The following is a 1,063,329-nucleotide window of genomic DNA, read 5'->3' on the forward strand; positions in this document are numbered from 1 at the left end:
CCGGTTGTATTCAATCCACGGCTGTCCAACTCCTTCTTCAGTTGCTGGATTTTCAATTCACTGAACTTTGCCATGTCCTTGTTGTCCTCTGGAATTTAGTCAACAATTCCTCTTCTGACACCAATTGTAACGAATTTACTGGCAATTCCTCTTATTTGCAATCTTCTGCTAACGTTCGTATCGCTAAACTGTTGAATAAATAACTCCAATATTGAATAATGGAAAAATGGCCTTTATTAAAGTACTTCGCAATAACACTTATACTTTGCAACTAGCTTGCTTAATAACCGAACTGACTGATAGCTTAAATGAAGCTCTACTATTGCCCGACAGATTGCGTGCTTAATCAAAAACTGATTATAGCGCCTCTACCGCTGGTGCTTTTATACTCTGTGATTTCCTCGTGGCATATTCTAGGCGCTTCCAGAATTTACTTGGTTGCCGTCATAAAATTATAACTATAGGTGGACGTATATAGCTTCTCATATGCGTGTATTTGTGAGCGACACTTCAACAATTACAATTGCATACTTTTGGGAGCATCCCTTCTCTGCTGCGTGTACGTACATATGTGTAGACATAATGTTTTATTCGTTTATGTAGACACAAGTGACTGTCTGCTTTATTGTTGTTGTGACTTCATTTATTAGCATCAGACTAGGGATGTGAGGATCACTTATATTCGTCACAATATTTATGTAAACCTTTTTTCCGCTACATATAAATAACCAGCTGTACAATAAATTTATATTCAATCATCGAGAACCGGTTGTTCTTTTTTTGCGTAGCTCAACAGGTTATGGGGCCAGTGCGGTAATATCTAAGTAAAAGTACACAGTATAATTTTTTAATTTTTTGCGCTATGGAGGAAATAAAAATTGCTAAGCTCGTCGGAGATGAGGACTGGACCTGGAAGATCCAGGTCAAGGCTATACTCAGAGCAAGCGGATTTTGAGATATTGCAAATGGAACTGCAGAGCAGCCGACTACTCAATGTAGTGACTTAACGAAGTGGAAGGCAAACGATGCGAAGGCGCAAAAGATTCTGGTGGTCCGCTAATGCACGTGATCAATTTTGAGACAGCGGGGAGCATTGTAAAAGGTATCGAATTTGGTTTCCGTATGAAAGGAAATGTTACGTGGCTGACTGTTTGGGTGGTTAGGAGCGGCGGCAAGCAGGTATGCTTGCGGGCCCAGGCTAGCTCGTCGTCTTGGGCGGGGTATTGCACCACCGACTTCACCCGCAGCCACATGAACAAAAAGAGGGTTCATACCTGCATGTGTATAGAAAGGAGAGAAAAAGCTGAAAAAGATAGAAATAAACGTGAGGGTCAGAGTTAAGAGGGGAAAAAGATGGAGGCCTGTCCTGTCAGGTGGAGTCTACCCTCCCTCTGCAGTGCAACTTGCACTGCACCGTGGGCACTGTGCTGACTCCTGTTTACCTTACAGTGCCCCCAACCCTGACACTAGTCTGTCCGTCTGTCAATTGGTCATTTTTCTCTACCACTCACCTTCACCTTACCTTGCCACGCACAAGCGCAGCACCAACACCAAAATTCGACTTAGCCCTGCATTATTAAAAATATTAAAATTTCATCCAAACATAATTCTTATGATTTATTTACAAAATTTTTGGTTTCCCAATTACCAACTAATACCCTACTACCAGTTCAATAATTTCAACAAAACTTTAAAATCAAAATTTACTACAAAATAATTTTCCAAGGGTTTCAAAAGTTTACTCAAAGTAACAATAGAAAAATTGCTCAAACTTAATGCTAAATTTTATTACTGGTGAACATAAAAAATTCATAAGAGTGCAAGAACCAGTAGATACATTCCAAATTCAATTCTATAAAAAAAATACCTACGACTAATAGACCAAGTGTCTGGCCTCAAACAAAAAAATTTTAACTTTTAGGGCCACCCTAATGCGATATTATTAATAGGAGCTAATTCTAAATTCTATAGATACAAATTCAAATAAAATAAAATAAGAGGGTGAATAAAAACATTCAAGTACCCTAATCCCTGACCTACCGCAACCGCTCAAATAAACATAAGATCAATTATGTACACAGCAAAAGTAGGTCATCAAGGAAAAGAATTCATGTGTATATGCAAACAAATGGTATGTATTTTTTTTTTTTTTTGTTTTACGAGGAGGAAGCATCGAAAGCCTCATAGTCAGTGTGGGACTTTAACCGCACTAAACCTCCTACCGTCTGAGTACCATTTACCCCCCGGTACTACCGTCAAGTATTCCGTCGGGAGGTAGGTTGAGCACTAAGCTCTACGTCTGTCGGGGTCACGTTGCTGTACTTAGATAGTGCCGCGGTATGGTTAACGCTGGGACTGACACGCCCTGCTTACTACCTGAATGTGCTTGACGCATACCACTTCTACGAATATTTGCAAGCCTACCTTAAACACTGTGCATATAGTGCTTGTGGCATGCTTGTGCGTTCGACTACTTGTATTGTAGGGTTTTGTTTTTTACATATGTATATATGTGTAAATAAATTATATATGTATAAATAGAAATTTTTTTTCCTTTTTTTTTTTTTGAATTTTTTTTTTTTTTGTTTTTTGTTTTTTGTTTTTTTTTTTTTTTCAAAATACGTAACGGGGCTTTCCTCGTACTTCCACCGGTTGGAGAGGTCTTCTCTCCAATCCGAGTATAAACTCTGATTACATGTGAGACGTTTACCCTCATACTCGTTGTTTCTACGGTTGGAGAGGCCTTGTCTCCAATCCGTAGGTTTGTCGTTGCGTATATGTTGACTGCTTTTGGTCGCACGGTTGAAGAGGCCGTGTCTCCAATCCGTGCTTTATTCCTTCACCTGGGGCAGTATTCGAACGGTTGAAGAGGCCTTGTCTCCAATCCGTCGCCTGGTTTGCTATTATATATACCTACATATATTACGGTATTTTCTTATTTTATCATTCTCACGCCGCTAATTGTACGGAGGCCTTGCATTCAATACGTGCTCAGCTCGATCCCCTCCACCTTAGCAATTTGTTATCCACCCACACAACTCGACTGTTCAATGTTCGCTGCTGCGCCGTAGCCTTTCAAGACTTCGTAGACACTTCATTATTTCCGCTATTACATCGCACGCCGCTGACCATTTTACCTTGCTTTGTAGCATGCATCCAACAATTGTTTCAGGAGTGTAATCCTCTCCAAATATTCTGCACAGTTTGCATCTCGAGCTATAGAACCTAGGACACTCGAAAAATACATGGTAAACATCTTCTACTGTATCGCCGCCGCAGTGATCGCATATGTTGTTAGGCTCGTGATTGAATCGGTGCAAATATTCCTTAAAGCATCCGTGACCACTCAGAAACTGTGTGAGGTAGAAATCCACCTCGCCGTGCTTTCTAGATATCCATATATTAATATCTGGGATACATCGGTGTGTCCAACGACCATTTTTTGAGGCATTCCACCTGAGCTGCCAGTTCTGCACGCTTCGCTCTCGTGCTCCGTTACTTGAGCTTTGATCCCGATAAATCGTCGCGGCTTCTGTTGCTAATATGTCTATAGGACACATTCCTGCGATGATTAGTGCTGCGTCGTCAGAGACAGTTTTAAAGGCGCTACAGACGCGTAGTGCACACAGGCGGTAAGTCGACTTTACCCCGCGGAAGTATGATTTATACTCCGTGGCCTGATGCCAAACAGGAGCCCCGTAAAGTATTTGGCTTTTTACAACGCCAGCCAGAAGTTGACGCCGTCGTTGCTTTGGTCCTCTTGCATTTATCATTATCCTAGATAATGCTGCTACGGTTTTTGCTACCTTTCCATTGGCATACTCTAAGTGGGATTTGAATGACAACCTCCTGTCTATCACAACCCCCAAGTATTTTATTGCAGGCAGCGTGTCGATGTCATGGCGGCCGATTCTTATAGTGACTTGCTCCACCCTTTTCCTACTTGATATGAGTACAGCCTCTGTTTTTTGTTCCGCCAGCTGCAGTCCATTTTTCGTAAGCCACGATTGAACCATCGCTATGCTTGTATTAGATTTGGCGCATATTTCGCCTAGGTGCTTGGCGGTGATTACTAATGCGATATCGTCCACGAAGCCGATAATTTTCACCCCATTGGGTACCTTGAGTCGAAATACTCCGTCGTACATAATATTCCAAAGCAGTGGACCGAGCACGGAGCCTTGAGGAACACCGCCTGTGACGTGAAGCTTTTCTACTCCAACAGCCGTTTCATATTCCAGCACTCTACCTTCAAAGTAGCGTCGTATGATCCTACGCAGGTAAAGGGATATGCCTATCTGCTCCAGCGTGTCTAGAATTTTTGCCCAATTGGCAGTGTTGAAGGCATTTTTTACATCTAAAGTAACGATGAGGCAATATTCCTTAGAGCCTTCGAGCCATCGGGTGCCACATATGGCTTCTTGGGCCACTTCCTTCGCCATGTTCACAGCTTGGATAGTGCATCTTCCTTTCCTAAACCCAAACTGGTTATCGGAAATACCACCCACATCTTCAATTTCTTTTTCGAGTCGATTATAGAGGACTCGCTCAAGAACCTTACCGGCGGAGTCGAGCAGGCAAATGGGCCTGTAGCTAGATGGTTCCGCCGTACTTTTACCAAACTTTGGCAGCAGGACAAGCTTTTGTCGTTTCCATATTGTAGGAAATGTCCCCTCAGCCAAGCATGCATTAAATAGTTCCGCAAATGTTGGCGTGTTATAAGTGAGAGCTAATTTGAGTGCTCTGTTTGATACCCCGTCTGGGCCAGGAGACTTGCGGTCTTGCAGTCTATTCACCGCTTGAAGGACCTCGACGACGGTAACCTCGTCAAATGAGTATAGTACGGCGCCTGATGTGGGAGACACTAGCTCCCTTTGCGTGGGAAATAAAGTATCTACCACGTTTCTGAGAAAAGAGGGGCATGTTGGCATCGCCTCTCCTTTGTGTTTCAATTTCTTAAAAACCAATTTATAAGCTGTGCCCCAAGGGTCATTGTCGACGTCATCGCAAAGCTTGAGAAAGCATTCGCGCTTACTATCTTTTATTGCTCTCTTAAGTGCGAGTCGCGCTCTTTTGTAGGTAGCTCTGCACTCTAGAAATTCCGGTCTTCCTCTGGCTCGTTGATAGCGCCTCCTAGCCTGAATACACTCTCTCCTTAGGGAGTGTATGCGCTCGTTCCACCAAAATGTGGAACAATGTTGTTTGCGCTTGGTCTTTCTAGCCATTGACGCATCGCATGGTGCTCTAATATCCGCCATTAATTTATTCGCCATGTCGTTAGCACTTCCTCTATGTTCGACTGTTGTCAACATTAGCTTGAATATGTCGGGGTCGAAAGTATTGATATTCCAACCTCTGTTTTTTAGGGGTGGCTGTATAGTGGGCCGCCCTCCCCCCTCGAGGTTGATGTCCACCACAATCGCTGAGTGATCACTTTGGGTATAGCAATCACTGATTTTCCACTCAGCCAACCTGTAGAGATTGGCGCTGACAAACGTTATGTCGATTACGGAGCCGAACCCATTTCTTAAGAAGGTGTTTTGCCCACCCACGTTAAGGAGCGCTACATCAAGGCATGCAAATGCTTCGAGCAGAGCCCTCCCTTTGGGAGATGTTCTCTATGAGCCCCACTCTATAGCCCATGCATTAAAGTCTCCCGCGATGACGAAACGCTCCCGCAACGTCGCATCCATGGCTATTTTCCCGACGATTTCTTCGAACGCGTCCAGCGGCGTACTAGGTGGTATATAGCAACTGTAAACGTAAATGCCATCAATCTTACCGCATACGAATCCTCGTTCCTTAAGTATTAATTCCGCATATAAGGGATTATGTCTGCAGGACCAAATAGCAGTCTTGCTCAATTCGTCTTGTATCCAATTCGCAGTCTTCGCTCTGTAGGGCTCACTAAGAAGTGCTAAGTCAATCTACAACTCCAAAACTGTTTGTGCCAGAAGGTCTTGGGCTGCTTCACAATGGTTAAGATTAAGTTGCAACAATCTCATAAAGGTCTTTGTTTCTGGACCGCTTCTTTATATACTGGGCACTTATAGCCACCAGTGTGATGGTCTGTGCAGCTGAGCCCTCTTCTAGCGCACAATAAGCACTTAAGCGCGTTAGTGCATGATTTCGCCGCGTGCCCTTGGCCCCCGCACTTAAAGCAAACGCCTTTGAGATTGGATTCGGTGCCGCAGTTTCTTGCTATGTGTCCGAACTCGAGACAGTTAAAGCATCGTTTCGGCTGAACTTTTGCTCGGACTCGGCATATGACCCATCCGATTCGGACTTTACCACTTCTCGTAAGTTCCCGAACTAACTCGGTGGGTAAAGACATAGTCGCAGTCTGCGTACCGCCGTACGCTTTGCGCAAGGATCGCACACAAGACGGCTTAGCATTGAAACCTGCAAGCTGTGTGTTCAGCGCCTGGCAGACCTCTTCAACCGTCGTTACTTCGTCTATATCGCGTATTTCGCACAGAGACTCCTCCTTGAGGGACTTGACATCGGCTTTACCTGAGAGAGCTTGTCCTACAGCTGCTTCAAGTTTTGCAGTGTCATTGTCCGATTGCCTACTGATTTGGAAGAGGAGTTCTCCTTTAGCAGTCTTGCGGATCTTACGAACCATTGTGTTCATTTCTCTCAGTGACTCTTCATTTTTAACCGCTTTAAGGATATCCGCGTATGAGCAATCGCCTGAGCTTTTGATCAGGATTGCGTCGGGGCGGGCTGGTCTCTGCTTCGGGCGCTTTTGCTTTTTAACCGTCGCCCAAGCTCCTCCTTTTTCTGGTTCTTTCACTAACTCTGTTACTTCCTTCGTTGGTGCGTTCACGACTTCTGAGGCCCCGGATGCGCACTCACGGCCAAGTTTTGTAGACTTCTGTTGCACGCTTTGTGGCAGAGATGGGGTAGTCTGTGACTGCTTCACTTCCCAGCAAGAATTACTCGTCTTCTTGAGCGCACCGTGGCTTGCTCGTAGGAGATCGCAATAGCCTTGACCAAATCCCGAAGGTGTTGGTTAATGGTGCGTTTTCCACTTCCTACAAACTCCTTCATCTCCTTAATGAGCTTTCCGAGGCACTGGAAAGCATTTTCGTCGTCTGATCCGCCCTCCGCCACTGGCTCTGATGATGGTATGTATGTAAGTACGCTTGTGACGTTTTCCATGCATGCACATATGTTCGTTGCACTCTGTTTTTATTTTCTGCTTTGCTAATTCCTGTTCTATTTTTGCAAGAGCAGGAATCTGTGCTAACACATGTACATACAACTAAACAGGCGTATTGTGATAAATTTTTTATATTTCACTCAAAACACTCACCAAGTTACTCTCCTTATCCAACGGCGCCGCTGCAGTTGAGTAGCTGAAACAAAAAAAACTCAAACATACATACGTACATATACCACGCCGAACCACTGATCAAGATCGATCGCATACGGTTTTGGATGTGAGCGTATTAATAGTGATAAAGTTATAGCCGTGCTGGCAATATATATATAAAAAAAAAGCGTGAGTGCAAGAAAAAAAAATTCGAAAGAAAACAAAAAAATTATAAAAAAAAAAATTCAACAATTTTTCAGGTGTTTAAAAACAAGCTCCTGAGGCTAAATGTGCGGAAGTCAGGGGTAAGTTTGTCGGAAGCGTTCCGGCAAAGAAGTATGTATGTGCGATCTGGGCAAACCAAATTAGTAAAATAAGTAAGTTCAAAATTGCATAATTTCGACTTAGTCCAAAAAAAAAAAAAACATGTGCGGACGTGGAACTGTGGGCAGAGCGCACCGATAAAGATCGGCGTACTCAGAACATAGTAATTAACCAAAAAAAGGAGTGTAAAGAATCAAAAAAAAAAAAATAAATGAGTCTAAATAAATGTCAGAAGAAAAGGAAAAGTGTGAGTGAAAAATTACTCAACAAAAATTTAAAAAGTGAAGTTAAATTACTTGACGAAAACTTTACTTCGAAAAATTTTCAATTTAGTAACTAACAAAAGTAAAGCTCGAAGCCTTTCGCTTTCTTCACACCTTTTTTTTTTTGCACCAAAATCTATATCCCAAAAGGAACATACATATGAATAGAAATATACATATGTAAAAAGGTATGCGCTAAATACAAACGTGTTACTTGTTACAAGGACAGAAAAGAAATTTTGAAGTTAAATGTTGGTGATTATTTCTGCTGCTGCCGAGGTGTTGTGTTTTGTTGTGAAATGGTGTTGTTGTTGGCCTCTGGAGGCTGACCGAGCTGATGCAAATTTATTATGTTGAGCAGGGATGAAGATGGAGTTGTTGTGGTTGTAGTTGTTGTGGTGATATATCGCGGATACCGCTTTTATGCTTCTTTATATGTTAGCTTCTTATCCGTGTGATGCTGATAAAAATTACTTTGTTGGGCTGGTTGGTGGATGGAGATAGTGTTGTTATAGTTGTTGTTGTGGTGGCAATGTATTGCCGGTATCAAAATATGTGGTTGTTGTTGGCGTTGCGCCGCCAATAAATCCTGTGTTTTGCTAGGTGTTGTGCCGTCGGTGAAAAACCTCTGTGTAGTTGTTGTATGCGTGATGTGCCGTCGGAAAAATGTTGCTGTCAAAATTTGTTGTGGTTGTTGCTGATGTTTTCTGTGACGCGTTTCTTTTGTTGCAGTACCAATTAAGTGTGGCCGCAGGTGGGAATTGTAATTGCCAATAGAACAAAGGGGTTTTACTTGTAACTGGCGTTGCGCCGTCGATGAACAAATATATGTTTGTTGTTGGGTGCGCTGTCGCTAATTTGGCTTTTAGGCCGCTAACCGAAATTTTCAATTCTCCGCCGCGTGTGTTCTTTCCAAAAGTGCCCTGGTAATATACAAAAAAACATTATTCTTCAAGAATTCCTAATGTGGAAAAACTGGTGAAGCTGAAACTTATTATTTTACTTTTTTTTTGTCTGCATTATTAATATACGCACCGACACACATATGTCTGTATGTAGGCGTGCATACATGCATGCAAGTTTTCTCTTGGCTTGCTTGGAAAATTGGCTATATGGAAGCTAACTTCCCAGTGGGCATGCCAAGCTGAAAAAAAACCCATCCAAAGCCAACGAAAACCATTAGACTCACCTGGTTTTTAGCTGTCGCGACACACGTTGTGGGTTAGCTCATTTCTGCTGTCACAGTCAGGATCGGGAGCTAGGTGGCAAACCAGATTGGTTATGTTTTAGCGTTCGCGATACCCTTTTCGCCGCGCACTACACAAAAAAACTTTAACTGTCCAAACTATTTAGCAAACAGTCTTTACTGCGATTTGAGGCGCGCACCAAGAACTGGGTGTATTTAAAGATTTTTAAGGCTTTAACACTGCACTTACACTCACTGGCACTGATGAAATAATACTTTGGCCCGTTGGCTCATTTTGCCCCTTCTTATAGCTACCGCCGTGGTAAGGAACGTTACCCAGAAACGGAAAATTTTTACCATTACATGTCAAACTTTCTTTTCGGCTTTCCCGTATTTTCCATCTATACAATCATGCACTCATACATTCATACGCTTACCGCTCCACACAACGAACACCTACACAGATACATTTGGTTCGTGCCTTGACCGCTTACACTGATGCATTCACACGTTCATAGCCTTTCACCAATACACATCCACATACATAATACCGAACAGAACAAACACATAGTTACATATCATTCGTCAAGGCTTCTAGGTTGTTAGCAACATGGTGAAATTTTTCTTATTATAACAACAGGATGCCAAGCGCAACACCTTATTTCCGTTGCAACATTGTGTTCACTACAGGTACAATGTTGTCAATGTTAATGTTATCATGTTAATATTATTTTAATGGCAACATTGCGGCTAAGGCACGGACCTGGACACAAAACACATAAACACATAGACGCATATACACTCTGCCACTCATTCAAGCCAGTATGGAGACAGGCTGTCGTTACAGGCTCGCAACCGCCGATGGTGCCTGCACTATGGAGCGTGTGCATAGAGAATCCAAACGCAGCCTGCTAAGTATTATTTCCTGCGTCCAACGTGTGGCCTCGACCCACGACTCAATGCCGGGCCTATTTTTTTTTCACGCCTTTAAACTTTTGTTCTGTTTAACTATGAACTAAATCACTGGGCTAATGCTACTACTTAAACGTATATCACAGATACTACTCTACATATCTAATAGTAAATAAGATATCACAGATAAAATAAATAAAAAAAATAAATAAAAAAAAATAAAATAAAATAAAATAAAATATCACAGTTAGCAGAACAACAAAAAAAAAAAAATTATAAAATAAAATATCACAGATGGCAAAAAAAATGTATAAAAAAAAAATCACAGATCAAATAGTCAAGTAGGTAAAATAAATTAATAAATAAAATAAAAAAAATAAATAAATGCAAAAATAATCAAATAAAGCAAAAGGTCAAAAAAAAAAAAATATAAATAAAAATAATTTAATACTATAATCACATACGTCAATAAACTAATAATTACAATACGTCGACAAATAAATAAAAAACATAGAACAAGAGTACTAAAACTACAAAAAAAAAAAAAATAGTAAGCTATTTTGCAAAAATGTCTTTAGCGTGGTATACGCCGATCTTTTTCCCACTACTATCGCCAAGATCGTACATTGAATTACCTATAGAATTAAGTACGATACACTTTACTTGTTTCGGTGCTAATTTAGCGTTGTAATTATCAACTTGGGAGCTTTGTTTGAAGTTGCGGCGATATACCACTTGTCCAATCTGAAACTTTATATCCTTACTCCTGGTGTCGTAGACCTTTTGACTTCTATCGTGGGCCAGTTTCAGCTCCTTCATAATTCTCTTTCTTATGAGCTGCATCTTATCACCAGCCGTATCTATCTCCACGTCACCATCCTTCAACGCCGCCAACTTTCGATATATCTCATATGATGCAGCATGCTGTATCATAGGCATACCGAAAGTGGCATAGTATGGTGACATGTTGATGGCTGAGTGAGTAACGCTGCGTAGTGCAAATGCGGCATCGCTGACGCATTTGTCCCAGTTCTTTTGGTTGCCCTTTATGAAGGACCTAATTATCTGCAGCACATATCGGTTCACTATTTCCGCAGCGTTACCCTGAGGTGAATAAAATGCAGTTCTCACGTGTGTCGTGCCGTATTTCTCCAAAAACTCTTTGAATATTTCCGAGACGAATTGTTTGCCGTTGTCCAAATGGACATATTCGGGCACACCAAATACGTGAAAGACTTCTTTCTCTAAAAATTTTATAACCTCAGCTGAAGTGGCCCTTCCCATAGGTTTTAAGAACACAAACTTAGTAAAGTGATCTAGACAAACAAAGACATACACGTTACCATCACTAGAACGAGAATAAGGACCCATAAAATCAATGAATAAACGTTGGAAAGGTCGCTCTGTGAGCTTTTGCTTTCCCATCATGGGTTGTTTAAACACGTTTTGAGTTTTGTTAGTTTTGCAGGTTTCGCAGTCTTTTACATGTGCGCATACGTCAGTGACCATTCCTGGCCAATAATATTTTTGACGTAGTCGTGACAGTGTCTTGTTGATGCCACCATGACCAGCGGACGGTGAGCTATGAGACGACTCTACCAGCCCCGGTCGCAGTTCCGACGAAACCCAGAGCCTCCAGGTCTGGTCCGCTAGAAGATCGTCCCCCTGTCGAATTGCGTCCGTTTATAAACGTAACCGTCCGATATGCATAAGTCTGGCAACTTATCTTTGTTCTCGGTCACCGTCTTTTTTAACTCCGTATACTCCTCCGACTCGAAGCACGGTGAATCGAGACACACGTCTATGGCTCCGTCTTTCGTCAGTATTTCGTCCATGTGTATTCGTGAGAGTGTGTCGGGAACCACGTTTTGCGCACCTTTTCGATGTTGGATATCGAAATCATAACCCTGGAGTTTTAAACTCCACCTTGCCAGCCTCCCAGAAAGATCTTTCTGATTCATGAGCCATTTGAGGCTGGCATGATCAGTTATGATGGTGGACGGGGTTCCTTCCACATAAGGTCGGAATCTTTTAACACTCACGATCGCACCATAGCATTCTAGTTCTGTTATGCTGTAGTTCTTCTGCGCTTTATTTAGTTTTGCCGAAACGTAGGCAATCGGTCTTTCGTTCTGGTCATCGTCCAACTGAAACAAAACCCCTCCCACTCCGTCCGTTGATGCATCACATTGAATATAAAAACGACGCTTAAAGTCAGGATGTGTGAGCACCGGTGCCGAAACCAAACTCTGCTTTAAAATTTCAAATGATTTTATAGCTTCGTCCGTCATCGCAAACTTTTTGATTTTGTCTTTCTTGAGGCAGCCGTGCAGCAAGGTGCAATAGTCGCATAATCCTGTATAAAACGTCGGTACCAGCCCGACATACCCAGGAACCGTCGTAGTTGCTTCGGGGTTTTCGGAACTGGGAAGTCCCTCACAGCTACCACTTTGTTGGCGTCCGTCCTGATACATCCATCCCCGACTACGTACCCTAGATATCGAACTTCTTTGAAACAAAACTTGCTCTTTTCGACATTAATTGTTAACTTAGCCTCGCGAAGACACCGAGCGACCTTTTCCAATAAACACATATGGGACTCGAAATCTACAGAACAAACTAACAAATCGTCAAGATAAACAAAAACACATTCACGTAAAGCGGCCGAAATGACCTTGTCCATGAGACGACACATTCGTTGTGCTGCATTGCACAACCCGAAAGGCATGACGGTAAATTGGTAAAGGGGTCGGCCAGGGACAGTAAAAGCAGTCTTTTCTCTTGACTTCTTCTCCAGAGGAATCTGCCAGAAGGCATCCTTCAAATCTATCGCGGAAATAAATCGTGTATTTTGTAGTCGGCTGAGGATTCCATCAATGTGGGGTAAGGGGTAGGCATCCTTAATTGTTCGTTCGTTGACTTTGCGAGCGTCAAGGCACAAGCGGGTTTTCGTCCCTTTTATTACCAGCGATACCGGCGAATTCCAGCTGCTGTTGGACTCCTCGATGACTCCCAAGCCCAACATTCGATCTAACTATGCGTATATGAGTTTTTGAATAGCTGGTGAAATCGGGTAATGGCGCTGCTTTACTGGCAGATTCTCGTCAACCACCTCGATGACGTGTTCCTCCTTATCTGTTTGGCCTAACCCTAATACCGCGAAGGACGGGAATTGTGCTTTTACACGCTCCAACCTATTATTTTGCTCCGGCGTTAAAACGTGCTGCACAGCATCGAAAGACAAGTGACCCTCGGCGGGCACGAGCTCCGCCACACTGGCACCATTCACACTCCCATTCAAACCTTTACTCACAACACTCATACGGAATGCCTGCCAAAAGTCTATACCTAAATAAACTTGTTGTTGTAGACCTGGCACTATCAAAAATTCTAATTCTTCCATCGAATTATCCCACACAACCGGTAACTTTATTACTCCTACTACGGCGGTTTCTTCCCCGTTCGCGGTTCGGATATTTTGGCCCTTGATTGGCACAATCAAGGCCTCCTTTCCCCGAAGGAGTGCAGCTGAGTCTTTGCCTAAGCAGCTGGCACTCGCCCCCGAGTCCAAGAGAGCCAGGACCTCGTGACCTCCTATACTAGTTTTAGCAAAAAACCTGTTATCACCTTTCACGGTGACTATGGTTGAAACAATTTTATTCTTTAGTCTCTTAATCTCTTAGTCTCTTGAAATCTCTCTTCTCCTTCCCGTCCTTGTTCATCGACTCACAAAATATTCTTCGCCTAGCTTCCTCATATTCTAATTTCCGTTGATGTAAGCTCTTCATTTCCTGCCTTCCGGTCACCCTTCCCTCTACTCTAATTACATTATCCTTCTTTTCCTTCCTCAAAATCGTTACTGATGGGTTGCCAGGTTGCGTGTCTCCTGGCTGGAGTCCCCGGTCAACTCCGCCAGTCTCGGGTTTCCCGATTTGGATTTGAATACACAAAAGGACGAATCACTTCCACACGCAAAACATACCATATTGTGGAACGAGGACGAACATTTATTTGGTTTTTGTGCTTCTCCCGGATTTTTCACAAAATGATCCACCGGCATACCACACGAAAAACACAACATTAAGTGGAAGGGAGAAGCACAAAAGGAATTCACAGTCGACCTAGACACAGGACTAACAGAAGGACGAACACTATTGGGATTGGCTGTGGTTTGGTGTTGGGGTAAGGATTGGGATTGGTGTTGGGGTTTCCTATCAAAGGCTTCAACTTTTGTTGCCTCTCCTAACCTTGACTGCTCAAAATCGACCTCGTTAACTACCCTAGAGCTACTCTTATTCTCTTTAATAAGTTTTTCGGCTCTCTTGCATTCCGACTTGAGCTCCGCCAACGAGTCCATTTTTATGGCGAAGGTCAAGTTGGCCAGGTACGGTTTGAGGTTGCCCCTGATGATGCCAACCAACTCCCTCTCAGGGATCCTCTTCCGCAAACGGAATGTCATATTGTGGACTTCGGCATAAAAGTCATCAAAAGCTTCCGCGGGCAGCTGTTTCCTTTCCATGATTTCACGGATGATTTCATAGTCGGACTCGGCGGATTTGAAGTGGCTTAGCATTTCGGCTTTCAGCCCGAAATAGCCGAAATCGGGTTCGTCTGCGTGGTCCTCAAGGACCTGCCAATACCACTTCAAAGCACCGCCGGAAACCAGACTATGAAAGTCCGTGAAGAGCTGGAAGTAGGAAATATTATGCTGCTCGCGCATCCTCTCCACCAGAAAGATGAAGCTTTCGACGCTTATACCTTTACTGGTCCCATCGAATTTGATGTGCCACTTTTCAAGGTCGAGCTTCTTCCACCTGGGAGGATCGCTGGCATCTCGCCCGGTACTGTAACTGACCGTTGGCTCATTGACGCGCTCTGCGTTTCCCCCACTCCGGCTCCGAGGCTCGGGCGTAGATGCCAAGGCGGACCGATGTACAGACGCTTGCGCAGTCGTTTCTATGTCTGCTACGCGGCCACCAGGGTTATCGACACTGGTCTTAATGCTCATCACCTCATTTGCCATTTGCGCCACCAAGTCGTTTTGTTGCGCCATCATCGCCATCATTCGGCTCAGCTGTTCGACATTATTTGCATCTTGGGCGGTGTGGCTTTGAGGAGCATTAAGGCTAATGCCGACATTCGTTAATGGCGCGTTCTGCGCCGGAACATCACCCCCCTGGGCACCTAGGTTTTCCTTGTCGACCATTTGGCACACCAAATCAATTTTTTGGGAGAAGTTTAGACTATTTTCGGACTCGTTTAACGACACCCCGTTCGCGAAAGAGACCCTAATTGGACGCTCAGGGCCAAAAGTTCCGAAGATCCGCGACGTACACCTATTAAAATAGTCCGTAGGGACAAAGTCAACAGGCCTCGGTATACCCGTGTCAATTTGGTTAAAAACTGAACCAACTATTTGGTTTTCTAGGGCTCGCGCACGGCTCCTAGTTAGACGCCTCTGGGAGTCGAGGATACCCAATCCCCCAACAACTCTATTTTCGACTTCCTTCTCCGACATCCACTGTCGGTATGTGAAAAAAAAAATTTGACCAAAAAAAAAAAAACAAAAATAATATCAACTAATATAAAAAAAAAAACTCAATAAGAAAATATTACGATTAAATTTAGTATGAATGCGTATATATATGTGTGTGTGTAAAAATTCCGGTAATGTGTATATGTGTATCTTAAGGATAAAGGAAATTCAAGTTTGAAACCAAAAAAAAAAAAAAAAAATATTTTTCTAGTATATATACTAAAAAAAAATTCAAGTATCCAATTTAATTAAAACCAAAATTAATTTCAACCTATATTTGCGGTAAAAATTGCCAGAAAAACAATAATAAAAGGAATATCTGACAATGTATGGATGTATAGGATAAATGTAGAAAATAAAATAATGCAACAAAAAAACTAAAAGCAAAAACACTATAAAAAATTGATAAACTCCAAAATTTCTAAAATCAACGTGAACACTTTTTGAAAATAATCTTAATGATTATGAAATAACCAACAACCAAAAAAAAATATAAATAAAATTAATAAAACTGAAAATTTAAAAGTATCGAACTTAATGTTTAAAAATAGGTTAACTGAACTTGAATATATAGGTCTTGGTGTTTTTGGTGCTGCCTTGGCGAAGGTTCGGTGAAGGCAGTATGTCCGTCCGTATCTAAACATATAGTGTCAAGTCCGCCGTCATGCTGTCCGTGGAAGTGGGGCACATCACGATCATGGACTTATCCCTAAGAGTGGATGCCACACCTCCTCTCCTAACTATCGTGGCGACGACTGTAAACCTCACTTACCGGGAATGCTGGACTCCCGGTAAGGTAGCCTGGACAGCTCGCCACGATCTCCTACCTAAGTCCGTCACTAGCTAAGTGTCATACCAGGTACCACTTAGTCAAATTGCAGGAACCCGAAGAAGGAACCCTGGTATGAGCACGTCGCTAATCCCTATCTAATTGTCATGATGACACTTGTCGGCCAGGCAAACCCAAACGACGTTGCCAACATGACGGTCCCTGTCCAGTCAAAAGACGGAAATAAGGATTGGGTTTGAAAGGAACATGGGATAAAAAACAAAAATAAGGAAATCTGGAATAAAAGTGGGAAGATTAAAGAATAGTGACAAATAGAGTTACTTGAAAAAAAAATGTGGGAAATAAAAAAGGTGATCGGGCTATTCTCGTTGGGCGCCATTGTTGCGTGGCTGACTGTTTGGGTGGTGAGGAGCGGCGGCAAGCAGGTATGCTTGCGGGCCCAGGCTAGCTCGTCATCTTGGGCGGGGTATTGCACCACCGACCTCACCCGCAGCCACATGAACAAAAAGAGGGTTCATACCTGCATGTGTATAGAAAGGAGAGAAAAAGCTGAAAAAGATAGAAATAAACGTGAGGGGCAGAGTTAAGAGGGGAAAAAGATGGAGGCCTGTCCTGTCAGGTGGAGTCTACCCTCCCTCTGCAGTGCAACTTGCACTGCACCGTGGGCACTGTGCTGACTCCTGTTTACCTTACAGTGCCCCCAACCCTGACACTAGTCTGTCCGTCTGTCAATTGGTCATTTTCCTCTACCACTCACCTTCACCTTACCTTGGCACGCACAAGCGCAGCACCAACACCAAAATTCGACTTAGCCCTGCATTATTAAAAATATTAAAATTTCATCCAAACATAATTCTTATGATTTATTTACAAAATTTTTGGTTTCCAAATTACCAACTAATACCCTACTACCAGTTCAATAATTTCAACAAAACTTCAAAATCAAAATTTACTACAAAATAATTTTCCAAGGGTTTCAAAAGTTTACTCAAAGTAACAATAGAAAAATTGCTCAAACTTAATGCTAAATTTTATTACTGGTGAACATAAAAAATTCATAAGAGTGCAAGAACCAGTAGATACATTCCAAATTCAATTCTATAAAAAAAATACCTACGACTAATAGGCCAAGTGTCTGGCCTCAAACAAAAAAATTTTAACTTTTAGGGCCACCCTAATGCGATATTATTAATAGGAGCTAATTCTAAATTCTATAGATACAAATTCAAATAAAATAAAATAAGAGGGTGAATAAAAAAATTCAAGTACCCTAATCCCTGACCTACCGCAACCGCTAAAATTAACATAAGATCAATTATGTACACAGCAAAAGTAGGTCATCAAGGAAAAGAATTCATGTGTATATGCAAACAAATGGTATGTATGTAAGTACGTTTGTGACGTTTTCCATGCATGCACATATGTATGTTCGTTGCACTCTGTTTTTATTTTCTGCTTTGCTAATTCCTGTTCTATTTTTGCAAGAGCAGGAATCTGTGTAACACATGTACATACAACTAAACAGGCGTATTCTGATAAATTTTTTATAGTTCACTCAAAACACTCACCAAGTTACTCTCCTTATCCAACGGCGCCGCTGCAGTTGAGTAGCTGAAACAAAAAAAACTCAAACATACATACGTACATATGACCACGCCCAACCACTGATCAAGATCGATCGCATACGGTCTTGGATGTGAGCGTATTAATAGTGATAAAGTTATAGCCGTGCTGGCAATATATAAAAAAAAACGTGAGTGCAAGAAAAGAAAAATTCGAAAGAAAACAAAAAAATTATAAAAAAAAATTCAACAATTTTTCAGGCGTTTAAAAGCAAGCTCCTGAGGCTAAATGTGCGGAAGTCAGGGGTAAGTTTGTCGGAAGCAAAGAAGTATGTATGTGCGATCTGGGCAAACCAAATTAGTAAAATAAGTAAGTTCAAAATTGCATAATTTCGACTTAGTCCAAAAAAAAAAACATGTGCGGACGTGGAACTGTGGGCAGAGCGCACCGATAAAGATCGGCATATCGGCAGATCAGAACATAATAATTAACCAAAAAAAGGAGTGTAAAGAATCAAAAAAAAAATAAATGAGTCTAAATAAATGTCAGAAGAAAAGGAAAAGTGTGAGTGAAAAATTACTCAACAAAAATTTAAAAAGTGAAGTTAAATTACTTAACGAAAACTTTACTTCGAAAAATTTTCAATTCAGAAACTAACAAAAGTAAAGCTCGAAGCCTTTCGCTTTCTTCACACCTTTTTTTTTCGCACCAAAATCTATATCCCAAAAGGAACATACATATGGATATAAATATACATATGTAAAAAGGTATGCGTTAAATACAAACGTGTTACTTGTTACAAGGACAGAAAAGAAATTTTGAAGTTAAATGTTGGTGATTATTTCTGCTGCTGCCGTGGTGTTGTGTTTTGTTGTGAAATGGTGTTGTTGATGGCCTCTGGAGGCTGACCGAGCTGATGCAAATGTATTATGTTAAGCAGGGATGAAGATGGAGTTGTTGTGGTTGTAGTTGTTGTGGTGATATATCGCCGATACCGCTTTTATGCTTCTTTATATGTTAGCTTCTTATCCGTGTGATGCTGATAAAAATTACTTTGTTGGGCTGGTTGGTGGATGGAGATAGTGTTGTTATAGTTGTTGTTGTGGTGGCAATGTATTGCCGGTATCAAAATATGTTGTTGTTGTTGGCGTTGCGACGCCAATAAATACCTGTGTTGTGCTAGGTGTTGTGCCGTCGGTGAAAAACCTCTGTGTAGTTGTTGTATGCGTGATGTGCCGTCGGAAAAATGTTGCTGTCAAAATTTGTTGTGGTTGTTGCTGATGTTTTCTGTGACGCGTTTCTTTTGTTGCAATACCAATTAAGTGTGGCCGCAGGTGGGAATTGTAATTGCCAATAGAACAAAGGGGTTTTACTTGTAACTGGCGTTGCGCCGTTGATGAACAAATATATGTTTGTTGTTGGGTGCGCTGTCGCTAATTTGGCTTTTAGGCCGCTAACCGAAATTTTCAATTCTCCGCCGCGTGTGTTCTTTCCAAAAGTGCGCTGGTAATATACAAAAAAACATTAATCATCAAGAATTCCTAATTTGGAAAAACTGGTGAAGCTGAAACTTATTATTTTACTTTTTTTTTGTCTGCATTATTAATATACGCACCGACACACATATGTCTGTATTTAGGCGTGTATAAATGCATGCAAGTTTTCTCTTGGCTTGCTTGGAAAATTGGCTATATGGAAGCTAACTTCCCAGTGGGCATGCCAAGCTAAAAAAAAAAAACCCATCCAAAGCCAACGAAAACCATTAGACTCACCTGGTTTTTAGCTGTCGCGACACACGTTGTGGTTTAGCTCATTTCTGCTGTCACAGTCAGGATCGGGAGCTAGGTGGCAAACCAGATTGGTTATGTTTTAGCGTTCGCGATACCCTTTTCGCCGCGCACTACACAAAAAAACTTTAACTGTCCAAACTATTTAGCAAACAGTCTTTACTGCGATTTGAGGCGCGCACCAAGAACTGGGTGTATTTAAAGATTTTTAAGGCTTTAGCGCTGCACTTACACTCACTGGCACTGATGAAATAATACTTTGGCCCGTTGGCTCATTTTGCCCCTTCTTATAGCTACCGCCGTGGTAAGGAACGTTACCCAGAAACGGAAAATTTTGACCATTACATGTCAAACTTTCTTTTCGGCTTTCCCGTATTTTCCATCTATACAATCATGCACTCATACATTCATACGCTTACCGCTCCACACAACGAACACCTACACAGATACATTTGGTTCGTGCCTTGACCGCTTACACTGATGCATTCACACGTTCATATCCTTTCACCAATACACATCCACATACATAATACCGAACAGAACAAACACATAGTTACATATCATTCGTCAAGGCTGCTAGGTTGTTAGCAACATGGTGAAATTTTTCTTATTATAACAACAGGATGCCAAGCGCAACACCTTATTTCCGTTGCAACATTGTGTTCACTACAGGTACAATGTTGTCAATGTTAATGTTATCATGTTAATATTATTTTAATGGCAACATTGCGGCTAAGGCACGGACCTGGACACAAAACACATAAACACATAGACGCATATATACTCTGCCACTCATTCAAGCCAGTATGGAGACAGGCTGTCGTTACAGAAAATTGAAATTTCGAGAGACTTTATTATTCGCGAAGGTAATAACGAAGCAGTTATTCCTCACAAAGATGATGCAAATGCAGAAACGCAACTTAATGTACCATTGGAGATTGAAAAGTCTGAGCCGGTGACCGATGAAGAATCGTGTGACGATTTTAAGGATGCACAATCACATGATGGGAATACAAAAGATGATGACGTTATAAAACGACATAACACGAGGTCTACCAAAAAGGACAAAAATAATGCCGATCTCCACCTCGCATGTTTGGCAGAGACCGATGAGCCTGAAACTTTTAAAGAAGCGATGAGTGGTGACTCAAAAACGCAATGGAAACGCGCCATGGACGAGGAAATTGAATCTCACAACAACAATAAAACTTGGAATTTAGTAAGTCTTCCTCATGGTAAAGGCACCATTTCTAATAAATGGGTATTTAAAATAAAGCACAATGAGAAAGGTGAAGTTGAAAGGTTCAAGGCACGTCTGGTTGCACAAGGTTTCACACAGAAATTTGGCACAGACTATTGTGAAACATTTAGCCCTGTAGCCAAGTTTTAACGAACCCCGTTAGTCGGGTTTTGTAGCTGGGGTATAACTCAGCGAATGGGTTCGCCTATACAATAAAAGACGTTAGTTAACGTTATAAAATGATGATTTATTTCAATCAATAATAAAATCTATATACATATATATATGTATGTGATTATATTATGGTTAATCACCGAGTGTTTTACAGGCCTCGCTAGTATGCCTAGTGAATATTGAAATATTTAAATTTATAAAACGAAATGTTTGTGATTTGAATGTCTGAACATCAATCAATTTATTAAACAAATTCTTTCTCTTTTATAGATACATTCTTAACCTACAAATTCATAATTACCTTAATACTAAAAATATGTACATTTGTATTAACACTAACCATACATGTAAATTTGTATACACGGTATGCATACATGTAGATTTGTAAGCATGGTATACTTACCTGTAGATTTGTATGCATTGTCTGCATACATGTAGATTTGTATGCACGCTATGCATATATGTAGATTTCTATGTATAGTCTGCATGCATGTAGATTTGTATGCATAGACTGCGTGCATGTAGATTTGTATGCATGCTATGCAGATATGTAATTATGTATGCATTCGTCAGCAAATCGATATTCTGTGTGGTTAATTCTCATGATTGGTTGTATATAAATATTTTGGTGAGAAACTAAAATAATAAGCAGAATTTATTATTTGTGAACAGACAAGGGTTTTATATTCGGCATTCCATTGATGTTAGGTAACCGCTGTGTTAGGTCAATAATTTGTATAATATTGTAATATGATTGAGCTGTTAAAAATGTATTGCATAAGAGTTCATGATGCGTAATGCCGCAAAATGTATTGCATAGGTGGGCATAGACGCTTAATGCTACACCATCCGCCTTAGAAAAAGAGGATTATATAATTGTTTTGTGAACAACTGTATGACTCTTTGTTTGCATTTAGATGATTTTTATATTTTATTGTTACTTAATATTGTATTGAAAGGGTTTTTGGAAATTTCTGAATTGCTGACCTTCATACTTTTTTTATTTGCATCTTACATATATTTTGTTTTTTTTTTCTTTTTGTACAAATCCCTTTTTTTCAAAATTTTAAATTTTTAGATATAGAAATTTTTAAATTTTACTTAATTTATTTATTTTATTTGTTTCATTGCCGGATTCTAAATGTGTCGACCCATCTAAAATCCGCTTGTTTTTAGAAGCTTTTATTAATTAATCGGGTAAACTGGAATGATTATTTGTTTTAAATTAACAAAAGATAATTTAAATGGGTTTAAGGCTATTCTTATGGACTATTATTTCTTTTGTTTTGTTTGTACTATCCCTATTTCCTATACTATTAGGTATTAACGTATAATTATTATTTTTGTCTATACTTTTTACTCTATAACTTCCTTTGTATTTATTATCTATCTTATGGCTAGCTTCTTCTCTTACTAATACTAAATCTCCTAATTTTATTTCCTTACTGATGCTACTTTTGTCGTAAGTGACTTTTTGTTTTTCTTTAGCTTCTTTCACTAATTTTCTAGCTCTTTGTTGTGCTATTTCAAGTCTATATTTAATTTCCTTATCATATGCCTCGTGATTATATACTGGACTTATTTTATTCTCGTTTAAGAATTCGTACATCGGGGGATTTTTCGCAAATATAAGCTCGTAAGGGCAATATCCGTGTACGGTCGATGGGGTCGTGTTGTAGTGAAATGTTTGATTTGGAATAAAAGATATGAAAGGTTTGGTAGTCAAACATTAATTCCTTTTTATTAAATAAATTCTTTCCCTTTTATAGTTATTTACTTAACCTATACATTCATAATTATCTTAATACTAATAAACTAAAAATATGTACATTGGTAATGGGGTATGCATACATGTAGGTTTGTATACATGCTTTGTATACATGTAGATTTGTATGCATGCTTGCGTACATGTAGATTTGTATGCATGCTTGCATACATGTAGATTTGTATGCCTGCTTGCAACGTCAGCAGATCAATGCAAGTAATTTGGTTAATGCTATGCATACATGTAGGTTTGTATGCATGCTTGCAAAGTCAGCATATCAATGTGAGTATTTGGTTAATTCCCGTTATTGTTTGTATGTAAATAATAAGCAGAATTTATTAGCTGTGAACGGACAAGGGTTTCATATTCGGCATTCCATTGGTGTTAGCTAACCGCTGGGTTAGTTCAATAATTTATGTTGTATAATATTGTAATATGATTATTACTAAAATGTATTTGGCATAGAAGTTCATAATGCGTAATGCCGCAAGTGTGTTACATAGGTGGGTATGACGCATAATGCTACACCATCCGCCTAAGAAAAAGAGGGTTATATAATTGTTTTGTGAACAATTGTATAAGACTTTTTGTCGTATTTTCAATGATTTTGATATTTTACTGTAACTTGATATTGTAGTGAAAGTTGTTGTTTGCTTTGCTTCTGATTTGCTGACCTTGATATTTTTATTGTTTACATTTTATGCATATCCCTTTTTTTCAAAATTTAAAGTTTAATAATTATTTTACTTATTGTATTTATTGTATATATTTTATAGCCGGATTTTAAATGTTTACACCCATCTAAAATCCGTTTGTTTTTAGAAGGTTTTATTAATTAAACGGGTAAATTGGAATGATTATGCGTTTTAAATTAACAAAAGATATTTTAAATGGGTTTAAGTATATTCTTACGGACTATTATTTCTTTTATTTTGTTTGTACTATCTCTATTTCTTATACTATTAGGTATTAACGTATAATTATTATTTTTGTCTATACTTTTTACTTTATAGCTTCCTTTGTACTTATTATCTAGCTTATGGCTAGCTTCTTCTCTTACTAATAATAAATCTCCAAATTTTATTTCCTTACTGGTGCTACTTTTGTCGTAAGTGACTTTTTGTTTTTCCTTAGCTTCTTTCCCTAATTTTCTAGCTCTCTGTTGTGCTATTTGAAGTCTATATTTAATTTCCTTATCATATGCCTCGTGATTATATACTGGGCTTATTTTATTCTCGTTTAGGAATTCGTACATCGGGGGATTTTTCGCAAATATAAGCTCGTAAGGGCAACAGTTGTGTACGGTCGATGGGGTCGTGTTGTAGCATTACGCGAAATATTTTAGGTATTCATCCCAATCATCTTTGTCACTGGATATGTATGAACGTACATATTCATCAACGTTCTATGACTACGCTCTACAGTACCCCAAGTTTGATGATGGTATGGTGTTGGGTTTTTGTGCTCAACTTTTAGAAATTTGCACAGCTCTTCGAATAATTTATTTTTGTATTCGGATCCCATATCTGTTAGAATTGTTTTAATGGGACCATAAATCAAAATGAAATGCTCGAATATAGCTTTAGCAACTGTTAACGCATGTTTGCTCGGGACTGGGATTGTTACCAAATATTTTGTGAGATCGCATATAATGGTAACTGCGTATTCGTTTCCGTTTATTGACCTTGGAAATGGTCCGACCATATCGGTCTGTACTATATCGAAAGCTCTCGGGGATATCTCCGTTATTGTCATTGGCTCTTCTATATGCTTATTTGTTTTGTTCTTCTTGCAGTGGATGCAGTTATTTACGTATTTCTTTATGTCACCTCGTATATTTTTCCAGCAATAGCTTTGTTTGATTTTCTTTACCATGCGATTTATTCCTGGGTGGCCACCACTAATAGGATCGTCATGATATTTCTGCAGAATTTCTCTAATTTTCGCGGGACTAGTCACGTACACAACCTCTGGGGTTAGTGCAATTGTTAATTTTTTGAGAACCCTATTTCCTAATTCAATAAATTTGCCTACTCGAGTATAATTACTTTTAAACAATTTGTCCCCTAAGGACAACTGTATCTTTTCAAGTCCTAAATTGGCGGCTTCTTTTTGGAGCCTGATAAACAATTGTCCTAAGTCAATTTTATCATCTACAATTAGGTTGCTTGTATTTATAGTGCTACAAATTTTCTTTCCCTTTTTGAAATATAATTTCGGGGGATTGAAAACGAGCCTGACATATCTTTTTACTTCAAATTTATTTAGCACTTCATATATTTTGGGGTTCTCAGTGTGACTTTCTTGAATTTTAGCATTATTTTTTATATTTTTGGCTGTTGATCTAGTTGTGACTTTCATTATTTTGCATGCTTCCACTGACATTTCTTTTAAATTTGTTATGTTAATGTGAGACAATGCGTCCGCGACGTGATTTTCTTTTCCAGCAATGTACTCCACTTCGAAATCGTACTCTTCTAAATCGAGTCTTACTCGTGTTAACTTAGATGAAGGACTCTTCATCGAAAAAAGGTATGTTAAAGTCCGATGGTCGGTTTTAATTTTGAATTTTCTACCATAAACGTATGGTCTGAAGAAGTTATGGTCCAATGGATTGCTGCTAGTTCTTTTTCTATTGTAGCTTTGTTTGTTTCACCTTTTGCAAAAGATCTAGAAGCGTAAGCAATTGGTAACTGTTTGCCATCATGTTCTTGGCTAAGGACTGCTCCGCAAGCATACCCACTAGCGTTTGTTGTTATGCAGAATTCTTTATTGAAGTCGGGGTATTGCAAAAGTTTTGGGCTGATTAATGCTTCCTTTAAATAGACAAAAGCTTTTTGACATTCTTCTGTCCAGTCGAAGGAAACATTCTTTTTGCAAAGCCTAGTTAATTTTCTTGAGTATTCTGCGAAATTCGGTACAAATCTTCTGTAATAATTGCAGAACGCTACGAATCTTTTAATTTCATCTGCTGTTTTTGGTGTTGGGTAATTTTGAACTGTCTCAAATTTGCTTGGGTCGGGTAGTATTCCCTCGCTTGTGCATATATGTCCTAAATAAGTTACCTCTTCGCTAAAGAATAGGCATTTGTCTGGATGTAATTTTAAGTTGTATTTCCTACAAGTAGCAAAATCATCTCCTAAGTTTTTCAGCATGTGTTTTTCTGAACACCCTAGTACAACTAAATCATCCATATATAGAAATGATTGTGATGGTTTGAGGCCTGCAAATGCCAGTGTCATCATTCTCTGGAATGAGTTTGGTGCTACTTTTAATCCATAGGGTAGTCTTTTAAATCTATATGTACCATTTTCTGCTGTGAACGAGGTTATATCTCTAGAATCTTGGTGTAATTCTATTTGGTGGAAACCTGACATAAGGTCAAGGCACGAAAAATATTTTGCTCTTCCAAGTTGGTCTAAAATATCATCAATTCTTGGAAGTGGGAATTTATCCGCTGCTAGTTTTTTGTTTACTTGTCTGTAGTCAACTAACAGTCTCCATCTTTTTTCAGTATTACCTGGTAGTGATTTTTTAGGCACCAGTAAAATTGGGCTGTTGTACTCTGATATTGAGGGTTCTATAATGTCATCTTCGATCAATTTATTAACCTGTTTGCTTATTTCCCCTTTTTGTGTTTCGGGCAATCTATAATTTTTTATGTATACTGGAGTGTCATATTTCATGTGTAATTTTTGCTTATAAAAATTATTAGAGGAAATTGGTTCTGTTTCTAGTGCAAATATGTCTATGAATTCTGTGCATAATGGGGTTAATTCTGAATTCACAAATTTTGAGAAATTTTTAGTTAATCTTTTTAACTTTTCTGTGTCATTACTCTTTTTATTGTGTGTGTTTGCTTTAATTAAATTGTAGTCATCTAAATTTTTAGTATGTATTTTGTAATTTTGAATAGTTGTGTTTTTATGTGTGGTGTTTATAATTCTGTCAAAAGTTTGTTCTTTATTTGTAATTGTGTTCGCTATGAAAATTCCTTCAGATAATTGTAGATGGGGTATGAAGATGGTTTTATTATCAGTGTTTACTGTTACTTGTCTAATGACTTCAGATCTAGCAGGGATCGTAATTGTGTTGGCAGACAGATAATTTGTTAGGTACATTGTGATTGTTTGGGGAAAATCATATGGTCTTAGGATTAGTTTATCTTCCTTTTTGCCATAATCTAGAATACAATTATATTTCTTTATAAAGTACAAACCTATTATTCCATCACACGGTATTGGAAAGTCGTCTTCTACAACGTGAAATTTATGATAAATTAGAAGGTCATCGCCTTTTAAATCAGGTTTAATTGTGCCTAATGTACTGGTTATACCCTGACCAAAGCCCTTTAGGTCTGTTATTTGTTCTGTATTTATTTTTGTATGATTAAGTACTTGATTTTTTTAATTATGGAGATATCTGCTCCTGTATCTAGTAAAAAATTTGAAATTGAGTTGTTTAATGATGTTTTTGTAGATATGTAACTATTTAAGTGTAGATTTAGTACACATATTTTTCTATCTACTGATTTTGAAGTGGAGTTTCTGGGTTTTCCTGCTGTGTACAATTTCGAACGTTACGGGTCTGATTGTACTGTCTGTTGTCATTTTGGGTTTGTGCTCCTCTTTGGGCATTATTATTTGTTCTTGAATTATTATTGTATCTCGGCTGTGGTCAAAATCTTCTGCCTCGGTAATTCCCATAGTTGTTACTTCGGTAACCTCCACGGAAATTACTTCGATATTGATTTTATTGCCGTACATTTAGAATCGTGTTCGAGCTGCCTGTGATTTCCGTGCAGCTGTTTGTGAATTTTGAAATTGCGTCGTTCATTGTTGTGAACGTTCCCGCTTGCATAATCATTTTCACTTTATCATTGGAGCATTTCTTGCACATAGCTTTGACTGCTGCTTGGGAAGCATATCTCGTTGCCAACTCTGGGTTTAATCCGTCCGAGATATAGGCTCCCTCCAATGACCTAGTTATCTTTTCTATCTCTTCAGTGTATTGATTTGCAGTTTTGCTACGCTGTTGGATATTCAGGAGTTTTGCCGTCAAAACTTCTACTGATTCGCCTTTGATTGCAGTTTTTAATCTTAGTTTTATTTGCGCGATTGTATTTTCGTTACTTATGAAATTTCTTGCCGTGCCTTTTAGCTTAGTCTTTATCATGGTTATAGCTATGGCTTCATGATTATCCTTGATTTGGTCGAGGATATCGAGGGCATCTAAGAAACTATGCAAATTTTCAGGATTGCCGTCAAACTCTGGCAGTACTGATGAGGCGGTTTTGATGAATTCTACTACGGTTTGTGGCATTGTGATATTTATGAGTGGGAATTCTAGTCGTTTATTTTCTTCTACTGACGAAGTGTGACTCAAAGCTGGTGATGGGGTGCGAATTTGGGACAATTCAGTTAGAACTGAGTTAAAGTCAATTTGGAGTTTTTCTTCTACTGTTGGTATAGTTATTTCTATGTTGTATCTAGCTAAAGAGGATACTAATTTGTCTCGTACGTGGGAAAAGAATTGGTATGCTTCTGCTTGGTGTTCTTTGGTGAGTATATTATTTACCCTGTTGATTACCTGTCCTATATTATTTAGTGCTTCTACGATCGTGTTTAAATGTTTCACTATAGTTTCTGGCTTTATCGTGATGTTTTTATTTATGCACTTGTATGCTTTTTCTGCCTTAAGTTTTTCTTCGGATAGCGCTTCAAAGATTTGTTCCCATTTGTTCATTTCTATCTTGGGGAAGCGTGGGAAAAAAAATATTCTAAATTTGAAGGGTTTTTATAAGTGTGACCTAATCATTCCAATTTACTAAGAAAATGTTTACGTTCATTTGTATTATTTATTTTTTATTTATTAATTCTCAAATTTTTTCTTTTAATTTTATTCTATCTTCGTTATTGGTTGTAATATTTAATAGTTTAAAAATTTCAGCTATTTCCTTCCTTTTTTTAAATTGTTTACCTCCCCGTTTTCTTTTTCTTATTATTGTCGGGGAAGGTATTATAGGAATTTCTTCCTTCTTGTAAAGTTTTTTCCGTCGCCGATATTCCTCTATTGTAATCGGTGTTGGACCTTGCTTAGTCGTTTTATTTATTTTAACTTCTGCGATTTTTATAAATTCCTTAATGGTGTCTTCGCACTTTTTATAGATTTTCTGAAAATCTTCCTCAGTTTTTATTTCTTGCATACTAAAGGAGATAGCTGAGCTTTTTCTCTTTTTTTTTTTTTTTAATAAGAAATTTTGATTTTCCTCCTACTTCTTTTTTCCATAAAAATTTTACTTCAAATTTTAACAAATTAGATCAATTTTTTTTTCAAGTTCAAAAGAAATTTTTCGCACATACTTTTGTTTTAGTTTAAATTTTACATAATTTTTTTTTCTACAAGTCCTATTTTTAAAAAAAAATTCCTAAGCAAAAACTCTCGTTTTTGCTAATGGTTTAGCGTCCGTAAAGGCCGCCCAATTTGTTTCTAAAATTTTTATATACTTATATTAATTGCCTCGAGTGTTATGCCCCCGATCTCGTCATGAAATGTTTCTGGTTTCGTTTTGTTATTAACTTGTGCCAATTGAAATGTGTCCTTCGATCCAGTTGTGTTACCACCAAATATTTTTCAACTTAGTTTGCCAAATCCTTGCCGAAAAACGGCTTTCCTTGATAATATCTTAATTGATGCCATATAGTATTACCTGATAATATCTTAATTGATGCCATATAGTATTACCTGATCCCGTTTTGTTACCACCAAATATTTTTCAACTTAGTTTGCCAAATCCTTGCCGGAAAACGGCTTTCCTTGATAATATCTTAATTGATGCCATATAGTAGTACCTTTTGTTTACATCCAAGCGTTTAATTGTACTGCAACGGTGCAATATTAGATCTTTGGGTGCTGCCATAATGACATTAAAGGCTGCTTTGTTTAAATGTCCTTTTTTATCCTTTTTCCTTTCTTCAAATAAAAACTTTTTACTTGTTTTACAAATGGTGAGAATCCTGGGCAGTCAGATCCTTTTTAGCAGTTGTGCCAATTTTTGATCTGAACTGGCAGGATTCTTCCTCCAGCAAGATCTAGCTAATTTTGCTTAATAGTAAATTTTTCAGCTAATCAAATATCAGGCTGGCAGGATCGCCGTGAAATGTTTGATTTGGAATAAAAGATGTGAAAGATTTGGTAGTCAAACATTAATTCCTTTTTATTAAATAAATTCTTTCCCTTTTATATTTATTTACTTAACCTATACATTCATAATTATCTTAATACTAATAAACTAAAAATATGTACATTGGTAATGGGGTATGCATACATGTAGGTTTGTATACATGCTTTGTATACATGTAGATTTGTATGCCTGCTTGCATATATGTAGATTTGTATGCCTGCTCAATGCAAGTAATTTGGTTAATGCTATGCATACATGTAGGTTTGTATGCATGCTTGCAAAGTCAGCAGATCAATGTGAGTATTTGGTTAATTCCCATTATTAGTTGTATGTAAATAATAAGCAGAATTTATTAGCTGTGAACGGACAAGGGTTTCATATTCGGCATTCCAATGATGTTAGCTAACCGCTGGGTAGTTCAATAATTTATGTTGTATAATATTGTAATATGATCATTACTAAAATGTATTTGGCATAGAAGTTCATGATGCGTAATGCCGCAAGTGTATTACATAGGTGGGTATGACGCATAATGCTACAGTAGCAGTACGCAAAATATTTTAGGTATGCATCCCAATCATCTTTGTCACTGGACTATGACTATGACTATGACTACACTCTACAGTGCCCAAAGTTGTATGATGGTATGGTGTTGAGTTTTTGCGCTCAACGTTTAGCAATTTGCACAGCTCTTTGCATAATTTATTTTTGTATTCGGTTCCCATATCTGTTAGGATTGTTTTCATGGGAACATAAATCAAAATGAAATGCTCGAATATAGCTTTAGCAACTGTTATCGGGACTGGGATTGTTACTAAGTATTTTGTGAGATCGCATATAATGGTAACTGCGTATTCGTTTCCGTTTATTGACCTTGGCAATGGTCCGACCGTATCGATCTGTACTATATCGAAAGCCCTAGGAGGTGTCTCCTTTATTGTCGTTGGCTCTTTTATATGCTTATTTGTTTTATTCTTCTTACAGTGGATGCAGTTATTTACGTATTTCTTTATGTCCCTCGCATATTTTTCCAGCAATAGCTTTGTTTGATTTTCTTTATCATGCGATTTATTCCTGGGTGGCCACCACTAATAGGATCGTCATGATATTTCTGCAGAATTTCTCTAATTTTCCCGGGACTAGTCACGTACACAACCTCTGAGGTTAGTGCAATAGTTAATTTTTTGAGAACCCTATTTCCTAATTCAATAAATTTGCCTACTCGAGTATAATTACTTTTAAACAATTTGTTCCCTAAGGACAACTGTATCTTTTCAAGTCCTAAATTGGCGGCTTCTTTTTCGAGCCTGATAAAGAATTGACCTAAGTCAATTTTATCATCTACAATTAGGTTGCTTGTATTTATAGTGCTACAAATTTTCTTTCCCTTTTTGAAATATAATTTCGGGGGATTGAAAACGATCCTGATATATCTTTTTACTTCAAATATATTTAGCGCTTCATATATTTTGGGGTTCTCAGTGTGACTTTCTTGAATTTTAGCATTATTTTTTATATTTTTAGCTGTTGATCTAGTTGTGACTTTCATTATTTTGCATGCTTCCACTGACATTTCTTTTAAATTTGTTATGTTAATGCGAGACAATGCGTCCGCGATGTGATTTTCTTTTCCAGCAATGTACTCCACTTCGAAAACATACTCCTCTAAATCAACTCTTTTTCGTGTTAACTTAGATGAAGGGCTTTTCATCGAGAAAAGGTATGTTAAGGGGCGATGGTCGGTTTTAATTTTGAATTTTCTGCCATAGACGTATGGTCTGAAGAAGGTTATGGCCCAATGGATTGCTGCTAGTTCTTTTGCTATTGTAGCTTTATTTGTTTCGCCTTTTGTGAAGGATCTAGAAGCGTAAGCAATTGGTAACTGTTTGCCGTCATGTTCTTGGCTAAGGACTGCTCCGCAAGCATACCCACTAGCGTCTGTTGTTATGCATAATTCTTTATTGAAGTCGGGGTATTGCAAAAGTTTTGGGCTGATTAATGCTTCCTTTAAATAGACAAACGCTTTTTGACATTCTTCTGTCCAGTCGAAGGAAACGTTCTTTTTGCAAAGCCTAGTTAATTTTCTTGAGTATTCTGTGAAATTCGGTACAAATCTTCTGTAATAATTGCAGAACGCTACGAATCTTTTAACTTCATCTGCTGTTTTTGGTGTTGGGTAATTTTGAACTGTTTCAAATTTGCTTGGGTCGGGTAGTATTCCCTCGCTTGTGCATTTATGTCCTAAATAAGTTACCTCTTCGCTGAAGAATAGGCATTTATCTGGATGCAATTTTAAGTTGAATTTCCTACAAGTAGAGAAAACATCTCTTAAGTTTTTCAGCATGTGTTTTTCTGAACACCCTAGTACAACTAAATCATCCATATATAGAAATGCTTGTGATGGTTTGAGGCCTGCAAATGCCAGTGTCATCATTCTCTGGAATGAGTTTTGTGCTACTTTTAATCCATTGGGTAGTCTTTTAAATCTATATGTACCGTTTTCTGCTGTGAACGAGGTTATATGTCTAGAATCTTGGTGTAATTCTATTTGGTGGAAACCTGACATAAGGTCAAGGCATGAAAAATATTTTGCTCTTCCAAGTTGGTCTAAAATATCGTCAATTCTTGGAAGTGGGAATTTATCCGCTGCTAGTTTTTTGTTTACATGTCTGTAGTCAACTACCAGTCTCCATCTTTTTTCAGTATTACCTGGTAGTAATTTTTTAGGTACCAGTAAAATTGGGCTGTTATACTCTGATATTGAGGGTTTTATAATGTCATCTTCGATCAATTTATTAACCTGTTTGCTTATTTCCCCTTTTTGTGTCTCGGGCAATCTATAGTTTTTTATGTATACTGGTGTGTCATCTTTCATGTGTAATTTTTGCTTACAAAAATTGTTAGAGGAAATTGGTTCTGTTTCCAGTGCAAATATGTCTATGAGTTCTGTGCATAATGAGGTTAGTTGTGAATTGACAAATTTCGGGAAATTTTTAGTTAATCTTTTTAATTTTTCTGTGTTATTACTCTGTTTAGTGTGTGTGTTTGTTTTAATTAAATTGTAGTCATCTATATTTTCAGTATGTATTTTGTAATTTTGAATAGTTGTGTTTTTATGTGTGGTGTTTATAATTCTGACAAAAGTTTGTTCTTTATTTGTAATTGTGTTCGCTATGAAAATGCCTTCAGATAATTGTTAATGGGGTATAGATGGTTTTAGTGTTTACTGTTACTTCTCTAATGACTTCAGATCTAGCAGGGATCGTAATTGTGTTAGCAGACAGGTAATTTGTTAGTTACATTGTGATTGTTTGGGGAAAGTCATATGGTGTTAGGACTAGTTTATCCTCTGTTTTGCCATAATCTAGAATACAATTATATTTCTTTATAAAGTCCAAGCCTATTATTCCATCGCACGGTATTGGAAAGTCGTCTTCTACGACGTGAAATTTATGATAAATTAGAAGGTCATCGCCTTTTAAATCAGCTTTAATTGTGCCTAATGTACTGGTTATACCCTGACCAATGCCCTTTAGGGCTGTTATTTGTTCTATATTTATTTTTGTATTATTAAGTACTTGATTCTTTTTAATTATGGAGATATCTGCTCCTGTGTCTACTAATTTGAAATTGAGTTATTTAATGATGTTTTTGTAGATATGTAACTATTTAAGTGTAGATTTAGTACACATATTTTTCTATCTACTGATTTTGAAGTGGAGTTTCTTGGTTTTCCTGCTGGGTAAAATTTCGCACGTTCCGCGTCTGATTGTACTGTCTGTTGTCATTTTGGGTTTGTGCTCCTCTTTGGTCTAAATCTTCTGCCTCGGTAATTCCCATAGTTGTTACTTCGGTAACCTCCACGGAAATTATTTCGATATTGATTTTGTTGCCGGATATTTAAAATTGTGTTCGAGCTGCCTGTGATTTCCGTGCAGCTGTTTGTGAATTTTGAAATTGCGTCGTTCATTGTTGTGAACGTTCCCGCTTGCATAATCATTTTCACTTTATCATTGGAGCAGTTCTTGCACATAGCTTTGACTGCTGCTTGGGTAGCATATCTTGTTGCCAACTCTGGGTTTAATCCGTCCGAGATATAGGCTCCCTCCAATGACCTAGTTATCTTTTCTATCTCTTCAGTGTATTGATTTGCAGTTTTCCTACGCTGTTGGATATTCAGAAGTTTTGCTGTCAAAACTTCTACTGATTCGCCTTTGATTGCAGTTTTTAATTTTTGTTTTATTTGTGCCATTGTATTCTCATTACTTATGAAATTTCTTGCCGTGTCTTTTAGCTTAGAGTTTATCATGGTTATAGCTATGGCTTCATGATTATCCTTGATTTGGTCGAGGATATCGAGGGCATCTAAGAAACTATGCAAATTTTCAGGCTTGCCGTCAAACTCTGGCAGCACTGATAAAGCGGTTTTGATGAATTCTACTACGGTTTGTGGCATTGTGATATTTATGAGTGGGATTTCTAGTGGTTTATTTTCTTCTATTGACGAAGTGTGACTCAATGCTGGTGATGGGGTGCGAATTGGGGACAATGCAATTAGAACTGAGTTAAAGTCAATTTGGAGTTTTTCTTCTACTGTAGTTGGTATAGTTATTTCTATGTTGTATCTAGCTAAAGAAGATACCAATTTGTCCCGTACGTGGGAAAAGAATTGGTATGCTTCTGCTTGGTGTTCTTTAGTGAGTATATTATTTACCCTATTGATTACCTGTCCTATATTATTTAGGGCTTCTACGATCGTGTTTAAATGTTTCACTATAGTTTCTGGCTTTATCATGATGTTTTTATTTATGCACTTGTATGCTTTTTCTGCCTTAATTTTCTCTTCGGATAATGCTTCAAAGATTTGTTCCCATTTGTTTATTTCTATCTTGGGGAAGCGTGAGTGAGGAAAAAAATTCTAAATTTGAAGGGTTTTTATAAGGACGAGCTAATCATTCCAATTTAATGAGAAAATGTTTACGTTCATTTGTACTGAGAATATTTTTATTTATTTTTTATTTCTTAATTCTCTAATTTTTTCTTTAAATTTTATTCTATCTTCCTTATTGGTTGTAATAATTTAAAAGTTTCAGCTATTTCCTTCTTTTTTTTAAATTGTTTACCTCCCCGTTTTCTTCTTCTTTTTATTGTCGGGGAAGGTATTATAGGAATTTCTTCCTTCTTGTAAAGTTTGTTTCGTCACCGATACTCATCTATTGTAATCGGTGTTGGACCTTGCTTAGCTGTTTTATGTTTTTTAACTTCTTCTGCGTTTTTTATAAATTCCTTAATGGTGTCTTCCCACTTTTTAAAGATTTTATGAAAATCTTCCTCAGTTTTTATTTCTTGCATACTAAAGGAGATAGCTGAACTTTTTCTTTTTTTTTTTGTTTGAATTAAAAAAAAATTGTTCAAAATCCTACATATATATATTCTTCCTATAAGTCCTATTTAAAAAAAAAAATTCCTAAGCAAAAACTTTCGTTTTTGCTCATAGTTTAGCGTCCATAAAGGCCGCCCAATTTGTTTTTAAATATACTTATGATATGCCGCTTTTCGCCAATCATGATGCCAGTTTAAATCGTAGTGCAAAGTTGTATACCGTCAGTCGAGTTGAAATATTATTCCACTTCTTCTATGCGCAATCAGCTGCGTCCAAATTTGTGTGTCGCCAGTTTGATTGAAATGTTTTTTAAAAAAACGTAATATCCGTTCATGCTCCTTGTCCAAGTAAAATATTCGCCAGTGTTCTTCATCTAGTATTCGCCAGTGCCCTTGATTAGTGTAAAAATTATATTGCTAGGACTTTTTGTTAGTCCTCTTTGACACTAATGTGTGCCCATTAAATTTTCACTAATATTTTTAATATTTAAATATTTGACTAAAAACTTGGCAGGATATCTGTTCAGCAAGATCTAGCGAATTTTGCTTAATGAGCAAATTTTCAGCTAATTGAAGATCAGGCTGGCAGGATCGCCATGAAATATTTAAATTTATAAAACGAAATGTTTGTGGTTTGAATGTCTGAACATCAATCAATTTATTAAACAAATTCTTTCTCTTTTATAGATACATTCTTAACCTACACATTCATAATTACCTTAATACTAAAAATATGTACATTTTTATTAACACTAAGCATACATGTAAATTTGTATACACGGTATGCATATATGATGAATTTCATATCAAATCTAATATGCGTTGAACCCGCCCCTTCAGAATTTGATGAAATTTTGCATGAGGTTACATCTTACCCACCCAAACACAACCTCGAAATATCCGAAAATATTAGAAAAATTACGATAATAGGTACTTTTAAAGTGTGATTACTACGGAATGGCTTTACCGATTTCAAAGATTTTCATACCATTAGAAAGGTATTGAAATAAGCTTTCAAAAAAATACACTGTAAATTTTTAGTACACTGAAAAAAAATTTTTTTTTAAATAAAATTTAAAACTTAAAAAACACTTCAAAGATCAAGCGATTTTTAAAAATATAATTTTATTTTAGAAAGGTCTATTTAATATATATAACATATCTGAAAACTAAAATGGGGGGTTTTTTTTGAATTTTTTTTAAGTAAATGCATCTCTTGGTTACTTTCTCATATTTGGATATCACGCGTAAATTAATCAACCAATTTGAAAAATTTTTATACCGTTAGAAAGGTATTAAAATCACCTTTGAAAACATATACTGTAAAGGTTCTATGTTACACTGAAAACATTTTTTTTTTAATTTTTTTAAACATTTTTTTTTCAAACTGGGAAAACACTTCAAAGACCAAGCTATTTAAAAAAAAAAAAATTTTTAGAAAGGTCGATTTAATATAACAACTAGAATGGTGTTTTTTTCTTTTAAAAACATTTATAAGTAAAACCATCTCTTGTTAACTTTTTTTTTATTTTGCTATTATTGTGTGACAAAAAATGGTACCTAGCTATACTTTGGAAGTTATACAGATACAGATACTATGACTAGGTATTCTAATAGATTCGAACAAGAATCGTATTATCAAATTTTTCAGACACGCACAATAAATAGACATACACTTGATAAAGTTAATTTTTTATTTTTATTTATTTAGATTTAATATACAACTTTGCGCAGCTCATACTGCTGACTTTCGGAATATTTGCTTACTTACTAGTTTGTTCAGGTAAACTACGCCTGTCCATGCTAGAGCGTTTGACGTCCGAAAACTTTGTTTTATTTTTTTGTATATCTTTGCTAATTTTTATCAATTCGTAAGATAACTCATGCCCAAAAATGTCTTTAATTTCCTTAGATGTTATTTGAGCAGTTCTCGATTTGATATTTCATGTTCTCCAAAATTTGTTCGTAGTTAGCTTTGATCTTCTTTAGGTCTTCTGATAAAGTTGACAGTGAACCACCTCCAAGTGAATCCGAAATACTTTGCGCAATTTGCTGTGTTTTTTTTTTTGCAGTATGAATCCCTTTCTAAATATTTTCGCTTCATTGGCGATGGATGGCTTCCAAGATGAGGAATAACATGCTTATTTATATTGTCGACGAGTTCGTTGCGTTCGAGTGATTTAGTATAGCTGCTGCATGTTGGAACTTCCTTATATTCTTGATACAATTCACCGCTAGTCAAGATTTCTTGTGCCTCTTCACTTTCCGTTTCAGTAGAACGCTGATTATCAGCAATCTTGATGGCATCCTTAAGTTTAAAGCGACAACTTTAGCAAATACGGCAACGATGAATGTCGGAGACTGTTGGAAAATGCTCAGATATCAGCGCCGCTTCGTTTAAGCTAATGTTTCGAAGTTGAGAGGAACATTTTCTTGATAGCTGCACACATCAGTATTTATTAGTTGATTCCATATCTTTGCCTAGTTTCGTTCTGGTCTGTGTCTATCCGTTGTGTTGTTTTTTAAAGTCCATGGGTGCTATGGCAGGTAATGTCAATCTATGTGTCCGTGGTAGGTAACGTTAATATGCGTGTATGTGTGCACGGTATTGATACGTCCGAATTGTTACCTTTTCCAAGGGTTGTTTTTGTAGGTATCTAGACATACCGCTTGTTAGCTAAGCGGTAGGTTGAGGCAGGTAGAAATCGGTGATTTTGCCGTTTGGTAAATTTTTCGTTTTTGCTTGTTCATTGTTACGTGTTTGGTTGCTGTACCTTCTGGCTTGTGCTGTTTTTTGTAAACTAGTTTTAAGGGTTCAAATATTTCGTCAGAGATAGTGTTGGTTTGTTCGTTTATTATCCAGCCGTCAAATGTTTTTAACTTGTATATCTACAGGTTCTCAAGTACATTGAGCCGCCGACCTTTTTCTTGTACGTGAAGTATTCGAGCCGTTGTTTTGATGTTAGCTGGGGTGCACCCCACTGGAATAAAAATTTTTTACAGTGTATGGGTGATTTTAATACCTTTCTAACGGTATAAACATTTTTGAAATCGGTTGATTAGTTTACGCGTGATATCAAAATATCAGAAAGTAACCAAGAGATGCATTTACTTAAATAAATTAAAAAAAAAGAAAAAAACACCCTTCTAGTTTTCAGATGTGTTATATATATTAAATCTCCCTTTCTAAAAAAATTTTTTTTTTAATATCGCTTGGTCTTTAAGTGTTTTCCCAGTTTGAAAAAAAAAAATTTAGAAAAAAATTAAAAATTTTTTTTCTTTCAGTGTAATATAGAATCTTTACAGTATATGTTTTCAAAGGTGATTTTAATACCTTTCTAACGGTATAAAAATTTTTCAAATTGGTTGATTAATTTACGCGTGATATCCAAATATGAGAAAGTAACCAAGAGATGCATTTACTTAAAAAAATTAAAAAAAAAACCCCCATTTTAGTTTTCAGATATGTTACATATATTAAATAGACCTTTCTAAAATAAAATTTTATTTTTCAAAATCGCTTGAGCTTTGAAGTGTTTTTTCAGTTTTAAATTTTATTTAAAAAAAAAATTTTTTTCAGTGTACTAAAAATTTTTGCAGTGTATTTTTTTGAAAGCTTATTTCAATACCTTTCTAATGATATGAAGATCTTTGAAATCGGTAAAGCCATTCTGTAGTAATCACACTTTAAAAGTACCTATTATCGTAATTTTTCTAATTTTTTCGGATATTCGATACCTTGCCACGCCCACAATTTTTCGAAAATGCAATTTCTAAAAATGTGGTTGTGTTTGGGAGGGTAAGATGTAACCCCATGCAAAATTTCATCAAATTCTGAGAGGGTCGGGTTCAAAATGTACGTTTTTTTCAGCCTTTGATATGAAATTCATCATATGTAGATTTGTATGCATAGTCTGCATGCATGTAGATTTGTATTCATGCTATGCAGATATGTAAATATGTATGTATTCGTCAGCAAATCGATATTTTGTCTGGTTAATTCTCATGATTGGTTGTATGTAAATATTTTGGTGAGAAACTAAAATTGAAAATAAGCAGAATTTATTATTTGTGAACAGACAAGGGTTTCATATTCGGCATTCCATTGATGTTAGGTAACCGCTGTGTTAGGTCAATAATTTGTATAATATTGTAATATGATTGAGCTGTTAAAAATGTAATGCATAGGAGTTCATGATGCGTAATGCCGCAAAATATATCGCATAGGTGGGCATAGACGCTTAATGCTACAATATAGGTAATCGTTGAGCGTTTCACACAACTCACTGGATTCCTAGTAAAATACGTAATCGGTGAGCGTTTCACACAACTCACCGGATCCCTAGTAAAATACGTAGTCGTCGAGCGTTTTACATGACTCGGCGGTATACCTAACATAAACAGCTGAAGTGTGACACCACCAGCTGCTCCGTAGTGGATGTTTAACATAGCCCACTATATAGCTCACTCTACGACTTCTAAGCCATGAGTGCCTTGTTCAAGAATTTGCCGCTCTTTTTATACCATTTTTGAGTCGGCTTCCGTTGATTTACAGTAAAAGTTCAAATAACTAAGATATATTTGTACGCATGTGTGTTCGTTATCGTTTGAGAATTACATTTCTCCTTGTTCGCTTATACGTAAGTATGTATGTTTGTGCATAATTATGTGAGTTCTTACACTCTGCGATGAAAGTTTTCATATCCTATATATAATTTAATATGGACTATAATTATATATGTTTTAAAATGTATGTATGATTGTACAAAGTATATTTAATTCAAAATTTATGTACATATATGTATAAGTGAATTCATTTCATGCCATATATATATAAATTATTATAATTCAGATTATAATTTTAATATGAAATTGTATTATCTATAATGGAAAATCTAAATTTGTGGAGGCCCCGAAAGCCTGTAATTTTGGAGTCTTCACATCCCCCCCCCCCCCCCCCCCCCCCACCCTTACTTCCGGCTCGTGATTGTAACCTCGCCGCCACAGTTGATCCGTTGTCATCGTGTGGAAGCTATAAATTTTGTTCAAAAACCATCTAATCGTAACCCGACCCGTGTTGGTATTTCCTTTTTTTTTTAATTTCCAAAGGTTTCCCATTTCGCAAAATTTCGTATGTTTATGTGAATGTATGTGTGAGTTTGCTAATTTCTTACTTGTTGTTGTTGTCACCAAATAATTATTCCTTCTTAAGTTACATTGACCTTTATTGTTGTACTACTGTAGCTTTAATACCTTCCAATTCTTATGTTAGTTTCTGTCGGTATCTTCGTGTCTTTGCCCTTTCTTGTATTGCTTGTGTTTGTTGTTGTTGTACCACCGTATCTTTTCGTTTCGTGCTTACTTGCGTTGTTTGTTGTTGTACCATGCAGCTGTGATATTTCTATTACTTATGTTAGTTACTACTGTTGGTATGCGCGTGCATTTGCCCTTTATTGTATTGCTCGTGTTTTTGTTGTTGTACCATTGTATTTATATTTCGTGTTTGCACGTGTTGTTTGTTGTTGTACCATTGCATTTCTTTGTTCCTTCCTTGTTATTGTTAGTCGGCTGTGATTTGTTTGGGGATGCTGTTTATGGTAGACGGAGTAGATAAGCGTTGTTTTGGCGTGTACCAAATTAGGGTTGCCGAAAAATTTTGTACCGGTAATATAAATGTGGTGGTTGCTATTATTGTGATTATTACTATGATCATAAATAGTGCTATTATGATTACTAGAACATTATTATTAAAACTAATAATAAATTATAGAAAATAAAATTAATGTAATTGTAATAATTGTTAGGGCAATGATTGAAATTTATGAAACTTGTTCATATTGTGATTTACAGTCGTGCTACGCCTTCCTTTGTAGTTTTCGGTGATTTTACTCTTCGTTTGTGTTTGCAAAGATGTAGATGGGCATCTGTGGAAAGTTTTGTTGCGCTTTCGCTTCTCCCGTTGATTAACTTGTTTTCGTAAAATGGTTTAAGCTCGCTTAGATGCGCTGTTCTCTTTTTGCCTTGAAACGTTTTGTCCAGTTCGACGATGACTGGCGATATAAAATTCGTGAATCTATGGGGCCCGCTGAATTTTGGTGCTAGTTTGGCCGCAAAGTTGTCGGTTGCCTTTAACAGATGGTGTTCCTTTACCAAAACTCTGTCTCCTATCGCCGGATTCCATTTCCTTCTCCGCAAATTATAATGCAGTGCCTGTTCTGCTGACGCACGTTGCTGGTTTCTTCGTACCATTTGAAATATCTCCTTCATTTTCGCTACTTTTTCATTTGCCGTTGTTGTGGCCTCGCCTGTGCCAAATGTTCGTTCGTCGTATAGGGCGTTTGGGATCCGTGGCTCTCGTCCTTGTACCAAGAATGCCGGACTGTACCCTGTTGCCTCGCACACACTCGAATTTAGTGCCAACATTATCTCTGGTAATAACTCGTCCCAGTTGCGTTGTTCTTTTCCCGTGAATTGTGCTAACATCCGTTTGATGTTTCGGTTTGCCCTCTCCGTTGGGTTCTCTTGTGGTGTATAGGGTGCTGTTAATTGGTGCTTTACTCCATAGTCCTGAAGGAGTCTCTTGAATTTTCTGCTCGTGAACTGGGCGCCGTTGTCTGTAATAATGACCTTCGGAACTCCAAATCGTGATAATATACGCTCTCTAAATGCTTTGATGAGGCTATCCGCTGTTGCCTTACATAATGGTACGATCTCTACCCACTTGGTGAAACGATATAGAAATATTAGAACCATGGTATTGCCGTGCTTTGAACGTGGTAATGGTCCAACGAAATCTGCGCACACCATCTGCATGAATTTGGGTTAACATTTTCCCCGCTGCTTGCTGTTGATTAGGCTTGTAAATTTGACAGGTTGGGCATTGTTGTACATACCGTTTTATGTCGCGAAACATTCCTGGCCAGTAGTACCGTGTGGCTGCTCGAGCTATTGCCTTCCGGATACCCATGTGTCCGGCGCTTGGACTGTCGTGCACTTCCTGTAATACTTTACCGCGTTGTGGTTTCGCTACACATAGTTTCCACGGGATCGCGTCTTGATCGTCGATCTGAACTGCTATGTGCCGATATAACTCACCGTTTTCAATTATGTAGTCTGGAAACTTCTCCGGAATTCGTTTAACTTCCTCCTTCCTTTTTTCAAGCCATTTACACGATATTTCGTTTTCGTGTTCCAGTCTGTTGAGTTGTGCGTCTTGCGGCTGTCGTCACAGTGCATCCGCTACTACATTCAGCTTACCTTTCCTGTACTGTACATCGCACGAGTATTGTTACAAGACCAACGCCCATCTCGCAATATGTCCCGAAGGACTTTCGATGGCGTTCAACCATTTCAATGATAAGTGGTCCGTAATTACCGTGAATTCGTAGCCCTCCAGATATGGTCGCATTTTGCGTATAGACCATACAATGGCTAAGCACTCTTTCTCCGTGGGTGAATAATTAATTTCTGCTTTGTTGAGGCGGCGGCTAGCGTACACGATTACCCGCTCTCCGTCGTCTAGCTCCTGTGTGAGGACTGCTCCTAGTCCAAAATCGCTCGCGTCTGTTTGTAAGGTGAATCTTCGTGTAAAGTTTGGGCACGCCAGTACCGGTGCTTCGGTGAGTGAATTCTTCAGTGTCTGAAATGCTGTTTCTTGTATTTCGGTCCACTTCCATCTGTTACCCTTCTTTAACATGGTTGTCAGCGGATGCGCCATTTTTGAAAATTCTGGTACGAATCGCCGGTACCAAGATGCTATACCTAAAAATCGTCTTAATTCTCTTATGTTTGTTGGTGCTTGCAATTCCTTAATCGCTGCTACTTTATCTGGGTCCGTTTATATGCCCTTTTCGCTTACGACATGTCCCAGATACTTCAGTTGCTTCTTGAAAAATTTGCACTTTTCGGCGTTGATTCTTAAATTTGCTTTTCGTAGACGTTTAAACACTTCCGTTAGATGTTTAATATGCTCCTCTAGCGTTGAACTTGTAATTATGATGTCATCTAGGTATGCGAATGCGTTCGGTTCTAATTCGGGGCCGATTACTTGATCTAATGCCCGTTGAAATGTTGCGGGTGCTGAATGAAGCCCAAATGGCATCACGCGCCATTGAAGCAGCCCGCGTCCAGGTACAGTAAACGTCGTATGTTGCTTACTTCCTTCCTCCATAGGGATCTGCCAGTAGCCGTTTTTCAGATCAAGGCTACTTATGTACTTCGCGTTACTTAGCCGGTCTAGTATGTGTTGGATCCGCGGTAGCGGGTGTGCGTTGAGCTGGCGACAGTCAATACATAACCTCCACTTACCATTCTTCTTCTTTACGAGTACGATCGGTGTACTATGCGGGCTTGGCGATGGCTCGATTCACCCCTTCTCCAATAGCTCGTTTATCTCCATATCAATGGATTGCTGCTTCTTCGGATTTCGTGGAAAGTATCTTTGTTTTATCGGCCGATCATCACGCATGATTATTTTATGCGCCGCGATATTTGAGGTACCAGTCATATTCTCGAAGCTAAGAATCTGTTCGTCTAGGAAATCCTTAACTTTTGTAGTGTTTTCAGACGGGCTTTATTGGTCCGTAGTTAGTCCTTCGGTATCGTTTACATCAGGCTCGCCAGCCTCAGTTATTGTCCTGCACATAACCGTGTCTTTGATTGCTTCTTCTGCTTGTAGCGTTACCGTGTGACCGCCGAAACTTAATGATGTGTTTGCCCTGTCAAGTATGTCCATGCCGATGACAACTTCTTCTATTAGCCCTGGAAGAACGAGTATTTCCCTGTTGTACTTCTCTTTCTCGATCTTTACGTCTGCCACCATTACTTCCTTTATCGTGCTGACTCTACCATCGCCCAATACCACTCGGCTTCGTATCTGTTTCAAAATCGCCTTACCTAATCTCCTCGAACATGTTTCACTCATAAAACTCCTTGTCGCTCCTGTGTCTACTGTTGCTGTTACTTTGCAGCCATTTATCTTTACGTCGGCCAAAATACGCCCTCCTGTTTGCTTCAAAATAGTTAGACCTCCCGAATTTGTACTGCTGGTGACCCCACCCCTCGGGTCTGATCGAGTGACGATTATTGTTCCGCAGCCATACCAGGGGTCGGTCCTTGAATAATTCTGGTAGCGCTCGCGGGAGTGTATTAAGGTCCACTTCATATCCCTCCGCCAGCTCTTCTACTCTCTCGACGAAACTCAGTGGGTCACCTTTGCCATCGTACTTAATTCCCATTTTCGTGCTCGGTCCATTACGCAGACGGTAGATGGAGGTTGGGTCAGTTGTCCTGCAAATTGATATGACATATTAGGTATCGTAGGTATGCTTACGCTTTGCATATTGTTGACCGGGGTCGCTGGTCGACTTCCGGAAGCGGTTCCACTGTTGCCTTGACCTTCTTGATTGGTGGTTAATGTTGTTTTGGAATGATTTGTTTCCAACTCTGCCAAACGCGTTTCGTAGCTCGGATTTTGGTTAACAAATTGGGCGAACTCCTTCCTCAACTCATCGACGGTTCCGCTGTTGTTGATTCCAAACTCGGCCGCGTATGTCAAAAGATCTTCTTTCTTCAGGTAATAAATCCAATTTACCTTCACCATGTTGTTTTGTTATATGTTCCAATGAAATAAAATATATGTCCCTTTATATGTATAAGGGTCCCTGCTCGGGCGCCAATTGTAACGAACCCCGTTAGTCGGGTTTATAGCTGGGGTATAACTCAGCGAATGGGTTCGCCTATACAATAAAAGATGTTAGTTAACGTTATAAAATGATGATTTATTTCAATCAATAATAAAATCTATATACATACATATATGTATGTGATTATATTATGGTTAATCACCGAGTGTTTTACACGCCTCGGTAGTATGCCTAGTGAATATACGTAATCGGTGAGCGTTTCACACAACTCACCAGATTCCTAGTAAAATACGTAATCGGTGAGCGTTTCACACAACTCACAGGATCCCTAGTAAAATACGTAATCGGTGAGCGTTTTACACAACTCACCGGATCCCTAGTAAAATACGTAGTCGTCGAGCGTTTTACACGACTCGGCGGTATACCTAGCATAAACAGCTGAAGTTTGACACCACCAGCTGCTCCGTAGTGGATGTTTAACACAGCCCACTATATAGCTCACTCTACGAGTTCTAAGCTAAGAGTGCCTTGTTCATGAATTTGCCGCTCCTTTTATACCATTTTTGAGTCGGCTTCCGTTGATTTACAATAAAAGTTCTTATAACTAAGCTAAGTATACTAAATATATATTTGCACGCATGTGTGTTCGTTATCCTTTGAGAATTCCATTTCTCCATGTTCGCTTATACGTAAGTATGTATGTTTGTGCATAATTATGTGAGTTCTTACACACTGCGATAAAAGTTTTCATATCCTATATATAATTTAATATGTACTATAATTATATATGTTTTAAAATGTATGTATGATTGTACAAAGTATATCTAACAGATATGGGAACCGAATACAAAAATAAATTATTCAAAGAGCTGTGCAAATTGCTAAAAGTTGAGCGCAAAAACTCAACACCATACCATCATACAACTTTGGGCACTGTAGAGTGTAGTCATAGTCATAGTCATAGTCCAGTGACAAAGATGATTGGGATGCATACCTAAAATATTTCGCGTACTGCTACTGTAGCATTATGCGTCATACCCACCTATGTAATACACTTGCGGCATTACGCATCATGAACTTCTATGCCAAATACATTTTAGTAATGATCATATTACAATATTATACAACATAAATTATTGAACTAACCCAGCGGTTAGCTAACATCATTGGAATGCCGAATATGAAACCCTTGTCCGTTCACAGCTAATAAATTCTGCTTATTATTTACATACAACTAATAATGGGAATTAACCAAATACTCACATTGATCTGCTGACTTTGCAAGCATGCATACAAACCTACATGTATGCATAGCATTAACCAAATTACTTGCATTGATCTGCTGATGTTGCAAGCAGGCATACAAATCTACATATATGCAAGCAGGCATACAAATCTACATATATACAAAGCATGTATACAAACCTACATGTATGCATACCCCATTACCAATGTACATATTTTTAGTTTATTAGTATTAAGATAATTATGAATGTATAGGTTAAGTAAATAACTATAAAAGGGAAAGAATTTATTTAATAAAAAGGAATTAATGTTTGACTACCAAATCTTTCACATCTTTTATTCCAAATCAAACATTTCATGGCGATCCTGCCAGCCTGATCTTTGATTAGCTGAAAAATTTGCTATTAAGCAAAATTAGCTAGATCTTGCTGGAGGAAGAATCCTGCCAGTTCAGATCAAAAATTGGCACAACTGCTAAAAAGGATCTGACTGCCCAGGATTCTCACCATTTGTAAAACAAGTAAAAAGTTTTTATTTAAAGAAAGGAAAAAGGATAAAAAAGGGCATTTAAACAAAGCAGCCTTTAATGTCATTATGGCAGCACCCAAAGATCTAATATTGGCACCGTTGCAGTACAATTAAACTCTTGGATGTAAACAAAAGGTACTACTATATGGCATCAATTAAGATATTATCAAGGAAAGCCGTTTTCCGGCAAGGATTTGGCAAACTAAGTTGAAAAATATTTGGTGGTAACAAAACGGGATCAGGTAATACTATATGGCATCAATTAAGATATTATCAGGTAATACTATATGGCATCAATTCAGATATTATCAAGGAAAGCCGTTTTTCGGCAAGGATTTGGCAAACTAAGTTGAAAAATATTTGGTGGTAACACAACTGGATCGAAGGACACATTTCAATTGGCACAAGTTAATAACAAACCGAAACCAGAAACATTTCATGACGAGATCGGGGGCATAACACTCGAGGCAATTAATATAAGTATAAAAAAATTTTAGAAACAAATTGGGCGGCCTTTACGGACGCTAAACCATTAGCAAAAACGAGAGTTTTTGCTTAGGAATTTTTTTTAAAAAATAGGACTTGTAGAAAAAAAAAATTATGTAAAATTTAAACTAAAACAAAAGTATGTACGAACAATTTCTTTTGAACTTGAAAAAAAAAAATTGATCTAATTTGTTAAAATTTGAAGTAAAATTTTTATGGAAAAAAGAAGTAGGATGAAAATTAAAATTTCTGATTAAAAAAAAAAAGAGAAAAAGCTCAGCTATATCCTTTAGTATGCAAGAAATAAAAACTGAGGAAGATTTTCATAAAATCTTTAAAAAGTGCGAAGACACCATTAAGGAATTTATAAAAATCGCAGAAGAAGTTAAAATAAATAAAACGACTAAGCAAGGTCCAACACCGATTACAATAGAGGAATATCGGCGACGGAAAAAACTTTACAAGAAGGAAGAAATTCCTATAATACCTTCCCCGACAATAATAAGAAAAAGAAAACGGGGAGGTAAACAATTTAAAAAAAGGAAGGAAATAGCTGAAATTTTTAAACTATTAAATATTAAAACCAATAACGAAGATAGAATAAAATTAAAAGAAAAAATTTGAGAATTAAAAAATAAAAAATAAATAATACAAATGAACGAAAACATTTTCTTAGTAAATTGGAATGATTAGGTCACACTTATAAAAACCCTTCAAATTCAGAATATTTTTTTTCCCACGCGATAGAAATGAACAAATGGGAACAAATCTTTGAAGCGCTATCCGAAGAAAAACTTAAGGCAGAAAAAGCATACAAGTGCATAAATAAAAACATCACGATAAAGCCAGATACCATAGTGAAACATTTAAACACGATCGTAGAAGCACTAAATAATATAGGACAGGTAATCAACAGGGTAAATAATATACTCACCAAAGAACACCAAGCAGAAGCATACCAATTCTTTTCCCACGTACGAGACAAATTAGTATCCTCTTTAGCTAGATACAACATAGAAATAACTATACCAACTACAGTAGAAGAAAAACTCCAAATTTACTTTAACTCAGTTCTAACTGAATTGTCCCAAATTCGCACCCCATCACCAGCTTTGAGTCACACTTCGTCAGTAGAAGAAAATAAACCACTAGAATTCCCACTCATAAATATCACAATGCCACAAACCGTAGTAGAATTCATCAAAACCGCCTCATCAGTACTGCCAGAGTTTGACGGCAATCCTGAAAATTTGCATAGTTTCTTAGATGCCCTCGATATCCTCGACCAAATCAAGGATAATCATGAAGCCATAGCTATAACCATGATAAAGACTAAGCTAAAAGGCACGGCAAGAAATTTCATAAGTAACGAGAATACAATCGCCCAAATAAAACTAAGATTAAAAACTGCAATCAAAGGCGAATCAGTAGAAGTTTTGACAGCAAAACTCCTGAATATCCAACAGCGTAGCAAAACTGCAAATCAATACACTGAAGAGATAGAAAAGATAACTAGGTCATTGGAGGGAGCCTATATCTCGGACGGATTAAACCCAGAGTTGGCAACGAGATATGCTACCCAAGCAGCAGTCAAAGCTATGTGCAAGAAATGCTCCAATGATAAAGTGAAAATGATTATGCAAGCGGGAACGTTCACAAAAATGAACGACGCAATTTCAAAATTCACAAACAGCTGCACGGAAGTCACAGGCAGCTCGAACACGATTCTAAATGTACGGCAACAAAATCAATATCGAAGTAATTTCCGTGGAGGTCACCGAAGTAACAACTATGGGAATTACCGAGGCAGAAGATTTAGACCAAAGAGGAGCACAAACCCAAAATGATAGAAAAATATGTGTACTAAATCTACACTTAAATAGTTACATATCTACAAAAACATCATTAAATAACTCAATTTCAAATTTTTTAGTAGATACAGGAGCAGATATCTCCATAATTAAAAAAATCAAGTACTTAATCATACAAAAATAAATACAGAACAAATAACAGACCTAAAGGGCTTTGGTCAGGGTATAACCAGTACATTAGGCACAATTAAACCTGATTTAAAAGGCGATGATCTTCTAATTTATCATAAATTTCACGTTGTAGAAGACGACTTTCCAATACCGTGCGATGGAATAATAGGTTTGGACTTTATAAAGAAATATAAGATAAACTAATCCTAAGACCATATGATTTTCCCCAAACAATCACAATGTACCTAACAAATATCTGTCTGCCAACACAATTACGATCCCTGCTAGATCTGAAGTCATTAGACAAGTAACAGTAAACACTGATAATAAAACCATCTTCATACCCCATCTACAACTATCTGAAGGAATTTTCATAGCGAACACAATTACAAATAAAGAACAAACTTTTGACAGAATTATAAACACCACACATAAAAACACAACTATTCAAAATTACAAAATACATACTAAAAATTTAGATGACTACAATTTAATTAAAGCAAACACACACAATAAAAAAAGAGTAATGACACAGAAAAGTTAAAAAGATTAACTAAAAATTTCTCAAAATTTGTGAATTCAGAATTAACCTCATTATGCACAGAATTCATAGACATATTTGCACTAGAAACAGAACCAATTTCCTCTAATAATTTTTATAAGCAAAAATTACACATGAAAGATGACATTCCAGTATACATAAAAAATTATAGATTGCCCGAAACACAAAAAGGGGAAATAAGCAAACAGGTTAATAAATTGATCGAAGATGACATTATAGAACCCTCAATATCAGAGTACAACAGCCCAATTTTACTGGTGCCTAAAAAATCACTACCAGGTAATACTGAAAAAAGATGGAGACTGTTAGTTGACTACAGACAAGTAAACAAAAAACTAGCAGCGGATAAATTCCCACTTCCAAGAATTGATGATATTTTAGACCAACTTGGAAGAGCAAAATATTTTTCATGCCTTGACCTTATGTCAGGTTTCCACCAAATAGAATTACACCAAGATTCTAGAGATATAACCTCGTTCACAGCAGAAAATGGTACATATAGATTTAAAAGACTACCCTATGGATTAAAAGTAGCACCAAACTCATTCCAGAGAATGATGACACTGGCATTTGCAGACCTCAAACCATCACAATCATTTCTATATATGGATGATTTAGTTGTACTAGGGTGTTCAGAAAAACACATGGTGAAAAACTTGGGAGATGTTTTTGCTACTTGTAGGAAATACAACTTAAAATTACATCCAGACAAATGCCTATTCTTTAGCGAAGAGTTAACTTATTTAGGACATAAATACACAAGCAAGGGAATACTACCCGACCCAAGAAAATTTGAAACAGTTCAAAACTACCCAACACCAAAAACAGCAGATGAAATTAAAAGATTCGTAGCGTTCTTCAATTATTACAGAAGATTTGTACCGAATTTCGCAGAGTACTCAAGAAAATTAACCAGGGTTTGCAAAAATAATGTTTCCTTCGACTGGACAGAAGAATGTCAAAAAGCTTTTGTGTACTTAAAGGAAGCATTAATCAGCCCAAAATTTTAGCAATACCCCGACTTCAATAAATAATTCTGCATAACAACAGACGCTAGTGGGTATGCTTGCGGAGCAGTCCTTAGCCAAGAACACGATGGCAAACAGTTACCAATCGCTTGCGCTTCTAGATTCTTCACAAAAGGTGAAACAAAAAAAAGCTACATTAGAAAAAGGACTAGCAGCAATCCATTGGGCCATAAGCTTCTTCAGACCATATATCTATGGCAGAAAATTTCTAATTAAAACCGACCATCGCCCTTTAACATACCTTTTCTCGATGAAGAGTCCTTCATCTAAGTTAACATGAGTAAGACTCGATTTAGAAGAATATGATTTCGAAGTGGAGTACATTGCCGGAAAAGAAAACCACGTCGCGGACGCATTGTCTTGCATTAACATAACAAATTTAAAAGAAATGTCAGTGGAATTATGCAAAATAATGAAAGCCACAACTAGATCAGCAGCTAAAAATACAAAAAATAATGTTAAAATTAAAGAAAGTCACACAGAGAATCCCAAAATATATCAAGCGCTAAATAAATTTGAAGTAAAAAGACTAGTCGAGCTCGTTTTCAATCGTTCGAAATTCTATTTCAAATAAGGATAGAAAATTTGTAGCGATTTTAATACAAGCAACCTAATTGTTGAGGATAAGATTAGGACAATTTTTACCAGGCTCGAAAAAGAAGCCGGCAATTTAGGCCTTGTACGAATACAGTTGTCCTTAGGGGACAAATTGTTTAAAAGAAATTATACTGCAGTAGGAAAATTTATTGAAATAGGAAACAAGGTTTTCAAAAAACAAACAATTGCACTAACCCCAGAGGTTATATACGTCACTAATCCCGGGAAAATTAAAGAAATTCTGCAGAAATATCATGAAGATCCTATTAGTGGTGGCCACCCAGGAATAAATCGCATGACAAATAAGATCAAGCAGAAATATAGCTGGCTAAACATGAAAAATGATGTAGGAAAATACGTAAAGAGCTGCATCCACTGTCAGAAAAATAAAAAAATAAGCATATAAAAGAGCCAATGACAATAACGGAGACACCTACGAAGGCTTTTGATATAGTACAGATCGATACGGTCGACCATTACCAAAATCGATAAATGGAAACGAATACGCAGTTACCTTTATATGCGATCTCACCAAATATTTGGTAGCAATCCCCGTCCCGAGCAAACATGCGATAACAGTTGCTAAAGCTGTATTCGAGCATTTCATTTTGATTTATGGTGCCATGAAAACGATCGTAACAGATATGGGAACCGAATACAAAAATAACTTATTCGAAGGACTGTGCAAATTGCTAAAAATTGAGCACAAAAACTCAACACCATACCATCATCAAATTTTGGGCACTGTAGAGCGTAGTCATAGAACGTTTAATGAATATGTACGTTCATACATATCCAGTGACAAAGATGATTGGGATGAATACCTCAAGTTTTTCGCGTACTGTTACAATACGACCCCATCGACTGTACACGGGTATTGTCCTTACGAGCTTATATTCGCGAAAAACCTCCGATCTACGAATTCCTAGACGAAAATAAAATAAGCCCATTGTGTAATCACGAAGCTCATGACAAGGAAGTTAAATATAGATTTCAAATAGCACAACAAAGAGCTAGAAAATTATTGAAAGAAGCTAAAGAAAAACAATAATTTAATTATGATAAAAGTAGCGCCAGTAAGGAAATAAAAATAGGCAACCTAGTGTTAGAGAAGAAGCAGCTCGAAAGCTAGACAATAGATACAAAGGAAATTATAAAGTAAAAAGTATAGATAGAAATAATAATTATACGTTAATACCTAATAGGATAGGAAATAGCGATAGTACGAACAAAATAAAAGAAATAGTAATCCATAAAAATAGGCTTAAACTAGTATAGAACATTTACTAGTTGGCTGAGCGACTATTACACAGTCATCAACAGCCAACTGCATCAACATAATTTATATCTAGTTAAAAACCTAAACCTGAAATTTAACGGAATTTTATATTAAACATAAACTGAAACATTGAACCTTTTTATACATTACCATTTGATGTATAGCTATTATATTTAAGACTCATGAATTACGTTAAATCCATGAATTATATCTGTAGTTATATCTACTAGAGTATAAGAGTTCACACTTCGCTGCTCTGGCAACCCTATCCGTGAGTTGACAGATCGGGTTGGTGTGTACATACACATATACATTTTTTGTTGACATTTTGCTTTACATGAATTATTCACTCGAAATTTTTCTCATCTCGCGGTGTGACTTGAATTTGCTAAAAATCTCTCTATAATTGTAAAATCTCTTTATATATAAAAAATTAAATTTGTTGCAAAGGTTAAACAAAACACAAGTGCCTTTTCACTTTCGTAAAAATCCAAAATTAATAGTGGTTTGTGTGCATACAAAGCCAGCCACAAGGTTGTGCAAAAGGTTACACTCAATGTGTTTTTTATATATCAGAAAGGACAGCTGTGATCATCATCCGACCGAATTCAACCAGATATACCGCCATCATAATCATCCACATCATCCAAGCATCACCACCATCATCCTAGCCGTGCCATCACCGCAGCAACCACTTACATAAAAGGGAAAGGTAAATTTATATACAGTGCCCCCTGAGCACTAGTAATACATATGATTTGAAAAAAAAAATCAAAACAATCGCGCTATAAGCATTCCAATTTACACAACAACGTAAGAAAGAAAATGGAAATAAACAAAAGAAATAATAAATACTAACCCATGTTGGCATCAAGTGACTGTTACTTCATAATAAATTTGTAAACATAAACAGATTTTAAGTGGGTCGACACACTTAAAATTCTGATATGTAAAAACAAATGTCAATAACACTTAATGCAAAACATTATTCATAATCATAAGCACTCAACCATAGAAAATTAATATAAAGAAAAATGTACAAGCAAAAGAACAATAGAAAGAAAAAAAATGTCAGTAAAAATCCCACATGTCAAGCAAATGTAAACGGATATAAAAATAAATAAACAAACTCTTCACGCTCAATATCAAGTTGCAGCAATACAATAAATTACAATAAAAAACTAAAAGCAATTAAAATTTTGTAAACTCTAAATGGGTCATTAAGCCACTTTAAGGATCACATACAATTGTTCTCCAGTGTATGTGACCCTTCTTAAAGATATTTGTATTTATGTAAATTCCAGAATAAGTCCAGCTTATAATACACAAGCAAATGAATTTCACTTTCGACAACACGCGAATAACTCATAGCGACATAGTCATAGCGGCATAGATAAGTTATATTGAACCCAGCGGGGAGCCGTATCCGTTTACAGTTGTTTAACCCATAAGCGTCACACTCACCTACCTACGTATCGATCAGTATGCCTGATCGACAGCGTCGGTTTGTCAGCGCGACCGACCAAACATTATTACATAGCTAGGTAATAAGAATATTATACTGACTAGGTATATAGAACGAGAATGTAGTTATTTTTAGTGTGTAAGTATTGTATGTAAATATTGTAATAGTATCGTAACTAATTTTTCTATAAAAGAGAAAGTAGTCAGTGATAAAGAACATGCTGATGTCAGCGCTGAATATTCGCGCACAACCAAAATCATTTGTATTTTATTCTAAATATAAGTTATTACACCCTCTCTGCTTGGGCGAGTGAGGCACAGAGCATCTACTATACTTCGCATCTTTCCCTCTTCCATCCATTGGTTCGGTGGGCGGAATTTGCCCATTACTATTTATACCCTTGTCCCCAAGGATCACTTCTTGGCAAAGCTTTTTCCAGCTATTTGCTTTGCTTTATGGCAGCTCAGAGAACTTTTTTGCGCTTTTGTATGCCTTCGCATGCTCTAGCGCGTTAGGCCTGCTGCGTGCACGGGTTGCAAACCTTCGCATTCTGTGGCATACCCTGCGTAGTTCGGCGATTTCGCCACGCCACCAGTGCACTTGTTTTTTACCTCTCCTAGGCCCTTTTCGTGGCATTGAGGTCTTGCATCGACTATCTATCGTGCGCTCGCTTGTACAGCAGCGGAGAACTTTGCAGCGTCAACCTTAGGGGCGTCCCATTTTGTTTTCATAAAGGGCGGTCTCCCTGTCCGACTTTGCCCTGAGTCATTAAGATGGAAGGTGATGTAGTTATGATCACTACCCGTGAGATCCTCCATCACCCGCCATTCAGCCGCCTTTGACAGCAGGTTTTCCGATACTAATGTAATATCAGGGATAGTGTATCCAAAGCCTGGTCGCCGATATGTCGGCGTCGTGCCGGTATTAAGAATGACCAATCCGAGTCGGGCAGCCATTTCTAGCACTAGCCTTCCTCTGGAGTTAGTCTGGGGCATTCCCCACTAAACATCCCTAGCATTGAAATCTCCAGCGACGACCACGTTACCGGTTTCATCGCGCAAATCGTGTTCAAGTAGTTCTAGCTTATCTTTAAACCCTTGAATTGGATTATTTGCGGCAGTGAGAGCCCCTGAAGGTGCTGCATGCTCCATGTGGTCAACCTTCTCTGGCATAAAAAGCACTTTGGAGTTTCCGTACAGGCCGAGGCCTGGTGGCCACTCTGTCCGCAATTCCAGCAAGCACTGCTTCTATCAGGGCCTTTGCAGTCTGCTTTTCGGTGTCCGTAGCCTAGACACCTGAAGCATCGCTGCGCGTCTACCCTCTGTATAATCCTGCATTGCAGCCAGCCGATGCAATCTTGCCCTTGGCTAGTAAAAGGACGACAACAACTTCGTCCACCTCAATGCCTGCCATCTTCTGTTCGCGCTGGGTTGCCGAGGAAATAGAAATACGGACCTGTCCCTTCATTTCCCCGCCAGCAGATTTCTTAACGGCCTCGGCAACTTCTTCAGCGATTGCCAGGCAGCCCATGCCCAGCACCTCTATCCACATTTGCCGTGTAAGCTGCTTGGTTTCGCCCGCTTCTCCAACAGCGCTTCCTATCGCTTGGATGAACGCTGGTTTATCGCCGCAACGTGCAGTTTCAATAAGTACACTACCGGATTTCGTTTTTCGGACGGGGCGTATGACAGATGGCTCCTACGGCCTGGGCGTAGTTCTTTCCCTGGGCTGGTCTAACTACGAAAGTTGCGGCCCGTCTGTTTTTGGGCTTGCCTTTTCTTTTTGCCTTCTTGGCTTGCCCAGTTGGTGTCCTTTGTTCTTTCTCAGGGCGTGGTTTGGCTTTCCGGTTCCGTACGTTCGTCCAGGCCTCGACCGAGATTATTTTCGCAGAACCCTCATCGCACTTTTTCTTAGCCTCCGAGGACCCCGGTTGTGAGCCAGAGTTCGTTCGTGCTCTTTTGTTCCCACGTGCTCTTCGGTTCGGTGTACTCTGCGCTTTTACCCTCTAATAAAGAGCGCTTGCGACACTGTGTCTCTTCTTGTTGTTGTAGCAATGCTCGCCCCACCTAATAGCCGCGACCGATCACAAATTGTCATCAATATCCTCTAAGGGGAGTCCAAGGGACCTTGCCGTTTCAACAGGGGTGGACCATAAGGAAAAGGGTGTTAGAGGCGTTGGTTCCACATTACAACTGAAGAGATGGTTGGTGTCATGTTGAGACACATTGCAAGCGGGGCATACATTTTGTATGTCGGCGTTGATTCTGGATAGGTACAGTATCCAGAACAAAGTTGAGCAAGAGTGACACGCGTTTCCCTGGGGAGTATGCGTTCCTCTTCCGCGAGTTTTGGATAATTTTCGTTAAGTACTGGATTCACCGGGCAGTTCCCGGCATAAAGGTCCGACGCCTGTTTATGGAGTTCACCAAGGACCTGCTTGTATTTTTTCATAGGGCCGGGTTCTCAGGTGCCGTATTTCCTCAAAATGCTTACAGAGATGACTCGTTAAGCCCTCAGGCGGTGCTGGTTCATCAATCAGATGTCTGTTGGGATGCCCAGGTTTCTGGGTATTCAACAGGAACTGTTTGGTCAGCATCTCATTTCTCTCCCTGATGGGGAGTATTCTCGCCTCATTATGCAGATGGTGTTCTGGGGACATAAGAAGACAGCCGGTGGCGATTCTGAGAGCAGAATTTTGGCAGGCCTGTAGTTTTTTCCAGTGGGTGATTTTTAGGCTTGGCGACCGTATGGGTGACGCGTAGCACGTAATCGGCTGGCTAATTGCTTTGTATGTAGTCATGAGCGTTTCTTTATCATTTCCCCAAGTACTGCCAGCGAGGGATTTGAGGATTTTGTTACGGCTCTGAATTCTCGGAACAATTGAGGCTGCGTGCTCACCAAAATGTAGATCCTGATCAAACGTCACGCCCAAGATTTTGGGGTGTAGGACAGTCGGTAGCGTAGTGCCATCGACGTGGATGTTCAAAATGGTAAATAAGGTCGCGGAAGATTTAGTCGGTGATAATGCCAGGTTTCGCGAGGCGAAAAAACTGGAGAGATCAGGGAGGTAGCCGTTTATTTTATTGCATAGCGCATCGATCTTTGGGCCTGGGCCTGTGGCCATTATTGTGCAGTCATCGGCGTAGGAAACGATTGTGACTCCTTCCGGTGGTGAAGGTAGCTTATATATGTAGAAGTTAAACAAAAGTGGGGATAGGACACCACCCTGTGGCACCCCTTGTTTAATTCTCCTTGGTTTTGATGTTTCGTTTCTAAATTGCACCGATGCCTGCCGACCACCCAGATAATTTGCGGTCCACCTTTTAAGACATGTGTCTCTTCGAGTTGTGCCATGCCGTTCTTTATGTCCATCGACACATTTGTCTGTTTGGCCGCAGCAGCCTGCATGCTGAGCAGCACAATTCTTGCGTACTCGAGGAGGTCAACTTGACTTGTCCTCCCCGGTGTTGTACCGCATGGGTGTATAACTTAATCCCGACTTACAAAATCCCGAAAAACATAATCCCGACACGACCAAATCCCGACAACTCATAATCCCGACAAAAATCCCGACAATATGTAAATTGGAGACTTTAAAATTTTTGGATATTTTATCAGTATTTTTGAATAAGCTGGAATCAGTTTTCACTCAGTGATAACACGATGCCATAAAAAATACAAATCTTCGGTATTATTCTATTATTTTAGGCACCCCTTTTGCTTCCGGCCGCGCTTCATAAAAATAACCCTTAGCCGATCCAACACCGGCTAGGCGATCCACAGTATGTCTGCGCAGAACACTTATCTGCGTAGGCGGCCTTCGGCCACGCTTCATAAAAATAATCCTTAGCCGATCCAACACCGGCTACGTGATCCACAGTATATCTGCGTAGAACACTTCACTGCGTAGGCGGCCTTCGGCCGCGCTTCATAAAAATAACCCTTAGCCGATCCAAAACCGGCTACGCGATCTACAGTATTTCTGCGTAGGCGGCCCTCTTTGATTCCACTGGCGGTATTGCACGTCGCATAAATTGTTACTAGTGTTACACTTTACCCTAAATCACTGTATATAACTTTATAATTTTAAATATGGTTTTAACATAAATACTTATCAGAAAAATGCCATTACTTCAAAAGTTCTCGAAATAAATTTAGTTTGATATTTGCTACAAAATAGAAATAATATATAAAATCTGAGCTGATATTTTGGTAATTGCTGTAATTGAGGTAAATATATATGGCACGACCTGCAAACTAAAACCCATACTCCTAACTTATTCAGGATAAATACTTTTACAGAGTAATAATGGACGAAGTGACTATTATAAAATCCAACAAAGGAGGAATGAAGCTCGGAGTTAATGGTTATATGTACCATGTAGACAAACAACGAGATGGCAGAGTGCATTGGTGTTATGACAAACGTAAGACTTATTTCTGCATGGGAAGAGCAACTACCTTAACTGATGAGAATGGAGAGCACACTTTAATTAATTCTAGTTTGGAACACAGCCATGATCCCTTTGCTGCTGATCTTGACGTTGGTAAGGCTTTCAATTCTCTTAAGAGAAAGTCGTCAGATTCCATAGCAAAACCATGTCAGATTAGCTCCACCATAACCGCCGAGTGCAAACAACATAGAAGAAAATATTTGCCTTCAGCGCGTGCACAACAACAAAAAATATATAGATCGCGACAAAACTTGCAATTAAGGAACCCACAATACATTGAAGAGCTAGAAATACCGCACCATTTAAAATATGTCAACGAAAAATTATTTTTAAGAATTCATGAGCTTAACACCGGCTTATAATAATTGAATTTCAATTATTATGTTTTCTAAGAGAAACTGAAAAGAAATAAAAATTTACTGGCATATTGCGATGGAACCATTTCGAAAACCGCCAACGTAATCATCATCAGGCAATTTTGTTAATGTTAGGTGAATGGTTCCATCGCAATATGCCAGTAAATTTTTCTTTCTTTTCACTTTCTCTTAGGAAACATAATAATTGAAATTCAATTATTATAAGGCGGTGATAAGATCATGAATTCTTAAATATAAGTATAAACTGAACACACCATTAAACAAACATACAGAAAAATTATTTATTTTGTCAGTGAAAAAATTGGATGACCAGTGCATCATTTTAATGGCTACTTTCGACAACATACGTTTGCTGCCGAAATCCAATATATGGATTATGGATGGAACTTTTAAAGTTGTGCCATCATTACTAAGGCAACTTTTTAACATTCAAGGGCGTATTGGTTCCGACAGCTGCAATAAAATAGTTCCATTAGTTTATTGTTTAATGTCGGAGAAGACCGAGCAGTGCTATTTTAAGTTCGTAAATGAACTCTCAAATGTTGCTTCAAGCCATAAGATTACCCTTCAGCCCAACCTTATTCTTTCTGATTTTGAAAGAGTAAGCGTTAAAGTTTTTCAATCATATTTTTTTGTACTACTACTGGATTTCGTTTTTCGGACGGAGCGTATGACGGTCCCTGTATCTTCTTCAGGCAGAAGCTCGCCCCGGATGACTCCTACGACCTCGGCGTAGTTCTTTCCCTGGGCTGGTCTAAGTACGAAAGTTGCGGCCCGTCAGTTTCTGGGCTTGCCTTTTCTTTTTGCCTTCTTGGCTTGCCCAGGTGTTGTCCTTTGTTCTTTCTCAGGGCGTGGTTTGGCTTTCCGGTTCCGTACGGTCGTCCAGGCCTCGACCGAGATTGTTTTCGCAGAACCTTCATCGCACTTTTTCTTGACCTCCGAGGCCCCCGGTTCTGAGCCAGAGTTCGTTCGTGCTATTTTGTTCCCACGAGCCGCTTTCGGTTCGGTGTACTCTGCGCTTTTACGCTCTAATAAAGAGCGCATGCGACTCAGTGTCTCTTCGAGTTGTGCCATGCCGTTCTTTGTGTCCATCGACAAATTTTTCTGTTTGGCCGCAGCAGCCTGCATGCTGCGCATTACCATTCTTGCGTACTCGAGGAGGTCAACTTGACTTGTCCTCCCCGGTGTTGTACCACATGGGTGTATAACTTAATCCCGACTTACAAAATCCCGAAGCACATAATCCCGACACGACAAATTCCGACAAAAATCCCGACAACATGTAAATTGGGGACTTTAACATTTTTTATATATTTTGTCAGTATTTTTGAATAAGCTGGATTCAGTTTTCACTCAGTGATAAAACGATGCCATAAAAATACACATCTTCGGTATTATTCTATTATTTTAGGCACCCCTTTTGCGTAGGCTACCTTCGGCCGCGACTCATTAAAAATAATCCTTAGCCGATCCAATCCGGCTGCACCATGCACAGTAATTCTGCGTAGAACACTTTTCTGCATAGGCGGCCTTTGGCCGCGCTTATAAAAAATAACCCTGGGCTACGCCATGCCAAGTCCGGGTGTGTGATATAACCGTGTCTACCGCCACGGTGATGTCCTTCTGCGTAGTACACCCTTCCACCGGCTACGCGATCTACAGTATATCTGCGCAGAACGCTTTACTGCGTAGGCGGTCTTCGGCCGCGATTCACAAAAATAACCCTTAGCCGATCCAACACCGGCTACGCTATCCACAGTATGTCCCCGCAGAACACTTATCTGCGTAGGCGGCCTTCGGCCACGCTTCATAAAAATAATCCTTAGCCGATCCAACACCGGCTGCACCATGCACAGTAATTCTGCGTAGAACATTTTCTGCATAGGCGGCCTTCGGCCGCGCTTATAAAAAATAACCCTGGGATACGCCATGCCAAGTCCGGGTGTGTAGTATAACCGTGTCTACCGCCACGGTGATGTCCACCCTCCCACCGGCTACGCGATCCACAGTATATCTGCGTAGAACATTTTACTGCGTGGGCGGCCTTCGGCCGCGCTTCATACAAATAACCCTTAGCCGATCCAACACCGGCTACGCGATCCACAGTATATCTGCGTAGAACACTTTACTGCGTAGCGGCCTCCGGCAGCGCTTCATAAAAATAACCCTTAGCCTATCCAACACCGGCTACGCGATCTATTTCTGCGTAGGCGGCCCTCTTTGATTCCACTGGCGTTATTGCACGTCGCATAAATTGTTACTAGTTTAACACTTTGCCCTAAATCACTGTATATAACTTTATAATTTTAAATATGGTTTTAACATAAATACTTATCAGAAAAATGACATTACTTCAAAAGTTCTCGAAATAAGTTTAGTTTGTTATTTGCTACAAAAAAGAAATAATATATAAAATCTGAGCTGCTATTTTGGTAATTGCTGTAATTGAGGTAAATATATATGGCACGACCTGCAAACTAAAACCCATACTCCTCACTTATTCAGGATAAATACTTTTACAGAGCAATAATGGAAGATGTGACTATTATAAAATCCAACAAAGGACGAATCAAGCTCGGAGTTAATGGTTATATGTACCATGTAGACAAACAACGAGATGGCAGAGTGCATTGGTGTTGTGACAAACGCAAGACTAATTTCTGCATGGGAAGAGCAACTACCTTAATTGATGAGAATGGAGAACACACTTTAATTAATTCTAGTTTGGAACACAGCCATGATCCCTTTGCGGCTGATCTTGATGTTGGTAAGGCTGCTAATTCTCTTAAGAGAAAGTCGTCAGATTCGATAGCAAAACCATGTCAGATAATTTCCACCATAACCCCCGATTCCAAACAACATAGCAGAAAATATTTGCCTTCAGCGCGTGCACAACAACAAAAAATATATAGATCGCGACAAAAATTGCAATTAAGGAACCCACAATACATTGAAGAGCTAGAAATACCGCACCATTGAAAATATGTCAACGAAAAATTATTTTTAAGAATTCATGAGATTAACACCGGCTTATAATAATTGAATTTCAATTATTATATTTTCTAAGAGAAACTGAAAAGAAAGAAACATTTACTGGCATATTGCGATGGAACCATTTCGAAAACCGCCAACGTAATCATCATCAGGCAATTTGGAATGTTATCAAAGGTTTCACCTAACATTAACAAAATTGCCTGATGATGATTACGTTGGCGGTTTTCGAAATGGTTCCATCGCAATATGCCAGTAAATGTTTCTTTCTTTTCAGTTTCTCTTAGAAAACATAATAATTGAAATTCAATTATTATAAGCCGGTGTTAAGCTCATGAATTCTTAAATATAAATATAAACTGAACACACCATTAAACAAACATACAGAAAAATTATTTATTTTGTCAGTGAAAAAATTTGATGGCCAGTGCATCATTTTAATGGCTACTTTCGACAACATACGTTTGCTGCCGAAATCCAATATATGGATTATGGATGGGACTTTTAAAGTTGTGCCATCATTACTAAGGCAACTTTTTAACATTCAAGGACGTATTGGTTCCGATAGCTGCAATAAAATAGTTCCATTAGTTTATTTTTTAATGTCGGAGAAGACCGAGCAGTGCTATTTTGAGTTCGTAAATGAACTCTTAAATGTTGCTTCAAACCATAACATTACCCTTCAGCCCAACCTTATTCTTTGTGATTTTGATATTTTCCCGATACCAAACATAAAGGTTGTTTTTTCCATTTTGGCCAGATATTATGGCGTAGGGTTCAAAAAGAGAAACTGAAAAGTAAATATGGAACGGATGAAGTTTTTGCACTTCAAATAAGACAACTAAAGGCTCTTGATTTTGTTCCCGCTGATGAGATTCCAGAATGTTTTGAAGCTATTAACAATGGGAGTAAAGATTATTTGAAATTAGCAAAAATTTTAGATGACAACTATATATATGAAAAACATCAAAACGAGGAAGTAAAACTCTTGCACCCATTTATTTGCCAAAATTTTGGTCAGTATATGATAACGTATTATTTAATCTCCCTAGAACTCAAAACAAACTCGAAGCCTGGCATAGAAGACCTTTTGCTTTAATTGGTCATGCAAAAACAAATATTTATAATTTAGAACATAATTAAAGAACAAATAAGAGTTGAAATAAAAATTTAAAATGTAAACGGGGGTGAAAAACAACCAAAAAGACGATCTAATTAAAAAAAGAAAACTTTTTAAAAACACTACTTTTTGAAAAAGATAATTATTCTAAAGAAGATTTTTTGAAAAATTTAGCAATACATTTGCGTTTACAAAAAAGGCGTATTTCTTATATTATGTACTACATAGTATATGTATTTGCATTATTAAATTTTCTCTTAATTAATTTTCTCATGCACGTTGACTTGTAATTTCATAATCTGAATAAAATTTAGAAATAATAATAATTTTATAATTTTCTATTATTCTTCTAACAATTTTAACTAAAATTTGTTTAATAACGAAATGTTAGTAAATTTGTCTAGATTATGTGCTGTCGGGATATTGTGTTGTCGGAATTTCGTTATGTCTGGATTGTGTTTTGTCGGGATTTCTGAAAATTGTCGGGATTTTGAAGGTCAGGATTATGAGGTGCACCCGTACCACATACGGAGGTTTTCCGCCCGTCATTGCCATCACCTTGCTGTCCAGGGACAGATGGGATGGCATCTATTTTCCTGCTGTTTACTCTAGCTTTTGTCCCCCCTTGCGTTCGCCGTGGGGTGTCCGTGGCCGTTGCTAACCCGCCACCGTGCTTCTCTGCTGGTGCTATTGCCGCATTGGTAGAGGCTTTTAACACCGGCGATCGGAGTACCTTGCAGCTCCTTTGAAAAACGGTTACGCCGCTATCATTAACATCGTTACTTTCACGCATTTCAATTATTTGGCTTTCTTTTCAGTTGGTTCTCCGCTCCAAGCCGCTATCTCCGCTTGATGTGCGTCGCCGTTTTAGATTCCCGTGGTTATCTTTGCATGTGCAGGGAGGCCACGCGAGGGTTGACACAGGTTCTTATGAAAGTCTGTGTTCAGAGCCAGAATCCGGCGTAAGTCAGGAGTCATCTCAATTGAGCCTGCTGTAGTGTAAACAGCCAACAATTTAATGCCAAATATTTAAATCAGTCTAATATGCTACCCTAATACAAAAACAGTATAAATGTTCATCAACATATAAATATGCATTTGATAATTATTGCTGACATAGCCATTCACACGATTTAATACAGGCGTGTGTACAACACACAACCAAACAAATTTGAATTCTAGCAAATTTGCAAACATTGCATTTTCAAAAATGACGCCATTTAGCAATTTTTATGATAATTTACGGGCTTTATAATCGAAATGATGCAGGAGCAGTGGATATGACCAGTAAAAATATTGATATTGCCTTAGAAGGAACTGACCACATTAGGAATAAACTGACAACTTAAGTATAATACGTATATTAGATTAGTTTTAACAATTTAAAAATTATTGTTAGGCAGGAAAATATTCGGGCAACCTAACGGCTGCCTATTGAAAAACAAAAATTTAAATTTCTGCTGTAAAAACTTTTTACTAATTATTGAGCTGAGGGATTAAGGAAAAATAATTATAAAAATAAAAAACCGAATCCAGCATGTTTACATTGCTTTAGAGTGTTGAAAAAAAGATAAAATACAATTTTGTAAAACTATTGATTTTAAAATTATGGAAAGATCAAGAAAAATTAAAAGTTATGTAAAAGGCCCACTTGAGGATCTTACAAATGAAATTAAAATTGTAGATGAGGAAAAAACTCTAATTTGGTTGAAAAGTCATTGGAAACTTATTGAGATGCCTGGGGAACCAACAATATGGAATGTTAGGAACCCACACGCAATAGCAGCTGAAGAGATATATAGATGGGAAGTAAAATTTATGGGAAGAACAGATTAAAATATTGAAAATTATTAAAGAAAAAAAAACACAAAAAAAATTTTTTTGTCTTCATATTTATTTTTTACGATGGGAGGCCAAGTATCAAAAATAGAAAAACCAACGGCAAACGTTGTAAACTCAGTCCAGGTAGTAGACCATACTGAGGCACTAGATACTATTAAGATCATACTTCTAATCATCTGCGTAGTCAGTTGCATCAGTTTGTTTCTGAAACTCTACTCAACCCATAATAAATTCCTAAAAAGCGATATGCTAGCCGCGCAGACGGTTTAGATAAGGTTTAACTAAATTTTAACTGCCATCCCCAATGGGCAAATGGGAAGATATCGTTAAACTACTCATAGAGGAAAAAACTATAGGAGAAAATCATACAAATGTATTAATAAAAATACAAAAGTTAAGGCAGAAACAGTAGTAAAGCATCTTAAAATAATAGTTGAAGCATTTAACAAAATAGGAAAAATAATTCAACAGTTAAATGGTAGACTCGACGGCAATCGAAAAGACCAAGCATATCAAAGTTTTTCCAGCATTAGAGACAAATTGGTATCCTCACTGGCAAGATATGATATAGAGTTCATAGTACCAACGAGTTTCAAGAAGGAAATAGAAATAGACTATAGCACATTCCTTCTGGAGCCAGCATCCTATTTAGAAGAGGAACCAAAAGTAGAACAAAAAGAAGAAGAAAAACAGGAACAAAAGGAAATTTTAACAGAGACGCCAAACTACCAAACAAGAAAAGGCAAAATGGCTCAAACCATAGAAGAATTCTTAAAAACGGCTTCGTCAATTCTACCTGAGTTTGATGGTAAACATGAGAACTTACATAGCTTCTTAGACGCACTAGATATCCTAGAACAAATTAAGGATACTCACGAGACCATAGCACTCTCCATGATAAAAACTAAGCTCAAGGGAACAGCTAGAAACCTTTTGAGCACTGAAAATTCAATATTAGCAATAAGGCATTATGCTCAGAATTCGTTGATAACACTCCTGTATATATTACAAATTATAGACTACCCCAAGCACATAAGAATGAAATAAATAAACAAGTAAATAACCTAATTCAAGATGATATTGTTGAACCATCAACCTCAGAGTACAACAGCCCTATTTTATTGGTACCAAAAAAATCTCTTCCAGGAAAACAAGAAAAAAGGTGGAGATTAGTTGTTGATTTCAGACAAGTAAATAAAAAATTAACAGCTGATAAATTCCCTTTGCCTAGAATAGATGATATTCTGGATCAATTGGGAAGAGCGAAATATTTCTCGTGCCTAGACTTAATGTCAGGATTTCACCAAATAGAACTCAGCCCAGAATCAAGACATATCACATCCTTTACAGCGGACAACGGTACTCATCGTTTCCAGAGATTACGTTATGGCCTCAAAGTAGCGCCAAACTCATTCCAGAGGATGATGACATTGGCATTCGCAGGTCTAAAACCATCACAAGCATTCTTATACATGGCCGATTTAGTCGTATTAGGATGCTCTGAAAAACATATGATTAAAGATTTACGGGATGTATTCTCCACATGCAGAAAATATAATTTAAAATTACATCCGGGCAAATGTCTATTTTCAGCAAAGAAGTCACTTATCTTGGACATAAATGCACAAGTACTGGAATTTTACCAGACCCAAGCAAATTTAAAATTGTTCAAAATTACCCAACTCCCAAAAATGCCGATGAAGTAAAAAGATTTGTCGCATTTTGTAATTATTATAGAAGATTCATACCAAATTTCGCGGAATACGCCAGGATTCTAATTTTCAATTGGACAGACGACTGCGAGAAATCTTTTAATTACCTAAAAAATGCATTAGTTTGTCCAAATATCCTACAATATCCCAATTTTGATAAAAAGTTCTTTATTACAACCGACGCAAGTGGTTATGCTTGCGGTGCTGTGCTAAGCCAAGAATATGATGGAAAACAATTACCAATTTTCTATGCCTCAAGATCATTTACAAAAGGCGAAATAAACAAAGCCACGATCGAAAAAGAATTAGCGGCCATACATTGGGCAATTATATATTTTAGACCATATGTTTATGGCAGAAAATTCATAGTGAAAACGGATCATCGACCTTTAACGTATTTATTCTCAATGAAAAACCCTTCATCTAAATTAACTAGAATCAGGTTATATTTGGAAGAGTATGACTTTGGGGTGGAGTACATAGCCGGAGGAGAAAATTACGTGGCAGACGCTCTGTCACGAATAGATATCAATGATTTAAAAGAAATGTCAGTACAGGCATGTAAAATAATGAAAGTCACGACAAGATCGCAAACTAAAAAGAATTCCAGTAATAACAGTAATAGAAATGAAGAGAAGAAAAGTCACAAAGAGAACCCTATAATATACGAAGCGCTTAATAAATGTGAAGTAAAAAGACTAGTCCAGCTCGTTTTCGATCCTCCAAAATTATATTTCAAAAAAGGAAAGAAAATTTGTAGTGAAATAAATATAGAAAATCAAATTGTTGAGGGAAAGATTGACTTAGGCCAATTCTTTACCAGGCTTATGGAAAAAGCCGGCAATTTGGGAAATAAGAAATTACAGTTGTCCTTAGGAGACAAATTGTTTAATTTTACAGGAGTAGACACATTTAAGGAAATAGGTAACCAATGACGCCGTCACTGATGTCCCTGTCACTGCCGATACCGCTGTCGTCGCTGAAACCGCCATCATTACTACCACCGCTGCCACTGCCACTACTGACGCCATCACCACCGCTGCTGTCATTACCATTAGCGACGCCATCCCTACCGCTGCTGCCATAGCTACTACCGACGTCATCATAACCACTGCTGCCATTTCCACCACCGCTGCTACTTTAGCCAATACCACAACCGATTTCACTGAAGAAACCGCAGCCATGTTATATGGCGAAATGCCTAATAGATCACAAGGCGTAAAAGATGAACTAGACAAAAGAATAGAAATCCTAAGGAAGGAAAAAGAAATCCTTATGTTGGAAAATTCTGTTGCCGACCTAAAACCTGAGTTCCAAAACGCACGAAACGACACCCCCGTTAGTAACGGTAGGCTACAACCCCCAAATCGTTTGACTTTTCGTGACATAGAGCATACCATCACAAAATTTGATGGTGAAAATAAAGCATATAGCGTGCATGACTTTCTTCGCAATTTTGATAGATTCATGCAGATGGTAAATGCAGATGACATTTTTAAGTACACTTGCTTGTGTAATTCTCTCTGTGGTGACGCTAAACTTTTACTGTGTAGAGATGTTTTAAATTACGAAGATTTCAAATCGCTTTTGGTTACAGAATTTGGTCGGGTGGTGAGCCGTCACGAAGTATACAAAACGTTGGCCACTCATAAATGGGATAAAAAAGCAGCATTCGCCGATATGTTCTGGAAATGGAAAACGTGCGCTGCGCGTTGGACTATGTCGACGAAATTGAACTGATCAACTTTATAGTTGATGTCCTCCAAGACAAGTCCCCAGAAATATATATCTTGATGAACGCAAGGACGATGAAAGAATTTAAACAATCGCTTGACTTATACAAGCGTCGCCGGTCATCTCGCCGATCTATATACGACAATATCCAAAAACCGAAACCATCAAAATTAACTACGCCAAAGAACGAGGAAACTGATGCAGCAGAAATACGCTGCTTCAATTGCACCCGTATGGGGCATTTCCATACGCGATGAGACCGGAAGTTGTTTCCGTTGCTTGAAAATGGGCCATGACCACCGCAGTTGCACTAATCCAAAGAAGGCATTGAGCTTGCCGAAACCCGTTGCTGCAGTCGGGGCCGACATTGAAGATGGGGATGAAGAACGCTGCTACCGTATGCTAGGATCTATGAATATGGTAAGTATCGCCTATGTAACAAAACAAGTTAAGTGCAAAAGATTTACGGATTGTTTATCTCTATTTGATACTGGCAGTCCAACTAGCTTTGTTCGCAAGTCCGCCGTGTCATTTGATGTGAGCGGAGTCGCTAAGCAGTCAGTATATCGAGGCTTGATAAATAACAAATGTTAATTAAAAAAAATTAAATGTGAAATAAAATTTAAAAATAAAATAGATAAATTTGTTTTAAATGTGGTGCCTGATGACACCAATTTTAGGCAGAGATTTTTAAAAAAATTTAATATTTGCTTATGCTTATTAGGTGATGCAGTTGAACATACAAAGCAAGAAAATCATGATACGCCAGATAACACTTCTTATTTCTGTGCGCTTAACTTGAATAATATACCTAGTCTTAAGGGTGAAAAGAGGTATACGGAATCACAAATTTCTGTATCAAATAACAGTATACGAGTGGAAAATGTTGAGAAGTAAACGCAGTGTCTCATGAGGCTTGTAGCGATAGGTTATGCCCACTTGACCGCTTGCGTATCTGAAATTAACATAGATCAAGAATTGGAAGGAAATGATACCGATGTATTGAGAAAGACCTTAGAAGATTACTATTTAAGGCCAGGAAATGGCGAGTCTAAACCGTATGATTACGAGATGAAAATAAGGTTTGTTGAGGATAAACCATTCCACTCGTCGCCAAGGCGGCTTTCTCATTATGAAAAAGCTGAACTTAGAAAGATAACGTATGAATTATTGGAGAAGGGCATTATAAGGCCAAGCGATTCACCATATGCTTCTGCGGTTGTATTAGTAAAAAAAAAGAATGGCGAAATTCGTAAATGTGTTGATTACCGACCGCTGAATAAATTAACAATTCGGAACAATTTTCCGCTCCCCTTGATCGAACACTGCCACGACTATCTAGGCGGGAAACAGTTTTTCTCAACACTCGACCTAAAAAACGGGTTCTTCCATGTTAAAATTGCCCCAGATGCCATTAAATATACGTCCTTTGTAACGCCTTACGATCAATTTGAATATATACGTATGCCATTTGGTTTAAAAAACTCCCCCGTTGGAGACGTCCATAACATTTTCAAAGAACTGGTTGACGATGGATCGATAATGATATATATGGATGATTTAATTGTAGCGACGGTAGATTTTCAAACCCATGTTAAGATCCTTGGCAGGGTACTTGGGGAATGAAAGAAACGAATTCGGAGCTTAGGCTAAATAGATGAATGTTCGGGTTTAATACTCTCGAATATTTAGGCGCACGCACGTAGAAGCAATCAAAAAATATAGGCTCCCGAAAAATTGTAACGAACTCAAGACCTGCTTAGGCCTCTTCTCATACTTCAGAAGGTTTATCCCGAATTTTGCTAAATTCGCTGGACCATTGCAAAAGCTGACACGAGACGGTGTTAAATTCGAACTGTCAGAAGACTGTTTACGAGCCTTTGAGGAACTTAAAACGAAACTGTCGTCCGCCCCAGTGCTTGCAATATACGATCCGAAGAAACAAACTGAGTTGCATTGCGATGCAAGTTCAGCGGATTTCGGTTCGGTCATAATCCAAAGACAAACGGACTGTCGTTTGCACCCGACTATGTACTTTTCAAAAGCCACTTCAGCCACGGAAGCAAGATACCTCAGCTTCGAACTGGAAACCCTGTCCATCATATACGCCCTACGCCGTTTTGGAGTTTATTTGGAAGGGATTCCGTTCAAGATAGTCACAGATTGCAACTCCCTTTCGTTGACTTTAAGTAAAAAACAGCTTAACCCGCGGATAGCCAGATGGGCCCTAGAGTTCGAAAATTATAACTATACAATTCAACACAGAGGTGGAGTTAACATGGCACACGTTGATGCGCTTAGCCGCTGCCCTGAATCCGGAACTGCCAATGAATCCGAGTCAATCGTCGCTGATATCGATAAAAAGCCTGTGAGGATAGCAAAACTTTGCGAAATGGTCTTCGCCGCGGATGCTGACGAAGCAGACTTCACATCCAAGCGACACAATACCGCGATAATAACATAAAAGAGTTGCGAGAAAATCTAGAGATAGGTCCCGTGCCGAACTTCGAATTAGTACACGGTCTCGTCTTTTGGAAAGAGGGGGAAGGGAGGCTGCAGCTCTACGTCCCGAATGAAATGGAGGTTAACATTATTAGGCTGATTCATGAGAAAATTGGTCAATTAGGCGTCGATAAGACGTGCGATCAACTGAAGAAACACTATTGGCTACCCAAGATGAAAGATAAAGTAGAAAACTTTGTTCGAAATTGCATTAAATGCATCATGTACTCAGCTCCAGCCTGGGCGAAAAAGCGAAATATGCATAGCATTCCTTAAATACCGATACCGTTCGACACCATACATGTCGATCACTTTGGCCCTCTGCCCTCCATTAACTCGAAGCGCAAATATATTTTAGTAGTTGTATGTGCATTCACGAAGTTTGTTCGTTTGTATCCAGTAAATTAAACGAGTACGAAAGAGGTCATAGCCTCCCTAGACAAATATTTCAGTTATTACAGCAGACCCAAGAGGCTGATATCTGACCGCGGCTCTTGTTTCACTACTCTCGAATTCGACGCGTATTGGTTATAAAACAACATATGTCACGTGAAAGTAGCCACGGCTTCCCCACAAGCAAACGGACAGGTAGAAAGGGTGAATAGAATAATCAAAGCCATGTTGAGTAAAATCTCCGAGCCGATTAACCATGCCAATTGGTCAGTCAAGTTAGGTCAAGTAGAATATGGGCTTAATAATACCATACAATCCACCACTGGCTACGCGCCAAGCGTATTGCTATTCGGTGTGGAACAGAGAGTAGCGATAATCGATGAATTGACAGAACACCTAGAAGATAAAAACCATTACAGTGCGCTTCGTGACCTTGAGGCTACCCTTGCGTCTGCCTTAGCTGCTATAGAAAAATCACAAGAAGCTAACTCGAAATACTTTTCCGATCGTTCCAAGCCTCCTTAGACATACATTGTCGGTGACTTTGTTGTCATACGTAATGTGGATACATCTGCCAGTTCTAATAAAAAGTTTATACCAAAATATAGAGGCCCATACGTAATTCATAAGGTGTTACCACATGACCGATACGTGATAAGAGACATAGAAAATTGCCAGTTGACCCAGTTAACCTATGATGGTATTATAGAAGTATCCCGCATTAGAATGTGGTCTGCGGATGCACCTGAATACCACTCAACTCCCACTTAGGCGACACTCCATGTATTAATAATTTCCAGTATATTGTGTTCACATTAAATAAGAATAATTTAGCTTATAGTCACAAATAGAAATAAGTAACTTAATAATCGTGGTCGATTGTAGTGTCAGATTGACCGAAGCTGTAATCCAGAAGTGAACATACTGGCACTCGTCGTTAGTAATAATTGCGTGCCAGCCTTAAGGAAATAGTCACTTGATGGATTGCTGTCAGCGTCATCTAACAGTCGAATCGATTGCGCAAACAGTAAATGTAATCTATAAAAATATAAATATGGTAGCTCTGCCTTTTAGGCAGAAATCCAGCGTTTAGATAATCGTATGCTCGCTTTCATTCTTGCAAAGCAGCCCTCTGTTGGCCGAAAATAGTAACTTTATCATAAGAGATATATGAAAACGGGTAAATGTGGCAACGTTATAAGCAAAGAAAAATAAAAAATGATTATTAAAAAATAGATAGCGACCAAAGACGGAAGAAAGAATTAACTCTCGCCTTTTAATTGTGAAAAACCTTGAAATTAAAATAAGAAAATTATAATACACAAGAATAGACTAAAATTACTGCATTTTATCTCCGACTTAAATGTTCACTTTACTCACTCATAAATTTCTACTAAACATCTACAAACAAACATATAAATCAAGAAAATTATTGTACACAAGATAGGCACAAATCATTAAAAATAAAATCATTTCATTTTTTGCTATCATAAACATAACCCTATGCTTAAGCAAAATGCTCAAAATAAAACCAAAAATACTAAGTAACAACAACAAAGTAAGACAAATGTACCAATATATAAACAAATAAAAATCTGAAATAAATAAAAATTACCAAAAGTCATTAAATGAAATAGACTCTTCAACGATTCTCTTTAAAAAGGGAGGTGTAATGTATCCAAAGTGAATACATATATATCTACACATATAACACGCGAATTTCGTCGTAGTTGGGGCAAGCGGATTTTTTAAAAAATGCCAAAGGCAACGGCTTAAATAAAATAACAACCGAGAACTAGACTTTAACTCGAAAGACTTCAAAACCAAACTGAATTCTTTTCTTTATTCCAAATTAAAAGAAAGCGTAAATGTACAATGGCGAAAATGCTTACTACTAATTAACCTGAATTGTTTATTTAAAACAATGGTGAAAATGCTTACTACTAATTAACCGGAATTGCTTACTTAAATTTTGCAATGACTATAATTTTGAATTGGGCCGGAAGTTACTTTTATTTATTTTGTTATGCTTAATATGAATTTGTCGATATCGTTTTGTGCTGAGTCTACACTTACATAAGTTGACGATTTATTGGTAATTGGGGGGTTATTGGCATTACACATAACTACTCCCCCTTTTAGATTAGGATTCTCCTGAATTCTACTATTTAGTTTTAATATTACTCGTTTATGCTTAATCATTGAAATTACGAAAATTGATATTATTGAAGAAGTTATTACTGCAATACATACGTATGAAATTTTACTATGGTAATATAAGTTTACAATACTACTCAAATTTGATTTATTTATTTTTATTACATCGCTTAGCTTAATTTTTTGTGTAAAGTTATGTCTTTTTTCATATTGATAGTAAACAATTTTTTCTTCGAAGATTTCTTCTGAATTAGAGAAATAGTAGTCATTAATTTTAATTGAACAATTTCTGTATTGTATTAGATTATTTTTGTTAAGTATAACTTCATATTTTGAGCATGTTTGATTAATTAACAAATTTTGTGCATTTTTAACAAGAATTGTATCTAAATCTATTTCTATTATTTCTAGCTCTTTATTTTTAGAGAATTGACAGTTTGAGGTTAATGTACAATGTGAGCTTGTTTTCATTTTTTTCAATTGTTTATTTTCTTCAAATTTAAAAATTTGATTATCGTATTTAAAATTTTTTTCAATTTCACTATCTATTTCGTTATAATCTTTGTTAGGTATTGGTATGAGATATCTAATTTTAACATTTACAAAAGTAATGGGAATTTTTATACTAAGAAATAAATATGTGTTATTGAAATATGCTGTTCCGGATTGTAAATATTTTAATTTATTGTAATCAATATCATAGCTAACTATCTCATCGCTTATTAATATGCTGGGATGCATAATATTAAATTTGGATGCTACTACGCTATCTAGTATTTGTTCGATTCTAGCCTTTAACAATTGTATCTTTGTTAATTGTTCTAAATATAAACTTCGCTCATATTCCTCATCCATAATTTTTTGTATGGTATTAAATTCTTTTTCTAATATTATCCTGTCGCTATTAATAACATTATTTAACTGTTCTAATGTTATTTCGAAATAATTATTTACTTCTACCTGTTTATTGATTTTTTCTCCTGTCTGTAAGAGATGGTTTTTTATGTCCTGTCTATAGTATTATCAATAACAGTATCATCATTATCTGAAAATTTAAGCGGTCTTTTAATATTGCATGGGTGTATGCCTTCTAAGTTCTTCTTTCTATATTTTGGCTGCTCCTTATGCCTCACTGCCTTGTAATTCTTTATAAATCCTTCTTTGCTGTGTTCGGTGTAAACCTCCCTTTTTTATTTAGTTTTTCTATAACTCTTTTTTTATTTTTCTCCATATTTTCTTTAATTTTTATTTTACTAACTTTTCCACTTTGTACATCTATGGGCGTACTTTTAATAGTAGAGTGATACCTATTATTGTAACTTCTAACAGCTCTTTGCATTATTTGTTTGATTGGCACATTTTTATTTGAAGAATATATAACTCTAAAAATTTCCGCGATATAGTTATGCATTATTTCTATATCTGCATTACCTGTATAACTGTTTGGTTTGGTTAGATGAATTGACTCCTTCTTGGTCTAAAAATTCTTTAAGATGTGTTGTCCTGACTTCATTATCCGCAATTATTTTGTTTGGTTTTCCTATTTTCGAAAAATGGTTTTCTAGTTGTGCGATTATCGATATGTGGTTTCTGTCATTCAGGGAATACACTGCCCCAAATTTAGAGAACTTGTCTATTACCGTTAAAAAATGAAACCTTTTCATAACGTATGTATCTATGCTTCTATGATTTCATTTATGTCGGATGGTGTCTCGGTGTAATGAAATTGGTTTTTAATAGGACACCGGTAATATTTTACTCCTTTACATATATCGCATTGATTGATTACCATTTGCACTAATTCCATTAGCTTTGGGTAATAGATTTTAATTCTTATTTTATTGTATGTTTCCCCTATGCCCGTATGCATGCTTTCCCTTACATGGTAAAGAGAAATTTGTTTTATTGCCTCGACTTCGGTTTCATGTCTTGTGCCCGTATTGTACATTTTGTAAATTTTAACTTTATTAGAAAACAATTCTCTCAATTTTTGTTGAACTATGTTATAACTTGAGTCTGATAGCTCTGAGTATATACCTACATTGCCTTTTGTAATGTATTTCCGAAATATTTCGCCCATTACATCAAAATCACTTTCTGCTATGAAAATTATTGTTTTCCCATGTAAAAATTTTGCTTCTTCAACTTTATTGTTAGTCAAAATTATTTGCATTTTATACTTATTTACAATTTCCTCCTTAATAAAGAAATGGTCCTGCAAATTTTCTTCTGCTGAGTGCATTGTTGCTAACGTTTCATTATCTTCTATGTTATTTGCTTCATATTGGCTTGACTGTAAATCAAAATCCAATCCACTACTTTCGTTAATATCTTTATCTACTTTTTCCTCTTCCGCATCATCTGCACTATTTTCCAATCTACTCAGAAAATCTGCTACCTGGTTTTCCTTTCCTTTCATATATTCTATATTGAAATCATATTCTCCTAGTTTGAGAAGCCATCTCTGATGTCTAGGTGACATGTCCTTACCTTTGTATTTGGTGTGAAGGAATTTAATTGGTTGATGATCTGTAAAAATTTTAAACTTTTCCGTAGAGATAAGGTCTCAAATAGTTTACGCTCCAGAGAATAGCTAAGAATTCTTTATCTGTAGCAGAATAATTTTTCTCATGGTTATTCAGTGTTCTAGATATGAAGCACACAGGGTGTCCTTCTTGTGATAGGACAGCACCAATTGCATAATTCGATGCGTCAGTTGTTAGTGTGAATGGCTTGTCAAAATTAGGATACCTTAAAACCGGATGCGTACTTATTAATGTTTTTTATTTTTCAAATGCGTCTATGTAGGTTGGATCCTTTAAGTTAATTTTAACATTCTTTTTTAAATATTTTGTTATAGGCTGAGCTATCTTCGCGTAGTCCTTTATGAACTTGCTGTAATAACCTGTAATGCCTAAAAAACTTTTTATTTGTTTTTCTGTTCTGGGCAATTTTAATGATTCTATCACTTTAATTTTATCGGGATTTGGTTTTAATCCTTCCTCTGTTAAGATATGACCCAAGAACTCTGTCTCCTTCTTCATAAAGTTACATTTATCGATTTGGATCTTTAAATTTGCTTTTTCTAACACTTTGAATATTTCTATTATTGTTTTTACGTGCTCTTGAAGGGACGTACTAAATATCGTCAAGATACACTACACATGTTTTATTAATAAAGTCCCGTAATGTTTCGTTCATTAACCTTTGAAATGTATCCGGTGCATTTTTTAGTCCGAATGGCATTCTTATAAATTAAGCCATGAGGTGTGGCGAATGCTGTCTTTTCCCTATCCTGTTCTCTAATTAGAATTTGGTGATACCCTTTGGCTAGATCAAGTGTTGTAAAGTATTGAGCTTTTCCTAGCTTATCCAAAATAGAGTCTATATTTGGTAGGGGGTATTTATCGTCTATTCTCACCTCATTCAATTTTCTGTAGTCTATAACTATCCTGTATTTTCTTTCTCCAGAATTATCCTTTTTTTTGGGTACAACAATTATTGGGCTAGAATATCGTGAGCTACTTTTTCTTATAATTCCTTGTTCTTCCATTTCTTTTATTTGTTTCCTCACCTCTGCCTCATGTTGTGGGGGATATCGATATAATTTGCTGTTAATCTGTCCGTCTGTCGTCGTCCTAATTTCATGTACAACCTTCGTCGTGCTTGTTAGTTGGTCACCTTCTTTAAAAAATAAGTTTTTAAACCTTTTTATTATTTTTTCAACCTCCTCTCTTTCTTCCTTGTTTAAGTGGTCAAGTCTTATTCTGCTCCAGTCAAACTTGTTTACTTCTAACGTATGAATTTCAAGATTTTTATACGGGTTACTTTCAAAATAAGTTGTTTTTTCATTAAGTGTTATACATCCATCCACTAAAATGATTGTTGTGTTAAAAAAATTGAGTATATCGATGCCTATTGTAAAATTATATTTTCTACCTTTTAATGGAGTTACTTTCCACTTAACTCTTGCATAATTCGGAAGATTAAATTCCTTTGGGGCTTCCGTCAATACTTCATATTTAATTATATCATGTTGTTGTTGTTGTTGTTGTAGCGATTAGTTACTCCCCGAAGGCTTTGGGGAGTGTTATCGATGTGATGGTCCTTTGTCGGATACAGATCCGATACGCTCCGGTGACACAGCACCATTAAGGTGCTGGCCCGACCATCTCGGGAACGATTTATATGGCCACATTAAACCTTCAGGCCATCCCTCCCTCCCCACCCCCAAGTTCCATGAGGAGCTTGGGGTCGCCATAGCCTCGTCTGTTAGTGAAACGGGATTCGCCTCTCGAAGGTGAGGTTGACAATTGGGTTGGAGAAGCTATATATTGCGCTACACAACCCCTTGAATCCCTTAATTATATCATTTTTAGTTATTGTACTAAATTCGATTGGATTCTTCAGCAAAATTTTGTTGAAATCGTTTATATCACTATCGATTAAACTTATACTTGCTCCAGTATCAATCAGAGCAAAATATTTCTTGTTCCGCAATGTAAGCGTTATGGTGGGAAGACATTCCGAGCTGGTCCCTGGAAAAAATTTTGCTCCTCTTCATCTGGATTTTCATTAAATTGGGTCCTATAATATTCACAATTATTTAATTCTTCTTTTCTTTCTTCTTGGTTTGCCCGAATTTTTTCTAAATTATCAATCTCCATCGGTTCCGCTCGGTCTTGCCTAGGTTGATTACCGCGATTTTGATCGGAATTTGGCCTAGGGTTTCCTACCTTTGGGTACCTCTGAAGTTGATCTGAACTACTTCTGTAGTTATTATTTTGGTAATAATTTTGAGGACTCTGCCTCCTTTGTAATGACACATTTTCCCTATTTTGGTATGACCCTTGCTGATTTTGTCTTACTTGTGCTGAGTTTCCTTGATTATTTCTAAAATTACCAGAGCTTCTCTCGCCTTGGCCTGTGTTTTTATTTGGAACTTGCGGCGTTTGGTTATAGTTTTTCTTCGGCCACTCTCTATACCTTTCTTCCCTGCTATATATTTTTCTATATTCGGGGCGGATACACGTATCCTCGAATCTTCTTTGATTCACTATGGATATAATTTGGCCTAATTTCCTACATTCATATATTTTGTCTAGCAACGTGCCCTGTGTCATCTCCTTCGTTGTGTTTACTAAGAGACTATCTATGTTAGTGAGATCTATTCCCTGTCCTCCCCTATAGTATACTATAAGCTCATCGGCTTTATACTTAATATTTTGAATTTCAACAGCCAGTTCACTTACCGAGTTCACCTTAAGGGCTGTAATCCGTTTATATATCTCGTGCGGCTCCGTGTCGGGCTTGAATCTCATCTTTAACACTTCTTTTATCAGTTGCCAGTCGTCTGGGCGAGGGATATTTATTACTACGTTTTTCGCTTCGCCCTGTATGGTCCGGTAGAAGATCATCCTCGTCGCCTCCTTCTTCTCGTTTTCGTTGTTTATTGTTGACAGCAGGTATTCTGTGCTCGAGAAGAAATACATCGCCTCGCCCGGTGAAAAATGGTATCTGGGCGATATTCTTCGACAACCGGTCCGTCCTCGTATGGTCCGCTCTGTGTTCAGCTCCAGGTAAGCTTCCCTCAGCGCCTCCAACAGTTGTTCCCGTCTGGCCAGTTCCTCGACCAGATCTACTGGTGCCATTTGAGCCTGATTTTCCGTCATATTCCTTTGTTCGTCGTGTTCTCTCTGTCTTCTTGAAGCCAATTTGTTGCCGCTTTGCTGCTGATTTGTGGGTGGTGGCTATATGTATTATATGCACACTGCAATATCACTTTTTGTTTTATTTTTTGTTACTATTTAGCTGTGGGTGGTGGCTATATTTTACTTATATGCACACTACACTACCACTTTTTTAATTGTGTTCTTTTGTGGGTGGTCACTATACGACTGTATTTCACTGCACTGCCACTTTTTAGTTGTGTTCTTTTGTGGGTGGTCACTATACTACTGTATGTAACTGCACTACCACTTTTTAATTGTGTTCTTTTGTGAGTGGTCACTATACTACTGTATGTAACTGCACTGCCACTTTTTGGTTGTTCGTATCACGATCCTTTTATATATATATAAAGGATTACCGACTGCGCCAATTTCGTCGTAGTTGCGGCAAGCGGATTTTTTAAAAATGCCAAAGGCAACGGCTTAAATAATATAACAACCGAGAACTAGACTTTAACTCGAGAGACTTCAAGACCAGACTGAATTCTTTTCTCTATTCCAAATTAAAAGAAAGCGTAAATGTACAATGGCGAAAATGCTTACTACTAATTAACCTGAATTGTGTATTTAAAACAATGGTGAAAATGCTTACTACTAATTAACCGGAGTTGTTTATTTAAATTTTGCAATGACTATAATTTTGAATTGGGCCGGAAGTTACTTTTATTTATTTTGTTATGCTTAATATGAATTTGTCGATATCATCTTGTGCTGAGTCTGCACTTACATAAGTTGACGATTTATTGGTAATTGGGGGGTTATTGGCATTATACATATCTCGCGCGGCGTCTAAGTGGTTTAGTCTGTAACTAAGAATTTGCTGACACCGCGTATTCCTCTACTCCAACATTTTCACACGCTTTCAGCAAATGCATTGAATCAGCTTATGAATATGTGTACGAATGTGTAAGCGTACGCTTGGCTACATGACTTCTTAGACTTAGTAAGAATGTAAGAATTAGAGTAAATATGTATATGTTTATGTAGTAACTAAGTAGCGCATAAGAAATGAAAGAATTATAAAATTATAAATTATTAAAATTAAAATTATAAAATAAAATTTATAAATTAAATTATAAAAATAAAATTGAAGTTTTTAAAATAAAGAAGAGTTGGTATTCGGTACTCAATGGTGCCCCTACCCACAATAATAATCTTGCCTCTATCGAACTAAAATATTTGATACATTATACACAGCTTGAGCGCCGACCATATGGCCCTAGTAGTATATCGTCATTAATCACAAGACGAACAGACTACCTGATTCCCTATCTGCGCTTTAAGGGAGATCTTAAGGCCACAGTAGATGTGGACGATTGGCGCAAGGGTGCTCAAATGGCGGACGAGGCGATACATGTGTACACAGATGGTTCCAAAGTAGTGGAAGAAGTAGGGTCTGCGGCATACTGTGCTGATCCGGAAATAAACAGATCCTATAGGCTGCCGGATTACTGTAGCGTTTTCCAAGCGGCGATATTAGCTGTAACCAAAACAGTAGAAACACTGGGAGAGAATATTTTAAGCTGCAACCATGTTAACTTTTATATTGACATACAAGCAGCAATTAAGGCAATATTCTCGCATAGCACAGCATCTAAATGCGTGTCAAGAGTGCAAGCAGTATCTGCAGAGAATCGGGACAGGGAGAAGCATACATCTGTATTGGGTCCCAGGGCATGTGGGAATAGATGGGAATGAAAAAGCAGATGAACTAGCTCAAAAGGGCGCATCCCTTGAAGCTGGCTCCGCAGAACTCCCAATTAGACTGGGCGAAATTAAGCGAAAGCGAGAGGTGCACATGATAGAACTAGCGGGAAAGGCGTGGGCTCAAGCGCGGTGCTGTAAAGTGTAAAGTGTGTAGGTCTTACAACCTTAGACTAACAAAGTTGCTTTTATCATTAAAAAGAGAGGACTGTAGACTCATGATGGGTATTCTGACTGGACACTGCCTTCTGGTGTCACATGCCTTTAAATTAGGCTTGGTCAGTGATAGAGATGTAGGAAGTGCGGGCTGTAGGAGGAAACGATCGAGCACAATCTGTGCTCGTGCTCTGCGCTTGTCAGGCTAAGACTCCAGCTATTAGGAGTGATACAGCTGTCGGCTCTAGAAGCAGCAAGTGGCCTAAGTCCTAGGAAGCTTCTAGTATTTGCCAAGAGGACGGAGTTATTTTATATTTATTTATTTACTTGTATGTCTAATATACAGCAGACACTTAAGAATATAGTACAACTAATGTAAATTAAGTATTACTTAAAAATAGGTTTTTAGTTTGAACTGTATAACCGATTTTGTATACGTTGAATCTAAATCCAGAAAATTTGAGAAATAGTTGTAATCATACATAATTCTATTCAAGGGAGCGTTAGCGCCATAGATTGTTCTGTTAAGTCCAACACGAAAAACAACAAAATTCCGTAAATTTCTGCCGGCCACATTAAAGTTAACTAGCTGAAGTAAGGAAGGACAATCTATCCTGCCAGAAACAAGATCAATAATAAACGTAACCGATAACAGCGTTCTCCTATTGGATAACGATACCAAACTAATTTTTCGAAAACGAGCAACGTACGACGGAATCGGTTCAGTAAAGTTAAGAGAGCGTAAAGCAAAACGAACAAAGCACTTTTGGACTTTCTCCAGACGATTTATATGGACTGAATGGTATGGTCTCCAAATAACAGCTGCGTTTTCCAGTTTGGAACGGACAAAGGCCGAGTACAAAAGCTTATAGGTATATGGGTCTGAAAAATTAGAAGAGTGGCGTATCACAAAAGCAAGTGTTCCAAAAGAATTTGAATAGTTTAAATGAGTAGTAAAATTTAGTTTACTATCAAAATACACGCCAAGATCTTTAATTTCATTAACCTCAGAAAGGTACGAGTCCGCCAACCAATAGCAAGTATCCAAAGGCTTGACCATTTTAGGGTAAGTTCCTTTGAAACACTTGTTAATATTTATATAAAGCCTGTTCATAGTGCAATAATCTAAGAATTTATTAAGTTCACTTTGAAGCGCCGACGAATCACGCGAGTCTCTTATTTCAGAATATATTTTAAGATCATCGGCATATAAGAGAAATCTAGACGAGTTGAAACAAAAAGAAACATCATTAATAAACAAGATGAATAATGAAGGACCTAATATGCTACCTTGAGGCACATCAGATGTAGCAATGAATGGATCCGAGAACACCCCATCTATAGCAACCATGCAACTCCTGTTATGTAAATAAGATTATATCCATTTGAGGATACTGGAATGAAAACTCAGGAATGCAAGTTTCTCAATGAGGATTAAGTGAGAAATTTTGTCAAACGCGTTAGAAAAATAAGTATAAATCGTATCAAGCTGAAGACCATTACGAAAGCACAAATGGCAATCCTCAGTAAAGACTGAAAGATTGGTAACTGTCGAGCGTGCTGCCACAAATACATGCTGGTTTGCGCAAGTTAGATGTTTCACATAAAATAAAGTTTCTCTTTGACAATGCATTCAAATAGCTTGGCAACAGACGACAACCTGGATATATATAATTATATATATATAATTTAAAATATCATTTTTATTGCCACTTTTAAAAATAGGGGTAATAGAAGTGCTTTTCCAATCATCTGTGAAAACCCCTGAAGCTAGGGACAGATTAAAAATAAGCATGAGAGGTCTTACCAGCGAGGTACAATTTTTCAAAAGTTTCATGGAAAGCCCGTCGGCATAGTCTGAGAAGAGTCTTTGACACTCTTTAAATCTTCGATGACATCCACTTCAGATAATACCAAAGATCCAAAATCAATAGAAGAACACGGTTTATCGTTGAGGCTAACGCGTAACACATCTAGGTCGTTAACAGTCAAGTCCTTATCTGACACAAAGTTCGATGAAAAGAAGTTCGCAAATAGATTGGCAGCCTCACTGATCGCTGAAGCTGAGACATTGTTGTAGTACACTGTTTTGGGAATACTCGATACATTTTTTTAGACTTAACATAAGTCCAGAACTTTTTAGGATTATTCTTAATGCTTTTCTCAAAGCTATTAATATAATTGTCATATAAAAGTTTATTCAAATCATTAAATTTTTTATTATAATAAGCATGCAACTCAAAAAAGTTGGCTCTTTTTGTGGCTTTGTACTTTTTGAAAAACTTATTTCTCAAAATTTTCAGATGCTTAAGCTCTGCCGAGTACCAATGAAACTTGTACAATTTACTCTTAATAGTAGGGATATATTTATGACACAAATCTGCCAGAGAGCTCTCAAAGATACTGGAGCAGGTTGCAACTTATTTATTTTTAAACGCGGAATCCCAATCAATGTTGTTCACTTCTGCATCAAAGGCATTAAAATTGCAACGATCAAAATTGAATGACGGTTTGGTCATAGAGGGGGACGATTTGAAAAACTCTAAAAATTCAACTTCCAATAAGATCGGGATATGATGCAAATTAGCAGGCGATATAGAAGTTGCAGCCTGCGATAACACAAAGTTCAATTCATTACTTATGAAAATCAAATCCAGAAAGCGATGCAGCTTATTACGTAAATCATTAATATGCGTTAAGCCGATACATAAAAAGTTATCTATGACATAAGATTCAATAGCACTTGTAATATTTACAGCAGTTAAGTAGGGCAAGGTGCACACGAGGCTACGCGTCATAGACGCTGCAGGCGAAATTTGTACGCTTTAATGCCGAATACATGTATTTGAATGGAGAGCTGCATACGAGGCGTCAGCTGCATGAAAGCGACAAAGCATGAAATTTTCGTGTAGCTAAGCGTACAGAAATGTTGGTCGCTGAGCGTACGTACGCTTGAAAAAAGGAACAACGAGATGTTTGTTTAAATTTTTTTGTAAGCAAATTTGTGTGTTTAGTTAAAAAATGTTACTTTAGTTAATAAAAGTGCGTGGAAGGTATATTACCAAAGCGAAAAAGAGTATTAAACACCACAACAGCTTGGTTAGACATTGTTGAAGCGTTTAAAAGACTAAAAAGTGTTGGAAACTAGAAATCACCCTTTTCTCTAGTCCGCGGTGGTTTAAAATTGGCTTTCATAATTTACAAAGGCACAGGGATGCAAACAACGTTTAATACCTATTTTTCTTTGGTTTCGGGGACGGATATAGCTGAAGAAATTTAATTTTATATTTTTTTCAATAATTGTTTGCTTTTTGTAGCGACGCTCGAAAGTAGCTTCGTGTGCAGATCTTTAGGCGTAGAGAAATTGTAGCAATATGAAATATCTTGTACGCGTCTATGACGCGTAGCCTCGTGTGCACCTTGCCTAGGAATTGTTATCAAGATAACAATGTCTCGATGAATTGAGGGAATGTTGTCAACATGCGACTTGTAGACACATTCATCACTCAATGGCGGAATATAAGAAACGCAAATATAGAGGTAAGTGGAACCACACAAACGGCCACAAAGTTGATCGAGGAGGGAGTCGTTATCACGCAATTCACAAAATGACGCACGCAAATTGCACCGGGCTGCTATTAGCACACCTCCACCTCTCTTGCAGCCGGTTTTAATAGGATCTCTGTCTTTACGAAAAACATCATAACAGCTTATGTCAAAAAATTCAGCATCGAAAAAATTTGAATTGAGCCATGTCTCAGTTAGAACCAACACATCATATTCTAAAAGAGAGCTTATCATGCATACATTACTTGTCTTACTTCTAAGACCAGAAGTGTTTTGGTAATAAATCTTAATTTTCTCATAAGAACTGCCTCCATCTATAAGGGTCGAGGTGGTTGCTTTTCTTCTCTTTGAAAAAAGAACGGAACGGACGAACAGACACATTCGCCGGCCAAATCTCTGGATTCGTCAGTTTTTTATATTCGGTTTCAACCACACCCAGTTTGAAATTAACGAATCTAAGGTAATTTATATCAATCTCTTTTTTTTACCAGCTTATGGCAGCATAAATGTTGCTTGTTGCTTGTTGGTTTTTTTTGCTGCCTCTGTTTCTTTTTATTTTTGCTCTTATTTTCCACTACTACCCACGCATTATTATTATCCGAAGCTAAGTTAGTAATTGATGGAGAGATCGTATTTTCTGCATTATCAAACCGCGACTTATGCACCGATTTGTTGGTAGGAGCATCAGCAAGTACATTATTGTTTACACAAGCATTGTCTTTGACTGTACGATCCATTGGCGCAGCAGGATGAAGCGAAATAGAGGGCACAGCAGAAAACGAAAACACCTCAGTATTGTTGGTATTTGGCACACTAGGAGAACTAACAATTGCAGCAGAATTAATTGCAGAGTGTAAGCATCCAGAATTTAACATCTTTTGCTTCAGGTCTTTGACCTCCATCACCAAATCAGCACCAATTGCTTTGACACAGTTATCACAATTGAACAATATATTTTTGTTGCATTTCATAAAATTTGTTATGTTGAACTATGAACTACGACCTTGCAAAGTGAGCAACTTAATACATTATCTTTGGCAAAAGATTTACCACATAAATCACACCGCGTACGTAAGAGCGACATTGTAAAGAAAAATAAATAGCACTACAAACACGGAGCTAAGAAAATCACGTCCGTTCAGCTTGGTCTACCTAATGAGCTATATATAGATGGTTTTTGATAGGGTTTTTCATTTTGGTCGTTAAAACAAACTTCTGGTAACACTACGGACTCATTCAGTCTATGTGAGGTCCTCATGGACCGGCCAGTTCAACCTAACCTAATCTCCCATTTTCCTTTTTTTGAAATTGATGAAAGTGCGTTTTTCAGTAGTGCTGAATTCGGTAGATCGCTCGAGCGAAAGGAGTACGGGTAGGTGGCGGATGGATTCCAATGTTGCCATCGGCTACCAGTTGATGCAGTTAACAAGTCCTGCGCTCACGATGGAAATGTCTGGCGAACTGTGACAGTTTCCTACGTGTCCCCGTTTACCGTGCAGAACGTCGTTTCTACTCTTTGGTCCGCCAACATCTCACCTCTGCTGTCCGCCTGTAGATCAGAAACCCCCATTAGCATTTGTTGGTTAGGGCTAATGAATTAAGGTAACGATAAGTTCAATTTACTTAATAAAAAATTATTAATATATTCATCAAATCAAAATCTTTTTCGAATTGCCCTTTTACAGTTTTTTTTGTAGACTACAAACTACGTAATTAGCCCTTTCCAATGACTGTATCGTCTTGTATAAGGTAATAGCTAAAAGTCGACAAAACTGCAGTGAAAAGACAACTCTGGAGAATGGTTATCTCCAGGCAGTTATAAAATAACTATAATGTATTTTTTTAAATCATGTTACCCTTGGTACATTTTTACTAGGATCACTTTATTACATTAGATTTTTGGTTCACTCGGCTCAGAAGTAAGCTTTTTTAACTATTTACACATTAAACATTTTTGTTACTTTTAACACGATTGATAAAATTGTTTAATGAAGAGAAGCTAGCAACAATAATGCTGAGGGTGTCCAATAAGTTAATATATATGTTGTTATTAGCAGATATTTTGTTTATTATTACTGTCTATTATTTGTGTACATCTTTGTTTTCTGTATATGATATTCTCTGTTCTTTACTGAAATTTTAAATTAGTCGACAAGGTGCATTCACAAGTGTAAGTGTTAGATTATGTTGTGCATTTGCGGTTTTTATAGAAAAATGTATCTTTTACAGCCCTGAAGATGATTTCTAATTGAAATCGAAATATCGACAAAATAAATAAATACAACGTATATGGTATTGTAATTCATTGCGGTTTTGGAAATTTTCATAAGGTCAACCGAGTTCCGGTGGATGGAGAACTTCTGAAATAACAATTACACGCTACTAATCACTTCAGTCTAAGGGCCTTTTTCTTATGAGTTTTAAAATTTACCTGCACATTAACTAAAAATTTTGAAATCTTTATAAAAACAAAAGTATAAAAAACTAATAAATGAAATTATTATTAACTGCTCTTGAGCTCATGGAACTATACAAATATTATGCACATCAACAGCAAAGTTAGCAACCACACATATGTGCATGTAAACAACAAAGCAAGCAGACACACATGCATGCAAATAGGGACGCTAAGAGCAGAAGTTATTACTCACATATACACACGCATATAATTTGAAGACAAAACACTGCTACAATAACAACAACAATAGTAAATACCAGATACACAAAGGCGTATTAAATAAGCAGGTGTTCGAGAAGGTTGTTCGTGAAAAGTCTAGACCCTTGGAGAAATATGCGAGCGAGGCACCAGAGAGTATAAAAGTAGCGCAAGCTGAGGGATAGGTAATTAATTAGTTTCATTTTAACAAGTTACAAGTGAAGTGCGCGGGTATTGCAATTGCGAAGTGCTACTACTACAGTAGAGTTGTAAATAAAAGACATTTTTCTATATTGTATATTTGAGTTATTTATTCGACAGTTCAAAGACTCGAACTATAGCAGCAGGTGCAAAACAATCAGGAATTTCCAAAAATTCGTAACAATTGACGTCAGATGAGGAATCGTTGAACAAATTCCGAAGATTTCGAAGACAACTAGGACATGGAAAAGTTAAGTGAATTAAAGATCCAGCAGCTCAAAAAGGAATTGAAAGACCGTGGATTGAATAATCCTTGTAATAACAGGACACACGCGTAACATTCACGATTGAAGCACAAGAAACGTAGATTTCACAGCTGGAAGAACAAAAGACATATATGGCATCTCAACTGAAAGAACAAAAGACACGCATAACATTACAACCAGAACGACGAAAAAATTATGCGGTTTGAGGAAATAAATCAGGGATGCACCTTAACGTTAAGCTAATCGTTTATCAAAAAACTTCCGTTGAAACACTTCGAAATATTATCGATAAAGAGATTATCAAGATAAATTGTATCTCGTTTTTAACCGAAACGAAAAGCTTTCATTAACGTTAAAAACGTTAACAAAAACGTGATACTTTATGTTTGAATTGTGCTGGCAATGCTCTAGCCATGGTGAAGCCGTAAGGTGGTAACTCCATGTAATTTGTTTGTGTAATTCGTTGGTGGTAATGTCAAAAAATACTCTGAGAAATGTGCGTACTGTCAAAATTCATGAGAAAAGTTGCAATTAGCTTGGTTAATGCTTTCACCTTTAATGACTCCGCCATCAATCAGCTTTGCCAACATAGTTTGAATTTAATAATCAACATAAACGATTTGATTTCGTTTTGATATGGCAGAAAACGAAACAAAATCATTTCGTTAATTTGACGTTCTTAACGTTAATAAACGAAACGAAATGACTTTGTTTCGTTTATTAACGTTAATTATCGTAACGAAATGATATCGGTTCATTGGTTAAGCATGCCAGAAATAAATATAGTGTGGGGATATTAGCAGTTCTATACATCACTATGCTGCTAGTAAATAAATGCACAACAACAGCAGTGTAAGCAACCACACATATGTACATGTAAACATCAAAGCAAGCTGCTACAAATACATGTAAACCGCTAGCTAACAGCAAAGAGAATATTTCACATACACATATGTATTCAGCAGATAAGAGCCAAGAATAAAGAGTAACAATGACACATCACATTATCATCAGCTAAGAGAATAAGCTGTCACTCACACATACACACGCATATATGTAGCTAGAAGAAAAATATAAACTACAGATATACAGGTATATACCTAAATAACCAAGTATGACATACAACTATTCCAGAAGGCATGTTCATGCAAAGTCTAGAAACGAGGCTAACTGAGAGTATAAAAGCAGAGAGGTGCACGCGATATTCAATCGGTTTGATTCTAAATGCTATAATTGAAGAACGCGAGTATTGCAATTGAACTACTGCCACAGAAGAGTTGTAAATTAAAAAAAATGATGTCATACTGAATATTTGAGTTATTTATTCGACAGTTTAGCGATTAAAACGTTAACAGAAGCTGCAAAATAATCAGAAATTTCCCAAAATTTGTTACAATATGAAGCAGTGTTTTATGAGTTTTAAATTCGAAATCGAAAAAAGACAGCCTACACAATTTTTGTGATTGTAGGAGTATAAGTGGGACAAGAAAAAACTAAAATTTAGGTACATTCGATTATTGCATACAAAAACCAGAACATGTAAACAGCAACATATCTGTTCTCTGATGTTTGTGAATGTACCCAGCAATATGTAGCAATATAGGAGCGTCTGTCGTGGTCGCCAACAACCAACCCTTTTATTTTAAGAACATTAAATTTATAACCAATTTTTAATTATTACACGCTTCAATATGTATTATTGCATATGTTCTATTGAATTTAAACCTATTTTGAATTTAAACGCATATTTATGAATTATTATACGTCGAAATATGTACTTTATTACCTATTTTATACTTATATATTATATTTGAACTACTCATGAATTACTTAGAATACGTATAACCATTATACGTAGCACTCATGTTAAACTCGGATTAGAACTTATGGAATTGTAAATGAATGCTTGAACATATTTCGCCCCTCTGGCAACCCCAACTGATGAGTTGTACGTATTTACATATATATATATATATATATATATATTTGTTTTGACATTTCTTTTTATATTTTATTACTTATTCGAATTCTCTCTCTATCCCGTGTGTGACACTAAAATTGTATAAATCCCTCAGATTAAACAAATTGTTTTTATTTAACACTATAAAGTGCCTTTTCACTCGGTTTGAAAGTTTTATAGTTCACTTTGAGTAATTATAACGATTTCGGCGTGCGTATCCCTACATACTGTCCGAATTAAATTTTTCTGCAAGTGATTTGTGCACATACTAACCACCATCGAGATACCTGTGTTTAAGTTGTTGATAAACCTGGACAGGATCTATCGCCACCGCCGCTACACCGCCACCACCTCATCGCCTCACCACCGCATCCCCAGCAGCCACATACAAGAAAGAAAACAAGGTAAAATTGTATTGCCAGCCCCCTAAACAGTGGTCCTTCGTCGCCATCAAGCAGCCAGCGACCAAAATTGCTCCCAGTACACAATAAATAGGCATTTGCCAAAAAATCCTGAGTATTAAATCAAATTTAATACCCACTTCCCAGTACGGAAAAGAACATAAACGAGAAAAATCGAGGCAATTTTCAATTTCGAGGATTAGAATTTCCCGCAAAAAATCCTCATTTCCCGCCAAAACTTGCACATACCACTTCGTATATATATATGGGGTATTCCATCCCATTTCGACCAATTTTGAACCCGACCCCTTTAGAATTGGCTGAAAGTTTTTCTTCTTTTTCTGGCTTACGAAAGACGTTTTTCAGAAGTTATTCAAATTTTTTCATCCAACTCAAAAAAAGTTATGAATTTTAAAAAAAAACACTGTTTTTGTTTTCAAAATGCTATAACTTTTTCAAAAATTGACCGTTTGGGATCTTTTTTTTTTTAAATTTGTTTTTAAGTGTACTTTTCGGAAAAAATTCAAAAAAAATTTTAAAGTTTTTTTTTGTAATTTTTCAGTTTTTCGAGATTTTTCGAATTTCGCCCTTTTTTTCTCATAAAAAACTTCAATCAATTCTGCAATCATCCCCACTAATCCCGGAGTGGGCCGAGAATTTTTTTTTTTTATTTAATTGAAAAAAAAACTTTAAAAATTTTGTTGTATTTTTTCCGAAAAGTACATTTAAAAAAATATTTAAAAAAAAATGATCCCAAACCGTCAATTTTTGAAAAAGTTATAGCATTTTGAAAACAAAAACGGTGTTTTTTGAAAAATTCATAACTTTTTTTGAGTTGGATGAAAAAATTTGAAAAACTTCTGAAAAACGTCTTTCGTAAGCTAGAAAAAGAAGAAAAACTTTCAGCCAATTCTAAAGGGGTCGGGTTCAAAATTGGTCGAAATGGGATGGAATACCCCATATACATATAGCAATAACCCCATATTGCAAAACTCAGTACGGTATATGTGCAAAGCAAAATAAGAAAATCCAAGTAGTGAGCTACAGTGGGCACACTTGCTAAAAGCACCCCTTATATTTTAATGCGACAAACCTCTGAATATTTTAAAATTTTCTCATTTTTAATTAAAATAGCTCTAGTCGCTAATTAAATATACTGCAAAACCTCTACAAATTTCTGAGTTTCCCCCACTTGAACAAATATTGAACAAAAATTTTGTCTCACTTGCGTTCACACATTTATACAAACGCATACACAAAATTAATTACACAAATAAGCGGTAAAATAAAATTTCATACAGTGGTACAAGAGTGGTTCGGTGCGTACACTAGCGTTTAAAAAATATAGTTTCTCTCTTGTAAAGCTATATTTTCCCCGAAACAGTGATTATTATTACTTTCACTCTGTATCCCTGTTATACAGTCCACAAAAAATATCGATAGTGAAATTAAATAATTACTCATTATATTTACACATACTCATATTGTATTTTTCCCACGTTTATTTAATTCTCCCCCATATATACGCATATATACATTAATTGAATACAGTGCAAACGCGGCACAGTGGTCAAACTCGATCGGTCACCCTCTCAAATAAAATTTAACTCAAACACTTTTTTTTGGTTGCGAAAATTACTCTCTCTCGCTATTTAACGTGAATATAAACGTAATTCCCTCACACATAGTTAAAAGCAAAGACTCTCTTCAAAAAAAAAAGTTTTTCGCTCTACGTTAAATTTTATTAATTCTCAACTCTAAGCGTCATAACACTAAGCTCAAAAATGAGTGACGAGGAAACCACACAAAGTAAAACGGTTAAAAGATTTAAATTCTCATCTGCCCCCAAAAAATTTATTTCCGAAACGGACAATTTCATGTAATATTGTGCCCGGTTTAGATAGATGTCTCTCAAAGACAACACTGAGTCTTCTCTCCACATAAAAAACTCCAATATAGAAAAATTCTGGAAAAGAGTCCAACACGCTTTCGATAAAATTGTCGAAACCCCAGATCAGGACCTGCCCGAAGATTTTCTAACATCTGCTAATAGCAAATACAGGTCCTGCCTCATAGCGTATGAAGACACGAAAGCCCAGATCGAAGACCAGCTTCAGTTGCTTAAACAAGCAAATGCACCCGCGCCCCCTACCGTCACACCAAGTCCATCAGACAACTCCGGTATTTCGCTAAAAATCCCTCCCGGCTATACCGAAATATTTTATGGTGGTTATGAAAAATGGCCCTCATTTCGTGACATGTTGAAAGCCGTTTACATTAACCACCCGAAACTCTCCCAAGCGCAAAAATTGTATCACCTCAGATACAAACCCCAAGGAAAGGCAGCTCAAATAGTCAACCAATTTCCCTTGACTGATGACAACTTTGCCTTAGCGTGGGAAGCCCTAAAGTCCCGATACGAGAACAGACGAGTTCTCGTAGATAACCAAATACGGGCCCTGATCAACTTAAAAACTATCACTACCGAAAACAGTGAGGATATACAAAGGTTGCAATCGTCGGTAAATAATTGCCTACAAATTCTCGCTACGCAACAAGTATCCACAGATAACTGGGACCCCATACTTATTTATCTCGTGACCTCTAAACTCCCGGAAAATACAGTCACGTTATGGGAGCAGTCTCTCACTTCAAGAAGAGAACTTCCTAACTGGTCCCAAATGGCCCAGTTCCTCACAACTCGATATGAAGTCGTAGAGCGATTCGATCAATGGCGACCAAATAAATTTAAAGCAACCCCACAAGCTATGCCATCATTTAAACCCCAACAGTCGCATTCGTTTCCAAATAAATCGACCTCCCACACTCAGCCTCACGCAGCAGAGCATCGAACAATGTACAAATGCTCAATGTGCAAAACCTCCTCTCATATTTAAGATTTTGTCTACCTCTGACCGCAGGAAGTTTGTCAAAGAAAACAATATGTGTTTCAATTGTCTCTCCCAGTCACACATGTTGAAAGATTGTCCTAGCACTCAAACCTGCAATCAATGTCGAGATCGGCACAACTCAGTGCTTCATGAAGACACTTCAACCTCGCCGAAGAGACAACCCTCTCGACAAACCCCATTAACTTATCCGATAAAACCCCGGATCAAGCCGATCTTATGGATGAAGGACCTTCCTGCTCTCAGAAAAGCCAGGTAAAATCGTCTTGTGTAGAAACTGATTGTAAAATAATTTTGCCCACGGCTATCGTCCCGGTAGAACATAGAGGGGAGATATTCAAACTTAGAGCTCTCGTAGATCAGGGATCTGAAAGAACCTTCATATCCACAAGAGCCCAAGACATGATCAGACTCCCTTATAAGGCCTCCAAGTTTGAAATCTCTGGCATGGGAGGGAAAGTAGTGCAAACCTCAAATAAACTGTGTTCCCTGCCCTTGTTTCCGCCGATATGCAAACAAAAATCAATGCGGAAGCGATATTATTACCTCGGTTGACAAAAATGCTCCCCAACTTCTAATTGACCAACGAACTCCAAGCGAAATGGGGCACCTTAACCTCGCGGATTCGAATTGTCACTCTTCATCCCAAATAGACCTTGTTCTAGGCAGTGACATAATCCCCCACATAATTAAGGAAGGCGTTGAAAGGCTCTCACCCCACCTGTTAGCCCAAAACACGATATTTGGATGGATCATCAGCGGCAAGGCGCCCGTGGAAGTAACCTCCTACTCCATCCAAGTATCAGAGGCAACAAATAACGAGCTAAGCTCCCTACTAAGGAAGCTTTGGGAATTGGAAGAAATACCCAGCGTCAATGACAAAACTCCTGAAGATGAGTTTTGTGAAAATTATTACACAGGCACAACTAACCGCGCGCATAATGGACGTTATGTGGTCAGGCTTCCCTGACGCGATCTCCTTATCCAATTCGTGCCCCTCTGCCCTCAGTCAATTCTTATGGATGGAAAAAACTCTCCCCAGAAAAGAAATCTCAAGGAAGGGTTCCCATGAAAAATTCAACGAAGGCAAATGCGCCTCGTTTTATCTCCCCCATCATGCGGTTATAAAGCCCTCTAAAGTCATCCAAGCGCTCGGTTCAGCAGGATTCCCATTACGAAAAATAACGGCCAACCACCCTAGTATTCTAAAGGATATCGCTAAGAGGACTTGCTCGACACAAATCTCTTCGAGTTCGAGAAAACGAGTAACGCCAAAACTCTCGGAATTCAATGGAACGCCCTCACGGACACCTTCTCGTACACAGTCGACTCTATACCCCTGTCGTCTGCTAGGACAAAGCATCAGATCCTCTCCTCTGTCGCTAAACTTTTTGACGCCGCAGGGTGGCTTACGCCGATAATGATTCAGGCAAAGATTCTCCTCCAAGAGTTGTGGATAGACGGAACCGACTGGGATGAAGAAGTGAAACCCCTCCGTCTCATAAAGTGGTCTCAATTCACAAAAAATGTATACGGTATCTCGAACATTAAGATCGCCCGATGGGTCAACTATAACCCCAACCAGCAAGTAGAATTGCATGGATTCTGTGACGCATCGGAAAAGGCATGCTGCGCCAAAATATATGTTCGGACAACTCACGATACCAGTACCTCCTCTCATCTCTTGGTTTCCAAGGGTAAAGTTGCACCCCTTCGCACTTCCAGCCTGCCAAGGCTAGAAATATGCGCGGCTCTTCTTTTGGCACGCCTCGTCGCTGTAGTCCAGTCAAACCTCAATCTCTCGATTACAAAAGTAACACTGTGGTCAGACTCGGAAATAGTTCTAGCATGGCTGGAAAAACCCCCCCACTATTGGAAGACCTTTGTCTCTAACCGCACAGCTGAAATAATGGATCTAGTCGGAAATGCGTCATGGAAACATGTCGGCACTCGCGACAACCCAGTGGACATGGGCACTCGAGGATGTAAATACATCGACTTGGCTAGTTCTCCGTTATGGTGGAATGGCCCTGAGTGGCTGACTTTGTCCCCGGAAGCCTGGCCAAAACGCATCATACGAAACACCAACCCACCGGAGGTACGCCGAGTCGAAGCTCTACTCGCCACGGAAGATGAACCGGATTTTGTCGACCGATTCTCCTCTTTTTCACGAGCCCTTAGGGTAATGGCATATGTCTTAAAATTCGTCCGCAACCTGAGTCATCGGACAGGAGGCACACGTTCCGCGTCCTCCACTCTCTCTTACGATGATCTCCATAAAGCGAAATGTAAAATTATAGCCTTGAAGAAAACCCGCTCCTTTGCACATGAAAAGGCGTGTTTAGAAAACTCTAAGGTGGTAGACAAACGAAGCCCCCTCTCGGCTCTTAGTCCATCGCTCGATAAACATGGCCTGCTTCGGGTGAATGGGAGATTAGCCCATTCGACCATGCCGTTTAATGAACGACACCCGATCATCATCCCTGAAAAATCGCGATTCGCGACTCTCTATATTAAGTTCCTGCATGAGCTACTTCTCCACGCCGAGGCGCGTCTCTTGCAACAATGCCTACGGCTGGAAGTCTATATCCCCCGGCTCAAATCCCCTATAAAGAAATGTATCCTCTAATGCAAAATCTGTACCCTCCATAAGAAGCAGATGCGCTCGCAAATCATGGCAGCGTTGCCCCCGGCACTTATGCTCCGCCTTTTACACGCACCGGTGTTGACTTTGCGGGGGCTTTTCACGTAAAAACCTCTATGCTAAGGATTCACACCCTACTAAAAGGTTACGTGGCCGTTTTTGTATGTTTCTCTACAAAAGCTGTCCACCTTGAGTTGTGCTCCGATCTAACAACTAACGCTTTTCTCGCAGCGTTCGCTCGCTTCGTCGGACGATGCGGATACCCAGCAAAAATTATGAGCGATTATGGAACAACGTTTATAGGAGCCAAAAGGGCAACCGAAAAGGAATTTGTTGACTTCCTGAAAACTGCCTCCCAAGAAGTCATCCAGAAATACACCCCTCAAGGTATTAACTGGCAGTTTATTCCCCCGGTGCACCCCACATGGCTGATCTGTGGGAGGCCGCAGTAAAAAGCTTCAAATTCCATTTTAAAAGGACTGCAGGAACTCATACCTTCACATTTGAAGAATTTACCACCCTCTTGGTGCCCGATTTCACCTCTATCTCAAGACCCCTCCGACTTCACTGCTCTCACCCCCGGCCACTTTATCAGAGGCTGCCCTCTCCTGGCCATCCCGGAAGTGGACCATGCAGATTTGTCCCTTATGAACCGTTGGGAAAGGGTGAAAAGCACCCATCACCAATTCAGCAAAAGATGGCAAATTACATAAAGGATCTGCAGAAACGGCAAAAGTGGAAAAATCCACAAACTGAACCCAAAGTCGGCGAATGTATTTGTATTCACGACGACTCACTCCCTCCGACAGAGTGGCGTCTAGGACGCATTGAGAAAATATATCCCCGACCAGATGGTCATATACGCGTTGTCGACGTTCGCACTCAAACCGGCACCCTCAAACGCCCACTTGTAAAGTTATGTTTCCTCCCTCAAAGCGAAACTTAGACAGGGCACGCACGGAAAGCCCACCAAGCTACCACTGAACCACCTCTTCCACTCCCACCGCATTTCCGTCGCAACGGTAGGATACTTCGAGGACTCATGCAATCTGAAACCATCTCCATTTAGTAGTTCTCTCGCCTAAAACATCTGTAAACCTGTCATTCCAGATTGTCATGGATCGCGATCAGCAACGGGCACCCCGAAATTCCTTGCGGTCAGCAGTGGTCGCGCGCAGCCCGCCGCTGCAAACCGACTACCGACGATGCCGCGTATGTATGCTAACCCGCGCTCTTCGCAATTGCAGCGTCTTCAAGAAACTGAAGCCGCCACAACGATGGATTCTCGCGAGGGCGCATAAATTCTGCCTAAATTGCTTAGCGCTATCGCACGCCACAGATGAATGCAGCTCACATGATCGCTGCCGAACTTGAGGCTTACGACATCACTCTCTGCTGCATCGACGGGATGCAACCCCGAGCATTCCACGTGACACCCAGGCACCCCGGCCTGGTCGCCAAGTAGTACCACCTCCGGTACTCTCTGCGCCCACTGTGCGACCCCGTTCTCGCCCAGTTTCCTCTCGTTGTCGTCCAGCTATCGACGCACAACCGCCACGTGCCGCTCGACGCACCGTTCGGTGCACTGTTGTTGTTGTTGTTGTTGTAGCAATGCTTCGCCCCACCTAACAGCCGCGACCGATCACAAATTGTCATCAATATCCTCTAACGAGAGTCCAAGGCAACTTGCTGTTTCAACAGGGGTGGACCATAAGGAAAGGGGTGTTAGAGGCGTTGGTTCCACATTACAATTAAAGAGATGGTTGGTGTCATGTGGGGACACATTGCAAGCGGGGCATACATTTTGTATGTCGGGGTTGATTCTGGATAGGTAAGAGTTTAACCTGTTACAGTATCCAGAACGAAGTTGAGCAAGAGTGACACGCGTTTCCCTGGGGAGTATGCTTCCTCTTCCGCGGGTTTTGGATACTTTTCTTTGAGTACTGGATTCTCCGAACAATTCCCGGCATAAAGGTCCGACGTCTGTTTATGGAGTTCACCAAGGACCTGCTTGTGTTTTTTCGCTTCATGCGGCTGGGTTCTCAGGTGCCGTATTTCCTCAAAATGCTTACGGAGATGACTCCCTAAGCCCCTAGGCGGTGCTGGTTCATCAATCAGATGTCTGTTGGGATGCTCAGGTTTCTGGATTAGAAATTAGCGTTTTTACAACCCCCTTTTAAAACCAAGGTATCACTGTGATGCATTTGCATTTCGTAAACATAGTTGTGTGGGTGTTTTATTCAACCGTTTTAAAAAATGAAGGTATCACTGTGACACAATTGCACATCGTAAAATTGCTTGTGTTGTTTTTTTTAAGCCACCACAAGACACAGCAGGTAGAATTGAATTTGCCACTACCCAAAAGTTCAACCCAAAGGGGGGGAGGGTGGGGGGGGACATCACAATTCGTTTTAGAGGTATGGTTCCTTCGGCAAAGTTTCTTCTTTTGATCACTAGAATATGATTTTCACAGAGCAATGGGCGATTTTTTTGCCTCCCCACAAATCGACCCGGCCTAGTACAAATAGATACAATTGGACCTTTACCAAGATCATTAAATGGAAACGAATACGCTGTCACTCTAATATGTGATTTGACTAAATACTAAGTTGCAATTCCTATACAGAGCAAACATGCAAAAACAGTAGCCAGAGCCATATTCGAGAATTTCATATTAATTTATGGAAGTATGAAAACAATAATAACGGATATGGGATCTGAATATAAAAATAGCCTGTTTGAAGAACTATGTAAAATTCTCAATATTGAGCACATCTACGCCGTATCACCACCAAACTTAGGCACTATTGAACGTAGCCGTAGAACTTTCAATGAATATGTGCGTTCATACATATCCATTAACAAAGATGACTGGGATGAATATCTTAAATATTTTGCATATTGTTACAATACTACCCCATCTACAGTCCATAACTATTGTCCATTCGAATTGATCTTTGGCAAAAAACCCCAGACTTACGAATTTTTACAAGAAAATACGGTAAGCCCATTGTACAATTATGGGGCTTACGATAAAGAAATTAAATATAGGGTACAAATAGCACAGGATAGAGCCTTTAAATTAGTAAAAGAGGCTAAAGAAAAACAAAAGATTAGTTATGATAAAAATATTCACTATAAGGAAATAAATATAGGAGATGTAGTGTTAGTAAAAGCAGTCATGAAATCGATGAAAAAATAATTTTACTCTAATACCCTAAAAGAAGAAAATACTAATAATAAAAATAATGACACTTTAATCCCATCTAGAATAGGAAATGGCAAAAAACTCCAGACTTACGAATTTTTACAAGAAAATACGGTAAGCCCATTGTACAGTTATGAGGCTTACGATAAAAAAATTAAATATAGGTTACAAATAGCACAGGATAGAGCCTTTAAATTAGTAAAAGAGGCTAAAGAAAAACAAAAGATTAGTTATGATATAAATATTCACTATAAGGAAATAAATATAGGAGATGTAGTGTTAGTAAAAGCAGTCATGAAATCGATGAAAATTTTACTCTAATACCCTAAAAGAAGAAAATACTAATAATAAAAATAATGACACTTTAATCCCATCTAGAATAGGAAATGAGGATAAGCAAAAATTTCTCAGTAACATAGAGAATAGCAATATCATAAATAATAATAAAATAAAAATACACAAAAATAGACTTAAATTAGTAGAATAAGAAAATGTTCAACCTACAAACATAAAATACAAAAGTAGAATTAATTTATAAAAACAGAATGCTCATGCATTCTCCAAATGCATAAGCATTCTGAAAAAAAGGGAGATGTAGTGTAAACAGCCAACAATTTAATGCCAAATATTTAAATCAGTCTAATATGCTACCCTGATACAAAAATAGTCTAAATGTTCATCAACACATAAACATGCATTTGATAATTATTGCTGACATAGCCATTCACAAGATTTAATACAGGTGTGTGTACAACACACAACCAAACAAATTTGAATTCTAGCAAATTTGCAAACTTTGCATTTCCCATAGAAGTCACAGCTCAACACATTTGTGTAGGTACATATTTTGTGTCGAGTTGAATGTATGTATGTAAGTATGTATGCTTAAGGTAGATATGCATGTAAGTATGTATGCTTAAATGTAAATATGTATGTAAGAATATGTTTAGAATAATTTAATATAAATAAGCTGAAATATTTGAATAAAGAAGCAGTCATGCATTCACTCATTGACACTTACACCTCACAAAACACTCTATTCATTTTTCCACTTTGTATACTGCACCGCCAACTTAATGGTGACGTGGCTTCGAACGTGCCAAGGTTTTATCGAGACGGAGACGAAGACGATATTAGCCCACCAGCCGTTTCGACGAGGTGTCACCCTTGGCTACTAAGATGGTAGAATACCGTCCACGCCAGCCCATAGCAAACTTTTCCTTAACATTTTACCGTTGTCGCCGTCAGGATCTTACTGGACTCGATCCTGTGGATGCTTATTGAAGTTTTAGGGCGGTTCCCACTCGCCCTGCCATCAAGATTCATTGGGTATGTGTGGCCTTTTGCGCCACGCCCTCCTCTATGGTCGCTCTTGGTCGGGGACTGCTTATTGGTTATTCGTAACTAACCTACTAGAGGCCGTTCACGATCCGCCACCTTGTGACCCCCCGGAGCCCTGAGCTAGGCCCCCACCGATAATGAAGGTTTAGCACCCTTCGAAATGGATCTATCTGCCCAGCTATGGCAGGTTGTCTGATAAATTTTCTACTTACTATTCCAAAAACAAAATAAAATATTTCAATTATAGAAAAATTAAGAAAAGAATAACCATTACAAAAAATTATTCTTCTGGATCTGAGCTTGTTTCGAACCTTGAATACTTTATAAATAGGCCGATAAAACAAAAAAAATGGTTAAAATATTTTCGCTAAAATTTGACCCGGCTAATACACTTAATGAACAATAAAATTCTGAGGGCTTACGGTCACCCATCACAGAATCGCTTAAAATTTTATCAAGTTTCGAATTTTCGCTGTGTGTCTTTCTATCAACACTTTTTTAAGTTCGGGAAATTTGTTATTAATAGGAGGATTTTCGATAAAATCCAAAATAGTCACTATCACTTCCTGTGGAAGTGTTGTAATGATAGTCACTATCACTTCCTGTGGAAGTGTTGTAATGATGTGTTCGTATTTAGTGTTTTCTTGTGTAATGTTTTTAGTACTAAATTGTGTTTCGGAATAAATAAACCATGCCTCCGGACAACTAGTTCAAAATTGTGGAAGTTTGACTGAAGCTGTCGAAATTTCATTTTCATTTATGTTTTCATATGGATTTCTTATTTGTTGTTGAAAAGTGTCATTTGGTAAATCTATCAAAGTGTTGTTTAAATTGTTAGTAGGTGTTTGTGTATTATGTTGTGGTGAACGAAACATTTTAAATTATATGAAAAAGAGGGTTCACGAAAAAAACCGTAAAATAAACTAGTAATTATGTTCTGAATTTGGAAAAATGTATTAAATAGATAACTTAAAGAGAGAGTTTACAAAAAATTAAAAATATATCTGTATATTAGTGTACGTAAATACATTAAATGTATACCTACACACAAAACAAATATGACTGTTCACCAAAATTAGGGCTGACTACATTATGAGGTGGGTTTTGTCGAAGGCTGAGGTAGCACTCAGTAAATCCAGGGTCAAGTAGAGGTCCCACAAACCCCTTCTTAATAACAACACAATAGTTTTGTGTTAGTGACGAATACACACACACACGCACGGCTTGAAGGGTAGTGAGCGCAGCAGCTTTCCGTACAAAGATAGCGGAGGAGGGAGGCGAGTGGCGGCTAATGGTCGTTGTAGTAGCGGAGGGGTCGGTACGGTGGTTGAACGGCGGTGCAGGAGCGGGCGGGTTGGTACGGTGGTCTAGAGGGAGCGGCGGGATCAGCGCGGCGGCCGGACGGCGGACAGTATTAGCGGTGCAGTGGTATGAACGCAGTGGTGGAGTAGCACGGCCGCTGGACGGCGGACAGCATTAGCGGACGGATTGGTGCAGCGGAACGCAGTGACGGGATTAGCACGGCGGCTGGACGGCGGATAGTATTAGCGGACGGATGGATGTAGCGGTATGGACGCAGTGACGGCACCAGCGAGCTGGCTGGACGGTGGTAAGGTAGCAGCGGGTAACGGTCGTCGTAGCAGCGGCGCAACGGCGGTAGAAGAGCAAGCGGCCCACGGTCGTCGTGGCAGCGGGGCAACGGCGGTAGGATAGCGGGCGGCTGACGCTCGTCGTAGCAGCGGCGCAACGGCGGTAGATTAGCAGGTGGCCCACGGTCGTCGTGGCAGCGGCGCAACGGCGGTAGGATAGCGGGCGGCTGACGGTCGTCGTAGCAGCGGCGCAACGGCGTAGGATAGCGACGACAACAATAGGGCAACGGAGCGCGTACCAGTGGCGTGGCCAAGGCGGGGTGTCGGTGCAAAGGTTCTGCCTGATTACCTTTTAGGGGAGTTACTTGTAGCGGCTGTTGCGGGTGGCGGCTTCCTATATGACACTGTCTCAGTGGCGACGGCGGCGGGACTTGCGAGGAATGAAATAGAATTATGGTTAGTGCCGGTCCGCTAGCTGGACACCACCGTCTCCATGCCCGCACGATGGCAGGGCTGAAAGCAGAGTTGTACCAGCCGGAACTCCGTAGCCCGATCCGTGGGGGCTGAGGGGAAGTGAACCTTACGGTACAGCGGTAGCCCATTTAGCTGATGGACCAGTCTACGGCCGGAGCCGAGGCGGCGGGGAAAAGGGCCGGATGGTCATAAGGTAAGGTGCCGGAGGGCGGTACACCAGCTCTGTCCTTGCCGGTTCGTAGGCTGCGAGAAGAAACTGGGCCCGAAGGCACCACGCTACGCAGCTGTAGAATCGGGGCGGCTGGAGCCTTAGCTGAAAGGATGGGGCGGGGTAGCCTTAAGGCGGCGAGCCCCCCCCCCCCCTTACTTAGCTGGGACACGGGCGAGAAAACCATAAAGGCGACAACCCGTTGTCCCCGCAAGCAAAGGGTGACCAGTGCCAAGTCAACTAGTCAGGAGGAGTGACTGGGCTGCTTAATAAAGCAACCACTTCCTCTGACTAACCTGCGAGGAATGAAATGCCAACAGCAAATTCATTCTTTTTTATACTGCTTCTGCTTTGATGCGAGTGAGAAATGAACCGCTAATTGGACAATGCAGTGAATTGCATTTTCTTGTTGATCGCCGTGTTATGCATATTGTTGTCGCCAAATGTCATTCGAATGCACGGGTATGTAACTGCTGCTGTTGGCTACCTGTTAATGTGCAATGTATGTATAATCTCAGGCGTAGGTGAAAAAGGGTTACAGTGGGGGTCTCGGGTGTAGGAGAAGAGGGGTTGCGATGGGGGTCGTACTATTGTAACGCTACGTTACAGTACCCCACCCACTTCGGTTGACGGAAAGCTGCTGTGAGGGGAATGAGTATCACGCCAGGCCTGGCCTAGCGGTTGTATGTGTGCCATTATGCCAGCTTTGCCGGTGTGTATGCGTGCATCGTTTTATTGAAAGTTTTCAAAAAATATACAGAGTCATTCCATTTGTATCTAATTAAATTAATGCTAACATTGCAGGTTTAATAAACTTCATTTTTCCTAAAACTAACGGTGTATGTATAAAAAGAAAGATTCCTGAGGTAATTTTTTTGTTGGGGTGGCGGAGAGTACTAGACTATGACCGTTTTCGTACTGTACGGTGTGCCCTTTAATGTGTGCCTATTGCAAAACAAAAAAGAATTTCCTCTTCATTTATATATTTTTTTTTTTTGTATACTGTAATTCAACTTTTTTACTAGTATAACAACAATGCAAGAATAAATTCAGTTCTTAATCCTAATTTTAGTATTGTCTTCTTTCCTCCTTGGCTGCTGCTTCTCATCTTAATCAGTGTATCTTATAAGGCGTTTCATCCCCCTATGGTCACCAGCGCGTGGTCTTCTGTTTTCGCTTTCACTTGTTGGCCCTTCCAGGAGAACGTCCAATTTTTACTGCGTTCGTTGTGGCGACGGCTTAATTTTAGATCCCTAAAGCAGGTTTCCGGGTCTATCTTCTTTTTTTCTTTCGCTGGTGTGGGTGCCTCAGCATTTTCGTTAGGAGTGCGTTCGCTTCGAGTTTCCGTCGGCGTTTGTTCGTTGCTCTCTGGCTCTTTTATGGCCATCAATATGTCGACCAACGGAGGCCCGTAAAAGATTTGCACTCGTTGTATTTTGGCCTTGTTGGGTGGCCATGGAGTTGCTTCAAATGGTGGGCGCCATGGGCGGATCGGTTTTGGCGAGTCTGGTGGGGCTGGTTGGCGGTTTCTTCTGCCCATGCTGTCGACCGTTTTGCGTTTCCTGGAAGGAATAAGAAGACGTGAGTACTGTATTTAAAATTTGCACGGCTTCAAATCTTGTAAGTGCGCGTGCACCGGTTTTTTGTGTTGTTCGACGTGGGCCAGTTTCACCGTATTTGTTGAGATGTACGCCACCACCAGATATGGGCCAGAAAATTTTGGTGCGAGTTTCTGGGCAAAGTTGCTTACTGCGGAGGAGAGTGGATTATCTCGTTTCATTACTTTGTCTCTTATATTTGGCTTCCACGGCCTTCTGCGCAAATTGTAATATTTCTTCTGTTGATTTGAAGCTTTTTCCAGGTAGGTCTTTATTTCTTCTCATAGTCTGGTGATGGATGTCGGTACTGTAGGTGGCTCCACTGCAACTGCTCCCTCCGTTCGTAGTTGTTGCGGTGCTGTTAGGTTCCGCCCAAAGTTTATTTCCGCCGCGGGAGATTGCGTGGACTCGTGGCTTGCTGTATTTATGGCGAACGCAATTTGAGGAATCTCTTGGTCCCATGTGCGGTGATGTTTTTTGGAACGCTGCTCTATCATAGTTTTGATGACCCGGTTGGTTCGCTCGGTCGGGTTCCCCTGGGGTGCATATACTGCGGTGAATATATGTTCGATGCGATGGTCGCTCAGGATTGATTTCAACGCTTTTCCCACGAACTATTTCCCATTGTCGGTGAGGAAGGTCTTCGGGCAACCAAATCGGTATATTATCCTTTCCTTCAGTGCTTTGATAACACTGGCAGTTGTTGCTTGGCGTACTGGGACCCTCTCCACCCACTTGGAAAACTTGTCCACCATGACGAGGAGGTACGTGTTGCCCAGTTTGGAACGCGGTAGTGGTCCGATGAAATCGGCGGTTACGACTTCCCAAGGCCGTGAACATTGCATCATTGCCATCAATCCTGCCGGGCGTCTCTGTTCTACATTGTATTCGGCGCACTTGATGCATTTACGTACATGCCTAAGTACGTCGTGGAACATTCCAGGCCAGTAGTAATTTTCTTGCGCTCTTTTGAGTGTTTTCTTCGCGCCAAGATGACCGGCGGCAGCGGCGTTGTGGACCTCTCGTAGGACGTCCTCTCGTCTATCGGTTGGGACACATAGTCTCCATTGGGGCGCTCGTGATATTTGATTTTTCGGTGAGATGTGGTGGAAAAGTCGGTTCTCTATCATCTGATGGTCTGGATTGGCCTGCGGTTGCTGATTTACTTGTTTGAATTTCTTTCCATACCAGTCGCTCGCGTTGTTGTTGTTGTTGTTGTAGCAGTGCTTCGCCCTACCTAACAGCCGCGACCGATCACAAATTGTCATCAACATCCTCTAACGGTAGTCCAAGGAAACTTGCTGTTTCAATAGGGGTGGACCATAATGAAAGGGATGTTAGAGGCGTTGGTTCAACATTACAATTCAGGAGATGGTTGGTGTCATCTGGGGACACATTGTAAGCGGGCACACATTTTGTATGTCAGGGTTGATTCTGGATAGGTAAGAGTTTAACCTGTTACAGTATCCAGAACGAAGTTGAGCAAGAGTGACACGCGTTTTCCTGGGGAGTATGCGTTCCTCAAGTTTTGGGTACTTTGCTGTGAGTACTGGATACGCCGGGCAATTCCTGACATAAAGGTCCGGCGCCTGTTGGTGAAGTTCACCAAGGACTTGCTTGTGTTTTTTTGCTTCATACGGCTGGGTTCTCTGGTGCCGTATTTCCAAAAATGCTTACGGAGATGACTCCTTAAGCCCCTAGGCGGTGTTGGCTCATCAATCAGATGTCTGTTTGGATCCCCAGGTTTCTGGGTATTCAACAGGAACTGTTAGGTTAGCACCTCATTTCTCGCCTCATTATGTAGATGGTGTTCTGGGGACATAAGAAAACAGCCCGTGGCGATTCTGAGAGCAGTATTTTGGCAGGCCTGTAGCTTCTTCCAGTGGGTAATTTTTAGGCGACCATATGGGTGACCCGTAGCACGTAAACGGCTGGCCAATTGCTTTGTAGTAATGAGCGTTTCTTTATCTTTTCCCCAGGTACTGCCAGCAAGGGATTTGAGGATTTTCTTACGGCTCTGGATTATCGGAACAATTGCGGCTGCGTTCTCACCAAAATGTAGACCCTGATCAAACGTCACACCCAAGATTTTGGGGTGTACGACAGTCGGTAGCGTAGTGCCATCGACGTGGATTTTCAAAATGGTCGACATTTGGGACGTCCATGTTGTAAATAAGGTCGCAGAAGATTTAGTCGGTGATAATGCCAGGTTTCGCGAGGCGAAAAAACTGGAGATATCAGGGAGGTAGCCGTTTATTCTGTTGCAGAGCTCATCGATCTGTGGGCCTGGGCCTGTGGCCATTATTGTGCAGTCATCGGCGTATGAAACGATAGTGATTCCTTCTGGTGGTGAAGGTAGCTTAGACATGTAGAAATTAAACAAAAGTGGGGATAGGACACAACCCTGTGGCACCCCTTGTTTAATTCTTCTTGGTTTTGATGTTTCCTTTCTAAATTGCACCGATGCCTGGCGACCACCCAGATAATTTGCGGTCCACCTTTTAAGACATGGGGGAAGGGCAGACCCTTCCAGGTCTTGCAGTAACGTGCCATGGTTGACCGTATCAAAAGATTTTGGTAGGACTAACGCTACGAGTACTGTTCTATGGTGGTGGTTTTGATTTAAACCGCAATTTATCTCGGTGCTGATGGCATTTAGCGCGGTGGTGGTGCTATGGAGTTTTCTGAAGCCATGCTGGTGACAGGCTAGCTGCAAATTTGCTTGGAATTAGGGGAGTAAAATGGCTTCAAGCGTCTTTGCTACTGGCGATAGGAGAGATATCGGACGATACGACTCTTCTATGTTAGCTGGTTTCCCAGGCTTTAGTAGCGGGACCACCTTGGCCATTTTCCATTTTTCGGGTATGACAAAGGTGGAAAGAGACAGGTTGAAGACATGTACTAAGTATTTGAAACCCTCTTTCCCTAGGCTTTTAAGCATCGGCATGGCTATGCCGTCTGGGCCCACTGCTTTGGATGGTTTAGCGTGACCAATGGCATCTTCAACCTCTCTGGCGGTGATGGTAATTGGTGACGCGCTGAATTTATGTTTATGTGAGTGTCTGTTGGCCCTCCGTCTATTTTTGTCGACCGTAGAATGAATTACATATTGAAGGCAGAAGGCGCTCGCGCAATTTTTCGAATCCGACAGCACTTTATCGCCGAAGGCGATGGAAACTCTGTCATTGTGCTTAGACGGATTCGATAGGGACTTTACGGTGGACCAAAGTTTACCCTAAACGGCAGAGAGGTTGCAACCTCTTAGGTGCTTCTCCCATTTCGCACGCTTGTGTTCATCCACAAGCAATCTGATGCGTTGGTTTATATCCCTTATTTGGAGGTCGCCTGGGTCGAGCTGTCTTATAAGGTCACGTCCTCTCGCTAAATTTGCGGCCTCCGCCGGGAAGTGGGGCCGAATTTCAGGAATTCTCCCGGCGGGTATGAAACGTGCCGAGGCGCATTCAATGACCTTGCGGAAATCACGCTCCCCTTGGCGGGAATCAGTCGGGATAGGTAGGGCAGCAAAGAGGTTGTCCGTAAAAGATTTGTATTCGTCCCACTTTCCTTTTTTATAGTTTATGAAAGTGCGTTTTTCTGTAACGATGAAATCGGCGGTACGCTTGAACGAAATAAGTATAGGCAGGTGGTCGGATGCCAATGTTACCATCGGCGGCCAGTTGGCGCAGTTTACGAGTTCTGCGCTCACGATTGAGATATCCGGGAACTGTGACAACTTCCTACCATACGTGGCGGCGTCTCCGTTTATTGTGCAGAACGTTGTTTCTTCTATTTGATCCGCCAACATCTCACCCCTACTGTCCGCCCGCAAGTTTGAATGCCATAAATCGTGCTGGGCATTAAAGTCGCCTAAGATAATGCGATTGTTGCCAGCGAGTAAGGCGCTAATATTAGGGCGGTATTCACTGGGGAAACAGGTGGCAGGAGGGATGTAGATGTTGGTGATTTCTAGGTTTGCATCGCCTGACCGGACAGATAGGCCTTGACGTTGTAAGACATTGTCCCTGCGATCGATGCCAGGATCAAATACAGAGTGGTGTATGATAAACGCGAGGCCGCCTCCATTTCCGCTCATGCGATCTTTACTGTGGACATTATACCCAGAACAGGTTTGCAGTGCAGATCTTGCTGTGAGTTTAGTCTCTTGAATCGCAGCAATGCGGATGTTGTGCCGCTTCATGAAATCGACTATCTCCGTGATCTTACCAGTTAATCCATTACAGTTTAACTGCAGAATTCTGAAGTGCATGGGGGGAGACGTCGCCACTCTGGGAGTAAGTGACAGGTAACTACGCCTGGGTTGAGGAAGGCCAGGACACAACTGCTGTTGTGGCCCTGGGACTGGGCGTCCTTGGGCAAGCATTGGGGTAACCGGTAGATTGGGGTTTGAGACCTGGCAACATGGCGCAATGAAACCCGTCGGGGGGCTGCTGTCGCGGAGACCAGAACATCTAGGAAAGTGGCACCGCCCAAAGCAGGAGCTGTATTGGGCGGATGTCCCAAACATATATATTCTGTACTGGCAAACGGTGCAAACGGGGTTAGGGACTAAAAGTCTGTTTCCCTGACCTACACGATTGCTGCCGGAAAAGAGGGGGGGGGGGGGGAGAAGACGGGGCAGGGGCTGATGCTCAGCATTGCTACCGACTCTACTACGGAGATAGTAGTTATAAGTGGTAGCAGCTGTTTGAGTTGTTGGCGCCGCGGGGCGCGAGAAGCAGCGGGTACTAGTTGTGGCTTGCTGAGCAGCCGGGCTGCTGGAAGGTGGGGGGGGGGGGGGGGGGGGCGCTAAGGCGTAGACTACGGGACGCCCTTGGACGTGAACAGCAAGGAGCCACAAAAGATTTATAAAAGTTACGTGGACGTCGGGTTTTGGGATCAAGCCCAGAACAACCTGACATGACAGCCCTTGGTCGGGAATAATCCTGATTCGCTCCGTTACATAGAACCGACTGCCTTGGGAAGCGATTCGCTCGCGTCGGTGTCTATTGGGTATAGTGTATCCTGATCGGTAGATGGAAGCGGGCACCGGGAAAGCGCGTCGGCTACAACATTTTGTACTCCCTTACGGTATTCTATATCAAAATTGTATTGTTGCAGCTCTAGGGCCCATCGTGCCCTTTAGAGGAGAGCGGTCGTTGGTCGTTGTAGTAGCGGAGGGGTCGGCGCGGCGGACAGTATTAGCGGACGGATTGCTGCAGTGGTGTGGACGCAGTGGCGGAGTAGCACGGCGGCTGGACGGCGGACAGTCTTAGCGGACGGATTGGTGCAGCGGTACGTAGTGGCGGGATTAGCACGGCGGCTGGACGGCGGACAGTATTAGCGGACGGATGGATGCAGCGGTATGGACGCAGTGACGGCACCAGCGAGCTGGGTGGACGGTGGTAAGGTAGCAGCGGCTAACGGTCGTCGTAGCAGCGTCGCAACGGCGGTAGAATAGCAGGCGGCCCACGGTCGTTGTGGCAGCGGCGCAACGGTGGTAGGATAGCGGGCGGCTGACGGGCGTCGTAGCAGCGGCGCAACGGCGTAGGATAGCGACGCCAACAATAGGGCAACGGAGCGCGTACCAGTGGCGTGGCCAAGGCGTGGTGTCGGTGCAAAGTTCTGCCTGATTACCTTTTAGGGGGGTTACCAGAAGCGGCTATTTCGGGTGGCGGCTTCCTATATGACGCTGTCTCAGTGGCGGCGGCGACGGGACCTGCGAGGAATGAAATAGAATTATGGTTAGTGCTGGTCCGCTAGCTGGACACCACCGCCTCCATTCCCGCACGATGGCAGGTCCGTGGGCTGAGGGGAAGTGCGCCTTGACGGCACAGCGGTAGCCCCTTTAGCCGCCGAGTCGCTCTACTGCCTGAGCCAGGACTGAGGGGAAGGGGTCTGTTGGCCGAATGGCGGCGAGCCCCCCTTACTTAGCTGGGACACGGGCGAGAAAACCATAAAGGCGACAACCCGTTGTACCCTCAAGCAAAGGGTGACCAGTGCCGTGGCGGCACCCCCTTTCCCTCTGGAAGTGGGATTGGCTCGTTCGCTGGACATCGCTCACCCCGTGGTCGCACACTAAGGTAAGGTGCCGGGGGCAGTGCACCAGCTCTGTCTTTGCCGGTTCGTAGGCTGCGAGGAGAAACTGGGCCCGAAGGCACCACGCTACGCAGCTGTATAACCGGGTCGGCTGAAGCCTTAGCTGAGAGGAGGGGGCGTGGTAGCCCTAAGGCGGCGAGCCCCCCCCCCCTTACTTAGCTAGAACACGGGCGAGAAAACCATTAAGGCGACAACCCGTTGTCCCCGCAAGCAAAGGGTGACCAGTGCCAAGGCAGCACCCCTTCAACTCAGCTAGTCAAGAGGAGTGACTGGGTTGCTTAATAAAGCAACCATTTCCTCTGACTAACCTGCGAGGAATGAAATGCCAACAGCAAATTCATACTCTTTTATACTGCTTTTGCTATGATGCGAGTGAGAAATGAACCGCTAATTGGGCACTGCAGTGAATTGCATTTTTTTGTTGATCGCCGTGTTATGCATATTGTTGTCGCCAAACGCCATTCGAATGCATGGGTATGTAACTGCTGCTGTTGGCTACCTGTTAATGTGCAATGTATGTATACTCTCAGGCGTAGGTGAAAAACGGTTACAGTGGGGGTCTCGGGCGTAGGAGAAGAGGGGTTACGGTGGGGGTCGTACTATTGTAACGCTACGTTACAACATTCACGACGGCGGTGTAGCCGCCACATCTGTCATATTTTTACACTTGTTCTTATGAGCGTCGTTATTTTCGGCGCGACAGAGCAGCACCACAATCAATCACGAATGCGGTTGTAGCCATATTAAACCTAATTCTATTTTTGGGAAGTGACAGTGAGTGGCGTCCTTCTTATTTTGTCAATAAAAACTAAAATAGAAGTAAATAACAGATAATAAAAGCTAAAATCATTCTTTTGGAAATTTTTTAAACATAATTAATATTTTTTTCAAAATTTGTCGCTACTGTTTGCTGTAGGTTATATTGGCGGCTGCCGCTTTCAAAGTAATCAAGAAGCCAATGCTTGGCTACGGTTGTTCAAGCTTTGCTTTATTGTGTTTGTGGTCTGTAGACGCCGTGTTGAATGTGATCAGCCTATTAATGTTAAAATGCTTACTGCGATTATTCTGCTTGTTGCTGAACAGCGACAAATATAGCAGCGAATGATCTTGATGACAGTAATAAAATGGTACAATGTTGAAATATTTAATTGTTTATTTCTTGTAGTTTTTGTGGCAGTGTGTGATGAGGAGATCAAAGTAGGCGTTCGATGTGTTATATTTTCGGTGCTGAAGACGTCTATCAATATGACTACGTAGATATACGGGGATGTGGAAATTATTTTTTGTGGATGGCCTTTGTCCTTTTTATAGGCACTACGACGTTTGGTTTATGTTCAATTTTTTTTTAACTTCTCCCTTGTTGAATCTTTTATCTTAATTCTACTGTTGACTTCGTTATTGTATTCGTTAGCACTGCAGGTGACCTTTAAGCTGTCGTCGTCCTTCTCATCAACGATGTCGGAAATTTCGTTTGAGATGTAGTCATGTGTTATTTGTAACTTCGTTTATATTGTCACGGATATTAGCATCACTAAGTTATCCCATCACTAAGGCGATGCTAAGGCCATGCCAAGCAGTATTTACGTTAATAATCAAATCAAGTATACACATATATAAGGCAGCCCAGAGAGATGTCACACACAGATGCATTTACTTATACGCCTATGTGCGCGCGAGAGACTGTAAACTACAAACATTCACATCAATAATTCAATCTATATGTATCTACATAAACGAATAAATAATTGCGTCTACACATATGTACCATGTACGAATACGGGCAGCGGAGAATCAATGCGCAAACACATGCATATATCTGAGAAGTTTGAGAGCTACTGGACTAGTAGATTCTGGAAGCGCCTAAAAGATATATAAAATTGTGCAATTTTAGTTATAGCTGAGAAGTTTGAGAGCTCATGGACAATGCTAGTACATTCTGGAAAAATGCGAACGAGGAAACCAAAGGGTATAAAAGGCAACAGATGTAGAGGCGCTGCAATTCAGTTTGAGTTGAGCTATCAATCAGTTTGATTAAACACGCGATCTGGCGGCCAATAGTAGAGTTTCATTTGAGTTATCAATCAGTTTGGTTATTAAACCAGCGAGTAGCAAAGTATAAGTGTTATTGTGAAGTACTTAATAAAGGCCATTTTTCCATCATTCAATATTGGAGTTATTTATTCAACAGTTTAGTGATTCGAACTTAGCAGAGGATTGCAAATAAGAGGATTTGCAGCAAATTCGTTACAATTGGTGTCAGAAGAGGAATTGTTGAATAAATTCCAAAGGACAAGAAGGACATGGCAAAGTTCAGTGAATTGAAGATCCAGCAACTAAAGAAGGAGTTGGAGACCCGTGGATTGAATACAAGCGGCGTTAAACTTGAACTTCAGGCACGGCTACGAGAGGCAATGAAAGCAGAAGGAATTGATGTGGAAGAGCATGTCTTTCATCTTGATGGCGAGGAGACAACAAAAATTGAAGAGAAAAACGAAACATCGCAAACGGTTACCAGCACAGACTTGAACGTGATATTGGCTGCAATATCTGCACATACGTCGACAGTAACATCGAAAATTGAAGCACAAGAAACACGTATTTCAGAAATGTCGACACAGATTACATCCAAGATGGAAACGCAATTGGAAGAACAGAAGACATATATGGGATCCCAACTGGAATCGCAGGAGACACGCATAACATCAAAGATGGAAGAACAAGAAGAGCGCTTATCATTACAGGTGACACAAATGTCTTCACAGTTAGAAGCACAGGAAGCAAGGGTAACATCAAAGCGATAGGCTGACGGTCATCGTAGCAGCGGCGCAACGGCGGTAGAATAGCAGGCGGCCGACGGTCGTTGTGGCAGCGGCGCAACGGCGGTAGGATAGCGGGCGGCTGACGGTCGTCGTAGCAGCGGCGCAGCGGCGTAGGATAGCGACGCCAACAATAGAGCAACGGAGCGCGTACCAGTGGCGTGGCCAAGGCGTGGTAACGGTGCAAAGTTCTGCCTGATTACCTTTTAGGGGGGGTTACCAGAAGCGGCTGTTGCGGGTGGCGGCTTCCTATATGACGCTGTCTCAGTGGCGGCGGCGACGGGACCTGCGAGGAATGAAATAGAATTATGGTTAGTGCTGGTCCGCTAGCTGGACACCACCGCCTCCATTCCCGCACGATGGCAGGTCCGTGGGCTGAGGGGAAGTGCGCCTTGACGGCACAGCGGTAGCCCCTTTAGCCGCCGAGTCGCTCTACTGCCTGAGCCAGGACTGAGGGGAAGGGGTCTGTTGGCCGAATGGCGGCGAGCCCCCCTTACTTAGCTGGGACACGGGCGAGAAAACCATAAAGGCGACAACCCGTTGTACCCTCAAGCAAAGGGTGACCAGTGCCGTGGCGGCACCCCCTTTCCCTCTGGAAGTGGGATTGGCTCGTTCGCTGGACATCGCTCACCCCGTGGTCGCACACTAAGGTAAGGTGCCGGGGGCAGTGCACCAGCTCTGTCCTTGCCGGTTCGTAGGCTGCGAGGAGAAACTGGGCCCGAAGGCACCACGCTACGCAGCTGTAGAACCGGGTCGGCTGAAGCCTTAGCTGAGAGGAGGGGGCGGGGTAGCCCTAAGGCGGCGAGCCCCCCTTACTTAGCTGGAACATGGGCGAGAAAACCATTAAGGCGACAACCCGTTGTCCCCGCAAGTAAAGGGTGACCAGTGCCAAGGCAGCACCCTTTCAACTCAGCTAGTCAAGGGGAGTGACTGGGTTGATTAATAAAGCAACCACTTCCTCTGACTAACCTGTGAGGAATGAAATGCCAACAGCAAATTCATACTCTTTTATACTGCTTTTGCTATGATGCGAGTGAGAAATGAACCGCTAATTGGGCACTGCAGTGAATTGCATTTTTTGTTGATCGCCGTGTTATGCATATTGTTGTCGCCAAATGCCATTCGAATGCATAGGTATGTAACTGCTGCTGTTGGCTACCTGTTAATGTATGTATGTATACTCTCAGGCGTAGGTGAAAAAGGGTTACGGTGGGGGTCTCGGGCGTAGGAGAAGAGGGGTTACGGTGGGGGTCGTACTATTGTAACGCTACGTTACAACATTCACGACGGCGGTGTAGCCGCCACATCTGTCATATTTTTACACATGTTCTTATGAGCGTCGTTATTTTCGGCTCAACAGAGCAGCACCACAATCAATCACGAAAGCGGTTGTAGCCATATTAAACCTAATTCTATTTTTGGGAAGTGACAGTGAGTGGCGTCCTTCTTATTTTGTCAATAAAAACTAAAATAGAAGTAAATAACGGATAATAAAAGCTAAAATCATTCTTTTGGAAATTTTTTAAACATAATTAATATTTTTTTCAAAATTTTTCGCTACTGTTTGCTGTAGGTTATATTGGCGGCTGCCGCTTTCAAAGTAATCAAGAAGCCAATGCTTGGCTACGGTTGTTCAAGCTTTGCTTTATTGTGTTTGTGGTCTGTAGACGCCGTGTTGAATGTGATCAGCCTATTATTGTTAAAATGCTTACTGCGATTATTCTGCTTGTTGCTGAACAGCGACAAATATAGTAGCGAATGATCTTAATGGCAGTAATAAAATGGTACAATGTTGAAATATTTAATTGTTTATTTCTTGTAGTTTTTGTGGCAGTGTGTGATGAGGAGATCAAAGTAGGCGTTCGATGTGTTATATTTTCGGTGCTGAAGACGTCTATCAATATGACTACGTAGATATACGGGGATGTGGTAATTATTTTTTGTGGATGGCCTTTGTCCTTTTATAGGCACTACGACGTTTGGTTTATGTTCAATTTTTTTTAACTTCTCCCTTGTGGAATCTTTTATCTTAATTCTACTGTTGACTTCGTTATTGTATTCGTTAGCACTGCAGGTGACCTTTAAGCTGTCGTCGTCCTTCTCGTCAACGATGTCGGAAATTTCGTTTGAGATGCAGTCATGTGTTATTTGTAACTTCGTTTATATTGTCACGGATATTAGCATCACTAAGTTATCCCATCACTAAGGCGATGCTAAGGCCATGCCAAGCAGTATTTACGTTAATAATCAAATCAAGTATACACATATATAAGGCAGCCCAGAGAGATGTCACACACAGATGCATTTACTTATACGCCTATGTGCGCGCGAAAGACTGTAAACTACAAACATTCACATCAATAATTCAATCTTTATGTATCTACATAAACGAATAAATAATTGCGTCTACACATATGTACCATATACGAATACGAGCAGCGGAGAGTCAATGCGCAAACACATGCATATATCTGAGAAGTTTGAGAGCTACTGAACTAGTAGATTCTGGAAGCGCCTAAAAGATGTATAAAATTGTGCAATTTTAGTTATAGCTGAGAAGTTTGAGAGCTCATGGACAATGCTAGTACATTCTGGAAAAATGCGAACGAGGAAACCAAAGGGTATAAAAGGCAACAGATGTAGAGGCGCTGCAATTCAGTTTGAGTTGAGCTATCAATCAGTTTGATTAAGCACGCGATCTGGTGGCCAATAGTAGAGTTTCATTTGAGTTATCAATCAGTTTGGTTATTAAACCAGCGAGTAGCAAAGTATAAGTGTTATTGTGAAGTACTTAATAAAGGCCATTTTTCCATCATTCAATATTGGAGTTATTTATTCAACAGTTTAGTGATTCGAACTTAGCAGAGGATTGCAAATAAGAGGATTTGCAGCAAATTCGTTACAATTGGTGTCAGAAGAGGAATTGTTGAATAAATTTCAAAGGACAAGAAGGACATGGCAAAGTTCAGTGAATTGAAGATCCAGCAACTAAAGAAGGAGTTGGAGACCCGTGGATTGAATACAAGCGGCGTTAAACTTGAACTTCAGGCACGGCTACGAGAGGCAATGGAAGCAGAAGGAATTGATGTGGAAGAGCATGTATTTCATCTTGATGGCGAGGAGACAACAAAAATTGAAGAGAAAAACGAAACATCGCAAACGGTTACCAGCACAGACTTGAACGTGATATTGGCTGCAATATCTGCACAAACGTCGACAGTAACATCGAAAATTGAAGCACAAGAAACACGTATTTCAAAAATGTCGACACAGATTACATCCAAGATGGAAACGCAATTGGAAGAACAGAAGACATATATGGCATCCCAACTGGAATCGCAGGAGACACGCATAACATCAAAGATGGAAGAAAAAGAATAGCGCTTATCATTACAGGTGGCACAAATGTCTTCACAGTTAGAAGCACAGGAAGCAAGGGTAACATCAAAGCTGGAAGCGCAGGATGCAAAAATCGCTCAATTTCAGGCAGAAGTCGATGATTTGAAGGGTCGTATGGAGCTTACAATTAAATCATCCAGCAGTTTCAGCGAGTAATCCAAAGGTAAAAACACCATCCTTTGACGGTTCTGTTCCTTTCCAGGTCTTTAAGCTACAGTTTGAGAAGACCGCTGCAGTGAACAACTGGAATGTGGAAGATAAAGTTGCCGCGCTCTTCGTAGCATTGAAAGGACCAGCTGCCGAAATCTTACAGACAATTCCAGAGTACGAACGGAACAGTTATGACGCATTGATGGCTGCTGTAGAACGGCGATACGGAAGCGAACACAGGAAGCAGATATTTCAAATAGAATTGCAAAACCGCTACCAATAAGCTAACGAGACTTTGCAGGAGTTTGCTTCTGACATTGAAAGATTGGCTCATCTTTCAAATGCGGATGCACCCGTGGAATACACGGAAAGAGTGAAGATTCAGAGCTTTATAAATGGCATACGGGACGTCGAAACGAAGCGAGCCACATACGCGAACCCAAAGCAAACATTTTCTGAAACGGTATCCCATGCATTGACTCAAGAAACGCCGTCATTATTGAGTAAACCAGCATACAAAACTCATCGTGTGGAAGTAGAAAGGCCAGAGTGGGTAGATACAATTTTGGAAGCTCTGAAGGGATCACAACAGAAAAACGCCGGAGTTATGAAATGTTTCAAGTACCCAGGTCACATTGCACGTCATTGCAGTAGCAATTCCAATAGTTCCAACAATGTGGGTGGCCGTAAACGCAGAGCTGAAGGAAACGAGCAAATCTCCAAATCCACTCAATCGTTAAACTAAAGCGAGTCACCAGCAAGGGGCGACAGCTGACTCCCTCAATTGAATGCCCCATAATCTCTATCTCACAAATTGGAATAAGGTCGAGCAATCTTACTTTCGGAGGACATGTGGATGGAAAGGAACGTTTACTGACTGTAGATACGGGTGCATCTCATTCCATCATTCGAGCGGATTTAGTCAACAAGAAGATAAGACCATTGCATGGAGCAATATTGCGTACAGCCACTGGAGAAGACACCCAGGTAATTGGAGAAGTAGAATGTGAAGTAGCAATTGGGAACGTCACGGTACTACACAATTTTATAGTGGCAGGTATTGTTGATGAAATCATAATTGGAGTGGACTTCTTAATCAACCAAGGCATCAAAATCGATATGCAAAGCAAGACGATGCGATATAAGAACATGGATGTGCCACTTAATTTCGGCTACGAGAGAGGCTACAGCAGTAAACGAGTGCTGGTGGAAGAGAGTCAGCAACTACCACCAAAATCCGAAGCAGTCATCTGGGCAAAGGTTGATGGAGATTGTGGGACGAACAAATTGTGGGTTGTCGAAGCAGCAAATAAATCAGCACTGAACATACTTGTAGGAAAAATCCTGGCTATGACAAAACAAGATGGACGCATTCCGGTAACAGTACTCAATGAGTTCAAGTCACCATTCAATTTGACCAAAGGAGCTATTTTGGGAAGATGCCAAGAGGCCGAAGTAGTTATTAACTGTGAACAGCTCCAGGAACACGTTTCATCTAGTAATACTGATCTTTCAAATGATATCACGTCATGGACGCATGGGCTAGAGGAAGCCTATCAGAGTAAGGCAAAACAACTGCTCATAAAATGCGCGAACATATTTGACCAGGATGGTTCCAAACCAGGCCGCACGAATGTTGTGAAACATCAAATTGACACTGGAGATGCGAGGCCGATCCGCCAAGCTCCACGTAGTGTTCCACTGGCGAAGCAGGAAGTTGTGAGTCAAATCATACAAGAAATGAGTGACAGCAGCGTCATTGAACCATCAGCTAGTCCATGGAGCTCACCGGTAGTACTTGTAAAGAAGAAGGATGGAAAAATGAGGTTTTGCGTGGACTATCGAAAGTTGAATGACGTTACGAAAAAGGATAGCTACCCGTTGCCAAGAATTGACGACACTCTGGACTCGCTATCTGGTACGAAATGGTTTTCCACACTGGACTTGAAAAGCGGCTACTGGCAAGTTGAGGTGATGGAGGAAGATAAAGAGAAAACAGCCTTCAGTGTCGGTGATGGTCTTTGGCAATGTACAGTGATGCCTTTTGGACTTTGTAATGCAGCAGCTACTTTTGAGAGACTCATGGACCAGGTACTGAAAGGACTACATTGGAAAACATGCTTGGTGTACCTGGGCGACATCATCGTATTGGGCAAGAGTTTTGATGAACATTTTAAAAACTTGGAGGAAGTTTTCCAGAGAATAGCTGGCGCTGGTCTGAAGTTAAGTCCCAAAAAGTGTACGCTGTTTAAAAAGGAAGTAAATTATTTGGGCCACAAGGTAACGACAGAAGGTGTCTGTACAGCAAATGAAAAGATAGAGGCAGTAAAGGATTGGCCAAGACCACAGAATCTGCATGAATTGAGAAGTTTCCTTGGGCTGTGCACATATTACCGCCGATTTGTACCAAATTTTGCCAGCTTAGCCCATAGTCTCTACGAGCTAACAAGGAAAAATAAAGCTTTTGAATGGAAGAAGGAGTAAGAAGTAGCTTTCCAAACATTGAAAGAGCGGTTGTGCACTGCTCCAATGTTGGCATACCCGATTCCAGGAGCAACGTTTATTCTAGATACAGATGCGAGCGGATATGCTATAGGAGGCGTTTTATCACAACTGGTCGATGGACAAGAGAAGGTAGTTGCATATTACAGCCGTTCAATTGGAAAACCAGAGAGGAACTATTGCGTTACACGGAGAGAGCTGTTGGCATTGGTAGAGTGCATTAAACATTTTCACAAATACCTCTACGGCCAGCGATTCCGTGTCAGGACAGATCATGCAGCGTTGAAATGGCTTCTGCAGTTTCGTAATCCGGAAGGACAATTGGCACGATGGATCGAGCGACTACAAAGCTACGACTTTTCCATTGAGCATCGAAAAGGTAGTACCCATGGAAATGCTGATGCAATGTCACGAAGACCATGTAGTTTGGAATGCAAGCACTGTTCAAAAGCCGAGGCTAAAGAAGACATTATAGATGTCCGGCTAATGAATATAACATGTACATATGAATGGGACAAGGAACAGCTAAGAAAGTGCCAGCTAGAAGATGCAGATCTGTCACGTGTTATGCAAGGGCTCGAACGAAATGAAAGACCAAACAGAGAAGAGATGTCAGCAGAGAGTCCCATTGCAAAGTCATATTGGGCACAGTGGAACAGTTTAGAATTGATATCCGGTTGCCTTCATTGAGTATGCGAGAGTGAGGATGGTAAATACAAGAATAAACTGATAGTTGTTCCCAGAAAGAGGATTCCTGACGTGCTCAGCGAGCTGCATAATGGTCCAAGCGGAGGTCATCTTGGAATCACGCTCGAGAAGATTAAACAGAGATTCTATTGGGTTGGTTGCCGTCAGTCGGTCACTGAATGGATTGCGAACTGCGAGGTTTGCAGCAGAGCGAAAGGGCCCAGAACACGAAGTCATGGCCAGTTGAAGCAATATAACTCAGGTGCGCCATTTGAAAGGATCGCCATGAATGTCGCAGGTCCATTTCCTACTAGCAACCGCTGAAACAAATACGTACTGGTGGTTATGGATTATTTCAGTAAATGGCCAGAGGTATACCCAATCCCAAACCAAGAAGCAGAAACAGTAGCAGAAGTGGTTAAAGACGAATGGGTTGCAAGGTATGGTGTACCAATGGAGTTACATTCTGACCAAGGCAGGAATTTCGAATCAGCTGTGTTCCAGGAAATGTGTAAGTCATTGGGCATTCGAAAAACACGGACAACTGCATTGCATCCTCAATCCGATGGTATGGTAGAACGATTCAATAGAACATTGGAGGAGCACTTAAGGAAAGTAGTAGACAAGTACCATAAAGAATGGGATACCCGCATACCATTATTCTTGATGGCTTACCGATCAGCAGTGCATGAGACAACTGGCCAAACCCCTGCAAAAGTAATTTTTGGCAATGACCTTAGACTGCCAGCTGATTTGAAGTTTGGGATAGATGCCAATGCGGAGAGAAATGTCAGGAAATCCACTAGTGATTTGGAAGAAGAGCTAAGAGAAATACATGATCTGATAAGGCAACGAACAAAGATTATGAGTGACAAGATGAAAGCCAGATATGATAAAGCCGTTAATTCAGAAGGTTTTTAGGAAGGAGATTTGGTGCTGTTATACAACCCACAACGTAAAAAAGGTTTGTCCCCGAAATTGCAGTGTAATTGGGAAGGCCCATACAAAGTTGTAAAACGGATCAACGATGTAGTGTACCGCATACAAACCATCGGTAAACCACGAACCAAAATGAAAGTGGTCCATTTGGAAAGGCTGGCAACGTTTAGATCGAGAGATTTGTCTGATCGGGACGATCAGACTTAGTTGGAGGGCAGTGCCACGGATATTAGCATCACTAAGTTATCCCATCACTAAGGTGATGCTAAGGCCATGCCAAGCAGTATTTACGTTAATAATCAAATCAAGTATACACATATATAAGGCAGTCCAGAGAGATGTCACACACAGATGCATTTACTTATACGCCTATGTGCGCGCGAGAGACTGTAAACTACAAACATTCACATCAATAATTCAATCTTTATGTATCTACATAAACGAATAAATAATTGCGTCTACACATATGTACCATGTACGAATACGAGCAGCGGAGAGTCAATGCGCAAACACATGCATATATCTGAGAAGTTTGAGAGCTACTGGACTAGTAGATTCTGGAAGCGCCTAAAAGATGTATAAAATTGTGCAATTTTAGTTATAGCTGAGAAGTTTGAGAGCTCATGGACAATGCTAGTACATTCTGGAAAAATGCGAACGAGGAAACCAAAGGGTATAAAAGGCAACAGATGTAGAGGCGCTGCAATTCAGTTTGAGTTGAGCTATCAATCAGTTTGATTAAGCACGCGATCTGGCGGCCAATAGTAGAGTTTGATTTGAGTTATCAATCAGTTTGGTTATTAAACCAGCCAGTAGCAAAGTATAAGTGTTATCGTGAAGTACTTAATAAAGGCCATTTTTCCATCATTCAATATTGGAGTTATTTATTCAACAGTTTAGTGATTCGAACTTAGCAGAGGATTGCAAATAAGAGGATTTGCAGAAAATTCGTTACAATATTTTGCTTGATTTTGTTTGACGTTGTGCTCATTGCTATATACGGTGTATTACTTTTTATTTTCGTTGATCCTTAGGTTTGACTTTTACTCGGTTAATATTGGAAATCGCTTATTGTTTGCCTGGTCTGGTGGTTGCTGGTAGGCTTCAACAATTTTAATTGTTAGTATTAGTAACTGATGGTTTGCAAACTTTTTTTATGAATTATAACTTTTTAATATACACTTTTAAAGCAGAATTAACATATTTTTGTATAAATATCAGCATTATATATTTGGCAGGATCGCCAAATATGGTGATGAATATAATAAATAAAATTCCTTTAACACAGTTTATCAATACAGATAACATAATTAAGTTTATTAATAAATAGTTTCTATATTTTACAAGTAGTTGAAAATATTTTTTTAACGAACAAAAAAATTAAAATTTTTGAAATATAACAAATCAAAAAACGAAAATAAAATTATTGAATAAACTAATGACACTGCAAGAAAGTACAGGGCTGCCAAAACACCGCTCTCAGAAACGCAATGGGCTGTCTTTTTATGTCCCAGAACACCACGTACACAATGAGGCGAGAGTACTCTCAATTAGGGAGAGAAATTAAATGCTGAACAAACAGTTTCTGTTGAATACCCAGAAACCTGGGCATCCCAACAGACATCTGATTGAAGAGGCCACACCCCCAAGGGCTTAAGAAGTCATCTCCGTAAGCATTATGAGGAAATATTGCATCTGAGAATACAGCCATATGAAGTAAAAAAACACAAACAGGTCCTCAGTGATATCCACAAACAGGCTTCGGACCTCTATACCAGGAATTGCTCGGCGAACTGGGTTTAAATAAAAACACCCAGAACTCGCAGAAGAGGGACGCTCTCTCCCCAGGTAGACGTGCTTCTCTCTAGCTCAACTTCGATCTGGGTACTGTAATAAGTTAAGACTCTTACCTATCCAGAATCAAACCCTACATACATATGTCCTGCTTGCAATGTGTCCCCACATGACACCAAACATATCTTTAAAGAGGAACTGCTACCTTGTTGTAATGCAAAATTTTAGAGAAGAAGCAACAAAACATTTAATTTTCACTTTCTCTGCATGCTGATATGGCATTTTAAGTGGCATAAATCCATTGATATCCTTCCTTCACACATGTGATTTCTTATGACACAAATACACACTCCAGTCGCTCAAACCTTCTTTAAATTACTATAGTTTTAATCATTTCTCTATGGTGAATCTTGAAGTTATCATTTTAATTCTGCCAACAAATTGGCCGGACCGGACCTGCATGTTTTAAGCTGACTCCAAACGGTATCTGCAAGAAACCTCCAAACATACACCGTAGAGCGAACTGAAGACGAGTACAATAAATTGGGAGCATTGGGATCACAAAATGATGAACAGTCATGACGAAAAAAAGCGAAAATCGCGTACGCTTTAGAAAAATATTATTAATAATAGCTCGACCTTAAAAACCCTCATATTGAGAATCTCAACTTGGATATTATGCGGCTGGTAAATGAACACAAACGTTACAAATGGGAAGAGCATTTAAGGTGCTGCAACCTCTCTACGGGTGTTGGTAAAGTGTAGTCAACCGTCAAATCCTTGTCTAACCCGACAAAAGGCAATGATAAAATATCCATCGCCTTGGGCGATAAAACTGCGCGACTGGAAGAAATGCGCCAGTGCTTTTTGCCGGCAATATGATATGCATTATGAGTAATACGACAAGGCTAGACGTCGTGCACAGACGGGTACATAAACACAAACACGACGTAAGAGGAGGCCCAAATCGTTTTCAACATACACTATCGAGCACTTGCAGAAAAAGAAAGTAAACTACCAAAGGAGACATAAGTCAATCTGGCCCAACTTCGTTCTGAATACTGTCACAGGTTAAAGTCTTACTTATATCCAGAATCAACCTCGACTGACGTATGTATGGTTGCCCTGCATGCGATATGAACCCACATAACACCAACCATCTTTTCAAATGTAAAGTGGAACCTACCCCTCCCTCCAGCTTCCCTATGGTCCAAGACTGTTTAAACTGCTAGTTCCCTTGATCTCCCGTTAGATGACTTTGATGCCAATTTATGGTCGCACCTATTGAATGCGACGAAGCACTGTCAACACAACAATAAAATGAGCGAGTAATACCTACGCCAAAAATTAACAGGCAGCAGGATTAAATTTCGCCAGGTTGAAAAGTTTATGAAGAGTAGTAGTGAGAATGGTAATTCATGACTTTTGCAAGAAAACAGTGACAAGAAAAGTTATATGTTCCTTGAGCATCCTGACACTGCGTGTACATCTAAGCTGTAAGAGTTTTATTCATCGACATTTTCAATTTTGAATACCCTCGATACAAACAATTCTCGAATTTGAATAACTGTAATCTTCGTAGATAGCTGTAAATTCCTCTGGTTGATTCAATTTATTTTAACAATTAGTTTCCGTTTAATTTATTGTAACAATTTGTCTTTATTGACATAATTGAAATTGGGTACAGTATTAATTGTAAATTATATAAGTATGTATGTATATCAATATCAACGAAATTTGCAAAATGCATTTGCATTATTAATTATGATGAAATTCCAGTTATATTCCTAGAAAATACGCTTATGAACTCACAAGTATCTCTTTATATTTATTCAATCCACCGTGCTTCTCTTTTTCCTTTTCACGTTCGTTATGAAACTCAGCTTGGCCGAGCAAAATTGCTGGATTTGGTTGGCCTTAATGTGTTTTTTGTTTCAACATAGTCCAGTCGTAAACATAATCGTAATGATGGTTCAACGTTCTGAACAGAATCCTGTGAATAAAAATATTTTTAAAAATATATGTTCTCTCCACAAATTTAATGATTTTACTTTCTATAAATGACTAGCTGAATCCGTTGTGAATAAGACAAGTGTGATATCTTTAGCATAGACGATAAAAAAACAAATAGAATTGATCACCTGATTTTTAAAGTGACTATCTTTCTGTTTCTTTATAACACCCGCTAAAACATAGCCGACGGTATGCATCGCCATATTGAACAACTTGTCAAAACGCTAAAAAGTAGCCATCTTGAACATCCTATCAGCCAGTTGACGGATAAGGTATCACACTTGTTTTGTACACAATGGCTGAATCGCTAGTACTTAAGTACTACCAAAGTTGAGTGGTAATGCAAAAAACATTAGCCTCACTCAGATCTAGTGGTAGTGAAGGTGAAAATTTGTGCACTTAAAATTAGAAGCTGGTAGTGAAAATATTTCCAGCTTCATCTTAATACACGCAAATGTTCCTTCACTCATTTTAGTGGAGGCATGGAAAACTTACATTAGTGATATTTTTTGTTTTGTCGTAGTGGAGAAAGGCAGCACTATGACTATGGTTATAAAAAAAATAGTTCGTACCCAAATTTTTCCAATACAGTGTAATGCTAATGAAAGTGTAATGCAATCAAAAATTTTGTGCACTACCCCCAACTATGGGACTTTGTTTTAAAATAGCCTATTGAACCCGAAATTTCGGGCAAACAACTTATTATTTGTTATTTTTAGATTCGTAGTTAAATTATTCGGAATAAAAGGCCTGACAATAGCGTAACAAAACCACAAGACAAACAACGTAAAGCAAGAAAAATTTTTATTCGATCAGAATTTTCATAAAATGAAAATTTCAGGATAAATAGGGACAGCTATTTTTAAAATTGTCGATTTTCAATTTATGAAACGAAATATGTATATATAAAAAACTAGCGGATACCGAGCTAACGAGACAAAGCCCTATTGCACCAACGACTTGCCATGAACTACAAAGATGTCGTTAATAACATCAACTGCGCATACATGACGGCATTATCAGCTAGTAGACGGGGCAGTGAAGATGAATGAAGTAATGTTAAGTGCTGTTTATATATGTTTGGTAATGTTTATATGATTCATCGAAGTGTAATTCAACATTGAATGTAAGTTAAAGGTCTGTAAAAGAGATATGTAAATTATTATATATATTAATGTTTGTTTAGTTTTATGTTTATATTCTTATGTTAAAATGTACAGGTTTGCTGAGGAAGATGGAAAATATCCATCGAAACGCGTAGGAGAAAAAGAAAAAAAATAAAAAAGAACACAAAGGCTTTGCTCTTTAATTTGTAAAATTTTTGGATAGAATTAATAAGCATCACACAGAATATATCACAAATCTTGATAGCTAACCAAACCGCTCACTTGCAGTGAGTTAAGCTGGTTTTTCTGGCAGGCCTTGCACCAAGAATTGAACTCATCACTTTGACTGACTTACCTTATACTACATTTACACAGAACCATATACTGCATTTGGGCTTAAGATTACAAAACTACACATATCTAGTGATGGGACGATACGAATAAAAGCGGCGCGATTTTTTTCCCGCGGGGTGAATTGCTCCATAAGGACATAGTGTACCATACTTTGTCAACTAATCTATAAACGTCAAAATTACAAACAGCTTCGCTCACCTCATGCAAGTCTCAGGTCTAGAGTTGCATATATGGTACGTAAGACTACTTTAAGCTGAGTTGCATTTGATAGTCTAAAAAAAGTTAGTAGTATTTAAATATGAAAAAGTTGCATATATTTGCGCGAAAATATAAATAATAGAAGATATGTGACCTCCAACAATGCGAACACCTACGGAAGGTGAAGTTGATTTAAATTAGAGTAAAACAAGTGAGGAGAAACTTAAAACATAATGCTCCATACGTGTAACATGTTGTCCTAAAAAAAAATTTAACTGCTAGGGTTGTTTACACAAGTCAATTGTCTGAACGATTTTTCTACGTTCAATAAACTGCATAAGGGCAAATTTACATACACGCTTTGTTCGCTTCAAGCTTACATAAAACAAACGGCAAAACATTTCGTTGTTTTTCGTATAGCGCTGTCAAAGCGTAGGCACGCAACCAAAACGTTTATGTAAATTCGCCTTTTGTTGCGATGTTTCGCCAGACAAATGCGGCAAAGCAACATCAAAATTTGAGAAACAAGTTTTTTCAATTACAAGAAATTTTTTCTAAGCGGGGTCGCCCCTCGGCAGTGTTTGGCAAGCAGTCCGAGTGTATTTCTGCCATGAAAAGCTCTCAGCGAAGACGCATCTGTCATGCAGATGCCGTTCGGAATCGGCTTAAAACAAGTCCCGTCCCGCCAATTGGTGGGAAAATTAAAAGGAGCCCAACGCAAATTGGAAGAGAAGCTCGGCATAAAATTTCTTCGGAGGTTATCGCGCCTTACATTTATTTTTTTATTTAATGGACTTGGGTATAGAAAATGTAGAAATCATAGAAAATATTTAACCGATTTAACAATTTGCGTTTTTTATGCTTTTTAGACTTAGAGAAGTAATCTTGTAATAAATTTAGATGAAAATATCTAACTCTGAACTGAAAAATTTTCACCACGATATAAAATTAAAATGTTGCGGAAAACAGCAGCACTTTTGTGACTACATAAACCCTGTTATTTTTTTGTGTCCCTACACAGAGCACCAATTCATCGTTTCCAACCGAAACAACAATGGCAACCCAGATTTTGCCGTTATGCCAACTTGGTCGAGTGCCTATCAGAAATACGTCAACACACTTTTACTTATATACAATGCATAAGGATATATGCAAATAATAGCTGTGTTTTTTTTCGTCTATCTACGTTTACGCTTAAACTTTATATGGACTGCTAAGCGTTAAACTTTATCCACTCTTATGAAATTGCTGCGCATAAAATTAGTACTCCTAAAGCTGGAGACATTGGTGCTTTATCGGTAATCGTATCGGTAACCTTATAACAGCTGATTCGACCAACCTTATGAGAATCAATGCAATCGATTATTGGTGCCGCTAAAGTCGTAACCGTATCGTAGCCAAACAATTGGGTTTTGGTTTACCGTCGTAACGATAAACAGCTGATTACTTTAGGGATATGGATACAGCGATACGACATATGGCACCAATGACTCCAGCTAAATTTCAGTACGCATTATACTCACATGCAACTTAAATATGTGTCTATGTTTCCCCCCTACACTTATTCTATGTGTCACCTCTACTAATGGTGTGTGTCCACTATTCATCGCAACCGTTTCAGCTATATGTTATACACTATGGCCACCAGAGGTTTGTGTCTGCACTTTTCGGTACAACATGTTCTGTAGCTAGTTGCCGCTAGATGGTTCTCATAAGCATTATCTAAGCGTTTTTTACGCGAAAACGTAAACGTATACGCGTGTAAAAAAAACGGCTAATATTTTGCCGTGAAGAGTAGTGGAGCTAAGTGTCTCCTTAGATCAATGAGTTTGTAGTATAGATACTTTTTACCAAGTACTGGCACAGTTAACCGTGACACAGTTAATCCATAAAAAAAAACGCTACAGTGGTGAACTTTTCTTATTCACTAGCATAAAGAATTGGGGTTGCCAGGCAATGATTTCCGGGTGTTTCAGGGTGTTGCAAATTTAGAGAGGTTAACAAATTCTTTACTTTATCTCACAACTGCTAAACCTCGTCCAAAAATATCGGGAGAAGTGTCAAACGACGCGCCAGGATCACGAATCCGAAAGCGGAAATTGAAAATGTTATTTCTTTCCGAAGATATTTGCAACCAAATTTGAAAATGTTCATTTGGTTGTTGTAATTTTGATTACTTTGTCGTACCCACACAAAAAAAACTGTGGGTAAAAGTGTTTTGCGCGGATATAGCTTTGGTCTCCTAACGGTGTTGGACCCACCCAAAGTAATTTGTTATAAGCGCGGCCGCCAATGCAGAAAGGTGTTCTGCGTAAAAATACTATGGATACCACCCCCGGTTTCGGAGCGCTCTGGGGCCATTTTTCGGTTTTTTGGAAATATCTTTTCACAAATATAAATTTTTAATTTCCGCTTTCGGATTCGTTATCCTGGGCCCAAAGCGCGTCTTTTGACACCTCTCCCGATATTTTTGGACGAGTTTTAGCAGTTATGAGCTAAAGTAAAGAGTTACCTTGAAATTTACAATCGGCATTACAAAACACAAATGTTCACTTATTCATGAAAATAAAATAAGTTTATAAAGCCCTTATGGATGATAATTCGTATTTAGTGTAATTTTAAAAGGATTTGTGTTTTTTTTATGAATAGGGGGGTAGAATATACGAAAATGAAGTGAGACATGCAATGTAACAATATTTAAATAAAAAATATAACATTGAAAATTTATTGAAAAGATGTACTTTAATTGAAGCCGAAAATGATTGTAACGACAGCCTAAGAGCAACTCACCACATCAACCAAACATCAGCTGATGTATGTACTAGTTGACCGAACACGCTCGCACGGGCGAATGCAAGACGGCGCGTGAGTGTCTTGGCCATTATAATTTGGGAGCGAAATCAGTAAGTTGAACTTGCAAAAAATATATTTGTGCAACGTTTCGACAATTAAAGTTATAAAAACTAAATAAAACTAAAAAGTTAAATTGTTAAACATAAAGTTTATTTATTTGCCTCATATTTGGATGCGCTTATTGGAAGCCCTCCAAGATCCACTTTAAACGCATTTTTACAAATCGTAAGTAGAGTTCACATGGCGACCGTGACATCGAAACCACGCGGCGCGGAATACAAAATAGTGGCATTACACCTGATTTTCTTCAGAATTTCACAATATTATCAAATTCTGAATATCACCATTTCACAAACTTTATCTCAAATTCATGCTACATTCATTCTACCAAACATTTTCCGGATGCCGATTTTAGTCCATACGACTACAACACAGTAAGTGGCATATTTTCAAGGCACAAGCACCAGTTGGAACCAGCAAAGACCAGCAGCAGGAAATATGTATATAATATGTATGTATGTATTACATTTTTTTTACTTACGTTCTTTATTAGACACATATGTATGTATACGAAATATTGCAATCTTAATTAAATGCGGTGCGTATGTTGATATAAAACACCTGGATGTTTTTGACTAAAACGGTGCGTGCGTCTAAATTCTAAACTTAACCACTAATACTTCTGCAGTTTTCAACAATTTTTAAAATTTTCAAACCATTTTATAAGTATCGACATTTTCAAGTCTGCAATTTTTATTTTGCCTCAAATTTTTCAACTCGTTTTTACAAATTTACATTTCCCTCAAATTTTTCATATTTTCAAATTTCTAATTTAAAAATTTATCAACTCATTTTACAAATTCTCATATTTTTAAGCTTCCATCATCATCTCACAAATCTTCCATTTAAAGATTTCTCTTACTGCAGGTAGAATTTCTTCAAAACATTAACTTTTCAACAAAATATCACCATATAAGACTGAGTGAACTAGATAAACAGTCTGCAAATACCCTATAAAATTGATATTTTTTTTTTGATATATGCGGTGGTTCCGTTAAAAACCAATTAAATTTTTTTTTTTGAAATATGCGGTGGCTCCGTTAAAAACCAAGTAAATATTTTTTGATATGCGGTGGTTCCGTTAAAAACCAATTAAAATTTTTTTGATATAAACGGTGGTTCCGTGAAAAGCCAAGTGAGATTTTTTTTATAAAGCGGTAGGTCCGTGAAAATATACACTTTTTTTTAACAAAGCGGTGCGTCCATGAATATAAAGGGATTCTTCTTGAACAGTTAACACAATTTTGAGATTTTTACCAATTAATATCTATATACTTGTGTGCAAATTTTAAATTCAATTACTTTTTACAGATTTTCATACAAGTATAATGCAGTTTCAATTAATTCTTCCAATAAATTGTTAAATATTTCTTTAGCGACTATTCACATGTAAACCAAATTTTTTAAGCTATTGCATAGATTTTATCGCGGGCTTGGCGACTAAATCAAAAAAAACCGTAACGGATATTTGTCAAAAAAGATCCGAAAAGGCTCGAAAAGGTTCGAAAAGGTTCGAAAAGGTTCGTAAAAGTTCGGTGTTAGCAACAGGCCAAATACATAAAATTGGATCTCTATCATAAACAGCGGTGGGCACCACTACATTTACACGGCAAAAAGCAAAATCAATTATTTATTTAGTTTGATTTCAATGCTTGAACGGTGAACACGTGTCACGCGCACTCTTTGGTACTCTGTTTTAAGCGCGCGTGCGACAATTCCTCACCGTACGACCATCGAAATCAAACTAAAAGAGCTGTCGTTGATTTTCACGAAGTAGCCATTGTGCTATCGCTTATCGTATACATATATGGTCGCTTACAAGCCAACCTAATAAAACCGCGCTGGGTTTTTTAGCGTACGCAAACAACCGGCGTTTTTTCCCTAACCCAAATAAGCATGCGTTGCGACAATGTAAAGCATGTGTGCAAACGTCAAATCTAAATGGCACGCAGAACAAAATTGAAAATCGAGTTAGGTTTTCACGCAGCAAATTCAATTTGAGTTGCTCTCATACAAGTTGTATGTGCATGAGACATTTTTGACAGAAAATGACTTGCGTGCGTTTATATTAGGTTGGCTTGTTAGCAGGTGCTAAGCTCACGCCCACCCCGGATCATAAAGTTAAAGTTAAAGTTAAAGTGAATGTTAAAGTTAAAGCGAAAGTTAAAGTTAAAAATAAAGTTAAAGTTAAAGTTAAGGTTAAAGTTAAAGTTAAAGTTAAAGTTAAAGTTGAAGTTAAAGTGAATGTTAAAGTTAAAGCGAAAGTTAAAGTTAAAGTTAAAAATAAAGTTAAAGTTAAAGTGAAAGTTAAAGTGAAAGTTAAAGTGAAAGTTAAAGTTAAAGATAAGGTTAAAGTTAAAGTTAAGGTTACGGTTAAAGTTAAAGTGAATGTTAAAGTTAAAGCGAAAGTTAAAGTTAAAGTTAAAAATAAAGTTAAAGTTAAAGTGAAAGTTAAAGTTAAAGATAAGGTTAAAGTTAAAGTTAAAGTTAAAGTTAAAGTTAAAGTTAAAGTTAAAGTTGAAGTTAAAGTTAAAGTTAAAGTTAAAGTGAAAGTTAAAGTTAAAGCGAAATTTAAAGTTAAAAATAAAGTTAAAGTTAAAGTCAAAGTTAAAGTTAAAGTTAAGGTTAAAGTTAAAGTTAAAGTTAAAGTTGAAGTTATAGTTAACGTTAATGTCAAAGTTAAAGTTAAAGTTAAGGTTAAAGTTAAAGTTAAAGTTACAGTTAAAGTTGAAGTTAAGGTGAATGTTAAAGTTAAAGTTAAGGTTAAAAATAAAGTTAAAGTTAAAGTGAATGTTAAAGCTAAAGTTAAAGTTAAAAATAAAGTTAAAGCTAAAGTGAAAGTTAAATATTAGGTAGGTTGAACTGGCCGGTCCATGAGGACCTCACATAGACTGATTGAGTCCGTAGTGTTACCAGAAGTTTGTTTTAACGACCAAACTGAAAAACCCTATCAAAAACCAGGACCTATGTTATAAAATAACTCCGTCCTCTTGGCAAACACTAGAAGCTTCCTAGGACTTAAGCCACTTGCTGCTTCTAGATCTGACAGCTGTATCACTCCTAATAGCAGGAGTTTTAGCCTGGCAAGTGCAGGGCACGAGCACAGAACGTGCTCGATCGTTTCCTCCTCCAACCCGCACTTCCTACATCTGCTACCACTGACCAAGCCTAGTTTAAAGGAATGTGACGCCAGAAGGCAGTGTCCAGTCAGAATACCCGTCATGAGTCTACAGTCCTCTCTTTTTAAGCAACTGTGTTAGTCTAAAGTTGTAAGACCTACACATAATCTTCGATACTTTACAGCCCCGCGCTTGAACCCAGCCTTTCCCGCTTGGTCGATCAAGTGCAATCTAATTGGGACATCTACGGAGCAAGCTTCAAGGGATGCGCCCTTTTTAGCTAGTTCGTCCTCTTTTTCATTCCCATCTATTTCCATATGCCCTGGGACCCAATATAGATGGATGCTTCTCCCTGTCCCGATTCTCTACAGAGACTGCTTAAACTCTAAAACGCATTTAGATGCTGTGCTATGCGAGATTATTGCCTTAATTGCTGCTTGACTGTCAATATAAAAGTTAACACGGTTGCAGCTTAAGCTATTCTCTTCCAGGGTTTCTACTGCTTTGGTTACGGCTAATATTTCCGCTTGGAAAACGCTACAGTAATCCGGCAGCCAGTAGGATCTGTTTATTTCCGGATCAGCGCAGTATACCGCAGACCCTACTCCTTCCACTACTTTGAAACCATCGGTGTACAAATGTATCGCCTCGTCCCCCATTTGCGCACCCTTGCGCCAACCGTCCACCTCTATTGTGGCCTTAAGATCTCCCTCGAAGCGCAGATAGGGAATCATGTAGTCTGTTCGTCTTGTGATTGATGACGCTATACTACTATGGCCATATGGTCGGCGCTCAAGCTGCCCCGAAGCACCGAGCCTGGTTGCGGTCGTTAACGCTATGTTCTTTGCTACCAGGTCTATAGGTGAGATGTGCAAAATGGCATACAGTGCAGCCGTCGGGGTTGTTTTCAGGGCTCCCGTAATGCTATGCATCGATAGTCTGCATACCCCCTCTAATTTTTTGAGGTATGTTGTTTTTTGTGTGGCTTTCCACCAAACAAGAACTCCATAGTATAGAATAGGGCTTACAGTCGCTGTAAAAACCCAATGAGAAAGAGAGCGCGATAGGCCCCACGTACACCCTAGCATTCTTTTACATGCATAGAGAGCCGTTGAGGCCTTCTTGACCCTCTCCTCCACCCTTGAGCTTCCATGACAGCTTACTGTCTAGGATGATTCCTAAATATTTTGTGCAAGGTTTCTCCTGTAAGGTCACCCCTCCTAACTTAGGCCTGGTCCAATTTGGGACCTTGTACCTCTTTGTAAACAAGACCATATCCGTCTTCTCCGCATTGACTTTCAACCCGACATTAGATGCCCAGGTATGAATATCGCGAAGTGCCCGATCCATCAAAGAACTAATCGTTGGAAGGCACTTTCCACATATGACAATTGCAACGTCATCTGCGTAAGCCGTAAGTTTTACGGGTCCCTCATCGAATTGCCTGAGCAGTTGGTTGATGACCAGCGTCCACAGCAGAGGTGATAGCACCCCTCCCTGCGGCGTGCCACTGTCCACTGATTTCGTGGCCTCGTACAATCCCCATTGTGATGTAATCTTTCTGCAATTTGACATGCAGCCGATCCATCTGATTAAGGCAGGATGTACTTTAATGTAATTAAGACCATCCATAATCGCCCATTTTGCAGCATTATTGAAAGCCCCGACAATGTCCAAGAAGACTCCTAGAACATACTCCTTATATTCCAGGGATTTCTCTATGCTTATTACCACCCTATGCAATGCGGTGTCTACCGACTTGCCTTTGGTGTACGCATGATGTGTTGTGGAGAGCATCTTTTCATCCACGTTGGACGTTATGTACACATCTATCAGCCTCTCAATGGTTTTGAGCAGAAATGATGTTAAGCTAATGGGTCTATAGTCTTTGGGATACACGTGACCGATCTTCCCCGCCTTTGGTAGAAAAGCTACACGAGCAGTTCTGCAAGAGTGCGGTACATGATTCAGTCGTATGCACCCATCGAATATTATTTTAAGCCATTCCACGACCGCCCTACTTGAGACTTGTAGCATGGCCGGGAATATACCATCTGGGCCCGGCGATTTAAACTTAGAAAACGTCTTCACTGCCCAACCGATCTCGGTATCGGTCAGCAAGCCCGGCACTACTAGCTCCGTGATCGAAGTGTGAGTGATGTCTGCTGGCTCCTCTAAACCGTCTCCCGATGGGAAATGTGTATCGAGAAGCACCTCAAGGGATTCCTCACTATTACGTGACCATTTCCCGTTCTCTTTCTTTATTAGTCCCTGGACTATGTTTCCCTTTGCTAGGACTTTTTTCAACCGTGCTGTTTCGCTGGAGCACTCTATGTCCGTACAGAAACTTTTCTGTGAGTTTCTCTTCGCCCTGGTAATTTCACGCTTGTAGATCCTCAGTAGATCCCTGTACTCGTTCCAACACGCTTCGTTTTCCGCGGTCTTTGCGAGCTTAAACATTTCTTTTACCTGTCTTCTTAGAAGACTCAGCTCATTGCTCCACCATGGCGGCTTTGCTTTTCCTCTGAATCTTCTTAGAGGGCAAGCTTTGTTATACGCAGTCATAAGCGTCCTTGTTAGGAATTCCTTCGACTCCTCCAGTTCCTCTACATTAGCAACCTCTTTGGGTTGTCCCAGTTTTGTTTCTACATGTTTCGGGAATTTAGTCCAGTTCGTTGACCTAGGGTTTCTAAAGGTTCCTCCCTTCTCTACCCTCTTTAGGGGATTGTTGAAGCTGATATACGCATGGTCGGAGAAGGATGGTCTATCAAGAACTATCCAATCATACCTTGATATATCACGCTCAGAGCTCAATGTAATATCCAGAACGTTACTGGATGTTGGACCAATGTATATAGGGACATTTCCCCTGTTGGCTTTCTGCAAATTGGTTTGCAGGATTTAACAAAACAGAGATTCGCCTCTCTCGTTCGTATCTGCTCTTCCCCACGCATTGTGGTGCGCATTTGCATCTGCGCCTATGACCACCCGCCCTTTGCGCCCTTCCTCTTGTACTAGCCTTTTGCACTCCACCGGTGGGACCTCCGCAGCATGGGCCATGTAGCAGGACGCCAGGATAAATGCCTGCTTATTCTTTTGCTCAACGGCCACCGCTACGAGATCCTCAGTGGTGTAATTAGGCAGCATATATGAATGCAGCTGTTTCCTTACCATTACTACAGCTCGCACCTGTCCTTCCGTTTGCGCGTAGTAAACGCCAAACCCGTACGCGCTAAGTCCAGAAACCTTTCCACCCGATGGGAGCCACGGTCCTGGATCAGCGCCACGTCAAAAGAACCTTCCTCAAGGGTTATGAGGAGTTCGCTCGACGCCACTTTACTGTGTTGGAGGTTTATCTGTAGGACTCGCAGCACCATTGGGCTGTTTGTCCCCCTCCAGCACCTTCGTCTTGACGTCGACGTCCTCCCCTTGCCCTTTTGGTTTAGAGTATTCAAGGCCTCCTTCAGCCTCTCGTGACTGTTGTGCAGGGTGTTCCTCTGTGCGAGTCACATCACCATTTAGCGGTTGGTCCTCTTCTAGCACGTTCGTGGTGACGTCGGGGACCTCCATCTGTCTTTTTTCCCTTAGGCTTTTGAGGTCTTTTTCGACTTCGCCAACCTCTAGCGTGTTGCGGTTTTTATCCTCGGGACTTCTTTTTCTGAGTCGCATGTAAATTTTGCCAGTGCCAAAGGAAATTTTACCAAGCTGCGTGTATATCCTCCGCCTGCTTGTTTATTTGGAAGATGTAGAACTGACCATCCTCGGTAGGCCGAGATACAGTAAGTACCTTCCAATCCTGTGTCGGTATGTTCGGATTCTGATTCTGAAGAAGTCGCAGTGTATCCTCCGACTTCATCACGCATGGTATCCATGCCTTAACTTTTGGTACCGTGGGGATTTGCGCTTTATCCACCACCTCAAACCGCGCGTTCGTGCCTTGCCTTTGGAGGTTTGGAACCACTTCCTCCAGCCACCGCAAACTCGCGATGTTGTCGCACACTATCATCTTCACACCATTATACCATTCCCCCGAATCAAAGGTTGGAAGGGGCTTACTTGGTTGTTTCCGCATCATCTTAAGCATTAAGCTAATAAACTCCCTTTCCACAGATTTCCACCTTTTAGTAGTCATTTGTCCGAAAGGACTGCTACGATCAACCAGCGCCACAGTCAGTGACTGCTTTGCCACATCACTCATCTTCTCGGGAAAAGCAGGAGTCTTAGTGTTATGTCCCTTTGGCACCTCCGAGAAAGCGGGAGTCTTAGCGTTAACTCCCTTTAGCGCCTCCGAGAAAGCCGGAGTCTTAGCGTTATCTCCCTTTGGCTTATCTCCTACTTCCTTAATTGGAACTTCCCTCTGACTCGCAGCTTTCGAGGTAGTTGCTACCTCGCTATTGGAGCTCATCTGTCTTACAGCTTTGGGCCTACTTGTCTTGTCTATGCGACTGCCCTGCCTCGCGGCTCTAGGACTGGGTCCTTTCTGCCTCTTGAAAGCAGGCTTGTCGCCTTCCGCCGAACGTTGATTCTTCATTCTGCCATTCGACGCTTCTTCCCCCTCGTACCGGTTGCAGAACCGAGGGTTTCTCGCAGCAAACCTTTTGAACTGCCTTCGACCTACTTCTACCGCTTCATGGGCCCATTCCAAGCGTTCGATCTCCACTTCTGTTGGATCGACCACTGCTCCCAAGCATTGTATAATTCTTAGTGCTGCACGGTACTGCGAGAGAACTCTTTTACTTCCTCTGCTCCGTACCTTCTCCACTCTTCTACTCCGTTTTCATTTGTGTGCTTCTCCAACACGGAGTTCATTGAATCAGCACTACTCTAGCTCCCCGAGTCCGACGCATCGCTTAATTCGTATTTGTCGTCCTTAGATTGCGACTCAGTCCTCCTCTTTACATTGTCCTTATTACAGTCAGGTAATGAGTCGTTCATCTTGGTCGTACGACCACCTGCCCGACAAGGCGGGCTCAGCGGTCCAGTATTATATACGGGGAAAGAACCGTCCGCCACAGCAGCACCCCTTACTGTGGTAAGGCCATTAATACTTCCCGAGGTGACCCGGTATCGGGAAGGCTCCGTTCGAATACAGCCGAATTTGTCCCCTGGCTGCACATCGTCCAATAGGCACGGTCCGCATAACACCCTGGATTAGGGGATTGGCAGTTCTTGGTCACCGACATCCCGCCGCCCTCGTATGAGGCGAAACGGCGTAGATGTCAGTCCTAAACAGCTCCGCCTCATAGTCAGGCGCTATGGAGTTCGGCTAAGCCCTCACACCAACGACAAGGTGCCTACCCTAGTGAGGGAAGTTAAATATTAACTTCTCATTTATTCAATAAAGGTAAAAAATGTGTTTTCTTATCGGTCACCACGCTTAAAAAGGTTAACTTGAATTAATATCAAAGAAAACAAAATGTTGCATAAATATTATAATTGCATAAGTTGATAATATGCAATAGCTTTACCGCGGCAGTCCCCGAGTGCCACACGTCCTTTTTTTTCTCTTTTTCCTCAACACTTCAGCTTCAAATATAAATTCAGACATTCAAGTAAGTACTTCATTAATTTGAACTAAATTATTTTTCGCTATTCTGATAACTACATATATACCTTAGAAGTGGTAAGCAAGTGCAAAAAACTTCAGATTCAGAATCCGATTCCGATAACTCAGCCTCAAGCTACGAAAGTTTAGCTTCATCTTCGACCAAAACTGTCACAAATCAGGAAAATAGATTATCTTTGTCGACAGATTTCCCAGGCTTCGAAGATTCTTCCAGTAAAAATTTAACTTCTAATCTAGCTTCAAATCTTAACGATTCAAATAGTGCAAAATTAACTTCAACTTCTTCTACTTTAAAATTAGATCTTAACAACTCAAATAGTACAACCTTAGTTAACCCTTCTTCTGCCGTAAACCCAGATCTTAACGATCCAATTAGTACAAACGTGGCCTCACCTTCTTCTAATTCAGCTTCAGATCTTAACGATCAAATCATGGCAACACTTGAGGAAAAGGAAATTTTCATTAACACATGTGCTAATTCTATTAGAGAAAACTACAGTGGTGATCCTCTTGCACTTGATTCTTTTATAGACAAAATTGAATTACTTGAACAATTCGCTACTGCAGATTTAACTGGTACTTTTATAGCGTTCTTAAAATCAAAACTAGAGGGTAAAGCCCGTGAAGCAATACCAAGACAAGTAAATTCAGTTAATGAAATTAAAACAGCTCTACGTGGTAGGATCAAACCGGACAACTTGAAAGTTGTATCAGGGAGAATTGCAGCGTTGCACGCTAGCAATAACAATTACACAGAGTTTTCAAAAAAAGTTGAAGATTTAGGTGACTCACTTGAGCGGTCTCTTATTATTGAAGGGATCACTCAAGTGAAAGCTCATGAAATGGCAGTCGAACAAATTGTTAACGTGTGTCGTTTAAATGCAAAATCAAATTTAGTAAAAACCATTTTAGCCTCAAAGGCATTTACTGATTCGAAAGACGTACTAGCGAAATTAATTATAGAACAAAATAACGAAGTAACAGAGCGTCAGGTTTTAGCTCTTCGATCACGTGGTAACAACACATTCAGAAATTCACGTGGTAGTTACCGTGGCTTTTACCCAAACCGCGGCTATACTGGTTATAGAAATAATAGTTCATTTTCATACAATAGTAACTATAACGGTAACAATAATCAGAGATATCGATATGATAACAGAAATAGATACCAAAATTACAACAATAATAATATACGTCCAAATTCCAATTCACAATAACAATTCCAATTAACAATAGAGGTAACAATTCTAGATCATCCAAAGATAGAGGTAGAAACGCAAACTTTCGCGCTTTAAACGCGAGTGCCCCTCAGGAGCGAACACTGAGGGAGGACGAACTAACCGAGTAAGCGAATTTCCAATAGGCATCTATTGTTTAAACCTAAATTATTCAGATTTCATAGAATTACAACTTAGCGAGTCACAAAAATTTTGTTCTTTCCTAGTAGACACTCAAGCCGACATTTCTCTCATAAAAATATCATGTATAGACAGTAACATTTCCTTAAATACAAACGACATTATTTACATTACCGGTGTCATTTCTAATTCAGTTTCTACTTTAGGTAAAATTACAGCAAATTTAAATTTTTCAAACTTTTCTATTAAACATACTTTACATGTAGTAGATGAAGACTTTAATATTCCATCCGATGGCATACTGGGTAAAGATTTTCTCAAAATTAACAAATGCATTATTAATTATGAAAGAAATAGTATTTCCGTTTGGGTAGGTAATGAAAAAGTTTGCGATACCAATCCTGCACGGAACAGAAAGCGACAGTTGTATCATTCCTCCCAGATGTGAAATATTCAAACTTTTTGATTTAGGAGATTCACCCGAGCCACCTTTCGTGGACTCGCAGGAAATTGAAAAAGGCGTTTTCACAGTTAGGTGCATTGTTAATTCCAGTAACCCAATAATTAAAGTCATAAATACCACGGATGATATAAAGTATGTGAAAAGAAAAAGTATTAAGACAGAAAAACTTTCAAACTACAATGTTTATAAAATTAGCAAGACAGAAACAGAAGAGAAATGAACGAAAAAACTTATTTCAATTTTAAAAAATCAAATACCTCAACATGCTCATAGTAAATTAATTAACCTTTGCATAGATTATGCCGACATTTTCGCTATCGACACAGACAAAATGACTTTAAACAACTTCTACGAGCAAAAATTAACACTGACAGACAATGAGCCGGTATATGTTAAAAACTATCGATTGCCATACTCTCAACGCGAAGAAATAAATCGCAAAGTAAATAAACTGTTAGACAATGATTTGATTGAAACCAATTATTCCAATTACAATAGTCCTTTGATTGTAGTCCCAAAGAAAGATACTAATGGTCAAAAAGCATATCGTATGTGCGTAGATTTTCGCGCGGTAAACAAAAAACTCATTGCTGATAAATTTCCACTAGCTAGAGTTGACGATATTTTAGACAATCTTGGCAGGGCAAAGTATTTTTCCACATTAGATCTTTTTTCTGGGTTTCATCAAATCCCCTTGCATCCTTACTCACGTGACATTACGTCTTTCAGCACTGGCCGAAAGTGCTTCCATTCGGTTTAAACATAGCACCAAATTCATTCTCACGAATGATGACAATAGCTTTTTCGGGTATATCAGCCAACGTCGCATTTTTGTACGTCGACGATATTATCGTCATAGGTTGTAGAGAATCACACCATATTAAAAATCTTTTAAAAGTTGTCAATACAAACAAATGTTCAGCCAAAGGTTTGTTGCCAGACGACTCCAAAATAAACGCAATTAAAAAGTATACAAAACCAACTGATAAAGACGCGGTACGCCGATTCGTCGCGTTTGCAAACTATTACAGACGGTTTATACCTAATTTCGCGTCTCTGGCAGCGCCACTAAATCGATTAAGCAGGAAAAGAGTTGAATTTGTATGGGATGTATAGTGCGAAAGGGCATTTTTATCTTTGAAAGCAGCGTTACTTTCACTTCAATACCCAGATTTTACTAAAAAATTCATTATTACCGTTGATGCTTCCACAACTGGATGTGGCGCTATTTTAAGTCAAGAACAGCAGGGTAGTGATTTAACAATTTGTTTCGCTCCTAAAGCATTTAATAAAGCAGAGCAGAAAAAACCAATTATAGAATTAGAACTTTTAGCTATTTACTTTGCAATCAAACAATTTCGACCATACGTTTAAGGCACCCATTTCATTGTAAAATCCGATCATAGACCTCTAGTATACCTTTTCAATATGAAAGACCCATCTTGAAAACTTTCGAGAATTAGGTTAGAATTAGCAGAATATAACTTTACTATAGTTTACATAAAGGGTAAATCAAACGTTGGTGCTGATGCACTATCGCGTATTACAATCGATGAGATTAAGGAATCGAACAAACAAATTTTAGCAGTACAGACAAGATCAATGACAAAACGGCAAAACGGCAACAGACAAAAACGACGAAAAACCACTTAATTTACATGTCTACGACAAATTTTCATTTAATTTTTCGAAAAAAGTTCCACGGATAAGATCTGCAATTAAGTACGATAAAAATAATAAAACAACAAGTTTAAGAATTTTTGCGCATATTAAACATAAGAAACTCGAGTTACTTAGTTTTGAGCTTGTTAACGAAATAATGACTTTAGAGAAATTACTTTCGAGGCTTGAATCAGAAGCGGCAAACGCAAAATTAAGCAGATTGAATGGCCTAAAAACGATATTTTGTTCGAACATTATACTATTACAAATTTCAAAAATATTGGAAATAAAATTTTAAAATCATTAGAAATTATCTTAACAGATCCAGTGGAGACAGTAACAGATGAAGATACAAAATTAAAACTAATGACAATTTACCATAATGATCCCATTTCTGGTGGACATTGCGGAATGAAAAGACTTTACGCAAAACTACGAACAAAATTTTATACGAAAGATATGACTCGCGATATATCGAAATATATCAAAAATTGTAAGGAGTGTCTTTTAAACAAGGTTAAACCTAAAACAAAAGGAAAACTTGTTTTAACACCAACTCCAACCATTCGATATACTAGTAATTGACACAATAGGACCCTACCTGAGTCCAAATATGGTAACAAGTTCGCACTTACCATGATTTGCGACATGACTAAATACCTGGTAACAGTCGCTGTACCAGACAAATCGGCAAAAACAATCGCTTCAGCTATTTTTCAAGGATTCATTTTAACATACGGCACAATAAATGCCATAAAATCAGATTTAGGTACAGAATTTAAAAATGAATTATTCGAAGAATTAACAAATCTTTTAAATATTCAACATAATCTTTCAACTGCATACCATCACGAAACTGTTGGTACAATTGAACGTAATCATAGTCTTAATGAATACTTTTAAATATCTTTAATGAATACTTACGCGCATATTTAAACAATACCTTTTATGATTGCGATATTTACTTAAAATACTTTACTTTCCTACACAATACAACAACTAGCACAGTTTAGGACAATAAATTTTCTCCCATCGAGTTAGTATTTTGTAGAAGGCAACTTTGCCTCATGAATTACGAAAGGAAAAAGTTGATCCACTTTAAAATGCCGAAAACTATGCTAAAGAGATTAAATTGAGAATGCAAAAAACACATGAAATGGCAAAAAATTTAATAATTAAAAATAAAATACAAACCAAAACGTTTTATGATAGAACGGCACAACCATTAGCTATTAAAATAGGCGAGAAAAGTTCTTGTACAAAAAAAAACCACGCCACAAACATGAAAATATATACGAGGGTCCTTTCGCTGTAATTAAAATTAACGACCCTAATGTTACGATCTTTGATGAGGTAACAAAAAAAGAAAAAACTGTACACAATAACAGAATAAATAAAATAGATTAATAACTATTAGTTATATTAAATTCATGATGTGCATAAAGTATTATATAAACAGCCAGTAAGGTAAAAATAAATCCTACAATATTCCATATGGAAAACTATTTTCTAATAAGTACTTATATATATATATATATACTTTTTCTAATATATAAATAAGAAACTGAAGATTTCATAATTGAACTGTATTACTGTAATACTGTTAGTGAGTTAAAAATCTAAAATAAGGCTTATCTAACTATATAAAATGAAAAATTGCTTCGAATGAACGAATTGCAAAAAGGAAGGTACAACCTAATTTTCGTTCATTCGAACCGATTTATATACTGTTAAAGAAGAATGTGGCAATTGTGATCTATCGAATTGCCAAATTATTCTTTTTAAAGGAAGGATGATGTAAGGATAAAGTAAAGACTCACATCGAATAATATAAGGTAGTTATGTGCGTGGAGCTTTAGTTGCATTTGACAGGCGCAGGCAGTTGGAAACGCGCATTTCAAATGCAGCTGCGGCACCCGTCACTGACCGAAAAAATATCATACAAGAATAAATTTGCAATAAAAGTGGCCGGACGTGTTGGTCAGTTTTTAATAATTAATTAAAGAATAGAAGAGTTCATAGCGTCCTTTTAGCCAATTTGGAGTTTTTATTAAAACGGAACGTGGCGCCGGGCGACCGCCACGCTAAAAACCTTCTTAGGAAAACAACCACGGTGTGGAGGCGGCGCCCTCCAAGACGGGTATTGCTAGAAGGTAGCGCCACAAAGGGACTACGTGCCAGGTGAGCGAGTGCAACATAACGTATATAGTTAACATACACATGTACTTGAGGAAAGTAATCAATTCCTTTCATCCACAGCAAAGGAATTGATTACATTTCAATTCCTCAAAAAAAAAATGCCAAAAGTAATTTCGTTTTTTTGAGGCTCAAGTGCAAACAATTTTTTGCTTGTAATTGAAAAAAAAAATACTTTGCCCAAATGTAAAATCTACCCCAGTACTTTCGTAAGGAAGTGCAAATGCAATTGAAAAATTTCCAATTACATTACAAGGAATGCCAAAAGTAATTGATAATTTCCTATTCCTCAAAGTAATTGAAAAATTCTTAGTGTAAAAAATATTTTTGCGATTCAAGCGGTGATTTTATGAGACCATCGTAACTTTTTGGACCATAAGAAAATGTTTTTAAAACGCAAGCACTGCCTTCAATGACTTGCAATTCATTTCTTCTCGCCATATATGAGGAAGGTTGTGGTAAGATTGTATCATCGTAGTTTAGATTTGCTGTTGAGTGGCCGGCCAATTGCTTTGTACGTGGCTAGCAACGTTTCTTCATATTTTCCCCAAGTGCTACTGGCAAGCGACTTAAGGATTTTGTTGCGGCTTTGTACTTTAGATACAACTTCGATGGCATACGCCTTGAAGGTGAGAGTGTGACCGAATGTTACTCCTAAGATATTTTAACGGCTGACATAGCGCAACACCAACGACGTGAACGTGCAATATTCCACGTCGCAAAACAGTGACCGTGGATTTGGTCGGTTAGGTTCAGATAATTTGCAGTTTATCTTTTTATACAAAGGGGAAAGGGTGAATCTTCTATATCTTGGAGTATAGTACCGTGGTTGACTGTGTCAAAAGCTTTTGACTGTGCTGGTAGTGCTATGTATTTTGCGGAAGCCATGCTGATGAGCGGCTAGGCGAAGATTCGCACTAAATTGACGGAGCAGGAAGGTTTCCAATGTCTTCGCTACTGGCGAACGGAGTGATACCGGTCGTCATATCTCACCTCCGTTAGCCGGTTTCCCAGGCTTGAAAACGTGCGTCAGGTAGCTTTCTCCCTCAGCGCCAATATGTTTTAGCATTTACTCCATTTGGACCTATTGATTTGGGAGGTTTGGCTTTTTTATGGCTTCTTCAACCTCTGTGGGGTGATGGTAACGGGTCACACGTCGTGTTTGTGTCTATGTTCCCCTCATCCGGGCATTCAAAATTGCTGACAAAAACCGCTCACGCATGTCTTCGAGTGACCAGAGTTGTATCGCCAAAGGCGATAGATAAATTATCATGGTGTTTTTTCGGGTTAGATAATGACTTTACAGAATCTTTTAATTAATTTTGAAACATATATCAGGTGAGCTAGATTCATAGCGCTGAGCCTGGTGATATTGCAGCACAATGGAAATCAATGTATAGATCCCAATGTCCAATCCTGTGTCGGTATATTCGGATTCCGATTCTGCACAAGTCGCAGTGTATCCTTCGACTTCATCACGCATGGTATCCATAATTTAACTTTTGGTACCGTGGGAATTTGCGCTTTATCTACCACCTCGAACTTCGCGTTCGTGCCTTGGCTTTGTAGGTTTGGAACCACTTCCTCCAACCACAGCAAGCTCGCGGACGCTATCATCTTCACACCAGGGCTTTACGTGGTTGTTCCCGTATCATCTTAAGCATTAAGTTAATAAGCTCCTTTTCGACAGATCTCCACCTTTCAGTAGTCATCTGTCCGGAAGGATTCCTACTATCAACCAGCGCCAAAGTCAGTAACTACCTTGCCTCGTCGTTCATCTTTTCGGGAAAATCCGTAGTCTTGGCTTTCTCTCCCATTGGCTTATCTCCTACTTCTCTAGTTGGCACTTCGCCACTTATCTTGTCTATGCGGCTGCCCTGCCTCGCGGCACTGGGACTGGGTCCTTTCAGACTCTTGAGAGCAGACTTTTCACCTTCCGCCGAAAGTTGCCTCTTCATTCTGCCTTTCGACGCTTCTTCCTACTCGTACGGGTTGCAGTGCCGAGAGTTTCTAGCAGCAAACCTTTTGAAATAATGCAACATCTATGCAAATATTTGTTTTTCCTTTTTGTACCTTTCATGAAAATTAAATGGTATATTAAGTTCGATGTCCACGGAGACGGCCTTGCATGTAGCTGTCTCCCAGATCGAGAAATCCTTGGCGTTCAAAGAATTCACAGTCATAGCTTTCCTCGACATTGGGGGAGCTTTCGACAACGTTACGCCCTCTGCGATAACTGATGCACTAATCGGCGTGGTGACCGATTCGGGGCTAGTGAAACTTGTTCAGCAGTTACTGTTGCGGAGGAAGGTTCATGCCGACCTGGCTGGTCAAACGGTGGTCAAATACATACGGAGATACACCCTGCATGGGGGGGGGGTGTACTTTCTCCACTTATATGGGTTGCCACACTTAATGAGCTCTGATGCAGCAAGGCAATCGCATATGCAGATGACCTTACGCTGTTAGTTAGCGAGAACTTTCCGCAGACACTATGCGATATAATGCAAACAAAGCTAAGACTGGTGGAGAACTGGGCCAGGAGTAAAGGTCTATCGGTCAATTCAGCCAAAACTGAACTGGTTCTGTTCACCAGGAAATATAAGATACCTGCGTTGCAGCTGCCGGTGCTAGCGGGTATGACCCTGACGCTGAGGGAATCTGCCAAATACCTAGGAGTAATTTTGGATAGGAAACTATCCTGGACGGAAAACGCTCAGGAGCTTGTGAAAAAAGCAACAGTGGCACTGTACAGCTGTAGGGGAGTTGTTGCGCGAAGATGGGGATTATCACCGGATATTACCTTGTGGCTCTACACCGCTGTGGTTAGACTAATTCTTTTATACGGGGCAGTGGTCTGGTGGACGAGCTTAGATACTAAATCAAACCTTCGGGTATTCCAGAAGGTACAAAGAAGTTCTCTAATCTGCGTAGGGGGGTGCCCTGCGCACCACCCCTGCGGAGGCGCTGGACACTATTTTTAATGTGTTGCCAATAGATTTAATGGCCAAGTAGTGTGCGGCCTTTTCTGCTCTGCGGCTGCAAGAGTTATCCGGATGGAGAGACAGTGTGGATGGCCATGCAGCCATCCTTAAGTATCTGGATTCGCCTTCGTAGGACTATTGCGCTCCGACTGTATTTTTCAATACGAAGTACGAGGTTATTATCACGGATAGGGATTATTAGTTGAAGAAGCCGCCGGACCTGAGCGATGGGCTGCAGATATATACTGACGGTTCCAAACTGGATTATAAGGTGGGTAGCGGTGTCTTTTCACCTCAACTAGGGTGGAATCTATCATAGCGGACGTGGCTGCTTTAAATGAGACCGCTGATCACCTGGGGAAGGCTGCTTACGGATATAACCAAATTTGTATTTACTCTGACAGCCAGGATGCACTAAAAGCACTTGGATCGGTCACATGTAAGTCCAGAACAGTAGAGAAGTGTCGCAAATCTTTTAACGAGATCGCTGAGCAAACTTCCCTCAGTCTGGTATGGGTGCCTCGACACTCGAATATACCGGGCAATGAGATGGCTGACGAATTTGCAAGAGGGGACACATCTGTTCTGCTTTCGTCGTCCTGGAAGGGATTGAGCATGCCGCTCGCTACCTGTAAGCTCATTTTGAAAGGCATTTTCCTTAGGAAGTGGGTGTGAGATGGAGCAATATTGAATCCTGCTACCACTCGAAGCTCGTGTGGCCTGAATGGGTCGCAAGACGCACAAAAAGTCTCCTTCTTCTTGGTAGGAGGGGGGCATATGTCTGGTGGTTGGACTTATAACCGGCCACATAGCAATCGGGAGGCACGCACAATTGCTGGGTGCCCCCTATAATGATTACTGCAGGAGCTGCAAAGACGAAGAGGAGATAGAAACAGTCAAACATTTTCTGTGCGATTGTCCTTCGCTCTGGCACAAGAGGAAGAAATATATGGGATTTCCCTTCTTTGACGATCTTTGTGATCTGGCTAAGTTGGAACCTAAGAAACTCCTGACGTTTGCTGTATCGAGCTGTTGGTTTGAGTAGGGGAGAGATCCACGTGGTATCACAATGGGACCTTTTGGGCCTAAGTGCACTGGTGCTCGCACCGGTGGCCACTCTAACCTAATCTAACTTAACCTAAGTTCGATCTGGTTCTCGGAAATTGTAAGTCCTTAAAGGAGAAGAGAAAAACAAAGAAATAAGCATACCGAAATACTTTCTGTTTGAACGCAAACTAGTGCCTCAATTTTTAAGATATCTTGAAATTAAGAGAGCGAGTATATTTTGGTGCCCCATACAACCAATTTTTCAGAAAACGGATTTTCGCCAATTGTTACTTGTTTAAACAATGTGGCAAGGATTGTTGTCAGGAAAATCGTCAAAAACGCCGGAAAGAAATTACAAGGAAATCGCTCTATAAATTAATTTTGTTTAAAATATGTCGGCCCCTTGTTAATTTCCCGGGGAAAAAAGAAAGAAAACGGACCAAGCTGTTAATCTAAATCATCCACAATTCTCCTTGAGTGCAGTTTTTTAGAAGGACTTTAGTCATAAACACACGAGCATTTGATGTACATATATATTTTAACGTAGGTATGATAATGGGGATACCATTACCTAAAAACTCATACATTTTGCGTAACGCCTCCAATCCAATTACCAAAGCGAGAGAGATAATAAACTGTCTAACATAGTCCTTGGACCTGGTACCAGGACAAACATCGTACTGTGAGGAGGTGGAAATGCAAATTTCTCGACTTAAAATCAATGAGGCACAGAAGAACATCTGACCACTAAACTTTTTAAACACGGAAGCGAAACGATGCATAATTTTTACGCAAACTTTTAAATATAAAAAAAGCAGTTTTTTAATTGTATTGACTTTCGTTGTGTGCGGACGTGTTTTCGCAGTGTCGTGGGGTGCGCGCTTTGTTAATACGTTTTATTTCAACACTATAGTCAATACGTTCCTTTCTATACATACATAAATATGTTTTGTCCAACTTGCAAAGGCAAAGTCGATAGAGTGGATGTGACCAAAGTCGCGTGTGCCGATTGTGGAAGATTTTATCATGCCTCTTGCGTCAAAATTACTGCTGATGATTTGGACTATATGAAGTGCAACAACATTAAGCATCGATGCGAATCATGCTCTATTTTGCGCAGAAAGTCCATACATCAACAGCCATTGCCAGCTTCTATATCTGCTGCTGCAATGGATGTGTCTGCTCCGACCGCAACGAGGACTGCCTCACAAACATCAAACAAACTAATGTCATTGGCGCCTTCTAAACAAAAGCAGAACATGCAAAACGTAAAAAAACAACAAACGCAAAAGACAGTTTGAAATAATAGCGCAAATATTCCCAAAACTAATAACAACAATAACAACACCAACGCAAGTGGTTCCCACCTCCCTCAGCAAGTGCAAGTGCATAATAATAATGATACAGGCACGAAAGAAATAACTTTGCAGTTGTTGTATGACGAGATCATTAGTTTAAAGAAACAAAATACTGATTTTCTCAACATTGTAAAGGAGCTCAAAGAGGAAAACTCAAAACTGTGTGTTAAAGTATGCAAGCTTGAAAGTGCATTGAACTGGAGAGAGCAACAACTGCTGAGCAGCGCTGTCGACATTGTTGACGTGCCGCAGCTAGCAAGTGAAAATGCCAGTGAATGCACAAAAAATATTTTAAGCTCTGCTTTGGGTATAACCGTGACGACAGAAGATTTAAGCAGATGTTATATTAAAAAACTACAGAAGAGAAATGAATCTTCTCATTTGGGTAATGTGCTGCGTGTGCCTTACTTTTCTTTCAATTTCAATGTATTAATTTAAGTGGCAATTTTATATATGTAAACATGTAAAAAATTATTTTGATTTGAAAGAAAATGAATAAATCTAATCTAATCTAATTTGGCATTGACAAATGTATTAGCACCTGGTGCCGCTATACCTTAGTTACACTTCACTTCAAACGCTTCTTTTATACGAACGACTTGTCATTGTCTGCTCTAATATTAGTTATTACAATATGATTCAGAGCAGGCAACTATGGATGGATCAAAAGTTCGAGATTACGAGAAAAAGGTTTTCCGGAACATTGATGGTGTTTCCGTTATGCCAGCTGAATGTATCAAAAAAAAAAAAAATTTAAAAGTATGCTGCTTTCTTATAGCCACCTCCCTTTGACAGTGGAGGAAGGAAAGGAGATGCCCTTACTTAGCTGGTAACTTTAAGAGGATAATGTTTTTATATTCACTGGTGTTTCCAAATGCTTTCAGTTACCACTCACAAGAAAAATCTGACAAAATAATGAAAAGTGTGACCCGAACAGTCAGCCACATCAACCGGAGTAGGTTCCTATACACAAACTAACTTGTAGTTTTTCAATTACTTTCGCAATTCCTTTGAGGATTGGAATGGGAAATTCGAAAGTACTTTTTTCACTTCTTGTAATGTAATTGGAAAAGTTTCAATTACATTTGCAATTCCTTTCGAAAATACTGGCAAAGAATTACAAATATTTTTTTTTTCAATTACAAATAAAAAATCTTTTGTACTCGAGCCCCAGAAAAAGACGAAATTACTTTTGGTATTTTTTTTTTTTTTGAGGAATTGAAATGGAATCAACTCCTTTGCTGTGGAGGAAAGGAATTGATTACTTTTTCCAATTACTGGGGCATGTAATGGGTAATGTAATGCAATTGAATTTACTCATCTCTGAGTACAACCCTAGTTAGAAGGCGCTGTGTTTCGGCATTTAAAATATACTGCATACGAAAGTAAAAAAACAGAAAGGCACTCAGTGTATCGTCACTGCCTAATAAAGTAAAACCGACAAAAGATACAAATATCAGCGTTCTATAATATATGTGTTATTAATTCATCACAGTTTGAATTTAAATTATATTCAATGCCTCTTCAACTCTAATCATCATCGTAATCATAAGTTGGCATTAGTGCTGCAGGTACCACAACCCTTTTATGACTAATTGTGCTCTGCGCCTAACTATAGCTGCAAATACGATCACCAAATAAGCTTCCAACGTGTATGCGTAGCAACCAAAACAAGCCCCAACACCACGCGCAACCACCATCAACAGCGCCAACACCGCGCGAGACCAAAATCAACAGCACTAACACCAACAGCAGGGCCGCCAAACATAGGCCTGCTGCAACAACCACCAGCACTAACAACAACAGCAGGGCCGCCGAACATAGGCCCGCTGCAACGAACCCGACCAACAACAACAAGGACAACATCTAAAGCGGCGAGTTCGTTCCGCGATACGGAAAACCAATTTTTTTTCTTAACACATAACCTAGGGTAGGCACCTTGTCGTTGGTGTGAGGGCTTAGCCGATCTCCATAGCGCCCGACTATGAGGCGGAGCTGTTTAGGACTGGCATCTACACCGTTTCGCCTCATAGGAGGGCGGCGGGATGTCGGTAAACAAGAACTGCAGACCCCCTAATCCAGGGTGTTATGCGGACCATGCCTATTGGACGATTTGCAGCCAGGGGATAAATTCGGCTGTATTCGCACGGAGCCTTCCCAATATCGGGCCACCTCGAGAAGTATTGATGGCCTTACCACAGTAAGGGGCGCTGCCGTGGCTGACGGTTCTTTCCCCGTATATAATACCGGACCGCTGAGTCCGTCTTGTCGGGCAGGTGGTCGTACGACCAAGATGAACGACTCATTACCAAATTGTAATAAGGAGGATGATAAGAGGACTGAGTCGAAAGCCAAGGACGACAAATACGCATTAAGCGATGCGTCGGACTCGGGGAGCGAGAGTAGTGCTGATATTGAATCAGAACTCCGTGTTGGAAAAGCACACAAATGAAAACGGAGTAGAAGAGTGGAGAAGTGTACGGAGCAGAGGAAGTAAAAGAGCTATCTCGCAGTACCATGCAGCACTAAGAATTGTCCAACGCCTGGGAGCAGTGGTCGACCCAACAGAAGTGGAGATCGAGCGCTTGGAATGGACCCAGGAGGCGGTAGAAGTAGGTCGAAGGCAGTTCAAAAGGTTTGCTGCTCGAAACCCTCGGTTCTGCAACCGGTACGAGGAGGAAGAAGAGTCGAATGGCAGAATGAAGAGTCAGCGTTCGGCGGAAGGCGACAAGCCTGCTTTCAAGAGGCAGAAAGGACCCAGTCCCAGTGCCGCGAGGCAGGGCAGTCGCATAGACAAGACAAGTAGCCCCAAACCTGTAACACAGATGGGCCCCAATAGCGAGGTAGCAACTACCTCGAAAGCTGCGAGTCAGAGGGAAGTTCCAAAAACGGCAGTAGGAGATAAGCCAAAGGGAGATAACGCTAAGACTACGACTTTCTCGGTGGTGCTAAAGGGAGTTAAAACTAAGAATCCGGCTTTCTCGGAGGTTCCAAAGGGAGTTAACACTAAGACGCCGGCTTTTCTCGAGAAGATGAGTGATGTGGCAAAGCAGCCCCTCACTGTGGCGCTGGTTGATCGTAGCAGTCCTTTCGGACAGATGACTAGTAAAAGGTGGAGATCTGTAGAAAGGGAGCTTACTAGGTTAATGATATGTGCTTAACGATAGCGTGCGACAACATCGCGAGCTTACGGTGGCTGGAGGAAGTGGTTCCAAACCTCCAAAGTCAAGCACGGACGCGCGGTTTGAGGTGGTGGATAAAGCGCAAATCCCCACGGTACCAAAAGTTAAGGTATGGATGCCATGCGTAATGAAGTCGCAGGATACACTGCGACTTCTGCAGAATCCGAATCCGAACATACCGACACAGGATTGGAATATACTTACTGTATCTCGGCCGACGGAGGAAGGTCAGTTCTACATCTTCCAAATAAACAAGCAGGCGGATATATTGCACACGTAGCTTGGAAAATGTCCTTTGGTACAGGCAAAATTTATATGCGACTCAGGAAAAGAAGTCCCGAGAATAAAAATCCTAACGTGCTGGAAGTGGGCGAAGTTGTTGTTGTTGTTGTAGCAATGCTCGCCCCACCTAATAGCCGCGACCGATCACAAATTGTCATCAATATCCTCTAACGGGAGTCCAAGGAAACTTGCCGTTTCAACAGGGGTGGACCATATGGAAAGGGGTGTTAGAGGCGTTGGTTCCACATTACAATTAAAGAGATGGTTGGTGTCATGTGGGGACACATTGCAAACGGGGCATACATTTTCTATGTCGGGGTTGATTCTGGATAGGTAAGAGTTTAACCTGTTACAGTATCCAGAACGAAATTGAGCAAGAGTGACACGCGTTTCCCTGTGGAGTATGCGTTCCTCTTTCGCGAGTTTTGGATACTTTTCTTTAAGTAATGGATTCACCGGGCAATTCCCGGCATAAAGTTCCGACGTCTGTTTATGGAGTTCACCAAGGACCTGCTTGTGTTTTTTCACTTCATACGGCTGGGTTCTCAGGTGCCGTATTTCCTCAAAATGTTTACGGAGATGACTCCTTAAGCCCCTAGGCGGTGCTGGTTCATCAATCAGATGTCTGTTGGGATGCCCAGGTTTCTGGGTATTCAACAGGAACTGTTTGGTCAGCATCTCATTTCTCTCCCTGAGTATTCTCGCCTTATTATGCAGATGGCGTTCTGGGGACATAAGAAGACAGCCCATGGCGATTCGGAGAGCAGTATTTTCGCAGGCCTGTAGTTTCTTCCAGTGGGTAGTTTTTAGATTGGCGACCATATGGGTGACGCGTAGCACGTAATCGGCTGGCTAATTGCTTTGTATGTAGTCACGAGCGTTTCTTTATCTTTTCCCCAGGTACTGCCAGCGAGGGATTTGAGGATTTTGTTACGGCTCTGAATTCTCGGAACAATTGCGGCTGCTCACCAAAATGTAGATCCTGATCAAATGTCACACCCAAGATTTTGGGGTGTAGGACAGTCGGTAGCGTAGTGCCATCGACATGGATGTTCAAAATGGTCGACATTTGGGACGTCCATGTTGTAAATAACGTCGTGGAAGATTTAGTCGGTGATAATGCCAGGTTTCGCGAGGCGAAAACACTGGAGAGATCAGGGAGGTAGCCGCTTATTTTATTGCATAGCGCATCGATCTTTGGGCCTGGGCCTGTGGCCATTATTGTGCAGTCATCGGCGTAGGAAACGATTGTGACTCCTTTCGGTGGTGAAGGTAGCTTAGATATGTAGAAATTAAACAAAAGTGGGGATAGGACACCACCCTGTGGCACCCCTTGTTTAATTCTCCTTGGTTTTGATGTTTCGTTTCTAAATTGCATCGATGCCTGCCGACCACCAAGATAATTTGCGGTCCACCTTTTAAGACATGGGGGAAGGGTAGACCCTTCCAGGTCTTGCAGTAACGAACCATGGTTGACCGTATCAAAAGCTTTTGATAGGTCTAGCGCTACGAGTACTATTCTATGGTGGGGGTGTTGATTTAAACCGCAATTTATCTGGGTGCTACTGGCATTTAACGCGGTGGTAGCGCTAAGGAGTTTTCTGAAGCCATGCTGATGAGGGGCTAGCTGCAAATTTTCTTGGAAATAAGGGAGCAAAATGGCTTCAAGCGTCTTTGCCACTGGCGATAGGAGAGATATCGGACGATACGACTCACCTATGTTAGCTGGTTTCCCAGGCTTTAGTAGCGGTACCACCTTGGCCATTTTCCATTTTTCGGGTATGACAAAGGTGGAAACAGACAGGTTGAAGGCATGCGCTAAATATTTGAAACCCCCTTTCCCTAGGCTTTTAAGCATCGGCATGGCTATGCCGTCTGGGCCCACTGCTTTGGATGGTTTAGCACGACCAATGGCGTCCTCAACCTCTTTAGCGGTGATGGTGATTGGTGACGCGCTGAATTTGTGTTTATGTGCGTGTCTATTGGCTCTCCGTCTATCTTTGTTGACCGTAGGATGCATTATATATTGTCGGCAGAAAGCGGTCGCGCATTTTTTCGCATTCGACAGCACTTGTCGCCAAAGGCGATGGAAACTTTGTCTTTATGCTTAGTCGGAACCGATAGGGACTTTACGCTGGACCAAAGTTTACCCACACCGGTAGAGAGGTTACAACCTCTTAGGATCTCCTCCCATTTCGCCCGCTTGTGTTCATCCACAAGCAATCTGATGCGTTGGTTTATATCCCTTTTTTGGGGGTCGCCTGGATCAAGCTGTCTTATAAGGTCACGTTCTCTCGCTAAGTTTGCGGCCTCCACCGGGAAGTGGGGCCGGATTTCGGGAATTCTCCAGGCGGGAATGAAACGTGCCGAGGCGGATTCAATGACCTTACGGAAGGCACGCTCCCCTTGGCGGGCATCAGTCGGGATAGGGAGGGCAGCAAAGCGGTTGTCTGTAAAGGCTTTATATTCTTCCCACTTTCCTTTTTTGAAGTTTACGAAAGTGCGTTCTTCAGTGACGATGAAGTCGGCGGTACGCTCGAGCGAAATAAGTATGGGCAGGTGGTCGGATGCCAATGTTACCATCGGCTGCCAGTTGACGCAGTTTACGAGTTCTGCGCTCACGATTGAGATATCTGGCGAGCTGTGACAGCTTCCTACCATACGTGTGGGGGCGTCTCCGTTTATTGTGCAGAACGTCGTTTCTTCTATTTGATCCGCCAACATCTCACCCCTACTGTCCGCCCGCAAGTTTGAATGCCATAGATCAAGATGGGTATTGAAATCGCCTAAGATAATGCGATTATTGCCAGTGAGTAAGTCCCTGATATTAGGGCGGTATCCACTGCGGCAACAGGTGGCAGGAGGGATGTAGATGTTGATGATTTCTAGGTTTGCATCGCCTGACCGGACAGATAGGCCTTGACGTTCTAAGACATTGTCCCTGCGGTCGATGCTAGGATCAAATATATAATATTGCACAGAGTGGTGTATGATAAACGCGAGGCCGCCTCCATTTCAGCTCTAGCGGTCTTTCATGTGGACATTATACCCAGAGCAGGTCTGCAATGCAGATCTTGCTGTGAGTTTAGTCTCTTGAATCGCAGCAATGCGGATGTTGTGCCGCTTCATGAAATCGACTATCTCCGTAATCTTCCCAGTTAGTCCATTACAGTTTAACTGCAGAATTCTGAAGTGCAAAAGGGGAGATGCCACCACTCTGGGGGTAAGTGACGGGTGACTACGCCTGGGTTGTGGAAGGCCAGGACGCAATTGCTGTTGTGGCCCTGGGACTGGGCGTCCTTGGGCAAGCATTGGGGTACCCGGATGATTTGGGTTTGCGACCTGGCAACATGGCGCGATGAAACCCGTCGGGGGGTTGCCGTCGCGGAGACCAGAACATCTAGGAAAGTGGCACCACCCAAGGCAGGAGCTGCATTGGGCGGATGTCGCAAACCTATATATTCTGTGCTGGCAGACGGTGCAAACGGAAGTAGGGACTAAGAGTCTGTTTCCCTGACCTGCACGATTGCTGCCGGAAAAGAGGGGGTGGGGGGGAGAAGACGGGGGCAGGGGCTGATGATCAGCATTGCTACCAACTCTACAACGAAGGTAGTAGTTATGAGTGGTATCAGCTGCTTGAGTTGTTGGCGCTGTAGGGCGCGAGCAGCAGCGGGTACTTGTTGTGGCTTGCTGAGCATCGGGGCTGTTGGAAGGTAGTGGGGGGGGGGGGGGGCGCTTAGGCGTAGGCTACGGGACGCCCTTGGGCGTAAACAGCAAGGAGCCACAAAAGATTTATAAAAGTTACGTGGACGACTGTTTTTGGGATCAAGCCCAGAACAACCTGTCCGATGCAACGGGCAATGATACGAGACACACTGAACAGAGTATGACCGTCCTAAAAAGATTATTTTCCGGCAGATGCAGCAAAACCATTTCTTACCAAGGCAGTCGGTTCTATGTACCGGAGCGACTCGGGATTTTTCCCGACCAAGGACTGTCATTTCAGTGTGACCCCATTTAATTTGTTTCGTCCCTCCCACAAATTGTCATCCTTCCAGCAGCTCCTTGCAGCAGGACTGCTCCATACTCTCTTACTACGGGAAGGCATCGAATCCAATCCGGGTCCGTCTCCTGACCCCGGTCCTGAGAAATGGTTTTGCTGCTGCTGGGCGAAGTCGAAAAGGACCTCAAAAGCCTAAGGGAAAAAAAGACAGGTGGAGGTAGCCGACGTCACCAGGAACGTGTTAGAAGAGGACCAACAGCCCGATGGTGCTGTGAGTCGCACAGAGGAACACCCGGCACAACAGTTACAAGAGGCTGAAGGGGGCTTCGAACACTCTAAACCAACCAAACTCCTCCTAACCCCTGAGGGTTCGTTTGACAAGGCGCTGATCCAGGAGCCGTGATTCTCATCGGGAGGAAAGGTTTCTGGACTTAGCGCGCGCGGATTTGGCGTTTACTATGCGCAAACGGAAGGACGGGTGCGAGCTGTGGTAATGGTAAGGAAACAGCTGCATTCATATATGCTGCCTAATTACACTGAGCAAAGGAATAAGCAGGCACTTATCTTGGCATCCTGCTACATGGCCCATGCTGCGGAGCTTCCAACGATGGCGTGCAAGAGGCTAGTATACGACGAAGGGCGCGAAGGGCGGTTGGTCATAGGCGCGGATGCGAATGCGCACCACAATGCGTGGGGAGGAGCAGATACGAACGAGAGAGGCGAATCTCTATTTTGTTATATCCTGCAAACCAATTTGTAGATAGCCAACAGGGGAAATGTCCCTACATACATTGGTCCAACATCCAGCAATGTTTTGGATATTACACTGAGCTCCGAACGTGATATATCAAGGTATGATTGGATGTTTCTTGATAGACCATCCTTCTCCGACCATGCGTATATCAGCTTCAGCATCCCCTAAAGAGGGTAGAGAAGGGTGGCACCTTTAGAAACCCTAGGTCAACAAACTTGACTAAATTCCAGAAACAGGTAGAAACGAAACTGGGACAACCCAAAGAGGTTGCCAATGTGGAAGAACTGGAGGAGTCTAATGAATTCCTAACAAGGACGCTTATGACTGCGTATAACAAAGCTTGTCCTCTAAGAAGATTCAGAGGAAAAGCAAAGCCGCCATGGTGGAGCAATGAGCTGAGTCTTCTAAGAAGACAGGTAAAAGAAATGTTTAAGCTAGCAAAGACCGCGGAAAGCGAAGCGTGTCGGGACGAGTACAGGGATCTACTGAGGATCTACAAGCGTGACATTTCCAGGGCCGAGAGAATCTCATGGAAAAGTTTCTGTACGGACATAGAGTGCTTCAGCGAAACAGCGCGGTTGCAAAAAGTCCTAGCAAGGGGAAATATAGTCCAGGGACTAATAAAGAAAGAGAACGGGGAATGGTCACGTAATAGTGAGGAATCCCATGAGGTGCTTCTCGATAGATGGTTTAGAAGAGCCAGTAGACAGCACTCACACTTCGATCAGGGAGCGGGTAGTGCCGGGTTTGGTGACCGATACCAAGATCGAATGGGCATTGAAGATGTTTTCTAAGTTTAAATCGCCGGGCCCAGATGGTATATTCCCGGCCATGCTACAAGTTTCAAGTATGGCGATCGTGGAATGGCTTAAAATAATATTCGATGGGTGCATAAGACTGAATCATGTACGGCACTCTTGGAGAACTGCCCGTGTAGCTTTCCTACCAAAGGTGGGGAAGATCGGTCACGTGTATCCCAAAGATTATAGACCCATTAGCTTAACATCATTTCTGCTCAAAACCTTTGAGAGGCTGATAGATGTGTACATAAAGTTCAACGTGGATGAAAAGCTGCTCTCCACAACACAACATGCGTACACCAAAGGCAAGTCGGTAGACACCGCGTTGCATAGGGTGGTAATAAGCGTAGAGAAAGCCCTGGAATATGAGGAATATGCTCTAGGAGTCTTCTAAGAGGCTTTCAATAATGTTTCTAAATGGGCAATTATGGATGATCTTAATTACATTAAAGTACATCCAGCCTTAACCAGATGGATCGGATGCATGTTAAATTGCATGAAGATTACATCACAATGGGGATTGTACGAGCCCACGAAATCAGTGGACAGGGGAACGCCGTAGGGAGGGGTGCTATCACTTCTGCTGTGAGGGACCCGTAAAACTTACGGCTTACGCGGATGACGTTTCAATTGTCATAAGTGGAAAGTGCCTTCCAACGATTAGCTCTTTGATGTATCGGACGCTTCGGGATATTCATAGCTGGGCATAAAATGTCGGGTTGAAAGTCAACGCGGATAAGATGGATATGGTCTTGTTTACAAAGAGGTACAAGGTACCAAATTGGATCAGGCCTAAGTTAGGAGGGGTGACCCTACAGGAGAAACCTTGCACAAAGTATCTAGGAATCATCCTAGCCAGTAAGCTGTCGTGGAAGCTCAACGTGGAGGAGAGGGTGAAGAAGGCTTCAACGGCACTTTATGCATGTAAAAGAATGCTGGGGTCTACGTGGGGCTTATCGCCCTCTCTTTCTCATTGGGAATTTTACAGCGATTGTAAGCCCTATCCTATACTATGGAGATCTTGGTTGGTGGAAAGTCACACAAAAATCAATCTACCTCAAAAAATTATAGGGGGTATGCAGACTATCAATGCTTAGCATTACGGGAGCCCTGAAAACAACCCCGACAGCTGCACTGTACGCCATTCTGCACATTCCACCTGTAGACCTGGTACCAAAGGACATAGCGTTAACAACTGCAACCAGGCTCGGTGCCTCGGGGCAGCTTGAGCGCCGACCATACGGCCATAGTAGTATAGTGTCATCAATCACAAGACGAACAGACTACCTGATTCCCTATCTGCGCTTCGAGGGCGATCTTAAGGCCACAACAGAGGTGGACGGTTGGCGCAAGGGTGCTCAAATGGCGGACGAGGCGATACATGTGTACACAGATGGTTCAAAGTAGTGGGAGGAGTAGGGTCTGCGGTATACTGTGCTGATCCGGAAATAAACAGATCCTACAGGCTGCCGGATTACTGTAGCGTTTTCCAAGCGGAAATAGTAGCCGTAACCAAAGCAGTAGAAACCCTGGAAAAAACTAGCCTAAGGTACAATCGTGTTAACTTTTATATGGACATTCAAGCAGCATTTAAGGCAATAATCGCGCATAGCACAGAATCTAGAATGTTAGAATGTAATCAGTCCCTGGAGAGAATCGGGACAGGGAGAAGCATACATCTATATTGGGTCCCAGGGCATATGGGAATAGATGGCAATGAAAAAACGGCTGAAGCGGACACTGCCTTCGGGCGTCACATGCCTTTAAATTAGGCTTGGTCAGTGATAGCAGATGTAGGGCGGGCTGGAGGAGGATACGATCGAGCACGTTCTGTGCTCTTGCCCTTCGACTCCAGCTATTAGGATTTATACAGCTGTCAGATCTAGAAGCAGCAAGTGGCTTAAATCCTAGGAAGCTTCTAGTATTTGCCAAGAGGACGGAGTTATTTTATAACATAGGTCCTGGTTTTTGATAGGGTTTTTCAGTTTGGTCGTTAAAACAAACTTCTGATAACACTACGGACTTATTCTATGTGAGGTCCTCATGGACCGGCTAGTTCAACCTAACCTAACCCAACACATAAATTGTAAGACCTTTAGTTACTTTTGTCTAAAGCTAGCTAAATATATAACAAAGCAAAGAAAAAAGTTATATATATTGTAACATATTACGCAAAATTTTATTGATTAACAAAGCCAAATTGATATTATTTTTTTATACTTGTCATTCGTCTTAAATGAAATATTTAAAATACAAGGAGATTAAAGAAATTATCACAAATAGATCAAGCAGTAAACATAGTCTTCTATATATATATATTTTTTTTTTTGTTGATTATAAAAAGAGCTATTATTGAATAGCTAAACGAAAACTATGTTAGACAAATTCGAAATAGTTTCAAAAATGTTTTCAAATACTTCAATACATTTTTTTTAATATGCAGTTTTGATAGATCAATTCATTATTGTTTGAATGAGTGATTTAAGTCGCCTAATATTCGCATTTATTTATGAGAATTTTCTTTCGTATTGTGTCTTAAACTTTGATCAATATAAAAACTACAATTTTCACACTTCTTGTGATTGGTGACTATAAATATGTACTGGTAATCGAAATGATGTAATCTAAAGAAACAAAAAAAAAGAAAAAGGGGGTAGTAAGTATTCTGTTAAACCACCCTACGACCTTGTACCCCAGCAAGGTTGTAGCATAGTTTTAGGCGCATTTAATAATTTTCAAACCCACTTTCAACCCCTCCTTGTTGGCATTACAATGATATTTAGCGTTAAAAAAATTTATAATAATAAAAACAATGATAAGAAAATTTTACATTTTCCCCGTTTGCAATATTTATGCATGCACAGAGTAGGGAGCACTACGATCCAAATAACCTCTAGATAGAAAACAAGAAAGTTCAGCGGTTCCGGGGAAGTTGTCCACATTTTTACCAGCTGGTGGAGAGGAATGTCCACCACGATATTGCTTACACTCGGCATGTAAACTATATCTCATTAACACTCCAGGTCCACATGGCTGGTCATTGTGAGAAGATTGTGATACGCGCTTGATCCTAATTTTGCAGGCTTCGAAATTCAGCATCCACCAGAAACGATGTATATTGGAACGAGTTTCCGTCAACCCTTGTCAAATTTGGTTTTGAGACAAACCGATTTCGGCGTTGTGCCATCATCAGTGTCGATTTTCTTTCTGATCTGTTGTTGTCGTTTGCCCTGTATTTATAGTTCGTAGGTACATGAGCAGGTATTGTCAAAATTGATGCTTGTATATATTTAGTTATGTGTATGTGCTGTGTGTTCATTCAGAACCGAGGGTGGTTTACTAATCGATTTGTGTGGCTGACTGGGGTAGGTAGGTTAGGTTAGGTTGAACTGGCCGGTCCATGAGGATCTCACATAGACTGATTAAGTCCGTGTTTTAACGACCAAACTGAAAAACCCTATCAAAAACCAGGACCTATGTTATAAAATAACTCCGTCCTCTTGGCAAATGCTAGAAGCTTCCTAGGACTTAAGCCACTTGCTGCTTCTAGATCTGACAGCTTTATCACTACTAATAGCTGGAGTCTTAGCCTGGCAAGTGGAGGGCACAAGCACAGAACGTTCTCGATCGTTTCCTCCTCCAACCCGCACTTCCTACATCTGCTATCACTGACCAAGCCTAATTTAAAGGCATGTGACACCAGAAGGCTGTGTCCAGTCAGAATACCCGTCATGAGTCTACAGTCCTCTCTTTTTAATGATAGAAGCAACTTTGTTAGTCTAATGTTGTAAGACCTACACATAATCTTCGACACTTTACAGCCCCGCGCATGAACCCACGCCTTTCCTGCTTGGTCGATGATGTGCACCTCTCGCCTTTACTAAATTTCGCGCAGTCTAATTGGGACGTCTACGGAGCAAGCTTCAAGGGACGCGCCCTTTTTAGTTAGTTAAGCCGCTTTTTCATTGCCATCTATTCCCATATACCCTGGGACCCAATATAGATGTATGCTTCTCCCTGTCCCGATTCTCTCCAGGGACTGCTTGCACTCTAACACGCATTTAGATGATGTGCTATGCGAGATTATTGCCTGCTTGACTGTCAATATTAAAGTTAACACGGTTGCAGCTTAAGCTATTCTCCTCCAGGGTTTCTACTGCTTTTGGTTACGGCTAATAGTTCCGCTTGGAAAACGCTACAGTAATCCGGCAGCCTGTAGGATCTGCTTATTTCCGGATCAGCACAGTATACCGTAGACCCTACTCCTTCCACTACTTTGGAACCATATGTGTACACATGTATCGCCTCGTCCGCCATTTGCGCACCCTTGCCCCAAGCGTCCACCTCTATTGTGGCCTTAAGATCTCCCTCGAAGCGCAGATAGGGAATCAGGTAGTCTGTTCGTCTTGTGATTGATGACGCTGTACTACTATGGCCATATGGTCGGTGCTCAAGCTGCCCCGAGGCACCGAGCCTGGTTGCGGTTGTTAATGCTATGTCCTTTGCTACCAGGTCTACAGGTCGAATGTGCAGAATGGCGTACAGTGCAGCCGTCGGGGTTGTTTTCAGGGCTCCCGTAATGCTAAGCATTGCTAGTCTGCCTACCCCTTCAATTGTTTGAGGTATGTTGTTTTTTGTGTGGCTTTCCACCAAACAAGTACTCCATAGTATAGAATAGAGCCTACAATCGCTGTAAAAACCTAATGAGAAAGAGAGGGCGATAAGCCCCACGTACACTTCAGCATTCTTTTACATGCATAGAGTGCCGTTGAGACCTTCTTGACCCTCTCCCCACGTTGAGCTTCCATGACAGCTTACTGTCTAGGATGATTCCTATATATTTTGTGCAAGGTTTCTCCTGTAAGGTCACCCCTCCTAACTTAGGTCTGGTCCAATTTTGGACCAGGTACCTCTTTGAAAACAAGACCATATCCGTCTTCTCCGCATTGACTTTCAACCCAACATTAGATGCCCAGGTATGAATATCCCGAAGCGCCCGATCCATCAAAGAACTAATCGTTGGAAGGCACTTTCCACTTATGACAATTGCAACGCCATCTGCGTAAGCCGTAAGTTTTACGGGCCCCTCATCGAATCGCCTGAGCAGTTGGTTGATGACTAGCGTCCACAGCAGAAGTGATAGCACCCCTCCCTGCGGCGTGCCCCTGTCTACTGATTTCGTGGCCTCGTACAATCCCCATTGTGATGTAATCTTCCTGCAATTTAACATGCAGCCGATCCATCTGCTTACGACTGGATGTACTTTAATGTTATTAAGACCATCCATAATCGCCCATTTAGAAACATTGTTGAAAGCCCTGTCAATGTCTAAGAAGACTCCTAGAGCATATTCCTTATATTCCAGGGCTTTCTCTATGCTTATTACCACCCTATGTAATGAGGTGTCTACCGACTTGCATTTGGTGTACGCATGTTGTGTTGTGGAGAACAGCTTTTCATCCACTTTGGACTTTATGTACACATCTATGAGCCTCTCGATGGTTTTGAGCAGAAATGATGTTAAGCTAAGCGTGACCGATTTTCCCCGCCTTTGGTAGGAAAGCAAGAGTGCGGTACATGATTCAGTCTTATGCACCCATCGAATATTATGTTAAGCCATTCCACGACCGCCCTACTTGAAACTTGTAGCATGGCCGGGAATATACCATCTGGGTCCGGCGATTTAAACTTAGAAAACGTCTTCACTGCCCATTCGATCTTGGTCCCGGCCACCAAGCCCGGCACTACCCGCTCCATGATCGAAGTGTAAGTGCTGTCTGTGGGCTCTTCTGAACCATCTCCCGATGGGAAATGTGTATCGAAAAGGGATTCCTCATTATTACGTGACCATTCCCCGTTGTCTTTCTTTATTAGACCCTGGACTATGTTTCCCCTTGCTAGGGTTTTTTCAATCGTGCTGTTTCGCTGGAGCACTATATGTCCGTACAGAAACTTTTCCATGAGATTCTCTTCGCCCTGGAAATTTGACGTACTCGTCCCGACACGCTTCGCTTTCCGCGGTCTTTACTAGTGTAACATTATGCGTCATGCCCACCTATGCAATACATTTGCGGCATTATGCACCATGAACTTCTATGCCAATACATTTTAATAATAGCATAATCATATTACAATATTATGCGACATAAATTACATTGACCTAACACAGCGGTTAGCTAACATCAATGGAATGCCGAATATGAAACCTTTGTCAGTTCACACATAACAAATTCTGCTTAGTCACACACTCCGGTCAATACACTGCCGATCGTCAATGTTAGTTTGTCACCAAAATATTTACATACAACCAATAATGTGAATTAACCAAATATTCACATACAAAAATTTTACATGAATATCAATCTGCTGATTTGCATACAAATCTACATGTATGCATACCACTATTACAAATGTACATATTTTTAGTTTGTTAGTATTAGGTTAATTATGAATGTGTAGGTTAAGAAATTATTTATAAAAGAGAAACAATTTCTTTAATAAATTCAATGATTGACAGACACTCAAAGTGTTGATTTCTTTCTGCGTGTTTAAAACCTTTCATTGCGATCCTGCCAGTTCAGATCAAATCAGCACAACTGCTAAAAACGATCTGACTGGAAAAGATCCTGCCAGTCCGATCCTAAATAAGCATAAAAATTTGCTGAGCAAGCAAATATTGCTAAAACGATACGACTGGAGGGGATTCTGCCAGTTTATAAAGCAGGAGAATAAATAAATCCTGCCAAATTGGAAAAATGTATACGTTGAAAAGAAAGAGTCGATAACGCATCTGCAATTTAAAGGCCCGCTAATTCTTCATTTGGTAAAACCTCGGATGGTATTCAAACCCAAAGACGTCCCAAAGGGTGAAGGTAAACACACTCGGCTAATGACGCATACGCATCTGCAAAAAGCAATCGCAAACACAAACCAAGGAACCATTTTCAAACAACCAACGGATAAGCAATGCTGAATTACTTAATTACATACATACATATATGGCTACATATTTCATCGCAAAACACTATAACGCATAAAAGGGTGGAATAAATTGGGACCGGAAGATATATTATCAATTGACGGAGTACCGTTTGAGGCGACAACAAAACTGGCAGCAATATAAAATATAAGTAGGTATAAAATTTAGAAACAAATTGGGCGGCCTTTATGGACGCTAAACTATGAGCAAAAACGAAAGTTTTTACTTAGGATTTTTTTTCTCTCTAAGTAGGAATTGAAAATAATTAATATGAAGAAAAGATTCGTTGTAAAGAAAATTTAATAAAATAGAAATAGAAAGAACATATTTGTTAAACGTTGAACAAAATTTTTTTTTTATTTAAAAAAAAAAAGAATAATAAAGAAGCTCAGTTACCTTTCTAGTATGCAAGAAATAGAAACGGAAGAAGAATTTCACAGAATTTTTAAAAAGTGTGAAGACTCTATAAGAGAATTCATAAAAATTTCTGAGGAAGTTCTTAAAACCGTAACACCACTAAACAAGGTCCGACACCAATTACTATAGAAGAGTATTGGCGACGGAACCAGTCTATAAAAACGGAAGAAATACCCAAAATACCTAGCCCAAAAATCCGAAAAAGAAAACGGGGAGGTAAACAATTTAAAATAAAGAAAGAGATAGCTGAGACCTTCAAACAATTAAATTTAACAACAAATACCTAGGATAGGTTAAAATTAAAAAAGAAAATTAGAGAACTTTGAAACAAAAAATAAATGTTTGAGTAAATTGGAATGCCAGATAAATACTGGGAACACCCCATTGCATGGGAAGATAAAGTAATTATAGATAAGGGAAAGGTAGATTACGAAAAAGAGCTTCGATGGTTAAAACCATTTTGGAAGAAAATAGGTATGCAGAGGGAACCTACAATAGAAGATGTGAAAAACCCTACAACAAGGGAAGAAGCTAGGATGTTACGAATGGTCTTCCGACAAATAAATAAATAAATTAAATTTAATACAAATTTTCTTCATTAATTCTTAAAAATGGCATGGTGGAAAACCATAATAAATGGTATACTAATAGGTATTGCAGGATACGAAGTTGGTAAGGAAAATATAGAAAATAATCTCGAAAATAAATTGGTCAAGTACGAACCAAAAGCAATAATAGAAAATAAAGAAGAAATCTCCGATAAATGGTTAATTATTTTTGTTTGTGTAACTACATTTTTGATTGTCGCAATTGCAATTCTAATAAAAAATTATATAAAAAACAAATTGAGACAATTGAATAATGTACAAAGAGTTTAAAGGAAATTTCAAAGAGAAATGAATACATGGCAAGAAATCCATGATAAACTAACAGAAGAAAAATTAAAAGCCGATAAGCGCATAAACAAAAATATTACCATAAAAACAGAAACGATAGTAAAACATTTAAACATAATTTTAGAAGCCTTAAATGTTATAAAAGGGTTGATCAGTAAAGTAAATCACATACTTACTAACGATCACCAAAAAGAGGCTCAAGAAATTTTTTCAACACTACGGGATAAATTAGTATCTTCATTAGCAAGATATAACGTCGAAATCCCCATACCAACTACTATAGAAGACAGTTTCAAAATTGACATTAACTCCGTTCTAACCGAACCTTCAATAAACCGTACCCCTTCACCATCATTGAGTCAAACTTCATCAGGGGAAGAACATAAACCACTACATATACCCCTCATAAACGTCACAGTGGCGCAAACAGTAGTAGAATTTATCAAATCTGCCTCCCCAGTGCTACCAGAGTTCGATGGCAAGCCTGAAAATTTGCATAGTTTCTTAGTGCTCTTGATATTCTAGATCAAATCAAGGACAATCATGAAGCTTTAGCTATAACCATGATAAAGACCAAGCTAAAGGGCACCGCAAGAAATTTTATTAGCACCGAAACTACAATTGAGCAAATAAAATTAAAATTAAGAACAGCAATAAAAGGCGAATCAGTAGAAGTTTTGACAGCAAAACTACTAAATATCCAACAGCGCAGCAAAACTGCAAACCAGTATACTGCAGAAATAGAAAAGATAACTAGGTCATAGGACGGATTAAACCCAGACTTGGCAACGAGAAATGCTACCCAAGCAGCAGTCAGAGCTATGTGTAAGAACTGCTCCAATGAAAAAGTGAAAAAGATTATGCAGGCGGGAACGTTCACAACAATGAACGACGCAATCTCAAAGTTCACAAACAGCTGCACGGAAATCACAGGCATCTCGAACACAATTTTAAATATACGTCAACAAAATCAATATCGAAGTAATTTCCGCGGAGGTTACCGAAGTAACAACTATGGGAAATACCGAGGCAGAAGATTTAGACCACAGCCAAGATACAACAATAATTCAAGAACAAATAACAATGCTCAAAGAGGAACCCAAAATGACAATAGACAGTACAATCAGACGCGTATCGTGCTAAATTGTACCCAGCAGGAAAACCAAGAAACTCCACTTCAAAATCAGTAGATAGGAAAATATGCGTACTAAATCTACACTTAAATAGTTATATATCTACAAAAACATCATTAAATAACTCAATTTCAAATTTTTTAGTAGACACAGGAGCAGATATCTCCATAATTAAAAAGAATCAAGTACTTAATCATACAAAAATAAATACAGAACAAATAACAGACTTAAAGGGCATTGGTCAGGGTATAACCAGTACATTAGGCACAATAAAAGCTGATTTAAAAGTCGATGACCTTCTAATTTATCATTAATTTCACGTCGTAGAAGACGACTTTCCAATACCGTGCGATGGAATAATAGGTTTGGACTTTATAAAGAAATATAATTGTATTCTAGATTATGACAAAACAGAGGATAAACTAATCCTAAGACCACATGATATTCACCAAAATATCACAATCTACCTAACAAATTATCCGTCTGCTAACACAATTACGATCCCTGCTAGATCTGAAGTCATTAGACAAGTAACAGTAAACACTGATAATAAAACCATCTTCACACCCCATCAACAATTATCTGAAGGCGTTTTCATAGCGAACACAATCACAAATAAAGGTCAAACTTTTGCCAGAATTATAAACACAACACAAAAAACACAACTATTCAAAATTACAAAATACATACTGAAAAATTAAATGACTACAATTTAATTAAAAGAAACACACACAATAAACAGAGTAATGACACAGAAAAGTTAAAAAGATTAACTAAAAATTTCCCAAAATTTGTCAATTCACAACTAACCTCATTATGCACAGAATTCATAGACATATTTCCAATGGAAACAGAACCAATTTCCTCTAATAATTTTTACAAGCAAAAATTACACATGAAAGATGACACACCAGTATACATAAAAAACTATAGATTGCCCAAGACACAAAAAGGGGAAATAAGCAAACAGGTTAATAAATTGATCGAAGATGACATTATAGAACCCTCAATATCAGAGTACAACAGCCCAATTCTACTGGTACCTAAAAAATCACTACCAGGTAATATAGAAAAAGATGGAGACTGATAGTTGACTACAGACAAGTAAACAAAAAACTAGCAGCGGATAAATTCCCACATCCAAGAATTGATGATATTTTAGACCAACTTGGAAGAGCAAAATATTTTTCATGCCTTGACCTTATGCCAGGTTTTCACCAAATAGATTTACACCAAGATTCAAGAGATATAACCTTATTCACAGCAGAAAATGGTACATATAGATTCAAGAGACTACCCTATGGATGAAAAGTAGCACCAAGCTCATTCCAAAGAATGATGACACTGGCATTTGCAGGCCTCAAACCATCCGAAGCATTTCTATATATGGATGATTTAGTTGTACTAGGGTGTTCAGAAAAACACATGCTGAAAAACTTAGGAATGTTTTTTCTACTTGTAGGAAATACAACTTAAAATTAAATCTAGATAAATGCCTATTCTTCAGAGAAGAGGTAACTTATTTAGGACATAAATGCACAAGCGAGGGAAAACTACCCGACCCAAGCAAATTTGAAACAATTCAAAATTACCCAACACCAAAAACAGCAGATGAAGTTTAAAGATTCGTAGCGTTCTGCAATTATTACAGAAGATTTGTACCAAATTTCGCAGAATACTCAGGAAAATTAACTAGGCTTTGCAAAAACAATGTTTCCTTCGACTGGACAGAAATATATCAAAAAGCTTTTGTCTATTTAAAGGAAGCATTAATCAGCCCAAAACTTTTGCAATACCCCGACTTCAATAAAGAATTCTGCATAACAACAGACGCTAGTGGGTACGCTTGCGGAGCAGTCCTTAGCCAAGAACATGATGGCAAACAGTTACCAATTGCTTACGCTTCTAGATCCTTTAAAAAAGGCGAAACAAACAAAGCTACAATAGAAAAAGAACTAGCAGCAATCCATTGGGCCATAACCTTCTTTAGACCATATATTTATGGCAGAAAATTCATAATTAAAACCGACCATCGCCCTTTAACATACCTTTTCTCGATGAAGAGTCCTTCATCTAAGTTAACACGAGTAAGACTCGATTTAGAAGGATATGATTTCGAAGTGGAGTACATTGCTGGAAAAGAAAATCACGTCGCGGACGCATTGTCTCGCATTAACATAACCAATTTAAAAGAAATGTCAGTGGAAGCATGCAAAATAATGAAAGTTTCAACTAGATCAGCAGCTAAAAATATAAAAAAAAAAACATTCAAATTAAAGAAAGTCACACAGAGAACCCCAAAATATATGAAGCACTAAATAAATTTGAAGTAAAAAGACTAGTGGAGCTCGTTTTCAATCCTTCGAAATTCTATTTCAAAAAAGGAAAGAAAATTTGTAGCGATTTTGATACAAGCAACCTAGTTGTTGAGGATAAGATTTACTTAGGACAATTCTTTACCAGGCTCGAAAGAGAAGCCGGCAATTTAGGCCTTGTACGAATACAGCTGTCCTTAGGCGACAAATAGTTTAAAAGAAATTATACTGCAGTAGGAAAATTTATTGAAATAGGAAGCAAGGTTCTCAAAAAACTAACAATTCCACTAACCCCAGAAGTTATTTATGTGACTAAACCCGGGAAAATTAAGGAAATTCTGCAAAAATATCATGACGATCCTATTAGTGGTGGCCACCCAGGAATCAATCGCATCACAAGCAGAGATATAGCTGGCTAAACATGAAAAATGTCGTAAGAAAATACGTAAAGAGCTGCATCCACTGTCAGAAAAGCAAAATAAATAAGCATATAAAAGAGCCAATGACAATAACGGAGACACCTCCGAAGGCTTTTGATATAGCACAGGTCGATACGGTCGGACCATTACCGAGATCAATAAACGGAAACGAATACGCAGTTACCATCATATGCGATATCACCAAATATTTGGTAGCCATTCCAGTTCCGAGCAAACACGCGATAACAGTTGCTAAAGCTGTATTTGAGCAATTCATTCTGATTTATGGTTGCATGAAAACAATCCTAACAGACATGGGAACCGAATACAAAAATTGCTTATTCGAAGAACTATGCAAACTGTTAAAAATTGAGCATAAAACCTCAACACCATACCATCATCAAACTTTGGGCACTGTAGAACGTAGTCATAGGACGTTTAACGAATATGTACGTTCATACATATCCAGTGATAAAGATGATTGGGACGAATACCTCAGGTATTTCGCGTACTGCTACAACACGACCCCATCGACAGTACACGGGTATTGCCCTTACGAGCTTGTATTTGCGAAAAATCCCCCGACGTACGAATTCTTAAACAAGAATAAAATAAGCCCAGTGTATAATCACGAGGCATATCATAAGGAAATGAAATATAGACTTCAAATAGCACAACAAAGAGCTAGAAAATTAGTGAAAGAAGCTAAGGAAAAACAAAAAGTTAATTATGATAAAAATAGCACCAGTAAATTAGGCGATCTAGTATTAGTTAGAGAAGAAGCTAGCCATAAGCTAGACAATAGATATAAAGGACGGTATAAGGTAAAGAAAATTGACAAAAATAACAATTTTACTTTAATACCACATAGAGAAGAAACTAGTAATAGGAACAATAAAGATAAGGAATTAATAATCCGTAACAATAGGCTCAAACACATCTGAAACATCTTTTGATAATAATCTTAAATTAAGCATTCCACTTTACTCATCGCACATTAGATATCTAAGAAAATGAGAACGAATTTTTTTTCTCTCAGTTCCATATTTACATAAATTATTATAAATACATAAATAATAGAGAATATCTTCAGACAAGCGGATTTTAAGTGGGTGCACACATTTAAAATCCGGCTGTAAAATAAATAGAATAAGTAAAATAATTGTTAAATTTAAAAAAAATTTTATGCGTAAAATAATCGTTAAATTTAAAATTTTGAAAAAAAAGATTTGCACAAAACATTAAAAAAAATATATATATATATAATGTAAAAATAATAAAAGTATCAAGGTCAGCAAATTAGAAACAAAGTACACAAACTCTTTCACTACAATATCAAGTTACAGTAAAATACCAAAATCATTTAAAATGCGAACAAAGAGTCTTATACAATTGTTCACAAAACAATTATATAATGCTCTTTTTGTAAGGCGGATGGTGTAACATTATGCGTCATGCCCACCTATGCAATAAATTTGCCGCATTACGCACCATGAACTTCTATGCCAATACATTTTAGTAATAGCATAATCATATTACAATATTATGCGACAAAAATTACATTGACCTAACACAGCGGCTAGCTAACATCAATGGAATGCCGAATATGAAACTTTTGTCAGTTCACACATAACAAATTCTGCTTAGTGACACACTCCGGTCAATACACTGCCGATCGTCAATGTTAGTTTGTCACTAAAATATTTACATACAACCAATAATGTGAATTACCCAAATATTCACATACAAACATTTTACATGAATATCAATCTGCTGACTTTGCATACAAATCTACATGTATGCATACCATTAATACAAATCTAAATGTATGCACACCACTATTACAAATGTACATATTTTTAGTTTGTTAGGATTAGGATAATTATGAATGTGTAGGTTAAGAATTTATTTATAAAAGAGAAAGAATTTCTTTAATAAATTCAATGATTGACAGACACTCAAAGTGTTGTTTTCTTTCTGCGTGTTTAGAAACTTTCACTAGCTTAAACATTTCTTTTACCTGTCTTCTTAGAAGAATCAGCTCATTGCTCCACCATGGCGGCTTTGTTTTTCCTCTGAATCTTCTTAGGGGACAAGCTTTGTTATACGCAGTCATAAGCGTCCTTGTTAGGAATTCATTAGACTCCTCCAGTTACTCCACATTGACAACCTCTTTGGGTTGTCCCAGTTTTATTTCTACCTGTTTCTGGAATTTAGTCCAGTTCGTTGGCCTAGGGCTTCTAAAGGTTCCTCCCTTCTCAAACCTCTTTAAAGAGGATGCTGAAGCTGATATGCGCATGGTCGACCGATGGTCTATCAAGAACCATCCAACCATACTTTGATATATCACGTTCGGAGCTCAATGTAATATCCAGAACTTTGCTGGATGTTGGACTAATGTATGTAGGGACATTTCCCCTGTTGGCTATCTGCAAATTGGTTTGCAGGATATGCGCATGGTCGAAGGATGGTCGATCAAGAACCATCCAACCATACTTTGATATATCACGTTCGGAGCTCAATGTAATATCCAGAACATTGCTGGATGTTGGACTAATGTATGTAGGGACATTTCCCCTGTTGGCTATCTGCAAATTGTTTTACAGGATGTAACAAAATATAGATTCGCCTCTCTCGTTCGTATCTGCTCCTCCCCACGCATTGCATCCGCGCCTATGACCAAACGCCCTTTGCGCCCTTCGTCCTGTACTAGCCTCTTGCACTCCATCGGTGGAACCTCCGCAGCATGGGCCATGTAGCAGGATGCCAGGATAAATGCCTGCTTATTCTTTTGCTCAACGGCCACCACTACGAGGTCCTCAGTAGTGTAATTGGGCAGCATATATGAATGCAGCTATTTCCTTACCATTACTACAGCTCGCACCCGTCGTTCCGTTTGCGCGTAGTAAACGCCAAATCCGCGCGCACTAAGTCCAGAAACCTTTCCTCCCGATGGGAGCCATGGCTCCTGGATCAGCGCCTCGTCAAACCAACCCTCCTCAAGGGTTGGGAAAAGTTAGCTCGACGCCACTTTACTTAAGGAAAATGGGAAGATTACAAAACTTATACAGACAATCGCTTTGTTGTCCTCCCTATCCCGAGTGGTGTCCGTCAAAGGGATCGTGATTTCCGCAAGTTCATAAGACAGCACGACCCCGGTGATCTCCGAATAAGGAATATAAACTAAAGCATCTGATTGCTTGTGGATGAACACAAGCGTGCGAAATAGGAGGTCCACCGTAAAGTCCTTATCGAAACCGACTAAGCACAGTCTCAAAATATGCATCGCTTTCGGAGAGAAAGTGCTGTCGGATGCGAAAAAAATGCGTGAGTGCTTTTTGGCAGCAATATGAAATGCATTCTACGGTTGACAGTCAGGCGGCGGCCCAACAGACGAGCACACAAGCATAAATACAGCGCGTCGCCAATTACCATTGCCGCCAAAGAGGTTGAAGATGACATCGTTCATGCTAAACCATATAAAGCAGTAGGCCCGTATTGCATAGCCATGCCGATGCTTAAAAAACTAGGCAAAGAGGGATTTAATTATCTAGCGCATGTTTTCAACCTGTCCCTGGCCACCTTTCTCATACCCGAGAAATGGAAAATGGCCAGGGTGGTTCCGCTATCAAAGCCTGGGAAACCAGCTAACATTTGAGAATCTTATCATCCGATATCTCTGCTATCGCCAGTAGGTAGCCAAGACACCTGAAGCCATTCTGCATTACATAGCTCTACTACCGCGCTAAATGCCATTAACACACAGATAAATTGCGAATTAAATCAAAGGTCCCACCATAGGACAGTACTCGTTGCGGTAGACCAGTCAAAAGCTTTTGATGTTGTCAACCATGACATGAAAGGGGCTCCCCTTCCTCCAAGTCTCAAAAGATGGACAATCATCTGTGCAATTCAGGAACGTAACACCCAAACCAAAAAGAATTAAACAAGGGGTGCCACAGGGTGGTGTCCTATCCCCACTTCTGTTTAACTTCTATATATCAGAGCTATCTTCACCACCAGGAGGAGTCACTATCGTTTCCTACGCCGATGACTGCCCACAGATCGATAAGCTTTGTAACAAAATAAACAGGTATCTTCCCTGATCTCTGCACTTTCTTCGCCACGCGAAACCTGACATTGTCACCCACCAAATCATCGGCGACCTTATTTACAACGTGGAGGCGCCAAATATCGACCTTATTGAACATCCACGTCGATGGCATCACGCTACCGACTGTCTTACACCCTAAAATCTTGGGTGTGACGTTCGAACAGGATCTAGATTTTGGAGAGCATGCAACCGCAATTGTAATGAAAATCCAGAGCCGTAATAAAATAAGATAAAGAAACGCCCATTACTACTTACAAAGCAAATTGCCGGCCGATTGCATGCTACGCGTCCCCGATATGGTCGCCAAGCCTAAGGGTTAATGATGTATATTGGAACGATTTTCCGTCATCCCTTGTCAAATTTGGTTTTGAGACAAACCGGTTTCGGCGTTGTGCCATCATCAGTGTCGATTTTCGTTCTGATCTGTTGTTGTCATTTGTCCTGTATTTATAGTTCGTAGGTATATGAGCAGGTATTGTCAAATTGATGCTTGTGTATATTTAGTTATGTGTATGTGCTGTGTGTTCGTTCAGAACCGAGGGTGGTTTACTAATCGATTTGTGTGGCTGACTGGGGTAGGTAGAAATCTGTGATTTTAGTCGTTTGACCTTCTTTGTCGGTTTTTTGTTTTGGTGTGTTAATTGTTTTGTGTTTATTTGTTGTTGTGCGTTTGTCTGTTGTACCTGTGTGATTAAGTTGTTTCCTGTAAACAAGTTTTAAAGGCTCGAATATTGTGTCAGAAATGGTGTTTATCTGTTCGTTTATTATTCTACCGTCGAATGTTTTCTGTTTGTAGATTTCCATGTTTTCGAGTACGTTGAGACGTCGGCCCTTTTCTTGTATGTGAAGAACCCTAACTGTTTTATTGATGTTTGCTGGGGAACATTCATTTTCGACCATGTGATTCGCGAAGTTAGACTCGGGTATAATGTTTGGATTCCGTATTTTTTTGTTGTAATCTCTAATATGTTCTCTGAACCTCGTTCTTATTTGCCGTCCTGTTTGTCCTATGTAACTATGCTGGCATCCGCAGGTAAGCTTGTATACGCCGTGGCTGCTAAACGGATCCTCTGAGTTAATGTTAGTTCTTAGTTTTCGCCCTAGATTGTTCGATGTTTTGAATGCTGTGTTAATGTTGTATTTTTTAAAGAAATTTGCCAATTTATATGTTGCTTTTCCAGTATATGTCATAGTCGTCCAGCTATTATTTTCTTTTTCATTATTTCTTTTTGGTTCTCCATTTGTCCTTCTGAGCTTATCTACTAGTGCTTTTTTATATCCGTTGTTTGCAGCGATATTATATATGACCTCAAGTTCTCTCTTATATGCCTCTTGTGTAAGAGGTGTTCTTTCAAGTCTATGTACCAAGTGCCTTAATGCTGCATTTTTATGATGTTGAGGGTGATTTGAGGTATTGTGTATTATTGTGTCGGTGGCCGTTGACTTTCTATATATGTCATAGTTAAATCTTTTGGCTTCTTTATCAATATTTATCGTGAGGTCTAGATAGTTGATTCCTCCGTCTTTTTCGGTTTCCATTGTAAATTTTATATTGCCGTGCTGTTTGTTGAGGTACTCCAGTACGAGCTCTTCGTTATTAGTAGTTAAAACGCATATTATGTCATCCACGTATCTAGCATAAAATGACACGCCTAATTTGGACTTCAGCTCCTGTATGTACTTTTCTTCCAGATTTTGCATGAACACTTCCATAAGAATTGCTGATGTGGGGCTTCCCATTCCAAGACCGTTTGTTTGTCTATATATTTTATTGTTGAATTTAAAATAGTTTTGACGTAAAGTGGTTCTTAGCGTATTTGTGATTTGCATACTTTTTACTTTGTTTTTTGTGTTATGAACTATTGTTGAGCTAACTATGTCCAAAGTCTCCGATAGTGGTATAGATGGGTATAGATCTTTTATGTCAAAAGATACCAATTTGCTGTTTCTTGTTAGCTCTACGGTCTCGAGTCTCTCTATTAGTTCTGTTGTTCTACAACAACAAAATATGTGGATGATTTATTCGCAATTGTAAAACATGATGAAATACAGAATACCCTAAACGCGCTGAACACTTTTCATAAAAACATAAAGTTCACCATAGAAATGGAAGAAGAAGGAAAACTATCTTATTTAGACTCTATGGTTATAAAAAGAGATAGCCAGTTAAAACTTATATGGTATAAGAAACCAACTGCGTCAGGGCGACTAATAAATTTTTACTCTAAACACCCGAAGAGTATGATTATGAATACAGCAATGAGCTGTATACGACGCATGCTACAGATATCTGATGATGTCTATCATCAAGAAATTAGACAAGAAATTTTTTCGCTACTCAAACTAAATGATTTTCCTGAAAATATTATAAGGACATTAATAAGAAGATCGATGTGTGCAGGTAATCTAGAAAAATCCGTAACACCAAAAACGTTTAAATCGGTAATCTACGTACCTCAACTTTCAGAGCGTCTAATCAAGTCCAACTGTTACAACAATAATCAATTTAGAATAGCCCATAAACCCTGTAACACACTCAAAAACATGTTCAACAAAACCAAGTCCATAATACCTCCTATGGAAAAAAGCAACGTCATTTACAAAATTCCGTGCAATGGCAATAACTACGAAGCATGCAGAAGTATTTACGTAGGCACCACCAAATCGAAGTTAAAAACAAGAATAGCACAGCACAAATCGGACATGAAACATTGTCATAATTTAAATAACCAAAAAACTGCATTAACAGCCCACTGTGCATCTAGTGGCCACTGTCCGAACTTTGAGAAAGCGTCAGTATTACAACAACAAAATCACTATAGAAAGAGATTAACACTGGAAATGTTACACATAATACAGACACCACCAGACATACGACTAAACTTCAAAACAGATACGATCAACGTCGCTCACTTGTACAGACACTTACTCACAACAAAATCGACAGTACAAAACTCCACCCCAACGCGAATGGACGTTTAACTTAAAAATGTATGTATGTTTATAATATATGACATATTACATGTATGAAAATTTGTTTTTACATTGTTTTGTATAGTCCCTTGAAGACGGTTACCGATGTGTAACCGAAATATATCGGAATAAAAAATAAAAACTGGTGTTTTTATTACCAAAATATTGACCTCGAGCCGGTACACATAAAACCAATTAGTTCTTTTTAGTTACTGTGATGCACTAGACTAGTTTTTAATCCTTTACGTTCTACCTTAGTTTCTTTTAATTTTCGTTCTAAAATCTTTTGATTCTCATGGCACTTGAATTTTTATCATTTAACAACTGTTTAATGTACCACTAGGTTTAGGTTGCGAGTTAATTATTTTTCGCAAGTGATGCGTTTGCCGGTTTTCTTCAAGTTGAAAACTGTCGCTAACGCAACTCTGTAGCTCGGCAGTTTTTCTTTACGTTGCTTAGCAACGAAATTAATGATGGCGTCGAAATAAATCACGGCGTCGAGCAACGGCAGTTTCAGCCAATCAGAAACTCTCCGAGTTGCTCGCTCTAACAATTTTAGTGATGCCAAGTGCATCTGATGTATGGTTGCATCTTGCACATTTCTAAAGGGGGTTGCCATCTACAATTTATTTTAATGCAATTTACTATGGCACTACATCTTCTTCCTTTAGAAAAGAAGAATTTGGTGAGATTAGTAATTCATCTTGCCACATTCTTCTTTAGGCTTTAATATGTTGTTGTAATGTTATGAACGAAGGAGTTTGCTAGCATTAGGGTGTTCTAACCCGGGACTCATTCGTTCATCACAGTGCAACTTCTAAAAAGATGATTAAAATGAAAAGAAAATTTTGAGTAAAGTGAAATATATAAAAGTTAGTTTGAAAATTGAATTTAATGTTTGAAGTAAACCGGTTTTTTTGTCTTCTTATTGTAAGATCTACCTAATTAAATGTATATTTATTTGTTACATTTTTAGCCTTCATTGGCAGATTTTTAAAATATATTTATATCTAAAGATTATTAGTAATATACTATCAATTTAATTAATTTTTTGTACTCGATTTTTATGTACAATTTTTTCGTTTTCTTTACTTATCTCACAAATTGTTACATTTGGCGCATAAATATTCTTTACTATGTAGGGACCTTGATATATATTTTTATGTTTATTCCTAGGTTCTGTTTCTATTAATACTTTATCATTAATTTTAATTTCTAAAGGCTTAGCTGTTTTATCCTATAAGTCTTTATTTCTAATCGTATGCTTATTAATCAAATTTTTTGCCATTTTCTGCGATGTTTGCATTCTAAACTTAAGCTCTTTTGCGTAATTTTCTACGTTATAGATCCGGTCAATTTGCTCTTTTTGCAATTCATGTGGCATTGTAGTTTTTCTGCCAAATATTAATTCAAACGGAGTAAATTTATTATCAGAAACCGAACTACTTGTAGTATTGTGTAAAAGTGTAAAGTATTTTAAATATGTATCCCAATCTGAATACGTTTCGTTTAGGTATGCACGCAAGTATTCGTTAAAGACTCTATGATTTCTTTCAACAGTACCAACAGTTTCGTGATGGTAGGCTGTTGAGAAATCATGATCAATCTTTAAAAGTTTTGTCAATTCAGAGAATAATTCGTTTTTATATTCCGTTCCTAAATCGGATCTAATAGCTTTCATTGTACCATATGTTAATATGAAGGTTTCAAAAATAGCGCAAGCAATAGTTTTTGCTGATTTATCTGGTACAGCTACTGTTACCAGGTATTTAGAAAAGTCACAAATCATAGTAACAGCGAATTTGTTACCATATTTGGATTCCGGAAGTGGACCTATTGTATCGACAATTACTATGTCAAAGGGTTTGCAGGGGGTTGGAGTCAAAACAAGATTTTCCTTTGTTTTTGATTTTGCTTTATTTAAAAGGCATTTATTGCAATTTTTGACAAATTTTGCAATGTCTCTTGTCATATTTTTCCAATAGTATTTTGTTCTTAATTTGGAATATAATCGTTTTATACCGCAATGACCGCCTAACAAAGGGTCCTCATGATAAATTGTCATAAGTTTTTGTTGTTGCTCTGTTCCTGTTACAGTTTCTACAGGGTCTGTTAATATTATTTGTAATGATTTTAAAATTTTATTACCGCTGATTTTAAAATTTGTAATTGAAAATTCTTTGAAAAATATATCATTCTTTGGCCATTCTAACTGCTTAATATTGTGACTGCCGGCTGCTTTTTCAAGCCTCGAAAATAACTCATCTAAATTTGTCTTTCCGTTAGCATTCACAAAATTAAGTAATTTTAGTTTTTTATGTTTTAAATGCGCATAAATTTGTATATTAGAGATCTCATTATTTTTATTAAATTGTATAGTCGACGTTATTCGCGGTATCTTTTTTGAAAAATTGTATGAAAATTTGTCATAAACTTGTACTTTAGGCGCAAAAAGTATCAGTAAAATTATCGCCTTTATTTTGTAATTCCTTTTGTTTGGTTTGTGATCGCGTTTGGACTGCTAAAACATGCTTTGTAGATTCTTTTGTTTCGTCTATACTAATGCGTGAAAGAGCATCAGCCACAACGTTAGATATTCCTTTTATATATTCAATCGCAAATTTATATTCTGATAGTTCTAATCGAATTCTAGAAAGTTTAGACGAAGGGTATTTCATGTTAAAAAGATAAACTAGTGGTCTATGATCGGATTTTACTGTGAAATTTTTACCATAAACATATGGACGTAAATGCTTTATAGCGAAATGTATTGCTAGGAGTTCTAATTCGATAATTGCTTTTTTCTGTTCTGCTTTATTAAAAGATTTTGACGCGAAACAAATTGGTAAATCGTTATCACCATGCTTTTGGCTTAATATAGCGCCACACCCACTCTTAGAAGCATCTACTGTAATTATAAATTCTTTTGTAAAGTCTAGGTATTGTAGTAGTTGAGGAGACATTAATGCTAGTTTTAGTTTTTCGAAAGCGTTTTCGCACGCTTCGTCCCAAACAAATTCAACTTTTTTTCTATTTAAACGATTTAAAGGCGCTGCCAGTGACGCAAAATTCGGTATAAATCGCCTGTAATAATTTGCAAATGCGACAAATCGCCTAACCGCATCTTTGTCTTTTGGCTTAGTATACCTTTTGATAGCGTCTATTTTTGAATCGTCTGGTAGCAAACGTACATTTATGGCCTAGAAAAGTTACTTCGGAACGAAGGAAATTGCACTTGTTTGGATTCAGCTTTAAATTAAACTTTCTACAGGTTTCGAAAACTTTTTCCAAATTTTTAAGGTGGTGTGTCTCACTACAACCAATGACGATAACGTCGTCAATATACATAAATGCCTGAAAATGCTATTGACATCATACGAGAAAAAGAGTTTGGTGCAATATTTAACCCGAAAGGTAAAACTTTCCAACGAAAAGCTCCTCGATTTGTACTGAAAGAAGTTACGTCTCTAGATTTAGGGTGAAGGGGTATTTGGTGGAAACCAGAAAAAAGGTCTAAAGTTGAAAAGTATTTGGCTCTGTCAAGATTATCGAGTATGTCATAAACACGTGCTAGTGGAAATTTGTCGGCTATAAGCTTTTTATTGACTGCTCTAAAATCTACGCACATGCGATACGATTTTTTGCCTGTTGGATCTTTTATCGGTACCAAAATTAAAGGACTGTTATAATTTGAAAAACTTGGTTCGATTAAATCATTCTGTAATAGGTTTTCGACTTGTTTATTTATTTCTTCGCGTTGTGTGTATGGCAAACGGTAATTTTTAATATATACAGGACTTTTGTCAGTTAATCTAAGTTTTTGTTCATAGAAATTATTAAGCGTCATTAAGTCGGTTTTTAATGCAAAAATATCAGAATATTTCAAACATAAATCAAGTAATTTCTTTTTAGCGTAAGAAGGCATTTGTTTTGCCAAAATTGATTTAAGCTCTTCTATACGTTTTGAATCAATAGGTGTTTCATTTATGCGATAGACATTGAAGTTTTTTCTGTCTTCAGTTTGAATATTGAAATCTTTTACGTACTTGACCTCGTCGGTGGTGTTGATAACTTTTATTATTGGGTTTTTTGTATCAACGATACATTTTGCTGTGAAAACACCGTTACAAAGTTCCTGAGAATCAACAAAAACTGGACTTGTCGAATTTTTCAAACTAAAAACAAGAAAAACTTCGCATCTTGGTGGAATTACAAGAGTATTTGTCGAAGTGCTATGCAAAATTGAAATATTTACCTTTTCTGTCCCTTGTCCGAATGTAATTGTGTCATTAGCATAATTGATTATGCATTTGTTCGTTTTTAGAAACTCTTTCCCTATTATACCGTCCGAAGGAATATTAAAGTTGTCATTGACAACATGAAGAGTCAGAGGAAAAAATCTATTTGATGCGATTATACTTGTATTAACTGTTCCTAGTGTCGTTACCGTGTCTGTTGTTACGCCTGTTATATTTATTACGTTACTATCGTCTACTTCTACATCGTTTGCCAAACTTGAAATTTTTATTAATGAAATGTCTGCCTGTGAATCTACTAGAAAAGAACATATTTTATGTGAATCGCTACAAGCGACTTCGACGAAATCGGAAAAACTTAAATTTAGACAATATATTGATTGAGAAGTATTTAGTCGAATTGCTCCTGCTCCCTCAGTGTTCGCGCCTGAGGGGCTTCAGCATTTAAAGAACGAACATTGGCTGAGTTTCTAGAATTTGAACCCTGATTATTGGAATTTCTGTTATTTCCGGACCGATTATTATTGTTATTGTTGGAATTGCTATTGCCTCTATTGTAATTGCGATTATTGCCACTGTTATAATTGTTATTTCGGAAATTTGTATTATTGCGTTGTCTATTTGCATTACCGTTAAATCGAAAATTACTATTGTTGTTATATCTGAAATTACCGTTACCTCTGGAATTTCCACGGAAATTTCGATATCTTACCTGATGTGACCGAAACGCTAACACTTGCCGTTCTTTAACTTCCTGTTCTCGCTCTATAATCATTTTCGCTACTACGTCCTTTGAATCTTTAAAGCTTGTTGACGCAAGGATTGATTTCACCATATCTGACCTACTATTTAATCTACAAACGCTAATGGTTTGTTCAACCGCCATCTCGTGAGCTTTTGCCTTCGTCATACCTTCAATGATTAGACAGCGTTCTAACGAATCAGAAATCTCTTCTACCTGCTTGGAAAATTCCGAAAAATTGTTATTTGTTACTCTTAAGGCTGCAATTTTTCCCGCGACAACTTTCGAGTTGTCTGGCCTAATTGTACTACATAGCGCTTCTTTAATTTGGCTGACTGATTCTATATGCGTTGGTAGTGCTTCGCGAGCTTTGCCTCCGAGCTTGGATTTTAAAAATGCAATAAAAGTAGGAGTTAAAATTTCGTTAGAAAATACTTCCATTAATTCAACTTTATTTATAAATGAGCCAAGTGCTAACGGGTCTCCACTGTAGTTGTCTCGCATAATCGAGGCACAAGTATTAATAAACGATTTTTTTTCCTCGACTGTGGCCATGGTTGTAACGTTAAGAACCGGAGTTAGAATAGAAAAACTAGAATTTGGAATTACAGGTTAATCAGCAAATCCTAAAAAGTCTGCGCTCAGGGATAATTTATAATTATGTTCACTTGTTAAGGTATCAGTTGACGATGCACTTGAAGATGGATCAGAATCTGAATTATTGGAATTTGTATCTTGCTCCGAGTTTTTGGAATCTAAATCTTGCTCTGAATTTTTGGAACTTGAACTCGGATGGGAATTTTTAGAAACTACCTTCCCGTTTCTTAGGTCCATAAGTGTTGAAACGAATAGACAAAATATTAAAATTTTTTGTTGCAAGATATGTGGAATTTGTTTATGAAGATTGAATAGAAATTGAATTTAAAGGAAATTAAATTTGAACGAGTTGAGTTGAGCTCAAAAGAAAATTATGAAAGTATTTTTAAAGGAAGTTTATGAAAATATTTTAAAAGAAATTTGTGAAAGTATGTATTTTTGAAAGCTTTTAGATTTTAGTTATAATTATACAATTGGTCAGCGAATTTTATAGCAAAAACTTTAGTTAGTGAATTTTATTGAAATACTAAAGTTAGTGATTAGTTAGTGAAAAGAAATATTAAAAAAAAGTATTTACTTTACGCTTTTGTTGTCCGTAAATCCAAACCCAATGACTGGAATTAGCTGAAAATTTTTCATGCAAAAAGGAAGTTGTGATTGGAATTCACATGCAATTTAAAAGATGTTGGATATTGTTTACGAATATATTTATTGAAATATAAGAATTTTTAATTGTACAGAATGTGAAAAAAAAGTTTGTATTTGAAATGTATGGCAAAAATTATAATTTTATTTGAATTTAAATGCAAAGATTATAGAATGGCAAATATTTTTGTACAGGCTTTAAAGGGACGCACCGCTTTTATCAAAATTGTCTTGTTTTTATTTTTATAGATACGGGCGCACCGCATCTTTCCAAAATTGTATTATAAATGTCCTCGGACGCACCGGGGTTTAAAAAAAAATTTATATCATATTTTTACGTGGACGCACCGCTTACGAAAAGTAACCAAAATTTTTTTGTATTTTTGTGTTGATGGAGCCCACTGTTGGGCAGAGTGGGACTAAAACTAGAAGAAATTAATGAAAAATTAAACAAATTTTTTTTTTTGTTTTTGTCCGACCCTGTCCCACAGTGCCTACCTGTTAGGTTACACATATACCTATATGTATGTGCAGTTTGAATGTAATGTAATGGAAAAAATATAACTTTTTTGAAAAGTAACTTTTGCAGAATTGCAGAGAATGAATATAATATAAAATATATTTACATTATTTTAATATGTTTGTACCGTGAATGTCGCAAAGTGATAAAGTTTATATTTATTTATTTATTGTATTTTCATTTTAATAAGCAAGAAAGGTAAATGTTGAAAAGTGAAAAAAGTTAATAATATTTAAAATGTATGTATTATACCGACTGCCGCTACTGTACCACCGTATAATTGTTAGCTGCTGATGTACAATTTCCGCTATCTTCTCTTCTTTTTGTGATCCCGTTATGGAAGCGGCGTGGCAAGTGCCGTTGTTTTCCAGATGAAGTATTTTGTTGTAGTTTTATGTATCGATAATGATGCCGTTATGGAAGTGGCAATTTCATCAAAATTTATAATTTTCCATGATTTTTCGTAAATTTTAGTGTATTTTAATGTAATTTTGTAATTTTTGCATGTAATTTTTCTTGTTTTTTATAAATTTTGTATGTTTCAGTAGTTCAATTTTTTTTCAAATGTTTTGCACTGGTGGTTCCACCATGATAATATACTTTTAATTAAACGTTTAGTGTGTTTTTTGATATTTTTCAGTTTTGAATTTTTTTCTAAACTTTGTGATTAAAATTTTTCTTCGAATTTGTTTTTAGAAATTTTTAAACTTTTTTTTGTAGGAATTTAAAACTTTTTGTGTTTTTTTCTTGTAGATTTTTTTATATTTTTATATTTTTTTGTAGGGTTTTTGTAAATTTTGTATTTTTTTGTAGATTTTTCCAGATTTTTGAATTTTTTTTGTAATAGTTTTTATGTTTTATACTTTTTTTGTAATTTTTTTGATTTTTAAACTTTTTTTGTAACATTTTTTTTGATTTCATAAATTTTATAGAAAATTTATATACATATATTTTTTGGCTTTTTTTTTGTTAAATGTTCATTTTAGGAACTGCCCTCCAGTTTCCACGCCTGTTGGGAGGCTTGTCTACTCGCCACTCTCCGATTTTGTAGGGCTTCGGCCCACGGTCGCCATTTAATAGATCCATTTACGGATCTATATAAAAATTCCGCACGCACCCAACTATGCGAAAACTCGCACTCACTCGATTGTATTTTAAGTTTTCCGAATAAATAAACAGCTTTTCCTTTTGGTACTATCAAAAACGTATTTTATTTAAAAATGTTTAGTTCCACACCCAGTTGCGTTTTTTGTTCTTATTACAAGTGTGTTTTGTGTAAACTTTATACAATTATTTAATTCTTAGTTAACTTTACAAACTGTTCAATTCCATGTTAACTGTATAAAAATACTATCACTTTAGTTTCTCCGTTAGCGTGCGCACTTTTATTTTTCGCCTCATTACAAATTGCCGGTTTTCTTCAAACTGAAAACTGCCGCTAACGCAACTCTGTAGCCCGGGAGTTTTTCTTTACGTTGCTTAGCAACGAAATTAATGATGGCGTCGAAATAAGTGGCGTCGAGCAACGGCAGTTTCAGCCAATCAGAAACTCTCCGAGTTGCTCGACTCTGACAATTTTAGTGATGCCAAGTGCATCTGATGTATGGTTGCATCTTGCACATTTCTAAAGAGGGTTGCCATCTACAATTTATTTTAATGCACTATGGCACTACAATGGCGACAGGACCTGGCCCTTCAATTAATGTATTAGTTTCTAAAATAAACAGCTACCTCCCCGATCTTTCCAGTTTCTACAACTCGTGCAACCTGGCATTATCACAGAAAAATCCACGGCCACTCTGTTTATGACGTGGAGCGAAAAGATGTCACAAACATTGGTCGTTCACGTCAATGGTGTCACACTACCGTTAGACAGTCACCCAAAGATCTTAGGGGTAACGTTCGATAATACTCTGACCTTCAAGGCTCATGCCACCGAAACTGTAGCTAGTGAAAAAATTAAGAAACGTTGCTAACCACGTACCAAGCTATTGGCCGGCCGCTCATGAACTACGCGTCACCAGTTCGGTCGCCTGGTCTTAAAAATACATACTGGAAAAGGCTACAGGCCTGTAAAAATGCTGCAATCAGAGTAACTCTCTTTTTTTGAATTCTTTGTATATGTTGTTTCGATTATTGCCGGTTTTAATCTGTCAATTGGAATAGTTTTAATATAATTGATTTCAAATTTAAAACATTTCTAGTCTTTTTCCACAATTTTATAAGGTCCTTCATAAGGTTGTTGTAATGAATGTGTATTAATAACCCGAACAAATGCAAATTTACAAGTTTGAAGATCTTTTGGAACATAAATTCCAGTACCAGAATCTTTATGATGACTTCAATTTGATCTAATATTTCCAAAATATTCACGTAAATTACTTAAAATTTCAGTTGATGAGAAATTTTCAGCTGATGGCACAACAAGTTCCCCCGGCAAACGTAAATTTTGGCCAAAAACCATTTCCGCTGGTGTAGCCGAAATATCTTCTTTGTAAATTGATCCTAAACCAAGAAGCATGACAGGCAAATCATCATACCAAGTATTTATTCCATCCCTAGCCATAATAGTAGCTTTTAGTTGTCATATGAAACCTCTCAACAGGGTGATATGTAGATGTTGTTATTTGATGACTACCAAGTAATTTAGTTAACTCTGAAAATATTTTTGAAGTAAACTGACTACCTTGATCAGTAGTAACTTTCAACGGAACTCCGAAACGAGAAATATATTCTCTAAAAAATGTTTTTGCAACTGTAATTGCTAACATATCATTTAAAGCATATACCTCTGGCCGGCGAGTAAACCTATTAATAATTGTCAAAATAAAACAATGTTCTTTAGAAACTGGCAAAGGTCCAGCTATATCTAAATGGATATGTTCAAATCTGATTTTTGGAATTGAAATTTTGCTAATAGGAGACTGAATGTGACGATAACCCTTAAATTTTTGACAGTTAAGACACACTTTCGACCAAATATTAATATCTTTGGTCATATTAGGCCAATAATATTTCTTAACTATGAGTCGTCGTGTAGCTCTCGTACCGGGATGTGCAATTCCATGCAATATGTCAAATACCGCCTTTCGCAATTTACTGGGTACAAATGGCCTAGGATTCTGTCCTGAAATTTCATACCAAATATTGAAATTTAAAATAAATATTAACTAACTTTAAATTTAAAAATTGAGGATCAGTTACAAGTTTGTTTAAATCACTATCATTCGGTTGTTCCATTTGTAAAATTTTAAAGTTCAGTTCCGAATTCTGTATTGCACTAGCCTCAAAGGCTCTGGACAATGTATCCGATACAATATTGGCTTCTCCTTTAATATATTGTATGTATGTCATCAGTGAACAATGCTGGGAATTCCAAATGTCTCGTTTGTCTGAGACTCCGTTCAGGTTTTGAATTTAAAGCAGTGGTCAATGGTTTATGGTCCGTATAAACTGTAAATTGTCGTCCTTCCAAAAGATATCTAAAATGTTTTATATTTAATTAAATTGCCAATAATTCCCTATCAAAAGCACTTAATTTCAGGGGAGAACGTTTTTTAGAAAAGAATGCAATGGGCTCAAATTTATTATTGTAATTTTGCTGTATAACACCCCCAATCGCCGTGTTAGATGCATCTGCTTTTAAAGATAATTTAGTATCTTTGTTAAAATGATTTAACAATATCGTAGGTTCAAATTTATCTTTAATGCATTCAAAAGCTTCACTCGAATTCTCGTCCCATACCAAAGTTCTGTCACGTTATTTACTTACTCTTTTAATTAGATCATAAATTTTGTTCGTAAATTCTGCTAGTTTTGGAATGTATTTATTGTAATAATTTACCATAACAATAAATTTTCGTATCTGCTTAACTTATTTTGGGCGTCCAAAATAGCGAATAGCTGATACATTTTCATCAGAAAGTCGAATGCCTGTTCCAGAAATGTTATGACCAAAAAAATCGATGCTTGGTACACCAAAAGTACAGTTACTTGGTTTAATGTTTAAACCGTACTCTGTACGGCGTTGAAAAAGGACACGTAAATCTTTTAAATGTTGTTCTTCGTCTTTACTTGCAAGTCACCAGCTACCTCATTTATGAATCTTTGAAAGGTTTGTGCAGAATTTCTAAGTCCGAAAGGCATTGTCATGAATTCAAACATACCAAAAGGAGTTGTAATAGCAGTTTTATAAATATCTTCCTCAGCCGTAGCAATTTGGTGATATGCCCTAACTAAATCTAATTTTGAAAATATATTTTTATTATGAAGGTTCATATTAAAATCCTGAATGGATCACATCAAAAAAATTTTTTGCCACATCAACTAAATGATTTTTATACTAAGAGCTGAAAGTAAAATTAACACAGAATATTTACTATTCATACTTTTTTATTGTAACGTAGAAATAAAATTCTCTTTTAACAGCCACATATTGTTTCAAATAATATTTTCTAGTTATTTGGTAACATTTTAGTACATTTCTGATAAATAGTTATAATGATGATTTTAAATTTGAATTAGAAGGTTCGGATATAAATGAGTGGCTTTTCTTGTTTTTTTCGTTACAAAATTTTTTATAATATCAAAATTTAACTGTCTTGCCAAAACGGATTCAACACAAAGCATGGCAAGTCCTGAAACTCGCTCTGGAGATGAACGCGATCTATGAAAGTTTTTGATTCTTGCAAGGACGCTGAAAAAACGTTCTGCACTAGCTACAGTGACAGGTAAAGTGCAAAAGATACGTAAAGCAACACAAATGTTGGGGAAAGTTGTACAGAGATTTTGAACATTTAGCAATTCCAATGGTGACAGACCTTTATCAAAAGTTGCTTCGTAAATGTGTTTCAAGTGAGTTATTTCGCATTCTAAGCTTTGAGAAACGTCGGACTTATATTTTTCGGCAAATTTTGCTGCACTCTCCCGTACCGTAGTTTCATCCATGTCTTCAAATTGCCACAAAAAAGGAAACGTCTCGTTCAAATTTCTCATAGCTGCAAATCGTTCAGTAATGCCAGTGATTACTGAATCAACGACCACCAAGAATGTATTGTTTTTGAAATCAGACTCTGGATAATCCGTAATCATCTCATATCCATTATCTTCAAAACGTCTTTTGGGTTTTATCTTTCGAATGTCCGGAAACTTTGGCGAGAAGTTTAATTGAACAGGAACTGTTTTGCATTCGTTTAAAATTGTTTCCCATTGGTTTCTGATCAAGTTAAAATCAGCTAATAAGGCATCTAGATGTCGGACCTCAAAATCTATGGTGGCGTCTCTAGCTTGGAGTACGACGTTTATTTCATTAATGGTAGTCAGTATTTTGAACCAAATTGAGGACAGCAAGATACATTCGAACTTGTTTATGTACTTCAGAATGCCGGTAACATCTCTGTAAGCTTGTGCAGTCAAAGTTAGCTTAAGTAAAGCGTTTAGTGCTTGTGTTAATCCTGGAACATGGTTTGCGAATGGTCCGATTGCCCAATTCTAGCCGACCACCTAGTGTCTGAAAGACTGTGAAGAGAGCTCGGTACATTTTTTTTAGGATGTCTCATCGTTGTGCACTGCTGCTGAAAATAGTCACCCCTATTCTGCATTTCGACATGGATTGGAATTTTTTCTATTTGGCAACTTTGGTATTCTGTGTTCCAATCTCATTCGATGCAACTTCGAATCGTTCGATTTTGTGTATTCTGCATTTCGATCGTAGTTCCGTTTTTCTAAGTTGCAAATTTGTTGGCGGAAAAATATTTTATTTTTATTTTTTTATTAATTTATAACAGAATTTTAACAAAAATGTAAGCAAAACTTGTTGAGAAACGTAAAAGGCTTGATGGTGATTGTTTTTTATATGTTTCCAACACAGGTGCAGTATGAGACTTTGGCTAATTTAATGGCAACAAAGCGGGATATGATTCAGTTGTTCAAATGTTATCCACTGAGGGCATAATTTTGGTTGCATTACATCCAGAAACGTAGACAGTGACTTTGACACTGTTGACTCTCCCATTCCTACATTATAATCCGCCCTATTCCATGCTGGTAACTGCCTTCTGCAAAAAAATCTCAAAGCAGCTACTACAATATTAAGGGCAGATGTCGATGCCGAAGTCCTTGGACGAATTTGCCCCGCAAGAGTATCTAAAGAATCTAACACATACTATCCTTATTAAGTCGAAAGTTTTTTTGAACCTAAATAAGAAAATAAGTCATTAAACTTTACCACTTTTAAGTTCAATTTCTTACAATTCGTCACTCATCTCAAATAGATTACACAAATCTCGTAATATTTGCCTTTCCATTCTGGCCTGGCCATTTTCGTATGCAGGGATATTGATTCCATTATAATAGACAGCTATAATTTGTGTCTGTTCGTTGGGTCCAGTTATATGCCAAAGCAAGCGGCCGGAGTAGAGTAAGGTGAAGCGAAAACGAAAACAATCCTTACGGAAAGAATAAATAAATCTTTATAAAGTATTTTAGCCCAGTGCAATGAAATTAGCATACATAAAATTCAGAAAATGTCAACTATATTCGTGCAGGAATCCGTTTTAACAAAACTTGGTGGCCCCGGCAGGGAATTGGCCAAAAGAACGACAAAAACACACTTACAATTATGAAAGCACTTCACTCAAAAAAATATAACACTGCGGCAAATGGCGTGGATAATAAAATATAAACGTTTTTCACGCATCAACACCACATAAATTGAGACTGTGGGTTGCACAAGGCGAGTAATCAGCATTCGAATTTTTGTCGAGAATGTGACGTTGTGCTCCGTTGTAAGCTCCTTTCATATTGGCGCCGTTCTCGTACCCTTGTGCACGACAATCTTTTAATAGGATTTCATATTTACCTAGAGTGTGGCAAATTAAATCAGCGATTGCCTGACCTGTTTTTTGGTTACAATTAGAGCTAACGATTTCTCGAGCTTGTTCGAAAAGAGATTTTTCGCAAGTCACGCCTTCTTCTGGAGCACAAGCGAAAATGTCCACAAAACCACAAGTAAAAAGCACCGAAATGTATAGAATGCTGCCAATGCAGCGACTTAATTGAAAGTCGAGAAGCTCGCAGGTATTACGAGTAGGTATTTCGAGATTCGAGAATATCGCGAGAAGCCGTGTTCTCGATGTCTCGTTGAAAAAATAAAATATTGTGAACAAAATTATTTGTATAATAAATATGTTTTGAGATAAGTGTCATTGGAAAGCAATAAAATCAAGTAAGAAGTCACAAGAAAAAAAAACCAAGTGTATAAATACTGTCCATACAGCGATTAAGTTTATGACTAGAAACTCGCGAGATTACGAGTTCTCGGGTCTGGAAAATCTCGCTTGTGTTCGAGAAGAAATCGTAACCTCTAGTTACAATCCATGTAACGTAGCGTTACAATAACATAACCCCCCTGTACTTCTTTTTTCACTTATGCCTGAGCCCCCCTGTACTTCTTTCTATAGCATAGCCAACAACCAACAACTGATGGCAGGCGGCAACAATACAACCATCATATGCAACCAACAGCTGATGGCAGGCCAATGGTATATTTCTCCAGCAAATCACCACGATAGTGGTGTTTTTCTCCAGCAGTTTGCGGCACAAACCGTATAAGAGGAGTGCATTTGCATTCTGAAATTCAGTTCTCGCAGGTGAGCCAGCGGGTGTGGTTGTCTTTTTAAAGACACAATAACCACTCCGGCTAGCTAGCTGAGTGGAAGGGGCGCTGTAATGGCGCGGGTCACCCACCACCAGGGATGGACGACGCGAGCGGTGTCTTCGGACTACTTTTCCCTCCGTCGCCCACCTTGGTGTTGAACGGGCCGCCGCCTCAATAACCAAATAACCCCTCCCCGTCAGCTCGGGCTGAGCGGCAGGGGCGCCGTCATGGCGCGGTTCACCCTCCACCTAGGCTGAAGGACGCGAGTGATGTCTTCAGGCTACTTTTCCTACGTCGCCCACCTTGGTGTTGAGCAGCCCGCTGCCTCAATGACCAAATAACCCCTCCCCCTCAGCTCTAGTTTAGTAGGCTGGCCGGAGCTGTGGGACCACTCCCACTAGTTGCGAGTCACACCTTGCTGCACCAGGACGACGAGAGTAGTGTATTTGGGCTACTTTTCCCTCCGTGACCCGCCGCCCGAACGACCGCACGACCTCTCTCTACAGCTCTGGTTTCGGCCGTGAGCCGATGCGTGCGCACAAGAGGCCACCGCTGTGCCGTTAAGGTGCACTTCCCCTCCGCTCACGGGTCGGTGCACGGTGTCTGGGCTGGTACAACTCCGCCCCCTTACGCACCTTCTATCTAGCGTGCAAGTAGGGAGGCGGGGGTGTCCAGCGGTGAAACCAGCACTAACCCGAGTCCTCGCAGGTCACCGACCCCGCCGACTATCGATCCTACCACCGACTACCTATCAATCCGATACCGCCATCCGATCCCACCGAATAACCCGCCCTGAACGGGAAGCCGCTGTAGAGGTAAACTCCGCCACCGGCCTACTTCCCCTCTCACCACCGATGTCGTCACATCGTCGCCCCTCTGGTGCCGCCGCTGCTTCCATCCCGTCGGTGCTACGTCGACCGTTGGCCGTTCGCCATACTACCGCCGTGCTGATCTCGCCATGCTGGTGTCGCCGCTGCTCTGGCCCGCCGCTGCTACGACGGCCGTTGGCCGTTCGCCATCCTACCGCCGTTCGCCCGCTGCTTCCGTTCCGTCGCTCCTACGACGACCGTTGGCCGCCCACCATCCTACCGCCGTTAGGCCGCTGCTTCTGTCCTGCCGCTGCTACGCCGGTCGTTAGCCGTCCGTCATCCTACCGCCGTTCAGCCGCCGTGCTGATCCCGCCGCTGCTTCCATACCGCCGTACCAATCCGTCCGTTACCCTACCATCGTTCCTGCCGATACCCACCTGCTACGACGACCGTTACCTGCCGCTCCCCCTCACCATCTTGGAATGGAAAGCTGCTGCCCTCCCAATACCTCCAGCCGTGTATGCATGTATTCGTAACACATAATTATTGTGTTTTTATTCAGTAGGGGTTTGTGGGACCTGTACTCAACTCTGGATTGACTTAGCATTACCCCAGGCTTAGACAAAAGCCACCTCATATCCACGAAAGCCAAAAACCATTCTTGAATTGTAAAATTTGTTACTCTCGAATTGAAATGGAGGTAGCGCAAATTAACGTAGTCTGTTCAACGTGACTATCATCAGGCGTAGCATCAAATACTTGGCTTTCCTGCGTTGATCTAATATAGTTTCCCTCATGTGTTTCGCACTTTATAAAGCGTTTTGACCCAGCTGCCAAATGAAATATTTATTCTTAAATTTTAAGGAAAGGGGACTTTTCAAAATGTTTTTCACACTTCACTATAATATTAAAACGTAATGCAGATATTCGTTGCTTTTGAAATTTTGCTTAAAAATTGCACATGGAACAACTAAAGACTCTGCTGATTTAAAAATATGTCTTTGTACCTCTAAATCGCGGACCTCCTCAGAAACCCCGGGCCTGGGGGAATCCCCCTCCCTCTCGTCGGGCCTGGTTACAATATTTAATCTTCTAAAATCACCACATGGATGCCAATCATTTAACTCTTTTTTAGGTACAAGGTGAACTGGTGATGCTACTGAAGAATTTTAAGGCCGACAAATGCCTGTTTTAACTAAGAAATCAAACTCCGTTTTTGAAACTTTGTATTTTACCAGATCTAAGCGCCTGGGCTTAGAAAATGGAAGACTACCTTCTGTTACAAGTCGATGTACTGTTGTATGTTTAACTGGTTTATTATTTCATACTTTCAAATGAATAAGAATAATGAATAAGAATATTGACAGTTGTCATTATATTATAATCTGGCTCTGCAATAAGGGACGGAAACTCTCTTAATAATTTTGTAAATTTATTCCAAACACAAATAATTTAGGTAATGGAATACCCCAAAAGTAGGATACTGTATTAACTGAGAGATTGGTTAATGGATCTACTAAACGCTTATGTTTAATATGGGAGCGTGTCATTATTATGTATTACAAAATTCTGGGTGACAAAATTCTGTAAATTGCAAAAAAATTCTGCTTGAACAAAATTCCGCTTTTTTCAAATTCTGCTTTTAAAATTCTGCTTTATAAAATTCTACTTTTTCAAAATTCTGCATGTTTAATTCTGGAAGTCAAAATTCCGGAATCATGGCATGGCGTAGCCGGTGTTGGATCGGCTAAGGGTTATTTTTTTAAAGTGCGGCCGAAGGCCGCCTACGCAGAAGGACATCACACACACCCGGACTTGGCATGGCGTAGCCCAGGGTTATTTTTTATAAGCGCGGCCGATGACCGCCTATGCAGAAAGGTGTTCTACGCAAAATTACTATGCATGGCGCACTTTTTCAAAATAATTACATGACTTCTTTAACATTGTTAACATTATATTTTAATACAGAATTTTGTAATACAGAATTTTGAAAGCAGAATTTTAGAAAGCAGAATTTTAAAAAAGCAGAATTTTGTTTTTAGAATTTTGTACATACAGAATTTCAACACCAACCCGTTTAATATCTATAAGGAGACCATATTTACAAAGAAAATTAGCACCACTTATTGGTTTGGCTATATCCGCAATCAAAAAAGGGAAATCCATGTCTTAAACCTAAATTTACGTTTAAAAGCCTTTTCCCGTAAGTGGCAATTGTTGAGCCATTAGCTGCAGTGAGAATTATATCTGATCGTTTCGTATGAGGAAATTTAGACGCGGGTAATACCGAAATTTCTGCTCCACTATCAATCAAAAAATTTTGTTTGTTTTCTAATTTTACAGATGCACGTATATAGCTTCTCATATGCGTGTATTTGTGAGCGACACTTCAACAATTACAATTGCATACTTTAGGGAGCATCTCTTCTCTGCCGCGTGTACGTACATATGTGTAGACATATGTTTTATTCGTTTATGTAGATATAAGTGACTGTCTGCTTTATTGTTGTTGCGACTTCATTTACTTAGCATAAGACTAGGGATGTGAGTATCACTTAGTGTCACTCATATTAGTCACACTGCCCTCCACCTAAGTCTGATCGTCCCGGTCAGACAAATCTCTCGATCTAAACGCTGCCAGCCTTTCCAATTAATTGCTTTATCGTACCTCGCTTTCATCTTGTCACTCATAATTTTTGATCGTTTCATTACAAGATCGTGTATCTCTCTCAGCTCTTCTTCCAAGACACCAGTTGATTTCTTGATATTTCCCTCCGCTTCGACATCTATCCCAAACTTCAAATCAGCTGGCAGTCGAAGGTCATTGCCAAAAATTACCTTTTCGGGAGTTTGGCCCGTTGTCTCACGCACTGCTGATCGGTAAGCCATCAGGAATAATGATATATGTGTATCCCACTCCTTATGGTACTTGTCTACTACCTTCCTTAAATGCTCCTCCAATGTTCTATTCAATCGTTCCACCATACCATCGGACTGAGGATGCAATGCAGTTGTACGTGTTTTTCGAATTCCCAATGATTGACACATTTCCCGGAACACAGCTGATTCGAAATTCCTGCCTTTGTCAGAATGTAACTCCATTGGTACACCATACCTTGCAACCCAATTGTTTATAAACACTTCTGCTACTGTTCCCGCTTCTTGATATGGGATTGGTAATACTTCTGGCCATTTGCTGAAGTAATCCATAACCACCAGTACATATTTGTTTCCGCAGTTGCTAGTAGGAAATGGACCTGCAACATCAATGGCGATCCTTTCAAATGGCGCACCTGAGTTACATTGCTTCATTTGGCCATGACTTCGGGTTTTGGGCCCTTTCGCTCTGCTGCAAACCTCGCAGTTCGCAATCCACTCAGTGACCGACTGACGGCAACCAACCTAATAGAATCTCTGTTTAATCTTCTCGAGCGTCTTCGTGATTCCAAGATGATCTCCGCTTGGACCATTATGCAGCTCGCTGAGCACGTCAGGAATCCTCTTTCTGGGAACAACTATCAGTTTCCTCTTGCATTGACCATCCTCACTCTCCCATACTCGATGCAAGCAACCGGATATCAATTCTAAAATGTCCCACTGTGCCCAATATGACTTCGCAATGGGACTCTCTGCTGACATCTCCTCTCTATTTGGTTTTTCGTTTCGTTCGAGCCCTTGCATAACATGTGACGGATCTGTATCTTCTAGCTGACACTTCCTTAGTCGTTCCTTGTCCCATTCATCCGCACACGTTATAGTCATTAGCCGAACATCTATAATGTCTTCTTTAGCCTCGGCATTTGAACAGCGCTTGCATTCCAAACTACATGGTCTTCGTGACATTGCATCGGCATTCCCATGGGTACTACCTTTCCGATGCTCAATGGAAAAGTCATAGCTTTGTAGCCGCTCGATCCACCGTGCCAATTGTCCTTCTGGATTACGGAACTGCAGAAGCCATTTCAACGCTGCGTGATCTGTCCTGACGCGGAATCGCTGGCCGTAGAGATATTTGTGAGAATGTTTAATGCACTCGACCAATGCCAACAGCTCTCTCCGTGTAACGCAATAGTTCCTCTCTGGTTTTCCAATCGAACGGCTGTAGTATGCAACTACCTTCTCCTGTCCATCGACCAGTTGTGATAAAACGCCTCCTATAGCATATCCACTCGCATCTGTATCTAGAATAAAGGTTGCTCCTGGAATCGGATATGCCAACATTGGGGCAGTGCACAAACGCTCTTTCAATGTTTGGAAAGTCACTTCTTGCTCCTTCTTCCATTCAAAAGCTTTATTTTTTCTTGTTAGCTCGTGGAGACTATGGGCTACGCTGGTACAAATCGACTGTAATATGTGCACAGCCCAAGAAAACTTCTTAATTCATGCAAGTTCTGTGGTCTTGGCCAATCCTTTACTGCCTCTATCTTTTCATTTGCTGTACGGATACCTTCTGTCGTTACTTTGTGACCCAAATAATTTACTTCCTTTTTAAACAGCGCACACTTTTTGGGACTTAGCTTCAGACCAGCGCCAGCTATTCTCTGGACAACTTCCTCCAAGTTTTTAAGATGTTCATTGAAGTTCTTGTCCAATACGATGATGTCGTCGAGGTATACCAAGAATGTGGTCCTTTCAATACCTGGTCCATGAGTCTCTCAAAAGTAGCTGGTGCATTACAAAGTCCGAAAAGGCATTACTGTAAATTGCCAAAGACCATCTCCGACGCTGAAGGCTGTTTTTTCTTTGTCTTCCACCTTCACCTCCACTTGCCAGTAACCACTTTTCAAGTCCAATGTGGAAAACCATTTCGTACCAGAAAGCGAGTCCAGAGTGTCGTAAATTCTTGGCAATGGGTAGCTATCCTTTTTCGTGACGTCGTTCAACTTACGGTAGTCCACTCAAAACCTCATTTTCCTATCCTTTTTCTTCACAAGTACCACAGGGGAGCTCCATGGACTAGCTGATGGTTCGATGACGCCGCTGTCGCTCATTTCTTGTACGATTTGACACACAACTTCCCGCTTTGCCAGTGGAACACTACGAGGAGCTTGACGTATCGGCCTCGCGTCTCCAGTGTCAATTTGATGTTTCACAACATTGGTACGGCCTGGTTTGGAACCATCCTGGTCAAATATGTTTGCGTACTTTAAGAGAAATTGTTTTGCCTTACTCTGATAGGCTTCCTCTAGCCCCTGCGTCTATGCCGTGATGTCATTTGAGAGATCAGTATTACTAGATGAAACGTGTTCCTGGAGCTGTTCACAGTTAATAGCTACTTCAGCCTCTTGGCATCTTCCCAAAATAGCTCCTTTGGTTAAATTGAATGGTGACTTGAACTCATTGAGTACTCTTACCGGAATACGTTCATCTTGTTTTGTCATAGCCAGGGTTTTTCCTACAAGTATGTTCAGTGCTGATTTGTTTGCTGCTTCGACAACTCACAATTTGTTTGTCCCACAATCTCCATCAACCTTTGCCCAGATGACTGCTTCGGATTTTGGTGGTATTTGCTTACTCTCTTCTACCAGCACTCGTTTACTGCTGTAGCCTCTCTCGTAGCCGAAATTAAGTGGCACATCCATTTTCTTATATCGCATCGTCTTGCTTTGCATATCGATCTTGATGCCTTGGTTGATTAAGAAGTCCACTCCAATTATGATTTCATCAACACTATTTGCCACTATAAAATTGTGCAGTACCGTGACGTTCCCAATTGCTACTTCACATTATACTTCTCCAATTACCTGGGTGTCCTCTCCCGTGGCTGTACGTAATCTTGCTCCAAGCAATGGTCTTATCTTTTTGTTGACTAAATCCGCTCGAATGATGGAATGAGATGCACCCGTATCTACATTCAGTAAACGTTCCTTTCCATCCACATATCCCCCAACAGTAAGATTGCTCGATCTTCTTCCAATCTGCGAAATAGAGATTATGGGGCATTCAATTTTGGGAGCCAGCTGTCGCCCCTTGCGGCTGACTCGATTTAGTTTAACGATTGAGTGGTCTTGGAGATTTGCTCATCCCTTCTGCTCTGCGTTTACGACCACCCACATTGTTGGAACTGTTAGGGTTGGTATTGCAATAACGCGCAATATGCCCTGGCTTTCCACACTTAAAGCATTTGACTGCTTACTCAAAAGTGAGGTTGTTCCCTGAGTCAGTGCATGCGATACCGTTTCAGCAAATGTTAGTTTTGGATTCGCATATGTAGCCCGCTTCGTTTCCACATCTCGTATACCATTTATGAAACTCTGGATTTTTACCCTTTCAGTGTATTCAACGGGTGCGTCCGCATTTGCAAGATGAGCCAATCTTTCAATATCTGAAGCAAACTCCTGCGATGTCTCATTTGCTTTTTGGTAGCGGTTTTGCAACTCAATTTGGAATATCTGTTTTCTATGCTCGCTTCCACAACGTCGTTCTACAGCAGCCATCAATGCTTCATAGTTGTTCCGCTCTCCTTCGGGAATCGTCTGTAGGACTTCGACTGCTGGCCCCTTCAATGCCGCGAACAGTGCAGCAACTTTATCTTCCGCATTCCAGTTGTTCACTGCTGCGGTCTTCTCAAACTGTAGCTTGAAGCCCTGGAAAGGAACATAACCGTCAAAGGATGGTGTTTTACCTTTGGATTACTCGTTGAAACTGCTGGACGATTTAGTTGCAACTCCTGTATACGATCTTTTAAAGCATCCATTTCGGCCTCCATTTTATCTTGTCGTTCACTAAAAGCCTCCAGTTGCGATGAGACTTTTGTTTCCTGTGCCTCCAGCTTCGTTGAGATACGCTCTTCCTGTGCTTCGAGTTGTAATGTTATGCGTGCCTCTTGCTCTTTTAATTGTTCTGCAATTTGTGACGCCATATGTGTTTTCTGTTCATCCAATTGTGCTTCAATCTTCGCTGTTATACGTTTCTCCTGCGATTCCAGCTGATGACATTTGTGACGACATTTCTGACATTTGCGACGACATTGATGTTACTGTCGATGTTTGTGCAGATATTGCAGCCAATATCATGTTCAAGTCTGTACCGGTAACTGTCTGCGATGTTTCGTTTTTCTCTTCAATTTTTATTGTCTCCTCGCCATCAAGATGAAAGACATACTCTTCCACGTTAATTCCCTCTAATTCCATTGCCTCTCGTAGTCGTGCCTGAAGTTCGAGTTTATTGCCGGTTGTATTCAATCCACGGCTGTCCAACTCCTTCTTCAGTTGCTGGATCTTCAATTCACTGAACTTTGCCATGTCCTTGCTGTCCTCTGGAATTTATTCAACAATTCCTCTTCTGACACCAATCGTAACGAATTTACTGGCAAATCCTCTTATTTGAAATCTTCTGCTAACGTTCGTATCGCTAAACTGTTGAATAAATAACTCCAATATTGAATAATGGAAAAATGGCCTTTATTAAAGTCCTTCACAATAACACTTATACTTTGCAACTAGCTTGCTTAATAAACAAACTGACTGATAGATTAAATGAAACTCTACTATTGCCCGACAGATTGCGTGCTTAATCAAAAACTGATTATAGCGCTTCTACCGCTGGTGATTTTATACTCTGTGATTTCCTCGTGGCATCTTCTAGGCGCTTCCAGAATTTACTTGGTTGCCGTCATATAACTATAACTATAGATGCACGTATATAGCTTCTCATATGCGTGTATTTGTGAGCGACACTTCAACAATTACAATTACATACTTTTGGGAGAATCTCTTCTCTGCTGCTGCGTGTACGTACATACATATGTGTAGACATAATGTTTTATTCGTTTATGTAGATACAAGTGACTGTCTGCTTTATTGTTGTTGTGACTTCATTTACTTAGCATCAGACTAGGGATGTGAGTATCACTTAGTGTCACTCATATTCGTCACAATATTGTAACGAATTTACTTGCAAATCCTCTTATTTGCCCTTTTGCTAAGTTCGTATCACTAAACGGTTGAATAAATAACTCCAATATTGAATAATGGAAAAATGGCCTTTATTAAAGTACTTCACAATAACACTTATACTTTGCAACTAGCTGGCTTAATAACCAAACTGATTGATAGCTCAAATTAAACTCTACTATTGCCCGACAGATTGCGTTCTTAATCAAAAACTGATTATAGCGCCTCTACCGCTGGTGCTTTTATACTCTTTGATTTCCTCGTGGCTTCTTCTAGGCGCTTCCAGAATTTACTTAGTTGCCGCCATATAATTATAACTACAGATACACGTATATAGCTTCTCATATGCGTGTATTTGTGTGCGACACTTCAACAATTACAATTGCATACTTTTGGGAGCATCTCTCTCTGCTGCGTGTACGTACATATGTGTAGACATAATGTTTTATTCGTTTATGTAGATACAAGTGACTGTCTGCTTTATTGTTGTTGTGACTTCATTTAGTTAGCATCAGACTAGGGATGTGAGTATCACCTAGTGTCACTCATATTCGTCACACTGCCCTCCACCTAAGTCTGATCGTCCCGATCAGACAAATCTCTCGATCTAAACGCTGCCAGCCTTTCCAAATGAACCACCTTCATTTTGGTTTGTGGTTTGCCAATGGTTTGTATGCGGTACAGTACATCGTTGATCCGTTTTACGACTTTGTATGGGCCTTCCCAATTACACTGCAATTTGGGGACAAACCTTTTTTTCGTTGTGGGTTGTATAACAGCACCAAATCTCCTTCCTGAAACCCTTCCGAATTAATTTCTTTATCGCACCTCGCTTTCATCTTGTCACTCATAATTTTTGATCGTTGCCTTACAAGATCGTGTATCTCTCTCAGCTCTTCTTCCAAATCACTAGTGGATTTCTTGACATTTCTCTCCGCATTGGCATCTATCCCAAACTTCAAATCAGCTGGCAGTCGAAGGTCATTACCAAAAATTACTTTTGCAGGGGTATGACCCGTTGTCTCATGCACTGCTGATCGGTAAGCCATCAAGAATAATGGTATGCGGGTATCCCACTTTTTATGGTATTTGTCTACTACTTTCCTTAAGTGCTCCTCCAATGTTCTATTGAATTGTTCTACCATACCATCGGATTGAGGATGCAATGCAGTTGTCCGTGTTTTTCGAATGCCCAATGATTTACACATTTCCTGGAATACAGCTGATTCGAAATTCCTGCCTTGATCAGAATGTAACTCCATTGGTACACCATACCTTGCAACCCTATCTTGATTTGGGATTGGGTATACCTCTGGCCATTTGCTGAAATAATCCATAACTACCAGTACATATTTGTTTCCGCCGTTGCTAGTAGGAAATGGACCGGCGACATCCATAGCGATCCTTTCAAATGGCGCACCTGAGTTATATTGTTTCATCTGGCCATGACTTCGGTTTCTGGGCCCTTTTGCTCTGCTGAAAACCTCGCAGTTCGCAATCCACTCAGTGACCGACTGACGGCAACCAACCCAATAGAATCTCTTTTTAATCTTCTCGAGCGTCTTCGTGATTCCAAGATGACCTCCGCTTGGATCATTATGCAGCTCGATGAGCACGTCAGGAATCCTCTTTCTGGAAACAACTATCAGTTTCTTCTTGCATTTACCATCCTCACTCTCCCATACTCGATGAAGGCAACCGGATATCAATTCTAAACTGTTCCACTGTGTCCAATATGACTCTCTGCTGATATCTCTTCTCTGTTTGGTCTTTCGTTTCGTTCGAGCCCTTGCATAACACGTGACAGATCTGTATCTTCTAGCTGACACTTCCTTAGCTGTTCCTTGTCCCATTCATCTGTACATGTTATAGTCATTAGCCGGACATCTATAATGTCTTCTTTAGCCTCGGCACAGTACTTGCATTCCAAACTACATGGACTTCGTGACTTTGCACCAGCATTTCCATGGGTAACACCTTTTCGATGCTCAATGGAAAAGTTATAGCTTTGTAGTCGCTCCATCCACCGTGCCAATTGTCCTTCCGGATTACGGAACTGCAGAAGCCATTTTAAAGCTGCGTGATCTGTCCTGACACGGAATCGCTGGCCGTAGAGGTATTTGTGAAAATGTTTAATGCACTCTACCAATGCCAACAGCTCTCTCCGCGTAACCCAGTAGTTCCTCTCTGGTTTTCCAATCGTACGGCTGTAATATGCAACTACCTTCTCCTGTCCATCGACCAGTTGTGATAAAACGCCTCCTATAGCATATCCGCTTGCATCTGTATCTAGAATAAACCTTGCTCCTGGAATCGGATATGCCAACATTGGGGCAGTGCACAAACGCTCTTTCAATGTTTGGAAAGCTACTTCTTGCTCCTTCTTCCATTCAAAAGCTTTATTTTTTCTTGTTAGCTCGTGGAGACTATGGGCTACGCTAGCAAAATTTGGTACAAATCGGCGGTAATATGTGCACAGCCCAAGGAAACTTCTCAATTTATGCAGATTCTGTGGTCTTGGCCAATCCTTTACTGCCTCTATCTTTTCATTCACTGTACGGATACCTTCTGTTGTTACCTTATGACCCATATAATTTACTTCCTTTTTAAACAGCGCACACTTTGTGGGACTTAACTTCAGACCAGCGCCAGCTATTCTCTGGAAAACTTCATCTAAGTTTTTAAGATGTTCATCAAAGTTCTTGCCCAATACGATGATGTCGTCCAGGTACACCAAGCATGTTTTCCAATGTAGTCCTTTCAATAGCTGATCCATGAGTCTCTCGAAAGTAGCTGCTGCATTACATAGTCCAAAGGGCATTACTGTAAATTGCCAAAGGCCATCTCCGACGCTGAAGGCTGTTTTCTCTTTGTCTTCCTCCTTCACCTCCACTTGCCAGTAGCCGCTTTTCAAGTCCAGTGTGGAAAACCATTTCGTACCAGAGAGCGAGTCCAGAGTGTCGTTAATTCTTGACAATGGGTAGCTATCCTTTTTCGTAACGTCATTCAACTTCCGGTAGTCCATGCAAAACCTCATTTTTCCATCCTTCTTCTTTACAAGTACTACCGGTGAGCTCCAGGGACTAGCTGATGGTTCGGTGACGCCGCTGTAGCTCATTTCTTGTATAATTTGACTCACCACTTCCCGCTTCGCCAGTGGAACACTACGTGGAGCTTGACGTATCGGCCTCGCGTCTCCAGTGTCAATTTGATGTTTCACAACATTGGTGCGGCCTGGTTTGGAACCATCCTGGTCAAATATGTTTGCGTACCTTAGGAGCAGCTGCTTTGCCTTACTCTGATAATCTTCCTCTAGCCCCTCCGTCCATTCCGTGATATAATTTGAAAGATCAGTGTTACTAAATGAAATGTGTTCCTGGAGCTGTTCACAGTTAATAATTACTTCAGCCTCTTGGCATCTTCCCAAAATAGCTCCTTTGGTCAGTTTGAGTGGTGACTTTAACTCATTGAGTACTCTTACCGGAATACGTTCATCTTGTTTTGTCATAGACAGGTTTTTCCTACAAGTATGTTCGGTGCTGATTTGTTCGCTGCTTCGACAACCAACAATTTGTTTGTCCCACAATCTCCATCAACCTTTGCCCAGATGACTGCTTCGGATTTTGGTGGTATTTGCTGACTCTCTTCCACCAGTATTCGTTTACGGCTGTAGCCTCTCTCGTAGCCGAAATTAAGTGGTACATCCATGTTCTTATATCGCATCGTCTTGCTTTGCATGTCGATCTTGATGCCTTGGTTGATTAAGAAGTCCACTCCAATTATGATTTCATCAACAATATCTGCCACTATAAAATTGTGTAGTACCGTAACGTTCCCAATTGCTACTTCACATTCTACTTCTCCAATACCTGGGTGTCCACTCCCGTGGCTGTACGTAATCTTGCTCCAAGCAATGGTCTTATCTTTTTGTTGACTAAATCCGCTCGAATGATGGAATGAGATGCACCCGTATCTACAGTCAGTAAACGTTCCTTTCCGTCCACATGCCCTCCAACAGTAAGATTGCTCGATTTTCTTCCAATCTGCGAGATAGAGATTATGGGGCATTCAATTTTGGGAGCCAGATGTCGCCCCTTGCGGCTGACTCGATTTAGTTTAACGATTGAGTGGTCTTGGAAATTTGCTCATCCCTTCTGCTCTGCGTTTACGACCACCCACATTGTTGGAACTGTTAGGGTTGGTATTGCAATAACGCGCAATATGCCCCGGCTTTCCACACTTAAAGCATTTGACTGCTTACTCAAAAGTGAGGTTGTTCCCTGAGTCAGTGCATGCGATACCGTTTCAGCAAATGTTAGTTTTGGATTCGCATATGTAGCCCGCTTCGTTTCCACATCTCGTATACCATTTATGAAACTCTGGATTTTTACCCTTTCAGTGTATTCAACGGGTGCGTCCGCATTTGCAAGATGAGCCAATCTTTCAATATCTGAAGCAAACTCCTGCGATGTCTCATTTGCTTTTTGGTAGCGGTTTTGCAACTCAATTTGGAATATCTGTTTTCTATGCTCGCTTCCATAACGTCGTTCTACAGCAGCCATCAATGCTTCATAGTTGTTCCGCTCTCCTTCGGGAATCGTCTGTAGGACTTCGACTGCTGGCCCCTTCAATGCCGCGAACAGTGCAGCAACTTTATCTTCCGCATTCCAGTTGTTCACTGCTGCGGTCTTCTCAAACTGTAGCTTGAAGACCTGGAAAGGAACATAACCGTCAAAGGATGGTGTTTTACCTTTGGATTACTCGTTGAAACTGCTGGACGATTTAGTTGCAACTCCTGTATACGATCTTTTAAAGCATCCATTTCGGCCTCCATTTTATCTTGTCGTTCACTAAAAGCCTCCAGCTGCGATGAGACTTTTGTTTCCTGTGCCTCCAGCTTCGTTGAGATACGCTCTTCCTGTGCTTTGAGTTGTAATGTTATACGTGCCTCTTGCTCTTTTAATTGTTCTGCAATTTGTGACGCCATATGTGTTTTCTGTTCATCCAATTGTGCTTCAATCTTCGCTGTTATACGTTTCTCCTGCGATTCCAGCTGATGACATTTGTGACGACATTTCTGACATTTGCGACGACATTGATGTTACTGTCGATGTTTGTGCAGATATTGCAGCCAATATCATGTTCAAGTCTGTGCCGGTAACTGTCTGCGATGTTTCGTTTTTCTCTTCAATTTTTATTGTCTCCTCGCCATCAAGATGAAAGACATACCTTTCCACGTTAATTCCCTCTAATTCCATTGCCTCTCGTAGTCGTGCCTGAAGTTCGAGTTTATTGCCGGTTGTATTCAATCCACGGCTGTCCAACTCCTTCTTCAGTTGCTGGATCTTCAATTCACTGAACTTTGCCATGTCCTTGCTGTCCTCTGGAATTTATTCAACAATTCCTCTTCTGACACCAATCGTAACGAATTTACTGGCAAATCCTCTTATTTGAAATCTTCTGCTAACGTTCGTATCGCTAAACTGTTGAATAAATAACTCCAATATTGAATAATGGAAAAATGGCCTTTATTAAAGTCCTTCACAATAACACTTATACTTTGCAACTAGCTTGCTTAATAACCAAACTGACTGATAGATTAAATGAAACTCTACTATTGCCCGACAGATTGCGTGCTTAATCAAAAACTGATTATAGCGCTTCTACCGCTGGTGCTTTTATACTCTGTGATTTCCTCGTGGCATCTTCTAGGCGCTTCCAGAATTTACTTGGTTGCCGTCATATAACTATAACTATAGATGCACGTATATAGCTTCTCATATGCGTGTATTTGTGAGCGACACTTCAACAATTACAATTACATACTTTTGGGAGAATCTCTTCTCTGCTGCTGCGTGTACGTACATACATATGTGTAGACATAATGTTTTATTCGTTTATGTAGATACAAGTGACTGTCTGCTTTATTGTTGTTGTGACTTCATTTACTTAGCATCAGACTAGGGATGTGAGTATCACTTAGTGTCACTCATATTCGTCACAATATTGTAACGAATTTACTTGCAAATCCTCTTATTTGCCCTTTTGCTAAGTTCGTATCACTAAACGGTTGAATAAATAACTCCAATATTGAATAATGGAAAAATGGCCTTTATTAAAGTACTTCACAATAACACTTATACTTTGCAACTAGCTGGCTTAATAACCAAACTGATTGATAGCTCAAATTAAACTCTACTATTGCCCGACAGATTGCGTTCTTAATCAAAAACTGATTATAGCGCCTCTACCGCTGGTGCTTTTATACTCTTTGATTTCCTCGTGGCTTCTTCTAGGCGCTTCCAGAATTTACTTAGTTGCCGCCATATAATTATAACTACAGATACACGTATATAGCTCTCATATGCGTGTATTTGTGAGCGACACTTCAACAATTACAATTGCATAATTTTGGGAGCATCTCTTCTCTGCTGCGTGTACGTACATATGTGTAGACATAATGTTTTATTCGTTTATGTAGATACAAGTGACTGTCTGCTTTATTGTTGTTGTGACTTCATTTAGTTAGCATCAGACTAGGGATGTGAGTATCACCTAGTGTCACTCATATTCGTCACACTGCCCTCCACCTAAGTCTGATCGTCCCGATCAGACAAATCTCTCGATCTAAACGCTGCCAGCCTTTCCAAATGAACCACCTTCATTTGGGTTTGTGGTTTGCCAATGGTTTGTATGCGGTACAGTACATCGTTGATCCGTTTTACAACTTTGTATGGGCCTTCCCAATTACACTGCAATTTGGGGACAAACCTTTTTTTCGTTGTGGGTTGTATAACAGCACCAAATCTCCTTCCTGAAACCCTTCCGAATTAATTTCTTTATCGCACCTCGCTTTCATCTTGTCACTCATAATTTTTGATCGTTGCCTTACAAGATCGTGTATCTCTCTCAGCTCTTCTTCCAAATCACTAGTGGATTTCTTGACATTTCTCTCCGCATTGGCATCTATCCCAAACTTCAAATTAGCTGGCAGTCGAAGGTCATTACCAAAAATTACTTTTGCAGGGGTGTGACCCGTTGTCTCATGCACTGCTGATCGGTAAGCCATCAAGAATAATGGTATGCGGGTATCCCACTTTTTATGGTATTTGTCTACTACTTTCCTTAAGTGCTCCTCCAATGTTCTATTGAATTGTTCTACCATACCATCGGATTGAGGATGCAATGCAGTTGTCCGTGTTTTTCGAATGCCCAATGATTTACACATTTCCTGGAATACAGCTGATTCGAAATTCCTGCCTTGATCAGAATGTAACTCCATTGGTACACCATACCTTGCAACCCTATCTTGATTTGGGATTGGGTATACCTCTGGCCATTTGCTGAAATAATCCATAACTACCAGTACATATTTGTTTCCGCCGTTGCTAGTAGGAAATGGACCGGCGACATCCATAGCGATTCATCTGGCCATGACTTCGGTTTCTGGGCCCTTTTGCTCTGCTGAAAACCTCGCAGTTCGCAATCCACTCAGTGACCGACTGACGGCAACCAACCCAATAGAATCTCTTTTTAATCTTCTCGAGCGTCTTCGTGATTCCAAGATGACATCCGCTTGGATCATTATGCAGCTCGATGAGCACGTCAGGAATCCTCTTTCTGGAAACAACTATCAGTTTCTTCTTGCATTTACCATCCTCACTCTCCCATACTCGATGAAGGCAACCGGATATCAATTCTAAACTGTTCCACTGTGTCCAATATGACTCTCTGCTGATATCTCTTCTCTGTTTGGTCTTTCGTTTCGTTCGAGCCCTTGCATAACACGTGACAGATCTGTATCTTCTAGCTGACACTTCCTTAGCTGTTCCTTGTCCCATTCATCTGTACATGTTATAGTCATTAGCCGGACATCTATAATGTCTTCTTTAGCCTCGGCCTTTGAACAGTACTTGCATTCCAAACTACATGGGCTTCGTGACTTTGCACCAGCATTTCCATGGGTAACACCTTTTCGATGCTCAATGGAAAAGTTATACCTTTGTAGTCGCTCCATCCACCGTGCCAATTGTCTTTCCGGATTACGGAACTGCAGAAGCCATTTTAAAGCTGCGTGATCTGTCCTGACACGGAATCGTTGGCCGTAGAGGTATTTGTGAAAATGTTTAATGCACTCTACCAATGCCAACAGCTCTCTCCGCGTAACCCAGTAGTTCCTCTCTGGTTTTCCAATCATACGGCTGTAATATGCAACTACCTTCTCCTGTCCATCGACCAGTTGTGATAAAACGCCTCCTATAGCATATCCGCTCGCATCTGTATCTAGAATAAACCTTGCTCCTGGAATCGGATATGCCAACATTGGGGCAGTGCACAAACGCTCTTTCAATGTTTGGAAAGCTACTTCTTGCTCCTTCTTCCATTCAAAAGCTTTATTTTTTCTTGTTAGCTCGTGGAGACTATGGCCTACGCTGGCAAAATTTGGTACAAATCGGCGGTAATATGTGCACAGCCCAAGGAAACTTCTCAATTCATGCAGATTCTGTGGTCTTGGCCAATCCTTTACTGCCTCTATCTTTTCATTCACTGTACGGATACCTTCTGTCGTTACCTTATGACCCATATAATTTACTTCCTTTTTAAACAGCGCACACTTTGTAGGACTTAACTTCAGACCAGCGCCAGCTATTCTCTGGAAAACTCCATCTAAGTTTTTAAGATGTTCATCAAAGTTCTTGCCCAATACGATGATGTCGTCCAGGTACACCAAGCATGTTTTCCAATGTAGTCCTTTCAATACCTGATCCATGAGTCTCTCGAAAGTAGCTGGTGCATTATATAGTCCAAAGGGCATTACTGTAAATTGCCAAAGGCCATCTCCGACGCTGAAGGCTGTTTTCTCTTTGTCTTCCTCCTTCACCTCCACTTGCCAGTAGCCGCTTTTCAAGTCCAGTGTGGAAAACCATTTCGTACCAGAGAGCGAGTCCAGAGTGTCGTTAATTCTTGACAATGGGTAGCTATCCTTTTTCGTAACGTCATTCAACTTCCGGTAGTCCATGCAAAACCTCATTTTTCCATCCTTCTTCTTTACAAGTACTACCGGTGAGCTCCAGGGACTAGCTGATGGTTCGGTGACGCCGCTGTAGCTCATTTCTTGTATAATTTGACTCACCACTTCCCGCTTCGCCAGTGGAACACTACGTGGAGCTTGACGTATCGGCCTCGCGTCTCCAGTGTCAATTTGATGTTTCACAACATTGGTGCGGCCTGGTTTGGAACCATCCTGGTCAAATATGTTTGCATACCTTAGGAGCAGCTGCTTTGCCTTACTCTGATAATCTTCCTCTAGCCCCTCTGTCCATTCCGTGATATAATTTGAAAGATCAGTGTTACTAAATGAAATGTGTTCCTGGAGCTGTTCACAGTTAATAATTACTTCAGCCTCTTGGCATCTTCCCAAAATAGCTCCTTTGGTCAGTTTGAGTGGTGACTTTAACTCATTGAGTACTCTTACCGGAATACGTTCATCTTGTTTTGTCATAGCCAGGTTTTTCCTACAAGTATGTTCGGTGCTGATTTGTTTGCTGCTTCGACAACCAACAATTTGTTTGTCCCACAATCTCCATCAACCTTTGCCCAGATGACTGCTTCGGATTTTGGTGGTATTTGCTGACTCTCTTCCACCAGTATTCGTTTACGGCTGTAGCCTCTCTCGTAGCCGAAATTAAGTGGTACATCCATGTTCTTATATCGCATCTTCTTGCTTTGCAAGTCGATCTTGATGCCTTGGTTGATTAAGAAGTCCACTCCAATTATGATTTCATCAACAATATCTGCCACTATAAAATTGTGTAGTACCGTGACGTTCCCAATTGCTACTTCACATTCTACTTCTCCAATACCTGGGTGTTCTCTCCCGTGGCTGTACGTAATCTTGCTCCAAGCAATGGTCTTATCTTTTTGTTGACTAAATCCGCTCGAATGATGGAATGAGATGCACCCGTATCTACAGTCAGTAAACGTTCCTTTCCGTCCACATGCCCTCCAACAGTAAGATTGCTCGATCTTCTTCCAATCTGCGAGATAGAGATTATGGGGCATTCAATTGTGGGAGCCAGCTGTCGCCCCTTGCGGCTAACTCGATTTAGTTTAACGATTGAGTGGTCTTGGAGATTTGATCAGCACCTTCTGCTCTGCGTTTACGACCACCCACATTGTTGGAACTGTTAGGGTTGGTATTGCAATAACGCGCAATATGCCCTGGCTTCCCACACTTAAAGCATTTGACTGCATCATTATTCTTCTGCTGCGTACCCTTCAATGCTTCCAAAATTGCGTCTACCCAGTCTGGCCTTTCCACATCCACGCGATGAGCTTTGTACGCTGGCTTACTCAAAAGTGAGGCTGTTTCCTGAGTCAGTGCATGCGATACCGTTTCAGCAAATCTTAGTTTTGGATTCGCATATGTAGCCCGCTTCGTTTCCACATCTCGTATGCCATTTATGAAACTCTGGATTTTTACCCTTTCAGTGTATTCCACGGGGGCGTCCGCATTTGCAAGATGAGCCAATCTTTCAATATCTGAAGCAAACTCCTGCAATGTCTCATTTGCTTTTTGGTAGCGGTTTTGCAACTCAATTTGGAATATCTGTTTTCTATGCTCGCTTCCATAACGTTGTTCTACAGCAGTCATCAATGCTTCATAATTGTTCCGCTCTCCTTCGGGAATCGTATGTAGGATTTCCGCTGATGGCCCCTTCAATGCCACGAACAGTGCAGCAACTTTATCTTCCGCATTCCAGTTGTTCACTGCTGGGGTCTTCTCAAACTGTAGCTTGAAGACCTGGAAAGGAACAGAACCGCCAAAAGATGGAGTTTTTACCTTCGTATTAATCGCTGAAGCAGCCGGCCGATTAAGTTGCAATTCCTGTATACGACCTCTCAAAGCATCCACCTCTGCCTCGAATTTTTTTTCGTTATTTTCCCGTCCATACGCGCCTCGAGTTTTGATGATATACGCGCCTCTTGCTCTTTCAGTTGTGTTCCCATCTTTGATGTAATCTGTGTCGACATTTCTTAAATACGTGTCTCATGTGATTCCAGCATGGATGCCATATATGTCTTCTGCTCTTCCAGTTGAGATGACATTTGCGATGACATTTCTGAAATACGTGCCTCCTGTGCTTCCATCTTGGATGTTATGCGTGTCTCTTGCGATTCCAGTTGGGATGCCATATTTGTGATGACATTTCTGTTATGCGTGTTTCCTGGGTTTCCATTTTTGCCGATATCTGTGATAACAAAGCCAATATCGCATTATTCTCGCTGCTTGCGACTGGACTCGGACTTCCCTTCTTCTCTTTAATTTTTGTTGTTGTCTCGTCCCCATCAGGATAAAGGACATACTCGTCCACATCAATACCTTGCGACTCCATTACCTCTCGGAGCCGTGCTTGAAGTTCGATCTTATTGCCGGTTGTATTCAATCCACGGCTCTCCAACTCCTTCTTCAGTTGCTGGATCCTCAACTCACTCAATTTTGCCATGTCCAAGTTGTCCTCTGGAACGATTGTAACGAATTTACTTGCAAATCCTCTTATTTGCCCTTTTGCTAAGTTCGTATCACTAAACGGTTGAATAAATAACTCCAATATTGAATAATGGAAAAATGGCCTTTATTAAAGAACTTCACAATAACACTTATACTTTGCAACTAGCTGGCTTAATAACCAAACTGATTGCTAGCTCAAATTAAACTCTACTATTGCCCGACAGATTGCGTTCTTAATCAAAAACTGATTATAGCGCCTCTACCGCTGGTGCTTTTATACTCTTTGATTTCCCCGTGGCATCTTCTAGGCGCTTCCAGAATTTACTTAGTTGCCGTCATATAATTATAACTACAGATGCACGTATATATCTTCTCATATGCATGTATTTGTGAGCGACACTTCAACAATTACAATTGCATATTTTTGGGAGCATCTCGTCTCTGCTGCGTGTACGTACATATGTGTAGACATAATGTTTTATTCGTTTATGTAGTTACAAGTGACTGTCTGCTTTATTATTGTTGTGACTTCATTTACTTAGCATCAGACTAGGGATGTGAGTATCACCTAGTGTTACTCATATTCGTCACAATATTTATGTAAACCTTTTTTCCGCTACATATAAATAACCAACTGTACAATAAAGTTATTCACTCTCATATTCAATCATCGAGAACCGGTTGTTCTTTTTTTGCGTAGCTCAACAGATTATGGGGCCAGTGCGGTAATATCTAAGTAAAAATACACAGTTAATTTTTTTAATTTTTTGCGCTATGGAGGAAATAAAAATTGCTAAGCTCGTCGGAGATGAGGACTGGACAATGTAGAAGTTCCAGGGCAAGGCTATGCTCAACGCAAGCGGAATTTGGGATATTGCAAATGGAACTGCAGAGCAGCCGACTACTGAAGGTAGTGACTTAACGAAGTGGAAGGCAAACGATGCCAAGGCGCAAAAGATTCTGATGGTCTCGATGGGAGAGGAGCCGCTAATGCACGTGATCAATTGTGAGACAGCGGGGAGCATTGTAAAGGGTATCGAATTTGGTTTCCGTATGAAAGGAAAATTGAAATTTCGAGAGACGTTATTATTAGCGAAGATAATAACGAAGCAATTATTCTTCACAAAGATGATGCAAATGCAGAAACGCAACTTAATGTACCATTGGAGATTGAAAAGTCTGAGCCGGTGACCGATGAAGAATCGTGTGACGATTTTAAGGATGACCAATCACATGATGGGAATACAGAAGATGATGACGTTATAAAACGACATAACACGAGGTCTACCAAAAAGGACAAAAATAATGCTGATCTCCACCTCGCATGTTTGGCAGAGACCGATGAGCCTGAAACTTTTGAAGAAGCGATGAGTGGTGACTCAAAAATGCAATGGAAACGCGCCATGGCGAGGAAATTGAATCTCTCAACAACAATAAAACTTGGGATTTAGTAAGTCTTCCTCATGGTAAAGGCAACACTTCTAATAAATGGGTATTTAAAATAAAGCGCAATGAGAAAGGTGAAGTTGAAAGGTTCAAAGCACGTCTGGTTGCACGAGGTTTCACACAGAAATTTGGCACAGACTATTGTAAAACATTTAACCCAGTAGCCAAGTTTACGTCCCTGCGTATAATCTTTGCATTATCATGTACATATAGTTTGACGATGTTGTTGTTGTTGTTGGTCCCTTTTCGGATACAGATCCGGTACGCTCCGGTACCACATCACCATTAAGGTGCTAGCCCGACAATATCGGGAACGATTTATGTGGCCACATTAAACCTTCAGGCCATTCCCTCCCTCCCCACCCCCAAGTTCCATGAGGAGCTTGGGGTCGCCAGAGCCTCGTCTGTTAGTGAAACAGGATTCGCCGTGGATAGGTGAGGTTGACAATTGGGTTTGGAGAAGCTATATATTGCGCTGGCAACCTGAAGGGTTGCGCTACACAGCCCCTTGAATCTGGTATTTTAGTCGCCTCTTACGACAGGCATATCTACCGCGAGAATATTCTGACCCCCTAACCCGCTGGGGTTGACGATGAAACAATTTAATGTTAAAACCGCATTTATGTACGGTAATCTTGTGAGTGCGAGTGAGTTATGGGACTACTCCACAACACCGAATTTATATTTGGACAATCAGAGTGCCATTAATTTGGTAAAGAATCCACAATATCACAAGCGAACGAAGCATATTGAGGTCAAAGTACACTTTATACGAGAGGTATACGAGGGCGGCGGCTTTACTTTGAAGTATGTACCAACAAACGAACAGCTGGCAGATATATTTACAAAACTTCTTAAAAGGCAGAACTTTGATAAGCTAACACCACTTTTAGATATTAAGTGAAAATAAGAATAACCTGATTAATAAAAGTGGAAGTGTTAAGCGCACTAATGTTTTGGTCGCTTACTGTTTATTTCATCAGCTTATTCTCCTCATCTCTTTAGATGACTTTTTCTTAATTACTCACTTTTTCTAATAACGTTGCTTTTCATATAGTATGTAAGAAACAATGAAGTACCAACATACATATTTATGTAAACCTTTTTTCCACTACATATAAATAAGCAAACTGTACAATAAAGTTATTCACTCTCATATTCAATCATCGCGAACCGTTTCTTCTTTTTTTTTTTGCGTAGCTCAACAGTAATGTTTATTGTTTTTTTAATTTTTCTATAATTGAAATTTTTTATTTTGTTTTTGGAATAGTAAGTAGAAAATTTTTCAGACAACCTGCCAAAGCTGCGCAGATAGATCCATTTCGAAGGGTGCTAAGCCTTCATCATCAGTACGCTTTAGGCACGCTGCGCTAACCATTTAGCTATACAGCGGTGGTTTGTTTGACTGACAAATTGATACTTCTGTTCCTTCTTACCAACTATGCTTATTCAGCGTTGCACCATCTGTTGTAAGACACTGATAATGTTGGATTTGTTTATTGTCAATTACTTTGTTTTGACAATTCCAAGTGCTCATGGTTTATTAACAATTGTTTTTGTTTTATCGGCTTATTGATAAAGTATACAAGCTTCGAAACGAGCTCAAGGCCAGAACAATGATTTTTTGTAATGATTATTGTTTTTTTAATTTTTCTATAATTGAAAAATTTTATTTTGTTTTTGGAATATTAAAAACAAAAAATTTCAGACAACCTGCCATAGCTGCGAAAATAGATCCATTTCGAAGGGTGCTAACATTATCAGTGTCTTGCAACAGATGGCGCAACGCTGAATAAATATAGTTGGTAAGAAGGAATAGAAGTAGCAATTTGTCAGTCAAACAAACCACCTCTGTATAGCTAAATGGTTAGCGCAGCGTGCCTAAAGCGTACTGATGATGAAGGCTTTTTTTTTTTGATTTTTGCTCCGAGCTCCAGCTAGGGAATCAGTTCCCTGGTCCACTTGCCTGCAGTACTGCAGCTTCATTGCTGTTGCCAGCGTCGGATAGAATATTTTCGCGCCTATGCGGCAGCAACATCTCTGCGTACTTCTCCTCGGGTGTGGCAAATTGATTTCCTCTCCTCAGCGAGAAGATGTATCGGTATGGTTCCCGCAATAACAAGAACTGCGGATACCGTGGGGTAAGCTAAGGCAATTCGTAGCGCCCCTCTGCGTTGGACAGAAGTAATGCTGCTCGGTACTTCCGGAATTTCATTGCATCCGGTCAAATTTCTGCACCGTACAAGAGTACAGAATACGAAGCGGAAGCAAGCAGATTTCTTATACATGACCTTGGCCCACCTATGTTTGCCATTAATCGACTTAAGTATCCTATGGTATGTGCAGTTTTCTCGCAGGCTCCTTGAAAGTGTTCCGAGAAGGTTAGCTTGCTATCTAGCCTCACCCAAGGTATTTCGTGGAGCTGCGTGTTTGTACTTTTTGTTCTCCAAACATCATATTCATAATGGTGGGAATTCGTCTCTTCGTGAGGATTACGATCTCAGTTTTCGCTGTCGCGATCTGAAGTCCATGGCCACTCATCCATCTATTTACACTGCGCATTACTTGGTTTAATTTAAGCTGCGCCAGCTCGCAGTTCCGTGCTGTAATTACGGCAGTCACGTCGTCTGCGAAAGCGACAAGAAAAGCACTTTCTGGCATGTGCAAGCGAAGGAGGCTGCCATACGAAGCATTTCAGAGGTCGGGACCTAACACCGATCCCTGGGCTGCTCCACCTGTTATCCTCACCTGTCTCTCACCTTGATTTGTTTCGTGTGTGAGCCAGCGATCTTTTAGGTAGTTCCTTAATATGGCTAGTTGATAAGGAAGTTCCTTGAAAGAGTGTTTCAGCGCATCGAGCATGTCGTCCCACCTGGCGGAATTGAAGGCCTTTTTCACGTCCAGCGTGACAAGTAAGACAACCGGCCTAGCTTGATGGCACGCGGTTTCGGCTTTCCTTACCGCATTCATAACATCGGCTATGTCATCTATTGTGGAGTGACCTTTCCGGAACCCATGCTGCCGATGGGTCAGACCTCCTCCATCTTCAATTTTTAAATTTAATTTATCATCAATGGCTGCTATCAGCCACTGTTTAAGGAGGCTTTCAATCATTTTCCCGGCCGTGCAGAGCATGCATAATGGTCGAAAAGACGACGGGGAGTTCGGGTCTCCCTAGCCTTTCGGGATTAGCACGAGGTGCGCTGTCTTCCACCTTATTGGAAAGATTCTGGCTTCCAGCCATTTGTTTTATATATGCAGCAGCAACTCAGGACTACTCTTAGCAGCCAGTCTTATTGCTTCAGCTGGTATCCCATCCGGTCCTGGCGCTTTACCGGGCTTCATTCTGTAGAGATTTGTCTTTATGTAAATTCCAGAATAAGTCCAGCTTGTAATGCACAAGCAAATGAATTTCATTTTCGACCACACACGAATAACTCATATCGACATAGTCATAGCGGCATAGATAAGTTATATTGAACCCAGCGGGGAGCCGTATCCGTTTACAGTTGTTTAACCCATAAGCGTCACACTCATCAACCTACGTATCGATCAGTATGCCTGATCGACAGCGTCGGTTTGTCAGCCCGACCGACCAAACATTATTACATAGCTAGGTAATAAGAATATTATACTGACTAGGTATATAGAAATATAATGTAGTTATTTTTAGTGTGTAAGTATTGTAAGTAAATATTGTAAGTAATTTTTCTATAAAAGAGAAATTATTCAGCAATAAAGAACATTCTGATGTCAGCGCTGAACATTCGCGCACAACCAAAATCATTTGTATTTTATTCTAAATAGAAGTTATTACATGGCGATCCTGCCAAACTAGATTAAACTTGGCAAAACTGCTAAACAATCTAGTTGGAGGAAAATCCTGCCATCTCCGTAAACTTATTAGAATTAGCACCGGTTTAACATATAACCAGATAATACATGGACAGCTTGCTCAAGAAATAGCAAAATTGCTGAAGAAAATCGTGGATATAAACCAAGCAGGATTCCCCCTCGATCCTGCCAGCTCAGACAACAAAGAGAACACAAATGAGATTGGAATACTTACAAATGGAGCCCCCTTTCGTTCGGATTTTTTGGCAAATATCACAGTGAAGGAGAATCACCAGAGGACAAATGAATTTCTACCATAAAAAGATCAGCATTATTAATACACGGCAAGGATTAAGTAAAGAAGTAAACTAAACATGGACATTGGTAACCAATAATTCAAGTGGAATATAGAAGAAGAAGATATTACATGGCATACATAGAAGACACCACAAAGGAGAATTTCGAATGGCAATTAATAACGTTAAGTATGTTTAAAAATTTAGAATAAATTGAGCGGCCCTGTGACGCTTCACCATTAGCAAAAATTCTATTTTTGCTTAGGATTTTTTTTATATACTAGGAGATTTTAGAAAATAATTTAAGCAGAAAAAAATATATATGTAAAAATTAAAAAAACGGCATTAATTAAATGTAAAATAAATAAAAATTTAAATAAGTAAATTGGAATGTTTAGGACATTTCTTAAAATATTCAGTTAACTTTCGACATATATAAGTTTCAGTTATTTCTTGGTTGTGAACGAAATAACAACAGAGGAGGAATTCCACAGAATTTTTGAGAAGTGTGAAAACACAATCAAAGATTTTATAAAAATTTCAGAAAAAAATTTTAAAAATAAAGCAGATAAGCAAGGTCCGAAACCGATCACTATAGAAGAGTATCGGCGAAGGAACAAATTGCATAAAACAGAATACCAAAAGTACCAGCCCCGATAATCCAATGAAGAAAGCGGGGAGGTAGACAATTTAAGAAAAAAAAAGAAATAGCTGAAACTTACAAAATTCTAAATGTTACAACAAATACAGCAGATAGGATTAAATTAAAAGAAAAAATCTAGGAATTAAGGAAAATAGACTAAAATAAAAAAAATCTTTATCCAATTTATTCAATTTGATAGAAAATGGTCAGGAAAATTCACCAAAATGTCTTGGTGGACTAAAATAGCTCAAGGCATAATAATAGCGATGGCTATGAATTTGGTAAGGAAAATAATGAGAAAAGTCCTGCAGATAAATTAATCAAATATGAACCAAAATTAAGTGAAGAAAATAAATGAGAAAACCCAGATAAATGTTAACTATTTTTGCATGCGTAATTACATTCTTGATTGTCACACTTGCAATTTTAATAAAAATTACATAAAAAGTAAATTGAGACAATCAAATAATGTACAACAACGCATTTAAATAAAATGCAAGAAATTTACGACAAATTATCAGAAGAAAAAATTAAAGCGGAAAAAGCATACAAATGCATAAATAAAAGCACCATGATAAAGCCAGAAACTATAGTTAAACATTTAAACACAATCGTAGAAGCCCTAAATAATATAGGATAGGTAATCAATAAGGTAAATAATATACTTACTAAAGAACACCAAAACAAAGCTTACCAATTATTTTCACACGTACGTGACAAATTAGTATCCTCATTAGCGAGATACAACATAGAAATACCCATACAAACTACGATAGAGGAAAATCTCCAAGTTGATTTTAGCTCAGTTCTAACCGAACCTTCACGAAACCGCACCCCTTCATCAGCATTTAGTCAAACTTCATCAGTGGAAGAACATAAACCACTACATATCCCACTCATAAATGTCACAATGGCGCAAACAGTAGTAGAATTTATCAAAACTGCCTCATCAGTGCTGCCAGAGTTTGATGGCAAGCCTGAAAATTTGCACAGTTTCTTAGAAGCCCTTGATATTCTCGACCAAATCAAGGATACTCATGAAGCCTTAGCGATAACCATGATAAACACCAAGCTAAAAGGCACTGCAAGAAATTTTATTAGCACCGAAACTACGATTGCACAAATAAAATTAAAATTGAGAACGGCAATAAAATGCGAATCAGTGGAGGTTTTGACAGCAAAACTGCTTAATATCCAACAGTGCAGCAAAACTGCAAACCAGTGTACTGCAGAAATAGAGAAAATTACTAGATCATTAGAAGGAGCTTATATCTCGGATGGACTTAATCCAGACTTAGCAACGAGATATTCGACACAAGCAGCAGTAAAGTCTATGTGTAAAAACTGCTCGAATGATAAAGTAAAAATGATAATGCAAGCAGGAACGCTCACAACAATGAACGATGCAATTTCCAAATTTACAAATAGCTGTACAGAAATTACAGGCAGCTCAAATACTATTTTAAACATTCGTCAACAAAATCAATACCGGAGTAATTTCCGTGGAGGTTACCAAAGTAACAACTATGGAGGTTACCGAGGTAGGAGATTTAGACCCCAGCCAAGATACAACAACAACTTTAGATTAAATAACAATGTGTAGCGCAACCCTTCAGGTTGCCAGCGCAATATATAGCTTCTCCAAAAACTCCAATTGTCAACCTCACCTATCCGCGACGAATCCTGTTTCACTTACAGACGAGGCTCTAGCGACCCCAAGCTCCTCATGGAACTTGGGGGTGGGGAGGGAGGGAATGGCCTGAAGTGGCCACATAAATCGTTCCCGAGATGGTCGGGCTAGCACTTTAATAGTGCTGTGGTACCGGAGCGTACCGGACCTGTATCCGGCAAATGACCCTCACATCGATAACACTCCCCAAAGCCTTCGGGGAGCAACCTTATCGCTACAACAACAAAAACATTAAATAACAATAATAATTCCCAAGGAAGATCGCAAAACCAAAATAATAATAGATCCCACAATCAGACACGTAATGTACGCAGTTGTAATCAGCAGGAAAACCAGGAAACTCCACTTCAAAATCAGTAGATAGAAAAATATGTGTACTAAATCTACACTTAAATAGTTATATATCTACAAAACATCATTAAATAACTCAATTTCAAATTTCTTAGTAGACACAGGAGCAGATATCTCCATAATTAAAAAGAATCAAATAATTAATCATGCAAAAATAAATACAGAACAAATAACAGACTTAAAGCCGGAGTCATTGGTGCCGTATGTCGTATCGCTGTATCCGTATCCCTAACGTAATCAGCTGTTTATCGTTACGACGGTAAACCAAAACCCAATTGGCTGGCTACGATACGGTTACGACCTTAGCGGCACCAATAATCGATTGCATTGATTCTCATAAGGTTGATCGAATCAGCTGTTATAAGGTTACCGATACGGTTACAGATAAAGCACCAATGTCTCCAGCTTAAAGGGCATTGGTCAAGGTATAACCAGTACATTGGACACAGTTAAAGCTGATTTAGAAGGTGATGACCTTCTAATTTACCATAAATTTCACGTCGTAGAAGACGACTTTCCAATACCGTGCGATGGAATAATAGGTTTGGACTTTATAAACAAATATAATTGTATTCTAGGTTATGGCAAAACAAGGATAAATTAATCCTAAGACCATATGATTTTCCCCAAATAATCACAATGTATCTAACAAATTACCTGTCTGCTAACACAATTACGATCCCCGCTAGATCTGAAGTCATTACACAAGTAACAGTAAACACTGATAGCAAAACCATCTTCATACCCCATCAACAATTATCTGAAGGCATTTTTGTAGCAAATACAATCACAAATAAAGATCAAACTTTCGTCAGAATTATTAACACCACACATAAAAACACAACTATTCAAAATTACAACATACATACTGAAAATTTAGATGACTACAATTTAATTAAAACAAACACACACAATAAACAGAGTAACGACACAGAAAAATTAAAAAGATTAACTAAAAATTTCCCAAAATTTGTCAATTCACAATTAACTTCATTATGCACAGCATTCATAGATATTTTTGCACTAGAAACAGAACCAATTTCTTCTAATAATTTTTATAAACAAAAACTGCACATTAAAGATGACACACCAGTCTACATAAAAAACTATAGATTGCCCGAGACACCAAAAAGGGGGAATAAGCAAACAGATTAATAAATTAATCGAAGATGACATTATAGAACCCTCAATATCAGAGTACAACAGTCGAATTTTACTGGTACCTAAAAAATCACTACCAGGCAATACAGAAAAAAGATGGAGACTGGTAGTCGACTACAGACAAGTCAACAAAAAATTAGCAGCGGACAAATTCCCACTTCCAAGAATTGATGATATTTTAGACCAACTTGGAAGAGCAAAATATTTTTCATGCCAGACCTTATGTCAGGTTTTCATCAAATAGAATTACACCCAGATTCTAGAGATATAACCTCATTCACAGCAGAAAATGGTACATATAGATTCAAAAGACTACCCTATGGATTAAAAGTAGCATCAAACTTATTCCAAAGAATGATGATACTGGCATTTGCAGGCCTCAAACCATCCCAAGTATTTCTCTATATGGATGATTTAGTTGTACTAGGGTGTTCAGAAAAACATATGCTGAAAAATTTAAGAGATGTTTTCTCCACTTGTAGGAAATACAACTTAAAATTACATCCAGATAAATGTCTATATTTCAGCCAAGAGTTAACTTATTTAGGACACAAATACACAAGCAAGGGAATACTACCCGACCCAAGAAAATTTGAAACAGTTCAAAACTACCCAACACCAAAAACAGCAGATGAAATTAAAAGATTCGTAGCGTTCTGCAATTATTACAGAAGATTTGTACCGAATTTCGCAGAGTACTCAAGAAAATTAACCAGGCTTTGCAAAAATAATGTTTCCTTCGAGTGGACAGAAGAATTTCAAAAAGCTTTTGTGTACTTAAAGGAAGCATTAATCAGCCCAAAATTTTTGCAATACCCTGACTTCAATAAATAATTCTGCATAACAACAGACGCTAGTGGGTATGCTTGCGGAGCAGTACTTAGCCAAGAACACGATGACAAACAGTTACCAATCGCTTATGCTTCTAGATCCTTCACAAAAGGTGAAACAAACAAAGCTACATTAGAAAAGGAACTAACACCAATCCATTGGGCCATAAGCTTCTTCAGACCATATATCTATGGCAGAAAATTCCTAATTAATACCGACCATCGCCCTTTAACATACCTTTTCTCGATGAAGAGTCCTTCATCTAAGTTAACATGAGTAAGACTCGATTTAGAAGAATATGATTTCGAAGTGGAGTACATTGCCGGAAAAGAAAACCACGTCGCGGACGCATTGTCTCGCATTAACATAACAAATTTAAAAGAAATGTCAGTGGAAGCATGCAAAATAATGAAAGTCACAACTAGATCAGCCGCTGAAAATACCAAAAATAATGTTAAAATTAAAGAAAGTCACACAGAGAACCCCAAGATATATGAAGCGCTAAATAAATTTGAAGTAAAAAGTCTAGTAGAGCTCGTTTTCAATCCTTCGAAATTCTATTTCAAAAAAGGAAAGAAAATTTGTAGCGATTTTGATACAAGCAACCTAATTGTTGAGGATAAGATTGACGGACGAGTCTGGGAGCCAGTCATTTAAGGAAGGTTGGAAAGGACGCGTTTCCAATCCTCCAGGGCTCCCAGCTTAAGGCAACAAAATTTGGAACTTATATTTTTCAATTATATTTGTATTTTAAGCTGTCGGAATGTATTGGTCTCCGATCAACACAGCTAAACATGTCTTTGGATGTTGGAAATTGAAGTGTACCCAATCACCCCTCAACTTTGTTTAGTAAAGACGCTGTCGGAACGCATGAAGATTCCGATCAGCACATCTCAAAATATATTGGGAGGTTGAAAAGGACGGTTTCCAATCCCCCCTGCTCCAACTTTTGTTTGACCTTATTTTGGTTACACATCATATAACTTTATTGTTATATTAATGCCGTCGGAATGCGAGTGATCCCGACCAGCAACAGTAAATATAGGCTGAAAATACCGAATTCCAGCGAAACTTGTTGTTGGAACTGTCTGGAGTTACAGGTGGCGACTGATCCTCCTTTCCCTAGGGCCGGGTGCATTGTATTTTGCTGCTACCAGTATTACCATTCCCTTTTCGCGCTCCAGCATCGGTATGTCATGTAAAAAATAAAAGAAAAAAAAAACTTTATCTTATTGGAAGGGTTTTACAATGCTCCAATAAATTTTTTTTAAAGGTATTGAAGTTATTACTACTTTTTATGTGATTAGGAAGTTCATTGAAATATTTCAGGCCCTTACAAAATATATTTTGCTTGTCCACTTCTGTTTTGAAAAGAGGTAATCTAAAATTATTGTTTTCTCTGATTACGTATGAATGTGCATCATTTACATATCTAAGCTTTTCGCTGAGGTATGTTGGTAATTTACCGTGCTTAATTTTAGTGCTTCTATCATGTTATTAATGGGAGTATCATACCTCATGTTTAATATAAATCTCATAGCTTTATTTTGCATAACTTGTAGCTTATCTACCTGAGTTACATTGGCCATAAAGAATATTGTGGGACAATATATGAAATGTGGCTCTATGATGGATTTATACACTTTCAATTTGTATTTTCTACTGATAAATTTGCATGACCTTTTCCAAAAACCAATTTTCTTGCCTATTTTGGCAACTATATAATCAATATGGTTATTAAATTTTAATTTATTATCAATCTGAACCCCTAAGTACTTGAAAGTTTTAACTTCGTTAATGTTTGAGTTCATTATTTTTAGCTCGATATTACAAGATTCCTTATTCATCGCTCTAGATATGACCATAAAATGGGTTTTATTAACATTAAGTTTAAGCTTATTGTTACAAAGCCTTCCTGCATTTTGCTCCTAGCTAACATGATATCAAGTTCACTTACTTCGAGCAGTGCGTCATCCGCAAACAGCCTTATTTTACTATGTTTTAGCGCCGAAGATATATCAATTATATATATGTTAAATAGGACCGGTGCCAAAACCGATCCTTGTGGCAATCCAATTCCTGTCAATACCTCTTCCGAGACAACCGACTCAATGGCTGTTTTTTGTCTTCGGTTACCTAAAAAGCTCTGAAACCACTGCAGCTCGTTGCCCCTAATTCCAATTGTTTCTAATTTTTTAATCATTATATTTCTGTCTATAGTTTCAAATGCTCTCTTCAAGTCGATAAAAACCGCAAGTATACTTTTCTTTTGATTTAGTTCTTCTTTCCAACTCGATATTACATAATTTAAAGCCGTTTCACAAGAGTGGCCTTCTCTGAAACCGGATTGTTCTTTAATTAGTATTTTATTTATTTCCAAGTAACTTATGAGCTGATCTTTTACTACTGTTTCTAGAATTTTTTCGATATTCGGCAACGTGTTGATCGGTCTCAGATCTTCTGCCTTTAATGAATTTTTTACCTTCTTTATTGGCACTATTGTTGATATTTTCCATGCGTCAGGCACTATTCCCTCTACTAATGATTTATTTATGATATCCGCATAGAAATGTCCCATGTATGACACCGAATCCTTAATTACTCCTTCTGATAGTAAATTTGTTCCTCCGATTTTATTTTTAACCTTTAAGCTACCAATATGACATCATCAACCGTAACTTCTTGGAATTTCAGACATGTGCTAACCGTGTATTGCACACTGTCGCCACTATCCAAAGTTTCGATTTCTCGATTTATGTCACCAATACTATCAACAAAGAAGGAATTCAATGCTTGAGCTATATCCTCGGGTGTTTCATATCTTATACCATTTACAATCACTGTCAGGATATTGTCACGCACCTCAGTTAAGTTTACTGCTTGCTTGAGGTGTTTCCACATTAATTTCCTATCAGAAGAATTTAAGGCAATATTTTTCTCCATATACTTAATCTTTTTAATTTTGATTAGTTTCTTATAATACTTCGCAACCGTATTATATTCCGAAAATTCACCAGATCTTCTGGCTTGTGGGTGCAATTGGATTTTTAATTTGTTAATTTCGGTCAGTTCATGATCGTACCACTTATTTCTCAACCTCACTATCCTGTCTTGTTCTGATGTTAATAAACCCATGCAGTGTGATAAGCAGGTATTTATATATTCAACCGAGTCATTGAGATGCATATTTTTTAATACGCTGAAATCATAGTTTCTTAATAAGTAAATGAGGTTATCAGCAGAATAATTCTTCCAACACATTGTGGGTATCATTCTCCGCAGAGGATTTGAATTACACACTTTGAAAGCAAATGAAATGGTTTCGTGATCAGAAATTCTGTGATTTTCAAGATTAGTACAGGACAGTACATCAGCATTTGCATATAATAGATCTATTCTCGTTTGGGACCTCTCAGCAATCCTTGTATTGAAATTCACCATTTGCCTCATCGCGCTACGTGAAAATATCTCATTGAGCTTAGAACTCGTTGCGGTATTAACATTCATGTTAATGTTAAAATCCCTAATTAACAAGGAGTTTGTGCCACTCTCCAGTTCCTCAGAAAGTATAGCTTCCAAGTGATTTAAAAATTCGATATCACTAGAGCTTGGAGAATGGTACAACACACATATTTGCCATTTAATGTCGAACTTTTTTAATTTAATTATAGCACACCAAACATTTAAATCAATAGATCTATTATACCTGACTTTGTACTCGATACCTTTTTTTAATAGTAAGACTACACCTCCTGTGCGTCTACTATGAGAATCGCAAAGAACCATTGTATAATAAGGAATGTTTATTTCCGCATCACTAACATCCGGTGTTATACATGCTTCTGAACATAGAACGATGTCCGGATCTAACTCTTCTATAACTCTTTCGAGCTCAGGTTTGTTGGCTAGAAAACTACAAACATTTAGGTAAATGCACTGTAAGTTAAAAGCTTTTATCCCCCGATCAGCTGGTTTTGGTGGCTAAAAGCCCAATCGTTGTCTTTCCAGCTTAAGTTTCCTTAAATAAACTGGGCATTCATGACTCATGATGTTGTGTTCTGTATTAATATTTAAACCTAACCGATTGTTACTATCTATACAATTACCACATTTATTTAGGTGTGCACTCTCTGTGCATTCTTCGACTTTATGTTCCCCGCTGCATTTACTACACCTCTGTTTAAGTGTACAAGTAGCCGCTATATGGTTAAACCCTAAGCATTTATAACATCTTTTTACAGTTTGAGCATCGTAAACTGGACAGCGGTCCCAACCAATATTGATTTTCTTGCATATCCAGTGACAAAGATGATTGGGATGAATACCTCAAGTATTTCGCGAACTGTTACAATACGACCCCATCGACCGTACACGGGTATTGTCCTTACGAGCTTATATTCGCGAAAAACCCCCCGGCCTACGAATTCCTAGACGAAAATAAAATAAGCCCATTGTATAATCACGAAGCTCATGACAAGGAAGTTAAACATAGACTTCAAATAGCACAACAAAGAGCTAGAAAATTAGTGAAAGAAGCTAAAGAAAAACAAAAATTTAATTATGATAAAAATAGCGCCAGTAAGGAAATAAAAATAGGCGACCTAGTGTTAGAGAAGAAGCAGCTCAAAAGCTAGACAATATATACAAAGGAAATTATAAAGTAAAAAGAAAGATAGAAATAATAATTATACGTTAATACCTTATAGGATAGGAAATAGCGATAGTACAAACAAAATAAAAGAAATAGTAATCCATAAAAATAGGCTTAAACTAGTATAGAACATTTACTAGTTGGCTGAGCGACTATTACACAGTCATCAACAGCCAACTGCATCAACATAATTTATATCTAGTTAAAAAACTAGACCTGAAATTTAACTGAATTTTATATTAAACATAAACTGAATTCGAACATGCACCTTACTTATAACTAGTCTAACTAAGTTACATATATATAAATATGTACATTGAACGTTTTTATACATTACCATTTGATGTATAGCTATTATATTTAAGACTCATGAATTACGCTAAATCCATGAATTATATCTATAGTTATATCTACTAGAGTATAAGAGTTCACACTTCGCCGCTCTGGCAACCCTATCCGTGAGCTGACAGATCGGGTTGGTGTGTACATACACATATACATTTTTTGTCGACATTTTGCTTTACATGAATTATTCACTCGAAATTTTTCTCATCTCGCGGTGTGACTTGAATTTGTTAAAAATCTCTCTATAATTGTAAAATCTCTTTATATATAAAAAATTAAATTTGCTGCAAAGTTTAAACAAAACACAAGTGCCTTTTCTCTTTCGTAAAAATCCAAAATTAATAGTGGTTTGTGTGCATACAAAGTCAGCCACAAGGTTGTGCAAAAGGTTACACTCAAGGTGTTTTTTATATATCAAAAAGGATAGCTGTGATCATCATCCGACCGAATTCAACCGGATCTACCGCCACCATAATCATCCACATCATCCAAGCATCACCACCATCATCCCAGCCGTGCCATCACCGCAGCAACCACATACACAAAAGGGAAAGGTAAATTTATATACAGTGCCCCACTGAATACTATTAATACATATGATTTGAAAAAAATCAAAACAACCGTACTATAAGCATTCCAATTTACTCAACAACGTAAGAAAGAAAATGTAAATAAACAAAAGAAATAATAAATACTAACCCATGTTGGCATCAAGTGACTGTTACTTCATAATAAATTTGTAAACATAAACAGATTTTAAGTGGGTCGACACACTTAAAATTCTGATATGTAAAAACAAATGTCAATAACACTTGATGCAAAACATTATTCATAATCATAAGCACTCAACCATAGAAAATTAATATAAAGAAAAATGTACAAGCAAAAGAACAATAGAAAGAAAAAAATGTCAGCAAAAATCACACATGTCAAGCAAATGTAAACGGATATCAAAATAAATAAACAAACTCTTCCCGCTCAATATCAAGTTGCAGCAATACAATAAATTACAATAGAAAACTAAAAGCAATTAAAATTTTGTAAACTCTAAATGGGTCATTAAATCACTTTAAGGATCACATACAATTGTTCTCAAAGTGGATAAATACAAGATATTTGTATTTATGTAAATTCCAGAATAAGTCCAGCTTATAATGCACAAGCAAATGGATTTCACTTTCGACCACACACGAATAACTCATAGCGACATAGTCATAGCGGCATAGATAAGTTATATTGAACCCAGCAGGGAGCCGTATCAGTTTACAGTTGTTTAACCCATAAGCGTCACACTCACCAACCTACGTATCGATCAGTATGCCTGATCGACAGCGTCGGTTTGTCAGCGCGACCGACCAAACATTATTACATAGCTAGGTAATAAGAATATTATACTGACTAAATATTGTAATAGTATTGTAAGTAATTTTTCTATAAAAGAGAAAGTATTCAGTAATAAAGAACATTCTGATGTCAGCGCTGAACATTCGCGCACAACCAAAATCATTTGTATTTTATTCTAAATAGAAGTTATTACACCCCCTCTGCTTGTGCGAGTGAGGAACAGAGCATCTACTATACTTCGCATCTTTCCCTCGTCCATCCATTGGTTCGGTGGGCGGAATTTCCCCATTACTATTTATACCCTTTTCCCCAAGAATCACTTCTTTGCAAAGCTTTTTCCAGCTATTTGCTTTGCTTTATGGCAGCACAGAGAACCTTTTTTGCGCTTTTGTATGCCTTCGCATGCTCTAACGCGTCAGGCCTGCTGCGTGCAGGGGTTGCAAACCTTCGTATTCTGTGGCATACCCTGCGTAGTTCGGCGATTTCGCTACGCCACCAGTGCACTTGTTTTTTAACTCTCCTAGGCCCTTTTCGTGGCATTGAGGTCTTGCATGCGTGCTTCAGGCAACGCATGGTGGCTTCTACCGTAGCGTTCGCCGCTTCGGCACTGTCGACTATCTATCGTGCGCTCGCTTGTACAGCAGCGGAGAACTTTGCAGCGTCAACCCTAGGGGCGTCCCATTTTGTTTTCATAAGGGGCGGTCTCCCTGTCCGACTTTGCCCTGAGTCATTAAGATGGAAGGTGATGTAGTTATGATCACTACCCGTGAGATCCTCCATTACCCTCCATTCAGCCGCCTTTGACAGCAGGTTTTCCGTAACTAATGTAATATCAGGGATAGTGTATTCAAAGCCTGGTCGCGGATATGTCGGGGTCGTGCCGGTATTCAGAATGACCAATCCGAGTCGGACAGCCATTTCTAGCACTAGCCTTCCTCTGGAGTTAGTCTGGGGCATTCCCCACTCAACAGCCCTAGAATTTAAATCTCCAGCTACGACCACGTTACCGGTTTATCGCGCAAATCGTGTTCAAGTAGTTCTAGCTTGTCTTTAAACCCTTGAATTGGATCATTTGGGGACAGGTAGCAGCTCACTAGTGTGGTGTGCGCCACTGTTACGCGCACGTAGCCGTTTCCAACAACAGGGCTTCGTACGTGGGTGCCAGCGTCCACGATCCAGATCGCAGCAGAACCTGGCCTACGTGCCAATCACTCCTGACTCTATAAGGTTCGCTGATGTTGGCATAGCTGGCTCTGTTTTCAAGAACCAGTTAGTCCAGTATACTATCGGCTAATCTGCTTCGGTTTAGGTTGCCTTTAATGAAACTGGTCATTTGCGCGCCTGTTTGGCCTTTGTGGCAGTGAGAGCCTCCCTGAAGGTGCTGCATGCTCCAGACCAGGGAAGGTGGTAGACCTTCTCTGGCATAAAAAGCACTTTGGAGTTTCCGTGCAGGCCGAGGCCTGGTGGCCAATCTGTCCGCAATTCCAGCAAGCACTGCTTCTATCAGGGCCTTTGCAGTCTGCTTTTCGGTGTCCGTAGCCTAGACACCTGAAGCATCGCTGCGCGTCTACCCTCTGTATAATCCTGCATTGCAATCAGCCGATGCAATCTTGCCCTTGTCTAGTAAAAGGACGACAACATCTTCGTCCACCTCAATGCCTGCCATCTTCTGTTCGCCCGGGTTGCCGAGAAAATAGAAATACGGACCTGTCTCGTCATTTCCCCGCCAGCAGCTTTCTTAACGCCCTCGGCAACTTCTTCAGCGGTTGCCAGGCAGCCCATGCCCAGCACCTCTATCCGCATTTGCCGTGTAAGCTGCTTGGTTTCGCCCGCTTCTCCAACAGCGCTTCCTATCGCTTGGATGAACGCTGATTTATCGCCGCAACGTGCAGTTTCAATACGTACACTACCGGATTTCGTTTTTCGGACGGAGCGTATGACGGTCCCTGTATATTCTTCAGGCCGAAGCTCGCCCCGGATGGCTCCTACGGCCTCGGCGTAGTTCTTTCCCTGGGCTGGTCTAACTACGAAAGTTGCGGCCCGTCTGCTTTTGGGCTTGCCTTTTCTTTTTGCCTTCTTGGCTTGCCCAGGTGGTGTCCTTTGTTTTTTCTCAGGGCGTGGTTTGGCTTTCCGGTTCCGTACGATCGCCCAGGCCTCGACCGAGATTGTTTTCGCAGAACCCTCATCGCACTTTTTCTTGGCCTCCGAGGACCCCGGTTGTGAGCCAGAGTTCGTTCGTGCTCTTTTGTTCCCACGAGCCGCTCTTCGAGTTGTGCCATGCCGTTCTTTATGTCCATCGACACATTTTTCTGTTTGGCCGCAGCAGCCTGCATGCTGCGCAGCACCATTCTTGCGTACTCGAGGAGGTCAACTTGACTTGTCCTCCCCGGTGTTGTACCGCATGGGTGTATAACTTAATCCCGATTTACAAAATCCCGACAAGACCAAATCCCGACAACATGTAAATTGGGGACTTTAAAATTTTTAGATATTTTGTCAATATTTTTGAATAAGCTGGAATCAGTTTTCACTCAGTGATAACACGATGCCATAAAAAATACCAATCTTCGGTATTATTCTATTATTTTAACCACCCCTTTTGCCTTCGGCCGCGCTTCATAAAAATAACCCTTACCCCATCCAACACCGGCTAGGCGATCCACAGTATGTTTGCGCAGAACACTTATCTGCGTAGGCGGCCTTCGGCCACGCTTCATAAAAATAATCCTTAGCCGATCCAACACCGGCTACGCGATCTACAGTATTTCTGCGTAGGCGGCCCTCTTTGATTCCACTGGCGTTATTGCACGTCGCATAAATTGTTACTAGTTTAACACTTTACCCTAAATCACTGTATATAACTTTATAATTTTAAATATGGTTTTAACATAAATACTTATCAGAAAAATGCCATTACTTCAAAAGTTCTCGAAATAAATTTAGTTTGATATTTGCTACAAAAAAGAAATAATATATGTTGAACCAAGGAGGATTTTCCTGGGTTACATGAAACTTAGGTAGTGGGGGTGTGCGACTGTTGACCAGTGAGTATATACTTGCCAGCGAATATAAATATAGCGACTAAAATACAACGACGAACCGTTCACGTTAAGATGATGATTTGCACTGATTTATTGGAAAACAAATTATGTAGGTACAACCAAAAGCATAAGTGAGATTGAGAATGAGTGCAATAGTGAATGCTTAATGTTAGGGGTGTGTGTGTGTGTATGAACATGTTTACAAAGAGTGCGTTTAGTATAAATTGAGAGTAGTTAGCAGCTACTTAATAAGTGTTTTTAATATTTGCTATAAATGCTATTAGGGTGATCCAACATCCCGGCCCCGTTGAAGGAACCCTCTTCAAGTTACAGGTAGGATAGCTAATTTGTGTATCGGGCGGTAACAAGACCCATTAGCAGTACGGAGGTGCGCAACACGAACATGACCATCTTTACCAGGTACTGTAGATTCGACGCGACCAAGTTTCCAGCGCAAGGGTGGCAAATTGTCGTCGTGAATTTTTACTAGGGCTCCAACATTGAGATTTGGTTCAGGAGTCGTCCACTTTACCCGTGTGCGGAGTTCATTAATGTAGGCTTTGGACCAACGACGCCAAAGTCGTTGTTTAATTGAGGAGATCATTTCGAAATGATCCAAATTAGATAGATTTTTATGTTCCAGGCAGCGCTCAGGTAAACCACGTAGGGACTCACCAACCAATAAGTGTCCAGCAGTAAGAGCTCCGAAATCGTTCGGGTCTGAAGACAACGGCGATAGTTGACGAGAGTTGAGTATAGCTTCAATTTCAGCAGCGACAGTACTCAGCTCTTCAAATGTTAATTTGGTGTTTGCTAACGTGCGATTAAGCAAACCCTTTGCGCTTTTTACGGCTGCTTCCCAGAGCCCGCCAAAATGAGGTGACCTGGGAGGAATGAAATGAAAATTAATGAAGTCTGATGAACAAAATTTTAAAATTTCTTTTTGTCTATCAGGATTAAACAGAAATTGTTTAAGCTCCTTTAGGTGATTGGCTGCTCCGACGAAATTCATAGCGTTATCGCAATATATATCGCATGGCATTTTTCGACGACTACCCATACGTTTAAGTGCATTTAAAAATGCCTTCGTTGACAGGTCCGATACTACCTCAATATGAACTGTTTTGGTGACCAAGCACACGAATACGGCCAGATACGACTTGTTGGGTGGCTTTCCACGAATCCGCAAGTATGTGTTGATGGGTCCACAGAAGTCAACCCCACAGCGTTCACAGCAGCAAACAAGCTTTTTCGCTTTTCAGCGTTGACTATGTTAATATCTACGTCGAATTTTCCTCCCTCAGCAGGCCATTTCGCCACGTCTTCGCGCAGGAACCGTGGACCTGAAAACCAGTTCGATGTTTTCAAGTCATCGACAGTGCAGCCGCGGGATACCAAGTCTGCGGGATTTTGTTGAGTTGGCACGAATCGCCAATGGCCCTTCGCTGTTAACTCCTGTATGTCAGAGACTCTGTTGCCTACAAACGTTGACAATGTCACCGAGTGTTGTTGCAGCCAATGAAGCACTAGTTGCGAATCAGCCCAAAAGAATGCGAAAATTGGTTTCTTTGAAAAAATGTTTTTTACCTTATTGTACAGTTGAGCGAGAAGATGCGCACCGCAGAGCTCGAGTTTCGGAAGCGATTGTTTTTTGACTGGAGCCACACGTGACTTTGATGTAAGTAAGTGAACAGCAATATTCCAATCGGCATCTTCGGTGCGCAAATACAATGCGCAACCATTTGCTCGAATTGATGCGTCGCAAAAGCCGTGGAGTTGAAGATTGCATGTGTTCGGCTGCAGGCAATAACGAGGCACCGCAAGCGTTGTTAGCAAACCGAGTGATAACAGACATTTGTTCCAAGCTTGCTGCAGGTTTTGTGGAACGGACTCGTCCCAATCGAGCTTTAAAAGCCACAATTCTTGCAATATTATTTTGGATGTGATCAGAAGTGGTGACAGCAATCCGAGTGGGTCGAAGAGTGACGATGCAGTCGAAAGGATCGTACGTTTTGTAACCGCAGTATGGACTTGCTTTGGTAAGAAAGCGAATAAAAACATATTACTGTGTTGATCCCATGTTACACCAAGTGTGCTGGTGACGAAGTCTTCTGTAAAGTTGAGCTCCTTTGAAGTTTGGCATTCTCTGAAGTCTGGGTGGTTGGAGTGCCATTTGGATAAAGGAAAGTTGCCTCGTTTGAGTACAGAAATTACTTCAGTTTTTACTGTGTTCAAGGCGTCAACGTCGTCAGCTCCACACAACATATCGTCCACATAGAAAGACGACTTTACTACATGAGCACCAACTGGGAACTCGTGCATGTATTTGTCTGCCAAATAGTGTAGGCTGCGCACTGCAAGGTATGGCGCTGAAGCTGTTCCATATGTGACGGTATTTAGCTTATACGTACGGAATTCTACATCTGGCGAAGCTCGCCAAAGAATATAATGGTATTTACGATCATTATTATTCAAAAGTACTTGCCTATACATCTTTGTGACGTCTGCGGTTATGGCGTATCGAAACAAGCGAAAACGTAGCAAAAGTATGTACAGCTCTGTTTGAATTGTTGGTCCATCTAGTAGTAAATCATTTAATGATTTTTGCGATGTCGTCTTACATGAAGCATCGAACACAACACGAAGTTTTGTTGATTCGCTGCTGGGCTTAAAGACACAATGATGTGGTATGAAAAAATGAGATTCATCTAGAATCGGGTTTGTAACAATGGACATGTGGCCGAGAGTTTCGTATTCGGCCATAAATGATATGTATTGCGATCGAATATCAGGCGATTTTAATAGCCGTCTCTCGACCGACATGAATCGACGACGCGCTGTTTCGAAAGAGTTCCCCAGACAAGTAGGACTATCTTTGAAAGGCAGACTTACGGTTATGCGTCCAGTGGCATCATGATAAGTGTTGGCTAAAAAGTGGTCTTCGCAAATGCTGTGCTCCGGTTGAATTTGTTTGTGTGGTGCGTTGACAGCTTCGAGTTTCCAGAGCTGCTGTAATTGGTCGTCGATGGAGTCTTCGCATGACACCAAACAAGTAGATGTATTCGCTTGACGCTCTTGCTGATATCGGCCAGACACGATCCACCCGAACAACGTTTTTTGTAATGTTGGTAAATTAGCTCCGAACCGGATTTGGCCAACTGTAAGCGCTTCGAAAAATGCCTCTGTCCCAAGCAGGAGATCAATGCAGAGTGGTTTGAAGAATTCTTCGTCTGCCAAAGTTGTGTTGCGTGGAAGGTTCCATCTCGAAGTATCGATTTCAGCATCCGGTTGGTAGGCGATGTGCGTTGTAATGCCGAATTGTAGGGACAAATTAAAGTCCGATGTCCGTGACTTGACGGTTGTAGTTGTGCGTGCCTTCAGGTTTGTAAGTGAGTTTCCGATGCTACGTATTCCAACGTGGTGTTTTTCACGACCAAGACGAAGTTTTTGGGCGAAGTCGTCCGTCATGAAATTCACTTGCGAACACGAATCAAGCAAAGCCCTGCCGAGTATGTACTCACCGGTTGCGTGCTTAAATAGAACCATTGCCGGTGCTAGTATTACTTGCCCGCTTTCCGACGTTCCCATATGTGAATGTGTTGCAGCTTGCGAAGAATGCAGTTCGGCATAAGATTGAGGTCTAAAAGTAGCGTTTGTTGATTGCCAAGTTGGTGCAGCAGACTGCGAAGTATGCGTGATGGGTGTTGGTTGCTGTGTCGATGACGTGGCTTGCGATGAATTGCCATGACGTAACATCGTGTGATGGCCTTTTTTGCATATTCGACAGCGACTTTTCGATGGACATTGAGCTACTCTATGCTATGATGATTGCTGGTTGCTATTCGTCCCACGATTATGCTTGCCAGATTCTGACTTGCGTTTGACTGACGAATCAGATGAATGCAAAAACTGGCTGTGGCGTTCTAAGACCTGCGAGCATTTGGACCAAGTCGGAAGGGATTTGTAGTCGAGGGACTCGTTCCATTTATTGCGAGTCTGCTGGTCACATTTGCCCATAACTATATAAATCAACATGGCTTGCGCAATCTCGGAGCTTGTACCCAGTGATTCCAGCGAGCTGTAGATAGCGGATGCTTTGTCTACGAGACTTCTCAACTGCTGAGCGTTCGACTTGTCTGCTGGCTGCAGCGTAAAAAGTGAGGCGATTCCTTCTAAAAATATCAAAGTCGGATTGTCGAATCGTTCTTTGAGTCTGTCTAATGCCTTGGGATAATTCTCACTGGTTACTTGAAAGGCCTTCACTGTTTCTAGGGCTGAGCCTTTTAAGCAGGATAAAAGGTAGTTAAAACGCTCTATATTTGATAGTCTAGACTCACGTGAGATAATTTGAGTGAAAGACGTTATAAAGTTCTTATACTCAGCGTAGTCTCCACTGAAGGTAGGCAGCGACAACCTTGGGAGATGCGACGACGTAACGACAGGTGCAGGTGTACCCGTATCAGTATAATTTACTGTGGTATTACCATCATACCCAAGTCGTGCCTGTATGCTGAGCTTTACAGCCACGTAGCTGTCTTCTAAGTCGGCTCGACCGTTATCGGAAGGGTCTAAATCTTCAATATCTGCTTGCACGGAAAGTGCTTGTTTGAAGTAGGACTCCAAAATCCCTAGTCGACATTGGAGTTCGGCGTGCGCCGGCTTTTCATCCGTATCTTTAATTGCCTCTAGAATAGATTTTATACGTGAAATATTTCGTTTAATATTGGAGCGCTTGCGTTTACATTCTTCTAGGGACATGGTGACTTGCGACGTGGTATACGACCTGAATGATTGTTCAGTTGTCTACTGGGTTGTGCTAATGTTGGTTGAGAAGAAAAATGCTGCTAGTCAAGTGATGACGTAGGCAGGACAAGCGAAAATGACGAAACGAGCAGAGCAGCGTCAGCTTAGACGTGGGTGTATACGCTAGCGGCGCAGCAATCAACAAAAAAAATTATTTGCAATGAACCGCAAGAGCGAATATGAATGCAAACTCAAATAATGCAAAAAGGTGGCTGTGACAAAAAATAATAATTTTATGCATACATACGATTTCCAAAGGGCAGTTGATAGCGGCAAACGGTTTAAATGTACAGATGATTATTTGTATATAGCGCTGCCGATTGTCCACGGGAAATGTACAGCACAATTACGGCCGATGAACTGCTGACTGCGGGATCGGCGGTTGTTGTTGTGATGTTCGACGGTTGATAACTCCCAATCTGGACTATGAAGTTGCACACAAGCCCCACGTTGGACGTCAAAATGTTGAACCAAGGAGGATTTTCCTGGGTTACATGACACTTAAGTAGTGGGGGTGTGCGACTGTTGACCAGTGAGTATATACTTGCCAGCGAATATAAATATAGCGACTAAAATACAACGACGAACCGTTCACGTTAAGATGATGATTTGCAATGATTTATTGGAAAACAAATTATGTAGGTACAACCAAAATCATAAGTGAGATTTAGAATGAGTGCAATAGTTAATGCTTAATGTTAGGTGTGTGTGTGTGTATGAACATGTTTACAAAGAGTGCGTTTAGTATAAATTGAGAGTAGTTAGCAGCTACTTAATAAGTGTTTTTAATATTTGCTATAAATGCTATTAGGGTGATCCAACAATATATAAAATCTGAGCTGCTATTTTGGTAATTGCTGTAATTGAGGTAAATATATATGGCACGACCTGCAAATTAAAACCCATACTCCTAACTTATTCAGGATAAATACTTTTACAGAGCAATAATGGACGAAGTGACTATTATAAAATCCAACAAAGGAGGAATGAAGCTCGGAGTTAATGGTTATATTTACCATGTAGACAAACAACGAGATAGCAGAGTGCATTGGTGTTGTGACAAACGCAAGACCAATTTCTGCATGGGAAGAGCAACTACCTTAATTGATGAGAATGGAGAGCACACTTTAATTAATTCTAGTTTGGAACACAGCCATGATCCCTTTGCTGCTGATCTTGATGTTGGTAAGGCTGCCAATTCTCTTAAGAGAAAGTCGTCAGATTCGATAGCAAAACCATGACAGATAGTTTCCACCATAACTCCAACAATAAATTCTAACGGTAATAAAATATGCACATTCAAATTGCATCTAAACAGCTACATATCTTCCAATACTGCCCTAAATAAGTCAACTTCGACGTTCCTGATAGATACAGGAGCGGATATCTCAATAATAAAGAAGGGTCAAATTGACAGTAATGTCACAATAAATAACTCACATATCACAGATTTAAAAGGTATTGGCCGACGCATAACAAGCACACTTGGAACAGTAAAAGCAGATCCAACAGATGATAGTCTTTTAATAAGACACAGATTTCACATATTAGAGGACAATTTCCCAATCCCATAGGATGGAATTTTGGGACTCGACTTCATTAAAAAATATAATTGCATTTTAGATTATAATAAAAATGGGACAGCCTAATACTACGACCATATGACTACCCAGAAGATATAGTTATACAAATGACAAATAAACCAACAATTAATAGCATTACAATACCCGCAAGAGCGGAAGTAATTAGACAGGTTCATATCAATAGTCACAATAAGGAACTATTAGTACCTCATCAAGAATTGACTAATGGTATTTTTGTAGCCAACACGATACTAAACTCAAATAAAGCTTTAATAAGAATAATAAATACAACAGATAAACATGCAATCATTAAAGATTATGACATCAAAACAGAAAGTTTAGAGGATTATGTAATAATTGAAAATACACCTCACTGTAAAGCTAATAATACAGAAAAGTTAGAAAGATTGAATAAAAATTTCCCACCATTCGCTAGTAAATCACTCAACACATTATGCTCAGAATTCGTTGATACCTTCTCATTAGAAACAGAACCAATTACGACCAACAACTTTTACAAACAAAAGTTGCATCTGAAGGATAACACTCCGGTGTCTATTAAAAATTATAAACTACCCCAAGCACATAAGAATGAAATAAATAAACAAGTAAATAAACTAATTCAAGATGATATTGTTGAACCATCAACCTCAGAGTACAACCGCCCTATTTTATTGGTACCAAAAAAATCTCTTCCAGGAAAACAAGAAAAAAGGTGGAGATTAGTTGTTGATTTCAGACAAATAAATAAAAAATTAACAGCTGATAAATTCCCTTTGCCTAGAATAGATGATATTCTGGATCAATTGGGAAGAGCGAAATATTTCTCATGCCTAGATTTAATGTCAGGATTTCACCAAATAGAACTCAGCCCAGAATCAAGAGATATCACATCCTTTACAGCGGACAACGGTACTCATCGTTTCCAGAGATTACCTTATGGCCTCAAAGTAGCGCCAAACTCATTCCAGAGGATGACATTGGCATTCGCAGGTTTAAAACCATCACAAGCATTCTTATACATGGCCGATTTAGTCGTATTAGGATGCTCTGAAAAACATATGATTAAAAATTTACTGGATGTATTCTCCACATGCAGAAAATATAATTTAAAATTACATCCGGACAAATGTTTATTTTTCAGCAAAGAAGTCACCTTATCTTGGACATAAATACACAAGTACTGGAATTTTACCAGACCCAAGCAAATTTAAAATTGTTCAAAATTACATAACACCCAAAAATGCCGATGAAGCAAAAAGATTTGTCGCATTTTGTAATTATTATAGAAGATTCATACCAAATTTCGCGGAATACGCCAGGATTCTATCAAGACTTAGTAAGAAAAATATAATTTTCAATTGGACAGACGACTGCGATAAATCTTTTAATTACCTAAAAAATGCATTAGTTAGTCCAAATATCCTACAATACCCCAATTTTGATAAAGAGTTCTTTATTACAACCGACGCAAGTGGTTATGCTTGCGGTGCTGTGCTAAGCCAAGAATATGAAGGAAAACAATTACCCATTGTCTATGCCGATCATTTACAAAAGGCGAAATAAACAAAGCCACGATCGAAAAAGAATTACCGGCCATACATTGGGCAATTATATATTTTAGACCATATGTTTATGGCAGAAAATTCACAGTGAAAAGGGATCATCGACCTTTAACGTATTTATTCTCAATGAAAAACCCTTCATCTAAATTAACTAGAATCAGGTTAGATTTGAAAGAGTATGACTTTGGGGTGGAGTACATAGCCGGAAAAGAAAATTACGTGGCAGACGCTCTGTCACGAATAGATATCAATGATTTGAAAGAAATGTCATTGCAGGCATGTAAAATAATGAAAGTCACGACAAGATCGCAAACTAAAAATAATTCCAGTAATAACAGTAATAGAAATGAAGAGAAGAAAAGTCACAAAGAGAACCCTATAATATTCGAAGCGCTTAATAACGGTGAAGTAAAAAGACTAGTCCAGACCGTTTTCGATCCTCCGAAATTATATTTCAAAAAAGGAAAAAAAATTTGTAGTGAAATAAATATAGAAAATCAAATTGTTGAGGCGAAGATTGACTTAGGCCAATTCTTTACCAGGCTTATGGAAAAAGCCGGCAATTTGGGAATTAAGAAAATACAGTTGTCCTTAGGAGACAAATTGTTTAATTATACTCGAGTAGACACATTTAAGGAAATAGGTAACAAAGTTCTCAAACATTTAACTATTGCATTAACTCCAGAGGTTGTGCATGTGACGGAAAATATTCTTCAAAAATATCACGATGATCCTGTTTATGGTGGCCACCCAGGAATCAATCGTACAACTAATAAAATAAGACAAAAATATTACTGGAAAAATCTGAAAAATGATATAAGAAAATATATAAAGAAATGCGTTAACTGCAATAAAAATAAAATTTATAAAAATTTAACAGAACCAATGATTTTGACTGAAACACCACCAAGGCGTTCGAAACAGTACAAATAGATACAATTGGACCTTTACCAAGATCATTAAATGATTTATTTTCTTTTTTGGCCGTCAGTATAAACAGTTATTTTATATTTTTCAGCTCAAGGCAGGATTACATAAAACACTTTTAATTTTTTTAATTTGATTTGTTTTATTTTAATTATTTGTCAATATTTCGACTTCACTCTGAAGTCATCATCAGGACTGACTGCAAAAAACAATACGTAATTTTTATAATAAAATAAAAACATTAATTTATGCATCGACACCACTTACATCTTCAAATGCGCTTTCAAGACTAACATTTAACATAACAATTATAAAAAGAAACAGCGATTAAAAATCTAAACAAACAGAGTAAACAAATGAAAAACCGTAATTGTAAACAAAACTATAAAACAACAAATTGTTAGACGGCGAATAGTACATCGATACATACATATACATCGATACATACATATACATCGATGTACTATTCGCCGTCTAACAATTTGTTGTTTTATAGTTTTGTTTACAATTACGGTTTTTCATTTGTTTACTCTGTTTGTTCAGATTTTTAATCGCTGTTTCTTTTTATAATTGTTATGTTAAATGTTAATCTTGAAAGCGTATTTGAAGATGTAAGTGGTGTCGATGCATAAATGAATGTTTTTATTTTATTATTAAAATTACGTATTGTTTTTTGCAGTCAGTCCTGATGATGACTTCAGAATGAAGTCGAAATATTGACAAATAATTAAAATAAAACAATCAAATTAAAAAAATTAAAAGTGTTTTATTTAATCCGGCCTTGAGCTCAAAAATATAAAATAAGATCATTAAATGGAAACGAATACGCTGTCACTCTAATATGTGATTTGACTAAATACTAAGTTGCAATTCCTATACAGAGCAAACATGCAAAAACAGTAGCCAGAGCCATATTCGAGAATTTCATATTAATTTATGGAAGTATGAAAACAGTAATAACGGATATGGGATCTGAATATAAAAATAGCCTGTTTGAAGAACTATGTAAACTTCTCAATATTGAGCACAAAACATCTACGCCGTATCACCACCAAACTTAGGCACTATTGAACGTAGCCGTAGAACTTTCAATGAATATGTGCGTTCATACATATCCATTAACAAAGATGACTGGGATGAATATCTTAAATATTTTGCATATTGTTACAATACTACCCCATCTACAGTCCATAACTATTGTCCATTCGAATTGATCTTTGGCAAAAAACCCCAGACTTACGAATTTTTACAAGAAAATACGGTAAGCCCATTGTACAATTATGAGGCTTACGATAAAGAAATTAAATATAGGTTACAAATAAGACAGGATAGAGCCTTTAAATTAGTAAAAGAGGCTAAAGAAAAACAAAAGATTAGTTATGATAAAAATATTCACTATAAGGAAATAAATATAGGAGATGTAGTGTTAGTAAAAGCAGTCATGAAATCGATGAAAAAATAATTTTACTCTAATACCCTAAAAGAAGAAAATACTAATAATAAAAATAACGAATTTTTACAAGAAAATACGGTAAGCCCATTGTACAATTATGAGGCTTACGATAAAGAAATTAAATATAGGTTACAAATATCACAGGATAGAGCCATTAAATTAGTAAAAGAGGCTAAAGAAAAACAAAAGATTAGTTATGATAAAAATATTCACTATAAGGAAATAAATATAGGAGATGTAGTGTTAGTAAAAGCAGTCATGAAATCGATGAAAATTTTACTCTAATACCCTAAAAGAAGAAAATACTAACAATAAAAATAATGACACTTTAATCCCATCTAGAATAGGAAAAGGATAAGCAAAAATTTCTCAGTAACATAGAGAATAGCAATATCATAAATAATAAGAAAATAAAAATACACAAAAATAGACTTAAATTAGTAGAATAAGAAAATATTCAACCTACACACATAAAATACAAGAGTGGAATTAATTTATAAAAACAGAATGCTCATGCATTCTCCAAATGCATAAGCATTCTGAAAAATCTCCCTTTTGGGTCAACAATTTAATGCCAAATATTAAATCAGTCTAATATGCTACCCTGATACAAAAATAGTCTAAATGTTCATCAACACATAAATATGCATTTGATAATTATTGCTGACATAGCCATTCACACTATTTAATACAGGTGTGTGTACAACACACAACCAAACAAATTTGAATTCTAGCAAATTTGCAAACATTGCATTTCCCATAGAAGTCACAGCTCAACACAGATGTGTAGGTACATATTTTGTGAAGAGTTGAATGTAGGTATGTAAGTATGTATGCTTAAGCTAGATATGCATGTAAATATGTATGCTTAAATGTAAATATGTATGTAAGAATATGTTTAGAATAATTTAATATAAATAAGCTGAAATATTTGAATAAAGAAGCAGTCATGCATTCACTCATTGACACTTACACCTCACAAAACACTCTATTCATTTTTCCTTGTATACTGCACCGCCATTTTAATGGTGACGTGGCTTCGAACGTACTATGAGACCTGCCAAGGTTTTATCGAGACGGAGACGATATTAGCCCACCAGCCGTATATTAGCCCACCAGCCGTTTCGACGAGGTGTCACCCTCGGCTACTAAGATGGTAGAATACCGTCCACGCCAGCCCATAGCAAACTTTTCCTTAACATTTTTCCAGTTGTCGCCGTCAGGATCTTACTGGACTCGATCCTGTGGATGCTTATTGAAGTTTAAGGCGGCTCCCACTCGCCCTGTCGTCAAGATTCATTGGATATGTGTGGCCTTTTGCGCCACGCCCTCCTCTATGGTCGCTCTTGGTCGGGGACTGCTTATTGGTTATTCGTAGCTAACCTACTAGAGGCCGTTCACGATCCGCCACCTTGTGACCCCCTTGAGCCCTGAGCTAGGCCCCCGCCGATAAAGAAGGCTTAGCAACTCGCGAAATGGATCTATCTGCGCAGCTATGGCAGGTTGTCTGAAAAATTTTCTACTTACTATTCCAAAAACAAAATAAAATTTTTCAATTATAGAAAAATTAAAAAAACAATAATCATTACAAAAAATTATTGTTCTGGCCTTGAGCTTGTTTCGAACCTTGAATACTTTATCAATAGGCCGATAAAACAAAAAAATGGTTAAAATATTTTCGCTATAATTTGACCCGGCTAATACAATTAATGAACGATAAAATTCTGAGGCCTTACGATCACCCATCACAGAATCGCCTTAAATTTTATCAAGTTTCGAATTTTCGCTGAGTGTCTTTCTATCAACACTTTTTTAAGTTCGGGAAATTTGTTAATAATAGGGGAATTTTGGATAAAATCCAAAATAGTCACTATCACTTCTGTGGAAGTGTTGTAATGATGTGTTCTTATTTAGTGTTTTCTTGTGTACTGTTTTTAGTACTAAATTGTGTTTCGGCATGAATAAACCATGCCTCCGGACAACTAGTCCAAAATTGTGGAAGTTTGACTGAAACTGTCGAAATTTCATTTTCATTTATGTTTTCATATGGATTTCTTATTTGTTGTTGAAAAGTGTCATTTGGTAAATCTATCAAAGTGTTGTTTAAATTGTTAGTAGGTGTTTGTATATTATGTTGTGGTGAACAACAAAACATTTTGAATTATATGAAAAAGGGAGTTCATGAACAAAACCGTAAAATAAACTAGTAATTATGTTATGAATTTGGAAAAATGTATTAAATAGATAATTAAAAATATATCTGTATATTAGTGTACGTAAATACATTAAATGTATACCTATACACATACAAAACAAATATTACTGTTCACCAAAATTAGGGCTGACTACATTATGAGGTGGGTTTTGTCAGAGGCTGAGGTAGCACTCAGTCAATCCAGGGTCAAGTAGAGGTCCCACAAACCCCCACTTAATAACAACACAGTAGTTATGTGTTAATGACGAACACACACACGCACGGCTTGAAGGGTAGTGAGCGCAGCAGCTTTCCGTACAAAGATAGCGGAGGAGGGAGGCGAGCGGCGGCTAATGGTCGTTGTAGTAGCGGAGGAGTCGGTACGGTGGTTGAACGGCGGTGCAGGAGCGGGCGGGTTGGTACGGTGGTCTTGAGGCAGCGGCGGGATCAGCGCGGCGGCCGGACGGCGGACAGCATTAGCGGACGGATTGGTGCAGCGGGACGCAGTGACGGGATTAGCACGGCGGCTGGACGGCGGACAGTATTAGCGGACGGATGGATGTAGCGGTATGGACGCAGTGACGGCACCAGCGAGCTGGCTGGACGGTGGTAAGGTAGCAGCGGGTAACGGTCGTCGTAGCAGCGGCGCAACGGCGGTAGAATAGCAGGTGGCCCACGGTCGTCGTGGAAGCGGCGCAACGGCGGTAGGATAGCGGGCGGCTGACGGTCGTCGTAGCAGCGGCGCAACGGCGTAGGATAGCGACGACAACACCAGGGCAACGAAGCGCGTACCAGTGGCGTAGCCAAGGCGGGGTGTCGGTGTAAACGTTCTGCCAGGCGTAGGTGAAAAAGGGTTACAGTAAGGGTCTCGGGTGTAGGAGAAGAGGGGTTACGGTGGGGGTGGTACTATTGTAACGCTACGTTACAGTACCCCTCCCACTTCGGTTGACGGAAAGCTGCTGTGAGGAGAATGAGTATCACGCCAGGTCTGGCCTAGCGGTTGTATGTGTGCCGTTATGCCGGCTTTGCCGGTGTGTATGCGTGCATCGTTTTATTGAAATTTTTCAAAAAAAAAAACAGTCATTCCATTTATATCTAATTAAATTAATACTAACATTGCAGGTTTAATAAACTTCATTTTTCCTAAAACTAACGGTGTATGTATAAAAAGAAAGGTTCCTGAGGTAATTATTCTGTTGGGGTGGCGGAGAGTACTAGACTAAGAACGTTTTCGTACTGTACCGTGTCCCCTTTAATGTGTGCCTATGGCAAAACAAAAAAAAATTTCCTCTTCATTTATTTAATATATATATATTTTTTTTTTTGTATACAGTAATTCAACTTTGTTACAAGTATAACAACAATGCAATAATTGAAAGTGAATAAATTCAGTTCTTAATCCTAATTTTAGTATTGTATTCTTTCCTCCTTGGCTGCTGCTTCTCATCTTAATCGGTGTATCTTATAAGGCGTTTCATCACCCTATGGTCACCAGCGCGTGGTCTTCTGTTTTCGCTTTCACTTGTTGGCCCTTCCAGGAGAACGTCCAATTTTTACTGCGTTCGTTGTGGCGACGGCTTAATTTTAGATACCTAAAGCAGATTCCCGGGTCTATCTTCTTTTTTTCTTTCGCTGGTGTGAGTGCCTCAGCATTTTCGTTCGGAGTGCGTTCGCTTCGAGTTTCCGTCGGCGTTTGTTCGTTGCTCTCTGGCTCTTTTATGGCCATCAATGTGTCGACCAACGGCGGCCCGTAAAAGATTTGCACCCGTTGTATTTTGGCCTTGTTGGGTGGCCATGGTGGCGGTTTTTTCTGCCCATGCTGTCGACCGTTTTGCGTTTCCTGGAAGGAATAAGAAGGCGTGAGTACTGTATTTAAAATTTGCACGGCTTCAAATCTTGTAAGTGCGCGTGCACCGGTTTTTTGTGTTGTTCGACGTGGGCCAGTTTCACCGTATTTGTTGAGATGTACTCCACCACCAGATATGGGCCAGACAATTTTGGTGCGAGTTTCTGGCCAAAGTTGCTTACTGCGGAGGAGAGTGGATTATCTCGTTTCATTACTTTGTCTCTTATATTTGGCTTCCACGGCCTTCTGCGCAAATCGTAGTATTTATTCTGTTGATTTGAAGTTTTTTCCAGGTGGATCTTTATTACTTCCCATAGTCTGGTGATGGATGTCGGTACTGTAGGTGGCTCCACTGGTACTGCTACTTGTTGCGGTGCTGTTAGGTTCCGCCCGAAGTTTATTTCCGCCGCGGAAGATTGCGTGGACTCGTGGCTTGCTGTATTCATGGCGAACGCAATTTGAGGAATCTCTTGGTCCCATGTGCAGTGGTCTTCCTTGGAACGCTGCTCTATCATAGTTTTGATGACCCGGTCGGTTCGCTCTGTCGGGTTATCGTGGGGTGCATATACTGCGGTGAATATATGTTCGATGCAATGGTCGCTCAAGATTGATTTCAACGCTTTTGCCACGAACTGTTTCCCATTGTCGGTGAGGAAGGTCTTCGGGCAACCAAATCGGTATATTATCCTTTCCTTCGTGTAGTGGGACCATCTCCACCCACTTGGAAAACTTGTCCACCATGACGAGGAGGCATGTGTTGCCCAGTATGGAACGCGGTAGTGGTCCGAAGAAGTCGGCGGTTACGACTTCCCAAGGCCGCTCTTTTGAGTGTTTTCTTCGCGCCAAGATGACCGGCAGCAGCGGCGTCGTGGACCTCTCGTTGGACGTCCTCTCCTCTATCGGTTGGGACACATAGTTTCCATTGGGGCGCTCGTGATATTTGATTTTTCGGTGAGATGGGGCGGAATCATCTGATAGTCTGGATTGGCCTGCGGTTGCTGATTTACTTGTTTGGATTTCTTTCCATACGAGTCGCTCGCGTTGTTGTTGTTGTAGCAGTGCTTCGCCCCACCTAACAGCCGCGACCGATCACAAATTGTCATCAATATCCTCTAACGGGAGTCCAAGGAAACTTGCTGTTTCAACAGGGGTGGACCATAATGAAAGGGGTGTTAGAGGCGTTGGTCCGACGCCTGTTTGCGGAGTTCACCAAGGACTTGCTTGTCTTTTTTTGCTTCATACGGCTGGGTTCTCAGGTGCCGTATTTCCTCAAAATACTTACGGAGATTACTCCTTAAGCCCCTAGGCGGTGTTGGCTCATCAATCAGATGTATGTTTGGATGCCCAGGTTTCTGGGTATTCAACAGGAACTGTTTGGTTAGCACCTCATTTCTCGCCGCTTTATGTAGATGGTGTTCTGGGGACATAAGAAGACAGCCCGTGGCGATTCTCAGAGCAGTATTTTAGCAGGCCTGTAGCTTCTTCCAGTGGGTAATTTTTAGGCTTGGCGACCATATGGGTGACGCGTAGCACGTAAACGGCTGGCCAATTGCTTTGTATGTAGTAATGAGCGTTTCTTTATCTTTTCCCCAGGCACTGTCAGCAAGGGATTTGAGGATTTTATTACGGCTCTGGCTTTTCGGAACAATTGCGGCTGCGTGCTCACCAAAATGTAGATCCTGATCAAACGTCACACCCAAGATTTTGGGGTGTACGACAGTCGGTAGCGTAGTGCCATCGACGTGGATGTTCAAAATGGTCGACATTTGAGACGTCCATGTTGTAAATAAGGAAGATTTAGTCGGTGATAATGCCAGGTTTCGCGAGGCGAAAAAACTGGAGATATCAGGGAGGTAGCCGTTTATACTGTTGCAGAGCTCATCGATCTGTGGGCCTGGGCCTGTGGCCATTATTGTGCAGTCATCGGCGTATGAAACGATAGTGATTCCTTCTGGTGGTGAAGATAGCTTAGATATGTAGAAATTAAACAAAAGTGGGGATAGGACACCACTCTGTGGCACCCCTTGTTTAATTCTTCTTGGTTTTGATGTTTCGTTTCTAAATTTCACCGATGCCTGGCGACCACCCAGATAATTTGCGGTCCACCTTTTAAGACATGGTGGAAGGGTAGACCCTTCCAGGTCTTGCAGTAACGTGCCATGGTTGACCGTATCAAAAGCTTTTGATAGGTCTAACGCTACGAGTACTGTTCTATGGTGGGGGTTTTGATTTAAACCGCAATTTATCTGGGTGCTGATGGCATTTAGCGCGGTTGTGGTGCTGTGGAGTTTTCTGAAGCCATGCTGGTGACAGGCTAGCTGCAAATTTGCTTGGAAGTAGGGGAGTAAAATGGCTTCAAGCGTCTTTGCTACTGGCGATAGGAGAGATATCGGACGATACGACTCTCCTATGTTAGCTGGTTTCCCAGGCTTTAGTAGCGGGACCACCTTGGCCATTTTCCATTTTTCGGGTATGACAAAGGTGGAAAGAGACAGGTTGAAGACATGCTCTAAATATTTGAAACCCTCTTTCCTTAGGCTTTTAAGCATCGGCATGGCTATGCCGTCTGGGCCCACTGCTTTGGATGGTTTAGCACGACCAATGGCGTCCTCAACCTCTTTAGCGGTGATGGTGATTGGTGACGCGCTGAATTTGTGTTTATGTGCGTGTCTATTGGCTCTCCGTCTATCTTTGTCGACCGTAGGATGCATTATATATTGTCGGCAGAAAGCGCTCGCGCATTTTTTCGCATACGACAGCACTTTGTCGCCAAAGGCGATGGAAACTTTGTCTTTGTGCTTAGTCGGATTCGATAGGGAGTTTACGGTGGACCAAAGTTTACCCACACCGGTAGAGAGGTTACAACCTCTTAGGTGCTCCTCCCATTTCGCCCGCTTGTGCTCATCCACAAGCAATCTGATGCGTTGGTCGCCTGGGTCGAGCTGTCTTATAAGGTCACGTTCTCTCGCTAAATTTGCGGCCTCCGCCGGGAAGTGGGGCAAAGAGGTTGTCCCTAAAAGATTTGTATTCGTCCCACTTTCCTTTTTTATAGTTTATGAAAGTGCGTTTTTCTGTAACGATGAAGTCGGCGGTACGCTTGAACGAAATAAGTATAGGCAGGTGGTCGGATGCCAATGTTACCATCGGCTGCCAGTTGCCGCAGTTTTCGAGTTCTGCGCTCACGATTGAGATATCCGGCGAACTGTGACAGCTTCCTACCTTACGTGTGGGGGCGTCTCCGTTTATTGTGCAGAACGTTGTTTCTTCTATTTGATCCGCCAACATCTCACCCCTACTGTCCGCCCGCAAGTTTGAAGGCCATAGATCGTGATGGGCATTAAAGTCGCCTAAGATAATGCGATTGTTACCAGTGAGGCGCGAAGGCGTAGACTACGGGACGCCCTTGGACGTGAACAGCAAGGAGCCACAAAATATTTATAAAAGTTACGTGGACGTCGGGTTTTGGGATCAAGCCCAGAACAACCTGTCCGATGCAACCATCCCTTACACGAGACACACTGAACAGAGTACGACCCTCCTAAAAAGATTCTTTTCCGGCAGATGCAGCAAAACCATTTCTCAGGACCGGGGTCAGGAGACGAACCCGAATAGGATTCGATACCTTCCCGGAGCAAGAGAATATGGAGCAGTCCCGCTGCAAGGAGCTGCTGGGAGGATGACAATGACGCAACAAAAATGGGGGTACACTGAAATGACAGTCCTTGGTCGGGAATAATCCAAGTCGCTCCGTTACATAGAACCGACTGCCTTGGGAAGCGAGTCGTTCGCGTCGGTGTCTATTGTGTATAGTGTATCCTGGTCGGTAGATGGAAGCGGGCACCGGGAAAGCGCGAGTTATGTGGAATGCCCCCCATACCGAAGAAAAAGGGAAAACAAGTATATTTTAAAATATACTTGTTCACCCAAAATAAGAACTTAGTTGTCTTAAGTAATGCTTGCTCAGCATTTCGCATCAGGCCACCCACACAATAAATAAAGCAAATAAGATACTTTGTTGCAACCAGCTAAACTGGGCTTTGTGTATGACTCCACTTTGGAAGCATACAAATGTACAAACATACATACATTAATAGAAACCAATTCAGTTGATGCCTCTGCTTATGTTGTTCTACAGAGGCATACAGATATACAAACTGACATACTTATTGGTGTCAACATTCGGCAATGCAAAACATTCCTGAATGAAATGAGATACCCCAATAAGCATAATAAATAATAATACTGACTGCAACTATGTTGCAGCCAAAGTACATACATATGTGGGAATATGTGAATTGTTGAGTGGGCTTAGTAAATAGGTAATTATGTATATGCATCGAAAATATGCCTTATGTATTTAGGTTAAGCGACTTATTGAAAAATATCGAAGAGGCAGTTGTTGCCCGGAATTGAATCTCGACCCATCGACCACCGGTGGAAATAAAGGAATTAGACGCTAATTCCTAAAGTATCAAACAGTGTAAGAAATAAGTAATTTTTAATAATATCTTAAAATATTTCAATAATTAATAAACCACTATAGAACCGAAAATAAAGTGTACTTATTATTAAAGGCACTATCGAAACGAAAGTAAGTACCCTGCCCAGCGTCTAACCTAAAGACGTAACTGGCGCAGTCGCGGCGAACCGGGAAAAAAATATTGAAGTGAAAAAAAAACAAAAAAAAAATGTTAATGAAAAATAAATAAATAAATAAAAAAAATGATTTAATAAAATAACAATTAATCGGGCGGCAACTCAAAAAAAAAAAATTAAACAGAACAGGGCGCCGATGTATTTAACAAGTTGCATTCAGTATGTTAGAGATACACACCAATATGCTGTGCGGAATGCGAATGACTTTCGACTAGGATTACAGCGGACTACTGCAGCCCAAAACACATTATTATATAAGGGCCTTAACATATTTAACTCGTTACCTGATTATATCAAACGAGAGAATAATATTATGAATTTTAAACGGCTATGTATAGATCTTATTCGAGGCTAAAATACTTTTTATTACTTTTTACTTTTTATTACTTAATATATATATATATATCATACACGTCTGTGAATTGAAAATGAATTTGTGATATTTAAAATTTATTGTGAAATCAAAAAATATGTAAACATATTAATAATAAATATCAATCTATCTAATCTATAATAACAAAAAAAGAAGAAAAAAATTATAATAATAATAAATCGGTATAACGAAGTGGAATAGCGGTATAACGAAATGGAATATTGGAGTGTTGCAATCCAGCAACGAGGAGAAAGAGAAAAGAAGGAGACCTACCAGGACAGCGGCATATGGGAGTGGAATAAAGTATTGGCAAGAAAGGACAGAAACCCATAGCATCTATATATAGCAGCACCAAAGAAAGGACATTAAGCATGGTGAGCAGAAAAAAAATTTTTTTTTTCATATTGTGATTAAGTAAATTTAATTGCAAATACAAATGGAAATGGAAAGAAAAATAAGGAAGGAATTTTATCAGGTGGTGCTTATTGTTCAATAGAAAATAAAAATAAAATAATAGTAAATATACAAAGTGATACCTGTAAAGAAGAACGGAAATAGTTCGAAAAATATTGTTCGATAGAAGAAAAAAAAAATACATAGAAGTATTAATATTAATAAAACGAAGTGTTTGTAAAGTTAAAATAAGAAAAAGAGAAAAAAATCCTTAATATTTTATAGAAAAAGAAAATGGGTGAAGGAAGAATATTGTAACCCCTAAAGTTTTGAAAAAAAAGAAGGATATACATAAATATTAATAATAATAAAGCGAAAAGCGTTGGTAAAGGAAAAGGAAAGTGTTTCTTTAAAAAGGCAGTCGTTGGCAAAATATTTTTTTTGTTGTTTGTGTGTGTTGGTTTCTTGAAAGAAAAAAACAAAGAAAGAGAGAAAAAATGGCTCAAAATGTAGAGGGTTGCCTTGTGGCTATTACAAGACTGTTGCAGGAAAATGCTGCACAGCGTAATAGGACAGTTAGGCAGAGAATAGAAAAGGACCTCAAATATTTGCAACCCTTTGAGGGTAATACAAAGAAATTGCCATCATTTATCCAAACGGTGGATAGAATTTTGGCAGATTATACAACAGAACAGGAGGAAGCATTTAGGGTGGTTTACGATCTGAAGATAGGAGGATCGGCCAAAAATTTTTTATCCCTAAGTCCACCAGATAAGTGGGACGAGTGTAAGGTTAAATTGAGGCAACATTTTCGGTCAACAAAAGACCAGATGTCGATTACAAACGACATCACGAATTTAAGAGTAGACTCAATTGCCGAATTGAGTCGAAAAACAAAGGATATTCTCGATAATATCACCGAGCTTAGCGCTCTAAGTGAAAATGGTGGTACGTTGAAGGAGATACTTACGGGTATGCTCCTTCAACGAATTAAACAATTAGCGTCAAGCTCGTTTGCCAGCGCTATAAGAAATGGCCGCAAATGGCGGATTTCATATATAATTTTATAGGATTGGATTCGAGAAATCTGAATCCAATGTATATTGCAAATAAGCGAACACAAAATTATAACCCCCGACCACAAAATAGTGGGTATAGGCAGGGGAATAATTTTGCAACGCAAAATAGCAGCGGCTATAATAATAATAACGATGGTACGGCCGCGAATAATTCAGGTAGGTATAGCGGCCGTTCACAAAATAATTTTTTTTTTCAAATAACAGAAATGGGCAGCCTAATAATTGGCAAACAAATGGTAGGTATGAGTCAGGTCGGTATAACAGGCAAAGTGGCCAACAGGTAAGTAACCGACCTCAGAACAGCCAGCAGGTAGGTAGCCGACCCCAAGGTCGTCAACAGATAGGTAGTCGGCAACAAAACAATAACTTTAATAATAACAGGCAAAATACCTCCCAGCAGACAAGACGTTCAAATGGGCCTCAACCCATGGACGTCGATGCTGCGAGTCAAGTGGAAAACACCAACACAAATGACGAGTTTTTTACAAACTAGCCTCGGGTGGTGAAAATAAAATATTAGTAATTTTGACACTGTTTAACGAAAAATTTTTGACATTGGTGGATCCGGGATCCACCATCAGTATTATGAAAAGAGAAACATTTGATAAATATAATTTGCCAGTTGTTGAGGGGAATAAAATAATAATAAATACATTGAATGGGAATATTAGTGGTGAAAACGAGAGAGTTACCTCCCCTGTCCCTCTGAATTTCAATATGTTAATAATGCAAAAATGAGGTGGTTAAAAATGGATTTTGATAAACCATATGACCTGTTGCTGGGAAATGATTTTATATTAAAAAATTTCAAGATAATTGACATAGAAAATGAGGAAATTGAGCTTTTGAGTGGCGTTAAAATACCATTTTATTCAAAAACGATCCAAGAGCAAGTTTACGCACTGGAATCGGGAAAATTGCAAAATATTCAACTTGATCATCTAAAATCAGATGAACGAAAAGGGGTTGAAAAATTGCTTAAAAAATGCGAAAAATTAATATATAGAGAGGGGGACACCCTAACAAATACAAAAGCGGTGGTTCATGAAATAAAGACCACTACAAACCAGCAAATTAATTCAAAAATTTATAGATTACCTCCTAAACATGAAGAGGAGGCTATTAAGCAAATAGCAGACCTGGAAAAGCAGGGTATAATTCAAAAAAGTAGGAGTAAGTATAGCTCTCCTATTATAATAGTACCAAAGAAAGATGAAAAATCGGGAAATAGGAAGTTTCGCTTGGTGGTTGATTACCGTAGGCTTAACCAGATAACCATTGACGATAAGTATCCTTTGCCAAATATTGAAGGAATCTTAGACAAGTTGGGCAAAGCACAGTACTTTAGCACTCTTGATCTCGCAAAAGGTTACCATCAGATTTTAATGGCATCTAAGGATATTGAAGAAACTGCTTTCGTTTCCCCACTAGGTTTGTACGAGTATGTTAGAATGCCGTTTGGGTTGAAAAATGCCCCGGCTACTTTTCAAAGACTTATGAATGACATACTAAGAGAGTATATTAATAAAATATGTGTCGTTTATGTGGATGACATTTTGATATTTTCCACTTCATTGGAGGAACATTTGAGCTCAATAGATAAAATTTTTTCAAAACTACAAGAGCACAATTTGAAGATTCAGGTGGATAAGTGCAGTTTCTTAAGGAAAGAAACAAAATTTTTAGGGCACACCTTAAATAAAGAAGGTATAAAGCCCAATAAAGAGAAAATTGCAGTGATTTTAGATTTAAAAATACCAAGAACAGAAAGACAACTGAAGAGCTTTTTGGGAGCTACAGGGTACTACAGGAAATTTATAAAGGATTATTCAAAAATAGCATATCCAATGATTAAATATTTGAAAAAAGGGTGTAAAATAAACCCTAATGACCCACAATATATTTCGACCTTTGAGAATCTCAAATCTCTCATTTCTTCCCATCCAATCCTTAAATACCCAGAGTATGATAAGGAATTTTCAATCACAACAGATGCAAGTGATTACGCCATTGGCGCAGTATTGTCACAACAGGGTCAGCCAGTATGCTATATTTCAAGAACTCTGAATAATCATGAGCAAAATTATGCCACTACCGATAAGGAGTTTCTGGCAATTATTTATGCAATTACATATTTTAGACCATACATATATGGAAATAAATTTAAAATAATCACTGACCACTGTCCGATTGTGTACCTTAATAATAAATATAAGGGAAAAGAGTTTTCGCAACGTCACCAGAGGTGGCTTTTGAAATTACAGGAGTATAATTACGAAATAGAATATGTAAAGGGAAAGAATAATGTGGTAGATTTTTTAAGCCGAATCGAGAATTCGCCAAAGATAAATGAAAATAATGATAAGGAATCAAATTTGGAAATGTCGGATACGATACATTCGGCCGAGGAAGAATTATTAGAGCACTTTGCTATAAAGGAGGAAATTGTCAATAAGTACGGGACTCAAATCATAGTGACATATAGCCCTCAAGCTGAAGTCCAAACGATACATGGTAGGAAGATAATAGAAATTGATCCCTTGAATAATGAAGTAACGTTAAAAAGAATATTGGAAAGGCACATTAAGGGTGGCAAAGTTGGAATTTTTTCTGAAGTTGAAGATAGGGATTATCATAAAATTCAATTGTTACTAATATCCATGTTCTCCTGTAATAGCAAGCTGGAATTCGTAAAGTGCACAAAGAGAGCAACAGATATCTTGCAGGAAGAAGAACTGCATAGACAAATCTCTTTGTATCACAATAATGAATCGATGCACAGCGGCATTGGAGAAACATATAATACACTGAAAGATAAAATTTTTTATCCAAAAATAAGAGATCACGTTCAGTTAATAATAAATAACTGTGAGAAGCATCAACAGATAAAATATGATAGGAAGCCTATAAAACCAAAATTTAGTATAACAGAAACCCCTACAGATAAAAATGAAATTGTTCACATAGATATTTTTCACTTTAACAAACATTCGTTTGTTACTACAATAGACAAATTAACAAAATTTGCAGCAGCATATAGAATTACAGATAGGAACTGGAGGTCAAAGAAGACCATATTAATGGAACAATTTGCAAAATTCGGAAAGCCTAAGAAAGTTATAATGGATAATGAATTTAGAGCATAACAATTAATAGAGTATCTGAATGCCGAAAATATTGAGGTCCACTTAACTAAACCCAATAACCACACTGGTAATGCAGACATTGAGAGACTTCACTCAACCCTGTTGGAAAAACTAACAGGAATTGACGATACGAGTCTTTCAACAGAAATGAGGATGCAGATGGTTATAGCTAACTATAACGATCGATATCACTCAACTATCAAGGGTTCTCCAAGGTTCGCAAAAGAAAGCATTTGTCCATCCATATTACAAGATAGAATTAAGGTAGCAAAAGAAAAAACAATAGCCAAGCATAATTCAAAAAGAGAAGATTACACAGAAAACAGAGAGACAGGGCCAATTAAAAATTATAAAAGAGTAAGGCATAAGGATCAACTATATTTCAGAATTAACCCGCTGCAAAACGTTCACCCTTCCAACATAAAAAGACCACACAAATTTGCGAATTTGCCTAACCTAGACCCCGATGATAATGATGATGATAGGTTCAGTACAGCAGCCCATAATGGGGATGCCTGAAGCAGAAAAAGAGTTAATTTTTTTTTATTATTACAGTAAATAAAGTATATTTAAATTACAGAAAAGACACTCCTTTAAAGGATTTGAAACGAAGCAAAAATTGCATATTTAAAAACGATTGTCTCTTTAAAAGAAATAATAAAACTAGAATTGTTAACATAGATGATGATACATTATTGATTGTAAATTCACATAAAAGGGCCTTAAGCCAAAATTGCGATAATAGAGAAATCGTACTGAAAAATAACTTTTTGATTACATTCACGAATTGTAAAATTAAAATAGGCAATGAAATTTTTGAAAATAATAAAGTAGAGTTTGCAGAAAAATTTCATTACCCTGTAAAAATGTTAAATCAGAGCTATAAACAGGATATACTGTTTAAAGAAATAGAAATTAAAAATGTCGAAAATTTTAAAGAAATTAAAGAATTAAAATACCATAAAAATGTTTCGTATGGTATAAATATAACAATAGCCATATGCTTGCTAATTCTGATCGCCGTGCTGACGGTATTTTTCCGTAAGAAAAATTAAAAAATAAAAATTGTAAATGAAAAAAAATAAAGAAAGGCCTAATTCCAACGCTGGGGGAATATTGTTAGTAGAAGCAGCCCCAAGCAAATTGTAAATTTAGATAAAAGGCCTCAGGAGAGTCCTAACTCTAACGGTGGGGGAGTTATGTGGAATGCCCCCCATACCGAAGAAAAAGGGAAACCAAGTATATTTTAAAATATACTTGTTCACCAAAAATAAGAACTTAGTTGTCTTAAGTAATGCTTGCTCAGCATTTCGCATCAGGCCACCCACACAATAAATAAAGCAAATAAGATACTTTGTTGCAACCAGCTAAACTGGGCTTTGTGTATGACTCCACTTTGGAAGCATACAAATGTACAAACATACATACATTAATAGAAACCAATTCAGTTGATGCCTCTGCTTATGTTGTTCTACAGAGGCATACAGATATACAAACTGACATACTTATTGGTGTCAACATTCGGGAATGCAAAACATTCCTGAATGAAATGAGATACCCCAATAAGCATAATAAATAATAATACTGACTGCAACTATGTTGCGGCCAAAGTACATACATATGTGGGAATATGTGAATTGTTGAGTGGGCTTAGTAAATAGGTAATTATGTATATGCATCGAAAAGATGCCTTATGCATTTAGGTTAAGCGACTTATTGAAAAATATCGAAGAGGCAGTTGTTGCGCGGAATTGAATCTCGACCCATCGACTACCGGTGGAAATAAAGGAATTATACGCTAATTCCTAAAGTATCAAACAGTGTAAGAAATAAGTAATTTTTAATAATATCTTAAAATATTTCAATAATTAATAAACCACTATAGAACCGAAACTAAAGTGTACTTATTATTAAAGGCACTATCGAAACGAAAGTAAGTACCCTGCCCAGCGTCTAACCTAAAGACGTAACTCGCGTCGGCTACATTTTGTGCTCCCTTACGGTATTCTATATCAAAATTGTATTGTTGCAGCTCTAGGGCCCATCGTGCCCTAGATAGCGGGAGGTTAGAGGCGAGCGGCGACTTATGGTCGTTGTGGTAGCGGAGGGGTCGGTTTGGTGGTTGATCGGCGGGTTGGTACGGTGGTCTGGAAGCAGCGGCGGGATCAGCGCGGCGGACAGTATTAGCGGGCGGATTGCTGCAGTGGTGTGGACGCAGTGGCGGAGTAGCAGGGCGGCTGGACGGCGGACAGTCTTAGCGGACGGATTGGTGCAGCGGTACGTAGTGGCGGGATTAGCACGGCGGCTGGACGGCGGACAGTATTAGCGGACGGATGAATGTAGCGGTATGGACGCAGTGACGGCACCAGCGAGCTGGCTGGACGGTGGTAAGGTAGCAGCGGCTAACGGTAACGCGTCGTAACGGCGGTAGAATAGCAGGCGGCCCACGGTCGTCGTGGCAGCGGCGCAACGGCGATAGGCTGGCGGTCGTCGTAGCAGCGGCGCAACGGCGGTAGAATAGCAGGCGGCCCACGGTCGTCGTGGCAACGGCGGTAGGATAGCGGGCGGCTGACGGTCGTCGTAGCAGCGGCGCTACGGCGTAGGATAGTGACGCCAACAATAGGGCAACGGAGCGCGTACCAGTGGCGTGGCCAAGGCGTGGTGTCGGTCAAAGTTCTGCCTGATTACCTTTTAGGGGGGTTACCAGAAGCGGCTTTTGCGGGTGGCGGCTTCCTATATGACGCTGTCTCAGTGGCGGCGGCGACGGGACCTGCGAGGAATGAAATAGAATTATGGTTAGTGCCGGTCCGCTAGCTGGACACCACCGCCTCCATGCCCGCACCATGGCAGGTCCGTGGGCTGAGGGGAAGTGCACCTTGACGGCACAGCGGTAGCCCCTTTAGCCGACTAGTCGCTCTACTGCCAGAGCCAGGACGGAGGGGAAGGGGTCTGTTGGCCGAACGGCGGCGAGGCGCCCTTACTTAGCTGGGACACGGGCGAGAAAACCATAAAGGCGACAACCCGTTGTACCCGCAAGGAAAGGGTGACCAGTGCCGTGGCGGCACCCCCTTTCCCTCTGGAAGTGGGATTGGCTCGTTCGCTGGACATCGCTCACCCCGTGGTCGCACACTAAGGTAAGGTGCCGGGGGCAGTGCGCCACCTCTGTCCTTGCCGGTTCGTAGGCTGCCAGGAGAAACTGGGCCCGCAGGCACCACGCTACGCAGCTGTAGAACCGGGTCGGTTGGAGCCTTAGTTGAGAGGAAGGGGCGGGGTAGCCCTAAGGCGGCGATCCCCCCCTTACTTAGCTGGAACACGGGCGAGAAAACCATTAAGGCGACAACCCGTTGTCCCCGCAAGCAAAGGGTGACCAGTGCCAAGGCAGCACCCCTTCGACTCAGCTAGTCAGGAGGAGTGACTGGGTTGCTTAATAAAGCAACCACTTCCCCTGACTAACCTGCGAGGAATGAAATGCCAACAGCAAATTCATACTCTTTTATACTGCTTTTGCTATGATGCGAGTGAGAAATGAACCGCTAGTTGGGCACTACAGTGAATTGCATTTTTTTGTTGATCGCCGTGTTATGCATATTGTTGTCGCCAAATGCCATTCGAATGCATGGGTATGTAACTGCTGCTGTTGGCTACCTGTTAATGTGCAATGTATGTATACTCTCAGGCGTAGCTGAAAAATGGTTACAGTGGGGGTCTCGGGCGTAGGAGAAGAGGGGTTACGGTGGGGGTCGTACTATTGTAACGCTACGTTACAACATTCACGACAGCGGTGTAGCCGCCACATCTGTCATATTTTTACACATGTTCTTATGAGCGTCGTTATTTTCGGCGCGACAGAGCAGCACCACAATCAATCACGAATGCCGTTGTAGCCATATTAAACCTAATTCTATTTTTGGGAAGTGACAGTGAGTGGCGTCCTTTTTATTTTGTCAATAAAAACTAAAATAGAAGTAAATAATAGATAATAAAAGCTAAAATCATTCTTTTGGACATTTTTAAAAAATAATAATTTGTGGCAGTGTGTGATGAGGAGATCAAAGTAGGCGTTCGATGTGTTGTATTTTCGGTGCTGAAGACGTCTATCAATATGACTACGTAGATATCCGGGGATGTGGAAATTATTTTTTGTGGATGGCCTTTGTCCTTTTTATAGGTACTACGACGTTTGGTTTATGTTCAATTTTTTTTTTAACTTCTCCCTTGTTGAATCTTTTATCTTAATTCTACTGTTGACTTCGTTATTGTATTCGTTAGCACTGCAGGTGACCTTTAAGCTGTCGTCGTCCTTCTCGTCAACGATGTCGGAAATTTCGTTTGAGATGCAGTCATGTGTTATTTGTAACTTTGTTTATATTTTGCTTGATTTTGTTTGACGTTGTGCTCATTGCTATATACGGTGTATTATTTTTTTATTCGTTGATCCTTAGGTTTGACTTTTACTCGGTTAATATTGGAAATCGCTTATTGTTTGCCTTGCTGGTAGACTTCAACATTTTTAATTGTTAGTATTAGTAACTGGTGGCTTGCAAACTTTTTTTATGAATTATAACTTTTTAATATACACTTTTAAAGCAGAATTAACATATTTTTGTATAAATATCAGCATCATATATTTGGCAGGATCGCCAAATATGGTGATGAATATAATAAATACAATTCCTTTAACACAGTTTATCAATACAGATAACATAATTAAGTTTATTAATAAATAGTTTCTATATTTTACAAGTAGTTGAAAACATTTTTTAACGAACAAAAAAATTAAAATTTTTGAAATATAACAAATCAAAAAACGAAAATAAAATTATTGAATAAACTAATGAATTTACAAAGTATATAAAGTTAAAGTAAAATTTATAATATATTAAAAGGAGCCCTACACTCACATAGACTGAATGAGTCCGTAGTGTTTCCCGTTAGAGGACTTTGATGACAATTTGTGTCGTGCCCATTGAATGGGGCGAAGCCTTGTTAATACAACATGACTGCACAAGTCCAGGCCCACACATCGATGAGCCTCGTGAAACCTAACATTGTCACCGACCAAATCATCGGCGTCCTTATTCACAACATCAACACGGGAAATGTCGACCATAGTTGATATCCACGTCGATGGCATTATGAAACAGAAATTGTACCTAAAATCCAGAGCCGTAATAAAATCCTCAAATCTCTTGCCGACAACACTTGGGGTAAAGATAAAAGAAACGCTCGCCAGCCTAAAGGTTACTCACTGCAAGAAAGTACAGGCCTGCCAAAACACCGCTCTCAGAAACGCAATGGGCTGTCTTTTTATGTCCCAGAACACCACGTACACAATGAGGCGAGAGTACTCTCAATTAGGGAGAGAAATTAAATGCTGAACAGTTTCTGTTGAATACCCAGAAACCTGGGCATCCCAACAGACATCTGATTGAAGAGGCCACACCCACAAGGGCTTAAGAAGTCATCTCCGTAAGCATTATGAGGAAATATTGCATCTGAGAATACAGCCATATGAAGTAAAAAAACACAAACAGGTCCTCAGTGATATCCAAAAACAGGCTTCGGACCTCTATACCAGGAATTGCTCGGCGAACTGGGTTTAAATAAAAACACCCAGAACTCGCAGAAGAGGGACGCTCTCTCCCCAGGGAGACGTGCTTCACTCTAGCTCAACTTCGATCTGGGTACTGTAATAAGTTAAGACTCTTACCTATCCAGAATCAACCCCTACATACATACATATGTCCTGCTTGCAATGTGTCCCCACATGACACCAACCATATCTTTATAGAGGAACTGCTACCTTGTTGTAATGCAAAATTTTAGAGAAAAAGCAACAAAACATTTAATTTTCACTTTCTCTGCATGCTGATATGGCATCTTAAGTGGCATAAATCCATTGATATCCTTCCTTCACACATGTGATTTCTTATGACACAAATACACACTCCAGTCGCTCAAACCTTCTTTAAATTAATATAGTTTTAATCATTTCTCTATGGTGAATCTTGAAGTTATCATTTTAATTCTGCCAACAAATTGGCCGGACCGGACCTGCATGTTTTAAGCTGACTCCAAACGGTATCTGCAAGAAGCCTCCAAACATACACCGTAGAGCGAACTGAAGACGAGTACAATAAATTGGGAGGATTGGGATCACAAAATGATGAACAGTCATGACGAAAAAAAGCGAAAATCGCGTACGCTTTAGAAAAATATTATTAATAATAGCTCGACCTTAAAAACCCTCATATTGAGAATCTCAACTTGGATATTATGCGGCTGGTAAATGAACACAAACGTTACAAATGGGAAGAGCATTTAAGGTGCTGCAACCTCTCTACGGGTGTTGGTAAAGTGTGGTCAACCGTCAAATCCTTGTCTAACCCGACAAAAGGCAATGATAAAATATCCATCGCCTTGGGCGATAAAACTGCGCGACTGGAAGAAATGCGCCAGTGCTTTTTGCCGGCAATATGATATACATTATGAGTAATACGACAAGGCTAGACGTCGTGCACAGACGGGTACATAAACACAAACACGACGTAAGAGGAGGCCCAAATCGTTTTCAACATACACTATCGAGCACTTGCAGAAAAAGAAAGTAAACTACCAAAGGAGACATAAGTCAATCTGGCCCAACTTCGTTCTGAATACTGTCACAGGTTAAAGTCTTACTTATATCCAGAATCAACCTCGACTGACGTATGTATGGTTGCCCTGCATGCGATATGAACCCACATAACACCAACCATCTTTTCAAATGTAAAGTGGAACCTACCCCTCCCTCCAGCTTCCCTATGGTCCAAGACTGTTGAAACTGCTAGTTTCCTTGATCTCCCGTTAGATGACTTTGATGCCAATTATGAGTGGTGGTTGAATGCAACGAAGCACTGTCAACACAACAATAAAATGAGCGAGTAATACCTACGCCAAAAATTAACAGGCAGCAGGATTAAATTTCGCCAGGTTGAAAAGTTTATGAATAGTAGTGAAAATGGTATTTCATGACTTTTGCAAGAAAAAAGTGACAAGAAAAGTTATATTTTCCTTGGGCATCCTAACACTGCGGGCACATCTAAGCTGTAAGAGTTTTATTCATCGACATTTTCAATTTTCAATACCCTAGATACAAACAATTCTCGGATTTGAATAACTGTAATTTTCGTAGTTGGCTGTAAATTCATCTGGTTGATTCAATTTATTTTAACAATTAGTTTCCGTTTAATTTATTGTAACAATTAGTCTTTATTGACATAATTCAAATTGGGTACATTATTAATTGTAAATTATATAAGTATGTATGTATATCAATATCCATGAAATTTGCAAAATGCATTTGCATTATTAATTACGATGAAATTCCAGTTATATTCCTAGAAAATACGCTTATGAACTCACAAGTATCTTTTTATATTTATTCAATCAGATATCATGGGCTTTCCACCTTGCTTCTCTTTTTCCTTTTCACGTTCGTTACGAGACTCAGCTTGGCCGAGCAAAATTGCTGGATTTGGTTGGCCTTGATGTGTTTTTTGTTTCAACATAGTCCAGTCGTAAACATAATCGTAATGATGGTTCAATGTTCTGAACAGAATCCTGTGAATAAAAATATTTTAAAAAATATATGTTCTCTCCACAAATTTTATGATTTTACTTTCTATGAATGACTAGCTGAATCCGTTGTGAATAAGACAAGTGTGATATTTTAGCATAGACGATAAAAAAACAAATAGAATTGATCACCTGATTTTTAAAGTGACTATCGTGATCTCTTTCTGTTTCTTTATAACACCCGCTAAAATATAGCCGACGGTATGCAACGCTATATTGAACAACGTGTCAAAACGCTGCCAAAACGCTAACAAAGTAGCCATCTTGAACATCCTATCAGCCAGTTGACGGATAAGGTATCACACTTGTTTTGCACACAATGGCTGAATCGCTAGTACTTAAGTACTGCCACAGTTGAGTGGCAATGCAAAAAAACATTAGCCTCACTCAGATCTAGTGGTAGTGAAGCTGAAAATTTGTGCACTTAAAATTAGAAGCTGGTAGTGAAAATATTTCCAGCTTCATCTTAATACACACAAATGTGTCTTCACTCATTTTTGTGGAGGCATGGAAAACTTACATTAGTGATATTTTTTGTTTTGTCGTAGTGGAGAAAGGCAGCACTATGACTATGGTTATAAAAAAAATAGTTCGTACCCAAATTTTTCCAATACAGTGTAATGCTAATGAAAGTGTAATGCAATCAAAAATTTAGTGCACTACCCCCAACTATGGGACTTTGTTTTAAAAGAGCCTATTGGACCCGAAATTTCGGGCAAACAACTTATTATTTGTTATTTTTAGATTCGTAGTTAAATTATTCGGAATAAAAGGCCTGACAATAGCGTAACAAAACCACAAGACAAACAACGTAAAGCAAGAAAAATTTTTTTCGATCAGAATTTTCATAAAATGAAAATTTCAGGATAAATACGGACAGCTATTTTTAAAATTGTCGATTTTCAATTTATGAAACGAAATATGTATATATAAAAAACTAGCGGATACCGAGCTAACGAGACAAAGCCCTATTGCACCAACGACTTGCCATGAACTACAAAGAAGTCGTTAATAACATCAACTGCGCATACATGACGGCATTATCAGCTAGTAGACGGGGCAGTGAAGATGAATGAAGTAATGTTAAGTGCTGTTTATATATGTTTGGTAATGTTTATATGATTCATCGAAGTGTAATTCAACATTGAATGTAAGTTAAAGGTCTGTAAAAGAGATATGTAAATTATTATATATATTAATGTTTGTTTAGTTTTATGTTTATATTCTTATGTTAACACTTATCCTGTATAAGTGGGTCAAAATTGCCCAAACGACTTTTAAAGTTGCATATCTGTTTATAGGCTTCATATAATCTGGTGAAACTTCTCGACTTTTATTATTTAATAAAACTAAACTTGAAAATAATTTTTGTTTAAATATGTATCTACAGGATAGGCTGGGCAGAAATAGTTACGTATATTGCATTAGTGGGTCAAAATTGCCCAATAGTAAAAGGAGTATGTGTATAGCACAACATACTCATATGGTTGTAAGTACATATGCCCGTGCACATTACGGACAATATCAATGAACCTCGCGGCTGCCTGAGGACGTTGTCCTTTCAAACAATATATCCCATGGAAGCCTGTAAAATACGGAATTAAAATTTGGGCCTTGTGCGATAGCCAAACAAGTTTTGCATGGTCGCTGCAGGTTTATACAGGTAAAGATCGAAATTGAAAGCCTGAGAAAGAGCAGGGGCCTCGTGTTGTACTCGATCTGTTGAAGGATATACAAGGTCGCACTATCACGTGCGATAATCTTTTTACATCTCACGAGTTGGGGATAGAGGTTTTGAAACGCAAGATGACCCTAGTTTGTACGGTTCGAAAGAATAAAACGTTTTTGCCTGTAGAAATTACAAAGTTAAAAAATAAACCGGAAAATTATTCACATCTTTTTTGATAACAACAACCAAACCACATTAGTTGGATATGTGCCAAAAAAGAATCGAGCTGTAAATCTACTCAGTACTCTTCACAATAATGTTGAAATCAATCCCAACACTGAAAAGCCTGAAATCATACTTTTACAATAAAACCAAATCCGGGGTTGACATACTAGACCAAGTTATCAAGACATACACCTGCAAGCGAAGGACAAATCGGTGGCCACAGTCCTTGTTTTACAATATGCTGGATATAAGTGCATACAAGGCTTTTGTAATTTTTAGAGAAATAAACCCTGAATGGAACAAGAATAAAAAATTTAAACGCCGTTTGTTCCTAGAAGAGCTCGGAAACGAACTTAGATCTATACTTCCTCGAAGCAGTGCAGCCAAAATGGTCGTAATAAACACTCAAAAAACAGCAGGAACTACTGAAAAGACTACGAAACCTACAAATCTAAAACGGGGTCGTTGCTTTATTTGTCCAAGTCGATCAAATAGTACGAAATATAGCAGTAAATGCGGAAGCTGCTAAAAATTTATTTGTAAGACTCATTATGAAGCATCTGTCTTATGTACTAGTTGCTTAAAATCACCCTAAGAACATCTTTTTGTACATACTTAACTGAATTTTATTATTCATTGAATAAAAAAATACTTTAAAGCTTGGAATAAAATCAAAATTTATTCATTCCTCCGTTGGGCAAAATTGACCCACTTATGTCACGTACGTTAATTTTTTTGAATACAGGATAAGTGTTAAAATGTACAGGTTTCCTGAGGAAGATGGAAAATATCCATCGAAACGCGTAGGAGAAAAAGAAAAAAAAAAAAAAAAAAAAAAAGAACACAAAGAATTTGCTCTTTAATTTGTAAAATTTTTGGGTAGAACTAATAAGCATCACACAGAATATATCACAAATCTTGATAGCTAACCAAACCGCTCACTTGCAGTGAGTTAAACTGGTTTTTCTGACAGGTCAATGTGCCAGGCCACTACATTTACACAGAACCATAAACTGCATTTCGGCTTAAAATTACAAAACTACACATATCTAGTGATGGGACGATACGAGTAAAAGCGGCGCGATTTTTTTTCCCGCTGGGTGTGAATTGCTCCATAAGGACATAGTGTACCATACTGTGTCAACTAAGCGATAAACGTCAAAATTACAAACAGCTTCGCTCACCTGATGCAAATATCAGGTCTAGAGTTGCATATTTGGTACGTAAGACTACTTTAAGCTGAGTTGCATTTGATAGTCTAAAAAAGTTAGTAGTATTTAAATATGAAAAAGTTGCATATATTTGCGCGAAAATATAAATAATAGAAGATATGTGACCTCCAACAATGCGAAAATCTACGGAAAGTGAAATTGATTTAAATTAGAGTAAAACAAGTGAGGAGAAACTTAAAATATAATGCTCCATACGTGTAACATGTTTTCCTAAAGAAAAAGTTAAAATTTAACGCAAGACGCATCTGTCTTGCAGATGCCGTTCGGAATCGGCTTAAAACAAGTCCCGTCCCGCCAATTGGTGGGAAAATTAAAAGGAGCCCAACGCAAATGGAAGAGAAGCTCGGCATAAAATTTCTTCGGAGGTTATCGCGCCTTACATTTATTTTTTTTTTAATGGACTTGGGTATAGAAAATGTAGAAATCATAGAAAATATTTAACCGATTTAACAATTTGCGTTTTTTATGCTTTTTAGACTTAGAGAAGTAATCTTGTAATAAATTTAGATGAAAATATTTAACTCTGAACTGAAAAATTTTCACCACGATATAAAATTAAAATGTTGCGGAAAACAGTAGCACTTTTGTGACTACATAAACCCTGTTATTTTTTTGTGTCCCTACACAGAGCACCAATTCATCGTTTCCAACCGAAACAACAATGGCAACCCAGATTTTGCCGTTATGCCAACTTGGTCGAGTGCCTGTCAGAAATACGTCAACACACTTTTACTTATATACAATGCATAAGGATATATGCAAATAATAGCTGTGTTTTTTTTACATCTATCTACGTTTACGCTTAAACTTTATATGGACTGCTAAGCGTTAAACTTTATCCGCTCTTATGAAATTGCTGCGCATAAAATTAGTACTCCTAAATTTCAATACGCATTATACTCACATGCAACTGAAATATGTGTCTATGTTTCCCCCCTACACTTATTCTATGTATCACCTCTACTAATGGTGTGTGTCCACTATTCATCGCAACCGTTTCAGCTATATGTTATACACTATGGCCACCAGAGGTTTGTGTCTGCACTTTTCGGTACAACATGTTCTGTAGCTAGTTGCACCTAAATGGGTCTCATAAGCATTATCTAAGCGTTTTTTACGCGCAAACGTAAACGTATACGCGTGTAAAAAAAAACGGCTAATATTTTGCCGTGAAGAGTAGTGGAGCTAAGTGTCTCCTTAGATTAATGAGTTTGTAGTATAGATACTTTTTACCAAGTACTGGCACAGTTAACCGTGACACAGTTAATCCATAAAAAAAACGCTATAGTGGTGAACTTTTCTTATTCACTAGCATAAAGAATTGGGGTTGCCAGGCAGTGATTTCCGGGTGTTTCAGGGTGTTGCAAGTTTAGAGAGGTTAACAAATTCTTTACTTTATCTCACAACTGCTAAACCTCGTCCAAAAATATCGGGAGAGGTGTCAAACGACGCTCCAGGATAACGAATCCGAAAGCGGAAATTGAAAATGTTATTTCTTTCCGAAGATATTTGAAAATGTTCATTTGGTTGTTGTAATTTTGATTATTTTGTCGTACCCACACAAAAAAAACTGTGGGTAAAAGTGTTTTGCGCGGATATAGCTTTGGTCTCTTAACGGGTGTTGGACCCACCCAAGGTAATTTGTTATAAGCGCGGCCGCCAATGCAGAAAGGTGTTCTGCGTAAAAATACTATGGATCCCACCCCCGGTTTCGGAGCGCTCCGGGGCCATTTTTCGCTTTTTTGGAAATATCTTTTCACAAATATAAATTTTTAATTTCCGCTTTCGGATTCGTTATCCTGGGCCCAAAGCGCGTCTTTTGACACCTCTCCCGATATTTTTGGACGAGTTTTAGCAGTTATGAGCTAAAGTAAAGAGTTACCTTGAAATTTACAATCGGCATTACAAAACACAAATGTTCACTTATTCATGAAAATAAAATAGGTTTATAAAGCCCTTATGGATGATAATTCGTATTAAGTGTAATTTTAAAAGGATTTGTGTTTTTTTATGAATATGGGGGTAGAATATACGAAAATGAGGTGAGACATGCAATGTAACAATATTTAAATAAAAAAATATAACATTGAAAATTGATTGAAAAGATGTACTTTAATTGAAGCCGAAAATGATTGTAACGACAGCCTAAGAGCAACTCACCACATCAACCAAACATCAGCTGATGTATGTACTAGTTGACCGAACACGCTCGCACGGGCGAATGCAACCCGGCGCGTGAGTGTCTTGGCCATTATAATTTGGGAGCGAAATCAGTAAGTTGAACTTGCAAAAAATATATTTGTGCAACGTTTCGACAATTAAAGTTATAAAAACTAAATAAAGCTCAAAAGTTAAATTGTTAAACATGAAGTTTATTTATTTGCTTCATATTTGGATGCGCTTATTGGAAGCCCTCCAAGATCCACTTTAAACGCATTTTTACAAATCGTAAGTAGAGTTCACATGGCGACCGTGACATCGAGACCAGGCGGCGCGGAATACAAAATGGTGGCATTACACCTGATTTTCTTCAGAATTTCACAATATCATCAAATTCTGAATATCACCATTTCACAAACTTTATCTCAAATTCATGCTACATTCATTCTACCAAACATTTTCCGGATGCCGATTTTAGTCCATACGACTACAACACAGTAAGTGGCATATTTTCAAGGCACAAGCACCAGTAGGAACCAGCAAAGACCAGCAGCAGGAAATATGTATATAATATGTATGTATGTATTACATTTTTTTTACTTACGTTTTTTATTAGACACATATGTATGTATACGAAATATTGCAATCTTAAATATGCGGTGCGTATGTTAATATAAAACACCTGGATGTTTTTGACTAAAACGGTGCGTGCGTCTAAATTCTAAACTTAACCACTAATACTTCTGCAGTTTTCAACAATTTTTAAAATTTTCAAACCATTTTATAAGTATCGACATTTTCAAGTCTGCAATTTTTATTTTGCCTCAAATTTTTCAACTCATTTTTACAAATTTACATTTCCTTCAAATTTTTCATATTTTCAAATTTCTAATTTAAAAATTTATCAACTCATTTTACAAATTCTCATATTTTTAAGCTTCCATCATCATCTCACAAATCTTCCATTTAAAGATTTCTCTTACTCCAGGTAGAATTTCTTCAATACATTAACTTTTCAACAAAATATCACCATATAAGACTGAGTGAACTAGATAAACAGTCTGCAAATACCCTATAAAATTGATAATTTTTTTTTGATATATGCGGTGGTTCCGTTAAAAACCAATTAAAATTTTTTTGATATAAACGGTGGTTCCGTGAAAAGCCAAGTGAGATTTTTTTTATAAAGCGGTGCGTCCGTGAAAATATACGAATTTTTTTAACAAAGCGGTGCGTCCATGAATATAAATGGATTCTTCTTGAACAGTTAACACAATTTTGAGTTAATTTTTTTTTTATTATTACAGTAAATAAAGTACATTTAAATTACAGAAAAGACACTCCTTTAAAGGATTTGAAACGAAGCAAAAATTGCATATTTAAAAACGATTGTCTCTTTAAAAGAAATAATAAAACTAGAATTGTTAACATAGATGATGATACATTATTGATTGTAAATTCACATAAAAGGGCCTTAAGCCAAAATTGCGATAATAGAGAAATCGTACTGAAAAATAACTTTTTGATTACATTCACGAATTGTAAAATTGAAATAGACAATGAAATTTTTGAAAATAATAAAGTAGAGTTTGCAGAAAAATTTCATTACCCTGTAAAAATGTTAAATCAGAGCTATAAACAGGACATACTGTTTAAAGAAATAGAAATTAAAAATGTCGAAAATTTGAAAGAAATTAAAGAATTAAAATACCATAAAAATGTTTCGTATGGTATAAATATAACAATAGCCATATGCTTGCTAATTCTGATCGCCGTGCTGACGGTATTTCTCCGTAAGAAAAATTTAAAAATAAAAATTGTAAATGAAAAAAAATAAAGAAGGCCCTAATTCCAACGCTGGGGGAATATTGTTAGTAGAAGCAGCCCCCAAGCAAATTGTAAATTTAGATAAAAGGCCTCAGGAGAGTCCTATCTCTAACGGTGGGGGAGTTATGTGGAATGCCCCCCATACCGAAGAAAAAGGGAAAACAAGTATATTTTAAAATATACTTGTTCACCAAAAATAAGAACTTAGTTGTCTTAAGTAATGCTTGCTCAGCATTTCGCATCAGACCACCCACACAATAAATAAAGCAAATAAGATACTTTCTTGCAACCAGCTAAACTGGGCTTTGTGTATGACTCCACTTTGGAAGCATACAAATGTACAAACATACATACATTAATAGAAACCAATTCAGTTGATGCCTCTGCTTATGTTGTTCTACAGAGGCATACAGATATACAAACTGACATACTTATTGGTGTCAACATTCGGGAATGCAAAACATTCCTGAATGAAATGAGATACCCCAATAAGCATAATAAATAATAATATTGACTGCAACTATGTTGCGGCCAAAGTACATACATATGTGGGAATATGTGAATTGTTGAGTGGGCTTAGTAAATAGGTAATTATGTATATGCATCGAAAAGATGCCTTATGTATTTAGGTTAAGCGACTTATTGAAAAATATCGAAGAGGCAGTTGTTGCGCGGAATTGAATCTCGACCCATCGACTACCGGTGGAAATAAAGGAATTAGACGCTAATTCCTAAAGTATCAAACAGTGTAAGAAATAAGTAATTTTTAATAATATCTTAAAATATTTCAATAATTAATACACCACTATAGAACCGAAACTAAAGTGTACTTATTATTAAAGGCACTATCGAAGCGAAAGTAAGTACCCTGTCCAGCGTCTAACCTAAAGACGTAACTCGCGTCGGCTACATTTTGTGCTCCCTTACGGTATTCTATATCAAAATTGTATTGTTGCAGCTCTAGGGCCCATCGTGCCCTAGATAGCGGGGGTTAGAGGCGAGCGGCGACTAATGGTCGTTGTAGTAGCGGAGGGGTCGGTTTGGTGGTTGATCGGCGGGTTGGTACGGTGGTCTGGAAGCAGCGGCGGGATCAGCGCGGCGGACAGTATTAGCGGGCGGATTGCTGCAGTGGCGTGGACGCAGTGGCGGAGTAGCACGGCGGCTGGACGGCGGACAGTCTTAGCGGACGGATTGGTGCAGCGGTACGTAGTGGCGGGATTAGCACGGCGGCTGGACGGCGGACAGTATTAGCGGACGGATGAATGTAGCGGTATGGACGCAGTGACGGCACCAGAGAGCTGGCTGGACGGTGGTAAGGTAGCAGCGGCTAACGGTTGTCGTAGCAGCGTCGTAACGGCGGTAGAATAGCAGGCGGCCCACGATCGTCGTGGCAGCGGCGCAACGGCGATAGGCTGGCGGTCGTCGTAGCAGCGGCGCAACGGCGGTAGAATAGCAGGCGGCCCACGGTCGTCGTGGCAACGGCGGTAGGATAGCGGGCGGCTGACGGTCGTCGTAGCAGCGGCGCAACGGCGTAGGATAGCGACGCCAACAATAGGGCAACGGAGCGCGTACCAGTGGCGTGGCCAAGGCGTGGTGTCGGTCAAAGTTCTGCCTGATTACCTTTTAGGGGGGTTACCAGAAGCGGCTTTTGCGGGTGGCGGCTTCCTATATGACGCTGTCTCAGTGGCGGCGGCGGCGGGACCTGCGAGGAATGAAATAGAATTATGGTTAGTGCCGGTCCGCTAGCTGGACACCACCGCCTCCATGCCCGCACCGTGGCAGGTCCGTGGGCTGAGGGGAAGTGCGCCTTGACGGCACAGCGGTAGCCCCTTTAGCCGACTAGTCGCTCTACTGCCTGAGCCAGGACTGAGGTGAAGGGATCTGTTGGCCGAACGGCGGCGAGGCGCCCTTACTTAGCTGGGACACGGGCGAGAAAACCATAAAGGCGACAACCCGTTGTACCCGCAAGCAAAGGGTGACCAGTGCCGTGGCGGCACCCCCTTTCCCTCTGGAAGTGGGATTGGCTCGTTCGCTGGACATCGCTCACCCCGTGGTCGCACACTAAGGTAAGGTGCCGGGGGCAGTGCGCCAGCTCTGTCCTTGCCGGTTCGTAGGCTGCGAGGAGAAACTGGGCCCGCAGGCACCACGCTACGCAGCTGTAGAACCGGGTCGGTTGGAGCCTTAGTTGAGAGGAAGGGGCGGGGTAGCCCTAAGGCGGCGATCCCCCCCTTACTTAGCTGCAACACGAGCGAGAAAACCATTAAGGCGACAACCCGTTGTCCCCGCAAGCAAAGGGTGACCAGTGCCAAGGCAGCACCCCTTCAACTCAGCTAGTCAGGAGGAGTGACTGGGTTGCTTAATAAAGCAACCACTTCCCCTGACTAACCTGCGAGGAATGAAATGCCAACAGCAAATTCATACTCTTTTATACTGCTTTTGCTATGATGCGAGTGAGAAATGAACCGCTAGTTGGGCACTGCAGTGAATTGCATTTTTTTGTTGATCGCCGTGTTATGCATATTGTTGTCGCCAAATGCCATTCGAATGCATGGGTATGTAACTGCTGCTGTTGGCTACCTGTTAATGTGCAATGTATGTATACTCTCAGGCGTAGGTGAAAACAGGTTACAGTGGGGGTCTCGGGCGTAGGAGAAGAGGGGTTACGGTGGGGGTCGTACTATTGTAACGCTACGTTACAACATTCACGACAGCGGTGTAGCCGCCACATCTGTCATATTTTTACACATGTTCTTATGAGCGTCGTTATTTTCGGCGCGACAGAGCAGCACTACAATCAATCACGAATGCCGTTGTAGCCATATTAAACCTAATTCTATTTTTGGGAAGTGACAGTGAGTGGCGTCCTTCTTATTTTGTCAATAAAAACTAAAATAGAAGTAAATAACAGATAATAAAAGCTAAAATCATTCTTTTGGACATTTTTTAAAAATAATAATTTGTGGCAGTGTGTGATGAGGAGATCAAAGTAGGCGTTCGATGTGTTGTATTTTCGGTGCTGAAGACGTCTATCAATATGACTACGTAGATATCCGGGGATGTGGAAATTATTTTTTGTGGATGGCCTTTGTCCTTTTTATAGGCACTACGACGTTTGGTTTATGTTCAATTTTTTTTTAACTTCTCCCTTGTTGAATCTTTTATCTTAATTCTACTGTTGACTTCGTTATTGTATTCGTTAGCACTGCAGGTGACTTATCTTGTTTGGTTGATTTTCCGACAGGGTGGATAAATGATGTATATTGGAACGATTTTCCGTCATCCCTTGTCAAATTTGGTTTTGAGACAAACCGGTTTCGGCGTTGTGCCATCATCAGTGTCGATTTTCGTTCTGATCTGTTGTTGTCATTTGTCCTGTATTTATAGTTCGTAGGTATATGAGCAGGTATTGTCAAATTGATGCTTGTGTATATTTAGTTATGTGTATGTGCTGTGTGTTCGTTCAGAACCGAGGGTGGTTTACTAATCGATTTGTGTGGCTGACTGGGGTAGGTAGAAATCTGTGATTTTAGTCGTTTGACCTTCTTTGTCGGTTTTTTGTTTTGGTGTGTTAATTGTTTTGTGTTTATTTGTTGTTGTGTGTTTGTCTGTTGTACCTGTGTTATTAAGTCGTTTCCTGTAAACAAGTTTTAAAGGCTCGAATATTGTGTCAGAAATTGTGTTTATCTGTTCGTTTATTATTCTACCGTCGAATGTTTTCTGTTTGTAGATTTCCATGTTTTCGAGTACGTTGAGACGTCGGCCTTTTTCTTGTATGTGAAGAACCCTAACTGTTTTATTGATGTTTGCTGGGGAACATTCATTCTCGACCATGTGATTCGCGAAATTAGACTCGGGTATAATGTTTGGATTCCGTATTTTTTGTTGTAATCTCTAATATGTTCTTTGAACCTCATTCTTATTTGCCGTCCTGTTTGTCCTATGTAACCATGCTGGCATCCGCAGGTAAGCTTGTATACGCCGTGGCTGCTAAACCGATCCTCTGAGTTAATGTTAGTTCTTAGTTTTCGCCCTAGATTGTTCGATGTTTTGAATGCTGTGTTAATGTTGTATTTTTTAAAGAAGTTTGCCAATTTATATGTTGCTTTTCCAGTATATGTCATAGTCGTCCAGCTATTATTTTCCTTTTCATTATTTCTTTTTCGTTCTCCATTTGTCCTTCTGAGCTTATCTACTAGTGCTTTTTTATATCCGTTGTTTGCAGCGATATTATATATGACCTCAAGTTCTTTCTTATATGCCTCTTGTGTAAGAGGTGTTCTTTCAAGTCTATGTACCAAGTGCCTTAATGCTGCATTTTTATGATGTTGAGGGTGATTTGAGGTATTGTGTATTATTGTGTCGGTGGCCGTTGACTTTCTATATATGTCATAGTTAAATCTTTTGGCTTCTTTATCAATATTTATCGTGAGGTCTAGATAGTTGATTCCTCCGTCTTTTTCGGTTTCCATTGTAAATTTTATATTGCCGTGCTGTTTGTTGAGGTACTCCAGTACGAGCTCTTCGTTATTAGTAGTTAAAACGCATATTATGTCATCCACGTATCTAGCATAAAATGACACGCCTAATTTGGACTTCAGCTCCTGTATGTACTTTTCTTCCAGATTTTGCATGAACACTTCCATAAGAATTGCTGACGTGGGGCTTCCCATTCCAAGACCGTTTGTTTGTCTATATATTTTATTGTTAAATTTAAAATAGTTTTGACGTAAAGTGGTTCTTAGCGTATTTGTGATTTGCATACTTTTCACTTTGTTTTTTGTGTTATGAACTATTGTTGAGCTAACTATGTCCAAAGTCTCCGATAGTGGTATAGATGGGTATAAATATTTTATGTCAAAAGATACCAATTTGATGTTTCTTGTTAGCTCTACGGTCTCGAGTCTCTCTATTAGTTCTGTTGTGTTAGCTATAGCATATTCGTTCCTTAGCTCCAGAGTATCTATCAATATCGTTTTTAAATATTTGGACAGTTTGTAACATGGTGCCGATTTGAAATTAATGATGGGCCTCATTGGCGTGTCCGGCTTGTGGATTTTTGGTAGCGCAACCAGTGGAGGAGCCGAAGGGTTCATTTGGACCAATCTATGTGCCATGTTAGAATCCACTATATTTGTTGCATTTTTTATAGCAACTTTGATTTGTTTTTGGTATTCATCTGTGGGATCCTCTCTCATTCTATTCATGTTTACAGGAAACGACTTAATAACACAGGTACAACAGACAAACACACAACAACAAATAAACACAAAACAATTAACACACCAAAACAAAAAACCGACAAAGAAGGTCAAAAGACTAAAATCACAGATTTCTACCTACCCCAGTCAGCCACACAAATCGATTAGTAAACCACCCTCGGTTCTGAACGAACACACAGCACATACACATAACTAAATATACACAAGCATCAATTTGACAATACCTGCTCATATACCTACGAACTATAAATACAGGACAAATGACAACAACAGATCAGAACGAAAATCGACACTGATGATGGCACAACGCCGAAACCGGTTTGTCTCAAAACCAAATTTGACAAGGGATGACGGAAAATCGTTCCAATATACATCACTGCAGGTGACCTTTAAGCTGTCGTCGTCCTTCTCGTCAACGATGTCGGAAATTTCGTTTGAGATGCAGTCATGTGTTATTTGTAACTTTGTTTATATTTTGCTTGATTTTGTTTGACGTTGTGCTCATTGCTATATACGGTGTATTATTTTTTATTTTCGTTGATCCTTAGGTTTGACTTTTACTCGGTTAATATTGGAAATCGCTTATTGTTTGCCTTGCTGGTAGACTTCAACATTTTTAATTGTTAGTATTAGTAACTGATGGCTTGCAAACTTTTTTTATGAATTATAACTTTTTAATATACACTTTTAAAGCAGAATTAACATATTTGTGTATAAATATCAGCAATATATATTTGGCAGGATCGCCAAATATGGTGATGAATATAATAAATACAATTCCTTTAACACAGTTTATCAATACAGATAACATAATTAAGTTTATTAATAAATAGTTTCTATATTTTACAAGTAGTTGAAAATATTTTTTTAACGAACAAAAAAATTAAAATTTTTGAAATATAACAAATCAAAAAACGAAAATAAAATTATTGAATAAACTAATGAATTTACAAAGTATATAAAGTTAAAGTAAAATTTATAATATATTAAAAGGAGCCCTACACTCACATAGACTGAATGAGTCCGTAGTGTTTCCCGTTAGAGGAATTTGATGACAATTTGTGTCGTGCCCATTGAATGGGGCGAAGCCTTGTTAATACAACATGACTGCACAAGTCCAGGCCCACACATCGATGAGCCTCGTGAAACCTAACATTGTCACCGACCAAATCATCGGCGTCCTTATTCACAACATCAACACGGGAAATGTCGACCATAGTTGACATCCACGTCGACGGCATTATGAAACAGAAATTGTACCTAAAATCCAGAGCCGTAATAAAATCCTCAAATCTCTTGCCGACAACACTTGGGGTAAAGATAAAAGAAACGCTCGCCAGCCTAAAGGTTACTCACTGCAAGAAAGTACAGGCCTGCCAAAACACCGCTCTCAGAAACGCAATGGGCTGTCTTTTTATGTCCCACAACACGACGTACACAATGAGGCGAGAGTACTCTCAATTAGGGAGAGAAATTAAATGCTGAACAAACAGTTTCTGTTGAATACCCAGAAACCTGGGCATCCCAACAGACATCTGATTGAAGAGGCCACACCTCCCAAGGGCTTAAGAAGTCATCTCCGTAAGCATTATGAGGAAATATTGCATCTGAGAATACAGCCATATGAAGTAAAAAAAACACAAACAGGTCCTCGGTGATATCCACAAACAGGCTTCGGACCTCTATACCAGGAATTGCTCGGCGAACTGGGTTTAAATAAAAACACCCAGAACTCGCAGAAGAGGGACGCTCTCTCCCCAGGGAGACATGCTTCACTCTAGCTCAACTTCGATCTGGGTACTGTAATAAGTTAGACTCTTACCTATCCAGAATCAACCCCTACATACATATGTCCTGCTTGCAATGTGTCCCCACATGACACCAACCATATCTTTATAGAGGAACTGCTACCTTGTTGTAATGCACAATTTTAGAGAAGAAGCAACAAAACATTTAATTTTCCCTTTCTCTGCATGCTGATATGGCATTTTAAGTGGCATAAATCCATTGATATCCTTCCTTCACACATGTGATTTCTTATAACACAAATACACACTCCAGTCGCTTAAACCTTCTTTAAATTACTATAGTTTTAATCATTTCTCTATGGTGAATCTTGAAGTTATCATTTTAATTCTGCCAACAAATTGGCCGGACCGGACCTGCATGTTTTAAGCTGACTCCAAACGGTATCTGCAAGAAACCTCCAAACATACACCGTAGAGCGAACTGAAGACGAGTACAATAAATTGGGAGGACTGGGATCACAAAATGATGAACAGTCATGACGAAAAAAAGCGAAAATCGCGTACGCTTTAGAAAAATATTATTAATAATAGCTCGACCTTAAAAACCCTCATATTGAGAATCTCAACTTGGATATTATGCGGCTGGTAAATGAACACAAACGTTACAAATGGGAAGAGCATTTAAGGTGCTGCAACCTCTCTACGGGTGTTGGTAAAGTGTGGTCAACCGTCAAATCCTTGTCTAACCCGACAAAAGGCAATGATAAAATATCCATCGCCTTTGGCGATAAAACTGCGCGACTGGAAGAAATGCGCCAGTGCTTTTTGCCGGCAATATGATATGCATTATGAGTAATACGACAAGGCTAGACGTCGTGCACAGACGGGTACATAAACACAAACACGACGTAAGAGGAGGCCCAAATCGTTTTCAACATACACTATCGAGCACTTGCAGAAAAAGAAAGTAAACTACCAAAGGAGACATAAGTCAATCTGGCCCAACTTCGTTCTGAATACCGTCACAGGTTAAAGTCTTACTTATATCCAGAATCAACCTCGACTGACGTATGTATGGTTGCCCTGCATGCGATATGAACCCACATAACACCAACCATCTTTTCAAATGTAAAGTGGAACCTACCCCTCCCTCCAGCTTCCCTATGGTCCAAGACTGTTGAAACTGCTAGTTTCCTTGATCTCCCGTTATACTAATTTCACACAGACGGCTTATTTAATAATAAAGGCAATTTTCTACATTAAGACGCTTATTGAGCTCAATCTTCCCTACAAAATTCGAATCTATTATTATTTCATTAGTAGCTAATCGAATGCCTAATGAAGTCAAAAGCGCAATGCAACTCTGTTGGCAGCGTTCCGCTTCCATTTCCGTTTCTTAGTTTTCAAAGCAAATGTCATTGTCTGCATGGCGGAACGATACAAGGTGGCCGCATCGAACAGCTGATTATAACCTTTTTTATTTGATTTGATACATCAACTACCGGCGCAGTACGATTTTGACATTTGTCCATCGAATTTACAAGTACATGGAATTTTTATTGTTTGTAGGTATGTCACCATGCTCCCACCTTGTATCGTTCCGCCATGATTGTCTGTCTCATCCTTCATACTAATCGAGCAGTTACTTCTGTGTGAAAGCAAAAAATTTACGATTTCATTAGCAGGTGAAATGAAATCATTAAGTTTCTGTGTGAAAACAGTATTAGATGACTTTGATGCCAATTATGAGTGGTGGTTGAATGCAACGAAGCACTGTCAACACAACAATAAAATGAGCGAGTAATACCTACGCCAAAAATTAACAGGCAGCAGGATTAAATTTCGCCAGGTTGAAAAGTTTATGAATAGTAGTGAAAATGGTATTTCATGACTTTTGCAAGAAAAAAGTGACAAGAAAAGTTATATTTTCCTTGGGCATCCTGACACTGCGGGCACATCTAAGCTGTAAGAGTTTTATTCATCGACATTTTCAATTTTCAATACCCTAGATACAAACAATTCTCGGATTTGAATAACTGTAATTTTCGTAGTTGGCTGTAAATTCCTCTGGTTGATTCAATTTATTTTAACAATTAGTTTCCGTTTAATTTATTGTAACAATTAGTCTTTATTGACATAATTCAAATTGGGTACATTATTAATTGTAAATTATATAAGTATGTATGTATATCAATATCCATGAAATTTGCAAAATGCATTTGCATTATTAATTACGATGAAATTCCAGTTATATTCCTAGAAAATACGCTTATGAACTCACAAGTATCTTTTTATATTTATTCAATCAGATATCATGGGCTTTCCACCTTGCTTCTCTTTTTCCTTTTCACGTTCGTTACGAGACTCAGCTTGGCCGAGCAAAATTGCTGGATTTGGTTGGCCTTGATGTGTTTTTTGTTTCAACATAGTCCAGTCGTAAACATAATCGTAATGATGGTTCAATGTTCTGAACAGAATCCTGTGAATAAAAATATTTTAAAAGATATATGTTCTCTCCACAAATTTTATGATTTTACTTTCTATGAATGACTAGCTGAATCCGTTGTGAATAAGACAAGTGTGATATCTTTAGCATAGACGATAAAAAAAACAAATAGAATTGATCACCTGATTTTTAAAGTGACTATCGTGATCTCTTTCTGTTTCTTTATAACACCCGCTAAAATATAGCCGACGGTATGCAACGCCATATTGAACAACGTGTCAAAACGCTGCCAAAACGCTAACAAAGTAGCCATCTTGAGCATCCTATCAGCCAGTTGACGGATAAGGTATCACACTTGTTTTGCACACAATGGCTGAATCGCTAGTACTTAAGTACTGCCACAGTTGAGTGGCAATGCAAAAAAACATTAGCCTCACTCAGATCTAGTGGTAGTGAAGCTGAAAATTTGTGCACTTAAAATTAGAAGCTGGTAGTGAAAATATTTCCAGCTTCATCTTAATACACACAAATGTGTCTTCACTCATTTTTGTGGAGGCATGGAAAACTTACATTAGTGATATTTTTTGTTTTGTCGTAGTGGAGAAAGGCAGCACTATGACTATGGTTATAAAAAAAATAGTTCGTACCCAAATTTTTCCAATACAGTGTAATGCTAATGAAAGTGTAATGCAATCAAAAATTTAGTGCACTACCCCCAACTATGGGACTTTGTTTTAAAAGAGCCTATTGGACCCAAAATTTCGGGCAAACAACTTATTATTTGTTATTTTTAGATTCGTAGTTAAATTATTCGGAATAAAAGGCTGACAATAGCGTAACAAAACCACAAGACAAACAACGTAAAGCAAGACAAATTTTTATTCGATCAGAATTTTCATAAAATGAAAATTTCAGGATAAATAGGGACAGCTATTTTTAAAATTGTCGATTTTCAATTTATGAAACGAAATATGTATATATAAAAAACTAGCGGATACCGAGCTAACGAGACAAAGCCCTATTGCACCAACGACTTGCCATGAACTACAAAGAAGTCGTTAATAACATCAACTGCGCATACATGACGGCATTATCAGCTAGTAGACGGGGCAGTGAAGATGAATGAAGTAATGTTAAGTGCTGTTTATATATGTTTGGTAATGTTTATATGATTCATCGAAGTGTAATTCAACATTGAATGTAAGTTAAAGGTCTGTAAAAGAGATATGTAAATTATTATATATATTAATGTTTGTTTAGTTTTATGTTTATATTCTTATGTTAAAATGTACAGGTTTCCTGAGGAAGATGGAAAATATCCATCGAAACGCGTAGGAGAAAAAGAAAAAAAAAAATAAAAATAAAAAAGAACACAAAGAATTTGCTCTTTAATTTGTAAAATTTTTGGGTAGAACTAATAAGCATCACACAGAATATATCACAAATCTTGATAGCTAACCAAACCGCTCACTTGCAGTGAGTTAAACTGGTTTTTCTGACAGGTGAATGTGCCAGGTCACTACATTTACACAGAACCATAAACTGCATTTCGGCTTAAAATTACAAAACTACACATATCTAGTGATGGGACGATACGAGTAAAAGCGGCGCGATTTTTTTCCCGCTGGGTGTGAATTGCTCCATAAGAACATAGTGTACCATACTGTGTCAACTAAGCGATAAACGTCAAAATTACAAACAGCTTCGCTCACCTGATGCAAATCTCAGGTCTAGAGTTGCATATTTGGTACGTAAGACTACTTTAAGCTGAGTTGCATTTGATAGTCTAAAAAAGTTAGTAGTATTTAAATATGAAAAAGTTGCATATATTTGCGCGAAAATAAAAATAATAGAAGATATGTGACCTCCAACAATGCGAAAATCTACGGAAAGTGAAATTGATTTAAATTAGAGTAAAACAAGTGAGGAGAAACTTAAAATATAATGCTCCATACGTGTAACATGTTTTCCTAAAGAAAAAATTAAAATTTAAAATTTAAATTTAGCATTCCGAGTGTATTTCTGCTATGAAAAGCTCTCAGCGAAGACGCATCTGCCTTGCAGATGCCGTTCGGAATCGGCTTAAAACAAGTCCCGTCCCGCCAATTGGTGGGAAAATTAAAAGGAGCCCAACGCAAATGGAAGCGAAGCTCGGCATAAAATTTCTTCGGAGGTTATCGCGCCTTACATTTATTTTTTTATTTAATGGACTTGGGTATAGAAAATGTAGAAATCATAGAAAATATTTAACCGATTTAACAATTTGCGTTTTTTATACTTTTTAGACTTAGAGAAGTAATCTTGTAATAAATTTAGATGAAAACATTTAACTCTGAACTGAAAAATTTTCACCACGATATAAAATTAAAATGTTGCGGAAAACAGCAGCACTTTTGTGACTACATAAACCCGTTATTTTTTTGTGTCCCTACACAGAGCACCAATTCATCGTTTCCAACCGAAACAACAATGGCAACCCAGATTTTGCCGTTATGCCAACTTGGTCGAGTGCCTGTCAGAAATACGTCAACACACTTTTACTTATATACAATGCATAAGGATATATGCAAATAATAGCTGTGTTTTTTTTACATCTATCTACGTTTACGCTTAAACTTTATATGGACTGCTAAGCGTTAAACTTTATCCGCTCTTATGAAATTGCTGCGCATAAAATTAGTACTCCTAAATTTCAATACGCATTATACTCACATGCAACTGAAATATGTGTCTATGTTTCCCCCCTACACTTATTCTATGTATCACCTCTACTAATGGTGTGTGTCCACTATTCATCGCAACCGTTTCAGCTATATGTTATACACTATGGCCACCAGAGGTTTGTGTCTGCACTTTTCGGTACAACATGTTCTGTAGCTAGTTGCCGCTAGATGGGTCTCATAAGCATTATCTAAGCGTTTTTTACGCGCAAACGTAAACGTATACGCGTGTAAAAAAAAACGGCTAATATTTTGACGTGAAGAGTAGTGGAGCTAAGTGTCTCCTTAGATTAATGAGTTTGTAGTATAGATACTTTTTACCAAGTACTGGCACAGTTAACCGTGACACAGTTAATCCATAAAAAAAACGCTACAGTGGTGAACTTTTCTTATTCACTAGCATAAAGAATTGGGGTTGCCAGGCAGTGATTTCCGGGTGTTTCAGGGTGTTGCAAGTTTAGAGAGGTTAACAAATTCTTTACTTTATCTCACAACTGCTAAACCTCGTCCAAAAATATCGGGAGAGGTGTCAAACGACGCTCCAGGATAACGAATCCGAAAGCGGAAATTGAAAATGTTATTTCTTTCCGAAGATATTTGAAAATGTTCATTTGGTTGTTGTAATTTTGATTATTTTGTCGTACCCACACAAAAAAAACTGTGGGTAAAAGTGTTTTGCGCGGATATAGCTTTGGTCTCTTAACGGTGTTGGACCCACCCAAGGTAATTTGTTATAAGCGCGGCCGCCAATGCAGAAAGGTGTTCTGTGTAAAAATACTATGGATCCCACCCCCGGTTTCGGAGCGCTCCGGGGCCATTTTTCGGTTTTTTGGAAATATCTTTTCACAAATATAAATTTTAAATTTCCGCTTTCGGATTCGTTATCCTGGGCCCAAAGCGCGTCTTTTGACACCTCTCCCGATATTTTTGGACGAGTTTTAGCAGTTATGAGCTAAAGTAAAGAGTTACCTTGAAATTTACAATCGGCATTACAAAACACAAATGTTCACTTATTCATGAAAATAAAATAGGTTTATAAAGCCCTTATGGATGATAATTCGTATTAAGTGTAATTTTAAAAGGATTTGTGTTTTTTTATGAATATGGGGGTAGAATATACGAAAATGAGGTGAGACATGCAATGTAACAATATTTAAATAAAAAAATATAACATTGAAAATTGATTGAAAAGATGTACTTTAATTGAAGCCGAAAATGATTGTAACGACAGCCTAAGAGCAACTCACCACATCAACCAAACATCAGCTGATGTATGTACTAGTTGACCGAACACGCTCGCACGGGCGAATGCAACCCGGCGCGTGTGTGTCTTGGCCATTATAATTTGGGAGCGAAATCAGTAAGTTGAACTTGCAAAAAATATATTTGTGCAACGTTTCGACAATTAAAGTTATAAAAACTAAATAAAACTAAAAAGTTAAATTGTTAAACATAAAGTTTATTTATTTGCTTCATATTTGGATGCGCTTATTGGAAGCCCTCCAAGATCCACTTTAAACGCATTTTTACAAATCGTAAGTAGAGTTCACATGGCGACCGTGACATCGAGACCAGGCGGCGCGGAATACAAAATGGTGGCATTACACCTGATTTTCTTCAGAATTTCACAATATCATCAAATTCTGAATATCACCATTTCACAAACTTTATCTCAAATTCATGCTACATTCATTCTACCAAACATTTTCCGGATGCCGATTTTAGTCCATACGACTACAACACAGTAAGTGGCATATTTTCAAGGCACAAGCACCAGTAGGAACCAGCAAAGACCAGCAGCAGGAAATATGTATATAATATGTATGTATGTATTACATTTTTTTTACTTACGTTTTTTATTAGACACATATCTATGTATACGAAATATTGCAATCTTAAATATGCGGTGCGTATGTTAATATAAAACACCTGGATGTTTTTGACTAAAACGGTGCGTGCGTCTAAATTCTAAACTTAACCACTAATACTTCTGCAGTTTTCAACAATTTTTAAAATTTTCAAACCATTTTATAAGTATCGACATTTTCAAGTCTGCAATTTTTATTTTGCCTCAAATTTTTCAACTCATTTTTACAAATTTACATTTCCTTCAAATTTTTCATATTTTCAAATTTCTAATTTAAAAATTTATCAACTCATTTTACAAATTCTCATATTTTTAAGCTTCCATCATCATCTCACAAATCTTCCATTTAAAGATTTCTCTTACTCCAGGTAGAAATTCTTCAATACATTAACTTTTCAACAAAATATCACCATATAAGACTGAGTGAACTAGATAAACAGTCTGCAAATACCCTATAAAATTGATAATTTTTTTTTGATATATGCGGTGGTTCCGTTAAAACCCAATTAAAAATTTTTTTTTTGAAATATGCGGTGGTTCCGTTAAAAACCAATTAAAATTTTTTTGATATAAACGGTGGTTCCGTGAAAAGCCAAGTGAGATTTTTTTTATAAAGCGGTGCGTCCGTGAAAATATACGAATTTTTTTAACAAAGCGGTGCGTCCATGAATATAAATGGATTCTTCTTGAACAGTTAACACAATTTTGAGATTTTTACCAATTAATATCTATATACTTGTGTGCACATTTTAAATTCAATTACTTTTTACAGATTTTCATACAAGTATACTGCAGTTTCAATTAATTCTTCCAATAAATTGTTAAATATTTCTTTAGCGACTATTCACATGTAAACCAGTTCCTTTTTACACAAATTTTTTAAGCTATTGCATAGATTTTATCGCGGGCTTGGCGACTAAATCAAAAAAAACCGTAACGGATATTTGTCAAAAAAGATCCGAAAAGGTTCGAAAAGGTTCGTAAAAGTTCGGTGTTAGCAACAGGCCAAATACATAAAATTGGATCTCTGTCATAAACAGTGGTGGGCACCACTACATTTACACGGTTACCAAATTGAGAATGTGTTAGTAAACACGAACGCGTAGCGAGCACGAAAGCAAAATCAATTATTTATTTAGATTGATTTCAATGCTTGAACGGTGAACACGTGTCACACGCACTCTTTGGTACTCTGTTTTAAGCGCGCGTGCGACAATTCCTCACCGTACGACCATCGAAATCAAACTAAAAGAGCTGTCGTTGATTTTCACGAAGTAGCCATTGTGCTATCGCTTATCGTATACATATATGGTCGCTTACAAGCCAACCTAATAAAACCGCGCTGGGGTTTTTTAGCGCACGCAAACAACCGGCGTTTTTTCCCTAACCCAAATAAGCATGCGTTGCGACAATGTAAAGCATGTGTGAAAACGTCAAATCTAAATGTCACGCAGAACAAAAATTGAAAATCGAGTTAGGTTTTCACGCAGCAAAATCAATTTGAGTTGCTCTCATACAAGTTGTATGTGCATGAGACATTTTTGACAGAAAATGACTTCCTACATCTGCTACCACTGACCAAGCCTAGTTTAAAGGCATGTGACGCCAGAAGGCAGTGTCCAGTCAGAATACCCGTCATGAGTCTACAGTCCTCTCTTTTTAATGATATGAGCAACTGTGTTAGTCTAAGGTTGTAAGACCTACACATAATCTTCGATACTTTACAGCCCCGCGCTTGAACCCAGCCTTTCCCGCTTGGTCGATCATGTGCACTTCTCGACTTCGCTTAATCTCGCCCAATCTAATTGGGACATCTACGGAGCAAGCTTCAAGGGATGCGCCCTTTTTAGCTAGTTCGTCCGGTTTTTCATTCCCATCTATTCCCATATGCCCTGGGACCCAATATAGATGGATGCTTCTCCCTGTCCCGATTCTCTCCAGAGACTGTTTACACTCTAACACGCATTTAGATGCTGTGCTATGCGAGATTATTGCCTTAATTGCTGCTTGACTGTCAATATAAAAGTTAACACGGTTGCAGCTTAAGCTATTCTCTTCCAGGGTTTCTACTGCTTTGGTTACGGCTAATATTTCCGCTTGGAAAACGCTACAGTAATCCGGCAGCCTGTAGGATCTGCTTTTTTCCGGATCAGCGCAGTATACCGCAGACCCTACTCCTTCCACTACTTTGAAACCATCGGTGTACACATGTATCGCCTCGTCCGCCATTTGCGCACCCTTGCGCCAACCATCCACCTCTATTGTGGCCTTAAGATCTCCATCGAAGCGCAGATAGGGAATCATGTAGTCTGTTCGTCTTGTGATTGATGACGCTATACTACTATGGCCATATGGTCGGCGCTCAAGCTGCCCCGAAGCACCGAGCCTGGTTGCGGTCGTTAACGCTATGTTCTTTGCTACCAGGTCTACAGGTGGGATGTGCAAAATGGCATACAGTGCAGCCGTCGGGGTTGTTTTCAGGGCTCCCGTAATGCTATGCATCGATAGTCTGCATACCCCCTCTAATTTTTTGAGGTATGTTGTTTTTTGTGTGGCTTTCCACCAAACAAGAACTCCATAGTATAGAATAGGGCTTACAATCGCTGTAAAAACCCAATGAGAAAGAGAGGGCGATAGGCCCCACGTACACCCCAGCATTCTTTTACATGCATAGAGTGCCGTTGAGGCCTTCTTGACCCTCTCCTCCACGTTGAGCTTCCATGACAGCTTACTGTCTAGGATGATTCCTAAATATTTTGTGCAAGGTTTCTCCTGTAAGGTCACCCCTCCTAACTTAGGCCTGGTCCAATTTGGGACCTTGTACCTCTTTGTAAACAAGACCATATCCGTCTTCTCCGCATTGACTTTCAACCCGACATTAGATGCCCAGGTATGAATATCGCGAAGCGCCCGATCCATCAAAGAACTAATCGTGGGAAGGCACTTTCCACTTGTGACAATTGCAACGTCATCTGCGTAAGCCGTAAGTTTTACGGGTCCCTCATCGAATTGTCTGAGAAGTTGGTTGATGACCAGCGTCCACAGCAGAGGTGATAGCACCCCTCCCTGCGGCGTGCCCCTGTCCACTGATTTCGTGGCCTCGTACAATCCCCATTGTGATGTAATCTTTCTGCAATTTAACATGCAGCCGATCCATCTGATTAAGGCAGGATGTACTTTAATGTAATTAAGACCATCCATAATGGCCCATTTTGCAACATTATTGAAAGCCGCGGCAATGTCCAAGAAGACTCCTAGAGCATATTCCTTATATTCCAGGGATTTCTCTATGCTTATTACCACCCTATGCAATGCGGTGTCTACCAACTTGCCTTTGGTGTACGCATGATGTGTTGTGGAGAACAGTTTTTCATCCACGTTGGACTTTATGTACACATCTATCAGCCTCTCAAAGGTTTTGAGCAGAAATGATGTTAAGCTAATGGGTCTATAGTCTTTGGGATACACGTGACCGATCTTCCCCGCCTTTGGTAGAAAAGCTACACGAGCAGTTCTGCAAGAGTGCGGTACATGATTCAGTCGTATGCACCCATCGAATATTATTTTAAGCCATTCCACGGCCGCCCTACTTGAGACTTGTAGCATGGCCGGGAATATACCATCTGGGCCCGGCGATTTAAACTTAGAAAACGTCTTCACTGCCCACTCGATCTTGGTATCGGTCACCAAGCCCGGCACTACTAGCTCCGTGATCGAAGTGTGAGTGATGTCTGCTGGCTCCTCTAAACCGTCTCCCGATGGGAAATGTGTATCGAGAAGCACCTCAAGGGATTCCTCACTATTACGTGACCATTCCCCGTTCTTTTTCTTTATTAGTCCCTGGACTATGTTTCCCTTTGCTAGGACTTTTTTCAACCGTGCTGTTTCGCTGGAGCACTCTATGTCCGTACAGAAACTTTTCCATGAGTTTCTCTTTGCCCTGGTAATTTCACGCTTGTAGATCCTCAGTAGATCCCTGTACTCGTCCCAACACGCTTCGCTTTCCGCGGTCTTTGCGAGCTTAAACATTTATTTTACCTGTCTTCTTAGAAGACTCACCTCGTTGCTCCACCATGGCGGCTTTGCTTTTCCTCTGAATCTTCTTAGAGGGCAAGCTTTGTTATACGCAGTCATAAGCGTCCTTGTTAGGAATTTATTCGACTCCTCCAGTTCCTCTACATTAGCAACATCTTTGGGTTGTCCCAGTTTTGTTTCTACATGTTTCTGGAATTTAGTCCAGTTCGTTGACCTAGGGTTTCTAAAGGTTCCTCCCTTCTCTACCCTCTTTAGGGGATTGTTGAAGCTGATATACGCATGGTCGGAGAAGGATGGTCTATCAAGAACTATCCAATCATACCTTGATATATCACGCTCGGAGCTCAATGTAATATCCAGAACATTGCTGGATGTTGGACCAATGTATGTAGGGACATTTCCCCTGTTGGCTATCTGCAAATTGGTTTGCAGGATGTAACAAAATAGAGATTCGCCTCTCTCGTTCGTATCTGCCACGCATTGTGGTGCGCATTTATATCTGCGCCTATGACCAACCGCCCTTTCTCCTGTACTAGCCTTTTGCACTCCATCGTTGGGACCTCCGCAGCATGGGCCATGTAGTAGGATGCCAGGATAAATGCCTGCTTATTCTTTTGCTCAACTGCCACCGCTACGAGATCCTCAGTGGTGTAATTAGGCAGCATATATGGATGCAGCTGTTTCCTTACCATTACTACAGCTCGCACCCGTCCTTCCGTTTGCGCGTAGTAAACGCCAAACTCGCGCGCGCTACATACAGAAACCTTTCCTCCCGATGAGAGCCACGGCTCCTGGATCAGCGCCACGTCAAACGAACCCTCCTCAAGGGTTAGGAGGAGTTCGCTCGACGCCACTTTACTGTGTTGGAGGTTTATCTGTAGGACTCGCAGCACCATTGGGCTGTTTGTCCCCCTCCAGCACCTTCGTCTTGACGTCGTCGTCCTCCCCTTTCCCTTTTGGTATTCGAGGCCCCCTTCAGCCTCTCGTGACTGTTGTGCAGGGTGTTCCTCTGTGCGAGTCACAGCACCATTTAGCGGTTGGTCCTCTTCTACCACGTTCGTGGTGACGTCGGGGACCTCCACCTGTCTTTTTTCCCTCAGGCTTTTGAGGTCCTTTTCGACTTCGCCCACCTCTAGCGTGTTGCGGTTTTTATCCTCGGAACTTCTTTTCCTGAGTCGCATGTAAATTTTGCCAGTGCCAAAGGACATTTTACCAAGCTGCGTGTACAAAATATCCTCCGCCTGCTTGTTTATTTGGAAGATGTAGAACTGACCATCTTCGGTAGGCCGAGATACAGTAAGTACCTTCCAATCCTGTGTCGGTATGTTCGGATTCTGATTCTGAAGAAGTCGCAGTGTATCCTCCGACTTCATCACGCATGGTATCCATACCTTAACTTTTGGTACCGTGGGGATTTGCACTTTATCCACCACCTCAAACCGCGCGTTCGTGTCTTGCCTTTGGAGGTTTGGAACCACTTCCTCCAGCCACCGCAAGCTCGCGATGTTGTCGCACGCTATCATCTTCACACCATTATACCATCCCCGCGAATCAAAGGTTGGAAGGGGTTTACTTGGTTGTTTCCGCATCATCTTAAGCATTAAGCTAATAACCTCCCTTTCCACAGATCTCCACCTTTTAGTAGTCATTTGTCCGAAAGGACTGCTACGATCAACCAGCTCCACAGTCAGTGACTGCTTTGCCACATCACTCATCTTCTCGGGAAAAGCAGGAGTCTTAGTGTTATCTCCCTTTGGCACCTCCGAGAAAGCCGGAGTCTTAGTGTTAACTCCCTTTAGCGCCTCCGAGAAAGCCGGGGTCTTAGCGTTATCTCCCTTTGGCTTATCTCCTACTTCCTTAATTGGAACTTCCCTCTGACTCTCAGCTTTCGAGGTAGTTGCTACCTCGCTATTGGAGCCCATCTGCCTTACAGCTTTGGGCCTACTTGTCTCGTCTATGCGACTGCCCTGCCTCGCGGCTCTAGGACTGAGTCCTTTCTGCCTCTTGAAAGCAGGCTTGTCGCCTTCCGCCGAACGTTGCCTCTTCATTCTGCCATTCGACGCTTCTTCCTCCTCGTACCGGTTGCAGAACCGAGGGTTTCTCGCAGCAAACCTTTTGAACTGCCTTCGACCTACTTCTACCGCTTCATGGGCCCATTCCAAGCGCTCGATCTCCACTTCTGTTGGGTCGACCACTGCTCCCAAGCGTTGTACAATTCTTAGTGCTGCACGGTACTGCGAGAGAGCTCTTTTACTTCCTCTGCTCCGTACCCTTCTCCACTCTTCTACTCCGTTTTCATTTGTGTGCTTCTCCAACACGGAGTTCATTGAATCAGCACTACTCTCGCTCCCCGAGTCCGACGCATCGCTTAATTCGTATTTGTCGTCCTTGGATTGCGACTCAGTCCTCCTATTTACATCGTCCTTATTACAGTCAGGTAATGAGTCGTTCATCTTGGTCGTACGACCACCTGCCCGACAAGGCGGGCTCAGCGGTCCAGTATTATATACGGGGAAAGAACCGTCCGCCACAGCAGCGCCCCTTACTGTGGTAAGGCCATTAATACTTCCCGAGGTGGCCCGGTATCGGGAAGGCTCCGTTCGAATACAGCCGAATTTATCCCCTGGCTGCAAATCGTCCAATAGGCACGGTCCGCATAACACCCTGGATTAGGGGATTGGCAGTTCTTGGTCACCGACATCCCGCCGCCCTCGTATGAGGCGAAACGGCGTAGATGTCAGTCCTAAACAGCTCCGCCTCAGTCAGGCGCTATGGAGTTCTGCTAAGCCCTCACACCAACGACAAGGTGCCTACCCTAGTGAGGGAAGTTAAATATTAACTTCTCATTTATTCAATAAAAGTAAAAAATTTGGTTTCTTATCGGTCACCACGCTGAAAAAGGTTAACTTGAATTAATATCAAAGACAAAACTTGAATTAATATCAAAGAAAACAAAATGTTGCATAAATATTATAATTGCATAAGTTGATAATATGCAATAGCTTTACCGCGGCAGTCCCCGAGTGCCACACGTCCTTTTTTTCTCTTTTTCCTCAACACTTCAGCTTCAAATATAAATTCAGACATTCAAGTAAGTACTTCATTAATTTCATAGCAATTTGAACTAAATTATTTTTCGCTATTCTGATAACTACATATGTACCTTAGAAGTGGTAAGGAAGTGCAAAAAACTTCAGATTCAGAATCCGATTCCGATAACTCAGCCTTAAGCTACGAAAGTTTAGCTTCATCTTTGACCGAAGAAGTCACAAATCAGGAAAATAGATTTTCTTTGTCAACAGATTTTCCAGGCTTCGAAGATTCTTCCAGTAAAAATTTAACTTCTAATCTAGCTTCAAATCTTAACGATTCAAATAGTGCAAAATTAACTTCAACTTCTTCTACTTTAAAATTAGATCTTAACAACTCAAATAGTACAACCTTAGTTAACCCTTCTTCTGACGTAAACCCAGATCTTAACGATCCAATTAGTACAAACGTGGCCTCACCTTCTTCTAATTCAGCTTCAGATCTTAACGATCAAATCATGGCAACACTTGAGGAAAAGAAAATTTTCATTAACACATGTGCTAATTCTATTAGAGAAAACTACAGTGGTGATTCTCTTGCACTTGATTCTTTTATAGACAAAATTGAATTACTTGAACAATTCGCTACTGCAGATTTAACTGGTACTTTTATAGCGTTCTTAAAATCAAAACTAGAGGGTAAAGCCCGTGAAGCAATACCAAGACAAGTAAATTCAGTTAATGAAATTAAAACAGCTCTACGTGGTAGGATCAAACCGGACAACTTGAAAGTTGTATCAGGGAGAATTGCAGCGTTGCACGTTAGCAATAACAATTACACAGATTTTGCAAAAAAAGTTGAAGATTTAGCTGACTCACTTGAGCGGTCTCTTATTATTGAAGTGATCACTCAAGCGAAAGCTCATGAAATGGCAGTCGAACAAATTGTTAACGTGTGTCGTTTAAATGCAAAATCAAATTTAGTAAAAATCATTTTAGCCTCAAAGGCATTTACTGATCCGAAAGACGTACTAGCGAAATTAATTTTAGAACAAAATAACGAAGTAACAGAGCGTCAGGTTTTAGCTCTTCGATCACGTGGTAACAACACATTCAGAAATTCACGTGGTAGTTACCGTGGCTTTTACCCAAACCGCGGCTATACTGGTTATAGAAATATATATATATAGTTCATTTTCATACAATAGTAACTATAACGGTAACAATAATCAGAGATATCGATATGATAACAGAAATAGATACCAAAATAACAACAATAATAATATACGTCCAAATTCCAATTCAAATACAAATAGCAGTAACAATAGAGGTAACAATTCTAGATCATCCAAAGGTAGAGGTAGAAACGCAAACGTTCGCGCTTTAAACGCGAGTGCCCCTCAGGACCGAACACTGAGGGAGGACGAACTAACCGAGTAAGCGAATTTCCAATAGGCATCTATTGTTTAAACCTAAATTATTCAGATATCATAGGATTACAACTTAGCGAGTCACAAAAATTTTGTTCTTTCCTAGTAGACACTCAAGCCGACATTTCTCTAATAAAAATATCATGTATAGACAGTAACATTTCCTTAAATACAAACGACATTATTTACATTACCGGTGTCACTTCTAATTCAGTTTCTACTTTAGGTAAAATTACAGCAAATTAAAATTTTTCAAACTTTTCTATTAAACATACTTTACATGTAGTAGATGAAGACTTTAATATTCCATCCGATGGCATACTGGGTAAAGGTTTTCTCAAAATTAACAAATGCATTATTAATTATGAAAGAAATAGTATTTCCTTTTGGGTAGGTAATGAAAAAGTTTGCGATACCAATCCTGCACGGAACAGAAAGCGACAGTTGTATCATTCCTCCCAGATGTGAAATATTCAAACTTTTTGATTTAGGAGATTCACCCGAGCCACTTTTCGTGGACTCGCAGGAAATTGAAAAAGGGGTTTTCACAGTTAGGTGCATTGTTAATTCCAGTAACCCAATAACACTGGTCGACGGCCAAAATTTACCAGAGACGCCGTTATGAAATTCGTATGTAAATCCACCCCCTGATTTTGAAAATCGAGTTCATTTTTGATTCTATGGTACAGTTTTTGAGATATTTGCAATTTACCGTTATTCAAAAAAACCAAAAAGATGGCTCCCTTTAATTACGTATATCTCACGAACGGGTTAAGCAATTGCAAATAAGTTTACAGAATCGGAAAAAGGATAAAATTTGCTATAAATACATCATACATTGTTTTTTGCTCAACCATATAGTTTTCGAGATATTAGCTCATCATTTCAGATTTTTGTTTTTTTTTTTATGAAAAAATATGAAAAAAATTACTTTTTGCGAGGGCAGCATTCCAAAACCATAACTTTTTTCCAAATATTTTTTATTTACGTAAAGCTCTGTTTAATTAGAAAAAAGATAAGCTATCATCGAAGAAAATCGATGCAAAACTACGTAAGTTATAAGCGATCAAATAAAAATACCCAGGTTGCGCAATTTCAACGTATACCTCAAAACGTATGTATGGTATAAAGAAGAGTGAAATATCTAGCTATGCTCTGTTTCTATTTAGTTAAAAGTTCAATTTATGAATGAAATTACCCATATTTTTTACTTTTTTTTTTTAATTTATTTATGTTTGTACTATATTCTAACAATCTTTATCTTAATTTTATTTTACTATGTAGTCGAAATAATTATGTGTTCGACTTTGACGCTTATTCAGTTTAGCATCGGTTTCTCTTATGAGAAACCAGCAGTAATCACCCATCATTGCGACGTCCCAGAATCCTTGATATCGATTTTCAATTAATTTCATTTGCTGATGAAACCTTTCACCATGTTCGTCACTTTCGTCGCCAAGATTTGCCGGAAAAAAGCTCAAATGTGAATTTTTAACGACATATTTACGCCTGGAAAGAAAATATTAGTTAGGTAAACAAGTTATAGAATTTTGGGAAATTAATTTTAATAAGCCTTTAATATTTACCCATTTTCGCATAATTATTGATTAGGTCGTTCACTATCTGCTCGTAGTTAGGGCTTTTGTGTCTACCGAGAAAAGAAGCAACGACGTTTTCAAAGGATTCCCACGCTGCTGCCTCAACTGATGAGAGTAGTCCTTTGAATTGATTATTGTTGATCAACTTTTTTATTTGTGGTCCGAAAAAAATACCTTCCTTTATCTTGGCTTGAGAAATATCTGGAAAAATTGTTTTCAAATAGTCGAATGCTTCGCCTTCTTTGTCCAAAGCCTTAACAAAGTTTTTAATGAGACCGAGCTTGATGTGTAAGGGTGGAAGTATGATTTTCTCTTTCTTGACAAGAGGGGTGTATTTGATGTTATCCAAACTCGACTCTTTCCGGCCAATCCTTTCTGACGTAGTGGTCCTTACGAGCTCGGCTATCCCACTTGCAGAGGAAGCAGCAGTGCTTGGTGTAGCCACTTTGTAGACCGCATAGCATTGCAACGACTTTGAGATCAGAACATATTTTCCAATCATGCTCTTCATATTTGATAAATTTGAGTAGTTTTTGCATTTCCTCGTAGGTTTCCTTTGTATTTACTGCATGTGCTAGCGGGATAGAAGGCTTTTTGTTACCAATATGCAATAATACAGCCTTTAAACTCAGTTTATTGCTGTCTATGAACAATCGCCACTCTTTTGAATCATATGTTTGACCAAACTCTTTGAATAAACCAGGAATGTCGTTGCAGTAGCATATACTGTCTTTCTTGGTATAGTGTTTGGAAAATGGTTCGTGACGAGTTCTACAATATATCACCTTAACATCGGATGATACAAATTTAAATTGTTGCATACGAGAAGTGTGGATCTCGGCCTTTTCCTTGGATAGTTCCAAATCTCTTATCCAATCATTAAGTTGTGCTTGTGATAGAACGTTTCTCTCCTTTCAAATGCGAAATTCAGTACAACTTGATTCCCCGCACTCAGATGTTACTGTTGACAATGGAACTGGATCCGCAACGCTGGCATAGGTTACTCTTCTTGATCTTCCAACGCCAAGTACTTTGTTTTGACAAATATAACACTCTATTGAATGGCAAGTAGGTTCTCTCCATATCATTGGTGTATCAAATTTTATTTGTTGTCCGGATTCCGACTGAATCAATTCTACTCGACACAATGTACACAAAGTGTTCGGTGTCCATGGTTTTTCAGCATTTTTAGGCTCAATGCCAAAATACTTTTTTTTTTTTTTTTTTTTTTTATAAAGTTTTGATATGATCTGAGAACACTCGTCGTCGCCTTATGATAGTATATTGGCCACACATGAAACAGAACATATCTGGATCGTTATTACACTCAAATTCTCGCGTCCTTTTACTCATTTTATTTTTTTTTACTAAATCACGATTTTGAAATTTGACTTATGAACTGAACTATCTCCGGCGAGCCTTGCAGATGTTATGAAGTTTCAAGGCGCATTAACTCATATTTATACTCGGAACAAGAATAAAATTTAAAAAATCAAATCTTACCTAGACAGAACGGTTCCTTTTTATACGAAGCCGGGAAAAGAAAATACTACCTGCTTTAGATGTAGGCTTTAAAAATTTTCTGTGTCTTATAATTTTGAAAATCTACCTGCATACTTACCCATAAGTGACGGAAATACATGTTTATAACTACATGCCTACAGCAGCTTTCGAACCCAACCACTCTTCCTTTCGATGCAACCACTCTACCTACTATAAAACAATTCGAGTATTAAAAGTACTATTTGATTTATTTAAAGAAAAAGTATTATCATTGTTATAGTGTTATTCGTTTATCCGGATAATATCCCATTTGCACTTTATACCTTTAATATATGTATGTATACATACATTGAAGTTGCGCAACCTGGGTATTTTTATTTGATCGCTTATAACTTACGTAGTTTTGCATCGATTTTCTTCGATGATAGCTTATCTTTTTTCTAATTAAACAGGGCTTTACGTAAATAAAAAATATTTGGAAAAAAGTTGTGGTTTTGGAATGCTGCCCTCATAAAAAAAAACAAAAATCTGAAATGATGAGCTAATATCTCGAAAACTATATGGTGAGCAAAAAACAATGTATGATGCATTTATAGCAAATTTTATCGTCTTTCCGATTCTGTAAACTTATTTGCAATTGCTTAACCCGTTCGTGAGATATACGTAATTAAAGGGAGCCATATTTTTGGTAAATTGCAAATATCTCAAAAACGGTACCATAGAATCAAAAATGAACTCGATTTTCGAAATCAGGGGGTGATTTTACATACGAATTTCATAACGGCGTTTCTGGTAAAGAAAAAAAGTTGAAATTCGTGGTCCAGTGTAATTAAAGTCATAAATACCACGGATGATATAAAGTATGTGAAAAGAAAAAGTATTAGGACAAAAACTTTCAAACTACAATGTTTATACAATTAGCAAGACAGAAACAGAAGAGAAACAAACGAAAAAACTTATTTCTGTTTTAAAAAATCAAATACCTCAACATGCTCATAGTAAATTAATTGACCTTTGCATAGATTATGCCGACATTTTCGCTATCGACACGGACAAAATGACTTTAAACAACTTCTACGAGCAAAAATTTACACTGACAGACAACGAGCCGGTATATGTTAAAAACTATCGATTGCCATACTCTCAACACGAAGAAATAAATCGCCAAGTACATAAACTGTTAGACAACGATTTGATTGAACCCAGTTATTCCAATTACAATAGTCCTTTGATTGTAGTCCCAAAGAAAGATACTAATGGTCAAAAAGCATATCGTATGTGCGTAGATTTTCGCGCGGTAAACAAAAAACTCATTGCTGATAAATTTCCACTAGCTAGAGTTGACGATATTTTAGACAATCTCGGCAGGGCAACGTATTTTTCCACATTAGATCTTTTTTCTGGATTTCATCAAATCCCCTTGCGTCCTTACTCACGTGACATTACGTCTTTCGGCACTGGCCGAGGTGCATTTAGATGAAAAGTGCTTCCATTCGGTTTAAACATAGCACCAAATTCATTCTCACGAATGATGACAATAGCTTTTTCGGGTATACCAGCCAACGTCGCATTTTTGTACGTCGACGATATTATCGTCATAGGTTGTAGAGAATCACACCATATTAAAAATCTTTTAAAAGTTGTCAATACTTGTAGGTCTTTTAATCTCAAACTTAACCCAAATAAATGCAACTTTTTACGACCAGAAGTTACATTTTTAGGTCACAAATGTTCAGCCAAAGGTTTGTTGCCAGACGACTCCAAAATAAACGCAATTAAAAAGTATAGAAAACCAACTGATAAAGACGCGGTACGGTGATTCGTCGCGTTTGCAAACTATTACAGACGGTTTATACCTAATTTTGCGTCTCTGGCAGCGCCACTAAATCGATTAAGCAGGAAGAGTTGAATTTGTATGGGATGTAGAGTGCGAAAGGGCATTTTTATCTTTGAAAGCAGCGTTACTTTCACTTCAATACCCAGATTTTACTAAACAATTCATTATTACCGTTGATGCTTCCACAACTGGATGTGGTGCTATTTTAAGTCAAGAACAGCAAGGTAGTGATTTACCAATTTGTTTCGCTCCTAAAGCATTTAATAAAGCAGAGCAGAAAAAACCAAGTATAGAATTAGAACTTTTAGCTATTTACTTTGCAATCAAACAATTTCGACCATACGTTTATGGCACCCATTTCATTGTAAAATCCGATCATAGACCTCTAGTATACCTTTTCAATATGAAAGACCCATCTTGAAAACTTTCGAGAATTAGGTTAGAATTAGCAGAATATAACTTTACTATAGTTTAGATTAAGGAATCGAACAAACAAATTTTAGCAGTACAGACAAGATCAATGACAAAACGGCAAAACGACAACCGACAAAAACGACGAAAAACAACTTAATTTACATGTCTGCGACAAATTTTCTTTTAATTTTTCGAAAAAAGTTCCACGGATAAGATCTGCAATTACGACCGATAAAAATAATAAAACAACAAGTTTAAGAATTTTTGCGCATATTAAACATAAGAAACTCGAGTTACTTAGTCTTGAGCTTGTTAACGAAATAATGACTTTAGAGAAATTACTTTCGAGGCTTGAATCAGAAGCCGGCAAACGCAAAATTAAGCAGATTGAATGGCCTAAAAACGATATTTTATTTACAAATTTCAAAAATATTGGAAATAAAATTTTAAAATCATTAGAAATTATCTTAACAGATCCAGTGGAGACAGTAACAGATGAAGATACAAAATTAAAACTAATGAAAATTTACCATAATGATCCCATTTCTGGTGGACATTGCGGAATGAAAAGACTTTACGCAAAACTACGAACAAAATTTTATTCGAAAGATATGACTCGCGATATATCGAAATATATCAAAAATTGTAAGGATTGTCTTTTAAACAAGGTTAAACCTAAAACAAAAGAAAAACTTGTTTTAACACCAACTCCTTGTAAACCATTCGATATACTAGTAATTGACACAATAGGACCCCTACCTGAGTCCAAATATGGTAACAAGTTCGCACTTACCATGATTTGCGACATGACTAAATACCTGGTAACAGTCGCTGTGCGAGACAAATCAGCAAAAGCAATCGCTTCAGCAATTTTTGAAGGATTCATCTTAACATACGGCACAATGAATGCCATAAAATCATTATGAATTATGAATTATTCGAAGAAATAACAAATCTTTTAAATATTCAACATAATTCTCCAACTGCATACCATCACGAAACTGTTGGTACAATTGAACGTAATCATAGTCTTTAATGAATACTTACGCACATATTTAAACAATACTTTTTATGATTGGGATATTTACTTAAAATACTTTACTTTCCTACACAATACAACAACTAGCACAGTTTAGGACAATAAATTTTCTCCCTTCGAGTTAGTATTTTGTAGAATGCAACTTTGCCTCATGAATTACGAAAGGAAAAAGTTGATCCACTTTACAATGCCGAAAACTGTGCTTACTTACTTACTTAATTGGCGCTTAACCGTCTAAACGGTTATGGCCGTCCAACAAGGCGCGCCAGTCGCTCCTTCGCTCCGCCAACCGGCGAAACTATGCTAAAGAGATTAAATTTAGAATGCAAAAAACACATAAAATTTAATAATTAAAAATAAAATACAAACCAAAACGTTTTATGATAGAACGGCACAACCATTAGCTATTAAAATAGACGAGAAAAGTTCTTGTACAAAAAAAAACCACGCCACAAACATGAAAATATATACGAGGGTCCTTTCGCTGTAATTAAAATTAACGACCCTAATGTTACAATCTTTGATGAGGTAACAAAAAAGAAAAAACTGTACACAATAACAGAATAAATAAAATAGATTAATAACTATTAGTTATATAAATTCATGATGTGCATAAAGTATTATATAAACAGCCAATTAGGCCAAAATAAAACCTACAATATTCTATATGGAAAACTATTTTCTAATAAGTACTTATATATATATATATATATATATATATATATATATATATATATATATATATATATATATATATATATATATATACTTTTTCTAATATATAAATAAGAAACTGAAGATTTCATAATTGAATTGTATTATAAACAAAAAAAAAAAAAGAAAATAAATAAATGCTAATACTAATAGTAATACTGTTAGTGAGTTAAAAATCTAAAATAAGGCTTATATAACTATATAAAATGAAAAATTGCTTCGAATGAACGAAGTGCATAAAGGAAGGTACAACCTAATTTTCGTTCATTCGAACCGATTTATATACTGTTAAAGAAGAATGTGGCAATTTTGATCTATCGAATTGCCAAATTATTCTTTTTAAAGGAAGGATGATGTAAGGATAAAGTAAAGCCTCACATCCAATAATATAAGGTAGTTATGTGCGTGGAGCTTTAGTTGCATTTGACAGGCGCAGGCAGTTGGAAACGCGCATGTCAAATGCAACTGCGGCCCTCGTCACTGACAGAAAAAATATCAACAAGAATAAATTTGCAACAAAAGTCGCCGGGCGATTTGGTCAGTTTTTAATAATTAATTAAAGAATAAAAGTGTTCATAGCGTCCTTTTAGCCAATTTGGAGTTTTTATTAAAACGGAACGTGGCGACGGGCGACCGCCACGCTAAGAACCTTCTTAGGAAAACAACCACGGTGTGGAGGCGGCGCCCTCCAAGACGGATATTGCGAGAAGGTAGCGAAACAAAGGGACTACGTGCCAGGTGAGCGAGTGCAACATAACCTATACACATGTACTTGAGGAATGTAATCAATTACTTTCATTCATAGCAAAAGAATTGATTACATTTCAATTCCTCAAAAATAAAAATACCAAAAGTAATTTCGTTTTTTTGAGGCTAAAGTACAAAAAATTTTTTGCTTGTAATTGAAAAAAAAATACTTTGCCCAAATGTAAAATCTACCCCAGTACTTTCGTAAGGAATTGCAAATGTAATTGAAAAATTTCCAATTACATTACAAGGAATGCCAAAAGTAATTGATAATTTCCCATTCCTCAAAGGAATTGAAAAAGTAATTGAAAAATTCTTAGTGTAAAAAATATTTTTGCGATTCAAGCGGTGATTTTATGAGACCATAGTAACTTTTTGGACCATAAGAAAATGTTTTTAAAACGCAAGCACTGCCTTCAATGACTTGCAATTCATTTCTTCTCACCATATATGAGGAAGGTTGTGGTAAGATTGTATCATCGTAGTTTAGATTCGCTGTTGAGTGGCCGGCCAATTGCTTTGTACGTGGCTAGCAACGTTTCTTCATATTTTCCTCAAGTGCTACTGGCAAGCGACTTGAGGATTTTGTTGCGGCTTTGTACTTTAGATACAACTACGATGGCATACGCCTTGAAGGTAAGAGTGTGACCGAATGTTACTCCTAAGATATTTTAACGGCTGACATAGCGCAACACCATCGACGTGAACGTACAATATTCCACGTCGCAAAACAGTGACTGTGGATTTGGTCGGCTAGGTTCAGATAATTTGCAGTTTATCTTTTTATACAAAGGGGAAAGGGTGAATCTTCTATATCTTGGAGTATAGTACCGTGGTTGACTGTGTCAAAAGCTTTTGAGTGTGCTGATAGTGCTATGTATTTTGCGGAAGCCATGCTTATGAGCGGCTAGGCGAAGATTCGCACTAAATTGACGGAGCAGAAAGGTTTCCAATGTCTTCGCTACTGGCGAACGGAGTGATACCGGTCGTCATAACTCACCTTCGTTAGCCGGTTTCCCAGGCTTGAAAACGTGCGTCAGGTAGCTTTCTCCCTCAGCGCCAATATATTTTAGCATTTACTCCATTTGGACCTATTGATTTGGGAGGTTTGTCTTTTTTATGGCTTCTTCAACCTCTGTGGGGTGATGGTAACGGGTCACACGTCATGTTTGTGTCTATGTTCCCCTCATCCGGGCATTCAAAATTGCAGACAAAAACCGCTCACGCATGTCTTCGAGTGACCAGAGTTGTATCGCCAAAGGCGATAGATAAATTATCATGGTGTTTTTTCGGGTTAGATAATGACTTTACAGAATCTTTTAATTAATTTTGAAACATATATCAGGTGAGCTAGATTCATAGCGCTGAGCCTGGTGATATTGCAGCACAATGGAAATCAACGTATAGATCCCAATGTCCAATCCTGTGTCGGTATATTCGGATTCCGATTCTGCACAAGTCGCAGTGTATCCTTCGACTTCATCACGCATGGTATCCATAATTTAAATTTAGGTATCGTGGGAATTTGCGCTTTATCTACCACCTCGAACTTCACGTTCGTGCCTTGGCTTTGTAGGTTTGGAACCACTTCCTCCAACCACAGCAAGCTCGCGGACGCTATCATCTTCACACCAGGGCCTTACGTGGTTGTTCCCGTATCATCTTAAGCATTAAGTTAATAAGCTCCTTTTCTACAGATCTCCACCTTTCAGTAGTCATCTGTCTGGAAGAATTCCTACGATCAACCAGCGCCAAAGTCAGTAACTACCTTGCCATGTCGTTCATCTTCTCGGGAAAAGCCGTAGTCTTAGCTTTCTCTCCCTTTGGCTTATCTCCTACTTCCCTAGTTGGCACTTAGCGACTTTTGATGTCCTTCCTCTGACTTGCACCTTTCGAGGTAGTTGCTCTCTCGCTATTGAGTCCACATGTCCTACAGCTTTAGGCATACTTATCTTGTCTATGCGGCTGACTCTTGAAAGCAGACTTTTTACCTTCCGCCGAAAGTTGCCTCTTCATTCTGCCTTTCGACGCTTCTTCCTACTCGTACTGGTTGCAGTGCCGAGAGTTTCTAGCAGCAAACCTTTTGAAATAATGCAAGATCTATGCAAATATTTGTTTTTCCTTTTTGTCCCTTTCATGAAAATTAAATGGTATATTAAGTTCGATGTCCACGGAGACGGCCTTGCATGTAGCTGAGAAATCCTTGGCGTTCAAAGAATTCACAGTCATAGCTTTCCTCGACATTGGGGGAGCTTTCGACAACGTTACGCCCTCTGCGATAACTGATGCACTAATCGGCGTGGTGACCGATTCGGGGCTAGTGAAACTTGTTCAGCAGTTACTGTTGCGGAGGAAGGTTCATGCCGACCTGGCTGGTCAAACGGTGGTCAAATACATACGGAGATACACCCTGCATGGGGGGGGGGGGGGGGGGGGGGGGTGTACTTTCTCCACTTATATGGGTTGCCACACTTAATGAGCTCTGATGCAGCAAGGCAATCGCATATGCAGATGACCTTACGCTGTTAGTTAGCGAGAACTTTCCGCAGACACTATGCGATATAATGCAAACAAAGCTAAGACTGGTGGAGAACTGGGCCAGGAGTAAAGGTCTATCGGTCAATTCAGCCAAAACTGAACTGGTTCTGTTCACCAGGAAATATAAGATACCTGCGTTGCAGCTGCCGGTGCTAGCGGGTATGACCCTGACGCTGAGGGAATCTGCCAAATACCTAGGAGTAATTTTGGATAGGAAACTATCCTGGAGGGAAAACGCTCAGGAGCTTGTGAAAAAAGCAACAGTGGCACTGTACAGCTGTAGGGGAGTTGTTGCGCGAAGATGGGGATTATCACCGGATATTACCTTGTGGCTCTACACCGCTGTGGTTAGACTAATTCTTTTATACGGGGCAGTGGTCTGGTGGACGAGCTTAGATACTAAATCAAACCTTCGGGTATTCCAGAAGGTACAAAGAAGTTCTCTAATCTGCGTAGGGGGGTGCCCTGCGCACCACCCCTGCGGAGGCGCTGGACACTATTTTTAATGTGTTGCCAATAGATTTAATGGCCAAGTAGTGTGCGGCCTTTTCTGCTCTGCGGCTGCAAGAGTTATCCGGATGGAGAGACAGTGTGGATGGCCATGCAGCCATCCTTAAGTATCTGGATTCGCCTTCGTAGGACTATTGCGCTCCGACTGTATTTTTCAATATGAAGTACGAGGTTATTATCACTGATAGGGATTATTAGTTGAAGAAGCCGCCGGACCTGAGCGATGGGCTGCAGATATATACTGACGGCTCCAAACTGGATTATAAGGTGGGTAGCGGTGTCTTTTCACCTCAACTAGGGTGGAATCTATCATAGCGGAGGTGGCTGCTTTAAATGAGACCGCTGATCACCTGGGTAAGGCTGCTTACGTATATAACCAAATTTGTATTTACTCTGACAGCCAGGCTGCACTAAAAGCACTTGGATCGGTCACATGTAAGTCCCGAACAGTAGGGAGCGTCGCAAATCTCTTAACGAGATCGCTGAGCAAACTTCCTTCAGTCTGGTATGGGTGCCTGGACACTCGAATATACCGGGCAATGAGATGGCTGACGAACTTGCAAGAGGGGACACATCTGTTCCGCTTTCGTCGTCCTGGAAGGGATTGAGCATGCCGCTCGCTACCTGTAAGCTCATTTTGAAAGGGATTTTCCTTAGGAAGCGGGTGTGAGATGGAGCAATCTTGAATCCTGCTACCACTCGAAGCTCGTGTGGCCTGAATGGGTCGCGAGACGCACAAAGTCTCCTTCTTCTTGGTAGGAGGGGGGGCATATGTCTGGTGGTTGGACTTATAAACGGCCACATAGCAATCGGGAGTCACGCACAATTGCTGGGTGCCCCCTATAATGATTACTGCAGGAGCTGCAAAGACGAAGAGGAGATAGAAACAGTGAAACATTTTCTGTGCGATTGTCCTGCGCTTTGGCACAAGAGGAAGAAATCTCTGGGATCTCCCTTCTTTGACGATCTTTGTGATCTGGCTAGGTTGGAACCTAAGAAATTCCTGACGTTTGCTGTATCGAGCTGTTGGTTTGAGTAGGGGAGAGATCCACGTGGTATCACAATGGGACCTTTTGGGCCTAAGTGCACTGGTGCTCGCACCGGTGGCCACTCTAACCTAACCTATGTTCGATCTGGTTCTCGGAAATTGTAAGTCCTTAAAGGAGAAGAGAAAAACAAAGAAATAAGCATACCGAAATACTTTCTGTTTGAACGCAAACTAGTGCCTCAATTTTTAAGATATCTTGAAATTAAGAGAGCGAGTATATTTTGGTGCCCCATACAACCGATTTTTCAAAAAACGGATTTTCGCCAATTGTTACTTGTTTAAACAATGTGGCAAGGATTGTTGTCTGGAAAATCGTCAAAAACGCCGGAAAGAAATTACAAAGAAATCGCTCTATAAATTAATTTTGTTTAAAATATGTCGGTCCCTGGTTAATTTCCCCGGAAAAAAAGAAAGAAAACGGACCAAGCTGTTAATCTAAAGAATCCACAATTTTCCTTGAGTCCAGTTTTTTAGGAGGAGTTTAGTCATAAACACACGTGCATTTGATGTACATATATATTTGAACGTAGGTATGATAATGGGGATACCATTACCTAAAAACTCATACACTTTGCGTAACGCCTCCAATCCAATTGCCAAAGCGAGAGAGATGATAAATTGTCTAACATAGTCCTTGGACCTGGTACCAGGACAAACATCGTACTGTGAGGAGGTGGAAATGCAAATTTCTCGACTTAAAATCAATGAGGCACAGAAGAACATCTGACCACTAAACTTTTTAAACACGGAAGCGAAACGATGCATAATTTTTACGCAAACTTTTAAATATAAAAAAAGCATTTAGCATTGACAAATGTATTATCACCTGGTGCCGCTATACCTTAGTTACACTTCACTTTAAACGCTTCTTTTATACGAACCACTTGTCATTGTCTGCTCTAATATTAGTTATTACAATATGATTCAGAGCAGGCAACTATGGATGGATCAAAAGTTCGAGATTACGAGAAAAAAGTTTTCCGGAACATTGATGGTGTTTACGTTATGCCAGCTGAATGTATCAAAAAAAATTAAAAAGTATGCTGCTTTCCTATAGCCACCTGCGTTTGACAGTGGAGGAAGGAAAGGAGATGCCCTTACTTAGCTGTGAACTTTAAGAGGATAATGTTTTTATATTCACTGGTGTTTCCAAATGCTTTCAGTTACCACCCACAAGAAAACTCGGATAAAATAATGAAAAGTGTGACCCGAACAGTCACCCACATCAACCGGAGTAAGTTCCTATACACAAACTAACTTGTAGTTTTTCAATTACTTTCGCATTGAGGATTGGAATGGGAAATTCGAAAGTACTTTTTTCATTCCTTGTAATGTAATTGGAAAATTTTCAATAACATTTGCAATTCCTTTCGAAAGTACTGGCAAAGAAATTACAAGTATTTTTTTTTTTCAATTACAAACAAAAAATCTTTTGTACTCGAGCCTCAAAAAAAGACGAAATTACTTTTGGTATTTTTTTTTGGGGGAATTGAAATGTAATTAACTCCTTTGCTGTGGAGGAAAGGAATTGATTACTTTTTCCAATTACTGGGGAATGTAATGGGTAATGTAATGCAATTGAATTTACTCATCTCTGAGTACAACCCTAGATAGAAGGCGCTGTGTTTCGGCATCTAAAATATACTGTATACGAAAGTAAAAAAACTGAAAGGCACTCAGTATATCGTCACTGCCTAATAAAGTAAAACCGAAAAAAGATACAAATATCAGCGTTCTATAATATATGTGTTATTAATTCATCACAGTTCGAATTTAAATTATATTCAATGCCTCTTCAACTCTAATGTTGTTGTTGTTGTTGTAGCAATGCTTCGCCCCACCTAACAGCCGCGACCGATCACAAACTGTCATCAATATCCCCTAACGGTAATCCAAGGAAACTTACCGTTTCAACAGGGGTGGACCATAAGGAAAGGGGTGTTAGGAGGCGTTGGTTCCACATTACAATTAAAGAGATGGTTGGTGTCATGTGGGGACACATTGCAAGCGGGGCATACATTTTGTATGTCGGGGTTGATTCTGGATAGGTAAGAGTTTAACCTGTTACAGTATCCAGAACGAAGTTGAGCAAGAGTGACGCGCGTTTCCCTGGGGAGTATGCGTTCCTCTTCCGCGAGTTTTGGATATTTTTCTTTAAGTACTGGATTCACCGTGCAATTCCCGGCATCAAGGTCCGACGCCTGTTTATGGAGTTCACCAAGGACCTACTTGTGTTTTTTTCGCTTCATACGGCTGGGTTCTCAGGTGCCGTATTTCCTCAAAATGCTTACGGAGATGACTCCTTAAGCCCCTAGGCGGTGCTGGTTCATCAATCAGATGTCTGTTGGGATGCTCAGGTTTCTGGGTATTCAACAGGAACTGTTTGGTCAGCATCTCATTTCTCTCCCTGATGGGGAGTATTCTCGCCTCATTATGCAGATGGTGTTCTGGGGATATAAGAAGACAGCCCGTGGCAATTCTGAGAGCAGTATTTTGGCAGGCCTGTAGCTTCTTCCAGTGGGTAATTTTTAGGCTTGGTGACCATATGGGTGACGCGTAGCACGTAATCGGCTGGCTAATTGCTTTGTATGTAGTCATGAGCGTTTCTTTATCTTTTCCCCAGGTACTGCCAGCGAGGGATTTGAGGATTTTGTTACGGATCTGAATTCTCGGAACAATTTCGGCTGTGTGCTCACCAAAATGTAAATCCTGATCAAACGTCACACCCACGATTTTGGGGTGTAGGACAGTCGGTAGCGTAGTGCCATCGACGTGGATGTTCAAAATGGTCGACATTTGGGACGTCCATGTTGTAAATAACGTCGTGGAAGATTTAGTCGGTGATAATGCCAGGTTTCGCGAGGCGAAAAAACTGGAGAGATCAGGGAGGTAGCCGTTTATTTTATTGCATAGCTCATCGATCTTTGGGCCTGGGCCTGTGGCCATTATTGTGCAGTCATCGGCGTAGGAAACGATTGTGACTCCTTCCGGTAGTGAAGGTAGCTTAGATATGTAGAAATTAAACAAAAGTGGGGATAGGACATCATCCTGTGGCACCCCTTGTTTAATTCTCCTTGATTTTATTTTTTCGTTTCTAAATTGTACCGATGCCTGCCGACCACCCAGATAATTTGCGGTCCACCTTTTAAGACATGGGGGAAGGGTAGACCCTTCCAGGTCTTGCAGTAACGAGCCATGGTTGACCGTATCAAAAGCTTTTGATAGGTCTAGCGCTACGAGTACTGTTCTATGGTGGGGGTATTGATTTAAACCGCAATTTATCTGGGTGCTAATGGCATTTAGCGCGGTGGTAGTGCTATGGAGTTTTCTGAAGCCATGCTGATAGGCTAGCTGCAAATTTGCTTGGAAATAAGGGAGCAAAATGGCTTCAAGCGTCTTTGCTACTGGCGATAGGAGAGATATCGGACGATACGACTCTCCTATGTTAGCTGGTTTCCCAAGCTTTAGTAGCGGTACTACCTTGGCCATTTTCCATTTCTTGGGTATGACAAAGGTGGAAAGAGACAGGTTGAATATTTGAAACCCTCTTTCCCTAGGCTTTTAAGCATCGGCATTGGATGGTTTAGCGCGACCAATGGCGTCCTCAACCTCTTTAGCGGTGATGGTGATTGGTGACGCGCTGAATTTGTGTTTATGTGCGTGTCTATTGGCTCTCCGTCTATCTTTGTTGACCGTAGGATACATTATATATTGTCGGCAGAAAGCGCTCGCGCATTTTTTTTGTATCCGACAGCACTTTGTCGCCAAAGGCGATGGAAACTTTGTCTTTGTGCTTAGTCGGATTCGATAGGGACTTTACGGTGGACCAAAGTTTACCCACACCGGTAGAGAGGTTACAACCTCTTAGGTGCTCCTCCTATTTCGCCCGCTTGTGTTCGTCCACAAGCAATCTGATGCGTTGGTTTATATCCCTTATTTGGGGGTCGCCTGGATCAAGCTGTCTTATAAGGTCACGTTCTCTCGCTACTTTTGCGGCCTCCGCCGGGAAGTGGGGCCGGATTTCGGGAATTCTCCCGGCGGGAATGAAACGTGCCGAGGCGGATTCAATGACCTTACGGAAAGCACGCTCCCCTTGGCGGGCATCAGTCGGGATATGAAGGGCAGCAAAGCGGTTGTCTGTAAAAGATTTATATTTTTCCCACTTTCCGTTTTTGAAGTTTATGAAAGTGCGTTTTTCGGTGACGATGAAGTCGGCGGTACGCTCGAGCGAAATAAGTATAGGCAGGTGGTCGGATGCAAATGTTACCATCGGCTGCCAGTTGACGCAGTTTACGAGTTCTGCGCTCACGATTGAGATATCCGGCGAACTGCGACAGCTTCCTACCATACGTGTGGGGGCGTCTCCGTTTATTGTGCAGAACGTCGTTTCTTCTATTTGATCCGCCAACATCTCACCCCTACTGTCCGCCCGCAAGTTTGAGTGCCATAGATCGTGATGGGCATTGAAATCGCCTAAGATAATGCGATTGTTGCCAGTGAGTAAGGCTCTGATATTAGGGCGGTATCCACTGGGGCAACAGGTGGCAGGAGGGATGTAGATGTTGATGATTTCTAGGTTTGCATCGCCTGACCGGACAGATAGGCCTTGACGTTCTAAGACATTGTCCCTGCGGTCGATGCCAGGATCAAATATATAACATTGCACAGAGTGGTGTAAGATAAACGCGAGGCCGCCTCCATTTCCGCTCTCGCGGTCCTTCCTGTGGACATTATACCCAGAGCAGGTCTGCAATGCAGATCTTGCTATGAGTTTAGTCTCTTGAATCGCAGCAATGCGGATGTTGTGCCGCTTCATGAAATCGACTATCTCCGTAATCTTCCCAGTTAGTCCATTACAGTTTAACTGCAGAATTCTCAAGTGCATAAAGGGAGACGCCGCCACTCTGGGGGTAAGTGACGGGTGACTACGCCTGGGTTGTGGAAGGCCAGGACGCAATTGCTGTTGTGGCCCTGTACCTGGGCGTCCTTGGGCAAGCATTGGGGTACCCGGATGATTTGGGTTTGCGACCTGGCAACATGGCGCGATGAAACCCGTCGGAGGGTTGCCGTCGCGGAGACCAGAACATCTAGGAAAGTGGCACCACCCAAGGCAGGAGCTGCATTGGGCGGATGTCGCAAACATAACGGTGCAAACGGAGGCAGGGACTAAGAGTCTGTTTCCCTGACCTACACGATTGCTGCCGGAAAAGAGGGGGGGGGGGGGGGAGAAGACGGGGGCAGGGGCTGATGCTCAGCATTGCTACCGACTCTACAACAAAGGTACTAGTTATGAGTGGTAGCAGCTGTTTGAGTTGTTGGCGCCGTGTGGCGCGAGCATCAGTGTGTACTTGTTGTGGCTTGCTGAGCAGCGGGGCTGCTGGAAGGTAGTGGGGGGGGGGGGGGGCGCTTAGGCGTAGACTACGGGACGCCCTTGGGCGTCAACAGCAAGGAGCCACAAAAGATTTATAAAAGTTACGTGGACGTCGGGTTTTGGGATCAAGTTCAGAACCTGTCCGATGCAACCATCCCCTACACGAGACACACTGAACAGAGTAGGACCGTCCTAAAAATATTCTTTTCCGGCAGATGCAGCAAAACCATTTCTCAGGACCGGGGTCAGGAGACGGACCCGGATTGGATTCGGTGCCTTCCCGGAGTAAGAGAATATGGAGCCGTCCTGCTGCAAGGAGCTGCTGGCAGGATGACAATTTGTGGGAGGGACGCAACAAATTAAATGGGATCACACTGAAATGACAGTCCTTGGTCGGGAAAAATCCCGAGTCGCTCCGGTACATAGAACCGACTGCCTTGCCTAATCATCATCGTAAGCATAAGTTGGCATTAGTGCTGCAGTTAGCACAACCCTTTTATGACTGATTGTGCTCTGCGCCTAACTATAGTTGACAAATACGATCACCAAATAGGTTTATTAAAAGCTTCCAACGTGTATCCGTAGCAACCAAAACAAGCGCCAACACCACGCGCAACCACCATCAACAGCGCCAACACCGCGCGAGACCAAAATCAACAGCACTAACACCAACAGCAGGGCCGCCAAACATAGGCCTGCTGCAACAACCACCAGCACTAACAACAACAGCAGGGCCGCCGAACATAGTCCTGCTGCAACGAACCCGACCAACAACAACAAGGACCACATCTAAAGCAGCGGGTTCGTTCCGTGATACGGAAAACCAATTTTTTTTCTTAACACATAAACTAGGGTAGGCACCTTGTCGTTGGTGTTAGGGCTTAGCCGATTTCCATAGCGCCCGACTATGAGGCGGAGCTGGTTAGGACTGGCATCTACACCGTTTCGCCTCATAGGAGGGCGGCGGGATGTCGGTAAACAAGAACTGCAGACCCCATAGTCCAGGGTGTTATGCGGACCGTGCCTATTGGACGATTTGCAGCCAGGGGATAAATTCGGCTGTATTCGTACGGAGCCTTCCCTATACCGGTCCACCTCGACAAGTATTGATGGCCTTACCACAGTAAGGGCCGCTGCCGTGGCTGACGGTTCTTTCCCCGTATATAATACTGGACCGCTGAGCCCGTCTTTTCGGGCAGGTGGTCGTACGACCACGATGAACGACTCATTACCAAATTGTAATAAGGAGGATGATAAGAGGACTGAGTCGCAAGCCAAGGACGACAAATACGCATTAAGCGATGCGTCGGACTCGGGGAGCGAGAGTAGTGCTGATATTGAATCAGAACTCCGTGTTGGAAAAGCACACAAATGAAAACGGAGTAGAAGAGTGGAGAAGTGTACGGGGCAGAGGAAGTAAAAGAGCTATCTCGCAGTACCGTGCAGCACTAAGAATTGTCCAACGCCTGGGAGCAGTGGTTGACCCAACAGAAGTGGAGATCGAGCGCTTGAAATGGACCCATGAGGCGGTAGAAGTAGGTCGAAGACAGTGCAAAAGGTTTGCTGCTCGAAACCCTCGGTTCTGCAACCGGTACGAGGAGGAAGAAGCGTCGAATGGCAGAATGAAGGGGCAGCGTTCGGCGGAAGGCGACAAGCCTGCTTTTAAGAGGCAGAAAGGACCCAGTACCAGTGCCGCGAGGCAGGGCAGTCGCATAGACAAGACAAGTAGCCCCAAAGCTGTAACACAGATGGGCCCTAATAGCGAGGTAGCAACTACCTCGAAAGCTGCGAGTCAGAGGGAAGTTCCAACTACGGCAGTAGGAGATAAGCCAAAGGGAGATAACGCTAAGACTACGGCTTTCTCGGTGGCGCTAAAGGGAGTTAAAGCTAAGACTCCGGCTTTCCCGAAGGTGCCAAAGGGAGTTAACACTAAGACGCCGGCTTTTCTCGAGAAGATGAGTGATGTGGCAAAGCAGTCACTCACTGTGGCGCTGGTTGATCGTGGCAGTCCTTTCGGACAGATGACTAGTGAAAGGTGGAGATCTGTAGAAAGGGCGCTTATTAGCTTAATGCTATGTGCTTAACGATAGCGTGCGACAAAATCGCGAGCTTGCGGTGGCTGGAGGAAGTGGTTCCAAACCTCCAAAGGCAAGGCACGAACGCGCGGTTTAAGGTGGTGGATAAAGCGCAAATCCCGACGGTACCAAAAGTTAAGGTATGGATACCATGCGTGATGAAGTCGCAGGATACACTGCGACTTCTGCAGAATCGGAATCCGAACATACCGACACAGGATTGGAAGATACTTACTGTATCTCGGCCTACGGAGGAAGGTCAGTTCTACATCTTCCAAATAAACAAGCAGGCGGAGGATATATTGCACACGTAGCTTGGAAAAATTTCCTTTGGTATAGGCAAAATTTATATGCGACTCAGGAAAAGAAGTCCCGAGCATAAAAATCCTAACACGCTGGAAGTGGGCGAAGTGGAAAAGGACCACAAAAGCCTAAGGGAAAAAGACAGGTGGAGGTAGCCGACGTCACCACGAACGTGTTAGAAGAGGACCAACAGCCAGATGGTGCTGTGAGTCGCACAGAGGAACACCCGGCACCACATTTACAAGAGGCTGAAGGGGGCTTCGAATACTCTAAACCAACCAAACTCCTCCTAACCCCTGAGGAGCGTTCGTTTGACGTGGCGCTGATTCAGGAGCCGTGATTGTCATAGGGAGGAATGGTTTCTGGACTTAGCGCGCGCGGATTTGGCGTTTACTATGCGCAAACGGAAGGCCGGGTACGAGCTGTGGTAATGGTAAGGAAACAGCTGCATTCATATATGCTGCCTAATTACACTACTGAGGACCTCGTAGTGGTGGCCGTTGAGCAAAGGAATAAGCAGGCACTTATCTTGGCATCCTGCTACATGGCCCATGCTGCGGAGGTTGCACCGATGGAGTGCAAGAGGCTAGTATACGACGAAGGACCCAAAGGGCGGTTGGTCATAGGCGCGGATGCGAATGCGCACCACAATGCGTGGGGAGGAGCAGATACGAACGAGAGAGGCGAAACTCTATTTTGTTACATCCTGCAAACCAATTTGTAGATAGCCAACAGGGGAAATGCCCTACATACATTGGTCCAACATCCAGCAATGCTTTGGATATTACACTGAGCTCCGAACGTGATATATCAAGGTATGATTGTATGGTTCTTGATAGACCATCCTTCTCCGACCATGCGTATATCAGCTTCAGCATCCCCCTAAAGAGGGTAGAGAAGGGTGGCACCTTTAGAAACCCTAGGTCAACAAACTGGACTAAATTCCAGAAACAGGTAGAAAGGTTGCCAATGTGGAAGAACTGGAGGAGTCTAATGAATTCCTAACATGGACGCTTATGACTGCGTATAACAAAGCTTGTCCTCTAAGAAGATTCAGAGGAAAAGCAAAGCCATGGTGGAGCAATGAGCTGAGTCTTCTAAGAAGACAGGTAAAAGAAATGTTTAAGCTAGCAAAGACCGCGGAAAGCGCAGCGTGTCGGGACGAGTACAGGGATCTACTGAGGATCTACAAGCGTGAAATTTCCAGGGCCGAGAGAATCTCATGGAAAAGTTTCTGTACGGACATAGAGTGCTCCGGCGAAACAGCACGGTTGAAAAGTCCTAGCGAGGGGAAATATAGTCCAAGGACTAATAAAGAAAGAGAACGGGGAATGGTCACGTAATAGTGAGGAATCCCTTGAGGTGCTTCTCGATATACATTTCCCATCGGGAGATGGTTTAGAAGAGCCAGTAGACAGCACTCACACTTCGATCACGGAGCGGGTAGTGCCGGGTTTGTTGACCGATACCAAGATCGAATGGGCATTGAAGATGTTTTCTAAGTTTAAATCGCCGGGCCCAGATGGTATATTCCCGGCCATGCTACAAGTTTCAAGTAGGGCGATCGTGGAATGGCTTAAAATAATATTCGGTGGGTGCATAAGACTGAATCATGTACGGCACTCTTGGAGAACTGCCCGTGTAGTTTTCCTACCAAAGGTGGGGAAGATCGGTCACGTGTATCCCAAAGATTATAGACCCATTAGCTTAACATCATTTCTGCTCAGAGAGGCTGATAGATGTGTACATAAAGTCCAACGTGGATGAAAAGCTGCTCTCCACAACACAACATGCGTACACCAAAGGCAAGTCGGTAGACACCGCGTTGCATAGGGTGGTAATAAGCGTAGAGAAAGCCCTGGAATATAAGGAATATAATATGCTCTAGGAGTCTTCTTAGACATTGTCGGGGCTTTCAATAATGTTTCAAAATGGGCAATTATGGATGATCTTAATTACATTAAAGTACATCCCGCCTTAACCAGATGGATCGGCTGCATGTTAAATTGCAGGAAGATTACATCACAATGGGGATTGTACGAGCCCACGAAATCAGTGGACAGGGGAACGCCGTAGGGAGGGGTGCTATCACCTCTGCTGTGAGGGACCCGTAAAACTTACGGCTTACGCGGATGACGTTTCAATTGTCATAAGTGGAAAGTGCCTTCCAACGATTAGCTCTTTGATGGATCGGGCGTTTCGGGATATTCATAGCTGGGCATCAAATGTCGGGTTGAAAGTCAACGCGGATAAGACGGACATGGTCTTGTTTACAAAGAGGTACAAGGTCCCTAATTGGATCAGGCTTAAGTTAGGAGGGGTGACCCTACAGGAGAAACCTTGCACAAAGTATCTAGGAATCATCCTAGCCAGTAAGCTGTCGTGGAAGCTCAACGTGGAGGAGAGCGTGAAGAAGGCTTCAACGGCACTTTATGCATGTAAAAGAATGCTGGGGTGTACGTGGGGCTTATCATCCTCTCTTTCTCATTGGGTTTTTACAGCGATTGTAAGCCCTATCCTATACTATGGAGTTCTTGTTTGGTGGAAAGTCACACAAAAAGCAACCTACCCCAAAAAATTAGAGGGCTTATGCAGACTATCAATGCTTAGCATTACGGGAGCCCTGAAAACAACCCCGACAGCTGCACTGTACGCCAATCTGCACATTCCACCTGTAGACCTGGTCTTGTTTACAAAGAGGTACAATGTCCCTAATTGGATCTGGCTTAAGTTAGGAGGGGTGACCCTACAGGAGAAACCTTGCACAAAGTATCTAGGAATCATCCTAGCCAGTAAGCTGTCGTGGAAGCTCAACGTGGAGGAGAGCGTGAAGAAGGCTTCAACGGCACTTTATGCATGTAAAAGAATGCTAAGGTGTACGTGGGGCTTATCACACTCTCTTTCACATTGGGTTTTTACAGCGATTGTAAGCCCTATCCTATACCATGGAGTTCTTGTTTGGTGGAAAGTCACACAAAAAGCAACCAACCCCAAAAAATTAGAGGGGGTATGCAGACTATCAATGCTTAGCATTACGGGAGCCCTGAAAACAACCCCGACAGCTACACTGTACGCCATTCTGCACATTCCACCTGTAGACCTGGTCTTGTTTACAAAGAGGTACAAGGTCCCTAATTGGATCAGGCTTAAGTTAGGAGGGGTGACCCTACAGGAGAAACCTTGCACAAAGTATCTAGGAATCATCCTAGCCAGTAAGCTGTCGTGGAAGCTCAACGTGGAGGAGAGCGTGAAGAAGGCTTCAACGGCACTTTATGCATGTAAAAGAATGCTGGGGTGTACGTGGGGCTTATCACCCTCTCTTTCTCATTGGGTTTTTACAGCGATTGTAAGCCCTATCGTTACTATGGAGTTCTTGTTTGGTGGAAAGTCACACAAAAAGCAACCTACATCAAAAAATCAGAGGGGGTATGCAGACTATCAATGCTTAGCATTACGGGAGCCCTGAAAACAACCCCGACAGCTGCACTGTACGCCATTCTGCACATTCCACCTGTAGACCTGGTAGCAAAGGACAGCGTTAACAACTGCAACCAGGCTCGGTGCCTCGGGGCAGCTTGAGCGCCGACCATACGGCCATAGTAGTATAGCGTCATCAATCACAATACGAACAGACTACCTGATTCCCTATCTGCGCTTCGAGGGCAATCTTAAGGCCCCAATAGAGGTGGACGGTTGGCGCAAGGGTGCTCAAATGGCGGTGTACACAGATGGTTCCAAAGTAGTGGGAGGAGCAGGGTCTGCGGTATACTGTGCTGATCCGGAAATAAACAGATCCTACAGGCTGCCGGATTACTGTAGCGTTTTCCAAGCGGAAATAGTAGCCGTAACCAAAGCAGTAGAAACCCTGGAAAAAGCTAGCCTAAGCTACAATCGTGTTAACTTGTATATTGACATTCAAGCAGCAATTAAGGCAATAATCGCGCATAGCACAGCATCTAAATGCGTGTTACAGTGTAAGCAGTCCCTGGAGAGAATCGGGACAGGGAGAAGCATACATATATATTGGGTCCCAGGGCATATGGGAATAGATTGCAATGAAAAAGCGGCTGAAACGGACACTGCTTTCTGGCGTCACATGCCTTTAAATTAGGCTTGGTCAGTGATAGCAGATGTAGGAAGTGCGGGATGGAGGAGGAATCGATCGAGCACGTTCTGTGCTCTTGCCCTGCGACTCCAGCTATTAGGAGTTATACAGCTGTCAGATCTAGAAGCAGCAAGTGGCTTAAATCCTAGGAAGCTTCTAGTATTTGCCAAGAGGACGGAGTTATTTTATAACATAGGTCCTGGTTTTTGATAGGGTTTTTCAGTTTGGTCGTTAAAACAAACTTCTGATAACACTACGGACTTATTCTATGTGAGGTCCTCATAGGCCTGGTCCAATTTGGGGCCAGGTACCTCTTTGAAAACAAGACCATATCCGTCTTCTCCGCATTGACTTTCAACCCGACATTAGATGCCCAGGTATGAATATCCCGAAGCGCCCGATCCATCAAAGAACTAATCGTTGGAAGGCACTTTCCACTTATGACAATTGCAACGTCATCTGCGTCAGCCGTAAGTTTTACGGGTCCCTCATCGAATTGCCTGAGCAGTTGGTTGATTACCAGCGTCCACAGCAGAGGTGATAGCACCCCTCCCTGCGGCGTGCCCCTGTCCACTGATTTCGTGGCCTCATACAATCCCCATTGTGATGTAATCTTTCTGCAATTTAACATACAGCCGATCCATCTGATTAAGGCAGGATGTACTTTAATGTAATTAAGACCATCCATAATCGCCCATTTTGAAACATTATTGAAAGCCCCGGCAATGTCCAAGAAGACTCCTAGAGCACACTCCTTATATTCCAGGGATATCTCTATGTTTATTACCACCCTATGCAATGCGGTGTCTACCGACTTACCTTTGGTGTACGCATGCTGTGTTGTGGAGAGCAGCCTTTCATCCACGTTGGACTTTATGTACACGTCTATCAGCCTCTCAAAAGTTTTGAGCAGAAATGATGTTAAGCTAATGGGTTTATAGTCTTTGGGATACACGTGACCGATCTTCCCCGCCTTTGGTAGGAAAGCTACACGAGCAGTTCTCCAAGAGTGCGGTACATGATTCAGCCTTATGCACCCATCGAATATTATTTTAAGCCATTCCACGACCGCCATACTTGAAACTTGTAGCATGGCCGGGAATATACCGTCTGGGCCCGGCGATTTAAGCTTAGAAAACGTTTTCACTGCCCATTCTATGTTGGTATCGGTCACCAAGCCCGGCACTACTAGCGCCGTGATCGAAGTGTGAGTGATGTCTGCTGGCTCTTCTAAACCGTCTCCATATGGGAAATGTGTGTCGAGAAGCACCTCAAGGGATTCCTCACTATTACGTGACCATTCCCCGTTCTCTTTCTTTATTAGTCCCTGGACTATGTTTCCCCTTGCTAGGACTTTTTTCAACCGTGCTGTTTCGTTCGAGCACTCTATGTCCGTACAGAAACTTTTCCATGAGTTCCTCGCGGGGTACGTAAAAATCCGTAATTTTAGTCGTTTGACCTTCTTTGTGGGTTTGTTGTTTTGGTGTGTTAATCACCGTTGCCATATATTTTTTCCAAGTCGTCAAATGCCGCCCAAAAAATCGTCAAAAATCGTCATACCTATCGCAACAACCAATAACAACCAAAGTTAAGTTAGGACGAAGTTGGGTTATTACCAGGGGACGTACGATTGTATTCGTCGGATACTAAAATGAGATCGCCGGATTTCATTCGATTGCCTTTGATTTTTTTTTTTTTGTTGCTACATACAACATATAAAATCGTTTTGAATACATTTCATTTTATTTTATAAATAACAAAAACGTCTTAAAAGATAAATTTTGTATTACATACAAAAGGTCCTGTACCTTTTCAGTCATTTTAACAATTATTTTTCTTTTGTTTTCTTTGAGCTCGAATCGAACCTAGCATAAACTCCTTTATCATTTAGTTTCTTAGTTATAAATTTTCGTGTTAATTTTTTTCAGCATATCTATTTGCGGTTCAATATTTTGAAAGGAAAAGTTATTCAATTTATTGGAGTTAAGTAGGCTATTTGACCTATTTTGGTTTTTCAGTGCAAATAAAACAAAATATGTATAATGATTTTGTTGTTGAATATAGATCTCGCTCCAGAAGATGCTAGGGTGACTAGCGAAACGTCGAGCTGCGACAGTGAAGTAAAATTGTTTTATTTGCACTGAAAAACCAAAATAGGTCAAATAGCCTACTTAACTCCAGTAAATTTAAGAAAATTGACCGGAATCACCAATAATTAATCATATCGGAAGGCCTGCCGAATTTTTTATCTACCAACAACAAAAAGAAACTGCAAAATGAAAGATTTCTTCAAACATATTAAGTACAAACACGGGGAAAATACATGCATAATGATGAAACACTACAGCAAACAAAAACAAAAACTAGCAAAACAAACGGAACATCTAAAATTTCTTCTAGAATGCAAAAGATATGACTTAATGCCAAGTCATCTAACAAACTCAATAAAACATGTTGCGATAAACTCAACTTCGATAAGGGTAAGACAACAACTCCACAGAACAAAACTACTGTTTCTACGAAAAATATTAAATATAGAGATCACACAAACAAATATTAACATAAAAACAATAAAAGATTGTATACGTCACGCCGAAAGAGAACTGAAACTCAGCCTCAGTGAGCTTGAGCTCAACACATTTACAAACAACCAACACTTTCTAGGACAGAGAATAGCAAAAGAAACACGGGATAGACACACAGCAAAAATAGAAAATCTGAAACACCAACATTTTCACATTCTCGGTATAAATACAACAAATGATTGGTTCGTAAACAAAACGAACATCAGTTTTCCACATGAAGTAAAGTGGTTGCTCTCCCTTGGGAGAAAATTCACTATACCCATAACAAACACAAGCTTTAGTCCTATACATATAATTGCTGAAATGGAACAAGTAATACAGACGTTAGAGGATGATAGGGGAAAAAGAAATAGTGAGGAACCAACTAAGTCATCAAATACTGCAATTCAAAAGAAACATAAAAAACAACGCAGCTGAGAAATTCATAATCGAAGTACACAACAAAACTAAAGCATTTCTAAAACCACACAAAAACGAAATAGTGATAACAGAAGCAGACAAAGGCAATAAGACGGTAGTGCTCTACAAAAAAGACTACGTCACTAAAATGAACGAGCTATTAGAGGACAGAAACACGTACAGACTAACCAGAGCAGATCCAACACAAAACCTGCAAAAGAAAAATAATAACATTGTAAATGAGCTATACAAAAACAAATACATTAGCGCAAGAGAAAAACAACAGCTATCGTGCTCGGCAGCCAACGCTCCGAGACTCTACAGATTACCGAAAATCCACAAGCCAAACTTCCCCCTGCGCCCTATTGCATCATCAGTGACAGTCCCGTGCTACCACTTATCCAAGTATGTAGGAAATACAATGAAAGCCATAATAAGCGAAAAGTATAACGTAGGAAATGCGTTTGATTTGGAAGAGAGACTTAAAGGCATACGGGTAAACGACGATGAAGTGTTGGTATCTTTCGACTTTGTCTCTCTGTTCACCAACATCCCAACACACCTTGCTATTAATATTATAATGAAGAAATGGGACAAAATACAAAATGTAACAAATATCCCCAAAAACAAATTCCGCGACTTACTCAAGTTTTGTTTGCTGGACAATAACTACTTTATGTATAATAACAAGATATACACCCAAACGTTTGGTATGCCCATGGGAAACCCCCTCTCCCCTACAATAGCGGACATCATAATGGATGACCTCATTGAAAACTCTTTTAATACATTAAACCAGCAACATAATGTACAAATTAAATTTTTAGTCAAATATGTGGACGACATATTTGCGATCGTCCGACGAAATGATGTTCAAATAATCTTAGACACCCTCAACAGCTACCACAACAAACTACACCTGACGCTTGAAATAGAAAAAGACAACTGCATTCCCTTTCTGGATGTAAAAATACACAAAATAAACAATGCTTTAATTTTCGACTGGTACGCAAAACCCACTTCCTCTGGGCGTATGATTAACTTTTACTCCTCTCAACCCCTTAACTATAAAATAAACACTGCTAAAAACTTCATAAGTAAAGTTTTGTCCCTAAGCCATGAGAAGTTCCATAACAGCAACATCCACAAAATAATACAAACACTTAAAAGCAACAACTACCCTGATAGCACAATATCAAGTTTATTACAACAACAAACTATGAAAATAAACCAAAACCAACATCAAACACAAACTGAAAACAAAACAAAGCAATATCACAGCGTAACATACATACCGAAATTCACCGAACACATTCGCAAAAATATTTTAAAAAACAAAGAAAACATTGCTCTCGTATATAAATCGAACCACACTCTATCCAATATCTTCACACAAACAAAAAGCCCCATCGAACCCCTACAACAAAGCAACGTCATATACCAAATAACTTGCAAAGGAAAAGAGAACGAGGAATGTAATAAGCTATACATCGGCACGACCCGAAGATCACTGAAAGTACGACTAGCAGAGCACCAAGCCGACATACAGAAAAACAAAAGCAACACCGCATTATCACAACACACAACAACCCGTGGACACACAGCTGATCTGACAAACACAAAAATATTGGACAAAAACAAACGAGGGAGAGCGAGATACACTTTGGAAAGCTTACGAATATTGCAACAAAGGGAAAACACAGTCAATAAAAAGGAAGACACAGCTGACATTGCCGCTGCGTACCTACTATGCCTATAAGCACTTTAGTATGACAATGATACCCAATGCGCGCGGTACTAATAATTAGTAAATTTTTTAGTTAATAATATAAACAAATAATGTAAGTTTTTTAGTTTTTGTTTTTTGTCATATGTAACTCAATGTTTAATTGTTAAAAATTAAAATGTAATGCAAAATATGTATAATGATTTTGTTGTTGAATATAGATCTCGCTCCAGAAGATGCTAGGGTGACTAGCGAAACGTCGAGCTGCGACAGTGAAGTAAAATTGTTTTATTTGCACTGAAAAACCAAAATAGGTCAAATAGCCTACTTAACTCCAATAAATTTAAGAAAAGTTATTCAATTTTAAATAATCTTGGGCTAGCAATATTCCTTTTAATGTATCAGTTTCCAGATTCCAGGTTCGGATCTTTGTTTTGTTTAAATGTATTCTAGAAAAAATTCGTTCTACATTCGCTGAGGAGTGTGGCAAGCACATTAGATCTGCAACGAATGCACATAAACAAGAGAAAGCGCATGTAGAGTCAGCTCTTTTGATAGTAGAAATAGTTTTCCAAAAAAAACTTTTGGAGGAACCTTAGAAATGTCTTCAAACTACGTCTTAAATTCTAAAAACTTTAATTCCCTATATTGGCTATCAATATCCTGTACAATTTTCTGATCGACTGTGTGCGAAAAATGTTGCAAGACCATATGTAAAAATATATTTTTTTTCCAGCAACTTCTTTGGGATCCATGAAACTTAAGTTTTGTAGAACAACATTGTTAAAATCAAAACGCTTTCTAATTTAATCACATAGTTCAATATAAAAAATAATACAATCTTGTTTAAATTTGACCTCTGGCTCGGAAATTTTAGAGACGATAAGCTTATCTATCGCATAAACTCCTATATAAATCTGATCACTTTGCAATATATTTGAAATATTTTTATAATCTATAATTTCTATGTTGTCTAATGTAATACATTCCGGTTTTACAAAATTATACAATATACTTAAATAAAGTCTTTTTATTTCTGAATACATATTATGTATTTGAAGCCCTCACTCTGGAACATTTTATTAACTTTATTAATATTTTGAAGGATATACTTCAGTATGGAGAGATAAATTTCATTCATATCTTCCAAGTTATCAATAATGGTTTTTGCACTGTCTATTTGTCAACATTAACAGCGAAGTTAAAAAACAGTTTTAATGGCTCATAAAGTTCTAATAGTCTGTATACTACTGCCTCTAAGGATAGCCAGCGGGTTTGACAAGGACGTAGCATCTTTTTTGGCTGCAATTCCAATAGCGCAATTATATTTTTCAATTGTGTAGGTACTTCTCTGAGAACTATTGGAAACGTAATTATACACATTGCGCACCAATGTTTCTACATTGCTAGGAAGCTTTAAGCAGGCATACGAAGAGCAAAGTGCCAAAGAATGACATATACATTTAAAAGTAATTAAGTTAACAATCTCTTTTTCAAAAATTCGGCCGACCGAATGCTTCGAGCTGGTCATGTTATTGGCTCCGTCTGCAGCAAAAGCTAGCATATTTTTAGTATAAGGTATACAATGTTCAATAAAGCTTGTATCTCAATTTTAAATATATTTAATTTCTAGGTGTTTGAATATTAAAAAAAACTCTTACATAGAAGGCATGCTTAAATCGTAATTTTTCATTACAAAATCGTGCAAGCGTTATTCTAGTTGAAAATCGTCAAAATGACGACGGCATCGTCAATCTCTCAACGCTGGTGTTAATTGTTTTGTGTTTATTTGTTTTTGTGTGTTTGTTGTTGTACCTGTGTGATTACTTTGTTTCTTGTAAACAAGTTTTAAAGGATCGAATATTGTGTCAGAAATTGTGTTTAATTGTTCGTTTATTATTCTACCGTCGAATGTTTTCTGTTTGTAGATTTCCATTTCTTCGAGTATGTTGAGACGTCGTTCTTATTTGCCCTCCTGTTTGTCCTATAAGCTAAGGAACGAATATGCAATAGCTAACACAACAGAACTAATAGAGAGACTTGGGACCGCTTCCCAAGGCCGTCGGTTCTATGTACCGGAGCGACTCGGGATTTTTCCCGACCAAGGACTGCCATTTCAGTGTAACACCATTTAATTTGTTGCGTCCCTCCCACATATTCTCTTGCTCCGGGAAGGTATCGAGCCCAATCCGGGTCCGTCTCCTGCCCCGGAATCTTTTTAGGACGGTCATACTCTTGTCAGTGTGTCTCGTGTAAGGGATGGTTGCATCGGACAGGTTGCTCTGGGCTAGACCCCAAAACCAGACGTCCACGTAACTTTTATACATCTTTTGTGGCTCCTTGCTGCTCACGTCCTAGGACGTCCCGTAGTCTGGGTCTCAGCGTCACCCGCTACCTTCCACCAGCCGCGCAGCTCAGCAAGCCACAACAAGTACCCGCTGTTGCACGCGCCCCACGGCGCCACCAACTCACACGGCTGCTCCCACTCATACCTACAATCTCCGTAGTAGAGTCGGGAGCAATGCCGAGCATCAGCCCCTGCCCCTGTCTTCTTCCCCTCTCTTTTCCGACAGCAATTGTGTAGGTCAGGGAAACAGACTCTTAGTCCCTACCTCCCTTTGCACCGTTTGCCAGCACAGAATATATACATTTGCGACATCCGCCCAATGCAGCTCCTGCCATGGACGGGGCCACTTTCCTAGATGTTTTGGTCTCCGCGACAGCAACCCCCCGACGGGTTTCATTGCGCCATGTTGCCAGGCCGCTTATCCAAATACACCGGGTACCCCAATGCCTACCCACGGACGTCTAGTCCCAGGGCCTCAACAGCAATCGCGTTCTGGCCTTCCACAACCCAGGCGTAGTCACCCGTCACTTACTCCCAGAGTTACGACGTCTCCCCCTATGCACTTCAGAATTCTGCAGTTAAACTGTAATGGATTAACTGCGAAGATCAAGGAGATAGTCGACTTCATGAAGCGGCACAACATCCGCATTGCTGCGATTCAAGAGACTAAACTCACAGCAAGATCTGCATTGCAGACCTGTTCTGGGTATAGTGTCCACAGAAAAGATCGCGAGAGCGTAAATGGAGGCGGCCTCGCGTTCATCATACACCGCACTGTGCAATATCATATATTTGATCCCGACATCGACCGCAGGGACAGTGTCTTAGAACGTCAAGGATTATCTGTCCTGTCAGGCGATGCAAATCTAGAAATCATCAACATCCCTCCTGTCACCTGTTGCCCCAGTGGATACCACCCTGATATCAGCGGCATGCTCACTGGAAACAATCGCCTTATCTTAGGCGATTTCAATGCCCATCGCGATCTATGGCATTCAAACTTGCGGGTGGACAGTAGGGGTGAGATGTTGGCGGATCAAATAGAAGAAACGGCGCTCTGCACTATGAACGGAGACGCCCACCACACGTATTGTAGGAAGCTGTCACAGTTCGCCGGATATTTCAATCGTTAGCGCAGAACTCGTAAATTGCGTCAACTGGCAGCCGTTGGTAACATTTGCATCCGACCACCTGCCTATACTTATTTCGCTCGAACGTCCCGCCGACTTCATCATAGCAGAAAAGCGCAGCTTCATTAACTTTAAAAAGGAAAGTGGGACGAATACAAATCCTTTACAGACAGCCGCTTTGCTACCCTCCCAAGGGAAGCGTGCTTTCCGCAAGGTCATTGAATCCGCCTCTGCTGTTTACATTCCCGCCGGTAGAATTCCCGAAATTCGGCCCACTTCCCGGCGGAGGCCGCAAGTTTAGCGAGAGAACGTGACCTTATAAGACAGCTCGATCCCGGCGACCCCCAAATAAGGGATATAAACTAACGCATCAGATTGCTTGTGAATGAACACAAGCGGGCGAAATGGGAGGAGCACCTAAGCGGTTGTAACCTCTCTGCCGGTGTAGGTAAACTTTGGTCCACTGTAAAGTCCCTATCGAATCCGTCTAGGCACAATGACAAAGTTTCCATCGCCTTTGGCGGCAAAGTGCTGTCGGATGCGAAAAAATGCGCGAGCGCTTTTTGCGACAATACATAATGCATTCTACGGTCGACAAAAATAGACGGAGGGCCAACAAACACGCACGTAAACATAAGTTCAGCGCGTCACCAATTACCATCACCGCCAAAGAGGTTGAGGATACCCCAGCGGGTCAGGGGGTTAGAATATACCCGCGGTAGGTATGCCTGTCGTAAGAGGCGACTAAAATACCGGATTGGCCTGAAGGTTTAATGTGGCCATATAAATCGTTCCCGAGATGGTCGGGCCAGCACCTTAATGATGCTGTGTTACCGGAGCGTACCGGATCTGTAAACGGCAAAGGACCATCACATCGATCACTCCCTAAACCTTCGGGGAGCAACCGTATCGCTACAACAACAACAACAACAACATGCCATCGGTCATGCTAAACCATCCAAAACAGTGGCCCAGACGGCATAGCCATGCCGATGCTTAAAAGCCTAGGGAAGGAGGGTTTCAAATATTTAGCACATGTCTTCAACCTGTCTCTTTCCACCTTTGTTATACCCGAAAAATGGAAAATGGCCAAGGTACCGCTACTAAAGCCTGGGAAACCAGCTAACATAGGATAGTCATATCGCCCGATATCTCTCCTATCGCCAGTAGCCAAGACGCTTGAAGCCATTTTGCTCCCCCACTTCAATGAAAATTTGCAGCTAGCTTGTCATCAGCATGGCTTTAGAAAACTCCATAGCACCACCACCGCGCTGAATGCCATTAGCACCCAGATAAATTGTGGTCTAAATCCGAACCCCACCATAGAACAGTACTCGTAGCGCTATACCTATGAAAAGCTTTTGATACGGTCAACCATGGCACGTTACTGCAAGACTTGCAAGGGTCTACCCTTCCATCCATAGGCCAGAACGTGGACCCGGGCACCCCTAGAATGTGTTTATACAATATGGATATCAAATGAAAGCTGTTGATGAGTGCTTTAGTACAGGATAGTTTTCATACCTATTGGTGACTAGGGTTTCGAGATATAGGCCAAACCGTGGACCCGGGCACCCCTAGAATGTGTGTGTATTTTCGATATCAAATGAAAGCTGTTGCTGAGAGCTTTTAAGTAATTTTCATTGTGATATTCGATTTAGTCGCATCAACCTGGCAAAACTGATAAATATGCATGCGAAGCCGAAATAAAGACATGAATTAATAATACCTACATACCTATTTACATACGTCTTATTCGATTTGCCTGAATTTGGTATATAAATTTGCCTATATTAGTATTTCCGATGCTTTTTTCCGGGAAGTAGACCAGAGACGGACTAGGACTGAGACTGAGACTCGGAGTGGGACTGGGACTGAGACTCGCAATGGGACTGGAACAAAATACATACCACCCTCTGGGACTGGCAATAGGATATGAAGAAGAATGAGAAAAACTTGAGAGAAGATAAAAGAGAGAAGGAGACTGAGAAAGAGATAGAATGAGACAAAGATGGAGATAGATGAAGCGAAAAATACGGAGGGAGGAGTGAATACAAAGATTAGGAAAAAGTGTAGAGGGGCGAGGGAGAGTTAGACGGAAAAAGCTTATTAAAATGTATGCAGATATACAAATTTAGGCCAGAACAATGTCTGCCGGGTCTGCTAGTAATTTATATAGACAAACAAACGGTCTTGGAATGGGAATCCCCACATCAGCAATTCTTATGGAAGTGTTCATGCAAAATCTGGAAGAAAAGTACATACAGGAGCTGAAGTCCAAATTAGGCGTGTCATTGTATGCTAGATACGTGGATGACATAATATGCGTTTTAACTACTAATAACGAAGAGCTTGTATAGTATAAAATTTACAATGGAAACCGAAAAATACGGAGGAATCAACTATCTAGACCTCACGATAAATATTGATAAAGAAGCCAAAAGATTTAGCTATGACATATATAGAAAGCCAACGGCCACCGACACAATAATACATAGCACCTCAAATCACCTCCAAAAGCATAAAAATGCAGCATTAAGGCACTTGGTACATAGACTTGAAAGAACACCTCTTACACAACAGGCATATAAGAGAGAAATTGAGGTCATATATAATATCGCTGCAAACAACGGATATAAAAAAGCACTAGTAGATAAGCTCAGAAGGACAAATGGAGAACCAACAAAAAATAATGAAAAGGAAAATAATAGCTGGACGACTATGACATATACTGGAAAAGCAACATATAAATTGGCAAACTTCTTTAAAAAAATACAACATTAACACAGCATTCAAAACATCGAACAATCTAGGGCGAAAACTAAGAACTAACACTAACTCAGAGGATCCGTTTAGCAGCCACGGCGTTTACAAGCTTACCTGCGGATGCCAGCATAGTTGCATAGGACAAATAGGACGGCAAATAAGGTTCAGAGAACATATTAGAGATTACAACAAAAAAATACGGAATCCAAACATTCACCCCTATTCTGCATTTCGACTTTCGCGTGTTCCAATCTCTTTCGATCCAACTTCGAATCGTTCGATTTTGTGTATTCTGCATTTCGATCGTAGTTCCGTTTTTCTAAGTTACAAATTTGTTGGCGGAAAAATATTTTCTTTTTATTTTTTTATTAATTTATAACAGAATTTTAACAAAAATGTAAATGAAACTTGTTCAGAAACGTAAAAGGCTTGATGGTGATTGTTTTTTATATGTTTCCAACACAAGTGCAGTATGAGACGTTGGCTAATTTAATGGCAACAAAGCGGGATATGATGACTCCTGGGAAGCCTGCCTTCGCAATTCTTGCTTCGCTTGTATTTTCTCCTCTTCACTTTGTTTAAATGTTATCCACTGAGGGCATAATTTGGGTTGCATTACACCCAGAAACGTAGACAGTGACTTTGACACTGTTGACTCTCCCATTCCTACATTATAATCCGAACCTATTCCATGCTGGTAACTGCCTTCTGCAACAAATCTCAAAGCAGCTACTACAATATTAAGGGCAGAAGTCGAAGCCGAAGTCCTTGGACGAATTTGCCACGCAAAAGTATCTAACACATACTTGAACGCATCCTCATTAACTCGAAAGTTTTTTTTGAACCTAAATAAGAAAATAAGTCATTAAACTTTACCACTTTTAAGTTCAATTTCTTACAATTCGTCACTCATCTCAAATGGATTACACAAATCTCGCAATATTTGCCTTCCATTCTCGCCTGGCCATTTTCGTATGCGTTGCTTTCCAACTCCACAAATAATGCCGCGGCTATTGATTCCATTATAATAGACAGCTATAATTCTTTTTTTATATAATTTGTGTATGTTCGTTGGGTCCAGTTATATGCCAAAGCAAGCGGAAAGAATAAATAAATCTTTATAAAGTATTTTAGGCCAGTGCAATGAAATTAGCATCCATAAAATTCAGAAAATGTCAACTATATTCGTGCAGGAATCCGTTTTAACAAAACTTGGTGGCCACAGCAGGGAATTGGCCAAAAGAACGACAGAAACACACTTACAATTATGAAAGCACTTCAATCGAAAAAATATAACACTGCGGCAATATATTATATTGCTTTTTTTGTACAAAATGGCGTGGATAATAAAATATGAACGTTTCTCCGTGTTTTTTACAAATTTTCTTTAATTTATTTTGTTCCAAAGTTCACACATTCCGTACAAACAGCTGATTTCGAAAAATCATTTGCTCTTCCTCTTCTCGCTACAATTCCGTCGCAATGCAGAATACCAAACTTCGATTAAAGCGGAGCGTAGAACGGAAACGTAATCGAAATGCAGAATAGGGGTGATTATACCCGAGTCTAACTTCGCGAATCACATTGTCGAGAATGAACGTTCCCCAGCAAACATCAATAAAACGGTTAGGTTTTTCACATACAAGCAAAAGGCCGACGTCTCAACGTACTCGAAAACATGGAAATCTACAAACAGAAAACATTCGATGGTAGAATAATAAAACAGATAAACACAATTTCTGACACAATATTCAAGCCTTTAAAACTTGATTACAAGGAACAATGTAATCACACAGGTTCAACAGACAAACACACAACAACAAATAAACACAAAATAATTAACACACCAAAACAACAAACCCACAAAGACGGTCAAACGACTAAAATTACGGTTTTTACCTATCCCAGTCAGCCACACAAATCGATTAGTAAACCACCCTTGGTTTTGAATGAACACACAGCATATAACATAACTAAATATACACAAGCATCAATTTTGACAATACCTGCACATGTACCTACGAACTATAAATACAGGACAAACGACAACAACAGATCAGAACGAACCGGTTTGTCTCAAAACCAAATTTGACAAGGGATGACGGAAAATCGTTCCAATATACATCATTTATCCACCCTGTCGGAGAGTGAACAAAACAAGATAAGTCCACCTAAAACCATTTGGAGACTCCGCCAACAGCACTGCATTACATTGGAAGCTCAGTCGCCACACCAACTAAAGAACCAGCCATCGCCCACTTAACAATAAGGTACATGCCATGGTACATGCATAAGCGCATATCGACAAAAATAAATAAAAATAAGCTTCAATTTCTATTTTTTTGTTCAAGTCTGACATTTCACTTTAGATTGAAAAGTATACTCAAAAATATTATGAAATTTTTTCTTTTGCACTACCTTGCCGACAGTTTCCAGTGATTTCGGTTTTTTGTGTATTTAGGTAGCAATTTATGCAAACTCGCACACATCATCGCAAGCATCATTTAAGATTTTTTTGTGCCTTACGGTTTCCTTAAAAATTTGTTTTAATAAGCCTTAGTATAGGTTAGTTGTTGTGTTTGTAGCAGTACTTCGCCCCATCCAATAGGTGCGACCAATCAAAAAATTGTCATCAATATCCTCTAACGGGAGTCCAAGGAAACTTGCTGTTTCAATAGGGGTGGACCATAATGAGAGGGGTGTTAGAGGCGTTGGTTCCACATTACAATTAAATAGATGGTTGGTGTCATGTGGGGACACATTGCAAGCAAGGCATACCTTTTGTATGTCGGGGTTGAACCTGGATAGGTAAGAGTTTAACCTGTTACAGTATCCAGATCGAAGTTGAGCCAGAGTGACTCGCGTTTCCCTGGGGAGTGTACGTTCCTCTTCCACAAGTTTTGGGTATTGTCCTTTGAGTACTGGATTCACCGGGCGATTCCTGGCATAAAGGTCCGACGCCTGTTTGTGGAGTTCACTGAGGACCTGCTTTTTGGCTTCATACGGCTGAGTTCTCAGGTGCCGTATTTCCTTACGGAGATTACTCCTTAAGCCCCTGGGCGGTGTTGGCTCATCAATCAGATGTCTGTTGGGATGCTCAGGTTTCTGGGTATTCAACAGAAACTGTTTGATTAGCATCTCATTTCTCTCCCTGATCGGGATGGTGTTCTGGGGACATAAGAAGACAGTCCGTGGCGGTTCTGCGAGCAGTATTTTTGCAGGCCTGTAGCTTCTTCCAGTGAGTAGTTTTTAGGCTTGGCGACCATATAGGGGACGCGTAGCATGCAATCGGCTGGCCAATTGCTTTGTAAGTATTAATGACCGTTTCTTTGCCTTTTCCCCAAGTACTACCAGCAAGAGATTTGAGGACTTTATTACGGCACTGGATTTTCGGTACAATTGCGACTGCATGCTCACCAAAATTTAGATCCTGATCAAACGTCACACCCAAGATTTTGTGGTGTAGGACTGTCGGTAGCGTAGTGCCATCGACGTGGATGTGTAGTGATAAAATTCCCCATTTTATACATAACGACACATCTGGCAACGCCATTGCGGACAATGCAAGATGTGACATTGTGAATTGTGCACTTTGTAAGAAAGAGTAGGAAACATGTTCATAGCATATTCTAATAAGTAGTCAGCTATTGTAATATGATGTGTAAGACAGTAGGCAAAGTATGTTGTACATAACGAAATATAAAAATGACGAATGGCAATAGTGCCATCGGTATTTTTATGTTTCACCGCAATTAATATAATTTTGGACACACGCATAACCTGACGCAATTTTTAAGTAGTCGGAAAAGTTTTAATAAAAAATTATAATTTACACCAAGTAATTAGAGTGTTGAATTTATATGATTTGGAAAGTGTACCGTAGACGGCCCCCACGGTAGTGTAAATTTAATCCCTATATACACCATGGCAACGATCTGGAGGCGGCGCCCTCCACGGTTCCAATTTAGCAAATAGCATGGCGCTGGGACTGCCAAGTCACCACGGGTGAGTTAGCAAGCGAAGCCTTACATTATATGGCGACCGTGAGGCTGGAGCCTCGTTCACTTCAATTTTGGCATCGTGGCGTACCGGACATTTTTTTTGGACAGCAGCGGTGAGTAGAGTGGAGAAAAGTGTTGGTCAGTGAAACTAAATTATTAGAACAAAATTAAAACAAAGTGAATAAATAAATTTATAATACAAAAACTTTAATGCTACGGAGATAACTAAAAAATTTTTTCTACAATTATAATATGAAACACTAAATCTAACAGAAATAATAAAAGAGAAATCAATCTGCAATATAAATCCTAATGCTACGGAACTAATGGAAAATTTTACAATTATAATTCCACAAAACTAAATTTAACAGAGATAATAGAAGAAAACTGAGTATTAATGCAAAGAACTTAATCCTACGGATATAATCGGAAATTTTACAAAACTAAAGTACGAAATTTAAGGACGGAAGAGAAAAATCAATTAAAAACGAAATTTTTTTACGATTAAATACAAAATTTACCAAAAGAGTAAAACCATAATAACAATTTTAATCGATACAGAAATAAAACAAAATTTTCGAAATAATAAACTCAAATAAAACAAACAGAGATAATACAAACTAAGAACAGCGGAAATAGAAAGAAAATCGCTTTTCAAAGGATAATTTTAAAATACCTAATTCGCCTGAGTAAGAGAAAAGCTGTACCAACCACATTTAATAACGGCATAACATCCGCCATATTCCTCCACCTACTCACATAACGGAACGCGAAAAACCACTCCACCAATACAACGCCATTTTTACCGCAATCAGTAGCAGCAACAACACCAGCAGCGATTCAGGTCTGCCAGCGCAGCAGCAGCAGTGACGGAAACTAGCAGCAGCGACAATTAAGTATATATGTATGTATTTAAAATTGTTCTTGCTTACGGGTCTTTTTCTTCAAACATATATACTTATATAAAACATTTTAATTACCATTAAATGCAATGCATTCGCTTTTCATATAATTAACTTGGATTGTTTCACAAGCATATAAATTTTGGATTTTTGATATTATGGTGGTTTTCGATAAAACCAATTAATTTTTTTTTGATACATACGGTGGGTTTTCGATAAAACCAATTAATCTTTTTAATACATACGGTGGTTCCGAAAAACCCAATTCATTTTTCGGTACATGCGGTGGTTCCGTTAAAAACCAAGTAATTTTTTTGACAATATGCGGTGGTTCCGTTAAAAACCAATTTTTTTAATACATGCGGTGGTTCCGTGAAAAACCAAATTGAGATTTTTTTTGAATAAAGCGGTGCGTCCGTGGGTACATTTTAAGACTTACCAATTAATATACATACTTTTGAGCCATTTTAAAATCAATTACTTTTATAGATTTTTCATACAAATTTACTGCAGTTTCAATTAATTCTTGTAATAAATTGTTAAATATTTCTTTAGCGACTATTCGCCTGCAAATCAGTACCATTTTATAAAATTTTTTTTTTCCTTCGCTCTTTTTCCTCAACAATTTAACTTCAAATATAAATTCAAAATTCAAACCAGTGCTCTAGTAATTTCATATGTACAACCCTAGAAGTGGTAGACAAGTGCAAAAAACTTCAGATTCAGAATCCGATTCAGATAAATCAGGCTCAAGCTACGAAAGTTTAACTTCATCTTCGACCGGAAAAGTCACAAACCAGGAAAATAGATTTTCTTTATCAACAGATTTTCCAGGCTTCGAAAATTCTTCCATTAAAAATTCAACTTCTAATTTAGTTTCAAATCTTAACGATTCAAATAGTGAAATATTAACTTCAACTTCTCCTACTTTAAAATCATATCTTAACGATCCAATTAGTATAAACGTGGCCTCATCTTCTGCTAATTCAGATCCAGATCTTAACGATCAAATCATGACAACACCTGAGGAAAAGAGAATTTTTATTAACACATGTGCTAATTATATTAGAGAAAAATACAGTGGTGATCCACTAGGTCTTGATTCTTTCATAGACAAAATTGCATTACTCGAACAATTCGCTACTGCAGATTTAACCGATACTTTTATAGCGTTCTTAAAATCAAAATTAGAGGGTAAAGCTCGTGAAGCAATACCAACACAAGTAACTACAGTAAATGAAATTAAAACAGCTCTGCGTAATAGGATAAAACCAGACAACTCGCAAGTTGTAGCAGGGAGAATTGCAGCGTTGCATGTTAACGGTAACAATTATACAGATTTTGCCAAAAAAGTTGAAGATTTAGCTGACTCACTTGAGCGGTCTCTTATTATTGAAGGGATCACTCAAACAAAAGCTCATGAAATGGCAGTCGAACAAACGGTTAACGTGTGTCGTTTAAATGCAAAATCAAATGTAGTAAAAACCATTTTAGCCTCAACGGCATTTACAGATCCGAAAGACGTGGTAGCAAAATTAATTGTAGAACAAAACAATGAAGTAACTGAGCGTCAGGTTTTAGCTTTTCGCTCACGTGGTAACAGTACATTTAGAAATTCACGTGGTAGTTATCGAGGTTTTTACCCAAACCGCGGCTATACTGGTTATAGAAATAATAGTTCATTTTCATATAATAGTAACTTTAACGGTAACAACAATCAAAGATATAGGAATTATAACGGAAATAGATACCAGAATAACAACAGTAATAATACGCGTCCAATTACAAATTCCAATTCAAATACAAATAATCGTAACAATTCGAGATCAGTCAATGGTAGAGGTCGAAACGCAAACGTTCGCGCTTTAAACGCCAGCGCCCCTCAGGAGCGAACACTGAGGGAGGACGAACTAAGCCAGTAAGCGAACTTCCCTCACCAATAGGCATCTATTGTTTAAATTTAAATTACTCTGATTTCATAGAATTACAACTAAACGAGTCACAAAAATTTTGTTCTTTCCTAGTAGACACTCAAGCCGACATTTCTTTAATAAAAATATCATGTCTAGACAGTAACATTTCCTTAAATACGAACGACATTATTAACATTACCGGTGTCACTTCAAATTCAGTTTATACTTTAGGTAAAATTACAGCAAATTTAAATTTTTCACACTTTTCTATTAAACGTACTTTACATGTAGTAAATGAAGACTTTAATATTCCATCCGATGGCATACTGGGTAAAGATTTTCTGAAAATTAACAAATGCATTATTAATTATGAAAGAAATAGTATTTCCTTTTGGGTAGGTAATGAAAAAGTTTCGATACGAATCCTACACGGAACAGAAGGCGACAGTTGTATCATTCCTCCAAGATGCGAAATATTCAGACTTTTGATTTAGGAGATTCACCCGAACCACTTTTCGTGGACTCGCAGGAAATTGAAAGAGGTGTTTTCACAGCTAGGTGCATTGTTAATTCCAGTAACCCAATAATTAAAGTTATATATACCACGGCTGATATAAAGTATGTGAAAAGAAACAGTATTAGGACAGAAAAACTTTCAAACTACAATGTTTATACAATTAACAAGACAGAAACAGAAGAAAAACGTACGGAGAAACTAAGAAAATCAAATACCTCAACATGATCCAAGTAAATTAATTGACCTTTGCATAGATTATGCCGACATTTTCGCTCTTGACACGGACAAAATGATTCTAAATAACTTTTACGAGCAAAAATTAAGACTGACAGACAACGAACCATACTCTCAACGCGAAGAAATAAATCGCCAAGTAAATAAATTATTAGATAACGATTTAATTGAACCCAGTTATTCGAATTACAATAGTCCTTTGATTGTAGTCCCAAAGAAAGATACCAATGGTCAAAAAGCATATCGTATGTGCGTAGATTTTCGCGCGGTAAACAAAAAACTCATTGCTGATAAATTCCCACTAGCTAGAGTTGCCGATATTTTAGACAATCTCGGTAGAGCAAAGTATTTTTCCACATTAGATCTTTTTTCAGGATTTCATCAAATCCCCTTGCATCCTGACTCTCGTGACATTACGTCTTTCAGCACTGACCGTGGCGCATTTAGATGGAAAGTGATTCCATTCGGCTTAAATATAGCACCAAATTCATTCTCACGAATGATGACAATATCTTTTTCGGGTATACCACCCAATGTCGCATTTTTATACGTCGACGATATCATCGTCATAGGTTGTAGTGAAGCACACCATATTAAAAATCTTTCAAAAGTTTTCGATACTTGTAGGTCTTTTAATCTCAAACTTAACCCAAATAAATGCAACTTTTTACGACCAGAAGTTACATTTTTAGGTCATAAATGTTCAGCCGAAGGTTTGTTTCCAGACGACTCTAAAATAAACGCAATTAAAAAGTATACAAAACCGACTGACAAAAACGCGGTACGACGATTTGTCGCGTTTGCAAACTATTACAGACGGTTTATACCTAACTTACTTTGCGTCTCTGGCAGCGCCTCTGAACCGATTAAGCAGAAAAAAAGAGTTGAATTTGTATGGGATGTTGAGTGCGAAAGATCATTTTTATCTTTGAAGGCAGCGTTACTTTCACCAAAATTACTTCAATCTCCAGATTTTACTAAACAATTCATTATTACAGTTGATGCTTCCACAACTGGATGTGGCGCTATTTTGAGTCAAGAACAACAAGGTAGTGATTTACCAATTTGTTTCGCTTCTAAAGCATTTAATAAAGCCGAACAGAAAAAACCCATTATAGAATTATCTATTTACTTCGCAATAAAGCAATTTCGACCATACGTTTATGGCACCCATTTCATTGTAAAATCAGATCATAGACCTCTAGTATACTTATTCAATATGAAAGACCCATCTTCAAAACTTTCAAGAATAAGACTAGAACTATCTGAATATAACTTTACTATTGTATATATAAAAGGTAAATCAAACGTTTGTGCTGATGCACTATCGCGTATAACAATCGATGAGATTAAAGAAGCTAACAAACAAATTTTGGCAGTACAGACAAGAGCCATGACAAAAAAGGCAAAGGACAAAAATTTACATAGGAAAACAGACAAAAACGACGAAAAACAACTTACTTTACATGTCTACGACAAATTTTCATTCAATTTTTCAAAAAAGATTCCACGAATAAGATCTGCAATTACGTACGATAAAAATAATAAAACAACAAATTTAAGAATTTGTGCGCATATTAAACGTAAGAAACTCGAGTTACTTAGTTTTGAGCTTGTTAACGAAATAATGACTTTAGAGAAATTACTTTCGAGGCTTGAATCAGAAGCCGGCAAACACAAAATAAAGAAAATTGAATGGCCTAAAAACGATATTTTGTTCGAACACTACACTATTACAAATTTCAAAAATATTGGAAATCAAATTTTAAAATCATTAGAAATTATTTTAACAGATCCAGTGGAGACAGTAACAGATGAGGATACAAAATTAAAACTTATGAAATTTTACCATAATGATCCCATTTCTGGTGGACATTGCGGAATGAAAAGACTTTACGCAAAATTGCGAACAAAATTTTATTGGAAAGATATGACTCGTGATATATCGAAATATATCAAAAATTGTAAGGATTGTCTTTTAAACAAGGTTAGACCTAAAACAAAAGAAAAACTTGTTTTAACACCAACTCCTTGTAAACCATTCGATATACTAGTAATTGACACAATAGGACCCCTGCCTGAGTCCAAATATGGTAACAAGTTCGCACTTACCATGATTTGCGACATGACTAAATACCTGGTAACAGTCGCTGTACCAGACAAATCGGCAAAAACAATCGCTTCAGCTATTTTTGAAGGATTCATTTTAACATACGGCACAATGAATGCCATAAAATCAGATTTAGGTACTGAATTTAAAAATGAATTATTCGAAGAATTAACAAAGCTTTTAAATATTCAACATAATTTTTCAACTGCATACCATCATGAAACTGTTGGCACGATTGAACGTGACCATAGAGTTTTTAATGAATACTTACGTGCATATTTAAAAGATACTTTTTCTGATTGGGATGTTTATTTAAAATACTTTACTTTCCTGCACAATACTACGAGTAGCACAGTTTTCGACAACCAATTTTCGCCTTACGAGTTAGTCTTTGGGAAAAAGACAACTTTGCCTAATGAATTAAGTAAAGAAAACATTGACCCGATCTATAATGTCGAAAACTATGCCAAAGAAGTTAAGTTTAGGATGCAGAAAACGCACAAAATGGCACAAAATCTAATTAATAAAAATAAGTTACAAAGTAAAAATCTGTACGATAAAACGGCACTACCTTTAGTTGTAAAAATCGGAGATAAAGTGCTTTTACAAAAAGAACCACATCATAAGCACGAAAATATTTACCAAGGTCCTTTTATTATAACTAAAATTAACGAACCTAATGTAACTATTTTCGATGAAGTTAAAAACAAAGAAAAAGTGGTACATAAAAACCGCCTTAGTAAAGTAAATTAACATTACTTTAATACCTTGATAAAACGTTAAATTCCATTGAAAAATAAATCCAAAATTTTCTTACTAGAATTTAAGCAGCCACGAAGGCTTAAAAATTGTTAAAACAAAAAAAAAAAACAGCACAAAATTTTGCATATTCAAAAACCTATGTATGTCATAAAAATTGTTCATAACCTATAACAAAATTGCATTTCTTAAGATACAAACAAAAAAAAAAACAAAAATTCTCAAAAGCAACAAATATTAAAACTTCAACGCTTGAACAAAACTTAAGTTATATATATATAATGTAAATATTTACAAAGGAAAATTCAAACAAAACAAACACACCTCTGCGGCCTATTTCTTCTTCGGTGAACGTACCATGCTCGAGATTATCAAAATACGTAGGTCAGATACTACAAAACATCGTTTCGGACAAATACAATATAAAGAATTCACAACGACTAAAAGAAAACATTAAAAATCTAACAATTGAAGATGACGAAACTCTAATATCATTGGACGTAGTATCCCTATTCACAAACATACCTATTCACTTTGCGATTGGCACAATCATGAAACCTCAAAAACCCAATTTCTCAAAATTCTCGAGTTTTGCTTGAGAGAAAATAATTATTTCGTACACGATGGGACCTTCTACCAACAAACATATGGTATGCCGATGGGCAATCCCTTATCACCAACAATAGCAGATATTGTGTTGGACAAGATTATTGACGACAGCATCACTGAGCTAAGATCTAAGGACATACATGTAAAATACATAACAAAATATGTAGATGACATGTTCGCTATAGTTAAGATTAATGACGTGGAAGAGATACTAAAAATATTCAATGGACAACATACTAAAATAAAATTCACCCTGGAGAGAGAAACGAACAACAAATTAGCCTTCCTAGATATAGAGGTCCATAATACAGAGAACAAAATAAGGACCAATTGGTATAAGAAAGCCGCAGCATCATCGAGAATGATCCACTATTTGTCGAACCACCCATGGAGTCAAAAGAAAAACACGGCCATAAGTTTTATTAAGAAAGTCTACTCCCTGAGCGACCAGGAGTTCATGGAGGAAAACAAGAGAAATATAAAAAACATTCTCCAAAAAAATGGCTACCCTAATGCAGTAATAGAAGCATTTATAACTGCAGCAAAAAACAAAACGAGAAACTGCAATATCAATACAGAAAGTGAAGATAACAACAACAAAATATACATTGGCGTCACATATGTACCTCAACTAACGGACAACAACACTTTAGGTAAAATTATCAAAAGCAACAATTTAAGCTACGCACACAAACCGCATCACACAATTCGCAGCATATACACAAAAACAAAGGACAAAATTAATAAAGAACAACTACACAACGTAGTGTATGAAATACAGTGCAAAGGCAAACAAGGAGAAAGCTGCAATAAGGTTTACATTGGCACAACAAAAAGATCGCTTGAAACAAGGGTAAACGAACATAAATCCGATGCCAAAAACAACAAATACACTACAGCATTATCGCAACACCTGATAGAAAATAACCACACAGCTGATTTTAACAACACAAAAATATTGGATGTGGAGAACAGAACAAGAAGAAGGATGACGCTAGAAGGGTTACGGATACAACAACAATTTAACAAAGCAATGAATTTTAAAGAAGACGTTGACAACATAAATTGCGCATATGCTACTGCGATCACACAAAATGTTTGAGCCTGGACAAGAGAAGATGTGCGGTGTTTTTTATATATATATAATTTTCCATTGATTATACCCAGATGTGATATTTAAATAATTGTTAACTTAGTAAGTGCAATAGGGAAAAAATGTTATTTGATTCAATGTATAATGTAATTCGATTAATATAAATATCTTGTTTTTCGTATATTTATTAAAGCCTTCCTGAGGAAGACGCGAATATGCGTCGAAACGCGTAGAAGATAAAATAAACGATGGTTTTATTTCAAAAAAATCGGCCGAAAAGCTCCACAATTTAATAATTAAACTTTACGACCTGGCCCAATATAAAATAATTAAACACACAAAGTATTTTACTAATTTAAATTGTAATTAATATTCCCGCCAATAACTTTCTAGTTCCTATCAGTAAACAAACATGAATGTAAATAAAATTTGAGTATTTTTACTTCTAAGTTCATTTGTAATAATCAGTCATAAAAATGGTTCCGAACCAACGAATTAAAAAGGGGAGGTACACCCTAATATAAATATACATTCGTTTGTTCGCAACAATTTTTATAAGTTTTTGGCCAAAGAAGAATGTGACAAAATTGATCACTTTGTCAATTCTTCTTTTCCCCAAAAAGGGTGATGTAGTGATAAAATTCCCCATTTTATACATAACGACACATCTGGCCATTGCGGACAATGCAAGATGTGACATTGTGAATGGTGCACTTTGTAAGAAAGAGTAGGAAACATGTTCATAGCATATTCTAATAAGTAGTCAGCTATTGTAATACGATGTGTAAGACAGTAGGCAAAGTATGTTGTACATAACGAAATATAAAAATGACGAATGGCAATAGTGCCATCGGCATTTTTATGTTTCACCGCAATTAATATAATTTTGGACACACGCATAATCTGACGCAATTTTTAAGTAGTCGGAAAAGTTTTAATAAAAAATTATAATTTACACCAAGTAATTAGAGTGTTGAATTTATATGATTTGGAAAGTGTACTGTAGACGGCCGCCACGGTAGTGTAAATTTAATCCCTATATACACCATGGCAACGATCTGGAGGCGGCGCCCTCCACGGTTCCAATTTAGTAAATAGCATGGCGCTGGGACTGCCAAGTAACCACGGGTTAGTTAGCAAGCGAAGCCTTACATTATAGATGTTAAAAAAAAATATATATAGGTTTAGTTGTTTTGCATCTATTGTCATGTATACACGTAATTGTGACAGTCAATCAAAGTCTTATACCAGAACGTTTGTAAGGAATATTATCTTGCAAAATCAATATCAAAACAGACTTAGGTTTTTTTCCATTAACAGGAGATACGAATAAGATATAAAACCAAATTTACTATTAATGATGAAACAAGTTTCTTTCTCTTTTGAACTTGATTTTGGAAGACTGACCATTAGTTAGTTTTAATCTTCAGAGGTTTACCCCATATTAATTAGATATATGTGACCCGGTCTATGAAAAGGTGGATAATGACACAAAAAAGAAATTGCGAGAAACAGCTGTTAAAGATAAACAATGCATTTCTTCAGGACGTTTGTGCTGTTCTTTTTTTTTTTTAGTCATAAGCCACCTTTTCATAGACCGGGTCACATATAACTAGATACATTTTGACTAAGTTTCACTGAAGTGAATTGTAAATAAAAATATAGTAATAATGGGAATGCTGGCGTTCTCTTTCATTTAGAAGGCACATAGGGAATGCAGGTAAAGGGGCCACCGAGATTTAGGTGCGTCGGAGGCCATGGTTTTTCGATCAAAATTCTTCTAAATCTCCATAAAAAATTTTTTTTTTTCAAAAACTGCATTTACCAATTTTGCATTAAAAATGATTTGGAGCCTTGAAAATGAAAAAAATGCATAAAAAATCGAAAAAATGGGTATGCGTAGTGGAACTTTTTTTCTTGAGCTCAAATCCTATCGAAAAATCGATGGCGCGGTATAGGTTAATAAATCGACCCAGTCTACTATACATGATATTTTTACTAAAGAAATGTCTGCTAGAAAACAACAACATTTTTTTGACTCGTTAAGTTGAAATTCTATGAAATCTGAATAATTTAAATTTAAACGATAGATGCCTATTGGTGAAGGGAAATCGCTTCCTCGCTTAGTTCGTTCTCCCCCAGTGTTCGTCCCTGAGGGGCGCTCGCGTTTAAAGCGCGGACGTTTGCATTTCTACCTCTACCGTTTGGCGATCTTGAATTGTTACCTCTATTGTTAGTGTTATTTGAATTTGAATTTGAACGTGTATTACTGTTGTTGCTATTTTGGTATCTATTTCCGTTAGCATATCGATATAGTTGACTATTGTTACCGTTACGGTTGCTGTTTTATGAAAATGAAGTATTATTTCTATATTTTTTTGTACTACCGACTGTTTTCTTTATTTACTGCACATTTGTTTTTGATTTCGGTTTACAGTCCTGATTTATTGGACTGTAAACACGAAATCAAAAACATGTTCATTCTATAACCAGTATAGCTGCGATTTGGATAAAACCCACGATAACTACCACGTGAATTTCTGAATGTATTGTTACCACGCGATCGAAAAGCTAAAACCTGACGCTCTTTTACTTCGTTATTTTGTTCTACAATTAGTTTCGCCTTGCGTTTAAGCGACACACGTTAACCCTTTATTCAACTGCCATTTCATGAGCTTTCGCTTGAGTGATCCCTTCAATAATAAGAGACCGCTCAATCGAATCAGCTAAATCTTCAACTTTTTTGGCAAAATCTGTATAATTGTTATTGTTAACGTGTAACACTGCTATTTTGCCTGCTACAATTTTCGAGTTGTCTGGTTTGATCCTATTACGTAGAGCTATTCTAATTTCGTTAACTGAAGTTACTTGCGTTGGTATTGCTTCGCGGGATTTTCCTTCTAACTTTGATTTTAAAAATACTATTAATGTACTGGTCAAGTTCGGTTCTGCTAAATCTTGAATCAAACTAATTTTATCAAGAAACGACTCGAGAGCCAACGGATCTCCACTATATTTTCCCTAATTATCGATGCACAAAGGCTTATGAAAGATTTCTTTTCTTCTACTGTTGCCATTTTAGTAAAAACTTTATTAAAATCTGAACTATTTAATGAACTAGTAGTTTCTGTTAGTGAATGTTTGATATTAGTAAAGAAGAGCTTTTTGAAATTTGAAAATGTACCGAAAGTTGGTTTTTAACGTCTCAGTACTTTTCTTTAGATTCTATTTGCACCAGATCACTATATTCAATTATTAACGGATCTAATGGAATTTCTATTTCACAGTTTAACTTATCAAAGCACTTCACTAGTAACTCCCTACAGCGCTCAAGTTTATCTTGAATATCTTTAAGGTTGTTAGTTTCACTTTTCTTTGCTTGCACTTGTCTTTATGATTATAATAATAGTATTATAAGTAGTTATGAGAGACTCTTTATACTCGTTAAGTTTTACCACGTTAGTTGATAATTGACGATTTTGTAAAACGCGCTTCGTAATTTTAATAAAAGCCTCTTGATTTTCTTTAAATTTTTTCACGCAGTCTGTCATAACACAACAACTTTGAAGAAACACAAGCAACTGGCTTATCTAGTTCACCATATAAGATTGAAAATTAAAATTTCGTTGGAAAATAGACGTATTGAAAAATTGCCTTTGAAGTAAAATGAAAATTTGAGAAATGGAAGTGTGAAATTAAAAAAAAAAAATTTATGAAATGAATTGAGAAAAAAATTTTTGAATAGTAATTTGAATGTATGAAAAATTTAAAGAAATTGAAAATTTGTACAATGAATTGAAACTTGAAAAAATGATATTATATATGTAAAATGGTTCGAAAATTTTAAAATTGTTGAAAACTGAGGTATTATTAAAGGTTAAATTTTGACGGACGCACCGTTTTATCCAAAAAATTCCAGTGTTTTATATAAACGGACTCACCGTTGTAATCAAACAAATCCAAAATGTTTTATATAAACGGATGCATCCTTGTAATAAAAAAAATCCAAAATATATATATAAATCAAATTCTGTATGTGTGTGTTCGCTATGGAAACGTATTTTCCACACTTCAATCATCACCAAATTTTGGCTACAGGTTCCTTCGATCAACACGAATGTTTTAGGCTAAAAATAATTTACATATATATAAAAGGGTCATGGCACCTCCCATACAAATGGAATCTTTGGTACTGCATAACTCTGAAGGTATACATGCCAGAACATTGAAATTCAGAAAGGAGTTATATGAAGCCAATCCCTAACACCACCAAGAAAATGTGGAATTAGGAAAAAGGGGAATATATCTTACAGAATATCTCTGGATGTAGTAATGATAGGATAATGAAAATTGGTAAGGAGCTATATGACGTTAAGTCCTAACACCTTCAGTAAAATGTGGAATTGGGAAAAAAGGGGCGTGGCACCTTTCCTACAAATGTGATTTTTCAGAGTTATGGCTGCCGTACAAACAGATTATTTTAACACCTAAAGTTTGACTGCATTGTTGGGTTTGGCTGTTATTCCCTTTGGACGTTTAGTAATCTGCCGCCGTAAAAAAATTTGTTAGCTTCAGTCTATCTACATACCTACCTATATATGGGGTATTCCATCCCATTTCGACCAATTTTGAACCCGACCCCTTTAGAATTGGCTGAAAGTTTTTCTTCTTTTTCTAGCTTACGAAAGACGTTTTTCAGAATTTTTTCCAATTTTTTGATCCAACTCAAAAAAATTTATGAATTTAAAAAAAAACACCGTTTTTGTTTAAAAAAAAAATTGTTTTTAAATGTACTTTTCGGAAAGAATACAAAAAAATTTTTAAAGTTTTTTTTTTATTTTTCAGTTTTTCGAGATTTTTCGAATTTCGCCATTTTTTTCTCATAAAAAACTTCAATCAACTCTGCAATCATCCCCACTAATCCCGGAGTGGGCCGATTTTTTTTTTTATTTAATTAAAAATTTCGGCGGCGTAGGCTCTATTATATACCGGCGCCGGCGGCGTAGGCGGCGCGGCGGCGTACGCCGGTGTTCTTGCTTTAAAAGCTTGATTTTTCTTTTTAAAAAAATAATATTTAGGACAGGTTTTGTTTGTATGTATTTAAGGAAATCAACGTGTTGGCCATTTCGGAAAGATCCGTGGTTTTTGCATCAAAATCTCGCAGACCGTTCAAAAATTTTCAGGAGTAGATCCTTGCGAAGGGATTTTCCCTCATTCGCATGCTCCAGAGAGGCTTCGAACCTAACCCCGGTCTTTGGAATTGGTACTGCTGCGTCTGCTGAAAAGAAATAGAGATACATAAAATAGTCACACTTTTGCCTGTATATCTCGTGCAAAGCGTAGTTTCACCTAGGGTTAACTCCTAATAATCGCCGCGAACACAATTTCTTTAAATCATTTGTCGCTCCTTGGCGGTCACGCATAAAGGCGACTTAGGGTTGTTATGAATGGTCTATTAATACTCATGACTATCGTGGCACAGGGCGCCTCCAGTTTTTTCGGCTGTTTTTAAGAGCTAAAATTTCCGATGTGTGAACAGTAGGAATCCCTACCACCAGTCGCTACCACGCCTCCTGAACCTCACTCCATATGCCAGTACAGAAGCTATACGACTGCGACTTTGAACTCATACCTTCGTCGACGTCACTTTCCTAGAAGCCCTAGGTGTAGCTCCGAAGAGTTTCCAACGGATGCTTTTGTTGCGCTATGCTGCCGAGCGACACTTTGAAACGTTAGGGAGTGACTATTCGGCCAAAGATGCCGCCCTCGAAATCATAAGCAGTCTAAGTGGATGTCATTGCGTCATGGGTGAAAATCCGTATAATCCTCGGCGCATCTACATTATTAAAATTTTACAAGGACCCTGGATAAATTTTTTAAAATGTAGACCAAAGATTGCAGACATTTGTGTTCACAACATTGATTTCAATAGACTTCGTTAAATCAAATTTAGAATGAAAGTCGACGGATTTTAAGTTGAAAGTTGTTAACTACTGTTTTCCGGCCTTACTACGTTAGGGTAGTATCACACGCGGTCATTAGTTCCACTGTCTTGGGAAAGCTTTGCTTCACCACTTTGAGTGTTCTTGCGAAGGACAAAGCCTCACCTGGTAGATATATGTGCCTACGTATTCACAATTGTAAAAGGAGCCGTAACGTGTAGGTGATATTAAACTTGGTTGATAGGCTATAATCAATGTGATTCACTCCAAGGGACTAGTTTTGGATAGGGCCGTCGACTTTAGGAAATGTCAAACCGGGAGACTTGGGTGTTGAAGGATGAAGTGTGAAAATCAAAATTAACATTTCAGACGCTATTGTATAGTTTCGCGAATAAACAACAGATGTTTGAATGTAAGCCCAAGCGATTTTTCAAACCCTTCTCATATGTACATATATCCTCAACTTAAGTATGAGGTAAGAATAATTTCAAAGGAGTGTTTATGCCCCTAGAACCTACTAAAGGATTTTGTATCACTGATATCGCTTATTCTTGATGACAGTTTAAAAACATGTTCGCCTTGGGTCATTTTATTTGAATTAATTGTTCATTATTAATTTTTTCAAAAATGCAAAGTGAGCATATAAATTTATTATATAACTTTTCTTTTAGTATTTTGTTTTAATAACTTGCTGAATTGGGTGATGGAAAGTCCGTGTTAAGCTGACATCGAAAGCGCCTGTTATTTTAAATAACTTTTGAATAGTTATAAAGAGTTAAATTTCGCAATTAGTTTCTTATAACTGGCAGTGATGCGCATCCGTTGATACCACTTTCGACCATATCCGACCAATTTTCGACATGAAAAATAAATGGCCTAAACAGTCTTAAACGAGTGGAAAATATAGTAACGCGCCGGACGCCGCGCCGCCACGCCGATATTTTTGACATTCGGCGGCGGCGTGCCAAAAACGACCAAAATCGGCGGAGGCGGCGGCGTTTATCGGCGGCGTATATCTCTAGTATACACATACATTCGAATGCAGGTACAGAAAACACATTGTTGGTTGCAGTTCTTCGCTTGCGGTGAACTGGCTCATTTGTTTCATAAAGAAGCATAACTCACAGCTGTGAATGCACTCATAACATTATATTTATTATAACATTTATTATTTTTCTGATGGAGCTCCTCAACAATTTAAAAACTTCAAAAACTTTGTAAATTTATATTATCATGAAGATGATTTTGACATTTCTGCCGAATGGCACTTTTTTGCGACTGCTCATGGCAAAGGTTCGTGTGATGGTATTGGTGGCATTACCAAACGATATGCAGCAAGAGCAGGTCTCCAACTCGCGGTTGATAATCAAATAACGACACCTGAAGGACTTTTTAAATGGACTTCTGATCCGGACAACTTGCCAAACATTACAGTCAAGTTTTCCCCAGAAGATGATTATAATACAGCAGTAAAAGATTTGAATGAAAGATTTTTGAAAACAAAATCTATTACAGGAACTCAACAATTACATAGCATAATTCCTGACAAAAATGGTTGTTTGTATTTTAAAAACTTTTAAAATTCAGAAGAACAAAGAATTTGTAAAATATTTAAACGCCAGAAAATAAATTCATAATTTGTTACATTATTTTTTAAAAAACTTACATGTTTACTGTGTCAGTCATTAATCCTGGTTATTTTAATCGTAGATTACCATAATATATAAAGAAAAGAATACTTAAAAATTATTTTCATACATTTTTTTGTTATATAAATAAAGTTGATAAAAAAATTTTTTTATTTTTGAAATTTTTTTTTCAACTAAATAAAAAAAAAATATTTAAAAAAATCGGCCCACTCCGGGATTAGTGGGGATGATTGCAGAATTGATTGAAGTTTTTTATGAGAAAAAAAATTCGAAAAATCTCGAAAAACTGAAAAATTACAAAAAAGAATCTTGAAAATTTTTTTTGTATTTTTTCCGAAAAGTACATTTAAAAACAAATTAAAAAAAAAATCCCAAACGGTCAATTTTTGAAAAAACTATAACATTTCGAAAACAAAAACGGTATTTTTTTAAAATTCATAACTTTTTTTGAGATGGATGAAAAAATTTGAAAAAATTCTGAAAAACGTCTTTCGTAAGCTAGAAAAAGAAGTAAAACTTTCAGCCAATTCTAAAGGGGTCGGGTTCAAAATTGGTCGAAATGGGATGGAATACCCTATATATAAAAATCAAATTCTGTGTGTGTGTACTGGAATATATCATACTGCATATCTCTGGATGTAGTAATGATAGGATAATAAAAATTGGTAATAAAATGTGGAATTGGAAAAAGGGATTTTTCCCTACAAATGGGATTTTTCAGAATTATGGCTGCCGTACAAACTTATGTTAGTCTAACACCTAAAGTTTGACTGCATTATTGAGTTTGGCTGTTATTGCTTTTGGACGTTTAGTAATCTGCCGCCGTTAAAAAATTTGTTAGCTTCAATCTATCTACATCTTCTATAAAAATCAAATTCTGTGTGTGTGTAGGGAACACGTATTTCCCACACTTCAATCATAACCAAATTTTGGCTATAGGTTCCTTCGATCAAGACGAAGCCTTTTCATATTTCAGAATTAAGGATTTTAAATTAGCATTTTTTTTGCATTTCTAAACTCTTTAGAACCACCAATCAGTAAGATACAATAACAAAATGTTTTAAACGAAAATTTCACCAAATATGCGTACATAATTCAATTCAATTTACAGAACAATAAACTAAATTATAAACAAACAAAACAGAAAAAATTATGCAACATCTATTCGATCTTGGGCGTTAAAGCTAGTGTTTTATATAAACCGACGCACCGTTGTAATCAAATAAATCTAAAATGTTTTATACAAACGAACGCACCGTTGTAATCAAAAAATCCAAAACGTTTTACATAAACGGACGCATCGTTGTAATAAAAAAAAATAAAAAATATATAATATTAAATGCGGACGCTCCGCATTTAATAAAAATTTTAATTTTTTGTATACATATATGTATTTAGGAAAAATTTTATTAATACATACATATATTTATTTTGCTGCTTCACTGCTGCTGCTGGTGTTAATGCAGCTGCTGGTTTTCGCTGGTGCTGGCGGTGGTACAGTTTATGATTCCGTTATCTGAGTGGCGTGGATTTTTGAATGCCGTTATTATGTAAGTTAATGAAATGATTTATATTATCTCTGTATCTTTTTAATTGAAATTTTTATAGAATGTTAAGTATTTTGTATTATCTATTAATTTAAAATTTTGTAGAAAGTCGAATTTAGTTATTTTATTATTTCCGTAGTTTTACTTTTTAGACAATTTTATTTAGTATATTATCTATTGTTTTATTAAGTTTTTTTAAAATCTATTATCTCCGTTTTTTTTTTTTTGTGAAAATTGTATTTGGTAAATTTTATTATTTCCGCATTTTGTTACGTAATTTTGTAGAAAATGGTATTTTGTAAATTTCTATTTCCGCATTTTATTACAATTATTTCCGTATTTTATTATGTAATTTTTATCGAAAATTGTATTGTTGTTGAAAATTGTGTTTAATTAGAAAACATTTTTATTATCTCTGCATAATATTAGAGTTTTTGTAGAAAATTGTATGTAGTTAGAAAAATTTTTATTATCTCCGCATTTTATTATGTTAAAATCACTTTTTTTATTTAGTTTGATTTTGAAAATTGTCTTCTTTTTTCGAGTAAATTATTTTATTTTTTTTTAAATCACACGCACTCACCGCTTCTATAATACTACCAATGCGCTGCTGTACCACCAGCAAAACCTTCACGGTCGCCATGTTGCGTTGACGTTCCTTCTGTAATGCTGCTTCAGCTGGGAACGCCATGTGGCGTTATCTTCTCCGCCAACTATCGTCTTGGAGGTCGCCGCCTCCATATAGTCGCCAAGTCGGTTGTTATTTAAATTTCTCCTCTGCCAGACACTCATTTATTAAAATAAACTTTAATTTTTACAAATATACTTTTTATTTGCAATAGAAATTGTAAGCACGTCCGTAGTATGAAGTTGCCGAAAATATGTCTGTATAACATTTTCATTTCTCAGATGTGGGTTGCAGTTTTGACATGCGCGTTGCCAACTGCACGCGCATGTCAACTACAACTTAAGCCCCACGCACATAAACTACATTAAAATATATTGCCTAAGGGCTTATTTCTTCCTTATAAGAGCCTACTGTTGTCTCTGCTTCCAGGTTCCCGCCATTTGCTCTGAGTGTCGATTTAATCGCCACTGCTTCGATGCGCATTTCTCTGCGCTCCCTCTCAGCATCCATCAGGCGTGTCATGACTATAAATGCTATTTTGTTCACTGCAGTCCAGCACTCTTTCCTGTTGCACATTTGTGATACTAAATTTCTCGTGGTAGGTTCCTCCCCAAAGACTCTATGCAATGCGAGTCTTTCCTCGTGGAAACGGGGGCAGTGGAACATGACGTGTTCTGCGTTTTCTTACTCCGTGGTACACTTTGGGCAAAGAGGATCTTCCTCTATCCTACGCTTCCATAAATACTCTTTGAAACCGCTATGTCCACTCAGTATCTGCGTGAGATGGTATTTCAGTTCGCCGTGCTTCCGCTCTTTCCATTGAGCTACGTTGCAAACTAGCGTGAAGGTCCAACGCCCTTTATTTGAGACCTCCCACCGTTCTTGCCACTTAGCTATTGTTTGTCCTTGGCTTCTTCAGATGGTCGCTTGATATTAGTGTTATACAGATCGGTCATTTCGCTTGCCAGAACGTCCACTGGGATTTTCCGGGTTAGGACCCGGATCTCGTCGTCGGACACCGTCCGATAAGCACTTGCTATTCTTAAAGCAGCAAGTCGGCATGCTCCTGTTGTTGTTGTTGTTGTAGCAGTGCTTCGCCCCACCTAACAGACGCGACCGATCACAAACTGTCATCAATATCCTCTAACGGGAGTCCAAGGAAACTTGCTGTTTCAACAGGGGTGGACCATAGGGAAAGGGGTGTTAGAGGCGTTGGTTCCACATTACAATTAAAGAGATGGTTGGTGTCATGTGGGGACACATTGCAAGCGGGGCATACATTTTGTATGTCGGGGTTGATTCTGGATAGGTAAGAGTTTAACCTGTTACAGTATCCAGAACGAAGTTGAGCCAGAGTGACACGCGTTTCCCTGGGGAGTATGCGTTCCTCTTCCGCAAGTTTTGGATACTTTACTTTGAGTACTGGGTTCACCGGGCAATTCCCGGCATAAAGGTCCGACGCCTGTTTGTGGAGTTCACCAAGGACCTGCTTATGTTTTTTCGCTTCATACGGCTGTGTTCTCAGATGCCGTATTTCCTCAAAATGCTTACGGAGATGACTCCTTAAGCCCCTAGGCGGTGCTGGCTCGTCAATCAGATGTCTGTTGGGATGCCCAGGTTTCTGGGTATTCAACAGGAACGGTTTGGTCAGCATCTCGTTTCTTTCCCTGATGGGGAGTATTCTCGCCTCATTATGTAGATGGTGTTCTGGGGACATAAGAAGACAGCCCGTGGCAATTCTGAGAGCAGTATTTTGGCAGGCCTGTAGCTTCTTCCAGTGGGTAATTTTTAGGCTTGGCGACCATATGGGTGACGCGCAGCACGTAATCGGCTGGCTAATTGCTTTGTATGTAGTCATGAGCGTTTCTTTATCTTTTCCCCAGGTACTGCCAGCAAGGGATTTGAGGATTTTGTTACGGCTCTGAATTCACGGAACAATTGCGGCTGCGTGCTCACCAAAATATAGATCCTGATCAAACGTCACACCCAAGATTTTGGGGTGTAGGACAGTCGGTAGCGTAGAGCCATCGACGTGGATGTTCAAAATGGTCGACATTTGGGACGTCCATGTTGTAAATAAGGTCGCGGAAGATTTAGTCGGTGATAATGCCAGGTTTCGCGAGGCGAAAAAACTGGAGAGATCAGGGAGGTAGCCGTTTATTTTATTGCATAGCTCATCGATCTGTGGGCCTGGGCCTGTGGCCATTACTGTGCAGTCATCGGCGTAGGAAACGATTGTGACTCCTTCCGGTGGTGAAGGTAGCTTAGATATGTAGAAATTAAACAAAAGTGGGGATAGGACACCACCCTGTGGCACCCCTTGTTTAATTCTCCTTGGCTTTGATGTTTCGTTTCTAAATAGCACCGATGCCTGCCGACCACCCAGATAATTTGCGGTCCACCTTTTAAGACATGGGGGAAGGGTAGACCCTTCCAGGTCTTGCAGTAACGAGCCATGGTTGACCGTATCAAAAGCTTTTGATAGGTCTAGCGCTACGAGTACTGTTCTATGGTGGGGGTTTTGATTTAAACCGCAATTTATCTGGGTGCTGATGGCATTTAGCGCGGAGGTAGTGCTATGGAGTTTTCTGAAGCCATGCTGATGGGAGGCTAGTTGCAAATTTGCTTGGAAATAAGGGAGCAAAATGGCTTCGAGCGTCTTTGCTACTGGCGATAGGAGAGATATCGGACGATACGACTCTCCTATGTTAGCTGGTTTACCAGGCTTTAGTAGCGGGACCACCTTGGCCATTCTCCATTTCTCGGGTATGACAAAGGTGGAAAGAGACAGGTTGAAGACCTGCGCTAAATATTTGAAACCCTCTTTCCCTAGGCTTTTAAGCATCGGCATGGCTATGCCGTCTGGGCCCACTGCTTTGGATGGTTTAGCGCGACCAATGGCGTCCTCAACCTCTTTAGCGGTGATGGTGATTGGTGACGCGCTGAATTTGTGTTTATGTGCGTGTCTGTTGGCCCTCCGTCTAACTTTGTCGACCGTAGAATGCATTATATATTGTCGGCAGAAAGCGCTCGCGCATTTTTTCGCATCCGACAGCACTTTGTCGCCAAAGGCGATGGAAACTTTGTCTTTGTGCTTAGTCGGATTCGATAGGGACTTTACGGTGGACCAAAGTTTACCCACACCGGTAGAGAGGTTACAACCTCTTAGGTGCTCCTCCCATTTCGCCCGCTTGTGTTCATCCACAAGCAATCTGATGCGTTGGTTTATATCCCTTATTTGGGGGTCGCCTGGATCAAGCTGCCTTATAAGGTCACGTTCTCTCGCTAAGTTTGCGGCCTCCGCCGGGAAGTGGGGCCGGATTTCGGGAAATCTCCCGGCTGGAATGAAACGTGCCGAGGCGGATTCAATGACCTTGCGGAAGGCACGCTCCCCTTGGCGGGCATCAGTCGGGATAGGGAGGGCAGCAAAGAGATTGTCTGTAAAGGATTTATATTCTTCCCACTTTCCTTTTTTAAAGTTTATGAAAGTGCGTTTTTCGGTGACGATGAAGTCGGCGGTACGCTCGAGCGAAACAAGTATAGGCAGGTGGTCGGATGCCAATGATACCATCGGCTGCCAGTTGACGCAGTTTACGAGTTCTGCGCTCACGATTGAGATATCTGGCGAACTGTGACAACTTCCTACCATACGTGTGGGGGCGTCTCCGTTTATTGTGCAGAACGTCGTTTCTTCTATTTGATCCGCCAACATCTCGCCCCTACTGTCCGCCCGCAAATTTGAATGCCATAGATCATGATGGGCATTGAAGTCGCCTAAAATAATGCGATTGTTTCCAGTGAGTAAGGCTCTGATATTAGGGCGGTATCCACCGGGGCAACAGGTGGCAGGGGGGATGTAGATGTTGATGATTTCTAGGTTTACATCGCCTGACCGGACAGATAGGCCTTGACGTTCTAAGACGTTGTCCCTGCGGTCGATGCCAGGATCAAATATGTGATACTGCACAGAGTGGTGTATTATAAACGCGAGGCCGCCTCCATTTCCGCTCTCGCGATCTTTTCTGTGGACATTATACCCAGAGCAGGTCTGCAATGCAGATCGTGCTGTGAGTTTAGTCTCTTGAATCGCAGCAATGCGGATGTTGTGCCGCTTCATGAAATTGACTATCTCCGTAATCTTCCCAGTTAGTCCATTACAGTTTAACTGCAGAATTCTGAAGTGCATGAGGGGAGACGTCGCCACTCTGGGGGTAAGTGACGGGTGACTACGCCTGGGTTGAGGAAGGCCAGGACGCAATTGCTGTTGTGGCCCTGGGACTGGGCGTCCTTGGGCAAGCATTGGGGTACCCGGATGATTTGGGTTTGCGACCTGGCAACATGGCGCGATGAAACCCGTCGAGGGGTTGCCGTCGCGGAGACCAGAACATCTAGGAAAGTGGCACCACCCAAGGCAGGAGCTGCATTGGGCGGATGTCGCAAACATATATATTCTGTGCTGGCAAACGGTGCAAACGGACTAAGGGACTAAGAGTCTGGTTCCCTGACCTACACGATTGCTGCCGGAAAAGAGGGGGGAGAAGACGGGGGCAGGGGCTGTTGCTCAGCATTGCTTCCGACTCTACTACGAAGATTGTAGTTATGAGTGGTGGCAGCTGTTTGAGTTGTTGGCGCCGTAAGGCGCGAGCAGCAGCGGGTACTTGTTGTGGCTTGCTGAGCAGCGGGGCTGCTGGAAGGTAATGGGGGGGCGCTTAGACGTAGACTACGAGGCGCCCTTGGGCGTGAACAGCAAGGAGCCACAAAAGATTTATGAAAGTTACGTGGACGTCGGGTTTTGGGATCAAGCCCAGAACAACCTGTCCGATGCAACCATCCCTTACACGAGACACACTGAACAGAGTATGACCGTCCTAAAAAGATTCTTTTCCGGCAGATGCAGCAAAACCATTTCTCAGGACCGGGGTCAGGAGACGGACCCGGATTGGATTAGATACCTTCCCGGAGCAAGAGAATATGGAGCAGTCCTGCTGCAAGGAGCTGCTGGGAGGATGACAATTTATGGGAGGGACGAAACAAATTAAATAGGGTTACACTGAAATGAGTCCTTGGTCGGGAAAAATCCCGAGTCGCTCCGGTACATAGAACCGACTGCCTTGGGAAGCGTCGGCATGCTCCTAATATATCTTTTTGATGGGTCCGTTTAGATCCATACCACACTGGTGCTACGTATAGTATTATTGAGATGGTTACTGTAGACAATAGCTTCGCTCGGACCACCAATGTTAGGCATTATTCCCATAAGTACTCCATTAACTTTGATAACTTTCTCTCCCACCGCTCTGAAGTGCTCTTTGAAAGGTAAATTAGAGTCAACGTGCACTCCTAGGTATTTTAGAGAATCATTGGAAGTGATTTGATGATCCCCAACAGTTAAGACTAACTCGTTCGCCGACCGTTTGGAGCTTACTAATACCACTTACGTCTTTTGGCTAGCCAACTCCAGTCCCGTATTGGTCAGACATTCCCTTATTCTTCCTACGGCGTCATTACATAATGCGGCCACCGTGGTGTGATGGTAGCGTGCTCCGCCTACCACGCCGGATGCCCTGGGTTCAAACCCCGGGCAAAGCAATATCAAAAATTTTAGAAATAAGGTTTTTCAATTAGAAGAAAATTTTTCTAAGCGGGGTCGCCCCTCGGCAGTGTTTGGCAAGCGCTCCGGGTGTATTTCTGCCATGAAAAGCTCTCAGTGAAAACTCATCTGCCTTGCAGATGCCGTTCGGAGTCGGCATAAAATCATGTAGGTCCCGTCCGGCCAATTTGTAGGGAAAATCAAGAGGAGCACGACGCAAATTGGAAGAGAAGCTCGGCCTTAGATCTCTTCAGAGGTTATCGCGCCTTACATTTATTTTTTTATTTTTATTATTCTGCGTAAGTAAGCTGGTGTGCCGAAACTTCGCAGCGCTACCATTATCTGCATCCAGTTCGCAGTGTTAAAAGCATTCTTGATGTCCAACGTAATCAGTACACAGAACTTCCTTTTATTTTGGCCTTCAGAGATAGCTTCTCTAACTATATTGACGACTGTTTGTATTGCATCTACGATGGATCTTGATTTGCGAAATCCATATTGATTATTCGATAAGCCACCTGGGCTTTCTATAGTCAGCTGTAGGCGCTCCCTAATTATGCGCTCGAAAATCTTTCCTAGGGAATCCAGCATACAATGTGGCCTATATGAGGATGGTTGCTCAAGCTGTTTACCACTTTTCAGCAATAGGACAAGTCCTTGTCGTTTCCACGGGCGAGGGAACACGGCTTCTTGAATACAGGCATTAAAAAGATCAGTAAATAATGTAGCCCTAGTTGTGATCGCGGCTTTAAGGACTATGTTTGGTACTCCAACGGGTCCTGGGGATTTGTTATCAGCAACTCTTTTTGCAGCGTCCAGAACCTCTTGCTCTGTAATTTGCGGAATTTCCGTACTTTCGAGATCCTCGCTTGGATAAGTCCAGGGATCTTGCGCCGGGAAAAGTGTTTCAACAATAGTATTCACCAGTATCGGGCACGTAGGTTGTTTCACGCGCCCAACGCCTTTATTTAATTGTCTTATCAACACCCTAGATTGATGAGGAGTGTGATGACTAATACCTATGACCTACCTAATTATTTTCTAGCTTTAAGTATTATTATTACTTAATGTAAGTATTGTTTTCAATAAAACCGTTTAACTAAATTTTTTCTTTTTAATTATTTTATTTTCAAGTTTTTAGTCTTTATTTATTGCCTATTATTTCTCATTCCATTTAGTTCATTTAGTGACTCATTATTACAAGGACTCTTGCTGACAATTTGTTACAATCTGAGTCCTCAATACATAATCCTTCCAAAGACTTGACCCGACTCTGCGCCACGTATGCTTGTCCCTCCCCGAACTCCAAAATATTTTGATGTCATTTCTACCGGACTGTGTGTAATATTTGTTCCAAATATGAGCCAAATCGAACATCATAGGTCGCTTGCTATTAATGTATGTATTATGTGTTCCAAATATGAGCCAAATCGGACCACAAATGCGATTTATTGAAATATTTCGATCCATGCGCCACCTATCGGAGTTTTTTTTTATTATTGCATTGTTATCGGGTTCTGAACTATATTCAAAGTTTCAAGCTTGTAGCTTATCGGGAAGTTACTTAAATTTTAATTACAAAATTCGTGCTAGCCAGGCTGTCAAGTCAAGCTAAATAAACCGGTTTAAAAGCGAACAGGCAATAACAGAAACAAAACTGCAGCAATTTTCAGTTGGAGGCGAGCCATATCGGAAACGCAAGATAAAATATAAAGACTTCGTATTTTTAATATTGTAAATTCATTTGAAAATGATAAACGCGAAAAGATTTATTTAATTACATGCTTGCTATTGCACACAATTTAAAATTTTAGATTGTCCTACTTTTTCTTTATACATAATTCCTTCCAAATAAATAAACTTTTCTGAATTTGAGAAAAATTTAATGTTTTATCTATCGTGTGATTATTTTCTGAATTTTGACTTCTGAATTTTTGCTTTCTGAAATTTGACTTTTGAATTTTCACTTCTGAATTTTGACTTCTGCAATTTTACTTCTGATATTAGACTTCTGAGATTTGACTTCTGAGTTTTGACCTCAGAATTTTGTCTTTTTGAAAAAAGGATTCTGACTAATTTTTTCTGAATTTTTGTTTTATGAATTTATGGGGGCACCTTCCAGCTCTAGTAACAGCTCTCCTTTCACCGCTCTTCTAATCGTTTTGACGTCATCACCCAGGGATTTTAATTCGTCGCATCTTCTGACTTTACGCAATATGTCGGCGTACGTTGCATCTCCCGCCTTGGAAATGATGATTGCGTCCGGCCTAGCCTTAAGTGCTTTTTCTTGCTCTTCTTTTTAGCTAACTACAACTATCCCGTCTTTTGGTCTGCAGTGTCCTCTTTCCGCTCCGTCTTCTCTTGCGTTTCTCGCCGTCGTTTGTGACTACGCACGTGCCCTGGCATGACGTCTTTTGGTGTAGTAGTGGGTTTGACCACGTTGTTTTCCTTGGTCGAGTACGAATTGTTCCTCGGTCGCTTTCCTGGGGGTGATGGACTTTTATCCTTGGCACTTTCACTTGCACGCAATTTATGTTCTAAATTCTTTACCTCTAGGGCCGACTCGATGTACATCACTTTTATTACGGAGGCAAAGCGCTTGATTTCCGCGTGTATATTATTACGCCCTATGACAAACTGCACGAAGTCCTCAATCGCCTTGCCTAGCTTGGTCATCTTTTTTTCTCCAGGTGGGTTTTGCTAATTTAACGCAGCTGACGCCTGCTTAATTAGCTCACTTAATGATGGTGTGCCGCTAGAGCCTTGCTGTCGGAGCTCTTTTTGCATAGCTTCGGTGTAGCTCCCGGCGACGACGCTCCTTGCTTGCTTTCGACCTCCGCTCCTTTGGGTTTCGCTACCACTTGCGACGTATTGTCAAGGCCCCCAGTCGATGGGCCACGCCCTTCTGGAGAGCCAGCTAGCTTCCTTCCTACGAATGGATTGAACGCCATCTATTTCTCCTGTGTTTGGTTTTTTATTTTATTATTGTTGTTGCTCATTACCTATTTAATTGGGTCCCCACTTGAGGCCACTATCTTGGTTGTCAATAGGTCTGCCAATCAGAAATTGTCTCCAATGTCCTCTAATGGGAGTCCGAGGAAAGTTGCTGTTACAACAGGGGTGGACCATAATGAGAGAGGTGTTAGAGGCGTTGGTTCCACATAACAATTGAAGAAATGGTTGGTGTCATGTGGGGACACCTTGCAAGCAGGGCAAACATTTTCTATATCGGGGTTGATTCTGGATAGGTAAGAGTTTAACCTGTTACAGTATCCAGATCGAAGTTGGGCTAGAGTGACTCGCGCTTCCCTAGGGAGTGTGCGTTCCTCTTTCGCACGTTTAGGGTATTGCTCTTTGAGTACTGGATTGGCCGGGCAATTCCTGAAATAGAGGTCCGACGCCTGTTTATGGAGTTCACCAATGACCTGCTTATGTTTTTTGGCTTCATACGGCTGTGTTCTCAGGTGCCGTATTTCCTCATAGTGCTTACGGAGGTGACTCCTTAAGCCCCTTGGCGGTGTTGGCTCATCAATCAGATGTCTGTTGGGATGCCCAGGTTTCTGGGTATTCAACAGAAACTGTTTGGTTAGCATTTCATTTCTTTCCCTTATTGGGAGTATTCTCGCCTCATTATGTAGACGGTGTTCTGGGGACATAAGGAGACAGCCCGTGGCGGCTCTGAGGGCAATATTTTGGCAGGCCAGTAGCTTCTTCAAGTGGGTTATCTTTAGGCTTGGCGACCATGTCGGGGACGCGTAGCATGCAGTCGGCTGGCCAATTGCTTTGTAAGTGATAATGAGCGTTTCTTTATCTTTTGTCCCAAGTACTGTCAGCAAGAGATTTGAGGATTTTATTACGGCTCTGGATTTTCGGTACAATTGCGGCTGCATGCTAACCAAAATGTAGATCCTGATCGAACTTCACACCCAAGATTTTGGGGTGTAGGACAGTCGGTAACGTAGTGCCATTGACGTGGACGTTCAAAATGGTCGACATTTGGGAGATCAGGGAGGTAGCCGCTTACTTTGTTACATAGCTCATCAATCTGTGGGCCTGGGCCTGTGGCCATTATTGTGCAGTCATCGGCGTAGGAAACGATAGTAACTCCTTCTGGTGGCGAAGGTAGCTTTGATATGTAAAAGTTAAACAAAAGTGGGGATAGGACACGACCCTGTTTTAACTCTCCTTGGTTTAGATGTTTCGTTTCGAAATTGCATCGATGGCTGCCGTCCACCCAGATAATTTGCGGTCCCACCTTTTAAGACTTGGCGGAAGGGTAGACCCTTCCAGGTCATGCAGTAACGTGCCATGGTTGACCGTATCAAAATCTTTTGATAGGTCTAGCGCAACGAGTACTATTCTATGGTGGGGGTTTTGATTTAGCGCGGTGGTAGTGCTGTGCAGTTTTCTAAAGACATGCTGATGAGAGGCTAGTGGCAAACTGGCCTTGAAATGGGGCAGTAAAATGGCTTCAAGCGTCTTAGCTACTGGCGATAGGAGAGATACCGGGCGATATGACTCTCCTATGTTAGCTGGTTTCCCAGGCTTTAGTAGCGGGACCACTTTTGCCATTTTCCATTATTCAGGAATGACAAAGGTGGAAAGAGACAGGTTGAAGAAATATGACAAATATTTAAAAGCCTCATTTCCTAGGCTGTTAAGCATCGGCATGGCTATGCCGTCAGGGCCCACCGTCTAGCTTCGTCAACCGTAGAATGCATTATATATTGTCGGCAAAAGGCGCTCGCGCATTTTTTCGCATCCGACAGCACTTTATCGCCAAAGGCGATGGAAATTTAGTCGTTGTGCTTGGACGGATTCGATAGGGACTTTACGGTGGACCAAAGCTTACTCACACCGGCGGAGAGGTTACAGCTTCTTAGATGCTCCTCCCATTTCGCCCGCTTGTATTTATCCACAAGCAATCTCATGTGTTGATTTATGTCCCTTATTTGGGGGTCGCCGGGATCGAGCTGTCTTATAAGGTCACGTTCTCTCGCTAAATTAGCGGCCTCCGCCGGAGAGTGAGGCCGAATTTCGGGAATTCTTCCGGCGGGAATAAAGCGAGCCGCGGCGGATTCAATGACCTTGCGGAAAGCACGTTCCCCTTTGCGAGCATCAGACGGGATAGGGAGGGCAGCAAAGCGGCTGTCTGTAAAGGCTTTATATTCTTCCCACTTTCCTTTTTTAAAGTTTATGAAAGTGCGTTTTTCAGAGACTATGAAGTCGGCGGTACGCTCGAGCGAGATGAGTATTGGCAGGTGGCGGATGCAAATGTTACCATTGGCTGCCAGTTGACGCAGTTTACGAGTCCTGCGCTCACGATTGATATATCTGACGAACTGTGACAGTTTCCAACCATACGAGTGGGGCGTATCCGTTTATTGTGCAGAACGTCGTTTCTTCTATTTGATCCGCCAACATCTCACCTCTGCTTTCCGCCTGCAAGTTTGAATGCCATAAGTCGTTATGGGCATTGAAATCGCCTAAGATAATGCGATTGTCGCCAGTGAGGGCGGTATCCACTGGGGCAGCAGGTGGCGGGAGGGATGTAGATGTTGATGATTTCTAGGTTTACATCGCCTGACCGGACAGATAAGCCATGCCGTTCCAGGACATTGTACCTGCGGCCGATGTTGGGATCAAATATATGATATTGCACTGAATGGTGTATGATAAACGCGAGACCGCCTCCATTCCTGCTCTCGCGATCTTTTCTGTGGACATTGTACCCAGAACAGGTCTGCAGAGCAGATCTTGCTGTGAGTTTAGTCTCTTGAATCGCAGCAATGCGGATGTTGTGCCGCTTCATGAAATCGACTATCTCCGTTATCTTACCAGTTAATCCATTACAGTTTAACTGCAGAATTCTGAAGTGCAACGGGGGAGACGTCGTCACTCTAGGAGTAAGTGACGGGTGACTGCGCCTGGGTTGTGAGAGGCTAGGACACAATTGCCCGGTGTATTTGGGTTTGCGACCTGGCAACACGGTGCAATGACCAGAACATCTAAGAAATTGGCACCGACCGCGGCATGAGCTGCATTGGGCGGATGTCGCAAACATATATATTCTGTGCTTGCAGACAGTGCAAAAGGTGGTAGGAACTAAGAGTCTGTTTCCCTGACCTACACGATTGCTGCCGGAAAAGAAGGGGAAAGAGGACGGGGGCAGGGCCGATATACGGTATTGCTGCCCACTCTACTACGGAGATTGTAGTTATGAGTGGGAGTGGCCGCATGAGCTGAAGGCACCATAGGGCGCGAGCAGCTGGGGGAACTAGTAGTGGCTTGCTGAGCAGCATAGCTGCTGGAATGTAGTGGGGGGGGCGCGCGCTAAGGCTCAGACTACGGGACGCCCTTGGGCGTGAACAGCAGGGAGCCACAAAACATTTATAGAAATTACGGGGACGGCTGGTTTTAGGGTCTAGCTCTGAACAACCTGTCCGATGCAACCATCCCTTGCACGAGACACACTGACAAGAGTATGACCGTCATAAAAAGATTCTTTTCCGGCAAACGCAGTAAAACCATTTCTCAGGTCCGGGGTCAGGAGCCGACCGGGATTGGGGTCGATACCTGCCCGGAGCAGGAGAGTATGGAGCAGTCCCGCTGCGAGGAGCTGCTGGAGGGATGACAATTTGTGGGAAAGACATAACGAAGTAAATGGGGTTACACTGTAATGACAGTCCTTGGTCGGGTCCGAGTCGCTCCGGTACATAGAACCAACTTGGAAAGCGCCACTATCTTGGTCCGAGTGTGCAGTTACCTATATAGATCCCGTGGTTGTCTATGCGAAGGCAGGGAGGCCACGTGCAGGTTGACGCAATCCTTCATGAAGACTGCGTTCAGAGCCAGATCAATATTAATCGGGAGGATCTCAACCGAACATGCACCACCAACTTAATGATGACGGACTTTGAACGTACCCCAAGGCCTGCCAAGGTTTTAACGGAACGGAGACGAATGGGACATTAACCGGAAAGTCATTTCGACGGTGTGCCAAGCCGTGTATTGAGATTTCCGAATGTCACAGTCGCCAGCCCTGAGCAAACATATCCAAATCGTTGATGCCAGAATACCTTAATTAAGACCTTACTGGACTCAGTCTTAATGTGACAATCACGTTAGATTTACAAATAATTTACCTCTTTACTTTCCTGAGTGTGTATCCCAGGTTAGGCTGTGGATGCTTAATTAAGGGCGGAATCTACTCGCCCTGTCACTGGAGGTTCTCAGGGTGATTTAGGCCTTTTAAGCCAAAACCTCCTCACCAGCCGCTCTTGGTCGAGGGCTGCTTATTTGATATTCGCAGCTAACCTAATTAATAGGCCGTTCACTGGCCTTGGCCTGAGCTCAGCCTGAAAGTGTGAGTAATAACTTCTTAGGTGATGACTACATGTGTGTATGTGAAATAATCTATTCGCTCTTAGCTTCCCTGTTTGCTTGTTTGCTTACTTTGCTGTTGTTGTGCATTTATTTACTAGCTGATTTATAGTAGTATATCATATAAATTAGCTAGTAAATAAATGCACAATAACAGCGGTTTCCAACGGTTCTCTACTGGCTAAAGGAATGATATCGGTAGATACGACTCACCATCGTTAGCTAGGTTTCCTGGCTTTGGTAGTGGGGTTATCCTTGCTATTTTTAATTATTCTGGAATGACAAGGTGTATTAGCATCGGCATAGCTATTCCGTCTGGGCCTATTATTTTATTTCTTATTTAATCAGCAAAAGTGTGAGGTGTAATGCGCTCGTGTTTGTGTTTATGCGCCCTTTGATTTTTATGACGACTAGCATTGTTAACTAAAGTATGCATTGCAAATTTTCGGCAGAAACTGTTCGCGCAACTCACCAAGTATGAATAACCCCACAAAATCCTAGTCAATGAATTTTTCAAAATTGACTAGACTGAATAACCCCGAAAACTTCTATTTCGCGAAGTACTCAAACAGTATTATAAATAACACCCCACGAAAATCTAGTCACTGAACAATTCAAACACCAACTGTTGTTGTTGTAGCAGTGCTTCGGTAGACTGGGTCGATTTATTAACCGATATCGCGCCATCGATTTTTTGATGGGATTTGGGTTCAGGCAAAAAAAGTTGCACTACGCATACCCAAAAAAATATATTTCAAGCCTGCGAAATTTCATTTTTTTTTTTTACTTTTTTCGACTTTGATTTTTAAGGTTTTTTTCATGACCTACTAAAAAAATTTTCATTTGATTGTAAAATTTTCATTTTCAGAAACATTTTTTTTTTTTCAAAAATCTGTTATCGACAACGTTCTTAGCGGACATTTTTGGGTCGGACAGGGTACACATATGAAAATTTGTTTAGTAGGTCATGAAAAAAACGGGAGCGTGTCATTATTCTGTATTACAAAATTCTGGGTGACAAAATTCTGTAAATAGCAAAAAAATTCTGCTTGAACAAAATTCTGCTTTTTTAAAATTTTGCTTTTTAAAAATTCTGCTTTCTAAAACTCTGCATGTTGAATTCTGGAAGTCAAAATTCCGGAATCATGGCATGGCGTAGCCGGTGTTGGATCGGCTAAGGGTTATTTTTTTAAAGTGCGGCCGAAAGCCGCCTACGCAGAAGGGTATACTACGTAGAAAGACATTACCGTGGCGGTAGGCACGGTTATACCACACACCCGGACTTGGCATGGCCGAAGGCCGCCTATGCAGAAAGGTGTTCTACGTAGACTTACTGTGCCTAGCGCACTTTTTCAAAATAATTACATGACCTCTTTAACATTGTTAACATTATATTTTAATACAGAATTTTGTAATACAGAATTTTGAAAGCAGAATCTTAGAAAGCAGAATTTTAAAAAAGCAGAATTTTAAAAAGCAGAATCTTGTTTTTAGAACTTTGTAGATACAGAATTTCGACACCAACCCGAAAAAAACCTTAAAAATCATAGTCGAAAAAAAGTAAAAAAAATGAAATTTCCCAGGCTCGAAAATTATTTTTTGGGTATGCGTAGTGAAACTTTTTTTCCTGAGCCCAAATCCTATCGAAAAATCGATGGCGCGATATCGGTTAACTTTCGTCCATACAAATCGACCCAGTCTAATGTCGGGGTTGCTTTTGGACATTTAACATTTTACAGTACCCAGACCGAAGTTGAGCTAGAGTAACGGGCGTTTCCCTAGGGAGAGAGCGTTCCTCTTCAGCGAATTCTGGGTATTTTTCTTTAAGAACTGGATTCGGTCCGACGGTTGTTTGTGGCTACCACTGAGGACCTGTTTGTGTTTTTTTGCTTCATACGGCTGTGTTCTCATCAGATGTCTGTTGGGAAGCTCAGGTTTCTGGGTATTCAACAGAAACTGTTTGTTCAGCATTTCTCTCCCTAACGGGGAATAATCTCGGCTCATTGTGTAGATGGTGTGCTGTGAACATAAGAGACAGCCCGTAGCGGTTCTGAGAGCAGTGTTTTGGCAGGCCTGTATTTTCTTCCAGTGAGTAACCTTTAGTCTTGGCGACCATATCGGGGACGCGTAGCATGCAATCAGCCGACCAATTGCTTTGTAAATGGTAATGAGCGTTTCTTTGTCTTTACCCCAAGTGCTGCAGGCAAGAGATTTGAGGATTTTATTACGGCTCTGGATTTTACGTACAATTGCGGTTGCACACTCGCCAAAATGTAGATCCTGATCGAACGTCACTGCTGCTGGCATATGTGCCTAGCCTAATGCTTTCCATAATTTTATACATCTGGTATTTCTTATATTTTAATACAACTCGGTTTATAAAAAAAATAAATAAATAAATGTAAGGCGCGATAACCTCCGAAGAGATCTAAGGCCGAGCTTCTCTTCCAATTTGCGTCGTGCTCCTCTTGATTTTCCCTACAAATCGGCCGGACGGGACCTACATGTTTTATGCCGACTCCGAACGGCATCTGCAAGGCAGATGAGTTTTCACTGAGAGCTTTTCATGGCAGAAATACACCCGGAGCGCTTGCCAAACACTGCCGAGGGGCGACCCCGCTTAGAAAAATTGTCTTCTAATTAAAAAACCTTATTTCTAAAATTTTGATGTTGCTTTGCCCGGGACGTGAACCCAGGGCATACGGTGTGGTAGGCGGAGCACGCTACCATCACACCACGGTGGCCACCACTCGACAACTCGGTTTAAGTTTCAGAAAATTTGATATGTACCTATAACGGCTGCTTTCGGCTTCACTATTCCTTTAATTCTAATTACACGTTCTTACAGATATTAAAACTCATCCTCATTAAAACTCTAAAATACTCAGTAAAACTTCTCATTTTTGTAACATTGTATTTTTCGCCATTAATAAAGAGTTATTAATATATTCGTTCTTCGAAATCCTCATTATTTTCTTGCGAAGCTTGCCTCCGCAAAAGTCACACCCAATATTTTTGGATGTAAGACAGTCGGTAGCGTAACGCCATCAACGTGGATGTCCAATATGGTCGACAGTTGCCATGTCCATGTTGTAAATATGGTAGCCGATGATTTTGTCGGTGACAATGTCAGGTTTCGCGAGGCGAAAAAACTGGAGAAATCAGGGAGATAGCTGTTTATTTTATTGCAAAGCTCATCGATATGTGGGCCTGGACCTGTGACCATTATTGTGCAGTCGTCGGTGCAGGATACAATGGTGACTCCTTCTAGTGGCGAAGGTAGCTTCGATATATGAAAGTTAAACAAAAGCGGGGATAGGACACCACTGTCTGCTACCCCTTGTTTAATTCTTCTGGGTTTACATGTTATGTCTTGTGAGGACCGCAAAACCGAGGGTTTTGTACCCTCACAACATATACCTATTTTTTCCATTTTCTTACATACATGTCATACAAGAATTGAATTTAACTCTGAATTTAACATTTATACATTTTTATGACATGAATTATACCTTTATGAATTACACGTCACAACAAATATATGCGGTCGCATATTTAATTATTATTTACTAAATTGAAGGACAAACCAGACTTGCGCACTTTTGCACGCAAGCAAAATATTTACATTTTTCGCCCACATTAGTTTCAAATATAGGTTACCCTAACATACACTAAAACATTTGGAAGGAAAATGGAAACGCACAAAACATAAAATTGTGCCAATCAACCAACCCTTTGCGCATCCAATGCACTTAGCTACAAATACAACATACATAATAATTTGGATAAACGAAGATCAGCAGCAAAATTCGCCAAACTAAGCGCCGCTACTAATTGGAACTTTTCTTTACATACTTACGTACAACCATACGACACACCAACGCACGCCATAAGCAAAAGTCGAAAGCATCAAACGAGGCCAACGCACCATCAAAACCAAGTGACAGCGAACATACGCATAAACACAAATGATTGAATTCAATAGGTAAAGCGAAGATTGGAAAACACGACAGGCATACAACAAATGTATGGACGAGATTAGGTACATTGTTCGCTATGTATATTAGGGCTCCCGAAAATTGGGATACGAAATGCCGGGATAGCGGATTATCATACATGATCGATAGTATGCATATATATATATATATATACAGATGTACAAGTCATATGCATGATAATGGAAGAAGGGAAAGCGTATGTCGGCGTATAAGCGTATGTATATACTAAGATAATCCAGCGAAAGTAGCGTTAGACTAGTATTCGGTTTTGAATTTCTACACTTTATAATTGTTTAATTGTTATTGTAAAATTACTGACTGCCTGCGCGCAGTCCTACATAATTTTATAGCGGAGGAATTATTACAGATGAATTGTTTTTAGGAAATAACCGTCCGCCGGCGTACAAAATCGTATATAAGGGCGGCAAATTAGCTTGTAAGATCAGAAGTTAGGAGATACGCATATGAGTCAGTGGGCTTCTACCACTGACCAGAACACGACCTGAAGGTTTCTACTTCATTTCGTGATAAGTTTTATATTCAGTAGGAGGTTTCTACTCCAACTGACGGAGAGCTTAGCAGAGGGGTTCTACCTCAGCTACTCTTATCTAGACAGGGACAGAGAATAGGAATAGCTTTTAAGGAAATTGATTTTTTTGAATAAATCTTATAACGTTTTCGGAACTCCTTTGTTTATTTATTTCAAGCGGAATAGGCTCTCCCACCAACTATATGAACCCTGGACGGACTGGGCATACCTCAGCAGAAATAAGTCCGTCACATATGGCGCCCGAGCAAGCTTAAATAAAATCAAGGAAATCGTCAAGGCTTTACATAAAGGATATTCAAAGGAAGGTAACAAGGATATACGGAAAGCAAAACAACGAAGGCTAAGCACAGAAACTAACAAGGAAAGGATACACTAATAAGAAAATGGTAAAGGTATCATGGGTATATTATCTGACCCGAGAGGAGCTGGTAAGTTACCACACGGAGTTAGAGCTGGATGACACAGGAACGGTAAACGAACTAAGGAAGCGACTGGCGGCGTTGGTACAGGCAGAAAAGGACAACGAAAAATGGCGGGATCGGCTTACAGACCTAGCTCTACAACATGCAAGGACGACATCTACTCTAAACAAACCACAGGCAAGTAGTCGGTCGACATCTCCAAGCGCTACGAGAACGGATGACGAGAATACAACCGGCGCACCCATCCAACACGAGGTCCCACAACCACCACTGTATGCGATGCAACAACCAGGCACATACGCAACCACTATGGACCGGGTAAGAAAATGGGGTTTAAAATACGACGGGGGCAAGGACCCTCTAGGGTTCATAGAACGCGTGGAAGAACTGGCAGAAGGATACGAAATAAACGTCAACTCGATACCAAGAGTATTGCCGGAGCTACTCAAAGACAAAGCGTTGGTTTGGTACCGAAATAACAACCGGAGTTGGAAAGAGTGGGACTCATTCAAGAAGGATTTCCTAAAATTTTTCCTCAGCTCCAGATATTTTGAACAGTTGGACGACGAGATACGGGCACGCATGCAAAGACAAGGAGAGAAGTTCAAGCATTATGTGCTAGCACTACAAGGGCTGATGCGACATGCCGCCTACACCGAAGACCAAAAGCTAAACCGCATATACAGGAACTCCCGCAGAGAAATCCAGCTGTATGTTAAAAGAGGCGAGGTCAGCAGCCTGGAAGAATTGGTAAGTTTGGTAGAAGATTATGAAAATATTAACCCTGACAGAGATCCGATGCGACCAACGGCAAGACCATTTGTACCAAGGCGCCCAGAAGAACGTGACCAATATATACAGGCAGAGGAGCGAGAACAGCAGACAGAGGAACAACCACCCCAGAAGTCAGACCCGGCACCAAGATACATCGATACGAGCACGGCGTGCAGACGATGCGGAGGAGGCGGCCATGTCGCATACGGTTGCCGTAGCGCTCGCATCGAATTCTGCTGGACATGCGGAAAGGTAGGCACACTCACACGAAACTGTTGTAGATGTAAACAGGGAAACGTCCAGAGACCTAATTGTCACCGAGGAGTGGAGTCCCCCCATAGGCAACCACGGAGAAAACTAAACACATTACGAAAGACAAAGGGCCGGATCTTAGCAAGCATTACAGTAAATGGCGAAGAGGTGGTAGCCGCAATCGGTACAGGGGCGACCCGAAGCTTTGTAAGTGGAACAAAGGCAAGGAGGCTAAAGACAGGTGTATTCAAGACAATAGAAACGCGAGTGATACTGGGAGATGGCAGATTTAAAACGATCGTAGAAGCGGTAGATGCAGAAGTGAGAATGGGTAACCAAGTGCTGCGAAATGAAATGCTAATCCTACCAGGACTAGTCAACGAAGTGGTGCTTGGAAAGGATTACCTGGCGAAGGTAAACATGGAAATGAGATGCGGAGAACAAACGCTAACATTGAGAACAGACGATCAGGATGAGAAAGCGGTTACATGTATAACAATGGTCGAAAGTAGTCACGAAGATAACAACCCAAAATTTGCGAATACAGACGAGTCGGTGAGTAAATTTCTCAGCAAAGAATTACAGATCTTCGAGGATATAGCAGGGCTATCCAACGTGGCCACGCACAAGATAGTGATGAGAGACGACCGCCCCATAAAACAAAGGTATTACCCGGAGAATCCAAAGGGAAAGTTAAACGTGGTGACAGATGCACTTTCGAGACAGCCGATGGACGAGCAACTAAGCACGTTGACGGTAGAGCAAGGCAAAGACGAGTGCAAGTGGCTGAAAGCGAAGATGGCAGAGGTAAGAAAGGCTCCGGAGAAATTCCCAGACTATGTAATCGAGGACGGAAAGCTATACAGGAGAATAGAGAGTCAAGTTGATGATGAAGACGCAGTACCATGGAAGCTATGTGTACCGACCCCACAGAGACGCAGAGTGCTGGCGGAAATTCATGACACACCAAGCGCAGGACACATGGGCGTTCGAAAATCTATTGCACGAGCGACGCCACGATATTACTGGCCCGGAATGTTCAGAGACGTAAGGAAGTACGTACAGCAATGTCATGGATGTCAGGTATACAAACCTAGTCAACAACAGGCCGCGGGTATGTTAACTAAAATTCCAGAAGAACCGTGGGCAACAATGTGTGCAGACTTTGTTGGTCCAATGCCACGCTCAAAACATGGTAATACAATGGCATTAGTTTTCGTTGACAGATTTTCAAAATGGGTGGAGATAATGGCAATTAGAAAGGCAACAACAGAGAGCGTAATACGAGGATTTAGAGAGAATTTTGGCACGATTTGGCATTCCAAAGGTATTAATCACGGACAACGGAGCTCAGTTCGTGAGCAAACGTTTTAAGAAGTATTTGGAGGAGCTTGGCGTAAAACACCAGCTGACAGCACCATACACACCGCAGGAGAATCCGACAGAAAGAGCGAACCGCAACATCAAGAGGATGATAGCACAGTTTTCAGGGAATGAGCAGAGAACATGGGACGAGCTGATACCAGAGATAACACTCGCATTAAACACAAGCGTATGTGATTCGACCGGGTACAGTCCAGCATATGTAGTACAAGGCAGAGAATCAAGGATCCCCAATAGCCTTTATGACGAGCATACATTCGGTAAAGGTGAGAGAGTAGCTAATCCAGCGGAGAAATCAATGAAGATGAAGGAGATATTCGAGATGTTACGACGGAAGCAGGAGCGAGCATCAGCAGAGCACGCAAAACATTATAATTTAAGAAGAAGGCAATGGCGACCGGCTATAGGCGACCTAGTGCTGGTAAAGGAGCATCAGCTGTCAAAAGCGGTGGATAACTTTGCAGCCAAACTAGCGCCCAGGTACAGTGGACCCCACCGGGTAACGAACTTTGTATCACCAGTGATCGTAGAGCTAGACAAAGTTTTCAGAGGAAGGAGGAGGACAGCCCACTTAAGTGAGCTGAAAGCATACCACGCAACCGACGCCGCCGACAACAACGAATCTAGGAAGCAAAGGCATGAACAGAGTAACAAGAAGAACGCTAGTGAAGATAAAATCCCGTCAACATCGTCCAATCGAACAGCAAACAATATTTCCGAGGTACAACAACCGAGAGAGAACAGCGAGGTAGCCATCTGTGGTACGCTTACACGAGTCAGCGAAGAGACCGAGAGACAACAAGGAGAGAACCAAAGTACAAGCCAACAACTGATAGCATACAGAGACGCTCAAGTGCAAAACAATACGGATAATCAGGTACGAACATTTCCAGAAAATCAGGTACAGGTCGCTCGAGAAACCCAAGTACAGATCGCCAGAGGACCGATACCTGGATCAAGATTACACCTAGGAAGACTGTTTGCTATAGCAGCCCTAAACGAGCACACACCCCGAGACAACTCCGGAATAACGGACTATTACGTGAGATTCTACTGCAACTCGACTCAAATCGGTAGTAACGTACACGCCCAATCGAAACAGTATCAAATCATACATGAAGAAATTTCATTTCAAGAAGTACCCGGACTTCGAATCAACCACTAAAGCCCGGTAAACTTTAACCACAACTACATAATCACATAAATGTACTTCTTAACTAAGCTCAAGATATACCACGTTTTTACAAAACAAAAAATTCCACCATATACGGTGGGAACACCCTAAGGAAAATCCACCAGTTTTTCATTTACAGTATAGACTGGCATCACACACACCACCGACGGGAAGGGCAGCGAAACGCCAGCAACGAACACAGTGAAATATTAAACCGTATGGCCAGCGAGGCCAACGGCAGCCTCAACGACAACAACAGCGACATATTGAGCCTGATGGCCAGCGAGGCCAGTGGTAGCATCAACAGCAGCAACGACAACCATGACGACAGCGACGATGAAGGCAGTGTGGGCGAACACTACTTCCGCGTACGGATCACGCGCACCGGCATGGTGACCATAAGCTTCGCTGCGGTAGGTGAGGGGGGAGTGTGAGGACCCCAAAACCGAGGGTTTTGTACCCTCCCAACATATACCTATTTTTTCCATTTTCTTACATACATGTCATACAAGAATTGAATTTAACTCTGAATTTAACATTTATACATTTTTATGACATGAATTATACCTTTATGAATTACACGTCAAAACAAATACATGCGGTCGCATATTGAATTATTATTTACTAAACTGAAGGACAAACCAGACTTCCGCACTTTTGCACGCAAGCACAATATTTACATTTTTCGCCCACATAAGTTTCAAATATAGGTCACCCTAACATACACTCAAACATTTGGAAGGAAAGTGGAAATGCACAAAACATAAAATTGTGCCGGGCAACCAACCCTTTGCGCATCCAATGCACTTAGCTACCACTGACCAGAACACGACCTGAAGGTTTCTACTTCATTTAGTGATAAGTTTTATATTCAGTAGGAGGTTTCTACTCCAACTGACGGAGAGCTTAGCAGAGGGGTTCTACCTCAGCTACTCTTATCTAGACAGGGACAGAGAATAGGAGTAGCTATTAAGGAAATTGATTTTTTTGAATAAATCTTATAACGTTTTCGGAACTCCTTTATATATTTCAAGCGGAATAGGCTCTCCCACCAACTATAGGAACCCTGGACGGACTGGGCATACCTCAGCAGAAATAAGTCCGTCACAGTCTCTGAATTGCACCGATGCTTGCCGACTAGGCAGATAACACTGGATCACAAATTCCAATTTTTTTTCTGCATCAGAGACGCCATTATGAAATTCCTATGTAAAATCACCACCTGATTCCGAAAATCAAGGTTTTTTTTAAATCTATGGTAACATTTTTAGTTATTTATGAATTACCGTTTTTTTCAAAAAAAAAAAAAAAAAAAAAAAAAAAAAATTGGGTCCACTTAATCACATATATTTCTAGAACGAATTGAGAAATTTCAAAACTGTTTGAAGCTTTTAAAAGGTAATAAAATTTGCTATAAACTGTACATACAACACTTACGAACAATCATTACGGATTTTTTCAAGTTTTTTTTGTAAAAATATAAAAAAAATTATACTTTGCGAGGAAGGGTCTCGAAAACTTTTTATTTTTTTGCAGATTTTTTTTCTCTCTAAGCTCTGTTTTATTACAAAAAAATAAGCTTTTATTCAACAAAAACGATGGACTAATACAAGAGTTATAAGCATTCAAGTAAATATATCCATTTAATACTTAAGTACCAAAAAAGTACTTAAACATTAAAGTACCAAGTAAAGATTCGTAAATATCTCAAAAACATTGCCACAGAATTAAAAATAACCAAGATTTTCGGAATCAGGGGCCGATTTTACATAGGAATTTCATAATGGCGTATCTGGTGCATTTTGGCTGTAAACCAGTGTAATTTGCGTTCCACCTTTGGAGACATGGAGGACCCTTCCAAGTCTTGCAGTAAGGTCTAGCCCAACGAGTACTGTTCTGTGGTGGAGTTTTGATTTAATCCGCAATTTATCGGCGTGTTAGTGGCGTTTAGCGGGCTATGTAGTTTTCGAAAGCCATGCTGATGATTGGCAAGACGCAAATTTGCAGTGAAATAGGGAAGCAGAATGGCTTTAAGTCTCTTGGCTGGCTATAGGTCATTTTCCATTTTTCGGGGGTGACGAAGGTGGACAGGGACAGGTTGAAGACATACGCTAGATAATTAAATCCCTCTTTGCCAAGTTTTTTAAGCATCGGCATGGCTATGCCGTCTGGGCCTACTGCTCTAGATGGTTAAGCTTGAACGATGGCATGTTCATCCTCTTTGGCGATGATGGTAATTGAGGACGCGCTGTGTTTTGTCAACCGTAGAATGCATTACGTATTCTCGGCAGAAAGCGCTCGCGCTCTTTTTCGCATCCGACAGTACTTTACCGCCGAAGGAGATGAATATTTTGTCATTCTGGTCAGTCGAGTTCGATAGGGACTTTACGGTGGACCATAGCTTACCTACACCTAGAGGTTACACTGCTTTAAGTGCTCCTCCCCTTTCGCCCGCTTGTGTTCATCCAGAAGCAATCTGATGCGTTGGTTTATATTCCTTATTTGGGGGTCGACGGGGTCGTGCTGTCTTATAAGGTCACTTTCCCTCGCTAGAGTTGCAGCCTCCGCTGGAATATGTGGCCGGATTTCCGGGATTCTTGTAGCGGGATTGAAACGAGCCGAAGCGGATTCAATGACCTTGCGTTGTTTTACATTTACATATGTTCACGTATAACACAAAACGAAATAAGTAATTTAATTCATTAATACATACAATTGGGATCAAATTATAAATTTTAGTGTAAAAAATTCCGGTTCACTACCCCTATTGATTATTGAGACAGATATTTTTCCACTCACCACTCAATTATTAGTGGGACCTAAGTTATAGTGAACTACCGCCAAATACGAACACGACAGTACGACGAATGTCTCTTTTGAAAGAGAATTAAAGTGATATTAATTCGCAACTCGGAAGAGAATTAATGAAACATTATTATCCTACTCAACTTACCTAAAAAGCTGTCGAAGATACATGTAATCAGGTTGTTCCTCAAAGCGCAAACTACGGCAATAATTCAGATACATTGAGAATTCAGCTGGAAATCCTTTGCAAAGAACTTCAATAGGGGTAGACATTTTCTTTTCCGAAATTTTTTCATACTTTTGTTGCTTGTTATTTGCTTTCATACCTTGCCAAGGCAAAACTCCGCGATTGAAGTACATCATTACATAGCCTAGTGATTCCATATCATCTCTTCTAGATTGCTCAATGCCTAAATGGGCGTTTATTGAAGCATAGCGTGCTGTTCCTGTCAAATTTTTATCCTCACGATACGGTATATGGGTGCGGGAAACTGGGTCACGATATTTTTTGGCCAGTCCAAAGTCAATTAAAAATAGTTTATTGCAATGTCGTCCAATGCCCATAAGAAAGTTATCGGGTTTAATATCTCTGTGAATAAAGCACTTCAAGTGGATGTATTCAAGGCGCCCAATCATTTGATCCACTAGCATTAGCACCGTTTTAATAGTAAAATGGCGTGTGCAAAAATTGAACAAATCCTCCAGAGAGGGTCCAAGTAGATCCATGACCAAAGTGTTAAAATTTTTTTCTTTTCCGTGATATCTGATCCTGGGTATGCCAACACCTCCACTTAAAATTCTATAGAGTTTAGCTTCGTACAGAAGTTGAGGATGTCTCGCGTTTGTGCTCTCCATTTTAACTGCGACTTCCTCACCACTTTGTATGCTCATTCCAAGATAAATGTCTCCAAACGATCCACTGCCTACAAAGTTTATAAAAGGTACATATGTAAAAATACACATCCTAATAAATGAGGAAATCTTTCATATCGAAATCAATCGGCAATACATATTAGTACAATCTCTGACTAAAGTTTACCGAAAAAATCGGAAGTTTGAACCGAGAAAAATACATTTCATTTAAATATTAATATTGTAGTGGAATTTTATACAATAATATAATAATAACTTAGAGGCCGAGCTTCTCTTCCATTTTTTCCTACAAATTGAAGAGACTTACATGTTTTATGCCAACTCCGAAAGGATCTGCGACGCATATAACACTTGTGAAACAAAAAATACCTTTGAAGCCATACCATTTTTTTAGTAGATCTTGAAGATCTAAGAATGACTGCATACAAGGTTTTCTCCGAGCACAGTGGCGTAGTGAGGTTTTCTTGCATCCGGGCCAAACTATTTTTTTTTAACACGCTTTTATTAGCTTGGCCTGCATGTAACGGAATCTGTCAGCTTAATTTTCACCGGTTTCTAGAAGTCTGATTAATTTGAAACTTTGCACACGTATCAAGGCTCGATGACAATGCATTAATGTGATGGCGCGGTGACATAAGGTCAATTGGCCTTATTACCACTTTGAATGGCCATAAGTTTGATTGAAACTTTGCACACGTATCAAGGCTCGATGACAACGCATTAATATGATGGTGTGGTGACTTAAGGTCAACGGCCATAAGGGCAATTGGCCTTATTACCACTTTGAATGGCCATAAGTTTGATTGAAACTTTGCACACGTATCAAGGCTCGATGACAATGCAATAATGGGATGGTGGGCTGACAAAAGGTTAACGGACATAAGGTCAATTGAACTTATGACCACCCCAAATGGCCATAGATTTGAAACCTTTCACATAATGCGAAAAACGCATTCCTTTATTAATGATAGAAGTGGATGCATGGCACATCTACGAAAGAGCACACTGGAGCCCTTTTCAACACGCTTTTATTAGCTTGGCCTGTATGTATCTATGTATCCATGTATGTATGTAACGGAATCTGGAGTGGAGCTGAGAGCCCCGGTAATGCAGACCTCCGAACTCCGTTGCATCTTTTGAAACATTTTAAGATAGGTACTTTTAGCTAGTGCAGGCCACCAGACCAAGGTACCATAAAGAAGAATCGGGCGCACAATAGCTGTGTAAATCTAGTAGTTCACCTTAGGGGAGAATCCTCAGGAGGTGCTATTGTCCCCTTTCAGGTGAACAGCTCTGCTGCTGCCTTCTTGGATCGCTCCACTATATGGTCACTCCATAATAGCTTCCTATCCAGAATGACTCCCAAATACTTGACTTGATCGCTAAGAACGTACCCCCAATTCTTGGCGGTGTAAGATTTGGTACTTTGTAACTCCTCGTGAAGAGGACAAGCTCGGTTTTATCCGGGTTAACTTCCAAACCTGTGGCGGGTTGTACTCCTGGAGTAGCTCCACGATGTCAGCTGGGTCCGTTGGCGTCACTGGAACCCAGGCTCTAGCCCTTGGTCGTGAGGGGACATCACGCACCTCCACTACCTTGAGGCGCGCGCCCGGATATACCACCCCTATCAGCGTGATGGCGGCCCTATAGAGGTTTACCGACCTGGCGTCGTCACAGGCAATTAGCTTAGCATTGCCCTGGAACCACCCTGCGACGGTGTAAGATGGCGGTGGACCAGGGTTGTCTTTCTTAACCTTAACGGCCACCGTAGCAAACGCGGCCTCGATCAACTTCCACTGTTGTTTCGGGATCCTGCCACCTTCGCTGCTATCGTCTATAATGCCAATGATTTACCGACCCTTGGCAATTTCGGCGAAAGGCCGCGTCCAGCCTCCCTGCGTCTTGGCCCTTTTCGGTGCCGTGGGGTTGGATTCATCCATGGATCGCTGGCGTTTCGAGGTTTCATCACTCTCGACTAACACTTTTAAAATTACTTGAACTAAAAAATTAAAAATAAATAATAGTTTAAAAAAACTAAAAAACACGCTTTTATAGCTAACCGAACTAAAAAATAGAAAATAATTTTCAATTAAAAAGAGTTTATATCACAGTAGTAGAAGGTCAAACAATCATTTATAGTGTAGCATTAAGCATCTATGCCCACCTATGCAATACATTTTGCGGCATTACGCATAATGAAGTCCTATGCAATAAATTTTTTTTTTTTTTTTTTGTAGTTAACCACCTCAAAATAAAATTTTAAAAAAATTTAAGTTATTAACTGAATAATTTAATTCACAGTAAAAAGCGTGGTGTGTTGATATTGAATGTTACAATCATTCTACTGGCAACTATCTGAGAGGAAAGATATGAAATAAAGTCAAATGCACCCCACGCTTTTTAAATTGAATTAAATTATTCTGTTAATAACTTAAATTTTTTTATAATTTTATTTTGAGGTGATTAACTACAAATGATTGTTTGGCCTTCTACTACTGTTATATAAACTCTTTTTAATTGAAAATTATTTTCTATTTTTTAGTTCGGTTAGCTATAAAAGCGTGTTTTTTTAAACTATTATTTATTTAATATTTTTTACTTAAAATATTAAGTACAGTCCATTTATACTTGCAGAACGGAACATAAAATTATGAAAAATTAGCTCTAGGGAGCGACAAGTCCAGAGCAACTGTACTACTCAACGAGTTAAACTCACGAATAGTGTGTTTAATGGGGGCATTATTTGCATATTGGTTCTAAAGTTATCACCAAAGAAGGGATACAAATTCCGGAAGAATTGAACATTGAAATTAATCTTTACCAACAAATATGGACAGTCAATGAACCCGTTAATAATGTTATACGCGAAGGAAAAGCAAAGTATGGATCTATGACTTTCAAGAGACTTTAAACTTAAGATCATAAGACGAGCCGAAGGGATATGTTCCGAGAATTCTGTTTATAGCTGTAAGATTACTTGGTCTCCAAATAAAAGCAGCATATTCTAAATGAGACCTGATAAAAGAGATATAGAGCAGTTTAGTATAGGGGTCAGAAAATTTCGAGCTATTGCGTCTAACAGAACCAAGCATGGAGTATGACTTAGAAGTTATGTAATTTATATGGTTGATGCAGCCATCCAGAAATTGCGCAAGGTTTTTTTTTTTGAAGAAGACTTAGGTAAATAGATTTTGGCATATGACGAAAGACGCATTCAACTCGACTTGGCCGCCAGAAAATTGCTTTGCTGAATGGAAGCAGGCAACTCCGGCGGATTTTTGTTATCCCGCCGTCTTCTTATTATGCTCCTCTGTTGATGTTGCTATGGCACCAATTCATTATTCATTTCAGTAAATACCACATGAAATGCAATATTGTGCATTGTTTATATTTTATTTCTTAATTTCAAACAAATTCGCAACAATAATTAAACTCTGAAATTTTTTAAACAAAATAAGAAATGCGTAATGAAATTTCAATTGAAAAGTTTTGTTTGTCGACCTCGAAAATTCGAAATTCCTATCCCCCAATTATTGTTCACCTAGGAGAAAAGAATTGGAGGAATTTTTCCGAGGGAATAAAAAAAACCCGCAAGAAGAAAATTCCGAGGAAATATTTAGAATTAGGCTGTATGAGATACTCTATCGAAAGCTTTTGAAAAATCTGTGCAAATGCAATCCACCTGGGAACCAGCTGAAAAGGAGTCAATGCAGTGTTCACTAAATGCAGCTAGGTTAGAAACTGTTGACATATCAGCGATGAATCCGTGTTGATAGGGAGAAATGAGAGACTTAACAGCAAAGCTCAACTTTGCATTGACCGCATGTTCAAAAAGTTTCGAAATCGTGGATAGCTTGGATATAGGTCTATAGCTTCGCACATTAATAATAATATGATTATAATACATTAGTTAAACTAATATCTATGTGCACATTGTGCTTGCCTTTCAGGAAGGTATTTGCTTCTATCTAGCTATCAATGATATCATCAAAATTTACCATTTCAAATTTTTTTTCCACACTTAATAATGTTAGGTCATTTAGGAGACCTTGTCCCGTCGTTGATCGTAAATATGTTAAAATCAGTTTTAATTTGCTGAATGAACTTTCGCAGCTAGCAATTGAGTATTTGAAGTGCCACACGGAAGTTTGCAAAAATATCTTCTCCATACAAGATTATAAAAGTAATTAATTCTAACGGAACTTTAGGTTCAATTTCTTTTCTACTGCGAAGTAATATTTTGCAGTCACATATTTCGATAAAAAGTTCGGTTCCACCGAAATCTGTATTATAAAATTCACCAAAGTTCTTCCAATTTCTTTCTAAGTCGTTATTATCCTTGTTTAGCAAAGTTCCAACGTCTAAGGGAAATCCAAATTTAAAATTAAGGTCATTTAGTAATGTAAATCTTATACGTAATTCTTGTTCAAGACGATCGAGAACACTTTTCATTATAGTGTTAACTACTTTGTATGTACTCTTTACTTTAATTTTTAAAATAATTTTTAATTGAGTTTTCGTGTTTGGTTTATTACCAAATATATTGGCGATCCTACCAACGGACCTATATCTATATTTGATACAATTACTGAATGTGGCGCTTTACGTATCGCAGAGCTACTGACCAATAAAATACCGCAAATAGAAGTGCAACTAAGTGACGTGCTACCAAAGAAAATTTGTTTTAGTTGCCTGAACCAATTACAAACTATCTACTGGTTTCAGCAAATGTGCACACGGTCCTGCTCCGAATCATCACATCCTTGAATACTGTTTAATATAAATTTCAAAAATTATATTCAGTGCGTTTTCGTACAACAAGAACAACCATTAAAATTTAAATAAAAATCAAAAACCGAAATTAACAGGATAAAATACTACCATGAATTTTGTGCTGGTGCCATATTTTAATCACGTAATTATCTTCAACTTTCTCAATTGAATATCCTTTCATTTTCTTTCTGTACTACGAAAACAAACTTGATTCATTTGCACATCTACAATATTAACAAATAACCACAATTTCAATTCAGAATTAGTTTCTTCTGTGCAAATTAACAACATTCAATCTTAATATCAATTTATGGTTTTAACTCCAGCATCTATCTACCCTCAACATTTGTGCGGTACATCTGTTAACGTTAGTGAGAAGAGAGCAGCAATTAAAACAAATATCGAATAAAATGAGTGCCGTTATGTGATATAGAAGAAAGAATCAAAAAAAATCTTTAAAGCAGCAGCCGCTGGAACTAAACAAAAATAACTTTATTAATTGTTAAAACTTTGAGAGAAATAATAAAAGAGTTAAAAACGCAACAGAAAATTGGCAAATAATTTTAAAAAAATAAAATATAAAATTAATACGGCAAAAAATTTTATTAACAAGGTGCTAACAATAAGCTACAAAGAATTTTGGAACAAAAATATTAGTAAAATGAACGAAATTTTAAGATATAACAATTATCCGAGGACCCTAATAAAAAGTCTGACTGCACAAAAACTAATTGATATAAACAGCCAACAAAGTAAATCAACACGAGAGGAGGCAGAAACAAAACAATATTTCATGTAACATACATACCGAAACTCACAGAAAACTTTAGCAAAGCACTCACCAACAACAAATTGAAAATATCACTAGCCTACAAATCAAACCAAACATTATCGACGATATTCACAAGAACAAAAACCCCTATTGAAAAACTACAGCAAATCAATGTAATCTACGAAATAACATGCAAAGGCAATGAAAACGAAGACTGCAACAAAATATACATCGGCGTTACAAGTTCGACTAACCGAACATACAGCTGATATAAAGAAAAAGAAGCAAAGCACAGCATTATCACAGCACACAACAGAAAACGACCATACAGCTGATTTAGCGAATATATGAATACTTGATAAAAACAAACAAGGAAAAACCAGACTAACATTGGAAAGCTTAAGAATTTTACAAAATAGAGACAAAACAATAAATAAAAAGGAAGATACCGATGACGTCGCCGCTGCCTATACTTTACGCCTATAGTCAAATTTATTAGTTTAGTATGACAATGATACCACTAAAGAATGGTACAAATAAAATTTTTTAGAATAATTTAATATTTAAAACAATACAAATATGTAAGTGTGATAAATGTTTTATTAGGGTGTTACGTGTTTATTTGCGATTTGTGATATCATGTATTCATGTGTATATAAAAATGTGATGTAATATTAGTTTTCATTTCGGTTTTTACCACATGTTTTAAAGTTTTTTGTTGTTTTCCCTAAATAAACAGATATCACCCTGAAGAAGCTATAGAGACTAGCGAAACGTCGGGTAGAAAGATGAAATAAAGTTTTTATTTTGCATCTAAAATACATAGGTCAAAAAGCCTAACCAAAACTTACTTCTTTAAATAAATTGACCGGAAAGTCATTAAAAAAAAATAAAATTTTTGAGTGATTTTTCGCAACACATTGCAACATATTTTTAAGTTACGCAGTATAAAAACACTTAAAACGAGAAGTGTAAATACGCTAAAACTTATTTTTTAAAAATAAATGCCAGATCAAAACAATACTGCCACTGCTACAAATACAGCCACAGCTGTAGAAAATTGATCCAGCACTAATCAGGAAGTTTCATCTACAAAACAGTGCCACTAACCTCTCCCTACATTTCATTCGTATATCGAAGTATTTTAACATTCAACAACCAAAATCGTCATATAGTGTACCGTTTATTGGAACCATTCATGATCTTTAACGTCCTCTACACAAATAAGAGCATCATTATATTTTAAAGCCATTGCATATTTAAATTTATCAATCAACTCTGCCATAGTAATAAAATCGTAAATATAAATTTTAAGTAATTTTAACTTTTTCTAAATACAATTTTTATTTTAATATTAAATTAAAATTTCAAATTTATTTTAAGATTATTTTTATATCTTAAAAATTTTAATATAAATTATTTAAATTTACTTATTTTTTATATAAAATTAAATATTGTATTTAAATTGTTAACTCCCTTTCCAAAAAAATTCTTAAATATTTTCTAATTTTCAAATTATTCATTTATTTATTTTTTTTTTTATATATACGAACCCGTAATTTTACAAATTCGGAAAATCAAAATAATAACTATACAAATAACACAATGACTCACAATACAACTCAAAATTCTAACATTAATACAACACAAAACAACATCTCTAATATAACACAAGATACTTCAACACAAGATAACTTTACAAATATTTCTTCTACTAAATCAATTAAATTACCACAATTTTGTCCAGAATCTCCTAATGCCTGGTTTTTACTTATTGAAGGATAATTTGAAATTAACAATATCAATGATGATAATTTAAAATTTCAAAATGTTTTATTTACTCTTCAACGAGATATTATATCTAAAATTTTAGACGTTATTAACCCTCCTCCTCTTTTCAATAAATATGATACAATCAAACAAAATTTATGTGATAGATTTTCTCTTAGTGAAGAGAAACGATTAGAACAATTATTTTCAAAAACTGAACTTGGTGATCGTTCACCATCTGAATTATTCAGATTTATGAAATCACTTATAGGTACTGACTCCATTGTAAGTCAAGAATTACTTTTCAAATTATGGATTCGTAAATTGCCACAAGAAATACAAATCCCTTTAACTTCTAGTAACAATCAAAATAAAGATGAAGTAATTATTTTAGCTGACAAACTTTTTGATTTAATCAACAAACCTCATTCTTCCAAACCTCCTATAGTTTCGAGTATATATAATATTTTAGAACAATGCGTTAAAAATTTAACTGAATTAACTACGGTTATTTATCAAAATTTAAATAAAATTTGATATGATATTAATCAATTACAAATCCGTTCAAGATCTAAAGATAGAAATAGATCCAAATCTCGAAATTTTTCAAGATCAAGAAATTTTTCAAACAATCGTAATTTTAATTCACAAACAACTATTTGTTGGTATCACAAAAAATTTAAGAATAACGCTCTTAAATGTATACCCCCATGCAATTTTATCAAAATCATAATTCAAATTCCGAACAAAATTTAAACTGAAACGATCCATTATGACGGTGACGGACAATGGAACTATTATTAAACCTACTCGTCACCTATTCATATTTGATAAATTCAATAAACTTAATTTTCTTATCTATACCGGAGCAGTTGTATCAGATATTCCTTTTTCTAAATTTAAAATTTACAAAAGAAATTCGGATCGTAGTTTGACTGCAGCAAACGGTTCTTCAATTGAAACTTTCGGTACAAAACTACTTAAAATTGATTTAGGTTTAAGAAGAGATTTTGAATTTCCATTCATTATTGCGAACATTGATACACCAATTTTAGGAGCAAACTTTTTAGAAAAATTCGGAATTATTGTCAATATTAAAAACAAAGAAATAATGGATTCTACTACAAAAAAGTTGCTGGATCTTCTGGACTTTCTTATATTTTCTCACTCAAAATTCCTATTGTCGAAAATAAGTTTTCAAAATTACTTAATGAATTTCCGTCTACTACCTGTGAACCAGATTATACTACAAAAGTTAAACACCATACGGTTCACATGATAGAAACAAAAGGCATTTTACCATTTTCGAAACCCAGACGTCTTGATCCAATCAAACCTAAAATTGCTAAAGCTGAATTTGAATTTTTAGTTAAAACGGGTATAGGCAGACCCTCAAATTCTCCTATTGCATCTCCACTTCATCTCGTTCCTAAAAAAGAACCAAATGATTGGAGACCTTTCGGAGACTATCGAAGACTTAATTTTATTACTACACCAGAACGGTATCCTTTACCATATATCCACGATTTAACAATTGATTTAAAAAACAAACAATTTTTTTCCAAAAATGATCTTGTGCGTGCTTACCATCAAATTCCAATGGCAGAAGAAAACATTCATAAAACTGCAATAACTACCACTTTTGGAATGTTTGAATTCGTAAGAATGCCTTTCGGTTTTCGAAATAGTGCTCAAACTTTCAACGCTTTATTAATTAAGTATTTTCTGATTTCGATTATGTATTTACATACTTGATGACATTCTTATTGCCAGTGATAATGAAGATCAACATATAAATCATTTAAAATCAGTTTTCAAAAGACTTGAAGAATATAATTTAAATATCAAGCCTTCAAAATGTACTCTCGGTGTAAATAAATTAAATTTCTTAAATTACGAAATTTCAGGCGAAGTCATTAAACCATCTTTAGATCAAATTGAAATCTTAACAAATTTTGAAAAACCAATTTCTATAAAAAATTACAAAAATTTTTAGGTATGATGAATTTTACTATCACAGATATATTAAAATTTTAGCAACAGAACTTAGTCCTTTGCATGAAATGTTAACACATGCAATTAAAAACAAACTCAAACAATTAAATTGGATAAATGAACCCACAACAGCTTTCGAAACTGTTAAAAAACTTTTTGCTAAAAATACTTTACTTACACATTTCGACAAAAATGGTATTTTATCATTAGCAGTAGATGCATCAAATGTTGCTTTTGGACCAGTTCTTCAACAAACTAGCAATAATATACTAGAACCTTTAGCTTATTTTTCAAGAAAATTAAATACAACAGAAACTAAATATTCAACATTTGATCGTGAACTTTTGGCAATTTATAATTCAATTAAACATTTTAAACATTTTCTTGAAGGTAGAACTTTTACAATTTAACTGATCATAAACCTTTAATTCATGTTCTAAATTCTAAAGTAGAAAGATTTCCTCGTCAACTACGTCATCTTGAATATATTGCTCAATTTACAAATGATATTCAATATATATGTACGTGGAAAAGACAACATACTTGCCGACACACTTTCCCATATTCCAGAAGTAAATGCAATTTCAACTCAAGATATAAATTTAGAAACTTTATATTAAGAACAACAAACTGATACATTTTTCCAAAAAACCATTTCTGATCAAAATTGTAAAAATAATTTAAAAGAAATTCATATTCCAGTTATTAATTTAAACATATGGTGTGGTGTTTCTCTATAACCTTTTCGACCTTATGTTCCACATTCTATGAGAAGAATTATATTTGACAAAATTCACTCATATCTCATCCAAGTATAAGAAAAACTAGAAAATTAATTCAAAATAAATATTATTGGCCTAACATGCTAAAGAAATTTACGATTGGACTTCATCTTGCATCAATTGTCAAAAGTCCAAAATTTCGAGACATACTAAATCTCCTATTCAAAAAAATTCAAATACCATCAGGTCGTTTTGAACATATTCATATGGATATTGCTGGACCTCTTCCAGTTTCAAATGAAAATTGTTATATTTTAACAATTATTGACAGATTTTCACGTTGGCCTGAAGCTTATCCACTTAAAGATATTTCAACAAATACTATAGTAAAAACTTTTATTCAAAATTATATACCACGATTTGGTATACCATTGAATATTACAGTAGATCAAGGTTCACAATTCACCTCAAATTTTTTTACGGAATTAACTAAACTTTAAGGTTCTCATAAAATTCATACATCTCCTTACCATCCCCAAGCAAATGGCATGATAGAGAGATTTCATCGAACTTTAAAAGCAGCAATTATAGCATCAAACGACTCGGTTCATTGGTGTGACATTTTACCACTCATTCTACTTGGTTTACGAACTTCTATTAAAGAAGATTTGAAATGTTCATCTGCTGAGCTTGTTTATGGCCAAACACTTAGAATACCTGGTGACTTAATTATTTCAAATAGTAATAAAGAACATGATTTTTCAATGACGCTCTTCAAAAAATAAGACAATATTTTTCACTTGTTCGTTCTAAAGTTTTACATCATAACAAAGAAAACTTTTTCATTCCTAAAAAATTAGAAAATTGTGAGTATGTTTTTGTTAAAGTTCTTCGTAAATCTAATTTAGAATCACCTTATGAAGGACCTTTTAAAGTTATCTCTAAGAAACATAAAACATTTACAATTCAATACAAAAATACTATTAAAAATATTTCAATTGATTTCAACTGCCGTACAGCACGCAACTGCCGCCAACGATCTCTGACGTTCTGATCACAATCAATTCAGGTAATATTGTACCCAACTTATTTTTACTTATCTAATAAAGTCCACCCATTATAACGAGGAAAATCCTCTTGTGCTTTCTCTTATTTCATTGGAGTGAATTCCCACTGAGATCGACCCCGGTGCGCCCACCTCTCCAGGATTAGACGCACACCGGCAGCACCTAAATTACAGTCCACAAAATACGACCATACCTGACCGCACAAATTTCAAATTCCTTACATAAAAAGTTATACGGAGAGTTTTTGCCACAATCAACAGCGATAACACAAAAAGTTGAAGAACGGCTATTATTTAACACCAGCATCAAACACTGAGCAATCGACAGCGAGCGGAAGCCACTGCAACACCGAGTTATCTTGCCACATCATCACATCATCCCCAGTATACAAGTCACCAAAAAATACCTGAGTAAGTGCAATATTTCTTGCCACATTTTTTTTTGGTTAAAACAACAAATAAAAAGTGCGAAAAATCAATTTAAACTGCGTAGTGATTTCTAATTAACCGCGAAAAGTGTAAAAAATTTAGTGCCGAAAAGGAAAATAAGTGCAAACGCGTTGCATAAACGTCGTTTAACATTCCTTGTGACTATCTGGTCTGTCCCCCCACCAGCGGTAAGGCTCTCCGGACACAGCACAAGGAAGAGGTGCACATAACCTCACATTCACATTAAAATCTCACGCCATACGGCTGTGGCAATTTTCATTTTCTTTTCAAGCACTTTAATTTTCACTAATTCAATCGACACAGTTTTTACAACAGTTTTCACTGAGTTTTTACACTTTTCGTCGAGTTGTTATATCAGCGCGCGCACTTATTTATAACAAATTTGAACGTTGAAGTAGCGAGTGGCCCCCTTTAATTCCACAAAAGACGTTGTTGTTGCTCTCCCCTTCTCCCTGGTTTTCGGCACAAATAAGCTGCAAAGTCAGTGAAAAAATAAACAAATTGAAAGCGTTAAATAAAGAGTTTTTTCTATATTTTAATCATTGTTGGTTGGGTGATTCGCACAGGTTTTTTCAGTTTTACAACCCCTTTTTAATTTGATCACAAATTTTAATCCATGAACATGGAATCATATATTAGATTGGCCGATCGAATAATCGAATTCGAGGCCGATTTTAATGACATCAATGCGGCTCTGCACACTGTACACACTCTTGCAATACAGCAAAAAGAGTTGCAAGCTAAGTGGGACAAAGCAGAGAACGCCCTAGAGGAGTTGCTTGGCTCTGACACGCTCGACGCAAAGAAAATTGCAGCGGTCAAGATCAAGCATAAAGCGGCATATGCCGTATTCCTAAGATGCATGTCGAGCATGGCTGAACTTCAAGCCAAATTGAAGGAGGAAAAAGATAGGGCAGTCAAACCTGAGGGAGAACGTGCGCGCGAACATAGTATCCGCCTGCCAGCTTGTGATACTGAGGTGTTCAAGGGCGACTACCTATCTTGGCCAACGTTTCGTGACCTGTTCACGGCCATATACAAAAACAACAGTCGCCTAAGCCCGGTAGAAAAGTTGTTCCACCTCAATCAGAAAACTCAAGGTGAGGCAAAGGACATCGTCAAGAAATGTCCCTTGACAAATGAAGGCTTCGAAACAGCCTGGAAAAACCTATGTGAGAGATACGAGAATAAGCGGATTCTCGTAAACTCACAACTACAAATTTTGTTTAATCTAAAAAAGATAGATAGCGAGTGCGGCAGCTCTATCAAAACCTTACAGCGCGACATAAATAATTGCTTGGCATCGCTAAAAACACATCAGATCGATGTTTCAAATTGGGATGCGATTATTACCTATTTATGTTCGACAAAATTACCTGAAAATACGTTGGCTCTATGGGAGCAGAGCATTGACCACAAGACGGACATATCCAAGTGGGAGGATATGGACAAATTCTTGTCAAATCGTTTCCAGACACTTGAAACCGTGTCTGGTTTTACAGGGAATGCCACTTCTAAAGTGCAAAAATCAAACACGTCGCGCCAGTCGACGGAAAACCCTACAAAAAGACTTGGTGCTTTTCAAACCAAAGTAACCAAGCAAACAACAAAATCAATGTGTAAAATGTGCAAATCTACGGAGCACACATTACGCAACTGTTCACGTTTTTGCGATTTAAACCCAGTAGAAAGGATTAAATTCGTCAAATCCACAAATGGCTGCCTGAATTGTTTATCCCCAGGACACACAGTGACGAGGTGCACCAGTTCATACAACTGTTCCAAATGCCACTCTCGTCACCACACGCTCCTGCATGCGGACACACTTCAGCAACCGGCGGGACGAAATCCCTTCAAAGATGCGGATAATGCCCCATCAACTTCGGCACAGGCAAGGAAAAGACAGGAATCGGGACAACCACCTTCCTCTGCAAATCAGAATGTCAAATCCTGCCATGCCAATTCCAGCACAGGCGTGCTATTAGGAACTGCTCGCGTACACATTCACCATAATGGTACCGACTTCTCCGCGCGGGCATTAATTGATTCTGGGTCTGAATGTTCCTTTATAACTGAAAGACTGAAACGCAGAATCAATTTGCCAGCGAGGAAAATGCATGCCCATGTTTCAGGCATCACAAATGCGGTGTCAGCTCTGGTGAAAGAAGCATCCAACATCGAACTACGTTCACCAGTGGATCCCTGCTTCAGCCTGACTACTCCCGTACTAGTTCTAACGAAACTCACTGGGAATCTTCCATCCTGCCATATCAACGCAATGACTATGCAGGCATTCCCAGACTTAGTTCTGGCAGACAAGAGGTTCTACGTCAACGAAGACGTAGACCTCATACTTGGCGGAGACATATATCCCCAAATTATAATGAACGGTATAAAAAAGAATGTGCTAAACACACTCTTAGCCCAAGAGACAGTGTTCGGTTGGATACTGACCGGTCGTATCGAATCACCGAATCCAACGAAGAGCATTATGTCTTTCTACAACGAGGTTGCGTTAGACAATCAACTCAAAGCTTTCTGGGAGGTAGAAAATGTACCCAAAAATAAAATATTAAATGAGGATGAAAGGTACTGCGAACAACTATTTAAAGAAACAACGCAGCGAAGTGAGAATGGAAGGTACACCGTGTCACTACCATTCCGGCAGGATTACCCTAACAATATTAACTTGGGACCATCCCTGAAGCGTGCATGCTCTCAATTCTTCCGGAATGAGGGGCGGCTAATAAAAAACCCAGATTTAGGAAAAGAATATGTTCGAGTGTTGTCAGAATATGAAACGCTTGGACATATGAGAAAATTAAAAAAGAATATCCCATCCGACGATTCGGATCATTACTTCCTGCCCCACCACGGCGTTATTAAAGCAGAAAGTACAACCACCAAGGTACGAGTAGTATTTAACGCCTCGAGCCCTACGGCCAACGGTAAAAGCTTAAACGATATTCTCCTCCCAGGCCCAGTTCTACAAGCCGATCTACCCATCCTTATCTTACGGTGGAGACTATACCGTTTCGTCTTCAATAGCGACATCGAAAAGATGTATCGACAAATTTGGGTGAACGAAAATCACACCAAATTTCAACGTATTGTGCATCGCACGTCCCCGAATGACCCTATTAGTCTTTATGAATTAAAGACGGTTACCTTCGGAGTGAATTGCGCTCCATATCTCGCGATAAGAACGCTCCTACAACTGGCAGACGACGTGTTAAATTCACACGCTACAGCGGCTAGCATACTAAGAGAGAGTATGTACGTAGATGATGTTTTATCTGGAGGACACACAATAGCGTCAACCATCAAAGCAAGAAACGAGATTCGCGAAGCCTTACACTCAGCTGGCTTTCCATTACGCAAGTGGACTTCAAACTGTAAGGAAATTCTAAAGGACATCCCCAAAACGGATTTGCTCAGCGAGGATTTCTTAGCGTTCGAAGAAGCTAGTTCGGTAAAAGCCCTGGGAATACGATGGAACGCTGACTCAGACGTATTTTATTTCAAGGCAGGAACCCTGGAAAATGGCGAAAACATCACCAAACGAGCAGCCCTATCCGCTATAGCCAAACTTTTCGACCCTTTAGGCTGGCTTGCGCCAATGGTCATTGTGGCAAAAATACTCATGCAGAGTATTTGGTTAGAAGGCACCGCTTGGGACGACCCAGTATCGAGCAGTACGCTAGAACGATGGAAAACCTTCACCGACCAATACCATGAAATCGATAAAATCAGGGTACCTAGATGGGTCAACTTTTCACCAGGAACCGACATCGAGATCCATGGATTTTGTGACGCATACGAGAAGGCTTATGCAGCAGCCGTTTACATGCGCGTAAAAACGGATAATAACATCTGGACAAACCTGCTTCTAGCCAAAACTCGAGTAGCCCCAGTGAAAACTCTTTCTCTTCCACGTTTGGAACTTTGCGGAGCCGTGCTGTTAGCGGAAATCACCGAATCAATTTTCAGGAACCTCAAGTTGGGACCAGTGAAAGTGCACCTTTGGACGGATTCAACTATCGTCCTCGCATGGATAAGGAAACCGCCCTGTTCTTGGTCCACTTTCGTCGCACATCGGATCACCAAGATCATCGACATGGTCGGAAATAAGGACTGGTTGCATGTGAACTCAGAGTCCAACCCAGCAGATTTAGGTAGCAGAGGATTACCTGCGTCTGAATTGGTCAACAATTCGTTGTGGTGGCAGGGACCTTCTTGGCTGCAAGAAGTCACTTCCCAATGGCCAGCACAAGAAAGTGACTACATCACCTCCGTAGAGGAAAAGAGGGCAAACACCTGCGCAACAACAACCGTCAATCCTACCGATATTCTTCAACGCTTTTCCGACCTACCTAGGGCTCTACGGGTCTTATCATACGTTATGAGGTTCTACCGAAGAACCCACCCCGAAACAAAAAATTCATTCCAGGTCATGTCGCACTTAATCTCCCCTAATGAAATTAAGGCCACTACACGACTTTTAATTAAAATCTATCAGAAACAACATTATAGTTCCGAATATAATTATCTAAAGGCCGGAAAACCAATTGCAGGGAAAAGTGCAATACTTTCACTTAATCCCTACTTAGACCAAGATGGCATCATTCGCGTAGGAGGGCGACTCGGGGCGTCAAAGGGCTTAGCCTTTAATGAACGCCACCCAACCCTCCTCCCATACAACTGCAGGTTATCCCGTCTTACAGTCCTAATGTTTCATCAACAAAGTCTGCATGGGGAAAATCAACTCATGTTGCGTCTGATACGCACCCAATACTGGATACCTAACATCAAAACCATGATTAGGGCAATCATTCATATTTGCAAAACCTGCACTATTCACCGAAAACAGGCGCAGTCCCAACTTATGGGTACCCTTCCCTGCGAACGGACTACTTTTACCCGCGCGTTCACCAATACCGGGGTAGACTTTGCGGGGCCTTTCGACATCAAAAGCTACCGCGGTAGGGGATGTCGACTGTCAAAAGGCTACGTATGCCTTTTTGTCTGTTTCTCCACTAAGGCCATCCACTTAGAAGCCACTAGTGATCTTAGTACTCCATGCAGCCTTTGCGCGTTTTATCGCGAGAAGAGGATGTCCGAAAAGCATCTACTCCGACAATGGTACAAACTTTGTCGGAGCGTCAAGATCTTTACGATCCGAGTTTAAAGCCTTCCTGGCAGAAAGCCGAGACAAGACAGTCTCAAAGTACAATCATCCAGCATTAAGCTGGCATTTTATTCCCGCCGCTGCTCCACATATGGGCGGCTTGTGGGAGGCGGGAGTGAAGAGCTTCAAAAGCCACTTCAAAAAGATCGCGTCTCCCCATAAGTACACCATGGAGGAGTTCCAAACCCTTTTGTGCAGGATTGAGGCGTGCCTCAACTCGCGCCCACTCAGTCCAGGGTCGAATGACCCAACGGATCTGGAACCACTAACCCCAGGACATTTCCTAACGGGCAGCCACCTACTGGCTCCACCAGAACCAGATTCTAGTGAAAGCCCTGCCTCGATGATAAATCGGTGGCAGAAACTCAAAGCCCTCCATCAGACTTTCTGCAAGCGATGGAAGGTGGAATATCTATCCGAACTTCAAAAACGGGTGAAGTGGAAGCATCCTAAAGAAAACATACAAGTGGGAGATCTCGCCGTCCTCAAAGAGGACAACTTATCTCCCAACGAATGGAGGTTAGGTAGAGTCGTCAACGTACACCCCGGCGAAGATGGCCGAGTACGTGTAGTCGACCTCATAACCGAGAAGGGCCAAGTCAGACGACCTTTGGAAGAGAATTCTTTGAAAATTCTGATCTTCTTTATGAACGAGTATTTGGCGGTACATCTTTTCGATGTCGCCGTTAAATACGTACTTAAAAAATCTCCATTTGAGTAGGACGAGCATTAAGTCGTTTTGGAGTATGGGGCCTGTGTGCAACACATCGTTTAACGAGTTGCCAGAGTGGGTAGTTCTAGACGCGTTGAAAACAACGCGTACCTTTGTTGTTTTGCTGTCGGGTTTTAAGACAGCGTGGTGGGGGAGGTAGAACGACGAGTACTTTCCGTTCTCGATGACTTCGCGTGATGAAGTTGCCTCCATGTGGCCCATGGTGAGGTATTCCTCCAAAACTTCTGAGTATTTTTCTCTTAATTCTGGTCTTTTCTCCAAGGATCGCTCGACGCTGATGCATTGCTGCTGTGCTGCAATTCTCGAGTGTCCAAGGGCAAGGGTACTGGGGAATTCCTTTTTAAATGGAAGTTTTACCACATATCGGCCATCTTCCTGGCGGTGAGTGGTTCATATCCGGCTCGAAGGACCATGTCTAAGCTTTGGGCAATTGAGGGCGAGCAGTTTAATAAGAGTTATAAATTAGTAATTTTATGTGCTTGTAAGCGTATGAGTCGTGGCACAGTGGCTGACGTACCCGACCAAACGCCCGGGGTTGCGGGTTCAACTCCCACCAAGCATTCCTTTTTTTTTTAAATTTATAAGTTATTATTTTTAATGGACTGTATTGAGTTTATGGGGTTTTTGATTTAATGTATTCCATTTATTGAGTTGGGTAGTTTTAATGTTATTGGTGTATTTAAGTCATGGGAGGATGCATAGCATCAGTACACCTTTATTTATTTATTTGTGTTTATTTTAAGGGATTCAGTTTATTAAGTTGGGTAGTTTTAGTGTTATTGGTGTGTTTAAGTCATGGGAGGATGCATAGCATCAGTACACCTTTTATTTATTTAATTTGGGGGCGAGCACTGGAGGTTCTTCGGATGGTGTGCTAATACATCAGAGCCCAGTGCTCGCCTCCATATCACACTTTGAAGGGGTTCTTCAAATAGAAGATGAGGTGGCTCATTAGAGCGAAACCTCAGAGTGCCCAACGCTCGCCCCAAATTAAATAAATAGAGGTTTTTCTTGTAGAAAATGGGGTGCCAATACCTCAGAGCCGTCCCGTGCTCGCCTCCATATCACATTTTAAAGGGTTCTTCAAATAGAGGATGAGGTGGCTCAGTAGAGCGAAGCCTCAGAGCCCCCAGTGCTCGCCCCCAAATTAAATAAATAAAAGGTGTACTGATGCTATGCATCCTCCCATGACTTAAATACACCAATAACACTAAAACTACCCAACTCAATAAATGGAATACATTAAATCAGCTCGTTGAGCTGTGCAGTGAGCATGCAAATCAACATATACAAAGGTAAGTAAATAGAAAAGAAGCGGTAGCTTTCCAACCTCTTCTTAAGAGTTTTACATTAGGATTTTAGGGTAAATGTGGATATAAAGGGTAAGTATAAAATTCAAATTTTAGCGTAACTTCAGCAATGCAATTTAAGGTAAGTATTTAACAGGTCAGTATTTTTACAGGTAAGTTAATCAAATTGGATCAAATTTTCATCCATGTCTTCAACATGGCGGCCGGCCTGCGGAGTCGACAAATTTAGAAGCTCTTGCAGTTTCTGTAAAGTAACCTTTGCTTGATTAACCAGCTTCCTTATGTTACGTTGGCTACCACTACGGCTCTGCAAACGAGCGGCGGGACGTTCAATTGTACGGTGTCGCGTTCTTCGTTGTTCCTCGCGCCTATGACGCGCGGGTGGCGGAGACCTCGAATGTCGGTTGCGTGTTGACGTTGGAACGGACGGACGGTGCAACAAAGTATGATGAGCTCGGCCGCAGTGGCGGCAGCTGCCGGCGGAATTGCATTCGCCGGTGGTATGTGACGTGGCCAAGCAGTTGACACAGTAGCGATGGGCGCGTGCTGACTCATATCGCTCTGCAGGAGTCATTATTAGAAATGCGTGGCATTGGCGCAAAGCGTGCTGTCGGCAACATAGGCAGCATTTTCCCAACTCCATGATTAGATCTGTGGAGAAAAACGTTAGAAGAAAAAAGAGAAAAGAAACTCAGCATTAGGGTAAATTGAGGTTGAACTGAGGATAGGATAATTCTAGCTGGGAAGAAAAGGGGCAAGAGAATTAGGATGGGGTCAATAAACAGATTTTGGTGATGTTCCGCGTTATTACTCCATTTTGAGTACGAATATCGAGGACGCGAACATTTCCATCGGGACCTGCATGCAGTTTTGAAATGCGTCCGAGGCGCCACTCATTGGGTGGCAACAGATCATCTTTAACAACGACTAGGTCGCCTTCTTTCAGGTTCGCCTGAGATATTTTCCATTTTTGTCGTTTATGCAGTTGTTGAAGATACTCATTCTTCCAGCGGTTGCTGAATTGATGGTGTAAGACTTTAAGTAGTTGCCATTTACGAGTTGGATTTAGATTTTCTGCATTGGCTTCCGGCAGGGACAGCAGGGGGGCACCACGGAGAAAGTGTCCTGGCGTTAGCGCGAGTAGGTCTGTAGGGTCCTCCGACATGGGAGAAATAGGTCTGGAGTTTAGGACTCCTTCAATGCGAACGATGAGGGTCGTGAATTCTTCAAAGGAGAACTTATGATTACCGGCTACTTTTGTTAGATGGGTTTTAAAACTTTTAACTGCTGCTTCCCATAGCCCACCCATGTGAGGAGCGTATGGTGGTATGAATTGCCAAGAAAGGCCTTGAGGAGCATATTTTTCGGCGATGTCTTGACCTGCTTCTTGGAGAAAAAGAGGTACTTCCTTTTGCATCGCTCGATGAGCGCCGATAAAGTTCTTTCCGTTGTCGGACATGATTTTGTGCGGCATTCCGCGGCGGCCCACAAAACGCGCAAAGGCTGCTCTAAACGCTTCGGTGGTCAAGTTTGAACAGACCTCAAGATGTATGGCTTTAGTTGAAAAGCAAACAAAGATGCGGACGTAGGCTTTGGAGTAGGAGGCGCGTCGTAGAGTAGAGGTTTTGACGAGGAATGGTCCAGCAAAATCGACTCCTGTCGTGTGGAACGGGACAGTATACGTTGATCGTTCGGCTGGCAACGCTGCCATGATCTGGGAATTCATCTTCTGCTTGTGGATCGTGCAAGTGTTGCAGTGGAAAATATATGACTTTATCTTTTGTTTCAAGCGCGGAATATAATATTCTTGCTGTACCATCCGAAGCATGAGTTGCTTTCCTGCGTGAAATAGACGATTGTGAGTAAAGTCGAGGAAGAGGGTACAAAATTTTGAGGACTCGGGAATGATGATCGGATGACGTTCATTATCACTAAGTGGGGCATAACTTAGACGTCCATTCACGCGCATTATTTCCTTCTGGTCTAACATCGGGTTCAATGGCAGTAGCGGACTCTTCCTACCTATCGGCTTAGAGGCTTTTAATAAAGAGATTGCTTCCGCATAGTACATCTGTTGAGTTACGATGATAAGGCGTTCCTTTGCATGGCAAATCTCTTCTGGAGAGAGAGAATGTGTTGAAGGGACTTGTTGTTTTCTCGCTTTGTGGATGAACCGATACATGTACGCGGTAACGCGGAGGGCCCTAGCGAACGAAGAGAAACGTTTTAAGGGATCCAGGGCCTCTCCGGTGTGTAATGCTTCGACCCGTTTTTGTTCTGGTGGACTGGAGTTTTGAGGAACCGCTTTGGGCCAGAAATCGGGAGACTTGGATAGCCACTCCGGGTCTTTCCACCATAGGGAGGATTCAGCTAGCTCTTGGGGTTTGCATCCGCGTGTTCCAAGGTCTGCTGGATTGTCGCCGCTTGACACATGGCGCCAAGTAACATTGCCGACATTTTTGAGAATTTCCGCAGTGCGGTTTGCTACGTATGTCTTCCAGGTGGAAGGTGGTTTTTCCAACCATGCTAACACGATTGAGGAGTCTGACCAGAGACTTAGCTCATGTGGGGGCAGTTTTAAATGAGAGCATATTTGTTTGACTAATTTTGAGAGTAGTACTGCCCCACACAATTCGAGGCGAGGGAGGCTTACAGTTTTTAAAGGGGCTACTTTGCTCTTTGCTACTAACAAATTTGTAGTGAAATCATTATCGCTATTCTGCACTCTGAGGTGAACGCATGCGCAGAATGCTTTTTCTGAGGCATCAGAGAATCCGTGTATTTGAAATGGTTTGTCGGGAGAAAAGTCGACCCATCGGGGGATTTTTATGTCACCTATCGCTGCGAGATTTCCCCGAAAGGTGTTCCATTTGTGTAAGGCCAGAGGTTTGATCTCTTCGTCCCAGTCCGTTCCTTCCAACCAGAGTTGTTGAAGGAGAGCCTTGGCTAATATCATAATTGGCGCTAGCCATCCTGCCGGGTCAAACAATTTCGCTATTGCTGATAATATTTGTCGCTTTGTCCTTGAGTCGGCGGCTGGTAGAGGGTCATATGAGTACGAGAATGAGTCGTTGATAGCGTTCCATTTTATTCCAAGGGTCTTTGTGGAGCTGACATCATGGAATTTTAGAAAATCTGCATCGAGGAGATCAGATTTTGGGATGGATTTGAGCATTTCGGGGTGATTAGCCGTTATTTTCTTCAGAGGAAAACCGCCTGATCTCAGAGCTTCGATAACTTGGGTCATGGAGTTTATTGTGGACTGTAGGTTATATCCTCCAGAGAGGATGTCATCTACATAAGTCTCGTTTAGAAGAACATTTCTGGCGAGGGGGAATTCATCTTTGGTGTCTGCTGCTAGCTGATGGAGGGTGCGGATTGCTAGGTAGGGGGCACAGTTCACACCAAAGGTAACTGTTTTCAGTTTAAAATCTTCGAGCTGTGATTTTGGAGATCTGCGTACTATGATTCGCTGATAGTCCTGATCTTCTGGGTGTATGAGTATTTGGCGGTACATCTTTTCGATGTCGCCATTAAAAACGAACTTGTAGAGGCGCCATTGTAGGATTACCAGCATCAAGTCGTTCTGCAGGGTCGGGCCAGTGTGTAGTACGTCGTTCAACGAACTTCCGGAATGCGAGAGTTTTGAGGCATTAAAAACGATCCGTACTTTTGTTGTTTTGGTGTCGGGCTTTATGACAGCATGATGGGGCAAATAAAATGAGTAGTATTTGCCTTCCTTGATAATTTCGAGGGGTGAAGTGGGTTCCATGTGATTCATGGTTAGATATTCTTCCAGTACTTCAGAATATTTTTCTTTTAGTTCTGGTTTCTTTTCCAATGATCTTTCTATGCTAATATACTGCTGTTGAGCGGCGGGTCGTGAGTGACCGAGGGCTAATGTTTCCGGGAAATTTTGTTTGAATGGGAGTTTTACCATGTAGCGACCATCTTCTTTTCTGGTGGTGCTCCTTTTGTAGAGATCTTCACAAAAGGTGTCTTCATCTGCGAGCGGTGTGGTGGATTGAACTTCTTCCTGCTCCAAAAATTTTTTGAGGAGTTCATTTAGAGAGTAGTCGGGGTTTTCAATTATGCGGGTTGAAAACGTTGAAATTTGTTCAGTTATTGGGCCACTCAATATCCAGCCGAATATGGTGTTTTGAGCTATGAGGCTTCCTGCGACGTTGGTTTCGAGGCCTTGCAGGAGGATTTGTGGGAGTATGTCGCTACCTATTACCATGTCTATTCTCCCTGGAGAACAGTAATGGGGGTCAGCTAGTGCTAAAGAGGAGAACTGTTCAAGATTTTCGATCACCACTTTGGAAGAAGGGAGGAAGTGTGTTAACTGTGGTAAAATTATGGCTTGGGTAATGATTCGTGTCGTTAAATCCCGAGAGCATATTGTTATCGAACAAATTTTATTGGAGTTTTGGACTATTTGTCCGCCCATCCCTAATATCTGGTAATTAGTCTTCTTGGTTGGTAGACCTAGCAATTTTTGTATTCGATAGGTTATAAATGACTTTTGGGAGCCTTGGTCCACCAAAGCCCGTACCTTGAAAGTTTCTCCTCGATGGAGTATCGGGACCACTGCCGTGGGCAATAACGTTCTTTCTTTGTTACTGGAGAAGTGAGATAGAACTTTGTTGCCTGAATCTTGCGTTTTTGTAGAGTTTTGGGCTTGTGATTCTTGGAGCTGCATTGCCTGTTTTGATGTACAGGGATTTTCTTGATCATTGGTTTGGGTCTTGGACTGATTTCTTCTCTGATACTGTCGGGAAGTGTTAGGGTTCGCTGGCCGAGATGTTTGATAGTGTAGCAGAGAGTGATGTCGCTTTTGACAATATACACATTTGAAGTTGCTACAACATTCGGCTTCTAAATGGGAGAATGCTAGACAATTTTTACAATAATTATTGTCTTTTACGAACTTGTTGCGCTCTGACACACTGAGTTGCTTGAATTTAACGCAGTTCATCATGGAGTGGTTTGAATTACACAACTTGCATGAGACTTGTCGGAGCTGTTCGCTATGAAAGGAGTGAGATTTATTTTTAAAGTTGGATTGACTTTGAGGTGTCGATGATCGAGGGGTGAAGCTCGAGTTTGAGTTTCGAGGTTTGCTTGGCCTGTATGTACCTAGTCGCTCTACCACTTCGTATCTGGTCGTGAGGAATTTATCCATTTCCGACCAAAGTGGTAATTCCTTTCTGGACTCCAGAGATTGTTCCCATAAAGCCAGAGTTTCATTGGGGAGTTTTGAAGAGCATAAATAAATAAGCATAGGGTCCCAATTACTAGTGGGTACGTTATTAGTGTTAAGGGTAGAGAGGCAATTGTTTATTGTGGTTTGAATTTCTTGAATTCTTTCCCCACTTTCATAGAATACGGGTTGCATATTAAAGAGAGTTTTAAGTTGACTGTCTACAAGAATTCTTCGATTCTCGTATCTAGACTTGAGTGCACCCCAGGCTAGCTCGAAATTTTGGTCATTGAGGGCGTATTTTTGAATTATGAGGGCTGCTTTTCCTCTGGTTTTTTGTCTCAGATGGTAAAGTTTTTGGGCTTGGGACAATTTAGGGTGATTTATGTATACTGCCGTAAACATATCCCTAAAGGACGGCCATGTCTCATAACCACCGTGAAACACTTCTGTATCACACGCGGGGACTTTGAGGTAGGGTTCCCGGTTATTCAGGGCTACTACAGGTGGGGACTGGATTTGAATGCTGGATGTTGGTTCCAACGTTGCGAGAAGCTCATTTATTCGAGCTTTCGTGCTGATGTTTGTTCCCATCGCTGTGTCATATTTTTCTTCCAGAGATGCAATGGATCGTTCATCCGTGAGGTTCAGGTATGCTACTTCATACGCTCGTTCTATTAGGGATACGTGCCTATTGAGTTCCTCCATGTAAGTTTGCAGACTAGGTTTTGTGTGATCTGCCTCATTGCAGTTCCAATATTTTCCGCAAAACTTTTCGAATTTTGCTATCTCGAATAGGCATTTCCTCACTGATTGAGTCGCTTCTTCTTCTTCTGCCAGTGATTTTGATCGTGTTTTAGGTCCTTGGGGTGCTAGAAGCGTATTTGTTTTTTCACCTTTTTCTTCAGCCATTGTAGTTTCGTTGAAGTTAAGCTGTTTTTAATGGGTGGGATTTCGTTTGTAACGGGTTGCAAGGAGTATACTTGTGAGTATTACTAGACTGTATTCGGAGTCGCTGGGTTTTTAAAATATATTGTGTGTAAGGAATACAGCAGAGTAGATTTGATATATTGCGTCTTAGAAGTACACAGGAAAGTTTCAAAATTCAAGCCATGTGTGTTAAGAAGTACACCGGAGTATATTTAAGGGCTTATGTATTAGGAGTACACGAGGAGGTTTTTATAGCTAAAATTATTATTAAATGGAGATAATAATTAATAGTTATTATTAAGGGAGATAATAATTCCTTTTTTTGTAATTAATTTATTGTGTGGCTATATTCATTCGATAATAAATAAAATTTGACCACTTTTTTTTGTGATTTGTACCCAGTGTATTTTTGTGCGTTTTTTTTGCTATTCAGATTCACTGTGCGGCTACTGTGTACATATATATATTTCCTTTATATGCAATAAATTTGAGAGGGCGACTTATGCACTTGCTTCAGCGTCTCTGAATACAAGTATGTATGTGTGACGCAATTTGAGTACAATTTTTTTTTTGTACGCTGTGTTGAGGGTGAAATTATGTACTTGTCTCAGCGCTTCTGAGCCCAAGTGTATTTTTGTATATTGCTAACTGCAATTTTTTTGGAAGTTTTGATTATCGTGTGCTTTGTTTGGGAAATGGGAGAAACAGAATTAACGTGTGTGTGAGGTGACTGTCCACATACGTTGGCGCCAATATATTGTTTTTTGACCGGAATGCAAATTGGGGAAAGGAGATTTACGTGGTACGGTAATTGGCAGCGGGTAAGTAGCCGGTAAGTATATTACATATATAAAGCGAAGTGAAAAGGGCTGGTATATAAAACGGGTGATATTCATGTATTTAAAAATTTGTGTGACTTATATGTCTTAGCGGATTTTGGAAAGAGTATATACAAATTGGAGATTTGTATGAATATATTATTTAAAATGCAACAAATGAGGTTTCTCATTTATTATATTGATCCGTTAAGCTATGCAAATCTTTCTACACAGTGATATGTATATATGTGGTTATGGGGTAAAATATTTAACGGCACTTACTTTAATCTTGGGACTACCTTGTATGCTGTGGATCTATATTATTCTGGGTAACGGGGATTTCTCCTAACGGCTGGTTAATTATGATGTTGCTGTGGTTCCTGGTGCTGATTTTTGTCGACTGTACCTTTGATGATTTTTAATTTCTCACTTTAGACCCTTTTGTGTTTCTAATATTTTTCTTTTAGGGTATATGTATATATTTTTTTCGTTTTCCAGGTCACCAGGTTTTAATTTAAATATTTGAACATTTTTCTTTTCAGGTCACTAGCTTTTGGTTTTAACCCTTGTTTTTTTCTTTATATATTTTTTCAATGTTTTTCGAAACCTTTATTCCAAATTTTCTCTTTTCAGGTTTTCTTTTATATGTATGTCAACGTTACCCTTAGTTTTCTCACTTCTATATCTTTTTAGGCCTTTTTGCAGAAAATAATTATTTCTTTTTTATTCACTTTTCCTTTTTTTCAGGTTTTCAATACTTTTTACTGATATTCACTGTTGATTTTGTAGGTTTTTTGTTTTTTGGTTTTTGCCATCACTCTATTTGTGTGCACTTAACAATTTGTTCCTGTTTTTTTTTCGTTTTTAACACTGGTTCATTTTCCTATGGCACCGATAGGACCATGTTTACTTATTCACACTAATGGGAGGGGGTAGGGGCACTCACCAATGGCAGTCACTTGGCTTGCTAAATAAGCACACGATATATTTTCTAATTTCATATACTAATAATTAGGTTTATTTCTTTATTTCACGATTTTAGTTCACAAACTTTATTTCACTTCACAAGATATTTGTTTGATTTTACTATAATATAATAAACTTTATAAACTTTAACTTGAACCACTACTAGGTAATTCAACCGCGCGCTCTAAAAGACAACTGTCTGCGCGGCCATCGATGACCGCTCGTTGAGCTGTGCAGTGAGCATGCAAATCAACATATACAAAGGTAAGTAAATAGAAAAGAAGCGGTAGCTTTCCAACCTCTTCTTAAGAGTTTTACATTAGGATTTTAGGGTAAATGTGGATATAAAGGGTAAGTATAAAATTCAAATTTTAGCGTAACTTCAGCAATGCAATTTAAGGTAAGTATTTAACAGGTCAGTATTTTTACAGGTAAGTTAATCAAATTGGATCAAATTTTCATCCATGTCTTCAACACCAGCAAACATAGTTATTAACACTAATTTAAATACAAATACAAATACCTTAAACAACAAAAAACAAAAAAAAGGTTACATTTAGTATTAATTAATAATTTGTTTGTTTTAAATTTTCTTGGAGGGGGAGTAAATATAGTGTTAACTACTTTGTACTCTTTACTTTAATTTTTAAAATAATTTTTAATTGAGTTTTCGTGTTAACTTAAAAATGTTTGAATAACTTCAAAAAAGAAAATTCTTATTAGTATGAAAATATCTAAACTCAAAAATAAATAAAAATAAATTTTTTAAAATAAAATAAATACTTGGTTTATTACCAAATTCATAACGCGAGAAATTTCACATTCTGCGGAAGGACCAACATCTCTAGCCGATTCTCCGGGCATTTTTCGGCGCCTTCTTACATGTTTTACTATAGCAATATCCCATTTTTCACAAAGAGACTTCGCTTTTTCTATTGCTTCTTCCCAGAGAGTGTCTAGAATTACAGATGTTGTTGGTGATGATTTCAGGTTTCGCGAGGTGAAAAAACTGAATAGATCAGGAAGGTAGCCGTTTATTTTGTTGCAAAGCTCATCGATCTGTGGGCCTGGGCCTGTGGCCATTATTGTGCAGTCATCGGCGAATGTTTTCTGAAAAAATGTGTTTCCGAATTTTTGTTTTCTGAATTTATGGGGGAACCAGATGTCGGACCTCAACAACTATGGTGGCGTCTCTAGCTTGGTACGACGTTTCTTTCATTAATGGATGAACCAAATTGAGGACAGCAATATACATTCGAACTTGTTGATGTACTTGAGAATGCCGATAATATCTCCGTATGCTTGTGCAGTCAAATTTAACTTAAGTAATGCGTTTAGTGCTTGTGTTAATCCTGGAACATGGTTTGCGAATGGTCTGATTGCCTCAATTCTAGCCGACCACCTAGTGTCTGAAAGACTGTGAGGAGAGCTCGGTACATTTTTTTTTGAGGATGTCCCATCGTTGTGGACTGCTGCTGAAAATAGTAAAACATTTTTGTACAACTCCGAAGAAAGTAATTGCAGCCGTACAACATTCTGCAGCATCAACACCACATAAATTCAGACTGTGGGTTGCACAAGGCTAGTAATCAGCATTCGAGTTTATGTCGAGAATGTGACATTGTGCTCCGTTGTAAGCTCCTTTCACATTGGCGTCGTTATCGTACCCTTGTGCACGACAATCTTTTAATGGGATTTCATGTTTACCTAGAGTATGGCAAATTAAATCAGCGATTTCCTGACCAGTTTTTTTGTTACAATCCACGAAAGCCAAAAAAAGTTCTTGAATTGTAAAATTTGTTGATTTCGAATTGAAATGGAGGTAGCGCAAAATGACCGTAGTCTGTTCAAAGTAACTAGCATCAGGCGTAGCATCAACGATAATGGCAAAATACTTGGCTTTCTTGCGTTGAACTAATATAGTTTCCCTCACGTGTTTTGCACAAATTTCTATAAACTCGTTCTGAATGTCTGGGGAAAGATAGTGAACTTGTAAACGTTTGTGCTGCTGTTGTGAAATCCTAATTTTCTTCAAATGATCTCTAAGTATCGGATAATAATGGCTTATGAGATCTTAGAAGCCCAAAAAATGTCCATTGTTTCGTTCACCAATTTCGCCTTTGAAAGCTAGCCCTCTTTCACGTAAAAATAAAATAGTGTCCAAATTCTATATAAAATTTCTTTCCACTTTTGAGCTTCAGTGATTAGCTGTTAATTGATAAGTGTATCCTTTTGAATTAGCTTTGTAAAGATCGCCATTGAATATAACATTTAATGTGATCTTCAGCCTTTTTGTGTGCTGGCAGTTTATCGTATAAATTCTTCCACGCCTGCAATTTCGAATATCCGACAGGACAACAAATTTTAGGTCGATTTAACATATAAAAATAACAGGATACTTTTGATGACCTCGACGAATTATTTCGTTTACTCCTTCAGATCGCAAAAACTCATTATTCACGGTACCGATGTCGAAGTCGCTTAAATAATCTGGACTTTAATACAGAGTTGGTATTGTTGGAAGACTTTTTGAAGATGAACCTTCATCAGTCTCACCACGAAACTTTACGATTTCGGATTCATGTAAACATACATTTTGGTTTGATATTGTGACGAATATTAGCAACACTAAGGGATACTATCATCTCTAAGCCGATACTAAGCAGTAACTTGTATCTACATAAACAAATCAATCATTATGTCTACACATATGTACGTACGTGATTAGCAACTTTTCTTTATCTTTTCCCCAGGTGATGCCGGCAAGCGACTTGAGGATTTTGTTGCGGCTTTGTACTTTGAATACAATTTCGGTGGCATGCGTCTTGAAGATCAGAGTCTTTGGGTGACTGGCAGTCGGTAGCGTGACACCATAGTCGTGAACGTCCAATAATTGCGACATCTGTTCCACACGTCGTAAACAGAGTGGCCGTGGATTTTGTCGGTGATAAGGCCAGGTTGCGGAGAGAAACGAACAAACCCATGCATATATGTTATCTGAGATGCTCACAAAAGTAGGCAATCATTTGTGCAAGTATCAATCACATATACACGCGCATATGAGAAGCTATAACATGCATCTGTAGTTATAGCAGGTAACTAAGTTAAATTCTAGAAACGGCCAGAAGTATGCGAACGAGGAAATCACAGAGCATAAAAGGAGGTAAAGCTGAGAATCAGGAATCAGTTTGATTTAAGCACGCTATCTGTTGAGAAGTAGAAGTGTTGTTGTGAAAATAGTCTAATAAAGACCATTTTGCATTATTGAATATTGGAGTTATTTATTCAACAGTTTAGTGATTCGAACGTTAGCAGAAGGTTGCAAATAAGTGGAATTGCACTAAATTCGTTACAATTGGTGTCAGAAGAGGAATTGTTGAATAAATTCCGAAGATTGCGAATACAACTTGGACATGGCAAAGTTGAGTGAATTGAAGATCCAGCAACTGAAGAAGGTGTTGGGGAGCCGTGGATTGAATACAACCGGCAATAAACTCGAACTTCAGGCACGACTACGAGAGGCAATGGAAACAGAAGGAATTAACGTGGAAGAGTATGTCTTTCATCTTGATGGCGAGGAAACAACAAAAATGGAAGAGACAGTTACGCAGACAGTTACGAGCACAGACTTGAACATGATTTTGGCTGCAATAACTGCTCAAACATCGACAATGGCAACTGAACTGGAATCACAGGAGACACGTATAACATCCAAGATGGAAACACATCTAGAATCCCAGGAGAACCCTATAACATCCAAGATTGAAGCCCAGGAAAGACAAATGGTATATCAACTGGAAGAACAGAAAACATATACGGCATCTCAACTAGAATCGCAGGAGACACGCATAACATCAAAGATTGAAGCACAAGAAACGCGTATTTCAGAAATGTCGACACCGATTACATCAAAGATGGAAACACAAGTGAAAGAACAAGAGGCACGCATAACAGTACAACTCGAAGTGCAGGAGGCGCGTATATCATCAAAACGCGAAGCGCGTATGGACAAGAAAATAACGCAGTTTGAGGAAAAAATCGAAGCCGAGGTGGATGCTTTGAGAGGTCGTATACAGGAGTTGCAATTAAATCGCCCAACTGTTTCAGCAAGCAATACGAAGGTAAAAACTATCTTTTGACGGCTCTGTTACTTTCCAGGTATTTAAGCTTCAATTTGAGAATACGTCAGCAGTTAACAACTGGAATACTCAAGATAAGGTTGCTGCGCTGTTCGTCGCATTGAAAGGGCCTGTAGCGGAAATCTTACAGACCATTCCAGAGGGAGAACGAAACAATTACGAAACATTAATGGGCGCTCTAGAAAGGCGATACGGAAGCGAACACAGGAAGTAAATACACCAAATAGAATTGCAAAACCGCTACCAAAAGGCGAATGAGACTTTGCAGGAGTTTTTCTTCGGATGTTGAAAGATTGGCTCATTTGGCAAATGCGGACGCACCCGTGGAATACACCGAAAGGGTAAAAATTCAGTGCTTTTTCAATGGAATACGAGATGTTGAAACGAAGCGAGCGACATATGCAAATCCAAAACCCACATTCGCAGAAACGGTATCACATGCATTAACTCAGGAAACTGCCTTTCTATTGAGTAAACCAGCATACAAGGCTCATCGTGTGGAAGTAGAAAGACCAGAGTGGGTAGACACAATTTTGGAAGCATTGAAGGTTATGCAGCATAAGAATAATGATGCAGTCAAATGCTTTAAGTGTGGAAAGCCAGGGCACATTGCGCGTTATTGCAACACCAACTCTAACAGTTCTAACAATGTGGGTGGTCGTAAAGGCAGAGCAGAAGGAGATGAGCAAATCTCCAAAACCACTCAATCGTTAAACTGAAGCGAGTCAGCCGCAAGGGGCGACAGCTGGCTCCCGCAATTGAATGCTCCATTATCTCTATCTCGCAGAAGGTCGAGCAATCTTAGTGTCGGAGGACATGTGGATGGAAAGGAACGTTTACTGACTGTAGATACGGGTGCATCTCATTCCATCATTCGATCGGATTTAGTCAACAAGAAGATAAGTCCATTGCATGGAGCAAGATTGCGTACAGCCACTGGAGAAGACACCACGGTTCTAGGAGAAGTACCATGTGAAGTCGCAATCGGGAACGGCACGGTAGTACACAATTTTATAGTCGCACAGATTGTTGATGAAATCATAATTGGAGTGGACTTCTTAACGACGAAGGCATCAAGATCGATATGCAAAGCAAGACGATGCGATATAAGAACATGGATGTGCCACTTAATTGCGGCTACGAGAGGCTACAGCAGTAAACGAGTGCTAGTGGAAGAGAGTCAGCAAATACCACCAAAATCCGAAGCAGTCATCTGGGCAAAGGTTGATGGAGATTGAGGGACAAACAAATTGTGGGTTGTCGAAACAGCAAACAAATCAACACCGAACATACTTGTAGGAAAAACCCTGGCTATGACAAAACAAGATGGACGTATTCCGGTAAGAGCACTCAATGAGTTGAAGTCACCACTCAAACTGACCAAAGGAGCTATTTTGGGAAGATGCCACGAGGCTGAAGTAGTTATTAACTGTGAACAGCTCCAGGAACACGTTTCATCTAGTTATATGAGTTAACCGTGGATTGCCCGTATCGCTTTAAATGTATGAAAACATTTATTTCAAGCAATTTTTAATTTTAAAATTTATTTAATAATTTGAAAAAATTTTAAACAACGTGACATCAGGACAAACACGGCGACAGCTGTTTCGATTATATCTTGTAAATCTCTTCAAAGCCTTTTCTCCCGGGAGTGGGAGTCGAACCCGTACTCCTACGATAGTTGAAATGGTTACAAACGCATTCAACTACGTCATGCCTTAGTTGTTGTAAAGTTTTTCCCAATTCCCTTCTTTCGCATATATTATCTTCTACACATCACATAATTCGTATGTAGTTATGTGTTGAAGTTATGCATGTTTGTAAGGCGGTTTTCAGAGAAACTTGGTATTTGTTGTTGTTTTTGTTCTATTTATAGAACTACAACGAAATAACCAAATGTTGTCTACTTAAATGAGTTAACCGGTGATTGCCCGTATCGCTTTAAATGTATCAAAACATTTATTTCAAGCAATTTTTAATTTTATAATTTATTTAATAATTTGGGAAAAATTTAAACAACGTGACATCAGGACGGACAAGGCGACAGCTGTTCGATTATACCTTGTAAATCTTTTCAAAGCCTTTTCTCCCGGGAGTGGGAGTCGAACCCGCACTCCTGCGATAGTTGAAATGGTTACAAACGCATTCAGCTACGACATGCCTTAGTTGTTGTAAAGTTTTTCCCAATTGCCTTCTTTCGCATATATCATCTTCTACACATCACATAATTCGTATGTAGTTATGTGTTGAAGTTATGCATGTTTGTAAGGCGGTTTTCAGAGAAACTTGGTATTTGTTGTTGTTTTTGTTCTATTTATAGAACTACAACGAATTAACCAAATGCTGTCTACTTATATGAGTTAACCGGGGATTGCCCGTATCGCTTTAAATGTATGAAAACATTTATTTCAAGCAATTTTTAATTTTATAATTTATTTAATAATTTGGGAAAAATTTAAACAACGTGACATCAAGACGGACAAGGCGACAGCTGTTTCGATTATACCTTGTAAATCTCTTCAAAGCCTTTTCTCCCGGGAGTGGGAGTCGAACCCGCACTCCTACGATAGTTGAAATGGTTACAAACGCATTCAATTACGTCATGCCTTAGTTGTTGTAAAGTTTTTCCCAATTGCCTTCTTTCGCATATATTATCTTCTACACATCACATAATTCGTATGTAGTTATGTGTTGAAGTTATGCATGTTTGTAAGGCGGTTTTCAGAGAAACTTGGTATTTGTTGTTGTTTTTGTTCTATTTATAGAACTACAACGAATTAACCAAATGGTGTCTACTTATATGAGTTAACCGGGGATTGCCCGTATCGCTTTAAATGTATGAAAACATTTATTTCAAGCAATTTTTAATTTTATAATTTACTTAATAATTTGGGAAAAATTTAAACAACGTGACGTCAGGACGGACAAGCCGACAGCTGTTTCGACTATACCTTGTAAATCTCTTCAAAGTCTTTTCTCCCGGGAGTGGGAGTCGAACCCGCACTCCTACGATAGTTGAAATGGTTACAAACGCATTCAGCTACGCCATCGTAGCTACGTTTCATCTAGTAATACTCATCTTTCAAATGACATCACGGCATGGACGGAGGGGCTAAAGGAAGCCTATCAGAGTAAGGCAAAACAACTGCTCCTAAAGTACGCGAACATATTTGACCAGCATGGTTCCAAACCAGGCCGCAACAATGTTGTGAAACATCAAATTGACACTGGAGATGCGAGACCGATCCGTCAAGCTCCTCGTAGGGTTCCACTGGCGAAGCGGGAAGTTGTGAGTCAAATCATACAAGAAATGAGCGACAGCGGCGTCATCGAAACATCAGCTAGTCCATGGAGCTTACTGGTAGGACTTGTAAAGAAGAAGGATGGAAAATGAGGTTTTGCGTGGACTACTGGAAGTTGAATGACGTTACGAAAAAGGATAGCTACCCATTGCCAAGAATTGACGACACTCTGGACTTGCTCTCTGGTACGAAATGGTTTTTCACACTGGACTTGAAAAGTGGCTACTGCCAAGTGGATATGAAGGAGAAAGACAAAGAGAAAACAGCCTTCAGCGTCGGAGATGAGTCTTTGGCAATTTACAGTAATGCCCTTTGCACTATGTAATGCACCAGCTACTTTAGAGAGACTCATGGATCAGGTATTGAAAGGACTACATTGGAAACCATGCTTGGTGTACCTGGACGACATCATCGTATTGGGCAAGAATTATGATGAACATCTTAAAAATTTGGAGAAAGTTTTCCAGAGAATAGCTGGCACTGGTCTGAAACTAAGTCCCAAAAAGTGTGCGCTGTTTAAAAAGGAAGTAAATTATTTGGGTCACAAGGTAACGACAGAGGGCATCTGCACTGCGAACGAAAAGCTAGAGGCTGTAAAGGATTGGCCAAGACCACAGAACCTACATGAGTTGAGAAGTTTCCTTGGGATGTGCACATACTACCGCCGATTTATACCAAATTTTGCCAGCGTAGCCCATAGCCTCCACGCGCTTACAAGAAAAAATAAAGCTTTTGAATGAAAGAAGGTGCAAGAAGTGGCTTTCCAAACATTCAAAGAGCGTTTGTGCACTGCCCCATTGTTGGCATATCCGATTCCAGGAGCAACGTTTATTCTAGATACAGATGCGAGCGGATATGCTATAGGAGGTGTTTTGTCACAACTGGTCGATGGACATGAGACGGTAGTTGCATATTACAGCCGTTCAATTGGAAAACCAGAGAGGAACTACTGCGTTACACGGAGAGAACTGTTGGCATTGGTAGAGTGCATTAAACATTTTCACAAATACCTCTACGGCCAGCGATTCCGCGTCCGGACAGATCACGCAGCGTTGAAATGGCTTCTGCAGTTCCGTAATCCAGAAGGACAATTGGGACGGTGGATCGAGCGACTACAAAGCTATGACTTTTCCATTGAGCATCGAAAAGGTAGTACCCATGGAAATGCTGATGCAATGTCACGAAGACGGAGTAGTTTGGAATGCAAGCACTGTTCAAAGGCCGAGGCTAAAGAAGACTTTATAGATGTCCGGCTATTGACTATAACATGCACAGATGAATGGGACAAGGAAAAACTAAGGAAGTGCCAGCTAGAAGATACGGATCTGTCACATGTTATGCAAGGGCTCGAAAGAAATGAAAGACCAAATAGAGAGATGTCAGCAGAGCGTCCCATTGCGAAGTCATATTGGGCACAGTGGAACAGTTTAGAGTTGATATCCGGTTGCTTGCATCGAGTATGGGAGAGTGAGAATGGTCAAAGTAAGAGGAAACTGATAGTTGTTCCAAGCAAAAGGGGCCCGACGTTCTCAGCGAACTACATAACGGTCCAAGTGGAGGTCATCTGGGAATCACGAAGACGCTCCAGAAGATTAAACAGAGATTCTATTGGGTTGGTTGCCGTCAGCAGTGATCAGCAGTGCATGAGACAACGGGCTAAAGCCCTGCCAAAGTAGTCAAGAAATCCACTGGTGTTTTGGAAGAAGAGCTGAGAGGAACACACGATCTGATAAGGCAACGAACAAAGATTATGAGTGACAAGATGAAAGCCAGATAGGATAAAGCAATTAATTCGGAAGTTTTTCAGGAAGGAGATTTGGTGCCGTTATACAACCCACAACGGAAAAAGGGTTGTCCCCGAAATTGCAGTGTAACTGGGAAGGCCCATACAAAGTTGTAAAACGGATCAACGATGTAGGGTACCGCATACAAACCATTAGTAAACGACGAAACAAAATGAAAGTGGTTCATCTGGAAAGGCTGGCGGCGTTTAGATCAGACTTAGGTGGAGGGCAGTGTGACGAATATTAGCAACACTAAAGGGCCAGTTATACTTACAGTGCATTGCATGACAAAACAGTACATAGCATGTGAAACATAAACGTGATTATACTTTACGTAGCGTACATAGACTATCGCTGACAAGGGAAAGCATACACACAAATAAAGTTTGTATGTAAAATATACACAACCACAAGCAAGCAATATGTGCTACTCTGAGAGTGATGCTCATTTTTCCACTCTTTGCAATAACAATGTTAACAGCACTGTTAGTGAGAGAGTCGCGCTATAGCACATACATGAAAATCAAAATTCAACAGATTTCCATGCAATGCAATGCACACCATAGTCTAATCAAGTACACGCAAATCTCATTGAACAGATATTGTTTGTGAGAGCAACGAATGAGTACAACTGATCCTTAAGGGATATTACTTACTTACTTAATAGGCGCTTAACCGTCTAAACGGTTCTGGCCGTCCAACAAGGCGCGCCAGTCGCTCCTTCGCTCCGCCAACCGGCGCCGATTGGTCATACCAAGGGAGTTTAAATCGCTTTCCACCTGGTCCTTCCAACGGAGTTGGGGCCGGCCTCTACCTCTGCTTCCATAGGCGGGTTCCGATAGAAACACTTTTTTGGCCGGAGCATCATCATTCATTCGCATAACATGGCCTAGCCAGCGCAGCCGCTGTGTTTTAATTCGCTGGACTATGTTGATGTCTGCGTATAGCTCGTACACCTCATCATTAAATCTTCTTCGGTACTCGCCACCGCCAACGCGTAGAGGTCCATAAATCTTTCGAAGAACTTTTCTCTCGAACACTCCCAAAGCCGCTTCATCTGCTGTTGTCATGGTCCATGCTTCTGACCCATATTTCAGGACGGGTACGATAAGTGACTTGTAGAGTATGATTTTCGTTCGCCGAGAGAGGACTTTACTTTTCAATTGCCTACCTAGTCCAAAGTAGCATTTATTGGCAAGATTGATTCTTCGCTGGATTTCAGTGCTGATGTTGTTGCTAGTATTGATGCTGGTTCCCAAATAAACGAAGTTTTTTACTATTTCGAAATTATGACTGCCAACAGTAGCGTGGTTGCCAAGGCGCGTATGCGCTGACTCTTTGCTGGATGACAGCAGGTACTTCGTTTTGTCCTCATTCACCATCAAACCCATCTTTACCGCTTCTTTTTCCAGTTTGGAGTAAGCAGAACTAACAGCGCAGGTGTTTAGGCCGATGATATCAATGTCATCAGCATATGCCAGTAATTGCACGCTTTTAAGGGATATTAGAAGTGTTTTTTTTTACACGCGTATACGTTTCGTTTACGCGTGAAAAAACGCCTATCCTCGCTTAGATAATGCTTATATGACCCATCTAGCGGTTGTGGTTAAACATTTAGCTACAGCAACAGGGTGTATCGAAAAGCGGAGACACAACGCTCTGGTGGCCATAGGGTATAACATATAGCTGAATCAGTTGCGATGAATTGTGGACACACATAGAATACATAGAATAGTGAAACAAAGACACATATTTCAGTTACATCTGAGTATAATGCGAATTGAAATTTCGTAGGACAAAATTTATGCGCAGCAATTTCAGAGGTGTATTTAAAGTTTGTCGATTAGCAGTCCATATAAAGTTTAAGCGTAAACGGATATACGCGTGTTAAAAAACACGGCTACTATCATCTCTACGCCGATACTAAGCAGTGACTTGTATGCACATAACCAAATCAATCATTATGTCTACACATATGTACGTACACGCAGCGGTGAGAAACGCACAAACCCATGCATATATCTTATCTGAGATACTCACAAAAGTAGGCAATCAATTGTGCAAGTATCACTCACATATACACGCGCATATGAGAAGCTATAACAGGCATCTGTAGTTATATCTGGTAATTTTATAGCTGGTAACTAAGTTAAATTCTAGAAACGTCTAGAAGTATGCGAACGAGGAAATCACAAAGTATAAAAGGAGGTAAAGCTGAGAATCAGGAATCAGTTTGAGTTAAGCTCGCCATCAGTTGAGAAGTAGAAGTGTTATTGTGAAAATAGTCTAATAAAGACCATTTTGCATTATTGAATATTGGAGTTATTTATTGAACAGTTTAGTGATTCGAACGTTAGCAGAAGGTTGCAAATAAGTGGAATTGCACTAAATTCGTTACAATATTTTTATTGTCTCCTCACTGTTCGAAGGCCCAGGGGAAAAATCATTATCAATAGTCGAATCGGATACGGAGCGTGAATGGTTTTGAGCCAGCTGCCAAATGAAATATTTATTCTTAAATTTTATTATATTATTTTTATTTTTCACACTTCACTATAATATTAAAACGAAATGCAGATATTCGTTGCTTTTTAAATTCGGCTTAAAAATTGCACATGGAACAATTAAACTCTCCTGAATTAAAAAAAAAAAAATGTCTTAGTACCTCTAAATCGCGGGGCCCATCAGAAACCACGGGCCCGGGGGAATCCCCCACCCCCTCGACAGGCCTGAGTGGGGGCGTCTCCGTTTATTGCGCAGAACGTCGTTTCTTCTATTTGATCCGCCAACATCTCACTCCTGCTGCCGCCTGCAGGTTTGAACGCCATAGATCGCGATGGGCATTGATCGCCTAAGATAATGCGGTTATCGCCAGTGAGTAAGGCTCTGATATTGGGGCGGTATCCACTGGGGCAACAGGTGGCAGGAGGGATGTAGATGTTGATAATTTATAGGTTTACGTCGCCTGACCGGACAGATAAGCCGTGACGTTCTAAGACACTGTCCCTGCGGCCGATGTCGGGATCAAATATATGATATTGCACTGAGTGGTGTATGACGAACGCGAGACCGCCTCCATTTCCGCTCTCGGGATCTTGTGGGAGGCCAGGACGGAATTGCTGTTGTGGCCCTGGGACTGGACGTCCCTGGGTAAGCATTGGGGTACCCAGTGTATTTGCGTTTGCGGCCTGTCAACATGGCGCAATGAAGCCCGTCGGGGGTTGACGTCGCGGAGACCAGAACATCTAGGAAAGTGGCACCGTCCAAGGCAGGAGCTGCATTGGACGAATGACGCAAACATATATATTCTGTTGTTGTAGCAGTGCTTCGCCCCATCCAATAGGTGCGACCGATCACAAATTGTCATCAATATCCTCAAACGGGAGTCCAAGGAAACTTTCTGTTTCAACAGGGGTGGACCATAATGTGAGGGGTATTACAGGCGTTGGTTTCTCATTACAATTAAAGAGATGATTCAAGGTTCGAATCGAGCTCAAGGCCAGAACAATAATTATCATTAGAAGAAAAATATTGTTCTGGCCTTGAGCTCGATTCGAACCTGGAATGATTTATCAATAGGCCGATAAAAACAATAATTAAAGAGATGGTTGGTGTCATGTGGGGACACATTGCAAGCAGGCCATACGTTTTGTATGTCGGGGTTGGTTCTGGATAGGTAAGAGTTTAACCTGTTACAGTATCCAGATCGAAGTTGAGCTAGAGTGACTTCCTCTTCCGCAAGTTTTGGGTACTGTTCTTTGAGTACTGGATTCACCGAGCAATTCCTGGCATAAAGGTCCCGACACCTGTTTGTGGAGTTCACTGAGGACCTGCTTGTGTGTTTTTGCTTCACACTTCTTCATAATGCTTACGGAGATGACTCCTTAAGCCCCTGGGCGGTCTTGGCTCATCAATCAGATCTCTGCCGGGATGCTCAGGTTTCTGGGTATTCAAGAGGAACTATTTGGTTAGCATCTCATTACTCTCCCTGATGGGGTGTATTCTCGCCTCATTATATAGATGGTGTTCTGGGGACATAAGAAGACAGCCCGTGGCGGTTCTGAGAGCAGTATTTTTGGCAGGCCTGTAGCTTCTTCCAGTGTGTTGTTTTAGGCTTGGCGACCATATAGGGGAAGCGTAGCATGCGATCGGCTGGCCAATTGCTTTGTAAGTGGTAATGAGCGTTTCTATGTCTTTTCCCCAACTACTGCCAGCAAGAGATTTGAGGAATTTATTACGGCTCTGGATTTTCGGTACAATTGCACCTGCATGCTCACCAAAATGTAGATCCTGATCAAACGTCACACCCAAGATTGTGGGACAGCCGGCAGCGTAGTGCCATCGACGTGGATGTTCAAAATGGTCGACATTTGGGACGTCCATTTTGTAAATAAGGTCGCGGAGGATTTAGTCGCGAGGAGAAAAAACTGGAGGGATCAGGGAGGTAGCCGCATATTCTGTTGCAAAGCTCATCGATCTGTGACCCAGGCCTGGGCCTGCGGCCATTATTGTGCAGTCATCGGCGTAGGAAATGATAGTAACTCCTTCTGGTGGCGAAGGTAGCTTTGGTATGTAGAAGCTAAACAAAAGTGGGGATAGGACACCACCTTGTGGCACCCCTTGTTTAATTCTTTTTGGTTTTGATGTTGCGTTTCCAAATTGCACCGATGCCTGTCGACCACACAGATAATTTGCGGCCCTTTTAAGACATGGGGAAGGCTAGACCCTTCCAAGTCTTGCAGTAACGTGCCATGGTTGACCGTATCAAAAGATGTTGATAGGTCTAGCGCAACGAGTACTGTTCAATGGTGGGGGTTTTGATTTAAACCGCAATTTATCTGGGTGCTAATGGCATTTAGCGCGGTGGTGGTGCTATGGAGTTTTCTGACGCCATGCTGATGACAGGCTAGCTGCAAGTTTGCTTTGAAGTAGGGCAGCAAAATGGCTTCAAGCGCCTTGGCTACTGGCGATAGGAGAGATATCGGGCGATATGACTCCCCTATGTTAGCTGGTTTCCCAGGCTTTAGTAGCGGGACAACCTTGGCCATTTTCCATTTTTCGGGAATGACGAAGGTAGAAAGAGACAGGTTGAAGACATGCGCTAAATATTTGAAACCCTCTTTCCATAGGCTTTTAAGCATCGGCATGGCTATGCCGTCTGGGCCCACTGCTTTGGATGGTTTAGCATGACCGATGGCATCCTCAACCTCTTTAGCGGTGATGGTAATTGGAGACGCGCTGAATGGCCTTGCTCTCGCAATCCCGACTGATGCTCGCCAAGGAAAGCGGTTGTCTGTAAAGGATTTGTATTCATCCCACTTTCCTTTTTTAAAGTTTATGAAAGTGCAGTTTTCTGTGACGATGAAGTCGGCGGTACGCTCGAGCGAAATAAGTATAGGCAGGTGGTCGGATTCCAATGTTACCATCGGCTGCCAGTTGACGCAGTTTACGAGTTCTGCGCTCACGATGGATATATCTGAGGAACTGTGACAGTTTCCTACCATGCGTGTGGGGGCGTCTCCGTTTATTGTGCAGAATGCCGTTTCTTCTATTTGATCCGCCAACATCTCACCCCTACTCTGCCTGCAAGTTTGAATGCCATAGATCGTGATGGGCATTGAAATCGCCTAAGATAATGCGATTATTGCCAGTGAGTGAGATGCTGATATTTGGGCGGTATCCACCGGGGCAGCAGGTGGCAGGAGGGATGTAGATGTTGATGATTTCGAGGTTTGCATCGCCTGCCCGGACAGATAAGCTCTTACGTTCTAAGACACTGTCCCTGCGGCCGATGTCGGGATCAAATATATGATATTGCACTGAATGGTGGATGATAAACGCGAGACCGCCTCCATTCCCGCTCTCACGATCTTTTCTGTGGACATTGTACCCAGAACAGGTCTGCAATGTAGATCTTGCTGTGAGTTTAGTCTCTTGAATCGCAGCAATGCGGATGTTGTGCCGCTTCATGAAATCGAATATCTCCGTGATCTTCCCAGTTAATCCATTACAGTTTAACTTCCGAATTCTGAAGTGTATAGGGGGAGACGTCGTCACTCTGGGAGTAAGTGACGGGTGACTACGCCTGGGTTGTGGAAAGCCAGGACGCGACTGCTGTTGTAGCCCTGGGAATAGACGTCATTGGGGTACCCGGTGTGTTTGGGTTTGCGGCCTGGCAACATGGCGCTATGAAACCCGTCGGGGGGTTGCCGTCGCGGAGACCAGAACATCTAGGAAAGTGGCACCGTCCAAGGCAGGAACTGTATTGGGCGGATGTCGCAAACATATATATTCTTTGCTGGCAAACGGTGAAAAAGGTGGTAGGGACTGAAGGTCTGTTTCCTTGACCTACACGATTGCTTCCGGAAAAGAGGGGGAGAAGGGGCGGTGGCTGATGCTCGGCATTGCTACCGACTGTACTACGGAGATTGTAGTTATGAGTGGGAGCGGCCGTATGAGCTGGTGGCGCCGTAGGGCGCGAGCAGCAGCGGGTACTTGTTGTAGCTTGCTTTTCCGGCAGCAATTGTGTCAGGGAAACAGACTCTTAGTCCCTACCTCGCTTTGCACCGTTTGCCAGCACAGAATATATACATTTGCGACATCCGCTCAATGCAGCTCCTGCCATGGACGGTGCCATTTTCCTAAATGTTCTGGTCTGCGCGACGGAAACCCCCCGACGGGTTTCATTGCGCCATGTTGCCAGGCCGCATACCCAAATACACCAGGGACCCCAATGCTTACCAAAGGACGTCTATTCCGAGGGCCACAATGGATTAACTGGGAAGATCACGGAGATAGTCGATTTCATGAAACGGCACAACATCCGCATTGCTGCTATTCAAGAGGCTAAACTCCCAGCAATATCTACATTGCAGACCTGTTCTCAGTATAATGTCCACAGAAAAGGTCGCGAGAGCGGAAATGGAGGCGGCATCGCGTTTATCATACACCACGCTGTGCAATACCATATATTTGATCCCGACATCGACCGCAGGGACAGTGTCTCAGAACGTCAAGGATTATCTGTCCGGTCGGGCGATGCAAACCTAGAAATCATCAACATCCATATCCCTCCTGCCACCTGTTGCCCCAGTGGATATCGCTCTAATATCAGCGCCGTACTCACTGGCAACAATCGCATTATCTTAGGCGATTTCAATGCCCATCACGATCTATGGCATTCAAACTTGCGGGTGGACGGTAGGAGTGAGATGTTGGCGGATCAAATAGAAGAAACGACGTTCTGCACAATAAACGGTGACGCCCCCACACGTATGGTAGGAAGCTGTCACAGTTCGCCGGATATTTCAATCGTGAGCGCAGAACTCGTAAATTGCGTCAACTGGCAGCCGATGGTAACATTGGCATCCGACCACCTGCCTATACTTATTTCGCTCGAGCGTTCCGCCGACCTCATCGTCGCAGAAAAACGCACTTTCATTAACTTTAAAAAAAGGAAAGTGGGACGAATACAAATCCTTTACAGACAACCGCTTTGCTGCCCTCCCTATCCCAACTGATGCTCGCCAAGGGGAGCGTGATTTCCGCAAGGTCATGAATCCGCCTCGACTTGTTTCATTCCCGCCGGTAGAATTCCCGAAATTCGGCCCCACTTCCCGGTGGAGGCTGCAAGTTTAGCGAGAGAACGTGATCTTATAAGACAGCTCGATCCCAGCGACCCCCAAATAAGAGATATAAACCAACGCATCAGATTGATTGTGGATGAAGACAAGCGGGCGAAATCGGCGAATAGGTCAACTTTGGTCCACGGTAAAGTCCCTATCGAATCCGTCCAGGTACAATTACAAAGTTTCCATCGCCATTGGCGATAAAGCGATGTCGGGTGCGGAAAAATGCGCGAGCGCTTTCTGCCGACAATATATAATGCATTCTACGGTCGACACAGAAAGACGGAGGGCCAACAGACACGCGCATAAACATAAATTCAGCGCGTCACCAATTACCATCACCGCCAAAGAGGTTGAGGATGCCATCGGTAATGCTAAACCATCCAAAGCAGTGGGCCCAGACGGCATAGCCATGCCGATGCTTAAAAGCCTAGGGAAGGAGGGTTTCAAATATTTAGCACATGTCTCTTTCCACCTTTGTCATACGAAAAATGGAAAATGGCCAAGGTGTTCCCGCTACTGAAGCCTGGGAAACCAGCTAACATAGGAGAGTCATATCGCCCGATATTTCTCCTATCGCCAGTAGCCAAGACGCTTGAAACATCAAAACCGAGAAGAATTAAACAGGGGGTGCCACAGGGTGGGTTCCTATCCCCACTTTTGTTTAATTTCTACATATCTAAGCTACCTTCGCCACAAGAAGGAGGTACTATCGTTTCCTACGCCGATGACTGCACAATAATGGCCCCAGGCCCAGGGATCGATGAGCTTTTGCAACAGAATAAACGGCTACCTCCCTGATCTCTCCGGTTTTTTCGCCTCGCGAAACCTGGAATTATCACCGACTAAATCCTCCGCGGCCTTATTTACAACATGGACGTCCCAAAATTTCGAGCATTTTGAACATCCACTTCGATGGCACTACGCTACCGACTGTCCTACACCCCGAAATCTTGGGTGTGACGTTTGATCAGGATCTACATTTTGGTGAGCATGCAGCCGCAATTGTACCGAAAATCCAGAGCCGTAATAAAATCCTCAAATCCCTTGCTGGCAGTACTTGGGGAAAAGACAAAGAAACGCTCATTACCACTTACAAAGCAATTGGCCATCCGATTGCATGCTACGCGTCCCCTATATGGTCGCCAAGCCTAAAAATAACCCACTGGAATAAGCTACAGGCCTGCCAAAATACTGCGCTCAGAACCGCCACGGGCTGTCTTCTTATGTCCCCAGAACACCATGTACATAATGACGCGAGAATACTCCCCATCAACGAGAGAAATGAGATGCTAACCAAACAGTTCCTGTTGAAGACCCAGAAACCTGGGCATCCCAACAGACATCTGATTGATGAGCGAACACCGCCTAGGGACTTAAGCAGTCATCTCCGCATTTTGAGGGAATACGGCACCTGAGAACTCAGCCGTATGAAGCAAAAAAACACAAGCAGGTCCTTGGTGAACTCCACAAACAGGCGTCGGACCTTTATGCCAGGAATTGCCCGGTGAATCCAGTACTCAGGGAACAGTACCAAAAACTTGCGGAAGAGGAGCGCATACTCCCCAGGGAAACGCGAGTCGCTCTGGCTCAACTTCGTTCTGGATACTGTAACAGGTTAAACTCTTATATATCCAGAATCAACCCCGACATACAAAATGTATGCCCCGCTTGCCATGTGTCCCCACATGACACCAACCATCTCTTTAATTGGAATGTGCAACCAACACCCCTTTCATTATGGTCCACCCCTGTTGAAACAGCAAGCTTCCTTGGACTCCCGTTAGAGGATATTGATGACAATTTGTGATCGGTCGCAGCAATTAGGTGGGGCGAAGCATTGCTACAACAACAACAGCAAGGAGCCACAAAAGATTTATAAAAGTTACGAGGACGTCGGGTTTTGGGATCTAGCCCAGAACAACCTGTCCGATGCAACCATCCCATGCACGTGACACACTGACAAGAGTACGACCGTCCTAAAAAAATTATTTTCCGGTAAACGCAACAACCCATTTGTCAGGACCGGGATCCGGATTGGGTTCGATACCTTCCCCGAGCAGTAGAGTATGGCGCAGTCCCGCTGCAAGGAGCTGCTGGGAGGATGACAATTTGTGAGAGGGACGTAACAAATTAAATGGGGTTACACTGAAATGACAGCCCTTGTTCGGAAGAAAGCCCGAGTCGCTCCGGTATATATGCTGCCTTGGGAAGCGTAGAATTCCAGATAGTTCATGTTTTTGTAATTGGAGCTGCACACGATTAATCCTCCTTACGATTTCATACCAGAAACGAACTAATGTTATGAAACTAAAATTTAGTATATTTTGCTACAGAATTGTAGCTTCGCTTCTGGTGTCACTTGTGGTGTTACGTGTCCTCTGATTATTGTTCTAAGAGTTCTACTACATTCTCTAGCGCATCGACTATAACGTTAACCGCTTGTATTCTGGCGCTCCATCGTGTTTCAGATTCACATTTGACAGCTTTGTTAAAGCATTTGTTAATAATTCTCATCGTAACGTTTTATGTATGAAAAAAAGATATATGCTTTCAATTATTCCACAACCTGCCGCAAGTGTTTGGGATATATGCATTAGGGCGGGTCGATTTGTGGGGAGGCAAAAAAATCGCCCATTGTTCTGTGAAAATCATATTCTGGGGATCAAAATAAGAAACTTTGCCGAAGGAACCATACCTCTAAAACGAATTCTGATGTCCCCCCCCCCCTTTGGGTCGTAGGGGCAAATTTTGAAAAATTCCACTTTGAAATGCCTATGTTTTTTTTCTTTTTGGAGTAGAACATATGTAAATGAAAAACGGAATTTAACTTAGTAATAGAAAAGAAATTAAAAAAAAAAATGATTAGAAATTAGCGTTTTTAAAACCAAGGCATCACTGTGATGCATTTGCATGTCGTAAACATAGTTGTGTGGGTTTTTTATTCAACCGTTATCACTGTGACACAATTGCAGATCGTAAAATTGCTTGTGTTGTTTTTTTTAAGCCACCACAAGACACAGCAGGTAGAATTGAAATTGCCCCTACCCAAAAGTTCGTCCCAAAGGGGGGGACATCAGAATTCGTTTTAGAGGTATGGTTCCTTCGGCAAAGTTTCTTATTTTGATCCCTAGAATACGATTTTCACAGAGCAATGAGCGATTTTTAAATCGACCCGCCCTAATATGCATGCATAGAAATTTTTTTCACTGGTAACAATCGCATTATCTTAGGCGATTTCAATGCCCATCACGATCTATGGCATTCAAACTTGCGGGCGGACAGTAGGGGTGAGATGTTGGCGGATCAAATAGAAGAAACGACGTTCTGCACAATAAACGGAGACGCCCCCACACGTATGGTAGGAAGCTGTCACAGTTCGCCGGATATATCAATCGTGAGCGCAGGACTCGTAAACTGCGTCAACTGGCAGCCGATGGTAACATTGGCTTCAGACCACCTCGCTTCATTCCCGTCGGTAGAATTCCCGAAATTCGGCACCACTTTCCGGCGGAGGCCGCAAATTTAGCGAGAGAACGTGACCGTATAAGACAGCTCGATCCCGGAGAGCCCCAAATAAGGGATATAAACCAACGCATCAGACTGCTTGTGGATGAACACAAGCGGGCGAAATGGGAGGAGCACCTAAGCGGTAGTAACCTCTCTGCCGGTGTAGGTATACTTTGGTCCACCATAAAATCCCTATAGAATCCGTCTAGGCACAATGACAAAGTTTCCATCGCCTTTGGCGATAAAGTGCTGTCGGATGCGAAAAAATGCGCGAGCGCTTTCTGCCGACAATATATAATGTGGGCCCAGACGGCACAGCCATGCCGATGCTTAAAAGCTTAGGGAAAGAGGGTTTCATATATTTAGCGCATGTCTTCAAACTGTCCTTTCCACCTTTGTCATTCCCGAAAAATGGAAAATGGCCAGTGTGGTCCCGCTACTAAAGCGTGGGAAACCAGCTAACATAGGAGAGTCATATCGCCCGATATCTCTCCTACCGCCAGTAGCCAAGACGCTTGAAGCCATTTTGATCCCCTACTTCAAAGTAAATTTGCAGCTAGCCTGTCATCAGCAAAACCAAGAAGAATTAAACAAGGGGTGCCACAGGGTGGTGTCCTATCTCCACTTTTGTTTAATTTCTACATATCTAAGCAGTCGCCGACTATCATTCAAAGCGTTCACACATCGTTTTTCTCTCAGTGACTAGTTTTGTGACTTACAATTGTTATTGTGTTAACGTTCCATTTCTTTTTCCTTCATTCTTACCTTTGTTTTCCTTTTTTTTTTTTTTTGATTAATCCCATGTGTTAATTTAAATTTAAAATGGCTCCGGGACCGACCTCCGGATAGGTCACCGAATCGCTTTTCTGCGTTAAGTGATCATCTAGACAACCCAACCAGAAAAAAGACAGAAAGCTAATCCTAAACAAGAGATTTTCCCAGCACTCCACCCAAAATGCCCTCCAACCTATAACCCAAAATTCCTTCTAATTTCATCCTCAGACAATAATAAACCATTATCCCAGCTAAGTCCTTTTGCCATTAAAAAATCAATTGAAGCTATATCAACCGAAACAGATTCAGTTACCCAACTTCGTGTAATAACTTCGATTTAGAATAAAATACAAATGATTTTGGTTGTGCACGAATGTTCAGCGCTGACATCAGAATGTTATTACTGAATACTCTCTTTTATAGAAAAATTACTTACAATACTATTACAATATTTACATACAATACTAACATACTAAAAATAACTACATTCTATTTCTATATACCTAGTCAGTATAATATTCTTATTACCTTACTTACTTAATTGGCGCTTAACCGTCTAAACGGTTATGGCCGTCCAACAAGGCGATAGAAACACTTTCTTGGCCGGAGCATCATCTTTCATTCTCATAACATGGCCTAGCCAGCGCAACCGCTGCATTTTAATTCCCTGGACTATGTTAATGTCTGCGTATAGCTCGTACAGTTCATCATTAAATCTTCTTCGGTACTCGTCATCGCCAACGCGTAGAGGTCAATAAATCTTTCAAGAACTTTTCTCTCGAACACTCCCAAAGCCGCTTCATCTGCTGTTGTCATGGTCCATGCTTCTGCCCCATATAGCAGGACGGGTACGATAAGTGACTTGTTGAGTATGATTTTCGTTCGCCGAGAGAGGACTTTACTTTTCAATTACCTACCTAGTCCAAAGTAGCATTTATTGGCAAGATTGGTTCTTCGCTGGATTTCAGTGCTGATGTTGTTGCTAGTGTTGATGCTGGTTCCCAAATAAACGAAGTCTTTTACTATTTCGAAATTATGGCTGCCAACAGTAGCGTGGTTGCCAAGGCGCGCATGCGCTGACTCTTTGCTCGATGACAGTAGGCACTTCGTTTTGTCCTCATTCACAATCACACCCAACCTTACCGCTTCTTTTTCCAGTTTGGAGTAAGCAGAACTAACAGCGCGGGTGTTTAGGTCGATGATATCAATGTGATCAGCATATGCAAGTAATTGCACGCTTTTATAGTATATTGTTCCAGTACGGCTAAGTTCTGCAGCTAGTATAATTTTCTCCTGCATCAATTAAAGAAATCGCACGATAAGGGGTTACCCTGTCTGAACCCTCGTTTAGTTTCGAACGGCTCGGAGAGGTCCTTCCCAATTCTGACTCAGCTGATGGTGTTGCTCAACGTCATTTTGCACAGCCATATAAGTTTTGCGGGGAAACCAAATTCAGACATAGCGGCATATAGGCAGCTCCTTTTCCTGCTGTCGAAGACGACTTTAAAGTCGACGAAGAGGTGATGTGTGTCGATTCTCTTTTCACGGGTTTTTTCCAATATTTGGCGCATTGTGTTAATCTGGTCGATGGTAGATTTACCAGGTCTGAAGCCGCACTGATAAGGCCCAATCAGCCGGTTCACGGTGGGCTTCAATCTTTCGCACAATACACTTGAAAGGACCTTATATGCGATATTAAAAAGGCTGACTCCACGATAGTTGGTGCATTTTGTAGTATCCCCCTTCTTGTGGACTGGGCAAAGAACACTTAGATTCCAACCGTCGGGCATGCACTCGTCCGCCCATATTTTGCTAAGAAGCTGCTGCATGCGCCTTACCAACTCCTCGCCGCCGTACTTGAATAGCTCCGCAGGCAATCCATCAGCGCCCACGGCCTTATTGTTTTTCAATATGGTTATTGCTATTCTAACTTCGTCATAATCAGGCGGGGGGACATATATTCCATCATCATCTTCAATAATAATAATATAATAAAATATATATGTATATAATAATATACTTGTCTTGGTGCGCACCGCACAAGTAGCAGACAGGTTTCTAAAAGTTAAATCTTTCCCCAACCTTTGTCCAATTGTTGTAAAATTACATGACACCTTGAATTCGGTTAAAGGTTTAATCTATGCTCCCTGCATTAAGCAGAAGAAATAGTACGTCAACTGAAAGACCAAAAAGTTACGGGTGTATACAAATTTACAAAAAAAGTTGAAGGCAAAACTATTTTCACTGGGCAAATTGTTTTAACATTTGACCTGTATCGACTCACTGAATCCGTAGAAGTAGCATGGTATAAAACTAAGGTTCAACCCTACATTCCAAGTCCAATGCGTTGTAGGCGCTGCCAAATTCTGGGACATACCCAAAAAAAGTGCCAAAAAGTGCCAATATGCGACATTTGCAATCTCCCACTTCATAACCCTGAAAAATGCGTCAGAACTCAACGTGCTAATTATAAAGAAGAGCACACATCTTCGTACAAAAATTGTCCAAAATATGTCGAACCCAAGGAAATTCTTAAGATTAAAACTGCCGAAATATGCAGTATGGGCGAAGCACGGCAAAAATACAAAAATAGATTACCCCTCTCACAACGCCTAAACTCCTACGCCTCTACCACAAAAAATATTTCATCTACCAATATTCATTCATCAAACACTATTGACAAATCTAAAACCAAAAATGAAAAATCTACCGATGCTAGTGCACCAACGCAATACACATATCCATTGGACTTGACTCCAATAACTTAACCGAAAAACCAACCTCAAGCAACCACAATATAACATATTACACCACTACCGAACAACAAACTTCAAGTAACCTCAATAAATCAAACTATACCAAGCATCCTCAATAAAATCAATTCCACTAATTCTTTAGAAAATTATTCATTACTACAAACTAACATACCAACCACCCATCTAAATCCAACATCTGAATCAAATATTACAACACCAATGTCACCAATATCAGTCTTTACCCAAAATCTACTAAAAAATAATGACTACTATGTCGAAAACAACAACAGCATTAAGAAAACCTCTTCGATGGATTATTCCATCGATGACTTTTAACCAAATCTCTCTAAAGTCCCTCGCTTCTGTAAAGTTCACCTTTACAAAAGACAGAGCACTCTTCCTTTTCTTTCTCATAGACCTGAACATTCTCCAGTGGAATATGAAAGGTTTTTATAACAATTCTCTGAACTCCAGATTCTTATCAAACGGTATAACCCAAGCCTTATCGCAATTCAAGAAACACATTGTCCCCACAACTCTAATCCAGTCTTTCTAAACAGCTATTCCACATACTTTGTAAATTCTTGGTCAAATACCACAGCCAAACAAGGCGCCGGTTTAGCAATAAAGAACTATATCCCACATAGGAAAATAGGCGTCAACTACCAACTTCAAGTGGTAGTGATCGGGGTAGATTTGAGTATCAAATTCACCGTGGCATCTATCTATATACCTCCTTGTCAAACATTTAGCAGCAGGGACCTAACCGATATTTTCGGAGCAGTTAACACACTACTTATAGTACTTGGTGACTTTAACGGTTGGAATAGCATATGGGGCGGCTCCTCCGACAATCACCGAGGCCGGATTATAGAAAATGCTATAAGACTATCCGACCATGTGCCTTTTGAATGATGGCAGTCCGACCCACTTTTCCACTCTCTCTTCCATTTCCCACGTAGACATCTCCCGAAGTTCCCCTCCTTTGTTCCCACTTATACAATGGAAAGCACTAGACGACCTTCACAACAGCGACCACTTCCCGTTAATCCTAAACTTCTCATTGTATCTAAACACTACCCGACGCGCAAAAACACCACCCAAATTTCTACTTGATTTCGCTGACAGGGAGAAATTCAAAAAGGATGCTGACCTTGAACTTAGCGCTAGAGATGAATCCAACTTTCCAAATCATGAAGGGTCTAGCATTGCTAAAGCAATACACGTGGCCGCAAACCACTGCATCCCTCAAGCATCACCCTCCCGCAGAACCCACGTACCATGGTGGAACAAGGATCTGACGATCCTTCGAAGGGATAAAATGCAAGCTTGGCATAGATTTAAAAATAATCCAACACCTTTGAACCTTATAAACTTCAATAAACTCAGATTTCGGAAAGAAATGAAAACACAAAAAAAGGCAAGTTTCGAAAAATTTACTAAATCTATCTCCCTCAATTCTTCTGTATCCGATATCTGGAATAAAATCAATAGACTATGCCATATGGTTGCAAATCGAATTGCATGGTTTACTGAGACCGGATGTATATCCGTTATAAAATGGTATTCTTCAGGGTTCTCCACTATCCGTAATCTTGTTTAGCATTGCATTTAATGATATAAGTAACATTATAAAAGCTAACAGTTTTGTAGATCATTGCCTTTATGCAGACGATGTCTACATATTATGCAAAAGAAACGAAAAGGAAGTAACAAATATTATCTTTAAAAATTTAATAAAGGAAATCATGGACTGGGGTGACTACTCCGGGCCAGGATTTCCTTAGAAAAAACTAAAAACTTCCACATATGTAGGAAACATGCCTGCGATTTCGATAACCATACTTTAGCAATAAATATTGTAGTGATCGCAAATGTAAAAAAGTTGAAGATATTAGGTATTATATTCTCGCATAACTACAAATGGATATGCCACTTCACTCATCTAAAAAAAGCATTAGCTGCCAGAATTAATATTGTTACTTACCTTGCTAGTAAGAAATTCCATTTACATATTAACACCCTAATGTATATAACTAAAACGTTAATCTTAAGTAAAATCGACTATGGGCTCTTTCTCTTCTGGAACCCACCTAAATCTGCAACCAACATCATTAAACCAGCTTATCACCAAGCAGAGCGTGCAAGCGTTTATGCTATGCTACGTTTATGTTATAGCTACCCATTGCCAAGAATCGACGATACTCTGGACTCGCTATCTGGTACGAAATGTTTTTCCGCACTGGACTTGAAAAGCGGCTACTGGCAAGTGGAAGTGAAGGAGGAAGACAAAGAGAAAACAGCCTTCAGCGTCGGAGATGTTTTTTGGCAATTTACAGTAATGCCATTTGGACTATGTAATGCACCAGCTACTTTCGAGAGACTCATGGATCAGGTATTGAAAGGACTACATTGGAAAACATGCTTGGTGTACCTGGACGACATCATCGTATTGGGCAAGAACTTTGATGAACATCTTAAAAACTTAGATGAAGTTTTCCAGAGAATAGCTGGCGCTGGTCTGAAGTTAAGTCCCAAAAAGTGTGCGCTGTTTAAAAAGGAAGTAAATTATATGGGTCACAAGGTAAATAGAAGGTATCCGTACAGCAAATGAAAAGATAGAGGCAGTAAAGGATTGGCCAAGACCACAGAATCTGCATGACCTGAGAAGTTTCCTTGGGCTGTGCACATATTACCGGCGATTTGTACCAAATTTTGCCAGCGTAGCCCATAGCCTCCACGAGCTAAAAAGAAAAAATAAAGCTTTTGAATGGAAGAAGGAGCAAGAAGTACCTTTCCGAACATTGAAAGAGCGTTTGTGCACTGTCCCAATGTTGGCATATCCGATTCCAGGAGCAACGTTTATTCTAGATACAGATGCGAGCGGATATGCTATAGGAGGCGTTTTGTCACAACTGGTCGATGGACAGGAGAAAGTAGTTGCATATTACAGCCGTTCAATTGGAAAACCAGAAAGGAACCACTGCGTTACACGGAGAGAGCTGTTGGCATTGGTAGAGTGCATTAAACATTTTCACAAATACCTCTACGGCCAGCGATTCGGCGTCAGGACAGATCACGCAGCGTTGAAATGGCTTCTGCAGTTCCGTAATCCAGAAGGACAATTGGCACGGTGTATAGAGCGGCTACAAAGCTATGACTTTTCCATGGAGCAACGGAAAGGTAGTACCCATGAGAATGCCGATGCAATGTCACGAAGACCATGTAGTTTGGAATGCAAGCACTGTTCAAAGGCCGAGGCTAAAGAAGACATTATAGATGTTCGGCTAATGACTATAACGTGTGCGGATGAATGCGACAAGGAACAACTAAGGAAGTGTCAGCTAGAAGATACAGATCTTTCACATGTTATGCAAGGGCTCCAACGAAACGAAAGACCAAATAGAGAGATGTCAGCAGAGAGTCCCATTGCGAAGTCATATTGGGCACAGTGGAACAGTTTAGAATTGAAATCCGGTTGCTTGCATCGAGTATGGGAGAGTGAGTATGGTCAAAGTAAGAGGAAACTGATAGTTGTTCCAAGGAAAAGGATTCCCAAAGTTCTCAGTGAACTACATAACGGTCAAAGTGGAGGTCATCTGGGAATCACGAAGACGCTCGAGAAGATTAAACAGAGATTCTATTGGGTTGGTCGACGTCAGTCGGTCACTGAGTGGTTTGCGACTGCGAGGTTTGCAGCAGAGCGAAAGGGCCCAAAACCCGAAGTCATGGCCAGATGAAGCAATTTAACTCAGGTGCGCCATTTGAAAGGATCGCTATGGATGTCGCGGGTCCATTTCCTACTAGCAACTGCGGAAACAAATATGTACTGGTAGTTATGGATTATTTCAGCACATGGCCAGAGGTATACCCAATCCCAAATCAAGAAGCAGAAACAGTAGCAGAAGTGTTTATAAACAATTGGGTTGCAAGGTATGGTGTACCAATGGAGTTACATTCTGATAAAGGCAGGAATTTCGAAACAGCTGTGTTCCAGGAAATGTGTAAATCATTGGGCATTCGAAAAACACGGACAACTGCATTGCATCCTCAGTCCGATGGTATGGTGGAACGATTCAATAGAACATTGGAGGAGCACTTAAGGAAGGTAGTGGACAAGTTCCATAAAGAGTGGGATACCCGCATACCATTATTCTTGATGGCTTACCGATCAGCAGTGCATGAGACAACGGACCAAACCCCTGCAAAAGTAATTTTTGGCAATGACCTTAGACTGCCAGCTGATTTGAAGTTGGGATAGATGCCGATGGAGAGAAATGTCAAGAAATCCACTAGTGTCTTGGAAGAAGAGTTGAGAGAGATACACGATCTGGCAAGGCAACGAGCGAAGGTTATGAGTGACAAGATGAAAGCGAGGTACGATAGAGCAATTAATTCGGAAGGGTTTCAGAATAGAGATTTGGTGCTGTTATACAACCCACAACGAAATAAAGGTTTGTCCCCGAAATTGCAGTGTAATTGGGAAGGCCCATACAAAGTTGTAAAACGGATCAACCATGTAGTGTATCGCATACAAACCATTGGCAAACCACGAACCAAAATGAAAGTGGTTCATTTGGAGAGGCTAGCAGCGTTTAGATCGAGAGATTTGTTTGATCGGGACGATCAGACTTAGGTGGAGGGCAGTGTTACGAATATTAGCAACACTAAGGGGGACTGCCATCTCTAAGCCGATGCTAAGCAGTGACTTGATGCACATCAATAATTCAATCATTAAGTCTACACATATGTACGTACACGCAGCGGAGAAGCAACGCACAAACACATGCATATATCTTATCTGAGGTGCTCACAAGAGAGGGCAATAATGTGTGCAAGTATTACTCACGCGCATATGAGAAGCTATAAACGTAGTTGTGGCTGGTGATTTGGTAGCTGATAACTAACTAGTAAGTTCTGGAATGGAAAAGCCTAGAAGTATGCAACGAGGAAACCAGACAGTGTAAAAGGCGACAACAGTAGAGCCGCGAGAATCAGTTTTGATTAAGCACGATATCTGTCGAGCAATAAAAGTGTTATTTTGAAAGTAGTCTAATAAAGACCATTTTGCATTATTAATATTGGAGTTATTTATTCAACAGTTCAGTGATTCGAACATTAGCAGAAGATTGCAACTAAGGGGAATTGCAGTAAATTCGTTACAATTGGTGTCAGAAGAGGAATTGTTGAATAAATTCCGAAGACTTCGAATACAACTTGGACATGGCAAAGTGGAGTGAATTGAAGATCCAGCAACTGAAGAAGGAGTTGGAGAGCCGTGGATTGAATACAACCGGCAGTAAACTCGAACTTCAGGCACGACTACGAAAGGCAATGGAATTAGAGGGAATTAACGTGGAAGAGTATGTCTTTCCTTTTGAGGGCGAGGAGACAATAAAAATTGAAGAGAAAAATTAAACATCGCAGACAGTTACGAGCACAGACTTGAACATGATGTTAGCTGCAATATCTGATGAAACATCGACAATGTCATCTCAACTAGCAGAACTGAAGACATATATGGTATCTCATGGTATGCCGAGATAGAAGCTTTGAGAGGTCGTATACAGGAGTTGCAAATAAATCGCTCAACAGTTTCAGCGAGTAATCCAAAGGTAAAAACACCATCCTTTGACGGTTCTGTTCCTTTCCAGGTCTTTAAGCTACAGTTTGAGAAGACCGCAGCAGTGAACAACTGGAATACTGAAGATATAGTTGCAGCTCTGTTCGTGGCATTGAAAGGGCCTGGTGCGGAAATCTTACAGACTATTCCAGAGTACGACCGGAAGGCCTGAAGGTTTAATGTGGCCACATAAATCGTTTCCGAGATGGTCGGGCTAGCACCTTAACGGTGCTGTGGTACCGGAGCGTACCGGATCTGTATCCGGCAAAGGACCATCACATCGATAACACTCCCCAAAGCCTTCGGAGAGCAACCTTATCGCTACAACAACAACAACAACAACAGGGTTAAAATCCAGAGTTTTATAAATGGCATACGGGACGTAGAAACGAAGCGAGCGACATATGTAAACCCAAAACCCAAATTCGCGGAAACGGTATCCCATTCGCTGACTCAGGAAACAGCGCCACTTTTGAGTAAGTCCACATACAAAGCTCATCGCGTGGAAGTGGAAAGGCCAGACTGGGTAGACACAATTTTGGAAGCATTAAAAGGAACGCAGCAGAAAAACGATGGTGCCGTCAAATGCTTTAAATGTGGAAAACCAGGGCACATTGCACGTTATTGCAGTACCAATCCTAACAATTCCAGCAATGTGAGTGGCCGTAAACGCAGAGCTGAAGGAGAGGAGCAAATCTCAAAATCCACTCAATGGTTAAACTAAAGCGAGTCAGCCGCAAGGGGCGACAGCTGGCTTCCTCAATTGAATGCCCCATAATCTCTATCTCGCAAATTGGAAGAAGGTCAAGCAATCTTACTGTCGGCGGACATGTCGATGGAAAGGAACGTTTACTTACTGCAGATACGGGTGCATCCCATTCTCGATCAGATTTAGTCAACAAGAAGATAAGACCATTGCTTGGAGCAAGATTACGTACATCCACGGGAGAGGACACCCAGGTAATTGGAGAAGTAGCATGTGAAGTAGCAATTGGGAACGTCACGGTACTACATAATTTTATAGAGGCAGAAATTGTTGATGAAATCATAATTGGAGTGGGCTTCTTAATCGACCAAGGCATCAAGATCGATATGCAAAGCAAGACGATGCGATATAAGAACATGGATGTGCCACTTAATTTCGGCTACGAGAGAGGCTACAGCAGTAAACGAGTGCTGGTGGAAGAGTCAGCAAATTCCACCAAAATCCGAAGCAGTCATCTGGGCAAAGGTTGATGGAGATTGTGGGACAAACAAATTGTGGGTTGTCGAAGCAGCAAACAAATCAGCACCGAACATACTTGTAGGAAAAACCCTGGCTAAGACAAAACAAGATGGACGTATTCCGGTAAGAGTACTCAAAGAGTTCAAGTCACTCTCAAACTGACCAAAGGTGCTAATTTGGGAAGATGCCAAGAGGCAGAAGTAGTTATTAACTGTGAACAGCTCCAGGAACACGTTTCATCTAGTAATACTGATCTTTCAAATGACATCACGGCATAGACGGAGGGGCTAGAAGAAGAATATCAGAGTAAGGCATAGCAACTGCTCCTAAAGTACGCAAACATATTTGACCAGGATGGTTCCAAACCAGGCCGCATCAACGTTGTGAAACACCAAATTGACACTGGAGATGCGAGGCCGATCCGTCGAGTTCCACGTAGTGTTCCACTGGCGAAGCGGGAAGTTGTGAGTCAAATCATACAAGAAATGAGCGACAGCGGCGTCATCGAACCATCAGCTAGTCCATGGAGCTCACCGGTAGTACTTGTAAAGAAGAAGGATGGAAAAATGAGGTTTTGCGTGGACTACCGGAAGTTGAATGACGTTACGAAAAAGGATAGCTACCCATTGCCAAGAATCGACGATACTCTGGACTCGCTATCTGGTACGAAATGGTTTTCCACACTGGACTTGAAAAGCGGCTACTGGCAAGTGGAAGTGAAGGAGGAAGACATAGAGAAAACAGCCTTCAGTGTCGGTGATGATCTTTGGCAATTTACAGTGATGCCTTTTGGACTATGTAATGCACCAGCTACTTTTGAAAGAACTTTGGATCACGTACTGAAAGAACTACATTGGAAAACATGCTTAGTGTACCTAGACGACATCATCGTATTGGGAAAGAACTTCGAAGAACATCTGAAGAACTTGGAGGAGGTTTTCGAAAGAATAGCTGGTGCTGGACTGAAACTAAGTCCCAAAAAGTGTTCTCTGTTCAAGAAGCAAGTTAGTTACTTGGGTCATAAAGTACCGACGGAGGGCATCTGCACCGCGAATGAAAAGAAAGAAACAGTGAAGGATTGGCCAAGACCATAGAATCTGCATGAACTGAGAAGTTTCCTTGGGCTGTGCACATATTACCGGCGATTTGTAAAAAGAAATAATAAAGCTTTTGAATGGAAGAAGGAGCAAGAAGTAGCTTTCCAAACATTGAAAGAGAGTTTGTGCACTGCCCCAATGTTGGCATATCCGATTCCAGGAGCAAGGTTTATTCTAGATACAGATGCGAGCGGATATGCTATAGGAGGCGTTTTGTCGCAACTGGTCGATGGACAGGAGAAGGTAGTTGCATATTACAGCCGTTCAATTCGAAACCAGAAAGAAACTACTGCGTTACACGGAGAGAGCTGTTGGCATTGGTAGAGTGCATTAAACATTTTCACAAATACCTCTACGGCCAGCGATTCCGCGTCAGGACAGATCACGCAGCGTTGAAATGGCTTCTGCAGTTCCGTAATCCAGAAGGACAATTGGCACGGTGGATCGAGCGGCTACAAAGCTATGACTTTTCCATTGAGCATCGGAAAGGTAGTACCCATGGGAATGCCGATGCAATGTCACGAAGACCATGTAGTTTGGAATGCAAGCACTGTTCAAAGGCCGAGGCTAAAGAAGACATTATAGATGTCCGGCTAATGACTATAACGTGTGCGGATGAATGGGACAAGGAACGACTAAGGAAGTGTCAGCTAGAAGATACAGATCCGTCACATGTTATGCAAGGGCTCGAACGAAACGAAAAACCAAATAGAGAGATGTCAGCAGAGAGTCCCATTGCGAAGTCATATTGGGCACAGTGGAACAGTTTAGAATTGATATCCGGTTTCTTGCATCGAGTATGGGAGAGTGAGGATGGTCAATGCAAGAAGAAACTGATAGTTGTTCCCAGAAAGAGGATTCCTGATGTGCTCAGCGAGCTGCATAATGGTCCAAGCGGAGGTCATCTTGGAATCACGAAGACGCTCGAGAAGATTAAACAGAGATTATATAGGGTTGGTTGCCGTCAGTCGGTCACTGAGTGGATTGCGAACTGCGAGGTTTGCAGCAGAGCGAAAGGGCCCAAAACCCGAAGTCATGGCCAGATGAAGCAATATAACTCAGGTGCGCCATTTGAAAGGATCGCTATGGATGTCGCGGGTTCATTTCCTACTAGCAACTGCGGAAACAAATATGTACTGGTAGTTATGGATTATTTCAGCAAATGGCCAGAGGTATACCCAATCCCAAATCAAGAAGCAGAAACAGTATCAGAAGTGTTTATAAACAATTGGGTTGCAAGGTATGGTGTACCAATGGAGTTACATTCTGACCAAGGCAGGAGTTTCGAATCAGCTGTGTTCCAGGAAATGTGCAAATCATTGGGCATTCGAAAAACACGGACCACTGCATCGCATCCTCAGTCCGATGGTATGGTGGAACGATTCAATAGAACATTGGAGGAGCACTTAAGGAAAGTAGTGGACAAGTTCCATAAAGAGTGGGATACCCGCATACCATTATTCTTGATGGCTTACCGATCAGCAGTGCATGAGACAACGGACCAAACCCCTGCAATGACCTTAGACTGCCAACTGATTTGAAGTTTGGGATAGATGCCGATGTGGAGAGAAATGTCAAGAAATCCACTAGTGTCTTGGAAGAAGAGCTGAGCGAGATACATGATCTGGTTAGGCAACGAGCGAAAGTTATGAGTGACAAGATGAAAGCGAGGTACGATAGAGCAATTAATTCGGAAGGGTTTCAGGAAGGAGATTTGGTGCTGTTATACAACCCACAACGAAATAAAGGTTTGTCCCCGAAATTGCAGTGTAATTGGGAAGGCCCATACAAAGTTGTAAAACGGGTCAACGATGTAGTGTACCGCATACAAACCATTGGCAAACCACGAACCAAAATGAAAGTGGTTCATTTGGAGAGGCTAGCAGCGTTTAGATCGAGAGATTTTTCTGATCGGGACGATCAGACTTAGGTGGAGGGCAGTGTTACGAATATTAGTAACACTAAGGGCTACTGCCATCTCTAAGCCGATGCTAAGCAGTGACTTGATGCACATCAATAATTCAATCATTAAGTCTACACATATGTACGTACACGCAGCGGAGAAGCAACGCACAAACACATGCATATATCTTATCTGAGGTGCTCACAAGAGGGGACAATAATGTGTGCAAGTATTACTCACGCGCATATGAGAAGCTATAAACGTAGTTGTGGCTGGTGATTTGGTAGCTGATAACTAACTAGTAAGTTCTGGAATGGAAAAGCCTAGAAGTATGCAACGAGGAAACCAGACAGTATAAAAGGCGACAACAGTAGAGGCGCGAGAATCAGTTTTGATTAAGCACGATATCTGTCGAGCAATAAAAGTGTTATTTTGAAAGTAGTCTAATAAAGACCATTTTGAATTATTAATATTGGAGTTATTTATTCAACAGTTTAGTGATTCGAACGTTAGCAGAAGATTGCAAATAAGGGGAATTGCAGTAAGTTCGTTACATTATCAATAATAATACGGCCGTAATAAAGGGCGAGACCGGTATCTTAAGAATCGTTAAAGGGACCTACCTGCAAACCTTCGAACAGCAGGTGACAATAAATGGTACCGAATTCCGAAATCGAAACAGTGCCATCACAGGCACTCCCGGAAAATCGACTGCCCAAAAGATGAACCTGGTGGGACACTTGGGGTATCTGAGTCTTAATTACCTCCAGGAAATGAATGTAAAAAACATCAACCACATAGACGCTTCGCAACAAGAGATCAGTTTAAAGACAGTGGTTTTCGTTGTTGCAGTGACAACCATTACTGTCTTCCTAGTGATCTGGATGATCCTAAGCATCCAAGGAAAACGTTCCGTAAAAAAGATGATGGATCTTGCTATACGGAAAATTACTGAGAGGATCGCAGACGACCCTTACTTAGGAGAGGAGAAGTTAACATAGTCTAATGCTCTGAATTTAGACTACATTGTTGCATTAATTTCTGCAATTTAGCCAAATATTAATGAAAAACGATACCCGATACTTCCACCTGCGGAATCAATTCATACCATGGGAATCGCTGAGACAGCAAGTTAACATAGGATAATGCTCTGTAAATTGTTTAGACTACATTGTTGCATTCATTTTCGCAATTTAGCCAAATATTAATGAAAAACTATACCCGATGTCCCACCTGTGAAATCAATTCATAATAAACAATTCAAACCATCTGAATCGCTGAGCCAGCATACACGCAGGCAAATACCAATACCACCGATATCAGCGAATTGCGGCGGCACGGGACAACATCATAAGCTGCAAGCGCAACAGCAGCGACGACGACGACGGTGATGGCTATAGCTCAGGGTAGAAATAAGTTAGGGTATTTTAATTAGATACAAATTAGACTCAATAAAGCACACAAGTGCATTAAAATAATTTATATATATATATATTTTGTTTGTTTTTTTTTTCAATTTATTAGCTGTAGTCATACCACGCTCGATGAACGTTAGCCGGCAGTTTTTTAAACTCGTGGTTTGTTTTTGTACTATTTCTAATTTTATACAAAGTATACATAAAATAATTTTCAAATGCTTTATACTTTTTGTTTTCCTCCTAGGAGTGAATACTTTATTATTTCTATACCATACATAGTTGTGCACAAGAGTATTATAACTTTCTATTTTATAAAATAGGTCCTGGGTTTTGATATGGTTTTTCAGTTTGGTCGTTAAGACAAACTTCTGTAACACTACGTACTCATTCAGTCTATGTGAGGTCCTCATAGACCGGCCAGTTCAACCTAACCTAACTGCAGGGAGGGTATCTCTATGCACTAATTTGTAAGCAGAATAAAGCAATCCTTAGTTGCAGCAAAACTGGAAATTATTTATGATTTCATTATTTTCTTAAATATGTTGAAAACTGACTGAGTTACTTGAAAACAAAATGTAACATTAAACGACTCAGAAATGTTTACTTGGACCATTGTTATTATTAAGAATTCATGAGCTTAACACCGGCTTATAATAATTGAATATTCAATTACTATGTTTTTCTGAGAGAAACTGAAAAAAAGGAAAGAAACATTTGCTGGCATATTGCGATGGAGCCATTTCGAAAGCCGCCAACGTAATCATCATCAGGCAATTTCATAATGTTATCAAAGGTTTCACCGAGATTCGTACCGCGAATCACACGGTGAAATTGCAGTTGCCTTAAACTAGGCTATCCTGCTGGTATTTGTTTTCATGCTTATTTCAGTTTTTCTCATTTCTACACTAACAACACAATTGAGACATTCTGGCTCTATTAATTTGCGTGTTGTGTAGATTTGTTTTTGTGAAGTTTCTTTTTCGTTGAGAATGAGAAGCTTTTGTAAACTAGTGCTTGTTAGTGCAGAAATGAGAAAAACTTACATAAACATGAAAACAAATACCAGCAGGATAGCCTAGTTTAAGACAACTGCAATTTCACCGTGTAATTCGCGGTTCGAATCTCGGTGAAACCTTTGATAACATTACGAAATTGCCTGATGATGATTCCGTTGGCGGTTTTCGAAATGGATCCATCGCAATATGCCACTAAATCTTTCTTTCCTTCTTTTCAGTTTCTCTTAGAAAAACATAGTAATTGAATATTCAATTATTATAAGCCGGTATTATACTGTTTTCACACATAAACTTAATGATCTCATTTCACCTTCTAATGAAATCGTAAATTTTTTGCTTTCACACAGAAGTAACTGCTCGATTAGTATGAAGGATGAAATGTCAAGCGAATAAAATGACAATGCTATACGACGGACAATCATGGCGGACAATCAAGGTGGCAGCATGGTGACATACCTACATACATAAATAAGAATTCCATGTACTTTGTTTTTGTAAATTCGATGGACAAATGTCAAAATCGTACTGCGCCGGAAGTTGATGTATCAAATCAAATAAAAAAAGGTTATAATCAACTGTTCGATGCGGCCACCTTGTATCGTTCCGCCATGCAGACAATGACATTTACTTTGACAAATGACATTTTTAAGCACTGAACACACCAAAAACTAAGAAACTGAACGCTCCCAACAGAGTTGCCATGTGCTTTTGACTTCATTAGGCATTCGATTAGCTACTAATGAAATAATTATAGATTCGAATTTTTTAGGGAAGGTTGAGCTCTATAAGCGTCTTAATGTAGAAAACTGCCTTTATTATTCAATAAGCCGTCTGTGTGAAAACAGTATTAAGCTCATGAATTCTTATGCCCCTATTGCCGCTTACAACTCTACTTAGTTGGGGTGTAATTGAAACAACTCAACTCCTGTTTGGTATTACGATTTACAATTTATTTCAGTTGAAGTTGAATTGAGTTGCCACCTTCAGAAAGTGACGGTTTGACAGATAAATGAACAGCTGATCAATTTGTGGCGGAAATTTAAGCATTTGCAAGTGATTTTGTTATTAAAAGCAAAACGGATATTATATAAAATCTATTTTATAATGGCGAAAATGTTGGCGATTGACATGTCGCGAATACGGAAAACATTCGCGTGATCATTCCAATCCCTTGGAACTACCTAGCAGCAAGTAAGAAAATGTTTAAGTGACAAATGATGAGCTTCTAATGAAGTTATTTTGCAGATTTGAAACAAAATTAAGGACCATTTCCGCATATGCGTTCGTATTTTAAAATTATGCGCCACACACCGATTCCTTGCTGACGGCAGCTATCAAATATACTGTGGAAATGATTTTGGTGTTGGACTGGTTTTAGATATTATTGAGGAGCATATTTGTGCGAAGTGGATTAAAATCCAAACAGCAAAAATTGTATTTTACCCCAAAACAGGATTCCCATGAGTAGTGATTAGTATCAATGGGACTCACGCTCAATTAATTTTACCTATTTTGACTGCATCCGAACTGCGGCCAGCCTCGTCCAACTTCGGAATGTCGCTCCATAAAGTCAAAAAACTTTTCAATATAATCCTTCGTTTAAACGTTGTTTTTTTCTATAAACGTATACAAAATTGTTGATTATTGTTTGATTAAAAAAGGGGTTAACTACCGGCTTTAAATTTTATGTTTTTTTTTTTTTTTTTGTTAACGTTTTATGAGCCCGTGCACCATCTGACTCTTATCAAAGGTGGTATCAAAAGACGAGCTTCGATCTCCGTTTTTAGGATTCGAAAGCGGAAATTAAAAATTTTATTTCTGTCGAAAAATATTTACAAAAACCCACAAAATGGCCCGAGAGGGTCCGAAATATGGGGCCCGTTCCACAGTTTTCTTGCACAGAACATCTTTCGGCGTTGGCGGCCTTTGGCCGCGATTTGTAAAAATAACCCAACGGGTCCAACGCCTTTCTGCTTTAGTGTATACAAAAAATCTGGAAAATACAACAATCACACGAAGTTAGATTTTATTACAAATTTATTAGAAATTAAATTTTTAATTTTTGTTTTCGGATTCTTAAATCAGAGGTCGAAACGTGTCTTTTGATACCAACTTTGAAAATTTTTTGTTAAAAATTAGGTGGTGAACCTTCTTGTAAAACGTTACATTTTTTCAAAACAACTGCAAAATTTTATTAAACAACTGCTAGTAATCAGTTGTAAGATTTTGACAACTTTGACAACTACACTAACACAAGGTTGTAAACGATAATGCCACAAAAAGTTGTTAGACTAGACAACTCAACCGAAATTTTTTTGACAGGTTGAGTTGTAATCTGTAATACCAAATTTCGAAATTGCAACCCAACCAGAGCTGAGTTGTAAACGGTAATAGGGGCATTAATAATAAGTATAAATTCAACACACCATTAAACAAACAAACATGGACCATTGTTGTCAAAATTTAGAATCACCCCTTGCAGACTAATATGACTGTAACATATGTAGTTCTGAGCCTATTTAAAATTTTTTACGAGTTTTGGATAGACAAAACTTTATTATTTGATTACATTCACACTTTAATAATAAGTACCTGGGCGACCGAGCTTTGCTCGGCAACGTTTCGTTGTGCTGGCAAGGTTTCTCGAGTATCTTCATGCGCCGAATTATTAATTTCAAACATTATTTTAGGTATACACTATGAAAGTCTTACAATTTTATTACATTCCAAAAACTTGTAAATTTCACGAATGACAACTATCAGTTAGTTTAATTTAATGTCAACTTACTTCCCTAAGCGCCATCTGTTGGTAAGTAGTTAAATGGTTAGACGTCGTTTTCAAATTGAACATATGCCTCTAGTGTTCAACGGTAGCAAATTACCATGGTGAGATATATTTTTGTTATAGTGAGAAATCTTTCTAATAGTAATCTGTCAGAAATTGCAATTATTAATTTCATATTTGCCAAAAATATGCATTTTAATATATGGGTAAATCCTTAAAATGGTCAACCAGAAGTGAAAAAAAAAATGTTTTCCGATCGCAAAATCGCGATAGAAAATAGATGCCTTACTAGATTACTATTTTACTGTTTTTTCTTTAGACTTCCCAAAAAATACATATCTGTCAAAAGTGCTTTCTCTTATGCAGCTATTGTGTGTTTTTATTTAATTTGTTTACTAATTCCATTAATTCAATACTAAATGTATCTCTTTAATATTTGTTCTATTATTTAAATCTATTTTTGCTCTTCGATATTCTCTTATGACAATACTTACAACTCATCCGTATAACTGTTAATCACGCATTAACGCTAAGCGTCCAGTATGTAAAGTCCATAACGAAAATTTCCAATTTTTCGTCCAAAAACATGTGGTGCGTTGAAAAAATACAGCGAAGTCATTTCTTAAGCAAGTTGCATTAAAGTTAGGAGAAAAACAAATCGAAATTCGTAAAAAGTTATTAGTCAATCCATTTTCCTTTCATTTGTAACGTCCGAACGGTAGGTCTTGATATCAATTATTATTAGTGTAGTTTGAGTTTATATTATTTTGTTGAAAAGATGGCGAAGACTGCAGCAGAAAGGGCAAAAGCGGGGCGATTAGCTTTAAAAGAAAATCAGTCAAAAGCCAAAGAATATCGCAAAAAAGATGCCGAAAGGAAAAGAAAATTTAAGAAAAACCTGAAAGTGCAGTGTGGAAGAGACGCTTTGCTCGCTGAAAAATTAAGGACAAGCAACTACAATCGTCAAAGAACTTTTCTATAGAGAAAATAATCAGAAAAAGGTATAGTAGTTGAGCCGTACAGCTGTAAACAAACTTTAGGAAAGGCTCTTAAAATAGTAGAGAGAGCCTTGCCGCAAGATATCAATAAGAAGCGTAAAATAATTGATGTCCTTTATAAAAAGTATGTAGGCAAGAGCATAGCTGATTGTAACTACACAGAAGAAGAAAATGAAGATGAGGACGTTAAAACAATACATAACTTTTTTGGTCGTGATGAAATTTCAGTTCAAATGGCGGGTCGAAAAAATACACTCTTGAAGGGTCGTAATTCGCTACCTGTAGCTAAGCGTTGTATGATAATGACTAAATGAAGCATATCAATTATTTAAAACAGAATTTGTTCATACAAGTATATCACGAACAAAGTTTTACGACAATAGACCAAAAACCGTGCTTATGAGTAGGGACATGCCCCACAATATGTGTGTCTGCAAATACTATGCGAACTTTTCTTTTATGTTGGAAGCTATGACCAAGAAAATCCCATTATTTCCTTCTAAGTTTGATGACTTTTTAAAAAAGGTTTGTTGCGATATCAATAATGAGATGTGTATGCTAAATCAATGTAAAGATTACGAATACGACATAACATCAACTTTAGTTCTTTTACGCTTCTTAAGTGAACTGAATGAAACTATAAAATGGAAGCATTGGCGGACTGTCGACAATCGGATGCTTTTAAGTATATCTAAAGAGCCAATGGAAAAGCTCATTTTTGAAATAAGAGTCCCAGTTGCCTGCATTCAAGCTGCATACATTTATTAAGCGAACTCAACAAACTTATTTTGAAAACTTAAAAATTAATCTTAAGCCCAGGGAACTAGTTATCCAAATTGATTTTGCTGAAAACTATAGGATCACAGTACAAAACGAAGTCCAGTCTGCTCATTTCAGCTATACACAAGTAACACTCTTTACATGCGTAGCATGGATCGATGGTCGGACATACTCAGTTGCTATTGTAAGTGATAAATTTTTTGCTGAAGTTATCAAAAACTTGCAGCAAAGATATGACAATTCAAAAATGTTTGTATTTTCGGATGGTTGCAGCAGTCAATTCAAAAATAAGTTTATCTTAAGAAACATCCCGCACTTTGCTCAACGCTTCTTTACGAAATTTTTTCAATTGAGCTTTTTTGCCACATCACATGGCAAAGGAGCGGTGGATTTGGAGCTGTCGTAAAACGCAAAGTCTGGGAACTTACCAGAACACAAGACATAGTCCTGAGCAATGCTACAGATTTTTATGATTGTGCAAAATTAAACATCGCTGGAATTGAAATAATTTATATTTCGTCCGTTAAAATAAATGAAGAAACAAAAGACTTAGACGGAATATGGAATAATGTAAAAAATATAAATAACTTGATGTCTTACCACACTTTTACTTACTCTCATAAGAATCATATAGAAGCTGCTATAACACCGAAGTCAAAACCAATAAATATTTATATCTGATAACACAATTTCTATGTTCAACTTACTTAACTATGTTCAACTAATTTTGCTATAAAATAATTTATAATTTACATTGGAGGAACATATTTGTAACGTCCGTAACGTAACGTCCGAACTTATTTGTGTCATGATTACAAAGTCAATTCAAACCGTAGACTGTTTTGATAATGATTTTCGCTTACTTAATTTTTTCACTTGCAAATCCTTCTTGGCGGCTTTATATTTCTTTTGCTTAATTCGCAGGAATTAGATGAGTTATAGGAGAACATAAGTGTTAGTTCCATTTTGAGTAACGTCCGAACACTAGTTTGGAAGCCAAAAAAATTCTTAACACCACATAATTACAGTTATAACACTTTTTCTATGTAAGTACTATCTCACAGTATTACTTCTACCCTAAGACACATATACTTTTTTGGTGTAGTGCAATCTAAAACCCCAAAGGCGCGTGCGAACATAACGTCCGTCACGCCAGTTTTTGCCCATATCGGCATATCTCATGCAATTTTTTTTTAACCCTCTAGCCGGCAAGACCGCCTTCAGGCGGGGTTGGGTTACATGTGTACTCCCAATTTTTTTGTACAATTTTTAATGCATCATGTTCGCTAATTATTAGATTAATGCGACTGCCTTGATTTTACAGCTGTAAGTGATAGCAGGGTGCCGTTATAATCATTCTAGTTGGAAAAATAGAGTGCACTGACTACAAATATTATTTTTGCAAGAAGTGGTTTTTGTAACTATAATATAAATCATAAAAAATGTTTCGATCGTCAAAAAAAAATTATTGGTAAGTAGACTAATTGTTAAAGATTGAAATATGTGAATATGATGTAGAATTATAAAAAAAGATTCTAGTATTATTGGCCAAAACGTATAATCTGCCTAAAGGCGGAGTTGCCTGTTCCGCTGTTTTTTTTTTTTATAGCGAAAGTCATACTAACCATACGTATGTTCTTCAGTAGACGAACTTATATTACTGAAATGGATTACTCCAAAAGGCTCAAGTTGTCACAGTTGTCTAATGAAGAAATTGCAGAATTCATGGAAGCTTTAGGTGACGACGATGGCCGTTCTGAAGATGAGATAAGCGAAGACGGGAATGAAACTGAAGAGTTAGTTATATCAGATAGGGATTTTGAGCAAATTGATAATTACATTCAGGAACTAGCAAGTGCTTCTACTAGCGACTTTCTCGCAACAACTACTAACAGAATGCAGCTCATACGAAGATGATGTGTGCTTTGCGACAATACATGCCAGCTAAACCGCCCAAATATGGAAAAAAGTTATTTCCCCAGGCGACTCATACGGGTTCTCGTACAGATTTGAAGTTTATAAAGGTGCAGGCGACAATGATGTATTTTCCCTGATTTTAAGAACTACATATTCACATCAATTCTAAATATTTTCGCGGAATTTTGTTCTCGCGGATTGTTTTATTCCCGCGGAAAAATTGCTCCAATTCTTTTCTCCTAGGGAGAAGAATAATTGGGGAATAGGAATTTCGAATTTTCGAAGTCAGCTGTTTTGTCAATTGAAATTTCGTTGCGCATTTCTTATTTTGTTTAAAAAATAGAAGTTTAATTATTGTTGCGAATTTGTTTGAAATTAAGAAATAAAATATTGCATAGTATTGCATTTTATGTGGTATTCACTGAAATGAGTAATGAATTGGTGCCACAGCAACATCAACAGAGGAGCATAAGAAGAAGAAGACGGCTTCCCAAGGCAGTCGGTTCTATGTACCGGAGCGACTCGGGATTTGTCCCGACCAAGGACTGTCATTTCAGTGTGACCCCATTTAATTTGTTTCGTCCCTCCCACAAATTGTCATCCTCCCAGCAGCTCCTTGCAGCAGGACTGCTCCATACTCTCTTACTCCGGGAAGGCATCGAATCCAATCCGGGTCCGTCTCCTGACCCCGGTCCTGAGAAATGGTTTTGCTGCATCTGCCGGAAAAGAATCTTTTTAGGACGGTCATACTCTGTTCAGTGTGTCTCGTGCAAGGGATGGTTGCATCGGACAGGTTGTTCTGGCTTGATCCCAAAACCCGACGTCCACGTAACTTTTATAAATCTTTTGTGGCTCCTAGCTGTTCACGCCCAAGGGCGTCCCGTAGTCTACGCCTAAGCGCCCTCCCCCCCACCCCCCACTACCTTCCAGCATCGCCGCTGCTCAGCAAGCCACAACAAGTACCCGCTGCTGCTCGCGCCCCACAGCGCCAACAACTCAAACAGCTGATACCACTCATACCTACTACCTTCGTAGTAGAGTTGGTAGCAATGCTGAGCATCAGCCCCTGCCCCCGTCTTATCCCCCCCCCTCTTTTCCGGCAGCAATCGTGCAGGTCAGGGAAACAGACTCTTAGTCCCTACCTCCGTTTGCACCGTCTGCCAGCACAGTATAGGTTTGCGATATCCGCCCAATGCAGCTCCTGCCTTGGGTGGTGCCACTTTCCTAGATGTTCTGGTCCAGTCCCAGGGCCACAACAGCAATTGCGTCCTGGCCTTCCACAACCCAGGCGTAGTCACCCGTCACTTACCCCCAGAGTGGCGGCGTGTCCCCTTATGCACTTCAGAATTCTGCAGTTAAACTGTAATGGACTAACTGGGAAGATTACGGAGATAGTCGATTTTATGAAGCGGCACAACATCCGCATTGCTGCGATTCAAGAGACTAAACTCACAGCAAGATCTGCATTGCAGACCTGCTCTGGGTATAATGTCCACAGGAAAGACCGCGAGAGTGGAAATGGAGGCGGCCTCGCCTTTAACATACACCACTCTGTGCAATATTATATATTTGATCCTGGCATCGACCGCAGGGACAATGCCTTAGAACGTCAAGCCTATCTGTCCGGTCAGGCGATGCAAACCTAGAAATCATCAACATCTACATTTCTCCTGCCACCTGTTGCCCCAGTGGATACCGCCCTAATATCAGGGCCTTACTCACTGGCAACAATCGCATTGTCTTAGGCGATTTCAATGCCCATCATGATCTATGGCATTCAAACTTGCGGGCGGACAGTAGGGGTGAGATGTTGGCGGATCAAATAGAAGAAACGACGTTCTGCACAATAAACGGAGACGCCCCCACACGTATGGTAGGAAGCTGTCACAGCTCGCCAGATATCTCAATTGTGAGCGCAGAACTCGTAAACTGCGTCAACTGGCAGCCGATGGTAACATTGGCATCCGACCACCTGCCCATACTTATTTCGCTCGAGCGTACCGCCGACTTCATCGTCACTGAAAAACGCACTTTCATAAACTTCAAAAGAGGAAAGTGGGAAGAATATAAATCCTTTACATACATCCGCTTTGCTGCCCTCCCTATCCCGACTGATGCCCGCCAAGGGGAGCGTGCCTTTCGTAAGGTCATTGAATCCGCCTCGGCACGTTTCATTCCCGCCGGGAGAATTCCCGAAATCCGGCCCCACTTCCCGGCGGAGGCCGCAAACTTAGCGAGAGAACGTGACCTTATAAGACAGCTTGATCCAGGCGACCCCCAAATAAGGGATATAAACCAACGCATCAGATTGCTTGTGGATGAACACAAGCGGGCGAAATGGGAGGACCACCTAAGAGGTTGTAACCTCTCTACCGGTGTGGGTAAACTTTGGTCCACCGTAAAGTCCCTATCGAATCCGACTAAGCACAAAGACAAAGTTTCCATCGCCTTTGGCGACAAAGTGCTGTCGGATGCGAAAAAATGCGCGAGCGCTTTCTGCCGACAATATATAATGCATCCTACGGTTGACAAAGATAGACGGAGAGCCAATAGACACGCACATAAACACAAATTCAGCGCGTCACCAATCACCATCACCGCTAAAGAGGTTGAGGACGCCATTGGTCGTGCTAAACCATCCAAAGCAGTGGTCCCAGACGGCATAGCCATGCCGATGCTTAAAAGCCTAGGGAAAGAGGGTTTCAAATATTTAGCGCATGTCTTCAACCTGTCTCTTTCCACCTTTGTCATCCTCGAGAAATGGAAAATGGCCAAGGTGGTCTCGCTACTAAAGCCTGGGAAACCAGCTAACATAGGTGAGTCGTATCGTCCGATATCTCTCCTATCGCCAGTGGCGAAGACTCTTGAAGCCATTTTGCTCCCTTATTTCCAAGCAAATTTGCAGCTAGCCCCTCATAAGCATGGCTTCAGAAAACTCCATAGCACTACCACCGCGCTAAATGCCATTAGCACCCAGATAAATTGCGGTTTAAATCAATACCCCACCATAGAACAGTACTCGTAGCGCTAGACCTATCAAAAGCTTTTGATACGGTCAACCATGCCTCGTTACTGCAAGACCTGGAAGGGTCTACCCTTCCCCCATGTCTTAAAAGGTGGATCGCAAATTATCTGGGTGGTCGGCAGGCATCGGTGCAATTTAGAAACGAAACATCAAAACCAAGGAGAATTAAACAAGGGGTGCCACAGGGTGGTGTCCTATCCCACCTTTTGTTTAATTTCTACATATCTAAGCTACCTTCATGCGCTATCGATGCGCTATGCAATAAAATAAACGGCTACCTCCTTGATCTCTCCAGTTTTTTCGCCTCGCGAAACCTGGACTAACTAAATCTTCCGCGACCTTATTTACAACATGGACGTCCCAAATGTCGACCATTTTGAACATCCACGTCGATGGCACTACGCTACCGACCGTCCTACACCCCAAAATCTTGGGTGTGACGTTTGATCAGGATCTACATTTTGGTGAGCACGCAGCCGCAATTGTTCCGAGAATTCAGAGCCGTAACAAAATCCTCAAATCCCTCGCTAGCAGTACCTGGGGAAAAGATAAAGAAACGCTCATGACTACATACGAAGCAATTAGCCAGCCGATTAAGTGCTACGCGTCACCCATATGGTCGTCAAGCCTAAAAATTACCCACTGGAAGAAACTACAGGCCTGCCAAAATACTGCTCTCAGAATCGCCACGGGCTGTCTTCTTATGTCCCCAGAACACCATCTGCATAATGAGGCGAGAATACTCCCCATCAGGGAGAGAAATGAGATGCTGACCAAACAGTTCCTGTTGAATACCCAGAAACCTGGGCATCCCAACAGACATCTGATTGATGAACCAGCACCCCCTAGGGGCTTAAGGAGTCATCTCCGTAAGCATTTTGAGGAAATACGGCACCTGAGAACCCAGCCGTTAAAAAACACAAGCAGGTCCTTGGTGAACTCCATAAACAGGCGTCGGACCTTTATGCCGGGAATTGCCCAGTGAATCCAGTACTTAAAGAAAATTATCCAAAACTCGCGGAAGAGGGACGCATACTCCCCAGGGAAACGCGTGTCACTCTTGCTCTACTTCGTTCTGGATACTGTAACAGGTTAAACTCTTACCTATCCAGAATCAACCCCGACATACAAAATGTATGCCCCGCTTGCAATGTGTCCCCACATGACACCAACCATCTCTTTAATTGTAATGTGGAACCAACGCCTCTAACTCCCCTTTCCTTATGGTCCACCCCTGTTGAAACGGCAAGTTTCCTTGGATCGGTCGCGGCTATTAGGTGGGGCGAGCATTGCTACAACAACAACAACAACAACGGTGGGATAACACAAAACCGCCGGAATTGCCTGCTTTCATTCAGCAAAACTATTTTCTGGCGGCCAAGTCGAGTGGAATTAGTCTTTCATCATATGCCAAAATCTATTTAAGCCTTCTTAAAAATCCTTGCGCAATTTCTGGATGGCTGCATCAAATATACGAAGAGCTCTTCCGTTGCTTATGGTATACTTTTCCACTTAAAATAAAGAATATTGTGGTTGTTGTTGTTGTATTAACAGTGAGGATATTGTTGTAGAATGTAAATACATATTTTAGCACAAATTTGTACAAATAAGTGTTCTTTCTTAAAAGAACCAATTTCCTTTAACTATTTTTATACATTCCCATTAATTTAACTAGTGAAAAAGCTTCTATGAAATGGCAGAGAAATCTCCCTCACATTCATAATACCTACTTTTCTCCCATAACCGGTTTCCGCTTTTTCGAACATTTTCAGAATACGAGGAAAGGGAGAAGTGAAAAAACTCACAAGGAATTTTTATTTAGAATACGAGGAATGGGAGAAGGGAAAAAACTCGCACGGAATTTTCGTTTAGAATTGTGCTGGTTGTATTTTGATGACTTTTACACATCGCTTCCACTTTTGGTTTACTTGCGAAGTCGAGGAATTCTATCCCTAGGTACGAAGGTGCCAGTAGAATTCCAACCTGCAAGCTGTCTAAGGATAAAGATGTTTGCAAAAAAGGTCGAGGTTATTCAGAAGGGACCGTGTCATTATTCTGTATTACAAAATTCTGTAAATTGCAAAAAAATTCTGCTTTCTAAAATTCTGCCTTTTCAAAATTCTGCATGTTTAATTCTGGAAGTCAAAATTCCGGAATCATGGCATGGCGTAGCCGGTGTTGGATCGGCTAAGGGTTATTTTTTTAAAAGTGCGGCGGAAGGCCGCCTACGCAGAAGGGTATACTACGCAGAATGACATCACCGTGGCGGTAGCCACGGTTATACCACACCCGGACTTGCGTTGCCCAGTATAGTGTTAACTACTTTGTACTCTTTACTTTAATTTTTAAAATAATTTTAATTGAGTTTTCGTGTTAACTTAAAATTTTGAATAACTTCAAAAAAAGAAAATTCTAATTAGTTGGAAAATATCTAAACTCAAAAATAAACAAAAATAAATTTTTATACTTAAAATAAATAACATAATATTTTTAAAAAATATATATTTAAATATTTGATTAACCACCAAATATATTGGCGATCTTACCAACGATCCTGCAATCGAATCAATTAAACCCCAATAAGTTCAAGAACGATATAATTTTCGTTTGACAAAAGTGGTGTAGTACTTCCGCGCAACCAATTTTTCTCATCTAGCTGAAAGTAGCTACCAACAGAAGCTCATACGAAGTTTCAACCGTCTTCAACCGTCATCTTGCCAATATTAAATGCAAAACTTAAAATATAAAAGACACGTGTAGTTCAAGTTATCATGAATTGTTTAACGCAACTTAAAAATATATGAAGAAAAATGAAAACAATCCAGCGTAACTCGTAAACTAGAACATTTTATGCAATACACAAAATTGCTTTGTAACCAAACAACCAGTTATTTATGTACATACAACATTTTTAAGTGCACGAACTGATTTGCGATTTGCGAAAGCAAAAAAAATGTTAAAGTAATGAAATTTTTTACAATTTGTGCATTCTACATGTATGAAAGCTATTTGCTCATCAGAGAAATCGATATACATAACTCAATAGACCTTCTAGTCACCAGACTGGCCAGACTTCCAACTACAATCAAAACGAAAATATTTATCAACAATCAAAATTTCTCGAATAACGTAAATGCCATTGCCAATCATCAATCAACTACTTATTAATTTTAATATTTTTTTATTAAATTTAATTTTATGTAAGTACAATTTTTATTCTAATATTAAATTTAAAATTTTTCAATTATAATTTAAATTAAAATTTTAAACCTTTTAACTTTCAAATTTATTTTAAGATTATTTTTATATTTTAACAATTATTTAAATTTACTTATTTTTTATATAAAATTAAATATTTTATTTAAATTGTTAACTCCCTTTCCAAAAAAAATCTTAAATATTTCCTAATTTTCAAATTTTTCATTTTATTTTATTTTTTTTTTTTTTTTCATATGGTTCTACGTTCACCAATACGAACTCGTAAATTTACAAATGCAGAAAATCAAAATATCAACCATACAAATAACATCATGACTCACAATACAACTCAAAATTCTAACATTAATACAACACAAAACAACATCTCTAATACAACACAAAATACTTCAACACAAGATAACTTTACAAATTTTCCTTCTACTAAATCTATTAAATTACCACAATTTTGGCAAGATTGTCCTGATGCCTGGTTTTTGCTTGTTGAAGGACAATTTGAAATTAACAATATCAATGATGACAATTTAAAATTTCAAAATGTTCTAATTACTCTTCAACGAGATACTATATCTAAAATTTTAGATGTTATTAACCCTCCTCCTCTTTTTAATAAATATGATACAATCAAAAAAGTTCTATGTGAAAGATTTTCTCTTAGCGAAGAAAAACGATTAGAACAATTATTTTCAAAAACTGAACTTGGTGATCGTTCACCATCTGAATTATTCAGATTTATGAAATCACTTATAGGTTCTGCCTCCATAGTTAGCCAAGAATTACTCTTTAAATTGTGGATTCGTAAATTACCACAAGAAATACAAATTCATTTGACTTCCAATAATAATCAAAACAGAGATGAAATTATTATTTTAGCTGACAAACTTTTTGATTTAATCAATAAACCTCATTCTTCCAAATCTCCTGTAGTCTCAAGTATAAATAATAATATTTTAGAACAATGCGTTAAAAATTTAACTGAATTAACTACGACTATTTATCAAAATTTAAATAAAATTTCTAATGATATTAATCAATTACAAATCCGTTCAAGATCTAAAGATAGAAATAGATCTAAATCTCGAAATTTTTCAGGATCAAGAAATTTTTCAAACAATCGTAATTTTAATTCACAAACAACTATTTGTTGGTATCACAAAAAATTTAAGAATAATGCTCTCAAATGTATACCCCCATGCAATTTTAATCAAAATCATAATTCAAATTACGAACAAAATTTAAACTGAAACGATCCATTATGACGGTGACGGATAATTGAACTATTATTAAACCTACTCGTCGCCTTTTCATATTTGATAAATTCAATAAACTTAATTTTCTTATCGATACCGGTGCAGTTGTATCAGTTATTCCTTTTTCTAAATTTAAAATTTATAAAAGAAATTCGGATCTTACTTTGACTGCAGCAAACGGTTCTTCAATTGAAACTTTCGGTACAAAACTACTTAAAATTGATTTAGGTTTAAGAAGAGATTTTGAATTTCCATTCATTATTGCGAATATTGATACACCAATTTTAGGAGCAAACTTTTTAGAAAAATTCGGAATTATTGTCAATATTAAAAATAAAGAAATAATGGATTCTACTACAAAAATTAAAGTTACTGGATCTTCTGGATTTTCTGATATTTTCTCACTCAAAATTCCTATTGTCGAAAATAAGTTTTCAAAATTACTTAATGAATTTCCATCTATTACCTGTGAACCAGATTATACTAAAAAAGTTAAACACCATACGGTTCACAGGATAGAAACAAAAGGTATTTTACCATTTTCGAAACCAAGACGTCTTGATCCAATCAAACTTAAAATTGCTAAAGCTGAATTTGAATTTTTAGTTAAAACGGGTATATGCAGACCCTCAAATTCTCCTATTGCATATCCACTTCATCTCGTTCCTAAAAAAGAACCAAATGATTGGAGACCTTGCGGAGACTATCGAAGACTTAATTTTATTACTACACCAGATCGGTATCCTTTACCACATATTCACGATTTAACAATTGATTTAAAAAACAAACAATTTTTTTCCAAAATTGATCTTGTGCGTGCTTACCACCAAATTCCAATGGCAGAAGAAGACATTCATAAAACTGCAATAACTACCCCTTTTGGAATGTTTGAATTCGTAAGAATGCCTTTCGGTTTACGAAACAGTGCTCAAACTTTCCAACGCTTTATTAATGAAGTATTTTCTGATTTCGATTTTGTATTTACATACATTGATGACATTCTTATTGCCAGTGATAATGAAGATCAACATATAAATCATTTAAAATCAGTTTTCAAAAGACTTGAAGAATATAATTTAAATATCAAACCTTCAAAATGTACTCTCGGTGTAAATAAATTAAATTTTTTAAGTTACGAAATTTCAGGCGAAGGTATTAAACCATCTTTAGATAGAATTGAAATCATAACAAATTTTGAAAAACCAATTTCTATAAATAAATTACAAAAATTTTTAGGTATGATAAATTACTATCACAGATATATTAAAATGTTAGCAACAGAACTTAGTCCTCTGCATGAAATGTTAACACATGTAATTAAAAACAAACTCAAACAATTAAATTGGACAAATGAAACCACAACAGCTTTCGAAAATGTTAAAAAACTTTTTGCTAAAAATACTTTACTTACACATTTCGACAAAAATGGTACTTTATCATTAGCAGTAGATGCATCAAATGTTGCTATTGGAGCAGTTCTTCAACAAACTAGCAATAATATACTAGAACCCTTAGCTTATTTTTCAAGAAAATTAACTACAACAGAAACTAAATATTCAACATTTGATCGTGAACTTTTAGCAATTTATAATTCAATTAAACATTTTAAACATTTTCTTGAAGGTAGAACTTTTACGATTTATACTGATCATAAACCTTTAATTCATGTTCTAAATTCTAAAGTAGATAGATCTCCTCGTCAACTACGTCATCTTGAATATATTGCTCAATTTACAAATGATATTCAATATATACGTGGAAAAGACAACATAGTTGCCGACACACTTTCCCGTATTCCAGAAATAAATGCAATTTCAACTCAAGATATAAATTTAGAAACTTTATATAAAGAACAGCAAACTGATACATTTTTACAAAAAACCATTTCTGATCAAAATTCTAAAAATAATTTAAAAGAAATTCATATTCCAGTTATTAATTTAAATATATGGTGTGATGTTTCTCTACAACCTTTTCGACCTTATGTTCCACATTCTATGAGAAGAATTATATTTGACAAAATTCACTCTTTATCTCATCCAAGTATAAGAACAACTAGAAAATTAATTCAAAATAAATATTATTGGCCTAACATGCGTAAAGAGATTAACGATTGGACTTCATCTTGCATCAATTGTCAAAAATCCAAAATTTCAAGACATACTAAATCTCCTATCCAAAAAATTCAAATACCATCAGGCCGTTTTGAACATATTCATATGGATATTGTTGGACCTCTTCCAGTTTCAAATGGAAATTGTTATATTTTAACAATTATTGACAGATTTTCACGTTGGCCTGAAGCTTATCCACTTAAAGATATTTCAACAAATACTATAGTAAAAACTTTTATTCAAAATTATATACCACGATTTGGTATACCATTGAATATTACAGTAAATCAAGGTTCACAATTCACCTCAAAATTTTTTACGGAATTAACTAAACTTTTAGGTTCTCATAAAATTCATACATCTCCTTACCATCCCCAAGCAAATGGCATGATAGAAAGATTTCATCGAACTTTAAAAGCAGCAATTATAGCATCAAACGACTCGGTTCATTGGTCTGACATTTTACCATTCATTCTACTTGGTTTACGAACTTCTATTAAAGAAGATTTAAAATGTTCATCTGCTGAACTTGTTTATGGCCAAACACTTAGAATACCTGGTGAATTAATTATTTCAAATAGTAATAAAGAACATGATTTTTCTAATGACGCTCTTCATAAAATAAGAGAATATTTTTCGCTTGTTCGTTCTAAAGTGTTTCATCATAATGAAGAAAATTTTTTCGTTCCTAAACAATTAGAAAATTGTGAGTATGTTTTTGTTAAAGTTCTTCGTAAATCTAAATTAGAATCACCTTATGAAGGACCTTTTAAAGTTATCTCTAAGAAAAATAAAACATTTACAATTCAATACAAAAATACTATTAAAAATATTTCAATTGATTTACTTAAACCAGCAAACATACTTATTAACACTAATTTAAATACAAATACATTAAACAACAAAAAACAAAAAAAGGTTACTTTTAATATTAATTAATAATTTGTTTGTTTCAAATTTTCTTGGAGGGGGAGTAAATATAGTGTTAACTACTTTGTACTCTTTACTTTAATTTTTAAAATAATTTTAATTGAGTTTTCGTGTTAACTTAAAATTTTGAACAACTTCAAAAAAAGAAAATTCTAATTAGTTGGAAAATATCTAAACTCAAAAATAAAAAATAAATTTTTATACTTCAAATAAATAACATAATATTTTTAAAAAATATATATTTAAATATTTGGTTAACCACCAAACCCAGGGTCCTTTTTTATAAGCGCGGCCGAAGGCCGCCTATGCAAAAAGGTGTTCTACGCAGAATTACTGTGCATGGCGCACTTTTTCAAAATAATTACATGACCTCTTTAAGATTGTTAACATTATATTTTAATACAGAATTTTGTAATACAGAATTTTGAAAGCAGAATTTTAAAAAATCAGAATTTTAAAAAGCAGAATTTTGTTTTTAGAATTTGTACATACAGAATTTCGACACCAACCCTAATCAGAAGAGTTTCAGGGTACTGCTTATGGTATTGAAATAACTACTGTTGTATGGAAGGACACAAAAGCCGTTGTCTTGGCTTCAACATACGCAGGTGTAAAGCAGTTTAGAGTTGCATCTGATGAAGCGCCACCAAGAAAAACAATTAGATACGACAGGAAGAATAAGCAATATATTGCGATCGTCTGCCCTAATATTATTACACAACTATCATATGGGGGGAGTTGGTCTCATGGACGCCTTACTAGGACGCTATTATATTCGGATGAAAACGAGGAAGTGGACGCTGCATATATTTTATCATCTTATAGATATGGCATTGGTAAGTGCATACCTGCTCTATCGCCGAATTGCCGCAAATCATTAGCTTACAAATGTGAAACTCCCGGAATTTCGAGTTGAAGTAGCTGAGATGATTTGTAGCTCTCAAAAACTTTTAAGGAGACAAGTGGGGCGACCAGCTAGTGCTTCTCCAAGTGACTAATGGAAGCCGAATAAAAAAACTAATGCAGCACCGATTGATATTCGTTACGATGGCATTGATCATATACCTGATTCTTTGGATCGGAGCAATAAAGGGCCTGCAAAATGCCTGGTTGTAAATCAGAAACTCAAATATTTTGCAAAAAATGTAATTTAATCATGCTTATCAGCTAAAAATAAATGTTTCCAACTATTCCATAAACAATAATTCAGTACTTTTTAACGTTTTTTGTTAATGAAAATACATAAAAAAATTCTTTCTCGTTCATTTCAAGTACCCGTTAACAGGCAGGTCCGCCTAAAGGCGGGTAGGGGTTTTTCAGCCCTGGGGGAAAACTATTAACTTTTTTGGCAATCTGACATCAAATTCGAGTTTATCGCACTAGAATTAATAGGTATGAGTTTTTTCATTGAAAACAAAAATTGGCCGGTTAGAGGGTTAATTCCGAATAGGTAGCAACCCTAAATGGCAACCTTACTCATAAATATCCCTATTGTAATGCGGAGTGAAATACCTTTCGTTTGATACCCATATTGGCATATCTCATGCAATTTTTTTAAATTTCGAATAGGCGGCAACCCTAAATGGCAACCTTACTCATAAATATCCCTATTGTAATGCGGAGTGAAATACCTTTCGTTTGATATCCATATAGGCATATCTCATGCATTTTTTTTTAATTTCGAATAGGTGGCAACCCTAAATGGCAACCTTACTCATAAATATCCCTATTGTAATGCGGAGTGAAATACCTTTCGTTTGATACCCATATTGGCATATCTCATGCAATTTTTTTAAATTTCGAATAGGCGGCAACCCTAAATGGCAACCCTACTCAAAAATGTCCATATTGTAATGCGGGGTGAAATACCTTTCGTTCGACACCCATATCGGCATATCTCATGCAATTTTTTTTTAATTTCGAATAGGTACAATCCTAAATGGCAACCCTGTTCAAAAATGTTCCTATTGCAATGCGGAGTGAAATACCTTTCGTTTGATACCCATATCGGCATATCTCATGCAATTTTTTTTTATTTCGAATAGGTGGCAACCCTACTCAAAAATGATCCTATTGTAATGCGGAGTGAAATATTTTTCGTTTGATACCCATATCGGCATATCTCATGCAATTTTTTTTTAATTTCGAATAGGTGGCAACCCTACTCAAAAATGTCCCTATTGTAATGTGGAGTGAAATACCTTTCGTTTAATACCCATATCTCATGTAATTTTTTTAATTTCGAATAGGTGGCAACCCTACTCAAAAATGCCCCTATTGTAATGCGGAGAGAAATACATTCCGTTTGATACCCATATCGGCATATCTCATGTAATTTTTTTTTATTTCGAATAGGTGGCAACCATGCGAAACATTATGAGTGGCAACACCTAGGTAGAAAGTCTTAGAAGGTGATACATTATGTCTGTGCCAAATTTCATTTAAATCGGTTGAGCGGTTCCCGAGATCTTTGGGCTATACAAGCAAACAAGAATTGCTCGTTTAAAGTAATAAGATAATAATAAGTTTAATTTCTTTATCGGTTTTTGGTATTTATATATTTTTTTAACCATTTTTGTTCGATTTCGCCTATTGTCAATACCAGAACACCAAATTTTGTAATCTCAATTTGTATTCAAGGTATGGTGTTAACGAACAGACGCACATATCTCAATCAAAATCTTTTTCGATACTAATAATTTTGATTTAAGGAAGTCTATTTTAAAATGGTAACTCTGAACAAATAGCGAATTGTATTAGATTAGGTACTAGATTAAGAAATGTACGATATTGAAGATCAAGGCAACTCTGTAAAAGGAGAATACAAAAGGAAAAGAAGAAGAGGATGGTCGACTTCCGATTGTGAAATATAGATTGATTGTGGACGACGAAAAGTGTGTTTTATTAACTCAATTGCATCTCCGCTAAAATAAGTAAATATATTGGCCAAGTTTAACATCTCAGGTGTGTAAGAACCCAGCGAACAAACTACTATTATTATTTTGCAATGGCCGATGCCATAGAAGATATAATCAAAATTTTAATGGAAAACAACGTGAAGTTCCCTACTACTGCCATAACACGCCGTCTAATGATGGACATATTGGGCATAAAAGACGACAATAATTCGAATGTAGGAGGTGCAGGCAATTCTATTGACAGTTTTTCTGTTGCATCCAACAAGGTAACCTCCACTGGTGCCACTGCCGTTCCTGCTGCTCATGCTGCCGTTCCGGCTACCTTTGTTAATACCGCCGCCGATGATTTCACAGAATTAAATGTTTCGGTTATAACTCCTGCTGTTCATACTGCCGCCACAGTCACTTATACTGCCGCCACCGCCGCCACTGCCGTTCATGTTGCCTCTACTGCCGACACCGCGGTTCCAGCTAACTTTATTAAAATATCTGCCGATGATTTCACAGAATTAAATGTTTCGGTTGTTACTCCTGCTGCCCACACTGCCGCCACAGTAATTTCTGCTGCCGCTACCGCCGCCACTACCGTTCATGCTGCCTCTACTGCCGTTCATGTTGTCTCTACTGCCGACGCTGCCGTTCCGGCTACATTTGTTAATACCGCTGCCGATGATTTCACAGAATTAAATGTTTCGGTTGCCACTCATACAAGTTCCGCCGCAGGTTTTAAACGTAAACGTAATGGGACAAAAAGAGGGAATTCCTGCATTGCTATGTCCTTTCGATGCAGGCGATAGCCAAACAGCTGTTGCAATTACAAAAGCAAAAACAGCAAGGAAATAATGTTAATGGTGAAAACGACAAAGATGGTGATGGTGAGGAAGATAGTGGTGATGATGATAACGACGATGACAACGAAGATAACGACGACGATGATGACAATGATAATGATGACGATGATGATCATGATAATGACGATGATGATAACCACTCATGTAGCGATGCAATAAAGGCATTCAATTTAGTATCACCTTCAGGATAGATAATAAGTTTATGTCCGACAATTTTTTTTTCTCTGGCTGATACCGGTAGTCCGGTTAGTTTTATTCGGGAAACATATGTTCCAAAACAACTACTGGAAAATCAAGTCGCAAGATATACCACAAAATTTAAAGGGATCGGAGGAAAAAATATTTGTTGTGTAAACTTTGATAAACAAGGAAGTAAAATTGAATTGAATATCATACTAGATAATGACATGGTCGTTCAGTTATTTTGGGGCGTGATTTTCTTAGTACGTTTAATATTAAGTTGACGAGGGCTAAGACAACAAATGTATGAATTTTTTGGATTTAAGACATAAAAACAAATTAAATATTTCTAAAGTTTGCCAAATTATAGCTGATTCCAAAGCACACTCTATCATGGTGCACTCAAACATCTGATAGAGATGTGGAGGAACCAGAATAATATTTGTTATAAATTAAGTTATACTGTATCGAGGTCGATTACAGTGTCAGATTGGCCGAGCAGTAACTGAAGACAAATAGCGAATTGTATTATATTACGTATTAGATTAAGAAATGTACGATAGTGAAGATAGAAATTAAGTTATAATGTATCGAGGTCGATACAGTGCGAGCTGTAACTCTGAACAGAAATAGCGAATTGTATTAGATTAGGTATTAGATTAAGAAATGTACGATAGTGAAAATATAAATTAAGTTATAATGTATCGAGGTCGATACAGTGTCAGGTTGGCCGAGCTGTAAGATGGTAACTCTGAATAAATAGCGAATTGTATTAGATTAAGTCCTGGATTAAGAAATGTACGATATTGAAGATTAAGGCAACTCTGTAAAAGGAGAATACAAAAAGAGAAGAAGAAGAGGATGGTCGACTTCCGGTTGTGAAATATAGATTGATTTTGGACGACGAAAATTGCATATCCGCTAAAATAAGTAAAAACAGTACCTCAACTATTTGATCACATGTTCGCGATGAACAATTGTTGTTATTTTTTTAACAATGCACTATTTTCAAAAAGTCCAAGCTACCTTAGTAGTCCTGGAGAAATAAGCGTTAGTATTTGCTGAGTTACTGGAAATATACCGTTACCGTGCTATTGATGTTTAAAAAATGTATTCAAGGCAGGTGATCAATTAGTTGACTTTGCACTGTAGTCGGGAAATAGTGAGTACCACAACGATATTTTGGTGTTCATCTTTTAGTGTTTACAAATTATCAATCAACTAAATAAAATCTAGTTTTTATGAAATGTAAGTAATTTAATACTCACTTATTTAATATTTTGCTAAATTTGTGTAAACCTTAGATGAAGAAACTCAATTCAACAAAATTGGCAGAAATAAAGAGGCTATTACAATTGAACACCAAACATCGCGAAATAGCAAGGCGGTTGGGTGTGTCTGTAGGTATGGTATCTAAAGTGCGCAAAAGACAAGCCTGGGCGCAAGCCAATTTTGGATGCCGCACTTGAAAGGCGTATTTTCACACAAATAAAGTTCGATATACATGAAAATGCAGCCCAAATCAGACGTGATCTCTTTCACAGCGAAGGAATTAGCGTAAAAAATGAAGCTATTAGGAAGAAACTGCGGAAACATGGCTTACACGGATGCGTCAAAGTGAAAAACTCTTTTATCAAAACGACAGAAAATTGAGACTCCAGTTCGCACAGTAATACAAAAGCTACTCCCAAAATGACTGGGCGCGAGTAATTTGTTCAGACGAAACAAAAATTAATAGATTAGGGAAAGATGGACGCCAATGGATTTGGAGGAAACAGCGTGAGCCTTTAACCAGCCGTATTGTTCAACCAACAGTAAAATATGGTGGAGGAAGCATAATGATGTGGGGATGTATGAGGATGCACGGGCTTGGAAAGTGTATCAGAGTATCAGGAAGAATGGATGCAAAACAATATGTTGATATTCTTCGACAAGGTTTGCACGGTAGCCTAGAAATGTGAGACCAGAGTGTGTTGGACGTCATCTTCCAGCAAGATAATGATACGAAACATACTTCTCGCGTGGCTCAGGCTTGGTTCCAGGATCACGGCTTTCAAGTACTTGACTAGCCTCCTCAATCTCCAGACCTCAACCCAATCGAACATGCATGGGTTGAGGTCTAGCGCGCAATTTCTGATGCTCCCAGTGACAGCCCTAACCTCGACGATTTATGGCAAAAGGCTCAAAATGCTTGGCAAAACGTTAGTCGTGATTTTTGCAGAAATCTAGTGGAGTCCATGCCAAGAAGAATTGCGGCGATTATAAGAGCAAAAGGGGGCCATATTACATACTAAATAAAAAAATCAACAATTGACCACATGTTCTATGGTAGTTTTTTAACCAATATCTTCAAAATAAAAATTTAATTCAAAAGGTTTTATTATGTTTCTTATTCACTTTAGTATCACACATTTAAATGTGAATTTATAATCAATTCACTTCAACCAAAAGATAATTTCAAAAAAAACTAGTTCGTGATACGAAAATGTGATCAAAAAGTTGACGTACTGTATATTGGTCAAGTTTTACACTATATTGTGGCGAATATTAGCAGTTATATACATCACTATAAATAAAAACAAAATAAATGTAAGGCCCGATAACCTCCGAAGAGCTAAGGCCGAGCTTCTCTTCCAATTTGCGTCGTGCTCCTCTTGATTTTCCCTACAAATTGGCCGGACGGGACCTACATGTTTTATGCCGACTCCGAACGGCATCTGCAAGGCAGATGAGTTTTCACTGAGAGCTTTTCATGGCAGAAATACACCCGGGCGCTTGCCAAACATTGCCGAGGGGCGACCCCGCTTAGACAAATTTTCTTCTAATTGAAAAATCTTATTTCTAAAATTTTGATGTTGCTTTGCCCGGGGTGTGAACCCAGGGCATACGGTGTGGTAGGCGGAGCACGCTATCATCGCACCACGGTGGCTGCCATATACATCACTATGCTGCTATTAAATAAATCCACAACAACAATAAAGCAAGCAGGGACACTTATGTACATGTACACATTAAAGCAAGAAGACACACTTGATTCTGCGGCAAAAAACATATGACATTTCATCGCGAATGGTTTTCTACGCTACGAAAGCACACGAACGGTAGCAAAGTTAAAGTCGCAAATAATAGTTGCTTACAAATCGAAGGAATGGGAACAATTCTAATATTCTATCAACAAGCATGATAATAGATAAAGGTATCACAGTGATAATCGACAAAGGTTGCCAATTTGTCGACCAGTTGAACAAAGTTGATGCCGTAGAAAAACGCAACGAACTGAATCAAATTAAAATGAGTTTTCGATTACATATTGATGAATATGCAAACGTTGCTGCTGATTCATTACAGCATTGGCATCGTTGTTTGGGACATGTGCATGTTGACGCTATCAAGCAAATGTGTAAGAATGGTCTAGTTACTGGTGTCAGTTTGTCTTATAATGAAAGTTTTTTTTTTTTTTTGCGAAGACTGCGTATATGGTAAAATGACCATAGCAACACACAAAACGTCTGTTTAGCGAGCATCAGCAAGAGGCGAATATATGCATTTAGACTTGTGCGCCCTGAGTGAAATTAGTTAACAAGTAGGTGGTATTCGCTACTTTATGTTAGTGAAAGATGAAGCCACTAGTTTTCGTTTTGTGTTTTTACTAAAGTCAAAAGATGAAGCTTATAGTCACTTGAAGTCATTAGTACCAGTTGTTAAAAATATGAATGGTTCGCAAATCAAGCATTTTCGATTCGATAATGGAAAAGAATTTATCAATCGAAAAGTATTGACAAACTTATCCAGAAATGAAGGTATTCAGGTTGAAGGCATCGCGCCGTACACTCCCGAACAAAATTGTCGCATCGAACGTGACAATCGTACTGTCCAAGAAAGCGCGAGCACGATGCTCATTGCAAGTGGTTTGCCGAAATCAATATGGGCGGAAGCAGTACGCACAGCAACATATATATTGAATCGCACAACAAACAGCAATTGCGTTGGAAGCACGCCATATGAAAAATGGTTTGATCGCAAACCACATTTGGGTCATGTAAAAATTTTCGGAACCGAATGCTTTGTACAGATTCCGAAACAAATGGGTCGTAAGAAATGGGGCCCGAAAGCAAAAAAGGTTTATTTAAATGGTTTCGAGTCCACAAATAAAAATTTCCGGTTGTATGATCCATGTAGCGAAAAGGTTTTTATGAGTTACAACATTCGATTCAACGAGAAGCAACCTGTCAAGTATGTGATTCACGAAGAATCAGAAATTGAAGATAGTGAGGTCAGCAACAATTGTGAGCAAGTCTGAATATGAAGATGAAATCACTTCCCAAGAAGAAAATGTTTTGACAAATGATGAGGAGACGTGTGATGATCATGAATCGCGACAAAACGAGCGATATAATTTTCGACCAAAAGTTAATACACCAAGTCGACTGATTGAATCAGGTTATTCGGCGTTAATGTGTGAACAAATATCATATGAGGAGGTAATTAATTCAAAACAAGTGCAGCAGTGGAAGCATGCGGTGTACGAAGAATATGAATCCCTCATGCTTAGTGGCACTTGGAAACTAGTTGATGCTCCGAAAGAGCAAAAGGTAATTGACAAACGTTGGGTGTTCAAAGTGAAGCAAAACCCAGATGGCACGATAGAACGATTCAAAGCGCGTTTAGTTGTTCGCGGTTTCACACAACAGTATGGTGTCGATTATGAAGAAACTTTTAGTCTAGTAGTGAAATTGTTATAGTTTCGCATCTTTAATGGAGCAGCAAGGAAGGCATTCGGCATGATCTAGTGGTGCACTGTGGCTGGGCGGGGATATTGCCAACCCTGCTATGCTGCGTCATAAACAGAAAAAAGGTTATATCATGCCTTTAAAAAAAACTGACAGAAGCGCAGAGACGACTCAAAACGCTTATAATTTCAAAATAAAACGCCATCCGACCGAACCGGATGCCATGGACAGACCGTTAAAACATTCAAATTGAAAATTCAAAAATTCAATTTAAAATTCAAAGCAAAAAAAATCTAAACGCAAAAAAAAATTTACCGAACCGGAAACGACCGGTTACCAAACGCAGAAAATTAAAATGACAAAAAAAAAGCTGAAAAGGGAAAAAACCAAAGAGGCCGAATATACATAGGGGGCGCCGCGGGTGTTGTTGCGACGCTCGGTACATAACCCACCCTCAAATCCATGGCAACCGACGCACCTAATTTTTCGGTGGCCCCTTACCTGAAAACCCTGCGCCTTCTAAATAAAGGGAGACGTCAGCATTCTCATTTTAATTTACAAATTTATTTAAAACTCATTATATTTGAAAAACTTAGTCAAAATACTTAACCAGTATTAGGTAAGCTGCTGAAGATTAATACTAACGAATGGTCAATCTTATAAAATCAACATCAAAAAAAAAATTGCTCATCCTTGATAGTTGATTTGATTCTATATCTTCTCCCCTCGTCTTATGCCCCTATTACGGTACACAACTCAACTTAGTTGGGTTGTAATTAAAACAACTCAACTTTCAGACAACTCAACTCCTGTTTGGTATTACGAATTACAACTTATTTCAGTTGAAGTTGAATTGGTGTTGCCAACCTCAGAAAGTGATGATTTGACAGATAAATGAACAGCTGATCAATTTGTGGCGGAACTTTAAGCATTTGCAAAAGTGATTTTGTTATTACAAGATATTATATGATATGAAATCTATTTAATAATGGCGAAAATGATTGACATGTCGCGAATACGAAAAAAAAACATTCGCGTGATCATTCCAATCCCTTGGAACTACCTAGCACGAAGTAAATGTTTAAGTGACAAATGATGAGCTTTAAATGAAGTTATTTTGCAGATTTGAAAGGAAGCATTTTTGTCATTACTAAACACAATTAAGGACCATTTTCGCAAACGCTTTCGAGGGAAGGCTGTATCCCTATTTTAAAATTATGCGCCACACTTAGATTCCTTGCTGATGGCAGCTATCAAAAATGCTGTCGAAATGATTTTGGTGTTGGACTGGTTATAGATATTATTGAGGAGCATATTTGTGCGAAGTGGATTAAAACCCAAAAAGCAAAAATTGTATTTTACTCTAAAACAGGATTCCCAGTAGTGATTAGTATCAATGGGACTGACGTTCGCATAATTTCACCTTTTTTGAACGGCCAGCCTCGTCTAACTTCGGAATGTCCCTCCATAAAGTCAAAAAGTTATTCAATGTAATCCTTCGTTTAAACGTTATTTTGTCTATAAATGTGTACAAATTGTTGAATATTGTTTGACTAAAAAAGGTTTAACTACCGGCTTTAATGTTTTTTTTTTTTTTTTGGTCACGTTTTATGAGCCCGTGTACCATCTAACTCTTATCAAAGGTGGCATCAAAAGACGCGTTTTGATCTCCGTTTTTGGGATTCGAAAGCGGAAATTAAAAATTTTATTTCTGTTGAAAAATATTTACAAAAGCCCACAAAATGGCCAAAGAGGGTCCGAAATATGAGGCCGATCCAGAGTTTTTTTGCACAGAACATTTTTCTGCGTTGGCGGCCTTTGGCCGCGATTTGTAAAAAATAACCCTGGGTGGGTCCAGCGCCTTTCTGCATAAGTGTGTACAAAAAATCTGGCAAAATACAACCACATGAAAATTTGAACCCAAATGATATGACAGAAATTAAATTTTTAATTTTTGTTTTCAGATTGTTAAATCGGAGGTCGAAACGTCTCTTTTGATACCAACTTTGAAAATTTTGTTAAAAATTAGGTGGTGAACCGTCTTTTAAAACGTTGTATTTTTTCAAAACAACTGCAAAATTGTATGGTACAACTGCTAGTAATCAGTTGTAAGATTTTGACGTCTTTGACAACTACACCAACACAAGGTTGTAAACGATAATGCCACACAAAGTTGTTAGACTAGACAACTTAACCGAAATTTTTTTTGACAGGTTGAGTTGTAATCTGTAATACCAAATTGCGAAATTTCAACCCAACCATAGTTGAGTTGTAAACGGTAATAGGGGCATTATTAGTGAACGAAAGGCTTAATCAGAAGAAAAAAAGAAAAAAGGTGTAATCTGAGAAAATTGATTAGTCTGTTTTGATATTTATTTTGTAAGACAAACGTTCTGATATAATCCTAATTCATTGCCACAATTGTGTGTAGGCATGGCAGTAAATGCAATACAACTACGCCTATACTAAGGCTTATTCAAAAACATGATAAGGGTACCCTAAGGCCAAAATGAAATTATCCGATTTTATGTATTACTAAATATGTAGTAAGGTATATTTATTATTTTCCAATTTTATCCTATAGATAGATAGATAGATGTTGTGAGGTTAAGCACTGCGACCTATTGGTCTATTGTGCCCTCATTCTCTTTACAACACTTCATCCAAGCGGAGTTCTCTGAGAAAATCCAGAATGGTTCTCGGCTTCAGAGAGTGTATGTGACTATTTTCTAGTTTGGATGATCCTAGGATCCTAAGTCTTCGTCTCGTGACTGCCTCACATTCCTTCAGGATGTGTTCTGCAGACTCATCTTCGACATCACAGAATCGACAGAGGCTACTAGCTGATATGCCCAATTTATGCACATGGCTCTTTAGCCTAAAGTGACCTGTGAGTATACCTGTTAAAATCTTAAGGCTACTTTTTGGGAGGTTAATCATAGCCTTATATCGCTTCGAGTTGTACCCTCCTATTAGTGCCTTTGCCTGCCGAAGTCCTGGACTTTCGCGCCAGTGTTATTCTCTAAGGCACGCCTCCTTTTGTCTGAAGTCCTCCCTTATTGTATGTGACCCTATTGGCACCATAGGCTCGGGTCCTATTGGCTTTCCGGCCGCTGCCAACCTGGCAAGCTCGTCCGCTCGCTCGTTACCATCTACTCCTATGTGTCCAGGTACCCATGCCAGAAGGATGGTGTTATTGACTCCTAGATTGTTTAACCTCTCCACGCATTCAAGGACCGTTGATGATTTAATCTCAACTGAAGATAATGCCCTGAGTGCAGCTTGACTGTCGCTGAGTATAGCGATTTTCTCGTTGGTATATCCCCGCTGTAAGTTTATCTCTGCACACCGGCTTATTGCGACAACTTCGGCTTGGAAGATGCTCGGATATTTTCCGAGTGGTAGGGATATTTTGGTTCGGGGCCGAAGATCTCCGCTCCTATGCCCTCCGGTGTCTTCGAGCTATCGGTGTACCATATTATAGTGTGTTCCTGGTGAAGCGCTTCAATCCTGGAGGTGTCCCACGTATATTTGTTCCCCAGCTCTATTTTGAAGCGCTTCTCAAACTTAATTATCTTCCTCGTATCATCTCTGGGAAGTTGGATAAGTGGATTCTGCTCCTGCAGCTTCGCCATGGTCCGTGACTGTATCACTTTGCCTCTTCCACATCCCTCTTTAGCTATGTTTACTAAAGTACTCCTGGCTGCCTGCTCAATTATTATATGTAGAGGCGTTAACTCAAGCAGCACTTCTATTGCTGCTATGACCCCATCTAATTTGTTTCGTCCCTCCCACAAATTGTCATCCTCCCAGCAGCTCCTTGCAGCAGGACTGCTCCATATTCTCTTAATCCGGGAAGGCATCGAATCCAATCCGGGTCCGTCTCCCGACCCCGGTCCTGAGATATGGTTTTGCTGCATCTGCCGGAAAAGAATCTTTTTAGGACGGTCATACTCTGTTCAGTGTGTCTCGTGCAAGGGATGATTGCATCGGACAGGTTGTTCTGGGCTTGATCCCAAAACCCGACGTCCACGTAACTTTTATAAATCTTTTGTGGCTCCTTGCTGTTCACGCCCAAGGGCGTCCCGTAGTCTACGCCTAAGCGCCCCCCACTACCATCCAGCAGCCCCGCTGCTCAGCAAGCCACAACAAGTACCCGCTGCTGCTCGCGCCCCACGGCGCCAACAACTCAAACAGCTGATACCACTCATAACTACTACCTTCGTAGTAGAGTTGGTAGCAATGCTGAGCATCAGCCCCTGCCCCGTCTTCTCCCCCTCTTTTCCAGCAGCAATCGTGCAGACTCTTAGACCCTACCTCCGTTTGCACCGTCTGCCAGCACAGAATATATAGGTTTGCGACATCCGCCCAATGCAGCTCCTGCCTTGGGTGGTGCCACTTTCCTAGATGTTCTGGTCTCCACGACGGCAACCCCCCGACGGGTTTCATCGCGCCATGTTGCCAGGTCGCAAACCCAAATCATCCGGGTACCCCAATGCTTGCCCAAGGACGCCCAGTCCCAGGGCCACAACAGTAATTGCGTCCTGGCCTTCCACAACCCAGGCGTAGTCACCCGTCACTTACCCCCAGAGTGGCGACGTCTCCCCTTATGCACTTCAGAATTCTGCAGTTAAACTGTAATGGACTAACTGGGAAGATTACGGAGATAGTCGATTTCATGAAGCGGCACAACATCCGCATTGCTGCGATTCAAGAGACTAAACTCACAGCAAGATCTGCATTGCAGACCTGCTCTGGGTATAACGTCCAAAGGAAAGACCGCGCGAGCGGAAATGGAGGCGGTCTCGCGTTTATCATACACCACTCTGTGCAATATTATATATTTGATCCTGGCATCGACCGCAGGGACAATGTCTTAGAACGTCAAGGCCTATCTGTCCGGTCAGGCGATGCAAACCTAGAAATCATCAACATCTACATCCCTCCTGCCACCTGTTGCCCTGGATACCGCCCTAATATCAGGGCCTTACTCACTGGCAACAATCGCATTATCTTAGGCGATTTCAATGCCCATCATGATCTATGGCATTCAAACTTGCGGGCGGACAGTAGGGGTGAGATGTTGGCGGATCAAAAAGAAGAAACGACGTTTTGCACAATAAACGGAGACGCCCCCACACGTATGGTAGGAAGCTGTCACAGCTCGCCAGATATCTCAATCGTGAGCGCAGAACTCGTAAACTGCGTCAACTGGCAGCCGATGGTAACATTGGCTTCAGACCACCTCGCTTCATTCCCGTCGGTAGAATTCCCGAAATTCGGCACCACTTTCCGGCGGAGGCCGCAAATTTAGCGAGAGAACGTGACCGTATAAGACAGCTCGATCCCGGAGAGCCCCAAATAAGGGATATAAACCAACGCATCAGACTGCTTGTGGATGAACACAAGCGGGCGAAATGGGAGGAGCACCTAAGCGGTAGTAACCTCTCTGCCGGTGTAGGTATACTTTGGTCCACCATAAAGTCCCTATCGAATCCGACTAACCACAAAGACAAAGTTTCCGTTCCGTTCCGTTGAAGCGGCACAACATCCGCATTGCTGCGATTCAAGAGACTAAACTCACAGCAAGATCTGCATTGCAGACCTGCTCTGGTTATAATGTCCACAGGAAAGACCGCGAGAGCGGAAATGGAGGCGGCCTCGCGTTTATCATACACCACTCTGTGCAATATCATATATTCGATCCTGGCATCGACCGCAGTGACAATGTCTTAGAACGTCAAGGCCTATCTGTCCGGTCAGGCGATGCAAATCTAGAAGTCATCAACATCTACATCCCTCCTGTCACCTGTTGCCCCAGTGGATACCGCCCTAATATCGAGGCCTTACTCACTGGCAACAATCGCATTATCTTAGGCGATTTCAATGCCCATCTATGGCATTCAAACTGGCGGGCGGACAGTAGGGGTGAGATGTTGGCGGATCAAATAGACGAAACGACGTTCTGCACAATAAACGGAGACGCCCCCACACGTATGGTAGGAAGCTGTCATAGCTCGCCAGATATCTCAATCGTAAGCGCAGAACTCGTAAACTGCGTCAACTGGCAGCCGATGGTAACATTGGCATCCGACCACCTGCCGATACTTATTTCGTTCGAGCGTACCGCCGACTTCATCGTCACCGAAAAACGCACTTTCATAAACTTCAAAAAAGGAAAGTGGGAAGAATATAAATCTGCAACAGACAGCAGCTTTGCTGCCCTCCCTATCCCGAATGATGCCCGCCAAGGGGAGCGTGCCTTCCGTAAGGTCATTGAATCCGCCTCGGCACATTTCATTCCCGCCGGGAGAATTCCCGAAATCCGGCCCCACTTCCCGGCGGAGGCCGCGAGCTTAGCGAGGGAACGCGACCTTATAAGACAGCTTGATCCAGGCGACCCCCAAATAAGGGATATAAACCAACGCATCAGATTGCTTGTGGACGAACACAAGCGGGCGAAATGGGAAGAGCACCTAAGAGGTTGTAACCTCTCTACCGGTGTAGGTAAACTTTGGTCCACCGTAAAGTCCCTATCGAATGCGACTAAGCACAAAGACAAAGTTTCCATCGCCTTTGGCGATAAGGTGCTGTCGGATGCGAAAAAATGCGCGAGCGCTTTCTGCCGACAATATATAATGCATCCTACGGTCGACAAAGATAGACGGAGAGCCAATAGACACGCACATAAACACAAACTCAGCGCGTTACCAATTACCATCACCGCTAGAGAGGTTGAGGACGCCATTGGTCGCGCTAAACCATCCAAAGCAGTGGGCCCAGACGGCATAGCCATGCCGATGCTTAAAAACCTAAGGAAAGAGGGTTTCAAATATTTAGCGCATGTCTTCAACCTGTCTCTTTCCACCTTTGTCATACCTGAGAAATGGAAAATGGCCAAGGTGGTCCCGCTACTAAAGCCTGGGAAACCAGCTAACGTAGGTGAGTCATATCGTCCGATATCTCTCCTATCGCCAGTGGCAAGGACGCTTGAAGCCATTTTGCTCCCTTATTTCCAAGCACATTTGCAGCTAGCCCCTCATCAGCATGGCTTCAGAAAACTCCATAGCACTACCTCCGCGCTAAATGTCATTGGCACCCAGATAAATTGCGGTTTGAATCAATATTCCCACCATAGAACAGTACTCGTAGCGTTAGACCTATCAAAAGCTTTTGATACGGTCAACCATGGCTCGTTACTGCAAGACCTGGAAGGGTCCACCCTTCCCCCATGTCTTAAAAGGTGGACCGCAAATTATCTGGGTGGTCGGCAGGCATCGGTGCAATTCAGAAACGAAACATCAAAACAAAGGAGAATTAAACAAGGGGTGCCACAGGGTGGTGTCCTATCCCCGCTTTTGTTTAATTTCTACATATCTAAGCTGCCTTCACCACCGGAAGGAGTCACAATCGTTTCCTACGCCGATGACTGCACAATAATGGCCACAGGCCCAGGCCCAAAGATCGATGAGCTATGCAATAAAATAAACGGCTGTCTCCCTGATCTCTCCAGTTTTTTCGCCTCGCGAAACCTGGCATTGTCACCGACTAAATCTTCCGCGACCTTGTTTACAACATGGACGCCCCAGATGTCGACCATATTGAACATCCACGTCGATGGCACTACGCTACCGACTGTCCTACACCCCAAAATCTTGGGTGTGACGTTTGATCAGGATCTACATTTTGGTGCGCACGCAACCGCAATTGTTCCAAGAATTCAGAGCCGTAATAAAATCCTCAAATCCCTTGCTGGCAGTACCTGGGGAAAAGATAAAGAAACGCTCTTGACCACATACAAAGCAATTAGCCAGCCGATTACGTGCTACGCGTCACCCATATGGTCGCCAAGCCTAAAAACCACCCATTGGAAGAAACTACAGGCCTGCCAAAATACTGCTCTCAGAATCGCCACGGGCTGTCTTCTTATGTCCCCAGAACACCATCTGCATAATGAGGCGAGAATACTCCCCATCAGGGAGAGAAATGAGATGCTGACCAAACAGTTTCTGTTGAATACCCAGAAACCTGGGCATCCCAACAGACATCTGATTGACGAACCAGCACCGCCTAGGGGCCTAAGGAGTCATCTCCGTAAGCATTTTGAGGAAATACGGCACCTGAGAACCCAGCCGTATGAAGCGGAAAAACACAAGCAGGTCCTTGGTGAACTCCATAGACAGGCGTCGGACCTTTATGTCGGGAATTGCCCGGTGAATCCAGTACTTGAAGAAAAATATCCAGAACTCGCAGAAGAGGAACGCATACTCCCCAGGGAAACGCGTGTCACTCTTGCTCAACTTCGTTCTGGATACTGTAACAGGTTAAACTCTTACCTATCCAGAATCAACCCCGACATACAAAATGTATGCCCTGCTTGCAACGTGTCCCCACATGACACCAACCATCTCTTTAATTGTAATGTGGAACCAACGCCTCTAACACCCCTTTCCTTATGGTCCACCCTTGTTGAAACGGCAAGTTTCCTTGGACTCCCGTTAGAGGATATTGATGACAATTTGTGATCGGTCGCGGCTATTAGGTGGGGCGAGCATTGCTACAACAACAACAACAACAACAAAGTTTCCGTCGCCTTTGTCGACAAAGTGCTGTCGGACGCGAAAAAATGCGCGAGCGCTTTCTGCCGACAATATATAATGCATCCTACGGTCGACAAATATAGACGGAGAGCCAATAGACACGCACATAAACACAAATTCAGCGCGTCACCAATCACCATCACCGCTAAAGAGGTTGAGGACGCCACTTGTCGTGCTAAACCATCCAAAGCAGTGGGCCCAGACGGCATAGCCATGCCGATGCTTAAAAGCCTAGGGAAAGAGGGTTTCAAATATTTAGCGCATGTCTTCAACCTGTCTCTTTCCACCTTTGTCATACCTGAGAAATGGAAAATGGCCAAGGTGGTCCCGCTACTAAAGCCTGGGAAACCAGCTAACATAGGTGAGTCGTATCGTCCGATATCTCTCCTATCGCCAGTGGCAAAGACGCTTGAAGCCATTTTGCTCCCTTATTTCCAAGCAAATTTGCAGCTAGCCCCTCATCAGCATGGCTTCAGAAAACTCCATAGCACTACCACCGCGCTAAATGCCATTAGCACCCAGATAAATTACGGTTTAAATCAATACCCCCACCATAGAACAGTACTCGTAGCGCTAGACCTATCAGAAGCTTTTGATGCGGTCAACCATGGCTCGTTGCTGCAAGACCTGGAAGGGTCTACCCTTCCCCCATGTCTTAAAAGCTGGACCGCAAATTATCTGGGTGGTCGGCAGGCATCAGTGCAATTTAGAAACGAAACATCAAAACCAAGGAGAATTAAACAAGGGGTGCCACAAGGTGGTGTCCTATCCCCACTTTTGTTTAATTTCAACATATCTAAGCTATCTTCACCACCGGAAGGAGTCACAATCGTTTCCTACGCCGATGACTGCACAATAATGGCCACAGGCCCAGGCCCAAAGATCGATGCGCTATGCAATTAAATAAACGGCTACCTCCCTGATCTCTCCAGTTTTTTAGCCTCGCGAAACCTGGCATTATCACCGACTAAATCTTCCGCGACCTTATTTACAACATGGACGTCCCAAATGTCGACCATTTTGAACATTCACGTCGATGGCACTACGCTACCGACTGTCCTACACGCCAAAATCTTGGGTGTGACGTTTGATCAGGATCTACATTTTGGTGAGCACGCAGCCGCGATTGTTCCGAGAATTCAGAGCCGTAACAAAATCCTCAAATCCGTCGCTGGCAGTACTTGGGGAAAAGATAAAGAAACGCTCATAACTACATACAAAGCAATTAGCCAGCCGATTACGTGCTACGCGTCACCCATATGGTCGCCAAGCCTAAAAATCACCCACTGGAAGAAACTACAGGACTGCCAAAATACTGCTCTCAGAATCGCCACGGACTGTCTTCTTATGCCCCCAGAACACCATCTGCATAATGAGACGAGAATACTCCCCATCAGGGTGAGAAATGAGATGCTGACCAAACAGTTCCTGTTGAATACCCAGAAACCTGAGCATCCCAACAGAAATCTTGTTGATGAACCAGCACCGCCTAGGGGCTTAAGGAGTCATCTCCGTAAGCATTTTGAGGACATACGGCACCTGAGAACCCACCCGTATGAAGTGAAAAAACACAAGCAGGTCCTTGGTGAACTCCATAAACAGGCGTCGGACCTTTATGCCGGGAATTGCCCGGTGAATCCAGTACTTAACGAAAATTATCCAAAACTCGCGGAAGAGGAACGCATACTCCCCAGGGAAACGCGTGTCACTCTTGCTCAACTTCGTTCTGGATACTGTAACAGGTTAAACTCTTACCTATCCAGAATCAACCCCGACATACAAAATGTATGCCCCGATTGCAATGTGTCCCCACATGACACCAACCATCTCTTCAATTGTAATGTGGAACCAACGCCTCTAACACCCCTTTCCTTATGGTCCACCCCTGTTGAAACGGCAAGTTTCCTTGGACTCCCGTTAGAGGATATTGATGACAATTTGTGATCGGTCGCGGCTATTAGGTGGGGCGAGCATTGCTACAACAACAACAACAACATTGCTGCCGTCGGGCATGTTCGCATGGCTCCCGTAATGCAGACACACGCTAAGCGTTGAAGCTTCGTGAGCGATTTTTGTACGGTCACCATGGTTGTTCTTGATGCCCACGCAACTGCTCCGTACACTTTGATAGGTCTCACTATCATAGTGTACATCCATCTTAGGATCTTTGGGCTGCACCCCCAGGATCTTCCTGCAATACGTCTGCCCACCATTATTGCTCTAGTGGTCTTTGATATGGTGTTGTCCACGTGTTTCTTCCATAAGAGCTTAGAGTCAAACGTGACTCCCAAGTATTTCACCTCAGACGTGTACTCCATCTGTACTCAATCCATTGTGATTTGCCTAATCCCTTCCAGTTTTCTTCTCCTGGTGAGGGGCACAATGGATGTCTTGTTAGGGTTGATGCTTAGCCCTACATCAGTACACCATTCTTTCGTTAACCTCAATGCCCTTTGCATTATGTCGCAAAGGATGCTCTCAAATTTGCCCCTCACAAGGATAACAATATCATCCGCGTACCCCTGACATCGGATTTCGTCGTCTGGGAGCCTCTGTAGAAGTTCATCTACTACCAGGCTGCACAGCAGGGGTGACAGGACGCCCCCTTGTGCACATCCTTTCGTTGTTTTAATCTCTACTGTACCGTCCCCACTTGAGGTTTCGGCAATCCTCGTACGCAATAAAGCGTTTATCCACATACGGATTGGACGTTGTATCTCTCTTCTCTCGAGTACCCGATTCACACTTTCGTGTGTCGTGTTGTCGAAAGCTCCCTCTATGTCAAAAAATGCGCATAGAGTTATCTCCCCGCACTCGAACGCACTTTGGATTTCTGTGGACAGCTGATACAGCGCAGTTTCTGTCGACCTGCCTGTTCTGTATGCACGCTGATCTTTATGTAGTGGCACTCTATCGAAAGCCTTTGATCTAGTCTCGTGGTCTACAATCTTCTCCATTGCTTTGAGAGCAAAGGATGTCAGGCTTATAGGCCTAAAGGACTTAGGATTGGAGTAGTCCCTTTTAGCCACCTTAAGTTTAAAGACCACTTTTGCTCTTCTCCACACCGTCGGGATGTATGCCAGTGCGAGACTATCCCTCATAATCCTGACCAGATGTGGGATCAATTCCTCGCCCTGCTGCAGAAAGGCTGGATATATACCATCCACTCCCGGAGATTTGTAGCTCTGGAAAGACTTTACTGCCCACTTAACTGTGCCATCGTTGAAGATTTCTTTGGCAAGGTTCCAATCTGTGGGTGTCGGTCCCTCTTCTCGAGCCTCCTCCGTTGAGGTATCCGAGGATGCGTCCGGGAAATGCGCTGCAAGCAGGGCACGTGCTCTTTCTTCCTCTGTCCTTGAGTAGGTTCCATCAGGGAGCTTAATCTATAGTCGTGTCTCCCTTTGGTCCTTGGCTAGGGCTTTGTGAAGCCTTGCCGCCTCTGGAACCTCCGAAATACCCCCGCAAAATTTTCTGAAGCTATTTCTTTTAGCTTTTCTAATCTCTTTGTTATATGTTGTTAGATTCGCTGTGTATTGTTCCCAGTTCCCCGTGCGCCTCGCTTGGTTGAAGAGTTTGCGCATGGTTTTCCTCATTTCCGAGAGTTTGCTCAAACACCAGGGGGTTTTATTTCCTGGGCCCTTGGATTCTCGACAGCTAGAGTTAAACGCTTCAATAATGACACGGTTGAAGTTATTAACTCTGGTCTCTAATTCCATATAACTTGTTCCTGTTGTTGTTGTTGTTGTAGCAATGCTCGCCCCACCTAATAGCCGCGACGGATCACAAATTGTCATCAATATCCTCTAACGGGAGTCCAAGGAAACTTGCCGTTTCAACAGGGGTGGACCATAAGGAAAGGGGTGTTAGAGGCGTTGGTTCCACATTACAATTGAAGAGATGGTTGGTGTCATGTGGGGACACGTTGCAAGCGGGGCATACATTTTGTATGTCGGGGTTGATTCTGGATAGGTAAGAGTTTAACCTGTTACAGTATCCAGAACGAAGTTGAGCAAGAGTGACACGCGTTTCCCTGGGGAGTATGCGTTCCTCTTCCGCAAGTTTTGGATAATTTTCGTTAAGCACTGGATTCACCGGGCAATTCCCGGCATAAAGGTCCGACGCCTGTTTATGGAGTTCACCAAGGACCTGCTTGTGTTTTTTCACTTCATACGGCTGGGATCTCAGGTGCCGTATTTCCTCAAAATGCTTACGGAGATGACTCCTTAAGCCCCCAGGCGGTGCTGGTTCATCAATCAGATGTCTGTTGGGATGCCCAGGTTTCTGGGTATTCAACAGGAACTGTTTGGTCAGCATCACATTTCTCTCCCTGATGGGGAGTATTCTCGCCTCATTATGCAGATGGTGTTCTGGGGACATAAGAAGACAGCCCGTGGCGATTCTGAGAGCAGTATTTTGGCAGGCCTGTAGTTTCTTCCAGTGGGTGATTTTTAGGCTTGGCGACCATATGGGTGACGCGTAGCACGTAATCGGCTGGCTAATTGCTTTGTATGTAGTCATGAGCGTTTCTTTATCTTTTCCCCAAGTACTGCCAGCGAGGAATTTGAGGATTTTGTTACGGCTATGAATTCTCGGAACAATTGCGGCTGCGTGCTCACCAAAATTTAGACCCTGATCAAATGTCACACCCAAGATTTTGGGGTGTAGGACAGTCGGTAGCGTAGTGCCATCGACGTGGATGTTCAAAATGGTCGACATTTGGGGCGTCCATGTTGTAAATAAGGTCACGGAAGATTTAGTCGGTGATAATGCCAGGTTTCGCGAGGCGAAAAAACTGGAGAGATCAGGGAGGTAGCCGTTTATTTTATTGCATAGCGCATCGATCTCTCGGCCTGGGCCTGTGGCCATTATTGTGCAGTCATCGGCGTAGGAAACGATTGTGACTCCTTCCGTTGGTGAAGGTAGCTTAGATATGTAGAAATTAAACAAAAGTGTGGATAGGACACCACCCTGTGGCACCCCTTGTTTAATTCTCCTTGGTTTTGATGTTTCGTTTCTAAATTGCACCGATGCCTGCCGACCACCCAGATAATTTGCGGTCCACCTTTTAAGACATGGGGGAAGGGTAGACCCTTCCAGGTCCTGCAGTAACGAGCCATGGTTGACTGTATCGAAAGCTTTTAATAGGTCTAGCGCTACGAGGTACTGTTCTATGGTGGGGGTATTGATTTAAACCGCAATTTATCTGGGTGCTAATGGCATTTAGCGCGGTGGTAGTGCTATGGAGTTTTCTGAAGCCATGCTGATGAGGGGCTAGCTGCAAATTTGCTTGGAAATAAGGGAGCAAAATGGCTTCAAGCGTCTTTGCCAATGGCGATAGGAGAGATATCGGACGATACGACTCACCTATGTTAGCTGGTTTCCCAGGCTTTAGTAGCGGACCCCTTGGCCATTTTCCATTTCTCAGGTATGACAAAGGTGGAAAGAGACAGATTGAAGACATGCGCTAAATATTTGAAACCCTCTTTCCCTAGGCTTTAAAGCATCGGAATGGCTATGCCGTCTGGGCCCGCTGCTTTGGATGGTTTAGCACGACCAATGGCGTTCTCAACCTCTTTAGCGGTGATGGTGATTGGTGACGCGCTGAATTTGTGTTTATGTGCGTGTCTATTGGCTCTCCGTCTATCTTTGTCGACCGTAGGATGCATTGTATATTGTCGGCAGAAAGCGCTCGCGTCCGACAGCACTTTGTCGCCAAAGGCGATGGAAACTTTGTCTTTGTGCTTAGTCGGATTCGATAGGGACTTTACGGTGGACAAAAGTTTACCCACACCGGTAGAGAGGTTACAACCTCTTAGGTGCTCCTCCCATTTCGCCCGCTTGTGTTCATCCACAAGCAATCTGATGCGTTGGTTTATATCCCTTATTTGGGGGTCGCCTGGATCAAGCTGTCTTATAAGGTCACGTTCTCTCGCTAAGTTTGCGGCCTCCACCGGGAAGTGGGGCCGGATTTCGGGAATTCTCCCGGCGGGAATGAAATGTGCCGAGGCGGATTTAATGACCTTACGGAAGGCACGCTCCCCTTGGCGGGCATCAGTCGGGATAGGGAGGGCAGCAAAGCGGCTGTCTGTAAAGGATTTATATTCTTCCCACTTTCCTTTTCTGAAGTTTATGAAAGTGCGTTTTTCAGTGACGATGAAGTCGGCGGTACACTCAAGCGAAATAAGTATGGGCAGGTGGTCGGATGCCAATGTTACCATCGGCTGCCAGTTGACGCAGTTTACGAGTTCTGCGCTCACGATTGAGATATCTGGCGAGCTGTTACAGCTTCCTACCATACGTGTAGGGGCGTCTCCGTTTATTGTGCAGAACGTCGTTTCTTCTATTTGATCCTCCAACATCTCACCCCTACTGTCCGCCCGCAAGTTTGAATGCCATAGATGGGCATTGAAATCGCCTAAGATAATGCGATTGTTGCCAGTGAGTAAGGCCCTGATATTAGGGCGGTATCCACTGGGGCAACAGGTGGCAGGAGGGATGTAAATGTTGATGATTTCTAGGTTTGCATCGCCTGACCGGACAGATAGGCCTTGACGTTCTAAGACATTGTCCCTGCGGTCGATGCCAGGATCAAATATATAATATTGCACAGAGTGGTGTATGATAAACGCGAGCCCGCCTCCATTTCCGCTCTCGCGGTCTTTCCTGTGGACGTTATACCCAGAGCAGGTCTGCAATGCAGATCTTGCTGTGAGTTTAGTCTATTGAATCGCAGCAATGCGAATGTTGTGCCGCTTCATGAAATCGACTATCTCCGTAATCTTCCCAGTTAGTCCATTACAGTTTAACTGCAGAATTCTGAAGTGCATAAGGGGAGACGTCGCCACTCTGGGGGTAAGTGACGGGTGACTACGCCTGGGTTGTGGAAGGCCAGGACGCAATTGCTGTTGTGGCCCTGGGACTGGGCGTCCTTGGGCAAGCATTGGGGTACCCGGATGATTTGGGCGCTTAGGCGTAGACTACGGGACGCCCTTGGGCGTGAACAGCAAGGAGCCACAAAAGATTTATAAAAGTTACGTGGACGTCGGGTTTTGGGATCAAGCCCAGAACAACCTGTACGATGCAACCACCCCTTGCACGAGACACACTGAACAGAGTATGACCGTCCTAAAAAGATTCTTTTCCGGCAGATGCAGCAAAACCATTTCTCAGGACCGGGGTCAGGAGACGGACCCGGATTGGATTCGATGCCTTCCCGGAGTAAGAGAATATGGAGCAGTCCTGCTGCAATGAGCTGCTGGGATGATGACAATTTGTGGGAGGGACGAAACAAATTAGATGGGGTCACACTGAAATGACAGTCCTTGGTCGGGAAAAATCCCGAGTCGCTCCGGTACATAGAACCGACTGCCTTGGGAAGCGCACGATCACCAAGGCTCATTACCACCGGATAATTTCAAGGAGTTCGTGAGAGCGGCAAATCCACGAAACGATTTTATTCTGCTCGGAGGCGACGCCAATGCTCATCACGCCCAGTGGGGCAGCAGAGATACAAATGACCGAGGTGAGTCTCTATTCAACTATCTGTTAGGCACTAATCTGAGTATATGTAATAGGGGAAATGATCCCACTTTCATTACGAGGAACCGCAAAGAGGTCCTTGACATAACACTGGTCACAGACTCTTTCAGTGACCTGATCGTTTCATGGAAGGTTCTAAAGGAGCACTCCTTTTCTGACCATAGATATATAAGTTTTTCTATATCGCAGGCGGACGCAAGTCCTAAGTATATACAAAATATTAGAAGAACTAACTGGGGCTACTATAAGAAGATTATAGGTAAAAAGCTATCTGAGGAGGTACGAGTCCCAGAAAGCGAGGAGGAGCTGGACGTGTTTGTAAATAATTTCAGTCAAAATTGCAGGAATGCTTTAGATAGGGCTTGTCCGGCTAAAAAGGTTTTTGGAAACTCACAAACCACCATGGTGGTCGTCTGATCTTGATAAACTTAGAAAGTCATGTAGGGCGGCCTTCAATAAAGCTAAGCATGATGGACATGAATCCTCATGGGCTGCTTATAAAGCGAAGATAAATATATATAAAAAAGCAATCCGGAATGGGAAGCGATCCTCCTGGAGGGATTTCTGCGGCAGGATTGAATCCGCATCCGCGGCCTCCCGGTTAAGGAAGGTGCTATCGAAATCTCCAACTCAGCTAAGTTACGTCCAAAAGCCGGATGGGCACTGGACGAACTCCAGCGCTGAAACCATAAACTTGCTAATGGATACGCACTTCCCAGCAAGAACGGGCGTGTCTTCAAGTATTGTCAGCGGAGGGCCACCTAATGATCAGCTGATAAGCGAAATCACAGATGATAAAAGGATAGATTTGGCTTTACAGACCTTCAAGCCCTATAAATCGCCGGCTCAGCTCCAGTATACTGCCGAACTTATAAGGCCCTGGATTAAAGGGATGTTTTATGTCAGCGGAGGGCCACCTAATGATCAGCTGATAAGCGAAATCACAGATGATAAAAGGATAGATTTGGCTTTACAGACCTTCAAGCCCTATAAATCGCCGGCTCAGCTCCAGTATACTGCCGAACTTATAAGGCCCTGGATTAAAGGGATGTTTATAGGTTGTCTTAGGCTCAATTACGTACCAGTATCGTGGAGGGAAGTCAACGTGGTCTTTATCCCCAAGGTAGGGAAACCTTCCCACTCTAAACCAAATGATTATAAGCCTATAAGGTTATCTTCTTTTCTGCTTAAAGCGCTTGAAAGACTTCTAGAGGACCACATCAGGAGGAGAATTGAGCCGTCGCTTCTTTCGCAAGCACAGCATGCCTATACTAAGGGCAGGTGGCATTTCTAGATATAGCGGGTGCCTTCAACAACGTTCTCCCGGAGGCCATCACCTCGGCGCTGACCGATCTGGGGGTGGACGCGTGCCTGGTGGAGTTTATATACAATCTGCTTACGCGTAGGCAGATTAAAACTGAGCTAGGTGGATGCGTGATCCGCAGACCGGTCGGCAGAGGCACTCCGCAGGGAGATGTTCTCTCTCCGCTACTTTGGGTGGTTACCGTCAACCAACTACTCCGCCTCATGGAATCGGCAGGTCACCAAGTGATCGCGTATGCAGATGACATCTGCGTGACCATGCGGGGGAAATTTCCGCAAACTCTTTGCAACCTAATGGAAGGGGCACTGTCCAAAATCTCGCACTGGGCCACAGCCACAGGCTTGGAAGTCAACCCGGATAAAACCGAGCTTGTCCTCTTCACGAGGAGGTATAAGGTACCAAATCTAACACCGCCAAGAATTGGGGGTACGTTTTTAGCGTTTAGCGATCGAGTCAAGTATTTGTGAATAATTCTGGATAGGAAGCTATTATGGAGTGACCATATAGTGGAGCGATGCAAGAAGGCAGCAGCAGCGCTGTTCACCTGCAAGAGGGCAATTGGCACCTCCTGGGGATTCTCCCCCAAGGTGACATACTGGATTTATACAGCCATTGTGCGCCCGATTCTTCTTTATGGTGCCTTGGTCTGGTGGCCTGCACTAGCTAAAACTACCTATCTTAAGACGCTTCAAAAGGTGCAACGGAGTTCGGAGCTCTGCATCACCGGGGCTCTCGGCTCCACTCTATCTGAAGCACTCAACACAATGCTATACCTTCCACCTCTTGACCTGGTGGCGAAGGAAATAGCGGTTATCGCCGCTCTACGCATAAGGGAAACAGGTCTCTGGTCAAATGGATCTAGTGAACACGCGACAATCCTGGGCACGAGCGCCCCAGTCCCAATACCGGTGCGCACTGACTACTGCACGCCAAATAACGTCTTCGTTAAAAATTATAGTATACATATACCATCGCGACAGGACTGGAATACCAGACAACATACGGTACCGGGTGCCATCAACATATTCACGGATGGTTCTAAGCTTGACGGGAAGGTGGGAGCAGGCCTTTTTTCGCCGGATCTGGGTCTAGAGGTCTCTTTTCACCTACCAGATCACTGTAGTGTTTACCAAGCGGAAATGCTGGCAATACACAGGGCTGTGAACCATCTCGGGTCTATGCCTAAGGATGGTAAACGGGTGTTTATTTTCTCAGACAGCCAGGCCGCAATAAAGGCCCTGGACTCATTCGTCGACAACGCAAAGTCGGTCACTGAATGCCGCAGATCTCTTAACGAGATGGCTTAGCACTTCAGTATCAGCCTTATATGGGTACCTGGGCACAGGGATATTGAGGGCAATTGCAGAGCAGACGAGCTGGCCAGAAGAGGCACCACCGACCATATCCTTCCGGGAAATGATTCGGTAGGCATACCCATGGACACTTTCAGGCTTCGTGTGAACACAAGCACTATAAAAATCGCAAATGGACTATGGTCAGCCATATCATCGTGTGAGACATCCAGGCAAACCTGGCCCTCATATGACAAGGGCGCACAGAAGCGCTTCTGATTTTAAACAAATCAGCTCTATCGTCCCTGATAAGGGTTCTAACAGGGCATTGCTTAATAGGCACGCACGGTGCTAGAATGGGGGTAACGGCCTTCGACTATTGTCGCAGCTGCAGATGTACAGAAGAGGAAGAGAGCGTCCTGCACCTTCTCTGTCACTGTCCAGCGCTTAGTACGCGTAGGATGGCTATCCTCGGTAAACCTTTTCTACATGACCTCGCTGAGGTCTCTTGCTATGAAGTAAAGGCTCTGGCAAAATTTATAATTTCCACGAGGTGGTTTGACCCGCTTTAGGCAGGGTAGGGGTCCTCTTTTGAGACCGTATAGGGTATTACAATGGGCCCATTGGTGGCCTAAGTAGTGAGCTGTTACCATAGTGTTCAGCTCAGCCCTTGCAACCTAACCTAACCCTAACCTAGTAGGATAGGTGTGTGTATCACTGCTGTAGCTTAAGTTTTCTCTTTTTTTATTTATTTATTTATTTGTTTGTTAGTCTACAAATTTTACAATCAATCAGACTAAATATGAATGAATGAATGAATATAAATGCGGATTACAGTGTAAAATTAACAAGCATACATAGTGAGCAAAATTATATTATAAAATATGTATATACATATATTATTGAATCAGTTGTCGGGATGGACTGTGATGCCGAGCAACGGAATTGATTATCAGTGCTGTCGGAATGGACGTGATTTCGAGCAGCTGATGTATATTTAACACACAATAGTAGGGCTGCGATGTGTGGGAGGTTGGAAAGGACGTGATTCCAAGCCACCCGCCCAAAGTAACTATTGATTATTAGTGCTGTCGGAATGGACGTGATTTCCAGCAGCTGATGTATATTTAACACACAATGAGTAGGGCTGTGATGTGTGGGAGGTTGGAAAGGACGTGATTCCAAGCCACCCGCCAAAGTAACTATTGATTATTTGTGCTGTCGGAATGGACGTGATTTCGAGCAGCTGATGTATATTTAACACACAATGGGTACGGCTGCGATGTGTGGGAGGTTGGAAAGGACGTGAGTCCAAGCCACCCGCCCAAAGTAACTGGAGCAGGTAACAGATGTAGTTTAACATGTGATTTTGAAACAGTTATGAGTTCAAGGCAGTGAGTATATATTTTTTTATACTGTAAAGTGTGTCGCAAGTATCAATATTATTGCAGTGATTATTGAAATCTTGACACAGACAACGAAGAGGTTCATGCATTTGAAAATTCGATCTACATGTATTTAAATATAGCGGTTGGAAATACCGAGAGGGCCTAAAAGGGACATTCAACATCACCTCGCCAAGCAGAAATGGACTGTTTATGTTGTTGTTGTTGTTGTAGCGATTAGGTTACTCCCCGAAGGCTTTGGGGAGTGATCGATGTGATGGTCCTTTGTCGGATACAGATCCGATACGCTCCGGTAACACAGCACCATTAAGGTGCTGGCCCGACCATCTCGGGAACGATTTATATGGCCACATTAAACCTTCAGGCCATCCCTCCCTCCCCACCCCCAAGTTCCATGAGGAGCTTGGGGTCGCCAGAACCTCGTCTGTTAGTAAAACGGGATTCGCCGCTCGAAGGTGAGGTTGACAATTGGGTTGGAGAAGCTATATATTGCGCTACACAACCCCTTTAATCCCTGTTTATCATCCCCCTTAATAGTTTTACCATAAATAAAACACCAAGCATCTCCCTACGGCTCTGTAGTGAAGGCAGCTGTAAAAGTTTTAACCGGCTGCAATAGGGCGGTAGGTTCCTTGATGGATCCCAGGGCATATGATTTAAAGCAAAGACCAAAAATTGCTTCTGGACCGATTCCAATTTTTTCGCTATGAACCTGATAACGCGGGTTCCAGATAATGGAAGCGTATTCCAATATAGGTCTTACTAACGATAAAAAAGAGTTTTGGTGACATAGGGGTCATTGAAATCCTTTGACCACCTTTTTACGAAAGCTAAAGTGCCTCTAGCCCTATTCACACACGATTCGATATGTAATTTGAAGTCCAGTTTAGGGTCCATTATAATGCCAAGATCAGTAAAGTTTGTGACTTGCTTAATGATATAATCGCCTATCATGTACTGATAGGATTTAAAAGATTTCCTCGTAAAACACATAAACTTGCACTTCGGTAAATTTAGTGACATGACGTTCACGTCACACCACTCAACCAGGTTATTCAGATCCAATTGAAGAAGTGTCCCATCTTCAGGTGAGCGAATGGGCATAACCAGTTTGACATCGTCAACGTACATCAGCGGTATGCAGCGCTTCAAAACGTTTGGGAGGTCATTAATGAAGAGCAGAAACAACACTGGACCCAGGTGACTGCCCTGTGGAACTCCAGAAGATACATTGATGAATTCAGACAAACAATTGTCAAACACAACGGTTTGCTTTCTACCTACCAAGTACAAAGAGACCCAAGAGAGAAGCCGTGATGGAAAACCCAATCGATCGAGTTTTAGTAGGAGTAAGGAATGGGAAACTTTATCAAACGCTTTACTGAAATCAGTGTAAATGACATCAACTTCGCAGTTCGTCCTTAAGTTATTGGAAACGAGGGTTGGTATTGAAAATGAGCGAATTCGGATGATAACCACGCCCACTTTTTATATATATAACATTTTGGAAAACACAAAAAAACTGATTATTTAGTAAATAATACACCTAGAATCTTGAAATTTGACGTGTGGACTGATATTGGGACTCTTGATAAAAATGTGAAAAATTTTTTTAAAATGGGCGTGGCACCACTAGTGATAAAATCAATTTTACAAACATTATTAATCATAAATCAAAAATCGTTAAACCTATCCTAACAAAATTCAGCAGAGAGGTTGCCTTTACTATAAGGAATGCTTTGAAGAAAAATTAACGAAATCGGTTAAGGAGCACGCCCACTTTTATAAACAAGTTTTTTAAAAGGGTCGTGGATGAATAAAATAAGCTATATCTTTGCAAAAAAAAAGCTTTATATCAATGGTATTTCGTTTCCCAAGTGGATTTATAACAATAGGGTATAAAATAATAAAGTATTCACAGCTAGGAGGTAAACAAAATTATAAAGCATTTGAAACTTATTATACCCAGCTGTACTTATACACAGGGTTATAGTTGTACACAAGTTATAATAATAACTTTGACTGGATAACGGTTGGTTGTACAAGTATAAAGGAATCGAGATAGATATAGGCTTCCATATATCAAAATCATCAGTATCGAAAAAAAATTTGATTGAGCCATGTCCATCCGCCCGCCCGTCTGTCCGTTAACACGATAACTTTAGTAAGTATTGAGATATCTTCACCAAATTTGGTACACGAACTTATCTGGACCGACAATAGATTGCTATTGAAAATGAGCGAATTCGGATGATAACCACGCCCACTTTTTATATATATAACATTTTGGAAAACACAAAAAAACTGATTATTTAGTAAATAATACACCTAGAATCTTGAAATTTGACGTGTGGACTGATATTGGGACTCTTGATAAAAATGTGAAAAATTTTTTTTAAATGGGCGTGGCACCACTAGTGATAAAATCAATTTTACAAACATTATTAATCATAAATCAAAAATCGTTAAACCTATCCTAACAAAATTCAGCAGAGAGGTTGCCTTTGCTATAAGGAATGCTTTGAAGAAAAATTAACGAAATCGGTTAAGGACCACGCCCACTTTTATAAACAAGTTTTTTAAAAGGGTCGTGGATGAATAAAATAAGCTATATCTTTGCAAAAAAAAGCTTTATATCAATGGTATTTCATTTCCCAAGTGGATTTATAACAATAGGGTATAAAATAATAAAGTATTCACAGCTAGGAGGTAAACAAAATTATAAAGCATTTGAAACTTATTATACCCAGCTGTACTTATACACAGGGTTATACTTGTACACAAGTTATAATAATAACTTTGACTGGATAACGGTTGGTTGTACAAGTATAAAGGAATCGAGATAGATATAGGCTTCCATATATCAAAATCATCAGTATCGAAAAAAATTTGATTGAGCCATGTTCATCCGCCCGCCCGTCTGTCCGTTAACACGATAACTTGAGTAAGTATTGAGATATCTTCACCAAATTTGGTACACGAACTTATCTGGACCGACAATAGATTGCTATTGAAAATGAGCGAATTCGGATGATAACCATGCCCACTTTTTATATATATAACATTTTGGAAAACACAAAAAACCTGATTATTTAGTAAATAATACACCTAGAATCTTGAAATTTGACGTGTGGACTGATATTGGGACTCTTGATAAAAATGTGTAAAATTTTTTTAAAATGGGCGTGGCACCACTTGTGATAAAATCAATTTACAAACATTATTAATCATAAATCAAAAATCGTTTAACCTATCCTAACAAAATTCAGCAGAGAGGTTGCCTTTACTATAAGGAATGCTTTGAAGAAAAATTAACGAAATCGGTTAAGGACCACGCCCACTTTTATAAACAAGTTTTTTAAAAGGGTCGTGGACGAATAAAATAAGCTATATCTTTGCAAAAAAAGCTTTATATCAATGGTATTTCATTTCCCAAGTGGATTTATAACAATAAAGAGGAAAAACTTCAAATTTAACAAAATGGGCGTGGCACTGCCCCTTTTATGACTAAGCAATTATCTATGTTTCGGTAACCATCACTCGAAGAAAAATTAGTTCAGATTAGAACCATATGTATATTTATTATTTCGCAGCCTTGTAACATTATTAAGCACACAAAACAAACAGCAACAGCATTTCAAGTGTTCAGCTGGGTGTGTAATGTTCGGTTTCACCCGAACATATACTTCCTTACTTGTTTTATATATACTTTGTCTAAAATTAGAATATAGTACAAACACAAAACACGAGTTTAAAAAACTGCCGGCTAACGAATCGTCGAGCCTGGTGTGACTACAGCTAATAAATTGAAAAAAAAAAATGTTTTTCGATGGGTTCAATATCTGTTTTTTCATACGGCATATTTCTTCCGGAAACGTATCTACATGACTTATTCCAAGATTTCTTTTATTTTAGGACATAGAACTTACCTATTTTTCGTATTATTCTGTATTTTCCACCAACTATTATTTCTGACCGATTATCCTTCATGAGTCGCAGTTTCTCCATATTGATTATTAAATAGTATCCGAAAGGTACCAATCCTAAGGTGAAAATGTGATAAATTTTAAGAATCTATATGTGACGCTGCGATAGAAAAGACCCCTAACTCAATTTCGAAATAAAGTTCGTTCGAGCAGTTAACGTCGACAATAATTGTGCCGTGTTCGTGACATCATGCTACACGACTAACTATATCTGCTCGCCATGTGAAGTCAACGGCATTCAAATTAGAGGCCTTTTCTTGCGGAGCGGAACATATACATAGTAGTACATATTTTGCCAGCCTGTTTAGTTAACTTTTCATCGTTAAAACTATATATAAGTTATAGAATATGGGCGTTTTTTTCTAAAGCTTCAACATTTTTTCTGCTCGCTTAATTCGTTTTCGTTATCCAAATGAAATATTGAAGCTTTAGAAAAAAACGCCTATGTTTTAAATAACAACACCATCTACACATCTTATAAAACAAAGTCGCTAAATTTTGATTTGATATAATAACTCTGCAGAACTGCACTGGAAAAGAAAAATTTTAGCTCGTTAAAAAGATATTAACGAAAAACCGAAAAATTAACCCGGAGTGCTTCGAAACCGGGGGTCGGATCCCTAGTATTTTTGCGCAGAACACCTTCGGCCGCATTATAAAATTTGCCCAGGGTGGGCCCAACACCGGTTTCGAGACCAAAACTATATCCGCGCAAAACACCATTACCCAAAGTTTTTTTTTTTTGTCATCAAAATTACTACAACCACATGAAAATTTTCAATTTCTTTTGCAAATATCTCTTGACAGACCAAAAATTTGTATTTTTCGCCTTCGGATTATTGTTGTCGAGGTCAATACGCGTCTTTTGACCCCTCTCTCAATATTTTTGGACGCGTATTGGCAGTGACATGCTGTCGTATAGAATTACCGGCAGTTCTGGTAGCAGCATTTTGACAGGCCTGCAGTCTTTTCCAGTATGTGTTTTCAAGACCAGGCTACCAAACTGATGATGCGTAGCTCATGAGACGCCGACCAATTGCTTTGTACGTGGTTAGCAACATTTCTTTATCTTTTCCCCAGGTGCTGCCGGCATGCGCCTTGCAGGTAAGAGTATTATCGAACGTTACCCCTAAGATGTTTGTGTGACTGACAGTCGGTAGTGTGACACCATCGACGTTAACGTCCAATATTTGCGACATCTCTTCCTTCCACGTCGTAAACATGGTGACCGTGGATTTTGTCGGTGATAATGCCGGGTTGCGCGAGGTGACGAAACTCTAAAATAAGCAGCTATGTTCCCGATCTTTCTAAACTAATTAATCAATTGAAGGGCTAGGTTGTTGTTGTTGTAAGAGTACTTCGCCCATCCATTAGGTGCGACAAATTGTTGTTGTTATTTTAGCAATGTTTCTCCCCACCTAATAGCTGCGACCGATCACAAATTGTCATTAATATCCTCTAACGAGAGTCCAAGGAAACTTGCTGTTTCGACAGTGGTGGACCACAATGAAAGGTGTGTTAGAGGCGTTGGTTCCACATAACAATTAAAGAGATGGTTGGTGTCATGTGGGGACACATTGCAAGCGGGGCATACAATTTGTATGTCGGGGTTGATTCTGGATATGTAAGAGTTTAACCTGTTACAGTATCCAGAAAGAAGTTGAGCCAGAGTGACTCGCATTTCCCTGGGGAGTATGCGTTCCTCTTCCGCAAGTTTTGGGTACTGTTCCCTGAGTACTGGATTCACTGGGCAATTCCCGGCATAAAGGTCCGACGCCTGTTTGTGGAGTTCACCAAGGACCTGCTTGTGTTTTTTTGCTTCATATGGCTGAGTTCTCAGGTGCCGTATTTCCTCAAAATGCTTACGGGGATGACTCCTTAAGTTCCTAGGCGGTGCTGGCTCAACAATCAGATGTCTGTTGGGATGCCCAGGTTTCTGGGTATTCAACAGGAACTGTTTGGTTAGCATCTCATTTCTCTCCCTGATGGGGAGTATTCTCGCCTCATTATGTAGATGGTGTTCTGAGGACATAAGAAGGAAGCCCGTGGCGGTTCTGAGAGCAGTATTTTGGCAGGCCTATAGCTTCTTCCACCATATAGGGGACGCGTAGCACGCAAACGGCTGGCCAATTGCTTTGTATGTGGTAATGAGTGTTTCTTTGTCTTTTCCCCAAGTACTGCCAGCAAGGGATTTGAGGATTTTATTACGGCTCTGGATTTTCGGAACAATTGCGGCTGCGTGCTAACCAAAACGTAGATCCTGATCAAACGTCACACCCAAGATTTTGGGGTGTAGGACAGTCGGTAGCGTAGTACCATCAAAATGGTCGACATTTGGGACGTCCTTGTAAATAAGGTCGCGGATGATTTAGTCGGTGATAATGTCAGGTTTCACGACGCGATAAAATTGGAGAGATCAGGGAGGTAGCCGTTTATTCTGTTTCAAAGCTCATCGATCTTTGGGCACGGGCCTGTGGCCATTATTGTGCAGTCATCGGCGTAAGAAACGATAGTAACTCCTTCTGGTGGCGAAGGTAGTTTTGATATGTAAAAATTAAACAAAAGTGGGGATAAGACACCACCTTGTAGCACCCCTTGTTTAATTCTTCTTGGCTTTGATATTTCGTTTCTAAATTGCACCGATGCCTGCCGACCACCTAGATAATAGGGGGAAGGGTAGACCCTTCCAAGACTTGTAGTAACGTGCCATGGTTGACCGTATCAAAAGCTTTTGATAGATCTAGCGCGACGAGTACTGTTCTATGGTGGGGCTTCTGATTTAAACCACAATTTATCTGGGTGCTAATGGTATTTAGCGCGGTGGTGGTGCTATGGATTTTTCTAAAGCCATGCTGATGAAAGGCTAGCTGCAAATTTGCTTTGAAGTGGGGGAGCAAAATGGCTTCAAGCGTCTTGGCTACTGGCGAGGTGGTTTCCCAGGCTTTAGTAGCGGGACCACCTTGGCCATTTTCCATTTTTCGGGTATGAAAAAGGTGGAAAGAGACAGGTTGAAGACATGTTCTAAATATTTGAAACCCTCTTTCCCTAGGCTTTTAAGCATCGGCATGGCTATGCCGTCTGGGCCCTCTGCTTTGGATGGTTTATCATGACCGATGGCATCCTCAACCTTTTTGGCGGTGATGGTGATTGGTGACGCGCTGAATTTGTGTTTATGTGCGTGTCTATTGGCTCTCCGTCTATCTTTGTCGACCGTAGGATGCATTGTATATTGTCGGCAGAAAACGCTCGCGCATTTTTTCGCGTCCGACAGCACTTTGTCGCCAAAGGCGATGGAAACTTTGTCTTTGTGCTTAGTCGGATTCGATAGGGACTTTACGGTGGACCAAAGTTTACCCACACCGGTAGAGAGGTTACAACCGCTTAGGTGCTCCTCCCATTTCACCCGATTGTGTTCATCCACAAGCAATACGATGCGTTGGTTTATATCCCTTATTTGCCTTATAAGGTCACGTTCTCTCGCTAAACTTGCGGCCTCTGCCGGGAAGTGGGGCCGAATTTCGAGAATTCTACCGGCGGGAGTGAAACGAGCCGAGGCGGATTCAATGACCTTGCGGAAAGCACGCTCCCCTTGGCGGGCATCAGTTTGGATAGGGAGGGCAGCAAAGCGGTTGTCTGTAAAGGATTTGTATTTGTCCCACTTTCCTTTTTTAAAGTTAATGGAAGTGCGTTTTTCTGCGACAGTGAAGTCGGCGGGACGCTCGAACGAAATAAGTATAGGCAGGTGGTCGGATGCCAATGTTACCATCGGCTGCCAGTTGGCGCAGTTTACGAGTTCTGCGCTCACAATTGAAATATCCGGCGAACTGTGACAACTTCCAACCAAACGTGTGGGGGCGTCTCCGTTTATAGTGCAGAACGTCGTTTCTTCTATTTGATCCGCTAACATCTCACCCCTACTGTCCACGCGCAAGTTTCAATGCCATAGATCGTGATGGGCATTGAAATCGCCTAAGATAAAGCGATTGTTTCGAGTGAGTACGCCGCTGATATCAGGGCGGTATCCACTGGGGCAACAGGTGACAGGAGGGATGTAGATTTCTAGATTTGCATCGCCCGACCGGACAGATAATCCTTGACGTTCTAAGACACTGTCCCTGCGGTCGATGTCGGGATCAAATATGTGATATTGCACAGTGTGGTGTATGATAAACGCGAGGCCGCCTCCATTTCCGCTCTCGCGATCTTTTCTAAGGACATTATACCCAGAACAGGTCTGCAATGTAGATCTTGCTGTGAGTTTAGTCTCCTGAATCGCAGCAATGCGGATGTTGTGCCGCTTCATGAAGTCGACTATCTCCGTGATCTTCCCAGTTAATTCATTACAATTTAGCTGCAGAATTCTGAAGTGCATAGGGGGAGACGTCGTCACTCTGGGAGTAAGTGACTACGCCTGGGTTGTGGAAGGCCAGAACGCGATTGCTGTTGAGGCCCTGGGACTAGACGTCCTTGGGTAGGCATTGGGGTACCGGTGTATTTGGGTATGCGGCCTGGCAACATGGCGCAATGAAACCCGTCGGGGGGTTGCCGTCGCGGAGACCAGAACATATAGGAAAGTGGCACCGTCCATGGTAGGAGCTGCATTGAGCGGATGTCGCAAACGAATATATTCTGTGCTGGCAAACGGTGCAAAGGGAGGCAGGGACTAAGAATCTGTTTCCCTGACCTACACAATTGCTGCCGGAAAAGAGGGGAAAAGAAGACGGGGGCAAGGGCTGATGCTCGGCATTGCTCCCGACTCTACTACGGAGATTGTAGGTATGAGTGGGAGCAGCAGTGTAAGTTGGTGGCGCCGTGGGGCGCGAGCAACAGCGGGTACTTGTGTGGCTTTCTGGGCAGCGGGGCTGCTGGAAGGTAGCGAGAGGGCGCTAAGGTGCAGACTACGGGACGTCCTAGGACGTGAACAGCAAGTAGCCGCAAAAGATTTATAGAAGTTACGTGGACGTCTGGTTTTGGGGTCTAGCCCAGAACCTGTCCGATGCAACCATCCCTTACACGAGACACACTGACAAGAGTATGGCCAAAATACTGCGCTCAGAACCGCCACGGGCTGTCTTCTTATGTCCCCAGAACACCACCTACATCTACATAATGAGGCGAGAATACTGCCCATCATGAAGAGAAATGAGACCCCAGCGGGTTAGGGGGTCATAATATACCCGCGGTAGGTATGCCTGTCGTAAGAGGCGAATAAAATAGCAGATTCAAGGGGTTGTGTAGCGCAATATATAGCTTCTCCAAACCCAATTGTCAACCTCACCTATCCGCAGCGAATCCTGTTTCACTAACAGACGAGGCTCTGGCGACCCCAAGCTCCTCTTGGAAGTTGGGGGTGGGGAGGGAAGGATCGCCTGAAGGATCTGTATCCGGCAAAGGACCATCACATCGATAACACTCCCTAAAACCTTCGGGGAGCAACCTTATCGCTACAACAACAACAAAAACAAGAGAAATGAGATGCTAACCAAACAGTTCCTGTTGAATACCCTGAAACCTGGGCATCCCAACAGACATCTGTGCATGGCGTAGCCGGTGTTGGATCGGCTAAGGGTTATTTTTTTTAATTGCGGCCGAATGCCGCCTACGCAGAAGGGTGTACTACGCAGGACATCACCGTGGCAGTAGGCACGGTTATACCACACATCCGGACATGGCATGGCGTAGCACAGGGTTATTTTTTATAAGCGCGGCCGAATGCCGCCTATGCATAAATGTGTTCTACGCAGAATTACTGTGCATGGCCACCAAATAAGAGCTTTTTCAAATTTTTGGTAAATAAAGACTAGAAAAGTGGATAAAAGTCTATTTGAGGGGTCGACTGCTAATACGCTACCCAAAATATCGAGAGAGGTGTCAATAGACGCCTATTAATCTCGAGAACAATAATCCGAAGGCGGAAAAGAAAAATTGTATCTCTGTCCGGAGATATTTGCAGTTGAAGTTGGCGATTTTCATGTGGTTGTTGTTGTTTATACCCAAAAAAAAAATTGTACATCATACCACACACCCGGACTTGGCATGGCGTAGCCCAGAGTTATTTTTTATAAGCGCGGCCGAAGGCCGCCAACGCAGAAAGGTGTTCTGCGCAAAAATACTATGGATCCCACCCCCGGTTTCTGAGGTACCCGTGGATTTTTTTCGGTTTTTCGTTAATATCTTTTGAACGAGTTAAAATTTTCCGCCTTCGGATTATTAATACTGATGTCAAGACGCGTCGTTTGACACCTCTCTCGATATTTTTGGAAGCGTAGTAGCAGTCGACCCTTCAACTAGACTATTACCCAAAAAAGAAATATACCTCAGCATAAAAATCTCTATAAAGTCCGATTTTTTATTTTATTTTTTTTTTTTTTTTGACAAATGTATGTATTCTGCACTTGTTCCTTCATTTGCAAAAGAAATATACCGTTGGAATCAGCATAAAAATCTCTATAAAGTCCGATTTTTTATTTGACAAATGTATGGGGAAAATTTTAGAATAGCACCCCCGAGTTCGGGGTAAAACTTGGTATCAAATGAAAGTGCGCAAACTTATAATTTAAAAGTTATTTGTTGTTATAAGTTTGCAAATTTAGCAAATTTCTATAGCACTTTAAATTACAATTTACACATCTTTCAAAACCTTAATCCACATACATATCTATATAAATTGGCTACGATAAACTTAAATTGTATATTTCACATTTCATTTTTGCATTGTTTTTACTTATTATAAATGTTTTTATTAAATCAATCGCGCTTTTGTAACAACATGCACATTTATATATACATATATATATATATCTTATTGATGACATTACAAAGCTGTGGTGCCACATAAACAAAAAAAAAAAACAAATATAAATATTACCTTACCACCTTTCAGTTAATAAAGAAAAAGGAAAATATATTTTTTTACTACTCATTTTGAAAAGTTGAAACACCTTTCCGCGTAGGCAGAAAGGTGTTCTACGCAGAATTACTGTGCATGGCGCAGCCGGTGTTGGATCGGCTAACATAACAATAAACATAAGAGTTATAAGGTAATATCAGCTCGTACACGGGGTTGGATTTTATATAAGGTGCCTCGATTTTCAAACTTTTGTTGATTTGTAGGGGTAGAGGGGGTCCTAAAAATCACAAAATTATCATCCGCAGCTCTAGGAAACTCTTAGTTTATGAAATATAAGCTTTTTAATTTCCAAATTTAGTAAAATTTCAACTTAAGTCGTGCACTTAAAATTCGGGTCGCACATGTCGATAGCGGTATCAAAAGACGCGTATTTGCGTCAAGATTCAGAATCCGAAAGCAGAAACTATATTTTGTATCTCGTTTAAAGTTATTCGCGGAAAACACGTCGGTACTATTGTCGCTTTTTTCGTTGTTGGAATTAAACAAACGAAAACAAATGAAATTAAAATCGTCAGTACCGATATAAGACACATTAGGGATGACCTAAAAAAGCGACTAGATGAGGATGATTTTACTTCGGTGTTGGCAAGTGAAAAACAATTTATAAACAAAATACACACTGCCACAGAGGAACACTTAAACTCAAAACTACAAGTGCATGACCGAACAAATTTTGAAATGTTTGGTCTAAGGACGAACGAAGAGTGGTTTATAAACGAAACCAATATACCAGTATCACCAGAGAACCGTTGGCTACTATCAATGGGGAAAAAAAATGCGTTACCAGTTTCGAAGAAAACCTTTTCACCCATTCATTTGATTGCAGACTTAGAACAAGGCATTCAAACAATAGAATATGAGAGACAAAAAGATATACTGAGATGTAATCTAGCAACGAAAATAAACACATATAAAAACAAAATACCCAACAATCCAAAAGAGAAATTTATTTTAAAAATATTTGAAAACACCAGAAAGAATCGTTACAAACGCAGACAAAGGAAACAAAACCGTAATGATGTACAAAATGGATCATGAACAAAAAATGGAACAATTACTCAATGACAAAAACACATACAAAACAATAAGAAATGATTCCACGCAACAGTTGTTAAGGAAAAACAATAATATAATAAACAACATCTATAAACAGAAAAATATTAATCTTAAAATTAAAAAACAGCTCACTTGCACAGCGGCCACTGCACCAAGGCTATATGGACTTCCAAAGATCCATAAAGAGAACAGCCCTCTGAGACCAATATCATCTTCCGTAGGTGTGCCATGCTATAAACTCTCTAGACACATAGGACTAATAATGAAAAATATAATTAGTGATACCCTAAACATAAGTAATTCTCTACAACTAAAAAACAACCTTAGAGATTTGACGGTGGAAGATGGCGAAATGCTAATATCGTTCGATGTAACATCCCTCTTTACCAACATTCCGGTACAATTGGCTATTTGCACAATTATGAGACAATGGGCAACGTTAAAAGATCATACGACGTTAACAAACAAACAATTTCAAACCTGCTTGGAATTTTGTTTGAGGGAAAATAATTACTTTACATGCGATGGAAAATTCTACCAACAGCAACCCACTGTCACCAACTGTAGCAGATATAGTGCTGGATAAGATTCTTGACGACAGCATTGCCGAATTAAAAACTAAGGACATATATATCAAATACATCAATAAGTATGTAGATGATATATTCGCAATAATAAAAACCAACGACGCGGAAGAAATACTAAAAACTCTAAACAGACAACATAATAAAATCCAATTTACAATAGAAAAAGAGAAAGAAAACAAAATAGCCTTCCTAGACGTTGAAATAATAAAATCAAACAATAAACTTAAAATTAATTGGTACTCCAAGGCCGTAGCATCATCCAGGATGATAAACTATCACTCCAACCACCCATGGGTGCATACGGCAATTAACTTTATCAAGAAAGTTCTAAACTTAAGCGAACAGGAGTTCATGAAAGAAAACGAACGACGAAATAAAAACATTTTATACAAAAATGCCTACCCTTAATAAACTCATAGACGCATGGATTACAACAACCAAGGCAAACATACCTAACAATGCGCGAAATAATGTAAGCTTACGAACTGAAAACGAAAAGAAAATATACACAGGCGTCAAATACATACCAGGCCTAAGAGACAACAAATCAATGCAAAGCTTTACAAAGAACAACAACATAAAAATTGCACACAAACCAAACCAAACACTTAGCATAATATTTACACAAACAAAGGACAAGATAAGCAAATACCAACAACACGACGTAGTGTATGAAATAAAGTGCAATGGAGCAATAGGAGAAGAATGTGATAAAATATATATTGAAACCACGAAGAGATCGTTAAACATAAGAATAAATGAGCATAAAACCGACGCGAAAAACAAAAAAACCACTACAGCGCTTGCTGAGCACCTGACTAGCAAAGGCCATACAGCAGATTTTGAAAACACGAAAATTATAGATATTAGGGGGACTCATGAAAGCTTATAAACTTATAAGGTGTAAAATTATATCCATTTACACACGCTGTTATATGAACGCACCTAGTAATACTCTTGATAAACTTGATTGTTTATCGGCTGTATTGTTGCCGAACAACATTTTTTTGATTGTTATACAAATAAAAAAATGCCAAGATTAAGTGAAAATCAAATCTAAAACGTCTTTACTAATATATACTTGTAAATGACTTGCTGATGTTGGAGATTTCTGATGAAAATGCCTGCTGTAATGTCTGCAAGGTTGCATTCCTTTGAGTTTACCGCGTTTACACAATGAAATGTGCGCGTAAATTTATACAAATTGTGTAAATGATTTTTCATACAAAATTTGACAGCTCGTTTACGCACTAGATAAATTTATACGCTTACACACTTTATAAGGCATTTATAAGGTTACATGAGTCCCCCTATTGAGAGAAGAGAGAAAACGAGATTAACCCAGGGTTATTTTTTATAAGCGCGGCCGAAGGCCGCCTATGCAGAAAGGTGTTCTACGCAGAATTACCGTTGGAATCAGCATAAAAATCTCTATAAAGTCCGATTTTTCATTTTTTTCTTTGACAAATGTATGTATTCTGCACTTGTTCCAATTAAATACATTAATTTCAAATTATTCAGAGAATTACAAAACAAAATACATTGATAGTGTATGTTTGTTTGCATTTATGTTGACGTGCGACCACCTTATAATGTTCTACCAAGATAAAAAGATATTGTTGCGGAGCTGTCAACACTATTCACCACCTTCATTTGTTTTCGTTTGTTTAATTGCAACAACGAAAAAAGCGACAATAGTACCGACGTGTTTTCCGCGTATTCTGAATCTTGACGCAAATACGCGTCTTTTGATACCGCTATCGACATGTGCGAACCGAATTTTAAGTGCACGACTTAAGTTGAAATTTTACCTAATTTGGAAATTAAAAAGCTTATATTTCATAAACTAAGAGTTTCCTAGAGCTGCGGATGATAATTTTGTGATTTTTAGGACCCCCTCTACCCCTACAAATCAACAAAAGTTTGAAAATCGTGGCACCTTATTCAAAATATTCCCCCGTTCACGAATGCAAAACCGAGCTTTTTCAAATTTTTGGTAAATAAAGATTAGAAAGGTTAAAGATATATATACATCAGATGAAAGGTATTTTTATGAGTTATTTTTCGATTCTGCACTTGTTCCGTTTTTTAGATGTGGCAGCACAGATTTGTAATGTCATAAAATATATATACGTATACACATATAAAAGTTGTATAGAAATTTGCAAACTTTAACAACAAATAACTTTTAAATTATAAGTGTGCGCATCTTAAAATATATATATTTGTGATCGGGAGAACTCCCCTCTTTCATTTGATACCAAGTTAAACCCCGAACTCGGGGGGTGCTAAACTAAATCGCTGCCAATATATTCTGCACTTAAGCCGCGATAGGAGAGATATCGGGCGATATGACTCTCTTATGGGCAGCGATTTAGTTTAGCACCCCCCGAGTTCGGGTTTAACTTGGTATCAAATGAAAGAGGGAGTTCTCCCGATCACAAATATATATATATATTAAAAGTGAGCAAACTTATAATTTAAAAGTTATTTGTTGTTAAAGTTTGCAAATTTCTATACAACTTTTATATGTGTATACGTATATATGTTTTATGACATTACAAATCTGTGCTGCCACATCTAAAAAACGGAACAAGTGCAGAATCGAAAAATAACTTATAAAAATACCTTTCATCTGATGTATATATATATTTAACTTTTCTAGTCTTTATTTATCAAAAATTTGAAAAAGCTCTTTTTTGCATTCGTGAACGAGCTTATATTACTTTATAACTCTTATGTTTATTGTTATGTTAGCCAATCCAACACCGGCTGCGCCATGCACAGTAATTCTGCGTAGAACACCTTTCTGCATAGGCGGCCTTGTTGTTGTTGTTGTTGTAGCTATGCTCGCCCCACCTAATAGCCGCGACCGATCACAAATTGTCATCAATATCCTCTAACGAGAGCCCAAGGAAACTTGCCGTTTCAACAGGGGTGGACCATAAGGAAAGAGGTGTTAGAGGCGTTGGTTCCACATTACAATTGAAGAGATGGTTGGTGTCATGTGGGGACACATTGCAAGCGGGGCATACATTTTGTATGTCGGGGTTGATTCTGGATAGGTAAGAGTTTAACCTGTTACAGTATCCAGAACGAGGCTGAGCAAGAGTGACACGCGTTTCCCTAGAGAGTATGCGTTCCCCTTCCGCGAGTTTTGGATAATTTTCGTTAAGTACTGGATTCACCGGGCAATTCCCGGCATAAAGGTCCGACGCCTGTTTATGGAGTTCACCAAGGACCTGTTTGTGTTTTTTCACTTCTTACGGCTGGGTTCTCAGGTGCCGTATTTCCTCAAAATGCTTACGGAGATGACTCCTTAAGCCCCTAGGGGGTGCTGGTTCATCAATCAGATGTCTGTTGGGATGCCCAGGTTTCTGGGTATTCAACAGGAACTGTTTGGTCAGCATCTCATTTCTCTTCCTGATGGGGAGTATTCTCGCCCCATTATGCAGATGGTGTTCTGGGGACATAAGAAGACAGCCCGTGGCGATTCTGAGAGCAGTATTTTGGCAGGCCTGTAGTTTCTTCCAGTGGGTGATTTTTAGGCTTGGCGACTATATGGGTGACGCGTAGCACGTAATCGGCTGGCTAATTGCTTTGTATGTAGTCATGAGCGTTTCTTTATCTTTTCCCCAAGTACTGCCAGCGAGGGATTTGAGGATTTTGTTACGGCTCTGAATTCTCGGAACAATTGCGGCTGCGTGCTCACCAAAATGTAGATCCTGATCAAACGTCACACCCAAGATTTTGGGGTGTAGGACAGTCGGTAGCGTAGTGCCATCGACGTGGATGTTCAAAATGGTCGACATTTGGGACGTCCATGTTGTAAATAAGGTCGCGGAAGATTTAGTCGGTGATAATGCCAGGTTTCGCGAGGCGAAAAACTGGAGAGATCAGGGAGGTAGCCGTTTATTTTATTGCATAGCGCCTCGATCTTTGGGCCTGGGCCTGTGGCCATTATTGTGTAGTCATCGGCGACGATTGTGACTCCTTCCGGTGGTGAAGGTAGCTTAGATATGTAGAAATTAAACAAAAGTGGGGATAGGACACCACCCTGTGGCACCCCTTGTTTAATTCTCCTTGGTTTTGTTGTTTCGTTTCTAAATTGCACCGATGCCTGCCGACCACCCAGATAATTTGCGGTCCACCTTTTAAGACATGGGGGAGGGTAGACCCTTCCACGTCTTGCAGTAACGAGCCATGGTTGACCGTATCAAAAGCTTTTGATAGGTCTAGCGCTACGAGTACTGTTCTATGGTGGGGGTATTGATTTAAACCGCAATTTATCTGGGTGCTAATGGCATTTAGCGCGGTGGTAGAGCTATGGAGTTTTCTGAAGCCATGCTGATGAGGGGCTAGCTGCAAATTTGCTTGGAAATAAGGGAGCAAAATGGCTTCAAGCGTCTTTGCCACTGGCGATAGGAGAGATATCGGACGATACGACTCACCTATGTTAGCTGGTTTCCCAGGCTTTAGTAGCGGGACCACCTTGGTCATTTTCCATTTCTCAGGTATGACAAAGGTGGAAAGTGACAGGTTGAAGACATGCGCTAAATATTTGAAACCCTCTTTCCCTAGGCTTTTAAGCATCGGCATGGCTATGCCGTCTGGGCCCACTGCTTTGGATGGTTTAGAACGACCAATGGCGTCCTCAACCTCTTTAGCGGTGACGGTGATTGGCGACGCGCTGAATTTGTGTTTATGTGCGTGTCTATTGGCTCTCCGTCTATCTTTGTCGACCGTAGGATGCATTATATATTGTCGGCAGAAAACGCTCACGCATTTTTTCGCGTCCGACAGCACTTTGTCGCCAAAGGCGATGGAAACTTTGTCTTTGTGCTTAGTCGGATTCGATAGGGACTTTACGGTGGACCAAAGTTTACCCACACCGGTAGAGAGGTTACAACCTCTTAGGTGCTCCTCCCATTTCGCCCGCTTGTGTTCATCCACAAGCAATCTGATGCGTTGGTTTATATCCCTTATTTGGGGGTCGCCTGGATCAAGCTGTCTTATAAGGTCACGTTGTCTCGCTAAGTTTGCGGCCTCCGCCGGGAAGTGGGGCCGGATTTCGGGAATTCTCCCGGCGGGAATGAAATGTGCCGAGGCGGATTTAATGACCTTACGGAAGGCACACTCCCCTTGGCGGGCCTCAGTCGGGATAGGGAGGGCAGCAAAGCGGCTGTCTGTAAAGGATTTATATTCTTCCCACTTTCCTTTTTTGAAGTTTATGAAAGTGTGTTTTTCAGTGACGATGAAGTCGGCGGTACGCTCAAGCGAAATAAGTATGGGCAGGTGGTCGGATGCCAATGTTACCATCGGCTGCCAGTTGATGCAGTTTACGAGTTCTGCGCTCTCGATTGAGATATCTGGCGAGCTGTCACAGCTTCCTACCATACGTGTGGGGGCGTCTCCGTTTATTGTGCAGAACGTCGTTTCTTCTATTTGATCCGCCAACATCTCACCCCTACTGTCCGCCCGCAAGTTTGAATGCCATAGATCATGATGGGCATTGAAATCGCCTAAGATAATGCGATTGTTGCCAGTGAGTAAGGCCCTGATATTAGGGCGGTATCCACTGGGGCAACAAGTGGCAGGAGGGATGTAGATGTTGATGATTTCTAGGTTTGCATCGCCTGACCGGACAGATAGGCCTTGACGTTCTAAGACATTGTCCCTGCGGTCGATGCCAGGATCAAATATATATTATTGCACAGAGTGGTGTATGATAAACGCGAGACCGCCTCCATTTCCGCTCTCGCGGTCTTTCCTGTGGACATTATACCCAGAGCAGGTCTGCAATGCAGATCTTGCTGTGAATTTAGTCTCTTGAATCGCAGCAATGCGGATGTTGTGCCGCTTCATGAAATCGACTATCTCCGTAATCTTCCCAGTTAGTCCATTACAGTTTAACTGCAGAATTCTGAAATGCATAAGGGGAGACGTCGCCACTCTGGGTGTAAGTGACGGGTGACTACGCCTGGGTTGTGGAAGGCCAGGACGCAATTGCTGTTGTGGCCCTGTGACTGGGCGTCCTTGGGCAAGCATTGGGGTACCCGGATGATTTGGGTTTGCGACCTGGCAACATGGGGGTTGCCGTCGCGGAGACCAGAACATCTAGGAAAGTGGCACCACCCAAGGCAGGAGCTGCATTGGGCGGATGTCGCAAACCTATATATTCTGTGCTGGCAGACGGTGCAAACGGAGGTAGGGACTAAGAGTCTGTTTCCCTGACCTGCAATATTGCTGCCGGAAAAGAGGGGGGGGGGGGGGGGGGGGGGGGGGGGGGCAGTACTCGTAGCGCTAGACCTATCAAAAAACCTATCTCCTATCGCCAGTGGCAAAGACGCTTGAAGCCATTTTGCTCCCTTATTTCCAAGCACATTTGCAGCTAGCCCCTCATCAGCTTGGCTTCAGAAAACTCCATAGCACTACCTCCGCGCTAAATGTCATTAGCACCCAGATAAATTGCGGTTTGAATCAATACCCCCTCCATAGAACAGTACTCGTAGCGCTAGACCTATCAAAAGCTTTTGATACGGTCAACCATGGCTCGTTACTGCAAGACCTGGAAGGGTCTACCCTTCCCCCAAGTCTTAAAAGGTGGACCCCAAATTATCTGGGTGGTCGGCAGGCATCGGTGCAATTCAGAAACGAAACATCAAAACAAAGGAGAATTAAACAAGGGGTGCCACAGGGTGGTGTCCTATCCCCGATTTTGTTTAATTTCTACATATCTAAGCTACCCTCACCACCGGAAGGAGTCACAATCGTTTCCTACGCCGATGACTGCACAATAATGGCCACAGGCCCAGGCCCAGAGATCGATGAGCTATGCAATAAAATAAACGGCTATCTCCCTGATCTCTCCAGTTTTTTCGCCTCGCGAAACATGGCATTGTCACCGACTAAATCATCCGCGACCTTATTTACAACATGAACGCCCCAAATGTCGACCATATTGAACATCCACGTCGATGGCACTACGCTACCGACTGTCCTACACCCCAAAATCTTGGGTGTGACGTTTGATCAGGATCTACATCTTGGTGCGCACGCAACCGCAATTGTTCCAAGAATTCAGAGCCGTAATAAAATCCTCAAATCCCTTGCTGGCAGTACCTGGGGAAAAGATAAAGAAACGCTCTTGACCACATACAAAGCAATTAGCCAGCCGATTACGTGCTACGCGTCACCCATATAGTCGCAAAGCCTAAAAACCACCCACTGGAAGAAACTACAGGCCTGCCAAAATACTGCTCTCAGAATCGCCACGGGCTGTCTTCTTATGTCCCCAGAACACCATCTGCATAATGAGGCGAGAATACTCCCCATCAGGGAGAGAAATGAGATGCTGACCAAACAGTTTCTGTTGAATACCCAGAAACCTGGGCAACCAGCACCGCCTAGGGGCCTAAGGAGTCATCTCCGTAAGCATTTTGATGAAATACGGCACCTGAGAACCCAGCCGTATGAAGCGAAAAAACACAAGCAGGTCCTTGGTGAACTCCATACACAGGCGTCGGACCTTTATGTCGGGAATTGCCTGGTGAATCCAGTACTTGAAGAAAAATATCCAGAACTCGCGGAAGAGGAACGCATACTCCCCATAGAAACGCGTGTCACTCTTGCTCAACTTCGTTCTGGATACTGTAACAGGTTAAACTCTTACCTATCCAGAATCAACCCCGACATACAAAATGTATGCCCCGCTTGCAATGTGACACCAACCATCTCTTAAATTGTAATGTGGAACCAACGCCTCTAACACCCCTTTTCTTATGGTCCACCCCTGTTGAAACGGCAAGTTTCCTTGGAGTCCCGTTAGAGGATATTGATGACAATTTGTGATCGGTCGCGGCTATTAGGTGGGGCGAGCATTACTACAACAACAACAACAACAACAACATCACCGTGGCTGTAGCCACGGTTACACCACACACCCGGACTTGGCATGGCGTAGCCCAGGGTTATTTTTATAAGCGCGGCCGAAGGCCGCCTACGCGGAAAGGTGTTTCAACTTTTCCAAATGAGTAGTAAAAATATATATTTTCCTTTTTCTTTATTAACTGTAAGGTGGTAAGGTAATATTAATATGTTTTTTTTTTGTTTATGTGGCAGCACAGCTTTGTAATGTCATCAATAAAATATATATATAAACATGTTGCTACAAAAGCGCGATTGATTTAATAAAAACATTTATAAGTAAAAACAAGGCAAACATGAAATGTGAAATATACAAAAATTAAGTTTATCCTTTCCAATTTATATAGATATGTATGTGGATTAAACTTTTGAAAGATGTGTTAATTGTAATTTAAAGTGCTATAGAAATTTGCCAAATTTGCAAGCTTTAACAACAAATAACTTTTAAATTATAAATTTGCGCACTTTAAAATATATATATTTGTGATTGGGACAACTCCCTCTTTCATTTGATACCAAGTTTTACCCCGAACTCGGGGGTGCTATTCTAAAATTTTCCCCTCTTATGTTAGCTGGTTTCGCAGGCTTTAGTAGCGGGACTATCTTGGCCATTTTCCATTTTTCGGGTATGAAAAAGGTGGAAAGAAACAGGTTGAAGAAATGTGCTAAAAACTTGAAACCCTCTTTCCCTAGGCTTTTAAGCATCGGCATGGCTATGCCGTCTGGGCCCACTGCTTTGGATGGTTTAGCAATGATGTGCATGATACTTGCCTATGTATATTAGACAACACACTAGACTTTTTGGGGGAGCAAAATAGCTTCAAGCGTCTTGGCTACTGGCGAGGTGGTTTCCCAGGCTTTATAGCGGGACCACCTTGGCCATTTTCCATTTTTCAGGTATGAAAAACGTGGAGACAGGTTGAAGAAATGCGCTAAAAACTTGAAACCCTCTTTCCCTAGGCTTTTAAGCATCGGCATGGCTATGCCGTCTGGGCCCACTGCTTTGGATGGTTTAGCAATGATGTGCATGATACTTGCCTATGTATATTTGACAACACACTAGACTTTTACATTGAGCTCATATAATTGAACTCATATCGTTTCTTACCACATATAACGAGCTTTTCACTAGTATTTCTAATTTGTTGAGGTGTTTATTATGCTTCAGATTGTTTATAATAGATACAGAACTTAAAAAAAAATTACACGCAGCAAAAAAGTTCAGAATACAAAATTTCTACCAAAGACAAAAATTATTTGCGAGAGTTGCCGAGTTCGGTTGTTTTCAGAAGATAAGTTAATGGCTTCGTCAGAATATACCTCCGGATACATAATAGGCCCGGCACATCGCATTTTTCATGCAGCGATTGTGCTAAAAATTGCATGAGATATATGTTTTCAGCACAAATCATAATAGAAGATTACGCAATGCGCATGTAAACATTAGATCAGCTGTTTTGATGACGTATGGGTTGACCCTTTTCATTTACCCGCGCGTTTATATACACATATTTGCTGTTATTTGTGAGAATTTGTATTAAATAATTATATTAATAATGCGTTGTGCTATGTTTGGGGGTAACCACAACAACAAGAAAACCAATGTAAACAAATGAAGATTTTTATTTTCCGAAGGATACAGTAGTGGCTAAGAAATTGCTTCATTTTTGCCGTCGAAAGGACGTGGTGAATCTCAAAACAACATGCATATGTGAAGTGAATTTTACTACCGAAGATTTCGAAAGAAATGTGCAATATGAATTTTATTTTATAATTATATGATATAATTACTAATAGCAGCCTAAAATAAATTTGATACATGATATGATTATTAATATATCTACATCTTTTTATAAACAACACTATCCAGTATGGAGTCTTTATTTCTGTTTATTGTGTAGATACTGGTAGCCGGCGGATGCACCCGCTGCTGTGTGTCTGTTTTTTGGTGGTCCAATTAGCAAATTTTCTTCAAAAATTTCACGTAAAAAACGAAATTTGAATGGTTCTCCTATATCCACGAATAAATCTTGCTTAGCACAATCTCCTAATGGATATTCCCATACCCAAGCTTGTTCAGCTGCCGCGATCCAGGAAGGATGTTGTAATGCAGATAGATGACGGTATTAATATATCATCAAAGAATGCAAGGGTATGTATATATGGGAAGCGCCATCCCCCTGTAGGATTATTAAATCTTTAAGCGGTACGATATCTTTGAGCGCAATGCAGAGACCCAAATTTAATAAAACCTGTTACAATAAAATGCAAGATTAGTAATTTCTCTTACATATACACATAGATTGAATTTACTTTATTGACCAATTTTTGGCAGATCTCGTCCTTTATTGCCTCCACCAATTCCAAATGAAATTGATCCAGTGCTATTCGGATGGTGTCCTTCAAATATGCGTTCTGTAAACATGAAAGTGGTTATTAAAAGTGTTGTTACGGTCTGCTGCTACGATCCACTTGGGAGCGTGTTCACGCGAACACACCTAGTAATGTGGCGAAAGTTGCGATAAAAAGTATCGAAAAACAAGGAAAAGACAGACGGGCGATCGCTAACGAAAAAGGAAAAAAAAGGAAAAACCCACGAGTTCCGGAGGAAGAAAAAATTTTTCTTTTCCTTGTTTCGAGCGGAGTGGGTAAGACGTGGTGATTTTGTGCGCTAAAAATTTTCTACCTAAGGGCAAAGGTACTTAAAAGTGAATTGTTTTAAGTCAATAAGCAAGGTGCCTATGAAAACAACCCAATACTCCTTTTTGAGCTGGGTTTTGTGGTTAGCTGTGGCCAAGCGTACTTTAAATTACACGACCGATACATTGACTAGCGATCACGTGGAAAAATACGCATAGCAGTGGATGTAGGGAGCATCGCCTTCAACTTACTATGCCACCTGAAGAAATAGATGCCACAGCTAATACCATTTAAATCGCAATCGTAACGCGACTGAAGGAGATGTAGCAACAATCAGCTCCGCAGTCTCCTTTTCAAATTGTTTAATTTACCGACATTGGCCATTCCGACTGTTTTACTATTGGCCGCAAGTTCACTCTTTGTTATGGCAACATACAACGGCCACCTACTATTGTGACGTGGTCTGCGCTGACTGCATGGTACCCCAAAACTACCACAACCTCCATACGCAGTAGCATATGATAAAGCGCCAACCACCACAACGGCGCCCACTATTATTACGAGCATCACCATCGGTAGTACCTTCCCCAACCTTTTATTAGCGCCAACCGCGAGCGCAACAACCACCAGACGTACCGCCACCACCGGTTGCAACGCACACAACGGGGCTGCGAACATAGGTCCGAGGCCACTAATCTTAAGACCTATAACCGGCGGTACCACCGACCCCAATACTAGCCGCATCTTTATCGGCTGCGTCCATACCGGCGATAATACTACTAGCGCATCTTTATTAGCTGCGTTCATACCGGCGATAATACTAGTAGCGCATCTTTATTAGCTGCGTCCATACCGGCTATAACAATACTAGCGCAACCCTTATCAGCTACGACCATATCGGCTACAATAAACCAGCTACAATGACAACCCCATGGCAGCGAATATAGGCCTGCGACCATTCCAATTGCGATAACGAACATCAGCGGTTAAATCGGTGAGTTCGTTCCAATACTGAACTAAAAATATGTATTTGTAGTTTTAAGCTTGTCTTTTAAAATTATATTTTTGACTCTGCAACATTATATAATGTTAATATACCAACATACTCAAATTTAAGGCTATCACCCTAGTGAAGAATTAAAACGAATGTGAATACGAATGCAATATGCATAATGACCGAAGGAAATGAAAAGTAAAAAAAAAAAGCAATTCTTGTTGTACGTTCGAAATTATTGCATACTGAAAAAAGTAACAAACAAAAAAACAAAGCATATCTTAATGGTCATAGGTGTGCAATTTATACTGCCTGTGAAACAAAAAAAGAAGTGTTTCAGGTATTAAAATTTGCTTTGCGTTACGGTAGAATTTTACTATTACGTTTTTTAATTGATGCAATCGTTGCGGATATGATTTTGGAATGAGCAAAAAGTATTGATATTGTTTCGGTAAGGAATAAAGTTTTATTGGTAATTCGAGTTCAGTTGCATTATCAGTTAAAATGCATTAAATCTATATTAAGAGACGCAAATAACAAGTAATGCGGATTAGCTTACATTATCAAAACAAAAACTTTTTTTGTATACATTTTTTTTGACTGAGTTGAACTAAACCCGAAACAATACCAACCCTGACTGTTACATGTAAAACAGTTTACGTTTCACTTGAACAAGTAAAACGATTTCATTAATTGTACTATAAGTTTAAAAGGTTCATGTTTTACCTGAACCTGTAAAACAATTTCGTTGAGTTTACAATAAATTTAAAAGTTCACGTTCTACCTGAACAGGTGAATGACTCCGGTAATTTTTCCATGAACTTAAAAGCTTACGTTTTACTTGAACTTGTGAAACAATATTTTTTTTGAGGAGTAGGATTTACCCCAAGTTTAGTCCTAGTTGCGTTTATAACAGGTTTCTTGGTGCATAGTACATATTAGTGTCATTAGGCTATGTGTAATACCAAATTGATGTTCTGTTAAACTCAAAGTGAGTCTAATACAACAACCTATTAATTTTGTAAGGGGCCCCAATTATCCGAAGTTATTTCCAAACTGTACAGCCCTAAGATAGGTTTGTAAAAAAAAAAAAAAAGAGAAAAGGGCATTTAACCAAATTTCTACAAAAAAAAAGATTTTTTTTATTATATATATAGTATATTAGATTATAAAACAAACCAATTATTATTACTTTCAATGAACCGTCGCAAAACGCAGTTCACAATAAATTTTTCTAAAAACTTACAAAAAGGAATAGAGTTCCTCTTCAATTAGGCACGCATTCTCGATTGTTATTTTTTTTATAAAATTATTTATAAGCATAAATATATTCAAAAAAACCTTGCAGTAAGAAAAGAAAAGCAATGTTAGTAATAATGAATATTGAATAAATCTGTTAACAATATGGGAATGCTGGCGTCACCATTCATTTAGAAGGCACGTAGGGTGAACAGGTAAGGGGCCACCGAAATTTAGGTGCGTCGGTGGCCATGGTTTTTTTTGAGGGTGGGACATAGCACCGGGCATCGTAACACCACCCGCGGCGCCCCCTATATATATTCGGCCCTTTTCCTTTTTGTATTTTAATTTTTCAGCGTTTTTTTGCATTTCAGCGTTAGTAACCGGCCATGTCCGGTTCGGTAAATTTTTTTGCGGTTATTTTTTTTTGAATTTGAATTTTTTTGAATGTTAACGGCCTGTCCGTGACATCCAGTTCGGCCGGATGTTGTTTTATTTTGAATTATAAGCGTTTTGAGTCGTCTCTGCGCTTTTTGACAGCTAGTTTTGATAGGCATGATAGGAATTTTTTTCTGATTATGGCGCAGGAACAGTAAGGTTGGCAAGGACCCGCCCCAGCCGACAATGACTAGCCACTGTGCACCACCACATCATGCCGACCGCCTTCCTTACTGCTCCCACTGTAAATGCGTATCCATAACAGTGTATAGGGCATTAATACGCCTCTCGAAAGATAGCCTAAGAATCCTAACAGCTATTCGTACAGGACACTGTAGACTGAACAGTCACATGCAAAAGCTGGGTATAATATCGACCAACACATACCGATTTCGTGATCTTATTGTAGCCAACTTCATTTCCCAATTCCTCGTCCATTTCTGAGCTATAGGCGCTGCAATTCACATTGCAGCTACACGTCTAGGTTGTGTAAAACAGATTTGAAAACCAGCCACAACTATTAAAATCTGAAAAGATGAGATATTAAGTTTTTAATTTTTCAAATTGTGCTATATTTTACCTGAGGCTCCTTCATTGCAGCTATTAGATCCTGGATAAATGGATAAACGATATTGAATATAATTTAGCACCATTGCGGGCTATAATCTGTTTCAAGCCATTGATTATAGACTTGCAACAAACTCAAATCATCACCATGCATATGATTGAAATTCTTACGACCTGTATCGGCATGTATGATTTAATCTTTTGGCTGATAGAATATTTCGCTATTCACAGAAAGCATCGCAGCAATTGATACCAATTATTCGGAACATTTCTACCTAAAATTACGGAATTCAAATTTAATAATCCTGTTTACAATGTACGGAAGTCCGAGTATGAAATCAAACTAAATTATAGGCATTGGTTAGTTACATTTCAAACTCGGAATGCAATTTTTCCAAACTACTTCTCACTAACCAAAAGCATTTTACCCACCATTGGATCAACTGGAAATTCGGCCATACGTCCAACCAATTTAGTTAGTTCACCATGATGATTGAGAGCACCCAAAGTGTATAATTGTTCTAGAGCTAAGTTTCGGGGATATTTGTAGCCAGCACAACTTCCCTAGCATTGGGTGTTGTAGGTTCAAAAATGTTTGCTTGCATATCACTTGGTAGATTAGCATACACTGGAATGAGGACAAGTTCACGTAACTTTTTAGCCCAAACCCTTAACACGATCTTTTAAAACTTCTTGGCATGTTTCAATTTCATCTTGTATACGAAATATAGCCGCATCATCAAAGAATTTTGAAAATTCATCAACATCCAAAGTTGCGCTGGAAATTAAAGCTTTAATTCTGGTCGTAAGCGTGCTATAAATTTGGATATAAGAAAACCATTAAATGTTTGGCACAAACTTTTTGTGTTCCCAAAAATACACAAAAGGTTTGGCAAATAGTAGCCGTGTTTTTTTTAAACGCGTATACATTTGGGCGTGAAAAAAAAACGCGTATCTTCGCTTAGATAATGCTTAGGAGACCCATCTAGCGGCAGTGGTTAAATAACTACAGCTACAGCACAGGGTGTACCGAAAAGCGGAGACACAACCCTCTGATGGCGATAGGGTATAACATATAGCTGAATCAGTTGCGATGAATTGTGGACACACATAGAATACATAGACTTAGTGTAGAGGGTGAAACAAAGACCCATATTTCAGTTACATCTGAGTATAATGCGTATTGAAATTTAGTAGGACAAATTTTATGCGCAGCAATTTCAGAGGTGTATTTAAAGTTTGTCGCTTAGCAGTCCATATAAAGTTTAAGCGTAAACCTATATAGAAGTAAAAAAAACACAGCTACCCTACAAGACGGAGGTAACTAGTTCACCCACACATTCAAAGCTTTTTTCGCTCTCCACTAACACATCGACGTTTCTTGCTGTCATCGAAAAGACAGCGTCATCTTAATACGAGAATTTATTAATTATTCCGGGAAACATTTTAAAACGATGAAAAACTGTAATTGTGGTAATTAAACTAAAAAACTAAAAAAGTGCTTGTGCTACGGGCTTTTAGGTGTGACGTGTGTTAGCTGTTTAGGCACTTCTAAATTAACCTGGCGCATTAACTAGAGGCAGCCAGGTCCTCTTGCCAACAATTGGAATTGGAAGATTCGATTTCCAAAACCAAAAAAGGTAACGTTTTCAAGGCAGTGCACAACCTAAACAAATGTGGTATCAAAAGACGCGTGTCGAGATCCGTTTTTAAAATCTGAAAGTTGTATAGAATCGACGGGATGGCCTAGAAGGTTTCAGGTGGTCATACTAAATCGCTCCCGGGGAGTGTCCTTATCGCTACAACCAAAGCAACATTATTTACTCTCTGCTTTTCATTCATACGTATGTGTATTTTTAAATAATACAAAAAATGTTATATTATTCTAATATATATCATCTCTGCCGGGGTGCGATTCAGCTCAGGATATGCCAAAACAACAAGAAACCTACAATTAAATGCAGATTCACGTGTCATTTGCCAAGGATTTACCGGTAAACAAGGTAATTTCCACAACCAACATGCTTTGGAATACGGTACAAAATTGGTTGGAAGTATTTTCCCAAAAAAGGGTGGAACAACGCATCTTGGTTTGCCAGTATTTGCTTCGGTAATTTATATTGATTTGTATTGATTAAAAATTGCAATAGTAGATAATGTAATGTGAATTAAAATTGAATAGGTAGCCGAAGCAAAAAATGCAACTGATCCGCATGCAACTGTTGTTTATGTGCCGCCACCGGGAGCTGCTGCTGCTATCATAGCAGTATTACAAGCACGACAATTCTTTGATTGGTTGCATAATCGAAATTGTGCCCTAACATGATATGGTTCGCGTTAAGCACGCTATGTTAAAGCAAAATAAATCTCGTCTAGTCAGGCCCGATTGCCCAGGATCATCGCACCAGAAAGGGTAAGTAAATTGCCTACCATATTAAATATATAAACAACATGTATGAATTTGTTAGTGATAATTTGTCATGCTTTTGTTGATAATCAACTGAAGAAGGCAAATACCAAAGAGTTCATGTAAATACCAATTGATTTCTTTAAATAGCGTTTGGAGAACAAAGCCCATATGTATGTATGCATACAGCTGCATAGAAAGGGAGGGATTAATTAATTATGATCAGTAGATTTATAGGATTTTTATTATTTTTCCTGCGTCGCCGTTGCCATTACATTCCGTTAAGAGAGGACATCAACACCTTACCCACAACCAGTTAAAATTTTAGTAAATTTTGCTCTTTTCATTACTGATTCAAAACGTGGGAAGTTATATATGTAGCATTCCATGGAGAATGGTAAATTTTAGCAGACTTTCGCATTGCGGTCATTATTAATATTCAATCCCTAGAAGGTTCAATGTAGTCATATCAATAGGTCCGGAGATGGTCGGGTTAGTACCTCAATGGTGCTTGTTACCGGAACGTAGATAGATAATTTATTGAGGATTGCACAGTGACTTGCACATCTCCTTCACAGCACCTCATCGTAGCCGACTTCCTTGATGAACCCTAGCAGAGTTCTTGGCTTGAGGGATTAAATGTGGGAATGCACTGGCCATGGTGAGCCCATAAACTTAGCTACGTTTTGAGATTGCTTCGCATTCTTGGAGGATATGGTCCGCCGTCTGCTGATCGATCACAAAATCGGCATGTGTTATTCGATAATATGCCCACTTTCTGCATACGGCTGCTCAGTCTATAATGCCCTGTAAGAATAGCTCTTGGGATTCTTCGGTTATCTTTCGATAGGTCTATTATTGCCCTGTAGCGACTTGTGCTATAACTTCCTAACAGTAACTCAGATTGTCTCAAACCTGGCGTATTGCTCCAGTGTTCTTCTCTCTCCCCCCCCCCCCCCCCCCCCCCCTTCTCCTAATAAATGCCCCTGTGAGCCAACTGACAGGAACGGCTCGGGATCGATGGGTCATGCAGTTCCTGTCTCTCTTTCCGGGTTGTCCGCCTGCTCTTGTTGTAGCAGTGCTTCGCCCCATCCAATAGATGCGACAGATCACAAATTGTCATCAATGTCCTCTAACGGGAGTCCAAGGAAACAGAAAGTTTCAACAGGGGTGGACCATAATGAGAGGAGTGCTAGAGGCGTTGATTCCACAATACAGCTAAAAAGATGGTTGGTGTCATGTGGGGACACATTATAAGCAGGACATATGTTTTGTATGTCGGGGTTGATTCTGGATAGGTAAGAGTTTAACCTGTTACAGTATCCAGATCGAAGTTAGGCTAGAGTGACTCCCGTTTTCTTAGAGAGAGTGCATTCCTACTCTGCTAGTTTTTTTCTTTGAGTACAGGATTCACCGGGCAATTCCTGGCATAGAGGTCCGACGCCTGTTTGTGGAGTTCACTCAGGACCTGCTTGTGTTCTTCAGCTTCATACGGCTGTGTTCTCAGGTGCCGTATTTTGTCATAATGTAATGAGGGCGTGAACAACAAGAAGCCACAAAAGATTTGTCAAAGTTACGAGTACGTCGGGTTTTGGGATCAAGCCCAGAGCAACCTGTCCGATGCAACCATCCCTTGCATATGACACACTGACAAGAGTATGACCGTCCTAAAAAGATTCTTTTCCGGCAAACGCAGCAAAACCATTTCTCATGACCGGGGTCAGGAGAAGGACACGGATTCGATACCTTGCCGGAGGAGGAGAGTATGGCACAGACCTGCTGCATGGATCTACTGGGAGGATGATAATTTGTTAGAGGGACGCAACAAACTAAACACTAGAGTCCGCCTGCTCATTACCCTGTACTCCCCTGTGGCCTGGGACCCAATGCAACAGTACTACGTTGTGCACCCAAGGACCAGTGCTGACTTTATTTCGAACGGCACAATTACCTTTAGTGGGGCCTGACTGTCTGTCTGAGTATGGCAATTGTTTCATTGGAGTATCAGCGCTGAAGGTTCAGCTTAGCGCACCAACATATGGCGAATACTTCCGCTTGAAAGCTGCTCGTATGTGCTTTTAGAGGTACTGATATTTTGGCTCTGGGTCCGGAGACTCTGGCGTCGTCAAACCAGGGCCGTAGAGAAAATCCGGGCCCGGGACTAAAAACATTTACGGGCCTCCTATAAAAAATCCACTAATACATTTGATTAACGTGAACTAATGGCATTTCATTCATAAATCATTATTGATGGATTACATCAAAAAAAATGTTTGCCACATCAACTAAATGATTTTTGGTTAAGAGCTGACAATAAAATTAACACAGAATATTTACTATTTGTTTTATTTTATTGTAACGTAGAAATAAAATTCTCTTTTAACAGCCACATATTATTTCAAATAATCTTTTCTAGTTATTTGGTAACATTTTCATACATTTCTGATAAATTTAATGATGATTATAAATTTTAATTATTCAATATAGAATGTTCGGATATCAATGAGTGGCTTTACTTGCTTTTTTCGCTGCAAAATTTTTTATAATAATGTCAAAATTTAACTGTCTTGCCAAAACGAATGCAACACAAAGCGTGGCAAGTCCTAAAACTCGCTCTTTAGATCAACACGATCTATGAAAGTCTTTCATTCTTGAAAGGACGCTGAAGGAACGTTCTGCACTAGATACAGTGACAGGTAAAGTGCAAAAGGTACGTAAACCAATACAAAAGTTGGGGGAAAATTGTATACATATTTTGAAAATAGACGGCATTTAGCAATTCCAATGGTGACAGACCTTTATCAAAATTTGCTTCGTAAATGTGTTTCAAGTGAACTATTGCACATTCTAAGCTTTGAGAAATATCCGACTTGTATTTTTCGACAAATTTTGCTGCGCTCGCCCGAACCGTAGATTCATCCATATCTTAAATTGCCACAAAAAGGAAAAAATATCGTTCAAATTTCTCATAGCTGCAAATCGTTCAGTAATGCCAGTGATTACCGAATCAACGATCACCAAGAATGTATTGTTTTTGAAATCAGACTCTGAATCATCCGTAATCATCTCATTTAAATTATCTTCAGAACGCCTTTTGGGTTTTCTCTTTCGAATGTCCGGAAACTTTGGAGATGTTCAATTGAATAGCAACTGTTTTGCATTCGTTTAAAATTGTTTCCCATTGGTTCCTGATCAACTTCAAATCAGCTAATAAGGCATCTAGATGTCGGACCTCAACATCTGTGGTGGCGTCTCTCGCTTGGAGGACCACGCTTCTTTCATTAATGGTAGGGTTTTGAACCAAATTGAGGACAGCAAGATACATTCGAACTTGTTGATGTACTTGAGAATGCCGGTAACATCGCCGTATGCTTGCGCAGTCAAATTTGGCTTTTGGCTGAAAGACTATGAAGAGAGCTAGGTACATTTTTTTTTGAGGATGTCACATCGTTGTGGAGTGCTGCCGAAGAAAATAATTGCAGCCGTACAACATTCTGCAGCATCAACACCACATAAATTGATAGCGTTTTCTTTTCTGAAATAAATTGTTGCCTAAGTAAATGGTAATACTCTACCCCATCGGGTTAGGGGGCCAGAATATACCCGCGGTAGGTATGCGTAAGAGGGGACTAAAATATCAGATTCCAGGGGCTGTGTAGCGCAACCCTGCAGGTTGTCAACCTCACCTATACGCGGCGAATCCTGTTTCACTAACAGACGAGGCCATGGCGACCCCAAGCTCCTCATGGAACTTGGGATGGGGAGGGAGGGGATGGCCTGAAGGTTTAATGTGGTCACATAAATCGTTCCCGAGATGGTCGGGCTAGCACCTTAATGGTGCTGTGGTACCGGAGCGTACCAGATCTGTATCCGGCAAAGGAACATCACATCTATAATACTCCTCAAAGCCTTTGGGGAGCAACCTTATCGCTACAACAACAACAACAACAACAATAGAGTTACTCCTACCCCAGAAAATGGTCAACATTTATAGTGCATACAAAGAACATTTCAACTCACCAAATTCACTCATATTAACAGAGTATATATGGAAGTTAAGAGCGAATTGAGAGTTTCACAAAGTTGCACTGCCACACCGCTATTTTATATAGGGTAAAAGTGTAACGCTTTTGCGTTGCGAGCAGGCAAGAATTTTCACAAAAGAACGAAATACCCCGTAAAGGCGTTGCCTGTTTTTTAGAATAGAACAACAACGCTTGCGTAACACTTTATCCAGAAAAGAAAACGCTATCATAGCTGCGGGTTGCACAAGGCGAGTAATCAGCATTCGAGTTTTTGTCGAGAATGTGACGTAGTGCTCCGTTGGCGCCGTTATCGTACCCTTGTGCACGACAATCTTCAATCATGTATGGCAAAATTAGATCAGCGATTTTCTGAGCAGTTTTTTGGTTACAATTCACGCAAGCCAAAATCTGTTCTGGAATTGTAAATTTGTTGCTTTCGAATTGAAATGGAGTGAGCGCAAAATGAACGTAGTCAACGTGACTAGCATCAAGGATAGCATCAACGATAATAGCAAAATACTTAGCTTTCTTGCCTTGATCTAATATAGTTTCCCTCACATGCTTTGCACAAATTTCTAAAAACTCATTCTGAATGTCTGGGGAAAGATAGTGAACTTGTAAACGTTTGTGCTGCTATTGTGAAATCCTAACTTTCTCCAAATGATCTCTCAGTATCGGATCATAATGGCTTATGAGATCTTAGATGCCCAAAAAATGTCCATCCTTTCGCTTTTTGAAAAAAAAATAGTGTCCAAAATTCTATACAAAATTTCTTTCCACTTTTGAGTTTCAGTGCTTAGCTGTTCATTGATAAGTGTATCAATTGTAGCCTCCTTTCGAATTAGGTTTTGTAAAGATCGCAATTGAATGTAACATTTAATGTGATCTTCAGTATTTTCGTGTGATGGCAGTTTAGCGTATAGCTTCTTCCATACCTGCAATTTCGAATATTCGCCAGGACAACAAATTTTAGGTCGATTTAAAGTATTGGTACTTAACAGACGACATAATAGGCAATAAAAAGCATTGCTACTGGCACTCCACACCAACCAGTGACGCTCCACTTTCTCTCCATTTGGCAAGATTATGTTTAACAACGAGGTAGGAAATGCCTCGTCATGACAATCACGTGGAAAAATAACAGGGCACTTTTGATGACCTCGACGAATTATTTCGTTGACTTCTTCAGATCGCGTTTATATTTTTTAGTTAAGAGATACTTTACTTTAGATATTTTAAATATGCGAATAAGGGTATTTCCGTATGGGGAGTTGGAAGTTAAAATTTCGTGCCCGGTGACTTTGATTAATCTGAAAAAAGGATGTATTAGAATGACAACATCAGACGCAAACCATTTTTACATATTTTCCCTTTAATTATTAGCGATAAAGTTCCCCGAAATGGCAAAGTATGGAAACTATTAACCCTTCTTATAAAGATAACAGATTTGTGCCTTCTTTCTTCTTTGAGTGATGAAAATTTAGAAACTTTACAGCAAACCATATTCAAACATCACAAACGTTATATCAAATGTTTTAGAAAATTAAAACCAAAGCACCATTTTATGGTGCATTATGCAAGTATTGTTATAATGGCGGACCATTAAAAAAATGTGGTGTATGCGATATGAAGCAAAGCATACATCACTAAAAAAGTATATGAGTAATGTTACTTCAAGACGTAATGGCGCATACTCACTCGCCAAAAAAGTTTCTTTCCAATCCTCTCATTTTATATTTAAGTGTAGCATTCCGCTTGAATTTAAGTATAATGTATCTATAAGTTATAAAGAAATTTCAAAACATGTACAAATTTTCATAAAACTGCATTTTGATGTCAACACGCTTATATTTGTAAAAGAAATTGTATACAAAGCAACTTCATATAAAAGTAATTAATATCTGTGCTTGTTTTTCAATGATAAGTTGTATGTACATAAAATTGAATTTATAGTTATTGATTTAAATAAAAAAGTATATATTATTTCATCGGAAATAGGAGTTCACAGTTTTGATGAACACTATCAAGATTTCCTTACCAAAAAAAATACTAAAGTACTTGCTGTAAATGAAATTGAAAATTTTTTTAGTTTTCCTCTTAACATTCATACAATGTCTAATGACATTTTATATACGACTGAAACCATTATAAATTTTATAATTAGAAAAGAATAAAACAAAGTTATAGTAAATTGAGATATAAGATAAAATAAAATAAAATAAAATAAAAAAGGTATATAAAATAAAATATGATAACATAAAATAAACCGAAATACAATAGAATAAATTTCAATAAGATAAATAAAAGAAAATAAAACAAATAATGTAATAAATAAAATTATAACATAAAATAATATAGATAATATAAAAACTAACTTTTTAATAAAATAAAACAAAACAAAATACAGTTACATCAAATTAAAAACAATAATATAAAACAAAACGAAATGAATAGAATAAAATAAAATACAAGTAAAACAAAAAATAAATAAAATAAATTAAATTAAAATAAGATAAGATAAGATAAAATAAACATTAAAATAATCAATAAAATAAAAAAATAAAATGTGATAAAATAAAATAAACTGAAATAAAACATAATAAATTAGAAAAAGTAAATAACAGAAAATAAAATAAAAAACATAGTAAATAAAATTATAACATTAAATAAAATAATAAATAAAACAAAACGAAATACATTACTTGTACTTTGTAATAATATAAAATAAAATACAGTAAAATAAAATACGAAAAAAGAACAACAAAATTAAAATAAAATAAAACAAAATGAAATACAATAAAATAATTAAAAATATTATAAACTAAAGTAAAATAAGATCAGACAAAATAAAATAAATAATAGACATAAATAAAATAATAAAGAATAAATAAAAAAACAGTAAATTAAAACATAATGAAATAAGTGATTCAAGGTTCGATTCGAGCTCAAGGCCAGGACAATATTTTTTTTTCTAATGATAATTATTGCTATTTTTTAATTTTTCTAAATTTGAAAAATTGAATTTTGTTTTTTGGAATAGTAAGTAGAAAATTTTTCAGACAACCTGCCATAGCTGCGCATAATGAAATAATATAAAATTAGATGAAACAAAATAAAATTAATTAAAGTAAAATGAAATGAAAATAAAATATAATACAGCAAAATTAAATAAAATACAATAAAACAAAATTGCTATTTTCCCATAGCGTCGTTGATCATTTGGGCCTTATTTCACGACTAATTACATACGACTAAAACAATTGTAACTTTTTTAATATGTACAATATTATTCCTTAACGTTATTTAAAAATTACAATAAATATTTGTATTTTACTATTAAAGACTTTTTATAAATAAAATAAAACTCAAAACAGTATTTAACTGCGTTTTGTTCATTCAACGGGTATTATGGTAGATTAGAAATTAAAAGATATGGCTGTTATTTTAACAGTATTCATAGTTGCTTTGAAACTAACAGCATATGTGTTATTTCAACAGCATTCACAGGTGTTTTACAGTAAGAGACTATCTGTTATTTCAACAGTGAAAACCTTCATTTTCAAGTCGACAGGAATCTCTTTTAATTTAACACAAATACTGTTGTTTTTGTCGTTCAAGCTGTCAATTTCAAAATAACGAAAATATGTTGATTTAACAGGGTCACTGTTAATATGAAGACAACAGATGTTTCGTTGTTTTAACTGCCAAATAATGTTGATTTAGGATAAACAATTTGATGCTGTTGAATTAACAGCTTCGAGTAATAGATAAGAATTGACAGTAATTTTGGTTGATTCTACCCATATTTTGGTTGATTGTACCAGCTTTTTTTCTCTGTGTACTCGCTGAGCTTTTGGCGACTACCGTAGGCGCACGAAATTCGCTGTTATCTTGGTGTTTCTTGGAATATAATAATTTTAATCTGCGAGAGAGCCTTACTAGGTTAAAACGTACTCTCTACAAGCAGTGATTAAACTGCAGTAAGAGGGGAAGCTGGAGGCGGCCTTGACTTTTCGAGGCTGTGTTCATGTCAGTCAAGACGACAAAGTCACACAGCCAACAATGATCTCATGTGAAGAGGATCTAGCGCAGTTTCGCTGGTATCCGGCTTATATGTTTGTTTGCAAATTTTCTTTTCTTATTTTTTTTTAACATGTTTATGTTTTCAAACCGTTAAGGTTGCTATGTTTATGTCTGCGTAAAGCTCGTACAGCTTATCATTAAATCTTCTTCGGTACTCGCCATCACCAATACGTAGAGGTCCTAAATCTTTCGAAGATTTTTTTTTTCGAACACTTCCAGAGGCGCTTCATCTGATGTTCATCATGGTCCATGCTTCTGCACCATACAGCAGGACGGGCCACCTCCGGAGTGCCTCAAGCAGGGCCGGGCCCGGGACTAAACAATTTATGGGCCGACTATAAAAAATCCACTAATATATTTGAATTAATGACGTCTCATTCATGAATCACTATTGATGGATTACATCAAAAAAAACTTTTGCCACATCAACTAAATGATTTTTGGACTAAGAGCTGAAAATAAAGTTAACACATTTCTTATTTATACTGTTTTATTGTAACGTAGAACTAAAATCCTCTTTTACATAGCCGCATATTGTTTCAAATAATCTTTTCTAGTTACGTTCTGCACTATCTACAGTGACAGTTATAGTGCAAAAGATACGTAAAGCAACACAAATGTTGGGGAAAATTGTATACAGACTAGCGGACCCTCACCCGCTTCGCTGGGTGAAAGAAAAATAGAAATGAAAAGTGTTCTTTGTTTTTTCTTGTTTTATCATTTAATTCATGTTCGGTCATTATTTTGTGACTTATTCTAATAACAATGTTTTATTTATTTTAGTGACTTACTCTAATGATTGCAAAATAAGAACTTATTCCTAAGCCTTCTGATACACAACATTTTTGGTTTTAGTTTCATGCGTTTCATACATTAACGATGGTTTCCCTACTCGCAAACATCCTACATACAGTTGTCCATATCTAAAGCATGGATAACTTAGGTCAATTCACACAATTGAAGTGTTTGACCTTGTGACTTATTGATTGTAATAGCAAAAGCAAAGCGAATGGGAAATTGAAGTCGCTTATAATCAAAAAGCAAATCTGTTGGAATTATTGGAATGCGCGGAATCAAAACATCTTCACGCTTAAATTTGTCTTTCAAAATTGTTGCTTCAATTACATTGTTCATTGTTCGTTTCACTGCTAATCTTGTCCCATTGCATAGTTTCGGCTGATTGATATTCCTCAATATAATGATCACTGCGCCAACTTTTAATTGCAAACGATGTGGTGGCAAGCCAGGCAAATCAAGTGAGTTCAAAAATTCAATTGGATAATTCACTACATCGTCGGGATTAGTGATTGAATCAATTGATTTATAGGTCACAACCTCACCTGAAATCTTGATTTCGATAGTTTTGTGCAATATGTGGGAATACATTTTGCACTAATTGTACTCTTGATTCTGTTACGATAAAAAAATTAGTTGGAAGTGTGATCATGCCTGTATTCTTATCAATTGGCTTTCGTCCATTTCCAATTTGCAACAAATGTTCGGAAAATTCAGCAGCTGTTGGATCATTCTCTAACTGCACACGAACATTGGTAGTTAATGTGAGTCTTTGAACATACCTCAACAGATTAGAAGAGTTAAGGCATCCTCTCAATTCATCAGCTGCTGATGATTTGGGAATAACAGGCAAAGTTTGTCGAAAATCACCGGCCAATAGAATTAGTGCACCACCAAATATGTTTGTGTTATTTCGCAAATCTTTCAGTGTTCTATTTAAGGCTTCCAGTGATTTTTTATGAGCCATCGTACATTCATCCCATACAATAATTTTACATGTTTGTAAAACCTTTCCCATTCCAGAATTTTTAGAAATATTGCAAGTTGGTTCTTCATTTACTTGCATATTTAATGGTAACTTTAATGCAGAATGTGCAGTGCGACCAATAAAGTTGCCGCTGTTCAAGATGATGCCAAAGGCAATGCTATATTATTCTGTAATCGAATGGTGGCCAAAATTAACGACAACAAAAACGTTTTTCCAGTCCCACCTGGTGCATTTAAGAAGAATATTCCTCCTCTTTCATTTGCAACATTGTCTATAATTGTGTCATATGCCTGCCTTTGTTCTGTGTTTAATTTTGTTAGGTTTGTTGTTACAAATGTGTTCAGCTCATTTCATCATATTCTTTTTCACGTCTTAATTCTGCATTGTATGCATCATGCATCGGACGATTTGGTGCGATCACACCTAACTCACTCAGAGTTTTATTTGCAATCATCAGGCAAAAGTCTTCGATTTTAGTTAATGCCTCATAATATAATTAATCTGTGTAATTCAAATTTGGATTTCATGTAGAATATCTTCTGTCATGTATTCTCGGTAATTTCTCCACATTCCTATTGGGTTTGTTGGGAAACATGTAGCAATAATGATGGAAAATAGTGTTCTTATTTGGTGTGGAGAACTTGTTGCACCTGCATCCATAAGAGTTGCATCCCAATGATTATCATTTTCAAGCAAATTCAATTCTTCGCATGGTTGCCGATAAGTATAAGAAAGATGACCATTAGCTCGTTTCAAACTTTGGAATGATCTTGGGACGAGAATATCAACTAAGAGTAAACGTAAATAGAAACATTCCGCTTGACTTGGATGCACAGTGTAAAGTCGTCCGATTGCATCACCCAAATGAACACCAGGATATCCATCTGCAGGCATTCCTCGTTGCCTTCGTACCCATGACTTTGATGATGCATTCCAAGTATAATATTTAGGCACATTTGAATAAAGCAATGTTCATGCAAATGAATCTGTTTCACATAAGTAGAAAAATGCAGTTAGTGTTGTTGCTGGTGGTCGTTCGGCCATTTGTTGAGCAGTATTTTTAGTGAAATAAACACGTTGCCCACTTTTTTATGGACTGACAAATGAATAAAACCTGGATGGTGATCATGAATCGGAAATGATTATATTTTTTTAAAAACTGCTTCGTTCCCACTAATGTATCTTCTCATTTGGCATTTAGTAATTTCATCATTTTGATTTGCTACTCCAAATAGTGCCATGTCACTTCCTTTATTGATATATTTGCATATGTATTTGATGAATTTTACGGAGTTACAATATTCAACATTTATATGTGCGTTAAATGTTTTTGATAATAATTTGGAATACGGAACTATCCAACGGTTATCGATCTCCACATCTTGATTATTTATTTTCACAGTGACTGTTTTTCCATTATCTTCTGGTGATCTTCTACGGTACAATGGATATCCATCATTTCCAGTCATTGTTTCAGCAATTAATTGCTTTGGGTAATTTTTTGAACATTTACCATCAACCATACATGGAGAATTTTGATCTAACGTACCACACGGTCCATGAATCATGTTTTTGGTTACAGTAGCATGTTCTATGTTTTTTCCCCTCCAAATTGACCACGTGCAGAAACCAAAAAAACTTAGAACAGAAGCCGTCATTCATCGGCGAAATTTTTGACTATTTTATTGAAATATCGGTTGTAATTTTGTATTTTTTCTTTACTTTTAGAGAAAATATTTAAGAAAAGAGATTGTTTTCACACTTCCGCAGATATTTTCATTAAAATTTCCAAAATAATAATTATTTCTGGCCTTCATTTACACTTTTCACTTTCACTGTTTTGCCACCTTAACTTACCACGTCCGTTCTGTTCCAATGCCACGGCGAAAAGACGCGCTGTATAAGCTTGTGCTTCGTCTCAAAACTACTGAAATCATCCACCACCATCAAGACGATCACTAATAACCTTTCGTCTATTTTGCTCGATTGTCGTCTCACTTTTTTCTTGTATTCGAGTTACAAACTACCTATCTAAACGACAACAACGTAACAATAAATTGTTTTCATGTGGCCAGACGAACGTTTACTTACATGATACATATACACGAACGAATCGTCTGGCAGACGAAACGATCGTTCGTCTTGAGATACACAATCAGGCTGTATGTTTGTGATTAACAATGCTGTCAAAGCCACCAATACCACAATCCACGCATTGCAGCATTTGAATGCTGGTTTTCTGTACATAAATGTAAAATGTACTCTCCATGCAAACCGTTTACAACAACAACCACACGCTTAAGAGGAACGCTACCTCGCATGGTTGAATGATATGGTTGGCTCAAATCATCAGCTGATTTTATTTTTTTCATTGCATGGTCGCTGCGGTTGTCAAAAGGAGATACAAAATGTAAACAAAGACTGTTGTTGGGCATGGTTGAATGATAATTAACATGTGTCTCTTCAATGTGGTTAAAATCGGTTCAGCCATTCTCCGTAAAGTTCATCACAACGCGAAAAACGGCAAAATTTTTATATATATAGATTTGAAACATAGATGGCTATTAGCAGTTCCAATGGTGACAGACCTTTATCAAAAATTGCTTCGTAAATGTGTTTCAATTGAATTATTTCGCATTTGAGAAACGTCCGACTTGTATTTTTCGACAAATTTTGCTGCACTCGCCCGAACCGTAGTTTCACTCATGCCACAAAAAGAAAATGTCGCGTTCAAATTTCTCATAGCTGCAAATCGTTCAGTAATGCCAGTGATTACCGAATCGACAATCACCAAGAATGTATTGTTTTTAAAATCAGACTCCGATCCGTAATCATCTCATTATCTTCAAAACGTCTTTTGGGTTTTCCCTTTCGAATGTCAGGAAACTCTAGCGAGATGTTGAATTGAATAACAACTGTTTTGCATACGTTTAAAATTGTTTCCCATTGGTTCCTGATCAATTTCAAATCAGCTAATAAGGCATCTAGATGTCGTGGTGCCCCCCATAAATTCAGAAAACAAAAATTCAGAATCACATTTTTTCAGAAAACATTAGTCAGAACCCTTTTTCCAGACAAAATTCAGAGGTCAAAACTCAGAAGTCAAATCTCAGAAGTCAAATTTCAGAAGTCAAAGTTCAGAAGGCAAAATTTAGAAGTCAAAATTCAGAAAGTAATAACACGACAGAAAAAACATAAAATTTTTCTCAAAATTCAGAAACCCTCATTTATTTGGAAGGAATTATGTATAAAGAAAAGTAGTAAAATCTAAAATTTTAAATTGTGTGCAATAGCAAGCATGTAATTAATTAAATCTTTTCGCGTTTATCTTTTCAAATGAATTTACAATACTAAAAAAACGAAGTCTTTATATTTTATCTTGCGTTTCCGATATGGCTCGCCTCTAGCTGAAAATTGCTGCAGTTTTGTTTCTGTTATTGCATGTTCGTTTTTATTTTATTTATGAAATTAAATATGTTAGGGTGTATCCCAAACTCACTTAGAATGACATTGTGCCACCTTTCGATAGAATTATTTATACGGACTTCACCCAATTTGGTGATATTATACATATTCCATAATTCGACTGGATATAACGCCTTCTTTCGACGTTGCTGTGTTCCAGGCTGAAAAAATTTTCAGAAGTCAAAATTCAGAAAGTAATCAGACAGCAAAAAAACATAAAATTTTGCGCAAAATTACTTTCTGAATTTTGACTTCTAAATTTGACTTTCTAATTTTGACTTCTGAAATTTTACTCCTGAATATTGATTTCTGAATTTTTGTTTCTGAATTTTGGCTTTCTGAAAAAAAGGGTTCTGACTAATGTTTTCTTAAAAAATGTGTTTCCGAATTTTTGTTTTCTGAATTTATGGGGGGAACCAGATGTCGGACCACAATATCTATGGTGGCGTCTCTAGCTTGGAGTACGATGTTTCTTTCATTAATGGTAGCCAGTATTTTGAATAAAATTGAGGACAGCAAGATACATTCGAACTTGTTGATGTGCTTGTGCAGTCAAATTTGGCTTAAATAATGCGTTTAGTGCTTGTGTTAATCCTGGAACGTGGTTTGCGAATGGTCTGATTGCCTCAATTCTAGCCAACCACCTAGTGTCTGAAAGACTGTGAAGAGAGCTCGGTACATTTTTTTGAGGATTCCCCATTGTTGTAGACTGCTGCTGAAAATAGTAAAACATTTTTGTACAACTCCGAAGAAAGTAATTGCAGCCGTACAACATTCTGACGCATCAACACCACATAAATTCAGACTGTGGGTTGCACAAGGCGAGTAATCTTTTAATGGGATTTCATGTTAACCTAGAGTATGGCAAATTAAAGTAGCGATTTCCTGACCAGTTTTTGGTTACAATGCACGAAAGCCAAAAAACCGTTCTTAAATTGTAAAATTTGTTGCTTTCGAATTGAAATGGAGGTAGCGCAAAATGAACGTAGTCTGTTACGTGACTAGTATCAGGCGTAGCATCAACTATAATAGCAAAATACTTGGCTTTCTTGCGTTGATCTAATATAGTTTCCCTCACGTGTTTTGTACAAATTTCTATAAACTCGTTCTGAATATCTGGGGAAAGATAGTGAACTTGTAAAAGTTTGTGCTGCTGTTATGAAATCCTAACTTTCCTCAAATGATCTCTAAATATCGGATCATAATGGCTTATGAGATCTTAGATGCCCAAAAAATGTCCATCGTTTCGTTCACCAAGATATATACTTTCGCATTTGGAAGCTAGGCCTCCTTCACTCAAAAATAAAATAGTGTCCAAAATTCTATATAAAATTTCTTTCCACTTTTGAGTTTCAGTGATTAGCTGTTTATAAGTGTATCCATTGTAGCCTCCTTTTGAATTAGATTTTGTTAAGATCGTCATTGAATACAACATTTAATGTGATCTTGAGTATTTTCGGGTGCTGGCAGTTCATCGTATAGCTTCTTCCCACCTGCAATTTCGAATATCCGTCAGGACAACACATTTTAGGTCGATTTAAAGTATTGGTGCTTAACAGAAGACATGGTATTCACTAAAAAGCATTGCTATTGGCATTCCACACCAACCAGTCACGCTCCACTTTCTCTCCATTTGGCAAGATTCTGTTTAACAACGAGGTAGGAAATGCCTTGTCACGACGATCACGTGGAAAAATAACAGGACACTTTTGATGACCTCGACGAATTATTTCGTTGACTACTTCAGACCGAAACAACAAATTATTCACGGTACCGATGTCGAAGTCGTTTAAATAATATGGACTTTGATACAGAGTTGGTGGTATTGTTGGAAGGTCTTTTGAAGATGAAACTTTATCAGTGTCACCACGAAACTTTACGATTTTGGGTTCATGTAAACATACATTTTTGTTTGATGTTTTTATTGTCTCCTCACTGTTCGAAGGCCCAAGCAAAAAATCATTATGAATAGTCGAATCGGATGCGGAACCTGAATGGTTTTGAGCCAGCTGCCAAATGAACTATTTATTCTTAAATTTTAAGGTAAAGACTTTTCTAATCATTTTTTACACTTTACTATAATAAAACGAAATGCAGATATTCGTTGCTTTTGAAATTCGGCTTAAAAATTGCACATGGAACAACTAAAGACACCTGAAAAATGTCTTAGTACCTCTATATCGCAGGTCTCTCAGAAACCACGGGCCCGGAGGGAATCACCCCTCCCCCTTTGACTCGGGTTCACCTTTGTTAATCACATCAACTTTGCAATTCCTAAAGCTTACCCAAATTTAGCATTTCTAAAGCGATATGCGAACGGTTTTAAAGATCCTAGTCGAATCGATAGTCGAATCGGATGCGGAACCTGAATGGTTTTGAGTCAGCTGCCAAATGAACTATTTAGTCTTAAATTTTAAGGTAAAGACTTTTCTAATTATTTTTCACACTTTACTATAATATTAAAACGAAATGCAGATATTCGTTGCTTCTGAAATTCGGCTTAAAAATTGCACATGGAACAACTAAAGACCCCTGAAAAATGTCTTAGTACCTCTAAATCGCAGGTCTCTCAGAAAACACGGGCCCGGGGGGAATCACCCCTCCCCCCTTTGACTCGGGTTCACCTTTGTTAATCACATCAACTTTGCAATTCCTAAAGCTTACTCAAATTTAGCATTTCTAAAGCGATATGCGAACGGTTTTAAAGATCCTTATACAAGAAAATCATTTTATAATTGCCTTGTTAGATCGAAGTTAGAATACGCCTCCTATATTTGGAACCCATTCTATGCTTCTCATTCCGACAGGTTTGAGCGTGTGCAACGGAGTTTCACTCGTTTTGCTCTCCAACCGCTTTACTTCGATGATCCTTTTCCATCTTATAATGCCCGATGATTGCTTATAAACTTGAAACCTCTTGCTAGTAGGAGAATCATAAAGTCTTTAATGTTTATCTATGATGTTTTCAATGGGCTTACTGACTGTACAGTTTTGCTTGAGCAAATACGTTTCAACGTCCCTAATGATTTAATAACCATAATTTTGCCCCCGTTACTAGAGCTGTTAACGCGCTTAATAATATCTACATGAAGATATATCTTGATTTTACAATGCCAAGAACTGACTGAATAAAGAAAAATTATAATAAATAAATAAGTGACTTGTAGGGCATGATTTTCGTTTGCCGAGAGGGGACTTTACTTTTCAAATGTCTACCTAGTCCAAAGTAGCATTTATTGGCAAGAGTGGTTCTTCGCTGGATTTGGGAGCTGAGGTTGTTATTAGTGTTAATCCTGGTTCCCAAATAAGCGAAGTCGTTTACTATTTCGAAATTATGGCTCCAAACAGTAGCGTGGCGCCAATACGCATATGAACTCTTTGCTCGATGACAGCAGGTACTTCGTTTGGTCCTTATTCACCATCAAACCCATATTTACCGCTTCTTTTTCCAGTTTGAAGTAAGCTGACATTACGGTATTCAGGTCGATGATATTAGTATCATCAGCATACGGCAGTAATTGCACGCTTTTATAGATTATTGTTCCAGAGCGGTTAAGTTATGCGGCTAGTATAATTTTTTCCAGCATCAAAAATTGTCTGACACCCCGTTTAGTTTCGGACGGCTCGAAGAGGTCCATCCCAATTCTGTCTGAGCTGATGGTGTCGCTCAACGTCATTTTGCACAGCCGTATAAGTTTTGCGTGGAAACTAAATTCCGGCATAGCGGCATATAGGCAGCTCATTTTCGTGCTGTCAAAGGCGACTTTAAAATCTACGAAGAGGTGATATGTGTCGATTGTTTTTTCGGGGTTTTTTCCCAGATTTGATGCATTGTGAAAATCTGGTCGATGGTAGATTTGCCAGGGCTGAAGCCGCACTGATAATATCCAATCAGCCGATTCACGGTGGAGCCGTGTGTAGAAGTCCACACATAAGTCCAGAAGTGGGGAAAGCTTCTGACCGCCATTCACCTGGGAATGGCTAGAGCGATTCTTTTGCATGCGGTTCAAGCAGCTCACTACTGCCGGTCGCTTGCGGCCAAGTATCCTCTGGGTAGCCGCTAAACACCCCTTTAGCGGTGAGCTAATGTGAGCAGGCGACAACCTGGCTAGGCCACTTTGACATAATCGGTTTAAGGGCTAGCCGGGGGAGATCTCATCGGGAGCGTCTGTACACCTCTAGGTGCGGCTGCAAGCGGGCGTTTGTCTTGGAGCAAGCGGTTCGCTATATAAACGTGCAAGTAATATTTTCACCCCCGCTGAGAGGGTTGTGCACTGGGCTTGGGACCCACCACGTAAAACCATACTCCAATGAAATATAACAACAAGCCTCCGATAAATACATTCTCTATTGATGACGACCATAGCAAACGTTTGAAGGACAATGAATTGAGGGCAGGCACCTGGAACGTCCGCTCCCTGAATGGGATTGGTGCAGATGCCCGGCTGGTTGATGTCCTCGTCATAGCAAAATCTGACATCACCGCCATCCAAGAAATGCATTGGACGAAGCAAGGAAGAAAGAATATCAAACATTTTGACATCTATTGGAGTGGCCATACGAATAAGCGCAGTTTCGGCGTCGGATTCGTGGTGGGAGAGAGACTTTGTCGCCAAGTGCTGGCGTTCAGGCTTGTGGACGAGCGTTGTTGTTATAAAGCAAAATTTTTTAATATATCATTCATCTGCGCCCATGCGCTGACAGAGGAGAAAGACACTTTTTATGAACAATTAGAACGCACATACGAGCGCTGCCCCATGATATAAAAGTCGTGCTTGGCGACTTTAACGCCAGGGTGGCCAAAGAAAGTGTTTTGGCCCTACAGTCGGAAAGTTCCGCCTACACAATGAAACTTCTCCTAACGGACTGAGGCTGCTTGACTTTGCCGATGCTCGAAATATGGTCATATCCAGCACGAGGTTCATGTATAAAAAAATACATCAAGCTACATGGCGGTCTCATGATCGAAATACTCACAATCAGATCGATCACGTTATGATAGACGGACGGCATGCCTCCAGTGTTTTAGATGTGCGCACGTTCTGAGGACCTAACATCGACTCGGACCATTATGTCGTTGCAGCCAAAATACGCACCCGCCTCAACGCGGCTAAAACCAAGGAACAAAAAACACAAGGAAAGCTAGATATCAAAAAGCTTCAATCACAACAGACTGCCAATGATTTCGCAACTCGACTCTTACACCTGCTCTCTTAGAGCACAACTCATCCTGAAGGAATACAGGAGCAGTGGGAGCATACCTCCAAAGCACTTCGTAATGCCGGCTAGGAAAAAATTGGTTACCGGCGGCCGCGAAAAACAACTGGTACGATGAAGAATGCCGCGTTGCAACCGAAAGAAAAGACGTTGCCTGCAGGGCTACGTTAAAAGCGAGCGCGACAAGAGGAGTGTGTGAGTGCTATCGTGAGTTGAAAAGGGAAGTGAGACGCCTTTTAAGGAAGAAAAAAGCAGAAGCAGAAAGGCGTGAGTGCTAGGAGCTTGAGCTGCTAGCCACCAGGAATAACGCCCGAAAATTTTACCAAAAAATACGGCGACAGACGGAAGGTTTTAAGACCGGGGTAAACTCCTGTAGGAACGAAAACGCTGACCTTGTAACTGATGTCCAGAGAGTGCTTAGATTATGGAAGGGAAGCAGCAATTCACCGCGCTGAGATGCAGAACCCGATCCCGCAATCGATGATGATGGAATATATGTCCCCACGCCCGATTATGACGAAGTTAGAATAGCAATAACCAGATTGAAAAACAACAAGGCCGTGGGCGCTGATGGATTGCCTGCGGAGCTATTCAAGTACGGCGGCGAGTTGGTAAGGCGCATGCAGCAGCTTCTCAGCAAAATATGGGCGGACGAGTGCATGCCCGACGGTTGGAATCTAAGTGTTCTTTGCTCACTCCACAAGAAGGGGGATACTGCAAAATGCACCAACTATCGTGGAATCAGCCTTCTTAATATCGCATATAAGGTCCTTTCAAGTGTTTCGTGCGAAAGATTGAAGCCCACCGTGAACCGGCTGATTGGACCTTATCAGTGCGGCTTCAGACCTGGTAAATCTACCATCGACCAGATTTTCACAATGCGCCAAATCTTGGAAAAACCCGTGAAAAGATAATCGACACACATCACCTCTTCGTCGACTTCAAAGCCGCCTTCGACAGCACGAAAGGGAGCTGCCTATATACCGCGATGAGCTGTACGAGCTATATGCAGACATCAACATAGTCCAGCGAATTAAAACGCAGCGGCTGCGCTGGCTTGGCCATGTTATGCGAATGAAAGATGATGCCCCGGCCAAGGAAGTTTTTCTATCGGAACCCGCCTATGGAAGCAGAGGTAGAGGGCGGCCCCCACTCCATTGGAAGGACAAGATGGAAAACGATTTAAACTCCCTTGGTGTGACCAATTGGCGCCGGTTGTCGAAGCTGAGGAGCGACTGGCGCGCCTTGTTGGACGGCCATAACCGTTTAGACGGTTAAGCGTCAATTAAGTAAGTAAGTAATTAAGATTCACGGTGGGCTCCAATCTTTCTCACAATACACTTGACAATACCTTATATGTGATATTAAGAAGGCTGATTCCGCGACAGTTGGCGTAGTTTGCATGATTCCCTTTCTTGTGGACTGAGGGAAGAACACTTAGATTACAATCGTCGGGCATGCACTCGTCCGACCATATTTTGCAAAGAAGCTGATGCATGAGTTATGTAAGTAAGAAAAGTTAACCACTGGTTTTAAGTGTTTTTATTTTAAAGCCAATATTCAGATCAAGTTACATGAAGAGATTAATATTGATAGAAAGCTTAACAAGTAATGTATATTTAAAAAGAGAAACATAGTGTTGTTGTAATGTAGTGTAATTGAATATTAAATATACCGAGAATTTACATAATAAAGTGGGAGAGAGACAACTTTGTTGTTACAAATGTGTAGCGAGTGTAACGTAACAAAAAAGAATAAAAATAAAGTTATTTGCTCAAATAAAATCGTACAATACAATTATTTAAATTGTATAGTATGTATATACGTATGTATATGTATGAACGTTAAAATTCATTATATACTATATATATAATTACAGCCTTAATTTAAATATATAAATATGCATGTATATGCAATTATTTCTACATATATTTATGTTTTTAGTATTATTTAATATTTTCGATATTTAAGTAGCATGCATACTTATTTTTTCTTTTAACATTTGTAATATGCACATTTTCTAATTCACATTTTACAAATTTTGGTTGTTCCTTATGACGTACATTTTTATAATTTTCAATATAGCCTTCTTTTCTGAATTCTTCATAATTTTCTCTTTGTACATTTCTTCTATTTAAATATCTTTTCTTTTCGTTAATTATATTACTATGTATTTTTGACTTATAACAATTTCCTGATTCTATATTAATTGGTTCTTTTTCGTAGTGGAATGGTATGAATTATTGTAATATTCAATAGATTTACTTATTTTTTCATTAATAGTGAGCGATTTATTTTCGATATTCATCATTCTATTTTTTTCAGTTAAGGTATAATGCATACATGTTAAATTCCAATTAGAATTAGCAATTGATGCAATTGGTTTATATTCTCTAATTCATTAAACAATTAGAAATAGTTCAACTAATTCCCATTAGATAATTGAAATTTTTATTCTAATGGTAAATCTAATTGCAATTAGTTGACATTAGCAAAAAAATTGGGTTACCTTTATAATTAGAAATCTAATTGACTTCTGCTAATGCAATTAGAATCAATTAATTCTAGCTAATTTAATATCTAATTGCATTAGCAGAAGTCAATTAGATTTATAATTGTAAAGGTAAACCAATTTTTTTTGCTAATGGCAACTAATTGCAATTAGATTTACCATTGGAATAAAAATTACAATTATATAATGGGAATTAGTTGAACTAATTCTAATTATTTAATGAATTAGAGAATTTCGCAAATGAAGGTTAATTAGCAATCATTAGCATTATCTAATCATTACTTAACATTTATTGTATAATGTAACCTCTCGACATCGGCATTACCCGTATTATTTTTAGCCTTTGTTAAATGTAGGACAATGTTTTCTTCCGCAAGATAATCTCTAATATTCACACTTTATATTCTCTTAATTTCTCAATTATAGTTTGGTTGTTTCTATCTTAGAGATAATACGCCGTAGCAAATTTAGAGAATCGGTCTATGAAAGTTAGAAAATTTGATTTCGTATTTTTATAGACATCCATATGTATAATCTGTAGTGGAATTCGCTAACTTTTTTAACCAGATTTGCCATCGATTTATTTGCGAATCGATAACTATAACGAATTCGTTATTCAGTAACTATTTGGTATCGATATTTGTTTATCGATGATCAGCTGTGTTGTTAAATAAACGGCAAGTAAATTGGCTGCGTTAAAAATCACGAAATTAATATTTCTGGTAATTTTAGTTAAAAAAGAAATTCGGAACTTTAATTAAATACTTTCAAACATGAAAAGCTGCTTTATAAATCAAATGGCATTTGAGTACTTGGGGTACGTTTTATCACAGGATGAAGAATTACTAAGTCCATCGCCAGTGGACAGACACCTTCTTAGAGAAGTAGATAACCCATTGCACTTCAATGCAACGGAGTTTCGAAAGCTGTACCGACTAACCTCAGACTTGGCTCATGATATTATTTCTCAACTTAATGGCCAATTAAGGGGTATAAGTATAACTGCGATATGAACGGAGAAAAAAAAAGAAATTAATACCGCATTTACTTACCTTTTGTTAACATATATAAAAACTTGCATAATAATGACTTTTAAAAGAAGTTAGTATACGGATTTTATTTATTTTTGGCCAGGGTTTAATCTGTTTACTGAAAAATAGTAAAATTTAAAAATTTTTGGCTTTACCAGCTGAGTTTTTTGTCGGTTTGGAATTGTTGTATACAGTTTACATTTGTATTTGAAAAATATTTCAGCAACAGAAAAAAGCAAAGCAAACAAATTTGTTTTTTTTTTTCATTTTACTTCAGATGTAACTTGAATGGATGCGAGCTGTCGTCGTCAGCAGAAAAAAAATGAATATTTTACTGTGCTTTGAAGCTATAAGTATTTCATGATCAATTATTTTTAAAGTAACGGTTTTCAGCTTTTAACAGCCGAAATTCTGGTTTCAAATTACTTGCTGAAAACAAAAAGTAAATTTCTTTTACTATTTCAGCAGAAATATTTGATTTTCCAAGCGACGATGTATTGATCGTAATAGCCTTTATCTACGAGTAGGTATGTTTTGTTTTTATGTTGTTTTAACCCCCGACACACATAAATACGCATGCTTCTACTAAAAAAAAAAAAGACAAATACGTACGTACAAAATCTTCATCTCCACTGGTAGCTTGGTATATGTATTAAGTCATTGGGGGTTTTTTCCGGGACCAAAGCATGGCATTTCAATGTAGCATGGCGCAATTTCTCGCGGATCGTGCAACATTTGTTATCCAATGAGTAGCTCCTTGTGGAGAGACTGTCCTTCATTCGGTCCTAGAGACTAGCACTGCTGCGTCTACCGAAGAAATACATATTTATAAAATGGGCACATATATGTCACATGCAAAACGCGATGCTTTAGGCTAACCCCTAATACTTGTTGTCGACGTGATTTCTTTAAAACATGTATGGCTCCTTTATGTTCACAACCAAGGGCGACTCACGCCGCGTTTAAGAGCACCTCCGTGCCTTCCTTATCTATTAGCACCAAAGCTGGTCTGATAGCTAGACAAAATCCTCCTTTGTTGCTAATTGTTGTCATGCCGCTACTTTCGAACACGAGTACGGTTCCTACAAGAAATGGCCTTAATCGGTATATAGCTACGCAGAGTTTTTATATGTATATCAAATATATCCTGTAAATTGACTTTTCGATATTTTAATACCTAATTGAGCTATTGCCTTCAAGTCGGGAGCAATATCTTCAGATATTCCTATTCAAGGAAGAAGTGCTAAAAAAATACAATCAGCAGACAACTACGTTCACTTTCTTTCTAAAAATGGAAACATATACTTATAAGATATCTCCTTAACTTACGAAGAGCTGAAATCTTTAAAATTAAGGGGAGCATCATCGTAATGATGACTTAAATTATGTATTTTACAATTTTTAAAAACTGGCGTGGCAACGGTTTTTGGCCCAGGTATACTATTGCACTTATTCTAACGACCACAACCCAATGTCCCTTAAAAAAATTTAAAAAATCAACATAAGGCACGATATATCTTCGAGAAGATTTAGGCCGAGCTTCTCTTTCAATCAGCGTTATTTAAACCCCGTTCCGCACGCCATCTCCGAGGAAGATGCATTTTTGCTGAAAAGCTTTTCATAGCAGAAATACACTCTGAGTATTTGCGAGCTCACTGCTAACACCGCGTTACACACATTGTGTCCTATGAACCAAATATACTATTTTGGTGCAAATTAAAGGTTTGGGGGTAATTCCATGACAAAAGGCGAAATTATGAATTTTTCAAATCAAAATTGCTCCGAAACTTATGGATGGATTTCAAAAATTAAAAAATCGAAAAATAACTTATAAAAATACATTTTAACTAATGTATATATATCTTTAAATTTTCTTGTCTTTATTTACCAAAAATTTGAAAAAGCTCCTTTTTGGTGGCCATGCACAGTAATTCTGCGTAGAACGCCTTTCTGCATGAAAACTTGAGCTGGCGGCTTCCAGATTAGCTTCTCTCAGGGGGGTTAGAAATAAAAGGCAATGATTAATATTAAAAATTACACTAGTATTTTATTTCAAAGGAATGTGCAATAGAAAAATATTAGAACTAGAGTTTAAAAAGCAAACATGCACTTGCTACAGTTTTACCTTTTAATATATTCGGGGACTCTGCGTTCTGGCGGTGACGATCGCTGGAGTGACCTTTTTTGTGGGTTTGAAATACTTGTAGTCTAAACAAAGAACTTACGAGCGTGCGTATCCTGCTGCGGCTTTAATCCAAGTGAAAGAGTTTCCTTTCCACGCATTCCGTTTACCCCCAAAGCTAACAGGCCTTTGGCGGGGTAACTTAACGAAACGTCACTTTTTCTTTTAGTATAAGTGCTAACGGCCGTAACAAATAAGTGGTTTTGTATTAGATTGCATTAGGGTGGCCGGCCCTTAATTTTCCTTTGGGGTTAGCCTGCTGGCCTAAACATGCCGGCCCCCTTGCAGTACGCAACCTCGCCTTGCCCTGCTGCTAGAGTAGACAATATCTAGAGGGAGAAAGATGAGAAATTTGTGGATGGACAGACTGTACGCATGAGTTCAAAGTATAAAATATTCTTTATTACAAAATTCACGATTTAAAGCGCAAATTTAAAATAATTTTTTTTTTTGGATATTTATATCTGCGACCTTTTAGGCTCTGGATACTCCAGAGAGCACGAAGCCGAAGATTGTGCTTTGCGCCAAGAGCGGGCCGAATGACGCTGGCAGAACTTGATTTAGCATAATGTCGGCATATACGTCTGCCCCGAGAACTAGGCGTACTGGCGACGCGACGTAGAATTTTGGATCGGCGAGACAGATATGAGTATACATAGCCGCGATGGCTGGATCCAGGCTGTGACTAGGCGCCACTCGGTGGAAATGTGGCGTGACGACGGCATGGGTCACAATGCGTTTGTTGTCGCCGTGCTTCCCCCGCAGACACACCACACAGCCTGTCTGGCTACCCACTCGAGTTTCGTCCAGCCGCAGATCCCGGACCAAATCGGCGGACATGACTGTGGATGGCGAACAGACGTCGATCAATTCTCGCACCAGATGTAGTCGTCCTCCAGCTTCTATTTTGACCATAGCGGTCGGCGAAAGCGAGATCATGGGCCGCAGTACCGGTCCAGCGACGGGGTCCAGCCCCGTACGTCCACTGCGGAACGCTAGCGGCGTCCTTAGCTGGCGAATGGCAATGACTCCTTTTGTGGTGGTCGACGTAGAGCGAGGCAGGCTGGTCGTGATGGCTTCGTGACGGCGATTTGTGTTGTTGGCCAGCTGGGGGCGTTGTCGTTGTCGGCGGCGACGGTAGGGGTTTCTGTTCGACTGTTGGCGCTCATGTTGTAGCAGGGGTCGGAAGAGCCGTGGTTCCGATCCCCCTGATAGTCGGAAGGGCAGTGGTTCCGATCTAACGGAGAGTCGGAAGGGCAGTGGTTCCGATCTCTCTTGGACCATGCTGGCCGGTTGAGAGTAGGTGTCCCTCTCCGTGGTTTCTCGTTCCGTCTCCTCCGCCTCAATATCGGAGGCGTATAGTGATAACGCCCCTTCGAGGTTCTCGCGTTCTTCCTCCTCTACCTGTACGCTCCACGGCTTGTACGGCTCACGCGAGGCTTTGGCTTGCTCATTCACGTGAAGGGTGGTGTGGTGTTTCTCGCACATCGCCGACATCTTCCGTTGCTTGTGCAACCAGCCGTGCGATGCGCCATGGAGAGGCAATTGCCACAATAATTGCCCAGAAGAGCTTCACGCATCCGTTCCTCAGGCGTCTTTGAACGGTAGACTGGGCATAGGCGGATAGGATGCCTAGCCGAACACAAATGGCATGGGACCTTGAAGTAGCTGGCCTTTTTTTCATATGCCTTGCGCAATTAGCCGTAGCGGGTCATGATGCCTGCAATGAGACTCATTAAGTCATATTATATATGTATTGATTATTTTTCAAAAAAAATATCTGGTTGTGGCTGAGTGACGAGATTACCTCAAAATTGTGACTTATAAAATTTTTCGGAACCCGGTATACAAAATGAGGTATACAAAATTTAGAAACAGGTATACAAGTTTAGGCATACAAAATTAGGTATACAAAATTTAGAAACAGGTATACAAATTTAGGTATACAAAATTTAGAAACAGGTATACAAATTTAGGTATACAAAATTTAGAAACAGAGTTCAAAATTTGGATCTTTGTGTCCCCTAGTGTGTTTTAAATTGCAGAAACTTGCTATAAATGGTGGTGATGTTTACTATAAGCCACCCTGGGCTCCCACCAACAAGGTGCAAAACTTTGCTGGATTATTATGTGGACATTCCCTACAAAAAATTTGGTCACAAAACTTACCCACGCCCATGCAAATGTGACTATGAATATAACCTGTGGCTGTAAAATGACTAGTCGAATGACGTGGATTGACGCGGCGTCTTTGCAGGGTTATTACACTGGTGGCTAGATCGGTTATTGCCCCTTCCCTTGTATGTGACAATACTACTCTCTCTCCTCATACGTTCGTAAACGATTTGGTATACTTTTTTAATTGGTATTTCATTGAATAGCAACGTCTTACTTGCTATTACGACCTACCAGAATATTTGGTACATTTGGCTTTTTGGGCTTAAATGGTGCAGGGTGAGTCAAGTGCTCATTAATTGCGGCCATGGGTGTTGGCATCACTGCTTGTTGTTTGGTTATTAAAGGCATTTCCTGAATGAGAAATGTTATAATGAAAAAATCCACGAGGTTGTACGGTAGCAGAGCGGTAAGTATAGTAATTTATTTTTTATTTCTTATTACAATCATTGTGCAATTTTTTACTCTTTTATTTTCAGGACAAAATTTCTGCATTGCCTGAAGCGACGCCTGAACAATTGCATGCTTTCGACGATGTTTGTGCTTAGGATATCAGGAAATGTATTTCGAAAGCATTACTTAAACGCAGTAGCCACAGATAACCGAATCGATTGAAGCCAAAGCGGACCCAAGTAATGGTCCTTTATTATAAATCCGTATTGTACGTTTTATGGGTTGTGAGCGTTCATGCAGATGACCCATTTGTAGGAGCGCTATGCCAGCAGGCGGTGTATGCACTTCCTGCGCAAAAATACTGCAATGACCACCATATCCACACAGTGGGGTATCCAAAAATGAAGACGTGCTTGAGGTAGAGGCACTGTTATGCGCTACACATGGTGCATAAAATGATAACTTTCCTACGGCTGCACCAATAACAGTAGGAAAAAAGCTTACACAAATCGTTCGACATTCCATCGACTGTAACGTTAAACTATTATTGCCTTGCATATTGACCAGCTGATAACCGAGACCATGTACATTTATACGTAGCGTAAGCTTTTTATTAGCAGTATTTTTTACTTGCATTGACTTATGTGCGGAATTCCTTAAGCGTGTACTACCCCAAGATAACTCGAGAGCTGTTACTTTTAGGGGTTAGGTTTCCATCTCTATTACTAAATGCGCTACTACTGGAACAACGTGATGCACTGCGAATAACGCCGCCGGGGTTGCTAGCATTACTATTGCTGCTTTTCAACGAGAATCCACTAAGTGTACGCTTTGGTAGACCACTTTTGGCACTACTGGCCTCACTTACCGACGGGGAGGACGACATTCGTTGCAATATGGCGTTAGTTGTCGCAGTGTGAGTTCTGACACACATTTGTGGTGAACAATTTTCACAAAGCCGCCATGTATTATCATTATCCACGGAATTACTAGCTGTTGGCGATGCAGGTGGACTTTGTAAACCAGCAGACACGCTGCCATATGGGCTGCCGTTAGCTAATAGGGTACGTTCAGCTGTATTATTTTTGGATGATGTTGCAGATTTGGATACATTTTGGGATATGGCAGCAAAATCATATTCACTTTTCTGGTCATCAAATCGCGTTGAGCTTAACGGCGTTCGCCCTTGTAATGAAGGGCTCGGTGAAGTTGGTGAGCCAAGTTTTAGCTGACTATTACTACTGCTTTTATTAACTGTTTTGTTTCACCACGATTTGATGATATCGATTTATTTGGCATATTTAATTTGGCCCTACATGTAGAAGAACTATTACGGTTTTTGGACACTTTTGGCGATTTAGTTTGATCTTCAATTTCGTTTTCGATTTCATTCTGTGTGAGTCGTAAACTATGTATGTTCAAAGGACTTATAGGTGAACGTAGTTGTGCTATGCTGTGTTGGAACTCCTTCAAATCACTTGCATTCAAAAACAGCGAATCGGTGAAACTCATGGTTTCAGCTTGAGATTCCCTACCGCGCATTTTTTGCGGATTCCAATTCTCCTTGTTCTCTGATAGCAGTTCCTCGAATGTATTTAGACTGTTTGTATACTGCTCGACTGAGTGGCACATGCTCGCATTGGTAGCTAGTTCTTTAGCTGCCAATATTTTTGGCGATAATGATTGATTTTGTACCGCATCACTTTGCGATTTTGTGGCGGTTTGTTCTTTTTTGATTTGTTTTTTTTTTTTTTTTCAAGTCGATAAGATCCACAGACGAAATGTTTTTCTCAATGTTTTGGATAAATGTCTTCTTTATTTGAAAAAGCGACAGTATACAAGAATCATCTTCTTCTTCTTCTTTAGTACCATTGCCAAAGTCCTTACTCTCTTTTTGACCTTGATAAGTGACAACGCTATGCTGCGGAATACTCGGTGTTTTACTATAGGTTCTATTATCTATCATCTGTAACATCAACGTCGCTTGTTAGCTAACTTATCTTTTTATTGCCTTTAGGTGTACTAACTCTAAGACTGTGTATCCCCCACTGAGGCGATTGGTTTACGCAAGCGTTCCGGACTGAAATGACGAACTGTATTTTGTAAATTTTCAGAACGCTGACTGAAGAATCGTCCCATTGGGAAATTCGGATCACGAGCAAATACTGAGCGGTTGGGATTAGATTGTACATCAATCATAATCTTTTACATTTTCGATTTGCGCCGCTGTTGGAGTAGTGGCAAATTCTTGTGCCCAAGCAATTCCATCCATCACCGATTTGGACTGCATATTTTCTGCTGGCTCAAATTCATCAGAGTTTACTCCTGCGCAATTCATTGAAAAGGACGCTATTTCTTTATCCAGTGATGCCTCATTAAAAAATGACACACACCTGCCAGCTGGGCTGGCCAGTTATTATCCAGCCAAATACTGTTTCCTGCGCAAGGAGGGTGCCTAAAACATTTTTTCGTATACCGCCTAGCAGTATCTGTGCGTAAATATCCCCATCCAGAATAAGATCTACTTGTTCATTTACAAAGAACCTCCGATCTGCTAGCACCAAGTCCGGGAAAACTTGGTGTGTCATGGGGTCAATTTGACAGGTTGGCAGATTGCCAGTGAGCTGGGCTAAAACCAATGCTGTAGTGTGTATGCGTACATTCGGGTTTATTGATGACCGCAACTGAATGAAGCATGCCTCTTTCACTTGGGCTGACACCGTGTTGTTTATCCCTGACACTTGTGCATTTAGCTTCCGACTGGGCAAATTTATCCTTCTCTTAAGTCGCTCCGAAATGAACGAGCACTCTGATCCGGAGTCTATTAGGGCGCGAGCCGAAAAGTGTTCATTATCATAAAAAATATTGACTTGCGCAGTACCTAATAGAACCCCTTTGCTTGTATTCGCGTAACAGGAATTGAAGTTGGTTGGTTGATTATTTGCCGTGGCAAACTGACGTTGGGCCTGAGCCTGTGCCGAAGTAGATGGTATTTGATCTAACTGTGTTTGTTTGGTTGTGGTTGGTCTTGCACTCGTGCCCGCACTTTGTTGAATATGCAGGGGTGTATGATGCCTTAGATGGCAAATGCTACAATTAAAGGAGCACGTACATTTGGATAGTGTGTGTTTCGATGAGAGGCAATTCAGACACCCCCTACTTTTCTTTTATAAACGCCACTCTGTCTACGACAGAGAGCCGTTGGAAGCTTTGGCATTGTGACAGCTTGTGGTTATTTTTCTTACAGCATCTACAAGTGTTTCTTGCTACATTTGCTTGGTAGGCGCCTGCTTTCTTTTGAGATGAATCATTATTATGTTTGGGTGGTGGTTGTTTGGGAGCTTTGGGACTTTTGCTACCTGTTAATCCCGAGACTGTTTCCAAGGTCTGGAACCTATTCGATAAAAATTTATCCATATCTTCCCATTTTGATATTTCAGTTTTATTCTCTATGGTCTGTTCCCATAAAGCTAGCGTGCTTTCGGGTAGTTTGGTGGAGCATAGATATGTGAATATCGCATCCCAATTGCCTATCTCAATTTGATGAGCTTTTAGAGCTGAGATGCAGTTATTTATTTCCCGCTGAAGTGTTTTAATCGCGGTGCCACACTCACTTTCTACGCTTTCATGATTGAATAATATTTTTAATTGGGTATTGACGAGAATTCGTTTATTCTCATATCTTTCCCCTAAATTCGCCACGCTGTGTCAAACCCATCGTTTGTAAGGGAGCATTTTTTAACTTTATCCCTTGCCTCACCCTGCGTTTTTTGGTTGAGGTGAAATAACTTCTCAACTGGGGTGAGGCGCTTATTTCGTATGTATATTGCCGTGAACATGTCACGGAACGTTGGCCAGGAGAGGTAGTCACCTTTGAATACATCCGTATCGCACGGAGATAGTCGCATGCTGTGTTTTGGGTCAGGTGTATCTTCTCCCTCCTTATCGCGTTTATTTAGTTTTGCTATTAATTCAGCCATGGTTGAACTGCCGCGTACATATACGGAATACGTCGCCTGATATTTCGGTTTGGCCTGCGCTAACACCTTTTTCTCTGCCGGTTCAGAGTACAAGAGATCCTCATAAGCTAGCTTTGCCTTTCTCCAATTATTTTTTAACTCTTCTTGGTGAATGGCTAGAGTATATTTTGTGTGTTCAGCTTGAGGTCTGTTGTTGAACTCAGCCTCAAACTGTGCCACCTCATCAGCTGCTTTAATGAATTTCTCCATATCGTTTGATATTTAACAGATAATAGCTATTATGCAGGGCCTAATTAGAAAATTTAAGTTTGATGCTCAGAAGCAAAGGGAAGGGTTTCAATAACCTAACACCACCACTCAAAAAATTTTTAGGCAAAAGAAAAATTTTGGAATCACCTCTATGATTTTTTTTAAATTTATTATAACCAAATATATATATAAATGTATATGCAAAAAAGTGTTATTTTCACCTCTTCGCCACTGAATACCAGATTTTATGAAAAATAATTATATACGTGTGTGTGATATAAGTATGATAAATATGTGATATAAAAATACAGTGAACAAAAAATCGAATATAAATGTGAGGATTAAACGACTCGAACCCAATTTATATTGATTTTAAAGAAAAGAAGATATTGTATTTAAAAGGAAAACCCAGTGAGCCTGTATGTGTGACCGGTGTGCAATATAATATGTGAGGTTATGTCTCCTCCGCTAAAATGAATATTGCTGGTGCTAAGTGTCCAAAGAAAAGTTTGCTTGCCACAATTAACGCGTGTAGCTAGAGCCAATAAATGGTCTATTGCAATATGAGCGTTTGTGTTTGCACGTTTAAATTTTTAACGAGCAGAAAGCACTGTGTTAGCGAGTTTTTCAATATTCTAAGAACGACCAAATTGGTGTCATAGAAGTTGGACAAGCACCTTTTGTCACGATTAAGCTCAAAATTTGTTTAATGATTTATAAACGCGATGGTTGCAAGAACCGAAAGTGCAGTGCAGTGGAACGTTTTAAGGAAAGTTACTAAGATTTTATGCCACTGACTGCTAGCATTAGGCTGTGTCGGATACCTCTTACCACGGGTGGGGGAGAGCATCGGATAGACAAAAGGCTTTGTAATAGCACTGTTTATTCAGTAATTTTTAATCACCGCATGTGATTTATATGAAAAGAAAAAAATTTTGTTACACTTTTCGCTTGTGTCACTTTTTTAGCAAATCTTTTATCACCGCATGTGATTTAAATGAAAAAACTTAAGCACTTTTTTATTTGTGTCACTTTTAATTTGAGCACATACCTTTTAACCAAACGCTTTGAATAGTGATTTGATGAAATTCTTCAGTGATGAACTGTGAACTCTGACGCTGTACAAATTCCGTTGTTGTCCGGAATGGCTGTGTACTCAACGATTAAAAACGTGATGAATATTATGGTTTTGGTTAGTGGACTGTATTTCCTCTAGGCTTGCTTCCCTTACTGGCGCTGAAGGACCATGAAAACTTGAGCTGGCGGCTTCCAGATTAGTTTCTCTCAGGGGGGTTAGAAATAAAAGGCAATGATTAATATTAAAAATTACACTAGTATTTTATTTCAAAGGAATGTGCAATAGAAAAATATTAGAACTAGAGTTTAAAAAGCAAACATGCACTTGCTACAGTTTTACCTTTTAATATATTCGGGGACTCTGCGTTCTGGCGGTGACGATCGCTGGAGTAACCTTTTTTGTGGGTTTGAAATACTTGTAGTCTAAACAAAGAACTTACAAGCGTGCGTATCCTGCTGCGGCTTTAATCCAAGTGAAAGAGTTTCCTTTCCACGCATTCCGTTTACCCCCAAAGCTAACAGGCCTTTGGCGGGGTAACTTAACGAAACGTCACTTTTTCTTTTAGTATAAGTGCTAACGGCCGTAACAAATAAGCGGTTTTGTATTAGATTGCATTAGGGTGGCCGGCCCTTAATTTTCCTTTGAGGTTAGCCTGCTGGCCTAAACAGGCGGGCTTCAGCCGCGCTTATAAAAAATAACCCTGGGCTACGCCATGCCAAGTCCGGGTATGTGGTATAACCGTGGCTACCGCCACGGTGATGTCCTTCTGCGTAGGACACCCTTCTGCGTAGACGGCCTTCGGCCGCACTTTAAGAAAACAACCCTTAGCCGATCCAACACCGGCTACGCCATGCACAGTAATTCTGCGTAGAGCACCTTTAAAAAAATTACCCTTAACCGATCCGACACCGGCAACAAGAAAACCAACATAAAAACTCACCTCCAAAGAAACCCGTCAAAGAGTTTTACAAAATCAAAATACATCGATAGGGTATGTTTGTTTGCATTTATGTCGACGTGCCACCACCTTATAATGTTCTACCAAGATAAAAAATATTGTTGCGGTGCTGGTAACACTATTCATCACCTTCATTTGTTTCCGTTTGTTTATTTGCAACAACGAAAAAAGCGGCAATAGTATCGACGGGGTTTCCGCGAATAACTTTTAAACGAGATAAAAAAAATATAGTTTCTGCTTTCGAATTCTGAATCTTGAAGCAAATACGCGTCTTTTGAGACCGCTATCGACATTTTACTAAATTTGGAAATTAAAAAGCTTATATTTCATAAACTAAGAGTTTCCTAGAGCTGCGGATTCCATTACGGTTATTTTTAGGATCCCCTCTACCCCTAATAATCAACAAAAGTTTGAAAATCGTGGCACCTTATATAAAATCCAACCCAATTATTTAAAAGAAAATGTTATATTTTCATGATGAAAAATTGAATAATAATGAAAATTTTTAAAAATAGAAAAATCAATATTGAAAATTTAAATATTGTAAAACATAGTAAAATTACAAAGTTCAAAGTAACATAATACCAAAATTAAATAAAAATAATTGAGTCAATATAATTTAAGAACCCTACATATAGTCCCAAAGTTGCGAATACAAAACAACTGCTTGGAAGACTGGTTTTAAAAATTGGACAAAATCCGTTTATAACAAAAGGAACTTGCAGAAAGGATCAGGTGGAAACTATCCCGAGTGAATTCTCGCACCTGACGCTCAGTTGAGGCAATCCCTAGCGTAAAATCTGTGAATTGTTGCCAATTTCAAAAAGGTTGGAATAAAATTGGCTATTGTGCATTGTTGCAGCCATTCATCTTCACTGGATAGCAAGTCCATGAACGCTTCTATGGTCATTATGAAGTTTAGTTTTTAATACATGTAACAACAAAGTTACAATGTTTAGAAAGCTACAATTACGCGTTGAAATTCATTTCAGCGTTTTATATTTCTGGCTAGTTGCTAAGCTTTTTTCTTTATAATAAATAATTTTGCTTTTATTTTATTTGACAGATGATGGGAATGTGCTTTTCTGAACGGTTAAATTTATCGAATTATCGAAGAATGACACTAGTCTTGATCGAATGAGTGTCATAATACCGCATGTAAATTCGTTCGATCAGCTCTTTCGACCACAGTCGAGGATCGAATATGTCTCATAATAGGGGCCTGTTCATAAAAACTGGCCGTGGCTTCAACCGATTTCGCCCATTTTCACAGAAAACAGTTAACGTCATAAAATCTATGATCCTACCAAATTTCACATGGATTGGTAAATTTTTGTTCTACTTATGGCATTAAAAGTATTCTAGACGAATTAAATGAAAAATACGCCCATTTTGAAATTTTCTTTTATTTTTGCATTTTGTTGCACCATATCATTACTGGAGTTGAATGTTGACATAATTTACTTACATACTGAGCAGAGCTCACAGAGTATATTAATTTTGTTCGCATAACGGCAATCCGTAACGGCATAAACTAATCGAGATAGATATAGACTTCTACATATCAAAATGATCTGGGCAAAAAAAGAAATTCATTTAGCCATGTCCGTCCGTTCGTCCGTAAACACGATAACTTGAGTAAATTTTGAGGTATCTTGATAAAATGTGGCATGTAGGTTCCTGGGCACTCATCTCAGATCGCTATTTAAGATGAACGAAATCGGACCATAACCACGCCCACTTTTTCGATATTGGAAAACCGAAAAAGTGCGATAATTCATTACCAAAGACGGCTAAAGCGATGAAACTTGGTAGGTGAGTTGAACTTATGACGCAGAATAGAAAATTAGTAAAATTTTGGGCATGGGCGTGGCATCGCCCACTTTAAAAAGAAGGTAATTTCAAAGTTTTGCAAGCTGTAATTTGGCAGTCGTTGAAGATATCATGATGAAATTTGGCAGGAACGTTACTCCTATTGCTATATGTATGCTAAGTAAAAATTAGCAAAATCGGATTACGAACACGCCCACTTTAACATTTTTTTTTTTAAGTCAAATTTTAACAAAAAATGTAATATCTTCACAGTATATAAGTAAATTATGTCGACATTCAACTCCAGTAATGATATGGTGCAACAAAATACAAAAATAAAAGAAAATTTCAAAATGGGCGTATTTTTCATTTAATTCGTCTAGAATACTTTTAATGCCATAAGTCGAACAAAAATTTACCAATCCTTGTGAAATTTGGTAGGAGCATAGATTTTATGACGTTAACTGTCTTCTGTGAAAATGGGCGAAATCGGTTGAAGCCACGACCAGTTTTTATACACAGCCGTCCGTCTGTCCTTCCGCTCGGCCGTTAACACGATAACTTGATCACAAATCGATATATCTTTACTAAACTTAGCTCACGCAGCTTTTTGAACTCACTTTATATTGGTATAAAAAATGGCCGAAATCCGACTATGACCACGCCCACTTTTTCGATATCGAAAATTACGAAAAATGAAAACAATGCCATAATTCTATACCAAATATGAAAAAAGAGATGAAACATGGTAAATGGATTGGTTTATTGACGCAAAATATAACTTTAGAAAAAACTTTGTAAAATGGGTGTGGCACCTACCATATTAAGAAGAAGAAATTGAAATAGTTCTGCTGGGCGAAATCAAAAGCCCTTAGAATCTTGGCAGGAATACTGTTCGTGGTATTACATATATAAATAAATAAGCGGTACCCGACAGATGATGTTCTGGGTCACCCTGGTCCACATTTTGGTCGATATCTCGAAACGCCTTCACATATACAACTAAGGGCCACTACCTTTTAAAACCCTCATTAATTCCTTTAATTTGATACCCATATCGTACAAACACATTCTATAGTCACCCCTGGTCCACCCTTATGGCGATGTCTCAAAAAGGCGTCCACCTTAGAACTAAGGCCACCTTCGTTTTAATTAATCATTAACACCTTTCATTTGATACCCATATCGTACAAACACATTCTAGAGTCACCCCTGCTCCACCTTTATGTCGATATCTCAAAAAGGCGTCCACCTATAGCACTAAGGCCCACTCCCTTTTAAAATACTCATTAACACCTTTCATTTGATACCCATATCGTACAAACAAATTCTAGTGTCACCTCTGGTCGGCCTTTATGGGGATATTTCGAAAAGGGATCCACCTATAGCACTAAGGCCCACTCCCTTTTAAAATACTCATTAACACCTTTCATTTGATACTCATATCGTACAAACACATTCTAGTGTCACCTCTGGTCCACCTTTATGGCGATATCTCGAAAAGGCGTCCACTTATAGAACTAAGACCCACTCCCTTTTAAAATACTCATTAACACCTTTCATTTGATACCCATATCATACAACACACATTCTAGAGTAACCCCTGGTCCACCTTTATGGCGATATCCTGAAATGGCGTCCACCTATGAAACTATGGCCCACTCCCTTTTGAAATACTCTTTAATATCTTCCATTTGAAACCGATGTCATACAAACACATTCCAGGGTTACCCTAGGTTAATTTTGGTAAATTGTGATTTTCCCTTATTTTGTCTCCAAAGCTCTCAGCTGAGTATGTAATGCTCGGTTACACCCGAACTTAGCCTTCCTTACTTGTTTTTACTTAGCATACATATAGTAATAGGAGTAACGTTCCTGCCAAATTTCATCATGATATCTTCAACGACTGCCAAATTACAGATTGCAAAACTTTGAAATTACCTTCTTTTTAAAGTGGGCTATGCCAGGCCCATTGTCCAACATTTTAGTAATTTTCTATTCTGCTTCATAAGTTCAACTCACCTACCAAGTTTCATTGCTTTAGCCGTCTTTGGTAATGAATTATCGCACTTTTTCGGTTTTCCGAAATTTTCGATATCAAAAAAGTGGGCGTGGTTATGGTCCGATATCTGTGAGCTCTGCTCAGCTGAGTACAAAAATGTAAACAAACACCTTGTTCTTCCTTTTTTCAAGCGTACGTGCGCTCAGCGACCAACATTGCTGTACGCTTAGCTACACGAAAATTTCATGCTTTGTCGCTTTCATGCAGCTAACGCCTCGTATGCAGCTCTCCATTTAAATACATGTGTTCGGCATTAAAGCGTACAAATTTCGCCTGCAGCGTATCCTCGTGTGCACCTTGCCTAATATACTTTTTTATGCATTTTTTTCTTCAAAATTTAAATTTCCATATAGGTAGGTGTCCAGTAATATTTTCATTATAGTTGATAGTGTCTAATTGATAAATTACATTCAAATTGTATGGATATTCTTTTTTAAATTCAATTTCACAATTATTTATTATAACTATTTCTTTTTTCATATTTATAATTGCCTTAATTGGCTTCAATATATGCTGTCCGAGTATTGCATGAAAGTTCTTACCTTCAAAAGTAGTCAATTTCCATGACATTGTCGCGTCTTTATTAAATTCCTTGGGCAATTTAGTAATTATGTCAAATGTATAGTCCTTTCTCTTTCTAACACACTGCCGTTTGACACTTCGGTCAGTGTGGAACTCAGCGGAATCTGCGTGGAACATGCGTTTGACACTGAACGAAGTGTTAAAATTACCGGGGTTGCTGTCGTGAAAAGCGACGCAGGGAAACAAAAAAGGGGAGAAATATCAGATATGGGTTGCTGTAATGGTACATTTTTTGAACGAATTTAGTATGAAAATGTAGTGCACCTATATGCGTCTTACAGAAAATTATACAAAAGTCTTGAATTGGGCTATCTGAGGACGCGTAGTTATCCCAGTATTAAGAATACAAACACGGGTGCTTAGTTTTTCTACCCGTTCAAAGGTTCTCCGCGAAAAACAGTTTGAAACCGAGGTCGGCTGCAATAACTCGTCCAAAAATGTGGAAAGAGAAATGAAAAGACGCGTTTTGTCCTGTTATCAATAGTCCAAAGGCGAAAAAGTATTCGAATTATTGGAAGCGAGGCAAAAACGCGTCTATTAATACCTCCCCCGAAGGTTTTGGTCGTGTTTTAGCAATCGTCCCCGGTAATAAAGTATCACAATTCGTTAACTAAAATTGTCCAAAACATATAAATTTTAAAGAGACATGTAATTAAGTGCTTGTTTGAAAGTAAATAAGGATATTTCTTTGTAATTTTACGATAAAATTTTTACGCAATTTTCGTTAGCAGCTACTACACTTTTCTTGGACCTAAGAAGTACAACAGTGCCAAATAGCATCCACACAAAAACCAACAAGCTTTTTATCAGGTGAGCGTGGCTGTGTTTGTGCGTGCTGCTACATATCCTACTTGTAGACCTTTACAATGGCAATGATTTATTGGAAAACAAATTATATACATAGGTGCAACCAAAAGCTTAAGTGAGATTGAGAATCAGTACAATAAGGCCTCCTGCGATTTACAACGAGATTGACTGAATTTTTGTTTGTGTGCGTGTCGGGTATCCGCGACTATCAAATAAAAAGCCATCAATTAACATTTGCATTGAGAGACCGTAGCGTTCGGGCGTGAATATGTCGTCATGGGATGATGATTTTTTTTACTTGCAAGTACAGCACTTTTATTAAATAATAATAAAAGCTTTACATTCCATAAAGCTGGTAAACATTGATAATTTTCAATAAATTTTAATATGAATTGCTGTTCTTCCGCGCACTTGTTCATTTTGAATGTGGACACAAACTAAATACAACACTGCTGTTTTGTCAATCACACCCCACGACTATAAAATAAGCAAGCGTCAAATGAAAAAATCAAAAATTTTTGATTTTCATCAACGTGTACCCGACAACAAATACGTGTGTTACGAAGCCACCAGCACAAACACACACAAAATTCAGTCAATCTCGTTGTAAATCGCAGGAGGTCTATAGTTAATGCTTAATGTTAGGTGTATGTGTGTGTGAGTATGAATATGTTTAAAATGAATGCGTTTAGTATCAATTGAGAGTAGTTACCAACTATTTAATGAGTGTTTTTAATATTTGCTATAAATGCTATTAGGGTGATCCAACATCCCGGCACCGTTGAAGGAACCCTCTTCAAGTTAGGATGTCTAATTTGTGTATCGGGCGGCAACAGGACCCATTAGCAGTAAGGAGGTGCGAACATGACCATCTTTACCAGGCTCTGTGGATTTGACTCGGCCAAGTTTCCAGCGCAAGTGTAGTAAATTGTCGTCGTGAATTAGATAGATTTTTATGTTCCAGGCAGCGCTCAGGTAAACCAGGGACTCACCAACCAAGAAGTGTCCAGCAGTAAGAGCTCCGAAATCGTTCGGGTCTGAAGACAACGGCGATAGTGGACGAGAGTTGAGTATAGCTTCAATTTCAGCTGCGACAGTACTCAGCTCTTCAAATGTTAATTTGGTGTTTGCCAACGTGCGATTAAGCAAACCCTTTGCGCTTTTTACGGCTGCTTCCCAGAGCCCGCCAAAATGAGGGGACCTGGGAGGAATGAAATGAAAATTAATGAAGTCTGATGAACAAAATTTGAAAATTTCTTTTTGTATATCACGAATAAACAGAAATTGCCTAAGTTCCTTTAGGTGATTGGCTGCTCCGACGAAATTCGTAGCGTTATCGCAATATATATCGCATGGCATTTTTCGACGACTACCCATACGTTTAAGTGCATTTAAAAATGCCTTCGTTGAGAGGTCCGATACTACCTCAATATGAACTGCTTTGGTGACCAGGCACACGAATACGGCCAGATACGACTTGTTGGGTGGCTTTCCGCGAATCCGCAAGTATGTGTTGATGGGTCCACAGAAGTCAACCCCACAGCGTTCAAATGGACGAGAAGGTGTTAGACGTGTAGGTGGCAGTGGTCCCATAATCTGTTGCAACAGCTTTGGTCTGTAGCGGACGCAATGAACACACAAGCGAACAATGCGGCGAGCGACGTCTCTAGCGTTGACTATCCAGAATTGGAGTCGAATTAAGGCTACCAATGCCTTGGGGCCTGCATGGTAATTTTGCATATGTAAGTAGCGAACGTATTTTGTTACAAATTGCGAGTTGCTGGGTAGTAAGATTGGATGCTTTTGATCGTTCGGTAGATCTGCGCTGTCCAATCGACCACCAACCTTAATAAGTTCAAAGCCGCTTGAATATCTAAAAATGGTGTTAAATATTTTAAGGTGCTTTTCAATGGAAGATTTTTTCTGATCAAACGGATGTCGTCGGCGAAGTGCTGCTGTTGAATCATCCAAACGATAAAATATAATGCATGCCGCAGCTCTTGAGGTGTTGGCGAAGAAGTCGTTTGTATGGATCTTTTTCTGCATATGTCACTGAACCTGAACATCCAAGCAACGTGTCGAAGACAGCGAATGTATGAACTAACTTCCTCGATGGTTTTTAGGATGTCATTTGTTTCTATAATGGCAGCAAACAAGCTTTTTCGCTTTTCACATTTTGATTATGTCAATATCTACATCGAATTTGTCTCCTTTAGTATGCCATGTCCTCACGTTGAAACCGTGGACCTGAAAACTAGTTCGATGTTTTCAAGTCATCGACAGTGCAGCCACGAGATACCAAGTCTGCGGGATTTTGTTGAGTTGGCACGTATGACCAATGGCACGACTCCAATGACCTTTCGCTGTTAACTCCTGTATGTCAGAGACTCTGTTGCATACAAACGTTCACAATGTCGCCGATTGTTATTGCAGCAAATGAAACCCTAGTGGCGAATCAGTCCAAAAGAATGCGAAAATTGGTTTGTTTGAAAAAATGTATTTTTCCTTATTGTACAGTTGAGCGAGAAGATGCGCACCGCAGAGCTCGACTTTCGGAAGTGATTGTTCTTTGACTGGTGCCACACGTGACTTTGATGTAATCAGGTGAACAGCAATATTCCCATCGACATCTTCGGTGTGCAAGTACAATGCGCAAACGTTTGCTCGAATTGATGCGTCTCAAAAGCCGTGGAGTTGAAGATTGCATAGTTGGACTGATTGATCGGCTGCAGGCAATATCGAGGCATCACAAGCGTTCTTAGCAAACCGAGTGATAGCAGTCATTTGTTCCAAGATTGTTGCAGGTTTTGTGGAACGGACTCGTCCCAATCGAGCTTTAAAAGCCACAATTCTTCCAATATGATTTTGGATGTGATCAGAAGTGGTGACAGCAATCCGAGTGGGTCGAAGAGTGACGATGCAGTCGAAAGGGTACGTTTTGTAACCGCAGTATGGCTTGCTTTGGTAAGAAAGCGAATAAAAACATATCACTGTGTTGATCCCATGTCACGCCAAGTGTGCTGGTTACAAAATCTTCTGCAAAGTTGAGCTCCTTTGAAGTTTGGCATTCTCTGAAGTCTGGGTGGTTGGAGTGCCATTTGGATAAAGGACAATTGCCTCGCTTGAGTACAGAAATTACTTCAGTTTTTACTGTGTTCAAGGCGTCGACGTCGTCAGCTCCACACAACATATCGTCCACATAGAAATACGACTTTACCACAGGAGCACCAACTGGGAACTCGTGCGTGTATTTGTCTGCCAAATAGTATAGGCTGCGCACTGCAAGGTATGGCGCTGAAGGCGTTCCATATGTGATACTATTTAGCTTATATGTACGGAGTTCTACATATGGAGAAGCTCGCCAAAGAATAAAGTGGTATTTCCGATTATTATTATTCAAAAGTACTTGCCTATACATCTTTGTGACGTCTGCGGTTATAGCGTATCCAAACAAGCAAAAACGTAGCAGAAGTATACACAGATCTGTTCGAATTGTTGGTCCAACTAGTAGTAAATCATTTAATGACTTTTGCGATATCGTCTTACATGAGGCATCGAAAACAACACGAAGTGTTTTGATTCGCTGCTGGGCTTGAGGACATAATGATATAGTATGAAAAAATGAGATTCATCTTGAATCGGGTTTGTAACAACGGACATGTGGCCGAGAGTTTCGTATTCGGCCCTAAATGATATGTAATGACATGCAATGACGACGCGCTGTTTCGAAAGAGTATCCTAGAAAACTAGGACTATCTTTGAAAGAGCAGACTTACGGTTATGCGACCAGTGGTATCCTGATAATTGTTGGCTAAGGAGTGGTCTACGCAAATGCTGTGCTCCGGTTGAATTTGCTTTGTGGTGCGTTGACAGCTTCGAGTTTCCAAAGCTGCTGTAATTGGTCTTCAATGGAGTCTTCACATGCCATCAAATAAGTAGATGTATTCGCTTGACGCTCTTATTGATATCGACCAGACACGATCCACACGAACAACGTTTTTTGAAATGTTGTTAAATTATCTCCTAACCGGGTTTGACCAGTTGCAAGAGCTTCGAAAAATGCGATGCGCGTTGTAATGCCGAATTGTAGGGACAAATTAAAATTCGATGGCCGTGACCTGTCGGTAGTAGTTGTGCGTGCCTTCAGGTTTGTAAGTGAGTTTCCGATGCTACGTGTTCCAACGTGGTGTTTCTCACGAACAAGACGAAATTTTTGGGCGAAATCGTCCGTGATGAAATTCACTTGCCAACACGAATCAAGCAAAGCCCTGCCGATTAGGTACGCACCGGTTGCGTCTTGACTAAAACCATTGCCGTTGCTGCTATTTCTTGCCCGCTTTCCGACGTTCCCATATGTGAATGTGTTGCTGCTTGCGAAGAATAAGGTTCGGCATATGGTTGAAGTCTAAAAGTAACGTTTGCTGATTGCCAAATCGGTGCAGCAGACTGCGAGATATGCGTGATGGGTGTTGGTTGTTGTGTTGATGACGTGGTTTGCGATGAATTCCCATGATGTAGCATCGTATGATGGCCTTTTTTGCATATTCGACAGCGACTTTTCGATGGGCATTGAGCTACTATATGCCCATTGCGAAGACAGTTGATAAACAAGTCATGTGTTTTCATTGTATCGTAGCGCAGATTTGAAGTCATCTCCTTGAATGTAGGGTAACCAGTGAGTCTATGCTTGCAGCTGGCACAGAGAACAGAATTGGGACTGGTTACAACAAATGATGATTGCTGGCTGCTATTCGTCCCACGATTATGTCAGATTCTGAATTGCGTTTGACTGACGAATCAGATGAATGCCAAAACGGGCTGTAGCGTTCTAAAACCTGCGTGCATTTGGACCAAGTTGAAAGGGATTTATAGTCGAAAGACTCGTTCCATTTATTTATTAATTTACAATAAATATTTATTTATTTATTATGTCAATGGTTTACAAACCTTACAGACTAAGAATTAATAATTAAAAAGTGTATGAATTCAAGGTATGTTTGAGCTCTAGGCCAATATATACATATGTTTATTAAAAGACAGCAAATGTGTTTAAACAATGTATATATATTTGTCGAATGGTTTGTCTTGCCAATATTTCGACTTCAATCTGAAGTCATCTTCAGGACTGAAAAAACGAAAAACATTTATTGAGACATAGGTACATACATACGTAATTATACAATTATCGGAAGTGCCAACTTACACTTATGACTGCACCTGGTCGACTAACTTTATATTTTATATTTTAACAAACAAGGGAAAAGAAGAACATTAAAAAATATAAACAATAAAATACATTAATCGTAAACAAATTTTTATACAAACAACAATACATTAAATCTCCAACAGTAAGCGATGCCCACATCAGCAGTAGGTGAACAAGTGTGCAAATGAAGTCACACTCTTATTATAAGTCTTTTTTGTTGTTGTTGATAAGTTCTCTATAGGCGTAGGTGCTGCATTATTGTTACATTTTCCAAGTCGGGAGAGTGTCCAGTGGTTCTGCAGTGCTGAGTTAAAGCTGTCTTATTGTCATTAGGGTTGTCACGATTTTTAATATTTGATTTATGTCCGGAAATCCTCGTCTTCAATTTCGAATTAGTTGTTGTTACATACATATATCTTGCATGCGTTCTAAACGTTTCTCACGCTGCATTGCATTCGACACTCTGCTTATGTCGTAAGTATGAATGTGTTTATAATAAGCAACGTCAACATAATTACGTTCCCACAGGCAGGCAAGCAAGCGAAACGCGTGCGATATATGAGCCACGCTTATGCAACAGCGACCATGCGAACTGTTGCTGTGTACAAACGTTTACATCGCTCATGCAATATGTATGTACGTATGATTAGTATATAGCAACTTTAATACATAAGTATTTGTTTAAAATTTTTTAGTATAAATAAGCCGAAATTTACTGAATAAAGTAAATTCAATCTTGGTGCCGCTTAAATGGCACTACTCAGAATTAAATTCTTTTAATTACCATATTACATTGTCCCCACATATACTTTTTTCGCATACGTCGATCGAAATTGAAGACGAGGATTTCCGGACATAAATCAAATATTAAAAATCGTGACAACCCTAATGACAATAAGACAGCTTTAACTCAGCCCTGCAGAACCACTGGACACTCTCCCGACTTGGAAAATGTAACAATAATGCAGCATGAGAGAAACAGCAATAAACGTTACATCCTTGAAATGTTACACATAATAAATACACCAGGTGACAAACGCATAAATTTCAAATCAGACACAGACCATTGCGCCTACGCCTATAGAGAACTTATCAACAACAACAAAAAAGGCTTATAATAAGAGTGTGACTTCATTTGCACAATTGTTCACCTGCTGCTGATGTGAGCGTCGCTTACTGTTGGAGATTTTTTGTATTGTTGTTTCTATAAAAATTTGTTTACGATTAATGTATTTTATTGTTTATATTTTTTAATGTTCTTCTTTTCCCTTGTTTGTTAAAATATAAAATATAAAGTTAGTCGACCAGGTGCAGTCATAAGTGTAAGTTGGCACTTCCGATAATTGTATAATTATGTATGTATTTTCCTATGTCTCGATAAATGTTTTTCATTTTTTCAGTCCTGAAGATGACTTTAGATTGAAGTCGAAATACTGGCAAGACAAACCATTCCACAATTATATATACATTGTTTAAACACATTTGCTGTCTTTTAACAAAAATATGTATATGGGGTATTCCATCCCATTTCGACCAATTTTGAACCCGACCCCTTTAGAATTGGCTGAACGTGTTTCTTCTTTTTCTAGCTTACGAAAGACGTTTTTCACAATTTTTTCAAATTTTTTCATCCAACTCAAAAAAAGTTATGAATTTAAAAAAAACGCCGTTTTTGTTTTCAAAATGCTATAACTTTTTCAAAAATTGACCGTTTGGAATCTGTTTTTTTTAAATTGTCTTTAAAATGCACTTTTCGGAAAAAATAAAAAAAAATTTTTTAAGTTTTTTTTTGTAATTTTTCTGTTTTTCGAATTTCGCCATTTTTTTTCTCATAAAAAACTTCAATCAATTCTGCAATCACCCCCACTAATCCCGGAGTGGGCCGATTTTTTTTTTTATTTAATTGAAAAAAAAAAACTTTAAAATTTTTTTGTATTTATTCCGAAAAGTACATTTAAAAAAAATTAAAAAAAAAGATCCCAAACAGTCAATTTTTGAAAAAGTTATAGCATTTTGAAAACAAAAACGGTGTCCAACTCAAAATAAGTTATGGATTTAAAAAAAAAAACGGTGTTTTTTTCAAAATGCTATAACTTTTTCAAAAATTGACCGTTTGGGATCTTTTTTTTTTAATTTTTTTTAAATGTACTTTTCAGAAAAAATACAAAAAAAAATTTTTAAGTTTTTTTTTCAATTAAATAAAAAAAAATAATAATTCGCCCACTCCGGAATTAGTGGGGATGATTGCAGAATTGATTGAAGTTTTCTATGAGAAAAAAAAATGGCGAAATTCGAAAAATCTCGAAAAACTCAAAAATTACAAACAAAAAAACTTTAAAATTTTTTTTGTATTTTTTCCGAAAAGTACATTAAAAACAAATTTAAAAAAAAAAAGATCTCAAACGGTCAATTTTTGAAAAAGTTATAGCATTTTGAAAACAAAAACGGTGTTTTTTTTTAAATTCGTAACTTTTTTTGAGTTGGATGAAAAAATTTGAAAAAATTCTGAAAAACGTCTTTCGTAAGCTAGAAAAAGAAGAAAAACTTTCAGCCAATTCTAAAGGGGTCGGGTTCAAAATTGGTCGAAATGGGATGGAATACCTCATATATTGGCCTAGAGTTTAAACATACCTTGAATATATTAACTAAGAAGCCGGAATACAAGAAAGTAAAGTTTATGAATAGTACAAGCACAGTATTTGTTTCAATTCATTACGATTAGCAAATATATCTAAATTTATTTCTCTACATAGCAAGTTAAACTCAGTTAATATTCTGATAATAGGTTCATTCTGAGAATACTTTGTTTTGCAAAGGTCAACTGCCAATAAATCATTATGACGCAGACATCATGTTGGAACATTAAGTCGTATAAATAAAAATAAATTAAAGGCGCGATAACCTCCGAAGAGATTTTAGGCCGAGCTTTTCTTCCAATTTGCGTCGTGCTCTTTTTTAATTTTTCCTACAAATTGGCGGGACGGGACCTACTTGTTTTATGCCGACTTCGAGCGGCATCTGCGAGACAGATGAGTTTTCACTGAGAGCTTTTCATGGCAGAAATACACTCGGAGTGCTTGCCAAACACTGCCGAGGGGCGACCACGCTTAGAAAAAATTTCTTCTAAAACTTTATTTCTAAAATTTTGATGTTGCTTTGGCCGGGGTGTGAACCCAGGGCATTCGGTGTGGTAGGCGGAGCACGCTACCACCACACCACGGTGGCCGCCATTAAGTCGTATGCAATGTAATAAATATGGACAGTCTATAGCTCCATTTAAGACATCATGAAGAACAACTAAACCGGAAATCAGTCTTCTACTGGCAAGAGTATGCAAACTAATCAATTTGCAACGAGAAACATAAGATGGAATAGGTAAATCAAACTTAATACCGGAGAAGGCGAATTTAAAAAATTTTTTTGAACCCTTTCAATTGTATTAGTACGTACTTCATAAAACGGATTCCATATTATGGAAGCATACTCAAATTTAAATCTTACAAGTATATAAAGTAATTTTTTAGTGTATGGATCCTTAAATTCAGAGCTATTGCGCCGAATAAACCTTAACAAGGAATACGCCTTAGGTATGACATAATAAAAATGTTCAGTATATGTAAAATTTCAGTCAATTTGATTTTATTACTGCATATAAGAACAGTATCACAAATAGAATACGAAGTCTGAAGTGGTGACCTAATTTTACAGAAAGTAACCGAACAACATTTATCAATATTAATAGATAGTTTATTACGAAGGCACCATTCTTCAAAATTTTTTACTTCAATCTCTAATGTTTCAAAATCAGAGAGAGTTGTTATCTTTTTGAATATCTTTAAGTCATCGGCATAAAGCAGATTTTCACACTCTGTAAAGCACTTTGAACAATCATTGATGAAAATGACAAAAAATAGAGGACCTAGAATACGTCCTGGAGAAACCCCAGCGGTTGCTCTATATGAGAATGATTTTACACCATCAACAACCACAAAGTCAACTCTGTTTGTTAGGTATGATTTCACCCAGGCTAAAAATTATGAGTGAAATTCAAATAACTGTAGTTTGTGAATTAATAAGTTATGAAATACTCTATCAGACCATCTGCAAACGCTGAGACAGGGCCGCCGAGAGAAAATCCGGGCCCGGGGCAAAAAATACGAGCCCCCATACTAAAATGATCATATTCTCAAAATCAAAATTACCATCTTTTACATATTTATATGCATTTGTGTATATGTATATTTAAACGTATACATGCATACATATATATTATATTCAATGAATATATAGTTGCGAACTTTAATTTATCTACACATACAGAACAACATGTGAGTAAATATGTTTACATAGAAATATACATATTCTTCATAAAATACTAATATATTTGTAGAATATAAATTATTATATTGATTGCGAGAAATATTACACTTTAAAAATCGGTGAGGTGTGGAAACTAATGAAAAAATAAATACAGTTTATTACTTATAGAGTTTTAGAATATAGAATTGAAAAAAAGGAAAAGCTGTAAGTGTCTAATAAAAAAGTGATTAAATTAAAGAAAATTTAAATGAACCACATGGGTTCTTATAAGGCTGTGTGGGTGGGAGTATGGTGAAATAAAAAAAAAAAGAGAAAAAAGGAAGGTTTGCTAAAAATAAAAAAAGGAAAGAAAAGCAAACAGCAAACAAAAGTGCAAGAATCCTTCCAACAGAAATACAAGGCAAAAATTTGCGAAAAATGGAAAAAGTGAATGACAAAAAGAATAGAAAAAAAGCTTGTCCATCCGTTTATTAAGTTCATTATATCCCATTTAGGAGTGGATGGCACAACTTCTCCAAACCCGCCACGCAATCACATGAATCCATAATTTATTAAAAACCGAACTCCCCTGACTAACTTCTTATCCTCCAGGCCTACTTACACCCTTTTGTCCAAATTTCCACACCTCAAGTATGGGTATGTACAAAAAAAAAGAACAAGTAACAATAATTAAATAATACAAAGGTAAAGAAAAAATGTATCTCGCGGACTGTGTTACTCCTCCAATATGGTGGCACCTTTTCTCCATGTAGTTGTTGTGGTAGTCTTTGCTGGCCTGTATAAAAATAATGGTTGTTGTTGTTGTGGCGATATATCGCGGATACAAAAATGTGTGGCCGCCAATAGAAAAGAGTGCGTGAAAAACTTTTCGGCGCGCACACCACTGAATAACACTTTTGGATTTTATGTTATTTTTTTCTTTTCACTCGATCAAAATCGCGGACAGCAAACTTACAATTTAATATAGTTTTCGGAGAACAAAGTTTTCATTAACTGCACTCACTCACACTGAGCACTGATAAACTAATACTTTGTCTGTTGCCTAACGTTGTGCCCTTTTATAGCTTCCGCCGTGGCAGAGAACGTTACCTAGAACGAAAATTTTTACCTATACGTGCAAAACTATCTTTCGGCTTTGCCCTATTTTTATTTACCCCTCCACACACTGATACATTAATACACTTAACGCTTACACAAACTAACACCTACACATATAATTTAGTTCGTGTCTTGACTGCAATGTTGCTACGCCATCTACAGCATTGTATCTACTCCAGGCAAAACATCGCCATTGCTGCATTTTATCACCAGTCGTATCTATCTCCACGTCAACATCCTTCAACGCCACCAACTTTCGCCGTATCATAGGCATACCGAAAGTGGCATAGTATGGTGATATGTTGATGGCTGAGTGAGTAATGCTGCGTAGTGCAAATGCGGCATTGCTGACACATTTGTCCCAGTGCTTTTGGCTTCCCTTTATGAAGGACCCAATTTTCTGCAGCACAGACCGGTTGACTCTTTCAGCAGCGTTAGCCTGAGCTAAATAAAATGCAGTTTCCACGTGTGTCGTGCCGTTCTTCCTCAAAAACTCTTTGAACATTTCAGAGACGAATTGTTTGCCGTTGTCCGAATGGACATATTCTGCATGCCGAACACGTTAAATACTTCTTTCTCTAAAAATTTCATAACCTAAGCTGAAGTGGAGCTTCTCATAGGTTTTAAAAACACAAACTTAGAAAAGCGATCTAGACATCTAGTAATATAGATATACACATTACCATCACTAGAACGACGATAGGGACCCATAAAATCTATGAACAAACGTTGAAAAGGTCGCTCCGTGAGTTTTTGTTTTCCCATCATGGGTTGTTTGAAAAGTTTTGAGTTTTGTTAATTTTGCGAGTTTCGCAGTCTTTTACGTAAGCGCATACATCGGTGATGATTCCTGGCCAGTAATATTTTTGACGTAATCGGGATAGCGTTTTGTGGATACCGCCATGTCCAGCCGACGGTGAACTGTGAGACGATTCTACCAGAACCCGCCGCAATTCCGACGGAATCCAGAGCTTCCAGCTCTAGTCCGCTAGAAGATCATCCCCCCTCATCATCCGTTTATAAACGTAGGCGTCCGATAGACATAAGTGAGTTAATTTGTCCTTGTTCTCGGTCACCGTTTTTTTAACTCCGAATACTCCTCCGACTCGAAGTACGGCGACTCGAGACAAACGTCGATGGTTCTACCGTTCGTCAGTATTTCGTTCAAGTGCATTCGTAAGAGTGTGTCAGGAACCACGTTTTGTGCACCTTTTCGATGTTGAATATCAAAGTCATAACCATGGAGTTCAAACTCCATCTTTCCAACCTCCCAAAAAGATATTTCTGATTCATCAGCCATTTGAGGCTGGCATTATCAGTTATGATTGTGAACGGGGTTCCTTGCACATAGCGTCGGAATCTCTTTACACTCGCGATAGCGGCGTAGCATTCTAGCTCAGTTATGCTGTAGTTTTTCTGCGCCTTATTAAGCTTCGCCGATACATAGGCGATCGGTCGTCGTCCAACTGAAATAAAACCCATCTCACTCCGTCAGTCGATGCTTCGCATATTCGTAGTACCATCGCGTCCGGTAATTTCCCCCCTCTGGTTCTGAGGGTGAGGCGTGGATCACAAGGCGGTCCGATGTACGGACGCTTGCGCAGATGCCCCCATCTCAGCTACGCGACCACCAAGGTTTCCAACATTGGTTTTGATACTCCGCACCTCTGCCACCATTTCTACAACCAAGCCTTTTTGTTGTGCCTTCATCGCCATCATTCTGCTCAGCTGTTCGACACTGGTTGCATTTCATTGGCTCCCGGGTACGGAACACTAAGACCGCCGGAACCCGTTGGTCAGACATCTGGCACAACAAATCAATTTTCTGGGAGAAATTTAAACTATTTTCCGAACCGTTGAACGAGACCCCGCTCGCGAAAGAGAGCCTAATCGGGCGTTCAGGGCCAAAAGATCCGAAGATCTGCGAAGCGCACCTATTAAAATAGTCTGTGGGCACAAAGTCGACGGCCCTCGGAATACCAGTGTCGATCTGGTTGCAAACTGAACCCACGTATTTTTGGTAGATGTTGGGCAGGGTACTTACGTTAGATAACCGCACTCAAGAAAAGAAACATTAAGTTGTGTTATTATAATTTTAAAACTCTTTATTCATTAGTTTTAACGAACTACGGTTTGCTGTCGGGTTAACCTATAGATACAGGATTTAACGATCCTTGGTATTATAATGCTTCACAACCGATAAAGACCGACAGGACGTTTTGATTTGCCTCTTCAATATTTTACAATCTTTTGCTTAACCTAAATACATAAGGCATCTTTGCGATGCACATACATAATTACTTATTTACTAAGCTCATTGAACACTTCACATACTCCCACATATGTACTTTTGCTGCAACATAGTTGCAGTCATCATTATTATTTATTATGCTTATTGGGCTATCTCATTTCATTCAGGAATGTTTTGCATTCCCGAATGTTGACACCAATAAGTATGTCAGTTTGTACATATATCAGTATGCCTCTGTAGAACAACATAGGCAGAGGCATCAACTGAATTGGTTTTGCATTAATGTCTGTATGTTTGTACATTTGTATGCTTCCAAAGTGGAACCATACACAAAGCCCATTCTTGCTGGTTGCAACAAAGTATCTTATTTGCTTTATTTATTGTGCGTGTGGCCTGATGTGGAATGCCGAGCAAGCATTACTTAAAACAACTATGTTCTTATTTTGGGTGAACAAGTATATTTTTAAATATTTTAAAATATTTTAAAATATACTTGTTTTCCCTTTTTCTTCGGTATAGGGGGTATTTCACATAACTCCCCCACCGTTAGAGTTAGGACTCTTGTGAGGCCTTTTATTAAAATTTACCATTTGCTTGAGGGCTGTTTCTCCTAACATTATTCCCCCAGCGTTAGGATTAGGTCTTTCTTTCATTTACAATCTTTATTTTAAAATTTGTTTCTTCGGAAAAATATCACCAGCACGGCGATCAGAATTAGCAAGCATATGGCTATTGTTATATCTATACCATACGAAAAATTTTTATGGTATTTTAATTCTTTAATTTCTTTCAAATTTTCAACATTTTTAATTTCCATTTCTTTAAACAGTAAGTCCTGTTTGTAGCTCTGATTTAGCATTTCTACAGGGTAGTGAAATATTTCTGCGAACTCTATTTTATTATTTTCAAAAATTTCATTGTCTATTTCAATTTTACAATTTGTGAATATTATCAAAAAGTTATCTTTCAATACAATTTCTCTATTATCGCAATTTTGGCTTAAGACCCTCTCATGTGTATTGACAATCAATAATGTGTGTCTACGTTAACAATTCTAGTTTTATTATTTCTTATAAACAGGCAATCGTTTTTAAATATGCAATTTTTGCTTCATTTCAAATCCTTTAAAAGAGTATTTTTTCTATAATTTAAATGTACTTTGCTTACTGTAACAATGTATTCTTTTTCTGTTTTAATTTCTAATTTTTCCATGTTTGGCAATGAGATTATGAGTTTCAAATCTGTTGAAATATAATTCTTTGGTATTTTTATTGCTATCACTAGCGAATGATTCTTGTACGCTAACACTCCCATTTTTGCCATTTTCATTTTATAAAAATCTATCTGAAAACAATCAATTTCTTCCTGAGTTAAAATTCCTGGGTGTACCAAGTTGTACTTGGCTGCTGCTATATTATTTTGTATATCGTTAACTCTGCTTTCCAAATACCTTAATTTAGTAATGAAGTCGTTAAACAAGAATTGCTCGTAAAAATGCCTATTCTGCTCATTAACTCCTTTTATGAATTTTTTAATATTTTTGCTGTCTTCCTGTATTGTTTCCCCATTCAGATTAATGCTATCGTTAAAATGATTATTAATTGTTATCTGTTGGTTTACAGCTTTTATTATATTATGATCATTTGTCTTTTGTACTTCTAAATATCCTAAAATTTCCTATCTATCTTCATCATCCATCCATCCAAATAGCCAATTATATGTTTTACCTACTACTTTTACTAGCTCTCTCTTATGTCTACCAATTCTCTCAGGACGAATTGTTTTAATCTTAGCCCCTAATCTTTCTACTTCGCTTATTAGAAATCGCTTGCCTGCCATTACCGTGCTTTCAATGCTTTCTTTTATTCCGTCGACGACTTCCCAAAATTTCTTCTGGTTGGATTATATGCAAGATTGTGGTAGTTTCATTAACCACTTCCACCTCGCCTATTCGTACAAAAGTGTACCCTGCCTCATCCAGTATTGGGGTTACCTGTAAGAATTACGCTGTTGTTCTCATGTTTGATATCATAAGAATAATCATTACACACCATATTTTCTGAAAACAAACAAAAATATATTTACTCATACCATCTATTGGCTATGACCTTTAAGGTCGGAGTGGGGTTTCAAAGATTGTAAAATAAAATAAAACCGAAAACAAGGAGAAATAAAAACTATGTATTTCAAAAGTTATTCTTGTACCAAACCAAATTTACGTATGAAAGTATGTACATCATAAGTACCTCAGAAGCATTAGCTGGACATTGTGTGAATATCAATTGTGTACATACACATATTTACTTTGAGTATATATTAAAGTCAGTTCCATCCGCTAAACGGTAAACTGTGAAAAGGGTATTTGTATTGGGATTTACAATGTTCTATCCTCGAGTGTCGGTATTTTTAAGAATTCTTCAGTACCAATAGCTATTAACAATGCTACCACCACAGCTGTGTCTCAAACCTATGAGAATAACTCTGTTAACAATTCTGCTAATAGTGGTAGATTGTTTGCTTCGGTTCTTAAATCACAGGCTAATAACTCTAATGTTACCTGTATGGATGGCGCTGGTAATAAAAACAATGTTAATACCAAACAAACATACAAACGTCGTAAGCAGCACTGTCGGTTCGATTACAATTTCTGCATCTATTTCTACGTTCACATCTACATCTATTTCTACGCCTGCATTTTTATCCCCTTCTGCGCTGAAAGATAGCACTGAAGTTTTCAAGCGTCGTATGCCAAATCGTTGGCTCTAATGCTAATAATGAGTTGGGAGTCGTTGGAATGATTTGGCTTCATCTATCGTCATTTCAGCCGTCAGTTTCTTCTAATGATATTATTAGCTACCTGGTAAGGCATCTGAAGGCTGATCGGTCTAATTTTTCATGCAAAGGGCTCGTTAAGAAAGATACACCTGTTGACTCAATAACCAAAGTCAACTTTAAGCTTGGCGTTACTAATGCTGCTTATGAGAAAATTTTATCGCCAGACTCGTGGCCTGCTGGTGTGAATGTTCGCCCTTTCTGTTTTTTTCCTCAAGTGGAAAAGCAACTCCAGTTCACCTAGCTTCCAGCAGTAATGAGAACATGGTTAACAAAAAGCTTAAAGTGTATTTCCAAAATGCTTCTGGTATCAGGACTAAATCGCACATTTTGAGAGCATTTAGTTGCCAATCGGAGTACGATATTTTTGTCATTGTTGAATCCTGGCTTACTTCGGATTTCTTCGACGCTGAGTTCTTCGAGTCCAAGCTATTCGTCGTTTTTCGTAAGGACAGGGATTGTACTAAAACTGGGCGTTCAAGAGGGGGTGGCGTACTAATCGCTGTTCAACGCAAGTATAATGCCTTCCTTATTATGTTAGATAATTCTGATACCATCCTTGACCAGATCTGCGTCAATGTCCGTGGTTCTCCACAGTCTGGATCTCTATATCTGGCTGCATCATACATACCGCCGAACAGCTTGGAAGAAATTTACAAAACTCATGTTAACAATATATCGTCCCTATTTTTAAATAAATTAGGAGATAATCACTTATGTGTTTTAGGGGATTTTAACCTTTGTGATATTTCTTGGTCTCATAGTTACTCTGCGTCAGGCCTATTACCTAATAATATTACTAAGTCTTTTAAGTCATACGTATAGATAATATCTTAAGTCTAAATTTGCATCAAACCAATAGTTTCAAAAACAGGCTCGATAGAATATTAGATCTTAATTTTATTAGTAATGACATAAATCTTAATCTTTCTGAGTGCCATGCGCCATTCGCTCCGACGGATATGCACCATTCTGCTCTAATTCTTAAACTCCAATTTTATGAGTTTGGAGCTCGCTCTTTAATTGATGATTTTTCATTTAACTTTTCGAAGTGTGATTTTTCTAGACTCGATCAAGATCTAGCTGAAATAGACTGGGCCAATTTGCTTTCCATCTCTGATGTTGGTCATTGCTTTGAAATATTTAAGTCGACTCTCTTTGATCTGTGTACGAGGCATGTACCAGTCGCGAAAAGGAAACCATATAGGTTGCCATGGTACGCAACAAGATTAAAAAAAGTTGAAGAATTTAAGAAACAAGTTCTTCAAAAAGTTTAAAAGAACCAAAACCCCGTTATTTTTTACCAAATATAAACATTATGTGAAGGATTTCAACTGTCTAGAGAAGTGTATTTACAGAAACTACATTACAAGCTTTGAGACGAATATAAAGTCTAACCCGAAAGCATTCTGGAATTACGTTAAGTCGAGGAAATCTCGCTCCTCGGTGCTTGCCACCGTCTTCTACAATGACAGACCTGCTAACACTCCCCACAATGTGGCTAACGCGTTTGCTGAATTTTTTAGTTCTAATTTTGCTAATCATGATGCTAGTCCCTCGTCTGACTTCTCGTCTGAAATTTCTTCGTCCCTAAATGTTGGTTCAATGTCAATTTCATTTGAAGATATCTTCAGTGGTCTCTCGAAACTGAGCAACTCTACTAAAGCTGACATTGATGGTCTCTCGGCTGCCTTGCTAACAGGATGCACTTCCCTAGTTGTCCCGTTAGAGATTATGTTCAATTTGTCACTTAGCTTTGGTGAGTTTAATTCACAAAACTGTATTGCCTTGGCTTTCATTCAACCTTTTTGCAGTGGCTAAAATCATATCTAAGTAATAGATGGTGTGCCGTCTGTCTCTATTGATGGGGTATCATCAGATCCCTTTTTGGCGACATCGGGTGTCCCGCAGGGTAGTATTTTGGGACCATTACTTTTTGTCTTATTCATCAATGGCATTAGCTCATGCTTCTCTTACGCTAGATTTCTGTTGTACGCCGATGATCTCAAAGTTTACTGTGTTGTAAATTCCGCAAACGATATGATTAATATTCAAGTTGATATTGATAAACTTTACTCCTGGTGCATTAGATCTCATCTTTCATTAAATATAAATAAATGCTTCCACGTAACCTACTCAAAATTTCGTTCAAATCTCAACAGTTCGTATAGTATCGCTAACAGTACGTTGCAGACTGTTGAAAAAATCAAATATCTTGGGGTTGTATTTGATACAAAATTTATGTTCGTGAACCATATTGATTTCATCATTGCCAAGGCCTATGCTATGCTAGGCTTCATTCGGCGTAATAGTTCAGAGTTTTCTGACCCGTATACTTTAAAAGTACTCTACTCCTCATTCGTGCGTTCTCATCTTGAGTATGCTACCATCATTTGGAGAACTTTCCAACAATCTATCTCAATCAACAGGCTTGAGCGAGTTCAAAAAGTTTTTCTTAAGTATGCTTTACGGTCATTAAGGTTTACATACCCTCTTCCTCCATATACTGCTCGTTTACTTCTTTTGAATCTTAAATCCCTGGAAGCCAGGAGATCTATTCTCTCCTTGACTTTCCTGTTTGGCATTATCCACGGAGATGTAGACTGCGCTGACCTTCTTGGGGAAATTAATTTTAATGTTCCAAGGAGGGATCTTCGTAATGTTTGCCCGTTTTATGGTATCAATATTAGAACCAATTATGGAAGGAATGCGCCAATTGCACGCGCCCTGAACGAATTCAATAAGATTTCATCTTCTATTGAGCTTGATTTTTCGATGTGTAGGGACGCTTTTATAAATATTTTAAAGTCAGCTATTTAATTGTTTTTAATTTGTTTGTTATAAGAACTTATTATTTATTGTAAACCATATATTTACATGTATATTTTGTTATCTTTGTGTTAATATTTTTTGTATCTACCATTATTGGCAGTCTGTAAGACCAGTATGTTCGTAGACTGAATAAATAAATAAATAAATAAATATATGGTAGTCGGAAACCGTGAAGGGGTTGTCGGAACAATTGTTCTAAAACGTTGATGGAGCTTTTACTAGTGGGATAACATATTAAATTTAGCGAAAATTCATACTTGTAGTATGCATAATTTATAAAGGATGTGCTACGTGGTGGTTTTTTTTTCTTTCTCTTTTCATACCTTTTCTTTCTCAAGCATCCCCATTATGGGCTTTTGTGCTGAACCTAGCATTATCATCATTATCATCGGGGTTTAGATGAGACCTGTTAAATTTGAATTAGCATTAGTAATCAATTAATTAGATGCCTATTTTAATGGCCAATGATTATATCAATTGTTTTCCGTAAAAAGCAATTATTAATTGATTACCATTAGAAAAAAATCAAAAAAAAATCATAATTTTTTCCGATTATTGAAAAAAATTAAAAAAATCAAAAATAATCAAAAGTAATCAAAAACGCCTTTTTTGATTTTTTCGATTATTTTTCATTATATTTGATTTTTTTTTTTTGATTTTTTTTGATTTTTTTTAATTATTTTTCTGCTTTGTTGAAAGAAAAATTCTCGTTTGTTGCATGCACGGAATAATTTCTACATACAAGTACATTTTAGGATGCAATATTAAATCGTAACCGCTTATCGAGGCAAATATAGACATGCAACATATAGAGCGAATGGTATATGAGCGTTGATCTAAACATATTCTCCGGTAAGTATATACACGTGCATAATTTGCTACACTCATTATATAAAATAATAATGATCCTCTATGGTTCATCCTTAAGTCAAGCCAATTTTGTTTTGTATACAAAATTTATATATCCACTATTTTGGATTACGTTATGGCTATGCACTTATTGTTTTTTACATACAAGTACATTCGAGGATGTGCCGGTATATCGTGAGCGCTTATCTAGGCATATGAGTACATATGTATGTACATACCCACCTACAAATTATCGTGTATATAAATGTTTCCGATGAATACCTGGGGATCGCGTATTGTTTTATAAGAAAACGATATGATCAAACAATATGTATGAGTAATACTACTTAGGTTGATGGTTGATAGCTTCACTTCCAACTGGAGCGATCCTCTAAGTTGTCATTCATCATCATGATTAGTTGTCTAACCAAAGGTTGTTATACCCCAGATAAATTTATTAACACGTGTCCATGTACATTAGATAAATACTTCTTTTTATTTCTTTATGTTTACGTATAGAATATTTTCTATAAAAACCTTAAGTTTTGCATAGTAAGCCATATTTTTAGTATTAACAACTGAAATTACAGAAAAGTGAGGTTCCGTCCCATGTACATGCTCAATGGTACAGTTAGAAAATGTAAGCTTTAGTAATTTCATGAAATTTTTTTGTTAATTTTATATATATGTGTTTTTGTTTCATTAAATTAACATTGCCAAAAATAACGATATTTCGATGGAATTCCAAACTTAAAAGAAAGTAAAATAAGAGGTATTTATGTATATTCATTATCTAAAAGTTGTTTTAGTCATTATAACAAATTTGCATTTGCTTTCAATAAAGTTAAGGTTTCGAAGGAAACGTCCCACAAAGACTGACGCATTTATAATTCCTGCAAAGCAAAATAGTCGCTCAACAGGAGCAGAAAAAGTTAAAGGCGTGTTGAAGAGTTTTGCAGTTTCTTTCAAAGCACTTCGTATTTTCCAAATGTCCATGCTAGTACATGAATCACCCAATACAGTTCATTTTGTACCAAATTTTTCAGCCCACCTTTTGTTAGAGAACATTGCCCCACACTGGCGATGATATGAAACCTATATTACTAAAATAAAGCGAACAATATGATAAACTTTGATTACAAAACAATCAGTGCATAGCCATAACGTAATACAAAATAGTGGATATATTAATTTTGTATACAAAACAAATTTGGCTTGACTTAAGGATGAACCATAGAGGATCGTTATTATTTTATATTATGAGTGTAGCGAATTATGCACGTGTATATACTTACCGGGGGCCTTTTTTGATTACTTTTGATTATTTTAGATTTCTTTTTTTTTGATTTTTTCAATAATCGTAAAAAATCATGATTTTTGTTATTATTTTTTTAATCAACTGAAAAGTAATCATTAAAAATAGAAAATAATGGTAAGTAATCATTAAATGGCGTTTAAAGAAAATAATCAATGGAACGGCTAATCATTACCATTAGTAATCATTATTTAACAGGTCTGGTTGAGATTAGGAAAATTCGCAAATCTTTCTTTCTTTTTATATTAGAAGGATGGATGTTATGTAAAGGGTTAATTCTGAAATATGGTTGATCCTTACGCCTTACTCTTTTGTAATTTTTCATTGGCCCTGTTTCTGTATTTTCGGTATAACCTTCTCTTTTTGAATTATGCTTGGCTATTGTTTTTTCTTTTGCGACCTTAATTCTATCTTGTAATATGGATGTACAAATGCTTTCTTTAGCGAACCTTGGAGAGCACTTGATAGTTGAGTGATATCGATCATTATAGTTAGCTATAACCACCTGCTTCTTCATTTCTGTTGAAAGACTCGTATCATCAATTCCTGTTAGTTTTCCCAACAGGGTTGAGTGAAGTCTCTCAATGTCTGCACTACCAGTGTGGTTATTGTATTTAGTTAAGTGGACCTCAACATTTTCGGCATTCAGATACAGCATTAATTGTTCTGCTTTAAATTCATTATCCATTATAACTTTCTTAGGCTTCCCGAATTTTGCAAATTGTTCCATTAATATGGCCTTCTTTGACCTCCAATTCCTATCAGTAATTCTATATGCTCCTGCAAATTTTGTTAATTTGTCTAATGTGGTAACAAACGAATGTTTGTTAACCCTCCGATGAGTGACAGTTCTGAACTTCACGGCCGTGTGAAAAGGTCCCTACGGACCTTTTTTGTAAATCATGTCGTTTTCATATAAAAAAGTTTTTTTGATTTTTTTTGTTTTTATTGTTTATAACTAAATTCTACATACAAGAATAATTTTTTCAATTTAAAAAAATTTTTTTTTTTTTGCTTGAAAGTTTAAAAATTATTGTTGTTGAGCGTGTACTTCTTGTCCCCCGCCCTGTGCGCAAGTGTTGCAGCGATGTAAAAGTGTACTATGTTCTCCGCAAACAGCGTTGCCGCAGCCGAAGCTGTATGCCTGCGTTTTCCGCTGCCGCCGTACTCAGAACGGCAAAGGCGACATGACGGTCTACTTGACCTAGCTGCAAATGACGGTGCATTGCCTTCCATCGGGCTTGATAATCCCTGAAATGAAAAGAAAAATAAAAAACAAATAAATATATATTCTATTCTTGAATTTGAAGATGTTTTTCTTACCCTGACATCGAATGCTTCCATCGCATTGCGTATCCTTGGATATGAGGTTATATGGTTGTTCAGGGCACGTTCTTCGATATTTGGTGTGGCCAATTGTTTCGTTAGCAGTAACAAGAATGACCACCACCTGTCACTCCTTTTTATAGGCTTTGTAGTGGCCGAAGTAGGAGTAATTTCAGTTTGAAAAGGCAAAAAGGTCCCTAGGGACCTTCTCACTCATCGGAGGGTTAAAGTGAAAAATATCTATGTGAAGAAGCTAAATTTTTGTTTTATAGGATTCCTATCATATTTTATCTGTTGGCACTTCTCACAGTTATTTATTATTAACTGAACGTGATCCCTAATTTTGGGATACAAAATTTTGTCTTTGTTTCTCCAGTGCCGCTATGCATCGATTCATTATTGTGATACAAAGAGATTTGTCTGTGCAGTTCTTCTTCCAGGAAGATATCTGTTGGATATTAGTAACAATTGAATATTATGATAATCCCTATCTTGAACCTCAGAAAAAATGAGGTTCAGCTTGATGGCTATATGTCACTATGATTTGAGCCTTGTACTTCTTGACAATTTCCTCCTTTATAGCAAAATGCTCTAATAATTTTTCCTCGGCCGAATGTATCGTATCCGACATTTCCAAATTTGATTCCTTATCATTATTTTCATTTATCTTTGGCGAATTCTCGATTCGGCTTAAAAAATCTGCTACCACGTTATTCTTTCCTTTTACATGTTCTATTTCGTAATTGTACTCTTGCAATTTCAACAGCCACCTCTGGTGCCGTTGGGAAAACTCTTTTCCTTTATATTTATTGTTAAGGTATACAATCGGACAGTGGTCAGTGACTATTTTAAATTTATTCCATATATGTATGGTCCAAAATATGTGATTGCATAAATAATTGTCAGAAACTCCTTATGGTTAGTTGCATAATTTTGCTCATGATTGTTCAAAGTTCTTGAAATATAGCATACTGGCTGACGCTGCGCCAATGCGTAATCACTTGCATCTGTTGTGATTGATAATTCCTTATCATACTCTGGGTATTTAAGGATTGGTTGGGAAGAAATGAGAGATTTGAGAAACTTAAAGCTCGAAATATATTGTGGGTCATTAGGGTTTATTTTACACCCTTTTTTCAAATATTTAATCATTGGATATGATATTTTTGAATAGTCCCTTATAAATTTCCTGTAGCACCCTGCAGCTCCCAAAAAGCTCTTCAGTTGTCTTTCTGTTCTTGGTACTTTTAAATCTAAAATCACTGCAATTTTCTCTTTATTGGGTTTTATACCTTCTTTAGTTAAGGTGTGCCCAGATGCTCCTCCAATGAAGTAGAAAATATCAAAATGTCATCCAAATACACAACACATATTTTATTAATGTACTCTCTCAGTATGTCATTCACAAGTTTCTTAAACGTAGCCGGGGCATTTTTCAACCCAAACGGCATTCTAACACACTAGTACAAAGCTAATGGGGAAGCGAAAGCTGTTTTTTCAATATCCTTAGATGCCAATAAAATCGGATGGTAACCCTTTGCGAGATCAAGAGTTCTAAAGTACTATGCTTTGCCAAACTTGTCCAAGATTCCTTCAATATTTGACAAGGGATACTTATCGTCAATGGTTACCTGGTTAAGCCTACGGTAATAAACCACCAAACGAAACTTCCTATTTCCCGATTTGTCATCTTTCTTTGGCACTATTATAATAGGAGAGCTATACCTACTCCTACCTACTCTTTTGAATTATACCCTGCTTTTCCAGGTCTGTTATTTGCTTAATAGCCTCATCTTCATGTTTAGGAGGTACCCTATAAATTTTTGAATTAATCTGCTGATTTGTAGTGGTTTAATTACATTTCTATCTATATATTAATTTTTAATACTTTTTAAGCAATTTTCAACCCCTTTTCGTTCATCTGATTTTAGATGATCAAGTTGAATATTTTGCAATTTTCCCGATTCCAATGTGTATATTCTCGCACGGTGCGTGGTAGCACGGAGAATATATATATATATATATATATATGTGGATATGGAAAAAGAAATAAAAGGCAAATAGTTATATTAGTAATGATGACAATAATTAATTTTATTTTGTGTTAATTTGGTACAATATTTTACCTTTGGTATATGATGTGGCGTGACAGCAGCAGCGACTTTCTTCCTCCTTGGTTGAAATAGAACAGAAAGTGGAAAGTGATCTCCGTGTTGTCGAACCGGAGATCGTGCGAGGGTTTTCCAATGGATATTTGTTATCCGATGGAAAACTCAGTTACCCGTGTTAACGTTGAATATATGTGATGAACATACATGAATGTGTATGCATGTGGGTGTGCAGTACATGAAAGGATGTAAGAATGTATTTGCACTAAATAAGTTATGTATTAGGGTGGCCGTGTTTGCAGTATAAAGATATTTAGGTCCTGACCTAAACATGCCGGCCCCCTTGCGGTAAGCAACATCTTAAAATGAAGGAAAGTCATGCTGAAGCGGTCACGCGCACGTATTACTTAAAACTAGATACAATATGTTTGTATTATTGAACGAAAATTTGTTGGCTGATCACGTCCGGACTTGTTTGCATATAGTAGCCTCTGTAGGAAAAAGAAGCAACATATTAAAGCTGAAAAGAAGAACGGGTTATAATTCAACGCACATTATACAGTATACATATTTGGACTGTATTTATTTGTATTTATCTCTTTTGTGTTCCGAGATTTTTCGTAGTCTGGACGTCTCTGTTCCAGATTTCGACGAATGTAAATTAATTTTCCATCTGGACAAAGAGCCCAAGTCTCTCTTCCAGATTTTAACTTTATGAGGTTAAATGTTATATCCAGACGAAGAGGACGCGTCTCCGTGCCAGATTGGATTTATTTTGTTAGATTATTTGACAATTAATTTTCCATCTGGACAAAGAGGCCAAGTCTCTGTTCCAGATTTTAACTTTATGAGGTTAAATGTTATATCCAGACGAAAAGGATGTGTCTCCGTGCCAGATTGGATTTATTTTGTTATATTATATGTGAATTTCAATTTTTGAGTTGGTGGCGAACGCTGAATGGCATACATATTGATATGAAAACCTTTATATTCGTATTGACCCTCTGACAGGCGCTTATAGCAGATTGACCATGTGCATGGACCTGCTTATGGGTTGTCCAAAGTTCGGGCAGTGATGCAAGAATGACCGCGTGAGCGCACAACTGTTTATCAATGGGTTATTGATCACTTTCTAAATGCTCCCTGAGTACATCCTATCTCTTCTTTGTATTAAATTTCGTGTTTCTGCATTAGATACATAGAAAATGAATAAATTACACTTGCGAGTGATTAATTCATAATTTCTACTGAATACAATAAATAAAAATTTGTATATTCGAATCTGATCGAAAATTTATAATTTGGTTTTTATTTTTGTGATTTAATTTGTCACAAAGTTTCCTGCCACCCAAGAAAGTTTCGCCTTTTCCAGCTAAATTTGTGGATTTCGGTAAAAATATTGTAGTTGAAAAAATTTGTGTTGCGAAAAAATTCAAGCCTTTCGAGTTTTGAACGATTTTCTTGCAATTTGTACTTATTTTGTAATACTGTTTTCACTAAAGTATTCGTGAAATCAGTAGTTACAAACATTAAAAAAATTTAGAACGGATCATGTTCCACTTAAACACCCATATTGGTGAAAAAAAATGTTCGCTATGGCAATACCATACCGCGTAGATGAAAATGTCATGTAAATGACAAAAGCGAAATGTAAACATGCCGGTAAGTAAACATAGAGGAATTTTGTAATTTACATTAATTGTATGATTTCACTAACTTGTATTTACCTTTCTTTTCAGATTATGCCAATTAAATGATGTCCCTGTGTGTACATATATATGCATATACACTATGCTGCAATTAACACCCAAGAAGGGATTTATGTTGCAGCATTACCGGTCGCTGCATGGGCAACAACAACAAAGAGTAGGCAAGAATAAACCTTAGGGACTAATTAATGGAGTTCGTCCATCAGGTTTGCATATTTTAATTGATTAGGAAATCCGGAAATAAATGCTTTGTGCACAATTGTGTTATTTTGAGTGGAAAATAAGCACGTTATTTGTATTGTTTTTGGTTCATTTGCTGTGTCTCCCAATACCCTACACAAAATGTTGTAAGTTATTATGAGCAATAAGAAACAGCAATTAAACTCTAAAATTATTATTTTCGATTCCGGTTTAAAATAAAGATGTAAATTTGTTTGCAATTTCAATGCTACGCGCTATTAATACTCTGAACGAGTGATGGGTTTATACCCGATTGCATGTGAGGTTTATACCAACTTGCGAATTTGGTTTTTAATGAAAAATAATGGAATTGAATAAGAAGAAAAATGCTTATGTATGGTAGTTGTCCAATTACACCAACGTGACGTGAAATTTGGAAGTTGTTGTAGTTGTACCTTGTAATTGAAACATTAAACCCTTTTTTATTTAGGTACATTTTGAAGAAGAAAATAAAGATGGTCGATTATTGAAATAAAAATGGCGAATTGAATTTATTTTCCTGCAGCTTATGGACGAAAACGTGGTAAACTGTTTGTAGATTGCTGTGTAGTTTGGCTTGTAGTTAGTTAATGTTTTTAATTATTATTTTTCATTCTGTGGCAGATAAGCTTGGCTATCTGCGAGGGTTTCGTTTCGATAAATTTTTATTTTATGCCGATAATTCGAAGTGGCATAACATATTTTAAAGAAGTGTAATGTCCTAATTTAAGGATCGGTTTGGTCATCGGTGGATACCTCTCCACTTGTTTCATTGGCTGGTGGAAGTAGAATCAGTTTGGTCAAGGGCCTTGTAATTTGACCTTTTTCAGTCGTGATGTCGACAACTCGTACAAGGTCATCTGCTCCCGGGTGGAGTTTGACCACTCTTCCAAGTCTCCATTCGTTTGGAGATACATTGTCGTCTTTCACGACGACGAAATCCCCTATTTTGATGTTTGCTTTCGGGTGTTTCCATTTAACCCGCTTTTGCATTTCTAAGAGATATTCTCTTTTCCATCTTTTGCAAAAGGTTTGATGCAAAGCTTTTAATTTATGCCACCTATTGACTATGGAGGCAGGATTCTCATTGGAATCTATTTCTGGAGGAGCGAGAAGATGTCCGCCTACCAGGAAATGACCAGGGGTTAAGGGATCTAAGTCGGTCGATTCGTTCGACGCTGGACTTAATGGTCGCGAGTTGAGGCAAGCCTCTATTCGACAAAGTAGGGTTGTGAATTCCTCAAAAGTATATTTATCCCTACCTGCCACTTTTCGAAAGTGGCTTTTGAAACTATTTACTCCTGCTTCTCACAGACCTCCCATATGAGGAGAGGCAGTAGGGATGAAATGCCATTGCAGAAGTTGATGAGCATATTTAGACAATGCGTTCTCACGCGAATCAGCTATAAATGCCTTAAACTCAGATCTAAGTGATCGTGAGGCTCCGACAAAGTTAGTCCCATTGTCGGAATATATATTTTTCGGACATCCTCGCCTGGCGATAAAAACAGACAGACATAACCTTTCGAAATTCGACAACCTCTACCTCTATAACTTTTTATGTCGAATGGTCCTGCAAAATCTACTCCTGAATTAGTAAATGGTCGGGAAAATGTGGTACGTTCCTTGGGAAGGTTACCCATAAGTTGGGTTTGTACACGTTTTTTATAGATTGTGCAGACCTTACAATTGTGAATGATGGATTTTATCATATTTTTAACCCTAGAAATCCAGTATTGGGTCCTAATAAGCCTAAACATTAGTTGAATTTCTCCATGTAAAGAGATTTCATGGATAAACTGAACTAAAAGGCGAGAAAATTTGCATGTGTAAGGTAGGATTATTGGATGGCGTTCATTGTATGGTAGGTCTAGAGCTGCGCGGATGCGACCACCAGTCCTTATAATGCCATACTTGTCTAGGAAAGGGTCAAGAGGAAGCACTTCGCTTTTACAATCTACTAGCTTGCCTGACTTCAGATTTTTGTATTCTGTGGGATAAAACTGTTGTTGCGACATCTTAACTAAGCGTTGCGTAGCGATTTCGATTTCATCTGATGAAACCAGATATGACGTTTTATTAAAATAATCTTTTGTCTTTGGATGAGTTCTTTCGAGAAATCTCAAGACATAAGATATCACCCTTAAGGCTCGGGGTAGGTTCGAAAATCTATCCAGAATATCAAAATCCGTTTTGGTAGTTACTGCATGTGCTTGCACTCGTTTCTCCTCGATGGTTGTGTTGTAAGATATATCTTGTGTAGGCCATTTTGAGATGTCTTCTTGTAACCAAGAAGGTCCCTGCCACCACAAGGAATTGTTGACCAGTTCATGTGCTGGGAGTCCTCTGCTAGCCATATCGGCTGGATTTGATCCCGAACCCACATGACGCCAATTATCCTTTCCTACCTTTTCGACGATTTTCGTGATACGATGTGCTACGAAAGTTGACCACGAACAAGGGGGTTTTCGTATCCATGCCAGTACAATCGTTGAATCGGTCCATAAGTAGGTTTTTGGATTCCCTAAGTTGAGATTTGTTAGAATTGTTTCCATCATTTCGGAGAGTAGTACGGCTCCGCATAATTCTAGTCGGGGAGGCGATATAGTTTTTACCGGAGCTACTTTTGTTTTTGCCAATAGCAAATTGGTCAGAATTTGGTCGTTGCTTTCCACTCGCAGGTATACCGCCGCGGCATACGCTTTCTCTGATGCGTCACAAAAACCGTGAATTTCCACTTTGTTGTGCGGGGAAAAGTGAGTCCAGCGCGGTATCCCAATGTTATTAATTTCATGATACTTTTCCATAAAGGTGTTCCAACGTTCCCTAGTAGTTGGTGATACATCTTCATCCCATTTTGTACCTTCAAGCCAAATGTTTTGCATGATTATTTTGGCTACAACTACTATTGGAGCAAGCCATCCTAATGGGTCGAACAATTTAGCGATTGCCGATAAGATCGCTCTTTTGGTTAAAGTGTTGCAATTTTCCATTGGTTTTGCGATGAAGTAAAACTCATCATTATGTGCATTCCACCTGATTCCTAGTGCCTTCACTGAACGTGCGTCTTCGAATTCCAGGAAATCTTTGTTAAGGAGATGCTGTTTAGGGATATCCTTTAGTATTTGGTCGGAATTGGCTGTCCATTTTCTTAGTGGAAAGCCGGCTGATTGCAATGCCTGAGATATTTGATCTCTGGCAGTAATTGTTGATTGGATGCAGTGTCCACCAGCAAAAATATCATCCACATACATGTATTCTCTTAGTATTGTGGATGCAATTGGAAAGGTGTCTTCGGCGTCCTTTGCCAATTGTAAAAGTGTCCTTATTGCTAGATAAGAAGCACAGTTAACCCCGAATGTCACAGTCTTCAGTTCGTAAAGGCTGACAGGGCTTTCAGAGCTAGTACGGAATACTATGCGCTGGTATTTGGTTTGGTTTGGTTGTACCATAATTTGTCGGTACATTTTCTCGATATCGCTGTTGAAGACATATTTGTAAAGTCTCCAGCGAAGTATAAGAATAGTTAGGTCAGCTTGTAGCGTAGGACCTGTATACAAAACGTCGTTCAGACTTACTCCGTTTGCGGTTCGACTAGATGCGTTAAAAACAACGCGAACTTTCGTGGAGGTACTTTCGTCCTTGATGACGGCGTGATGAGGTTGAAAATAATGGTCAGAGGAGTCTGGTGGCACACAGCTGTTGATCCTTGACATATGTCCCAATTCCTCGTATTCGGTCACAACTCGATTGTACTCCGTTTGTAAAGTAGGATTTTTCGCGAGGCGTGGCTCGTTCCGGAAGAACTGAGAGCATGCTCTTTTAAGAGAAGGCCCTAGGGATATATTGGAGGCGAATTCTCGTTTAAAAGGTAATGAGACTGTGTATTTCCCGGTATTATCCCTAGTGGTGGTACTTCTGTATAATTCCCCGCAGTATTGTTCGTCCGCATTAAAGCGTTTGTTTTTAGGGATTTCTTCCAGTTCCCACAAGGCGGATAATTGCTTATCCAATGATACGTCACTGTAATAGGAGACGATTTCTTTGGGTTGCTCTTGCACATCTGTACGGCCTGTAAGTATCCAGCCGAAAACAGTTTCTTGTGCTAAGAGCGTACCAAGGACATTCTTCTGCAATCCGTTCAAGATGATTCGAGGGTAAATGTCCCCTCCAAGAACTAGATCCACTGGTTCGTTGACAAAGAATCTTTTATCTGCCAACTCGAGATCAGGGAATGATTGTCTGGTCATCGCACTGATCTGGCATGTTGGAAGATCCCCTGTAAGCTTTGGCAGGACAAGAACTTTTGTGTTCAAAGAAAATAATGGGTCAATTAGTGACCGCAATTCTATTGAACAAGACTCTTTGACCTGTGCAGAGAATGAGTTAGTTATACCGGAAACTTGAGCGCGAATTTTCTTGGATGGCAGGTTAATTCGACGTTTGAGACGTTCGGTAATAAATGAACATTCAGAACCTGAATCAATTAGGGCTCTGGCTGAAAAATTGGTATTGTTATAATGTATGTTGACACGAGCGGTACCTAACAGTACACCAGCGGTATTATGCGCATGGCAAGATTGCACATTGGAGGTTTGCTTGTCATTGGACTTTGAATTTTGCCTCTCTCGTGCTTGTCGCGATGTTGAAGGGGTATCATCTTCCTTACTTGTATGAACTGCTGCTTTTTGCTGAATTTTTTGTATATGTAGGAGCGTGTTGTGTCGAGAATGGCATGTACTACAGTTATAAGAACTAGTACTTTTCGACACAGTATGTCCAGACGATAAACAATTCAGGCAGCTATTATTGCTCTTAATAAAATCGACTCTACGAGCAGGTGAAAGTTTAAGGAATTTCGTGCAGTTGCGTAGTTTATGCTCATTTGTGTGACACATTTTACAATTAAATTTCTTGACGCTTGTTTGGAAGCTGCCAACCTTTTTTTTTGTTGGGGTTCAGGAGTTGGTTTTGTAATACGAGGCTTAAAACTTTTTGAAGTCTTATTGCCTCTATGGCCAGACACGTTTTCCAACGCAAGAAATCGGTTAGAAAGAAATTTGTTCATGTCCTCCCATTTAGCTATCTCTGTCTTGTTCCCCAAAGACTGTTCCCAAAGCGAGAGGCTGCTTTCGGGCAATTTTTCTGCGCAAAGGTACACAAAAAGTGCATCCCATAAATCTATCTTATGCCCTTTTAATGCATTCATGCAATTATTTAATTTTAATTGTAAATCTTTAATAGATTTACCGCAATCCGTTTCAATAGGTTTTATTCCGAAGACAGTGTCGAGCTGAGCCTTAACTAAACTACGCTTGTTTTCATACCTTTCAGTGAGGTTCTTCCACGCTATTTCAAATCTTTCATTTGTGACAGGTGCGTTGCTAACAATTTCGTTGGCCTCCCCCTTTGTTTTCTGACTGAGGTAATATAGTTTCTCAATCGGGTAAATATCGTCGTTCGAAATGTAAATGGCCGTAAACATATCTCGGAATGTTGGCCAAGACAAATAGTCACCCTTGAAGACTTCGGTATCACATGGAGGGAGGCGAAGATGGTGTTTGCGATCAGTCTGTTTTTGGGCAGGCTGGTCAATTTCCTCTGTTTCTGCTTTATTAAGGGTCTCTGTCTGAGCCGACATAGCAGACATACATTTAAAATAACTAGCCATAGAAAGCTTATGCTTCTTTTTTATGGCTTTAATTTCGTCTTTGGACAAACCCGCGGAGATTAACGCGTCATAAGCATTTTTGGTTTTTACCCACATATTTTTAACTCTTCTTGTTGAAAGGAAAGAGTGTGTTTATCGAGATCAGTCACGTTACCGATATCTGATTCGAATTCGACAATTGCCTCAGCAAAAAGTATGTATGCATCCATTTTTACTTATGATGTGTATACAGATAGAAATCCGGAAGATTTAATGTATACTTTAGAGGTAAAAACCTCTTGTTGCCCTCTCTGCTCAGCTAGTGTTATGTAATTAAGTACCGCAAGTAAGGTAGAAACCCTCAGTTGCGTTTTGATCGGTTGTAGAAACCTACCGACTCGTAAACCTAGCTAAGTGCTACCGCAAGTAAGGTAGAAACCCTCAGTTGCGTTTTGATCGGTGGTAGAAACCCATCGACTCGTATACCTAGATAAGTGCTACCGCAAGTAAGGTAGAAACCCTCAGTTGCGTATTGATCGGTGGTAGAAACCCACCGACTCGTATACCTAGCAAAATGTTAACGCAATTAAGGTGAAAACCCTCAATTGCGTAATAATAGGTGTTAAAATTCCACCGACTCGTATAACTAGCTAAGCTACTGAAAAGAAAGCTAGAGAAAGGAGGGCAACAAAAGCAAACGCTGACTAAAATGCAATGCACTTTTTAAATTTTCACTATCTATTTCTTTTAGTGTAATTTTGTATGCGCGGATGTATATAAAAAATGCCGATTCGCCACCCACACAGATGTAATGGTTATTTTTTACAACAAAAAACCTGGACTTCGTTGTGTTAATCCAGTATATGTTAACCGCAAAAAATAAGGCAAAGTGTAAAAATAATAAGCAACAAATAAGCAGTTAAAATTATTGCAGAATTTTTTGTTGGGTATGTGAACTAAAGTGAAGTGCTGTTGTTGTTGTTGAAAATTAACAAACAACGAAACTAAAAAGAATGCATGGTTATGTGAAACCGAAAATAGTGCAGTTTAAGTTAAAATTAATATTGTTTCTACTAAAAATTCTGCACTATGTTACCTTAAGCTGTGTCAGCAAAACCTTACCGCGGGTGGGGGGATAATGCTGATAGACAAAAGGCCTTTTTAACACTTAAATCACTTAAAAAAAAAATGTTCACTTAAAAAAAAATTGTGCGCTGTAAATTATAACCACGTACCTTGTTTGTTGTTGCGGCTATCTATACTTGGTAGATGGTTTGCAAAGATGATTTTGTTTTTATTCCAAATGCTGCTCTATCTCGAAGGTCTTGTTTGTTGTGCCAAAAGTTATAATAGATAATCTTGATTTGCCTTTTCTGTGATGTGGACTGTATATGTAAAGTTCTTGTCGCTTGTAAAAAAATCTCACGGTGAGAAAGGACCAAATGTATATTCTCGCACGGTGCGTGGTAGCACGGAGAATATATATATATATATATATGCGGATATGGAAAAAGAAATAAAAGGCAAATAGTTATATTAGTAATGATGACAATAATTAATTTTATTTTGTGTTAATTTGGTACAATATTTTACCTTTGGTATATGATGTGGCGTGACAGCAGCAGCGACTTTCTTCCTCCTTGGTTGAAATAGAACAGAAAATGGAAAGTGATCTCCGTGTTGTCGAACCGGAGATCGTGCGAGGGTTTTCCAATGGATATTTTTTATCCGATGGAAAACTCAGTTACCCGTGTTAACGTTGAATATATGTGATGAACATACATGAATGTGTATGCATGTGGGTGTGCAGTACATGAAAGGATGTAAGAATGTATTTGCACTAAATAAGTTATGTATTAGGGTGGCCGTGTTTGCAGTATAAAGATATTTAGGTCCTGACCTAAACGCAATGCGTAAACTTGCTCTTGGATCGTCTTTGAATAAAATGGTATTTTAACACCATTAAGGAGTTCAATTTCCTCCTTTTGTATGTCAGTAATTTTACATTTCTAAATACAAAACCATTTCCCAGCAACAGGTCATATGGTTTATCAAAATCCATTTTTAACCACCTCATTTTTGCATTTTAACGTATTGAAATTCAGAGGGACAGGGGGAGGAAACTCTCTCGTTTGCGCCCTAATATTCCCAATCAATGTATTTATTATTATTTTATTCCCCTCAGCAACTGGCAAATTATATTCATCAAATATTTCTCTTTTCATAATACTGATGGTGGATCCCGGATCCACCAATATCAAAAACTTTTTATTAAATAGTGTTAAAATTATTAGTATTTTATTTTCAAAAAAATTCCTCATTTGTGTTGGTGTTTTCTACTTGACTCGCAGCATCGACGTCCATGGGTTGAGGCCCATTTGAACGTCTTGTCTGCTGGGAGGTATTTTGCTTATTATTATTATAGTTGTTATTTCGTTGCCGACTACCTACCTATTGACCACTTTGTGGTCGGCTACCTACCTGCTGACTGTTCTGAGGTCGGTTACTTACCTGTTGCCCACTTTGCCTGTTATACCGACCTTACTCATACCTACCGTTTGTTTGCCAATTATTAGGCTGCCCATTTCTATTATTTGAAAAATTATTTTGTGAACGGCCGCTATACCTACCTGAATTTATTGCGGCCGTACCACCGTTATTATTATTATAGTTGGTGCTATTTTGCCTTGCGAAATTATTCTCCTGCCTATACCCACTATTTTGTGGTCGGGAGTTATAATTTTGTGTTCGCTTATTTGTGATATACATTGGATTCAGATTTCCCGAATCCAGTCCAATAAAATTATATTTGAAATCCGCCATTTTCTGCCATTTTACTACATTTCTAAAGCGCAGGCAAACGAACCTGACGCTAATTGTTTAATTCGTTGAAGGAGCATCCCCGTAAGTATCTCCTTCAACGTACCACCATTTTCGCTTAGAGCGCTAAGCTCGGTGATATTGTCAATAATATCTTTTGTTTTCCGACTCAATTCGGCAATTGAGCCTACCCTTAAATTTGTGATGTCATTTGAAATCGACATCTGGTCTTTTGTTGACTGAAAATGTTGCCTTAGTTTAGCCTTACAATCGTCCCACTTCTCTGGTGGACTTAGGGAAAAAAAATTTTTGGCCGATCCTCCTATCTTCAGATCCTAAAACACCCTGAATGCTTCCTCCTGCTGTGTTGTATAATCTCCTAAAATTCTATCCACCGTTTGGATAAATGATGGCAATTCCTTTGTATTACCCTCAAAGGGTTGTAAATATTTGAGGTCCTTTTCTATCCTTTGCCTAACTGTCGTATTACGCTGTAAAGCATTTTCCTGCAACAGTCTTGTGATAGCCACAAGGCAAGCCTCTACATTTCGAACCATTTTTTAGTTTTTCCTCAACAAACCAACACACACAAACAACGAAAAAAATATTTTGCCAACGATTGCCTTTTCAAAAAAAAACTTTACTTTTCCTTTACAGATATTCGTTTTCCTTTTTTTATTATTATTAATACATCTATGTATTTTCTTTTTTTTCCTAAACTTTAGGGGTTACAATATGGCGTACAACTTCTTCCTTACCCCCTTTTCTTTTTCCGATTCGTATTCTTTGTTTTTTTTTTTACAAAATTACATGCACTTAATTACATAATCATGCACTTATTTACAACACAAGAACAATAAGAAATAAAATTCTTTTTTTTCCTTCTCCTTTCCTTCCTTCCCTGTGATTCTTATTCCACTTCCTTATACCGCAGTGCCGGATTGCAAGGTCTCCAATATTCCACTCCGTTTATGCCGCTCTTTTATTGTATTCTATTATTATCTCCTTGAGTTGCCGCCCCGAATCCCACACAATTAAAAAGTAAATTTTTTAATTATTACAATTTTGTAAAATTATTATTATTAAGGATTATTATTAAATTATTATAAAAAATTTTTTCGTTTAACTGCTTCTTTTCGTTCTTAATATATTTTTATTCTTGTTTTTTTTTTCTCGCCGCGACTGCGCCAGTTACGTCTTGTCTGAGACTCTAGGGCAGGGTTTGATCGGCACTAAACAAGAACGACACTTTAGTTTCGATATTGTTAAAATTCTTTATTTAATATTAGTTACTCCTTATATTTGTAAAATTATTTATTTCGTATATTTGTATAATTAGTTACACAATATTATTTGTTCTTCAGGTTTAAGATTGGTAGGATTCAGATTAAGTCTTTAGGTTCAAGATTTGTAGGATCCACTTGCAATTATTTTCACTCGACCAAGATGGACGGTCGTCTTAATTTTCGGGCAACAACTGCCTCTTCAATATTTTACAATCTTTTGCTTAACCTAAATACATAAGGCATCTTTCCGATGCACATACATAATTATTTACCACAGACCGTCTACTGGCTTTGCCAAACTGTCCAAGTTCAGCAAAGGGACCATGGCATGGTCACTCAGCTCAACCATATCCTTTTGTCATGATGACACTTGTCGGTCAGGCGGACCCAAACGACGTCCCCATCATGACTGTCCCTGTCCTAAGTCGGAAGAAGGAAAATAGGATTTGGATAACAGAGAAAAAGCAAAAAGAACATAAAAGGTATTGAACGGTAAAGCGAAAACAAATTGTAAAATTTAAAAGAAGGGAGGTAAATTAAGAAAAAAAAACGGAAACTAAACTCACAAAATTGAAAGTTGCAAAATTAAAAGAAAGATCAGCAAATGTTGTTGATAAAAAGAAATGGAACTTATTAGAACCGCTGCAAGATAAACAAAAATTAAACCGAGGTAAACAAAAGAAAAATAAAGAGTTGATATGCTATTGACGTTAATGATAAAATGATTTGAAGAATGAACGAAAACTGAAAAAAGTTTACTAAATGAAAAAGTTAAGTAAAAAAAAAACTGGGAAAAGACATTCGGGCCTCACGTTGGGCACCATTGTTACGTGGCTGACTGTTTGGGGTGGTGAGGAGCGGCGGCAAGCAGGTATGCTTGCGAGCCCAGATTAGTTCGTCGTCTTGGGCTGGGTATTACACCAACGACCTCACCCGCAGCCACATAAACAAAAAGGAAAGCTGAAAAGGATGGAAATAGACAAATTTAAAAGGGGGGAAAGCATAAGGGGCAGGAAAAGATGAAGGCCTGTCCTGCCAGGTGGAGTCTTCCCACCCTCTTCAGCGCAACTTGCGCTGAACCATGGGCGCAGTGCTGACTTCTATTTCCTTACAGTGTCCCCAATCCTGACACTAGTCTGTCCGTCTGTCACTCGATCATTTTTCCCTATGATTCACGTGCTCCTTACCTTGCCACCAACACCAATAATTTGAACTTAACCCTGCATTATTAAAAATCTATGTTTTCATCCATACATAATATAATTTTATTAACAATTTGATTTGACTTAGATCTATACCCTAAAGCTATCTATCATATAGAATGCAAAACCGAGATTATTGAAACAATGAAAATCGATTTAAAATTAAATGTCCAAACGTGAACAAAATAGTAACCTACGAATTCAATTCAATTCAATCCAATACAATGTTTGCAAAGAAAAACAAAGAATGTAAAAATCGGAAAACAAGGGGTCCCTTACAAATGAAATAGTTACGAGCCACCCTAATGTCGTATCCTATCAACTTCTATCTTAAAATCTACAGATACAAAACTCAAGCAAAGTACAATAAAAGGGCAAACAAAAAAGGACCCTAATCTCCGACCTACCGCAAATGCACAAGTAAATCCAAACTCAATTTGGACAAAGCAACAATAAGTCATCAAAGAAAAGGAATTTATGTGTATATAAAAAAAAAAGGAATGTAAGTGCAATTGTATGTTTGTCAAATTTTTATGTATGTACATATATTATTCTGATTTTTTCTTTTCTGTTTTTTTTCATCGCCAATTCCTCTTCTAATTTTGCAAAACTAGGAATTGCTTGACATTATATGTACATACATACATACGTGCATATATACTTCTCTAAATGACATATATTATCACTCACCGAGTCAACTCTGTTGAAGGCGCCTGCATGAAGTTGAGTCCGCGAGCTCAATGCACATAAATTTATCCAGCACACTATTCTTTCTCAGTAATCAGCCAGATCACTCGCTTGTGATCTTGAACATTGAGTTAGTTAGTTTAGCAAAGTGTCCTTGACGAGATCAAAATGCCTGCTGGTATGTGCGTCCCTAGACTGACAAATGGACTAGTTTTTTTCTTCTCGGAATGAGGGTGTGCGAGAGCCCTGGAAACCCCAAGGGAATTGAAAAAAAAGAAAAAAGGTGTAAGTGTCTAATAAAAAAGTTATTAAATTAAAAAAAATTTAAATGAACCACATGGGTTCTTATAAGAATGTGTGGGTGGGAGTATGGTGAAATAAAAAAAGAACAGAAAGAGAAAAAACGAAAGTTTGCTAAAAAAGAAAGAAAAGCAAACGGCAAATAAAAGTGCAAGAATTCTTCCAACTGGAATACAAGGAAAAATTTGCAAAAAATGGAAAAAGTTAATGACAAAAAGAAAAAAAACTTGTCCATCCGTTTATTAAGTTACATATATCCCCTCTAGGAGTGGCTGGCATAACTTCTCCGCCACGCAATCATATGAATCCCTAATTTATTAAAAACTGAACTCCCCTGACTAACTTCGTGTCCTCCAGGCCTACTGAAACCCTTTTGTCCAAATATCAACACCTCAAGTATGGGTATGTACAAAAATGAGCAAGTAACAATAATTAAAAAATACAAAGGTAAAGAAAAAATATATCTCGCGGACTGTGATGCTCCTCCAATCTGGTGGCTGATGCAGTAGTGATGCTGTAGTTATTTCAGTGTCGCACCTTTTCTCCAGCGTTATAATCAAATATTGTAGTTTCTGGCTTGTATAAAAATGAGTAATGGTTGTTGTTGTTGTGGCGATATATCGCGGATACAAACACGTGTGGTCGCCAATAGAAAAGAGTGTTATTGTTGCCGCTGCCTGTGTCACTTGTGGAAGGTGTGGTTGCCAGCAGAGAATATGCATCGCAATTGTTGTTGTCGAAAATGGTGTAGTTGTTGGTGAAAGTAAATGGTGGTATTGTTGTAGGTGTTGCGCTTCCAATATAAAAAGGTGATGTAGATGTTGTTGCGCGGTATGTCGCCAATTTGGAAGGTGATGTAATTTGTTGTTGGGCGGCGTGTCGCCCGTTTGGCCTTTAGGCCGCAAACCGAAATTTTCAATGAGTGCCCAGTGGTGCCTGCCAACAGGGAGTGCCCTGTTAAGATGCAAATGTTAAGATGCAAAAAAACGTTATAATTGCAGAATTTCTAACGTTAAAAATTGGTGAGGATAATAATATCTGTTGCCTGCATGATTATATACTTACCGACATACATATGTCTATATGAAAGCGTGCATACATGCATGCAAGTTTGCTTTTGGCTTGCTTGGAAAATTGGCCATATAGAAGCCAGCTTCCCAGTGGGCATGCCAAATTGGAGGAAGATAAAAAATCCAAAGGCAAAGAAAACCATTAGACTTACCTGGAACTTCTGCTACTATCTTGCGTCGGAACCCGCTTGGTGATTGGCCGGATATCATTGGCCTTTATCAGTTCCTGCGCTTTTATTCTTCACGTTTCGCGAAAAAATTTTCGGCGCGCACGCCACTGAATAAAACTTTTGGATTTTATGTTATTTTTTTCTTTTCACTCGATCAAAAGCGCGTACAACAAACTTACAATTTTATATAGTTTGTTGAAAATAGAAATGAATTGAAACCTAAAGTAATCAATTGAGTAATAGATTAATGAACAATCGATAAACTCTGAATGATCTGTCGATAATCTACTTTCATATACATAATTTCCCATCTATGCTTTTTTACTTTACTTCTTTCTTCTTCTTCAATAAACCAGCGATAAGTGAATACGTTATTGTAACTGATCTATAAAATACCGCGTTTTATTTCTCAATTTTAAGAGGTTATGGGCCCAGGTACTAAGTTAATTCATTAAAAAAATTAAACTCGTTAAGCCAGAGAAACAAGTCCGTCGAAGCAAAGGCAAGACGTGCAACAACAACAAACAGCTGAAACAAAAAGCATACATTTTACTGACAAATTTGCTGAAAGTGGAACTTTTGATATGTCAGCTTCAATTTTAGCATCTATTGAAAAATTGAAAAGGCGCGAGAATTTTTCATCATGGAAATATTCAATGGAGAATTATTTAGCATGAGAAGATCTTTTCCTGTGTTTGACCGGTGATGAAACAAATTCAAAAAAATGTCCAAAAGCAAAGGCAGCTATCGCTTTAAGTATTGATAAGTAATCTTTGTCCACGTTCAATCGGAATCAGATGTGAAGAAAATTTGGGATAATTTAAGAAAAACTTTCGAGGACACTGGTTTAGCACGTCGAATAGCGCTAATTAAACGTGTTGTGAACACAAAACTACAGAATTGTAATTCAATGAATACATATTTGTCTGAAATAATGTCGGCTACGCAGCAGATGACTGATCTTGGGTTTACCGTGTCTGATGAGTGGCTAGAAGTGTTTTTACTTTGTGGGTTACCTGAGGAGTACCAACCGATGATCATGGCACTTCAGGGACTAGAAAAATCACTTTCCAGTGCTTTCATAAAAACCAAATTGTTACAAGAAACCTCGTAATCGGCAGTAAATGATAAAAAGGCACTTTTAATAAAGAGCAAGAGACATTTTCGTAGTAGATATAATTATAACATGCTATGCATGTCATGAGAAAGGTCACTTTTCAGCTTATTATCCAACAAAAACTAAGAAGGCAGGTGAAAACAAACCGAGCTGTAAAAACAATAGTGAACAACAAGAACAAGTAAATGAAGCCTTTAGTGCAGTGTTTCTAGATGGAAAGTTTAGTTCGAATGATTGGTATTCTGATTCCGGTGCGGTTGGCGGCTTGTATAAGTTGGATGCCATGTAGTTGTTGCTGAAAGTAAATGGTGGTATTGTTGTAGGAGTTGCGCCGCCAATATAAAAAGGTGATGTAGATATTGTTGGGCGGTATGTCGCCAATTTGGAAGCTGATGTAACTGTTGTTGGGCGGCGTGTCGCCAATTTGGCCTTTAGGTCGCAAACCGAAATTTTCAGTGAGTGTCCAGTGGTGCTTTCCAATAGGGAGTTCCCTGTTAAGATAAAAAAAAACGTTATTATTGCAGAATTTCTAGCGTTAGAAATTGGTGAGGATAATAATATATGTTGCCTGCATGATTATATACTTACCCACATACATATGTCTATATGAAAGCGTGCATACATGCATGCAAGTTTGCTTTTGGCTTGCTTGGAAAATTGGCCATATAGAAGCCAGCTTCCCAGTGGGCATGCCAAATTGGAGGAAGATAAAAAATCCAAAGGCAAAGAAAACCATTAGACTTACCTGGAACTTCTGCTACTGTCTTGCGTCGGAACCCGCTTGGTGATTGGCCGGATATCATTGGCCTTTATCAGTTCCCGCGCTTTTATTCTTCACGTTTCGCGAAAAACTTTTCGGCGCGCACGCCACTGAATAAAACTTTTGGATTTTATGTTTTTTTTTCTTTTCACTCGATCAAAAGCGCGCACAACAAACTTACAATTTTATATAGTTTTCGGAGAAGAAAGCTTTCATTAACTGCACTCACTCACACTGTGCACTGATAAACTGATACTTTGTCCGTTGCTTAATGTTGTGCCCTTTTATAGCTACCGTCGTGGCAGAGAACGTTATTTAGAGCGGAAAATTTTTACCTATACGTGCAAAACTACCTTTCGAGTTTCCCGTATTTTTACCCATCCACACCCTCATACATTCATACATTTAAACTCTTAAACACACTAACACCTACACATATACATTTAGTTCGTGTTTTGACTGCAATGTTGCTACGCCATCAGCAGCATTGTATCTACTTCAGGCACATTGTTGACATTGTTCTGTTGCAACAATCGTTGCAACATTGCGGCTTACACACGAACCTGGACACATCACACGTAGTCACAGATACATCCTGCTATTCATTCGAACCGGTACCTATGATGAATCGCTGTCGTTACATGTTTGAAGTAGGACTCCAAAATCCCTAATCGACATTGCCTCTACAATAGGTTTTCTACGTGAAATATTTTGTTTAATATTGGGCGCTTGCATTTACATTCGTCTAGGGACATGGTGACTTACTACGTGGTATACGACCTGAATGATTTTTGAGTTGTGTGCTGGGTTGTGCTAATATTGGTTGCGATGAAAAATGCTGCTAGTCAGGGATGACGTAGGCAGGACAAGCGAAAATGACGAAACGAGCAGAGCAAGGTCAGCTTAGACGTGGGCGTATACGCTAGCGGCGCAGCGGTCAACAAAAAATGCTATGCAATGAACCGCAACAGCGAAAAGATATCGCTATTGCGCAGTTGCATTATGCGTGGTAAAAATAATAAAACATTATAACGACGACAACGACAAGAACGACAAGAACGCTGGCAGAGGCGGAGACAACTCCGGCAGAAGAAGCAATTTCCCGATCGACAGCATCGGCCTTAGGCCATGATGCTAATGTCATGATGACGTAGATGTTGATGCATATATTCACGATTTAGAATATGAGTTAGCAAAAAAGGAGGAACAAATAAGAGAAGCTGATCTGGAGGCAATAAATAATTTTATAAATGATTGGAAACATAATGAAAGTAATAGGAATTATTGGATTAGCTGTTAAATATGGTTTTGAAACAATTTTCGGTGTTCAATACCCAAGTATGTCAAATAGAGAAAAAACATTTGGTCAATTATTATATGCATATAGAGAAAAGCATTTAGATCAAGAATGGGACAGTATTAAATTTAAACCTGGAAGATACGGTTTTAGAGATATTCATGATTTAAAAAAAAATGCATTAATAGCTAAACAAATATATTCATATTACGCACCAGGAGGATATTATTATAATCAATTAAAAAAAGATTACGACGCGCAACATAATATTATAAATGAGGAGCAAGCAACAACTTTTGGAACAAATAATAAGACTTCCGGAAGCACCAGAACCAATAACGAACCTCCCACCAAGCGAGCAAAGCCTTCAGACGATAGTGATACTGATCAAACAAGCGAGCCTGATCCTACATCTATTGAAAAGCCTAATTATCGTAATAATAATACTGTTAATATGGATGTTGATATGCAAGAAAATATTCATCTCCAAAGTGGTTCAGGTCGTGGCCCGAATACGGGGGCGCGATCGGGTGCAAAAGGAAGTGGAGATTCCCCTTCTACGGGTATCACATGGATAAGACCAAGTCAACCATGTTCTAGTAATCATATGAATTTTTCTAAAACAAAGATTTTAATAAGTTATGGTTATAGTACTGAAAATATACAAACTTCTGCAAGTATTGATCAAATTACAACTTCATTAGCTCCAATTCCTGTAGATTTTGTACCGTTATATTTAAGCGAAGCTGAATATGATATATTACCTTCTACAGCAGAAGTTACAAAAGTAAAATGTAAAGTTACACCATTGGGAACTCGAACCGCATTTGATGTTGGAGCAACTATGTCTGGCACTGCAACTTCAGAATATGTTCCCATAGGTTTAGTTTCAGAAGGATTAAATAAAAAATTCTATGGAAAAAATGTTAAATATAGTTCTTCTGCAACTGATCCAATGAAAGTTGTTGGAATTGAAAATATTCAGCCAAAAGAAATGTATGAAAAATATTATAAACATGTTCCATCTAATGATTTATGTGTACCGCAACCTATTGAACAATATTATATTCATGAATGGAATAGAGAAAAAAATCCAGATACATCCAAATTTCCAGATTATATTACTCATAATGAAGATTGTGTAAGAATGGATGAACAAGTTCATCAATTTTTAATAAATCAAGCTATTGGGATACCTATTGCTAATTATGAATATATACCAAAAAGCGGTTTTATTAAACGCGGAAAAGAACATTTTGTTCCATATACTCGTCAAAAATATAAAGTACATTCTATTAAAAATACACCTCATAGTCATGTTTTACAATTTTCTAAAACTGGTTCTACTTCTATACCTGGTGACATTGGTTTAAGTAAAGCAAGTACAACCCCAATTCTCATTAATAACATTAACGACATATATGCGAGGACAATTGAATTCTATGGAACGTATCATACTGTTAGAGGTGGTTTTGGATATGATACTCAACTTCAATTACATGTTGGTATAATTGCAACACCACAATTAAAACCTACAGATAGTTCATCAACATATTTAAAAAGTGCTTGTTATTAGAAAGTTGAATGTTCAATTGATATTAAATGTAATATTTCATCAGCTTTCGGAAAAGGAACTAGTGTAAGTTGGCCGTTGGAAACGAATTTTACTGCTAATTACGATCATTCATACACTGACGGACAAACTTTATTCGGAGTAGCCGATGATGAAAATGGAAAAATTTTAATAAATAACGAAGAAGAAGGAGTAGAAGATAGTAAAAATTTTGAAGACATAACAAAAACAAAAATGTTAAATTTATAATTAATCAATAATTTTATATTTATTTAATAAAAAATAATTTGATAATGGATTTGATTTTTTTTATAATTTTTTAGATTTTTGTATGATCTCCATTTATACATAAACATTCTTGATCTAAAAGCAACATCATTTGGAAAAACATCATTATTTGATAAAACTATTACAGGAGTTCTCATAATTACAGCATCATTGCATATTTAACTTTTGCAGCAACTGTATCTCCACCAAATAACATTTTTAAAGTTTCAGTTGCTGATGCTTCTAATAAAAGTTCATTCCATAATATAATTCTTTTGTTTACACATTCCATTAAAGGAAACGAACAATATCTATAAAAATTTTCTACTACCAAAATTTAAACAATAGTGTATAAAAGTATCAAAAAAAATTTTTTTCCTGCATTTGGTGGAGAGAATATAAACATGGCATTTTTCTTTGGAATATTTTTATCTATAACATTATATAAATTTTGTAAAAATTTTATAATTTTATATTCATCATTATAAAATCGAAATTTTAACAAATCTTCTAAAATTTCTATTGATTTATTTACAGTATAATAATAATCATATAGATTTACAATAGGAGCATTAAATATTAAATTTTGAGGTTCTATACATTTTAAATATAAATATAATTCTTTAAAATTTAAAGTATTTATATCATTATTTTAAATTTTTAAACAATATTTAATTAATGTGGATTCAGTATTCCAAAATTTAAATTCGGATGATAACCAAACAGATGTATTTAAAATTGTATTGGAGCTGTAGGATGCTTTTTTAAAAATTCTATTACTTTGTCTCCCTTTCCTCTCTTTTTGTTCCCGGAATTTGATTGATCTGATTGGTCGCAGATAGCAATAACTTCATGACCAATTGATGGTTCGGATCCAGTGGAGAATTCATTAAAAATGTCGAACGATAATTGGCTTCCTTCCAACATTCCGTCTTCGGCTTTTTTGAGATCTTCAAAAAATCGTAAGCATCTAGTTTCACCATTTGGTAGCCACGTTCTCACGGCGATGTTATAGTATAAGTACTCCCTGGAATCTTTCTGGAGATAGATTGACAAATTGACCCAATGCTGGAGCGAGAATTGCCAGCTTGGAACGACTCTTCTAGCATATCTTCTATTGATTTGTTTACGGAATTGATTTGTAAAGTAACATCTACATGAGTTGTTTGAGTAGGAACAATCATGGACGATGTGGATGTGGTTGCCGTGATGCGCGATGATGAGCACGGCCCCTGAAAATTTTCTGCATAATTGTTCGTTATCCAATTTGATGTCTCCATGCTCATCGGTTGTTCCATATATGTCGTGGACCACCGCTGTTTAGTAGGATGCTTACCAAACTCCTCATTGAACACTTTCCTAATTATAAAAATGTAATTATAGATATTAATATAACTACAATATTTAATTCTTACCTAATTCTTTCTTCTGGGCTAACAATGTTTTCTGCACAAATGCTAATTACTCCATTAGGGTATGAAGGTACCTCTTCGCCTCGTATTGCTTCTCCTTCAAGGAGAGTGAGATCAAAATCTCCAATGTCATCGTTATATCCAGTAAAAATTCTTTGGTCCAAATTACCAACAGAACCGATAGAAGCGAAATATTCATCGAATCCTCCTTCGTATTTCCTCCTCTATGTCTATTTTCTTCTTGTTATTCGTCGGTTCCTGATTGGCTTCCATGTTCCTTTTCCGATTTTTCTCTTTTATTACTGCTATCTCCACTAACTGAGTATTCGGAAATTGATTCTTCTGAGTAGTTGGAAGAGATTGAACTTGATCTTCGTCTTTTTTCGACATCTCTTTTAATATCACTTCCTCTACGTTTTCTGTAATTACGGGCGACACATCGTCGATCACCACCGGTTCCCGATTCATCTTCACTTGTTTCTTCAACATTATTTTCAGGTGAATAACAATAACTGCACACACTATTTTCACTGTCACTGTTACAAAACATTTAACATTAAATTAAAAATTTCAGCTCTTGAATACGATTTTCATGTCTAAAAATATATGTGTTTCACTTGCACTATACGTGGTAAAAATAATAAAACACTATAACGACGACGACGACAAGAACGCTGGCCGAGGCGGAGACAACGCCGGCAGAGGAAGCAATTTTCCGATCATGACATTAGCATCATGGCCTACGGCCGATACAAACTCAAATAATACAAAAAGGTGGCTGTGACAAAAAAATAATCATTTTATGCATACATTCGATTTCCAAAGGGTAGTTGATAGCGGCAAACGGTTTGCATGTACAGATGATTTATATACGGATTAGCCTTTACCCGCAGCCACGTCCGCAAGGAAAATAAAATATATCGGCTGTTCACGTTAGCCTGCTTATCATGTCATCTCTTTAAAAATTTGTTTCTGTCTAATGTATTTTATTATTGTAATAGAGTAAAAAAGAACTAAATGAGATGATAACCTTATAGGGTCCCCAAATGATCCCGAAATTAACTAGAAAAATCCACGAAATGACCCCGACGGTATCGGGGACGGATCCCGAAAACCATCCAGAAATGCTCCCGGAAGGGTTTCCAAAAGGTCCCAGAATAGTCCCAAAAAAGTCGCGAAATGACAACGACACGATTCTAGACTGATCCAGGGAACCACACACAGAAATTATCCCTGAAGGGTACCCAAATGATCCCGAAATAGTTCGGAAAAAGTTCCAATGACGGGAGTGTGAACAACTGAAATGCTGAAGAAAAAGGTGCAGCTCTATTCGTAGCATTGAAGGGACCAGCAGCCGAAATCCTACAGATGATTCCCCAAGGAGAGCGGAACAACTATGAAGCATTGATGGCCGCTGTCGAGAGACGTTATGGAAGCGAACACAGGTAACAAATCTACCAAATAGAATTGCAAAATCGCTACCAAAGATCTAACGAGACTTTGCAGGAGTTTACTTCAGATATTGAAAGACTGGCTCATCTTGCAAATGTGGACGCACCCGTGGAATACACTGAAAGGGTAAAGATTCAGAGTTGTATAAATGGCACACGGGACGTCGAAACAAAGCGAGCTACATACGCAAGCCCAAAGGAGATATTTGCTGAAACAGTATCCCATGCACTAACTCAGGAAACTAGTGGTGGGTAATGACACTATTTTTTGAGTGTTAACACAGTAGCACAGGCACACTTTGCAGTTTTAACACATTGTGTTGGACACAATTGTGTTATAACTGATAAGTCGATATGAGTGTTGGCACAATATCAGAGCACAGTACTGTGTTACTTACCTCTAACGCCACGTTTGACGCCATTTAGAAAAGTAAATCATGGCAACATTTATCTACTTGCATACTCCCATGTTTAGGGAATCTACGTTATATAACCACAACTTTTGTTTAAATAGAACATTTTCAACCTAGAGTATATATTTTGGGCCCACATCTTTTAAACGTAATACACAGACAAGATTATGAGTACAATCAACACACAAGCACAATGGACTATGTATGTATGAATGTGCACTTAGCCGGCCCATACATGACACAAAAGCCATGCGCAAATATAAAACCACGGAATTTGTGCAAATGAAAATTTTGACATACACGGCTCAAAAATACTGCGCAATATTCATTTTTAATGTAGCGAAACAAATGAAACATGTGTTTTAATTGTATAAAAAAGGCACTAATTGTATAAAAAAACACTATTTATTTTCCAAAGTGCTGGCAATTCACAGTATAAGTCGAAAAACTCGCACCAGAAGCGTTTATTTTCCATTGTATTTATAATTTTTATATTTTAGTTGCAAGACCAGCTCAACTCATTGCGGCACTGCGTGCGCAACAAATGAAACATGTGTTCTAATTGTATAAAAAATTATTATGTATTATTGAATTTGTGTGAATTCCTGTTACAAGCTAGAGATGGTCCTTACGCCTTCGATATTAACATTTTCAAGCAATAATTACTGATGTTATATTATCAGAAACCACAGGTAAACTGTGTAAGATTCACCACACACGAAGAAAAAAGCATGTGCAATATTTGCAGACATGCGTAAATATTAAAATCGTTTTGATTTTAGCGCAGTTCTCTGCGCAAATAGCGCAACCAGTGCACACACCGGGCAAATCCTTGTGCAAATTGGTACAAATTTGCACAAGGATACTTGAGCCGTGTAATTGGCGTATTACGATCTGAGTGTCATTATCTGTGCTATAGAAACAGTCAGCTTTGTGCCATCGTGTGTGCCACTGTGTTATAAATTAATCGATAAGTGTGCGTGTGCGTGCCGCACATTACTGAGTGTTAACACAATAACACAGCACAGTGCTGTGTTACTCAGCCTTATAGGAAACTGCGTTACTTTTGAGTAAGCCCGCATACAAAGCTCATCGCGTGGAAGTGGAAAGGCCAGACTGGGTAGATACAATTTTAGAAGCATTAAGAGGAACGCAGCATAAAAACGATGGTGCCGTCAAATAAGTGTGGAAAGCGTGGGTACATTGCACGTTATTGCAGTACAAATCCCCATAGTTCCAACAATGTGGGTGGCCGTAAACGCGGACCTGAAGGAGATGAGCAAATCTCCAAGTCCACTCAATCGTTAAACTAAAGCGAGTCAGGCGCAAGCGGCAACAGCTGGCTCCCTCAATTGAATGCCCAATAATCTCTATTTCGCAAATTGGGAGAAGGTCAAACAATCTTACTGTCGGAGGACGCGTGAATGGAAAGTGACGTTTACTGACTGTAGATACGGGTGCATCTCATTCCATCATTCGACCAGATTTAGACAACAAGAAAATAAGACCATTGCTTGGAGCAAGATTACGCACAGCCACGGGAGAGGACAGCCAGGTAATTGGAGAAGTAGCATGTGAAGTAGCAATTGGGAACGTCATGGTACTACACAATTTTATAGTGGCAGAGATTGTTGATGAAATCGTAATTGGAGTGGACTCCTTAATTGACTAAGGCAGCAAAGATCGACATGCAAAACAAGACGATGCGATATAAGAACATGGATGTGCCACTTAATTTCGGCTACGAGAAAGGCTAGAGCAGTAAACGAGTGCTGGTGGAAGAAAGCCAGCAAAATCATAAGCACTCGTCTGGGCAAAGGTTGATGGAGATTGTGGGACAAACAAATTGTGGGTTGTCGAGGCAGCAAACAGATCAACACCGAACGTACTTGTAGGAAAAACCCTGGCTATGACAAAACAGGATGTACGTATTCCGATAAGAGTACTCAATGAGTTCAAGTCACCACTCAAACTGACAAAAGGAGCGATATTGGGAAGATGCCAAGAGGCTAAAGTAGTTATTAACTATGAAAAGCTCCAGGAACACGTTTCAACTAGTAATACTGGTCTTTCAAATGACATCACGGCATGGGCGGAGGGGCTAGATGAAGATTATCAGAGTAAGGCAAAGCAACTTCTCCTAAAGTACTCAAACATATTTGACCGGGATGGTTCCAAACCAGGCCGCACCAATGTTGTGAAACATCAAATTGACACTGGAGACGCGAGGCCGATACGTTAAGCTCCTCGTAGTGTTCCACTGGCCATTAGCTAGTTCATGGAGCTCACCGGTGGTAATTGTGAAGAAGAAGGATGGGAAAATGAGATTTTGCGTGGACTACCGCAAGTTGAACGACGTCACGAAAAAGAATTGACGATACTCTGGACTCGCTATCTGGTATGAAATGGTTTTTCACCCTGGACTTGAAGAGCGGCTACTGGCAAGTTGAGATGAAGGAGGAAGATAAAGAGAAAAGAGCCTTCATTGTCGGTGATGGTTTTTGGCAATTTACAGTGATGCCTTCTGGACTTTCTAATGCACCAGCTACTTTTAAGAGAATCATGGACTAGGTACTGAAAGGACTACATTGGAAAACATGTTTGGTGCACCTGGACGACATCGTCGTATTGGACAAGAACTTTGATGAACATGTTAAGAACTTGGAGGAAGTTTTCCAGAGAAATGCTGGCGCTGGTCTGAAACTAAATCCCAAAAAGTGTTCGCTGTTAAAAAAGGAAGTAAATTATTTGGGTCACAAGGTAACGACAGAGTGCATCTGCACTGCGAATCAAAAGATCGAAGCTGTAAAGGATTGGCCAAGACCACGGAACTTGCATGAATTAAGAAGTTTCCTTGGGCTGTGCCCATATTACCGCCGGTTTGTACAAAATTTTGCCAGCGTAGCAAATAGCCTCCACGAACTTACACGAAAAAATAAAGCTTTTGAATGGAAGAAGGAGCAAGAAGTGGCTTTCCAAACATTGAAAGGGCATTTGTGCACTGCCCCAATGTTGTTATATCCGATTCCAGGAGCAACATTTATTCTATATTATATATTATACGCGTCTTTTGACACCTCTCTCGACTTTTACCAACGTTACCCTTAATATTATTTTGGGCGAAGGCCGCCAACGCAAAAAGGTGTTCTCTGCAAACAAATTTTTAATTTCCGTCACATGTCACAACTAAAAGCACAAGAATTTTTACTTTTTACACACCAGGTTAAGCGAGCGCTTGTAAGAGTTTTATTCATAATGTAATAATAATAATAATTCCATCATGGTTTTATTAACATCTCAAAAATTATATTTTTTCTTCGTTTCAATGTTTTCCGGAATAACTAATGAAATGTCATTTTGATGACAGCATGAAACGGCGATGTGTTAGTGGAGAGCGAAAAAAGCTTTGAATGTGTGGGTGAACTAATTACCTCCGTCTTGTAGGGTATCTATCTTATGACCTGCTTAATTTTTTACTAACACTACATTTCCTATATTTATTTCCTTATAGTGAATATTTTTATCATAACTAATCTTTTGTATTTCTTTAGCCTCTTTTAATAATTTAAAGGCTCTATCCTGCGCGATTTGTAACCTATATTTAATTTCTTTATCGTAAGCCTCATAATTGTATAATGGGCTTACCGTATTTTCTTGTAAAAATTCCTAAGTCTGGGGTTTTTTGCCAAAGATCAATTCGAATGGGCAATAATTACGGACTGTAGATGGGCTAGTATTGTAACAATATGCAAAATATTGGCGTATAACTAACTATTCAGAGGGAAAAATCCCCGAAAAAAATGTGTTCACAAGATGAGCGATACAACGTGGCTGGATAATGTCCCCAAAGAGCAGCTGGTGACCATAGACCAAGAGCTAGACGAGCACAAAGGCACTACGCGGGAGATCCGAAAATGGATAGTTCTAGCAATTTCCAAGGCACCAACCGACTCCGAGATAAACGCAAAATTTACGTCCATGGAGGCTATACACAGGACCGCGGAAACCAATTCAGAAAACGAGAATGGGCCAAAGACACCAATCCCACCGACTCCAAGTGGAACGGGATCTAGAGCTCCCACAAAGACGCCGGAATTGCACCCGTCATCCACCGAGTAAGGAAGTGGTCAGTGAAATATGATGGTGGACGAGATCCCCTAGCATTCATAGAGCGGCTGGAGGAATTGGCAGAAGTATACATGGTAAGTGCAGACCTCCTCCCGAAAACTATGCCAGAGTTACTTTGCAACACCGCTCTCCATTGGTATCGCAACAATAACGAACACTTGACCAACTGGGTGGCTTTCAAGCGGGATTTCCTACGATTTTTCTTACCGGCCAGATATTTCGAGCGTCTAGAGGACTACATACGACAGCGAAGACAACACGCCCGGGAGAAATACATGGATTACGTGCTGGCGATACAAAACTTGATGCGGCACGCCAGTTACAGTAAGGAGCAACGGCTAGAAAGTATATTTCGAAAAAGCCATCCGAATTACCTAGTGTATATCCGCCGTCGAGATTTCACCAGTTTAGCGGAACTTCTCACTCTCGCGGAAGATTATGAGGGCATCCACGAAGGCCACCGACGGACGTCAGAGGTACCACGACGTGAGATGGCGAGACAAGTCGTAAGCGATAAAGCAATGATGGCAAGATACGATTCCAAACATGCAGCACCACTCCCCACCCAGAACTTCGAACAACGTATGCAGAAGGTGTGAAGGCCAAGAACGGCACTACACTGACAAATGCCGAAATAGGAGAAAATAATTCTGTTGGGAGTGCGGTCAGCCTGATGTACAAACAATAGAGTGCTGCCGTCGACGAACCGTCAGGAAACGAGAAAGGACAAGGCGCGGTGAATCCACAAGACCCAGCGCCGACATACCAGTAACCATGCGCCAGGAGCGTGGGCGTCTCTGCGCCCTAGTCCAACTTGACGGACAACCAGCAGAATCCGTCATCGACACCGGGGCCTCACGAAGTTTCATATCAACCATCACAGCAGATCGCATAATAAACTCAGGAGGTTGAGAAATGGTAGCCGCAGCTCTCCAAATAACCATGGCCGACGGTACTAGCAGTCAAATCTTCGATGCCATACGGACGGAAGTACGCCTCGGCAAATCGTCGCACCACACCGTGTTACACTTAAGTATAAAATACTAGAATAAAATTGGCGGCCTTACGGACGCTTAACCAAGGCAGAAATTTTCGTTTCTGCTTAGGAATTTTTTTTTTGTAATATTTCAGGATGAACTAAAAATTTGTTTTACAAAAAGGGTGATGTCAGCTTTGAAAATGGCACAAACGCAGCCTAAAAATAGGGAAAAAGCTTGAAGCCCAAAGTGGCATTGAAAAGATAATAACAGCATAAAAATTAGTCATTACAAAATTAATTTTAAAAAACACTTTGTAAAATGAATTCAAAAATAAATGACAATCTTCAGAAAATTAGAAATGTTAAAAATATTAAATTAAAACACAATTTTTTTTAAGAAAATTAATAATTTTGAATTAAAAGCTTTTTAAATAATAATTTTTATAATGTTAATTAAGTAAATAAATTAACAAAAATTGTAAGTAAAATGGAATGCTGAGGATAAAGAATAAAATCAAAGAAATTTTATAAAATGTTGAATTTACCCGCTTATTCACGGAAACAAAAAAATAATTATAAAAAATTTTTAAATGTCGTGGTGGACAAAGATTGCGCACGGCATCATGACAGCGATAGCCGGATATGAAGTAGGAAAAGGAAACTCTGAAACATCAGAGAACAGAGTAGTTAGATATGACCCACCAGCAGAGGTAGATACCTAAAATATTCAAAAAATACCAAATATATGGGTAGCAGTCTTGATCTGCGTAATCGTACTATTGACCATTACAATAGCTACGTTACTAAAAAATTAGATGAAAGTTAAATATAGGCAAGTAAAACCCGTTCAAGCCCGTATATAAGAAATTTCGCTTTTAGTACTCTATTATTTAAATCCGATTTTTAGGAAGAGCTACAAACTTTTGAAAATTAACTTTTAAACATTAAACTTCAAAATGTCGCAATCGACAGTGAATGCAGCTTCACTAGCCCTGCCCGAATCAAATGGCAAATCAAGAATTTGCATAATTTCTTTCAATGCTCCTGATATCTTTAAAGACAAAGATAATCAGGAAGCAATAGAAAAAAATCACAGTTGTTCACATGGAAATACCAACCACGAAGGCTATCACGGTGGAACATTTATACCAAAAATGATAATTCTTTCAAATTATATCCGAAAAGAAACGCCGTGTCGGTGGAAGTATGCAAAATTCAAAAATAAAATAATAATAATATTACCAACAACAGCAAAAATGAAGAAAAGTCACAAGAGAACCCATAAATATATATAAAGCGCTATACAAATTTGCAAGAATAAGACATGTCGCGCTCCTTTTCATAGAAAAATTGTAGCGTAGAAAAAAGCAACCAGATTGTTGAGGAAGTTATTGACTTAGGACAATATTCGAACAGGCTGAAATAAGCCGGCAATCTAGGTCTTGAAAAATAAGGAAAAACACAGTTGTCCTGAGGGACAAATTGGTGAAAAATAATGAAATATTTACTGCAGTAAAATTTAAAAATAAAAAGGTACCCAAGTTCTGTAAGATTTAATAATTGCACTAACCAAAGAGGTTGTGAAAGTGACATATCTCGGTAAAAATTAATTCTTCATAAATATCATGACGTAGAGCTGGATTCGATTCGATTTTTTTAAGAAATGATTTTTTCGATTTTAGAAAAAAAAATCGATTTAATCAAATAAATTGAACCAAACAAAGTTTATTTAAATTTTGCTTATTCCTTTTACCAGTGTACTTGCTTACGTACTTAAGGACCAATTATACGTCCTTAACCCTAACGTCTTAGTCGTAACCATACCCATATCCATAACCATCTCCAATGTGATCGATTAATGGCGCCTTAACCTAAAAAAAAATTTCATAAAAATGAAAAAAAAAGCAAAAAGGTAACAAGATATTCCACAAAAAACAAGTCTCTTATGCAACAATGAATAAAATCTACAAAAAGTTATTAAATTCACCAACTCAAATATTTTTAGGTTATGGATATTGCGAGAAACCAAAAACCAATTGGTTGGCTATGGTATGGTTATGGCGTTAGCGTTATGGTATGGCACCATTAATTGATTACATTGATTTACATAAGGTAGGTTCGATCAGCTGTTTTATCTGGTTACGTGTTATGGTTATAAGTCACCATTAATTGGCCCTTTAACCATTTACACGATTTTGGCCGACAAATAAAGCTGGACAGTTCCTCTCTGTTTCGTTGCCTGTCGACAAAATTGGTACCATCAAGGAATGCCAGATGGGTTTTCACTTGATCCTTTCATCGGAGTGAGATAATTAGTATAGTCTTTACCGAAATGTCAGATTTTTTGCGCTTTTTAGTCTTTTATTTCAAAATGTAGAGAAGCCAAGCTTGGGAACTCCAACCAATACACTTTTTTCTTTTATACTTATTATTACAATATGTACAATGTTCTCTCTTCGTTTACGGCATTAAAATCGATCTACATACCTTCAGCGTCATATAAAGAGGAAGTATTTATTACATACGCAAGGTAATATGTTCTCAGTATACGTTTGCAACTTTTTAATCAATAAGGTATACGGAACTTTCAATTGACAACATATGCCAATTTGTGTCATGGTTTGCGTAGTTTCAGTTAAAAACTTTATGAAAGTATTTCCTTAGCTTATTGAAAATAAAAAGGAATAAGGAATTTAATTGATGAAATTTCATAAAAATTTCCACTTCTGTTTTCGTATTTGCTGCTGTCTATGTCATAAAAAGTATTGATTTTATATACTTGTTAAAAGTGTATTTCTTAATGTTACTCGTTAAAGCAAAACGTACCGAGGATCCAAGCATTGTGACAATCCTAAAGGTTGCATATCTGTAGCAATCATAAAAACAATTTATAAAAACAAAAATTAGAGAATTTGTATTTCCTCAAGCATCCGTAAAGTAGATAGTGATGAAAACTTCCATGCCTAATGAATCGAAGTTTTTTTACTATAAAAAAGATCGATAAATCGATTAAGAATCGAATCGAAATCCAGCTCTATCATGACGATTCTGTCTTGGTGGCCGCCGCAGAAATCGCATGACATATAAGATAAAAGATATTGCTGGAATATATGAAAAATATGAAAAGAACATTCAAAGATATGAAAATTTTTTTTGCATCGACTGTACCGTCTTTTTACCCATTAGTTGAACTACTTCTAATATATAACTACCTTGCTCTTTCATCAATTACAGCTCCAAAATTTTCTGGATAGTTACATATTACTCCTTTTATATGATCTGAGTTTTCAAATGAGAAGATACAACAATAAAAGTCTTGTTTAATTAAAATAGTTAAATTAAGGAAATCTAAACCATTTATATTTATTATAAATAAAAATAAGTTTGGGAGGCCTCAGTTAGGAAAACCTCGCCTTTTAGAGAGGTCATAATTTTAGATAATATGATCCCTTACTCACATAAATTAGATAATAAATATAAAGGACATTATAAAGTCAAAAGTATTGATAAAATAACAAATATACGTTAATATCACATAGAATAGGAAATAGTGATAGGACCAACACAAATAAGGAAATCATACTTCATAAGATTAGACTTAAAACAATATAAAATCTATAGTAATAACAAAAAAAAACCACACAACCTCGCAATAAGCACTCCACCTTACTCATAATAATAAATATGCACATGAGCCAAAGAAAACAAAAACAGCATGTAATGTTAAAAAAAAAAACAATATTAAAAAACCAAAGTCAGGGCAATAAACACATATGTGAAACAAGTGTAAACAGATAAAAAAATACATAAACAAACATATTGCTTTCAATATCAAGTTACCGCTATGCAATAAATTACAATAGAATACGAAAAGCAATTACAATTTTTTAAACTCTACCAAACCTTAAGTGGGTAATTAAGCCTGTTTAATAGTCATATACAATTGTCTTCAATTATATACGACTATCCTAAGGCGTAGCATTACCAGAATGCGCTTTACATACAATGTATTTTTATGCATATACAAATGCATATACAAATAATGACCACACACATTCAAGTCATAGCGACCCAAATAAATTAATTTGAACTCGGCATGAGTTCAACATCATACAGTGTGAGGACCAAATATTGATATCAAATTTGGCCCACACAACATTCACAGCAACATAAAGCTGAGCGAAACCAGCCACACAAACAACATTATAACCATAACATAAGGCTGAGCGAAGCCAGCAACATACAACATTATCACCGCAATATGAGGTTGAACGAAGCCAGCAACACGATCACATAATAAACACGGTATGCCTACAGCAAGTCAAGCACACGAATACAACACACAATAGACCAGGCCATACCAACTTCAACCGCAACATCAAACAACAATATACCCAAACCATGCGACGACAACAACTGCAGCTTCTACCGATACACGAGCGATCGTAACAACACGGTCGCAACACGTCGGCGAGCAAACCAAAATCATCAACACATTTATTACGAGTATGCAATTCTATAATAGCAACGACCACAGCAGAAAGAGTTAGTCAGAACGGAGCCGTGGTAGCGACCAGTTCTAAGCTGAAGAGTGATAGCTCGTAGTTAGGGGTGTTCACCAGTGCGAGACATCACTATTCAGGTTAGACGCGAAATGAGCCCAGCCAAGCTTTAGGTTGCGGACTGCCACTACCACCAACCGTGAGTCGCTATTTGAAACGCGGGTGAGCGCAGCAGTAAAAGTAACGCCGACGTCAGCACAGTCCATCATCCGCGCCAGCAACAGAGTCATCGACGCCGACGCAACCAACCGTTCCAGCAGTAGAGACGCCCACGCGACGCGACGCAGCCAACCGCGCCAGCAGCAGAGCCACCGACGCCAACAAACGGTATAGCCCGGCACTGTGATTACTGTTCGGATCTGCGGACGGAAGGTGATAGCTCGTAGTTAGGGGTGTTCACCAGTGCGAGACATCACCACCCGACGAAGACTGAGGCGTATGTGAGTATTCGGGTTTTCTCCACTCACTGAACGCTTAAGGCTGCGCTCCGCCCACTCATCAAAGGCGACCCATAAGGCGCTGCAGAACCTACGCCAGCATCAACGCGTCGTCAACAAGCGCCCCAGTGGCCGCATATTTATCAACGAGCGTCCTCAGTGATTTCATATCCTCTCATATCATCATTATCTTAAATATCCCGTATCCTCAGCGACGAAATATTAACCGCGACAGCCAGTGTAACGCCAGCACCAACAGCAACAGAGCGCCATCAACGAGCGTCCTCCGTGACTGCACCCCTTTTATTTTGAGTGTCCTCAGTGACTACATACATTTTGTTTCGAGTGTCCTCAGTGACTATCTACTAAACCGCTACGCCAACATCAACGCGTCAACAAATTTTAGTAGATCACTCAGCAGTTGATTGCTTCAGAGCGACAATTTTGAGATAGTTATAAAACTTTTAATGGTTGTCAAACGTTGTTTCTCGGTTTATATCCTTTAATTATAGAGTAAGATCTGATAAATACTGTGTAGGAATTTTTTAACCAATTTGTTTTGGTTACTCGACGGCTCCGTCCTCGTGTAGCCTACATATTGCGTTTTCCTAAATAAACTTACCGGCCTAAAGGTTAAGCAGGGTTAGAATACTTAGGTCGTTTCGTTCAACAAATTTGAGTAGATCACTCAGCAGTTGTTGGCTTCAGAACAATAATTTTTGATATAGTTATTAAAAGTTTTTAAAGGGTGTCAAACATTGTTTCTCGATTTATATACTTTGATTATAGAGTTAGATCTGATAAATACCGTGTAGGAATTTTTTAACCAATTTGTTTTGGTTACTCGACGGCTCCATCCTCGTTAGGTTACATATTGCGTTTTTTTAAATTTGCTTACTGATCTAAACGTTAAGCATGCTTAAAACACGTAAGTCGTATTGCTCAACAAATTTGAGTAGATCACTCAGCAGTTGTTTGCTTCAGATCGACAATTTTTGAGATTGTTATTAAAACTTTTTAAAGGTTGTCAAACGTTGTTTCTCGTTTTATATCCTTTAATATTAGAGTTAAATATCATAAAAACTGCGTACGAATTTTTTTAACCCATTTGTTTTGGTTATTCGACCGCTCCGTCCTCGTGTAGCCTACATATTGCGTTTTTCTAAATAAACTTACCGGCCTAAAGGTTAAGCATGGTTAAAATACTTAAGTCGTTTCGTTCAACAATTTTGAGTAGATCACTCAGCAGTTGTTGGCTTAAGAACAATAATTTTTGATATAGTTATTAAAAGTTTTTAAAGGGTGTCAAAGGTTGTTTCTCGGTTTATATCCTTTAATTCTATAGTTAAATATGATAAAACCGCGTACGAATTTGTTTAACCCATTCGTTTTGGTTACTCGACCGCTCCGTCCTCGTTCCTCCTACATATTGCGTTTTTCTAAATAAACTTAACGGCCTAAGGTTAAGCATGGTTAAAATACTTATGCCGTTTCGTTCAACATATTTGAGTAGATCACTCAGCAGTTGTTGGCTTTAGAATAATAATTTTTGACATAGTTATTAAAACTTTTAAAGGTTGTCAAACGCTGTTTCTCGGTTTATATCAGTTAATAAAAATTTTTGAAGGTTGTCAAACGTTGTTTCTCGTTTTATATCCTTTAATTCTAGAGTTAAATATGATAAAACCGCGTACGAATTTGTTTAACCCATTTGTTTTGGTTACTCGACCGCTCCGTCCTCGTTCTTCCTACATATTGCGTCTTTCTAAATAAACTTACCGGCCTAAAGGTTAAGCATGGTTAAAATACTTATGTCGTTTCGTTCAACATATTTGAGTAGATCACTCAGCAGTTGTTGGCTTTAGAATAATAATTTTTGACATAGTTGTTAAAACTTTTAAAGGTTGTCAAACGTTGTTTATCATTGTATATCCTTTAATTCTAGAGTTAAATACGATAAAAATCGCGTACGACTTTGTTTAACCCTTTCGTTTTGGTTACTCGACCGCTCCGTCCTTGTGTGTGTAGCCTACATATTGCGTTTTTCTAAATAAACTTACCGGCCTAAAGGTTAAACATGGGTAAAATACTTAAGTCGTTTTCTTCAACAAACTTGAGTAGATCACTCAGCAGTAGTTTGCTTCAGAGCGACAATATTTGAGATAGTTATTAAAACTTTTTAAAGATTGTCAAACGTTGTTTCTCGTTTTATATCCTTTAATATTAGAGTTAAAAACTACGTACGAATTTTTTTAACCCATTCGTTTTGATTACTCGACCGCTCCGTCCTCGTGCAGCCTACATATTGCGTTTTTCTGAATAAACTTACCGGCCTAAAGGCTAAGAATGGTTAGAATACATAAGTCGATTCGTTCAACAAAATTGAGTAGATCACTCAGCAGTTGTTGGCTTAAGAACAATAATTTTTGATATAGGTATTAAAAGTTTTTAAAGTGTTTCCAACGTTGTTTCTCGTTTTATATCATTTAATATTAGAGTTAAATATGATAAAAACTGCGTAAGAATTTTTTAACCCTTTCGTTTTGGTAACTCGACAGCTCCGTCCTCGTGTAGCCTACATGTTGCGTTTTTCTGAATAAACTTACCGGCCTAAAGGTTAAGCATGGTTAAAATACTTAAATCGTTTCGTTCAACAAATTTGAGTATATCACTCAGCAGTTTGAGAAAGTTATTAAAACTTTTTAAAGGTTGTCAAACGTTGTTTCTCGGTTTATATCTTAATTCTAGAGTTAAATCTGATAAATACCGTGTACGAATTTTTTTAACCAATTTGTTTTGTTACTCGACGGCTCCGTCCTCGTTAGCTTACATATATATTGCGTTTTTTTTATTTCCTTACCGATCTAAACGTTAAGCATGCTTAAAACACGTAAGTCGTATTGTTCAACAAATTTGAGTAGATCACTCAGCAGTAGTTTGCTTCACAGCGACAATTTTTGAGATAGTTATTAAAACTTTTTAAAGGTTGTCAAACGTTGTTTCTCGTTTTATATCCTTTAATATTAGAGTTAAATATGATAAAAACTTCATACGAATTATTTTATCCCATTCGTTTTGGTTATTGGACCGCTCCGTCCTCGTGTAGCCTACATATTGCGTTTTTCTAAATAAACTTACCGGCCTAAAGGTTAAGCATGGTTGGAATACTTAGGTCATTTCGTCCAACAAGTTTGAGTAGATCACTCAGTAGTTGTTGGCTTCAGAACAATAATTTTTGATATAGTTATTAAAAGTTTTTAAAGGGTCTCAAACATTGTTTCTCGGTTTATATCCTTTAATTATAGAGTTAGATCCGACAAATACCGTGTAGGAATTTTTTAACCAATTTGCTTTGGTTACTCGACGGCTCCATCCTCGTTAGGTTACATATTGCGTTTTTTTTAATTTGCTTACCGATCTAAACGTTAAGCATGCTTAAAACACGTAAGTCGTATTTTTCAACAAATTTTAGTAGATCACTCAGCAGTTGTTTGCTTCAGAGCGATAATTTTTGAGATAGTTATTAAAACCTTTTAAAGGTTGTCAAACGTTGTTTCTCGTTTTATATCCTTTAATATTAGACTTAAATATGATAAAAACTGCGTACGAATTTTTTTAAACCATTCGTTTTGGTTATTCGACCGCTCCGTCCTCGTGTAGCCCACATATAGGTTTTTCTAAATAAACTTACCGGCCTAAAGGTTAAGCATGGTTAAAGTACTTAAGTCGTTTCGTTCAACAAATTTGAGTGGAGTAAGCATGGTTAAAATACTTATATCGTTTCGTTTAACATATTTGAGTAGATCACTCAGCAGTTGTTGGCTTTAGAATAATAATTTTTGACATAGCTATTAAAACTTTTAAAGGTTGTCAAACGTTGTTTCTCATTTTATATACTTTAATTCTAGAGTTAAATACGATAAAAACCGCGTACGGATTTGTTTAACCCATTCGTTTTGGTTACTCGACCGCTCCTTCCTTGTGTAGCCTACATATTGCGTTTTTATACTCAGTTGAGCAGAGCTCACAGAGTATATTAAGTTTGATTGGATAACGGTTGGTTGTACATATATAAAGGAATCGAGATAGATATAGACTTCCATATATCAAAATAATCAGGATCGAAAAAAAATTTGATTGAGCCATGTCCGTCCGTCCGTCCGTCCGTTAACACCATAACTTGAGTAAATTTTGAGGTAACTTGATGAAATTTGGTATGTAGGTTCCTGAGCACTCATCTCAGATCGCTATTTAAAATCAACGATATCGGACTATAACCACGCCCACTTTTTCGATATCGAAAATTTCGTAAAACCGAAAAAGTGCGATAATTCATTACCAAAGACAGATAAAGCGACGAAACTTGGTAGATGAGTTAAACTTATGACGCAGAATAGAAAATTAGTAAAATTTTGGACAATGGGCGTGGCACCGCCCACTTTTAAAAGAAGGTAATTTAAAATTTTTGCAAGCTTTAATTTGTCAGTCATTGAAGATATCATGATGAAATTTGGCTGGGACGTTACTCCTATTACTATATGTACGCCTAATAAAAATTAGCAAAATCCGAGAAAGACCACGCCCACTTTTAAAAAAAAATTTTTTGTAAAGTAAAATTTTAACAAAAAATTTAATATCTTTACAGTATATAAGTAAATTTTGTCAACATTCAACTCCAGTAATGACATGGTACAACAAAATACAAAAATAAAAGAAAATTTCAAAATGGGCGTGGCTCCGCCCTTTTTCATTTAATTTGTCTAGGATACTTTTAACGCCATAAGTCGAACAAAAATTAACCAAACCTTTTGAAATTTGGTAGGGGCATAGATTTTATGATGCTAACTGTTTTCTGTGAAAACGGGCGAAATCGGTTGATGCCACGCCCAGTTTTTATACACAGTCGTCCGTCTGTCCTTCCGCATGGCCGTTAACACGATAACTTGAGTAAATTTTGAGGTATCTTGATGAAATTTGGTATGTAGGTTCCTGAGCACTCACCTCAGATCGCTATTTAAAATAAACAATATCGGTCTATAACCACGCCCACTTTTTCGATATCGAAAATTTCGTAAAACGGAAAAAGTGCGATAATTCATTACCAAAGACAGATAAAGCGACGAAACTTGGTAGATGAGTTGAATTTATGACGCAGAGTAGAAAATTAGTAAAACTTTGGACAATGGGCGTGGCACCGCCCACTTTTAAAAGAAGGTAATTTAAAATTTTGCAAGCTGTAATTTGTCAGTCGTTGAAGATATCGTGATGAAATTTGGCAGGGACGTTACTCCTATTACTATATGTACGCCTAATAAAAATTAGCAAACTCGGAGAAGGACCACGCCCACATTTAAAAAAAAATTTTTTTTAAGTAAAATTTTAACAAAAAATTTAATATCTGTACAGTATATAAGTAAATTATGTCAACATTCAACTCCAGTAATGACATGGTGCAACAAAATACAAAAATAAAAGAAAATTTAAAAATGGGCGTGGCTCCGCCCTTTTTCATTTAATTTGTCTAGGATACTTTTAACGCCATAAGTCGAACAAAAATTTACCAATCCTTTTGAAATTTGGTAGGGGCATAGATTTTATGATGTTAACTATTTTCTGTGAAAACGGGCGAAATCGGTTGATGCCACGCCCAGTTTTTATACACTGTCGTTCGTCTGTCCTTCCGCATGGCCGTTAACACGATAACTTCAGCAAAAATCGACATATCTTTAATGAACTTAGTTCACGTACTTACTTGAACTCACTTTATTTTGGTATGAAAAATGAACGAAATCCGACAATGACCACGCCCACTTTTTCGATATCGAAAATTACGAAAAATGAAAAAAATGCCATAATTCTATACCAAATACGAAAAAAGGGATGAAACATGGTGAGGTAATTGGATTGGTTTATTGACACGAAATATAACTTTAGAAAAAACTTTATAAAATGGTTGTGACACCTACCATATTAAGTAGAAGAAAATGAAAAAGTTCCGCAGGGCGAAATAAAAAACCCTTAAAATCTTGGCAGGTATTACATATATAAATAAATTAGCGGTATCCAACAGATGATGTTCTGGGTCACCCTGGTCCACATTTTGGTCGCGATCTGGAAAAAGCCTTCACATATACAACTACCACCACTCCCTTTTAAAACTCTCATTAATACCTTTAATTTGATACCCATATCGTACAAACACATTCTAGAGTCACCCCTGGTCCACCTTTATGGCGGTATTTCGAAACGGCGTCCACCTATAGAACTAAGGCCCAATCCCTTTTAAAATACTCATTAACACCTTTCTTTTGATACCCATATTGTACAAACAAATTCTAGGGTCACCCCTGGTCTACCTTTATGGCGATATCTCGAAACGGCGTCCACCTATGGAACTAAGGATTACTCCCTTTTAAAATACTCATTAACACCTTTCTTTGAATACCTATATTGTACAAACAAATTCTAGGGTCACCCCTGGTCCACCTTTATGGCGGTATCTCGAAACGGCGTCCACCCATGGAACTAAGGATTACTCCCTTTTAAAATACTCATTAACACCTTTCATTTGATACCCATATCGTACAAACGCATTCTAGAGTCAACCCTGATCCACCTTTATGGCTATATCCCTAAATGGCGTCCACGTATAGAACTATGGCCCACTCCCTCATAAAATACTCTTTAACACCTTTCATTTAATACCCATATCGTACAAACGCATTCTAGAGTCACCCCTGGTCCACCTTTATAGCGATATCTCGAAAAGGCGACCACCTATACAACAACCACCACTCCCTTTTAAAACCCTCATTAATACCTTTAATTTGATACCCGTATCGTACAAACACATTCTAGAGTCACCCCTGGTCCACCTTTATGGCGATATTTCGAAATGGCGTCCACCTATAGAACTAAGGCCCACTCCCTTTTAAAATACTTATTAACACCATTCGTTTGATGCCCATATTGTACAAACAAATTCTAGGGTATCCCCTGGTCCACCTTTGTGGCGATATCTCGAAACGGCGTCCACCTATGGAACTAAGGATTACTCCCTTTTAAAATACTCATTAATACCTTTAATTTGATACCCATATTGTACAAACAAATTCTAGGGTCACCCCTGGTCCACCTTTATGGTGATATCTCGAAACTGCGTCCACCTATGGAACTAAGGATTACTCCCTTTTAAAATACTCATTAACACCTTTCATTTGATACCCATATCGTACAAACGCATTCTAGAGTCACCCCTGGTCCACCTTTATGGCGATATCTCGAAAAGGCGACCACCTATACAACTACCACCACTCCCTTTTAAACCCCTCATTAATACCTTTAATTTGATACCCATATCGTACAAACAAATTCTAGGGTCACACCTGGTACACCTTTATGGCGATATCTCGAAACGGTGTCCACCTCTGGAACTAAGCATCACTCCCTTTTAAAATACTCATTAACACCTTTCTTTTGATACCCATATTATACAAACAAATTCTAGGGTCACCCCTGGTCCACCTTTATGGCGATATCTCGAAACGTCGTCCACCTATGGAACTAAGGATTACTTCCTTTTAAAATACTCATTAACATCTTTCGTTTGATACCCATATTGTACAAACGCATTCTAGGGTCACACCTGGTCCACCTTTATGGCGATATCTCGAAACGGCGTCCACCTGTGGAACTAAGCATCACTCCCTTTTAAAATACTCATTAACACCTTTCTTTTGATACCAATATTGTACAAACAAATTCTAGGGTCACACCTGGCCCACCTTTGTGGCGATATCTCGAAACGGCGTCTACCTGTGGAACTAAGGATTACTCCCTTTTAAAATAATCATTAACACCTTTCTTTTGATACCCATATTGTACAAACAAATTCTAGGGTCACCTCTGGTCCACTTTTATGGCGATATCTCGAAACGGCGTCCACCTATGGAACTAAGGATTACTCCGTTTTAAAATACTCATTAGCACCTTTCATTTGATACCCAAATCGTACAAACGCATTCTAGAGTCACCCCTGGTCCACCTTTATGGCGATATCCCGAAAAGGCGACCACCTATACAACTACCACCACTCCCTTTTAAAACCCTCCTTAATACCTTTAATTTGATACCCATATCGTACAAACAAATTCTAGGGTCGCCCCTGGTCCACCTGTATGGCGATATCTCGAAACGGCGTCCACCTATGGAACTAAGGATTACTCCCTTTTAAAATACTCATTAACACCTTTCTTTTGATACCCATATTGTACAAACAAATTCCAGGGTCACCCCTGGTCCACCTTTATGGCGGTATCTCGAAACGGCGTCCACTTATGGAACTAAGGATATATCCCTTTTAAAATACTCATTAACATCTTTCATTTGATACCCATATCGTACAAACGCATTCTAGAGTCAACCCTGATCCACCTTTATGGCTATATCCCTAAATAGCGTCCACCTATAGAACAATGGCCCACTCCCTCATAAAATACTCTTTAAGACCTTTCATTTGATATCCATATTGTACAAACAAATTCTAGAGTCAACCCTGATCCACCTTTATGGCGATATCCCTAAATGGCGTCCACCTATAGAACTATGGCCCACTCCTTCATAAAATACTCTTTAATGCCTTTCATTTGATACACATGTCATACAAACACATTCCAGGGTTTCCCTCGGTTCATTTTCCTACATGGTTATTTTCCCTTATGTTGTCACCATAGCTCTCAACTGAGTATGTAATGTTCGGTTACACCCGAACTTAACCTTCCTTACTTGTTCTAAATAAACTTACCGGCCTAAAGAATGAACATGGGTAAAATACTTAAGTCGTTTTCTTCAACAAATTTGAGTAGATCACTCAGCAGTTGTTGGCTTCAGAACAATAATTTTTGATATAGTTATTAAAAGTTTTTAAAGTGTTTCAAACGTTGTTTCTCGTTTTATATCCTTTAATATTAGAGTTAAATATTATAAAAACTGCCTACGAATTTTTTTTAACCCATTCGTTTTGGTTACTCGACCGCTCCGTCCTCGTGTAGCCTACATATAGCGTTTTTCTGAATAAACTTACCGGTATAAAGGTTAAGCATGGTTAGAATACATAAGTCGATTCGTTCAACAAATTTGAGTAGATCACTCAGCAGTTGTTGGCTTAAGAACAATAATTTTTGATATAGTTATTAAAAGTTTTTAAAGTGTTTCAAACGTTGTTTCTCGTTTTATATCCTTTAACATTAGAGTTAAATATGATAAAAACTGCGTAAGAATTTTTTTAACCATTTCGTTTTGGTTACTCGACCGCTCCGTCCTCGTGTAGCCTACATATTGCGTTTTTCTGAATAAACTTACCGGCCTAAAGGTTAAGCATGGTTAAAATACTTAAATCGTTTCGTTCAACAAATTTGAGTATATCACTCAGCAGTTGTTTGCTTCAGAGCGACAAGTTTTGAGAAAGTTATTAAAACTTTTTAAAGGTTGTTAAACGTTGTTTCTAGTTTTATTATCCTTTATATCAACGGGTGTCCTCAGTGACCGCATACCTTTTTATTTCAAGCGTCCTCCGTGACTATCTACTAAATCGCGACAGCCAGTGTAACGCCAGCACCAACAGCAACAGAGCGCCATCAACGAGCGTCCTCCGTGACTGCACCCCTTTTAGATCGAGTGTCCTCAGTGACTAAATACTAACCTTGACGTCAGTGTCTACGCGTCACCAACGATCGTCCTCAGTGACGGCATACTCATTATCATCATTATCATACTCACTAATCGCGACAGCCACCGTAACGCCAACGGCAGCAGAGCGTCATCAACGAACGTCCTCAGTGGCCGCATACTTAGCACGACGGCCGACGCAGCGACGAACGCCAGCGCCCCATAACCACGCCCTAACGGGACCGGATGGAGCATTAGCCGGTACAAAAGCATAGTAAAAACAACGTAAGCAAGTACGCCAGCAGGCACGCCAACGGGACTTGGGTGGACCGTTGCCCACCAGACCAGGCCATGTCGAAACCGAATACCAATAACACTGAATAAAACTTGAATTTAAGTGAAGTTTTTTTTAGATATAACTTAGCTGTATATAAATGAAGTGAAACTTGCGACTTGAAAAAGGGACCCACAGTATAAATTTATTGTAAGGAACCCTGGAAACGGCGAGTATACCCCAGCAATTTATTGGGAAGCATCGGGGTACAATTGGCGCCCGAGCAGAGACCTTCCAAGGCGTATAACTAACTATTCAGAGGGAAAATCCCCGAAAAAAAATTATTCACAAGTTGAGCGATACAACGTGGCTGGATAATGTCGCCAAAGAGCAGCTGGTGACCATAGCCCAAGAGCTAGATGAGCACAAAGGCACAACGCGGGAGATCCGAAAACGGATAGTTCTAGCAATTTCCAAGGCACCGACCGACTCCGAGATATACGCAAAATTTACATCCGTGGAGGCTATACATAGGACCGCGGAAACCAATTCAGAAAACGAGAATGGGCCAAAGGCACTAATCCAACCGACTCCAAGTGGAACGGGATCTAGAACTCCCACAAAGACGCCGGAACTGACACAATTTAGATTTGCAACACAGAACCAACAACCAGCACCCCAGCACCAACCAGTAACAAACGCCGTAAACACCAAGCATGTGATAACCTAAGTTAAGAAGGCATCGGCCTTTGTAATTGCACCCGTCATCCACCGAGTAAGGAAGTGGTCAGTGAAATATGATGGTGGACGAGATCCCCTAGCATTCATAGAGCGGCTGGAGGAATTGGCAGAAGTATACATGGTAAGTGCAGACCTCCTCCCAAAAACTATGCCAGAGTTACTTTGCAACGCCGCTCTCCATTGGTATCGCAACAATAACGAACACTAGACCAACTGGGTGGCCTTCAAGCGGGATTTCCTACGATTTTTCTTACCGGCCAGATATTTCGAGCGTCTAGAGGACTACATACGACAGCGAAGACAACACGCACGGGAGAAATACAAGGATTACGTGCTGGCGATACAAAACTTGATGCGGCACGCCAGTTACAGTAAGGAGCAACGGCTAGAAAGAATATTTCGAAACAGCCATCCGAATTACCTAGTGTATATCCGCCGTCGGGATTTCACCAGTTTAGCGGAACTTCTCACTCTCGCGGAAGATTATGAAGGCATGCGCAAAGGTCACCGACGGACGTCAGAGGTACCACGACGTGAGATGGCGAGACAAGTCGTAAGCGATAAAGCAATGATCGCAAGATACGATTGCAGCACCACTCCCCACCCAGAACTTCGAACAACGTATGCAGAAGGTGTGGCCAAGAAGGGCACTACAATGACAAATGCCGAAATAGGAGAAAATTATTCTGTTGGGAGTGCGGTCAGCCTGATGTACAAACAATAGAGTGCTGCCGTCGACGAACCGTCAGGAAACGAGAAAGGACAAGGCGCGGTAAATCCATAAGACCCAGCGCTGACATACCAGTAACCATGCGCCAGGAGCGTGGGCGTCTCTACGTCCTAGTCCAACTTGGCGGACAACCAGCAGAAGCCGTCATCGACACCGGGGCCTCACGAAGTTTCATATCAACCGTCACAGCAGAGCGCATAATAAACTCAGGAGGTTGAGAAAGGGTAGCCGCAGCTCTCCAAATAACCATGGCCGACGTTACTAGCAGCCAAATCTTCAATGTCATACGGACGGAAGTACGCCTCGGCAAATCGTCGCACCACACCGTGTTACACGTTATGCCTGGGCCAATGATGACATCATAATCGGGCTAGATACGCTAGGGGCCATGGGAGCTTCAGTATCCTGCGGAGGAAGCCACATCGTTTTGGCCGAACCGTTTAGGCAAAACGCATCCACACGATGTGTTATCGCACCACAAGTGGCGAACGATAGAAAAGAACCTGTTACCATGAATGATGTCCCACCCAAGGAGACCAAAGAAAGACGTTCAAGGCGAATCAAAATAAGATGTGAGAAGACCGATAGGAAAAATTATGGCTGTCCCGTCACGCAAGCCTGCGGAAACGTGGCTTACTCGGATCGTCAGCACAATAACAATCTGGGTCGGTTAATAAAATTCACACAGATAGTTTCCAACAACGAAAATAACTGCATCACTTTCGAGTGTTCCGAAACATGGCAAAGGTTGCCCGGGAGATCAAAACAAGCAGCACAATCCAGTCAACTGAGCATCGGTAACCCAATCCCAAGTGTACACCAAAGCCACTGCGCGCCGGCCTTTATCACACTCCCCGAACAGGGCCATAATACCAGGGGCACATACAATAACAATCACCAGAACGTGGGGAACGCACTGTCCCGACAGCCATTGGAGACACTACTACAGGCCACGACAACGAACCCACACAGCAGGTGATGGCAACGACGCATCGATGAAGTACACACCAACCCGAAGAAGTACTCCGACTATGTCATAGTGGACGGATAACTCTACCGCCACATTCCATGCCGATCCCACGACGAGGATACAGTGCCGTGGATGTTATGCGTACCAAACCCGCTCCGACAGGGTGTACTACAAGAAAACTACGACACACCAAGCGCGGCGCATACGAGTATTCGCCGGACTGTAGCAAGGATCGCCAACCGCTACTACTGGCCAGGGATGTTTCGCGACATCAGCTGTTACGTACGCCATTGCGAGTCTTGCCAGAAGTTTAAGAAGGGGTAACAGAAACCAGCCAGGAAAATATCTTCGCATCACCTACCAAAGGCCGGAGGAGGGCGTCGCCGCAAAACTGGCGCCAAAATACGATGGTCCGTAACAAATCCTGAGATACATGTCACCAGTAATAGTCCAGCTACGAAAAGTCAACGGAGGAAAGGAGAAAACAGCGAACATCAGCGAATTAAAATTATATCCCGTAGCCGAAACAGCACGATCATAAAAAATCTACGAAAAAAAATAATTATCCAACACAAATAAAAATTTTTAACAGACACGAAGGGACAAAACCCAATTTTCATTATATCACTAATCATCGAGGTGACAATGCCAGTTATCAGTATACCACAGCGCATCAGTAAGTCTCCAAAACCAGTACCAACCTGCATCGTAGGAAGGATAATGGTGGAGGGAGCTAGCGCCCATGAGAGTATGGAACAACGATAAATGCAAAAGCAAACCTAGGAATGATTTCCAAACAAACAACCAACAAAGAAGGGAATCTATAAAAATTTATACAAATTAATATACCGAAAGACATACGAGAGAAACGAGGAAGTCCTCCGAAAGGGGGGGTGTGAGGACCAAATAATGATATCAAATTTGGCCCACACAATATTCACAGCAACATACAGCTGAGCGAAACCAGTTACACACACAACATTATAACCACAAAATAAGGCTGAGCCAAGCCAGCAACATACAACATAATCATCGCAATATGAGGCTGAACGAAGCCGCAACACGATCACACAAAAAACATGGTATGCATACAGCAAGTCAAACACACGTATACAACACGCAAATGACTAGGCCATACCAACTTCAACTGCAACAACAAACAAAAATATACCCAAACCATGCGACGACAACAACTACAGCTTCTACCGACACACGACCGATCGTTACAACACAGTCGCAACACGTCGGCGAGCAAACCAAAATCATCAACACATTTATTACGAGTATGCAATTCTATAACAGCAACGACCACAGCAAGAAAGAATTAGTCAGCACGGAACCGTGGTAGCGACCAGTTCTAATCTGAAGAGTGATAGCTCGTAATTAGGGGTGTTCACCAGTGCGAGACATCACTACTCAGGTTAGACGCGAACTGAGCCCAGCCAATTTTTAGGTTGCGCACTGCCACCACCACCAACCGTGAACGCAGCAGTAAAATTAGCGTCGACGTCGGCACAGTCCGTCAACCGCGCCAGCAACAGAGCCATCGACGCCGACGCAAACAACCGTGCCAGCCGTAGAGATGCCGACGCGACGCAGCCAACCGCGCCAGCAACAGAGCCACCGACGCCAACAAACGGTATAGCCCGGCACTGTGATTACTGTTCGGATCTGCGGACGGAAGGTGATAGCTCGTAGTTATGGGTGTTCACCAGTGCGAGACATCACCACCCGACGTAGACGCAGACTTAGCTGTACGTGAGTGTGCGGGCTTTCCTCCTCTCACTTAACGCTTGAGGTTGCGCTCCGCCAACTCATCACAGTCGACCGCGAGGTGACCCGTAAGGCGTCACAACACCATCCCCGTCAACAGACGGTATAGCCCGGGCCGTGATTACTGGTCAGATCTACGGACGGAAGGTGATAGCTCGTATTTAGGGGTGTTCTCCAGTGCGAGACATCACCACCCGACGTAGACGCAAACTGGGCCGTACGTGAGTGTGCTGACTTTCCTCCTCTCACTTAACGCTTAAGGCTGCGCTCCGCCGACTCATCACAGTCGACCGCGAGGTGACCCGTAAGGCGCCACAACGCTCTCCCCGTCAACAAACGGTATAGTCCGGCGCCGTGTTCACTGGCCTGATCTACGGACGGAAGGTGATAGCTCGTACTTAGGGGTGTTCACCAGTGCGAGACATCACCACCCGACGAAGACGCAGACTGAGCCGTACATGAGTATTCGGGTTTTCTCCACTTACTGAACGCTTAAGGCTGCGCTCCGCCGACTTATCACAGTCGACCGTGAGGCGACCCTTCAGGCGCTGAAGAACCGACGCCAGCATCAACGCGTCATCAACAACCGCCCCAGTGGCCGCATATTTATCAACGAGCGTCTCAGTGACTGCATATCCTCTCATATCATGATTATCTTAAATACTAATCGCGACGCCAGTATCAACGCGTCGCCAACAGGCGTCCCAGTGGCCGCGTAGTCATTATCCACGCGCTAACGGCACCGGGTGAACCGTTAGCCGGTACAAAGGATTGGTAAAAACAACGTAAGCAAGCATGCCAGCAGGCACGCCAACGGGACTTGGGTGGACCGTTGCCCACGAGGCCACGCAGACACCGAATACCAATAACATTGAATAAAAATTGAATTTAAGTGAAGTTTTTTAGATATAGTTTAGCTGTAAATGGATGAAGTTAGAAGTACGGCGAAAAGAGCGCCACAGTATAAATTTATTATAACGGCGAGTATACCCCAGCAAATTATTGAGAAGCATCGGGGAACAGGGAAAACTTCTTTACAACAGACATGCCGACACACAAGGCACATATCTGTTTACATCTGTCAACCCTAATTGTTAACGTGTCACGGTGACCAACACACTTATCGATCAGCATGACTGATCGGCATTGTCAGTTTGTCAATGTGACTGCCAAAATATTTACATGTATATAATTTTTACATGTATATAAACTATACACTATATATATAATTAGGTCAATGTAATAATATGCTGACATGGCATACAGATGATAGCGTGCGACAACATCGCGAGCTTGCGGTGGCTGGAGGAAGTGGTTCCAAACCTCCAAAGGCAAGGCACGAACGCGCGGTTTGAGGTGGAGGGGTAAAGCCCAAATCCCCACGGTACCAAAAGTTAAGGTATGGATACCATGCGTGATGAGGTCGGAGGATACACTGCGACTTCTGCAGAATCAGAATGCGAACATACCGACGCAGGATTGGAAGGTACTTACTGTATCTCAGCCTACCGAGGAAGGTCAGTTCTATCTTCCAAATAAACAAGCAGGCGGAGGATATTTTGTACACGCAGCTTTGTAAAATGTCCTTTGGCACTAGCAAAATGTACATGCGACTCAACAAAAGATGTCTCGAGGATAAAAATCCTAACACGCTAGAGGTGGTCGAAGTCGAAAGGACCTGAAAAGCCTAAGGGAAAAAAGACAGGTGGCGGTGCCCGACGTCACCACGAAGGTGTTAGAAGGGGGCCAACCGCCAAATGGTGCTATGACTCGCACATAGGAACACCCGGCACAACAGTTACGAGAGGCTGAGGGGGTCTCGAATACTCTAAACCAAACGGCCAATGGGAGGACGACGACGCAGAACGAAGGTGTCCCTCAATGGTGCTGCGAGTCCTGCAGATAAACCTCCAACACAGTAAAGTAGCGTCGAGCGAACTCCTCCTAACCCTTGACGAGGGTTCATTTGACGTGGCGCTGATCAAGGAGCCGTGGCCCTCATCGGGAGGAAAGGTTTCTGGACTTAGCGCGCGCGAGATTGGCGAGTACTACCTCCTAGTTGTGGTCGTTGAGCAAGAGAATAAGCAAGCATTTATCCTGGCGTATACAATGTGGAAAAATTAATAGAGTGTTTTGTGGGGTGTCAATGAGTGAATGCATGAATGCTTCTTTATACAAATATTGTCAGCATATTTATACTAAATTATTCTAAACATATTCTTACATACATATTTACTTTAAGCATATATACCTGCATACATATTTACCTTAAGCATACATACTTACATACCTACATACAACTCGACACAAAATTTGTACCTACACATCTGTGTTGAGCTGTGACTTCTGTGGGAAATGCAATATCAGCAAATTTGCCGGAATGCAAATTTGGTTTGGTCGTGCGTTGTACACACACCTGTATTAAATCGTGTGAATCGCTCTGTCAGCAACAATTAGCAAATGCCCCTTTTGTGTTGATGAAAATTTACAGGGTAGGTAAACCAGTTATACTTATTTGGCATTGAAATTGTTGGCTGTTTGCACTACATCTCCCTTTTTTTCAGAATGCTTATGCATTTGGAGAATGCATCAGCATTCTATTTTTATTTAGTTAAGTATAAATTAATTCTATATTTTGTATTCTATGTTTGTAGGTTAAAAATTTACTTATTCTATTAATTTAAGTCTATTTTTGTGTATTATTATTTTCTTATTATTTATGATATTGCTATTTTCTATGCCACTGGGAAATTTTTGCTTATCATTATTTCCTATTCTAGATGGGATTAAAGTGTAATTATTTTTACTATCGATATTTTCTACTTTATATGGTATTAGAGTAAAATTGTTGTTTTATCGATTTTTTCTACCTTATAGGGCCCTTTATATCTACTATGTAACTTATGACCTGCTTAATTTTTTACTAACACTACATCTCCTATATTTATTTCCTTATAGTGAATATTTTTATCATAACTAATCTTTTGTTTTTCTTTAGCCTCTTTTACTAATTTAAAGGCTCTATCCTGTCTTATTTGTAACCTATATTTAATTTCTTTATCGTAAGCCTCATAATTGTATAATGGGCTTACCGTATTTTCTTGTAAAAATTCGTAAGTATGGGGTTGTTTGCCAAAGATCAATTCGAATGGGCAATAGTTATGGACTGAAGATGGGCTGGTATTGTAACAATGTGCAAAATATTTAAGATACCCATCCCAATCATCCTTGTTAATGGATATGTATGAACGCAAATATTCAGTGAAAGTTCTATGGCTACGTTCAACAGTGCCTAACGTTTGGTGGTGATAAGGCGTAGACGTTATGTGCTCAATATTGAGAAGCTTACATAGTTCCTCAAACAAGCTATTTTTATATTCAGATCCCATATCCGTTATTATTGTTTTCAAACTTCTATAAATTAAGATGAAATTTTCGAATATGGCTCTGGCTACTGTTTTTGCATGTTTGCATATTTGTCTTTTAAGGACAACTGTATTTTCTTAATTCTCAAATTGCCGGCCTTTTCCATAAGCCTGTAAAGAATTGGCCTAATTCAATCTTCGCCACAACAATTTGATTCTCTATATTTATTTCACTACAAATTTTCTTTCCTTTTTTTGAAATATAATTTCAGAGGATCGAAAACGTGCTGGACTACTCTTTTTTCTTCACATTTATTAAGCGCTTCGTATATTATAGTGTTCTCTTTGTGACTTTTCTTCTCTTCATTTCTATTACTGTTATTACTTGAATTATTTTTAGTTTGCGATCTTGTCATGACTTTCATTATTTTACATACCTTAACTAACATTTCTTTCAAATCATTGATATCTATTCGTGACAGAGCGTCTGCCACGTAATTTTCTTTTCCGGCTATGTACTCCACCCCAAAGTCATACTCTTCCAAATCTAACCTGATTCTAGTTAATTTAGATGAAGGGTTTTTCATTGAGAATAAATATGTTAAAGGTCGATGATCCTTTCTGCCATTAACATATGGTCTAAAATATATGATGGCCCAATATATGGCCGCCAATTCTTTTGCGATTGTGGCTTATTTATTTCGCCTTTTGTAAATGATCTTGAGGCATAGGCAATTGGTAATTGTTTTCCTTTATACTCTTGGCTTAGCACAGTGCCGCAAGCATAACCACTTGCGTCAGTTTTAATAAAGTACTCTCTATCAAAATTGGGATATTTTAGGATATTTGGACTAATCAATGCATTTAGCTAAATGATTTCTTGCAGTCGTCTGTCCAGTTGAAAATTACATTTTTCTTACTAAGCCTTGTTAGAATCCTGGCGTATTCCGGGAAATTTGGTATGAATCTTCTATAATATTTTCAAAATGCGACAAATCTTTTTGCTTCGTCGGCATTTTTAGGAGTTGGGTAATTTTGAACAATTTAAAATTTATTTGGGTCTGGTAAAATTTCAGTAGTTGTGCATTTATGTCCCAGATACGTATATGAATTCTATATCATATGTTGCCAGTGAGGACACCAACTTGTCTCTAACGCTGCCAAAAATTTGATATGCTTGGTCTTTTCGATTGCCGTCTAGTTTACCATTTAACTGTTGTATCGTTTTTCCTATATTGTTAAATGCTTCAACTATTATTTTGAAATGCTTTACTCTTGTTTCTGCCATTACTTTTGTCTTTTTAATAATACATTTGTAAGATTTTTTTCCTATCGTTTTTTCTTCTATGAGTGGTTTAACGATATCTTCCCATTTTCCCATTGGGGATGGTCGATAAAAAGGTTTGTTAAAAATGCCTTGGTATAAGTAGAACTTCAAAAACAAATTAATGCAACTAGCTACACAGAGAAATAGGAGGACCATGGTATCCTCGGTGGTGGGAAAAATGCTAATTTATGCTTATTTCTTTGTTTTTCCTTTATTAAATTTTTGTCATTATATTAATCTGTTCTTCCCATAAATTTGACTTCCAACCTATATATCTCTTCAGGTGTTGTTGCTTGTGGGTTCCTAACATCCCATATTGTTGGTTCCCTAAGCATATCAATAAGTTTCCAATAATTTTTCAACCATACTAGAGTTTTTTCCTTATCTACAATTTCAATTTCATTTTTAAGGTCCTCAAGTGGGCCTTTTACATTCGTTTTAATCTTCCTAGTTCTTTCCATAATTTAAGATCAATAGTCTTACAAAATTTTACTTTATATATTTTTTTTCGACACCCTAATGTTTATATTACTGGCCCTGGGTTTTTATGTTAATTAGAAAAAAAAAATTAGAGCAAAAATATAATTTTTGCTTGTCAATAGGCAGCCGTTAGGTTGCCGGAATATTGTTATTGTTAGAAATAAATATTAATGCTAATTATTATAATACATATCGGAAAAAGGGTTGAAAATTTGGAGCACCGCCTTTTTCTTCAGGGTATCCGTTAATTTCTTCTCAATCCTCTATCAAATTTTATATTCCACTTCGCTTGCCGCATCAGGTGCTCTCGGAAAAATATTTGGTAATTTGGAGCATCGCTTAGTACTGTCGGTTTTTTATATGATTTGTGTAGTATGTGTATATATATGTAGCGCTTAGGCTGAATAATCAGCCAGTATTATCCTTGCCAGAAATGAACTTAGGCTGAAAAATCAGTCACCAGTATCATAGACAGGATCGCCATATACAATGTGGAAAAATGAATAGAGTGTTTTGTGAGGTGTCAATGAGTGAATGCATGAATGCTTCTTTATTCAAATATTGTCAGCTTTGTAATAATGTATGGAAGCAGAGGTAGAGGGCGGCCCCCACTCCGTTGGAAGGACCAGGTGGAAAACGATTTAAACTCCCTTGGTGTGACCAATTGGCGCCAGTTGGCGGAGCGAAGGAGCGACTGGCGCGCCTTGTTGGACGGCCATAACCGTTTAGACGGTTAAGCGCCAATTAAGTAAGTAAGTAAGTAAGTAAAGTTAAACAAAAGTATAAGTTCAGTAGCGCTTATGCTCAGCGCAGACATCAGAATTCCCTTTATTCGTGAATACCTCCTATTTTATACAAAAATTCTTAACCTATACATATATACATTCTTACATTAATAATTCAATACAAGAGGTGCATGACTCAATAGTAAAAAATGCTTTATCAGCGAATTATTATATTGACCTACATATTACCAATATGATTCCTACTTGAGCAATTTGGGTATGACGCATTAATGCATTAGGTGACTTAGTGAAAGCGAATGAACTTTTGGTAGTTACCTGGGTCAATGAACGAGCGTTTGTAATGTTAAGCGTGTTTGAAATATGGTGAATTCCACGCGATACTACACCATCGGCCTCTTAAGTGAGCGTATATAATTTTATGCTAAATTATAGACGGTTACTCTAATGTCACTGTGATAAATGTGCCATGTTGTTCATTTTTCGTTGAATGACCCAGTCAAATTGCTTGGTGTTACCAAAAAAAAAAAATTTTTTTTGCATTCAGTTGTAATTTATGTCATTGTGGTAACTTGATATTATGTGTATGTATGTTTTGTTTTTGCTTTTATTTGTTTGCATTTGCTTTACGTACAGTACCCGTTATGCTCATTCTCGCTTTTTCATAATAAGCTGATTTTTTCTATTTTTTTTTGTGTATTTACTATAATGAGTAATTTTTTTTTTTTTTTTTTCGTGGTTGAGTGCTTACGATTATGTGTGACAAATCTTTTTTCTATTGTTCTTTTGTTTGTGCTTTTTTTTTGAAGTATCATATATATATGTACATTTGTATGGTTATGTGCTTGTGATTACGAATAATGTTTTGTATTAAGTGGTATTTTACTTATTTACTTATTTTACTTATATAACTTATTACACAGTCGGATTTTAAATGTGTGCACCCACTTAAAATCCGCTTGTCTTCTAGAACTTATTTTCTAATATTTATATATTTATAATAATTTATACAAATATGAAGGTGAGAAAAAAAAATTTTGTTTTCAATTTGCTTAGATACAAATTATTATTAAATAACCGAGTAAATTGGAATGTTTATTTTAAGATTATTTCCTTTAAGTTATCAAGAGATATCTTAAATGTGTTTAAGCCTATTCTTATGGACTATTATTTCCTGTATTAGTTAAGTCTCCTATTCTACCGAGGTTAGAGTAAAAATAGTTTCCTACTAATATTTTCTATTCCACCGGGGGTTAAAGACAAAATGTTTTTCCTATTATATAAAATTATGACCTGCGTGAAGCCGGGCCAATAAATGTTTGTATTTATTTTATTTTCTTAAACTGATTCCACATATTATTCCTATTAAGCAAAAAAAAAAAATTCACTTGATTTTTTTTCATATTATTTAGTTAAATCTGTAACTAATTACATATACAAATGAGGGGTTGCTGACGGAAGAGCGGGGTAGCTATGTATTGGTAGGAGGGTAAAAGTAAGGTACAGTGGATGCAAAAATTCTGCTATCTTTTAATTTATTTTTCTTATTTTCCCTATTTTTCTATTTTCCAGCAGTTTTTTTGATCTTATATGTCATGCGATTTCTGCGGCGGCCACCAGGACAGAATCGTCATGACTTTTATGAAGAATTATTTTTATTTTTATTCCGGGATTTGTCACATGCACAACCTCTTTGGTTAATGCAATTATTTGATCTTAGAGAACTATCAATTATTATTTTAAATTTGCCTACTCGAGTAAATAATCAATCATTTTCCACCAATTTGTCCCTCAGGACAACTGTGTTTTCCTTATAAATACCAAGTCCTGTATTGGCGGCATTTGTACAACGTGTGTACAGCCTGATAAGTAATTGTCCTAAGTCAATTTTATCATCTACAATCAGGTTTCTTGTATTTCCTACGCTACCATTTTTCTATCCTAAGATGAAAACGAGCGCGACATGTCTTATTGCTGCAAATTTATATAGCGCTTTATATATGTATCGGTTCTCTTTTTGACTTTTCTTCATTTTTGCTGTTAATATTGGCTGGTTGTAAAATTTTTGTATATTTTTTTTCGTTATTAGATTTTGCTTATTTCCACTGTCCTAGCAGTTCTTATTGCTTCGTGAGCATTCAAACGAATTATGCAAATTTTTATTTGCTATTAAATTTGGTAGGGTTAATGAGTCTGCCTTTACTGCTGATTGGGACATTTTCAGAGTTATTATTTTACTTATTTGTTGCTCTTCCTCAGCTTTGGGTTAGGTTTTAAAAGGGGTTTAGGGTAGAAAGTTTAAAGTACTTTGAATATTAAATGCGTGCTTGAGCATTTTTCAACTGCCTATATTTAATTTTCATACAGTTTTTTATTATAGTGGCTATTGCGATGACTAATAGCCCGACTACGCAAATCATTGCGCCAAGCCAAACATCTGGAATTTTTGGGGTAATTTTTGTGTCTAGTTGGTCTGGTAGCTCATATTTTACAATTTTATTCTCTGTTCCTGAATTTTCTGAGTTTTCTTTCCCTAATTCATAACCGGCCAATGCTATAATTATGCCGTGTGCTATCTTTGTCCACCAGGCCATTTCGTTTTGAGAGAGGAAATTCAAGGGAAAATAAAAATTGATTGCTGATTCCTTGGGGGAAAAAAAAGTTTGATAGTTTAAGCTTTAATATTTATTTAAACATTTCCATTTTACTCTTGTCCTTCATTAATTTTTAATAAATTTACCTTATTTAATTAATAGGTATTTTAACAATTTATTTTTAAAATTGTAATTTTTGTTTCACTTTTAATTTTTTTCCTTAAAAAAAATTTCTAATTAAATTTTTTAAAATTAATTTTATTTTCTTTTACTTGTATGTTTAGTTAACATTATTAAGGTCTAAGAAAATTTTTGTTCTTAATGGAAAAATTTGTTAAACAATTTTTTTCGCATTTTCATATATATATATTTTTTTTCAATTCAAAATATGTTATGCCATTTTCAATGATAGCATTAAAAAATTTTCAATAAGGCATTTTAATTTACAAAAAAATTATTTTTAAATTTAATATTTTTGACATTTCTAGTTTTATTAAAATTGGAATTAATTTAATTTTGAATTCACTTTACAGAGTGTTGTCTAAAATTAGATTTTATGCTTTTTTTTCTACTTTTCGGTTTAGTTTGTGTCATTTTCAAACTTTTTTTAAAAAGAAATTTGTTAATCCTACCATATTTATAAAAAAAATCTTAGACAAAAATAGAATTTTTGCCAATGGTTAAGCGTCACAGGGCCGCTCAAGTTATCTCTAAAGATTAAAATATACTTATATTAATTGTGTCCAACTTGCTGCCAGTTTTTCTTCATGTCTGGTAATGTCTGGCCATGTAAAAGGTTATATAATATGTTTATGTTGATGGCTGGTAATGTTTTCTCAACGTCTGCCGCTAGTCATAATTTTCCATCAATATTCCACTTCCTTATGCATCACAAATTTCATTTTATATACCATTCATTATGTTGCTAAAGTAATGCGCTGCCATTTATTGTTGTTGCTGCTGTTGAAAAAGGATTTGGTCGCCTTGTTTGTCTAGGTATAATTTGTGGGTTATACCATGATTCGTGGAATATCCTCTAGCCAGTTTGTGGCTCTTATTTTTATACTTTAAAAGAAACTTGTTAAACTGGCAGGATCTCTGTTCAGTTAGATTATTTTTTGCAGTTTTGCAGATTTTAATCTAGTCTGGCAGGATGTGGTGAGTTGAATCCTGCTTTCCGATAGGTTCCCCTGACTAGCTAGATCTTTAGCAGTTTTGCTAATTCTGATCTAGACTGGCAGGATCTCCATGTAATAAGTTGATAGTAAAGTTAAACAAAAGTATAAGTTCAGTAGCGCTTATGCTCAGCGCAGACATCAGAATTCCCTTTATTCGTGAATACTTTCTATTTTATACAAAAGTTCTTAACCTATACATGTATACATTCTTACATTAATAATTACATACAAGAGGTGCATGACTCAATAGTAAAAAATGCTTTATCAGCGAATTATTATATTGACCTAAATATTGTCAATATGATTCCTACTTGAGCAATTTGGGTATGACGCATTAATGCATTAGGTGACTTAGTGAAAGCGAATGAACTTATGGTAGTTACCTGGGTCAATGAACGAGCGTTTGTAATGTTAAGCGTGTTTGAAATGGGGTGAATTCCTATCGCGTGGAAGCTTATTTATACTAAGTTATTCTAAACACATTCTTACATACATATTTACTTTAAGCATACATGCTTAAATACATATTTACCTAAAGCATACATACTTACATACCTACATACAACTCAACACAAAGTATGTACCTACACACCTGTGTTGAGCTGTGACTTCTGTGGGAAATGCAATGCCAGCCAATTTGCCGGAATGCAAATTTTGTTTGGTCGTGCGTTGTACACTGTGAGGACCAAATAAATCCCCATTAATTTGGCCCACACAAAACGACCCCACAACATATTTGACACGACATTAACACAACAAGTGGCCACAAAAGGCTATAGCAACAGACCAACCAACAAGCCCAATACAGCATACATCATATTCGATACAACAATAACTCAACAGCCAGTCACAAAAGGCTATAGCAACAGACCAACCAACAAGTTCAACACAGCATTGACACAACAGCCAGTCACAAAAGGCTATAGCAACAGACCAACCAACAAGTCTCAGCAACGCAACCAGCGTTCGCAACATCGAACAGCAACCATACCAACGCAACCATTTGAGCCAGCAATGCCAAACAAGGCAATAAAAGGAGCGACACAGCAGCACAGCAGTCAGTCAGCACGGAGCTGTGGTCGTGACCAGAGCTACTAGCGAAGTAGATCCCTATCGCAGTTGACCTACTCTATGCAATAGAAATCCACTTCATAGGAGCGAGTCGTGGAATGGTGATTGCGGTTGACCTTCTCTACGGATCACCCCCCAGAGACCAAAGGCCCCGCCACAGTAACGCGCAACCACGACAGGTGACACCCGCTCACCCCCGTCAGTAGAGGTACACCAGCAGAGTAATACAAGGCGCGACAGAGTATCGCCCAGCACACGCGAGTAGACGCCGACGCAAGGCGTGGCAGAGAATCACCCAACAACCAGCAATACAAATAGAGGCCGACGCAAGGCGCAGCAGAGTAATACAAATAAACGCTTCAGCAATACAAGTCAGCACGGAGCTGTAGTCGTGACTAGAGCTACTAGCGAAGTATATCCCTATTGCAGTTGACCTGCTCTATGCAATAGGAATCCACTTCATAGTAGCGAGTCGTGGAATGGTGATTGCGGTTGACCTTCTCTACGCATCACCCCCCAGAGACCAAAGGCCCCGCCACAGTAACGCTCAACCGCGACAGGTGACACCCGCCCACCTCCGTCAGTAGAGGTACACCAGCAGAGTAATACAAGTAAACGCTTCAAGTCAGCACGGAGCTGTGGTCGTGACCAGAGCTACTAGCGAAGTATATCCCAATTGCAGTTGACCTACTCTATGCAATAGGAATCCACTTCATAGGAGCGAGTCGTGGAATGGTAATTGCGGTTGACCTTCTCTACGCATCACCCTCCAAAGACCAAAGGCCCCGCCACAGTAACGCGCAACCGCGACAGGCGTCTCCCGATCACCTCCGTCAGTAGAAGTACGCCGGCAGAGGCCGCAACAGAGCGGCAACGACGTAAGGCGCGACAGAGCACCGCAGAAGAGAGAGACGCCGACGTAAGGCGCGTCAAGGCACCGACGCCACATACTAACGGGACCCGTCTAATGGAACACGGCGACAGAGCATCGCCTCAGCAATAGAAGTAGACGCCGACGTAAGGCGCGACAGAGCACCGCAGCAGAATTATACGAGCATACGACACTGGTCGCAGCAGCGCAACGCTAACATACGACGTTGGCCGCAGTAGAGATATGTTAACATACGACGCTGGTCGCAGCAGCGCAACACTAACATACGACGTTGGCCGCAGCAGAGATACGCAGTCGCTAACCGTAAGAGAAACACGCCGACGCACGGCGTCACTGCGATACATTTACACATACCCAGCAGGGCGTCCTAACGGAACGATCCTAACGGGACGCGAGGACCGTTAGCCCACCACCAATCACGGAGCAAGCATAAAGCGAAGTGAAGAATATACACAAATCTTTCTTTTATTATATTTTTACAGCTGTAGTATATAGAGTTAAAGCAATTAAGTGAATTTTATATGAAATCGATTTGCAAGGTGCCCCTTTAGTACATATTTATTGTAAACGAACCCTGGGCACGGCGAGTATACCCCAGCAAATATCAAAGAAGCAACAGGGCACGAAAAAGCTTCGTTACAACACACACCTGCATTAAATCATGTGAATTGCTCTGTCAGTAACAATTAGCAAATGCCCCTTTTGTGTTGATGAAAATTTAGACTATTTTTGTTACAGGGTAGCATTTTGACTGGTTTACTTATTTGGCATTGAAATTGTTGGCTGTTTACCCTACAGGCATCCGGCTACATTGCCCATGCTGCGGAGGTTCCACCGATGGAGTGCAAAATGGTAATACACGAGGAAGGGCGCAAAGGGCGGTTGGTCATAGGCGCATATGTAAATGAGCACCAAAATGCGTGGGGAGGAGCAGATACGAACGAGAGGGACGAATCTCTATTTTGTTACATCCTGCAAACCAATTTGCAGATAGCCAACAGGGGAAATGTCCCTACATACATTGGTCCAACATCCAGCAATGTTCTGGATATTACATTGAGCTCCGAACGTGATATATCAAGGTATGATTGAATGGTTCTTGATAGACCTCCGACCATGCGTATATCAGCTTCAGCGTCCCCCTAAAGAGGGTAGAGAAGGGAGGAAACTTTAGAAACCCTAGGTCAACGAACTGGAGTAAATTCCAGAAACAGATAGAAACAAAACTGGGACAACCCAAAGAGGTTTCCAACGTGGAGAAACTGGAGGATTCGAATGAATACCTAACAAGGACGCTTATGACTGCGTATAACAAAGCTTGCCCTCTGAGAAGATTCAGACGAAAAGCAAAGCCGCCATGCTGGAGCAATGAGCTGATTCTTCTAAGAAGACAGGTAGAAACGTGTCGGGACGAGTACAGGGACCTAATGAGGATCTACAAGCGTGAAATTTCCATGGCGAAGAGAATCTCATAGAAAAGTTTCTGTGCGGACATAGAGTGATCCAGCGAAGCAGCACGGTTGAAAAAAGTCCTAGCAAGAGGAAACATAGTCCAGGGACTAATAAAGAAAGAGAACGGGGAATGTTCACGTAATAGTGAGGAATCCCTTGATGTGCTTCTCAACACACATTTCCTATCGGGAGACGGTTTAGAAAAGCCAACACACATCACTCACACTTCGATCACGGAGCGGGTAGTGCCGGGCTTGGTGACCGATACCAAGGTCGAATGGGCAGTGAAAACATTTTCTAAGTTTAAATTCCGGGTTTAAATTCCCAGCCATGCTACGAGTTTCAAGTATGGCGGTCGTGGAATGGCTTAAAATAATATTCGATGTCGGCTTAAGATCTCTTCGGAGGTTATCGCGTCTTACATTTATTTTTATTTTTTATATTAGGGTACTTTATTATTTTGAGTTACGTGGGTTGGAAAGGAAAGTAGGTATTAGCAGTTGGAAAGAGCAATTAGATTTTTATTTTATTTTTAAAGGATTTTTAAGAGTTTTTTTTTTTTTGGAGCAGTGAAGCAGTGTAACGAAAGGAGTTCGCTCTTTGTCTGGTGTTAGTTGTTAGTATGCTAGTTGTTTAGTGCTAGGTTAGTTATTGCTTTTTTTCTTTTTTTCGATTTTTTTTCTTTAGTAAGGATGCCATTCTCCTTTTTTTTATATTTATTCTTTTATTTTAGTGAACGCTTTTATGCATTTTATATATTACCGCTTTATGCGGGTTTATTTATCCGCCCAATGATTGTAAGATTGTTCTTATATTTTGAGCAGTGCATACATTGTATTTCAAAAGAAAATTTATTTTGCATCGGCGATTTTTCAGCAGACGAAAAACGTGGTGATCACTTTTAACCATAAGCGTTGATGATTGCAGGTGGCATACTCATGGCATGAGTAGCTTCACGTCAATTAAAGCAAAGACCTTATGGTGGAGTTGAACCACACCGATCGTCATCATTCGAACCAACGATTTATTTGGAATTTGCCAACCTCTGAGTGGATCGGATACAAAATAATTTGCACCCAAAGCCTTGGGACGAAAGTATCTAAGCATGAGATTTGCCGTGTGACCAAAGTTATCTTAGACGTTTTTTACGTCAGTCTTGTGATATTTTTTCCCACTTTCAGTAACAATAGTTACGTTTCTGTTTTCAGCAACAATTTCTTCTTTGTACAGTGCCTTTTGTTTAGCTTTTATTTTTTTTATTTGCAATAAATAATTTGCCTTCTGCAACGAAGGTGCGTGGGGTGGAATGGGGGGAATGTTTATAACCTAGCGTTCCCGACCTCCTGCCCTCTTTCTAATAATGCTTTAACGTCTACATTTTCATTAATCGGATGAAATAATGCACCATATTTTTCAATTATTTCACCTACCCTTCTTTTCGCTTCTAAGGGAAGGTCTTTAGACATTGTATAATTTACTTCACTGGATATTCGTGCCTTAAGGAGTATTTTATATTCCTCAATTTTTAAAACATTGTTCTTCCTGTCTACCACTGCTCCGATATTCATAAGGGTATAAAAAAAAAGGGTATCGTTGCCAATAATCCCATCGAAGGTTTCAAGACCAGGAAGGATAAAGAAAGTTATCTCGGAATTAATGCCTAGGTCTGTAAAAAATTTCGAAGTTATGTTTTCATTTATATCTACGCAACCCCCCGCTGATGGAACGCTAAATGATTTCCACACAGGATAACCCTGTTTGGCCACAGTTGGGCTAATAAAATTATTATTCGCACCCGTATCGTCCAGAGAGCCCTGCGTCGGAAAGTTTGTATTCTATATATGGTATGTTTGGCTATCGGCCTCTTTTCACTTTTTATAACGCAAGGTTTTTCCTTGTATATTTTTCGGGCTATCAGCCTTTTTTCACTTTTTTATAATGCAGAGTTTTCCCTTTAACAATTTTTTGGGCTATCAGCCTCTTTTCCCTATTTTACACTTAGCTTCACTGGCCCCTGCTCGGGCGGCACTTAAAGGATCAACGATTCTTGTACTGAAAAAAATGTAGGGACCTAATTGCCTGCAATTGTTAAAGATTTCACAGTGAGATTTTATTCTAGGATACTTAGAATCCTAATTACGCGATTAGTACATAGTAGTGATTAGTAGGAATACCCCGACGCAACTGCCCTCTGCAAGATCTGCTGCTTCCTTTTGTAACATTTTGCGTATCTACATTCTGTAGCCAGACATATGCGCCGTCCGCATGCGAGCTACCTTGGTCTTGATTTTCCACGAGCTTCGTGCATTGCAGGAATGTGCATTTCTGCAATTCCCTTATTTTATAATCGTGTGAATTGGAAATTGCTGACGCAATGTCTAGCGCATTGCGTATCCAATTAATATTGGTCAGAGGTACTAAGTATGTGCGTTATGGTGAAATGAGCTTGGCCTTTACGAGGGAGTTGCATTGTAATTAAGATGGGAACAATATTTGTGCTGACACAGTGGCACGTGTATTGCTGGACTGTGGGAATGCAACAGGTTGGTTGCCGCAAGCGTGTTAAATTGTATGTAGTGATTAATATTGATAGAAAGCTTGAAAAGTAAATTATATTTAAAAAGAGAAACGTAGAGTTGTTCTAATGTGATGTAATTGAATATTAAATATACCGAGAATTAACATAATGTAGTGGGAGAGAGGCAACTTTGTTGTTGTTACAAATGTATGTAACTCATGCGCCTTACGAACTCCTCTCCGGCGTATTTGAATCGCTCCGCAGACAATCCATCAGCACCCGCAGCCGTTTTGGTTTTTAATCAGGTTATTGCTATTCCGATTTCGTCATAATCGGGTGGGGGGAATATTTATTACATCATCATCGATTGCGGGATCGGGTTCGACATTCCTGTGCGCTTAATCCTGTATCCATTTATGAGAGTACAGAAGTGTTCCCTCCATAATCTAAATACTCTCTGGACATCGGTTACAAGTTCGCCATTTTCGTTCTTACAAGAGTTTACCCGGGATTGAAAACCTTCCGCTTGTCGGCGATTTTTTTTTAATTTTCGGGCGTTATTCCTGGTGGCAAGCAGCTCGAGCTCCTCGCACTCACGCCTTTCGGTCTCTCCTTGTTTGTTCCTAAAAAGGCGCATCGCTTTCCTTTTAAACTCGAGGTAGCGTTCACACACTCCTCTTGTTGCGCTCGCTTTCAGCGTATCCCTGTAAGCAGCGTCTTTTCTTTCGGCTGCAAAGCGGCATTCTCCATGGTACCAGTTAACCAATTTTTTCGTCGGCGGCAGTACGAAGTGCTTTGGAGATATGCTCCTACTGTTCCTGCATTCCATCGTTGATTTGGGCTCTCAGAGAGCAGGTGTGAGGGCCAAGGTGCGAAATCATTGGCAGTCTGTTGCGATTGGGGCCTTTGGACATCTAACTTTCCTTGTGTTTTCTGTTCCTTGGTTTTAGCCGCGAAAAGGTGGGCAAGTATTTGGCTGCAAGAAGATAATGACCCGAGTCCACGTTAAACACTGGAGGCATGCCCACCGTATATCACAACGTGCTCAATCTGATTGCGTGTATTTCGAGCGTCTTTCTCCTCTGGCGGTGCATGGGCGCAGATGAATGATATATTAAACAATTTTGCTTTTATTCGAATAGCGGCGAGGCGTTCGTGCGCGAACGCCATTACTTCCGCCAAAGTCTCTCTACCACCACGAATCCGACGCTGAAACTGCGCTTATTTGTATGGCCACTCCAATGGATTTCACAATTTGTAATCCTCTATCTTCCTTGCTTCCTCCAACGCATTTTTCGGATGGTGGAACAGAAACCAGCCGGGCATCTGCTTAATATAAGTATTGTTTTCAATAAAACCTTTTAACTTAAACACTTTTTTTAAATTATTTTGTTGAATATCTCAAATCTTGCGGCACTTATCGTGAATTTTTTTAGTAAAGCGGTTTATATTTCTGTATGTCATACATATTTTCAAAATATAAGCCAAATCGGACCCCAAATACGATTTTTTTGAATTTCTCGGTCATTGGACCACCTGGCGGTATTTTTTTTTCATGTGTCGCTTTCTATTCATGTACTATGTAATATGTTCCAAATATGAGCCATATCGGACTCCAAATACGATTTTTTGACTATCCCCATCCTTGCGCCACCTGGCGGCGATTTTTGTTCTAAATATTAGCCTAATCGAAGCACAAATACGATTTTTTTAATATTTCGGTCCATGCGTCACCTATCGGAGTTTTTTCTTATTATTGCATTGTCATCGGGTTCTGAACTATATGCCAAGCTTCAAGCTTGTAGCTTACCGAGGAGTTATTTAGATTTCAATTACAAAATTCGTAACGCTCGCAACACAGAGTCAAGCTAAATAAAACCGTTTAATAATGTAAACAAAATATTATTAAATAAAATATAAACAATTTTAAAGAGGAAATGTCCGTTTTTACTTTGAAAAAGTGGGTACGATTTCAAAGTAATGACATATAATGAAACTGGCATGGCTTAACTGTCTGGGCATATTGCTTTAGAGAACTTGGCCTTTTCAACCTCTGTTGGGGTTATGGTATTGTGTTGTGTTATGTGCCCGTTAGTTTGCACGATGTCTGGTCTCATGTATCACCGTCAGCAAAAGCTGTAAATAAAGCTGTGAAACCATATTTAAGACAATGTAACAAGCATGGGTGCTTGTTATTCCAATTAATAAAAAGACCAGATGGATGCCAATAAATATTTTAGTGATATTGATTAGTTCAGTCCCACATGCAGCGTTGCCATACATATATATTTTTTCCAAGTCCCCAGACGCCGCCCAAAAAATCGTCATATCTATGGCAAAAACCAATAACAACAAGAGTTGAGTTAGGACGAAGTTGGGTTATTACCAGCGGACGTACAATTGTATTCGCCGGAAACCAAAATGAGATCGCCGGATTTCATTCAACAATATTAACTCTAAAGCACTTTTCTGAAAATTGTCTTTGGTTGTTATTTTTTGTTGCCACATACAACATAAAATCGTTTTTAATTCATTTCGTTTTATTTTATAAATAACAAAAACGTCTTAAAAGATAAACTTTGTATTACATAAAATAGGTACTTGTTTTCAGTCATTTTAACAATTACTTTTCTTTTGTTTTCTTTGAGCTCGAATCGAACCTCACATAAACTCCTATATCATTTTAGTTTCTTAGTTATACATTTTTGCGTTCATTTTTTTAGCATATTTATTTGCGGTTCAATATTATGACAGGAAAAGTTATTCAATTTGAAATAATCTTGGGCTAGCAATATTGCTTTAATGTATCAATTTCCAGACGATTTCGGATTTTTGTTTTGTTTAAATTTATTTTAGAAAAAATTCGTTCTACATGCACGGAAGAGTGTGGCAAGAACATTAGATCTGCAACGAATGCACATAAATTATAAAAAGCGTATGTAGTGTCAGCTCTTTTGATAGTAGAAATAGTTTTCCAAAAAACTTCTGGAGGAACCTTAGATATGTCTTCAAAGTATGTCTTAAATTCTAAAAACTTGAATTCCTTATACTCGCTATCAATATCCTGCACAATTTTCTGATCGATGGTGCGCAAGACCATAGGCAAAGAATACATTTTTTTGAAGCAACTTTTTTGGAATCCATGAAACTTCAGTTTTGTAGAACAACATTGTTAAAATCAAAACGCTTTCTAATTTGATCACACAGCTCAATATAAAAAATAATACAATTTTTTTAACTTTGTCTTCTTCTTGCTCGGATTAGAGGCGATAAGCTTATCCAACGCATAAACTCCTATATAAATCTGATCACTTTGCAATATATTTTAAATGCTTTTATAATATATAATTTCTATGTTGCCTAATGTAATACAAAATTATACAATATACTTAAATAAAGTCTTTTTATTTCTGAATACATATTATGTACTTGAAGCCCCTCATTCTGGAAAATTTTATTAACTTTATTAATATTTTGAAGGATATACTTCAGGAAGGAGAGATAAATTTCATTCATATCATCCAAGTTATCAAGAATGGTTTTTGCACGATCTATTTTGTTAACATTAACAGCGAAGTTAAACATATTTTTAATGGCTCATAAAGCTATAATACTCTGTATATTACTGCCTCTAATGATAGCCAGCGAGTTTGTAGCATCTTTTTTGGCTGCCATTCCAATAGCGCAATTATATTTTTCAGTTGAATAGGTACTTCTCTGAGAACTTTGAAGGCGTAATTATACACATTGGGCACCAATGTTTCTACACTGTTGGGTAGCTTTAAGCAGGCATACGAATAGCAAAGCGACAAAGAATGATATATGCATTTAAAAGTAGTTAAGTTAAGAATTTCTTTTTTCAAAAACGCGGGCGACCAAATGCTTCGAGCCGGTAATGTTATTGGCTTCGTCTGCAGCAAAAGCTAGCATATTTTTAGTATAAGGTATACAATGTTCAATAAAGCTTGTATCTCAATTTCAAATATATGTAGTTTCTTGGTGTTTAAAATAAATCTTACATAGAAGGCAGGCTTAAATCGTTTTTTTTTTTTTCATTACAAAATCGTCCAAGCGTCATTATAGTTGAAAATCTCAAAATGACGACGGCGTCGTCAATCTGCCAACGCTGCCCATTGTGAAGGTCTACAAGTAGGATACGTAGCAGCACGCACATACACAGCCACGCTCACCTGATAAAATGCTTGTTCTTGTTCGTTTTTATGTGGATGCTATTTGGCACTGTTGTACTTCTTATGTCCAAGAAAAGCGTAGTAGCTGCTAACGAAAACTGCGTAAAATTTTTATTGTAAAATTACAAATAAATATCCCTATTTACTTTCAAACGAGCACTTAATTACATCTCTCTTTAAAATCCATATGTGTTGGACAATTTTAATTAACAAATTGTGATACTTTATTACCGGGGACGATTGCTAAAACACGACTAAAAACGTCGAGGGAAGTATTAATAGACGCGTTTTTGCCTCGCTTCCAATAATTCGAATACTTTTTCACCTTTGGACTATTGATAACAGGACAAAAGACGTTTTTTGATTGCTCTTTCTACATTTTTGGACGGGTTATTGCAGTCGTCTTCTGTTTCAAACTGTTTTTCGCGGAGAACTTTTGAACGGGTAGAAAAATTTAGCACCCGTGGTTGTATTCTTAATACCGGAATAACTCCGCGTCCTCAGATACCCCAATACAAGACTTTTGTATAATGTTCTGTAGAAGCCATATAGGTGCACTAAATTTTCATATTAAATTCGTTAAAAAAAATGTACCAACACAGCAACCTAAATCTGATATTCCGCTCCTTTTTTTGTTTCCCTGCGTCGCTTTCCATGACAGCAACCCCAGTAATTTTGACACTTCGTTCAGTGTCAAGCGTATGTTCCACTGAGCTGCACAATAGTTTGACACTGACCGAAGTGTCAAACGGCAGTGTGTTAAAAAGAGAAAGGAATTGTTTCCTTCTCACAGATATCATACTTGAAAACCTATACTACGCTGCACACATGTGTTGACTGGTTTAGGGATTACATCAGAAGACGCAAAATCACTATCACTAGTGATGTGTTAAAATATGTTCGTCACAGAGTTAATCAATACAAGCGCTATTTAGCACTTAATGCCCTGTTTACATTCTATAACTTACATCATTATACTCACGACGGATTACGTATTATAACATGCTTTTTTATTTTTTTTTATAATTTGCAGGTGGACTCCGTTTTAGACTCCATAGTCTCGCCCATATTTGTTTGGTACTCTTACAGCACGACCACTTCTTGTACGATACGTTACTGGAGGTGTTACAATTCGATTGTTTGAACTCGTTGTTTCAGACTGCAATGTCTCCGGCATTGATTCGCAACTGCTCTGATGGCAGCTTCATACTCAGCCGAGAGCAATGATTCCTCCACATTAAAATCTGCGTTATTATCTATATTGTTTTCCTGTCTTGTATTAATATCCGCAGTACCATTATATTCTATTGGAGTAGTAGAAGTTGGGAGTGTATTGGAACTATCAACATTTTCCACATATAACAAATCGCTAGCATTGAAGTATTAATTATAAGCCGTCGTGATCAGGCGCCGATTGCGTCTGAAGAGATTGTTAAAACTATCTTGATTAACATATAAGTGCCCATTACCAACTTCTACTACTTTACCGTGGTGCCAGTCGGCCCCATTTTTCTTAAACAGTACTGATTCACCACTCTTAATACCGGTAGGGATTTAGCGTTACAATCATAATAGCAGTTTATATCTTTTTTGTTTAAATTTGTTTTGAATTATCGATTCCTTTAAATTATTTTTTTCCAAGAGCGAGTCCAAAATTGGTAATTTCTTTTAAGGAGCCTTCCGAAAAACAGTTCAGACAGTGCTAGCTGCATACACGCCAAAAGCGTCGTATTGTATTTCAGCAATCGGTAGTAAAATTGCTCGGGTTCATTTGCTTCACAACACCGCTTTAATGTGTTATTTGCTATAGTTATGCCCTTTTCCGCTAGACCATTACTTTGCGGATACCTAGGGCTAGAGAATTTCAATTGGATATTGCATTCAACTGCGAATCGTTCAAACTCTGCCCACCGAAAAGGACTATTATCACATTTGATAATTCTTGGATATCCAAGTTTGTCATATAATTGAGACATCACTCCACGATTTCGTTGATTGTTTTGTTTTTTAGCTTTAATGCGACTAAATAATTGGAATATGCATCTATCAGAGGTAAGTAATCATGACTACCGTATGCAAATAAGTCTATTGCTACTATGTGATATGTATATTTGGAAATTTCTTCCTGTACTAGTGGTTCCTTCTGATTGTTTCTCTTAAACTTTTCACAAATCTTACAGGATACAAGTTCTTTTATTTGATAATTCATTCCTGGCTAATAGTATAACTTTCTTGCCCGCGCAAGAAGTTTTCCAATCCCCAAGTGAGGGTCGTTTAACCATGTTGCTACTTTTTCCTGCAATTGTGATGGATGATCCTAAAATAATAGCCCGTTCTTAAAATGTAATTGGCTTTTCAACTTAAAAAAATGTTGGCTAAAATCATCCAGTTTATGATATCGCGCCCACCTTTGCTCTATGAATTTACAAAACCGTGAGTATTTTTCATCTGTCTTTAAGGTTTCTTTGTAAAGCCGATATAATTTTCTTCGGAAATACAGATCGATTTTGTCAACGAATTAATAATTCTCGATAGCACTCGATAAACAATCAGCGACCAGCATGTCCCTGCCTGGCTTATACACAAGGGGCATTTACAAATACTTAAACAAAAACATGAATATTCGTTGAAGTCGCATTGTGACATTATCAATGTCTCCTTTAATTAACGTTTCCAAGGATTTATGATCGCTTTCGACAGTAAATTCTCGTCCGTATAGGTAAAAATGAAACCGTTGGCATGCAAAAACTATGGCTTTCTCTATTTGGGCCCATTTTTGTTCACTCTGACTGAGAATTCGTGAAGCAAAAGCAACAGGATGCTCGTCTTAAATAATTACACACCCTAACATGCCAACCTAATAAAAACGCACGCAAGTCATTTTCTGTCAAAAATGTCTCATGCCCATACAACTTGTATGAGAGCAACCCAATTGAATTTGTTGCGTGAAAACCTAACTCGATTTCCAATTTTTGTTCTGCGTGACATTTCAGTTTGACGTTTGCGCACATGCTTTACATTGTCGCAACGCATGTTTATTTGGGTTCGGGCAAAAAACGCCGGTTATTTGCGTGCGCTAAAAAAACTCAGTGCGGTTTTATTAGGTTGGCTTGTAAACCTTCTTTCGATGCGCCAGCTTGTACTACCACAAGTTTCTTTGGGTCATATATTGCTAACACTGGTTGTGACGTTATAAGCGATAACAATTTCTCGAACTCTTGGTCATATTTGTCCGTCCAGTTCAACTCAACATTAGGGGGACTCAGAAAGCATATAAACTTATAAGGTGTAAAATGATATCCATTTACACACGCTGTTATATGAACTCACCTAGTAATATTCTTGATAAACTTAATTGTTTATCAGCTGTATTATTGGCAAACAAATTTTTTTTGATTGTTATACAAATTAAAAAATGCCAATATTAAGTGAAACATCAAAACTAAAACGTCTTTACTAAGATATACTTGTAAATGACTTGCTGATGTTGGAGATTTGTGATGAAAATGCCTGCTGTAATGTCTGCAAGGCTGCATTCCTTTGAGTTTACCGCGTTTACACAATGAAATGTGCGCGCAAATTTATTCAAAATTGTGTAAATGATTTTTCATACAAAATTTGACAGCTCGTTTACGCACTAGATAAATTTATACGTTTACACACTTTATAAGGCATTTATAAGGTTACATGCGCCCCCTGTTATTTCTTATGACAAATCAACTCCCCAGATTGCGCATGCATGAGTTCAAAATAGCTTCGTTCCGCGCAGCTACGTCACAGTAGACCCTTGAGCGAACAGCTGATATGCTGTTATATAGTTTTCATACAAAATACAAGGTCTTTGTGTAAATTTCCTTTTATTTTAATGAATAATTGTTTAATTAAAATGTTTTCAACCGTAAATGTATCGGTAAATGTATCTTTATCATCAGTCAACTCTAATTTTAACATATGTAAACACTATCTTTCAAACGTTTTGTGTATTTTTGGGAACACAAAAAGCACTCGCTACAAATTGCGAAAACCATTAAAAAGGCCGTCAGTTGGTAAGGATAACGCGCTATTACATGCCGTAGGATTTGAAAAAGGGTAGATAGTTTTCTCAAATTTAAGTTTTCGAAACATTTAATGATTTCCTTATATCCAAAGTTATAACACGCTTACGACCAGAATTAAAGCTTTTAATTTCCAGCGCAATTTTGGATGCTAATAAATTTTCAAAATTCTTTGATGATGCGCCTATATTTCGTATACAAGATCAAATTTAAACGTGCCAAGAAGTTTTAGAAGATCGTGTTAAGCGTTTCGGCGCCAAAGATACGTGAACTTGTCATCATACCAGTGTATGCAATCTACCAAGTGATATGCAAGCAAACATTTTCGAACCTACACCACCCAATCCAGGAAAGTTGTGCTGGCTACAAATATCGCCGAAACTTAGCTCTAGAACTATTATACACTTTGGGTGCTCTCAATCATCATGGTGAACTAACAAAATTGGGTTGACGTATGGCCGAATTTCCAGTTGATCCAATGATGGGTAAAATGCTGTTGGTGAGAAGTAGTTTGAAAAAATTATATTCCGAGTTTTAAATGTAACTAACCAATGCGTTTAATTTGATTTCATACTCGGTATTCCATACATTGTAAACAGGATTATTAGTAGCCTCATTCTGTTTGACGATATTGTCTCCAAAACGATCATCGTTCGTTTGTTCGTATTATGAATTGCAATACGATTTACAAAACGATAACAGCTGACTGTTACGTAACGAAAGTGCTCGATTGATATTCTGTACCACGAAAAGGTGCTACCAATACGAAAACAAAGTGCTAAAAACAAACAACAGGTATTCACATGTCGTTTTGGTTAAAAATGAGCGGCACAAACAAAAAAGTGAGTATTATTAATTAATTTGTTATTATTGTATAAAAAAAAAACGTGTATTTTATATTAGAAGATTCAAAAAACACCACAAGCGCCCAATTCCTCGTGCTGGTTCATTAGCTGGAAGCAAATGTGGATCTGGCCAGAGGAGCACCGGTATATGGTGCAAATAAAACTTCATTTGACGAGCAATGGGCCAAAATTTCGGAAAAAGTAAATGCCGAAGGTCCACCTCAAAGAAGAGCGAGTGAATGGAGAAAGGTATTATATGTACATTCATATATGTATATCCACATATTAGCCGTGTTTTTTTTACACGCGTATACGTTTCGTTGCGCGTGAAAAAAAACGCCTTTCCCCGCTTAGATAATGCTTAGGAGACCCATCTAGCGGCTGTGGTTAAACAACTAGCTACAGCAACAGGGTGTACCGAAAAGCGGAGACACAACGCTCTAATGGCCATAGGGTATAACATATAGCAGAATCAGTTGCGATGAATTGTGGACACACATAGAATACATAGAATTAGTGTAGAGGGTGAAACAAAGACACATATTTCAGTTACATCTGAGTATAATGCGTATTGAAATTTAGTAGGACAAAATTTATGCGCAGCAATATCAGAGGTGTATTTAAAGTTTGTCGCTTAGCAGTCCATATAAAGTTTAAGCGTAAACGGATATACGCGTGTTAAAAAATACGGCTATTATCTATATATAAAAATGAAATGATGTTCGTTCCTGTCCATGTTTTGGGGCCTATACGAGGCCAATTTTATTCGTTCTTTTTTCATATTAGCCGTGTTTTTTAACACGCGCGTATACGTTTCGTTTGCGGGTGTAAAAAAACGCCTATCCTCGCTTAGATAATGCTTAGGAGACCCATCTAGCGGCTGTTGTTAAACAACTAGCTACAGCAACAGGGTGTACCGAAAAGCGGAGACGCAACGCTCTGATGGCCATAGGGTATAACATATAGCTGAATCAGTTGCGATGAATTGTGGACACACATAGAATACATAGAATTAGTGTAGAGGGTGAAACAAAGACACATATTTCTGTTACATCTGAGTATAATGCGTATTGAAATTTAGTAGGACAAAATTTTTGCGCAGCAATTTCAGAGGTGTATTTATAGTTTGTCGCTTAGCAGTCAATATAAAGTTTAAGCGTAAACGGATATACGCGTGTTAAAAAACACGGCTATTATAGCGATAAAATAGAGGAAGGTTTTTACAAAAAAAATTTTATTTTCTAGGGTCTTGAGATATAGGTCAAAACGTGGACCCGGATAACGCTACGAAGTGTTTATATAATATGGGTATCAAATGGAAGCTTCTGATGATTACTTTAATATGGGGTACTTTTCGTACCCCTAGGTAACTAGGGTCTCGAGATATAGGCCAAAGTGTGGACCCGGGTACACCAAGAATGTGTTTATACAATTATGGATATCAAATGAAAGCTGTTGATGAGTGCTTTAGTACATGATAATTTTTTGTACCCCTGGCTGACTAGGGTCTCGATATATAGGCCGAAACGTGGACCCAGATACCCCTAAAATGTGTTTATACAATATCGATATCAAATGAAAGCTGTTGATGAGTTCTTTAGCAGAGGGTAATTTTCATTCATATGGGTGACTAAAGTCTCGAGATATTGCCCAAAACGTGGACCCAGATACCCCTAGAATGTGTTTGTACATTATGGGTATCAAATGGAAGCTGTTAATGAGTACTCCAACAGCACCATGTTTATGATACAATCATGAATAATGTTAGCCATGGAACTGGTGGATTGTTTTTCTTGGATGCTCCTGGGGGAACAGGCAAGACCTTTTTGATTTCATTGATATTAGCAACAATTCGATCAGATAATAACGTTGCATTGGCACTCGCTTCTTCCGGAATTGCGGCTACATTATTGTAAGGCGGTCGAATAGCACATTCTGCATTAAAATTTCCTTCGAATATGCAGGTAAATGAAACACCAACACGTAATATTTCGAAAACATCTGGAATGGCAAAAGTTCTTAAAGTATGTAAGTTCATCGTATGGGACGAGTGTACTATGGCAGACAAAAAATCATTGGAAGCACTTGATAAAACTTTTAAAGATTCGCGAGGAAGCCAAACAGTCTTTGGAGGTGCCATTATTTTATTGGCTGGAGATTTCACTGTGATCCCAAAATCCACGGCTGCAGATGAAATCAATGCATGTTTAAAATCATCGTATTTATTGAGACATGTAAACACGCTTACACTTACTACAAGCGTACGTGTTCAACTACAAAACGATCCGTCAGCAGCTGAATTTTCACAGCAATTACTGAAAATCGGAAATGGCCAAATGTCTGTCGATCCAACAGGAACGATTACATAGCCTATCAATTTCTGCACTTTTGCACAGACTAAAGAGGAATTCATACAGAGTGTATTTCCAAACATAGTTCAACATTACAAAAACTATGGTTGGCTCAGCGAAAGAGCAATTTTACCTGAAAAAAATAAGGACGGAAATGAGATAATTGCAAATATTCTAGATCAAATACCTGGTGACATAGTTGCGTATAAGTCAATGGACACTATTACTGATCAAGATGATGTCATAAATTATCCAACTGAATTCTTAAACTTACTCGATTTGCCAGGCCTACCACCTCATAATTTACGTTTAAAAGTTGGAGCACCGATTATTATGCTGCGCAACATTAATTTGCCACGACTTTGCATCGGTACCACACTCGCTGTGAAGAACGTTATCGAAGCAACTATTTTGAAAGAGAAGTACAAAGGAGAAGACGTTTTTATACCCAGAATTCCACTAATTCGACGGATTTACCATTCGATTTCAAACGTTTGCAGTTCCTTATTCGCCTTGCCTTTGCTATGACAATTAATAAGGCGCAAGGACAGTCTCTACAAATGTGCGGTATTAATTTAGAATACCCAATTTTTCTCATGGAAAATTTAATGTAGCTTGCTCACGAGTAGGCAAACCATCGTCATTATGCATTTACGCGAAAGATGGAAAACCCAAAAACGTTGTCTACCAAAAAGTGTTACAATAAAGTTTGAATAAAATTGTATCAAAGAATTTGCTTTGTTTCGTATTAATTTTATTCTCTTTCAGCAAACCATTGAATTTATCGCCCAGCGAAGCGGGCGATGGTACGGTAGTTATTTTATAGATTTTTGCCGACCTCAAATGCCGCACCAAAAAAAATTGCGGAAAACGCGGCAAATATGAGTGCTACAGGAGGCGGACCATTTCAGCAGTCTCCACTCAACGAAGTGGAGGAGGCTATAGACAGAATGCTGCCAATGACGAAAGGAGCAGCGCCAAGGTGAATGACACGTGGAGTTTCAAGGCCATCGAGGGCAACGTCTTTCACAGCTGCAGCGCTAGTTAAAATCGCAGGAGTGAGTGCTGTAGCACGTCCAGTGTCCCCGACGCCACCATCTGCTTATGCAACGCCAAATTCCACAGAGGAAGTTAATACCAGCACGACCGCTTTGGTGACACCGAGCAGAGCACAGCGCAGAACCACTCAGACTCAAACCTTCCAACACCGCATTGCCGATTCGGCGAAAATTGAAGCCCATGCAACCAAAGCACTAGTTGACGTGGGTGAGACACAGGCCAAGGCAATTGAAAATTTAGCTGAAGCAGCTATGCTACAAGCAGATGCTGCAAGTTCCATTGCCAAAACGTTAGAGCAGCTAGGTGCCATTTTTCTCGACAGTCTCAGGCATTAGAAGCTATAGTAGAAAATATGACTACAGAGTTTGTACGTGAGTCATTGTTGTAAACTTTATTGTTTCTAGGTCCCGGAGCGGTTCCTCGAAAGACGAGTAACAGAAGCTTAATAATAAGCTGCAACAAAAAGAGTATCAACACTAAAAGCAGAAGTAAAACGAAAATTAGTCAAAGAAATCAATAGTGGATATTCCAAAGAATTATAAAGTCGAAAATTGCAAATGAAGAGGGACAATAGTTTTAGTGAATCGCTAGGATTTTTACTAATTCAGTGCACTTTTCAAGAACCACTTAACTATGCATTGTTTGAACGCCCTGTTTCAGATTATATTTTGAGCTGCTCCTCGCGATTCACTAAAACTATTGTCCCTCTTCATTTGGAAAGTTCGACTTTTACTTCTTTGGAATATCCACTATTGATTTCTTCGACTAATTTTCATTTTTCTTCCGCTTTTAGTGTTGATACGATTTTTGTTGCTGCTTATATTTATGCTTCTGTTACTCGTAGGTCGAGGAACTGATTCGGGACCTACGAACAATGGTTCGGCCTCTCCAGACATAAGTATTCAACCAGAAGTACCTAAAAAGTTAAAACGAAGCTTTATGAAAGCATAAGTACCTTAATAAGATAGATAAAAAGTTTTTTCTTGCTAATTTCTTTTTTGTGATAGTAAATGAATAAAAGTGATGAAAATTTTAGATATACAGATGTGAACACAAAAATAGTAGTGTCACTTTTAGCAAGTTTTTATCAAATTTCAGCAAGTTTCACTTCAGTTAACTTATTTTTGCAAGAGCTTAAAACTTTACTCAAAAATCGGGAAAATTCAGCGGAGTCTCGTGAACATTTGCAACTTTTTACCGAGAATTCTTAGAAATTTTCGGAGAATGTAGTTTTTTTAGCTCATTCTATTTTAGTACAATAATGTTCTGATCTTATTTCGATAAAAAGACTTCCTTTTTTGGCAGTTTTTTTCTAAAGGACCATCGTATTTTTTGTTAAGAACTCTGTGCTCATCGATAGTTTTTCTAATCGTCGCTCAGTGTTGTGATTGGAGGATAGTGCTATTTCTGCAATCGCGATGCGATCTCCTTACTAAAGAATGCAAATGTTTACTGGATTTGCACAATTTATTCATTCATTTAACATAAATTTATGGAAAAAAGTATATAGTTGCAGGATCAGCTGACATTTTTCTCAGACACATCGAAACACCAAAAGTCAACGTCGATATAAATGTTTTTATGAAACTAACAGCTTGCCTTTGATGCCCCAATCTTTAAACTTTTTATGAATGTAGTCACTATATATGGAGTTAAGAAAAAACAAAAAAATTAACTTTTAATCATGAATAATAACTAAATGTAATTAGTATTTACTAAATACGTAATATGCATTGCTATTTATTTCCAAGTCGTTCTCATAAGAAATTTGCGAAAAATATGGAATAACTTCGCACCCAAGTAGTTCTTCTTCATAGCTGAAGCGATTTAAATCCATGATGCGAACCAGAGATTGGATGGCTTATAAACGCACATTCGTATTAGACATTTTATAGAAACGGCAAACAAAATCGTTAAGCACTTTCAACCTTTGTGGGCGTGTTGCAGTTACTTTTGCTGATCGATAATCAATTAGTTTGAGTTCGGATGAATCAGAACGACTATCTGCAACACGTTCAATTAAGTTTATGCCAGTTTGAACAAAACACACATCAATACCACTGTTCTTTTTCGTTCCAAATGATATACCATCTTGTGTTGGATTTGGTATTATTATAAAATTTGTTGTACAATATTGAACCTCTACCGATGCTGTACCCAAAAGCGCTGGATCTATAACGCACACATCAACAGTTAATGTAAATGAAAACGCATCGAATCTTACTTTTGAGCACGTAATTGAGCACATGCCAGGTCCCATACACACACAAATACCATATTGTTGATTGGCAATTCGTCGCGTACCTGTAACACCAATTGAATTTTGTAACGAATTGGCTGCTGAATCATAGTTAAAACTCGATACTGTGCCACTTGTATTCATGTAGTATTGCAGGCATCCAGTGGGAGCTTGTGTAGCTTGGTATATTCACTGAATATGGTATATTCTTCATTACAAATTCCTGTAATACTTAGTTATAGTTTTTTATTTTTATTTATTTTTTTTCTGCAGCTAGTATAATTTTCTCCAGCATAAAATTAAAGAAATCGCACGATAGGGGGTCATCCTCTCTGAAACCTCGTTTAGTTTCGAACGGCTCGGAGAGGTCCTTCCCAATTCTGACTGAGCTGATGGTGTTGCTCAACGTCATTTTGCACAGCCGTATAAGTTTTGCGGGGAAACCAAATTCAGACATAGCGGCATATAGGCAGCTCTTTTTCGTGCTGTCGAAGGCGGCTTTAAAGTCGACGAAGAGGTGATGTGTGTCGATTCTTTTTTCATGGGTCTTTTCCAAGATTTGGCGCATTGTAAAAATCTGGTCGATGGTACATTTACCAGGTCTGAAGCCGCACTGATAAGGTCCAATCAGCCGGTTCACGGTGGGCTTCAATCTTCCGCACAATACACTTGAAAGGACCTTATATGCGATATTAAGAAGGCTGATTCCACGATAGTTGGTGCATTTTGCAGTATCCCCCTTCTTGTGGACTGGGCAAAGAACACTTAGATTCCAACCGTCGGGCATGCACTCTTCCGCCCATATTTTGCTAAGAAGCTGCTGCATGCACCTGACCAACTCCTCGCCGCCGTACTTGAATAGCTCCGCAGGCAATCCATTAGCGCCCACGGCCTTGTTGTTTTTCAATCTGCTTATTGCTATTCTAACTTCGTCATAATCGGGCGGGGGGACATATATTCCATCATCGTCGATTGCGGGATCGGGTTTTTCATCTCTGCGCGGTGCTCCATTTAGGAGAATATAATCTAAGCACTCTCTGGACATCAGTTACAAGGTCGCCGTTTTCGTTCCTACAGGAGTTTGCCCCGGTCTTGAAACCTTCCATCTGTCGCCGTATTTTTGGTAAAATTTTCGGGCGTTATTCCTGGTGGCTAGCAGCTCAAGCTCCTCGCACTCACACCTTTCTGCTTCTGTCTTTTTTTTTCCTGAAAATGCATCTCGCTTCCTTTTTCAACTCACGATAGCGTTCACACACTCCTCTTGTCGCGCTCGCTTTTAACGTAGCCCTGTAGGCAGCGTCTTTTCTTTCAGGTGCAACGCGGAATTCTTCATCGTACCAGTTGTTTTTACGTGGTCGCCGGTAACCAATTTTTTCCTCGGCGGCAGTACGAAGTGCTTTGGAAATATGCTCCCATGCTCCCGTATTCCTTCAGGTGAGTTGTGCTCTCAGAGAGCAGGTGTGAGAGTCGAGTTGCGAAATCATTGGAAGTCTGTTGTGATTGAAGCTTTTCGACGTCTAGCTGTCCTTGTGTTTTTTGTTCCTTGGTTTTAGCCGCGTTGAGGCGGGTGCGTATTTTGGCTGCAGCGAGATAATGGTCCGAGTCGATGTTAGGTCCTCGGATCGTGCGCACATCTAAAACACTGCAGCCATGCCGTCCGTCTATCCCAACGTGATAGATCTGATTGCGAGTATTTCAATCAGGAGACAGCCATGTAGCTTGATATATCTTTTTATGCATGAAACTCGTGCTGGATATGACCATGTTTCGAGCACCGGCAAAGTCAATCAGCCTCAGTCCGTTAGGAGAAATTTCATTCCGTAGGCTGGACTTTCCGACTGTAGGGCCAAAAACACCTTCTTTGCCTACCCTGGCGTTAAAGTCACCATGCACGACTTTTACATCGAGACGGGGGCAGCGCTCGCATGTGCGTTCTAATTGTTCATAAAAACTGTCTTTCATCTTATCGTCTTTCTCCTCTGTCGGCGCATGGGCGCAGATGAATGATATATTAAAAAATTTTACTTTTATTTTGATAGCAGCGAGACGTTCGTCTACAGGTATGAACGCGAGAACTTGGCGACAAAGTCTCTCTCCCACCACGAATCCGACGCCTAAACTGCGCTTATTCGTATGGTTTTCTTCCTTGCTTCGTCCAACGCATTTCTTGGATGGCGGTGATGTCAGATTTTGCTTTGACGAGGACATCAACCAGCCGGGCATCTGCACCAATCCCATTCAGGGAGCGGACGTTCCAGGTGCATGCCCTCAATTCATTGTCCTTCAAACGTTTGCCATGGTCGTCATCAATAGAGTGTATTTATCCGAGGCTTGTTGTTATATTTCATTGGAGTTTGGTTTTACGTGGCGGGTCCCAAGCCCAGCGCACAACCCGCTCAGCGGGGGTGAAAATATTACTTGGCACGTTTATATAGCGAGCCCCTTGCTCCAAGACAGACACCCGCTTGCAGCCGCACCTAGAGGTGTAAAGACGCTGCTGATGAGATCTCCCCTGACTAGCCCTTAAACCGATTATTTCAGAGTGGCCTAGCCAGGTTGTCGCCTTCTCACATTAGCTCTCCGCTAAACGGATGTTTAGCGGCTACCCAGAGGATACTTGACCGCAAGCGACCGGCAGTAGTGAGCTGCTTGAACCGCATGCAAGAAAATCCCCACTTTCGTGGACTTCTACACACGGCTCCACCCTCCTAGAAGAAAGTGTTTCTATCGGAACCCGCCTATGGAAGCAGAGGTAGAGAGCGGACCCCAACTCCGTTGGAAGGACCAGGTGGAAAACGATTTAAACTCCCTTGGTGTGACCAATTAACGCCGGTTGGCGGAGCGAAGGAGCGACTGGCGTGCCTTGTTTGACGGCCATAACCGTTTAGACGGTTAAGCGCCAATTAAGTAAGTAAGTAAGTTTTTTATTACTTCTGTTGTCGAATTTCTGCCGACTTTGCAGGTCTTAACCTACCGCTTGTTCAAAAAAATCATCATAACCATAGACACGCACCATCAATGACTTGGTCAAGTCCACCAATTTTTGTAGAATAGTCTTAGTTTTCTTGGTATAATCTTGCCAACTGCTTGACTGCTACTTTAAACACACGAAAACACGCGGAATCTCCGGTAAAATCTGAAAATGAAAGACCTGATAGAACAAAAATTTAAGTAAATATTATAATTATAGCCAGCCTACCTAGTGAAACACTAAGAGCGTTTGGTCGATGGAGAACATACAATTGGAAATACTTTTGGGCGCAACACGAGCAATACTAATGTTGGGAATAAATGTTCAATATTATCTAATGTGGCCAGGGTCCATAGATTTTTTTTTTGGCAAAAATTACATATTCGCTTATATATTTAAATTAGGCTTTCAGTTATTTGCATTGTTACATTCAAAGCTGCACTCGACGCCTCTTCATCGGGCAGGAGATCGTAATGTACTTCCGAGAGATTGCCGCTGTTCAAACTCAGAGGCAGTTCATGCTTAAACGAAATGCAAATATTGTGGATTGCGCAGCAAACATTTATTATTTTTATTGCTTTTTCAGCCGAATAATGAAGCCCCCTCGACCCTATGATACAGCGAAATCGGTTTTTCACCACTAAAAAGCAGCGTTCGATAAGGTTCCGAGCTTTATAATGTACCTCATTGTATCGAGTTTGAACAGCTTCTGAAGGGGTCCTAAATGGCGTCATTCAATAAGGTTGCAGAGGATATCCGGAATCGCCTATAAAAAATTTTTTGTTCGTTTTTTCTTGAATCATAGAAAAATTAAATACTATAATTACCTAGTAGCCAAAAACTCCTTTTTCTATTTTGATATTGTGTTCTCATATGCCGTTCTGCTTCACTATGCTTCCATATAAATGACTCGTGGTTTGCCCATTGATGTCTTCAATCCACAAACGTTATGACCATATTGTGGTCACATATCTATAGCAGGAAACAAAAAAAGCTGTCACCATAGTGAACATAGTCTATCAGTATACATACTTACAACCAGCACATTTAAGCTATAAAAGCCTTTCCGGTTGTAATATAGGTGCTTCATATCTGCAGGAAGTGACTTGATCCGAACGTGAGTGCCATCCATGCAGCCAACAGCACCCGGTATGCCGAATTTGGTAAAGAATGGGCCTTTTACTTCACGTTCTTCTTCCTCACTCCTTTCAAAATTTGCCCACTTTTGGTTGAAATGATTCTCAAAAATGGATAACAATTCATCAATGGTTTTCGCTACCGTAGGCCATAGATGAAATGCTTTCATTTCCAACTGATTTCTGATAACTGCCTCTTGCCAGAAAACGCAGGAACGTGGATACTTTTAGTTGGAGTGGTAAATGCGTACTATGAAATGTATCTTTGAAATATATTTGTATTTTCTCAAAGATATGTTGGAATATTTCTTTGTTAGCGCGAAATTTTTGAACAAATCTACAAATAGAATTATTTTGTAAACAATGTCAACACAGGCGCAACTTGTTATTTTACTCTGGTAAGTGAAGAACGTTCGACCGGTCTCTCAATATCCGGCTTTGGATTTTTAATTCTTCTTATTGGAACACTAATAGAGCAATAGCTTGATACATTTTTATTATATTTATATCACTATATTTATTTCACTAGAGTGCTTCAGAGTGCTTGAAGATGAAGCTAAAAAACGTGATAGTGAGATTGCAGAGCTGCGGAGGCTTGTTGAAAACACGCTGTCCTCAAAAAGTAATTCTGTGGAGTTTCCAGCTGATGCTGTTGCGTTCGGGTACCGTTTGTGAAGGGAGAAAATTTAAAAGGCATTTTTAACCAGATTTGCCTGTCGATTGATTTTATGGTGCCGAAAATAAGTGACATTTTCCGCACAAGAAATTCTTCTGGTCAGCCTAATAATGCCATTATCATTAAATTTTACTCCCCGCATGATCGAAATAAAACTCTTCGTGCTTTCTCTGCCTTCCGTAGGAACAACAACTCGACCATCCCGCTTAGTTCCGTTGGATTTGACGGAAATTTAATTTTATATGAGAGCCTCTCTAAGTTTAATCGTATATTGCTGCAAGAGGCCACCAAACTAAGGCGAGATGGCAAGGTGCGGGGAGTATCTACTCTTCATGGAGTTGTTTATGTGCGATATGAAATTGGTTCTCCCCCTACGAAGATTTGCTGTGAAGATGACTTGGTGCGATTTCGCTGACATTGTACATTTGTTTATATTTATGTTGTTATGTATGTTATTCTTTTTACGTATAGTCTCCTTTATTTTAACTTCTCCTATAGCTGTAAAGTTGGCCCTTCTCTTTAGTGTCTTTAAAACATTATTTGCAGTATTGGTTGCTTTTGTTTACTTCTCCAATGGTACTAAACGATAGGTAAAGTAGTGCTGACGAATTTGGTCCTGCTAAGCTTAATGTTTTATGCAGTCAACAAAGTGGTTTAAATATTGTGCATTTTAACGCTCGTAGCCTGAATGGGGAAAAATTAGATTATGCTAGATCTGTATTTGAGAACTCACTGATAGATATTATTTGTGTGTCAGAAACTTGGTTTGATGCTAGGCTAAGTGAGGTCCAAGTTAGTATAAACAACTATAGCTTGTTACGTAATGATCGGTCTGAGAGAAGAGGTGGATGGGTTGCAATATATTGCAGATGTGATTTGCGTATGAAACGGCTGCACGAGTCCACTGGAAGTGGCACTGAGTTTCTTTTTGCTGAAATATCAGGAGAAAACTTTAAAACCCTTGTGTCTTGTGTATATAACCCCCATAAATACATTAATTTGAACCCGTTTTTTATGTTGTGTTCTCGTTCCTAGGTGAATATGGCAATATTATTATATGTGGAGATTTTAATGTCAATATTCTTGTACGTGATAGCTATAGTATTAATTTTCTTGATGCCATTGCCAGCATGGGACTGTCCCTTGTCAATACGAATGTGCCAACAAGATACGCTATGAACTGCTCTCCTAGTCTCCTCGACTATTATATTGTTTGTGATTTGTCCAGTGTTATCAAGTTTGATCAAATATCCTTTATAACTGACCATGATCTAATTTTTTGCTGCTTAGCTATAAACAGAGATCGTAGTCATCTAAGCCGATGCTTTACCTATCGTGACTTCCGCAACGTAAACGAAGCTGCCCTTTCTTCTGATCTTAGTATTATTGACTGGAGCTTATGCTGGATTCTTGAAACTATTGACGAAAAACTTGATTTTCTTGTAAATGTCCTTAAATATGTTTTTGACAAATATGTGCCTGTACGTGAAGTCTCTGTTAAGTGCTCGTCTTGCCCCTGGTTTACGAAAAATGTTCAAATTGCTATCAAAGAGAGAAATGGGTTGCATTATACGTGGAGAAGAAGACCTACGCAGGAAAACTGGCAAGCCTTCAAATTTTCTAGAAATAGGGCTACGTATATAACAAGGCTAGAGAAACGCAAGTATTATGGTTCCAAGCTGAATACAGTACTCCCTACCAGCGTCCAGTGGCGCAATATTAAAAAGTTACAAGTTTATAGCTAGGAAAAGGTGGAGTGTGCTTACTCCCCTGATGTGGTAAACAATACGTTCCTTTCAAGTAGCACGTCATGTGTTGCAATTCATCCGCTTGTACCCAGTGAAGCTAGTTGTTTCCGAGGACCGCAGTTTGAATTTTCCACAGTCTCTGAATATGATGTGGGAGGGTGTGTATTCAAAATACACTCCAATGCCGTAGGCGAGGATGGGCTGCCGATCAGGTTCATTAAAGTGGTTTTACCATATATTGTTGGAACCCTTACCCACATCATAAATCATGCCATTACCACATCTTGCTTTCCTAGTCTGTGGGAAGTGGCAACAGTTTTACCTGTAGCTAAAAAAAGAGGTGCTAGCTCTCCGTCTGATTTTCGTCCGATTAGTGTCCTGCCAGCCCTTTCGAAGGTTTTTGAAACAATAATGCATGATCAGATTTCTAGACATATTAATGAACATAATCTACTTTCCCCCTTCCAGTCAGGCTTTAGAAAAAATCATAGCTGTGCAACTGCAATGCTTAAGATCTTGGATGATCTGAGGACTCCTTTTGACGATAATCATTTAACGTTGTTATGTCTGCTTGATTTCTCCAAGGCATTTGATTCGGTCAATCATACGCTCTTATCCAGCAAGCTGAAATTTTACTTTGGGTTTAGTAATCATGCTCTGAGCTTAACGAATAGTTACTTAACATTCAGATACCAGCGTGTTCGAATTGGTTCTGAGATGTCACAATTGAAAGAGCTGACTATGGGAGTACCCCAGGGATCCATTCTTGGCCCTCTGATTTTCAGCCTCGTTCTTAATGATATTTTTGGAGTGTGTCAATATGTGAGATTTCATGCTTATGCGGATGATATCCAGCTCTATTTATCTGACTCGTTCAAGCAAGTTGACCGTCTTTGCTGTCACATCAATGATGACTTGTCAATGATATACAAATGAGCGACTGAAAATGGTTTGTTTCTAAATTGTGATAAGTCCTTTGTGCTACCTATCAGAAAAAATCTTGGGTCACTTGACATACGAGTACATATAAATAATGTTAACCTCCAAGTTGTTGATAAAATCAAGAACCTAGGATTTATAATAAATTCTAAGCTTTCGTGCAAAGACCATATAAATTCGGTTGTCAGCAAGGTGTATCTAACCCTACGCAATCTGCGGCAGTCTAGTCTATATACCCCTACTAGCACAAGGCGTCAACTTGCTTTGCAACTCCTTTTGCCTATAATAACGTCTTCTTAGCTGATATAGAGTAAGCTGGATTCTCACTCCGCGCATAAGGTTGAAGTCCTGTTTAATAACATCACGCGTTATGTATATGGTGTGCCCAGGTTCGATCATATTTCCCCCTGGAGACACCGTCTCCTTGGCTGTGGCATCTTAAATTATCTGAAGGCAAGGAATTGCATATTTTTATTTAAACTCATGATGTCGGCCACGCCGAACTATTTGCATACAAAATTAGTTTTTACTAGGTCAGCTCGTCTAAGTGACTTAATTGTACCACAATTTTACTCGGTAACATCAGCAAGACTTTTTTTCGTCAACACTATTCGTCTTTGGAACTCCATTCCGTCAAGTATAAGGAATAAGTTAAACAAAAGCAACTTTAAACAAACGCTTTATGTATATTTCAGTAGTCTTACTACAGGAACATAGAATAATGGCCAGCTATCTCTTTATGTTGAAACCGTCAGTTGTAGTTTAAAATTTTATTTTATTACTATTCATTTTTTTTTTTTAACTCTAACTTTTACTTTTTAATGTTTATAAATCGCAAGTTTTATTTTAATGTGAATTTGTTTATGAATGATGTTGTGCTATAAAAGATTTAAGAATCTTATTGTACTGACATATATTGAAATAAATGCAATACAATACAATACAATTTTTTTTTTATTTCACTTATTTTGTAAACTTTATGGACGTGCGCAAAAACAAAACATTTGTGCACAGAGTTGCAAGTTTGACCCTTGATATCGTGTTGAACGACGTAAAGCTACACGATAAACGGCAACGTAAGATTCAAAATACCATGAGCACACGATATCGTCCAAGCAGGTATCGTTCGTTGAGCGTATCGTTCCCCAAACAGAATGAGGCTGTAAATTTGAATTCCGTAATTTTAGGTACAAATGTTTCGAAGATTTGGTATCAATTGCTGCGATGCTTTCTGTGAATAACGCAATATTCTATCGTCCAAAAGATAAAATCATACATGCCTGGTTATCATTTGAATTTGTTGCAAGTCTATAATCATTGGCTTGATACAGATTATAGCACGCAATGGTGCTAAATTATATTCAATATCGTTTATTCGTTTAAAGAGGATCTAATAGCTGCACTAAAGGAGCATCAGGTAAAATACAGCACAATTTGAAAAATTAAAAACTTAATACCTCATCTTTTCAGATTTTAATAGTTGTGGCTGGTTTTACAAATCTGTTTTACACAACATAGACGTGTAGCAGCCATGTGGGTTGCAGCGCCTATAGCTCAGAAATAGGCGAGGAATTGGGAAATGAAGTTGGCTACAGTACGATCTAAAAATCGGTATGTGTTGTTCGATATTATACCCAGCTTTTGCATGTTACTGTTCAGTCTACAGTGTTCTGTAAGAATAGCTGTTAGGATTTTCGAGAGGCCTATTAATGCCCTATACTCTTTTAATAACCACTTTAATTTTTACAGAACGCAGAATTGAAGGACACCATCCGAATAGCACCGGATCAATTTAATTTGGAATAGGTGGAGGCAATAAGGAACGAGATCAACCGAAAATTGGCCAATAAATTAAGTTCAATATATGTGTATGCGTATGTGAAATTACTAAACTTGCATTTTATTGTAACACGTTTTATTAAATTTCGGTCTATGTATTGCGCTCAAAGATATCGTATCGCTTAAAGATTTAATAATCCTAAGATATCGTATCGCTTAAAGATTTAATAATCCTAAGCTTCCCATACATACCCTTGGATTCTTTGATGATATATTAGTACCGCCATCTGCATTACAACATCCTTCCCGGTTCGAGGAAGCTGAACAAGCTCGGTTATGGGAATATCCAAGAGAAGATGGTGCTAAGCATGATTTATTCGTGGATATAGGAGAACCAATAAAATTTCGTGTTTTACGTGAAATTTTCGAAGAAAATTTACCAATTGGACCACCAAAAAACAGACACACGACAATCAGGTTCAGCAGCGGGTGCACCCGCCGGACAACCAGCATCTACACAACAAACAAAAATGAAGACTCCATACCAGATAAAGGTGTTTATAAAAATATGTAGATATATTAATAATCATATCATGTATCAAATTTATTTTGGGCTGCTATAAATAATTATATTATATAATTGTAAAATATTAATTACTTTTATTCTATTTCGGCCTTTAATTTGTAAATTTTAATAAAAACTTTTTCCGAGCTTTAGGCCATGTATATGTAATTTGAAACAACAAAAATGCTTATTTTACATATAAATTGTATATGTGTCAAATTTATTTTTGTCAATTTATTTTTATCGATATTTCGATTTCAAATTGAAACCATCTTCAGCATTGAAAGGCATATAAAAACAAAAACATATTAACACATAAAACATAACAACATTCCATAATTTTGAACTTACACTCTTGAGTGCACCTGATCGACTAATTTAACGAATCTTAAAATAAACAAGTACAAGGGAAAACGATAAACAAAAAAGGTAAACATCTAAAGAACCGTAATAATAAAAAAAATTTTACATAAACAACAATACGTTAAATAATAAGCAGTAAGTGGCGCTCAGCACATTAGCGTTGGAACAGCATGTTTGGAAAGACACTCTTCTCACGAGGAATTGTAGTTGTTGTAATCAATCGACGATAAGCTGCCGCGCAGCCTTGTACATCTGCCTTAAAATCTATTCTTTGATCTCTTGGAGTAGTGATAATATGAAGCATTTCTAATGTGTATCTTTTGTTGTAATGCCTCTCTTGTTGAGTTACTGCTACGTTGTTTAAATCTGGAGAGTGCCTGGTTACTCTGCTATGTTGTGTCAAAGCTGTTTTATTATCATTAGCGTGGTCCCGATTTTTGATATTTGATTTATGCGCGGAAATCCTTGTCTGTAATTTTGATTTTGTAGTCCCGACATATACTTTATTGCATACGTGGGACCCGTCGCCGTTACATGAAATTTGGTATATTCGTCAGATTTCTCGTATTTTTCGATTTTGTCCTTTGTGTTGCTAAAAATTTGTTGTACGGTATTGTTGTAAGTGGAATTTCTCGTGGTCATACATATTGGAATATTTTAGCCTGTTGGACAGTCCAAGGACATATACGACGTTTTATATATTTTATTTCTATCATTATTTTTCGATTGGTACTTGATTTTTCAAAATAATCGCGGATATAACCTTTTATAAGATATATTGACAAAGTCGTTGTTTCTTGAGTGCACCTGCAAGAGTGTAAGTTCAAAATTATGGAATGTTATGTTTTATGTGTTAATATGTTTTTGTTTTTATATGCCATTCAGTCCTGAAGATGATTTCAGTTTGAAATCGAAATATCGATAAAAATAAATTGACAAAAATAAATTTGACACATATAGAATTTATATGTAAAATAAGCATTTTTGTTGTTTGAAATTACATATACATGGCTTAGAGCTCGGAAAAAGTTTTTATTAAAATAAAATATTAATTCATATTGAATATTTCTTTCGAAATATTCGGGAGTGAAATGCACTTCACATATGCATGCTGTTTTGAGATTCACTACGTCCTTTCGGCGGCAAAAATTAAGCCATTTCTTAGCCACTACTGCAAAATCTCCATTAGTTTTCATTGGTTTTCTTGTTGTTGTTGTTACACGCAAAGACAGCACCACGCATTATTAATATAATTGTTTAATTAAAATTCTCACAAATAACACCAAAGATGTGTATATAAACGCGCGGTAAATGAAAAGGGTCAACCATACATCATCAAAAACAGCTGATCTAATGCTTACATGCGCATTGCGTGATCTTCTTTGATGATTTGTAATTTCTTATCAAGTTCCGCATCTCTGCTGTCCCTTTTGAGAGGTTCGGAATAAATTTAGCCAAATATTTAAGTACGCCCAAGAATCTTAAAACTCCCGCTTTATCCTTCTGTTTTTTTCATATTTAAAACTGCATTCCGATACTTTAAGTCCGCTTTAATTTTCCCTTCGCAATAATATTGCCCATGACTTCGGGTGTTCGGTACTGCATTTTTTCCTGATTGAACCTTTTGTTATTTTTAAGAGCCCTGTCTAACACTAAGTTCAAGATTCGATCATGTTCCTCTTCATTTTCCGCGCAGATAGCCAGATCATCAGAGTACACTAACACTCCCGGTACATCTCCGAAAATTTCAACCATTTCCGGAGTTGAGTCCAAAAGGAACACGATTAAATTTAAATCTCCTAAACGGGGTCATGAAGGTTGTTAAGTCAGAACTATCTTTGTAGAGTTCAATGTGTCAAATCCCATTTTTTAGATCTAACACTGAGAAAATTTTTTTATTCGACAGTTTTGCCTTAAGTCATCAAACTTTGGGATAAGAAAATGTTCGCGCTTTATACAAGCATTGAGTGGTTTTGGATCTAGACAAATCCGTAATTTCTCATTGGGTTTCTCAATTATTTGCAGGTTATTAACCCACTATGTTGGGTAATCCACTGGGGAAATTATTTTATTCCGCACCATATTCTGAAGCTCAGATTTTAGTCTATCCGTTAAGGAATTCGGCATACCCTTGTTGTAAGGAAGAACTGGCTTTGAACTATCCGACAACTAAATTTCAACTTTTCCCGGAAATTTACCAATGCCATTAAAAACATCTTCAAATTTTTTTAAAAATTCTTCCTTTGATTGCGGAAAGCTAATCATTCCTTGGATATACAACCGTTTAATTAAACCAAATTTCTCACACGATCGTAGTCCGAAAACCGGTTCGCAATTGTCATTGACTACCAGAAATGCAGCTGTATGCTCCGTATTTAGTTTTAAGTCTAAACATTTCAAATTGGTTGTACCGAAAATTTTGATTATATTGCCATTGTAATCGTAAACAGAAAAATTTTTCGTTGTTATATCGGCCTACTGATTTGTAAGATCATCTCACTATCAAAATTCAACTTTAGTTTTTTGCATAAATCTAAAGGAATACAATTTACATCCGCACCGGTATCAAGCTTGAATGTGACTTTTTCGTTTGCAATTTAAAATTTCTTGGTCCACCGCGTCTGATACTGTCTTTCTACATTTAATCTACGAACTGATTTGTAACTAGTACTTTTTCTTACTTCTATTTGATTATCAACAGAATTACATTGCACCTCACTCCAGTTTAATGTGGCCACTTTTGATTTATTTTTTTGCTGTTGTTGTTCCATTCCCCATTTCTTGGTGACGATGCCTTCTTTGGTTTGCGACACATCTTCATAAAATGTCCCTTCTTTTGACAATGATGACACGTTACATTCCTCGCCTTGCACTCATTAACATGACTTAACTTCCACGCATCACCACAATTGTAGCAGAAAGAATTAACCGCACCAACCATTGACTCCGCTTTCATGTCCATGCTAACAGTGTTAAGAACTGATTTTTGTTATCCAATTTGCCCTTGTTGACGTTAGCTTCTTCATATGTTTTGCATGTCGTGATACTGCACATTAGATCTTCGTCACGGCCATCCAACAGTTTGAGCTGCAATTTTTTGTCAAAGACACCAACCACAATGCGATCACGCAGTATTCCTCATGTGAGCGGCCGCATTCACACTTAAATTCACAGTAGCGTAATTGTGTGCGCAACTTCGTTTCAAATTCATTGAAGGGTTGGTGTTCCTTTTGGACCATCACATTTAATTTGTATGACTCCATTGCAACAATGCGTGTCGAATTTTCGAAGCACTTCCTCTAGTGTTCGTTGTTCAACAACTTGTTCAACCCGCGATGGTAGCTGTTCGACACCATCGACGATTACAGCTGGAATATGGCGCTCAGTCTTGATTTGCCCCAATAATGAGTCTTGTGTGCCATCATTAGGGAATAATTCGTTATAAATATTAGCGCCTTGTGTCCCTAACAGCCAAATGAAAGTTGCAATTCTTGTTTGCTCCGGTTCTTTCGATTTACCGCTAGCTATCAAGTAAACCATGAAGTTGCGTTTCAAGTTTGGCCACTCTGTCGCCAAATTAGCGCAATCGAGTTCTGCCGACGTACGTTCACTCATTTTTTCTATACAAGCTTTATTCCGATTACTGAAATATACGCTTTATTCTCCGCTTCTGACACCATTTAACAAGCATGGGTGCTTATTATTCCAATTAATAAAAAGACCAGATAGATGTCTGCCAATAGGTATTTTATTGGTATTGATTAGTTTAGTCCCACGTGTGTTGACTGGTTTAGGGATTACATCAGAAGATGCAAAATCACTATCACTAGTGATGTGTTAAAATATGTTCGTCACAGATTTAAATAATCTATATATATATAAATCAAATTCTGTGTGTGTTTACCTATGGAAACGTATTTTCCACACTTCAATCATCACCAAAATTTGGCTATAGGTTCCTCCGATCAACACGAAGATCTTAGGCTAAAAATAATTTCGATATATAAAAGGGGCGTGGCACCTCCCATACAAATGAAATCTTTGGTATACAGGCCAGAACATTGAAATTAAGTAATGAGTTATATGAGGTCAATCCCTTACATCACCAAAAAAATGTGGAATTGGGAATAAGGGGGCATGGCACCTCCCATACAAATGGGATATATCATACTGCATATCTCTGGATGTAGTAATGGTAGGATAATGAAAAGTGGTAAGGAGATATATGACGTTAGGTCCTAACACCTCCAGTAAAATGTGGAATGGGGAAAAAGGGGCGTGGCACCTTCCCTACCAATGGGATTTTTAAGAACTATGGCTGCCCTACAAACTTAGGTTATTTAACACCTAAAGTTTGACTGCATTTTTGATTTTGGCTGTTATTCCTTTTGGACGTTTAGTAATCTACCGCCGTTAAAAAATTTTGATAGCTTCAGTCTATCTACATCTTCTATAAAAATCAAATTCTGTGTGTGTCCCTATGGAAACATATTTCCCACACTTCAATCATCACCAAATTTCGGCTATAGGTTCCTACGATCAAGACGAAGATTTTTCGCATTTCAGAATAAAGAATTTTAAATTTAAGTTTTTTTTTTTTGGCTATGGGAATGAGCAATCTTAGCTCCCAAATATGATATTTTAACAAAATCAATGATCGCATCCAAAACCAAATTCCTGGTGAAGTGGCGAAATATAAATCGATCGACACAGTTACATATGAAGACCAAATTGTGAATTATCCAACTCTCTAGAACCACCTGGAATGGCTGCGCACACATTAACTTTGAAAATTGTGCAATGGAACCAGACTTTGCGTTAAGAAATTAATGCCGAATGTAATCGAAGCAACAACCATCAGCGGTAAAAGCGAAGGTGAAGATGCGCTCATTCCACAAATCCCAATGATTCCTACAGTTTTGCCATTCAATTTTAAGCTCTTACAGTTTCCTTTACTTTTGCAATTACAATCAACAAAGCACAAGGACAATAGCTTACTGTTGCAGGATTAAATTTAGATAGTCCGTTCTTTTCCCATGTTGTTTGCTCTAGAGTTGGAACGCCATAAAATTTGTTTATCTTTGCATCGAACGAAAAAACCAAAAATATTGTGTACCCACATGCATTACAATAAGATACAATAATAAAATATCTTGAACGAAAATTTCACAAAATATGCGTACAAAATTCAATTCAATTTACAGAAAAATAAACTAAATTATCAACAAACAAAAGAGATAAAATAACGCAACATTCATTCGATTTCGGGCGTTACAACAACGTATCATAGTACAGGTTTACAAACATGATATGTATGAGAAGGAAACAATTCCTTTCTCTTTCTAACACACTGCAGTATGACACTTCGGCCGCCATTATTACTGCCATTGTTCTTATTCCACGAATGAACAGTAACCAAATTGAGTGGGCGCTGTCATGAAAACTATTCAGTGCTTGTTCAACGAAGATAGTGTGCAGACGAGATTTTTTTATTTTTGAAGAGTGTTGATGTAAAAATTGTTGGTAAGTATTCGCGTGTAAAGTGTACAATATAGAATATATAACATGAGTTTTCTGCCCATTAATATTGCAATAAAATTAAGATTTATAGCTTTTAAATACTTTTTCAATAATACTAACATGTATGTTTGAAGCGAAAAATCTGAAATAAATGCGTGGGGGAGGGTTCGACAATATGTGTTGAGAGGTTTGCTAAATCTTTTCTTCGAGGTAGTCGCTGTTTTGTTTGGTGCATAAAATGTCTTCTATACATTTTTGTGGGGTATTTGTGTATATTCTTCCGACTGTATTTAATTAACTAATTAATTTTCTTTCCAAAATTAACAGTTGCACCAGGTGCCTACACGGTATGGATAAATGCGAGACAATTAAAAATGCCCCTATTAAAAACCACTAGGTATCAAGTTTTTTAATTTCCAGCGAGTTACTCGCCAGTGGTAGCAGACTATTATATTTATCCTCTTTAATAAAGGTATGCATTTATGAAAAATAACGTGAAATACATTGTTAAAATGAGACACCCTCACTTCAATATCCTCATTGTACTCATGCCAGGTAATTTTGAAAATTTCCCTGTTTAGCTCGTACCAATTAGCTTTCCTGAACAGACATATGCTCAGGATGAGTGTGAGATTTCAAATACAAAAAAAGAGCGGGATTGTAAAAAGCTTCAGGCAAAGCAAACGCTTACTGAAAAGTTCGACATGTCATCTGCGAATATCAGATCCAAGAAAGGACCAGCAAGACAACTATGCGATTCCAAGACAGATTAAAGCTAACAAGCAATATGACAGAATCCTAGGACTAGAAGTTCACGCCGATCACTTTACCGGCGTGGGCGGCGTAGGAAACATAGTATACCGGCGGCAACTAACTTTAAAAAACTGGATTTTCTTATTTAAAAAGTAATATTTAAGAAAGATTTTGCTCACATTTCAATGTAACGAGGCCAAATAGAAGCTCCTTGCGCACTGTTTGTACTACTCGCACTTACTCCAGGCTTCGGGCATAAGCCCGGTCCGGACTGGAGCTACAGCGTCTTCCACAAAACAAATACAAATACTTAAATGGTCACACTTTTGTCTATAGGTCTCGTGCAAGTAGTTTCACCAAAGGAGATGCTCTAGGCTAGCTCCTGAAACTCGTCGTCGACGGGATTTCATCAACTTTAAAAAAGGAAAGTAGAATGACTACAGATCCTTTACAGACAATAGCCTTGCTGCCCTCCCAGTACTCAGATAAATTGCGGATTAAATCAAAACCCCCACCATAGGGCAGTACTCGTTGCGTTAGACCTCTCAAAAGCTTTTGATACGGTCAACCACGGCACGTTACTGCAAGACATGGAGGGGGCTCCCTTTCAGGAACGTAACATTCAAACCAAGAAGAATTAAACAAGGGGTGCCACAGGACGGTGTCCTATCCCCACTTTTGCTTAACTTCTACGTATCAAAGCTATCTTCACCACCACAATAGTTTCTTACGCCCATGACTGCACAATAATGGCCACAGGCCCAGGCCCAAAGATCGATTACTATGTAAAAAAATATTAGCTATCTCACTGATCTCTTCAGTGTCATCGCCTCGCGAAACCTGACATTGTTACCGAGTAAATCATCGGCGACTTTACTTACAATATGAACGCACCAAATATCGACCATATTGAACATCTACGCCGATGGCACCAAGCTACCGACTGTCTTACACTCCAAAATCTTGGGTGCGACTTTCGATCAGAATCTACATTTTGGAGAGCATGCAGCCGCAATTGTACCGTAAATCCAGATCCGTAATAAAATCCTCAAATCTTTTGCATGCATGCTACGCGTCCACCTTATGGTCGCCACGCCTAAGGGTTACTCACTGGAAGAAAATACAGGCCTGCCAAAATATCGCCCTCATAACCGCTACGGGCTGTCTTTTTATGTCCCCAGAACACCATCTACATAATGAGGCGAAAATACTCCCCATCAGGGCGAGAAATGAATTGCTAACCAAACAGTTTCTGTTGGATACCCAGAAACCTGGGCATCCCAACAGGCATCTAATTGATGAGGCTATACCGCCCAGGGGCTTAAGGGGCCATCTCCGTAAGCATTATGAGGAAATACGGCACCTGAGAACACAGCCGTATGAAGCCAAAAAGCACACGCAGGTCCTCAGTGATATCCAAAAATAGGCGTCGGACGTCTATGCCGGGAATTGAGCGGCGAATCTAGTACTCAAAGAACAATACACAAAACTAGCAGAGGAGGAATGCAACCTCCCTAGGGGAACGCGCGTCACTCTAGCTCAACTTCGATCTGGGTACTGTAACAGGTTAAACTCTTACCTATCCAGAATCAACCCCGACATACCAAACGTATGTCCTGCTTGCAATTTATCCCCACATAACACCAACCATCTCTTCTGAATTGTGGAACCAACGCCCCTAACTGTATTGTGGAACCAACGCCTCTAACACCCCTCTCATTATAGTTCCGCTATTAGTGGCTGGCAATCCCACCGTATGCCAGCACAGAACACCGGACTCCGGATTCTAATCCATACCTTCGTCGACGTCACTTTCCTAGAAGCACCCTAAATGTTTGGGAGTAACTATTCGGCCAAGGATGCCACCCTCGAAATTATAAGCCGTCTTAAACATCATTGCGTAACTCATGGGTAAAAATCGTATAATCCCCGGTTCAACTACATAATTTCATTATAAAATTCGACTCATCAAAATTCTGCAAATTTAAAAAATGTTGCTCGAACAAAAGTTCTGTTTTTTTTTAATTCTTTTTCTCTAAATTCCTACTTTTCAAAATTCTGCATTGAAAATTGAAATTCGGTTTTTAGGGAAAGTAATAGTATACATATATGACATTGAAAAAGAAGCTATTAAGTTATCAGCGTCGTTAAAAAGTTATTCTTCTCCTGCCTGTGCCTGATGTTGCCAAAATTCCCGCTCTTTTTTCTTTGGTATGTATGTCAACTGTCATGAATTGCAATTTCATCATTATTTTCATTTCCCAAGCAGAAATTGCCACGCTGACAGAAGCACGAAATTTATCCGTCATTCATAGCTTGTCACTTACGATGAGGAGTTACCAGATCTTTCTCAACATTCTCCCGTGGTGTAACCTGACCAAGTTCCACCAACTCATTTACCTTAATAACGGCTACCTTGGTTGCCGGTCTCTCATATAGCCCGGTTATCGTTTGAACGGTCGCACTCCTTATACTAGGTTCAAACACACACCAAATTGGCAATTTATACTGTTTGGGCAATTTATTGCGCAATTTGTCATATAATGAATTGTAATAATAAATTGCCAATTTAAAAAAAATTGCGTAATAAATTGTTTCAAACTGCAAATGCAACATTGTAAAGTGTGTTTATTGAGTATACTTAAACGTCAGTTACGTATGGCTGAACTATATGGTTGGCTCATTTCATCAGCTGATTTTATGTCTTTCATTTCACTGGAGTAGGGATCGTCAAAAAAAGATGGCAAAATCAAAATGAAACCAAAACATTGAACACATTTTCTTACAACACACAAAAGTTTCAAAGTTTTATGTTTTCATTCCATTCCATTCACCTAATACCAACACGCACATTTTGACAGTCTCAACAAAGATATGTTGTTACTGTAGAGATGAGCCAACCAACTATCAAATTACTATTGTGTAAGCTAAATAGAGTTGTATGAACACCACTCAATTTAAATCAAAATAGCCTCAATTTATTTTTCTGTTTGAACATAGTATTACCTGTCCATCGCTGCTTAGCCGAACATTTATAACTTTGCCTTTAGACCAGCAGTGGCGTGGACTATTAGTGTCAACAATAAAGACAATGTCCCCAGGCTCTATGGACTTCACATTCTCGAGTCATTCGATTGTCGTGTAATAACTGGAAGATATTCTTTAAGCCACCGCTTTCAAAATGTATTTGCTAGTTGCTGAGATGCCTGCCATCGCCTGCGAAGTGTGGTTCCATCTGCTAAGAGCCCCGACATAAGCTTGGCGCCGACTGGACCACCAAGGAGGAAGTGGTACGGGGTAAGGGCTTCGTCTTTGTTATGAGTTATCGCCATGTATGTTAAAGGCCGAACATTAATTACTATTTCTGCCTCTGCTAGCGCTGCCCGCAATAGCTCGTCGTTTGTTACACGTCCTTTTAGTACGTAATATAATGCGTTTTTTTGGAGCGCACTAGCCTTTCCCAAACACCACCCATGTGCGACGATGCTGGTGGGATGAATTTTCAACTCATAGCCGGACCAGTAAACTCCTTGATGATCTTGTGTTTATCCATTAAATCGAATATGATACGTAGCTCTCTTTCTGCTCCTTTAAAATTGGTGCCGTTGTTACTATAAATCTCCACTGGATTACCTCGATGTGTTATGAAATTCCTTATTGCGATTATACAGGAATCAGTCCAGAGGCTGTGAGCGATTTCAATATGAACTGCCCTCGTCGCAAGACACGTAAACAATGCACAATAACGCTTCTCTTGGCTTCTTCTAATGGATACCGCCAGGGGTCTAAAGTAGTCTACTCAAACATATGAGAAGGGCCGATCCAAGGCGGCAACCCTGTCCGTGGGCAAGAGACCCATTCTCGGAGGATGCGGTCGTGCTTTGTTGACTTTACACCATTGGCACTGGCGTTTTATCTTTCGAACAATAACTCTCAACCATTGACGAAGTTCACTCACGACTGTTCCTGTATTACCATGATGGTATTTTTCGTGAAAGTCAACAACGATAAGGTGTGTTATTTGATGATCTTTAGGGAGAATGATGACGTCGTATCCATCATTCGAAGGTAACCGCGATCTGATTCGTAAAACTGTGTGGTCATCTCGGTAAAGGGATAACTTGTAGAGTGAACTGGACTTCTTAACGTATCTATTATCCATCAGCGAAAATAACTCGTCTTTGAATGACTGTGCTAGCCTCCCAAATTTATTTGAGCAGATCGGAAGTCCTCAGTTCGTGGCGCGGTGTGACTTATATCTGGTGTGGTGCATGTGGCGCGTTGTTTGACCCGGATTAACCATATACCGGCACAATATACTACCGCTGCTGTTATTGCTAGAAGACGCCGCCAAGATGAGTAACGATTTGGTTCCAATATAGTAAATGCGTTCAATGTTTTTGCATGCTGTACACCTATATACTGTTCTCGAAGTTCTTCCGTAGTGACGACCTTCAGTGGTGTGGTCGGTTTTGGCCAATAATCTTGCGTATCACGGCGCAAGAAGGATGGTCCAGTAAACCAGCTGGTATCTGAGCTGATGAATCTTCTTCCACTTGGTTGCCTCGTCAGCAACATTGTCGTCTGTGGATATCCAGTGCCAATCAGATAAGTCTGTTGTTTCCAGTATTTCGCTGACACGGTAGGCGACGATCTGCTTATAGCGGCGGTGATCGCTATTGATCCATGAAAGGACTGTACGAGAATCGGTCCAGGTGTAGCGCTTCATTACACGAACTGAATGAGAGTCCACAATATTTTTTGCAAGCCGAACCCAGTACTGCAGCTTGCAAATCCAACCGAGGAATTGTTAGCATTTTCATCGAGGATACCCTAGTCTTCGAGGCAACAAGCGTACATCTGACCACGTTCTCTCTTCTGTATCTAAAGTAGCTCACTGTAGTGATATGCCAAACCAAGCTGACTCGAGTACTGTAGAAGTACTCAGGTACTCGAATATGCAAAATTTAGTATTCGGATACACGGACTCGAGTCCAGTACTCGAGTACTCATAGAAACCAAAAGCGGAGTGCTCATAGAAGCCAAAAGCGGATCGCAATTTAAATATCGCAATAAATATTGACCTTCTGACATAGAAAAATCAACTTACTTTTTATCATATCGATATTTATGTATCATCAGAATTGGAGCTCAATAATTTGCTACGTGAACTATTTTACATGCTAATTTCTAACACGCTTCACATGCGATTGAGTTTACAAAATTATGGCCCCCAAGCGTATGTCAGATATTTGGAGGTTTTATAATAAACTTGAAAATAAGAAAGTTTTGGAAATACAACAAATTTGTTGAAACATTTTAGAGAAGTGCATTCACTTCTATATTTGACATATATAGAAAGAAACGATACACAAAATCAAAGCCCAAACAGTAGTTCGGTTGCCGTTAAGCTTATATGGTTGCATGTCTCATCTTTCCAGCCGAGTGTAACTGAAGAAGATATTCAGACCAATTCTAAATATTCTCGCGGAATTTTGTTCTCGCGGATTTTTTATTCTCGCGGAAAAATTCCTCCAATTCTTTTCTCCTAGTGAGAAGAATAATTTGGGAATAGGAATTTCGAATTTTCGAAGTCAGCTGTTTTGTCACTTGAAATTTCGTTGCGCATTTTTATTTTGTTTAAAAAATTGAAAAGTTTAATTATTGTTGCGAATTTGTTTGAAATTGAGAAATAAGGTATAAACAATGCACATTATTGCATTTCATGTGGTATTCACTGCAATAAGTAATGAATTGGTGCCACAGCAACATCAACAGAGGAGCATAAGAAGAAGAAGACGGCGGGATAACACAAATCCGCCGGAGTTGCATGCATTCATTCTGCAAAGCAATTTTCTGGCGGCCAAGTCGAGTTGAGTTCGCCTTTCGCCATATGCCAAAATCTATTTAAGCCTTCTTAAAAAATCCTTGCGCAATTTCTGGATGGCTGCACCAAATATACGAAGAGCTCTTCCTTTGCTTATGATATACTTTTCGAGTTAAAATAATGAATATTGTGGTTGTTGTTGTTGTTGTATTACCAGTGAGAATATTGCGGTAGAATGTAAATACATATTTTAGCACAAATTTGTACAAATAAGTGTTTTTTTCTTAAAAGAACCAATTTCCTTTAACTATTTTGATGCATTCCCTCTAATTTAACTAGTGAAAAAACTCCTATGAAATGGCAGAGAAATCTCCCTCACATTCATAATACCTACTTTTCTCCTATAACCGGTTTCCGCTTTTTCCAATATTGTTCAGAATAGGAGGAAAGGGAGAAGTGAAAAAACTCACAAGGAATTTTTATTTAGAATACGAGGAACGGGAGAAGGCAAATAACTCGCACGGAATTTTCGTTTAGAATCGGGCTGATTGTGAACTACGTTTCGAAGTATGCTGGCTTAAACAAGATTTATTTGAAATGCGATAAACTTGTAAGAAAAGGTACTGATATGTCTGACCTTAGGAAAATTACTTTCAAACTGGGCGTTTTTTTCAAATGAATAGTTTAGCGCAACAGGTTCCGTAACACCACAAGCCTATGACAGGCCTCTTAGTACTTATTATAAAAATTCATCGGGCTTAGAACTAAATCTAAAACGCTTTATGAATTCACTTCAGATTTGAACTATGATGCTCTAGTTTTTGTGGAAACTTGGATTAATAGTGAATTTTATGACTCCGAATTTTTTGATCCTAACCTCTATATTGTTTATCGCAAAGACCGCGACTCGCTAAAAACTGGCGCTACTCGGGGTGGTGGTATTTCAATTGCCGCCAAAGGAAATATGGTTCGTCGCTTATATCGCTGCAGAATGGAGACTCACTGTTGGATCAGCTATGTGTTTGCACATATGGCTCTTTGCCTCTCTTTGTATGTGCCTCATACATTCCACCAGGAAGTGAAGATCATGTGTATATGGCGCATGTAGATAATATTGTAGATTTAGTATTTAAGAGACCTGAGAATAATGTTTATATTTTAGGTGATTTCAACTTAGGGAATGTAGGCTGGGCAGCCGTGGATGAAAGTTTAGTCTTGTATCCGAATAACGTTAATAGTTTTTCTGAAACATATGTTGTTGATAAGTTATTGAACGCGAATCTTGCCCAGGTAAACACCTTTATTAATTTTTATTAGTGATAACATGACTTTTTCACTCTCCGAATTTATTGATCCTCTCTCTTGCCCTGGCTTACATCATGGTGCACTAGTTTTGCAATTAGAATTTTATGAGTTTAAAAAAATTCGATTAGATATGAACTCAGGAAACTATAATTTTAGAAACTATGACTTTGATGCCATCAACGCCAAAATAAGCATACTTGGTTGGGATAGTATATTCTCTGGTGTTGGTGTCAGTTTCAAAGGTAAAGTCAACCAAATTTATAGTAGTTTGATCGCTCGAATACGGAAAAATTCCCATAAAATTCCTTGGTATACGAAGGAGTTAAAAAAAACTTGAGAATTTACGAAACAAATTCTTTAAAAGGCACAAACTGTCTAACTCGCCTGCTTTTAAGGAAAATATGTATATTATTCAAAGCAATTTAAATCCCTGAGAAATCGGCTCCATAAAAAATATGTTGAGACATTTGAATGCGACATTAAGTCGAATCGGAAATCTTTCTGGTGCTACGTTAGAGCTAAAAAGTCATGCTCTAGCATCCCATCTCATGTTTTTTATAATGAAACCTCTGCATACTCTCTTACTGATGCCGTCAATATTTTTGCAGATTTCTTCAGCTCAAACTTCGAGTCTGATACTGTTTTGCCTGATGTGGTTGAGCATACTGATACTCAAATACAATTTGGTGAACTTTCCATATCACTTGATGATGTTGTTCGGAGAATTTCGGTGTTAAAGTCCTCAAAACAATCTGATGTGGATGGACTGTGTTCATTTTTGCTAAAAAATACTGTTGCAATTGCTTATCCGATTTAATTAATTTTCAATAAATCTCTAAAGCGGGTAGATTTTATTAATGCCTGGAAAGTAACTTCCATTACTCCAATGTCTAGAGTGGCAATAAGAGCAATATTGCCAACTACCGCCCAATATCAAAAATTTCCACAATATCGAAACTTTTCGAGATTATAATTAAGGAAAAGATATCGTTTGCGGTAAAAAGTATTATTTCACCCAACCAGCATGGTTTTATGTCCGGTAGGTCGACTGTAACTAATCTTGCTGTTTTTACTGAATATTGTCTCTCTGTCTTTATTAATAGAGCACAAGTAGATACCATCTACATTAATTTTTCTAAGGCCTTCGATAAAGTTAGCCATAAATTACTACTTTTAAAACTTTCTGATCTGGGATTTCACTCCAATATTCTATCATGAGTGAAGTCTTACCTGGCGAATCGGAGTTGTGCTGTTGTGGTCGATGGTGTCAGTTCTCATTCTTTTACCGCGACCTCTGGCGTTCCACAAAGAAATGTCCTAGGACCTCTCCTAGTCGTAATTTTTATTAATGACATATGTCATTGCTTCATTTACTCGAATTTTTTGTTGTACGCAGATGACTTGAAAATTTTTACATCAGTCACAAATCAGGTGATTCCCTACGGCTGCAGTCAGATTTTGACAGAGTAATAGATTGGTGTAGTAGGAATTGCTTACATTTAAATATTAATAAGTACTTACCCTGCTAGACAGCTATCAGTCATTTGAGGCATAAATTGAAAGATATGACTGATGGAAATTTACATCACAGAGTAAAGAAAAGTTTCCATCAGGTTGTTAGAAGCGACATGACAAACCTGATGTAAACATTTTGTATACGTGTATGCATACACATACATGTCATTGTTTTTCATAGGAATAAAAGGAAAAAATTATACGGGTGTATTAGTGATGTCAAAAATTCTGTTAATGTGTTGGAGTTTCCGTCAGCTCTGTCTAGCAGGGTTCACATCTCATTTTCAAAATCCCGTAATGATATTAACACCTCGTATCACATTGGTGTTTCTGTTTTGAAAACTGTTGATGAAACATCAGATCTTGGAGTTGTATTCGATGCTAAATTTCTTTGCTTTTTGTAAGTAACAAAGAAATATGGATCCGTGTAAGTTTTGGGAGAGTAGAAAAGTTATTTCCCACGGCTTGTACAAAATGTCCCAAAAGTATTTATGCATTTCAACATCTTCCGTTCCGTCCAGACGAGTGTTTTCGACAGCGGGGTTGTTATGCAACAACCGCAGAAATAGATTAGAATCGGAAAATGTAGACCAAATATTATTTTTGAATAGTTATTGTAAAAAAAAATAAGTGAACAAAAAACCTAATATATTTGTTTATATTATAAAGTTATCAAACCAAGTATATACTTTGGTTTGTATTTATTTAAATAAATACCTTAAGAGTTAAAGATGCATTGTAAAATTCATGTAGACCTCATGGAATATTTTTGATTTTATTTTCTAAGTACTTTTCGATTGTACTTTTAAAGTTCGGATTTTTTTTTTATACGTGATAACTACAGTTTTTATATTTTTTGTTAAAATAATAAGCTCTAGTCATACTATGGTCTGGTTGGTTATTTTTTATAATAAAAGATGATAAAAGGCTGTAATTCATTATTTCATTATATATAATTATTCATTGTAAGTACATACCTATATATATGCATCTAAGAATTCGATTTCCGGGTGAGAAGATTTGTCATTTCTGTTGAATTCGAGTTTATAAGGTATTTGATTCCCGAGCTCAGAACTCGAGTACCGGACTCGAGTACCTTACTTGAGTACTGACTCCATTTTTTTTTAATGAGTACTGAAGTACTCGAGTACCAAAAATTGTCGACTCGGCACATCACTAGCTCACTGATGCATGGCCATTTTCGCAGGTGTCTACAAACGTATATAACTCCAATTCAGGATACACACGGTTTGACTGTATACAGCATCTTGGAATTTTAAGAGACTCCATTTTCAGAAGATTTTGTATCCATCGTAGCCATTTTGAGTATATATCATCAGAAACTTGTTCATCCCAAGCGCAACCACTTCGCCATATCTCTTGCATTATTACTTTTGCGTACATATCGTAGTGTCCAATAAGGCCTAAAGGGTCATATATAGTCATAATCAAACTAAGGACCTCTCTTTTTGTAAGCTGTTGTTGTTGTTATATTAACGATAAAGACACTTCCCAAAGGCTTTGGGGAGTGTTATCGATGTTGATGGTCCTTTGCCGGATATAGATCCGGTACATTCCGGTAACAAAGCACCATTAAGCTACTAGCCTGCCGATCTCGGGAACGGTTTATATGGCCACATTAAACCTTCAAGGCCCTCTCCATCCCCTAGTTCAATGAGGAGCTTGGGGTCGCCAGAGCCTCGTCTGTAATGAAACAGATTCGTCGCGGGTAGGTGAGGTTGACAATTGGGTTTGGAGAAGCTATATATTGCGTTGGCAACCCCTTGAGAGGGTTGCGCTACACAACCCCTTGAATCCCCTCCTTGTAGGCCGCCGGCTATTGCGTAGTATGTCGCTATCTTTCATTTGTTGTGACATTTTAAATGTGAGCATATTTTTTCTGGTCGGCCACCACATTTTTGTTCTTGAGGCGGATAACTTTGATAAAAGGTATCTTACTGATAGCCCACAACCTTTAGATTTTGGGTCTTGGTCCGTATCTGAAACCGATATTATCTTTGGGTATATCTTCCCTATAGTCCTCAATCGAAAATGATATAGATGGATTGTCCTCTTTTTTATTTAAGAAGTGTAGTATTTCTCTTTGTGTGTCATTGTGACACATTTTCAATATTTCGCCAGAGGCCAATATTCAAACTGTCAACATGTTCAAAACTTTTTGAAAGGTAGTTAAAAACAATTTATCATTCGCTATCAATAGAATAGTCGATCAATATCAGCATGCCTTTATTGCGGGACGTTCGACTGTCGCAAATTTGGCTGTTTTCCCTCAGTTTAGTGTCTCTGCGTTTAAGGATGGATGTCGAGTCGACACCATATATATGGATTTTTCTAAGGCTTTTGACACAGTTTTGCACAAATTATTTCTGTGGAAACTTGAAAACATGGGCTTTTACTCAAGCTTTCTGTCGTCGCTGAAGTCCTATTTGGAAAATAGAATATCTTTTTTTGAAATCGAGAAAACTAAGCCTTATGAATTCTCAGCAACCTCGGGTGTACCACAAGGTAGCATCCTTGGTCCTATTTTGTTCTTAATGGTTATTAATGATGTTGGCTTATGCATAAACAAATCGAATTATTTGCTTTATGCCGACGACTTCAAACTCTTTTGGAGAATCTCCTGTACCTCTGATGCGTCTGCAATAAGATCTAAATGCTATTAACAGTTGGGCCATTCAAAATAATCTACGACTCAATATTAGTAAATGCTGTCACATAACGTATACAAAGTATATGAATGTATTTTCTTTCGTGTATTCGATTTCAAATGTAACACTTGCGTCAGTTAATGAGTTTCGCGATCTTGGCGTAATTTTTGACTTAACTTTTACTTCTGGCAATCATGTAAACTTTCTCATACCAAAAGCTTATACCAACCTGGCTTTCTTGCGACGATATGCTAAGGATTTCAAGAACCCATATACCAGGAAAATCCTATAAAATGCCTTAGTCCGTTCAAAGCTAGAGTATGCTTCGATCATCTGGAATCTGATATACTCTTCACACTCTTTAAGAATTGAAAGAACTCAGCGCATGTTCATACGATTTGCTCTTCAACTTCTACACTTTGATAATCCCCTGCCATCCTATGCTAGATGTATGCTTATCAATGTCTTGCCACTTGAAGTTAGGCGTTTTGTTCAAAACGTAATATTTATTTTTGACATAATCTCCGGTGCCATTGACTGTTCAGAACTACTTGGGCAGTTGACTTTCAATGTCCCTAACAGAGCTCTCCGTTTCCACAGCACATTCCGCGTTGAAGCGCTGCACTCGAATTACTTCAGTTTCGCACCTCTTCTAAGAGGTATTGTAGAATTTAATCGCCTATCCAGAAGCCTTGATCTGGACTTTGCCATGCCAAGGTCTTTGTTTAAGATACGCATTGAGTCTTATTATTTATCTCAGTAAACCTCATTTTAAAATTGTTAAACTAGTACTAAGTTAACCTGTAATCTAGTCAGTAAGGTTGTTACCATTTGACTTAATAAAGATATATATATATGAAATAAAATCCTCCAAATTGCCTTCGTTCAATGGTAATTTTTGCATTCCCCAGAACGCTTGGATGATGCTAGGCAGCTTGTCCACCAACCTTTGTTCCACTTCAGGGTTATTCAGATGAGACTGTAGCCCAGATGCTTTCATGGCGTTTTGTACCTCTAAAACAAAGTTTGCAAGGGTCTCTTGGGTGGTGGCATGTTTTTAATTTGCTGTAGCAAAACGTGGATGATGAGTTCGGGTCTGCCGAATTTCATTTTTAAAGTTCTAATTATTTGCGGCACCCATTGGACGTGCAATAACAGGTTTTTAACTGCTTGCCGTGCAGGACCATCTAGAGCTTTTCTCAGACGTAGGAGGTTCTCGTCTTTCGAAAACCCACATATTCCTGTAGTCTCGTTGTATGTTGCTAAAAATAAGGCCACTCTTTCGGTTTCCCAGTAAACCTTTCAAGCTCTTACCCACACTGGTGCGCGCTGCTAGTTGGTTACGTGTTAACCGGCGATGTTGAGTTGTTTGTGGTTCATTCCTGCGTATATTGGCTTCGGCTGGTTCACAGTTTGGTGGGAATAAATTTGGTACCCATTTTGGAGATGATGTCCGATTATTTAGCTGGCGTGGTTCGTTCCGCTGGGATATTCATTTGGTCTACCCTGTTGGAATGCTTCCTCAAAGTTATCGTCGTCCTCTGACTCTTCGATATCGGAGCTTATTTCATTTCTTTGCTCTAAAATTTCTTTTCGCCTATTCAAATGTTCTTGCCTTTTCCTTAGAATATCGGCTTTTTCTTTTAAAATCTTTTCTTCTTCGAGCAAACGACATTTAACGGCTTATGATAATGGCAATGAGACTGCATGTGTCAAGTTAGCTTGTTTAGGTAGCGATTTTTCCAAGTATTTGTTATCTACAAACAACTTCGCTGTTTCAATTGGCGCTGCTGTTTAGTTGTAGTGGTAAGCGATAGACTTGTCTCTACATGTCCCGGCTGAGTTGCTGATGCGTCATTGGCAGGATTCGCTTTTGAATCATGTGTGACTGGTGCTTTAGTTATCTGGCCAGGAGTTTCAAGGGTGGCGCAGGTATTGCACACCCATTTCCGTCTCTTCCCATATCTGTTGATCTCAGCGCACTATTTAGGGTATTTTCGGCTGCACTTCATGCAACGAATCATGTGCGAATTGTCGACTGTTTCGCAAAGACCACAGCTATAGATTTTCAAGCTTGCGCCGCGGATTTTCTTGTCGTCACACATTGGTTCAAGAAAGTTTTTTAAGATCTTGAGGCGAACAAAATAACTTTCTTTGAACGCGCGGTATAAACTGTATTCAAATTTTATTTAAACAATAGTATACATATATGACATTGAAAAAGAATCTATTAAGTTATCAGCGACGTTAAAGAATTTGTCTTCTCTTGCCTGTGTCTGATGTTGCAAAAATGCCCGCTCTTTCTTCCTTAGTATGTATGTCAACTGTCATGAATTGCAAGTTCATCACTCTTTGCATTGCCCAACCAGAAATTGCCACGTTGAGAAGCACGAAATTTGACGTTCACCGATCACTGCTGACTTATCAATCGCAGCTTGAAACGTCGGCAGGACACAAGTTTATCCGTCATTAATAGCTTGTCACTCACGATGAGGAGTTAACAGATCTTCCTCAACAGTAAGATATGCAAGCATTATAAAAAATTCATCATCTACCCACATTTCTGAAAAAAACCAGAAGCTCGCCTTCATCTAGCCCATTTGGTTCTTTTATGTTTCACATTATCTTCCTTGTTCGCATTATTTTACTTTTCTGAGCAATTCTGGGAGGCAAATAATCACTTCTGTTACTCGATGTATGCACAACGCTATCTAGTATGCTCTGCCTAGGTGGAAAAGACATTTCGTAGCCAACTTTTTCATCCTACAATAAGCATCGCGAATACTTTTTTTCACTGTATCTGTGCTGCGCGAATGTCCGCCGGGTTGTCTTTTATTATTGTAACCATCCGCGATTTACACTGGAACTGCATTATTTTTGCACAAGATCAATTATGTAAACCAGTTTTATTTACTTTTTCTAAATAATAGATAATAACATGTCTTTATTCTTATTTGATTTGTAAATGCTTATTTGGAATATTTTTATAAATACAGTAATAACCCACGGTTTTTTGAAAAATTCAGCACATAACAGACGGAAGCCATGATAGAAATATTAGAGGGTGAAACAATTCTCTCTTCTCGGCGGCCATAATTTTTTTTGATTTTTAAAAAAAATTTAAAATCACTCTTCAAAACTTTGCGGAAATGGCAAAACAAAGGAAATGAACAAAAATATTAGAATGCGTGACTTTTTCAAATGCAAGGTAAAATATGTTAAATTTAATGTAAATTTGTTTGAATTTGTTACAAATTAGGTTCCTTGTATTGACTTCGAGGACGCTTCTTCTTCGTGGGTATGGATCAGTGTTTGTGAATAAAGACTTTCCATCAAACGGACTCTATTGATGTTAGCAAACGAGAATATTTATTTGAACTGTACTGAAATTTTTTCTGACGAAATATATATATATACAATATGTGTACGACACAACGCTTACTTAGTTTTTACATAAATTTTCAAAGTTAAAATAACGCAAAGTAAAACTCAACAGTATACGTAAAATATTGATTGTTATGTTTTACATAAGTTTACTTACTTACTTACTTAATTGGCGCTTAACCGTCTAAACGGTTATGGCCGTCCAACAAGGCGCGCCAGTCGCTCCTTCGCTCCGCCAACCGGCGCCAATTGGTCACACCAAGGGAGTTTAAATCGATTTCCACCTGGTCCTTCCAACGGAGTGGGGGCCGCCCTCTACCTCTGCTTCCATAGGCGGGTTCCGATAGAAACACTTTCTTGGCCGGAGCATCATCTTTCATTCGCATAACATGGCCTAGCCAGCGCAGCCGCTGCGTTTTAATTCGCTGGACTATGTTGATGTCTGCGTATAGCTCGTACAGCTCATCATTAAATCTTCTTCGGTACTCGCCATCGCCAACGCGTAGAGGTCCATAAATCTTTCGAAGAACTTTTCTCTCGAACACTCCCAAAGCCGCTTCATCTGCTGTTGTCATGGTCCATGCTTCTGCCCCATATAGCAGGACGGGTACGATAAGTGACTTGTAGAGTATGATTTTCGTTCGCCGAGAGAGGACTTTACTTTTCAATTGCCTACCTAGTCCAAAGTAGCATTTATTGGCAAGATTGATTCTTCGCTGGATTTCAGTGCTGATGTTGTTGCTAATGTTGATGCTGGTTCCCAAATAAACGAAGTCTTTTACTATTTCGAAATTATGGCTGCCAACAGTAGCGTGGTTGCCAAGGCGCATATGCGCTGACTCTTTGCTCGATGACAGCAGGTACTTCGTTTTGTCCTCATTCACCATCAAACCCATCTTTACCGCTTCTTTTTCCAGCTTGGAGTAAGCAGAACTAACAGCGCGGGTGTTTAGGCCGATGATATCAATGCCATCAGCATATGCCAGTAATTTACATAAGTTTACAAAGTTAAAATACCGCAGCGTAAAACTCAACACCCCTTCTCAATCAATTAGTCCAAGTTTAAAACACATTTCATGAAATCTGGTGGCGTCCAATGCCTTGGTAAAAATATCAGCTAATTGATCTTTAATTGATTTAAGCTTAATTACTCCATGTTCGATATTATCTCTAATGAAATGGTGTTTAATATCAATATGTTTGGATCTTTTCGATTCTATGTTAGTTGCCATTCCAATGGATCCTCTGTTGTCTTCAAATATTATTGCAGGCTCATCCATAATTTGTTACAAGTCATTGAGTAATCCTCTTATCCAAATAGCTTCAGATACTGCTGCGCTCAGAGCTACATATTCCGCCTCGCTTGAGGAGACTGTAGTTTGTTTCTTTGATGACCATGAAAGTGTGCAACCAAATACCTTAAAAATATAACCACTGACGGACTTCCTGTCAACCATATCACTAGCCCAATCAGCATCTGCATATCCAACTATTGGCATATCATCTAGCTTTTTTACTCTAACTTTATTGATTTAGTTCCCTTGACATATCGCACTATTCTTTTTAGAGCTTGCCAGTGCTGCTCGGAAGGATTTTGCTGAAATCTCCACATATACCCAACAGCAAAACAGATATCAGGACGTACGCAAAGCATTACATACATCAAACTCCCCAACAGTTCTCTATATGGCTTGCCGAAAGAATCTGGATCCTTTTTAGAAGTTAACTGAATATTTTTCTCCATTGGAGTTTTCACTGAATTGCATTCCAACATACCAAGTTTTTCCAAAACTTTTTCAATATTTTATTCTTTTGATAATTGTAAACCTTCTTGGGAATTTTCAATTTTTATGCCCAAAAAATAACGTAACTCACCGCAATCTGACATATGAAATCTGCTTGCTAATTTCTTCTTAAGCTCAACTATGTATACAACTTATTTCCAACTATGAGAAGATCGTCAAAATAAAGCACAAGTATTACTAAATCGCCAACCTCATTTTTTCTTGTATAAAGGCAATAGTCGTGCTTAGACCGTGTGAATCCCAGTTTTACAATAAACCGATTAAATTCCTGGTTCCAACACCTTGGGGCTTGCTTCAGACCGTAAAGAGATTTAATAAGCAAGCTTTTCCCTTGTCATTGTTAGCCACCCCTTCTGGCAGACACATGTATATATCTTCTTTGAGAATTCCATGTAGGAATGCTGTTTTAACATCAAGTTGATGAAAGTGAAACCCATTCTTAACACCAACAGCTAGAACAATTCTAACTGTAGTTAACTTTGCAACAGGAGAGTACGTCTCATTATAATCCACTCCTTCCTTTGTAAAAATCCTTTCATAACTAGTCTAGCTTTATGACGAACCAAATTTCCCTTTTCGTCAAACGTTGTCCGAAATATCCATTTTGATGTCAACAATTTTACGCCTTTTTGAGGAGTTACTATTTCCCAAACATGATTGTCCCCCATCCCTCATCCCCCGCTGAGCAGGTTGTGCGCTGGGCTTGGGACCCGCCACGTAAAACCATACTCCAAAGAAATATAACAACAAGCCTCGGATAAATACACTCTCTATTGATGACGACCATGGCAAACATTTGAAGGACAATGAATTGAGGGCATGCACCTGGAACGTCCGCTCTCTGAATGGGATTGGTGCAGATGCCGGCTGGTTGAAGTCCTCGTCAAAGCAAAATCTGACATCACCGCCATCCAAGAAATGCGTTGGACGAAGCAAGGAAGAAAGAAGATAAAAAATTTGGACATCTATTGGAGTGGCCATACGAATAAGCGCAGTTTCGGCGTCAGGTTCGTGGTGGGGGAGAGACTTTGTCGCCAAGTGCTGGCATTCACGCCTGTGGACGAGCGTCTCACCGCTATCCGAATAAAAGCAAAATTTTTTAATATATCATTCATCTACGCCCATGCGCCGACAGAGGAGAAAGACGATGAGGTGAAAGACACTTTTTATGAACAATTAGAACGCACATACGAGCGCTGCCCCCGTCATGATATAAAAGACGTGCTTGGCGACTTTAACGCCAGGGTGGGCAAAGAAGGTGTTTTTGGCCCTACAGTTGGAAAGTTCAGCCTACACAATGAAACTTCTCCTAACGGACTGAGGCCGATTGACTTTGCCGGTGCTCGAAACATGGTCATATCCAGCACGAGGTTCATGCATAAAAAGATACATCAAGCTACATAGCTGTCTTCTGATCGAAATACTCGCAATCAGATCGATCACGTTGTGATAGACGGACGGCATGCCTCCAGTGTTTTAGACGTGCGCACGATCAGAAGACCTAACATCGACTCGGACCATTATCTCGTTGCAGCCAAAATACACACCCGCCTCAACGCGGCTAAAACCAAGGAACAAAAAACACAAGGAAAGCTAGACGTCGGAAAGCTTCAATCACAACAGACTGCCAATGATTTCGCAACTCGACTCTCACACCTGCTCTCTGAGAGCACAACTCATCCTGATGGAATACAGGAGCAGTGGGAGCATATCTCCAAAGCACTTCGTACTGCCGCCGAGGAAAAAACAACTGGTACGATGAAGAACTCCGCGTTGCAACCGAAAGAAAAGACGCTGCCTACAGGGCTACGTTAAAAGCGAGCGGGACAAGAGGAGCGTGTGAACGCTATCGTGAGTTAAAAAGGGAAGCGAGACGCCTTTTCAGGAAGAAAAAAGCAGAAGCAGAAAGGCGTGAGTGCGGGGAGCTTGAGCTGCTAGCCACCAGGAATAACGCCCGAAAATTTTACCAAAAAATACGGCGACAGACGGAAGGTTTTAAGACCGGGGCAAACTCCTGTAGGAAAGAGATCTGCGACCTTGTAACTGATGTCCAGAGAGTACTTAGATTATGGAGGGAATACTTCTCTGCTTTCCTAAATGGAGGCAGCAATTTACCGCACAGAGATGAAGAACCCGATCCCGCAATCGATGATGATGGAATATATGTCCCCCCGCCCGATTATGACGAAGTTAGAATGGCAATAGCCAGATTGAAAAACAACAATGCCGTGGACGCTGATGGATTGCCTGCGGAGCTATTCAAGTACGGCGGCGAGAAGTTGGTAAGGCGCATGCAGCAACTTCTTAGCAAAATATGGGCGGACGAGTGCATGCCAGACGGTTGGAATCTAAGTGTTCTTTGCCCGGTCCACAAGAAGGGGGATACTGCAAAATGCACCAACTATTGTGGAATCAGCTTTCTTAATATCGCATATAAGGTCCTTTCAAGTGTATTGTGCGAAGGATTGAAGCCCACCGTAAACCGGCTGATTGGACCTTATCAGTGCGGCTTCAGATCTGGTAAATCTACCATCGACCAGATTTTCACAATGCGCCAAAACTTGGAAAAAACCCGTGAAAAGAGAATCGACACACATCACCTCTTCGTCGACTTTAATACCGCCTTCGACAGCACGAAAAGGAGCTGCCTATATGCCGCTATGTCTGAATTTGGTTTCCCCGCAAAACTTATACGGCTGTGCAAAATGACGTTGAGCAACACCATCAGCTCAGTCAGAATTGGGAAGGACCTCTCCGAGCCGTTCGAAACTAAACGAGGTTTCAGACAGGGTGACCCCCTATCGTGCGATTTCTTTAATTTGATGCTGGAGAAAATTACACTAGCTGCAGAACTTAACCGCACGAAACGCTTCCCAAGGCAGTCGGTTCTTTGTACCGGAGCGACTCGGGATTTTTCCCGACCAAGGACTGTCATTTCAGTGTGACCCCATCTAATTTGTTTCGTCCCTCCCACAAATTGTCATCCTCCCACCAGCTCCTTGCAGCAGGACTGCTCCATATTCTCTTATTCCGGGAATGCATCGAATCCAATCCGGGTCCGTCTCCTGACCCCGGTCCTGAGAAATGGTTTTGCTGCATCTGCCGGAAAAGAATCTTTTTAGGACGGTCATACTCTGTTCAGTGTGTCTCGTGCAAGGGATGGTTGCATCGGACAGGTTGTTCTGGGCTTGATCCCAAAACCCGACGTCCACGTAACTTTTATAAATCTTTTGTGGCTCCTTGCTGTTCACGCCCAAGGGCGTCACGTAGTCTACGCCTAAGCCCCCCCCCCCACTACCTTCCAGCAGCCCCACTGCTCAACAAGCCACAACAAGTACCCGCTGCTGCCCGCGCCCCACGGCGCCAACAACTCAAACAGCTGATACCACTCATAACTACTACCTTCGTAGTAGAGTTGGTAGCAATGCTGAGCATCAGCCCCTGCCCCCGTCTTCTGCCCTTTCTTTTCCGCCAGCTATCGTGCAGGTCAGGGAAACAGACTATTAGTCCCTACCTCCGTTTGCACCGTCTGCCAGCACAGAATATATAGGTTTGCGACATCCGCCCAATGCAGCTCCTGCCTTGGGTGGTGCCACTTTCCTAGATGTTCTGGTCTCCGCGACGGCAACCCCCCGACTGGTTTCATCGCGCCATGTTGCCAGATCGCAAACCCAAATAATCAGGGTACCCCAATGCTTGCCCAAGGACGCCTAGTCCCAGGGCCACAACAGCAATTGCGTCCGGGCCTTCCACAACCCAGGCGTAGTCACCCGTCACTTACTCCCAGAGTGGCGACGTCTCCCCTTATGCACTTCAGAATTCTGCAGTTAAACTGTAATGGACTAACTGGGAAGATTACGGAGATAGTCGATTTCATGAAGCGGCACAACATCCGCATTGCTGCGATTCAAGAGACTAAACTCACAGCAAGATCTGCATTGCAGACCTGCTCTGGGTATAATGTCCACAGGAAAGACCGCGAGAGCGGAAATGGAGGCGGTCTCGCGTTTATCATACACCACTCTGTGCAATATTATATATTTGATCCTGGCATCGACCGCAGGGACAATATCTTAGAACGTCAAGGCCTACCTGTCCGGTCAGGCGATGCAAACCTAGAAATCATCAACATCTACATCCCTCCTGCCACCTGTTGCCCCAGTGGATACCACCTTAATATCAGGGCTTTACTCACTGCCAACAATCGCATTATCTTAGGCGATTTCAATGCCCATCATGATCTATGGCATTCAAACTTGCGGGCGGACAGTAGGGGTGAGATGTTGGCAGATCAAATAGAAGAAATGGCGTTCTGCACAATAAACGGAGACGCCCCCACGCGTATGGTAGGAAGCTGTCACAGCTCTCCAGATATCTCAATCGTGAGCGCAGAACTCGTAAACTGCGTCAACTGGCAGCCGATGGTAACATTGGCATCCGACCACCTGCCCATACTTATTTCGCTTGAGCGTACCGCCGACTTCATCGTCACTGAAAAACGCACTTTCATAAACTTCAAAAAAGGAAAGTGGGAAGAATATAAATCCTTTACAGACAGCCGCTTTTCTGCCCTCCCTATCCCGACTGATGCCCGCCAAGGGGAGCGTGCCTTCCGTGAGGTCATTAAATCCGCCTCGGCACATTTCATTCCCGCCGGGAGAATTCCCGAAATCCGGCCCCACTTCCCGGCGGAGGCCGCAAACTTAGCGAGAGAACGTGACCTTATAAGACAGCTTGATCCAGGTGACCCCCAAATAAAGGATATAAACCAACGCATCTGATTGCTTTTGGATGAACACAAGCGGACGAAATGGGAGGAGCACCTAAGAGGTTGTAACCTCTCTACCGGTATGGGTAAACTTTGGCCCACCGTAAAGTCCCTATCGAATCCGACTAAGCACAAATACAAAGTTTCCATCGCCTTTGGCGACAAAGTGCTGTCGGACGCGAAAAAATGTGCGAGCGCTTTCTGCCGACAATATATAATGCATTCTACGGTCGACAAAGATAGACGGAGAGCCAATAGACACGCACATAAACACAAATTCAGCGCGTCACCAATCACCATCACCGCTAAAGAGGTTGAGGACGCCATTGGTCGTGCTAAACCATCCAAAGCAGTGGGCCCAGACGGCATAGTCATGCCGATGCTTAAAAGCCTAGGGAAAGAGGGTTTCAAATATTTAGCCCATGTCTTCAACCTGTCTCTTTCCACCTTTGTCATACCTGAGAAATGGAAAATGGCCAAGGTGGTCCCGCTACTAAAGCCTGGGAAACCAGCTAACATAGGTGAGTCGTATCGTCCGATATCTCTCCTATCGCCAGTGGCAAAGACGCTTGAAGCCATTTTGCTCCTTTATTTCCAAGCAAATTTACAGCTAGCTCCTCATCAGCATGGCTTCAGAAAACTCCATAGCACTACCACCGCGCTAAATGCCATTAGCACCCAGATAAATTGCGGTTTAAATCAAACCCCCACCATAGAACAGTACTCGTAGCGCTAGACCTATCAAAAGCTTTTGATACGGTCAACCATGGCTCATTGCTGCAAGACCTGGAAGAGTCTACCCTTCCCCCATGTCTTAAAAGGTGGACCGCAAATTATCTGGGTGGTCGGCAGGCATCGGTGCAATTTAGAAACGAAACATCAAAGCCAAGGAGAATTAAACAAGGGGTGCCACAGGGCGATGTCCTATCCCCACTTTTGTTTAATTTCTACATATCTAAGCTACCTTCACCACCGGAAGGAGTAAAAATCGTTTCCTACGCCGATGACTGCACAATAATGGCCACAGGCCCAGGCCCAAAGATCGATACGCTATGCAATAAAATAAACGGCTACCTCCCTGATCTCTCCAGTTTTTTCGCATCGCGGAACCTGGCATTATCACCGACTAAATCTTCCGCGACCTTATTTACAACATGGACGTCCCAAATGTCGACCATTTTGAACATCCACGTCGATGGCACTACGCTACCGACTGTCCTACACCCCAAAATCTTGGGTGTGACGTTTGATCAGGATCTACATTTTGGTGCGCACGCAGCCGCAATTGTTCCGAGAATTCAGAGCCGTAACAAAATCCTCAAATCCCTCGCTGGCAGTACTTGGGGAAAAGATAAAGAAATGCTCATGACTACATACAAAGCAATTAGCCAAGCCTAAAAATCACCTACTGGAAGAAACTACACGCCTGCCAAAATACTGCTCTCAGAATCGCCACGGGCTGTCTTCTTATGTCCCCAGAACACCATCTGCATAATGAGGCGAGAAGACTCCCCATCAGGGAGAGAAATGAGATGCTGACCAAACAGTTCCTGTTGAATACCCAGAAACCTGGGCATCCCAACAGACATCTGATTGATGAACCAGCACCGCCTAGGGGCTTAAGGAGTTATCTCCGTAAGCATTTTGAGGAAATACGGCACCTGAGAACCCAGCCGTATGAAGTGAAAAAACACAAGCAGGTCCTTGGTGAACTCCATAAACAGGCGTCGGACCTTTATGCCGGGAATTGCCCGGTGAATCCAGTACTTAACGAAAATTATCCAAAACTCGCGGAAGAGGAACGCATACTCCCCAGGGAAACGCGTGTCACTCTTGCACAACTTCGTTCTGGATACTGTAACAGGTTAAACTCTTACCTAACCAGAATCAACCCCGACATACAAAATGTATGCCCCGCTTGCAATGTGTCCCCACATGACACCAACCATCTCTTCAATTGTAATGTGGAACCAACGGCTCTAACACCCCTTTCCTTATGGTCTACCCCTGTTGCAACGGCAAGTTTCCTTGGACTCCCGTTAGAGGATATTGATGACAATTTGTGATCGGTCGCGGGTATTACGTGGGGCGAGCATTGCTACAACAACAACAACCGCACTGGAACAATATACTATAATAGCGTGCATGTACTGGCATATGCTGATGACATTGATATCATCGGCCTAAACATCCGCGCTGTTAGTTCTGCTTACTCCAAACTGGAAAAAGAAGCGGTAAAGATGGATTTGATGGTGAATGAGGACAAAACGAAGTACCTGCTGTCATCGAGCAAAGAGTCAGCTCATACGCGCCTTGGCAACTACGCTACTGTTGGCAGCCATAATTTCGAAATAGTAAAAGACTTCGTTTATTTGGGAACCAGCATCAACACTAGCAACAACATCAGCACTGAAATCCAGCGAAGAATCAATCTTGCCAATAAATGCTACTTTGGACTAGGTAGGCAAATGAAAAGTAAAGTCCTCTCTTGGCGAACGAAAATCATACTCCACAAGTCACTTATCGCACCCGTCCTGCTATATGGGGCAGAAGCATGACAACAGCAGATGAAGCGGCTTTGGGAGTGTTCGAGAGAAAAGTTCTTCGAAAGATTTATGGACCTCTACGCGTTGGCGATGGCGAGTACCGAAGAAGATTTAATGATGAGCTGTACGAGCTATACGCAGACATCAACATAGTCCAGCGAATTAAAACGCAGCGGCTGCGCTGGCATGTTATGCGAACGAATGATGATGCTCCGGCCGGCCAATAAAGTGTTTCTATCGGAACCCGCCTATGGAAGCAGAGGTAGAGGGCGGCCCCCACTCCGTTGGAAGGACCAGGTGGAAAACGATTTAAACTCCCTTGGTGTGACCAATTGGCGCCGGTTGGCGGAGCGAAGGAGCGACTGGCGCGCCTTGTTGGACGGCCATAACCGTTTAGACGGTTAAGCGCCAATTAAGTAAGTAAGATTGTCTCTCATCGACTTTAATTTTTCGTAAACTACCTTAAGCCACTTGTCTTTGTCAGGCCTTCCATCAATGTCCTTAAAACTCTCTGGAACGTGTAATGATAAATTTGATGCAGCATCGGCAGTATAACTTGTAAAATAATCAATGAGCTTACCGCGAAGATTACGCCTTCGTTCACTACGTCGTAGTACAGCTTCAGATTCTGTAGGCTCATGATCAAGACTGTCTTCAAAACAATCATGGTCTTCTCCATCTTCATTAGCATTCGATGCTCTAATCATATTATTCTCATCGTCGACTGGAATTCGATCACCTTCTGCATCACATTCACTTACAGCAATACCGCTTTATGCTTCACATTCACTCAGAGTAAAATCACTTTCCCGTTCTTGCTCGTGAGTGGTAACAATCAAAGTACGATCTTCTAGAGGAATTAATTCTTTATATGGAAAACAGTTTTCGTCAAACTTGACATCCCTTGATGTGAAAACTGTTTGCCTTTCAATGTCCCATAATCGATATACATTCGGAGTGTAACCGATCATTACCGCTTTTTTACTTTTGACGTCGAGCTTTTTCCTCTTTTGATTTGGTATCCAAGACATTGCTTTGCAACCAAAACACGAATTTTCTATACATCAGGCTTCGTTCCATAGAACAATTCGGCAGGTGTAACATGACCATCTAAAGGCGTAGTTCGACTTCGATTAATTATATATATAGCTGATAAAGCTGCTTCGCCACACATTCTCTTTTGTAGCTGAGACTCTATAAGCATCGTGCGAACTTTTTCTACAAGAGTGCGGCTAAAGCGCTCTGCAACTCCATTTTTCTGAGGCGAGTACGTCATTGTGCATTCTACCTGGATCCCCTTCAGTTTATACCTTTGCTGTTGTTCGGATGAACAATACTCACGACCTTGATCCATAGTTACCTTTCCTATTGATTTGCCGAACATTGCTGTTACCATCGCTTCGTATTTCTTAAATACTTCAAATACTTGAGTCTTCCTCTTTATTAAGTAAATCATGGCAAAATGAGTATAGTCGTCTATAAACGACACGAAATATTTCGAGCCGTCGTAACCTATCGGACCAATTGGGCCGCAGACATCGGAATGAATTCGTTCCAGAACTCTTTTCGATTTCACCCGAGTACCATCAAACGGATCCCTACACTGTTTTCCTTTGAAGCAAGTTTCACAAAAATGTATATTTCCACTTCTCGCATCTATACCAGTCATCATATCATGTTTTATCAAGTCATTCAAACCTCCTTGTCCCAAATGTCCTAGTCTTTTATGTCATAACTCGATTTTGCTCGTTGAATATGCTTGCCGTGGCGGTTGAGGTTCGCTGTGCCATCTTTTTTTAATAACAGCACCAAGTTTTTCAAATTTGACTTCAAGACCAGCGCTTGTAAGTTTTCGTACCGATAACACGAAGCCAGGAATATATAAGACATTCATCATCGTAATGGGAATACCTTTGTTACTGATGCCATGAATATCTCCACAGCTCGTCGCCACAATCGTTTCGTTATCCTTTGCCACATTTATTATTGTAGGTGGATTTAATTCATGAATCTTATCAAAAAAGATTTGATTATTAACCAAATGATCGCTTGCACCAGAATCCAATTTAAAAACTAATTTTGATCCCGATTGCCTTTTGATGTTTTGTTCAACCATGAAACAGACATTTTTGTTTTCACCTTTAATATTTGATTGTGCAGCCTGAGCATTTTCTTGACGACAGTCTGGGCTTTATGCCCTTACTTTTGGCACCGAAAACATTTACCTTTAAAACATCTGCATCTATCAACACTGCTCCAGATAGATTGAGTTGGCGAACCAATCCTTCAAATTTTGCCAAATGTCCCGCCAATGATCCATCCTCAAGCATACGTAGCGTTGTGAGATGCGTACGTATCAATAGTTGTGAGAGAAAAGACTTCTTTGCGAAAGCTTCGTTGAGACTATTCCACATTAGCTTAGCGGATTTCTTCTCCCTTATGTAGCTGGGACAATCATTATGCACAAACGCCACCAGACGTTCCATAGCTTTCCTATCCCATTTGAGAAATTCCGCTTTAGCCTCCTCCGCTATTGGTGGACCGCCCGTTTAAACGTCCCCAAGATTCAGAGACCCCAGATGAATTTTAACTCGAAATTGCCATTCATCAAAACCAGTTCCTTTGAATTGAAGAATTCCATTTGAGGTATCCTTTGTATCGCCCATAACCTAAAGACTCCAGCAAACGGACTGTATTGATGTTACCAAACGAGAATATTTATTTGAACTGTACTGAAATTTTTTCTGACGAAATATATATATACAATATGTGTACGACACAACGCTTGCTTAGTTTTTACATAAATTTTCAAAGTTAAAATAACGCAAAGTAAAACTCAACAGTATACGTAAAATATTGATTGTTATGTTTTATATAAGTTTACAAAGTTAAAATAACGCAGCGTAAAACTCAACACCCCTTCTCAATCAATTAGTCCAAGTTTAAAACACATTTCATGAAATCTGGTGGCGTCCAGTGCCTTGGTAAAAATATCAGCTAATTGATCTTTTCCAATTTATTTAAGCTTAATTACTCCATGTTCGATATTATCTCTAATGAAATGGTGTTTAATATAAATATGTTTAGATCTTTTCGATTCTATGTTAGTTGCCATTCCAATGGATCCTCTGTTGTCTTCATATATTACTGCAGGCTCATCCATAATTTGTTACAAGTCTTTGAGTAATCCTCTTATCCAAATAGCTTCAGATACTGCTGCGCTCAGAGCTACATATTCCGCCTCGCTTGATGAGACTGTAGTTTCCATCCATAATTGTTACAAGTCATTGAGTAATCCTCTTATCCAAATAGCTTCAGATACTGCTGCGCTCAGAGCTACATATTCCGCCTCGCTTGATGAGACTGTAGTTTGTTTCTTTGATGACCATGAAACTGTGCAACCAAATACCTTGAAAATATAACCACTGACGGACTTCCTGTCAATCATATCACTACCCCAATCAGCATCTGCATACCCAACTATTGGCATATCATCTAGATTTTTTACTCTAACTTTATTGATTTAGTTCCCTTGACATATCGCACTATTCTTTTTAGAGCTTGCCAGTGTTGCTCGGAAGGATTTTGCTGAAATCTCCACATATACCCAACAGCAAAACAGATATCAGGACGTACGCAAAGCATTACATACATCAAACTCACCAACAGTTTATGGCTTGCCGAAAGAATCTGGATCCTTTTTAGAAGTTAACTGAATATTTTTCTCCATTGGAGTTTTCACTGAATTGTATTCCAACATACCAAATTTTTCCAAAAATTTTTCAATATTTTATTCTTTTGATAATTGTAAACCTTCTTGGGAATTTTCAATTTTTATGCCCAAAAAATAACGTAACTCACCGCAATCTGACATATGAAATCTGCTTGCTAATTTCTTCTTAAGCTCAACTATGTCATACAACTTATTTCCAACTATGAGAAGATCGTCAAAATAAAGCACAAGTATTACTAAATCGCCAACCTCATTTTTTCTTGTATAAAGGCAATAGTCGTGCTTAGACCGTGTGAATCCCAGTTTTACAATAAACCGATTAAATTCCTGGTTCCAACACCTTGGGGCTTGCTTCAGACCGTAAAGATATTTAATAAGCAAGCTTTTCCCTTGTCATTGTTAGCCACCCCTTCTGGCAGACACATGTATATATCTTCTTTGAGAATACCATGTAGGAATGCTGTTTTAACATCATATAATAATAATAATTCTTAACACCAACAGCTAGAACAATTCTAACTGTAGTTAACTTTGCAACAGGAGAGCACGTCTCATTATAGTCCACTCCTTCCTTTTGTAAAAATCCTTTCATAACTAGTCTAGCTTTATGATGAACGAAATTTCCCTTTTCGTCAAACGTTGTCCGAAATATCCATTTTGATGTCAACAATTTTACGCCTTTTTGTGGAATTACTATTTCCCAAACATGATTGTCCCTCATCCCTCAACCCCCGCTGAGCGGGTTGTGCGCTGGGCTTGGGACCCGCCACGTAAAACCATACTCCAAAGAAACATAACAACAAGCCTCGGATAAATACACTCTCTATTGATGACGACCATGGAAAACATTTGAAGGACAATGAATTGAGGGCATGCACCTGGAACGTCCGCTCTCTGAATGGGATTGGTGCAGATGCCGGCTGGTTGAAGTCCTCGTCAAAGCAAAATCTGACATCACCGCCATCCAAGAAATGCGTTGGACGAAGCAAGGAAGAAAGAAGATCAAAAATTTGGACATCTATTGGAGTGGCCATACGAATAAGCGCAGTTTCGGCGTCGGGTTCGTGGTGGGGGAGAGACTTTGTCGCCAAGTGCTGGCATTCACGCCTGTGGACGAGCGTCTCGCCGCTATCCGAATAAAAGCAAAATTTTTTAATATATCATTCATCTACGCCCATGCGCCGACAGAGGAGATAGACGATGAGGTGAAAGACACTTTTTATGAACAATTAGAACGCACATACGAGCGCTGCCCCCGTCATGATATAAAAGACGTGCTTGGCGACTTTAACGCCAGGGTGGGCAAAGAAGGTGTTTTTGGCCCAACAGTTGGAAAGTTCAGCCTACACAATGAAACTTCTCCTAACGGACTGAGGCTGATTGACTTTGCCGGTGCTCGAAACATGGTCATATCCAGCACGAGGTTCATGCATAAAAAGATACATCAAGCTACATAGCTGTCTTCTGATCGAAATATTCGCAATCAGATCGATCACGTTGTGATAGACGGACGGCATGCCTCCAGTGTTTTAGACGTGCGCACGATCCGAAGACCTAACATCGACTCGAACCATTATCTCGTTGCAGCCAAAATACGCACCCGCCTCAACGCGGCTAAAACCAAGGAACAAAAAACACAAGGAAAGCTAGACGTCGGAAAGCTTTAATCACAACAGACTGCCAATGATTTCGCAACTCGACTCTCACACCTGCTCTCTGAGAGCACAACTCATCCTGAAGGAATACAGGAGCAGTGGGAGCATATCTCCAAAGCACTTCGTACTGCCGCCGAGGAAAAAATTGGTTACCGGCGGCCACGAAAAAACAACTGGTACGATGAAGAACTCCGCGTTGCAACCGAAAGAAAAGACGCTGCCTACAGGGCTACGTTAAAAGCGAGCGGGACAAGAGGAGCGTGTGAACGCTATCGTGAGTTAAAAAGGGAAGCGAGACGCCTTTTCAGGAAAAAAAAAGCAGAAGCAGAAAGGCGTGAGTGCGGGGAGCTTGAGCTACTAGCCACCAGGAATAACGCCCGAAAATTTTACCAAAAAATACGGCGACAGACGGAAGGTTTTAAGACCGGGGCAAACTCCTGTAGGAAAGAAAACGGCGACCTTGTAACTGATGTCCAAAGAGTACTTAGATTATGGAGGGAATACTTCTCTGCTTTCCTAAATGGAGGCAGCAATTCACCGCGCAGAGATGAAGAACCCGATCCCGCAATCGATGATGATGGAATATATGTCCCCCCGCCCGATTATGACGAAGTTAGAATGGCAATAGCCAGATTGAAAAACAACAAGGCCGTGGACGCTGATGGATTGCCTGCGGAGCTATTCAAGTACGGCGGCGAGGTATGCCAGACGGTTGGAATCTAAGTGTTCTTTGCCCGGTCCACAAGAAGGGGGATACTGCAAAATGCACCAACTATCGTGGAATCAGCTTTCTTAATATCGCATATAAGGTCCTTTCAAGTGTATTGTGCGAAAGATTGAAGCCCACCGTAAACCGGCTGATTGGACCTTATCAGTGCGGCTTCAGATCTGGTAAATCTACCATCGACCAAATTTCCACAATGCGCCAAATCTTGGAAAAAACCCGTGAAAAGAGAATCGACACACATCACCTCTTCGTCGACTTTAAAACCGCCTAAGGCAGCACGAAAAGGAGCTGCCTATATGCCGCTATGTCTGAATTTGGTTTCCCCGCAAAACTTATATGGCTGTGCAAAATGACGTTGAGCAACACCATCAGCTCAGTCAGAACCTCTCCGAGCCGTTCGAAACTAAACGAGGTTTCAGACAGGGTGACCCCCTATCGTGCGATTTCTTTAATTTATACTAGCTGCAGAACTTAATCGCACTGGAACAATATACTATAAAAGCGTGCATTTACTGGCATATGCTGATAACATTGATATCATCGGCCTAAACACCCGCGCTGTTAGTTCTGCTTACTACAAACTGGAAAAAGAAGCGGTAAAGATGGGTTTTATGGTGAATGAGGACAAAACGAAGTACCTGCTGTCATCGAGCAAAGAGTCAGCGCATACGCGCCTTGGCAACCACGCTACTGTTGGCAGCCATAATTTCAAAATAGTAAAACACTTCGTTTATTTGGGAACCAGCATCAACACTAGCAACAACATCAGCACTGAAATCCAGCGAAAAATCAATCTTGCCAATAAATGCTACTTTGGACTAGGTAGGCAAATGAAAAGTAAAGTCCTCTCTTGGCGAACGAAAATCATACTCTACAAGTCACTTATCGTACCCGTCCTGCTATATGGGGCAGAAGCATGACAACAGCAGATGAAGCGGCTTTGGGAGTGTTCGAGAGAAAAGTTCTTCGAAAGATTTATGGACCTCTACGCATTGGCGATGGCGAGTACCGAAGAAGATTTAATGATGAGCTGTACGAGCTATACGCAGACATCAACATAGTCCAGCGAATTAACACGCAGCGGCTGCGCTGGCTAGGCCATGTTATGCGAATGAATGATGATGCTCCGGCCGGCCTAGAAAGTGTTTCTATGGGAACCCGCCTATGGAAGCAGAGGTAGAGGGCGGCCCCCACTCCGTTGGAAGGACCAGGTGGAAAACGATTTAAACTCCCATGGTGTGACCAATTGGCGCCGGTTGGCGGAGCGAAGGAGCGACTGGTGCGCCTTGTTAGACGGCCATAACCGTTTAGACGGTTAAGCGCCAATTAAGTAAGTAAGTAAGCCATTGTACTGCATTCTGGGCATTAGCAATGTTGCAAAAGGGCAGCAAGAGAGTTAAAGGATAAGAACATTATGACGTTCGATTATATTCTTTCCTTTAATCATCCGCGATTGCTTTTAAAGTAAAAAGATGCAACAAAATGAAAAATTTGCTGGAGGCACTTGGAGAGAATATAGAGAAATACTGCTGAGGACGTATATAGCAGTTGAATTTCTGATCTTGTGACAAGCGTCGCCAATATAGGCCCCGATTTACACTGCATCCACTGAGGAAAGATTTAGGCCTATTAAAACTCTGCACTGAGAACTGTCAAGCAATGTGTCCTTATGGCGTCCGGGTCATGAGATGTCGAACCCGCAGCTCCTGCTAAATATTTTCCAAACGTGGCATACCAGCGGGCTAACAGCGCGGGTGTTTAGGCCGATGATATCAATGTCATCAGCATATGCCAGTAATTGCACGCTTTTATAGTATATTGTTCCAGTGCGGTTAAGTAGCAGTACAATGGCGGAGGAACAAAATTAACGCGTGGCCGTTATGATGGGTTCTTCAAAAAAATTTTACTCTGGATAAAGACCGGGGGTTTCAGTGCGAGTTTAAAATCAAGTTAAAGTTGACTAGAGTTTAACCCTGCCACTTCGGCCGCTTAAGCTGAGATGAGCAGCAAAATTTTATGTTATCCAGCAAAGTGGCAAGGTTAAACTCTAGTCAACTTTAACTAGAGTTTAAACTCGCACTGAAAAACCCGGCACAAGGCTGAATAGCTTTATGGAAGAACATATTTGATACAATAAAATTTAAAAACAATATGTTTGTTTAATTTATTTGTTTGTGATGAAAACAAAATAAAAAATGTAAAATTGATTCATTCATTTGCATCTCAACGATTTTACTTTTTAATGTTTGCATCATGACAGAAACTACTTGATAATCTTACAAACAAGCATACCTACAAGTGAAGCTAATATAAGCGTTTTAAAAAAGCGCTCATCGGCAATTACACATATAGGTTATGTATAGTGAAATAGTGCAGACACATACTTTGTAGGACATATTTTATGCGCACAATTTCTCAAGTATAGATAGAGTAACGAACTTAGCATTCCATATAAAGTTTAAGTGCATATGCACAGCGAATATATACATACAAATTCGGAATACCTATGTATAACCACCAACATTTAATGTTGTTTTAAAATATATTGTGAATGAAATACTATTTGAATAAAATGTAAACAATGTTAAAAAATGTCCTCTTTAACTATGTTTGAAGAATCTCGCTATTCAGAATTTTGAAAAGGCTGACGAAAATCCTTCCTAGAAGGGTACCGGCTGGAAATAGTCACTACAGAAACCCCGTTAGGGGAGTGCTAGCTAAGTTCAGGAATCAATGCCATTAGTGCTTTTGCTCCTTAATAGCTCTGGCATATGGAAGTGGCTATTGAACGTGGTCTCAAGGTGGTGACCGGACCAGTGGTGTTACGCGTTGCCATGCCGATGGTCAGCCTGGCTGGGGGCCCTCTCAAATAGCCCAGTTGCTAACGGAGCCCTCTGGGAACCAGGCTACACCCAGTTGTAATGTTGGCCTTACCTCAGGGATAGAGTATCTCTGCCCGTGGAGGCCGACCCTGTTCTGCGCAAATCGTGGGTTTTAGTAATGGAAGTTTTTAAAATTAAAAATAATTTTAACGAGGCCGGAACTCGCTAAAAGCAGGAAGGGGTAACACCCATCTATCAGGGAGCTCGTGCGATGCAGGGCCACGCGGCTTTTCGGATGATGCGCAAAGGCTTCAGGCGACGCCGGAGCTTTGTACATCGCCCACCACTTCCTCTAGGGGAGCTTTGCGGGGGTGGGGGGCGACTGGACCTGCTGCCTCTGCTAGTAACCTTCTCGGTAGGCAGTTAGCTACCGGGGGAGCTGCTGGCAGGGGGAGCAGCCCGCCCGAGACAGGGGCGTAGCGACGGGGGGTTTAAACCCCCCTGCCTCAAGATCATTTGATTTTTTAGGTCGTTAAAATTCAAATATTTGATGTTTTATGTCTATGTTAATAAATTTATTTATAATTCTGCACGTATTTACTTTGTTGCTGATATTATATTTTTAATATGCAAGCATATGTATGCATTAAGTGAACACTTATATATTTTAATCATATTTTGTTTCATAATAATTCTGCAATTTATTAAATATACAAATGTACATGTAAACTTTTGCTATAATTTCATAAAAAAGTTTCCTTGTAAATTTGCCTAACGACCATCTACATACATATCAGAGAACAGCAAAAATCGAACACAACAACGTTCGATTACATTCGGCACAATGATCGTGTTCAATGATCCAACTTGCTTAAATGAACATAATCGACATTGATTTAAAATCAACCAACTTATTGCATGCGTGAATATAATCAATTCAGGCGTTTGCTCGTTTGCCTCAACAGCGATTTCATTCATCGAAATGAAAAGGCAAATATGAAAACTCCATGCGTCTGAATATTTGCATGATTCCGCTGCCTTTACGTCACGGCGCCAAGCTACATATAAAAGAATATGTACCAGACAGTTGAAGCAGTATGCTCTTCTAATGAAATCCCTATTATTTTGCCTAGAAAATGTGCTCAAACAAACGCGGAGGATCACTACCGTATACAAATTTTTATCCCATTTCTAGACTCAGCAATTCAGAATTTGGAATTACGATTCAACATTTAAAATGTAGAATGTAAAATGTTGTTTCCGTGTAGATATGACTTTTTTAAATTAAATTTTTTTCTATTCGATCAGTTTCTTTCGTTTGAATTTTATATACGTATACTTTAGATCTCATGCATAGGCTCAAAAAGCATGAATTCTACTTATTCCTGAAGGAGGTACTTCGGTTTTTTTATCAATTTATCTATGATTAATATTACAGGAATGCGATTCTGTGGCTTTTCCTAATGTTCACATGTTGTTGAAAATCTTGTGTACGCTTCCAGTAACAACGGCAACGAACGAAAGATCTTTTTCAACTCTTAGGCTGATTAAAAACTATTTGAGAAATACGATGAGTGAAAATCGATTGAATGGCTGTGCATCACTAAGCATCCACCGTGATCAAATTGTTACCTTTGATGAAGTTTTAGATGAAATGGCAAAGAAAAGTCGACGCATGCGCTTGAGTTTTTAATGTAACCTTTTTCATATCATATTCTAAATACACGTACTTTAATGTTAAAACTAAAGGCAACATTTTTTTTTTATTTATTTAACTGAAAAAAATTTTTTAATTAATTTAATTAATAAATGATAAATTTTGTGAAAAATTTAAACGAAAGTGTAGTTCAAGAAAGTTTTGAGGTTAAAACCTTATGGTCACAAAAAACTGGATACACTACGAAAAATGAGGAAAGCAAAAAAACAAAAAACTTACGACGACTGGAGGAATTTTGAAAAATCAACGAAAATGGAAGCACAACTGGCTCAATTACATGCCAAAGTAGCCACATTGGTCAACGTGATTCAGCAACAGGAAGCAGATTTTACTGGGAGAATAGCTATGCTAGAGCAACAAAATGACCAACAGGAAGTAATTCTACACGAAAAAGTGAAACTAAACATCACCGATCCTAGGGATATCGATCTAGAACTGTTCAAATCCCTGGCAAAATTTGATGGGGATAAGGAAGAATACAGGTCATGGAGATCACAAGTCTGGACCTTCATGGAAGCTATAAAGAGCTTCCAAAACCATCCCAGATACTACAGCGCCCTTGGGAATTTTAAGAACCAAAATCACAGGACCAGCAGCAAATATACTCACAAACCACGACGAATTTTTATTCAATAATTAATAGATTGGACTACACATATGCAGACCAACGCCCACTATATGTCCTTCTCGATGAGATGAGGAAAAACTCTTGCCGAATTCCATAGTGCGGTGTCTAAGGCAATTAATTTAGCCTTAGCAAAAATTGAGACGTGCAGTGACGAGAACAGCGAAGGAATGAAAATGCACGCTAACCAGGAGGCGGTAAGAATGTTCATTCTTGGGCTAAACTCAAAATATACCAGCGGTACTTTGTACAGCCATAACCCAGAAAATCTGGAAGCAGCATACGCCACGGCCTGTACTATTTCCCATGACAATGTGAATGAAGAATATGAGACACAGTTCAGACTACAAAATAACAACAGACAGTTTGAACACAACACAAACCGGAAAACCTACTCACAACAACATAGAGAGGAAAGGTATTACAAGCCAAACGTAAAAATAAAGGGCTGCAACTACCAAGAAAGGAGTTTTAATCAACACCACCAACAACAACACCGACAACAGCAACAACAACCCGCACCTATCCCAATGGACGTGGACAATTCGAGACAATATATGCAAACAACAAGACATAATGCCGCAAGTCGAAATAATTATACACCAAACAATATATATAAGAGAGATAGGGCTTCTAGCTACAATAATGCGAATACTCCGCAAGATAGGAAATTCCAAAGAATAAATCAGTAAAAACAAAGAGGATCTAGAATCAGTAAAATTACCAAATTATAAAGAACATTATGAAACAGGAGTACTTTTTTAGGTGGGTGAACGGGCTGCCTTACTTACAAACAAAATACGGCCTAACTGGCACGCCCGTTACCTTATTAGTCGACACTGGTTCCACTAACAATTACATAAATATAAATTATAACATAGTAAAATTAATTAATTAAAACCAAAACGTTACATGGTTGCTCAATTATAAATTCTAAAAAAATAATAACGATGTACGGGCATCATTTAACTTTCTTTGAAATTAAAGAATTAAACGACTTTGACATGATACTCGGAGAACAGGGATTACATTAAATGCAGAAATTAGTTTATTTGATTATAATCTAAAATATCAAAAAAAGAAGGCATTAAAAGTAGAACAAAAAATTAATTATACGATTAACAATAAAAAATTTAAAGATCAGGTCTATGAACTAATGAATAGAAGTAATAATACTAGTGGAACACTGCCCTTTAGAACCACAATACAAGCAGTTATCAAAACCGAATCTGAAGACCCCATATGGACAAAACAATATCCATATCCCATGTCTGATCACGACTTTGTCAGGAAAGAAATTGAGAAGCTTTTAAATAAAGGTATAATACAGCCAAGAAAAGCCCATATAATTCTCTTATACGGACTGTACCAAAAACGGACACCGATGACCAAGGCAAGCCCAAACGAAGAATGGTTGGTGACTTCCAAAAGATAACTTCTCATACAATTACAGATATCCAATTACAAATTTTAATATAACAATACGAAACCTCGGAAAAGCAAAGATTTTTCCACAATAGATTTAGAATCAGGGTTTCATCAGATGTTAATTAAAGAATCTGATCGAGAAAAGACATAATTCTCTGTCAACGGCACAAAGTATGAATTTATCAGAATGCCACTCGGATTAAAGAATGCACCCTCTATATTTAACGATGCGTTGACGACATTCTTAGAGAATATATCGAGAAGTTGCGTATGTTTATATTGATACCGTGCTAATTTATTCATCTACACCAGAAGAACATATGGAACACATCCGGATTATAAATAACGCACTACCATGAAAATTTCTGACGAAAAGTAAAATTTTTCCAGGATTCAGTTGAATACCTTTAACACAGGCCCGACGAGAGGGGAGGGGAGGGGGGGATTCCCCTGGACCCGGGGTTTCTCAAGGGCCCAAGATTTAGAGGTACTAAGACATTTTTTTTTTATTCAGGAGAGTATTTAGTTGTTCCATGTGCAAATTTTAAGCCGAATTTCAAAACCAACGAATATTGATAATGATTTTTGCATGGGCCTGAGGAGACAATAAAAACATCAAACAAAAATGGGTTTCTCAGGGGGCCCGCGATTTAGAGGTACTAAGAAATTTTGTTTAATTCAGGAGAGTCTTTAGTTGTTCCATGTGCAAATTTTAAGCCGAATTTCAAAAGCAACGAATATTAAATATGATTTTTTGCCTGGGCCTGAGGAGACAATAAAAACATCAAACAAAAATGTGTTTCTCAGAGGACCCACGATTTAGAGGTACTAAGAAATTTTTTTTAAATTCAGGAGTCCATGTGCAAATTTTAAGCCGAATTTCAAAAGCGACGAATATTGATAATGATTTTTTGCCTGTGCCTGAGGAGACAATAAAAACATCAAACAAAAATATGTTTCTCAGGGGGCCCGCGATTTAGAGGTACTAAGAAATTTTTTTTAATTCAGGAGAGTCTTCAGTTGTTCCATGTGAAAATTTTAAGCCGAATTTCAAAAGCAACGAATATTGAAATTTTGTTTTAATTCAGGAGTCCATGTGCAAATTTTAAGCCGAATTTCAAAAGCAACGAATATTGATAATGATTTTTTGCCTGGGCCTGAGGAAAAAATAAAAACATTAAACAAAAATATGTTTCTCAGGGGGCCCGCGATTTAGAGGTACTAAGAAAATTTTTTTTAATTCAAGAGAGTCTTTAGTTGTTCCATGTGCAAATTTTAAGCCGAATTTCAAAGGCAGCGAATATTCATAATGATTTTTTGCCTGCGCCTGAGGGGACAATAAAAACATAAAACAAAAATGTGTTTCTCAGGGGGCCCGTGATTTAGAGGTACTAAGAATTTTTTTTTAATTCAGGAGAGTCTTTAGTTGTTCCATGTGAAAATTTTAAGCCGAATTTCAAAAACAACGAATATTGATTATGATTTTTTGCCTAGACCTGAGGAGACAATAAAAACATCAAACAAAAATGTATGTTTACATGAATCCGAAATCGTAAAGTTTTTGTGGTGACAGGTGCATCTTCAACAAGTAAGGAAGGTTAAGTTCGGGTGTAACCGAATATTACATACTCAGTTGAGAGCTATGGTGACAACATAAGGGAAAATAACCATGTAGGAAAATGAACCGAGGGAAACCCTGGAATGTGTTTGTATGACATGTGTATCAAATGAAAGGCATTAAAGAGTATTTTATGAGGGAGTGGGCCATAGTTCTATAGGTGGACGCCATTTAGGATATAGCCATAAAGGTGGATCAGGGTTGACTCTAGAATACGTTTGTCGATATGGGCATCAAACGAAAGGTGCTAATGAGTATTTTAAAAGGGAGTGAGCCTTAGTACTATAGGTGGACGCCGTTTCGAGATATCGCCATAAAGGTGGGCCAAGGGTGACTCTAGAATTCGTTTGTGCAATATGGGTATCAAACGAAAGGAGTTAATGAGTATTTTAAGAGGGAGTGAGCCTTAGTTCTATAGGGGGACGCATTTTCGAGGTATCGCAATAAAGGTGGACCAGGGGTGACTATAGACTTTGTTTGTACGATATGGGTATCAAATGAAAGGTGTTAATGAGTATTTTTAAAAGGGAGTGGGCCTTCCTTTTATAGGTGTTCGCCTTTTCGAGATATCGCCATAAAGGTGGACCAGGGGTGACTTTAGAATTTGTTTGTATGATATGGGTATCAAATGAAAGGTGTTAATGATTATTTTAAAAGGGCGTGGGGCTTAGTTCTATAGGTGGACCCCTTTTCGAGATATCGCCATAAAGGTGGACCAGGGTAGACTCTAGAATTCGTTTGTGCAATATGGGTATCAAACGAAAGGAGTTAATGAGTATTTTAAGAGGGAGTGGGCCTTAGTTCTATAGGTGGACGCCTTTTCGAGATATCGCCATAAAGATGGGCCAGGTGTGACTCTAGAATGCGCTTGTACGATATGAGTATCAAATGAAAGGTGTTAATGAGTATTTTAAAAGGGAGTAATCCTCAGTTCTATAGGTGGACGCCGTTTCGAAATATCGCCATAAAGGTGGACCAGGGGTGACTCTAGAATATGTTTGTACGATATGGGTATCAAACGAAAGGAGTTAATGAGTATTTTAAGAGGGAGTGGGCCTTTCTGGACCAGGGGTGACTCTAGACTTTGTTTGTACGATATGGGTATCAAATAAAAGGTGTTAATGAGTATTTTTAAAAGGGAGTGGGCATTCGTTCTATAGGTGTTCGCCTTTTCGAAATATCGCCATAAAGGTGGACCAGGGGTGACTCTAGAATGAGTTTGTACGATATGGGTATCAAACGAAAGGTGTTACTGAGCATTTTAAAAGGGAGTGGGCCTTAGTTCTATAGGTGGACGCCGTTTCGAAATATCGCTATAAAGGTGGACCAGGGGTGACTCTAGAATATGTTTGTACGATATGGGTATCAAATTAAAGGTATTATTGAGAGTTTTAAAAGGGAGTGGTGGTAGTTGTATATGTGAAGGCGTTTTCCAGATATCGACCAAAATGTGGACCAGGGTGACCCAGAACATCATCTGTTGGATACCGCTAATTTATTTATATATGTTGTAGCGCCAGGTGTGAAATAAATAAACGTATTTTCAGTGATGATACAAATGCACTAAAATCTGCAAATTTATTCAGCGATTATTTACATACAAGGCTTACGTTTAATTTAATGAATAAACTTACACTTGTGTTTAGCTTAACACCCGAACGCTTTAAAGAGTACAGTTTTAAGTTTACTTGACTTATATATCGAAAAAAGGCAACTAGCGGAACTATTCCTTTAAAATGAATTTAATATAACAAAATATACAGAAATTAGCGGAACTCGCTGTTTTGCCGCTATTGAACGTAAATATAAGTATCGTGTGAGAGCGCAGTAACTTGACAACGAATGAATGGGAATAGAAGTAAGCGAAAGGCACAGCCGGTTTGCGATGACACTAGCGCCGGCGTATTGTTTTACGGACGCCGCAACATCCCCTCCTCCGTAAACTTTGAGCAGTTCTCTGTGCAAGGTTTACCCTTCACGTCCAGTCTTGCGAGTTTTACAGCAGGTCGAGTGAGCAGCCCTGCCTCGGTTTTCACTACAGCGCTTCGTACTTGCCCGTTTTTGGAAGCGTGAACATCGATTACCACCCCTTTTGGCCAAGTATTCCTCTTTAAGTTGTCATCTGCGATTATAACCACATCGCCCACTGCAATAGGTTGTGGTGTCTTTTGGAACCACTTAGTTCGTCTGGTTAAGCAGGGTAGATACTCACGGATCCATCTCTTCCAAAACTGATCTGAAATTTGACTGGATATTCTAAAATGTTTACCCAAATCTTTTACACATGGGCTATGCTCGTCCTTTTCTCGTATGCCGCTAGAATTGCCCAAGAGAAAATGATTTGGAGTTAGTGCCTCCATTTCGGGGTAATCCAAAGGTATGTAGGTCAGTGGACGAGAATTCAAAGTATACTCGACGTCGGCCAAAGCTGCCCTGAGCACCTCTTCTCGAATATCCATTTTTGGGAGAATGTCCATCAAAATGGATTTGATTGATCGGACCACGCGCTCCCAGGCACCGCCCATATGAGGTGTTATAGGCGGAATGAAGTGCCATTTTATTTCAGGATGATGCCTCTCCAGCTCTCCGGATATCATGCGTTCCATTTCGTTTTGCAGTATACGGCTGGCCCCGCGAAAATTAGTTCCATTGTCCGACCATATGCACTTTGGTACACCACGGCGAGACATAAACTGTTTCAACACGAGCAGGAACGAATCTGTGGACAACGAGTTGCAAACCTCAATATGCACTGCTCTGATAGTCAAACAGGTAAACACAACCCCCCAGCGTTTCTCTCGTCGCCTGCCAATCACTATTTCCATGGGCCCAAAAAAGTCTACACCAGTATTTGTGAATGGCCTTTCGTACGCTGCAAATCTCTCTGGTGGAATATTTCCCATTTCCGGGAAAGCTGGTAGAGCTTTGCGGTTTCGGCATAGTTGACAATTCTTTGCCGTTTCTCTGACCAAGGCTCTCAAGCCCTGCACGTAGTACCGCTGTCTCATTTCATTAACCACAATTTCGTTGTGGTGATGATGAAACTTTCGGTGGTAAAATTCTGTTATGAGATATGAAACACGGTGGAGACGTGGCAGTATGATAGGTCTGCGAGCGTCCCAAGGTACGTATTGAACGGCGTCTATTCTTCCTTTTACTCTTAGGAGACCATATTCGTCCAAATACGGAGAGTCTTTAAAAATCGAACTAGTTTTTAGAACTGCTTTCCCTTTCCTGAGAAGGTGTATTTCCTCAGCGAACACTTCCTCTTGACAGCACCGAATTATGAAGCATTCAACACCGGCAATATCATTTATTTTGGGCAATGTGGCGAGTTTTGATAAATTTGTTCGCTTTGTGACTTTCTGAAGAAACATAAACACGTAGCTTTGTGCATTCCGCATTTTTTCCCATTTGCTAAACCGTTGCGGATCCACACTAATCAGTGACCATGATGATCTCACGGCCGTTTTTAAACCTACATGGCAGATCAGTTCTTTATCGTTATCATGATTATGGTTAACATCAGTGGGTGGCCAGTTCTTTTCTGCTTGATACAAAAACGACGGTCCGATATACCAACGCGCAGCTCCATTGAATTCTACGTCATGTTTAAATTTTGTACCTTCGTCGGCAACGTTATCCCCCGACGGTACCCATCTCCATTCGTCTACTCTGGAATTTTCCAATATCTCGCCAACGCGCACCGCCACAAACTGATGAAACTTTCTCGCATCTGATTTAATCCAGCACAAAACATTTTTTGAATCCGTCCAGAATACTCGTTTTTCGATGAAAATTGACAGCTCTTCAGAAATAAATTTTGAAAGTCGCAAACCAAGTATTGCGCCCATTAGTTCCAGTCTTGGAATAGATAAGGGCTTAAGCGGCGCCACTCGGGTCTTAGACGCAACCAAGCAGCAACTGACGATTGACCCTTTCTCTGCTCGGAGGTATACTACGGCCGCGTACGCGTCTACACTGGCATCGACAAAGGTATGTAGCTGGATTCGTTCACCACCACTTACTAATGGATCGCACCGAGGAACCCGGATCTTTGCGATTGCCGGCATGCATCGTAGCCACTTCCACCATTTATCTTGTTGCTCTATACGTACAGGCTCGTCCCATGAAACGCCTGATCGCCATACTTCTTGCATCAAAATCTTTGCAGAGATGATGTGGAAACCTAAAAGTCCTAAAGGGTCGAATACTGTCATTATGATACGTAACATTTGACGCTTTGTTGGTATATGGTTTTCATCATAAATTTGTTCAGGAAAATTTTCGAAGAATGTTAGAACGTCTTCTGCGGGTGACCACCACATACCAAGTACCTTTTCATGCCGAGAGAGTGGTTCTTCAATATACTTGTCATTCTGTGTGGACTGCCCTGTTATAGCCAATAAAACTTTCCTGGAGTTAGATTTCCGGCTTCGCATTTCAAACCCTCCCTCAGAGTGAATAACACGTACTGTCTTGGCCAATTCGATCATCTCGTCTTCAGTTTCCACACTCTGAAGCCAATCATCTACGAAGGTGTTATCCAAGATCGCTTTAACAGCGCATGGGAGCTCGGCTTCAAAGCGGGCAGCATTTTTATTCTTAACGTAGTTAGCTAGCGATGGAGAACAAGTTGCCCCAAATGTCATTACTTGCATGACGTATTCGTTTGGTTGCTTGGATGTGTCACCTTCACGCCACAAAAACTTCTGAGCAGTCTGATCCTCCTGTCTAATGCGTATCTGGTGAAACATCTCACGGATGTCACCGCACAATGCTATAGGCTTTTCGCGAAACCTGATGAGAATACCCAACAGCGACTTCATTAGGTCTGGGCCTTTTAAAAGGACAGAGTTTAAGGAAGTCTTTCCTACAGCAGCTGCTGCATCCCAAACTAACCTGGTTTTATTTTTGTGAGGGTTGGTGACAGTAAATATTGGTATATACCAAGATTTTGGACCGGCCAGAACTTCCCCATCGCGCAGTTTTCGGACATAGCCTTTCTCCTCATATTGTTTAATGGTATCTACTAGAAATGACTTCAAGTTTGGATTCTTTGCCATCCTCTTCTCGAGACACAGTAGCCGCCGCATAGCCATGGGTTGGGACTCAGGCAAATGAATATAGTCATGCTTCCAAAGGAGACCAGTTTCCCATCGTTTATCACTCGGTAAATATTTCGTGGTTAAATCCATTATACGCTGCGAACGTTCGTCTTCCTTAGAAAGTAAAGTGGGTACTTCTTTTATACCAATTGATTCGACGGCATAGTGTGACTTAACTAGCTCCTCAATACTGCTATCAGAACTGCATGTACAAACATGCATTACGCGTTGGTGAAAGGTTCCGCCTACATAGTTACGCCCATAAACGGACCACCCTAGCTTACACTCCGCTGCTATTAAGTCGTCTCCATCCTGCTCGCGAATTTGTATTGGTACACCAAGCTTAATGTTATCGAGACCGATAAGAATGCGAGCTTGCGCTCCAATATATGGCTCCATTGGCAAATCCTTCAAATGATTTCTATGCGTTATAGCGCTGCCCTCGAGTGTTTGAATAGGTAGATTAAGACTAGTTACTGTTCGGACCCCCTTTATAAGGAACTTTCATGAGGTTGGACTTCGAGCAGAAATATGCAGCGCAACGGACTTTGAGTTAGCTTCGTTTTGAGTAACCTCGCCGGTCCATTGAAGGCAGAGTTCTTCCTTAGGTCCGTCAAGGCCGAGTTGTGATGCCAACTCGTCTTCGATGAGAGTACATGCTGACCCTTCGTCAATAAAGGCATACGTATCTATTGAACCTAGTTTACCTTGAAGTGTAACTGCTATATAGCGGAATATGGCGCATTTTTTCTCCTTGGCATGAAACAAGACTGTTTGATTACGAGAAAGGTTATCCTTGGGCTCAGAAACTTGTAGTGAGCTAATGTTGCCATGAGGTGAGTGAAGGAGTATGTTATGCGGCATTTTGCAGCCATCAACAGTACACTTCCTTTTAGAATTACAGCGCCGTACGAAATGCCGTTTGAAACATCTTATACATAGTTTGTTTTCCCTAATAAATTTCCACCTCATATCTATACTCATCGCTTTAAATTCCCCGCAATCCGACAGGGTATGTGTCTTTGAACACCTAGGACAGTTTTCTACTTCGGAGCGTCTGAAGTCATGAAGCATAACCCTCTCTCTAGATGTTTTACGACGTCCTTTTCTTTCCTCACTAGCATAAAGTGACGCATTACTATGCTCGATAGGTGTAACTTGGCTAGCGCAGGTGGCAAGATTGAACAGCCATTCGTCAAATAGTGCTATATCAACTCGCGCGTGAAACATACGGTGTTTACCCCAATCCAACCTAAGGTCGCATGGAAGTCTGCTTATCAAATCATTCAGGAGCATAGGATCGTTCAGGTAATCCTCTAGACCAATGGCTTGCATTGTAGCTCGATAATTTTGCACGGCCAGGGCAAAGTTAACTAAGGTATTCAGATTTTCAGTTTTGACAACGGGTTGCTGTCTTAATTTCTTTTGAAGAGTCTGGTGGATAACGTCCGGACGCCCATACAACATGCGTAGTGTTTCTATGGCGTAGGATATAGTACTAGGCATCATTAACTTTCCCCTTACGGCGTCCAAAGCTGAACCCTTTAAACATTTTTGCAACCGAATTAAATTTTCTTGGTCTGTGAAGCCACACCTTATCGTCGACTGTTCAAAATTAGTTATGAAGAGCGGCCACTCTTCGGGGTTGCCAGAAAAGGTTGGCAGGTCCTTGGACATTACCTGACGTGCAGCTACGTGCGATGTAGATAAATTTATATCTTCTAATGAGTTTCGTGAAAAGGGAAAGGTTGTATTTGCCACATTAAATGAAGTTGTGGGCGCTGTATAACTGCCAAAATTATTATTGGGTAATGCGTTTGGTACGCGCGTAGGAGTGAAATGGTGCGAAAGATGACCCTGAGTTATTGCGGCAGACGGCATTAGATGTGGAACAGATACATTGGAAAACGTAGTATTCGAAGAGGCGACATTATTTTGCAGTATGTGATTGCCGAAAGTTGTAGGATTTATTTGCGTACCCATTGTCGCAAATAAGTTGGCGTGTTGCGCCGTATCACGACAGTCACTAACCTGAGAATGAGCTACAGAGTAATTTTGCGTAGCTGGTTGGAAGTTGGCTCCGAATCTAAACGAGGTGGATGAGCAGGGTGCGCTAAAGTTTCGAGGCGCACCTTGCGTGCCGCGTGAGGCACTACTAAAAATATTGTTCTCTATGTCAAGAGTAGAAAACTGCGCACTAAGATTTTGCGCCCTATTGTCCGTGGTGGGTGCCGGGGGTGCCCAAGTCACTTGCGGACCTCTTTCCTTATTAGCATTATTACTTACGGCACGAGGAATTCTCGGTCGTTTTTGGGGTGGCGCCAGACGTAAGATACCAGAGCGTGTGCGAAGTGGTGACATATCAGGGTTGTTTAAATTCTGATTTGGCATAAAACTTGGAATAGTGTTACCTGTAGAAACTCGCGGCGTTGAGGCGGTGACCTGCTGGGAAGAACCTGGCTGTAAGTTATCTACCGTTGAAACATGTGCCTCTGTTGATATGTGTGCCTCTGGGGGCGCGCTGCCAGTTGCTGATGCTGGGGCGCCGGTCGAGGCGTTTATACCTGTTGACGCAGCCAATGTGGTAGAAGCAGCAGTATTGCGATTTTGCAAGGTTGCGCTAGGTAGTTCTGTTGCTTTAGCAGCCGCCAATTGTTCTTCGTCCGACATTTTCAGCCCAAGTTAAAGTTGAGGTTATGGTACCGCAGGAGCTCCGCTTATACAAATTGTATTGTGGCTGAACCGTGCCAATTGCAAACTTTTGTAGGCTTTTAAACAAAACTTCGCCGAAATTGCTCAATATATTGCCTAAACCAAAGTATTTTAGTTTTGTAGCGCCAGGTGTGAAATAAATAAACGTATTTTCAGTGATGATACAAATGCACTAAAATCTGCAAATTTATTCAGCGATTATTTACATACAAGGCTTACGTTTAATTTAATGAATAAACTTACACTTGTGTTTAGCTTAACACCCGAACGCTTTAAAGAGTACAGTTTTAAGTTTACTTGACTTATATATCGAAAAAAGGCAACTAGCGGAACTATTCCTTTAAAATGAATTTAATATAACAAAATATATAGAAATTAGCGGAACTCGCTGTTTTGCCGCTATTGAACGTAAATGTGAGAGCGCAGTAACTTGACAACGAATGAATGGGAATAGAAGTAAGCGAAAGGCACAGCCGGTTTGCGATGACACTAGCGCCGGCGTATTGTTTTACGGACGCCGCAACATATGTAATACCTGCCAAGATTTTAAGGGTTTTTTATTTCGCCCTGCAGAACTTTTTCATTTTCTTCTACTTAATATGGTAGGTGTCACAACCATTTTATAAAGTTTTTTCTAAAGTTATATTTCGCGTCAATAAAACAATCCAATTACCTTAACATATTTCATCCCTTTTTTCGTATTTGGTATAGAATTATGGCATTTTTTTCATTTTTCGTAATTTTCGATATCGAAAAAGTGGGCGTGGTCATAGTCGGATTTCGTTCATTTTTCATACCAAGATAAAGTGAGTTCAGATAAGTACGTGAACTGAGTTTAGTAAAGATATATCGATTTTTGCTCAAGTTATCGTGTTATCGGCCGAGCGGAAGGACAGACGGACGACTGTGTATAAAAACTGGGCGTGACATCAACCGATTTCGCCCATTTTCACAGAAAACAGTTATCTCCATAAAATCTATGCCCCTACCAAATTTCAAAAGGATTGGTTAATTTTTGTTCGACTTATGGCGTTAAAAGTATCCTAGACAAATTAAATGAAAAAGGGCGGAGCCACGCCCATTTTTAAATTTTCTTTTATTTTTGTATTTTGTTGCACCATATCATTACTGGGGTTGAATCTTAACATAATTTACTTATATACTGTAAAGATATTAAATTTTTTGTTAAAATTTTACTTTAAAAAAATTTTTTTTTTAAAAGTGGGCGTGGTCCTTCTCCGATTTTGCTAATTTTTATTAAGCGTACATATAGTAATAAGAGTAACGTTCCTGCCAAATTTCATCATGATATCTTCAACGACTGCCAAATTACAGCTTGCAAAAGTTTTAAATTACCTTCTTTTAAAAGTGGGCGGTGCCACGCCCATTGTCCAAAATTTTACTAATTTTCTATTTTGCGTCATAAGTTCAACTCATCTACCAAGTTTCGTCGCTTCATCGGTCTTTTGTAATGAATTATCGCACTTTTTCGGTTTTTCGAAATTTTCGATATCGAAAAAGTGGGCGTGGTTATAGTCCGATATCGTTCATTTTAAATAGCGATCTGAGATGAGTGCTCAGGAACCTACATACCAAATTTCATCAAGATACCTCAAAATTTACTCAAGTTATCGTGTTAACGGACGGACGGACGGACGGACGGACGGACGGACGGACATGGCTCAATCAAATTTTTTTTCGATCCTGATTATTTTGATATACGGAAGTCTATATCTATCTCGATTCCTTTATATATGTACAACCAACCGTTATCCAATCAAACTTAATATACTCTGTGAGCTCTGCTCAACTGAGTATAAAAATTCTTCCAACAATACCACCACCTCTGTATCAAAATCCAGATTATTTAAACGACTTCGATATCGGTACCGTGAATAATGAGTTTTTGAGATCTGAAGAAGTCAACGAAATAATTCGTCGAGGTCATCAAAAGTGTCCTGTTATTTTTCCACGTGATTGTCATGACGCGGCATTTCCTACCTCGTTGTTAAACAGAATCTTGCCAAATGGAGAGAAAGTGGAGCGTGACTGGTTAGTGTGGAGTGCCAGTAGCCATGCATTTTATTGCCTACCATCTCGTCTATTAAGCACCAATACTTTAAATCGACCTAAAATTTGTTCTGCGGATATTCGAAATTCCAGGTATGGAAGAAGCTAACTATACGATAAACTGCCATCACACGAAAACACTCAAGATCACATTAAATGTTATATTCAATGGCGATCTTTACAAAATCTAATTCAAAAGGAGGCTACAATTGATACACTTATCAATGACCAGCCAATAACTGCTGAAACTCAAAAGTGGAAAGAAATTTTATATAGAACTTTATTTTTGGGTGAAAGAGGCCTAGCAGAAACAGTGGACATTTTTTGAGCATCTAAGATCTCATAAGCCAATATGATCCGATACTTGAGATCATTTGGAGAAAATTAGGATTTCACAACAGCAGCACAAACGTTTACAAGTTCACTGTCTTTCCCAGACATTCAGAAAGAGTTTATAGAAATTTGTGCAAAACACGTGAGGGAAACTACATTAGATCAACGCAAGAAAGCCAAGTATTTTGCTATTATCGTTGATGCTACGCGTGATGCTAGTCACGTTGACTACCTTCATTTCGCGCTAACTCCATTTCAATTCGAAAGCAACAAATTTTACAATTCAAGAACGGTTCTTGGCTTTCATGAATTGTAACCAAAAAACTGGTAAGGAAATCGCAGAATTAATTTGCCACACTCTAGGTAAACATGAAATCCTATTAAAAGATTGTCGTGCAAAAGGGTACGATAACGGCGCCAATATGAAAGGAGCTTACAACGGAGCACTACGTAACATTCTCGACAAAAACTCGAATGCTGATTACTCGCCTTGTGCAACCCACAGTCTCAATTTATGTGGTGTTGATGCTGCAGAATGTTGTACGGCTGCAATTACTTTCTTCGGAGTTGTATAAAAATGTTTTACTATTTTCAGCAGCAGTGCACAACAATGGGACATCCTCAAAAGAAATGTACTGAGTTCTCTTCACAGTCTTTCAGACACCATGTGGCCAGATAGAATTGAGGCAATCAGGCCATTCGCAAACCATGTTCCAGGATTAACACAAGCACTAAACGCATTACTTAAGCTAAATTTGACTACACAAGCCTACGGAGATATTACCGGCATTCACAAATACAAGTTCGAATGTATCTTGCTGTCCTCAGTTTGGTTCAAAATACTGACTACCATTAATGAAAGAAACGTCGTACTCCAAGCTAGAGACGCCACGATAGATGTTGAGGTCCGACATCTGGTTCCCACCCCCATGAATTCAGAAAAAAAAATGCGGAAACACATTTTTTTCAGAAAACATTAGTCAAACCACTTTTTGCAGAAAGCCAAAATTCAGAAACAAAAATCAATATTCAGAAGTCAAATTTCAGAAGCCAAATTTCAGAAGTCAAATTTCAGAAGTCAAAATTTAATGTGTTTTAGCTGTCTGATTACTTTCTGAATTTTGACTTCTGAAATTTTTTTCAGCCTGGAACACAGCAACGTAGAAAGAAGGCGTTATATCGAATCGAATTATGGAATATGTATAATATCACCAAAATGGGCGAAGTCCGTACAAATAATTTTATCGAAAGGTGGCACAACGTCATTCGAAGTGCGTTTGGGACACACGCTAACATATTTAATTTCATAAATAAAATAAAAAATGAACATGCAATAATAGAAACAAAACTGCAGCATTTTTCAGCTGGACGCGAGCCATATCGGAAACGCAAGATCAAATATAAAGACTTCGTTTTTTTACATTGTAAATTCATTTGAAAAATATAAACGCGAAATAATTTAATTAATTACATGCATTACATTATACATAATTCCTTCCAAATTGAATGAATTTTGAGAAAAATTTAATGTTTTTTCTGTCGTCTGATTACTTTCTGAATTTTGACTTCTGAATTTTGCCTTCTGAAATTTGACTTCTGAATTTTCACTTCTGAAATTTGACTTTTGAAATTTGACTTCTGAAATTTGACTTCTGAGTTCCAAAAGATAAATTCTCATACAATTACAGATATCCAATTCCAGATATTAATATGACAATACGAAACCTCGGAAAAGCAAAGATTTTTCCCCAATAGATTTAGAATCAGGGTTTCATCAGATGTTAATTAAAGAATCTGATCGAGAAAAGACACCATTCTCTGTCAACGGCGCAAAGTAGGATTTTATCAGAATGCCACTCGGATTAAATAATGCACCCTCTATATTTCAACGATGCGTTGATGACATTCTTAGAGAATATATCGGGAAGTTCGCGTATGTTTATATTGATGACGTGCTAATTTGTTCATCCACACCAGAAGAACATATGGAACACATCCAGATTATAATTAACGCATTTCATAATGCTGCCACGAAAATTTCTGACGAAAAGTCAAATTTTTCCAGGATTCAGTTGAATACCTTGGACACAGGCCTGACGAGAAGGGGGGGGGGGGGATATCCGCCGGGGCCGGGGTTTCTCAGGGGACCCGAGATTTAGAGGTACTAAGACATTTTTTTTAATTCAGGAGTGTATTTAGTTGTTCCATGTGCAAATTTTAAGCCGAATTTCAAAACCAACGAATATTGATAATGATTTTTTGCCTGGACCTGAGGAGACAATAAAAACATAAAAAAAATGGGTTTCTCAGGGGGCCCGCGATTTAGAGGTACTAAGAAATTTTTTTAATTCAGGAGAGTCTTTAGTTGATCCATGTGCAAATTTTAAGCCGAATTTCAAAAGCGACGAATATTGATAATGATTTTTTGCCTGGGCCTACATCAAACAGACAATAAAAACATAAAAAAAATGGGTTTCTCAGGGGGCCCGCGATTTAGAGGTACGAAGAAATTTTTTTTAATTCAGAAGAGTCTTTATTTGTTCCATGTGCAAATTTTAAGCCGAATTTCAAAAGCAACGAATATTGATAATGATTTTTTCCTGGGCCTGGGGAAATAATAAAAACAAGAAACAAAAATGTGCTTCTCAGGGGGCCCGCGATTTAGAGGTCCTAAGAAATTTTTTTTAATTCAAGAGAGTCTTTAGTTGTTCCATGTGCAAATTTTAAGCCGAATTTCAAAAGCAACGAATATTGATAATGATTTTTTTTCCTGGGCCTGAGGAAACAATAAAAACATCAAACAAAAATGTGTTTCTCAGGGGGCCCGCGATTTAGAGGTCCTAATAAATGTTTTTTAATTCAAGAGAGTCTTTAGTTGTTCCATGTGCAAATTTTAAGCCGAATTTCAAAAGCAACGAATATTGGTAATGATTTTTTGCCTGACCCTGAGGAGACAATAAAAACATCAAACAAAAATATGTTTCTCAGGGGCCCGTGATTTAGAGGTACTAAGAATTTTTTTTTTAATTCAGGAGAGTCTTTAGTTGTTCCATGTGAACATTTTAAGCCGAATTTCAAAAGCAACGAATATTGATTATGATTCTTTGCCTGGACCTGAGGAGACAATAAAAACATCAAACAAAAATGTATGTTTACATGAATCCGAAATCATAAAGTTTTCGTGGTGACAGGTTCATCTTCAAAAATTCCAAAAATACCACCAACTCTGTATCAAAGTCCAGATTATTTAAACGACTTCGATATCGGTACCGTGAATAATGAGTTTTTGCGATCTGAAGAAGTCAACGAAATAATTCGTCGAGGTCATCAAAAGTGTCCTGTTATTTTTCCAAGTGATTGTCATGATGACGCATTTCCTACCTCGTTGTTAAAGAGAATCTTGCCAAATGGAGAGAAAGTGGAGCGTGACTGGTTAGCGTGGAGTGCCAGTAGCCATGCATTTTATTGCCTACCATGTCGTCTATTAAGCACCAATACTGTAAATCGACCTAAAATTTGTTCTGCGGATATTCGAAATTCCAGGTATTGAAGAAGCTAACTATACGATAAACTGCCATCAAACGAAAATACTCAAGATCACATTAAATGTTATATTCAAGGCGATCTTTACAAAATCTAATTCAAAAGGAAGCTACAATTGATACACTTATCAATGACCAGCCAATAACTGCTGAAACTCAAAAGTGGAAAGAAATTTTATATAGAACTTTGGACACTCTTTTATTTTTGGGTGAAAGAGGCCTATCATTCAAAGGCGAAAGTATATATCTTCGTGAACGAAACAATGGACATTTTTTGGGCATCTAAGATCTCATAAGCCAATAAGATCCGATACTTAGAGATCATTTGGAGAAAGTTAAGATTTCACAACAGCAGCACAAACGTTTACAAGTTCACTATCTTTCGCCAGACATTCAGAACGAGTTTATAGAAATTAGTGCAAAGCACGTGATGGAAACTACATTAGATCAACGCAACAAAGCCAAGTATTTTGCTATTATCGTTGATGCTACGCATGATGCTAGTCACGTTGACTACCTTCATTTTGCGCTAACTCCATTTCAATTCGAAAGCAACAAATTTTACAACTCAAGAACAGTTCTTGGCTTTCATGAATTGTAACCAAAAAACTGGTACTGAAATCGCAGATTTAATTTGCCGTACCCTAGGTAAACATGAAATCCTATTAAAAGATTGTCGTGCAAAAGGGTACGATAACGGCGCCAATATGAAAGGAGCTTACAACGGAGCACTACGTAACATTCTCGACAAAAACTGATTACTCGCCTTGTGCAACCCACAGTCTCAATTTATGTGGTGTTGATGCTGCAGAATGTTGTACGGCTGCAATTACTTTCTTCGGAGTTGTATAAAAATGTTTTACTATTTTCAGCAGCAGTGCACAACAATGGGTCATCCTCAAAAGAAATGTACCGAACTCTCTTCACAGTCTTTCAGACACTAGGTGGTCGGCTAGAATTGAGGCAATCAGACCATTCGCAAACCATGTTCCAGGATTAACACAAGCACTAAACGGATTACTTAAGCTAAATTTGACTGCACAAGTATACGGAGATATTACCGGCATTCTCAAGTACATCGACAAGTTCGAATGTATCTTGCTGTCCTCAATTTGGTTCAAAATACTGACTACCATTAATGAAAGAAACGTCGTACTCCAAGCTAGAGACGCCACGATAGATATTGAGGTCCGACATATGGTTCCCCCATAAATTCAGAAAAAAACAATTCGGGAACACATTTGTTCAGAAACCACTAGCCAAAACACTTTTTCAGAAAGCCAAAATTCAGAAACAAAAATTCAGATCAATATTCAGAAGTCAAATTTCAGAAGCCAAATTTCAGAAGTAAAATTTCAGAAGTAAAATTTCAGAAGTCAAAATTTAATGTTTTTTTGCTGTCTGATTACTTTCTGAATTTTGACTTCTGAAATTTTTTTCAGCCTGAAACACAGCAACGTAGAAAGAAGGCGTTATATCGAATCGAATAAATAAAATAAAAAGCGAACATGCAATAATAGAAACAAAACTGCAGCAATTTTCAGCTGGACGCGAGCCATATCGGAAAAGCAAGATAAAATATAAAGACTTCGTTTTTTAACATTGTAAATTCATTTGAAAAAGATAAACGCGAAAAGATTTAATTAATTACATGCTTGCTATTGCACACAATTTAAATTTTTAGATTTTACTACCTTTTTATTATACATAATTCCTTCCAAATAAATGCACGTTTCTGAATTTTGAGAAAAATTTTATGTTTTTTCTGTCGTCTGATTACTTTCTGAATTTTGACTTCTGAGTTTTGCCTTCTGAAATTTGACTTCTGAAATTTGAGTTTTGAAATTTGACTTCTGAAATTTGACTTCTGCGATTTGACTTCTGAGTTTTGACCTCTGAATTTTGTCTTTCGGAAAAAAGGGTTCTGACTAATGTTTGCTGAAAAAATGTGTTTCTGAATTTATGGGGGGCACCCTGACATCTAGATGCCTTATTAGCTGATTTGAAGTTGATCAGGAACCAAATGGAAACAATTTTAAACGAATGCAAAACAGTTGCTATTCAGTTGAACATCTTGCCAAAGTTTACGGACAGAGAAAACCCAATAGACGTTTTGAAGATAATGGAAATGAGATGATTATGGATGATCCAGAGTCTGATTTTAAAAACAATACATTCTTGGTGATCGTCAATTTGGTAATCACTGGCATTACTGAACGATTTGCAGCTACGAGAAATTTGAACGAGACGTTTTCCTTTTTATGGCAATTTGGAGACATGGATGAAAGTACGGTTCGGGCGAGTGCATCAAAATTTGTCAAAAAATACAAGTCGGACGTTTCTCAGAGCTAAGAATGCGAAATAATTCAGTTGAAACACATTTACGAAGCAAATTTTGATAAAGGTCTGTCACCATTGGAATTGCTAAATGCAGTCTATGTTCAAAATCTGTATACAATTTTCCCCAACATTTGTGTTGTCTTACGTATCTTTTACTATATATCTGTTACTGTAGCTAGTGCAGAACGTTCTTTCAGCGTCCTTGCAAGAATCAAAAACTTTCATAGATCGTGTTCATCTCAAGAGCGAGTTTCAGAACTTGCCACACTTTGTGTTGAATCCGTTTTGGCAAGACAGTTAAATTTTGATATTATTACAAGAAATTTTGCAGCGAAAAAAGTAAGAAAAGCCACTCTTTGATATCCGCACCTTCTATATTAAATAATTAAAATTTATAATCATCACTAAATTTATCAGAAATGTATTAAAATGTTACCAAATAACTAGAAAAGATTATTTGAAACAATATGTGGCTGTTAAAGAATTTTATTTCTACTTTACAATAAAACAGTATGAATATTAAATATTCTGTGTTAATTTTGTTTTCAGCTATTAGTTCAAAAATATTTAGTTGATGTGGCAAAAATTTTTTTTATGTAATCCATCAATACTGATTCATGAATAAGACGTCATTAATTCAAATTAAACAAATGTATTAGTGGATTTTTTATAGGGGGCCCGTAAATTGTATAGTCCCGGGCCCGGATTTTCTCTCTACGGTCCTGCTTGGATATATTATAAAACACAATAAAATCACAGTAGATCCAAAAAAGATCGAAACTATAAAAAACTACCCACAACTAAAAAATTTAAAGGAATTACGATCTTTCTTAGGACTTGCTAGTTATTATAGGAAATTCATTAAAGATTTTACCAAAATCACGAAGCCTTTAACAATCCATTTGAGAGGAGAATTAGAAATTGTATCGAAAAATCAAAGTGTTAAAGTACCAATAAAATTAGACATAGAAGCAGTAGAAGCCTTGGAAAATATAAAAAACACCATACAAGAGGAAGTTAAACTTTTCCAACCCGATTTTTCTAAACCATTTAGTTTAACAACCGATGCTAGTAATTTCGCTATCGGGGCAGTTTTATCTCAAAATCGCCACCCGATCGCATTCATTTAACGCACACTAAATGAAACAGAACAAAACTATAGTACAAATGTGAAAGAACTACTAGCAATTGTGTGGTCCTTACAAAAACTTAGAAACTATTTGTACTTAACAAACTTAACAATTTACACGGATCACCAATCCCTATTATTTTAGATTTCTGAAAAATATCCAAATGGGAAATTAAAGCGTTGAAAGAATTTATTTGAAGAATACGGTGCCAAACTTGTTTATAAACCTGGCCACCAGAATGTTGTTGCAGATGCACCTTCACGGCAGCAAATCAATAACACAACAAATTGTTCAGATCACTCACAACAAAGTTCTCCTGTTGAGACTATAAAAAAGGTTAAACAATTACTAAACTCTTTCAAAAATCAAATAATTATTTTACAAGATAACGAAAAGAATGAAGCTCTTAATCAAACAACATTTCCCGTTCAATTTAGACAAACAATATTTTTTAAAGATACACCGGATTTGCTATCTAAACTTAAAGACATAATCAATCCAAAAATTATTAATGCGATAAAAATAGAAGAGGAAATACTATTTCATCTAAAACAAGAAATTTTTCCACCTTCACAAGTTGTCCCCTGGTGCTAGCCCAAAATCAGTTAAATGACGTAACTTCTTTAAACGAAGAAAAGGAAGTCATCACACAGACACATAAACGTGCGCATAGGAACTATAAAAATAACATACAAGAAATACTATTAACCCATTACTGGCCCAATATTAAAGAGATGTGCCGCAAAGAAGCCGTAGATTGTGAAATATGTCTACAGCACAAATATGAGAGACAACCAAATAAACAACCTATTGGAAAAACTCCAATTCTCACAAGTAGGGGAATATATAGAGATGGACGTATTCCATATTAATAACATGCAGTACCTTAGCTCCATAGACAGATACTCCAAATTCTGCTTCCTACGAAAACTAGACACAAAGATAAATTGTCACGAATACATAGAAGAACTACTCACACAAGTTTACCCGAATGGCAGGTATCTCACGACCATAGTACAAGTCTACAAGTAGGATATGTAGCAGCACGCACATACACAGCCACGCTCACCTGATAAAATGCTTGTTCTTGTTCGTTTTTTTTGTGGATGTTATTTGGCACTGTTGTACTTATTAGGACCAAAAAAAGTTTAGTAGCTGCTATCGGAAACTGCTTAAAATTTTTATTGTTATACTACAAAGAAATATACTTATTTACTTTCAAACGAGCACTTAATTACATCTCTCTTTAACATCCATATATTTTGGACAATTTTAGTTAACAAATTGTGATACTTTATTACCGGGGACGATTGCTAAAACACGACCAAAACCGTCGGGGGAGGTATTACTAGACGCGTTTTTGCCTCGCTTCCAATAATTCGAATACTTTTTATCTTTGGACTATTGATAACAGGACAAACCGCGTCTTTTTATTTCTCTTTCCACATTTTTGGACGGGTTATTGCAGTCGACCACGGTGTTTTTCGCGGAGAACTTTTGAACGGGTAGAAACATTTAGCACCCGTGTTTGTATTCTTAATGCTGGAATAACTACGCGTTCTCAGATACCCCAATTCAAGACTTTTGTATAATTTTCTGTAGGACCCATATAGGTGCACTACATTTTCAAAAAATTTACCATCACAGCAACCCATATTTGATATTCCGCTCCATTTTTTGTTTCCCTGTGTCGCTTTCCAAGACAGCAACCCCGGCAATTTTGACACTTCGTTCAGTGTCAAACGCAAGTTCCACGCAGGTTCCACTGAGTTCCACAATAGTTTGACACTGACCGAAGTGTCAAACTGCAGTGTGTTAGAAAGAGAAAGGAATTGTTTCCTTCTCATACATATTGTAACGAATTTACTTGCAAGTCCTCTTATTTGCAATCCTCTGCTAAGTTCGAATCACTAAACTGTTGAATAAATAACTCCAATATTGAATAATGGAAAAATAGCCTTTATTAAAGTACTTCACAATGACACTTATACTTTGCTACTCGCTGGCTTAATAACCAAACTGATTGATAACTCAAATTGAACTCTACTATTGGCCGCCAGATCGCGTGCTTAATCAATAACTGATTGATTGCTCAACTCAAACTGAATTACAGCGCCTCTACATCTATTGCCTTTTATACCCTTTGGTTTCCTCGTTCGCATTTTTCCAGAATCTACTAGCATTGTCCATGAGCTCTCAAACTTCTCAGCTATAACTAAAATTGCACAATTTTATACATCTTTTAGGCGCTTCCAGAATCTACTAGTCCAGTAGCTCTCAAACTTCTCAGATATATGCATGTGTTTGCGCATTGACTCTCCGCTGCTCGTATTCGTACATGGTACATATGTGTAGACGCAATTATTTATTCGTTTATGTAGATACATAAAGATTGAATTATTGATGTGAATGTTTGTAGTTTACAGTCTCTCGCGCGCACATAGGCGTATAAGTAAATGCATCTGTGTGTGACATCTCTTGGCTGCCTTATATATGTGTATACATGATTTGATTATTGACGTAAATATCGCTTAGCATGGCCTTAGTGATGGTATAGCTTAGTGATGCTAATATCCGTGACACTGCCCTCCATCTAAGTCTGATCGTCCCGATCAGACAAATCTATCGATCTAAATGCTGCTAATCTCTCCAAATGAACCACTTTTATTTTGGTTCGTGGTTTGGTAGTGGTTTGTATGCGGTACACTACATCGTTGATCCGTTTTACAACTTTGTATGGACTTTCCCAGTTACCCTGCAATTTTGGGGACAAACCTTTTTTTCGTTGTGGGTTGTATAGCAGCACCAAATCTCCTTCCTGAAACCCTTCCGAATTAATTGCTTTATCGTACCTCGCTTTCATCTTGTCACTCATAATCTTTGCTCGTTGCCTTACCAGATTGTGTATCTCTCTCAGCTCTTCTTCCAAGACACCAGTGGATTTCTTGACATTCCTCTCCGCATCAGCATCTATCCCATACTTCAAATCAGCTGGCAGTCGAAGGTCATTGCCAAAAATTACCTTTGCGGGAGTTTCGCCCGTTGTGTCATGTACTGCCGATCGGTAGGCCATCAAGAATAATGATATGTGTGTATCCCAGTCCTATGGTACTTGTCTACTACTTTCCTTAAATGCTCCTCCAATGTTCTATTGAAACGTTCCACCATACCATCGGACTGAGGATGCAATGCAGTTGTCCGTGTTTTCCGAATGCCCAACTTCTTGCACATTTCTTGGAACACAGCTGATTCAAAACCTGCCTTGGTCAGAATGTAACTCCATTGGTACACCATACCTTGCAACCCATTCGTTTTTAACCACTTCTGCTACTGTTTCTGCTTCTTGGTTGGGGATTGGGTATACTTCTGGCCATTTACTGAAATAATCCATAACCACCAGTACGTATTTGTTTCCGCGGTTGCTAGTAGGAAATGGACCTGCGACATCCATGGCGATCCTTTCAAATGGTGCACCTGAAATATACTGCTTCATCTGGCCATGACTTCGGGTTTTGGGCCCTTTCGCTCTGTTGCATACCTCGCAATTGGCAATCCACTCGGTGACCGACTGACGGCAACCAACCCAATAGAATCTCTGCTTAATTTTCTCGAGTGTCTTCGTGATTCCAAGATGACCTCCACTTGGACCATTGTGCAGCGCTGAGCACGTCAGGAATCCTCTTTCTGGGAACAACTATCAGTTTCTTCTTGCATTGACCATCCTCACTCTCCCATACTCGATGCAAGCAACCGGATATCAATTCTTAACTGTTCCACTGTGCCCAATATGACTTCGAAATGGGACTCTCTGCTGACATCTCCTCTCTGTTTGGTCTTTCGTTTCGTTCGAGCCCTTGCATAACATGTGACAGATCTGTATCTTCTAGCTGACACTTTCTTAGTTGTTCGTTGTCCCATTCATCCGTACACGTTATAGTCATTAGCCGGACATCTATAATGTCTTCTTTACCCTCGGCCTTTGAGCAGTGCTTGCATTCCAGACTACATGGTCTTCGTGACATTGCATCAGCATTTCCATGGGTACTACCTTTTCGATGCTCAATGGAAAAGTCATAGCTTTGTAGTCGCTCGATCCACCGTGCCAATTGTCCTTCCGGATTACGGAACTGCAGAAGCCATTTCAACGCTGCGTGATCTGTCCTGACACGGAATCGCTGGCCGTAGTGGTATTTGTGAAAATGTTTAATGCACTCTACCAATGCCAACAGCTCTCTCCGTGTAACGCAATAGTTCCTCTCTGGTTTTCCAATTGAACGGCTGTAATATGCAACTACCTTCTCTTGTCCATCGGCCAGTTTTGATAAAACGCCTCCTATAGCATATCCGCTCGCATCTGTATCTAGAGTAAAAGTTGCTCCTGGAATCGGGTATGCCAACATTGTGGCAGTGCACAACCGCTCTTTCAATGTTTGGAAAGCTACTTCTTGCTCCTTCTTCCATTCAAAAGCTTTATTTTTTCTTGTTAGCTCATGGAGACTATGGGCTCCGCTGGCAAAATTTGGTACAAATCGGCGGTAATATGTGCACAGCCCAAGGAAACTTCTCAATTCATGCAGATTCTGTGGTCTTGGGCAATCCTTTACTGCCTCTATCTTTTCATTCGCTGTACAGACACCTTGTGTCGTTACCTTGTGGCCCAAATAATTAACTTCCTTTTTAAACAGCGTACACTTTTTGGGACTTAACTTCAGACCAGCGCCAGCTATTCTCTGGAAAACTTCCTCCAAGTTCTTAAGATGTTCATCAAAACTCTTGCCCAATACGATGATGTCGTCCAGGTACACCAAGCATGTTTTCCAATGTAGTCCTTTCAGTACCTGGTCCACGAGTCTCTCAAAAGTAGCTGGTGCATTACAAAGTCCAAAAGGCATCACTGTAAATTGCCAAAGACCATCACCGACCCTGAAGGCTGTTTTCTCTTTATCTTCCTCCTTCAGCTCAACTTGCCAGTAGCCGCTTTTCAAGTCCAGTGTGGAAAACCATTTCGTACCAGATAGCGAGTCCAGAGTGTTGTCAATTCTTGGTAACGGGTAGCTATCCTTTTTCGTAACGTCATTCAACTTCCGGTAGTCCACGCAAAACCTCATTTTTCCATCCTTCTTCTTTACAAGTACTACCGGTGAGCTCCATGGACTTGCTGATGGTTCGATGACGCCGCTGTCACTCATTTCTTGTATGATTTGACTCACAACTTCCCGCTTCGCTAGTGGAACACTACGTGGAGCTTGACGGATCGGCCTCGCATCTCCAGTGTCAATTTGATGTTTCACAACATTAGTGCGGCCTGGTTTGGAACCATCCTGGTCAAATATGTTCGCGTATTTTATGAGCAGTTGTTTTGCCTTACTCTGATAACCTTCCTCTAGCCCATGCGTCCATGCCGTGATATCATTTGAAAGATCAGTATTTCCAGATGAAACGTGTTCCTGGAGCTGTTCATAGTTAATAACTACTTCAGCCTCTTGGCATCTTCCCAAAATAGCTCCTTTGGTCAAATTGAATGGTGACTTGAACTCATTGAGTACTCTTACCGGAATACGTCCATCTTGTTTTGTCATAGCCAGAGTTTTTCCTACAAGTATGTTCAGTGCTGATTTATTTGCTGCTTCGACAACCCACAATTTGTTTGTCCCACAATCTCCATCAATCTTTGCCCAGATGACTGCTTCTGATTTTGGTGGTATTTGCTGACTCTCTTCCACCAGCACTCGTTTACTGCTGTAGCCTCTCTCGTAGCCGAAATTAAGTGGCACATCCACGTTCTTATATCGCATCGTCTTGCTTTGCGTATCGATTTTGATGCCTTGGTTGATTAAGAAGTCCACTCCAATTATGATTTCATCAACAATACCTGCCACTATAAAATTATGAAGTACCGTGACGTTCCCAATTGCTACTTCACATTCTACTTCTCCAATTACCTGGATGTCTTCTCCAGTGGTTGTACGCAATATTGCTCCATGCAATGGTCTTGTTGACTAAATCAGCTCGAATTATGGAATGAGATGCACCCGTATCTACAGTCAGTAAACGTTCCTTTCCATCCACATGTCCTCCGACAGTAAGATTGCTCGACCTTCTTCCAATTTGTGAGATAGAGATTATGGGGCATTCAATTGAGGGAGTCAGCTGTCGCCCCGTGCAGCTGACTCGCTTTAGTTTAACGATTGATTTGTCTTGGAGATTTGCTCACCTTTTACGTCCACCCACATTGTTGGAACTGTTAGGGTTGGTGTTGCAATAACGCGCAATATGCCCTGGTTTTCCACACTTAAAGCATTTGACTGCATCATTATTCTTCTGCTGCGTACCCTTCAATGCTTCCAAAATTGCGTCTACCCAGTCTGGCTTTTCCACTTCCACTCGATGAGCTTTGTACGCTGGCTTACTCAAAAGTGAGGCTGTTTCCTGAGTCAGTACATGCGATACCGTTTCAGCAAACGTTAGTTTTGGATTCGCATATGTAGCCCGCTTCGTTTCCACATCTCGTATGCCATTTATGAAGCTCTGGATTTTTACCCTTTCAGTGTATTCCACGGGTGCGTCCGCATTTGCAAGATGAGCCAATCTTTCAATATCTGAAGCAAACTCCTGCAATGTCTCATTTGCTTTTTGGTAGCGGTTTTGCAACTCAATTTGGAATATCTGTTTCCTATGCTCGCTTCCGTAACGTCTCTCTAAAGCGCTCATCAATGTTTCGTAGTGGCTCCGCTCGTACTCTGGGATGGTCTGTAAGATTTCCGCGGCAGGCCCTTTCAGTGCCACGAACAGAGCTGCAACTTTATCTTCAGCATTCCATTGGTTCACTGCTGCGGTCTTCTCAAACTGTAGCTTAAAGACCTGTAAAGGAACAAAACCGTCAAAGGATGGTGTTTTTACCTTTGCATCCACCTCGGCCTCGATTTTTTCTTCAAACTGTAAAATGTTTGTATCTTGCGCCTCCAACTTCGAGGAAATACGTCCTTCTTGCTCTTCCAGTTGAGCAGAGATCTGCGATGATATCTGTGCTGAAATTTGAGCCGACATTTCGGATATCCGTGCCTCTTGTGCTTCCATCTTCGATGTAATCTGTGTCGACATTTCTGACATACGGGTTTTCTGTTCTTCTAGTTGTGTTTCCATCTTAGATGTTATATCTGTCTTTTGCGATTCCAGTTGAGATGACATGTTGGTGGATATTTGTGATGACATTTCGGACATTTGTGCCGATATTGCATCCAATATCATGTTCAAGTCTGTGTTCGCCATTGTTTGCGGTGTTTCATTTTTCTCCTCCAATTTTGTTGTCTCATCGCCATCAAGATGAAAGACATACTCTTCCACGTCAATTCCTTCTAATTCCATTGCCTCTCGTAGTCGTGCCTGAAGTTCGAGTTTAATGCCGATTGTATTCAATCCACGGTTCTCCAACTCCTTCTTCAGTTGCGGGATCTTCAATTCACTTAACTTTGCCATGTCCTTGTTGTCCTCTAGAATTTATTCAACAATTCCTCTTCTGACACCAATTGTAACGAATTTACTTGCAAACCCTCTTATTTGCAATCCTCTGCCAAGTTCGAATCACTAAACTGTTGAATAAATAACTCCAATATTGAATAATGGAAAAATAGCCTTTATTAAAGTACTTCACAATGACACTTTTACTTTGCTACTCGCTGGCTTAATAACCAAACTGATTGATAACTCAAATTGAACTCTACTATTGGCTGCTTAATCAATAACTGATTGATTGCTCAACTCAAACTGAATTACAGCGCCTCTACATCTGTTGCCTTTTATACCCTTTGGTTTCCTCGTTCGCATTTTTCCAGAATCTACTAGCATTGTCCATGAGCTCTCAAACTTCTCAGCTATAACTAAAATTGCACAATTTTATACATCTTTTAGGCGCTTCCAGAATCTACTAGTCCAGTAGCTCTCAAACTTCTCAGATATAAGCATTGACTCTCTGCTGCTCGTATTCGTACATGGTACATATGTGTAGACGCAATTATTTATTCGTTTATGTAGATACATAAAGATTGAATTATTGATGTGAATGTTTGTAGTTTACAGTCTCTCGCGCGCACATAGGCGTATAAGTAAATGTATCTGTGTGTGACATCTCTTGGCTGCCTTATATATGTGTATACATGATTTGATTATTGACGTAAATATCGCTTAGCATGGCCTTAGTGATGGTATAGCTTAGTGATGCTAATATCCGTGACAATATCATACATGTAAACCTGTACTATGCTCACGACTGATAACCAAAGTATATTTAAGGGAAACATGGCAAAATTCTTGTATAGCCGACTACAAATAACACAGACCGTCACATCATTCGACATCAAACGCCCAAGTTGAACGGTTACATAGTACACTTATCGAGCTCTGTCAAAGTTTATCTGCAGATAATAAAACCGCTCCTGCTGACGAACTATCCAACGCAGTTCGCCAATACAACAGGACGATCCATTCAGGAACAGGATATAAGCCTGAATACGTTTTCTATAACCGCGAAAAGTATCCTGGTATCAAAGAAATACTTGAGAATAACACTGGTTTACAGCCAAAATGCACCAGAGACACCATTATGAAATTCCGGTGTAAAATCAGCCTCTGATTCCGAAAATCAAGGCTATTTTTAATTCTATGGTAATGCTTTTGAGATATTTACGAATAACCGTTTTTTTTCAAAAAAAAAAAAAAAATAAAAAATTGGGTCCACTTAATCATATATATCTCAAGAGCAAATTGAGCAACTGTGCATACAACACTTTTTGCTAGGCCCTGCAGATTTAAAGTTAACGAACAATCATTACGGATTTTTTAAATTTTTTTTGTAAAAATATAAAAAAATGTGTACTTTGCGAGGAAGGATCTCAAAAACTTTTTATTTTTTTGCAGATTTTTTTCTCTGTAAGCTCTGTTTTATTACAAAAAAAAAAAATAGGATTTCATTCAACAAAATCGATGAACTAATACAAAAGTTATAAGCGTTCAAATAAATATATTCATATAGTAAAACTTAAGTACCCTACAAATAATAGCATATGTACATATGATTCTGTCTTAACTCTATGATCTTATTTTATAACTGAAAAAGTTATGTGTCTTGTGACGCTTATTTAGATTAGGATCGGTTTATCTTATGAGAAACCAACAGTAGTCACCCATCATAGCGACATCCCAGAATCCTTGATACCGACTTTCAATCATTTTCATTTGCTGATTTGCGGGAAAAATGTAAATAGGAGTGTATAAAATGAATTTCTAAAAACATATTTACTCCTGAAAGAAAACAAAAAAGTATATTAGATAAATACATAAGTGACACATTAGTATAAAATTTTCTTAGGCGGGATTTATCTTTCAATTCAGAACAAATTTTTTGTTTAAATTTTTCTCGTTCTTGTTTGTTTGGAAATGGACGATGAATTCAGATTTAGGGCTATATAACATGAGGTTAATTTAAAAATTTTCATACAATTTTTTGTTTATCGGGCAGATAGGTTTTAAAGCTAACTGAGGAAACGGTCTTGAATATGTTTTTTATTTACCCATTTCCGCATAGTTTTTGATTAAGTCGTTCACTATCATCTCGTAGTTAGGATTGTTGTGTTTGCCTAAAAAAGAAACAACGACCTTTTCAAAAGAATCCCACGCGGCTGCCTCCACTGGTGATAATAGTTCTTTGAAATGGTTATTGGTCATCATTTTCCTTATTTGCGGTCCCACAAAAATCCCTACCTTTATTTTTGCTTTTGAAATCTCTGGAAAGATCGTCTTCAAATGATGAAAAGCTTCGCCTTCTTTGTCCAAAGCCTTGACAAAATTTTTGATAAGGCCGAGCTTAATGTGGAGCGGAGGTAGAATTATTTTTTCCTTTTTTATAAGTGGGGACTATTTTATGTTATCCACTCCAACTTGAAACTCGATTCGTTCTGACCAATCCTTTATGATGTAGTGGTCTTGACGAGCTCGGCTATCCCATTTGCATAGAAAGCAACGGTATTTTGTGTATCCAATTTGCAGACCACATAGCATTCCAACGACTTTAAGATCGGCACATATTTTCCAATCATGTTCTTCGTATTTGATTAATTTGAGCAATTTATGTATTATCTCATACGTTTCCTTCGTATTTACTGCATGCGCGATCGGGATATGTGGCTTTTGGTTGCCAATATGCAATAATACGGCCTTTAAACTTAATTTATTGCCGTCTATGAACAATCGCCACTCTTTTGAATCATATGGTTAACCAAACTGTTTGAATAGACCAGCAATATCTTTGCAGTAACAAACACTTTCCTCCTTCGTATACTACTTGGAAAATTGTTCGTGACGAGTTCTATAATATGTTACCTTAACATCGGATGAAACAAATTTAAATTGTTGCATACGAGAGGCGTGTAGTTCGGCCTTTTCCCTTGATAATTCCAAATCCCTTATCCAATCATTGAGTTGCGCTTGTGACAAACAGTTTCTTTCATTTTCCGTTTGAAATCTAGTACAACAATCAGATACTGCTGTTGACAATGAAACTGGAGCCGGAAATAAAGTTAAATTTGATTCTGGTAATGGAGCTTCCGTTGAATTTAGTTCTGGTAATGACACTGTAGATTGTTAAGTTGTAGATTTAGTTAAGCATATGTGGTACTCCTTAGGCTATGTGTTAGGTGCACAGCACTAGATACACATATTAAAGTATCATCACTAAGAACAAAACCATTGTCAAATAAGCCACGTTTTTGTCAATACTTATATATTAATAAAACCATTTCTTATATATTAAATAAAACCTTTTTCAATACATTTGATAAAACCTTATTATGGTAGCGTAGTCAAGGTTCGATTGACTTGATACGAAAATTAACTTTTGAAAAAAGACAACTCTCTTGCCTTGTGCGTTGCTCCCTACGAAAGAGGTCACGAAAAAAAATTTCAAATACAAAATGGCGACAAAGTGTGACATCAATATACCAATATTTGATGGTCAAAATTATACGATGGGGAAGAAAAGAATAATTATGTTCTTAAAAATGAAAAAATGTAATGCAGTAATCGAACGGCAGAAGGCAGAGGCCGACAAGCAGCAAGAATGGGAAGATCAAGATCTACGCGCTATAAATTATATATATAGTGCGATATCTAATAAGCAACTAGAGTTTGTATGCGACAAAAACTCTGCATTGGAAATAATGCAAAAATTCGACTCGTTATGTATGAAAGTCTACAGCACTGCAAATTTTTTGCAGAAACAAGCTGGAGCGGCTAAAAATGAGAGAGTATTCCGACTCAGCCACATTTTTTTGGGATTCTGAACGTTGCGTAAATGATTTAAAAACTGCAGGGGCAAGTGTGTCGGAAAAAGAAAAACTGAATTATATGTTGAATACGTTGCCGGAATCGTATAGTTACATTGGCGATTTAATCGATACGCTGAAGGAGGAGGATCAGACGGCTGAATATGTGAAAAATAAAATTGAGATAGCGGAATTAAAAACTTCAAATGAAGAAAATGGTGGGCGAAAGTCAAATGCATTAGCTGCAAATAAGCGGGAAAATGATCGCACATGCTATAATTGTGGCGAAGTTGGGCATTTCCAAAGAGAGTGCAAAAATGGTGAAAAAAACATGTGGCGATCAACACGAGGGCAGCAAGCAGTCGGAAGAGGAGGTTACCGAAAGGACCGCGGAAATTATCATGGCAAAAGTACAGGAAGCACGCATAGAAATAGCAAGCAAACCGAAGAGAAAAACGAAGACAGAAACAGCGCATGGGTGACAACGATTTCACGTCATGTGGTGGCAAAGGCAAGCAAAGTAGAAGGTAACGAAATCAAATGGTTTTTAGATAGTGAGTGTACGGAGCACATAATAAATGATGAAAGAGTTTTCCAAAATTGTAAGGTACTTGAAAAACCTGTAAATGTTTATCTTGGTTATAATAGGGTTGTGAAGGCGACCAAAATCGAAAATGTGCTAAGCTATGTTGAAACTTTCGGAAAAAACAATCTTATTGAAATGGAAAATATTTTCTATATAAAGGACATGAAATCAAATTTAATCAGTTATGGTAAGTTGACAAAAAATAATGTAGTGGTATAAAAAGGTAACTTGGCAAAAATTATTAATAAAAAGACTGCAGTAGCGTTTAAAACTAATGGCCGTTATATTATGAAAAGTAAATTAAAGCTTGATGAACATTTGGTCAATATGGAAAATAAAAATACCAAAAATATGAGTGAGAAAGAGAAGTGGCACCGATTGGTCGGTCATGTAAACTTCAAATATTTAAATCACATGTCAAAAAATTAAATGGTAGAGGGAATGCCGAGGGAACTTGAATCTGAATTCATGAAATGTAGGATTTGTTGGAAATTGTACACACTGATATATGTGGACCTTTTTCAACAATTGGCTTCCAAAGTGAAAAATATTTTGTTTCTTTCATAGATGATTATAGGAAAATGGCAAAGGTGTATGTATTGAAATCCAAAGCGGAAATTTTAGATTGTATCATTGAGTATGTAAATGAAAGTGAAAATTTGACGGAAAAAGGGTAAAGTTTTTGAGATGTGACAATGGTTCAGAGTATTTGAATGGACGAGTTTATAAATTTGCAAAGGAAAGAGGGATCGTTATTAATAATTGTCCGGCATATGTTCACGAGCTAAATGAACCGCGGAAAGGTTTAATAGAACTATAATGAATATGTCTCGTTGTTTATTAGCTGAAGCAAACGTAGGTAAAAAATATTGGCCAGAAATTGTTTGTGCAGCAACTTATTTGAAAAATCGTACGCTAACAACTAATATAGAAAAGAAAACGCCTTATGAGATATTATTTGGAAAGAGAGCGGATGTGTCAAATTTGCGGTTATATGGAAGCAACGTTTTTGTTAGGAAACCCGAGCAGAGAAGAACCTCAAAATGGGATAAAAAGGCAGAAATGGGTATTTTGATTGGATACAGCGGTGTTGGTTACCGTGTACTGTTGAATAATAAAGTCATAATTGCTAGGCATGTAGAGTTTATTGAAGAAGGTGTAAAATGTATTGGCTTGCATGAAGATGAGACTGCAGAGGAAAGTAGTGATGCTGAGGAAAGTTCTCATGATAAATCTTTAGATGAATATTTTAAAAGCGCAGATACTAAAGATGCTGACGGTCATGAAGAGGCTGGAACGCAGCCTGAAAAAAATGAAGAGGAAACCCGAGATGAGGTACGTAAATCAAAGCGCGAGATAAAGAGGCCAAAGAAACTTGAAGATTACACATGTGATAGTATTTATGTAAACCTTTGCATCATAGGTACGCCTACGCCATTTGAGGAGTCGATTGAGTCAAGTGAGGGTACTTTTTGGAAAATAGCTATGAATAAAGAAATTGAATGCCTAAACAAAAATAAAACTTGGAAGTTAGTTGAAAATACAAATAATAACAGGGTTTTGGATGTAAAATGGGTTTATAGTAGAAAATCAGAAGGCACTTACAAAGCGAGATTGGTAGTTAGAGGTTTTCAACAAACCGATGAGATTGACGAAATTTATTCTCCTGTTGCAAAAATGCAAACTTTAAAAATTTTATTATCATATTGTTGCCAAATGGGGTTCGAAGTTGAGCAAATGGATGTAGAAACAGCATTCCTGAACGGAAAGGTACAGTCCCAAGTTTATGTTAAGCAACTAAAGGGTTATGAGGATGGTACAAGCAGTGTTTGTAAATTGTTAAACGCATTATATGGTTTAAAGGAAAGTCCGCAAGCAAGGTACGAATGCCTTGACAAATTTTTAACTGGCATTGGGTTCGAAAGAAATAAAATCGATTCTTGCTTATATACTTGTAAACTTGGAAAAGAGGTAATTTACATTTTAATCTTTGTTGACGATTTATTAATCTGTGCTAGGGGTGAGAATGAAATTGGTAAAGTAAAAAGCCAGCTGTCTAAAAAATTCAAAGTGAAAGATCTTGAAAAAAATTAAAGAGTATCTTGGTATAACCGTGGACTATGGGCCTAGTAAAAGTGAAATAAAATTGAACCAAACCAAATACATTGAATCATTGGCTAAAGCGTACAATATAGAAATAAGCAAAGTATTTAAAACACCTATGGAAGTGAACTTGAAACTTGAACAATCAGAAATATATGAAGAAAATATAAAATATAGAAATTTAATTGGCGCCTTATTGTATATAAGTTCAGCTACTAGACCAGAATTAAGCTTTAGTGTTAATTATTTGAGTAGATATCAAAATTGTTACGACAAAACGCATTATAAATACTTGCTGCGAATCCTGAATTATTTATACTCAACTAAAAATTTGAAATTAACGTACAAAAGAGAAGAAATTGTTAATATCATTGATTGTTATGTCGACGCCGATTGGGCGGGTGACATTTTGGATAGAAAATCCACCACAGGGTATATTATAAGACTATTTGGAAACGTATTATATTGGAAATCCAGAAAGCAAAAAACTGTAACAAAAGCTTCAACATTTGCAGAATATGTAGCATTGTCAGAAGCCGTAAGCGAATTGAAATTTATAATAGAATTATTTAAATCATTTGACATAAAATTTGAAAAACCAATTAGTGTGTATGAAGATAACTCCGGAGCAGTAAATATTGCAAAGTACGGTAACTTTACTAAAAATTCTACACATTGAAATTCACTATCACTATGTACATGAATGTGTTGAAAGAAAAATTATAGATGTTGTAAAAGTAAATTCAGATAATAATATTGCTGACATTCTAACAAAGTCGCTTGGCCGAGAAAAATTTGAAAAATTTAGAAATATGATAAATGTAAATTAATACAACTAAATCTAAGGAGGCGTGTTAAGTTGTAGATTTAGACAAGCATATGTGTTACGCCTTAGGCTATGTGTTAGGTGCACAGCACTAGATACACATAGTGAAGTATCATCACTAAATATCATCACTAAGAAGAAAACCATTGTAAAAGAAGCTACGTTTTTGTCAATACTTATATATTTAATAAAACCATTTCTTATATATTAAATAAAACTTTTTCAATACATTTGATAAAACCTTATTATAGATACGCACGCATAGGTTACTTTTCTTGACTTTCCAACCCCAAGTACTTTTGTAGTACAAATATAGCAGTCCGTTGAATGGCCAGTTGGTTCCCTCCAATTCATTGGTTCAATCAATTTCATATGTCGCCTAAATAGAAAATTTCTGAAGTTAGTCAGCTATGCATTAAAATGGAGCAAATTCCTAATTTTTACAACGCACCTTTTTCCGAAAAAATAAATTCGACTCGATATGTGGTGCACACAGTATTCGGTGTCCATGGTTTTTCATTGCTTTTAGGCTCAATTCCAAAATACTTATAGTATGCAACTTTCAAAGGATTTGAAAACACACGTCGCATCCTTTTAACGATAAATTGCCCGCAGATGAAACAGAACATATCTGGATCATTTGTACACTCAAACTCTCGCGCCCTTTTATTCATATTATATTTTTAAGTAAATGACGAGTTATAAACTGCAATTATAAACTGAACAGTATCCGGCGAGTCTTGCAGATATTATGAAGGAGCAAGGGGCATGTACTATTATTTATATTTAGGTCAAGTAAAAATTCAAGCCTACCTAGACAAAAAGGTTCCCTAGTTCTACAAAGAAAACACTACCTGCCTTAAAAATATGCTCTTGCTTGAAATGTACCTGGGTTTGAGAAAACGACACTAACAGTTTTTTGTATCTAATAACCCTTCGAAAAGCTACCTGCTAACTAACTGGAATACGAATACTAACACATATGTACCAGTAGGGTACTTAAGTATTAAATGGATACATTTACTTGAATGTTTATAACTTTTGTATTAGTTCATCGATTTTGTTGAATGAAATCTAATTTTTTTTTTTTTGTAATAAAACAGAGGTTACAGAGAAAAAAATCTGCAAATAATTAAAAAGTTTTTGGGATCCTTCCTCGCAAAATACAATTTTTTTATTTTTACAAAAAAAATTTAAGAAATCCGTAATGATTTTTCGTTATCTTTGAATCTGCAGGGCCTAGCAAAAAGAGTTGTATGCACAGTTTATACTAATGTATTGGCTTTTAAAAGCTTCAAACCGTTTTGCAATTACTTAATTAGTTCTCGATATATATATGATTAAGTGGACCCAATTTTTTTTTTTATCGGTAATTCGTAAATATCTCAAAAATGTTACAATAGAATTAAAAATAACCTTGATTTTCGGAATAAGGGGGTGATTTTACATAGGAATTTCATAATGGTGTCTCTTGTGCAGAAAAAAAGTTGGAATTTGTGATCCAGTGTAATCAGAACTTACTGCGATATCACAATAAAAGTCTGAAAGGCATAACCTACCAGCCAGGTGATACAGTTTACAGCCGAACATATCGTCGCAATAAACTTGCAACGAAATACAACAAACATGAAATGAAAGAAGATCGTGGGGACACAATCCTAACAGTTAGAGGAAAGTTATACATAAAGACAGTATCAGAAAAATTGCGCATCATGCAACGAATAGATTTCATACTTTTGGTGATAATTACCTACGGGTTTTGCAATAGGAGCACAGACTTGACTGGTAAAAAATATGTACTTACAGAGTTAGATAATGTATATACATATCCATCCTATCTTTACCATATATCGAACTTATCTATAATATTAGAACCATACGAAAAAATTGTGCTAACTAGTTATGACTCAACTCAAAACGAAGAAGAAAATATATTAATTGATAAAATAGAAGCTTTGAAGTCACAGTTAATATCATCTGAGTATCGTGCCAAACGTGCCCTAAATTTTTTAGGATCAGTATTAAAATTTGTAACAGGAATACCATATCACGATGATCTTGTCGATGATGCCGCATTCCCAAGGCAGTCGGTTCTATGTACCGGAGCGACTCGGGAGTTTTCCCGACCAAGGACTGTCATTTCAGTGTGACCCCATCTAATTTGTTTCGTCCCTCCCACAAATTGTCATCCTCCCAGCAGCTCCTTGCAGCAGGACTGCTCCATATTCTCTTGCTCCGGGAAGGCATCGAATCCAATCCGGGTCCGTCTCCTGACCCCGGTCCTGAGAAATGGTTTTGCTGCATCTGCCGGAAAAGAATCTTTTTAGGACGGTCATACTCTGTTCAGTGAGTCTCGTGCAAGGGATGGTTGCATCGGACAGGTTGTTCTGGGCTTGATCCCAAAACCCGACGTCCACGTAACTTTTATAAATCTTTTGTGGCTCCTTGCTGTTCACGCCCAAGGGCGTCCCGTAGTCTACGTCTAAGCGCCCCCCCACTACCTTCCAGCAGCCCCGCTGCTCAGCAAGCCACAACAAGTACCCGCTGCAGCTCGCGCCCCACGGCGCCAACAACTCAAACAGCTGCTACCACTCATAATTACAATCTTCGTTGTAGAGTCGGAAGCAATGCTGAGCCGCAGCCCCTGCCCCCGTTTTCTCCCCCCCCCCCCCTCTTTTCCGGCAGCAATCGTGTAGGTCAGGGAAACAGACTCTTAGTCCCTACCTCCGTTTGCACCGTTTGCCAGCACAGAATATATATGTTTGCGACATCCGTCCAATGCAGCTCCTGCCTTGGGTGATGCCACCTCCCTAGATGTTCTGGTCTCCGCGACGGCAACCCCCCGACGGTTTTCATCGCGCCATGTTGCCAGGCCGCAAACCCAAATCATCCGGGTACCCCAATGCTTGCCCAAGGACGCCCAGTCCAAGGGCCACAACAGCAATTGCGACCTGGCCTTCCCCAACCCAGGCGTAGTCACCCGTCACTTACCCCCAGAGTGGCGACGTCTCCCCTTATGCACTTCAGAATTCTGCAGTTAAACTGTAATGGACTAACTGGGAAGATTACGGAGATAGTCGATTTCATGAAGCGGCACAACATCCGCATTGTTGCGATTCAAGAGACTAAACTCACGGCAAGATCTGCATTGCAGACCTGCTCTGGGTATAACGTCCACAGGAAAGACCGCGAGAGCGGAAATGGAGGCGGTCCTGCGTTTATCATACACCACTCTGTGCAATATTGTATATTTGATCCTGGCATCGACCGCAGGGACAATGTCTTAGAACGTCAAGGACTATCTGTCCGGTCAGGTGATGCAAACCTAGAAATCATCAACATCTACATCCCTCCTGCCACTTGTTGCCCCAGAGAATACCGCCCTAATATCAGGGCCTTACTCACTGGCAACAATCGCATTATCTTAGGCGATTTCAATGCCCATCATGATCTATGGCATTCAAACTTGCGGGCGGACAGTAGGGGTGAGATGTTGGCGGATCAAATAGAAGAAACGACGTTGTGCACAATAAACGGAGACGCCCCCACACGTATGGTAGGAAGCTGTCACAGCTCGCCAGATATTTCAATCGTGAGCGCAGAACTCGTAAACTGCGTCAACTGGCAGCCGATGGTAACATTGGCATCCGACCACCTGCCCATACTTATTTCGCTTGAGCGTAACGCCGACTTCATCGTCACTGAAAAACGCACTTTCATAAACTTTAAAAAAGAAAAGTGGGAAGAATACAAATCCTTTACAGACAGCCGCCTGGCTGCCCGCCCTATCCCGACTGATGCCCGCCAAGGGGAGCGTGCCTTCCGTAAGGTCATTAAATCCGCCTCGGCACATCATTCCCCCGGGAGAATTCCCGAAATCCGGCCCCACTTCCCGGCGGAGGCCGCAAACTTAGCGAGAGAACGTGACCTTATAAGACAGCTTGACCCAGGTGACCCCCAAATACGGGATATAAACCAACGCATCAGATTGCTTGTAGATGAACACAATCGGGCGAAATGGGAGGAGCACCTAAGAGGTTTTAACCTCTCTACCGATGTGGGTAAACTTTGGTCCACCGTAAAGTCCCTATCGAATCCGACTAAGCACAAAGACAAAGTTTCCATCGCCTTTGGCGACAAAGTGCTGTCGGACGCGAAAAAATGCGCGAGCGCTTTCTGCCGACAATATATAATGCATCCTACAGTCGACAAAGATAGACGGAGAGCCAATAGACGCGCACATAAACACAAATTCAGCGCGTCACCAATCACCATCACCGCTAAAGAGGTTGAGGACGCCATTGGTCGTGCTAAACCATCCAAAGCAGTGGGCCCAGACGGCATAGCCATGCCGATGCTTAAAAACCTAGGGAAAGAGGGTTCAAATATTTAGCACATGTCTTCAATCTGTCTCTTTCCACCTTTGTCATACCTGAGAAATGGAAAATGGCCAAGGTGGTCCCGCTACTAAAGCCTGGGAAACCAGCTAACATAGGTGAGTCGTATCGTCCGATATCTCTCCTATCGCCAGTGGCAAAGACGCTTGAAGCCATTCTGCTCCCTTATTTCCAAGCAAATTTGCAGCTAGCCCCTCATGAGCATGGCTTCAGAAAACTCCATGGCACTACCACCGCGCTGAATGCCATTAGCACCCAGATAAATTGCGGTTTAAATCAATACCCCCACCATAGAACAGTACTCGTAGCGCTAGACCTATCAAAAGCTTTTGATACGGTCAACCATGGCTCGTTACTGCAGGACCTGGAAGGGTCTACCCTTCCCCCATGTCTTAAAAGGGAGACCGCAAATTATCTGGGTGGTCGGCAGGCATCGGTGCAATTTAGAAACGAAACATCAAAACCAAGGAGAATTAAACAGGGGGTGCCACAGGGTGGTGTCCTATTCCCACTTCTGTTTAATTTCTACATATCTAAGCTACCTTCACCACCGGAAGGAGTCACAATCGTGTCCTACGCCGATGACTGCACAATAATGGCCACAGGCCCAGGCCCAAAGATCGATGCGCTATGCAATAAAATAAACGGTTACCTCCCTGATCTCTCCAGTTTTTTCGCCTCGCGAAACCTGGCATTATCACCGACTAAATCTTCCGCGACCTTATTTACAACATGGACGCCCCAAATGTCGACCATTTTGAACATCCACGTCGATGGCACTACGCTACCGACTGTCCGACACCCCAAAATCTTGGGTGTGACGTTTGATCAGGATATACATTTTGGTGAGCACGCAGCCGCAATTGTTCCGAGAATTCAGAGCCGTAATAAAATCCTCAAATCGCTCGCTGGCAGTACTTGGGGAAAAGATAAAGAAACGCTCATGACTACATACAAAGCAATTAGCCAGCCGATTACGTGCTACGCGTCACCCATATGGTCGCCAAGCCTAAAAACCACCCACTGGAAGAAACTACAGGCCTGCCAAAATACTGCTCTCAGAATCGCCACGGGCTGTCTTCTTATGTCCTCAGAACACCATCTGCACAATGAGGCGAGAATACTCCCCATCAGGGAGAGAAATGAGATGCTGACCAAACAGTTCCTGTTGAATACCCAGAAACCTGGGCATCCCAACAGACATCTGATTGATGAACCAGCACCGCCTAGGGGCTTAAGGAGTCATCTCCGTAAGCATTTTGAGGAAATACGGCACCTAAGAACCCAGCCGTATGAAGTGAAAAAACACAAGCAGGTCCTTGGTGAACTCCATAAACAGGCGTCGGACCTTTATGCCGGGAATTGCCCGGTAAATCCAGTACTGAACGAAAATTATCCAAAACTTGCGGAAGAGGAACGCATACTCCCCAGGGAAACGCGTGTCACTCTTGCTCAACTTCGTTCTGGATACTGTAACAGGTTAAACTCTTACCTATCCAGAATCAACCCCGACATACAAAATGTATGCCCCGCTTGCAATGTGTACCCACATGACACCAACCATCTCTTCAATTGTAATGTGGAACCAACGCCTCTAACACCCCTTTCCTTATGGTCCACCCCTGTTGAAACGGCAAGTTTCCTTGGACTCCCGTTAGAGGATATTGATGACAATTTGTGATCGGTCGAGGCTATTAGGTGGGGCGAGCATTGCTACAACAACAACAACAACAACGATGATCTTGTACAAATTAAAAGAGGACTTAATCAGCATATAAATAATAATAATAGGCAAAGGAAAATAAATTCACGATTTGATAAAATATTAGCAACATTAGATACACAATCCATTTTTCATCACTCAATACTTGCAGAAATATACAGTGAATTAGTAACTATTAAATTATCATTAACGCTTCCCAAGGCAGTCGGTTCTATGTACCGGAGCGACTCGGGATTTTTCCCGACCAAGGACTGTCATTTCAGTGTAACCCCATTTAATTTGTTGCGTCCCTCCCAGAAATTGTCATCCTCCCAGCAGCTCCTTGCAGCGGGACTGCTCCATATTCTCTTGCTCCGGGAAGGTAGCGAATCCAATCCGGGTCCGTCTCCTAACCTCGGTCCTGAGAAATGGTTTTGCTGCGTCTGCCGGAAAAGAATATTTTTAGGACGATCATACTATTGTCAGTATGTCTTGTGCAAGGGATGTTTGCATCGGGCAGATTGTTCTGGGCTTGATCCTAAAACAAGACGTCCACGTAACTTTTATAATTCTTTTTTGGCTCCTTGCTGTTCACGCCCAAGGGCGTCCCGTAGTCTACGCCTTAGCGCCTTATGACCTTTTAAATCGCTGAAGTAAAGTTAATGTATAAATGTAATTGTATAATTTCATAAATAGACACAGAGTACCGGGCTGAAGTGGCATCTCAACTTGCCATAGCAGCAAATTATGACTCCATTGTTTTTAGCCAGCAAATCCCGGAGGAAGCAAATGATGCCACACAAATTTTACCACCAGGCGCCGAGCCCATGGAAGAAGAGTTGGATTTCATTCCCATAAAATTTCCCGCCGATGGAAAGTTATCCTGGTTTGATGCGCCAACAAAGATGTTAATCTCGTTAGTAAAAGAGCTGCTGCAAAAGGTGAGAAAAAGCGCCCACCTTAAAAATAAAAAAAAAATGTGGGAGGTGATCAGCACAGAGATATGCCAGGCAGGCTATAATTTTAACTCTGCACAGGTGGAAGGAATATTCTTTAGCCTAGAGCGCCGGTATAAGAATGGGCAGTATAATAATTCTAAAACAGGCAGAGGACGGAAAACTTGTCCTTTACAGAAGTAAGTGTATCTAACATTAATCATATTTATCATTATCATTAATAATAGTTATTTTTAAGAGAATTAGACGAAATCTTTAAAGAAAGAGACACAATATTTCCGCAATTTGTTCTAGACAGCGAGAGCGAGAAGGTGGTGGAAGGTGGGACGGATTATGAGTCTGGGTCAGCTACACCAGTTATGTTTACAGCCCATTGCTTAACAAATTCATTTTAAAAATATGTTGGAATATTTTTAGATTCTGTAAAATCGTCTTGCTGTTCAAAGAGGAAGAAAACTGCTCTCGAAAAATTTGCGGAGATGGCGCAGATACGAGAGGCAAAGAGGGAAAAGGCTGAAGAAAATATTCAAAAATTGTTGGGAGAAAATTTACGAAAAAGGAAGAGATGATGAAGAAAAAAGAAGAAAGAGCGGAGAGAAGAGAGAAATTAGAGGTTCAAAAAATAAACTTGTTAGCTTCCATCGTAGATATTTTAAAAAATAAATGATTTGTTGACCTCATCGTAGTTTTCATCATCATCACCACCACCATTATCATCATCTTCATCACCATCTTTATCTTCATCTTCATCTTAATCATCATTATCATTATCTTCATTATCATCATCATTATTATTATCATCATCACTATCATCATCATTTTCTTCATCTTAACCATCACTATCATTATCTTCATTATCATCATCACTATCATTATCATTATCTTCATCTTTATCATCATTATCATCATCACTATCTCATCTTCATCTTTTTATTTATTTATTTATTTAAAGTCGACGACAAACTATGGTCGACTGCATAATATAAAGGATATATAAATATACAACTCAAAAGATAAAATTTAAGATATATCGAGATTTCAACAATGTTATATTACAAACAAAGAAATATTAATGAGCATTACTATTTAATTTCAGAATATAATAATAATAAGAAATGTGAGCAGAAATAAGATCTTATGCCGAAATCTTATACTGGCGGAATGCATCAGATTCCGCTCAGCATGATTTCGGAATGCACTGGATTCCAATCTCCCTGTTGGAATGCAACAAGATTCCAATCAGCATGTCATGGGAATCCGGCAGTGCTAAGAGTAGTGTAATGAGGATACGCCATCACAAGGCATAAAAAAGTAACATGATCTGTGTTGTTGGAATGCACCAGATTCCAATCAGCTCGATTAAGATTATACTGCCGGAATGCATACGATTCCGGTCAGTGACTCATGAAAAAGCATGTTTTTTACGTTGTTGGAATGCACCAGATTCCAATCAACACAGTACTGTCTTGTTCTTTCTTAATGATACATGTTGATAAATGTTCCTCCATCCTTAAGCGAGATAGTTCCTGTTTTTTATGGAAGGAATAAAATGCCGGCAAATTAAATTAGCTTGTATCTCTTAAATTAGATAGGCAAGTATTGCATTACGTATAGTGGCAAAAGTATATTCAAGACTGATGCAGCTATACAAGCCATTGTAGTGCGCGCACCAGATAAGAAGAGGATTATTTTTAGCAAAGTTTCGTCGACAAAGGGGTAAATAGAAAGGAACGTAGTGTCTGGGTACTCTAGGGTGAACCGCAAAAAACAAGCGGCTGAGGAGGTCCGCAGAATCAATTTCTCCAATAATGAGTTTATGGATGAACAATACCCCCAGTAATCTTCTCCGATTTGCCAGAGTGGGTAAGTTAATAAGAATAAGTCTACTTCTGTATGGAGGAAGGTGGAGACTTGAGTCCCAATTAAGGCCGCGCAATGCAAATGTCAAAAATTGCTTTTGAACTGACTCAAGACGCTTTATATGCTTTTGAGAAACAGGGGACCAAACGCATGAGCAATACTCGAGTATTGGACGAACCAGCGATGTGTAAAGAACCTTAGTGAGGTACGGATCATCGAACTCTTTAGCCCATCTTTTAACAAATCCAAGTAAACCCATCGCTTTGTTGGCTATAGATGAAATATGCATGTTAAAATTCAATTTCGGATCAAAAAGGACACCTAGATCATTTGCAATAGATATACGCTCCAAAGGCGTACCATCTATTACATAAGATTTCAATTCTGGCTTCACTCGGTGAAATGTCATATGCTTACATTTAGAGCAATTTAAAGCTAGTAAATTTGTTGTGCACCAACATTGCAACGAGTCCAAGTCGGCCTGAAGAAGATCCAAGGAACTCAAATCGGTAGGACAGTAAGTGTAACAAAGTTTTACATCATCCGCATACATTATAGTATGGGAATATAATATTGTCTGTGACAAGTCATTAATGAAAAGGGCAAAGAGCAAAGGGCCTAGATGACTTCCCTGGGGTACGCCGGAGGAAACACCGAACGATTCCGACAGATTGCACTTGAACAGGACTTTTTGGGTCCGGTTAGAAAGATAGCTTTTCAGCCACATTAATAGGTGAAACGAAAAGCCCAGTAAATCAAGCTTATGAATAAGCAACTCATGGTTGACGGTATCAAATGCTTTGCTGAAGTCCGTGTAGATGACATCCGTTTGCTTGTTCGCTAAAAATCCTTTCATAACTATAGAGGTGAAAACAAGCAAATTTGTAGTGGTTGACCTTTGACGAATAAAACCGTGTTGGCATGGAGATAAAAGACTAGAACACTGATATTGGAGTTGACTGGTAACAATCTGTTCAAAGACTTTAGGAATGACTGAAAGTTTAGCAATACCCCTGTAGTTTTCAACTTTTGACCTACTACCTTTTTTATGCAGGGGTATAATAAAAGACTGTTTCCAAAGTGCCGGTAATGACGCAGATCCCAGAGATAGCTCAAATAATTTTAAAATAGGCTCATATATGTTTTCGGCGCAGTACCTAAGCACGCAACTAGGAACACCGTCCGGTCCCGGAGAAAAGGTGGGCTTCAAAGATTGAAGACTCTGAAGAACAATATTACCATCAATAGCAGGATTGCTAATGTAATTCGAGCTATCTAAGCGATAGGGATATTGACCGGAATGAAAACCACTGGATGAATACATGGACTTAAAGAACACAAATACTAAATCCAGCATTTTATTTCCACTATTTGAAACATTGTTAATCTGTAAAAGAGATGAGTCTAACAAGCAATTGAGAAACTCATGTTGAGCAGTGGGAGTTAAAAAGTTTGAATCACTTATATTAACCCAACTAACTGTTGGCAAGTTAAATTCACCAACAACAACAAGTCGATCGTTATCTCCCAACTACGAATGCAAATCACAGATGGCCGAGCTATGACTAGCATAAACATCCATATCCGAACGAGGTGGTATATACGAACAGCAAACAATTACGCTATAGCTACCGAATGAAAGCCTAACTGCTATAAATTCGATATGAGAGATATTGTCCAGCGAAATCAACTCAGATGATAGGTTAGATTCAACAGCAATAAGGACACCTCCCGCTCTAGAGATGCGATCACGCCGATAAACAGCATATTTATTTGAAAAAACCTCAGAATTGTAATTATCAAGGTTTAGCCAGGCCTCCGTAAAAGCTACAACTTGTGCAGAAAAGTTGAAAGAATTAAGGAATAATGGAGCAAGTTTTGATCGTAAACCACGAACATTTTGGTAATTAATGAGAAGACGGGACAGATCAGCAATTACCTTTGTGTTGTTATTACTGTGTTCGTCATACCGTTTTTTGGCTGTAATAAAACAGGTTCGGCCCTCGCCTTTCTCGTGAACAAGTGAACCACAGTATGCTTAGGCCAAAAAGAGAAATTAAGTACCTTATCGAAATATTCATCTGAAAGGGAAATTTTAAATGAGGAGATGTCTCTCTCATATTTAAAGTTAAATTTATACACATTGATGTTACTAGTGGGTGCAACACCAAGTTTAGAGCAAACGTAATGAGCTATGTCATTTTCGATAAGCGAGGCGTGTAATCGGGACACAAATACAGCCCTACGAGGTGGCACGGCAGTCACCTGCAAAGGAGTACCGGATAGCGCACCAGAGAGCTGGGAAGGTGCGGCCGTTATAGAACAGTTGACAGAAAACGCATTGCTTGACCTAGCGTTGGTTATCGAACGCGTACTATTTTTTTCAGGTACACTTGTACCGCTAGCAACTACCCCAGTATCGGTAACTGTTATTGTTGGAGCTAAAGATACCGGTGGAGGTGTAGGATGAATTGGGGAGTCCAGCGAAATCAACATTGGTGACGTAGAACAAACAGCCGCAAAGGTACCACTATTAGTTCGTGCATCGTTTAATTTGCCAGAGATCGTCTCACTGGAAGTCTCGACACAACCTTGTGGAGATTCCTGAGCTGCATTGTTCATAACGTCTTTGGTAAGCCTGTTCGTATCAGTCAACGCGGTTGAAGGGACATTCGAAAGAGGACAGCTTTGCCCCTGACTCGAAGACAAGTTGGAGTCATTGTTGGGCATACGTTTCTTACGTTTAGGGGATTCAGATATCACTTTCAATTTTTTAAAGTGAGCCTCCATCGTTTTGAATCTTTCATTAAGGTCACGAAACCTAATAAAAATGTTGTTGAACTCTTTCTGAGTTTGCCTCATAAAAGCTCGCAGTTCAGTCCAATTTTGCTGGATATTAGGTCAACCACCCGACCACCTATGTGAGAGAAACCGGCACAGATAACATGAGCCATATTATCACAGAGCCAACAACAAACATAAGTATCACCACGGGAAATTTTCTTTTGATTGGTGCACTTCTTGGCACAGCAATCCAACATAACTGCAAAGTTAAACAAACCCAAAAGAAAAATTGGCAAAAGAAACTATAAGTATAGGATAAATTGAACAGCTGTTCAAAAATTATGGGCGAGAGTTATTTTGGAGTACTGTTTGCAAATCGCAAGACAGCGTATATCTAGCAGCGAACACAACAAAAAGCAAAAAGGGCACACAATGACTTGCTAATAGCAGCTACCAACAAAAAGGTATGCAGTTATCACAAATTTTTGTGAAAATCTATGATATATGAACACACAGACTGAATATTTAAATTGCACAAACAGCCACTATGTATATTGCACTGTGTAAAGATTTAATACGAAATTAAACTTATAAACTGTTTTCTATTATATTAATAAATATTTATAAAAGATAAAACTTGTTTACAAAGTAAAAAGAATAACAATTCGAAGAGCGATCAAAAACACGTCCGCGCACGGCAAGGTTACCAGATAATCATCATTATCTTCATCTTCAGCATAATTATCATTATCTTCATCTTCATAATAACTACATCATCTTCATCTTAATCATCATTATCTTCATTTAGATTTTTATTATATAATTATAACTTTTTTTAAACAATTAATGTAATGAATTATTTACTGTTGTATCCATTAAAAACCGCAGAAAAACATTTATAACATGCTAGCTAATTTATTTTAGTTGTTTTTCTAAAAAATCATTTATAAAAAACTAGCAAAACTATTTCTCTTCTTCCTGCTCTTCCTCTTCTCCTTTTCCTCCTCCTCTTTCTCTACCTCTACCCCACCCCTACCTCTCCATCTTTCAGGTTAACCACCTTCATCCGAACAAAGTCTAACATTTGGTTTTGGATAAAATTACAACGAAAAGTGGCATTCATTTTTATATAAAACTTTTTGTAAGTTAACATTCATAAGTTTACAATCAAGGTTCCATGGGGATTACATATCGCATACTTTCAAGTCTTTTATAAATGAATGAAATAAATTATAAATGATATTTATAAAATTATATTATTATTATATATATAAAGTTTAATTTGCTTGACGGGTTTGATTAAGTTGTTGTTGTATATAATCGCAGTTGGGATTTCTAACAGAATTTCCCCACCGTAATTTCACCGTTAATTGTTATTTCGTTTACTACCTCTGAAGTTGTTTCCGGAGTAAATTCCAAGTCAGTTTCATCAGCAAGGTTGTGCAGAACACAGCACTCCCTCCCAAAGTGACAAAGTTTCCTCATACCTTTTAGTTTACAATGATATAACTGTCTAAAACGTTGCTTCAGGATTCCGAAGCTGTGTTCTTTTATAAATGAATGAAATAAATTATAAACGAAATTATTAAAATTATAAATGATATATAAAGTTTAATTTGCTTGACGGGTTTGATTAAGTTGTTGTTGTATATAATCGCAGATGGGATTTCTAACAGAATTTCCCCACCATAATTTCACCGTTAATTGTTATTTCGTTTACTACCTCTGAAGTTGTTTCCGGAGTAAATTCCAAGTCAGTTTCATCAGCAATACATATGTAAGCTTAGCATCGTTGTTGTGTTCTATGTTAACAGTTTGGTTACAACAAATTTAGTTTTTATGCCATCTATTTAGGTAGACAAATCTCTGAATTTTACTTCAAGGCAGTCATTATGGCTTCCAGCCCCAGTTTTTGAGAGGCTAGAACGAAGTCAAATGCCTTCGAAATTTTAACAGGCGCATTTACACACTCCGCACACATGTAGCGTATATGATAATTTGGTTTTATTAGTTTGACGTCATATACAGTTGCGAAATAAATTAATCCGTGATCGTGATTCACACAGTAGGTACACGGGAGGTGTGTTATTTTATATACATAAACAAGTAGAATTCAACGTTGTATGCAATAAGTCCTTCGACATGAACATGTGGTGTATTATTATAAAAATTAAAAAATGCGCTCTAAAGTCACGGAGCACCTTGAAGATTCGGATAATAATCTAATTATTGGCGACTTTAATATAAACATGGATATAGCATCCACGTACTCTAACCAGCTTACAAGTGTGTTTGCACAAATGGCCATGATACAAAGAATTGATCTTAACACGAGAGTAACAGAGCACTCACCTACAAAAATTGACATACTATTTGCCAATAATGACCAGATTAAAATTGAATGTACCAGCGAATATAAAATATCTGATCATGAGACGATCTGCTTTCATATACCTACTACAAAATATTGCAGAATGAGAAAATGGCAGATCAAGTGATTATTTATAAAGGAAATATGAAATCCATGCGGAAATGTTTGAAAGATACCTGTGGAACTTGCAGACAATAAAGAGTATATTAAATAAATAGTATTTAACGGTGAATGACTAGAAAATAGCAACGATATAGCTAATGTCTTGAATTGTTATTTTGTTCAGAGCATAATCCAAATCAATGATAGTATTGAAACAATTGAACCTGTTGATGAAAGTGAAACAACCAACTCGATAGCAACATTTGAGCTCACCAGTATCGAGTTAGAAGATATAATGGACATCACAAATATGGCGGTAAAAATCTATTGTCAGAGGGTGTTATCAAGGACTCTGTGGTGTACATTGCACACTTATATAAGGACATTATAAACGAATAGTTTGATAGTGGCATTGTTGCCAGCTGCTGGAAGATATCCACAATAATACCAGTGGCAAAAGTAAAAAATACAGTGAAACCTGGCGAGCTGCGTCCGATTAATACCCTACGTATTGATGAAAAAATTATGGAAACAGTGGTGAAAAAGCAACTAGTAACATACCTAGACGACCATAATCACCCCTATTACGATTGTCAATAGTGAGGAAATTAGTGTCGGCGCTCATGAATTGGTATCGGCGTTATCAATGTCGATAACTATTGAGGGGTGTTGATGCTTTTTTGGTATTGGTTAAAACAATGTTGAAGTTGTGTTGACGTGACGCGACACAAAATTTGTCAACACAGTTTTTGGTGGCGACAAGCACGGTAATTCAGAATTCAGCTATTAAAAATTCAAAAAATAAGCTTTTTTATCCTTTTTATGCTCTTTATTTATAAATTTTTTATTAAATTTCAGAAAATAGTCAAAATAACCAGCAACAGTCACCTAAATAAAATTGTGGTAATGTTCTAGGGCAACGGTCGACTGCTAAAACACGGCCAAAAAACTCAGGAGATGTATCAAAAGACACGTATTGACCTCCGAAGGCGGAAAATAAAAATTTTACTTGCGTTAGGAAATATTTGCAAAAAAACAGTTGCAAAAGCTTTCAAGTGGTTCATTAAAAGGTGTTTTGTAATATTCAAGGATTTTTTATTTGAGCCTTCGGATTATTAATACCGAGGTTAATACGGGTATTTTGATACCCCTCCCGAATTCGATTCAGTTTTCCATTAGTGCACCACGCTTTGGGAGGTAGAGGAGTTGCTAATGGTGTCCTAAAGAGAAATGCAATCATCTACAATATATTCACTAAAGTTCGTAAACAAATTCCTTGTCTGTATTTTGCCCGGAATTCTTAATTGTGCACTAATAGATTTCAGCAATTATTTAGATCCACATATTGTTCACTAAACAAAAAATAAACTCAATACAAATTGTAAATAAACAACTATCAAAAATATAGGGATCGTAGTTTTGTCGATATCACGTCAACATCAATACATTGCCTTAGTAAATACCAATTATGCATTGACGTGACATTGATGTTGATACGACGTGATGTCGATGTCGATACAAAGTGATGGTTGACGTAATAGGGGTGAATATAATCATACCAGAGCAATCAAGCTTCAGGAAAGGCCACTCCTGCGAAACAGCATTGAACATGGTAATTGCAGAGTGGAAAGAGGCTGATGCTAATAAAAAGGTAGTAGTAATTTGCTTCTTAGACTTAAAGAGGGCGTTTGAAACAATCGATCGAAATGAATTGCTGAAGTTATGGATAAAATAGGTATCAAGGGAAAAGCTTAGGAATGGTTTCTTAGTTACCTGAGTAACAGAAAGCAGAGGACGGTAATTGGAGACGCAGTTTCATCGGTTGTTGATGTTAACATTGGGCTGCCACAAGGCCAAGTACTGAGCCTCCGATATTGTTTATAATTTATATCAATGATATAAAAACTTGTTTGAGAAATTGTAAAATAAGTCTTTTTGCGGATGATGCATTAGTTAGCATTAGTGACAAAATTGTAGATTGCGCTGTCTTGAAAACACAAGAAGACTTAAATAATTTATATAAGTGGCTGTGCAGCAGAAAGCTAAAACTTAATATTGATAAAACTAAGTATATGATATTTCACAAGAACCACAACGTTATAAAACATAATAACTGAATCCGATCTAGTCTGAAAATAAAAACCAATGCAATTGAAAGAGTAGATCAAATGAAGTACTTAGGTGTAATAATTAATGAGAAACTAATGCCCCTATTACCGTTTACAACTCAACTCTGGTTGGGTTGAAATTTCGCAATTTGGTATTACAGATTACAACTCAACCTGAAAGAAAAAATGTCGGTTGAGTTGTCTAGTCTAACAACTTTTAGTGGCATTACCGTGTACAACCTTGTGTTAGTGTAGTTGTCAAAGATGTCAAAATCTTACAACTGATTACTAGCACCCTACATGACGGAGGTAACCAGTTCACTCACACATTCAAAGCTTTTTTCGCTCTCCACTAACACATCGACGTTTCATGCTGTCATCGAAATGACAGTTCATTAATTATTCCGGAAAACATTGAAACGCAAAAAAAATATATTTGTTTACAACGAAAAATATCTTGTGCTTTTAGTTGTGACATCTTACAACTGATTACTAGCACCCTACATGACGGAGGTAACCAGTTCACTCACACATTCAAAGCTTTTTTCGCTCTCCACTAACACATCGACGTTTCATGCTGTCATCGAAATGACAGTTCATTAATTATTCCGGAAAACATTGAAACGCAAAAAAAATATATTTGTTTACAACGAAAAATATCTTGTGCTTTTAGTTGTGACATGCGGCGGAAATTAAAAATTTTGTTGCAGAGAACACCTTTTTGCGTTGGCGGCCTTCGCCCAAAATAACATTAAGTTAATTTTAGATGTGACATGTGACGGAAATTAAAAATTTTGCTGCAGAGACCATCTTTTTGCGTTGGCGCCCTTCGCCCAAAATAATATTAAGGGTAACGTTTTACAAGACGGTACACCACCTAATTTAAAAATATCAAATAATAATAAAAACGGAGATCGAGGCGCGCCTTTTGATTCCACGTTTGATAATTTTTGATAAAAATTAGGTGGTGCACCGTCTTTTAATTCGTTACCATATTAAGTTGTATAGAATCGACGGGATGGCCTACAAGGTTTCATGTCAACTAAATCGCTCCCGATATGGTCGGGCTAGTACCTTAATGGTTCCCGGAACGTACCCGATCTGCATCCGGCAAAGGACCAACAAAGTCGATAACGGGGAGTGTCCTTATCGCTACAACAACAACAACATTATTTACCTTCTGATTTTCATTCATACGTATGTGCATTTTTAAATAATAAAAAAAATGTTATATTATTCTAATAGATAGCATCTCCGCCGGGTTGCGATTCAGCTCAGAATATGCCAAAATTAGAGGAAATCTAGGTCTCACGGTATTCACGTCTAGATCAAGAATCCGAAAACGAAAAAAGACCCCGGGTCCCTCCGAAACCAGAGGTGGGATCCATAGTATTTTTGCGCAGAACACCTTTCTGCGTTGGCGGCCTTCGGCCGCGCTTATAAAAAATAACCCTGGACTACGCCATGCCGGGTGTGTGGTATAGCCGTGGCTACCGCCACGGAAATGCACAATTTTTTTTGTGGGTATAAACACAACAACAACCACATTAAAATCGCCAACTTCAACTGCAAATATCTCCGGACAGAGATAAAATTTTTGTTTTCCGCGTCTTTGTAATACGCGTCTTTTGATACCTCACTCGAAAATCTTGGCCCAACTTTAGGGTGGGTACCGTAAACTGCACTACTACCGAAATCTACAACTAAATGCAGATTCACGTGTCATTTGCCAAGGATACAAGGTACTTTACAAGCAACATGCTTTGGAATACGGTACCAAACTGGTTGGATGTATTTCCCTAAAAAAGGGTGGAACTACGCATCTTGGTTTGCCAGTATTTGCTTCGGTAATTTATATTGATTTGTAGTGATTAAAAATTGCATTTGTAGATAATGTAAAGTGAATTAAAATTGAATAGGTAGCCGGAGCAAAAAAGGCAACTGATCGGGAGCTGCTGCTGCTATCCCAGAAGCATTAGAAGCAGAAATGGCTTTGATTTTTTGCATCACCAAAGGTGTGCCATAACATGATATGGTTCGCGTTAAGCACGCTCTCTTAAGGCAAAAAAATCGCGTCTAGTCAGGCCCGATTGTCCAGGAATCATCGCACCAGAAAGGGTAAGTAAATTGGCTACCATATTAAATAATTTGTCATCCTTTTGTTGATAATCAACTGAAGAATGCAAATACGACAGAGTTCGAAGTTCATGAGAAAACCAATTAATTTTTTTAATTAGCGTTTGGAGAGAAAAATAGATATGTATGTATGCATAGAACTGCATAGAAGGGGAGGCAATAATTAATTATCAGTAGATTTGCAAGATTTTTGTCATTTTCCCTGCATCGCAGTTGTCATTACATTGCGTTAAGAGAGGACATCAACACCTTACTGCCCACAGCCAGTTAAAATTTTTGTAAATTTTGCTCTTTTCATCACTGTTTCAAAACGTGGAAAGTTATATATCGAGCATTCTATGGAGAATGGTACATTTTAGCAGACTTTCGCATGCCGGTATTATTAATATTCAATCCCTAGAAGTTTAATGTAGTCATATCAATAGTTCCCGAGATGGTGGGGCTAGTACCACAATGGTGCTTGTTACCGGAACGTAGATAAATAGATAATTTATTGAGGATTGCACAGTGACTTGCACATCATCCTAGCCGACTTCCTTGATGAACCCCAGCAGTGTTCTTTGCTTGAGTGATTAAATGTGGGAATGCTCTGGCCATGGTGAGCCCATAAACTTAGCCCTACGTCTTGAAATTGCGCCGCAATATAGAAGGATATGGTCCACCGTCTGCTGATCCATCACAAAATCGGTATGTGTTGTTCGATATTATACCCAGCTTTTGCATATGACTGTTCAGTCTACAATGTCTTGTAAGAATAGCCGTTAGGGTTCTTAGGTTATCTTTTTGAGAGGCCTATTAATGCCCTAATTCGAGTTGTGCTGTAACCCCCTAACAGTAACTTAGATTGACTCAGGCCTGGCATATTGCGCCAGTGTTCTCTCTTTTCCCTCCCTTCTGCTAATAAATGCCCCTGTGGGCCAACTGGCAGGAACGGCTGGGGATCGAATCGATCCAATAGGTGCGACCGATCACAAATTGTCATCAATGTCCTCTAACGGGAGTCCAAAGAAAATTTCTGTTTCAACAGGGGTGGACCATAATGAGAGGAGTGTTAGAGGCGTTGGTTCCACAATACAGTTAAATAGATGGTTGGTGACATGTGGGGACACATTACAAGCAGGACAATGTTTTGTATGTCGGGGTTGATTCTGGATAGGTAAGAGTTTAACCTGTTACGTTATCCAGCTCGAAGTTGAGCTAGAGTGACTACTCTCGTTTCCCTAGGGAGAGTGCGTTCCTCCTCTGCTAGTTTTGTTCTTTGAGTACAGGAATCACCGGCATAGAGGTCCGACGCCTGTTTGTGGAGTTCACTGAAGACATGCTTGTGTTTTTTAGCTTCATACGGCTGTGTTCTCAGGAGCCGTATTTCCTCATAATGTAATGAGGCCGTGAACAACAAGAGCCACAAAAGATTCATAAAAGTTACGAGGACGCTGGATTTTGGAATCTAGCCCAGAGCAACCTGTCCGATGCAACCATCCCTTGCACGTGAAACACTGACAAGAGTATTTATTTTTTTAATTTAATTTATTTATTATTACGGCTGTTTAGGCCTAAAACTTAAACTACTAAGTACAATTCATTGTTATAATCACTTATTTCTATTGAATATGCTGTTGGAATGCCATGTGATTCCGATCAGCATATTTACTAGCGTGACAAAAGGACGAGTCTGGGAGCCACTCATTACGACGTTTCCAATCCTCCAGTGCTCCCAGCTTAAGGCAACAAAATTTGGAACTTTTATTTTTCAATTATATGTGTATTTTAAGCTGTCGGAATGTATTAGTCTCCGATCAATGCAGCTAAACATGTCTTTGGATGTTGGAAATTGAAAATAACCCCTCAACTTTGTTTATTAAAGACGCTGTCGGAATGCATGAAGACTCCGATTAACACAGCTCAACATATAATGGGAGGTTGAAAAGGACGTGTTTCCAATCCCCCCTGCTGCAACTTTTATTTGGCCTTATTTTCGTTATTTTTGTTACACATTATATAATTTTATTGTTATATTAATGCTGTCAGAATGCGAGTGATTCCGATCAGCAACAGTAAATACCAGCTGGAAATACCGAATTCCATCGAAATTAGTTGTTGGAACTGTCTGGAGTTACAGGTGGCCACCGATTTTCTTTTCCTTAGGGCTGGATGCATTGTATTTGGCTGCTACCAATATTACCATTCCCTTTTCGGGCTCCAGTATCGGTATACCATGTAAAAAAATAAAAGAAAAAAGAACTTTATCTTATTGAAAGGGTTTTACAATGCTCCAATAAACTTTTTTTTAAAAGTATTATACTTTTTATGTGATTAGGAAGTTCATTGAAATATTTCAGGCCCTTATATATATGACCGTCCTAAAAAGATTCTTTTCCGACAAACGCAGCAAACCCATTTCTCAGTACTGGGGTCAGGAGAAGTACCCGGATTGGGGTCGATACCTTCCCGGAAGAGGAGAGTATGGCGCAGACCCGCTGCAAGGATCTGCTGGGAGGTTGACAATTTGTGGGAGAGACGCAACAAATTAAACATTGAGTCCGCCTGCTCATTGCCCTCCACTCCCCTGTGGCCTAGGACCCAGGCCAACAGTACTACGTTGTGTGCTCCTAATTGATTCAGCTTTTCTACGCACTGAAGGAACAGTGCTGACTTTATTTCGAACGCCGCAAATGCCTTTAGTGGAACCTGACTGCCTGACTGAGTATGGCAATTGTTTCATTGGGGTATCAGCGCTGAAGGTTCAGCTTAGCGCACTAGCTTATGGCGAATACTTCCGCTCGAAAATGCTCGGATGTGCTTTTAGAGTTACTGATATTTTGGTTCTGGGTTCGAAAACTCTGGCTCCAATCCCCTCTGGCGTCTTCGAGCCATCTATGTACAATACGATCTTGAGCAGACTAGTAATACATTGCACCCGCCTATACCTATACAGCCGTACCAAGAGACGGAGCAGCCCATTACATATTGGCACAACCGGAGCACTGCTGGACATCCATCCTATATGGAAGCTATGTATTCAAAAGTGTTTGTACCAGTGGCTGGTGCACACCGAACTGAACCAATGTATGCTATATTGAGTCCTGCACAAATACCAAGCTATGTTTATGTAAATAATATTACTGCTAATGTCAATTTGCACACCCAGAAAAAAAATCGTGTTGAATCAACACTTTTTTAACACTTTTTGTGTTTAAAATTTTTCAAACCGAAGCATAGTGTAATCCTCGTGTTAAAAGTGTTAATTCAACATGTTCTTAAAGTGCTTATTCAACACTATGGAAAGTGTTGATTGAACACTAAAATTTGGTTAATTCAACATGATATTTAACACGGTGGTTACTGTTAAATTAACAGGAATTATTGTAAAAAGTGTTAATTCAACATTAACTTAAAGTGTGTATTTAACACTATGAAAAGTGTTGATTTTACACCAAAATATTGTTGATTTTACATGATATTTAACATGATACCTATGGTTAAACTAACAGGAATTAATGTTGAATTAACACTGCATGATCGTGTTAAAACAACAGTAAATCCTGTTAAGTTTAACACTATCCCCTGTTGTTTTACCCTTAAGTAAAAGTCTTGTTTTAAAGTTGACTCTAAAGTGGTTGTATTTATTAAACACATGCAATATATATACATTTTTAACTTAAATCTTGTGATAAATGAAATTAATTCAGCGTTGTTATATTAGTATACTTATGTAATCAGACTTGAGAAAAATCTTATGCGAATAATACCCGCTATATATAATATATAGTAATAATAATAATTAAAATAATACATTTTGGCCAACCATTTTAATAATACTTCACAAACTTTTAAATGCTCTTTAAGGCGTCTTGTTTTACTAACATATTTCACCGATTTTTTAAATAATATGTATATACTTAAATAATTTTTCAATTTTTTTTTTTTTAATTTTTATTAGTCCAGGCATATTAGACGAAAAACCAATGAATGGTGGAACTCTTTCGGACCATAGCTTTCTTTGGTTTATGGAATTCTCCCACTAATGAACATGAAACGTTGAAAAAATAAACCAAAAATTTCCAGAGCATACTTTGCTGCAGCCATTTAAAGTGCATTTTTTTTTGCGTTTTTTTATTATTTCGAGAATGGCAGCAGCTGTCAAAAAATTTTTGGTTTATTTTTTCAACGTTTCATGTTCATAAGTAGGAGAATTCCATAAACCAAAGAAAGCTATGGTCAGGAAGAATTCCACCTGAGATGCTAATATGCCTGGACTATATATGGAATACGAGAATGGCGAACATACTTATATGTCTTTTTTATGCCACTATTATGTAAAAAATTTATGTTTAATAATAAAATAAAATCTCGTATGATATGAAAATTCAGCATTTTTTTTTTAAATATGTAAATACATATATATTTGTATATTCAGTCTTCTACAAAATTTGTAGATAATATATGTGTAACTTTCTTTATAAAAAATATTAATATAAAACTTGTTCCTATACATACATATGGGACAAATCATGTTTTTAAAATGTTGTATTCATTTCAAAAACTTTTCAAACGTATAACCTTTTTCTTATTTCGTAAAATATGTGCATATAGGGGTGGAGAATATATGTCCCCACTATTTATAATAAAAAAATTGAATGATTTTTCCCCCAATACATATGCTTGAATATGTGGACTAAAACTTATATTATATTTTGAACATATGAAGAAAAGTTTTTGTAAAGTTTCACCATGTATGACATTTGTATAACTTTGGTTGTTATCTTTTAAAGTTTGCATATTTTCCAATGTATCTTTTAAATTGCTTTTCGATTGAAAATATTTAGCAATTTGAAATTTTATGGGCATAATTACTCCTACGACTTTGTTGGAATGCAATCCGGGACTATTATTGATAACAATTTCGGAAATCTCTTCACTAATAGTATATGAAGAGGGAAATTTAAAAATTTCTTCATTTTCTAAAGATTTCAAAAAACGATACTCGCTAGAAATATGTTCAAAAGGTGAAAAAAGTTTTCGGAATTGATTTTCGATAAAGATTCTTTGATTGAGGTCTGCTATAAGTGGTGAGATTGACATTAAAACATGTTCCTGAATTGGTTTTAAAATTTTTTCATTTACATTGTCTAAAACATTAAGCACATCCTTTCTATTAAAATTATTTTTGTCATGTAGAGATAAAATGAATCGATTAATATCCAACTGAGCTATATTTTCACTGCTTGCAGTAGGGCCAATTTGTAGTACGTTTTCGTGTGTTTCCCTTTCACTGTAAAATACTTGTTGTTCTTGCGAACTCGTAACTACAGCCGAACGTGCGTGAACTCTCTTTAAATGGTTTTGAAAGGTATAAACGTTTGAAAAGCACTGCCCACATTTAGGTGCATTACAAATAAATTTTTTTATCTTATTAAACGTATGAAAAGTTTTTAAATGAGCGATCAAACTTTTTGCCTCTAACGCAACAAAATTGCAAAGAAAACATTTAAACATGCTGTTAAATTATTTTACGGTCTGTAGGTAGCTTGTATGTAAGACAATATTTGGAGTTGCTATGCATTCAATATCAAAAAAATAATGTTGTATAAAAGTGTACAGGTTTTTCGCTTCCGCAGGATACTCAAAATTCAGGACATGAAATAACTTAAATATAGTATCAAGTGCTTTTAAAAATGTAGGCACCTTATATAGAATACCATCGAAAAGAATATAAAAACTAGCCAAACTAGCTATATCTGGTCCAATAACTAAAATTATAGTTTGCAATGGAAGTTCTTTCCCCATAGCCTTCAACTTAAGTTCTTCATATAGTCTTTGGTAATCATTAATGCATTCACAGTGCAGTACTGTAGCGTTTTGAGCTTCGCCTATAGACGGCTTCCATTTCAGACGTTTGCCGGCATTTGCTTGCTGGACAGAAATCATTTATGGCTTTAGCACAGCATGTAAAAGCAACGTAATTATACAATCTTTTGAATCTGCGATAAAAAGTAAATTACATTAATACATTATTATTTATGCTAAAGTATAGGTATTAAATTACCGTCATTCAGGGATGTCTCTATTTTAGCCAATAAATTTTTGGATGCTGAATCCTTTACTTTTTCATTCATGTATGGAAGTATAGTCGTTGTAAAATTAGGCCATTCGGTGAACAAACTTTGGGATTTGCCCGGGTATTTCAATTCGAAATCAATTTCAATCTACGTATATATGTATGAAGAAAAAAAATTTTATGAATATACTTTTTACTTACATATGATCATATTTAAAATTCAAGGTCAATTATTCTTACCAAGGAGTATCCAAGTGAATGTTTTAAAAGCGGCCATTCAATAAGCACATTTTTGCTTTTATTTTTGACATCTTCTATTCTTAAGGCAATCGTATCTCTCCAGTTTTGTTCTACAACACTCCATGGTTCCACGTTATGTGAAAGCCATATTTTTATGCCCTAAGCATCTTCATCTACCAATATAATAAAAGTAAATTTAATAAAACACAAATGGTACATTTAAACAAAATGTATACCTTCGGTTTGAGTTTCTGTCTGTTCGGTTATTTTATAACTACTTATATCGATTTCCGCATCCTTGACTTTTGTACCCCTTTTCATTTTACGGCGGACATTTGTTGCTTTGTCATATAATTTTCCAGTAGGATTTTTTCCACTGCGTTTGTTGCAGTAATATCTCTGTATATATGTAAGTAAAATAATGAAACAAATGTTTTATAAGGGAGGCCCGAAATCAGGTGCTATTTTGGAATAATCATAGTATTAAATCTAAAGCTTTGTATCGTTGGTGAATTCATTTTACCATTACGCGCCCAATACATTAAATCAAACATGGCACAACATTTTAGCTTTGATACTACTTACAACAAAACTGACACCTGGATATCGGGATAATACATAGCCAATATTAAACACGTTTGTTTTTTATAAAAATCTTACCAAATCTTCTATAGGAAATAATAGTATAATTTGTTCTGAAAAATTTATGATATCCCTCATTTTCATAGGGATCGACCGCTCAGAAAAATGTTGGACTATGATATTTACCAAGGCTTCGCGATGTTCGTCTAGCAACAAACAATGTTCCTTATATTGTTGCAAAATGCTTTGGCCCCATGGAGTTGCTTTTAGTATTTCATCTAGACTCTTTACAGGTGTACTTGCTGCGACAGATTGAGATTTGTGGCTACAGCTAAGCGAACTATTTGAAGATTCCAAAAAACAAACAATATTTTCCTGCAATAAAAAATGAAATGCAAAAAAATATATATGTGTACATTTAACTAAAACTAACGCTTACTTTATTTTCCTTCAAATTGGCTAGCCTTTGCTTAAATTTAATTCTAGTCCCAAGCATTGAAACAGGGAAAAGTTCATTGATATCGTCTTCTTTAATTAAAAACAGGCTCTCAATGTCCATTCCACAGTCTGAAAATATAAAATATGTATATTTATGAATATGCACTAGGGTGGGACTCCTTTTGCAAATTTGTCAAACAAAGCAAGAATTTGCTGACGTTTAGCAATTTCTAGCAGGTTGTCGCATTACCATATCTTGAAATATTTCCACAGATTACGTTTTCACTACCTAACATAAATTTCCGAAAAGTTTTTGATTTATTCCTTAATACAAATTTGCCTCCATACAAATATGGAGCACCCTAATGTGCACACTTATTAACAAACATACAATTGAAGATTGAATGAATAGGTTCCTGTTCATAAAAACTTAATTAAATTATCTTACCTATCATTCTTTTGTACACATCTTCGCCAAAATCCATTTTTCCGGAAATGATGTCCTTTAGATTCGCATTCTCGCACTTCGGAGCTGCTGTGGTGCCGCTCTGAGGCAGAGAAGTCTCAATTTCACCAGAAGGCAGCAGCTCACCACTGGGCCCAATAATAAATATTTGGCTGGATTCTTGGTCAACATCACTCACTACACTGCTCATTTTACTAACGAAATGCTTTAATTAAATATTTATGAATAAACTTGAGCAATTATCAAAACAAAATACAACTCACAATATTATATTGCAAGCGACGCTGACATTTCGAGAAAAATTATGAATTTATAACGGGATATTTGCTGTTGTTCTTTTTTCAACACTTTTCAGTGTTACTTCAGCACTAAAATAATGTTATCAGACTACTTCATGTTACATGAATTCGAAGAATTTGTTGCTGTTGTTCTTTTTCAACACTTTTCAGTGTTACTTCAGCACTAAAATATTGTTATCAGACTACTTAATGTTACATGAAGTCGAAGAAGTTGTTGCTGTTGTTCTTTTTTTAACACTTTTCAGTGTTACTTCAACAGTAAAATATTGTTATTAGACTGCTCCATGTTACATGAAGTCTAAGTCAACATTTTTAAATGTTTCTTTAACAGTAAAATAATGTTATCAGACTACTTCATGTTACATGAATTCGAAGAATTTGTTGCTGTTGTTCTTTTTTCAACACTTTTCAGTGTTACTTCAGCACTAAAATATTGTTATCAGACTACTTAATGTTACATGAAGTCGAAGAAGTTGTTGCTGTTGTTCTTTTTTTAACACTTTTCAGTGTTACTTCAACAGTAAAATATTATTATTAGACTGCTCCATGTTACATGAAGTCTAGGTCAACATTTTTAAATGTTACTTTAACAGTAAAATAATGTTATCAGACTACTTCATGTTACATGAATTCGAAGAATTTGTTGCTGTTGTTCTTTTTTCAACACTTTTCAGTGTTACTTCAGCACTAAAATATTGTTATCAGACTACTTAATGTTCCATGAAGTCGAAGAAGTTGTTGCTGTTGTTCTTTTTTTAACACTTTTCAGTGTTACTTCAACAGTAAAATATTGTTATTAGACTGCTCCATGTTACATGAAGTCTAAGTCAACATTTTTAAATGTTACTTTAACAGTAAAATAATGTTATCAGACTACTTCATGTTACATGAATTCGAAGAATTTGTTGCTGTTGTTCTTTTTTCAACACTTTTCAGTGTTACTTCAGCACTAAAATATTGTTATCAGACTACTTAATGTTACATGAAGTCGAAGAAGTTGTTGCTGTTGTTCTTTTTTTAACACTTTTCAGTGTTACTTCAACAGTAAAATATTGTTATTAGACTGCTCCATGTTACATGAAGTCTAACTCAACATTTTTAAATGTTACTTTAACAGTAAAATAATGTTATCAGACTACTTCATGTTACATGAATTCGAAGAATTTGTTGCTGTTGTTCTTTTTTCAACACTTTTCAGTGTTACTTCAACAGTAAAATATTGTTATCAGTATACTTCATCTTACATGAAGTCGAAGAAGTAAAAATCTTGTTTGCCAGATAGTGTTAATTTGAAAAATTTTGAAAAATTGTTGTTGCTTTGCATGTTAAAATCGATCGTGTGAAATTAACATGAATCGTGTTGCTTAAAAATTACGATTTTTTCTCTGGGTGCACAGTTGAGCACATACAGTACCTACGTTTATACAAGGTGGAACACCACCTACATGGCGATGTAGGCACCGATCAGGTTGTTGTAAGAGATTAATTAAAATATGTTATTCATAAACACTGATTCTTATATTTTCATTATCATTAAACTGTAGACTAGACTCATGACGGGTATTCTTACTGGACACTGCTTTCTGGCGTCACATGCCTTTAAATTAGGCTTGGTCAGTGATAGCAGATGTAGGAAGTGTGGGTTGGAGGAGAAAACGATCGATTACGTTGTGCTCGTGCCCTGCGCTTGCCGGGCTAAGACTCCAGCTGACAGCTGTCAGATCTAGAAGCAGCAAGTGGCTTAAGTTCTAGGAGCCCGCTGGAGCCATGAGAAGCATGAGTGCACTTTGGGTGTCCCAAGACAAGTTCCGTACCTGCTCCGAATAATTTGTAGCTATCTAAGCGACAAAGTACTCCCTTTTGATACAGATGAGGGACTAAGAAAGCACAACACCACGGGCGGTGTCCCTCAGGGATCTGTTCTAGGTCCAACTCTTTGGAATGCGATGTATGGCGGGGTGCTACAAATCGACCTTCCCGGAGGCACGGAAATTGTCGGCTATGCAGATGATATTGTCGTAGTAGCAGTGGCCAAGGAACTTGATCTGCTCCAAGCATTATGTAATGACGCCGTGGGAAGAATAAAGGAATGGTTGACGAACACGGGGCTGGAGATGGCTAGCAATAAGACAGAAGTGGTTCTGATGAGCTCAAAGCGGACTGTGGATGAGTTGGTCCTAACCATAGGAGATTATCAAATAAATTCAAAGCCCTCCTTGAAATATCTAGGAGTAATCATTGACTCAAAACTAACTTTTAGGGAGTACTTCAGGGCGGTGTGGGACAAAGTTTCTAGAGTTAGTGGAACCCTAACGCGAATAATGCCCAACATCGGCGGCCCAAGCGAAGCTACCCGTCAGCTATTATCCAACGTAACCAGCTCTATAATATTATATGCAGCACCAATATGGCACAGATCTAAAATGGTCCACCAAAAAGATATATTAGCAGCCTACCGCATTACTGCTATACGAATATCATGTACTGTTCCGACGACGCGATCCATGCTTTATCCAGGAAAATCCCAGTAGATCTACTCTCAAGTGAAATGGCCGATCCGTATGCCATTGGATTCAGCCGACCATCTGAAGATGCTAAGAAAAGCGCAAGGTCACGAACAATATTTAGGTGGCAAGAACGGTGGGAAGATTCGAGAAAAGAGCGCTGGACCTTCATACTAATCCGGAATATAGCGGAATGGTACGAGCGAAAACACGGCAAACTAAATTACCATCTCACTCAAATATTGAGCGGGCACGGTGGCTTCAAGGAATATCTACATAAGCGTGTGATAGAGGAGGATCCTTTCTGTCCAAGCTGTCCGTCCGAATTGGAAAGCGCAGAACATGTAATATTTCACTGCCCTCGTTTTCACGGCGAAAGACTGTCTGTAAACAGAGTTTTTGGAGAGGAACCTTCCATTAGGAATTTAGTTCCACGAATTTGCGGACAAATAGATTGTTGGATTGCTGTGAGCAAGATGGCCTTTATAGTAATGACGAAATTGATGATGAATGGCAAAAGGGAGCGCAGAGAAATGCGCATACGAAGTAGTGGCGACTAAATCGCCTTTTAATCTATAATTAATAATTAATTAATAATAATCTAAAATTAATAATAAATTTAATTTAATCTATTCTTACTGATATGAGTTTCTTTTTCATTCTAGGTAATTTGATTTTGACGTTGTGAGGATAGAAATATCCCAAATATTCCAGCTGTGGCTGTAAGAACATACATTTGCTCAAATTAGAAGAAAACTGCACGGTTGAGCACATCCAGTACCTACGTTTATGCAAGGAGGAACACCACACTACTTTCACGGGGATGTAGCCACCGATCACGTTGTTGCAAGAGCTTGTTTTAAATATGTTATTCATAAACACTGATTCTAATATTATGTTTTGGTTTTTACTATAGAGTCAACCTGTTATATAAGCGATGTCAGCTATGCCTGTAACTTAAGCGCCCTCAGATGTAATAGTTACCGCGGACGCGGTCACAGGAGTAGATCACTACGCGGGGATTACACTAATCAAGGACTTTCAATATCGGAAGGTTTTCCAGCACCATAACAACACCAACAATATGTGCAATCACCCGAATAAATTGTACAACAAACGTTAACACCACATCATCCGCCAGCAACAACAACAACAATCGCAACAAGTTGAAACTTCTAAACAATTAATGACTAGTGAACCACCAACATATCCGCAATATGCGCAAACATCAACACCAACATATGTCGCCTAGTTTGCAACACGGTGAAGATGGCCAAGGCCATTCTGATTCTAATACTGATAAAGGCGAACCATTGGCAAATTTAAAAACTCAAACAGACCACGAAAAATGTAGATGATGGTATTAATTCTAGTACGGATAGTAAAGAATTTAAACCTAGGAAAAAAGCTAAACTTGATAAAAACTTAACCGAAGATGACAATGTTTCTAATTCTAATACTAAGGAAGATGAACCTTTGATAAATATGAAGCTTAAAACAGAGTTATCAAAAAATGACGATGATGATAATGATGTTGATGCAAAGTCCAATGTTGAAAATGATGAAAATTATGAAACAGAATATGAAAATAGTATGTGTGTGGATTATAACCTGAAGCAAAACTGTCATATCCGGTACGACCAGAATTAGATGTTAAGAAAAGAGCCTACATAAAGAGGCTCAGTATATTTATGAAAAATTTATCATGAGACAATGCCCAATGTATGTATTTCAATTAAATTCACCACATTGTTGGAAAAAGCATCTAAACTTTATGCATCGTGTAGAGAAACCAGAACATTTACAATTTAAATATAACGAACGTGGTGCAAAATGTAAATTTTGTGATATTCAAGCAGCTACACCAAGCTTCAAAAAATTATTGGACCATGAGATTTCTCATATGCCTAATAGTTATTATTTAAAATGTAAATTATGCGATTGGAAGACGAAAATACATTCAAGTATGAATTTTCATTTACGTGTACAACACGCTGAAACAATTGATGTAACAACGAAAAGTTTGAAATTTACTGTTTCTCCATATTGTAATCACAATGGTATTTACGCAAACACTTAATACAGGAACATGAGAAATCAGTGGTTGAAAGAACATCTATTCTATGTTTAGAATGTTGTGAACAATTTAGAACAAATACAAGTTTACGTGTACATGTTTATGAAAAGTTTGCTCATTGTACACCACAAGATTTGAACGGAAAGATCTTGAGGGTATGGTTACACCTATGTGGCATCTACAAGCTATTTATAATGACTAGTATGGAATGAATCCGGATATGGAAGAAAACGGAGGTGACGAAATGAATCACCATGCTTCTTTGGATTCTGGTGATACTCCTGACATGCTTCCTAATTTCGCTACGTCTGATGTTACTATACCTACCAAACTAATATGACTCTGCAAATTGATGAGCAACACTACCAGCGTAGGAAAAATAAGAACTTCAAAACAAGGTTTATAGTTTATAAATATAAAAATTCATATATGTAAAGTTCACTAGAGTTATAAGGGAATAATTTAAATGGTAAAAAAACATTGTATATATGAATAATTTATAATTAAATATTATCTGAACATAAAGGACGCGTTTCGTTCATAGAAAAAGAGATTTGACAGAAGGTAACCGATACGAGTAACCGATAGGCCAGTTACCCGTGTTGTTGTTGTTGCATATGTTTTGGTTAGCGATAACGAAAACATACCTAATGAAGTAACTTAAAAATGTAAATAACATCGAGCGATAAGGAATGTCGAAAACACAATAGGTAAGAGCGAGAAAGCGAGTCACACGTACACTATTTTGAGAGAGCGCATGCGTTACCTTTTGCCCGACAGCAATGTAAAAGTCATTAAGACGATAATTGGTGATCCAGTTATTGGTAACGATTAAGTAATCGATTAGGTAACGGGTACCTGTCTTGTAGGGCAGTTGTGTCATACAATTTTGCAGTTGTTTAGAAAAAATGTAACGTTTTACAAGACGGTCCACCACCTAATTTTTAACAAATATTTTCAAAGTTGGTCTCAAAAGACACGTTTCGACATCCGATTTAAGAATCCGAAAACAAAAATTAAAAATTTAATTTCTAATAAAAGCTAATTTCATGTGGTTGTTGTATTTTGCCAGATTTTTTGTACACACTAATGCAGAAAGGCTTTCGACCCACCAAGGGTTATTTTTACAAATCGAGGTCAAAGGCCGCCAACGCAGAAAGATGCTCTGTGCAAAAAAACTGTGGAATGGGTCACATATTTCAGACCCTCTCGGGCAATTTTGTGGGTTTTTGTAAATATTTTTCGACAGGAAAAAAATTTTTAATTTCCGCTTTCGAATCCTAAAAACGGAGATCGAAACGCGTCTTTTGATACCACCTTTTATAAGAGTTAGATGATGCACGGGCTCATAAAACGTTACTAAAAAACAAAAAATTTGGAGCCGGTAGTTACAACATTTTTTAATCAAACAATAATCAACAATTTTGGACACATTTATAGAAAAAACACCGTTTAAGCGAAGGATTTCATTGAATAACTTTTTGACTTTATGGAGCGACATTCCGAAGTTTGACGAGGCTGGCCGCAGTTCGGATGCAGCCAAAATAGGTGAAATTATGCGAACGTGAGTCCCATTGATACTAGTCACTACTCCTGGGAATCCTGTTATAGTGTAAAATAGGATTTTAATCCACTTCGCGCAAATATGCTCCTCAATAATATCTAAAATTATTCGAACACCAAAATCATTTCCACAGCATTCTTGATAGCTGCCGTCAGCAAGGAGTGTGGCGCATAATTTTAAAATACGAACGCGTATGCGGACATGGTCCTTAATTTTGTTTAGTAATGAACAAAATGCTTCCGTGCAAATCTGCAAAATAACTTCCTTAGAAGCTCATCATTTGTCATTTAAACATTTCCTTACTTGGTGCTTGGTAGTTCCAAGGGATTGGAATGATCACGCGAATGTTTTCCGTATTCGCGACATGTCAATCACCAACATTTTCGCCATTATAAAATAGATTTCATATCATACAATATCTTGTAATAACAAATTAACTTTTGCAAATGCTTAAATTTCCGCCACAAATTGATCAGCTGTTCATTTATCTGTCAAATCATCACTTTCTGAAGTTGGCAACTCAATTCAAGTTCAACTGAAATAAGTTGTAATTCGTAATACCAAACAGTAGTTCAGTTGTCTTAAAGTTAACTTGTTTTAATTACAACCCAACTAAGTTGAGTTGTAAACGGCAATAGGGGTAGGGGCATACGTTTCACAGAACATATGAATCATTTAGTGAAGAAAATTGCACAGAAAATAGGATTTATGTATCGAACATGTAAGCATATTAGCCAACATCACAAAGTATTAGTATATAGATCAATTGTAGAACCATACCAACCACGGTTGAACCTCCAAAACTTTTAAAGCGCTTATATGCTGGGACGCATTGCATCGTTGGTATTACTTGTTCGCCTATTAGTGAGTGGTCGCTACCTGTATCGACCAAGGCGTCGTAAGATTTACCATCAATTGTGACGTGTTGAATTATAGGTGTCACTTGTGAAGGTTTTTTCGACTCCATGATCTCTGCAATGTTTGGCTTGGTGTTTACTCGATAATCCTGGCTGTCATGGCCCACCTTTGACCACGTAGAGCAGCGTTGTTTCTTTTGTGGTTGCGGACATTTAATAGCGACATGTCCATATTCGTTGCAGTTGAAACACTTCACTGATCGTTGGGATTGTCCAGAGCCTCCAGTACGCATGTTATTGCTAAACGTTGACGTTGGGTTTGGCTGTATCGAATTGGTTGATTGCACCGTTTGTAGGTTTTCTAGTGACTGTAACAGCTTGTTGCTGGATTTTAGATTCATTGCTAGTAGCGTACGTATTATTTGTGGATCGTTTATACCATGGATCATATAAAATTTTATGGACGGGTCATCTAAATTACCCCGTCTTCCGGGCGTTAACATCTCGTAGTAATATTCAATGAACGTCTCGTCAGATTTCCGCTTGCGTCGGCCAAGTTCCCTGTGAATTTCCGTAGAATTTACTACACACGGAAAATCTTTCAATAGCATACTCACCAAATCAGTCCAAGACTGGAACACCGGTTGAGCATGCAGCCAGCTTTTTTCTACGCCTACGAGCTTTTGTTGTGCCGCAAAAAGTAGCGAATTGGCACTCCATAAGTATGTTCGTTGCAGTTGCTCAGCCTTCGTTACAAATTGTTGTGCAGTGATTAATTTCTTCAACGGGTTAAACTCTGGTAAGATTCCAACGATGTCTTGTATTTTGTACGGATGCCTGCTTTGTAGTCGACTGTACATTGGATTCTCGTAATATGTCTTGGGATGTAACAGGTTCAGCCGATGTTCGTGATGCATTTTGCATTTGCAATGATCTTGTTAATTCCCTGATCATATCCCTCAACTCACTGATTGGTCTTTCCCAAGGCTCCTCCCGATCGATCTCATTGGCATCAACTGGCATCATTGGCATCAATTAATGCCGTAACTTTGTGTGCTTTATTGCCTGTCACTGAAATATTTGCGTTTCGCAATAATTTATTTATTTGTCCCACGGTTAAAGATTCCATTTTTATTCGCATGGTGACTTTTGTTTCAGTTTTTTTTTTTTTTACTTTATTTTACAAGCCCTTAATTAAACAATTAACTTTTGCTTCTTTTCGTTGCCGTTGCTTGCCAAAAACTGTCCGTTCTTGTCGTTGTCCGCTTGCCACTCCAGTATTTTTCCACTTAAACCCCAAGCAAGCATGCCAACAACAACTTTCGTTGGTTCCCCATTAGGCAGAAAAATTCTGCGTAGCGTCTGCTGCCGTTGTTACAATTCCTGTGAAGCAAGCATGCCAACAACAACTTTCGTTGGTTCCCCATTAGGCAGAAAAATTCTGCGTAGCATCTGCTGCCGTTGTTACAATTCCTGTGAAGCTAGATTGCTGCGCCGTCTCTGCGTTATCGTTGATTTGCGCCCTTTAATACGCTGAGTAGTGTTTATGTGTATGTTCGCTTTACTGCTTCGTTGCAGCCGTAACGTTGATTACCGTTGTCTTGTACACACTTGCATACATATGACGTTACTGCCTTTGCTTCAGCCGACTTAATTCGTTGAATTTTTCACTGTCTTATACCTTTCGCTACAAAAATAACGTTGCTGTTAGCTGCGAATGACGAGACGTTGCCAGTATCGTTTGATCTATTTTCCGTTGAGCCAAGTACGTTGGTCCCTTTTGTTAAGCTTTTCGTTTTAAATATTTCGTTTGAGCAGAGAACGTTGCTCTATTTTTGGTATATACATATGTACACTTTGAGGAGAAAACTTCGTTTGTGACTATGTGTACATTCGATATGTAGACATATATGTACATATGTCTAAAATTTTGTAGGCCCGCGCGTATCCCACTTCTTAACTATTAAAAACCGATCAAATAATACAACGTTCCGAGTTATGTTTATATAATTTAATAAAAAGTAATTGAAGTTGACATTTATGTTCAAAGAAAGAATAGAAAATAGAAATTTATCTGCCAATTTTCGTGAGCTTTTGCACGCTCGCACGCCTGAACTCTTCGAATGTTAACACGTAACTAACTGTTTTTGACATTAGTTTGTGGTCTAATATTATTTGGGGTGTATACGTTGATCGGGTTTATAATCACATTCAGTTGCATGCGTAAAATTGCTTGCAAATAATTGATTCACTCTCTGTTTTGACCAATAAAATGTCACTAAAAATTTACTTTTCTTTTGTTATCTTTTCTCTTGTTGTTTCTTCTCTTCTCTTATTTTCTCTTCTCCTATCCTCTCTTTTCTCCTCTTATTTTCTTTTCTCTTTATTTCACTCTTTCGCCTGTGGCGCTTTTGTTAAAAAAATACAAAAATTCTTACTATTGTAAAACATGATTTATATTCTTTGATTATATTCCTTTAATTTTCGTATCATAAAATATGAAAATTTTTAATAAAAAATCGCGCGAAAAGATCGCGAGCGGAAATGGAAGCGGTCTCGCGCTTATCATACACTACTCAGCGTAATATCATATATTTCATCCCGACATCGGCCGCAGGGATAATGTCCTAGAACGTCACGGCTTATCTGTCCAATCAGGCGATGTAAACCTGGAAATTATCAACATCTACATCCCTCTTGCCACCTGCGGCCCCAGTGGATACCGCCCTAATATTAGCGCCTTACTCAGTGGCGATAATCGCATTATCTTAGGCGATTTCAATGCCCATCACGACCTATGGCATTCAATCTTGCAGGCGGACAGGAGTGAGATGTTGGCGGATCAAATAGAAGAAGCGACGTTGTGCAATAAACGGATACTAGGAAGCTGTCACAGTTCGCCAGATATATCAATCGTGAGCGCAGGACTCGTAAACTGCGTCAACTCGCAGCCGATGGTAACATTGGCATCCGACCACCTCCCAATACTTATTTCGCTCAAGCGTACCGCCGACTTCATCGTCACCGAAAAACGCACTTTCATAAACTTTAAAAAAGGATAGTGGGACTGATGCGCGCCAAGGCGAGCGTGCTTTCCGCAAGGTCATTGAATCCACCTCGGCTCGCTTTATTCCCGCCCGAAGAATTCCCGAAAGTTGGCCTCATTTTCCGGCGGAGGCCGCAAATTTAGCGAGAGAGCGTGACCTTATAAGACAGCTCGATCCCGGCGACCCCCGAATAAGGGATATAAACGAACGCTATAGAAAACTTGTGGATGAACACAAGCGGGCGAAATGGGAGGAGCATCTAAGTCGTTGCAACCTCTCTGCCGGTGTTCATGTTCATTCATTCGTTTATTTAAATAAAAAATTAGTACAATGGGACCTAACATCTTTTATAGTACAACAAAAAACAAAATTGTAATGAACTACATCAAGTAAACAATATACAGAGGTGTAAATATATTAATAAAAATGTATAAATAACATTAACACTAATAATAATAACAATAATGTGACGAATATTAGCAACACTAAGGGATACTATCATCTCTAAGCCGATACTGAGCAGTGACTTGTATGCACATAACCAAATGAATCATTATGTTTACACATATGTCCATACAAGCAGCGGAGAGCAACGCACAAACACATGCATATATCTGAGATACTCCCAAAAGTAGGCAATAATTTGTGCAAGTATCACTCACATATACACGCGCATATGAGAAGCTATAGACCTGCATCTGTAGTTATAATTTTATAGCTGGTAACTAAGTAAATGCTAGAAACGCCTAGAAGTATGGAACGAGGAAATCGAAGAATATAAAAGAGCGCAATCTGAGCAATCATAGCCAGTTTTGACTTAAGCACGATATCTGTCGAGTAGTAGAAGTGTTATTAGTAAAGGCCATTTTGCATTATTGAATAGTGGAGTTATTTATTCAACAATTTAGTGATTCGAACGTTAGTATAGGGCTACAAATAAGCAGAATTTCCCAAAATTCGTTACAACTGGTGTCAGAAGAGGAATTGTTGAATAAATTCCGAAGATTTCGAAAACAACAAGGACATGGAAAAGTGGAGTGAACTGAAGATCCAGCAACTGAAGGAGTTGGAGAGCCGTGGATTGAATACAATCGGCAATAAACTCGAACTTCAGGCACGACTCCGAGAGGCAATGGAATTGGAAGGAATTAATGTGGACGAGTATATCTTTTATCCTGATGTGGAAGAATCAACATCAAAATAATAAAAGCTAATTTCATGTGGTTGTTGTATTTTTCCAGATTTTTTCTACACACTAATGCAGAAAGGCGTTCGACCCACCAAGGGTTATTTTTACAAATCGAGGTCAAAGGCCGCCAACGCAGAAAGATGCTCTGTGCAAAAAAACTGTGGAATGGGTCACATATTTCAGACCCTCTCGGGCAATTTTGTGGGTTTTTGTAAATATTTTTCGACAGGAAAAAAATTTTTAATTTCCGCTTTCGAATCCTAAAAACGGAGATCGAAACGCGTCTTTTGATACCACCTTTTATAAGAGTTAGATGATGCACGGGCTCATAAAACGTTACTAAAAAACAAAAAATTTGGAGCCGGTAGTTACAACATTTTTTAATCAAACAATAATCAACAATTTTGGACACATTTATAGAAAAAACACCGTTTAAGCGAAGGATTTCATTGAATAACTTTTTGACTTTATGGAGCGACATTCCGAAGTTTGACGAGGCTGGCCGCAGTTCGGATGCAGCCAAAATAGGTGAAATTATGCGAACGCGAGTCCCATTGATACTAGTCACTACTCCTGGGAATCCTGTTATAGAGTAAAATAGGATTTTAATCCACTTCGCGCAAATATGCTCCTCAATAATATCTAAAACCAGTCGAACACCAAAATCATTTCCACAGCATTCTTGATAGCTGCCGTCAGCAAGGAATCGGAGTGTGACGCATAATTTTAAAATACGAACGCGTATGCGGACATGGTCCTTAATTTTGTTTAGTAATGAACAAAATGCTTCCGTGCAAATCTGCAAAATAACTTCATTAGAAGCTCATCATTTGTCATTTAAACATTTTCTTACTTGGTGTTTGGTATTTCCAAGGGATTGGAATGATCACGCGAATGTTTTCCGTATTCGCGACATGTCAATCACCAACATTTTCGCCATTATAAAATAGATTTCATATCATACAATATCTTGTAATAACAAATTAACTTTTGCAAATGCTTAAATTTCCGCCACAAATTGATCAGCTGTTCATTTATCTGTCAAATCATCACTTTCTGAAGTTGGCAACTCAATTCAAGTTCAACTGAAATAAGTTGTAATTCGTAATACCAAACAGGAGTTCAGTTGTCTTAAAGTTAACTTGTTTGAATTACAACCCAACTAAGTTGAGTTGTAAACGGCAATAGGGGTAGGGGCATACGTTTCACAGAACATATGAATCATTTAGTGAAGAAAATTGCACAGAAAATAGGATTTATGTATCGAACATGTAAGCATATTAGCCAACATCACAAAGTATTAGTATATAGATCAATTGTAGAACCATATTTTATTTACTGCCCAACAATACTACTATTAACAAATGATACGTTAATCAATAATCTCCAAATACAGAAAAACAAAGCAATGCGTTTGATACTAAAATGCTCTTATAGAACATCAAAAAGCATTATGCTTCCTATGTTAAATTGGCTTAGTATTAAACAATTAATCTGTTATTACTCTTTGAAGTTTATACATTACATAACACACGGAATATTACCAAATTATCTGAGTGATAGGATACAGTACAATCATAAGATCCATAACTATGGAACTAGGAGTAGCAGAAATTTAAGACTGCCCAAAGTAAGAACCGAGTTCGCAAAAAAGACCTTAGAATGCGTAGGCTATAAAATGTATAATGAACTACCAGCAGAGATAAAAGACTGTGAAAAGGTTGTTAAGTTTAAAGAAAAACTATTTCTATATTTTTAAAATTTAAATATGTAATATTAGTCAAACAATGAATTTACTAATTTCTTTTTAAGGAAATAGTTTTAAGAAACAATTATGAATTTTTTAAATTGTACTATACAATGAATTAGGCTTTTTTTGGCCGTAATAAATAAAATAATAACAATAATAATAATAATAACTTCACCTGGGCCTTTCGCCACGGTTGAAGCTCCAAAACTTTAAACTTTAAAGCGCTTATATGCTGGGACGCATTGCATCGTTGGTATTACTTGTTCGCCTGTGAGTGGTCGCTACCTGTATCGACCAAGGCATCGTAAAATTTACCATCAATTGTGACGTGTTGAATTATAGGTGTCACTTGTGAAGGTTTTTTCGACTCCATGATCTCTGCTACGTTTGGCTTGGTGTTTACTCGATAATCCTGGCTGTCATGGCCCACCTTTGACCACTTAGAGCAGCGTTGTTTCTTTTGTGGTTGCGGACATTTAATAGCGACATGTCCATATTCGTTGCAGTTGAAACACTTCACTGATCGTTGGGATTGTCCAGAGCCTCCAGTACGCATGTTATTGCTAAACGTTGACGTTGGGTTTAGCTGAATCGAATTGGTTGATTGCACCGTTTGTAGGTTTTCTAGTGACTGTAGCAGCTCGTTGCTGGATTTTAGATTCATTGCTAGTAGCGTACGTATTGTTTGTGGATCGTTTATACCATGGATCATATAAAATTTTATGGACGGGTCATCTAAATTACCCCGTCTTCCGGGCGTTAACATCTCGTAGTAATATTCAATGAACGTCTCGCCAGATTTCCGCTTGCGTCGGCCAAGTTCCCTGTGAATTTCCGCAGAATTTACTACACACGGAAAATCTTTCAATAGCATGCTCACCAAATCAGTCCAAGACTGGAACACCGGGTGAGCATGCAGCCAGCTTTTTTCTACGCCTACGAGCTTTTGTTGTGCCGCAAAAAGTAGCGAATTGGCACTCCATAAGTATGTTCGTTGCAGATGCTCAGCCTTCGTTACAAATTGTTCTGCAGTGATTAATTTCTTCAAAGGGTTAAACTCTGGTAAGATTCCAACGATGTTTTGTATTTTGTACGGATGCCTGCTTTGTAGTCGACTGTACATTGGATTCTCGTAATATGTCTTGGGATGTAACAGGTTCAGCCGATGTTCGTGATGTATTTTGCATTTGCAATGATCTTGTTAATTCCGTGATCATATCCCTCAACTCACTGATTGGTCTTTCCCAAGGCTCCTCCCAATCGATCTCATTGGCATCAATTTCGTCAGAATCAAAATGTTCAATTAATGCCGCAACTTTGTGTGCTTTATTGCCTGTCACTGAAATATTTGCGTTTCGCAATAATTTATTTATTTGTGCCACGGTTAAAGATTCCATTTTTATTCGCATGGTGACTTTTGTTTCAGTTTTTTTTTTTACTTTATTTTACAAGCCCTTGATTAAACAATTAACTTTTGCTTCTTTTCGTTGCCGTTGCTTGCCAAAAACTGTCCGTTCTTGTCGTTGTCCGCTTGCCACTCCAGTATTTTTCCATTTAAACCCTAAGCAACTTTCGTTGGTTCCCCATTAGGCAGAAAAATTCTGCGTAGCGTCTGCTGCCGTTGTTACAATTCCTGTGAAATAAGCATGCCAACAACAACTTTCGTTGGTTCCCCATTAGGCAGAAAAATTCTGCGTAGCATCTGCTGCCGTTGTTACAATTCCTGTGAAGCTAGATTGCTGCGCCGTCTCTGCGTTATCGTTGATTTGCGCCCTTTAATACGCTGAGTAGTGTTTATGTGTATGTTCGCTTTACTGCTTCGTTGCACCCGTAACGTTGATTGCCGTTGTCTTGTACACACTTGCATACATATGACGTTGCTGCCTTTGCTTCAACATACTTAATTCGTTGAATTTTTCAATGTCTTATGCCTTTCGCTACAAAAATAGCGTTGCTGTTAGCTGCGAATGACGAGACGTTGCCAGTATCGTTTGATCTATTTTCCGTTGAGCCAAGTACGTTGGTCCCTTTTGTTAAGCTTTTCGTTTTAAATATTTCGTTTGAGCAGAGAACGTTGCTGTATTTTTGGTATATACATATGTACACTTTGAGGAGAAAACTTCGTTTGTGACTATGTGTACATTCGGTATGTAGACACATATGTACATATGTCTAAAATTGTGTAGGCACGCGCGTATCCCACTTCTTAACTATTAAAAACCGATCAAATAATACAACGTTCCGAGTTATGTTTATATAATTTAATAAAAAGTAATTGAAGTTGACATTTATGTTCAAAGAAAGAATAGAAAATAGAAATTTATCTGCCAATTGTCGTGAGCTTATGCACGCTCGCACGCCTGAACTCTTCGAATGTTAACACGTAACTAACTGTTTTTGACATTAGTTTGTGGTCTAATATTATTTGGGGTGTATACGTTGATCGGATTTATAATCACATTCAGTTGCATGCGTAAAATTGCTTGCAAATAATTGATTCACCAATAAAATGTCTCTAAAAATTAACTTTTCTTTTGTTATCTTTTCTCTTGTGTTTCTTCTCTTGTCCTCTCTTCCCTTCTCTTATTTTCTCTTCTCCTATCCTCTCTTTTCTCCTCTTATTTTCTTTTCTCTTTATTTCACTCTTTCGCCTGTGGCGCTTTTGTTAAAAAAATACAAAAATTCTTACTATTGTAAAACATGATTTATATTCTTTGATTATATTCCTTTAATTTTCGTATCATAAAATATGAAAATTTTTAATAAAAAATCGCGGGAAAAGATCGCGAGCGGAAATGGAGGCGGTCTTGGGTTTATCATACACCATTCAGCGTAATATCATATATTTCATCCCGACATCGGCCGCAGGGATAATGTCCTAGAACGTCACGGCTTATCTGTCCGGTCAGGCGATGTAAACCTGGAAATTTTCAACATCTACATCCCTCTTGCCACCTGCTGCCCCAGTGGATACCGCCCTAATATTAGCGCTTTACTCACTGGCGATAGTCGCATTATCTTAGGCGATTTCAATGCCCATCACGACCTATGGCATTCAAACTTGCAGGCGGACAGAAGGAGTGAGATGTTGGCGGATCAAATAGAAGAAGCGACGTTGTGCAATAAACGGATACTAGGAAGCTGTCACAGTTCGCCAGATATATCAATCGTGAGCGCAGGACTCGTAAACTGCGTCAACTCGCAGCCGATGTTAACATTGGCATCCGACCACCTCCCAATACTTATTTCGCTCAAGCGTACCGCCAACTTCATCGTCACCGTAAAACGCACTTTCATAAACTTTAAAAAAGGATAGTGGGACTGATGCGCGCCAAGGCGAGCGTGCTTTCCGCAAGGTCATTGAATCCACCTCGGCTCGCTTTATTCCCGCCCGAAGAATTTAGCGAGAGAACGTGACCTTATAAGACAGCTCGATCCTGGCGACCCCCGAATAAGGGATTTAAACCAACGCATCAGAGAACTTGTGGCTGAACACAAGCGGGCGAAATGGGAGGAGCATCTAAGTCGTTGCAACCTCTCTGCCGGTGTTCATTTTCATTCATTCGTTTATTTACATAAAAAATTAGTACAATGGGACCTAACATCTTTTATAGTACAACAAAAAAAAAATTGTAATGAACTTTAAGGTTGGCCTTTTATTTCCAACCATTTTCGGTGGGGGATATACTCACGCTTGGTTGTGGGTATGCAGCCCACAATGCACACACAAACCCAAATAATTTATTAAATTTCGTTTACAGTTTATTTCACAGTTTATTTAACGAATTTCTTACCACTTTCAGGTTTATATATATGTGTTCATACTTATCACTTTTTAGTTCTATTTAAATATATGTACAATTTTTAACAAACACCCTTCTGGTTTTTTTTCTATATTTTCTTGATTTTCTTCTTTAGTTTGGGTATATCCACGACCGGTCACTTGAGTGTGCAAAACGAAATCATTCGGGTTCGTTTTCTCACCCACGCTCAGCGGCCATCATTTTTACTGCTGAATCAATTGGACCTGCTGAGTGCAATTGGCATTGCCGTTCAGCAACAGCTGACGGCGATGCCACTTGCACGCAGGGGTGTGTTTTGTTGCGTAAAGGCGGGTAACGCAGTGCGGTTATACAACCCATCCTTAGAAAAAGAAGAATCTGACAAGTTGATCAGATTTGTCATATTCTTCTCGTTCCTATGACTTTTAAATTGTTTTGGTTGAATGAATGTATGATATTAGGGTGTTCCTCCCCTTTTGTCTCATTAGTTCAATCAGAACAATTTTTTCCCCTTTTACATATGAAATTTTGTCAATATTAATTCAATTACTTACATGTAATTTGTTTTCTAATTTCCATTGCACTAAATTAATATATTATATTCATTACAAATAGTGCGTGCATATTAACATTTGGTTTTATTTACATGCAAATTGAAATTTTTGTTTTCGTATATTAATATAAATTTTAATTTGAGATTTCATGCTTCAATAACAGAGTAGTGAAAATTTTAAATTAATTACAAGCTAGTTTGTAAATTTGTATGAGAAAAAATTTTCAGTTTACCTTATTGATTCGGTTTTTGTGAACGGTGTTTTCCTTTCTATTTACTTCATCAAAAACCGTGACATTGACTCCATCAATTTTTGTTACTATATATGGTCCTTGGTAAATGCTTTCGTGTTTATTTCTAGGTTCTTTTTGTACTACTACCTTATCGTTTATATTAATTGCTAACGGACGCGCCCTCTTATCATAAAGATCCTTATTTTTAATTTTATGTTTATTAATTAAATCTTTTGCTAATTTATGCGTTTTTTGTAGTATATATTTTACTTCTTTTGCATAATTTTCAACATTGTAAATTGGATCGATTTGTTCCTTTTGAACTTCATTTGGTAAGGTAACATTTCTACCGAATACTAATTCGTATGGAGTAAATCCATTATCAAAAACTGTACTAGGAGTTGTATTATGCAAAAATGTAAAATATTTCAAATAAACGTCCCATTCGGGGAAGTTATCATTTTGAAAAGCTAGTAAATATTCATTAAACACCCGATGGTTTCTTTCAATTGTACCTAGGGTTTCATGATGGTAAGCTGTAGAAAAATTATGTTCGATTTTTAGGAGTTTAGTTAATTCAGAGAAAATTTCATTTTTATATTCAGTTCCTAAATCGGTTTTAATTGATTTCATTATGCCATAAATGAGGATGAAGCCTTCAAAAATGGCTGTTGCAATTGTTTTTGCTGTCTTATCAGGGATTGATATTGTAACTAGGTATTTGCTTAGGTCGCACATAATGGTAACCGCGAACCTATTCCCATTATTCGACTCAGGCAAAGGACCTATTGTATCATAACTACGATATCGAAAGGTTTGCAGGGTGTTGGTGTAAGCACCAAATTTTCTTTGGTTTTTGGCTTGAGTTTATTCAAAAGGCATTTTTTGCAATTTTTGACGTATGTGGCAATATCACGGGTCATACCTTTCCAATAATATTTTGTACGTATTTTTGCGTAAAGCTTTTTATTTCCGCAGTGACCTCCTGCTATCGGGTCGTTGTGGTAAATTTCCATTAGTTTAAGTTTCTTGTCGTTGTCCGTAACTGTTTCGACAGGCTCTATTAATAGTATTTGTACATTTTTTAAAATTGAATTCCCTGTACTTTTAAAATTTGGAATAGAAAAATATTTAAATAACTGATCATCTTTTTGCCATTCTGCTTGCTTAATACTGTGTTTACCAGCTTCTTTTTCAAGCTTCAAAAGTAGTTCATCTAATTGCATTATTTTGTTAGTACACACAATATTAAGTAACTCGAGTTTTTTATGTTTTAAATGCGCATATATTTCTAAATTGATTTTATCATTATCGTTGTCATGACATATTTGGCTTTTTATCCTATGGATTTTCTTGGAAAAATTATATGAAAATTTGTCGAATACCTGTAATTTGACATTTTCTTCGTTTATGTTTTCAACCGATTGTTGTAATTGTTCGTGACGTCATAGACCTCGTCTGTACCGCTAAAATTTGGTTATTGGAGTTTTTAAGTTCTTGAATTGAAATTCGCGATAATGCGTCTGCACCTACGTTAGATTTTCCTTTAATATATTCTATGGTAAAATTATACTCGGACAATTCCAAACGGATTCTGGAAACTTTCGACGACGGATCTTTCATATTAAATAGATAAACTAGTGGACGATCATCTGATTTAACTTTGAAGTGAGTGCCATAAATATATGCACGAAATTGCTTTATTGCAAAATATATTGCCAAAAGTTCTAAATCTATTATTGCTTTATTTTGTTCCGATTTGCTAAAGGATTTTGAAGCAAAACAAATTGGCAAGTCGTTACCATTATGATTTTGACTCAGTATCGCACCACAACCTAACTTTGAAGCATCAACCGTAATTAAAAATTCTTTGGTGAAATCTGGATATTGTAAAAGTTTTGGAGAAATCAGACTTTTTCTTAGTTTTTCGAAAGCTAACTCACATGCCGTATCCCAATTAAATTCAACCTTTTTTCTACTCAAACGATTCAATGGAGCTGCTAAAGAAGCGAAATTTGGAATGAATCTCCTATAATAATTTGCAAATGCCACGAATCTTCGGACAGCATCTTTATCGCGTGGCTTAGGATACCTTTTAGTTGCTTAAATTTTTGAATCGTCTGGTAGCAAACCATTTGCTGAGCATTTATGCCCTAAGAAAGTTACTTCAGGTCTAAGAAAATTACACTTTTTTGGGTAAAGTCGCAAAATGAACTTCCTACAGGTTTCGAAAACTTTTTTTAGATTATTGAGATGATGTGCTTCGCTACATCCAATTACTATTATATCGTCTACATACATAAAGGCTTGGTTGGGTGAAATACCAGAAAATGCAATTGACATCATTCTTGAAAATGAGTTTGGAGCTACGTTTAGACCAAATGGTAACACCTTCCATCGAAAAGCTCCGCGGTCAGTACTAAAAGATGTTATGTCTCTTGAATCTTTGTGAAGTGGGATTTGGTGAAAACCCGAAAAAAGGTCTAAAGTAGAAAAAAATTTCGCACGGCCAAGGTTATCCAAAATATCGTCTACACGTGCCAAAGGAAATTTATCGGCAATTAACTTTTTATTTACAGCTCTAAAGTCAACGCATATTCTATACGATTTTTGGCCATTTAGGTCTTTTTTCGGACTGTTATAATTCGAACAACTATTTTCGATCAAATCGTTTTCTAATAATTTATTAACTTGTTTATTTATTTCTTCGCGTTGAGAATACGGTAGGCGGTAATTTTTAATGTATACTGGCGTCGTATCGTTTAGTCTTAGTTTTTGTTCATAAAAATTGTTTATTGTCATTTTATCATTGTCAAGCGCAAAAATATCGGAATATTGTGAACATAAGTTAATAAGCTTATTTTCAGCATAATTGGGTATTTGTTTTTCTAAAATGCTTTTAAGTTCTTTAATACGACTATATTGTTTTACTGGGTTATTGATTTTATAAACGTTATAATTAGAAAGTTTTTCGGTTTGAATGTTGCAGTTAAAAAAAATAAATAAATGTAAGGCGCGATAACCTCCGAAGAGATCTAAGGCCGAGCTTCTCTTCCAATTTGCGTCGTGCTCCTCTTGATTTTCCCTACAAATTGGCCGGACGGGACCTACATGTTTTATGCCGACTCCGAACGGCATCTGCAAGGCAGATGAGTTTTCACTGAGAGCTTTTCATGGCAGAAATACACCCGGAGCGCTTGCCAAACACTGCCGAGGGGCGACCCCGCTTAGAACAATTTTCTTCTAATTTAAAAACCTTATTTCTAAAATTTTGATGTTGCTTTGCCCTGGGTGCGAACCCAGGGCATACGGTGTGGTAGGCGGAGCACGCTACCATCACACCACGGTGGCCGCCAATGTTGCAGTTGTTTACGTATTTTACGCTATTTGTGGTGTTTATTACTTTAATGATCGGATTACTAGTATCAACTATACATTTCGCTGTGAAAACATCGTCAGAAATCTCTTGAGAATCCACGAAAAGTGGTTCTGAGTCTTTTTCCAAGGCGAAAATTCTATAAACTTCGCAACGAGGTGGAATAACAAATGTATCGCTTTCCATTCCGTGAAGGATGGGAAGTGCGATCTTTTCATTGCCTATCCAGAAGGAAATGCAATTTGTTGCATAGCTGATATCGCATTTATTTGTTTTTAGGAAATCTTTACCAAGTATTCCATCTGATGGAATGTTGAAATCATTGTCTACCACGTGCAACGTATGTTTGATATAAAAATTTGAAAAGTGTATGTTAGTTGTAAAAGTACCTAATGTAGAAACTGTATCTGTAGTTACTCCAGTAATATTAATTGTATCACTGTTATTAATTGACACATTTTTATTAAGAGAGGAAATTTTAATTAACGAAATGTCGGCTTGTGTATCGACTAGAAATGTACAAAATTTGTTAGAACCAGTAATATTTATTTGTATAAAATCGGAATAATTTAAGTTAAGACAATAAACGTTTTTAGAAGAAAAACTGTGAGCTGAATTAGTTAGTAATTTGTCTCATCCTCCCTCAGTGTTCGCTCCTGAGGGGCTTCCCTGTTTAAAGCCCGGACGCTTGCATTTCTACCTCTATTATTGGAAGTGTTAGAACCGTTATTATTGCTAGTACGACTATTGTTGCTATTAGTATTATTATTAGGCTGATTCCGATTTCCGCCGCCGGAACGGAAATTTTGCCTTTGATGGCCGCGATTGAAGTTGTTGCCATAGTTACTGTTACTAAAAGATGGTCTATTTTGGCTATAATTTTTAAAGTTACGACTTTGATTTTGAAAATTTCGGCCTCGGTAATTACTTTGAAAATTTCTAAAATTGTTATTGTTCCGAGCTCTAAATGCTAGAACTTGACGTTCTTTTATTTCATTTGATTGCTCTACAATCAGTTTAGCTACTACGTCCTTGGAATCAGAAAAATTGGTTGAAGCGAGGATTGATTTGACTAAACTGGTTTTTGCGTTCAATCGGCAAACGTTAACTGTTTGCTCGATGGCCATTTCGCGGGCTTTGGTCTGAGTAATCCCTTCGATAATGAGCGAACGCTCTAAAGCATCAGACAATTCCTCGACGCGTTTTGCAAAATCGGTGTAATTATTATTATTAACTTGCAAAGCTGCAATTTTTCCGGCCACAACTTTAGAGTTGTCGGGTTTTATACGGTTACATAGTGCTATTTTTATATCGTTAACTGAAAGTACTTGAGTTGGTATCGCTTCTCGAGCTTTACCATCGATTTTGGATTTAATGTATGTAAGGCGGAGGAGTTTCTTTGGTGTGCATGCATGATTGCTGATTGCGAGAGGAGAGAGACGGGCGACAGATAGACGACAGTTTTTGGCATTTTTCAGTAGTCGTCAAGAAGTTGAATCGTGAAGTCGAGATCGAAATATCGTCGAATATCCAGTTGAACTTTAAAATTAATGATATACTTTCATCATATTCATTTTCATTTTTTATAATTAAATAAAATATAATTAAATACTTTCTTACATTTGGGGGCTCAACCGCTTTTTAGCCTATAAAAAGAAGAAAAAGTGTCGCATATTTGCCTGAGCTGTACAAAAAGTGTGTAGTGTTGAACGATACATACAGTGAAGCGTTGTATCAGTACAGTCAATATACATACGTAGTTGGTCACAGTGAGAGCAGTTGTTTGTTGTGACGCTGTCGAGATCAACACATAAAAAGGTGTAGCTACGCAGTTGATAGAAAAGTTGTCGTGAAGTTGAGTTGAAACGTCGATAAGTTGTAATGGGCAAAGTAAAACATACACCGAAGAAAACACATAATAATCAAGAAGAAATTGAAACAAAAGTAGCAATGGCAACAGGGGGTGAGTTAACGAATATTAGAGAAGATAACAGCGGTGGGGAAATGGAAGAGAAGATTCAGCAATTGCTACAACTTCTTACTCTTAAAATACAAGTTGACGAACAAAGAGACAGCAAAGTAAAAATATCAACAGAGAATTTTGAGAAGGTAATAAGCGAGTGTGATGGCCGTTCTATTCCAATTGCTAAGTGGTTTGAAGTGTTCGAAGCAAATGCCGACGCATATGGTTTGACTGATAAACAGAAGTATGTACAGGCGAGAGGAAAAATGTGTGGTACTGCGAAGTTGTTTTTGGAAGCAGAAACAGTATCCGATTACACCGGCTTGAAAAGGGCGCTCATCGATGAATTTCAGTATAATTGGAATAGTGCAGAAATCCATCAGCAGCTACGTGAGCGCAAAAAGAAGCAGAGCGAAACATTACATGAGTATTTGTTAATAATGAAAAAAATTGCAAGCATAGGCAATATTGAAGAAGCAGCTGTGTTACGATATATTGTTGACGGTCTGAACATAAAAAATGAGTATAAATTTGCCATGTATCGTAGTAAATCATTTAAAGAGTTGAAAGATGAATTTTGTGTGTACGAGCAGTTGCATATTAATGAAAAAAGAGACAGTAATATTCAAAAACAAAGTGTGGTAAATAAAGAACAATTGGCTCAGAATAGGGGAAAAGTATACTGCTTTAACTGTGGCTCAGCAGAGCATAAGAGAAAAGATTGTACTGCTGAAACGAAGTGTTTTAAATGCAACGAAAAAGGCCACATTTCGAAAAATTGTTCAAATAAGACAGAAAAAGTTAATGTAGTGGTTAGTGAGAGCCGTTTAAAACAAGTTTCAGTAAATGGTGTATCAATTAATGGGTTAGTGGACACTGGTTCAGATGTCACAATAATCAAAGAAAGCGTTGCAAAGCTAATCAATAATATAAAGATAAATTGTAGTAAGACAGAATTACGTGGGCTGGGTAATACAACAACAAAACCTTTTGGAGGGTTTTCAGCAGAAGTGATAATTGATGGACTACACACTGAACAGCAGTTTGTTGTTGTTCCAGATGGCAAAATGGGGTGTGATGTTCTTTTAGGGCATGATTTTATTAAAAAATTTCGCATGGTTGCTGACTCAGGGGGTTATAAGTTCGAAATATTAAAGGTAGAACCAGCTGTTTTAGCTGAGTACGCTGCTGACGTTTTTAATGTGTTTGAAGCGCCAACTGTAACGGCACCGCCAAATTTTCGCGCAAGAATAGAAAAAATGATAGAAGAAAATTGTCAGTTGGCTACAGCACCTACAGAGCAGTGTCCCATAACATTAAAAATTATACCTGATGGAGCAATCAAACCATTTCGTCAGTCGCCAAGTCGCCTTTCGCCAGATGAAGCCGCAGCAGTTAGGAACCAAGTAGATGAGTGGATTAACAAAGGTGTTGTACGCAAATCCACTTCAAACGTAGCAAGTCGAGTGGTGGTCGTTAGCAAGAAAGATAAAACATATAGAGTTTGTATCGATTATAGGAAACTTAATAGCATGGTGCTTGATGATTGTTTTCCGGTTCCGCTGATGGAAGAAGTGTTAGAAAAACTTCAGGGTGCTAAAGTTTTTACAGTAATGGACCTTGAAAACGGGTTTTTTCACGTGCCAGTGGAGGAGGCAAGTAAAGCATTTACGGCGTTTATCACCAGAGAAGGTTTGTTCGAATTCAATAGAGCACCATTCGGTTTTAAAAATTCGCCTGCTGCGTTTATTAGATTTGTTAATCACATATATCAAGATTTTATTAACAATAATATTATGCAGTTATATATGGACGATATTATTGTTTACGCCGCTACGCCTGAAGAGTGCATGCAGAAGACGGAGAAAGTTCTTGAAAGGTGCGCGGCCCTATGGTATGGCCTAAAGGTTAAATGGAATAAATGTAGTTTTCTTCAGTCACGTATAAATTTTCTCGGACATATCGTCGAGGATAATAAGGTGTGGCCTGGCAAAGAAAAAACGGCGGCTGTTAGTCGTTTTGCGTTGCCATCAAACATTAGGGCAGTACAGGCATTTCTTGGTCTAACAGGATTTTTTAGAAAATTTATCCCAGGCTATGCACAAATAGCGCGTCCGTTGAAAAATCTTTTAAAAAAAGGCGTAAATTTTAACATGGGCCCAGAAGAAGTAAAAGCAGTACAAAAATTGAAACAGCAGCTAACAAGTGAGCCTGTGCTTCACATATTCAAAAGGGGGGCAATCACTGAGCTGCACACGGATGCATCGAAAGAAGGTTTCGGGGCTGTGCTGCTTCAGATATTTGACAGTGAGTTGCATCCCGTATATTTTTTGGAGCAAGAAAACTTCTGAAGGGGAATCTAAGAAGCACAGCTACATTTTAGAGGTGAAAGCAGCGTATTTGGCAATTAAGAAATTTCGACATTACATATTGGGTACCAGGTTTAAGTTGGTTACAGATTGTATTGCGTTCAAGCAGACCACTTCGAAACAAGATGTACCAAGAGAAGTTGCTCAGTGGGTGCTCTACCTACAAGATTTTAACTTCGAAGTAGAACATCGCGCAGGTTGCAAAATGAAGCACGTTGACTATTTAAGTCGCTATCCGCAACCGGTTATGGTTGTTACTACAGAAATATCAGCCAGAATTAAGAAGGCACAACAGAATTATGACCACATAAAGGCAATCGTGGAAATAGTGAAAGAACATCCATATGAAGATTATACGTTGAAAGGTGGTATGCTGTTCAAGTCGGTCGAGGGTGGTGATTTGTTGGTGATACCAAAGCTGATGGAGCGTGACATTATTCGAGAAGCACATGATATGGGTCATTTTTCAGTGGTAAAAACTATGCATTCAGTACAGCAGCAATGCTGGATTCCACATTTGGAAAACAAAGTGGGTAGATTTATCGCGAACTGTATTAAATGTATTGTCCACAACAAAAAGTTAGGCAAGCAAGAAGGTTATCTCAATTATATCGATAAGGGTGACACACCGCTGCACACACTACATATTGATCACTTGGGGCCGATGGATGCTACATCTAAACGGTACAAATATATATTGTCGATTGTCGATGGGTTTTCGAAGTTCGTGTGGCTGTTTCCAACAAAATCTACGGGCCACGAAGAAGTAATTCAAAGGTTGAGCGAGTGGTCTAATACGTTTGGTTTTCCGAGACGAATAGTAAGTGATCGCGGTACAGCATTCACTGCAAAAGATTTGGTTGAGTTTTTGGACAAACACAAAGTTGAACAGATTTGGACAACAACAGGAGTGGCCAGAGGCAATGGTCAAATAGAGCGCGTAAATCGTTCGATTTTATCGATTATTTCTAAGCTATCAGCAGATCAGCCGGCACTATGGTTCAAATATATGCCCCAAGTCCAGAAAGCTATTAACACACACGTGCATGCATCTACGAAGACATCGCCTTTTGAAGTTTTGTTTGGCACAAAAATGTTTAGTCAATCTGAGGGTCGTCTACTTGAATTATTAGAGGAAGAGATCGTATCACGTTACAATGAAGATCGTCAGAAGTTGCGTGAGGAAGCACGGCGCAATATCATGCAAGCACAGCAGATGTATAAACGTAATTTTGACAAAAAGCGTCAAAAAGAACATGGCTACAAAATGGGCGATCTCGTCACAATAAAGAGAACCCAGTTTGTGGCTGGTCAAAAGTTAGCCAGTAAATACTTGGGTCCATATGAAGTCACCAAGATCAAAGGCAACGGGCGTTATGATGTGAAGAAAGCAGCAAATGTCGAAGGACCAAAAATTACCATGACTAGTTGTGATAACATGAAGCTATGGCGATTTGTCGAGGAAAATGAAGAGCTGTTGTCATCTGGGTCAGATGACGAAGGTCAAGAAGGCCGAATGTAAGGCGGAGGAGTTTCTTTGGTGTGCATGCATGATTGCTGATTGCGAGAGGAGAGAGACGGGCGACAGATAGACGACAGTTTTTGGCATTTTTCAGTAGTCGTCAAGAAGTTGAATCGTGAAGTCGAGATCGAAATATCGTCGAATATCCAGTTGAACTTTAAAATTAATGATATACTTTCATCATATTCATTTTCATTTTTTATAATTAAATAAAATATAATTAAATACTTTCTTACATATATGAACAACAAATGCTAGTTAAATTTTCGTCGACAAATTGTTCGATTAACTCAATTTTAGTAATAAAGGATTCGAGACCTAGGGGCTCACCGGTATAATTTTCACGCATAATACCAGCACATATGCCGATAAACGTCCTTTTTTCTTCAGGAGTCGCCATATTTGTATCGGAATTAGGAGAATTTAAAATATTTGTTTCGGGCAATTCCTCAAATCCGCGAAATTCTCCGGACAAAGAAAGTCTAACAACAAGGTTTTTGATTGTACTGGGCGAATATGTGGTTGAGCCTTCGGAAACTGGGCTTTTAAAATCAAGATTTTCGGAATCGGAACTTTCGGAATTAAAATTTTTGGAATTGGAATCTGAATTTTTGGAATTTTCGGAATCTGAGTCTTGTTCTGAAATTCTGGGAAATACTTTTTGGTTTCTAAGAAACATATGTAGTAGGAAGCAAAGAAGAAATATTTAAGCTGATTAAAGTCGAATTTGTAGAAATTGCTTACGAAAATTTAACAGAAATAGAAATTGAATTGAATGTTGATGTGAAATTGAAATAATTATCCGGCAATTTAGTGAAAGACTGAATATTTAATGACAAATTGAATGTATATTGAAGTAATTTAATTTAAATTGATTTCAAAGGAAAATATTTTATTTTGGTAAAAGGACTTGGCTGTTGATAACGGACGCACCACTTTATTAAAAAGATCTCAATGTGTTTGTGCTATAACGGACGCACCGTTTTTATTAAAATTGTATGGTTTTATTTTTTATAGATACGGGCGCACCGCATCTTTTCAAATTTGTAATACGAATATGCTCGGACGCACCGGGATTAAAAAAAAATTTCATTGGTTTTGTACGGAACCACCGTTTACGCAAAAAAATTATTTTTCATGTTATTTTTTGTATTGTTTTTGATGAAGCCCACTGTAGGGCAGAGTGGGACTAAAACCGAAAAATTGATAAAAGTTATTTAATTTGTTTTTGAAGATGGCAACTGCTTTTAATTTTTTTTCAGAAAATTTACCAGTTGAACTGGTTAAAGGAAACTAAAAAAAAAAATTTTCCGGTGTTTTTCCAACTCTGTCCCACTGCGCCTACCCGTAGTTCACACATATATATGTATATGGAATTGGGTTATTTAACGCTTTCAGTAGATGATAAAAACCAGTTTTATATATATATATATAATGTAAAGTATTTTGTAATAATTGTGAAAATAGAAAAGTGAGAAAATATATGTAATATGTAATATAACTGTTTTAATTTTAATATTTATGAAACGTATAAAAAATTTAATTTTATATAAATCTTTATGTATATGAATATAAAAATGATTTTCGCACACTGTGCGTCATACCGACTTCTGCTTTATTTGGTTTGCCGCTTGAATTCTGCTACTGCATCTGATGTTCTGCTGCTTTGGTTGCTGTTGTCGTTGGCGTCACTCGTCTTCCGCTATTCGGCTTTCCTTTGGTGTACGGTGGTTTTCCGCTATTCTGGTGGCGTGGCTAGTGCCGTTTTTTTCCACAATTTTGGTACAGTTTTTTCAAAATGTTTTCTCAAAAGTATATTTGAGTTTTTGTTGTATTTAAGTATTATCTCTGTTTTCCGTTAGTTTCTTTTATTATTAGTAAAAACAATTTCTTATTATTTCCGTTTTTTATTAAGTCTTTTTATTATATTTTTCTGATTTTTCTGCTTTTATTTTTCTAATTTTTCTGCACCAGCCACGGACAAAGAAACCACCGCCACTGCCATATTTATGATGCATATTTGAAGATTTAAATTTTTAATATATGTAGGTTGTTGTTTTTTTTTTTTGTTGAAAATGTTTAAATATTTATGTTTTAATAAGTTTTATAAAACAATTTTTTGATTTTGTACTTTTTTTTTTGTAGAGATTTTTTAAATGTTGTAATTTTTTTGTAATGGTTTTTCAAATTTTGTAAATTTTTTTTTGTAATTTTTATAGTTTTCGAAAGAACATTTTTTTGTAAAGGTTTTTCAAATTTTGTATTTTTTTGTAATTTTTATAGTTTTCAAGGGAACATTTTTTTTTGTGTAGTTTTTAGTTTTTTAATTTTTTTTTTTGTAAGATTTTTGCTTTTTTATATATTTTTTTTTATAGGGTTTTTATAAGTTTTGTATTTTTTTTGGATTTTTATGGTTTTTTTTTCTTTTTTTGTAGATTTTTAAATTTTGTGTAAATTAAATTTTAATTCAGGAAACATTTTTTGTAATATTAATACTTTTTTTATTTGTGTTTGTTTAATTCATTTTTGATAAAATTTTTTTTGGGGTTTTAAATTTTTAGGTTTTTTTTCTTTTTGATTTTTAGTGCCTCTTCGCCACTATGGCCGCCATTCCGAGGCCCGACGTCACGTTCGCCATTTAAGGTTGGCCTTTTATTTCCAACCATTTTCGGTGTGGGATATACTCACGCTTGGTCGTGGGTATGCAGCCCACAGTGCACACACAAACCCTTCTTAAGTTTTTCCAAATAATTTATTAAATTTCGTTTACAGTTTATTTCACAGTTTATTTAACGAATTTCTTACCACTTTCAGTTTTATATATATATGTTCATACTTATCACTTTTTAGTTCTATTTAAATATATGTACAATTTTTAACAAACACCCTTTTGGTTTTTTTTCTATATTTTCTTGATTTTCTTCTTTAGTTTGGGTATATCCACGACCGGTCACTTGAGTGTGCAAAACGAAATCATTCGGGTTCGTTTTCTCACCCACGCTCAGCGGCCATCATTTTTACTGCTGAATCAATTGGACCTGCTGAGTGTAATTGGCATTGCTGCTCAGCAACAGCTGACGGCGATGCCACTTGCACGCAGGGGTGTGTTTTGTTGCGTAAAGGCAGGTAACGCAGTGCGGTTATAGAACTACATCAAGTAAACAATATACAGAGGTGTAAATCTAGAAGTATGGAACGAGGGAATCGAAGAATATAAAAGAGCGCAATCTGAGCAATCATAGTCAGTTTTGACTTAAGTACGCTATCTGTCGAGTAGTAGAAGTGTTATTAGTAAAGGCCATTTTGCATTATTGAATAGTGGAGTTATTTATTCAACAATTTAGTGATTTGATTCGAACGTTAGTATAGGGCTGCAAATAAGCAGAATTTCCCAAAATTCGTTACAACTGGTGTCAGAAGAGGAATTGTTGAATAAATTCCGAAGATTTCGAATACAACAAGGACATGGAAAAGTGGAGTGAACTGAAGATCCAGCAACTGAAGGAGTTGGAGAGCTGTGGATTGAATACAATCGGCAATAAACTCGAACTTCAGGCACGACTCCGAGAGGCAATGGAATTGGAAGGAATTAATGTGGACGAGTATATCTTTTATCCTGATGTGGAAGAATCAGCAACAAAAATTGAAAAGAAAAACGAAACATCGCAGACAGTTACCAGCACAGACTTGAAAATTATATTGGCTGCAATAACTGCTCAAACATCGACAGTGGCATCTCAGCTGGAATCTCAGGGGACACGTTTAACATCCAAGATGGAAGCACAGGAGGCACGCATTTCAGAAATGTCGTCACAAATATCTACAAATATGTCATCGCAACTGGAAGATCAAAAGAGATATATGGCATCCCAACTGGGATCACAGGAGACACGTATCTCAGAAATGTCGTCAGAAATAACATCTAAAATAGAAGCACAAGGGGCACGTATATCAGAAATGTCGGCACAAATTTCAGCGCAGGTATCATCGCAGATCTTTGCACAACTGAAAGCGCTTATGGAAGAGAATCTAACGCAGTTTCAGGTAGGGTTCAGTGGTCGACAAGATAAAATGAAGGCCGAGGTAGATTCTTTAAAAGATCGTATTCAGGAGTTACAATTGAACCATCCAATAACTTCAACGTCTACTCTGAAGGTAAAATCCCCAACGTTTGATGGTTCTGTTCCTTTCCAGGTATTTAAGCTCCAATTTGAGAAGACGTCAGCAGCGAACAACTGGAATGCCACAGATAAAATTGCTGCACTGTTCGTGGCTTTAAAAGGACCAGCTGCTGAGATCTTACAGACCATTCCAGAGTACGAACGAAACAGTTATGAAGCATTGATGGCTGCTGTAGAATGACGGTACGGAAGCGAACACAGGAAACAGATCTACCAAATAGAATTGCAAAACCGCTACCAAAAAGCTAACGAGACTTTGCAGGATGTCGAAAGGCTGGCCCATCTAGCAAATGCGGACGCACCCGTGGAAAAAGTGTTCGCGCACCGAGAGGGTAAAAATTCAAAGCTTCATAAATGGTATACAAGATGTGGAAACGAAACGAGCTACATATGCGAATCCAAAAACTAACTTTTGCTGAAACGGTATTGCATGCACTGACTCAGGAAACAGCCTCACTTTTGAGTAAGCCAGCGTACAAAGCTCATAGCGTGGAAGTGGAAAGGCCAGACTGGGTAGACACAATTTTGGAAGCAGTGAAGGGGAGAAAAACTCTGGAGTTATGAAATGTTTCAAGTGCGGCAACCCAGGCCATATTGCACGTCATTGAAGCACCGGTCCTAATAGTTCCAACAATGTGGGTGGACGTAAACGCAGAGCTGAAGGAGATGAGCAAATCTGCAAGTCCACTCAATCGTTAAACTAAAGCGAGTCAGCCGCAAGGGGCCACAGCTGGCTCCCTCATTTGAATGCCTCATAATCTCTATCTCGCAAACTGGAAGAAGGTCAAACAATCTTACTGTCGGAGGACATGTGGATAAAAAGGAACGTTTACTGACTGTATATACGGGTGCATCTCATTCCATCATTCGAGCGGATTTAGCCAACAAGAAAATAAGAACATTGCATGGATCACAAGTAGTAGTAGTAGTAGTAGCACAATTTTATAGTGGTAGAGATTGTTGATGAAATCATAATTGGAGTGGACTTCTTAATCGACCAAGGCATCAAGATCGACATGCAAAGCAAGACGATGCGATATAAGAACATGAATGTGCCACTTAATTTCGGCTACGAGAGAGACTACAGCAGTAAGCGAGTGCTGGTGGAAGAGAGTCAGCAAATACCGCAAAAATCAGAAGCAGTCATCTGGGCATAGGTTGATGGAGATTGTGGGACAAACAAATTTGGGTTGTCGAGGCAGCAAAGAAATCAACACCGAACATAATTGTAGGAAAACCCTAGCTATGACAAAACAAGATGGACGTATTCCAGTAAGAGTACTCAATGAGTTCAATGAGTCACCACTCAAACTGACAAAAGGAGCTATATTGGGAAGATGCCAAGAGGCTGAAGTAGTTATTAACTGTGAACAGCTCCAGGAACAGGTTTCAACTAGCAAGACTGATCTTTCAAATGACATCACGACATGGACGGAGGGGCTAAATCAAGATTATCAGAGTAAGGCAAAGTAACTGCTTCTAAAATACGCAAACATATTTGACCAGGATGGTTCCAAACCAGGCCGCACCAATGTTGTGAAACATAAAATTGACACTGGAGACGCCAGGCCGATACGTCAAGCTCCTCGTAGTGTTCCACTGCCGAAGCGGGAAGTTGTGAGTCAAATCGTACAAGAAATGAGCGACAGCGGCGTCATCGACCCATAAGCTAGTCCATGGAGCTCACCGGTGGTACTTGTGAAGAAGAAGGATGGGAAAATGAGGTTTTGCGTGGACTACCGCAGGTTGAACGACGTCACGATAAAGGATAGCTACCCATTGCGAAGAATTCACGATACTCTGGACTCGCTATTTGGTACGAAATGGTTTTCCACACTGGACTTGAGAAGCGGCTACTGGCAAGTTGAGGTGAAGGAGGAAGATAAAGAGAAAACAGCCTTCAGTGTCGGTGATGGTCTTTGGCAATTTACAGTGATGCCTTTTGGACTTTGTAATGCGCCACTTACTTTTGAGAGACTCATGGACCTGGTACTGAAATGACTACATTCGAAAACATGCTTGGTGTACCTGGACGACATCATCGTATTGGGCAAGAACTTTGATGAACATCTTAAGAACTTGGAGGAAGTTTTCCAGAGAATAGCTGCCGCTGGTCTGAAACTAAGTCCCAAAAAGTGTTCGCTGTTTAAAAAGGAAGTCAATTATTTGGGTCAGAAGGTAACGACAGAAGGAACCTGTACAGCGAATGAAAAGATAGAGGCAGTAAAGGATTGCCCAAGACCACAGAACTTGTATTGTGTTGTATTGTATATTCTTTATTTTCTTATAAATACGTACAATTTTCCAAGTAGTACAATATAAAAAAGTAACAAATTCAAATAAGAAAATAGTTAATGACATTAAATGTTAATTATAAAAGCAGTGGAAATGTCATTTCCTTTAAGTATAATTATAAATGCTTGTGGGGCGCATAATAATCACAAAATATAATTGCTACAATCCCTAGTTAAAGAAAGACCAGAGAATAACTATTTTAAATAAACAAAAAAAAAATACTATATTAAATAAAAAGAAATACTCTAAATGACAAAGTACTTACATATAAAGTTAAAAACTTCATAAATATTACATAGCGGAATTTATACGATGGGTCGCAACAGAATTTCTACACCCTCATGATTGAAACCAAGTAGCCAACGTTTCACTTCCCTCATAAACTTAGAAAGTTTTCTTATGAGTTGTATTACAGCAGGTAATTTATTATACAGTTTACATGACACGATTGTGTAAAATTTACGGAAAAGTGTGGTCCGAAAACGAGGAATTTATACACTAGATAACGGTCTACTTCTTAGGCTGTAAGGGTTATATATTGTGAATACCCACTCCTTATAAAAAAAAATTTCAAAACTTTGTAATAGTACAAGTGTCGAATGGCAAGTATGTTGAATTTTTTGAAAAGGTACATAGAGTGTGATAGACGGTCTGCGTTACACATTTTTCGGATAATTGAATTAAGAAATTTCCTTGGGCTGTGCACATATTACCGCCGATTTGTACCAAACTTTTCCAGCGTAGCGCATAGCCTCCATGAGCTTACAAACAAAAAATAAAGCTTTTGAATGGAAGAAGGAGCAAGAAGTGGCTTTCCAAACATTGAAGGAGCGTTTGTGCACTGCCCCAATGTTGGCATATCCGATTCCAGGAGCAACGTTTATTCTAGATAAAGATGCGAGTGGATATGATATAGGAGGCGTTTTATCACAACTGGTCGATGGACAGGAGAAGGTAGTTGCATATTACAGACGTTCGATTGGAAAACCAGAGAGGAACTATTGCGTTACACGGAGAGAGCTGTTGGCATTGGTAGAGTGTATTAAACATTTTCACAAATACCTCTACGGCCAGCGATTCCGCGTCAGGACAGATCACGCAGCGTTGAAATGGCTTCTGCAGTTCCGTAATCCGAAAGGACAATTGGCACGGTGAATCGAGAGACTACAAAGCTATGACTTTTCCATTGAGCATCGAAAAGGTAGTACCCATGGAAATTCTGATACAATTTCACCAAGACCATTTGTAGTTCCGCGGTCACCGTGGTGTGATGGGTAGCGTGCTCCGCCTATCACACCGTATGCCCTGGGTTCAACTCCCGGGCAAAGCAACATCAAAATTTTAGAAATAAGATTTTTCAATTAGAAGAAAATTTTTCTAAAGCGGGGTCGCCCCTCAGCAGTGTTTGGCAAGCACTCCGGGTGTATTTCTGCCATGAAAAGCTCTCAGTGAAAACTCATCTGCTTTGCAGATGCCGTTCGGAGTCGGCATAAAACATGTAGGTCCCGTCCGGCCAATTTGTAGGGAAAATCAAGAGGAGCACGACGCAAATTGGAAGAGAAGCTCGGCCTTAGATCTCTTCGGAGGTTATCGCGCCTTACATTTATTTATTTTATGTAGTTTGGAATGCAAGCACTGTTCAAAGGCCGAGGCTAAAGAAGACATTATAGATGTCCGGCTAATGACTATAGCACGTACGGATGAATGGGACAAGGAACAACCAAGAAAGTGTCAGCTAGAAGATACAGATCTGTCACATGTTATGCAAGGGCTCGAACGAAACGAAAGACCAAGCAGAGAGGAGATTTCAGCAGAGAGTCCCATTGCGAAGACATATTGGGCACAGTGGAACACTTTACAATTGATATCCGGTTGCTTGCATCGAGTATGGGAGAGTGAGGATGGTCAATGCAAGAAGAAACTGATAGTTGTTCCCAGAAAGAGGATTCCGGACGTGCTCAGTGAGCTACGTAATGGTCCAAGCGCGGGTCATCTTGGAATCACGAAGACGCTCGAGAAGATTAAACAGAGATTCTATTGGGTTGTTGCCGTCAGTCGGTCACTGAGTGAATTGCCAACTGGAGGTTTGCAGCAGAGCCAAAAGGCCCAAAACACGAAGTCGTGGCCAGATGAGGCAGTATATTTCAGGTGTACCATTTGAAAGGATCACTATGGATGTCACAGGTCCATTTCCTAATAGTAAACGTAGAAACAAATACGTTCTGGTGGTTATGGATTATTTCAGTAAATGGCCAGAGGTATACCCGATCCCAAACCAAGAAGCGGAAACAGTGGCAGAAGTGGTTACAAACGATTGGGTTGCAAGGTATGGTGTACCAATGGAGTTACATTCTGATCAAGGCAGGAATTTTGAATCAGCTGTGTTCCAAGAAATGTGTAAGAAGTTGGGCATTCGAAAAACATGGACAACTGCATTGCATCCTCAGTCCGATGGTATGGTGGAACGTTTCAATAGAACCTTGAAGGAGCATTTAAGGAAAGTAGTAGACAAGTACCATAAGGAGTGGGATACACACATATCATTATTCTTGATGGCTTACCGATCGGCAGTGCATGAGACAACGGGACAAACTCCCGCAGAGGTAATTTTTGGCAATGACCTTCGACTGCCAGCTGATTTGAAGTTTGGGCTAGATGCCGATGCGGACAGAAATGTCAAGAAATCCATTGGGGTCTTGGAAGAAGAGCTGAGAGATATAACGATATTGTAAGGCAGCGAGCAAAGATTATGAGTGACAAGATGAAAGCCAGATACGATAAAGCAATTAATTCGGAAGGTTATACAACCCACAACGAAAAAAAGGTTTGTCCCCGAAATTGCGGTGTAATTGGGAAGGCCCATACAAAGTTGTAAAACGGATCAACGATGTAGTGTACCGCATAAAAACCATTGGCAAACCAAGAACCAAAATGAAAGTGGTTCGTTTGGAAAGGCTTGCAGCGTTTAGATCGAGAGATTTTTCTGATCGGGACGATCAGACTTAGGTGGAGGGCAGTGTGACGAATATTAGCAACACTAAGGGATACTATCTTCTCTAAGCCTATACTGAGCATTGACTTGTATGCACATAACCAAATTAATCATTATGTCACACATATGTCCATACAAGCAGCGGAGAGCAACGCACAAACACATGCATATATCTGAGATACTCCCAAAAGTAGGCAATTATTTGTGCAAGTATCACTCACATATACACGTGCATATGAGAAGCTATACATGTGTATCTGTAGTTATAATTTTTTAGCTGGTAACTAAGTAAATGCTAGAAACTGCTAGAAGTATGGAACGAAGAAATCGAAGAATATAAAAGAGAGCGATCTGAGCAATCATAGTCAGTTTTGATTTAAGCATGCTGTCTGTCGAGTAGTAGAAGTGTTATTAATAAAGGCCATTTTGCATTATTAAATAGAGGAGTTATTTATTCAACAGTTTAGTGATTCGAACGTTAGTAGAGGGTTGCAAATAAGCGAAATTTCCCTAAATTCGCTACAATAATAATAATAATAACATTAGTAATAATAGTAATAATACTTATAAGGTATCATTAATAACCTATAGATGCTCGGTCAGAATTTAAGTCCGAATTTGCAAAATAAGAAAATAAGATTTCCTTGAAATTTCTTTTGTTTAGCTTACCCCTAGGCAGGTATGGAGTTCCAGGTTCTTATAGTGTTGACAAAGAACAACCTCGCAGATGCTATGAAATTAAAGGTAGGGACAATTAAATCACTGGTACGCTCAGACCTCGTGAAAACAAATTTGTCAAACAGGTAAGAGGGAGACTTACTAGACATAAGACTAAACAGAAAAATACAGCTTCTGGCTTTACCGTACTGGAAAATATCACATCCCAAAAGTTTATTTCTCCAGCTGGAGATGTGATCATATCTCTTAAGACCATAAACTTACCGAGTAATATGATTGAATAACACATAAATTTTGTGGACAGATTGTGAATCCAACTTATTATAGACTAATTCGGAGTATGAAATTATAGGTAGCAGTAGTTGAATAGCGAGTCTCCGCCGTCAGAACTAATCACGAAGCCAAGGTTAGTAATTTTACTAACAACCTGCAAAGGCATATGTTCAAGTACAGCAGGGGCAAGGTAAAACCTTGCAACCTCTTTTTCGCAATAGGCAGGACAAAAGATTTATTGGGATTCAGGCGCAGAATATTGCTTCCAGCCCAGTTCGCAACCGACACCAGATCAGTGTTAAATTTTTGAGCAAGAGTATCAATATTATCAAAGGAATCTGATAAATACAGCTGAATATCATCAGCATAGGCATGAAGACTTACAAAGTTGCAAGACGAAAATATGTCGTTAATAAACAAGCTAAAGAGAAGAGGGCCAAGTATTGAGCCTGGTGGAACACCAGAAGTAAGTACTTCTAGTCCAGAGATATCTGTACTAGTCATTACTCTTTGTCACCTACCAGTAAGGTAACTTCGCATAAGCTTAACTGAATTTTCACTAAACCCAAAGTACCTACCTAGCTTTGAACAGAGTAATAAATGATCAACAGAATCAAAGGCTTTTGAGAAGTCAAGTAGACAAAGCAGGGTCAGCTGATTTTTATCAAATGGCACTCGAATATCATCCAAGATTTTTAACATGGCAGTGGAGCAACTTCGCCCAGCCCTGAAACCAGATTGGTAAGGGGAAACCAAACCATTACTATGGGTATGTAGGTTAATTTGATCATACAGAAGACGCTCAAAGACTTTCGACAGGGCAGAAAAGATGCTAATTGGACGGAAATCACTGGCACGCAGACTTTGTTTTCGCTACTGGTCGCACAGACGCAATTTTCCACAGGGATGGAAAGCAAGAGGTTGTGATGGCGTGATTGATAATGTGGGTTAAGGTACCAACAATAACTGGTAGTACAATCTTAATAAATTTGATTGGTATACCATCCTCACCAGTAGCATTAGATTTAATTTTAAGTACTGATCTAATCACATCACTCTCGGATACAGAGACAAATTCTAACGGTGAACCAACATAAACAGACGAATTACATGAAATGGGCGGGGCTTGGCTGGCAGAAGGAGAACAACCTTTAATAATGGCATTGTTCAGCAAATCTGCGCTCAGCTTACAGTCGGTGACATCACGGCAATATACCCGCAAGCTCTTCAGGTTTCGCCAAAGAATATTTGAGGGGAGAGGGATCCAGCCTAGCCGAATAGAATGAGCGCTTCTCGCTTTTGATGACTGCTATAGCATTATTTCTAGCGCATCGAAATAGCTCCCAGGTTTGCGGCGTTGGATTCCTCTTCCATTGAGATCGCAACTTATTCCTTGTTTTAAGTACTACCAGAACTCTTCTGTTGAACCACGGGCAGCACGGAGACTTGGGTCTACATACACGAATAGGAACATGAAAATTAAACACATTTAGTAAATTGGTGCTGAGAAAGTTCAGCTTGTCATCAACGGACGAGAAACACCAACAATCAGACCAATTTGTACATGAAAGATGTACAAATAGCGTGTCAACGTTAAGGGCTCTATAATTTCTAAACGTACTTGTACCCAAGCGGGTAGAGTCAACAAAAATATCAAGAGCGCAAAAAATTAAGTCATGGTCAGAAATAAACGAAAACTGGACAAACTTTAAAACTAAAGACAGATCAGACACTAAAAAATAGTCAAGTAAAATGGGAACAGAGTTATTATCATATCTGGTCGGTACATACTTGTTAACAACAGAAAGGCCAGCACAAGCAACGTAATCTAGTAAATTTAATGATTCAAGAGAAAGCAGATTCATATTAAAATCCCCACACACTGCAATATGGGTATACTCCACAACATACAAATACAGTACGTCAAAAAAAGGTTTCAGACATATATGCTTGTGGGGGTTATACATACACGAGATAAGGGTTTTGGAGGAGCCACTACGCATTTCAACCGTAAGGTATTCAGTTCCTTGGCCATCTGATTCAAATATTCATTTCGCACTAAGATTACTCCTATAATAGATGGCTACCCCTCCTCCTTTTTTCCGACTCTATCATTACGAATGAGGTTATAATTATGAATGTTGTAGTGAAAATCACTTACATCACTTAGGAACCATGTTTCAGAGACACAAATAACATGAACAATTACAGACTCAAACGTGTATCGGACATCATCAATTTTCAACAAATTTAAGCTCCTTGCATTAAAATGAGCAATATTAAAACCTTTCTGCCGTTTACATATTACATTTAGCAACGCTAAGCTGTTCTCGCCAACATTCAAACCATTATCTTTAATAGACTTAAAAATAATACGTTTACAAGGGCAAACACACAAAAGTACACATACCAGGAGATATAGCAAAAATACATCAAGTAGGCCATCTTAACAAGATCAATAGGGACAATAACTAAGTAAACAAAAAACAAAACAACAAACAGACATACAGGCTTAAGGCTAGCGAAACTACTCCAAATCTTCATCTCGCAGGATCTTTGCTGGCTGCTTGGCTTTATCATTATCCTTCCTGACATTGACGCAGCCTCGAAGAGTAAAGACCGACTGCAACTTCCCCTCGGGTTTTCCCCGAAGGTTTGTTGCTGCTTGGAGAAGCATTCGGGTTTGCTTAGACAGGCTCTCAAAAATACTAAATTTTCCATGTATACCCAGTGATTCCAGGTTTTCGTACGCCTGTGATACTCGCCAAACGCTCGGAGAGTTCTATTCCGATCCAAAGGGAAATGGAATCTGACCACAATCGCACCGTTGACACCTGCACGATATGGCTTCGTGCGAAAAATATCTTGGTAAGCTTTGGTCCACCGTAAAGTCCCTATCGAATCCAAGCACAATGACAAAATTTCCATCGCGTTTGGCGATAAAGTGCTGTCGGATGCGAAAAAAAGGGCCAGCGCTTTCTGCCGAAAATATATAATGCATTCTGCGGTCCACAAAGATAGACGGAGGGCCAACAGACACGCACATAAACATAAATTCAGTGCTTCCCCAATTACCATCATCGCCAAAGAAGCAGTGCGCCCAGACGGCATAGCCATGCCGATGCTTAAAAGCCTAGGAAAAGAGAGTTTCAAATATTTAGCACATGTCTTCAACCTGTCCCTTTCCAGCTTTGTCATTCCCGAAAATTGGAAAACGGCCAAGGTAGTCCCGCTACTATAGCCTGGGAAACCAGCTAACATAGAATATTCATATCGCCCGATATCTCTCCTATCGCCAGTAGCCAAGACACTTGAAGCCATTTTGCTCCCATATTTCAAAGCAAATTTTCAACTAGCCTGTCATCAGCATGGCTTTCGAAAACTTCATAGCACAACCACCGCTCTAAATGCCATTAGCACTCAGATAAATTGCGGTTTAAATCAAAACCCCCACCATAGAACAGTACTCGTTGCGCTAGTCCTATCAAGAGCTTTAGATACGGTCAACCATGGCACGTTACTGCAAGACCTGGAAGGGTATACCCTTCCCCCAAGTCTTAAAAGGTGGACCACAAATTATCTGGGTGGCCGGCAGGCATCGGTGCAATTTAGAAACCCAACATCAAAACCAAGAAGAATTAAACAAGGGGTGACACAGGGTGGTGTCCTATCCCCACTTTTGTTTAACTTCTACATATCAAAGCTACCTTCGCCACCAGAAGGAGTTACTATCCTTTCCACACCACAGGCCCAGGCCCACAGACGGATGAGCTTTGTAACAAAATAACCGGCTACCTCCCTGATCTCTCCAGTTTTTCCACCTCGCGAAACCTGACATCACGGACTAAATCATCGCCGACCTTATTTACGACATGGACGTCCCAAATGTCGACCATTTTGAGCATCCACGTCAATGGCACTAAGCTATCGACTGTCTTACACACCAAAATCTTGGGTGTGACGTTCGATCAGGATCTACATTTTGGTAAGCATGCAGCCGCAATTGTACCGAGGATCCAGAGCAGTAATAAAATCCTCAAATCTCTTGCTGGTAGTACTTGGGGAAAAGATAAAGAAGCGCTCATTACCACTTACAAAGCAATTGGCCAGCCCATTGCATGCTACACGTCCCGGATATGGTCGCCAAGCCTAAAGGCTACTCACTGGAAGAACCTACAGGCCTGCCAAAATACTGCCCTCAGAACCGGCACGGGTTGTCTTATGTCCTCAGAACACAATCTACATAATGAGGCGAGAATACTCCCCATCAGGGAGAGAAATGAGATGCTAACAAAACAGTTCCTGTTGAATACCCAGAAACCTGGACATCCCAACAAACATATGATTGATGAGCCAACACCGCCCAGGGGCTTAAGAAGTCATTTCCGTAAGCATTATGAGGAAAAACGGCACCTGAGAACACAGCCGCATGAAGCCAAAAAATACAAGCAGGTCCGAGTGAACTTCACAAACAGGCGTCGGACCTCTATGTCAGGAATTGCCCGGTGAACCCTGTACTCAAAGAACAATACACTAAACTTGCAGAAGAGGAACACACACTCCCTAGGGAAACGCGAGCCACTCTAGCTCAATTTCGATCTGGATACTGTAACAGGTTAAACTCTTACCTATCCAGAATCAACCCCGACATACAAAATGTATGCCCCGCTTGCAATGTGTTCCCGCATGACATCAACCATCTCTTTAATTGTAATGTGGAACCAACGTCTCTAAAACCCCTCTCATTATGGTCCACCCCTGTTGAAACAGCAAGTTTCCTTGTACTCCCGTTAGAGGATATTGATGACAATTTGTGATCGGTCACACCTATTGGATGGGGCGAAGCACTGCTACAACAACAATAACTGTACATTTTTGAAAATTTTATACAGATAAGAAATTTAATTATAGGTATGTTAAATTGTGACCAAATGGATGAGATAAGGCTATAGAAAGTTTTTGTTTGGGACTCCTCAAGGATTATTTCTCCCTACTCCAGCCGTTTACAACTTATTCAGCTCCCTACATTACGGAGTCGTCGGGATGGTAGGTGTGTTATTTGTAGTAAAACTTATTAGAGGGATGGTAAATAGGTCTTTTCTGCTCGGTGAAATTTTATTTAATGTTCCCTTTCGACCATCTAGACATTTCAACCGCTTCATATAAGCACATGGACAACGAATTTTGAAATGCACGAACCTCTTCGTTGTCTGTGTGCTGACTTCAATAAGCACTGCAAAAACATTGATACGTGTGACTCACTCTACGTAGTAAAAAAATATCTGCTGACTACCTTAAATATGCAATGATTTGGGTGAGTGGCTTGGAATCACGTCCTTTCCAACCTCCCACACATCGCAGCCCTACTTGTTGTGTGTGAAATATACATCAGCAGCTGGAAATCACGTCCATTCCGACAGCACTAATTATCAATTCCTGTTGCTCGGCATCACAGTCCATCCCGACAACTGATTTAACAGTGTATATACATATTTCATAATATAATTTTGTTCAATTTGTATGCTTCTGTAATTTATCTGTAATCCGTACTATATTTAGTCTAATTAATTGTTAAATTTGTAGACTAATAAATAAATAAATAAATAAAAATTCAAAATTTTGAGAGGGCGGGCTCCAGCCCCACCCACCCTTCGCCTATCCTCACTGAAGGGGGGTAAGGCATACAAACACATACATTTGGTTTGAATGAAATATATTAATCTTTCACAGCTAGATCATGCAAACACATTCCGTTCTATTCCTTTCGCCAGAGTGGACGTGCAATGCTAGCCTCGGCTCAACCAAAATAATTTCGGGCTTGACTTGGTTGAGCCGAAAACTAAAATGGACCTAAGAGTGGCACCTAGGGCTCCCAGACCGAAAATGTAGAGAGGGGGACAGATAATTAAAAATTGGGGGATTTGGGGGTACAACAGATAGAAAAAAGGGGTATATTTCGGGGGACTAATAAAACTAATTTTATTGAACAAAATCATTGATTTATTCACTCATGCACCAGAAACAAAAACAATTCATAAATAAAATCCATGAAATCAAACAAAATTACACTCTTTATACATAAAAACACATATGTTTATATTCAGCCTTTAATATGGCACAAAAATATTTTCATATCAAAATCCTATTTCAATTCCCCAAAAAATGTACATATATTCATTTTGTATATCAGTTCATCCTATTAGTGATAACAACACATCGTAAAATTCGATTTTTTCATCCGCCCGTAATATATAAACGTAAGCAAGAAGTCAACGTTTGCGGGCGAAAATGGGGGCCCTACGCTACCTTCCGTAGCAAGGTGGACAAAAAGTCAAAATTGGGGATAACACCGCCCCCCCCCCTCCCATGGGGGACGTCTGGCAAACCTGGTGGCACCTAAACTCCATTCTGACGAATTGGCGGAGTTGAGACGTGTAATGCTTCCCTAAACTGGATTTAGTGAAAGTTTTTGCACGCCCAACCGGAAGTATAGTGAATTAAAATGGTGTGACACCATACAACTGTAAAACAAAAATTGACGGAACGAAAATTCGAGCTAACGGAACGGGTTGGATTTTATATAAGGTGCCACGATTTTAAAACTTTTATTGATTTGTAGGGCAAGAGGGGGTCCTAAAAATCACCAAAATGGAATCCGCAGCTCTAGGAAACTCTTAGTTTATGAAATATAAGCGTTTAAATTTCCAAATTTAGTAACATGGCAATCTAAGTCGTGCGCCTAAAATTCGGGTCGCACATGTCGATAGCAGCATCAAAAGACGCATATTTTCTTCAAGATTCAGAATCCGAAAGCAGAAACTATATTTTTTATCTCAATTAAAAGTTATTTGCGGAAAACCCGTCGGTACTATAGTCGCTTTTTTCGTTGCAATTAAACAAACGAAAACATATGAAGGTGGTGAATAGTATTGCCATCTCCTCAATAATATCTTGGTTATCTTGGTAGAACATTATAAGGTCGACATTAGCCATGTTTTTTTTTACACGTAAACGTCTATACGCTTAAACTTTATATGGACTGGTAAGCGTCAAACTTTAAATACACCTCTGAAATTGATGCGCAATAAATGTGTACTATTAAATTTCAATACGCATTATACTCAGATGTAACTGAAATATGTGTTTTTGTTTCACCCTCTACACTAATTCTATGTATTCTATGTGTGTCCACAATTCATGGCAACTGATTTAGCTATATGTTATACCCTATGGCCATCAGAGGGTTGTGTCTCCGCTTTTCGGTACACCCTGTGGCTGTAGTTAGTTATTTAACCACTGCCGCTAGATGGGTCTCCTAAGCATTATCTAAGCGAGGATAGGCGTTTTTTTTTCACGCGCAAACGTAAACGTATACGCCGTGTAAAAAACACGGCTATTAATGCAAACAAATATAACTACCAATCAGTGCACGGACTTTTAAAAAGAGAAGGTTGGGTAGACGAAAAATTAAAATAGTGGTAGAAGTTGGTAGATCTGTTTCCAAGAAAACAATAGCTACAGTTTGTATTTGCACAAAACAATTCATAATGTAATTGTAAACACAAATAAAGCACATTTAACGGAAATAACACTTTTAAAAAAACATATAAACAAAACAAGAAAATACATGTAAATTTGTATATACATAGCTTATGCCTATATGATACTTGCTTTTTTCCTGTATTTCGAGCTTGAAATACTGACGAAAATGTACAGAAACGTCTAATTACAACAACAATTTTCCAATGTACCAAAAATATTGCCACAAATTATCCGACTTCGGCATGTTATCGTTTGCTTAAAACTTTTTTATTTTCGTTCAAAATTATTCACAAATAACTGATGAAAATAGCGCGGGAAAATCATGCTCATTTACTACATTTATTTCAAAAACAAATTTATTTCTAGTTTGAATTTTTGCACAAATTTTAAAAATCGGTTAGTTTGGTAAGTGTCACCGCTTTACGTTATTTGGGTGTGCTCGGCAATTAAATACGTTTACCTAATGATCGCAGTATTTGGTTTCAATGCAAATATATTGTAATGTTGGTAGATTTTTAGGCTTTGGTGGTAGAAGTGGTAGAAAATTAAAATGGGCTAAAATGTTGGTAGATCTATCAATAGAGTGGTAAAGTCCGTGCACTGCTACCAATGTAATTCTCTGAATAATTTGTAGTCTAATATTATTTGGGATGTTGACATTGCTCGGGTTTATAATCATATTCAGTTGTATGCGTAAAATTGCTTGCAAATAATTGATTCATTCACTGTTTTGACCAATGAAATGTCACTAAAACTTAACCTTTCTTGTCTTCTCTTCTCTTGTCTTGCCTTGTCTTGACTTGTCTTGTCTTCACTTTCGCCTGCTGCGCTTTTGTTCAACAAATACCAAAACATTTTATTTTTAAATTCGTATGATAAAAAAACATGAAAATTTTTAATAAAAAATTCCGCGATTTTTATTAAAAATTTTCCCCTGCGGCGCTTTTCTTCAACACATACAAAAACATATGATAAAAAACATGACAATTTTTAATAAAAATCATCTTCGCTATGTCTGCTGTCATGGCGTACCAATGCATACGAAAACGCAGTAGGATGCAAAATAATTCCGGCTGTAATTGGGGACCAACTAATAAGGCATCATCAATGAAAACCCTGATGAAGATTTCATCGAAGCATCGAAGCATTGAACACAACTCTCAACTTTTTTGCTTCGCTAGTCTCCCATTCCCAACAACTCATGCATGAAATCTAGATAGCTCTGACGTAAAGTTTCGATGGCACACAAACGTTTCTCAAGCCTATAAAAGCTGCGCACGGCGGCGGTACGCGTTTCTCCTATTGGTAGCTGCACAACAAAACGCCCGTCTGAGGCCCGTTGATGAGTGGAGTCGAAGAGGTCTTCGCACAATTGCTCTGCTTTTGTAGGATGCTTCCGTTGCGGCACCTGGTCGAGCTCCCAAACCTTTCTCAAAACTTGTGTAGGTTCTGCGTTGCAATATAAATTTGAAATCTCTTGGTGTGCGCTCTCGTTTTTTGTCCTTGACTCCCTGGTTCGCCCAAAGACCACCCAACCCAATGTGGTTCGCTGAGCTAGGGGAGTACCCGCAGGACCCTTGCGTAGCTCAGTTGTTAGAAAATGATCCATCTCATCCATACCAATGAGGATGTCGATCGGAGCTGGTGTCTCAAAATGGGGGTCTGCTAATATGAGCCCTTTAATGTGTTGCCAATCGGCGACCCTTACCTTAGTGGCCGAAAGATTACACGAGTCCCACGTAGTTCGGATGATGCGAAAGTAAGCAATATTTCACCTTTGGTTTACCACCTGGGGTAGACCCTATGCCAGTTGTTAAGATGGATGACGCTTTCCTGGGGATACCCAATCGCTGTAAGCATTGCTCCGTGACGAACGATGCATGGGATCCATTGTCAAAAAGTACGCGCATGGGAAGCCAGCTACCAGCACCGTCTTGTACGCGGACCATCGCTGTGGCTAATAGTACGGGGGAGTCAGTGTCAGCGAAATTTGCCGTCGTTCTCAGTGATGAGGTTGCATGGACGGTATAGTCGACTTTACGATGTGCCATTGATTGATGGCTCAATGCAAGTTCATTATTTTGATGCTCGTTCGTTGCACGTAGCAGTGCTGCAAGGGAGCTAACGCTTTGGCGTTGTTGTTCATGAGTAGGATTTAGTGCCTTGGGTGCCAGATAGACTTGCTTGTCTTTGAACATCTGGTTGGATGCGGTACCGGCGGACGAAGTATGGCCGTGTGATGATGTATCAGCTGCCGGCGCAGTTGAGGCGTAAGATCCGCTCAAGTTGTTGTCGGAGGCCGATTTTTTATGAAAAGATTGCGGCGCAAATGTACAACAAATAAAAATACCCCTTTTTTTAAATTCTTATCATAATGTTGGTTTCATTGCGCACAAGGGTTAAAGACATCGCTACCAACCTTATCATTATTGACATTGTAATCTGACATTTGTGTATTGTATTAGGTCTTCCGTTTTTCTTTGCATAATAATTAAAGGAACATAGGCTATAGAAACCATGCGTGTTTTTCTCTAATTTAATAGAATCAACGATATTAATATATCGTTCAAGCTGGTCCTTCGAGCCGGATATCTCGATTCGGCTCAAGTATTTCTTTAATCGAAATTTTTGTTTGCAACCGCACTTGTTTGTGCCACACATATATATTTCTACAAAAAGTGGCTATAATTATTAAGGTTAGGTAACGTCTCATAATGTCGCTCAAATTGCGTGATTCCGCACTAAATACCATAGAAAGATATCTGGCCATCTCTACCAACGATGCCAATGCATTCAATATCGTCAAAATAGAAGGCTACATAAAGCTTCTCGAGGAAGAGTTGGCAAAATTCACTGAATCACAGGATGGTGTATGTTTGTTTGCATTTATGTCGACGTGCCACCATCTACCAAGATAAAAAGATATTGTTGCGGAGCTGGCAACACTATTCACAACCGTCATATGTTTTCGTTTGTTTAATTGCAACAACGAAAAAAGCGACAATAGTACCGACGTGTTTTCCGCGAATAACTTTTAAACGAGATAAAAATATAGTTTCTGTTTTCGGATTCTGAATCTTGACGCAAATACGCGTCTTTTGATACCGCTATCGACATGTGCGACCCGAATTTTAAGTGCAGGACTTAAGTTGAAATTTTACTAAATTTGGAAATTAAAAAGCTTATGTATCATAAACTAAGAGTTTCCTAGAGTTGCGGATGATAATATTGTGATTTTTAGGACCCCCGCCACCCCTCGAAAAAAAATTTGGAAAATCGTGGCACCTTATTCAAAATATTCCCCGAATTTACTTTGCTCGAAGTACAAAATAATGCGAATAATCGTCGAAAGCCATTTTAGCGCAATATTTAACATAAAACCGGTTACAACTGAGACGGCATAATTACTGAAACACATTCTCAATGCAATGCTCCAAAATATACAAGCGTTACGAGCGTTGGAACGCCCGATTGATACGTGGGATGACCGGGTAGTGTATTACCTACTATCTAAGCTTCCATATGAAACTAGGAGACAATGGGAACTTTCTTTGACGAGCGATAAGCTTCCTACCCTCGCAAATTTACAAGCTTTTCTCGAGAGCCGTTGCCGATCATTAGAGGTGCTAACACCTAGTAGCACTGCATCTGTCAGTAAAAGGGTTGCTAACGCAAACCTACTTCATGCTGCTGAATCAACCAATCGTCGTTTTACTCACAATGCTCAATCGTCAAAACCTGAGGCATGCATGTGCTGCTCCTTTTCTCATAGCATATATGCTTGTGCCAGCTTCACGGAATTAAGTCCAGCTGCTCGAGCGCAAATCATAAAACAAAGGGCAGCGTGCTTTAACTGCTTACGTCCGGATCACAAATCATCGAACTGTAAAAGTACATCCAATTGTCTGCGATGCGGCTTCCGACACCACACACTATTTCATGGTAGCACCAACAACAACTTGAGCGGCTCTTACGCCTCAACCGGCAGCGGCTGATACATCATCACACGGCCATACTTCGACCGTCGGTTACGCATCCAACCAGATGTCCAAAGACAAGCAAGTCCATCTGGCACACAGTGCACTAAATCCTACTCATGAACAACAACGTCAAAGCTTTAGCTGCCTTGCAGCACTGCTACGTGCAACAAATGAGCATCAAAATAATGAACTTGCATTGAATCATCAATAAATGGCACATCGTAAAGGCGACTGTAACGTCCATGCAACCTCATCACTGAGAACGACGGCACATTTCGCTGACACAGACACCCCCGTACTATTAGCCACAGCGATGGTCCGCGTACAAGACAGTTCTGGTAGCTGGCTTCCGATGCGCGTACTTTTTAACAATGGATCCCATGCATTGTTCGTCACGGAGCAATGCGTACAGCGATTGGGTATCCCCAGGAAAGCATCATCCATCTTAATAACTGGCATAGGGTCTACCCAGGCCCGTCGAGAGGGGGGGGGGGGGGAGGAGGAGGAGGGGGAATGGGGTTGATTCCCCCGGGCTCGGGGTTTCTCAGGGGGCCTGCGATTTGGTGGTACTAAGAATTTTTTTTTAATTCAGGAGAGTCTTTTGTTGTTCCATGTAGAAATTTTAAGCTTAATTTCAAAAGCAACGAATATTGCTGATGATTTTTTGCTTGGGCCTGAGGAGACAATAAAAAATCAAACAAAAATGTGTTTCTCAGGGGGCCCGCGATTTAGGGGTACTAAGACATTTTTTTTTTTTTAATTCAGGAGAGTCTTTAGTTGTTCCGTGTGCAAATTTTAAGCCTAATTTCAAAAGCAACGAATATTGATAATGATTTTTTGCCTGGGCCTGAGGAGACAATAATAACATCAAAAAAAGTCTGAGAAACACACTCGGCTCGCGATTTAGAGGTCCTAAGAAATCTTTTTTAATTCAAGAGAGTCTTTAGTTGTTCCAGGGGCAAATTTTAAGCCGAATTTCAAAAGCAACGAATATTGATAATGATTTTTTTCCTGGGCCTGAGGAAACAATAGAAACATCAAACAAAAATGTGTTTCTTAGGGGGCCCGCGATTTAGAGGTCCTAAGAAATTTTTTTTAATTCAAGAGAGTCTTTAGTTGTTCCATGTGCAAATTTTAAGCCGAATTTCAAAAGCAACGAATATTGGTAATGATTTTTTGCCTGGGCCTGAGGAGACAATAAAAACATCAAACAAAAATATGTTTCTCAGGGGCCCCGCGTACTAAGAATTTTTTTTTTTTTTAATTCAGGAGAGTCTTTAGTTGTTCCATGTGAAAATTTTAAGCCGAATTTCAAAAGCAACGAATATTGATTATGATTTTTTGCCTGGACCTGAGGAGACAATAAAAACATCAAACAAAAATGTATGTTTACATGAATCCGAAATCGTAAAGTTTTCGTGGTGACAGGTTCATCTTCAAAAATTCTTCCAAAAATACCACCAACTCTGTATCAAAGTCCAGATTATTTAAACGACTTCGATATCGGTACCGTGAATAATGAGTTTTTGCGATCTGAAGAAGTCAACGAAATAATTCGTCGAGGTCATCAAAAGTGTCCTGTTATTTTTCCAAGTGATTGTCATGACGAGGCATTTCCTACCTCGTTGTTAAACAGAATCTTGCCAAATGGAGAGAAAGTGGAGCGTGACTGGTTAGTGTGGAGTGCCAGTAGCCATGTATTTTATTGCCTACAATGTCGTCTGTTAAGCACCAATACTTTAAGTCGACCTAAAATTAATTTGTTGCCCTGGCGGATATTCGAAATTCCAGGTATGGAAGAAGCTATACGATAAACTGCCATCACACGAAAATACTCAAGATCGCATTAAATGTTATATTCAATGGCGATCTTTACAAAATCTTATTCAAAAGTAGGCTACAATTAATACACTTATCAACAATGACCAGCTAATCACTGTGGAAAGAAATTGTATATAGAATTTTGGACACTATTTTATTTTTGGGTGAAAGACGTCTAGTTTTTAAGGCGAACGTATATATCTTGGTGAATGAAACGATGGACATTTTTTGGGTATTTAAGATCTCATAAGCCATTATGATCCGATACTTTGGCATCATTTGGAGAAAGTTAGGATTTCGCAACAGTAGCACAAACTTTTACAAGTTGACTATCATTCTCCAGACATTCAGAACGAGTTTAAAGTAATTTGTGCCAGATGCTAGTCACGTTGACTACGTTCATTTTGCGCTACCTCGATTTCAATTCGAAAGCAACAAATTTTACAATTCAAGAACGGTTTTTTATCTTTCGTGAATTATAACCAAAAAACTGGTCAGAAAATCGCTGATCTAATTTGCCATACTCTAGGTAAACGTGAAATCCAATTAAAAGATTGTCGTGCACAAGGGTACGATAACGGCGCCAATATGAAAAGAGCTTACAACGGAGCACCACGTCACATTCGTGACAAAAACTCGAATGCTGATTATTCGCCTTGTGCAACCCACAATCTCAATTTATGTGGTGTTGATGCTGCAGAATGTGTACGACTGCAATTACATTCTTCGGAGTTGTTTTACTATTTTCAGCAGCACTCCACAACGATGGGACATCCTCCACCCCAGCGGGTTAGGGGGTCAGAATATTCCCGCGGTAGGTATGCCTGTCGTAAGAGGCGACTACAATACCAGATTCAAGAGGACCATTACATCGATAACACTCCACAAAGCCTTCGGGGAGCAACCTTATCGCTACAACAACAACAACAACATGGGACATCCTCAAAAAAAAAATGTACCGAGCTCTCTTCGTAGTCTTTCAGCCAAAAGCCAAATTGGACTGCGCAAACATACAGCGATGTTACCGGCATTCTCAAGTACATCAACAAGTTAGAATATATCTTGCTGTCCTCAATTTGGTTAAAAATACTGACTACCATTAATGAAAGAAACGTGGTGTTCCAAGCTAGAGACGCCACCATAGATGTTGAGGTCCGACATCTAGATGCCTTATTAGCTGATTTCAAGTTGATCAGGAGCAAATGAGAAACAACTTTCAACGAATGCAAAACAGTTGCCATTCAATTGAATATCTCGCCAAAGTTTCCGGACATTCGAGAAAGAAAACCCAAAAACGTTCTGAAGATAATTTAAATGAGATGATTACGGATGATCCAGAGTCTGATTTAAAAAAAAATACATTCTTGGTGATCGTTGATTCGGTAATCACTGGCATTACTGAACGATTTGCAGCTATGAGAAATTTGAACGAGACGTTTTCCTCTTTGTGGCAATATGAAGACATGGATGAAACTACGATTCGGGCGAGTGCAGCAAAATTTGTCGAAAAGTACAAGTCGGACATTTCTCAAAGCTTAGAATGCGAAATAATTCACTTGAAACACATTTACGAAGCAAATTTTGATTAAGGTCTGTCACCATTGGAATTGCTAAATGCCAACTACATACATATGTTCAAAATCTGTATAAGATTTTCCCCAACATTTGTGTTGCTTTATGTATCTTTTGCACTATACCTGTCACTGTAGCTAGTGCAGAACGTTCCTTCAGCGTCCTTTCAAGAATCAAAAACTTTCATAGATCGTGTTCATCTCAAGAGCGAGTTTCAGGACTTGCCACGCTTTGTGTTGAATCCGTTTTGGCAAGACAGTTAAATTTTGATATTATTATAAAAAATTTTGCAGCGAAAACAGCAAAGGTTTGGGAGCTCGACCAGGTGCCGCAACGAAAGCATCTTAAAAAAGCAGAGCAATTGTGCGAAGACCTCTTCGACTCCACTCATCAGTGGGCCTCAGACGGGCGTTTTGTTGTGCAGCTACCCATGGATCCTACGCAGGCCCGACGAGAGGGGAGGGGGAATGGGGGGATTCCCCCGGGCCCGCGATTTAGAGGTACTAAGACATTTTTTTTTAATTCAGGAGGGTCTTTAGTTGTTGCATGTGCAAATTTTAAGCCGAATTTCAAAAGCAACGAATATTGATAATGATCTTTTGCCTGGGGCTTCGAACAGTGAGGAGACAATAAAAATACCAAACAAAAATGTATGTTTACATGAATCCGAAATCGTAAAGTTTTCGTGGTGACACTGATGAAGGTTCATCTTCAAAAATCTTTCCAACAATACCACCAACTCTGTATCAAAGTCGAGATTATTTAAACGATTTCGATATTGGTACCGTGAACAATGTTTTTGCGATCTGAAGAAGTCAACGAAATAATTCGTCGAGGTCATCAAAAGTGTTCTGTTATTTTTCCACGTGATTATCATGACGAGGCATTTCCTACTTCGTTGTTGAACAGAATCTTGCCAAATGGAGAGAAAGTGGAGCGTAACTGGTTAGTGTGGAGTGCCAGTAGCCATGCATTTTATTGCCTACCATGTCGTCTGTTAAGTACTTAAAAATTGATTCTAATTCGAGCTAATTGGATATCTAATTGCATAAGCAGAAGTCAATTAGATTTCTAATTGTAAAGGTAACCCAATTTTTTTTGCTAATGGCAACTAATTGCAATTAGATTTACCATTAGAATAAAAATTTCAATGATCTAATGGGAATTAGTTGAAATATTTCTAATTGTTTAATGAATTAGAGAATATAAACTAATTGCATCAATTGCTAATTCTAATTGGAATTTAACATGTATGCGCAAAACACGAGAGGGAACTATATTAGATCAACGCAAGAAAGCCAGGTTTTGCGCTACCTCCATTTCAGTTCGAAAGCAACAAATTTTACAATTCAAGAACGGTTTTTGGCTTTCGTGAATTCTAAGCAAAGAACTGGTCAGAAAATCGCTGATCTAATTTGCCATACTCTAGGTAAACATGAAATCCCATTAAAAGATTGTCGTGCACAAGGGTATGATAACAGCGCCAATATGAAAGGAGCTTACAACGGAGCACTACGTCACATTCTCGACAAAAACTCGAATGCTGATTACTCGCCTTGTGCAATCCACAGTCTCAATTTATGTGGTGTTGATGCTGCAGAATGTTGTACGGCTGCAATTACTTTTTTCGGAGTTGTAAAAAAATATTTTACTATTTGCAGCAGCAGTCCACAACGATGAAACATCCTTAAAAACAATGTACCGAGCTCTCTCCATATTCTTTAAGACAAAAGCCAAATTTGACTACGCAAGCATACGGAGATGTTACCGCCATTCTCAAGTACATCAACAAGTTCGAATGTATCTTAAATAAATAAAAAAATGTAAGGCTCCTCTTGATTTTCCCTACAAATTGGCCGGACGGGACCTACATGTTTCATGCCGACTCCGAACGGCATCTGCAAGGCAGATGAGTTTTCACTGAGAGCTTTTCATGGCAGAAATACACTCGGAGCGCTTGCCAAACACTGCCGAGGGGCGACCCCGCTTAGAAAAATTTTCTTCTAATTGAAAAACCTTATTTCTAAAATTTTGATGTTGCCTTGCCCGTGGTGTGAACCCAGGGCATACGGTGTGGTAGGCGGAGCACGCTACCATCACAACACGGTGGCCGCCTCAATTTTGTTCAAAATACTGACTTCCACTAATGAAAGAAACGTGGTCCTCCAAGCTAGATACGCCACCATAGATGTTGAGGTCCAACATCTAGATGCCTTATTAGCTGATTTGAAGTTGCCCAGGAACCAATGAGAAACAATTTTAAACGAATGCAAAACAGTTGCTATTCAATTGAACATCTCGCCAAAGTTTCCGGACATTCGAAAGAGAAAACCCAAAAGACGTTCTGAAGATAATTTAAATGAGATGATCACGGATGATTCAGAGTCTGATTTTAAAAACAATACATTATTGGTGATCTTTGATTTGGTAATCACTGGCATTACTGAGCCATTTGCAGCTATGAGAAATTTGAGCGAGTAGTTTTCCTTTTTGTGGCAATTTGAAGACATGGATGAAACTACGGTTCGGGCGAGCGCAGCAAAATTTGTCGAAAAATGCAGGTCGGACATTTCTCAAACCTTAGAATGCGAAATAATTCACTTGAAACATATTTACGACGCAAATTTTGATAAAGGTCTGTCACCTTTAGAATTGCTGAATGCCGTCTATGTTCAAAATCTGTATACAATTTTCCTTAAGATTTGTATTGCTTTACGTATCAAACGTATCAAACGTGAAAAGTTTGTGTGCCAACGTAACTTTACGTCAGAGCTATGTAGATTTCATGCATGAGTTCTTGGGAATGGGTCATATGGAAGTAGTACGCGATAGACCCACATCCTCTTATTACATGCTTCATCATGCAGTGCTGAAGGAGACTAGAGAAACAACAAAGTTGAGAGTTGTGTTGTTGTTGATGATACCTTATTAGTTGGTCCCCAATTACAGCCGGAATTATTTTGCATCCTACTGCGTTTTCGTATGCATCGGTACGCCATGACAGCAGGCATAGCGAACTTGTACCGCCAGGTCTACATACATGAAAAATACGTGGATTTTCAAAGAATCGTCTGGCGAGACGCGCCGACTGAAGAGCTGAAATATTACAGAATGCTTCGTCTCACTTATGGCACAGCCTCCGCGACCACCTAGCCGTGAAAGCATTGCAGCAAGTTGGTAAGAATTACATGTCCAAATTTCACGACTCTTCGAATGTTATTCTTAACGATGTTTATATGGACGACCTCTTAACTGGCGCTGACACCTCTGACGAGCTTGTCCAACGTCAAAGCGAAGTAGCTCAACTACTCTCGCAAGGAGGATTCGAGCTAAGGAAGTGGGCCAGTAACTGCCACTTCCATTTCAATAAACACAACGCCATTAAAACATTTACTGCCAGAAAAGGGCGAGGTCAGAACGTTGGGTCTGACGTGGAATACGCTACACGATTAACGTATGCAGTAAATCTCAAGCCACCACCTGCTACGCAGTTTTCTGTCGGATGCAAGCACGGTCTTTGACCCGCTTGGTCTATTATCTCCTTGTACTATAAGAGCGAGAGTATGGTTTCAGCAAATCTGGCTTGCTGATGTTGGTTGGGATGACCCAGTTCCCGAGACAATATCAACTGACTGGCACCAGCATCGTTGCGAACTTCGATTGCTGTCCAATCTATAACTGAGCCGTTGGCTGGGCACTACCCCAAACGAATCAACCGAGTTCCATGCGTTTGCGGATGCCTCCGAGAAAGCGTATGCAGCCGTAGTCTACGCCCGCACACAATACGCGGAGGGCAGGATCGTCGTTAACATAGTCGCATCAAAAGCGAAAGTCACTCCGTTGAAGTCTATAACTTTGCCTCGACTGGAATTATGCGCCGCTTATTTGGCAGCAAAGCTTAGTAAGCAGGTTACAGAAACTTTATGTCCATCAGGAGGCCGGGTATTCGGGTGAACTGACTCGACGTAACATTGGCCTAGCTAAAAAGTCAGCATAGCCGTTGGTCGCCATTCGTGGCAAATCGTGTGGCAGAAGTACTTCAGATATTACTACCCGAATGCTGGGCGCATGTCCGATCCGAGAACAACCCGTCCTAGTTATAATTCAATTAGTGGTAAATTTTTTTATTTATTTGTATTGTATCTAATTTTATTTTAGTTTATTTCATTTTGTATTTTTATTATTAATATTTATGATATTTATTATTTTATCGAATTTTATTTTATTATAAGTTACTTTGTTTTTGGTATATTTATTTAAAAATGTATTGAGTTTTATTCTATTTTATCGTGTTGTTACTATTACTATTTATAATCTTTATTAATTTTATTAAATTTTATTTTATTATAGCTTGTTTTATTCTTGGTAATTTTAGAGAAATTTGATTGAATTTGATTTTACCTATGTTTGTAGATGTATTTATATATATTTATATAAATATATATATATTTTTCTAAAGAAAACTTAAATTTTAGTGTTTTTCTTTCTTTTGGTTACCAACTCATTTTAGGTCCGCCTTATTTTTAATTTTGTTTAAACTTTACTTTTCTAAGTTTTATTAAGTATCATTTGCCTTATTATAAACTTTGAAATTTTAGCTTTCTAACTCTAATTTTCCATTTCGTTCTGTGCTTATTTAAATTTAATTATCTTCTTATTTTAAATCATATATTTCTATGTCTAAATCTTTCTTTCCTTGTTTTTTTTAATTTAGTTTGAATTATTTTCTCATTTAAAATCCATTTTAAATCTTAGTTTCTAATTCTAGATTTTTCTTTTTGTACGTATTTAATTCAGTTTAGTTATGTTCCTAACTCAAATCTATTTAAAATTCCGGTTTCTAACTTCAAATTTTCCTTTCCTGTTTCTATTTAAACAAGCTGAATGATTTTGGAATTTTAAATTTAATAATTCGAATTTTTTAAATTGGGTTTATTGTAGATGTTAATAGTGCAAAAATTCAACATTTGTTGGTCGTCACCGAAAATAGTTCACCTTTGCAAAGGTACGTTTCTTACCATCTAAATATATGTGGTGGCTCTACATCAAATAGACAACATTACATTTTGATTTCTCTTAGTTTAAGTTTAGCTCTTCTTTGGCCACTGTAGGAATAAACTCTTGTGTTTGTATTTTCTTGTAGTCACCGTTACATGAATAAACGACGATGAGAGTGTTTTTCAGTTAGCTGTTCACTTTGCACATAGAGCGAGTTATAGCTTCAATAACATATTCGCATAGCGGCAAAAAACACTTCTCATCTGATCATACAGTAGAAAACACGTGTTATAACTACGCACAAAATTCTACATTGGTGACCCGAGACAAAAATAAAATAAATTCCAGAAAAACGTAACGGTGCTCTTCATAAAAGCTAACAGTATTTCAGTTCATTTGGCAAAATGACGCCACCAACAGAAAACAAAACGGTTGGCATCGAACCTTTAAATCATCCGTTTTGGCAACCGGAAAGGACCAATGGACAGATAACTTACCCCTCTTGCTATTGGGTCTAAGAGCTGCATACAAACAAGAATTAAAAGCTTCCCCAGCAGAACTGCTATACGGATCGACTATCAAAATACCTGGGGAATTTATTGAGTATTCAGACTCCGTCATAACACCGTACGAATTCCTAAAAAACTTGCGACAGACAATGGATAAATTGCGACCGACACAATCAGAGTTTCATGGATCACCAACGAGCTTCATGCACCCAGATTTATCAAAATGCTCGCACGTTCTAGTTCGCACTGACAGCATTCGTCCGTCACTTACGGCCCCATACGAGGGTCCATTTGAGGTGCTACATCGACAAACAAAATTTTTTACATTGTTGATCCGGGGAAAACATACCAACATCAGCATCGATCGCTTGAAACCTGCATACATTTGGCACGAAGATACGCCTTTGGAATCACCAACGCAGTCAACACAAAACGGCCAACCACAACCAGAACTCAACAAACAAACAACAACTGCAAACTCCAGACCAAAACGCAATATACGAAAACCTGTACGTTTTCTCTAAACGGGGAGTACTGTGGTGGCTCTACATCAAATAGACAACATTACATTTTGATTTCTCTTAGTTTAAGTTTAGCTCTTCTTTGGCCACTGTAAGAATAAACTCTTGTGTTTGTATTTTCTTGTAGTCACCGTTACATGAATAAACGACGATGAGAGTGTTTTTCAGTTAGCTGTTCACTTTGCACATAGAGCGAGTTATAGCTTCAATAACATATTCGCATAGCGGCAAAAAACACTTCTCATCTGATCATACAGTAGAAAACACGTGTTATAACTACGCACAAAATTCTACATATATTTAAAACGTATATGCCCTTACATAGATGTACATATGTAGCATGTAAAGAATAAATTTTATGCAAAAAATATTTAAATGAAGTTCATATAATTTACTGTAATTCCTCCTACGATTCGTGCGTATACGTACATCTATGTATATCTTAAATGGGGTTATCTCACAATTTATCATAAGTAAAATAAAATGGTTGAAATGTTTACAGCAGTTTTAATCAATTTCATTTAAATTGTAGCTACAAGAGTCCTTACGTAGATGTACATATGTAGCAGGTAAAGAATAAATTTTACGCAAAAAAGATTTAAATGAAGTTCATATAATCTAATGTAATTCTTAATACGATTCTTGCGTATACATACATCTATGTATAGTTTAAATATGTAGTATCATTTCAAAACCAACAGTAATTTGTTAAATTGAATGTAAATAACAAAAAATTTGATTTCCGTATTACGGAATGAACTCACCGCTTGTTGTTGGTAAATTGGGTGTTTGTTGATGTTGGTAATATGCTGTTATTGCCGGTAATTGTTACAGCTGGGTGTTGCGGCCGGCCTATATTCGGCGGCCATGCTGTTGTTGTTGTAGCGGGTACTGTTGCAACAGGCCTATATTCGGCGGCCCTGCTGTTGTTGTTGCAGCGGGTACTGTTGCAGCAGGCCTATATTCGGTAGCCCTGCTGTTGTTGTTGTAGCGGGTACTGTTGCAGCAGGCCTATATTCGGCGGCCCTGCTGTTGTTGTTATAGCGGGTACTGTTGCAGAAGGCCTATATTCGGCGGCTCTGCTGTTGTTGTTGTTGCTGGTGCCGTTGTTATAGGTTGTGGTCGTTGCGCTGTCGATGATACAACGCGCAGTGATGGCGCGCTGGTGGATGTTGCGCTCGTAGGCTGCACGGTAAGTAGGTGTAGCGCGCAGTGTTGGCAAGCTGTTGGTCGTTGCGCTCGTGGGTGGCGCTGTTGGATGACTCAGTCATTGATGATAGCGCGCTGGTGGTTGTCGAAGATGGCGCAGTCGAGTATGGTAGCGCGCGCGAAGATGGTGCAGTCGGAGATTATAGCGCGCATGTTGTGGCGCGATCGAAGATGGCGCAGTCGATGGTTATAGTGCGCGTGGTGTGGCGCGCTGGTGGTTGTTGCGCTCGAAAATGGCGCAGTCGGGTATGGTAACGCGCACGGCGTAGCGCGCTCGAAGATGGCGCAGTCGATGATTATATTACGCGTGGTGTGGCGCGCTGGTGGTTGTTGCGCTCGAAAATGACGCAGTCGAGTATGGTGGCGTGCGCGTGTGGTGCGCTGGTGGTTGGTGCTTCAAAGAGGGCGCCAAGGATGGTAGCGCGCGTTGGAGCACTGGTGGTTGTTGCGCTCGAAAAAAGACAATGGTCCAGCTGAGGCACTTTCAACACAATCGCATGCAATGTGAAATAGCTCGAAGGATTTGTCCTCGTCTCAATTAAGCCTCTTAACTGGTTACTCCGAAAATGCCAATCACTTTCAGTTGTCACTATTTCACTTGCAACCTTTTCTTCCTTACATTGTTCAGAACCATTTAAGATCAATAAGATCACACGATTTTCCACATATTCTCTTTAACGTATATGGTGTTCCACGAGCATTTCCTTTGCTTATTGCTTTTATATTTTTCCTAGCACCGTCGCTAATCGAGTTTCTTTGCAAAATGTTCTTTAATTAGTTTTTTCTTTTCTTTCTGTGTAAGGAATTCGCGACCACCGCCGCAGCGCACTTTTCTTTCCTGATTCTCAAAAGGCGCACTGTAATGAACGATGGCTAGACAGCGAAAATGGATTTTCATACCATTTCATCAATATATTAAAAAAAATATTTTTTTTTTGTATTCCGTACTAGCAATAAATAATTTTTTTTTAAATTTTTTATTGGTTTTCCATATTGGAGGTTTGCTCATAACCCACGCACAACCACTTATGTTGGAGGCCCTTGCCAATGCGGACAATTCGCAAGTTTTCTTCGATTTTATGCAACGCTTTGCTTTTCTTCTTTGGGCACGTCTTTATTTAATGCTTAAGGTGCGTTTTACCCAAATTTTCCCAACTTTCAGATTGAAAAACTATTTCACACACACCGAAATGAACCGACTACTACCTACCACGACGCGTGCCATTTTTCTTCTCCTCGGGAGCCACATTCAATGCACTTTACTTATTCAATTTTTGTAGGTTTTGCGCAAGGTAAGAAATTTTAGTTAAACAAATTTGATTTTGCCTTTTCCGCATTTTCCATTTGCTTTTGGAATTTCTTTCTTTTCTAGTGTTTGTAGTACGACGCGAAATAATTCCGCATAAGCCCGTGTGTAATGGAGGTTATAGTTCAATAATGTATTATTATAGCGTGCACAAACACTATATTTTGCACAACTTTTATTAATTTTCCGGGCGATTTTATTTCCCTTGGCAAAACCCAACCGATACCGACGCTTGTAATCTACCTTCTGATTTTCTGCCCAAAAAATGGCCAACCACGCCATGGCATTCTAGGAAAAATTCCATTCCATTATTGCGACTGCGCAGTGGAACGGCGCCGTTAAATCGCATGATTTAACTGTGGTTGCCATGGTGGAACCATACAAGGTGGTAGTCGCGGTGACATTCCTGCAGCCATCATTAAAAGTTCCATATACTTTGGCTCTGTGAACCGACGGACTAATGTCAAAATCGTACTGTGCTGAGAGTTGATGTGTCAAATCGTATAAAAACTACAAGCACGCTGTCACCTTGTATAGTAACGCCATGGTGGTTGCCGTTATTGGGAATTTTCCCACACCATTGAATTCTTTGGCGATGCCACCAGCGCGAAATTAACAAAAATTTGTTTTAACTGCCCCAGGCAGACATGAGTGAGGGTGAATCCTAACCTATTCCCTATCACCAGCCAACTGGTACGTTCCACGGGTGAATCTCTCAAGTGGACCATAACAAACCTGCTTCGCTTTGAAGTCCTGACGATGAAGCGAACAGGAAACCGGTTCACCTGTAGGAAGCCACTCTCAGGAACCTCCAATGTCAGTTAACGTGGGGCACGACTCACCCCTACGATAAGAATGCCAAAGTTCTACCGCAAAGCTAGCCGGGCAACAAAAGGTCCATCAAAAAAAGTTAAGTCAAATAGTGAATCAATTTTGTTTCTTAGTTAAAAGGCTTTGCGGCAATTAGACATTTGTTATGGAGAACTCGTCAAAACTCCGTATGGTTCTAGTGGTTATCGCCCCCACAGAAAGGCAAAAAATAATATATGTGTGTAGACATTTTGATAAAGGAGAACTCGTCCAAACTCCGTAAGGCTAGTCCAACCCAAGTTTGGACTGCCAGACTGTTCACGGTTCTCGGTGAGTACGCGTGTGAATAACCTATGATATCATTGCTCGGGGAGAATACTGGGCGAGATGTCCCCGACCGCCAAAACGTCCAGACAGGGTAAAAAAAAGTCCAATTGGTAGGTTTATAAAAAAATCAAATTGTAATTTAGCAAAACGTTCTTGAGGGTTTATTGTGGACGAATATCCGAAGCATGCAAGCGACCTATCAATTTCCTGTTCAGGTCCTCGAGATCATACAATGCATTGCCTATTTTTCGGAGTACTCGACACTTAAGATATTTCGGCAGGAATTTGGCGTTAATACCCTGTTTGAAGTTACTCAAAGCAAAGTTTTTCCGGAAAACTTCCTGACCTTCTCTGTAGTTGCCTTGCCTAGAGCGCTTGTTATAGGTGGTTATTCCTCTATCTTTTGCCTGATTTAAATTCCTACGAATTTGCTCGCGAATATTAGTCATCTTTTCGGCTCTATTTGCTATCGTAACCAGATCTTCTCTAAGGCTGCCGAGTTTCTGTAAAATGTTGTACGTTGAGGCATGCTAAACCATGTTCTGGCCATATAATGCAAAGTATGGAGAGCACTGAATCGCCGAGTGAAAATCACTTCTCAAAAATGATAAAATCTCGGGTATATGATTATCCCAATCGGTATGGTCTGGTTTATCCTTCAGGAAAATTCTAATCTTAGAAACAATTTCTCTATTAACGCGTTCGGATGCGTTCGCTTGAGGAGAATATAACCCCGTTCTCACGTGCGTCACCCCGTAATTTACTAAAAATTGGTTCATTTCCTTCCAGATAAACTGTTTACCATTGTCGCTATGAATAAACTCAGGGACCCCTACAGCTGGAAAAATTTCTGAAGCGAAGTAATTTATAACATTAACAGTGGCGGCTCTCTGCATGGGCTTTAGCCAGGCATATTTTGAAAGATGGTCTAATACTATAAAAAGAAATTGATTTCGTCGCTCAGATCTCGGATAAGGCCCTAGAAAATCGCAATATAATCGCTGAAATGGCCTCTCGGATGCAAAGGTACTCCCTAAAGGTGGTCTCGACTGTTGATTAGTGGGTTTTACTGCTTTGCAAGTGTCACAACGCTGGACGTAGTCCCTGACGTCCTTAGCCTGCTGTGGCCAGAAGTACTTTTGCCGGACACGTTCTAAGGTTTTCTGCCACCCGCCATGGTAACTCCGGTTAGCGTCATGTGCTAATCTCACTGCTTCCTCAGTCAACCATTTCGGCAACCACAAACGCCACAGCGAGTCTTCTTCCCCTTCCACTCCCTTACGAAATTTAACCCTTTTAAAAATTACACCATCCACCACTCGTAAGTCCGGAAGAGACTCCTCGTTTTCGGTGACTGTCCTAATCAAATCTAGATATTCGTTGCTGCTAAATTCGGGAGAGACTAAATCTATTTCTATTACAAACTCTTTGGAAATATCGAGTTGGGCCAGGACAGGAGCGGAACTCAAGGCTACTTTAAGTTTTTCGAAGGCCTCTATAGCTTCAGAGGTAAGCTTGAACGGGCCTGATGACTTACGGAGGCAGTCGGTCAAGGGACCTGGCAAGTCAGCAAAATTAGTAATAAATGCCCTGTACCAATTTGCAATGCCCACAAACCTACGCACCTGCCGAGAGGATTTAGGGACCGGAAAGTTTTGCATCGCTTCTATTTTTCCTGGATCCACTTTCAAGCACCCGCTGCCTATCAAGTACCCTAATATCGAATTTCCTTCTGACAAATTTTGCTTTTGTTTACGTTTATTGTCAGACCTGCGTCTGTCAAACACTTTGGCACTTCCGCCAGCAACTTCAGGTGGTCCTCAAAGTTCGTACTGCATACCATCAGGTCGAAGACATTCTCCCGCAGACGCGAATGGATTGCCTTGTCCATCACCCTACTCATGGTCTGCGGTCCATTGCACAGACCAAAGGGCATCACCTTGAATTGGTACAGAGGCCTCCCCGGAACCGCGAATGCTGTTTTTTCCTTGGAGGACTCCGTCAATTTGACCTGAAAGAACGCGACTTTCAGATCAATGCCACCAATAAAGCGCGTATCTTTCAGTCTGCTCAATAAGCCGTTAATATGAGGCAGGGGGTATGAGTCTTTCTTAGTTACCGCGTTGACCTTCATGGAATCTATGCACAACCTAACTTTACCTGGTTTCCGGACCAGTACCACAGGACTACACCACAGAGAGTTCGATTCTTCTATAACTCCCAATTCGAGTAGGCGGTCTATTAAAAGCTTCGGCTTGTCTCGGTGGCGAAAGAGGGAAATGTTTGCTTTTTATAGGAACAGCATCACCGGTGTCAATGTGATGCTCCACTAACTTTGTTTTCCCCAGACCAAGCTTTTCGAATGAAGGAAACGTCTCTATGACCTTTTGTAAATCTCTTCTCCGGATTGGTGACAACTCATGGAGATTAAGTTCTTCGTCCTTTTCCTTGCTAACCTCTATGCACTCTACACTGGGGAATATTTCGGAAGCTTACGCAAATGCTCTCCAAAAATCAACCCCGAAGTAAGCTTCTTGGAGAAGTGAAAGGACAAGGTAAAAACGAATAATCTTTGTGGTATTCTTGAAGGTGACCGGCAACGATATCGAGCCTAAGATTTTTTCTTTGTTGCCACCCGCAGTGTATATGAACGCATGTAGGGGTTGATGATCGAAGCCGTTATCTTTTAGGAATTCTACATCATTCTTCCCCAAGATGGAGACTTTGGCTCCCGAGTCCAACAACCCTACAATAAAACTATATTTTATTTTTGCCTTCACGAGAGGCCTTTCATCCTCCGTAAGAATTAACGTGGTGGTTTGCAGCAATCTACGCTCCTGTACTCTCCTGTGATATCTTTTCCTGCACTTCAAAATATTTTCGGATACCGGTTGTTGTTCAAAAATTGCATGTCTTATTTGTTCATACCTATGTTCCCTTTCTTCTAGATTAAGTGAGAAATGCGTCTGGCAAGCGGCATCCCTATGCTGGCGTTGCAGAATACTGGTCGGTTCGCCCATCGCAGATGAGGACGTTTGGCTATCGATTCAGAACTGTTGGAATTATACGTACTGTCAGAGAAAGTTATTATTACATTTGGGTATTCTTTCGCCAGGGTACTACTGCACCTCGGAAGCTCACCACCTCCATGCAACCCGGTACCTGCGAGAGATCCACCCTCTGGTTCAGCGCACGGGACGACGCCTCGATCACTGGCTGGTGTGGGAGCTATGACGCCGAACGAGGTTCCCCCGCCTTCTCGCTCGGGTACTGGTTTCCCTGCCTGCGATGGTCCCTAGGGCATTTAGGAGTAAGTACTCCCTTATACCTACATTTAAAACAAAATGAATTCCTAATGGGTTCCTCGCAGTATATATATGAATGCCCCATTGCCTGACAATTCCAGCATTGGATTCCTGAATAGTCCGGTTTCTTGTTACGTCGATACTCCAACACCTCTATCTGCGGATCAGCTTCGCAGTCCTCGCCTTCCATCCTCATGTCCGGGGTTATCATACGGGCTTCGTTCACGTGCCGTCCTGGGTAAGTGATTCCCAACAGCTTGCTTTTTTCAGCACTTGTTCACCTCTGCGTGCTACATCGCGTACGCTTGAAATTCATAATAAAACGACATCCGGCGGAACCGGATGCCACGGACAGACCGTGGAAATATTCAAATATGAAAATTAAAAAAAAAATTAAGTAAAAAAAAAACAATCTAATTGCAAAGAAACTTAACCGAACCGGAAATGACCGGTTACCAAACGCTGGAACCAAAGAAAACTAAAACGGCTGAAAATTAAAACAAGAAACATAAAGGCCGAGTATACATAGGGGCGCCGCGGGTGTTGTTGCGACGCCCGGTGCTTATTCCCACCCTCAAAAACCATGACCACCGACGCACCTAATTTTCGGTGGCCCCTTACCTGCATTACCTATGTGCCTTCTAAATCAACAAAATAATCAGCACTCCCATTTAAATTACAAAATATTTATTGACAAGGCATTATGAATAAAAATAATACAAAATTCATTTTCTTACGTTATTACGTCATTTACCCTACTAACAGAAGAGAGAATGTTGGCAACCGCCAATACTTTAAAATTTTATTGTAAGTTTTAGGCTGTAGATTCAATTATACGCTCAGTGGTAAGTATAGCTATACGTCCTAGTTATAATTCAATTAGTGCTATATTTTTTTATTTATTTGTATTGTATTTAATTTTATTTTAGTTTATTTCATTTTGTATTTTTATTATTAATATTTATGATCTTTATTATTTTATCGATTTTTATTTTATTATGTTACTTTGTTTTTGGTATATTTATTTAAAAATTTATTGAGTTTTATTCTATTTTATCGTGTTGTTACTATTACTATTTATAATCTTTATTAATTTTATTAAATTTTATTTTATTATAGTTTGTTTTATTCTTGGTAATTTTAGAGAAATTTGATTGAATTTGATTTTACCTATATTTATAGATGTGTTTATATATATTTATATAAATATATATATATTTTTCTAAAGAAAACTTAAATTTTAGTCTTTTTCTTTCTTTTGGTTACCAATTCATTTTAGGTCCGCCTTATTTTTAATTTTGTTTAAACTTTACTTTTCTAAGTTTTATTAAGTATCATTTGCCTTATTCTAAACTTTGAAATTTTAGCTTTCTAACTCTAATTTTCCTTTTCGTTTGTGCTTATTTAAATTTAATTATCTGCTTATTTTAAATCATATATTTCTATGTCTAAATCTTTCTTTCCTTGTTTTTTTTTAATTAAGTTTGAATTATTTTCTCATTTAAAATCCATTTTAAATCTTAGTTTCTAATTCTAGATTTTTCTTTTTGTACGTATTTAATTAAGTTTAGTTATGTTCCTACCTCAAATCTATTTAAAATTCCGGTTTCTAACTTCAAATTTTCCTTTCCTGTTTTAAACAAGCTGAATGATTTTGGAATTTTAAATTTAATAATTCGAAATTTTTAAAATTGGGTTCATTGTAGATGTTAATAGTGCAAAAATTCAATACTTGTTGGTCGTCACCGACAATAGTTCACCCTTGCAAAGGTACGTTTCTTACCGTCTAAATATATTTAAAACGTATATGCCCTTACATAGATGTACACATGTAGCATGTACAGAATAAATTTTACGCAAAAAAGATTTAAATGAAGTTCATATAATTTACTGTAATTCTTGCTACGATTCGTGCGTATACGTACAATCTATGTATATTAGGGTGGTTCAAGATCTTATAGTAAAAACCCAAGTTGAATGTTAAGGCCAAGGGACCCTCCAATTCTTTTATATTGGATAAGAGAAGTGAGGAGCCAAAATTTCAAGGTCATAGGTCATTTGGAAGGCAGTACTCAATGCTGTTTAAAATCTGAAAACTAGATTTTTTCTAAAATTTCTGGAAAAAATGATTAGACATGGTAGGATACAAGAGCATTAATATATATGCATGTATACAGCTGTTTTTCCTCCTCATCATTTGTTATGAGTTTGTTAAAATCTTGAATTAGTTCAACAGCTTTTTAGCCGATGTCATTGACCACTTTGATTTTATTAATTGTATTTCTTGCCTCCTCAAACTCTGGCTTCTGTTCCCATTCACTTGAGTGTTTGTCCAAAAAGCTTTGCTTTATGTTTAGCTTAGTAAAAACAACCTTGTTCTATTATTAGCAAAATCTGCCAATTCACATGCATCACTTAGTAAATTGGCATTTCCTCTAATCATCCTCTCCGGTGCAGGGAGAGAGACATCTTATTCACAATGCTTACTTTGTTTTCATGGCTCACTTTTGTGGAAAAAACTGATAATCCGACCAGCTCGTCGCATAGGTACCTCAAATGTTACTGCATTTTTTTATAGTTTTAGCTATCTCTTCATCAATTGCTCAGTATTTCCCAGCCTCCTTCCAAAACATTAGGTCATTGAAAGCTGCATTGGTGCTGATTGGAGTCTCTACCAAACCAAATTTTTTGTATCCTTATTTGTGAGATAAACTCTTTGATTTTGGAAAAGGCGCATTTTATATGCATAAATAAGCTTAGCTATCCATCGAGCGTGATGTATTGGCCCAGGTGTTCTCCAGTGTGTTTCTTTCTATTGGTTGCCCCAACACCAACAGCGTCAGTTCATTAAGTTCGAGGTAGTCATCTCGAGGATGATCTTTCTTAGATGATGAAGGAAGGAATCGATGGCACTACTTCTTAACTCAACTTTTCCAGGAGAAAAAATTAATAGTGTGTGGTCTGATCGATCAACTTCATTTCATGATTCCTTTAACCTTTTAAATATGGGAATTTTAGGAGAGCTTGAAGGTCACAAACATAATGTAAATACCTTGCTCAAATTTATTTCCATTATGTGGTGGCAACATGGCAACCATAAAAGTTCTTTGTTCAGCTGCTTTTCAATGAAATTGCATACACCATTCTTCATACCGGTGTTGACGCTTGTTGTGTCAAAGCCCATACCAATGACTTTATCATCGAGATACCATGTCTTAAGAGTTTTAAGTACTGCATCTCCAGTTTTCGTACCTGTTGCACTAGCCAACTTTGGCACCCCCAGCAGTTTCTCATTTCCATCACCATAGGAAACTAGCACTGGTAGTCTGTCTACTTTTTGTGAACCTAAAATGTCAGGCAAGATTTTCCTGTCACAATGAACAGCAATTGGTTCTTTTATGTCTGCTAACTTTGACATCGTCTCTGTCGAAAAATTCTGCCTTGCTGCTTCTCGTTTTCTTTTTATCGAACTTCTTGAAAGCGGCAATGCTGCGGGATCATGGCCAAGTGCGGCGGCAATATGAATGATAAGCCTTACAGCCTCACGATCGGACACTTTATTTCTGTCTAAAGCCCCTGCCACATTCATGTCAAAAAAGCTCTTCTTAGCCTTTGGTACAGAAACATCTTCGTTCTTGCCACCTAAAACTTTTTCAAATTTTGTTTGGAAGAAGGCTGATATAATTCATAATCAGTACCATTTTCTGAATTCCTTTGGCCCTTAAACCATCATTTAAGCCAGCATCGGATATATTAATGAAAGGAGAAGTGGATTTTGCAGCAGGTCCTTAACACCGATTAAGTAAACACTGTCTGCCTGACGCGTCTTAAGTGCACTCATTTTGATTGAAGTACAGTTTAAACCTGAAATAAAAAAGGGGCTGATAACATGTTTAATATCAAATTTATTGAAGACCACATATTTTTCAACTTCTGAATCCTTAAAAACAAACAAATAAAAATTTACAGAATTTACGAAAACTAAACCTTGTTGAGCACTGCTTTCTATATGCTCTACAGAGCTAAAATTTTGCTAAGATTAATCTTCCGTTAGATGTAACAAAATTGGAGGGTCCCTTGGTCTCTAAAATAAACTTCGGTTTTTTGGACCACCCTAATGTATATCTTAAATGGAGTTATCTCAAAATTTATCATAAGTAAAATAAAATTGTTGAACTGTTTACAGCAATGAGCTCGAAAATACCATCGAAAATTAATAACACTGTTTTTATGTTATTATCTCCCTCCACTTATTTCGTTGAAAGTTCGAAAGTATTCAAAAAGAAGCTTCATTAGAAGTTCAAAAATAACACTGCCTTTTGAAACAGTTTAACCAGTTTTATGAAAATCTCTATGTCTTACTTAGGAGTTTTAATCAATTTCATTTAAATTGTAGCTAAAAGAGTCCTTACATAGATATACATATGTAGCAGGTAAAGAATAAATTTTGCTCAAAAAAGATTTAAATGAAGTTCATATAAACTAATGTAATTCTTTATATGGTTCGTGCGTATACATACATATATGTATAGTTTAAATATGTAGTATCATTTCAAAACCAACAGTAATTTGTTAAATTGAATGTAAATAACAAAAAATTTGATTTCCGTATTACGGAACGAACTCACCGCTTGTTGTTGGTAAATTGGGTGTTTGTTGATGTTGGTAATATGCTGTTGTTGCCGGTAATTTTTACAGCTGGGTGTTGCAGCAGGCCTATATTCGGCGGCCCTGCTGTTGTTGTTGTATAGGGTACTGTTGCAACAGGCCTATATTCGGCGGCCCTGCTGTTGTTGTTGTTGCTGGTGCCGTTGTTATAGGTTGTGGTCGTTGCGCTGTCGATGATATAACGCACAGTGATGGCGCGCTGGTGGATGTTGCGCTCGTAGTTTGCATGGTAAGTAGGTGTAGCGCGCAGTGTTGGCACGCTGTTGGTCGTTGCGCTCGTGGGTGGCGCTGTTGGATGAGTCAGTCAATGGTGATAGCGCGCTGGTGGTTGTTGAAGATGGCGCAGTAGAGTATGGTAGCGCGCGCGAAGATGGTGTAGTCGGAGATTATAGCGCGCGTGGTGTGGCGCAGTCGATGATTATAGACGCGTGGTGTGGCGCGCTGGTGGTTGTTGCGCTCGAAAATGATGCAGTCGAGTATGGTGGCGTGCGCGGTGTGGTGCGCTGGTGGTTGGTGCTTCGAAGAGGGCGCCAAGGATGGTAGCGCGAGTTGGAGCGCTGGTGGTTGTTGCGCTCGAAAATGGCGCAGTCGAGTATGGTAGCGTGCGCGTTGGTGCTAGCGCGGTGCAAACAGTAAGTAGTCGTGGTTTTCAAAATTGTAATATTAGCAGTTGGGCGGGTTTCTTGCTGTAATGGGCTAAAGAGAATTTATGTAGGTACACGCAGGCATGCGCATAGAATGAATAGGCGATTTTGATGTTACACAGTGGATAATACCCGCACGCAGGGATGTATGGGTTCAGGTCTCTGTCGCCACAAAAAAAAAAAAGACAATGGTACAGCTGAGGCACTCTCAACACAATCGCATGCAATGTGGAATCGCTCGAAGGATTTGTCCTCGTCTCAATTAAGCCTCTTAACTGGTTACTCCGAAAATGCCAATCACTTTCAGTTGTCACTATTTCACTTGCAACCTTTTCTTCCTTACATTGTTCAGAACCATTTTAAGATCATTAAAATCACACGATTTTCTACATATTCTCTTTAACGTATATGGTGTTCCACGAGCATTTCCTTTGCTTATTGCTTTTATATTTTTCCTAGCACCGTCGCTAATCGAGTTTCTTTGCAAAATTTTCTTTAATTAGTTTTTTCTTTTCTTTTTGTGTAAACTAGCGCGGTGAACCTCCAAATCCGTTCAGGAATTCGCGACCACCGCCGGAGCTTTTCCACGCACTTTTCATTCCTGATCCTCAAAAGGCGCACTGTAATGAACGATTGCTAGACAGCGAAAATAGATTTTCATACCATTTCATCAATATATTTAAAGCATTTTATAAAGCAATATGAGCAAAGCTCGCTAATTGAATACATATATTTAAAAACTTTTGTTTTTTTTTTTTGTTCCGTACTAGCAATACATAATATTTTTCCAATTTTTTATTGGTTTTCTATATTGGAGTTTTGCTCATAACCCACGCACAACCACTTATGTTGGAGACCGTTGCTAATGCGGAAAATTTGCAAGTTTTCTTCGATTTTATGCAACGCTTTGCTTTTCTTCTTTGGACACGTCTTTATTTAATGCTTAAAGTGCGCTTTACCCAAATTTTCCCAACTTTCAGATTGAAAAACTATTTCACACACACCGAAATGAACCGACTACCACCTACTACGACGCGTGCCATTTTTCTTCTCCTTGAGAGCCACATTCAATGCACTTTACTTATTCAATTTTTGTAGGTTTTGCGCAAGGAAAGAAATTTTATTTAAACAAATTTGATTTTGCCTTCTCCGCATTTTTCATTTGTTTTTTTGTTTTTTTTTTTTGGAATTTCCTTCTTTCTAGTGTTTGTAGTACGGCGCGAAATAATTCAGCATAAGCCCTTGTATAATGGAGGTTATAGTTCAATAATGTATTATTATAGCGTGCACAAACACTATATTTTGCACAACTTTTATTAATTTTCCGGGCGATTTTATTTCCCTTGGGCAAAACCCAACCGATACCGATGCTTGCAATCTACCTTCTGATTTTGTGCCCAAAAAATGGCCAACCACGCCATGGCATTCTAGGAAAAATTCCATTCCATTATTGCGACTGCGCAGGGGAACGGCGCCGTTAAATCGCATGATTTAACTGTAGTTGCCATGGTGGAACCATACAAGGTGGCGGTCGCGGTGACATTCCTGCAGCCATCATTAAAAGTTCCATATACTTTGGCCCTGTGACCGACGGACTAATGTCAAAATCGTACTGTGCTGAGAGTTGATGTGCCAAATCGTATAAAAACTACAAACACCGCTGTCACATTGTATAGTTATGCCATGGTGGTTGCCGTTATTGGGAATTTTCCCACACCATTGAATTCTTTGGCGATGACACCTGCGCGAAATTAACAAATATTTGTTTTAACCGCCCCAGGCAGACATGAGTGTGGGTTAATCCTAACCTTTTCTCTATCACCAGCCAACTGGTACGTTCCAAGGGTGAATCTCCCAAGTGGAACATAACAAACCTGCTTCGCTTTGAAGACCTGACGATGAAGCGAACAGGAAACCGGTTCACCTGTAGGAAGCCACTCTCAGGAACCTCCGATGTTAGTTAACGTGGGGCACGACTCACCCCTAAGAGAAGAGTCTCAAAGTTCAACCGCGAAGCTAGCCGGGCAACAAAAGGTCCATCAAAAAATAGTTAAGTCAAATAGTGAATCAATTTTGTTTCTTAGTTAAAAGGCTTTGCGGCAATTAGACATTTGTTATGGAGAACTCGACAAAACTCCGTATGGTTCTAGTGGTTATCGCCCCCACAGAAAGGCAAAATATAATATATGTGTGTAGACATTTTGATAAAGGAGAACTCGTCCAAACTCCGTAAGGCTAGTCCAACCCAAGTTTGGACTGCCAGGCTGTTCACGGTTCTCGGTGAGTACTCGTGTGAATAACCTATGATATCATTGCTCGGGGAGAATAGTGGACCATAACAAACCTGCTTCGCTTTGAAGACCTGACGATGAAGCGAACAGGATAGCGGTTCACCTGTAGGAAGCCACTCTCAGGAACCTCCGATGTCAGTTAACGTGGGGCACGACTCACCCCTAAGATAAGAGTCTCAAAGTTCTACAGCGAAGCTAGCCGGGAAACAAAAGGTCCATCAAAAAAAAGTTAAGTAAAATAGTGAATCAATTTTGTTTCTTAGTTAAAAGGCTTTGCTGCAAATAGACATTTGTTATGGAGAACTCGTCAAAACTCCGTATGGTTCTAGTGGTTATCGCCCCCACAGAAAGGCAAAAAATAATATATGTGTGTAGATATTTTGATAAAGGAGAACTCGTCCAAACTCCGTAAGGCTAGTCCAACCCAAGTTTGGACTGCCAGGCTGTTCACGGTTCTCGGTGAGTACGCGTGTGAATAACCTATGATATCATTGCTCGGGGAGAATACTGGGCGAGATGTCACCGATCGCCAAAACGTCCAGACAGGGTAAAAAAAGTCCAATTGGTAGGTTTATAAAAAAATCAATTTGTAATTTAGCAAAACGGTCTTGAGTGTTTATTGTGGACGAATATCCGTAGCATGGAAGCGACCTATCAATTTCCCGTTCAGGTCCTCGAGATCATACAATCCATTGCCTATTTTTCGGAGTACTCGACACTTGAGATATTTCGGCAGGAATTTGGCGTTAATACCCTGTTTGAAGTTACTCAAAGCAAAGTTTTTCCGGAAAACTTCCTGACCTTCTCTGTAGTTGACTTGCCTAGAGCGCTTGTTATAGGTGGTTATTCCTCTATCTTTTGCCTGATCTAAATTCCTACGAATTTGCTCACGAATATTAGTCAACTTTTCGGCGCTATTTGCTATCGTAACCTGATCTTCTCTAAGGCTGCCGAGTTTCTCTAAAATATTGTACGTTGAGGCATGCTGAACCATGTTCTGGCCGTATAATGCAAAGTATGAAGAGCACTGAATCGCCGTGTGAAAATCACTTCTCAAAAATGATAAAATCTCGGATATATGATTATCCCAATCGGTATGGTCTGGCTTATCCTTCAGGAAAATTCTAATCTTAGAAACAATTTCTCTATTAACGCGTTCGGATGCGTTCACTTGAGGAGAATATAACCCCGTTCTCACGTGCGTCACCCAGTAATTTACTAAAAATTGGTTCATTTCCTTCGAGATAAACTGTTTACATTCTCGCTATGAATAGACTGAGGGACCCCTACAGCTGGAAAAATTTCTGAAGCGAAGTAATTTATAACATTAACAGTGGTAGCTCTCTGCATGGGCTTTAGCCAGACATATTTTGAAAGATGGTCTAATACTATAAAAAGAAATTGATTTCATCGCTTAGATCTCGGATAAGGCCCTAGAAAATCGCAATATAGTCGCTGAAATGGCCTCTCGGATGCAGAATTACTCCCTATTGTTGGTCTCGACTGTTGATTAGTGGGTTTTACTGCTTTGCAAGTGTCACAACGCTGGACGTAGTCCCTGACGTCCTTAGCCTGCTGTGGCCAGAAGTACTTTTGTAGGACACGTTCTAAGGTTTTCTGCCACCCGCCATGGTAACTCCGGTTAGTGTCATGTGCTAATCTCACTGCTTCCTCAGTCAACCCTTTCGGCAACCACAAACGCCACAGCGAGTCTTCTTCCCCTTCCACCCTCTTACGAAATTTAACTCTTTTGAAAATTACACCATCCACCCCTCGTAAGTCCGGAAGAGACTCCTCGCTTTCGGTGACGGTCCTAATCAAATCTGGATATTCGATACTGTTAAATTCGGGAGAGACTAAATCTATTTCTATTACAAACTCTTTGGAAAAATCGGGTTGGGCCAAGACAGAAGCGGAACTCAAGGCTACTTTAAGTTTTTCGAAGGCCTCTATAGCTTCAGAGGTAAGCTTGAACGGGCCTGATGACTTACGGAGGCAGTCGGTCAAGGGACCTGCCAAGTCAGCAAAATTGGTAATAAATGCCCTGTACCCATTTGCCATGCCCACAAACCTACGCACCTGCCGAGGGGATTTAGGGATCGGAAAGTTTTGCATCGCTTCTATTTTTCCTGTATTCACTTTCAAGCACCCGCTGCCTATCAAGTACCCTAAATATCGAATTTCCTTTTGACAAAATTTGCTTTTGTTTACGTTTATTGTCAGATCTGCGTCTGTCAAACACTTTGCCACTTCTGCCAGCAACTTCAGGTGGTCCTCAAAGTTCGTACTGCATACCATCAGGTCGTCCAGGTAGACGAAGACATTCTCCCGCAGACGCGAAGGGATTGCCTTGTCCATCAGCCTACTCATGGTCTGCGGTCCATTGCACAGACCAAAGGGCATCACCTTGAAGTGGTACAGAGGCCTCCCCGGAACCGCGAATGCTGTTTTTTCCTTGGAGGAATCCGTCAATTTGATCTGAAAGAACGCGTCTTTCAAAAATTCGGCAAAAGAAAAAGTTATAAAAAAAATCAAACATTACAAAAAAATTATAAAAATTCCAATTAGCGGACATATAATTTTACCTAAGCCGACTAGACAACTTACGGGAAAATAAAAACCCCAAATCTACAAAAAAAACAAAGTGCGTTCAACACTGCCTCACCGGGTGAATACCAAATCCGGAGGACTTGACGTTCAGTCTCGTGGAACCCTCAGCCACTGCCCCCGATGACCACTCCGGACAACCTGATCCCTCCAACCATCCGACCGCAACGCAGGTGGCTGCTCCTGTGGCTGCTCACCTCGGACTGGTGGGATGGTCAACTTCACAAGTCGACCCGGAATAACCCTCACGACCAGTGCTTCAGGTCCCACGTTGGGCGCCATCTGTTTTGGTTTCGCATCTTTACTGGAGCAGCAAGGAAGGCAGTCGGCATGATCTGGTGGTGCACAGTGGCTAGTCATGTCGGCTGGGTTGGGTTCTTGCCAACCTTGCTGTCCTGCGCCAGAGACGACTCAAAACGCTTGAAATTCCAAATAAAACGACATCCGGCGGAACCGGATGCCACGGACAGACCGTTGAAATATTCAAATATGAAAACAAAAAAATAAAAATGAAGTAAAAAAAACAATCTAATCGCAAAGAAACTTAACGGAACCGGAAATGACCGATTACCAAATGCTGGAACCAAAGAAAACTAAAACGCCTGAAAATTGAAACAAGAAACATAAAGGCCGAATATACATAGGGGCGCCGCGGGTGTTGTTGCGACGCCCGGTGCTTGTTCCCACCCTCAAAAACCATGGCCACCGACGCACCTAATTTTCGGTGGCCCCTTACCTGCATTACCTATGTGCCTTCTAAATCAACAAAATAATCAGCACTCCCATTTAAATTACAAGATATTTATTGACATGGCATCATGAATAAAAATAATACAAAATTCATTTTCTTACGTTATTACGTCATTTACCCTACTAACAGAAGAGAGAATGTTGGCAACCGCCAATATTTTAAACGTTTATTGTAGGTTTTAGGCTGTAGATTCAATTATACGCTCAGTGGTAAGTATAGCTATACGTCCTAGTTATAATTCAATTAGTGGTATATTTTTTTTTATTTATTTGTATTGTATTTAATTTTATTTTAGTTTATTTCATTTTGTATTTTTATTATTAATATTTATGATCTTTATTATTTTATCGAATTTTATTTTATTATAAGTTACTTTGTTTTTGGTATATTTATTTAAAAATTTATTGAGTTTTATTCTATTTTATCGTGTTGTTACTATTACTATTTATAATCTTTATTAATTTTATTAAATTTTATTTTATTATAGTTTGTTTTATTCTTGGTAACTTTAGAGAAATTTGATTGAATTTGATTTTACCTATGTTTATGGATGTATTTATATATATTTATATAAATATATATATATTTTTCTAAAGAAAACTTAAATTTTAGTCTTTTTATTTCTTTTGATTACCAATTCATTTTAGGTCCACCTTATTTTTAATTTTGTTTAAACTTTACTTTTCTAAGCTTTATTAAGTATCATTTGCCTTATTCTAAACTTTGAAATTTTAGCTTTCTAACTCTAATTTCGCTTTTCGTTTGTGCTTATTTAATTATCTTCTTATTTTAAATCATATATTTCTATGTCTAAATCTTTGTTTCCTTGTTTTTTTTTTTTTTTTTAATTAAGTTTGAATTATTTTCTCATTTAAAATCCATTTTAAATCTTAGTTTCTAATTCTAGATTTTTCTTTTTGTACGTATTTAATTAAGTTTAGTTATGTTCCTACCGCAAATCTATTTAAAATTCCGGTTTCTAACTTCAAATTTTCCTTTCCTGTTTCTATTTAAACAAGCTGAATGATTTTGGCATTTTAAATTTAATAATTCGAAATTTTTAAAATTGGATTCATTGTAGATGTTAATAGTGCAAAAATTCAATACTTGTTGGTCGTCACCGACCATAGTTCACCCTTGACCGTTTCCTACCATCTAAATATATTTAAAACGTATATGCCCTTACATAGATGTACATATGTAGCATGTAAAGAATAAATTTTATGCAAAAAATATTTAAATGAAGTTCATATAATTTACTGTAATTCTTCCTACGATTCGTGTGTATACGTACATCTATGTATATCTTAAATGGGGTTATCTCAAAATTTATCATAAGTAAAATAAAATGGTTGAACTGTTTACAGCAATGAGCTCGAAAATAGCATCGAAAATTGATAACACTGTTTTTATGTTATTATCTCTCTTCATTTATTTCGTTGAAAGTTCGAAAGTATTCAAAAAGAAGCTTCATTAGAAGTTCAAGAATAACACTGCCTTTTGAAACAGTTTAACCAGTTTTATGAATATCTCTACGTCTTACTTAGGAGTTTTAATCAATTTCATTTAAATTGTAGCTACAAGACTCTTTACATAGATGTACATATGTAGCAGGTAAAGAATAAATTTTACGCAAAAAAGATTTAAATGAAGTTCATATAATCTAATGTAATTCTTTATACGATTCGTGCGTATACATACATCTATGTTTAGTTTCACAGTAATTTGTTAAATTGAATGTAAATAACAAAAAATTTGAATTCCGTATTACGGAACGAACTCACCGCTTGTTGTTGGTAAATTTGGTGTTTGCTGATGTTGGTAATATGCTGTTGTTGCCGGTAATTGTTACAGCTGGGCGTTGCAGCAGGCCTATATTCGGCGGCCCTGCTGTTGTTTTTGTAGCGGGTACTGTTGCAACAGGCCTATATTCGGCGGCCCTGCTGTTGTTGTTGTAGCGGGTACTGTTGCAGCAGGCCTATATTCGGCGGCCCTGCTGTTGTTGTTGTTGCTGGTGCCGTTGTTATAGGTTGTGGTCGTTGCGCTGTCGATGAGTAAGTGGCTCCCAACAGCTTGCTTTATTTCAGCACTTGTTCACCTCTGCGTGCTACATCGCGTAGGTCATGTAGGGTTCTCACTTCCGCGTTGAAAAGCATCAGCTTAAGGCTACTGTTGACGTTCCTTTTTATGATGTCAATCAGTAAAACCTCCGACATTGGTTCTCTTAAGCGCGCGTTCAAGGAGACTCTGTCCGTGTGGAACACGTCATAGCACTCACTCAGCTTCTGCTTACACATGGAGATCTCCATCATGACCTCGTGGTCTCTTTTTAGAGTACCGAACTCTCTCTTTAAGGAATAGTACAAAAAGGCATATGTCGAGTTTGGGTTTTGTTTCGAGAACAGCCAGTACCACTCTTCGGCCCGCCCAGACACGAATAGGTGGAAACTAGCCATTATTTGGTCGGCAGTGCATTGTGTACGCTCGCACAGGGTGTTTAGTTTAAACAAAAAATCCGCCACGCTTCCAGTACCATCCAACGATATTTTATACTCCTGGGGTTTCACTACTATGCTGCTCGGAGCAGGGTTCATCGGGGTTACTTCGCTGGAAGTGGGTTACGTTCCGTTCTAATCGCGTTCCTGTTCAAATTTATGGTTTGTTGGGCAGACTCGAGAGCTGCGTTGAGTTGGTCCATGTTGTTTCGGATCGTCCCCATCTCCCTCCGCATTTCTTCCTGCGAGGTCCGGAAAAGCTTGTGTAACACTTCCACCCACGAGTCTCCACGAGGAGCTTCGGTATGGATCCCTGGGGTATTCGCCCTGTCTCTTGCAGCTTCTCCAAAATTCCCATGATTTAGTGGCAAGGCACCAGCTCCATCCAGTGCGTATGTCGACACATTGGTCATTAGCCCCGAGATATCATGCGCGTTCATCAGGGGCGCGTTCGGGTTACTGGTGCTTCCCGGTCTATCCATTTTTTCGTGCTGGTCATTTAGGTCCGAGCCTGCATTCGTCCCCGCGGGATCCCCATATTGCCTACCTACTGGCGTATGCATCACCAGGGGATGCTTAGTCTTCGAAAAAGCCCCCCTATTATTGCCACCCCGGTGCTGGTTCCCTCTAAAGTTTCCAACACTCCCGGACGAAGTATTCCGGCTCGTTTGCCCAAATGACTGGCCACGCGACATTATAATCAGGAAAAAAAATTTGTAAAGTGTAAAACTTGAGTATTGGTATTTCAAAAAAAAAACTTCTATTTAAAGCTAAACGTAAGGCAGTTAGGGGTTGAGGAAAAAGGTCAGAATTTACCCCCCTTCACCCTATATTCTAGACGATGGTTTGTTAAAAAAAAAAAAATGTATAAATATATATAGAAAAAAAAAAAATTGAGCGAGGGAATAAAAAAAATCGAGAGAACAATGCTAATAATTTTTGTTCGATAATCGTATCGAATAAAAAAAATGCAAAAGCTGGAAAGAAGCAATTAGTTAAATATACGTCTTATATAATCAATAAAAAACTTTAGATGCAATGGGAATGCTGACATCCCATCATTCGAAGGCACAGGTACATATAAAAAAAAAATTTTGTTACAAAAAAATTCACTCATACTGGTCCCTAGTGCTCGCAACCGCAATCAAGGAGGTCTTAAGGGCCCACCTCTGAGACTGGTTGGGGCCACTAGGGTCAGCCCCAGACACACACAGTTTTGGTCCCAACACACCCAGCTGCAACGCAGGGGGGTCTCCAGGGGCTCGCTAGTGGGACTGGCTGGGGGTGTTGGGGCCATCTCTCCGTTCACCCTGGACACCCCTCCTGCCTCCGCCGCTATGGGTGGAGCGGCTTCAATGGCCGCTCCACGGACAGGTGGGACAGGAAAGGGGCCGCTTTGGATCCCAGCTCACCCCGTCACAATCCACGTGGTATTCTGTGCTACCACCTGAGACGTGGGATGAGCTGTGGTCCTTACAATTCACACTCACTCACACATACCGGACAACACAAAACAATACAAATTCGGCAAAAGAAAGTTATAAAAAAAATTAAACATTACAAAAAAATTATAAAAATCCCAATTAGCGGACATATAATTTTACCTAAGCCGACTACGGACAACTTCGGGGAAAACAAAAACCCCAAATCTACAAAACAAACTAAGTGTGTTCAGCACTGCCTCACCGGGTGAATACCAAATCCGGAGGACTTGACGTTCAGTGTCGTGGAACCCTCAGCCACTACCCCCGATGACCACTCCGGACAACCTGATCCGTCCAACCATCCCACCGCAACGCAGGTGGCTGCTCCTGTGGCTGCTCAGCTCGGACTGGTGGGATGGTTAACTTCACAAGTTGAGCCGTAATGACCCTCGCGACCAGCGCTTCTGGTCCCACGTTGGGCGCCATCTGTTATGGTTGGCATGATCTGGTGGTGAACAGTGGCTAGTCATGTCGGATGGGCTGGGTTCTTGCCAACCTTGCTGTCCTGCGCCATAAACAGAAAAAAAGGTCATACCATGCCTTAAAATAACCGTCAACAACTGACAAAAAGCGCAGAGACGACTCAAAACGCTTGAAATTGAAAATAAAACGACATCCGGCTGTAGATTCAATTATACGCTCAGTGGTAAGTATAGCTATACGTCCTAGTTATAATTCAATTAGTGGTATATTTTTTTTATTTATTTGTATTGTATTTAATTTTATTTTAGTTTATTTCATTTTGTATTTTTATTATTAATATTTATGATCTTTATTATTTTATCGAATTTTATTTTATTATAAGTTACTTTGTTTTTGGTACATTTATTTAAAAATCTACTGAGTTTTATTCTATTTTATCGAGTTGTTACTATTACTATTTATAATCTTTATTAATTTTATTAAATTTTATTTTATTATAGTTTGTTTTATTCTTGGTAATTTTAGAGAAATTTGATTGAATTTGATTTTACCTATGTTTATAGATGTATTTATATATATTTATATAAATATATATATTTTTCTAAAGAAAACTTAAATTTCAGTATTTTTCTTTCTTTTGGTTACCAATTCATTTTAGGTCCGCCTTATTTTTAATTTTGTTTAAACTTTACTTTTCTAAGTTTTATTAAGTATCATTCGCCTTATTCTAAACTTTGAAATTTTAGCTTTCTAACTCTAATTTCCCTTTTCGTTTGTGCTTATTTAAATTAAATTATCTTCTTATTTTAAATCATATATTTTTATGTCTAAATCTTTCTTTCCTTGTTTTTTTTTTATTAAGTTTGAATTATTTTCTCATTTAAAATCCATTTTAAATCTTAGTCTCTAATTCTAGATTTTTCTTTTTGTACGAATTTAATTCAGTTTAGTTATGTTCCTACCACAAATTTATTTAAAATTCCGGTTTCTAACTTCAAATTTTCCTTTCCTGTTTCTATTTAAGCAAGCTGAATGATTTTGGAATTTTAAATTTAATAACTAGAAATTTTTAAAATTTGGTTCATTGTAGATGTTAATAGTGCAAAAATTCAATACTTGTTGGTCGTCACCGACATTAGTTCATCCTTGCAAAGGTACGTTTCTTACCATCTAAATATATTTAAAACGTATATACCCTTACATAGATGTACATATGTAGCATGTAAGGATTAATTTTATGCAAAAAAGATTTAAATGAAGTTCATATAATTTACTGTAATTCTTCCTACGATTCGTGCGTATACGTACATCTATGTATATCTTAAATGGGGTTATCTCAAAATTTATCATAAGTAAAATAAAATGGTTAAACTGTTTACAGCAATGAGCTCGAAAATAGCATCGAAAATTAATAACACTGTTTTTATGTTATTATCCCCCTTCACTTATTTCGTTGAAAGTTCGAAAGTATTCAAAAAGAAGCTTCATTAGAAGTTCAAAAATAACACTGCCTTTTGAAACAGTTTAACCAGTTTTATGAAAATCTCTATGTCTTACTTGGGAGTTTTAATCAATTTCATTTAAATTGTAGCTATAAGTGTCCTTACGTAGATGTACATATGTAGCAGGTAATGAATAAATTTTACGCAAAAAAGATTTAAATGAAGTTCATATAATCTAATGCAATTCTTTATAAGATTCGTGCGTATACATACATCTATGTATAGTTTAAATATGTAGTATCATTTCAAACCCAACAGTAATTTGTTAAATTGTATGTAAATAACAAAAAATTTGATTTCCGTATTACGGAACGAACTCACCGCTTGTTGTTGGTAAATTGGGTGTTTGTTGATGTTGGTAATATGCTGTTGTTGCCGGTAATTGTTACAGCTGGGTGTTGCGGCAGGCCTATATTCGGCGGCCATGCTGTTTTTGTTGTAGCGGGTACTGTTGCAACAGCCCTTAATTCGGCGGCCCTGCTGTTGTTGTTGTAGCGGGTACTGTTGCAGCAGGCCGATATTCGGCGGCCCTGCTGTTGTTGTTATAGCGGGTACTGTTGCAGCAGGCCTATATTCGGCGGCCCTGCTGTTGATGTTGTTGCTGGTGCCGTTGTTATAGGTTGTGGTCGTTGCGCTGTCGATGATATAATGCGCAGTGATGGCGCGCTGGCGGATGTTGCGCTCATAGGTTGCACGGTAGGTAGATGCAGCGCGCAGTGTTGGCACGCTGTTGGTCGTTGCGCTCGTGGGTGGCGCTGTTGGATGACTCAGTCGATGATGATAGCGAGCTGGTGGTTGTCGCGCTCGAAGATGGCGCAGTCGAGTATGGTAGCGCGCACGAAGATGGCGCAGTCGGAGATTATAGTGCGCGTGGTGTGGCGCGCTGGTGGTTGTTGCGCTCGAAGATGGCGCAGTCGATGATTATAGCGCGCGTGGTGTGGCGCTGGTGGTTGTTGCGCTCGAAAATGACGCAGTCGAGTATGGTGGCGTGCGCGGTGTGGTGCGCTGGTGGTTGTTGCGCTTGAAAATGGCGCAGTCGAGTATGGTAGCGTGCGCGTTGGCGCTAGCGCGGTGCAAACCGTAAGTAGTTGTGGTTTTCAAAATTGTAATATTAGCTGTTGGGTGGGTTTCTTGCTGTAATGGATGGTCTAAAGAGAATTTATGTAGGTGCACGCAGGCATGCGTATGGAATGAATAGGCGATTTTGATGTTACACAGTGGATAATGCTCGCACGCAGGGATGTATGGGTTCAGGTCTCTGTCGCCACAAAAAAAGAAAAGACAATGTTCCAGCTGAGGCAATCTCAACACAATCGCATGCAATGTGGAATCGCTCGAAGGATTTGTCGTCGTCTCAATTAAGCCTCTTAACTGGTTACTCCGAAAATGCCAATCACTTTCAGTTGTCACTATTTCACTTGCAACCTTTTCTTCCTTACATTGTTCAGAACCATTTTAAAATCATTAAAATCACACGATTTTCCACATATTCTCATTAACGTATATGGTCTTCCACGAGCATTTCCTTTGCTTATTGCTTTTATATTTTTCCTAGCACCGTCGCTAATCGAGTTTCTTTGCAAAATTTTCTTTAATTAATTTTTTCTTTTCTTTTTGTATAAACTAGCGCGGTGAACCTCCAAATCCGTTCAGGAATTCGCGACCACCGCCGGAGCCTGATTCTCAAAAGGCGCACTGTAATGAACGATGGCTAGACGGCGGAAATAGATTTTCATATCGAATTGATCATTTCATCAATATATTTAAAAAAAAATTTTTTTTTTTGTGTTCCGTACTAGCAATACATAATTTTTTTCTAATTTTTTAGTGGTTTTCCATATTGGAGTTTTGCTCATAACCCACGCACAACCACTTATGTTGGATGCCCTTGCCAATGCGGACAATTCGCAAGTTTTCTTCGATTTTATGCAACGCTTTGCTTTTCTTATTTGGGCACGTCTTTATTTAATGCTTAAGGTGCGTTTTACCCAAATTTTCCCAAATTTCAGATTGAAAAACTATTTCACACACACCGAAATGAACCGACTACCACGACGCCTGCCATTTTTCTTCTCCTCGGGAGCCACATTCAATGCACTTTACTTATTCAATTTTTGTAGGTTTTGCGCAAGGAAAGACATTTTAATTAAACAAATTTGATTTTGCCTTCTCCGCATTTTTCATTTGTTTTTTTGTTTTTTTTTTTTTGGAATTTCCTTCTTTCTAGTGTTTGTAGTACGGCGCGAAATAATTCAGCATAAGCCCTTGTATAATGGAGGTTACAGTTCAATAATGTATTATTATATCGTGCACAAACACTATATTTTGCACAACTTTTATTAATTTTCCGAGCGATTTTATTTCCCTTGGGCAAAACCCAACCGATACCGATGCTTGCAATCTACCTTCCGATTTTGTGCCCAAAAAATGGCCAACCACGCCATGGCATTCTAGGAAAAATTCCATTCCATTATTGCGACTGCGCAGGGGAACGGCGCCGTTAAATCGCATGATTTAACTGTAGTTGCCATGGTGGAACCATACAAGGTGGCGGTCGCGGTGACATTCCTGCAGCCATCATTAAAAGTTCCATATACTTTGGCCCTGTGACCGACGGACTAATGTCAAAATCGTACTGTGCTGAGAGTTGATGTGCCAAATCGTATAAAAACTACAAACACCGCTGTCACCTTGTATAGTTATGCCATGGTGGTTGCCGTTATTGGGAATTTTCCCACACCATTGAATTCTTTGGCGATGACACCTGCGCGAAATTAACAAATATTTGTTTTAACCGCCCCAGGCAGACATGAGTGTGGGTGAATCCTAACCTTTTCCCTATCACCAGCCAACTGGTACGTTCCAAGGGTGAATCTCCCAAGTGGAACATAACAAACCTGCTTCGCTTTGAAGACCTGACGATGAAGCGAACAGGAAACCGGTTCACCTGTAGGATGCCACTCTCAGGAACCTCCAATGTCAGTTAACGTGGGGCACGACTCACCCCTAAGATAAGAGTCTCAAAGTTCAACCGCGAAGCTAGCCGGGCAACAAAAGGTCCATCAAAAAATAGTTAAGTCAAATAGTGAATCAATTTTGTTTCTTAGTTAAAAGGCTTTGCGGCAATTAGACATTTGTTATGGAGAACTCGACAAAACTCCGTATGGTTCTAGTGGTTATCGCCCCCACAGAAAGGCAAAATATAATATATGTGTGTAGACATTTTGATAAAGGAGAACTCGTCCAAACTCCGTAAGGCTAGTCCAACCCAAGTTTGGACTGCCAGGCTGTTCACGGTTCTCGGTGAGTACTCGTGTGAATAACCTATGATATCATTGCTCGGGGAGAATAGTGGACCATAACAAACCTGCTTCGCTTTGAAGACCTGACGATGAAGCGAACAGGAAACCGGTTCACCTGTAGGAAGCCACTCTCAGGAACCTCCGATGTCAGTTAACGTGGGGCACGACTCACCCCTAAGATAAGAGTCTCAAAGTTCTACAGCGAAGCTAGCCGGGCAACAAAAGGTCCATCAAAAAAAAGTTAAGTAAAATAGTGAATCAATTTTGTTTCTTAGTTAAAAGGCTTTGCTGCAAATAGACATTTGTTATGGAGAACTCGTCAAAACTCCGTATGGTTCTAGTGGTTATCGCAACCACAGAAAGGCAAAAAATAATATATGTGTGTAGATATTTTGATAAAGGAGAACTCGTCCAAACTCCGTAAGGCTAGTCCAACCCAAGTTTGGACTGCCAGGCTGTTCACGGTTCTCGGTGAGTACGCGTGTGAATAACCTATGATATCATTGCTCGGGGAGAATACTGGGCGAGATGTCACCGACCGCCAAAACGTCCAGACAGGGTAAAAAAAGTCCAATTGGTAGGTTTATAAATAAATCAATTTGTAATTTAGCAAAACGGTCTTGAGGGTTTATTGTGGACGAATATCCGTAGCATGGAAGCGACCTATCAATTTCCCGTTCAGGTCCTCGAGATCATACAATGCATTGCCTATTTTTCGGAGTACTCGACACTTGAGATATTTCGGCAGGAATTTGGCGTTAATACCCTGTTTGAAGTTACTCAAAGCAAAGTTTTTCCGGAAAACTTCCTGACCTTCTCTGTAGTTGACTTGCCTAGAGCGCTTGTTATAGGTGGTTATTCCTCTATCTTTTGCCTGATCTAAATTCCTACGAATTTGCTCACGAATATTAGTCAACTTTTCGGCGCTATTTGCTATCGTAACCTGATCTTCTCTAAGGCTGCCGAGTTTCTCTAAAATATTGTACGTTGAGGCATGCTGAACCATGTTCTGGCCGTATAATGCAAAGTATGAAGAGCACTGAATCGCCGTGTGAAAATCACTTCTCAAAAATGATAAAATCTCGGATATATGATTATCCCAATCGGTATGGTCTGGCTTATCCTTCAGGAAAATTCTAATCTTAGAAACAATTTCTCTATTAACGCGTTCGGATGCGTTCACTTGAGGAGAATATAACCCCGTTCTCACGTGCGTCACCCAGTAATTTACTAAAAATTGGTTCATTTCCTTCGAGATAAACTGTTTACATTCTCGCTATGAATAGACTGAGGGACCCCTACAGCTGGAAAAATTTCTGAAGCGAAGTAATTTATAACATTAACAGTGGTAGCTCTCTGCATGGGCTTTAGCCAGACATATTTTGAAAGATGGTCTAATACTATAAAAAGAAATTGATTTCGTCGCTTAGATCTCGGATAAGGCCCTAGAAAATCGCAATATAGTCGCTGAAATGGCCTCTCGGATGCAGAATTACTCCCTATTGTTGGTCTCGACTGTTGATTAGTGGGTTTTACTGCTTTGCAAGTGTCACAACGCTGGACGTAGTCCCTGACGTCCTTAGCCTGCTGTGGCCAGAAGTACTTTTGTAGGACACGTTCTAAGGTTTTCTGCCACCCGCCATGGTAACTCCGGTTAGTGTCATGTGCTAATCTCACTGCTTCCTCAGTCAACCCTTTCGGCAACCACAAACGCCACAGCGAGTCTTCTTCCCCTTCCACCCTCTTACGAAATTTAACTCTTTTGAAAATTACACCATCCACCCCTCGTAAGTCCGGAAGAGACTCCTCGCTTTCGGTGACGGTCCTAATCAAATCTGGATATTCGATACTGTTAAATTCGGGAGAGACTAAATCTATTTCTATTACAAACTCTTTGGAAAAATCGGGTTGGGCCAAGACAGAAGCGGAACTCAAGGCTACTTTAAGTTTTTCGAAGGCCTCTATAGCTTCAGAGGTAAGCTTGAACGGGCCTGATGACTTACGGAGGCAGTCGGTCAAGGGACCTGCCAAGTCAGCAAAATTGGTAATAAATGCCCTGTACCCATTTGCCATGCCCACACACCTACGCATCTGCCGAGGGGATTTAGGGATCGGAAAGTTTTGCATCGCTTCTATTTTTCCTGTATTCACTTTCAAGCACCCGCTGCCTATCAAGTACCCTAAATATCGAATTTCCTTTTGACAAAATTTGCTTTTGTTTACGTTTATTGTCAGATCTGCGTCTGTCAAACACTTTGCCACTTCTGCCAGCAACTTCAGGTGGTCCTCAAAGTTCGTACTGCATACCATCAGGTCGTCCAGGTAGACGAAGACATTCTCCCGCAGACGCGAAGGGATTGCCTTGTCCATCAGCCTACTCATGGTCTGCGGTCCATTGCACAGACCAAAGGGCATCACCTTGAAGTGGTACAGAGGCCTCCCCGGAACCGCGAATGCTGTTTTTTCCTTGGAGGAATCCATCTGAAAGAACGCGTCTTTCAGATCAATGCCACTAATAAAGTGCGTATCTTTCAGTCTGCTCAATAAGCCGTTAATATGAGGCAGGGGGTAAGAGTCTTTCTTAGTTACCGCGTTGACCTTCCTAGAAACTATGCACAACCTAACTTTACCTGGTTTCCGGACCAGTACCACAGGACCACGGAGAGTTCGATTCTCTATAACTCCCAATTCGAGTAGCATGTCTATTTCGCTAAAAGCTTCGGCTTGCCTCGGTGGCGAAAGAGGGAAATGTTTGCTTTTTATAGGAACAGCATCACCGGTGTCAATGTGATACTCCACTAACTTTGTTTGCCCCAGACCTAGCTTTTCGAATGAAGGAAACGTCTCTATGACCTTTTGTAAATCTCTTCTCCGGGTTGGTGACAACTCATGGAGATTAAATTCTTCGTCCTTTTCCTTGCTAACCTCTATGCACTCTACACTGGGGAATATTTCGGGAGCTTGCGCAAATGCTCTCCAAAAATCAACCCCGAAGTAAGCTTTTTGGAGAAGTGAACCCTAAGATTTTTTGTTTGTTGCCACCCGCGGTGTATATGAACGCATGTAGGGGTTGATAATCGAAGCCGTTATCTTTTAGGAATTCTACACCATTCTTCCCCAAGATGGAGACGTTGGCTCCCGGGTCCAACAACCCTACAATAAAACTATCTTTTATTTTTGTCTTCACGAGAGGCCTTTCCGGGGTTATCGTACGGGCTTCGTTCACGTGCCGTCCTGGGTAGGTGGCTCCCAACAGCTTGCTTTCTTTCAGCACTTGTTCACCTCTGCGTGCTACATCGCGTAGGTCATGGAGAGTTCTCACTTCCGCGTTGAAAAGCATCAGCTTCAGGCTACTGTTGAAGTTCCTTTTTATGATGTCAATCAGTAAAACCTCCGACATTGGTTCTCTTAAGCGCGCGTTCAAGGAGACTATGTCTGTGTGGAACACATCATAGCACTCACTCAGCTTCTGCTTACGCATGGAGATCTCCATCATGATCGCGTGGTCACTTTTTAGAGTACCGAACTCTCTCTTTAAGGAATAACACAAAAAGGCATATGTCGCGTTTGGGTTTTGTTTCGTGAACAGCCAGTACCACTCTTCGGCCCGCCCAGAAAGGAATAGGTGGAAACTAGCCATTATTTGGCCGTCAGTGCATTGTGTACGCTCGCACAGGGTGTTTAGCTTAAACAGAAAATCCGCCACGCTTCCAGTACCGTCGAACGATATTTTCCACTCCTATGCTGCTCGGAGCAGGGTTCATCGGGGTTACTACCGCTGGAAGTGGGCTACGTTCCGTTCTAATCGCGTTCATGCTCAAATTTATGGTTTGTTGGGCAGACTCGAGAGCTGCGTTGAGTTGGTCCATGTTGTTTCGGATCGTCCCCATCTCCCTCCGAATTTCTTCCTGCGAGGTCCGGAAAAGCTGGTGTAATACTTCCACCCACGAGTCTCCAGTATGGATCCCTGGGGTATTCGCCCTGTCTCTTGCAGCTTCTCCAAAATTCCCATGATTTAGTGGCAAGGCACCAGCTCCATCCAGTGCGTATGTCGACACATTGGTCATTAGCCCCGAGATATCATGCGCGTTCATCAGGGGCGCGTTCGGATTACTGGTGCTTCCCGCTCTATCCATTTGTTCGTGCTCATTTAGGTCCGAGCCTGCATTCGTCCCCGAGGGATCTCCATATTGCCTACCTACTGGCGCATGCATCACCAGGGGACGCTTAGTCTTCGAAAAAGCCCCCTATTATAGCCACACCGGTGCTGGTTCCCTCTAAAGTTTCCAGCACTCCCGAACAGAGTATTTCGGCCAGTTTGCCCAAATGATGGTCACGCGATATTATAATCAGGAAAAAAAATTTGTATAGTGTAAAACTTGAGTATTGGTATTTCAAAAAAAAGTTCTATTTAAAGCAAAACTTAAGGCAGTTAGGGGTTAAGGAAAACGGTCAGAATTTACCCCCGTTCGCCCTATATTCTAGACGATGGTTTGTTAAAAAAAAAATGTATAAATATATATAGAAAAAAAATTGCGCGATGCAATAAAAAAATTCGCGAGAACAATGCTAATAATTTTTGTTCGATAATCGTATCGAATAAAAAAAATTCAAAAGCTGGAAAGAAGTAATTAGTTAAATACATGTCTTATATAATCAATAAAAAACTTTAAATGCAATGGGAATGCTGACATCCCATCATTCGAAGGCACAGGTACATATAAAAAAAAAAATGTTGTTACAAAAAAATTCACTCATACTGGGCCCTAGTGCTCCCAACCGCAATCAAGGGAGTCTTAAGGGCCCACCTCTGAGACTGGTTGGGGCCACTAGGGTCAGCCCCAGACACACACAGTTTTGGTCCGCAACGCAGCGGCGGTCTCCAGGGGCTCGCTAGTGGGACTGGCTGGGGGTGTTGGGGCCATCTCTCCGTTCACCCCTCCTGCCACCGCCGCTATGGGTGGCCGCTCCCCAGACTGGTGGGACAGGAAAGGGGGCCGCTTTGGATCCCAGCTCACCCCGTCACAATCCAGGTGGTATTCTGTGCTACCACCTGAGACGTGGGATGAGCTGGGGTCCTTACAATTCCCACTCACTCACACATACCGGACAACACAAAACAATACAAATTCGGCAAAAGAAAAAGTTATAAAAAAAATCAAACATTACAAAAAAATTATAAAAATTCCAATTAGCGGACATATAATTTTACCTAAGCCGACTAGACAACTTACAGGAAAACAAAAACCCCAAATCTACAAAAAAAAACAAAGTGCGTTCAACACTGCCTCAACGGGTGAATACCAAATCCGGAGGACTTGACGTTCAGTCTCGTGGAACCCTCAGCCACTGCCCCCGATGACCACTCCGGACAACCTGATCCCTCCAACCATCCGACCGCAACGCAGGTGGCTGCTCCTGTGGCTGCTCACCTCGGACTGGTGGGATGGTCAACTTCACAAGTCGACCCGGAATAACCCTCACGACCAGCGCTTCATTCGACCGAAACTAAAACGCCTGAAAATTAAAACAAGAAACATAAAGGCCGAATATACATAGGGGCGCCGCGGGTGTTGTTGCGACGCCCGGTGCTTGTTCCCACCCTCAAAAACCATGGCCACCGACGCACCTAATTTTCGGTGGCCCCTTACCTGCATTACCTATGTGCCTTCTAAATCAACAAACTAATCAGCACTCCCATTTAAATTACAAGATATTTATTGACATGGCATTATGAATAAAAATAATACAAAATTCATTTTCTTACGTTATTACGTCATTTACCCTACTAACAGAAGAGAGAATGTTGGCAACCGCCAATATTTTAAACGTTTATTGTAGGTTTTAGGCTGTAGATTCAATTATACGCTCAGTGGTAAGTATAGCTATACGTCCTAGTTATAATTCAATTAGTGGTATATTTTTTTTTTATTTATTTGTATTGTATTTAATTTTATTTTAGTTTATTTCATTTTGTATTTTTATTATTAATATTTATGATCTTTATTATTTTATCGAATTTTATTTTATTATAAGTTACTTTGTTTTTGGTATATTTATTTAAAAATTTATTGAGTTTTATTCTATTTTATCGTGTTGTTACTATTACTATTTATAATATTTATTAATTTTATTAAATTTTATTTTATTATAGTTTGTTTTATTCTTGGTAACTTTAGAGAAATTTGATTGAATTTGATTTTACCTATGTTTATAGATGTATTTATATATATTTATATAAATATATATATATTTTTCTAAAGAAAACTTAAATTTTAGTCTTTTTATTTCTTTTGATTACCAATTCATTTTAGGTCCACCTTATTTTTAATTTTGTTTAAACTTTACTTTTCTAAGCTTTATTAAGTATCATTTGCCTTATTCTAAACTTTGAAATTTTAGCTTTCTAACTCTAATTTCGCTTTTCGTTTGTGCTTATTTAAATTTAATTATCTTCTTATTTTAAATCATATATTTCTATGTCTAAATCTTTGTTTCCTTGTTTTTTTTTTTTTTTAATTAAGTTTGAATTATTTTCTCATTTAAAATCCATTTTAAATCTTAGTTTCTAATTCTAGATTTTTCTTTTTGTACGTATTTAATTAAGTTTAGTTATGTTCCTACCGCAAATCTATTTAAAATTCCGGTTTCTAACTTCAAATTTTCCTTTCCTGTTTCTATTTAAACAAGCTGAATGATTTTGGCATTTTAAATTTAATAATTCGAAATTTTTAAAATTGGATTCATTGTAGATGTTAATAGTGCAAAAATTCAATACTTGTTGGTCGTCACCGACCATAGTTCACCCTTGACCGTTTCCTACCATCTAAATATATTTAAAACGTATTAAGGGCATATACGTATAGATGTACATATGTAGCATGTAAAGAATAAATTTTATGCAAAAAATATTTAAATGAAGTTCATATAATTTACTGTAATTCTTCCTACGATTCGTGTGTATACGTACATCTATGTATATCTTAAATGGGGTTATCTCAAAATTTATCATAAGTAAAATAAAATGGTTGAACTGTTTACAGCAATGAGCTCGAAAATAGCATCGAAAATTGATAACACTGTTTTTATGTTATTATCTCTCTTCATTTATTTCGTTGAAAGTATTCAAAAAGAAGCTTCATTAGAAGTTCAAGAATAACACTGCCTTTTGAAACAGTTTAACCAGTTTTATGAATATCTCTGCGTCTTACTTAGGAGTTTTAATCAATTTCATTTAAATTGTAGCTACAAGACTCTTTACATAGATGTACATATGTAGCAGGTAAAGAATAAATTTTACGCAAAAAAGATTTAAATGAAGTTCATATAATCTAATGTAATTCTTTATACGATTCGTGCGTATACATACATCTATGTTTAGTTTAACAGTAATTTGTTAAATTGAATGTAAATAACAAAAAATTTGATTTCCGTATTACGGAACGAACTCACCGCTTGTTGTTGGTAAATTGGGTGTTTGCTGATGTTGGTAATATGCTGTTGTTGCCGGTAATTGTTACAGCTGGGCGTTGCAGCAGGCCTATATTCGGCGGCCCTGCTGTTGTTTTTGTAGCGGGTACTGTTGCAACAGGCCTATATTCGGCGGCCCTGCTGTTGTTGTTGTAGCGGGTACTGTTGCAGCAGGCCTATATTCGGCGGCCCTGCTGTTGTTGTTGTTGCTGGTGCCGTTGTTATAGGTTGTGGTCGTTGCGCTGTCGATGAGTAAGTGGCTCCCAACAGCTTGCTTTATTTCAGCACTTGTTCACCTCTGCGTGCTACATCGCGTAGGTCATGTAGGGTTCTCACTTCCGCGTTGAAAAGCATCAGCTTAAGGCTACTGTTGACGTTCCTTTTTATGATGTCAATCAGTAAAACCTCCGACATTGGTTCTCTTAAGCGCGCGTTCAAGGAGACTCTGTCCGTGTGGAACACGTCATAGCACTCACTCAGCTTCTGCTTACACATGGAGATCTCCATCATGACCTCGTGGTCTCTTTTTAGAGTACCGAACTCTCTCTTTAAGGAATAGTACAAAAAGGCATATGTCGAGTTTGGGTTTTGTTTCGAGAACAGCCAATACCACTCTTCGGCCCGCCCAGAAACGAATAGTGGAAACTAGCCATTATTTGGTCGGCAGTGCATTGTGTACGCTCGCACAGGGTGTTTAGTTTAAACAGAAAATCCGCCACGCTTCCAGTACCATCCAACGATATTTTATACTCCTGGGGTTTCACTACTATGCTGCTCGGAGCAGGGTTCATCGGGGTTACTACGCTGGAAGTGGGTTACGTTCCGTTCTAATCGCGTTCCTGTTCAAATTTATGGTTTGTTGGGCAGACTCTAGAGCTGCGTTGAGTTGGTCCATGTTGTTTCGGATCGTCCCCATCTCCCTCCGCATTTCTTCCTGCGAGGTCCGGAAAAGCTTGTGTAACACTTCCACCCACGAGTCTCCACGAAGATCTTCGGTATGGATCCCTGGGGTATTCGCCCTGTCTCTTGCAGCTTCTCCAAAATTCCCATGATTTAGTGGCAAGGCACCAGCTCCATCCAGTGCGTATGTCAACACATTGGTCATTAGCCCCGAGATATCATGCGCGTTCATCAGGGGCGCGTTCGGGTTACTGGTGCTTCCCGGTCTATCCACTTTTTCGTGCTGGTCATTTAGGTCCGAGCCTCCATTCGTCCCCGCGGGATCCCCATATTGCCTACCTACTGGCGTATGCATCACCAGGGGATGCTTAGTCTTCGAAAAAGCCCCCCTATTATTGCCACCCCGGTGCTGGTTCCCTCTAAAGTTTCCAACACTCCCGGACGAAGTATTCCGGCTCGTTTGCCCAAATGACTGGCCACGCGACATTATAATCAGGAAAAAAAATTTGTAAAGTGTAAAACTTGAGTATTGGTATTTCAAAAAAAAACTTCTATTTAAAGCTAAACGTAAGGCAGTTAGGGGTTGAGGAAAAAGGTCAGAATTCACCCCCCTTCACCCTATATTCTAGACGATGGTTTGTTAAAAAAAAAAAAAATGTATAAATATATATAGAAAAAAAAAAATTGAGCGAGGGAATAAAAAAAATCGAGAGAACAATGCTAATAATTTTTGTTCGATAATCGTATCGAATAAAAAAAATGCAAAAGCTGGAAAGAAGCAATTAGTTAAATATACGTCTTATATAATCAATAAAAAACTTTAGATGCAATGGGAATGCTGACATCCCATCACTCGAAGGCACAGGTACATATAAAAAAAAAATTTTGTTACAAAAAAATTCACTCATACTGGTCCCTAGTGCTCGCAACCGCAATCAAGGAGGTCTTAAGGGCCCACCTCTGAGACTGGTTGGGGCCACTAGGGTCAGCCCCAGACACACACAGTTTTGGTCCCAACACACCCAGCTGCAACGCAGGGGGGTCTCCAGGGGCTCGCTAGTGGGACTGGCTGGGGGTGTTGGGGCCATCTCTCCGTTCACCCTGGACACCCCTCCTGCCTCCGCCGCTATGGGTGGAGCGGCTTCAATGGCCGCTCCACGGACAGGTGGGACAGGAAAGGGGCCGCTTTGGATCCCAGCTCACCCCGTCACAATCCACGTGGTATTCTGTGCTACACCCTGAGACGTGGGATGAGCTGTGGTCCTTACAATTCACACTCACTCACACATACCGGACAACACAAAACAATACAAATTCGGCAAAAGAAAGTTATAAAAAAAATTAAACATTACAAAAAAATTATAAAAATCCCAATTAGGGGACATATAATTTTACCTAAGCCGACTACGGACAACTTCGGGGAAAACAAAAACCCCAAATCTACAAAACAAACTAAGTGTGTTCAGCACTGCCTCAACGGGTGAATACCAAGTCCGGAGGACTTGACGTTCAGTCTCGTGGAACCCTCAGCCACTGCCCCCGATGACCACTCCGGACAACCTGATCCGTCCAACCATCCCACCGCAACGCAGGTGGCTGCTCCTGTGGCTGCTCAGCTCGGACTGGTGGGATGGTTAACTTCACAAGTTGAGCCGTAATGACCCTCGCGACCAGCGCTTCTGGTCCCACGTTGGGCGCCATCTGTTATGGTTGGCATGAGCTGGTGGTGAACAGTGGCTAGTCATGTCGGCTGGGCTGGGTTCTTGCCAACCTTGCTGTCCTGCGCCATAAACAGAAAAAAAGGTCATACCATGCCTTAAAATAACCGTCAACAACTGACAAAAAGCGCAGAGACGACTCAAAACGCTTGAAATTCAAAATAAAACGACATCCGGCTGTAGATTCAATTATACGCTCAGTGGTAAGTATAGCTATACGTCCTAGTTATAATTCAATTAGTGGTATATTTTTTTTTATTTATTTGTATTGTATTTAATTTTATTTTAGTTTATTTCATTTTGTATTTTTATTATTAATATTTATGATCTTTATTATTTTATCGAATTTTATTTTATTATAAGTTACTTTGTTTTTGGTACATTTATTTAAAAATCTACTGAGTTTTATTCTATTTTATCGAGTTGTTACTATTACTATTTATAATCTTTATTAATTTTATTAAATTTTATTTTATTATAGTTTGTTTTATTCTTGGTAATTTTAGAGAAATTTGATTGAATTTGATTTTACCTATGTTTATAGATGTATTTATATATATTTATATAAATATATATATTTTTCTAAAGAAAACTTAAATTTCAGTATTTTTCTTTCTTTTGGTTACCAATTCATTTTAGGTCCGCCTTATTTTTAATTTTGTTTAAACTTTACTTTTCTAAGTTTTATTAAGTATCATTCGCCTTATTCTAAACTTTGAAATTTTAGCTTTCTAACTCTAATTTCCCTTTTCGTTTGTGCTTATTTAAATTAAATTATCTTCTTATTTTAAATCATATATTTCTATGTCTAAATCTTTCTTTCCTTGTTTTTTTTTATTAAGTTTGAATTATTTTCTCATTTAAAATCCATTTTAAATCTTAGTCTCTAATTCTAGATTTTTCTTTTTGTACGAATTTAATTCAGTTTAGTTATGTTCCTACCACAAATTTATTTAAAATTCCGGTTTCTAACTTCAAATTTTCCTTTCCTGTTTCTATTTAAGCAAGCTGAATGATTTTGGAATTTTAAATTTAATAATTAGAAATTTTTAAAATTTGGTTCATTGTAGATGTTAATAGTGCAAAAATTCAATACTTGTTGGTCGTCACCGACATTAGTTCATCCTTGCAAAGGTACGTTTCTTACCATCTAAATATATTTAAAACGTATATACCCTTACATAGATGTACATATGTAGCATGTAAGGATTAATTTTATGCAAAAAAGATTTAAATGAAGTTCATATAATTTACTGTAATTCTTCCTACGATTCGTGCGTATACGTACATCTATGTATATCTTAAATGGGGTTATCTCAAAATTTATCATAAGTAAAATAAAATGGTTAAACTGTTTACAGCAATGAGCTCGAAAATAGCATCGACAATTAATAACACTGTTTTTATGTTATTATCCCCCTTCACTTATTTCGTTGAAAGTTCGAAAGTATTCAAAAAGAAGCTTCATTAGGAGTTCAAAAATAACACTGCCTTTTGAAACAGTTTAACCAGTTTTATGAAAATCTCTATGTCTTACTTGGGAGTTTTAATCAATTTCATTTAAATTGTAGCTACAAGTGTCCTTACGTAGATGTACATATGTAGCAGGTAATGAATAAATTTTACGCAAAAAAGATTTAAATGAAGTTCATATAATCTAATGCAATTCTTTATAAGATTCGTGCATATACATACATCTATGTATAGTTTAAATATGTAGTATCATTTCAAACCCAACAGTAATTTGTTAAATTTAATGTAAATAACAAAAAATTTGATTTCCGTATTACGGAACGAACTCACCGCTTGTTGTTGGTAAATTGGGTGTTTGTTGATGTTGGTAATATGCTGTTGTTGCCGGTAATTGTTACAGCTGGGTGTTGCGGCCTATATTCGGCGGCCATGCTGTTTTTGTTGTAGCGGGTACTGTTGCAGCAGGCCGATATTCGGCGGCCCTGCTGTTGTTGTTGTAGCGGGTACTGTTGCAGCAGGCCGATATTCGGCGGCCCTGCTGTTGTTGTTATAGCGGGTACTGTTGCAGCAGGCCTATATTCGGCGGCCCTGCTGTTGATGTTGTTGCTGGTGCCGTTGTTATAGGTTGTGGTCGTTGCGCTGTCGATGATATAACGCGCAGTGATGGCGCGCTGGTGGATGTTGCGCTCATAGGTTGCACGGTAGGTAGATGTAGCGCGCAGTGTTGGCACGCTGTTGGTCGTTGCGCTCGTGGGTGGCGCTGTTGGATGACTCAGTCGATGATGATAGCGAGCTGGTGGTTGTCGCGCTCGAAGATGGCGCAGTCGAGTATGGTAGCGCGCACGAAGATGGCGCAGTCGGGGATTATAGTGCGCGTGGTGTGGCGCGCTGGTGGTTGTTGCGCTCGAAGATGGCGCAGTCGATGATTATATCGCGCGTGGTGTGGCGCTGGTGGTTGTTGCGCTCGAAAATGACGCAGTCGAGTATGGTGGCGTGCGCGGTGTGGTGCGCTGGTGGTTGTTGCGCTCGAAAATGGCGCAGTCGAGTATGGTAGCGTGTGCGTTGGCGCTAGCGCGGTGCAAACAGTAAGTAGTTGTGGTTTTCAAAATTGTAATATTAGCTGTTGGGTGGGTTTCTTGCTGTAATGGATGGTCTAAAGAGAATTTATGTAGGTGCACGCAGGCATGCGCATGGAATGAATAGGCGATTTTGATGTTACACAGTGGATAATGCTCGCACGCAGGGATGTATGGGTTCAGGTCTCTGTCGCCACAAAAAAAGAAAAGACAATGTTCCAGCTGAGGCAATCTCAACACAATCGCATGCAATGTGGAATCGCTCGAAGGATTTGTCGTCGTCTCAATTAAGCCTCTTAACTGGTTACTCCGAAAATGGCAATCACTTTCAGTTGTCACTATTTCACTTGCAACCTTTTCTTCCTTACATTGTTCAGAGCCATTTTAAAATCATTAAAATCACACGATTTTCCACATATTCTCATTAACGTATATGGTCTTCCACGAGCATTTCCTTTGTTTATTGCTTTTATATTTTTCCTAGCACCGTCGCTAATCGAGTTTCTTTGCAAAATTTTCTTTAATTAATTTTTTCTTTTCTTTTTGTATAAACTAGCGCGGTGAACCTCCAAATCCGTTCAGGAATTCGCGACCACCGCCGGAGCCTGATTCTCAAAAGGCGCACTGTAATGAACGATGGCTAGACGGCGAAAATAGATTTTCATATCGAATTGATCATTTCATCAATATATTTAAAAAAAATTTTTTTTTTGTGTTCCGTACTAGCAATACATAATTTTTTTCTAATTTTTTAGTGGTTTTCCATATTGGAGTTTTGCTCATAACCCACGCACAACCACTTATGTTGGATGCCCTTGCCAATGCGGACAATTCGCAAGTTTTCTTCGATTTTATTCAACGCTTTGCTTTTCTTATTTGGGTACGTCTTTATTTAATGCTTAAGGTGCGTTTTACCCAAATTTTCCCAAATTTCAGATTGAAAAACTATTTCACACACACCGAAATGAACCGACTACTACCTACCACGACGCCTGCCATTTTTCTTCTCCTCGGGAGCCACATTCAATGCACTTTACTTATTCAATTTTTGTAGGTTTTGCGCAAGGAAAGACATTTTAATTAAACAAATTTGATTTTGCCTTTTCCGCATTTTACATTTGTGTTTTTTTTTTTTTTTTAAATTTCTTTCTTTTCTAGTGTTTCTAGTACGGCGCGAAATAATTCCGCATAAGCCCGTATATAATGGAGGTTATAGTTCAATAATGTATTATTATAGCGTGCACAAACACTATATTTTGCACAACTTTTATTAATTTTCCGGGCGATTTTATTTCCCTTGGCAAAACCCAACCGATACCGACGCTTCAATCTACCTTCTGATTTTCTGCCCAAAAAATGACCAACCACGCCATGGCATTCTAGGAAAAATTCCATTCCATTATTGCGACTGCGCAGTGGAACGGCGCCGTTAAATCGAATGATTTAACTGTGGTTGCCATGGTGGAACCATACAAGGTGGTAGTCGCGGTGACATTCCTGCGGCCATCATTAAAAGTTCAATATACTTTGGCACTGTGAACCGACGGACTAATGTCAAAATCGTACTGTGCTGAGAGTTGATGTGTCAAATCGTATAAAAACTACAAGCACGCTGTCACCTTGTATAGTTACGCCATGGTGGTTGCCGTTATTGGGAATTTTCCCACACCATTGAATTCTTTAGCGATGCCGCCTGCGTGAAATTAACAAAAATTTGTTTTAATCGCCCCAGGCAGACATGAGTGAGGGGTGAATCCTAACCTATTCCCTATCGCCAGCCAACTGGTACGTTCCAAGGGTGAATCTCCCAAGTGGACCATACAGTCGGAAAAATAAACACAAATACCCCACGAAAATGTATAGAAGACATTTATAAACATCTCGCCCAAAAAAAAGTTGCGACTACCTCACAGTTTACATCGAGTAAATGCCTAAAAAATAACGAGTGACGGCTCTTACAACGAGATTCATGAAGCGGAATTCAAACTCATAAGGTCTTCTCAAAGATATTACTTTTCTAACGAAATTTCTATTTGTAGCGCTAAAAGGCCACTTCCACGATGTAGTAGTATATTATGCCTGAATTCATTTGCTGATAAAAACGGGGTTCTCCGGGTTGGAGGAGAATAAAGCACTCTAGCGTAGCCACCGACGTAAAACATCCGGTAATTTTGTCCAAAAATTCTACGCTCTCAAAACTAACAATTTTAGACATACACAAATTTACAAATTGTGCTACATCGTCGCTTTTGGGGTCGTTAGCGCACGCAACTTAATTCGCAAAGTATACCATAAATGTGTCAAATGCACACGGTTGAACCGTAATATATCCACGCAAATGATGGCAGATTTACCAGACGCACGGGTAACTTACGCTCGTCCCTTCAATCGTGCGGCAGTGGACTTTGCTGGTCCATACTTATATAAATTTACACACGAAATAGGAGCAAAATCCGTCAAGGGATATATATGTTCATTTGTGTGCATGTGCACTGGTGCCATGCACCTTGAGTTTATTGGAGATTTGTCGACACCAGCTTTTTTGAACGCCTTCAAACGATTCATAAATCGCCGGGGCTACTGCCAAGTTTTTTTGTCTGACAATGGCACCAATTTTATGGGCGCCGACAAAGAGATGCGCGACAGGCTTCAACAATGTGCAGACGACGAAAGATTTCGATCGTTTTTCAACGAACTAAGCATCGAATGGCGCTTCAACCCTCCCGCTGCACCTCACATGGGCGGGTACTGAGAGATCGGCATCAAGAGAATAAAGTACCATTTAAAACGTGCATTGGGTGAAACCCTTCTCTCATATGAAGAATTCAATACCTTATTAACTGAGGTTGAAGCTTGCGTCAATTCTAGGCCGTTATGCGACAACTCGGCAGATGTAAAGGATCTAGAGGTTCTCACACCTGGGCATTTTTTAGTGGGTGAGCCTCTGAAAGCATTACCAGAGACTGGAAGACAAGATTTCCAGGGACATATTTATCAACGGTGGCAAGTAATATCTACAGTGAGACAGCATTTCTGGCGCCGCTGGCGAGATGAGTACCTCGTGAATTTACAACGTCGCTCCAAGTGGTATAAACCATCGCACAACATCGAAGAAGGTGATGTAGTTGTTGTATACGACAAAACTACGCCCCCAACGAAGTGGTCTCTAGCTAGAGTGGTTAAATGCCATCCTGGAGGTGGCGTACTCGTAAGAGTGGCAACGATAAAAACAGCAGATGGAGAGTTTGTAAGGCCGATTGTGAGACTTTGCCGTTTGCCCACCAAAGAAGATTTGTTCTCCGAAGAAATTTCATAGAGCTAGCACATAAGTCAAAATTCAACCCGAAGTCGCATCGTTTAAATCAAAGGCGTCAACGTTGTCCAGCATTCCGTTGAACGTATCAACATAGTTCAAGCTTGGCGGTATGTTGGTTTTGTTGCGCACAGGGGTTAAAGACATCGCTACCAATCTTATCATTATTGACTTTGTAATCTGACATTTGTGTATTGTTTTCTTTGCATAATAATTAAAGGAACAAAGGCTATAGAAACCACGCGTGTTTTTCTCTAATTTAATAGAATCAACGATATTCAAGGATGGCGGTATGTTGGTTTCATTGCGCACAGTGGTTAAAGACATCGATACCAACCTTATCATTATTGACATTGTAATCTGACATTTGTGTATTGTTTTCTTTGCATAATAATTAAAATAAACAAAGGCTATAGAAACCACGCGTGTTTTTCTCTAATTTAATAGAATCCACGATATTAATATATCGTTCACATAAAAAATTTAAATTTTTTATTTTCTTATAAAAAAATTTTAATGTTTAATTAAAAATCTTGCGTTTCGTTAAATTGAATACATTAATTACATATTATTCAGAGAATTACAAAAACAAGATACATTAATAGTGTATGTTTGTTTGCATTTATGGCGACCTGCCACCACCTTATAATGTTCTACCAAGATAAAAAGATATTGTTGCGGAGCTGGCAACACTATTCACCACTTTCATATGTTTTCGTTTGTTTAATTGCAACCATTGTGAATTCATAGAAGTGAAAAATCTTTATATTCCTCCATTGCCATACCTACCTGTCAAATAATAATTGACAGGGGTTGGATTTTATATAAGGTACCACGATTCTCAAACTTTTGTTTATTTGTAGGGGTAGAGGGGGTCCTAAAAATCACCAAAATTGAATCCGCAGCTCTATGAAACTCTTAGTTTATGAAATATAAGCTTTTTAATTTCCAAATTTAGTAAAATTTCAACTAAGTCCTGCACTTAAAATTCGAGTCGCACATGTCGATAGCGGTATCAAAAGACGCGTATTTGCGGCAAGATTACCGGCAAGAAAACCCGTCGGAACTATTGTCGCTTTTTTCGTTGTTGCAATTAAACAAACGAAAACATATGAAGGAGGTGAATAGTGTTGCCAGCTCCGCAACAATATCTTTTTATCATGGTAGAACATTATAAGGTGGTGGCACGTCGACATAAATGCAAACAAACATACACTATCAATGTATTTTGGGCCTAAGTTCAGAATACATACATTTGTCAAATTAAAAAAATTTATATGAGTATCGGTAGTGGTGTTTATGGTGAGTTCAACCGTATAATTTTTTTTTGGTGCAAATAATAACTATAGGGGTAATTCCACGTCAAAAGGTACGCAGAAGGGTGTACTTCGCAGAAGGAGATCACCGTGACGGTAGCCACGGTTATACCACACACCCGGGTTTGGCATGGCGTAGCCCAGGGTTAATTTTTATAAGCGCGGCCGAAGGTCGCCTATGCCGAAAGGTGTTCTACGCAGAATTAAAATTAAAATTTAAAAAATTTCAACCAAAAAAGAGCTTTTTCATATTTTTGGTAAATAAAGACTAGAAAAGTTAAAGATATATATACATCTAATGAAAGGTATTTTTATAAGTTATTTTTCGATTTTTTAAAATTTGAAATCCATCCACTAGTTTCGGAGATATTTTGATTTGAAAAATTCATAATATCGCCTTTTGACATGGAATTCCCCAAACCTTTCATTTGCACCAAAAAAGAAATATACCGTTGGAATCAGCATAAAAATCTTTACAAAGTCCGATTTTTTATTAATTTTTTTTTTTTTTGACAAATGTATGTATTCTGCACTTAAGCCCAAAATACATTGATAGTGTATGTTTGTTTGCATTTATGTCGACGTGCCACCACCTTATAATGTTCTAAAATGATAAAAAGATATTGTTGCGGAGCTGGCAACACTATTCACCACCCTCATATGTTTTCGTTTGTTTAATTGCACCAACGAAAAAAGTGACAATAGCACCGACGGGTTTTCCGCGAATAACTTTTAAACGAGATAATCAGCTCCCGAAAAGCTAGCTGATGAAGAAGTGAAATTCAGAAACATGTCCTAGTAACCATCGCCGTTTGTAAACTTACAATTTTTCTCTAATATCAATTACAAAAACCATTGTATAAAGCAATATGAGCAAAGCTCGCTAATTAAATACATATAAAAAGCTTATATTTCATAAACTAAGAGTTTCCTAGAGTTGCGGATGATAATTTTGTGATTTTTAGGACCCCCGCCACCCGTCGAAAAAAAAAGTTGGAAAATCGTGGCACCCTATTCAAAATATTCCCCATAATACAATACGCCCGTCGTTTACAAAAATTTGTGAAAAACGCTATTGGCAAATGATTTAAGTAATCGAACAGCGATTGAACAGGTGATCCGGGCTGTTTACTATTGTGAACATTTTTTCAAACATTCGCCACTTGTATGAATTCACAATGATTGCAACAACGAAGAAAGCGACTATAGTACTGCGCTTCCCAAGGCCGCCGGTTCTATGTACCGGGTCGACTCGGGATTTTTCCCAACCAAGGACTGCCATTTCAGTGTAACCCCATTTAATTTGTTGCGTCCCTCCCACAAATTGTCATCATCCCAGCAGCTCCTTGCAGCGGGATTGCTCCATATTCTCTTGCTCCGGGAAGGTATCGAACCCAATCCGAGTCCGTCTCCTGACCCTGGTCCTGAGAAGTGGTTTTGCTGCATCTGCCGGAAAAGAATCTTTTTAGGACGATCATACTCTTGTCAGTGTGTCTCGTGTAAGGGATGGTTGCATCGGACAGGTTGTTCTGGGCTAGATCCCAGACGTCCACGTAACTTCTATAAATCTTTTGTGGATCCTTGCTGTTCACGCCCTAGGACGTCCCATAATCTGCGTTTTAGCGCCCCACCGCTACCTTCCAGCAGCCCCGCTGGTCTGCAAGGCACAACTAGTACCCGCTGTTGCTCGCGCCCCACGGCGCCACCAACTCACATGGCTGCTCCCACTCATACCTACAATCTACGTAGCAGAGTCGGGAGGAATGCCGAGCATCAGCCCCTGCCCCCGTCTTCTCTCCCCCTCTTTTCCGGCAGCAATTGTGTAGGTCAGGGAAACATACTCTTAGTCCCAACTTCCCTTTGCACCGTTTGACCGCACAGAATATATACGTTTGCGGAATCCGCCCAATGCAGCTCCTGCCATGGACGGTGCCACTTTCCTAGATGTTCTGGTCTCCGCGACGACAACCCCCCGACGGGTTTCATTGCGCCATGTTGCCAGGCCGCATACCCAAATACACCGGGTACACCAATGCTTACCCAAGGACGTCCAGTCCCAGGGCCACAACAGCAGTCGGGTCCTGGCCTTCCACAACCCAGGCGTAGTCACCCGTCACTTACTCCCAGAGTGACGACGTCTCCCCCTATGCACTTCAGAATTCTGCAGTTAAACTGCAATGGATTAACTGGTCGATTTTATGAAGCGGCACAACATCCGCATTGCTGCGAATCAAGAGACTAAACTCACAGAAAGATCTGCATTGCAGACCTGTTCTGGGTATAATGTCCACAGAAAAGATCGCGAGAGCGGAAATGGAGGTAGCCTCGCGTTTATCATACACCACTCTGTGCAATATCATATATTTGATCCCGACATCGACCGCAGGGACAGTGTCTTAGAACGTCAAGGATTATCTGTCCGGTCGGGCGATGCAAACCTAGAAATCATCAACATCTACATCCCTCTTGCCACCTGTTGCCCCAGTGGATACCCTAATATCAGCGCCGTACTCACTGGCAACAATCGCATTATCTTAGGCGATTTCAATGCCCATCACGAGCTATGGCATTCAAACTTGCGGCTGGACAGTAGGGGTGAGATGTTGGCGGATCAAATAGAAGAAACCACGTTCTGCACAATAGACGGAGACGCCCCCACGCGTATGGTAGGAAGCTGTCAAAGTTCGCCGGATATCTCAATCGTGAGCGCAGAACTCGTAAACTGCGTCAACTGGCAGCCGATGGTAACATTGGCATCCGACCACCTGCCTATACTTATTTCGTTCGAGCGTACCGCCGACTTCATCGTTACAGAAAAACGCACTTTCATAAACCTTAAAAAAGGAAAGTGGGACGAATACAAATCTTTTACAGACAACCTCTTTGCTGCCCTCCCTATCCCAACTGATGCCCGCCAAGGGGAGCGTGCTTTCCCCAAGGTCATTGAATCCGCCTCGGCTCGTTTCATTCCCGCCGATAGAATTCCCGAAATTCGGCACCACTTCCCGGCGGAGCTGCAAATTTAGCGAGAGAACGTGACCTTATAAGACAGCTCGACCCATGCGACCCCCAAATAAGGGATATACACCAACGCATCAGATTGCTTGTGGATGAACACAAGCGGGCGAAATGGGAGGAGCACCTAAGAGGTTCTAACCTCTCTGCCGGTGTGGGTAAACTCTGGTCCACCGTAAAGTCCCTATCGAATCCGTCTAAGCACAATGACAAAGTTTCCATCGCCTTCGGCGATAAAGTGCTGTCGAATTCGAAAAAATGCGCGAGCGCTTTCTGTCGTCAATATGTAATGCATTCTACGGTCGACAAAGATAGACGGAGGGCCAACAGACACGCACATAAACATAAATTCAACGCGTCACCAATTACCATCACCGCCAAAGAGGTTGAGGATGCCATCGGTCATGCTAAACCATCCAAAGCAGTGGGCCCAGACGGCATAGCCATAGCACTACCACCGCGCTAAATGCCATTAGCAGCCAGATAAATTGCGGTTTAAATCAATACCCAACCATAGAACAGTACTCGTAGCGCTAGACCTATCAAAAGCTTTTGATACGGTCAACCATGGCTCGTTACTGCAAGACCTGGAAGGGTCTACCCATGTCTTAAAAGGTGGACCGCAAATTATCTGGGTGGTCGGCAGGCATCGGTGCAATTTAGAAACGAAACATCAAAACCAAGGAGAATTAAACAAGGGGTGCCACAGGGTGGTGTCCTATCCCCACTTTTGTTTAATTTCTACATATCTAAGCTACCTTCACCACCGGAAGGATTCACAATCGTTTCCTACGCCGATGACTGCACAATAATGGCCACAGGCCCAGGCCCAAAGATCGATGCGCTATGCAATAAAATAAATGGCTACCTCCCTGTTCTCTCCAGTTTTTTCGCCTCGCGAAACCTGGCATTATCACCGACTAAATCTTCCGCGACCTTATTTACAACATGGACGTCCCAAATGTCGACCATTTTGAACATCCACGTCGATGGCACTACGTTACCGACTGTCCTACACCCCAAAATCTTGGTTGTGACGTTTGATCAGGATCTACATTTTGGTGAGCACGCAGCCGCAATTGTTCCGAAAATCCAGAGCCGTAACAAAATCCTCAATTCCTCGCTGGCAGTACCTGGGGAAAAGATAAAGAAACGCTAATGACTACATACAAAGCAATTAGCCAGCCGATTACGTGCTACGCGTCACCCATATGGTCGCCAAGCCTAAAAATCACCCACTGGAAGAAACTACAGGCCTGCCGGTGAATCCAGTACTTGAAGAAAAATATCCAGAACTCGCGGAAGAGGAACGCATACTCCCCAGGGAAACGCGTGTCACTTTTGCTCAACTTCGTTCTGGATACTGTAACAGGTTAAACTCTTACCTATCCAGAATCAACCCCGACATACAAAATGTATGCCCCGCTTGCAATGTGTCCCCACATGACACCAACCATCTCTTTAATTGTAATGTGGAACCAACGCCTCTAACACCCCTTTCCTTATGGTCCACCCCTGTTGAAACGGCAAGTTTCCTTGGACTCCCGTTAGAGGATATTGATGACAATTTGTGATCGGTCGCGGCTATTAGGTGGGGCGAGCATTGCTACAACAACAACAACAGGCCTGCCAAAATACTGCTCTCAGAATCGCCACGGGCTGTCTTCTTATGTCCCCAGAACACCATCTGCATAATGAGGCGAGAATACTCCCCATCAGGGAGAGAAATGAGATGCTGACCAAACTGTTCCTGTTGAATACCCAGAAACCTGGGCATCCCAACAGACATCTAATTGATGAACCAGCACCGCCTAGGGGCTTAAGGAGTTATCTCCGTAAGCTTCAGAAAACTCCATAGCACCACCACCGCGCTAAATGCCATCAGCACCCAGATAAATTGCGGTTTAAATCAAAACCCCCACCTTAGAACAGTAGTCGTAGTGCTAGACCTATCAAAAGCTTTTGATACGGTCAACCATGGTACGTTACTGCAAGACCTGGAAGGGTCTACCCTTCCCCCATGTCTTAAAAGGTGGACCGCAAATTATCTGGGTGGTCGGCAGGCATCGGTGCAATTTAGAAATGAAACATCAAAACCAAGAGGAATTAAACAGGGAGTGCCACAGTGTGGTCTCCTATCCCCACTTTTGTTTAATTTCTACATATCTAAGCTCCCTTTGCCACCAGTAGGAGTTACTATCGTTTCCAACAGAGCCGTAATAAAATCCTCAAATCCCTTGCTGGCAGTAATTGGGGAAAAGACAAAGAAACGCTCATTACCACTTGCAAAGCAATTGGCCAGCCGATTGAATGCTACGCGTCCCCTATATGGTCGCCAAGCCTAAAAACTACCCACTGCAATAAGCTACATGCCTGCCAAAGTACTGCGCTCAGAACCGCCACAGGCGCTGTCTTCTTATGTCCCCAGAACACCATCTACTTAATGAGGCGAGAATATTCCCCATCAGTGCTGTCGTACCGGATCTGTATCCGGCAAAGGACCATCACATCGATAACACTCCCCAAAGCCTTCGGGAGCAACTGTATCGCTACAACAACAACAAGCAAAAAAACACAAGCAGGTCCTTGGTGAATCCACAAACAGGCGTCGGACCTTTATGCGAGAAATTGCCCGGTGAATCCAGTACTCAAAAAACATTACCCAAAACTTGCGGAAGAGGAACCAATACTCCCCAGGGAAACTCGAGTCACTCTGTGTCAACTTCGTTCTGGATACTGTAACAGGTTGAACTCTTACATATCCAGAAGCAACCCCGACATAAAAAATGTATGGCCCGCTTGCAATGTGTCGCCACATGACACCAACCATCTCTTTAATTGTAATGTGGAACCAACGACTCTAACACCCTTTTCATTATGGTCCACCCCTGTTGAAACAGCAAGTTTCCTTGGACTCCCGTTAGAGGATATTGATGACAATTTGTGATCGGTCGGGCCATTAGGTGGGGCGAAGCATTGCTACAACAACTATAGTACCGATCGGTTTTTGCCAATAACTTTTAAACGAGTTAAAAAATACAGTTTCTGCTTTCGGAATCTTGACAAAAATACGCGTCTTTGGGTACCACTTTCGACAAGTTTGACGCGAATTTCATGTGCAAAACTTAAGTTGTATTATCAAATTTCGGAATTTAAAAGGTTTTTTTTCATAAGCTAAGAGTTTCCTAGAGTTCCGAATGATTATTTTGTCATTTTTATGACCCCTCTGCCCCTCCCACCAAAAAAAATTGGAAAATCTTGGCACCTTATTCAAAATATTGCCCTTCTGAGTGGTTGCGACTATTGGATTGGGCGACAACAGCAACCAACATAAAAGTTTAGCAGAAATTATTCATGAACAATTCGTATTTATTACAAGGTATTCAATTTGCAAAACAGTTCTATGACTCATTGCTATTGTTCGTTATCTTAGTGGCTTCATATATACCCGTGTAGTACCCACTCATATACCAAGCCATCAACATTGCGGACAAATGCTCAGAGTCGATTAAATTCTCATATAACATTGATGGAACTGGTGGGGGAGGTGGGACTGATTTTGCTCCTTTGCTTGTATCATGACTTTTGTTTTTTATTCCACCATGGCAAGAGGGCCTTTTTATAAATTTCATAGCTGTTTCGTATTGTAATCGGCGATATTTCTTTCCCCACGATGACACGAGGTGTTTTAAGAGCACATTGTCTTCATTATCGTAGCCTATGTATTTTACTACGCAAGATCCAGCATGTATGTCTATAGAAATTATTTTTGCCTCATAGTCACAGCCGTCACGTTCAAATGTAGCTCTAACATAGTCACCCACTTTGAAAATAGCTGCACTTGTATTTCCGATTGGTATATCTCTGGTAACACTCTCATTCGTACTTTCTGCAATTTGTCTCGCTATGTGTTCACCAACTAACTCCAAACTTTTGTAATATGATTTGACGAACAAAGTTTCATCCCATGCGCGGCAATCCATCGACTCCATAAATTATTTAAATCGTAGCCAATCTGTTTGTCAAACAACTAGTGATGGACGATATTTCACTATCGGTGATTGCATCGCCGCGAATGAAAAAACGCTAATAGTGATAGCTTCCAGCAAAAATGTGCCCGCAAATTGATTAGGAAAATGACTAAAAGCTGTGACGATGGTACACTTAAATCGTTAAGTAGCATTTGTGCAGGGCAGCGGTAACTTTCCCTGCAAAAACGCTCCACGTCATTTTACTAGTCATTTTACGGTCATTGTGACTTTCTACAGCGGTTATATTCATAGTCCTTTTCGTATGGGCGGATTAGGTTTTGTGACCTAATTTTCCGTTTCGTTCCTATTAATGTGATCGTGCATTCCGCTCCCACCTATAGGATGTGAGCATAGTACTATGCTGCTCACACACGTCACAATGCTCCTCAAATGGCGGTCATTTTTCCGTCATTTCACTCTACATTATCCAGTCATTTGACAATCAATTTTACTGCGGTTTTACCATTTATATAACCGCCATATAACGTAAATTTTACCTGCAGATTTACTTTACCTGGAGCAGCCATATGAATAAAATATGAACCAAAAAAATTGAATTTTCAATATTTATTATTTTCAATATTATTATATATGTACATGAAATTGGAACTTATATTAATCCAGTTCATATAAAACAGAAGAACTTTAATAATAAATAAACTCGCTTAATTGGTTTTTGTTTTCCCAATTGAAATCTCTTCTAAGCGAGCAAAAAAATAATATTAAGCTTTAGAAAAAACTCCAATTATTTGAATAATCTACAACTTAAAGCTTAGTAGAAATTCAGATCAAGAATATTCAAAGGTGTCGTGGATCCGATTGCTGTCGTAATTGAAGAACTTAAAAATGTACGACTATTAATTGAGTCAGACTTATTATTGTTCTAAATCTAATCATTCAAGCAATAATTCTGCAATAATTCTGCAACCCTTAGCACGAGTATTGATTGGTTTCAAATCTAATTCCGACAGCAATCGTATCACATCCCTTATTATATATGTACGTGATATTGCAACTTAAATTAATACTGTTGATATAAAGAAAAGTAAATACTTTAATAATAAATAAACTCTCTTAATTGGTTTTTGTTTTCCAATTGAAATCTTTTCCTATGCAAGCACATCGGTAACCTGTGTTGGCAAAAGATATGATTATACTGTCTTCGATAGATAGTCGGACGAGCCGCTACTCGGCGAAGCAGAGATGACCGTTATGTCGGTGGCAGCTGTTACAACAGCAGTTTCTAACTTTACACCATCCGTACAGTGTGATGAATGCTTCACTGCCTTTTCCAATTGCTTGGCGCCATCAATTTTTGCTGTTTGTAAAGCTTTAGCTGTAATGCAAATATATAGATGGGTTAAAGTGGTTTTCATATGTTATTCAACAACTCACCCTATACCATCATCACAGCCTCCTCATCGATTTTGAATATGTGTACTGTTTCAGTATTCAGACCCAGTTCGTTTGGTGCAATATTTTCGATTTGATGAATATGTATACTATCCGTTAGGCAGACAATTAGGTGCAATCGATTCATTCATATACTGTGGGTATTTGAGCCGTAGACGCAATGGCAGATATTTTGATTCTTTTTGAAGTGTAACATTTGTAAACAGTTGGGTTTCTCTGCTGTCACCATCACCACTAGAGAGCTATTGAAGAAACGGTCGCAGACACGCATAGATTTCTTACACCTTTTCACAGTTATTGGTTGAGAAAATGCGAAAGCCATATTTACCATCCAATACCGAAATAGAACTGTAGAGGAAGAAACATTTTATAAAATTTAATAAAATCAAAAAAGGTTGGGCTAAAATGGGGTAACGTATTGTATGTTAAAGTATTGCGAAGTCTCAGCGGCTTTGTCCTGGTGAAAATTGAGTTTGAATAGGTTTTATTCTTCATTCTTAGAAACATGTACGAAGGTACCTGGTAAGATATTAAAAATCCTCAACGCTTTTTCTGCTATAACTTAAAAAAACTCATATTCAAACTTCTGCTTAACTTCTACATATCAATAGCTACCTTTACCACCAGGAGTCACTATTGCTTCTACGCCTATGCTATTGTTTCCTACATCGATGAGCTTTGTAATAAAATAAACAACTATCTCCCAATCTCTCCAGTTTTGTCGCCTCGCGAAACCTGATATTGTCACCAACCAAATCATCGGTGACCTTATTTAAAACATGACCGCGCCAAATGTCGACCATATGGCATTACCCTACCGACTGTCTTACACCCTAAAATTTTGGGTGTGACTTTCGATCAGGATCTACATCTTGGAGAGCATGCGCTAGCAATTTTAACGAAAATCGTCGTTGGTGTGAGGGCTTAGCCGATCTCCATAGCGCCCGACTATGAGGAGGAGCTGTTTAGGACTGGCATCTACGCCGTTTCGCCTCATAGGAGGGCGGCGGGATGTCGGTGACCAAGAACTGCCAACCCCCTAATCCAGGGTGTTATGCGGACCGTGCCTATTAGACCATTTGTAGCCAGGGGATAAATTCGGCTGTATTCGAACGGAGCCTTCCCGATACCGGACCACCTCGGGAAGTATTGATGGCTGCTGTAACTGACGGTTCTTTCCCCGTATATAATACTGGACCGCTGAGCCCGCCTTGTAGGGCTGGTGGTCGTACGACCAAGATGAACGACTCATTACCTAATTTTCATAAGGACGATGATAAGAAGAGGACTGAGCCGCAAGCCAAGGACGACAAATACGCATTAAGCGATGCGTCGGACTCGGGGAGCGAGAGTAGTGCTGATTCAATGAACTCCGTGTTGGAGAAGCACACAAATGAAAAAGGAGTAGAAGATTGGGGAAGGGTATGGAGCAAAGAGCTCTCTCGAAGTACCGTGCAGTACTAAGAATTGTACAACGCTTGGGAGCAGTGGTGGACCCAACAGAAGAGGAGATCAAGCGCTAGGTAGAAGTAGGTCGAAGGCAGTTCAAAAGGTTTGCTACGAGAAACCCTCGGTTCTGCAACCGGTATGAGGAGGAAGAAGCGTCAAATGGCAGAATGAAAAGGCAACGTTTGGCGGAAGGCGACAAGCCTGCTTTCAAGAGGCAGAAAGGGCCCAGTCCCAAAGCCGCGACGCAGGGCAGTTCCACAGACAAAACAAGTAGGCCCAAAGCTGTAAGACAGATGGGCCCCAATAGCGAGGTAGTAACTACCTCGAAGGCTGCGAGTCAAAGGAAAGTTCCAACTATGGAAGTAGGAAATAAGCCAAAGGGAGATAACGCTAAGACTCCGACTTTCTCGGAGGTGCTAAAGGGAGTTAAGACTCCGGCTTTCTCGGAGGTGCAAAAGGGAAATAACACTAAGACGCCGGCTTTTGCCGAGAAGATGAGTGATGTGGCAAAGCAGTCACTGACTGTGGCGCTGGTTGATCGTAGCAGTCCTTTCGAACAGATGACTAGTGAAAGGTGGAGATCTGTAGAAAAGGAGCTTATTAGCTTAATGCTTAAGATGATGCGGGAACAACCAAGTAAGCCCCTTCCAACCTTTGATTCGGGGGGATGGTATAATGGTGTGAAGATGATAGCGTGCGACAACATCGCGAGCTTGCGGTGGCTGGAGGAAGTGTTTCCAAACCTCCAAAGGCAGGGCACGAACGCGCGTTTTGAGATGGTGAATGAAGCGCAAATCCCCAAGGTACCAAAAGTTAAGGTATGGATACCATGCGTGATGAAGTCGGAGGATACACTGCAACTTTTGCAGAAACAGAATCCGAACATACCGACACAGGATTGGAAGGTACTTACTGTATCTCGGCCTACGGAGGAAGGTCAGTTATACATCTTCCAAATAAACAAGCAGGCGGAGGATATATTGTACGCGCAGCTTGGAAAAATGTCCTTTGGTACAGGCAAAATTTATATGCGACTCAGGACGTGGGCGAAGTCGAAAAGGACCTCAAAAGCCTAAGGGAAAAAAGACAGGTGGAGATAGCCCAAGTCACCCCGAATGTGTTAGAAGGGGACCAACAGCCAGATGGTGCTGTGAGTCGCACAGAGGAACACCCGGCACAGCAGGTACAAGAGGCTGAAGGGGGCTTCGAACACTCTAAACCAAAAGGGCTAGGGGAGGACGACGACGTCACAATGAAGGTGCTGGAGGGAGACAAGCAGCCCATTGGTGCTGCGAGTCCTACATATAAACCTCCAACACAGTAAAGTGGCGTCGAGCGAACTCCTCCTCCTAACGCGCTGATCCAGGAGCCTTGGCTTCCACCGGGAGGAAAGGTTTCTGGACTTAGCGCGCGCGGATTTGGCGTTTACTATGCGCAAACGGAAGGACGGGTGCGAGCTGTAGTAATGGTAAGGAAACAGCTGCATTCATATATGCTGCCTAATTACACTACTGAGGACCTCATAGTGGTGGTGAAATCGCCGGGCTCAGATGGTACATGTCCGGCCATGCTACAAGTTTCAAGTAGGGCGGTCCTGGGATGGCTTAAAATAATATTCGATGGGTGCATAAACTGAATCATGTACCGCACTCTTGGAGAACTGCTCGTGTAGCTTTCCTACCAAAGGCGGGGAAGATCGGTCACGTGTATCCCAAAGATTATAGACCCAATAGCTTAACATCATTTCTGCTCAAAACCTTTGAGAGGCTGATAGATGTGTACATAAAGTCCAACGTGGATGAAAAGCTGCTCTCCACAACACAACAGGCGTACACCAAAGGCAAGTCAGTAGACACCGCATTGCATAGGGTGGTAATAAGCATAGAAAAAGCCCTGGAATATAAGGAATATGCTCTAGAAGTTTTCTTAAGCATTGCCGGGGCTTTCCAAATGTGCGATTATTGATGGTCTTAATTACGTGAAAGTACATCCAGCCTTACCCAGATGGATCGACTGCATATTAAACTGCAGTAAGATTACATCGCAATGGGGATTGTACGCGGCCACGAAATTAGTGGACAGGGGCACTCCGCAGGGACGCTGGTCATTAACCAACTGCTTAGGGGATTCTACGAGGGACCAGAAAAACTTACGGTTTACGCAGATGACGTTGCATATGGTCTTGTTTACAAAGAGGTACAAGGTCCCTAATTGGACCAGGCCTAAGTTAGGAGGGGCGACCCTACGGGAGAAACCTTTCACAAAATATCTAGGAATGATCCTAGACAGTATTTGTATTTGTATTTATTAGGCAATTCATCCCAGCACAACAATTTGACAAAAATTATTTTACAGTGCTAGTCGGTAAAAGGCATAAAATAGGAACAATCTAATCTTGAAACTTAAAGCTAATGACTATGGCTAAGAAAAGGTTACAACAAATAATATATTTAATAAATAGTAAATAGATAAATAAAGGAATGATAGAGTACATTTGCTTAGAAGGAATCAGTATTTTAATTGTCTAGGTTATTATAGAAACTTCTTAATTCTTTATTGAAGAGCAGAGCATTGCTTATAAGCCTAAGTCTAGAAGGGAGCGAGTTCCAAAGACGTATGGAATTAATGAAGAACTGGCGATCAGATATTAGCATACGATGTCTGAAGTGGGTAAGGAGAACAGATCTAGACGACTGGAGAAAATTTAGCCTCCGATACAGATAGTCAGGTTCCTTCATATATATTAATTTATGTAGCGTAGTGAGCGTTTTAAGTTTAATAAGGTTATCGAAAGAAATGTTTAGCAACCTGTAAGCATGTTGAGAGACGTGGTCAAGTCTTTTCAACCCATAGACGTATCTAGCAATGTTGTTATACACAACATTAAGTTTCCTATTACATACATAGTCACAATTGGAGTAAACCTCACAACCATAAAGGAGCGTAGGTATTAAGTACGCTTTTGCTATTAGTAGACGAATATGTAACGGAGTAAAATATTGTGTAAGCCAGAGTGTACGAAGCATCCCACTTCTTAGGGTTCGACTTCTTAGGGTTAAGACATAAGCCGTGCATAGAAGCCCACGTACCAATTTGACACAAATCGTAATTTAAGTTATTAATACATGAACTGGTACGATCACTAGGACAGCACATATACAATTGTACGTCGTCAGCATAAATGTGAATATTACAATACTTGAGAACACCAGGCCAATCGTTTATATACAAAACAAATAACAGGGGACCAATGATTGAGCCTTGTGGGACTCCTCTTAAAACACTGACGAAGTCAGACTTTCTGCTACCAACACTTACTGCCTGAGTTCGGTCGGCCAAATACGATCTGATTAGGGCTGTTGCACAGTTGGAGAAATTAAATAGGTTGTCCAGCTTCTTGCAGAGAACGGTGTGGTCAACCGAGTCAAACGCTTTTGAATGGTCGAGAAGAGTCAGGAAAGCAGTAAAATTTTTGTCAACTTGTTCTCGAATATCCTCTATCACCGATAGGAGCGCCGTTTTACAGCTACGATTTGACCTGAATCAAGACTGGGAATCTGTGAGAAGGTTATTAATCTGCACATAAGTATTTATCTGGCAGTGCAAAATTCGTTCGACGACCTTGGAAAGGAAAGGCAGAATAGCTATAGGCCTATACTCCTTGTTTTGCTTGGGGATTGGGATTACCTTAGCAACTTTCCAACATTTGGGAAATACACAGGACGTCAACACAGAGTTAACCAAGTAGGTTAAGTGAGGAAGGATTCTAGGAAGAATTTTTTTTTTAAATTTCGGACATATACCATCGAACCCCATAGCATTAGACTTTACTGAAAGAATGGCTTGAACGACATCACAATCATCGACACTAGCAAACTCAAGAGGACCAAAATCAACATTAGCGCGAATACAATAATTATCAGCACATATATTGTCAGTTGAGATTGGCAGATTTACAAAATTTATATTTATCTCATTAATGTCTACATCAGGGAGGACAGAAATATCACATTTGGATTTTCCGATACCAATATGTTTAATTGACTTCCATGTTTCCTTCGAACTCAAAGCAGCACTAAACTTGTTATTATAAAATTTCTGCTTAGCTGACCTAAGAGCTTTGTTTGCAGCGATCCTAGCTGTTTTGAAGCAGTTGTGAGCCTCCAGGGTTTTGTATCTTTTCCATCGTGAGTAAGCAAGGTTACGCTGGTGAATTAAGTGTTTTAGATTGGCACTAAATCAAGGGGTATTATTGTGTGTAGCAGCTTTGAGTTTCACTGGCACATAGTTGTCGAAAAGCCTAATAATATGGTTCTGTAGGAATGATGCCTGATCATCGACCGATGTAAGTGTACGAATCAAGCTCCACTCAACCGACTCCACCGCTGCATTAAGGGAACTGTAATGACTGACAGTAAGCTGTTATGGAAGCTCAACGTGGAGGAGAGGGTGAGGAAGGCTTCAACGGCACTTTATGCATGTAAAAGAATGCAAAAGAACCGGCATATACGATCAGAAGGAACTCGATGACGATGCCTCAAAACTAACAACCAAAAGCAATAATTATCATTTCACTGACACAAATTTTATAGTTTTTTTTTCGAGATTTGGACACAATGTTGTTGTTGTTTTTGTAGCGATAAGGTTGCTCCCCGAAGGCTTTGGGGAGTGTTATCGATGTGATGGTCCTTTAGCCGGATACAGATCCGGTACGCTCCGGTAACACAGCACCATTAAAGTGCTGGCCCGACCATCTCGGGAACGATTTATGTGGCCACGTTAAACCTTCAGGCCATCCCTCCTGGTACACCTGGTTGTTGTAGAGGATAACCTGGATGTTGAGGTTGTGGTGGATAGCCCGGATTTTGTGGCATTGGCAGATAGCCAGCCTGGGAAGGTTGTTGCTGCTGCTATCGTGGCATTGCATAACCCGGTTGCTGTTGTGGTATATACCTTGGTGTAACTGGATGTGGTGTCATTGGCTCACCTGGTCCAGTTGATGCGGGCGGCATACCTGGAGGACCATGTTTCTCATGGCCACCAAATGGCTGGTGCATAGGGTGTCGAGGTGGCATTTGACCGGGTTGTGACTGCATTAGACCAGACTGTCGTGGCATTGGACACGATTGCGGTGGCATTTGCTATTCACTTGTGTGCTGGTATGGAGCTGCAACACCGCCTGCACTTGATGTTGGTGGTGTAGCTGAAACTGGTGGTTGACTGCTTCGACCTGCAACCTCACCTAACCGCGGCGAATCCTGTTTCACTAACAGACGAAACGCCCAATGCCTTCGGGGAGTAACCTTATCGCTACAACAACAACACCAACAACAACAACATAATTCAAGTTAGATAATCTAAACTCTACCACTATATGCCTAGGTTTCGTTGCTTAGAGAATTTATGTAGTGATTGCATTTACTTACATGCTTGAATTCAGAAGAAATATATGCATTCTTTGGCAAGCTGGATGTTTTTGTTATCGTATTGCCTGTCAAACCGAATATTGGCTGATAAGTTCGCGATTCTTGTTCTAGTTCACGAAAAACAGTTGCATTGCGGACATCTGGACTCTCTGAGCGTTGCTTAAGATTTGACATGAGCGGCGTAGTTGCTGTATTTTTCATGTATGCACCAACCGGACTTACGATATGCGGAAATTGTTAGGTCCGGTATTTTCTTTGAGACGTGATGGCATAGCAGTTTGAGGTTTCTTAGATAACTCCAATTTTGGAACTGGTTTCATAGAAATTACAAAACGATTCGTTTTCTGTGCACTTGTTAGTGGTGTACGCTTTGGTTATGAGAATGGAGTTTTAGCTACAAAAAAATGAAGAAAAAAAAAATCAAATTTTATAAGTGTTATTACATTAAGTAAAAAACTTCTAAATCAACTAATAGTAATTAGTTACAACCCAGATCTAAGCGAGTTAACCAGCTTAAAAGCCATCAATAACAAGTTCCAAGAATATATCCGCGGCATACCTGCCGACCAAAATGATTCAAGGGGTTGTGATTGCCAACCTCACCTACCCGTGGCGAATCCTGTACCTAACAATTTGGTGTGAACAATTGGTGCCAGTTAACCCTCTGAAATAATCGGCGCAATTGTACGCCATTGTGTTGGCATTAATTTGGCAAAATGCAAAAGCTTTTCATCCTCCTCCCGTGACCATTCTGTCTTCTTTATGCTAGGATCAAGCCATTCGTACCAGCGTGCCTTACATTGCTTGGCAAATTTGCGGTGCAGCAGTGATGCAATACGTGACCACTGGTTTTTGCCATATTTCATTACAGCTGCTTTGAGGATTTCATCCTGAAAGTTATCAATTTAGTTAATAAACGGCCAAGAGTAACCAGTCGCGTCAAATGCTTACCTCAGTGTTTCTCCACACACCACATTTTATAATAATTCGCGGCATGGTGCTATATAATTGTGAATTCTTTCGGTGAGCACAAAAATCAAATCAAAAGTTTTTGTCGAAATAAACAGCAAAAATCATTGTATATTAAAGACTTTGGGAAAATTTTAGAATAGCACCCCCCGAGTTCGGGGTAAAACTTGGTATGAAATGAAATAGGGAGTTCTCCCGATCACAAATATATATATTTTAAAGTGCGCAAACTTATAATTTAAAAGTTATTTGTTGTTAAAGTTTGCAAATTTAGCAAATTTCTATAGCACTTTAAATTACAATTTACACATCTTTCAAAACCTTAATCCACATACATATCTATATAAATTGGCAACGATAAACTTAAATTGCATTTTTGTATATTTCACATTTCATTTTTGCATTGTTTTTACTTATTATAAATGTTTTTATTAAATCAATCGCGCTTTTGTAGCAACATGCACATATATATATATATATATTTTATTGATGACATTACAAAGCTGTGCTGCCATATATATATACGTATACACATATAAAATTTGTATAGAAATTTGCAAATTTTAACACCAAATAACTTTTAAATTATAAGTTTGCGCACTTTAAAATATATATATTTATGATCTGGAGAACTGCCTCTTAATTTTAAATCTTTCCGGAGATATTCCATTTAAAACTCTCAAATTGAAAAAATTTTCCACCACGAAATGTTTTGCTGTCTCTGCTGAATTAGAAATGGCGGATTTTTTTGCACGCAAAAATTACGTATTTTGCTATCCCTATAAAAATAATAGGTGCGAGAGAGCACGATACATTGTGGGAAAGCAAAATTTGACAGCATGCTATTTCATTTGCAAAATTTTTCATTCCAAATCGTCACCCCTGTCAAAAATTCGTGTGGCTTTGTGCGTTTTTGGTCACACGATTTTTGCAGGGTTTGTGACCAGTCCATTCCGTCGTACCTATTTATGTGATTGTCCATACTGCTCACACATATACGGTTTTAGGTTATCGAAATGTAAACAAACTATAGTACTGTACTGTTCTTACATTCACGTTATGGCAGTCATTTTTTAAGTTATATACCTGTAACCTTACGAGTATTTTTACAGTATTTTTACGTTAATATGACCATCTTTTCACTTGTGTTATGACCGTTTTTTTACTTGGATTATACTGCTATATAAATAAAATATTTCTTTAATTCAAATTTATTAACATTTCTTTTATTCAATATTTTTATAATATATTACATTATTTATAATAGTTGTAAATTATTAACTATAAGTCTTAAGGAAGGAATAGGTTTTCAGTCTTGTTGGTGACCCATAAATACAAATTTTATTGCATGCGATAAGTATGCATACAAAGTTAAGCGAAACTTAAATTAATTAATTAATGATATAGAAAACAAAAGAGAAGAACTAACAGAACTATTGGTTGCAGTAAACCATCAATAAGCAATTCACAATTTGGCTAAGTTGACTTGTAATTCGCCAATTTTAATGCTATACCTTTTTTATTTTAGTTCAGAAAGCTGCAATTGAGGTTCGAAAGTTACAATTGAAGTTCAAAAATTTCAATTCAAGTTCAGAAAATTTAAATTCAAGCTCAGAATTTCTATTTGTAGTTCAGAAAATTAAATTTGCAGTTCAGAATTTCTGTTTGTAGTTCAGAAAATTATATTTGAACTTAGATTATAATTTTCTGAACTTCAGTTGTAATTTGCTGAACTGCAGTTGAAATTCCTCAGCTTCAATTATAATTTACTGAACTTCTATTGAAAATTGTGAACTTCAAATGTAATTTTTTGAACTTAAATTGAAATTCCTGAGCTTTCAGAACTTCAATTGCAACTTTCAAAATTTTTTTACATAAAATGAATAATTTAACATTTTTTCTGACAGTTAAAGTGGTGAATTGCCTACCAGAGGTTTGAAACTGCTTGCATTCGTGTTGGCGCTTCTCTATATCATTAATATAACAATATCTTTTTAATAATTTAATTAACAGACAAATATAATTTTTTTTCCTTTACATTTTAGAACTGTGTACAAAAATATGTAATTTTACATATCGCAACCTAAACTATAAAGTATTTCAACTCATAATCAGAGTAACTTTGTGTTGAATGTTGATATATACCACAAAAATAACAAAATTCTTAACAAAACCAGGCTAAACGATAACGTTAACTACAAAAAAAAAAAGGTATTTCACGATGCTTTCATGGATCGATTTACACTTAAATACCGATTAAAAATTTTTTAAGTTGTCACATTTTTTAGTTTAAAATGCGATATATACATTCAGTGGAATAATTTTACATTGAGGGTACTTCATGCAATTTTCTTCGTTCGAGATTTTGCAATAATAAACGTACATAGGTACTCATAGTAATTTTTTGTTTTGAATTATGTGATTACAATATTTATAAGGACTATTTATTTGATGGTATTGGTACTATCAGTTAAATTCATCAGCAATTATTTATATTCGAAATATTTTTTGTTATACATCTATTTTATAAATTTTGGTTAAAAATTATTGACAAATTCGTTGCAATTAAATTGCTTTAAAAATCTTTGCAAACTTTAGGAGATTGTTGAATATTATTTTAATTGGAGCATAAAAAGCTTAGATTAGTAACGTAGGAAAAAACTTAGAATTATTTTAGTTAAGTTCATCACAAATATTTATATTCAAAATACTTTTTTGTTATACATTGCAATTATATTGCTTTAAAAATCTTTGCAAACTTTATTGTTGAATATTATTTTAATTAGAGCATAATTTTAATTAGGCATAAAAAGCTTAGAATAGGAACGTAGGAAAAAACTTAGAATTATTAGGTTCTTATATAGTTTTTAATCAAGATTATTTCAGTGTGTTTTCAGATAGTTTAACTTACAAAAGCTAAAATATAATTTACATAAATTAGTAATTACTTAAGACAAGGATAGTTTTTGTCTTTGACTTGATTGTTCTTTTTGGTATGCCATTTGAATTTTGTCACCCGCTGTGCGTTGCGCTGTTTCAATATAAGTTTGTATAATATCTTCTAACTCGGCAAGCACCTGAGAATTGCAAATCAGACATGTATGTTTTCTATGTGTATTAATTTATTTAAATACCTGCTTATATTCAATATCTGCATCGGCAATTAATCTTAGACCATACAACAAGTGGTCCGAGTTATTTACTGACAGGCACATATCCTGATTTGTGACGGCAATGGCATGTTTAAAACTGAAATATTCACAAATCGTTTTCCTGGAACCATGCCCACGCCTCATTAGGACCCTCCTCTGTAATGCGCACACAAGCACCAATTAAACTATCAAATATTGGCAGTGATGATGTCTCGCAACCACTAGCATCTTCAATGCAGCCAATTCTTGGGGTCCGGCATTTATAAAGGTTTGCACATCTTTTCGATGATTAGCTAAACGTACTAGCGCTTCAGTTTGCAACAGCTCTCGTTTGATATCTTTTATTTCTAAAACAACAACTTGTTCACGCAAAACATCAATATCTGGTCCACAATTTAATGTAGACGAATCATTGACAGCATGCGTTGATGTTGGCGTTGGTTGAGGTGGTGCATCATCTAAACCATTAACAGGTTTAGCAATCCAACGATAACGACGATCAATAAGGTGTAATGAATTGATACAAACCAAAAGAGATGCACAACGCTTTTCCATAGAAACAACGGTATCGCTTTCAAGCTGGAAACGCATCGATTGTTCATACATAATAGCAGAAGCTGCAAGAAAAAAGATTAAAAATCACTGTTTTCAACTGTCCACTACACCTTTTCCAGTTTAAGTTCAGAAATTTACAACTCAAGTTCAGAAAATTGCAATTCAAGTTCAGAAAATTACAATTCAAGTTCAGAATTTCCAATTAAATTCAGAAATTTACAATTCAAGTTCAGAAATTTGCAATTCAAGTTCAGATTTTCCAATTCAAGTTCAGAAAATTACAATTCCAGTTCAGAAATTCCAATTTAAATTCAGAAAACTACAATTCAAGATCAGAAAATTACAACTCAAGCTCAGAATTTTCATTTCAAGTTCAGAAAATTACATTTCAAGTTCAAAAAATTACAGTTCGAATTCAGAAATTTATAAGTAGGGTGTTAATTTTCAAAAGTTATTTTAATTAATTAATTTTATACTTATATGTTACTTGCGGAAGTGTTGATGCTTCGTTGACTATGTTTCCAAAATGGTGGCTTCGGTACCCGAAGTGTGGCTAGTGTACCCCAAGTTTGCTTCAAGGTGTGTACATTCCGAACCTTGAAATCAAATAGAGGATAATTCTTTCCAACAAGTGCAAGATGACGCTACGGCCAAGAAAGTATTTCAGTCGAAATAGCAGTTTGGAAGCAGTAGAGTAGCGAAGGTGGAGGAAGACTTGACCTCTCATGGTGCTCCCAATCATCGTCAGTTACCGCGAAACGGAAAGCTGGCATGATTTGTTACGAAACTGCCAAAATCGCTATTAAGTGCCAATTCATGATGAATGATGATGATGGCGTATAAGTTGAGATATTTTGACATATGGCGCCAAGATCTATGCAGACAGTACCTATACGTTACTTCCGGGAGTGTGGACGCTCCGTTGACTGTTTAAGTGGTCATATCTTCGTCATCACTGCTGTCATACTCAGTGCAGATCAATGGTTGTGACGCTAAGAATATAGTTGGATGGCATTGCAATTGCTCCTTATGAGCGAGAGTTTTCTTCTTCGCTATCTCGTAAAATTAATTTAAACGAGTTAAGATGACCAAGGCTTCCTTAACACATAGATACCATCTTAGATACATTTATTTCCATCGGATGAAAAAAAAAATATCTGACAAATTTTCTTGAACTTGCATTGTAATTTTCTGAACTTGAATTGCAATTTTCTGAATTTAAATTGTAATTTTCTGAAATTGAATTGGACATTTCTGAATTTAAATTGGAATTTCTGAACTTGAATTGTAATTTTCTGAATTTGAACTGTAAATTTCTGAATTTAAATTGGAATTTCTGAACTTGAATGGAAAATTCTGAACATGAATTGTAAATTTCTAAACTTGAATTGTAAATTTCTGAATTTAAATTGGAAATTCTGAACTTGAATTGTAATTTTCTGAATTTGAATTGTAAATTTCTGAATTTAAATTGGAATTTCTGAACTTGAATGGAAAATTCTGAACATGAATTGTAATTTTCCAACATATCCACATTCAGTGAATAAGTATCAATTAATATATGTTGTAGTATTAGCAATCAATAATCTTGAACATAGCCTACATACAATTTTACTCTTATTTTATAGCGGTTATTTGACGCACTGTCTCCGAAAGCACAGACAAGCCCAAATGGCTACCAAAAAGTACACCAACTGAAGACAAGAATTGAGTTGTTGCTCGACCTTCATTCGTAAAAAAGAGAGAAAAGATGATTTATAACACTACTGGTTAGGTTCGGCTATATTAATAATTTTTCAGTGCAGTTACATGCAAGTGAATACTTAACACATATTTATTTCAACAAAAATTTATTTGACATTGATAAGCTACAAAAAATGCTGTCGTTGTTGTTGTATTAACGATAAAGACTACCCGAAGCTTTTGGGGAGTTTTATCGATGTGATGGCCCTTTGCTGGTATAGATCCGTTAACAAAGCACCATTAAGGTACTAGTCCAGAACTCGCAGAGGTGGAATGCACACTCCCTAAGGGAACGCGCGTCACTCTAGCTCAACTTCGATCTGGGTACTCTAACAGATTAAACTCATACCTATCCAGAATCAACCCCTACATACAAAATGTATGTCCTGCTTGCAATGTGCCCCACATGACACCAACCATCTCTTCAATTGTATTGTGAAACCAATGCCTATAACACCCCTCTCATTATGGTCCACCCCTGTTGAGACAGCAAGTTTCCTTGGACTCCCGTTAGAGGTCATTGATGACAATTTGTGATCGGTCGCACTTATTGGATGGCTACAACAACAACACCAAGGTACTAGCCTTTGTTTCGTCCCTCCCACAAATTGTCATCCTCCCAGCAGCTCCTTGCAGCAGGATTGCTACATATTCTCTTACTCCGGGAAGGTATCGAACACAATCCGGGTCCGTCTCCTGACCCCGGTCCTGAGAAATGGTTTTGCTGCATTTGCCAGAAAAGAATCTTTTTAGGACGGTCATACTCTGTTCAGTGTGTCTCGTGCAAGGGATGGTTGCATCGGACAGGTTGTTCTGGGCTTGATCCCAAAACCCGACGTCCACGTACCTTTTATAAATCTTTTGTGGCTCCTTGCTGCTCACGCCCAAGGGCGTCCCGTAGTCTACGCCTAAGCGCCCCTCCACTACCTTCCAGCAGCCTCGCTGCTCAGCAAGCCACAACAAGTACCCGCTGCTGCTCGCGCCCCACGGCGCCAACAACTCAATAAGCTGATACCACTCATAACTACTACCTTCGTAGTAGAGCTGGTAGCAATGCTGAGCATCAGCCCCTGCCCCCGTCTTCTTCTCCCCCCCCCCCCCCCCCCTCTTTTCTCTTTCGTGCAGGTCAGGGAAACAGACTCTTAGTCCCTACCTCCGTTTGCACCGTCTGCCAGCACAGAATATATAGGTTTGCGACATCCGCTCAATGCAGCTCTTGCCTTGGGTGGTGCCACTTTCCTAGATGTTCTGGTCTCCGCGACGGCAACCTCTCGACGGGCTTCATCGCGCCATGTTGCCAGGTCGCAAACCCAAATCATCCGGGTACCCCAATGCTTGCCCAAGGGCGCCCAGTCCCAAGGCCACAACAGCAATTGCGTCCTGGCCTTCCACAATCTAGGCGTAGTCACCCGTCACTTACCCCTAGAGTGGCGGCGTCACCCCTCATGCACTTCAGAATTCTGCAGTTAAACTGTAATGGACTAACTGGGAAGATTACGGAGATAGTCGATTTCATGAAGCGGCACAACATCCGCATTGCTGCGATTCATGAGACTAAACTCACAGCAAGATCTGCATTGCAGACCTGCTCTGGGTATAATGTCCACAGGAAGGACCGCGAGAGCGGAAATGGAGACGGCCTCGCGTTTATTATACACCACTCTGTGCAATATCATATATTTGATCCTGGCATCGACCGCAGGGACAATGTCTTAGAACGTCAAGGCCTATCTGTCCGGTCAGGCGATGCAAATCTAGAAATCATCAACATCTACATCCCTCCTGTCACCTGTTGCCCCAGTGGATACCGCCCTAAAATTGACGCCTTACTCACTGGCAACAATCGCATTATCTTAGGCGATTTCAATGCCCATCACGACCTATGGCATTCAAACTTGCGGGCGGACAGTGGGGGTGAGATGCTGGCGGATCAAATAGAAGAAACGACGTTCTGCACAATAAACGGAGACGCCCCCACACGTATGGAAGGAAGCTGTCATAGCTAGCCAGATATCTCAATCGTGAGCGCAGAACTCGTAAACTGCGGCAACTGGCAGCCGATGGTAACATTGGCATCCGACCACCTGCCCATACTTATTTCGTTCGAGCGTACCGCCGACTTCGTCGTCACCGAAAAACGCACTTTCATAAACTTCAAAAAAGGAAAGTGGGAAGAATATAAATCTGCAACAGACAGCAGCTTTGCTGCCCTCCCTATCCCGACTGATGCCCGCCAAGGGGAGCGTGCCTTCCGTAAGGTCATTGAATCCGCCTCGGCACATTTCATTCCAGCCGGGAGAATTCCCGAAATCCGGCCCCACTTCCCGGCGGAGGCCGCGAGCTTAGCGAGGGAACGCGACCTTATAAGACAGCTTGATCCAGGCGACCCCCAAATAAGGGATATAAACCAACGCATCAGATTGCTTGTGGACGAACACAAGCGGGCGAAATGGGAAGAGCACCTAAGAGGTTGTAACCTCTCTACCGGTGTAGGTAAACTTTGGTCCACCGTAAAGTCCCTATCGAATCCGACTAAGCACAAAGACAAAGTTTCCATCGCCTTTGGCGATAAGGTGCTGTCGGATGCGGAAAAATGCGCGAGCGCTTTCTGCCGACAATATATAATGCATCCTACGGTCGACAAAGATAGACGGAGAGCCAATAGACATGCACATAAACACAAATTCAGCGCTTCACCAATCACCATCACCGCTAGAGAGGTTGAGGACGCCATTGGTCGCGCTAAACCATCCAAAGCAGTGGGCCCAGACGGCATAGCTATGCCGATGCTTAAAAACCTAGGGAAAGAGGGTTTCAAATATTTAGCGCATGTCTTCAACCTGTCTCTCTCAACCTTTGCCATACCCGAGAAATGGAAAATGGCCAAGGTGGTCCCGCTACTAAAGCCTGGCAAACCAGCTAACGTAGGTGAGTCATATCGTCCGATATCTCTCCTATCGCCAGTGGCAAAGACGCTTGAAGCCATTTTGCTCCCTTATTTCCAAGCACATTTGCAGCTAGCCCCTCATCAGCATGGCTTCAGAAAACTCTATAGCACTACCTCCGCGCTAAATGTCATTAGCACCCAGATAAATGGCGGTTTGAATCAATACCCCCACCATAGAACAGTACTCGTAGCGCTAGACCTATCAAAAGCCTTTGATACGGTCAACCATGGCTCATTACTGCAAGACCTGGAAGGGTCTACCCTTCCCCCATGTCTTAAAAGGTGGACCGCAAATTATCTGGGTGGTCGGCAGGCATCGGTGCAATTTAGAAACGAAACATTAAACCAAGGAGAATTAAACAAGGGGTGCCACAGGGTGGTGTCCTATCCCCACTTTTGTTTAATTTCTACATATCTAAGCTACCTTCACCACCGGAAGGAGTCACAATCGTTTCCTACGCCGATGACTGCACAACAATGGCCACAGGCCCAGGCCCAGAGATCGATGAGCTATACAATAAAATAAACGGCTATCTCCCTGACCTCTCCAGTTTTTTCGCCTCGCGAAACCTGGCATTGTCACCGACTAAATCTTCCGCGACCTTATTTACAACATGGACGCCCCAAATGTCGACCATATTGAACATCCACGTCGATGGCACTACGCTACCGACTGTCCTACACCCCAAAATCTTGGGTGTGACGTTTGATCAGGATCTACATTTTGGTGCGCACGCAACCGCAATTGTTCCGAGAATTCAGAGCCGTAATAAAATCCTCAAATCCCTTGCTGGCAGTACCTGGGGAAAAGATAAAGAAACGCTCATGACCACATATAAAGCAATTAGCCAGCCGATTACGTGCTACGCGTCACCCATATGGTCGCCGAGCCTAAAAACTACCCACTGGAAGAAACTACAGGCCTGCCAAAATACTGCTCTCAGAATCGCCACGGGCTGTCTTCTTATGTCCCCAGAACACCATCTGCATAATGAGGCGAGAATACTCCCCATCAGGGAGAGAAATGAGATGCTGACCAAACAGTTTCTGTTGAATACCCAGAAACCTGGGCATCCCAACAGACATCTGATTGACGAACCAGCACCGCCTAGGGGCTGAAGCAGTCATCTCCGTAAGCATTTTGAGGAAATACGGCACCTGAGAACCCAGCCGTATGAAGCGAAAAAACACAAGCAGGTCCTTGACAGGCGTCGGACCTTTATGTCGGGAATTGCCCGGTGAATCCAGTACTTGAAGAAAATATCCAGAACTCGCGGAAGAGGAACGCATACTCCCCAGGGAAACGCGTGTCACTCTTGCTCAACTTCGTTCTGGATACTGTAACAGGTTAAACTCTTACATATCCAGAATCAACCCCGACATACAAAATGTATGCCCCGCTTGCAATGTGTCCCCACATGACACCAACCATCTCTTTAATTGTAATGTGGAACCAACGCCTCTAACACCCCTTTCCTTATGGTCCACCCCCTGTTGAAACGGCAAGTTTCCTTGGACTCCCGTTAGAGGATATTGATGACAATTTGTGATCGGTCGCGGCTGTTAGGTGGGGCGAGCATTGCTACAACAACAACAACAACTAGCCCGACAATCTCGTGAAAGATTCTTATGACCACATTAAACTTTCTAAGCCATCCTGCCACCCACCCTCTAGTTCCATGAGGAACTGGGGGTCGCCAGAGCCATGCCTGCTAAAAATGTGTATGATACGTTCATATTTGTAATAGGCGAGGTTGACAAAGGGGTGGCGAAAGATTTGAAGCTATAAAGCTTTGTAATGCGCTAAGTCCCCACAAAAAAGCTTTTGTTTTATGGTGATTTAGATATTATTGCGCTAGTATCTTCTCAATAAATATTTGAAATGAAATTTCCTCTCATATTCAAAAACTACCATAACATATATTACTAGATAAGAGACATAAAATTGTAAAAATTGCCTGTCCCCTATATTTTTTTGTGTTTTATAAAATTGCTAAAAAATAGTTACCTAAATTGGTTTGCATTCCAGCTGGATTACCATTATCCATGCGCAAAATATCAAGCAGAAATGTCATTGCCATACGCATATCATTGATTGCCTGTAATTTTTATCTAATCCATACAAGAAAGGTGCTCGGTAATAATTCACGATCCGGATCGCCCGCTAATATGTCATCAGCTAATTTAGCAATGAAGACATTGGGCATTTCCAGTCTATAAAGACGTTTATCAATGTCTAGCTTTAGTTCATCTGGCAGCCAACGTTCGAACTGTGCCACAATAGAAACTAAAATAACAAGATCTTCGCCGACTTTTTCAGTTCCTGCAAAATATGTTGAAACTACAGTGTTCATATAGATCTGCTCACCAACAAGCATGATATGCTCCAAAGTTTCACATGGACGTAGTAAAGGAAATGTGTTTTTTTAACCAAACATACAACCAAAAAATAAAAAATAATAATAATAATCAATTGGCTCGAATATAAATAGGCCACTTGGCTGACAAGACTTCAAATGGTATTGCTCACAACACGAATAGAAACGTTCCTATTGCCGTGTGGCGAACTCCAAATAATCGTCATCAGTAACATCAAACTCTTTGACTTCATTTTGAATTTCATCTTCAACTGCTTGACAGACTTGGTCTTTCAATAAAGGCAGTGTACAGTGTTTAGATTCTAAACGCAAATTTGTTCGACGAAACATCTAATATGGAAGAAATATAACATAATCATTTTTTTGTTTTAATAATAACTACTTACAAATAATGCTTTTGCAATAACTTCACGCCCAAATTTGCCACGTTGAAAAATGTAATTGCAATATGCTTCTCGTGGATTCATGCTATGCTCATTGCTAATACAATATCGATCGGGTGGTGCTTCCAGTGAAAATGCTGTCCAACTAATGCCCAAACCACGCATTAATGGGTAATTGGATATACTAAATTATCCTTCGGCATTTGTCCATAATGCCCAAATTCTACTTTCCGCAACAGCAAAATCTGCTAAATCTAATAGTGGCGCATGTATATTCTTACGATAAATTAAACTCAATCCAGGCGAATTTCCAGCGTCTGTGTGTATGTCTATGCATACAAATTCACTTTGGTAGCGTACGACAAGAATGCGCAAACAGATGTATCATTTATTTTGCGTAGGGCACTAAGTTGAGCTGTACAGACAAAAAACAAAAAAAAAATATATATATATTATTTTAAAGTGTGTATAGGGAAATTTCAAAACCGTTTTTCAACTCACGTCCTTGGGTTCGAGCCCTACTACTATCGCGTACGCATTCAATTGATGAGACACATTGAAAACTTGTAGTTGACCATGCGCGTAATTGATCATCACGATATAAAGCCAATAATTATATTTGACCATTGATATAACTAAATACTAGCGAATTGGCATGATTTGCATCAGAGAAGTCACTTTTGCCACTGTTGAATAATAAGTAACCAAAATTAAATTAAGACTTATTGTCCTTTGGTTTAAATAACTTACGTAAATACGTTCTTAAGGTTTGAAAATAAACGGGGCATGATATTATTCTCCTTCAATGGTTGAGATGTTGCATGACCAGTTTCACAATTCATTATATATAAAACTAATTCAGATTGACAGGCTAAAGCGAAATAAGCTTCGACACCACTAGGCGATAGAAAGCTAAATACAGCGTGTGGTACAGCGCACGTAGCAGCATTTTGTGAATCAATAACATAAAAACTGCTTGGATCGCGTACAAATGAGTTATTGGCATCGTGAAAAATAGAAAATGTTTGAGACTCATTAAAATCTATAGAAATCCCTCCACTTGTTGCTTGCACATTGCTTTCTCCATTCTGCAAGTTAGTATTATTTGCCCCACTATCGGCCAATGTATCTGGATGCGGAAAGTGTATGTGATGTAGACTACAAACTGTTGTTACCAAAATTGTTACATGTCGATCTTGTTCAGTTATGGAAACATTTAGTACGGGAGTGTCTGAAAATTTGTAACGTACATTATTTTTGTACAATGTCTAGACACACGTCTGACAGTTCCACGATATATTGGTAGGTTCGCCTAAAATAAATAATAATTAAGTAAAATTCCACACGGTCTCTTGCCAGAAATAGGAATGTTGACAAACGAAGTTTTTCATTTCAGTGTCAATTTAGCTAGCCAAAGATTTAACTTGTCACTATGTCGAGGTCTGAATCAAAACGACGGTTTTTTCGAAAACAGTAAGCTGCCCTGCAAAAATCGTGTAACCAAAAACGCACACAGCCACACGAATTTTTGACAGGGGTGACGACTTGGAATGAAAAATTGTGCAAATGAAATAGCACGCTGACAAATTTTGCTTTCCCTCAATGTATCATGCACTCTCGCACCTGTTATTTTTATAGGGATAGCAAAATACGTCATTTTTGCGTGCAAAAAAATCCGCCATTTCTAATTCAGCAGAGACAGCAAAACATTTGGTGGTGGACAATTTTTTCAATTTTGAGAGTTTTAAGTAGAATATCTCCGGAAAGATTTAAAATTAAGAGGGAGTTCTCCAGATCACAAATATATATATTTTAAAGTGCGCAAACTTATAATTTAAAAGTTATTTGGTGTTAAAGTTTGCAAATTTCTATACAAATTTTATATGTGTATACGTATATATATGTGGCAGCACAGCTTTGTAATGTCATCAATAAAATATATATATATATATATATATATATATATGCATGTTGCTAAAAAAGCGCGATTGATTTAATAAAAACATTTAAACAATGCAAAAATGAAATGTGAAATATACAAAAATGCAATTTAAGTTTATCGTTGCCAATTTATATAGATATGTATGTATGTATGTGGATTAAGGTTTTGAAAGATGTGTAAATTGTAATTTAAAGTGCTATAGAAATTTGCTAAATTTGCAAACTTTAACAACAAATAACTTTTAAATTATTAGTTTGCGCACTTTAAAATATATATATTTGTGATCGGGCGAACTCCCTCTTTCATTTCATACCAAGTTTTACCCCGAACTCGGGGAGTGCTATTCTAAAATTTTCCCAAAGTCTTTAATATACAATGATTTTTGCTGTTTATTTCGACAAAAAACTTTTGATTTGATTTTTATGCTCATCGAAAGAATTCACAATTATATAGCACCATGCCGCGAATTATGATAAAAGGTGGTGTGGAGAAACACTGAGGTAATCATTTGACGCGACTGGTTACTCTTGGCCGTTTATTAACTAAATTGATAACTTTCAGGATGAAATCCTGAAAGCAGCTGTAATGAAATATGGCAAAAACCAGTGGTCACGTATTGCATCACTGCTGCACCGCAAATCTGCCAAGCAATATAAGGCACGCTAGTACGAATGGCTTGATCCTAGCAGAGAGAGAATGGTCACGGGAGGAGGATGAAAAGTTTTTGCATTTTGTCAAATTAATGCCAACACAATGGCGTACAATTGCGCCGATTATTTCAGAGGGTTAACTGGCACCAATTGTTCACAACAAATTGTTAGGTACAGGATTCGCCACGGGTAGGTGAGGTTGGCAATCACAACCCCTTGAATCATTTGGTCGACAGGTATGCCGCGGATATATTCTTGGCACTTGTTATTGATGACTTTTATGATGCCACCAACACAACCTGGACAGACGCCAATGCTCAGTCAACCACCCAAGCCGGGTCAACCCCCAATACCCGGACACGTCCGGACGTCCTGGTTATAATGTATGCTAATACAAGTAATAATTTACAAATTTGCTGATGATTATTTTTGTGTTATTTTTTTAGCAACCACCTGCACCTGTTACTGGTAAATATCAACAGCCGGAACAGTATGATCAAGCCCAACGCCGCTTAGATCCCGATCAGATGCCAAATCCGATAAGCGTTATCATTGAAAATCAAAATAGCGCTGGTGGTGCTTTTATTACTCATGAACAGGGTTTATTACCACCATTGGTGACCACAAAATATGTGGTGGAAGATCAGGGTAATTCCTCGCCACGTTACGTTAGGTATCGATAATAGAAATTAATGTTTTGTTTGGCAATTACATTGATCTTTCCTCTTTACAGGTCGTCTTTGTATTGCATACCTGCAACAGCTGATTTATTAAAAACAACAGCTTTGTCCATTACACTTACCGTCTCACCAATGGCACGCACGGTTGAGGGTGAATATGAGCCACCCATTGTAAATTTTGGTGAATTGGGTGCAATTAGATGTAATCGTTGCAAGGCTCAATAGCAACTTGTAGATGCTGGTCGTCGTTTCCAATGTCTAATGTGTAAATAACAAGAGATGGTAAAAAAAATCTTTCACTTTTACTTGTGTTCATTGATCCATATTTTTTCTCAACAGTGCCAACTGCATATTTCCAACATTTGGGCCACACCGGACAGCGTGTCGATAAATATGAACGTCCTGAACTTGTATTGGGTACATGAGTATTTGTGTAAAAAATTCTTGGGTACCGATAGCTCTCATGGTAAACCTCAACTCATATCCAACATCAATGCCTCGCATTCAATTGTGGCACTGTACGCACTACATTGGGTTCACGTAGTATGGACAGGCATATTGTTGATTCCAGTGGTAAGGCCACAATTTCAAATGATGGGGCAACCATTATAAAACTATTGGATATTGTGAAACCAGCCGTAAAACTCTAGTACACATCGCCAAATTTCAAAATGCTGAGGTAAGTTTTTTGTTATATTAGAATGTGTAGAATAAAAATGTTTCTTTTATCAGGTCGGCGATGGCACCACTACAGTAGTATTTTAAGCATGTGAAATCTTAAAACAAATTAAGCCAGATGTTGAGGAAGGCGTGCATGCACGTATCATCATTAAAGCTATACGTAAAGCATTACAATTATGCATGCTAAAATATGACATGGCTGTACATGTCGAAGCGCCAATCAAAGGAGCAACAAAGTGCTTTATTGGAAAAATGATCTGCCACAGCAATGTCCTCCAATGTCCAAGAGTATCAGAAAATTGTTGATGCTGAATGGCGTATTCTGTAGAATAAACTAGCTAAGTAAGGCGCCAATATTCTGTTTTCTAAATTACCAATTGGTGATTTTGCTTCACAGTATTTTGCAGATCGTGGTATGTTCTGTGCTGTTCATGTACCAGAAGAAGATTGGAAACGTAGAATGAAAGCTTGTGGTGGTGCTGTTATGACTACAGCTAATGATATTAATTCAAGTGTTTTGGGTCAATGTGATTACTTTGAAGAACGTCAGGTCGGTGGTGAACGTTTCAAGATTTTCCAAAGTTTGACATTAATTTCATTTTTATAGTTTATAATTATTTAAAGGTTGCGTTAATGCTAAAACAAGTACATTGATTTTACGTGGCAGTGTTGAACAATTTTTGGAAGAAACTTAGCTTCGTTACATGATGCTATAATGCTTGTGCGGCGTACAATTAAACATGATTCTGTTGTTGCTGGTAAGTCAAAATACAAATTGAAAAAAATGTCTAATCTTAGGGTCTCATTCTCTATTACGAAACGAACTTTCGATGCGGATCAGAGACGAATCGCTAGAGTATTTGCACTATGTTAAACAATGGCAACTTATCACTTGACAATTACTTTTGCCTTCCTGTTAGTCAGAAAGGTAAAGACCGAACGAAAATGATAGAGAATACCATTGCTAGACGAAATCGTTTGGAGGCGAATCGTTCGTCTGAGCTATCGTTCGCAATACAGAATGAAGCCTTTAAATTGTTAAGTAATATTGTTTAGGCAGGATGCCTAACTTTTCCGCAACTGATTGCGACCCCCCCAATGCAACTCTGCAAATCGATACTCGACTTAATTTACAACCACCCACACCATCACCCTCATGCATGTGCATGCATGTACATGCACGTGTATGTGTGCCTTTTGTCAGCCCTCATGCATATGCATGTCGGGGTTGATGTGTGGGTGCCTTTCCCCTCCAAAACGGAGGATTTTGCGGGTCAACGGTTGTAGCTTGCTATACAACCGGCCTCTTGGATTTCAACAGCCAACCAACACGCATCTGCCGCCAACGATCTCTGCCGTTCTGATCACAATAAATTCAGGTAATATTGTAACCAACTAATTCATATAGTTATACAATAAACCACATATATTATAACGAGAAATCTCGTCTATTTGCTTATTTTCTATTCCATACACCTATTCCCACTGAGATCGACCCCGGTGCGCCCACCTACCTCCAGGAGCACACGCACCCCGGCCGAACATTTGGTCCTTCTCCCCGAGAAAGGAATTAAAGCGCATAGATACAGTCCACATCACAACTTAAGATCATAGCTGACCGCACCAAAATTTCAGAATTCCTCACATAAAAAGCTATCCGGAGAGTATTTCGGCACAATCAACAGCGATACCAATTAAAAGTCTATTATTTAATACCAGCGTGCAAAACACTGAGCAAGCGACAGCCAGATTAAGCCATCAGCAACACCACAAGTCATCTTGCCACATCATCACCAGAACATACAAATCACCAAAAAGTTCACAGTAAGTGCAATATTTCTTGCCACATTTTTTTTGGTTAAAAAAATAAATAAAACCAAGTAAAAAAAAAAAAAATTAATATTCCCAGTGCCATACGCGTAGTGATTTGGTATTAAGTGCGAAAAGTGTAAAAAATTAGTGACGAAAAGAAGGAGAAGTCCAAACGCGTAACATTAACGTTTTTAATTCCTTGTGACTATCTGGCCTTTCCCCCCACCAGCGGTAAGGCTCTCCGGACACAGCACAAGGAAGAGGTACACATAACCTCACTTTCACATAAAATTTCACGCCATTCGATTTAAATTTTCTTTTTGCATCACTTTAATTTCACTAGTTTCTTAATAAATTTTCGCACAAGATTTATTACACGTTTTTACACTTTTCGTCGAGTTCATACCAGCGCGCGCACTTATTATACAATACAATTTAACTTGGAAGTGGTGAGTGGCCCCCTTTATTTACACAAAACACATTGGTGTTGCTTCCCTCTGCTCCCTGTTTTACGGCACAAATAATCTGCAAAGTCAGACAAAAATAAACAAATTAAAAGTAATAATCAATTCTGCGTAATTTTAATAGTTGTTGGTTGGGTGATTCGCTCAGGTTTTCAAGTTTTATATCCCTTGATTAATTCGCTTTCCACTTTAATCCATGAAGAAGGAATCATATATTAGATTGGCCGATCGAATAATCGAATTCGAGGCCGATTTTAATGACATAAATGCGGCTCTGCACACTATACACACTCTTGCAATACAGCAAAAAGAGTTGCAAGCTAAGTGGGAAAAAGCCGAGACCGCCCTCGAGGAATTGCTTGACTCTGACACGCTCGATGCTAAGATGCAGCGGTCAAGATCAAGCATAAAGCGGCATATGCCGTATTCCTGAGATGCATGTCGAACATGGCTGAAATTCAAACTAAATTGAAGGAGGAAAAAGATAGGGCAGTCAAACCTGAGAGAGAATGCGCGCGCGAACATAGTATCCGCCTGCCAGCTTGTGATACTGAGGTGTTCAAGGGCGACTACCTATCTTGGCCAACGTTTCGTGACCTGTTCACGGCCATATACAAAAACAACAGTCGCCTAAGCCCGGTAGAAAAGTTGTTCCACCTCAATCAGAAAACTCAAGGTGAGGCAAAGGACATCGTCAAGAAATGTCCCTTGACAAATGAAGGCTTCGAAACAGCCTGGAAAAACCTATGTGAGAGATACGAGAATAAGCGGATTCTCGTAAACTCACAACTACAAATTTTGTTTAATCTAAAAAAGATAGATAGCGAGTGCGGCAGCTCTATCAAAACCTTACAGCGCGACATAAATAATTGCTTGGCATCTCTAAAAACACATCAGATCGATGTTTCAAATTGGGATGCGATTATTACCTATTTATGTTCGACAAAATTACCTGAAAATACGTTGGCTCTATGGGAGCAGAGCATTGACCACAAGACGGACATATCCAAGTGGGAGGATATGGAGAAATTCTTGTCAAATCGTTTCCAGACACTTGAAACCGTGTCTGGTTTTACAGGGAATGCCACTTCTAAAGTGCAAAAATCAAACACGTCGCGCCAGTCGACGGAAAACCCTAGAAAAGACTTGGTGCTTTTCAAACCAAAGTAACCAAGCAAACAACAAAATCAATGTGTAAAATGTGCAAATCTACGGAGCACAGATTACGCAACTGTTCACGTTTTTGCGATTTAAACCCAGTAGAAAGGATTAAATTCGTCAAATCCACAAATGACTGCCTGAATTGTTTATCCCCAGGACACACAGTGACGAGGTGCACCAGTTCATACAACTGTTCCAAATGCCACTCTCGTCACCACACGCTCCTGCATGCGGACACACTTCAGCAACCGGCGGTACGAAATCCCTTCAAAGATGCGGATAATGCCCCATCAACTTCGGCACAGGCAAGGAAAAGACAGGAATCGGGACAACCACCTTCCTCTGCGAATCAGAATGTCAAATCCTGCCATGCCAATTCCAGCACAGGCGTGCTATTAGGAACTGCTCGCGTACACATTCACCATAATGGTACCGACTCCTCCGCGCGGGCATTAATTGATTCTGGGTCTGAATGTTCCTTTATAACTGAAAGACTGAAACGCAGAATCAATTTGCCAGCGAGAAAAATGCATGCCCATGTTTCAGGCATCACAAATGCGGTGTCAGCTCAGGTGAAAGAAGCATCCAACATAGAACTACGTTCACCAGTGGATCCCTGCTTCAGCCTGACTACACCCGTACTAGTTCTAACGAAACTAAAATCAACGCAATGACTATGCAGGCATTCCCAGACTTGGTTTTGGCAGACAAGAGGTTCTACGTCAACGAAGACGTAGACCTCATACTTGGCGGAGACATATATCCCCAAATTATAATGAACGGTATAAAAAAGAATGTGCTAAACACACTCTTAGCCCAAGAGACAGTGTTCGGTTGGATACTGACCGGTCGTATCGAATCACCAAATCCAACGAAGAGCATTATGTCTTTCTACAACGAGGTTGCGTTAGACAACCAACTCAAAGCTTTCTGGGAGGTAGAAAATGTACCCAAAAATAAAATATTAAATGAGGATGAAAGGTACTGCGAACAACTATTTAAAGAAACAACGCAGCGAAGTGAGAATGGAAGGTACGCCGTGTCACTACCATTCCGGCAGGATTACCCTAACAATATTAACTTAGGACCATCCCTGAAGCGTGCATGCTCTCAATTCTTCCGGAATGAGGGGCGGCTAATAAAAAACCCAGACTTAGGTAAAGAGTATGTTCGAGTGTTGTCAGAATATGAAACGCTCGGACATATGAGAAAATTAAAAAAGAATATCCCATCCGACGATTCGGATCACTACTTCCTGCCCCACCACGCCGTTATTAAAGCGGAAAGTACCACTACAAAGGTACGCGTCGTATTCAATGCCTCGAGCCCTACGGCCAACGGTAATAGCTTAAATGATATTCTACTCCCAGGCCCAGTTCTACAAGCCGATCTACCCATCCTTATCTTACGATGGAGACTATACCGTTTCGTCTTCAATAGCGACATCGAAAAGATGTATCGACAAATTTGGGTGAACGAAAATCACACCAAATTTCAACGTATTGTGCATCGCACTTCCCCGAATGACCCTATTAGTCTTTACGAATTAAAGACGGTTACCTTCGGAGTGAATTGCGCTCCATATCTCGCGATAAGAACGCTCCTTCAACTGGCAGACGACGTGTCAAATTCACACCCTACAGAGGCTAACATATTACGAGAATACATGTATGTAGATGACGTGTTAGCGGGTGGCCATACGATCACATCGACTATTAAAGCCAGAGATGAAATTCGTCAAGTCCTACACTCAGCGGGCTTTCCACTTCGCAAATGGACATCCAATTCAGAGGACATTCTAAGGGACATCCCCAAAGCAGACCTGCTCAATGAAAACTTCCTGGCATTCGAAGATACCAGTTCAGTTAAAGCGTTAGGCATTCGATGGAATGCCCTCTCCGATTTATTTTATTTTAAAGCAGGGACGCTGGACAACCCGGAAAACATTACGAAGAGAGCGATACTATCAGCAATCGCCAAACTTTTCGATCCCTTGGGATGGCTGGCACCAATGGTCATTGTGGCAAAAATACTCATGCAGAGTATTTGGTTGGAAGACACCGCTTGGGACGAACCAGTATCTACCAGTACGCTGGAACGATGGAAAACCTTCACCGACCAATACCATGAAATCGATAAAATCCGGATACCTAGATGGGTCAACTTTTCACCAGGAACCGACATCGAGATCCATGGATTTTGTGACGCATCCGAGAAGGCTTATGCAGCAGCCATTTACATGCGCGTCAAAACGGATGATAATGTCTGCACGAACCTGCTTCTAGCCAAAACCCGAGTAGCCCCAGTGAAAACTCTTTCTCTTCCACGTTTGGAACTTTGCGGAGCCGTGCTGTTAGCGGAAATCACCGAATCAATTTTCAGGAACCTCAAGTTGGGACCAGTGAAAGTGCACCTTTGGACGGATTCAACTATCGTCCTCGCATGGATAAGGAAACCGCCGTGTTCCTGGTCCACTTTCGTCGCACATCGGATCACCAAGATCATCGACATGGTCGGAAATAAGGACTGGTTGCATGTAAACTCAGAATCTAACCCAGCAGATTTAGGTAGCAGAGGATTACCTGCGTCTGAATTGGTCAACAATTCGTTGTGGTGGCAGGGACCTTCTTGGCTGCAAGAAGACACTTCCCAATGGCCAGCACAAGAAAGTGACTACATCACCTCCGTAGAGGAAAAGAGGGCGAAGACCTGCGCAACAACAACAGTAAATGCTATCGATGTTCTTCAACGTTTTTCAGACCTACCTAGGGCTTTACGGGTGCTCTCATACGTAATGAGGTTCTTCCGAAGAACTCACCCCAAAACAAAAAAATCATTTCAGGTCGAGTCACCTTTAATCTCTCCTGATGAGATCAAATCAGTAACCCAACTCTTAATTAAAATCTATCAGAAACAACACTATAGTTCCGAATATAGTGATCTAAAGGCCGGAAAACCAATTGCAGGGAAAAGTGCAATACTCTCACTTAATCCCTATCTAGACCAACATGGCATCATTCGGGTAGGAGGGCGGCTCGGGGCGTCAAAGGACTTAGCTTTTAATGAACGCCACCCAATCCTCCTCCCATACAACTGCCGGTTATCCCGTCTGACAATCCTAATGTTTCATCATCAAAGTCTGCATGGGGAAAACCAACTCATGTTACGTCTGATACGCACCCAATACTGGATACCTAACATCAAAACCATGATTAGGTCAACCATTCATAATTGCAAAGTTTGCACGATACACCGAAAGCGTGCTCAGACCCAACTTATGGGTATTCTCCCTCGCGAACGCACGACATTCAGCCGTGCATTCACGAATACTGGAGTCGACTTCGCCGGACCTTTCGACATTAAAAGTTACCGCGGCAGAGGGTGTCGACTATCCAAAGGCTATGTCTGCCTTTTCGTGTGTTTTTCCACACGAGCGATTCATCTGGAGGCCACTACTGACCTCAGCACCCCATCATTTCTTGCGGCTTTTGCCCGTTTTATATCTAGACGCGGATGTCCCAAAAACGTCTACTCCGACAACGGTACAAACTTTGTCGGAGCTTCACGATCCCTACGATCGGAATTTAAAACTTTCATTTCACAAGCCCGAGACAATGCTGTCTCGAAGTACAGCCACCAGTCACTCACTTGGCATTTCATCCCTGCGGGCGCTTCCCATATGGGAGGGCTGTGGGAGGCTGGAGTGAAAAGCTTCAAAAGCCATTTCAAAAAGATAGCCTCACCACACAAATTCACCTTCGAAGAACTCCATACCCTCTTGTGCCGCATCGAGGCATGCCTGAACTCGCGGCCGTTCAGCCCAGCGTCCAATGACCCGACGGACCTAGAGCCGCTCACCCCAGGACATTTCCTCACTGGCAGCCATCTACTGGCTCCGCCAGAGCCGGATGCGAGTGAGAGCCCTGCCTCGATGATAAATCGGTGGCAGAAACTCAAAGCCCTCCATCATACTTTCTGCAAGCGATGGAAGGTGGAATATCTATCCGAACTTCAAAAACGAGTGAAGTGGAAGCATCCCAAAGAAAACATTCAAGTGGGAGATCTCGCCGTCCTCAAAGAGGACAACTTATCTCCCAACGAATGGAGGTTAGGTAGAGTCGTCAACGTACACCCCGGCGAAGATGACCGAGTACGCGTAGTCGACCTCAAAACCGAGAAGGGTCAAGTCAGACGACCTTTGGTCAAACTGATCCTTCTTCCACCGGAAGATACGGATTGCGAGAAGGCGACGCGCTCCTAACAATCCCTCCGTTCCTCCATATCCCTCCCTTCAAAAGAAAATCAAACCCGGCTCTCGTTCGCCCGAAACGAGGCCAAACAACAACCCTAATGCAGTTCCCCCATCTGCCACAAAAACACTTATTTTTTCCTTTTTTCAAGAAAATCCCCAAATTCACTCGCTCACCCCGAGCGAGGACACCAGAAATCTTCCCACTCACTCGTTCTCCCATAACGAGGATACCAGAACAACCCTAATGCAGATCCCCCATCTGCCACCAAGCACTTATTTTTAATTCTCAAAAGCGAGGTCACCAGAAGCCCTAACGCAGACCCGCTATCTGCCAAAGAATACAAAGGCCTTCGGCCTATTGTATTTACAATTTTCAAAACAAACCCAAATTCACTCGCTATCCCATAACGAGGACAACAGAAAAACCTACCGCAGAAGGGCGAACCGCTCTGCCACAGAAAACAGCTGCACTCGTTACCGCGCAACGAGGCACATCGCAAGCCTACCGCGGATAAGAAAACTCATCTGCCCCCGATATTAGCAGGGTTAAATTCCTTATACTTTTAGAAATTTGAATGAAGTCAATTCGAATATTCTAGGACAGCACTTGACTACTCAAGCGAATGGTGAAAACTGATGGCAAACTGATATAGGGGCATGCAAATGGGCTGTGTAATTGGTAATAATTTGAACCTAGCAACATAAGTTTGTATGTTGTAATTTGCTTCGAATATTAAGTAAACTGAAAATATGTACTATTGATTATGTATTACAGTACGTTTTAGCAATAGCTTCAAGCAAATTGTCACTAAAAAACAAACAAATACATAAGTGCTGGTAACATTATCCAGCATTTGGCACACACACGCAACAATTTCCTATTGCTTTCATATATGCATTTAATTAACTCAAAACTAAATATGCTAAACTTTCTGGAATCAAAGTTGCCCTAATCCATATTTATACCTCCCACCTTAGTACTGCTGCTGATGCCGCCAAAATTTGTGGCATTTCAATATACGAAAAGTATTGGAAGATATATATGTTGAAAGGAATTGGGAAAATTCAGAATTTAATCACCAACGTGCTGAGGGTAGGTGGAAGATGAAGGGTGTGTACGTACACAAATGCGAACATATAGGACTATATGGGCATCTACATTAGTAGTAATTCAAAGTTTAAACTCACCCTCTTTTTTTTGTTCGTTGATTCATAGATCCCTTTTGTGAATGGATCGGTATCTCGTTCCACCACCAGATAAATTCGGTACTTCCTGATCCATGCTTTCATACATCTTCATTCGTGTCATAACGTCCGCAATGAATTGTGGATGCACATAAGCGTCACGTATTTTATACTGAGGTAAATGACACCTAGTTTTATGGAAAAGGAAATATGAGGTTTTCCATCGCACATCTTCATTTATGTAAATACGTTATATCGTCTATGAAAGCTCAAACCACATATAAAACGTTTTCCACCATAGAAGGGTTGGTTGGAGCTTTCACCGACGATATTTTAGACTACAAATTATACTACCAATGAGCTCCTGTTAATGACGTTGGTTGAGAAACCACATTTTCATTTAATAAACATTGTATCAAGTCCTTCATTCTTATTGTATATGAGTAACTTAATTACAGTCACGCGGTATATATTCCCAGCTAAAACATCTACTTTGTTTTTGCGATTGGTGTACAAATGTGCAATAAAATTTTCCAAGGAATTCATGGAGCCTTCGGTAGACACATAAAGTGAATAGTCTACAGCCAAAATCGTATTTGAAGCTGTTAAAAGAAATGGTGATCTGCAAAGATTACATAACGCAATATTTAGGTCACCTCGGATTTTTTCCTGATCCTCAATATAACTGGATGTTGCAGATTATTTCCAGTACGTAATATAGTGTGAACCGTCGCTGGATATTGTTTTTGCAAATTTCCCACACCCAACTATGTCAAACTTTGCAGGCTAGTTAAGCACTTCGATTTCTGAGTTTTTTTTTTTTGGTTGCTGTAAAAGATATTTCAGTGTTTATAAATTCATGAAAAATGGCACGTAAAAGAATTCTTAAAAACTATTGCTTAAATGTATTAACGATACGGCCTAGCGGTATACGCATTGCAAATGCCTTTATATAATACTTTTCACGATGATACTCCACGGGATTGTAGAGCGGGCCCTCTGTTTCCAAAATCTATCCAAACTGAACATAGTGCGTACAAGTTGTGTCGCCAACAAAGCCAAATGATGCTTCAACAAGCTTTGAGTTAAAGAATTCGTCCAAAATTCCATTGTTTTCACAGCGGCACTGTTCATGCCATTATGCTGCCCATTCCCATAAATGCATATAGACCAAAGCGGGCTCTCTGCAGGAAAGTTACTACCTATACTTACATGACATTCCAGTTTAGCTGATCCACGTATAACAATGGCGCGATAAAAAAGATGAGTACTATTGACGAGCTCCAAATTGACGTTAGGTGCAGATGCAATATACTCCTTATAGCTAAGTGAAGTCCATTGTACAAGGCTGCAAGCAGAACGTGTAGTGGGTAAACATTCTTCCTTCAAGTATAAATCAATTTGCTTTTGAACCAGTGCACGTATTTGTTTAATCAAATTCAAGCGAGAGCTCCACAATTGTTGTATGCATTTTCAGAGTGCTGGTATCATTTTTTGTAACTTTGGTTACTCAGCTTGCATCGCGGCTGTAACAGTGAGCGAGGTGTCATCGATGTTATTAACGACTTCTATGCAACACATTGACTGTAGCCAACGATAGGGACGTCCATATTCCTTCGTACTTCAATGATCCAAACATTCTTTTGGTGTCATGCTAATATGTTTCAACTCATCTTTACCGCCAGGCACGGGTATCGTATCACCCAAATCGTTGTCACACAAATATTTCAATGCGTCTTGTGTGAGCGCTGCATCAACAAAACTTTGTTCAACATCACTTAAGCTTACCACTGTAGCTGCCGTTACAAATCCTAAACGCTTGAAATAACGTAGCTTCATTACTATAGATTCCTCCATACTTTTGGTGTTATTACCAATTGTAATTCGTACTTCAAGTGGATGACGCTGCACAAGCTATGGCAACTTCCATTCCTTATCCATTGGTACTAGTGGTGCATCTTTTAGTGGACGCGTAGCTTTCAGCAACGTACGCAAGGATGGTGCAAATGATGGTAATTTCTCGGTCTCTAGTACAATTTCCCTAAATACTTGATGAGTGGTATTCAGTAATTCTTTGCACTGTGCAGCTGATTGTTCGTGGAATAAATTCTGCAAATACAAACGATTACTATCTACCCGGACCTTTTCACGATGCAGATATTCTCGTTCAGAACGTAGGCTGTCTTTTAATCATGCGATTGATTGACCTTTTTGATCAAAACAAATAGCAGTCCGCTCGCGTTCCCCCAAGCCATTCTTCATTTTGAGTACATTATCGAAGATGATGCGTAGTGTTTCGAAACCTTTATGTAAGGATTCCGCCATTTAACACAAATTTTATAACCAATTCATACAAAAAAAAATATATATACTGCACACAATTCAGCCGTTTAAAATTTGTTTTGGATTGCGCAATTCTCGGTAAGTCCAGTAGCGCAATCAATTCCGGAGTGCTGTCAAAAATTAACATAACATTACCACCCTGACCCAGGGCTTTAGATAAAAAAAAAATAAATATAAGGCGCGATAACCTCCGAAGAGATCTAAGGCCGAGCTTCTCTTCCAATTTGCGTCGTGCTCCTCTTGATTTTTCCCTACAAATTGGCCGGACGGGACCTACATGTTTTATGCCGACTCCGAACGGCATCTGCAAGGCAGATGAGTTTTCACTGAGAGCTTTTCATGGCAGAAATACAATCGGAGCGGTTGCCAGACACTGCCGAGGGGCGACCCCGCTTAGAAAAATTTTCTTCTAATTGAAAAATCTTATTTCTAAAATTTTTTTTGATGTTGCTTTGCCCGGGAGTTGAACCCAGGGCATACGGTGTGATAGGCGGAGCACGCTACCATCACACCACGGTGGCCGCCACCAGAGCTTTAGATGAAGCCGGAAATTGTGACTGACGTGAATTGAGTAACATTTTTTGCATTCGGCTATGCGATGGCGCAATTTATGTCTTTCTCCAACTTGTTGACATTTTTTGGCAAATTTCCTCAGGATATTTAATGTCAACTTGGTCCCGAGGTGTCTTATGGAGAAACATTCCCTCTTTAATACTTGTATTTGACCGATTAATGCTACCAAAGCTGGTGCACCCATTTTGGCGGCGAAGTAACAAAGGCATACTATAATACAACGTACATATTTGGTAGTCTTTGATAACGATAGGCGTTAAAAGAGCAATGCAAATATCTGGCGCATATTAGGTTGTAATTGGTCGGCGGGATAATAGGCGAGCAAATTGTGCATAAGATAGAAACCCTCATGATCATTCGATTTTGAGGCAATCATTTTTTGGAAAATGCCTAAGACAGCGTTCAAGTTCTAAGGTTTGCGAAGAACCTGGCCTAATAAACGCCGTTATCAAACGTACAAGTGGCGTAACATTTCCTGGCTGATCCCACAAACCTGGCACCAACAAACAAGGAAAAAGTGCCCAGTATGGCTCGGGTATAGTGCCGCTGCCCTCGCGTATTTCTAACAATAGCGAAAACATTTGGAAAAAAAAAACATAAGGCATAAATTCCAATATGTCTTGTTGCAATATGCCTTGTAAAACAGGAAATCCTGCTTCTTCAAGGGAACTAACCGCTGCTAGCTCTGGTTTGCACACGATTTTTTATTGCCAGTATAGCGTTTCAAAGAGGTAGTCATTAAAATGCAGTTTTGTGCACAGCATATTATACAAATAGCAAAACCTGCAAAGAAAAAGAAAAGAAAATCCATTAATACAAATGCATAAATGGGCATCGCAAACAAGGTGACAACTGACGGCGCGGCCGACGCCGCAGTTGGAGCACCCCTTTTGCGATGCCGGTAACCTAGAAAAAAAAAAAAAAAAAGGGAACGACACACCAAACCAATAGTTCCCTGGATCACGCCAACCACCTGCATCCATCACCAGTCACCTGAAAATAAAAAGAATATTAATTAATAACTTAAAATAAAAGAATACACCAAATGAACAAATCTTAAAATTCACTTACTATTTGTCTCCTCCAGTAGCATTGCATCTTACTCCAAGCGCCGTAGTCAAAGAATTGAAAGAACGAAAAAAATCATTAGATTTTTTTTACCGTTTCTTTCAATTCATCGGAATTTTACATTCTATACACGGGTGTGTATGAATGTTCATTTGTTTTGTCTTTTGCCGTTGGCATATTTGTAACCAACGTATGTACATATGTATGTATGTATGCATACTTGGTTCGGCATATCCTATTAGTGCTGCGTCAAATGACGCACACTGATACCGAAAACCCGCAAAAGGAACAAAATCGGGATCGGCTTTTTTGACCTGGCCAGTCCCAAAACATACTTACGCACAAAAAATAAAGGCAAGCACCTCCTTAAAAGTTTAATTGCTGTCATTTACAAACAAAAAAAAAAACAACAAAAAAAAATTTTTTTTTTGATTTTTTGATTTTTTTTGCCGTCGGTACTGCCTGTTTTGTGGCGGGGGGCAGGACTTGTTGTTTCTCAACAACAAACATCACAAACAGTCATTATAAGGGCTCGGTACAAAAACAATCCGGGCCCCGAAATAAAAGAATTCCGAAATGGGAAAAAGTCAACTGTTTCTACCGGCCTAGTGTGCTACTGCCCCAATGACCTAGTTTTTTTTTCAAGGGCAAGCAAATACATATATGTATATATATACTCGCACACCACAAATTCACCATACCAGCTGTCAGCTAACCAAGAAATACACGACAGAGTTGCATGGTACATTTCGCATAATGGTACGGGCAGATAGAACGCGTCGCTGAGAACGCATCGCCAATCTGCATGCAAGCACCGGCAGTTGGTACACTTTCTAATTTAATTACGATTTGCGCTGTTCTTCATGAGCTTTCGCACAAAATTAAATACATACCTTCGTCAGCCTCTACGCTTCGTTTTAAACTCGGTTTATTCATATATTTTAACGTACGTTTGTTAATAAAACACCACGCGTATCGCGAAAACAAGTAATTTTGCGCGGGTGGCTTGGAATCACGTCCGTTCCAACCTCCCACACACCGCAATCTTGCTGGTTTTGTTGAAATGCATAAGCTGCTCGAAATCACAGCACTAACTACTTTGCAAAAACGCTCTCGTGACTCCACGTCATTTGACTAGTCATTTTACGGTGATAGGTTATATTCGTAGTCACATTTGCATGGGCGTGGGTAAGTTTTGTGACCAAGTGTTTTGTAGGGTAATAATATAATACACAACTGACGAAATATATGCGCTGCAGCGAAAACGCGCATCACCCAACCAACCTCACGGCCACTCGCCCTGGCACATCCATAAAATGCCACAGTCGACCTGAGAGCGACACGACACGTTATACGCTGGAACGGAGACCTCGGCCTCTTCGTCCAGCCCAGAAAAACCTCAAAACTCTCGAGTCTGGAACGGAGACCTCTGCCTCTTCGTCCAACCAACAAAAAAAAAACCGCAAATCTGGAATGGAGACCTCGGCTTCTCCATCCGAAACGACAAAAACCAAAGAATAACAAAAAATGGTGCCACTCTGGAACGGAGACCTCGGCCTCTTCGTCCAGCCTTACTGGCCATCGACTATAGATATATTACGTTCTGAATTTCTATATTTAAGAATTATGTATAATTCAATGGCAAGAAATATTCACTTCACTGTTCCTAACCGCTAATTTTTTCATCTTAGCTCAGGTGGCATGCTAAGCAAGTCGGAAAGGATTCCCGGCCATTTTGCGTCGCCGACGAACTCTTCATTTAGATTAAGTTTAGTGTGTAAGTCTTATATTAATTTTTTCTCGTTTCAGCGGAGGTCATTGGCGGAAAACGATGTTGCGTATCGCAAGGGGGGCCGGCATGTTTAGGCAGGATGCCTAACTTTTCCGCAACTGATTGCGACCCCCCCAATGCAACTCTGCAAATCGATACTCGATACTCGACTTAATTTACAACCACCCACACCATCACCCTCATGCATGTGCATGCATGTACATGCACGTGTATGTGTGCCTTTTGTCAGCACTCATGCATATGCATGTCGGGGTTGATGTGTGGGTGCCTTTCCCCTCCAAAACGGAGGATTTTGCGGGTCAACGGTTGTAGCTTGCTATACAACCGGCCTCTTGGATTTCAACAGCCAACCAGCACGCATCTGCCGCCAACGATCTCTGCCGTTCTGATCACAATAAATTCAGGTAATATTGTAACCAACTAATTCATATAAAAAAAATAAATAAATGTAAGGCGCGATAAGCTCCGAAGAGATCTAAGGCCGAGCTTCTCTTCCAATTTGCGTCGTGCTCCTCTTGATTTTTCCCTACAAATTGGCCGGACGGGACCTACATGTTTTATGCCGACTCCGAACGGCATCTGCAAGGCAGATGAGTTTTCACTGAGAGCTTTTCATGGCAGAAATACAATCGGAGCGCTTGCCAGACACTGCCGAGGGGCGACCCCGCTTAGAAAAATTTTCTTCTAATTGAAAAATCTTATTTCTAAAATTTTGATGTTGCTTTGCCCGGGAGTTGAACCCAGGGCATACGGTGTGATAGGCGGAGCACGCTACCATCACACCACGGTGACCGCCTAATTCATATAGTTATACAATAAACCACATATATTATAACGAGAAATCTCGTCTATTTGCTTATTTTCTATTCCATACACCTATTCCCACTGAGATCGACCGCGGTGCGCCCACCTACCTCCAGGAGCACACGCACCCCGGCCGAACAAATATAATGAAAAGATTGTGTCCAAGGTTGTGCCTGAAGGTTTAATGTGGCCACATAAATCGTTCCCGAGATGGTCGGGCTGGCACTTGAATGGTGCTGTGTTACCGGAGCGTACCGGATCTGTATCCGGCTAAAGGACCATCACATCGATAACACTCCCCAAAGCCTTCGGGGAGGAACCTTATCGCTACAAAAACAACAACAACATTGTGTCCAAATCCCGAAAAAAACTATAAAATTTGTGTCAGTGAAATGATAATTATTGCTTTTGGTTGTTAGTTTTGAGGCATCGTCATCGAGTTCCTTCTGATCGTATATGCCGGTTCTTTTGCATTCTTTTACATGCATAAAGTGCCGTTGAAGCCTTCCTCACCCTCTCCTCCACGTTGAGCTTCCATGACAGCTTACTGTCTAGGATCATTCCTAGATATTTTGTGCAAGATTTCTCCCGTAGGGTCGCCCCTCCTAACTTAGGCCTGGTCTAATTAGGGACCTTGTACCTCTTTGTAAACAAGACCATATGCAACGTCATCTGCGTAAACCGTAAGTTTTTCTTGTCCCTCTTAGAATCCCCTAAGCAGTTGGTTAATGACCAGCGTCCACAGCAGAGGTGAATGCACCCCTCCCTGCGGAGTGCCCCTGTACAATTCCCATTGCGATGTAATCTTACTGCAGTTTAACATGCAGTCAATCCATCTGGGTAAGGCTGGATGTACTTTAACGTAATTAAGACCATCAAATTTGGAACTCGCTCCCTTCTAGACTTAGGCTTATAAGCAATGATCTGCTCTTCAATAAAGAATTAACAAGTTTCTATAATAACCTAGACAATTAAAATACTGATTTCTTCTAACAAATGTACTCTATCATTCGTTTATTTTATTTATTTACTATTTATTAAATATATTATTTATTGTAACCTTTTCTTAGCCATAGTCATTAGCTTTAAGTTTCAAGTTTAAATTGTTCCTATTTTATGCCTTTTACCGACTAGCACTGTAAAATAATTTTTGCCAAATTGTTGTGCTGGGATGAATTGCCTAATAAATACAATACAATACAATAATCGCCCATTTAGAAAGCCCCGGCAATGCTTAAGAATATTTCTAGAGCATATTCCTTATATTCCACGGCTTTTTCTATGCTTATTACCACCCTATGCAATGCGGTATCTACTGACTTGCCTTTGGTGTACGCCTGTTGTGTTGTGGAGAGCAGCTTTTCATCCACGTTGGACATTATGTACACATCTATCAGCCTCTCAAAGGTTTTGAGCAGAAATGATGTTAAGCTGTTGGGTCTATAATCTTTGGGATACACGTGACCGATCTTCCCCGCCTTTGGTGGGAAAGGTACACGAGCAGTTCTCCAAGAGTGCGGTACATGATTCAGTTTATGCACCCATCGAATATTATTTTAAGCCATCCCACGACCGCCCTACTTGAAACTTGTAGCATGGCCGGACATGTACCATCTGAGCCCGGCGATTTCATCACCACTACGAGGTCCTCAGTAGTGTAATTAGGCAGCATATATGAATGCAGCTGTTTCCTTACCATTACTACAGCTCGCACCCGTCCTTCCGTTTGCGCATAGTAAACGTCAAATCCGCGCGCGCTAAGTCCAGAAAGCTTTCCTCCCGATGGAAGCCACGGCTCCTGGATAAGCGCGTTAGGAGGAGTTCGCTCGACGCCACTTTACTGTGTTGGAGGTTTATCTGTAGGACTCGCAGCACCAATGGGCTGCTTTTCCCCCTCCAGCACCTTCATCGTGACGTCGTCGTCCTCCCCTAGCCCTTTTGGTTTAGAGTGTTCGAAGCCCCCTTCAGCCTCTTGTACCTGTTGTGCCGGGTGTTCCTCTGTGCGACTCACAGCACCATCTGGCTGTTGGTCCCCTTCTAACACATTCGGGGTGACGTGGGCTACCTCCGCCTGTCTTTTTTCCTTTAGGCTTTTGAGGTCCTTTTCGACTTCGCCCACGTCCAGCGTGTTAGGACTTTAATACCCGCGACTTCTTTTCCTGAGTCGCATATACATTTTGCCTGTACCTAAGGACATTTTTCCAAGCTGCGCGTACAATATATCCTCCGCCTGCTTGTTTATTTGGAAGATGTATAACTGACCTTCCTCCGTAGGCCGAGATACAGTAAGTACCTTCCAATCCTGTGTCGGTATGTTCGGATTCTGATTCTGCAAAAGTCGTAGTGTATCCTCCGACTTCATCACGCATGTTATCCATACCTTAACTTTTGGTACCTTGGGGATTTGCGCTTTATCCACCATCTCAAAACGCGCGTTCGTGCCCTGCCTTTGGAGGTTTGGAACCACTTCCTCCAACCATAGAAAGCTCGCGATGTTGTCGCACGCTATCATCTTCATACCATTATACCATCCCCCGAATCAAAGGTTGGAAGGAGCTTACTTGGTTATTCCCGCATCATCTTAAGCATTAAGCTAATAAGCTCCTTTTATACAGATCTCCCCCTTTCCCTAGTCATCTGTTCGAAAGGACTGCTACGATCAACCAGCGCCACAGTCAGTGACTGCTTTGCCACATCACTCATCTTCTCGGGAAAAGCCGGCGTCTTAGTGTTATTTCCCTTTGGCACCTCCGAGAAAGCCGGAGTCTTAGCTCCCTTTAGCACCTCCGAGAAAGTCGGAGTCTTAGCGTTATCTTCCTTTGGCTTATCTCCTAGTTCCATAGTTGGAACTTCCCTCTGACTCGCAGCATTCGAGGTGGTTGCTACCTCGCTATTGGGGCCCATCTGTCTTACAGCTTTGGGCCTACTTGTCTTGTCTATGGGACTGCCCTGCGTCGCGGCTCTGGGACTGGGCCCTTTCTGCCTCTTGAAAGCAGGCTTGTCGCCTTCCGCCGAACGTTGCCTTTTCATTCTGCCATTCGACGCTTCTTCCTCCTCATACCGGTTGCAGAACCGAGGGTTTCTCGCAGCAAACCTTTTAAACTGCCTTCGCCCTACTTCTACCGCCTCATGAGCCCATGCCAAGCGCTCGATCTCCTCTTCTGTTGGGTCCACCACTGCTCCCAAGCGTTGTACAATTCTTAGTACTGCACGGTACTTCGAGATAGCTCTTTGCTCCGTACCCTTCTCCACTCTTCTAATCCTTTTTCATTTGTGTGCTTCTCCAACACGGAGTTCATTGAATCAGCACTACTCTCGCTCCCCGAGTCCGACGCATCGCTTAATGCGTATTTGTCATCCTTGGCTTGCGGCTCAGTCCTCTTCTTATCATCGTCCTTAAGAAAATTAAGTGATGAGTCGTTCATCTTGGTCGTACGACCACAAGCCCGACAAGGCGGGCTCAGCCGTCCAGTATTATATACGGGGAAAGAACCGTCAGCCACAACAGCGCCCCTTACTGTGGTAAGGCCATCAATACTTCCCGAGGTGGTCCGGTATCGAGAAGGCTCCGTTCGAATACAGCCGAATTTATCCCCTGGCTACAAATCGTCCAATAGGCACGGTCCGCATAACACCCTGGATTAGGGGGTTGGCAGTTCTTAGTCACCGACATCCCGCCGCCCTCCCATAAGGCGAAACGGCGTAGATGCTAGTCCTCCTCATAGTCGGGCGCTATGGATATCGGCTAAGACCTCACACCAACGACGATTTTCGTTACAATTGCTAGTGCATGCTCTCCAAGATGTAGATCCTGATCGAAAGTCACACCCAAAATTTTAGGGTGTAAGACAGTCGGTAGGGTAATATCATATGGTCGACATTCGGCGCGGCCATGTTTTAAATAAGGTCACCTATGATTTGGTTGGTGACAATATCAGGATTCGCGAGGCGACAAAACTGGAGAAATTGGGGAGATAGCTGTTTTTTTTTATTACAAAGCTCATCGATGTAGGAAACAATAGCATAGGCGTAGAAGCAATAGTGACTCCTGGTGGTAAAGGTAGCTATTGATATGTAGAAGTTAAGCAGAAGTTTTGAATATGAGTTTTTTAAGTTATTGCAAAAAAAGCGTTGAGGATTTTTATTATTTTACCAGGTACCTTCGTACATGTTTCTAAGAATGAAGAATAAAACCTATTCAAACTCAATTTTGACCAGGACAAAGCCGCTGAGACTTCGCTATACTTAAACATACAATACGTTACCCCCGTTTAGAACAACTATCATTTTTTGATTTTATTAAATTTTATAAAATGTTTCTTCCTCTACAGTTCTATTTCGGTATTGGATGGTAAATATGGCTTTCGCATTTTCTCCATCAATAACTGTGAAAAGGTGGAAGAAATCTGTGCTTGTATATCTCACATATTATCTTGGTCGAGCGTTTCTTCAATAGCTCTCTAGTGGTGATGGTGACAGCAGAGAAACCCAACTGTTTACAAAGGTTACACTTCAAAAAGAATCAAAATATCTGCCATTGCGTCTACGGCTCAAATACCCACAGTATATGAATGAATCGATTGCACCTAATTGTCTGCCTAACGGATAGTGTACATATTCATCAAATCGATAATATTGCACCAAACGAACTGGGTCTGAATACTGAAACAGTACACATATTCAAAATCGATGAGGAGGCTGTGATGATGGTATAGGATGAGTTGTTGAATAACATACGAAAACCACTTTAACCCATCTATATATTTGCATTACAGCTAAAGCTTTACAAACAGCAAAAATTGCTGGCGCCAAGCAATTGGAAAAGACAGTGAAGCATTCATCACACTGTACGGATGGTGTAAAGTTAGAAACTTCTGTTGTAACAGCTGCCACCGACACAACGGTCATCTCTACTTCGCCGAGTAGCGGCTCGTCCGACTATCTATCGAAGACAGTATAATCATATCTTTTGCCAACACAGGTTAGCGATGTGCTTGCACAGGAAAAGATTTCAATTGGAATTCAAATAATTGGAGTTTTTTCTAAAGCTTAAAATTATTTTCTGCTCGCTTAGAAAAGATTTCAATTGGAAAACAAAAACCAATTAAGAGAGTTTATGTTATTATTAAAGTACTTAGTTTTCTTTATATCAATTGTATAAATTTAAGTTGCAATATCACGTACATATATATTAAGGGATGTGATACGATGCTATCGGAATTAGATTTGAAACCAATCAATACTCCTGCTAAGGGTTGCAGAATTATTGCATGAATGATTAGATTTAGAACAATAATAAGTCTGACTCAATTACAATTCGTACATTTTTAAGTTCATCAATTACGCAATCGGATTCCACGACACCTTTGAATATTCTTGATCTTGAAAAAGAGTAAACCTAATCTGAATTTCTACTAAGCTTTAAGTTGTAGATTATTTAAATAATTGGGGTTTTTTCTGAAGCTTAAAATTATTTTCTGTTCGCTTGGAAAAGATTTCAATTGGAAAATAGAAACCAATAAGGCGAGTTTATTTATTATTAAAATTCTTACTTTTCTTTTTTATCAACTGTATTAATTAAAGTTAAAATTCCATGTACATATATAATAAGGTATGTCGTGATACGATTGCTGTTGGAATTAGATTTGAAACCAATCAATACTCCTGCTAGGGTTTCAGAATTATTGCTTGAATGATTAGATTTAGAACAATAATAAGTCTGACTCAATTACTAGTCCTTCATTTTTTAATTCATATTTTACTTTATTACTTTCAAATTCAATTACGACAGCAATCCGATTCCACGACACCTTTGAATATTATTCTTGATTTGAAAACAAGAGTAAATCTAATCTGAATTTCTACTTAGCTTTAAGTTGTAGACTTAAATTGATTCAAATAATCAAATTTTGTATTCGAAACCATGTAAAGAACTCAAATTATACATGAATATAACACACTTCTGAATTGTCCAAATGTAAAGTTAGCTGCAGCAGCAATATAGCTCAAAGCAATTAATATATTTTTATGTTATTATTAAAGTACTTACTTCCTTTTTATATTAAATGTATTAATTTAAGTTGCAATTTCATGAATATATGAGGCTCCAAGATGCAAAACCAGATGAATCCATGATATTTAAAACTTAGAAAAGCACAAAAAAGCTGAAATTTTGTAAATTGTTATGAATTTTCAACACGGGTTTTTAGAATGTTGCTAGGCGATGCAATATTGTCGCAATTTAAATATTATTTTAAAATTTTTAAATATCTGGTTTTGCATCTAGGCGCCTCATATATTCTTTATTTGGCAAAAATTTACTAAATCTAATGATATGTTTTAAATAAATGTTTATATTATATGTTATGTTTGGTTATTATAATTAAAAATAAATATTGAAAATAAAATTTTTTTGGTTCATATTTTATTCTCATGGCTGCTACAGGTAAAGTCAATCGGCAGGTAAAATTCAAGTTATATGGCGGTTATATAAACGATAAACCGCAGTAAAATTGATTGTCAAATGACTCGAAAATGTAGAGGAAAAAACCGAAAATTTGACCGCCTTTTGACGCGCATTGTGACATGTGTGAGCAGAGCAGTGCTATGCTCACATCCTATAAGTGGGAGCGGAATGCACGATCACATTAATAGGAACGAAACGGAAAATTTGGTCACAAAAGTTCATCACGCTTCCCAAGGCAGTCGGTTCTATGTACCGGAGCGACTCGGGATTTTTCCCGACCAAGGACTGTCATTTCAGTGTGACCCCATTTAATTTGTTTCGTCCCTCCCACAAATTGTCATCCTCCCAGCAGCTCCTTGCAGCAGGACTGCTACATATTCTCTTACTCCGGGAAGGTATCGAACCCAATCCGGGTCCGTCTCCTGACCCCGGTCATGAGAAATGGTTTTGCTGCATTTGCCAGAAAAGAATCTTTTTAGGACGGTCATACTCTGTTCAGTGTGTCTCGTGCAAGGGATGGTTGCATCGGACAGGTTGTTCTGGGCTTGATCCCAAAACCCGACGTCCACGTAACTTTTATAAATCTTTTGTGGCTCCTTGCTGCTCACGCCCAAGGGCGTCCCGTAGTCTACGCCTAAGCGTATCCCCACTACCTTCCAGCAGCTTCGCTGCTCAGCAAGCCACAACAAGTACCCGCTGCTGCTCGCGCCCCACGGCGCCAACAACTCAAACAGCTGATACCACTCATAACTACTACCTTCGTAGTAGAGCTGGTTGCAATGCTGAGCATCAGCCCCTGCCCCCGTCTTCTTCTCCCCCCCTCTTTTCTGGCAGCAATCGTGCAGGTCAGGGAAACAGACTCTTAGTCCCTGCCTCCGTTTGCACCGTCTGCCAGCACAGAATATATAGGTTTGCGACATCCGCTCAATGCAGCTCCTGCCTTGGGTGGTGCCACTTTCCTAGATGTTCTGGTCTCCGCGACGGCAACCCCCCGACGGGGTTCATAGCGCCATGTTGCCAGGTCGCAAACCCAAATCATCCGGGTACCCCAATGCTTGCCCAAGGGCGCCCAGTCCCAAGGCCACAACAGCAATTGCGTCCTGGCCTTCCACAACCTAGGCGTAGTCACCCCTCACTTACCCCTAGAGTGGCGGCGTCACCCCTCATGCACTTCAGAATTCTGCGGTTCAACTGTAATGGACTAACTGGGAAGATAACGGAGATAGTCGATTTCATGAAGCGGCACAACATCCGCATTGCTGCGATTCAAGAGACTAAACTCACAGCAAGATCTGCATTGCAGACCTGCTCTGGTTATAATGTCCACAGGAAAGACCGCGAGAGCGGAAATGGAGGCGGCCTCGCGTTTATTATACACCACTCTGTGCAATATCATATATTTGATCCTGGCATCGACCGCAGTGACAATGTCTTAGAACGTCAAGGCCTATCTGTCCGGTCAGGCGATGCAAATCTAGAAATCATCAACATCTACATCCCTCCTGTCACCTGTTGCACCAGTGGATATCGCCCTAATATCGAGGCCTTACTCACTGGCAACAATCGCATTATCTTAGGCGATTTCAATGCCCATCACGACCTATGGCATTCAAACTTGCGGGCGGACAGTAGGGGTGAGATGTTGGCGGATCAAATAGACGAAACGACGTTCTGCACAATAAACGGAGACGCCCCCACACGTATGGTAGGAAGCTGTCATAGCTCGCCAGATATCTCAATCGTGAGCGCAGAACTCGTAAACTGCGTCAACTGGCAGCCGATGGTAACATTGGCATCCGACCACCTGCCCATACTTATTTCGTTCGAGCGTACCGCCGACTTCGTCGTCACCGAAAAACGCACTTTCATAAACTTCAAAAAAGGAAAGTGGGAAGAATATAAATCTGCAACAGACAGCAGCTTTCCTGCCCTCCCTATCCCGACTGAGGCCCGCCAAGGGGAGCGTGCCTTCCGTAAGGTCATTGAATCCGCCTCGGCACATTTCATTCCCGCCGGGAGAATTCCCGAAATCCGGCCCCACTTCCCGGCGGAGGCCGCGAGCTTAGCGAGGGAAAGCGACCTTATAAGACAGCTTGATCCAGGCGACCCCCAAATAAGGGATATAAACCAACGCATCAGATTGCTTGTGGACGAACACAAGCGGGCGAAATGGGAAGAGCACCTAAGAGGTTGTAACCTCTCTACCGGTGTAGGTAAACTTTGGTCCACCGTAAAGTCCCTATCGAATCCGACTAAGCACAAAGAAAAAGTTTCCATCGCCTTTGGCGATAAGGTGCTGTCAGATGCGAAAAAATGCGCGAGCGCTTTCTGCCGACAATATATAATGCATCCTACGGTCGACAAAGATAGACGGAGAGCCAATAGACACGCACATAAACACAAACTCAGCGCGTCACCAATTACCATCACCGCTAGAGAGGTTGAGGACGCCATTGGTCGCGCTAAACTATCCAAAGCAGTGGGCCCAGACGGCATAGCCATGCCGATGCTTAAAAACCTAGGGAAAGAGGGTTTCAAATATTTAGCGCATGTCTTCAACCTGTCTCTTTCCACCTTTGTCATACCCGAGAAATGGAAAATGGCCAAGGTGGTCCCGCTACTAAAGCCTGGGAAATCAGCTAACGTAGGTGAGTCATATCGTCCGATATCTCTCCTATCGCCAGTGGCAAAGACGCTTGAAGCCATTTTGCTCCCTTATTTCCAAGCACATTTGCAGCTAGCCCCTCATCAGCATGGCTTCAGAAAACTCCATAGCACTACCTCCGCGCTAAATGTCATTAGCACCCAGATAAATTGCGGTTTGAATCAATATCCCCACCATAGAACAGTACTCGTAGCGTTAGACCTATCAAAAGCTTTTGATACGGTCAACCATGGCTCGTTACTGCAAGACCTGGAAGGGTCCACCCTTCCCCCATGTCTCAAAAGGTGGACCGCAAATTATCTGGGTGGTCGGCAGGCATCGGTGCAATTCAGAAACGAAACATCAAAACAAAGGAGAATTAAACAAGGGGTGCCACAGGGTGGTGTCCTATCCCCGCTTTTGTTTAATTTCTACATATCTAAGCTACCTACACCACCGGAAGGAGTCACAATCGTTTCCTACGCCGATGACTGCACAATAATGGCCACAGGCCCAGGCCCAAAGATCGATGAGCTATGCAATAAAATAAACGGCTATCTCCCTGATCTCTCCAGTTTTTTTGCCTCGCGAAACCTGGCATTGTCACCGACTAAATCTTCCGCGACCTTATTTACAACATGGACGCCCCAAATGTCGACCATATTGAACATCCACGTCGATGGCACTACGCTACCGACTGTCCTACACCCCAAAATCTTGGGTGTGACGTTTGATCAGGATCTACATTTTGGTGCGCACGCAACCGCAATTGTTCCAAGAATTCAGAGCCGTAATAAAATCCTCAAATCCCTTGCTGGCAGTACCGGGGGAAAAGATAAAGAAACGCTCTTGACCACATACAAAGCAATTAGCCAGCCGATTACGTGCTACGCGTCACCCATATGGTCGCCAAGCCTAAAAACCACCCACTGGAAGAAACTACAGGCCTGCCAAAATACTGCTCTCAGAATCGTCACGGGCTGTCTTCTTATGTCCCCAGAACACCATCTGCATAATGAGGCGAGAATACTCCCCATCAGGGAGAGAAATGAGATGCTGACCAAACAGTTTCTGTTGAATACCCAGAAACCTGGGCATCCCAACAGACATCTGATTGACGAACCAGCACCGCCTAGGGGCCTAAGGAGTCATCTCCGTAAGCATTTTGAGGAAATACGGCACCTGAGAACCCAGCCGTATGAAGCGGAAAAACACAAGCAGGTCCTTGGTGAACTCCATAGACAGGCGTCGGACCTTTATGTCGGGAATTGCCCGGTGAATCCAGTACTTGAAGAAAAATATCCAGAACTCGCAGAAGAGGAACGCATACTCCCCAGGGAAACGCGTGTCACTCTTGCTCAACTTCGTTCTGGATACTGTAACAGGTTAAACTCTTACCTATCCAGAATCAACCCCGACATACAAAATGTATGCCCTGCTTGCAATGTGTCCCCACATGACACCAACCATCTCTTTAATTGTAATGTGGAACCAACGCCTCTAACACCCCTTTCCTTATGGTCCACCCCTGTTGAAACGGCAAGTTTCCTTGGACTCCCGTTAGAGGATATTGATGAAAATTTGTGATCGGTCGCGACTATTAGGTGGGGCGAGCATTGCTACAACAACAACAACAACAACGCCCATGCAAACGTGACTATGAATATAACCGCTGCAGTTTGCTGTAAACGCGTGACTTCACATCACTAAAATTTGTCATACCCATGTTTTTGACAAGGGGCTAGTATTTGGTTGATATGGATATGCAAATACACTTCCAAGAAATTAATATACTTCTTAAGTTATACAAGACCGTGTATTACCTAATTTTTATCAAAACTTATCGAGGGGTATCAAACGATGCGTTTTGAGCTCCGTAGTACAAAAGCGTTAACTAAAAATTTTGAATTCAAAATAACAGATCTTTGCACATAACACCATTTGCTGTTTAGTGGGCTTCGGTGGCGTTTTGAAATAATAACCATTAGGTTCAACATAATTTTGGGATCAAATCGTTTCCGCGCAGAACTAATGTTGTTGCAGCGATAAGTACACTCCTGGAAGGCCTTGAGGAGTGTTATCGATGTTGATGGTCCTTTACCAAATCTGCCCATCTCGGGAACGATTTGTTATGGCCACATGCGACCTGCTAGGCCATCCCACCCCTAGATCCATGAGGAGTTCGGGGTCGCAGAGCCTCGGCTGTTAATGAATCAGGACTCGCCACGGATAGGTGAGGTTGACAATTGGGTTTGGAGAAGCTATGGTAATTCTTTTGCTTTAGCTCACAACTGCTAAAACTCGTCCAAAAATATTGCGAGGTGTCAAAGACGCGTTATGAACCCAGGACCACGAATCCGAAAGCGGTCCCCCAGCGGGTTAGGGGGGTCAGAATATACCCGCGGTAGGTATGCCTGTCGTAAGAGGCGACTAAAATACCAGATTCAAGGGGCTGTGTAGCGCAACCCTGCAGGTTGCCAGCGCAACATATAGCTTCTCCAAACCCAATTGTCAACCTCACCTATCCGCGGCGAATCCTGTTTCACTAACAGACGAGGCTCTGGCGACCCTAAGCTCCTTATGGAACTTGGGGTTGGGGAGGGAGGGGATGGCCTGAAGGTTTAATGTGGCCAAATAAATCGTTCCCGAGATGGTCGGGCCAGCACCTTAATGGTGCTGTGGTACCGGAGCGTACCGGATCTGTATCCGGCAAAGGACCATCACATCGATAACACTCCCCAAAGCCTTCGGGGAGCAACCTTATCGCTACAACAACAACAACAACAACAATCCGAAAGCGGAAATTAAATAATTAGTTTCTGTCAAAAGATATTTCCAAAACCGAAAAATGGCCCTGGGGAGTTCCGAAACCGGGGGTGGGATCCAAAGTAATTTTGCGCAGAACACCTTTCCTGGGCGGGTCCAACACCGGTTTGGAGACCAAAACTATATCTGCGCAAAACACTTTTACCCAGCTTTTCTTGTGGGTTCAACAAAATCATCAAAATTACAACAACCACATGAAAATTTTCTAATTTGTGATCCTGGGCCCAAAGCACGTCTTCCCTCCCAATAATTTTGCACGAGTTTTAGCAGTTGTGAGCTAAAGTAAAGAATTACCCTATGATTTAATCAAATTATATATTTGAAACAATGGAAACAACTGAAAATTTTACACGAATATCACTCCTATGATTTGCCCAAGTGAATCTGATTCTCAGGCTCCAAATAGTATTTTTTTAATATACTTGTGCATTATTTTTTTTACAATGTAGCTATTGGTTACTGTTAATTATACTTACCAACAAAGGCTTTTAACTCTTAGTCAACGCCACAAGATTTAAGGCTCCATTACTGATACTTAGCATAGACTTGACTTGACTTGGCGTAAACTTGGCAACTTAGCAACGATTATACTCCACTTAGCGCATACAATCTGGCATCATAATCAGCTGTTTTCTAGCTGTCATTTTATTGTGAAATATTTGCTACAAAAAGTGATGATTTTTAAACAAAGTTAATTGTTAGTACTACAATTAATTTATGAGTGTAAAAATTGTTTGAAACAATCAGTAACCGTTCATTAATGGTAATAACTGATAGTGTAGTTCCGTAGTGGCATATTTTTGGTAGAAGCCATCATTGCCGATTTTGTTTGACCAAAGGTACACAAATATTATTAATCGTCCAAAAGTATAAAGATTAGTGGTAATAGTCTAGTTGAGGGGTCGACTGCTAACACGCTACCAAAAATATCGAGTGAGGTGTCCAAAGACGCGAATTAATCTCGAGAACAATAATCCGAAGGCGGAAAAGAAAAATTTTATCTCTGTCCGGAGATATTTGCAGATGAAGTTGGCGATTTTCATGTGGTTGTGGTAATATTTGGTACCCACAAAAAAATTGTCATCATAAGTGTTTTGCGCGGATATAGTTTTGGTCTCCAAACCGGTGTTGGACCCACCCAGGGTAATTTTTTATAAGCGCGGCCGAAGGCCTCCAATGCAGGAAAGTGTTCTGGAGGGACCCGCGGGTAATTTTTCGGTTTTTCGTTAATATCTTTTGAACGAGTTAAAATTTTTATTTTCCGCCTTCGGATTATTAATACTGATGTCAAGACGCATCGTTTGACACCTCTCCCGATATTTTTGGTAGCGTATTAGCAGTCGACCCCTCAACTAGACTATTACCGGATTAGTATAAAGAAATAATATCTAATATTAAAGGAAGGAATATATGTGTATTAATGTGCATCATGTTTCCAAACCTACAAAAAAATGAAGACTGTTCCTTGTGCTTCACTATTCTTTCGACATTAACTTTATATTTTAATTTGGGTAGTGGTGCAGTTTAGGGGCCCACCCTAAAGTTAGGCCAAGATTTTCGAGTGAGGTATCAAAAGACGCGTATTAATCTCGGGAACAATAATCCGAAGGATTATATTTGCAGTTGAAGTTGGAGATTTTCATGTGGTTGTTGTTGTGTTGTACCCCCAAAAAAATTGTGCACCACCGTGGTTGTAGCCACGGCTATACACCCGGACTTGGCATGGCGTAGCCCAGGGTTATTTTTCATAAGCGCGGCCGAAGGCCGCCAACGCAGAAAGTTGTTCTGCGCAAAAATACTATGGTTCCCAACCCCGGTTTCGGAGGTACCTGCGGGTCTTTTTTTGGGTTTTCGTTAATATCTTTTGAACGAGTTAAAATTTTCATTTTCCGCCTTCGGATTATTAATACAACAACAACAATAATCCGAAGGATTATATTTGCAGTTGAAGTTGGAGATTTTCATGTCGTTGTTGTTGTGTTGTACCCCCAAAAAAATTGTGCACCACCGTGGTTGTAGCCACGGCTATACACCCGGACTTGGCATGGCGTAGCCCAGGGTTATTTTTCATAAGCGCGGCCGAAGGCCGCCAACGCAGAAAGTTGTTCTGCGCAAAAATACTATGGTTCCCAACCCCGGTTTCGGAGGTACCCGCGGGTCTTTTTTTGGGTTTTCGTTAATATCTTTTGAACGAGTTAAAATTTTCATTTTCCGCCTTCGGATTATTAATACTGATGTTATGATGCGTCGTTTGACACCACTCTCGATATTTTTGTAGCGTATTAGCAGTCGACCCCTCAACTAGACTTTTACCTAATATTGATTTAATAATTATTTCGTTCTTCAAGGTCTACATACATTAGCAAGAAAATGGACCCAGACGCTTTCCTGGATTTTGCCTTTTTAAACGTTCTCCGTATTTACCAACAACAGCAGGCATCGAGAAGAATCCGCCGGTGGGCTGTCCACCCAGCAAATATGGATCGAAACACCAACGGATATTTTGCAAGGGTAATAAGTAAGGAACATGACGATAAGCTGTTCGGCCTGACCAGAATGCGTCGCCCAATTTTCGACTTGCTTCTTAGTTTGGTTAGGGGATTTCTTGAAAACCCCAAGCAGCAAATTTGTGCTGAAGAGCGTATAGCTATAACAGTAATGTAAATGAAATCTGCTTTTCATACATATATACATAATATTAAGGATCAACGAGAAAGTACATTTACATTTTCTTTTTTTTGGTTAGGTATCTCGCTCACGGATTTTCTTTTGAAGTTATTGCCTCCATGCATAAGTTAGGAAGGACCACTATACGCAATATAGTGCTGGAAACCTGTGAGGTATTATGGAACATTTTATCTCCAGTGTACCTCAGTGAACCGTCCACGTCACAGTACCTGGACATTGCGCAAGATTTCCTAAGGCTGTGGAACATTCCAAACTGTGTGGGTGCTATCGATGGAAAACACATCGCCATAAAATGTCCCAATAATTCGGGGTCATTATACTTCAACTATAAAAAATTTCATAGTATAGTACTAATGGCTACTTGTGATGCAAAATACACATTTTGCTACTATTGGAAGCTATGGTGGACAAAGTGATGGAGGTAGTCAATCCCATTTTAAATGTTTTTAACTTATCTGATTTCTCCTTTTTAAAGGTATTTTCCAGCAAACCGCGTTTGGTCTTTCACTGCTTCAGAACAGTTTGCCATTACCTCCAAACGCTCCTCTTTGGAATGGTTCAGGTGTGGACTTCCCTTACTTTTTTGTAGGCGATGCAGCATTCCCTTTGAAGGAGAATTTAATGCGTCCTTACCCTGGGAATCAACTACCACATATCAAAGCCATATTCAACTACCGTCAATCTCGAGCACGTCGAGTAATTGAAAATAATTTTGGAATTTTAAGTGCACGCTGGCGTGTTTTACATAAACCTATAGAGTCTTCCCCGGATCATTGCGAGATAATAGTTTTAGCCTGCCTAGTCCTACACAATTTTATCATGCTCAATGACCATCATCGCTGGTATTGTCCGGATGATTTTGTAGATACGGACAACTCTGAGCAAAGACAAAACGGAGGATGGCGTATTGATGTAGAGATTGCAGGTGGCCCATTGCCTTCAATTACGTCATCTCGACGAAACGCTTCCACAGCTGCATTCCGTCTCAGAGATATTTTAGCGGATTATTTCATTAATCAAGGAGCAGTTCCCTTCCAGAACAGATTAAGTCTATTACAATGACTTCCTATGGAGCTTCTGAAAAATGTGGATGCGACCAACTTCAACTCTACGTCAACAAAAATTATACTAATACAATGAAAATATACATTTAAGTATATAACTGAAAAGTTTTAAATATATTTACATTAATGAAAATCAGTTACGATCCCTGATGTGTATGACCTAAAAATTAATAACTATTTTTGTAAATTCAAGACCGAAATAACTATTTTGTAATAAATTTTTACAAAAATTATTATTTCGGTCTTGAGGGCGAAAAATTATAATTTATTTATCCTTTTACTTTTATTATAAAAGTAAAAAATAATAGTTTTAAATTTTCCTTTTATAAAAGTAAAAATAATAGATGTTTTTTTACCTTTCCCCTAAAAGTAAAAAATAATATATAGTTTTTACTAGTCCAAAAAGTAAAATTGTTTTCAATTATATTTGACATTTATACGAAAAGTACTTTTAACTATTATTTTTGACTTTTATAAAAAAATTACTTTTATATTTGAAATATGCGCGTCAAAAGAAACAGGGCAATTGTTTGTATTACACGAGTTCGATGCCACTAACAATAATCTTTGTAATTATTGTTATGTATAATTTTCCTTTGACTAAAAAAATAAAAAAAACATCAAATCTCGAAAATAACTATTAATTACGTTCCCTGGAAAAACTGATCTCATAGAAATAAATCTCACCTTCAGTAAAAATAGATCTAATTTTTAGTATTAACAAAACTAAATGCAATGACTTAAAATAAACTATGTTCATTTAATTTAAAAATATAAAAATGTATATGTTAATAAATTAAAGTTAAATATAATTCAAAAAAATAAAAATAAAATAGTGCTCACTGGTATTATGTATATGGACCTGCAAAGCCTTTATTCATCAGCCTCCAGCTGCAGGTCCATCACTGCCGTTGTTATAACTTTAATAGCCTTTGCTTGTTTTCGCTCCCCCATCTCGCTTATGGCAGCAACAATCATGTCACCAAACACCCGCAGCCTTCGGTTTTCTCCCAAGCGCTCCCTTTGCACATTTTTGAAGAGCTGGCACACTTCACGGAAGACTTCTTCACAGCTCTCCTGTTGCCTCTTTCTTTTTGATGTTTTTGGCGTGGACGCCACTAGGTCAACCGAGTCAATACCCGTGTCTCCTTCGACTAAATCTTGCGTAAACGGAAGCGGCGATGGTGGAGGCGGTGAAAACAGCTGCGACTCCTGTAGTGACGGGTACCCCTTCAATATATTATTGGAGCATCGTGTTATAAAAAAAATATATTTTATTATTGTATTCAATATATTTAATATAAAAGTACTTACGGTCTTGGAGTCACGTGCGACTTTAAAAACTCCATATTTGGAAATAGATACCACCTTCTGTGTGCAGCTGCAGCACTTCCGGAAGGGGCATCAAGATTGCGCAACTCTCTTGTGTAGCGCTCGCGTAGTGTCGTCCACCGCTTGCTACACTGATCTCCTAAATTAAAAACCTAATATTACGCAACAATTAAATTACTCTAGTTTTTTATTTACCTGTTGCGTGAAGCTCCTGGCCTATTTTTGTCCAAGTCGCCAATTTTTTGTCTGGGAGCTTGTAGCTTGGACAAGATTTATCGTAGAGCAATTCCTGCTCGAGCACCAATTCAATTAGTCGTTCGTCGTTAATCATTCTAAAAAGGAGAAAATATTGCTTAATAAATCATACTAAACTTAATAAATCATACTAACAAGCATAACTTACATTTTCTGGAATAAAGCGTCCGGTTTGAAATTTATTTTTAAATAAATGTCAATTTGTATGACAAAATGTCGGTTTGAAATTTATTTTTAAATAAATGTCAATTTGTATGACAAAATGTCAAAATGAAATGGAAACGAACAAATGGCAGCTCAAAATGTAAACGTCACTTAGAACTTACATAGAAAATCAAAATTCAACAGACTTCTAAGTCAAGTTAAGTGTTGCAAAGTTTTGAGTAATCAGTAACATGCAATGTTCATTTAACAGAACTGTAAGTGACAGTTCTCAAGCCAAGTCAAGTCTATGCTTGGTATCAGTAATGGAGCCTTTACCCGTATCGCCAGGCGCGGGTTGTAGTGACACAGACACTGGGCAATAAGGAGGAACTTCAAACGTTCAGTTTGTTGTGGCGGATATATTTGCTCATGCGCTAAATACAAGTCTTTACGAAATGTCAGACCAAGCACGTCCAAATCCTCACGTCCATATCTGAAAGCGGCAACTACTTGTCCAAACACCTTGCGATCTTTTTTCGGGATCGATGAAAACTACCCCGTCGATAGGATCAACATGTGAAATGTGGTCGACGAAATCACGATGGGACTTTTTGGTGGTAAAGTTCCTTTAAACTTAATTCCTATTTTGGCATATAAATGCTAATCATGCGTTGATTATGTGTATACACTCGAATTCTTAGAAATATTGCAATCACCAGCTTAACCTTCGTAATATTAAATATTTTTGGTTAATCTCTACACCAACCATTAATGATTTCGATTATTTAAATATGTTATATGTAAACGCACTTGGGCAACATTTTGTTTTTCCTTATTATTTATTCTTTTCCATACAAATTTAACACTTTCTGAACGTTTTAAGAAATTGACACGAATGAAATGTACACTCAAATTCTTAGAAATATTGCAATCACCACCTTAACCTTCGTAATATTAAATATTTTTGGTTAATCTCTACATCAACCATTAATGATTTCGACTATTTAAATATGTTATATGTAAATGCACTTGGGCAACATTTTGTTTTTCATTATTATTTATTATTTTCCATACAAATTTAACACTTTCTGAACGTTTTAAGAACTAGCAACAACGACGACCAACCCAAAATATTCAGCAAAAACTTGAGACGAATGAAATGGTAAACGGAATGGCGGATTCGCAGAAAATTTTTGTGACGTATTTGAGGGTACATAGCATGTAGGAAAAGGCAAGCATATATGTATCGGGCATTTCAATTAGGCCATCTCATTCTGCCATACTAACAATTGTGGAACAATGTGGGATAATTTGTTGTTGGTCACCATTTTTGGTCACTAGATTTTTGCTGGGCTATTGCTATCCAAATATATCAGTAATTGGCGATTTTCCTTTTCGATTCTTTTGAATGTGGGAATATTTTGAATAAGAAGCACGATTATTATACTTTTGTTGATTTGTAGGAGTAGAGGGGGAAAATCACGAAAATATCGGGTTGGATTTTATATAAGGTGCCACGATTTTCAAACTTTTGTTGATTAGTTGGGGTAGAGGGGGTCCTAAAAATCACCAAAATGGAATCCGTAGCTCTAGGAAACTCTTAGTTTGTGAAATATAAGCTTTTTAATTTCCAAAATTTAGTAAAATTTTAACTTAAGTCCTGCACTTAAAATTTGGTTCGCACATGTCGATAGCGGTATCAAAAGACGCGTATTTGCGTCAAGATTCAGAATACGAAAGCAGAAACTATATTTTTTATCTTGCTTAAAAGTTATTAGCAGAAAACCCATCGATACTATTGTCGTTTTTTTCGTTGTTGCAATTAAACAAACGAAAACATATGAAGGTGGTGAATAGTGTTGCCTTCTCCGCAACAATATATTTTTATCTTGGTAGAACGTTATATAAATACAAGCAAACATACCCTATTAATTTATTTTGATTTTGTAAAACTCTCTGACGGGTTTGTCTGGAGGTGAGTCTTTATGTTAGTTTTCTTGTTGCCGGTGTCGGATCGCTTAAGGGTAATTTTTTTAAAGGTGTTCTACGCAGAATTACTGTGCATGGCGTAGCCGGTGTTGGATCGGCTAAGGGTTTTTTTTTTAAAGTGCGGCCGAAGGCCGCCTACGCAGAAGGACATCACCGTGGCGGTAGCCACCGTTATACCACACACCCGAACTTGGCATGGCGTAGCCCAGGATTATTTTTTATAAGCGCGGCCAAAGGCCGCCTATGCAGAAATATGTTCTACGCAGAGTTACTTTGCATGACCACCAGAAAAAAGAGCTTTTTCAAATTTTTGGTAAATAAAGACTAGTAAAGTTAAAGATATATATACATCAGATGAAAGGTATTTTTATAAGTTACTCGATTTTTTAGTTTTTGAAATCCATCCACTAGTTTCGGAGATATTTTGTTTTGAAAAATTCATAATTTCGCCTTTTGACATGGAATTACCCCCAAACCTTTCATTTGCAACAAAAAAGAAATATACCGTTGGAATCAGCATAAAAATCTCTATAAAGTCCGATTTTAAATTTTTTTTTTTGACAAATGTATGTATTCTGCACTTTAATAATAAATATTTACATAAAAATCTCGTGTTTCGGTGAATTAAATACATTAATTTCAAATTATTCAGAGAATTACAAAAACAAAATACATTGATAGTGTAGGTTTGTTCGCATTTATGTCGACGTGCCACCACCTTATAATGTTCCATGAAGATAAAAAGATATTGTTGCGGAGCTGGCAACACTATTCACCACCTTCATATGTTTTCGTTTGTTTAATTGCAATAACGAAAAAAGCGATAATGGTATTGACGGGTTTTCCGCGAATAACTTTTAAACGAGATAAAAAAATATAGTTTCTGCTTTCGGATTCTGAATCTTGATGCAAATACGCGTCTTTTGAACCCGCTATCGACATGTGCGAATTTTAAATGCAGGACTTAAGTTGAAATTTTACTAAATTTAAATTAAAAAGTTTATATTTCATAAACTAAGAGTTTCCTAGAGTTGCAGATGATTATTTTGTAATTTTTAGGACTCCCCCCCCCCCCCCCACCCCTCGAAAAAAAAGTTGGATAATCACGGCACCTTATTCAAAATATTCCCCAAAATATCATCCGGAACTCTAGGAAACTCTTAGTTTATGAGAAAAAAGCTTTAAAGCTCCGAAATTTGGTAATATTGCAACTTAAGTTTTTCACCTAAAATTCGCGTCAACCTTGTCGAAGGTGGTACTCAAAGACGCGTATTTTCGTCAAGATTCAGAATCCAAAAGCAGAAATAATAGTTTTTCACTCGCTTAAAAGTTATTCGCAAAAACCGGTCGGGGTATTGTGCAGTTTAGGGACCCCACCCTAAAATTTGAGTGAGGTATCAAAAGACGCGTCTAGATCAAGAATCCGAAAGCGGAAGTTAACTTTTTTTAAAAGTCATGCGCGAAAAACTGGTTCGTCTTGTACATATTGTTCTCGCACTATTACAATCTTTTAAGCGAACAAATCACATCCTGTTTTGTTTTTCGATAGATTAATCCAATTTGATATTTACGAATTAGTGAAAAAAATTTGTCTAATTTCTCTTATTAATATGCAATTAGGTAACAAAAGTACAGAAAATATACTCCAATCACTTGATTCGTTGTTGAAGAAAAACACCTGATGGTGAAGAGTGCTGCGAGATGAGCAATAATAGAAATTAATTGAACAAGAAATTACTCTTGCTTTTCTCAAGTCAGAATAATGGAAGGTCATAAATAGAGATAAACAATCACGCTCTATGTATTTTGTTTTTGTAATTGTCTGAACAGTTAGCAGTTCAAGGATTAACTAAACATGCACAGTAACTCTGCGCAGAACACCCTTAGCCGATCCAACACCGACTACGCCATGCACAGTAATTCTGCGTAGAATACCTTTCTGCATAGGCGGCATTCGGCCACGCTTATAAAAAATAACCCTGGGCTACGCCATGCCAAGTCCGGGTGTGTGGTATAACCGTGGCGGTAGCCGGTGTTGGATCGGCTAAGGGTGTTCTACGCAGAATTACTGTGCATGTTTAGTTAAGTCTTTTTTGAAAAAAAAAAAAAAAATAATATTAAAGTATTTTGTCAATAACACATTTTTTCGACTTATTATTCGATTTATGTTAAGTTAGCAATCATTTTCCCATAAAAACATAATTTTACTATAGAAATTTCTTCTAAATATAGATATTTTATATATCAAACAAAACCTTTTTTTATTACCTGCTGAGATGGCAACACTGTTCACTTTCATATGTTTTCATTTGGACAGAAATTGTTTGCAATATTTGTGTTGATATTTTATAAGTAAATTAGTGAAATTTAACATAATTTTTTCGTTAATTCGTGCAAGTTAGATTATGTTAATATACCAAGTATAAAAAGTAAAGTGATGTGTGCGCTTAAAAGATTGCAAAAATGCGGGAACAATATGTATCACACAAACCTGTTTTTCGCCGATAAATTTTGAACAGGTGAAAAAAGTTAACTTCCGCTTTCGGATTCTTAATCTAGACTTAAATGCGCGTCTTTTGACACCTCACTCGAAAATCTTGGCCCAACTTTAGGTTGAGGCACCTAAACTGCATTACTACCCCGGTCGGTACTATTGTCGCTTTTTTCGTTGTTGCAATTAAACAAATGAAAACATATTGTAACCAATTTAGTGCAATTCCGCTTATTTGCAACCTTCTACTAATGTTCGAATCACTAAACTGTTGAATAAATAGCTCCACTATTCAATAATGCAAAATTGCCTTTATTAAAGTACTTCACATTAACACTACTACTTCTCGACAGATAGCGTGCTTAAATCACACCAAATCTATGATTGCTCAGATTACGCTCTTTTATACTCTTCGATTTCCTCGTTTCATACTTCTAGGCGTTTCCAGAATTTACTTAGTTACCAGCCATAAAATTATAACTACAGATAAGTGTATAGCTTCTCATAATAATAATAATTGCCTACTTTTGGGAGTATCTCAGATATATGCATGTGTTTGTGCGTTGCTTTCCACTGCTGTAGACATACTAATTAATTTGGTTATGTGCATACAAGTCACTGCTCAGTATCGGCTTAGAGATGATAGCATCCCTTAGCGTTGCTAGCACTCGTCACACTGCCCTCTAAGTCTGATCGTCCCCATCAGACAAATTTCCTGATCTAAACACCGCTAGCATCTCCAAATGTACCACTCTTCTATTTCGTGGTTTCCCAATGGTTTGTATGCGGTAGATGGTATCACTGATCTTCTTCACAACTTTGTACGGGCCTTCCCAACTGCACCGAAATTTTGATGGAACACCTTTCCGCCGGTGAGAGTTGTATAACAGTACCAAATCTCCTTCCAAGAAACCCCCAGAATCATTGCTCTCATCGTACCTGCGTTTCATCGTACCAGTCATTATCCTGGATCGTTTCCTCGCACTCTGTTGTTTGGCCAATTAACTACTTTGTAGAGCTTTCTCTTGACGGATTGGCTTCACACAATCAGTATCGTTCCGACGTTTCCCAGCAGGGGTGCGCCTGGCTTGAAACCACCCTAGCATTCTTTCTGGGAAATTCTTTCGTTCGTTTTAGTGCGTCCATTAGGGGTTTTCAATACCAGTGTTTCTCTCGCAGGTACCTTCGGTTTTGATTTGTTTGGCCCATTCGTTCCATCAACCTTTGCCCGATCTACTTTCCTTGACTTTTGTGGTCTCTGTCGAATCTCCTCCACCAGCACTCTCTTACTGCTGAACCATTTCTCCAAACTAAAGTTAAGTGGAACATTCTGGTTTTTATAGCACATAATCTTTCTCCGCATATCGATCCTGATGTCATGGTCAACTAAGAAGTCCACTCCCAATATGACTTCATCAACTATCTCCGCCACAAAGAATTTATGTAGAACCATGACCTTCCCAATTAAGACTTCACAGATCACTTCTCCCAGGACTTGGTTATACTCGCCAGTGACCGTACGCAACCTTGCTCTAGGTAATGGCTTTATTCTCCTGTTGACCAAATCAGATCGAATCAAGGAATGAGATGCGCCCGTATCTACAGTAAGAACATGTTCTTTGCCATCCAAATTCCCTCTGACGGTAATACTGCTTGATTTCCTTCCAATTTGCGACACAGATATCACAGGACATTCAATAGCTCTACATCTTTCTCGCTCTTGCTCATGCCCTCCAGTTTTGTTATTAAGACCACCCATGCTGTTGCAACTACAAGGATCAAGATCGCAATGACGTGCAATGTGACCGGGTTTCCCGCATTTGAAGCATTTGATAACTCTTTCACTCCGATTTTCGATCCTTTCAGCGCCTCCAGTATTGTGTTCACCCAGTCTGACCTTTCTACCTCCATACAGCGTGCTTTGAACGCTGGCTTACACAGAAGCGATGCTGTTTCCTAAATCAGAGCATGTGATACCGTTTCTGTGAATGTAGGATTTGGGTTTGCGTATGTCGCTCGCTTCGTTTCGATATCCCGTATTCCATTAATAAAGCTCTGGATTTTTACCCTTTCGGTATTTTCCACGGGTGCGTCCGCATTCGCTAAATGTGCCAGCCTTTCAACCTCCGCCGCAAACTCTTGCAATGTTTTACCAGGCCTCTGGAAGTGGTTCAGTAACTCTATCTGTCTCCTATGCTCGCCGATCAATGTTTCATAACAGTTCCGTTCGCCCTATGGAATGGTTTGTAAGATCTCAGCGGCAGGCTCTTTCAATGCCATGAACAGTGCAGACACTTTAACATTCGCATTCCAGTTGTTCACTGCTGCGGTCTTTTCAAACTGTAGCTTAAAGACCTGGAAAGGAACAGAGCCGTCAAAAGATGGATTTTTTACCTTCGTATTGCTTGCTGAAACAGCTGGGCGATTTAATTGCAACTCCTGCATACGATCTCTCAAAGCATACACCTCGGCTTCGATTTTTTCCTCAAACTGCGTTATTTTCTCGTCCATACGCGCTTCGAGTTTTGATGATATACGCGCCTCTTGCGCTTCGAGTTGTACTGTTATGCGTGCCTCCTGCTCTTTCAGAGACTTTCCATCTTTAATGTAATCTGTGTCGCCATTTCTGAAATACGCGTTACTTGTGCTGCAATCTTTGATGTTATGCGTGTCTCCTGTGATTCTAGTTGAGTTGCCATTTGTGACGTCATATATGTCTTCTGTTCTGCCAGTTGAGATGACACTGTCGATGTTTGTGCAAATATTGCAGCCAATATCATGTTCAAATCTGTGCTGGTAACTGCCTGCGATGTTTCGTTTTTCTCTTTAATTTTTGTTGTTGTCTCGTCCCCATGAGGATAAAAGACATACTCCTCCACATCAATTCCTTGCGACTCCATTACCTCTCAAAGCCGTGCTTGAAGTTCGATCTTATTGCCGGTTGTATTCAATCCACGGTTCTCCAACTCCTTTTTCAGTTGCTGGATCTTTAGATCACTCAACTTTGCCATGTCCAAGTTGTATTCAAAATCCTCGGAATTTATTCAACAATTCCTCTCCTGACACCAATTGTAACGAATATAGTCAAATTCCGCTTATTTGCAACCTTCTACTAACATTCGAATCACTAAACTGTTGAATAAATAACTCCACTATTCAATAATGCAAAATGCCCTTTATTAAAGTACTTCACAATAACACTACTACTTTGCGACAAATAGCGTGCTTAAACCAAACTGAACCTATCATTGCTCACATTGCGCTCTTTTAGACTCTTCGATTTCCTCGTTCCATACTTCTAGGCGTTTCCAGAATTTACTTAGTTACCAACTATAAAATTATAACTACAGATGCACGTGTATAGCTTCTCATATGAGCGTGTATATGTGAGTGATACTTGCACAAATAATTGCCTACTTTTCGGAGTATATCAGAAATATGCATGTGTTTGTGCGTTGCTCTCCGCTGCTTGTATGGACATATGTGTAGACATAATGATTAATTTGGTTATGTGCATACAAGTCACTGCTCAGTATCGGCTTAGAGATGATAGCGTCGATTAGCGTTGCTGGCACTCGTGACAATAGGGGGACTCATGAAAGCATACAAACTTATAAGGTGTAACATTATATCCATTTACACACGCGGTTATATGAACGCACCTAGTAATACTCTTCATAAACTTGATTGTTTATCAGCTGTATTATTGCCAAACAAACTTTTTTTGATTGTTATACAAATTAAAAAATGCCAAGATTAAGTGAAAAATCAAAACTAAATCGCCTTTACTTGCTGATGTTAGAGATTTCTGATGAAAATGCTTGCTGTAATGTCTGCAAGGTTGCATTCCTTTGAGTTTACCGCGTTTACATAATGAAATGTGCGCGTAAATTTGTACAAATTGTGTAAATGATTTTTCATACAAAATTTGACAGCTCGTTTACGCACTACATAAACTTATACGTTTACACACTTTATAAGGCATTTATACGGTGAATAGTGTTGCCAGCTCCGCAACAATAAAAGTTACTTGTGTTTTTCTGTGGAAACATGATAAGGTGGTGGCAGGTCGACAAAAATGCAAGCAAACGTGATACGAAATATAATCAAAGAATATAAATCATGTTTGATAATAGCAAATTAAAAAGAAAAAAGAATTTAAGTATTTGTTGAACAAAAGCGCTGCAGGCGAAAAATTTTAGTAAAAAAGCGCGCGATTTTATTCCTTTAATTTTGCTATCATAAAACATGAAAATTTTTAATAAAAAAGCGCGCAATTTTTTATTCCAAATTTTCATATTTAATGATACGAAATGAAAAGAAGCAGAGAGATTTTTTCATTTAACGAAAAAAGCGTCGCAGGCGAAAATTTTGATCTTTACCACCGTCAATTGAGTGCATTAATTGCCTGATGTGCTAAACATCAAGCCTTCAATGTGTGCATCGCAGAATATAAACCGTCATGGGTTGTGAAATAGTCGGCCATACGGTCTATGAACTTTTTTTTCTAGTTTACTCCTTTTCTATGTATAATAATTTTATATACTATAACTTGTAAAATATACATTTTAAAAAATTATAAACTTGGTCTCTAAGACAAGAAATTAATATAAAAATTAGCGATCAACAGTTTTGTGTCAATGATGTTTCATTTACCAATTTTTATTGTAAGAGGAAATATGGAGCTCTTTTTAATGGGCGGTAACACGCCCCTATTCCGATAAAGCATTACACAACATTTCTAGAGCCCGAAAAAAATAAATCCCTAGTAACAAAAATTAGAAAAGTAATGTATCTGAAATGAATTGTACAATTGAAACTCCTGCTGAATATGTAATGTTCGGTAACATCCGAACTTAGACACCCTTCCTTGTTATATCAATTTTTGTTGTGCAACAGAAATGGAATAAATAATCAAACAATGTGGACACCCTAAAAGGAGTGGAATGAAACAATTCTTGTATGTTGCCGGAAAATAAAGTCGCTCAATTAGATGCATTTACAAAAAAAATTAACTTAAAGTGATGTAAAATTACTTTTTTATAAAAAATTAACCACTACGGGAGTAAATAATTATCAATAGCCGTGTTTTTTTACACGTATATACGTCTACGTTTACGCGTAAATAAAACGCTTATCGTCACTTGGATAATGCTTAGGAGACCCATCTAGCAACTAGCTACACAACATGTTGTACCGAAAAGCGTAGACACAAACCTCTGTTGTGAATCGGTTGCGATGAATAGTGGACACACACCATTTTTAGGGGTTGTTTTTGTTGTTGTGAGGTGATATATAACGGCCCATTATTGATACTTAGCATAGACTGGATTTTATTTGGCGTAAACTTGGCAACTTAGCCACGATTATACTCCACTTAGCGCATTCAATCTGACATCATAATCAATAAATGTCAATTTGTATGACAAAATCAAAATGAAATTGGAAGCAAACAAATGGCATCTCAAAATGTAAACGACACTAAGAACTTACATAGAAAATCAAAATTCAACAGACTTCTAAGTCAAGTTAAGTGTTGCTAAGTTTTGAGTAATCAGTAACATGCAATGTTCATTTAACAGAACTGTAAGTCACCGTTCTCAAGTCAAGTCAGCGCAGCAATTTCAGAAAAGTAGATAATAAAGTTTGTCGCTTGGCAGTCCATATTAAGTCTAAGCGTAAACGTCTATAGATGTAAACAAAACGCAGTTAATGTGTTGCTTACATTTTGCGTTTTCAATCTCCTTTTGACAATCCATATACCAGTGAAATGAAAAAAATAAAATCAGCTGGTGGGATGAGCCAACCATATAACTGAGCCATGATGCTGAGCATATAATTATTGTTCGGGCGTTCTTATTGGATGGGGCGAAGCTCTGCTACAACAACAATAACCAATCTGTTTCGATGCAACTCCTTTTTAGCACGCTTGTATTACCTTCAATTGTGTGTATGTATGTATGTTTGATTGTAACTCCCTAGGCTAGGCGCGCAAAGGAGAGTTACATACAAATAAATATAGAAAAAAAAAACTAAAAAACAAGCTTGAATAGTATATGAAACTAAAAAGTGAAAAATAAATATAGTTTAAATAAACGGTAATAGTCTAGAAAAATACAAAAATATCGAGAGAGTTGTCAAAAGACGCGTATTGACCTCGACAACAATTATGCGAAGGCGAAAAATCAAAAAATTTGGTAGTAGTGCACTTTATGGTACCCACCGAAAGTTGGGCCAAATTTTTCGAATGAGGTATCAAGAGACGCGTATTCACGCCTAGATTAAGAACCCGAAAGCGGAAGTTAACTTTGTTACCCGTTTAAATGTTATCGACGAAACACAGGTGATACATATTGTTCCCGCACTTTTACAATCTTTTAAGCGCACACATCACGTTACTTTTTATTTTTATTTTATATTAACATAATCTAACTTGCAGGAATTAATGAAATAATTATGTTAAATTTCATTAATTTACCTATAAAATATCATCACAAATATTGTAAAAAATTTCTCTTCAAATGAAAACACATGAAAGTGAACAGTGTTGCTAGCCCACCAACGATGGAAATTACTTTTGTTGTTCTCTGTTAGTATTAAAACAAGGCGGTGGCGACTCAACATAAATCTAAATAAACATACAATTACATTAGGGGGACTCATGAAAGCATATAAACTTATAAGGTGTAAAATTATATCCATTTACACACGCTGTTCTATGAACGCACCTAGAAATACTCTTGATAAACTTGATTGTTTATCAGCTGTATTATTGCCAAACAAAAATTTTTTGATTGTTATGCAAATTAAAAAATGCCAAGATTAAGTGAAAAATCAAAACTAAAACGTCTTTACTAAGATATTCTAGTAAATGACTTGCTGATGTTGGAGAGTTCTGATGAAAATGCCTGCTGTAATGTCTGCAAGGTTGCATTCCTTTGAGTTTACCGCGTTTACACAATGAAATGTGCGCGTAAATGTATACAAATTGTGTAAATGATTTTTCATACAAAATTCAACAGTTCGTTTACGCACTAGATAAATTTATACATTTACACACTTTATAAGGCATTTATATGGTTACATGAGTCCCCCTATTGTTTTTGTAATTTACTGAATGTTTTGCAATTTAATATATTGAAAGAGATGATAATACATCTATTTATCCAAATAAAGTGATGCTGGCAAATATTTGGAGTTTTAATTTTTATTTAACCGCTTTTTCACTAGTATTATGACCGTTTTTTTACTTGGATTATACTGCTATCTAAATAAAACATTTCTTTAATTCAAATCCATTAACATTTCTTTTATTCAACATTTTTATAATATATTAGATTATTTAAATAGTTGTAAATTATTAACTATAAGTCTTAAGGAAAGAATAGTTTTTCAGTCTTGTTGGTGAGCCATAAATATAAATTTTATTGTATGCGATTGTATGCATACAAAGTTAAGGGACACTTATGTAAATAAATTAATTAATGGTATAGAAAACAAAAGAGAAGAACTAACAGAACTATTCGTTGCAGTAAACGATCAAATCGCGAGTAGGCAATTCACAATTTGAGTAAGTTGACTTGTAATTCGCCAATTTTAATAATATACCTTTTTTATTTTAGTTCAGAAAGCTGCAATTGAGGTTCGAAAGTTACAATTGAAGTTCAAATATTTCAATTCAAGTTCAGAAAAATTAAATTCAAGCTCAGAATTTCTATTTGTAGTTCAGAAAATTAAAATTGAAGTTTGTAGTTCAGAAAATTATAATTGAATTTAAATTGTAATTTTCTGCACTTCAGTTGTAATTTGCTGAACTGCAGTTGAAATTCCTGAGCTTCAATTATAATTTACTGAACTTCTATTGAAAATTGTGAACTTCAATTGCAATTTTTTGAACTTCAATTGAAATTCCCGAGCTTTCAGAACTTTAATTGCAACTTTCAAATTTTTTTACATAAAATGAACAATTTAACATTTTTTCTGAGAGTTAATGTGGTGAATTGCCTACCAGAGGTTTGAAACCACTTGCATTCGTGTTGGCGCTTCTCTATATCATTAATATAACAATATCTTTTTAATAATTTAATTAATAGACAAATATACATTTTTTTCATTTACATTTTAGAACTGTGTACAAAAAAATGGAATTTTACATATCGCAACCTAAACCAAAAAGTATTGCAACTCATAATCAGAGAAGCTTTGTGTTGAATGTTGATTTATACCACAAAAATAACAAAATTCTTAACAAAACCAGGCTAAACGATAACGTCAACTACCAAAAAAACATTGAGTTATTTTACGAATCTTTCATGGATCGCTTTACACTTGAATTCCGATTTAATTTTTTTAAGTTTTCACATTATTTAGTTTAAAATGCGATATATACATTCAGTGGAATAATTTTAGATTGAGGGTACTTCATGGAATTTTCTTTCTTCGTGATTTTGCAATAATAAACGTAGGTACTCATAGTAATTTTTAGTTTTGAATTATGTGATTACAATATTTATAAGAACCATTTAGTTGATGGTGTTGGTACTGTCAGTTAAGTTCATCACAAATATTTATATTCAAAATACTTTTCTAGATGTATAATAAATTTTGGTTAAAAATTATTGACAAATTCGTTGCAATTAAATTGCTTTAAAATTCTTTGCAAACTTTACGAGATTTTTGAATATTATTTTAATTAGAACATAAAAAGCTTAGATTAGTAACGTGGGAAAAAACTTAGAATTATTAGATTCTTAGATACTTATTAACCAAGATTATTTCAGTGTGTGTTGTTCGTTTGTTGTATAAATTCGTTGCATATTAATTTTCAGATCAAGAATACTCAAAGGTGTCGTGGCATCGTCTTGTTGGTCAATCGCGCGCCGCAATATCCAGTGATGGGAATTGACATTCATTATAAAGTAGCGAAGGCACGGTCTGCGCAAACACATCGCCAACCTGTGTTGGCAAAAGATATGCTGAAATGTAGAGGAAGAAACATTTTTAATATTTAATAAAATCAAAAATGATAGTTCTGCTAAAAAGGGGTAAAGTATTGTATTGTAACGAATTTACTGCAATTCCCCTTATTTCCAATCTTCTGCTAACGTTCATATCGCTAAACTGTTGAATAAATAATGAATAATGGAAAAATGGCCTTTATTAAAGTACTTCACAATAACACTTATACTTTGTAACTAGCTTGCTTAATAACCAAGCTGACTGATAGCTTAAAGGAAACTGTATTCTCGCCTCCACTGTTTTCGCCCTTTTATACTGTCCGACCTCCTCTTTGTATATTTCGAGGCTTTTCTAATTCCAGAACTTACTAGTTATAAATTTCTCAGCTACAACTACAAATGTATAATTTTTGTAACTTATCTCATACCCCATGCACTTGTATGTGTGAGCGACACTTCCACAATCACAATCGCATACCTTTAGGAGCATTTCAGATAAGATATCTGCATGTGCTTGTGCGTTGCTTCTCCGACGCGTGCACGCGTATGTGTAGACATAATGATTGAATTATTGATGTGAATTCACGTCACTGCTTAGCATCGGCCTAGAGATGGCAGTACCCCTTAGTGCCATCAACATTCGTAACAGTATGTTAAAGTATAGCAAAGCCTCAGCGGCATTGTCCTGGTGAAAATTGAGTTTAAATAGGTATCTGTTGGCAACCCTTAATTGTGGATTAAATTCCGAAAATGTTCACTTGTCAAATGTATTTGTATAAGTATCTACTATTGTATTGTGCCGTTCATTTAAATATATATGTGACATCGCTAATGTATAAATAAGTGTCAAAGGACATAACGTTACATATTCCTTTTCTGTCTGCCGAACATCCAACAAATGGTAATTAAATACGCGGTAAGAGTTTATATATTTATTTGTTTTTTTATGTAATTATGACCTGTAAATTGTATGTTATTTTATGTTTAATAAAGATTGAGCTACGGCTAACACCCGACAAACATAACAGTGGCGACGAGATAAAAGGCTCTTAATAAAAGCAGTACCAAAATGACAAACCCATGGGAGCAAGTGGTAGCAACACTTCTGGCGCGGCAACAAGAAACCGCAGATCAACAAAAATAACTATTGGAGCGGTTGATCGCTGCAACATTTCCAAATGAGCAAAATGGTAGGAATGCAACACAAAGCACAACGGGCAGTTCCGAGGCTAGTATGGAAATAATTTCGAAAGGTATTCGTGAATTTCGCTATGATGCGGAAGAAGGACAAACCTTTGCCAAATGGTATGTGCGCTATGAAGATAACTTCACAGTTGATGCTGCATTATTAGACGATGCTGCTAAGGTACGTTTGCTTTTACGCAAGGTAAGCACAAATGTGTTCGATAAATACCGGGACTAGATTTTGCCTGCACAGCCACGCGATTTAAATTTTGAAGACACAATTGCTACATAAAAAAATTGTTTGGTAAGAAAGAGTCACAATTTAGTACGAGAGTAAAATGTATGCGAAATGTGCACGAAGAAAATGAAGACATTGTGACGTATGCAGCTCGAGTAAATAGGTTATGTGAAAATTTCTCGCTACAAAATTGCACGGCTGATAATTTTAAATGCTTGATGTCGTTCAGGGTATTCAATCGACACGTGATGAAGATCTTCGCGCTCGACTTTTAAGCATGCTCGACTCTGAAACTGTAGATAGACCACTAACACTAGATAATTTAGTCGCGGAAATTCAGCGTATTAGAAATTTGTAAAGTGATGCGGTCGTAGCTGAACAGCAATCCAAGGTTCAAGCAGTTTCACAAGCTCAGCACAAACAAAGTAAATTACCTAGCAAGTAAACTCCAAGTAGACCTTGTTGGCAATGCGGAGGTATGCATTTCGTGCGTGATTGTAATTTCAGTAACCACAAATGTACTCAATGCGGTAAAGTCGGACATAAAGAAGGGTATTGCACGTGCTTTTCGGAACGTAAAACGAAAAATGCTAGTACGAAGAAAAAGAGTAAGAAAACGCGTAAATCAATCAAAAGCGTATTTACAATGTGTGGTAATGGTGCTAAAAATCGACGTTTCGTGGCAATACAAATTAACAACACAACAGTTAAATTGCAACACGATACCGGGTCGGATATCACCATTATTTCCAAACAAAACTGGGCCAGCATAGGCAGTCCACAATTACGTTCGGTTAGAAAATCAATTAGCGACGCTTCAGCAAATCCACTTTCAATTGCTGGCGAATTTGATGCGAATGTCGTGGTGAATGAAAAAAACAAGAGAGCAACCATCACAGTTTCTACTAACCTAAATTTGTTAGGCACAGACATAATTTCTCTGTTTGATCTTTGGGACAGTCCCATCACTGATTACACTTCATGCAGAAGCATCCAAACTAGCAGTCGATTAGTCGAACCGAATTTACGTCAGATGTTTCCAACTGTTTTCAGAGATGAAATAGGTTACTGTATATCATACAAAGTTCACTTACAGCTTAAGCCTCAAGCGGTGCCGGTGTTTCGCCCAAAAAGACCAATACCTTATGCAGCAAGGGAACAAGTCGAAAGGGAATTGAAAAGATTAGAAGATGACGGTATTATTACTCCAGTCAATTTCTCCGAATGGTCAGCTCCAATCGTGGTAGTCAAAAAAGCTTCAGATAATATTCGTATCTGTGGTGACTATTCTGCAGGCCTCAACGCACAGCTTGAGCCTCATACATTTCCATTGCCACTACCAGACGAAATTTTTGTTAATTTCAACGGCTGTTCATATTTTTCTATAGTCGATTTAAACAATGCTTATATGCAAATAGAAGTAAACGAGGAAACAAAAAAACTTCTCGTAATCAACACACATCGCGGGTTATATACATTAAATCGTTTAGCACCAGGAGTTAAATCTGCACCCGGAGCGTTTCAGCTTGTTATGGAATCATTACTTTCGGTACTCTCTGGAGTATTTCCCTATTTAGATGATGTTGTTGTAGCTACTAAAACTAAAGAAGAAAATATAAGCGCAGTAATTAAACTTTTTGAACGTTCTAAACTCCACAACATTACGGTCAATTTCAATAAATGTAAATTCTTTCAAAAATCTTGTACGTATTTGGGATATCACATCGATCAGAAAGGCGTAAGGCCAGATAAGAATAAAATCAGCAAAATTTTGGAACTTCCACCACCGAAAGATGTCAGCGAATTAAGATCGTTTTTAGGTGCCATACATTATTACGGAAAGTTTATCCAAGGGATGCGCGTTCTTAGGAAGCCTTTGGATAATTTACTAAAAACGAATGCAAAGTGGAACTGGTCCACACAATGCCAGAATAACTTCGATAAATTTAAAAAACTTCTTTCATCAGATCTCTTACTAACACACTACGATCCCAAACTGCCAATCAAGGTAGCAGCGGACGCTTCTAACGTGGGTCTAGGTGCATATATTTGTCACTTGTACGCAGATGGTAGTGAAAAAGCAATCGCGCATACTGCAAGAGCTCTGACACAAGCTAAGAAGAATTATTCGCAAATTGAAAAAGAAGGCTTGGCTTTGGTATTTGCAGTGGTAAAGTTTCATAAGTACCTGTATGGAAGAAAATTTTATTTACATACAGATCATAAGCCATTACTTGCCATATTTGGTAATAAGAGGGGGATTCCTGCACACTCTGCAAACCGCCTTCAGCGATGGGCCTTAACGTTGATGTCATATGATTTTATTTTAGAATACGTACCTACCAATGAATTTGGTGCAGCTGATGTACTTTCACGTCTTATTAGAAGCACATCAAAACCTAATGAAGAAACAGTCATAGCAAGTTGCCAGCTTGAACGTGATATTAAGCAAATTACAATTGATGCCATAGAATTTCTGCCAATTACTTTTGAGATGGTACAAAAAGCGACAATGCAAGACGCATTTTTACAAGATGTTACAAAACACGTGAAGACTGGTAAGTGGCCGAACACAATCAGCAACGATTTACGTAGTTTCTATACACATCGTGATAGTCTGAGTATGGTTGAACATTGCATCATGCTAAAAGATTGTCTAGTTATTCCCAAGTGCTTTCGCAATCGAATCCTAAAGCAACTGCATAAAGGTCATCAAGGAATTCAACGCACAAAAGCGCTAGCACGAAGTTATGTATACTGGCCGGGTATAGATGAGAATATAAAGCAGTATATTCAATCATGTGAAAAATGTGCAACTGTTGCTAAAACATTACCAAAAACAACTCTTTCTTCATGGCGTAATGCAGAGCATCCGATGCAACGCATTCATATTGATATTGCAGGTCCGGTTAATCAAATTTACTATTTGGTAATAATCGACGCATACTCGAAATGGCCTCAAATATATCAAATTAAGTCGATCACATCATTAAAGATTTTAGAGTGCATTTCAGTTTTTACATCACAGTTTGGAAATCTTGAGCTAATTGTCAGCGATAATGGTACACAATTTTCCAGTAAAATGTTTGCGGATTTTTGCAAAAGTCATGGTATCGCTCATACACTCACAAGCGGAACGGTTTGTGGACACACTTAAGCGAGCTTTAAAGAAATTGGAGGACGCGGGAACGCCAACCCAAATTTTACAAACGTTTTTGCAAACATATCGCACCACACCCAATCGCAATGCACCGCAAGGGAAATCGCCAGCTGAATTATTCGTTGGGAGAAGACTACGTACAGAGTTCGACATGCTTAAAATTTCGAAGCCATCCAATGAGTCACGTAACGAACACATGGAACAACAGTTTAATAAGCGACATGGAGCTAAAGAAAGAAATTATGAAGTTGGAGATCTAATTTACGCAAAGTTATATAAACTTAACCAATCTTATTGGGCACCCGGAACAATTATAAAGGTTCTAGGCAAAGTTAACTACGAGGTTAAAATCGAAAACTCTGACATATTTAGAGCGGTAGAATCTCATTCAAACCAGCTTCGACCAAGATTCGTAAAAACACCAAACAACACATTGGATATTTTATATGATTATTTTGAGCTTCCACCTAAGCCAACAACTTCGAATTCCGATTCAACCAATTCAAGAGTTCAAGAAAGTGACATTGCCACAGGGCAAGAGTCAACGCTAAGTAATCCAGCCGAGGAACAGACACAGTCTCCGAATATAGAAATTCCTGTTAACGAATCATTAACAGCAGTTAGCAATGATACACCTACAGATGCTCGAGAGTCAACTACTGAACCACCTGCTGTTTCTCAAGAGTTAAGAAGATCAACGAGACGCAAGAGACCTCCAGCTTGGACTCCAGATTACTATCTAACTAAAAGAAAAAGGGATGTTGGCAACCTTTAACTGTAGATTAAATTCCGAAAATGTTCACTTGTCAAATGTATTTGTATAAGTATCTACTATTGTATTGTGCCGTTCATTTAAATATGTATGTGACATCGCTAATGTATAAATAAGTGTCAAAGGACATAACGTTACATATTCATTTTCTGTCTGCCGAACATCCAACAACTGGTAATTAAATACGCGGTAAGACTTTATATATTTATTTGTTTTTTTATGTAATTATGACCTGTAAATTGTATGTTATTTTATGTTTAATAAAGACTGAGCTACGGCTAACACCCGACAAACATAACAGTATCATTCTCCATTCTCAGAAACATTTACAAAGGTACCTCGTAAGATATTAAAAATCCTCAACGCTTTTTGCAATAGCTTCAAAAAAACTCACATTGAAAGCGGTGTCATATCCCTACTTCTGTTTAAATTGTACATATCAATAGCTATCTTTACCACTAGAAGGAGTCACTATTGTTTCCTACACCATATGGTCGCCAAGCCTAAGGATTACCCACTGGAAGAAGCTACAGGCCTGCCAAAATACTGCCCTCAGAACCGCCACGGGTTGTCTCCTTAAGTCCCCAGAACACCATCTACATAATGGGGCGAGAATACTCCCAATAAGTGAAAGAAATGAAATGCTAACCGAACAGTTTCTGTTGAATATCCAGGAACCTGGGCATTCCAACAGACATCTGATTGATGAGCCAACACCGCCCAGGGTCTTAAGGAGTCACCTCCGTAAGCACTATGAGGAAATACGGCACCTGAGAACACAGCCGTATGAAGCCAAAAAACATAAGCAGGTCCTTGGCGAACTCCATAAACACGCGTCGGGCCTCTATGTCAGGAATTGCCCGGTGAATTCAGTACTCAAAGAACAATACCCTAAAATTGCAGAACAGGAACGCACGTTCCCTAGGGAAACGCGAGCCACTCTAGTCCAACTTCGATCTGGATACTGTAACAGGTTAAACTCTTAACTATCCAGAATCAATCCCGCCATACAAAATGTCCCTGCTTGCAATGTGTCCCCACATGACACCAACCATCTCTTCAATTGTAGTGTGGAACCAACTACTCTAACACCCCTCTCTTTATTGTCCAATCCTGTTGAAACAGCAAGTTTCCTCGGACTCTCGTTGGAGGACATTGATTACAATTTGTGATTAGTCAGACCTATTGGATGGGGCGAAGCACTGCTACAACAACAACATCAGAAGGCACTCGAAGACCCCAGCAGGTTAGGGGGTCAGAATATTCCCGCGGTAGGTATGCCTGTCGTAAGAGCCGACTAAAATACCTGATTAAAGGGGCTGTGTAGCGCAACCCTTCAGGTTGCTAGCGCAATATATAGCTTCTCCAAATCCAATTGTCAACCTCACCTATCCGCGGCGACTCCTGTTTCACTAACAGACGAGGCTCTGGTGACCCCAACTCCTCACGGAACTTGCGGGTGGGGAGGTAGGGGAAGGCCTGAAGGTTTAATGTGGCCACATAAATCGTTCCCGAGATAGTCGGGCTAGCACCTTAATGGTGCTGTGGTACCGGAGCGTACCGGATCTGTATCCGGCAAAGGACCATTACATCGATAACACTCCCCAAAGCCTTCGGGGAGCAACCTTATCGCTACAACAACAACAACAGCACTAGAAGACGATGCCTCAAAACTAACAACCAAAAGCAATAATTATAATTTCACTGACACAAATTTTATAGTTTTTTCTTCCGTAGTTGGACACAATATTTTCATAATATTACTTAACAATTTAAGATTAGACATTTTTTTCAAGTTGTATTTTGACTTAACAGCAACAATAGAATCATGTTTAATTGTACGCTGCACAATCATTGTACCATCATGTAGCGAAGCTCAGTTTCTTCCAAAAATTGTTCGGCATTAACGCAACCTTTAAATAATTATAAACTATAAAAATTAAATTAATGTCAAACCCACTATCAAACCTTGGAAAATGTTGAAATGTTCACCACCAACTTGACGTTCTTCAAAGTAATCACATTGACCCAAAACACTTGAATTTATATCATTAGCTGTAGTCATAACAGCACCACCACAAGCTTTCACTGTACGTTTTAAATCTTCTTCTGGTACACTAACAGAACATTTCACGATCTGCAAAATACTGTGTACCAACATCACCAATTGGTAGTTTGGATAACACAACATTGGCGTCGTACTTGGCTAGTTTATTGTACAGAATACGCCATTCAGCATCAACAATTTTCTGGTACCTTTGAACATTATCAACACGTACTTCACCACTATCACGCTCAGCCTTGAATTCCAATTCTATATTTAATAATGCCATTTTATATTTTTTGTATGACGTTGGCTCCATCAAAGAAAAGTACAGCGTCCACAACGATTTTAGAAAATAAAGCTTTTTGTTGATTAAAAAGTTTAGAGGTCATTGCTGTGGCAGCGCATTTTTCCAATAAAGCACGTTGTTGTTCCTTTGATTGGCGCTTCGACATGTACAGCCATGTCATTTTTTGTCATGCATAATTCTAAGGCTTTACATATAGCTTTAATGTTGATACGTACATGCACGCCTTCCTCAACATATGGCTTAACTTGTTTTAAGATTGCCCTCCTTAAAATATTACTGAAGTGGTGTGATAAGAGAAACATATTTATTCTACACATTCTAATATAACAAAAAACTTACCTCAGCATCTTGAGATTTGGCGATGTCGACTAGAGTTTTACGGCTGGATGCATAATATCCAATAGTTTCATAATGGTTGCACCATCATTTGAAAAGTGTGTCCCTACCACTGGAATCAACAATATGCTTGTCCATGCTGCGTGAACCCAATGTAGTGCGTAAAGAAGCTGAGCTCAGGGCTCCACCGGGGTCACAAGGTGGCGGATCGTGAACGGCCTCTAGTAGGTTAGCTGCGAATAACCAATAAGCAGTCCCCGACCAAGAGCGACCATAGAGGAGGGCGTGGCCCAAAAGGCCACACATGCCCAATGAATCTTGGTGGCAGGGCGAGTGGATGCCGCCCTAAAACTTCAATAAGCATCCTCAGGATCGAGCCCAGTAAGATCCTGACGGCGACAACTGGAAAATGTTGAGGAAAAGATTGCTATGGGCTGGCGTGGACGGTATTCTACCATCTTAGTAGCCGAGGGTGACACCTCGTCGAAACGGCTGGTGGGCTAATGTCGTCTTCGTCTCCGTCTCGTTAAAACCTTGGCAGGTCTCCAAGTACGTTCGAAGCCACGTCACCATTAAGTTGGTGGTGCAGGATCAGTTGAGATGACTCCTGACTTACGCCGGATTCTGGCTCTGAACACAGACTCTCATAAGGACCTGTGTCAACCCTCGCGTGGCCTCCCTGCACATGCAAAGATAACCACGGGAATCTAAAACGGCGACTGCACATCGGGCGGAGATAGCGGCTTGGAGCGGAGACACAACCGAAAAGAAATGAACCAAACAATTGAAACGCGTAAAAGTAACGAGGTTAATGATAGCGGTGTAACCGCTTTTCAAAGGAGCAGCAAGGTGCTCCGATCGCCGGTGTTAAAAGCCGTTAGCAATGCGACAATAGCACCAGCAGAGAAACAAGTTGGCGGGCCAGCAATGGCCAGGGACACCCCACGACGAACGCAAGGGGGGACAAAAGCTAGGGAAAACAGTAGGAAAGTAGATGCCACCCCATCTACCCCTGGACAGCAAGGTGACGGCAATGACGGGCGGGAAACCTCCGTATGCGGTGCTACACCGGGGAGGACAAGTCAAGTTGACCTCCTCGAGTATGCAAGAGTTGTGCTGCGCAGCATGCAGGCTGCTGCGGCCAAACAGAAGAATGTGTCGATGGACATAAAGAACGGCATGGCACAACTTGAAGAGACACTGAGTCGCATGCGCTCTTTATTAGAGGGTAAAAGCGCAGATTACACAGAACCGAAAGCGACTCGTGGGAACGAAAGAGCACGAACGAACTCTGGCTCGCAACCGGGGGCCTCTGAGGCCAAGAAAAAGTGCGATGAGGGTTCTGCGAAGACAATCTCGGGCGAGGCCTGGACGACCGTAAGGAACCGGAAAGCCAAACCACGCCCTGAGAGAGGACAAAGGACACCACCTGGGCAAGCCAAGAAGACAAAAAGAAAAGGCAAGCCCAGAAACAGACAGGCCGCAACTTTCGTAGTTAGACCAGCCCAGGGAAAGAACTACGCCGAAGTCATAGGAGCCATCCGGGGCGAGCTTCGGCCTGAAGATACAGGGACCGTAATACGCTCCGTCCGAAAAACCAAATCCGGGAGTGTACTTATCGAAACTGCACGTTGCGGCGATAAATCAGCGTTCATCCAAGCGATAGGAAGCACTGTTGGAGAAGCGGGCGAAACCAAGCAGCTTACACGGCGAATGCGGATAGAGGTGCTGGGCATGGACTGTCTGGCAACCGCCGAAGAAGTTGCCCAGGCTGTTAGGAAAGCTGCTGGCGGGGAAATGACGGGGCAGGTCCGTGTGTCTATTTTCTCGGCAAACCAGCGTGAATAGAAGATGGCAGCTATTGAAGTGGGCGAAGCTGTAGGCGTCCTTTTACTAGCCAAGGGCAAGATCTGTATCGGCTGGCTGCAATGCAGGCTTAGACAGAGGGTAGACGTGCAGCGATGCTTCAGGTGTCTAGGCTACGGACACCAAAAAGCAGACTGCAAAGGCCCTGATAGAAGCAGTGCTTGCTGGAAGTGCGGACAGAGTGGCCACCAGGCCTCGGCCTGCACGGAAACTCCAAAGTGCTTTTTATGCCAGTCAGAGAAGGTCGACCACCTTCCCGGGTCTGGAGCATGCAGCACCTTCAGGGAGGCACTCGCTGCCGCAAAGGCCAAACAGACGCGCAAGTGACTAGGTTCATCCAAGGCAACCTGAACCGAAGCAGGTTAGCCGATAGCCTGCTGGAACAATTGGTTCTTGAAAGCAGAGCCAGCTATGCCATCATCAGTGAACCTTATAGAGTCAGGAGTGACTGACACGTAGACTCAACAGGTGCTGCTGCGATCTGGATCCTAGACGCTGGCGCCCACGTACGAAGCCGTGTTGTCGGAAACGCCTACGTACGCGTAACAGTGGCGCACACCACACTAGTGAGCTGCTACCTGTCCCCAAACGATCCAATTCAAGGGTTTAAAGATAAGATAGAACTACTCGAAGACGATTTGCGTGAGGAAACCGGTAACGTGGTCGTCGCTGGAGATTTCAATGCTAGGGCTGTTGAGTGGGGAATGCCCCAGACTAACTCCAGAGGAAGGCTAGTGCTAGAAATGGCTGCCCGACTCGGATTGGTCATTCTGAATACCGGCACGACCCCGACATATCGGCGACCAGGCTTTGGACACTCTATCCCTGATATTACATTAGTATCGGAAAACCTGCTGTCAAAGGCGGCTGGATGGAGGATCTCACGGGTAGTGACCATAACTACATCACCTTCTATCTTAATGACTCAGGGCAAAGTCGGACAGAGAGACCGCCCCGTATGAAAACAAAATGGGACGCCTCTAAGGTTGACGCTGCAAAGTTCTCCGCTGTTGTACAAGCGAGCGCACGACAGATAGTCGACAGTGCCGAAGCGGCGAACGCTACGGTAGAAGCCACCATGCGTTGCCTGAACAACGCATGCAAGACCTCAATGCCACGAAAAGGGCCTAGGAGAGGTAAAAAACAAGTGCACTGGTGGAGTAGCGGAATCGCCGAACTACGCAGGGTATGCCACAGAAAGCGAAGGCTGGCAAGCCGCGCACGCAGCAGGCCTGACGCGCTAGAGCATGCGGAGGCATACAAAAGAGCAAAAAAGGTTATCTGTGCCGCCATAAAGCAAAGCAAACTTGATAGCTGGAAAAATCTTTGCAAAGAAGTTGATCGTGATCCTTGGGGACAAGGGTATAAAATAGTAATGGGGAAATTTCGCCCACCGAACCAAACGATGGATGAGGGAAAGATGCGAAGTATAGTATATGCTCTGTTCCTCACTCGCACAAGCAGAGAGGATGACCACTTCACCAACGAAGGCCACGACGTGCAGCCGTTCAGTGAAGGTGAGCTAAAAGCGGCCCTACACAGAATGAAGCCCGGTAAAGCGCCAGGACCGGATGGGATACCAGCTGAAGCAATAAGACTGGCTGCTAAGAGCAATCCTGAGTTGCTGCTGCACATGTATAACAAATGCCTGGAAGCCAGGATCTTTTTTACAAGGTGGAAGACAGCGCACCTCGTGCTAATCCCGAAAGGCAAGGGAGACCCGAACTCCCCGTCGTCTTTTCGACCATTATGCATGCTCGACACGGCCGGGAAAATTATGGAAAGCCTCCTTAAACAACGGCTGATAGCAGCCATTGACGATGGAGGTGGTCTATCCCATCGGCAGCATGGGTTCCGGAAAGGTCACTCCACAATAGATGCCATAGCCGAGGTTATAAATGCGGTAAGGAAAGCCGAAACCGCGATCCACCAAGTTAGGCCGGTTGTCTTACTGGTCACGCTGGACGTGAAAAATGCCTTCAATTCCGTCAGGTGGGACGATATGATCGATGCGCTGAAACACTCTTTCAAGGTACCTCCTTATCTACAAGCCATATTAGGGGACTACCTAAAAGATCGCTGGCTCACGTACGAAACAAACCAAGGTCAGAGAAAGGTGAGGATAACAGGCGGAGCAGCCCAGGGATCGGTGTTAGGTCCCGACCTCTGGAATGCTTCGTATGACAGCCTCCTTCGTTTGCACATGCCAGAGAGTGCTTTTCTTGTCGCTTTCGCAGACGACGTGGCTGCCGTAATTACAGCACGGAACTGCGAGCTGGCGCAGCTTAAATTAAACCAAGTAATGCGTAGTGTAAATAGATGGATGAGTGACCGTGGACTTCAGCTTGCGACAGCGAAAACTTAGATCGTAATCCTCACGAAGAGACGAATTCCCACCATTACGAATATGATGGTTGGAGAACAACAAGTACAAACACGCAGCTCCACGAAATACCTTGGGGTGAAGCTAGATAGCAAACTAACCTTCTCGAAACACTTTCAAGGAGCCTGTGAGAAAACTGCACGGACCATAGGATACTTAAGCCGATTAATGGCAAACACAGGCGGGCCAAGGCCATGTATAAGAAAGCTGCTTGCTTCCGCTTCGGATTCTATACTCTTGTACGGGGTAGAAATTTGGGCGGATGCAATGAAATTCCGAAAGTATCGAGCAGCTATTACTTCTGTCCAACGCAGAGGGGCGCTATGAATTGCCTCAGCTTACCGCACGGTATCCGCAGACGCAGTTCTTGTTATTGCGGGAACCATACCGATACATCTTCTCGCTGAGGAGAGGAAATCAATTTACCACCTCCGAGGAGAAGTACGTAGAGATGTTGCTGCCGCGCAGGCGCGAAAAGATTCTATCCGACGCTGGCAACAGCAATGGAGCTGCAGCACTGCAGGCCAGTGGACCAGGGAACTGATTCCCGAGCTGGAGCCATGGTTAGAACGGCCACATGGAGAGGTCGACTTCTACCTGACACAGTTTTTAAGTGGCGACGGCTACTTCCGGGAATACCTCCACAGGATGGGCAAGGTTGAAAATCCGAATTGCTTATACTGTGGGCTCATAGACGACGTACGCCACACCTTTTTCGAATGCGATCACTTCGCACAGCAACGAAGAAGAGTGGAAGTAACACTAGGCGACCGGGCAGTGTCATCCATAAAATGACCTGCGGAAATGACAGATGGGACACGGTCAGCAGATATGCAAGGAATATTCTCCTCGCTAAACGGCAAGATGGTTGCTTAGCCCAATAACGTGAGAGTAGCCAAAGAGCTCACGTAGCGCGCTTCCGTGCACGAAGTTATGCTAAACACGGTCCCAGGTGCGGAAAATGCGCGGGCCATGGGAGGTTAGGTTTTAGTGGGTAGACCATGAAGAAAAAGAAAGGGAGTCCTACACTCGGAGAGGGCTCGCTGCTACAGAGAGTAGCACCGAGGCTTAAAAACCCGGTTAGTGCATAAAGCATTTCCTCCTTCCACGTAACAAAAAAAAAAAAAAAAAAATCAATAATTATAAAATCCAAAATTATTTTTTGTTAAGAAAATAAAATAATTTAATTTCAATTTTTAAAATTATTATTTAATATTAATAGATAACTATATTTAATAATTAAAATTATATTTTTATTAATAAATCACCTTCAAATAAATATTTAAATATAGTAATTAGCTTCCCACAAAAATTTTTTCATAAATTCATTTTATAATAAAAATTTTAATATTATGAAAATAATTAATAATTTTAAAATTTTTAATAAAATAAATAATTAATAATTAACCCCTAATTAATTATTAATATTTAATTAATAAAAATTATAGAAATGATTACTAATTTTAAAATTTTTAATAAAATTAAAAATAATTAATAATTTTAAAAATTTTAATAAAAATCAATTTCATAATAAAATATGAAATAAAAATAATCAATAATTATAAAATCCAAAATTATTTTTTTTTAACAAAATAAAATAATTTAATTTCAATTTTTAAAATTATTATTTAATATTAATAGATAACTATATTTAATAATTAAAATTATATTTTTATTAATAAATCACCTTCAAATAAATATCTAAATATAGTAATTAGCTTCCCATAAAAATTTTTTCATAAATTCATTTTATAATAAAAATATAAATATTATGAAAATAATTAATAATTTTAAAATTTTTAATAAAATAAATAATTAATAACTAACCCCTAATTAATTATTAATATTTAATTAATAAAAATTATAGAAATGATTAATAATTTTAAAATTTTTAATAAAATTAAAAATAGTTAATAATTTTAAAAATTTTAATAAAAATCAATTTCATAATAAAATATTAAATAAAAATAATCAATAATTATAAAATCCAAAATTATTTTTTTTTAACAAAATAAAATAATTTAATTTCAATTTTTAAAATTATTATTTAATATTTATAGATAACTATATTTAATAATTAAAATTATATTTTTATTAATAAATTATCTTCAAATAAATATTTAAATATAGTAATTAGCTTCCCGTAAAAATTTTTTCATAAATTCATTTTATAATAAAAATATAAATATTATGAAAATAATTAATAATTTTTAAATTTTTAATAAAATAAATAATTAATAACTAACCCCTAATTAATTATTAATATTTAATTAATAAAAATTATAGAAATGATTAATAATTTTAAAATTTTTAATAAAATTAAAAATAGTTAATAATTTTAAAAATTTTAATAAAAATCAATTTCATAATAAAATATTAAATAAAAATGATCAATAATTATAAAATTCAAAATTATTTTTTTTTTAACAAAATAAAATAATTTAATTTCAATTTTTAAAATTATTATTTAATATTAATAGATAACTATATTTAATAATTAAAATTATATTTTTTTTAATAAATTATCTTCAAATAAATAATTAAATATAGTAATTAACTTCCCGTAAAAATTTTTTCATAAATTCATTTTATAATAAAAATATAAATATTATGAAAATAATTAATAATTTTAAAATTTTTAATAAAATAAATAATTAATAACTAACCCCTAATTAATTATTATTTAATTAATAAAAATTATAGAAATGATTATAAGTTTAAAATTTTTAATAAAATTAAAAATAGTTAATAATTTTAAAAATTTTAATAAAAATCAATTTCATAATAAAATATTAAATAAAAATAATCAATAATTATAAAATCCAAAATTATTTTTTTTTAACAAAATAAAATAATTTAATTTCAATTTTTAAAATTATTATTTAATATTAATAGATAACTATATTTAATAATTAAAATTATATTTTTATTAATAAATTATCTTCAAATAAATATTTAAATATAGTACTTAGCTCCCCGTAAAAATTTTTTCATAAATTCATTTTATAGTAAAAATATAAATATTATGAAAATAATTAATAATTTTAAAATTTTTAATAAAATAAATAATTAATAACTAACCCCTAATTAATTATTAATTAATATTCAATAAAATAAAATTATCAAAAATAATTAATAATTTAAAATTTTTAATATTAAAAAAATTTAATTATTAATAAATATCTAAACAAATAATTCTAAAAAATAATTAATAATTTAAAATCTTAATAAATAATTAATAACTAACCCCTAATTAATTATTAAATAAAATTAAAAATAATCAATAATTATAAAATTTTTAATAAAAATCAATTTCATAATAAAATATTAAATGAAAATAATTAATAATTTTAAAATTTTTAATTTATTTCTTATAAAATAAAATAATTTAATTTTCAATTTTTAAAAATCAATACTTAATATTAATAAATAATAAAATATAGTATATAAAATTTACATTTAATAAATAATAAAATTTAAATAAAATATAAAATTATAAATAATAAATTTTAAAATTACCAAATCCCACAATTTAAAAGACAATTAATTTAAAAATTTTTAATTTTTAACAAAATTTCAATTTTTACAATATTAAAAATTTTAAATTATTAGTCATTTCTATAATTTTTTTTTTTGCAAAAAATTTCGAAATTTTTAAAAATTTTTTTAAAATTTTGTTACTAATTAATTTTCTTTATACCAAAATAGACACTTTTCATTCGATTATTTTATATACATGACATTTTATTTAAAAATTATGTTTCATTCACTATAACTTATAGATATACTATAAAGATCAATAAATATCTATATATATATAAATATTTAATATATTAATAGATGCATACTAATCTTGTCCAAAAAAACCTTAAGATTTAAAAATAGAGATTAGTATATTAAAATTTGATTATTAATATTATAATCTATTATTAGAAATTTTAATAAATCTAAATATTAAATATAAATAAACGATATACATCTATATATCTATATTAAAGTTGTGAATTTAACTCTCATACCTATCTATATTAGAATTTTTTATTATTTAAATGAAATTAAAATCAGTAATTTTTCAAACGCTAATTTTAATTATTTAATATATTACATATTTAAAATAAATTTTCTATAATTTTTTCTAAATTATTAGTATAAAAGAAAAAAAAACCCATTTATTTTAGAATGAATTTTAATCTTTAATTTTGAAAAAGATAATTTTGCATTCTAAAAATACAATAAAAACCCGTCTATTTTAACTTAATGAATTGCCTGAAAAAAGGGTTATCTTGATAGGATAAATAATGTAATTCTACTACATTCATTATATTTAATGGAATTAAACCATTTCTAAAAGTATCAAAAACTTATGTGCATCTTACACTAAAATATAAAAAGATAAGCTAATAAAGCTACTGGGTTCATACCCCATTTATAAAGGCTATAAATCCTTTTCTTTTTAATTTTTAATAATTCTGCAAAAATTATATTCTTTTCAATATTACTAATAAGAACAATAATTACAATTTCATCAAATTCTTGATTAAGAGCTTGAATAGGTTTAGAGATTAATTTATTATCTTTTATCCCCCTAATAAGAGATAATAACAATAATAATCTAATATCTACAGAAGCTTCTCTAAAATATTTTTTAATTCAAACAATTGCATCAGCAATTCTATTATTTTGTATTATCATAATATACATAAATACTTTATTGATACAAAATGATTATTTATTTAGTAAATGAATTTAATTTCATCTTTATTATTAAAAAGAGGCACTGCTCCTTTCCATTTTTGATTTCCAACAGTCATAGAAGGATTATCATGAAATAATAATTTAATTTTAATAACATGACAAAAAATTGCCCCTATAATATTAATTTCTTATTTAATTAATATTAATTTTATAAATATTGTTATTATTATATCAATTCAGCTATGCCATCATCAGCGAACCTTATAGAGTCAGGAGTGACTGGCACGTAGACTCAACAGGTGCTGCTGCGATCTGGATCCTAGACGCTGGCGCCCACGTACGAAGCCGTGTTGTCGGAAACGGCTACGTACGCGTAACAGTGGCGCACACCACACTAGTGAGCTGCTACCTGTCCCCAAACGATCCAATTCAAGGGTTTAAAGATAAGCTAGAACTACTCGAAGACGATTTGCGTGAGGAAACCGGTAACGTGGTCGTCGCTGGAGATTTCAATGCTAGGGCTGTTGAGTGGGGAATGCCCCAGACTAACTCCAGAGGAAGGCTAGTGCTAGAAATGGCTGCCCGGCTCGGATTGGTCATTCTGAATACCGGCACGACCCCGACATATCGGCGACCAGGCTTTGGACACTCTATCCCTGATATTACATTAGTATCGGAAAACCTGCTGTCAAAGGCGGCTGGATGGAGGGTGATGGAGGATCTCACGGGTAGTGACCATAACTACATCACCTTCCATCTTAATGACTCAGGGCAAAGTCGGACAGAGAGACCGCCCCGTATGAAAACAAAATGGGACGCCTCTAAGGTTGACGCTGCAAAGTTCTCCGCTGTTGTACAAGCGAGCGCACGACAGATAGTCGACAGTGCCGAAGCGGCGAACGCTACGGTAGAAGCCACCATGCGTTGTCTGAACAACGCATGCAAGACCTCAATGCCACGAAAAGGGCCTAGGAGAGGCAAAAAACAAGTGCACTGGTGGAGTAGCGAAATCGCCGAACTACGCAGGGTATGCCACAGAAAGCGAAGGCTGGCAACCCGTGCACGCAGCAGGCCTGACGCGCTAGAGCATGCGGAGGCATACAAAAGAGCAAAAAAGGTTCTCTGTGCCGCCATAAAGCAAAGCAAACTTGATAGCTGGAAAAAGCTTTGCAAAGAAGTTGATTGTGATCCTTGGGGACAAGGGTATAAAATAGTAATGGGGAAATTCCGCCCACCGAACCAAACGATGGATGAGGGGAAGATGCGAAGTATAGTAGATGCTCTGTTCCTCACTCGCACAAGCAGAGAGGGTGGCCACGTCACCCACGAAGGCCACGACGTGCAGCCGTTCAGTGAAGGTGAGCTAAAAGCGGCCCTACACAGAATGAAGCCCGGTAAAGCAACAGGACCAGATGGGATACCAGCTGAAGCAATAAGACTGGATGCTAAGAGCAGTCCTGAGTTGCTGTTGCACATGTATAACAAATGCCTGGAAGCCAGGATCTTTCCTACAAGGTGCACAGCGCACCTCGTGCTAATCCCGAAAGGCAAGGGAGACCCGAACTCCCCGTCGTCTTTCCGACCATTATGCATGCTCGACACGGCCGGGAAAATGATGGAAAGCCTCCTTAAACAACGGCTGATAGCAGCCATTGACGATGGAGGTGGTCTGTCCCATCGGCAGCATGGGTTCCGGAAAGGTCACTCCACAATAGATGCCATAGCCGAGGTTATAAATGCGGTAAGGAAAGCCGAAACCGCGTGCCACCAAGTTAGGCCGGTTGTCTTACTGGTCACGCTGGACGTGAAAAATGCCTTCAATTCCGTCAGGTGGGACGATATGCTCGATGCGCTGAAACACTCTTTCAAGGTACCTCCTTATCTACTAGCCATATTAGGGGACTACCTAAAAGATCGCTGGCTCACGTACGAAACAAACCAAGGTCAGAGAAAGGTGAGGATAACAGGCGGAGCGGCCCAGGGATCGGTGTTAGGTCCCGACCTCTGGAATGCTTCGTATGACATGCCAGATAGTGCTTTTCTTGTCGCTTTCGCAGACGACGTGGCTGCCGTAATTACAGCACGGAACTGCGAGCTGACGCAGCTTAAATTAAACCAAGTAATGCGCAGTGTAAATAGATGGATGAGTGACCATGGACTTCAGCTCGCGACAGCGAAAACTGAGATCGTAATCCTCACGAAGAGACGAATTCCCACCATTACGAATATGATGGTTGGAGAACAACAAGTACAAACACGCAGCTCCACGAAATACCTTGGGGTGAGGCTAGATAGCAAACTAACCTTCTCGGAACACTTTCAAGGAGCCTGTGAGAAAACTGCACGGACCATAGGATACTTAATTCGATTAATGGCAAACACAGGCGGGCCAAGGCCATGTATAAGAAAGTTGCTTGCTTCCGCTTCGGATTCTATACTCTTGTACGGTGCAGAGATTTGGGCGGATGCAATGAAATTCCGAAAGTATCGAGCAGCTATTACTTCTATCCAACGCAGAGGGGCGCTACGAATTGCCTCAGCTTACCGCACGGTATCCGCAGACGCAGTTCTTGTTATTGCGGGAACCATACCGATACATCTTCTCGCTGAGGAGAGGAAATCAATTTACCACCTCCGAGGAGAAGTACGTAGAGATGTTGCTGCCGCGCAGGCGCGAAAAGATTCTATCCGACGCTGGCAACAGCAATGGAGCTGCAGCACTGCAGGCAAGTGGACCAGGGAACTGATTCCCGAGCTGGAGCCATGGTTAGAACGGCCACATGGAGAGGTCGACTTCTATCTGACACAGTTTTTAAGTGGCCACGGCTACTTCTGGGAATACCTCCACAGGATGGGCAAGGTTGAAAATCCGAATTGCTTATACTGTGGGCTCATAGACGACGTACGCCACACCTTTTTCGAATGCGATCACTTCGCACAGCAACGAAGAAGAGTGGAAGTAACACTAGGCGGCCTATCCCCGGGCAGTGTCATCCATAAAATGACCTGCGGAAATGACAGATGGGACATGGTCAGCAGATATGCAAGGACTATTCTCCTCGCTAAACGGCAAGATGGTTGCTTAGCCCAATAACGTGAGAGTAGCCAAAGAGCTCACGTAGCGTGCTTCCGTGCCCGAAGTTATGCTAAACGCGGTCCCAGGTGCGGAAAATGCGCGGGCCGTGGGAGGTTAGGTTTTAGTGGGTAGACCATAAAGAAAAAGAAAGGGAGTCCTACACTCGGAGAGGCTCGCTGCTACAGAGAGTAGCACCGAGGCTTAACAACCCGGTTAGTGCATAAAGCATTTCCTCCTTCCACGTAACAAAAAAAAAAAAAAAAAAAAATTATATCAATTATTATTGGTTCTTTAGGAGGATTAAATCAAACTTCATTACGAAAATTAATAGCTTTTTCATCTATTACTCATTTAGGATGAATATTAGCAGCAATACAAATTAATGAAATATTATGAATTACATATTTTTGATTTTATTCATTTTTATCATTTAGTATAATTTTCTTATTCAAAATTTTTCAAATTTATCATATGAATCAATTATTCAATTCATTTTTCAATTTAAAAATTTTAAAATTTATTTTACTATTAAATTTACTATCTTTAGGAGGATTACCACCATTTATTCGATTCTTACCAAAATGATTAGTAATTCAACATTTAACTATAAATAATCAAACAATTATAGTAACAATATCATTAATTACATTATTTTTTTATTTACGATTGTGTTTTTCTACATTCACATTAAACTACTATGAATATTTTCAATAAAATCAAATAATTTTTTTATTAAATGAATATTAATGATTTCTTTTATTTCAACATTTAGTTTAATTACAATTTCTATTATCCATCCACTATTCTACTAATATTTGAAGGTTTTAAGTTAAAAAAACTAATAGCCTTCAAAGCTATAAATATTAGTAGAACCTTTTAAGCCTTAGTAATCTAATTACTCCTTTAGATTTGCAATCTAATGTCATTATTGACTATAAAACTTTAATTAAAAAGAAATATTCTTATAAATAGATTTACAGTCAACCGCCTAAAATTCAGCCATTTAATTACACCATTGAATATACCATAAATAAGTCGCACTTAGTCGCGACAATGGTTATTTTCAACAAATCATAAAGATATCGGAACATTATATTTTATTTTTGGAGCTTGAGCAGGAATAATTGGAACTTCATTAAGAATTATTATTCGAGCTGAATTAGGTCATCCAGGTAACTTAATTGGAAATGACCAAATTTATAATGTAATTGTTACATCTCATGCTTTTGTAATAATTTTCTTTATAGTTATACCAATCATAATTGGGGGATTTGGAAATTGACTAGTACCCCTTATACTAGGAGCTCCTGACATAGCATTCCCTCGAATAAACAATATCAGTTTTTGATTATTGCCCCCATCCCTTACATTATTACTCATTAGCAGTATGGTAGAAACTGGGGCTGGAACAGGTTGAACAGTTTACCCTCCTCTTTCATCTACTATTGCACATAGAGGGGCATCTGTTGAATTAGCTATTTTTTCTTTACATTTAGCTGGAATCTCTTCTATTTTAGGAGCAGTAAATTTTATTACTACTGTTATTAATATACGATCAACAGGTATTACATTTGATCGAATACCTTTATTTGTATGAGCAGTAATACTAACTGCTCTTTTACTTCTATTATCCCTACCAGTTCTAGCAGGTGCTATTACTATATTATTAATAGACCGAAATTTAAATACATCATTTTTTGACCCAGCAGGTGGTGGAGATCCTATTTTATACCAACATTTATTTTGATTTTTTGGTCATCCAGAAGTTTATATTTTAATTTTACCTGGATTTGGAATAATTTCTCATATTATTAGACAAGAATCAAGAAAAAAAGAAACTTTTGGTTCTTTAGGAATAACTTATGCTATAATAGCAATTGGATTATTAGGATTTATTGTATGAGCTCATCACATATTTACAGTAGGAATAGATGTAGACACACGAGCTTATTTCACTTCAGCAACTATGATTATTGCTGTCCCTACAGGTATCAACATTTTTAGCTGATTAGCAACATTACATGGAACTCAATTAACATATTCTCCAACGATACTTTGATCTTTAGGATTTGTATTCTTATTTACCGTAGGAGGATTAACAGGAGTAGTATTAGCTAATTCATCAATTGATATTATTCTACATGACACTTATTACGTAGTTGCACATTTCCATTATGTTTTATCTATAGGAGCAGTTTTTGCTATTATAGCTGGACTCATCCATTGATACCCTTTATTTACAGGATTAACTTTAAATCCTATTTGATTAAAAACTCAATTCTTAATTATATTTTTAGGTGTAAATTTAACATTCTTCCCTCAACATTTCTTAGGTTTAGCAGGAATACCACGACGATATTCAGATTACCCAGATGCTTATACTACATGAAATATCACCTCCACAATTGGTTCATCTATTTCATTAATAGGAATCTTATTATTTTTATTTATTATTTGAGAAAGTATAATTTCTAAACGAATAGTTTTATACCCTATACAATTTAGATCCTCAATTGAATGATCTCAAAATACTCCCCCAGCAGAACACAGATACTCTGAATTACCTTTATTAACTAATTTCTAATATGGCAGATTAGTGCAATGGATTTAAGCTTCATATATAAAGATTTTACTTTTATTAGAAATTAAATGACAACATGAGCCACTTTTAGACTTCAAGATAGTGCATCACCTTTAATAGAACAATTAACTTTTTTTCATGATCATACATTAATAATTTTAATTATAATTACAATATTAGTCAGTTATTTAATATTTATATTATTCTTTAATACATATACAAATCGAAATGTATTACATGGGCAAACTATTGAAATAATTTGAACGATTCTCCCAACAATTATATTATTATTTATTGCTTTCCCATCACTTCGATTATTATATTTATTAGATGAAATTAATGAACCATCAATAACATTAAAAACTATTGGTCATCAATGATACTGAAAATATGAATATTCAGATTTTTTAAATATTGAATTTGATTCATATATAATCCCAACAAATGAAATGATTAATAATAATTTTCGATTATTAGATGTAGATAATCGAGTAATTTTACCTATAAATTCACAAATTCGAATTTTAGTTTCAGCAGCAGATGTTATTCATTCATGAACTATCCCTGCTCTTGGTGTAAAAATTGATAGAACACCAGGACGATTAAACCAAACTAATTTTATAATTAACCGCCCTGGGTTATTTTTTGGACAATGTTCTGAAATTTGTGGATCTAATCATAGTTTTATACCTATTGTAATTGAAAGAATTCCTGTAAAAATTTTATTAAATGAATTAATAATAATTCATCATTAGGTGACTGAAAGCAAGTATTGGTCTCTTAAACCATTTAATAGTAAATTAGCAATTACTTCTAATGAATTTAATAATAAAATTATTTTATAATAAAAAATTAGTTAAATTTATAACATTAGTATGTCAAACTAAAATTATTAATCATTTTAATTAATATTTTTTAATTCCACAAATAGCACCTATTAGATGATTAATATTATTTTTTATATTTTCAATTACATTTATTATATTTAGAATTATTAATTATTACTCATTAATTAATCAAACATCTAAATCAAATTATTTTAAAAATAAAATGATTAATTCATTCAACTGAAAATGATAACTAATTTATTTTCTGTATTTGATCCTTCATCAAGAATTTTAAACTTATCATTAAATTGAATAAGTTCATTTATTGGATTATTAATTATTCCATCAACTTATAGATTAATTCCTTCTCGATGGAATATTATATGAAATTTTATATTAATATCTTTACATAAAGAATTCAAAACTTTATTAGGACCAAAAAGTTTCTCAGGATCCACTTTTATTTTTATTTCATTATTTTCAATAATTTTATTAAATAATTTTATAGGATTATTCCCATATATTTTTACAAGAACTAGACACCTAATTTTTACATTAACAATAGCATTACCTTTATGAATCTGTTTTATAATCTATGGCTGAATCAATAATACTCAACATATGTTCGCTCATATAGTTCCTCAAGGAACATCTAAAATTCTAATACCATTTATAGTTTGCATTGAAACTATTAGTAATATTATTCGACCAGGAACTTTAGCAGTACGATTAACTGCTAATATAATTGCTGGTCATTTACTATTAACTTTATTAGGTAATACAGGATCTTCTATTAATAACATAATTATACTATTATTATTAATTAGTCAAATTGCACTATTAATTCTTGAATCAGCAGTTGCAATTATTCAATCTTATGTATTTGCAGTATTAAGAACTTTATATTCTAGAGAAATCAATTAATTTATTTTATAAAATGAAAACACATGCAAACCATCCATTTCACTTAGTAAATTTTAGCCCTTGACCTTTAACAGGAGCTATTGGAGCAATAACTTCAATATCAGGATTAGTAAAATGATTTCATCAATATGATATTTCACTATTTTTATTAGGTAATATTATTACAATTTTAACTGTTTATCAATGATGGCGAGATATTTCACGAGAAGGAACATTCCAAGGACTCCATACATTACCTGTAACACTAGGGTTACGATGAGGAATAATTTTATTTATTTTATCAGAAATTTCATTTTTTTGAGCTTTTTTTCATAGAAGATTAGCCCCATCAATTGAATTAGGTATTTCATGACCACCTATAGGAATTAAACCTTTTAACCCCTTCCAAATTCCTTTATTAAATACTATTATTTTATTAACATCAGGAGTAACAATTACATGAGCTCACCATAGATTAATAGAAAATAATTATTCACAAACAACACAAGGATTATTTTTTACAATTTTATTAGGAATTTATTTTAGAATTCTTCAAGCTTATGAATATATTGAAGCCCCATTTACAATTGCAGATTCTATTTATGGATCTACATTTTTTATAGCTACAAGATTCCATGGAATTCATGTATTAATCGGAACAACTTTTTTATTAATTTGTTTAATGCGCCACTTAAATTATCATTTTTCAAAAACCCATCATTTCGGATTTGAAGCAGCTGCTTGATATTGACATTTTGTAGATATTGTATGATTACTATTGTATAACTCAATTTATTTATGAGGAAATTAATAATTTACTTAATATCTATAAAATATAACCAAATTAATTAATAAATCTATATAATATAATCTTATATTTGACTTCCAATCATAAAGACTACTAATAACAGTAGTATAGAAAATTTATTTAATCTTAACAATAATAATATTAATTATAATTATTACAACAATTATCATAATTATTGCATCTATTTTATCTAAAAAAAACTTTAAGAGATCGAGAAAAATGTTCACCATTCGAATGCGGATTTGACCCTAAATCATCATCACGATTACCTTTCTCTTTACGATTCTTTTTAATTAGCATTATTTTTTTAATCTTCGATGTAGAAATCGTATTAATTCTACCTATAATCATAATTATTAAATTATCTAATATTTTTATATGAACTACTACTTCAATTACATTCATTTTTATTTTAATTATTGGACTTTATCATGAATGAAACCAAGGAATACTAAACTGATCAAAATAATTAAATAATAGGGTTGTAGTTAAAAATAACATTTGATTTGTATTCAAAAAATATTGGTTCTTCAATCTACCTTGAATAATGAAGCAATTTTAGTGCATTTAGTTTCGACCTAACCTTAGGTAAATATTATACCCTTATTCGTAAAATTAATTGAAGCCAAAAAGAAGCTTATCATTGTTAATGATAAAAATGAGAAAATAAACTCCAATTAAAGAAGTAAGATGATCAAGAAAAAGCTGCTAACTTTTATCTTTTAATGGTTTAATTCCATTTATACTTCTATAATTTATATAGTTTAATAAAAACATTACATTTTCATTGTAAAATTAAAAAAAATTTTTATAAATTTCATTATTGCTATTACTATAATTAATTCATTACATACATACACACATATATGTGTGTATATATATATTCATGTATTATTTATATATTCAAAAATTTTTTAATTACCCTAATAACTTCAATGTTATACTCTAAATTTAAGCTATTTGAATAAAACAATAATAATACAATTATTAATATAATAATTCATAAAATAAATAATATTAAATAAATTTTTAAATTATTATTATGAAAAACAAAAAGTAATTGAGAATATTTAATTAAATTATTGTATAAATTTTGACTACCTAAAAATTCAGATCAACCTTGATCAAAAGATTTATAAATTGTATTTCCTAATATTAAAGAATAATTAATTAATCCATAAGTAGAAATATAAGGTATAAATCATATTGACCCAAAATAACTAATTATTAAATAATTATTTAAAGATTTATTAAAATAAAATAAAGATACATTAGAAATTATATATCCCAATACTCCCCCTAAAATACAAATAAATAATGTTATATATTTCATATAAAAAGGTAAACAAATTATATAGGGAGTAATAAATAATAATCATCTCAATATTCTACCTCCTAAAATTCTTATAATTACTAATCCTATTATACCTCGAAGTATAATTCATCCCTCATCATTTAATATATTTAAAGATCCACAATTTAATTCACCAATTATTGAATAATAAATTAAACGAAATGAATAACATACAGTTAAACCAGTTGAAAAAAAATACAAAAAAAATTAATATAATTTATAGAAACTATTTCTAAAATTATATCCTTAGAATAAAACCCAGCTAAAAAAGGTATTCCACATAAAGCTAAATTTGCAACATTAAAACAAGTTGAAGTAAAAGATATAAAACTTCTCAACCCCCCTATTAAACGAATATCTTGAGAGTTATTCATATTATGAATAATAGCTCCTGCACACATAAATAATAATGCTTTAAACAGAGCGTGAGTTAATAGATGAAAAAAAGCTAACTTTATAAAACCTATTGATAAAATACATATTATTAAACCCAACTGACTTAAAGTAGACAATGCAATAATTTTTTTAAGTCAAATTCAAAATTAGCACCTAATCCAGCTATAAATATAGTTAACCCAGATAATAATAATAAAATACAACTTAACAAAGAATCTAATAATAAAATATTAAACCGAATTAATAAATATACTCCAGCAGTTACAAGAGTTGAAGAATGAACTAAAGCAGAAACTGGAGTAGGTGCAGCTATCGCTGCCGGCAATCAAGAAGAAAAAGGAATTTGAGCTCTTTTAGTTATAGCTGCTAATATAATTAATAATATTACAACATTCAACTCAAAATCCTTTTTTATAAATTCTAAATAAAAAATAAATCTTCAACTACCATAATTTAACATTCAAGAAATAGCTAATAAAAAAGCAACATCACCAACACGATTTGATAATACCGTTAATATCCCAGCATTGTAAGATTTCAAATTTTGAAAATAAATTACTAAACAATAAGACACTAATCCCATCCCAACCTAATAAAATTCTAATTAAATTAGGATAAATGATTAATAATATCATTGATATAACAAAAAAAACTAATATAATAAAACGATTAATATTTAATTCACTTATTATATATTCTTTTCTATAATAAATAACAAAACAAGAAATCATTAATACAAAAGATATAAATAATAATCTTATTCAATCAAATAAAAAAGTTATAATAATTCTAGAAGAATTTAATCTAATAATTTCTCACTCCAAAAATAAATTAAATTCTTTAATAAAAAATTTAAACTTATAAAAAAAAATAAAAATCTAAAATTAATTAATGTTAAAAATCCAATATTACAAATAGCTAATTTTTTCACAATTTAAAATGATTAAATCATATCATTGACATCACAAATCAATATTTTAATTAAACTATTTAAATTTTAAAATCAAATTATAGAAATATCTCTTTTTAAAATTAATATATTTAATGGAAATCAATGTAAAAATAAAAGAAGATACTCTCGAATTTTCCCCATTCTAAAAGAGTATAATCCAGAAAAATTTTTTCCATGCTGAGTATAAGCATATAAGTATAAAGTATAACAAGCCCCAAAAAAAGATATTAATGATAATATAATTATACTTAACCAAGATCATCTAATAATTCTATTTAATAAAGAAATCTCTCCTAATAAATTTAATGATGGAGGAGCAAATATATTACAAATACACAATAAAAATCATCATAAGGTCATTGAAGGTATAAAATTCAATAAACCTTTATTAATTAATAATCTACGACTCCCCAATCGTTCATAAGTAATATTTGCTAAAAAAAATAAACCAGATGAACAAAGACCATGAGCAATTATTAATACATAAGCACCAGATAATCCTCAATAATTTAATGTTAAAATACCTCTTAAAACAATTCTTATATGAGAAACAGAATAATAAGCAATTAAAGATTTCAAATCAGTTTGACGTAAACAAACTAAACTAATTAAAAATCCTCCAACTAATCTAATTCTAATAAAAATATAATTATATTTAAATCCACTAAACTGTAAAAATGAAAAAAATCGCAATAAACCATAACCCCCTAATTTTAATATAATTCCTGCTAAAATTATTGAACCTGAAACAGAAGCATCCACATGAGCTTTAGGTAATCATAAATGCACTAAAAATATAGGTATTTTTACTAAAAAAGATATAATTAATGATAAATACAACAAATCATAATTAAATAAATATTTATACAAAAAATAAAAATTTTAATTTATAAAAATGGTGGTGTGATGGTAGCGTCCTCCGCCTACCACACCGGATGTCCTGGGTTCAAACCCCGGACAAAGCAACATCAAAAATTTTAGAAATAAAGTTTTTCAATTAGAAGAAAATTTTTCTAAGCGGGGTCGCCCCTCGGCAGTGTTTGGCAAGCGCTCCGGGTGTATTTCTGCCATGAAAAGCTCTCAGTGAAAATTCATCTGCCATGCAGATGCCGTTCGGAGTCGGCATAAAATCATGTAGGTCCCGTCAGGCCAATTTGTAGGGGAAATCAAGAGGAGCACGACGCAAATTGGAAGAGAAGCTCGGCCTTAGATCTCTTCGGAGGTTATCGCGCCTTATATTTATTTTTTTTTTTATTTTAAATAAAAAATACTAATTAATATAGGCAAAGAAACAAATAAAGTATAAAATAATAAATAAATTCCAGCTTGTAAACGTTCAGGTTGATAACCTCAACCTAAAATTAAAAATAATGTAGGGATTAATCTACTTTCAAAAAATAAATAAAATATAAATAAATTTATTGAACTAAAAGTTAAAATTAAAAATATTAATAAAATTAAAATATTTAATAAAAATAAATTTTTATATTTATCCAATTTATTAATTATATAACTTGCATTTAATATAAGAGTGCAAATTCAAACTCTTAATAAAATTAATCCATTTGAAAGAACATCTATTCCTAAAAAATAAGAAATATTTATAAAATAATTAAAACTAAAATTAAATATAATTATTATAAATATTATCAAAAATAATAAAAATTGAACCATTCAAAAAAAATTTTTTATGAAACAAATAGGAAATATAAAAATTAATATAAAAATAAATTTCAACATTATAATAAATTAAAATATTGAAAATAATCATTACCATAAGTTCGAATTAACGAAACTAAAATTGAAAGACCTAATACTCCTTCACAAACTTTAAAAATTAAAAACAAAATTCTAAAAAATAATCTATAATCTATCAAATTTAAATATATAAATATTATAAAAAATAAACTCAAAACAATATATTCTAATCTCAATAATATTGATAACAAATGTTTACGATTAGAAACAAATACCAAAACTCCAATTAAAAATTAAAAAAAGGCAACATTCAATATAAAATGATTAACATTAGTTTTAATAGTTTAACAAAAACATTGGTCTTGTAAATCAAAAATAAAAATCCTTTTTTAAAACTTCAAGAAAAAGGAAACTTCTTTATCATTAATCCCCAAAATTAATATTTTTCATAAACTATTCCTTGTATAATTCAATTATTTTTTTTTATTACTACATTAATTTCTAGATTAATTTTTATTCAAATAAATCATCCATTAGCTATAGGACTAATATTACTTATACAAACATTACAAATTTGTATATTAACAGGGATACTATATAAAACATTCTGATTTTCTTATATTTTATTCCTAATTTTTTTAGGAGGAATATTAGTATTATTTATTTATATCACTTCACTAGCATCAAATGAAATATTTTCATTATCAATTAAAATAACAATTTCATGTATTATAATATTCATTATTATAATAATAATTTCAATTTTCTTAGATAAACCCTTTATATTAAATTACATAGAAAATAATGAAATAAAAACAATATATGATATAAAATCATATATACAAGAAAATTCTATTGTACTTAATAAATTATATAATTACCCAACAAATATAATAACTATTATATTAATAAACTATTTATTAATTACATTAATTTCCGTAGTAAAAATTACTAATATATTTTATGGGCCGCTACGAATTATAAACTAATGAATAAACCTTTTCGAAATCAACATCCTTTAATTAAAATTACTAATAATGCTTTAATTGATTTACCAACACCTATTAATATCTCAACTTGATGAAATTTTGGCTCATTATTAGGATTATGTTTAATTATTCAAATTATAACAGGCTTATTTCTAGCCATACATTACACCGCAAATATTAATTTAGCTTTTGATAAAGTAAATCATCTTTGTCGAGATGTATACTACGGTTGATTATTACGAACATTACACATTAATGGTGCATCTTTTTTTTTTATTTGTATTTATTTACATATTGGACGAGGGATTTATTATATATCTTATTTATTTACACCTACATGATTAATTGGAATTTTAATTTTATTTTTAATAATAGCAACAGCTTTTATAGGATATGTATTAACTTGAGGTCAAATATCTTTTTGAGGTGCAACAGTTTTTTACAAATTTACTATCAGCAATTCCTTATTTAGGAATAAATTTAGTCCAATGAGTATGAGGAGGATTTGCAATTGATAATGCTACATTAACTCGATTCTTTAATTTCCATTTTATTTTACCTTTTATTGTACTAGCTATAACAATAATTCATTTATTATTCTTACATCAAACAGGATCAAATAATCCTATTGGATTAAATTCAAATATTGATAAAATTCCATTTCATCCTTATTTTTCTTACAAAGATATTGTTGGATTCATTATTATAATTTCAACATTAATATTATTAACATTAATACACCCATATTTACTAGGAGATCCAGATAATTTTATTCCAGCAAATCCATTAGTGACTCCTATTCATATTCAACCAGAATGATATTTTTTATTTGCTTATGCAATTTTACGATCAATCCCTAATAAATTAGGAGGAGTTATAACACTAATTATATCAATTGCAATTTTAGCAATTCTCCCATTTTATAACTTAAGAAATTTCCGAGGAATTCAATTTTATCCTATAAATAAAATTTTATTTTGAATTATAATTATTACAGTAATTTTATTAACATGAATTGGGGCACGACCAGTAGAAACTCCTTATATTATTGTAGGTCAAATTTTAACAATTATTTACTTTTTATACTATATTACAAATCCTATAATTAATAAATGATGAGATAATTTAATTAAATAGTTAATGAGCTTGAATAAGCATATGTTTTGAAAACATAATATAGAAAAATACTTTCTATTAACTTTACTTAACAAAATTAATTAAATAAAATTTAACAACAACAACTTAAACCCAATAAAAAATAATAAACAATTCTAAGAAATTGGTAAAAAACACTTTCAAGCTAAATATATTAATTTATCATAACGAAACCGAGGCAAAGTACCACGAACTCAAATAAATACAAAAGAGATAAATATTAATTTTAAATAGAACACAAAATTAAATAAATCACAACCTAAAAAAATAACTCTAAATAATATTCTCATAAATAAAATTCTAGAATATTCAGCTATAAAAATTAACGCAAATCCACCTCTTCTATATTCAACATTAAATCCAGAAACTAATTCAGATTCACCTTCAGCAAAATCAAAAGGTGTTCGATTAGTTTCAGCTAAACAAATACAAAATCAAACAAATGTAAGAGGCAAAAAAATTACTAAAAATCAAATATATTTTTGATAATAAAAAAATTGAAAAATATTATATCTTCCAATTAAAAAAACAAAAGACAATAAAATTAAAACTATTCTAACTTCATAAGAAATTGTTTGAGCAATCGCCCGTAATCCTCCTAATAAAGCGTAATTAGAATTTGATGATCAACCAGCAATTATAATTCTATAAACACCTAATCTAGCACAACTTAAAAAAATAACAACCCTAAATTAAAAGAAAATAATTTCACAAACAAAGGTATACAAAATCAAACAACTAAAGAAAGAAATAAAGAAAAAATTGGAGAAAAATAATAAGAAATATAATTCGATAATAAAGGATAAGTTTGTTCTTTAGTAAATAATTTAAGTGCATCACAAAAAGGTTGAGTAATTCCTAATAAACCAACCTTATTTGGACCTTTCCGAATTTGAATATATCCTAATACTTTACGCTACAAAAGAGTCAAAAAAGCAACTCTCACTAAAACACAAACAATTAAAATTAATGAACCAATTAAAGTTAAAAATAATTCAAAAATAAACAGTACTATTTGTAATTAAAAATTACATTTATAAATTCTAAATTTAATTCACTAATCTGCCAAAATAGTTAATTAAATTATATTAATAAAATTCACATAAATAAAATATAATTATTTTAATAACTGGTCCTTTCGTACTAAGATATTATAATATATTAAAGATAGAAACCAACCTGGCTTACACCGGTTTGAACTCAGATCATGTAAGAATTTAAAAGTCGAACAGACTTACCATTTAAGCAACTACACCTAAAATTATATCTTAATCCAACATCGAGGTCGCAAACTTTTTTATCAATAAGAACTCTCCAAAAAAATTACGCTGTTATCCCTAAAGTAACTTATTCTTTTAATCATTAATAATAGATCAATAAATTATAAATTAATGATAAAAATTAATTAAAAGTTAATTAAATTTTAATATCACCCCAATAAAATAATTTTAAAAATTAAAATAAAATCAATCTAAAAAATAAAAATTTATAAAACTATAAAGATTTATAGGGTCTTCTCGTCTTTTAACAAAATTTTAGCTTTTTTACTAAAATATAAAATTCTATAATAAATTTATATGAAACAGATTATACTTCATCCAACCATTCATACAAGCCTTCAATTAAAAGACTAATGATTATGCTACCTTTGCACAGTTAAATTACTGCGGCCATTAAAAATTTTCATTGGGCAGGTCAGACTTTAAAATTAACTCAAAAAGACATGTTTTTGTTAAACAGGCGAGTAATATATTTGCCGAGTTCTTTATATAAACTTTTCATTAAAAATTACTTATATATATATATATATATATATATATATATATATATACTAATTTAATCATTATTTCTTTTGAAATAAAATTACAAAAAAATTGTTTATAAAAAATTAAAACATAAATAAATAATATTTAAATAAAATAATTTTTAACAAAATTAATAATAATTGCTAATTCTAAGCATATATTTTTTAACTAATTTATTTCATTTATAATAATTCATTTTAAAGCTTATCCCTTAAAATATTATAATTAATAAATTTATTTATTAACAAAATATTTATTTCTAAAAAAACTAGATATATTTATAAACGAATAACATTTCGTTTCTAATAACTTATTCAAAATAATTTTAATGCATTAAATTTAATAAATTATTAACTCTTATAAAATCGAGATCAATATTTTTACTATTAACAATTTTTGTTGTTTTACTATTAATTATTTAATAAACCCTGATACACAAGGTACAAAAAATAAATTTTTCTTATAAAATAAAAATTTTTCAAATTATTTCAATAATCTTTCACAATACAAATAAACTATAATTAAATTTATTTTTTCATTAAAAATTACTAAAACTCTAATTTTTATAATTACTTTTAATATAAATTAAACAAATAATAATAATATTAATAAATAAATCATAAAATAAATAAATATTAAATTCAATTTATATGGATTTGCACAAAAATCTCTTCAATGTAAATGAAATACTTTACTTTATAAGCTTTAAATTGTTATTCTAGATACACCTTCCGATACATCTACTATGTTACGACTTATCTTATTTAGAATAAGATCGACGGGCGATATGTGCATATTTTAGAGCTAAAGTAAAATTTTTTATCTTTAAAATTTTACTACCAAATCCAATTTCATTAAACATTTAAAATTTAAATTCATTTAAATAATTTTATTGTAACCCATTTCTACTTAAATATAAGCTACACCTTGATCTGATATAAATTTAAATACAAATTATTGAAAATTATTATTCTAATAAAATATTCTAATAACGACGGTATATAAACTTAAAACTAATTTAAGTGAGGTACATCGTGGACTATCAATTATAGAACAGGTTCCTCTGAATAGACTAAAATACCGCCAAATTTTTTAAGTTTCAAGAACATAACTAATACTACCTTAATGAAAAATAATTACATTTTTTATAATAGGGTATCTAATCCTAGTTTAATAATAAAATTTTTAAAACTAAATAAAATCAATTTAAAAACTATTATAAATTTAAAATTTCACTTAATAAATTTATATATTTTTAATTTATAACTTTCATCGAAAAATTTTTATTTGTATTATTTGTATAACCGCGGATGCTGGCACAAATTTAACCAATACTAAATAAAATTACTAATTCCAATTTTAATTGATTAATAAAACTAATTACTGAGAATAAAATTTAAATTATCAATTATTAAAATAAATAATAATACACACAAAAATTTACATATAAAATAAATTTATAACAAAAAATAAGCCAAAATAAAACTTTATATTAAAAATAAATTTATAAAAAATATGAAAATAAATAAATATTAAATTAAAATAATAAAAATAATTAATTTTAATAATAAAAATATAAATTATAAAAATGATTAATAATTTAAAATTTTTAATATTGTAAATTAACTGATTATTATCAAATTAATAATTTAATATAGTAATCTACTCCCCTAAAAATTTTTCAATAAATTCATTTAATAATATAAAATATTATAAAAATGACTAATAATTAAAAATTTTTTATAAAAATCAATTTCATAATAAAATATAAAATAAAAACGATTAATAATTCTAGAATCTAAACTATTTTTTTCTAATAAAATAAAATAATTTATTTCAATTTTTAAAATTCATATTTTATATTAATAAATAACTATATTCAATAATTTAAATTCAATTTTCACTTATAAATTATTTTCGGTTTAATATTCTAATACTTAACCTCTAATATTTATAAATATAAATTATTATAAAAATGATTATTAATTTAAAATTTTTAATAAAAATCAATTTCATAATAAAATATAAAATAAAAACGATTAATAATTCTAGAATCTAAACTATTTTTTTCTAACAAAATAAAATAATTTATTTCAATTTTTAAAATTCATATTTAATATTGATAGATAATTATATTAAATAATTTAAATTAAATTTTCATTTACTAATTATTTTCGATTTAATATTATAACAATTAACCTCTCATATTTATAAATATAAATATAAAAATAATTAAATATTTTAAAATTTTTAATAAAAATCAATTTCATAATAAAATATAAAATAAAAACGATTAATAATTCTAGAATCGAAATTATTTTTTTTCTAGTAAAATAAAATAATTTATTTCAATTTTTAAAATTCATATTTTATATTAATAAATAACTATATTCAATAATTTAAATTCAATTTTCACTTATAAATTATTTTCGGTTTAATATTCTAATACTTAACCTCTAATATTTATAAATATAAATTATTATAAAAATGATTATTAATTTAAAATTTTTAATAAAAATCAATTTCATAATAAAATATAAAATAAAAACGATTAATAATTCTAGAATCTAAACTATTTTTTTCTAACAAAATAAAATAATTTATTTCAATTTTTAAAATTCATATTTAATATTGATAGATAATTATATTAAATAATTTAAATTAAATTTTCATTTATTAATTATTTTCGATTTAATATTATAACAATTAACCTCTCATATTTATAAATATAAATATAAAAATAATTAAATATTTTAAAATTTTTAATAAAAATCAATTTCATAATAAAATATAAAATAAAAACGATTAATAATTCTAGAATCGAAATTATTTTTTTTCTAGTAAAATAAAATAATTTATTTCAATTTTTAAAATTCATATTTTATATTAATAAATAACTATATTCAATAATTTAAATTCAATTTTCATTTATAAATTATTTTCGATTTAATATTCTAATACTTAACCTCTAATATTTATAAATATAAATTATTATAAAAATGATTAATAATTTTAAATTTTTAATAAAAATCAATTTCATAATAAAATATAAAATAAAAACGATTAATAATTCTAGAATCTAAACTATATTTTTCTAACAAAATTAAATAATTTATTTCAATTTTTAAAATTTATATTTAATATTAATAAATATATTAATAGTTTAAATTAAATCTTCATTTATAAATTATTTTAGATTTAATATTCTAATACTTAACCTCTCATATTTATAAATATAAATTATTATAAAAATAATTAATAATTTTAAAATTTTTAATAAAATAAATAATTAATAATTAACCCCTAATTAATTATTAATATTTAATTAATAAAAATTATAGAAATGACTAATAATTTAAAATTTTTAATAAAATTAAAAAAAATTAATAATTTTAAAAATTTTAATAAAAATCAATTTTATAATAAAATATTAAATAAAAATAATCAAAATAATATGAATGCGAGTCATTGATGTTGGATATGAGTTGTGGTTTACCTTGAGAGCTATCGGTACCCAAACATTTTTTAAACAAAAACTCATGTACCCAATACAAGTTCAGGACGTTCATATTTATCGACACGCTGTCCGGTGTGGCCCAAATGTTGGAAATATTCAGTTGTGGTGGTGAAAGATTTTTTTACCATCTGTTGTTACTTTACACATTAGACATTGGAAACGACGACCAGCATCTACAAATTGCATATTAGCCTTGCAACGATTACATTTATTTGGACCCATTTCACCAAAATTTACAATGGGTGGCTCATATTCACCCTCAACCGTGCGTGCCATTGGTGTAAAGGACAAAGCTGTTGTTTTTAATAAATCAGCTGTTGCAGGTATGCAATAAAAAAAGGCCTGCAAACGAAAAAGATCAATGTAATTGCCAAACAAAAAATTAATTTCGAATATCAATACCTAACGTAACGTGGCGAGGAGTTACCTTAATTTTGTACCACATATTTTGTGGTCACCAATTGGTAATAAACCCTGTTCATTAGTAATAAAAGCACCACCAGCGCTATTTTGATTTTCAACGATAACGCTTATCGGATTAGGCATCTGATCGGGATCTAAACGGCGTTGGGCTACTGTTGCGGCTGTTGATATATACCAGTACCATGTGCAGGTGGTTGCTAAAGAAAATAATACAAAAATAATCATCAGTAATATTTGAAATATATTAGTTGTATTAGCATACATTATAGCCATGACGTCCGGGTATTGGGGTTGACCCGGCATGGGTGGCTGACTGGGCATTGGCGCATGTCCAGGTTGTGTTGGTGGCATCATTTGACCCATGTAACCACCTGGTGCACTTGGTTGTTGTAGCGGATAGCCTGGATGTTGAGGTTGTGGAGGGCAACCAGGTGGACCAGGTTGTGGTGGATAGCCCGACTGTTGTGGCATTGGCAGATAGGTTGTTGCTGTTGCTGTCGTGGCATTGCATAAAAAATGGCTTTTCGTTTGAACTCCGGAAATAGCTTTCACAACAGTGAACTTACCGTGTCCAATCCTGCCAATATTGATTGTTGCCTGACGCGAAATTACCTCTGGCGATAATGGGGACAAATTTTCGGTATCCTGTAAATAATAGTTTTTTATTAATTCAAATTATATTAAAGCAAATCCTACAATATAACAGATTGAACGATGCAGATTTTGTAGCACCATTAATGAAAATGAATGAATGGATGTGTAGCGATATGGGAAAATGTTGTTAGATTTCCCAGAAAATGGCTTTTCCCATATCGCATTAAAACTTACTTGATTTTGGTTCCTTTGTTGAAATTATAAATCTATTATTAATATAAAATGCAAATTCCGTAGCGCACACAACACTTAATTTAAATTTAGTTTTTATTATATCCGAAATTATTTGTAAATCAGTTTTTATTACTCTGCTGTTGCTGCGCTTGTGGTTTCAAGCTGAAAACAACATATAGCGCAATCGCAGAAAATTTTTGTGACGTATTTGGGGGTACATTGCATGTAAGAAAAGGCAAGCATATATGGATCGGACATTTCAATTAGGCCATCTCATTCTGTCATACTAACAATTGTGGAACAATGTGGGATATTTTGCTGTTACTAGATTTTTGGTGGGTAGTTGCTAGATGGGTCTCCTAAGCATTATTCAAGTGACAATATGGGTTTTATTTACGCGTACACGTAGACGTATATACGTGTAAAAAAACACGGCTATTGATAATTATTTACTGCCGTAGTGGTAAATTGTTTATAAAAAAGTAATTTTACATCACTTTATGTTATTTTTTTTTAGTAAATGCATCTAATTTAGCGACTTTATTTTCCGGCAATACACTAGAACTGTTTCATTCCACTCATTTTTGGGTATTCACATTGTTCGATTATTTATTTCATATCTGTTGCTTAACAAAAATTGATGTAACAAGGGAGGGTGTCTAAGTCCGACTGTTACCGAACATTACATATTCAGCGTGAGTTTCAATTTACAATTCATTTCAGATAAATTACTTTTCTAGATAAATTACTTTTCCAATTTTTGTTACTTTGGATTTATTTTTTTTAGGATCTAGAAATGTTGTGTAATGCTTTACCGGAATAGGGGCGTGTTACCGCCCATAAAAAAAATGTCTCCCTCCCTATTTCCTCTTACAATAAAACTTGGTAAATGAAATATCATTGATACAAAACTATTGTTCGCTAATTTTTATATTAATTTGTTGTCTTCAAAACCAAGTTTATTTTTTTTGTAAAATGTATATTTTATAAGTTTTATTATATTAAATTATTATACATAGAAAACGAGTAAATTAGAAAAAACTAATTGAAGGCTTGACGTTTTGCGCATCAGGCCATCAATGGACTTTGCAAGCTTCTACTTATATCTCATTTTCTACTGTTTGTTGTTTTTACTCTTTACCACCGTTAATTGAGTGCACTGATGGCCTGATGTGCTAAACGCCAAGCCTTCACTGTGTGGATCGCTGATGATAAACCGTCATGGGCTTTGAAATAGTCGGATATACGGTCTATGAACTTCGTTTTTCTCTAATTTACTCATTTCTTTGTATAATAATTTAAGAACTTGTAAAATATACATTTTATAAAAATTATAAATTTGGTCTTGAAGACAACAAATTAATATAATAATTAATTATTTACAAACCAGTAAAACTAAACATAATATTAAATAGTTTCAGTCTACGGAAAAAGCACCCTGGAATTCTAACAAAAGCAAGAGCTTAAAGAAAACCCATATGGGCTGCAACAAAAATCCTCGCCTGATAAGATAATAACACCTGATTGGTGCACTCAATTGACGGTGGTAAAGAGTAGAAACAACAAACATTAGAAAACGAGTTATAAGTAGAAACTTGCAAAGTGCATTGATGGCCTGAGGTGCTAAACGTTAAGCCTTCAATGTGTGGATCGCTGATGATAAACAGTCATGGTTTTTGAAATAGTTGGCTACCCGGTCTATGAACTTTGTTTTTAATGATAATTATTGTTATTTTTTAATTTTTATAAATTTGAAAAATTGTATTTTGTTTTTGGAATAGTAAGTAGACAATTTTTCAGACAAACTGCCATAGCTGCGCAGATAGATCCATTTCGAAGGGTGCTAAGCCTTCATCATCAGTACGCTTTAGGCATGCTGCGCTAACCATTTAGCTATACAGCGCAGCGTGACTAAAGCGTACTGATGATGAAGGCTTAGCACCCTTCGAAATGGATCTATCTGCGCAGCTATGGCAGGACGTCTGAAAAATTTTCTTCTTACTATTCCAGAAACAAAATACAATTTTAAAAATTTAGAAAAATTAGAAAATAACAATAATTATCATTAGAAAAAAATTATTGTTCTGGCCTTGAGCACGAATCGAACCTTGAATTATTATACATAGAAAACGAGTAAATTAGAAAAAAAAAACAAAGTTCATAGACCGGGTGGCCAACTATTTCAAAAACCATGAATGTTTATCATCAGCGATCCACACATTGAAGGCTTAACGTTTAGCACATCAGGCCATCAATGTACTTTGCAAGTGTCTACTTATAACACGTTTTCTAACGTTTGTTGTTTCTACTCTTTACCACCGTCAATTGAGTGCACCAATCAGGTGTTTTTATCTTATCAGGCGATGATTTTTGTTGCAGCCCATAAGGTTTTTCTTTAAGCTCTTGCTTTTGTTAGAATTCCACGGTGCTTTTTCCGTAGACTGAAACTTTTTAATATGATGTTTAGTTTTACTGGTTTGTAAATAATTAATTATTATATTAATTTGTTGTCTTCAAGACCAAATTTATAATTTTTATAAAATGTATATTTTACAAGTTCTTAAATTATTATACAAAGAAACGAGAAAATTAGAGAAAAACAAAGTTCATAGACCGTATATCCGACTATTTCAAAGCCCATGACGGTTTATCATCAGCGATCCACACATTAAAGCCTTGGCGTTTAGCACATCAGGCCATCAATGCACTCAATTAACGGTGGTAAAGAGTAAAAACAACAAACATTAGAAACCGAGATATAAGTAGAAGATTGCAAAGTCCATTGATGGCCTGATGCGCTAAACGTCAAGCCTTCAATTAGTTTTTTCTAATTTACTCGTTTTCTATGTATAATAATTTAATATAATAAAACTTATAAAATATACATTTTACAAAAATAATAAACTTGGTCTTGAAGACAACAAATTAATATACAAATTAGCGAACAATACTTTTGTATCAAAGATATTTCATTTACCAAGTTTTATTGTAAGAGGAAATAGGGAGGGAGACATTTTTTTAATGGGCGGTAACACGCCCCTATTCCGATAAAGCATTACACAACATTTATAGAGCCTAAAAAAATAAATCCCTAGTAACAAAGATTGGAAAAGTAATTTATCTAGAAAAGTAATTTATCTGAAATGAATTGTACAATTGAAACTCAAGCTGAATATGTAATATTCGGTACCATCCGAACTTAGACACCCTCCCTGTTACATCAACTTTTGTTGTGCAACAGATATGAAATAAATAATCGAACAATGTGAATACCTAAAAATAAGTGGAATGAAACAGTTCTAGTGTATTGCCGGAAAATAAAGTCGCTAAATTATATGCATTTACTAAAAAAAAATAACTTAAAGTTATGTAAAACTACTTTTTATTAAAAAATTTAACACAACGGCAGTAAATAATTATCAATAGCCGTGTTTTTTTACACGTATATACGTCTACGTTTACGCGTAAATAAAACGCTTATCGTCACTTGGATAATGCTTAGGAGACCCATCTAGCAACTACCCAGCAAAAATCTAGTGACTCTAATTTACTCGTTTCTTTGTATAATAATTTAAGAACTTGTAAAATATACATTTTATTAAAATTATAAATTTGGTCTTGAAGACAACAAATTAATATAATAATTAATTATTTACAAACCAGTAAAACTAAACATAATATTAAATAGTTTCAGTCTACGGAAAAGCACCCTGGAATTCTAACAAAAGAAAGAGCTTAAAGAAAAACCATATGGGCTGCAACAAAAATCCTCGCCTGATAAGATAATAACACCTGATTGGTGCACTCAATTGACGGTGGTAAAGAGTAGAAACAACAAACATTATAAAACGAGTTATAAGTAGAAACTTGCAAAGTGCATTGATGGCCTGATGTGCTAAACGTTAAGCCTTCAATGTGTGGATCGCTGATGATAAAAATTATGGGTTTTGAAATAGTCGGCTATACGGTCTATGAACTTTGTTTTTTTCTAATTTACTCGTTTTCTATGTATAATAATTTCATGTAATATAACTTGTAAAATATACATTTTACAAAATTAATAAATTTGGCCTTGAAGACAACAATTTAATATAATAATTAATTATTTACAGACCAGTGAAACGAAACATAACATTAAATACTTTCAGTCTACGGAAAAAGCACCCTGGAATTCTAACAAAGGAAAGAGCTTAAAGAAAAACCATATGGGCTGCAACAAAAATCCACGTCTGATGAGATAATGGCACCTGCTTGGTGCATTCAATTGACGGTGATATAGAGTAAAAACGACAAGCATTAGAAAACGAGTTATAAGTAGAAACTTGCAAAGTGCGTTGATGGCCTGATGTGCTAAACGTCAAGCCTTCAATATGTGGATCGCTGAAGATAAACCGTCATGGGTTTTAAATAGTCGGCTATACGGCCTATGAACTTTATTTTTTTCTAATTTACTCGTTCTCTATGTATAACAATTTAATATAATATAACTTGTAAAATATACATTTTACAAAAATAATAAACTTGGTCTTGAAGACAACAAATTAATATAATAATTAATTATTTACAAACCAGTAAAACCAAACATAATTTTAAATACTTTCAGTATACGGAAAAAGCAGCCTGGAATTCTAACAAAACAAGGGCTTAAAGAAAAACCATATGGGCTGGAACAAAAATTCTCGCCTGATAAGATAATGTCACCTGATTGGCGTATTCAATTTACGGTGGTAAAGAGTAGAAACAACAAACAGTAGAAAACGAATTATAAGTAGAATCTTGCAAAGTGCATTGATGGCCTGATGTGCTAAATGGCTAGATTTCAATGTGTGGATCGCTGATGATAAACCGTCACGGGTTTTGAAATAGTCAGCTATACGGTCTATGAACTTTGTTTTTTTCTAATTTACTCGTTTTCTGTGTATAATAATTTAATGTAATATAACTTCTAAAATATACATTTTACAAAAATAATAAACTTGGTCTTGAAGACAACAAATTAATATAATAATTAATTATTTACAAACCAGTAAAACCAAACATAATTTTGAATACTTTCAGTCTACGGAAAAAGCACCCTGGAATTCTAAAAAAGCAAGAGCTTAAAGAAAAACCATATGGGCTGGAACAAAAATTCTCGCCTGATAAGATAATGTCACCTGATTGGCGTATTCAATTGACGGTGGTAAAGAGTAGAAACAACAAACAGTAGAAAATGAGTTATAAGTAGAAACTTGCAAAGTGCGTTGATGGCCTGATGTGCTAAACGTCAAGCCTTTAATGTGTGGATCGCTGATGATAAACCGTCATGGGTTTTGAAATAGTCGGCTATACGGTCTATGAATTTTGTTTTTTCTAATTTACTCGTTTTCTATGTATAATAATTTCATGTAATATAACTTGTAAAATATACATTTTACAAAATTAATAAACTTGGCCTTGAAGACAACAAATTAATACAATAATTAATTATATACAGACCAGTGAAACCAAACATAACATTAAATACTTTCAGTCTACGGAAAAAGTACCCTGGAATTCTAACAAAGGAAAGAGCTTAAAGAAAAACCATATGGGCTGCAACAAAAATCCACGTCTGATGAGATAATGGCACCTGCTTGGCGCATTCAATTGACGGTGATAATGAGTAAAAACGACAAGCATTAGAAAACGAGTTATAAGTAGAAACTTGCAAAGTGCGTTGATGGCCTGATATGCTAAACGTCAAGCCTTCAATATGTGGATCGCTGATGATATACCGTCATGGGTTTTAAATAATTGGCTATACGGCCTATGAACTTTTTTTTTTTTCTAATTTTCTCGTTTTCTATGTATAATAATTTAATATAATATAACTTGTAAAATATACATTTACAAAAATAATAAACTTGGTCTTGAAGACCAAGGTTGAAAACAACAAATTATATATGATGATGAGCGTTGAGTGTCGTTTGATGTTGTATCATTATTTCCGAGTATACCAACAGATTTAGCTATATAAACTATAATGATAATGTGGGAGAACTTAAAGAACACATGTACATTCCAAGGAACCTTTTATGGAAATATTGACCTTTTGTATCGTCGAAAATAGATATCTAAAGTATGATAATAGGGCTACCGATGGGATCTCCAGCATCGCCGGTAGTAGCAGACATCTTTATGGAGTAAATTTTCGAAAAAATAGGGGCAAAAACGAGACTACTAAGGAAGTACGTAGATGATGTATTTGCCATAGTAAATGGGGAAGACTTGGAGGAAACGAAGGACATATTAAACTCGTACCATAGAGATATTCAGTTCACAATGGAAAAGGAAACGGAGAATAAATTATCTTTTTTGGACGCCTTAGTCTGCAAAAGGGAAAACAAAATAAAATTGGATTGGTACAAAAAACCCACGTCTTCCGGAAGATTAATAAGTTACAAATCGAAACACCCTAGGAATATGATCATAAATATGGCCAAAAATTTCATCGCGAAGGTATTGGACACAAGCGACATAGTATTCCATCCAGAAAACAAAAAACGAATTACACATATTTTGAAAATGAATGAGTGATCCCTACAGGAATAATATAGACGATGATAAAATCACACAACCAACGCAAAGACCCAAAAAACGTAGAAATGGACACAAAAATATACAAGTCGATGGTATATATACCCGGTTTTTCAGAAAAATTAGAGGGTTCTGATACATACAATAAGGAGAATATAAAAATAGCACATAAACCGACTCACACAACGAATAAATTCTTAGCAATATGAAAAGTAGAATAGTAAGCATGGACAAGAATAACGTAATATACAGGATGCCATGTGCTGGCGACGGAAACACGAAATGTAATAAGAAATATGTCGGGACCACGAAGAATAAGCTAAAAACGAGGATATCGAGACATCGATCGGATATGAAAAATATAATATCAGGAAGGGCACATAAAACAGCACTCGCAACCCACTGTGCAGTGAGCGGGCGTAAAGCAGATTTTGATGCTGTGACGGTATTGCAGCAAGAGCAGCATTATAAGAAACGCTTCACGTTAGAAATGCTCCACATAGCAAACGTACCAACAAATAAAAGGCTCAATTACAAAATAGACATTGCAAACTCACACAATTACAGGGACCTATTAGGTAATTGGAAAAATTAGTTGAAAGCTGCATATCAGACAGGACGGACGTATGTAGTTTAGCTAAGAACAAAATAATGTTCGTATGAAAAATTGTATGTATGTAAGGAAAATTTGTAGATTTAAGCTAGTGATGGAACGATATTTCGCTATTGGTGATTGCATCGCCGCTATTGACAAATCGCTAATAGCTATAGCTATTGCAATCCAAATATATCAGTGATTGGCGATTTTCCTTCATTCGATTCTTTTGAATGACAATCACCTTTGTCAGAATATCGCCAATAGCGATTGGCGATTTTCCTTCACCATGAAATTCTAATACTAAGAGTGATAGCGGGGATGCAATCATCGATAGTTAAATATCGTTCATCACTACTCATCTGTGTTCTTTACTTTCCGACTGAGTAAAAAAGTTTATTGGATACAAAAAGGAATAATTTTCTCGAAAATTGGAAAAAATATACTTTTACAAAAGTTTGCCAGCTATTATCGAAAAATGGGGATAGTTGTCTTAAGAACTGCACAACGAAAAAATAAGGGCGAAAAAAGTGTGTTTTTGTGCAGAGAAATTGTGAAGACGGCGAAGGGAATAAAGCAAACTTGTGCAAAAACAATTTCGACGACGAAGTGATGTGCAATAATTGCAAAAAATGGTTTTGCAATGGGCGTGGAATCCCAAATTGTTAAACTTTCGGTGAGGGCTAAACATAGGGAAGTCACCCTACATTCTGAAGGTCCACTTGGAGAAACAGTACTAAAAATGTTACTCGTGTGGCGTACGTAATGTATTTGTATTAGGATTCATTTCCAGCACAGGCTGAATCTATTGTAGTGTTGTTATGCTGCTAAGCTGAAAATGGAGTAAATATTAAAAGGTGTATTTAAACGAATAAATTTAAATTTTAGTCAACCATGTGCAGCGCAAAACTCTTTGAAAAATATGAATTGGGATCAAGAAAAATGGAAGCCACTTATAACTGATCGTTCGTTTTTGCCGTAGTTGGTTAAGGTGCCTACAGAGCAAGAGCAGTGGCGTGCACGACAAATATCAGCAGCACAAATAAACAAATTAGAGGAATTTTGGAAGAAAAATATTGATGCAACATTTCAGGATTTAGAGAAGCCAGGTATAGATACTGAACCATCACAAGTGCGATTGCGTTATGAAGATGGTTATCAATACGAGAAAGCTTTTGGTCCACTTGTGCGGCTAGAAACAGAATACGATAAAAATTAAATAAAATCGCAAACACAGGAGGGTATAGAAATAATATGGGACATTGGCCTAAGCAACAAAACAATAGCATATTTTACGCTTGCTAAAACTGATTCGGACATGAAACTAATGCATGTGTTATTCATAAGTTAATACTTCTAGGCTGTAGCCGTTAACAGTTGCATAAAATTTGTGTTTTTGATGGAAAAATAAAAGAATTATAGAAACATATATCACTCGTCTTATTGTAAACAGATTAACTCAAAACTTAAGTTTTTTGGGAGAATGCAATTCAAGCTTTGTCATACGGTTGAATTCTCTGGCTAATTTCTAGGGCACTGAAGTGGGTGGCTAATTTTCTGCTAAAGAATAATTTTATAATAGTTTGAAGAATTTGCTATATTTTTCCTCTGTATTTTTCATTAAAAATTGATTCACTTTACCACACAAATATTATGCAGCCAAATACAACTTTCAGAATAAATTCATACGGAGTATTTCTGAATACATCGGTGTAGTATAATATAGTAAATAAATCATGTTTTTATGGTGTTACATATACAGATTTATTTCGGGTGGATCATCTTACATTTAAAAAGCCAAGCATTTTCAATTAGCAAAATTTATAAAACAAAGATGCATAGACATCTATTTCAACTAGTTTCATCTCATTCAGTGTAATACGAGACTGAACATATTATCGTAAGCCAGTTAATAATATATATCAAAACATCACAGAAAATTAGAATTTCACATTACATCAGTTTACAATAAAAAGGTACATATTTTGTCTTCTATATTCTGTATACTAAATTAAATTAATGTATAACATTCAATCTACTCCGGTAAACAAACTTAAACATTCATTTTTAATATCCAAGTATACAAATAATTGCAGATTCGCTTATCAAAGATAAATGAAAGCGATCGCCATAGCTGTAAAAAATAGCCATATCTATATTCACTGATAGCTCAAAATCGCTGTATCGCCCATCATATCTTCTGCATAGAAGCGCTTGTTAAAATAAAGCGATCGCTATAGCTATACAAAATAGCCGTGATTCAAAAATAGCCATATCTATTTTCACTGATAGCTCAAAATAGCCAAATCGGCCATCACTAATTTAAGCTAACTCACATTCTTGTTGTAGCCCATGATGACGATATCCGAAAGAAATCGAAATATATTGGGAATAAAAACAAACTATTGTTTTATTAAAATTGATCTTGAGCCGGCTAAATAAATGAATACTTTAGACAGGTCGCTGAAATCAACAATCGAAAACAAATTAATATAATAATTAATTATATACAGACAAGTAAAACCAAACATAACATTAAATACTTTCAGTCTACGGAAAAAGAATCCTGGAATTCTAACAAAATAAAGAGCTTAAAGAAACACCATATGGACTGCAACAAAAAGCCCCGTCTGATGAGATAATAGCACCTGATTGGCGCACTCAATAGACGGTGGTAAAGAGTAAAAACAACAAACAGTAGAAAACGAGTTATAAGTAGAAACTTGCAAAGTACATTGATGGCCTAATGTGCTAAACGTCAAGCCTTCAATGTGGGGATCGCTTATGATAAACCGTCGTGGGTTTTGAAATAGTCTTCTATACGGTCTATGAACTTTGTTTTTTTTTTTTCTAATTTACTCGTTTTCTATGTATAATAATTTAATGTAATATAACTTGTAAAATATACATTTTAAAAAAATAATAAACTTGGTCTTGAAGACAACAAATTAATATAATAATTCATTATTTAAAGACCAGTAAAACCAAATATAACATTAAATACTTTCAGTGTACCGTGGAATTCTAACAAAAGCAAGAGCTTTAAGAAAAACCATATGGGCTGCAACAAAAATCCACGCCTGATGAGTTAATAACAACTGATTGGCTCACTCAATTGACGGTGATAAAGAGTAAAAACAACAAACAATAGAATTCGGGTTATAAGTATAAACTTTCAAAGTGCATTGATGGCCTGATGTGGTAAACATTAAGCCTTCAATGTGTGGATCGCTGATGATAAACCGTCATGGGGTTTGAAATAGTCGGCTATACGGTCTACGAACTTTGTTTTTTTTTCTAATTTACTCGATTTCTATGTATAATAATTTAATATAATATAACTTGTGAAATATACATTTAATAAACTTGGTCTCGAAGAAAGCAAATTAATATAATAATTAATTATTTACAGACCAGTAAAACCAAATATAACATTAAATGCTTTCAGTCTACGGAAAAAGCACCATGGAATGGTAAGAAAAGCAAGAGCTTAAAGAAAAACCATATGGGATGCAACAAAAATCCTCGTCTGATGAGATAATAGCACCTGATTGGCGAACTCAATTGACAGTGGTAAAGAGTAAAAACAAGAAACAGTAGAAAACGAGTTATAGTAAGAAACTTGCAAAGTGCATAGATGGCCTGATGTGCTAAACGTCAAGCCTTCAGTGTGTGGATCGCTGATGATAAACCGTCATGGTTTTTGAAATAGTCGGCTCTAGGGTCTATGACAATAGTTTTTTTCTAATTTACTCGTTTTCAATGTATAATAATTTAATATAGTATAACTTGTAAAATATATATTTTACCAAAATAATAAACTTGTTCTTGGAGACAACAAATTAATATAATAATTAATTATTTACAGACCAGTAAAACCAAACATAACATTAAATACTTTCAGTCTACGGAAAAGCACCCTGGAATTCTAGCAAAAGCAAGAGCTTAAAGAATAACCACATGGGCGTCTGATGAGATAATAGCACCTGATTGGCGCAATCAATTGACGGTGGTAAAGAGTAAAAGCAACAAACAGTAAAAAACGAGTTATAAGTAGAATCTTGCAAAGTATATTGATGGCCTGATGTGCTGAACGTCAAGCCTTCAATGTGTGGATCGCTTAAGATAAACCGTCATGGGTTTTGAAATAGTCGGCTATATGGTCTATGAACTTTGTTTTTTCTAATTTACTCGTTTTCTATGTATACTAATTTCATGTAATATAACTTGTAAAATAGACATTTTACAAAAATAATAAACTTAGTCTTGAAAACAACAAATTAATATAATAATTAATTATTTACAAACCAGTAAAACCAAACATAACATTAAATACTTTCAGTCTACGGAAAAAGCACCATGTAATTCTAACAAGTCTGATGAGATAATAGCACCTCATTGGCGCACTCAATTGACGGCGGTAAAGAGTAAAAACAACAAACAGTAGAAAACGAGTTATAAGTAGAATCTTGCAAAGTGCATTGATGGCCTGATGTGCTAAACGTCAAGCTTTCAATGTGTAGATCGCTGATGAGAAACCGTCATGCGTTTTTAAATAGTCGGCTATACGGTCTATGAACTTTGTTTTTTTCTAATTTACTCGTTTTCTATGTATAATAATTTAATGTAATATAACTTGTAAAATACACATTTTACAAAAATAATAAACTTGGTCTTGAAGACAACAAATTAGTATGATAATTAATTATTTACAGACCAGTAAAACTAAACATATTGTTACGAATATTAGCAACAATAAGGGGTACTGCCATCTCTAAGCCAATGCTAAGCAGCGCCTTGTATGCAAATTATCGTCCTCCTACTTTAGGAGTGGTTTTTAAAAAATAATAAGAATTTTGTATGGTTAGTTACAGAATGTAACATTGACACCAAACTCAGAAACCAAACTGCCTTTATTTTCCACAATTGCTCTTATTTATAATTTAATTTAATATTTACAATATAAGCATTGCATCGGCTTTGCCATTGAAAACCGATGCGTGAGAAATTGAATATTTATTCAATGAAATGCCAGCGGCTTGAGAAATATAATATTTGTTTAGTCTGCTTACTGAAATGCCAGTGGCTTCAGAAATATAATATTTGTTTAGTCTGATTAATGAAATGCCAGTGGCTTGAGAAATATAATATTTGTTTAGTCTGCTTACTGAAATGCCAGTGGCTTGAGAAATGGAATATTTGTTTATGATTGCCATAAGGGCACTGTGGGAAGTGTACTGTTAACTCCCCCCTTTCTTTAAGAGAATCGCCCCGATTCTGTAATTTTGTTTGTAAGTTGATTAATTTTAACGGTTAATTCATTAAACATTTCCTCTTGTTTTATTGAATGTCTATTTGTTTTCCATCTCTCAACCACTTTCTTGATCTTAAAAAATATATATATTATAATTATAATACATGTTAATACAACGACAATCCAATATACAGGATGTGATTGTATTTCATTTCTTACATAGTTGATCAAATTAATGTTTTCAAATTTCAAATTATAGTCTTTTGTCTCAATGTAATCTACAATTTCAAAATTACTTACTTTACAATTCCTGACATACTGCCATATTTTTGAATCTATATTTTCATATGTAACATTATCAATATTTGTTTGATTTTCAAATGTACTAAATAAATTCCATCTACTTCCTGATTATTGATAATATGCTTCCCTGAAACTAATATAGCACCCTGTTTTATTTCATCTATTTGTTTATTGCCTTCTTTAATTTTTTTACATTTAGCTTTATTTCCAGTTAAAATATCTGCCAAGCAACTATTTGTATCATTAATTTTACAATAGGTATTTATCAATTCTTTTTTACAATTTTCAACATTAACGTATTTGTCGTTACATTTTGCAATTTCTTTTGAAATTAATAGCTTACCATCTATTTGGCAATTGGCCTTACTTCAAACAATTTACAATCAAATATAATTTTTGGATATTTTATGTAAATAACTATTACATCTTCATTTTGCAATATTTTAAAAGTAGATACGTCTATTATATCTGATATAGACATTCGTCCGTGCTCATTTTCGGTTATCTTCTCTATTTCATCAAAATGTAAAATTACTGGATTTAAAATTCCTACTTTTGCCATTGCAATAGTATTAACGAGATTTGGTAATCCCGACATTAAAAATTCATTTCTTCGTTTTACAGGTAATTTAACATATTCATCTCCATTTAAGCTTCTTATTGTTTCAGTTAATCTATAAATTTCTTTAAAAATTTCCGAGTTTGTAGTGTACTGTTTATTATTATTATCCGTTAATTCGTTCAATTTGTTATTTACTAACACCAAATCATCATGGTCTGGCGATCCCGCTATCCATTTCCATATTGTCCCTAATTCATTAATACCCCTTTTATTTCTTTCACTGTTGTTATTGTTGTTGTAGCAATGCTTCGCCCCACCTAACAGCGGCGATCGATCACAAATTGTCATCAATATCCTCTAACGGGAGTCCAAGGAAACTTGCCGTTTCAACAGGGGTGGACCATAAGGAAAGGGGTGTTAGAGGCGTTGGTTCGACATTACAATTAAAGAGATGGTTGGTGTCATGTGGGGACACATTGCAAGCGGGCCATACATTTTGTATGTCGGGGTTGATTCTGGATAGGTAAGAGTTTAACCTGTTACAGTATCCAGAACGAAGTTGAGCAATAGTGACACGCGTTTCCCTGGGGAGTATGCGTTCCTCTTCCGCGAGTTTTGGATACTTTTCTTTAAGTACTGGATTCACCGGCCAATTCCCGGCATAAAGGTCCGATGTCTGTTTATGGAGTTCACCAAGGACCTGCTTGTGTTTTTTCGCTTCATACGGCTGGGTTCTCAGGTGCCGTTTTTCCTCAAAATGCTTACGGAGATGACTCCTTAAGCCCCTAGGCGGTGCTGGTTCATCAATCAGATGTCTATTGGGATGCTCAGGTTTCTGGGTATTCAACAGGAACTGTTTGGTCAGCATCTCATTTCTCTCCCTGATGGGGAGTATTCTCGCCTCATTATGCAGACGGGGTTCTGGGGACATAAGAAGACAGCCCGTGGCGATTCTGAGAGCACTATTTTGGCAGGCCTGTAGTTTCTTCCAGTGGGTAATTTTTAGGCTTGGCGACCATATGGGTGACGCGTAGCACGTAATCGGCTGACTAATTGCTTTGTATGTAGTCATGAGCGTTTCTTTATCTTTTCCCCAGGTACTGCCGGCGAGGGATTTGAGGATTTTGTTACGGCTCTGAATTCTCGGAACAATTGCGGCTGCGTGCTCACCAAAATGTAGATCCTGATCAAACGTCATACCCAAGATTTTGGGGTGTAGGACAGTCGGTAGCGTAGTGCCATCGACGTGGATGTTCAAAATGGTCGACATTTGGGACGTCCATGTTGTAAATAAGGTCGCGGAAGATTTAGTCGGTGATAATGCCAGGTTTCACGAGGCGAAAAAACTGAAGAGATTAGGGAGGTAGCCGTTTATTTTATTGCATAGCGCATCGATCTTTGGGCCTGGGCCTGTGGCCATTATTGTGCAGTCATCGGCGTAGGAAACGATTGTGACTCATTCCTGTGGTGAAGGTAGCTTAGATATGTAGAAATTAAACAAAATTGGGGATAGGACACCAACCTGTGGCACCCCTTGTTTAATTCTCCTTGGTTTTGGTGTTTCGTTTCTAAATTGCACCGATGCCTGCCGACCACCCAGATAATTTGCGGTCCACCTTTTAAGACATGGGGGAAGGGTAGACCCTTCCAGGTCTTGCAGTAACGAGCCATGGTTGACCGTATTAAAAGCCTTTGATAGGTCTAGCGCTACGAGTACTGTTCTATGGTGGGGTATTGATTTAAACCGCAATTTATCTGGGTGCTAATGGCATTTAGCGCGGTGGTAGTGCTATGGAGTTTTCTGAAGCCGTGCTGATGAGAGGCTAGCTGCAAATTTGCTTGGAAATATGGGAGCAAAATGGCTTCAAGCGTCTTTGCTACTGGCGATAGGAGAGATATCGGACGATACGACTCACCTATGTTAGCTGGTTTCCCAGGCTTTAGTAGCGGGACCACCTTGGCCATTTTCCATTTCTCGGGTATAACAAAGGTGGAAAGAGACAGGTTGAAGACATGCGCTAAATATTTGAAACCCTCTTTCCCTACGCTTTTAAGCATCGGCATGGCTATGCCGTCTGGGCCCACTGCTTTGGATGGTTTAGCGCGACCAATGGCGTCCTCAACCTCTTTAGCGGTGATGGTGATTGGTGACGCGCTGAATTTGTGTTTATGTGCATGTCTATTGGCTCTCCGTCTATCTTTGTCTACCGTAGGATGCATTATATATTGTCGGCAGAAATCGCTCGCACATTTTTTCGCATCTGACAGCACCTTGTCGCCAAAGGCGATGGAAACTTTGTCTTTGTGCTTAGTCGGATTCGATAGGGACTTTACGGTGGACCAAAGTTTACCCACACTGGTGGAGAGGTTACAACCTCTAAGGTGCTCCTCCCATTTCGCCCGTGTGTGTTCGTCCACAAGCAATCTGATGCGTTGGTTTATATCCCTTATTTGGGGGTCGCCTGGATCAAGCTGTTTTATAAGGTCACGTTCTCTCGCTAAGTTTGCGGCCTCCGCCGGGAAGTGGGGCCGGATTTCGGGAATTCTCCCGGCGGGAATGAAACGTGCCGAGGCGGATTCAATGGCCTTACGGAAGGCACGCTCCCCTTGGCGGGTATCATTCGGGATAGGGAGGGCAGCAAAGCGGTTGTCTGAAAAAGATTTATATTCTTCCCACTTTCCTTTTTGAAGTTTATGAAAGTGCGTTTTTCAGTGACGATGAAGTTGGCGGTACGCTCGAGCGAAATAAGTATGGACAGGTGGTCGGATGCCAATGTTACCATCGGCTGCCAGTTGACGCAGTTTACGAGTTCTGCGCTCACGATTGAGATATCTGGCGAGCTGTGACAGCTTCCTACCATACGTGTGGAGGCGTCTCCGTTTATTGTGCAGAACGTCGTTTCTTCTATTTGATCCGCCAACATCTCACCCCTACTGTCCGCCCGCAAGTTTGAATGCCATAGATCGTGATGGGCATTGAAATCGCCTAAGATAATGCGAATGTTGCCAGTGAGTAAGGCTCTGATATTAGGGCGGTATCCACTGGGACAACAGGTGGCAGGATGGATGTAGATGTTCATGATTTCTAGGTTTGCATCGCCTGACCGGACAGATAGGCCTTGACGTTCTAAGACATTGTCCCTGCGGTCGATGCCAGGATCAAATATATAATATTCCACAGAGTGGTGTATGATAAACGCGAGGCCGCCTCCATTTCCGCTCTCGCGGTCTTTCCTGTGGACATTATACCCAGAGCAGGTCTGCAATGCAGATCTTGTTGTGAGTTTAGTCTCTTGAATCGCAGCAATGCGGATGTTGTGCCGCTTCATGAAATCGACTATCTCCGTAATCTTCCCAGCTAGTCCATTACAGTTTAACTGCAGAATTCTGAAGTGCATAAGGGGAGACGCCGCCACTCTGGGGGTAAATGACGGGTGACTACGCCTGGGTTGTGGAAGGCCAGGACGCAATTGCTGCTGTGGCCCTGAGACTGGGCGTCCTTGGGCAAGCATTGGGGTACCCGAATGATTTGGGTTTGCGACCTGGCAACATGGCGCGATGAAACCCGTCGGGGGGTTGCCGTCGCGGAGACCCGAACATCTAGGAAAGTGGCACCACCCAAGGCAGGAGCTGCATTGGGCGGATGTCGTAAACCTATATATTCTGTGCTGGCAAACGTTGCAAACGGAGGTAGGGACTAAGAGTCTGTTTCCCTGACCTACACGATTGCTGCCGGAAAAGAGGGGGGGGGGGAAGACGGGGGCAGGGGCTGATGCTGAGCATTGCTACCGACTCTACTACGAAGGTAGTAGTTATGAGTGGTAGCAGCTATGGTAGCAGCAGAGGAACTCTACCTCCGGCAAACCCACCTGACATTTCTCTATATTTACGACCAGACCTCTATCGCGATATCGGTCGAACAACTGTTGCAAATGTTTGACGTGTTCTGCAGCCGAACTCGAGGCTACTAGCACGTCGTCGAGATACGGAAAGGCAAATTCTAAGCCAGCCACTGTGTCATCCATGATCCTTTGAAAGGTCTGGGCCGCATTTCTAAGTCCAAATGTCATGTACTTGAATTCGAAAAGTCCAAAAGGTGTTAGAATTGCCGTCTTCGGTATGTCTGCCGGGTGCACCGGGATTTGATGATACGCTTTCTTACAGTCGATTACTGAAAAAATTGTTTTACCGTGTAAATCCGCAAAAAAATCATGTATGTGACGTATAGGGTACTTATCTGGAACAGTTTTCGCATTCAGTTTCCGATAATCTCCACATGGACGCCACGATCCGTTGGCCTTCTGTACCATGTGCAACGGGCTGGCCCACTGACTTTTCGAGCGTTGGCAAATACCTTTATCTAATAGGTACTGAAACTCCTGCTTTGCGAAGCTTAACTTTTCCGGTGATAGTCGCCGTACCTTCTGCACTGTCGGCGCTCCTCTCGTCTCGATGAAATGATAGACATTACCCTTTACATTTGATGTCTTATCCTCTATGAGATCCACATACCGCGTTAATACTTCATGAAATATGTTCGAGCATCTGAGCGTGATAATACCTTGAGGAGGGTTTACTACGAGACATCCAATCTGAATTTTAGTCCTCTGGTCGATAATCCTTTTGTTCTTCATGTCTACTAAGATCTCGAACTTTTGTAAAAAATCCGCGCCTATTATCGGGTAGGATACGTCAGCTATGATGAACAGCCAAGTAAAGGTTCGCTTGAATCCCAGATCGAGTGTCAACTTCTTCCTACCATACGTGTTGATCTGGGTGTTGTTCGCGGCCACTAACTTCATCGGAGAAGGTAGTGCCGGGTCGTTATTACATCTGGGTACCACTGAAATTTCGGCCCCAGTATCGATTAAAAATTTTAAAGATGAAATTTTGTCCAGTATATGGAGACGGCTCGTGTGTTGGCTAGCCTCCGTCGTAGCCGCTTTGAACGGAGGACTAACTAGTTTTCCGTGCGTGCTGGTGTATAACTGCAAGGCGGTCGACATTTTGTGGCCTGGTTCCCAAAGGTGCGATGATACCAACAAGTGTCGCTATTTGGTACTCGTACAGCGCCGTTTCGCGGTACCGTAGTTGCTGTTGCCTTTGGAACCCTAGTTCGCCCTGCTTGCTCCGTGCGCTGGAATTTATTACGATTTTCTTGTTCGAATTTGTCCATACGACATACAAGTTCGGCAATTGCCGTCTCTGTGTCGTTAGTAGTCGTTCCCATAGCGTTGACTTCACCCCCCGTCGTTACTTCCAAAATTTTGTCAGCTTTTTTAGCCAATTCTTCGACGTCCTCATCTAATGTCGTTAAAATTTGCTGGACCTGCATCGGCAAGCGTCGCGACCAAATTGTGTTTAAAATATCGTTGTCTAACCGATTGTGTGCTAAATCCTTCATCTCTCGTAACACCGTTGATGGTTTCTTGTCGAATCAAAAAGACGTTTTAATTTTCTTTCCGCTGACTCCCCAAACTCCGCTAACAACCTATTCTTTAACGCTTCATACTTGCCGGTGGCAGGAGGCGATGTAATAATGTCGCTGGCATGCATTAATATTGCTGACTCAATTTCAGCCACGATGGTATAATATTTAGTGTCATCGGTCGTGATACCCGCGCGCACGAATTGCGCTTCCACTTGGGCGAACCACAACCTCGGATCGGGCTTCCAAAATGGTGGTGGCTTCACTGCGAGCCGCCCCAAATGAAGCATACTCTCCGCATCAACAAATCTTTCTTCCGTTTCATTTGGCATGTTAATCGGCGGGGTCACCACTTTAGGAATCTTTATTGATTCCTCAAAAGTTTATTAAAATATAACTAAATTTACAATGTCAATGTTTGTACATTAAAAGAATAAAAATAATATTGCGTTATACCTCCAAGCGAATACTCAACAGAGTTGTATTTTTTTGTTTCTGGAAACTTCTTGCGCAGCGTTGCCATACGAAACGCCCAAACCATGTAGTAGGGTATTTAACCCGACATATGTATAATTTATTAACTGTGATATGTGTCTCATATTCGGCATTCCGTGCCGTCTGAGTTAGTTCAATAATTGTAATATGATTATTACTAAAATATATTTGAATTTGTTATGCGTAAAGCCGCAAGTATGTTACAGTAGGTGTGGCATATAATGATACAATACAGTGTGTGACGTATAATGCTACAGAGGGACGTAACAAATTAAATGGGGTCACACTGAAATGACAGTCCTTGGTCGGGAAAAATTCCGAGTCGCTCCGGTACATAGAACCGACTGCCTTGGGAAGCAGTCTTCCACTCTTTCTATGTAGTTGCCCCAATAAGGTTTCTATTAAACCAGTTTCAAATTCTATGTCTGAGTTCTTAATATCTGGTGATTCAGAAGTTTCCTCTAAATTATTGTATCTGAATTTTTTGTTGTAAAATTTTTTGTCTGCCTTTATGAGATTTTCAAAATAAGTCAAATTGGTTATGTGAAAAATTGTTCCAAAGCTGCGGTATAAAGCAACATCACCATCTTCTATTAGTGCATAATCCTCCCGTGTATAGTCTACTTACTATGTCTGATATCGCTAGAGCAATTAGTGATACAATTATTACTGGTATCATCTAAAAAAATGTATAATTAAGATTTTATATTATCTTTGTGCACTATTCTATTTCTTTGATTAATCCTAACCCTATTACCTAAATCCTCCTTTACTATCTGTTTCCTATACCTAGGTCTTAATTTATTTCTCTCTCCTATGATTTTTTCGGATATAATATCACCACATGAATACGTTTTCATTTTCCTGTTTTTGTTTTGTCTGTCTAACATCTTTTCTTGCGCCAGTACTAATTTTTGTGGCACAGTATCATGTTTAATCTTATTATACAGTACCTCAAAAGGTTTATTCTCAATTACGGAGTGTATAGTTTTATTATATTGTTGAACCGCTCTATATACTGTTTCAGAAAAACTGATCAAATCATATCCCTGCTTCATACATCTCGCAATCTCATTTATCGTTGAATGAACCCTCTCAACCTGTCCATTTGTAGTACTGTGATTTGGGGTACAAAAATTAACCTCAATATGAAGTCTCTCCATCAAGATTTTAATTGCACAGTAGTAAATCCTGGTTCATTATCTAGTGTTATCATTTTTACATTAGGGAAACCCTGCAATATCTCCAATACTTTATCTTCCAACTCAATCTTATCCTCAATTTGTTTAATAATCAAAAACTTTGAATATGCGTCCATACATGTAATAAATTTCAAAGATTGAGCATAAAATATATGCATATGAATCTGTATTCCTTCCTCATCAGGTATAGGAGCCTCTCCAATCGGTATTTTCTTCGGGTGCCTATCATATTTATTTCCATTACAAATATCGCAGCTTCTAATATACTCTCTGAATTGCTTATGCATTTCAGGCCAATAGTACATCTTACAAATTTGCTTTATATTTTCTTCAAAACTTCTGTGTACTCTGTTATGTGTTTGTTCTATTATCGTACTGTTTGTTACATCTATAGGAAAATTCCTGGCATACAAAAATTTATTTGTAAACGTTTCCTTTAACTTAGTTTTAATCTCATAGAGATCTTCTGGAGTAAAGTGAATTCCAGTCACAAGACTGGGTTGTATAAATTCCTTTAAAATGGTTATAAAATTTTTCACCGTATCGTATTCAATAAGATGTCTTGTCCTACCAAAGTTTATCACTGACTCATGTATGGTAAAACGTCAACGCATCCGCTACTATATTCACTTTACCTGGCTTATCAATTATTTTTGGAGCATATTCCTTGATTATAGTGTGCCATCTTTTCATTTTAACATTAGGGTTTCTTAGAGAAACCGAAAAAGATAATGGCTGATGATCTGTGTAAATCTCCAGATCTGATACCCCATAAAGGTAATTTCTTAAAGTTTTTAATGCCCAAACTATGGCATAAAGCTCCTTTTCGTTGGTCGCATAATTTCTTTCAGTTGAATTTAATGTTTTCGATATAAAAGTAATGGGCTTTCCTTCCTGACTTAATACTCCTCCCAGTGCGTCATTTGTGGCATCTGTTGCCAATATAAATTTTTTTGTAAAATCCGGCTGAGTTAGTTCGACTTGGTTTGCAAGTAATTTCCTTAATCCTTTAAAAGCCATAATTGCGTCTTTTTCTAATCAAACCTCAATTTTTTTAGACATGTGCTGTGACACATGTCCATTTTTCCCTGATAAATGCTTCGTCAATGGTTTCGCTATCGCTGCATAATCTTTAATAAATTTTCTATAATAACCTGTCATCCCCAGAAAACTACGAAGTTGTCTCACTGTTTTAGGTAATGTATATCTCGAAATCGCTTCAATCTTTTCCGGATCGGTTTTAATAATATTGTTAGCCACAATATACCCTAAAAATTCTACTTCCTTTCTGTAAAACTTCGATTTTTCCAATGAAATGTTCATATTTGCTTTCTTCAACGTATCAACAACCGTCTTTAAATGCTCCGAGTGCTCCGTAAATATTTTGGAAAACACAATGATATCATCTATATATACGTGACAAAATTTGCCAATGTAATCCCTAAGAACGTTATCCATAGCTCTTTGAAAAATACTAGGTGCGTTTTTCAGTCCAAAAGGCATTCTTAGAAATTCATACTTGCCGTTATTAACTGAAAATGCTGTCTTTTCCACATCACTATCCTTCATCAAAATTTGATGAAATCCCGACTCAAGGTCGATTGTAGAAAAGTATTTAGAACCCCCCAAATTAGACAGTATGACATTGCTGTCTGGAATTGGATATTTATCCGAAACTGTTGCTTCATTTAATTTTTTGAAGTCCACAACCATCCTCAACTTTTGTGTACCACCTTCATTTATGCCTTTTTTTTGGTACAACCCAGATGGGTGAATTGTATGGGCTTTTACTTGGACGAACCACACCATCTTGTAACAAAACCCTGATCTCCTCATTAACAAAGCTATTTGCAGCTAGCGGATACTGATACTGCTTACTCCAAACCGGAGTATTAGTCTCCGCCCTAACATCTGTCCTAAATGGTAAATTCATATCTATTCCAGAATGAATTTTCTTAATTTCCGCTTTTATTTCCCTTTCCTTTTCCATAACAATAAATTTATTTGACCCTTTCCTACTACAAGGTTTGTAATTATCTTCTGCATTGTCGGAACATACATCAGCTGGTGCTTCAAAGGATTATTCCTCCAAAGTAATTGTATTCAACACTCCCTTTTCACTATTTATCTTGTTGGATAATTCAACGACTGGCTTTTCAGGATCTTCTCCCGAATTTTTTGTATTCAAATTATTTTTATTAACGTGTTTTATTTTAAAACTTGCCGGAATTCTCTTCGGCTGGCGTCTCAGGATTTCTTTGTCCCGAGTGTTTTCCTTTTTATCTTCCTTTCTTTTGCCGGCATTACCATCGGCTGGCACTTTAGAAGTCCTTGCTCCCAAGGTATTTACATTTTCTAAATTTTGATGTCGCTCGGATTCACTTTCCAAGCTAAATATTTCTTCTTCTTTATAGTTATTTATTATCAACATCTTCTTTTCAAGATTAATTACCGCTTTTATATCTCTTAATAACTTATATCCGATTAGCAAATCCGCTTCTAAATTTTCAATTTCATAAAAAACTTGCTTTTTACCGAACAAAATTATAATATGATAGTAACGTATTATTGAATAGCCGTTAATTGTTTTAACTTTTTTTGTATAGCCAATTCATTTCTATTCTTGTAAATACCTGACTTTATATAGCAGCTAGCTGCTCCTGTGTAAACTAATATTTTGTTGTATGTTTGTTTTGTTGTTGTTGTTGTGATACGAGTAATTCAAGAATTAGATTTTTAAATTTGTTTTTGTTTTTGCACACTTTATTAAATTTATTTCTCCATGGACTTATTTTGCTGTTAGCTGCTCACTTGTATTTTTCTTGTCAATTTTCAAATTTCAACCCACGAACTTCACATTAAATGATTTAAGTATTCGAACAGCGATTCAACAGATGATTGAATCTGTTTACTATTGTCAATGTTTTTTTTTCAAACCACTTGTATGAATTCACAATGGTAGTTAGTTAAAGTTTTGAAAACAATTTTGTTTGTTTTTTCTTTTCGTTTGACGATACTTATTTTTTACAACGCGTGCCCCACGTTGGGCGCCAATTATCGTCCTCCTACTTTAGTAGGGGTTTTTAAAAAATAATAAGAATTTTGTATGGTTAGTTACAGAATGTAGTCGGCTATACGGCCTATGAACTTTATTTTTTTCTAATTTACTCGTTCTCTGCCAAACCAAACTGCCTTTATTTTTCACAATTGCTCTTATTTATAACTTAATTTAATATTTACAATATAAGCCTTGCATCGGATTTGCCCTTCAAAACCGATGGCTGAGAAATGGAATATTTATTCAGTGAAATGCCAGCGGCTTGAGAAATATAATATTTGTTTAGTCTGCTTACTGAAATGCCAGTGGCTTGAGAAATATAATATTTGTTTAGTCTGCTTAGTAAAATGCCAGTGGCTTGAGAAATATAATCTTTGTTTAGTGTGTTTACTGAAATGCCAGTGGCTTGAGAAATGGAGTATTTGTTTATGATTGCCATAAGGGCACTGTGGGAAGTGTACTATTAACTTGCACATCCATAAATCAATCATTATGTATCTACATAAACGAATCAATCATTATATCTACACATATGTACGTATACGCAGCTGAGAAGCAACGCAAAACCACATGCATATATCTGAGATACTCCCGAAAGTATGCAATGAGGGAAGCGATAAAATCGTTCAATTGTAGTTACAGCTGAGAAATTTGATAGCTGATGGCCAATTAGTAGATTCTGGAAATGGAAGCGCCTAGAAGATGCGAACAAGGAAATCAAAGAGTATAAAAGGCAGCGACAGATTGAGGCACTAGAGTCAGTTTCAATTAAGCAGTTTGGATTAAGGCGCTATCTGGCGAGCAATAGCAGTATTATTTATTGTGAAGTACTTTAATAAAGGCCATTTTTCCATTATTCAATATTGGATTTATTTATTCAACAATTTAGTGATTCGAACTTACAGGAAGGCTGCAAATAAGATGATTTGCAGTAAATTCGTTACAATATCATTAAATGCTTTCAGTATACAGAAAAGTACCCTGGAATTCTAACAAAAGCAAGAGCTCAAAGAAAAACCATATGGGCTGCAACAAAAATCCTCGTCTGATGAGATAATGGCACCTGCTTGGCGCATTCAATTGACGGTGATAAAGAGTAAAAACGACAAGCATTAGAAAACGAGTTATAAGTAGAAACTTGCAAAGTGCGTTGATGGCCTGATGTGCTAAACGTCAAGCCTTCAATATGTGGATCGCTGATGATAAACCGTCGTGGGTTTTAAATAGTCGGCTATACGGCCTATGAACTTTACTTTTTTCTAATTTACTCGTTCTCTGCCAAACCAAACTGCCTTTATTTTCCACAATTGCTCTTATTTATAACTTAATTTAATATTTACAATATAAGCCTTGCATCGGATTTGCCCTTCAAAACCGATGGCTGAGAAATGGAATATTCATTCAGTGAAATGCCAGCGGCTTGAGAAATATAATATTTGTTTAGTCTGCTTACTGAAATGCCAGTGGCTTGAGAAATATAATATTTGTTTAGTCTACTTAGTAAAATGCCAGTGGCTTGAGAAATATAATCTTTGTTTAGTGTGTTTACTGAAATGCCAGTGGCTTGAGAAATGGAGTATTTGTTTATGATTGCCATAAGGGCACTGTGGGAAGTGTACTATTAACTTGCACATCCATAAATCAATCATTATGTATCTACATAAACGAATCAATCATTATATCTACACATATGTACGTATACGCAGCTGAGAAGCAACGCAAAACCACATGCATATATCTGAGATACTCCCGAAAGTATGCAATGAGGGAAGCGATAAAATCGTTCAATTGTAGTTACAGCTGAGAAATTTGATAGCTGATGGCCAATTAGTAGATTCTGGAAATGGAAGCGCCTAGAAGATGCGAACAAGGAAATCAAAGAGTATAAAAGGCAGCGACAGATTGAGGCACTAGAGTCAGTTTCAATTAAGCAGTTTGGATTAAGGCGCTATCTGGCGAGCAATAGCAGTATTATTTATTGTGAAGTACTTTAATAAAGGCCATTTTTCCATTATTCAATATTGGAGTTATTTATTCAACAATTTAGTGATTCGAACTTACAGGAAGGCTGCAAATAAGATGATTTGCAGTAAATTCGTTACAATATCATTAAATGCTTTCAGTATACAGAAAAGTACCCTGGAATTCTAACAAAAGCAAGAGCTTAAAGAAAAACCATATGGGCTGCAACAAAAATCCTCGTCTGATGAGATAATGGCACCTGCTTGGCGCATTCAATTGACGGTGATAAAGAGTAAAAACTACAAGCATTAGAAAACGAGTTATAAGTAGAAACTTGCAAAGTGCGTTGATGGCCTGATGTGCTAAACGTCAAGCCTTCAATATGTGGATCGCTGATGATAAACCGTCGTGGGTTTTAAATAGTCGGCTATACGGCCTATGAACTATATTTTTTTCTAATTTACTCGTTTTCTATGTATAATAATTTAATATAATATAACTTGTAAAATATAAATTTACAAAAATAATAAACTTGGTCTTGAAGACCAAGGCTGAAAACAACAAATTATATATGATGATGAGCGTCTAGTGTCGTTTGATGTTGTATCATTATTTCCGAGTATACCAAAAGATTTAGCTATACAAAGTATAATGATAATGTGGGAGAACTTAAAAGAACACACGGATATTCCAAGGAACCTTTTATGGAAATATTGACCTTTTGTATCGTAGAAAATAGATACTTAAAGTATGAAGAAGAGATTTATACACAGCTAAAAGGGCTTCCGGTGGGATCTCCAGCATCGCCGGTAGTAGCAGACATCTTCATGGAGTAAATTTTCGAAAAATAGGGAACGAGACTTCTAAGGAAGTACGTAGATGATGTATTTGCCATAGTAAATGAGGAAGACTTGGAGGAAACGAAGGACATTTTAAACTCGTACCATAGAGATATTCAGTTCACAGTGAAACTGGAAACAGAGAGTAAATTACCTTTTTTGAATGCCTTAGTCTGCAAAAGGCAGAGAAAGTTGGACTGGTATCAAAAACCTACGTCTTTCGGAAGATTAATAAGTTACAAATCGAAACACCCTAGGAATATGATAATAAATACGGCCAAAAATTTCATCGCGAAGGTATTGGACACAAGCGACATAGTATTCTATCCAGAAAACAAAAAACGAATTACACATATTTTGAAAATGAATGAGTGATCCCTACAGGAATAATACACACGATGATAAAATCACACAACCAACGCAAAAACCCAAAAAACGTAGAAATGGACACAAAAATATACAAGTCAATGGTATATATACCCTGTTTTTCGGAAAAATTAGAGGGCTCTGATACATACAATAAGAAGAATATAAAAATAGCACATAAACCGACTCACACAACGAATAAATTCTTAGCAATATGAAAAGTAGAATAGTAAGCATGGACAAGAATAACGTAATATACAGGATGCCATGTGCTGGCGACGGAAACACGAAATGTAATAAGAAATATGTCGGGACCACGAAGAATAAGCTAAAAACGAGGATATCGAGACATCGATTGGATAGGAAAAATATAATATCAGGAAGGGCACAGAAAACAGCACTCGCAACCCACTGTGCAGTGAGCGGGCGTAAAGCAGATTTTGATGCTGTGAGGGTATTGCAGCAAGAGCAGCATTATAAGAAACGCTTCACGTTAGAAATGCTCCACATAGCAAACGTACCAACAAATAAAAGGCTCAATTACAAAATAGACATTGCAAACTCACACAATTACAGGGACCTATTAGGTAATTGGAAAAATTAGTTGAAAGCTGCATATCAGACAGGACGGACGTATGTAGTTTAGCTAAGAACAAAATAATGTTCGTATGAAAAATTGTATGTATGTAAGGAAAATTTGTAGATTTAAGCTAACTCACATTGTTGTTGTAGCCCATGATGACGATATCCGATGGAAATCGAAATATATTGGGAATAAAAACGAACTAGTGTTTTATTAAAATTGACTTTGAGCCGGCTAAATAAATGAATACTTTAGACAAATCATAGAAAAGTCGCAGAAAAGAACAATCGACAACAAATTAATATAATAATTAATTATATACAAACAAGTAAAACCAAACATAACATTAAATACTTTCAGTCTACGGAAAAAGAACCCTGGAATTCTAACAAAAGAAAGAGCTTGAAGAAAAACCATATGGACTGCAACAAAAAGTCCCATCTGATGAGATAATAGCACCTGATTGCGCACTCAATTGACAGTGGTAAAGAGTAAAAACAACAAACAGTAGAAAACGAGTTATAAGTAGAAACTTGCAAAGTACATTGATGGCCTGATGAGTAAAACGTCAAGCCTTCAGTGTGTGGATCGCTGATGATAAACCGTCATGGATTTTGAAATAGTCGGCTATACGGTCTATGACCATTGTTTTTTCTAATTTACTCGTTTTCTATGTATAATAATTTAATATAGTATAACTTGTAAAATATACATTTTACCAAAATAATAAACTTGGTCTATGAGACAACAAATTAATATAATAATTAATTATTTACAGACCAGTAAAACCAAACATAATATTAAATACTTTCAGTCTACGTAAAAAGCACCCTGGAATTCTAACAAAAGCAAGAGCTTAAACAAAACCACATGGGCGTCTGATGAGATAATAGCACCTGATTGGCCCACTCAATTGACGGTGGTAAAGAGTAAAAACAACAAACAGTAGAAAACGAGATATAAGTAGAAATTTGCAAAGTCCATTGATGGCCTGATGTGCTAAACGTCAAGCCTTCAATGTGTGGATCGCTGATGATAAACCGTCATGGGTTTTGAAATAGTCGGCTATACGTTATATAAACTTTGTTTTGTCTAATTTGCACGTTTTCTATGTATAATAATTTCATGTAATATAACTTTTAAAATAGACATTTTACAAAAATAATAACCTTGGTCTTGAAGACAACAAATTAATATACTAATTAATTATTTACAGACCAGTAAAACCAAACATATTGTTACGAATATTAGCAACACTAAGGGGTACTGCCATCTCTAAGTCGATGCTAAGCAGCGCCTTGTATGCACATCCATAAATCAATCATTATGTATCTACATACACGAATCAATCATTATGTCTACACATATGTACGTATACGCAGCTGAGAAGCAACGCACAACCACATGCATATATCTGAGATACTCCCGAAAGTATGCACTGAGAGAAGCTATAAAATCGTTCAATTGTAGTTACAGCTGAGAAATTTGATAGCTGATGGCCAACTAGTAGATTCTGGAAATGGAAGCGCCTAGAAGATGTGAACAAGGAAATCAAAGAGTATAAAAGGCAGCGACAGATTGAGGCACTAGAGTCAGTTTCAATTAAGCAGTTTGGATTAAGGCGCTATCTGGCGAGCAATAGCAGTATTATTTATTGTGAAGTACTTTAATAAAGGCCATTTTTCCATTATTCAATATTGGAGTTATTTATTCAACAGTTTAGTGATTCGAACTTACAGGAAGGCTGCAAATAAGAGGATTTGCAGTAAATTCGTTACAGTATAATTAAATGCTTGCAGTATATAGAAAAGTACCCTGGAATTCTAACAAAAGCAAGAGCTTAAAGAAAAACCATATGGGCTGCAACAAAAATCCTCGCCTAATGGATAATAACACCTGATTGGCGCACTAAGTTGATGGTGGAAAAGAGTAAAAACGACAAGCATTAGAAAACGAGTTATAAGTAGAAACTTGCAAAGTGCGTTGATGGGCTGATGTGCTAAACGTCAAGCCTTCAATATGTGGATCGCTGATGATAAACCGTCATGGGTTTTAAATAGTCGGCTATATGGTCTATGAACTTTACTTTTTTCTAATTTACTCATTTTCTATGTATAATAATTTAGTATAATATAACTTATAAAATATACATTTTACAAAAATTGTTTTTGTTTTTATCGGCCTATTGATAAATCATTCAAGGTTCGAATCGAGCTCAAGGCCAGAACAATAATTTTTTTCTAATGATAATTATTGTTATTTTTTAATTTTTCTAAATTTGAAAAATTGAATTTTGTTTTTGGAATAGTAAGTAGAAAACATTTCAGACAACCTGCCATAGCTGCGCAGATAGATCCATTTCGAAGGGTGCTAAGCCTTCATCATCAGTACGCTTTAGGCATGCTGCGCTAACCATTTAGCTATACAGCGGTGGTTTGTTTGACTGGCAAATTTGCTACTTCTATTCCTTTTTACCAACTATATTTATTCAGTGTTGCGCCATCTGGTGCAAAGCACTGATAATGCTGGATTTTTGTTTATTGTCAATTACTTTGTTTGACATTCCCAAGTGCTCAAGGTTTATTAACAATTGTTTTTGTTTTTATCGGCCTATTGATAAATCATTCAAGGTTCGAATCGAGCTCAAGGCCAGAACAATAATTTAATAATTTTTTTGTCAAACAAAGTAATTGACAATAAACAAAAATCCAGCATTATCAGTGCTTTGCACCAGATGGCGCAACACTGAATAAATATAGTTGGTAAAAAGGAATAGAAGTAGCAAATTTGCCAGTCAAACAAACCACCGCTGTATAGCTAAATGGTTAGCGCAGCATGCCTAAAGCGTACTGATGATGAAGGCTTAGCACCCTTCGAAATGGATCTATCTGCGCAGCTATGGCAGGTTGTCTGAAAAGTTTTCTACTTACTATTCCAAAAACAAAATTCAATTTTTCAAATTTAGAAAAATTAAAAAATAACAATAATTATCATTAGAAAAAAATTATTGTTCTGGCCTTGAGCTCGATTCGAACCTTGAATGATTTATCAATAGGCCGATAAAAACAAAAACAATTGTTAATAAACCTTGAGCACTTGGGAATGTCAAACAAAGTAATTGACAATAAACAAAAATCCAGCATTATCAGTGCTTTGCACCAGATGGCGCAACACTGAATAAATATAGTTGGTAAAAAGGAATAGAAGTAGCAAATTTGCCAGTCAAACAAACCACCGCTGTATAGCTAAATGGTTAGCGCAGCATGCCTAAAGCGTACTGATGATGAAGGCTTAGCACCCTTCGAAATGGATCTATCTGCGCAGCTATGGCAGGTTGTCTGAAAAGTTTTCTACTTACTATTCCAAAAACAAAATTCAATTTTTCAAATTTAGAAAAATTAAAAAATAACAATAATTATCATTAGAAAAAAATTATTGTTCTGGCCTTGAGCTCGATTCGAACCTTGAATGATTTTACAAAAATAATAAACTTGGTCTTGAAGGCCAAGGTTGAAGACAACAAATTATATATAATGATGAGCGTCTAGTGTCGTTTGATGATGTATAATTATTTCCGAGTATACCAGCAGATTTAGCTATACAAACTATAATGATAATGTGGGAGAACTTAAAAGAACACACGCATATTCCAAGGAAACGTTTTATGGAAATATTGACCTTTTGTATCGTAGAAAATAGTGTAACGAATTTAGTGCAATTCCTCTTATTTGCAAACTTCTACTAACGTTCGAATCACAAACATGTTGTATAAATAACTCCAATATTCGATAATGCAAAATGGTCTTTATTAGACTACTTTCAAAATAACACTTCCATTGCTCGACAGATATCGTGCTTAATCAAACTAGTTCTCGTGCCTTGCTGCCTTTTATACTGTCTGGTTCCCTCGTTGCATATTTCTAGGCTTTTCTATTCTGGAATTTACTAGTTATATATACGTATATTTGTAATTTGTACCCATATGCGTGTGTATATGTGAGCGGCTGATAATGAAATGCGTTTGTAAGTATCTCTCTGTTGCCTTGTATGTATGTGTGTAGACATAATGATTAATTTGTTTACGTACATACAAGTGTGGCAGCTTGCTTTATTGTTGTTGTGGCTTTATTTACTTCGTCTCTTCTCCGCTGCTCGTATGGACATATGAGTAGACATAATGATTGATTTGTTGATGTGCATACGAGTCACTGCTTAGCATCGGCTTAGAGATGGTAGTATCCCTTAGTGTTGCTAATATTCGTCACACTGCCCTCCACCTAAGTCTGATCAAATCTCTCGATCTAAATGCTGCCAGCCTTTCCAAATGTACCACTTTCATTTTGGTCCCTGCTTTGCCAATGGTTTGTATCCGGTACACTACATCGTTGATCTGTTTTACAACTTTGTATGGGCTTCCCAATTACACTGCAATTTCGGGGACAAACCTTTTTTTCGTTGTGGGTTATATAACAGCACCAAATATCCTTCCTGAAACCTTTCCGAATTAATTGCTTTATCGTATCTGGCTTTCATCTTGTCACTCATAATCTTTGCTCGTTGCCATACCAGATCGTGTATCTCTCTCAGCTCTTCTTCCAAGACACCAGTGGATTTCTTAACATTACTCTCCGCATCGGCATCTATCCCATACTTCAAATCAGCTGGCAGTCGAAGGTCATTACCTTTGCGGGAGTTTGGCCCGTTGTCTCATGTACTGATATGTGTGTATCCCACTCCTTATCGTACTTGTCTACTACTTTCCTTAAATGCTCCTCTAATTTTCTATTGAAACGTTCCACCATACCATCGGACTGAGGATGCAATGCAGTTGTCCGTGTTTTTCGAATGCCCAGCTTCTTACACATTTCTTGGAACACAGCTGATTCAAAATTCCTGCCTTGGTCAGAATGTAACTCCATTGGTACACCATACCTTGCAACCCAATCGTTTGTAACCACTTGTGCTACTGTTTCCGCTTCTTGGTTTGAGATTGGGTATACCTCTGGCTATTTACTGAAGTAATCCATAACCACCAGTACGTATTTTTTTCCGCGGTTGCTAGTAGGAAATGGACCTGCGACGTCCATGGCGATCCTTTCAAATGGTGCACCTGAAATATACTGCTTCATCTGGCCATGACTTCGTGTTTTGGGCCTGTTCGCTCTGTTGCAAACATCGCTGGCCGTAGAGTATTTGTGAAAATGTTTAATGCACTCTACCAATGCCAACAGCTGTCTCCGTGTAACGCAATAGTTCCTCTCTTTTTCCAATCGAACGGCTGTAATATGCAACTACCTTCTCCTGTCCATCGCCCAGTTGTGATAAAACGCCTCCTATAGCATATCCACTCGCATCTGTATCTAGAATAAATGTTGCTCCTGGAATCGGAGATTCCAACATTGGGGCAGTGCATAAGCATCCTTGCTCCTTCTTCCATTCAAAAGCTTTATTTTTTCTTGTAAGCTCATGGAGGCTATGGGCCACGCTGGAAAAGTTTGGTACAAATCGGCGGTAATATGCTCAGAGCCCAAGAAAATTTCTTAATTCATGCAAGTTCTGTGGTCTTGGCCAATCCTTTACTGCCTCTATCTTTTCATTCGCTGTACAGATACCTTCTGTCGTTACCTTGTGACCCAAATAATTTACTTTCTTTTTAAACAGCGAACACTTTTTGGGACTTAGTTTCAGACCAGCGCCAGCTATTCTCTGGAAAACTTCCTCCAAGTTCTTAAGATGTTCATCAAAGTTCTTGCCCAATACGATGATGTCGTCCACATAAACCAAGCATGTTTTCCAATGTAGTCCTTTCAGTACCTGGTCCATGAGTCTCTCAAAAGTAGCTGGTGCATTACAAAGTTCAAAAGGCATCACTGTAAATTTCCAAAGACCATCACCGACACTGAAGGCTGTTTTCTCTTGATCTTCCTCCTTCGCTTCAACTTGCCAGTAGCCGCTTTTCAAGTCCAGTGTGGAAAACCATTTCGTACCAGATAGCGAGTCCAGAGTATCGTCAATTCTTGGCAATGGGTAGCTATCTTTTTTTGTGACGTCGTTCTACTTGCGGACTACCGCAAGTCCAAGCAAAACCTCATTTTCCCATTCTTCTTCTTCACAAGTACCACCGGTGAGCTCCTTGGACTAGCTGATAGTTCGATAACGCTGCTGTCGCTCATTTCTTGTACGATTTGACTCACAACTTCCCGCTTCGCCAGTGGAACACTACGAGGAGCTTGACGTATCGGCTTCGCTTCTCCAGTGCCAATTTTATGTTTCACAACATTGGTGCGGCCTGATTTGGACCATCCTGACCAAATATGTTTGCCTACTTTAGGAGCAGTTGCTTTTTCTTACTCTGATAATCTTGATCTAGCCCCTCCGTCCATGCCGTGATGTCATTTGAAAGATCAGTCTTGCTGGTTGGAACGTGTTCCTGGAGCTGTTCACAGTTAATAACTATTTCAGCCTCTTGGCATTTTCCCAATATAGCTCCTTTTGTCACTTTGAGTGGTGACTCATTGAACTCATTGAGTACTCTTACTGGAATACGTCCATCTTGTTTTGTCATAGCTAGGGTTTTTCCTACAATTATGTTCGGTGTTGACTTTTTTGCTGCCTCGACAACCTACAATTTGCTTGTCCCACAATCTCCATCAACCTTTGCCCAGATGACTGCTTCGGAATTTGGTGGTGTTTGCTGACTCTCTTCCACCAGCACTCGTTTACTGCTGTAGCCTCTCTCGTAGTCGAAATTAAGTGGCACATCCATGTTCTTATATCGCATTGTCTTGCTTTGCATATCGATTTTGATGCCTTGGTCGTTTAAGAAGTCCACTCCAATTATGATTTCATCAACAATCTCTGCCAGTATAAAATTGTGTAGTACCGTGGCGTTCCCAATTATTACTTCACATGCTACTTCTCCAATTACCTGGGTGTCCTCTCCCGTGGCTGTAGTCTTCTTGTTTACTAAATCTGGTCGAATGATGGAATGGGATGCATCCTTATCTACAGTCAGTAAACGTTCCCTTCCATCCATATGTCCTCCGAAAGTAAGATTGCTTGACCTTCTTTCAATTTGCGAGATAGAAATTATGGGGCATTCAATTGAGGGAGCCAGCTGTCGCCCCTTGCGGCTGACTCGCTTTAGTTTAACGACTGCGTGGATTTGGAGATTTGCTCATCTCCTTCAGCTCTACGTTTACGGCCACCCACATTGCTGGAACTGTTAGGATTGGTGCTGCAATAACGTGCAATGAACCCTGGCTTTCCACATTTAAAGCATTTGACCGCACCATCGTTTTTCTGCTGCGTTCCTTTTAATGCTTTCAAAATTGTGTCTACCCAGCCTAGCCTTTCCACTTCCATGCAATGAGCTTTGTATGCGGGCTTACTCAAAAGTGACACTGTTTCCTGAGTCAGTGGATGGTATACCGTTTCTGCGAATGTGGGTTTTGGGTTTAAAAAATATCGCTCGCTTCGTTTCTATGTCCCGTATGCCATTTATAAAACTATGGATTTTTACCCTCTCGGTGTACTCCACGGGTGCGTCCGCATTTGCCAAATGACCCAACCTTTCAACATCCGAAGCAAACTCTTGCAAAGTCTCATTAGCTTTTTGGTAACGGTTTTGTAATTCTATTTGATATATCTGTTTCCTGTGTTCGCTTCCGTACCTTCGTTCTACAGCAGCCATCCAAGCGTCATAACTGTTCCGTTCGTACCCTGGAATAGCCTGTAAGGTTTCGGCAGTTGGTCCTTTCAATGCTACGAAGAGTGCAGCAACTTTATCTTCAGCATTCCAGTTGTTCACTGGTGCGGTTTTCTCAAATTGTAGCTTAAAGACCTGAAAAGGAACAGAACCGTCAAAGGATGGTGTTTTTACCTTTGGATTACTCGTTGAAACTGCTTGGCGATTTAGTTGCAACTGCTCGATACGCCCTCTCAAAGTTGAGGCCTCCTCGCCGTGTAGTTATGCTGTAAAGAATTTGTTAATAACACCTATTTTCCTACTAACATTGTGCGAACTTCGCACAAAATTTCTTCGTTGCATCGCTTTGTATAAAATTTCTTCTATAAACTATGTCTCCGACTTGAAATCTTTTAGTAGAGCTACGCAAATTATAACGCTTAGCCGAATTTTCAAATGCCTGCTTGATTTTATTCATTACCCATTCTCGTATGAGTTTTAGGTTGTCCGTTCGGTCTAAGTTCTGGTCATCTAGCGCCTCAAGTGTTCGCAAAAGAAGATACTCTCACCATGCGAAAGCATTTGTTAGGCTTTTTCACTAGGACAATCGGACAGAACCGTGGACTATTTAGAGACTCCTCAATTACACCTAACTTAAGCTACTCATCAATCTCTGCATGGACAAGCTTTGCCCCTGCAGGAGATATAGGGAAATATCTTTGTTTAATCGGACGGGAATTCGGTTGGAGTTCAATAACGTACTCCATTAACGAAGTTTTTCCCAAGCCTTCCTTCTCGAAACTTGGGAAACGATTTTTGGTTACTTCCAGACGTTGGTGTTCCTCAATACTTAAAGGGAGACTGTTTTCCTCTTCTTGCAGTGAAGAATTTGATATCTAGGATACTATAAAACTAAAATTACTTTTTGCGAAAGACTAGGTATCGCAAAAAACTGTATTCTTTAAAGACGAGATGAACCATCAAATTTAATAACCCAGTTGGAAATAAGTTGGGCTATTCTTCCTGAATTAGGAATACTATTATTCTATTCTATACTATTATTATTCTGTTGAAAGTTCTGATTAGAGTCATAACCTAGCTGAGGAATTGCCTTGGGCCAAGAAGGAGTGGACATGTTTGGTTGCGTATTACGAGGTTGGCTTGCATTTGCAGGACTAGTGTGTGTAACAGGTTGCGGTAGCTGTGCTTTGATATTCAACCTCTCTATCAAATTCGAAACGATGTTGCTGGCCGAGAAGGGCATAATATGGCGAGCATCCTATTGATTGGTGATAAGCACTCCTTAAAACTTCACTTATATCAAGCAGATGCTTATCCCAATACGGCTGATCCTCTTTCAGATAAGCACGAATACCTTGTATTATCGATCGATTTACACGTTCACTAGCGTTAGCTTGAGGGCTGTACAACGCAATATATCTGTGTTTTATTCCCCTTTCGTCAAGTAAACCATTAAATTGCGACGACTTAAACTGTTTTCCGTTATCACTCAGAATTATTTCGGGAGTTCCGAAAACACTGAAGACATTTTCTCTCATAAAATAATAAATAGCGGATGTATTAAAATTTCTTACAGGTTTTATTAAAGGGAATTTCGTTAAATGGTCAAGGACAATCAAGATGCCGATATTGCCTTGCCTACAGCGAGGATATGGGCCAAGTAAATCTATATACAACTTTTGAAATGGACGTCGGACGGTGTATTGTGTGGTCATTGGAGGTCGTAGTAGCGTGACATTAGGCGATTTACTTTGGCGACAAATATCGCACATGTTTACATAATCTTTTACGTTTGAAATCATGTCCGGCCAATAAAAATTCAATCTTAGTCGCTCTAACGTTTTAGCTATACCTCCAAGACATTTATTAGGTGGATAATGAGCATCTTGCATAACTTTATCTACTAACGTTTTTGGAATCCATAGTTTCCAATTAAAGGCTTCCCGTAAAGGGTTTCCATCAGGATATTCAGTTCGTTTGTATACACGATCATCTACTATCTGAAGATCAGGAAAACGGCTTTCATTATCACGGACTTGACTTAATAGCTTTTTATATTCTCCAGACGACTCGGACGAATCAAGATCAACCAACGGACAGACTTGCAATTAATTAATATCTTCAAAATTCTGTCGTGACAAACTATCGGGTATATTTTGCGAACCTTTCCGATGTTCGATTTTAAATCTGTATCTCTAAGCTTAAGAGACCATCGAGCTAATCGGCTAGACAGATCTGACTGGCGCATGAGCCATTGCAAGCTGGTATGGTCTATGACTATGGTGAAGTCTTGGCCCTCCACATAGGCTCGAAACTTCTTTAGGCTAAGCATTGCCGCAAGGCACTCTAGTTCTGTAACACTATAATTACTTTGAGCCTCGTTGAGCTTTTGTGAGAAGTAAGCGATTGGGATTTCGACGCCATCGTCGTTCTTCTGCGATAAAACAGCACCAACACCAAGCTTACAGGCATCGCACTGAATAATAAAAGGTTTTTCATAATCAGGGCTGGTCAAAACTGGAGCACTACATAGCTTTTCTTTAAGGGTTTCAAACGCTGTTTGGGCTTCATCATTCCACTCAAAGCTTTTACTTTTCTTCAAAAAATTTGTAAGAGGGGTGATAATTGTGGCAAAGTTATCCACAAAACGTCTGTACCATCCAGTCATACCTAGAAAACGCCTTAGCTGTTTTACGTTAGTGGGTGTAGGATAGTTAGTAACAGCAGATATTTTATCGGGATCAGTTCTGAGTGTGACATCACCAACAATGTAACCGAGATATCTTCCTCCTTTATACAAAATTTACTTTTTTCGACATTAATTGTCAAACCAGCTTTCCTTAAACAATGGGCAACGTCGGCCAAAACGGACATGTGCGGGTCGAAATCTTCCGACAGGATCAAAAGGTCATCTAAGTAGACAAACACTTGGTTCTTTAATTGGGGAGGGATTACGCGATCCATCAAGCGACAGAGTGCTTGTGGGGCATTGCATAGACCGAAAGGCATTACACGGTATCGGTAGAGCGGACGATTAGGGACTGTAAAACAGGTGTAATATCTGGAGTTTTCTGCTAAGGGAATTTGCCAAAAGGCACGTCGCACATCAAGAGAACTAATGAATTTAGCCTTAGGTATTCTACTCAATAAACCATCTATATGTGGAAGGGGGTAAGCGTCCTTAACGGTAACACTATTTACTTTCCTAGAATCTAAACACAGACGGACTTTGTTAGGCTTTTTCACTAGGACAATCGGACTCGACCGTGGACTATTTGGAGACTCCTCAATTACACCTAACTTAAGCATCTCATCAATCTCTGCATGGACAAGCTTTTTCACTGCAGGAGATATAGGGAAATATCTTTGTTTAATGGGACGGGAATTCGGTTGGAGTTCAATAACGTACTCCATTAACGAAGTTTTTCCAAAGCCTTCCTTCTCGAAACTTGGGAAACGATTTTTGGTTACTTCCAGACGTTGGTGTTCCTCAATACTTAAAAGGAGACTGTTTTCCTCTTCTTTCAGTGAAGAATTTTATATCTCGGATACTATGTAGGTTGCTATTTGGAACATAATCCAAAAATCTATTCCTAAAATTACTTTTTGTGAAAGACTAGGTATCGCAAAAAACTTTATTCTTTAAAGACGAGATGAACCATCAAATTTAATAACCCAGTTGGAAATAAGTTTGGCTATTCTTCCTGAATTAGGGATACTAGTACTGTCACTAAATCGTATTTGATCAATATTTCTGTGAAAGTTCTGATTAGAGTCATAACCTAGCTGAGGAATTGCCTTGGGCCAAGAAGGAGTAGGCATGTTTGGTTGCGTATTACGAGGTTGGCTTACATTTGCAGGACTAGTGTGTGTAACAGGTTGCGGTAGCTGTGCTTTGATATTCAACCTCTCTATCAAATTCGAAACGATGTTTTCAAGCCTTTGGTCTAAAATTTGTGAAACGCGTGTTTCCAGATCGCCAAAAAGAGATACATGCCTTGCGGATATAATAGCCGAAACAATGTTTTGGACTCGGTTATCCTCCCCAATATTGTTGTTAGTTGCTCATTGCGATGGGACTGCTGGTAAACTTGCTGCGTCCTCCTCTTGCGATTCCTGACGTTGGAGACTAGCATTCTGACGATGTTGTCTGCCATTGGAATGCTTTCCTGCCTGGTATATTGTTTGACTTCTCGTATTTGTTTTCTTGTTAAGTTCCTTACTGCTGCAATTTGCATTGCATTGAGGACACGAACTCTTCGTTTTAAGCCACGTCAACAAGCATGTTCGATTGAAAGTATGAGAACAGGCTGTCGTTAAGAGTTCATGATGCTCGCGGAAAATGGATCTACAAATCGTACATCCATTACCTTGCCCTTATGCAGGCATATTTTCGTTGCTATACGCATAGCCATTTTCGTAATACAAGACGAAAAAAAAATGATCAAAGAAAATTAGAGCTTAGTGCTTCGACTTCTTTCAGTCGCAAAAAATATATATAATTTTCCAATCAACAGTTGGACTTGCTTAATCAAAACCTCTGATCTGTTTCGACTAGCTTCGACCAGTTAAAAACAAGATCCAAACAACCAAGGTAAAAATTAGCTCAAAATCGATTTCCAAGAAAAGATTATAAGGGTTATCTAAAAACGCATCAAAAGAAAAAAAATCAATCAACTTGAAATAAATTTAAGCATATATTACTATGTATGGGCGCGACTTTCACAGCCTAACATCAAATTTCAAAAAAAAAAAAAAAAGAAAGCAAAAGCAAAATATAAAAAGGTCTTCAAAAAAATCTGGAAATTTTCTTCAAAAATTTTGGTCTGATACTCCGGTCGTGAAAGTTTCAGAATTGGTGTCCGATGGTTTCGGAGTAGTGTTGGTACGTGTCCATGGGCATTGGTTACTAGGTTGTAGAAACCTCAAAAAAATTAAAAGAAAAGAACAGATATTTTAAAATTTGAATAAATATACAAAGTATATAGAATTATGGGTTATGGAGCTTGTTTACACATATTCAAACCGGTCAAAAATTGTTGGTAAGCCAGCTAGCATTTAGCTATACTGCAGCTTAATTCCTCCACTTTTGTCTAAATGCTCTAACACTCGCGGTCAATTCCCATGGTATTCAACCTAAAAGAATAGCAATTCCAGCGAATATAGATGTATATTAACAAAAGTACTAAAATAAATTTTCAACAAAAGTATAAGATTTAGACATCTTATCGTGAAGAAAACTGGTCAAAGTCGTAAGCATGTAGCTACTAGACTTGAATTCCAAAGAATTTCTTCACTTACAAAAAAAAACTATCAGATCTATCAAAATTTAGCAAAACGGATGGACATTAAAAACATTCCAAGACGGAATAACGAGTAGAGGCCAAAATTGTTATAGATATTCTCCTCTCGGGTCCCTACGTTGCGCGCCATTTTCTGTTATGGGCCCTATGGAAAGGGTTGTATAAAACGATTGAGAGTCGTTCAGAAGGTCTTGTGAGAGATGTCCTACATCTGCTGCGTGTGCACTGGCTCGTGCCCGGAGCTTCAGCCTGGGGCGGGGTAATTAAGCAACTGCAGAACCAAGATTCCCTCTCCCTAATCCATAGTCCTAACAAGAAATCTTTAAACTTGCACACTATACAAAACACCTACCAACTTACCCAAAGATGAATGTACTTACTGTTCCGAACTCCAACCCTGATCACCTGGCAGCGCACGCATGTATTTTGGCTTCTCTTCACCCACCCTGCGATGGCCTTAAGATGGTAAAAAGGCCCCAATAAACCACCCTCATTACCTTGGATCAGACCAAACAAATTTAATTTAAAGCAACGTTACAAAAAGTATATTAATAGAATTCAAGGCATAATCTTAGTATAAATCTAATGGTTGATATTAAGAATTATAACAATTCAAATTCGGGTCTCATGTATTTAAGTGCTAATAATATTTTCTTGTAGGTATTTAAATATTAAATTCCTGAGCTACCTCAGCAGCTGATTTGTAAAAAGAGTCAGTGGCCTATATTTTAATGTATGTATATAAATTGTATCAAATGCAAGTTACATACCTTCATATATACATTAGTAATGACAGGCACCAGAAGAAAAAAAAGTAAGAAAAGGGAGTGAGAGAACCAAGTCTCAATCGAATTTAGAGAGGCAAAAAAAATCTTCCAACAAGATAGAAGATGTCTAGCACATCCATATGTACATATATATGTATATGCAAACGCTGATCATCCAAGCGAAAGGATCAGGAGGACAAAAAGAAAGAAAATCTCAGGTGCACAACCGCGCATAGATCGATATGTGCATATGGATTACAGAAAAAAGAAAGTATTTAAATTATGATACTACAAATTAGAAACCATCAATATCATAGAGGAAAATAAAACATCTTCACTTACAGTTTCATACCATAATCCCACGTAGCGTTGAGGCGTCCTCGCCTTGTAGTTATGCTGTAAAGAATTTGTTAATAACGCCTATTTTCCTACTAACATTAATATTTCTGATATTTTTCACTTTATCTTTAGTTTTAGTACAGATTCGCGAGTAATACGCAAACAAAAAAAAAAAAACAAGTTTATCGCTTTCTAAACATTAACTTTCCGGGCTATATTCGTGCTCATCACTGTATTCACGTTTATTTACGTGAGCACGAAAATAAATGAAAATTAAACTTATGCGAGAAACAAAAGCAACAAAGAAACTAGTTTATTAAATGGAAAGGTAAATGCTTTGATCTCGCATGCTCCCGCAATTATGTATACTATTATCGCCTGTGGTCAAAATTCAACCAACTTGTATTTTTTTCAACCCAGTCTATGCATCCAGTGTTGGGGGTAGTGCAATAATGCGTTTACAGTTGAGCAGTGAGTGGAAATACATATAGCAAACTGGTCTAACTTACTTAAATTTCTCATTAAAATTTTGAATTTGGCTTAAGGCGTTATACTTTTTGATTGCATTTTCTTAAATTTTCTACAAACTTTTCAAATGTAATTATAACGTTTTGGTATGGAGCTCCTTAAACAAAAATATGTAAAATCAAACGAAATCGACATAGAATTATGGTGTAATGACTTGAAATTGAATTGAAAATTTGCTTTTTCCACACCACCCGGGAGGTACGCCGTTGGCGCGCTACCGAAGTTCGGTTTTGGTGCTCGGTTCCCCAGTAGGCCTATATCACCCATATAAACTACATATACTTATATCGCCCATTTACTTCAAATGCGTCATAATTCAAAAAACACGAATTTTTAGTTAAAAACGAAGAAATATGCTAAAGGAATTTAGCCCATTTCACACCACCCGTTAGGTATGCAATTGGCACTGTACCGAGTTTAATTTTATATAAATACAAAACGAAAATTTCGAAAAGAATTGAGGCTACCTTCATAAAAAATGAAATAAAAATATAAAAAAATTATGTAAAGGGAAAGAAGGCAGAGTTTATTAAATTAAAGAAAAAAATAAAGTGCTTAAAGTGCAAAAAAATTAAGTGAAGTGAATAAACAGTTCCATATAAAATCTCAATTAGTGCACTTGGAATTTTCCGGGCTTTAATGTTATAATTGTGGAAATATGAAGATTCTAATGGTCGGATATTTAATGTTGCGATTCCAATTGAGATCTATGTAATTTATATTAAATTTGTAAAGTCTCCATCTCATAAATATATATATCCATATCTACCATAAAATATCGTCTGTGAACGATATAATACAAAGATATAACAAAGCAGAATAAACAAATTATTCACGCAAACATAATTACTAAAATAAAATTAATTTCATAACTTTAAGCGACATAAACAAATTAGGGTTATGGAATCTAAGCATCCGATATAATGGGCATATAATCCAACAAAATTAGCCTAATAATAAATATAGTAAATATACTATACGGCCTATGCAATATGGGCGCTATGATGCCGGTTGCCGTTTTGACCTAAAATCAAAAACGTTTTTGCGACGTTTTTTTCGTTTAATATACAACTTGAAATTTTCCGAATCAGTCAAGTTACATTTAAATATTAATAAACTAAGTTGAAATAAGAGAATATATAATAAAATAAAATAAGAAATAAAATAAATTAACATAGAAGACAATATAAAAATTTAATGTTATATTTTTGTAACTTTTTTTTGTTCAGTATAAGACGTACTTTATCTAAAATGACGATTAAATCTGCAAATGCAAAAACATTTTCGGGCAAATCTGCCATTAATTGTTATAAATAAATAAGTTAGTTTCAACAAAAGTTAACTCATTATTTGTGATTTCATGTTTTTTTGAAACCAACTAAAATAAAAAACAAAGCATCTGTTAAATAAAGTCTTATGTATTTACGTGTAAGTGAAATTTGCCACAAAAAATGGGCCGGTCAAAAATTTATTCTATTTAAGATTTTTTGGTACGCTACAAATTATTTTGGAATTCGATTTTTGATAGAGGCTATTATATATTTTTTTATTTTTTCTATTATAGGTAAGTGGCAACAATGGGAAACCATATTTGTATGTAGGTGAAATATTGTGACGACATGGCGGACGGACATGGCTCAATCGAATTTTTTCGATACTGATGATTTTGATATATGGAAGTCTATATCTATCTCGATTCCTTTATACCTGTACAACCAACCGTTATCCAATCAAAGTTAATATACTCTGTGAGCTCTGCTCAACTGAGTATAAAAATTTAATGTTATATTTTTTGTAATTTTTTTTTGTTCAGTATAAGACGTACTTTATCTAAAATGACGATTAAATCTGCAAATGCAAAAACATTTTCGGGCAAATTTGCCATGAAATGTTATAAATAATTTAGTTAGTTACAACAAATTAACTCATTATTTGTGATTTCATGTTTTTTTGAAATCAACTAAAATAAAAAAGAAAGAATCTGTTAAATAAAGACTTATGTATTTACGTGTAAGTGAAATTTGCCACAAAAAATGGGCCGGTCAAAAATTAATTCTATTTAAGGTTTTTTGGTACGCTACAAATTATTTTGGAACAATTTTTTAGGATTTTGGTAGAGGCTATTATAGGTAAGTCGCAACAATGGGAAACCATATTTGTATGTAGGTGAAACATTTGTGCTTCCGAATTTAGCGGGGATACATAAAGCTTTAGGTCTTTGAAATTCGCATTAGAACGCTTGTGCACGAAAATGAATTTTGATATTTGTATGAATTGTTGGAATTTACAAACAACTTTTTCTATTAATTATATACAAATAGAGTAATATTTGTTAACAAAAATAGGCCTATGCACTGCGGCTGATCAATACGAATCGACTCATATAACTTTTATATGATTTTACGTATGCTAAGTATGCGAAACAGCCTGTCAATTGATTGTATGGAAATTTTCTTAGCGTATTAATATATAGGTATGTATGTATGTAAATAAATATATGAAGACATACATATGGGAAATGCAATCGATCAACAAAAAACTTGAAATTAATTTAAGAGGAAACAAAATGAAGAGACCGTATGTTGGGGGAGGCTAGTTAACATGTACTCTTATTATGAAATACAAAACTATTATTCTAATTAGAATTTTTTTTCATCTTTGATGATTACCATAATTAAGTTTTCTTTAAAAATTCATTACCAATATGTGGCAAAAGGGCAATTCGATACAAATTCGAATTGAATTATAATTTTTTCTTCTTATTTTGGGAAAATATTTGAATGTTATTTCTTATATGTTGGTTTTTACATTTAAGTATGTATATACCTGAATTAAGTATTATACCTATTTAAGATATTTTTCTCTTTAAAATTGAAATGAACGAATTATTATATCTATGCATACTAATGGAAAAAATTTATTAATGGAAGCAAAATGGTTTTCTGTATTAAAATAATGCAATGTTGCGTATATTGGATTTTAACTTCTTTTGTGGTCTCAATAACAGGTTAAATGTGAGGTTATATTTTCCTCTTAGCTCCATAAAACTTCAAACTGTTTTATAAAAATATAAAAAGTTTGCGAAAAAACTTCACCAAAATGATGGCCGGCTGGATGGGAGGAAATAATCACCATAACCGATGCGCTGGGTATTCCGCTGGTCAGGATGCATGCGTCTCTTTTCGATGTGGACTTGATTAATGCTTAAGGTAATTTTATTTGTGAGCCAGCGGAGATTATAAGCGCGAACAAGAACTAGGTATATAAAGTTTTGTTTTTTTTTTGCTATACAATACTTTGTTGCAAATTACTTTTAAATTTACGGAAATAACCGCGTACATATACTGAAATATCCGCACGATTACAAAGGTTGGTTGACGAATTTTCACGTAAAGAAAAAAATCTCTGCTGGTCTTACCACGTTCGAAGCTCGTTCCAAAAAGAAAGATCGATTTACACCGGAAACTTAGCTGAGATGTTTGTTCCTTCTTTTTGACAGCCGGTCAATCAGCTGTTTCCTAAATTGTATAAAAGGAAGTGTTCGGACAGAGGTAGGGTGAGTTGCGCTTCAGTATGATTAAAGGAAAAGTATACCCGAAAGCAAGGCATTAAATTATATGGGAAACTTAGTGCATATTCTTATTAATTCATGTACGACAGTACAAGAAGAAAACGAGTTATAAGTAGAAACTTGCAAAGTACATTGATGGCCTGATGTGCTAAACGTCAAACCTTCAATGTGTGGATCGCTGATGATAAACCGTCACGAGGTTTGATACAGTCTTTGAACTTTGTTTTTATTGTCTAATTTACTCGTTTTCTATGTATAATAATTTAATATAATATCACGTGTAAAATATACATTTAACAAACTTGGTCTCGAAGACAACAAATTAATATAATAATTAATTATTTACAGACAAGTAAAACCAAACATAACATTAAATAATTTCAGTCTACGGAAAAAGCACCCTGGAATTCTAACAAAAGCAAGAGCTTAAAGGAATACCACATGGGCGTCTGATGAGATAATAGCACCTGATTGGCGCACTCAATTGACGGTGGTAAAGAGTAAAAACAACAAACAGTAGAACACGAGTTATAAGTAGAAACTTGCAAAGTGCATTGATGGTAAACAGTCATGAGTTTTGAAATATTTGGCTATACGGTCTATGAAGTTTGTTTATTTTTTTCTAATTTACTCGTTCTTTATGTATAATAATTTAATTTAATATAACTTGTAAAATATACATTTTACAAAAATAATAAACTTGGTATTGAAGACAACAAATTAATATAATAATTAATTATTTACAAACCAGTAAAACCAAACACAATATTAAATACTTTCATTCTACGAAAAAGCACCCTGGAATTCTTACAAAAGCAAGAGCTTAAAGAAACACCATATGGGCTGGAACAAAAATCTTCGCCTGATAAGATAATGTCACCTGATTGGCACATTCAATTGACGGTAAAGAGTAGAAACCACAAACAGTAGAAAACGAGTTATAAGTAGAAACTTGCAAAGTGCATGTATGGCTTGATGTGCTAAATGTCAAGCCTTCAATGTGTGGATCGCCGATGAAAAACCGTCATGGGTTTTGAAATAGTCGGCTATATGGTATATGAGCTTTATTTTTTTCTAATTTACTCGTTTTCTATGTATAATAATTTGATATAATATAACTTGTAAAATATACATTTTATAAACTTGCTTGTTTTTTTATCATACGAATTTAAAAATAAAATGTGGTTGTATGTGTTGAACAAAAGCGCGGCAGGCAAAAATTTTTAATAAAAAATCCCGCAATTTTTTATGAAAAGATTTTCGCATGCGGCGCAAATGTACAAAAAATAAAAATACCCCTTTTTCTAAATTCTTATCATAATGTTGGTTTCATTGCGCACAGGGTTTAAAGACATCGCTACCAACCTTATCATTATTGACATTGTAATCTGACATTTGTGTATTGTATTAGGTCTTCCGTTTTTCTTTGCATAATAATTAAAGGAAGAAAGGCTATAGAAACCACGCGTGTTTTTCTCTAATTTAATAGAATCAACGATATTAATATATCGTTCAAGCTGGTCCTCCGAGCCGGATATCGCGATTCGGCTCGAGTATTTCTTTAATCGGAATTTTTGTCTGCAACCGCACTTGTTTGTGCCACACATATATATTTCTACAAAAAGTGGATATAGTTATTAAAGTTAGGTTACGTCTCATCATGTCGCTCAAATTGCGTGATTCAGCACTAAATACCATAAAAAGATATCTGGCCATCTCTACCAACGATGCCAATGCATTCAATATCGTCAAAATAGAAGGCTACATAAAGCTTCTCGAGGAAGAGTGGGTAAAATTCACTGAAGTACAGGATGGTGTTGAAGGGTCATGTGGCACTGAGTTCATTGCAACCGAAGAACAAGCACGTGCACAGGCAGAGGAGTGGTACGTGGAGGCTCTTTGCAACTGTAAACAAGCGCTTAGCCGAATAGTCTCTCCTGTAACCAGCACTCCTGTTGCAGTGACCCCACACGCAGAAACATCGAGTCCTGCCGTACGCTTGCCAAGAATTGAACTTCCGAAACTTAGTGGTGACTCAACAGGGTGGATTCTATTCCACGATTCGTTTAAGGCGTTAGTTCATGACAACGCTACTCTTTCTGGTTATCAAAAGCTGCATTATCTTCGCAGCTGTCTTCAAGGCGAGGTAATGCAAGCCATCTCTAACCTAACAATTTTGGATGCGAATTACAGCGTGGCATGGAATTTACTTTGCTCGAAGTACAAAATATTGCGAATAATCGTCGAAAGTCATTTTTGCGCAATATTTAACATAAAACCGGTTACAACTGAGACGGCATAATCACTTAAACACATTCTCAATGCAATGCTCCAAAATATACAAGCGTTACGAGCGTTGGAACGCCCGGTTGATACGTGGGATGACTGGGTAGTGTATTATCTACTATCTAAGCTTCCATATGAAACTAGGAGACAATGGGAACTTTCTTTGACGAGCGATAAGCTTCCTACCCTCGTAGATTTACAAGCTTTTCTCGAGAGCCGTTGCCGATCATTAGAGGTGCTAACACCTAGTAGCACTTCATCAGTCAGCAAACGTACTTCATTGTGCTAAATCAAGCAATCGTCGTTTTACTCGCAATGCTCAATCGTCAAAACCTGAGGCATGCGTGTGCTGCTCTTCTTTTCATAGCATATATGCTTGTGCCATCTTCAAGGAATTAAGTCCAGCTGCTCGAGCGCCAATCATAAAACAAAGGGCAGCGTGCTTTAACAGCTTACGTTCGGATCACAAATCATCGAACTGTAAAAGTACATCCAATTGTCTGCGATGCGGCCTCCGACACCACACACTACTTCATGGTTGCACCGACAACCACTTGAGTGGCTCTTACGCCTTAACTGCACCGGCAGCTGATACATCATCACACGGCTATACTTCGTCCGTCGGTTCCGCATCCAACCCGATGTCCAAATACAAGCAAGTCCATCTGGCACCCAGTGCACTAAATCCTACTCATGAACAACAACTTCAAAGCTTTAGCTCCCTTGCAGCACTGCTACGTGCAACCAACGAGCATCAAGAAAATGAACTTGCATTGAACCATCAATCACTGGTAAATCGTAAAGGCGACTATAACGTCCATGCAACCTCATCACTGAGAACGACGGCAAATTTCGCTGACACAGACTCCCCCGTACTATTAGCCACAGCGATGGTCCGCGTACAAGATAATGCTGGTAGCTGGCTTCCCATGCGCGTACCTTTTGACAATGGATCCCATGCATCGTTCGTCACGGAGCAATGCGTACAGCGATTGGGTATCCCCAGGAAAGCGTCATCCATCTTAATAACTGGCATAGGGTCTACCCAGGCCCGGCGAGAGGGGGGGGGGGGGGGGGGTGGAGTGGGGCATTCCCCCGGGCCCGGGGTTTCTCAGGGGGCTCGCGATTTAGAGGTACTAAGACTTTTTTTTTTAATTCAGGAGAGTCTTTAGTTGTTCCATGTGCAAATTTTAAGCCTAATTTCAAAAGCAAAGAATATTGATAATGATTTTTTGCCTGGGCCTGAGGAGACAATAAAAACATCAAACAAAAATGTGTTTCTCAGGGGGCCCGCGATTTAGAGGTACTAAGATATTTTTTTTTAATTCAGGAGATTCTTTAGTTGTTCAATGTGCAAATTTTAAGCATAATTTCAAAAGCAACGAGTGTTGATAATGATTTTTTGCCTGGGCCTGAGGAGACAATAAAAACATCAAAAAAGTGTGTTTCTCAGGGGGCTCGCGATTTAGAGGTACTAGGATATTTTTTTAATTCAGGAGAGTCTCTAGTTGTTCCATGTGCAAATTGTAAGCCTAATTTCAAAAGCACCGAATATTGATAATGATTTTTTGCCTGGGCCTGAGGAGACAATAAAAACATCAAACAAAAGTGTCTTTCTCAGGGGGCCCGCGATTTAGAGGTACTAAGATATTTTTTTTTTTAATTCTGGAGAGTCTTTCGTTGTTCCATGTGCAAATTTTAACCCTAATTTCAAAAGCAACGAATATTGGTAATGTTTTTTTTGCCTGGGCCTGGGGAGAGAATAAAAACATCAAAAAAATGTGTTTCTCAGGATGAATCCGAAATCGTAAAGTTTTCGTGGTGACACTGATGTAGGTTCATCTTCAAAAAATCTTCCAACAATACCACCAACTCTGTATCAAAGTCCAGATTATTTAAACGACTTCAATATCGGTACCATGAATGATGAGTCTTTGTGATCTGAAGAAGTCAACGAAATACTTCGTCGGGGTCATCAAAAATGCCCTGTTATTTTTCCACGTGATTGTCATGACGAGTCATTTCCTGACTGGTTAGTGTGGTGTACCAGTAGCAATGCTTTTTATTGCCTACCATGTCGTCTGTTAAGCACCAATACTTTAAGTCGACCTAAAATTAATTTGTTGCCCTGGCGGGTATTCGAAATTCCAGGTATGGAAGAAGCTATACGATAAACTGCCATCACACGAAAATACTCAAGATCGCATTAAATGTTATATTCAATGGCGATCTTTACAAAATCCTATTCAAAAGGAGGCTACAATTGATACACTTAACAACAATGACCAGCTAATCACTGAAACTCAAAAGTGGAAAGAAATTGTATATAGAATTTTGGACACTATTTTATTTTTGGGTGAAAGATGTCTAGTTTTTAAGGCGAACGTATATATCTTGGTGAATGAAACGATGGATGTTTTTTGGGTATCTAAGATCTCATAAGCCATTATCATCCGATACTTAGTTAGACATCATTTGGAGAAAGTTAGGATTTCACAACAGCAGCACAAACTTTTACAAGTTCACTATCATTCCCCAGACATTCAGAACGTGTTTAAAGTAATTTGTGTCTGATGCTAGTCACGTTGACTACGTTAATTTTTCGCTACCTCCATTTCAATTCGAAAGCAACAAATTTTATAATTCAAGAACGGTTTTTAGCTTTCGTGAATTATAACCAAAAAACTGGTCAGAAAATCGCTGATCTAATTTGCCATACTCTAGTTAAACGTGAAATCCAATTAAAAGATTGTCGTGCACAAGGGTATGATAACGGCGCCAATATGAAAGGAGTTTACAACGGAACACTACGTCACATTCGCGACAAATTCTCGAATGCTGATTACTCGCCTTGTGCAACCAACAATCTCAATTTATTTGGTTTTGATGCTGCAGAATGTTGTACGGCTGCAATTACTTTCTTCGGAGTTGTTTTACTATTTTCAGCAGCACTCCACAACGATGGGACATCCTCAAAAAAAAAATGTACCGAGCTCTCATCGTAGTCTTTCAGCCAAAAGCCAAATTTGACTGCGCAAGCATACAGCGATGTTACCGGCATTCTCAAGTACATCAACAAGTTAGAATATATCTTGCTGTCCTCAATTTGGTTAAAAATACTGACTACCATTAATGAAAGAAACGTTGTCTTCCAAGCTAGAGACGCCACCAAAGATATTGAGGTCCGACATCTAAATGCCTTATTAGCTGATTTGAAGTTGATCAGGAACAAATGGGAAACAACTTTAAATGAATGCAAAACAGTTGCCATTCAATTGAACATCTCGCCGAAATTTCCGGACATTCGAAAGAGGAATCCCAAAAACGTTCTGAAGATAATTTAAATGAGATGATTACGGATGATCCAGAGTCTGATTTTAAAACCAATACATTCTTGGTGATCGTTGATTCGGTAATCACTGGCATTGCTGAACGATTTGCAGCTATGAGAAATTTGAACGTGACGTTTTCCGCGGGCGAGTGCAGCAAAATTTGTTGAAAAGTACAAGTCGGACATTTCTCAAAGCTTAGAATGCGAAATAATTTACTTGAAACATATTTACGAAGCAAATTTTGATTAAGGTCTGTCACCATTGGAATTGCTAAATGACAACTACATATGTTCAAAATCTGTATACGATTTTCCCTAACATTTGTGTTGCTTTATGTATCTTTTGCACTATACCTGTCAATGTAGCTAGTGCAGAACGTTCCTTCAGCGTCCTTTCAAGAATCAAAAACTTTCATAGATCGTGTTCATCTCAAGAGCGAGTTTTAGGACTTTCCACGCTTTGTGTTGAATCCGTTTTGGCAAGACAGTTAAATTTTGATATTATTATAAAAAATTTTGCAGCGAAAACAGCCAGAAAAGCCACTTTTTGATATCCGAACCTTCTATATTGAATAATTAAAATTTATAATCATCATTAAATTTATCGAAGATGTATTAAAATGTTACCAAATAACTATAAAAGATTATTTATTTTCTTTCTGCGTCACAATAAAATGGTATAAATACTATAAACAGTAAATATTCTGTGTTAATTTTATTTTCAGCTCTTAGTCCAAAAATCAATTAGTTGATGTGGCAAACATTTTTTTTTTTTTTGATGTAATCCATCCATAATGATACATGAATGATAAGTCATTAATTCAAATGAATCAAATGTATTAGTGGGTTTTTTTTATAGGGGGCCGTTATTTGTTTAGTCCCGGGCCCGGATTTTCTCTCTACGGCCCTGGGTCTACCTCAGGTGGTAAACCAAGAGGTGAAGTATTGCTTACTGTCGCATCATCCGAATTACGTGGGACTCGTGTAATCTTCGGGCACTAAGGTAAGGGTCGCGATTGGCAACACATTAAAGGGCTCACATTAGCAGACCCCCATTTTGAGACACCAGCTCCGATCGACATCCTCATTGGTATGGATGAGATGGAGCATTTTCTAGCAACTGAGCTATGCAAGGATCCTCCGGGTACTCCCCTAATTCAGCGAACCACATTGGGTTGGGTGCTCTTTGGGTGAACCAGGGAGCCAAGGACAAAAAACGAGAGCGCACACCAAGAGATTACGGCGTGGAACTTACACAAGCTATGAGAAGGATTTGGGAGCTCGACCAGGTGCCGCAACAAAAGCATCTTACAAAAGCAGAGCAAATTTGACTCCACTCATCAAGGGGCCTCAGACGGGCGTTTTGTTGTGCAGCTACCCTTGGGTCCTACGGTACCAATAGGAGAAACGCGTACCGCCGCCGTGCACAGCTTTTATAGGCTTGCGAAACGTTTGTGTGCCAACAAAACTTTACGTCAGAGCTATGTAGATTTCATGCATGAGTTCTTGGGAATGGGTCATATGGAAGTAGTACGCGATAGACCCACATCCTCTTATTACATGCCTCATCATGCAGTGCTGAAGGAGACTAGCGAAACAACAAAGTTGAGAGTTGTGTTCAATGCTTCGATGAAATCTTCATCAGGGTTTTCATTGATGATGCCTTACTTGTTGGTCCCAAATTACAGCCGGAATTATTTTGCATCCTACTGCGTTTTCGTATGCATCGGTACGCCATGACAGCAGACATAGCGAAGACGTACCGCCAGGTCTACATACACGAAAAATACGTGGATTTTCAAAGAATCGTCTGGCAAGACGCGCCGACTGAAGGGCTGAAAGATTACAGAATACTTCGTCTCACTTATGGCACAGCCTCCGCGAGCTACGTTGGTAAGAATATCCAAATTTCAGGTCTCTTCGAATGTGAATCTTAACAATTTTTATATGGACAACCTCTTAACTGGCGCTGACACCTCTGACGAGCTTGTCCAACGTCAAAGCGAAGTAGCTCAACTGCTCTCGCAAGGAGGATTTGAGCTAGGGAAGTAGGCCAGTAACTGCCACTAACTATTGGATGCCATTTCAATAACCACAACGCTATTAAAACACTTACTGTAAGAAAATGGCGAGGTTAGAACGTTGGGTCTGACGTGGAATACGCTACACGATTACTAAACGTATGCAGTAAATCTCAAACTACCACCTGCTACGCTTACCAAAAGAAGCTTTCTGTCGGATGCAAGCACGGTCTTTGACCCAATTGGTCTATTATCTCCTTGTACTATAAGAGCGAGAATATGGTTTCAGCAAATCTGGCGTGCTGAAGTTGATTGGGATGAACCAGTTCCCGAGACAATATCAACTGACTGGCACCAGCATCGTTGCGAACTTCGATTGCTGTCCAATCTACAACCCCAAACGAATCAACCGAATTCCATGCGTTTGCGGATGCCTCCGAGAAAGCGTATGCAGCCGTAGTCTACGCCCGCACACAATACGCGGATGGTAGGATCGTCGTTAACATAGTCGCATCAAAAGCGAAAGTCGCTCCGTTGAAGTCTATAACTTTGCCTCGACTGGAATTATGCGCTGCTCACTTGGCACCAAAGCTTAGTAAGCAGGTTACAGAAATTTTATGTCCATCAGGTGGCCGGGTATTCGGGTGGACTGACTCCACCGTAACATTGGCCTGGCTAAAAAGTCAGCCTTATTAGTTGGTCCCCAATTACAGCCGGAATTATTTTGCACCCTACTGCGTTTTCGTATGCATCGGTACGCCATGACAGCAGACATAGCGAAGATGTACCGCCAGATCTACATACACGAAAAATACGTGGATTTTCAAAGAATCGTCTGGCGAGACGCGCCGAATGAAGAGCTGAAAGATTACAAAATGCTTCGTCTCACTTATGGCACAGCCTCCGCGAGCCATCTAGCCGTGAAAGCATTGCAGCAATTTGGTAAGAATAACATGCCCAAATTTCAGGTCCCTTCGAATGTGATTCTTAACGATTTTTATATGGACGACCTCTTAACTGGCGCTGACACCTCTGATGAGCTTGTTCAACGTCAAAGCGAAGTAGCTCAACTACTCTCGCAAGAGGATTCGAGCTAAAGAATTGGGCCAGTAACTGCCACCAACTATTGGATGCCATTTCAATAACCACAACGCCATTAAAACATTTAGCCGTAGTCTACGCCCGCACACAATACGCGGATGGCAGGATCGTTGTTAACATAGTCGCATCAAAAGCGAAAGTCGCTCCGTTGAAGTCTATAACTTTGCCTCGACTGGAATTATGCGCAGCTCACTTGGCAGCAAAGCTTAGTAAGTAGGTTACAGAAACTTTATGTCCATCAGGAGGCCGGGTATGCGGGTGGACTGACTCGACCGTAACATTGACCTGGCTAAAAAGTCAGCATAGCCGATGGTCGCCATTCGTGGCAAATCGTGTGGCAGAAGTACAGGAGATATTACCACCCGAATTCTGGGCACATGTCCGATCCGAGAACAACCCTTCTGACTGCGCAAAACCAGACCACTCAACTGGAGTTACGAAAGACTGTAGGTGCTGTAAACGTAGCTGAACTGCTTCATCAATGGAGTCTCCTCGAGAAATATTCATGATTCGCAAAGCTGAAAAGAGTTATTGTATATATATTACGATTCATTGCCAATATCCGTAGTAGATTTCAAGCGAAACTTCGGACGCAATTGGGACCCCTAGCTAACAACGAGATTCATGAAGCGGAAATCAAACTCTAACTAAATAAATAAGGTATTCTCAAAGATATTACTTTTCTAGCGAATTTTCTATTTGTAGCGCTAAAAGGCAACTTCCACGATGTAGTAGTCTCTTACGCCTGAATCCATTTGTTGGTAAAAACGCGGTTCTCCGGGTTGGAGGGAAAATAAAGCACTCTAGCGTAGCCACCGACGTAAAACATTATGGTAATTTTGGCCAAAAACTCTACGCTCTCAAAACTAATAATTTTAGACATACACAAATTTACGTTACATGCTGGACCCCGAATCATGCAAGTTGTGCTACATCGTCGCTTTTGGGTCGTTAGCGCACGCAACTTAATTGGCAAAATATACCATAAATGCACACGGTTTAAACGTAATATATCCACGCAATTGATGGCAGATTTACCAGAATTACGGGTAACTTGCGCTCGTCCCTTCAATCGTGCGGCAGTGGACTTTGCTGGTCCATACTTATATAAATTTACACGCGGAAGAGGAGCGAAATTCGTCAAGGGATATATATGTTCTTTTGTGTGCATGTGCACTGGTGCCACGCACCTTGAGTTTGTTGGAGATTTGTCGACACCAGCTTTTCTGAACGCCTTCAAACGATTCATAAATCGCCGGGGCTACTGCCAATTTTTTTTCTGACAATGGTACCAAGTTCGTGGGCACCGACAATGAGATGCGCGACAGGCTTCAAAAATGTGCAGAAGACCAAAGATTTCGATCTTTTTTCAACGAACTGAGCATCGAATGGCGCTTAAACCCTCCCGCTGCACCTCACATGGACGGGTACTGGGAGATCGGCATCAAGAGAATAAAGTAACATTTCAAACGTGCGTTGGGTGAAACCCTTCTCTCATATGAAGAATGCAATACCTTATTAACTGAGGTTGAAGCTTGCGACAATTCTAGGCCGTTATGCGAAAACTCGGCAGACGTAAACGATCTAGAAGTTCTCACACCTGGGTATTTTTTAGTGGGTGAGCCTCTGAAAGCATTACCAGAGCCTGAAAGACAAGATTTCCAGAGACATATTTATCGACGATGGCAAGTAATATCGACAGTGACACAGCATTTCTGGCGCCGCTGGCGAGATGAGAACCTCGTGAATTTAAAACGTTGCTCCAAGTGGTACAAACCATCGCACAACATCGAAGCGGGTGATGTCGTTGTTGTTTACGACAAAGCTACGCCTCCAACGAAGTGGTTTCTAGCTAGAGTGGTTAAATGCCATCCTGGAGGTGACGGACTCGTAAGAGTGGCAATGATAAAAACATCAGATGGAGAGTTTCTAAGGCCGATTGTGAGACTTTGCCGTTTGCCCACCAAAGAAAATTTGTTCTCAGAAGAAAGTTCATATAGCTAGCACATAAGCCAAATTCAACCCGAAGTCGTATCGTTTAAATCAAAGGCGTCAACGTTGTCCAGCATTCCGTTGAACGTATCAAAAAAGTTCAAGGGTGGCGATATCTTGGTTTCATTTCGCACAGGGGTTAAAGACATCGCTACCAACCTTATCATTATTGACATTGTAATCTGACATTTGTGTATTGTTTTCTTTGCATAATAATTAAAGGAACAAAGGCTATAGAAACCACGCGTGTTTTTCTCTAATTTAATAGAATCAACGATATTGTTACGAATATTAGCAAAACTAAGGAGTGCTGCCATCTCCAGGCCGATGCTAAGCAGTGACGTGTATTCACATCAATAATTCAATCATTATGTATCTACATAAACGAATCAATAATTGCGTCTACACATATGTACACATTCCGACGAGCAACATTTACATACAAGGCAGCGAGAGATGAGATGTCACACACAGATGAATTTACTTATACGCTTATGTGTGTGCGGGAGACTGTAAACTACAAACTCACATATGTACATCTGAGAAGCGCTAAAAAGTAGACAATTGTAAACAAGTAGAAACTATATGAGAACTATACACACACGAATATAGTTGGTAAGTTCTGGAAATGGAAGAGCCTAGAAGTATGCAGCGTAAACTATAAAAGCGGGGCAGGCGAGTAAGAAGTAATTCAGTTTGAGTTGAGCTATCAATCAGTTTGATTAAGCACGCGATCTGGCGGCCAATAGTAGAGTTTCATTTGAGTTATCAATCAGTTTGGTTATTAAACCAGCGAGTAGCAAAGTATAAGTGTTATTGTGAAGTACTTTAATAAAGGCCATTTTTCCATTATTCAATATTGGAGTTATTTATTCAACAGTTTAGTGATTCGAACTTAGCAGAGGATTGCAAATAAGAGGATTTGAAGCAAATTCGTTACAATATTAATATATAGTTCACAGAAAAAATTAAATTTTTTTAATTTCTTAAAAAAAATTTAAATGTTTATTAAAAATCTTGCGTTTCGTTAAATTGAATACATTAATTACATATTATTCAGAGAATTACAAAAACAAGATACATTGATAGTGTATGTTTGTTTTCATTTATGTCGACCTGCTACCACCTTATAATGTTCTACCAAGATAAAAAGATATTGTTGCGGAGCTGGCAACACTATTCACCACCTTCATATGTTTTCGTTTGTTTAATTTCAAGCAACAACGAAGAAAGCGACTATAGTACCGCGCTTCCCAAGGCCGTCGGTTCTATGTACCGGAGCGACTCGGGATTTTTCCCGACCAAGGACTGCCATTTCAGTGTACCCCATTTAATTTGTTGCGCCCCTCCCACAAATTGTCATATTCCCAGCAGCTCCTTGCAGCGGGACTGCTCCATATTCTCTTGCTCCGGAAAGTTATCGAACCCAATCCAAGTCCGTCTCCTGACCCCGGCCCTGAGAAATGGTTTTGCTGCATCTGCCGGAAAAGAATCTTTTAGGACGGCTATACTCTTGTCAGTGTGTCTCGTGTAAAGGATGGTTGCATCGGACCGGTTGTTCTGGGCTAGATCCCAAAACCAGACGTCCACGTTACTTCTATAACTCTTTTGTGGCTCCTTGCGTTCACGCTCTAGGACGTCCCGTAGTCTGCGCCTTAGCGCCCCACCGCTACCTTCCAGCAGCTCCGCTGATCTGCAAGACACAACCAGTACCCGCTATTGCTCGCGCCCCACGGCGCCACAAACTCACACGGCTGCTCCCACTCATACCTACAATCTCCGTAGCAGAGTCGGGAGCAATGCCGAGCATCAGCTCCTGCCCCCGTCTTCTCTCCCCCTCTTTTCCGGCAGCAATTGTGTAGGTCAGGGAAACGGAGTCTTAGTCCCTACTTCCCTTTGCACCGTTTGCCAGCACAGAATATATACGTTTGCGACATCCCCCAATGCAGCTCCCGCCATGGACGGTGCCACTTTCCTAGATGTTCTGGTATCCGCGACGACAACCCCCCGAGTGGTTTCATTGCGCCGTGTTGCCAGGCCGCATACCCAAATACACCGGGTACACCGATGCTAACCCAAGGACGTCCATTAACTTTAAAAGAGGAAAGTTGGACGAATACAAATCCTTTACAACCGCTTTGCTGCCCTCCATATCCCAACTGATGCCCGCAACAGGGAGCGTGCTTTCCGCAAGGTCATCGAATCCGCCTCGGCTCGCTTCATTCCCGCCGGTAGAATTCCCGAGATACGGCCCCACTTCCCGGCGGAGGCCGAAAGTTTACCGAGAGAACGTGATCTTATAACACAGCTCGATCCCGGCGACCCCCAAATAAGGGATATAAACCAACGCATCAGATTTATTGTGGATGAACACAAGCAGGCGAAATGGGAGGAGCACATAAGCAGTTGTAACCTCTCTGCCGGTATAGGTAAACTTTGGCCCACCGTAAAGTCCCTATCGAATCCGTCTAGGTACAATGACAAAGTTTCCATCGCCTTGGCGATAATTTATAATTTATTCTACGGTCGACAAAGATAGACGGAGGGCCAACAGACACGCACATAAACATAAATTCAGCGCGTGACCAAGAAGGGAGGAATCTATCACCGCCAAAGAGGTTGAGGATGCCATCGGTCATGCTAAACCATCCAAAGCAGTGAGCCCAGACGGCATAGCCATGCCGAAGCTTTAAAGCCTATGGAAAGATGGTTTCAAGTATTTAGCACAAGTCTTCAACCTGGCTATTTTCACCTTTGTCATACCCGAAAACTGGAAAATGACCAAGGTGGTCCCGCTACTAAAGCCTGGGAAACCAGCTAACATAGGAGTCATATCGCCCGATATCTCTCCTTTCGCCAGTAGCCAGGACGCTTGAAGCCATTTTGCTCCCCTACTTCAAAGCAAAATTTGCAGCTAGCCTGCCATCAGCATGGCTTTATAGAACTCCATAGCACCACCACCGCGCTAAATGCCATCAGCACCCAGATAAATTGCGGTTTAAATCAAAATCCCCACCATAGAACAGTACTCGTAGCGCTAGACCTATCAAAAGCTTTTTATACGGTCAACCATGGTACGTTACTGCAAGACCTGGAAGGGTCTACCCTTCTCTCATGTCTTAAAAGGTGAACCCCAAATTATTTGGGTGTTTGGCAGGCATCGGTGCAATTTAGAAATGAAATATCAAAACCAAGAAGAATTAAAAAGGGGGTGCCATAGGGTGGCGTCATATCCCCACTTTTGTTTAATTTCTACATATCTAAGCTACCTTCGCCACCAGAAGGAGTTACTATCGTTTCTTACGCCGATGACTGCACAATAATGGCCACAGGCCCAGGCCCAGAGATCGATGAGTTTGCAACAGAATAAACGGCTACCTCTCTGATCTCTCCAGTTTTTTCGCCTCGCGAAACCTGGCATTATCACCGACTAAATCCTCTGCGACCTTATTTACAACATTGAGTTCGAAAAAGTCGACCATTTTGAACATCCACGTCGATGGCACTACGCTACCGACTGTCCTACACCCCAAAATCTTGGGTGTGACTTTTGATCAGGACCTACATTTTGATGAGCACGCAGCCGCAATTATACCGAAAATCAGAGCCGTAATAAAATCCTCAAATCCCTTGCTGGCAGTACTTGGGGAAAAGACAAAGAAACGCTCATTACCAATTACAAAACAATTGGCCAGCCGATTGTATGCTATGCGTCCCCTATATTGGCGCCAAGCCTAAAAACTACCCACTGGAATAAGCTCGAGGCCTGCCAAAATACTGCGCTCAGAACCGCCACGGGCTGTCTTCTTATGTCCCCAGAACACCGTCTACATAATGAGGCGAGAATACTCCCCATCAGGGAGAGAAATGAGATACTAGTCAGCTAGCACTTTAATGGTGCTGTGGTACCGGAGCGTACCGGATCTGTATCCGGCAAAGGACCATCACATCGATAACACTCCCCAAAGCCTTCGGGGAGCAACCTTATCGCTACAACAACAACAACAACCACAAGCAAACAAGCACAAGCAGGTCCTTGGTGAACTCCACAAACAGGCGTCGGACCTTTATGCCAGGAATTGCCCGGTGAATCCAGTACTCAAAACTTGCGGAAGAGGAACGCATACTCGCCAGGGAAACGCGAGTCACTCTAGCTCAACTTCGTTCTGGATGATACTGCAACAGGTTAAACTCTTACATATCCAAAAGCAACCCCGACATACAAAATGTATGCCCCGCTAGCAATGTGTCCCCACATGACACCAACCATCTCTTTAAGTGTAATGTGGAACCTACGCCTCTAGCACCCTTTTCATTATGGTCGACCCCTGTTGAAACAGCAAGTTTCCTTGGACTCCCATTAGAGGATATTGATGACAATTTGTGATCGGTCGCGGCTATTAGGTGGGGCGAAGCATTGCTACAACAACAAACACTATAGTACCGATCGGTTTTTTGCCAATAACTTTTAAACGAGTTAAAAAATGCAGTTTCTGCTTTCGGAATCTTGACAAAAATACGCGACTTTGGGTACAACTTTCGACAAGTTTGACGCGAATTTCAAGTGCAAAACTTCTGTTGTATTACCAAATTTCGGAATTTAAAGGGATCAGAAAATGCTCTCGTTTTATACACTTATTTAATAGCTTTGGATCCAGACACACTCGAATGTCATTTTTCTTTTCCACTAACTGTACATTATGTACCCAGTCCGTAGGGTGATTGACTGCAGTGATAAGTTTATCCCCGCCATCTCCTCAATTTTGCATTTAAAACGCTCTAACAAACTTAATGGTATTCTTTTCTTATAATGCAAGCAAGGTATAGACCCCTCCTTTAGTGTTATTGAAACAGTTCCTGGAGATTTACCTAATCCTCTGAAAACAGTACTATATTGCTTAATAAAATCACTCTTACTTTTTGGAAACGGTGTCGTTTTAGACTGTATAGTATTGATATCCATCCGTTTTATGATAAAGTTCACACTAGTCTCCAACCCTAAAATTGGTACGCTCGCATTATCTACAACAACAAACTCTGCCTCTTGTTCCGTATTCAAGTCAGGATCAATGCATTTTAATATTACTGTGCCAAGAGTTTTTATTTTATTCCCGCTATAATCGTACAAGGGATAATCATTACATTTGTTAATGAATTAATTTTAAATTTTGAAAGATATTTGACAGGAATGCAATTAACATCGGATCCGGAGTCTATTTTGAATGAAATTGGGGTGTTTTATATATAATATTTCCTGGTCCACTTGCATGTTCCATTATTACTGGTATTTATTCTATAAATATGAACATTACCTACTAACTTGGTTGATATATTTGTTTTATTACAAGCTTTACCTTCATCGTTCCAATTATAGTGATCTCCTACTGAGTGTACCTGTCCATGCTAATTGCTTAATCCGGGATTTGCTCTCTCTCCGTTGTTTGTTGCCTTCTTATCCGTTAATTGCTGGTTTTTCTTTCCGCGACACATTTTCACAAAATGACCCTTTTTTCCACAACCTCGGCAGGTTACTTCCTATGCTTTGCACGTATTTAAATGACCAGTTGTAAATTGTTGCCCGCAATTGTAGCAAAAGCGTGTAATTGCATGCACAGGTTCTTCGATTGCGTTGATGGTTTTGGAATTTCCTTGTTCCAATAGCATTTTGTGAGAATTTGCAGCTTTGTATACCTTACACTTCTCAATTATCTTTTCTAGTGGATCATGTCTCCCATCAAGCAATTTAAGCTGTAGTGTTTTGTCATATACACCCAAAATGATTCGGTCTCGTAACATACTATCGCCGAACGACTGACCACAGCTACAGTTGTATTCGCAATAACGTGTTTGAGTGCGCAGTTCCGTTTCATACTCAGAAAAAGGCTGTTTTTCTTTTTGCGTTAGCGTATTAAATTTTAATGATTCCATTGCCACGTTCTTTTTTGGAATGCAGTAATTTTTAAAAGCATCGAGCACATTTGCTAATGACCGTGCACCCTCACCGCCATTGCTAGTACTTGCACGTATGCCAAGCAATTGCTCAGTTGACCCATCGTTTGCGAACAGCGTGTTATACATTTCCACTTTTTTCGGCCCTACAAGCCAGAAAAATGTTGCAATTTTGATGTCTTCTTTTTCTTTTAGTTTTCCATTGGCATGTAGGTACATGCAAAAAGTTCCTTTCCATATGCACCAGTCTTTAACGAGATTACTGCAGTCCAATTCAGGCTGTAGTCGATTTTCAGCCATTATGGCAATTATCAATGGTTATTATATTATAAAAGTATAAAGCTTGATGTGTTTTGGCCCACTTCTGACACCATGTATCATTCAATAAAACAATTGATTTGATATTTAAAGATTTAATTTAATTTCCACTTGGCGTGTGTGCACAGCTAGATTGTTCAAAACGGAAGGCCATGTCTTACAATTGGTGTACTAAAGTTATCGAACTGCACACTAATAATCAGCCCAATTCTAAACGAAAATTCCGTGCGAGTTTTTTCCCTTCTCCCATTCCTCATATTCTAAATAAAAATTCCTTGTGAGTTTTTTCACTTCTCCCTTTCCTCCTATTCGGAACAATGTTCGAAAAAGCGGAAACCAGTTACGCGAGAAAAGTAGGTATTATGAATGTGGGGGAGAGGGAGATTTCTCTGCCATTTCATAGGAGTTTTTTCACTAGTTAAATTAAATGGAATGCATCAAAATAGTTAAAGGAAATTGGTTATTTTAAGAAAGAACACTTATTTGTACAAATTTGTGCTAAAATATGTATTTACATTCTACCGCAATATTCTCACTGTTAACACAACAACAACAACAACCACAATATTCTTTATTTTAAGTCGAAAAGTATATCATAAGCAACGGAAGAGCTCTTCGCATATTTGATGCAGCCATCCAGAAATTGCGCAAGGATTTTTTAAGAAGGCTTAAATAGATTTTGGCATATGGCGAAAGGCGAACTCAACTCGACTTGGCCGCCAGAAAATTGCTTTGCAGAATGAATGCAGGCAACTCCGGAGGATTTGTGTTATCCCGCCGGACTTCTTCTTATGCTCCTCTGTTGATGTTGTTGTGGCACCAATTCATTACTCATTTCAGTGAATACCACATGAAATGCAATAATGTGCATTGTTTATACCTTATTTCTTAATTTCAAACAAATTGGCAACAATAATTAAACTTTAAACTTTTTTAAACAAAATAAGAAATGTGCAACCAAATTTCAATTGAAAAAACAGCTGACTTCGAAAATACGAAATTCCTATTCCCCAATTATTCTTCTCCCCAGGTGAAAAGAATTGGAGGAATTTTTCCGCGGGAATAAAAAAATTCGCGAGAACAAAATTCCGCTAGAATATTTAGAATTGGTCTGAATACATTGGTAATATTATACAGACCCAGCAAAAATCTAGTGACTGAAAATGGCGACCAACAACAAAATATCCCACATTGTTCCACAATTGTTAGTATGACAGATTGAGATGACCTAATTGAAATGTCCGATCCATATATGCTTGCCATTTCTTACATGCAATGTACCCACCCTCACATACGTCACAAAAATTTTCTGTGAATCCGCCATTTGTTGTTTTCAGCTTGAAACGCCGCAGACGTACCGCATTGAAAAAGTTGCAAATTTCCAAATAAATAGAAGAAAAAGTGTTTTAGGTCTGCATAAAAATTAAAAGTGTACATTTTTCATAAAGAAACATAATTCACAACAATATCAGCAAAAGCAATATCTAAATTTGGTGCTGTAACGTGTGTTTGTATCTAGAACCTATTCTGCGAAGCCGCCATTGCTATTGAGAAGTAAATTTTGAGCAGACAAGCGTGGACCTAATTTATTACAATTATTAAATTAAGTACAATTATGAAACTGAACAAGAAATACCAAAGAAGTGTTAATAATACTTGCAAAATCAGGATCTTAATATCTTGGTAAGTGCGTGGAAAACTAAACAAAAAAAATGAATGAATGGATGTGTAGCGATATGGGAAAAGCCATTTTCTGGGAAATATAGTGCGGATGGAAGCCCTCAGGAATTGCTTGAAATTCAAAAATTTGTCTATGCAGACTTTCAACGTATTGCAATAATTTTAGATTTTCTAAAAATATTTGCAGAAACCTACAAGTCAGTAACGTTGGATTCTGTTTTAAATGCGCGATATAATGGCTAAAGTGACATATTAATTTAAAATACAAGTAGCTCCTTCGTTTTGTGCTTATTAAGAAGAACTTACTCCAACTTACAAACAACTTACTCCAACTTACTAAAAAAAAACAACTTTCGTTAGGTATCCATGGTAAAATACTCTTTGCCAAACTATTTATGATGCAAATGTTTATTTGGCAGGCGAGGCTCTGGCGACTCCAAGTTTGAAGGAACTAGGGGCGGGGGCAGTATGGCATAGAAGGTTCAATGTGGTCATATTAAATGGTTCCCGGCATGGTCGAGTTTGTAAAAAGGACCATCAACGTCAACGGTAAAAGTCTATTTGAGGGGTCGACTTCTAATACGCATCAAAAAATATCGAGAGAGGTGTGAAAAAACGCGTAATCATCTCGGACAACAATAATCCGAAGGCGGAAAAGAAAAATTTTATCTCTGTCCGGAGATATTTGCAGTTGAAGTTGGCGATTTTAATGTGGTTGTTGTAATGTTGTAGTACCCACAAAAAACATTGTGAGCATTAGTGTTTTGCGCGGATTTAGTTTTGGTCTCAAAACCGGTGTTGGACCTACCGAGGGTAATATATTATAAGCGCGGCCGAAGGCCGCCAGCGCAGAAAGGTGTTTTGCGCAAAAATACTATGAATTCCACCCCCTGTTACGGAGGTACCCGCGGGTAATTTTTCGGTTTTTCGTTAATATCTTTTGAACGAGTTAAAATTTTTATTTTCCGCCTTCGGATTATTAATACTGATTTCAAGACGCGACGTTTGACACCATTTTGGACGCGTGTTATCAGTCGACCAACTAGTCGATTACCCAAATAAATACTCTTCTTCCGCCTACTTGTTTATTTGGAGGATTTCGTTCACTCTCCACCGCCGCACAGTGTTTCGTGTAGAACAAGCTAGCTGGACAAAAACAAAGTTCTTATTCCAAGAAAAGTGTAATGAGAAATGAATGAATGACAAACAAAATAACGGGATTTTTGCTTTTTTTTAATATTTTTGCTCATATATATTGAGTAATTGAAGTAAGAAGGCAGGAGTGGCCGTAAAATTCATTGATTAATTTGCAAAATTCTTGTTGAATATTAAGCTTCATATTTCTTTTAAGTGAACTTTTATATAATTCTTTGGATGGATTCTAAGCTCGAAGGTAAGTAACATTTTTTAATAGTAATTCTTTCGCAATTAGAGTATTTTCAATATATTTCACATTCCGTTATTAAGCAGAAAAGGTATTTTTTCTCTATATTTTTAACTTTAGCGACAAAAAAGTTACATACATCCGTGGACATCCTGGCTAAATTTTACATATGTTATAGTCGCAAGTATTCTCTAATAGTCGAAAGAAAAAACTATTGCGAATTCTTTGCACATCTATTTTTAGTTTTTTTTTTTTTGAGATTTAGTTATTTCTGCATATGGATGTATGTACGTACCAGCTCGGACGAGATATTTGAACCTTTAAAGCTGATCTACAAACGGCAAAATGATTCCCAGGTACAGGGAACAAACACGTAGCCATAAAACACACAAAAATAAACGCGCAAGCTCAACAAGTGCACACCAAAAGCAAAAAGGCGAATGTCACTGACTTCAACCTGCCACAACCTACCGCACCAGTCACAAAGGCATAAACCAGGTACATACAAAGCGATCCTAATGCAGGTATAACCACACAGGAACGCTAAACAAAACAACCCCATTTGGTAGCATCTACGCCAATACCTGAATGTAATATAAAAACTGCACAACTGATAACAAATCAGAACGTTCAGCGACACTTAAGATGGCAACACAACAATCATCAACTATTCACCCTGTCGGAAAATCAACAACACAAAGCAGTTTAGTTATAACCGTACCAAGAACGGAGTTTTTTGACATTTGGGTTCAACATTCGAAGGAAACCAGATATAAAGAATTATTGAGTTTTGTTGTACTTAGGTACGATTTAAGCGAAGCAGCCGAGTATTCGATAAAAAGTTTAAGCTTACAAATATCGGCATATTCGTCGTAGCTGGATCAAAATTGGAACACTTCTGGAAGACATAAGGGGCGATTTTTGAATAAAAACTCGGATTGGCTTTCGGGTCCAGACTTCACATTTACAATAACGGTGGATTCAAAGTTGCCATCAGACCAACCAACCACTTCATCAGGTAACCCCGACCCCGGAAGACGAAAGAATGACTTTGTTAGCTGCAGTGAAAAAATCAAACGGCGTCGAGTGAATGACCTCTTGCAATCTAGAAGTCCTGGTGAGTTGCTTTATGCGGCAGAAGTATCAACGCGTATGTCCGGCAACAGAAATGTTGCTAACATTATAAAAAAAATCACAGGAAACCACTCAAATATCCGGCAAAAAGATGACATGTGAGCCAGATGCAAGATGCTTGAGCAATGTAGAAGCTTTAGCATGCTATGTAAATAGCAAGTCGAAGACTGATGGGTACAAAACGACTCGGAAGTGGAGCATCAAGGCAGGCCATAAGGTTTATCCATCATTTTATAGTCTAAGAAAAGCTAAGGCAGAATGCTATCCAAATGAAATTGATGTGGGTGAAACACGTGCGGAAATTAAAGTCCAGTCCGTATTAAATAAAACTGTTGAGCGTTTAGTTTTAGCAAAACAAGAAGTTTTTGTTAGTTTATTACCTACAAACTTGACGTATACTTTAATCAGTAAGCGGGGTTGCGATGCAAACTCTGGCCATAGCACATATAAGCAAAAGGTAACATTGTTTGGCAAAATCCTCGACCTTCTTCTACCATATATTGTCGTCCAATTAAATTTATTTTTTCTAAAGAAACAAAGGCGGAAGTGGTTCCAAACCTCCAAAGGCAAGGCACGAACGCGCGGTTTGAGGTGGTGGATAAAGCGCATATCCCCACGGTACCAAAAGTTAAGGTATGGATACCATGCATGATGAAGTCGGAGAATACACTGCGACTTCTGCAGAATCAGAATCTGAACATACAGACACAGGATTGGAAGGTACTTACTGTTTCTCGGCCTACCGAGGATGGTCAGTTCTACATCTTCCAAATAAACAAGCAGGCGGAGGATATTTTGTACACGCACCTTGGCAAAATGTCCTTTGGCACTGGCAAAATCTACATGCGACTCAGGAAAAGAAGTCCCGAGGACAAAACCCCTAACACGCTAGAGGTGAGCGAAGTCGAAAAGGACCGCAAAAGCCTAAGGGAAAAAAGACAGGGGGAGGTCCCCGACGTCACCATGAACGTGCTAGAAGAGAACCAACCGCTAAATGGTGCTGTGACTCGCACAGAGGAACACCCGGCACAACAGTCACGAGAGGCTGAAGGGGGCCTCGAATACTCTAAACCAAAAGCGCAAGGGGAGGACGACAACGTCAAGACGAAGGTGCTGGAGGGGGACAAACAGCCCAATGGTGCTGCAAGTCCTACAGATAAACCTCCAACACGGTAAAGTGGCGTCAAGCGAACTCCTCCTAACCCTTGAGGAGGGTTCGTTTGACGTGGCGCTGATCCAGGAGCCGTGGCTCTCATTGGGAGGAAAGGTTTCTGGACTTAGCGCGCGCGGTTTTGGCGTTTTCTACGCGCAAACGGAAGGACGGGTGCGAGCTGTAGTAATGGTAAGGAAACAGCTGCATTCATATATGCTGCCTAATTACACTACTAAGGATCTCGTAGCGGTGGCCGTTGAGCAAAAGAATAAGCAGGCATTTATCCTGGCGTCCTGCTACATGGCCCATGCTGCGGAGGTTCCACCGATGGGGTGCAAAAGGCTTGTACAGGAGGAAGGGCGCAAAGGGCGGTTGGTCATAGGAGCAGATGAAAATGCGCACCACAATGCATGGGGAGGAGCAGATACCAACGAGAGAGGCGAATCTCTGTTTTATTACATCCTGCAAACCAATTTGCAGATAGCCAACAGGGGAAATAGACCTACATACATTGGTCCGACATCCAGCATTGTTCTGGATATTACATTGAGCTCCGAGCGTGATATATCAAGGTATGATTGGATGGTTATTGATAGACCATCCTTCTCCGACCATGCGTATATCAGCTTCAGCATTCCCCTAAAGAGGGTAGAGAAGGGAGGAACCTTTAGAAACCCTAGGTCAACGAACTGGACTAAATTCCAGAAATATGTGGAACAAAAACTGGGACAACCCAAAGAGGTTGCTAATGTAGAGGAACTGGAGGAGTCGAAGGAATTCCTAACAAGGACGCTTATGACTGCGTATAACAAAGCTTGCCCTCTAAGAAGATTCAGAGGAAAAGCAAAGCCGCCCTGGTGGAGCTATGAGCTGAGTCTTTTAAGAAGACAGGTAAAAGAAATGTTTAAGCTCGCAAAGACCGCGGAAAGCGAAGCGTGTCAAGACGAGTACAGGGATCTACTGAGGATCTACAAGCGTGAAATTACTAGAGCGAAGAGAAACTCATGGAACAGTTTCTGTACGGACATAGATTGCTCCATAGAAACAGCACGGTTAAAAAAAGTCCTAGCAAAGGGAGACATAGTCCAGGGACTAATAAAGAAAGAGAACGGGGAATGGTCACGTAATAGTGAGGAATCCCTTGAGGTGCTTCTCGATACACATTTCCCATCGGGAGACGGTTTAGAAGAGCCAGCAGACATCACTCACACTTCGATTACGGAGCTAGTAGTGCCGGGCTTGGTGACCGATACCAAGATCGAGTGGGCAGTGAAGACGTTTTCTAAGTTTAAATCGCCGGGCCCAAATGGTATATTCCCGGCCATGCTACAAGTCTCAAGTAGGGCGGTCGTGGAATGGCTTAAAATAATATTCGATGGGTGCATAAGACTGAATCATGTACCGCACTCTTGGAGAACTGCTCGTGTAGCTTTTCTACCAAAGGCGGGGAAGATCGGTAACGTGTATGCCAAAGACTATAGACCCATTAGCTTAACATCATTTCTGCTCAAAACTTTTGAGAGGCTGATAGATGTGTACATAAAGTCCAACGTGAATAAAAAGCTGCTCTCCACAACACAGCATGCGTACACCAAAGGCAAGTCGGTAGACACCGCATTGCATAGGGTGGTAATAAGCATAGGGAAATCCCTGGAATATAAGGAGTATGCTCTAGGAGTCTTCTTGGAAATTGCCGGGGCTTTCAATAATGTTGCAAAATGGGCTTTTATGGATGGTCTTAATTACATTAAAAGACATCCTGCCTTAATCAGATGGATCGGCTACATGTTAAATTGCAGAAAGATTACATCACAATGGGGATTTTACGAGGCCACGAAATCAGTGGACAGGGGCATGCCGCAGGGAAGGGTGCTATCACCTCTGCTGTGGACACTGGTCATGAACCAGCTGCACAGGCAATTCTATGAGGGACCCGTAAAACTTACGGCTTACGCAGATGACGTTGCAATTGTCATAAGTGGAAAGTGCCTTCCAACGATTAGTTCTTTGATGGATCGGGCGCTTCGGGATATTCATACCTGGGCATCTAATGTCGGGTTGAAAGTCAATACGGAGAAGATGGATATGGTCTTATTTACAAAGAGGTACAAGGTCCCAAATTGGACCAGGCCTAAGTTAGGAGGGGTGAGCTTACAGGAGAAACGTTGCACAAAATATCTAGGAATCATCCTAGACAGTAAGATGTCAATGAAGCTCAACGTGGAGGAGAGGGTCAAGAAGTCCTCAACGGCACTCTATGCATGTAGAAGAATGCTGGGGTGTACGTGGGGCCTATCGGCTTCTCTTTCTCATTGGGTTTTTACAGCGATTGTAAGCCATATTCTATACTATGGAGTACTTGTTTTGTGGAAAGCCACACAAAAAACAACATACCTCAAAAAATTAGAGGGGGTATGCAGACTATCGATGCTTAGCATTACGGGAGCCCTAAAAACAACCCCGACGGCTGCACTGTATGCCATTCTGCACATCCCACCTGTAGACCTGGTAGAAAAGAACAAAGCGTTAACGACCGCAACCAGACTCGGTGCTTCGGGGCAGCTTGAGCGCCGACCATATGGCCATAGTAGTAAAGCGTCATCAATCACAAGACGAACAGACTACATGATTCCCTATCTGCGCTTCGAGGGAGATCTTAAGGCCACAATAGAGGTGGACGGTTGGCGCAAGGGTACGCAAATGGCGGACGAGGCGATACATGTGTACACCGATGATTCCAAATTAGTGGAAGGAGTATGGTCTGCGGTATACTGCGCTGATCCGGAAATAAGCAGATCCTACAGGCTGCCGGATTACTGTAGCGTTTTCCAAGCGGAAATATTAGCCGTAACCAAAGCAGTAGAAACCCTGGAGGAGAATAGCTTAAGCTGTAACCGTGTTAACTTTTATATTGACAGCCAAGCAGCAATTAAGGCAATCATCTCGCATAGCACAGCATCTAAATGCGTGTTAGAGTGTAAGCAGTCTCTGGAGAGAATCGGGACAGGCAGAAGCATACATCTATGTTGGGTCCCACGGCATGTGGGAATAGACGGGAATGAAAAAGCGGACGAACTAGCTAAAAAGGGCGCATCCCTTGAAGCTTGCTCCGTAGATGTCCCAATTAGATTGGGCGAGATTAAGCGAAGGCGAGAGGTGCACATGATCGACCAAGCGGAAAAGGCGTGGGTGCAAGCGCGGGACTGTAAAGTGTCGAAAATTATGTGTAGGTCTTACAACCTTAGACTAACACAGTTGCTCCTATCATTAAAAAGAGAGGACTGTATACTCATGACGGGTATTCTGACTGGACACTGCCTTCTGGCGCCACATGCCTTTAAATTAGGCTTGGTCAGTGATAGCAGATGTAGGAAGTGCGGGTTGGAGGAGGGAACGATCTGTGCTCGTGCCCTCACTTGACAGGCTAAGACTCCAGCTATTAGGAGTGATACAGCTGTCAGATCTAGAAGCAGCAAGTGGCTTAAGTCCTAGGAAGCTTCTAGTATTTGCCAAGAGGACGAAGTTATTTTATAACATAGGCCCTGGTTTTTGATAGGGTTTTTCAGTTTGGTCGTTAAAACAAACTTCTGGTAACACTACGGACTCAATCAGTCTATGTGAGGTCCTCATGAACCGGCCAGTTCAACCTACCTACCTAAAGATTTTATTGTTTTTGAAACGAACAAAGTTTTAGAGGAGATAAATGCGTTGTTTCCAACAAAGTACATGCTCGAAGAATACGACGTTTCCGTAAATTACAATATGCTTTTAACAATGATTGACGGAAAGTTTGCTTTGACTTAAACTTCTTCCGCACAAAAGTGTTATATTTATGGTGCCACTCCAAAAGATATGAATAATGAGTTACGGGACTTTACGCCTAACCGAGATAATCTTGGTTTTGGTTTGTCTCTCTCCATGCATGGATAAGATGTTTTGAACGCTTGCTTCACATAAATTATCGCCTCGAAGTAAAAAAATGGGAGCTTAGGAGGGAAGCAGATAAAGAGAGTGTAAAGCTACGTTCCACCGAAATCCAAAATAAATTTAAAAGTGTACTTGGATTAATAGTAGATAAACCAAAACCAGGTCTCGGCAATACCAATGACGGCAACACTGCTCGTAGGTTTTTCAAAAATTCTGAGGCTAGTGCTGAGGTTACGGGATTGGATGTAACGCTCATCATAAGATTCGACACTCTCCTTCGCGCATTAGCATCTGGGTACAATATAAATATCCAAAGATTTGAAAATTTTGCGGTCGAGACTAAACAACTATACATAGATCTCTATCCATAGTTTAATATGCCTGTTACAGTTCATAAAATCTTAGTGCATAGTACTGATATTATAAAGTCAGCAATTTTACCTATTGGTCAACTTTCTGAGGAAGCACAGGAAGCCCGAAACAAATATTTGAGACGATTCAGGGATGATGACACACAAAAGCAGTCGCGTGAAGCCAAGAATAGAAATCTTATGAATATGTTGCTTATAACATCGGATCCTTTAGTTAACAGTTTTAGGGAGATACCTAAGAAAAAATTTAAAAGTCTGACTTCAGAAGTCTTAAACTTACTATCCCCCGATAATGTTGAGGAGTTAATAAATACCCCAGTTGTTTCAAGCTTTCACAGTAGTGTTGCTGATGCTCATGACTATTCCACAAGTGAATCATCGAATGAAAGTGATAATAGCGAATAAAAACATAATTATAAAAGATAACCTACCCTATAACTTTTTGTTGGATCAGGTTTTAGTTAATTTAAATTGTGACGGACTTTTCCTTTGACTTTGCCGGGGTTAGCCTCAGTCCGTCCAGGGTTCCTGAAAGTAGAAATTCCTACCGGTCCTTCTAAAAGAATAACCCTGTTTAGTTCTTATAAAACGTTATAAAAGTATTTATTTAATAAAATTCTCTTTCTACTCCTAGCTGATTCCCTTGCTTTGTAAGAGGTGACTGAGGTAATAAAGCCCTCGGCCAACCTCTGCGGTCGAATGGAGTAATAAAGCCTCCAGACGAGTATACTTTTAGTACAAATGAAGTGAAAAACCTTCAGGTGTACTCTTGGTCGGTAGTGATAAAACCTACCGACTCGTATGCCTGTTTCCTAATCTCTCTGAATTTCAATGTTAACTCGTCGCCCTTATATACTAATTTTTGCACGCAGGCAAACGGTTATTTTATAATAACAACTTTCAACTAATAGTATTAACAATATAAAACAACTGTTATTCCGGTAAATATTTCCTTCCCATGAATTTCCATGCACCATAATGCTCCTTATTGAATACAATGCCTTTGTACTTGCTCATACTGCGCTTTCCAGCCGTTGTTATAATTATTGTGTGTTTATACATTTGTTTGTGATCACCTGATTCTAATGTTGTGTTTTGCTTTGCTCAATACTTCTGCCTTCTGTAGTATGGCGTGCGTTGGTGTGTTGTATGCTAGTGCGTAAATATGTATAGCGAAATTTCAATTAGTAGCGGCGCTTATTTTGACGACTTGCTGCTGATCTCCGTTCACTTAAGTTATTATGTATGTTGTATTTGTAGCTGGGTGTATTGGATTTTGAGTATGCAAAGGGTTGATTGATCGCTGCATTTTTATGTTTTGTGCGTATCTACCTCCCTTCCAAATATTCAATGCATGTTAGGGTGATCCTATACTTACAATTTATGTTTGCGAAAATGTAAATACTCTGCTTGCGTGTAAAAGTGCGCAAGTCTAATTTGTTCTTTAATTTAATAATTATCAATTCCATGTACATCAGAATATATGTATTTAAGGTATAATTCATAAAGGTATACATATGTATATTTCTGGTGCTTCATATAAAATGTATAAGTGATAAATTCAAATATTATTATAAATTTCAAGTTATTTCAAAATGTATCTTCTTTAGAAAAATGTATGGATATGTGTATGTTGTGAGGATACAAAGTCCTTGGCTTTGGGGTCCTCACACTCCCCCCTCACCTGCCGCAATGAGACCCACCGTCACCAGGTCGGTGCGCGTGATCCGTACGCGGAAGTGGTGTTCGCCCATGCTGCTTCGTCGTCGCTTCAGTCGCTGGCCATCAGGCTCAATATGTCGCTGTTTTTGTCGTTGGTACTGCCGTTGACCTCGCTGGCCTCACGGCTTCATATTTCGCTGCCCTTCCCTTCGGCGGTATGTGTGATGCCAGTCTATAAAATAAATGAAAAAGTGGTGGATTTTCTTTAGGGTGTTCCCACCATGTATGGTGGATTTAAAAAAAAACACGAGGTATATCATGCGCATAGTAAAGAGTATATTTATGGGATATTTATGTAATTATGGTTAGAGTTTACCGAGCTTTTAGTGGTTGATTCGAATTCCGGGCACTTCTTCGTGTATGATTTGACACTGTCTCGGTTGAGCGTGTCCGTTACTACCGATTTCATCCGGATTGAAGTAGAATCTTACAAAGTAGTCTGTAATTCCGCAGTTGTCTTGGGGTGTGTGTTCGTTTAAGGCTGCCATAGCGAACTGCCTTCCCAGGTGTAATATTGATCCATGCGCCAATTCTCTGGCGATCTGTAATTTATTTTTTGGAAATATTCGTACCTGATTATCCGCAATGTTTTGTACTTGACCGTCTCTGTATGCCATCAGCTGTTGACTTGTACCTTGGTTCTCTCCATGTTGTCTCTCGGTCTCTTCGCTGACTCGTGTGAGCGTACCGCAAAAGGCTACCTCGCTGTTGTTTCTCCGTTGTTGTACATCGGGATTGTTGTTTGCTGTTTGATTTGACGATGTTGACGCGGTTTGATCTTTACTAGCTTCCTTCTTGTATCTCTGTTTATGACTTTGCCTCCTGGATTCGTTGTTGTCGGCGGCGTCGGCTGCGTCGGCTGCGTGGTATGCTTTCCGCTCACTTAGGTGAGCTGTCCTCCTCCTTCCTCTGAAGACTTTGTCTAGCTCTACGATCACTGGTGACACAAAATTCGTTACCCGGTGAGGTCCACTGTACCTGGGCCCTAGTTTGGCTGCAAAGTTATCCGCCGCTTTTGATAGCTGATGTTCCTTTACCAGCACTAGGTCGCCTATCGCCGGTCGCCATTGCCTTCGTCTTAAGTTGTAATACTTCGCTTGCTCCATAGATGCTGTCTCTTGCTTCCGCCGTACTATATCAAATATTTCTTTCATCTTCGTTGACTTCTCTCCTGGGTTCGTTAATTTCTCACCTGTACCAAATGTCTGCTCATCGTAAAGGCTGTTGGGGATTCTCGGTTCCCTCCCTTGTACTATGTATGCTGGACTGTAACCTGTCGATTCACATACACTTGTATTCAATGCCAGTGTTATCTCTGGTAACAACTCATCCCATGTCTTCTGCTCTTTTCCCGTAAATTGTGCTATTATCCTCTTGATGTTCCTGTTTGCCCTCTATGTCGGGTTCTCCTGCGGTGTGTACGTTGCCGTTAATTGGTGTTTTACGCCAATTTTCTCTAAAAATCTCTTAAAACGTCTGCTGATAAACTGCGCTCCGTTGTCCGTAATAAATACTTTTGGGACGCCAAACCGTGCCAAAATCCTCTCTCGAAATCCTCTTATTAAACATTCTGTCGTTGCCTCTCTGATTGGTATTACCTCTACCCATTTTGAAAATTTGTTTAGGAAGACTAATGCCATCGTGTTGCCATGCTTCGATCGTGGCATTGGACCAACAAAGTCTGCACAGACTGTTGCCCAAGGCTCCTCTGAAATCTTCGTTAGCATCTTACCCGCGGCTGGCTGTTGACTCGGTTTGTATATTTGACATGTGTGACACTGCTGTACGTACTTCCTTATATCCCTGAACATTCCTGGCCAATAATAACGTGTTGTTGCTCTTGCTATCGATTTTCGGATGCCCATATGCACTGCACTCGTTGGTCGTGAATCTCCTCTAGCACTCTGCGTCTCTGTAGAGTCGGCACACATAGCTTCCATGGCACTGCATCTTCGCCATCCACCTGACTTCCTATGCGTCTGTACAACTTTCCATCTTCGATAACGTACTCTGGGAATTTTTCCGGGGCCTTTCTTATATCTTCCATCTTTGCTTTAAGCCACTTACACTCGGCTTTTCCATCATCCATCGTCAACGTACCCAACTGCTCGTCCATCGGTTGCCTTGATAATGCATCTGCCACAACGTTCAACTTTCCTTTTCGATACTGTACGTCAAATGAGTATTGCTGTAGTTCCAGCGGCCATCTCGAAATCCAGAATAAATTTAAAAGTGTACTTGGATTGATAGTAGATAAACCAAAACCAGGTCTCGGAAATACCAATGACGGCAACACTGCTCGTAGGTTTTTCGAAAATTCTGAGGCTAGTGCTGAGATTACGGGATTGAATGTAACGCTCATCAAAAGATTCGACACTCTCCTTCGCGCATTAGCATCTGGGTACAATATAAATATCCAAAGATTTGAAAATTTTGCGGTCGAGACTAAACAACTATACATAGATATCTATCCATGGTTTAATATGCCTGTTACAGTTCATAAAATCTTAGTGCATAGTACTGATATTATAAAGTCAGCAATTTTACCTATTGGTCAACTTTCTGAGGAAGCACAGGAACCCTGTAACAAAGATTTGAGACGATTCAGGGATGATGACACACAAAAGCAGTCGCTTGAAGCCACGAATAGAAATCTTATGAATATTTTGCTTATAACATCGGATCCTTTAGTTAACAGTTTTAGGGAGATACCTAAGAAAAAATTTAAAAGTCTGACTTCAGAAGTCTTAAATTTACTAGCCCCCGATAATGTTGAGGAGTCAATAAATACCCCAGTTGTTTCAAGCTTTCACAGTAGTGTTGCTGATGCTCATGACTATTCCACAAGTGAACTTTCGAATGAAAGTGATAATAGCGAATAATAACATAATTATAAAAGATAACCTACCCTATAACTTTTTGTTGGATCAGGTTTTAGATAATTTAAATTGTGACGGAATTTTCCTTTGACTTTGTCGGGGTTAGCCTCAGTCCGTCCAGGGTTCCTGAAAGTAGAAATTCCTACCGGTCCTTCTAAAAGAATAACCCTGTTTAGTTCTTATAAAACGTTATAAAAGTATTTATTTAATAAAATTCTCTTTCTACTCCTAGCTGATTCCCTTGCTTTGTAAGAGGTGACTGAGGTAATAAAGCCCTCGGCCAACCTCTGCGGTCGAATGGAGTAATAAAGCCTCCAGACGAGTATACTTTTAGTACAAATGAAGTGAAAAACCTTTAGGTGTACTCTCTAATCTCTCTGAATTTCAATGTGAACTCGTCGCCCTTATATACTAATTTTTGCACGCAGGCAAACAGTTATTTTATAATAACAACTTTCAACTAATAGTATTAACAATATAAAACAACGGTTATTCCGGTAAATATTTCCTTCTCATGAATTTCCATGCACCATAATGCTCCTTATTGAATACAATGCCTTTGTACCTGCTCATACTGCGCTTTCCAGCCGTTGCTATAATTATTGTGTGTTTGTACATTTGTTTGTGATCACCTGATTCTAATGTTGTGTTTTGCTTTGCCCAATGCTTCTGCCTTCTGTAGTATGGCGTGCGTTGTTGTGTTGTATGCTAGTGCGTAAATATATATACCGAAATTTCAATTAGTAGCGGGGCTTATTTTGACGACTTGCTGCTGATCTCCGTTCACTTAAGTTATTATGTATGTTGTATTTGTAGCTGGGTGTATTGGATTTTGAGTGTGCAAAGGATTGATTGACCGCTGCATTTTTATGTTTTGTGGGAATCTACCTGCCTTCCAAATATTCAATGCATGTTAGTGTGATCCTATACTTAAAATTTATGTTTGCGAAAATGTAAATATTCTGCTTGCGTGCAAAAGTGCGCAAGTCTAATTTGTTCTTTAATTGAATAATTATCAATTCAATGTACAACAGAATATATGTATTTAGCGTATGATTCATAAAGGTATACATATGTATATTTCTGGTGCTTCATATAAAATGTATAAGTGATAAATTCAAATATTATTATAAATTTCAAGTTATTTCAAAATGTATGTTCTTTAGAAAAATGTATGGATATGTGTATGTTGTGAGGATACAAAGCCCTTGGCTTTGGGGTCCTCACACTCCCCCCTCACCTGCCGCAATGAGACCCACCGTCACCAGGTCGGTGCGCGTGATCTGTACGCGGAAGTGGTGTTGGCCATGCTGCTTCGGCTTAATATTCTGCTGTCGTCGTTGTGGTTGAGGCTGCCGTTGACCTCGCTGGCCTCACGGCTTAATATTTCGCTGCCCTTCCCTTCGGCGGTATGTGTGATGCCAGTCTATAAAATAAATGAAAAAGTGGTGGATTTTCCTTAAGGTGTTCCCACCATGTATGGTGGATTTAAAAAAAAAAACGAGGTATATCATGCGCATAGTTAAAGAGTATATTTATGTAATTATGGTTAGAGTTTACCGAGCTTTTTGTGGTTGATTCGAATTCCGGGTACTTCTTCGTGTATGATTTGACACTGTCTCGGTTGGGCGTGTCCGTTACTACCGATTTCATCCGGATTGAAGTAGAATCTTACAAAGTAGTCTGTAATTCCGCAGTTGTCTTGGCGTGTGTGTTCGTTTAAAGCTGCCATAGCGAACTGCCTTCCCAGGTGTAATCTTGATCCATGCGCCGATTCTCTGGCGATCTGTAATTTATTTTCTGGAAATATTCGTACCTGATTCTCCGCAATGTTTTGTACTTGACCGTCTCTGTATGCCATTACCTGTTGACTTGTACCTTGGTTCTCTCCGTGTTGTCTCTCGGTCTCTTCGCTGACTCGTGTGAGCGTACCGCAAATGGCTACCTCGCTGTTGTTTCTCCGTTGTTGTACCTCGGGATTGTTGTTTGCTGTTTGATTTGATGATGTTGACGCGGTTTGATCTTCACTAGCTTCCTTCTTGTATCTCTGTTTATGACTTTGCCTCCTGGATTCGTTGTTGTGGCGGCGTCGGCTGCGTGGTATGCTTTCAGCTCACTTAGGTGGGCTGTCCTCCTCCTTCCTCTGAAGAATTTGTCTAGCTCTACGATCACTGGTGACACAAAGTTCGTTACCCGGTGAGGTGCACTGTACCTGGGCCCTAGTATTGCTGCAAAGTTATCCGCCGCTTTTGATAGCTGATGTTCCTTTACCAGCACTAGGTCGCCTATCGCCGGTCGCCATTGCCTTCGTCTTAAGTTGTAATACTTCGCAGTGTGTACGGTGCCGTTAATTGGTGTTTTACGCCAATTTCCTCAAAAAATCTCTTACAACGTCTGCTGATAAACTGCGCTCCGTTGTC

At 39.0% G+C, this 1,063,329-nt stretch overlaps 5 protein-coding genes, 1 long non-coding RNA gene and 7 pseudogenes across 11 annotated transcripts; 4 read left to right on the plus strand and 9 right to left on the minus strand.

The window, feature by feature from the left end:
• Positions 1 to 279,197: 279,197 nt before the first annotated feature.
• Positions 279,198 to 504,967, minus strand: CkIalpha (Casein kinase Ialpha). 2 transcript variants are annotated; one of them, XM_067782176.1, is made up of 4 exons: positions 504,720 to 504,967; positions 487,146 to 487,259; positions 373,766 to 374,540; positions 279,198 to 279,579 (listed from the first exon to the last, which is right to left on the minus strand). In XM_067782176.1, the coding sequence occupies exons 2-4, from the start codon at positions 487,222 to 487,224 to the stop codon at positions 279,402 to 279,404; spliced, it is 1,032 nt and encodes a 343-aa protein (XP_067638277.1). In that variant the 5' UTR covers positions 487,225 to 487,259; positions 504,720 to 504,967; the 3' UTR covers positions 279,198 to 279,401. The 2 variants fall into 2 exon arrangements, with proteins under 2 accessions (XP_067638277.1, XP_067638276.1); XM_067782175.1 differs by having other exon boundaries at positions 504,790 to 504,966.
• Positions 504,968 to 505,471: 504 nt separating this feature from the next.
• LOC137248571 (DNA-directed RNA polymerase III subunit RPC8-like) lies at positions 505,472 to 510,044 on the minus strand (annotated as a pseudogene).
• Positions 510,045 to 510,959: 915 nt separating this feature from the next.
• On the plus strand, positions 510,960 to 770,631 carry LOC137250005 (uncharacterized). 2 transcript variants are annotated; one of them, XR_010952685.1, is made up of 4 exons: positions 510,960 to 511,403; positions 511,480 to 511,669; positions 511,742 to 511,972; positions 768,847 to 770,631. It is a non-coding gene; the product is annotated as an uncharacterized lncRNA (long non-coding RNA). The 2 variants fall into 2 exon arrangements; XR_010952686.1 differs by lacking the exon at positions 768,847 to 770,631 and adding an exon at positions 514,454 to 518,019.
• Positions 538,984 to 541,170, minus strand: LOC137247630 (uncharacterized; annotated as a pseudogene).
• Positions 711,972 to 715,206, minus strand: LOC137248028 (uncharacterized). Its single transcript, XM_067778918.1, has 2 exons — positions 715,177 to 715,206; positions 711,972 to 715,112 (listed from the first exon to the last, which is right to left on the minus strand). Exon 2 carries the CDS (start codon positions 714,889 to 714,891, stop codon positions 712,726 to 712,728), a length of 2,166 nt encoding a protein of 721 aa, XP_067635019.1. The 5' UTR covers positions 714,892 to 715,112; positions 715,177 to 715,206; the 3' UTR covers positions 711,972 to 712,725.
• LOC137248029 (uncharacterized) lies at positions 762,341 to 765,438 on the minus strand. The gene is made up of 6 exons (XM_067778919.1): positions 764,914 to 765,438; positions 764,661 to 764,849; positions 764,129 to 764,291; positions 763,893 to 764,065; positions 763,641 to 763,800; positions 762,341 to 763,575 (listed from the first exon to the last, which is right to left on the minus strand). The coding sequence occupies exons 1-4, from the start codon at positions 765,031 to 765,033 to the stop codon at positions 764,052 to 764,054; spliced, it is 486 nt and encodes a 161-aa protein (XP_067635020.1). The 5' UTR covers positions 765,034 to 765,438; the 3' UTR covers positions 762,341 to 763,575; positions 763,641 to 763,800; positions 763,893 to 764,051.
• Positions 770,632 to 874,578: 103,947 nt separating the features above from the next.
• Positions 874,579 to 875,307, minus strand: Smn (survival motor neuron). The gene has a single exon (XM_067778920.1). It carries the CDS (start codon positions 875,220 to 875,222, stop codon positions 874,632 to 874,634), a length of 591 nt encoding a protein of 196 aa, XP_067635021.1. The 5' UTR covers positions 875,223 to 875,307; the 3' UTR covers positions 874,579 to 874,631.
• Positions 875,308 to 885,747: 10,440 nt separating this feature from the next.
• LOC137248572 (nuclear pore complex protein Nup160 homolog) lies at positions 885,748 to 897,358 on the minus strand (annotated as a pseudogene).
• A 571-nt stretch (positions 897,359 to 897,929) lies between these two features.
• LOC137248031 (protein transport protein Sec24C-like) lies at positions 897,930 to 921,490 on the plus strand. 4 transcript variants are annotated; one of them, XM_067778921.1, is made up of 10 exons: positions 897,930 to 898,118; positions 898,180 to 898,651; positions 898,715 to 898,941; positions 899,002 to 899,230; positions 899,288 to 899,627; positions 899,681 to 899,971; positions 900,027 to 900,179; positions 900,237 to 900,387; positions 919,415 to 919,792; positions 919,859 to 921,490. In XM_067778921.1, exons 3-4 carry the CDS (start codon positions 898,796 to 898,798, stop codon positions 899,171 to 899,173), a joined length of 318 nt encoding a protein of 105 aa, XP_067635022.1. In that variant the 5' UTR covers positions 897,930 to 898,118; positions 898,180 to 898,651; positions 898,715 to 898,795; the 3' UTR covers positions 899,174 to 899,230; positions 899,288 to 899,627; positions 899,681 to 899,971; positions 900,027 to 900,179; positions 900,237 to 900,387; positions 919,415 to 919,792; positions 919,859 to 921,490. The 4 variants fall into 4 exon arrangements, with proteins under 4 accessions (XP_067635022.1, XP_067635025.1, XP_067635024.1 ...); XM_067778924.1 differs by having other exon boundaries at positions 900,254 to 900,387; XM_067778923.1 differs by having other exon boundaries at positions 900,037 to 900,179.
• Positions 909,396 to 912,512, minus strand: LOC137248573 (THO complex subunit 5-like; annotated as a pseudogene).
• A 6,201-nt stretch (positions 921,491 to 927,691) lies between the features above and the next one.
• Positions 927,692 to 930,769, plus strand: LOC137248574 (uncharacterized; annotated as a pseudogene).
• A 31,923-nt stretch (positions 930,770 to 962,692) lies between these two features.
• On the plus strand, positions 962,693 to 966,816 carry LOC137248575 (NADH-ubiquinone oxidoreductase chain 2-like; annotated as a pseudogene).
• A 5,307-nt stretch (positions 966,817 to 972,123) lies between these two features.
• LOC137247632 (NADH-ubiquinone oxidoreductase chain 5-like) lies at positions 972,124 to 973,798 on the minus strand (annotated as a pseudogene).
• Positions 973,799 to 1,063,329: the final 89,531 nt, after the last annotated feature.

Source organism: Eurosta solidaginis, chromosome 4 (genome assembly GCF_040869045.1).
Source record: "Eurosta solidaginis isolate ZX-2024a chromosome 4, ASM4086904v1, whole genome shotgun sequence".
NCBI lineage: Eukaryota > Metazoa > Arthropoda > Insecta > Diptera > Tephritidae > Eurosta > Eurosta solidaginis.

Bases quoted from the DNA above. Each gene is read 5' to 3' on its own strand.
- CkIalpha (XM_067782176.1), bottom strand. From the start codon at position 487,224: ATGGAGAAACTGCGACTCATGAAGGATAATCGGTCAGAAATAATAGTT. The intron at 374,541-487,145 runs GTAAGTTCTATG...TAAACTTTGTAG, and splicing joins CAGAATAATACGAAAAATAG to GCAGTGGATCGTTTGGAGAC. The intron at 279,580-373,765 runs GTAAGTTGAGTA...TTTTATTCACAG, and splicing joins TATCTTCGACAGCTTTTTAG to GATTCTGTTCAGAACATTGA.
- LOC137248028 (XM_067778918.1), bottom strand. From the start codon at position 714,891: ATGTCGGACGAAGAACAATTGGCGGCTGCTAAAGCAACAGAACTACCT.
- Smn (XM_067778920.1), bottom strand. From the start codon at position 875,222: ATGGAGTCGATGGATTGCCGCGCATGGGATGAAACTTTGTTCGTCAAA.
- LOC137248029 (XM_067778919.1), bottom strand. From the start codon at position 765,033: ATGGACATTGAGAGCCTGTTTTTAATTAAAGAAGACGATATCAATGAA. The intron at 764,850-764,913 runs GTAAGCGTTAGT...TTTTTATTGCAG, and splicing joins CCAATTTGAAGGAAAATAAA to GAAAATATTGTTTGTTTTTT. The intron at 764,292-764,660 runs GTAAATATCATA...ACATATATACAG, and splicing joins ACGAACATCGCGAAGCCTTG to AGATATTACTGCAACAAACG.
- LOC137248031 (XM_067778921.1), top strand. From the start codon at position 898,796: ATGCCAAATCCGATAAGCGTTATCATTGAAAATCAAAATAGCGCTGGT. The intron at 898,942-899,001 runs GTATCGATAATA...TCCTCTTTACAG, and splicing joins TCCTCGCCACGTTACGTTAG to GTCGTCTTTGTATTGCATAC.